General features: G+C 39.5%; 2 protein-coding genes and 1 pseudogene across 3 annotated transcripts; all 3 read right to left on the minus strand.

Annotated features, from left to right (window-relative positions):
- Positions 1 to 317,702: 317,702 nt before the first annotated feature.
- NELL1 (neural EGFL like 1) lies at positions 317,703 to 922,644 on the minus strand. 2 transcript variants are annotated; one of them, XM_060765749.2, is made up of 20 exons: positions 922,209 to 922,643; positions 908,597 to 908,725; positions 838,401 to 838,551; positions 797,434 to 797,604; positions 770,903 to 770,999; positions 756,263 to 756,335; positions 752,069 to 752,151; positions 745,214 to 745,348; positions 744,360 to 744,462; positions 733,493 to 733,566; positions 728,978 to 729,077; positions 715,412 to 715,540; positions 597,388 to 597,513; positions 544,182 to 544,304; positions 447,455 to 447,550; positions 376,340 to 376,480; positions 343,011 to 343,204; positions 330,189 to 330,365; positions 323,991 to 324,215; positions 317,703 to 320,141 (listed from the first exon to the last, which is right to left on the minus strand). In XM_060765749.2, exons 1-20 carry the CDS (start codon positions 922,255 to 922,257, stop codon positions 320,091 to 320,093), a joined length of 2,427 nt encoding a protein of 808 aa, XP_060621732.1. In that variant the 5' UTR covers positions 922,258 to 922,643; the 3' UTR covers positions 317,703 to 320,090. The 2 variants fall into 2 exon arrangements, with proteins under 2 accessions (XP_060621732.1, XP_060621740.1); XM_060765757.2 differs by lacking the exon at positions 376,340 to 376,480 and having other exon boundaries at positions 922,209 to 922,644.
- LOC132769126 (large ribosomal subunit protein eL36-like) lies at positions 872,488 to 872,852 on the minus strand (annotated as a pseudogene).
- Positions 922,645 to 945,165: 22,521 nt separating the features above from the next.
- Positions 945,166 to 1,042,476, minus strand: SLC6A5 (solute carrier family 6 member 5). The gene is made up of 16 exons (XM_060765736.2): positions 1,042,122 to 1,042,476; positions 1,036,249 to 1,036,719; positions 1,030,153 to 1,030,297; positions 1,024,703 to 1,024,834; positions 1,022,753 to 1,022,926; positions 1,012,878 to 1,013,022; positions 1,009,226 to 1,009,358; positions 1,008,035 to 1,008,169; positions 1,003,884 to 1,003,987; positions 985,756 to 985,880; positions 978,764 to 978,876; positions 978,355 to 978,486; positions 977,723 to 977,822; positions 956,095 to 956,195; positions 952,197 to 952,364; positions 945,166 to 945,877 (listed from the first exon to the last, which is right to left on the minus strand). The coding sequence occupies exons 1-16, from the start codon at positions 1,042,122 to 1,042,124 to the stop codon at positions 945,722 to 945,724; spliced, it is 2,337 nt and encodes a 778-aa protein (XP_060621719.2). The 5' UTR covers positions 1,042,125 to 1,042,476; the 3' UTR covers positions 945,166 to 945,721.
- Positions 1,042,477 to 1,051,663: the final 9,187 nt, after the last annotated feature.

Raw genomic sequence — 1,051,663 nt, forward strand, 5'->3', positions numbered from 1 at the left:
TGATACCTCTTTTGGGTTTTTATAAAAATACATTTTATTTTGAAACTTGAAGGAGTTTGCAGTGGAAAATGTGTCCTCCATGACATACAAATGACAAAAAGAGAAGCTTCACTATTTCCCCTATTACCGCCAATGAGCCTACTGGTGGAGGCTCCACTCCAATTTCCCATGTTGTGCTGGCTCCAATGGAGCCAACATGGATCCTCTCCCATGAGGGTGACACTTTCTCCATGTGATGGGGAAAGTGTTGCTGAGAGGGAGCTGTGCATGGGACAACAGATTTGCCCTGCTGCCCCTCTCTTTTGTCACGGATACCAGGTGAAGTGGGATGTTTTCCTGGCCTTTCAGATGGGGTCCTAAGTCATTTAATAAAGATGTTGAACCATATTGGGAGCAGGACCAAACCCTGTGGCACTCCACTGGTCACTTCTTTCCAGGATGAAGAGAAAACATTGGTAAGCACTCTTTGGATTTGGTCACTTAACCAATTACAGATCCACCTAATAGTAGCATTGCCAAGCCTACATTTGACTAGTTTGTTGAAGGCCTTACTGAAATAAAAATATGCTACATCTACAGCATTCCCTGCATCTACCAAGCTTATAACTTTATTGAAAAATATAAGATTAGTCTGTTTATTTTAAATCAGTGTTGACTTTTAATTATCACTGCATGTCTTTCTAACTGATTCTGCAAGAATCTGTTCCCCAAGAATTCTCAAAGATTATTGACAGTGGTTCTGAAATCACTTCTGCTAGTCCTTTCAATACTCTTGGGTGTAGTTCATCTGGTCCTAGAGACTTGAATTCTTTTAGAGTGGTCAAGTATTCTTGGACGATGTCTTTACCTATTTTGGGTTGCATTTCCCTTATTATTTCATCCACTCCATATTGTTCAGTTTGAAAACTGATTTCTTTTTGTGAGAACATTGAGGCAAAGAAGGTGTTGAATAGATCTGCCTTTTCCCTATCCCCTGTCAGTATTCCACCATCTTCTCCACACATAGGAGGTCCTATTGTTTCCTTGTTCTTCCTTTTTTCTACTGACATAACCAAAGAACCCCATTTTATTGTTTTTAGCAGTGGTGTGCAATTTGGTTAAACCCCGTGCCATTTTCAGTGTCTGGATTTTGGTGGATCCCCTGATCTGTTTTTCGGGAACCTCCCGAATTTGACCAGAGAAAAATCTGTTTTTCAGTTCAACAGCCAGAAAGAAGTTCCAGCCCATTGGCGGCAATGGGAAACTTATGAGGCTCCCCATTCCATCATTTTTAGAGCATGAGTCTTAAGAAACCCCTCTTTGTTGCATCCTTTGTTTTAATCTCCTTCGGTTAGCCCTAGGTTAAAGCATCAAACTTAAGAAACCCCTACTTCTGGTGTCCTTTCTCCTAATATCCTTCAACTGGACCTGGAGAGATTGAATTCTCCCTGTGGGGACTCAAGGAAGTCAGGCTATTCCCCACCCTTCATTAACCACCCCAATATTTAAATGAACACCCTCCTCCAAATGCCCTTTCACAGCCCATAAATGAAATTACCAGAAGAAAAGATAAGAATTGAGTCCAAAAGCAAGATCCTAAGAGCAGCAAAGGCACTGAGATAGAACATGGAGCATGTGAGCGGCTTTCTTCTTCTGATTGGCTCAGGCGGGCAGCAGGACTCACAACCTCACAGGGAAACCTGTGCGCATGCGGCTGCCCCCCTCTCCACATGTAGCCAAAAAAACCCCTGAATTCTGCCATTTTCGGCAGCCATGTGTTTTGTTGCAACCGGAAAAAATGGCACCAGCACCACGCTGTTATGAAGAAGCCAGAATAGCTGAAGCCTGTTTTGAAAAACAGATCCATGCACAGTCCTAGTTTTTAATCTCTTTGGCAAGCCTGAGCTCATTTTACACTTTTAGCCTTATGAACCTTTTCCCTACATATGTTGGTTATTCATTTAAATTCCTCTTTGGTGATTTGGTGATTTTTTAAAAAAAATCTTAGCTCAGTTAAAAGTTCTTTGGACATCCATTTTGGTCACTTTATACATTTTCTCTCTCCTTTCTATAGCACTGTATTGTCGAAGGCTTTCATGGCTGGAATCACTGGGTGTTGTAGGTTTTTATTGGGCTATATGGCCATGTTCTAGAGGCATTCTCTCTTGATGTTTTGCCTGCATCTATGGCAAGCATCCCCAGAGGTTGTGAGGTCTGTTGGAACTAGGAAAATTGGGTTTATATATCTGTGGAATATAATAATAATAATAATAATAATAATAATAATAATAATAATAATCTTTATTTGTACCCCGCCACCATCTCCCTGATGGGGATTTGGAGCAGCTTACATGGGGCCAAGCCCGAACAATTACAATAAAGAATGACTGAACGCAAACCAAAACACAAACAATAAACAATAAACAACATAATAATTACAAAAACATATGAATACACAACAATATAAAATTACAATAAACACAAACGCAGTGACAATGGGCGGGCTACATGTAGTGGTTAAAAGAAGAACTAATTTAAACTGGTTAAAAAGCTCAGGTGAAATAAAAGAGAAACAGATTGTTTGTGGAGGAGGACTCATATATCCAGGGTGGGACAAAGAATATCTTGGGTGGGACAAAGAACTCTTGTCTGTTAGAGCTATGTTTCAACTGGCCACCTTGATTAGCAATTGATGGCCTGGCAGTTTTTTTGGTGTGGCTTGTTAGTGTCTGGGGGAATCCTTTTTGAGAGGTGATTAGCTGTCCCTGATTGTTTCCTCTCTGGAGTTTCCCTGTGTTTGGGTGTTGTTTTGCTGTTATAATTTTAGAGGTTTTTTTTTAATACTGGTAGCCAGATTTTGTTCATTTTCATGGTTGTCTCCTTTCTGTTGAAATTGTCCACACGCTTACGGATTTCAGTGGCTTCTCTGTGTAGTCTGACATGGTGGTTGTTAGAATGGTCCAGCATATCTGTGTTTTCAAATAATATTCTCTGTCCAGGTTAGTGCATCAGGTGCTCTGCTATGGCTGACTTCTCTGGTTGAAGTAGTCTGCAGTGCCTTTCATGTTCCTTGATTTGTGTTTGGGAGCTGCATTTGGTGGTCCTTATGTAGACTTGTCCACAGCTGCATGGTATACCGTAGACTCCTGCAGAAGTGAGAGGATCCCTCTTGTCCTTTGCTGAACGTAGCATTTATTAGATTTTCTTAGTAGGTCTGTAGATAGTTTGTATGTTATGTTTCCTCATCAGCTTCCCTATGCGATCAGTGGTTCCCTTGAAGTATGGCAAGAACACTTTTCCTCTGGGTGGATCTTTGTCTTTACTCTCGTGGCTTGTTCTCAGCCTTGCAGTTCTTCTGATGTCTGAGGTGGAGTATCCATTAGCCTTGCTAGCACTGTTTGCTATTGTGTCTTCAGTATCTCACTTTAAGAAACTTCTATCCACCAGTAACTCCCTTCTCTTTTAGTATTCCTGTATAATGTGGTTCATTATACAGATAATTTTGTAGGCATGGCTTCGTCGTACCATGTGGTCCTAAATAGACAGTCTGTCTAGATAGGGGCAAAGTTATAATTGTGTCTATATTCTGGAGAAATTTCCCATAATAACAGTTGAAAGGACAGAAATATAAATCAGCTCTGTGGGTTTTGGTATTCAAATGCTTTCTTTTGGTGTGGAATTAAGTAAATCACCATTGACCCACAAGAAGCCTTCAGTCCACTGACAGAGTCTGCTAAAAAAATATAGCACAAAGCTCAAATGAGCAAAATTTCTCAACTGCACAAAGCCGCCACATCTACTCCTACAGAACAGCAGTCACATCAGACATGACATAGCTTACCTTAACAAATGCCACATGAAATTGAAGGATCTGAAAAAAGCACAAACTGCTTTTCATCTAAGCACATCAAGCTATCTCAGAGCTGTGCAATGCAGGCTTTATTTTATATCTGTTAAACTGTGGATCATTATTTAGGAATTTCTTCCCTTCTATTACTACCTTTAGACAATAAAATGAGTTACTTATTCATTGCACAGGCTCTAGATAAGCCCTTTGAATACAATGTTTCTGCTGTTAGTAATGCCGAGGGTAAATCCAAACTAGGCTAAATTTTCAGTATTCTGCAAATCTTCAGACCTAAATTTGCAATTTATGCAATATGTACGAGCATCCATTGGCACAGACAACCATTCCCACCTTTTTTTTCCTTTGTGGGATAAAAGTGATAATTGTTATTTGTTCTAACTAACATTATTTCTATGGGGTGTGTGTTTTGTTATCAGTCCTGTTTACTCCCCTCCTGCCTTGAATCTCTATATTAGAAGAAAGACAATAAAAATAAAGCATGTTTTAAAAAATATTGGTGACACCTTGCTCTTTAGCAAAAACCTGACTTGCTTCATCATACTTCTTCCCCTCCAGTTTTCTGGCTGACATGTGTCAGGATCCAGTTTCCAGGCCCTCGGTTTTGGCACTGAAAACTAGGGTCCTGACATAAGACTTTGATAAGAACTCTGCAGCTGTCGACCTTGGAAGACGACGGTTTATAGTTTGATGGGAACATTGCACGGGGTTTTCCACTCGGCAGGAATTGTACCTTCAAATGAGGGGGGGTGTACATAAGGAGTGACCAGCGGCTGCTGGTCAATCTCGGCTTTTCATATGTTCATGTATCCAGTAGTAAAGATTCTCTTTGATAACGGATCGAGATCCTGTGTCTTCATTGGGAGCGGCTGCTGTGAGCTCACAGACATGCATATGCACACTCTGGTCATTATTATGCTGAAGCAACAGCTCTACCTGTGTCTCCCACCTGCAACTCCCTCCATCACTCATTTCCTAACTTTTCTTTCTCTGTTTATTTTCCCATTCCTATCTAGTGAGAAGAAGGGACAAAGGGATAACTTCTGAACGTAAGAGGCACTAAGTTCAATTGAACTTAACTGGCCTTACTTCCAACTAGACATGTATTGAACTGTCCCTTCAGAAATATGAATCATACAGAGGATGGAAGAGATTGTCAAAAACAAGCAAGCAAAAAAAACCTCACAAAAACAAAAAACAAAGAAACAGGAATTCTTTCTTATAATGTACTTCCTACCTCCAGCAGCCTAACTTTCCATCCCAGTCTGAACCTTCATGCTCATGAAGATTAAATTGTATATTGGCTGACATTAGCTATTTAAAAGTATCCAACTGGGATTAAGTCTCACTGAAGCAGCAGGGTTTACTTCTTAATAGGCACTCCCATCAAGATTAAAGCTGAAACTGCCTTCCTATGTGCTTTAACCTGCAGGTATGTTTCGCTGAAGTCAGTGAAATTTCAGGTAGGGACAAAGTCTCACTAAAACAACAAGGCTTACAATACTTCTAAGCAGTTACTCCCACCAAGATTAAGAAATTGGTACTGAATAGAACTCAGTTTGGGGAAAAGTCCCAATGAAATTATTTCAGCTTACTTCGAACTAGACATTATTACTCACCAGTATTAAGGTAGATACTAGGGCTGTGCAATCAATAAAGAATGTTTCAGAAATCATTACAAAATCAGGGGGTGCCAGCATTTCATTTCCAAAGTGTTTCTAAAGTATTGTTGATAAAAAAATTCATTACTATTTCAATAGTAACAAAATTTTGATACTGTTTTGTTAAAGTACTTGCGGGGCTCCTTTCACCCCATGTTTACAGCTATTGGAGTAGAACTTGCGACAATGATAGATAACTCCTCCCTTCCACCCCAGTTTCAGAACGTTTGTGGGGCAGTTTTTTGGTTTTTAACAAAAAACTTTTTAAAAAATTAAAGAGTGATGTCCTAGAATTTCTCTACAATTACACAATATAACCAGGACATCATCCCCTCCAAGGTTTCAGAAAGATTAGCACATCTCCTGATTTTTGGAGAATATTAAATTTTTGTCAGGAAAATCTTTTTAGCTGCTATGTGGCTTGGGGCGGGGTGGGGGGTGGGATCATGGAGATCACACTGGTGCTAGAAAAAAACAGTTAAGGCAACTTGTGTCTGAGTTAAACAATTGGTTGTATGCTTTTTTTGCTGGATTATGCATACAGAGATCACACTAGCAAAAGTAAATGCTGCCAAGACAATTTCAACACAAGACAGAGAGCAATGTAGCCCAGGCCGTAATCCTCAAACATTCCCTAAAATGCACCAAAAAATAAAACAGTTGCCACCAACCCACCCCCAAAAAGAATAAACAAGTCCCTGCCTGCCAGTGCCTGTCTCAATATCTCTACAGCATGCAAAGCTTTTCTCTTCTTTTCTTTCCGTCTCTTCTCTTGCCTGCCTGCCTGGAAAGCTCATCTGGTGTGGAGTTCTTCTCTCCCTTCCTGATTGCAAGTGGAGGGTGTGACAAGGCACTGGGGAATCTAAAGAGCAATGGCTGCGCCACCTCTGCCTCCCCCCCCCCACCCCGACTGGCTGAGAGGCATGGAAACACATTTGGCTTCACTCCCGAAAGTGCTTGGTTGTTCTGTGAAGTAAAACTGCATCACAGAGCGTTATGATGTTTACATGACTTATAAAAAAATACTAGGTTAAATTTTTTTATTCTTAATTTTTTGGTACAGACAATGCCCACACATCAGATATCATATTGTAATTAGGCATCTAACAAATTTGATTCTACTAAAAAAAAATGTGCACATCCCTAGTAGATACTGAAAGCTTGTGCACCTCCAACTGGGGGTATGTTGCATTGAAGTTAGTGAGATTTAATTCTGAATAGGCATTCATAGAATCATAGAATCAAAGAGTTGGAAGAGACCTCATGGGCCATCCAGTCCAACCCCCTGCCAAGAAGCAGGAATATTGCATTCAAATCACCCCTGACAGATGGCCATCCAGCCTCTGTTTAAAAGCTTCCAAAGAAGGAGCCTCCACCACACTCCGAGGCAGAGAGTTCCACTGCTGGAATCACTAAGTTCTTGTGGGTTTTCCCTCAAGTTCCATCTGCTCCTGCATTTTCCCTCAAGTTCCATCTGCTCCTGCTCACCCCATTCATTATGGATTAAAAGAAGAAGATTCCAGTTTTCAGAGAGCTTCTTTATTACTGTAGAGGAAAACATGGTGTCAAGCCAACTGCATCTCTGTTTACAGTTATAATTAAGGCCTCTTTCTGAAATACACAAAATCCAAGCAGAATGCAATATTGCTTTGTAAAGCAAGAATGCGTATATACTATATTATTATAACATAATACATTAATAAGTTCTTGTGGGGTTTTTTTGGGCTATATGGCCATGTTCTAGAGGCATTTCTCCTGACGTTTCGCCTGCATCTATGGCAAGCATCCTCAGAGGTGAGGTCTGTTGGAACTGGGAAAAACCTTTTTTCCCAGTTCCAACAGACCTCACCTCTGAGGATGCTTGCCATAGATGCAGGCGAAACGTCAGGAGAAATGCCTCTAGAACATGGCCATATAACCCGAAAAAACCCACAAGAACTTAGTGATTCCAGCCATGAAAGCCTTTGACAATACATAATACATTAATATTCTGCTTATAAAATCTAAAGATGGATTTGTTTTTTATTCGTTCAGTTGTTTCCAACTCTTTGTGACCTCATGGACCAGTCAACACCAGAGCTCCCTGCTGGCTGTCACTACCCCCAGCTCCTTCAGAGTCAAGCCAGTCCATCTTGCCCTTGGTCGGCCCCTCTCCCCTTTTCCTTCCATTTTCCACAGGATCATTGTCCTCTCTAAAATTTCCTGTCTTCTCATGATGTGGCCAAAGTACTTCATCTTTGCCTCTAATATCCTTCCCTTCAATGAGCAGTCAGGCTTTATTTCCTGAAATATGGACTGGTTTGATCTCATGGTCCAAGGCACTCTCAGAATTTTCCTCCAACACCACAGTTCAAAAGTGTATATCTTCCTTCACTCAACCTTCCTTATGGTCCAGCTTTCACATTCATAGGTTACTATGGGGAATACCATTGCTTTAACTATGTAGATCTTCATTGCCAGTGTGATGTTTCTACTCTTCACTATTTTATAGAGATTGGTCATTGCTCTCCTCCCAGGAAGTAAATGCCTTCTGATTTCCTAGCTGCAGTCTGCGTCTGCAGTGATCTTTGCACCTAGAAATACAAAGTCTGTCACTGCCTCCACGTTTTCTCCCTCTATTTCCCAGTTATGGATCAGTCCAGTTGTCATAATCTTGGTTTTGTTAATGTTTAACTGCAACCCAGCTTTTGCACTTTCTTATTTCACCTTGGTTAGAAGGATCCTTAGCTCCTCCTCACTTTCAGCCATCAAAGTGGTATCATCTGCATATCTAAGGTTGTTAATGTTTCTTCCAGCAATTTTAACTCCAGCCTTGGATTTGTCAAGCTCCACACATCGCATGATGCGTTCTTCATACAAGTTGAATAGGTTGGGTGAGAATATACAACCCTGCCGTAAGCCTTTCTCAATCCTGAACCAGTGTGTTTTTCCATGGTCAGTTCTTTCTGTTGCTACTTGGTCATTATACAGATTCCTCAGGAGACAGACATGGTGACTTGGGATTCCCATGCCACTAAAAACTTGCCACAATTTGTTATGATCCACACAGTCAAAGGCTTTAGAATAGTCAATAAAACAGAAATAGATGTTTTTCTGAAACTCCCTGCCTTTCTCCATTATCCAGCGGATATTGACAATTTGGTCTCTCATTCCTCTGCCTTTTCTAAACCCACAGATGAATAGAAATCTGATTGCTAAACTGCTTGTTTATCTTTCACAAGCCCAGGTCACTGCACAGCCTGGTTAACTAAATATAAGATAATGGGCTTAAAATCAGGTTTTAGTCCCAACATCAATAGATCCAATGCATCAGTAGGAACTTGCTAGATCTGTCTAAGTTCTGTTGGTTTCATTATTCAAGTCTAGTTGGGACTTGCCATTATATTCAGTTTGGGAATGGAAATCATGTGGCCATTTTTGATGAAGTAAAAACACAGTTAGTATAAAACTACCTGAGGTGAGGATGGAGGATCAATACTATCTGTTTTCACATTAAGGTGAAAATATTCCAGACCTTGTGCTGTCAATCAAATGAAATGGAGAAACAATTATATTTATACAGTTATTGTCTGTTCAAGTCCTTGCTTCTGACTCCTTTATTATGGAAAAGACAAACTATGCTGATGTGAGATGACACATCAGGAAAGAGCAGATAGGTTAAATAGGGCATCCGTTCTACCACTTCTCTCTGCCTCCTGTACAAAGATAAGATGCTGGAAATTACACAGGGTGAATCTTATTTACCAAATCAGCATATATGATTTAGCCTAAGTCAGGACCTTTCCATATGGCAACCTGCTCAAGGAGCATTCTCAATTGTGTATGTCCTTATGTATATGGGTACGGGTTCCTATGAGCTCATGAAAATGTTAGAGAGCAAGCCCCTAGAAACAGCTGCAAAGATCAAAACTTAGTTCCAATTTTCTTAGGTATGGCACTGAGTAAAACCTTGGTAAAAGATAGAGTAAGTAAGGTTTAAAATATAGGTGAAAGCAGCTCCAACATGCCAGTCCATCATAGTGCAAGTTATATTATCCATGTGTACATACCCTGGGTTCGCATAAGAAAAAAAGGAGGCAGATCTTGCTTCACAGGTCCTGAATGAAGAAAAAAACAAAACTGATCCGGGAGATGTTAAAAGCAGTGTGCACCTTGTCTGCACTGAAGTCAATTGGAGCATCAAGATTAAGCTTCTGCATAATTGTTGCATAAATAAAGCCAGTATTCAAAACAAGATGTGGAAACAAAATCATAGTAAGAGGGAAACCAGCCAAGAAGTGCTGCATATGATTTTTTTTTCTACATAAAATATTCCTTTTGGCAGTAGGTATGACCAGATTAAGGTGATTGGGGCCCTGGAGCTATTCTAAAAATAGGGTCTCCTTTCTGCATACGTGTGACTTGGGCTGGGAATGGTGGCATAGAAATGAATGAATGAATTAATGTAGCACAATAGTAGATCTGCAACCAGTAAGTATGACTATCCAGTATTCTACAATTTTACTCAATTACTCAACACAAAAAACATTGATGCCATTAGAAACATTGGGAGATTCAGGAAGAGGTGCTAGCTATGCCTTTTTCTTTCACCATTTGGAGTACTGGTGGTACCTTTTCTGCCAGCCCCTAACCACTGAGGAACCTGGAACAATTGCTTTAATTGACAATTCACTCATGAGACTGTTTCTGATGTGTTTTGCCCAAGATATTTCCAGATCACATCTGAAAATTAAATGGCATTGTTTGATACATTTAACTGTCTGTCTTTGAACACTGCTGTTTCCCCATGACAACATAGAATATAAAGGAATACACTGCCTAAGAGTGTGGTGGAATCCCCTTCTCTGGATGTTTTTAAACATAGGCTGGGTGAGTATCTACCTATCATATGCATGGTAGGAGATTGGTTTGGATGGCCCTTGTAGTATCTCCCATCTGTGTGATTCTACTATTCTATAAAATATACTCAATTTATATAACCATGAAATCATGAATAGTGTTTATCACAAATCAAAAATTTCACAATTAAGAACTGAAAAACCAAGATAAGCAAATAATGTATTTGCTGGCCCATATTAGGTGCTTTTACATCAAGAATCAAAGATTGTAAGGAACACGAAGAAATCTCTTAGTTCAAATCTCAGTTTCATACGTTTATGCTAAATTAAATTATTGTTTTAGCCAGTATTGCATATCACAAGTGCTGGTGATATTTCAGAAAGTCTTTTCTAGCCCTAGTACTTGATTTCTTTGCTAACTAAGGACTTGTGATTCTACTCTTCATTGTAAATTTATCCTGGACAAGTCAATAGAAATGGACCACAAAAGACACATTTTCCTATCAAATTACAGAGGTTCTTATGCACTAGCATTAAGTTCAACCAGTTTTCTAGCAGGATAGCCTCCTCTTGAGCCCCTTTCATTGTTTTGGTGGGCTTCCATATGCTCAGCAATCCCAACTTCAATCTTCCGTCTATTATTTATTTACAATGTTCCTCTTCTCCTCAGCTCTTTCTCCTTGAAAATGTTAGAGAGCAAGCCCCTAGAAACAGCTGCAATCATTGCAACTGCTACCACCTCAGAAAACTGCTCCTTGTGCTTTTCTCAGAACTAGCAAAACTCTTGGCTAGGGCTGGAATATCCACTGTTACAGGTGTATGTTTAACACTGGCATGTGGCATTTTTAATTGACCTATTCACTGAACAAGATCCTGTGCACTTTAAGCCCATCTAAACTTTAAGGCTATCTAAGTCAAGCCTGTCTGAACTTGCTTAGCTTATGAGAACAGATGAGCAAAGTGCCAGAGGTGACATAAAAGCAGGCAAACATTTAGCTTCTCTTAATTACTATTTATAGTTCTTCTGGCAATAGCTATCTTCTCATTTTATAAATGACTTGGGTAATTGCATTAAGCAGGGTTGAACATAAACCTTGTTGGTCAATTAGTTCTTAAATTATGTATGTTTACTAGATTAGAAAACATTAGTTTAGTTTATTTTCACATGTAAACCTACACTTCTCAATATTTATATAATATAGTCACAATAGAATACAGATATAGTAGGTGTAGGTGTACTTTTCTAGCTGAAAGTGTTTGCTCATGTATGTAAGCATACGCCTATATTTCTCCAAGTATAAAAGACATTTTAGTTCACGGGGGTGCCTTAATTCCAGTCTCCGAATTGTTTGTGAGAAAATGTGTTCGCTCCACTAGGGCAAGAAATCTGCATATTAATTAAAAGAATAACAATACCAAGTGAGTGCTGCAAAGTTAATGTTGTCCTGGGGCTTAATTGTTATAAAGTTTTGAAGTTAACTCAAAGCCAAATTATTTGTAGTTCTATTAGAATTAACTTCTGAGCTTTCTAACTAGACCATCTAATTGTTTTTAAACCCTATGCACACAGTAAAGGCTAGGGGTTATGTTGTTTGGGTTAGAAGAACTGGACCTTTACAGTCAGTTCTATGCGGCCAAATATTTTGTGTACCTGTGTCCATTCACAGAAATAGATGATCATGCAACTGAGTGGAAGTTACTATATGGTATGGTTATAAATGTTTTGTATGGTTTTGAAGTTTCAGAGGAGATGTCATAGTTAGAGATGGGAAAGAAGTCCATTGGATTCACATTTCCATATGGAAGTAGCACCTGTACACTTCCCAGGGCACACTTTTGGAAAGCCATACAAGCCTTGCAAGCGTCTTTGCAATGTTCTAAGTTGTTGCTGTTGTTGGGGAGAAGGCAGGGAGAGCTGCTTACAAGACCATGCATACATGAATGCTGATGGTATAGTCTCAATGGAAATTAGTTAAAAAAAACTTAAGCCAAGTCACAATGAGTGAATGGATGCACAGCAGAATTTAACTCGGGGTTAGGAGTAAATATTTTAAAAACCCGAAATTGTGTATTTTGACATAAAATGTTGAGAAAAAAGAGAAATAAATAGAATGAAAGAAATTGGAATGGGCACAAAAATTAGTAATAATCCAAAAAGAATATAGAAATGGTAGAGAAAAATTAAAAGGAAAATGGAAGAAAGTTATAAATATAATAAAAGGATGGAAAAATAAGAATATAAGCATTGTAGGTAAAATTAAACCAGTTAAAATGTTGCATACCCCAAAATTAATGTATTTATTCCAACTTTCGTTGTTATATTCTTCCTCCTCACACGTCATCCTCCAGCTTTCAATCTTTTTAGCCAAATCATTTCCAATTAAACATCTGTACGGTATGTCAGGACTGACTGCAAAATCCCACATACCCTTCCATCCTCCATATTCTATTGGCAAAGTCACTACTGCTGTTGGTATCGCAGGTCCTAAACCTTTTAATCTTATTTCAGAGGTAGGCCGCTGAAATTCCTGAGGTATTATTTCTGGATGTATTATACATACTTCAGAGCCTGTATCTCGAAGTCCTTTCATGTCTTTGTTGTCAATAGAAATGGTTTCTAAGTAATCTTTAGATGGGCTGCCTGACAAGATGAACAAACATTGTTTCTCTTGAGGCTCTGAATCTGAACTCTTCTTTGACACAGTATCTGGTTCTGCCTTTGGTGTTTCTTTTACTTTATTCACAAAGAGGGTTGTTTTCTCTTTTCTTAACAGGGGACATTGATACTTTATATGGTCCCATTTTCCACACTGGAAGCACCTTCTTTTTACCTCAGGAGCAGTTTGTCTTGTTACACCCTGCCTCCTCCAGATGGTGTTTTCTATGTCAGAACCCTTTTCTGGCTGTGGGCGCGTTTGTTGTTGATAAAATGGCTGCCTGTTTGTTCTTTTATCACTTGGCAGATCTTCCCTTTTGAATCCTTCTTTTAGGGTTGTTATTTGATCTGCCATAACCGCTGCCTCTACAATAGTGGATGGTTTACGATCCTGAATCACCCAGCGAATATCATAAGGCACTAATTGGAAAAATTGTTCCAGCTTTAAAAGTTCTCTCAGCTGTTGGTAATCTTCCACCTCAGACGTCCTTATCCAACTATCGAACAGTTGAGACAATTTAGAGGCCACCTGCGCAAAACTTTGGGTTTTGTCTCTCTTTAGGGTCCTGAACTTAAATCTATAGTATTCAGGAGTTAAACGAAACTCTTGTTGAATCTGTTTTTTAAACAAATCATAATCTCCATAAGACTCCTCAGGCATTTGTCCATAAATCTGTAAGAGCTTTCCACTAATCTGAGGCCTAAGGTATGTCATCCATTTTTCCTTAGCCACCCCAAAATCTCTACAACATCTCTCAAAAGAGATTAGAAATTTCTCTGGATCATCGTCCTTGGTAAATTTAGGGAATTTCTTCGTCAAATCTGGGGTATCCACTCCAGATCTCCCTTCCTGGATGTCACTGGATGTTTGAGACAAAGCTAATCTTTGCTTCTGCAGCTCAAACTCCATTCTCTTCAATTCCAACTCCTGTTCTAATTCTCTCTCTCTTCGTCTTTCTTCCATCTCCAGTTCTCTCTCTCTTTGTTTTGCCTCCATCTCCAGTCGTTTCATCTCTAGTTTGTACTTATACGCCATTTCTGACATAGGCACTGGCTCTGTTTCCGCCTCAGATCCCGAACTTCCCTCTTGGTCTCCCTCTGTTTCCTCAGCAAGCTTTCTCTGTCGCCTGGTAGTCATATTCCAGTAACTTTTACCTCACAACTTATTCTTAAAATAAACTTAAGGCACTTGATCAGTTATTAAACGAATCCCGTCGTCTGCCACCAAAATTGCAAAGAAGTATTAATGCCACCGAAATGAGACCACTAAAAACTGTAAGGAACCTCCGTCAAATGCTAATTAAACTGCCACCATAATGTATAGGGACGCTGGTATTAAAGTCTCTGTTAGTCTCTGTTTATGTTGTGAGGTAATTTTGGTAGAGTGGAATGCACCGAACGTAAAATCAATGGAGATGAGGCAGTTTTTAAAATAACAAAGAGAACAAGTTTATTGTTGAACAAAGCTTGTGGTTGCAATATAAAGATGTTCAGCTTGGCATATACTTGATGGTTACAATATGGAGAGGTTATGCTTGGCATATACTTGATGGTTACAATACGACTTGGTAGAGATACAATTCAGCCTTTGATGTTACAACTTTTAAACTCTTGCTCTGATGAAGGTGTCTATTATTCAGTGTTCCCTGCTGTGAATATTCTCACTGTTTGATCTATACTGGATCAAATAATAGAACTCCAGTCTTCCACCGACTGGCAATCGTACAAAGCCTCTGTTAGTTCTTTTTAACTAAAGAAATCTAACAAAGTTTTACCCTTCAGCTCCCTAGCTGAAGAAATATTCACGAACACTAACTAACTCTACACTTCTTCACTCCTCAGAGTCTCTTCCCTGACTCTGCTACTCTCTCAGAGTCCTTATCTGACTCTGCTACTCTCTCTCAGGGTCTCTTCCTCCTGACTGAGTTACTCTCTCAGAGTCCCTATTTGACTCTGCTACTCTCTCAGGGTCTCTTCCTCCTGACTGAAACTTAACTGTCACTTTCAAACCTTTTTCTCTCTAAGCTCCTCCCACCTCCTCTTCTGCCTTGTTTCCATGGCAACATATCTCTCACAGCTGGGCCGCTCCAGCCACAGGCAACCAATGTAAAACACAAATACAGTTTTAAACACATTATAATAAACACTTCTGTACAACCCCTAAAAAAATTCTACAAAAATACACAAAAAACACAAAAAAAGAAAAACAAAAAAATGACTTCCATTTCATCTTCTTGGATCATATCTTCTTATATTCAAAAATATAAAATAAGCTCAAAAAGAAATTGTCTCTCTTGTTTCTTATTTTCCCAAATTGTCCAGATATTCATGGAGATTATCCCAATTCGTTCTTCTTAGTATCATACCTGTATTTTTCTTCAACAAAAAAGTCAATTCATCCATGTCCTTTATTTCTCTGATTTTTTCCACCCATTCCTGTACGGATGGTACTGAATCTTTCTTCCATTCTCTAGCAAAAACAATTCTAGCGACAGTCGTCATACATGTAAAAATTTATCCTCTTGTTCCGTCAGTTGTAGATCTAAATCTGTAAAACCTAACAAATAATACTCCGGTTTTCTTATGAATGTTCTTTTTAAAATCTTTTGTGTCTCTTCATGAATTACCCTCCAAAACTTTACTGCTTCTTTGCAAGTCCACCACAAATGGTAGAAGGAGCCAACCTGTTCCAGGCATTTCCAACACTTATCAGAAACTGTTTTATACATTTTAGCTAATTGTTTTGGTGTGGTATACCATCTGTGAGACATTTTTATCCAATTTTCTTTTAAATCCATTGCGTATGTATATTTTAATTTTTTGTTCCACATCTGTTCCCACTCCCTCATTTGAATTGGTCTTCTTAAATTTTGAGCCCATTTTATCATACAGTTTTTAACCTGTTCTTTTTCAGTCAGCCAGGTAAGTAATATGTTATAAATATTCAATATTACTTTCTTTTCTAGTTTTAGAGTTTTATCCCACACTGTTTCCTCCCAAAAGAAGCCAATTTTTTATCTTGATTGTAATATTCTTTAATTTGCATATAATGTAACCACGCCCTTCCAAATGACAATTACACATATTCCATATTTGCTTCTTGTACTGTGTTACTTTACCTTATATTTCCCACAAAAATAAGTTGTATTAAGTATGCCTGGGATAATAAACCATTGTGATTCAATACATTCAAAGTATGCATGTGTGTATACACAGGCAACTTTACTTGATTTATTATTTTATTTACTCTTGCCTTAAATATTCTTTTTTTGTCAGTTTTTAATTGTATAATACATAGAAACATACCATCTTTGAAATTAACATTCAAATACCACATTGCATAGAGTAATGGGCCTATAGGAGTTAGGATCAGTCCCCTCTTTGTTTGGTTTTAAAATTGTTAGAATTTCAGATTTTTTTCCATATCTCTGGAATTAATTTATTTTCCATAATTTCATTATATAGTATTAGTAAGTTAGGGTGACCGTTTTCCCTTGTTTCTTTTTAGGAGATTTGCTAATTTCTTTGTGTTATTTATGGAGTTTGTCTGAAATTCGTTCTTGACCCAGATATATTTCTTCGTACTTTCAATTTCCTCCAGGTTTTCTAGTTGTTTTGTTAACTCTTTCAATTTCTCTTTTCCCCCCACAGTTCGGTCATTTTGAAATGATTGGAGTGCTTCTTCTTCTTCATACCTCAGTTTCCTTAATCTGTCATTTTCCCTTTTATTTATACCCTTCTCAATTGTTATACATTTTTTCTCTAATTACTGCCTTGAAAGCATCCCAAACGATGCTTTCTTCCATCCCAGGGGTTCTATTTAAGTTAAAATATTGGATAATTTGTTCATTTATCTCTTTCCTCTCTCTCTCTTTATAAGCAATTTTGGGTTAAATCTCTATTTTTCACTTTGTTTATGGTATAATTTCCTAATTTTAAGTAGAGAGGTGTGTGGTCTCCTGGCCAATGGTTGCCTACCAAAAGTTCTTTTATTGGCATTGCGTTGTTGATACCTACCAGGAAATATTCTATGGTAGAAAATGTTGAGTGCCTGTGTGAGTAGTGTGTGGGAGTATCTGTTCTTTCCCCTATTCTGTTATTGGCCTCTATTAAGTTCCACTTACTGAAATTTATCTTACAATTTGTACCTAAATTTCCAGTTTCATTACTCTTTTTTTTTTGTACAGCTGTAAATTTAGGTCCCCAGTGACTAATATATCTCCTGATGCATGTTTTTCTATTTTTGAGCAAGTTTTGTTTATACATTTTACTTGTTTCTGATTTGGGGTATAGACACTTGCTATGGATACCTGAATATTGTTAATTTTACCTATTATCATTATAAATCTACCTTCGGTATCTTTAATGACCTTTTCCAGCACAAAGTTTAGATTGTCCTTTATTAGTATGGCCACCCCTCTGGCTATATTAGAGCCCCTCGATTCGTACTGTATATCCCATTTTTTGTTGTTGAACGATTTGGATTTGTCTCCCATTTTTTGTGATTCCTGAATTAATGCAATATGTACTTGGTTTTCCTTTAACAGTTTGTATAGTTTGTGTCTCTTAACCAGTGTCGAACTGCTGTTTATGTTTACTGACATAATATTGATACCATCATCCATCATGATTGGTTTGTTCTTTTTTCACTTTCCACAGGTTTTTATAAGTCCATATTGCTATTCTGTTTTTAACTTTTCCCTCTTATGGATTTCAATGGCTTCTCTGTGTAGTCTGACATGGTGGTTGTTAGTGGTCCAGCATTTCTGTGGACCACTCTAACAAACTGCCAGGCCATCAAATGCTAATTAAGGTGTCCCGTTGGAACATTCACACCTAGCTCCAACAGACAAGAGTTCTTTGTCCCACCCTGAACATTCTACAGATATATAAACCCAATTTTCCTAGTTCCAACAGACCCCACAACCTCTGAGGATGCTTGACATAGATGCAGCTGAAACATCAGGAGAGAATGCTTCTAGAGCATGGCCATATAGCCCAAAAAACCTACAACAACCCAGTGATTCCAGACATGAAAGCTTTCGACAATATATTGAACATATAAGTTCTTGTTTACCTGGAGGTTGACCATTTCACCAAGAATCCTGAAAAGTGAAACTTCTATTAGAATCCCTCCACATTATAGAAGTTTGGCATCACTGCCATTGTTCCATTTTATGGAATCCTGGGATTTATCATGAATAATTGCTCTCTGACAGCGAAGCATAAATACCTCACAAAACTACAAATTCCAGAATGGAGCCACAGCAGTTATTGTGCTGTCAAATTGGAGGCTCAGGTTTCAGTCCAGGCCAGGAGTGTTTTGTATAAAGGCTTGTTTGGATAAGCATCTCTGCAGGAATTCTGCAGCAGTTGCTTTTGATAAAACAGTTCCTAATAAAATTGATAACCCCGATCTCTCTGAGTAGAAGCCTATCCTCACCTTACCTGAAGTATGGTCCCCTATGCATTTTTAAAAGGTGGGGAAAAGATTATTGCATGCCTTGAAATATCCACAGGTGAAAGCAAAATCCATAATTTTGGTGTCAAAATCTGCCTTCAACTCTCTCTCTCTCTCTCTCTCTCTCTATATATATATATATATATATATTTATATATATATGTCAATTTCATGCAAACTATAGTATGGCACAACTAAAAAGCAAAGTAAGCAAAGTAGCATAAAACCACACATACTATACAACAATCACAGTATGTAAGGAAGCCATTGCACAAACATTTAATGATCTCATAAATTCCATAGGGTTTATTTAGGAAAAGAATATGCAAATATGGTTCATCATGCCTTCCTCTGAAATATGTCCTATACTACATAGTCACCATCCAAATATTACTCAGGCCCATCTTGGCTTCTAAGGTCAGGTGAAATCTATTGCTCTTGGTATTTTTAAACATACAATGGCAGCAGGGAACCACTACATTCTACTAAAAAGCACTCCAAAAGGGGCAATCACACAGAACCAGAGTATATTATGTGTATTTTTTAAGCAATCCCACCTCCAAAATATTCCAAAAAAATCAAACTTAATTTTAAGTTTAGAACCATGTTAGGGCATAATCATTAAAAAGAGAAAAAGCCAGCACCATAAAAATCACTTTATTTTATGTATATGCGCTTTGTAGCCAATTTTTCAGAACTTAAAACAAATTGAAGATAGATAGATAGATAGATAGATAGATAGATAGATAGATGGTTTTTTCTTTCTATCTCAGAAAAGAGAACCCTATAAACAACAAGATGAGATATCTTTATGTATCTCAGATAACCCCAAAACAGAGCTAAAATTCATTCTATGTGTCAAATTGATAAAGCCAGGAACCAATGAGTGGAAATTTCATTAAATGTGTGTACCACATTCATGTAAAGGTACCTCTAACTGCATATATTTGTGTCCAACTTGTATTTTTACATATTTTAAAAGGAAGAAACATGAAACGAGTCTTCTTCTTTCTCAGCTATTTTCCCAATTAAGTGGTTAGCATTTGATTGTCATTTCCACAAGGCTTTGTTTTGGGCATCCTCAAGTCTCAGATTGACAGCACACATGCATTTATTTATGACTGTACATCTAGCATTATGTCACCACCTATGGAGACCAGTGTTAACTTGCCCACCTAGAACCATTCTCAGATTTCTTCCCCATAGCAGATAATGTTGATTATTTGTTTTGATAATCTGGATTATATGGCAGTGCAGAAGGGGTGATAGTCAGGTCAAAATGTCATAGGAAACCTTATGAAATCTTTAGCTGAAATTGACATTAATAACAACCAAACATTCCCATCATCTTCTAAACTAGTGAACTGATTTTAAACATATATAAATTTAGTTTCACAGGATTTGCTTTTGACAAACTCATGCTGTCTCCTACTAATCACTGTATTGTCATCAAGATAATCGCAGACAGACCCTTCTATAATCAGACTTAATATTTTCTGGTATTGAAAGCTGCCTCAACAATCTATTCCTGTTTTGTTTCAGTTTGATTTAGTGTATTTGGTGTGGGAGCAGCAGGTGGCTAGTGCAGCAGCCATCTGGTAGCTGTTTTCTATTCTGGAATACTGCATTTGGGCTCATTGTGTTGCTTGCTATCTGGATAGAACTAGTTGGAGAAAGTGATCTAAGACTGCAACAGACACACCCCAATTGTCCAATTTCCAGGGAAAGTCCTCATTAATATTCTATTGTCCAACTCTTCCAGTAGATTTTAAATTGTCAGTTTCTTTCTCCTCCTCCTACTTTTCCCCTTTGTTGCTTGCTTAGTTCAAGTGCAAGAATAGCTTGCTTTCAATTAATTCTGGAGAGGGGAGCAGGGGTAGAATCTTACCTTTCCCAATAGATTCAGACAATAGCAAACCATTGCAGCTTCTTCTTTCTCTTTTGTTGTTCCTTGTTATTAATAAGACTTGTGTCTTAAGCACACTTTGTTGTTTCTTGGCAGAACACATACTGATTTTCATCTGTGAAATGTTATAGGTAAGGAGAACTAAACTTACTTTTGAATAAATTCACCTATAAAAGGCCTGCTGCGCTGCCTCTGTTTTTTCCCCAACAGTGAAGTCCTCTTAGTACCTCACCAGATACAACACCCCCCCCCCCACTTTATTTCTACATGTTTTAAAAACAGTTTACAGATGGAGTCCCAAGGAGTCCATCACACAATGCAAAACTAATTCTACCGGTCACCCCATGGGAAATGTTTGAAAATTGAGGATTCTGGACATGGGGAGCAATTAGTTTCAGAGCTCCCGATGCGTGTGGAAATGACTAAAGGTGCTTATCTACATGTGGGATGGGACATGTCAGATTTACCCATGTTAGTTCATTTTATTTCAAACATTATTATTTCAAACATTTGTAACATGTCCTTCTCAACCTCTGGGGGGGGGGCACTCAGGGTGGCTTACAACCGGCAACAATTAGATGCCAACACATATAAATAAAAGCAATACAACACAAATTAAACATTCGTAAAAATTAAATTATAAAATATCCATTAAAACATTATTAACAACAATGTAGCCACACCAGTTCCAATTCAGTGTCCAGAGTCCCAGTCCAAAGCCTATCCATTATCAATTCTCATGACTCATTGTGATTATTACTGCTAAGTCTGCTACCCAAATGCCTGGTCCCAAAGCCATAATTTGAGTGTTTTTCTAGAGGGTAGAAGAAATGGAGCCGACTTAATTTCACTGGGGATTGTGTTCCACAGACCAGGGGCTACCACCAGGAAGGCCCTGTCTCTCATCCTCACCAGTCACGCTCGTGAGAGAGGCAGGATTGAGAGCAGGGCCTCCCCCATGATCTTAAACTCCAAAGTGGATTGTAAACGTGTGATTTATCTGGCCTAAGGCCTATGCTGGGATTTACCATCAAATATCGAGTATTGATGTTCGCATTTGTATTATCTCTGTTGTTATGGTTACTTCAACAGCCTTCTGTCCTCCTCGATAACGCACAAGTGCACTTTATGATCTGTGACACACTGGAAGGATTAAGGGGGACTGAAGGGCAGAACCCACAGGTCCTAGATGCCTACAGTTACAATCACAACAATGTCTGTCGTTATATGCTAACAGCTGAGATAGCAAATGAGGACCAGGGAGGGAATGCTCCCGGGGTAGGGGGGTTCGCAGGTGGGGGGGCTGCTATAGAGGTGGTGACAGGTAGAGGAAGATACGGGAAAAGGAGATTAAACCATTCATTTCGGCCCAAAATTCACAACAACAATTCGATAAATCTAAAACATAGGAGGGATCTGAGACAAAAGCAAATCTGGCCCAAAATCTACAATAGAACATTGGCAATTCCAAAAATTATCGATTCTACAACTCAAAAAACAATTTGGCCTAAAAATAATAAGAATGCATTGGCTACCCCAAAAAACTCTCCCGACAAGATACAGCTGAGTTGCCAGGAAGGTGGTCCCTCTGGGTTAAGGATGGTGCTGTTCAATGCCAGGTCGGTCAATGGAAAGACCTCCACTATTCGAGATCTAATTCAGGAAGAACAAGCGGATCTAGCATGTATAACAGAGACCTGGCTAGATGAGGGGGGAGGGGTGAATCTCACCCAACTATGCCCACCTGGCTATTCTGTGCAGCACCAGCCAAGACCCGGAGGGCGGGGAGGAGGAGTTGCAGAGGTCTATAAGGATTTTATCCCCTTGATCAGGTGCCCCATCCCACAATCATCATCATTTGAATGTGCCGGCTTTAGGTTAGGTGACCGGGACAGGATAGGGATTCTGTTAGTGTACCGACCACCCCACTGCACGACAGTCTCCCTACCTGAGCTAGCAAATGTGGTCTCGGATATGGCGTTGGACTCCCAGAGACTTTTAGTCCTGGGGGATTTCAACGTCCATGCCGAGACCACCCTTTCAGGTGCAGCTCAGGACTTTATGGCCGCCATGGCAACCATGGGCCTGTCCCAATTAATATCTGGTCCCACCCATATGGCCGGTCACACATTGGATTTGGTTTTTACTCAGGGATGGGGTGATAGTGCTGGGGTGGAGGAGCTAACCATCGCTCCGTTGCCATGGACCGACCACTACCTGATCAGGTTTAGACTTACTGTACCTCCCAACCTCCGCAGGGGTGGTGGACCCATTAAAATGGTCCGCCCCAGGAGACTTATGGATCCAAATGGATTCCTGACGGCTCTTGGGGATTTTCCCACCTTCCTGACTGGTAATTCTATCGACGCCTTGGTCTCTCACTGGAATTCTGAGATGACCAGGGCAATCGATGTAATCGCTCCGGAACGCCCCCTCTCGAGTAGCCGGGCTAACCATGCCCCTTGGTTCACTGAGGAGCTGGCAGCAATGAAGCGAAAGAAGAGGTGGTTAGAGCGCGTGTGGCGCCAGAATCCCACTAAATCAGCCCAAACACATCTGAATGCCTTCACGAGGTCCTATGGTGTGGCAATAGTGGCAGCACAAAAAACATCCTATGCGGCCAGTATTGCATCGGCAAAGAATCGTCCAGCTGAGCTCTTTCGAGTTGTCAGGAGTCTATTAAATCCGCCAGAAAGCGAGATCCCTGACAGCTCGGGAGCTCGCTGTGAAGCATTTGCTCGATTCTTCACAGATGAAATTGCGCTGATTCGGTCGGGATTCGACGCCACTTTAAATGCAGTCTCTGAGGATGTGACGAGAGCATCTGCTTGTCCGGTTTTATTGGATTCATTTCAATTGGTTCAGCTTGAGGATGTGGACAGGATCCTTGGGGAGGTGCGACCCACCACATGCATCCTAGACCCCTGTCCATCCTGGCTGATTAAGGAAGCCAGAGGGGGTTTGGCAGAGTGGGTGAAAGTGGTGGTTAATGCCTCCCTTCGGGAGGGCATAATTCCAGCGAGCCTAAAACAGGCTGTTATAAAACCGCTGTTGAAAAAACCATCACTGGACCCCACTCAATTAGACAACTATCGGCCAGTTTCCAATCTCCCCTATTTGGGTAAAGTCATGGAACGTGTGGTGGCAACACAACTCCAGGGATTTCTGGTAGACACTGATTATCTAGATCCGGCACAGTCTGGCTTTAGACCGGGACATGGAACGGAAACAGCCTTGGTCGCCTTGGTAGATGATCTGCGCAGGGAGCTAGACAGGGGGAGTGTGTCCCTGTTAGTTCTGCTGGACCTCTCAGCGGCCTTTGATACCGTCGATCACGGTATTCTTCTGGGACGCCTCACAGAGATGGGACTTGGGGGTACTGCTTTGCAGTGGCTCCGGTCCTTCCTTGAGGGACGGTCCCAGAAGGTGTTGCTGGGTGACACCTGTTCGGCTCCACAGCCATTGTCATGTGGAGTCCCTCAGGGATCAATTCTGTCCCCAATGTTGTTTAACATCTACATGAAGCCGCTGGGGGAGATCATTCGGAGTTTCGGACTGAAATGTTATCTCTACGCGGATGATGTTCAGATCTGTCACTCCTTTCCACCTGTCACCAAGGAGGCTGTCCAGACCTTGAATCGGTGTTTAGCTGCTGTGTCGGACTGGATGAGAGCTAACAAATTGAAATTGAATCCAGACAAGACAGAGGTCCTACTGGTCAGTCGTAAGGCCGAACAGGGTATAGGGTTACAGCCTGTACTGGATGGGGTTACACTCCCCCTGAAGTCGCAGGTTCGCAGCTTGGGAGTGATCCTGGACTCATCGCTGAGCCTGGAACCCCAGGTCTCAGCGGTGGCCGGGAGAGCTTTTGCGCAATTAAAACTTGTGCACCAGTTGCGCCCGTACCTCGGGAAGTCTGATCTGGCCACAGTGGTCCACGCTCTTGTCACATCCCGTATAGACTACTGCAACGCACTCTACGTGGGGTTGCCCTTGAAGACTGTTCGGAAACTCCAACTAGTCCAACGAGCGGCAGCTAGACTGCTTACTGGAGCGACATACAGGGAACACACTACCCCCCTGTTATGTCAGCTCCACTGGCTGCCGATTCAGTTCCGAGCACAATTCAAGGTGCTGGTTTTGACCTACAAAACCCTTTACGGTTCTGGTCCAGCGTATCTGTCCGAACGTATCTCCCTCTACGTCCCATCTCGGAATCTGAGATCATCTGGGGAGGCCCTGCTCACGACCCCACCGCTATCACAAGTGAGGCTGGTGGGGACGAGGAGCAGGGCCTTCTCAGTGGTGGCCCCTCATCTGTGGAACTCACTCCCGGGGGAAATCAGGGCTTCAACTTCCCTCCTTGCCTTCAGGAGGAAGGTAAAGACGTGGCTCTGGGACCAGGCCTTTGGGCACCCTGACAATTAGACATGGAACCAGAATGATAGGACCAACAATGTGTGGAAAGTAGAACCTAACTATGAGTCGGTTAAACGCTGACCAGCAATGAGGTTTGTATTGCTTTTATTGTTTTAATTGTTTTTACGGCTTCATGGCTATTCCTGCCGATAATATTGATTGTTTACGTTAATTGTTATCAGTGTTATAATTATTGTTGTTATTGATGTTATGTTTTGATGTTATGTTTTTGTAATACAGGCATCGAATTGTGCCTTGTTTGTGTAAGCCGCCCTGAGTCCCCCCGGGTGAGAAGGGCGGGGTATAAGCAACCGTAATAAATAAATAAATAAATAAATAAAGAGAAATCTATTAGGACAAGTAAGCGAAGTTAGAGTAGGTATTCCTGTGTGTGGTCTCAAAATGAGCCTCAATGCTCTTTTTCCCATCAGTACCCCTCTTTCATGAAACATTTATAGTCTTTTAAAATAATTTATTATTATTATTATTATTATTAACTTTATTTGTACCCCGCTAGCATCTCCCGGAGGACTCGATGCGGCTTACACAGGCCGAAGCCTCAAAACACAATACAATAGAGAACGTAACATCACAATAACAAAGCAAATCACACAATAAGCAAAATAACATAACACCACAATAGCTAAGCAAATCAAACAATAAGCAAAAAACGACAATGGCAATACATCAGGACATTATTAAAAACTGGTTCGGCCTGCGCACTGGGGTACAGGTTAAAAGTGCTGAAATGGCAGGAGGCACGTAGGGTAAAAAGTGCGGTGTGCAGCGACAATTAGTTATGCTAAGGTGCTACTAGGACTTGGGGTGGGGATTCCTAGTCTGGGAAGGCACAACGGAACAGCCAAGTTTTTAAATTCCTTCTGAAAACGGCTAGAGTGGGGGCCTGTCTGAGATCTTTTGGGAGGGCGTTCCAAAGTCGGGGGGCGCCACAGAAAAGGCCCTGTCACGTGTCCCCACCAAGCGCGCTTGCGACGTGGGTGGGATCACGAGCAGGGCCTCTCCAGATGACCGTAGCGAGCGTGTGGGTTCGTAGATGGTGATGCGGTCACGTAGGTAGGGTGGTCCCAAACCGTTTAGGGCTTTGTAGGTAAGCACCTGCACCTTGAATTGGGCTCGGAAAATAAATGGCAGCCAGTGGAGCTCCTTAAACAGAGGGGTAGACCTCTCTTGATAATGAGCCCCGGTTAGCATCCTGGCTGCTGCCCGCTGGACCAATTGAAGTTTCCGAGCCGTCTTCAAGGGCAGCCCCACGTAGAGCGCATTGCAGTAATCCATTCTAGAGGTGACCAAGGCATGGACCACCCCAGCCAGATCAGCCTTCACGAGGTATGGTCGCAGTTGGCGCACAAGTCTCAGTTGCGCAAAGGCCCTCCCGGATACCGCCGACACCTGAGCCTCAAGTGTAAGCGAAGAATCCAAGAGGACGCCCAAACTGCGGACCTGTGGCTTCAGGGGGAGTGTAACCCCGTCCAACACAGGTGACCACCCTATACCCCGATCTGGTTTGCGATCGACCAGGAGGACCTCTGTCTTGTCGGGATTGATCTTCAGCTTGTTCTTCCTCATCCAGATCGACACAGCGGCCAGGCACTCGTCTAGCACCTGAGAAGCCTCCTTGGAATTAGGTGGAAAGGAGTAGTAGAGTTGTGTGTCATCCGCGTAGAGATGGCACCCAACTCCAAAACTCCGGATGACCTCTCCCAGCGGTTTCATGTAGATGTTAAAAAGCATGGGTGACAAAATAGAGCCTTGCGGGACCCCACAGGTCAAAGGCCAGGGGTCAGAGCAGGCGTCTCCCAGCTTCACCATCTGAGTTCGTCCCTCCAGGAAGGACTGGAGCCACGACAGAACCGTGCCCCCAAGGCCCATCCCGGAGAGACGACCCAGAAGGATACCATGATCGATGGTATCGAAAGCCGCTGAGATGTCCAAGAGAACCAGCAGGGTCACACTCCCCCTGTCCAGTTCTCTGCGGAGGTCATCCACCAAGGCGACCAAGGCTGTCTCGGTGCCATGACCAGGCCTGAAACCAGACTGTGACTGATCTAGGTAGTTGGTATCGTCTAGGAAACCCTGAAGCTGAGAGGCGACCACCCTCTCCAGCACCTTACCCAAAAAGGGGAGGTTGGAGATCGGCCTGTAATTATTCGGCACCGTGGAGTCAAGGGAAGCTTTTTTGATAAGTGGACGGACCACGGCCTGCTTCAAATTAGATGGAAAAATTCCTTGCTCCAGCGATGCATTGACAATCAGTACAAACCAATCAAGCAACCCCCCTCTGGCTGATTTAATGAGCCAAGATGGGCATGGGTCTAGAGATGAGGTGGTCGCTCTCACAGCCCCAAGAATCTCCTCCACGGTTTCAGGGAGAACAAGCCTAAAAGAATCCCATAAAACTGGACAAGCAGGTGCCTCCGTCACCTCTTCTGGCACTGCGATGGAATTGGAGTCGAGCTCGAGGCGTATCTGGGCGACTTTATCTGCAAAATGGTGTGCGAATTCACGACACCGAGCTGCGGGGTCGTCAGGGACCTCCTCCACCGCAGGTGGGTGGAGGAGTTCTCCCACGGCCCGAAACAGCTCCGATGATCTATTTGCTGCAGATGCTATACGAGCGGTCGTGAATGACTTCCTGGCCGCCCGTATGGCCACGGAGTATGCCTTAAGAGAGGCTCTAGCCCGTGTTCGATCAGATACACCTCGAGATTTCCTCCATTTGCGCTCTAGCCCCCTTCTCGTATGCTTCATCACAGCCAGCTCCTCGGTGAACCAAGGAGATGGCCTGTCACGACGCAACGAGATGGGGCGTTCGGGTGCGATCGTATCTAACGCCCTGGCCATCTCCCCGTTATAGAGAGTTACCAAGGCGTCGATAGAATCGCCAGGCTCCAAGGCAGGAAGAACCCTAAGATTCCTCCGGAATCCGTCCGGATCCATCAGTCTCCTAGGGCGGACCATCTTAATTTGTCCTCCACCCCTGCGGAGGTTTAGGGTCGCAGTAAGTCTAAATGTGATCAGATGATGGTCAGACCATGACACTGGAAGGATGTTTTGATCTTCCACTCTGATCAATTCGTCGTCCGCCACAAAGACAAGGTCGAGAGTGTGCCCAGCTTGATGCGTGGGGCCGGATATTATCTGTGACAGTCCTATGGCCGTCATGGTGGCCATAAAGTCCTGAGCTGCGCCAGATAAAGTGGTCTCGGCGTGGATGTTAAAGTCTCCCAGCACCACCAGGCGCTGGGAGACCAAGGCCGAATTAGAGACCACTTCCGCTAACTCAGACAGGGAAGCTGCTGGATCTCGGGGTGGGCGATACACCAGCAGGAACCCCACACTGTCACGGCTCCCCACCTTCAAGTGGACGCACTCAAACCCAGAAGCTTGCGGGACAACGCATCTGGTCACGGCGATGGATTGCCGGAAGACCACTGCGACCCCTCCTCCCCGCCCCCCTTGTCTGGCCTGTTGATGCACTCCAAAACCTGGAGGACACAGCTGGGAAAGGTTTACACCCCCCACCTCGTCCAACCAGGTCTCGGTAATGCATGCCAGATCCGCCCTCTCATCCAGGATCAAGTCCTGGATGGCCGCGGTCTTACCATTAACGGATCTGGCATTAATCAACAGGACCTTAAGACCAAGGGGGCTGCCAAGGAGCCTACCACTACCCACCTTTTCCAGGGTCGCAAAAACTCTGTTGCGCTTCTCCCTGGTATGTTTGTGATCCGCAAATCTCCTTCCCCACACGACTCGGATAGCACCCCCCTTCTCCGGAACCTTCCCCCCCCCCCCCCCGCCCGGTCAGAATCTAGTCAGCTCTCAGGGGAGGAAGTTGGGCTGGGAAATAATCTCCCTTGTGCATTTGGTAGGGATGACTCTGATGTCGAGGTGGACAGAGAGGTATCAAGGGAGCTAAGTGGGCTGAATAAAGGGAGTGTTCTCGAGCGGAGAAGTGTGACTGGCTGAGTGGAGGCGACTGGGGCAGATGGGGTCTCAAAATTATACGAACCAGGAGGGGGGGCCATAACTGGTGAGCTAGTTATGGAGTTCGCCCGGGGACCAGGTGGAGTATGGTGGGACAAAGCCCCAGGATCGAGCAGGGGGCGAATGTGAGGGTCTACAACTACCCTCCTAATAGTGATGCCCCATTTCTTTAGGCCAGGTTGTTTAGCCATTAGCTCACCAAGCCAAGTGCTGTCTTCTGGTGAAATTTGAAGACGGGTGGAGCGGTCAGAGGATTGGTAATCCCTCCACAACCACACTATGGCTTTTAGTCTTATATCCTGTGATCTTTTACCTAGGATTTGGGCCAGGGAATTGCAAACTGCCCTCTTGGAGGTCCATCTGCCTCTGTTTATCATTAGATCGGCAATGTCCACTGCAAAACTGTCCGTGGAAAGATGTTGATTCCAATCATAAAGTGCAGTGGGCTGATCCATGTGACCAGATGTTGTGTTATTGGCCGTTCTCTGAGTAGCCAGCCCAAACCGCTGCCACTCCCAGATGTTTCCATTCCTATGTCCGCCCAAAAATTCTCCTTTTCCCTCAGATGTCTCATCTTTAATCCCTCCCTCCCTCCCTCCTTCCGCCTTATGTTCCGAATGCTCTAAAGTGCTTTCCTCCCCATTCCGGCACAAGTCCTTAGCTAAGTCTGCACAGAGAGAGTCTTCAGTCTTTGGAGGGTTAGATTGCACAGTAATTCCTGAGAAGGAGGCAAAGCCTCTGAGGAGATGGTCCATTTTCTCGTTCAAAAACCTGAGCGGGAACAACACATGGTTGAACGAGTCCCTCAGGAGGTCGTAAAAGTGCAAAATGTCATTTTTCGGATAAGGGTCCGCTGTAGCCATTCCTATGTCAAAAAATTCACTCTCTCACCACTAGCACCAGACACTCTTATCACTACTCACTCACTCCCACTTACAACACAATCAGTCAATCCGCCAAACATTCCACAACTCCCATACTCTTCACATCCTCCCACCTTTCTCTCAGCACACTAAAACCAAACTTATACACTCTCTCACACACGCCGCTAGCATCCACACCTTCCTATAATTCGCTACTATCACGGACAACTCATACGCTCTCCTGGGCTTCTTCACTCACGCCATCTCATGCAATCCTGTCCTCTCCTATCGATACTCCTAATTGCTCCTCGCACCTCCTATTATTATCAGCAATTAAAAACATATAACATATAGCTAACTAAATAAACTACAACTAGCTAAGGAAAAGTAAGAAGAGAAAATAAAAATAGTAAGAAAAAGAGTCAGATGGCAGCTGCAAATTTCTGCTACAGGCAAAGCCTGATGAGTTCCTCAGCTCCTTCCAATGCTGGTGGGTGGATCAGCTGACTCCCTCTTCTTCACCCCTTTATCCCGATGGTGTGGGGAATAAAGTGGCGCGGCCTGGTGCTCAGCCGGCCCTTTCCCGGTGCGGCGAAAGGGCCGGTGGCTGGGTGGGGCGGCGACAGCTGGCTCCCTCTTCCTCGCCCTCCCGATGGCGTGGGGGGGGGGGGCGGATGGCGCGGCCTGGCGCTCAGCCGGCCCTTTCCCGGTGCGGCGAAAGGGCCGGTGGCTGGGTGGGGCGGCGACAGCTCATCAGGACTGTGCAATTTACTCATCAGGACTGTGCATTTTTTTGATATATTACTATTTTGCTGTAACTATATTGTCCCTTTTTCTAGACCCACATTTTGGACTTCCACAGTTGAAAAGTTCCCCCTTCTTTAATAAAAGAAGAAGAAGAAGAAGAATGTGGAATAGGTAGTGAATAATTTGCCAGTGCAATAGCTTAGAATGTGGAGAATGACGGTAGAAATTGTCAAAATACATTGTGTGTTATGTTTTTAAGGAAAATCCTTTTTCCTTAAAAAAGAGCATGGAATCAAATCCTACAGTAAGAAGATGCTCCCCCATCCCACTCCCATTGGATGAGGTCCTCCATCAGGGCTTCTTAAACTGTGGGACCTTAGCTCAATGGTGGAGTCCCAATTTTTTTTTCTGAATGTCACCTAGTGGATGTTTTTGATATTTGTTATCTAAAACATCCAGTTTGTTGAATCTGTTATGCAGTACTTATAGTGGATCTTGCAAAAGATGCCTCACATTTCCAGCATTTAACCTGTAAACTTTTATAACACTTTGTCAACTTTTGGGAAGTTATGTACCATTAGTACATCATTTTATACCGGTTCTCTTTCAAATCATAAGCATATGTATACTTCAAATTATGATTCGTTATTCTTTCCCAATCTTCTTGCTTAATTGTATGTCCAATGTTGGCTGCCCATTTAATCATGTAATCTTTCACTTGATCTGTTTTTGTTGACCATTCAGAACAAGTAGTTTCTTGTAAGTTTTCGTAATTACTTTGTTTTCTGTTAACATTATTTTATCCCAAATATCACCTGATAGTAAAATTTTATATCAGGCAGGCCAAAGATAGCTCTTTTCTTCTCATCTGTTAAATCGTTGAATTTTATTCTTAGTTTTTTTCCCCTGCCATAAAAATGTATATAAATCTTTATTCCAACTTTTAAAAATCTGTGCATTTCTTAATACTGGAAGAGTTTAAATAAGTATAACATTTTTGGGAATACATTCATTTTAATAGCTGCAATTCTTCCCATTAGAGATAAATTTAAATATTTCCAACTCTCCAAATCCTTTTTTACTTCTTTCCATTTTGATTTGTAGTTACTTTTCAATAGTTGAGAGTTCTTGGCTGTTATTTCTAAGCCTAAATATTTAATCTGTCTGTGTATAGATGACACCGAACCCCAAAACTCTGGATGACCTCACCCAGAGGTTTCATGTAGATATTGAGAAGCATGGAGGATAAAATTGCACCTTGCAGGACTCCACAGGCCAATGGCCAGAGGTCTGATCAGGTATCCCCCAGCCTCCAACCCTCCAAAAATGAATGGAGCCATTGAAAAGCAGTGCCCCCAAGTCCCATCCTGGAGAGCCAATCCAGAAGGATTCCATGGTCAATGGTATCAAAACCACTGAGAGATCCAAGAGAACCAATGTGATCTCATTGTGTTGTTGTTGTTCATTCGTTCAGTCGTCTCCGACTCTTCGTGACCTCGTGGACCAGCCCACGCCAGAGCTCCCTGTCGGCCGTCACTACCCCCAGCTCCTTCAAGGTCAGTCCAGTCACTTCAAGGATGCCATCCATCCATCTTGCCCTTGGTCGGCCCCTCTTCCTTTTACCTTCCACTTTCCCCAGCATAATTGTCTTCTCTAGGCTTTGCTGTCTCCTCATGATGTGGCCAAAGTACTTCAACTTTGTCTCTAGTATCCTTCCTTCCAGTGAGCAGCCGGGCTTTATTTCCTGGAGGATGGACTGGTTGGATCTTCTCGCAGTCCAAGGCACTCTCAGCACTTTCCTCCAGCACCACAGCTCAAAAGCATCGATCTTCCTTCGCTCAGCCTTCCCTATGGTCCAGCTCTCACATCCGTAGGTGACTACAGGGAATACCATGGCTTGGACTAGGCGGATCTTTGTTGCCAGTCTGATGTCTCTACTCTTTACTATTTTATCGAGACTGGACATTGCTCTCCTCCCAAGAAGTAAGCGTCTTCTGATTTCCTGGCCACAGTCTGCATCTGCAGTAATCTTCGCACCTAGAAATACAAAGTCTGTCACGGCCTCCACATTTTCTCCCTCTATTTTCCAGTTGTCAATCATTCTTGTTGCCATAATCTTGGTTTTTTTGACGTTCAGCTGCAACCCGGCTTTTGCGCTTTCTTCTTTCACCTTGATTAGAAGGCTCCTCAGCTCCTCCTCGCTTTCGGCCATCAGAGTGGTGTCATCTGCATATCTGAGGTTGTTAATGTTTCTTCCAGCAATTTTCACCCCAGCTTTGCATTCATCCAGCCCCACACATCGCATGATGTGTTCTGCATACAAGTTAAAAAGGTTGGGTGAGAGGATGCAGCCTTGCCGTACGCCTTTCCCAATCTTGAACCAGTCTGTTGTTCCGTGGTCAGTTCTTACTGTTGCGACTTGGTCCTTGTACAGATTCCTCAGGAGAGAGACAAGGTGGCTTGGTATGCCCATCCCACCAAGAACTTGCCACAATTTATTATGATCCACACAGTCAAAGGCTTTAGAATAGTCAATGAAGCAGAAGTAGATGTTTTTCTGAAACTCCCTGCCTTTCTCCATTATCCAGCGGATATTGGCAATCTGGTCTCTCATTCCTCTGCCTTTTCTAAACCCAGCTTGAACATCTGGCAACTCTCGCTCCATGTATTGCTGGAGTCTTCCTTGCAGGATCTTGAGCATTACCTTACTGGCATGAGAAATAAGGGCCACTGTACGGAAGTTGGAGCAGTCTTTCGCATTTCCCTTTTTTGGTATGGGGATGTAAGTTGATTTTTTCCAGTCTGATGGCCATTCTTGTGTTTTCCATATTTGCTGGCATATGGCATGCATCACCTTGACACCATCATCTTTTAAGATTTTAAACAGTTCAGCTGGGATCCCGTCGTCTCCTGCTGCCTTGTTGTTAGCAATGCTTCTTAAGGCCCATTCAACCTCACTCCTCAGGATGTCTGGTTCTAATTCATTCACCACACCGTCAAAGCTATCCTCGATATTATTATCCTTCCTATACAGATCTTCTGTATAATCTCGCCACCTTCTCTTGATCTCTTCAGCTTCTGTTAGGTCCCTGCCATCTTTGTTTCTTATCATACCAATTTTTGCCTGAAATTTACCTCCAATGTTTCTAATTTTCTGGAAGAGGTCTCTTGTCCTTCCTATTCTGTTGTCTTCTTCCACTTCCATGCATTGCTTGTTTAAAAATAGTTCCTTGTCTCTTCTGGCTAACCTCTGGAATTGCGCATTTAACTGGGCATATCTCCCCTTATCCCTGTTTCCTTTTGCTTTCCTCCTTTCTTGGGCTACTTCCAGTGTCTCAGCAGACAACCATTTTGCCTTCTTGGTTTTCTTTTTCTTTGGGACGTACTTTGTTGCCGCCTCCTGAACAATGTCGCGGACTTCTGTCCATAGTTCTTCTGGGACTCTGTTTACTAAATCTAGCCCTTCAAATCTGTTCTTCACTTCCACTGTATATTCACTAGGAATGTTAGTGAGATCATATCTAACTGGTCTGTGTATTTTCCCTGATCTCTTTAGTTTTATTCTAAATTGAGCAATAAGAAGTTCGTGATCTGAGCTACAGTCAGCCCCAGGTCTTGTTTTCACCGACTGGATGGATGTCCGCCACCTTTGGCTGCAAAGGATGTAGTCAATCTGATCTCATTGTAAGATAGGAAAATTAATTATTCTTCACCTTCCTTGTGAATGTAGTGAAATATGCTGCAGTCTCCTATGAGATTTTGAAAAGAGGCTGAATAACCATCTCTCAGAAGTGTTTCCAACTCTCCAAATCCTTTTTTACTTCTTTCCATTTTGATTTGTAGTTACTTTTCAATAGTTGAGAGTTCTTGGCTGTTATTTCTAAGCCTAAATACTTAATCTGTCTGTGTATAGATGACACCGAACTCCAAAACTCTGGATGACCTCACCCAGAGGTTTCATGTAGATATTGAGAAGCATGGAGGATAAAATTGCACCTTGCAGGACTCCACAGGCCAATGGCCAGAGGTCTGATCAGGTATCCCCCAGCCTCCAACCCTCCAAAAATGAATGGAGCCATTGAAAAGCAGTGCCCCCAAGTCCCATCCTGGAGAGCCAATCCAGAAGGATTCCATGGTCAATGGTATCAAAACCACTGAGAGATCCAAGAGAACCAATGTGATCTCATTGTAAGATAGGAAAATTAATTATTCTTCACCTTCCTTGTGAATGTAGTGAAATATGCTGCAGTCTCCTATGAGATTTTGAAAAGAGGCTGAATAACCATCTCTCAGAAGTGTTTTAAATGTGCATTCCTGTACAACAGGGATGTTGTAATCTCTTCTAACTCTATGATTCTATTGTCTCAGGAACTGAAGAACAAAATAAGATAGCCTTGGCTTTCCTTTGATGATGTGTCTTCACTGTTTCACTAAATGAGTGAATACAAGGCTTCACTGTACTTCTTGTAAATCATGTTGAATCCCAACTGTGGCAGAAAAGTGGCATATAAACCACTTACATGCCCCCCCCCCCAACATTTTATCAATGAAAACTGGGACACGTGGCCAAGTGACCCCCAGAATGTGGTCTAGATGGCAAATATTATTAATGAAGAACACAAAAGTGACAAAAGGCTGCAGTAATTTACTTTTGTCTGAGACTACAGGGAAGAGCAAGATTCTGTCCACCTCTCTGTCTTACTGAGCTACATGAGGGCAAACTACTTTTGCACTCTATACTTAATTTACAGAACCCAAAATAAATTGTGGACAAATTAGGAAAGTGGACAGGGAAACTAGGACATTATAAAAGATCCAGAAAATGTGGGGCATCAGAGGATTAATAGGGAATGTTTGAGAGTATATATTTGCAGCAAAAATGTGTTTAGTTTTATTCTTTTTTAACAAAAATAAGGTTGTGACTGAAGCCATTTATTGCTTTTTTGCAGGGTGTCCATCTAAGTTTCACTCTAAATTCAATTTCAAGCAATGCAGAAATGATTCCTGAAAGGATTAAAACACCTATTCCAGTACAAACATATTGCTGGATATGAGATTTTAAGGTGCCCAGCTTCCAAATGAAATACATTATTTTGCATGCTTTATTTGTTCAGCTGTGTTCATTATAAAGCAAATCCACAGTGTAATGAAGGGTCTCTGTGATGTGTTTAATTTTATTTTATTTATCTCCATGGTTTCTTCTTCTGTTGTGTTACAAAGATCAGAGGCATTGCTCTTGTTAATCATGATTCCCACTCTCTTAGTTCTCATTAAAAATAAAAATAAAATCCTCCTTTAGCTATAGAATTATCTTCTTTTTAACACCAGGTGCTTATAAAAATGGGAATAACAGCCTGCTTCCTGGACCTTCTTTTTCTTAAGCTTTCAGAGAATGCTTAAAATATCCGAATAGCCAAAATAATATATAATATTGCACTTACAAAACAGGGCAGGTTTTTTAGATTTACCTTGAGCCCCACACCCTGTTGCTTGTTGCTGTGTGCACAATCTCTGTAATTCATTTCTGATGATGAAAAGATTGAGCAACACAAAGCAGTCCTGGATCTCGCTAGCCTAAAGCGAGATTAGTTGGATCAACATCTCCCTACCTTCCAAATCCTAGATGAACACTGCCATCCATAATTCCATTTACTGGCATTAAGGCATGAGCTCCCTGTGGAGTACTCAGGACAACACATCCGCAGATTCTTTCCTATAAATAAAAATAAATATTCAGTTGCTGGCGAAGATATCTCACTTAGCTCTTCTGATTTTGTAGTCAAAACAGGCATTATTGTTATGTGAGGCCCCTCCCTAACACTATTGTTCGCTTCTACCATTATGTTAATGTCAGGAGATAGATAGATAGATAGATAGATAGATAGATAGTCATTATATTACTGATCATGCCCTCTTGTCTTGTCACCGAGCATTTCCTTTTTACCTAACATGCATTAAAACCTCTAGAAAAAATAGACATAACACTATGTCAGGCTCACATAACACAATACGGTCTTTCAGAATGGATCTAAGCCAGGTAGGGTTTTACAGGTCATAAATAGCACTTTGAGTTGTACCTGGAAATAGACCAGTAGCTAGTGCAACTGTTTCAACAGTGGAACTATATATTTCTTATAACCAGTGCTGGTTGCCAGTCTAATTACAGCATTTTAGTTTGCTGAAGTTTCTGAACGGTTTCTAACAGTCCCACCTGAAGTATCTTACAATAGCCTAAATGTCATGTAATCAAAGTATTGCGGCAGTGGTCAAATCTGACAACCCCAAGAATGGGCACAGCTAGTGTACTGGCATTAATTGTGCAGATGCACTCCTGCCCTCTGTCAAATCAGATCTTCTAATTTAGTGGTTCTCAACTGTGTGTCCCCAGATATTTTGGCCTGCAACTCCCAGAAATCCCAGCCAGTTTACCAGCTGTTAGGATTTCTGGGAGTTGAAGGTCATAACATCTGGGGACCCACAGCTTGAGAACCACTGCTCTAATCCTTAATGAATCTAGGCTCCACTAGATAGTTATCTATTCATGGAAGAATGGAAAGTTCCTCCACACTCATATTGCTTTCAACTCACCTAACACAGAAAGCTAGGTCTAGAATATGACCTACAACAAATGTCACTTGTGACAGAGCCATAATTTTTATGGAGAACATTAAACCCTGGGCATCTCCTGATGGAGGACTCTCAGCAGCTGTTTTGTTCAAAATGCAAAATATCTTCATAAAGCAGCCAACTTTATTTATTCATCCATTCTTTCCTTTAAAAATAGTTTATACAGTGAAGTATCTTAGCAGAGTCTTTGCATATATTTATACACTTAAAAATGATCCTTCTAATATAATATTTTTAATTCATTATATGATTTATTTTGTTCATAGCAAAGATAACCATGCCACCCAAACAGGCCCCATAATACAAGTATAAGGCCTGTTTAGGTGGCATTGTCATCAGTATGACCGTGTTCTAGCGGCATTTTCTCCTGACGTTTCACTTGCTTCTGTGGCTGACATCTTCAGAGGATCTGATGGTAGTCAAGCAAGGTATACTCCATTTTCAGCCCAGAAACCACACAACGCTACATGATTGAATCACATTTTTCTTTTTTGTACATTATTTTTATTCAAACACACAAAGAAAAAAACATATTTATAAAATACAACACAAAATGAGATTAAAACTACAATTAAAACCCCCAAGTTTTCATTATATACAAAAGTAGCTAACACAGCTTTATCTACAACATAAAACCTATACACATTCTAAACAAACGCCTACTAAGCTAGTCTATAAGCCACCTGATCATTGCCTGTTAATTTTAACTGCTTATTTGTTAGTCCCTTTAAGTGTTACTTTATTTATATCTTTCTACTTTTAATACTTACTTACTTAGGCGATCCCTCGCTTTCCGAGGATGAATGTCTTCCAATATTCTTGTGAGTCTGTATGTGGCTGTGGAGCCCTATTCTTGCTCTGCATCTTCTTCCGCAGTGAGGGTATTGGTTTCCTGGTGGAAGGCGGTCTCGGTCGGGGTTGGCTTGACGCGCCTTCCTCTTGGCACGTTTCTCTTTTTTGCCCTCCACTCGTGCCTCCTCAAATTCTGCAGCACTGCTGGTCACAGCTGACCTCCAGCTCGAAGGGTCAAGGGCCAGGGCTTCCCAGTTCTCAGTGTCTATGCCAGAGTTTTTAAGGTTGGCTTTGAGCCCATCTTTAAATCTCTTTTCCTGTCCTCCAACATTCCGTTTTCCGTTCTTGAGTTCGGAGTAGAGCAGCTGCTTTGGGAGACAGTGGTTGGGCATCCGGACAACATGGCCGGTCCAGCGGAGTTGGTGGTGGAGGACCATCGCTTCAATGCTGGTGGTCTTTGCTTCTTCCAGCACGCTGACGTTTGTCCGCTTGTCTTCCCAAGAGATTTGCAGGATTTTCCGGAGGCAGCGCTGATGGAATCGTTCCAGGAGTTGCATGTGACGTCTGTAGACAGTCCACGTCTCACAGGCATAGAGCAGGGTTGGGAGGACAATAGCTTTATAAACAAGCACCTTGGTATCCCTACGGATGTCCCGGTCCTCAAACACTCTCTGCTTCATTCGGAAAAATGCTGCGCTTGCAGAGCTCAGGTGGTGTTGTATTTCAGTGTCGATGTTGACTTTGGTGGAGAGGTGGCAACAAGCCAAGGTAGCGGAAATGATCAACATTTTCTAATGTTACACTATTAAGCTGTATCACTGGCATTGGAGAGGGGTTGGCTGGTGCCTGCTGGAAAAGCACCTTGGTTTTTTCAATGTTCAATGACAAGTCGAGCTTCTCGTATGCTTCTGCAAAGGTGTTAAGAGTGGCTTGTAGATCTTCTGAATGCGCACAGACGATGTTGTCATCAGCATACTGGAGTTCTATAACAGATGTTGTTGTAACCTTGGTTTTGGCTTTCAGTCTGCTGAGGTTGAATAGCTTGCCATCTGTCCGATAGATGATTTCCACTCCGGTGGGAAGCTTCCCATCAACAAGGTGAAGTAGCATAGCGATGAAGATGGAGAATAGAGTTGGGGCAATAACACATCCCTGTTTGACACCTAATTCCACCTTAAATGGGTCATTTTGGGAGCCACTGCTGTCCAAAAGTGTTGCCATCATGTCATCATGGAGGAGCCGCAGGATGTTCACAAATTTGTTTGGGCACCCGATTTTTTGGAAGATGGTCCAGAGAGCGCTGAGATTCACTGTGTCAAATGCCTTTGCAAGGTCCATGAATGCCATGTACAGAGGTTGTTTTTGTTCTCTGCATTTTTCTTGGAGCTGTCGTGCAGTGAAGATCATGTCCACAGTTCCTCTGGAGGGGCAGAAGCCGTTCTGGGATTCTGGGAGGGTGTCTTCTGAGAGGGGCAGAAGGCGATTTGCAAGGATTCTTGTGAGGATTTTCCCAGCGGAGGTTAGAGGGAAGATACCTCGATAGTTTCCGCAGTCTGTTCTTTCCCCTTTTTTGAAGAGGGTGATGATGGTGGCATCCTTGAAATCTGCTGGGATTTTCTCGGTCACCGACACTTTTTCTATGAGCTGGTGGAGTTGGTGTGTCAGCTCAGGTCCTCCCTCTTTAAAGATTTCAGCAGGGATCCCATCCAGTCCGCTGGCTTTGTTATTCTTTTGTTGGCTGATGGCATTGCTGACTTCTTCCAGACTAGGCAGTGCTGCAAGCTCATCCCTGGTTTGTTGTTGCGGGATTTATGAGAGGACCTCTTCGGCCACATTGGAGCTGCGGTTCAGGAGGCTTTGGTAGTGTTCTTTCCAACGTAGTGCAATTGAATTTTGGTCCTTCGGGAGTTTGGTTCCATCTGATGAGCGTAGAGGCTGTATGCCATGGTTTCTTGGTCCATAGATGACCTTTGTGGCTTTGAAGAATCCCTGAGCATCATGGGTATCTGCCAGGTGTTGGATTTCTTTGGCCTTCTTTGTCCACCAGATGTTCTTGAGTTCTCTTGTCCTTCTTTGGACTTCAGCTTTTGCACTGGCGTAGATCTTTTTCTTAGCAGCACAGTTGATGTCTCTCTGCCATGCTTGGAAGGCTTTCCTTTTCTTGTCAATTAGCTGTTGGATCTTGATGTCATTTTCGTCAAACCAGTCTTGATGTTTCTTGGCTTGGTATCCAATAGTTTCTTCGCAGGCTTGGATGATGGAGGTCTTCAGTTTGTTCCAATGTTCCTCAACATTTTCGGGGTGTACTGTGGGTAGATGGTTCTTGAGTGCTGTTTGGAGATGGGCTCGTCTGGAGGGCTCCTGAAGGGCTTGGGTGTTCATTTTGTGCCTTGTCTTTCTTCCTTGGAGCCTGCGCTTGGGGGCAATCTTGAGAGCCATCGTTGATCGGATTAGCCTGTGGTCAGTCCAGCAGTCGTCAGCACCTGTCATGGCTCTTGTGAGGAGCACCTCACGGCGATCTCTGGCACGTGTGATTACGTAGTCTAAGAGGTGCCAGTGCTTTGACTGGAGGTGCTTCCATGATATCTTGAACTTGTTTTTCTGGCGGAAGAGCGTGTTGGTGATGACAAGGTTGTGTTCCGCACATTTGGTGAGAAGCAGGATGCCGTTTGAGTTGCTGTTTCCTACCCCGTCTTTTCTGATGGTCCCTGGCCACAGGTCGAAGTCTCGCCCGACTCTTGCATTGAAGTCCCCCAGGAGGATGATTTTGTCCTCCTTAGGTATCCCCGATAGGATGGTGTCCAGCTGACAGTAGAATTTCTCCTTGATGTCTTCATCAGCATCTAGTGTTGGTGCATAGGCACTTATGATGGTTGCCTGTTGGTTTTTGGCAAGATCAATTCGGAGGGTTGAGAGTCGTTCGTTGATGCCAGTGGGTGCTTTGGTCAGATGTTTCACCAGATCATTCCTGATAGCAAAGCCAACTCCGTGCAGTCTTTGGTCTTCTTCAGGCAGTCCCTTCCAGAAGAAGGTGTAGCCTCCTTTTTCTTCCTTTAGCTGTCCCTCTCCTGCTCTCCGGGTCTCTTGAAGGGCTGCTATGTCAATGTTAAAGCGTCCCAGCTCCCTTGCAATGATGGCAGTTCTGCATTCAGGATGTTCGCTGTCACTGTTGTCCATCAGTGTCCGTACATTCCATGTACCGAAGTTTATATTTCTTTTTTGGCCGCAGGGTGGTGACCCCACTGGACGCGGCAGTCCAGTCAGGGATGAGAGAGGCAGACTATGTTTAGGGCACCTTTTCTAGCCCCCTCCCCATGTGGGGTGAGCAGAGTGGGTTCTCAATAGGGCTGCTCAGTTGCGGATACAGCTGCCGAACTACTCAACTGCCTTGGACCTTGAGGTAGAATGACTGAGTCTGTACCCACCGCCCATGTGCCAGTCTGTGACTAGAGGCTTCCAGATTTCACAGTCCTGCCCCCATCACCACTCGCTGATCGCCATGGGACTTTGGTTGGTTTGTTTTTATTTTCTTTGGAAGACGCCTGTGCGTGAGTTTTTTTAATGTGTGGAGGTCAGTGCACAACTGATCAACACACAGTCTTCACAGAGTGAGGTTCCACTGGTGATGTAGTTTAACACAATGACCATGGCTTCTCAGTCTGTTGCAGCCTTCTTCTGCCTTCACAGCCATTGTAACATGTGCCATGTTATCCTCTGCCTGCTCCGCCGTTGAGGTCTTTGGGTCTTCGGACTGTGCTTGGTCTGGAACCTCCCCCGCAGCCACTCCTGGGAGTGCACGACTCCAGTTGTTGTGCCTACAGGTTCATCGGAACGCGCAAGCCCCCTCACCACGACAAGGTGACAGTCCATTGACGGGGACTTTTAATAACACTCTTTTATATCATAAAACCAACAATTGAAGATTGTCCTCCGCATTTTTGCTGTATAAATGTAATAAATATGTCCCAGTTTTTCTCAATTTTAGTCAAGGATTTCTCCTTAATAAACACTGTCAATTTGTCCATCTCAGCTAATTCACATATATTCATCAGCCAATATTCTTGTATTGGTATATCTGCTTCTTTCCATGTCTTCGAATTGAGATTCTCTCTGCTGTAATCATATAATAGTAATATTCCATACTTCCTTTCTTATTGGCTATCTAGCATTCCCAAAAAATACTGTTCATGTTTCATTGTAATATTATCCTTTTCAATATCTTTTAGCATCATGTGTATCTGAGTCCAATATTTCTAGGGCTTTCTTCAAGATCACATACGGTAAAATGTATCAACATGCATCTCCATTCAAAAAGAGACAGGTGATAGTTTGGCTTATCAGTCATCAACTGTCTCAGTACTTGGGTTTTTCTGGGACTGGATTTGCATGAAGTCACCCTCTATAGAGGGCTTTAAAAATATTTTCAAATGCTCATCAAATCTCATGGTTCCTCCAAAGTTCGCTTGTTTCGCTGTATCTAATTTCTGGCCAGATGTCATGTTGGTTGTCTAATGGTCAAAGTTCATCTGAAAACAAAATGTAATATATTGGTTGTGATTCTGGCCAGCTATCCCAAAATGGATAGCAACAGCCATCAGGCATTTTTACAGACTAGAGATCAAAGTATATGTTGCCTAGAATAGGATTATTTTAACAAGATTTAGTGCAGAGATCTGAGCCATAGGCTTCATTGCAGACCACTCTTTATTTCAGAGCTGTGTTTATCTGTGATCTCTAATTAGGAATAACATCTGGAATTTCTCTGCTCAGGGCTGAGGAAAATCAGTCTTTCTTCAGCCTTAGGCAAGAAACCTAGCTATTATCCTTGATCACTGATTGGCTACAAGAGGCCATCTAAATGCATTTAAATCCTACACTGCTTATTAAATGCCTCCAAATTTTCAAGAGTTTGTTATTTAAAATTTTTGAATAGATGTGGCTAGCTGTGTTTGGAAGAATAATATTCAATTTAAGTAGAATTGTATCTCATCATGTATGTCTAGTTTGTTGTTTCTCTGTCTACTATGTATTTGGTCCAGTGCATTCTCCTGCTGAGCTCTGTTTCCAGAGTCCCTACCTAAAATGGAATTCTCTTCCCCATGGCTGAAACAAGGTTATCCACTCTTGTGCAATGGTTGTGAATATTGAATTAGAACTGAAAAATATAGGCTTCAAATGCCTATACAGGCATGAAATTTTCTAGGTAACCTTGTGACAATAAGTTTAATTAGCTTAGTACTTGAGTGTAGTAAAGGCAAAATAAGGAGAAAGTAGGGATGGGGGAAAAGATATTTGGGACTTTGTGGAGGATAAGAAAGTGTTTTGCAGTTATTTGAAATATCCAGTGAGGAGAATTGTTCTAAAGGCACTTTCTCATCCTGCCCCAGGTCTTCAATAACCACTACAATTATCTCCAACCCCACTAATTCAGATTAACCTACTTCTGTTTTCCCCTAGCTGGAGATGAAGGAGCTAGTCCCTTAAACAGGATCATTATGGACTGTGTCCTGATATTCAACAAATAGTTTTGATCTCGGCATCATCATGACCCTGTTATCAAAACACAGGTGGAAAATACACAATCCTCACCTCATGGAGCAGTGGTATGGGATGTTCAAATATGTGGTGGGCAATTACTTTTTAAAAACCAACTAAAGACCTATTTCTTTCGGCAGGCCTGGCCAGCCAGTTTTAATGATGGATTTTAAACTCGTGTCTTGTGTTTAATCTCTGTTCTCTGTATTTTAATATATATCTTTTATAGAAATACATTTTAACATGTGTATTTATAGAATTTTTACAATGTTTATGTGTTTTAATTATGCTGTAACCCACCTTGAGTCATGAGGAGAAGTGGATAAGAAATAAAATTATTATTATTATTTTAAAAAGCTAAGAAGAGCACAATTTTGAGCCTAGATTACTATTAAGGAGAAAATGCAGTGACAGCAAAGTGGTGAGGAATGTCCATTCCTCCAAGCCATTGAAATGGTTCAATACAGGGTGAATCTGTCAGATTCCATCACATGTGTTTTATGGCATTAGCAATGGTTCTGGTGCCCACCAGGGACTCAGAATACAATTACTTGTCAATGTTCTTGGCCCTCGACACAGAGAAAGCCTTTGACAAGGTAAATTGGAATTTTTCAAAGCATTAATGAAAGAAATGGATGTAGGCTACTATTTCCAAAATATGATCAATGTGATATATGAAAAACAAGAAGCAACAATTTGGATAAATAGACAAGAAACAGAAAAGATCAAAATAGAAAAAAGTACAAGACAAGGATGTCCCTTATCCCCTTTAATATTTATTTTAACATTGGAGGTATTATTAGATAAAATCAGGGAAGACAAGGAGCTGGAAAGCATGAGAATTCAAGGCCAGGATTACAAATTAAGGGCATATGCCGATGATATCATCTGTATAATAGAAGACCCAGAGAAAAAAATTGGAAAGTGGATAAAGGTAATAAACGAATTTGGAGAAATTGTGGGCTTTAAACTAAATCTAGAAAAAACAGAAGCCCTGACAAAGAATATCACACAAAGAGAAAAGGAGAAACTAAGAGAGAAATGGAACATCCAGATTGTAACTGAACTAAAGTATTTCGGAATAGTACTGACGGCCAAGAACTTACAATTATTACAGAATAATTATATAGAAGGATGGAAAAAATGAAAAAAAGAATTAGAGAATTGGAGAAACCTGAATCTGTCACTTTTAGGAAGAACTGCTAGTGTAAAAATGAAAATACTGCCCAAAATGATCTTCCTCTTTAAAATCTTCCAATAATTCGAAACCAAAATTTATTAAAAGAATGGAATAAAAATATAATGAAATACATCTGGCAAGGTAAAAAGGCAAGAATTAATTTTAAAAATATGACAGAAGAAATGAAAAGAGGAGGCTTTGCAGTTCCAGATTTGAAACTATACTTCGAAGCCAGGGCTCTGATGTGGTCTAAAGATTGGGTAGAGCTGAAGAAAGAAAAACTGCTAAATTTAGAAGGAATCAATTTAAGAACCGGTTGGCACTGCTATATATGGTATGAAGGGCCAAAAAAAAAGAGAAAAAAAATCAGGAATCATTTCACTAGATCGGCGATTATGAAAATCTGGCAGAAATATAAACCAAAAATATGTGAGAAAACTCCATTATGGTTGTCCCCCTCAGAAATCACACAAAGAAGAGAAATGGGATGGAATAATTGGCCAAAATATAAAGAATTATTAAAAAGAGAAGAAGGTGAGATACTAATAAAAACTCATCAGGAAATGAACATAATAAACAATCAAATATCATGGTTTCAACACAGACAAATAAATGAATGTTTCAAAAAAGATAAAAGAAAAGGCTTTCAAGAACAAGATACATTTTGGGATAATATATTAAAAACCAAAAGAAAGATAATAACCAAATTATTCAAGAAGTTATTAGAATGGAATGCAGAAAAAGAAGGAGGAAAAAATACATGAAAAGATGGAATGAAAACTTGGGAAAAACAATAAAAAAGGAAGATTGGGGAAAAAATTTGAAGAATAAAGATTAAATATACATACGCAATAGACCTAAAAGAAAATTGGTTGAAAGTGGCACACATAAATATAAAATGTTGGAAGTGTGGAAAGATAGAAGGGTCCAATTTCCACATGTGGTGGTCGTGCCCAAAAGCGAAATTATATTGAAAAAAATCCATGAAGAGGTACAGGAAATATTGCACATAAGAATCCCATTTAAACCAGAGATTTTTTTTATTAGGCATAACAGACCCAAAGATAGACAAAAATACAGACAAACTTCTTTTCTTATTGAATACAGCAGCAAGAATTTGCTACGCAAAATTTTGGAAGAAAGAAGATACTCCTGAAATCAAGGACTGGATGGAAAAAATAGCAGATATTAGAAATATGGGCAGGTTAACATACCTGATATCAAAAAATAAAGGAACCACAATAAAAGAAACTGACTGGACAAATGTGACAAACTACTTAAATCAGAGAAACAGAAAGATGGCAACGTAAGTAGAAGAGACAATAGAAAGAAAACACAGACGGAAGAAAGAAAAGGAAAACCCACTTGGAAGATATGAAGGAAGTCAATGAGTGAGACACATACCACCTGTCTCCACTGTTTTTAAATCTTTACTATCTATATTTCTTACTTTTTTTCTTTTTCTTTTTTCTCTTTTTCTCTTCTCTTCATCTCTCTCTCTTCTTTTCTTCCCTATCCCCCCCTTTTCCAACCCCGCTCTCCGGATAATCTCCCGTCTTTCTATTCCCTTTACTCTTGCCCCCCTCTGTACTTTACACTCTTCAACTCATGTACACTGTATGTAACAAAAGGAAACTCTCAATAAAGATGATTTTTTTTAAAAAAGAATACAATTACTTGTCCAAGTTTTGAGCTCCCTCCTTTCAGCATGCTTCATCTCCAATTCAAGGATGAAGGGCAATGGATGATGACCAGAAGTAAGCAAATGTCATCTGATGGGTTGCGTGTCTCTTCATCCTTGAAATAAAGATGAAGTGTCCTATGACAAGGAAAACACCTCATGTGAGGAGGTCATTGGATAGGTGATTGGTTTGTCCGAAGAGAAAAACACATTGAACAAAGATAGTTTTTTCCTAGCATTTTAAAATAACTCAAATGTATGAAAATTAATTATTGAAATCAAATTACATGCAGGTTAACATCTAAGAGCAAATGGAAATTGGATGCTTTCATCTTGATCCCCTTGCTCATATTGCTACCTCCTATCTAAGCTAGGAAGATTGTTGACACCAATCCATTTTTTCATGCAATAGAGTTCTGGTGGTTTTCTCTGTTGTTCCAGGAACGTATTTTAGCAGCTATTTTTTCATCCATATTATTTCCACCCTAGGGGAGTATATGTGTTCATGAGTCTGACAAGAATATTACAACTGAGATAGCTGGACTGTCTTCCCCTCCAATACACTCACCTCCTTTTTTTCCCTCCTCCTCCCTCTCCCTCCATTCAATACTTCTTTTCCTGTGGAAAAAGTGTTAGAAAGGCAGAGGAATTTAGTGAATACTGCTAAGTCAAGGACTGTCAAGAGCATCTTAATAGACAGATGAGCTGTCACTTGCATTGGGAGTTCAACTCAGAACGAAAGATATCATAGTTTAGTCTAGAGTCAAACCCTTGATTTATCTGCTTGGTACTTGTATATTAAGTTCTTCCTCTCACATTCCCTTTGTTCTTGTGTAATGTTTAATCTTGTGTGAACTTACTTGATATTTTACTAGCATTTACTGCAACATACACACTTGTAAAGCTCAATCTTACTATTATCATACTTTAAAAAATGAATTGCTAATTCGTTTCAAAGGAAAACCTTTCTATGAATTTCATTTTTTAAGGTAGGGCTTCAGACATATAGGAGCTTAGCTGATGAATTGCTAATACCAGCTCAGAAGCATTAGCAGTCTAACTGTATTCTATAAAGGATGAAGTATGGCTTCTAGACTTAAAAGACACTCTTATATTTGAATAAGGAATTTGAATAGGCAATATTTTGTTCAACCTATTTTCCATTGATCGATCTGTTGCCCACTGAAAATTTGTTGGGACTTTCGAAGTATTTTTAAACTGTATTTTTCTGTTATAACTCTAATATCAAATGCGTATAAATAATGGATAAATGAATATAGCTGCTAAGGAATATTTTCTCTTTTAGCAAATCTCTCACACTATGCTTATATATTAAAACCTACAATGCATGAGTATTAATATTAATTACTGTAATAGGACTGACAAATGAACCTCTTGAAATTATACATTATTAAAAAGCTAACACTGCTGTATTTGGGCACACCTCTGCCAAAGTGTATGTATCAGAATGAGCAAAGCCTGGGATGTATTTTTATTATTTACACACAAATATCTTTTGAATGCAAAAATATAAACAAATCCCAAGGAAAGCCATTTCCAAGAGACTCAAAGTTCCCCAAGACCCTGAGGGAGAAATAATATATAAACATAGTCTATATAGTCATATTAGCTTTATGTCATACTATTATTTATTTATTTATTATTTACTGCATTTCTATACCGCTTTTCTCACCCCTAGGGGGACTCAAAGCGGTGTACAGCATAATAATTGGCAAAAATTATATGCCTCAAATACCAATAAAAACAACACATTACATATCAAAAACAATAACATAAAACTGTAACTTAAAATCATTAAAATTGTCAGACATGATTGTTTGCCAGTTTGTGTAGTTTTCAATTACTGATCTTGCAGACAGTGCAATTATAACAAAAGTTTGTGATGAGGACAAGAGCCACCAAAGCTGCCCACAACAATCAGTAAGGAATTCATGGAAAAGCCTCAGTTCAGCTAATCCAGGTAAGTAGTCCGCAAACATCAACAGATTTTACAGGTGACGGGCAGCAAGGTGGCAAGGCATTGGGGGCCATGGGGACTCCCTGCACAAATGTTGTTCGTGCTGGCTGGCTCCCTGCTCAGAAGTAGCTAATGCCAGGTGGCGAGGAGGCTTGGGCCCTTAAAGGGGCCAGTCAGTGGAGGCCATGGGGGTTCCCTGCACAAATGTTGCTGGTACTGGGCGGCTCCCTGCTCAGATGTAGCTGCTGCCGAGTGGTGAGGAACCTTGGGCCCTTAAAGGGGCCAGGCAGTGGGGGCCATGGAGGCTCCCTGCACAGATGTTGCTGGTGCTGGGCAGCTCCCTGCTCAGATGTAGCTGCTACCATTTTGTAGCTGCTCCCTGCTGAGATGTAACTACTACCATTATGAAAAATCACATACATATATCTTTAGAATAGTGATGGAGAATTATCTAGTTAGATGGGAATAATATCTAATATTTTTGAGAACAGCTATTGTCTTTTACCAGCATGTTCTGCATTTCATCAGCTGTGAAAAATCTAAATTTAGGAAACAGTTGTCTTTGTATGTGAGAGATTGACATTCAGGTCAGTCTGCTGTTTGACTCCCAGGCCAGTTTTATAATTCCAGCTTCCAATCATTCAAACAGATGAGACATCTTCAGTGGCCTCTGCTTATGTAAACAATATTCTGCTCCAATCAAAACGTGATCTTAGTATTCTTTCACTTAGTGACTACTAGTTCTCACCCCCTCGATGGACTGTCACCTTGTCGTGGTGAGGGGGCTTGCGCGTTCCGATGAACCTGTAGGCACAACAACTGGAGTCGTGCACTCCCAGGAGTGGCTGCGGGGGAGGTTCCAGACCAAGCACAGTCCGAAGACCCAAAGACCTCAACGGCGGAGCAGGCGGAGGATAACATGGCACATGTTACAATGGCTGCGAAGGCGGAAGAAGGCTGCAACAGACTGAGAAGCCATGGTCATTGTGTTAAACTACATCACCAGTGGAACCTCACCCTGTGAAGTCTGTGTGTTGATCAGTTGTGCACTGACCTCCACACATTAAAAAAACACACGCACAGGCGTCTTCCAAAGAAAATAAAAACAAACCAACCAAAGCCCCATGACGATCAGTGAGTGGCGACGGGGGCAGGACTGTGAAATCTGGAAGCCCCTAGTCACAGACTGGCACATGGGCGGTGGGTACGGACTCAGTCGTTCTACCTCAAGGTCCGAGGCAGTTGAGTAGTTCGGCAGCTGTATCCGTGACTGAGCAGCCCTTTTTAGGACCCACTCTGCTCACCCCACACGGGGAGGGGGCTAGAAAAGGTGCCCTAAACATAGTCTGCCTCACTTATCCCTGACTGGACTGCCGCGTCCAGTGGGGTCACCACCCTGCGGCCAAAAAAGAAAAATGAACTTCGGTACGTGGAACGTATGGACTCTGATGGACAACAGCGGCAGTGAACGCCCCGAACGCAGAACTGCCATCATTGCAAAGGAGCTGGGACGCTTCAACATCGACATAGCAGCCCTTCAGGAGACCCGGAGAGCAGGAGAGGGACAGCTGAAGGAAGAAAAAGGAGGCTACACCTTCTTCTGGAAGGGACTGCCCGAAAAAGACCAAATAATGCACGGAGTTGGCTTCGCCATCAGGAATGATCTGATGAAACATCTGCCCGAAGCACCCACTGGCATCAACGAACGACTCTCAACCCTCCGAATCAATCTTGCCAAAAACCAACGGGCAACCATCATAAGTGCCTATGCACCAACACTAGATGCTGACGAAGACATCAAGGAGAAATTCTACTGTCAGCTGGACACCGTCCTATCGGGGATACCTAAGGAGGACAAAATCATCCTCCTGGGGGACTTCAATGCAAGAGTCGGGCGAGACTTCGACCTGTGGCCAGGGACCATAGGAAAAGACGGGGTTGGAAACAGCAACTCAAATGGCATCCTGCTTCTCACCAAATGTGTGGAGCACAACCTTGTCATCACCAACACGCTCTTCCGCCAGAAAAACAAGTTCAAGACATCATGGAAGCACCCCCGGTCAAAGCATTGGCACCTCTTAGACTATGTAATCACACGCGCCAGAGACCGCTGTGACATGCTCCTCACAAGAGCCATGAGAGGTGCTGATGACTGCTGAACTGACCACAGGCTAATTCGATCCTCGATGGCTATCAAGATCGCTCCCAAGTGCAGACTCCAAGGAAGGAAGACAAGGCGCAAAATGAACACCCAAGCCCTTCAGGAGCCCTCCAGACGAGCCCATCTCCAAACAGCACTCAAGAACCATCTACCCACAGTACACCCCGAAAATGTTGAGGAACATTGGAACAAACTGAAGACCTCCATCATCCAAGCCTGCGAAGAAACTATTGGATACCAAGCCAAGAAACATCAAGACTGGTTTGATGAAAATGACATCGAGATCCAACAGCTAATTGACAAGAAAAGGAAAGCCTTCCAAGCATGGCAGAGAGACATCAACTGTGCTGCTAAGAAAAAGATCTACGCCAGTGCAAAAGCTGAAGTCCAAAGAAGGACAAGAGAGCTCAAGAACATCTGGTGGACAAAGAAGGCCGAAGAAATCCAACACCTGGCAGATACCCATAATGCTCAGGGATTTTTCAAAGCCACAAAGGTCATCTACGGACCAAGAAACCATGGCATACAGCCTCTACGCTCATCAGATGGAACCAAACTCCTGAAGGACCAAAACTCAATTGCACTACGTTAGAAAGAACACTACCAAAGCCTCCTGAACCGCAGCTCCAATGTGGCCGAAGAGGTCCTCTCACAAATCCCACAACAACAAACCAGGGATGAGCTTGCAGCACTGCCCAGTTTGGAAGAAGTCAGCAATGCCATCAGCCAACAGAAGAATAACAAAGCCAGTGGACCAGACGGGATCCCTGCTGAATTCTTTAAAGAGGGAGGACCTGAGCTGACACACCAACTCCACCAGCTCATAGAAAAAGTATGGGTGACCAAGAAAATCCCAGCAGATTTCAAGGACGCCACCATCATCACCCTCTTCAAAAAAGGGGAAAGAACAGACTGCGGCAACTATCGAGATATCTCCCTTCTAACCTCCGCTGGGAAAATCCTCGCAAGAATCCTTGCAAACCGCCTTCTGCCCCTCTCAGAAGACACCCTCCCAGAATCCCAGAATGGCTTCCGCCCCTCCAGAGGAACCGTGGACATGATCTTCACTGCACGACAGCTCCAAGAAAAATGCAGGGAACATTTGTACATGGCATTCATCGACCTTGCAAAGGCATTCGACACAGTGAATCTCAGCGCTCTCTGGACCATCTTCCAAAAAATCGGGTGCCCAAGCAAATTTGTGAACATCCTGCGGCTCCTCCATGATGACATGATGGCAACAGTCTTGGACAGCAGTGGCTCCCAAAGTGATCCATTTAAAGTGGAATCCGGTGTCAAACAGGGATGTGTTATTGCCCCAACTCTATTCTCCATCTTCATCGCTATGATATTTCACCTTGTTGATGGGAAGCTTCCCACCGGAGTGGAAATAATCTATCGGACAGATGGCAAGCTATTCAACCTCAGCAGACTGAAAGCCAAAACCAAGGTTACAACAACATCTGTTATAGAACTCCAGTATGCTGATGACAATGTCGTCTGTGCGCATTCAGAAGAAGATCTACAAGCCACTCTTAACACCTTCGCAGAAGCATACGAGAAGCTCGGCCTGTCATTGAACATTGAAAAATCCAAGGTGCTTTTCTAGCAGGCACCAGCCAACCCCTCTCCAATGCCAGTGATACAGCTTAATGGTGTAACATTAGAAAATGTTGATCATTTCCGCTACCTTGGCAGCCACCTCTCCACCAAAGTCAACATCGACACCGAAATACAACACCGCCTGAGCTCTGCAAGTGCAGCATTTTCCAGAATGAAGCAGAGAGTGTTTGAGGACCGGGACATCCGTAGGGAGACCAAGGTGCTTGTCTATAAAGCTATTGTCCTCCCAACCCTGCTCTATGCCTGTGAGACGTGGACTGTCTACAGACGTCACATGCAGCTCCTGGAACGTTTCCATCAGCGCTGCCTCCGGAAAATCCTGCAAATCTCCTGGGAAGACAAGCGGACAAACGTCAGTGTGCTGGAAGAAGCAAAGACCACCAGCATTGAAGCGATGGTCCTCCAACATCAACTTCGCTGGGCCGGCCACGTTGTCCGGATGCCTGACCACCGTCTCCCAAAGCAGTTGCTCTACTCCGAACTTAAGAACGGAAAACGGAACGTTGGTGGACAGGAAAAGAGATTTAAAGATGGGCTCAAAGCCAACCTTAAAAACTCTGGCATAGACACTGAGAACTGGGAAGCCCTGGCCCTTGAGCGCTCCAGCTGGAGGACAGCTGTGACCAGCAGTGCTGCAGAATTTGAGGAGGCACGAGTGGAGGGTGAAAGAGTGAAACGTGCCAGGACGAAGGCGCGTCAAGCCAACCCCGACCGGGACCACCTTCCACCTGGAAACCAATGCCCTCACTGCGGAAGAAGATCCAGAGCAAGAATAGGGCTTCCGGACCCACAAGGAAATCCATAATGGAAGACCATCTTACTCGTCCAACGAGGGATCGCCTAAGTAAGTAAGTAAGTAAGTAAGTAAGTACTAGTTCTCACCCGCCTTACATTTAATTACACGAGTAACCAGTAACCCTTTAATGTCATACTACTTAGGACTTTATCCCACACAGAGACTCCCCCCCCCCCCCCGGTTGAATGTGTGATTTATGACAGAACCCTTCCCACGATGCAAGGGAGATTCCTGTGAGTAGCCATTATGCTTTGTTAGAGAAATATTTGAAACAGTCCAATAAAGAATAAAGAAGATAAAGAAGAAGATTGGCTGATTGCCAGGAGCTGACCAGTGCTACCTCCACTCATGATAATTGTCCCTGCTACACCTTCTGCCTGAAGTGTTCAAAGAAATTCCAGGAATTTTACCTCTGTCCGGATGTCGGGCAGAGGTTAAGATAGTTCACTGTAGTTTGCCTTTTACTTAATATATTTGTAGGAATAAAACAAAAATAAAGTGAAACAAAATGAAATAAAATATTGTTCATGGCTATGGAAGTGGAGGAGAGAGGCAAGGGTCTGGGGGTTTCAAAATGGTGGCACAGTGAGCATACATGAAGGGGTTGCAGAAGTTGTTCCATTTTTCAATTATTTGACTTGTGCACATGCACATTATATTAGTGAAGGGAAGAACTGAAACATAGAAGAGAGAAGTCAGGGATAGCAGATGAAGTCCACAAAAGGATATATGTTGTAACATATTAAGGATATGTGTTACTTTGGTTAACCAGATATTTTGTTGTCCCTAGAGAGACCTTTCACTGTGGGTCAAGCCATAGTTCACACTAGTGCTGATTAAAGAGCCTGGGTTGGCTCCATGCGATCAAGGCTGAATCAGGGCCCGAGGCCCATTAAGGATTCCTGGATCCAAAGAGAGAGGCTCTTGGTTGATCTGCACCTGACCCTGGCTGGCACAAGCTTAAGGAAACCTGGCTCCCTGTTAACATGCGCTGATCCAGTTTAAAGAGCTGGGTAAAAAAAATGTAAAACTAGGGGGAAAAATCACAACCTCTGAGGATGCTTGCCACAGATGCAGGGGAAACGTCAGAAGAGAATGCCTCTAGAACATGGCCATACAGCCTGAAAAACCTACAACAACCCAGAAAAAATGACTTCTTGAGAGGCTGGCCTGCTGATGGTCCATGAAAGAGTATGGGAGACATCATATAAGAGGAAGGGCACCTCTGTAATTTATTCTGATTTATTGCCAGCTGCTTGGGTCTGCTGTAGAGCACCGGGATTGAGGGGAAAGTCAGATTTCCCCTCAAGTGGTGTGTCCTATATAAGATCAGCTGCTTGGGTCTATTACAGAGTTTGTGAATGGGAGGAAAAAATTAGATTTCCCTTCAAATGAGTCAAAATCTTCTGAAAAGGGGCACAGACAGCAAAACAAACACCACAGGAATGTTAGCCCTACTTTTCTTTATATTCTGTGCTTTACAAATATGCATATTATATTGCTTCAGGGATTTAAATCTGGTGAAACAGAACCAAAATGACAGCCCATCCTATAATACCAGATTTAATTTTGAACCCTCATAAAAGTCCTTTAATCTCAAAGAACCTAGGAACATTTGGATGAAGCCATTACAGATCCTTTGCAATGTTGAACATAGACACATTTTTTAAAAAAAAGGGACAATGAGGAATACACTTGCTCATGGAATAAGGAAGAAAATTTGTAGTTATGGGTAAACCAGCAAATTTAAACAACGTGTGATAAGGAGATTCCACCACAACATTAGGAAGAACTTTCTAACTGTGAGAGCTGTTCAGCAGTAGAACTCTCTGCCCTGGAGTGTGGTGGAGGCTCCTTCTTTGGAAGTTTTAAAACAGAGGCTGAATGGTTATCTGTTGGGGGGGTGCTTTGAAGGTGATTTTTCTGCTTCATGGCAGGGAGTTGGACTGGATGGTCTATGAGGTCTCTTCCAACTCAATGATTCTATGATTCTAAGTTATGAATAATGGAACATAATGATTCACAATACTACAGGACTATGCTTAGATGACACTACCTCCCCCCCCCCCCCCACCCCATAGGATAAGATCCATAGCGGTGTACAAATGCACCTGTAAGCTATCCAAAATAGGTCAGATGAGTAGCATCATGAAAGAGTCTGTTAGGTTTAAATTTATATTGTTGTTTATACATAACAAATTGTTGTATTCAGGTTGTTGCAATAAAACTATATGATTTTTACACTATTTCTCTGCACTGTATTGGTTGTATGAAGATTCTCATTTTGGCACAGTTCTATCTCTCAGTGTGAAGTTTCTTTTAGTTGCAATGGCTCATTTTCACAATTATGCTTCTTTCTTTAATAAATTATGCAAGACCTAGCTGCTTTAACCTTTCACTGATTTTTCAGACTTGTCTCCTGATTCAGTTTTACTATAACTAGTTTATTATAGTCAGACCTAGAGAACAGGGAAGAGTTCTACTCAGTAAGCACATTTCCAGATAATTCTGTCTGATTAAAATTCTAATGAGCAAGACTGCTGCACCACCACATAATGAAAAAATAGAACAGCATTGCTTGCTGGTGCGCAAGCAATTTTTGCTGGCTACACAAGGTTGGAAACAAGAATAAATAAAATGTACCTAATTACTGGCAGGCAAATCTAACAGAAATGGGATTTGTTTTTGAAACTGCTGTGCACAGGTTACAACTAAACTGCTATTGGGGTTTTTATACAGGAGGGAGAATTTGCCTATGGATGAAAATATTAATTTGTAAGGTTAAAAATAAGTTATAAAAGGCCACGTGGCAATCTTATAGGTCAATTGTGCATTAGAATTAGCAGAATGGCATTGCAGAGTAATGTATTGATGTTTCCCAGTAAAGCAAATAAAGTTTCTTCTTCAAGAGGATAGTACAGCTGAAATCTTGGCAAGTCATCTGCAACCACCATTAATGCACTATGCTCTCTTTGTGGACTGATGATGAATAAATCACTAAATGTAAACCCACCTCAATTTACTCAGAATGCCATGCTTTTAAGCTCCATTGGCAAAAGAGTCCACATCATCATCAGTCTCCCTACACACATATACCTTCAAATAGGAAAATTAATTGCACTGTATGCTAACATAATGGCAATAGAGAAAATTACAGCTAACAATAATAAGCTGTGTTTGCATAGCTTTGTGCATGAAGGCAGTTAGCTTATAACATACACATACCATCAAGAAAATAAATTGGTTTTCTTGCTTTAGCTTCCCGAGTGATACCACTGTAACAATTTAGCCAAAATGAGGCCTTTAATTACAGCACCTGTGCAATGCTGAGGTATTAATGTTGATGAAAGCCTGGCAGATTACAAGAGAAATTCAATAGAATGAAAAGTTTAATCACCGGTGAAATGTGAATGCAATAGATTCTGCACATGATGGAGCTGTCACTGGCAAAAGGTTATTAACTTGATAGTTAGAGCAGAAGCTTGTCCTTGTGCTCTTACTAAACCAATGACAAATAGAACACAGGGAAACACCCACCAGCCTCTGGGAATACAAAGCAAGCAAGGAAAATGGCATGAGCTGTTCTGAGTTCCAAGTTCATAATTTCCTGCCCAAAATAATGCCGCCCAGCACCAACAACATCTGTGGAGGGAGCCCCCATGGCCCCCACTGACTGGCCCCTTTAAGAGCCCAAGCCTCCTCGCCGCCCGGCAACAGCTATATCTGAGCAGGGAGCCACCCAGCACCAGCAACATCTGTACAGGGAGCCCCCATGGCCCCCATTGCCTTGCCACCTTGCTGCCCGGCACCTGTAACATCTGTTGATGTGTGAGGACTACTTACCCGGATTAGCTAAAATGAGGCTTTTCCATGAACTCCTTACTTATTGTTTTGGGCAGCTTTGGTGGCTCTGGTTCGCATCACAAACTTTCATTATAATTGCACTGTCTACAAGATCGGTAATTGAAAACTACACAAACTGGTAAACAATCATGTCTGACAATTTTAATGATTTTAATTTACAGTTATATCTTATTGTTTTTGATATGTAATGTATTGTTTTTATTAGTATGTGAGGCATATAATTTTTGCCAATTATTATACTGTACACCGCTTTGAGTCCCCCTAGGGGTGAGAGAAGCGGTATTGTTTCCACAATAATTACTCAGTGGTCACCACTATGCTCCATCTCCCAAAATAACATAAAAATTAATTTGTCAATTGCCTTCATTGTGTTATTATAATTCTGAATCAACCAAAATGCTGATGACATAACATTGGCCCAATTTGATTTTTCTGATCCTTTTTCATTAGCCTTTATTGCAAACAATATTGCTTAGTTTGCAAGAATAATTAACATATCAGAAGTCATGTTGTGAGTCCGTTCCTCCATGGTGGTGTTGCTGGAGACTTCTCAATAACTTCAGGATAAGCTTAATGCAGACACTCTGATGACAGGCCTATGTGTCAGGCCAGCCAATGGAAGACCATCAATGTCACATCACATGGTTGTTGCCCATAGATTCCACATAAACCTATGGTGCCCATGGATCCGTGGGAACCAATGCCCTGATCAAGTGCACAACCAGGTGAAATGGAGCCAGTGAAGCGGACCCCACCATCAAGTGGGACAAATGCTGAAGAAAAAAAAGAACTCATGTTGTTACTGTACAGTTCCAACCATTATGCACATTGGTGATCTTTAGGTTTGCTCCCTACAGTTAGTTACTTCAAATGGGATTGGGGCAAAAGACAAAAAAAGATGTTATCACACTTAGAGTTTGATTTATATATCACTTTTGTAGATGAATAAGATCAGCTAGTGACTTTGCAGAACAAAAGGTGAAAGTGAATTAACAATGAGATGCAGCAGCTAAACAGCCTAGATTCTAGGCTGCATCATTATGTGTGTAGTGTCTTGAAGAAGATAAAGTTACAAGGAGACATGATTGCCTTGCTAAAATATTTGAAAGGATGTCATACTAAGGAAGGAACAAGCTAGCTTTTTGTTACTCTAGAGACAAGGAGCATTGGGATCTAACTGCAGAGTTAGAATTAGATAGTTTCTGATGATAAGAACTATTCAACTGTGAAATATACTGCCCCAAAAATGTGGTGGAATTTCTTTCTCTGGAGGTTTGTAGAGACCTTCAGAGCATCTATAGCACAGAATTAATGCAGTTTGACACCGCTTTAAGTACCAGGGTCAGTTCTATGGAATCATTGAGATGTAGTTATATAAAGTCTTCAACCTTCTTTCATAGAGTACTGGTGCCTGCAACACCCAGGAGTCCATAATAATAAGCCATAACAATTAAAATGACATCAAATTGCATTAATTCTATAGTGTAGAAGCACTCTGGATGGCCAGCTGTCAGAAGTGCTTAGATTGTGTCTTCCTGAATTGCAGGGTGTTGTGCTAGATGCCTTTGTGGTCTCTTTCAACTATGTTTCCAAGCTCCTGAAATCTGAGTAGCAAAGGTTTAACTATTAGGATACAGGAGGTAAAATTAGAACATGGCCCCATCCATGTAAGCATTTGCCTATCAAATGAACTTTTTTCTTATTTCTCCAAATCTCCAAAATTGCAGTAATTTTAAAACTTCAGATCACTATTGGGGGAGGGGATACCTTCATTGTCTCAGTTTTCTTGCAGTTTCCAAATTTCATCTGTCGAAGAAGGATTATTTTTAGTTTAAGTGGCTCTATGTAAATATGGACTACAGAATGTATTCCTTTAGAAAAGAATAGGGATAGGTGAGAATTTTGTTTGGTTCACATTTTAATCAGAATTTCCCAAATTTGGCTACATTTCTCAAAACTTCAACAGAAAGCCTTGATTTTATGTAAAATAGAATCTGGGTGAAAGTTAAACTGGTCAATTCATTTATTTATTAGGCAATCTAATAAAATCTGCAGAAAACACAACTCAAGATACTCAAAAGATTAATGATGTATTGACTGGGCACTGAGCTCCTAAAAGCCTGCAGTGGAATTCCTATATATTCAGCCATGTGTCAAATTAGATTGGTGGCATAGTGTCTAGATCTAGGGAAGTAATGCTACCCCTCTATTCTGCTTTGGTTAGACCACACCTGGAATATGGTGTCCAATTCTGGGCACCACAATTCAAGAGAGATATTGACAAGCTGGAATGTGTCCAGAGGAGAGCAACTAAAATGATAAAAGGTCTGGAGAACAAGCCCTATGAGGAGCGGCTTGAGGAGCTGGGCATGTTTAGCCTGAAGAAGAGAAGGCTGAGAGGGGATATGATAGCCATGTATAAATATGTGAGAGGAAGCCACAGGGAGGAGGGAGCAAGCTTGATTTCTGCTTCCCTGGAGACTAGGACGCGGAACAATGGCTTCAAACTACAAGAGAGGAGATTCCATCTGAACATGAGGAAGAACTTCCTGACTGTGAGAGCCATTCAGCAGTGGAACTCTCTGCCCCAGAGTGTGGTGGAGGCTCCTTCTTTGGAAGCTTTTAAACAGAGGCTGGATGGCCATCTGTCAGGGGTGGTTTGAATGAAATATTCCTGCTTCTTGGCAGGGGGTTGGACTGGATGGCCCATGAGGTCTCTTCCAACTCTTTGATTCTATGATTCTATGATTCTATGACTGCTACCATGATGATAATCACATCTTTACTGACACATTGTGCAACTACATTGCAGAAATACAATAAGGTTTTTTTTGTTGTTGTTTTTTTAAAAAAAACCCACTAATTTTAAAAATGACATAGAAAGTAACACTGACAGATTCTTCCAGATTTACATTTGGTCTTAGTTCTTTCATGCTGCTATGCTCATATGGCACAGACCTATCAGACTGGAAAAGCAGCCAGTCATGCTGTGTCATTGTGGAATGCAGCTGAGGCAGTTTTACACATCATTTCCCCTGTTTGCCTCCTGTCTTCTACAACCATTTATCCTAACTTGTTGATTTCATTTTACTTAGGCCCCTTGTTAGATGCTGCATAGAGAGTTATTTTCTAAGGATACATAAAGATACCCAGCATTGTACTATATGACAGCAATGAACTTTGTGGGATACTATTAAAAACAAAATGTATCTATGAGCTTAGATTGGGGCATCTTAATTACATTATATCATTTATATCATTAAATATTTGGAACTCACTAAAGTCAATTAAAAGCAAGATGATATCAAACATGTGGCTTAAATACAGTCAATCTGACTTAACTGATCTGTAGATCAGATTGGCATTGACTTTCATTAATGATGACACACTTGTGTTGTATCTCAGATACTTTCCAGAATCTATTTCAAATTCACAAAGCCATATACACATAACGCTGATAAAATGCTTCTAGTTTCAAGCATTTGAGAATGTGGCTCTCGGGGCACTTCCAGACAGTGTCAAAATGTGTGATTAATATGTGTGATTAATATGCAGGATAAACAAACCCGGCATCTTAGAACAGTAATAAGAAATAAAACTATTTCTAGACCACCTGCTCTCCCCAGAAGGACTCAGGGCGATTTACACATTTAAAAAGGCAAACATTCAGAGCCTCGAAATGTGTACAAACACAACAAAATAATAGAGGATAATGGATGGTCCCGGTCTTGGGCTTTTTTCCCTGCCATCTTCACAACCCTTCTGTTCTTGGGATAAAATGGAAGGCAGACAGGTGACATCTGCCAGATGTTTGTTTTTCAAAAAAATCACTCAGTTTATGAGTGTATATGCCAACATGTGAATATCCTAATACCAATATGGAGAGATTCCTATATGTGCATATAAGTATCGGTGTATAAGAGAGGGAAGTTTTTTTTAATCCTGCTGGATTTTCCTCTTTGCCCTATTGCTTATTCACGATCCATTTAATATTATAAAGTTTAAAATAAACACTTTCAGAGACTTCTAATGGCTCTCCACTTCTCCTCTCCTAAAACCAGCAGGAATCAGCTGTGTCTCCGTGGGAGCCCAAACAGCTGATCAGCTATTTTGTGCTTTTTAAAACTGGCAGAGGTAGTAAGCAGTCTCCATAGGGGGTAAAAAGGGAAATCCCAAATTTTACATGATTGCAGGGCCACACACACATGGAAAAAAATCTGCTTTCTTCACCCAGAAGCGGGATAAAAGAGATCCTTTTTGAATCCGATTTTCCTTCCATTGCTGTGATTGAGTGTGCATTTAGCACAAACATCATCTTTTTATACCCATTCTCTCACAAATTATAGGTACTGCCTGGAAGTACCCTCAGTTACTTCAACCACTGTAATAGGATCAGTAGGAATTGATTAACCCATTAGTTCAAAAGACACACTATGCTTTCCTATCACACATAAAATATTCAATTATGTGACAACAGAAAGCCAAGTTATAGTTATATCCATATGTGGCATAAACCCGCTTTACCTCTGTTACTTTATGCCCTGGGTGTAGTCCAGCATTTGTCAAGAAGAAATTGTTTCCAGAAGGTCCACAGGATCCCCATTTTTTCAAAAGGGCTTTATGACAACTATGTGCAAATGAACAATTTTCGATCCTTCTCAAATAGATTTTGTGAACTGACACTCAAAAGAACATCACAAACTGGAAAAAATAGATACAAGAGAAGCAAAGTGAAAAGACTAGTGGAAAAGTGTTTTCTTAACAGGATCATCAGAATCTTGAGGGGATAGATAGAGATATTAAGGCTGTGCAAAATTATTGTTAGTCCTCATAAGTCAAATCAAATTAGTTAAATTCATACTTGCAATGCGATATCTGACATGTGGGCATGGCCCATACCCAAAACTTAAGAATTGTAACTTACTCAATAGTTTTTCATTTGAATTTTGTAAACCTTGGAAGCCTCCTAAAGTCAGTTTTATTTTCAATGCAAGGAAGCAAAGCAAAGCCAAAAAGTCTTCACTTCTCTTTAAAATAATGACCTCTCTCCATTAGGAAAGGGAAGCAGCAGCAAGAAAGCAGAGTTCTCTGGGAAAGAGACTGAGAAAGCTCAGAATTCTGGGAAATGTAGTTTGGGAAGGTGACGAGCCCTGTGCCAGAGAATTCAAAAGGCTCTGCCCTAAACTACATTTCCCAGAATTGTGCTCCACACCAGAAAGTCCCAATCAGGATAGGAGAGAGATTTGTCTCTCCTTAGCAGCAGCCAGCCAGAGTTTTAACAAATTGTTGTATCTACAAAGAGGAGGACTGAATGATACTTTTAGTAAATAAATCTCTCTGCTGGGCTGGGAAGAAATCCCAAAATGGAAGTTCTGTTAATTAATATGAGAGACATTCAATGGCTTTTAAAATAATGTTTTTCTCAAAACTTTTTTTTAAATCCCAAAATTGGTAGATGTATGAATATTTCTGAAAGTTGGGAGGAATGATCCCCTGTTATCTTGTGATATTGTATAGAAAATTTAAGGAGCTAAATATTGCAATTTTTATTTTTAAAAATGTTTATAAACACTTTGAAAATTCCCCAAAGCTTTCTGAGATTTGATGGGTTAACAGTGGTAAACATGTTCTACCATTGTAGTAAGTTTCACCATAATAGCCATACAAATGAGTAAGAAAGAAGCACCTGAAGATTTCCCACTTGCACAATTACTATAACTAAAATGAAACAAAATTTCATTACTCTAATTATATTAATGAAATTTTCATTACACACACACACACTCACACACACTGTGTAATCGATTAACCTGGGATCAGATCCTGGAATATGGGGTCTGTCTAGAAGGGCCATGAAACAATGATGGAAGAATTTGACCTGTGGTGTAGAAAATGGAAAAAGCACTGGAACCATACATTTTCTGTGATTGAAGCTCTTTCCAAAAGTGAAGAAACTTCTTCAGATTTCTGCAACATTGCCAGTGCCACCAGCTGCAAATGAAAGATCGTTTTTGAATCTTAAACATTTGAAAACATACATAAGAAGCACAATGGAGCATGAAAGAATGACTGGGCTTACACTCATAAGTGTCCACTGAAGTTTATTGTTGGAGCCTAATTTCTGTCAAACTGTTTCAACACAGTTTTCAAGCGTTTCCAACAGATGTGGTATTCTTTTATAACTATAAATTACCAATTAAGTTTTTTAAAGACTTGAAACTTTGTAACTAAAATAGAAATTTTATTTAATAATGTTTATATAAAATATGGAATGAATCATATAATTTTTGTGTTATGGACCTACTCTTCATGATTCGCTAAAAAAAAAAGTGTTTGTGTTTCCCGGTGTTTAAGTCCAAAATGAAACTTAGATTTCACAGCAGAAATGCCAGCGTATTTGTCTTCGTTGATTCCACTGTATTACTGGATATAGCAATGCAGATCACAGATATGATTATTTGCATGGAAATATATACATTTCATAATAAATAAAAGCCTACAGCACCATGCATTATAAGTGCTAGCATCTAAATAACCTATTTTCTCCATAAAGCTGAATAATGGGTGCAAATGGCTAAGTCTGAAATAATCACAAAAGTTTCCTATAAATCATTTCTATGGATGTAGCTATACTGATTGTCCTTCATGTAATGCAGACATTTCAGAAAGCAGAGGCAAATATGTCTGTCCATTTTCTTTATTTCTTCACTCTTCCACCCCCATTAATTCTGTTCTGCAGGCACAAACCTGTACAAGAAGATGTGTTACTGTTGTTAATTAGAGATGCCAACAATATCCGATGCTTAAAAATAATGCTGGCAATAAAATGCTCTCCTTTTGAAAAGATAAATTTGATATAAGGTCCTTAGCCAATGGATCTTTAATCTCACTGCCATTAGCTCCTAAGTTTGCTGGGGTTTTTTAACCCTAAAAGATGAAAGTCTTCCTTATTATATCTGTGGACATGCTCTGGTGTGATAATGTCATTAGTCAGAATCCAACCATTTATCATAATTACTTGTGAATGGAAAAATATTGGTTATAAATCAAAACATAATTTCCCCAACAATCAGGAAACTCTAACAAAATTACTAATAATCAATCTAAAATATTGGGCAAGTTCCTCCCTGCATTTCAATATCCCACATGTTGCAGAGAAGTTACTCTGTGTACCAAAAAAAATGAATAAGTTTCCTACATAGATAAAAATTAGGTTTCTGTGTATTAGACATTGCCTCCTGTGCAGAAAATGCTGTTTCTGGTGCATAAAGCCATTTTCTATGCAGCAAACAAGATTTTGCATGAAAATACATTTTTTTCTCTACAGAAGAATTCTTACATTACCCTTCCAGAAATCTGAATGCTGTATACAGATTTCTATTTTTCCCTGAGCAGAAAGAAAATTGTAACGCTCACATACAGTTATGAAATAGATATTTATACTGATACTATTAGCACAAGTGTTAGAATTATTTCTAGATAGCAATAGAAATCCTGATAAAATTCTTATTTTTCTTTGAGTGGAAAAATAATTTACGAGTTCCTTCTGCTTGCACTGGGGAAAGAGATAAATCTATTGTTAAAGGGCAAGAGAAAATTTGCAGGCCTTAAAACAGCCACTCTTTTCTTTCTGTTTCTTCTCTTCATACATGTCATTACTTTCAGGATTCTTACAGTACCATATTAGCCTGTCAAGATATAACTACTTAATCTAAAGAAGCTGACATTCACTGGGCTTGTTAACATGAAAGGCTTATCTTAAGATAGCATTCAGCTTCTCTGAAGTTACATTAAGGTACTTCCATTCTCTTATGCAGAGCCATATGTATTGCTTCCCACAAAATACTATTTTTTAAAATTTAGAAAGTAACTGTTAATTCGATTAAACATCCTTGACTCCAAAATCATGTGTCACTGTCTAGTAAGCCCAATGGCAGCTCTTGGCTCATATGTCAGTAGGGTATGGTTTAATGGGAATTGTAAAGGATTAAATTTGGGAGCTGGATTCAGCATTTTGGATAGCCTTTTTAAGGCCTGATTGAAATGTAGAATGGATTTACTATCCCACTGACATGGACGCTACCAACCACCACAAGTTAAGCATGTTGCCAACTGATCAAGAGGGCTTTAAATTGAAATAAAGGGATGGAAATGATTTTTCCAGGAACATAGGGACAACAAGCACTGAGGACAACAAGCACTCAGGAAACAAAGCCACCACTACAGATTGAGAACCGAGCAATTGAGAGAGGGGGGAAAACCAACAAGAAAGAACTGGAGGGAATGACCTGTGTTTTCTGATATTTCTATATAAATACACAAAACATGGGGTGGGGGGGGGGGGAACTGAAATCAAACTCTTAACACAGGGAGGCAAATATGATTTGATAGGCTCTGTGAAAACCTAGTTAAAGCACTAATTGAAGGGTATGCCTATTAAAAAGACTAGTGACTAGAAAACAAGGAATAACAAACTTTTTCACTTCCTTTAATGGTAATTTAATTATGGACTGGATCCTTAAGAGCAAGGAAGAACTGATGTAAATAGCAGGAATCTTGGGCATGTTCTCCTGGGTTTATACTGTTCAAAGAGGAAAGTGAAATGCTACAAGTGCTGCTCTGAACTTTGGGAATCTAATTTAAGAAAAGAAATACTGATTGAAATCCCAGGGTCAACAATCTTTAGAATTTAATTCGTGATGTCTCCAGAACCAGACTAACAGCATCCATTCATACTATGGACCTCTTCACATGGGGCAAACATGCCCCATTTTGCCACTTTATTTCATGGCTTGCGCGGGGCCTGCTGTGTGCCATTATACGATGCACAGTAGGCCCCACCCATTGTCCCCTCACAGAGAGCTACCCACATTTTCCTCCCCAAATTACCGCATGGTGGCAGAAAGGGTGGTGGGGCAACATGTGTTACTGCCTTTTTTGCCATCTGATGGGGGAGAGAAAGGGTGCCAACACATCCTTTCTCATCCCTACCATGTAATGAGGGGAAAAGGGAGGGTGCATGGGGCACCATGAGTCATCTCACATGCCTTCCCTTTTACCAGCAAAAGTAACAAAGTAATAAAAAAATCATAGCCATAGGCTATCATCTCTCCCCCACCTTACCATATACCAGGGAATTTCAGGGTACTATACAATAAAATTAATTCAACCACATGTTCAAATTTTGCGGAAATCAGTTAGGTCCCAACATTTTTAGTGAAAACTTGTGTTTTTACTTTACGCCATAATTGCATCATAATTGCACCAATTGAGCTTCTGACAGAACTAGGGTGTCATAACAGATAAGTCACTTTCCCTCATCCTCAAACCTTGCATTGCCTATACTGGTAGTAACCTTGCTAAGTGCCTTTTACAATGAAAGGAGATTCCAAATAAACATTTCAAAGAATGTTTGGATATAAGAATTGTTTGACAGAAGAAGATTATTAAAGATTATTAAACACAGATTGGCTTGTATGGCCATGGCAGTAAAGTGGTGTCAAGCTGCATTAATTCTACAGTGTGGATACACCCTTAAGTAAAGTCAAGTACAAGAAGCAGCTTCAAGACGTGCGTTCTGCACTGCAAATGGTTCTCAGTCATTAATGTGAATGAACCTACTGTTTACATTCAATGGTTGTCTTATCATAGAGGTTGTTTGTATAAAACAAAGGGTGGCTCTTTTAGGGAAGAGGAGTTGATGCTTACAAAGTGACATGAAAAGAGCATGCATTTATGCTCCAGCATGATCTGTGTCCTTTCGGAAGCTTTCCAGCGTTTCTGTGGCAACAATGAGATAGAACCACAGTAAGATTTAAAATATGCTCATGCATGAAACATCAGTTCTAGTCATCTTTAATTCTGTTATGCAGTCATGGGAGCTAATAATACAGCAGGCAGAAGTTGAGCATCCCCACTTTTATTGACTCTGATGAATCCTTCAGCTAAGGGCGTATCTATAGCACAGGTTTAAATTGGTTTAATTGCCATTACAGTAAGCCCTGGGAGCTGTAGTCCTGTAAGGCTAACAGTGTAATTTTATCACTTCATACCACTAACAATGAATTCTCAGATCTACTAGGAAACCAAAGCAGTTTCTGAATATAACCATGAAAGTTAATAAGTTAGAAAAACTCTCTCTGTGAGTGGATGTGGGTATTGGTTTCTGTCCTTTAAAATGTGAGCTGTTTTGAGTCCCATTTGGGGGAGGGGGAGGTGCAGGGTAAGCAGAATGTAAATGTTAATAATGACATATGGATTTAAAATAACTTGCATCATTCTTTGCTCCAACTCAGGCTCCTTCTACACATAATCTTATGCTATTGCTCCCTCAACATTTTTGTCCTAGGAGTACACCCCCCGCTTGTACGAAGGTCCGATTGTTTCCCTGTCTCTCTATGATTTCTCCCTTACAAATAATCCTGTTCCTTTATCTCACCCTGAGTTTTTAAATCATTTTATGTACATGCTGCCCACTCACTGTCATTATGTTTGGTTTACAGTTTTTTTCTTCTCTTTATATTTTGTGTATATTGTTTATATGCTTATATGTTTTACATTTTAATGCTATGTTGTTTATTTTATTGCAATTTGTATCTTATTTAATTGTATTTTGTTGTTCGGGCTTGGCCTCATGTAAGACACCCCGAGTCCCCATTGGGGGTGATGGTGACGGGGTATAAATAAAGTTGTTCATTATTATTATTATTATTATTATTATTATTATTATTATTATCTGTATATCAATCAATCAATTTATTAATGCTCTGAAAAATGGTTTTATTTACTCCAACCAAAACAACCACAGCTGAATAAAATCCAGATTATCTGCTTTCAACTGAATTATCTGTCAGTGTAGACTCAAATAATCCAGTTCAAAACAAATAATGTGGATCATCTGCCTTGATACTCTGGATTATATGGCATTATAGAAGGTCCCTTTGTTTTAGTATATGCTTCAATTCTGTCATCTTGTACTCATTTTGAGTACAGATTAAGCATCCTTTATCCAGAATTCTAAAATCTAATACAGTAGAGTCTCACTTATCCAACCTTAGCTCATCCAATATTCTGTATTATCCAATGCAGTCTGCCTCCTGCCCGGATCCACAGCTGTTTCAATACATTGTGATGTTTTGGTGCTAAATTGGTAAATACAGTAATTACTACATAATGTTACCGTGTATTGGACTGCTTTTTCCGTCAATTTGTTGTAAAACATGATGTTTTGGTGCTTAATTTGTAAACTCATAACGTAATTTGACGTTTAAGACTTTTCCTTAATCCTTCCTTATTATCCAACATTTTTGCTTATCCAACATTCTGCTGGCCCATTTATGTTGGATAAGTGAGACTCCACTGTATACTATTACTCCAAAATCCACATGGGTGGCTGAGATAGTGATATCTTTGCTTTTTGTACACAAACTTTGTTTCACGTGCAAAATTATGTTGAATTTTGTTTAAAATTACTTTCAGGATGTGAGTATAATTCATATATGAAATTCCTGTTTAGATTTGGACCCAATACATACATAATTGGTCCCAATTATGTATGTATTGGGCAATTACAATGTTTACAATGTTTCTAAAATCTGGGGGAGGGGGAATCCAAAATCCAAAAAGCTTCTTGTCCCAAGCATTTTGGATAACAAACAGTTAATCTATATTTCAAAAGCTCTTTCATAATACCGAAATTATAAAACAACCATTTAACTGTATCAACACCACTTGCCACCTTACTTCATGTGTCACCATCCTGGTACTAACACATTAAAAATAAGTTGGAGGTTATATGTTGTAAAGAAGCGCTAATCCCACTAGATGCCACCAAAATTATGTGAGGAAGTATTAATCTTTAATGCCACCAATATTCTGTGAGGAACCTTCTTTTAGATATCAATTAAGCTGCCACCAATATGTTAGAGACGCTGGTTTATGTCTCTGTTTATCTTTAGTTGTGTTGTGAGGTGACTTTGGTAGTGTGGAATGCACCAAGCATAAAAGCAATGGAGGAGGCAGGTTTGAAATACAAAGAGAACAAGTTTTATTGTTAACAGAACGTAATTGTTGCAGTTTTGAGAATTTGAACTTGGCACAAGGCTTGATGTTACAAAATGGCTGGTTTGAGATACATTCAGGCTTCTGATGTTATAATTCTACAAACTCCTTCTTTAGTGAAGTGCTTATACTACTTCAGAGTTCCCTATTGTGAATATCCACACTGTTTGCCCTATACTCGGAACAAACCACTGATCACCAGTCTTTCCTTACTGGCGATCCTTTAAACCCCCTCTGTTAGATTCTTTTAACCTAAGCAATCTAACAAGGTAACACCTTCAGCTCTCTTGCTGAAGAAATATTCACAAATTCTAAGAACTACTGAATTTCTCACAGCTTCACAACCTAGAGCCCTAACTGACTCTGAACCTCTTCCCCGGGTCTCATCCACCGGACTAAACTACTTTTCCCAGAGTCCTTTCTTGACTCTGCTATTTCCCAGAGCCCTTAACTGGCTCTGCTCTTCTCCTCAGGGTCTCTTCCTCCTGACTGAAGCTTAACTGCCACTTTCAAACCTTTTTCTCCTTAAGCTCCGCCCACCTCCTCTTCGGCCCTGTCACCATGGCAACCTATCTCTCTCAGCTAGGCCCTGGCAACAAATGTAATACATAAATACAGATTCAAACACATTATAGATAACACTTTATAATAAACATTATAAATACAGTTTAAACACATTATAAATAACACTTTATAATAAACACATCTCTACATATGTGTTCATTAGGCAGGTGTGAGCCATTAAAAATGGTTCAAAAGTCATTACAAAACTGGGGGACACTGCTGTTTCATTTTTAAAGTGTTTTTAAAGTATAGTTAGTGAAAACTGTCATGCGTTAGCATGAGTAGCATGCAGATTGACTCTAGCCCAGTTAACTGTGTGTGTGATGAAATGGCTCATAAAAGAAAAACACACGAGACTTCAGCTTAAAGTAGAAAAAAAATGTTGTAGTATTGGCAGCATACAAAACAAAATAGCAGGATTGCTGTTTCCACAAAAGTAACATGAAACAATATCTTCTGAGAGATATCATTACTCAGCTGTGATAAGCAGGAATCCTTGTCCTCTTCTCATGGCTGTGTCTTCGGAGGACATCTGCAGCATAGTCCCCGGCTTACACAAAGCAGAACGGCACAGAGGCATAGATGCACAATAGCATAAACGCACAATGGCAAAGAACTAAACACACAGTGGCTATCTTTATACACATGAAAATAACACTCTCAATTAACTCTTCAATTAACTGAAACAGCTGTAGCACAAACAGCCTTGAACCTTACAGCAACTTAAAGTTATAGCACAAACAACATTGATCCTTACAACAACTTAGATAAAGTACGTTGCAACCTCTTAGTAGCAACATGCCCCTTCACTTTTTCTAAGTTATATTATTTACAGTTTTGTTTTAATTCTAGTAGGCCTAACTTTCTGGTTGCTTCACCATGCTTTGCTGCCGTTAGTGGTTTTGTAAAAATATCTGCCAAGTTATCTTCAGACTTACAATAAACCATTTTGATAAATCCTTCCTTGATTAAGGTTCTTATATTTTGATACTTCACTGCTATGTATTTTGTTGTATTCTTCAGACTTTCACTTTCTGACATAGCTATACACGTTTGAGAATCATCATGTACAGTAATAGGCAATTTACATTCCACACCTAAATAATCAAATAACTGTTTAATCCAAAGTAACTCATTTGCAGCTTGAGACAACGCCGCATATTCTGCCTCAGCCATAGATACTGCAACAGTAGTTTGCTTTCTGGACCTCCAGCAGATTGGAGCTTTTCCATGTAGCACTATGTAACCACTTATAGATTTTCTGTCTCTTTCTTCAGCAAAAGAACTGTCGGCGTACATTACCAGTTCTTTGTCAGCCTCTTTTGAAAAACACAAACAATAATTAGCAGTTCCCTTTAAATACCTAATCAACCTTTTTAATGCTAGCCAGTCACTTACTGTTGGTTTTGATACTTTTCTACTAAGTAAACCTACTGCATATGCAATATCTGGTTGTGACCAATTTGCAATATGCAAAAGACTTCCAACAAAAGAATGATATAACTTTACATTTTTCAGTTCTCTTGTGTCTTCTAGTCTTAAATCTCCTGTTAAAGGAGTTTGCACAGCATTAGCATCTTGTAAACCTGCTTTAGTGACAAGGTCTAAAATCTTTCTTGTTTGGTTTAGGAATACCACCCCTTCATTGCTAACTACTTCGATGCCTAAATAATGTTTCAAACATCCCAAATCTTTTAGCCTAAAATGTTTTGACAAATACGTATATACAGTTTGTATTTTTGAGTCAGTCTGTGCGGCGATACATAGATCATCTACATAAATTAACACAATTATCTTATCTTTGCCTTCACCTAGTGTATAAACACACGCATCGGCTACATTTTGTTTAAATCCTAATTTCACCAACACTTCATGTATGCACTGATTCCACTGATTCAATCCATACAATGCCTTTCGAAGTCGATAAACCTTTCCTGGTTGAATCTCATATCCAGGTGCTTGCCTCATCTATGTCTCCTCAGTAATAGTGGCATTTAAATATGCTGTTTCAAAATCAAAATGTTTCAACTTAAATCCTTCTTGCTCAGCTAAAGTAATAACAATTCGCATTGACTCAGCTTTAGCTGTAGGGGTAAAGGTGTTATCATAATTTACTAATTGCTTTTGCGCAAAACCTTGAGCTACAAGCCTAGCTTTATATTTACAACTCCCATCAGGTAAGTCTTTCTTCCTAAAAACCCATCTGCACCCAATCACTGGCTTATCTATTGGTACATCAACAATATCAAACACTTCTAAATTTAACAAAGAATTAAATTCATCATCCATTGCCTTTTTCCATTTACTTTGTTCTACAGGATTACAGTTATCTAAATCCTGGAAGGTTTCAGGTTCCATTTCTGGTTGGCAAGTCATTACACCCTGAACCACAAACCTATCTGGAGGTATACCTTTGTTTGTTCTTTGTGACCTTCTGGGAATTACTATCTGCTCTTCAGCATCACTTTCCTGTAAATTTAACTCAGGCTCTTCTTTTATAGCATCCTCACTTTGTTCCTCAATGTGATTGTCAGGCTCAGATTTTAAATCTATCCCTGTTGTTGCATGTTCCTTTAAATGTAAAAACACTTCACTATTCTGATGAACATGTTCCCAACCTGCATTCTTTTCAAAGTTTGCACTTCTTGAAATCACAATTTTACTATTGTCTTTAATAAACCGATACCCCTTGGTATCTTCCTGGTAGCCGAGAAAATGTAGTCTCTGCCATTTTTTCTGACCTTTTGTTCTAGTTTGTCTAGGTACCAGTACATTAGCATAGCTTCCAAATATTCTAAGATGTTTTAGAACTGGCCTTTTCTTATGCAACAAATAATATGGAGTATTATTTACACATGAACTCCGACTTCTATTCAAGATATATGTAGCAGTGGAAATTGCTTCTGCCCAATACCTATTAGACATTTTTGCATCTACCAACATGCAGTCTTTCATAGTTTTCAAAACGCCTATTTTTCTTTCTGCCACACCATTCTCAGCAGGTGAATATGGGTTTGTTTTATGGTGTCTAATTCCTTTCTTTCTTAACCAGTCTTGAAATTGTGTCCCCATAAATTCTCCACCACGACCAGTCCTTAAACATGATACCTTAAAAGGAAATCTTCTCTCAACCATGGCTACCCACTCTTTGAACTTACTGAAAGCTTGAAACTTTGATTTCAAAATAATACAATAAGTGAATCGTGAAAAATCATCCACTAACACAAATATAAATTTTGCATTTCCAAGCGAAAGAGGAAATGGCCCTGCTAAATCAGCGTGAACTAATTCAAATGGTCTGGTAGTTGTGTTTAAACTTTTCTTAGGTATTGGATGTGCCTTTACTTTTGCTTTAGAGCACACAGCACAGTCTAAATACTTTTGACATGGCTTTACCTCTAAATCAGTCACTTTTGATAGTTTTTGTAGATAATTAAAGTTGACGTGACCAAAAACTCTATGAAAGTAATGAATATAATCACTATGTATAGGTTTGTTATTTACACAGGAAACATTTGGTGAACTATCCTTGTTACTCATCACATATACTTTGTTAACTAATTTACCTTTGGCACACACCTTATTTTCTTTCCATACAGTACACCCAGAGCTATTAAGTTTGATGTCATATCCTTGCAGACACAAACTTGATGCACTTAATAAACAAAAATCAAGTTTTTCAACCAACATAACATTATCTAATAGGGCTGGGCGGTTTCGTTTCGTTAATTCGTAATTTGTTAATAATTCGTTAATTTTTTTAATTACAAAATGATAACGAACCATTCTGGAGCAATTTTTTTAAAAAACGAATTTTTAAATAGTTTTGTAAATGCTTCGTATTTCGTTATTGTAATCGTTTCGTTATTGTTTTGAGGTCGTTTCGTTATTATTTCCGCATGTCTGGGGCAAGTTTTATGGTTGTTTTTTGTTTAATTAGTGAAAAAAAATTATAATATAACGCCAACAGTCAACAACAGAGGGAGAGGGAAGCTTCAGAAGTTTTTGGAGGTTTTTTAGCGTATTTCGCGGTCGCGTCTGCCATTAACGAATCGATTCGTTATTGTTTCGGAAATCGATTCGTTAATGTTTTGTAATTTTTTTTAGAAACAAATTTTTCCGTTGTTACCCAGGCCTATTATCTAAATATCTTCCTAAACTAGGAACAAATGCTGAGCCTACAAGCTTGCATTCAGCTAATGATCCATCTGCTAAAGTAACATGATTAATTTCTGGCTTTGTAGTGTCCTTTAACAATTTTAAGTTATTAACACAATGCTCTGCACACCCAGAGTCAAGTAACCATGTGGCCCCATCATACTTAGCCTTTGATAACACAGTCATTACATCAGCATTTCTTCCCCTTGCATTTCTGTCATGCCACCCGGGGTTCCTCTTCATTTCTTCTTTCTTCTTCTTCTTCTTGGGACAGGCCTTGACAAGATGGTTCACATCTCCACAATTGTAGCACTTCCTTACGTTACACACAGCAGGGTTTTTTCTGCATCCAACCCCTTCACAAGCTGCATTTTCTGAAATGACGTTTGTTTCTTTAAGAAACTGCTTTCTTCTTTCTTCCTCAAGAAGCCTTGCAGAAACCAAATCCAAGGTTAACTGTGCTTCAGGCACACTCTGCATACTGAACACAAAATTGTCCCAACTAGAGTCCAAAGAAGATAACAAAATGAAAGCTTTATGGGTTTCTGTAAACACCATTTGTCTATTTTCCAACTCCATCAACAAGTGCCTGAGCTTTTGCAAATGCTCAGTTATGTTGTCACCCCTTTTTAGCTTCAAATTATAAAGCTGCCGGGTCAAAATAATCTTTATGCCAGAAGTTTCAGTTTAGTAAACTTCCTTTCACTTCTGCCAACAGTCTGCTGCAGATATAGTGTCCCTTAAGTAAATTAATTGCCCATCCTCAACAGCGAGAAAAATGCTCGCCCTGGCAATTTGGTCTTGCTTTTTTACCTATTCACTCGAAGCTTCTGTAGGTGGGGTCTCAACCACAGTCCATAAATCTTTTCTTATGAGAAAACTCTTCATTTTCACATTCCAAGCCATGTAATTGTCAGCATTTAAATGCTCAAATGGTAAGCTTGCCATATGACGAGCCATAGCTGCTTACTTTTCTATTTAAGCACAAAAACACACACAAAAAACTCTCCCAAAATCTCAGAGTTATGGGCTTTAGAGTCCTTATGCCGCTATGCTGGGCCCATAACCTCTCATGCGTTAGCATGAGTAGCATGCAGATTGACTCTAGCCCAGTTAACTGTGTGTGTGATGAAATGGCTCATAAAAGAAAAACACACGAGACTTCGGCTTAAAGTAGAAAAAAATATATTGTAGTATTGGCAGCATACAAAACAAAATAGCAGGATTGCTGTTTCCACAAAAGTAACATGAAACAATATCTTCTGAGAGATATCATTACTCAGCTGTGATAAGCAGGAATCCTTGTCCTCTTCTCATGGCTGTGTCTTCGCAGGACATCTGCAGCATAGTCCCCGGCTTACACAAAGCAGAATGGCACAGAGGCATAGATGCACAATAGCATAAACGCACAATGGCAAAGAACTAAACACACAGTAGCAATCTTTATACACATGAAAATAACACTCTCAATTAACTCTTCAATTAACTGAAACAGCTGTAGCAGAAACAGCCTTGAACCTTACAGCAACTTAAAGTTATAGCACAAACAACATTGATCCTTACAACAACTTAGATAAAGTACGTTGCAACCTCTTAGTAGCAACAAAAACTGTGTTACTATAACAAGGGTAATGAAATTTTGTTACTTTTTGTTATAGTGATTGTGCATAATTACTATAACTGGGAAAGCTTCAGGGGCTCCTTTCTCCCTCAGTATTACAGCTATTTGGGTGAACCTTGCTACAATGGTAGAACACAATTACCATTGTTAGCCCACCATGTTTTAGAATGTTTCACTTATCCATAAATTTTGGGGGAATTTTCAACATTTTAATATTTTTTTATTTTAAAAAAACTGCAAGAGTTATCCCTGTGAATTTTCTGTCCAATGACACAAGATAACAGGGGATCATTTTCCCCAACTTTGCAGATTCAACAAATCATTAATCTACTGATTACAGGGAATCCTATAATACTTTTGGCAAATCCTCTTTTAAAAGTCACAACAGCTACCTCATTGAATGCCTCTCATATAACCAATAGAAAGCAATGCCAATTCTACATTTTCATAGATTCCTAGAGTTGGAGGGGATCCCCAAGGGCCATATAGTCCAACCCCTTTCTTCCAGGGAGAAGAGCACCACCCAAACTCTCCTGACAGATGGCCATCCGGCTTCTAAACTAATTGATATGTTTCCCCTATTGAGTTGGAAGTGATTTACCTTCTAGATGTATCAGTCAGTCTCGGTCCTCCTCTTTGCAGATTCAACCATTTATTGGAACTCTGGCTGACTAGCTGCTGCTACAGAGGGATAAATCTCTCCTTTATCCTGATTGGGGCTTTCTGATGCAAGCAGAATTCTGGGAAATGTAGTTTAGGGTAGGATCTTTTACATTCCTTGGCGTAGGGCTCCTTGCCTTTCAAACTACATTTACCAGAGTTCTATGCTTTCTTTCCCAGTGATCACTGCTTCTTGCTTTCCCTCTCCTAATGATGAGAGGCCATTAATGTACAGAGGAATGAGAGCCTTTTTGACTTTGCTTTGTTTGCTTGCCATGAAAATGATACTGACATTTGGAGAAAGCCTTCTGCGGTTTACAAAATACAAAAACAAAATTGGATAAGTTTTTATTCTTAAGTTGTAGGTGCAGATCACGCCCAAATGTCAGAAATCACTTTGGAAGTACACATTTTATGAATTTTAATCCAACTTTGGAAACTTTTCACTAGCCTAGTGTTAATTTACCATTTGTTTATTTATCAAGTACAGCTATTTCCTATTATCCCATGTGTGGTGACACATGCACACAAAAACCATTTTAAAAATCCATTTTATGTCAAAGTGTTTGAATTTATTCTTAGAAGAGAATGAAAACCTACTTTGCAAGGCTTACATGCATTTGGGTCACATTCACTTTGTGTCTGAGATAACCTTTCAATAAGCTTGCTCCCTGACGTTTTAAATACCATATTATCCCCCTTTACATGGACCTTTATTAGCAGCTAGGAAGCCTATGTACTAGGAGACATGATACTGTTTAAATAACAGCAACATAAATTTATACACTAGTAGACAAGGATGCAAAAAAACAAACAAACAGTAATGTACCTGCTGATGCTGCAAAAGCAGCAATTTCTCTACAGACTGCCAACTTCAATTTGTTTACTAGTATCTAATTTCTAGTATTATCGACAGCACCAGGTAATGGTGGTTTTGTTCTATTAAGTGAAGAGGACTAGAGTCCATTTCAGTGACACTGGGCAATTTGTTTGTATATAGTATGGTTGGCTGTCACAGATTCCATTATGAATGATAATGGTATTAACAACAGTTGTGTAACTCAGTGTTTTTTTCCTTCGGCAGGCATACATATTCATATTGTTATGTTTTGAATAACAAAAACAGGACTATTAAACAAAGGAACTTACCTTCACAATGCAAACAGTTTTGATAAATATAGCTGGTACCAATAGAGTGGTGAGTTAAATAGTCTTGAGTTCAGAGAGACAACATGACATATTTCATTATAGAGACAAATTGCCTTTTACATTCATCACTCCAATTCTATGGAAATCAACCATCATCCAGCAGTCATCACTCCGACTTCGTTAACTTCCAGGGCAGACTACCAGACCCGTACCATATATACTTGCCCTGGCAAGATCTTCAGAATCTGCTAAATTCTACTGTCCACAAATACAGGTTCATGTGAGTATACCGTTTTTGTAATGGTTACCACCTTGTTTCTTGTCCCATTTCAAGATTATTTTAACTTTTAAAGCTGCTCATGCTTTGGCCTCTTTGTATCTAAAGAACCTCTGTTTAGGTAGTCACAACAGCCAATGAGCTACATTCCTTTGGATAAGGAAATATATAAGAGACAAGAAACATAATCTTTTCAATAATGGTTTCATAGCTGAGGCCAAATTTAGACTAGGAACATGGATAGGAAAGGTTTGTGCCTGGTGAGTGTTTATGCTAAAGCCCAAAGTTCCAGATTAAAAACATATTGACTAGGTGAACACAAGCCACAGAGGTTTATTCAATCTACCCAAGTACAACTGATGCCAAAATGTACAAGCATAACATGAAATACAGAGACATAAGGTTTTGTACATTTGACATCTATTCAAACTTCCCTCTCTGCCCACTCCCGTTATTCATTGGCCAGCTAAGAGGCCGGTCTGAACCAGCACCCTGATTGGCTGGTACTTCTTTGACATTGCCATCTCCAGGTGGGGATTCCCTGGTGGAGGGAAGGAGATGTTGGGGAATTGGTCTGGGTAGGGCCAATCAGCTGTTGGAGGACGGTTCACCTGGGAGGAGATGACTCTGGAAAGACTGTTGTTCACATTGGGAAATGTTAATGAGTCCTTGATTGATTTAATTGTTCTAGTACTTAGTGATGAGGAAGTGTCCTGGGAAAAACAAGAATGAGGGATCTTGGGACAAAAGGTGATGATTTTCTTCTATCAAGCCTTGAAAGAAAAATAAAAAAAAAGTTAATAAGTGTACATATTTTGAATCACTGTATCTGTGGCCAGCCAGTTCTCAGCCCTCAGGCTCTGTCTCCAACTCTCCCTTCTACCCATTGAATTCAGTAAGTGCAAACTACTTCTTTAAAATTTAAACTTTTTATACTGTTAATTTTAATATTTAAAATTAACAAAGCAGCTATGCATACAGCATTTCACACTAGCTTCCTGCTCCTCCACCATGATCCCATTATATATACCATTGTAAAGCGACAGCAGACCCTAACCAACATTAGAAAGAGGGCTAGGAGATATGAAGAGATCAATGTTTAAGTAAAGATGGATTTTAAATGAGAGATTAGTCTGCGTGAAATCTTAGTGAGCCCTATTTAAGTGCTTCGTTAGCCTGCTCACTGCATCTTGCCTAAATTGGCCCTCAGAAGTTTCTCTGCAAGTCTTCTATTTTTTAAAGAATGTGGGGGTTTTTTGAGGGGGGGCTGCTTTAACATTTTCCCCTCCTACAGTCCTTAAGGGTTTTGCAATGTATTTGATAATGTTGATTATAACATTTTGCAGGCTAAATTAGCCTCCTAGTGTTTGATGGCTCAGCTCTGAAATGGATCACTACATATGCAAATTTTAGAAACCAAGGAGAAAGTTATCTTTGTTTGGAAATATCCATTTTCTTAATGTTATCGGAACTGGCATTACATGCTCTCTTGATTTGGTACAATTGTTCTTATATGTTAAGACATAAATAAGAAGATTGATTTGTTTTGCTTCAATCCCAAGTTTCCAGAAACAAACAATAATATTGCTTTTAAAATACAAGTGAGAAGAAGAAGAATTTGTAAACAGCCAAACAGCAGTAATAGATGTTAAAAACAGAACCAAGCAAGATTAAAACAAGTTAAAATGGAACATAACAGGGACTGGGTAAATAGAATGATCTTTTATCTGATGCATCCATTCACAGACTCATAGACATGTAGAATTGGAAGGGACCCCAAGAGTCCTCTGTCATCTACTGTAGCCCTTTATTTTTAAGGTCATCCACAGGTAAAGCTTACCTGACAGATAGTAATCGGCCTTTGTGTGAAAGCCTCCACAAAAGAGAGCCACTGTCTTCTTAAGCAATTTAGTTCACTGTTAAAACAATGTTTACTCTTTGCAAGTTCTTCTTTTGCAACCACCTTCTTGTAGCATTACATCAAAGTTATGCTACACAATTATAACACTCATGCTCCACTAAAACCCAGTTCAAATTTTCAAACTATTTATTAACAATGGAGGAAGATTATGTCCTTTAGTCCCACCTTAATGCTCATACATTAAAAACAGGATGGTCATGTAGTCTTGCTTCACTTTCCATTAAGTACTGCTTGTGCATATATATCGTGGATGAAGTATGTTGCTACAAAATCACTATTAGAAGAAAATATGTTTACTGAGCTCAAAATAAATCTCTCACGTATACTCCTGTTCCTTCTAAATCCAAGGTCCTGAAACTTTTGGGGACATCAGGTTAAGCATTGGATAAGCCTGATGCAATACGGAGTAAAGCAAGATCAAATTCACTGCCCTGCCAACATGGGGGCCACTAACTGCAACTCTCTTAGGCATAGTCAGCTTGTGTTTCTAATAGAGCTGGAGTGCAAGACACAACATTAGCTGTGAGTAAGAGTGTATTGGACCAATAAACATCTAGTTAGTTGTACACAAAAAAGCAAGAATCCATTCTTGATTCAGTCTGACATATTTCACTGAAATGACTTATACCAACATATCTCAGACTCATCTGTGTATCAGTGGATATTATTTAAAATTGTGTAAATTTTCTCAGAAATTTTAGAAAACATAATTATAAAAAAGCTTGTCCATGAACTGGTCACCAAATATTCTGACTACAGAATTCTGTTCTGTAAGCTGTCAGGATGGACCCAGTCCTTTTCCATTTAAAATTGACACTTAATACAATTTGATTGGCTTTTGCCTCATAAAAGTAGGGGTGTCTTCTTTGGATGTTTTCAAATTTGTATTAATTTCTTTATAAAAACCTGTTTTCTAAACTGCTTTTAGAGTTATTTGGAGTGTCTCTATGTATTTACTGAATATTTAAAAAGTGATTTCATGTATTGGACATCACCTTGGGGGCCCTGGCAGTCAAAGAGGTGACAAATAAAAGACCTAAATAGTATATAAATAAATAAACAAACACAGTCTTTGCAGCTATGCATAGAACTCCTTTTCTTTGATTTGTCAAATAAAAGACTAAAGCATTAAGAACAGGATTTCCTGAATAGTTGATATGATTGCTCCCCTGTATTTTTTGTGTGTTTTTGTGAATACATAACTCTACAAATACAAATCACTAAAACAGTGGAAATGTAGAGCCCAGGGTCATTTTGCTATAGCATGAAATGATCTATTAGCCCTTCCACAAAATGTCTTCACATGTAAATTAAGGGATTTTTTTTAGTATGTTAAGTTTCTTGGTGTGGTGTTATTATTGATTTTTAATTACTTAATTTTATACCAAGCTACACAAATAATAAAATGAATGAATAAATAAATTACAACAACAAATCAGGCCATGTAATTGTAATGCTTACAATTAATATTGTATAAGATGCTAAAATAACACGAAAGCTCAAAACCATTTCATCCTTCCTCTTTCAGAGGATGCAAACTACTGAGAAAATGGGGGAAAGGGAAAAGAACTGCAACAGAAAGCACACTCAGAAGAAATATGGGGGACAATATTAGAAGGGCAGAGTAGACATGTACATCTGTCACTTTAGTAGCTGGGTTTCCCGTGAACTTTTATTGAGATCCGATTAGCTCCACAGGGAGCAATCCAAATGGGAAACCATTACAAGTGACTGAATTTGTGATAAATCCTTTTCTTGCTGAAGCATTAGTCAGTTTATTCTACACTCCTAAAAGTACATTAGGAAATATAGTGATCTAATAAAAAAAGTGATGATTAGGTTTTTAATCCTGAGTGCTACTTTCAGAATTATAGATAAAATGGATCATTTAGTGTTGACTTTTATAATTCCCCAGGGTAACAATACGATAGCCTGTTTAACTAACAGAATTCTTCAATTTGAGACTGAAATTATTGGAGCGGTATCACTTGCAAGCGGCCAGAATGACTGATATTAAAATATAGGATAACATTTAAAGTAGGGCAGAAAAATCAGCAACAATTTCAGAAGACATCTTGCAATAACAAGAAGCAAAGTATATCTGAATTATGCCCCTATACCAGATACACACAAGGTAAAGAGAATGGGCAGTCTGCTAGTAATTTGGATTTTAAGGCAAACAAAGGCACCCCCCTCTAACCCCCTTCCCCAGCAAAACTAGTAATAAATTAGCTGGCAAACAGCCCGCAGGAATGTAAGAGTGATAGTATTTATTTCATAGCATGCAGGTAGATTTACTTACTTATTTACAGTATTTATATACCACTTTTCTCACCCCTGCGGGGACTCAAAAGGGTTTACAAAAAATAATAGCAAAATTCAATACCTTACATACATAAACCCAATCATAAATCAAACAGCATATGACTAAGCATAAAACAGTAAGACAAATTCACCATAAGATAGTAGGACATTTAAACTTGAAGTACAAAAATTAAAAACACCTTAAAAATTGCAGTCAAGGAAGCAATAGGCCTGAGTTTGCAAGACCAAAGCAGGGAAGGTGATAACTGAGGACCTTAGAGCTCTGTCAATCATAAGGTTACCATACTGTATTTCACCCAATCTAAGGCACAATTTTTTCCCATTTAAGGGACCTAAAAATGAGTGTGCCTTAAATTCAATGGCATCTTACATTTGCCAGTGAGAGAAGGAGAGTACAAGAAAAGGTTCTAGCCCAACAGTTCTGCCAGTCCACACCATTTTGTCCTCAGCCTCAGCCAGTCTGGCTGAGGTAAGTGCTACTTTCTGCTTCTGCTACCCCCCCCCCCCCGCCATCCCAAAAAATAAAAACAGAAGCTTAATAAAAAAAGACCCCAGCAGACAAAATGTCTTTAGGTTTTTTCACACTGGGAAGTTATCTTGTCTGCATAAGTCTTTTTCACTAATTCTGTGGGCCTGTTCTGCATGCAGAGGAAGTTCTAAAAGGTATTGTGCCTGCAGAGAAAATTCTATTTCATTCCTAAGAATTCTAAGAAAGTTCTTTTTCTCCCAAAAAAAATTAAGCTTCAAAAATGGGGTGTGCCTTACATTTGATGGTGCCTTAGAATATATAGGTTTATATATAGGTTTATTGTTGAAGTTAGTGAGAATGAATTCTTAACTTCATAAAATATTTTCTATATAAATAATTTCTATAGAAAAAGTTTTGTAATTGTGAAAGGCAATTAGAATTTGTTTTCTGGGTTGATTTTTCTGTCCTCAAACCTTGAAAAGACCCAATGAAAAGCTACATACAAGGAGAAAATAAAATATTCCTCTTGAATTATAGCTTAGGTGGCTGGCCAGCCAGCTAACAACAGTGTGCACAGCAATGTTTCTATTTCTCCAGGGCTGTTTTATCCTTTGCTGTGAAGTACTGAAGAAAAAGAAGATAAAATAAGCAATGATTGGGTGTGCTTTAAAAGAATACAGGTTACCACAGCTAGATTTTTACTGATGAATGTATTTCTTTATTTTACCCTTTCGCAATAAGCACACAGACCTGCTTTACCATGATAATTTCAGAATAAGCAAACTCTTACACCTTACAAGAATCGGAAATATAATTCTTTAAACAAAGACTGTCTGGCTGTCATGTCAAAAATAAAGACAATTTAATAATGTTCAGAGAAAGTGAATGGGATATAGGTGTGATGCATTCATTTGGCCTGCAATTATCACTTGAAACAAAGGTTGCTGACCAGGAGAAATTGATAAAATCAATTGACCATGGATCTAATCCTGAGTAGGGATCATTGTACCTCATGGTCAAGAACGAGTAATTTTACCCTTTTGTACTTCACCAAAAGAAAGGCAATGAAATCTGAGCAACTTTTGAAGACTGAATTTTGATATTTATTTTGTGAAAATAATGAACATGTTTCAGCACATAACAGAAATATGCCAATAACTTGTTTCTGCACTGTTTCATATGCAAAAAAAATTCTTTGCAAAAAAAGTTATTTTCTTTGATTGAATAGGGTGTTCTGTTGTTGTTGTTGTTGTTACAGAAAGTACAGTCCAAACTGAGAAGATTCTCACCCATATAGCATTCCCCTTGTCAGGGTATTTAGATATTCAAGAAATTTCTTTCAGACATTTTCTGAATTTTGTAAAAATGACATTCACAACCATTTGGAGATCATAACCTTTTGGAAAAGTTTGATCTTTCAGAGAAGAGCCAAAAAGCCATTTGAGTAGAATCATTTTATATGGTATACAACCAGATGTAATTATGCAAGGCAATGTCTTCAGTTATTAGACTGAATAACTTGTTATCTCTCATCTGTTAGGAAAATGGAGATCATGCCAGTACATAAAAATAGCAGTGCTTCAGAAGTGTTTTTTCAGTGCCCAAAAATAGATCTACTCTCCCATAAAAACAACTTGTTTTATATAATGCACTCCAGAGACAAAAATGAAGTACGCTTTGGTAAAATAACATATTTGGTTTACTCACAACCTTCATGTATTCAGCATAACACAGGTACATAGCTTATCGGTCGAGTTTCAGATATGTTTGAGATAATCTCTGTCCCATCTGGCCAGGAAATCTCTCTAACAAACATCAAGCAAGTGTTTGCTTTTAGCAGTTCAACATCTAAATTAAAATCTAAAAATGGAGGCTGAGGTCTGAGCAGTCTCAGATCAGATCATGTGGTCTGCAGCCCCTCCCACAACATCTCAGGAAACATAGAGCAAAAGAAGCTGCATACCAGAATATACATACAATAAGTAAGCAACAGAATTATAGATAAACAGAATGATAGATTACTATGGGAAGCTTGAAGAAGGTTGTAAATTCCAACACTGAATATCTTTGAATATCCTTTATATTTTGACTGAGTGGTACACCCTAGACCTAGTATGCTATATCTACCCTATTGAAGTAATTGGAAATAGTGGCCACAGTACTATTAAACTGAATTTATATGTAAATATAAAATTTCCAAGGAAGTTCAACATGTCCATACATCTTCAAAAGAACAAAATTCTCTAAAATGGGGGAGGAATGGCAGAAAGTTCAAAGGGAGAGTTAAGAAAGTCTGTTCTGTCAAAAATGCTTTTGAGTTTATTCAAGCCAGAGTAGAAGAAACTCAGCTAGAATTATCTAGAATGGTAGCATAAAGCCTAAGAGTTCTCAGTATAGCTAATGAACAATTTACCGTATTAGGGAAATTAAAAGTTTTGCAAATGGCAAAAGTCTTTCCCCCCCAAAAAAACAACAAAAGACAGATTTTTTTTAACAAAATGTAACTTGAAGACTGAGAATTAGGAATTCTTTAAATTCGTCAAAAGCAGAAAAATGTCTAGAATTTAACTGGACAGTTAGAATTTAAAGATTACTACTAAAAAGGGAGAAACATAGAAAATCTGTTTGTATTGCGGAAAGCAGAAAGCCTATACAAGTACCACAACTAACTGACTTACATATGTGTAGGGAATGCTGGAGTTTGGTCAGTTTTGCTTGGCTATTCTTATCTTGTCCTCTGAACCTTAGTTATTAGTTCAAAATCATGTGTTTCTTATTAGTAGAATAATGCTTTTGATAACTGGTAATACATTGGAGAAGGTTACAAAGAAGATGAAGTAAGCTATACTTAGATTGGATGAAGGCAAAATTAAATCAATGGACTTCACATTATCTATTCTGTGCTAATTGTAGGGCTCATCATACTGAGCTATTGAGCAGTAGAGCATGGCAGGGCAGTTTATACTCACAGTTCTTAATGTGGTTGAATTTATAAAGAGGGATAGCTCCCTCCTCCCTTCTTCTGTTCCTTGTAATTTGAATCTATGAAGGTATATAATCAATATATTTTATTGTGAAATATCGAAGAAGACAGCAGAACCCATCTGAATTTGGAAACAAACTGGCTATGGACTGGGTCTTCGGATGCTGAATCAGACTCAGATATGGCTAATGGTTGATAATAATGTTTTAAAGGGATTTTTAACTTCATGTTTTACCTATTGTGTAATGTTTTGTTGTATTGTGTTTTGCTTTGTGTTGGCATCGAATTGTTGTCGGTTGTAAGTCGCCCTGAGTCGGGGGTTGAGAAGGACGGCATACAAACATTTGAAATAAATAAATAAATAAGGCCAGATCTTATTAGTACTTGATGGGAGACCACCAATGAATAGCAATTTTCAAAGGTTTATTTATTCATTTGTTCATTCATTCATTCATTTATATACCACTTTTCTCAACCTCTGGTTCACAACAAAGTAAATGGCAAGATTCAATGCTGCAAAAAATAAAAATATGTCACATGACTAAAATAGCATATAACAATTGCTTAAAACCAATAAACTATAAAACATAAGGCATAGACAAACATAAAACATAGAACATTCAACATTGCACCAATCCCAAAGTTATCTTGACTCCCCACTCCCCAAATGTTTGCTTGAAAAGCCATGTTTTAAGTAGTTTCCTAAACATCATGAGGGAGGGAGCCAATCAGATCTTGCTGGGAAGGGAGTTCCACAGCTGGGGGACCACCACCGAGAAGGCCCTGTTTCTTATCCCCACCAGTCACATCTATGAGGGCAGTGGAACCGAGAGCAAGACCTCCTCAGCTGATCTTAATGCTCTAACTGGCTGATAAAGAGATATATGTTTGGATAGGTAACCTGGACTGGAACCATTTAAGTCTTTATAGGCTAAAGCCAGCACTTTGAATTGCGATTGGTAGCAGACTGGCAGCCAGTGGAGCTTGCTCGGCAAAGCAGCCATATGCTCCCTGTGTGTCACTCCAGTTAAAAACCTGGCTATTGCCTGTTGAATTACTTGAAGCTTCTGAACAGTATTAAAAGGCAACCTCACATAGAGTACATTGCAGTAGTCTATTAGAGATGCAATGAGAGTGTGGATCACCATGACCAAGTATGACTTCCCAAGGTATGGATGCAACTGTTGCACAAGTTTGGATTGTGTGAATGCTCCTCTGGGCATCACTGAAACCTGAGGTTCCAAGCTCAGCAATGAGTTCAGGAGAACTCCCAAACTGTGAATGTGTGACTTCAGGGGATGTTTAATCCTGTTCAGCACAGGCTGTAATCCTATACCGTGTTTGGCCTTACAACTGACCAGGAGTATCTCTGTCTTGCTTGGATTCAATTTCAATTTGTTTGCCCTCATCCAGACCATCACAGCTGCCAAGCACCGGTTCAGGACCTGAATAGCCTCCAGTTATATTTCAGAGGTAGGAACCAACATATCCACCTCTTGATTATCCCTTGACTAAGAACATCTTAAGATAGGTGACTTGAAGGCTCTCACACAATGGGATAACTAAGAATTTGTTTCAGTTTCATTTTGGTAAGAAATGTACTAAAATTCACAAAATAGGAATGTAAGGAGAAAGCAAAAAAAAAAAAACTCAAACACAAACAAAGAAAACAGTTTGCCCATTCTTCATTGATAGATTTTGTTTTTATTTTGCTCAGCTGTGGTTAAAATTAACAAAACTGAAATGTGACACAAAGTGGCAGATATGCCCATCCCCAGTGAAGGGCCTTTATTATAATGCGACTTCCAGTAAAATATAGAATTTACTTTTACAGAGTTCTATGCTGAATGTCCTTGCTTAAGAAACTCCTATGAAATTAATGAGATTGCCATAAGTAGAAATGCAAATTGAAGGCATCATGTTTGTGACAAACACATATGTAAGTATAGCTCATGCGTGTAAATCTTTTGGGGGGCAGGAGATACAGGGAGTTATTCTCTACCCTTTGTATGCTGTTGTGTACCCACATCACAGACCCAAGAGGAACTGCTGTTGGTTATTGGCAGAAAAGAAATGAGAAGAAAGGCAATTTATACAATGAAGGTGGACCTGCTCTTGGGACCAGGAGAAGAAAAATGAGGATGCAGTCTGAGCAAAGTTTTGTTCTTCTCCCCTCCAAGGTAAGACCATCTCATGCTTCAGCATTTCAATAGATTTACCTCTCTCCTCTTCACACTTTTAAACAGTAGCAGCACCCCCTCCTGAGATTTGATAGGAAACCTGTCAGGATAGCAGAAGGGCATATAATTGGGGGACTGGAGCATTATGCTCCTCATGCTAAGTATAGGATCTTGTCCACAGAGCATCTTTCATTTACATAAGGTGTGTATTATCTACAGAAGGATGATTCACAAAACAATATTAACAAAAATTAACCTCTGTCCAAAAGGTAACAGAACTGGTTTGCCACTCATATCTTGTCATTTCCAAGCTCACTGACTATACAATTCAATTCTCAAAGGAGCACAAAGTGTTCTTAGCAACAGACTGTAAAGTGTTCACAACTTACAAGCTTGACAGTACAGTCTTTTCATTTACATAAGAGTTTAAAAACATAATTTAACATCCTCCTATTAGAGAAGCACATCCTCACAGAGTTATCTAAATCCTGTTGATGACTATGAGATGACTGCAGAGTAAACTGTTTAGAATGCATCCCAGCTGTTTAAACCAAAAAGCAATGTAATTGAAATCCTAACCATTGAGTACATTTGCATGCATCTTCCATTCATTTGACTCCTTTAGTTTTCTCCTTTTAATTTTATTTTGCTTTTGCCATGTCTTTGTTTCTTATAGTACATCTGGCACCATTCATTTTGCTTGTTTGCATCTTGCTTTACCTTCCAAAAATCTAATATAGCTCCATTTGCATATCTTCTTATCAGCCTGTCACCTGAATGATTATTTTGCTGCCTTGGCATTCACCTTTTATTTGAATTTCTTACCATCACATAGCTGTGGCACAGTTAGTTTTGATTTATATTCATTGAATGCTGCCGCTGTGGGGGGCAAAGAACAAACCAGTCTTGTTGATCCTCAGGGTTAAAATGCTGTTTTAGGATTCATTACAAATGGAGAGACAAGCTCCACTGTAAATACTGTCTGTGATACCACTGTCAATTGGCAAGCAATGGCTTCCTTGCCAAGGGGATGGTAAATCTACTCTAGCCATAACTTTCAATATGATTTTCAAAATAGTTTCATATCTTGTCAATTGTTTTTTTTAACCTTTCAACCAAATCATGGAGTAGGAGTGTGCAAAACAGCAGAAATCATATTTCAAAAAATTTGGGGTGGGAGGTAGCATTTTGTTTTGAATCCAAATTTCCAAAGTTTTGTTATCATTTTGTTAGCTTTGGTCCATTGGCAGCAATAGGGGAAACTTAGAGCTTATTTCGCCATCATTTTTATGGCTATCAGGATGAAACTTGGGACACTTATAGGACACATTTATGACTGTAAGCCTCCCAAGTTTCAAAATGTTTCGCCGATCCACTGATTTATTGGAAATTTAAAAAGTCTCTTCCAACTCTGATTCTATAATTCTGTACATTTGTCAGAAACAAATACTGAAACCATTGACATTCTGGATCAATCAGAAATAGGTGTTAATCCTATGAATTCAGATTAAGAAAGTTAGGATAACAATGAACCCCTTGGAACCACAGTCTGAATGGATTCACTCTAACTTGGCTGTAATGATTTCATGCCCACTTTAGGATTTCTGCAAGCACCCCTGCTGTACTAATTTCACTTAACTTGAGCATTTTTGGCTATAAATTAATTTCACATTGGTTATCTCAGTGATGCTTCTTTCACTAATGGATGGTGCAAGTACATCTATTTTGGGAAGAGCCGAAGCATTTCTATTATTAAAGGGTTTTATTTTACATCTTATCAATAATGAAGAAAAACTAAAGTATAATACCAAAACTCCTAGCACCTCTAACTACAGAAAAAATGCTAGATATGACTTACACATCTGTATAAATGTGTTTGGAAAAATTAATTTGAAGCCATTTGTAAGTTGTGGGCTCATTATTTCTGTTTGTCTATTAAATTTACCCATCATATCAAAACAGATTATGGACTTTATCATAAAGGCTGCCGGAATCACCACAGATTATGGTGAATCCAGTGGTGCCCACTGGGAGGCGTGGGGAACCAATTACCCCATGTCCCACATCACCTGATCCCACATGGGAAAGCACTGACTGCATGACTTCCCTTCATTGCTTCTGGTGCAACATGGGAAGGCTCCTGTGTTGCTGCCAGGGCAGCATACGCCTGTTCTGCTATAATTTACCCACGGAGCCCTGCTGGAAGTTCCTATGCATTGTGGGATTGGAGCCAGTGGACTCCATGGGTAAACTGATGAAACCAGTGTATGCTGCCAAAGTAAGCCCCATCTGATGAGGCCGTAATGAGCTATAGCTGTAGCAAAAATATGGTATTTTTAAGCAATCTGTGAAATTTATAAAACAGCAGGTCTTAAAATATGGATATAGTTGCATGTCCCTTCTAAGGATCCCAGTGAGTTCAGAGACATTTAATTAAACAGCAAAATATTATCTCATATCACTTAAACCCCAGCAACCTTACTTGAAAAAAACCTGTTATAAGTGTGAAGAAATCACAGCATTCCATCATACCCAAGAATAACCTTTTCTCAAAAGGAAAAACCCTTAACAACTCATTTTCTGAAATAGCCAAAGGACATGAATTCAAATCAACATTTAACATGTTCTCAGAAGAGATGTAGCATCTGCTTTTTATTTTCTAAAATCATATTAGCTGTAATTCAGCAACACAACATTCATAAGAAGATACATATGAGATGTGCAACAACATGGCTTCACCTACCAGGGTGTTCCTGTTCATGGTGCCTGGTAACCAAACAAGCAAACTATAAGCCACAAAGATGACCTTTGAAATATGATATTTTAATTCCTTCGTAATTTTTTAGACTGAGAGTTAAAATTAAGGCATGTTCCCTGTGGTTAACAGGTTTCCCTTCTCCAAAATAGAATTCTCGCAGAGGATTTTTGTTTCTGAAGTTTAGTTGGTGCCTCAGCAATCAAGTGTGCAATTTAAGCTTACGTTTAGCTTCCTGTGACCAATCACAAAGCAAATTGAATGCAAAATATCCACATAAAGGCAGTTATTTACTATAAGAAAGCAATGCCTTTCTCCTAAGGAGGGTTCACCTCCTTAAAATATGTGCAATGTATATCCTTTAGTGTAGATTTGTTATTATTATTATTATTATTATTATTATTATTATGTTTATTTACATCCCACTTTTCTCTCCATATGGAGACTCATATGGAGAAAATTGGGTAGAATGTTGTGGGACATATACTCAGGAATCATATTGCATTACACTTTTGAACAGTTCTTGCAGGTACCTCCATCCACCATAATTTCCTGCTCTCCTAATCTATCTATCTGCGGCCAAAAATATTGGAAATGGGAGAAGGGATTCAGATAATCAACTAACCAGATCTACCTTATCTTGTATATTAGACATTTTGGAGCTTCCAAGTGATCCAAAGCTCTTTTGGCACAAGTTACAACATCTGTAGATTAGAAGAGAAGGTATAGCCCCATTACTAGGCTGCTTCTTTAAAAAAGCAAATCGTCTACCACTGAAACTAGTACCAGGAACAGTATAACTCAAGAATGGAGGTACCAGAGGTTCTTTGAATACTGCAGATCCAAAGTGTCTCCTGGCACCCCCACCCTGGTTTGAACACCTCTTCTCTCATTGCAGAGCCCTGTCATCAGAGGGATTATGTCTTTTCAGATTTTTGTTAGATATCCCAGGGACATATGAGGTAGAAGCTTCCTCTTCAAGGATAGATTCCCCCCCCCCCCTCAAGGCCCACAAGAATCTATAGATTTGCAGACTTAATAAAGAAATGTTATCAAGAAAGAAAGAAAAAGCTCTCTAAAAGTCAGTGAAATGGAAAATGAGCCTTCTATTCTTCCATTTCCTACCCAGTGTTCTTCAAATGACATTTATCTGAAAGACATCTTGCAACTGTAACATTCTAATGATCTTGTAAATTAATCTGCATTAACTTGCCAACTAGTACTATTCATGACACCCAGCTTCAGCTCATTTCCCATGAGGCACACTGGATCATAAACCTGGTTCAAAATCACAAGTGACCCTTTCCTTCTTGGTTTTAAATGCTACTTTTAAAGACTGAAAAACAGCAGAAAATCATGGCACTTTAAAGATGAAACCTTTAATATGAAATAAGCTTTTGTAGACTCCATGGCTAAGGAGAGGGAGAATTTCACATCTTGCTTAAAATCTGGAAAAGCGAGTATAATATGTAGCTCAGCAAAACACGCCCATTGCAGTAAAAGTTCTATTGCACTAATAAAGATAGAAGAGGTGGCAGCTCTTAAAGCCTTCATTAGAGCATTCTAAGCTCCTGCCCATCAATCTCATCCCCTCACTTAAAAGGTAGACCTCATAAGGCATTGGTTATAACCTTCACTGAAATGAGCACCACAGAGTTTAGCATTATCCTAGCCTGCAAAATGGAGGTACTGTGAGCAATATTATTATGGAGTTCTAAAGTAATTTTTCATTGGAAATGGAGCATGTGAAATTAATACAAGTTAAATCAACAGATTAATCGAGCAACATCTTAAAAGTAATGTCTATCCCCTTTCCACATTAACTCTAGTAAAATGTGAGTTCACTGGGCAGAGGATTTGAAACAGATTTTTTTTGTAGTCCCCTAGCCTTAAAAAAAATTCTCAATAAAAATCAAGCAGCTTCAAAAGTGGTGCTGATGCAGCATCTTTTAAACTTTGGGAAAACTAGTTTTCAAATATTCTTAATGCTCACTTCACATTTGATACACATATTACTATATTTGCATTCTTTTCCAGCTCAGATTAAATTCGGAACCAGAAAAGACATTACAAGAAAGCACATAACAAATTGCATTACAATTCATTACAGGAGAATACATATATCCCATTTGGCCCTGCAAAATCTAAGAAACATCTATGGCAACACTCTTCTAATTGTTTTGCTACTTCCCGGCACTTGGCCAGCTGACTCAAAAACACTGTCTTAAAACACTAGCCAGAGGGCCATGTGTATAATTTCTGCCACACCACTTCCAAGTCATAGGATTTGGGAGCTAGACCTAGGACAATCTCTTTTGTTTATGTGACCTCCCTGTAATCTCCCAATTGTTTTGCCATTTTATTGTTGAACAATGCAAAGTCAGGGACTAACTATTCTAGCCTTCTCATTCTTTTTATCTTAAAATTTGGGGTAGACTCTTTACTCCTCAAAAGAGAGCAATTTCATCAGCCATTGTATGGTTTTTTAGGGGAAAAAACATATTTGCTGATGAAGATCCCATTGAAGTTTTGAAAACTTGCATAATGCATTTTATGCTTTTGAGTAATCCAAAATAAGGTTTTTTTTCTTGTCAATTTTGGATTTTGTATAAAGTGTGTCTTCTATGGACTAGAAACCCATTACTTCCTATATGTATAAGAGTTATAGTATAAAGCTAACACCAGAAGGGAAAAGAAAGCATCAGGGACACTGAAGTTTCAGGGCATTTGGTGACTATTGATAATACTCAGGTAGAAATGGAAAAGAAAAGCAGAGGATAGTATATTTGGCAAATGGTAGATTTGCATGACACTCAAAAGAGTAGATTGACGACAAATTGGATAGGATTAATAATATAATTTATAGGGCCCAAACACATCAATAAATAAGCAAAGCATGGGAAACTATCTTAAATGGTAATGGTAAATTTATTCAATAATCTGGTCACCAATAATCATGGTTCCCAGCAGTCCAGCTAGTCCAAATGCATGACCTGTGTCACTGTGTAGAGCAGCCAACTTGGCAGAACATGCAACTTCCATTATCTGCTCCTATGCACGCACTCTGATTCCCATTTTCTGTTTCTGGCAGTAGCAGCAGTATTTTTGATTTGGACAGACTAAGAAATGAAAAGTAAAAATTTAACCCTAACTGTTATGGACAAAAAACTAACACTGTTCCAGTTCATTACTGCAAAAACTAAGTTGTTATCAAAGTAACATGGGTCACTATGTCCTAGTTCTGGAAATGAAAATAATATTTTAGGTCAAAATCATGCAAAAATAACACATTAAAAACTGATCTGACATTCTAGGGACAGTGAATAGCAACTAAAAGCTATTTGTCACATAGATACCAGTAATCATGGAGCTTTAATTATGAAGTTTTAACAAAGGGACCTGAAGAAACAAGGCTAACAATTCCTTCTCAATTTTTTGCAAACAGAGAAAGGCTTTTTTTTTTTTTTTTTGGAGGGGGAAGGATGGAGAAGCGTCTTAGGTTTATGATTTGGGAAGTCTTTTTTTCCTGTAAAATTATTTTTTTATCCTGAGTTATTATAAGAAGCAGCATGCCCAAGACCTGGTGCATACTATATTATTAATAGCAATCAAATAAAGAGTCTCCTGCTTATAAATCCAAAAATATTACTATTTGGAAGGCAACTGTTAACTGCTATATCTTTTCTCTTGCTAAGGGAATTCAACACATTAAAAATTAAGCAGGTTACTATTTCTGTTTGGGAAGAAAAATGCTTTTATTTGAGTCCCAAGCCAATGGCAATAGTCACTTACATTTAATTTAAATTTAATCACCTTTTACTTTGGAGAGATGAAAGAAACTCTACTCTCCCAGCAGTATCATACATGTAAGCTAACATGGGCAACTTATGTGCTTGTTTTAATTGAGCACAAGAGATATTAAACCAAGCATTTCTCTGTTTGGGTTTTATAACCTCCTCTCTGAATTATGTCCTCATTAATTTAATGAGGAGAAACATGGGATTGAACATTGTTTCAGGATTTAAATATTCACAGCATTTGCTCTGAACAACCCAAATCCTAAACTGAATTCAGTGCACACTTAAGAGTGCATCTACACTGTAGAATGAATGAGCAGTGTGTGCAATATGCAACCTGCCCCACATTCCCTAAATTAGCTTGTAACAAGTTTTCTTCTGCTTTAATAAAGTTATTGAAAATGAACAAAGAGTATTTGGAATTCAGAATGTCTCCACACCCCCCCCCCCCCCGACACTTTCTTGTGCAGAAAAAAATTCTGGTTGGGAAATTCAGACACATTATTTTTCTTTGCAGAAAATACTATTTACTATGCAGGAAACATATTTAAGGTCCAAAATGCTTTGTTTTATCTAGGTGTTTTAACCATGTTGTACCCCACCTCGAGTTGTGAGGAGAGGTGGGTAGGAAATAAAATTGAGGATGGGGATGACGATGATTACATTTTGTGGATTTAACATAAATATTTTGAATTGTATTTTAAAAAACCATTTTCACAAATAATTTATAGCTGTAGTCTGATTTCAGTTGGTTGTAAGCCATCTCAGAGAAAGGAGAAAGGTTAGATGTAAACTAAATAAGTAAATAATATAATTTGCTGTGCAAAAAGAAACCTAAAGGAACACAAATCATATACAATTTCGGTGCAGTATTATTTATTTATTTCATTTTTGTCCTGTCTTTCTCTTGATATAAAAACTCATTCCCACACTGCATAGATCCTCATCAGTTTAGGATTCCCCTTATAACGGTTGTGAGCAATCAAGAAGTCAGTTTTGGGCCATTTTAAAAATACTTTTGAATATTCTTTCTATCCCTTCTTCATTCTAGTGGAGGACACCACCTCAGTGCCAGAACTGCAGTAAGATTTAGTTACCCTTTTGGTCAGATTTTGTATGTGAAATGGAAGGGGCCCCATCTGACTCTTCACCTCAAGTGGAAAATGTCCTTGGGTCACTCTGTGTTGTGTCTTCCATTTATATTTGGAAGGATAAAAGCAACCCAATTTGAAGTATGAATGTGGATCTGACATCTGTCAACCTCTGAAAGAACTTTGTTTCTATAAAACTATAAAACTCCTCTTTAAAAAAATACATTGGATCTGGCAGATGTCTTCAAGGTGCAACCTGCTGCGGCTTCAGTTCTCTTTTCATTTCATCACTTTTAGCAGGACAGTTTTCAAATGTTGCCAAACATTTCCGAATGTAGCTAAATACAAAAACAGACAAAGGGAATTGCTCTTCAGCATGGGATTTACTGGGAGAAACTGCTTGAAGTTGAATGGGAGGAATACAACCTGATGACATACTCCTTTTACCCTGGAAGGGCATTTTTATTCTCAATTGTTTTTAAACACCATTATGATTTGTGATCGATAAAAATAACAAATCATTATTAATCCCCAAAGGGATGTTAACTGTCCAAACTGGGTTGAAAAGGCTGTCAAAATGACTGACATACTTTAATGCATATATATATATATATATATATATATATACACACACACACACACACACACACACACACACACACACTAAAATCACAAAGGCAGGCATAGGGATGCATAGAATCATATTCATGTTTAGCTAATGACTTACAGCATTAGATGAATGTCTTCACAGAAAGCAGGCTATAAATTAAAGTTAATTGAATAATCGCATTCATCCTCCACTCCTCCAATTAACTTCAAGTCAAAGCTTTGCTAAATAAAAGTCTGGGGTTGGGGTGTGGAGGGAAGGATATCATAGTTTGACTTGTATGGTCAAACTCTATGTCTGGAGCTTACTTTAGTACCAGTCTGATAAAACTATTTGGAAAGCATTTGGTTTCTGGATAGCAGCCTACACTGTACTGTGGACTTCAGTAGAATCAGACATCATAAATCATGATTACAGTTGGAAGAAAAATCCTATATAGCTGCACACTCCAGTACTTTAAGATGGGGGTAATCCTACCACATTTAATTGGATTTCCTGCATGTTTCAACTGATCACATTCCTATGTGTCTTATTGAATCTTTTCCTGTAAAATCAAGCATTCCTTTGAATAGTATATATAAAGCTGCATCTTGGCATTTGTCCTTATTATTAACTATCTGGGACGTGTGAGGCAGAGAGAGAAAAAGGACGTAAGATGGGGTAAAATTAATTAAACACAGTAATTTGTTTCAGAAAGCACTGAAGTGATTGAAGAAAGTTAAAATTGTTTCTAGAAGCAAAGGGGGGAAGGCACACTGTATTATCACATAATTGGTTTTACTAAAATAAATCACATAATTGATTTTGCTAAAATAAACCAAAGTATGCAAGAACTTAAATGGGATTATTGTAAAAAAAAGTATTCTTTTCTTAAAAGGCTTTAGAGGAAACAGAAGAAAGAAACATCAGCTTTTCTGCCAATGTCGTTCTTTTCTTGTTCTCTTTTTAAAAACTCTTTTTCCACCTCTCTGAGCAAAACCCTTGAAGCATTCCAATATACTGATAAACTCAAAAAGTTAAAGCCCATTTTCTAATATGTATATGAAGATGCTAGCTTTTTGGATCTCATCACACGGGACCTTTTGCCCCCATTTTGCTGGCTTTAAGCATGGCAAAGGAGGTTTTGGACGGGGCCAGCCAGCCACCATCAGATGATGCACAGCTTGGCCCTGCTCACTTTTCCTCCCAGTAGTCGGGGGAAATTGCCAAAACTTTCCTCCCTATAGTTTCTTCCAATTAAAGGGAGGAAAGTGTGTTTTGGGTAGCTCCAGTGGAGCTACACACTTTTTGGGGGCTGAAAAGTCCATGTGATGGCAGAAAGGCCAGCGGGGCAAAGCGCGTTGCCCCACATTGCTACCCTTTCTGCCATCTGATGAAGGGGAGAAAAAAGGTGTCAAAGTACCCTCTCCCACACTCCATTGATGAGGGAAGGAGGTAGGGTGCTTGGGACATGTGCATTCACTTTGCTGGCAAAAGCCAGTGATATGGCACAGTCCCTGTGGGGCATGTGAAGAGGTTCCTGGTCATTTGCAAACATATTTTGATGTGACACTTGCTTTCATTCAATTCACTGATACCAAATTGAGACACTGTAACCTTCTCATCATATTGCAAAAGGGTCTATTATATATCTAAGAGCAAAGGTACATATCCTGGTCTCCTTCAGATGTTTTAGATCAATGTTTTGCAAAGTGATGATCCATGGCCTGGTGTTGGTCAATGGGTCAATATCGGGGAGGGGTGGAGGCTCAGGAAAAAAGAAACCATTGTATTCAGTGGTCATCAATATGATCTTGGTTCCTAGGTTGATCAGAATTTGGTGTTAACTCATGACTTAACTCATGAAGTTATTAATTGACAAACTTTTAAGTGATTTTCCCTACCTTTTTAGATTTCCCAGTTAAAACTAGAGGTAAAAATATATTCAGGAGACTTAATATTAAAATTTGAAGGCAGTAAGAAAACAGGGTAACATGGGAGGAAAATGAAGCATATGTCTTTCTTTCTGCTTTTTTTATATATATATATTATCCAAGGCATTCTTTATTTATTTGCCATATTTATTAGGCACGGGTAGGTACAGTCGTTATCTTCTTAAATTGTTATTATTTCAGAAAAAAAATACCCTTTGAACCAATTTCGAGCCATGCAGGAATAGTGGGAGGAGTAATTCCGAATTTAAACCACTTACCCATTGTTTGGAATTATTTTCGGATGTCTCCCACTGTTATTTTGATTTTTAGAACAATTAAGCAACTTTGGCAAAGCCTCGCGGTTTCCATTCTTGAAGGCCACATTTTAAATTCCCGCAGTTTCCCTTCCCTGTTAGTTTTAAAATCCTGTGGTTTCCATTCCCCGGCTGGCAGTGAATACAGTGCTGAAGAGGGACGAGGTGGGTGTGGCTAAGCACAGCTCTTCTTGAAAGCCTTGCCCTCAGTGGCCTTCAGGAAGAACTGTCACTTAACCAGGCCCACCTCGTCCCTCTTCATCGTTGCCAGGGAAGGGAAACTGCAGGATTTTAAAACTGCTTAAAATCTTGCAGTTTCCCTTCCCTGGTGGTGAGCTGCCATGCAGAGGGATGAGGTGGGCGTGGCTAAGCACAGCTCTCCTTGAAGGTCGCTGGGGGCATGGCCTTCAAGGAGAGCTGTGCTTAGCCATGCCCACCTCGTCCCTCTGCATGGCAGCTTGCCACCAGGGAAGGGAAACCACGAGATTTTAAAACTAACAGGGAAGGGAAACTGCGAGATTTTAAAACTGTTTGTTTAGGCTGACTGTGTCAAAGTTACTTAATGGTTCTGGAGGGAGGGAGGGGCACCTTCCATTAACGAAGCAAATGATGCAATTCGGATTTCCTGCTATTTCCGATCTTTTTTTTCAAGAAAATTTCAGAAATCATTTTAAAATCGAATCGCCAGCGCCCCCTATATATGAAACGAGTTTAGAACCATTTTTTTCTTGATCACCGAAGTCTAATATTTATATCTTGCCCTTCTCAACTCCAAAGAGGACTCAGAGCGGCGCACATAAAGGCACAATTTGATGCCATACATTACATACAATGCATATCCAGCAAATAAAAATATATATACATTAAAACATCTGCTAAAAACATATGATCATTAAAATTATTAAAATCACATAATCCAATATCATAGTTCAGGCCATTCCAGTTATCATTGCACCATTCCATGTTCACATATTGCACTGATCAATTATCCAAATGCTTGGTCCCACATCCAAGTTTTCAGCTTTTTCCTAAAGGTCAGGAGGGAGCCCCATAGCCAAGGGGCTACCATTGAGAAGGCTCTGTCTCTTGTCCCTACTAACCTGCAAAGGAAGTGGGACCGAGAGCTAGCCCTGGCCAGAAGATTTTAATTTCTGAGATGGTTCATAGAGAGAGATAATTTCAGGCAGGTAAGCTGGGCTGGAACTGTTTAGGGCTGTATAGGCTAAAACCAGTACTTTGAATTGTGCTTGGTAGCAGACTGGCAGCCAGTGGAACCGGTGTAACAGGGGGGTTAATGCTTCCTGTACCCCACTCTGGTGAGCAATCTGGCTGCCACTCGTTGAACCACTTGAAGCTACTTTGCAAAAAGCAACCCCACATAGAGTGCATTGCAGTAGTTTATTTGGGGTGTAACCAGAGCATGGACTAAGACATAAGAGAATTTATTCAGCCTTGTTTACATAGTTGAGATATCTGGAGCAGATAAACAGCTAAGTCTCAAAAAGAAAAGAAAGAAGAATAAAAAAGTGTGCCTTGGAAAGGAATATGGCCGGGGAATTAGATACTTAGCAGAACAACCTCTGTGCCATTCCTTGTAAATCCCATAGTTTGTTCCCTTAATCAACAAATTAATTAACAAAAGCTTGCTGGATTAAAATTTTTTGAAAATCAATATATTAGTAAAGCTGTGCATGGATCCATTTAAAAAATTGGCTCTGGCTGGTTTGGCCAGTCATCACGGCACAGGCTCCACTGCCATTGTTTTGTGGCCTCAACAGCTCATGCGGCTGTATTCTGTTTCTTTTGGCTACACATGAGTCATGGAGAGGCAGCTGCACGCCCGCATGGGGTTTCCCTATGAGATCTACCTATTGAGCCAATCAGAACAGAAGACAGCCATCACATGCCTTTTAGCCAAGCTGGTCTTCCACCTTTCTGAGAGAGAGATCAGTGATCTAAATTCTCAGTGCCGTTTCCAGCTCTGCACGGCTTTGCTTTGCTTTTTTACTTAAATAGCAATAAATAAGCGCATATATATATTAGGGCTGGGTGATTTCGTTTCGTTAATTCGTAAAAAATTCGTTATTTGTTTTGTTAACGAAGCGATAACAAACCATTCTGGAGCAACTTAAAAACGAAATGAATTTTTCAATTCGTTTCGTAAATGCTTTGTATTTCGTTATGTATTCGTTTCGTTATTGGTTTGAGGTCGTTTCGTTATTATTTCCGCATGTCTGGGGCAAGTTTTATAGTTGTTTAGACACAACTGTCAATCCTGTAAATAAATGCATAATTTAGCCATATGTAAACTAAACTACAGAGCCCCTGGTGGTGCAGCAGGTTAAACCACTGAGCTGCTGAACTTGCTGACTGAAAGGTTGGCGATTCAAATCTGGGGAGTGGGGTGAGCTCCTGCTGTTAGCCCCAGCTTCTGCCAACATAGCGATTTGAAAACATGCAAATGTGAGTAGACCAATAGGTACCACTCTGATGGGAAGGTAACAGCACTCCATGCAGTCATGCTGGCCACATGACTTTGGAGGTGTCTACAGATAATGCTGGCTCTTAAGCTTAGAAATGGAGATGGGCACCACCCCCAAAGTCAGACACGACTAGACAATGTGAAGGGAAACCTTTACCTTTTACCTTGAAATATATTACAGAATTGAATGTTTCCCCTTCTCTTTCTTTCTCATTTTCTGCACAATAGATGTGTTCGGTTGTGTGTACTGGTATCAGCAAAGCCCAAAGATATATGCAGCAGCTAGTGTTTTTAGCCCACTCATCCCCAAAAGATGATAGGAGAAAAGATGGCCATTAATCCCAATGATAATGTATGCATTTGATGATGCTATATAATAGCAAGATCAGAATGGTGTGGTGATCTGGGTTCCTGTAGAACTAGGCTTCTGTGACATCAAAGTTTAAATCTTCACTGAATCAGAGGAAGGCAATGATGTGGTACAGGTAGTTAGTAGCCAACTATATTAAATCACTACTGACCGAGAGGTCATGAGTTCGAAGCCAGCCCAGGTTAGAGTGAGCTTCTGGCCATTAATAGTCTAGCTTGCTGTTGATCTATGCAGCCCAAAAGAAAGTTACATCTGTCAAGTAGGAAATTTACGTACCACTTTATGCGGGGAGGCTTATTTAACCAATTTATGACACCATAAAACCTTCCAGCAGTGTGCATAAGAATGAGGAAGTACTTCATCAAGGACTCGGTGTCACAAGTGGCCCTCTGTGACCAGAACTGAGCATACCCTCATGAAGCCGGAAAAGCTGGAATGTTAAATTGCCTCTGTGTCTGTCTATATATGTTGTATGTGTAATATCATTGAATGTTTGCCATGTATATGTGCATTGTAATCTGCCCTGAGTCCCCTGTGAGGTGAGAAGGGCAGAATATAAATACTGTAATAAATAAATAAATAAATAAATAAATAAATAAATAAATAAAAGCCCCAAATAAATTTTACCAAGAAAACAGGTTCATCTTCAGATCGGCCATTTGGAAACAAATGGAACACACACACAACAACACAGCAACCAGTATTCTAGAAGCCAATGATCAAAATTATTTATTGTATCATGGGGACATAACTCTGTTATGGAAAGAGGAGCTATACATAGCTGACTGTATGCAGAAAGAAAGGGAAACAGACCTGAAGATGAGGCAATGTTTGGAAGTTTACCTATTATTTTACTCATAGCTCTGCTCATCTAGTAGCTTATTTCTGGACTTCAGAATGATAAATCACTGGGTTATGCATTACAAAGGCATATAGTAACATTAATGTTACCATTAATGCTGAACCATAAGAAAATAAAGGAACAAGGGCCAACTGAAATATTGCCTTTTGGAAAATATAGAAAAAATGCACAAAAAAATGTCACAGAGCAGCCATTCTCATCCCCAGTACAAGGCAGGCATCCATAGGAGCCTTCCCTTCCTATCATGTGGAAACAAATAATTAGAATTAAGAGATTTCCTCAATCTGGACTAAGGCTAATAGGAGTTAAACCTTGGTCAATCACCTTTTTGTTTTCTTGAATTTTATGAATTTCCCTTTTTAAAAATGAAATCTGGGGGTAATGCTTTGCTGCCTGTGGCAAAACATTTGAGCCATCAAAAATAATTGTAATTGAACAGTCTGTCACCTTCTTTGATATATCCATGGTTTGGTTTTATCGGGTTTAGAATACTTCTAGTTCTACTATCATAGGATATGTTGCTAATAGTGTTTTCTCCTTTTCTGAGTTTGCAGACAGTGTGTTATAATCTACCTATGGGCTGAGTGATCCTCTTGGGAAAGAGGTCCTTGGTGACTCAATGAAGGATCTTACCTGAGACTGTAGTACATGAATTGTGCATTTGTTCACCTCTTCTTTGAAGGCTTTGGACACTGGCATTGTTTTGCTGTGCCCCAGAAATGCAGTGAGTGGCATCAGGGTCATTTTCTTTAGCCGAGCTCTTTGAGCTTTCCCTCTCTACTGTTATATTTTACAGTTAACATGGTTAATAGAAGTGGAAAAGAAGGAGCAGGAAAGATTAGCAGCTTGGGAGATAACAGAGAAGATGTGGATGATTATAAATACAATATAGATAATAGATACAGATATTCCAGAAGATCTTGGATAACAATGGAGTAACTTTTGTCCTCTGTAAAGCAGATAAATTCCAATTGAAGTAGACCTGTTAAATCAGGTATTGGACTGTGTAAATTCCATTGATTCAATAGTTCTGCTCTAGCCAATACTTCCAATAGGATTCAGGTCAGTGAGTCTTATTCACCTGGTTTCTTCCCAGGGACAGGAAAAGAAGAATCAGTACTGCAGCAGCTAACCTTTACATACAATTGCTATAACTGCCTATATTGGAATATAGGGTTTTAAAAAACCAAAACAGATATCTATTTCTATTTCATTCATTTTTTTAAAAAAAATTGGTTTGAATTTACAACTCACTTGAGAACTTCTCATACTCCAATATCTGGATGCTGAGGAAAGTAGTGCTAACAAAATGAGGCCACAGCACGAAAGACGGGTCCCAATGAGTTTGATTGAGCCTTTTGCCCAAATCATGTATTTGCAAGAGAGAAAAGACCTAAAAAGTGGTGTAGTTCTCAAGGTCTGGCTTTTTATACTTACTCCATGTTCCTTTTCATAACAAAAAAGCTTTTGCTCTTCCACTGAGATTGAAATGGTTAGTTTCAGTTCTGGTAATGCTTTCTGAGCTAATTTAATAATAGTGCTTTTAGAGTAAGTATAAAGGCTGACTCTTAACCTGGCTTGGTTCTGGAAAGCAGCACACTAGAAGCCACAACAAACATTAAATACAAGTATCCCACCAATTTTTAAATCACAGCTTTGCTTTCTCAATGGCCCTCAAAATGTCTCAGCCCTTATAATTGCCATAAATATTTACTAACTACATAATCATCTGTAGATTAATATTCCCTTGAGCAAACTGTAATTAAAAATTGAATCAATATAAATGCAATTGTGGATGTAAAAAGGAGCCTAATTGCAAAGAAATGAAAGCAATAATTTTAACGCATTTAATATCATTGCAAAACTGTCATTAATTTCCATGGAGCATCTCAGTAGCCTGATCAAATAGTTAGATCTACAGAATTGTTCTCAACAAGTGTTCAAAAAACCGATATTAACTTTGTAATCACAATTGTATCAAATATTTTTCTGCCATGCTCTATTAATAGACCTTTGTGCATGGTGTTGACTAAGGATTTCTACATAAATCCATTTATTTTCATTCTGTTTAAGATTTGAAATTAAAAAATAAGACTTTTTGAAAACAGAAGTAGCTAAGCAATCAGCAGAGTTCCTTGTATTACTGTATTGAGAGTTGGTGACTTCCGTGTGAGCAGTGAATCAGCAATGGGTATTAGTCCAGATTTTAAAGTAGCAATCCAAGGTCCTAAATTTCATCCTCCCAATAGGTCCAATGCCTCGGACCATTCCCTTAAAGTATGGAATAGCCACCATTCCACAAGTGTGAGAAATTCCAGAGTTAATGTTCTCATAAGCTAGAAATTGTCTTCCTCTGAAAAAAAAAAAGAGGATTAGACTGATTTGGAGTGGGTTTTTTTTTTTTTTGCAAAATTGTAGTTTACTTAAAAATATAGAGGCTGAACAGTGGTGAACCAGAGCTTATGAAAGTTCTTATGGGAGTTCTATTCCAAAGTCACAACTTTACCATGCTTTGGGTGACTCTGTCTCCTGGTCTTTGCACTGTCAGCATATAAGCTTGTTCCATCTTCAATATAGCCATCTTAACCTTCTCTTCTTCAGGTTGAACATGCTCAACTCCCTATCCTATTCCTCATAGAGTAGTTCTTAACTTTATTTTTTGAGGTAATGGAACTGAATTTGACTTTGCTGGGACAAGTTAAAATTATATTAAGATCTTTAAGGCCATTGCAATAATACGATACTTTTAAGGGTTTTTTGACTAATATTTCTAAAACCATCAACCAATAATGACTGAACTTGAAGTTTGAAGAGCACTTATCTGGAAGGATATTCTTATTTTCCATATTTACTTAAATTTTCTTATTTTCAAGTAAATATAGGATACTGAGGGAACAAATAAGCAATGGCAGCAGGTGACAGTGGAACAGGGAATTTGCTCTGAGTTTCAGTCTTTCTTTAAAGTTAAGACTGAAACTCAGGGCAAATTCCCTGTTCCACTGCTGCCTGCTGCCATTGCTCATTTGTTCCCTCAGTATCCTATATTTACTTGAAAATAAGCAAATTTGCTTATTTTCAAATTTGCCAGGTGCCTTGCCAGGTGGCAGCCCCGAGGAGGAATCTACAGTTTATTTCATCTTTTCAGCACTTAACATTACACATTGAAGACAGTGATGACATTTGACACATATCTATATGTCCCAGCTTCCCTCCCCCTGAATCCAGCCCATTATGTACACATGTCAAAAACATAGGATTTTCCTGTGAGTTTCCTTAATGCAGATTAAAGTGTGAAAGAAGTGATTTCTCAACATAAATGATCACATGGGGTGTGTTCCTTTTAACAACTGGATGGTGAATAGAAGTCACTTCTTATTACCATTGTCTTTCAAAAAACCAAGGTCATTTCTTACTACCTCACCACACAAGGGTTTTTTGGCCCCTTACAATGTTTTGGTGACAGTTCTCATTAGACACCATCAGATGATGCAGCCCGAGGCCCCACCCCATCTGAGGGTGAAGTGGCGAGGAAGTGTTGCATTCCAGCTTCCTTGCCACCTGGTAAGTCAATCAACGTTTGGGTAGCTCAGGTAACACAACAACACACATTGCTATAGTTTCTCCTGTCTGATGGGGGAAAGGACAGGATGCCAATTAACCTTGCCTAGATGCCCCATATGATGGGGGGAGGAGGGTGCCATTCATGCCTTTTCACCTATGATTGCCGGTGAAAAGGAACAAAACAGAGGGGGGGGGGTGCATCAGTATGATGAGGTCCTTATTTAAATTGTCACTCCACCATTATGGTGAAATGCCCCCAGGCCTGAGGAGTCCTGGGGCCCATAAAAACAGACTTGGATGCCACAAAGTCAGCAGCTCGACTTTTGCCCACTTGTTTGACTTAAAATTACTTAATTCATAGATAGCATTTATATATCAACAGTTTTAGTTTTCCTTCATTTATTAAGTTTGCTAAACCCTGGAGGGCAATCAACACTCCCAGAGCAAGGAGGTTTATCTGGAGGTAATATCATACATAGTAGTCAGGATATTAGCATTTGTATAAAATTATAAGATGCTTAATTAGATATAGATTTTAGTCATGGTGTGACATGGTCTATGGCTATTTTGGGAAACATATTCATATACCATTGTCACTAGAAAACAAGTTATTGGTAAACATGTAAGAATGGTGTACACAGCAAGAACCTGCAGTCTGGCATATCACAAGGGATGCAGCAAGGCTGTGTGCCCTACATACTGCAAATGATTCTGATAAATAATGTATGAGTTCTCCAAATAATCTCTACAAACATGTTCAAAGTCATCTTTCCAAAGGCAGCAGATGAAGTCAAAATATTCTGCAATCACGCTTCTTGACGGTGCAGCTGAAGACACGAGATATCATGTTGTCTCCTACTGAAAGTTTATGACAGCACCATCAGTCTACTCCAAAGCATGACAAAAGATGAAAAATGAGCCTTTATCCATCTATCTAATATCCATCAACACCTGCCATTCACCTTACTTTTTTGCAGCCACTTTATTCCAATGGTGCTGACACAGGGACCTCACGAGTAACTGGCATGTTTAAAAGGAAATACATAATCTGTCTGAATGGGTAAGAGAAACTTTAGGCAGTTTAGCAGAAATGCCTGTAAACAAATGCTTGAGTTTATTGCTGTCTGTTTGAATTTGCTAATTGATAGAGTTTGTCTTGGTGCTTGGTTTGGCATCAATGTTTTAATAGCACTTTTATTAAAAAGTAGCCAGAATTTTGTTGGTGAATTATGAGCATGTAACCTATAGTTATGCATTAATATCTGTGTGGTGTTTGTGATTCCTACATATTCTTGTAAGGCAGTGGTTCTCAACCTGTGGGTCTCCAGATGTTTTGGCCTTCATCTCCCAGAAATCCTAACAGCTTCATAAACAGGCTGGGATTTCTGAGAGTTGTAGGCCAAAACACCAGGGGACCCACAGGTTGAGAACCATTGCTGTAAGGACTGTGAAAATCCCCCAGTCCCCATGTACTGGGAAGTAGTCACTGTAACCAATGATGATCTATGTTCCTGTCTCTTGGGAAATAGCTACTGGATTCCTCCTTGCAGAAACAATGAAGAATTGCAACAGGGACCCCATTTTGCATGTTGCAATGGAGATTTCCTAGGGGAGACTGGTAATGTCAGTCAGCAGCTTTTCAAGCAACAGGGGAATGGACCCCTATTGATCACAATGGCTGCTTCTCAGAAAGTGGAGCTTCAAGGTTTGGACCAAGAGTAACTGGGCAGTCATGTATATGATGGTTACACATTCATATTTTCATGTTACTTTAAGCAATTATTTTTGGAAGGAAAAAGTAGAATATATACTTTAATATAAATAAATAAAGAAAATAAATAAAACAGAATGACAGTGACTGAAGGGTACCAAAAAGGAATGAAACAGCCATTCAGTTCAGAGGCACTCAAAAATGAGAAGAGTCCTTGGTGCAATACCACATTATTCTCCAAAACATAAAGATTCAATCCCTGGCATGTTCAGAAAGAGCTAAGAAAGACTGCTGCCTCTCAGAGTTACAATACTGGGGTAGATGGACCAATACGGATTCAGTACAAGGTGTAGTTTGCTATATTCCCATGAAGGATTTGTTTACAAAAGATGAAAAGGAACATATTGATTGCAGGCAAGGTAAGGCTTTTTGCAAAGGTTGCCAAGCAGCCAGAGACAGTACTGGTAGTATGTTTCCCTTCCCTGGAAATACAATCCAGAATTACCAGTAAAGTAGTGACAGCATATTCACCAGGTCAAGCAGTCCAAGGCTAATATGAAAATGATGAATCTAAGGGATCCATTCTGGGGAAGCTCAAGAAAGTAATATACAATGAAGCCAAGGTGAGGTCACACAGGAAAGATGATTCAGAGCTGGGTAGTTGCTGCCTCCAGGCAAGTTGCTTAATAACAAACTCCCAGGGCAAAAGTATGACAGCTGGGACCCTACGCTGGTTGTGCAATGCGGGTCTGAATTAATGAGGGGAACATGTGTGTGAGAAAACATAGAGAGTGAGAGATGCAGCTGCATCAGTGTTGTGGGAAGATTGTTCGCCAGAAAGGGGAAGAGGAAACATTTCTATCACGTTTACCATTTTTGTAAGCCGTTATTTATAATTTAACAGTAAATAACTATAACATTACTTCACTCGCCTTAAGCACTATTCTTAGCTGTTTGTTGTCACCCCCTTTTCTGCCCCCCCTTTCTGACCCGTGTTGCGCAAGTAGCGTAGGGTCCCAGCTATCATACTTTTGCCCTCTCAGGGCTGTGGCTGTTACATTGATAATCCAGCAGCACCCCACCGCTGTGTCCTGTTTACCAAGCATTTATGATAAAGATGTTGGGATCTTCTGACACCCTCTCTTTTTTGCCTGTACTCCACTAAGGTAGATATTTCTGTGACTCCATCCTCTGACTATTGAGGGTGGCTGCTTTCAGGGTCCTCAGCTTGTTTTGTGACTGCTGGGACTTGCAACTCTCAGTCTCAAGAGCAGATACCTTGCCCTGCTCTTCCTCCTTACTGTCTGAGTCCTGAGAGCTGAGCATGACACATATGCTCCCTACAGTAGAAGCAAAATATGAAGTTATGATTGTGATGTATATAGCTCACCTTAAGCAGGCAAGATGTATTGTCTTGGTCAGTTCTGCTTTATTCAAGGCAGTACTGTAGTAACTATTTTTACAGCCTTAAAGATCTGCTTTGTCAACATTACTATCAGCACCTTTGACTTCAGACTGCATCTTCACCCCTACACACAGGTGAAACTATGTTTTCCACTAAAGACATTCAAGTACTGGGTTTGTTTTTGCCAGATCGATGGAGAAAAAGCTCCTGCCTCTGTGAAACAGGGTTGTGATAGTGGTGAACAAATGCAAGAGTAGGATCTCTGGGATTTGGTTACTGTCAGTCTTTCATCAAACATGTTTTCTCATGCAGTCTGTATAAATTTAAAGAGAAAGAAAATAGCTCTATATCACAAACACTTTGTGTTTGTAAAATTCGTCATGGTTTTATGCATATTTTAAGGATATTTTTATAGAAATGCTTCCAACAGAGCATTCTTAATGGTATAAATAACAGATACTCAAAGAAGAACTTGAAGCCATCAATGTCTTTCTTGAGTATTCCATAATCAGTCATTATTAAAGTAGTCAGATTAAGGGCATGAACAAGAAATATATGGCTTGATTATCCCAAACTTACAAATACAGTTTTGCAGACATATCTAATGCATGTATTGTTTTCCATTAAAAATATTGCATTTTGGTGATACATGGAAGTAACCAGGGGAAACATCTTCAAGGGCAGCATGAAACTGGAAGCAGCTGCACAAAAATATTAAATGGAAAGAAAAAAGAACAGTGCATCAATAACTATGATACAGCATTTGTTCAATGTAATGAAAGTTTACAATACATGCTTACTATAGAATTATAACAGTAAAATATGACCTCAAAGAAGAAGCACCCTTACAGTATGGCTAAAATAAAAAATGAAGACATGTTGAAAGAAAAACTGAAGGAAGAAGTAGCATTTTCACAGAACGGATGAAAGATGAAACTGTTTGGTATACTAAGTCACACAGCCATTCATCATAGATCACACTCCATGCTATTCAAGACATACTTAATCAACTGTGTCATCACAAAACATATCCTTTTTATAAATGCTTTCAAAAATATGATGTATATATCACCCAAGAAGCTCCAGCTAATGAGCATATTTTTTGAATCAGTGGTGGAGAGCCTACACCTCCACAGAGCTTGTTGGAGTCTAAGTCCGATCAGCCAAATTAGAAGTTATGGGAACTGTTGTAAAACAAATTCTGGAGGGCTGGAGATCCCTCTCTCCACCTAAACAAATAAATAATGGTGGAAAGTAGACTGCAATTTCTACAGCCTATACTACTCAGAATGGTTTGTCATTGCACTGGGCAATTTCTTAATTTGTTACACTATAATATATCAAGGCATTTGTCCCATTGTGTCCAAGTCAAGCATGGAAAGTTATTTCAAAACTTTGAATTATATATATATATACATATTTAAAAAGTTGGAGCTATACTGCAAAAGTAATGTTTTAATTACTGGCAGGAGTAGGCATGAAAGACTATACTTTCTCAAGTTCTGCATACTTAGGGTGCATGTCAACTACCATGTTTATCTCAAGGGAAAGGGTGACTCAGCAGTTACATGCTCCAAGGACTGATTCAGGTTAATCATGGCCAAGGTGGTTAACGTGGCCTTGAATCGTGTTAACAAAAGTCACAGGATTCTCTGAAGTTTCTTCAAAAATTCCATTAAGGCATTACAAACACCAGATTAAAAGGGGCAAAGTAAGGGTTGTGGTCAAGTGATGCCAAACCAGTTCCAGCACCACTTGACTGTGTAGCCACCATCCAGCTGTGAAGCCTTTATCCAGCTCAGGGCCACATAATGTGGTGGCCATCCAACTTCTGAGCTGGCTCAAGGGTGAGCAGTGTAAGCTCCAGCAATACTGATCCAGAGTACCCCATCCCCAATCAACATTGCATTTTCAGGCCAGTGAAGACACACACTTAGGCTTATTTAAATAGATGTGGGGATTAGGAAGTTGTTTCCAGAAAAGGTGATATTTCAAGAGAATAAAGGATGTGGCTTTACAGCATTGTTCTGAGAGGCAATTCCGGGCATTTAAAATACATTCTGCAATGCACTTTGAGCATTAAATGCCTAGGTGACTGAGGTTGATGATGAAATGCTAAAGATAGGGCCATGTTATAATATAAGGGCAGAGGAGGGAAGAACTATGAAGGGTCTGAAAGCAAGATTTAGAAGCTTGTGGAATAGGCAGGAAGTCAGAATGAGGATACAAGGGTGTCATATGCTAACCAGAAAGATAATTATTAGAAGCTCAATATAATTGTTAATGTGAGAAATAAAATGGTGTCACTGGTTGCAGCTTTCCTAGAATTCAGCTTAGTGTTAATAATCCTCATTGCTTCTGATAAATATTAATTTTAGCAAATTAGTGAGGAGATGACATTTCATCTGTAAGGAATAGTGTAAGAATTAATAATGACAGTGTTTAGAGAAAATTAATTCTTACAAATTGAAAGGTAGATGTTTGAACAGTTAAACACCTATCATTACTTTGTTATACAAAAATCGATTGAAAATGTTCACTTTTAGTATTTGAATTGTTAAAAGTACCTGGAAAAAGGAGTACTTGCAAGAAGAAAAAGAGCATGCTCTGTTTCTGCTGCACTAGATTCTCCCAGGTAATATAAATTATAATGTTTTATGGCACATATATATCTGAAGTTTGACACCAAATGCTTTTGAACATTGCCATCGCTCTTCACTACAATGAGCTCTTTATTCATGCAAAGAATGAATCTTTAAGAATGTGTATGGTAAAACCCATATATGTACCATCATATCAATATTTTGTAATTTCCACACAGAGTGAAGGGAAAGGTGATTTGTTGACCATGCAATTTCTATCCATATATACAGGAGATTTATAGATGTAGATATTAACAAAGGATATGATCTGAACACCAATGGAAGAAGAAACATATATAAATTTCAATCCTGTACTCCATTACACGGCTGAGTTCATTGAACATAGTGTAGGAAAACTTGAAGAATTTGACCTTTGTGTTTTCAAATGCAAATTGCCTTGATTCACACCTTGCAGACTAAGTGTGGATTTGAACATAACTAGGTTTGCAGTTACTGTGATCTTGGTGAAAAAATCAACACACACTTAAATTTTTTGAAATAAAACTGGTTTATGGAACAACAAATTGTAAGCAAGGAGTGGTTATGCTGTTTTTAGAGCAAACCAAAAACAAAGGGATTGGTTGCATCCAAAGGGCAATTTTATTATAGCAGGATGGTTCCTGAAGTAGGATGTCAATTTTCACTATTTTCATTCTTGAAGGGAGCATCAAGTGGTCCCCCCTCCCCATGTTCTAAGAAAATCCTCAAAAATGGTGTAGTTTAAAGACTATTCACAGTGCAGGACTTTTCAGTGCAGGTATTCTAGCCCTTGCCCCCTGGCAGAGAGAACTGGTTTATCTGTCACAAAACTGGTTTTTGTTCAGAAAACCATATTTTCTTGATACAATTTCTGTTGAAAAAAATGAGATTTATTGTGCAAAAAGTCCCAAACTGTGAAGATTGTTGACACTTCCTCAGAAGCAGGAAGTATTGCCCACATTTGAGAGGTCAAAAATGTGATGCTTTATCTTGTAAATATAAATCTCTTTTCAGGTATTCTTCGGGAATCCATGTTCTACTTAGAAACAAGGACTTTACATTGCATTTCATATATGCAGCAACAGGAGTGACAGAGAAAGCTTAAAGGGTAAGTAAATATATATAAAAAGATTTCCCTTTAATATCCTGCTTCTGGGCAGCTGAATCTGTAGTTCTTACAATGCAGCATAGGTTCTTTAAATTACTGAATTTTAGTTCATCAATGACAAGCCAGGATAAGGAAATTCTCATTAGGGGTGCAAATAATATTTTGTAAATTTTCTCAACTACAATGTAACTGCTATCAGAGGGGGTGCCTCTGTTTAAGAGAGAAATAATGAACATGTTTGTTTAGTACTTCTATGCTGTAAATACATATTCCACACTAAAACATATTTCGTGTGAAAATAGCCTTTATGTGCCAATTTTATTTCAAAATTTGCACCCAAAATGTCCTCAAACATGAAAAAGGTGTCAGTGCTTTTATGATGTCATGTAGTGAGAAGGGAAGTTTGAGAATGCAATAAAAGAAGAAAATACAGGTAAAATGTCCACTATAATCAAGGAATTCTATGATTAGTTCATACAGTACAATCTGTGCAAAATAACCATGAGTTATTTTTTACAGAATAACTCCTGAATAGACTTTGTAAACTACAGGTTTTGATGCCTTTCCTCTCAGTGAAAAAAAAACTGATAATGTATGTGTTGCTTCCTTCGGGAAGAAAATTCGTGGCATGTTATACCCTTGCTAGATAATGAGGCAGCAGATGTTCAGTCTCAGTTTTTTAAGAGAGGGATTGGATGGTGGTGAGAAAGGCAATGATTTCATCTATACTCCTTCTATCACCATGCAATGTTAACTGTGGTGAGCACTACAGGGATATAAAATGTTGCGGCAGACCTTTGGTCTCACCTTCACTCTAGTTTATCATCACCTGTAATCTTGGTCTATTCTAAAGTCTTGGGTAAGGATTACAGGGGAAATTATGTGGGTAGATTTGAGTATTATGAAGCTTTTTTTTTTTACAAATGTTGTAGGCTTTTATTACACACACTATACTGATCTAGAGATTTGTCTCATTTTGGAAAATGTCTTTAGACTGCTTCATAATTTTATACACACATGGTGACACGCCTTGTTTTGACTACCTGGCTGAAAAGCTTGAGAAATATTCACAAATCAGTAACTCTGAGGCAATGATAGTAATAACAATTGGATATTTTGCTTTCAACAAGTTGGAATCTCCTGAAAGCCTTTCAAGTCTTTACCAAGCTTTTCATGTGGAATTAATTAAGTCTTTCTTGTATTCTCTTTCCAATCATCAAACCTATTTTGGCTCAAAATTTGGATTGGTTCCTTATGCTCTTGACAGAAGCGGCTTGCTTACTACTGGCAAATTTGAATTCCCAATAAAGCTTAATTGCTTCTAATGGTTGTCAAGGGATTCATGGTTGGTGATATCGCCTTTGACAGATTTCTTCACAGCTGCCTGGATTAACTTGCAAAACATTTGATATGAGCTAATTCTCTTGACTGATTCAAATTCCACCATTTCACTGATGGAATCCCCTATGCCCATTTGTTCCCAGTGGGACTTCCAGGAAATATTCTAAAATTGCTTGCTTTTTCTCAAAAAACAAAATGAAACAGCATATGCTGAGGATTTGGGACTTACCATTACAGTGCTATCTGGCTAATAAAGACCATAGCTATAAAGATAGTGGGTGATATCAAGATATGTAAATATAGATAGAATGTCGCAGCTTTGGTGTTGCTGCTTTATAGTTGGGGTTGATTTCAAGCATTCAAACCCCCTTCTCGGAAGCTGCGCCCCGTTGAGAAAAATAATACAATCCACAGAAGACAAACTTTCTTCCAATAAAGTAAATGTTTATGCAATAGTCACAAATAACAGTTTCAATCCATCGATCCCAATATTCCAGCAAACCTTCCTTAAGCTTTTACAGGAATCTATTCCTCTTCCTCTAACTCTTGCTTTCTTCACAGTCTCATCATCACCATCAGCATTCTCTGCTCATTCTCTGCTCATTCTCTGCTCATTCTCTGCTCATTCTCTGCTCATTCTCTGCTCATTCTCTGCTCATTCTCTTCTCTACTCTCTACATTCTCAGTCTCTCAATTTGTAATAGCTAAGCTTTCACAGATGGCTTGACTGTTGCTGGTCATACAATGACTGGACATGATTCTTACAATCACTTACCCATTTTTCACTTAAGAAATGATCTAAATAATATAAAACTCTGACATGTCACACAATAGTAGATAATAGACTGAGCAATTAATCAGAAAGTTATCATTATCAAAGTTGAGCCATGGGAAATAGTCTAACTGGGAACTAGTAGCTGCAGGACAAACCCCATAGCCAGAACTGATTGAAGGGCAAAAACAAGAAGCAGTATCAAGAAACAAGATTGAATTCAAGATGGAAGAAAGGCAAAAAGATACAGGGACCTGCCAGATTTCAAACGTTTGCTCATATGCTAGACTCATTGTTCCAGTAAATTGTTTATTTGTTGAAATGAATTTAATATAAATTAATGGTCCCAGTAGGCTTCTCCATACAAGCAAATCCATCTTAAACTAAAATGGCAGTTAAAATGTTCCAATTGCAATTTATTCAGATATGCCTTTCTCTGGATTGGAGCCACTGAATAACAATGCAAAGCATTAGTGCAAGAAAAGAATCTAAACTTGCCAATACTTACTTTTAAAATAATTTAAACTATTACTTGCAAAAAAAATCCTTTGTTAGTAGCAAACATCAGATTCCAGACATCCAAACAAAAAACTAAATGTGGTCCCAGGTTTTACCTTTTAAAATAATCTTTGTGGTCTTGTAATTATAATACTGGAAATAAACCAGGAAAAAGCTCAGTTCCTTAGTTACACTTTGAGCTTTACTAAGCTCAGTGATTGACAACAGACTATAAACTGGTTACAATCTCAATGTATCACACAAAGTTATTGTAAGGCTAACTGAGATCATTTCATATATGCTTCCCATGGCATCTATTGGTGAATACACTCCAGAGTTTAGTCTGAACTTCAAATGAGCTTTCAAAAGCTGGTGTGTTTGAGCTCTTTGGATATGCACCCTGACCAAAAAAAAAAAACAGTTGTCACTGTAGGTTCTTTTCAGAAAGCATGGACTAACATGGGCTAACTATATAATGAGATGTTAAGTAATCTGTTCCAGCAATTTCTTTATGAATGAACACTTTCCCTCCTGGCTGATCAAAAAGTTCTATTTAGAAACTTGCAACTTAAAATGAAATTTGTGGGTGATGGAGGGGATTGCATGAAATCTTCACTCAAATCTATATTTCCACTGACTACAAAGGTGTACTGCTAGAAGCTAACTATTCTGCCCCTTACAGTTGTAAAGTGGGTATGGGTAGCTATGGAAGGTTGAGTGGGTGCATTAGCAAGAATGGTTATCTCATTATGGATTCTTGCAAAACTATTTTAATTTTTTGGAATTGTTCTATTATCTGGGTAGAGGCCATTAGGGGATACTAGACATAGAAAGATAGTCCATTTTATGGAAGGAGCGTGGTTGAAGAAGTAAAACCATTTCCCTCTTTTCCTGTTATTTCCTCCACCTATATGGCAGCCATGGAAACAACCATTGTTTATGGAATGGAGAAGGGTGAATACCCAGCAAAACAGGAAAATGGTTTTCTTCCTTCAATCTCACCCCTCAATAAAATGGATTATCATTCTCTGTCTAGCCCCCCTTTTAGAGTCTGCCCACCTAATTTTTTGTGTCTCAAATGCATACCATCTACTGTCCCAATTTGGCAGGGACAGTGCCAATTAATCCTCTGTCAACCCATTTCCAACTACTTTTAAAATATATTAGTTTTTCTTTCCTCCTTCTTTCCCCCTTGTCTTCAAATTACCTCAATTGCTGCAAACTGAGAAGGGAAGCAGAGTCTTGCTCTTGCCAGCAGGCTCTAGCTTAATTTTCTTCCTCAATTGTTGCCACCTTGACTACACCATAGCGTTGCCTGCTTTTGACCTGAAATGTTTGATGGTATGTAAACACCAACTCCAAACCTACCTATGCCCCCATCTCCACAATAGTTACCAAACAAGGTCTCATTTCCTATGTTGCTCTCTATAGTGGTATGAATATTCACTTCCCCTGAAAATTGACTTTCTTTTCTCTTCAGCCTGCCACTAGATCAAACCCAAAACCACATGGGAACATGTCTGGTTTCTCCAAAGGCTTATAGAACTATCAGAAGTGTTAATAGTTTGACTTCTAGGCATACTGTATAAAGCCATACTCAGTAATGCCAAGGGTAATGAGCTGCCTAGGCATTTGGAAATTAGTACAGAAGGAGTTCCACTTACAGAGTAACATTTCAAGCTGCAAATGGCAATGTCTAAGTTGCCTAAGTTGCTGCAAATTTTTGATTACATATCTACATTTGACAACATACTTTTAAAGGATGACTCTATCATAAAAATGAACTTGGGTTTACTATGTTGGATTTTAAAAAAATCCCTGTATATTATTGTTCTCTTTTCAACCATTAGACTTATAAGTCAACAAACAAAATTATATTTGCTTTGGTTCATAAATAGCTCACAAATTTCAAATACTCTTGCTGTTTCTGCTATTATCAGGGTGAAAGTATTTAACATGTGGGGAAATGGGAAATTGAACTACACCACGGTATTACAGATTTATATTTTATTAGTCTAGAATATCTCAAAATGAAACTATTCACCAATAAGAATAAAATGGGTGCAAATGTGATCTCTGTCACTAAATTGTACAAGTTGGGTTTTCTTGTTTTGAACTAACTAAACTTTTTCAAATGATAAAATAATGAGTATCTGGGTCAGATTTTCTGCATCTCTTGGAAAGTGTCAGAACTTCTAACTAAATAATTCAGTTGCCTTGTAGCAGTGATTCTTCAATAATAAAAAAGTTACAACATGAGAAAAATCAAAATCTCAAAATGCTTAAATAGCTTTAAACTGGTGTAATTGTGGGTTCCAATGAATCTCTTGGAATTTCACATAATGTTGATATATTAGCTCACTTAGAAAAGCATTTTTAGCAGCTGATTGCTTATATAATCTTTCTGGCAATTTTCTACATTTTACTTGCCCTAATTCTGTGGAAAGAAAAGATTTTTACTTTAATTTGGACCATTAATTTCCCTAAGTCATTTGGACAGTGAGGTACTTAGCCAACCTCCTATGCAGTTGGAATGAGATAACTCTTTCTAAAGCACCACAGCTGAATGCTTATTCTAAGGTTTAAGACTTTCATTAGGAATAGACTAGACTATGCGTGAAAGATTTATGCTCTATGAAAAGGGGAATAATGTAACTAGAAATATAGACTCTATCTTCATAAAGGAGTGGGCTTTCTAAAAACCATGCTTCAAAGGATTAAAGCTTTCTACATTATCTACTCTCCCTCACACACACTTTTTTAATATTATAATTTGCAATGAATTAAAAGTAATTATCTGCTAATCATCATACGAGTCAGGTCAGATGTTCCATTCCAAATCTATGATTGCTATAAAAGCCAACGTGAGCATGGGGAATAGTTTTTGGCCATGCGTGGCGAAGAAGAATTGGACGGCATCCTCTCTGAAAGCTCTTCCCTTCTGATTTCTTTCTTTCTTTTGCCTTGCTATTAATGAATGAAGAGGGAAGATTTATACTGTTATCTCCTTCAAGCTATTTGTTTGACAAATAGTGTTTGGGGCAATTTGTTGTTAGTGACAATTATTAACTATGCACTTTGAGATAGTGATTAAGCAAAGTAGAGAATTACTATGTAGTACAGTTCATAAACAGGTGAGCAAAGACTCTTTTATCTGTGCCTTATTCTTTCCAGTGCTGACAAATAATATGGATGTGAATATAGATGTAGATGCACCAGAGGAAAGCAAAAAGAAAAGAAAAAACTTAGGTGCAGTATGCTTTCAAAAGCAACATGTAGTATTTTGAATAGGAAATATTGGGCTGTAACTTCCATTAACCTGTAATGTAATAATTGTGATAGATAAGAGTTCCCACAAATTAGTACAAGTTGAATCTTAGTTGTGAACCCTTTGCCAAGCCTGGACAAATAATAACCAATGCCAGAGACCAAGATCATGTACGTATGGAACCAGCAAAGTCAAAACTTAGTATGTATTGAAGATGAAAATATCACTGGAAAAAACTAAAATAAGAAGGCATAGCAGGAATATTCTAAAGCTCCCATGATCTGTCCTTCCATTAGTACTTATTACCAAAACATCTTGATGAAATTCTATGCCAAAAAAAAAAAGGAAATCTGTAATCCTCCTATTTATATAGTTAAGAAGGTAGAAACCATTTGTCCCCCTTTTTGTAGTTGTAGCTTAGCTGTGTTAGTTTAGTTTGGTGTGTTGATTGTACATTGATTTTGTAATGGTTGCAATATTTATATTTGGCTGCATTTCCTATATGTTGTGTGAATGAAAATGTACCATTTCTACAGAAAGAAAGAAAGAAAGAAAGAAAGAAAGAAAGAAAGAAAAGAAAAGAAAAGAAAAGAAAAGAAAAGAAAAGAAAAGAAAAGAAAAGAAAATCAGTTCTTTCCAGAAAACGCCTCTAGACGACTCCCAGCAGTACCGGGCACTTGGATGTGCTTGCTGAGGCATTCTTCAAGCAGTAATTCCCTTACTCCTACTGCTCCCACAATGCCTTAGCAAGCACATCCAAGACACACCGCTGTCCAGGGATGCTGGGAGTCATCATCCAGAGGTGCAAGGAAGCACCTCTGGATAACTCCCAGCAGCCCTGGGTGCTTGGATGTGCTCACTGAGGCATTCTGGAAGCAGTAGTTCCCTGACTTCTATGGCTCTCAGAATGCCTCAGTGAGCACATTCAAGACACACTGCCACCCAGGGCTGCTGGGAGTTATCCCTGAAGGGGAGGAGCGATGGAGCTGATCTAATCTCGCTGGAGAGGGTGTTCCAGAGACATGGGGGCAACCACTGAGAAGGCCCTGTCTCTTGTCCCCACCAAACACGTTTGTGAAGAAGGTGGGACCGAGAGCAGGTTTTCCTTCAAATCATAACTCAAAGTAAACTTTACACTTTTTGGCCACAAGTTTTCTCTTTCATTTAATTCACAACTGGCAACCAGTGTTTTTTGGCCACTTTAGCTTATTACTCCTCCATTTCCATTTCAGCAATATTTTTTTTTGTAAATGTTAGCACTCAAATTATCTTCATCTGACCAACATTTAATATCTAATTCGGATTTAGTTGTTTCAAATCTGTACAGCTTCTGATCCATCTTAAACCATTAAACGGCTTATACAAACACCATTGAAATTTATATCCTCTTTCCAACTCTTCTGTTGACTTCATTTGAAGATCGGCCTTACAAAATGAGGAATGGAGTGTGGATATGGCTTTCAGCTCTGTTTTTATTAATATAGTGAAATATGTTTTATTGGTCTTTTATTGTGATTTGTTTTTTTTTTACTATTGAATGTTTTATACAGTTTATCTGTATTGTTTAATTTATTGTTTATTTTTCTGGCATTGAATGTTTGCCTTTTATGTTGTAAGCTGCCTTGAGTCCCCATGGGGAGATGGGACAGGATATAAATAAAGTTTGATTGATTATTGATTTTTTTATTACACATTTGTAATGCAAGCAGATCTTGATAAGTTAGCAGGAAGCCCATTTGTGTGGAGATATTTTTATATTAAATAAATAAATTAATAAAAAAAACATGTTTTTTCTTCTCCATAGAATGATTCTTCAGCAGTAATTTGAAACATTAAATATCAGGAGATAATTGCACAAAACTATCTCTGGTCTATTAGTCTTCCTGACAGGGTTTCCCAGCTGATGGAAGTTCAATTTTTCAACTTTGAAATGAATAATTATGTATATTCTTTCCATCCCTCATGGCTAGTTTGGAATCATGAAGAAAAGTGAATCAGAAAGCTGACATAAACATCTCAGAAGACTGACCACAAAGCAGAAACAAAAATTAGAACTTTTATATAGTCAGCAGCTATCTTCTTAAGGAGATATTTACTGATAGCCAGGTCATTAACGCAATTTCTTTACCCAATTATGCCAAGTGAAGCTTAATTCTAGATCAGAATGGTGACCAGAATATTGGCTTCCTGTTTTTAATACCCTTATAATGTTGTATTCAGCCTCGGCAACAGTTCATTAATTTTTATTTCCTTATTGATCTATAAAATATGGAGGTTTGTGTTTGGCTTTAAACCATTAATGTACAATTTCAGGGACAGTGACTCCTAACTTTGTAGAGAAACTGTCTGTAGCAATGCAGAAAGACATAAACATATTGAAACAGCTTAGTTAAATTTATTTGTTTATGCTCCAAGGAGCATAACTTCTTGTGTCCATGAACATTTACTAGATGTATAAACGAACTTTGATCTAAACCTGTTTCATTCTCTCTTAATGTGTTTTGCTGAGACCACATTGTTTTACCATCCCCAAAATTGAATTTTCTTGGCAAGGAAATCAACAGTATACATAAAAATTTTCCAACATTGGAATACTATCATTCAACTTTGACAAATATTGCTTATGGTTAAAGGTCTAACAGAAAATGGAGAAGGCAATGTCTTTACATACAAAGAAAAATAGAAATCTCATCTGTTAACTTCCCAATATGGTGGCTCATTTTCTATAGAAACACAACAGTTTTGCCTGAAGGACCACATTTTGAGATCCTCTTATTAGGCAGACTGATAGTATTATATTATGTTATATTTTTTATATTATCTTTTATACCCTATATTATATTATTTGTTTATTTTAATGTATTTCTGTGCCATCTCTTTCAAGGCTGCAAGCTTCCCAAAGCGGCATGGCATAAATAGAGGTGGCTCAATTAATTCCAGCTATCTTCGGTAAATTTGACTACTGAGTTAGATCACTTTAAAAGAGGATGCTACAAATTAATGGAGGCCATGTATCATCAGTGCTTGCTAGTCATGATGACCATATCTACCTCATCACATTGAGAGAGGAAAGTGTGAGTGACCAACCCTTTAAGGGAGAGAATAATCTCTTTAAGGGGGAGAATCACCCTGTTTGGAGTTCTGTCTCCCCACCAGACTCACTCGTGGAGACTTAAGAGCTGGCACTCTTACATTGATCACAAGGTCAACATTACTTTTTTAAAATATCAGGAGAAACAACAGTACTGAAAACTAAGAGATCCTCATTACCTCTGAGGATGCTTGCCATAGATGCAGGCGAAACGTCAGGAGAAAAATTGCCTCCAGAACATGGCCATATAGCCCGGAAAAACCTACAACAACCCAACCAAGAGATCCTTTGCTTTGCCCAAAGCCCCTTATTTTAAAGGAGAGTGACACCAGTTTAAAACCCCTTCTTTCCATGGGATCCTAGGTTCTGCCCCAAAACCCATTGGATACAAGAGCCAGTGCTCCAGTTTAAAACCATTGCTTTTCATGAGCTCCTTTTGTTCTGCACAAAACCTCAAAGGATTCAAGAGACAATGCTGCAGGTTAAACCACTGCTATCCATGGCATTCTATTGTTCTGCACCAAATCCCACAGAATACAAGAGATAGTAATCCAGGTTAAAACCACTGCTTTCCATGTGATCCTATTGCTCTGCACAAAACCCCATAGGATACAAAAGACTGCTGGTGGTTGGGCAATGAAATAGGATAGGAAACTTTTGATGGCTTCCATCCCATCTGTTTTTCAGTTGTAAAGATGAAAGTATAAGATGTAGGAGCTCACAATTGCTGGCCCATGTTCAGAGTTCCCTCTTTTCAGGACATTTGGGCCTCTTTTCAACTCTGAAACATGTGATGAGCTTTGTGCCTCTCCATGCTTGAAAAGAAGCCGAAGTGTCCTATGAGGTGAAAATTTCTCAATGTGATGAGATTGATTGCCAGAGTTCCCTCTTTTTAGGACACTTCTGTCTCTTTTCAACAACGGAGGGCTATGCATGAACAGCCAGAAGTAGTTTAACTCATGTGATGAGCTCAGTGCCTCTCCATACTTGGTAAGAGGCTGAACTGTCTTATTACTGGGAAATTTCTCAATGTGATAAGGTGGTATGTCACAACCAGTATCAAAAGGCACATAGTTTGATGTATGAGTTTTGATGCTTAAATATTAATTTTGTTGAACTTCTGATTTGAATAAAATTCAAAAGAGTCACTGTAGGAACAAAATCCAGGTAATTGCTATAATCATCATCATAATTAAAATGAGAGGACTTAATAGATCACAGTCTAAACATTAGTTATTAGTGTGGAGCAGAGGTCAGGAAAGCCAATGCAGCTCTATGCCAAATCTCCCGTTGCCTGGAAATGGCCTGGAGATTCCAAAACATCTATCCCTGGGCCCCTGCTATCTTCCACAGACTCCACAGACATTACAGGTTGCAACCCATCATCCCCTTACTCATCCTTTTTAGCACTCATAAAGCCCATCTGATTCTTGCCAAGCTACAACAGGATGCCACATAGCATATTGTTCCCTTAAAGGATTTTTCTTCTTTTTAGGTCTTAAATTGGTGTTGGATGGCCCTCTCTCAGGCAAGTTTTTATTGTGTATTCTCCATGGTAGAGGATGAATTAGATGGCCCTTGCATTACCTTCAAAGTTATGATTTTCTGATTATATGAATCTAATCTTGTATATCAGCAATCAATATTTTACTCATTCCAGCAGGTAGCGAACATGTCCTTCCTCTCTATTACATGTCTGCAAAAATATGTTATGCCTCTGAAATGGAAAACAGTCTGTATAATTAAGAGACCTGTCGATTTCATTCTGTATCCGCATCCTTTGCCTGAAACCTCATTGGATACAGTGTGAATTCCATGAGATTAAACTTATCTAGGAGAGTGCTGCTGCTTTAACAAAGACAATCCCAACACAAACCAGAGGAAGTCAGCTGAAAAACCAATGATTTCTTAGAGCGAGAGTTTATTTCTATAATATCCTTCCCAAACATTTTACAGTATCTAAAACATTGCCACTGAAACAGATATGCTAGAAATTTAGAGAACAAAGGCAACAGGGAATAAAAATCAACAAGAACAAATGAAAGAGTCTCCTTTGGATTGTCAGCCTATAAATAAAATAACAATAAATATAAATGACTAACAGTCCCATTTTCTTCTCCATTGGTTTTCTCTCAGTGAAAAGCATTGGCACAAAGGTACTCAGTACCAATCACATCCACTCTAAGATTCAGTACAGGTTTGTGGCTTGTGAATAAAGCAGGCAGTTTATAAATCAGGCTTCAGGTATAATACTAACTTTTTGATGCTTCACAAACAAATTATCTGAAAGGAAACATTCTACTCCAAATTGTGTCTTTAGGACAAGCAGCTTTTGAAATGATTTGAGTGTTTAGAGAGGAATGAAATTGTTGCTCTATTGCATTTACCTTTCCTCTTCTTTTATTTCAGTTCATAATCACATTGTCACTTTTTATGGTAATGTACAGCTCAGATATCAATGAAGATATAAGTATTTTTAAAGCATAAAATGTATTTAAATATTCTGCAATGATGTATTTGAGACAAGATTCATGGAACCAAAGAACACATGTATTTACTTAGAGGGTGACATTCTTGTCTGCCACATCTTTCAGATTTCCTTATTACCTTAGAATTTAATAGAAAGCAGTAGCTGGGCAGTGAGAATATATTTTACCCAGCAATTATGTATTGTTGTATAATACTTTTGCTACTACATGAAGTACTTAGGGATTGTTTGGTCTAGAATGGGAAATAAGATCCATAGTTTTACAAAGGACCAGTTCATTTTGGATTCATTTTGAAGAGAATTGTCAGAATTGATTTGTTCATGTGATACGATTGACTGGTTTTTCCCCCTTGGGGCCATGAGGTATGTCATGATGAGTCCCTACACTTACAATTTACAGCTATATTGCAACAACATCATTGAATGCCTGTTATGATTGTTGAACATTCTACTGGTGCATGTGTATGAGAGACATAGATTCCATATAGGTGGAATATATGTACTTCATCACACTAGAGCATCTATACACTTACCTCCTGCAGAATTCTGGGGTTTGTTGTTTAGTGAGGTCCAGGACCTCTCTGGCTGAGCAGTTTAAAGGCCCCTCTCTAAACTACAAACCCTAGAATTCTGCAGGAGGCAGCAACTGGATTTAAAGTGAAGGAAGGGTTATCCGGTAAGTAAGGTTACAAGTCATGTAGCTTTCACGGGGAATTTTCTCAGAGGAAGTTGGTATCACTGCTGTGCAGTAGGAAACCAGTGGAAGCAAACGAGCAGTACCAGTCACCAGTAGCTCATCGACTGGCATTGTGGTGAAGGTTAGAGATGAGAATTCTCATTCAGCTTCCCTCCAAGTGTGAAGTTTGCACTGAATATGCTACATAAATGCTAGGAGCATGAACACCACTGCGATTCATCATGAAATCATTAAAGAGAGGACGTAATGTCAAGACAGCATGCAACAAAATGAGTATATATGGAATATATTGTGTCACCATGAAGAAACTTCGCAGAGACATCCAAAACAGATGTCATGGGATGCTGATGGCGGGAGTCTGTCTTCTTCATGGCAATGTGCAACTGCACACCACTCATGCAACACAAGAGTTACTGACTTCATTTGGTTGAGATGTTTTAAGTCACCTCCCTCTCAGCCCCAATCCCGCACCCAGTGATTATCATCTGTTCGTTAAATTGAAGGAACACCAAGGTGGAAAACACTTTTTTGACAATGATGAGGTAAAGATCGAAATGACGAACTGGCTGAAAAAGGAGGAGGGAAATCTATATGGCACAGGCATCAAAAACTCATCCCATGGATGACAAAATGTATTGAACTTAATGAAGATTTTGTGGAAAAGTAATGTAATACCTATGCTACAATCCGTGTAAATTTTATTAAAATATATTCATTCTTCGTATTTTTAAAAAAATCTTGTAAACTAATTTCCGGATAACCCTTTCTATTATGATGAAATTCTGAGTTGTGTTGTCAGCTAGATCTCTCCCAGTCAGCAATCAGATGTTCTGCACAGTAACTGCTACTCATATCATGGGACTGGTGCAGAAGGTGTTGTTGGAGTTGTTCAGACTTTTGCTTATTGGTGACTTCAATATATGAATGGAGTCCAGTTTGGCAGGTGCAGTTCAGAGTTCCTTGTACCTATGACAAATATGAGTCCATTCCAATTGGCATCTGAACCTACATGCTCAGCATGTGAGGGCTGTCTTGACAGCTCAGAATATACAGAATGATGGGTGGGAGTGACTAATATTTCTAGGTTCTCATGGAGAGATCATTTTCAGGGCAAGGGTAGTATCAGAGCCACAACCTATGCCTGCAGAGGTGGAGGACCTATTAAAATGATCCACCCTCGAAGACCTTAATGGATCCTTTGAGATTCCATGAGGTGTTATGACCTTATCACGCGAGAGAGGCTGTGGTCATTGGAGAGGAAGTACCAGCTTTCATAATTGAAAAATGAGACACATAGGTATAGAATAAATTTGCTCCTGTGTATACTGCTAAGAGGATACTAACCATTTTGTCTTCATATACTCTCTGCAAAACTTACAGTGTAGTTTATTGTTCATGTATCTCCTTAATATGATCACATAACATTGTACGTCTGTCAGAGGCTCCAACACAATAAAAGAATTATCTTTTGGCTCCCTCAGAGGATTATTTCCAAATGCAATCCTCTAGCTTATTCTGCTTGTTAAATAAATACTACATTGGTTCACTCTTCAATTTTTTTCAGTTAAATTGTACTTTCCACACAGGTTAATGTAAGGGACAAGGAAATTAAAAAAAACTGGTAAAAATATAAAGAGCACAATATCCTGGTATAAAAATACCCTTGTGTTTGTGAAAGGTTCCTTTGTCTTTTTAATTTGTGTCTAACAAAGCATATAAATGTATATACTTTCATACTTATGCAAAAGAGCAAGCATTTTCCAATTCCACAAGGGTTTGTTAATTTTTGCACCTAAGAATTACACTTTTTTTATATAAAAAATAATAATTAAAAAGCTAGTCAACTATCACCTCCTGCCATTCCAGGTATATAACTATTTTTACACATTTTATCCTCAGACTAACTGAATTTATCCCATTCTGTTTTTGCTGCTGTTGTTGAAAAGAATGGGACCATTTGTAAACGTCAGTGTAATCAAGAAACATGGAGCATGAGTTTACAACACACTAAAATCTATCATCCAAATAATTTCAGCATCATGAATCATGTCCTTAATCCTTAGACTAAGACTAACATTAAGAGATGTGTCACTTTATTAATATTAGAGCTGTTGCAATTCACTGGAAAAGAAGAGAAGTTGTTTGGGTAATTAGCAGTCCAGAGGTCAGGAAGTTCAGGGATGCCCCAGGCTCATAAACAACTAACTCTGACCACTGGTCAGCTTAGCCATCAAACTTCTCTGATGAAGCTCCAGAACAGTTGTTTTTACCACTGTGACAGCAAGAGAGGGCATGACCAGTCTGCTGAGCTTGTAGAGCTTGAACTGAATTCGTGAGTTGGTCCCCTGGCCTTATAATGCCAGGTTATCTTTCATAAACTGCTCCACAAGGAAAACACCTTGGCTGCTGTTTTGTTTTGTTATGTGTAGGAGACTGGAAGCAATCTGTTCTAATTCAGTGGGACAGAAGAGAAATCATGTGGGTAACTAGAAGTCTAGAGGTCAAGGAGCTGGGGGATCAATCAGTAGCTGGGAAAACCAAAATAGTCTGGGGAACATAGTATAAACATAAAATAGTAGCCAGGTTGAATTCCAAAGTCCAGAAAGCAGGGGCTTTTCTGCAGAGTAGAAGATAGACATTGCTACAGCAACTCATGACTGTTTGCTGCTTGTCTTATCTAGGTTAATTGCTTGTTCAGTGAGACTGACTGAGGAAGCAGCACCCAAGTTGAAAGTGCTGAACACTTCTCTATTATTATTATTATTATTATTATTATTATTATTATTATTATTTGAAACACAACAAGATGAGTCCACAGAACACATTCTGCTGGCTGTTGAATTGGATCACACGTCGGACACTTTCCAAGTGTCTACGACTGTGTGATGTATCAGCGAATAATGCGTGCAGATCCCAGTAAGGTGGCCGCATGTAGCTGGCAGATGGTAATTTTGTCAGCACCGATTGTGTTTAAGTGCAGGTTATTATTATGTTTATTTATATCCCACTTTTTCTCAAAGTGGCATTTAAATAAACATAAAAGCAGCTCACAATTTAAAGCATTACAAAGCGGCTCACAATTAAAACATTACAGCACAATTTAAAATATAAAAATATTTAAACAGTACTAAATATATTAATATTTAAAACAATTCAGATTTAAACCATAAAAGCAAATAAAACTACAGCACTCCCTAACTAGATCTTAAATACCTTCATCTTTAAATGCCTGTCTGATTGAAAAGGTTTTAGCCTGCCGCCAGAAGGACAGCAGGGAAGGGGCCATTCTGGCTTCCCTGGGTAGCGAGTTCTAGAGTTGCAGGGTAGCCACCGAGAAAGCCTGCTCTTTTGTTCCCACCAATCGAGCTTGAGATGGAGGTGAAACTGAGAGAAGGGACTCTCCTGAAGATCTCAGGGCCTGAGCAGGTTCATACAAGGGGATGTGGTCAGCCAAATAGCCTGGACTGGAACCATCTAGGGCAGTGGTTCACAATCTGTGGGTCCCCAGGTGTTTTGGCCTATGACTTTCAGAAATCCCAGTCAGTTTACCAGCTGTTAGTATTTCTGGATTACAGTAATCCAGGAGGGATGTGACTATTTATTGTATTATTTATTTACCCTATTTATATCCCACCTTTCTCAAGCCAGCTTAAATATAGGCCAATTATTCAATGCCTTTGGACAACATACAATTAAAATACATTTAAATTAAAATTTAAAATTAAAATTAATGCACATTAAAACATATTAAAAACATTGTATTCATTATTAACTCAGGTGTGTACTACTATGGCCAGATCTGGCTTCTCAAGGAACAGGAATAGTTGGTACACAAGTTTTAATTGTGCAAAGATCCTCCTGGATACCTTCAACACCTGGGTCTCCAGTTTCAGTGACAAGTCCAGGCGGATCCCCAAACTGTGAACCTAATTCTTCAGGGGGAGTGTGACTCCATCCATCACAGGCTGGATCCTTATTCTCTGATCTGCCTTCCGACTGACCAGGAGTACCTCTGTACATTACTCATGACAGACACTGGTTTAGAATTAGGAGAACTTTCTTGGATTTAGGTGGAAATGAGTAGTAGAGTTTGGTGTCATCTGAACCCTACAGGACAATGGCCATGGGTTAGAAAAGGAGTCCCCTAGCACCACCTTCTGGGTACAGCTCTCCAGGAAGGACCATAGCCACTGTAAAACAGTGTCTCCCAGTACCATCTCAGGGAGTCAACCCAAAAGGATACTATGGTCAATGGTATTGAAAGCTGCTGAGAGATCCAGGAAAACCAACAGGGACACACTCCCCCCTATCTAGCTCTCTGCATAGGTCATCCACCAAGGTGACCAAAACTGTCCCTCTCCCATAGTCAGGCCTGAAACCAGATTGAAATGGATCTAGATAGTCCATAATATCCAGAAATCCTTGGAGTTGGGAGGTCACCGCATTCTCCAAGAAACTTACTCAGAAACGAGAGGTTGGACACGGGCTGATAATTATCCATTGTAGAGGGGTTCGGCAATGGGTTTTTAATAGGGCTGGGCGGTTTCGTTTCGTTAATTCGTAATTCGTTAATAATTCGTTAATTTTTCCAATTACAAAACGATAACGAACCATTCTGGAGCAATTTTTTAAAAAAACAAATTTTTAAACACGTTTTGTAAATGCTTCGTATTTCGTTATTGTATTCGTTTCGTTATTGTTCTGAGGTCGTTTCGTTATTATTTCCGCATGTCTGGGGCAAGTTTTTTGTTTAATTAGTGAAAAAAAATATAATATCACACCAACAGTCAACAACAGAGGGAGAGGGAAGCTTCAGAAGTTTTTGGAGGTTTTTTAGCGTATTTCGCGGTCACGTCCGCCATTAACGAATCGATTCGTTATTGTTTCGGAAATCGATTCGTTAATGTTTTGTAATTTTTTTTCACATTTACGAAATTTCGTAAATATCGAACTTTTTAAAAGGAAAATTTTGTAATTATTTTAAATATCGAAACAAAAAAACCCCCCAAATACAAATCGATTTTAGAAACAAATTTTTCCGTTGTTACCCAGGCCTAGTTTTTAAATATAGGCCTCACAGCTGACCCTTTTATGGCAAGTTGGAACTTCCCTTGTTCCAAGGAGGCGTGACTACCACCTTCACCCACTCTGCCAGTTCCCCTCTGCCCTGTTTGATCAGCCAGGAAGGACAAGGATGTAGAATACAAGTGGTAGCTCTCACCTCTCCAAGGATCCTGTCCATGTCCTCAGGTTGCACAAATTGAAAGGTATCAATCAATAATGGACAAACAGGAACCAAAGTTACATCCATTGGAACTGTACCAATAACAGTATCCAAGTCAGAACAGATCCAGGTGACTTTATCTGCAAAGTGCAATGCAAATTCATCACAGTGAGCTACTGAATGGTCAGGGATTTCTCCTTGAGGACTAGTATGTAATAGCCCTCTGACCACTTGAAATAGGTCAGCTGGACAGCTGTTTGCATATGTAATGGTAGCAGCAAAGATCAATTTCTCTGCTGCCTCCATTACCACAGAGTAGGCTTTCAAAGATGCTCTAGCCCAGGCTTGCTCAGATTCGCTTCGAGTTCTCTGCCAATATTTAGTCTCCATCTCACTTGCATCATCACTGCCAACTCCTTGGAAAACCACGAGGCTGGTTTGGCTGTGGTTTGGCTGCGCTCCATGAGAAGGGACACTCAGGAGCAATTCCAGAGGTGAACCAGAGCTTTGACAGAATCGTCTGCCGAGGTGACAGGAAAATCCCCAAGAATTGTCTTGAATCCATCTGGATCCATAAGCCTCATGGGGTGGACCATCTTAATTGACTCCCTCTGCAGAGGTTTGAAGTCTCAGCAAGTCTAAACCTGACCAGGTAATGATTGGCCCATGACAATGGAACTGTGACCAGTTCCTCCACAACACCACCATCATCCCATCCTGCACAGAAAAAAAAGATCCAAAGCATGTCCCGCATCATGAGTAGGGCAAGACACCATCTGGGACAGACCCATGGTTGTCATGGAAGTGGTGAAGTCCTGAGCCACTCCCAGCAGGGCAATCTCAGCATGCATGTTGAAGTCTCCCAAAACTATTAGCTGGTGAGACTCCAATGCCAACCCTGAGACCACACTGATTAGTTCAGCAAGGGAGTCTGTTGAACAGCAAGATGGGCGGTACACCAACAGAATCTCCATTCTCTCCGGGTCACCCACCTTTAGCACTCAAAAGCTGTTGACTGTGGGATAGAGAACCTGGTTGGGGGATGGAATCACAATAGAACACTGCAACTTTATCTCCCCCCCCCCCCCCTCCCTCCAGGCCTTGAGAATCCTGGTGAACAAAACTGAGAGAGATTCAGCCAGATCTCTTGATACAGACCAAACTCTAAACACTTTTGTACTGCTACTATCCTAGTGGGAGGCATGACCAGAGCCACCAAACACAAATGTGCTGCTATACACAGCTGGTTGATGGTTTAAGAACAGAAGAAGATAGACCAAAAGAACTTCATTCTATCTCCTGGGGAGAAAGATTTCCTCCTCATTGGAGAGCAGGCCTTATAGGAAAGGTGGATAAAGTTCTGAAACAATCATTCTTATATTATTATTATTATTTTTGTTATAACTTATTTATTAATATCACTGGGGATAGGAGCCCCCAGTGGCGCAGTGGGTTAAACCCCTGTGCTGGCAGGACTGAAGACCGACAGGTCGCAGGTTCGAAACCGGGGAGAGGCGGATGAGCTCCCTCTATCAGCTCCAGCTCCACATGCGGGGACATGAGAGAAGCCTCCCACAAGGAGGATAAAAACATCAAATCATCCAGGCGTCCCCTGGGCAATGTCCTTGCAGACAGCCAATTCTCTCACACCAGGAGTCACTCCTGACATGACAAAAAATAATAATCACTGGGGATGATAATTATAAGTAATCATCTGTGCCCCTAACCCCAATAATAAAAAGCCATCACCCTGCCAAATTTTTAAAAAATTAAATGCATGTTATAGACTAGTCAGTTTTCAAATTTGCTTTGAAAGCAAGATATTCCAGCAAACAACGCATTAAAATTTAGACTATTTTAAAATTTTCAAACATTTGTGCTGTTTGACTATTATCCAGAGACCTTTTGTGTGCCTCCTCAAAGTTGGCCAACTTATAGACTTGTATGTGTTAGACTACAACTCACGTCCTTTCTGACCAGTGGTCTTTGTTGCCAGGACGGAGTTGGTAAACTGCTGCCTGGTTTCAGTGCTCTTTTCTCTTTCCTTTTCCCTCTTTCCTTCAGCCTCAGTTTGCCAGCATTCCCATATAACCCAACTTTCTATAATGGACTATCTAATTTCATTTATGAACTTGTTGCATTTATGACATTAGCAGCAAGTACAATGGGCTTCAATATCCACTGGGATTTGGTTCCAGGACCCATCATAGCCCCAGATGTGATGACGCAGCTAGCTCAAAGCCGAAAGGAAGGCTAGCGGCCGACGGTACTGGAGGTGAACGACGAATCCGATGCTCTAAAGATCAACACACCATAGGAACCTGGAATGTAAGATCTATGAGCCAGGGCAAATTGGATGTTGTTATTGGTGAGATGTCAAGACTAAAGATAGACATTCTGGGGGTCAGCGAACTGAAATGAACTGGAATGGGCCACTTCACATCAGATGACCACCAGATCTACTACTGCGGACAAGAGGAACATCGAAGAAATGGAGTAGCCTTCATAATTAATAAGAAATTCGCTAAAGCGGTGCTTGGATACAACCCAAAAAATGACAGAATGATCTCAATTCGAGTGCAAGGAAAGCCTTTCAACATTACAGTGATCCAAATATATGCCCCAACCACAGCTGCTGAAGAAGCAGAAGTAGATCAGTTCTATGAGGATCTGCAGGAACTACTGGATAATACACCAAAAAGAGACATTATTTTCATTACAGGAGACTGGAATGCCAAGGTGGGAAGTCAAATGACAACAGGGATCACAGGCAAGCATGGTCTGGGAGAACAAAATGAAGCGGGACGCAGGCTGATAGAATTTTGCCAGGAAAACTCGCTGTGTATAACGAATACTCTCTTCCAGCAACCTAAAAGACGGCTTTACACATGGACCTCACCAGACGGTCAACACCGAAATCAGATTGACTACATCCTTTGCAGCCAAAGGTGGCGGACATCCATCCAGTTGGTGAAAACAAGACCTGGGGCTGACTGTAGCTCAGATCACGAACTTCTTATTGCCCAATTTAGAATAAAACTAAAGAGATCAGGGAAAATACACAGACCAGTTAGATATGATCTCACTAACATTCCTAGCGAATATACAGTGGAAGTGAAGAACAGATTTGAAGGACTAGATTTAGTAAACAGAGTCCCAGAAGAACTATGGACAGAAGTCCGAGACATTGTTCAGGAGGCGGCAACAAAGTACGTCCCAAAGAAAAAGAAAACCAAGAAGGCAAAATGGTTGTCTGCTGAGACACTGGAAGTAGCCCAAGAAAGGAGGAAAGCAAAAGAAAACAGGGATAAGGGGAGATATGCCCAGTTAAATGCGCAATTCCAGAGGTTAGCCAGAAGAGATAAGGAACTATTTTTAAATAAGCAATGCATGGAAGTGGAAGAAGACAACAGAATAGGAAGGACAAGAGACCTCTTCCAGAAAATTAGAAACATTGGAGGTAAATTTCAGGCAAAAATTGGTATGATAAGAAACAAAGATGGCAGGGACCTAACAGAAGCTGAAGAGATCAAGAGAAGGTGGCGAGACTATACAGAAGATCTGTATAGGAAGGATAATAATATTGAGGATAGTTTTGACGGTGTGGTGAATGAATTAGAACCAGACATCCTGAGGAGTGAGGTTGAATGGGCCTTAAGAAGCATTGCTAACAACAAGGCAGCAGGAGACGACGGAATCCCAGCTGAACTGTTTAAAATCTTAAAAGATGATGCTGTCAAGGTGATGCATGCCATTTGCCAGCAAATATGGAAAACACAAGAATGGCCATCAGACTGGAAAAAATCAACTTATATCCCCATACCAAAAAAGGGAAATGCGAAAGACTGCTCAAACTTCTGTACAGTGGCCCTTATTTCTCATGCCAGTAAGGTAATGTTCAAAATCCTGCAAGGAAGACTCCAGCAATACATGGAGCGAGAGTTGCCAGATGTTCAAGCTGGGTTTAGAAAAGGCAGAGGAACGAGAGACCAAATTGCCAATATCCGCTGGATAATGGAGAAAGGCAGGGAGTTTCAGAAAAACATCTACTTCTGCTTCATTGACTATTCTAAAGCCTTTGACTGTGTGGATCATAATAAATTGTGGCAAGTTCTTAGTGGGATGGGCATCCCAAGCCACCTTGTCTCTCTCCTGAGGAATCTGTACAAGGACCAAGTAGCAACAGTAAGAACTGACCACGGAACAACAGACTGGTTCAAGATTGGGAAAGGCGTACAGCAAGGCTGCATCCTCTCACCCAACCTTTTTAACTTGTATGCAGAACACATCATGCGATGTGCGGGGCTGGATGAATGCAAAGCTGGGGTGAAAATTGCTGGAAGAAACATTAACAACCTCAGATATGCAGATGACACCACTCTGATGGCCGAAAGCGAGGAGGAGCTGAGGAGCCTTCTAATCAAGGTGAAAGAAGAAAGCGCAAAAGCCGGGTTGCAGCTAAACGTCAAAAAAACCAAGATTATGGCAACAAGAATGATTGACAACTGGAAAATAGAGGGAGAAACCGTGGAGGCCGTGACAGACTTTGTATTTCTAGGTGCAAAGATTACTGCAGATGCAGACTGTGGCCAGGAAATCAGAAGACGCTTACTTCTTGGGAGGAGAGCAATGTCCAATCTCGATAAAATAGTAAAGAGTAGAGACATCAGACTGGCAACAAAGATCCGCCTAGTCAAAGCCATGGTATTCCCTGTAGTAACCTACGGATGTGAGAGCTGGACCTTAGGGAAGGCTGAGCGAAGGAAGATAGATGCTTTTGAACTGTGGTGTTGGAGGAAAGTTCTGAGAGTGCCTTGGACTGCGAGAAGATCCAACCAGTCCATCCTCCAGGAAATAAAGCCCGACTGCTCACTGGAGGGAAAGATACTAGAGACAAAGTTGAAGTACTTTGGTCACATCATGAGGAGACAGGAAAGCCTAGAGAAGACAATTATGCTGGGGAAAGTGGAAGGCAAAAGGAAGAGGGGCCGACCAAGGGCAAGATGGATGGATGGCATCCTTGAAGTGACTGGACTGACCTTGAGGGAGCTGGGGGTGGTGACGGCCGACAGGGAGCTCTGGCGTGGGCTAGTCCATGAGGTCACGAAGAGTCGGAGACGACTGAACGAATGAACAACAAACCCATCATAGCTATAGAAATCTATCGATGCTCAAGTCCCGTTACATAAAATGGTGTAGCAAAATAGTATCCCTTTTATAAGATAGCAAAAATGCTAGATTTGCTTTTTTAGATGGGGGCAGGTTATTTTAGATGGGGGGGGGGTCAGGTTATTTTAATGATGGAACCCATGTCTACAGAATCCAGGGATATGGAAGGCTAACTATATTGATGGTTGCCAGAGTCAATTTGACAAATAGAAACAAATGTTGTAAGGAGGACAGGGTGTAAAGTGGAGGAGTATTCACTTGACAATCCTTAAAACAGGAAATTGTTTTTGACACTAAAAGGATCACAAAATGAAGTAAGTTGCTACTTGCAAATCCCAAACAGTGAAAGGGGGGGAGGGTCACAGCAAAGTACTTTCCCTTGTAATTGATGGGATCACGCTTGTGTGTCTAATATCAATCATTTGTTCTCTGTTTTTAAACAATAAAATTGCTAATTGCATGGATTATTAGCACCATGGTGGTTAATGCTCTCGAATAACATCTTTCAGCTTTTTCATTATCATTGCTTCAGTGAGCACCTGCTCACAGAGAATGCCTGCACTTCAAACCAATCCTAACCCACAAAAAATACATGCACAGATTAAAAAGAAAACCTCTTGACTTTGTAGTTCACTTTTTTCCCAGGCACTTTCCAAAATTACCCACTTTGAATCCATTACAAGTATGGCCTCAACTGCATTTGAATGTTAGCAACTGTTATTTCTTGGCAGGCTGGTTGACTCAACAATCTAAGTGGACAGTTATTGACTTCCTGTCTAAATGGGTTGTTTCATAGAGTAGTTAGCTGATCGGTCTCTTTATTCTTCCCACAGGAATCACTGAATGCACCTGCTCAACTTGATAAGAACCAAATTAGGCAAAGGAGGGAGCTATATTTTAATGGGAACACAAGCACAAAATGGGGAAAGTATAAAATATTTAAAATGTTCTCTTTTTTTTAGTGTCTGTGAACATAATGCCTATTTTATTCTTAATCAAAGTGTTCTTCCAGCTCCCTGGGCTATAAACCAGGAAATCATTGAATTTTACAGAAATCCAGGTTAGATCATTGCAGCTTGTGCATTTTTATGTGCATCAGTTCCCAAGGTATGCATGGAAGTCTGTAAAATGAGTATACAATAAAGCTTCATTTGCCCAACTCTACCTTAGACATAATTGTTACATACAGAAATAAAGGCCTGCTTTTAAGTGACTGGTAATTGGACAATAACTATGGTATTCATAGCCTGAAGCAGGAATAAGCAAAGTGTGGTATTCCAGATGTTGGGAGACTGCAATTCCCATCAGGCCTGGAAAGGAATGCTATGCGTTCAGCAACATTAGAGAGCTAAATTTTACCTACCCATAGTGCAAAGCTGCTCTCTCAAATCAGTATCAGAGAATCAAATCAAATGTTTTTGCTACAGCTTAAGACATTTACTTCCATATGGTGACTCTTTAGGTTCAGTGTTTTTAAAAGTTACTTTTTTGGATTACAACAGCCAGACAGTACATGGCCAAAGAGTACTCTGTGATAGTAGATAATGGGAGACTGTTCCAAAACAGGCTGAATCCCAGTCTGTGAGCCACTAGTCATCGACGCCTACATTTTGAGATGTTTTAAGTTCAGCTTAACTATCAAATCTATTATCAAACTGAAATAATATTAAAAGTTCTCCGTGTTTCAGCTAAATTTCACGAATATTCTATCTATCCAAAACTTTAAAGAAGCTCCTTCAGCAATGTCATATAGATGTTCAATTACATGGATGGCAGACTATAGGATACCATATTCTCAAATCCATTGTGTCAAAGAGAGACGTTCTAGCACTATTTTTGGCAAATGATGACACAAGAATGCCTGGAATAACAGCAGTACGATTGTTGCTTCATCCAGGTACTCCAGAAGGATAGGAATAGTAATGGTGAGAGAGGGGAGGAGGGAAGTAGGAATTGCTCTGTCCTTTCTTCCCCCCACTTTCTCCAAAAACTTTGTCACTCTGGCAAGAGTCACCACAGGTGCCAAGCAGTGACCACCACCAACTTTATGCCCGGTGATAACTGCTGAAGACAGATGGACAGGAGAAAGGTAAGTGCTATCGTCTGTCCTTTAGGAAAATTGGATTGCTGTGACAACAGCCATGGCCACTTCTGAATAGGAAATGCCACAACTCACACCAGTATCTCATGACTTTTTAAAAGCAACCTTCTCCCATACAAAGGCAAATAGACCCAGAGCATCATGCAGATGCCACAGAGTCAATTCACCCCTACGCTGGCTCATTTTGTTGATGTAGGTCGCTCGGCAGCCAGGTTGCTCATGGGAGTGGGGTACTGAGAGCACACAACACCCTTGCTACACCAGCTCCACTGGTTGCCTATTAGCTTCTGAGCACAATTCAAAGTGCTGGCTTTGGCCTATAAAGCCCTTAATGGTTCTGGCCCAGTTTACCGGTCTGAACATATCTCCTACTATGAGCCACCTAGAACCTTAAGATCATCAGGGGAGGCCCTGCTCTCAGTCCCCCCACCATCGCAATCATGCTTGATGGGGATGAGAGACAGGGCCTTCTCCATGGTGGCTCCTCGGCTATGGAATTTCCTCCCAAATGAAATCAAATCTGCTCCATCTCTCCTGCCCTTCCGAAAAAAAGTGAAATCCTGGCTGTGGGATCAGGCCTTTGCGGACTAGACTGACTTGCTGGCAAAGTTATGGTTTTAATGGACTATGATGGATTGCTTTTAGGATGATGACTGAATTCAGTGTTGTGAATGTTTTTATATTGTTTTATACTGTTTTATTATATTATGGATATTTATGCTTTTCTTATTGTGGGCACTGTGCTGTGCTGGTTGTTAGCCACCCTGAGTCCCTCTGCAGAGGTGAGATAGAACAGGATATAAATGCCCTAAATAAATAAATAAATAAATAAATAAATAAATAAATTTGTGACTTGCCCAACTGAGTGGGTTTCCATGGCTGATTGGGGATTCAAACACTGATAAATTATAGCCTAAAACAGGAGTAGGCGAAGTGTGGTCCTCCAAATGTTGAGAGACAGATGAGACCGAGCAATAGCAAATTGTGGCAAATTGTGTAGCAAATTGTAGTCACATTAATGAGGAAAGGCAGAAATTAATGAGGAAAAGCAGAAAAGTTAGGAGAAGCTGTGGCAGCTTGTTTTTGCCCAAATCTACTTTGAATCTACTTGCTCTCCTCCCAAGCCCTTAATGAATTAGCAGACTCCAAAGTCCCTGGAATAACAAAATTTTCACTGGGTTGTTGTAGGTTTTTTTCGGGCTATATGGCCATGTTCTAGAGGCATTCTCTCCTGATGTTTCACCTGCATCTATGGCAAGCATCCTCAGAGGTAGTGAGGTCAAATTTTTCACATTTATCAAATTCCAATAAATTCTTCAAGCACGTCCTTTGTGTTCACCTGGGTTTTATTGGTCTTGAATCTCAAAGAGCGGCTTTAAAACCCCTGTGTTGGAATTATAGCACAGAATTAAGCTAATCACAGCCTCCTTTGCCCCAATGTTCCCTTTCAGTTGGGTAATGACAGACTAATGTAATCAAATAATGATACAGTAATAATGCTAACAAAGATCTACCTTCTTGAGTTGTTCATTTTTCTAAGTTAAGATATAATAAGATACCTTTAACATGCAAAAGGTATCAATGTAAGACTAATTTAGGGTTTAAAAGTCAAAATCTCTTTCATTGTGCAACTTAATTAAGCTGCGCTAATAGCATCTGAACAAATCTGACAATATTATAAAATTCTTAATAACAGTGATCATACTGAAACTGTACTGGAAAAGAACTAAGTGAGAGTATTGGATGATGTTGCCTTTGTTCCAAGGTTTCAACTTTTGCAGCTTTACGTGTGCTCATTATAAATGCCCATATACAATACATATTTACCAACGGTCACATTATATCCTCCCCAAGTAGTGCCAAAGTGAACATACTTCATTTGAAAGTGTATAATGACTGTTGGATTCTGGGAGCTGTATTCCAAAAGATTTACTTTTCCCAAGCTGTATAAGGCCCAGTAATGTCCTGGACAGTCTTGTACTTGACCTTTGAGAACAAAGAATAGCATTTCTCTGTGGTAGGGAATGTCTAACACCTTTATAATTTTCCTTTTTTGTCATACCAATATACTGTTAATAGTTTCTGCAGTACTTTGAACAGGCATTTTAATAGCAGAAGCAAAAGGAATAAACAAAAAAATAACCAATTAGCCTTCCTTTAAGCAGTATCCTGAGTATGTAAAGCTCAAAGGTAAAAAATGAACTTACTAGACTGTTTAAATATTATGTCTTTTACAAATCCGACTCTGAAAATTGGCCTCTCTTGCCTCAAACTGTTCTGCTAGAAATGGAAGTAATGTGATTGTTGTTGTTGTTGTTTTGTATTTTCTTTTGTTGAATGGAGTTGATCGTTTCTAATCATAAATGCTAAAAATGCATTAACTGTGAAGCCTCCTTCTTTTATCCCTGAGGTTGGGAAGCAACATGCACTCACTGGCTCTCACACCTGTTGAAGTCTTTTCCAACTCCTCATTTTCTTTTCTAATTACTTCTTGATTGTGGGGTAAATTCTCTGAGCTGTCATGGAAAGGAAATCATTGTCTTTTTATCCTCTCTGTGGGGAATTGATTCCACTTGTTTACTGATGTGTGTGGCAGACTGAATGAAATGATTCCTAATTAGCATATATAAAATAATCATTGGTCTATCTGGAGTCATAATTAATGCATTAGGAAGAATTTACCGAATGTCAAGGAGAAAGGCATTAGCATAAATGAGCTTATTTTAGATAGGCTGCAGCGGAGAGTATACTTTCTAGCAAGACTATTTACTAAAATTAGGCAATAACAACATATCAATTTACTAAGAGCCATTACCATGCATGATTGGAAACATTAACTTTTGAAGCTGATATCAATTTCCTTTTCTTCACTACTAAGCTTCATTTAAGCTTCTTCATGACATTTAAAAATACTTAATATACAGCCTTCACAGATGGAGGAGGAGGGGATATCTTGTCAACATAACAACTGCTTTAAACCTTTTAGATAACGTCTTCCCAGAAGCATGGTAAAAGCTTCTAGGAGTGGTTAAAAGCATTTTTTTTCAAAAAGGGAAAGCTGAGCTTCAGTTGTTTGAAACTCTTGATTCTGCTATAAATCTAACTTATAATCCAAAATAAAATGGCAGGATTGTAACCATCCACAAATGAGGGTGGAACAAATCATGACAAATTTAGTAATTGTGTTAGGTTCAATTATAAACTATGATGATTTGTTTTGAATCTTATTTCTCCCTTTTTAGATGAATTTTGACTTCACTTTTTTCCAGCTTTACATGAAAATGAACTGATATAATGACACTTAATGCTTATTCCGACAAAAAGTTTTGAAATTAGCTATTCATCTTCCAGTACCTAGTGTTGATAAATTGTACCTGTGCTGATGATGCATGAAGACAGGCTTGAACCATCCTGTCTTCTGCTTATATATGAAATCAATTTATACATGGGGGTTTGTAATTTAGTCATTTGAAATTCTCACTTTGATCAAAGAAACATTTATTTCTTGAATCAAAATGATGATAATGTAAGCCAGGTTGGTGAACTCTTTGACTCCCAGATGTTGTTGTCTGAAACTATCCTTAGCTTTAGCTACCTTAGCCTATAGTGAGGAATGTTGAAAGTTGCAGTCTACATTTTGGAGGGCCACATGACTTGGCTACAGTGGTCCATGCTCTTGTTACATCTCAAATATACTACTGCAACATTTTCTACATGGAGCTGCCTTTGAAGACTGTCTGGAACAGGGGTCCTCAAACTAAGGCCCGGGGGCCGGATGCGGCCCTCCAAGGTCATTTACCCAGCCCTCGCTCAGGGTCAACCTAAGTCTGAAACGACTTGAAAGCACACAGCAGCAATGACAACAATCCTATCTCATGAGCCAAAAGCAGGCCCATACTTCCCATTGAGATACTAATAAGTTTATATTTGTTAAATTGTTCTTAATTTTAATTATTGTATTTTTAAGTGATTTTTGCACTACAAATAAGATATGTGGTATGCATAGGAATTCATTCATGTTTTTTTCAAATTATAATCCAGCCCTCCAACAGTTTGAGGAACTGTGACCTGGCCCTCTGTTTAAAAAGTTTGTGGACCCCTGGTCTGGAAGCTCCAAGCAGTCCAACAGGTGGCAACCAGATTCCTCACTGGAGCAGTGTACAGGGAACTTACAACCCCCTGCCCCCCCCCCCCCATTACGTCAGCTCCACAGCTCCACTGGCTGCGGGTTTGCTACTGGGCTCAATCCAAAATGCTGGCTTTGGCCTATAAAGCCCCAATTGGTTCTGGCCCAACTTACCTGTCTGAATTTACCTATCTCCCTTTATGAGCCAGTTAGAGCTTTAAAATCTGCTGGGGGGGGCCTGTTCTTGATGCCACCCCCTTCACAAATGCAATTGATGGGGATGACAGAGAGGGCCTTCTCAGTGGTGTTCCCCCAGCTGTAGAACTCCCTCCTCAGTGATATCAGACTGACCCCATCCCTCCTGGTCTTCAGTAAAAAGTTAATGACCGGCTTTGCACACAGGCATTCAGAGAGTTGTGTGATATGGAATCCGACTTGAATGTTGCAGCTTGAATAACAACTATGGGACTTGGCACTATGTTTTTGATTTGTTTTATTGTATTTATATGCTTTAACTGTTTTATAATTTGAGATGTTATGTTTATTACTTGTATGTATAATATGGCATTGAATTTTGCCATGTAAGCTGTTTTGAGTCCCCTTTGGGTCTTATAAATTCAACAATGAAGCTTTAAATTTAAGGCCTCCACCTTGCACACCATAAAGGAAGTAAATACATTCACATACTGTATTTGCATAAAAAATCTTCCCCCATACCCACTTTCCCCTGTATTATCCAACACAGTCTACCTCCCACTTGGATACACAGCTGTTTCAATATATTGTGATGTTTTGGTGCTAAATTTGTAAATACAGTAATTGCTACATAATGTTGCCATGTATTGAACTACTTTTTCTGTCAGTTTGTTGTAAAACATGATGTTTTAGTGCTTAATTTGTACAATCATAACATAATTGGATGTTTAATAGGCTTTTCCTTACTCCCTCCTTTTATACAACATTTTCATTTATCCAACGTTCTGCCAGCCCATTTATGTTGGATAAGTGAGACTCTACTATAGTTACAATCTCATGGTCAAATGTGCCTCATATAGTTATCGTAAGGGTAAGTGAAATCATTCCATGTACCATGGACTGTCAGTGTACTGGTGAATCTATTTCAGATTTTATTTTGAATTTTAAAGGAGGTACCAGATGGCATGATTTAACCCCTTAGTTGGCTCCTTTAACATTCCAACTAAACTCAGAGCATATTTGTCATATACACAGACATAGAGGATACAAGCTGCCACTGTGGGCTCTTTGGGAAAGCCTGAATGTAATAAAAAGTTAAGTAATCTGTTTCAACAATTTCTTTCAGTTGTTTTAAATCTATAACTTATAATACCTTTCATTACAACTGATTCAAATCTTCTGTTTAGAACTTTGTATATTTCATTTCTGGGTGGTGGGGGATGTTTCATGAAATGTCTCCCCCAGACCTATGTTTCCAGTGACCAAAATAGTGAATTCTTGGAAGTGAATTTCTCACCTCCTTTTGTTCCTAAAACAGATTTGGGCAGTTAATGAAGACTGGTCAGTCCACATTAGTCCACTCTGCCTCTGCTCTTTTTGCTTCTACTACTCACCTTCTGTGACTACACAAAGCAATCCCTCTGTTCTCAATACAACTATCCAAGTCACAATATATCCTTTGGAATAATTCTCAGAGCCAGACATTGTGACTGAAGTGCCCTTGATTAACCATACAACCCAAGTGATCTCCTGGAAATCCCACATTCTGCCTCTATCAGAAGTAACCATTTGAAACCTGGATGACCCTGTGGTGTATTTATTTATTTATTTATTTGCTTTACTTCTATACCACCTTTCTCAGCCGAGATGGCAACTCAAGGCGGTTTACATAGTAAGAATTTTATGGGGTAAGAGTGGAATAAGCAGTGAAGTTTTTTCACTTCTGTTGATCTGTTGCCCGAGGACAGTGTACCACTTTACCAAATGGGAGGATGAGCTATGCTCCATAATGTGGCTCTTCAGATGTTGAACTGCACTCCTCACCACCACTTTCAGCTTAACAACATTTAGAGGACTACATCCCTACCCCTCATGCACTATCATCTGTTGTAAGTCAAATAGAGTGTTAATCAAACCTTCTTAATAAAATAGATTTATTAAAACCCATTGCACAGTTGGCTTTTTGCCAGTACTTTTGTACTTCCTCCAGCCACCAATATGCAATTCTCAACTGTATAGCAAGGGTAGTGAAGATGAGGCAAATAATTTTAGTCTAAGTTTTGAATGTTAATTCTGCAAAGCTTCCAGTTAGTAGTGAATAATATATTATGGGTGAATGAGTACACATATTAACTGTATTAATCTGCCGTGTGGCTATTAACGAAAATTTGTTTCAGTACATATCTGTAGTTCAGTGGTCACATTAATGTATCCCATACATTTTATAGTGTTTGAAACAACTTTGTCATAGTGGTGTTTATAATAAGCTGTGCAGAGCACATTTTGCAGTATATGAAGCATAGTATTTTACTAGCTAATTTTGTACTAATAATTATTTAGTCAGTCAAAATGCCATTTATGATTGTTTCATAGCAGCACAGGATCAATGGTTGCATAAAATGAAAGATATATCAAGTTCTTTTCTTTTCACAGCTCTTAATAAATGAAAGACTTGCTTTTTTTGGAAATATTTTTAAAACATGGCATTTTTGTTCAAGAGTATTTATTTAACATCTTAGCAAACAACATTGTTCCTGTTTTGTCTTCTAGAGATTATTCCATAGGGAATTGTGTAGTACATATTTAATATGGTTTTAAGATGTCACTCTCTCACAACACTTGCTATGAAGTAATCTGTTGTTATAGCTAGGAGCAAGACCATTAAAGATGTGGCAACTTGAGTACTTTCAAGGGCACCAAATTCACTATCTCTTAACAAACTGCTGTCACTTTCATGACAAACTGCTAGTTACTCATAGAGTGCACACTTTGTGGTCTTTGTTTCTTAGCAAACAATGAACTGCAGTATCAGCAGAGACCTGTCAATTCCAAGTTTCCCCTTTTTGTTTTTCTTATCCTGACCTGTATCTTGAAGTAGGTTTCATGGAGCATTTACTTCCAAGTAAATGTGTTTAGAATTTACTAGTCCTCTGTGGAAAGTCCTGTGAATGCCAGGGGTACTGTTGTAGATTAATAAAATTAAGTATTTATTCAAGTGTTTATAATTGTTAAACACACCCTCTTCATTGGCAAAAGGGAACAAATAGCAAAGATATCATTCAGAGACTTTTGCATTTGCTTGAATAAAGAACTGTTTTCCTGTTGCTTGCATAATGCCTTTACATAGATATAATAATATATTTTGAAATATCATTTTTTCTGACATTTTTTATCAGTTTGTCTCCTTTTATACACGTGGAACAATAGCTGGAAAATCAGCTCTTATTTCTGTTTGTCCCCATTCAAGGAGATTTTTATGGGGGCATCAGAAAATGTGATATTTCCAGAAATATATGCAAACTACTATAAGTACTGCTATCCTGGTCTGCACTGACATTTTGGCCCAGTGATAAATGCTGTTGCAAAATAAGGCCATTCCAGAAAGGTCAACGCCAGAGAACCGATTAGTGTGGCAGCTGCTTATGGAGGCATGTTAGCATGATGGAATATACTACTTGCTTCATTTTTCTTTGGGGCCTTCGTTCTATTAAATAAGTAGGAAGGTGTGTGTGGGGGGTGGGGTGGGGGAAAGAGAATGCCATTGTAGTTGTATAGCTTAATAATTTATCTCAGCACTAGCTGCAAAGTGGAAGTAGCCTAACATCAATGCTTCCTTTCAGTATAAACGATTGCAAGTTTGCGAGGCAACTTGTATCTTTTAGAACTATAGAATATAGAGTTGGAAGAGGCCTCAAGTCCAACCTCTTTCTCAGTGTAACACCCTCCCTCCCCCCACCACAGCATACCTAGAAGATAACTAACCAGCCTCTTTTTGAAGATATCCAGATATGGAAACCCCACCACTATTCTAGGCAATTGATTCAATTGCCAAGTTTCTCTCACTAACAGTAGGTTCCTTTCAATGTTCTGTCAAAATCTATTCTCATCTAACTTCAAACTATTAGACCTGATCCTACCATCTGGAACAATGATGAAAAGATGTTACCTTTCCCCTCTTTGCAATCCCGTGAGGTATTTAAAGACTGTAATAATGTAACCTCTCAGTTTTCTCTCTACCAAATTGAACATGCCTAACTCTTTCAATCTTTTTTCATATGCTTTGTTATCTGGGCATTTTATTAACCATGTTACCTACACTGAAGCAGCTCCAACATGTCTATATCTCAGGAAGTGAGTGAAGGTACTGGAAATCCCATCGCATGGCAAGTTTGTTCCAGATCCATTGTTGGTTGGGTTCACAGTGCTCCTGGGATGTAGGTCAACTGCAACTCTTATGAATCAAGGTGAGTTCCCTCGCAAACCATTCTAGAATTTTTCTATGGTCATGGGGGTTCTGTGTGCCAAATGTGGTCCAGGCCCATTGTTAGTGGGGGTCACAGTGCTGTGTCTTGATGCAGGGTTAACCACAACTTCGAACCTGTTGAGACAGTTCACCAAACGTTTGTTCAGTTGCTGATCAATTCCTCTGTGCCATAGGAAAGGGGAGGAAAGGATTAGGGAGGGGCAGTGGGTGGGGTCATGCAAATTCCACACCAATTGAGAGAGAAAGGAATCCTGGGGTGTCGCTTGCTGTAACCTGCAATGTCCTTGGAGGGAGTGCTTTTGGTGGCTCCTTAGCACTGGGAACTATAGCCTGGAGGCAGGAGGCTGTCTGTGTAAGGGGACACCTCCACCACATACACACATACACATTTTCACTTTTATTATGTGTAGATAGATAGTTATGCATGCTTTTCCATTTTCTTTCAATTTTCTCAAAAATATGAATAATTGATATTTATTATATATGAATCACACTGATATTTATTTTGTCTCACATGGGTTGCATTTTTAAAGCAGTTCAGTTGTAAAGACAGTTCAGTTTTAGTATTTTGCTGATTTTAGAAATTATTATCTTTCTGTGTATTTATGAAACTCACAAATAGCTTAATAACTAGAGCTGTGAAGAGCAATGCTATTTGAACAAGATAATTATAGGGCAGATGTATAGTAGAATCAGGTAATCATGCTTTGCTATGATGTGGGGTTCACAAAATGCCAAAAATATGTTATAACGTTTACATTTTTCAAATACATCATTTAGACTTACTCATTTTCACAGCATATGACTTGCAAACACTGATATTTTTCAGAAATTTCTTTACATATCCACCCTGCTTTAATTATTTTGTTCTGTTTAGGCATTGGAAGACCAGGTGTGCAGAAGTATCTCTGGAAGAAGAAGAAAAATCTAATCTTTTAAATAACATTTCCATTTGAAAGTCAATGTCAGATATGTTAATTTGGCCCATAATGACGTAAACAAGAACCCAACACCTCTTTAAAAGTATAGATTGAAAAATGAAAAGATCTTCCAATCAGGGCGAAGAAGAGCATATAGTATATTTTCAGCTCTTCATCCAAAGTCTAATTTTCCACTTTACATACTTGCATATTCATATTTGAGTACAAATACATGCATACTGTGGTGAACTACCTACCCATCTTTTTACAAGAGAACTCGAAGAAATCATTAATTGTATTCTTTTATGTAAAACAAATGACTATATTCTATTCTAGGTTATTTTTTTACAAAAATTAAGGAAAATGCAGAAAATATTTGAGGGAGCAATTTATGCTTAATGATTGCAACATAGTTTAGACAAAGCCTGATGAAAGTTAATTTCATCAAGGTAGATGTAGGTTTAGATCATATTTTGCAGATCTGCCCTAAGTACATTTATATTGGGTTCATATTTGAAGCATGACTGAACACATGACAGGTGGCAAACTGAGGCTAGGCCCCTTACTGGATTATTTAATTAGATGCAGTATGTTTCTAATAGAAACGAGCATCTTGGTTAATTTATTAACTGCAGCAAAGTTCTTGTTTTCTGGCAAGACACCAAAACATTGATAAAACTCTTAATAACCAAGTGAGATATTTCAAAAGTTTGCAGTTGGCCTGTATGAGTAAACTAAAGGGGGAAAATCTATAAATTAATTAGTCAAGTCTTTAAGTGGATGCCCTTTATTATATTTTGAGATAAAATACCTAATATATAATTCAGATATCTATTTTTTCAAGTATACTTTTAGTTGAGTTTTGGTTGTATTACTATCAACTCATTTATCAATCTAAAATAATAATCAGTACCTGAGAGCACAGATGTATACACTCCTTGCATGGAGTGAGATAAGCTTCTTATGTCTTGTCTGCTCAAAAGAACAAAATCCTTTTCCCATGTCATTATAGTGCTGTTTGAAGTTTAATACTGTAAAGCAGGGGTTCTCAAACTTTTTCAGCCACAGAACCCTTTTTGAAGCAAAGGTTTCTCAAGGAGCCCCAGGAAATATTTATATATTATAAACAATTTTATAATCAGGCATGGGCAAACATTTTGACCAACATATACTTAACAGTATTTCAATTGGAAGACTCCAGGGGCTGTCTAATCCAACCTTCTTCTGCCATGCAGGAGAAGCACAATCAAAGCACTTCCAACAGATGTCCTTTCAGCCTTTGTAATGATGATGATGATGATGATGATGATGATGATGATGATGATGATGATAGGAGCAACTCCAGGGGCCATCCAACCCAACCTTCTTCTGCCATGCCATGGCCACTCAGCCTTAAAATAATAATAATAATAATAATAATAATAATAATAATATAATAATAATAATAGGAGCATTCCCAGGGGCCATCTGGTCAAACCCCATTCTGCCATGCAGGAGAAGCATAATCAAAGTACCCCCAGCAGATGGCTACCCATAATAGTAGTAGAAGAAATAGGAGCAACCCTAGCATCCGGTCAATCCCTTTCTGCCATGCAGGAAAAGCACAAATTACCCACTGAGTATTATTATTATTTACCGTGTCATCCGCAACCAGAACATTGTATTACATTTCTGACAGAACAAAACAAACAAACAGATAAAAAAACACACACATTTTGCAAACTTGGTAGCTGATTAAATGTCCTTTGACCAGTATCTGGCCACTTGGAGTGCCTCTGGTGTTGCCGCAAGAAGGTCCTCCACGGTGCATGTGGCAGGGCTCAGGGTGCATTGCAGCAGGTGGTCAGTGGTTTGCTCTTCTCCACACTCGCATGTCATGGATTTGACTTTGTAGCCCCATTTCTTAAGATTGGCTCTGCATCTTGTGGTGGCAGAGCACAGTCTGTTCAGCGCCTTCCAAGTCGCCCAGTCTTCTGTGTGCCCAGGGAGGAGTCTCTCATCTGGTATAATCCACGGATTGAGGTGCTAGGTTTGAGCCTGCCACTTTTGAACTCTCGCTAGCTGAGGTGTTCTCTGTAGATCTAAGAAAACTATTTCTTGATTTGAGTCGTTGATGTGCTGGCTGATACCCAAACAAGGGATGAGCTGGAGATGTCTCTGCCTTGGTCCTTTCACTATTGGTTGCTACTTCCCGGCGGATGTCAGGTGGTGCAATACCGGCTAGGCAGTGTAATTTCTCCAGTGGTGTAGGGCGCAGACACCCTGTGATAATGCGGCATGTCTCATTAAGAGCCACATCCACTGTTTTAGTGTGGTGAGATGTGTTCCACACTGGGCATGCGTACTCAGCAACAGAGTAGCATAGCGCAAGGGCAGATGTCTTCACTGTGTCTGGTTGTGATCCCCAGGTTGTGCCAGTCAGCTTTCATATGATATTGTTTCTAGCACCCACTTTTTGTTTGATATTCAGGCAGTGCTTCTTGTAGGTCAGAGCATGGTCCAGAGTGACTCCCAGGTATTTGGGTGCGCTGTAATGCTCCAGTGGGATTCCTTCCCAGGTAATCCTCAGAGCTCGGGATGCTTGTCTGTTCATAAGGTGAAAGGCACATGTCTGTGTTTTAGATGGATTAGGGATCAGTTGGTTTTCCCTGTAATAGGCAGTTAGAGCACCTAGAGCTTCGGAGAGCTTCTGTTCAACCATCTCAAAGCTCCCTGCTTGAGCAGTAATGGCACGATCCTCAGCATAGATGAAACTCTCTGTCCCTTCTGGCAGTGGCTGGTCATTTGTGTAGATGTTGAACATGGATGGAGCAAGCACGCTCCCCTGAGGCAGGCCGTTCTTCTGTTTCCGCCATCTGCTTCTCTGGCCCTGAAACTCAACAAAGAAGCTCCTGTTTTGTAGCAGGTTTCCTATGAGACGGGTGAGATGGTAGTCCTTTGTGATATTATACATTTTTCTCAGGAGGAGGCGGTGGTTCACAGTATCATAAGCCGCTGACAGGTCTATGAAGACAGCTCCTGTGATCTGCTTCTTTTCAAAGCCATCTTCTATATGCTGAGTCAGGTTCAGCACTTGCAATGTACAGCTTTTGCCTTTCCTGAAGCCAGCTTGCTGTGGAATCAAACATGGGTCTATTTTTTCCATAATTCTATGCAGAATGAGTCTCTCCAGAACTTTGTAGAGGTGGCACAGCAGGGAGATTGGTCTGTAGCTTTTTGGATCATTACGGTCTTTGCCTGGCTTCAAGATGGCAATGACTCTTGCTTTCCTCCAGATTTTGGGGATCTGACAGGATGCAGTGCAATTGTTCATCAGCTCCAGTAGCCAGCACTTTGCTTTTGGGCCAAAGTTCTTGATTTGTTCCATCCGTAGATCATCCAAGCCAGCTGCTTTGCCATTCTTACATTTATTGAGAGTCATGTCCAATTCAGTAGATGTAAAGGGTTCGTGAAGGTTGTTGTTCTCAATCTCTTGTTGTCTGGCTATTGGTTTCTTTCCTACTTTGGTGGCAAGGTTGGGTTTCCCGTTCTTCAAGAGTTGGTGTGCTATCTGATCTGCCTTTATGTTGGCATGGGTATTAGTTTGTGAGGGGTCATTGCTCAACCGTCTTAGCAACCTCCACGCCTTCTGGCTGCTCCTGCCCATGTCGACCTCTGTGATCAGCTTGATCCACTGTTCTTTCTTGGCTTCAGAGATGGAGGACACAATGTTCTGCGCTGCCTGAAGAGTCTGCTCACTAAATGGGTCTTCGTTGTGGAGCCTGTAATAGTTTTCGTTGTGGAGCCTGTAATAGATGGCTTTGAAAAGAAAGGCCTGTGAGCAGGTTTTCACTATTTCAATAAAATGCTCGTATTCCTCAGGGATTGGCACGACCGATGTGATCATGTCATTTAACATGTCTGAGAATTTAGTCCAATCTGCCTTTCTGAAGTTGTATCTTCGTTTAAATCGAACTTCCTGAGGCCTTATTGTTGGGAACAGTTGGCATATTATTGGTCAGTGCTGTGTGTTTGGAATTGGTGGTCCCACTGATTTTGTGCATTGCTGTACAATGCTGTCGCTCACAAATAAGAGGTCTGGGTTATAACCTCGGTGCCATCTCCCGCTGTTGTAGGATGGTGGGAGATTGCTATCATGGATGAGTGATAGTTTGTAGAGTTCAGACCAGGAGAGGACAGCCTCTCAATTTCTGTCCTCTTGGGCATAGCCCCATACATGGCTATGGCTGTTGAAGTCACCAACTACTACCGCCCTTTGGTGCCTGTCAAAGTTCTCGGGGGAGGAGAAGCAGAACTCTTCATTTGGGGGCTTGTACACAGAGGTGATGGTAATGTTATTAAGCTCTACTGTTAGAACCTCGATATTGTTTTCTTCAGTATTGTGGGCACTGCTGACTTGGAGGTTTGGTTTGACGAAGACAGCGCTTCCATACTGCGCATGTGGTCTTTCCTCTACTAGGATCATTCCTGGAACTTTGGGTCGTTTCTGACGTTCATCCCTGTGTGTTTCTTGGACACACAGCACGTCACATTTCTAATCTCGGCACAGTTCATAAAGCAGTTGTTCTTTGGCAGCTGAAATGCCTTCGATGTTGATTGAGATTATTCTCATGGTTGGTCCTGAAAAGGTCCGTTGGTTGTTTTGCTTGCTTGTTTGCATGCTGCAAGTCGTCTCTGGTTGCTTCTGGATTGAGAGAATCGTCTGTCTACGAAGACGTTGCCCAGGGGACGCCCGGATGTCTTGCAATTCTGCGAGGAGGCTTCTCTCATGTCCCCCACCCACTGAGTGATGGGAGGGAAATCGAGTTTTGGAAGCAAGGAAGGTAAGGAGGAGAGGATCTGGATGGCCAGGGAGGGTTTTGCAGGCAAGGAAAAAGGCTTTTTAGTTAAGGGAGACAAGTGGAGCATGAAATATGCTCCACCTGTATGCTTTGTGGAGCCTAAAGGGCTAGGTGGTGCACACTTTGAGAACTGCTGCTATAAAGAATAAAGCAACTGCCCTATATATACTCATATATACATATAGAAATTTTAGTTTAAAAATCATACTTTGGGGTGTTGTCTTGAGTGAAAAGGTCTAGTAAGGGAGAAGCAATTTGCAGAGAAAAAAAATGGTTTGGGTGCTCCAAAACTAGAGGATTATCACATGAGCCATAAATCTGGTTTACGTGATCTGCTAACCCAGAAGGGAATAGCAGTAACAGATAAAACGGGGATCTGATCACAATCTTAGCATCTCTGCAAAGTTGGCCTCAGCTGAAGAACTCCAGACACAATACCTTCTCCTGACATAAGTCAATTTAAACAAAGAACAAATATTGGGAACCTCCTTAAATTCAGGCTATGTTTTCATTTCTTGCCTATATCTCTTTAAATTTGGTAGGAAGATTAAAGAGCCAGATGGATAGCTGAAGAAATTTTCCTCCTTCATCTTTTTCCTTTAATGTCAGAACTCTTTTCGTTTAGATTGTTGTGCGTGGGGATTGGGTGGGGGGGGGGGGATAGATAGTCTCAATTTGAAAACAATTTATTACACTGGCCAACACACATTTTGGTGTCTCAAATGTTAGACCTGTTTTGGGAATATCTGACTTGCTGATTCAAAAACTGGCACCACTTTCCCCTTATCAGCTCTAGTTTTTGAGATAAAGAACATATGACATGTACCAGTCTTCATTTGCTCTCCCATAGAAAATCATGATAACCATATCTAAGAAACTAGAGCTGAGTCTATCCAATGTAATTTTCTGAATCAGTGCCTCAAATACCTCCAAGGACAGGCCTAAAAGCCAAGACACCAAGAATTATGTTGTAGTTTTTGGGTTGTGTTACTAACTGAATGATACTTTCGGTCAAAACCCAAAGCTAAGATGCTCTGAACTATAAAAGACTGTAATAATTAGTCTGCATTCATAGAGTGAATGCAGACTAGCAAGTGAATAATTTAAAACAACTTCTGCCAGAAAGTAAAACTGTACTATGCATAATACCAAGCTATTTCAATAGCAATTAATTTTCACTAGTTTTTAGAAAGGCTGTAATTAACTCCTAGTTTCTGATTTTGCTGTCCCAAGACATCACAGCTAGAGGTCTTGGAAATGTTATTGGAGGTCAAAAAACAGTTTTCTCAACAGAAGATAGAACCAAGCAGAATCTTACAGATATAATTCCTGAAACTAAACAAAATTTAACAACCACAAAACTGCACAAAAACAATAAGAACAAGATTTAGCTTACCAGAATGATCAAGGTTTACCAGATGAATTAATACTTGATAAAAAGAGTCAGCATTTGAACAACCAGGCTTACATTAACATATTGTCTACATAGATGAGATAAGCACAGATAAGTGGGTACAAATTAACTTTAAAATAATGAAAAACAAAGAATCCTATACAACTTTACGGAGAGGAAGATATTCAAGTTTTCTAGTTTTCCCAAAAGAGACAGACAAAACCTGTACAAAAAGCTAAGTTTGCACATAGGAAGGCTGAATGGGCACTTTGAAAACCCATTTCCATGAGAGAAGCATGTTAAAATTAATGATGACTTAACTTTATAAAATTGAGATTGGACTGCAATAAATTAATTGAGAACTTTGAAAGGATTAAAATACATCAACAATTTCTTTTTTTGTAGACGGGGTGGATTGATGAAATAAGTAAAACAGAAATGAAATATAAAGACAAAATTGCAAGATCTGACGTTTAAACAAATTGTTTAAGTTGCTTGTATTATCTTCTATGGGCAGGTGGAACATTTTAAATGAAAGGAATATGTAACAAGATATTATATTGAAAAAATGTTGGAATAAAATAAAATTAAACTAGATCAAAAAAAATTGAGAGGATAATAGAAGTTAGATGTGATTAAGTTAAACTGAAGGGGAATAAAATTTGGTGAGATAGTAAGGTCATAATCTATAAATGAATGCGCTATTTTTTTTAAGAATTGGAATTCTAGTCAAAATTGACAAATTATTGATATGAACATTACCAGTGATTATGTATTAATTTTAAATATAGTGGTTGTGCTTAGAGCTGAAATGCAATTGAATAGACAAGAAAGATATGTAATCGTTTTCTAGTTGGCTTTGCTTGAGGAGGGGAAAAGTCAGTTGTATTTTGTGTGTGTGTGTGTGTTTATACAGTGTTGGTAGAGATGGGGGAATTATGAGGTGGGACGTTATGGGCTTTTGGTTTTAGAGTTCATATTTGTCTTCTGTTTTTATTTCACTCTCAGTTGACTGTGAAAATTTGATAAAACTTAAAAGAAGAAAGGGGGAAAAATCAAGTCAAATATGCTTTTCTCTTTCCATAGGATGACAATTGATTTATCCAGGGATCATATCAAAATTTTCAATTTTGGCCCCAAAACCTGTCCTTGATTTATATGTGAGGTTGACTTATACATGAGTATGTACAATACTCTTTTTTTCAATTAGGGTAGAAAGCACAATTTTAAAATTATAGAAAGCTCTGTAAAACCTGTATCAGGGGTCCCAATCCAGACAGAATTTTGCATTGTTAAATACTTCATGAGATGTTAATTCAGCCCCAGAAACATCAGGCATCTTCCCACACTTGTGATCATTTGGTGTGATAAATATTGATTGTATCCTTGTACAATATATACCTATGTTGACATTTCTTCTGGCCTGTCTTTGAACTCCATTTTCCTTATTAGATTTTTCATTTGCTATATAATTAAAACTCTGGAATTAAAATGCTTTTTTAAAATGTAATTCATAATGTTACTTATGATCTTGCATAATTAAAATGGACATGTTGCACAGTTCACTGCACAATGAAATGCATAATTTGCTAAGAAGGACACCACCTCAAAATGTGCTTCATAAGACAAACTGGCAAAAGACCAATATGCTTCAGCAAAGGTATTTCTACTTCAGCATAATTGCATCTGCATGAAAAGAAGCAAGAGCTCATCAGACAGATATGGAGATAGATCAAGACATTTTGCTGGTTTAGATAAAAAAAATCCAGTGGTGGTAGAATTTAGGGGCAAGTACTAACCACAAAAGCTGGTTTGTGCTGTTTCAGAAACACCCTAACCAAAGCAAAGCAAAACAGGGTTACAGTGATAGCACTGAAATGAACAGCTGGCATCTGCATCTCATTGTTCTGTTGTTATACTTATTATGTACTATCATTGATTTCATCACCACTGTAATCACTGATAATAGAGAATATTGTCCTGTCCTGTATAAATGTTACTTTTTATAGTTCCACAGCCATTCCAATTTTGCAAGAAGTAAACTAACAAACTCTACAACCTTGCTCATTCAAGCCAAGACTTACAGAAAGACGATACATTTGATGGCATACTACAGGTACCAAGGCTTTAGTCACTGCTTACTACTTATTAACAGGCTGAAATAATGTGATGACTGGAGAACAATGAAATTCACAGTGGTCATGTCATGGACAATCACTTGTAGCCAAGTGTGATGGTCTTCCAGAGACAGGGTTTGGTAGTGGGCCCGTAAATGACTATGAAGACCTATTATTGATCTGTATGGTCATTGAGGACACAGATTTCCAGATGGAAGATGGTCAAGACAAGAATCTGCTTGGCATGCCTTCTTCTTGGCACATTTCTTCCTTTCACACTGTATTCATACCTCTTCAAAATTCATAGTACTATTGGCAATAGCTGTCTTTGAGTTATATCGCTCTCATGCCAGGAATTCCAGGTTCTTGGTGTTTATACTTCATGTTTAGGTTAGCTTTAAATCCATATTTAAATCTCTCTTGTTGTCCACCAACATTCTGTTTTCGGTTCTTTAGTTGATTTTTTTTTTCATGTCAGGAGCAACTTGAGAAGCTGCAGGTTGCTTTTGGTGTGAGAGAATTGGCCGTCTGCAAGGATGTTGCCCAGGTGACACCCGGATGTTTTTGATGTTTTTCCATCCTTGTGGGAGGCTTCTCTCATGTCCCTGCATGGGGAGCTAGAGCTGACAGAGGTTGCTCTGTGCTCTGTCAGAATTAGAACCTGCAACCTCAGTTGATAATAAAGTTACTGCTTTGGGAGATGATAATTGAATATTGGACAATGTGGTCAGACCAGTGAAGTTGATGGCAGAGGATCATTGCTTCATTGCTGGTGGTTTTTGCTTCTTCTGTAATGCTGACATTTGTCTGTCTGCCTTTTCAAGTGATTTGGAGCATTATTTGAAGACAAAATTGATGGAATCTTTCCAGAAGTCAAGAGTGATGTTCGTAGATGGTCCAAGTTTTGCAGGTGTACAATAGAGTTGGAAGGACAATAGCTTTATAAACAATCATCTTGGTATCTCTATGAATGCCTCAAACACTCTCTGTTTCATTAAAAAAATGCTGCACTCACAGAGTTCAGGTGGTGTTGTATTTTAGCATCAATTTTGTGGATAGTTGGCTGCAAATGTAGCAAAAATGGTCAACATTTTCTGGCATTACACCATCAAGCTGTATTGCTGGCATTGCAGATGAATTGGTTTGTACCACCTGGTAGAGCACTTTGGGTTTTTTTTATGTTAAATTAGAGGCCAAGCTTTTTTATATGCTTCTGCAAAGGTGTTAAAAGTGACTTGTAGGTCTTCCTCTGAATGAGCACAGACTCCATTATTATCAGCATATTTGAGTTCTATAACAGAAGTTGTTGCTACCTTACTTTGGGCTGCTGGGGTTAAAGAGCTTGCCATCTGTATGATATATGATTTCCACACCAGTGAGAAGCTTCCCATCCACAATGTGTAGAATCCTAGTGATGAAGATAGAAAATCAGATTGTATTAATAATGCATTCCTGTTTGACACCTGATTCCACTTTAAATGGGTCACATTGGGAGGTGTTGCTGTTCAAGTACTAGGTAGCCAGTGAACAGAAGCAAGTAGGTGCTAGATCAAAAGGAAGCCAAGAGTCAGAGATAGACCCAGCCATGGAACTATTCAGGCCTACATTTCAACTAGTTTGCCAACTACACATGGTTTTTCTGGTGGCAAACAGAGATCCCTTACTTAGATGGGAAAAAGTGAATGGTATATCCAAGTCCCAGGGTGTCACCACCAAAGGACTGCTAGATGGGTGGTGGTGGCAGACTATGCTGTTGGTGACTGGCAGGTTGGTTGGTAGAGTGAGGAGGCAGATGATGGAGGAGGCAGGTAGAGAAAAACCCATGAAAAGGAAAACTGTTTTATTGAGATCAAGTGAGGAAAATGCACTAAAATGTAGAAGGTATAATAGGAGTTCCGTTGAGGACAGAGCAGCTAGATGGAGACAAAGAGAGAGGTAGAGTGAGTTGGTAGAGGCGAAGGGTGGCAGTCTGATAGGCTGATGGGGCATGGAGGAAGCTAGTGTTAATGGAAGGAGGACTCAATAGGAATTTTCAGACAGAAAGAAGTCTCATACCAATGAGCTGACATGGATAGGTTGCTTACTGGAGATGGAGGCAGCTGGACTTGTAATTCAACTTTTCACATCAGAAAATCAGGATATATGTGGCTAAGCAAACCCAGAGTGTGGGCAAGATGGCAAAAGTTACTAATGTGGAAGAACAACAGTTTGCTTTTGCTCATTCCTACTGTTAAGGGCAAGATTCTTCCCTCTCTTCACCTCCCCCCCCCTCCCCATGGTGTTAATCGAATGTAAACTAAGTTTGGCTTTGAATTCAGCTTGTAGCAACAGAAGTAAGTTGAAGATAAAGGGGTATAGTGGCAAAGAGAGAAACTGGGCTATTTTTAAAAGACATGAAAATAATGACAATATTAATCAGGACTGTCCCTGCCAAAATGGGAGAGTTGGGAATATGTTAACAGTAAATCATTTAAAGCAATTCCTATATGTCACCTGAAGTAGGATGTATCTAATCCTTGCCAATAGTAGCACCATGTTAATAGTAGCACTATTTACCATGAAAGTAGTCAGAGATAGGGATAGCAGATCCAGGGGTTCTTGGATGAAACTGATTATCTGGATCCGTCACAGTCCGGTTTCAGACCGGGACATGGAACTGAGACAGCCATGGTCACCTTAGTGGATGATCTCCGCAAAGAGCTCGACAGGGGGAGTGTGTCCCTCTTGGTTCTCCTGGACCTCTCAGCGGCCTTCGATACCGTAGACCATGGTATCCTTCTGGGGCGCCTTGCAGGGATGGGTCTTGGAGGGACTGTTCTGCAGTGGCTCCAGTCCTTCCTGGAGGGTTGTACCCAGAAGGTGTTGCTGGGGGACTCCTGCTCGGGTCCACAGCCATTGTCCTATGGGGTCCTGCAGGGCTCAGTATTGTCCCCCATGTTGTTTAACATCTATATGAAGCCACTGGGTGAGATCATCCAGAGTTTTGGAGTTCAATGCCATCTGTACGCAGATGATGTCCAACTCTATCACTCATTTCCACCAGATGCTAAGGAGGCTGTCCAAGTCCTGAACCGGTGCCTGGCTGCTGTGACGGTCTGGATGAGGGCGAGCAAATTGAAGTTGTATCCAGACAAGACAGAGGTCCTCCAGATCAGTCGCAAGGCCAAACAGGGTATAGGGTCGCAACCTGTGCTGGACAGGGTCACACTCCCATTGAAGGCACAGGTTCGCAGCTTGGGAGTTCTCCTAGATTCATCACTGAGCCTGGAATCCCAGGTTGCAGCGGTGGCCAGGGGAGCATTTGCACAATTAAAACTTGTGCGCCAGCTGCACCCGTACCTTGGGAAGTCAGACTTGGCCATGGTGGTCCACGCTCTCGTTACATCTAGAACAGACTACTGCAATGCACTCTAAGTGGGGTTGCCTTTGAATACTGCTTGGAAGCTTCAAATAGTCCAACGAGAGGCAGCCAGGTTAATAACTGGGGCGGCATACAGGGAGCATACAACTCCCATGTTACGCCAGCTCCACTGGCTGCCAGTTTGCTACCGGGCACAATTCAAAGTGCTGGCTTTGGCCTATAAAGCCCTAAACGGCCCCGGCCCAAATTACCTGCCCAAATGCATCTCCCTCTATGTACCATCGTGGAGATTAAGATCCTCCGGGGAGGCCCTGCTTTCCGTCCCGCCATTGTCACAGGCGCAATTGGTGGGGACGAGAGACAAGGCCTTCTCGGTGATTTCTCCCCGGCTAGGGAACTCCCTTCCCTGTGAGATCAGGTCAGCACCCTCCCTCCTGTCCTTTAGAAGGATGGTAAAAACTTGGCTGTGGGACCAAGCTTTCGGGACAGGGCAATAAAGCGACAATGGGAAAGATGACAGGGCCAATTGGATTTGATCCAGATGGCTAGGACGGTTTTAAATTGTGCTATTTTAAATGGTGTATTTTAATATTTAGATAAATGTTTTAATGTTTATGTATTGTATCCAGGCATTGAATGTTTGTCATGTATATGTTGTGCTCCGCTCTGAGTCCCCTTTGGGGTGTGAATGGCGGAATATAAGTGTTTTAAATAATAAATAAATAAATAAATAATAGCCTGCTTCCTCAGTCCACACTAGGAATTCAGAAGAAAGAAGCCAGAATGGGCACCAAAAGACTATTCTCCACTTTACCCTGTCAAACCAACAGACATCAAATGTCGTCAAGAGTTACAATTCTTCATCAAACAAGATGCCTCTGGATAAATGCCTCTCTTTCACATTCATACCACAGCCAGTTGTTAATGAAGGGCCCAATAACCCAAAGAACAATATGAGGGCAAAAAAGGGCTTTATCAGTGGTAATTTATGGATCAAATAAAAAAATCCCTATATAGCACATTTTAAAAGTCTGCAATGTCAGCTTCTTGCAAAATAAGTGTTTTCACAACAGGCTATGTTTCATGAGATTTTATGCTAGTCTTCAGAGGGTGAGGTGAAATTCTTGACAGCTTAATACCAGAGAGATGGACTTGTTGAAACATTTTTATTTGATTTATCATTAGATCAGTGGTCAATCTGTTTGATTTTTCCTAGTGAATGAGATAAGACATGAAAACAAGTCTTATACAAGTTTCTTTCTACATACCCTCATGTTCACCCCAGTGTTGAAGCTAGATAGTCTGAACTCTTAAGTTGGAAAAGCATCTGCATTAAAGCTTCCAAGACATTTGAAATCATGCTACAGTTGTCCTGACAGAGAAGAAATGAGGGACAAGAAGCTCTTTCCTCCCCCATTTTTCTCTTCTTTCCTCTTTATATATTTGATGTTAACTAAAACCAAGTCCACTTCAACATATGGCAATCCTATAAATGAGAAACCTTCAAATTGTCGCACACCAGGGCTGGGATGCACACCTTTGAGCCCACAAATGCACCAACGTTCTTTAATGAGTAAGTTTACTGATAATTTCAAAAGCAGTTGTCAAAAGAGTAAAAAAGCAATCAATAGAATATAAAAGAAGTTCATACAGCAATCCAAGACCAGGTAGAATTAGCCAACCAAAATCCAGAAAGGAGAACCAAGTTGATTCTTAAATCCAAAGTAAAATTCACAAAAATATAGTCCTTAAAACCCAAGGAGGAAAACATTCAAAGTCTCTTGAAATGTCAAAAGCAAGCTTGAGCAAATCCAAAATCCACTGGTAATAAAACAGGAATAACATTCACAATCATCAACTTGAACAGGAGTCTTGAGCAGGGAAATACATGAATCTCAGTATGAAATACACACAAGATCAGGCCTGAAGCTAAACATTGCACTCACTAAAGAACAGGGCTGCAAAGGCCCTATTTTTATTCAGAAAGACCTACACAAAATGCATTCCGATTCCCATGAGAACTATCCTTCAAATTACTTTTTTCTCTTATCCTGGCAGACCTTTTGACTCCCCTATCCAGGTGGCAATCCTGACTGATTTGCCCTCTTCTATCAAAGGTTGCCTCCTACAGTTTGCTTATTAGCACATTCCTTTCATTTTCCCTATCTGAAGGCTCAAGCTGGTTCACATCAGACTGTCTCAAAATAATTCTATCTTGGGAACTAACAATCCTAGAGTCCTTCAACTCACTTTGGCCTGTTGTCTTTTCTGTGCCCTCTTCTTCATTTACAAACCCCTGAAAATCTACATTAAAAACCAACATGGAAGTCTCTGAAGGGTCCTGCTCTGAAGGAAACTGAACATAACCATAATCATCATCTTCAGGCACCAAAACAACCCCCAGTCGGCTTGGCTCCTTCACAAGTCACCCTGTCACCTCTGCAGACTCAGGGCTCAAGTCTGTAATATGGTCATCCTCTTTCTGTCTTCTACCTTACTAAGCATTATTGTTCATTCCATATTAAATGTATGACAGTTTAGTCATCTTGGCTTTTGTTCTAGGATCCGTTCATTTTGCCTTTTCAGCAGTATGCAGTATCCATAGAACTCTTTGCAAGAAACATGTTTCAAATGGGTTTTCATCCTATCTGCTTTCTTCACAGTCCAGCCTTCACAGTCATAAAAATAAATTTAAAATATAATAATAATAATAATAATAATAATAATAAGCTTTATTTATATCCCACCCCCTCTCCCTGGAGGGACTTGGGGCAGATTAAAACAAAACAAACAAATACAATAAATAACATAACACAGACAATAATCACAGATCAATTAATATAAACAAAATAGCACAATAATGTAACTATAAATAAATAAACAATTTAAAAGACAATGGCATGGACAATCTTAATTTTACTATTCATTAATACTCACACATATATTTTTCAGGATCTGCCATTCCAATTCTCAGCCTTCTTCTGATTTTTCACTGCAGTCTCCATTCTGATTAATGATTGAGCCAAGGTTTGGAATATTAATGTTTTATCATGTACTTTAAAGTTATATAAATAATCTGTGATCATTATGTTTGTTGTCTTAATGTTTAGCTGTAAACCTGCCTTTGCACTTTCTTTTTATTTGCTAAATTACAAATGAGGTTGTTACAATTCTCATTTCCCTGGAAACGTAAGAACATCAAGGTGCATTTTCAAGGGACAGGTGTGATGTGCATTCCCATTTGTCACTCCTTCTTGTTAAGACTGTTCACTGCTGCCTTTGTCACAAACATGCAATCCTACTGCTTCATAATTTATTAGGAGGGAAGAGTATAAAATGTACGGTGACACATAGCAGTTCTCCATAGTCGAATACCACCTCAGGGCTGCTTGTGAGCCAACCCACTCAGGATGAATCTACAGCATGTTCCAGATTGATAAATTAAATCCCAGGCTTGTCTTTGTTGCCTTTCTCGCATTTGCAAGTGACTACATTAGCATTTTTTAAAAAATAAAATTTGATCATACTATTTGAATCTGTAATAATGGTGGTATCAATAGCATGATGTTGGGCTCAGAATGGAAACAGAACAGCGGCTTCTCTTTTAACAGACATACAACTTTTATCAATCTCTGTAGATAGACTCTGATCAATAACTTGCATTGTACATTGATGACCAATGATAGAATTAAGAGATCAGGCACAAACATGGGTTGAAATAAGGACCACTTTATTTAACCTATAACCTATTTTTTTAACTGAAAGAAGGGGGGCAACCTGATGGGGGTCCAGCTGAGGTCAGATGTCTTCTTTGAGAAAAAATTCTACAGCCTTCCCTTGGAGGAGTTACTTGAGCCCTGATTATTTTCCAAGATTGCTCCCCAGCTAGCCATTAATTGGAAAATAAATCTCACTGAAGCCACACGACTTTTGAATGACAGTGAAATCCTCAGAATTTTCTTAAGGGTGTAGTCCTTCACAAACCTCCCAAGCTTCTTGATCTTAAGAGCTGTTCAAAGGGGTGCAAACTCAATTCTTAAATCTCCCCATCTGCCAGATAGCCATCTGTTTGTAGACACCATCTTAGCCAATTGTCAAGGGTCCATCCAGACAGCCCCTTAGAAACCCAAGCTCCCGTTTCTTTACATGGGGCATCCAAATGACACCCCACATAAACACAACTGCATTTGGCACAAAGAAAACACTGCTTTGTGCTGAGGTAATTTGTCTGTGGGAAAGACCCAGGTTTTCTTGAAAGGCCTGAATCTTGCCAGTTGTGGGCGGAGTCTGGACTGCACAGCCATCTCACATTTTCTGGCCTCCATGGGTACTGCCAGATCTCTACTGTCTCATAGGAATTATGGGCCAGGATAAGGGGTGAAGAGGAAAATTGCTCCTCCCCCCTCCCCCCATCTCCTGTTATGTCATTCTATGTTCCAGGAGAGCACTGGCAGTAATTTAATGTTGTCTGGGTAAGTTATTTTATTTTTAAATGCTTTTTAAAGGCATTTTGGGAGGGGTGCAGGCTGTCTCCTCTCCTCCCAGAAGATTCTGGGAGGTCATCTGGACACCTCCCCCCCCCCCCCCCCAGAAAAGCACACACTTTCTGGGATGTGTGCTTTTAACCCCACAGCAATTGCGTTTATCAAATGTGAATGCTCACAGATTAAAGGGCTATTTGGAACTGTCCCGAGTTCCTCAGATTCAGGAACCAAACAACAGCAAAACCCCAAACTCATACTTTACTGGCAGAGGGGGAACCATTTATACATTGAAAAGGTGCATGAGGAGTTGCTCAGGTCTTAAATAAGCAACAATACACCCCACCTTCATCGGGTGTATTGTTTTGGTATGTAGCACCTCATCATGTAGCTTCCTGATTTCTAAACCTGGGGGCTATCAAAGGTGTTTCTTTTTTTACAGCATCTGTCTAGCTGAATGGAATTGCAAACAAAACACACAAAGGAAATGGCATAAGTAAAGATTCCACCATTGCTCATAGGAAGCAGAAGCCACTCTCCTTCAGCTATAATAATTTATAAGCTGAAGATCATAAATGGGTTTTGTCTCTTACTCCATTTACTTATTACAGAAGTGAGGATAATGCAGTTCTCTAGATGTTTTGTACCCTTAGGCAATATAGCCAAAGAAAATGAATGCTGCAAGTTGCTACACCAGGAAATCCTCATGATTTCCATCTTGCCCTTTGATGTTCCTGGACATTTAAGACAAACTGAGAATTGCTTTATGAATATCTACTACATGTTCATTTCTGTTTTATTTGCAATTTTAATTCACTTAGCCCATGCATTTTGTTTTGTTATTATTTTTTCCCTCTTCCTCCCACCTATCCTATTCTTTCCATATGTCAAGGCCTGGAAGCTGCTTAATGCCATCTAGGTATATTTTATTGTTATTTTAAAAGTGCTTTAATTAGCAGATTGTATCCATCAGGCATGGAAACCTTCCGATATGAGCCACATGAAATATTGTTTTGTAAATGGGATTATTGCATATAATGCTAGTAAATCTAAAAAGAGCTCACTGAGTTCACAGCCAAATGGAGCACACATCCAAAGGGGATGATAGCAAGGGCAGAAAAGCTGTAGCTATGAGGGGTATTTTTTAAGTAAGGTCCGTTTTATTGTAGACACTAGTAGTTCGTACGCATACCGCAACGAGCGCGTGCGTCTGTACCGGCATGACTCGGGAACAACTGTGCTCAGTTTCCGCTCTGTAGCTAAATTGTACGGTTCTGTTCTGTGCTTTAAAAATGTTTAAGACTATCAACTCACCCTCCGCATGTGAGGTTGGCTCAGTGATAGGGTTTTTGTCAGCAAGGACCCTGCCTGCTGCAGAAATTCATTGACAGATTTGTGAAGTGTACGGTGATACTATTATGAGTGAAAGCAAAGTGCATAAGTGGGTGTGACAATTCAAAGATGGCCATGACAACATCCATGATGAGGATCGCTCTGGTCGCCCTTCTTTGATTACAGACGATTTGATTTGATCACACACTCAAATCTTTGGTTTTTGTGGTCCTCTGTTAGGAGTTTCAGGACCCAACAGGAGCACAGTTTCCTAAACTTTAGGTATTCAGAAAAAATGTTGTAAAGCACCGATCTCGACACGTCAGGAAATTTGTTTGAGAGACCTGCTATTGTGAAGCGCCTGTTCTCACGAATCCTCGCTTCAACTGAAGCCACCAAATAGTCTGTAATCAAAGAAGGGCGACCGGAGCGGTCCTCATCATGGACGTTGTCACGGCCATCTTTGAATTGTCGTACCCACTTACGCACTTTGCTTTCACTCATAACAGTATCACCGTACACTTCACAAATCTGTCGATGAATTTCTTCAGCAGGCAGACCTCACCTCTGAGGATGCTTGCCATAGATGCAGGCAAAACGTCAGAAGAAATGCCTCTAGAACATGGCCATATAGCCCAAAAAAACCCACAAGAACTGAGGCAGGTTCCTTGCTGACAAAAACCGTATCACTGAGTGAACCTCACATGTGGAGGGTGAGTTGATAGTCTTAAACATTTTTAAAGCACAGAATAGAACAGTACAGGTTAGCTACAGAGCGGAAACTGAGCACAGTTGTTCCCGAGGCATGCCGGTACACGACGCATGTGCTCGTTGCGGTATGCGCGTGAACTACTAGTGTCTACAACAAAACGTGCCTTACTTTAAAAATACCCCTTGTAGCTCCCTTCTTGGAGGCACCAGCAAAAATATGACTTCACCTTCCAGGAAGTCCAGATGAAGATTTGTTTTCTATTTGTAGAGATGAATACAGGAATGGAGCTGGTTACTTCCCATTTTTCTGTTTAGCTGACCCCTCTTCCCCAACTGTACCAGGGGCAACACCATCAAAATGGGTGACACCAAAGTGACTGTCTACAATGTTTTGTAGTGTTTCAGCAGAAAGTTATTTTATTTTTTTAAAAAATCCTTGTAGTTAGATATAACCACAAAAACATTTTGTAAGTACAGTTTACATGTACTGTATTAATATACTTAAAAAGAAAAAAAAGCTATGCTAATTTACTCTTTGAAACTTCTCACACATATGCACTCCAGTCAGAACTGCCATTATTACCAATTAAAACAAGACTTTGAATCACATAATTTCATCTACATGCATTACAAGCATGCACTACAATAACACACTGCTGTTTTTGTTGCTAGAAGCTGATTTTGTCATGTTTTCTGATACTATAGTATTGTGATATTATTTGATGCAGAATCTTGGTCTTTGTTTAGCTGCGAATACTAGTGTTTCCCTTGTGCAATATTGTCCTTGTTTTCAGTCATTTAGAGAAAGGAGTTTGAAAGTGAAGTATTATTTCTATCTTAAAGCACTAGGATGGAGTGCTATCTTGAAACATGGAACAAATTCTAGCAACCTGAAAGTTTATCTGGCATTCAAAAATAGTTAGTTGAATTCAAAAGCATAGTGTGAATTCTTTCACATAGTTCAATAACTTGCAGCATTCACAGTGGGAAATTTATACTTGCTCATTAAAAATGTTAGATTGTGAAAAAGAAAAGAAAAGAAAGAGTGCCTTAATATAAAGATATTAATATGTGGAAATGTAGAATACCCATGAAGTTCCTAGACATTTGACTGCTGGAGGCTCAGAATGAGTGATAGGGACTGGGATGTTACATTGCTATACAATGCTTTGGCCATTCTGAAAGACTGAATGGACCAGTAGTCTATCAGTGGGATGTCCTTTCACGTATTCTGTGATCATTGACAATTGATTGCTCCACACAGAGGAAATGTATCTTTTGAAGGCATTGCTCACTCTTAATCCTGATTGAAAACAGCAGGAGTTATCACTGTTAAGTATATGCGAACATCAGCCCTGTAGCATACAGGTCATTTCAGAGACAGATCCAATGAACTAAAAATGCAGGGGGTAATCCTCAAATATGAATTACTTTGGATAACAATGGATAATGTCTTTGGGCAGTGGCTCAATATCATTTGTATCTTGGGCTCATATAAATATATGTAAAATTTATATTGTATGGATGTCCATATTAAGATTTTATAGCGTTCATTTTGTATGCCATTATTTCATATCATATTAAAGTGACTTATAGTTCATAACATTGCTTTTGCTTGTAACTCTGAACAAGGGAAAACTTTAAAGTGTGTGGCTCCAAAAAGAATAGCCACACATTTTGGCATGCATAAGTTTTCAAAGAGTTTATAATGAAGTGAACTTCAAAAAGCCACATATTTCACATTCTTCATTATACTTACTTTCTGCCTGTTCTAAAATTATCTTATTAACTCTTTTGTTCTTTTTCAGTCATGCAGAAGACTATGAAGATCTATATTTCATTTCTTGTATTATATTTATGATGTCAATAAAATTACAGGTGTATTGTGACAGTTGTATATTTTTAAAAATGTTTCTAAACTCTGGGGGGAAAGCTGTTCTCAGACTGCATTAGAGACAGAATGTGGAAGGACTTCAATGTGATGGACCCAAAGCCCTCTTGCTCTTGGACATGGGAGAGGAAAACCCTGGAGCTGTGGTTGTTATTTTCCCTGCCATGACAGCAAAAATACAAATACCAAAGAAGGAGAAAAGAATTGGAAAAAAAGAGAAAATTAAAAGAAAGTATGTATCCATTCAGAGATACTAGAGCACCTTTAAAGGTGGGAGAGGCTCAACATTGGCAGGCAAGTTGTTGTTTTTTTTCTATTTAGAATTATAGAATCATGGAATTATAGAGTTAGAAGAGACTGCATGAGCCATCTGGTCCAACCCTCTGCCATGCAGGAAAAGCACAAAACACCCTGATAGATGGCCATACTTGCAGATACTAACAGGGTAGGGCAAATCACTTTCCCTATCCACTGTCACTGAAGCATTCTTAAATATTCTTAAACACTTCAAAGCACAAGGTATATATAAAGATGTGTACTCCATGTGGTCACTGTATTTTCTTCCCTAGTCAGTGTGCCTTGGATAGATTATGGACACTTAGGTATTCTGAGAGGACTAAAACAACAACTCTTAATATTCCTTGTTGTTGTTGTTCATTCATTCAGTCATCTCCGACTCTTCGTGACCTCATGGACCAGCCCACGACAGAGCTCCCTGTCGGCCGTCACCACCCCCAGCTCCTTCAAGGTCAGTCCAGTCACTTCAAGGATGCCATCCATCCATCTTGCCCTTGGTCGGCCCCTCTTCCTTTTACCTTCCACTTTCCCCAGCATAATTGTCTTCTCTAGGCTTTGCTGTCTCCTCATGATGTGGCCAGAGTATTTCACTTTGCTGTCTCCTCATGATGTGGTACTTGATTAGTACTTAGTTCTTGATTATTTAGAATATTTCCTGAGGAAGCTAAACCACATTTATTTATTTATTTACCATATTTATACCCCACCCTTCTCACCCTGAAGTGGGGGGGACATGAGAGAAGCCATCCAGATCCTCTTCTCCTTACCTTCCTTGCTTCCAAAACTCGATTTCCCTCCCATCACTCAGGGGGTGGGGGACATGAGAGAAGCCTCCTCACAGGATTGCAAGACATCCGGGCATCCCCTGGGCAACATCTTCGTAGACGGACGATTCTCTCGATCCAGAAGCAACCAGAGATGACTTGCAGCATGCAGACAAGCAAGCAAAACAACCAACAGACCATTTCAGGACCAACCATGAGAATAATCTCAATCAACATTGAAGGCATTTCAGCTGCCAAAGAACAACTGCTTTATGAACTGTGCCGAGATAAGAAATGTGACGTGCTGTGTGTCCAAGAAACACACAGGGATGAACGACAGAAACGACCCAAATTTCCAGGAATGGTCCTAGTAGCGGAAAGACCACATGCGCAGTATGGAAGAGCTGTCTTCGTCAAACCAGGCCTCCAAGTCAGCAGTGCCCACAATACTGAAGAAAACAATATTGAGGTTCTAACAGTAGAGCTTAATAACATCACCATCATCTCTGTGTACAAGCCCCCAAATGAAGAGTTCTGCTTCTCCTCCCCCGAGAACTTTGACAGGCACCAAAGGGCGGTAGTAGTTGGTGACTTCAACAGCCATAGCCATGTATGGGGCTATGCCCAAGAGGACAGAAATTGAGAGGCTGTCCTGTCCTGGTCTGAACTGCACAAACTATCACTCATCCATGATAGCAATCTCCCACCATCCTACAACAGCGGGAGATGGCACCGAGGTTATAACCCAGACCTCTTATTTGTGAGCGACAGCATTGTACAGCAATGCACAAAATCAGTGGGACCACCAATTCCAAACACACAGCACTGACCAATAATATGCCAACTGTTCCCAACAATAAGGCCTCAGGAAGTTCGATTCAAACGAAGATACAACTTCAGAAAGGCAGATTGGACTAAATTATCAGACATGTTAGATGACATGATCACATCGGCCGTGCCAATCCCTGAGGAATACGAGCATTTTATTGAAATAGTGAAAACCTGCTCACGGGCCTCGATACCAAGAGGCTACAGAACCAACTACCTTCAGGGCATTACTCCTGAAACAGCTGCCTTGTTGGAAAACTATTACAGGCTCCACAACGAAGACCCATTTAGTGAGCCGACTCTTCAGGCAGCGCAGAACATTGTGTCCTCCATCTCTGAAGCCAAGAAAGAACAGTGGATCAAGCTGATCACAGAGGTCGACATGGGCAGGAGCAGCCAGAAGGTGAGGAGCTTGCTAAGATGGTTGAGCAATGACCCCTCACAAACTAATACCCATGCCAACATAAAGGCAGATCAGATAGCACACCAACTCTTGAAGAACGGGAAACCCAACCTTGCCACCAAAGTAGGAAAGAAACCAATAGCCAGACAGCAAGAGATTGAGAACAACAACCTTCACGAACCCTTTACATCTACTGAATTGGACATGGCTCTCAACAAATGTAAGAATGGCAAAGCAGCTGGCTTGGATGATCTACGGATGGAACAAATCAAGAACTTTGGTCCAAAAGCAAGGCGCTGGCTGCTGGAGCTGATGGACAACTGCATCCTGTCAGATCCCCAAAATCTGGAGGAAAGCTAGAGTCATTGCCATCTTGAAGCCAGGCAAAGACCATAATGACCCAAAAAACTACAGACCAATCTCCGTGTTGTGCCACCTCTACAAAGTTCTGGAGAGACTTATTTTGCATAGAATTATGGAAAATATATACCCCTGTCTGATCCCACAGCAAGCTGGCTTCAGAAAAGGCAAAAGCTGCACATCGCAAGTGCTGAACCTGACTCAGCACATAGAAGATGGCTTTGAAAGGCATCAGATCACAGGAGCTGTCTTCATAGACTTGTCAGCAGCCTATGATACTGTGAACCACCGCCTCCTCCTGAGAAAAATGTATAATATCACAAAGGACTACCACCTTACCTGCCTCATAGGAAACCTGCTACAAAACAGGAGCTTCTTTGTTGAGTTTCAGGGCCAGAGAAGCAGATGGCGGAAACAGAAGAACGGCCTGCCTCAGGGGAGCGTGCTTGCTCCATCCATGTTCAACATCTACACAAATGACCAGCCACTGCCAGAAGGGACAGAGAGTTTCATCTATGCTGATGATCGTGCCATTACTGCTCAAGCAGGGAGCTTTGAGATGGTAGAACAGAAGCTCTTCGAAGCTCTAGGTCAGGGGTCCTCAAACTTTTGAAACAGAGGGCCGGGTCACGGTCTCTCAAACTGTTGGAGGGCCAGATTATAATTTGAAAAATCTATATAAATAAAAATGTAATGTTCGTTTGTGGTATTAACATAACTCAAAAACCACTGGACGAATTGACACCAAATTTGGACAAAATACATCTATCAGGCCAACAAGTGACTATCACTCATAAAAACACTGAAAAACACAGCGGAAGAGACTTAAAAGGCAACATCCCCCCAAAAATAGATTACAATACATGCGCAAAACCATATATATATACACACAAAAACACACATCTATGCATACACACACACAAAACGCATACACAGAAAGGGGGAAAGAAGGAAGGAAAGAAAGAAGGAGGGAGAGAAGGAGGCAAAGAAGGAGGGAAGGAGAGAAAGAAGGAAAGAAAGAAGGGTAGAGAAGGAAGGTGAGAAGGAGGGAGAGAAAGAGAAAGAAAGAGGGAAAGAAGGGGGAAGGAGAGAAAGAAGGGCAGAGAAGAAAGGAGAGAAATAAAGAGGGAAAGACGAAGGGAAGAAGGAGGGAAGGAAAGAAAGAAGGGTAGAGAATGAAGGAAGGGGAGAAGGAAAGAGGGAAAGAAGAAGGGAAGAAGGAGGGAAGGAAAGAAAGAAGGGTAGAGAATGAAGGAAGGGGAGAAGGAGGGAGAGAAAGAGAGAAAAAGAGGGAAAGAGGGGGGGAAAGAAGGGGAAAGAAAGAAAGAAAGAAAGAAAGAAAGAAAGAAGGGTAGAGAAGGAAGGAAGGAGAGAAGGAAAGAGGGAAAGAAAAAGAAAGAAAGAAAGAAAGAAAGAAAGAAAGGTAGAGATTGAAGGAAGGAGAGGAGGGGGGAGAGGGAAAGAAGGAGGGAAGGAGAAAAGGAAAGAAAGAAATGTAGAGAAGGAAGGAGAGAAGGAACGAAAAAGAGAAAGAGGGTGGGAAGGAAGGAAAGAGACAAGGAAGGATGGAACCAAAGAGAGAACATCAGGAGAGAATGCTTCTGGAACACAGCCATACATCCCAAAATCTAAGATGATGTCTCTCTGTATGTGTGTGTGAAGGGAGGGGGTTCTTGCCCAGCAAAGGAGGAGGAAGAGGAGGAGGAGGAGGGTCTTGGCGGGTGCTTCCCTGGTGGAAGGAGACCCCTCCCTCCCTCGCTCGCTGGCTCCCTCCGCACTGACCCCCTCCCTCTGCTCCTTGCCTTGCCTTGCAGGGAAGCCCATGGAGTCCCCGCCCTGACAGGCAGAGGCTCGGGAGGCGCACCATGCCCGGGACGCGGCTGCTGCTCCGCCTGGCTTTGCTCTGCGGATGCACGCAGCTCGTGGCCCCTTCCCAAAGGCAGAAAAGCTGGCTTGGCCCAGGGAGGAGGAGGAGGACGAAGCGGCCCCGAAGCTGCTTCACCCGCAGCCTCCTCCCCTTCTCCTGCCGCCGGCAGGAGAAGAGCCAGCTGGGCCCAGGGAGGCGGAGGACGAAGCGGCTCCGAAGCTGCTTCACCCGCCGCCTCCCCCACCTTCTCCACACCCTGCGGGCCGGATAAATGCCCTCGGGGGTCCGGATCCTGCCCCCGGGCCTTAGTTTGGGGACCCCTGCTCTAGGTGCTCTTACTGCCTATTACAGGGAAAACCAACTGATCCCTAATCCATCTTAAACACAGACATGCGCCTTTCACCTTAAGAACAGACAAGCATCCCGAGCTCTGAGGATTACCTGGGAAGGAATCCCACTGGAGCATTGCAACACACCCAAATACCTGGGAGGCACTTTGGACCGTGCTCTGACCTACAAGAAGCACTGCCTGAACATCAAGCAAAAAGTGGGCGCTAGAAACAACATCGTACGAAAGCTGACTGGCACAACCTGGGGATCACAACCAGACACAGTGAAGACATCTGCCCTTGCGCTATGCTTCTCTGCTGCTGAGTATGCATGCCCAGTGTGGAACACATCTCACCACACTAAAACAGTAGATGTGGCTCTTAATGAGACATGCCGCATTATCACAGGGTGTCTGCGCCCCACACCACTGGAGAAATTACACTGCTTAGCCAGTATTGCACCACCTGACATCCGCCGAGAAGTAGCAGCCAATAGTGAAAGGACCAAGGCAGAGACATCTCCAGCTCATCCCTTGTTTAGGTTTCAGCCAGCACGTCAATGACTTAAATCAAAACATAGTTTTCTTAGATCTACAGAGACACTCGCTGGAACACCCCAGCAAGCGAGAGTCCAAAAGTGGCAGGCCCAAACCCAGCACCTCAATCCATGGGTGATACCAGATGAGAGACTCCCCCCTGGGCACACAGAAGACTGGGCGACTTGGAAGGCACTGAACAGACTGCGCTCTGGCACCACGAGATGTAGAGCCAATCTTAAGAAATGGGGCTACAGGGTGGAATCCTCGGCATGCGAGTGCGGAGAAGAACAAACCACTGACCACCTGCTGCAATGCACCCTGAGCCCTGCCACATGCACAATGGAGGACCTTCTTGCGGCAACACCAGAGGCACTCCAAGTGGCCAGCTACTGGTCAAAGGACATTTAATCAACTACCAAATTTGCAAAATCTGTGTTTTTTTCCTTTTTCTTTTTAATCTGTGTGTTTGTTTTGCTCTGTTAGAATTGTAATATAATGGTATGGTTGCTGATGACACGATAAATAAATAAAAACTCTGAAGGGGATTCTGAGCAGCTTTATACATAGGTAACAATTCAATGCCATTAAAGAAACCATAAAATGAAAATAAGTATTTACATCAAAACCAAAAATTAAAACAACTAAACATTACATGAACTATTAAAATATTTTGGAATATTTATGACAGTTCAGTTCTCTGGGCTAGACTTATGGGGAGCTCAAGCCTCTTATCCTCCCTGTTCTGGGGTCTATGTGGCCATTCCTTGCATCTTCACCAGCACAAGCCTACCATTGCTTTGGCAGTAATGATTCATCTGCCACGGACTGTATCCCTCACCTGACCATCAAAGGAATGCTTTTCCTAACTGATAAAAAATTTGATCCACTGTTCTGGGTAATGTTTTTTTGATTTAAAGACACTAAATCACCTTTGGAGGAGGAATATTATTAGATAATATATTGATGAAGATTGCATTCATGTATAATAATAATAATAATAATAATAATAATAATAATAATAATAATAATTGTGCAGTTTTCTGGTATTGTATATTTCTGCCTCTTCTGTGATTGTTCATTTGTATTTTGATTCTGTAGCCCACTTGTCGATGGATGTCCAGAATCAACAGCATCCACCGTGGTCCTTTTTATCCTGGGTGTCGGCCAAGCCAGTATAGACTTCATTTTGGTTTGTTTCTCCAAAATGCTAATGGGTTAGGTGCTCTTAGTTCCACACCTCAGCAGAGACCTCTCCGACTTGGTTGAACCTGCTGGTACACTACCACCAGCACAGCTCTCAGCATCCTTGGAGCAGTTAAGCCCCCCACCACAACAAGGTGGCACCCATTGAGGGGGATGCCATGTCACAAGTACCACCTGCTAGCAGTAAAGATTTAGTGGGATCATAAACCTGCAAAAGTCGTGGAAAATGAACATGCAAAAATACTGTGGGACTTTCGAATCCAGACTGACAAAGTTTTGGAACACAATACACCAGACATCACAATTGTGGAAAAGAAAAAAGTCTGGATTATCGATGTCGCCATACCAGGTGACAGGCGCATTAAGGAAAAACAACAGGAAAAACTCAGCTGCTTTTAAGAACTCAAAATCGAACTGCAAAGGCTCTGGCATAAACCAGTACAGGTGGTCCTAGTGGTTATTGACGCACTGGGTGCCATGTCAAAAGATCTCAGCATTTGGAAACAATAAACATCAACAAAATCACGATCTGTAAACTGCAAAAGGCCACCTTATTTGAATATGCACGCATCATTCGAAAATACATCACACAGTCCTAGACGTTTGGGAAGTGTTCGACTTGTGTTTTTTTTTATACGAAATCCAGAATATAGATCTCGTTTGCTGTGACATGCTGTGCTTTTGTGTCAGTAAAATAATAATAATAATAATAATAATAATAATAATAACTTTATTTATTATAGGCCACCCTATCCCCAGGGGGATTCAATAAAGCTTTTTAAAGCATTTGTATGTGTGTGTGTGTGTGTATATATATATATATATATAAAGGGTTCCTTCTTGGAGTGTAAAGTATTTCTACTACATTTTCATTCTATGTTTCCAATTTGCTCATTTGAATCATTCATTTTTCAGATCTTCCACAAATAATGGATAGTTTTGCATGTTTTCTCTTAAGAACAGTACCAAGATTTTCTCTCCCTCCCAGCAGCCACAGCCAGGTGCAGCCTTTCACCTGCACTCTCAAAGAGAATTTTCATGCCTGCATTTTTCATTCTTGCACCCCTCATGGTTAAAATAGATACCCAGATTTGTAAACACCCATACATTGACTATCCTGCTCTACGTTTCTTTAAAAAATATTTTATTGACTTGCTCTACTTTTTCATTACTGAGCTTGATGAGACTGCCTACTGAACTCAAAAGCTTGCACATACCTTTGGAAATATAGTTACTTCTAACACAAAGGTACCCACTGGCATTCTGTATTGCAGTAACAAGATTCATAACCCAGTTATGTGGTCATAACATTTTTCAGATCTTCCACAAGAGATGCAGGGGGAGATGCAGGGGGAGATGCAGGAAAGGGAGACCGCCAATTCGGTCTAGAGATAGAGAAAATTTGATAACTCAAATTCGGCTTAGAGATAGAAGAAGAAGAAATTTAACAATTTGTAATCGGTCTCCTGACAAGGTAAGTTGGTGTACCCAGGATGGCGGTCCCTCTGGGTTGAAGATGGTGCTGTTGAATGCCAGATCTGTCAACGGTAAAACATCTTTCATCCAAGACATAATCTTGGAGGAACGGGCAGATCTGGCGTGCATTATGGAGACCTGGCTGGACGAAGCTGGAGGGGTAAATTTGACCCAGCTTTGTCCACCAGGCTTCTCCGTGCAGCACCAATCGAGACCCGGAGGGCGGGGAGGCGGAGTTGCAGTGGTCTATAGAAATACAATCCCTCTGACCAGAGGCCCCATCCCACAGTCAACTAATTTTGAATGTGTCCACCTGAGGGTGGGTGACCGGGACAGAATAGGGATTCTGTTAGTGTACCGCCCACCTCGCTGCACTACGGTCTGCCTACCTGAGCTAGCAGGGGTGGTCTCGAGCTTGGCATTGGAGTCCCAACGGCTTCTTGTGCTGGGGGACTTCAATGTACATGCCGAGGCTACCCTAGTAGGAGCAGCTCAGGACTTCATGTCTTCCATGGCAACCACCCATTGACCCCACCCATTGCGCTGGACACACATTGGATTTGGTCTTCTCTCAGGGATGGGAGCATGGTGGCGGTGTCGAGGAGTTGTCCATCTCTCCGTTGCCATGGACCGACCACCATCTGGTCAGATTTAGACTCACTGTCACTCTTGGAGAATTTCCCGCCTCCTCGGTTGGTGATTCTGTTGATGCCCTGGTCTCTCTCTGGAATAGGGAGATGACCAGGGCAATAGACACGATTTCTCCGGAACGACCCCTCTCAAGTAGCCGAGCTAAACCAGCTCCTTGGTTCAACGAGGAGTTGGCAGTGATGAAGCGAAAGAAGAGGGAACTAGAGAGCGTGTGGCGTTCGGATCCGAGCGAGCCAAACCGAACACGGTTTGTGTCCTTCTTAAGGGCATATGCCGTGGCAATAAAGGCCGCAAAGAAATCTTTCTTTGCGGCTACTATTGCGGCTGCAAAGAACCGACCAGCGGAGCTGTTTCGAGTTGTCAGAGGCCTTTTAAATCCCGTCTCCCAGGACGGGAGCACTGACAACTCGGCAGCCCGCTGTGATGCTTTTGCTCAGTTCTTTGCGGATAAAGTCGCTTTGATCCGTTCTGGTCTGGACACCATATTAACGGCAGCAGTTGAGGATGTAACTGGAGCATCTGCTTGTCCGGTTTTATTGGATTCATTTCAATTGGTGAAACCCGAGGATGTGGACAAGATACTTGGAGGAATGAGACCTACCACATGCATCCTGGACCCCTGTCCATCCTGGCTCTTGAAGGAAGCCAGAGGGGGATTGGCCAAGTGGGTAAAGGTGGTGGTTAATGCCTCCCTTCGGGAAGGCATAATTCCAGCGAGCTTAAAACAAGCTATAATAAAACCGCTGTTGAAAAAACCATCACTGGACCCCACTCAATTCGACAACTATCAGCCAGTTTCCAATCTCCCCTTCTTGGGCAAAGTCTTGGAACGTGTGGTGGCCTCACAACTCCAGGTATTCTTGGTAGACACGGATTATCTTGATCCGGCACAGTCTGGCTTTAGGCCGGGACATGGTACCGAGATAGCCTTGGTCGCCTTAGTGGATGATCTGCGCCGGGAGCTCGACAGGGGGAATGTGTCCCTGTTGGTGCTGCTGGACCTCTCAGCGGCCTTCGATACCGTCGACCACGGTATCCTTCTGGGACGCCTCGTGGGGATGGGTCTCGGAGGTACTGTTTTGCAGTGGCTCCGCTCATTCCTAGAGGGTCGGTCTCAGAAGGTGTTACTGGGAGACTCCTGTTCAACCCCACAACCTTTGTCTTGTGGGGTTCCTCAGGGCTCAATACTGTCTCCCATGTTGTTTAACATCTACATGAAGCCGCTGGGGGAGATAATCCGGAGTTTCGGGGTATGGTGTCATCTGTACGCAGATGATGTCCAACTCTGTCACTCCTTCCCACCTCCTACTAAGGAGGCTGTCCAGGTCCTGAACCGGTGCTTGGCCGCTGTGACGGTCTGGATGAGGGCGAACAAATTGAAATTGAATCCAGACAAGACAGAGGTACTCCTGGTCAGTCGCAAGGCCGAACAGGTTATAGGGTTACAGCCTGTGTTGGATGGGGTCGCACTCCCCTTGAAGACACAGGTTCGCAGGACTCATCACTGGACCCTGGACTCATCACTGAGCCTAGAACCCCAGGTTTCGGTGGTGACCAGGGGAGCATTCGCACAGTTAAAACTTGTGCGCCAGCTGCGCCCGTACCTTGGGAAGTCTGACTTGGCCACGGTAGTCCACGCTCTGGTTACATCCCGCTTAGACTACTGCAACGCTCTCTATGTGGGGTTGCCCTTGAAGACTGCTCGGAAGCTTCAAATGGTCCAATGTTCGGCAGCCAGATTGCTAACAGGAGCGGCACTCAGGGAGCACACCACTCCTCTGCTGCGCCAACTCCACTGGCTGCCAATCTGCTACCGGGCACAATTCAAGGTGCTGGCTTTAGCCTATAAAGCCCTAAATGGTTCTGGCCCTACTTACCTCTCCGAACGCATCTCCTCCTATGAACCAACTAGGACATTAAGATCGTCTGGGGAGGCCCTGCTCTCGGTCCCACCCGCATCGCAGGCGCGGTTGGTGGGGACAAGAGACAGGGCCTTTTCGGTGGTAGCCCCTCGGCTGTGGAACGCCCTACCTGTGAACATCAGACAGGCCCCTTCACTGCTGGCATTCCGGAGGAAGGTCAAGACTTGGCTTTACCAACAAGTGTTTGGCTAATTAGTGCAATGAAATACAGTAAGATGGTACAACTGAACATAGGAATTGGTATAAAGGATTATGATTACGGATTCTGATTCTGATTTGTTTGCTGAGGTGCACGTCTATGATAATGATTGTTTTTGACTTGATATGTTTTGTATAACTGTGTTTTTAATTGCCTTTTTGATGTTATTGTGTTTAACCTTTACTGTGTAAACCGCCTTGAGTCGCCATCTCGGCTGAGAAAGGTGGTATAGAAGTAAAGCAAATAAATAAATAAATAAATAAATAACATTTCTTTATTCAGTAAAGCCATGCAGTAGTTTTTAAGACTACATAAATGGCTCCCAAGTACACCTCAACAACCAGCAGCAAAATCAGGTGAAGGAGCTGCCACTTGGGTACAAGGAAGCTACCAATTGGATACAAGAAATACATCATTGCATCAGCAAATGAGCCTGTAACAAGGAATAGTAGCTTAGGTTTTGCTTCTGACTTTTGCAGCCTCCATAGCTAGTAGTAGTTAGGTAAAGGTTTTCCCCTGACATTAAGTCCAGTCATGTCCGGCTCTGGGGTGTGGGGCTCATCTCCATTTCTAAGCCAAAGAGCCGGCGTTGTCCGTAGACACCTCCTAGGTCATGTGGTCGGCATGACTGCATGGAGCGCCATTACCTTCCTGCCAAAGTGGTACCTATTGATCTATTCACATATGCATGTTTTCGAACTGCTAGGTAGGTAGAAGCTGGGGCTCATGCCGCTCCCCGGATTTGAACCTGCGACCTTTCGATCAACAAGCTCAGCAGCTCAGCGCTTTAACTCACTGCGCCACTGGGGGCTCCATATAGCTAGTAGTAGGGGAATAAAACCATATATGTATACAATTAAACAGCATTTCCGGCCCTGACTGTTCCCTTGCCCATTTTAACAGCCAGAACCAAAACTGGACAAAAGAAACCTGTTTAGCTATTAAGCAGAAGGAGGAGAATATTTTTATCCCCCTACTATAAAAATATTCTCCTCCTTGTGCTTAACAGCTAAACGGGTTTTCTTTGTCCAGTTTTGGTTCTGGCTGTTAAAGTGGGCTAGGGAACAGTCAGGGCCAGAAATGCTGTTTAATTGTGTACATATAACTAAGTATCTATCTAATGTAAAAAAAATGACAATTGTCCATTGTGGAATTTGAACCATTCAATATTTGACATCTTACCTGAGAGAAATTATGGCAGTAATGTTTGTTCACAGAGCTCTATCCTTAAAGAAAAAAATCAGATTCTCCCATATATTGCAACACAAGTCTCTTGCAGCCATCGTTATTCTTTCCTTCTGGTGCTTCTTGCCTCTAAATGTAAATTGTGCTGTTTGTTTCCCCCCTCAAAGAATGAGTGATCAACATAGAAAATGACAGTGTTATAATTATCTTTGATTAACTACTACACTAACTTTAAGAAAATAAAGTAGATGTTGATTACCAATCACTAATGTAGCACTTTCATGTACATCCATAATTCCACTCATGAATATACATTAATCTCATGCATGACTTGTTATCTTTATTTCCAAATGGAAGGCATTAACAAAAAATATTTTCAATAGAAACATTGTTTTAAAAAACCTGAAGGTGGGATGATGGGAAGATTTAAATTACTGATTGCTTAAGCATCATGAAACAGAACCAGTAGAGTTTTTTCTCCCCACCATCATTTTTTCCTGCTTGTGGAAGACTGAGTAAACTAATTCATAAGTACAATTAGCTGGTAACAGGAAAAGTATATCATAGCCAGGAATATAAATGTTGGCTTATTCTAAAAGAGAATGTAAAATTGAAAGAGTTGTCAATTCAGACAGAAGACTCTGTGGGCCCTTTTACACTGTCCCTATATTCCAGGATCTGATCCCAGATTATATGTTTATCCCAGGTTATCTGGAAGTGGGGGACTCATATATTCCAGTTTAAATCAGATAATCTGGGATCAGATCCTGGGATAAAGAGTAGTGTGGAAGGACCCTAAAATGTCAGCTCGTAAAAGTCTGGTTATGTTTTTAACCACATCAGTAATTCTGAGTATGGGTTACCCTCACCTTCTTTTTCTGACTGGCTCCTTCTCTCTAACACTAATTTGTCAAGAATCTATAACACAATCTTTTCAATGTGGGAAATACTGTAATTTGAATCCATTACCCATGTCCTAATCACTAGATAAACACAAAATAAGATTGCCCCCTCATGAATCTGACATTCTTTCAAATATTTAAATATGGCTATCATGTCTTTTCTCAAGCCCTCTTTTCTCATTGTGTGTTCCAACACTTCTAATTGTAATGGACAACACAATACCTTCAATTGTAAGGGCCTTGTTAAAGATCACTGTATTTAAATATATATACAATCAGTATTACAAGCATCGGTGCACTAATCAAAACTGAGAATCATGTCACTCATAAAAAGCAAAGGGCATTAATGTTAATATGGAAGAGGCTGAGGTCTAAGAGTGCTAAAGTATAGTATTCTGGTATATTACTTCTTTTTCAAAACAGCCAGCATGCAAAGGATGCATGCCCACTTTGGACAGCATGCATGTCCACTTTACTTACATTACAGTTGCTTCTTGATTCTTGAATGTGAGCATTAAAGGTTGGATACAGACATGCATCAATTCAAAGAATTCCTGTAGTGGACAACAGTCAGTTTTTGATGCAGACATGTTTACTAGGGTGAACTATGTATTGATCAGTTATTGAGAAAAAACTTGTACTTGCCCAAACAAATATTTGCAAACCACCTGTGTACATGAGTACAATTAAATCTCTGAAAATGAGATATACACCCGTGTCCACAGAGGATATGTGTAAAAATGCAATGCATAAGTACAATACTGTGAGCTACAAATGGCTGCAACAGCAATCATATCCTTGGCTGAATTTATAGCATGCCTCATTCTGCTGTCATTTGAATATTTTTAATATGCTGTGATATATGAAATTGAATGCATCACATCTCCATAATCAACATGCTCCAATTTCTGCTTTGTTCAGCAAATCTTAGATTTCTGCTTTACTGGATGGATTCTTCTATTATTTCAGAATATACTACTTTTCAGAGACAAATTCAAAGTGCATGATTTTTAAAATTGTTTAAAAAGTTGTCTATATTGCTATAACACCCTTCACGGGCCAATGCTTGTGAGGAGAAGTAAGCAAAATACTGAATTCCTCAAAGGGAAAAATGTCTGCAGGCCAAACAGCAAGCCTCAAAAATGCTAAAATGTATTCACTTTCTTCTGGTGAAGTTTGCTCCAAGACTGACTGATCAGGAAGGGAGCCTTGGGGCCATGGTAGCTAGTTACCGTTATGAAAACTTCATCCCAGTATTTCTGTTTTAAAAGGCAAAATCCATATTTAGGATCATTAAGAAGAAAAAAAAAACCTTCCAATATTAATAGTTGACCCAATAGTTCCTGCTTTAATAATTTGTTTTTAATTCTGAACAACGGACAGCATTCTACACCAGTGATGTAGTTAGGTATACATAAGTTATGTCTCCTGGCCTGGCCATCCCCCATCCCCCCAGCCAACTTTCCTAGGCATCAGTTCCATGAACAGAAAGGGATCAATTCTGTTGGTGATGTCCCCCCCCCCTCATCAGCCAGAGAAGTTGCAATGATCACAATAAGGACCCCAATATACTTCTTTGCTGAAGCCTCATTCACCATCAAGAAGGGTTTTGAAATCTCATCCACACATGCCTGATGACCCGCACAATGGATACTCTTTTCTCCATTCAACTGATGCCTTCAATCAGGAAGGGCAGACATTTTCATGCCCATAATGCCATGATCAATATTATGTATTATGAATACAAATTATTTACTGATGTGTAACTCAAGGCTGCATATCCATAAATCAGATCCTAAATTCTGGTCATATTTTCTATTGTCCAGCACTATTTTCTGCAATGTATGGCACCAGCTGCAATAATTCATTCCCACTCTCATATGAATTCTTTCTGAATTCTGAAAAAAATATCAGAACAATATGTGTTTTTCCTTTCTTGATGTAACTTTTTTTTAGGTATACTCTAATGCAGAGGTCCTTAAACTAAGGCCCGGGGGCCATATATGGCCCTCCAAGGTCATTTACTCAGCCCTCGCTCATGGCCAACCTATGTCTGAAATGACTGAAAGCACACAACAACAACAGCAGCAACAGCAACAACAACAACAACAAACAGTTCTATCTCGTCAGCCAAAAGCTGGCCCACACTTCCCACTGAAATACTAATAAGTTTATATTTGTTAACAAATTTTCTTCATTTAAATTATTGTATTGTTCCTATGCAGTGTGTACAGGAATCCATTCGTGGTTTTTTCAAATTATAATCTGACCCTCCAACAGTTTGAGAGACTGTGACCTGGCCCTCTGTTTAAAATGTTTGAGGGCCCCTGCTCTATTGCATCAGTAAAATAGCACTTTTGCACTATTATTGTAAAAAAATTGAGAAAAATCAGACAGAAAAAATGTGCCCACAGGACCACATCCCATGTATTATTTAGAAAAAGAAAAACTTTGAAAGAACCCTCAAAAGAATGTAGCAAGTAGATGTGGAGGCAAAAATAACTAGCCAAAACCAAATTATTCCAGAACTTATTCAAGCAAAAAAAAAAAATCACCTCCTTAGATAAATGTGGAAGAGCTCTAAAGTACCCCTGGGAAATATGCATTTATCCCTTTTCAACACTCTAACCATTATACAGATTTTCTATTTCGAATGGCCTCAACTTATTTTCACATTTATATCAAAATATGGGGAAAGGGTGTCTGAATTTCTATGTATGGACCTCTAGTTCCTTTCTTACCCTTGTGAAAAGGTTTGCTATCTTTTTGTTCCCTTGCACATTTCCCTTTACATTATGAGCTAGTGCTGAAGTAAATACAGCCAATGATTCTTTGTCAGGTGGAGTATCATGGCAAAACACATGTGCTTGCTGGTCTGCCATTGATAAAAACATGAACTGATGATCTGGTTACATAGCTAATCAAACAACAGAGAGCAGCATAGCTATGAACAATTTTTCACTACTTCTTTTACTGTTCCTATGATTTAGTGTTCTGTCTTATCCTCCTCTGCTTCTGGAACACCCATTCTGAGTACTATAGTTCAAGACGCATATTGATAAAACTGGAATGTGTTTAGAGTAGGATGGCCAATATGGTAACAGGTTTGGAAACTGAGCTCTATTCTAAAGAATTTGAGTGGCTACTTTGGAGAAAAGACTGAGAGGTGTTATGATGTGCATATGTGCCCTCAAGTAGCCAGTTGACTTATGGTAATCCTATGGATTTCATAGGATTATTTTAGTCAAGGAATACTCAGAGGTAGTTTTGCCAGTTTCTTCCTCTAAAATATAGCCTATAGCACCCCGTATTCATTGCTGCTCTCCTATACAAGTACTAACCAGGGTTGGCTTTATTTAGTTTCCAAACTCAAACAGGAAAATTTAGGTGGTATGATAGCCCTATTTAAATACTTGAACAAATACCATGTACAGGGTGCAGCAGCATAACTTCCTTTTTTCAAAACTTAATAAAACCCATTGTATGAATCAGAAAAAAAATTATAATGTAGGCACATACCTAAAGTTTTGTTTTACATAGTTTTGAAGATCAAATTAGGTAGGTGATGTTCCCCATTCTCCATACACTGAGTAAACCAATTTCTGGCATTTGTCATGACTCTTGCCAGCATAGCAGGCATTATGTTGGCAATTTCTTCCTGGATGTTGGTCTTCAAATCTTGTAGGGTCCTTGGACAGTTCACATAAACACAAGATTTCAAAAATTCCCATAGGAAAAAAATCACAAGGGGTCAAATCTGGAGAGTGGGCCGGCCACTCCAAATCCCACCTAATTGAGATAGGCGCTCTAGGAAGTGTTCCCTCAAAACAGCCATCAATGCTCTTGAAGTGTGTGCAGTTGCACCATCTTGTTGGAACCAAATGTCCCCTAAGTCCAACCCATCTAGCAGTGGAAAAAAATTCCTGTAACATGTTTACATACATACTCACTGTCACTGTGACTTCATTCCTCAAAGAACCAGGAACCAATAATTCCAGCTGAGGAAATTGCACACCACACTGTGATTTTAGGTGAATGCAAAGGCTTTTGATGCAATTCTAGAGGATTGTTGTCAGTAGTGCATGTTTTGTTTGTTGACGGATCCACACAAATGAAAATGGGCTTCATCACTAAAAAAACAATAACGTCCTCAGGAACGACTTTGAGAAGAACCTCACACGCATTCCTCTGAGAATTGAAGTTGCATTCAGAAAGTTCCTGCACAATCGCCATCTTGTAAGGATGGAAATGAAGATCATCGTGAAGAATTCTCCTCACAGAACGATCGGAAAATCCAAGGGCAGACACATGTTTGCGCGCAGAACACCGTGGTATCGCAACATTGAAGCTCTCACTGCCTCCATGTTTTCAAGTGATCTAATGGGGCGAGGGACTCCAGTTCTTCATCTTGTCGCACTTGCAGTTTGTCTGAATGTAGTGACCCACGTCACAATTGATTTCCGGTCCGGGACAGGGGCCAATGGGGCTAAATTAAAGCGATTCTAAAAGGCATGCTGGGCTGTGATCACAGAACATCCACTCGAAAAGTAGGCCTCAACAGCAAAAGCATGCTTCCAACACATGATGGTGACTGAACTGTGTCAAGACAAAACTTTATACTCCCGCCTCTCGAACGAGACCACTAGCGCTCTGCTACGTCTTCAACCGACTGAATGGAGCGTATTTTTAAAAAAGGAAGTTATGCTGCTGCACCCTGTACAAGGTAAAGCAAACTCAATTGTGTTAAATTACAAGAAAAGATATTCCACCTAAACAGTAGGCAAATATTTTTGGCAATTGTGCTTTTTGATTCAAAAGTATTTAACAAAAATACAGAACAGTGTTAATAGACAATTGCAAAGACCCCTAGAAAATTGAGCACACAAGTGTGCACATGCTCAGATCATAAGCCCATGGAAAGAGAGTGTTACCTAATAGTGTAAACCAGTAAAGCTCCATTTGACAGTGGAATGGACTGCCTCAGAGGGTGATATAGTCTCTTTTATTGGCAATTTTTAAATAGGTTGAATGTCCATCTTTTAGGGTGTGTTAGTTGTGTATTCCTGCATGGCAATAGATTGGACTAAATGACCCTTATGGTTCCTTCCAATTCTGTAATTCTGTTCTCTGGATATGAATGTCATTTTTATAAATGCCAAATACTTGTATTTCAGCTCATGGCATTATTAATATGAATGCATATATTGATGCAAAGCAATCCATTCTAATGGGATCATATGTATGATTACACCAGCAGTCCTTTTCTGTGCTTTTTTATGTGTAGATGTATAATGTAATTATTTTAGCTCCTCTAAAATTGTGGCTTTGGGGCCCAGAGTACCTAGCTCCCAAAAGATCAAATGAAGGCAAAATCAGAGGCAAAAAAGGGATGTCAGCAGGGTCTGCATTCCTAATGCAAACTTACAGAAATATTTATAGCACTTTGAAAGCTACTCAAAACTACCACATTGGCTTCTGATTGACCATCTAGGATCCTCTCCCTCATTGGTCTGGGGCTCTATTTGTTATCATCACTGGTTGGCTCCAGTCATGGTGAGAAATTTAGTAAATTGTCATTGGATTATTTTGAAGACTTTTGTCCATGTATTGATCCATCCAAGAGAGGAGCACAACTGGAAAGGAATGCAGTGGCTAAGAGATAATGGGTTGGATAGGGTTTTGATATCTCAGCTCTGGTTAATACAATGGGCGCCAATTCACTAAAGAAAAGTTGCTCAGAATCTTGGCATATCCAGTGGCATATCATGGAAGGGGTCTGGCACAACATTATAAGAAACATTACCAGGATAAAATCAGGTAATATTATGATACCCCTTGGCAGTCTTCCAAGAGACCCATTATGTGTTCCCTATTCTTTTCCCAGGGTATTGAAAAGGGATTATGCTAAATGTGTGGTTTTCCCCTGAGGCCCAGGGTGTGGGGAAATGTTATTGAAGGTTATTTTAGAATTAAAGGAAAGGTCAAATGCATGCTCACTGTCTGTCACAATAGAGTCATGGACTCCGAGGTTCACATTTTTAGGTCCAATTTTCAATAACAACATGGCAGAAAAATAATATTGAACAAAGCATCTTTAATCACTTCATGTTTTCATTCTGATTGTTTTTCATCATGGTATACAAGTGTATATTTACACAGGTACATTTAATAAAGGCAAAGATTCCCCATAATCACATATTTTTTTCCCTTTACTCCTTTTTGTAGTATTGTATCAAGGTGCATTACTTGATAATATGTGCAGGTGGAAGAAACAACAATAAATGGAAGAGAATGAAAATTTCAGCCTAACAAGACTGTCACACTGCTAAGCCTCACATTTGGATTTCAACACACACACACAAACCAAACATAAAGGAGGACTCTTGATGGATTAGTTCACTATAATTTAGAATGTGAAGGGGAGGGGGATTGAGGAAGGATATTTTTAGAAGCATGCAAAAAAAATTCCCGCAAAATGTAAGAATACAAGAACATAAGAGCTGCTAAGCTGAATCAGATGAAGAGCAACCAATCAGCATGCTTTGGACTGTTTTCACAGTGGCCAGCCAAATGTTTTAGAAATTCCTATAACTTGGACATGAATTAAAAGAATTCTCCAGATTTTGTTCCCTAGCAACTATTATTCAGACAATGATTGCCTCAAATCCTCAAGGTAATACATAGCTATCAGGAGGAGTGGCCATTGATAGTCTCCATAAGTTATGTAAATTCAGGAGTTACATGAATTTAACTTATTTTGTTCTCTAAGGATTTGTGCTGTTCGTCCAGTTAATTAAATATCATTTAAAATACTGAGATTTTGAATGAAATATTATCATTTTGCTGTTAAGAGTCAGTAGCCTTTGCATTCCTACCACATATACCCATGTATGTAAAATATATCTCACTGCTGGAAATACTCTGTGCTCACCACCATTTTGGGTGCTTGAAATGAAGTGGAGGAGCGGTGCCCATTTTTAACAGGGGCTTACTGTATCGTTCTCATGAGGCTTGGCAATCTCTCTGCAAGCCTCATAAGACTTGCAGAGAAATTACAATAAATTAAAAATGACGACTACTCTCTGTTCTACCTCAAGTATCCAAAATAACAGGGAGCACAGAGCATATATAGTAAGCTCCTATTAAAAATGGATACTACCAACATGCTCCAACTGAAGTGCCCAGAATAGCAGGCATTTCACATTGTTCAGGATTACCACATTACTGCTGAATACTGCTTGGCCAAAAAAGAAGGTGTGGAGGAATGGAGGGTTGCTTTTTGTTGTCAAGTTTGGTCAAGGGCAACAAAGTCTAGAGGGGCAGTGGGGTAGGAACACTTCTCACCTCTGCCTCTTGTGGCTGCCTTCTCATTTATGCAGATTGCTTCCCTTGATCTTCTCCTTCATCCTTTTGCCACCCAACCCCCCCCCCCCCAAATAAGACCACACAACAATATGGGATTAACTATGTGCAACTTTTATTAATGTTACCTAATTAACCTTTTGTGACTTGCAAAACCTTTAAAAGGAGGCATGAACTTGATGTGGATCAAGCTGTGGCAGTGGCCATCTAGGACCTACCCCTTGGTTAACTTGGACAAAATACCTAGGTCCCTGGCTTTAATAAACTGTACTGTTTCGAGGGTGACCACTCAGAGAAACATAATGGAGAATTCTGTCTCAATTCAAAAGGATTTATTGAGGCCAGAATTTGCCCTGTTCCAAGGCCATTTCCATTTGTCCTCACCTTGGTTATTTAAACCACAGTATCTTTAATCACTTCATGTTCCATTCCTGGTCTACACTGGAAAAGGGAGCCTTAGGTGTTCACCAAAATGTAAACCCATCACTATTTTCTGCCACAGAATAGGGGCAAGCCTCCACTTTATCCCTATCCCCCACCAAATCTGCCAATGCAGTCCTAATACCCCTTTGCAAGTCATACAAAATTGGTGGTTACCTAAATCTGAGAGATAGAAATCATCAAACTGGTAGAAATCCTGTCTAAGGTGTGTGATGTCATTGTGATGTCAGAGTCAGTTAAAGCCTTGTGTACGGCTCTGTTTACTTTCTTTCTGGCTCAGTCAAGCTTTTTGACTTTGCCACCTCCTGGCCACTTCAAGTGCAAGATGATTGCAGAACATAGGATCTGTGTGGGAGGTCATGCCTTCTTAATTTTGTGAAAATTGACCAATGTCTGAAGAAACAACATTCTGCCTTTGAGAAGACCCAAGTCATTAATACCCAAGTGGATAACCTAAATGTTGGGAGGGAAATCTCACTCCAAATTGAACAGCAACAGGCCCAGCCCATCCCAACATAGTTGCAGACTATAGGATATGGGTGTGAGACCATGCCTCCTTAATTTTGTGAAAATCAGGCAATGCCTAAAGAAACAGTACTCTATTTGCGAAGGCCCAAGCCTTACTGCCCAAGCAGATAACTAAAATGTCAGGAGGAAATCCTTCCCTGAATCAAACAGCAACAGGCACAGACCACCCCAGCCTAAGCCTCTTCTCACCCTCCAATAAATGGTGGCTAGGGAGACAAGGTCCAGGTGATGGCCATAGGAAATTCTACAGGCCTGTCACTCTAGCCAATGTACGTAACTGTGGCCCCAGATCAGGATCCATATTCTACACACCACTGAACCCGCATCTGAAAAGACACATAAATGTTCATGCAAGAAACTGGGCAATAAGTGCTTGAATCTTGATAACATCGTAGCCCATGGCTGCTGTCACTGAGGTGGTGCTTATCCAAAAAAAAAAAATGGGCCCCAAATTTTTGTCCTGATAACAAATTTTCATCTTGATAACAAAAGGGGGGGGGGGGAGAGCAACATTATCCCTAACAGCATTATAATGCGCCATTGGCTGGACCGGACTAGATCCGCATTGCTGCAGCTCATGAGCCCGATGGAGGATCCTTTAGCTTTTTGAACAATTTTAGACCTTGTAACCAACAAGTGCAATTTTTTGGGCACTAACTGTAGGTCTGTGAACATCAATGCCTGCTGAGATTGATACTATTTTGACCCAACACTAACTTTCTGAGCCTAAGTGCCACAAAAAGACTGAGTGCTGCTGTGTGAAAGAGGAGCTCATAATGGGAGGCAGAGACCCAGGGACAGATTTGTCTAAGGTCCTTCAAAATCCCTAGTGTAAGGGGTACCATGTATCATAGGGTCTGCTGTACTTACGTACCCATCCTTCTAATAGTTTCTCGATACAGAAATCAGTGGATAGTTTTGTCCAAATGGACATGGGGACAAACCTTGTCTTTTGAGAAAAAATAGAAAATTGTATTACATGGTCAACAGGAACTGGAATAATTTCACTTAACATATAGTTTTGCCTGAATTCTGAATTCTCAGATGGTTTGGATGTAAGCCTTCCTGGAACTCGGAGACAAGGCTGACCAAATACCCTTAACTAATTTGTCCATCCAATTTGCCCTAGATAGTCCAGCATGGGCTGTTGCTGAATGTCGATGTTGGGTGCAAGCTACTGGAAGCGCTCAATATGCCTGCAGGACAGAACATCAGCTAAAGCATTGTCTGTGCCTGCTATATGAAAATCATGAAACCATATATTGTGCCTCAGGCAGTGGAACATAAAATGATGGACCGCTCCCATAACTCTTCTTGATTTGGAAGACAATGAGTTAATAACCTGCATGGTGACCCAGTTATTACACCAAAAATGTACAGTGGGGTTTGTAAACTCCTGCGCCCACAGCATGACCCCTACAGGATGGGGAAAAAATCTAGAAAGATCAAGTTCAAGATCAAGTTTGATGTTATGCCTTCTGTATGCCAATGTGAGGGCCATTTCTCAGCACACCAGTGGCCATTGAAATAAACTCTGAAACCCAGGACCAGAAGCATTGGGTGCAATCTGCAGGACATTATTTTTTTTACAATAGCTCTTGTCTCCAGACCAAAATGCCATTAAAACCAGAAAAGAACTATAACCAAACTGACTTAATTAACTTAGTTTTATTAAATTATTATTATTATTATTATTATTATTATTATTATTAACTGCTGGTGTGGAGATGACATGAAGCAAAGCCAGCCAAGCAGAGTCTCGCAGTGACCTATGGGGAAAGCACCTAATGGGAAAAGCAAAAGGAGGGGGGCAGGAGCAGGGGGACACACAGGGGAGGGGAAAGACCAGAGGCCATGTCTCCATCCTCTAGCCCCAGCACCCCCGATGATGTTGAATGCTGCAAAGTGGGTGGAAGGCCAAAAGGCTGGATCTAGGCCTGGGTAACAACGGAAAAATTTGTTTCTAAAATCGATTTGTATTTGAGGGGTTTTTTGGTTTCGATATTTAAAATAATTACAAAATTTTCCTTTTAAAAAGTTCGATATTTACGAAATTTCGTAAATGGTAAAAAATTAACGAATCGATTTCCGAAACAATAACGAATTGATTCGTTAATGGCGGACGCGACCGCGAAATACGCTAAAAAACCTCCAAAACCTTCTGAAGCTTCCCTCTCCCTCTGTTGTTGACTGTTGGTGTGATATTATAATTTTTTTTCACTAATTAAACCATAAAACTGGCCCAGACATGCGGAAATAATAACAAAACGACCTCAAAACAATAACGAAACGAATACAATATCGAAATACGAAGCATTTACAAAACGTTTTTGAAAATTCTTTTTTTTAATAATTGCTCCAGAATGGTTCGTTATCGTTTTGTAATTGAAAAAATTAACGAATTATTAACGAATTACAAATTAACGAAACGAAACCGCCCAGCCCTAGCTGGATCCACCACCCCAGTCAACTCATGGCCCTGCTGGTGCTGCGACCGATTTGGTCCAGTGTTGAGTTCCAAATGAGCTCAAAAGGGATGGGCTGCTTTCCCATGCAGCCATGCCTATTAAAATAGCTCCAGATGGAACTATTTCAGAAAAGCTCCCTCCAGCAGAGGTACCGAACCACTCCCCTCCCCTCTAGCTGTGCGGGGGGAGGAAAGCTAATTCTTGAGGTCATATTCATATTCATTTTCCTCATTTATACTCCTCTCCCTATCTGTATTTGTATGCATGTAGACTTTTCAATATCAGCAACACAATATAACTTTCCCACAATTGTAACAACTCAAATAAATAGATCATATTCTTCTCTTTTACTCTTCCTAGGTATGTTCCCTCTGCAAATTTTTAAAAGGAAATTAAAAGATTTCTTTGCTACATGCCGTAAATTTTACCCATGATTTATCAACAGGTCATAGTAAATCTATCATTTTGGCTTGCAGACCTACTTTTGATTCCCACACTAGTAAATATTAGGGCTGGGCAATTCGTTTCGTTAATTCGTAATTCGTTAAAAAATTCGTTAATTTTTGAATTACAAAACGATTACAAAACTTATTTTTAAACCTGGAAGTGTTTTTAAATATCGAAACGGCAGGCGCCAAAAAATTTTGTATTTCCGTCCATTTCGGAAATACGTAAGATGGCCGCCTGGCTTGCTGGGAGCTCTCCTCTCTCGGCGCCGGCTGAGCAAGCGAGCGAGAGGGCGAGCAAGAGGGCGAGTGGCGAGTGAGAGGGCGAGGGCGAGCGGCGAGCGAGAGGGCGAGTAAGAGGGCGAGCGGCGAGCGAGAGGGCAAGCGAGAGGGTGAGCGAGAGGGCGAGAGGGAGGTCTCCTTCTCTTTCTTTCCTTTTCTCTTCTTTCTCTCTCTCTCACCTTTCGCAGGGGGTTCTGAGCTCTCTTCCAAAGAAGGCTCACTTGCTTCCTCTTCTCTCTCTCTCTCTCTCTTTCTCTCTCTCTCTCAATTCGAGGCAGCAAACCCCTCCATCCTGCAGCCATCTACACTGCAGCCTGGATGAGGTTTGGCACCACATTGGCTCAATGCTGTAGCATCCTGGGAGTTGTAGTTTGGCAGCCTGGGAAAAAGAGCCCCTCATGGAAGGAACCCATCCTAGCGAGAGGGCGAGAGGGCGAGCGAGAGGGCGAGCGGTGAGCGAGAGGGCGAGCGAGAGGGCCCGCCAGAGTGAGTGCCTGCCTTCCCTCAATAATAATTTCTCCTCCCTATTCTACTAAATTAATAATTAAATTTTAAAAATATTTAAAAAATATTGAAAAAAAGGGCGCCATCTTTACAAAATGTTTTGTAAATATTTACGAAATTTCATAAATACCAAAACACCCCAATTACAAATCGATTTTAGAAACAAATTTTTGCGTTGTTACCCAGGCCTAGTAAATATGGTAACGTGCAGACTTTCTGTTTTGTTTGCTTGATCATACCCAGACTCTGACATCATTCTAACCTACAACAATTTTCTTTTCTCTTTCAGTCCTCATTTTAACCATGATGGTGATTGTGTACAATTAGTGTGCAAGTAAAATCACATTTGTATGTTATACCATGTGTATATTTCTTTTATTTTTGGCTTGAACATGTGGGTAGGTTAGTGGGTGTGAGAATCTTGTTAAGCTTTTTCCTTGCTTTTATTTTATTACTTTGCTTCAGCAATTCAATATTATCTCTCATGTCCCAACCTTTTGTTACTTGTTCACCTATGTCTACTATAGCAGAAAAGAATGAATGGTGTTCATCTCCTAGGGAGATGATGAGCTTCAGTAGAGTAATTAAAGTATCAGTTATGCACCTGAATCCCAAATTGATATTCAACATCAAAAAATATGTTGCGTATATATCATATTTCATCACTTATGGCTTTAGTCTGCTGGAGGGAAACAATTTGTTGCTGTGCTTTAGGCATCAAAATGACTCAGGCCAGTCCTGGATCTGTGGCAAATACAACATGAAGTAAATCCCAGCAGTTCGAGTGCAATGCATATAAATCCTAGTTCAACTCTGTGGATCTTTTTTTTCCCTAAAGGATTAAGGGTTTTAGATGTCTTCTTTTCCATTCTCTCCAGTAGATAATTTTGTGCTTTCTCTGAGCCAATGCTGGCACCCAATTTTAGGTAATGCTCACTTTCATTTAGCTTAGGGAACTTCTGGATAGAACATGGATCCAGGTGACTCAAATATGCACATTCAACATCGGAAGTCAGAGTCATTTCTTAATTGGCTCCCACGGATATCAACAATAGACATCAAGATAGGGTTTATGATATTAATTATAATGTGGAAATGTTTCACCTTTCATATTTCCAAGAACTGCTTTTCATCTTCTTCTGTGGCTCTGGTCCTTCCTGGAGGGTCGCTCCCAGTTGGTGAAGCTGGGGGACTCTTGCTCGGACCCCTGGCCATTGACCTGTGGGGTCCCGCAAGGTTCTATTCTGTCCCCCATGCTATTTAATATCTACATGAAACCACTGGGAGAGGTCATCCGGGGTTTTGGAGTGCAGTGCCACCTCTACGCAGATGACACCCAACTCCTCTACTCTTTCCCACCAGACTCCAAGGAAGCCCCGAGGATACTGGACCAGTGCCTGGCCGCTGTGATGATTTGGATGAGGATGAACAAGCTGAGGATCAATCCTGACAAGACAAAGGTCCTCCAGGTCAGTCGCTTGTCTGACCAGGGTATTGGGTGGCAACCTGTGCTGGATGGGATTGCACTCCCCCTGAAGTCACAGATCCGCAGCTTGGGGGTCCTCCTGGATTCAGTGCTGACGCTTGATGCGCAGGCATTGGCGGTAGCCGGGAGGGCCTTCGCACAATTAAAACTTGTGTGCCAGCTGCGACCATACCTCATGAAGTCTGACTTGACTATGGTGGTCCATACCTTAGTTACAAACTGGACTACTGTAATGCTCTCTATGTGGGGCTACCCTTGAAGACGGCCTGGAAACGACAACTTGTCCAACGCTCGGCAGCCAGATTGATAACTGGGGCAACCTACAGGGAGCGGTCAGCCCCCCTGTTTAAGGAGCTCCACTGGCTGCCGTTTATTTTCCGGTCCCAATTCAAGGGGCAGGTTATCACCTACAAAGCCCTAAATTGTTTGGGACCCACCTACCTTCGTGACCGTATCTCTCTCCACGTACCAACCCGGGCCCTTCACTCCTCGGGGGAGGTCCTCCTTTCCCCTTTACCAATCTCACAAGCTCGTCTTGTGGCACGAGGGAGAGAGCCTTTTCTTCTGTGGCCCCCCGACTTTGGAATTCCTTACCTGGGGAGATCAGGAAAGCCCCTTCTCTAGAAACGTTTTTAAAAAACCTCAAAACCTGGTTTTTCCGCTAAGCCTTTGGTGAGTAGGTGCACAGCATGATATTTTGCACTCCTCAACGTTTTCTGTTAATAGAGTTCGTGCTCTCCAAATAGGATGTTTAGCCTTACAACTCTGTGTGTTTTATGAGTCCCATATAAATGCCCTACTCCTATTTTATCTCATCATAGTTTGTTAACTGTTTTTTTATCCTGCATATGTGGCCCGCCCATTGTCATATTTACTGTGATTGTGTTTATTGGAATGTTTATTTTATGATTTTTTTTCCTTTTCTCTTTTAATGTTATTTTGATAATGTTGTTGTTGTTTGCTGTATATGTTTTGATTTTATTGCTGTATTATGTTGTCCGGGCATGTAAGCCGCTCCGGGTCCCTATCGGGGAGATGGTGGCAGGGTAGAAATAAAGTTTATTGAGATGATTGCTGCAGCCCTATGCACTTTACTCTACTGGTAAATATATTCTATTCTAGTTCATTATAAACAATGTGTATGCATGTGTGTGTGTGTACAACTTATTTCTGAGCACTGGTGTCGCTAGGAGGTATGGGGGAGTGCAAATTGCAATAGTTGACCCTGCCACCAATGGCGATGGCACCAAGATGACTGTCTACAGAAAAAGTGTGCTGCATTTCAGCAGAAAATTGTTATTTTTTATGTTTAAAAACTCTGTAGTTAGATATAAGCACAGGTTTTTTTTAAAAGCTCTTCTTACATGTATTATTATATCAATATACCTATTGAGTTAAAATTCTAGGTAAGTTACTATCTGTGTTTGTGTTCCAGTAAGAGTTACTATTATTACCCAATTGCAATGATGCTTCAAATCATGTGACTTTGCACTCAGTATAAACACACACTGCTGTTGTTTTTGCTTTTTCATAGTTTGGGATTTTGTCACATTTTCTGGTACTTTAGTTATAATATGATTTGCTATGGAAGGAGATTCCTGGGAATGACACTGTTTCTGAATCAACAGACATAGGATAAGATACTATCATGCAACCAGGAGCACATAAATCTACTGTGTAAAGGAGGCTTGATCATTTTCTTGCATTGATTGAATAAGGATCAATAGTGATGCTATTGTTAATGAACTCTTCAATGTTAGATTTCAACTATGATTACCAGTGTCTGTTGACCATGAGGATTATTGATAATTTTATTGCTGTATTATGTTGTCCGGGCATGTAAGCCGCTCCTTTTTAACATTATATATTGATGCCAGGTTGGTTTCTCCTGAATCATATAATATTAGCAGACAGAAAGTAGACCCATTACTTTTACTTGGTTCTTTCATTCTATAGTCTTTCCTTGGCATTTTGTGTTCTTCATCGAATCTCATTGGTTAGTTTTCCTTGCCAGAGATGAAGCAAGTAAAATGTCGATTCCATTGAGTTCAGCTAATTTTCTCTATAAATTACTACACAGCAGATATGCAGTCAGACTTTCATTAGGCTCACTGCCAGCCTGAACAAAGCCCTTGACCTTTTGAAGATTTTTTTAGAGCCTAGCAAAGACTACTCCTGATTCATTCTTTTCAAATTGATATTGATGTTTGAATTGTGACACAAAATGTCTGGTAAAAAGCAGCCAAATCTTTCTCAGGGGCAAAAGACGCTTGTGTCCTGCAGGGCGCCAACAGACATGTCTGCTATCTGAGCAGCTTATTTCAATTTTTAAAGCTCTCACAATTACCTGTGATGCATATTTCTTCTTCTAGCTGACTATGGTATTTCATTTTTCACCTTTTGCAAATGGTGGCAATAAGGAAGCAATGTTGAGGTCATGACAAGCAATCCATCAAATTTACTACCCTGCTTTAAAAGATCAGAAATGTTACCAGAATCATTATAACAAGAAATGGTCAAAAGAGTTCTGCTATAATAATCAGTAATAAATGAAATTTGCAACCAGTGGCTAAGATGCTATATTTGTTTAGATACAGATTTCATCCACTTTGCCATTTCCATTCCCATTCTTCTACATTACATGCATTCTAGTATGAAGTATTTAATACATTATAGAAGTTACATACAAAATGATATGGCATCCCTCTCATGCTGGAGTGAATAACCTATTAAGAATGTTTTAAACATATACTACACACACACTGAAAAAGTACTTGCACCTCTGCCTGCATACATACCAGCTGATAGGCCAGTGACTTTTTACCATGAAATATGAATGGTTTGTACAAAGATGAAGTATTTTGGCCACATAATGAGAAGACAAGATACCTTGGAGAAGATAATGATGCTGGGGAAAATGGAAGGAAAAAGGAAGATAGGCCGACCAAGGGCAAGTTGCATGGATGTTATCCTTGAAGTGACTGACTCAACCTTGAAGGAGCTGAGGGTGGCAAAGGCTGACAGGAAGCCCTGTTGTGGACTGATCTATGAGGTCACGAAAGTGACTGAACAAATAAACAACAGAAATGAGTGGTGTGAATATTAAAAGCTTCAACAACAACAACAACAACAACAACAAACTTTATTTATACCCTGCCACCATCTCCCCAACGGGAACTCGAGGTGGATTACATGAGGCCAAGCCCTACAACGCAATACAGTAAAAGAAGTCAAAAACAATAACATAATAAATTACATAAAACATAACAATACAGCAAACAATATAAAATTAAAATAAAATCATTCATAACACAGTAACAGTGAGTGGGCTGCATGTACAGAATAAAATACTAAAGCTAAGAGCTAAGAACATGGAGAGAGATAGGGATGGAGCAGATTATTTGTGAAGGAGAAACTCTTCAGGAGTGGGATTGAGAAGGGTCTTCATATAGGAGAGGAGGAGGTGTACTCTAAGGACAAACGTTGAAGGGTAGCAGCAATATAGAATTGTATGGTTAATCACCAAAGGCACAATGGAAAAGCCAGGTTTTGAGAGTCTTCTTAAAACTTTCTAAAGTGGGGGCTCACCTAATCTCACAGGGCAATGTACTCCAAAGTCGGGGGGCCACTAAGGAGAAAGTTCTCTCCTTTGTTCCCACAAGGTGGGCCTGAGATAATGGCAGGGGCGAAAGGAGAGTCTCCCCCAAAGATAAGAGGGATCGGGCAAGTTCATGGAGGGAGATACGGTTACGAAGGTAGGAGAATCCCAAACCAAATCTGGCTGCCGCACGTTGGACCAATTGGAGTTTCTGGGCTGTCTTCAAGGGAAGCCTCACGTAGAGTGCATTGCAGTAGTCCAATCTAGAGGAAACTAAGGCATGGATTCATGAGGTATGGTTGCAGTTGGTGCACAAGTTTTAACTGTGCGAAGGCCCTCCCAGCCACTGCCAACACCTGCGCATCAAGTGTCAGCGCTGAGTCCAGGAGGACCCCCAAACTGCGGACCTGTGCAACCCCATTCAGCACAATTTGCCACCCAATACCCCAGTCAGACGGGCGACTGACCTGGAGGACCTCTGACTTGTCAGGATTGATCCTCAGCTTGTTTGTCCTCATCCAGATCATCATAGCAGCCAGGCACTGGTCCAGTATCCAAGGGGCTTCCTTGGATTCAGGTGGAAAAGAGTAATGGAGTTGGGTGTCTTCTGTGTAGAGATGGCACCATACTCCAAAACTCTGGATGACCTCTCCCAGTGGTTTCATGTAGATGTTGAATAGCATGGGGAACAAAATTGATCCTTGCAGGACCCCACAGGTCAACGGCCAGGGGTCCGAGCAAGTGTCCCCTAGCTTCCTCGACTGGGAATGACCCTCCAGGGAGGACTGGAGCCACAGTAAAACCATGCCCCCAAGTCCCATCCCAGTGAGTCTCCCCAGAAGAATACCATGATTGATTGTATCGAAAGCCACTGAGATATCCAAGAGAACCATCAGGGTCACACTCCCCCTGTCCAGTTCCCTGTGGAGGTCATTCATCAAGGCGACCAAAGCCGTTTCAGTACTATGTCCAGGCGTGAAGCCATACTGTGAACGATCCAGAAAATCGGTGTCATCAAAGAATCCCTGGAGCTGCAAGGCGACCACCCGCTCCAGAACCTTTCCCAGAAAGGGGAGGTTGGAAATTGGTCTGTAGCTGTTGCATACGGTCGGGTCAAGGGAAGTCTTTTTTAATAACAGTTTTACCAACGCCTGCTTAAGGCTAGATGGTAATTTCCCCAGACCCAAAGAAGTGTTTATTCTGGCAACAAACCAGTCCAACAACTCCTCTCTGGCCAGTTTAACTAGCCAGGAAGGGCAAGAATCCAGAGTGCAAGTGGTCGCTCTCACAGACACAAGGACTCCCTCCACGTCATCTGGCAGAACAAGATGAAAAAGAATCCCATAAGATGGAACAGACAGGTGCCTCCGTTACCTTTTCTGGCACTGCATTTAAACTGGAGTCCAGCTCAAGACGTATCTGAGCAACTTTGCCTGCAAAATGGTGTGCAAAATCGCTGCACCAAGTTGCCGAGCCATCAGGAAGCCCCCCAACCTCAGGAGGCTGAAGAAGCTCCCCAACAACCCGGAACAACTCTGAGGGTCTATTTGCTGCTGACGTTATGCGAGCAGTCAAGAATGCTTTCTTGGCTGTTCGCAAAGCCGCGGAATAAGCCCTAAGAACTTGGTTCTCTTTGATATGTAGAACAATTCATTTTTGGCGGCTACAGCTCTACAGCTGCTTTGAACTATAACTTCATCATTGCTTGTGATTGCTGAAGGATTTTGGAACTTGTAGCCAAAAAAGTAACTTTCCTAGGCTTTGGTCCAGAGCCACACTTATTAGCACACGTATTCTAGTGAGACCTTTAAGTTGGTTTCCCACGTCTTCTATACAATAGATTAGGTTCGAATGTACTAACAGACCTGTGGTCACTCAATTCATGGCTCAAGTGAGGATTTCAATCCAAGTTCAAGCAGTCCAAGCATTGCACGGCATGGCATTCACTGCCTTTTATGGCCAACAGAGAAAAGGCCACACCAGTGAAATTGTTCGTTATCTGCAATTGAGGAAACAATTCAGGTACAAAAAAGCAGATAGAAGGGTTAGGTTAAAGGTAACATAGCCAATATATAGCCTTTAGGTCTCAATAATAATGAAAGGAATACTTATTGCCTTTAATGAAAACCATGCTTATTATATCTGGCAAAATTCAATGGAGCAACTTTCCATTTATGAATCAATCTTGCACAAAAAGGTGCAATTCATTAATGGAAAAATCAATTTGCATGGTTGTTTCTAAAGTGAATTTATGTATTAATACTGTCTTGTCATCCTATACTATAAAGGAAACCAGCTGGTCTCTAAACAGAAGTTTCTGCTGTGCTTGTTGCAGAAGAAGGTTGGGTAGCCTGGCAACATCCCAGGAGGGAAGACAGGAGAAGTAATACTACCATATTAATCTCTAGTTTGCAAAGCCAGTGCACCTACACCCACTAACACTGGCTACTTATTTGTCTATTGTCTACAACCCTCTTTTAAATACATGGTCTGAGAAAGGAAATATGATGTATATACTCAGTTTTATGATATCTTATCATATTTATTTACTGTATTATTATAAATGTCTTATTTTAACTTACCACAATCAAGTCTTATCGAGCCTTGCTGTTTGGTTTGGTATTGCAATATGGCCTAAGGGCTAATCAATACAATTACTACTACTTGTCTATTGTCTACAATCCTCCTTTAAATGCATGGTCTGAGATCCTGGATGTGTTCTTCCTCACTGCAGTAGTAGTCAAACCCCAGAGGTATATTGCTGCTGTTGCTGCAATAAACAGCTTGCACATGCCACTTTCAGGTGGCATGTGCCATGTTTACAAGAAAATAAACATGTCACACTCCACCTGGAAGAGAATCCCCTCACAGCTAAGACAAGCCTCTTTGTCTCACCCTATCATGGATAAACAGCACCTGCAATGCCCCGTGGGCTTTAAAGCTGTCTGGGGAGAAGGTTTTGGATTGGGCACAAGGGACTAGAAAGTAGATTCAAGTAATGTTTGTTTCCTTAATAGTGGACTAAAGCCTGCTGTGACTTGATTCAAGAATGCATTTTCCTCCAGAGCGGATAATGAGAATTGGTTGGCTATTTACTTATTCCTTCTTTCCAGTTCCTGAATACTGTGGTTTGTCTGTCTGCCCCAGGGATAGGGAACCTGTGCTTTTCCAGATATTGTGGTACCCCCATTTCTTTTGCTGTAGGAAGATTCAGGTGAACTTAACAGAATAATAATAATAATATTAATACCCCGCCACCATCTCCCCAATGGGGCCTCGGAGCAGCTTACATGGGACCAAGCCCGAACAACATATTACATCAAATTAAATGAAAACATAAGCAACAAGCAACATTATCAAAATTACATGAAAAATACAATAACAAAATAACATTACAATAAACAAAAAACACAGTTGCAGTAAACAGTGGGCGGGCCACATGTACAGGATAAAATGTTTAAAATTCTAGTGAGATAAAAATAGGAGCAAGTTATTTGCAGGGAGCTCATAAAGATACACAGGGTTGTAAAACTAAACTGCCCATTTGGGGGGGGGGTGTACTCCAGTGACAGAAGAATTGAGGGGAGCAATAGTGTCATGTTGTGCTCAGTGAGTCTTCCCTGCCCCATGCTGTGCAAGCAATGAGAAAATGGACTTTATCACTTACCCTCAGTCACGAAAATATGTTATTCTTTTAATGGAAGGCTGGGAATTCTTGACATAGTGTAAAGGAAGTGAAGAGGCAGGCGGCCAGATGCACAACAAATTAAAGGACTGGGATCGAAGATCATTTCACTAGGAATTCAGTAGAACTAAATTGTCTTCCTACTTAATGAGCTAAGGTACCCTTTTTATGTACCTCTAATCATGCAAAACCCATTCTTCCTTAGAGCTTAAAAAGTTTTGTTTTAAAAATAATTGCTTATAGATTAAACACACAGAAAACCAGGAGGGGGGATAGTTAGTTACCACATTCATAATTTGCTAATAGCAAACTATTTTTTTTCCATTCCACAAATGTAACTATACTTGCTTTTAGTTACTTTTTAAAAATTGTAATGCCACGAGTATGTATGTAGGTAGATAATTTTATTCATTTATTTATTGGAAGGATTTTGTATTGCATCCTAGCTCATGAGTACTCTCAAAGCCATGATCAAATAAAAAACAGTTGAAATAATATTAAATATTGTTAGGAAGAACTATGCTTAAATATATAGTAGAGCAGGGGTCTTCAAACTTTTTAAACAGAGGGCCAGGTCACAGTCTCTCAAATGGTTGGAGGGTCGGATTCCTATGCACACTGCACATATCTTATTTGTAGTGCAAAAAAACACTTAAAAACAATACAACAATTAAAATGGAGAACAATTTTAACAAATATAAACTAATTAATATTTCAATGAGAAGTGTGGGCCAGCTTTTTTGGCTGATGAGATAGGATTGTTGTTGTTGTTGTATGCTTTCAAGTCATTTCAGACATAGGTTGACCCTGAGCAAGGGCCAGGTAAATGACCTTGGAGGGCCGTATCCGGCCCCCGGGCCTTAGTTTGTGACCCCTGTAGTAGAGCATCCAAAAACAAACAGGATACAAAAGTTGAGCATTCAGCTCATTAGCGAACAGCGTGTGAAGTGCCGTGTGATGTGGCTGGAAAGAGTTCAGAGTTTATTAAGCAAACATTCAGAGTTTAGTCTTAAACAATCACAAAAGGTTTATTTACAATAATAAAGAACTGCATTTCTTAATAATCAAGAACTGGGTCTGAGCTACTCTAACACCCATCTCTTCTAAGGTTTCAAGAGAGGGAAAAACTCAATCACTACATCTTTCCCAACACACACACACAGAGAAATTTCAAATCACACAGCACATTCTCTCCATACTAAAGTGTAAGAAGGCAGAAGTGAGATTCAAAAAGGCTTGCAGTAGAAAAGTATCCATTTTAAACAACCAATCAGAATGAGAGCAGAAATATAGAAGAGAAAAGAAAAAGATACATTCTCAACTCATTCAGAAGACATAGGGGAAGGGAAACCCTATACTAAGCTTATTATTATTATTATTATTATTATTATTATTATTATTATTATTATTATTATCAACATATGAGTGTGGAGAGGAGCAAACTGCTGACCACCTGCTGCAACCTGAGCCCTGCCACATGCACCATGGAGGACCTTCTTGCAGCAACACCGGAAGCACTCCAAGTGGCCAGATACTGGTCAAAGGACATTTAACCAACTACCAAACTCACAAGATGTGTATTTTTCTGTCTGTTTGCTTTGTTCTGTTAGAAATGTAATATATAATGGACTGGTTGCTCTGACACGACAAATAAATAAATAAATAAATAAATAAATAAATAAATAAATACTTTAATAAGAATATATGTCAGTGGTTCTCAGCCTGGGGTCCCCAGATGTTTTTGGCCTTCAACTCCCAGAAATCCTAACAGCTGGTAAACTAGCTGGGATTTCTGGGAGTTGTAGGCCAAAAACACCTGGGGACCCCAGGTTGAGAACCACTGATATATGTATATTATCCAAAAGTGTGTGTGGGAGGTTAAGGATTCATAGCAGGAGGACAATTGCAGTGGCACTTATATCAGCTGACCATGCCTTTCAGCTATAAGCAATATGATGAGTATCATTTCTGCACCACTGGTGGTGGCTGTCACAAAACTAACCTGTGAATCTGCCCAGGTTTTAGTCAGAATTTTAAAGAAGCCGTTCAAATAACTGAACCAGTTTTGGGGAATAACATTCAGCACTGTAGATAACTCATTTAAATTTTGGACTGAAACCCAGAGTGGGTTCCCTTTTTCACTCACATCAAAGTCACGGAGCTACTACCAGTTTAAAATGAAAGCATAACATGGATGGAACTTGCATATTCTGAAGCATATCTTCAAGTCTTTCAAGTTTTCAGCATGTCATTGATCATAACTCCCTTCATATAACCATTGGTTGTTGCCAATGTTTATCCTTTTTTCTAGAATGAAACATATCAAGATATAAAGATTGCACCAAATATGGAAAAATACATACTTCCTGATCTGGCATCACTGAATAGTGTCTTTCAGCAAGAGCTAGGGAGCAGCTGCAACAAACAAACAAATGAACTGAAACCATCCTTCAAATCCTTTCCTCGATGCCTGTAAGCAATGCGACATCAGGGACACTAAAGAGGGATTAAAATTACTACTCGCTTGTTGCAGCTGCACAGTTTTGGCAAGGTTGGAAGGCTGGAAGGCAAAGATTAGCAAATTCTCAAAAGGGCCCACCTGGATCAATGCAGGCCAATTGCCTGTACTGAACCAAGTAGTCTCTCTTTCTTGCTCACTATGTGATGCAGACAAGAGATAAAGAAAGATTAACTGAGCAGTTTCCTCTCACCACAGTCACACACTTGTCTCAGTCTTCATGTTCTCGCTTTGCCCAGCAAATCTATCAGGGATTACCAATACAGAAAGGCTGGGTACTAAGCACCTGTACCTCCTTGGAAAAGTATGAAGCATGCTGATATCTGGCTTTGATGTTCAAGATGAAAATGATGGATTAAATAGACTAGCTGAGAATGTGTTTAGCTGTGTGTTCTCCTACCATTGTGTTGTCCATGTTTACTCCTTGGAACTACAAAAAAAAAAACACTCCAAATCCTGCCAGGGCTCTTAAGGATGAGGAAGGAATTCCATGACATTGTATAAAAGCTCTACAATCCAGAAAGTACAACAAAATCCAAACTGCGTTAAAAGCATTACCCTACTGCTGCCCTTTAAGGGTAATGGTCTTAGATCATACTGTATTATAACTTTCAATAAATAGTGACTTTTTAATGATCACCATTTATCGTGAAAGACAGGAAGACAAATGAGAATATCATTGTAGAAGGTCATTTTTTCAATTTTTGAATAGCGATCATCTCCTGAGAAAGTGTCAGTGGCTTATCAGTGGCGCATACCCATCAAAATAGGGTTCTCCAGGAGTTCAAGAACTGCATCCAGGAAGAAATGAAGAATGCACTGAGGGAGATTGAAACTATAGTTTCTTCAACAGAAGATGGTGCAAGGCACTTACGACTAAGAAATGATTAATGCAACCATCAGTTTTTAATGGTTTCTTGAAAAGTAAGACAGTAGATATTATGGTGCACTTGCTAGGAACATATTAGTCATTATAAAGGATAAATAAAATTTCTGAAGACAGGCAGAAGACAGCACAATCCATGGAATGTTATGTTTCCAGCCCAATATAGTCAAAATATAGAGTTCACTATTATCCAGTTTCAGGTATCCATGGGGGTCTTGGAAAAAATCTTTCATGAATATATTATTTATTTATTTATTTATTATTTGCATTTGTTAACCGCCACTCTCAGCCCGAAGGCGACTCGTGGCGGTGTACAGAACATAGAACATAAAGACAACAATTACAATAGAGTAGGACCATAACACACATCTTACTAACACACAGCTAATTAAGCTAAAAATCCGCTTCGTCTTGTTTGAATCATAATCAATCTCGTAGTCATAGTCCATTCCGGTGGTCATTCCAAAAACAAAGCACTTAATTGAAGGCCTTTTCGAAGAGCCAGGTTTTCAGGCCCCTGCGGAAGGCCATGAGGGAAGGCGCCTGTCTGATTTCAGCAGGGAGGGAGTTCCACAGCCGGGGGGCCACCACCGAGAAGGCCCGCTCTCTAGTCCCCGCCAGGCGTGCCTGTGAGGCAGGCGGGACCGAGAGAAGGGCCTCCCCGGACGATCTCAAGGTCCTCGTGGGCTCGTAGGCCAAGATGCGGTACTCAAGGTATTTTGGGCCGGAACCGTTTAGGGCTTTGTAGGTTAGCACCAGCACCTTAAATTGGGCCCGGTAGCTGATCGGCAGCCAGTGGAGCTGGGACAGCAAGGGCGTTGTGCGCTCCCTGCGTCCCGCTCCGGTTAACAACATGATCTATTGATCAACATGATCTATTAACATGATCTATTAACAACATGATCCGGTTAACAACATGATCTATATATGAGTTGTACTATGACATCAAAGGAGATGCCTGCATTTCTACAAACCTGTGGTGGGCAAGAAATGATCTTTTATATGCCCTCTTTGCTAACAAAAAGTTCAGTGTTGGCTAGAGACTTCCAAGACAGTGAATCTACTATGACTTTTATTCCAAACTTTATAGAAGCCATTCTAAACCTGTATTAAGGATAGGGTTCTGGACAGCTGATAACTCCTTTAGAGCACCGATGGAAATTGAGTTCACTAACATAGGAGTTGCTAGCCACCACAGATCTACAACTGGAGGCATCCTTAACAAGTGCTGTGGGAAATGTAGCCATTGTACCACCGAACTAAACAGCAAGCTTGGCAATACAGTAACAGATGTGTTGTCCAGCTTGCTGTTGGCTCCTGGCAGATTTAGAGGCAAACTTGTAGTCTCCAGTCCTGTGGATGTATCTTCTTACTGCTTGTTGGGGCCCCCTGGTGGAGCAGTGGGTGAAACTGCTGAGCTGCTGAACTTTCTGACGGAAAGATCATCGGTTCATATCTGGGAAGTGGAGTGAACTCCTGCTGTTAGGCCCAACTTCTGCCAACCTAGCAGTTTGAAAACATGCAAATGTGAATAGATCAATAGGTACCATTTCTGTGGGAAGATAACAGTGCTCCATGCAGTCATGCTGGCCACATGACCTAGGAGGTGTCTATGGACAACACTGCACTTCGGCTTAGAAATGGAGATGAGAGCCACTCCCCAGAATCAGACACAACTAGACTTAATGTCAAGGGGAAACCTTTGCCTAATTGATAACTGGCAAATAAAGAGGGGCAGATCAAGGGCAAGGTGGATGGAGGTTATCCTTGAAGTTACTGGCTTGACTTTGAAGGAACTGGGGGTGGCCACAGCCTACAGGGAGCTCTGGTGTGGGCTGGTCCATGAGGTCATGAAGGGTCGGAAGCAACTGAATGAATAAACAACAAAATACCAAATTCTGCTTCTTTTGAACATATGAATAAGCCTTCATATGCCCTGAAAAACAATGGTTTCAAATGGTGTCTCCTCCATTGCCAAGTTATGGCTCTGATATACAGCACTTTTTCAACAAGAGTCATTTGCTGGGAAGATTTTTTTTATTCTCCATCCTCATTTGTAACAAGGCTTTGGAGCATCACGGCCATCAGACAACATTATTTCAGGTGGGTCATAAGTGGCTGGCATACTACCAGACTGATAGATAGCTACGCTGAATCAAAGAGGACCCCACCAGCCGAGTCAATAATTAATTTTCCCTGGCCAAGACTTTTTATTGTTTGCTGTATCAAGAAGTCAGGGGGTCATCTGAAGAGCACATTTTAAATATCCATCAAAAACACAAGAACACGGATAATAAAATCTAATCTCCTTTCAGAGTTTATTACTTTTTTATATTATACTCTAATATGGTAATAGGGGTTAACCAAGTTACATAGTTTCATATTTTCAGTGCCAAACTAATAAACTACTTTATTTTTAATGACTCTATGAACATTTTTTGCTTTAATCCTCATTTATTGAAGGGTTCACCCCAACATTGTGATTGATGAGCCTGAAGGGGAACTCTTATATCCCTGTCCATGCCTCTTATGAGGCTGCCAGTCTGTTTCTAACCACAATTAATAGCTGACTTTAACCTTTAGCATTCCAAACTTTATGATGCAGCAGTGCCTGCAAGGATGCCTCCTCTTACATTAGCCTTCTTAGTTATTAAGTGACTTCTGAGATACTTCTCCAGTTGCTCCAGCTTAGATGAGTAGATGGGACCAGGGCTTCGTCTCCCACATTTGGAATGATCTTAGTTGAAATTTAGCCTTATATTTTCCTGGTGCTATTGAAAACCTTTACTATTATTTTTAAAGAATGTGCAAGTCACACTCTTTTATCCTCAGAGGAAGGAAAATGCAAAGGTCCTTTGAATAAATCTTACAAAGGAAATCCTGTGATAGGTTCACTTTAGGGTTATCATATGTCAGAAATGACTTGAAGGCACAAAACAGCACTAAGTTTACAATAAATACTTATTTCTAAATTACCTTTGGACAACAGTGTTTGATTCTCCCCTATAGTATGAATCACATTGGATACATGGAGAATAAAATATTCTTCACATCATGGTTAAGCTACACCCCTGAAGGCTTTGTAGTTTGACTATCTTTTCCAGAATTCATCTATACAAAGGATTTATATTCTTGCAAGTCATTCTGATATAATGAGGTGTTTGACTTTCAACTAGACCCCCTCACAGATCATGCTCAGTAATAAAGTTCACAGCACTTAATAATGATTGACTCACTTCTAAAGGATGGATATAAAGAATGTTAGTAAATATTCTAGATGAAAAAATGATTTCTAAAAAATCAGAAATTCCCAGAAAAGAGAATTCTGTGTGGACAGCCGCCTTTGCAATGGAAAGTTCATTGGACATAGAAAATGCATGTAGTTTTTCAGTTTCATTTTTGTTGCTTTCAGTGCACATGTGCAGACACACGTGCGCGTACACAGAAACTCACTATTTTTTTCTACACCAGTATCTGACAACGTTCTCCCAGCAGAGAGAAAAATTATTGAATTATGTGTTACTGTCATTGACAACAAAATAAGAAAGATTTTCACCCTGTAATTCTGAAGTATTGTCTTATATCGCTATCTTTATTATATTTCTATATCTTGTTTTTTCACATAATTCAAAACATTGTAAACATTTTCTCAGCTAAAATTATGTTGATTTTCAGCCTATCAGTAAAATTGCTTGGTTACTGGACATAGACCATGACTTACCAGCTGGCCATTCTAGTTGCTCCTTTTAGAAACATGCTGCTGTAATTGTAATGTGGATATGGATTTTTCTGCAGTGATTTGACAAACTGCTTTGTAAGTTTGTTCAGTTTGTTCTCCATAAGGTTTATACAAAAAGGACAACCATAATAAGCCAAAGTGGTTGAAAGCATATTCAAATTAAGACTAAGCCTGTTCTTTCTAAAATGCTTTTGCATATATGGAACATGGAAAGAATTATGGATAAACACATTTTTTTTCTGCTGGCATCTCTGGGATGGAGACAGTAATAACAGAACAAGGTCCACCAAGATTTATGAAATGTTGCCCAAATGGACCAGCTATTAGAAATGTAAAAGGAATTCATATTTGCAGGCATATTATAATTCTTGGCATTCCTTTTAAGACTGGCAATAGTGGCATTCCCCTCCCTGCCACCTTTTGGCCTGATATGAATTTAGGCTGGCCACCACAAATAGTTATATAATGAAAGCACAAACCGCTTTGCAGATATTATAGAAATGTGTGTTCCAGGCAGAATCATATTGAGTTGAAATGAAATGTCCCTTTTTTGCAAAGCAGTTTCAACCCAATTCCAAAGAAACAGAACAACCCTTTGGAAATAGGAAAAACTGAAGAGGCAGGGAAGAAAAAGGACATAGGGAAATAAAACGAAAAACAATCATGCATTTTGTGGACTCTGTCTAGTCATATAGAAAAAAGCAAAGCTGGCAAGAATATTATAACAAATTTCTTTTTGTTGACATGTTGTCAGTCAGCCAAAGAGCATCACTTTGCTGACAAATTAGGACTGCAATATTGACAACCAAGTAAATGAAATGACTGTGTACACCTTAACCTTAGTATCTTCAATGCCTCTACTTAGCAACCACAACGGGCTCAAAATGGATACTGCTCTATTCCATACTGAAATAAAAGGGGAACCAATGACTTCATTATGGGAACTACTCCTGAGATTTGAAGAGGGGCTGGAAATAGCCATTCTAATGATTCATGGAAACTCTGGCTCAGACGCAGAAGTTCCTTGGCATATTGTCTGAGTTCTTATTGCACCTGCCTGTTCAAATGAAGTCTCCAAGGGAAACTGGGCCCTAAAAATGTGTGAGATTTATTTTTACCTCTCAGCTAGGTGCACCAGGCATTATTCATTTTACATTCTTTAGGGCAATTTCATACCATTAGATCCAGTCGGGCAAATATATCACAATACACCTATGGGGTATTTTTATATTAGGAACATATTTCTCAGGAGCAAGATCTGTGATTTACTTGAGATGCAAGCACAGGAAGGAGACTAAAGCACAGATGGAAGGAGGTCTGGTGCTGTCATAGAAAATGAACACGAGGAATGTATTTCACAGACATAGCAAATGCCATCTTTGCTCCAAAATACAGTGGTCTTATCAGGGAATGAATACAGTTTCCACTCATTTACCAATACTCCATATTCGTGCTTGAGTTACAGGACTCCTTAACTATCATGGTTTGTTCTGTGCAGGAATTAAATCCTTTTTATTACATTGTGAATAAGTTTGGTGCTCATTTGTAATGGAAAAGAAGGACAGGTGGTGATACATATGATAGATCCGATGAAGTAAACAGCCTTGTCAGCCTATTCTTCAGCAGAAAGGATTATGCACTCGGTTGAAATGAACTGAAAGTTAGATTTTTTTTTCTATGTCAGAAAATGTCATAAGCAAAGGGACTGTGCCATCTTTATGGGGTTCAGTAGTGCAGCAGATTTCCACAAGGCCATGTTTACAGCTATCTGTACTATATATACTGGTAAAGTGACTTAACCTTTTGAGATTCCAGGTTCAGATAGAGTGTTACTTATTTGAAATGAGATCAAAAGAGTTTTGTAAATTGGATTGTTTTTAAATTTTGGAATATTCATTCATCCATAATAAAATATTTTGAAACAGAGTCTAAACACATTACTTATTATTTATTTCACATATTTCTATCCTACCATTCTTACCCTAAAAAGGGACTCAGGGCGGCCTTACAGCAGGCAGCGATTTGATGCCAATACATATAAATATCACATCATGAGAAGACAGGAAAGCTTAGAGAAGACAATTATGCTGGGGAAAATGGAAGGAAAAAGGAAGAGGAGCCGACCAAGGGCAAGATGGATGGATGGTATCCTTAAAGTGACTGAATTGACCTTGAAGGAGCTGGGGGTGGTGACGACAGACAGGGAGCTCTGGCGTGGACTGGTCCATGAAGTCATGAAGAGTCAGAAATGACTGAACGAATGAACAACAACACATATAAATATATAAAAAAATCAAATACAATTAAGCCACACAATTAAACATTAATTATTTAAACATCAATTAAAATCACATAATCCAGATCACAGTCCAAGGCCTGTCCAATTGTCAATTCCATTAGTCTGTTATCCTTATTGCACTATTTACTGGTTGAATGCTTAGGTGAAGTCTTCTGAACAGGGGCACAGACAGTAAAACAAACACTACAGAGGTATTAAACCTTCCCTATGCTTTTGACAGCTAAAAAATAAATATATTTGATTGAAGTTACTAGGCCTGGGTAACAACGCAAAAATTTGTTTCTAAAAACGATTTGTAATTGGGGTGTTTTTTTGTTTCGATATTTAAAATAATTACAAAATTTTCCAAAAAAAAAGTTCGGTATTTACGAAATTTCGTAAATATTTACAAAACATTTTGTAAAGATGGCGCCCTTTTTTAAAAAATATTTTAAAATATTTTTTAAATTTAATTATTAATTTTGTAGAATAGGGAGGAGAAATTATTATTGAGGGAAGGCAGGCACTCACTCTGGCGGGCCCTCTCGCTCGCCGCTCGCTCGCCGCTTGCCCTCTCGCTCGCCCTCTCGCTCGCCCCTCGCCCTCTCGCTCGCCGCTCGCCCTCTCGCTCGCCCTCTCGCTCGCCGCTCGCCCTCTCGCTCGCCGCTCGCCCTCTCGCTCGCCCTCTCGCTCGCCGCTCGCCCTCTCGCTCGCCCTCTCGCTCGCCGCTCGCCCTCTCGCTCGCCCTCTCGCTCGCCGCTCGCCCTCTCGCTCGCCGCTCGCCCTCTCGCTCGCCGCTCGCCCTCTCGCTCGCCGCTCGCCCTCTCGCTCGCCCTCTCGCTTGCTCAGCCGGCACCGAGAGAGGAGAGCTCCCAGCAAGCCAGGCGGCCATCTTACGTATTTCCGAAATGGACGGAAATACAAAAATTTTTGGCGCCTGCCGTTTCGATATTTAAAAACACTTCCAGGTTTAAAAATAAGTTTTGTAATCGTTTCGTAATTCAAAAATTAACGAATTTTTTAACGAATTACGAATTAACGAAACGAATTGACCAGCCCTAGAAGTTACACTTTAAAATGTATCTGTTCCAACTCACAAACAAATTCAAGTTAAGAACAATATAGTTCTTTAGGTTTGTTCTTAAGAACAAACCTAAAGAACTATATTGTTCTTAACTTAGGTACTGCCTATGTATCAAGTTTAAGATGCAGAGAAGCAAGTGTAGGTCACAGTCAGAAGATAACAGATTTATTCTCAAAATCATCATCATGCCTAAATAGGAAAACTCTTACAAATACAATTTATTTATTTAGAAGTACTCATCCATGGGTTTGATTAGGTTACTCCCAAGTAAGTAAGCAAATGATAGGTTACAAGCAACCTTTGTTATTCATGGGAGGACTCAACTTTAATATTTGAGTCTTCCCATGAATAATGCTAATTCTGGGAGTCTGTGAGAGAAATTAATCATATTTTTCACTTCTGATTGATGATTCCTGTAAGAGATACAACTTCATAGGAGCCTGGGGAACAATTATTCTGTAGAATTAATGCATGTTCATACCAAACTTTGTGTTGATTTTGCAAACTTTGTGTTCACCCCAAACTTTGTGTTGGTTTTGCAAGCAAGATGTATGCAACCAAATCAATGCAATAGTGAGTTCTAAACATGTAATGTTGATATATAAAAAGACTTTGGGGCAGCACATCACAGTACAGCCAGCCAGTGGGGCAGCTTACTAGTCTGAAAATTTAAAGTATTACACTAAATTGTAATTCAAATAAGAAACAATTGCCAACGCCAAGCATTTTCATCCCAGCTTGCAATCTAATCCCACTCGTGCTGCCCAGCCCAGAAGAGAATAATTTTCCCTCTCCTCCTTTCTTCCCAGCTTCACTTTCTTTCCCTTTCTTTCTTTCTTTCTTTCTTTCTTTCTCTCTCTCTCTCCCCCTTTCTTTCTCTCTCCCCTTCCTTCTCCCTTCACCTTCAGTGTTCTCCTGCCTTGCCAGCCACCTTCTTCCATCCCTTCCCCGGTAACAATGAGACTTACTACTGCATGCGCAGCTATTTAAAGGACAATGGTGGCTGGACACACCGGAGATACCTCCCCCTCTCTCCTACATAATCCCTGATTGATTGAGAGGGAAGCCCTCAAGTTAGGCTTTGCCTCTCAGCAGGGCTTGTTTGCCCTGTGAATGTTAGCTGCATTATACATTTGGAGACATTCGAGCCATTAGAAGCAATGCATGCAGGTGCATCGGAACCCTCTCCAGAAATGCTGTACTACTGAAAAACTTACGACTCCCGAATACATTTGCACCAAATGCACACCTCTAACAGGCATGTAGCTGGGGGGGGGGGGGAGGAGGTTTGAGAGTCTTCAGCCCCCCCCCCCCCCGAAATTCTCATGGTGGTTCGCGAAAAGGCCTTACTGGTGCATTATTTAAACTGTTATGTTTATTCATATCATGATCTGATCACCATACTCAATATATCCCATATGCATGGGGGTATTGGGGTAATGATACAAAAGGTTTGCTAGGCTAGACCCTCTTTCACTCAGACTCAGCCCCCACCCCAAAACTCAGCCCCCCCGAAACCCCCCCTGAAAATCTTTTACCCTCCCCCAAAACGAAATCCTGGCTACGGGCCTGACCTCTAATAAACACAGTCATTTGGTAGATGCTTACTGGGATCCACTTCCAAAATCCTCTCCAAGCTTTCTTCCATGTTTGGTTCAATTAAACTATCTGAGAATGTCTCTGTTAAACAAAGAAACCCAAAAAATTAGGGCCTAAGGAAAAAGAGACAGTTGTCTCTCAGTGAGGCTGTGAAAGCAACAATTGCTGAGGAACAGATGTTTTATTCTAACTAAAAATATCCCAGCATTGTGTCAAACGAGGCACAAATGCTGTCTGCAAAAGTTCATGTCACGTTAAACCTGCTATGAGTTTCAGGTGCTACAGCTGTTGTTTTGTTTCTACTCCAAAGTTTAATGTTCTTGTAAAAATCATGTGCATCATATTAAACATCAGAAGCAACAGTAGCAGTGACAAACGGAAACTGACACAACAGCAAACTCCAAAGAACATATGCAAAAGAGTAGTTCTAAATTAGAAGCATAAGACTACTCATCACTACTTTGTTCAAACAATAAAGTGCATGTTTCAGTACCTGGTTATGTTTAAAAGCTAGACCCCAGAATTCATCCAGTGAAGCAAGTTACATTGTTTAATTAGTTATCTGATTAAAATAGATCTTTCTTTTTCTTTTACTGAAAAGATGACTCAATTACTGAGGTAGCAGATTATATACAATTTGTGTAATTCATTTCTTACTTCTGCCTTAGTTCTTTCATATTGATATTCAGGTCAACATTGAACACCTTCCTCTGAATGTCACCTTTAAACTTGTCTACATTTATTTTAAAAGATCAACTCACCTTGTAACTGCTCACACATGATATACATCTCCTCACACATGATATACATCTTCTTAAGCAGTGAAAGCACTTCTTTTAGGAGTTAATGTGGTATGCTGAAACTCACTTCTTCCTTCAGATTTTCCAGGAAAATACAGTCTGCTGCTTTTCTAGTTTACAGTTCACTATCACTTTGACTGAATGCCTTTGCATTATTTTCTATTTGGATTCATGTTACTATCAGGAGCTTCATACAGATCTAGCTATCAAAATCAATGATGTATAAAATATGTTGTGATACTCCTGCCACTTTGTAATTCACTTCTACTCCAAACTAAACATTTCAGACTACTAATATACATCTAAAATACACTATCAAAGAGTAAGCATGACTATTTCAGTATGAAAGTAAAATAAGGCCATTCCATATATATTGCAGAGGTGAACACACGTTTTTATTGAGTATATACTAGAATTGTAGCCAACTACTACTCCTTAAAGAACATAATGACTTTGTAAACCCATTTAGTTGTATGCATATTATGACCTAAAGTGTAAGACCCCAAAGAAGCAGACCCCTCGAATCAATGGAAGTTATATAACTGTGACTAATGGTTTGGCGATTAAATTGTGATTGAGCCTAACAGTTGTGTTACTGTTTTATGTGGGGGTCTTTTAACCCTAGATGTTGAAGTCCAACATTTATTATACTAAATGGAAAAGAATGCTGAGAATAGTGCTCCAGCAATATCGCAGGGGAGGGAATGCGAGGTAGCACAGGTTTTCCATCCATAATCTGTAAAATATTTGTGAAATGGCCCTGGGTTTGACACTATTTCCTACAGATTGTTTAAAGAAATTAGTAAGAAACAGATTAGTTTCTTGCCATAATAGTGGCAATAAAAGATAAACAATGAATATTCATTACATTTAATTCTGCCAAAACTTTATTAATTTTTTTATTATTATATTTTGTTACTGAATATAGTGCATACATGATTAGGTTTATAATACCCTTTTAGTTTACATCTACCTATTTAGGACAAAGAGGATTGAAGATCTTCCAATACAGACCCCCCCCCCCCAAGTCCCCTGAAGCATGAATTTTAATGGCCCACATCTCGGCTTAAATAGTTGTTGCCGTTATTACTATCATGCAATTATGAGCATCTGTCAGCTCCAGGAGCTGAAATTTAATATTCCATATTTCCAAAAGCTGATTATTTTAGTTCTCAAGTATAGGTCTCCCATTTTCTGAGTATTTAAATAAAATGTATTTTAACAGGTACAAAACAAGTCTATTGAATTTTTAGCATTTTGGAGTTGCAGTTCCTTTCTTTTTTTAAACCCAATCATATCTAATGAGTTCAGAGCAATACTTATAAAATTAAGAATGGTGAACTATGAGATACTTAAATGATCCCCCACAGCAAAAAAAAAAAAAACCCAAAAGGTACCACACTTTGGATGTAATGTAGTTTGACACCACTTCAACTACCATGGTTCAATGCTATGGAATTCTGGGTTTAATGAAACTCCACTGCTTCGGCTAAAGACCTTGCAAAACTGTAATTTCTATGATTCCTTAACATTGAGCCATAGCAGTTTAAGTGTTGTGAAATTCCAGTAATTCCATAGGGTAGATGCATTCCTTAAGATGGAGTCCTTAAGAGATGCATTACTTAGGCGATTAGGAATGTGTAAAGCATACTCTCTTCTGGGATCTTTGGATGGAACTATCTGGTTTCTTTGGACCTACTCAGTTTTAGGAACTTCTGACTATCTGGAAAGGAAAGGAAGACTTAGTATGATACTGAGTGTGTGGGTGTGTAAAGAATATTCAAAACTATTCCAAAAAAAGTGGAAAATATTTTCCAGATGTTGAGAAATCCCAGACTGATGTGAACCTTTGTAGTTCATATCATGGATAGGAGCTCCCAGCAATCTGCTTAATCTAGCTCACTCATTGCTGAGGACAAGTGTTCAGCAGAAGTAAACACTATCAATCATGGTATCCTTCTGGGACGACTCGCTGGGATGGGTCTCGGGGGCATGGTTTTGTCCTGGCTCCAGTCCTTCCTAGAGGGCCGATCCCAGATGGTGAAGCTGGGAAATGCCTGCTCGGACCCCTGGCCTTTGACCTGTGGGGTCCTGCAAGGTTCTATTTTATCTCCCATGCTTTTTAACATCTACATGAAACAGCTGGGAGAAGTCATCTGGAGTTTTGGAGTTGGGTGCCATCTCTATGCAGATGGCACACAACTCTATTACTCATTTCCACCTAACTCCAAGGGTGCTGGACGAGTGCTTGGCCGCTGTGGCTGTCTGGATGAGGAAGAACAAGCTGAAGATCAATCCCGACAAGACAGAGGTCCTCTTGGTCGATCGAAAACCGGATCGGGGTATAGGGTGGCAACCTGTGCTGGATGGGGTTACACTTCCCCTGAAGTCACAGGTCTGCAGTTTGGGAGTTCCCTTGGATTCATCACTTACGGTTGAGGCTCAGGTGTCGGTGGTGTCCGGGAGGGCTTTTGCACAATTGAGACTCGTGCGCCAACTGTGACCGTACCTGTAAAGTCTGATCTGGCGGGGTGGTCCATGCCATGGTCACCTCTAGATTGGATTACTGTAATGCGCTCTACATGGGGCTGCCCTTGAAAACGGCCCGGAAATTTCAGTTAGTCCAACGGGCGGCGGCCAGGCTGTTAACTGGTGCTCCTTACAGAGAGGTCAACCCTCCTGTTTAAGGTGCTTCACTGGCTGCCGTTCATTTTCCAGTCCCAATTCAAGGTGCAGGTGCTCACCTACAAAGTCCTAAACGGTTTGGGACTTGCTTACCTGCGTGACCGCATCTCAGTTTATGAACCCACGTGTTCTCTTCGTTCATCTGGAAAGGACTTGCTCGCGATCCCACCTGCGTCACAGGCATGCCTGGTGGGGATGAGGGACAGGGCCTTTTCTGTGGTGGCCCCCGACTTTGGAACACCCTCCCCAAGGACATCAGACAAGCCCTTACATTGGCAATCTTTAGGAAGAGTTTGAAGACCTGACTGTTCCGGTGTGCCTTTCCAGAATAGGAAACCCCAGCATTATGTCCCAGAAGCACTTTATCAGAGATTTAAGATTATCTGCACATTGCACTCACCCTAAATCCTATATTTCAGCTGTCATACTCAGCACTTTTAATCTGTACCCATTACATTTGGCCCGGCCCTAGTTTTATTGTGTTATGATGTATTGTTTTTGTTTACTGTTTTGCTTAATGTTTTGATTTGCTTTATATTGTTATGTGTATTATTATGCTGTTGTTTTTATTGAGGCCTTGGCCTTTGTAAGCCGCATCGAGTCCTTCGGGAGATGCTAGCAGGGTACAAATAAAGTTAATAATAATTTAATAATAATACCTCAACATTCTGAGCAGGTCCCTAGGAAGTGGAGGAAAGCTCATCTGGGCAAGCTAGCAAAGAGTTAACCATGTCTCCTATTCTGGAGACTAGAAAAAATGGGCAAAGTATCACAGGTCTCAGAAATTAGCTGAAAAAGGATGATGAAATAAATGCCAGTTGAGATCCTAAGGTGAAAGGCCCTGATTGTTGGGATTCTGGGTGGCATACAATGTTCTAGTCTTGTCTTGGAACCTGCTTTAGGTTTGACTACAAGGACTCCTAGCTCCTGGACTTTTGAACTTTGGCAAACAGCATTACTGACCCTGAACTGTGACGTTGGCTTTGTGGTTGCTTCTCATATTGAAACCTGACTGCTGCTCTTCTGACTACCATTGTTATCTAACTTTTTCCTGTCCCAACTCTGTTGCTTCACTGGCTTGACTTCAAGGAATTATGGCTTCAGCTACATAGATCCCAGCATTGACTCACACATCTCTGTTTATGTTTTGTACTTGTTATTCCAGCTTGATTTCCAAGGACTCCTGAATTTGGTTTCTCTGTTAGCAAACTCTTTGGATTATTCGCCTATTGCTTTTTGAAACTAAGCTCCTCATAATTTAGCCCGACAGTTCAGGACTTATTCTGGTCTATATCTCCAGGTCATTCATTTGCTCAGAGAGCAGCATCTTCTGTGCAGGAAACATTATTTTCTGTACAGAAAATAATATTTGTACAGATAAGTATTATTTTAAGCAACAATATTTCAACATCAAACTAATATTTCTGACAGTGAAAATACTTCTACACAAAAATATAATTTCCTATGTCAAAAAGTGCTATAATTGGGGATTTAATCTATCCAAAGTTGTACATGGATGCTTTGTGCAGAAAACAGCATTTCTTTGCATAGGACATGGCATTTTCTATGCAAAAATCTCAACATCTGACCTTTACACAGAATTGCAAATAGGTTTCAAAATCAGTGAGGTTTTCAAAGAGTTCAGGGGAACAAGTTATACAATTAACTCACTGTTTTTTTTAGATGAAATGTTGAGTGTGTGCATACTGTATAATTAATGCAATTTTATATCACCTTAACTGTCAGGGCTAAGTGCTATGAAATCCTGGGCATTTGTAATTTTACAAGATCTTTAACATTCTCTGCCAAAGATTTCTGGTGCCTCATCATCAGCATATCCCAGGATTCCATGGCTTTAACACAGGGCAGTGGTATCAAACTACATTAATTTTACAATATAGGTGCACCCAAGAGACCTCTTCACATGGCCCAAAATTTGGTGACTATTTTTTTTTTGTACTTTTGTCATGGAGCCCTCTGGCTGATATCACACACATTAAAAGTACTTCCAAGGCAGCTCCATGATGGAAATGTCTGAAAAACCCTGTTGCTGCTGAAAAAATATGGGAGAAGACAATGGAAGGGTTCCAATATTTCCATAAGGAAAGATGGGTTTAGCCGGCTTAAAGAGGCTTCCTCTGTGTGATGAGGTAGGGGGGAAGCTGGGATGGTGCAGGGCCTATGGCAACAAATGGCCACACCCCCTAGGCAGGCACAGCTGGGATCGCAGCAATCCATGGTGATTCTTGGCAATTTCAGTGGTGTGTGTGAAAAAGTCCTTTGTGAAGAATTGCAAACCAAAATGTTACTATCATTCTAGAAATGGAATGAAATTGTTACATATTAGTCAGCAGACCCTGCTATTTAAAAGATAATTCTAATGCAGTATGTTAACTATAAAGTCAATGGGAATAAAAATATCAAAAGCACACAAGAATAATAGAAAAATTTGAATGTTTAAAACATAGCATTAAAATACTAACTTTCAAGAACAACTGAAAAAACTATTACCCCAACACATTCCCTAATCACAGAAAAACATTCCTCCACAAAAACAAAGCAAACATGTATTTTATAACATAGCAAGAGCAAAATATAAATCTCAGATCTGTTGGCTACGATGATTAGAACTGGCAAATATTCTGATACACTTCTTAAGCTTCATTCCCATGAGATATTTAGGTGGAAGACTGAGAAAAAAATATTCCATCTGTGGTTATCTATTTACTCCTTATGTAGCAGCAGTGTTGACAGAAGGTAGATCTCTTGGTGATTTATAGTAGATTGGCAAGGATATTAATTCCAAGTTGTTTAATGAGAACAAAACTACACACACACATTAAATAATATGTCTGCAATAAACAGAGCTTCCGGTGACTTGAAATATAATTATGCATTGACTGTGGCCAAATTACCTTTCTACAGTATGTACAATAGGTTGCATCTACATTGTAGAATTAATGCAATTTGACGCTACTCTAACTTTCACAACTCAATGCTATGGAATCCTGGGAGTTATAGTCTGCCAAAGAGTGCTGGCGCCCTGCCAAATTACAGCTCCCATTATTTCATGATACAGTTTGAACCATGGGAGTTTAAGTTGGCTCAAACTGCATAACTTTTATCTAGATGCACCCTAAATCTTTTATGAATGTTCTACATGAACATTACTGATTGATCTGGAACTCTTTGAGAGTGACAGGGAAAGTTAGACTAGGTTTACCTTCTGGGAAAATAATATTTTAAAAATCTTAAATAATAGCCATTTGTTCTTGAATATATAATCACCCACCTAAACATGAGAAAGAGCTGTTCAACAGTGTGATATGCTACTTTGAAAAGAGATTCTCCTTCTCTGGAGGTGTTTCAATAGAGAGTAGATGGTCATCTGTGTGTAATGGTTTGATGGTGAATTTCTACATGGCAGAATGGGATTGGACTGGATTGCCTTTATGGGCTCTTCCAACCCTATGCTTCTGTTATTCTGATGCTTCCAAGTAGGGAGCAATCAGCCAAAGATTTAGCATGCTCCCCTCTTCAGTGAGAAGCTTTATCTACAAGTGGGCATCCTGCATCTAGGCAGCAGCCATATTGTCATGGAGATGGTAACAGGTTGATAATTGTCAGATCAAACATGGTGTCTGTTTGATCTGTCAGTTGTCATTGTCAGAGGAAACAATTATCTCCCTCAATTTGAATGTTTCATTCAAGCATTGCTACCTTGGGGGCATGTGGCTTAGGAGAGGACCTTTACTACCCCACCCTTTATTCCATCTGAAACTCTTCTTCTCCCCTTTTTCATTAAACCTCAACTTCTCAAGTGGCTTAGCCTGAAACTCTGCCATTTTTTGCAGCCTGAATCCAGCCCTTTATAGCACCTATGGACCTTGTATTAACAGCCTGATTCCTAAAACTCTTGTAGTCTTGTGAGTCTACTTCTTTAAAATCATCTCATTTTGAAGCAACAAATCTTTATTAGCTAATTATTTGTGTTATTCATTTATTATTAGTCACTTATGAAACTTTATTGTAATAGTCCTCTTTTCCCAATATAATCATTATGCATATTTTAATTTTTATGTTCAGTACAATTTGAGGATAGGCTCCAAAGAAAAGTAAATACTATAAGGAACTTCTTCATGGTACAAGCTATTCAACACTGGAAAATACTGCCTTGGATCATAATGGACCCTTCTTAAAAATTCTTAAGCACATGTTAGATAACTATTGTAGGTGCAAGAATGTGAGATTCATGTAACAAAGTGTTCCCCAAACTCTGGTCTTCCTGGTGTTTTGGTCTTTAGCTCCCAAAATCCTTGATCATGAGTCAAGGTAGATTCGGCTTCTGGGAACTGAAGTCTAAAAGACCTCAGGGATGTGAAGTTGGTGATCACTGTACCTGGAAAAGCTAAGTAAAATGTAGGAGTCTTCCATTTCTACTATTCTATTACCTATCTTCCATCCATATATCTAATCCTTTTTAAAACCATTCCCACATTTTTGGAAGTGAATTCCACAACTGAATTATGTAATGTTTGAATAGTCTCTGCTGTTACTGTCATCAACCTTTTTCAAATCACTGGATGAATATGCATTTTAATATTATGAAGCCCTTATCCATTTTTTCATACTGCGTTATCATTTTATAGACCCCATACCTCCTCAGTCAACATTTTTTAAACAAAAAAAATGTAGCTAAGACTTTATTGTGTCTGTTCATGGTGATAATGTGACGCTCTTCTATCTGTGCTCCAAATTATCTAAAACCCATCCTTCCTAAATTTATCCTTGAAAATCCATGCAGGAAAATGACTTTGAATTCAAATTGTGTTTCATGAGGCTGTTTAGTCTGCTCTTCTAAGTAGGCACTAAAGCTTCCTGCAATGAATGGTGTTGCCAGAGGGTAAGTGCCTAGGAACATTTTGATAGTATTTGTTAATTGGTCCCAGAGCTGCATATGCTAAAAACATGTTGTAATTTTGGGTTATATATATGTGCATGTATGTATGAGAAAGGAGGGAGCAGTTTGGTAAATATAAAGATTCATTTGACTGTAAGGGGGTGCTAATGCTAATATAACCCCCTCATTTCCCCTAACTGCTAAATCCTTCAGACAAGGAATTTGCAGTGGTCTTAAACTTTGTGCAGTCATTTCAAACTTTTATGTATCACATTTTATTAAGTAACCAGGACCAGGCATGCCTTCCTCACCCAATCCTTCTTCCCATCATGCACTTGGATTATTGTTGTTCTTTATACCCCACTTTTTCTCTTTGCAAGGAGATTCAAAGTGGGTGGGACACTCAAAGTTGCTATGGATTGTATGGATTGCATCTAGCCAGATTTTCTCTTTACATCAACACTAGGTTTAATGTCAGTTGATACAATTAAGAAAGTGCTTTGTTTTCTTGGTTTGTCAAAGGACATTGAGCCAGAGCCCTCCAGTTTGAACATAAATTCTGGTTTAAAAGAAGCCAGGATTTTAATGTAAATGTCAGCTCATGAAGAAAGAAACAAAATCCCTTCACAAAGATGAGGAAGCTTTGAATGATCACCTGAGTAAGTTTATTGACTTTCCACAGTTTTTCCCCACTTATGTTTTAACAGAAATGTAATTTGTGAATTTCTAGGCTGGGAGTTTTAAGGCTGCAAAATAGATCCCAACAGACCACGTTCCTACTCTAAAGTGACTAAGAATCTTTCTTCCTTTCTCTATCCTTCCCTTCCTTCCTTGCATTTTCTGCAGTAGATATCTTCTGTAAAAAGATGCTAGGTAGCAGCCATAATTTCTAGAGAGATGTGTTCTTCAAGCACATACTACTTGCATATGTGAATTAGTTGCATGGATTTGAGGAAGTGGAACATGGCAATTTTACCCCTTTCCCACCATGTCATCAAAGTGGCACATGTTGGATCCTGCATAGAGAGAAAGACAAAATAAAAATCAAATAATAAATAAATGCATAAAGAAAATTTAAATACATTTTGGGGTGGTTGCTTTCTAATCAGAAAATAACTGCCACTATTCAGAGACTTCAAAATAGTAATTCCCATCTAAAGCAAGAGTCAGAAGGAACCACAAAACCACCTAATCTAACCTTATAACATTCAGGGATACAAAACTCTGTTTACATGTCTCCAGAGACAGAATGTCTATTAAACCTTGCTTGATGAGAATGTGTTTCTGCGTGGGGATTAGGCTTTTCAGGGTGAATCTATCACTCTTCCCCATATTTGAGGGTATATCGCCTGCAGTATCTGCCAAAGGTGGAGAAAAGAAGCCCTCAACTTGCCTAAGATATCCACCACTGGACTAACTCTACATCTTAAGGATCAGTGATTCATGCTACATTGGCCCAAAATTTAAGTATTTTTTCTTTAATTTGGATTCATAAAATATTTATTTATTTTTCATTTCAACCCGTCCCTTCTCCCCACAAAGGGGACTCAGGGTGGCCTCACATAAGCATCAATGATGCTATCAACAAATTTCAATTAAAACTGTAAAACTCAATTTAAAACATTATACAATACATTAACAAATTAATTAACAATAAACGTGCCGCTAAAACCAAGAGCCAGCCAGGTAAATCCAATGTCGCAATGTTCAAAAATTTCCTATCCCAGTTGTCACTAACCTCTAGTCAAATGCCTGGTCCCTAAACCAAGTCTTCAGTTGTCTTCTAAAGGACAGGAGGGAGGTAGCCAACCTGATGTCCTTAGGGAGAGAGTTCCACAGATGGGGGCCAATGCCGAGAAGGCTCTGTCTCTCGTCCCCACCAACCGCGTTTGCGAAAGTGGTGGGATCAAGAGCAGGATCTCTCCTGACGATCCTAGTTTCATGATGGTTCATAACAGGAGATGCGTTCGGACAGGTAATCTGAGCCTAGCCTTTATAAAAAGCACCCAAATTCACAGGTCACCTCTTGACAACCCATGTTTTTCTGATGCTTCTATTTTTCTGGCAAACAACCAGGATAAATATCTTTCATACTTTTTCTAATCTTAAATAACATAACATGATTGCTGAATCATACATAATTAAAAATAGCAGTCTCAAGTACTGACTTAAGTGTGAATATTTGCATGTTGTATAACACCTTAAAAATAGAAGGGTTAACTTTTTCTTACCCTCACTTCAGAAGAAGACATCATTTTTCCCCCTTCATTTAATACATAAAAGAGAAATACTGTTATGTATGGCTAATCTATCTCCCTAAGTGTCATTGGCTATAAAATAAAAATAGCACCCTAAAATGTAACACTGAGATTTTAGATGATTAGGACAACAGCAACTTGTATAAAGTGACATGCTGCCTCCATCTTTTGTCCTTCCTTTCTTTTAACAGAAAGGTTCAAAAGCATACTATCACTCAATCCCACATATGTATCTCTATAAGGATATTTACTGACATCCTACTTCAGCTACTTAAATATAGATATTAGGTGTGTAATTTTCTGCCTCCCCCCCTCCCCCCATGCCACAAGCCCGCTGTAATAGCCAGCAACTTCACTGAGTGATGAAGATCTGTTCAGTTGCTGGTTGGGGCACAAGGAAGGGGATGTTTCCTCTCCCCTCCTACTAGCAAGAAGACTGTAATGAGGAATTGCAACTCTGGTAAGGGCTGCAATTCCTTCACTACATATACCCTAAATCCTTGTGCCTTAATTGACAACTCTTTTAGTTAGTGTGGCTGCTGGCTGTTAAGATGGATGAGAAGGGAATTTAAAATAATGTCACAATTGTGACTATGTAGTCGTAGGGATCTTTCACAATACACTGTTATAAGATTAGATGTGTCAACCTGGGTGAACTCTCTGGTGAGATATCCATGTCCCGAGGAGTCCATCAAGGCTGCATTCTTGCCCTCACCTTATTCAACATATTTATAAATGACATGGAGGAAAACTTTTCTGACTCTTTGGATATATTCTTTGCTGACCACATTTTTCACATGCCCATGCTTGTGAGCTGTGCTTATTATTATTATTATTATTATTATTATTATTATTATTATTATTTCCATATCCTTCTTAACTACCCTAGGTTTTGATATGGCTCTCAAATCAATTAAACAGATACTGTGGGGTATTGCTTTTTGTGAGCTGTGCTCTCATTCATATGTATCTTGCTCCCCAAGTGCCCTATCCATACATTATGTTGGGCCTTTCCATGCAGCAAATTATCTAAAGAACTTGACTGTGACCAAATACCACTGCCTGTTTTCCAAGGCAAGGTGTAATTTGTTCCCGGCTGAACTGCTGCGTGGGGTATCCTATATAATGAAATATTCTGCACATGTAACAAACAGGAAGCAGAATGCATCTATCATATTCTACTGTCATGAAGTTTTTATGAACAAGCTTGGGCACACACAATTAATCCCCTACTGAGAAAATTACCAGTTACTTCGGTGAAATTTTATGTGAAGATTTTATTTGGTGATGATCTTCCCCACGTGACCCTGGCTGTTGCCAAGTTTTTTTCTGAGGTAACCAGAATTAGAAATTCTCCATTTTAGACACAGGCTGAAACATGCCTGGTACCTTTTGTAGTCTTTTACCTCTGTTCATAGCGATCTTGTACTTCCATATTGTAAAAAATTCCATATTTTAATTAGTTTTAACTGTTCCTAATTTCAACCAACTATGTGTTAAATCAATCAACTGTTGTTAATCTTATTAATCTTATTAACCTTGCATATTTTGTTCACTTACGGAGCAAAAAGGGTCTATGAACCATAATAAAATGTTGTTGTTGAGTACAGTGCACTGTTATTCCACTTTAACTGCCATTTCACTATTCTATGGAATTTTGTGGTTTGTAGTTTATGAAGTTCAGATTTTCTCCCTAAACTGCAGATCCCAGGATTCCATTGGATGCAGCTATTGCAGTTAAACTTGAATAAAAGTGCTATATTAGGGCCCTGCCTGAATATGGAACAATTCTTTGTTTATTTAGTGTTAAATTTTGTTGACTTAATTTTTACCTCACATTTCTCCAGATATAAATTTGTTAACTGAAGCACAGAGTACCAGCCATGGCTTTGGAAACAAATGTGCAGTTGAAATCTTGTGGCGTGGAAATTAGTTCCATAGACAATGTTTTTATGTAGAAACCAAGTGAGGTGGGCAGGTGATGCAATTGCATTCACCACAAGTATTGTGGTTCTTTCTCACTAAAAATGTAGTAGCCAGAGTGGAAGCTGGTTCCACTTTCAGTAAGAGGCGTTGTTCAGTGGATTTATTTTTATTTCTTCATTTGAACCTCATTAGTGAATAAAAATTATATATATATATATATATATATATATATATATATATAAAAGTAGAATCATAGAATTAGAAGAGACCACAGAATAATCTCCTGCATGCAGGAACAGACATAATATTAGATGAATAAAAAGTGGCTTTGTGTCTTACAGACAGAAAAATAGCACTAATGATCCATGTCTGGATGTACATTATTGCAGGATAATGTTCAACCAGAAAACATGAGCATTTCCTTGCAGGATAACGCACAAGGTATTCTTACACCTAGAGATGTTGGTGGTTCTCTGCATAAGTTACACATCATATCAACCTGCTATTTTAAGTAACAACCTTCTTCTTACAAGAGAAATCTTTTTTCTCAGAGATATACAATAATAATCCCTTTACCCAAAGTATACACTGAATCATACATGGTGATACACAAAGATGAAGCAGATTCACGTAGGTTGCTCACTATTGGCTTCTACAAATCAGGTAGAGAGGTACATCAGGTTTTACTCTGTTCTTCATGGTTTGGGTTGCACCTGGCAATTTCTGGATATTGTTTCCTTTCTGTCTTGCAAATTGGGCTCCCTGTGCCGTAATATATCTTTGATAGTTCCGTCTTTCTATAATATATCTTTGATAGTTCCGTCTACAAGAAAGAAATAGTAATGTATAGTGAATAAAACAACCTTATGTTTCATTGTATATTTCTAATTGTTGTACCTTTTTACAAGTTGTTGGGGAAAATATATGCTTGTGATTACTTTATTATTGTAATAGTGGATTATTGTTTTGCTTTCTTTACACAAAATACCCAATATCCCAACAATTTTAGGCACCTTTTATGGATATAATAATTTTACTGCATTAAACCGTGGATTTGCCAGACTTTCAGTAGAGATCAATATCTCACTAAATGAGGTACAAACAGTTCCACCTTTATATATGTATTTCTTTTTGTTAACCTCTGCTTCTAAATTTTACTTGCTTGATTTTATCAATTCTTTCTCATGATTTATCATTTTTAGCAATTTCTGAATATTTACAGAAAAATCTTCTTTCATGTGTCTGATATGTGAACTTCAAAAACGCAAATAGGTATTAGAAGCTTCAGGTTTTCTATATGTCACAATTTATAATTTCCTTGCCTTTTTGTAATTATAATACCCAAATAATTACTATTGATTTCACGGAAAAGCCTCTCAAATCTAATACATTGATCTCTTAGTTTAAGCCATTGAAGAATCCATGCAATCTACTTTGTATCAATGTAATCCATCATCTCTATATCAACAAAAACATCATCAATATAATGTTACTCTTTCAAGATATCACACACAAGTGGATTATTAGTAGCAAACATAATACTATCTATCACCATTGCACTTTCATTACTTTCTTCTTCATTTATTAATGAAATGACTGCTAGAAAGAAAAAGTAATTGTGACACAAAGCTTTTTCAGTCAATCCCACTTTTTAGATATAAATGGCAGTCACTTCCAATCTCTTCTTGAAGATTTCACACACACACACACACAAACACACACACACACATTGCATTCTCTCTCTCTCTCTCTCTCTCTCTCTCTCTCTCAGAATATATATATTCCGAGAGTGTAACAAAAAAAATGTGTTCACTGCCCATCCTATTTTTTTGTATTTTGTTTATAAAATCCACATAATATTTTACAGTCACCTGCAGAATTGGAACAAAAGATTTTAGGTGAAATCTGAGAAACTGGTTCAGCAACCATGGATTCTGAAATTATAGACCTATCAGGTAGAACATGACAGCACAACTTCAGGGATTTCCACTCCTGTGCAGTGGGGGGGGGGGGAATTTTCCTCCACCCCTGAAGCCAGAGATGGAAGGTTCCATTGGAACCTTCCTGAAGAGTGGGAGGAGCCAACCTCATTCGGCCTTCCTTCCTCCCTCATTCGGCTTTAGAGTGTCGATGAGGAAGGAAGCAGGTCTGTTGCAGGGCCTGGGGGGTGCGGGGCCCTGGTTGGTGCCCCTCTCCCTTTTTTCAGGGTCCTTTGGGCCCCACTGCTTTCTTTTCCTGCTTTTGAAGGAGTTTTTTTTCCTTCTTTGGGTGCCGCCGTCACTGCAGATGGCGCCCAGGCCTGGCCTAGCCCGGGAGGCTGGACTAGCCCCAACTGGGCTGTTTTGTCAGGCAGCGCGCCGCGGTTCCGGCTGCGCACTGTTCCTACGGTGGCACACTGTTTTTTGGCAGTGCACGGGTCCTTTTTTCCCTCTTGCAAGGGAGATTTTTCTTTGGGCGCTGTTGAGGCTCCGGCCACCAACAGCGCCCAGGCTCAGCCCAGCCTGGGAGGTTGGGCGAGGCCCAAATGGGCTGGTCTTTTGGCGGCGCGGCACTTTTTTAGCAGCACGCAGTTATTCTAGCAGCGCGCTACTTTTTTGGTGGCACGCTGCTTTTCATGCAGCGCCACTTTTCTAGTGGTGCGCTGCTTCCTCGGCAGCACGCTGCTTTCTGGTGGCGTGCTGCTGCTCCGGCGGCACATCCTGCCTCTCTCTGCCTCCCCCGTTTCTCCCATGTTGGTGGCCATGCGGCTGAGGGCTGCCAGCTTTACCACCCAGCTTGGGCGCCATTGCGGGTGGGCAGGGGATGGCTCCCGGGCTGCTCGCTCACCCACAAGGCTGGGCTCGGCGAGTGGTGGGTTTGCCACACCTACCTTTCCCAGTTTGCCTCGAGTTGGGGGGGGGGGCGTTTGGCTGTTGGCCCTCATTTCGTCAGCTGGGCCCATTTGCCTACTCTCCTCGCCATGTTTGCCGCCCTTAGCACTCACCACGTGGTGATTCCCTTGTTCGTGATGAGGCCTGGAGGCCATTTTAGAGGGGAGGGGCCTTGCCACCATCTTGGCCTCATGGCCAGTGGCCATTTTGATGTTCAGGACTGGCATCCATCTTGTGAAATGGGTTGGATGCCTGCTCACCTCTCCACACAGGCACACCTGGGTGTGGGGGGATCATTATAGGTTGTGAAGACTATTTCCATACATATGGTATCCATCTCTCGGATGTGGCCAACAATCAATTTTTAGAAGACTTAAAAGAGAGAATTTGTAGTGTGTTAGAGGACTTGGTGGGGATGGCCTTTAACCAAATCACTCACCTGTTGACCTTTGTTCATGGTGAGGGGAAATCAAATGGCCTTAAAAGGGGGAGAGTCAGGCCTCAATAAACTTGAGGGAGACTTCTCCACACTTTTCCCTTGGAGATTGCCCGGGTTTAAATTACCAGGAGACCCAGGTGTTTTCGCCAAAACCAGTCTAGGGGTAGGTCAGTTATGGATCCTACCTCAGCTTAGACACCAAGTTCTATACACACATTCGTTAGAGAAAGTTAAAAGTTAAATAGGTAACAATTCAATAAAGTTGCCCTTAATTTAACCCAATTATACCTTGTTGTGTCTCGTTATTTCGGGGGTTGGAAGGCAAATGAAGTTGTAGAAATGAGAATATGTGAATCATTACTATGTAGGAAATTAAATACATCTCAAAATGTGTCAGGAAGTATATTAGTAGAGTTGTCCATTTTGTAGTGGTTTTTGGTTTTATAGCTCCCTTTTTTGTAAAACAAAAAAATTCTACAGATAATCCACTGGTAGTGCAAAATGGAAAAGGGTGGGTAATTCATGCTTCCCTTTCTCTCCTGTATACCATGTTAAGATGTGGTAACTAAATTAGTAATTTATACTCTTGGAGTTCTTTCCTATGGCAGCTTATGTCTTCTGTGTCAGCAGGATATTGAATTAGCTTTGGGCTTTCCTCCAAATTCTATAGGAGCTATCATAAATGTTGAATCTGTTTTAGGAATGGAATCTAGCAACTTAGATAGCTTCTTTAAAATGTGGACCAAAACCTAAAGAAGATTCACTTTCTCACAGCCAAAGAGGCTCGCTGCTGCTAATGGCTACAGCTATGTTAATCCTTTAAAGGTTTGACCCAAGCTGTTCTGCTACATGAGACAAAACAAAAGTAATGGTATCCTTGCCATGCTTCTAACTACAAAACCTAACTGAGCGGACAGTTTAGTCATACTTCAGTAACTTTCATCTTCCATATATCATCCTCCATCATGAGGGTGAGAAGTCCATGATGGGTTGTGCAGCTCACACATTCCGGTAAGAAAAAGTAAGGGAATGGCCAGGAAGTTCAAGAGGAATGCCAGGAGACTGCTTTTGCCAATGGTGCAATGAACACTTTCAGGAGAAATTGTCTTCTGAACAGTGGAACCTCATAGTTGAATGACCTCTCAATAGTGATCTAGTATTGCTTTTGGCTGTTAGGGAGGTACATGGTCCTTCATCTGTTTTGCCTACTTTATGTTGTTTTACTTGTGAAATTTATTTGCAATTGATCATTTACTGTTGAGTTTATTTTTATTATAATGTTTGTGATTTTATTCACTGCCATTTGGGTAACACATGAACAACGTATTAACCTGTTTTAAAAGAGCAAGGGAGGAAAGGAAAGTTATCTATTTTTTTCTTCTGCTAAAAAAATCCTAACTGATTACAACCACTTTTGCATCATCTCATCCTAAATTACCAAAGGTAGGTGTGCCCAAATATCCTTTCCTTGTTGGTTTTCTTCATCATGAAAAGCAACCGAGCAACATGTGTTTTGTTCTTAAGGTGAAAGGCACATGTCTGTGTTTTAGATGGATTGGGGATCAGTTGGTTTTTCCTGTAATAGGCAGTGAGAGCACCTAGAGCTTCGAAGAGCTTCTGTTCTACCATCTCAAAGCTCCCTGCTTGAGCGGTAATGGCGCGATCATCAGCATAGATGAAACTCTCTGTCCCTTCTGGCAGTGGCTGGTCATTTGTGTAGATGTTGAACATGGATGGAGCAAGCATGCTCCTCTGAGGCAGGCCGTTCTTCTGCTTCTCTGGCCCTGGAACTCAACAAAAAAGCTCCTGTTTTGTAGCAGATTTCCTATGAGACGGGTGAGATGGTAGTCCTTTGTGATATTATACATTTTTCTCAGGAGGAGGTGGTGGTTCACAGTATCATAAGCTGCTGACAGGTCTATGAAGACAGCTCCTGTGATCTGCTGCTTTTCAAAGCCATCTTCTATGTGCTGAGTCAGGTTCAGCACTTGCGATGTGCAGCTTTTGCCTTTCCTGAAGCCAGCTTGCTGTGGAATCAGACATGGGTATTTTTTCCATAATTCTATGCAGAATAAGTCTCTCCAGAACTTTGTAGAGGTGGCACAGCAGGGAGATTGGTCTGTAGCTTTTTGGATCATTACGGTCTTTGCCTGGCTTCAAGATGGCAATGACTCTTGCTTTCCTCCAGATTTTGGGGATCTGACAGGATGCAGTGCAGTTGTTCATCAGCTCCAGCAGCCAGCGCCTTGCTTTTGGACCAAAGTTCTTGATTTGTTCCATCCGTAGATCATCCAAGCCAGCTCCTTTGCCATTCTTACATTTATTGAGAGCCATGTCCAATTCAGTAGATGTAAAGGGTTCATGAAGGTTGTTGTTCTCAAGGTCTTGTTGTCTGGCTATTGGTTTCTTTCCTACTTTGGTGGCAAGGTTGGGTTTCCCGTTCTTCAAGAGTTGGTGTGCTATCTGATCTGCCTTTATGTTGGCATGGGTATTAGTTTGTGAGGGGTCATTGCTCAACCGTCTTAGCAACCTCCACGACTTCTGGCTGCTCCAGCCCATGACGACTTCTGTGATCAGCTTGATCCACTGTTCTTTCTTGGCTTCAGAGATGGAGAACACAATGTTCTGCACTGCCTGAAGAGTCTGCTCACTAAATGGGTCTTCGTTGTGGAGCCTTAAGAACAGACAAGCATCCCGAGCTCTGAGGATTACCTGGGAAGGAATCCCACTGGAGCATTGCAGTGCACCCAAATACCTGGGAGTCACTCTGGACCGTTCTCTGACCTACAAGAAGCACTGCCTGAACATCAAACAAAAAGTGGGTGCTAGAAACAATATCATACGAAAGCTGACTGGCACAACCTGGGGATCACAACCAGATACAGTGAAGACATCTGCCCTTGCGCTATGCAACTCTGCTGCTGAGTACGCATGCCCAGTGTGGAACAGATCTCACCACACTAAAACAGTGGATGTGGCTCTTAATGAGACATGCTGCATTATCACAGGGTGTCTGCGCCCTACACCACTGGAGAAATTACACTGCTTAGCCAGTATTGCATCACCTGACATCCGCCGGGCAGTGGCAGCCAATAGTGAAAGGACCAAGGCAGAGACATCTCCAGCTCATCCCTTTTTTGGGTATCAGCCAGCACATCAACGACTTAAATCAAGACATAGTTTTCTTAGATCTACAGAGACACTCGCTGGAACACCTCAGCAAGCGAGAGTTCAAAAGTGGCAGGCTCAAACCCAGCACCTCAATCCATGGGTGATACCAGATGAGAGACTCCCCCCTGGGCACACAGAAGACTGGGCGACTTGGAAGGTGCTGAACAGACTGCGCTCTAGCACCACGAGATGCAGAGCCAATCTTAAGAAATGGGGCTACAGGGTGGAATCCACGGCATGCGAGTGTGGAGAAGAGCAAACCACTGATCACCTACTGCAATGCAACCTGAGCCCTGCCACATGCACGATGGAGGACCTTCTTGCAGCAACACCAGAGGCACTCCAAGTGGCCAGATACTGGTCAAAGGACATTTAATCCACTACCAAGTTTGCAAAATCTGTGGGTTTTTTTATCTGTTTGTTTGTTTTGTTCTACAATACAATGTTCTGGTTGCGGATGACACGATAAATAAATAAATAAACATGTGTTTTAATCCCTCTGTCTCTGGCAATTTTGCATGTCTGACTGAAGAACATCTACCACCATGGCAAAAGTCAAATTTTAAAAGTTTTGTTCTCATGCAGAATTTCAGCAAAACAAGGAAACTTTAACTTACATAAAAACAATTACAGATAATAGAATCCAAGTCCATATTAGCTATTAGTGAAAAAGGAGCAAAGTAACATAAACAGCGGTGAAGCCCACAGGTCCTCTTTAAAGTTATCCAAGCTCATCATGCTTTGGCATCACTGTTACATAAACAGTAAGGCACATACCTAGGGCTGTGTGGGATAACACATTTCTGATTTCATGAGAAAAGAATAAAAATGGAAATCATATGAAACAATAATGAATTGATGTAATAAATGAAAAACGTGTGTTCATTTAAGCCTGGGAGCCAGAGTAAAACTAAAAAAAGGCAGATTCATTCAATTATTCCTGGCTACATATCACGGCAAGCAATTATTGCCTCTGGTTGCAAAGATGGCATTGGCTCTGAACACTGAAACCAGATCCCTCTATATAAGAGTGGCAAAATACTATTTCCTATACCTACCTAACTATATCCCCCCCTATTGTATTGAAGCAGGAAACCAGAGAAAACATTATTAAGGGTTAAAATAAAATGTAACAATACACAATTTCCACCTCAAAGTGTACTTGGCTAACCATTTGTCTGCTCTGTCATTTAAAATCTTTCTTTCATTGCATTAAGGTGAATAATAATAATAATAATAATAATAATTATCCTGCTTTATATCCCGCTGCAACTCTACAATGCTTCTAGTTTGTTGACATGAATTCCCATAAACAGTCTACATAGCTTTACTTCTTACCCATGTTTGTCATACCGACACATGTGTACTGATGTTTTTTTTTCTCCCCCCCCCCCCGCACCACCACACATCCATTTTGCCAAAACTGAAAGTCACACATTGTAGCATTGTGAGACCCTTCTTTGTCTTAAAAGGTCAAAACTGCAGCAGAAGGACATTGGCACATGAAAAGTGATAGAGAAACAGCAAAATATCAGTTTTTCCCATCAGTGAAAAGAGACAATTCAATGACAATTCAAGCACAATGAGACTGCAGAAGAGGCACAATGTTGTATGGCAAGCTCTGTGCAAAGGTGTTTTAATTCTGCCACAACTGCACTTTATCACTGCCATGTAATTAAATCCTGAATGTATGACTTTCCCACAACTTATAACTAAACTGAGGTGAGCCAGCAGACACTTTTAGATTTTTGTGGACCTAGATATTATTATGGACAAACATAATGTTCAAAGTTTTAGGTCATGTGAAACTGCAAAGCCAGTGTCACTTTTCAGAATTTTAAGGTAGGGATCTCTCACATGATCTATTATAGGGGTTTCTCACCACCACCACACCAAAAAAAGAAGAACCCTTTACTAATGCACAATTCTAGACAAAATTTGGAAAAGTTACTTTGTGTGTTGTAACATACTGTCCTAACTGGACTGGAGGTTTGCTTTACAAATTCTGTATCAATATCAATTACCCTAACAATGATATATTGTTTGATGATATTGTTTAATAAAAGAAATAGATTGTTTTACAAGTATTTGATGATTTTTTTGGTTATCATTCAACAGAAGAGAGTCTGTCACTAGCAGTGGAACTGTCAAAAAAGCTAAAGCCCCCTTAGAATGAAATTGAAAGTCTCAAAGTGCTTTATCAAAAGATAAAGTCTCAGCTAACTTTTCATTAAGACAGCAAGGAAAAAGTGAATGGAGTAAGAAATACAATTATAAAAATGGGTTGGGTGAGTTAAGAGAATATGTTGGAAGAAAGATATGGAGTGGAGTGCTTGGAATGTAAATTAGTTGTTTTGCAGGAAAGGGAAAACTAGCAAAAATATTTTTGTAAGTAGTTATGGGGGAAGGTTGTACATTATAGGAAGATGGTGATGAAGACATGTAGGATATAAAAAAACATCACCCTTAATACAAAAAAAGACGTTCTGATAAATTCAGATTTCCTGGTTTTAGAATATACAAAATATAAATTAAGTCAAAAATTCCATTTTAGCCCCAGTTAAAATAGGCCTGTTGAAATCATGGAATTTATCTAAGTGGTTATATATAAGTAGTTATATTACAATTGATTCAATGGAATTAACAGATAGCCTGTGTAAAGGTATCATTTCTTAATTTTACTTTTAATATCTCTCCATTATCTTTAACCCTCAAAAGAACTCCCTTGGCAGCTTGCAAATTAAATATGAATTTACTATCTTGTAATTGTTGGGATTCATATTCTCCACCATTACTCATAAGATCATTGAGTTGGAAGAGACCACTAGGGCAATCCAAACCAATCCAACCCTGTGGTATGCAGGAATATACAAAGAAATGGAGCGCTTAAAAAACCTTCCGAAGAATTCTTCACCACATTCTGAGGTAGTATACTCCACTGTCCAACAGCTCTTACCATCTGAAACTTTTTCCTAGAATCTGGAGCAGCAGAACACAAAGCTGGCCTCATCTTCAGTATGACATCATTTCAGATATTTAAATATGGCTATTACATGTTCTCTTAAATTTCCCATCTCCAGGCTAAAAACACACTGTTTTCTAAGCCACTTCTCATTAGACATGGTTTCTCAACCTTTCCCTATTTTGGCCACTCTCCTCTGGATCCAGGTTGTTGATATTTTTCTTGAATAGAGGACTGGACACAATATTCCAAGTAAGATCTCACCAAAGTAGAATAGAAGTAGTAGCATTACTTTCCACAAACTAGACACTATGCCCTTCTGCCTCCATTGATTTCCCCACTTGGTAGCCGCTGGCACTTCCTGCTGCCCTATCAAGGATGTGGGGCTGGGCCAGGACAAGAGAAAGGCACCCACACTGTAGAATGAATGCCACTTGACACCACTTTTAACTTCCATAGCTCAGTGCTATGGAATCATAGAAGTTGCAGTTTGAGAATTAACTTGGTCTGGCCTTCTCTGCAAAAAGTGGTGATACCTCTTCAAAAAACAAATTCTAGGATCCCATATCATTGTGCCATGGCACTTAAGGTGATATCAAACTGTTAATTCCAAAATGTAGGTGCATACAATGGCCTCATCTACATATAGTTTCAATCCTTGCTGTCTTTACAGTGTTCCTCCACTTTTGGGAGATATTTATGCACAGATCAAGTTAATTCAGTTTAGCCCAATCTTACAAAAAGTCAGTTGTTGTTCCAGAGCTTTCCTAAAACTTTTGAGTAATCCTGGAATGTTGGGGAATCACAAACATCTGGATTGGGTCTGATTTGGACTTGTTCACTTTTCCTAAAGGGCACTGACACCATCCTGTTTTCCTTGTGCTCCTCAGTACAGGGAAATGAGATGAATCATGCTTATTTCAGCACTATTGTTGCTCCCAGATGGCCACAAAGTACCATGAGAGCTCCTGGCCATTGTGGATGCCCCATATGGATATCCTCAGAGGCGCCCATATGACCACAAAGAAGGAGGGGAGAATCAACTTATTGCTTCTTCCAAGTCACTTGGGCTCCCACAACATCCTGGAGCTTGACAGAGCTCTGCTGCCTTTTGAGATCACCAATGGCAACGTACATAGTAAAGTGATAGTCCAATGGGGCCGATGAAGCATCAGCTCAACTGGACACTGACCTGTTTATGCAGCAAATTTAGGATGGTACGAGGGTCCATTCTCAAGGCCAGTCTGGAACATTTCTTCTCTCCCATAATTAACTAACCAGTGTAAATGTGTTCAAAATTTTATGCATAGCCAACATATTTTAATGCATATGTTATCTGGGAAATGCATCAGATTTCCTTTTGGCTGTGAACATTCAGCAAAGCTCTAATTATGAAATGAACAACCTAGCAATAAGGTAAAGGTTATGCCAGTGGGTTATTTTTGAATCTGTTCTTCCCGCTTTCTCTGTCTTTTCCCAGGTGATTCAATTACTGGCATAATGGACACACTAAGCCTGCCCACTGCTATTAGTGCTTGTTATTCAAGACATAGCAAGCTTCAGTATTCCTGTCAAAGAGGTATGTGGTGCTAATTCACAGCCGAGAGACCATCAAGAGCACTAGACGTACTATTCCATCAAATCCATTTTAAAGCACTGATTTTATCAATCATCAAGAACTGAAGGGGGACTCTTTCGATAACGTTGGACATGAATCTCTCACAAGAAATGATGCCCCTTCAGGTTAATAACATATATACCTCAAAGAATATTATATTTGCTCACTCAACTCTAAAAGAAATAGAAATGAGCTAACAGCTCCCTCGTTTTCTCAATTTTTCTCCTCCTTGCTGTTATATGCATTCAGACATTTCTGCAAGGATATTTGGAGCTGTGTTTTCATGTCTTTCTTCCAAGGTGAAACTCTTTTCCCCCCTTTTCTTCCCTCCTCATTCTTTCTTTGGCTAGCCAAATAGTGAAAACAAGGTGCTGAGATAGGTAATGCAGCTTGAAAAGTTGGCAGCAGGGCTGGATGAGCAATTCCAATAATGGTTGGTCTATTCGACCAAGTAATCATTTTGAAAATGGTTGCCACCTTGAAGGATTTTATGAGGTGTTGGGTGTAAAGCATGGGGAGAAAGTAAAGGGAGATTTCCTTTAAATTTATATTTTTCATGACTGAGAACTAGTGCCATATATCCAAATGAATGTTTGCAAAGACTGGAGAAAAAAGTGTGTGTAAAAAAGCTTTCATTATTTAGGATTAACCATCCATAATCATTATTTTAAACATTGCTTTCCTAAATACCACATTAAAAGCTGTGCAGAAATAATGGCACTCATAGAAAATTTTACATCAAGCAAAACACAGTTCTATTGATTACACATAACCCAAGAAGACGAGCAATATACTGAGTGGAGTCAACAGCCTTTCCAGTATATAACTAACTTTCTCTTTAAATGTACAAGTGCCTCATGAAGGTCTGTCAAGAAAATAATATAAGAAACCAAGATAAGTGAAAAGGAGAGGTAATGTTGATTTGTCTGACAACAGTTGTCGGACTCACAATCTTGAAATAATATTAATAATAACTAAAAATTAATGTGGGACCTGAATCTGAATTTTCATGTCTGGCAAGTTGATCCACTATATAGCAGAGTCTCGCTTATCCAACATAAACGGGCTGGCAGAATGTTGGATTAGTGAAAATGTTGAATAATAAGGAGGGATTAAGGAAAAGCTTATTAAACATCAAATTAAGCACCAATACATCATGTTTTACAACAAAGCAACAGATAAAGCAGTTCAATACATGGTAATATAATGTACTAATTATTGTATTTACGAATTTAGCACCAAAACATCACAATGTATTGAAACAGCTCTGGATCTGGCTGGGAGGCACGCTGCAATGGATAAAACAGAACGTTGGATTAGTAAAGGTTGGATAAGCAAGACTCTACTGTAGCTCCAATGGTGGTATCATTACAACAAACCAAAGTGATTTTCTAAGAACCCTGAATTAGAACTCACCAGAGTTGTGTGTGTGTGTGTGGGTGTGTGTGTGTGGGGGGGGGGGGTGTAACGGAACTGTACCTATTACAAGAATGTACAAAACATTAACATTATCTGGATGGTAACATATTTTCTATCCCAATATAACTAAGATGTCAATTTGGAAGCTAGAATGAGGGCAATAGACCTTGCCACTTGCTTTACTTGCAAATGGACCAAAATCAAATAAATCTATACACATAATAAAAGTGAAAATATATGTGTATGTGTGTGGCTGGGGTGTCCACTTACACAGACAGGCTCCTACTTCCACAAATCGCTATAATTCCCACTACTCAGGAGATACCAATGCCCTCCCTCCAATGACATTGCAGGTTATGGAGAGTGTCATAAACATGTACAAGAGCCCTGCCAATGTCCTCCACAGCCACCAAACTGCCCACCACCCAAGTGAAGGCTTTCATACAGGGATAATTTCATTCTAGATTTTTCCTCCACCACAGACATTCCAGTGTTTCTTACTCCCTCCATTGGTGTGGAATTTGCATGATCCCCACCACTTCCTCATAACCCTATCCTATTCTTTTCTATGGCACACAGCAAACAAAGGAATTGATCAGCAACCTAACATACTAGAGAGGTTTGCGGAGAATTCACCATGATTTATAGGAGTTTCAGGTAGTGGGATGCATAATTCACCTGCAATCTCAAAGCACTCTGAACTCCACCAATAATGGACCTGAAACTAACTTGCCACACAGAACCCCCATGACCAACAAAAATACTGGAGATCTTTGGGGAAACTTACACCTTTATTTGGAGGAGTTGTAGTTCAGCTACATCCACAGAGCAATGAGAACCCAAACAGCAATTGATCTGGACGAAACTAGGTACACATACCTGATATGTTAAAATTTGATTATTGGAGTGGTTTGCGGGGGGGGGGGGGGGTGACCTTCCTTTCTGGGAGTCACCCACAACCAGAGAAACCATGACCTCCACCGATGAAACTTAGCACACAGAACCCCCATGACCAACTGAACCTACAGGAGGGGTGGGAGGGGACTGACCCACCATAGTGGGAATAGTACTTTACCATACAGCCAAAGAGCACACTGAATCCCACTGATGATGCATCTAGAGTAAACGTAGCCAACATAACAAACTTTAAGTACTGATGGAGTTTCTCAGGGTTAACCTGGCATGGTGTCTGTTGTACTTAATCCACAAACTTATGCATTTTGTGTAATTTAAAGAACTAACTTTTTCAAATAACCCATGCAACACTGGATACCCAAGCCAGTAAATAAATTTAATTTAATTTAAACAGTAGCAAATGTCGTTTTTTATTTCTCTAAGTGATCAAGATAGTACTCATAGAATTGTAGAGTTGGAAGTGTCCATAAGGGCCATTCAGTTCAACCCTTTTATCAACCCTGACAAATAAATCTGCAGATGAAATTCAGATTGAACAGATGAATATTTTGCTTCACGATTGTTCTTTTTCTTTTTTCCACTAATGGCACAGGAATAAAATGGGGAAATGGTTAGTATGGGAATGTACCAGCCTTCAATACAAGAGGTTCTTTTGATCATGCAGTAATGTTCTAAATACATTCTTTTTCTTCGTGGTCTCTGAGAATGCACACTTGTGGAGAGACTGCGCCTGCGCGGGCTCCAACGGAGACTTCTATAGTTTAAACTTTTCAGGTTTTGGCGGTAACCCCGCCCAGCCCCGGCAGGGGATAAAAGGGCGCCCCGCGCATACCGTCACAATTCCTGTTTTTCCGCCGCATGGCTCGCTTCGATTCTTCTAGTAGTATGTCAACAACGACTCGTTTCAAAAGATGCGCGAATTGTCCGAAGAAGATTCCTGATTCGGACAAGCACACTCTTTGTCTTTTGTGTCTCGGAGAGGCACATATTACCTCCTCGTGTCGTCATTGTCAAGCTTTGACGGCACAATCCCGTAAAAATCGGGTTCAGCGGCTTCGATACCTACTGTACCAGCAGACGTTAGCTCCGGTACCTTCAACATCGACACCGGCGTCGGCGTCAACCTCAGTATCCAAGCCATTGGCATCGACATCGACCAAGGCCTCTTGGCCATCGACGTCGAAGGAGGCATCGACCTCGAAATCCGTCGATCCCTCGACTCAGGCCGAGCCTCGCCAGACAAGGGCGAAGAAGGCTGCACAGAAAAGACCGAGGTCAGCCATGTCGACAGCTTCCAAGGCCTCAGTGTCAACAGCTTCTAAGGCCACGAGGCCTGCGAAGCAGAAGGAACCATGCACGGTCACGACCGAGACCGTGCGCATCCGGCACTCTTCGACCAGCTCGGTGGCGTCAGTGAGGTCGATTAGGTCCACGAGGTCGACATCAGCGACTCCGCCATCTTCCACAATGGTTCGCATTGCCTTTCGCCGAGCTCAAGAGGAATCTCAGCGTACTTCCACCTCATCCTCCATCCCGCCCACCCCGGGCAAGTATCTGTCGAAGACAGCACAGCCACCGGCCAAGAAGAAGAAGACGATGCCGCCTCCATCCTCGTCTTCTTCTTCTTCCCGAAGACAAACCACTGCCTCCTCGGCCACCTCGTCGGCGAGGTCATCGCCGTTGCAGCCTGCTCAACCCCAGCCGCCCCCCCAGCCCGCTCGGGAGCCACAGCGGTCACCAGAGCCGCCTTTGGAGCAACCTGAGTCCCCGGTGATTTCGGTGGACACGGTGATCAAGGCACCAACTCGACTTGTGACTGCCAGACAGGAGCTTTTTCCATCTGTGACAGCCAGACAGGAGACCGTGACAACTGTGACGGCAAGACAGGAGACTTCTCCAGTGATGGAGACGCCAGAAAGGGGCAGGCAGACTATGAGACTGGCTCGTGCCATTCAGGCCTCGGCCTCTAAAGCCCCTCCAACAGCTTTGCCGCAACAACCACTTAGGGACGTTTCCTTGTCCCCTCCTCCCCGGTCCGTGGCTGCCGATGACGAAGAGGAAGATGGCAAGTTGCCGGGATCGGTACACTCGGGATCGGTTTTATCTCTCGGGATCGAGAGATCACCTACCCACGATGCATATGAGGTCGATCCGCCATCTCCGACGGACAATGTCTGAGCCTTTGCAGATCAAATGGCTCGTATGGCTGACGCCTTAGGCTTGGAGATCAAGCAGACTTCCAAAGCAGTGCAGGACCCGGTTTTTAAGAGGGTGCAGTCAGAATCTCCACCTGCTCCTCTTCTACCCTTCCTTCCCTATCTCCTCGAGGTTATCCAAGGCTCTTGGAAAACCCCCTCCTCCATCCCTCCTCCATCCAAGAAAATAGAATCATGGTACAGAACGGACGATGAGGGCTTGGAGTGGTTCAAACATCACCCCGATCCCAACTCGGTGGTGGTTAAAGCGGCTCAGGCGTTTGGGAGGCAATCGTTGACGCCGTCTGATCGGGAAGGGAAGAGGTTCGACGTGGTGGGCAGAAAGCTCTACTCTGGCGCCCTCTTGTTAGCTCGCATGGCTAACTACGGTGCGTGTATGGGCGCGTACCAGCAGATACTGTGGGAGAAAGCGGCACCGTTTTTCCAGAGGATGTCTGAGGAGGATCGTACCATCCTCTCCACCCTGGCCCAAGAGGCGAACTCCTTGGCGCATCATCAGATGCAAATGGCCAAGCACACCAGGGACACTGCGGGCAAGATGATCGCCCACGCCGTGGCAATTAGGAGGCATGCCTGGCTCCGGTCTTCTGGCCTCTCAACATCCTCGAGGCAGGTCATTGAGGACCTTCCCTTTGACACCCTGGGACTCTTTAATGCCGGGACGGACGACAAGCTAAAGTCGAATCACGACTTCAAGACCTTGGCTGCCAAGTGCAGGTTCGAAAACCAGAACCAGGCACAGAGAACCAGATGGTTTCAGTACAAGCGTCGGCACACGGTACCATACCGTACTATCCAATACCACCAACCAGCCCGTCCCCTGCATTCTTCCCAGCAAACCCACCCTCAGCAGTCTCAACAGCAGCGCAGACAGCACCAGCAACAACGCTCACGGTCCCGCCAAGCTTCAGGAGGCAACCAGGCCAGACGTCGCATTTGACGCCCTAATGGGCGATACCGTTTGCAGTTCTGTTACCGATGTTGTTCCCATGTCCCTCCCAATGGTACCCGCCCTCATCCTTCCATCCGGCTCGACACCGTTCGGAGATCGCCTGACAACTTTCTCCCTGCATGGGAAAATATCACCTCAGATGCAGGGGTTTTAAAGATTGTCGGCGAAGGCTATGCATTGGAGTTTGAAGAACTTCCACCAACGGGACAGATTGTCGATACCGAGTCATCTTCGGCAATTCTGACAGAAGTCGAGACCTTGCTTCTGAAAGGGGCCATTTCCCCCCTACCGGACTCTCAAAACCATCGAGCCTTTTTCTCCAGATACTTTACTGTCCCAAAGCCGGATGGCTCCCTCCGCCCAATCCTCGATCTCAGAGACTTAAACTCCTTCATCGAACCCCAAAAGATGGTGAAGGTATCGTCCATACTTCCTCTTCTCAGATACGGAGATTTCTTCGCGTCCGTTGATCTCCGAGACGCGTATTTCCACCTCTCAGTCAGAAAACACCACAGACACTTCCTGGCTTTCAGGGTAGCGGGACAGACTTATGCCTTCAACGTGCTTCCATTCGGGCTCATGACGGCACCGAGAACTTTCACCAAATGCATGTCGGTGGTCGCAGCAGCCCTCAGAAGGGAAAAAATCCGCATTTTCCCATACCTAGACGACTGGTTGTTGGCGGCCCGCTCCCCAGACCTCCTGCGGATCCAGGTGGCGAAGACACTTTCCCTCCTCGAAGACCTGGGCCTCCAGCTGAACAAGGAGAAATCTCAACTGGAACCCACCACTTGCATAAAGTTCATCGGCGCCATGTTCGATTCTCTCTCCCAGTCAGTGTTCCTCCCGGAGGAGAGATTCAGAGCTCTTCGTGCCGAGGCGCTCAAAGTTCGTCGATCCCAAGTGGTTCCAGCGAAACAGATACAGGTCCTCCTCGGGCACATGGCCTCCACGGTGATGGTGACACCGTTGGCGAGGCTTCGCTTCCATCCCCTCCAGAGATGATTCCTGGATCACTTCAACCCGATGCGGGACAGTGCCATGAAACGCTTGATGGTCCCGAAGTCGGTGAAGGACTCGCTGAGCTGGTGGATGAACTGCCAGCATGTGCAAGGGCATTACATTTCACCCAGACCCCCCATCCGTCACCATCATGATGGATGCCTCGATGTTCGCATGGGGATGCCATACAGGAGACCTCTCGGTACACAATCTCTGGTCTCCGCAGGAAAGACAATGCCACATAAATTACTTAGAGTTGCTGGCGATCTTCAAAGCCCTAAGGGCATTCGCCCTTTTGGTCACCGGGAAATCTGTCCAAATCCTTACAGACAACATGGCGGCAATGTTCTATGTGAACAAGCAGGGCGGAACGGGCTCGAGGAAACTGCTCAAGCTGTCGTTGGAACTGTGGGAGTGGTGTGTAGCCAGGTCGGTGTCGATAACAGCTCTGCACCTTCCAGGCGAGACCAACGTCGAGGCAGATGCGCTCAGCAGAACCAAGTCGACCTCACACGAATGGAGGTTGAACCCCTACGAACTGGCCAAGATCTTCATGATATGGGGGCTTCCAGCTGCCGACCTCTTCGCGTCGCCTCAAAACGCTCAGCTGCCGCAGTTCGGTGCGCGTCTGGCCCCGAACACGGTACCGGGGTGTCTCGGAGATGCATTTCTCCTAGATTGGTCGAGACATCTGCTCTACCTCTTCCCGCCCTTCCCGCTCATCCCGAGGGTGATCGAGAGGATCCAATCGGCGCAAACGAACTGTATCCTGATAGCGCCGGAATGGCCACGACAACCGTGGTTCTCAGTCCTCCTCCAGTTGTCAGAGGGACGGATGAGACGCCTTCCACTTCGGCAGGATCTACTCTCCCGGGAAGAGGGTCAGCTACTCCACCCTGACCTCGCTTCTCTTCATCTTTCAGCGTGGAGGATCCAGTTTTGAGGTCTCTCTGTCCAGGAGTTCTCCCGATCCTGGCCGCAGCCCACAAGCCAGCAACTAAGAAATGCTATTCGGCATGCCTCAACCGTTTCCAGGCCTTCCTCTCCGAGAAAGGGCTAGACGATCCTCGGCCTTCGGTACCGTCAATTCTCTTGTTCTTACTGCACCTTACCGAACGGGGCCTGTCGCTGTCATCGCTTAAGTCCCATTTGGTGGCCATCTCGTGGCAGCTTCAAGGAAGAGGAGAAGCCTCTTTGTTCAAGGACAGCTCGGTGAAGTCCTTCCTGCGGGGGTTCAACAACCTTCATCCCCCAGTTCGCTCTCCAACTCCTGGTTGGGACCTCGACCTCATGCTAGCTCGGCTCGCACAAGCTCCCTTCGAACCTCTGGCATCGATCGACCTCCGACTTCTTTCATGGAAAGTGGCCTTTCTGGTCGCCTCGGCCCGTAGGCCGTCGGAACTGGCGGCACTAAGGGTGGACGAACCATACTTTGTTGTCCATGAGGACAGAGCAGTTCTCCGCACAGATGTGACATTCCTGCCTAAAGTTGTATCCCCTTTCCATGTTAATGAAGACATTGTCCTTCCCTCGTTTTTTCAATCTCCCTCGACCCCGACGGAGAAAAGACTCCATAGGCTTGATGTGCGGAGAGCATTGCTATGTTACAGGGACAGAACTGCTCAATCTCGGAGGACTCAACGACTGTTTGTTGCATATGCCCATGATAAAGTGGGTTTGCCGATTACGGCACAGCGTCTTTCTCACTGGATCACCTCGACTATCGAGCTTTGTTACCAATTGGCTTGACAACAGACCCCCTCGGTTGTCCGGGCTCGGTCAACCAGGGCGATGGCGACATCGACGGCCTTCCTCAAGGGGATTCCTCTGAACGCTATTTGTAAGGCGGTCATTTGGAAGAATCCCCAGACATTTGTATCGCATTACAGACTGAATACCAGGTATACACCTGACATGGCCTTTGGGAGGGCAATTCTGGCGTCGTGTCCGCCATAGGATCCTGCACAATCCCCTTCCTCAAGGGGATTCCTCTGGACGCTATTTGTAAGGCGGTTATTTGGAAGAATCCCCAGACATTTGTATCGCATTACAGACTGAATACCAGGTATACACCTGACATGGCCTTTGGGAGGGCAATTCTGGCGTCGTGTCCGCCATAGGATCCTGCACAAGTATAGTTACGTCGGTACCGTGGGTTCATTTCGGTACCGTATCCTATGTTAATGTGTTTTTGCCATGTGTACGGGTTGCTCATAAAGAGCTGTTTACTGATAATGGTGAATGTTATTGCACTTGTTATACTTGATGCCTTTCTTGCCTGGCACACAGGCAACCTTGCACTCAAGCCTTATGAGGCTCATTATGTTTAGTGCCTTGCAAATGTGTTTTTTGCAACTACTGTCGAATGTGTTTTGCAACCACTTCAAGTACCCTCATTGTAATGAGTGTGTTCGATAATGAGTGTGTTTTGTTTACCAAGGGTCAAAAGTTTACGTAATTGTTCCAAGAATGCCCTCACTTGTTGAGTGTCTTTCACTGTGAATTGGCCATCTTCATGTGGCCGGGAGGATCACGTACTCCCACAAGTTTATGCACTGTGCCCTTCTTATGAAGTGATTACGATATCTTGTTTAATGACTGTTTCCACTTAATCAAATTGTTTGACCCTTGATTCTGATGGTCGGTTTGCCTTCTTCCCGCCTCAGGGACCTGAGCTTGCTAGTCTCCACAAGTGTGCATTCACAGAGACCACGAAGAAAATGGTAGGTTACATACCTGTGACCATCTTTCTTCGAGTGGTGCTCTGCGAAATCACACTAACCCGCCCAGCCTCTCCTCAGTCAAACCTCCAATTTCTCGCTGCCGTAGCGGCGTAGGAATTGTGACGGTATGCGCGGGGCGCCCTTTTATCCCCTGCCGGGGCTGGGCGGGGTTACCGCCAAAACTTGAAAAGTTTAAACTATAGAAGTCTCCGTTGGAGCCCGCGCAGGCGCAGTCTCTCCACAAGTGTGAATTCACAGAACACCACTCAAAGAAAGATGGTCACAGGTATGTAACCTACCAATGTTCTACATTCTGAAATGTAGGTACAGGAAAAGCCTTGCCTTCTATGTAATTATATTAATGTATTTACCAATCTACACCTGACATTTCACAAGTGTTTTAATGCTGCTGCTTTTGCTGGAAATAGCAACCAAGGGGTGGGGTCTATGTGTGGAGATTGGGGATGTGACAAAATGAGGAGGATACAATGAACATTTGCACTTTGTGTCATAGACTCTCCAAAGCTTTTCAGAAGGGAATGGTCACTTTCAAAGTGGCACACACTTTATTTCTCAATGAAATAAGGTTAATTTCTTATAAAAGTTGTTGAAACCACAACACCCAGCCTGGTAGATGTTATTAACATATTCCGTTGCTAGGCAACAGTGTCTGTTAACATTTCAAAGGCATGAGCTGGTTCTTCTACCTTCTGTGGGGCATGTGTACCAGGAGCACTGTGCAAATATTCTTACTAATTAACCCTCCACATTAATGCATTAGTGTTTTCTCTGTAAGGCTTGGGAGATCATATAGCTAGGTTCTGACTTTACTTTTTCTCTCTCTTCTAGTTCTTGTCTTAATCTTGAGGCCCCTGCTACAAGTTGACTTTGGCTCTGCTTTTATGCCAGTCCAAACTCACTTCTTTTCTGACTCTGGAAAGTATAGTATGCATATGATTTTCCTATCTGCTATAGAAATTTCTAGCATTCTTCTTTCTATTTGATGATCATTCTGAACATTAATCCAGTCCTGAAACCATAGCTAAGGCATTTCCGAAGAGCAGGGCATGATTTTGCATTTGATGTTTGCTCTGAAAAGGCAGTGGAATTTCATGAAGAGAGAGGTCAGCTTCTTCCTTCATGGTGATGAACAATTTGTCAAAGTGCTTGGGGAATCCACATTGCTAAGGGCCCAGACTATATGATTATTATATTCTCTTTCTGAGAATTCATGCCTCTGCTCAAAATTGTTGTCCTGGCTGTCTGTGTCAAGTACTTGGTACTTTGGGAGGAAAAAAAATAAAAGGCTTCCGTGCCTTGCTCTCCAAGAAAGCAATATTATCAATGTTTAAGATAACACTGCCACCGATTCTCCTGGATTATTTTTCATTTTCCTTCAAAATCTCTTGTCAGCGCAAAATGAGCAGTCTCAAGTCATACTGCTGAGAGGTCATTTCCCAACAGAGAAAAGGAAAAGGAGTGGAAGATGAAGGGAGAATGGCATTTCAGTCCCTGTGACCTTGTTGTGCTGATAAATGTCTCTAAACTGAGAGAAGTGTGGCCTTTGATTTTGCTGTATGATTCAAGCAGGACTGACAATCTTTATTCCTCTCTGTCACATATTTCAAAGTCCTGTGGTAGCAGAAGAAACTTGTCCTCAACCAGTCATGCCACAAGGGGTCCCTTCATTTTTAAGCTGTCCCCTACCTGTTCAAAATTTACTCTGGGAATCAAAGTTATATCCCCTTTGGCAAAATGTACACCATATACATCATCTCCAGTGACAATGTGCTGAATATGATTGTCTCAGACAATTTCAAAATTACAACCAATCTGTTAATTACATTTCAATGAGCCATAAATCAATAATATCCATGAGGCACATAGTTAATTATAATTCTTAATATGTACTGAAATGACTTCATTTAATGTATTTCATATTAATGTCTATTGCTATAATTAAAGTCAATATCAGGTTTAAACAAACTTGCTATTTATTCATATTTATATTTAGAAAGTTTTTATTTAAAACAACCTAACACAGTTCTCATTAAATTGTGGAAATGTGGCTATAAAGGTGGCTCATGCTAAGCCCTTGGATAAAAAGTGAAAAATCTGTTTTATGAGTAATTTATATGGACATTTGAACCTGGAATCAACCTGAGATTACTCCTAACTGTCCTCCATCATTTTCCCACTTTTAGTAAGTATTGTGGGATAAACCAAATTAATCTAGTTTAGTCCTGTGCTACAGCACAAGAAAAGGGGATGGATTGTTCTCATGTAACCACTGTCACCACTTACTGATGGCTGCAGAGCTCTGTGGGAGCTCTATATCCAGCAGGAGAGGATAGATAGAGATGATTAAACTGTGGTTTCTAATGTCAAGATAAAATGACTTCTGGTTTGGTGTTCATGGTGGCTGGCTGAACTCAAGGGAGTCTCCCAAGAGTCAATCCCTAAACTGCGAGCGGAGGTGTAGTAAACCTTCACCCTTGGGCCAGATTGAGAGCGCGAGGTACGCGAAGCCCTCAGCCCCTCGTTCTGACGGTTGAAGTGCAGGCCCCCCTCAAGGGGACCAGCGAAAAGAATGTTTTTAATGTTTTTGTATGCATATAATCTATTTATGACCCGGCATTGAATGTTTGCCATTTGTATGTTTTGATCCACCCTATAATATTTCAGAATAGTGCTTCATTGGGAGGACTGGCAGAGCCAACAACCTGTAGTACAAGAAAACTGAAGATGGATAGAACACCATGACAGGAAAAAGGGAATAACAAACACAGGAAGTTCTGCCAGAGCATTGTACCCAGGAAGATGGCAAAGCATGCCAAATACAAATTCAAATGCGTATCATCATAGTGTAGGCAATAACATTATTAGGCAATAACATTATCAACACAATTTTATGTATTCTTCAGCACTAAGACCTATTCGGTTCATTTGTACTTATAAAGTGTTAAAAGACTGCTGTCGAAATGTGTCAATCACTTATTATCCTAGGTAGAACAAAAGAATGATTTCAATGGTATTACTTTTATAAGGAAAAGTATATACCAATAAGTATCATATTCTAGCAGGCAATATAAAACTAGAAGCTGCAGAAAGATAGATCATTTATATTTCAAGTGCAAACAATAATGTTGCTTCAGGGGGAAAAACAAAATAACTCGAAAGTTATTAACAGCAAGAGCAATGTCTTTGATTAGATGTTTAGAATGGTAATGAGAAGTCACCTCCAATGTAAGTGAAATATGAAATACTGCTTTAAATATAATCTACTTTCAAATTGGAGTCAGGAGGAACATTGTGAGAATTACAGAAGTTTTACCAAATTTATTTAACTCTGTGGGCAGAGTTAGATTTCAGTGTTCAACAGTATTTGGTGACATCTATTTTATTGATGAGGCTACAGTTGTCTAGTCTTAGGGTGCATCTACACTGTAGAATTAATGCGGTTTTACACCACTTAAACTGTCATGGTTCACTGCTTTAGCCTTCCCTGCCAAAGAGTGTTGGTACCCAGGATTCCACAACATTGAGCTGTGACATTTAAAATGATATCAGACTGCTTTAATTCTGTAGTATAAATGCACCCTTGTCCACCTTTTTTCTATAGAGCACAAATAAGTGCTTTTAATACACTGCTATGTCTCCAAAGCAAATTTCACATCAAATGTCTCAATTCTGTGTTTTATAATAGTAAAAGAATAGGATTAGGTAGAACTGGGGCACATCAGTCTTGTGACTTCATCAGGGTGAAATGAGTGTCCTGGGATGTTCTTACCCCATCTGGAGGACAGAGGCCCACACCAGACATCACATGAAGTCACTGGACACTTTCATCCATAAACGGGAGGTTTCCCATGTCGTACCGATGGGGAAAGCGTTGTGGAGAGGGAGCTATGCACAGGGCAACACATTCACCCTGCTGCTCCCTCTTTCCTTGTGGAAGCCCAGCAAAGCAGGACACTTCACCTGGGCTTTCTGATGAGGTCATTGATTTCATGATATGGTGGCATCATGATATAAGTCAACTTACAAAGGCAGGTACCTTTGAAGCTATTTAAACTGAAAGTAAAACTTGCAGTTTTGATAACTTTTAATAAGTAAATGACTTCAATAATTAAATAAGTAAATTTCTAGAATTGCTGAAATTTCTGGAGTTTCATTACAGTCTCTCTATTCTCCATCCTCTTTTTCTCTGACCTTATATTTGTTTTATGTGATGTATGCAGCTTTGAGGTGCCATTAGTTATGAGGAGTGGTATAGAAATTGAAGTAATAATGATAAGATGTAAAACAACTATTCTACACTAGTGGAATAATAGAAAATTAAAATTCCAGAAATTGTGTTAAAGACAGTGGGTAAAATCTATTCGTCCCAAAGCAGATACTTGCATATGCTCATATGAGAAAGTTTGTATTGATATCAATGTAAAGTTTCAATTTGGTTACCTAAAGAAAGGAATTATTATGAATACAAATTGGATCCAATCACTGAAATGAATAACATTTTTGAAAGTACAGATATGCTGTATCTCTTGCTATAATTTCTTAGGTAGGGAAAATTGGAGATAAATGTGAGCAAATGAATGGTGAATATCTCAACATTATAGGAATAGCTCTGTGCTCTGTTAATATTTGAAAAAGAGAACTTATTATAGAAAGGTTATTAAAATCATCACAAGACAAGACAGCAGACAAAAAGACAAACAGAAGGAACTGTCATAATGTACAAAAATTAAAAATATATCTAGAAGAACTCTAGTGGAACATCTTGAACATGTTGTGTAATTCTGTTCTTACAAGAAAACTAAACTTATCTCCGAGAATGACTGAAAAACCCGACATTTATATTTGACATAATCAGACAGAGAAATAATCAAGTTTATTTAACCTAAGCAATGAAAGAATTATATGACAGGCTATTGAGGAATATTGATCATGGGAGAAATGGCCAATTGGAAGCAGACCTATGTTTTCCTCTTTTTATGCACTATGAAGCACTTCTTGGGTAGACTCATTCTATTTCATCCTATAACAATAAAGGCATTTTGCAGAAAGTAATATTAAGAAGCAGGTTTGTTTGATTAAAAAATGGTTCAAAACTCGTTTTGGATGTAGGGGGTGCTGGTGATTCAATTTTGAAATGATTTCTGAAATTTTCTGGAAAAAAAGGTCGGAAATATCCAAAAATTTCCAAAATTTCCAAATCACTTCGTTAATGGCAGACACGCATGTGCAGTAGGAAAGAAACAGCACTGGCACTGGGGAAACTTCAGGGGATTGTCCCTCCCTCATTTTTAGAGCAATCATGATGAAACTTGCTACAGTGGTAGAACATATGGATCACTGCTAGCTCACCAAATTTCATAACTTTTGACTTATCCATGGATTTTTGGCAAATTTTCAAAGTTTTTATAAAAAGTTTTTATATACTGATCCAGCTTAAATACAAGTTCTGACTTGGTTTTACTACAGGGCTAGTGTGGCTCAGGGATAGCGTGCCAGCCTCATAAGCAGAAGTTTTGTGGGTTCAATCCCATCCCCTGCCAAGGAAAATTTTTCAAGGTTTTTAAAAAGTATTTTTTAAATAATAAAGGAAACATGTTCCTGGTTTGCATTTTGAAAGTGTTTTTCCTGTTTCTTTGTGTGGTCTTTACTTTGAAAGTGTTGTAGGAGGGAAAACAGCCTCCGTCCTCATGGTGTGCTATGGTTCCCCAGGGTAGCACCATGGCTCGCTCTATTCTTCCTCTTCTGTTATTCCCCCCCCCCCCAAAAAAAAAGGATACACAAGGGGAAGCTTTTTGCAGCTTGGCAACCCTCCATGCCCTCCCCTGTTTTTCACCGGGATTCGAACTGGGAGGCATTTGTTTCCAAGGCAGGAGCCCTGCCAGTGGGCTATTTTGCCGCCATTGACTTGCATGGGAGAATAGGAAACTTTATCTTCTCTATGGAGGAGGGAGCGGTTTTCCTCCCTTTTCCTGGGGTCTCTGGACCCCAATCTTTTCATTTTTCCCCACCAAGTGTGTTCCTTAGCCCACTCTTTAAGCTCCCTCAGACTCCCCACTCTAAAGAGCCTGGCTAATGTGTGTACTTGGGGAAACGATGCCTCCTGTGCACATCGGGTCCTCCAAACCCCAGTGTTTTGTCCTTACATGTTCCTTCTGCCTTCATATTATATTATATAAAATATATTATGTTCAGATGCTCCTGGGACCGTCCTCCCGCTTCTGAATGTCTTTTGTTTAATCACAAGTCCTGTGTTCCTTTTGAGTTAATAGCCTATGGGGACGATAGTGTGCTGGGATGCCTTCATCCATTCCAGGCCCAGCTCCCTCTCTGTGATCGGACAACTCCAGAACCTTTTGCAGTCTCTACCACTGGGGACGTGGCCTTCAAGAAGAACTGTACTTAGCCACGCCCACCTCATCCCTCTTTGCATTCGCCACTCACCAGGGAAGGGAAACCATGAGATTTTAACTGCTGTTAAAATATAGGACCTTTTGCAATCTCTACCACTGGGGGTGTGGCCTTCAAGAAGAGCTGTGTTGCTTAGCCACACCCACCTTATCCTCTTTGCATCACCACTCGCCAGGGAAGGGAAACCGCGAGATTTTAAAACTGTTTGGTTAAGGTTAATGGTTCTGAAAATCAAAGTAACAGTGGGAGACATCCGAACATTACAGAATAATTCCAAACAATGAGTAAGTGGTTCAAATTCGGAATTGCTCCTCCCACTTTTCCTGCATGGTTCAAAATTGGTTCAAAAGTCCAAATTCAGTAGGTTTTTCCAAATTTTAGGTTTTTCCGAACCGAACCTAAACAAGTCTATTAAGAAGTGCTATAGCTTGTAATTTTATCTGCTTGGTTGTACAGTAATATCTTCTCATTTGTGAGGGAAGGGTAGCAATGTCATGAAAGGGGGAAAATCTGAAATATAAATAAGAATTGCAAACACTATTTTTTAACATTTCTCTAAGCATTTGTAGGTTCTCCCATGTAATTATAAGGTCAGATTCCATAGAATCACACTGGAAGATCTACACATGCCTAGAAATAACATATTTTGTCAGTTGTATGGTGGGCTGCAGCCGAGGCAGCATCAAATGCCTACACCAACCCATGAATAATCAAACTGCAATTGCTTAACTAGCAAATATGGAAGGTTGATGTTTTCTGTTTGGTTAATCTGCTGTTTGGTTAAATATATGCTCTAACATCTGTAAAAGAACCTTCTTTTAGAGAAACTTTATATTTATCTTCTTTAAAAAAGGCAAGACTTGCATTGCACTAGACCTGGCATGATATGTTATCAGTATGCAGATGACATCAGATTTACTTCTCTTTTGTATTTTATTCAGAGAAAGTAGTTGAATCTCCCAAATATGATATAGAACGTGATGAGAAATGATAAAAATTAGGGTTGTGCAAAATTTCATTTGAGTCTGATTTGGCGTGTCTATTTCATAAGATTCATACATACAATGCGATATTAAGAAATGCGAGGAGCACCCATGATTCAAGACACTGACCTATGACTTTCAGAAGAGTTATGTAAGTCTCGTAAGTGACTCTAGGACTCTATTGCAGGTACTACTTCTCTCCCCAAAGGGCTGAGTTTGGTTCCCCCAAAGGGCCACAAGGATGATGGCGAGGCATGGAGCCATGGGAGAAGCTCTTTCCCCAATGCGGTGAGGGGGTCTGATGCAAGCGGGTGAGAGAGATGCCTTGCACGATGGCCAGGCAAGGAAGAAGCCCCTCTGGCATATGGCCAGCCCAGATAAGAACAGACACAGACCCCACTTACATTGAGGCTTTAATGCAGGAAGCAAGCAAAATTCTGAAAAATTTCATTTAGGACAGGGTCTTTTGAATTCTCTGGCACTAGGGTCCTTGCTTCCCTTATTTATATTTCCCAAAATTCCTCCCTGAAAGCTTTTGGTGTCCATTCTCTAAAGGGATTTTGAGATATAGGGGGATTGTTGAGAGTTGAATCAACCCTGTGAGGTAGGCAAAGGTGAAGCAGTAACTCCAAAGTTTATGTAATAGGTTTCCTGTTGTTGTTGTTGTTGTTGTTGTTGTTGTTGTTGTTGTTGTTATTATTATTTCAAAGAGGGTGCTTTGACTGTGCTTTTCCTGCCAGTGAAATAGTACTGTTAAGTTTATGTTGGTTAAAATTCCCTAAAAATCAGTGGATGTGCAACTCTTTCTGAAACTTGGAAGGAATGACGCCCTGGTTATGTTGTATCATTAAAAATAGATATTCAAGGAAATAGCTCTTGTAGTTTTTTTTTTTTTTTTAAAAATGTTTTTAAAACTTTCCAAAAATCAGTGTATGTGTGAAAAATTCTGAAATCTGGAGGTGTAACAGTGGTAGATGTGTTTTACTATTGTAGCAAGTTTCATCCCAATAGCTCTAAAAATGAGGGAGAAAGGAGTCCTGGAAACGTCCCCATTTGTGCAATTACATAATGAAAAAGTAACAGAAATTTTGTTATATAATTATAGTTAAGATATGGATGCCTTATAATATTTTAGAAACACTTTGGAAGCTATTCATCATCCCTCCTTCTAATTTAGTAATGAGCATTGAAACATTTTTTTTCATTACATGCATAGTCTTAAAAGTTTGGTCCAAACAACAAAAGTAGAGTCATATTGACTCCTCCCCTGAAGGGCCATATTTACAGCTTAGAAACACTTATGTGTCTGTCATTATAATAGAAGCTACGCGTTGTTTCAATGGCTGCTCAATCTGGTAAAGTAGCAATGCCCTAAGCAAGTTCTAGTTATCTATTGTCCATAACAATAGATAAACTCTTTTCAAAATGTTCATTTGTTGAGCTATTCTTCTGAATTACAGTTTATTGTTCCCTTAGGTACTGTTAACATTCAGCTCTCCCTCTGCCACTCTTCAACTATAACTTTTGTTCATAATAATCATTAATATTTATTGACCTCTTGCTGAGCAGTAAGCTATTTATAATTGCCTGACAGAAAATAATAATAATAATGTCAGATGAAATATTTTGGACTGAGTCAAGCTTTTAAAACTTATGGCATTCTTTGCTGGATTTCTGTAATACCATGCTGGGTAATTTGGAAGTACATTGTGATGATCTTTGCATTTAATGCAATTATGCCATTGACCAGAACAAAACAGCTTTATGTGAATAATAATATCCTTGGGATAAAATGCTAAGTTTGTGTAGTTAACTTTAAAACTAGGACCTCAGATAAAAAGGTCCGTGCCTGGCGAGCATTTAGGCTAAACCAAATGGACTAGGACAGTAACAGTAACTAGAACAGTAACCACTCACCAGGATGAAGACAAGCCAAGGAGGTGTATTCAATCTGGCCAGAAGGGATGCAAGTACAAGCAAAAATGCTTCACATGTACAAGCATAACATACATACAGAGACATGAGATTTTATATGTGTGACATCTATTCAAACCTCCTGCTACCCTCCCTGATTGGTTGAGAAAATGGCTGGTTTGATGTGCACTCTGATTGGCCAGGGCTTCATTGATGTCACCGCTTCCAGACAGGGATTCCCTCTTGAGCAGAGGAGACAACAGGGGATTGGTCCTGGGAGGGCCAGTCAGATGTGGGGATGAAAGGGGTGAGCTTTGGAAGATCCAAATATAATTTAGGGAATGGTAATGTATTTCTGATTGGCTTAATTGTCCAGTTCCATGTAACAAATATATGATCTGGCGAAACAAAGGTGTAAGACAAAGAGTGATGACCTTTGTAAACAAGGTTTGAGTTCAAAATAAAGGAGATATCTGAAGATAAAAATAAAGTTTTGAGCTTCTGTTTCCACAGCCAGCAATTCCTCAGCCCCAAATGGGCCATTTATCTGGATAAATATTTCTCAGTCTTATCGGGGAAACAGTCCATCTTTGCCTGCATGCATAATAGATGGAGATGATTAACCTGTATGGAAAGTTATTTATTTATCTTATAAGAAGTGAACCGAGGGGGAGAGTTATAATGTATTTTTTTAAAAATAAAAAGTTGGCTCTTTGATTGTAGGTGAAGTATAAATCCCAGCAACTACAACTCCCAAATGTCAAGGTCTATTTTCCCAAATTCTGCCAGTGTCAGGGGATAATGCTTATGGAACATGGTGGCCATGCAACCTGGAAAACACAGCAACCCAGATTTTGGTTTCATTAGTCTACTTACTCCCCCCCCCCCTCTTATCTTCACTGAAGTACTAGTACATCATTTTCTTTTTACTAGATTTAATGGTTGCCTGGCACACTTCAACTTTTTGTTTTAACTTTTGCCTTCTACAGCCCTCCCTCCCTGTACAACTTCCAGCTAGATGCATCTAGCTCAACTACTTGTGAGATTATCACACAATTTGTGGCATGCTTTCAGTGATCCTGAAGAGAAGCCCAGACACTCTTTAGTGAGAAAAGATAAAGCGTAGGGGAAGACAATTTCCAGACATCCTCCCCAGTCTCTTTGCAAGCAATATAGAAGTCATTTCAGCAAGATATTATTTTGCTTGCTCTATTTCATTCCTCCTCTGTGTATGAACTGTGAGTCTCTTTAATACATTCTAGAGATCTTCTTATATTTTTGCAGCCCATAGTAGGATGAAGGTGGCACTTCTGATTTTTTTTAGCCCATTTCATTGGGTAGATTTCAATTCTTTCCTACATTTTTATTTATTACCCAATAGAAAGCAAATCTGAAAAAAGAATTTATATAATGCAGCTTCCTATACACTAATAAAACAAAGGATCAGATCCCCTAATATAACAATTAAAGCTCCCATATTCACATTAATAATTCAGGCAAAAATAATGTTTCTTTTTGAAACTTTGAGTATATATAGTAACACAGCTTACTTGATATAGGCTACTACTATTTATTTATTTATTTATTTATTTGATGCATTTATTAACCGCCATTCTCAGCCCTTTAGGGCGACTCATGGCGGTGTACACACATATAAAAGACAATTTACAAAGAGGCAATTACAACACATATGAACTACACAACAATTACAAAACTATACTAAAAATCCGCTTCGTCTCATAGTGGAATCATAACCAATCTCATATTCCTTGTTCCATTCCAGCCATCTTTACCACATTGTTATAGCACTTAATTAAATGCCTTCTCGAACAGCCATGTCTTGAGGCTTTTTCGGAAGGACATGAGGGAGGGCGCCTGTCTGATGTCTGCAGGGAGAGTGTTCCACAGCCGGGGGGCCACCACTGAGAAGGCCCTCTCCCTCGTCCCCGCCAGACGTGCCTGTGAGGCAGGCGGGATCGAGAGAAGGGCCTCCCCAGACGATCTCAAGGTCCTCGTGGGCTTGTAGGCCAAGATGCGGTCCGAAAGGTATTTTGGGCCGGAACCGTTTAGGGCTTTGTAGGCCAAAACCAGCACCTTAAATTGGGTCCGGTAGCAAATCGGCAGCCAATGGAGCTGCCATACTATCTGGTGGGATAGTCCCTAATACAGATCCAAATTAATATGATGGGAGCGATTGTAATGTAGTGGTTTAAGTGTGGACTTGAAGCTCTGGAGAGACATTGGTGTCAAGTGGGCTGAGATTGTACTGGCCCTCCTGCCACGGCTCCTTGCCACTTACAGAGTGTCCTCTTAGCCTAGCCATTGTGGTCATGTATAATGGGGTCAAAATGGACTGCCCATGTGACCTGAAACAAGGGTGCAGAATGACTTCCTCTTTCCTTCAGATCATGAAAGTGCGCAAGTATGACCTTGTCAGGATACTACAGCCGTTCTTTCAACAAACACAGTCAGAGGCAATCTAAATCACAAGAGTTTTAGTCCATTCAGAGAGCAAGACAAAAATATACACAACATTTCAGTTCAAGAATCAATTAGCATGAAACTCACTAGGAGTTGAATACACATAGTTCAAAGTTCAAGGTATGAAGTTTCCAAGATTTCCGGCTGAAAATCTCCATACAATGCCAGCACTAGGCAACTGCCAGCATGCATCATCTATACTGCCAGCAGCAAGCCTTTACAGCTTTGTAGCTTTCCTCTGTGCCAATCTACTTGACTTCCACAGCTTTATGGAATCTAGCCTTAGCTGAAGCCAGGCAGGGTAAGTTAATTCCTGCTCATTAATCTGATCTTGCTCTAGCTCAGGCACTTTTACATCAGAAGGGCCCGATCCTATTGAACAGTACTAAGGTCTTCATCCTCAGTGCTCAGGTAGCTGCTCAGCCATGGGTCCTGAGTCCATCTGTTGGCAGGAAATCCTCTTCCTTCGCACCCTCATTCAGGACCTGAGCCCTGACAGACAGCAGATGTAACTGCAACAACCAGGCACAGGGATGAGGCATTTCTTTTCCCTGTGCAGATCGGAACAGGAAAAAGATGGTACTGGCCGTGTTGTCAGTGTCTGTGGGCCCTTCTCATAGGCACTAAAATTCTGTTTGAAGTTGGATCAAGGTTAGGGTATCCACAAAAAGTACAGCTCCAATGTTATTTGCAACATGTGTCCAGGTGAAAATGTGTATTTTTAAAAATATCCTCTGAATCTGTTCAGTGTATATCCCATGCAAAGCAGGAGCCTGAGAACAAAATGCAAAGCACTTATGTAGACAGGACTAATGCAGAAGCATTTAAAGAAAAAAAACCTAGATACATACATAGCTTGGTGAGAAGGTAAGCAAACACACACACTGGGAGAGGAAATTGCTGCATTCCCATGGAAACACTAATTTTCCCATCTTGCTTGCCCTGAATTGTTCTAGCATGCTTCTTGTTGGAGAAAGTAGGGGGGGAAAATCCTCAATCAGAATCTATACGTATTCAGCAGATATTTATGGTCACTGTCTCAGCTTGCAGTCAGTTCCTGGGGTAGCTGTGTAGGCATTCCACAGTGAACCAGTTCTCTTTCATCTACATCCTGACCCAGATTAAAATGTCAGTGTAGGAGTAGCCTATGTAGAAAGTGGATCAGACCAAAACAGATGTATTCCAGCTGTCCAGAAGACCACAAAATCCTAGGATACTTCAGAGTTTGCTGCAGATTCCAGAGTATTCCCTACCTTTTCCTAAATCAGAGATTTAAAGACAAGAAATGGAACAAATTAGTCACAACTTTGGCTGGATCTAAACTGCCATATAATGCAGTTCAGTAAAATTTAAACCGCTCTGTATGGTTCTATACTGCATTATATGGTTATGTAGATCCAGATTTGGTCAGATACTATTAATTTACTGGCCTCTGTAACTGTCTTTTTATGTGTACTGTACACCGCCATGAGTCGCCCGTAAGGGCTGAGAATGGCAGTCAATAAGTGCATCTAATAAATAAATAATAAATAAATAAATAATTGCACCTCAAGGTAGTCATAAATTTAGCATGATAACAGTTAAGATATCTTTATCATTTTCCTGAGTTAACATATGGCAAACAAAGGGATATTCCAAAAACATGTTTTTTGGCACTACCATAATCCTAATCTGGGCTGTTTGTCTGTGTTGATAAAGGTCACATATTAATATTGGAAAATTGGTACATAAAATTGGGAATATCATGCCAATGACTTCCAGTGTTTCCTTATGCCTTGTCAAAATGTGTGTCCAGATTAATATACCAGATTAATTTGTTTCATATTTTCAATGTACTTTCTGTATTCTGACAAGTGTTATTAAGAGTAAGTGGGCTATGGGTTACAATAACCTTTGGCAGCAAAGCAATCTGCACTACTGCTGAAAATCATGATTTATACCATTTTATAAAATTTGAATTTCTATGCAAAAATGCAAGTCAAACTTCAATGGTTTTTATAAGTCATTCCACTGATTGTTCTGTCACTCATTTAAAATTAGTCTTGCAATTACCGTCATTAAATGTCTTTTGATACAAATGAAAAGTGTAGCTGGATAGTCTAATAATAGTAAGCATCAATGGTGTATACTGATTGCCATAATAAATATATATTTTATTATACCTTTGACATTCCTGGGACCCTTATAATTATATCTGATTCTACAGTCTTACTAATGTAAGCACGATAGGAAATTTTCTAATTAGTTCCAATTATTTTTCCTTGAATTGCATTTTTATGATGTTATAGTTTTCTCATTAAAAAGGTAGATCTTACTGCTATTATTCTTTTAAACTGTATACACACACACTATAATCTTGCATCACCTATATGCCACCAAATGCCTGAGGCAATAAAATAATTTACTGTCTGTAGAACATAAGGCTTTAATAGTGCTTTTAGCATGACATCTTCATAATTCAGGCTACACATGACAACAACCCAGTCTAATTGCTGGATTTCCAAAAGTTCTTAGAGTTTTTGTATTTCAAGGCTATTTTTAATTCTAAGGATAACAAATACACTGACAACAGCTATGATCTTATTATGAGACCTGTCTATTCATCCCATTGACACAGCTGTGGATTAGGAGACAAGCACAACAGTTAAAGAACCCTTTTTCATGCACTCTTAACATTTCAAAGATGAAAGCCAGGACACATGACTAAGAACTTGACAGGGAATTAAAACTTGTATTTTAACATGTTGTTGTTCCCCACCTCAGTCCATGGGAAGAAACAAGTGGATGATGATGATGATGATGATGATGATGATGATTAGAATGGACTGCCCCTGCCAAATTAAGTTGAATTTACTTTTCTTGCTTTCTCTTGTTCTAGCTAGTGTCATGGCTTGTGTTGAGGATGAGGATGAGGATGAAGGGGAAGGGTTTCTTCGCCCAGCATCTGAGTCAGGGTCAAACATAGATCAGCAGCATGAGCAGCCAAGGAGATAAGGATACAGAGTCAGAGCAGGATCAGGGGCTTTAGGAAGCAAACCAGGAACTAAGTATTCCAGCTAGGCTGCAATTAAGAACTGATGCCATTCAACGGAGGAGATCCAGTCAGTTGGCTGAGAGGAGGGCCAACAGGTGGGATCAATTGAGAAAGTGGCATAAATAGCTGGAGACTGGAAGTAATGTTGGTGAAATGGTTACAGCCTGAAATTTATTTTATTTTGCTGGTGAACTTTGATTTTGATGTGTGGACTATGTTTTGACTTTCAGCCTTGGTGTTGGTGAGATTACTTGGCTTTGGACATTTTGGAAATTACTTTGTACTACTCATGCCTCACCCTTATTTTGGCTGACTGCTGTGGATGACCTTGGACGGCTTGGGCTATGGTACAATGTGTGACTGTTTAACAGTAATTTGGTGGACAGAATTTTGACAGCTAGACCATATCTGAGTTGACTTGCCTCCTGTTATCCATTACCTTCAGGAGGGTGCAAGTGTGTAAAAGTTAAACATAGTATACTTCTCATGTAGGCATATAAAAAGTGTCATTTTATCTCTGTATTATGCATATTTTGTCTCATTTTTATCATTTACATTGTAATGGTCTACATGAAAATTCATATACCTATCCATTTTTCTTGATGTGGGCATTTAGGAACACAATTTTAGTTATCATGTTAATTTTTGCAAGTTAATCACTTAAAGACATTCATTTTCCTGTAGTATTTTCATGAATATACTTGTTTGTTTGTTTGCATTTTCCCTATGTATTTTATGCACTTTAAAATTTTAATTTGAAACTAAGTAGGGTCACACTGTAATCGAAACCGTATCAATTTTGTCAACTCATCACCAACACTTCTGTCCAAAATTAAGCATCACAAATTAGTCTTCTCCAGAACTAACCAAATTACATTTACACTTTTTCATATTTGACATGATTCTAGAGATGCAGTTGACAGATCTAAAAATCTGAATAAACGTGGTGAAGTAATATTGGTTTCCTGGTGGTTGTTTTTAGATTGCTTCAGCTTTGCTGGCTAATTTCCTGTTGGTTTTGAGTTTCATCCAGTACTTTCAGTCTATTTCTGGAAGGACCTTTGATCCAATGAAAGCCGCTACCAATTGAGAACAGAAGAGGCAATTTTCACAAACTCTTTTGCCTTGCAACCCCCTGATGCTTCAGAGCAGATATCAGTGGACTGCAAGAAGGAAACTGCAATCAATGCAAATCTCCTCCCACTTTCTACCAGATCAAAAGTCATTCTTGGAATGTAAAGGATGCAGCTCATTAGCTTCATTTTGTAGCAGCAGTAAGCAAATAACTATCTACCCCTTTCCATAAGAAGAAAACATTTTATTTTCTCTTGCTACAAGAATAAATCAAGATGATGAAGGGGCAAGGATGGAATCAAGGACTAGATATTAATTTTAAAAAAGTAGTTGACCACATCTGAATCAAATGATTAGTCAGCAATGGTTGCATAAAATGTGTGAAGACATTCTGAATTATTCAAACTACTCTCCACTTTGTTCTATTCTATCCAGAAATTCACAGGGAAAGAAAGACTAGATGTGGGAGAAAAAGAGAGTTTGGAGAGTCCAAAAAACTCCAGTGAGGTTGGGAAGATCCCCATGTGGCAATGGAAATAAGATTAAGTTATTGGTTCTCCCTGACAGGAATAATTTAAAATAGTGCATCCCTACTTGTTCATCCTTGTATACTTACAACCTACACCTATTAAATTTAGTAATTACATTTATTTTTTATTGCCAACTGTAACTCAGGCCCCATCTGCACTGCCAAATATAAAATCCAGATTATCTGCATTGAACTGGGTTATATGGTAGACTCATATAATCCACTTCAAATCAGATAATTTAGATCATCTGCTTTGATAATCTGGATTATATGAAGTGCAGGAGGGGCCTTTACATCTTTATTATAACCCTTACCAGAATGAAGCCAAACAATGAGATTGGCAATGTTTTATTTTCACATGCTTGCATTGAGTTTGAGAGAGAAGAAAACAGTTATATGAACTCCTATAATCCTATTTCCTAGGCTAGATCTACACTGCCATATAATCCAGATTATCAAAGCAGATAATCCACATTATCTACTTTTAACTGGATTATATGAGCCTACACTGTCATATAAGCCAGTTCAAAGCAAGTAATCTGAATTTTGTATGGCAGTGTAGAAAATCCAGATTATCTGCTTTGAACTGGATTGTATGGCAGTGTATTTATTTATTTATTTATTTACAGTATTTATATACCACCTTTCTTACGCCTAGGGGGACTCAAAGTGTAGACTTGTTATCCAGTTCAAAGCAGATTGTATGGTTTATCTGCCTTGATATTCTGAATTATAAGGCAGTGTATAAGAGCCCTATGTCATCTCTCAAAATCCCCCAGTGCTTTTCTTCTCTCCACTTCTTATAATTAAATATTTGCAATCTTCACTTTTCTTGGCCTGTTGATTTCTACATCATCCAGCAAACATCGAGGAGAGAAGAGTTTCAGCAATAAGTTCCTGGACGAAAAAAAGAAAGAAACTAGGCCATGGTTAGAAATCAATAATTAGCCTTATGTTTAAGATAATATTTTCCTCTCTTATATGTTGAAGATGGGGTTTTTATTCCATTCTCTTTATCTGTTTGCATTCACTGCTGCTATTTCATTATTGATACAAAAAGCAATTCAGAATTATATTATTAATTTTTTTTGTATATAATCTTTATTCACATTTTCCATATACATATGATTAAAAGTCGAGATTTTACGATTTAGTTAAAAATAGCTTAGTCTAGATAGTCAGAAGGGGAGGGAAAAAAGTAAAAGAGAAAGGAGAGTAGCTGAGAGAGGTAAGCTTGAAGGGGGTAGGGAGTAAAGGCATGTGGGGGTAGAGAAAAATGAGAGAGAAGGGGTGTAGGAGTGCGTTAAAAAGAAGTAGAGACAAAAATTGGGGTTTCCCCCTTCCTTCGGTCTGTCTTCCGGGTGTCTTCGGCAAGGAGTTTTCCTTTTCTTTCTTCTTTCCTTACTTCCCCTTATTCGTTTAATTTTATTTTCCATTCGGGTCATGGAAATTACGTTCCTCCCATCTTTCGCTTCTGACTCATTTCTGTTCACAGTATTCATCTATTCTTGTCCAGTCGGTTTCTTTTTCTATCCTTCCTTTATATTTCTGCATTAAGTAACTTAGTTTGTCCATATTTTTTTATTTCCATTAGTTTCACCTCCCATTCGTCCATCTTTGGTATCTCTTCTTTTCTCCAGTATCTGGCGTAGCATATTCTCGCCGCTGTTGTCGCTAAAAAAATTAATTTGTCCACATTTTGGTCTGTTTCCTCATCCGTTATTCCCAATAAGAATATTTCTGGGGAGAGTGGAATTTGGATCTTCAATATGTGTTGTAGTCTTTTCTGGATCTCTTTCCAATATAGTTTGGCTTTTTTGCATCGCCACCACATGTGGTAGTATGTGCCTGTTGTTTCACCGCACTTCCAACATTTTGTATTTAGATTCTTGTGGAATTTCCCCAATTTCTGTGGTGTTAAATGCCACCTATAAAAAAGTTTGAGCCAATTTTCTTTTAGGTCGTACGCTTTTGTATATTTTAGTTTCTTTTTCCAAATATTTTCCCATTCTGCCAGATTTATTGATCTCCCTATATCCCTAGCCCATTTTACCATACACTCTTTTATTCTTTCTTCTTCCGTGCTCCATTCTAATAGTTTTTTGTATATAAGTGATATTGTTTTTTTCCTAATTCTTATAATTTTATCCCAGATGTTTTCTTCTTGCATGAAGCCCAATTTTTTGTCCATCATAAAATATTCTTTTAATTGTCTGTATTGCAGCCACGTTACGTTTGGGTATGATTTCTTTATTTCCTCTTGAGTTTTTAGCTGTGTCTCCTGATCCTTTTTTTCTGTAATTACTCTGTAGCAGGGCCACTCTATCCAACCCAGTTCTCTTCGTTGACATGCCTCTAATGGTGAGACCCATAGTGGAGTTTTGTTGTACATTCTTTCTTTGTATTTTCCCCAGACTTTTATTATCCCCGTTCTAGTAAAGTGATTTCCGAAACCCTTTTCTATTTTCCTCTTCCCATACCAAATGTATGCATGCCACCCTTTCCTAAGGTCATGGCCTTCCAAATTAAGTTGTTTTTCATTTTCTAATCTGATCCAATCAATTGCCCATGTTAGTGCGCACGCTTCTGCATATATCCCCAGATCCGGCATTGCCAAGCCTCCTCTGTTTTTCTCGTCAGTTATATTTTTAAAACTAATTCTGTTTTTCTTGTTTTGCCAAATAAATCTTCTTATATCTTTATTAATTTTAATGTAGATCTTTCTCATCCGAATAATTGATGGAAGAGAGGATCATAGATATTCTGAGTCAGTGGCTGTTACTCCTCCTGTCTCCTCTTATCTTTGTAGTTGTGCTCATTGCTTAATCCCAGAAGGCAGATGTGTTTAGAGGGAAAATATTTTTAATCCCCCAAACTTCCATGATTATAATTTAGGTCTCACTGGGCATAAATCTCAGATCAATCTAGAAATTCATCCTACTTTACATACCAGAAAAAGGACTTCATCTAGTACAAAGCATTCACTGCCTTCAGGTTCAAGGAAAGCCTATAAGGATGTCAATACCAAGGTCTTCTTGTGCAAGTTCTTTTGTTTAGTCAGGAGCAAATAGATTTTTTTCAGATAGCAGGAAATAACTTTACTGCCTTACAAAGAAAAAACCCAAGTGAATGCTTTTATATGCAGCATAGTATTAGCCTAAAGTTTTGAATGTCCAGACTACTTTGTTCTTTACTTGGGTATTACCATATCTCTGGTGCCTAAGTGACACAGCAATTCAGAAGGGCCTGACCAGCATAAACAGCTGCTGCTCCCTCCCTTCCAGCGTTGCATTTTTACAAGTTTGATTTTTGTTTAGTGTTGCTTCAGCCTTCCGTCTCTATCCTCCTGCCTCCCTACCATTTACCCAGGAATGTCAAAACAAGGTTGACGACGATATCACCTTAGCATTCTAAAGTGGAGGCACCCACTTTGCTCCTGCAGAATTCTAGGAAATGTAGTTTAGGGAAACTGGGGACATCTCTGTGTGCTGTTGCACTCAAGCTGCTTTTAAGGTCCCTTTGGCATTAAGATATCTTAACTCCCTGTCAGCTCAGGGGATGCTGGATTGGCTTCTTTTGGAACAAGGAACCCCACAGAATTAATGCCCACGCTGTTGCTTTGAGGAAAAGGCAATGATTTATTAACAAATCTTGGGTGTAACTCCACCCAGGCACTAGCTTAATTTCCCCACAACAAAGTTCATATTTAAACTTGAAAAGTAATTTTATGATTCTGAAGCTGCCAGACGTGGATGTTTCTGAGGATAATAGATTACAGTTTTTCTTGCTCTCGGTCTCTGGTATAGAAGCCTCTGAGATGCTCACACCCACGGCACTAACCAATTGTTGTTTAACTAATTGATTGAAGTACTGGTTGTAGCAGGTAACTGGTCTATGATCTAAAGTGGCTCCTTTACCTCAGGCAAAGAGCAAACAAAATGGTTGACACAAGCCAGGAAGAGTTTTCCTAAACTCCATCCTCACAAAAACTAACATAAAAGTAATTGGTCTTAAACTATGGTCGAGCAAGCCAGACAAAAGGATCTGGAATGTGTGCAGTTCCAGCACAGTCTGACTAAGAATTCCAAAAGCCTTGCCCAAAACTACATTTCCCAGAATTCTGCAGTAGCAAAGAGAGTGATAACAAAGCTTGCATCTCTACTTTAAAACACTAATGTAACATTGAGTGAAAAGTCCAATGAGACAAAGTTCCCAGATTCCAATGACTCTCTAGGATATCTTAGGCTCCTTCCACACTACCCCTATATTCCAGGATATGATCCCAGATTATCTGTTTATCCCAGGTTCTCTGGCGTAGGAGACTCATATAATCCAGTTTAAAGCAGATAATCTAGGATCTGATCCTGGGATTAGGGCAGTGCAGAAGGGTCCCTGGGGAGATTGAGAGGGTTGTTGGCTTGATCTCATATACAACTTTTCTTCTATCCTTCATTCCTATCTTCATATTTCCAGCAAAAGAGGTGTCATTTGCATTCCAAGTGAGTCCAGTAGCCTGGTCTGAGGAAAGAAAGGACTATTTGCTATCCACTGTTCAGGGAATGTATACATACTCTATGATTATATGCCTCTACCACCTCTTAAATTGCCCAGGCCAAGTCCAAATGTTTAACAATTTTGCACTTTGTAGCAAGCATTTTTTTTAAGTCTGAGATATCTACTGCCATTTTACTGATAAAGTTTTCTTGTTATTATTACTGTTATTAAATTAGTCATGCTTTTATGCTTGAGGGCATTTTCCCCCTCTCAAATGCCACTTTTTAATCTGATGTAAATCCAATTAAGTCTTAACATTCTGAAATGAAAGGCCTGTTCTTTGAATTTATGTATAACTGATTTAGACCAACCACTGACTTCATGCTAAGCAAATAAGCTATGAAAGGGAATATGTAAAATTAGACACAAATCAGAAACAGGCTTGATTTTATTTTTATTTCAATAAATTGCTAATATTAGTTGGGTTAGAGCATGAATTCCATTTTGACATAGTACAGTTAAGATTTAATTAACCAACTTCAAATATGTTATATATAAATCATCACCCATGTGAAAAATGTTGTTTAATGCACAAGAGAATTTACTCTATCTTTGCACTTGGAATAAAGCTGAAGAGGCTCTGATTAGGGTATATCTTAGATATCAGCACAATTCAAAGTAGGGGCCATGGATCAGCAGTATTCCTAAGTAATTTTGTTTTTGCCCATACAGAGTCCTGAGGAAACAATATTATTAGTTGGGTTAGAGCATGAATTCCATTTTGACATAGTACAGTTAAGATTTAATTAACCAACTTCAAATATGTTATATATAAATCATCACCCATGTGAAAAATGTTGTTTAATGCACAAGAGAATTTACTCTATCTTTGCACTTGGAATAAAGCTGAAGAGGCTCTGATTAGGGTATATCTTAGATATCAGCACAATTCAAAGTAGGGGCCATGGATCAGCAGTATTCCTAAGTAATTTTGTTTTTGCCCATACAGAGTCCTGAGGAAACAAAAAAACTATAGTAGTCAATCGGCTTGTGAAAAAAAAATTGCAAAGCATCATAAGTCAGATCAGTTTTGTATGATCTGTACTTATGAAAATATTTTAGAAGAGCAGGAATCACCTGCATGCCAAAACTTAAAGAATCAAAACTAAATAAGCCTATCCTTCTTAAGTTTCATTTCCTTTGGATTGTTCTGTGATGCAGTTAAAAAGTCACAGAGCAACCAAGCCCAGCAGAGAGAAAGAGTCCATCAGGGCTCAGGGAGGGGGAAAAGGAGGTGGAGGCAGAGCAGAGGTCACTTATGGCTTTAAACCTGCCTGTGCCTCTGACTGTTGTTTGTGGGTGTGTATGTGTGTGTGTTTTCTGCATTTAGAAAATGACACTAAGTCAAAGTTTTAATTTTAAAGTGCCAATTGGCCCCTGGTTTTTCCACTGCTGCTCTCTCATTCCTGCAGTGCATTCTGGAAATATTCTAGAGATACAAGGACACTGTTGTTGGTGGTGTTGGTGGTGTTGGTGGTGTGTGTGTGTTTTTTTTTTTCAATTTCGAAAACCACAAAAATTCAAAAGGCCAAGGGACTGCCTTTTCTGGAGCTTGAGTATCACTGTGCAAAAAAGAACAAAATCACTAATCAAACTTAGGCACAAGTCAAATCTTTTTTTTTTTTTTTTGGAGGGGGACAATTTTTTTAAAATCCCTGTGTTCTTGCTTAATAAAGTGCTTAAGAAAAATTAACTTCTGTACGTATCAACACAATCAACACAAAGCGTTCAAGTGATAGTGTGTTGGGACGTAAATCTTCTGGGTCTGCCCAAAGTTCCCAAGGGGGGAAGAAAGGGAGGGGAGCACCCCACAAACTGTAAAGTACAACTTTGGGTGGTGACGGTGTTGATGCTAGTACCAGTAATACTGCTATAAAGGAGGCACCCAATTTGTCCCAGCTGCCTGTTCTTCTTTCCTTGCCTATAGAGTTAACATGGGAGGATCAGAATAATACATTGGAATCAGAAGTGGGGAAATATTTGAAATTGTTTTCCTCCCCAAGTCTCCCTCTGAGTCCCCAGCAGGCAGTGAGCAGGATGAGGACCCTGCAGAGGAAGCTACACCACCAACTTTCCACCAGTGTAACACTGCCAGGACAGCTTCTCCTTCAGAAGTTCAATCAACTACCTCATCCCCTAAGTCTTTCCCGACCTAACCATTTCCCTACTGTGGCCAGGACTCCTCCTTTCCCCTCCTAACCTTTCTTTCTTTGGGAAATTGATTGGCCCCTTAAAGAGCTGAGTGGTCGGCCAGCTACTCCATCCCCAAAGCACATGAAATTGTACAAAATGGTTGTATTGTTGATCCCCATGTGTGGTCTATCATAGGGCACAATGATGCTGTGGTGCTTAGTGTTTGGGTGGGATATATATTGTCCTGGGCGTCCATGGCCATGGGTCTCCTCCTCCCCTCCTCCTACCCCTTGGATACTTGAGGGAATCCCATAGTGGATTCATTGATCATTGCACTGCTGCTGTCTCCGGATGACACTTTTCCACAACATTCACATAGTATAGGATTTTTTTTTTCTAAATTAGAATTTTTAATAAAAAGATCATCTTTGTAGTATCACTCTGCCATCTGACACCTGGCTGTTCTGGGGGTCTAGTGCAAAAGCTGAGGTCCAAAGAAGGACCAGAGGACTCAATAACATCTGGTGAACAAAGAAGGCTGAAGAAATCCAATACTTTGCAGATGCCCATGATGCTCAGGGATTTTTTAAAGCCACAAAGGTAATTTACAGACCAAGAAATCATGGCATACACCCTCTTCGCTAATCAGATGGAACCAAACTTCTGAAGGACAAAAAAACAATTGCAGTATGTTGGAAAGAGCACTACCACAATCTCCTGAATCACAGTCCAATGTGGCCAAAGAGGTTCTCTCACAAATCACACAACAACAAATCAGGGATGAGTTTTCAACACTGTCTAGTCTGGAGAAAGTCAGCAATGCCATCAGCCAATAACAAAAAAAAAAAATTTCAAAGCCAGCAAACCTGATGGGCTCCCTGCTGAAGTCTTTAAACAGGGTATATGCTCTGCAACAACATCTCCACTAGATCACTGAAAAGTGTGGGTAACCGAGAAAATCCCAGCAGACTTCATAGATGCCACCATGATCACCCTTTTCAAAAAAGCGGAAAGAACAAACTGCGGAAACTATTGTGTTATCTTCCTTCTAACCTCCACTGGAAAAATCCTCTCAAGAATCCTTGCAAATTGCCTTCTACTTGTCTCAAAAGACACCCTCCTAGAATCTGAGAATGGCTTCCACCCCTCCAGAGGAACAGTGGACATGATCTTTACTGCATAATGGCTCCAAGAAAAATGCAAGGAAAAAATCATGGCATTCATTGACTTTGCAAAAACATTTGACACAGTGAATTGCTGTGCTCTCTGGACTATACTCCAAAAAATTGGGTGCTCTGACAAATTTCTGAGCATCCTGTGGCTCCTCCTTGATGACATGATGGCAACAGTCTTGGACAGCAATGGCTCCCATAGTGAGCCATTTAAGGTGGATTCAGGTGTCTAATAAGATGTGTTATTGCCACAACCTTATTTTCCATCTTAATCCCCATGATACTTCATCTTGTTGATAGGAAGCTTCTCACTGGAGTGGAAATAATCTATCGGACAGATGGTAAGCTATTTAACCTCAGCAGACTGAAAGCCAAAAACCAAGGTCACAAAATCTGTTATAGAACTCCAATATGCTGGTGATGACATAGTCTGTGCACATTCAGAAGAAGATTGACACACAACTCTAAACACCTTTGCAGAAGCATACAAGAAGCTTGGCCTCTCATTGAACATTGAGAAAACCAAAGTGCACTTCCAGCAGGCACCAGCCAGTCTCTCTGCAATGTCAGAAATACAGCTTAATGATGTAATATTAGAAAATGTTGACCATTTCTGCTACCTTGGCAGCCACCTCTCCACAAAAATCAGCATTGACACTGAAATACAACACTGCCTCAGCTCTGCGAGTGCAGCATTTTTCCGAATGAAGCATAGAGTGTTTGAGGATCAGAACATCCGTAGAGATACCAAGGTGCTTGTTTATTAAGCTATTGTCCTCCCAACCCTGCTGTATACCTGCGAAACATGGACTGTCTACAGTCATCACACTCAACTCCTGGAATGAGTCCATCAGTGTTGCCTACAAAAAATCCTGCAAATCTCTTGGGAAGACAGGTGGACAAATGTTAGTGTGCTGGAAGAAGCAAAGACCACCTGCATTGAAGTGATGTTCCTATGCCATCAACTCCGCTGAACTGGCCACGTTGTCCAAATGCAGAAAATGTAATGTTGGTGGACAGGAAAAAATAGGCTTAAACCCAACCTTAAAAACTATGGCATAGACACTGAGAACTGAGAAGCCCTGGCCTTGAATGGTCTAACTGGAGGTCAGCTGTGACCAGCAGTGCTGCTGAATTCGAAGAGGCACAAATAGAGGGCAAAAGGGAGAAACATGCCAAGAGGAAGGCACATCAAGCCAACCCTGACCAGGACAACCTCCCACCTGGAATCCGATGTCTTCACTGTGGAAGGACATGTGGATCAAGAATAGGTCTCCACAGTCACCTACATATCCACAGCCAAGACTACACTTGGAGGGCCATCATCCTTGGGCTATGAGAGATCGCCTACGTAATTAATATATAATACTCAGTTCTTGTGGGTTTTTTCGGGCTGTATGGCCATGTTCTAGAGGCATTTCTGCCTCTAGAACATGGCCATACAGCCCGAAAAAACCCACAAGAACTGAGTGATTCCGGCCATGAAAGCCTTCGACAATACATTAATATATAATATTTATCAAATCTGTGGGTATGGATAATAAAATGAGTAAGCTCACACTTTATCCACTAAAATCATCCACCAGCTGCTTCCTTATTTTCATAGCTGCTACACAAAACATAGCCACTTTGTAAGTGATCGATGGACCACACCCATAAGAGATGTTGAAGACTAATGAAGGGCAGTGGTAGCTCTGTCTCAGGTTTGGAAATCCATCTACATGATATTGGAGTTTGCCCATATTTTTCATATATCCTGTGTTTAAAACAGTAATTGATTGTTGTGGTTTATGTATTATTCTAACCCATTGTATGCTTTACTGCCCAGAGAGTTTTAGTTAGTGAGTGGCATAGAAGCACCATTATTGGATAATAATAAAACACTGTCAATAGTTCTGCTGACAGCTCTCTGCTATAACTTCAGGTATATGTCAAGTCACATGCTGTTTTTGTTTTTATTATATGAAGTGGAGAGACAGCTGGCTTAGTAAGATATCCACTGATGCTGTGAAGGTCTGATAAGGTACCTCATTTTATCCACCTTTGTATGACCTTTTTCCATTATTCAAAATCTGTGATGATGGACGTATGGAATTTTGTGGATTTTAGTTGTTATTTCTCACCTAAAGAGGATTGTTATGCACACAAAACAAGAAGGTTTTATACAGGGAAATCTTATAATTTAGTTGCAGAGCATATACCCTGCAGTCAGTTCCTACCTTCAGTCTTTGGTATGTCAAGTGAACAACTCATGGCTGGAAATAATCCCAAAGAGCTGTCCAAAATTTGCTCACTCCCGCTGAAATTATGTTTAACTGTATAACGTATGATTTGCATGTGGTGTAGTGAGGAAAACTGAAGAGTGGGTGTGTTCAACTTATTTTTCAGGCTATCATTTATTATCTGAACCTATATAGTCTGAATCAAAACACAACAAAGAATAATATACCTCCTTACAAATACCTACTGGGCATGTCTTCTACAGGACAAAAACTTTATGAAGCAATGCAATATTCTTCAAACTTTGTGAGAATACTGTCAACAAATAACTTTTAAGGTCCAGTGAAACAGGCATTAAAAAGATGGTGCCATTCACCTATGTTTTTGGTAGTTACCCAAAGTTGCCATTTTGTGTTGAAGACTCCCTAAGTACTGTGTCTGGTTTTTGACTTTGCATTCTTCAGAAATACAATAAGTTGCAGGAATACAATAATTTAGCCTTATAAGGTCAATGATGTAATGTCATGCTACACCAGATGCTGGTCCCAGAACCATTAGTGATCTGGAAAGCAGAGGGAGACAGAGGTAGTTAATGGGCACAACTACCTTTTCCTGGCACATAAGGGAAAGAAACTGCTAAAGCAATGTAAGTCTGAGAAACACTGATGTAGGAGATACCATTGTTTTTCTTCTTAAATAATGCCTCAATTTTCTATTAGCATGAAGGTAGGGAAATTATAATGATAAGAGCCTGCTGATATAGCATAATTCTATGCCATCATATATCGATGGGATTTTTAGGGAATTAAGATGTCCATATCAAAGGGAAAATGGAAAACAGAGCCTGTGCATATTTCCCAGGGCATCATTGACTAGTGTACAATTTGGGAAATTGTTGAGTAAGGAGATAACACTCCAAATACATGCATAATTGTTTGATGATTACACAGCATAAGACGTCGACTGAATTCTGACTGAACGGTTTATAATTGTATCTTGACATTGGTTGAAATCCCACCAGCTTGGTCTCAGAAATGTTCTAGTTGCTCTTTAGTAAATAAACACTAATTACATAATGAGATAATGCACACGGAAGACCACAATCCCTAACTATTTGTTTGTGTGAATGACAATGGATCTTTGACTTATTATTCCCCCTAAGACCTCAGTTTTTATTCTTGAATGATTTGTAGCACAATCTGGAGTGTTTGATATGGCAGATGGAGGAAATGCACCTTGATGATCCTTCAAATCTAGCAGATGACTATTAGGCCTGGGAAGATCTATTGATTTTTCTTGCCAAGCATATTTCTTAAAGATATTCAAAAATTCAGTACATCACTACATAGAGAGGCAATGCAGTAGGCAGGCACCCAGAACTGGATGTTTCCACTGTCATCTAGAGATCAATTTGTGTTCCCATGTGTTTTAATTGTAGTTCATGTTAGCAGTTACCTCTGGTGATTTTACTTAAATATTCAGACAATTATAAACAGGCCTCAAATCCCCACTTAACCATAAAAAGCCACTGGGTGACCTTGGACAAGCCACATACTAAAGCTTAGAAAACCCTGTAACACATTTGCATTTGAGTTGTTATAACTTGGAAATGACTTGAAGGCACATAACAATGAGTAGATAATAAATGTATCCATCATTTTTAAAAAAATATGTTGTTGCCTTCCTGTTCATTAGTTGTAAGATCACAAGCCACGCTTACATTTTTGTAACTTTTAGGCTTCATATTGATGGTCCTTATTAACTGAACATGCCCCCTCCCCCATTTTACCTTTTTTAATTGAAGTTTTTCTACTTGTTTGAATCTCAAAAGTTTTTATTTTTACAATCATATTGCAGAATTACATTTTAAATCAAGATGAAACACAAATAAAGTATGATTGCTTCCCCTCCCTGCCCCTCTCCCAAAATCTACACATAAACACATACAATTCTGAGCAGTGCCTACAATAATTGTTCCCCATTATACTGTTCCCCTCTTCCACCCCTTCCATTGGAGTGACCTCCCATCCTTTAGGTTGAAGACATTCATATACAACCTTGCCCTTCCTTCCCAGTAAAACGTTTACCCATTTTTCCCTCTAGCACAAGAATCATCATCTAAAAATTACAAACAAAAATTCTAACAAAGATCAAAATTATGGAACCTATTCTAAAATGTTTTCCATTCTTCCAACAAAACTCAAAGTTAGTTCCCATTTCTTAAATAACTTCTTCTCTATTTCCTCCCTATTCATCATAGCTATTTTCCCACATCTCTCATTCCAAACATTTCCACTATCCATTTTCTTTTTACTTGTCTTTCTATCTCCTTCACAAGTCTCTGCTCCTTCGCCTTCTTGCCCTCTCTTCTCTAATGTTGCATCGTCCTGCCTTTTTGCATCTAGTGGTTTATCTAATTCAAGTCTGTTTCTTCTGCAGAACTCCCTGTCCTTCATCACTGAGTCTGGTATATATTGTGTCTCTTTAAAGTGTAAAGATATACCTCCATACACTTGATCCAAATCCTCCTCCAGATCCACCTTCCCTCCTCCCATGAAATTTGCCAAAATGCAAACCTTCCATTTATATATATGCTAGATTTTGTATCACAAAATCACAAGTCAAACACTTCCCAAGCATCTAAGACTGTGTGATGTATTTTTGAATGATGCGTGCAGATCCAAGTAAGGTGGCCTTTTGCAGTTGACAGACCGTGATTTTGTCAATGTTTATTGTTTCCAAATGCCGGCTTAGATTTTTTGGCACGACACCCAGTGTTCCGATGACCACTGGGACCACCTGTACTGGTTTATGCCAGAGCCTTTTAAGTCCAAATTTGAGGTCCTGATGAGGCTGAATTTTTCCTGTTGTTTTTCCTCAATGCAGCTGTCACCTGGTATGGCGACATCAATAATCCAAACTTTTTTCTTTTCCACAATCATGATGTCAGGTGTATTGTTTTCCAAAATTTTGTCAGTCTGGATTTGAAAGTCCCACAGTATTTTTGCATATGCATTTTCCACTACCTTTGCAGGTTTATGATCCCATCATTCTTCACTGCTGGTAGGTGGTACTTGTGACATGAATTCTAATGAATCATTTGGGCCACAGAAGTGTGCCTTTGTTTGCAGTACATCTGTGCGATTTTCTTGCAACAGCTGATGATATGATCCATGGTCTCATAATCTGAAGGTCCTGAGTTCGAGCCTCAGAGAGGGCACCACCCCCCGATGGGTGCCACCTTGTCATGGTGGGGAGCTTAACTGCTCCAAGGATGCTGAGAGCTGTGCTGGTAGTAGTGTAACTACCAGCAGGTCCTACCAAGCCAGAGAGATCTCAGCTGAGGAGTGGATCCACACTAAGCCCCACAGGGTTTCCTCCTTCACCAGATGCCACAGGAAGGGAGGGAAAACTAAAGGTGTTTTAATTTGTTCTATGACCAAGCTAGGGAACAGATTAACTGCATTTCAATGGGAAAATTTTACTTGACATATGAGTGTTTTGAGTTAAGAGCACAGTCAAGGAACAAATTAAACTCATAAGTCAAAGTATCACTATACTAGTTGTCCTAGTATTCCTTTAACTTTAATATGGGCAAACCACACAAACTTGATTATTGGGGCCACAGGTACCTGTGTATAGTATACTTGTAAACCTGCATAAAGTTTAAAGACAAAGAAGTGGATTTTTACACACACACACACACACACACACATATACACACAGGTACAAACAAAGAAAAGTATAAACACAATAATTTATTTCCAGATTGAAAAATAGGTTTCCAAACACAGGAAAAGCATGTCAGGAAGAATATTGCAGCAATTAAGACTCTTTTAATGTTTTAATTACTGTTTTAATTGCAATTGTTATTTATGAATCTGGTTGATGGATTAAATGGTTGACTGTTGTAAGTTGCCTTGAATCCCCCCTCGGGGGTGAGAAGCACAGGAAACAAATACGGGAAATAAATAAATATTAAATTGTGCAAATTTCCCTGGTATTCAGATATGTTGCTGAAGAATTATTCCATGAAGAATTGCATGTGGCTTGTTTACATTAAAATAAGTATTTTTGAACAGAAACACACAGTTGCCTGAGGAGGAAACACATTTTCTGCACAGAAAACAATTTTAGGTGCAAATAAAAGTGCAGAATGCATCATCTAAAACACTTCGTTCGGGATGTTTGAATATGAAGAGAATAGAATAACAGAATTATAGAGTTGGAAGAGACCTCATGGGCCAACCAGTCCAACCCCCTACCAAGAAGCAGGAAAATTGCGTTAAAAGCACTCCCAACAGATGGCCATCCAGCCTCTGTTTAAAAGACTCCAAAAAAGGAGCCTCCAACACATTCTGGGGAGAGAGTTCCACTGCTGAACAGCTCTCACAGTCAGGAAGTTCTTCCTAATGTTCAGATGGAATCTCCTTTCTTGTAGTTTGAAGCCATTGTTCCATTGCATCCTAGTCTCCAGGGCAGCAGAAAACAAGCTTGTTCCCTCCTCCCTATGACTTCCTCTCACATATTTATACATGGCTATCATGTCTCCTCTCAGCCTTCTCTTCTGCTGGCTAAACATACCCAGCTCTTTAAGCCGCTCCTCATACAGCCTGTTCTCCAGACCCTTGATCATTTTAGCCGCCCTCCTCTGGACACATTCCAGTTTGTCAACATCTCTCTTCAAATTTGGTGCCCAGAATTGGACACAGTATTCCAGGTGTGGTGTAACCAAGGCAGAATAGAGGGGTAGCATGACTTCCCTGGATCTAGACACTATACTCCTATTTTTGCAGGCCAAAATCCCATTGGCTTTTTTTTTTTTTGCTGCAGCATCACATTGTTGGCTCATGTTTAACTTGTTGTCCACGAAGACTCCAAGATCTTTTTCACACATACTGCTGTTGAGCCATGCATCTCCCATTTTGTATCTTTGCATTTCATTTTTTCCTGCCTAAGTGGAGTATCTTGCAGTTGTCATTATTGAACTTCAATTTGTTAGTTTTGGCCCATCTCCCTAATCTGTTAAGATCATTTTGAATTCTGCTCTTGTCTTCTGGTGTCATCTGCAAACTTGATGATCATGCCTTCTAAACCTTCATCTAAGTCATTATTAAAGATGCTAAATAGGACTGGGCCCAGGACGGAACCCTGCAGCACTCCGCTAGTCACTTCTTTCCAGGATGAAGACGAAGTATTGGTGAGCACCCTCTGGATTTATTTGCTTAACCAATTACAGATCCACCTAACTGTAGTTTTTCCTAGCCCACATTTGACTAATTTTTTTATTAGTTTTTATTAAATTTTATATTTGAATACCTACATACATACATACTTACATACATACCCATATATACATACCGACAAACCCAACAGAACCCACAAAAACCAACAAACCCCATAGTGATAGATCCTCCACCCAGGTGACTTCCCAAAGTATTCCAAGACGTTTTTCACTTTACACAATCTAGTATATGACAGTATAAATGCCCTTATTCTTCCTATTTGCTGGTAACTTTCCCTCTTTTCCTTTCTTAGATGCAAGTCAAATCTATTATCATCGGTATTTTTCTTTTCCTTATATAGTCCTTAAAACCTGTCCAGTCCGTTCTTCTGGTTACTCCATTAATACTTTGCGATAAGCTATCCATTTGGATGATGTCGAAGGCTTTTATTATCCATTCTTCTTGTGTCGGGGTTTCTTTTTGTTTCCATTTTCTAGCGAGTACCAATCTTGCCGCTGTGCTTAGCAGAAAAAGAATTTTTTCTTGATTTTTATTCATTTTGCTTTCTTTTTGTATCCCTAATAGATATATTTCCGGAGCCTGTGGGAAGTCTATTTTTAATATTATTTGAGATGCCCGATGCACTTTTTTCCAATATTTTTTAATCTTTTTACAGGTCCACCATTGGTGGTAAAAAGTCCCTGTTTCTTTCCCACATTTCCAACATTTGTCTGATATGCTTTTGTTGAATTTTGCCATTTTCTCTGGTGTATAATGCCAGCGGAAGAACATCTTGTACCAGTTCTCCTTAAGATCACTTGCTATTGTGTATTTAATTTTTGTATTCCAGACCTCCTCCCACTGGCTCATCAATATGTTATACCCCATATCCCTGGCCCACTTCACTTGGCAATCTTTGACTTGCTCATCTTCTGTGTTCCATACTAATAGTTGTTTGTATAGTATTTTTATTAATTTCTTGTTTTTCTCCATGATAATATCCCATGTCCCTTTTTCCAGATTGAAGCCTAATTTCTCATCCTCCCTGAATCCCTCTCGAATTTGAAAGTAGTTTAGCCATGTAATTTTCCCATTTAACTTTCTGAGTTCCTCAAAAGATTTTAACCCTACTTTACCATCATTCTTTTTCTCCAATATTTGGCGATATGTTAGCCAATTACCCTCCCCTAGCTCTTTTTTGTGCTTTGCTTCCATCACTGATATCCATAATGGTGTATTTTTGAACAGCCTACTTTTATATTTCTCCCATGTTTTAATTAGGGATGCCCTTACGTAGTGGTCGCAGAAGCTTTTTTCAATTTTCCTTCTGCCATACCACAGATAGCTGTGCCACCCCGCCCTGAGCTCATGGCCTTCTAAAATTAACATCTGATTATTCTCTAAAGTGGTCCATTCCTTTATTGCGACTAAATTGCAAGCTTCATAATAGGTCTTAATATCTGGTAAGCCTAGGCCTCCTCTTTTTTTGTCGTCTGTCAATATTTTCATGCTAATTCTAGGTTTTTGATTTTTCCAGATGAATTTTATTATATCCGAGTTCCATGTTTTGAACAAAAAATTATTCCGAATTACTGGGATGGTTTGAAATAAAAATAGGAGTTGTGGCAGTATCACCATTTTAACTATTGCAATTCGGCCTAAGAAGGAGATATTTTGACTTTTCCACCTCTCCATGTCTTTTTGGATTTTTTTCCACAGTATTTCATAATTATTTTTTATTAGTGCTGCATTGCTTTTTGTAATATTTATTCCTAGATATCTGACTTTGTTTACTATTTGAATTCCTGTTATTTTTTGTAATTCCGCTTTTGCATCCTCTTCTATATTTTTCGTTACTATTTTTGTTTTTTTCTGTTTAATTTAAACCCAGCTAAAGTTCCAAAGTTTTCAATCTTTTCCAACCAATCCCTAATTGTGTTTATTGGGTCATCAATAAAGCATACGATGTCATCCGCATAAGTTCTTAATTTGTACTGTTGTTTCAGAATTTTCAGGCCTTTTAGATTCGCGTCTTTATTTATGTTTCTTACCAAAGTCTCCGTCACTAGAATGAAGAGGAGTGGGGAGAGGGGGCAACCCTGTCTTACACCCTGGGAAATTTTAATTGATCTTTTTGTCTCTTGTCCATTAATTATTAAGGTGGCCTCCTGCTTTTTATAGATTGCTGCTATTGCATTTCTAAAATAATATCCCATATCTATTTCTTCTGTTAGTAATTTCAAATAATCCCAATTGACTTTGTCAAAAGCCTTTTCGGCGTCGACAAAAAGTAGTGCTAATTTTTTTCATTATGTTTTTCATAGTATTCAATTATATTAATTAATGTTCTTGTATTGTCTTTTAATTGTCTGTTTGGTAGGAATCCGGATTGTTCTTTTTTTCGATGCCCATTCCTTAAGAAATTCCTTTAACCTCTCCGCCATAATCATAGCAAAGATTTTATAATCATTATTGAGGAGGGAGATCGGACGGTAATTTTTGATTTCTGTTGGTTCTGTACCTTCTTTATGTATTAAAGTTATGTTTGCATTTCCCCAGGACTTTGGGATGTCTCCATTTTCTAGTATGTTATTAACTATTTCTTGGAATAGAGGGGTTATTTCATTTTGAAACGTTTTATAGAATATGGCAGTAAAGCCATCTGGCCCAGGTGCCTTATTATTTTTCAACTTTTGAATGGCCTTGTCTATTTCGTGCATTGTGATTTTCCCATTTAAGTTTTCTCTCTGTTTCTCTGTCAACTTTGCTATATTTAACTCACCAAGATATTTCGATATTTTCTCAGTCTCTACTTCTGTTTTTTTGTAGAGATCCCCATAGAATTTCATAAATTCATTAATGATACTATCTTCTTCAGTGTATATCTTTTCTTTTACTTGTATTTTGGTTATCAGACATTTTTGTTTTTGCTTTTTGATTTTATTTGCCAGCCATTTGCCAATTTTATTCGCATTTTGGAAATAATTTACTCTTGCAAATTTCATTTGTTTCTTCATGTTTTCTGTTTGTAATAATTGCAATTGTTTTTGTAGGGCATTTATGGAAAGGATTAATTTTTTATCTCTAGGGTTCTTTTTTAGGGATTCTTCTTCTTTTTTAAGTTTCTCCAAAATTTCCTTTGTTTCTTTATTTCTATTTCTCTTATTTATCGAATCTTGCTGAATTAAGTATCCCCTCATTACCACTTTCATTGCCTCCCATTGTGTGATTTTTGAGGTCTCTTCTCCCTTGTTTAATTCAAGATATTCTTTTATTATTTTCCTATTCCTTTCAATATCTTTATCCTTTTTTAGTAAGTAATCCTTTAGCCTCCATCTAAAAATTGACTTTTTACCTTTAATTACAAATTCTACCGCACAATGGTCTGATAGATTTCTGGTTAGGATATTTATTTTTTTGATGTTTAAACTTATTGATTTTGTTGCCCAGGCCATATCAATTCGTGACCATGAACTGAACCTTCCGGAGAAAAACGTGTAATCTTTCTCTGTTCCTTTATGTTGTCTCCATATATCCACTAGGTTTAGGTTTTCTAATTGTTTAATAAAGGCTTTGGGTAGCTGGCCTTTTTTGTTTATACTTTTTTTCCCTCTTGTTCTGTTTTCAGTTTTATCCAATGTTGTGTCTATCACTCCATTATAGTCTCCTAAAATTATTAATTCATCCCACATAATTCACAAATTTTGGCAAATTTGTTTGCCAAAATTTCATAAGGGACCTTGTCAAAGGCCTTACTGAAATCCAGGTACGCCACATCCACGGCATTCCCCACATCTACCCAGCTTGTAACACTATCGAAAAAAGAGATCAGATTAGTCTGGCATGATTTGTGTTTGATAAATCCGTGTTTACTATTAGTGATGACCACATTTGTTTCTAAGTGTTTGCACACTGTTTCCTTAACAATATTTTCCAGAATCTTGTCCTAGTACTGATGTGATACTCACCAGATGGTAATTGTTTGGGTCATCTTTTTTCCTTTATGGAAGATTGGGACCACATTTGCCTTCCTCCAATCTGCTGGGAATAGTGTGGAGAAATATTTGATTTCTCCCAAGGCACAGACAAAAATAGATAAATTATACCTCTCTGCTTTCAAGTATACAATGATTAAGGATTTACATCCCTAACATATACATACCTCTGTTTAGCACATAATATTATTCTACAACTATTGATTTGTGAAATAATTCATTCTTTTTCAGAAAAAAATACAGATGGAAAGTAACTTTTAGAATGCTTAGGGGCAAGTGCTTCAAGCGGGAGTTTATTTTGAACTCAGGAAAAAAAGCACATGTCCATAATTATTATTATTTAGTCACAGAGTTGTTTAGCTACATTCATATTTTTAGATAAGTTCATATGCATGCATGGCTCTTTAGGGCATCTACCCTCCTCCTCATGAAACATGCTACAAACTACTGGCTCGGCTTTATTTAAAATGCTTTGAAAATGGGGTTTCATTAGAGAGACAAAACCTAAAAGGCAGCCAAGAAGATTTTTTTTCCTCCCTGCTTCTCTTTTATCTTTTCCATTACTCCTGTTTATTTCACCCAAGCGGTGTCTGTGAATGCTAATCAGAACAGACCTCTTCCAAGCCTCAGGCAGCCATTTCCAGGTAATTGGTCCAGATACCTGAAATCTGACCTACACTTTTATGCACCAAAGAGGTCCAACAATCTGTGGCTATTTCAGGAGTGCCTGTAGCTAACCTAGCTCAGAAGAGACCTAATCTATATTCTTAAGAAAGTGTAAATTACAATAATCACCACAACCATATCAGGCTTTATGATGTGGAATATCACAATGACTTTATAACAGAGAAGTTTTAATTTTTTTTATCATAACATACTTTCCATTAAAATAGCTGCATGTCTCTGATATGGACATAGACATTTAATAGGCAAAAGACTAGTTAATCTCTAACTGCTCTTTCCTCCTGGAGAAAACAAATAAACAAATATCAAAACTATAAGAATGACTTCACTTAGAAAAGTCTCTGATATACGTGTCTAATGTATGTATGAGATAGATCATATATGTAAGGGAGCAGCAACTTTTATGGATGTGACTGGACAAAGTTTCAAAGAGATCATAGAAAATGCCTCACAGAGGTTGCCACCAAGGAATATTTGTGGTAATTCTGTCCATAGAGTAAGATTAGAGCTTTGATTGGAAAAGATTAATGCAGCCAGAAGCACTGCTAGAGGCTTCTTTTAACAATGGGTTTCAAAGTTGCCAGGCACATCTTTTGTTACTGCCTAAATGGATGCTATTGAATGCTTGGAAAATACTTGGAATGTCCTGAAAGGTAAAACAACCCTGTCAAAGATGTAATCTAGATGTCTCTGGGTATGCAGGGAACAAAAAAGAGAAGGACACAGAAAAGGGAAGGAGAAAGAAAGGAGCTTACGGGAAGCCTACTTGCTTCTTCACTTAAAAGTGCTGGAGGGCGGTAGCTATCACTTGGAGTATTTAAAATGGGCCTGATTCCACATTATACCATTAAAACATCATTATTGTCACAGAATCATCCTATGCAATCCTGTGGTTTGTAATTGAGTGAGGTATTAGAGCTCTCTAGCTGAAAAATCAAAATATGTACTCCTCTGGATTTACCATTATGTTTAGGTGTGCTGTCACACAGACCCCATTGGCTGGGGGGGGGGGGGGGGGAGAGAGAGAGAGAGAGAGAGAGAGAGGTCTTCCTGACATTTTTTTAAAACTTTGGATTGTGTTTATGGGGTGCAATTTTAAATTTGAAGGTGTTCTGTTTCAGAGCAATTCCAGATATGATATAGTTGATAGTCTATGGGAGTGTGCTGCAAAGTAGGCAATGGAGGCCTTCTGGACCAACCTCCTTCAGAGCCCAAGAAAAGGGCCTCATAACTGAACTAGCACAGGCCTCATTTGTCCTAAATCTGGCACTGTTCTTAGGGCCAAACGAAGAAAGGTCTGGAGAAATACACACAGCGTACCTCTTATCAATTGTTCTTGGGACCAGAAATGTTCCATATTTTGGATTCGGGGGGTGGGGGGAGGATTTGGAATACATGCGTATACATAATGAGATAACTTGGAAATGAAACACAAGTCTGAACATGAAATTTATGTATGTTTGATAAACAGTTGACCTTCCACATTTGCAGGCTTGACTCTTGTGAATTTGACTATGGATTAGAGCAGGCATGGGAAACCTTTGGCCCTCCAGGTGTTTTGGATTTCAACTCCCAGAAATCCCAGCCAGTTTACCAACTTTTAGGAATTGTGGGAGATGAAGTCCAAAATATCTGGAGAGCTGAAGTTTGCCCATGCCTAGATCAGGGTAAAATGTTACCTATGAATCTCTAGGTCCCCACTGGAAATTAACCATAGTCTCTCATTGGAGGGACTAGAGATCCTAGGAATCTTTAGAGTCTCCATTCTCCATCACAACTTTATGATCAAATACTGACCAGGCAATTACACTGGAAGCTGACCAGGCAATTACACTGGAGGAACCAAAGATTCATGGGAATGTGTCATTTCAGGTAAGATAAATAGCAATTTTTATTTGTAGTTTCTCCCTTTTGAAGGGATCTTATGCCTCTAACCTCAGTGAATGTAGAGCGCTGAACATACATCTTATATGTGGAGCGCTGAACATACATCTTGGACTTGGTTTTCTGCCAGGGATGGGAGGAAGGTGGTGGGGTCGAGGAGCTGACCATCTCTCCGTTGCCATGGACCGACCACTTCCTGGTCAGATTTAGGCTCACTGCACCCCCTAACCTCTGCAGAGGTGGAGGACCCATTAAGTTGGTCCGCCCCAGGAGGCTTATGGATCCGGATGGATTCCTGATGGCTCTTGGGGAGTTTCCCGCCGCCTCGGTAGGTGATCCTGTCGAGGCCCTGGTCACTCTCTGGAATGGGGAGATGACTAGGGCAATTGACACGATCGCTCCGGAACGTCCCCTCTCAAGTAGCCGAGCTAAACCTGCTCCCTGGTTCACCGAGGAGCTGGCAGCGATGAAGCGAAGGAAGAGGGAACTAGAGAGTGTGTGGCGTTCAGATCCGAGTGAGCCAAATCGAACACGGTTTGTGTCCTTTTTAAGGGCATATGCCGCGGCAATAAAAGCAGCAAAGAAGGCCTTCTTTGCGGCCACTATTGCGTCTGCAAAGAACCGTCCGGCTGAGCTGTTCCGAATTGTCAGAGGCCTTTTAAATCCCACCACTCAAGGTGGGAACCCTGACGATTCGACTTCTTGCTGTGAAGCTTTTGCTCAGTTCTTTACAGACAAAGTCGCTTTGATCCGTTCTGGTCTGGATACCATGTTAATGACAGTCTCTGAGGATGTAACACGAGCACCTGCTTGTCCAGTTTTGATGGATTCATTTCAATTGGTGAAACCCGAGGATGTGGACAAGATACTTGGAGGAATGAGGCCAACCACATGCATCCTGGACCCCTGCCCATCCTGGCTTCTAAAGGAGGCCAGAGGGGGATTGGCTGAGTGGGTTAAGGTGGTGGTTAATGCTTCCCTTTGGGAAGGCAAGATTCCAGCAAGCTTAAAACAAGCTATAATAAAACCGCTGTTGAAGAAACCATCACTGGACCCCACTAAATTCGACAACTATCGGCCAGTTTCCAATCTCCCCTTCTTGGGCAAAGTCTTGGAACGTGTGGTGGCCTCACAACTCCAGGTATTCTTGGTAGACACGGATTATCTAGACCCGGCACAGTCTGGCTTTAGGCCGGGACATGGTAGCGAGACAGCCTTGGTCGCCTTAGTGGATGATCTGCGCCGGGAGCTCGACAGGGGGAGTGTGTCCCTGTTGGTGCTGCTTGACCTCTCAGCGGCCTTCGATACCGTCGACCACGGTATCCTTCTGGGACGCCTCGCTGGGATGGGTCTTGGAGGTACTGTTTTGCAGTGGCTCCGGTCATTCCTGGAGGGTCGATCTCAGAAGGTGTTGTTGGGGGACACCTGTTCAACCCCACAACCATTGTCTTGTGGGGTTCCTCAGGGCTCAATATTGTCTCCCATGTTGTTTAACATCTACATGAAGCCGCTGGGGGAGATCATCCGGAGTTTCGGGGTACGGTGTCATCTGTATGCGGATGATGTCCAACTCTGTCACTCCTTTCCACCTGCTACTAAGGAGGCTGTCCAGGTCCTGAACCGGTGCCTGGCTGCTGTGACGGTCTGGATGAGGGCGAACAAATTGAAATTGAATCCAGACAAGACAGAGGTACTCCTGGTCAGTCGCAAGGCCGAACAGGGCATAGGGTTACAGCCTGTGTTGGATGGGGCCGCACTCCCCCTGAAGATGCAGGTTCGCAGCTTGGGTGTGACCCTGGACTCATCGCTGAGCCTGGAACCCCAGGTTTCGGCGGTGACCAGGGGAGCATTTGCACAGCTAAAGCTTGTGCGCCAGCTGCGCCCATACCTTGGGAAGTCTGACTTGGCCACGGTAGTCCACGCTCTGGTTACATCCCGTTTAGACTACTGCAACGCTCTCTACGTGGGGTTGCCTTTGAAGACAGCTCGGAAGCTCCAACTAGTCCAACGCTCGGCAGCCATGATTTTAACAGGAGCGGAGCGCAGGGAGCATACAACCCCCCTGTTGCGCCAACTCCACTGGCTACCGATCTGCTACCGGGCACAATTCAAAGTGCTGGCGTTGGCCTTTAAAGCCCTAAACGGTTCCGGGCCAAGCTACCTATCTGACCGCATCTCTGCCTATGAACCCACCAGGAGTTTGAGATCTTCCGGGGAGACCCTGCTCTCGACCCCGCCTGCTTCTCAAGCTCGGCTGGCGGGGACGAGAGATAGGGCCTTCTCGGTGGTGGCTCCTCGGCTGTGGAACACCCTTCCTACGGACATTAGACTAGCACCATCTCTAATGGTATTCCACAAAAAGGTGAAGACCTGGATGTTTGTGCAGGCGTTTGAGTAATTTAGTGCAATCTGGTAATGGAACATAGGAATGGAACAATGGACGACGAACCTGGACTACGCTTGGATGATGAGAAGATTGGGTACGGTTGTTTTTTGTAATAATTGTGCATTGTAATTGCTTATTGGTAATTTATGGATAATGTGTTAAGTCAATTGTTATATGTTGTATGGAACCACTGCTGTTTCTACTGTTTTTACTGTTTGTGAACCGCCGTGAGTCGCCTTCGGGCTTGAGATACAGCGGTATATAAGCAAAGTAAATAATAAAAAACCTGATTATAATTTTTACACAATATTTTAAAATTGTATGTGAAAAATATCTGCACATTGAACCATCAGAAAGCAAAGGTGTCACCATCTCAACCACCCATCTGAACAATTTTACAGGATTTCAGAATTCCACATAAGGGGTGCTTGACTAATGCTAATAAAAAAATCAGGATAGCAACTAGAAAGGTAGGGGAGGAAAGTTTAGGCCTTGCTACATCCTATATCTCATTTAAAAATGTTAAAGTTTGAGCTGGTTCTTTACTATGCAAAAAGTCTCTACTATGTAAAGAACTGGAAACTGGAGTGCCCTTTTTACAAGCCACCTCAAATAGTTGGTATGCTCTTGTCTGGAGAAATAAATTTTCTCAGCTACTTCCTGCAGCTCTCACTAAACAAAAAGAGAATAAAGGCTAATTGTTGCCACTTCCCTTCTTTCTTCCAGCTAACAATGAATTCCCCTTTTCATAGATTACATGCAAAAGAATAGGGTGTGAATTATTTCATTTTAAGCTTGCCTTAGTAGCAACAGGTAGCTGACAGAAGTGCAAAGTGAATAACAAAAAGATTCCTGTTCAATCTTACCTCAGAACAAAGGCACAGAATGGCAATAGCAATCAATTATTTCACTTCAGCTCTGTTCTGCAGGATTTAAACACTGTGACCTCAGTAACATTAGTTGGTAAAGCTGATTGACTTAATAGGTAAATTTTGTATCTTTAAAAAATAACTATATATACATCAGTTTATGAGTTTTTTAAAAAAAGTAAGGTATTCAAGCACAGTAATTTTGTTGTTGAAGCAATGGTTTTGTACAAACTGCACAAAGTTCCAAAAACACTTGCCCAAAAAAATCTCTCTTTTTCAGAAAATAACTTTGGCTTCTTTAAAAGAAACAGAATGCTGCAAGCTTGTTGGCCTATGGGGCAAAACTCACCAAAGTAGTAAGGCAGCATATTTCTTGTAATTATAAAAGTAACTTTTAAAAAAATCCGTTACTAATATATTGCAGGAGGAGTGACGTTACTCATTATTACATTAAATTTGTAATAAAATGAAGTTATACATTGGTTTATGATAAAATAATTAATTACCTGTAATTTTAACTAGTTACTTCCTTTCCCTCGGTGATACTTTGTATAATTACATAATAGCTTGATTTTTACAGGATGCACTTAATTGCTTTAGAGTTTGGATTAAAACTGGAGTAGATACTTTGCCTTGCTAATATTGTAGCCACAATTCACAATCAGTACTAAACTTACTGCAAGTTAAATGTGACTGGATATTGATATCTGGGGAGGAGGGTGCAGAGGGTGCAAGTTGGAAAACACTGTCAGAAATGGTAACGCCAAATGACTCCCTATACATTTTTGTGCAGTGTTCCAGAAGAAATTTATTGCTTTTTTCTAATTAAAAAGATTCCTGTAGTTAGATATAATCATCACAAAAACATTTTGTAAGTCCAGCAGGCATGTATTGTATCAATGTACCTACAATGCTAAAACTCTATGCTGATGTACTTTTTGACCCTCCTAATGCACATGCACACTAGTCAGAACAGTCATTATTACCCAATTATTATGACACTCTGAGTCGCATGCATCTGCTAGCTTTGCAAGTAACCACTGCTACTGTTGCTTTCTTATTAGGCTTGTGCACAGATTCAGATTGGTCAGTTCCCTTCAGCCAATCTGGCTTGTTCAGCTTGTTAGGATAGCCATAATGGTAAGGACTCAGCTGCCACATTTTTTTATGCCCAAAACGACCCACGTTGCTGCCAGGTGGGGCTTCTTCTCCTTCCATGTGGTGCATGCTTCCTTAACCCCATTCTTCAAATCCAGGCTTCCTCAAAAGGAAGAAAGAAAAGGAGCCCAGGAAGGGTGCTTCCTTAACCCCCTTGCTCAAACCCAGACTCTCTTGAAAGGAAGAAAGAAAGGGGTTCCAGGAGGGGTGCTTCCTTAACCCTGTTCTTCAAACCCAGACTCCTTTGAAAGGAAGAAAGGAAAGGATCCCAGGAATGGAAAGGCGAGCCTCGTAAGTTCCTCATTTCTGCCAATTGGCCAGATATTCCCAGATCTTTCGGCTGCCTAGCCAAAAACAGATTTTTCCATTAGTTGATTTTCGGGGGGCTCCCAAAAATGGATCTGGGGTACCCAATGAAATTCGGATATCAAAAACTGATTGCCCTCCAGCCAAATTGCATGACCCTATTTCTTATAGTAACTGATTTTTCCAATTTTTCTGGTATTTTAGCTACAATACTTTGGTTTGGGAGAGAGTCCATGTGGGACACCATAGTGATATCATTTGGACTGGAGCTCTATAGGTATCTTACATGTCTAACATCTTTATGCATAGTCTGGATTCTGGATATATTAGCTTAAACCTGCATCATGAGATGTGGTATTTGTTGTTGCTGTAACAGGAGTAATTAGAATTACATCCAAGCAAACAGGGGCAGGAGGCATTTTAATCGTCTTCTTAGAACTGAAATGGTTAAGCATGATCCCATTGTTCACTGTTTTGTGTCCCAATCTGTATGGATGTGCTCTGCTAGATACTAAACCTAGTATGCAAGCCTTCATCTATTGAAACAAATCCTATTTAATTAGACTTGTCCCTTTTCATTTTGTTTGTATAACTGAGTCAAATCAACTACTGTCAGAAAAGGGGATTTTTTGCCACTTGATTCCAACAGTATAGCTGTGTTCTCAAGTTATCTAAAGTACTTTCTTTAGGTAACTTGAAAAAGCAATTTTCAAAATTGTGAAGCAGTATTTTACCACCTACTTCCTCACTTGCTTGTTAGCTTGCTCTTTATTTAATAATATGCAATTTACAGCTGTGTTGGCATTCATTTACTAATAGCCCTTTCCACTGAAGAGGATTAAGAGAAATAATGATTTTTGTACACCATAGAGTGCCTGACAAGTAATAGCTGGATTCAAGTGAAAACCACAAGCTTCCTAGTAGGTTCATAAAGCAAAGAATCATGTCATTTTAAAAAGCTAATGGTGTGCCAGCTCTTCTTTCAAAAATGGTTAGTCCACATCTGTTCTGTTCAAGGAACTATTTAGCCATATGAAGTTTGAATTAAATGATGGGCACCTGGAGAGCTTCAATGAAACATTTAAACCAAGGTGTATAATAGGCCTTTCTTATAGAGCACACTAAAAGGATAGCAACATAAAGGAGAAACAAAGAGAAATCCATCAGAAGCAGGAGACGAATGTATTAATCTGATTGATATAAATCTGAACACCTTTTGAGCAATTTGCTCTTTATCAAGGGATGGATAGGGGAATAGCTCACATTTATAGCACTTCGTTAGATAGGCTTGCTGCAAAATTACTCTTTTTCTATTGATTAATTGATTTTTAACACTAACCATTCCAATCAAAATGCTATCAAAGAAATGGGGGTGGGGGGGAGAGAGAGACACACATAACAAAAACACAGTACTAGTCAGATCCCCCACCCTCTGGTCTAACTGTAATACAAAGAAAAATTAAATAAGGAAAACAATGAAATTGCAGATCCAGTTAAATCAATTGCTAGCAACTATGAATAGAGATTATTACATCATTAGATTCCTTATTACTCAGAACAATCCATAAACCATTTTCAGTCTTTAAAAAACAGCTCTTTAAGTATGACTTTTTATTCCCAGAGTGGAGTCTGGGAAATGTGGGAAAAGTCAGCCAATAAAGTCAAAGCTATTAGACAGTGAATGGGACCTGAGTTCAACCACTAGGGGTTTTCACTAAGGCCTAGGGATAGAGTATTTAAGCAAGTTTCCCAATGATGTAGCCTCAGGACCCTTCTACACTGCGATATAATCCAGATTATCAAAATAGATAACTCATATTATTTGCTTTGGATTATATGAGTCTACACTGCCACATAATCCAGTTGAAAGCAGATAATCTGGATTTTATATGGCAATGTAGAAAGAGCCTGAGTCTGATTGGGACATTCATCACACCCTCCCTCCCTCAATCTGGTATTTATCTGTTTTATGTTGAATTATCACAACTTTTGTAGTTAGTTCTGCATGGGATCTGGATCTGAATTTTGGAAGTTAATAGTTCATCCAAATAGTACAGAGATGCCTTTAGTGTTTGAGGGCAGTAGGTATAATGCCCAGTTGACAAAAGGAACCATGCAGCGGGGGCCACCAATGTAGAATCTCACACATGTTGGGGCTGGCGTCACTTGGTAGAGGGTGAAGCATCAGCTCATCAACCAGGTTGAAGCCTGGATCTGATCCCATGACAATTTATTTATTTATTTCAGATATTTATATCCCATCCTTCTCACCCTCCAGGTTGGCTTACTACTGGCAACCATCAGATACCAACAACAATAATAAAAACACATTTGAACATTAGTTAAAACATCATCAAAAGTTAAAAGACCATTTAAAAGAGACAAATCCAAATCTGTAGTTGTAATCAGTGAAAGCTGTGGTCTTATTTTTCTCCACATATGTGTCTAATATATTTTCTTATCATCAGCACATTGATAGTTTCCCCATGAATTCACAATAGTAACACAATGTATGACTTATTTTGAAATAAATATATTTGACACACCAAGGAGGTTTTTTTTAAAAAAAATGAATGAAATCACATTGTTGAATTTTAGAACAATGCTTTGTGTTTCTTCTTCCTAGAGCAAAGTAAGCCATTAAGGAGAAGAAAAGAATAAAAATGAATCTGATGTATTTATAAAAGTTAGTTGTACTTAAAAAATTAAATCCCAGTCCTTTAAAAAAATAAAAATAAAAATAACTTTTAAAAGCTATTTCTATGAGGAGAATTAAAAAAAATAATTGCATGGGAATTTATCAAAGCACTATCAGTATAAAAGAAGTTCTTTTTCTTCATGTATTAGTGGCATATTAATTAACATAGTTAGATGTTTTCTAGATGAGCATATTCAAAATTGTTTCAAAAGAAGGAGAAAGGGTCTATAAACACAAGGCCCTAAATATAATTGCTTATCCCAATTGCTGAAGACAATTGAATCAAGTGCTGAATGGTAAGCAATGTTTACATAAATCTTATTGATTCATTGAGTCTACTCTAGCTGGCCCTGGGAATTGGATTTAGGGCCATATAATTTGATGCATTTATTCTTAAACTGGAATTTTCAATTGGTTTTTCAGCTCTCCCCAGAAATAGACCAAAACCACAATGGACAACACAGATTGCAATAAACACTTCTGATGAGGTTGCATGTACTATTTGCCCAGAATAATTGAATTTGGCGATGTCACTGGTCTGAAATGGCATATATAATCTATTTCAATTAAGTCATATTTTTCATGGCTGAATCAGTAACTGGAGTAAGGAAAGACCACTTTTGTGAAGAGGTGTAGTTGTCAAATCCCTTTTTGCAAGTAAAGATTCATCTACATATTTGCATTCCTATTTCAAGCAGTGCAGCAAATCTCCCAAGGGGGAAATTAATGGTCACTTTCTACTGTGACCTGATGAAGTCCTTTCCTAAAGGTAAAGATAGAGAGGAAACCTTATACAGCCTTAACTGTAATCCATTCCTCTTTAAGTGTTCATCAAAGTCTTCTGTTTACCTTGTTCTGTTATTAACTAATCAGTAAGTATATTATGCCTGAATGAGGTTAGACTACTACATCAATAAAGTGCAGGCAACTAATTATTTTAGTAGACAAGTTTCCTTTTAAATTGTACCATTTTAAATCAGTAAATAAGCAAGACAATTACAGTAACTAGATAAAAAATGGGAACATTCTCATTAATGTTTGTATTCAAAAGGAGCATCTCTCTCTTTTCTATTTTGCTTTGTTCAGTACAGATTTCCCCTCCTCCTCCTGAGCCTCTCCAGTGCCACATGGATACTTTGAAATGTACACACTGCTAGAAACAAACCATTAACCCCTCCAAACCAGAGGTCACAGCATGAGTGCCGTTCTGCAGTGTACTGTGTGTTCCTAGTACTGAGAGTCAATGCTTTAATTAAACAACATTTGCATGCAGCATGTAGATTACACACTGTGAAACACCTGGAGGCCAAGGCTGTCAGGATAACATTCATGGGACATGGCTTAGCCTTCTGACTGCCAGAAATAGCTGGGGAGAAACAGCTAAGAGTAAATAGTTTTGAACAGCAGGTAGCTGTCCAGCCTGTTTTTGAAGGTGTCCAGAGAAGGAGGCCCCAACACCTCTCTAGGCAAATGATTCCATTGCCAATGCTCTTTCTGGGTTGTTGTAGGTTTTTCCGGGCTATATGGCCATGTTCTGGAGGCAATTTTTCTCCTGATGTTTCGCCTGCATCTATGGCAAGCACTTCTGTGTTCTCAAATAATATGTTGTGTCCAGGTTGGTTCATCAGGTGCTCTGCTATGGCTGATTTCTCTGGTTGGAGTAGTTTGCAGTGTCTTTCATGTTCCTTGATGCGTGTCTGGGTGCTGCGTTTGGTGGTCCCTATGTAGACTTGTCCACAGCTGCATGGTACACGGTAGATTCCTGCAGAGGTGAGAGGATCCCTCTTGTCCTTTGCTGAACATAGCATTTGTTGGATTTTCTTGGTGGGTCTGTAAGTGGTTTGTATGTTGTGTTTCCTCATCAGTTTCCCTATGCGGTCAGTGGTTCCCTTGATGTATGGCAAGAACACTTTTCCTCTGGTTGGATCTTCATCTTTACTCTCCTGGCTTGTTCTCAGTCTTGCAGCACCCAGACACGCATCAAGGAACACGAAAGACACTGCAAACTACTCCAACCAGAGAAATCAGCCATAGCAGAGCACCTGATGAACCAACCTGGACACAGCATATTATTTGAGAACACAGAAGTGCTGGACCACTCTCACAACCACCATGTCAGACTACACAGAGAAGCCATTGAAATCCACAAGTATGTGGACAATTTCAACAGAAAGTAAGAAACCATGAAAATGAACAAAATCTTGTCTATCAGTATTAAAAAACTCAAAAATTACAACAGCAAAACAACAGAGGGGAAACAAACAGGCACATAAAATCACTCTCAACAAAAGATTCCCCCCAGGCACTTCCAAGCCATTGAATGCTAATCAAGGTGATCAGCTGAAACATTCACACCTAGCCCCAGCAGAAAAACGTCCTTTGTCTCACCCTGGTCATTCCACAGATATATAAACCCATTTTTCCTACATCCAACAGACCTCACTACCTCTGAGGATGCTTGCCATAGATGCAGGCGAAACGTCAGGAGAAAAATTGCCTCCAGGACATGGCCATATAGCCCGGAAAAACCTACAACAACCCAGTGATTCCGGCCATGAAAGCCTTCGACAATACAATGCTCTTTCTGTTATGAAGTTCCTTCTAATATTCAGTTGAAAGTTACTCTTCTGTAACTTAAAACTATTGCAAATGATCCTACTTTTTAGGAACCCCTGGTGGCACAATGTGTTAAATCCTTGTGCCAGCAGGACTGCTGACTGAAAAGTTGACAGTTCGAATCTGGAGGGCAGGGTGAGCTTTCATCTGTCGGCTCCAGCTTCTCATGAAGGGACATGAGAGAAACGTCCTACAGCAGGGGTCCTCAAACTAAGGCCCGGGGGCCGGATGCGGCCCTCCAAGGTCATTTACCCGGCCCTCACTCAAGGTCAACCAAAGTCTGAAACGACTTGAAAGCACACAACAATAACAACAATCCTATCTCATCAGCCAAAAGTAGGCCCACACTTCCCATTGAAATACTAATAATTTTATATTTGTTGAAATTGTTCTTCATTTTAATTATTGTATTGTTTAAAAGTGTTTTTTGCACTACAAAATAGATATGTGCAGTGTGCATTGGAATTCATTCATATTTTTTTCAAATTATAATCCGGCCCTCCAACAGTTTGAGGGGCTGTGACCTGGTCCTCTGTTTAAAATGTTTGAGGACCCCTGTCCTACAGGATGGTACAACATTCGGGCGTCCCCTGGGCAATGTCCTTGCAGACAGCCAATTCTCTCACACCAGAAGTGATTTGCAGCTTCTCAAGTCACTCCTGACATTGAAAAAAATCCTACTTTTTGTGGCAGCAGAGAACATCTCTGTGTCAGTCCTTGAGGTATTTAAAGACTGTAATCGTGTTACCCCGTATTCTTCTCTTTACCAAGCTGAACATATACAGCTTATTCCACCTTTCCTCATATGTTTTGTTCTTCATACATCAGCCTTGTGCCCTTCTCTGAAGTTGTTCAAACTTGTCTATATTCTTAAAATTTGGCATCCTGAACCAAATGCCACACTCCAGATGAGCCCTACAGTACAAACTATATTGGGACAATTATTTCCCTCAGCTTTGAAACCATGCTTATATTCATACATACGGAAATAACATTTCCTTTAACTGCTACAGCATCACACTGCTGGAACATGTTTGGTTTATGGTTAATAATAACCCCAAGGTCCTTTTCACATGTAGTACTGATGAGTTGTGTATCCCCCATCTTATACCTGGGCATTTGGTGGTGGTTGGGGGGGGGGGGTTGTGACTAAATACAAAATTTTGTATTTGTCACTATGACATCTATTTAATCAATTTCTGTTTCCAAGTTTATATCGTTTCTTTTGAATTATGTCCCTATCGTCCAATGTGTTAGCCATCCTTCCCAGTTTTGTGACATCTGTAGACTTGATAAGAATTCCTTCATCCTGTATAACTCATTCATAACATGGTGGAAGAATATTGCCCCCAGGATAGCACCCTGAAGCACTGCAGTCAAGTCCTCTCTCAAATTTGAAGTGCAGCGAGCTATTGATGTGACTCTTTGAGCATAGGCTCCACACACTTATGGATCCATCTGACTGTGTTCCCATCTATTCCACACTTACATTTAGCACACATAAAAATCCAGTCAATATTTGATTTTGTGCAATCCTTAACTAATTGGAATAGTCAAGAGAAAGGTTTGGAAAATTATATAATGAATTTAGATTATTTCTGATTTGAGAGCCCCTTTAAAAGCACTGTTACAGTGCTGCATTTTATTTTGATAGTATTCCTCAGGCCCTTGCTATCAGACAAAGGTAGCCACATGGGAACTACAAGTACACGGATATTTGTTTGCATACACCTCAAATAATTCCTACAATATTGTTTTGAAAAATAGTGCACAAAGGCACAAAGAAGAGATATAGTAGTCATGGGTGGTTTCAACTATCCCGATATTTGCTGGAAAACATGGTCCAGAAGGTGGAAGAGGCAACAAGGGGGTCGGCTACTCTCGATCTCATACTAACAAATGCAGAGGACCTGATCGATGCGGTTGAAGTGGTCGGATCCTTAGGGCAAGTGACCATGTGCTCCTGCAATTTGAGGTGCAAAGGAAGGCCGAAACTAAGACAAGTCAAACCCGCATTTTGGACTTTAGGAGAGCTGACTTCCAAGAAATGAAAGAAACACTGAGCAGCCTTCCGTGGACACAGAAACTAAAAGACAAGGGAGTTACAGATGGATGGGAGTTTTTCAAGAGTGAAATACTCAAGGCACAATTGCAAACAGTGCCAACAAAGAATAAAAATAGGACAAGTACAAATAAGCCAGAATGGATGTCCAAAGGACTTCTAACTGTGCTAAGACTCAAAAGAGACATGCACAAGAAGTGGAAAAAGGGAGAAATCACCAAAAAAGAATTCAAACAATAGCCAACTCCTGTCCGCAAGGCTAAAGCACAAAACGAGCTCAGGCTTGCCAGGGACATTAAAAGGGCTTCTTTTCTTATGTCAGTAGAAAAAGGAAGAACAAGGAGGCGATAGGGCCTCCTTGAGGAGAAGATGGAGCAATGTTGACAGGGAATAAGGAAAAGGCAGAACTACTTCATGCCCTCTTTGCCTCAGTCTTCTCACAAAAAGAAAGTCATCCTCAACCTCAGCAAGATGGAGTGGATGAGTGATTAGAGGACATCCAACCACAAAATTGGGAAACAAGTTGTCCAGGAATACCTCGCCGCTCTAAATGAGTTCAAGTCCCCAGGGCCAGATCACCTAAGAGTATTGAAGGAAGTCATCTCGGAACCATTTGCAATCATCTTTGAGAGTTCTTGGAGAACAGGAGAAGTTCCAGCAGATTGGAGGAGGGCCAATTTCTTCCCAATCTTCAAAAAGGGAAAAAAGATGACCCAAACAATTACCATCTGGTTAGCCTCACGTCGATACCAGGCAATATTCTGGAAAAGTTTGTTAAGGAAGTGGTCTGCAAACACTTAGAAACAAATACAGCCATCGCTAATAGTCAACATGGATTTATCAAAAACAAGTCATGCCAGACTAATCTGATCTTTTTTTTCGATAGTTACAAGCTGGGTAGATGTGGGGAATGCAATGGATGTAGCATACCTGGATTTCAGTAAGGCCTTTGACAAGGCCATCAATGACCTTCTGGCAAACAAACTAGTCAAATGTGGGCTAGGCAAAACCACGGCTAGGTGGATCTGTAATTGGTTAAGTGGATGAACCCAGAGGGTGCTCACCAATACTTCCTCTTCATCCTGGAAAGATATGACGAGCAGAGTGCTGCAGGGTTCCGTCCTGGGCCCGGTCCTGTTCATCATCTTTATTAGATGAAGGGTTAGAAGGCATGATCATCAAGTTTGCAGACAACATCAAATTGGGAGGGATAGGCAATACTCAAGAGGACAGAAGCAGAATTCAAAATGATCTTGACACATTAGAGAGATGGGCCAAAACCAACAAAATGAAGTCCAACAGTGACAAATGCAAGATACTCCACTTGGGCAGAAAAAATGAAATGCAAAGATCAGGCCCGTAGCCAGGATTTCGTTTCAGGGGGGGGGGGGCTAATTTTTTTCAGGGGGGTTTCAGGAAGGGCTGAGTTTCGGGGAGGGGGCTGAGTCTGAGTGAAAGAGGGTCTAGCCTAGCAAACCTTTTGTATCATTACCCCAATACCCCCATGCATATGGGATATATTGAGTATGGTGATCAGATCATGATATGAATAAACATAACAGTTTAAATAATGCACCACTAAGGCCTTTTCGCGAACCACCATGAGAATTTCGGGGGGGGGGGCTGAAGCCCCCCCCCCCCCCCCCCCCCGCCGGCTACATGCCTGGCAAAGATACAGAATAGGGGACGCCTGGCTTGGGAACAGTATATGTGTAAAAGATCTTGGAGCCCTTGTTGATCACAAGTTAAACATGAGCCAACAAGGTGATGTGGCAGCAGAAAAAGCCAATGGGATTTTGGCCTGCATCAATAGGAGTATAGGGTCTAGGTCCAGGGAAGTTATGCTACCCCTTTATTCTGCCTTGGTTAGGCCACACCTGGAATATTGTGTCCAGATTTGGACACCACAACTGAAGAGAGATATTGACAAGCTGGAATCTGGACACCACAACTGAAGAGGGAGGGCGACTAAAATTATCAAGGGTCTGGAGAACAAGCCCTATGAAGAGCGGCTTAAAGAGCCGGGCATGTTTATCCTGAAGAAGAGAAGGCTGATGGGAGACATGATAGCCATGTATAAATATGTGAGAGGAAGTCATAGGGAGGAGGGAGCAAGCTTGTTTTCTGCTGCCGTGGAGACTAGGACATAGAGCAATGGCTTCAAACTACAAGAAAGGAGATTCCATCTGAACATTAGGAAGAACTTCCTTTTTTGGAGGCTTTTAAGCAGAGGCCGGATGCTTTGAATGCAATATTCCTGCTTTTTGGCAGGGGGTTGGATTGGATGGCCCATGAGGTCTCTTCCAACTCTATGATTCTATGATTATTGCAATGTCATTTTTTGTAATCATATAATACTGTAATCAAATGTTAATATGACTAGGTCAGAATAAGCCAGTATAATATGAACCCCAAAAGATTCCTGTTCTTTCAATGCAGAGTGTTCAAGGAATAGTAAGGCAGTTTAGATCAATAAGACACTTTAGAGACCAAATTTGGTGTTTACACTATTCATGTAACATTTATTGAAATACAGTCACCATATAATCACATCAGAATCACATTAAGAGAGAGCTCTCATGCATACATTCCAAGCATTCACACATGCTCACACAAACACACAGGCCTTCTCCAGATGAAGATGATTAGCTTTCTTCCAAGGTGTGTACTTTCCCATTTACATGGATCAGGAAGTGTGCATAATCTCGGGGTCCCCAGGATTTAGAGGCCAAAATCAGTCTTCCTTTTGTTCTGTTCTTGTGGGTTCACAACATCCACATTCCAGGCCATATGACTTATGAGGTAACTCCTGCACACTCCTTACACACATTGTTGCACACCTCATCCATTGTTGTTCAGCTATGCCTTAGTGCTTCCTCGCTTCCCTGCCAAGTCTGACCCATATCATGCTTTATGCAAACTCCATATTGATTCTTCAGGCCTGTTTCTTCTGCTCTTCTCTATGCATTCACACATTCATTCCTTACAGAAGTGACTTTGATTCATTATCAAAAACTATATGTAACAATTTCATGCTATATAAATTTGAAACATTGTGCTTGTACATGTCACCAAACTTCTTTGTTTTCTTCTCCTTCTAAACTTGGAAATGTGTACAAACCAAACCCCCAGAAGGTTTCTGAGCTAGAGGTAGTTGGGGTATTCTGGAGTGGGCAACACAATAGAAATTAGAAATTCTTATTCTCCCTCCCTACATGGGATTATATTTTTACACAGGTGAATGTCCTGCATTGAACACAGGCACAAGGCTTTATTTTTCAAACTTGATAAATAGGTATCTTCATTAAATCTTATGCTTTTTTTATCCACCAAGAGATGAGCTGTGTGGAAAGAGGGTACAGATTCTGCTAGGATTCTCTAAAGGGAAAAGTATTGCTGATGTATCTGTAGAGGCAGATGGCTAAAAGGAATGACCAAAGGTAGCTTTGGTAGATAATGACCCTCCTTGGCATATTATCTCTGATTGAACATTTAAGCAAGATAGGGTATCCTGTCTTTGCAAAACAAGTGTTATTTACAAGCCACAGAAATAATTGTGATTTATGGTACCTATATAATATTTGATATAATAAAACATCAGGGGATATAGTGGGAAAACATTATAACTCTGTGGAAATGTAATGCTTTCAGGAAGGTCTTCTAGGACTAACATTGGAAGACTGTGTTTGAATTATTCCAGACTCAGCTCTGAAATGCAGTGTAAATAGAAACAAATCCAGAGTTCTATATTAAATCCCCAAAGATAAGAACTTGCATAAGGTGTCTTCAGCTAACAAGGTCATGCAGACTTCTCCTTTCTTCACCTTGTCTCCTCCTGGCTCTTCCCAAATTTGGCCTTGTTGCTTCCTTATATTTGCTCCTGAACATCTACCACTAATTGAAAGAGTGGTCCTGAAGTTACCTCCCCCAGAGGCAGTCAAAGCCCTTATAAAACTACTACTTTCATAATTCCATAGCATTGAAACAAGACACTTAAAGTCATGTCAAACGATGCTAATTCTGCAATAGATGCACTCAGGGCAGTGCAGTGAAAAACGGAGAAGAAAATTTCCTGACCTCTAAGTAGAAACCTTTCACATAGTGTTTGGAATATTGCTTATCTGCCTCTAGCAAATCACACAAAATTATAACTGATCTACATGCAATCCATGAAAGTAAAAAGTAAACAAATCACAAATCTAATGTTTGCATAAATAGCCACAAGTGTTAATAACAATTTAAATTGTCCTAGTCTCCACAGCAGCAGAAAGCAAGCTTGCTCCCTCCTCCCTATGACTTTCTCTCACATATTTATACATGGCTATCATGTCTCCTATCAGCCTTCTCTTCTTCAGGATAAACATGCCCAGCTCTTTAAGCCGCTCTTCATAGGGCTTGTTCTCCATACCCTTGATCATTTTAGTCGCCCTAATTTATGTTCGTTGGCTTGCAATCTACAGTGGCCCATCTTGCTCCCATTCCTCCAGGTCTCCAAAAAGAGTGCCTCATTTCCTTCCTACTCAAAGGTTAGGCTCTGAAAGGGATGGGGGGGGGGGTGATAAATTTGTAGGAAGAATTATATGCATGGATCAGTGGTGTGAATCCATCTACAATTTTGATCTAGGCAATTCTTTCAGACAATGTTTACTTTGAGAAACAGGCCAATTTCATTCTAAACTACCTTTCTGACAGGAAAAATGGCTCAAATGAAAGGATACAGCCGTGAAGACACCAAAATGAAGGAAACACTTGTTCATTATGAGTTATTGCTAGTGCATAAATCATATACTGTAGGTGTCTTTCTGAAAGTCTTTTTTCTTTCAAATAGACTTCATTACAGCAGAGACAGTATACAAAGGAAGAATAAGGAAAAGTTACTAAATAGCAGGTAACAGAAAGAGAAACTTGGTGAGATTCTAGTATGCATATGCTGATTATTGGAAGGCATATATGCTACTATACAATACCCAAGTGTTAGGAAAAGCAAGAGAGACATGGGGACCAGCATGATTTAGAAATGGAAGTGACTGCAGAGATTCATTTGTCTCAATAAGATATATGACAAGTTCTAGCTAACAATCTGACACTTGGCAGTAATGGGCTCATGATGTAAGTTTTTCCTATTTAGAATTCTATTTTATTCTAAATCAGATGTCCATCTCCTGGACACCATACTGCGTTACTTATTAGCAATTGATACTTTGAGTGAATGTTTCTTTCTGCAACTATGTGGACAACAGTAATTTGACTAGACTGGTGGAATTCAAGGCTGTTGTTTCATAAAGGAGCCGCGGTGGTGCAACCCTGTGCTGGCTGAACTTCTGACCTGAAGTTTGGTAGTTCAAATCTGCAAGATGGGGTGAGCTCCTGTCTGTCAGTTCCAGCTTCCCATGCAGGGACATGAGAGAAGCCTTCCACAGGATGGTAAAACACTCAGATGTCCCCTGGGCAATGTCCCTGCAGAGGGTCACTTCTCTCACACCAGAAGTGACTTGCAGTTTTTCAAGTAGCTTCTGACATGATAAAAATAAATACATTTTAAAAATCACACTCATAAAGAGCTTAATTACTTTAATCCATCACTTAACAATGCACAGTCCTTTCTTCCTCATAACTTCAACGCTGTGTGGGATCCAGTCTTGGTAGTCCAATGGTGGATGTCAAATTGTAGACCATGCCCTTGTTATCCAGTCTTATTACTCCTTGGATGTCTGTGTTTGACTTTCAAATTGTAGTCCAAGGCATATCCTTAACATGTAGTTGTGAGGAAGTTATTAATACTTTGCATGTTTTAAATTGTATATATATATATATATGGGGGTTAGCTACAGTAACACTGGAGCGGCCTATTTCAAAGAAAACCTCAGTCAGCGTTGCCATGGTGACCAAGTCAAGCTGGCAGCAGTTGGAGAAGTGGGAGGAGCCAAGGGGAGAGAGTGGAGCAACGGACAGTTTGTGTCAGTTGGGAGTTGGTTAGTGTTCTGGGAAGCAGTGAGTTTGTATGGGGAGCAGTGAGAGAGTGAAAGGAAGGGTGAAGTAAAATAGTGAGGCTTTGGGAAGCCTGAATAAGCAGTCTGGAGGTTTCTCAGTCTAAATAGGCTGTAAGGAGAAACATAGCCAGTTTCTTTAGTTAGGTTAAGTCTAAAGAATAAGCTTGTTGAGTTATTTGATCAAGGACAGATCAAACAGGAAAGATATTCCTGTATTGAAACATTGTTTAATAACAAGAACTTCACCTCGGTAAGAGTAAACGATACAGTGTAACCTGGAAGAGTAAATGATACTGTGTAACCTGGAAGAGTGGAAAGCAATTCAAACCAAGAATCCTTCAAAGTTCAATAAGAAAGTTTACAACTTGCAACCATATGCTGTTTACCAAATAAACCTGTTATCTTTAGTTGAAACAGTCTCATCTCCATCAATACTGCGTCTGATGTGCCATATCTCATATTAAAACCTCATACCTCGTGTTGGTGGCAGAATTTAAAGAAATATACAATAAATCACCTTCCGCTCCCCTGCTTCCTTGCAGTAGTCTTTTACAAGGAACACATGAGATTGCTGGATTTAAAATGCAGTTCCCAGTGGGCTTGGAGAAAATTGTATTAGAGAATGTTTTTACTGTGAGAACATGACCACATTGTGATAGATTGGGTGGCCATGGCAATGCTACCATTTGGCCACAATATCAATACTCCCAAATTCATGGAGCCAAATAATAAAAGAGGACAATGAGGCTGATGGTATGGAATGGACACAAACACTAGGGTCATTTTAAAGTTGTGTTATCTTGCAACATATTCCTAGAGTCTGGGATGGATTCCTGGAACTGATGTCACAGAGGGAAAAGTAGTCAGAGATGGGATGTGCCTTTTAATGCCAGCCGCTTTGAATTCTGTGATGTGGTGATTGAAACATTAACTTGCATGGTGATGCTGATAATGGGATTGCATAAAATTCTGGCCTGATATCTTATGCAACAATCTGGAACTATTTGAATGTTATTAATTTTATGGGGAAGCAGCATAAGAAATTATGTAAAGCTTATAAGAAGTTTTTGATCCGTAGTTTGCCTTTGGATGGCATAGTAGAGATTCACTGAAAATACTACCCCTCCAGTTTTCAGGCTTCCTCCTCATTAGATTATATAGAAAGTATTATTGTTAGTCGTTATTATTAAAGAAATTTCTCATAGAATCATTGGTTCAGCTTTCACAGACCATATTGTGCAGTCATTTAACACACTGAGACTGAATTCCTGCATAGCTCAGAGTGGCAAAGTTGTTCTGCATTCAATTCACCGCACTCCTGCCTTATTGTAGAGCTGTTGAAGGACACCTCTCCATGACCATCAGTGGTGAATAGAAAGACCGGGGGGGGGGGGGCATCTAGCTATACCCCTGTAGCCAGACACAAAATTATTACACAATTGGTTAACATGTTTCTTCCCGGTTTTTTAAATTTTCTCTTTGATATGAATGGTGCCATCTTGGCTAAAACAGGAGTTGTACTTCAGGAACTGAGGCTGCCAGTGAGTTATAGGTTGACAAAGCACAGTATGGTAGATGAAAAATGACAACATGATTGTTTTAAAAACTGGAACTACGTTTGAGCTAATCAAAATGGAATTGCTCCCCATTTTCTCCCTATAAAATGAGATGGAAAGACCACAGGGCTATGCTGTTAAATTTTAAGTACTTTAATGATAGTGTCATGAATGGTGATGAATAAATCAGATTGTTTTCATTAAGCATCAGTTTTGTATAATTCCCTTTATTAATCTGCCATATTTTCCCTTTTAAAAATATTGCAGAAGTACACTACATTTCCTATATGGCACTGTGAGAACCTATGTGCACATTATAATTCAGTTTTTGCTTCTTCCCCCATAGGATGCTCTTCTTTGTAATTGTTGTAGATGCTCCTAATTAATGGTCTACATTCAAATTAATGAATTAATGATATTTCACACACTACTAATCATAACTGCCACAGCCATGGAAGATGTACTTGGAGCATTAGGGTCTTTAATGGTTTATATGCATTTCATGATTTCAAAAGTTATAATAAGTACCCCAATCACATTTCAGTATTACTTGAAGGATCAGTTGGAAAACAGGCAGTATGATAAAACAGGATACACAGGGTGATATAAATAGGATGATATAATGCCACCACTAAGTATGAAGATGTTTTTTGGCTTTATGTGACCTCTGATTAATTGAACTTCCTGGCCCACAGCAATTACACCACTTTTATTGCCAGGAACATAGTGGGATGTACTGATATAACCCATCTAGAAATGGCCTGGCAGAAGGAAAGTGCAGATCCAAAACCTCCACTTAACCACTAAGACTACTTTTTCAGTCAAGCTTTACTGGATAATTCCATTTCCTTTCAGCCAAGCCCAATATTTTTATTTTTATTTTAAAAGAATCAGTACATGAAAGAATCTTCAGAATTAAGCATTCTTAAACAAGAGTAATATCCAATTTGATTATAACAAATTGGATATTCTCCAGCAAGATAATAGAATGCAAAAGCAAATTGGAAAACAACTGCGTGTGTTGTTGCCTATACTGTGTAACGGAAGGATTTTAGTTTGCAAACTTATGATTTGAAGCATACGGGGAAGACAATAGGTTTTAAATGTCAGCACCAGTTCTGCTGTGTTTTATCAGCAATCTCTCAGAGCGGTTTGTGTGCTGTTTAAACATACTAGATGGCCATATATTTTGCTATCCCTGAAAGCAGCCAATTTGCAAGAAAGGCAGTAATATAAAAATTGCTATTTACTCTGAAACAAGTGGTACAGTACATTATCCCTCGACTCTGATGTTGTTAGGAGGATAGCAAATCAATAATCAGTTCTCATTCAGTAACTTCGTAAGCCATCAGCCTCCATCATTGTGAAGTTTGTTTCCATTCCTGCACAGCCTTTACTGCCAGGCCAGAAAACTGATTATTTTCCAACAGGCAAGGCTGATAGATTGATCAAATGTATTTTAATTACTTTTCTTCCAAATTAAACCAAATGGTTAAAGGACTGGCACTTTGGACAAACAGAAACATTGCAAATGTTTTATAGCTAACAGACATTGCCTGAAGTGATTGTTTTCAACTTTTATGGAATGAAGCTTGGAAATGGAATTCATTTGATGAGAATAAACTCCATCATTTTACTAAATGGCCTATTGTCTGGTCTTCAGTCATAGGCATGGGTTTCATAATGATACACTGAGCTCCTATGATCTCCAGCCTTTTCTTTTCATTTTCAAAGATAGGATAGAATATAGAAATGGTCTTGTTGAAGTTAATGAAGAAGCCTGAGCTCTGGGCCAAATCTGAGTCTCCTTCTGGAGAGAAAAATCAAGGTATAAATGAACATAATAATAATAATAATAATAATAATAATAATAATAATAATAATAGCCAGTGACCAATTGCAATCCCAGAGACAAGAGTTATGCATAGAGATGGAGTAGGTGGGGCAATAAGACATGGTAATATTTCAGCCATCTTTTCCTTATGAATCTTGCCTCTATGTGAAATTAATTGTCAGGGGCCTTCAGGGCTAGGATATCAGTATGTTAATCAATGTCACCTTGCATCTAGCGAGACAAGTAACTCAATTTTGCATATCCCAAAGGCATCACTAGAAGTCCTTTCCTCACTTTTCTTTTAATATATACAAGCTTTCAAGACAGAAAAGACATTTGTGCCAGTAGAATATGATTCTGAAAGTGGATTCACTTATGAAACCTTAGAGGACTGCTGCTCTAAATTTGTACAAAAATTATATTGGAAGACAGGTGTTTATGCCCTTCATTACTTACTAAAGTATGCTAGCAGGAGCACAAGGAATATTCCAGGAGTCTAGTTCTGGCACCAAAGTTGAAGAAGGATATTGACAGGATGGAACATGTCCAGAGGTGGTCAACAAAAATGTTAAAAACTCTGGAAGCCAAACCCTATGAGGTGCAGCTTAGGGAGCTGGACATGGTTGGCTTGGAGAAGAGAAGGCTGAATAGAGACGTGGTAGCCATGAAAGGGAAGCAAGGTTCTTTTTTTTACTGCTCCAGAGACTTAACATAGAGATCAGTGGATTAAAACTACAGGAAAAGAAATTCCACCTAAGCATTAGGAAAAACTTCCTGACTCTAAGAGCTGTTCAACAGTGAAATATGCTGCCTTGGAGCATGGTGGAGTCTCCTTCTCTGGAGGTTTCTTAGAATAGGCTGGATGGCCATTTGTTAGGCATGCTTTGTATGTGTGCTCCTCCATGGCAGGGGGTTAGATTTTCAACTCTATGATTCTATAATTCTAAGATACTATCTACACTGCCATATAAAATCCAGATTTTCTGCTTTGATCTTCTGCTTTGATTAAATTAGTTTACATTACCACATAATCTGGATCAAAGCAAATAATCTAATTTTACATGACAGTGTAGATGGGGCCTAAGATAACTATTGTTTTCCTTTGGACAGCCCAGTGTTCACCTGTAGAGACAACCAGGAAGGGAACTATACCAAGATGTACTTTTTTACTATTTATTGTTTACTAATTAGTAATTCCAGAGACCTACTAAATTGGACTGTTGCTGTAAAGATAGCCCAGTATAAGTATTGTAAATTGCATTGCCCACTGTAATTAATAATAAGGGCCCCTGCAGTTGAGACAGCTGTACATTGTCTCAAATCACTGGGATTAAAAGCTATTGAATTTTGGGTTAGAGCCATTAGCTGTGTTTAAAGGTATCCTCTATAGAGATTTTATAGAAGGAGTAAAGAAGTGTTAGAGTGGACAACAGTAATTTGGAAAGAAAATGGCATTGCTACTGAATCTGCAAAATGGTTTGGTTTGAAGTCTTGAACAATCAGGTGGACAGAAAAAGGTGAAGGTTTTAGAGCAAGTTGATGTCCTACTGTGCTTGACTGTGTGTATTTCATATTGGAATAATAGATGGCACCTGCTAAAGGTTTTCAACTAGTAGCAGTCATGCTGATTCTTTGTTCTGCCTTTCTAACATGGCTGCCCATTATAGGTTCTTCTCTGCTGCTCAGTGTCTCAATGTTAAATGACAAGTTGGCCACAAAATAATCTAATTCTCAAGGAATATCCCTATGGCCTCCTAGAAAAAAATGTGCTGCTTTTTAAATTTATTCAATGCAACTTTCACTAAAAATGGAGAAATGAAATTAATAATTATACTAATAATAGTAACAGGAATACCGCTCTTCAGAATTTTCTTTTCTTAAACCTGCCTTATCACATCTTAATTCCTTGTTATAGCTATTATGCATGCAAATATAAAAAGTGCCCCCAGAAAATATATTTTCAGTAGCACAGCCCCTTTCCCCAATTTTCTTCCAATCTTTGTAGTGGAACTGAATGTCCAGTGAGACAGGAACAACACTATTCCTTTCAGTTTCTGGTATATGCTTGGTATTTTTGTGAGGACACAACTGAACTTGCTACTTTGGCATGGAGACTGAAAGTTCATTGTGCTAGTGGCTAGCTTGGGAACTGGGATCAATTATTAAAGCAAGTCTTTAGATTTCCTAAAACTTCAATGTTTTGTTCTGATAAAAAAAAACCAAGTTAAAGATACTTTAAAAATAAAAGAAAGGAGTAATGTAACGCTATGTTAAATTACATAAAAATAAAATGAGAAAAATAATTTCCCCCAAAAATCCAAATAACATAACTTGAATTTCTAAATAAAATAGAACCATGTGCTCAAATGTTGCACTCATGACCTGGCATCTTATCAATGACTTACATATATATGTGTGTACAAGTCCATTTTTGTACAGGACAAGAAACTAGCAAAATGACTTCTGAGTATTCTTTGCTGAAGAAAGCCTTGTGAAATTCATGGAGTCAACCAAAAAATGACAGAAGATTTGAAGGCATGTGCACATACACAAACTTCATCCAGATACCTATCTTGCCTGACAGTTGTCAGGCCACTTCTGTTCCTTCTTATCTAGAGATGGAAATAATATTCTAAAATATTCAAAGAAAGTGTTGAAATATATGTTTTTCTCGTTTTGACAAGAAGAATCCTGAAACGATAAGAACTGATTGATTGATTGATTGATGTGTTTGTTTGTTTGTTTCATTTATATACCACTTTTCTCAAACAATGCATAGATTTCAAACTCTTCCTCAAATCAAGAAGTTTGATAAAATTACTTATAGCTTTCTTGAAGAAGAAACTAAGTGAATGATTGTTAACAGAGGAAAAGAAAGAGGAGTGGAGGAGGAATGCAATTCATACAATGAAGATTGGACTACTTAAAGCCTCTAGGACAGGGGTCCCCAAACATTTTGAACAGAGGGTCAGGTCACAGTCCCGCAAACTGTTGGAGGGCCGGATTATATTTTGAAAAAAAAAAACATGAATGAATTCCTATGCACTCTACACATATATTATTTGCAGTGCAACCCCCCCCCCCCAAAATCAAAAAACAAAAACCCACACTTCTATATAAATAAAAATGTAATGTTCGTTTGTGGGATTAACAGAACTCAAAAACCACTGGATGAATTGACACTAATTTTGGACACAAGACTCCTAACAACCCAATGTATGTGCTTCACTCAAAAAATTGATTTTGTCATTTGGGAGTTGTAGTTGCTGGGATTTATAGTTCACCTACAATCAAAGAGCATTCTGAACCCCACCAACGATGGAATTGAACCAAACTTGGTACACATTTCTCCCATGACCAACTGAAAATACTGGAAGGGTTTGGTGGGCAGTGTCCTTTCGTTTTGGAGTTGTAGTTCACCTACATTCAGAGATCATTGTGGACTCAAATAATGATGGATTGGGATCAAACTTGGCACAAATACTCAATATGCCCAAATGTGAACACTGGTGGAGTTTGGGGGAAAATAGAATCTTGACATTTGGGAGTTGTAGTTGCTGGGATTTATAGTTCACCTACAATCAAAGAGCATTCTGAACCCCATCAACGATGGAATTGAACCAAACTTGGCACACAGTTCTCCCATGACCAACAGAAAATACTGGAAGGGTTTGGTGGGCAGTGTCCTTTGGTTTTGGAGTTGTAGTCCACCTGCTTCCATAAATCACTGTGGACTCAATAATAGATCTGGACCAAACTTGGCACTGATCTTCCATATGCCCAAATGTGAACACTGGTGGAGTTTGGGGAAAATAGAATCCAGAGATTGCTGTGAACTCATACAATGATTGATCTGGACCAAACTTGCCACTGATATTATTATTATTATTATTATTATTATTGATGTGCCCAAATGTGTCAAACCTTTTCAGAGCGGCGCTGTGGGGCTTGTTCTCCCGGCGTGGCTAGTAGTGGAGTAGGAGGCGCCTTGTGGCCGCAGAGAGCAGAGCGGCCAGAGCAGAGGGTTCCTGCTATTGGCGGAGCGGCGCCGGGTAGGTGTGGCCAGGGAACTCTGGCGTTCCCTGGCCACGCCCACCCGGTGCCACTCTGCCAATAGCGGGAACCCTCTGCTCCGGCCGCTCTGGTCTCCAGAGGACCCACCTGGGAGGCTTCTCCCTCCCACATGAGCAGAACGGCCGGAGCAGAGGGTTCCCGCGATTGGTGGAGCGGCGCCGGGTGGGCGTGGCCAGGCCAGGCCATGCCGCGCAGACCGGAGAAATGCCCTCGGCGGGCCGCATACGGCCCACGGGCCGTAGTTTGGGGACCCCTGCTCTAGGAGAAGAAAAATGCAGGTATCCACCCTTTGAAAACGCAATTCCACCCCAGCTGAATAAAACTCAGTTGCCTCTCTGTGGCCTACATTTCCTGCTCCCTCTCTCCCTCCCCTACCAAAAAGTGACAACAGTAGTCATGGACCTTGACAGTGGTGGGAGAACATAGACCTGCATATGTAGAGCACAACTGATTTTCTCCACAGGAATGGGTATGTGGCATCATCCCCCTTTAGTCCAAAATCAAATTTTATTTGGTATAAATGGTTACAAAACTCTTTGCGCTTAGTGAAACTACATATAAACCATCTTCTTGTTCAAATACACCCTTTACATTCCTGCCCTGAAACTTACTAATGAATGGAATGAACTTGCACATTTTACATTTCCAAGGGCTAATAACTTCCTAACACATCGGGGTGAGAGATATTTTGTACATAATCTCTGTTTTGTGATTGATATTGTCTGTGGTACAGGGCCACATCATATAATTTCTGTCTCTGCAGTACTTTCATTTTGAAAGATTGCTCTGAACTTCACAGCTGGACCCTATCTCTGTGATGAAAACCCTGGAGCTGAATGTCTTTAAACAGTGGGATAATGTTGGAATGGGAGCCAATCTTTATTGTGTGAATCGAACCATACTTTAAGCTGAAACACTGCAGGTCTTTCTAAATCACATCTGTTGAGGTTACACAGAATGTGAAGGACAGACATGATAATCTCACCAGGGTGTTCCAGAACTTAGTGGACTTTGTTGTGATCTAAAAATGAACTATAGAGCAAGCAGTAGGTTAAAACAAGTGAAACCAGCTTGCATTCACTGCAATGGTCAATCGGATTAATCATTCTTATTTCCTGTAAAGAAAGTCAAAGTAAACTTTCTCACTCATGGTTATAAGTCTACAGCATGTCAATAACAGAAGTCAAGGTAATAGTCCTGATTTGAATGCCTAGATATAGGAAAGTCTGTGTGAATAGTAATGCTTAGTTCATTATACAAAACCTGTGATAGTGTGGCCTTTCTCTTCTAATCATGCAAGATTTCTGATGAGATGTGTTTGGTAAGCAGAATCTACCTCTAGCAAAGAAAACTAGATACTAATATAATATGCTTTGTTCTCAGAACTCAATGTGAACCAGATATACATATTTTACCAATGTCTGCATGCCCACCTCAAGGCATTTGCATGTGTAACTCTAAGATGTGAAGGCAAGAAAATCTTATTTTCTCTCCCTAATAATAGAAATGGGACCCACATTAATTTGGAAATGTCTGATTGCAAAATCTTGCAAATTGAAAATATTGCTTTGTCTTACTAGAATTTGTAAAGGGTAATATTGTTAAGATGAATTTGTGGATGCTTTCAAATATTATGTTTTCAACCCACCCATACAAACAAGGTTTCAGATCTTATTTGTTACTTTTCAAAAGTATTCTACATTAGACTGGGTTTTAGAGACTGCTCTATTCTGTTTATATCTAAGTGTAAATGAACAAATGAGAACCCAAAATATTTGTCATTCTGAGTTATCTTTATTTGGTTTACAGGATAAACACTTCTCGATCTTGGCAATTGTTATGTCAAAGCTTGCAATTAGTGATACCTGCATGCTTCATCTAATCTTAAAAATATGGAGGAAGTTATAGACATTTGGTAAAGTTTACTAATATTCAGTAGAGGTCATGAAGAATCTGATTTCTGAATCATACCTGCTCCCTCTTCCTTACGACACTCTTTCAAATATTTTAACATGGTTATCATGTCTCCCCTCACTCTTCTCTTCTGCAGGTTAAACATACCCAGTTCAGAGGTAATGGTTTCCAGACCTTTGATCATTTTAGTCACCCCTTCCTCATCTGGAATAGTGCTCAGAACTGGGCACTATTCCAGGTGAGGTCTGACCAAAGCAGAAAGAGTGGTACTATTGCTTAATTTGATTTAGACACTTGACGCAAACTAGAATCACATTTTTAGCTGCTGTATTACACTATTGACTCATGCTCAGTTTATGTCAACAGCATTATGCAGCAGCCAAAAAAGCCATATTGTTAATGTACAGGGAAATGTCCATCCATTTTTCTGTAGCTGCATGCGTTGTAAGAATGTCATTACAGAAATATCTTTAAGATTCTCTGATATCTCTGCAAATGCCTTTTGTATTGGATCCAGCTACAGGACAATATCTGGATATGCCCCCATTCATTATTTCACTCACTAGTATTATGAAAAAGGCCATGTTGGGTGGAGAGAGGGTAAGCTTTTAGTACTGGTATCAGGAGGTATGTAGATGTAACTATGTCACTACATAAGTCGTGGCCAGTCTTGCCATTTTTTTTACTATGCACTGGACACCCTTTACACAGATGATAATGTTTTAATGAATCCCAGAAAACTTACATTATAGCAATTTACACATACTCTAATGGCTGACAATCACAATTGAAGTTTAGAATTTCTAGGTGCACATTTAATTGGCCCTTCAAATCTGAAAACACAGCAGGCTCTTCTTCAAGAGTCCTTCATAGATATTTCACTGCCCTTCTGTTGAAAAGACATCCGTTTATAGTTGGATGCCTTCCATTTTATTCTGATGAGACTACAATTTACTTGCTACTCAGTGCTTCAGAGAGTTTCTTCTGCCCTTGAGATTTCAAGTAGCTGAAGTGTTTTAATAGCAAAGGCTTTTTTTTCAAAATCATATCTAGATAGGTATTCATTCCTATACCCCAAATATATCCTTAGGCTACTGTGAGTGACACCTATCCATCTATCCTAAATATTTTGCTTATTAGAAGAAAATCCCAAGATATCGAAGAAGAAAAATGGAAACCATAAGAAAAATTCTACTGCAATAAAATAAGCAGCAGGAAATCACCCAACAGAATATTTTGTTTTGTCCAGGAAATCCCTTCGTAATAGAAATTAGTTTTTGAAGGGAAAAAAAGTCAAAACAGAAAAAGGAGATAAATAGCTTGGGAAATGAGATCTCTAGCCTGGTATTTTTCAACAACGACTAGCCTGAGTGCAATTGCTAGGAAGGTCCTGCCTTGATTAAATCTAAAAAGGTTTAGGAGCAGAACAGGACAGAGAGCAGGCTATCCCAAGCCATTTATAAAGTCTGCATGTTGTTGGGGAGGACTGGACTCATTGCATGATTCTTGTTGCTTCTGAGTTCCAAACCTTATTATCCATCATTATTTTCTTTCATTAGGACTGATGGGACTTTGAACAAAAGATCTGGCCAACCATATATCTCCAGTCCTTCATATTGGCATTTAATATTTGGAGTCAAAGCAGAACTTGAAAGTAATTTATTACTTGTACCAAAAGTTGCAAGCAGCCAAGGTTGCCAAATTCTGTTTCACAGGTATACCTTCTCATCATAATCCAAGCTAACGAAGAATTTCCTATCTACACCTCTTTTTGCAAATGCATTGAAACTATATATGTCTAACCACTGGGTAGCACTGACATATGTCATCTGCAGCAATGTTGCTCAATCTATCTGATGCAGGGGACAGGCAGCATTTCTATACCATGGTATAAATATGCTTTTTAGCCAAACTTTTGTCAAGCCAGATAAAAATCAATTGATAGGTCTAAAATTAGAATTGTTGTGGCTGCTTGCCTAAGACTTCCTGAGGATTGAACTTCAAGGATTTGTAAAATGTCACTTTTAAGCAGATGGATGTTCTGTCCTACTACTGAAACTTCTCTTGATTTTGTCAGTTTCCAGGACTTTTCTTCTTTGACATTCCCCAGCAGTCTCCTCTCTAATTTCCCAAAATATAATCCTCACCCTTTTATTCCCTTTGCATTCAAGCAGGAACAGTAAGGTCATTTGTAGCACTGGTGAGGAAAGAGGCAAGGAAAGTCTCAACATCCTTTGTCTTTCTCTTCCCCCCCCCCCCCTCAAAAAAAAAGAGATTGATAGTTCCTTGGGAACAATTTGGATTTGCTTAAGAAAATTCAGGAAAATCTTGTGTCTCAAACTTTTCAATAAATAAAAAGGTGGCCACAAAAATAGAAACAGATTGCTTGTCAGAGATCTCAGTAGAACACAGCAGAGACAACCGATGGAGGCCATTTAACAAGGACATCACATATGGTTGGATACTGGGATCTAGTTCTGGGAAGATGGAGGTATTCTGCATCCACAATTAAATTGCCTAGCATTGTAATAATTTAAAACTTGAAATAGCTGAAAAGTAAGAGATACAAGTTCATGTATCCAACCCAAAGGAGCTGTTAAAATAACCAAGAAAATGGAATCACAGAAATAGAAGTTTTAGGAGTTAATCATTTTCAGTTTCTCACTCTCTGCAATACTAGAATATTGGGGGCTTACGTAAATTTTCATATTGGGGATTTGAATTTTTATTTGGGGACAATGTCCTCATCTCCGTCCTACACCTTCATCATGGATAGATACATCATGCGTCTTGCTTATAAGTATAGGTTTTTTTTAAAAAAAAAACCAAACAAGTATTAGAAATGGAGCAGATACTAGTGTAACTGTATTAGTAGGGGTATAATGTAATCATAAATGGCCATCCCCGGTTAGCAAATGAGCCACCACATACTTTTCAAACTGCAATTACTGAACAATCTTTAACATCCAATCTATTTATATTAAATGGATCACTGAAGCTAGACTATCTCTGTCTAAGTAAAATATATGATGTCTGAGTTACTAAAGAGCACTTTGGGCCAGTGAAAAAAAGATGGTGTCCCCCCTCTCCAATCTATTTAAACTGCTTTCAAGAGAGTTAGAAATCCCATCAAGGAATTTTCCTAATCTTACTGCAGCTGTCCATATATTCATCATTTAACACAAATGCAGATTATGTAGTCTGTATACATTTCCTCCTTTTTCTAGTCCAGATCTAATTTCATATAGTCAGAAATTGATTTTTGTAGGGCAGAAGGGTTGAGAATAACACCACAGTGTTCTAAAACAGAACAAATATGCAGATATATTGCAGATCAGCTGCAGTGCACATAACGTTGAAGGTCTGGCATAACACTTCCTGCAGAATTCATAAACAACTTTCTTGTTCTTAAGAATCCAATTGAAAACACGTCTTGATTTAATTTTGATAGCATCTCTGGAGACCACAAAAATCCTTTGCAAACCACATCTGGTTTTCCCATTGGGCAACTCTAGATTAGCACATCCAACAAAAGTATGTCATCTTGATCAGCCTACATCAAAATATACCACAAGCAGGGAGCAGTAAGAAACCCAGGTGTATCAGTGGAGGAGTGAGCAAGTTTAATAAGATATATGATTAGCAGTCCATTAACTCAAATGAAGAGTAAGTCTACTGAAGTAAACTGATCTATTGCTGGGATGAAAGCACTGTAACTTAGATATTACTAAAATAACAGTTATTTTAAAGTGAGATTAAATTCCTCCAGGGTTTATTGATGATTAAACTGATAGGTTTTGCTTGAGTAAAGAAAGCAAATGAATTAAAATATCTCCATTTTTGAGTAATGAGTTGATAGACTGTAACATTAAAGCAAAAGTAAGTCTCGAAAAATGGCTGATTAAGCCACCTGAAAGATTTATTACAGACCATTTAAACAATAGTTTCAAGATTCTAAGAACTTCATTTAAGTATTATCTATACACATAATAAAAGTGAAAATATGTATGTGTGTATGTGGCTGGGGTGTCTACTTACAAAGACAAGTTCCTACTTCCACAAAGAGCTATAACTTCCACTACTTAGAAAACACCGATGGGCCTTCCTCCAATGATATTGCAGGTTACAGTGAGCACCATGAACATATACAAGAGCCCTGTCAATGTCCTTCACAAACACCATACTGCCCACCACCCAAGTGAAGGCATTTCATCCTAGATCTTTCCTCCACCACGGACATCCCAATGTTTCTTACTTTCTCCATTGGTGTGGAATTTGCATGATCCCCACTGCCTCACCTATAACCCTTTCCTGTTCTTTTCTATGGCACACAGCAAACAGAGGAATTGATCAGCAATTGAACATACTAGAGAGGTTTGGGGAGAATTCACCATGATTTATAGGAGTTGTAGGTATTGGGTTAGGGTTAGGGTTTGCCTTGAAGGATTTATTCCAGCCATAATATTTGTAATCTATCTTTCGGGCCTGAGATTATGCCTATGCTGTTTTGGTTGTTGGAAAGGAGAAGAAACAAGATATATAAATCAGCTTAAACGTCAGATTTAGAATATAACATTTTGTTATCCATTACTTTGATAACCGTTATTTTTGCAATAATAATTTTAAGCAATTTACTTTTTTGACTATAACTCACTATCTTTCAGTGGAAAGCCTGGTTGCAAGATGACTTAGTTTGAACAATGGGAGTGAGAGGAGAAATAAAGGATCAAATGAATGGCTATCTCAGACTACAGCCAGAAAGACGGATAACAGAGAAATAAAAAGATAATGAAGGAAGAGAGATTAAACATAGGGACAATATGGGCATCACTAAATACACAGTTTAATTGGGATGTGTAAATAAAATGAAATTAGTGTGCTCTTTCTGCTTCCCTCCCTCTGAAGATGGAAGAACATAAGGGTTGGGAGAAAATAGGATGTTTGCTAGACCATCTGCCCAAAACAATGGCACAGAGGGTTCAAGTGACCTGGATGGATTGTCTAATCAGATGTGAACTGTGAGAAAGAGTTTGGAGGAGAGGAACCAGTTCTTCTCTACTCAGAAACTAGTATAAGCAAATGGTTGAAGGAGAAGGAGGTTGGGGGAAGGAAGAGAGATTGATGAAGGGTATATTCCAATGACATAATACTGTTAACTCTGTTGAGTAAAGAAGAATTATTTTTCCAAATTGCAGTAACACTTAATCTGTGGGGTGAACAGAGTAATTAGTAAAACAACAACAACATATTACTGTCATTTTGTGCTACTGTTTGGTGGATTTGCAATTGATTGAATGCCCAAGCCCAAAGGGTGCTCACCAATAATTGCTCTTCATTTTGGAAAAAAGTGACTAGTGGTGTGCTGCAGGGTTCTGTCCTAGGGCCAGTGCTGTTCACCAACTTTACTGATGACTTGGATGAAGGTTTAGAGGGAATTCTTATCAAGTTTTCAGATGACAATAAATTGGGAGAAATAGCTAACACTTCAGATGATCAGAATTCAAAACATTAACAGTTTAGAGAGGTGGGCAAAACTCACACATGAATTTCAATGAGAAATGTAGGATACTTCACTTAGGTAGAAAAAATGAAATGCGCAGATACAGATGAGTGATGTCTGGCTCAATAACAATCCATGTGAAAAAGATTTTGGAGTGTTAGTTGATCATAATTTGAACATGAGCCAACAATATGGTGCAGCAGCTAAAATGGCAATGGGATTTTGGGCTAAATCATGAGTGAATGAATGAAATTGTATTATTGGGATCTGGCTAAGGACCTATTAAGGCTTCCCATGGCTAAAAAAAAAAGTATCCTAAGAAAATTAGAACCTGGAAAACTGCATTATGGAGGAACAAAGGAGGCATTGAAGAAGGAAAACTGATAAACTGCTGAATTGCTGACATAATTGATCTGGGAACTTCTGGGGTAAACAGGACATATTTACATGGTCAGAGACAATAATTCTTTAAGTAAGGAAGTAAAAAAACATTGGTTCCTTACATTAAGGAAATAGACAACATTTGTCCGGAATTGATCGTTTCTGGAAGCTTTAGCTGAATAATAAGTTGTCAGTCAAGAAACAACAACAACAATAAAATGTACTACACAAAGAGACACTTTGCTCTTGGAAACATGGAAGATCTGTGGGGAAGGCAGAGCCTGTCCACCTGCCTCCTTTAAAGATGGCCTGAATGAAAAAGGTGGCAAGTTGAATGCATGTGCAGTGAATGTTGAGTGAATGTTTCCCTTTGTCTGTGTAATCAATATACCTATTATAAAACCAGTACTGGGTCTGTAAGTCTACTTCTTTCTTTGAAAGTGCCTAATGCAACCTGTCTCACTGAAAATGGGTTAAAGAATATTTTTAAGGTTCAGAAAGTATTCATGACAGCTGCATCAAAAGAAGTATAGTGTCTAGATCAAGGGAAGTAATGAGGCCCCTCTATTCTGCTTTGGTCAGACCTCACTTGGAATACTGTGTCCAGTTCTGGGCACCACCATTCAAGAGGGATGTTGACAAGCTGAAATGTGTCCAGAGGAGGGCAATGAAAATGGTAAATGTCTGGAAGCCAAACTCTATGAGGAGTGGCCTAGGGAACTGCGTATGTTTGGAGAAAAGAAGATTAAGAAAAGACATTAGAACCTTATTTAAATATTTGAGAAGTAGTTATATTGAAGTGGGAGCAAGCTTGCTTTCTGTTGCTTTAGACACTTTATGATGCAAACTGCAGAAAAAGAGATTCTACTTAAACATTAAAAAATTCCTGGCAATAAAAGCTGCTTAATAATGGAAAGCACTGCCTCAGAGTGTAGTGGAGTCTCCTAAACAGAGACTGGATAGCCAGCTGTTGGGGTTCATTTGAGTATGCATTCCTGCATGGCGGGGAATGGGACTGGATAGCTTTTGTGGTCTCCTTCATGAGTATTTCTATGAGTTCAGGAACAACATGTAAATAGCCATGACATGAGGACTATGATGCTTATATAATAAGTATGGGGAAGGGCAGATTCCAACTATTGCATGATCAGAGCAGAATTATGACCTCCACAATAACTCAAAATATAAACTACAATGGTGCAAGTCCAGTTTAAGCAATTGTAATTCAATAACAGTTTTTCAAAACATTTTTTTACATTCCCCCCATATTCTTGTGGGATGTTTGTGCTTAACACTGACTTATCCCTTCAATGATATAGTATGTGATTTCTGCACTCTGCACGCAAAAGGTAGTAGAAAATTAAACAAAGGTGAAGAAATAAAGATCCCATATATATTTCTGGCACGCATTAAAGCTTTCAACTATAGGTTCTATCAACTATAGGTTTTTTTGTTTTAAAAAGATAGAGGCAAGGAGAACTGTACACAGGAGTTTATTTAGATGACACACATTTTAAATCACTCCCCTTTACATCCCACACCACTGTATCATTTCCTCCAGTTGAATTACCATTGGGTTTTCAATATGATTTGCCAGATGGATTAATTATATGGTTTACAAATGTCCTTTGAAGATCCTTTAAAACACATTATAACACTTTTGTTAAAACAAATATAAATATAATTAACACATAGAAAATGCTTAAAATGAAAAAAAGTGCTTAAAATGAAAAGAGAGAGAAAAAACATTGCTAGCATGGAGTCAAACATGGAGTCCAGTGTTCAATAATCATTTCCATACAAAACAGTCCTTCCTTGTATGACATTCCATCTACACACTAAAACTTCTGCATGTGTAGCAGAAAGTATTACACAGAAAGGCTTATTTTTAGGTAGGATTCTAGTTATACAGTATATGTAAATCATTCTCAGAAACGGTATCAGTGCTAAGGCTAAACTAAAAAAAAGGTTGACTCCAGACCTTTCATATTCTTGTGCAATGTCCCCATAATACAGTGATCCAAGCGGAACAATATCTGCTAGTTTTCCATTGAGGACACCCAACTACAGCACTCAGGAGTCAAGTTTTACATTTCTTTGCTAAAACAACAATGTCATAAATGCAATATGTACTTGCTAAGCTGGTCTGCACAATTTGGTTCTGCATAGAAAAATAGAATGAATACAAGCATATTAAAAACACAATGGCCCTATTGAAAGATCCATGGGTGCAGTACTGTTTGTAAATCTGTTTCTCTTGGGTTAGCCATCATAGCAAAAAGCAATACTTTTTAAATACATCTAATTGGTCAAACTTCTGGATGTGATACAACTGCCTAATCTGGATGTGGGTATTTCACCTTCCCAGTTCTCATACAGCAATTTAATATCCAGACCATGATGTGTGAATCAGCTGATCTACATACATAGACAGGAATGAATATACTGACTCTTAAGCAGAGACTGATTTTGTTTTATTTTAACCATGTCATAGCCTCGCAAAATCAAACCAAGTACCTAGAATTCAAACTTGACCTTTGCACATGTTTCAAAGTTTTAAATACAATTTCTTCCTAACTTTGGGCATTTAAACAGTATTTTACAGATGGGTGGCTTCATAAATTAGGTTTTTTTGAATGTCAGAAGAGAAAAATGAGGACAAGGAGGTTTGGTGAGTTCATTACATGTAATGAAAATTGGAACATAGATTGTACCATCTTTCTTCCAAGGCCAGGAGTGATATATACGGAAATTATAGTTAAATGAAGTGACATTTACATCATTCCTTGTAAGCCCTAACATGGTACAAATAAAGAGTGACTTTGCCATTTATGGCATATGCAGTAGAGGATGGCAATTTTATTATGCTGAAGCAATGATACGGGAGAGTTTATAAGCTCATGTATACCAGTGTAACTGATATCCAAATCTTATCCAATCCCTTACAGTGTACAGGTGTAAAGCCCTTTGATTACTTTATTGAACGCTACACAGCCCTGATTGTATTACACCCACATTCGGTGTTTGTGGTTTGACTTGCAAACTACAACACTCTGCTAAGCCTAATGTTGATAAGAGGCATGGTTTCCTGGGTACTTTCTGAAGCGGTACTGATGAAAAAGGTGCCATCCTTTCTCTCCACCTCCACAAGGAAATTGTTGCTGTTTGTTCATTTGTTTGCAAAAGAAAGTGCATTTTTGCCACTTCATTACATTTGTGACATTGTTCCTTTTATTTATTTATTTTCCATTTTCCATAAAGGTTGGCTGAACTTTGATTACTTCCAGCCAATACAAATCAAATGTACCTTGGAATGTTTTACAATGTTTGACAGCTATGAAATATAAGTACTATGCAATTTGACTGTACATACATACATATTTTCATAAATACATCTGACAGGGACCTCAGAACTAAATTAGCAATTGTATGGGACAAAAGTACAACAGGCAGACTTATTTTGTCAAACTCTGAAATAAATAAATAAATAAATAAATGAGAATTTCCAGTATGGCGTTTGTACACAAATTAAACAAATAAATGCATCCTATTTTACCAATGAAATAATTTCAACGCATTTGCAAATGAGCGGACAGGAAAAGGGTGTAATTTACAACACTCTAAAACTTTTAACAACCATTGATTTATATGCATTGTACTGTAAAAGTCACCCGAGAGAAGCCTAGCAAAGATGAACGCATAGTGGCAGGTCCCAAAGGCAACTCCCAAATATCTTCTTCCGGCAGAGACTTTGGTAATTGTCTGTTGTATAAAACGCCCCTCTCTCTTACAGCTGCATCCATGTTGAAAGTGGGAAATTGCATCAGTATTCCTCAACATGAGAATAGTCCCAGGCTCTTATACTTCAGTTATTGTGAAGACAATCTAAATCCACTGAGCAACAGACATTTCCATTCTGTACAGAGTGGATGGAGGAAAAATATAAGAAAACATAAATATGCATTAAGACCGTTAGTAGAAATAGTGAGAATATACATCTTCTGACATGGATTGTAGCCATCTGGACCAGGACATTGTACACTTTTCCACTCATGACCCCTTTTGGCCCAAGAAATTTTTATGTGACCCTTGGTATATAGGTATATAAAATATGGATAAAATCTAACAATTAGTGATAACAAATCAGCATTTGCAAGGCTTTCTAAACAGGCTGGTTTTCCTTTTTATGGAGTAAAACTGACACATTTTCTGTTCATTGTAAGTGTAAACATTGCACCACGGATTCACATAAATGTCTAAAACAGCAATTGGGTGACATTCAGAAAGATTTTTGGGACCCTAAGATTGAGCTAACAGGACCCCATTTGGGATCAGGACAGACAGTTTAATAAGAAGTAATCTAGACAAATGAAGAGAGTATTCTGTTTCTAATATAACGGAAAACAGACAGTTACAGGTTGAGTATTCCTAATCCAAAATGCTTGGAATTGTTTTGGATTTTGAATTTTTCATAATTTGGAATACTTTTATTTACATATATGTACACAATGAGATATCTTGGAGATGGAATGCAGGTCTAGACACAAAATAAATATATGCTTCATAGATATTTTATGCACATTGCCTGAAGTTAACTATATACAATATTTTAAAGTTTGTGCATGAAACAAAGTTTGTGCACACCTAACCAGCAGGAAGCAAAGATTTCACTATCTCAACTACCCAGGTGATTTTTTTGGGAGTGATTTTGAGTATTCTGGATTTTGGGATTCCAGATAAGGAATGTTTGACTTGGAGTCAGTTTTTGATTTCATAGTCCAGCTTTGAACAAAATTATCTAGAACCCACTGCTGCAATCACTTGGATGTAGAATGGCATAAGCCCTTTCCCTTCTATAAATAGATTCCCTCCCATGAGACTAAGAACTTACATGCAAATATCCAGTTATGCAGAAATTGGACTCAATCAATTTATCCCCTTCAAAGCTTGTGAAAGACGAGAAAGCCAATCCCATAAAAGAATTTCCAGGCAATTGTCCATTCATACAGCACAGCAGTCTCTCTTACACTGAAGATAATGGACACACCAGAAATACTTGTTCCTTCTGTATACTATGCCTAGTAAAGTAAAATGTAGGGCCTAATTATGTGTTCAAATGAAGGGTGCTTCATTCAGATGGTGAAGGATATGGATTGAGAACAATGATGTCTAACTTGGAAAATGACGTGCAAACAGTTGTATATTTCTCCCCCCACCCTTTTGGCTTCATCTGGGGTGTAACAGGGATACAAACCCCAGAAGCTGAAATGGAAAAATAATTTGTAATAGGTTAATTTTATTTCCACATGCGTAACTCTTCCATTATTTGATGAACGGTAGATTTTTTTCCCCCTTTCAGTTCAAGTCACATTTGCTCACTAATACTAGCTGGATTCTTTCCTCTGTTCTTGAATCTATTTAAAACCATTGAAGTGATAACAGAAAGTTGGCACTCTAACGTAAAATATGGAATATAGAACTATTTCAAACCAGTCCTTTGATCACTGAAGACACCAGTGTTGTGAACTGTAAATCCATGTTGGTGTTTTGTCAGTCATGTGGACTGGAAGCAAAATGAGATCAGGAAATTAGGTTTCCAAAAAGAGCCATGTGATTATATCTTTCTGGCACCATAGGACAGGAAGCTCTAGAATATTGAAATATTTTTCAATGTCTCTGAAGTATCAGTTAAATCAAGTGGAATTGAAGCAATCACTGCTGTGACTGTATTTTAAATGTGCAAATATCTAAATTAATTGAAATGATTTCATATAACTGAATTTATTAATGCTTGCAAAAGTTAGCAACCTTTTATTTGCTATTGGATTTTCCCCTTATGTGTGCAGTATTGCTTTCATTCTTTTATCTTGGTCCTGCCTTCAGTAACTGTTATTGACAATTTTTATTTTATTTTTACACACACACTATTATACAATACCTAAGGAACTCTGGCCAGGACGTGATCTAAAAATGCAAGAAAAAAAAGTACAGGTACAGGTTATTTGGGCCCAAGTGTTAAGAAATGAGTAAATGTGACTTGAAGTTAAAATTAAAGGAATAGTTTCCTGTCTTTCACATGGGTTTTGGGAAGTGAATACTAGGTGAGGAAAACACCCCTTATTCCTCTCAGCAACCAGAGCGATTTTAATATTGTGCTAATCCTGTTTCTTCTGTCATATGATTTGAGGCTGTGACATCTGAGTAAATACAACTCAACCTCAGAGATATAAAAGTGGAAGCAACTCCCAGCTCCCAGGGAAACAGTCCCAAAGACCAAGAATAATCACAGAGAATTAGCATTCAACTGGTTCTGCTGCATCTTATTTGTTGTGCAGTGTACAGGACAAGAACAATCGGCAACGAAGAAAAATCCTTAGACTATTTTATACAATGTTTCATAGAACAGGATTTTTTACTCCCAGGGATCAAGAAAAGAGAAATAAAAAGCAATTCTATTCATGGGAATGATGTTAAAAGAGCAAGGCATTGTGATTTGGCTGCCAAGCATGGTTTGAATACTGCATATTAATAGTTGCAAAAAATACTAGTATTTTAGGACTTATTCATTCTCTCATTGAAAATAAAAGTCATAACTTTAGATAACTGAATCTAATTGCCTAAGTGAATTAGATTCAATTAAGAGCAAAAGTGGATGTAGTGAAAAAAGCATGAATTTACTATATATACTTATGTATAGAAATTTAGTCAAAATCAATCTTTAAAAACTTCATCAAATTTATCCATGGGTCAGATTAAGGGTTATACCTGAACTTGCCCCTCCCCAAAGGGGAGAACCATTCCTTTCTCCAAGTAGAGTGGCAAAAGTTGAGAGCTTAGTTTCTCCTGGGAAAAGCAGCCTGCCATATTGACTCTGCTGAGGTTTTACTTTTGGTCTTTTTGAATGCCCAAGCAGAAAAATGGTAATAGTGGCACTTTGGTGCTTTCCCTCAAATAAACATTAAGAGGTGTTTGGGGGTTTTTTTTTGGGGGGGGGAGGGGGTGTTGGGAAGGTTTTCTGAATTGATTATGATAAAATACCAGAAGAAATTGTGTGATCTAGAAAAAATACTTTGGAAAATGCTAATTAATTCTATATCACAACTGATGATTTCATTACTATGACCACATTTTCAAACTTCTTCAATGGAACCCTTTATGAATTCATCAATAAATTATGCCATGAGCACTTTAGTATCCATTCTAATACTCACCAGTTCTGTTAATTACATCATATATTATGACAAATTTACACCAAAGAGCTTCACTATATTTATATTTTTATAAAAACGTAACTACAAATGGAAAATTAAAAAAAATCAATTTTGTTCGTCATGATTTTTTCCTTATGATAACATTTTTTTTCTTCTCTAATCTTCAATGTATATTTTCCCAGTCCATGTAAAGAAATGTAGCAAGATTCATAATCTAGACAAACATAAAGTGAGTCTATGGCGTCCTCCAATTTATATTACTGTAACTTCTTCCAAATAAGTTGTTTTTTGAAAATACAAATTTATAATTTTTTTAAAAAATCTTCTTGTTTATTCACATCAATGTCCTACTGTAGAAAGTTCTGGTTCAGACTCCTGCACAATAATCATACAATTACCATCACAACTAATTGCATGATTTTGTTATAAATTATCATTCTGTAACTGTATTCCACTAATTCTAATAAACGAAGGACAAACTTCCTCAGGAAGAACTCCAAGTCTATCTTGCAAATTTTGCACAGCTGTTCCTGTTATCTTTTATGACTAAATACCTTGCATTTGCAGGTTGTACAGGGAGATCCGAGCATTGTCCATACAGAGCCACTCAGTCGTGTGATTCCATAGCTATCTAGACATGTTTTTCTGATATCGTAAGTTATGTTGTCAGCCAAACAAGGGTCACTGACACAACGAGGACAACACTCTCCTTCTGATATTGCTGTGTAGTCACAGCTCAGAGTTGGGCATGCAAATGGCCAACAATCCACTTCACCTTCCTATGAAACACAAAATAGAAATAGAAAGTTAAAACAAAATATTGCATTCAAGTGTGAAATGAACAAAATATCAATATTTACCACTGATTGACCTTGGTTTTAAAAGTAGCTCTTAAGTTACAAAGCAACTGAATCACTATTAAAAGTGTATTGACCATTTTTTTTGATGTGGGGAGTTCCTGGTGGTGTAGCAGGTTAATCCACTAAGCTGCTGAGCTTGCTGACTAAAAGGTTGGTGGCTCAAATTTGGGGAGTAAGGTGAGCTCCCCCTGTTAGCACCAGCTTCTGCCAACCTAGCAGTTTGAAAACATGCAAATGTTAGTAGATCAATAAGTACTGCTCTGGTGGGAAGGTAATGGTGCTCCATGCAGTCATGCTGGCCACATGACCTTGTAGGCATCTACAGACAAAGCTGGCTCTTCAGCTTAGAAATGGAGATGAGCACCCCTCCCCCCCCCCCCGACTCGGACTTGACTAGACTTTATGTCAAGGGGAAACATTTACCTTTATCTTATTGTGACGTGGAGTGAGTGCTACATCCCCATATCCGTATATTGCTAAGGGCACCTATGCACATATGCATCTAATGCTTTATTTCATGGAGTATGATCACTGATCTTGCAAAAGTTAATTCAGCAGTTTTGCCAAATTACATAATAATACATTCAGCATTAACTGCTACATAGAAAAACCTGTTAATTATAAAGTACGAAGTGGATATTAAGGCACAAATTCTTCGATATTTCTGTAAAACACTGCTGACGTGAATCAAGCTCTTTCAATGAAGCCTGGATTGGAATACTTCCAGATCAATTGTATCCTAAAGCCTTGTTTTTCCATGACTAATTGGTACTTTATGCCACGTTACAATTACTTACAATAGCCTACCAGGCATTTTGTTTAACACTATTACTTTAAATGACTAGAATTTGTTTTAAAAAATGTTGATATAATATTTTAAATAGAGCAGAGCTAAGTTTTTTTAAAAACTGTCAGCCACAAGTTAGAAAAATGTTGCATGCAACTAGTAATTTAGATATTAATCAAAATTGTGCAGGCCCACATTTACCCCATGGGTTGGACTCATGGTCATACTGTGTGCCATATATCATAGAATCATAGAGTTGGAAGAGACCTTGTGGGCCACCCAGTCCAACCTCCTGCCAAGAAGCAGGAAAATCCCATTCAAAGCACCCCCAACAGATGGCCATCCAGTCTCTACTTAAAGGCCTCCAAAGAAGGAGCCTCCACCACAGTTCGAGGCAGAGAGTTCCACTGCTGAACAGCTCTCACTGTTAGGAAGTTCTTCCTAATGTTCAGTAGAATCTCTTTTCTGTCATTTGAGGTCATTGTTCCGCATCCAAATCTCCACAGCAGCAGAAAACAAGCCTACTCCCTCCGCCCTATGACTCCCCCTCACATATTTGATACATGGCCATCATGTCTCCTCTCAGCCTTCTCTTCTGCAGGCTAAACATGCCCGGCACTTTAAGCCACTCCTCATAGGGTTTGTTCTCCAGACCCTTGATCATTTTAGTTGCCCTCCTCTGGACACATTCCAGTTTGTCAACATCTCCCTTCAATTGTGGTGCCCAGAAGTGGACACAATATTTCAAGTGTGGTCTGACCAAGGGGTAGCATGACTTCTCTGGATCTAGACAGTATACTCCTATTTATGCAGGCCAAAATCTCACTGGCTTTTTAAAGCTGTCACATCACATTGTTGGCTCATGGACTCCAAGATCTTTTTCATGTTACTGTAGTGAAGGCTGGCATCCCCCATTTTGTATTTTTGCATTTCATTTTTTCTGCCTAAGTGGAGCATCTTGCATTTGTCTCTGTTGAACATCATTTTGTTAGTTTTGGCCCATCTCTCTAATCTGTTAAGATTGTTTTGAATCCTGCTCATGTCTTCTGGAATATTGGCTATCCCTCCCAATTTGGTGTCGCCTGCAAACTTGATTATCATTCCTTCTAACCCTTCATCTAAGTCATTAATAAAGATATTGAACAGAACTGGGCCCAGGATGAAATCCTGAAGCACTCCACTTGTCACTTCTTTCCAGAATGAAGAGGAAGCATTGGTGAGTACCCTCTGGGTTCATTCACTTAACCAATTACAGATCCACCTAACTGTAGTTTTGCCTAGCCCACATTTGATTAGTTTGTTTGCTAGAACGCAACGAGGGACCTTGTCGAAGGCCTTACTGAAACCCAGATATGCTACATCCATGGCATTCCCTGCATCAACCCAGCTTGTAACTATATCGAAAAAAGGGATCAGATTAGCCTGCCATGACTTGTTTTTGACAAATCCATGTTGATTATTAGCAATGATAGCATTCATTTCTAAGTGTTTGCAGACTACTTCCTTAATGATCTTTTCCAGAATCTTGTTTGGTATCGATGTGAGGCTGACTGGACAGTAATTGTTTGGATCGTCCTTTTTTCCAGTTTCCTCTGGTACCTCCCTTCCTTTCCCAGAGTGAAACAGACACTTGCAGCACACAGAAAAAGGGATTGGGACCACAAGTTAAGTGAGATGTCATGGCAGGGCCTTCTCTCTTTTTTTTTTTCCTACATGCTGTAAGTTTCTGTTTCACTCAGTTTCTGTTTCACCCCTGGGCAACATCCTTGCACACGGCCAATTCTCTCACACCAGAAGCGACTTGCAGTTTCTCAAGTCGCTCCTGACACGACATGCCACACTCAGTGTCTGAACACCCTCCCCCTCCATCCCGTATTCACCTTATGAGGACTAGGCTGCTGCATGAAAATTCAAACAGCAGTATACACTTATGAATAATCAAAACTGCCAGTCTGATACTAGCAAATGTGGAGGGCCAACTATAGTTTATTATAGGCTAACAAGCCATGAAGACATGGTGAATGCTGCTTTTCAGAAATAAATCCAGGATATATCAATGATGTAAGACTGTAACTACGGGGGACTTCAATTGCCCTCATATTTTCTGGGAGACTAACTCTGCTAAGCATATTTAGATGTGAAAATATCAAAACGAAAAGGCAAAACTACTTAAGACCCTAGGTTTTTCCCAAAAAGAGAACTGTACACTTCCAATGTAGCAGAAGAGACATCCTGGATTGCAAATCAGTATTGATTAGAAGTTAATCGGGCATTATTTAGCTAACCTAAATTAGTTTAATTCTACTGGGCTAGATGAACTGCATTCCAGAGTACTGAAGGAACTTGCTGATGTAATGTCTGAACCATTTATTTATTTATTTATTTATTTATTTATTATTTGATGCACTTATTAACCGCCATTCTCAGCCCATTTGCCATCGTTTTTGGGAAATCTTAAGAACAGATGAGGTGCCTAAGGATAGAAAAAGATCAAATATTGTCATCACCCCCTTTTAAAAAGGAGAGAGGGGAGATCCAGGAAATAGTCTATCTACACATATCTGGAAAAGTTCAAATGCCGTCCCTCTATTATTATTTTTAAGAGAGGGGGATCCAGGGAACTTTAGATCAATCAGTCTGATCTCAATGCCAGGAAACAGACTGTTTACAGGTATACTAAGGTCAATACAGTGATCAGCAGGAAGCAGCATACGTTTGCCAAGAGCAAAGTCTGCCAAACTATAATCTCGTGAATGCTGTGGATGCCATTTGTCTGGATTTCAGCAAATCATTTCATAATGCCCCCATAATATTTTGATTAGCAAACTGATTGCATGTGTAAAAGATGGCAACAGATGGATCCACAATTGTTTGGAAAACCATACATGAAATGTTGCCTTCAATATAAAACAGGCATGCACATTAAACATTTACTGATTATAGATCTTAAAGCAATTTATTTTAAATAATTATTTGGTCTACATATAATTTTAACATTAAAGATGAAAACAAATGTGCATACTAGTGAATGCCACAAATCTTTTGGCAACAACATGCAATGTCAACAGTGGACTCAGCAGAAATGCCAAAGCTGTACTCTACAAAAAGGGAAATCAGTCAATTAAGCAAGCTTTGCAAATACTGATATATTATTAGTAAATAATTGATTTTATACCAATTTGATATAGCTATATTCTAGAGATGTGCAAAATGGCTGAAATCTGATTATCATTTCATTTTGGTGATACAAATGTTCCCCACTTTGATTACTAAAGATTCAGAAGGGTCCTGTGCCAATTTGCAATCTGAATCTCTGAAGCTTTGTAATTGCTTTGTTAAGATTTGTTCCATTAGCGGCAGATGAGGAAATTGTGAGGCTCCTTTCTCTGTCAGTTTTATGTCTATCAGGAGGGAACTTGACATACTTTTAGGCAACATATTTGACATTAAGCCTGCCAAGTTTCAGAATGTTTCGGTCATCCACTGATTTTAGGACATTTGTAATTTTTTTAAAATATATTTTTTAAAAAACTACAAAAGGCATCCCCTTGAATTCTTCAAAATGAGACAACAAAAGCAGGGCATAAATCCTTCAAAGTTTCAGAGAGATTAATTCATCTACCAATTTCTAGAAATACATTAAAATTGTTTCAATTATTATTATTTTTAAAAAACTACATGAGATATCCAATCAAATTGTGATATAGTGAGACAACATGAACTGCACAGCAAGACTGCCAAGTTTCATAACAATCAGTCTATCCATTACATTTTAAGATTTTTTTCAATGTAAGCACATGTGATAAACCTACACTGGGGCTTTAATGTGAGGCAGCCTTGTTATTCTGCAATTCTGAGAAATGAATTTTAGGGCAGGGCCTTTTGAATACTCTGCTACATAGGTCCTAACTTTCCCAAAGTATATTTCCCAAAATTCTGCTCGCAACAGAAGAACAGGGCTGCAGTTTTAGGAGAACTGAGGGGAAGGTAAGGGCTGTAAACTTTGAGAAGGGATTGGGAATTTGGAAAATATAAATTTGGAGTAAGACACATAGACGCTGTGGGGGGGGGGGGGCTGACAGTGAGGAGGAAGAGGCTATTAGGCCTCCTTCCCTTCCTCCAAATCAACACATCTCTCTGGAAGTTTTGGAAGCTTGTATTTTGATTTGTAAACAGCCACCAGGCTGGCTTTCTTTTCTAGTAGATTTTATTGTATTAACTCAATGTTTTTAACTATTTATAATTATTGTTTTGCTGTGTATTCTATTATGTTTAATTGTAGGCATCAAATATGTGCCAGCAGGAAGCCACCCTGAATCCACCCCAGGGGGTTGAGAAAGGTGGGAAAAAATACCTGAAATAAATACATAAATAGGGGTCCTTTCCGGTTAGCAATTAGGGGGTTCATATTTCCAAATCATCCAAATCTCCATATTATGGAGTTCTGAAGGTTTGCACACCTATACTATATATTCAGGGTCACATAGAAATGTATTAGGCAGAGGTGGGTTACAAGTGGGAACAGTTTAAGAAGCCCTGCTTCTTGACAAATAGAAGAAGAAGAAGAAGAAGAAGAAGAAGAAGAAGAAGAAGAAGAAGAACTTTATTTTTCTACCCCGCCTCCATCTCCTCGGGGCGACTTACATGGGGCCAAGCCCAGAAAACATACAATTAAAAGCAGAACAATAACAAATTAAAATGTAAAATAGCATAAAACAGCATTACAATAATAAACCAGCATCAAGCAACAACAGAATAATTTTGGAGGGGGGAGGAGGCCGATATGTGAGCTGATTAAAGGGTAAGTGGTTCAATAAAATGGATAGAAACATATAATAGTATAGGAAATATCATGAAAACAGAGGAATTTAACAGGATCAGAATCAATTCAGTTTAACTTACAAAATATGAATAGTAATGTAATATAGGAATTCAGATTAAATGATGACTCAAGTCACAAAATATATGAAGATGCCAGATTTTCTTTAAAATGCTGGATATATGTCATAAAAAGATAGAGTCATCTTTAATTTTAAAATTTGGTTTTCTTGTCATAAATCTCTACTACTTATGGATGTTTTGAAATATTATGTTAATTCACATACCAGGCAACGACACTGTTGGCAGCTGTACGTCCAATTGTCACCACTTCGGTACAGCTTGTGCCCATTCTGGTCTAAACATTGGCTGGTAACCCGGGTATCACATTCTGGGCAGCAGAAGAAATCAACAGTAGGATTTTGGCAGTCACAAGCAGTTCGTCGACAGAATATCTTGCCATCCTATCAAGAAAAACAAAATTACTAGTATTAAGAAAATGGAATATAGCAAACTGCAGCACGCCTAGGAACAAGCTAGCATGGTCTATTTTATGATGCTAATAATGTTTGACACTCTAAAAATGCTAGTGACTATAGAGCTAAACTGCCACTTTTCTATTCCTATGCATCAATTTATTGTTTACAGGTTGTTTCAAAAGCAGAGAGAAGCAGAGAAAGATAAGATTATGAATGTATGAGAAAGGTGAAAATATTGTAAAATAGCCTCTATTATAATGATCATGTTTTGACTTTTAGAAAATGCTGCACTAGTTCTACACAAATGGAAGCAGAACTTGAAAAATGAGCCAAATATGTTATCTTGTGAATAATTAATGACATTACCTTATGACAATGAGAAATAACATCAGATATTTTGCAGTATAACTACCTCCCTCACTTAATTGTAAAGGTGAATTATAACATACTTCTAATATTTGTTCATATTGTCCTTTGTATTGCTGTTGTGCTGTTCAGGCTCTGATGTAGATAGGAAGCAAGTGTGTTTCATATCATATCCCAGTGGCTTATATCATTCAATTTTTTTTTTAAAAAAAAAATAACAAATACCACAAATACATCATTTTTTTGTCATTGCTGGGAGGCAGGAGTTACATTAATGATATCTGAAAAGGGGAGTCTTTAAAATTATAATTAAGCATAACTAGTTACTTTTAAAACTTACTGAGTGGAAAAATATTGTTGGCTTTCCTTCAATTTCCCATTACTCTATTGTGAAATGTAAAACTTTACTTTTTGTTTAGAGAAGATGCCTGCCATTATGACTTAACAGTTCTGAATCCAAAATGTTGTAATTATGATTTTAAAATAACATATTTTCAAGAAAAATGTCGTTTTCTCACGTTTCTGACATTAAAAAAATCATATTACCAGAGAAAGGTTTAGAATTAATTATATATTAATTGAATGGTTGCTATTTTAAAAATCCAAACTGAGCTTCTTTCCACATTGCACACATAAGGAAGAGCTTCGCTTCATTGGCAACCCCCTTCCCTTCTCATAGCAGATGGATCGTTGGTGTACCCATGTACAGAGGCTTTTGGCAAAGACTGAGAGAGGTGGAGTTGCTTTAAACTAACTATGCTCTATATTGGACAAATTCAGAAGATACCCTGGAGCAGGCCTGTAGCGAGGGGGGAGGGGGTTAGGGGTTCAACCCCCCCCCCCGAAATGTTTCAGATTTTTTTAAAAAACCCAGTTTACTCATGAATTTTAACTGGTTAACCAAATCCCCATGCTAACTCTATGAGATGCAAAAAATTAAGAGTCCCTCCAGAACTGCAAACACTATCTCAAGCAAATATTTATTTATTAATTTATTTATTATTCAAACTTATATGCTGCCACTCCCCTGGGGCTCGGAGCGGCTTACAAGAACAGGCTAAAATCTAACACAATTTAAAACAATTTAAAAACAGAAATATCAGAGATCAAAGTCCTGTCGAAACAGATATGTCTTACATGCCCTGCGGAAAGCTGATAAGTCCTGCAAGGCACGGACTTCAGGTGGCAGAGTATTCCAGAGTGATGGTGCCACTGCTGTGAAGGCTCTGCGTCTGGTTGCTGTTAGACGCAAGGTCTTGACACTGGGAATTTCCAATAGATCTTGGTCCTCAGAACGGAGGGATCTCTGGGATTGGTAGGGGGTGAGGCGGTCCCTCAGGTATATCGGCCCCAGACAATGCAAGGCCTTAAATATTGACAATTTATTCACACTGTCATTACTTGCAGCAATAGCCGATGTAGTGAAGCAACCAAGCTGGGTGTGTGTGTGTTGAATGCTCTCATTAAGGAGGCCAGACTTGGTGGAGATGGTTGACAGGGGTGGAGCTGCAGGCTATTGAAGGCTGCTCTGCCGCCTGCTGTGCTCTTTGCTTTAGCGTGAACTAGAAGGCAGGTTTCACTCCCCCCGGAAAATTTTCAACCCCCCCCCAAAATTTCAACCCCTCCTGAATTTTTTTTCTGGCTACGGCCCTGCCCTGGAGTGTGCTGTAAAATCCAGAGTATCCTGGAACTTCAGGGCAATTTGAACAATAGAATCAGGTCTGATTCAGAATGACCAACCATCTAAAGTAGAGTTCTTCAAATTGTGCTACACAAAGCACTTATGTTTTAAATACCTGTTGTATGTGTGCAACACATTGTGGATATGCAATATTTATTCTCAAATGTTTTGTCTTATTGGGCTTTTTTTTTCAAAATTTTCTATTTTTTCGTTCTGTCTGCAATGTGAAATACAGTGGAGAAAATAAAAAATTTGGATGATGAAACTTAATGTCCTGCATGCTTAGATAATGAAACCACCTTGCCTTATCAATATTATTGTCATTTTATTGATCAAATACAGTATGTATGTATTTATTTATCAAATATAGCAAGATAAAATTTGGTGCTCCGCCTTGGATTTCACATTTCAAAGGTGCTAGATTCATTCAAAAGTTTGGAAAACCCTGATCTAGAGTATATGCCAGTCTACTCATGGTGGTGGCAACATGTATGAAATGATATGCAAATCAACCCAATGAAGTGGATTCACTTGTGGATGGTTTAGAACAGGAATCCGCAAAGTTTTTAAACAGAGGGCCAGTTTATAGTTCAGTGGCTGAACTATAGTTTGAAAAAAACATGAATCCAAGCTTTTCACACTGCATATATTGCATTTGTTGTGCAAAATGGCATGAACGAATACAATATTTAAAGTGAGGAGCAATTTTAACCAACAGAAACTTACCAGTATTTCAATGGGAAGTGTGGGCATGCTTTTGATTGATGAGATAGTCAAGTTAATTAGGATTGTTGTTGTTGTGTGCCTTAGTTTGGCTTAGATAATGGCCCCAGAGCATATTTAGATAAGCCACTATTGATATGAACTTTTCGTTAGTGCTTTGATAACTAAAAAGTTCCCAATTTTGCCACACTTGCTCTCCAAAAATGCTCCAGTAAAAAAGGTCTCTTGAACAGCATGTTTTGGTCTCTGCATGCAGTATAAAGAAAAGCTTCTATCATTGCCAAGGTGTATTTTTCTTTGTAATCTTTTGAATAATCATGCACTTGTGGAGATTATATTTATAATACATTGCAGTTGAACAGGTGGCCCCATTAATTTAACACAAATTAACTATACTACAAAATCAAGAATTTCATAGAGCACATTAATGGAGGAAATTATCCCTTCACCCACTTTAATTCCTATTTATAATTTTTAGCATTTTGGCCTTCTAGTTATGTGATAAAACAGTAGGTGAATAAATATCACCCTCTCTAATAATTCTAAGCACACTCTTCTTTTACTGAAAGCAGTGGGTGGTAGTAGTCTCTAAAATGAGGCTTTGCTATCACAGATACTAAATATTTACTTTTGAATGGGACGGTCTGGCTACACATTAAATTAGAATTCTCCTGATAACTAAAGCATTGTGATTATTATGAAATGTTTAAAAATGCAATTATGTGCTTATTTGATGAAAAAAACTAGTTTATTTAAAGTGTGGAGATGATAATTATAGGGATTTTTGTGCTTGAAACCATACCTGCTAATATAGGTGAATAAACAATTCTAGTGCTCTTACATACAGAGAATAAAATCAAATCAAGAATATTTATGAGCAGGTTTTTTTTAAAAAAAGGTAGATGCTTGAATAATTAATTGAAGGGGGAAATCAACAGCATTTCTGCAAACTATCCCATCCAAATCATTATTGAGCTCTCTCTTCTTTATGCTATTTCATCTGATCTATAGAAGAATAAACCACACCAATTAATAAAGCACCCTGATCTGTAGCACTTTTTGTAAAAAAAGAAACCTTCTGGTTGGATACTTCTTCGCTTGAGAGATAATTTTTGGAGGGTCATGGTTGGTTGTAAACAACAGTAAAGGTGAATGCTAGCAATGAAGTCCAGCCTATGATTTCATAAATATTGAACAGGTGCCAGTAATGGTTCACATAAAAACTTAAAACTACACAGTGACAATTCACAACTGCAGTGACTGCTGGTATTCTGGTTAATTAATTAATTAACCCAGGAAATAATGACCTTCATTACCTTTGTCGTCATTCAACACCCCCACCCTCAATGTTGTTACTGGAGGCTGGGGTTATTTCAGATAAGTATTGGAACATCATATTGCATCCCAATTTTGCGGGAGAAAGAAGTAAGGCAGGGTAGAAATAAAGATTGGTGATAGTGAAGGAGGAGGAGGAGAGGGAAAGGGAAGAAGAAGCTACCATGAGGATCATAAATGTTCACTTTTTTCCTTTCTGATTTTAGTACATTTATCCTAAAAGCTAATACAGCAAGCTGAGATATTTTTATGGGATTTTTAAAGGAACAACTTTTAAGGTCTGCTCCACTGCACACCCATATTTCCATTACATATTCTCTTTAATGTAGATTTTTATTCTGAAATATCAGTCCTTTCATTTACTCTTCAGCCTACCTACTTAGATAACCCTTCAAAATTATTACTTTAGTCTACTGGAGCCCATCAGATGACTCAGGCCTACTTCCAGAGGGACTCCATTGGACTCTGTGCTGGCAGTGCGCTGGCAGTGCAGAGATATGAATTCCTGAGGAATTGGGTGTACACCAAACTCCTCATAGAAGCAGCCAGGGAAGATGCAGGAGGAAGCCAGGGACAATAGGAAAACATTGTGAGAAAGGGTCCCACAATGGTAAAGGTATGATGTGATATGCTGCCCCATGGTTTCCTCCACTGTCCCGTGGTTTCTTCGCCTCCATGTGATGAGGTCTCTAGGTGACAGTGTATTTGGCTGTCATTCTGGCAATTCTATTTTGTACTTACTATTACACTGGAAAATGTGAATCAAGTGGAAATGTGAACCCAACTGCTTCATTCAGAACTCAAAAACAGACTATATTTTGAATGACATTCCTGTACACTAAAGAAGCTTAAGTCTGTATACATAAATAGAAATGAACAAGCAGGAAATAGTTTACAAAGCCTTCAAGAGATAAACATTTCCTCTACTGACTTGCCAACCAGAACTTGGCAAATTTGTATTAATTATTGGTCTTGCCCCAAGACATTCCCTTAAAATAATTATTAAAATTTTATTTTTACGTTCTATCTATTTACCTATATATTTTTTCTGGGGGCTGTGCAAACTTAGTATGCAACTATGAGCCTGGACAGCAATTTTTCACAAATTGCAGGAAATCTGACAGAAAAGTCTATTTCACATTTCAATCTCATGCAGAAGGGAAGGTATTTCATAGGGACTGAAACTTCTTGAGACTACTGCCCTGCCATATACTTATAGCTTATTTGAACTCGATTCCCGTCAATGTCAAAACTTCCTCACATCCCTAGGCACCTAAAGAATGCCAGTTTTCTGCTCTTGGATTCTTTCATATCACACAATTATACTGATTTTATTCTACTTTAACTGCTACTGCTGCATTCTGTGGATCCTGGGATTTGAAGATTAGTGAGTGGTACTCAGAATTTGCAGCCAAAGCTATAATGCCTTAACAACCTACAAGCTCGAGGATTCCACAGAATGTCTCCATGGCAGTTAATGTGAGGTCATAGTGTTACAATTATATAGTGTGAAAGTGACCCCTGTATTCTCTCAGCATGTAACTTCTACAAATGCCATAGTCAGAACAACGGAGAGCCTGAATTGGACTCCCACTTGATCATCTCTGTGATTATAATAAAATGAGTGAAAACTGAAACAAGTTGATTCATTCAGTTTTGAACGAATCAGCAAATAATGGACATTGGATATTTGTATCTTTCTTTTCCTTTACATCTTTACCCCTTTTACTTTGAATAATAGCACACTGATGGAATGTGGCAAAATGCAAGTGTGGTGTGATTATATTTGTAACTTCACCAAGATAGTTTTCTGCTGCACTTAATGATTTGTAGCTCTACTTGTAGACATTGCAGAAATGCAACAAATCATCTTCATGTGTTTGTTTTCCCCAAAGATTTGTATCAGATCAGCAAAACACTCCCAAAACAATGACAAAATACGACATCTACAGTATGTTATCATTATATATGTATGGACATCTAAAACACAAGTGGAGAATGGAAGCAAAGGGAGAGAAATCACAAGCATACTGTGTATGATTCAGTTCAAGGGACGTTGGAATGATTGGGTTGTTGTAGGTTTTTTCGGGCTGTATGGCCATGTTCTAGAGGCATTCTCTCCTGACATTTCACCTGCATCTATGGCAAGCATCCTCAGAAGTTGTGATGTGACCTCACAACTTCTGAGGATGCTTGCCATAGATGCAGGCAAAACGTCAGGAGAGAATGTCTCTAGAACATGGCCATATAGCCCAAAAAAATCTACAACAACCCAGTGATTCTGGCCATGAAAGCCTTCAAAAATACACTGGAATGATTGCCTTGATTAAACTAGAATTAAAGCTGAGTTGGCTTCAAGGGGAACAAACTCAGAGAACAATAACAGAACAGAAAAAGGCGGAAAGCTCTCATCCTAAGAAATTCATAATCAAGGATTGATTGATTTCAACAGATGATGGTGGTGGTGGTGGTGACAATAATTGCCTCTTTATCCATTTGGTTTTATCCTAATTTCCACTGTGATCCCTAAATAACCCAAAGTCAACTTCTATTCCATCACTATATTGTACAGGAGTACAATATATTTTATATTTCTTAGTTTTAAGAATGAACAGCTATAAAATCTAACAATGATAATAACAGAACATTTGGCAATTAAATTATCTATCATCTATCTACTTACCATCTACCTATCAATCTATGACCATCTATCATCTCTGGTGCTTTGGACTTAATTGGAATGTCATCTTTCTGACACAATATTGGACTTCCTTCTCATTACACACTTCTTATTCTCATAGCATTTTGTGTTATGTATACAGACTTGCTCTCTTTGCTCATTGCAGAGAGCAATTTGACCTCAATATTGCAGTGTCACAAATATGTAGCCTTTTACACTATAGCAAGTCTCTGGTTGCTCAGTGTCAAATATCCATCTCTAAAATAACCTCAACCAATTCTAAATAATCCTTCCAACATGTGCACAGAATGAACAAGTAGGGAAGCTTCTTTTCCTTCATGATGAGAAAAAAGATGAAAAGAAATACAATGTCAAATTGGGATGGAGGTGAGAGCTTTCCACTTTTCTACATTTTAAAAATTGCACCAAAAGAAGGCATATTTTTATCTAGTTGCAGGAGGATGTAAAATATTTTTGAACAATTAGGAATTGATAACTTTGATGTATTTGGGGTGGATACAGGGTTCAATTTTCTATGCTTGGGATCTTTAGGGGGTGCATGGATAATCAATTAAAATGACAGAAATAGCAGGAAATCCATTTCTGGTTTTGAAAAACAGGGTTATTTTCTGCTTCAAGGTGAAAAACTACAAGGGAGTTTCTGTGACTTAGTTAAAAAGTGATAAACTTTTAAAACTGATGTGGCTGGAATTAAATATGTAACTATTTATTGGGGAGCAAATTCAACAGTTGATGGGGTCTATTCCCAAGCACTCAGGAACCAGCTGGCTGACATGCCCAACCTCTCCAGTGGGGAGATTGTCACAATTCCTCTTCACATTAATCTACTGCTTCCAGAGCAACAGTGGGACAGATCCTAGTTTATCACAATGGCTAATTCTTCTTATTTTATTTATTTATTTATTTATTTATTTGATGCATTTATTAACCGCCATTCTCAGCCCATAAGGGCGACTCATGGCGGTGTACAATACATATAAAGACCATTTACAAAAGGCTAATTACAACAACATATAAACTATACGACAATTACAAACTACACTAAAAATCCGCTTCGTCTCATAGTGGAATCATAACCAGTCTCATATACCTTGTTCCATTCCAGTCATCATTACCACATTGTTATAGCACTTAATTAAATGCCTTCTCGAACAGCCATGTCTTGAGGCTTTTTTGGAAGGACATGAGGGAGGGCGCCTGTCTGATGTCTGCAGGGAGAGCGTTCCACAGCCGGGGGGCCACCACCGAGAAGGCCCTCTCTCTCGTTCCCGCCAGACGTGCCTGTGAGGCAGGCGGGATCGAGAGAAGGGCCTCCCCAGACGATCTCAAGGTCCTCGTGGGCTCGTAGGCCAAGATGCGGTCTGGGTGACTTTAACAATCTCAATGTATTCCAAGCTAGGACATTACTTATATAATAATAACTATCTGGCTCCAGACTTAGCTTCAAGTTAATATGTGTTCATTTAAATCAGTGGAGCCAAATTTACTCCATTTAACCAAACATATACAACTATAATGCATAAAATAACAACAAACTTTTATATTTTATTAGCATTAGAGGCTATATTAACAACAGCATGGAATTCTTTATTTGCTTGTTCTCTATTATTGCTTTTGATAAAAAAAAGATGTATCTAAAATGATGCCAACATTAAGAAACTGGGAATGACACTGATGAATTTACAAGTCTGTTCCTCGCTTGGTCACAACCCAGAACAATTAAGCTGGATCCCAACTTCTAATTAGTCCATTTTCTTCAAAGGCAAAAGGGTGGCTGGTGGCAAAATGTTTCAGGAACATTTTAGATTATGAAAACCTGAGATTCAACCTTTACTATCAAAATAAGATATATGTTCAATGCTAAGTTCAAAAGATGCCTAATTAAATCCTACTAAGTCCATATATCAGATACACCAATCATATTCAATAATTTTTACAAGAAATGGAACTTACCAATCAGCTGCACCAAACACATTCATTAATTATTTTAATGCTTGATTCTAACAGCTCTGAGATACATACATTTGTGCACATACATGTCCATTCAACAGGATATATTAGGTTGATTAGGTGACCTTTAAAGTCCCATTCCCTAGTTGCCTGAAAGACAAGTCAATTTTATTGCAGCACCGAATTAATGATTCAATAACATCCTCATGAGAGTCTCCACCACCACTATCATTCCCCTTCATGTCAACGGCAACAAGAAATGGCTGAAGATGAATTTCTGCAAGGGGTCTGTTCCTTGCACTTTGATTCCTAGCACAGTAAAGGTCTAAGTACCAAGGCCAATGGAAATATGATTCCTTTATCCCTCTTTCCACTGGATTTTTGTTGTCACTTAGGGCCCTTCCAGACAGGCTCTATATTCCAGGATCTGATCCCAGGTTTTCTATTTACTCCAGATTATCTGGCAGTGTGGACACATATAATCCTGTTTAAAGCAAAAACCCTGGGAGCAGATCCTGGGATATAGGTCCTGTCTGGAAGGGCCCATAATTTTTGTGTGGTAGTACTTTAAAAATATGCTGGGAGCAAAGGTTGAAAATGAAGGAAGGGAAATCTTTGTATGAATGACCTGTGTGTGCAGGTTATATTCTCTCTTTTAGCTCAGTATTCTCCTTCATCTATTGATCCTTGCCCCCATTCAATGTTGAAGCTATTGTAAGAAATGGAATAAAGAGATGCAGGCACAAGAGGTAGGGAAGGAAGCCAACATGCTATGAATGTCTCTGTCCTCATCACACTAGAGCATGGGTCCACTTTAAATGCAGTTTCTGCCTCCTGCAGAATTCTGGGGCTTGTAGTTTACAGATGAGCCTTTAAACTGCTCAGCCAGACAGGTCCTGGGCCTCATTAAACTACAAACCCCAGAATTCTGCAGGAGACAGAAACTGGTTTTAAAGTGGATCCATGCTCTAGTAGAATGAGGCAGTGAGGAATGGTGAGTTTTTTTTTCACCCTCAGTCCTTTCAGTGTCCCTCAACATGTGCAACAAATCAAATGAAGTGGTTTGGTTTGTATGCCTTAAAGCTCTAGATAGAACTAATTTTTACAAGCTGTTGAAAATGGGTCACAAAATTCTCTTTCCTCCGTTGAACTACCAAACAAATAAAGGGCTCATGCAATTTCTCATTGAATTTGAAGAAAGTTCCCTGCAGCTCATTGCTGGAAACTGCTTCCAGGCTAACAGGTACTGGGACATGTAATTTACTAAATAATTAATTTTCATATGAAAGACTTAAGTGCCTTAAAGAATTAACATTTACAGGCTCCTTAGTATATGGGACATATCCACAAAATTCAGCACAATAGATGAGAGAAAGGAGAGAACAGAGAAGAGACCTTTGTATCATTTTTGCTTCCAGGTCAGTAGCAAAGAAGCGATAGTGAGTTAGGTGGAAATTTATGCTATTGAGGAAAGAGAAATCACTGGGAATATGATATGATATATGTCTGCAATAGATCATAGGTAAAAATATGCCACATTTCCATTTTTAAAAAGAAAATGTGCATGCTTTTAGAAATGTATACTCTACCTTTCTATGCACAAGTACACTGGTTGCGTAACGCGGCTCTGAATTAGAGAAGGGAATATGTGCACCAGACACAGCACCATGTGCGCGAGAGACCACACACAGTGAGAAACACAGCTATGACAGAGTCAACAAGGTTGTTCAGTAGAAAGGGAGGTGGGACAGCCAAGCATACTGATGTAAGCTATCCAGAGATACTATGCAAGGTAGTTCGGTAGAAAGGGGGAGGGGAAACAGCCAAGCATACTGATGTAGGCTACCCAGAGGTCATATGCAAATGCCTTTAAAAACATTGTTGCATTGGAAAGAAGGATAGGAAGGAGGGGAGAAATATGAGCAGTGGTGAAAAATAAATGAAATCCAGTCACGCTTACATTACTTCACTGTTATCCTGTCCCACCTGCGTTACATTACTTCACTTGTATCATGCCGCAACTGCGTCTCTCGGTGCGCTGTCTCGCGCACGTGTTCCCTTCTCTAATTCAGAGCTGTGTTGCACAACCAATGTAGTGCTACCAGCACTGGATCCCAGATATCATACTTTTGCCTTGTTTGGCCTGCTAAACATATTTTGAGTCAAGTTAAGAATTTGGACAACACTATCAAAACCAAGTATTTCTTTGAATCCACTTCTGCAATGTATAGCATGTATATCTTGGAAATCTCTATTTCCTTCTCCCAAATAATGCAGACTATCAGTTATAAATAATAAAATAAGGTACACTAGATTCAATACCAGGCTCAAGGAAAAATAACAAAACAGGATCTAAGAAGGCTCTGCCAATGCCGTAATTATTATCAAAAGCTTGAGGGGTGTACTTTGAAAAGGAGGAACAAATCTACTGTAGGCTTCTTCAGTAGTGAATGCACTCAACTAATTAAGCTGTTAGAATCTGAATGTTTTAGTAAACTGTGTATTCATTCATAGGAATAAAAGCCAGTATGTCTAGCTGTAATATTATATCTGGTGGAGGATTTCAGAAATCTCTGATATTTCTCTGATCTAACATTCTTTTAAAACAAATTCACATAGCTAAATCCCAGAAAAAAACTGAATGACATTAAATATGGAATGAACTGTCTGTTATACCCTCTTGCATATGAAATATTAAATGAAGGTCACTGGAAATTCCCAGTCCAGGACTCATTCTTGCTATGATCTTCTTTCACTGAGTGGATTTGGAAATTATAAAAAGACCAACCTTCTAGGACTCTGGAGGTCACTTTTGGTCATGCCAGGAGCATCCTGTTGTGAGAGAATTGGCTGTCTGCAAGGACGTTGCCCAGGGGACGCCCAGATGATTTTGATGTTTTATCATCCTTGTGGGAGCTTCACTCATGTCCCCACATGAGGAGCTGGAGCTGATAGAGGGAGCTCATCCGCCTCTCCCCGGATTTGAACCTGCGACCAGTGAGTCTTCAGTCCTGCCGGCACAGGGTTTTAACCCACTGCGCCACCGGGGGCTCCACTGAAACAATACATTCATCGTGCCCAGGAGTGTAGCTGAGAGGAGAGCAAAATAAGGGCATTCTCCTCCTCATTATACTTCTCCAGCCTGAAATGAATTTTTCCTGCAGTCCTCAAATTTCTTGCACTGCATGGACTTTAAATTTCAGTTGAGATTGTAGAAATACTACTGAGCAATAGTAAATATAGTGCACATCTAAGAAAACTCGTTTCACTCAATTTAATCAATGTTTAGGAAAATAAAGCAATTCATATGTTTCAGCTAGAAACAACAGACTAACCTGTTCTCATTTTTAAGTTGTTAATTAATTGACTCTCAGACAATAGTCTCTAATTTCAGTAAAGGCAGATCTAAACTGAGGAGGGAGTGTATCAATGATTAGAGGTTAAGGTTAACGTGCTTCCATTTCATTTTTTCCTCTTTAGCATTTCTAAAATTATAATATCATTTTGAAGAAACAAGAGATTTATAAGTTGATGACACAATTTAGAGGTCTAATAAAATTATGTGAGCAAGGCAGAGCAATGGCACATTAGGGAGCTTCACCTGGACCAGCATCATGCCCTGTCCTGCCTGTACGCAATTGTTCCCCATTTAGCGATATTGCAGAGAGGAAGGATGAAAAAGGGGACTCCATCTGATGTTCTAACAGTACAGGGAAGGAAGTGTTTGGTAACAAGATCTTACTAAACCTATTTTTTAAAAAAACAGTAAAAGAGACATTTTATAAAAAGAGTACATAAGTAAATGGACAAATCAGTCCTTTATGGAGTAAATATAAGAGATATTTTAAAATTAACAAACCATGCAGGAACTTACCTTACAGGAGCAAACAGAGCACCTGTCTTTCTTCAGTGTCCACACCTGGCCATTCCGTTTTAAGCTTCCTTCATGTACGCAATCACCAGTACAAGATGGCCCAGAAGGACAGAGGCAATCGAATCCCCCTTCCAGGTTCACACAGGCTGAGTCGTTCCAACAGGTGTGAGTCCTTAAGGCACATTCATCAATATCTGTATAATACAGAGAATTTATTGGGATTCAGCAAACATGAACATTCTCCCTTGGAGAAGTAAGTCATTACTGGAGATTGGGAATGTAAAAATAATATCTACAATTATCATATCCTTTTCGGCAAGCATCTTGTTGACTTGAAAGGAAAAGGTTTTTTAAAGGTATTCCTCAAGTCATATAACAATATAGTAAAAAAAAAGATTAATCAAATTCCACAACACTTTATCAATCCACTTTATGGATTTTAATGGTTAAAATTGATTTGGCTACTGGGGACACAATGAAGGAGGATTGTTATTTAAGAATAAGAAAAGACTGAGCAGAAGAAAATTACTTGCACTTAAGTCACATACTGTTCTCAGTCTTAAACAGAAACAGCATGAAAGATTGTCATGAACAAAATGACCTACAGGATTAAGACAACCTTCTAAAGTTGAAATTTGATAAAGCTAGGTTGCTTGTTGCTCCAGGTTGCTAGGTTGCTCCAGCAAAGGATCACCGCCTTGTTGTGGCACTGGAGCTTGAGCACCTCAATGATGTCATGAGCGAAACCGTGAAGGGCCACCCAAGATGGGACGGTCGTGGCAGAGAGGTCAGACCAAGCGTGATCCCTGGGGAAGGCAATGGCAAACCACTCCAGTATCCTTGCCAAGAAAACTAAATGGACCAGTACAACCAGAGATATGTCGGTATGCCATTGGAAGATGGGACTCCCAGGTCGGAAGATGGCCAAAATGCTACTGGGGAGGAGCAGAGGATAAGTTCAACTAGCCCCAGATGTGATGACGCAGCTAGCTCAAAGCCGAAAGGAAGGCTAGCGGCCGACGGTACTGGAGGTGAACGACAAATCCGATGCTCTAAAGATCAACACACCATAGGAACCTGGAATGTAAGATCTATGAGCCGGGGCAAATTGGATGTTGTTATTGGTGAGATGTCAAGACTAAAGATAGACATTCTGGGGGTCAGCGAACTGAAATGGACTGGAATGGGCCACTTCACATCAGATGACCACCAGATCTACTACTGTGGACAAGAGGAACATCGAAGAAATGGAGTAGCCTTCATAATTAATAAGAAATTCGCTAAAGCAGTGCTTGGATACAACCCAAAAAATGACAGAATGATCTCAATTCGAGTGCAAGGAAAGCCTTTCAACATCACAGTGATCCAAATATACGCCCCAACCACAGCTGCTGAAGAAGCAGAAGTAGATCACTTCTATGAGGATCTGCAGGACCTACTGGATAATACACCAAAAAGAGACATTATTTTCATTACAGGAGACTGGAATGCCAAGGTGGGAAGTCAAATGACAACTGGGATCACAGGCAAGCATGGTCTGGGAGAACAAAATGAAGCGGGATGCAGGCTGATAGAATTTTGCCAGGAAAACTCGCTGTGTATAACAAACTTCACCAGATGGTCAGCACCGAAATCAGATTGACTACATCCTTTGCAGCCAAAGGTGCCGGACATCCATCCAGTTGGTAAAAACAAGACCTGGGGCTGACTGTAGCTCAGATCACAAACTTCTTATTGCTCAATTTAAAATAAAACTAAAGAGATCAGGTAAAATACACAGACCAGTTAGATATGATCTCACTAACATTCCTAGCGAATATACAGTGGAAGTGAAGAACAGATTTGAAGGACTAGATTTAGTAAACAGAGTCCCAGAAGAACTATGGACAGAAGTCCGCGACATTGTTCAGGAAGGAGGCAGCAACAAAGTACGTCCCAAAGAAAAAGAAAACCAAGAAGGCAAAATGGTTGTCTGCTGAGACACTGCAAGTAGCCCAAGAAAGGAGGAAAGCAAAAGGAAACAGTGATAAGGGGAGATATGCCCAGTTAAATGCGCAATTCCAGAGGTTAGCCAGAAGAGATAAGGAACTATTTTTAAATAAGCAATGCATGGAAGTGGAAGAAGACAACAGAATAGGAAGGACAAGAGACCTCTTCCAGAAAATTAGAAACATTGGAGGTACATTTCAGGCAAAATTTGGTATGATAAGAAACAAAGATGGCAGGGACCTAACAGAAGCTGAAGAGATCAAGAGAAGGTGGCAAGACTATACAGAAGATCTGTATAGGAAGGATAATAATATTGAGGATAGTTTTGACGGTGTGGTGAATGAATTAGAACCAGACATCCTGAGGAGTGAGGTTGAATGGGCCTTAAGAAGCATTGCTAACAACAAGGCAGCAGGAGATGACGGGATCCCAGCTGAACTGTTTAAAATCTTAAAAGATGAGGCTGTCAAGGTGATGCATGCCATATGCCAGCAAATATGGAAAACACAAGAATGGCCATCAGACTGGAAAAAATCAACTTATATCCCCATACCAAAAAAGGGAAATGCGAAAGTCTGCTCAAACTTCCGTACAGTGGCCCTTATTTCTCATGCCAGTAAGGTAATGCTCAAGATCCTGCAAGGAAGATTCCAGCAATACATGGAGAGAGAGATGCCAGATGTTCAAGCTGGGTTTAGAAAAGGCAGAGGAATGAGAGACCAGATTGCCAATATCCGCTGGATAATGGAGAAAGGCAGGGAGTTTCAGAAAAACATCTACTTCTGCTTCATTGACTATTCTAAAGCCTTTGACTGTGTGGATCATAATAAATTGTGGCAAGTTCTTGGTGGGATGGGCATCCCAAGCCACCTTGTCTCTCTCCTGAGGAATCTGTACAAAGACCAAGTAGCAACAGTCAGAACTGACCACGGAACAACAGACTGGTTCAAGATTGGGAATGGCGTACAGCAAGGCTGTATACTCTCACCCAACCTTTTTAACTTGTATGCAGAACACATCATGCGATGTGCGGGGCTTGATGAATGCAAGGCTGGGGTGAAAATTGCTGGAAGAAACATTAACAACCTCAGATATGCAGATGACACCACTCTGATGGCCGAAAGCGAGGAGGAGCTGAGGAGCCTTCTAATCAAGGTGAAAGAAGAAAGCGCAAAAGCCGGGTTGCAGCTAAACATAAAAAAAACCAAGATTATGGCAACAAGAATGATTGACAAGTGGGAAATAGAGGGAGAAAATGTGGAGGCCGTGACAGACTTTGTATTTCTAGGTGCAAAGATTACTGCAGATGCTGACTGTAGCCAGGAAATCAGAAGATGCTTACTTCTTGGGAGGAGAGCAATGTCCAATCTCGACAAAATAGTAAAGAGTAGAGACATCACACTGGCAACAAAGATCCGCCTAGTCAAAGCCATGGTATTCCTTGTAGTAACCTACGGATGTGAGAGCTGGACCTTAGGGAAGGCTGAGCGAAGGAAGATAGATGCTTTTGAACTGTGGTGCTGGAGGAAAGTTCTGAGAGTGCCTTGGACTGCGAGAAGATCCAACCAGTCCATCCTCCAGGAAATAAAGCCCGACTGCTCACTGGAGGGAAGGATACTAGAGACAAAGTTGAAGTACTTTGGCCACATCATGAGGAGACAGCAAAGCCTAGAGAAGACAATTATGCTGGGGAAAGTGAAAGGCAAAAGGAAGAGGGGCCGACCAAGGGCAAGATGGATGGATGGCATCCTTGAAGTGACTGGACTGACCTTGAAGGAGCTGGGGGTGGTGACGGCCGACAGGGAGCTCTGGCGTGGGCTGGTCCATGAGGTCACGAAGAGTCGGAGACGACTGAACGAATGAACAACAGGTTGCTTGTATCACTTGGTGTACAAAGTAAGCATCAGAAATATAGATTAGCAGCAATAAATACAAAAGAGAGAATAAATATCTATTTTGACAATTAACACACATTTTAACCCTATACCTATATTTCTGATGCCTGCTTTGAGCACCAAGTGATATAGGCAAACAATTGTGGATTGTTTACAGACCATTAGCGAAGTATCACTTGCTCTTGAGACAAGAGCCGCTCACCAAAGTAATTTTATAACTTGGACCCTGTCTAGCTTCCCAGTGCAATTTTCAGAAAAACTAAGGAAATGAATGGAGGCAATATCAGTTAACGATGCATCATGAAATAAATCAGATATTTTCAGTTTTACCTTCCTTTGGAAACAGTAAAAATGTACTTTGATGCCCTTTGATTCACCTCTCTGCCTAGGAAGCACAACGATACCAGCAACAGTGAGGAAAAAACCAGCAAGACATAAGAAGACAATTGACTAGAAGCTAGAAAATGGAATTGTAATTGAACCTACAGTTGGTGACTGGAGGTGAACAAAGAAACTTATTCTTTGGGGATAGTTATTCAAAGGTTTGGCTATCTCAACTTTATTGTTTTTGGGGTTTTTTTAACCCCATAATTCTTTTAGGTCAGTTTCAGTAACATTGAATGAGCACCTTAAAATGTGCACATCTAAATTCGGGTTAAGTATGCAAATGAAAATCACTGGCTTGCATACTCTGAAAGAGGTGGTAATCCTAATTAAACACTGTAAGAAAAAGAGGTGTACTTTTAAAGCCAGCATTTAAGAGTCCCATTTGCACATAGCTATTTCTACTTAGGGTGTAAACTACATAATCGTACCTCCTATTGTTTATATTCACTGGGGGAAATGTCACTTTTTCATATTGCAGAGCAGCACAAAACTTTGCATTTGGGCAGTAGCTGAGACACTTGTGTGTACCAGCAAGGAGCACCAGCTGAAAGTTTACCTGTTTTATGTGGGGGGGGGGGGGGACTTGTACGTTTTGTGAGATAGTGTGTGTGTGAGAAAGTTATTAAAAATTAAATACTGTTTATTTAATTTCTTTATGCACATGAAATTCAACTCTATTACTTCTTTCCAGCTACTGCTAAGGAGGCTGCTCAGGTTTTGAACTCGTGCTTGGCAGCTGGGATGGTCTGGATGAGGGTGAAAAAATTGAAATTGAATCTAGACAAGACACAGATACTCTTAGTCGGTCGAAAGGCCGAACAGGGTACAGGGTTATAGCTTGTGCTGGATGGGTTTACATTCCCTCTGAAGATACAGTTTCACTGCTTGGGAGTTCTCCTGGGCTCATCACTGAGTCTGGAACCCCAGGTTTCGGCACTGGCAAGGAGGCTTTTGCACAATTAAAACTTGTGTGCCTTGGGAAGTGAGACTTGTTCACAGTAGTCCATGGTATTGTGGCCAAGGTTAAGATTGTTCGGGGAGGCCCTGCTCTAGATCCCGTCTCCTTCACAGGTGTGACTGGTGAGGATGAGAGACAGTGCCTTCTCAGTGGTGACCCCTTATCTATGAAACTCCAAGCCTAATGAAATTAGATCAGCCCCTTACCTTCTCTCCTTACCTTCAGGAAAAAAACTTAAGACATGGCTTTGGGACCAAGATTTTGATAAGTAATTGGAGCAGTGCAATAAGTAATCATGAATCAATGTAATAATATTTATTTATTTATTTATTTGACTAGTCATATGGCCATTTCAAAATACAACACAAATAAAATACAATGCAAAAAGGAGAGGATGTGTGATTTTAATTGATATTTAATAATTGGGTAGGGTATAAATATGGTAAATAAATAAATGTCACTCTTGGGGTTTACTAGAATAGGAATCTTCCTCTGTTTTGGAGAAGGGGTAGTAAAAGGTCAATCCAGAGCGTCTTGAGTGATTGGGGACTACAGTGTTAGTGCCATCTACATTGCCATATAATCAGTTTCAAAATGCAGATGAACTGTATTGACCTGGATTATATGGCAGTGTAGACTAATAATGCAGATTGAACTGCATCGTACTGGATTATATAAGAGTCTACACTGACCATAATGTAGTTCAAACTGGATTACATGACAGTGTAGATGGGAGCCTATGTCAAATATTCCAGGAAAAGGATGCCTGGGGGGCAGGATCAAGCTCTCCTTGTTACTGGGGGAGGAGAGGGGGGTGTTAAGCCTCCCTAAAATGATCTGGCAGCAGAACCACCAAAGCTTCTGTGTAGTTCATCCCACTAAGAAACACTCAGTTGGTAGTGCATTGGTTTATAGTACTTGTTTGCTTAGAATCTCATTTTCTTGGTGTACTCATTTCTATGCCTAAAACAATTTTATGTGGCTAACCTGTAAGCCACTCTGAGTCCCCTTCAGGGTGAGAAGAGCAAGCTATAAATATAGGAAATAAATAAATACATTTATAGTATTGTAAAAAGCCAATGCAATTATAGGTTGCATTGATAAGAATATGGTGTGTAAATTAAGGAAATAGTACCACTCTATTCTACTTTGATCAGACTTTATGTGGGATATTATGTTAAGTTCTTGATATTGATAAGCTGGAAGGGATACAGAGCAGTGTGACCAAAATGGTAAAAGGGCTGGAAGGCAAGTCCTGTAAGGAGTGGCTTAGGAAGCTTGGTATGTTTACCCTGGAGAAGAGAAGATTGAGAAGTGGCATTACACTATGTTTAAACATTTGTAATGTTTCGATATTATTATGTATTGTGTGTTTTTTATTGTTTTGTAAAACATTTCCACAAGTATGTAAGATTCAGAATGAATTATGTGAGTTTTTAACTCACACATAAATCATTCTGAATTTTGCCTGTACTTTAAAACACTTTCTGAAGCCACGGAAACCACTTAGCCCATTTCTGATGTGCACACAAATGCAACACACTTTTACGTGAGTACACAATATAACAAATTCTGAATAGGCACAGAAGTGGCAATGAACTGCACTCAAATGAGTCAGTTTTATATACTTGTCATTAAACAGACTGGACTCTCTCTTCTTATGCAAGCTTCATAAATGCTTGCCTAGCCATGAAGTAGTAATTTATACAAAATTAAAACAGAAGCCAAATGTCAGGGAGGTTCCATTTGGAGTTGGAAAATGGCAAGAGTGAAATTAAACTGTTTCTTGTGACCTGTCCTTCAAGTACAACCTGCCTCAGGCTTCAAAGTGTTTAAAACAAATATGTATCTCATGAAACTCTCAATTTAATTTGATGTTTGAGACTCAGTTTGTCATTATGCTCCAATTAGAAACGTCTTGCTCTCTGGAAAGAGCTCTCTGACAAGAATATTTTGTCATTTCAGTTCTAACAATGGAAACAGTCATTAATTTGGCCATCTTTTAAGGAAATGTCAATGCATACCTTCTTTAATTTTCTCTGGATTTTCCTTTTAATAAGGCATGCATTTTAAAGGGTCACTATAGGCAAAGAAAAGGCTTGGTACTTTCAAGTCAAATATCACATTATGATGTGTGCCAGGAGCAAGGAAATTATAAAAGAAAACCAAGTAATAGCAGTAACTTTAAGACTATGGACATAGTGATGAAGAATATGGAAACAAAATGAAGCAATTTCATTTAAAAATCTATTACCCCTTATCTTGAACTGTTCTTACATTTACATCTTTGCCCAAATCATTAATAAAAAAATTCACTATAGGTATTCTTTAGTGTTTTTGCATTCTTAAAATGTAAAGCATCTTTCATTCCTTCTAAGACTACCAGATCTCAGAGTACTGGTTATAATCTCAAGGAATTATTCTGTTTCTTTGTGTCTCTAACTGGTAACTGAATGTCAGAGTGAGTGATATTGGTGAACGAAAAATTTGTTTTCATTGTGTGAATGAGTTTGAAGCTGCGATATTATTTCTCCATTTACAACAGGAACCAGGTTTTGCTGGCTTATTAAAATGGTGTATTTACAGTGTGTATGCTGAGTTAGAACATTGGTGAAAAAGCCAGTAATAAGAGCAGAAGAGGAGACTGGGAGGAAAGACAGTAAGCACTTGCATTTGGCATCATCTCTCTATTTGGATCAAGGCAGCATGTGGAATGGCAGCATTGAAAGTTATGGGCTACGAAGCAGCATTCACATTTCAACTGGCTCCTTTATTGCTGTGCCATTGTTGTGATAGGGTGCAGGGTTGCTAAAATTTCCCTGATTGTCCTTTTTAAAGGGAAAATCAGGGAAATCTTAGCAACCCTCCTCAAAGTTACACCTAACCCTTCCATAGCCGGGGGGCAATCACTGAGAAGGCCCTGTCTCCTGTCCCCGCCAAACATGCCTGTGACGGTGGCAGGACTGAGAGCAGGGCCTCCCCATAAGATCTTAGTCTTCGTGGTGGTTCATAAAGGGAGATGCATTTTAGTTATAACCCGCCCTCCCCCCAGTTTCCATTGAGGAAAACAAAACAGCAACAACAGTTATGACCTCATCAGATGGGATACTTCTCAGCAGCATGCACATGTTCATCTTTACTTTTGTGACAGAACCCACCAGCTCGCATCCCACAACATAGAGTGACTTCTGGCGGGGCTCCATCACAAAAATAAAGATGAGCCAGTGCATGTTGCTGCAGCAATACACGGAAGGCTTCCTGTGTTGTATTGGATCAAGGGGGGAAGCCAGACAGCTGGCGCTTCCCGTGTGGGATGGTGCAATGGATAAGTCACACATTCCCCATGCCCTGCGACAAGCACTGCTGGATTTGCCACAATACATGGTTATTCCGGCAGCTCTTATAATGAGGTCATAAGTGAAATGGCTTCCTGTTTCCCAATCCTAATCAAGCTCCAAACCACTATAGAGCTATTTCTTCTGGGACGCCTTGCAGAGATGGGCCTTGGGGGCACCGCTTTGCGGTGGCTCCAGTCATTTCTGGAGGGCCGTACCCAGAAGGTGTTATTGGGGGACTCCTGTTCAACGCCACAGCCTTTGACCTGTGGTGTTCCTCAGGGCTCCATACTGTCCCCCATGCTGTTTAACATCTACATGAAGCCGCTGGGTGAGATCATCCGGAGTTTCGGGGTGCGGTGTCACCTGTACGCAGATGACGTCCAACTCTGTCACTCCTTCCCACCTGCTACTAAGGAGGCTGTCGAAGTCCTGAACCGGTGCCTGGCCGCTGTAACGGTCTGGATGAGGGCGAACAAACTGAAATTAAATCCAGACAAGACAGAGGTACTCCTGGTCAGTCGCAAGGCCGAGCAGGGTATAGGGTTACAGCCTGTGCTGGACGGGGTCGCACTCCCCTTGAAGGCGCAGGTTCGCAGCTTGGGTGTGACCCTGGATTCATCGCTGAGCCTGGATCCCCAGGTTTCAGCGGTGACCAGGGGAGCATTTGCACAGCTTCGGCTCGTGCGCCAGCTGCGCCCGTATCTTGGGAAGTCTGACTTGGCCACGGTGGTACACGCTTTGGTCACATCCCGCCTCGACTACTGCAACGCTCTCTACGTGAGGCTGCCCTTGAAGACGGCCCGGAAGCTCCAGCTAGTCCAGCGCGCGGCAGCCATGTTGTTAACCGGAGCGGGACGCAGGGAGCACACAACGCCCTTGCTGTCCCAGCTCCACTGGCTGCCGATTTGCTACCGGGCCCAATTTAAGGTGCTGGTGTTATCCTACAAAGCCCTAAACGGTTCTGGCCCAAAATACCTTGCGAACCGCATCTCGGCCTACGAGCCCACGAGGACCTTGAGATCATCTGGGGAGGCCCTTCTCTCGGTCCCGCCTACCTCACAGGCACGCCTGGCGGGGACAAGAGAGCGGGCCTTCTCGGTGGTGGCCCCCCGGCTATGGAACTCCCTCCCTGCTGAAATCAGACAGGCGTCTTCCCTCATGGCCTTCCGTAAGGGCCTGAAAACCTGGCTCTTCGAGAAGGCCTTCAACTAATGTGCTATGTTTTTGGAATGACCACCGGAATGGACTACGACTATGAGATTGATTATGACCCCAAAACAAGACGAAGCGGATTTTTAGTTTAATGAGTTGTTGTGTTAGTAAGATGTTGTGTAATGGTCTTGATCTATTGTAAATTGTTGTTTTTTCTATGTTCTGTACACCGCCACGAGTCGCCCTAGGGCTGAGAGTGGCGGTTAATAAGTGCAAATAATAAATAAATAAATAAATAAATAAATAATATTGTACAAACAACTTTTGTATTAGTTGAATTAGCATATTACATAGGATCCAATCAACTGTCAATTTTAACTTATACCCAATATTTATTTAGTGCTACCTTAAGTACCCAGCAATGCCCTGGGTAGGTAATTTGTAATGTTATTTAGTAAAAAAAAGTCATTGTTTGTTTTTGGATGAATGATCCCATTAGAAAATGCATAAGGATATGGGGAAACAACCTCTATGACTCACGTCTAAGAGGTGGTTCCAAACCCATGGATAATCAAACCCGTGGCTGTCAAACCTGCATATGTAGGGGGCCAACTGTTCTATAAGAAAAGCCACAATATCTCTTGCATTCTCCTGTTCATGCAAATACTGATGATAATAATGATAAAACAACAAAAACTACACATTTCATTTGTTAACCGCCTCTCTTCACAGCTCAAGGTGGGCCACAACACAGTTAAATATACTCTTCTTCTTTTACAGCTGTTAGACAGTGTTGGCACTGTGACATCTCATGCACTCTCCCTTTGTCTAGGGTTTTGGTGCTGAAAGTTCAGGATATGGGCACTGTACTTCTTACCACATTGAGATTTCACTATACAGTATATCCTGAATAGCCTATGCAGCAGAACTCACATGTAGAATACCACATTACCCAGTTCAAAATTAAAATAATTTTGCAGATGAATATAGGGGCACACAGCATACTAAGTTCTATGTAATTGCATTACTTGTGACTTGCTTCCATGCAATTTAACAGATTTATGAGAAGCCAGATGTTAGCAATTATGGAAACTAACATTATTCATATTCTCAGTACAACAGACCTGTTTGCACTGCAAAACCCAACTTAATCTATTATACATATATCCAAAGGAGAAGAGGCAACCTATTTGCATACCACACAAATACTTCCTGCTGAGAGCTCATAAAATGGCATTTCCCACTGAGCAGATGCCAAAATCAGCCAACCAGTCAAATGACACATAGGCAATCAAACAAAAGGCCCAATAATTTATCATGGCTCTGGTTAGATTCCTCTCATTTTTAATGCAAATTATATGACATTACTTTATTTAATACACTTGTCATTACATAGACATCAGGTCCAGAAATGGTATCCTTTCCACACTCTGCTTGTCAGGCAACAATGGACCCTTAAAAAGGTCTGCATTAGTTACATGTTACCTCAAAGCATGAAAACTGAGTACAACTCTCTTTGATTTAGGGTTACTGGGAGCTGTAGTCTAACAACACCTGGAGATCCACATCAATCTCACCCTGCTTAAATGCATAATATACACAGATTTAAAGAGGATTTATTTTCTTATTCGGCTTCTTACTCGTTCCTTATAATTTTTAATTGATGTCTTGTTTTAGGTTTTCATCAATTAGAATGTGATATTGGGGCCAGAGTAAGGAAGGATCATCTTGCCTTGGCTATAATTCAGTTTTATACATCTACACAGGAGGTTAATTGTGTCCTCATGGTTTGGCTAATTGATCTTTTTTTGATGAGAATATATATTTAGCTGGATCCTCCCTTTGGACAGTCACAATTTCCCACTGTTTGCAAATGAGGAGATGATAAGGCAAGAAGGCCCCTATTTCAGTCACCAGCCTGACTTTTGGCCTATTTGGAAAAAAATAGAAATAATATTTTAAAATATTTGGAAAATGATTTTAAAATTCCAATATTTTTCCACCATTGAAAAACCCTGATGACACGAAGTCTGAACTGAGGAGAATCTTTGATGTTTGAATTTTTTCTGTACAACATTCACATATGATTTTTTTGTGCAGAAACATCATTTTCTGCTTGTGAAATAACATTTCTGCACTGAAATATTTCCTGTCAGAAGGTGCTGTTATCATAAACAGAAAATGCTGGATAAATTGGGGATTTATTCTGAGTTAAAAATGGCATATGGTTGAGTGTCACTGAAAGCAACATTTTCCATGAGGAAAACATCTCTTTTTTTTTTTTGCATGGGAAATATTTCAACATGTTCCTATCAAGAAAAAGCAAACCTCATTATTATTACTACTACAATTAATATTTATTATCTGCTTTGTCTCTGTCAATTATATATCACAATATTTTGCCCATGAAAGATTGCTTTCTTTTCTAAACCAAAGGGTGAGAAAAAAATTTTGAGATTCTGGATAACCAGTGCCATGAATGCAAAACTTTTGTGGAATTCTCTTCTCTCTCTCTCTCTCTCCATGTAAAATTTTAAAACTTCAAATATTCTCCATCCTGTTTATGAAGAATTTTTGAGATTTCGGTAATCTCACATGAAAAACAATAGGCACAATTTTAAAGTGTACCTCCACCCATACTTATACATATACATATATGCTCTTGATAGCATAGAAAAGGGTAGAAATGTGGTATTTGTTTTGCTGTCTGTGCCCCCTGTTCAGAAGATTTCACTTCACTTTCTGTCCCTGTGATAACTGGATTTTGAAAAATTTGGCTTGTTGCAGAAACAAGTATGGGAGAGAAAACTTCAGTGGAGACACTTTCCACCCATGATAACTTTATCAGGAGTGAATTTCTCTTCCTGGGGGTAGATTTTTCTCACTTCCTATTTTCTCACCCCGTTCTTAATTTTGAGCCATTTGTAAGTCAGATGTTTGTAATGCAAAAACTGCCAGTATCTAGAAAGCCATGAACACTAACTATTCAGAACTTTTTGAGGGACACATTGCCTGATTGATTTACACAGGCTTCCTCCACCTTTTGAGGGTTCACTTTATGACAGTACTCTTTTTCAAAGCTTGCAAAATACAATTAGGTTCCATTAATTTGATAAGGAGTTTTCTTTTTCATCAGTTCTTCTTGCCTACAAGGTTCACTTGGAACTGCTCAAGTACACACGTGTGGGCCCTGGGCTATCCCACAGAAAGGGCAGACCCCTCCTTGAATCAGTTTTGAATAAGTGCAGGATCTCTTTTAGCTTTATCATGAATTCAAAAGAGATGTATAATGTGCCACGTATGGTTTCCAAGCTAAAATAACTTGGGTTCCACTTCCCAACTAATTCCATTTTCTAAAAGTTCTCCAATCCCTAACCCGACAGATAAGTGAGGACTTCCTGTAATTCCCAGAATTAAAAAATCTTTTTTTTCCACTGGGGAAAGTGTTTTCACTTATCTTTGCAGAGTCCTGTTTGCAAGAGTAGGTAGAAAAAAATGAGTCTGGAATAAAAGAGAGTTCACGATCTCTTCTGAATCCTTTGTCACTCTATTAGTTGAATATTCTGTCCTACTATGGTCATTTGGGATTATTTGCAAGTAAAGGAATGCATCATTGTAACTGTTGTTATAAAGTAGGGCAAAATGCAGTCTGGTTTGAAAAAGGTCTCTGTAGGTCTCTGAACAAATAATTCTTCAGAATGTTAATTCGCGAAATAGGAGTGAAAAACAGACATCGTCTTAATTACATTTGCAATTAGAAAAATTGATATAAATCTCTCTCCTAGTAAACTCCATATTTTTCTTCTTTTCTCAGCATGCATTTTAAATAGATTTATCCATCAGCAAAGCTCTGGTTAAATTACCTGAACAAGTAAACTGCATTTGGTATGACAATCGACAATTTCTACAAACACATAGCTTGATTAAAGATTGTGTTCAGAACTTGTTATCCAAGACTGGAGAGTAATGAAACCTTTTTAAATTTTAATGTAAGCTGCTTGGCAAAGGACGCACACATTTCCACATGAAAATTAAAAATTAAGTGTACTCAGACATAAGCTGTGCTGATTTTAATGCTGTTAAGGTATACAGAAAGCTGGATGAATTTTTACAAGGATCAACACCAAGGTTAAGGTAGATGTATGTTTAAAGAAAGAAAGGGTCCACATGCAGGCGTGTTGCATGAGTTAATAGATGTAAGTGATTTCTCATGCTGCAATCAACAGGGTATAACTATAGAGGTTTGAGTATACCATTTAGAACTCTTTACAAACTGCTATTGAGGGTGTCAAGCACTGTTATTTTCTCCTGCAGATTGTTGATGCAATGCTCTTTGGAAAGGACCATTTGTTTTGTAAGTAAGTCACTGAATTTAAGTTACATTTTATTTTGAATTAGCTGTACCCTGCCACGCATTGCTGTGGCCCTCAGATAAGAGAGGAATTCCAGTTGAAGCAATAGACAGAAGGGACAGATGGAAGGGACATTGATAGATGGAACAGAAGGTAGATGGATAGAACATAGATAGGTTGGTAGGTAGTAGGTAGATAATAGGGCTGGGCGGTTTCGTTCATTAATTTCGAAATTCGTTATTAATTCGTATTTAAATTAGCTTACGATCTGATATTGAGCCATGCAGGAATAGTGTGAGGAGTAATTAAAAATCGAAACAATTTTTCCAATTGTTTCGAAATTGTTTTGTAATTATTTTGTAATTGGTTCAAAATTGTTTTGAAATTGTTTCGTAATTGTTTCGTAATTATTTCCGTATGTCTGGTGCAAGTTTTATAGTTGTTGTTTGTTTTATCAGTGATAAAAAATAAATGATCACACCAACAGTCAACAACAGAGGGAGAGGGAAGCTTCAGAAGTTCCCCCGTCCCATTTGGAGGTTTTTTTAGCATATTGCGCAATCGCGTCCGCCATTAACGAATCGATTCGAAATTAACGAAATTTCGTAAATAACGAAATTTTGAAATCTCAAAATTTCGGAAGTATTTAGAATTTGGAAACGCTAGCGCCCCCTGGAAACGAATCGAGTTTAGAAACTGATTTTTTCGTGGTTACCCAGCCCTAGTAGATAGATATGTAGATGGAGTGATTGATAGATTGAAGGATGGAAAGGACATACAGACAGACAAAGGGGGTTGGACTGGATGGCCGCTGGGACTCCCTTCCAACTGGTTGACCATCTGTCAGGAGGGATTTGATGGTGTCTTCCTTTACTGTAAAATGAGGTTGGACTGGATGGCCTTTGGGACCCCTTCCTATACCTCAAAGGGTTTCCTGCAGTCATCCTTCCGTGCGTGGCATCAAAGGGCCCCTTCCCTGGTGATCCCCTTCCCTCCTCAGCCTCCCTCCTAGCCACTCATTGCTGTGGCCTAGCTTGGTGATATGGAAAATATTTGAAAAGTAAACAACTAATTACTTTTTAAATTAAAATACTAACAATAAAATATTTTAAAGTTAATTAAGTATTTTTAGATTTAAATTTTGTAAAGGTAAATAATTAAATATTTTAAATTTAAAACATTAAAATTAAATAATTTAAAATTAAATTATTATTTTAAAAACAAATTATTAAGTAATTAAATATATAATGAGCATTTCTGTATCTGTGGGGCGACAGAGGTAGAGGATATTACACATGTACTGTTTAATTGTATTTTGTACAACAAAGAGAGAAATCAATACCTCGGACCATTCATCATACAGAAGACTCACTGGGATCCCCATATCAAAACTACATTCTTAATGGCTGGCCAGAATGCTAAGATAACACACCAAACAGCCCTTTTCCTTTATAAAGCAACGCAGCTGAGAACTGCGTATCTGGAGGCGATTGGGGTAAACTCTAGGGGTGACGCAGATATCTAAGTGGCTTGGATTGTGTAATAGCTGGCCTATTTTAATCTTCATTTTAACCTTCGTTTTTAATTTTTGTGGTATGAAATTTTATCTTGACATTTTAATGATAATATTTTTAGTCATCTTTTAACCTAATGTGTGTTGGTTCGCTGTTGTGGGGGTCTTGGGATGGTGATTGTTGTCTGTTTGTGCACGTATCTGTTTTTGTTTTCAATGTTGATGCGGTCAATAGACTATTCAATAAACTTTGCTATTGCTAAGTAATTAAATATTTCATAATTAAACCAAATAAAATACATTAAAATAAAGTATTATTAAATGTAAATATTAAATATGTATAAATTTTAATATTAAAATTAAAGGAATAATATTAAAATTAAACAATTTTATATTTTAAATTTGAAATATTAAAATAAAATAATGTAATGTAAATAATAATTTTTAAAATCAAAATATGTAAATGAAATATTTTAGAACTAAAGAATTAAATATTTTATAATGAAAATATTAAAATATTTTTAAATTAAACAAATATTTGAAACTTAAAATATCCAAATGAAGTATTCAAAAGTTAAATATTTTTAAATGAAAATAATTAAATATTTTAAAATTAAATAAGTATTTTATAATTAACATGTTATCAAAATATTTTGAAAGGGTTATATAAATGTATAGATATATATTTCCAATTATTACATAGCAGTATGGATTTGTTGGGCCAGTTCAATTTTTTTGTAGTTCTTTGGGATTTTTTGTTGTTGTTGTGTCAGGAGTGACTCCTGGTGTGAGAGAATTGGCCGTCTGCAAGGACGTTGCCCAGGGGACGCCTGGATGATTTTGATGTTTTTATCACCCTTGTGGGAGGCTTCTCTCATGTCCCCACATGAGGAGCTGGAGCTCATCCACCTCTCCCCAGATTCGAACCTGTGACCTGTCGGTCTTCAGTCCTTCCTGCACAGGGGTTTAACCCACTGCGCCACCGGGGGCTCCCGTTCTTTGGGATAGATTTTTTTGTGTCATATCATTGACTTAAAGCCTATTATAGTTGATATATTTATTATTTTGGATTATTATTATTATTATTATTATTATTATGCTATTTGATCCTATATGCTTGGGTTGCTATATTTGTTGAATGAATGGTGTCTTCCTGCCTGGCAGAATGGGGTTGGAATTGGATGGCCATCTGTTGGGAGGGCTTGAATGGGGTCTTCCTGCTTGACATGAATAGGATTGGGGTTTCTGTATTCTGAGCCTGGGTTATCAATGTATCTGCTCTGAGCTTGATTGCTTTTGCTTCTGCAGAGTTTCCTTTCTCCCGAATCCATCCCATCGGCGGTAGATTAGTCGGGTCTGGAGGCAGGCCCGCTGTGGGGATGGGGGCTTTTCCTCCAGCTCCTGAAGGGAGAGCCTCCTCCCATGGGAGCCTGCTGTGCACACGCACTCGCTGCTGGCCATGCACGTGCACTCCTTTCCTCCCCCTCCCTCCCTGAGTCTTACAGTTGGACGTCTTTCTGAGGGGGAGGGGGAGGGAGGGAAAGCTTTTTTTGGGTTCCTGTGAGTGGAGGACATAGCTTGCTTGAGGTAGTGTCTAGTGTCCAAATTTGATGGCAATTCCCCCAGTGGTTTTTAAGTTCTGTTAATATCACAAACGAACATTACATTTTTATTTATATAGATGATGAAGGACTATATTTGTTCTGCTACATCTGGATCAAGCTGTTCATTTTTTCTCTCCGCTGAAACTCTGCTGTAAAGAGTAAAGGAATTTTCTTTTTACACAAACCTACTGTGACCCTGGTGTCATTTTATCTTCAAGGGTACTGCAGTTGGACTTTAAGTTTGGTGCTATAGAGGGACTGACTGTTTTCTGACACTAAATGCAACAAATGCATCTCAGATCCAACCACTGATGTATTGAGTTCAGTTAGACATACTCACAAGTAGGTATTGATAAAGTGTTAGCCTTAATCATATGAGACAGGTGGAACATTTGTGTCTTGGGCAGTAATCAGGGCCAACCCAGAATATTTGCTGCTGAAATTTATTAGTGGCGCTCCCTTCTAAGCAGTTGCATACTACCTGCACACTACACAATTTGTACCTAGCCATTGGTATGCATTGCGTGTAATGTTGCTATTGTGCATAAAAATTGTGTAGTGCAGACAGAGAATATCCACATGTGAATATTTACCACATGTTGAGAGGATCTTGGACTGTAGCCCCTATCCATTTCCCTATCATTTCCAGCTGAATCTGATTTTGCTCAATTTCAACAGAGTGCATAATATGACAGGAGCATCCTAAGGTACCTGCTAGGGCTGTGTAAAACTTTGTTCGTGCCTCATTTGTCATATCTGTTTTGTAAGATTCATACATATGGCACAGTATTAAGAAATATAAAGAGAGTTCATGCAAAAAACTTAAGATTCAAAACACTGATCTATGACTTTTCAGAAGATTTATGTAAGTCTCATAAGTGACTCCAGGTTTTCAACGTAGGCATCACCCACACCTCATCATCTTCCTCATAGTCCTTTGGGGGAACCAACCCACCCCAAAAGGGCTGGATTTTGTTCCCTCAAAGGACCATGAGGAGGATGGCAAGGTGTGGAGAAAAAGGAGAAGTCCCACTCTTTCCTCAGTGGGGGCTGTGAGGAGGGCCTCAGGCAGGTGGATAGACAGGCAGGAGGGATGCCTAGCTGGATGGCTAGGCAAGGAAGAAGCCCCTCCAGCACATGGCTGGCCCAGAGGAAGACAGGCAGAGACCAAACTCACATTGAGGCTTTAACATCGGCATCCCCAGTATTCTGAAGTGAGCAGAATTATGTGGAATGTAGTTTTCTGCGGGGCCTTTTGAATTCTGTGCCACAGGAGTCCTTGCCTTCCCAAACTACATTTCCCAGAATTCCTCCCTGAAAGTTTGGTGTTCATTCTCTAAAGGGATTTTGAGATATGAGGGGATTGTTGGGAGCTGAATCAACACTGTGAGGTTGGCAAAGTTGAGAGGCAGTAACTCCAAAGTTTACCTAGTAGGTTTCCTATTATTATTATTATTATTATTATTATTATTATTATTATTATTATTTCAAAGGCTGTGTGGGCATGTGTTGGGGGTGCTTTGACTGTGCTTTTTCTGCTTGACAAAAGGGAGTTAGACCAGATGGCCCCTGGGGTCTGCCAATGAAATAGTACTGTTAAGTTTATGCTGGTTAAAATTCCCTAAAAATCAGTGGATGTGCAAATCATTCTGAAACTTGGGGGAATGGTACCCTGGTTATGTTGTATCACTGAAAATAAAAATTCAACGAGATAGCTCTTGTAGGTTTTCTTTAAAATGTTTTTCACAAAAACATTTTTAAATTCCCCAAAATCAGTAGATGTGTACAATGTTCTGAAACTTTGCGAGGGGGGGGGGTAACAGTGGTAATTGTGTTCTCCCATTGTAGCAAGTTTCATCCCAATAGCTCTAAAAATCAGGGGGAAAGGTGCTCCAGAAACTTCCCCACTTGAACAATTACGTAACAAAAAAGTAACAAAAAATTTGTTAAATCATTATGGTTATGATACAGACCCTTTAGAAAAAAATCACTACCATCCCCTCCAATTTAGTAATTTGTATTGAAACATGTTTCCTTTTAATCAACTACAAAACACTACATACCTATAAAGAATGCATTTGCCACCAGAACATTCTAAAACTAGTTCTATTAGTGCAAGAAATACTCAGCAGATGTCAGTTTACTCCAGGCAAGTAGAATAAGATGGAAGCTTAGGAATGCAAATGTGCTTTAATTCTGGTATATGACAATGCTCTCAATTGGTTAATTTACCTACCAACAGCAACCATTCTCCCACCTTAAAAATCATCTTCAGCAAATGTACTGTGAGATAATATGAAAATACAAAGAAAGTGGAATCCAGTTATGTCCTGCTTAATAGAAATCTTGTGTGAGAATAAGCCCAGCTCATTACTCTATTCCTTCTTACACTATAAGAAAGGTAATTTTTGAAGGACATGCTAATTAGATCATGTTTTCCCCAAAGTCATTAGTGGGATGGTGGAGTCCGGATCTCTGAAGGTTTTTAAGTTGAGGCTGAATGGCCATCTGTCAGGAGTGCTTTGTCTGTATTTTTGTACATGGCAGAGGATTGGACTAGAAGACCCTTGTGTTCTCTTCCAACCCTATGATTCTATGATTGATTCTAGATAGAGAAAGAAAGAAAGAAAGAAAGAAAGAAAGAAAGAAAGAAAGAAGAGACAGATCCTTGGTTTGGATTATAGTTTGGTCAAATTTATGCCATGCAGCATGGTAATCCTTGCCAGGGATGATGTCACAAGTCCTTTCATAATCACCTCCAGATGTCGGACAGAAGGTGTTTTACAATCTTATTGCCTTAGCAAGGAATCAGCAAGTGAGGAACATCCTCATCTTAATTATGCCACAATAACAGATACATTATTTATATGGCATTAAGTGCTGCACATGTGATCAATATCAATGTGGTAAGATATGATTTCCATTCTCAAATTATATTTAGTTTAAACAAATAATTATTTAAATGTAGCTTGAACATCAGTTGATTATACCAAGAAATGACCTTTAAAGCCTTGAGGGTTGAGAAATCTGTCTTCTCAAATACATCACTGCATGAACACCATGAAACATATGGTATTGTGGACATACTGTGCTCAACTCCTTCTTAGTTAATTCCTTGTCATTCAGCAGTAAATAGCTTTCCAGCTAACTAAAAATACGCACATTGTATTTTGACACCAAGACTAACTATATTAATTCTATGAAATCCTGAGAAAGAAATGTGTCTATCAATACACAGAAGACTTGCCAGTGTTAGATTATTTATATTCATATTCTTAGAATGTCCTTGGCAAACAGTTTCTCTCAGTATGTGTATGGGCACTTCTCTGTGTGTATTTGTTGTTACATACAAGTTCCTTCACTTTAGATTTCATGTATTTATTTTAAATATTAAGCAAATGAAAGGCCCTCCCTCTTTTCCAATTTCCACTGCCCAGGCCTCAGAGGGAGAGAAGATGACTCAGGCACAGTTCCACCATGCCAACATCCAGAAGCAGAGGAAAGACCTGCCTCTCCATCCCAGCTGCCACTGCCCTGGCATTGTAGAAACATTAATTAAAACATTAAATTATAAAATAGATATTTAAAACATAATTAATAACAATAACAATATAATTGCATCCAAGTTAAATTGAGAGACCCAGGCCAAATTCAAATATAACATTGCAACTGCTGTTAAATCTGCTGCCCAAATGCCTGATCCCAAAACCATATTTTGAACTTTTACATGAAGAAAGGAGGGATGGAGCCAATCTGATTTCCCTGGGGAGTGTGTTTCACAGACAGGGGGCCATCACCGAGAAGGCCCTGTATCTAATCCCCGCCAATCATGTTGGGATGGGACTGAGAGCAGGACCTCCTCAGATTATCTTAGACTCTGAGGTGGATCGTAGAGGGAGATACAGTCGAACAAGTAAATTGTCCGACTGTATCTCCCTCTATGATCATATTTGTTAATGTCCTCTTAACTCTTAATTCTCACATGAGAGGACTGTATTATAATATGTGTTTCAACCCCCGAGGAATAATGAAAGCAGTAGTTTTGAACTACAGTAAGCTCAGTCATCTTGTTTCCCTGGCACCCAATTGATCTTTTCAAACATTCAGTGCTTATCAACATTTAGTAGTGGATCTAGCTTTGCAGTTCTTACATGAATAGGCTTTTCAAAGCAGTATCATACCTGGGTTAGAAAACAAGATAAACTGTCAAAAGAGGAGAGGGAGAAGAAAATAACTCTACTAGAGTGCTAATTTCAACTTCAACGGTACATTAAGCCATTACAAAGTAATCAGATGTGACAAATGTACGACAGGTTTCCAACCAAAAAGTATGTTCAAGTTAAAGCTATAAACGTTGCTTTGACAAATAATTTTTGTCATTTAAAAGCAATTTATTTCCTAGTTATAAACCAACTGCTGGGAGCATAGTTTAAAACCACTACTAAAGTTTTAAAGAAGCTGTGGAAAATGTATAGTGTTACTCAGGAACTTTTAAAGCCTCTGTGTTTAAAACATCATTAGCCATAAGAGAAGTTGGAAATACTGTCAGTGCAGTGAATTTTTTTCCCTTTTAAAATTGATTTGCTATAAATAAAACCAGAAAAAAATCTCCGAGTTTTATGTTATTTGAAAGAACAAGATGCCTCTATAATTGTTCTCTTTCTCTCTTAAGTTACAGATAAAAGTTTGAAGTACATTAAAGTTGGAGACTAAAAAATTACCTTATATACTTGAGTATAAGCCAACCCGAATATAAGCCGAGGCACCTTATTTTACCACAAAAAACTGGGAAAATGTATTGACTTGAGTATAAGCCGAGGGTGGAAAATGCAGCAGCTACTAGAAATTTCAAAATAAAAATAGATACCAATAAAATTATATTAATTTAGGCATTAGTAGGTTAAATGTTTTTGAATATTTACATAAAACTGTAATTCAAGATAAGACTGTCCAACTCTGATTAAACCATTATTCTAAGCTTCTTCAATGTAAATATGCTTACATGTCCTCCAATAATAATAAATAGAGGAAAATAATAATAATAATAATAGAGTAAAATAATAAATGTAATAATAACAACAATAATAAAATAATAAATGTAATAATAACAACAACAACAACAACAACAACAACGTAAAATAATAAATAACATTGACTCGAGTATAAGCCGGGGGAGACTTTTTCAGCCTAAAAAAAGGACTAAAAAAAACTAGGCTTATACATGAGTATATACAGTACATTAAAAGCTGGCAAATCTTGTTTGGTTCTCAGTAAAGGTTATAGATCTTTGTATGACATAATTCAATCATAAACATGGTAGTTGTCCTTTCTAATGGCATTTTTCTGTGTTCATTGACTTCTCCTCAGGCCTTGATATAATCAACAGGAATCATTTGTGGGGTAAATTTGCCAGGACTAATACCGAAAAGAGCTGTTATTCCTATTTCAGCACAGATGGAAGGTTAACAGAGGAAATTTGAATAACCAAAGTCATCATACAAGGCTGCTTATTAGCACCTCTCCCCCTTAAACTTTATATTAATAATAAAGGATATGAAGAAACAAATGTTATAAATATAAATTAGCACTTCATATAATTAGCAATGAAAAATTATTTTTTGTAATCTTTTTAATCAAGTGTACTATAAAATCTTATAATACTAATGGAAAGAATATTTTCAATCCACTTACCTACTCATTATTCATTTCCTGTCCAAAAAACTGACTTCCTAACAATTGCAGAATCCAGTTGGGAAGAATAATACAGCTGCAAGAATTTTGCAGTTTTCACCTGGTATTTACCTATTCCAGAGTGCCTGGAGAAATTCTGCATGCAGATGAAACACTTCAGGCAGCTGACACCCAATGCCAACATTCAGCTGGAGACCATGCCGGACCTTCTATGGAAGATTGGACCAAGGAATTAGGGGTATTGGATTGGCCTTGGCACTGAGTTCCAAAAAGTCCTACATTGAGGCTGTTCGGGACTTCACGGATTTCAGACAATATTATAGGATAAGTGACATTATGCCAGTTCCCGCTGAACATGTTTTACATTGCTTGGTCAGTTATCATTTTGTGGTCAGCTATCATCAGAAATGAAGGCAAAAATAGCCAGGAGGCAGTAATGTTAGGAGGCTCAATGGAGCTAGGAAGAGAGTTAATTGGGAAGTTCACAAAACCTTGAATGAAGGTATAGGATCTTATATACTCCACCAGAAAATAACCCATCTTAGAAAGGATTTCTTCTGAGCTGATGGCATCCATCTTTTCTATCCCCACAGTCCATCTGGACTAAAATATCTGCACTTGCTTTTTGATTTAAGGCTCAGGGATTTCCAGATTGTACTACAGATTTCTGTAGAAAGCTGGTCACGTGAGTATGGGAAGCCACTCAATAGGCATCAACCCCTTTCATCAGGAATCCTAAAGGGCCTTAGACAAATTTGGCATCAGGTTTGTTCCTCCCATGACAAAGAGGTTCTTTCATGCGGCAGTCCTTACAGCCTTTTTTGCCACCCTTAGGGTCAGTGAGTTGGTGGTGGGCTCCAAAACTGATCAATCACACAAAACGGACATTGACATTTTCAAATTTACAGTTAGCTCCCAAAACATTACAGCTGTATGTTAAAAGGTCCAAAATGGATCAGAAAGATAAAGATCCTCCATAAGCCTTATGAACTATAGCGATGCGGGTCTGTGTCTGTTCCAGGCAATGGAATGTTATATTGGCATTAGGGGCACTTCAGATGACCTTCTTTTCTATCACCATGATGGTGCTCCCCTCACAAAGTATCAGTTTTGGACAGTCACGTCCAAAGCACTTAAAGTGGTAGGCATACAAGGTCTAAAATTCAGGACCCATTCCTTTTGCATAGGGGCCACCTCAATGGCAGCAACTTTGGGCTATGATTCCACCAAGATCCGAGCATTAGGCAGATGTAAGTCTGGAGCTTATCATTTGTATGTTTGACCAGTTTTGTTATACTACATGTATGTGTTGTTTCATATGTTTGGTCACTGGTGCTTAGATGACAGGTCCTGATCTGCGGCCACAGCTACACCTATTGGGCAGAGCAACAGGCCCATATGAGTTCCTTTAGCTACCACCTGGGTTTCTCCTCAACAGCTACTCTTGAGTGGAGAGAGTGAAGACGTCTCCATTGGGATGGTTTATGTCTTTTGCTGTTTGATTCTGGGAGAGGACCCCTTCTGATATTCTGATGAACCACCTAGGTGCCGACGACCTGGGGCTATTCAAAAGCAGAGCACCATTCCTGCAGACACTGGCCAATTTCTACAAAATTAAGGAAGCATGGCATCATACCCATGTTGCGTGGTCAGCTATAATAAAAAATTAAGGCAAAAATGGACAGGTGTTGGTGATGTTAGGAGGTTCAATGAAGTTAGGAAGAGAGTTAATTGGGAAATTCACAAAACCTTGAGTGAAGGTATGGGATTTTATATACACCATCAGGAAATAACCCATCTTAGAAAGGATTTCTTCTGAGATGATGGCATCCATCTCTCAGATGCAGGCAACCATCAATTTCTTTGTGACCCGCAAGGGGCATACAGACAGTTTTGGTGTGCTTGGTGGGGAATATTTTATTTAATTAAATTATTTAAAACTTTTAGGTGCAGATGCTTGCCCCTAATCTGTGGCAAGAAACAGGGTGGACATCTAAGGCACCCCTTTGTTGTGTAGGCCATGAACTTATACCCTCATCTGCTGTTTAAATAACCAAGATGAGGGCAAATGGAACTGACCTTGGAGTGGGGAGAATCCTCGCCTCAATAAATCCTTCTGAGTTGGGTGAGAATTCTCCATTCCATTTTCCTGATCAGTCGCACTGGAACCAGAACAGTTTTATTCTATCTGGAGACCCAGGTGTCTTGCCTAAGTTAGCTGAGGAATTGGTCTTAAATGGTCATGGCCTCAGCTTATTCCACACCAAGTTCATACTCTTTAGAAATGTTTTGCAGGTCACAAAAGGTTAAATGGGTAACATTAATAGAAGTTGCCCATAGTTAATTCCATATTGTTGTGTGGTCTCATTATTTCTGGGGTTGGGTGGCAAAGCTGATATCTCTATCACTCCCTTTGGTAACTTTTCAAACATATATCTATTTGATTTAAACTCACAGTCAAGCACACTGATTCTCTTGCTAGTCTTAGTTTTAAAAGGCATATTAAATACACTGGATTTCCAAAACAAAACAAAACCAACCCAAACCAAAAACAAACTTGATCTAGCATTCAAAAATTAATTTAATGGGTCTGCTGTATTTGTGGCTAAACAACTGGATTTAATGTATGCATTTAAATTATTATGCACACGCACGCACACACAGAGTATTAAATACCTGACCAGGTACCAAATGTTTTATTGCTTGTAAGTGTGGATAGCTGTTACATGACCCCCTTGCATTTGGTGCCATTCCTCCCTCTCTCTGTGTAAGGTATTTATAAGCTAACATGTGAGACTGCTATGCACAACTATCCATGCGACTGTTGTTTTTTTTGTCTAGTATGTATTGTTTTTGGAGTGTGATCCTAGAAAGAAATGTATACACAATTAAACACAGCACTTGTCAACCAACTTCATGTCTCTATAAATATTGCATCTGCCCTCTTTCCAAATTCAAGCCTTACCAGAGACATTAGGTGCACAGAAATGGCACCTAATGAGAGGGTCATGTAACAGCTACCAACACTTGAAAATGATAACAACATCTGGTCCCTGGTCAGGTATTTGAGGTAGGCCAAGAAATAGGTTTGAACAAAAACAAAACTCCTAGCTGTTTAATTACTACAAATGAAAAAACAGGACAAAGAATGGGAGGAATCATTGCTATTTGTCTTTTGTTTTCTGACACCCAGCAAAAAGCAAAACTCAAATGTTCAGATTTTTTTTCTTCTGGCTGATTAGCTCATCATCTGGACCATCAACCCCATGTTGTTTTGGAGTTAAGAGGCAAGTCTGATATGTCACTATCTCTGCCATTGTACAGCATGAACAATGCCACTGATCTCTCTATGTGTTGGCATCTGCCACACAAACATTCAATGCAATTGAGTGCTTTTTGGTTGTTTTCCAAGTCCATGCTTGCTTGTTTTCACTTGACTCAGATGCCATTTTGGCTGCATTCTGTATCCCAGCATAGATAGAGCAGTTTTGAGTGGAATAGAATAAATTTGTTCTGATATCTATCCAGACTTTAGGAAAGACAGCTAGTAGTTCTGCTCAAACCTAGAGGAAGAGTGCAAGAAAATGTTGAACTCCCTACTGGTTTACCATATAACGATATTAAACCTCTGCATGTTGCCAACCACATTCAGGGCATGTGTGTCATTCAATTCAGCATTGCATAATACCAGACAACTAATCTAGATTAAAAATTGGTGTCACTCTTGTGTGATTTTGTCCTCAAAACATTTCCTCTTGTACTATGGGGAATTTGGGAGCTTCTGCCAATGCTCCAAGCATCTGAGAGGTAAAATCCTTTTAATTTTAATGATCTCTGCATCAGCCGCAGATTTGCGGAACTGTAAAGTTATATATGATTAGCAGAAATCTGTTTGCAATGTTCACATTCCACTTTGTTCTGTAGTTATTTCTGAAGCAAGTGGAACTATTATATGCAATCAGAGAGTTCTCCCCTTAGTCACATTTAAAAAGAAATTGACTGAAGTACTTTTAAAACATTACAATCTGCTTCAGGATTGCATAGCCATAACTATTTCTAAAAATTAATGCCTGTTAGAGACCAGTATAAATGGGGAGTAAAAACTGGTTTAATCTTTTTGGCATTGAACTGTAACAGCAGATGGCTCAGCAATGCCATTTAATTAAAATAACCCCATTAATTTCATATTCCATTTGGAACTTACACCTGGTGATAACCCTGTATAACCTTGTGAACTGTCACATCACTTGGTGTGGATGAAAATGAGGGCACTGTATTTTGGTAAAATAACAAAATAATAATGTGTGGCAGAGTCCAACAAAAACATGCTGCCATGCTGTCTTTTAGGATAATCCTGTCATTTATCCTGGTGTTTTCAACCCTTCTCCCTCAACAGTCACCCGGGTCATTTTGGCGTAAGGATATTCTAATTCCCTCTACCTGTACAATATCCTTATTCTTTAAAAATATATCATATGAACACTGAAGTTCCAATAAATTTGCTGCGACTTCCCTGCTTATGTATGGATAGTTCTGTACTTGCCTTTGATAACTGAGCCAAATTTCAACCCATAAATTGTACATATTTCTACAGGCCTAAGATTAGTCTGTAACATTTGAAAGCTACCTTCTTTTCTCTATGAGTACATTGTGTCCTATATATCTTCCTGATTTATGTCTCGTGGTTTCAGTAGTATGAGGGCTGTTTCAACCAATGCATTGAAAGGTGGAGGAATATGCAAGGTTATTTTTTAGGCCTGTGTGATCAATGAAATTTTTTTTCAATACTCATTACAAAATTGGAGGTGCGGGAAAAATCATTTCTAAAGTATTTTCTAAATTAGATGGGGTCTGTATCATAATTATAATGAAGTAACTACTTTTTCATTAAGTCATTGTGCCAATGGGGAAACTTCAGGTGCTCCTTTCTCCCTCATTGTTAGAGATATTGGCATGAAACTTGCAAAAATTGTAGAACACATTTACCACTGTTAGCTCATCAAGTTTCAGAACATTTCACTCATCCATGGATTTTTGAGGAATTTTCAAATCTTTACACACAACATTTTTTTTAAAAAAACTAAAAGAGCTATCTCCTTGAATTTTCTACATGTCACAAGATAATGGGATCATTCCCCATACATTTCAGAAAAATTCACACATCTACTAATTTTGGGGATTATTTTTTTTTAAAAAAAGCCCCAACAGCTATCTCATTGAACATCTCACTCTATATGACACACAACACAACCCATAAAACTTCAATTTAGGGATTTCCTCCCAATCCAGCACAGATTTACTAACTAGTACTGAAGTACCAGATTCAATAATTTAATGGAACTCTGGCTGCTTCTATGGAAGGACAAATATCTCCCTTATCCTAACTGAGGTTTTCTGATGCTGAGGAGAATACTGGCAAATGTAGTTTAGGACAGGGCCTTTTGAATTGCTGCCACAGGGGTCCTCACCTTCCCAAACTATATTTCCCAGAAATCTGTGCTCTGTGTCTCCTTCCCAGTTCTCTCAGCTCTTCTGGTCCAATTGCCTTTCTCATGGCTAGAGGTAGCCTGCATCGTCTTAAGAGGAATGGAGCCTCTTTGGCTTTGTCTCACTTGCTTCTGCTGAAAATGAACCTGATTTCGGGAGGCTTTCAAGGATTACAGCATTTAATGAAAAGTGTAAGGTGAGTTTTGATTCTTAAGTTTTTGCATGGGAGCCCCCTGTGTATCTTAGTATCTGTTTGTATATACAAATCTTATGAAATAGATATGACAAATGAGTTACAAACCAAGTTCTGCATACACCTATTATTTTTATCCCTCTCAGTTTCTACAGGGAAAGTTTCTTTTTGGGAAAGTGGCCTCCCAAGTGCATAGAGAAAACAAAATCTAAAAAAACAAACAAACCCCAACCCTTTCCCTGACTCTATACTACTTTAGTACACTACATCCAAGAGGTTTTTTTTAATGGAGATTGTTTATCAAACTCATGAGTAGGACAGTAGGAACAATGTTTCCAATATAACTTCAGAACCCTTAAGGCCCTACTCTGTTATGTAAGACAGCTTAATTTGCAACGCAATGAAAATTTGGTCAGATTTTAAGAACCCAGTAATGACTTTAAGTAGGAATTACTTTCATGTGGAGGATTATCTATTAAAGCCATGAAATGCTGTGAAATTTGTCATTTTTGACAGAATCACACCTGTGAAATCCACTAGTGTAGATTCATTGGACGTGCATTGCCTTATACAGTAGCAACAGCCAGCTCTGAACAGACTATAAAATAGTAACTCAGTGTGGATATAAATTCTTCAAAAATTCAGTTTTAAAATGCTAATCATGGTCCATTTCTCTCCATTTGTCCTAAATTTCTATGAATATCAACAAATCCAATAAAGTGGCATTTGGAAACTCTCCCTTAAGGTATTTAAAATAATAATACAGATAAAGTTTTTGACTGGTTGTTTGTTTTACTAACCCATGTATAGATATACAAGTTAAACAGTTATCAGCTTACACCATCAATGCAACTGCCTGAATCCAGCATACTTGTTCTTTAAAGGGGGAGAAGTTAAGAAGGGATTGTATTTCTTATAGCCTTTTTATAGCGTGTAAACTCTTCCACATATACAGATTTATTCAGGAAGATGTTCTATTGTTTTAGTTATGTTTAAAATCTTCATTATTGTTTCTATGACTATTATCATAGAGGTATTTCCATACAATTGGAGAATGATTAGCCATGGCAGAATTTTCAAAAACGCAGCTGCTACCTGAACAAGTTAGATGATTTATGCCAAAATTTGGAAGACATATCTACTAGGAATGTGTGATCAATTAAAAACATAGTTCTAAACTCCTCCCAAAAAAAGGGTGCACTGGATCTTCCTTTCTAAAGTCTTTCCAAATTTTGGCTGGTGACATTTTCAGAACTTAATGAAACTTACAAATCTCCGTAAGTACTTTGTTAATGGCGATCGCACGTGATCAATAAGAAAGACATCACTGCCAGTGGGAAAACTTCAAGAGCTCCTATCTCCCTCATTTTTAAAGCTATTGAGGTTAAACTTGCTACAATGGTAGAACACATTTACCACTGTTAGCTCTCCAAATTTCAGAATGTTTGACTTATCCACACCATCGAGGGACATCTAGACTGACCCCATTTTTTCAGGCAGAAAGGCACCATTCAAACTCTCCAATTAATATGCTTCCCCTATTGACACACAACCATATAACTACAATTTAGCACAGATTTCTTCTATTACTTACTTAAGTCCTCTTTGCAGATTCCATGATTTTATATCTTATCATAATTAGACTGACTCTAAACCATGGCTGACTGCTGCAGCCCAATGCATTCTGGGAAATGTAGTTTAGCACAGGCATATGGCTTCTCCTCACTTCCCATTAAATTACTATAAATAGGGAAACTTCAGGGGCTCCTATCTCCCTCATTTTTAAAGCTATTGGGGTGAAACTTGCTACAATGGTAGAACACATTTACCACTCTTTGCCCATCAAGTTTCATAACGATTCACTTATTCACGAAAGTTTGGGGATTTTTCAAAGTTTTAAAAAACAACAAGAGCTAGCTAGTCTCTGCTCCAAAAATGCTGCATAATGATGAGCACAGATTTTTCACACCCATACACATAAACACACACTTGTTTCCAAAAGATCACTTTGTTGTGCTTCCAGATTTCAAGATATTCTATTCCACAACAAATGGACTCAAAGCCCATTCCCCATCCCCACCCCACCCCACAGTTTTCATATAAACCTAGTGCACATAACAATTTCTCCAAACACTTCTGGGTATGTGAATATTGGGCAGGAGCTGTGCAGAAATATATGTTCTCTCATGCAGTGGGGAGAAAATTGCAAACATTACTTATTTGAGGATAAAATGGTCAAACATATGCATCTCTACTCTTTTTCCAGTGAAGGCCACTTTTACCTTTTTTACATTTGAAAAAAAAACAGAACAACATATCCTGCACATGAACAAGTGAAATATAATATAATAAAATTTAAAGGAAATTAATTTTGAATAAAATATGATCTTCTTTGCACTGATAGAATTTTAAGACAATTTTAAAACTAAAATTGACTTAAATTGTTATGAATTACATCATATAGAGCAGGCATCCTCAAACTGCGGCCCTCCAGCTGTTTGAGCCTCCACCGCCCAGAATTCCTGACCAGTGAACAAGCTGGCTAGGGCTTCTGGGAGGCCCAAATAGTTGGAGGGCCACAGTTTGAGGATGTCTGATTTAGAGCAGGATAATCAGTGCTAGGTAAATGGGATACACACAATGTATTCTTCCATTAGGTACACTTGGTCAGTGTACGTCAGGCTTCTGGGAGCTAGAGGCCTGAGCACCTGGAGGACCACAGTTTGTGGATGACTGATATGGATTGTCCAACATATTGCTATCTATCTATATATAAATGCTCTGTGCATAATGAGTACCTTAAAAACAAAAGAACCAATGAATGAAATCACACCAAATTTGGCAACAAAAAGTCTCACAACACAAGGAGTGACTGTCACTCAAAAAAAATATGATTTTGTCATTTCAGTTGTAGTTGTTAGGATTTATAGTTCAGCTACAATCAAAGAGCATTCTGAACTCCATCAACAATGGAATTGAACCAAACTTGGCACACAGAACTCCCATGACCAACAGAAAATACACAGATGGAGTTTGGGGAAAATAGACCTCAACATTTGAGAGTTGTTGTCACTGGGATTCACAGTTCACCTACAATCAAAGAGCATTCTGAACCTCACGAACGGCAGAATTGGGGCAAACTTTCCACACAGAACCCCCATGACCAACAGAAAATACTTAAGGCCACCAAGCCAACTCCCTTCACCAGGGCAAGAAAACATAATCAAAGTCCTCCTGACAAAGAGTCACCCAGCCATAGAGATAGATAGATAGATAGATAGATAGATAGATAGATAGATAGTAGGCCTGGGTAACAACGGAAAAATTTGTTTCTAAAATCGATTCGTTTTTTGGGGGGTTTTTGCGTTTCGATATTTAAAAGAATTCCGAAATTTTTCTTTTAAAAAGTTTGATATTTACGAAATTTCGTAAATGTTAAAAAAATTACGAAACATTAACGAAACAAATGCAAAACAATAACGAATCGATTCGTTAATGGTGGACGCGACCGCGCAATACGCTAAAAAACCTCCAAATGGGACAGGGGGAACTTCTGAAGCTTCCCTCTCCCTCTGTTGTTGACTGTTGGTGTGATATTATAATTTTTTTTCACTAATTAAACAAAAAACAACTATAAAACTTGCCCCAGACATGCGGAAATAATAACGAAACAACCTCAAACCAATAACGAAACGAATACATAACGAATCCGAAGCATTTATGAAACGAATTTAAAAATTCGTTTCGTTTTTAAGTTGCTCCAGAATGGTTAGTTATCGCTTCGTTATAAAAAAAATAACGAATTTTAACGAATTACGAATTAACGAAACGAAACCGCCCAGCCCTAATAGATAGATATGATTCACACACACACAGATATATTATCATAGATTTGAAAGGGACCCTTAAAGAAGGACAATGATATGTTACATGTTCCAGGGTGGGCAACCAGACACTCTCCACATCAACACTGACAAAGAAACAGCAAGAAGTACTGTTTACCCACAAGCATAAAGAAATTACATATATTAGAAACCAACGCTTTCTCATTACTTTATTTTCCAGATCAACAGACTGGGCCACAGCAATGCATGGCAGGGGACAGCTAGTATATTATAAATACTCATGTACAGGTTGACCTCATGTAGTCAAGGACAAGTTTAGGGGACAAAATTATGGATAAACTGAAGCTCATTTAGAGGAGAGGGGAAAGCACCCAGGTGCCATCACAGGCCACAGCCAATGCCATTTCCCCATTTATGCATTCATAAAAGACAGAGGCAGTGCTGCAGAAGGAAGCATAGAGGGGATTAGTGTTTCCCAGGAAGAACTCTTGCATTTCTCCATACAACTCAGAGAAAGTGGTGGTTCCTTTTTTTATATAAGAGTTAAGGTTAGCATTGACCCATGGATAATTCAGCCCAGGCTTTTTGGGCTGATTTTTGACTAAAGCTTCTAGACGAATACATGAGTATATAGAGTAGATGTATTTAATTTCTTGTGACTCAATGAATATGACTAAGGGAAGCAAATTCCCAATATAACATCTGAATGAGGTTATTCATTCAGTGACTAGATTATTCACCATTATTATAACAGCATCTAAATTACTTTATATAGAACAGTGCTGAGACCAAATACATAGTTGGTTATATTCTAAATCTGGCATTAAACATTGTCTTTGGGGTTGTAGTTTGGATAAGAGGGCTGTAGTTTGGATAAGACACCATGCAGAACAAAAACACAATTTCACTTCTGATCTTTGCTTACCAACACAGGACTCCCCGGAAAGTGAATAGGTTCCATTGTCATGGAAACCGCTTCTGCACTCACAGTGGTACCACCCTGGGAGGTTAACACAGCGTGAATGGTTGTGACATTCAATGATCCCCTCAGCACACTCATCAATATCTGCCTCAGAGAAAAACACAAACCAGCCAGGATATTAATTTCCTTCGACACCAACATTTCAGATACTTAAAACAACAACAACACAAAAGCCTTTCAGGACAAAACATAACACATATTTTAATGCATGGGTTGGTAATCTATATGTCACTCAACCAGAATGTTACCATCTTATATAGATTCACTCTTGGTAACTACCAGTTTGCATTATCTACAATAAATCTAGGAAGGATGTATCAGAATATTATAAATAACTTTGCAGGGCGGGGATCATATTTTGAACTAGAACTTTGAACATTTTTTAGCCAACATCTCCAGTGGGACTAATAGTAAAAACCAACTTTTCCAAGCTCTAATTTTATTAAGTGCAAACAAACAAGCTTTGATGACAATCAGCATAACTGCTGAAAATAAACATCTCAACAATGTTGAAATGCTTATTTACTTAATCTACGAATCTTGATATTAACATCATAAGGACATAGCTAAATGTTCAAGTGGAGTTTTCAGAAATTTAGCAATAAAAACCCCTTATTTCTGAAAAGATGTGTTCCATTCATGTGTTAATATATTGTATTAAACGTATACCAAAATGGCAAGCTACCAATATGGTGCTTATTAAAATTGCTGTGCAAACTTTCTAAATTTTGAACTAAACATTTGTTCAAACTTATTCATTTGAAAAGAGGGGGGGGAGGTCACAGAGACTTCTGTCCCTCTGTAGCATGTGTCTGTTTCTCCAGTCATGGATGCAATCATTTGATGACCAATTCTGAAATAATGGGACCAGATACATACAACTGGATGAAATAAGAGCCACTTGAATTGACCTATTAACTATTTAAGATTTAAACCTGGAAAACCCTGCTAGAAGGATAGTGCAACCTAAATGGAAGTCTTAGTTGAGGCAGTCGTCTATCTGAAATAACACCTCTCGACTCTCTTCTGACGTTTGATGTTGATCATGCCAGATGGTCATATTTTGGAAAGCAGACCAAGGGATCCCATTGCCACAAATCCATAGAACTAAAAATGAAGAGTCAAACCCATGTCCATCCCAAGAGCAGGCTCCTTTCCAGCTCCCAGGCCCCCCAAAGAAGACCCTTCACTCAAAGGGTGAACCAATTTTTGCTGCTATCCTCCCAAACCTGCACAGTGAAACCTATTAAAGATACCATTCTGAGCCAATTCCTCATTCCCCCATAGACAGTAAGTGGAAACCCCCCACTCCAAATATGGGGGGAGGGATTCCTACACAGCTCCAATAGGCAAGCATTTGAGGCAATTATTTTACTTTTAAGGCAAGCCTGATTCTGGTGAGTTTCACTGCCATACAATGAGTAGTGGTCAGTATGCTATCTTTCATAACTTCAACATAATGAATGTATCTGAAAAAGATCAGGGAGTTAGTACACTTTGGGCTGAACCTTAGCAGCTCCTGTAAATCACATGGGAGCAAAAACAGATTTTTAATGCTTTGATTTTAGATGATTTTACCAGGGTGACTCTGCCAAGTATTTATTCAGGTGTGTGTGTGTGTGTGTATGAGAATAGTGATTTTGTTTACTTAACTTTTTTGCCATAGCAAAAATATTTTGAACCATCACAGCACTGAGCATCTTGTGCATAACAATGGAACAATAGAATCAATTGCCATATTTTATTGATTCTATTGTTCTTGTTAATTTTATATGTCTGCTTTTAAATATGTTATTAGTTTTAATGTTGATATACTGTCTTTTATATGTTGTATGGCACCATTGTATGCTTTGTAAGCTGCCCCAAGTCCCTATGGGAGATGGTGGTGAGGTATAAATAAAAGATTATTGTTGTTGTTGCTATTATTATTATTATTATTATTATTATTATTATTATTATTAGTCCAACAATTTCATTTGAATCCATTTTAGTACTATGCTGCAACAAAACAAAAGTCAAGGGGGGGGGGTGATATTTTTGCAAGATATCTGTGGAACAGTACAACAGATCAAGGTGGAAAATCTAACCCTATTTCTAGAGTCAGATTCAGCCACAGATGAAAGGATGTGAATTAAAGCATGGGCTTTTTTTTTTAATAGTTAAAATATACAAGTTTTATTCCCCCAAAGAATTTCAGTAAATATGATAATTTTCCAATTGTTTCTTTTAATCCCCTAGCTTTTCTGCAAAGTGCACTTATACAGATCTCATAATATGTAATAACTTTGGCTATTTATTACTTTTACCTGTAAGGTATTATCCTTTTTGGTATGTATTTTGAAAGGTTATGATTAAAATGATCTAAATAATTGTATCTTGACCTTAGAGAAATTAAGAGGCTAATTTTTTTTCAAGTGGTTCATGGAGAAAAATGGTTGAATCTTCGGCTCAGACAGAACCATTAAAAATACCCACTTGGATGGCTTTCAGTATCACTGTAGGAGATATCACCAATAATAAATGAGTGTCTTTCATAAAAAAGATGAGTTGTTTTCATCCACTGAGAATCATTTCTATCCAAGAAGAGAAGAATAAAAGCAGACTGAAAAGATTCCTTCTCTCGGAGAAAGAGAATAGTATTTACAGATAGTATTTGCATAGGATTTGGTCCATGTGTTGCTTAATTCAAGCGGTACAATGCCAGAATGAGTCTTGAACTTAAGTGCACATATATCTTATGGTTACATTACAATGAAACCCAAAGTTTGAATGCACAGAGTCACTTAATGGGCAGCCCCATTTCTCACAGCAGCTTTTGCATATAGTTGAAGTTAGGACATTGATTCTTGTTTGTTGTTGTGTGCCTTGAAGTCATTTCTCGCTTTAAACAATCTTAAAGTGACCTATCATAGGATGTTCATTCAATATTCATTCAAGGAACATTTGCCTTTGCCTTTCTTTGAAGCTTTGAGTGTGACTTACTCAAGGTCACCGAGTGGTTTTCCATGGCCAAGTGGAAAGTCAAGCCCTAGTCTCCAATGTCATTGTCAAGTGCTCAAAACATAAATAATGTTATTGTTGAATTTAAGTGAACTGGCCTCATGAACTGAGTTTGTAATATTATACATAGAAACTGATTTTAGAAACCGTTAAAGATGTCACATTGTTCAATTTACTGAAACCCCTATTCAGTTTGTAGCACTAATATACTGGGTGAAGAATGGTGAATATGTTAGCCAATGCCATGCCAATATTCAGTGTTCAGTTGTGGTTCACGGGCTATATTATTTTCTTTTGTACTACCCATTCAATTTAATCTGGATTAGCTGCATATATCTAGCACATGGAAAATATTATGAATCAAAACGCTTTCAACATTTGAATTGCACATACATTTTATGAAGAAAGCACCATCAGAAAAAAAAATAATTATGGGAAGACTTTTAAAAGTGCACCCCAAAAGGAACATGCATAATTTTCATAAATATTAAAATATATAAGTTATGTCAAAATTTTAAGAAATTTACTTGTGGTGTCTTTTTGGTGATAGGTATTTTTTATGAACTTTGAATTATTTTGTATCATTTCCTTTAATGGCATCAGTGAGATCAAGGTTTTTCTGTCTCACCACTGTTATTCTTAAGGACATCTTGATTTATTTGCATTTTACAATGCTTTATATTATACCACCTGCCCTGCCTAGACCACATAATGATATGGAAATGGGAAACTGTTTTATCTTTTGAACTCTAGTTCCTAATTGTATTTGAATGTTGCTACAGTAAGAAAACAAAATTGGCCTTTTGGCATTCATGGGAGAAATCTATGTATAATTCGACATAACTAAGTAAACATTCCTCTGTCTCCCTTATTGCCCTATGATAAATTTAGGTAGGTTGTGCGGTGAATTCTGCTCCTGCCTTTGCTGTTATCTCCCTGCTAGAAAATCCAATATTAGCTGAGACATGATGCACCAGTCTACCTTCCATGATTAAGGAGGCCAGGAAATTAAGGATTTTCTAGACACCATTCCTCTAAATGAAGTTTCTCATGATTTTTTCATGTGCCATGCATGGCAGAACAAGTTTAATCCTATTTCAGTAAGTACAACTGCAGGTCACTTACACACCAATCCGTTCTCTACTTACTTATTCTTCCATGGTATTATAAATCTGTAGTATTCTGATGTTGGTTGCTTCCTTCGTTCAGCCTTTATTTGACTTACCTACATTCAATTTTCTTTCTTTCATTTGCAAAAAACCAACAGAGGTTTCCTTTAATTCACTTATGTGGCACAGTACCACTGAACATATATTTGATTTAGATTTATGGAGCTGGGTTTCGACTGGTTGGTACAATACTCCCAAAGCATTCAAAATGTGAGGAATCCCAAGTTCATATTAGCTTCTTTGAGTTATGAAAGGGGTCAAGTGGTGTGAAGTTATGCAAAGTATGTTAGAAAGAGGAAGTATGGTAATAGATTACTTTTACAATAAATCACTGCTGGGTCTGAATTGCCACATTTATCTATCTGTATGAAGGATCTGAAATTAGAAGTGGAAACTTTTAAAAGACACGAGAAGATGCCAGAAAAAGCATTAGACAAATGGAATAACTGTTAATGCATACTTGATGTCAAACTCCAACACATACAAAAGTTAAAGGAGAAAAAAAAATCAATAAAAACAGCCCCAAGCTAAGCTATTGTCACTCATACTAAGCCATACACAGCCACTGAGCTGACAAGGATGTGGCAAAAAATGAATGCATGCTTTGTTTTGTCAAATATAGTTCAAGAGTAATTCTAAGATAGCAGTGAGGTGAAGCATTGTTATCTGAACAAAATGTTCAGGTTTTCATTGCTTACCGAAAACAATTAATAAGAGGGAAAATAAAACTACCACCTGCTAAAAAACGGTATGAGAAGGGCAATGGCCCAGCTGTGCCATGCCACCGGTTTTAGCAAAGAAATTCTACTTATGTGAAAGAAATAAGAAGAGGCATTTATTTATTTATTTATTTATTTATTTACTTCATTTGTATACCTCCATTCTCAGCCCTAAGGCGACTCATAGCGGTTCATTTCATATTTCCAGTAGAGCATTTTCACCTGTAAAGACCTGTCAAGCTGCATCATCAAATAAAATAAAACAAAATAAAAAGATAGTGTTCCTCTGTGAAGGAAGGAAATTTGATGGTTTGATTATATGCATGTCCTATCTTTCTTCCAAGATAAATTCAATGCATCTTGCAATAATTTCCCAAAGATTTAGCAAAAATATTAGCTTACAATACAATGTTATTTAAAAGCATGGTTAAGCACTGTTAAAACACACATAAAACCTCAATTATCTGTAAAAGATTAAAAATATAGGATACCACTTTACACACCTACTACAGCTCCACAATTAAAATGGAAGGCCTGTCTTCATAAAAACATTTTCATCTGTTGGCAGAAAGAGAACATGGAGTAGGCCAATAGGACCTTCTATGGAAGCAAGTTCCACAGCCAGGGAACAGCTACTGTATCCTCACAAAACAAGTTTGAAAAATTGTTGAACTAAAAGAAAGCACAACTGATTTAAAGACTTAAACTGACTTGTATGAGAAAAGCATCCAGGAAAGCTGTTTCAATAGGGAAACAGTTCCAGTCAATAATAATAAATAATAACACTTTATTTGTACCCCGCTACCATCTCCCCATGGGACTCGGTGTGGCTTACATGAGGCCGAGCCCAAAACACAACAATACAAGCAATAACAATACCCTGGTTCTGTCATTTATTTATTTTTACCTTTGCATCTCACCTATACGCAATTGCTTGAAGAGTTTAATCAGTCATCCATGGATACTTTTTTTTTTCTTTTTGGCTTCAGACAGTGTTTTTGTACATTCTTCCCTTACAACATCTCTGGATTTATGCTAGAGTTCCTTTGGTTCCCAGTCCATTAGACTTAATAGTGCAAATCTATGTTTACTTTATTTTTAACTCTACCAGGATATTTTTCAGATCTCTCACAATTTGGTAGGATTACTGATTTACTGTTCTTCTTCATCTATACTATTTTTTTATTAGATCAGTTCATTATCTTTCCCACGAACTATTCCTAGTCTTTTTGCAGACTTAAGAGTTTCTCCATATTTTGGACATATTATGTCCAAATCTGCCTGCATGGTTAAGTTATCTAGAGAGATCGTTCTCTGGGAACCAATCATCATCATCATCATCATCATCATCATCATCATCATCATCATCATCATCATCATCTTTTATTTGTATACCGCTCTATCTCCCTGAAGGGACTCAGAGAGGTTTCCAGCATAGGTAAAGCATCACAAAAACATACAAAATAATCATTATAAAACATTGACATTATACTATACTAGCTGTGCCCTGCCACGCGTTGCTGTGGCCTATAGTAAAACTTATCAAAGTTGAGGTAGATATCTGGACTATTATGAAAGAGAGGTCCCTACCTATTCCTTCCCCCTTTTCCTCTCCCTTTCTCTCCTTTCTTCCTTCTCTACCTCTTTCTTTCTTTCCTTCTTTCACTACTTGGTTTCATCCTTCTCTCTTTCCTTCATTCCCTCCCCCTTTCTTCCTTTGCCTTTCTTCCCTCCCTGTTTGCTTCCTTCTTTCACTTTTTATTTCCTTTTATTTCACCACCATCATAACATTAACAATAATGCAATGCATTGCCTCTGGGACCTGACACCTCTCCCATTCCCCCTAAAAGGGTCTCAGAGGAACAATAGCATCATCATCATAATAATAGAAATAACAACCTTTACCCGCCACGTGTTGCTGTGGCCAATCTTCCCTCTTTCTCTCCTTCTTTCCCTCCTTCCTTCCTTCCTTCCTTCCCTCCCATCTTTCCTTCTCCTCTTCTTTCTCTATCTCTTTCCTTCCTTCCCCCTTTTTCTTTCTTTTCTGCTGTCTCTCTCTTCTTTCCTTCCATCTTTCCTTTTCTTCTTCCTTCTTTCTCTAACTTTCCTTCCTTCCCCCTTTTTCTTTACCTCCCTTTCTCTTTCTTCCTTCTTTCCTTCCTTCCTGTCTTTCCTAGATTTTGACTGGGCGGGAAGGGGCGGGGTGGGGTTTGGAGGGGGCGTGAAGTAAAAGGAGGTAAGATTGGGGTGGGGGAGTGATGGAGCGTGGGGTTGTGTGTGTGTGTGCAGCGGCGGGGGGAGTGATGGAGCGTGGGGTTGCATGTGTGTGTGCGGCGGCGGGGGGAGTGGGGTTGCGTGTGTGCGTGTGCGGAGGCGGGGGGAGTGGGGTTGCGTGTGTGCGTGCGGCAGCGGGGGAAGTGATGGAGTGTGGGGTTGCGTGTGTGTGTGCGGCGGCGGGGGGAGTGGGGTTGCGTGTGTGTGTGCGGCGGCGGGGGGAGTGATGGAGTGTGGGGTTGTGTGTGTGTGTGCGGCAGGGGTGTGTGTGTGTGTGCGGGAAGCGGCGCGGCGGGGCTTGGAGTGGGCATGGTTTCTGCAGAGGGAACGTTGGCCGGAAGGGCATGTGCGCGCGCCAGGGAACTTGCGGCTGGGCGCCAATGCGCATGCTCAGTTGTTTTGCCGTTTTGTGAGTGTTGTTGTGTTGTTTTTCATTTTGAGTAGATATGTTTGTACCTTGTGGGTTGTGTTATGGGCATGGGAATTTTGGTTAAGTTTCGTTGGGGGATTTTTGAGTTTTGTTGTTTTGCCGTTTTGTGAGTGTGTTGTTGTGTTGTTTTTCATTTTGAGTAGATATGTTTGTACCTTGTGGGTTGTGTTATGGGCATGGGAATTTTGGTTAAGTTTCGTTGGGGGGTTTTTGAGTTTTGTTTCCTCGTTGGATGCCCCTAACAAATTTATATATATAGATAACAGTCATACATATTTTAAAATAAAAGCCAGTTCAGTACCTACACATTCAGAGATAGATAATAACTGGAAGAAGGTCCCTTTCAGCTGACACTTCTCACTTATGAAACACCCCTTCTTCTACAAGTGTTTCTTTTGGGAGGAGGGTTGCCTGCTACCAACTATGATGACCTTTTGCTGCCAGCCTAGACCTACATGTCGCATGAATTGCACAACTACATTTCATGGTCCTTCATGATCAAAATGAGATGGATGTTAATTATTTCTCACTATAATGTGGAAGTGCTGTCCTGGGATGCAACTTACTCTAGGAGGCATTGACAGCTTTAGGAGAGTGTAATTGGTAGAAACCACATCAATGAAAGGGTTAAACCTGCTGCACTTCAATTTATCCTACCCCATTCTCAAAAAATAAATAAATGGGGGGGACCCTCATATATAATAGGTGCAAATTCATTTCATATACTATCTACTTTGACACTTAAATATTAACTGATATTCTATTAGTGGGGTGCGACTATCATTCTAACATATGTGATCATAATGCACCAGGGTGGCATCGACAGAGATTGGAATTCTGTATTAATCATGCAATGACCCAAACCTATCTTCACCCTTCCTTGTCATTGCCTGACTACTGGAGAGCAGGAAAAACAGCAGAGGAAGATGTAGCAATTTCCTACAGTTGCATGCAGAGCAATGACAACATCTTCAGTGATCTTTAGTGTATCCTGGGAAGTTTTGGTAAATAGCTCTCATTGTATGTTCCACTATAGAAAAATCTGGATGTTCCTTTGTCAATCCACCGCTCCTGCCCTCCTCCATCCAGGAAATGTCTATTGGGAGGAGGGGAGGGTTAAAAAAGAGAAAATATTGTTTACATAGGTTTGGTGGGAAACTATTGTGAATGTGCACTAAGGACTTCATCAGAAGCAGGGAATTTAACATCCTAGGATGCTTTAATCCTGTCTAATGGTTGGAGCCCCACAATGGCTTTCACACAATGCTGTGTGAGTTCTGATGGAGGCCCCATCCCAAATGGGGTGAAAGCGTTTTCCACAACCAAAATGGCTTCCAATGGAGCCAGCACTGGGCCTCATTGAGAGCGAAATACTTCACCCCATGTGATGGGGAAAGTTTGCTAAGAAGGAGCTGCACACAGGACAACAGATTTGCCCCACTGCCCCTCTCTTTTCTCAGTGAAACAGAATGCTTTGCCTGGCCTTTGTGTCTCTCTTGACCCAGGATCTCATTACATGAACTTTTAAAAATAGTGTTGATATATTTTCACTGCTCTCCTGTGTTTGAACTCTTAACATTAGAGTTTAATGTTTTATTTTGATTACTTTACATTCCAAAAATCATAAGCATTAATGGTGTAGTTTGCCTAAGGTAGATTCATAACATTTCCTGAGTCACAGCTTCCCCTTTTTAACAACCATTTCTCACCAACATCTGTTTACTTCAGAGGTCATTAACTTCGTCAATACAAAGCAATAAAGGGCATGACAAAAGGGATAAACACCAAACTGGACAACTGGGCTATTAATATGCATCACTGAAGCCGTTAACGCAACTCTGATGAGTTCAGAAGCATTTAGGATCATGAGTAGAAGATGAAGCAAAAAGTCAGTAGTGTTGCATCTATATACTATTTACTGTCTTTCTTTCATCTTGGGGAGGATACAGATGCATGGATAATTCCAATGTAAATTTCAATACAAACTGAGCTCGTTTGAATTTCTTGGGTAAATGAATTCCATCTTGGCTGTAAAGCAAATATCAAATACATTGAAAAGTTCATTTTGGGGCAACAAAAACACAAGCATGTGCATTTTGAGAAACATGTATTTGAAATATTGATTTCAATATATTTTTGTGCATTGTGATTAACACAGAAATACAATGGAGCAGGCTTCTGAATGAGAAGAAGCTGAGTTCCTGCACTTTGCAAAAATCCCCGCCCCCAATTTCATAATAAGCATTGAAACATTTTTTAATTGATGGCACAGGGCTAATAATTACAAATATGACATAACTGAAAATGTGAATATGAAACAGTTAGGAGGTCTCATTTATGACATTAGAAATGCCAAACAGGATGTCTTCCCTAGCTTTTTGGTTTAAACCCATATAATATAACTATAATTGGTGGATTGTGAGGTTCTCTTTTGTCTTTGAGGCTCTTGGTGGCCAGTGGCCATGGGCAGAATCAAAACATGTGCATGTCTGTATACAGACAAACATAACACATTGCCCTCATACAGGTACACCACTGTTCACATCCCCATAACGATACCACTCTAATGTGCACACATTCAGACATGTCTGTATTTCTGTCCTGTATACCTAAAAATTAAGTTCATTTTTCATCATGCAGCCAGGAAACAAAATGAACTGTCCTTGGAGGAAGAACTCAATCTTTTCCTTCGTGGTGGACTGTGGCTTTATTTTATGTGCACTAGAAAAAGGAATCCCTTTCTCGAAAGTAAGCAGGAAAATGAAGACTGTTGAAGCGAATCTAGGGATCACAAGTTTATTAGCAGTGGCATTAATGTCAACTACTACTCATTTCAGGTCTCTATGTTCCATGTTTGGTTCCAGTCTTCACAGTAGCTTGGGTGGTTTTGTCTTAAATTATACCTGCTAGTCTGAAAAAAATATTTTGAGTGCCTTAGACTTGAATGGCAATCAAGACCCATTGGCTTCATGGGAATTTAGTTCTTTAGGGAGGATAAAACTGCTAGGACTAGTTTGCTGATAAGGAACTACACTGCTGCCTGGATTTTAGATCTGGAAACAAAAGAATTATTTCCTTATTCTGGGAGAAACAGAGGACCACATCACACAGTCTTGTACTCCATTTTTGAAACCCTTTGCCTATGGTTTTCTAAAAGTTCTATCACATGAAACATGGTCCCCTTTGTTAGCAACCCATAGTCAACCATAGGCAAAGGATCTCAAAAAGAGTAAAGAAACACAGAATTGAATCGCTTTTTTCCTTCAGCACACATCAGAGGTACAGCTTCAGCTATGTGATTGTACTACAGTTTGCATCTCTTATGAAAACGATCAACTGTGCCTTGGGGGCAGCTTCTGATAACCCTGGGATTTTTCTCTATGGAGGCAGCCACCATTATATTTCCAGTGGTTGGTGGGGAAAGACCTTTGGAAAGTCTATAATGGATTTTTACCTCTTCTAGTTTTATTGTCTCCCTCTCTTTCTTTTTTTATATTGAAACTACACAATTAAGCCATTTATTCACACCAAGAAACCTGGGAAAACCAGCTTGCTAATCAGCTGCTTCATATAACAATTCACAATTATGTAGCTGCACAATATTTGAAATAAATAAATAAAATCACAGGAAATGATGTTGGGGAGCATAGGCCGGATTGGGAGGAGCAAACCCATCTGCCATGGACTGAGTCAAATTGCAGTATTTCTAAAAGATATGGAGAGAACAAAAAGGTGGTAATGAGCTGCCATTTGCATACTATATGCATCTAGATGTCATAAACTATGGGTTGCATACAGAATAACAATTTTCTAATTTGTGTGTGATGAAGTCCAGAGAGACAGACCAGAAGACAGACAGGGCAAGTATATACTCAATAACAGAAAACAGTGGCTACTGGTTAGGGCATCTCTAAATGTTTTAGGTGCCACATTCTATGTTTGGTTGTTTCATGTTTGCTTGCTGTTATCTAGTCAAAATGTACATATACAAAACCACGCTACTATATGGTTGTTATTTATTCCACAAGCCTGTATTTTATTTTGCTAGCTTATAGAGAGATAAGAGAGCAAGAAAGAACAGAAGCCAGTCTCAGATGGTTCTGAATTCAAACATTTTGTATGGGCTGAGATAATGACTGGAATCCTTTACATTAATATAGCAATAGTGGCACAAAAGATTGTGTTTTTTCAAAGTACCTGAAGTGTGGCCCTGGTATAGCCCATAGGTTTTCAAGTAAACACAGAGCCTTTTCATTTGACGTAGTTGGTGGCAGCTAGTCATCCACTACATATTAGTGAGCTCAAAGCCATAACACCCAATGTGCATTGAGTTGCACACTTCTGGGATCCAGTGTAACTATACTGGCATATTATCTACACTGTCATAAAAGTATATTTTGCATCACTCCAAACAAAGTGTAACTATTTTCTCACTTCAGCTATTTTCTCAATACATTGCAGTGGGGGGGGGGGGGTAGGTGTACAGAAGCAATATTTGGGGTAGTGTCAGCATTACATATCCTGAAGGTATGATCTTGGAAGATAAGCAGAATCATACCTGATTTGTACTTAGATGAGAGACCATCCAGGAATACAAGATGCTCTAGGTTATATTTCAGAGGAAGGCAATGACAAATCATCTATTATTATTTGAAACACAACAAGATCAGTCCACAGCAGACAAGATCACTCTGCTGGCTGTTGTATTGGATCACACATCGGACACTTCCCAAGTGTCTAGGACACTGTGATGTATTGGCAAATAATGTGTGCAGATCCCAGCAGCTGGCAGCTGGTAATTTTGTCAGCGCCAATTGTGTTTAAGTGCAGGCCAAGATCTTTAGGCACTGCACCCAGTGTGCTGGTCACCACTGGGACCACCTTTACTGGTTTGTCCCAGAGCCTTTGCAGTTTGATCTTTAAATCCTCATATCGTGTCAGCTTATCAAGTTGTTTCTCTTCAATCCTGCTGTCACCTAGGATTGCAACATCAACAACCCATACTTCGTTTTTTAACACAATTGTGAGGTCAGGAGTATTGTGCTCCAAAACTCTGTCTGTCTGAATTCAGAAGTCCCAGAGGAGTTGTTGTTGTTGTTGTTGTTGTTGTTGTTGTTATTGTTATTATTATTATTATTATTATTATTATTATGTTTAGCCCATTTTATCACCCCCAAAATGGACTCAAAGCAGCTTAACATAAAAGCATTAGCATAACCATTTTAAATATACAAATATATGAACATTAAAACAGGATTAAATATAAACAGTTTAAAAAATTCCCAGTGAAAAACCATGAAAACAAATTCAAAGTTAAAAACCACAGCACTTCCTGAATTGATTTTAGAAACCTTCATCTTTAAAAATCTGTCTGAATAAAAAGGTTTTAGCCTGCTGCTGGAAAGACAGCAGGGAGGGGGCCATTCTGGCTTCCCTGGGCAGGGAGTTCCACAGACCTTCCGGACCAAAAAGGCCTGCCCACCAAACTGCAAACGTGTCTTAATGGGGAGCATAACCCCATCCAGCATAGGCTGAATCCCTAATCCTTGGTTTGCCTTCTAACTGACGAGGAGTATCTCTGTCTTGTATGGATTAATTTTCAATTTGTTTGCCTCATCCAGCCCATTACTGATGACAGGCACTGGTTTAGGATTAGGACAGTTACTTTGGAATTAGGTGGAAAGGGGCAGTAGAGCTGGGTGTCATCTGCATATAGGTGGCACCGTACTCCAAAACTCTGGATGACCTCTCCCAGCGGTTTCATGTATATGTTTCATGTATATGTATAAACAGCATGGGGGGGGGGCATAGACAATGCCTCCCAGTCCCATCCTGATGAGACAACCCAGAAAGATATCATGGTAAATGGTATCGAAAGCTGCTGAGAGATCCAGGAGAACCAACAGGGACACACTCCCCCTGTCTAGCTCTCTTTACGGGTCATCCACGAAGATGACCAAAGCTATCTCTGTTCCATAGCCAGGCCTTAAACCAGATTGAAATGGATCTAGATAATCCATCTCATCCAGAAATCTCTGGAGTTGGGAGGCCACCACATGCTCCAGAACCTTGCTCAGAAATGGAAGGTTGGACACTGGCTGATAGTTGTCCATTATAGAGGGGTTCAGGGGTGGCTTTTAAAAATATAGGTCTCATTACAGCCTCCTTTAGGCAAGTTGGAACTTTGTCTTCTTCCAAGGAGATATTGATCACCATCTTCACTCACTCTGCCAGTTTCCCTCTGGCCTGCTTGACCAGCCAGGAAGGGCAAGGATCCTCAGGCTGCACAAATTGAGAAGTATCCATCAACACAGGACAAGCAGGATTCAAAGTTACATCCACTGGAACTGTATCAATAACTGCATGCAAGTTGGAATGGATCTGAGTGACTTTATCTGCAAAGTGCCTTACAAATTCTTCCAGTGGGCTGCTGAGGTGGTCAGGAATTTCCCCTTGAGGACCAGTATGTAATAGCTCTCTGACCACTCAAAACAGCTCAGCAGGACAGTTCCTTGCAGATGCAATGGTGACAGAAAGGATCAATTTCTCTGCTGCTTCCATTGCTGTGCAGTAGGCTTTCAAATAGACTCTAGCCCATGCTCGATCAGATTTGCTTCGAGTTCTCCTCCAACACTGCTCTATTGTATCTATCACCCTGGCCATTCCTCCACTCCACAGCTAAGCCAGAGCTTCGATTGCTTCCTTGTCTAAGAAAATACATTGGCAACTATATATACACATACACACATCTCAACAGAACCTTACTACCCTCTAATTCTGTGGAGCCTCTTCATATGAAATGTTGAATAAAGGAGGTTTCAATCCCTAGGGATTAGACAAAATATCTAGGATATTTTAAATTTATCTAATAATGATGTGAACTTTTAGGATTATTGAGGGAAAAAGCAAGAGAAAATTTAAGATTTGGAACTTGCCATTATTTCTGAATTAAGAATAAAATTGCTCAATTCCTGTTATTTTCCAAAATCCACATCTCTACAAATGATTGACAACAAAAAAACTACAAAAAAAAAACAGTGTAACGTGGTAATCTATGAATGACTTTCATATAAAAATGTCAAACTCACTATCAGTCAAAAAAATCCTTGCAGAAATCGGCATTATTAGATATAACATGGTTAATACTGATTTATTTGAATTTGTTTAGATGTTTTGTAAGTATATTTTTCGGTATTAACCTGGATTACTTGGCACAGCATGGTATCAACAATCCAGCCCACAACTGTTAACTATAGCATTTAAGTAGGTTGCTATCTTATATCTTGCTGCAAAAACACAAGGACATGGCCTAATATTTATGTTTGTGGCATATGTCTTCATGTAACATGAACTGAGGCAATTCTTGTACTACCTACCAATTTATGTTACAAAATACATTTCAGGTTTAGTCCATTTTTCTCATTACTGGTCTGTTTAAAAACTTCCTTTTTGAAGGAAACAGATGTTCTGTAAAATGTATCATGTGCTCCAAAACCACGTTGTATTGAATGTATTTATAGTCTGTTTTTAATGCCACTTGAACATATGTTAATAGATTCATGTCTTGCCCTTTCAAGTCATTTCCAATACATTTTGACCCTAAAGTGAACCTATGGCAAGATTTACTTGGTAAGGTTTGTTCAGAGGAGATTTGCCATTGCCTTATGCTGGGATTGAGAGAATGTACTTGCTCAAGGTCATCCAGTGGCTTTGATGGCTGAATGGAGATTTTTGAATCCTGATATCCAAGAGTCCTAGTCCAACATCCAAGTCATAACATCATTCTGGCTCTAACCAAAAATTAGTAAAGTCAAATATCAACAAATAGAGTTCATATATTAAAGGCAGATTTAAAATCCAATTGAAATGCACCAATAAAAAAAAGAAAGTACCAGCACCCAACCAAAACCAGCTCTGTTTGACCTTTGTCTTTGCCTACTGGTGGAAGAAAGGAAAGGGGCCAGCTTATTCTTCCTTGGCAAGACGTTCCAGACCCTAAGAACAGTGATTGACTAAGCCCCTCTTTTGGCTTACAAACATGCTCCTATAGATTGGGACCAAATGAACAGTCACTTGCAAAGTTTAAGACTGGGCCAGGTTTTAAAGGGAGAACACAATATTTCCAATAGCCTAGTCCCAAGTAATATATGACTTCAAAGACTGGACAGCACCAACATCCAAGGGTTTTTACAGTGTAGAACTCTCTCTCTCACACACACACACACACATTCAGCATTGTGTTGGATTTTGAAAAAAACTTTAGCAGGATGCTAATCTTAACTTTTGAGAGCAGGTCTATTAATATTAACTTAACACCCCAACACTTTGCATTATTTATAATAAAGGTATTTATGCTGACATGATGAATAGGATAATTTACCCCTAAAGTGCAACACAATAGTTACAGAAATCAGTAAAAAAAATGAAGAATTAAAACAAGCCATTCTTTGAAAATGCTTCATCATCTTTCTGCCATAAAGTGATTATATTGAAACAAAGTCCTTTTATGTTGTGTAATAGAAAGACAATATATGCTGTTAATGAGACAGAAGTGGGCTTTTCAAAATAAAAACCTTTCTTCATCAAAATTTTAAAGTCTTTTACTGCTCACATTAGCATAATTCTGAACAATCTGTCTCTGGCTTTTAGTTGAATTACTAAATTATAATAGGATTGAATAGTCTGGAATGGGGGCACCACAGAATTTAATCCCATCCCTAGACTAATACAGATTTATACAAGTGTCATTCTCCAAAACATGAACTTCCGAGCCTCACAATGAGGGAAAAAGAACTTTTGGAGAGAGGGCAAAGAGAAAAAGGAATGATTCATGAGCTTTCCAAATATTTATTTTAATTAATCCATGCTATTACCATTATAATAACTGGCAGCAAGCAAGAACTACTTCAAAAATTACACAGATGGAAAGAAGGACATTCTCATATGCTTAAGACATGTTGGCTGGTTTCTACCACGATCTGTTGCAATTGGTTGAAATTGCAACTGACTTTCCTCACTTTCAGAAAGAGGCAAACCACACACACACACAAACACAATTGTCAGGACTGGGAATCATTCAGTCTTCAGTATGTTGCTATACTTTAATTCCCAGCAGTTCTAGCCATCATGGCAAATGGTGATGAATGCTCTGAGTTGTAGTCCAATGACATTTGAATAGCTTCTTGATTCCCATTTCTGGCATAAAATGTTTTGAAAATTTAGCCTAGGCTCATTGAATTTTGCAAGGTCAACAATTTGTTCATTGTGAACACATTCTCCGAGCAACCATAGAGGCTGCTTGAATATTACCTGACAGTCGATGTAGAATATAGGAATAAAATAAATACTCAATTGGAGGCAAAATTGTGACGTTCCATTCTCTCTGCCAAAAAAACAAGAGTAGGAGTAGATTGTGGCATATAACAGGACTGATAACATTAAAAAATAGACTAAGGTTTAAAAAGCATCATACCAAACTATAATCTGAAGAACATCCCCATATAATTTTAAAACAAAGTAACCATAGACTTGCACAATTAAGCCTAATTAACAATAGGCTTAACCAGAAGAACTCTGAATTGAAGCCATAGCCCTTCCCATGGAGCAATGCAAAAAAGAAACAAGAATGAAGGCAAAAAGAAAAAAATGCAAGCAAAAAAAAAAACAAACAAAAGCCTCAGTGGGTGAGAGATGGAAACCCTTCAAGCAGTCAAGGATAAATGAGAAGCAAAATTGTAAAGGGACAGAAATAAAGTCAAGGCTCTGAATGCAACTTTTCAATGACATAAAATTGCTAAAGATAGTGTCTAAAATTACCTTCAGAATATGTGTATATGGTATATATCCATGGTTTCGGGTATCCATTGGGGGTCTTGGAACATATCCCTAACCATGGACATGCTATTAAGGGAGACTGGAGTGGTGCCACTTTCTAGACTAGTACAGCACCCTACTTTTGATGGCACCATTACAGGGCCCCTTAACAGCATGTCCATGGTTAGGGATATGTTCCAAGACCCCCTATGGATACCTGAAATTATGGATAATAGGGAAACCTATACTTTGACTATACCTGAGTTAGAAATTGCACTGGAACATTTAGAGAGGCCCACAAACAATAATAGGATAAAAAATGATGAAACAAGTGAAAACGTGGATATTGAATCTGTCCATAAAGGGCTCATACTATTGGTTGTAAAGAGCAATGCATGTGAAATTTTAATTCCATGGTCCCATACTTTCCTTAACCCATATCCTTCAACACTGCCTGCTTTATTTATTTATTTAACCTATTTATATCCCTTCTTTCTCTACCCCAAAGCGATAAAGCTGCGTTGAGCCCCCTTCAGGGTAGAGAAAGGAGTTGCCTACAGGCAACTATTCAATGTCTTTGGACAACATATAATTAAAATACATTGAGGTTAACATTTAAAATTAAAGCACATGAAAACATATAAAAATGTTGTATTCACTATTAAAATCACACTTTAAATCTTAGAGCAGTGGGACCAAACACTGCAGCCAGTAGATTTAACATCCTAAATGTCTTGTTCCTGTGACCTGGTTGCTAAGACTTTTCTACCTCTCTCCTGAGCAAGACCATTTGCTGTTGGTCCTTAAGGTACTAGTATACAGCCTGTGGTATAATACCCTAGCAATTTAGCTCTGCACATTAGCTGCCTGGAGTGAAGCAGATTAATGCAACTTGACTCTATTTTAACTGCCATGTCTCAATGCTATAGAATCATGGGATTTGTAGTTTTACAAACTTTGTCAAATAGTCCTGAAGCCTCACCAAATTATGATTTATTTATTTATTTATTTATTTAAAAGTTTTCTATACCGATCTTCTCATCTCCAAGAGGGACTCAGATCCGGTTCACAACATGTGTTCATATACAAAAATACAAACCACACAATGTATTATCATTACAGAATTAAAAACATATTACAATACAACATCATCATCATCACACTTACACAGCCACGTCGTCAAAACATTCCTGGTCATAATTCACAGATGATGATCTGATGATTCCATAGAATTGAGTCATGGCAGTTAAGGTGGTGTCAAACTGCATTATTTCTACAGTGTCAATACACCCTTAGACTAAGGACCTCATCACATTGAGATCCGAACCCATGGAGCAGTGGAGGGAAACTGTAGCGAATTTGTTACTCTGTGTGAAAATTTTAGTGTATAGATCTATGTTCGCAGGGGGCAGATAAGGAAGATTATAGACAAGAGAGGATAGCAACAGAGGGACCGGATTTATTTGCATATGGAGGCTGATTGGTCATATGCAGATTAGCATAGCCCCAGGATTTCAAAAGGTTGGGAGACAAAATGACAGTTGGGAAGAGCAGGGCCGAACATTCTAAAGGGGCGGAGTTAAGTTCAAAAAGGAGGGGAGTTAGAGAGAGAGTTTTAAAAAGAGAGTTAGTTGAGTAGGGATTGCAGTTTGTGAAGGACAGAGAGTTAGGGATTCCTGTTCATGAATGGTAGTTAATAAATCCTGTTAGAAAAGTAAGCTGCTAGTCAAATAGAGTACAAGTTTTGAGAACCTAAAGAAAAGCCAGTGGTGCTTGAATTGGAAAGTACGTTTAGTCCTGTATGTGTAAAGCAAATATCATCTTGATAAATGAGAAACATTGAAAGCCTATTTCAGGAGAGTACAACAAGTATATATACGTGACTGGAACCCAAGTTTGCAACAAAAATAGTAATTGTAACCACAATCGTTTGGAGCTTGAAATTTTAAATAAACTTGTTACTTTGTTTCATACAAGAGAGACTCAAGCCTGTTTCCAAGCCAAGAGGCTTCTGCTTTATAACACTCATAGCAATTCAGATATTAAAGATTTGAGAGGACTGCACATAGGTGCATGCTTCTTTACACAAACTGGTGGCCTTCCCTGATTCTTTACATAAATGGTGGCAGCTGCGGGATGCGTAGAATACATCTAATCTAGTGCCTCAGACAGCGACGGGATGCGTGTGACAAGACTAATCTAGTGCCTCAGAAAGCTGCAGGATGTGTAGAATATATCTGGGCCAGTTCCTCAGAAAGCTGTGGGATGTGTAGAATATATCTGGTCCAGTGCATCAGAAAGCGACAGGATGCGCGTGACAAAACTAATCTAGTGCCTCAGAAAGCGACGTGATGCATAGAATACATCTAATCTAGTGCCTAGAAGAAGCTGTGGACTGTGGCTGAGGTGGTCCAGTGCTTAAAGAAGTGCTGTGATAAAGGTTATCCAGTAAGAACTGTGGTTTAATACACCAGAGGCTGGTATAACCAGAAGATTCAGAAACTCCAGAAAGAAAAATTTACCTCAGAAGCAGCCAACATGGCAGTTACCAAGGCTGAAGAGACAGCTTTAGTCATAGGTGGACAGTCACACCCAAAAGTGCAAAGGGCATTTGAGGCAGATCAACAAGGAAAAGATAAAGAACGAAAGGAGGCTGAGAAAGAAAGCATGGCTGAATTAGAGAATAAATGTGAGAAGTTGGATATAGCAATACAAAAGTTGGGTGAAGGCCATGTCATTGAAGCATACATGATTGTAAAAGGTACAGAAGTGCTGAGGCGTGACCCAAATCTAGTTTTGACGATGGCGGCATGTTTGAGGAGCGGAGGAGATTTAGACAGTGCTATAGAAGTCGTGGCACAGGCTGTGGAATGGCACCGGGAGTTTCGGCCAGGGACTCCAGGCCATTTGTCCCTCCTCAGGAGAGCCACAGTGCTCGGGGAAGTAGCCAGGAAGGTGGCTCAAGTGAATGAGAAAGACAAAGATGGCGGAGCTGGCTCAAGGCTGGATGGTGTGGCCAAAGGAGTGGTACAGAAAGTTACCAAGGGGCACATCATGGTTGCCAGGGAAGCTGGAGCCACTGATGAGAATATAGAGACAATGGGTCTTGCAGAGCAAGGGGTAAACTCTGAGGAGAAAAAAAAGCTGAAAGAAGAGAGACGTTTTGCTGAGGATAAACCATTAGATAAGATCCTCCTTACCAAACCTGAACACTTTAAAATGCCTACAACTGAAAAGAAAATAAACGTAAAGAGAAGATCTAATCATACACCAGAGAAAGATGATAAAAACCCATCTGATGGACTGTCAAGAGAAATAATATACACCGACTATGTTAATGGTGATAAAAGGAAAAAGCTACAATTTCTAGCTTTGGAAGTTCATCCAGACAGCAGTGATGAGATTGCAGTACAGAAAGACAATGTTTATGTTCATTCTTCCAACGGTGGCGAGTTCTCTTCAAGGCCAGGAGAAGATATTCAAGGAAGTACTGATTCTTCACAACAACATGATGCTACGTTAAAGCAAGCCGTTGTTCAAGCATTGAAACTCAATAAAAGCAGAACTGTTCCTGATAATTGGAAGACCAGGTTAAAGACAAAAACTCTGGCAGTAAAGAAGAACAAAAAAAAAGAGAACTTTCTACAACAGCGTTGTAACTTCAGAGAAGACCGAGAGACTCTTAGTAATGAACAACCTGTGTTTAGCTTATATAATAGTTAAGAAACTGTCTAATGTAAATTATCTGGTGAAAAGGGTGAGGAGAGTTAAATGAACAGAGGAAAATACCTGATGTATTTAATTGTTTAGAATTGTCAGAGGGACAAAGGTGTCAGTTGAGATGTATATTGAAGCAACACCCAAATGTATTTGAGAATGGGCCAGGTAAAAAGGAGCTAATAACTCATAGGATCAATAAGGATGATGTAAAACTCATAACTTCCCATCCGTATATTTTAATGGGATAGAAACACATATGGACAAGGATATTTGATGTTGATATGGAGAATTGAATAGATAGAGGATGATCTCAGATAGGTCTAAGTTATATAAAATTGATAAGAAAATACAAAAGTCAATTTGAAGGTTTATTGGTAAAATACTAGGATACCTTTAAAAGAAATATGCCTATTAGAAAAAATTTAAGAAATTATACTATAAATGTAGAAGGAGAAAAAGTTTTACGGCATTTGTATAGAAGATAAAGTTAATGAAAGATAAAGTTGTGTGTCTTAGATAAAGACAGAAATCCATTTTGAGAAAGTGTTTTAAAGGTAGAACCAGTCTTCAAGAGGAAGATTTAGGTCTAAGATAGCAGCCTGTGAGATAAAGAGTGCTGGGTTTTAGGGCTTCTATAGGTGATGAGAGCCCAGGGGACAGGCAAACTGTCAAGTTTGAAAGTGGGAGTAGAGGCTCCACAATTTCACTTCAATGTATAGTATATTGAAGGATGTGACTATGTCAAGGTGGACATTTTGTCATGGACATGGAGGAGGACTCCAGGATAGTTTTATTCAGGTAAGCTATATAGATATAGGTTTAGTGTTAACCTGTTAGTTCCATTGGAAGGTGTTTCATCAATACTGATTCCATGGAAAAGGATTTAGCTTTTAAAGTCTAATGTAGCCAGATAAACTCACATAGGCATTGATAAGACCTAGTGTGTATATTAAAATGTAAAGATAACAATTGGTAAAGTATAAATATGCACTGCATACGTTTATGCAGGATTGTAGTAAGAAATTATATGATAATTATACTGTTACTAATGAATGGTGCCATGTAATGTGTGATGGAAACGTAAGTATTTGGATATATGATTTAAACTGTGAATTAAATGTAGACTTATTGGATAAACCGGGTGCAAGAAGATGACTATTGGTAATGTATATTAGTGATATATGTTGTTAAGATATATAATATATGTGTTTATATATAATTGTATTGGTAGAGTAACTGTATAGTATCATTATTAAAGAATGTTTTCATGTGATATATGATAGAAATGTAAGTATTTGAATGTATGATTTTAAATGTGAATTGAATATAGAATTGTTAGATAAGGTATAAGTTAACAATATTGCTTTCGATGAGGTTAAAAACACTCACCTCCAGCAATATTTTTATAGGGAAGGGGCGTATGTAGCGAATTTGTTACTCTGTGTGAAAATTTTAGTGTATAGATCTATGTTCGCAGGGGGCAGATAAGGAAGATTATAGACAAGAGAGGATAGCAACAGAGGGACCGGATTTATTTGCATATGGAGGCTGATTGGTCATATGCAGATTAGCATAGCCCCAGGATTTCAAAAGGTTGGGAGACAAAATGACAGTTGGGAAGAGCAGGGCCGAACATTCTAAAGGGGCGGAGTTAAGTTCAAAAAGGAGGGGAGTTAGAGAGAGAGTTTTAAAAAGAGAGTTAGTTGAGTAGGGATTGCAGTTTGTGAAGGACAGAGAGTTAGGGATTCCTGTTCATGAATGGTAGTTAATAAATCCTGTTAGAAAAGTAAGCTGCTAGTCAAATAGAGTACAAGTTTTGAGAACCTAAAGAAAAGCCAGTGGTGCTTGAATAGGTGCATGCTTCTTTACACAAACTGGTGGCCTTCCCTGATTCTTTACAGAAACCATTGCCCCTTGCCCGCATTATACCTACACCCCTTACTCCATTTTATGTGGGGAAGCATCACCACCTGGCTCACCCCCTCCCCCATTTTTCCCTATGGAACACAGAATGCCTTGTGTGTTTTTCCATAGAAGTGTCCTAGCATGCTGCCAGAACACTTCTATGGAGCCTTGCTGGAGGTTTGCCTTATGTTTATGGTAGTAAGCCCCTTTTAGCTTATGGAAACAACTGTATTTTAATCTAATGCTCATAATTTTTATTGTTAAATTTTGTTGTGCTGCATTTTGTGCTTTATATTTATTGGTGTGTTATTAATTGTTTATTCCATTTTCTGTATTTTATTGTATTGCAATTACTGTATTTTTGTTGTTGTTGTTTTAAGTCACTCCAAGACCCCTTCGGAAAGGGAGCAGGATAAAAATTATTATTATTATTATTATTATTATTATTATTATTATTATTATTACATTATATGATGGCATCTGATGGGATCCATGGAGGAAGCATCCTGGCAATGTGCTAGGATGCTCCCAGTACTCCATGTGATGAGGTGGTAAGGATGGATCTACACTGCCATACAATACAGTTTCAGAATGCAACTAGATCTAGGTGTTAACGAACGCTGACCATGTAAGAGGAGAAATCGGGTTTATATTTAGTTTTTATTGATTTTATGGTTATAATGCATGAATTGTTGTCAACTGTGAATTGATGTAATTTTGTGTATGATTGTTTTATGATGCAGGCATCAAATTGTGCCTTTGCTTTTGTAAGCCGCCCTGAGTCCCCTTCGGGGTGAGAAGGGCGGGGTAAAAGAACCCCAAATAAATAAATAAATAAATAAATAAATAAATAAATAAACTGCATTGAACATGAGTCTACACTACCATATAATCCATTTCAATGCAGCATTCTAAAAAGAGATTATATAGCAGTGTAGATTCAGCCTGAGACACTCCATCTCAGGGACTACTACTACTACCTCCATTACTGCCTCCTGCCTATTTCTGGTTTTCTGATTCAAACAGAGGCCTCCTAACAATGGCCAGAGATTTACTACCCTGAATCCTTACATGTTTTATCGGGGATAAAGCAAAAACCTTCCTGTTGTCACCAAAATAACTGCTCCTATAAATCTTTTGGGGATAAAAACCAAGAAAATTATTTCCTTGTATCCTTAGTAGCAGCATGTGTTTTTACATTATTGCTGTGGAAATGCCTCGTGAATGATTAAACTAATGATCAGTTGTAATGGTAATAATAATTGTTAAAACTGTAGATATTATTGAAAGTTATAATGAGAAGAGATACAATGGGAATTAATTTTAATGCTTTGCTTGCTCAACAAACATACATAGAATGGGCAATAAAATGATAATATTTCCTTTCCTCTACAACATGAATTGAAATGGACAATGAACAATTTAAGCCTGGATGTAGAATCATTAGTCAAGGATGACCAGCAAGCCAACGTTTATTTTAAAGATTAGCTGAAAGTTTTTCTCACATTTGGTGCCCTTCATGGTCATCAGGCAGAAGCCTGGTGCCTGACATCAGGGATATTCTTTTATTTCTTATCTTGCTCAATTAATTAGCAATTACAGAACAACCCACAATTACAGAACAACCATCAAAGAGCAACAATGATTCTCGCTTGTTCTCCCATTCCAGTTCTTTTAAAGCTTTCTATTGATTATACCTGTAATTTGTGATGGAGACAGAGAGAAAAGCCAGTGGGGAGTTGATTATAATCGAAGAATCCCTATAGTTTTCTTTTTCAGTTTCTATTTGTAAAAGGAAAACACTTGTACTTTAAAAGGCTAAAATTAATGAAGAAAGGGAAGCAGAAGCTTATCACCAAAGGTTTTTGTAACCTTTCAGAGGTTTTCAGGGGAAAATTTCTCATGAAGAAAACTGTCAGTTAAAATCAGAAAGACTTACTCTAAGATAGGAGGTAAAACTCAGATGATCCTCCAGATGTTAATGAAATTCAACTTTTATCGTCTCTAACTGCTGGCTGTATTGGCAAGGACTTCTGGGACCTTGTGTCCAATAATATTTGTACAGCCACATGATGCCCACCACTTTAAAAAGACAACTCCAGCCAACACAACGGAAGTATTGTTTCTAGTTATGCCAACAAGCGGGACTTTTGTTGAGTTTGGTAAATTGGTTCCCCAAATTATTAAAATAAATTTGTGGTTGCCATGTTGTGTCTCCTTTTTGCATTTCCATTTTTCTTTCAATTTCATTAATCCCCCCAGAATTGGCCAACTTTGATCAGAAAGCAATTTGCCACACTGACTGCTGTTTCAGACATCAATAATTTCAATTAAACCAATGTAGAGATACAACTACATGATTATTGTGAAGCCATTTTAAAACAGACAACTGAAGTATGTTATATATTAAGATTCACTTATGAGAATTACATATATGTCATACAATTGTAAAGCTACTAAAAATGTTTAGATATTATTTGTCTTATTTTCAGATCTCTATCTTTTTTACTTCTGTATAACAAACGCCTAATACTTTTATTTTGTTAAAATAGGGGCAAAAGAGCTACACCTGCAGATTTCTGTATCTACAAAATAAGATGTCTTGATGACTTAATACACTTGCAAATGACTTTTTGGACCATTTCCTCTCAAAAAAAAAACGTGCCTGAACATATGATTACACCTGTTCCTGGTTCTGAAACCGATATCCCTCTCACATATTTTAATCATTACTTAATCTCAATTTTCAAAGGCAATGATGATGTAACATATGTAACTATATTGAGAGAGAGGAAACTTACAATGAGAAAGGAAAAGTGCACTGACATATTTTAAGAAGCTGTAACATGCCTATGAACTATTGTCTAGTAAAGGTAAAGTTCCCCCTGATATTGAGTCTAGTTGTGTCTGACTCTGCGGGGTGGAGTAATGCTCATCTCCATTTCTAAGATGAAGAGCCATAGTCATCCTTAGATGCTTCCAAGGTCATGTGGCCAGCATGACTACATGGAGCGCCGTTACCTTCCCACAGAAGCGGAATATATTGATCTACTCACATTTACATGTTTTTGAACTGCTAGGTTGGTAGCATCTGGGGCTAACACCCTGGGGCTCACCCTGCTCCCTGGATTCGAACTGCCAACATTTTGGTCAGCAAATTCAGCAGCTCAGTGGTTTAATCCACTGCTCCACCAGGGGGCCCTGGTGCATAAATCAATCCCACGTATAAGCCAAGGGCACATTATAAGATGAAAGTTATGGATATTGATATGACAAATTAAAAAATCTAGGATCATTCTTTGGAGAGGGGAGAGCACCAAGGCCACCTCAGGGGGCTAACCATCCCTAGCCATCATCATCTTTCTGCCCTGCCATTCAAGAAGGCCTTTCACCACTCTATTCAGAAATGTGGCCAGTTACTTATGTGATAAAAATTAAGGTGCAGTATTAACTCTTGCCAAGAAGAATGTAGAATTTTCTGAGTAGAATGGAAAAATACAAGAGCTTAATATGTCCCAGGAAAACCTTTTAAAAAGTACTGATTTCCACCACTCTCTTGATGCTCCTTCAAGGAGAAGTGCCACTGTCATTTTTCTGCCCAGGAATTCCAAAAGGCCAGAAACAGTAACAGCATGGAATGAACTGATGGTTGATGCTTTTTAAAGGTTCTTCCAGGATGGATTAAGTTCTCACAGTTTTCAAAGAAGGGGATGATTTCTTTTTGAATAATACATAAGGTACAGTACTTACACTGATGTGTGGATAAGTCAATCCAGATTTTTTTGGCTTGATTTTTGACTAAAATTTCTAGAGTTATGCATCAGTATAAACAGTTTGTGTTTTGTGAACTTTATTATAGCAAAATCTGCTCCATTTCTTTTTAGAACAGAGAAAGTTACCAACTAGATTAACTGCAAGGCTAGATATCCCAGCAGCAGAGGAGCTTGATAGTCTCTCAAGAAGAAAGTAAATGAAATACCTTCTTTCTCAGAAACAGGTGAAATGTATTGAATACCCTCAGAGCACAGAAGGCAATCCTTGTTTATTTCATTCCCACATACAAGAATGAAGTACTTCAAAAGCTTCCTCTTTTCTGGGAGAGATTATGAGAGCTTGCTCTCAACTGGGTTGGTGTATTTGGGGAGGGGGAGTGTATTATTCTGTTTGCACAGAAGCCAACATTTTGTGGAAAAACCAATTTGTTTTCTGCACAAATGATTCCCCCAACAAAGAAATCCCAAAAGTGGGAAATCTTATGGTAGATACCCTTTGGGGATGTGTCAAGGCACCTTTTTTTTGTTGGAGACCAAAAAATAATTATGAGTATTCTTCAAATTACTACTGCAAAATAACTTCTACAAAGATCTACCCAGACGAAAAGTGTTCCTGCCATACATCAAGGGAACCACTGACCGCATAGGGAAGCTGATGAGCAAACACAACATACAAACAATCTACAAACCCACCAAGAAAATCCAGCAAATGCTACGTTCAGCAAAGGAAAAGAGGGATCCTCTCACCTCTGCAGGAGTCTACCGTGTACCATGCAGCTGTGGACAAGTCTGCATAGGGACTACCAAACGCAGCGCCCAAACAAGAATCAAGGAACATGAAAGGCACTGCAGACTACTTCAGCCAGAGAAATCAGCCATAGCAGAGCACCTGATGAACCAACCTGGACACAGCATTTTATTTGAGAACACAAAAATGCTGGACCACTCTCACAACCACCATGTCAGACTACACAGAGAAGCCATTGAAATACACAAACATGTGGACAATTTCAACAGAAAGGAGGAAACCATGAAAATGAACAAGATCTTGCTACCAGTATTAAAAAATTCTAAAATTGCAACAGCAAAAACAGCAGAGAGGAAACAGGCAGGAACATCTAATTACCTTTCAAGAAGAGTTTGCTCCAGGCACAGTCAGCCCATTGTATGCTAATCAAGGTGGTCAGTTGAAATATTCACACCTAGCCCAACTGACAAAAGTCCTTTGTCTCACCCTGGTCATTCCACAGATATATAAACCCCTTCCCAGTTCCAACAGACCTCACCTCTGAGGATGCTTGCCATAGATGCAGGAGAAATGCCTCTAGAACATGGCCATATAGCCCGAAAAAACCCACAAGAACCTAGTGATTCCAGCCATGAAAGCCTTCGACAATACATTGAACTTCTACAAAACTTAGAGTACTGTTTAGTTTCTATTCAATATTCAAATCCAGTCTTTACAGTCCTTTCTTTCATAGAATCATAGAGTTGGAACACGCCACATAGGCCATCTAGACCAACCCCCTGCCATGCAGAATATAAGCACAAAGTATTCCTCACAGGTGGCCATCCAGGAAGGAAACTTTCAAGTGAGATCATTCTTGTTTAATGATATTTAATTTAAATTGTGGAGAACAAACACTAGATTCTATGGAGTATGAAAACAGTGTTTCCAAAAGAAAGATGTCTTCAATTGGGTGCTGTACAAAAATTAACTCCTGATCAAGCTGTGGATGTTGGCAGATGAATATCTGTCAGAAATTTACACCAGGTAGTATTTGTCCCTTTTCTGTTTTATTTCTCTGCCAATAAATATCGATTTCTAGTATATCTTCATCTTATCAGAATAAATGGCAAACACTTTTTAAAAAATCTATTAAAAACATGTTTAAAATGAAATGAGAACAAAAGTAAGAAACCAATTAGATAGAAAAAGTAGCATGCACTACCCAAGTTCCTTTCGCATCACACCCACATTTTCAGTTAAGAAAACAAGTACAACATTTTCATTACATTAGTCCTGTAAACCTTCTGTAAACATATTGGAACTACCAGTGTACAAAAAAAAATCCTTCATTTATTCTGTACCTGAACTGAATTTGACAATCTAAGAAGAGTGGTGTATTATTTTAATTTCCTCATTTGTTGAATAAAATTCCACGTCATCTTAAAGACCAGCCACTTCGTTTCAGTATAAGCTTCCCTGGATAACAGCTCTCTTGGCTAACACAGCTCTCTGTCTAGAATGTCGTGATTATCAATTCCACACATTTCTGCTTTCAAAAGCATCAATATCCAAAATTTAAAATGTATGTATGATGCTGAAGTTTTCAGATTTATAGAAGTGAGTTGCTGGAATAGATGCAAAATTATTAGCTTAAAAGAGTGCAATATATGTTTTAAAAGTGGAAGTTTGGCTCCAGGCCTAAAGACCTTAACCTGAAAACATTTTGGAACCTGAGAATTACTCTGGAAGTCCAATCACCTGGCAATAAATACAAACTCACATCTTAATTAGATGGATCAGTTTGATGTCACTGATCCAAGGCTATTGAGAAAAGGTCACAAACATTAAGAGTTTGCCTTCAACTAAGAATAAATCAGTACTGTCTCCCTGTAATTTAATAAGCAGCTCTTCAATCCAATTTGCAAGCACTTATATGTCTATTATTATTGATAGCTAGGAAAATCATGTATTGCTACAAAGGTGAAGATAACAAACTAGTTATAGGAGATGACCGAATTATTTTAGTTTAAATCACAATTTTAATTATGCTTCTCTTGAATCACTTTCCTTTAGGACCTCAGCAGATAGGCAGGGGGAAAGAGGGACAAAGTGGAGGGAACCATCCTCCTTTGTTCCCTACTGTCTTTCCCTGTATTCTGTGAGGGCCTCCCATCCCACATGATTTCACATCCTTTCCCTTCTTCGTCTTCATGTTCTACAATTGGAGTTGGGTAACACCTAACTCCTCCAAAGTCATCTGGACTGTTTCTCCATGCTCCCAAAATGGAGCCCCATGAAGTCCTCCTGGAAGTTGCCCTATGTCATGTGATGGTCTCTATGGGACTCTGTTTTGGCAACAGAGAGAAGATGCAGAGAATAATGCATCTGATAAGGTCCTCTGGCTGTCTCACTTCAGGGTTTTTATGCTAAAATATGGTATATTCAGAAATGGTTTGTCTGTGCTTCCTTCTGTGCAGTATTAACAAATCTTTGCTATCTTGCCACTCCCATTATTTCTGAGATTGCCATTGCTATTCTCTCCTCCTCTTCCCGTAGCAGTCTGGCACATTGCATCCACTATTTAGCAGAAGTCTGTCTTGTGTGGGAGCCCCTACCAATAGTAATATAAGCATAGCCTCTTGCCTAACAGAAACATGGTCTGAATTTTCCATATGTTGGCTTCATCATAAATCAAAATGAAGACCAAGAATCGGAAGGGAAGCTACAAAGGAACTCTATGACCCATCATACTTCCAATTTCTATGAACTATTGTAAAAACTGTACATCAAAATAAAGATGATAGGAAGAAAATAAACTCCTTTGAAATGTGGTGCTGTAGTCTTCTTCATGAATATCACGAAGAGTGGTTGCTGTTGAATGTGTGTTTTTGAAGTGTAAGGGGGGCATGAGTAAAACACCCCCAAATTAATCCCACTTTATGGAATCAAACTTTCTTATACAGTAAAAAAAAGATTACAGTGATGGAGTTCCTCAACCCTACAACCTGAGAAGGAAGGAAAAGAAAAGCAGGAAGCAGTGGTGCCTGCATCCCTTCCCCCCAATGTTTGACAAGAATGTTGTGGTAGCAGTGCCCTTGCATATATTGAAGTGCCCCCATCTACCCATGTGAGAAATAGGAGTAGAGGTGAAAAAAGAAGTTGAAGGAACCACTAGCCATAGTCTCCATATCATTAGGGGCTAGGTCTGGAGAGCTATGCAGAGTAGGTGACTGCTCTCTAGAAGCACAGAGTGAGTGGTGAATCTGCCCATTCCCAGGGCCTCAAAGCTTAATGCAACCACCTCTTGGGAGCAAGAGATGAGTATCAAGAATTAACAACCTTTCCACCCCTATACTCATTAATTAGTAGTTTGCATGTTTGAAGACTTAGCATTTCCTCATATGAATTGACTGATAAGTCTAACATAATTATGCAGTTTGTCCCTAAAACCAGCCTCTGAGACTGGGAAGCAATCAGTATAGCACCAATTATTAAAATGGTGCTTGGAATTTCAGACTGATTCAGTTAAATTGGCAGAAAATGTTTTTAAATGAAATTATTGAGCATGTCAGTGTATTGGTTTTCCTGCAGAAGAATTTTCAAAGGTATTGTCCCGCTAAGTTTTAGAGTAATAAAGGGGAAATAGGGATAGCATGTCTTACCTATTATCCTTGGACTTTAAACTAAACCTTTGACAAAGTGCACAACTCTGCGAATATATGGCAAAGGAATAAAACAGGAGTGGGAACATTGGGACAGAAATCCCTATTTTTAAAATATACACTTATTGAATTCTAACTGGTTTTTTACAAAGCTCTACTTGCTTCCATGAGGAGCAAGATTCTGGCCTACATTTCACTTACATCTTATTTAGCACAGATCTTCTTATGTCCCTATGGTTCCATAGAGCACTTTACTGTATGAAGTTATAAAGCACTCAAGAGAAACCATTTTTTTAAAAAAGAGTAACAAGTATATGATAAACATATAGCATTTAAAAATTATTCCAATTTAAAACAGACACTGTATGCTACAAAACAGGCCATTGGTGTTAAAATGGAAGATTTTCCAAGAAGCATTTTTGTTCATTCCAAACAAATTCACTTGAGCATATGAACACAGCATGCAGTTGTTAAAAGTATATAAGAAATCAATTGTATATGGAAGCTTATATGAAACATATAAGCTTTCCTGTAAAAATTCTTCATATTCTTTACTCAGCCAGCTCTTTGCTTCATGGCTGTGAGGCCCCTTCCACTCAGCTGTATAAAATCCACACTGAAGTGGATTATACGGAAGTGTTGATTCTGATAATGCAGTTCAAAGCAGATTTTGTGGATTGTCTGCCTTGATATTCTGGGTTACATGGATGTGTGGAAGGGCCCTAAGACAGAAAATCTAAATTGTGTGTGAGAATACTACTAGTTTGCAAGCATATAAAAAGCCCAGCAACACAAATTGTCAAGTGCCACAGAGATAAAGTCATTTGCTCATTTGTCAATACACTTAAGTTTACAACAATGGTCAGGTTATTGGTTAGAGATATCTAACCACGGGCCATTGTTTGTTCCACAGTGTGTACTCTGAATGTAGCTAACCCAGCTGTGATATCAGATGAAAGTGATGAAAGAAGGGAGGATGAGACAGTGACAGTGAAGATTTTGCTCAGCAACCCATTCCAGCTACAGCTAAGCTTTCCAACAGACCACAACACTCATCTTCCTTTTGTTTGCTATGCCTGACTATGCTGCTTCTGTTGTCTCTGTTTGATTGATTTTGTCCAGGTGGTTGCCTACTCCCCGGCTACCACTGCTGATGTTTTAAAGGCCTCTTTCACACTTCCTTTGTTTTCCCTTCTGCTTGTTACACTATAGACACTGAGTTCATGTGGGAGGCCCAGATGAGTACTTTGGAATCACCATGTTGTGAGCCTGTCAGCTGATAGGCTCCCATTGTGTTGGCAGCACTAATAATCTTAACATTCTGCATCAGAAATGAAGAATGATTCTGCAGTGCTTATGGTGAGGTTATTTGCTTGGAAAAGCTGGAGATGAATGAGGAGAGCTCATTTTCAGGGAGGCATTGTTTGGCAGGCTTACCTACAAGTAAGCCACAGGGGCTGTTTTGGCCTCTTTAATGTGCCGATGGGAGATATTGGATCAAGGAAGCAGTAGGAACAATATGAACAAGCCTGCTTCTAACAATGCTTTAAGGGAGACATATTTCACAATAAGCTTTTGCCTGGTTTTATTGCTCATTTACCCATTTTTTATAGTTTCCTGTTCTGGTTTTCCTTCACTTACCTCCTACCCCTGTCTTTGTATCATACTGTTACAAGTGTGGATGCCGATAAAAATAAAAGTGAATGGCCTAGTTTATATGTACAGGAAAAGAACATGCCTCTGAAAACAAATGCTCGATGCCTCAGTGTTTTTTATGTTTTGCACTTGCGATTCAAATTCAAAGATCTGTGTGCCAGCTCCATTTCCAAAGCTTGTAGCAAACACGCTGTCTCTTGTTATATGCCAATATAACAAATTCGTTGCAAAAAAAGGTTCTTTATCACATTAGTCAAAAATAAAGAAAAGAAAATTGTGATCTATATCTAAGAAGGGAGCTGGAGCAGAACGGCACTAAGCAATATTGAATTCATTTAATGTTCTTACTAAGGCCATTTTCACACTAAAACATATCAGCAAACATTTGGTTGGGGCACTGCTAACCTGAAAGAGTAGGTTTTAGCAAGTAGCATCTTCAAATGTAATTATGTTGATGTAGTTCTGGTAGTAACAATAATTAAGTTGATGAAGGTCTCAAATATTGCATTAAATATATACATTTAAATGTTTTCCCAACGTTAAAATTAATACACAAACACATCCCTTAAGGATGTCTGAAAACTGAAACAAATATTCCATTGTTTTCAGCATTTCAGTTTAGATAATAGCCTTTTAGACATTTTATTGAAGGTTCAAGCAACACCAAAGCATATTGCAGAGTTATTCAGCTTTATGTATATGACAGCTTTGTACTTATCACTGAAATGTATCTGCCAACTTGAACCAGTATTGAAGCATTATACAATACATTAAGATAAAAAGGGAGAAGAAGAAAAAAACTTTTTTCTTAGGGAAAAACAAATGCTTTTGGCACACAGGAGGAAAACTCAGCTTTGTGCCGAGGTAATTTGTCTGCTGGAAAGACCTGGGCCTTTTGGAAGACCCAGGTCTGTCTTTCCAGGTGTGGAGGTTGTGTAGATGAACGGGCAGATCTGGCATGCATCACAGAGACCTGGTTGGACGAAGCAGGAGGTGTAAATTTAACCCAGCTTTGCCCACCAGGTTTCTCTGTGCAGCACCAGCCGAGATCCGGAGGGCGGGGAGGCGGGGTTGCGGTGGTCTATAGAGATTCCATTCTTCTGACCAGGGCCCCCATCCCGCAGTCAACAAATTTTGAATGCGTCCACCTGAGGGCGGGTGACCGGGACAGATTAGGGATTCTGTTAGTGTACCGTCCACCTCGCTGCACTACAGACTCCCTGACTGAGCTAGCGGGGGTGGTCTCGGACCTGGCGTTGGAGTCCCAACGGCTGCTTGTGCTGGGGGACTTCAATGTCCATGCCGAGGCCGCCTTATCGGGAGCGGCTCAGGACTTCATGTCTACCATGGCAACCATGGGGCTGTCCCAACAGGTATCTGGCCCCACCCACAGTGCTGGACATACATTGGATTTGGTTTTCTGTCAGGGATGGGAGGAAAGTGGCAGTGTTGAGGAGTTATCCATCTCTCCGTTGCCATGGACCGACCACCACCTGGTCAGCTTTAGACTCACTGCACCCCCCAACCTCCGCAGAGGTGGAGGACCCATTAAATTGGTCCGCCCCAGGAGGCTTATGGATCCGGATGGATTCCTGACGGCTCTTGGGGAATTTCCCGCCACCTTGGTTGGTGATCCTGTTGATGCTCTGGTCGCTCTCTGGAATGGGGAGATGACTAGGGCAATAGACACGATCGCTCCAGAACGTCCCCTCTCAAGTAGCCGAGCTAAACCAGCTCCCTGGTTTACCGAGGAGCTGGCAGCGTTGAAGCGAAAGAAGAGGGAACTAGAGAGTGTGTGGCGTTCGGATCCGAGCGAGTCAAATCGAACACGGTTTGTGTCCTTTTTAAGGGCATATGCCGCGGCAATAAAAGCTGCGAAGAAGACTTTCTTCGCGGCCACTATTGCGTCTGCAAAGAACCGTCCGGCCGAACTGTTCCGAGTCGTCAGAGGCCTATTAAAACCCGCCATTCAGGATGGGTGCCCTGATGACTCGGCAGCTCGCTGTGAAGCCTTTGCTAGGTTCTTCGCAGACAAAGTCGCCTTGATCCGCTCTGGACTGGACACCATATTAACGGCAATATCTGAGGATGTAACACGAGCATCTGCTTGTCCGGTTTTGATGGATTCATTTCAATTGGTTCAATCCGAGGATGTGGACAAGGTGCTTGGAGGAATGAGAGCTACCACATGCATCCTAGACCCCTGCCCATCCTGGCTTCTGAAGGAGGCCAGAGGGGGATTGGCCGAGTGGGTGAAGGTGGTGGTTAATGCCTCCCTCCGGGAGGGCAAAATTCCAGCCAGCTTAAAGCAAGCTGTGATAAAACCACTGTTGAAGAAACCATCACTGGACCCCACTCAATTCGTCAACTATCGGCCTGTCTCCAATCTCCCCTTTTTGGGCAAAGTCATGGAACGTGTGGTGGCCTCACAACTCCAGGCATTCTTGGTAGACACGGATTATCTGGATCCGGCACAGTCTGGCTTTAGACCGGGGCATGGTACCGAGACAGCTTTGGTCGCCTTAGTGGATGATCTGCGTCGGGAGCTCGACAGGGGGAGTGTGTCCCTGTTGGTGCTACTCGACCTCTCAGCGGCCTTCGATACCGTCGACCACGGTATCCTTCTGGGACGCCTCGCGGGGATGGGTCTTGGAGGTACTGTTCTGCAGTGGCTCGGCTCATTCCTCGAGGGTCGGTCTCAGAAGGTGTTACTGGGTGACTCCTGTTCAACCCCACAACCTTTGTCTTGTGGGGTTCCTCAGGGTTCAATACTGTCTCCCATGTTGTTTAACATCTACATGAAGCCGCTGGGCAAGATCATCCGGAGTTTCGGAGTGCGATGTCATCTGTACGCAGATGATGTCCAACTCTGTCACTCCTTTCCACCTGCTACTAAGGAGGCTGTCGAGGTCCTGAACCGGTGCTTGGCCGCTGTAACGGTCTGGATGGGGGCGAACAAATTGAAATTGAATCCAGACAAGACAGAGGTACTCCTGGTCAGTCGCAAGGCCGAACAGGGTATAGGGTTACAGCCTGTGTTAGACGGGGTCGCACTCCCCCTGAAGACGCAGGTTCGCAGTTTGGGTGTGATCCTGGACTCGTCGCTGAGCCTGGAACCCCAGGTTTCGGCGGTGACCAGGGGAGCATTTGCACAGTTAAAACCCGTGCTCCAACTGCGACCGTACCTTGGGAAGTCTGACTTGGCCACGGTAGTCCATGATCTGGTTACATCCCGTCTTGACTACTGCAACGCTCTCTACGTGGGGTTGCCTTTGAAGACAGCCCGGAAGCTCCAATTAGTCCAACGAGCGGCAGCCATGATACTAACAGGAGCGGGGCGGAGAGAGCATACAACTCCCTTGCTATACCAGCTCCATTGGCTGCCGATCTGCTACCGGGCTCAATTCAAAGTGCTGGCGTTGGCCTTTAAAGCCCTAAACGGTTCTGGCCCAACTTACCTATCCGAACGTATCTCAGCCTATCAGCCCACCAGGACCCTAAGATCTTCTGGGGAGTCCCTGCTCTCTATCCCGCCGACGTCACAAGTGCAGCTGGTGGGAACGAGAGACAGGGCCTTTTCTGTGGTGGCCCCTCGGCTTTGGAACACCCTCCCCATAGAGGTACGATCAGCCCCTTCGCTGATGGTGTTTTGGAAAAGACTGAAGACATGGATGTTTAAACAAGCATTCGGTTAATCCGTTGCGACGAATTTGATGACTAAGGATTGGTACTCATGGACGATGAATTTTGGATTGCGATTTCAGTTACGAGATGCTTGGGATTGTTATTGGTGGCCCAATAACTGGTAGTGTATATGTGTTTCATGTTTTTATGCTTTTAAATTGTATATTGTTTTTTAAGTGTTGTAAACCGCAATGAGTCGCCGACTTAGGCTGAGATATTAGCGGTATACAAGTGCATAAATAAATAAATAAATAGATGGACCAGGGAACACACCGTGCAATTTCCAGTGCCCATCTACACATCTGTCTTGGGTTTCTTGGGCTCCTGGAAGAAACCCAAGACAGCCCCCACCCCCTCCTAAAACCCCTTAAACAGCCTTTTAAAAAGGAAAGTAACTCACCCAACAGCCATTCCCCATTCCCCAGAGATCACCTGTCACATACCAATGGACCACTGGGAAGAGGGGAGGGATAAAAATCACTCCCGCCTTCTCCTGATGTGACATTGGTACGTGTCAAGAGAGCTCCAGAGAAAGGGAAATGGCAGCTGGATGGGTTATTTTTCTTTAAAAAAAAAGGCTTTTTAAGGGGTTTTCTTTTGCGTCCTGGTGCCCTGCTGGAAAGCCCACATTTTTAAAATGTGATTGCTCCTGAGGAAGAAAACATGTTTTTTCCACTATGCAGTTACAAAGAAGCACTAACGTTATCAACTTGTCCCAAAACCACACAATTCATTTCTTCTGCTCCTTCACTGGGAGCTGGAGCTACAAGGAAGATGTTAGAATAATAGTCTCCTTTCTGATTTATTAATCTGGGGAAATCATGAGATTGGAACAAGGACAACATGGAAGAATTCAGAGTGTGGAGTCATTGTCATATCATCCTTTCAACATCTATATTTTTCTTTTACATCACATCCAGGTACAGACGAAGTGTCAGTGACCTTGATCCAAGCACCACAATAAGTTATAAAAAAAGTCTACCAAAAGTAAAAGAATTGCCTGCAATAAGAAGGAAACTTTGATTCAAGACAATGCCTGGAAGTGGCAATGCAGTAAAAGGGCACAATGACTGAATTTAATTTCAACTATGCCCAAATGGCCCTGTAAGCTACCACTCTGGGCAAGGAGTTCATTATTTCTGTGAGGTCACTTGCAAGTAGGGGATGATGAATAACTGTCACAAGACTTTACACTTAGAAACAATGGTGTTTCTAAAATCTTCTAGTAAAAACTAGTCTTCGCCAAGTTTAAGGAAAAAAATAGTAGCAAGCTGCTTTACCATTTCCCTTAATATCTTTTATTTGTTCAAAGATACTTCTTAACTGTTACTTTTTTCAGATAGAGGTGAACACAAAACTAGAAGGAGACTGAAAAATGAGATTTTATGCAACTGTCTTTTGGTAACTCTGAGGATTAATTACAGAAAAGTACTCTACAGGGCATTCTTTTAGAGACAGAAAATTGAAACACATATAAAATGACAAAGCAAAACAAAAGCCACTTCATTTCAGAAGTATATTTTTGACAAAATACAATTTCAATACTAGGGTAGTCTGCATATAACCAAAGATAGTATTATCTCTAATTCTCATGCAGTGTGATTTATTTAAAAAAATTAACTTGCACTGCAAAAATTGTGGAGTATTATCGGACACCAGTAAAAAGCACAGTACATTTCAGACAGTGTGAAAATTAGCTAAGGCTGTAGATAGTATTTGTATATAAAATTTCCAAAATGTGAATTTCTGAATTCCATAGAAGAAACAGAAGCAATTTCTATTTTTCCTCATGATGAAGCTTACAGTTTAGATACGGTTTGGAAAATGAGTACATCACTCTAAATAGTGTATTTTTAAAGGCACAGAAAACAAAAGCAGCAATATGAATTCAGAAAGGCTGACTCTTTTAAAGCCTTGCTCTTTTTATCCAATTTCATCTCATCTCTGTGAATGAAATTTGACATCATTCATACTACACCTGAATTTGCTTATTTTTTATAAGAAGATGATACCAAAGCTGTTTAACCTCTTGAAATTATTAGGAAACAAGATAAAGTTCTGTCTCTCTCCTATATTTTTAACGGGACACCATGAGTCTGTGTTTTGCTCCAAGGAATGGATTCTTTTAAGAGCTTAATTTTATTCTCTCTTTCAGGAAATTATGTTGTATACACTAAGTATTCAATTGTGTAACACTTTAGCTAAGACATTCTATTCACATACAGAATATGAAAAGCCACTTACAGATCCATGAAAGCCTGCGTTATTAGTAATTTAGTTTTGAAATCATCTAGTGTGGTAATCTCTTTCATGGCTTTTTGTTTCCTTCTTTGTAGTTTAAGAGCAGTACTAAGAAAAGCACAACCAAAGACTAGTGTGCATAATTGGCTTAGTTTTATTACAACAGCTGTACTCCCGACAATCCAAATAATAGCACATGGTTTCGGTAGTTAGTTTTAAATTGAGGCAGTGTTTATCAGTCTAAGAAGAGCTGTGGCATCTGTCATTATAAACATATTTTCTGTTTTTATTAACATGTCAAATTTATCTAAATTTGATTTAGAAAGTTTTTATTTCTCTTTAAATTTAGAAAGTATTGGAAACAATGGAATAAGCATATTTAGATTATCCCATCAATTATTTAGAGCCGGGGTTCTCAAACTTTTTCAGCCATGAAGCCCTTCTTAAAGCCAAACATTTCTCATGGAACCCCAAGTAATGTTTATATATTATATATAATGTATATATATATCAGGCATGGGCAAACATTTTGACATAAAGCACCTCCAAAAGATGGCCATCCAACCTTTGTAATAATAATAGTAATAGAACCCACCCAGAGGTCATCCAGTCCAACCCTCTTCTTCCATGAAGGAAAAGCACAATCAAAGCACCCCAACAGATGGCCACCGAGCCTTTGTAATAATAATAATAGTAATACTAGTAATACTAATAGGAGAAATCCCAGAAGCCATCCAGTTTAACTTCCTTGTGCCATGCAGAAAAAGCACAACCAAAAAACCCTTGAGTGTGTGTGTGTGTGTGTGTTGATGGCTGGAGTTAAACTTTAAAATGTACCTGTTCCGACTTATATACAAATTCAACTTAAAAACAAACCGACAGAACTTATCTTGTTTGTAACTTGGAGATTGCCTGTATTCCAAAATCTTTGGGGAGGGGGATGACCCAAAACACTTCTGGTCTATAGGCACTTTGGGTAATAAATTTATTTATTATTTATTTATTATTTGCACTTATTGACCGCCACTCTCAGCCCGAAGGCGACTCCTGGCGGTGTACAAAACAAAGAACATAGAAAGACAACGGGTTACAATAAATCAAGACCATAACATACATCCTACAAATACACAACTAATTAACTAAAAATCCGCTTCGTCATGTTTGGGTCATACTCAATCTCATGGTCCTAGTCCATTCCGGTGGTCATTCCAAAACATAGCACTTAGTTGAAGGCCTTTTCAAAGAGCCAGGTTTTCAAGCCCTTGCGGAAGGCCATAAGGGAAGGCGCCTGTCTGATTTCAGCAGGGAGGGAGTTCCATAGCCGGGGGGCCACCACCGAGAAGGCCCTCTCTCTCGTCCCCGCCAGGCGTGCCTGTGAGGCAGGCGGGACTGAGAGAAGGGCCTCCCCAGATGATCTCAAGGTCCTCGTGGGCTCGTAGGCCGAGATGCGGTTCTCAAGGTATTTTGGGCCGGAACCGTTTAGGGCTTTGTAGGATAACACCAGCACCTTAAATTGGGCCCGGTAGCAGATCGGCAGCCAGTGGAGCTGGGACAGCAAGGGCGTTGTATGCTCCCTGCGTCCCGCTCCGGTTAACAACATGGCTGCCACGCGCTGGACTAGCTGGAGCTTCCGGGCCATCTTCAAGGGCAGCCCCACGTAGAGAGCGTTGCAGTAGTCGAGGCGGGATGTGACCAAAGCGTGTACCACCGTGGCCAAGTCAGACTTCCCAAGATACGGGCGCAGCTGGCGCACGAGCCGAAGCTGTGCAAATGCTCCCCTGGTCACCGCTGAAACCTGGGGATCCAGGCTCAGCGATGAGTCCAGGGTCACACCCAAGCTGCGAACCTGTGCCTTCAAGGGGAGTGCGACCCCGTCCAGCACAGGCTGTAACCCTATACCCTGCTCGGCCTTGCGACTGACCAGGAGTACCTCTGTCTTGTCTGGATTTAGTTTCAGTTTGTTCGCCCTCATCCAGACCGTCACAGCGGCCAGGCACCGGTTCAGGACTTCGACAGCCTCCTTAGTAGCAGGTGGGAAGGAGTGACAGAGTTGGACGTCATCTGCGTACAGGTGACACCGCACCCCGAAACTCCGGATGATCTCACCCAGCGGCTTCATGTAGATGTTAAACAGCATGGGGGACAGTATGGAGCCCTGAGGAACACCACAGGTCAAAGGCTGTGGCGTTGAACAGGAGTCCCCCAACAACACCTTCTGGGTACGACCCTCCAGAAATGACTGGAGCCACCGCAAAGCGGTGCCCCCAAGACCCATCTCTGCAAGGCGTCCCAGAAGAATACCGTGGTCGACGGTATCGAAGGCCGCTGAGAGGTCCAGGAGCACCAACAGGGACACACTCCCCCTGTCTAGCTCCCGGCGGAGATCATCCACTAAGGCGACCAAGACCGTCTCGGTACCATGTCCCGGTCTGAAGCCAGACTGCACCGGATCCAGATAATCCGTGTCTCTCAAGAATACCTGGAGTTGTGAGGCCACCACGCTTTCCATGACTTTGCCCAAGAAGGGAAGATTGGAAACAGGCCGAAAGTTGTCAAATTTGGTGGGGTCCAGTGATGGTTTCTTCAACAGCGGCTTTATAATAGCCTGTTTTAGGCTCACTGGAATCGTGCCTTCCCGAAGGGAGGCATTAACCACCACCGTTACCCACTCAGCCAATCCCCCTCTGGCCTCCTTCAGAAGCCAGGATGGGCAGGGGTCTAGGATGGACGTGGTGGGCCTCATTCCTCCAAGTATCTTGTCCACATCCTCGGGTTTCACAAACTGAAAAGAATCCATCAAAATAGGACAAGCAGGTGCTTGTGTCACATCCACAGAGACTGCATTTAATGTGGCGTCCAGCCCAGAACGGATCAAAGCGACTTTGTCTGCAAAGAACCGAGCAAATGCTTCACAGCGCGTGGCCGAGTTGTCAGGGCTCCCGGCTGAAGTAGGGGGAGTTAAAAGACCTCTGACAATCCGAAACAACTCCGCCGGACGGTTTTTTGCAGACGCAATAGTGGCCGCAAAGAAGGTTTTCTTTGCAGCTTTTATTGCCGCGGCATATGCCCTTAGAAAGGACACAAACCGTGTTCGATTTGGCTCGCTTGGGTCCGAGCGCCACACGCTCTCTAGTTCCCTCTTCCTTCGCTTCATCGCTGCCAGCTCCTCAGTGAACCAAGGAGCTGGTTTAGCTCGGTTACTTGAGAGGGGACGTTCCGGAGCGATCATGTCAATTGCCCTGGTCATCTCCCCATTCCAGAGAGCGACCAAGGCCTCGACACGGTCACCTACCGAGGTGGCGGGAAACTCCCCAAGAGCCGTCAGGAATCCATTCGGATCCATAAGCCTCCTGGGGCGGACCATCTTAATGGGTCCTCCACCCTTGCGGAGGTTAGGGGGCGCAGTAAGCCTAAATCTGATCAGGAAGTGGTCGGTCCATGGCAACGGAGAGATAGACAACTCCTCCACACCGCCACCCTGCTCCCATCCCTGGCAGAAAACCAAGTCCAATGTGTGTCCAGCACAGTGGGTGGGGCCAGTTATTTGTTGGGACAGCCCCATGGTTGCCATGGCAGACATGAAGTCCTGAGCCGCTCCTGTGAGGGTTGCCTCGGCATGGATGTTGAAGTCCCCCAGCACAAGAAGCCGTTGGGACTCCACCACCAGGCTCGAGACCACCCCCGCTAGCTCAGGCAGGGAGACTGTAGTGCAGCGAGGTGGACGGTACACTACAAGAATCCCTATTCTGTCCCAGTCACCCACCCTCAGGTGGACGCATTCGAAATTTGTGGTCTGCGGGATGGGACTCCTGGTCAGATGGATGGAATCTCTATAGACCACTGCGACCCCGCCTCCCCGTCCTCCGGCTCTTGGTTGGTGTTGCACGGAGAAACCTGGAGGACAAAGCTGGGAGAGGTTTACGCCCCCCGCTTCATCCAACCAGGTCTCCGTGATGCACGCCAGATCTGCCCGCTCCTCCAGGATTAAATCCTGGATCCAGGTCGTTTTTCCGTTGACAGATCTGGCGTTCAACAACGGGATGCTCATTCTTTAGAGTGATTCATCCAAGTTTTAGATAGACTCTGTCCAATCAACTTGTGACTATTCATTAAAATATTAATGTCTATTTTTTCAATAAGAAGAAGAAGAAGAAGAAGAAGAAGAAGAAGAATTCATTTGTTATCCATTCTCTTTGAAGCTGAAGGTGAGGTACAACACAGTTAAAATAAACAGATAGAATGATTAAAATACATATAACAAAATATAAGACCAACATCAAGTAACTGCAAGTTAAAATTCAGAGTTTAAAATTGACTGGGTAAACCTGCTGGAAAAGATAGGTCTCCAGTTGCATCTTGAATTCTGACAGCTGATTTAGCTATTGGAACTCTTCTAGCAGGTCATTACGCAGTCTTGGGGTGGCCAATTAAAAGGTCCTCTGGGTGGCTGGTGTAGATGCCTGTAAGTAATCTGGACCCAAATCATGTAAGGCATTAAATGTCAAAACCAACACTTTGTACTTTTCCCAGCAACCACTCCACTGACTTTAGTATAGGTGTAATATACTCACTCCGAGATGTTCCCATAATCAATCTGACTGCTATATTTGGAACTGAGTTTCCAAACTTGGTACACAGGTAACCCAATGCATAGTGTATTGTAGGAGTCCAACCTTAAGGATGCCACCATGTGTACTACCATTTTTAGATCCTCCAGTACTAAAAAGGGGCACAGCTGCCATATCAATGAAACTGGTAATAGGCACTCCTGCCCAACCCAACCACCTGAATTTAGAGAGAAGGATTCAGGAGCATTTCCAAGCTGCAAACAAAGTCTTTCAGGGGGAGTGTAAACCCATCCAGAACTGGTTGACACATTCCTAGGTTAGGACCCTTGATGGCGAATACCTCTGTATTATCTGGATTCAGTATCAATTGTTTCTTCATCCAGCCCATTACCTCCTCTAGGAATTCATTCAGAGAAGACCCACTATCCTTAGCGAAAGCAGTTTTTGAAGGCATGGAGAAATATATTTGGGTAGCACCCGAAAACATGCCTCCGAATGATCTCTCCTAGCCATTTCATGCAAATGTTAAAAAGCACTGGGGATCTAATCCTCCATCATGGAATGCCTCCTTTTTTGAGAAGATGCTTATCTGAGAGGTACAATCAGAACCACTGCAGCATAGTGCCTCCGATCCCCAACCCCCCAACCCCTCCATTCACTGAGAGAAGAAATTCATCTTGATTCATGAATGGATTCATCTGTGAGATTTACAAGGCATTCTGGAGAAATAAAATGTACTAAGATGCATGCATATTGCTTAGATTAGTTTGAGCTCAAGTACAAAAATAATTTGTTAGAATTGGCATATGGATGGGGGGATTTATATTAATCTTTGGATCTCTTCACATGGTTCAAAATTTAGCCACTTAAAAAGTTCAGCCACAGAGCCTAATGGCTCCATCACACCCTGGAAAAGTACTTCCAGGTCAGCTCTGTGTCTGAGCTACACAAACACCCTTCCATGGCTGCAAAATTGCCTGTCAGGGTCGATGGAAAGCTCCCTGTCTTTCTATTAGGAAAGATGGGACCAGCTGGCTCAAGAAGGCTTCTCCCCTTGTGATGAGGCGGGGGGGGGGGGGAGGACACAGTGGGGCATGGGGTGAGAGATCCACATGCCCCCTGCATGGGCACTGCTGAAATTGCCACAATTTGTGGCAATACACAACTATTCTGGTGGTGCATGTGAAGAAGTCCAAAGCTTGCCATTTCCCCTCTAAAAATTGAAGTTATGCTGGGCATAAACTGACAACCAAAGTTAAAAAAAGCTTTAAATGTGCATATTCCAAATACTAAGAAGTGTGTGTGTGTGTGTGAAATGAGCAAATGGCTAATCAAGAACATACATTTTACCATTAATAGTATGCAAAAGCTTTTTTATCATGGCAGGAGCAACTTGAGAAACTGCAAGCTGCTTCTGGTGTGAGAGAATTGGCCATTTGCAATGACATTGCCAAGGGGATGCTTGGATGTTTGATGTTTTACTATCCTTGTGGGAGGCTTCTCTCCCTGCATGGGAAGCTGGAGCTGACAGAGGCAAATCAAGCCACTCTCCCCAGATTTGAACTGCTGACCTATCAGTCAAGAGTCCTGCCAGCACAAGGGTTTAGTCCATTGCTCCACCGGGTGCTACTGTGCAAAAGCTGATATACCTGATCAATGTAAACAATTTTATCTATGTATCCATTCATCTAACCATCCATCCTCTAGCTATAAGTTCAATTTATCTACAGAAAACTATGCAGATCAAGAAAACATATTTTGATTATTAAAACTGGGGTTTTCTTATTATCTCCTTGCTTTGCTCTGTTACCAACATGCTCTTCAAACTAATAAATCTACTATCAGTGCTCAAATATTGGAATTAAAATTAGAATAATTCAGATAAGCTTGATTCGACATTATGCTCAATTTCAAAAGGTAACAACATCAATGAATCTTCATGTTTGGCAACAGTGCTGTGAATACTTTATGAAGTTATTCACTTTCCTTACAATTGCTGTTTTGGGGGTGGCTAGAAATAAAACAGATGACAGAATTGCCCCAATCACCTCTGATTATTCCTTGCCAAAGAAAAACTCTGTGAAATTAATGGGGTCACCATAAGTCGACAGGTGACATGAAGGCACACATCCAAACAAATATCACCATATTATAAACACTTTACAGATTAATAAATAAATTAATATGATACACCTTAGAAATTATTCTCCACTATGGAAAGAAATGTAAATAACACAATAAAGATGAAAAAGAAAACAGAAACAGAAAAACCAGCCAGAAAATGACTGAGGTCCTTAAGGACAGTTTGTACTATAACAAGATTGCTAAAAGAAAAAGAGCTTACATTTCTCAAAGGAAATGCTTAGAAATTAATGACATATCTTGATAAAAGAAATAGATAAAGGAGATGAAATAAAATGACTTTTCTCTGAACATTCATTTCTATTTAATAAATGGCCAGGCAATTCATTTTCTTTTCATTTATCTTTGCTGGCAAACACACCATGGGTTCAATTTCTAAATAAAGTATTTTCACTGGGATGTACAAATCCCTGATTTAAATGTTCAAACAGACGGATGTATCACATGGCCAAGGACCTGCCAAAAAGCCAGTTTTTGGAATGTTGACAAGAGAGCTTTTGACATGCCATTAAAGTATCTATCTTTTGAAAACCCTTCTTCATGAAATCTACTTGGCTGCTCATGCGCAAGGGAACAATAAGCAAAGATTCACTTGGCAAAACAAAATGAGACACCATATGTTGACAAGCAGTCAGACAATTAGTCTAGTTTTGTGTACTGTTCTGAATAAGGAGCATTGTTTCATTTTTTGGGGTTATTGAAAATAAATTTGGTTCATGTGCAAGACCTTTTTAGGATCATCAGTGTGAATGTGGGTCACAGGATCTGCTGATGGCATCATTTGATCTGTATTTTTGTTTACTACATACATGATAGTGCACTCTTCCTAAAGGGGCAACAAGCCATTCAAACTTAACATATTCTGAATCTTGTAGCATTGGCTTGGCACAAATATTGCATAGCCATAATGTGAGCCGTAGGTATTCACAGAGCATTAAATCAGAATTTCCACATAGCTACAAAAATGTACTTGCTCAACCCCTTTTTAAAATGGGGAGGAGCAATGGAATCAGGTGGTTGGTGGGCTTCTACCAGCCACCAGGTGGAAACCAGGGGAGCCCAAAGAATGTAACCTGTCTGGAGGCTGGAGCTTGCTACCATATCTGCAACTGCTTACCACCATTTTTTCATATAGATTTATTAGTCTCACCTCCCATTTGCAGTGTCTCTAGAAATATCAAGCACAGCATTTTGAACTCTGCTGGAAAAAATGCAGCATAGATAGATAAAGAGATAGATAGACAGACAGATAGACAGACAGATAGTGGTATGAACTGCAACTCTGCACTCGCCACTTAACTGATATTATGCAGATCTTAAAAGTAGGGTTGGGAAATGTGTGACCTTCCAAATGCTGTTGGCCTGATACTCCCATAGGCCCTAGCCAACATAGTCATGTGATGAATGATGAAATCTGGGACATAAAAACATCTGGAGGGCCACAAAATCCCCATCTCTGCCTTCAAGAGATATGATAATTATGGCTAGTGTATGGAACACCACACAGCTCAAATGCTTGCTCTAAGGATTACATCTTTCCATGTGCTCATAAAAAACAAACATCAGGCTCGAACACTCAGCAGTTCTCCACATTGCAAATCTGAATGAAATAGTCCTAATTTTAAATTTAAGGATTGCCTGTGTATAGTCGTGAGCTGGGGGGCAATACTGATTTAGATCTGAGCTCTCAGCTACTTTTGTGAACATGTAACACTGATAGTACGATTAAATCAAACATACATTATTTATAAATGGTTAAGAAAAGAAAGTATGTTTTATTATTTTGGTCTAGTCTGCCATATGGAAATATTTTTATAATTTTAAAATTGGACATAGTTCTGTTCTACCAAAAGCTAATACTCATTATCTGATGCTATGAACTGTATCAAATCTGCTATGGAAGGCAGTCATGATTCCTTTAAGATTACAGAAGACTAACTTGCGTTCCTTACAAACATGAATATATTAAACATTTAGCACAAAAAAAGATAATGCTATTTATGTATAAGATGAGGGAAGGTTTTCAAGACAAAATGATGTATTTTGATTTGACCCACTTAGGGCTCAGCATGAGACTCCTTAGATCCCTTTCCATGGAGAGACAAAAGTGACAGCACCTCAACGGGGAGGCACCTATTTCTGGCCACCACCACCATTTTCCCACCCAGACATTCAAAAAGGTATTTTCTCTTCTCTCTCTTTTACAATGTATGGACAGAAAAATGATACCAACAGCGGGTTCCTTGGTGCATTTACACCACAGCAGAGAAGCAACCTCTGTCTGCCATATCAGGAGATGCCCAAATGGAGAATAGAGGATATAAATTGCTTCTTTATCACTCTCTCAGCAAGGACGGAGCTCTCAGAGTCTACTCTAGGCTGAGACAGTGTGAAAGAAGAACCCATTCTCTCTCAGCTACTACATGGAAGCCCCCTAAAAGCTGATATTACTACAAATTTTTGAGCCATCATTGTAAAGGTAGAGCAACAATGGACATGGGTACTTCATTGATCCATGTAGAAATTTGACATTTTTTTCAACTTATATATGCAAATATATGATAGTTGTTTTTCAGTTGGAATATATTTTGTTAGAAATGTTTTATGAGGAAAAACTAAATATTTTTATGAATTAATGTCAAACACCACCTACATTGTCTCAAGAAGAGGCAGTATGGCTTTCTTCAAGGCGAGTACATATAATGGCATTTGAACATTACAGCAGCTGCAAGTGACTCTAACTCAACACACCTTAATTTAAGGACAGTCATGAAAGAGAGGCCATTAAGATTATCTGGGCAGCCATTTTACTAAAAAAGAATTAACATATAATCATGCATAAAGATTTCTACATCAGTAACGACAGAAGTGTACAAAGAACAATTCAGTGTATTAGGGCAAATTCTGTCAAAAAAAACCCCTCTGAGATAATTCTAAAAATTAGATTTTGGTAATACCATAAATATCCATTTCATTCAGCCATTTAAATATTCACAACACTATTTCTTTTTCTCTTAAACATTTGATGTCTAAGCCTCAGAACAAAGCTAATATAAATTTTTGTAGGTTGGATTTCTGTGTTAACATTTATAGGTTTGGTGTAGGACAACCTTCACAGAACAGTTAAGCAAATTGTACAATTTCCAATCTGTGCTTTAGAAAGGCTCTGCAAGAGCATTAAATGCTGGTTTTTGTAATGCTCCAGGGAACTGTGCACTGTCCTTGAACTCCTTCTGAAAGCTCACCCTGGGGAACAGCTCCATAAAGCTTTGACAGCCAGGGAATAAGCTTCTTGATCCTTGTGTTTGCCAGACCAGAATCTGAGAAGCTCCCCAGTGCAAAGGAACTACATGTCAAGAGCTTAGTATGTAACTGGTTGCTTCTAATTAACCTCTTTCCTCAGTAACTACCATGTGAAACTGGCATCACCTTGTAGTACAAGAAAGAAATTCACTCAAATCACAGGATTATTTTGACTTAAAATCCAATGTATTGTTCAAGTGCTGCTTTGTGCATTGCCTCATGTTGATAATGTTTCAGCATAATAAAAAACAATTTTACTAAATTTTGGAAAACAGAATATTATTACTTTTTAATAATGCAATTCGAACTGTGACTCTGAGTTTATTTTAATGCATTCCTTCTCAAAGATAATGTTGCAAGTTCTGTCAGTTTTTCAGCAAGGTCCACTTACATGCTTTTTTGCATTCTCCTTCCTAGTTCTGAAGATAGGGTTCCCAAACTCAAAATGTCTAAGTTGGGCCCAGTACAAGGTTATTTATGTATGATTTATTTATTTCATCTACTTCTACCCCGCCCTTCTCAACCCCCGAGGGGGGACTCAGGGCGGCTAACAAACAGGCACAATTCGATGCCTACACAATAATACAAAAACGTATAAAAACAGCAGTTAAACAGTTATAACAATTAAAACAATTAAAAAACAATCAATATATATCACAATCAATAAACCAATCTCATGCTCAGCGTTCGCCAACCCAGAGTCCATACTTCATTCCACATTGTCTATTCCTATCTGCCGTCATAGTCCTTTATTTATCTGCCAGATTGCCCAAACGCCTGGTCCCAAATCCATGTTTTTAATTTCCTTCTAAAGGAAAGAAGGGATGTCGCTGATCAAATTTCCCCGGGGAGTGAATTCCATAGGTGAGGGGCCACCACTGAGAAGGTCCTGCTCCTCGTCCCCACCAATCTCACTTGTGATAGAGGTGGGGCCGAGAGCAGAGCCTCCCCAGAAGATCTTAAACTCCGAGGTGGGACGTAGAGGGAGATCCGTTCGGACAGATACGCTGGGCTGGAACCATATAGGGTTTTGTAGGTCAAAACCAGCACTTTAAATTGTGCTCAGAATTGGATCGGCAGCCAGTGGAGCTGACATAGCAGAAGGGTGGTATGCTCCCTGTATGACGCTCCGGTGAGTACTCTGGCTCCCTCCCACTGGACTAATTGAAGTTTCCGAACAGTCTTCAAAGGCAACCCCACGTAGAGTGCGTTGCAGTAATCTAATCAGGATGTAACAAGAGCGTGGACCACTGTGGCCATATCCAACTTCCCAAGGTACGGACACAGCTGGCGCACAAGTTTAATTGTGCAAAAGCTCTCCCGGCCACTGCCGAGACCTGGGGTTCCAGGCTCAGTGATGAGTGCAGGATCATTCCCATGCTGCGAACCTGTGTCTCAGGGAGAGTGTAACCCCATCTAACACAGGCTGTAACCCTATGCCCTGTTCGACCTTACGACTGACCAGTAGGACCTCTGTCTTGTCTGGATTCAATTTCAATTTGTTAGCTCTCATCCAGTCCGACACAGAAGCCAAGCACCGATTCAAGGGCTGGACAGCCTCCTTGGTGACAGGTGGGAAGGAGTGACAGATTTGGACATCATCTGCGTAGAGATAACATCTCATTCTGAAACTCCGAATGATCTCCCCCAGCAGCTTCATGTAGATGTTAAAAAACATCGGGGACAGAATTGAACCCTGTGGGATTCCACACAACAATGGTTGTGGGGCCGAACAGGTGTCACCCAATAACACCTTCTGTGACCCTCCCTCAAGAAAGGATCGGAGCCATTGCAGAGCAGTGCCCCCAAGCCCCATATCTGTGAGGTGCCCCAGAAGGATACCATGATCAACGGTATCGAAGGCCGCTGAGAGGTCCAGCAGAACTAACAGGGACACATTCCCCCTGTCCAGTTCCCAGCGAAGATCATCTACCAAGGTGACCAAGGCTGTCTCCGTTCCATGTCCCGGCCTAAAGCCAGACTGTGCTGGATCTAGATAATCAGTGTCTACCAGAAAACCCTGGAGGTGTGCTGCCACCACACGTTCCATGACTTTGCCCAAGTAGGGGAGATTGGGAACTGGCCGATAGTTGTCTAATTGAGTGGGATCCAGTGATGGTTTCTTCAACAGCAGTTTTATGATAGCTTGTTTTAAGCTCGCTGGAAACTTTCCCTCCTGTAAGGAGGCATTAACTACCACCTTCACCCACTCTGCCAAACCCCCTCTGGCTTCTTTTATCAGCCAGGATGGACAGGGGTCTAGGATGCATGTGGTAGGTCGCACCTCTCCAAGGTTCCTGTCCACATCCTCAAACTGAACCAATTGAAATGAATCCAATAAAACCGGACAAGCAGATGCTCGCATTACATCCCCAGTGACCGCTGTTAATACGGCGTCAAAACTCGACCGAATCCATGCAATTTTATCCGCAAAGAATCGAGCAAATGCTTCACAGCGAGGCACCGTGTTATCAGGGGCCTCGCTTTTCAGCTGATTTAACAGGCCCCTGACAACTCAGAAGAGCTCAGCTGGATGATTCTTCGCAGATGCAATATTGGCAGCAAGAAATGTTTTCTGTGCCGCCGCTATTGCCACATCATAGGACCTTAGGAAGGCATTCAGATGTGTTCAGGCTGAATCGGTGGGGCTCTGGCGCCACACGCACTCTAGCCTCCTCTTCTTTCGCTTCATCGCTGCCAGCTCCTCAGTGAACCAAGGGTCAGCTTTAGCTCGGTTACTCGAGAGGGGGCGTTCTGGAGCGAGTGTGTCAATTGCCCTGGTCATCTCACTGTCCCAGTGAGAGAACAAAACATCGACAGAGTCGCTAGCCAAGGAGGTGGGAAATTCCCCAAGAGCCGTCAGGAAGCCTTTTGGCTCCATAAGCCTCCTGGGGCGAACCATTCTAATGGGTCCACCACCCCTGTGAAGGTTAGGAGGCACAGTTAGTCTAAACCTGATCAGTTGGTGATCGGTCCATGGCAATGGAGCGATGGTCAGCTCCTCCACCCCGTCACTCTCATCCCATCCCTGATAAAAGACCAAATCCAATGTGTGCCCGGCACTATGGGTGGGACCAGATACTGATTGGGACAGGCCCATGGTTGCCATGGTGGCTATGAAGTCCTGAGCCGCACCTGAGAGAGAGGTCTCTGCGTGGACATTGAAATCTCCCAAGACTAAAAGCCGTTGGGAGCTCAACGCCAAATCCGAGACCACTCCTGCTAGCTCAGGTAATGAGACCGTAGTGCAGCGGGGTGGCGGGTACACTAACAGAATCCCTATCCTGTCCCGGTCACCTATCCTAAAGCCGGCACATTCAAAAGAAGATGACCGTGGGATGGGACACCTGATCAGGGGGATAAAATCCTTATAGACCACTGCAACTCCGCCTCCCCACCCTCCAAGTCTTGGTTGGTGCTGCACAGAGTAACCCGGTGGACAGAGTTGGGAGAGATTCACCCCTCACCCCTCGTCCGGCCAGGTCTCCATTATACAAGCCAGGTCAGCTTGTTCTTCTTGGATTAGATCTTGAATAATAGAAGTTTTCCCATTTACTGACCTGGCATTGAACAGCACAACCTTTAACCTGGAAGGACCACCATCCTGGCACCTCAGCTGTATCTTGTCAGGAGAATGTTTCGAAGTTGCCAATCTATCTTTATTACTTTGGGCTGAATTGTAACACTAAATTTTGGAATTGCCAATGTTCTGTTATAAATTTTGGGCCGAATTTGGTTATGTCTTGAATTATTAGCATCTTTAGGGATTGCCAATTTGTTATTATAAATTTTGGGCCAAAATGAATGTTTTGTTCTCCCTTTCCCATATCTCCCTCTACCTGTCACCACCCCTATGGTGCCCCCCCCCCACAACCCCCCCCCCCCCCCGGGAAGCTCCCTTCATTTTCATCAGTTGTTATTCTGGTTGTTAATACTTGATGACAATCATGGTTACACGCAACTGGATCCCGGTAATCCCACCCTTTGATGCTACTTGCTCCTTTCAGTATACTAAAGGATGTAAAGTGCACTTGTGCAATAATGGAAGGGAAAAATAACTGATACAATACCAATAGCAGCAAGAATAGCATAAATGATGACATAGGAGTAAAGTGCTCATGGTTAACAGTATATATAAATGACTCCAGAAGTGATGGTGTAGCATCTCAGGGCTTTCGTTTAAAGTGCTGCAGTATTTGGGACCGGTTAATTAATGGCTAGGGCTCTGGCAGATTAGGAGGTCTAAAGTGCTCAATTCAAAGTGGCTTAGTGCAAGGCTAGTTCTGCAATGCAAAGTGTTCAGTTTAAAGTGGTTTAGTGCAAGCAAGTTCTACAATGCAAAGTTAATGCCTTCTAGGATTAAATCCAATATCAAAGACACTCGATCAGCACAGTCAATTCAAACCATAGGAGCCCAACTCCTTGGATCCGTGGAAGACAAGCCGGCACCCGTTGGCCAGGTCCCTGGTTCTTCTTGGCCGTCCGAAAGAGGTGATGACACTGTTGGTGGGAAAAGGTGGTAGCCCATACAATGAAGACAGTAACTAAGTTCTCACTAGTTGCCAGCACAATTTCCAAGCTGTGTGGAATCATGTTACTTGCACAGCTTGGCTAGACCAGAGAGGGCAGTGTGGAATGAATGAATAGGTGTTTCTTTGAACACTGATGATAACAATGAAATGCTGAGTCATATAGTGGGCAGGTCTTCTGGTCTTTTGTTTAGGTCCAAAATGTCCATAGTATGGTGTTAAATCCATTGTTTAAGCCCAAATCATCCATTGAATGATGGTAATCTGATGTTATTCAGTGATGGTAATCTGATGTTATTCAATGATGGCGAAGCCACTAAACAATCCTCGTGTAACTAGTAACAACTGTTCACATTCCTTCTTCTACGCAACCATTACAGAAGCCGTTACCTGGTAACACTAGTCCAATATAAGGATTCAGCAAGAGAAAGAAATCTGCTAAGAAAAAAAAACTTCTTATAAGCTATACAAAATATTAAAATGTTGCTGTATACTTTTGCTTTCAAATTACGAAGCCATTGTCTAAGTGGCATACCAGGATGTGCTGTGACATGGATGACAGAGGAGAGCTATGCAAAGTTATTTATGCCCCAATGTCACACTGCCTGCTGTGTTGCAGATTTTTGAGATTGTAGCCTTTTTATCTACTCTTTGCCTATCATTGTCACTTGGGTGGGAGGACCAGGTTATGGTCTGTATCATTGTTACTCATAAAAAATAAAAAAACACAGAACCAACATAAATTAGTATGTACATAGTTATGTACATTCCATAAAACCAGTGAACGCAGTCTAGATTGTACTATCATTGGATTTAGCCCCAAATCTATTTAAATAAAAATGCAATGTTCGTTTGTGGGATTAACATAACTCAAAAACCACTGGACAAATTGACACCAAATTTGGACACGATACACCTATCAGACCAACAAGTGACCATCACGTATAAAAACACTGAAAAACACAGAGGAAGTGACTTAAAAAGCCAAAAAAACAAAAAAAGCATTACAATGCATGCACAAAACAATATATATAGTTTTGCATATATATATATATGCACATACACATATACACACACATATATATGCACACATATACACACACAAAACATATATACACAGACTGGGCCACAGCAATGCGTGGCAGGGGATGGCTAGTGTTGAATAGTTTCCTCTAAAATATGTTAGAATCACCATGAAACTATGACCAGGATTCATAAAACGATTAAAATTCTATTTTACTGGTTTACATACAACCACAGATCCTATGGCCATTGAAGCACTCCTTTCCTCCACCTACTTCTGGTATGAAAAAGAGCCTTTGAGGCCATGAGCAATGACATCCACCCCCTGAGCAAATGGCAGCTAAAGAGTCAGATGACCAGTGTTGCATAAACAGAATTTGCAGAAGTTGCATAAGCAAGATTGAGGGATGATCTGCCCTATGTTCCTGCTCATGGCAGCCCCTTTTTGAAGTATGCTTCTGGTTTCTTCAGAAACAGAGGAGGGAGAGGGGAAATGTCAGAAGCTGGAGTGACAAAAGTGGGGTGTTGGTGCTGATTGTGCTTGGCAGTGCTGCTTTTTGGTCTGGGCAACTTCACCAGAGTGGCTGACATGGCTGCTGAGACTTGTAGTTCAGTGGTAAAGCTGCTCACCATTGCCATGGAGTCCACCTCCACTCACACAACATCCAATATGGCTCTAATACAATGCCTAGAGAAGGAAGAAAAAGGTTGTGAACTCTGTATATGCTTAGATGTATCCCATGACACTCCTCCAATCATCTTGCTAGAGCTACTCATACTATCTTGGATGGAGAGAATCTGATGGTCTGAAATGACAACAATCTACACCTTCATCCATTTCATAGATGCAAACAAAAGTGTCACCACCACCATCTCAAAGGTGGAAGATGCTGACTAGCAATAAAGTTTCAGATTTGGGATTTTCAGACTTCCAGATAAAAGAGGCTCAATCTCTATCTTCTTTCTGAAAAGACCTTTTCAAAGAAAGAAGCACTGTTTTTCCCCACTCCCCATGTTTCACTGTCAACCCAATGTTACCAGTTGGGTACAATGACCAAATAACTCCTAGAGAAATATTGCCCTTTCTCATGTTAATAGCTGCCTGGCAACATAAATTAAAAGTTGAAAACAAATAAAGAACGTGTCTACAGGTTTCACATACAATATTAGCTACCTGCATAACTTATTGTTGACCTATTTGTTCAGATAAACCTGAACAAATAGATTTTTTGTCTACTGATGCATCTAGAGATCTTATTAGAAAGGCCCATGGATTCACCCCGCATCAGGGTAAATCCATAGGATCCCAGCAGGGGGCATGGAAAAGCTGCCACTTCATGCTCTGCATTGCCCACCTACTTTCCTCTTCATCCCATGGGGAGAAACATTGCTGCCCAGGTTCCCAGACTGAAGGGAAGGTAATACGAGAAGGCTCCTGTGTTGCCATGGTGGGAGCGGGCATTGCTTCACCTCCCTTTTTGGCATGGAGCCCAGCCAGAAGGCCCTTTATGTCAGATGAAGAGCTCCATGCTAAAAAGGGAGGTGAAGCAGGATACGATGGGAAAATCAGTTCACCTGATGAAGCTACATGTGATTGTTATGTGCTTCTCTTTTTTATTTGTACATTGTTATGTATTTATCATGATTACTGTGCATTACTTTTATAAATTGTTAGCTAAACTGGGCATCAAATGCAGAAAGATATGCTACAACTTTAAACAACAAACAAGAGAGGTGCCAATATCGGTTAGATGGGGAAGTAGCTGTGAAGTATCTGCACAAGAATACTACACCAACTTTTGGATGCAGTTATATTATGGAACCGGTGTTAACAGTGCTACATTGTGTATGCACAGTGCTTGTGTATTCCTTTCTTATACAGTGTCCATTTTTAGGCCGCGAGAGAGCATTGGACTCATTTTTTTTCTCTTGCACAGAAACTTGTCTGCCTCCTGTCATGTTGCATACTAACATCTTTTGAAATGGAAATTGTTTTCAAAAGCAATCTGTACTATAGTATGGAGCATGGTACAGTGTTGTTTAAAGGGGGAAAATGAAAAATTGCACTATTGCAAGCTCCTTCCATGAGTGAAAGAAGTTCTTTGCATCTCAATCTGGATAAAGAGGACAATTTGGAAGAAAATGACTTACAAAGCTGAATACATAGAGAGAAATAAGAGAAAGGAAAATTATGTTTAGTGGCACTCACTTCTAGTATAAACCTTTTTACGTAAATCCTAAAATAGAATGTTGCAAATGGTTCCTTTTCCCATCAGTTTTCTAAAACATGCTTGCAAGACAGACTGGGAAAACTCAGAGGCTGACCTCAAGAAGACCAGGAAACAAACAATAATCTTGTCTTCAGCAGGGGAGCAAATATATTGTTTCGTGAAATGAACTTTTGAGCTTTATTTTCTTACTGGACAAAAAAAAAGTTGGTACTACTATGTCCAAGGAATCTATGCAAGACCAAAATAAGAAATACTTCACATCTGAAAGCAGGAATGATCAATTATTTTTGATGAGGTCTCCATTTGCCATTTGCCTGCCCAATAACATCAAGAATTTGATCATTTCCTTTCATGCCACTAAGAGTATTGCAAAAGTAAACACAGGGCAAATATTTGCAAGGGGCTGCTCAGGCTATTGGTTTTTGTTTTTTTACTTCCTTCTGATAACAATACCTGACGAGTGATAGGGACAGACCAAATTTTGTTTCCATGTGGTAAATATGATAGACAGTCCAAAGATTTCCTCACAACAGCATTTTAAACTGCAATCCTATACATGTACAAAAGAGAATCTGAGGACCTTATCACATTGGGATATACTCAATTTTGAGACTCTTTGAACATGATTCCGAATGGGTCCTATCACATGGCATTTGCCCCATTTCATCAGTAATCCATTGGAATTCATCTGCAAAATGTCACAGTAAATGAGCAATTTCACACAGGATTTTAATCTTATTTATTTATTTAATGCTGTTTTATACATTACTGAGGCACTGCTTTTACATGTGCCCAGAAATCAGTATGCATTCTGTCAGTATGCATTCAGTATGTATTCTGTCATTCAGTATGCAAACTTCCAGGTTATGTCACTTCACAATATTAGACCCGTCGCAAACTAGGCTCCTGCGGGAGCAAACCTTGCCAGCACGTCCCTGACGTCATGAGACTCCGCCTCTCGCCCCGCCCCTTTCTCAGCCTCTTTCTCCGTGCCAGAGTGGTTTTTCCTTTGCTAGGGCAGCATTGCCAGCATACTCTCTCAGTTGAATTCTGCCAACTGAGAGAGTACGCTGGCAATGCTGCCCTAGCAAAGGAAAAACCACTCTGGCACGGAGAAAGAGGCTGAGAAAGTGGCAGGGTGAGAGGCGCAGCCTCATGATGTCAGGGACGTGCTGGCAAGGTTTGCTCCCACAGGAGCCTAGTTTGTGGCGGCTCTTAGGGGGGAAAAGTGACATAGGGAGGCCTTCAAATTTACTGGAAGGAGCCAGCCTTCCATGGTGCAATGAGCCAAACTGCAGTATGTTCAAAGAATTAGGTGTGATGGAAAGAGTATGCACCCATCAGAATACAACATGTACCCAGTCCTTAAAAAATAAAGGATGCATACTGATATAAATTGATTATATCCCAATGCGATAAGGTCCTGAAACAGTATAAACACAGTATAAAGAACAGAAAGAAAAAGATGAAAAGCGTTCAAAGACTGAGAAATATCCAAAGCATGAGGTTAAGGATTAATATGAGAATTACTGCAACACTTTAAATCTAGACCAGAGTTTCTCCAACTGTGCTCCCCCAGCTCGTACCATCAAGAGGTTCATTCTGACACTCAGGTGGAATCGCCTTTACTGCAAATTGAATCCATTGGTCCATGTCCTAGGGCAGTGGTTCTCAATCTGTGCATCCCCAGATGTTTTGGTCTACAACTCCCAGAAATCCCAGCCAGTTTACTAGCTATTAAGATTTCTGGGATTTGAAGGCCAAAACATCTGGGGACCCACAGGTTGAGAACCACTATCCTAGGGTTTATCTACACTGTAGAACTAATGCAGTTTGACCCACTTTAAATGTCATGCTATGTAATCCTGGAAACTGTAATCTAGTGAGGCACAGGTGGCAAAAAACCTTAAAGAACTATAACTCCCATGATTATATAGTATTGAGCCATGGCAGTTAAACTGGAATCAAACTTCTTGAAACCTACAGTCTAGATACATACTTGATCTCTATGACAGCATTCCTAATGATTATGATGGGCCTTGAACTCAAAGCCTTCACTGACAAAAGCATTCCAGTTGCTCTGACCTTCTGCTCCAATCGACATTCCGTCTTGTTCTGAGCATCATGTCCCTCTGTTCCGGGGTCTTCACTCAGTTTATGACTTGGGCTGCTTTACAACATTGTTCATTGTTTCAGGCTTTGCATCTTCAGATGTTGATTGATTCTAGTACTAGACCTTGAACTTCTTTCAACATACGTTTTTCATGATCCCTATTCCAATAGTTCAGCCCTACTGGTAACTAACTGCTTTTGTAGACTGACATTTGTTTGCAACTGACTCCAGCTAGCAGAGTTCTGAAGGACAAATCCATATCCAGAGTGGTTTTCTGTGTTGTGCTGGGGATATTACAATCACTACAACAACCAAAGAGTAAATTTTGATGGTTTCAAAATGTGCTGCACATACTTAATCCCAAGTAATCCATTCTTTATTTTCTCCTAACTTCTGAGCTGATGTAGATTGTGGAAAGCCCCAATAGAGATGATAACATAAATAATAATTTGGGTGCCTTTATAGGGTGATAAACCTTGAGGTCATAAATACTTTGCAAAAAAAGAAAGAAAAAAAACACAGATTACAAGAAAATTACCAAAAATATAATAAAGAACAAGCTTGAGTCAAACAGTTTAATCTTCCTGCCTCTGCTTATTAAGACATCTATTCTACTGTGTTCAAAGGGATTTGCTTCCTTCTCTTAAAATTTCTACCTAAGACCCACTAATTCCAAAGAAAGTGGTAACCCAGGAGGAAAATGCAAGACTAATATAGTGGTCTGCTGGTAGCAGGTGTTACACAACTTGTGTCAAAGCACCATTCACCTCCCAATCCACTTCATAAAAACATAAATAAAACAGTCATATAAATTTATTGTGGAAGTCTTGAGTATGGAAATTACAAATAAATCATGTCTTCACTATATTTTTCTAAGTGAGGAAATTTTATTGTCACCAGATGTGCACATTTCTAGTCATCTGCCTGTAAGAGAGGTTAATTTTAAGTTGTAACATACTGTATCTGCCAAATAGATGGTGCTAGACCATTCATTTTTCAGAAGGCAGAAATAAAAATACATTAGTTCAGAAATCCTTAACAGGGGAGGCAATAAAGTATCCACTATTCATTTTGATTTTTTAAATTTTGCTGTTTAGACTACCGTGTCAACAGCAGGTTATAGTATAATGGTAGAATATATATATATATATATATATATATATATATATATATATATATCCCGCCTTTCTTGAGCCTGAAGGTGACTCATGGCGGCTTCACAACAGGCAACCATTCGATGCCATAACCATATACAGTAGAAAATATAAAACATTTAAATCATACAATAAAAACCATTTAAAACATATAGATATAGAATATATAGCACACTTACAGACAAAACCTGGACATGACCCTACTGGATACCATTTCTTCCCATGATTTTGGATAAAAGTGTGAGGAAGCAAGTCAGGCTTCCTTCTGTGTGTCCATTTGCCTGTCCATTTCCAAGCTGGGCTATGGGCCAGACCTTGCCCCTGGAGACAGTTGGTTGTGTTGGAGGTATGGCTTTGGAATGGACTAAAGGGAGAACTTTGTCATTCTGGTCTTCTCCTAAGCCAAAATCATTGGGTTGGCCCATATCTTTGGCAATGCCATCACCAACATCTCTGTTCACATTTTCTGGTTTAAGCACTTCTTAAAATAGCCCAATGGTCGGAATCATGTGTCCCTTCAGATGCTGCTGCACTACAACAACCAACATTCATCACAATTGCCTATACTGTTAGGTCCTCGGGCAAATGCAATATAGCAATATGAAACTCATATTTTCTGTAGACACTGGTTAATTTCTCCTGCACAGGGCTGGGAAGGACAATTTGTGATTTGTCTAGGAGAGTTTTTCCAGACATGTTGAAAAACTGAGAGGAAATGAGTTAAAATAACATGCTTCCACTCAGTTTGGTGTCCCTACCCCAACCTATACCCCAGGCTTTCCCTTGGGGGGTGGGGTGGTGGTTACATGGCATTTTAGATCAAATAAAACTTGACCCAGGATGCCATCCAACCCCCCTCCAGCCCCCAATTTTGTCCATAAAACTTATCAGAGACGGCCTGGCAGCCACAAAGCCTCTCCAGAGAGTCCTCCTGATGGAAGAAATGGTATCTCAGGAAATGGGAGGCACTCTTTTAAGCTTTGGGGCCTAAATGGGGGGTTGGGATGGAGGAGCATTTTCTTTCACCTTTGGGTTCCAGGAGCCCAAAAGACCAAAATGGCTGCCTAGATTGATCTCTGAGATCAGGTTACATGGTTCCAAGGGTCAATTCACACTGGGCCAACAGCTGGTAAGATTCAGACCTTAGTTTAAGGTTTGAATCTTACCATGTGTTTATTAAATGTGGCATAAACTGGTAAAACCTGGTTTACTCCACATTCATTCGTTTTTATGGAAGGAGTTGTTTTCCGGTAAAAGCGAGACATTAAAGGCTTATCTGGAAGGGCCCTGGGAACGGTTTCTTAGTTAGCAATAAATTGCATTGTTCCACTTTTCTACTATAACTTTTATTGGAGACTCTGGGACTATGGAGCAGCAAGTGATGTGATGTGGCGGCAAAAAAAGCCAATGGGATTTTGGCCTGCATCAATAGGAGCATAGTGTCTAGATCTAGGGAAGTCATGCTACCCCTCTATTCTGCTTTGGTTAGACCACACCTGGAATATTGTGTCCAATTCTGGGCACCACAATTCAAGAGAGATATTGACAAGCTGGAATGTGTCCAGAGGAGAGCGACTAAAATGATAAAAGGTCTGGAGAACAAGCCCTATGAGGAGCGGCTAAAGGAGCTGGGCATGTTTAGCCTGAAGAAGAGAAGGCTGAGAGGGGATATGATAGCCATGTATAAATATGTGAGAGGAAGCCACAGAGAGGAGGGAGCAAGCTTGTTTTCTGCTTCCCTGGAGACTAGGACGCGGAACAATGGCTTCAAACTACAAGAGAGGAGATTCCATCTGAACATGAGGAAGAACTTCCTGACTGTGAGAGCCGTTCAGCAGTGGAACTCTCTGCCCTGGAGTGTGGTGGAGGCTCCTTCTTTGGAAGCTTTTAAACAGAGGCTGGATGGCCATCTGTCAGGGGTGATTTGAATGCAATATTCCTGCTTCTTGGCAGGGGATTGGACTGGATGGCCCATGAGGTCTCTTCCAACTCTTTGATTCTATGATTCTAAGTATCAATGAGCTCTCAAGTTTGCTTAGGAATCCTCATAATGGATCATGGATTGCTATTTCAAAGCACCAGAGTATATCAGAAGATAGCCTACACATTACTCATTCAAATAACAAAAAGGGCACATTCTGTGCTAAGGTGGGTCTTCAATTCCTGCCAACATTATTCCAGCACATGAGCTGGAGGTGTGGTACTGGTCAGCATTTTAAACTGCTCAGTGATTAGATCCTTATATAACACCTTGTCAAACTTTATACAGCTCTATGAACTATAACTAATTTAGGCTGTGACCCTATTTCAGCCTGTAATGTAGTTTTTGTGTCTATGCAAATGCTTGGCTGAGTTCTAAAAAGGTATTATTTTCAGACCTCAAATATTATCAAAGACTGAAACACATTATCAGTCCACATGAGATGCTATTCTGAAATGGTTGTAAGTTTATATATGAATACAAAAGAATAACTGGATCTAGCAATCTATATAGTACTGATTTTCTATGTATTTAGCTTACAATATACAACTGTAAAAGAAAGAAAGCAATAACATGACAAAACCCATTGAGACCATATTAGATTTCCATAACAAAAAGGAGCAGTGGAGGTAATCTAACTCTAACTAGCTACTATCTCCTGAGCTCTCACTTGCTATAGGAGGCATTTATGTGAGCAATCTTTGGCTAATACTGTGCCATGTAGGACAAATACATTAGCAGACTGAATCAATTTCACATGGTACATTATTTTCAGTTGTCGTGGAGTGGGGTTTTGCAAAACAAGATAGTTTGTGAACCCATCACATTATCTACCATTGAGGACAACTTCCTGCACCAGATTCTGTCTTTTAAGAGCAGCAGATTTTCTGGAGCATCACAATAATATGGAACTGCTTTGCCAGTGAAGTTTGAATAGTCAGATGTTCTTTTGCAGACAAGTGAAAACCTTTATAGGAAAAAGGCCAGCTAAGAATTAATCTAATATATTGTCGAAGGCTTTCATGGCCGGAATCACTGGGTTGTTGTAGGTTTTCCGGGCTATATGGCCATGTTCTAGAGGCATTTTCTCCTGACGTTTCGCCTGCATCTATGGCATACATCAGGAGAAAATGCCTCTAGAACATGGTCATATAGCCTGGAAAACCTACAACAACCCAATTAATCTAATAATCTTTTGGCCTCCAGTAATTATTTGAGAGAACACTTATCTAGGAATCTCATGGTTCTTAACTACAACACTATGGTAAACTTCAGCCAAGGTAACCATAAAATCATGCTTAGAGATTCCTGAAGAGAACATGTTAATTAAATCCATGATTAATAAAATTTGCAAAAGTCAAACCAAATGTGGAGGGCTTACTGTATAATGTTTCCTGTTAACATAAGAATAGCCCTACTGGATAAAACAGCATATTTTTCTTTTTACATAAAGAATTCAATCTTGGCTAATAATAATAATAATAATAATAATAATAATAATAATAATAATAATGTATTATCTGCCTCTTCCTGCAGCTCAAGACAGGGTACAACATCATTAAACAAGAGATAAAACAATATTAAAACAAATACAACAAGATACACAGAATTAAAATACAAGTTAAAATTCACTGATGAAATGCAGATTCAAATTCACAACTTAAAACTGACTGGGTAGGCCTGCCAGAAAAGATGGATCTTCAGGTGCATCATAAATTTTCACAGTTGATTTAACTGTTGAATCTCTTCTGGCAGGCCATTCCACAGTCCTGAGGCAGCCAATTAAAACGTCCTTTAGGTGATGGTCATTAGTCGGGGTTTGGCAGACTGGAGGATATGCCCCCCAGATTGTATGGGAGGTGATCCTGTACATTACCTAAACTGAAACCATGTTTGATACTGCAGGATGTAGAGCAGCTGTTCTGGCTTTGTGAAACACAGTCAGGGGCTCCACAGGTCATGGCCAGGGGAGCCCTGCTGCCACCAGTGTGAACTATGTGACCTCCCCGAAGCACGCAGTCTGGGGAGCCCCACTGCCACCCACTGCCATGGCCTGAAAGACCTCCCTTGCATGGCAGAATGAGGTAGGACTGGATGGCTCCTAAGTTTGCTCCCCCTCCTCCTTTTCTTAAGGCTGGGTGGCCATCTGTTGGGGGTGCTTTGACTGTGCTTTTCCTGAATGGGGTTGGACTTGATATCCCCTATTAATATTACTACCACTACTACTACTTAACATTAAGCAGAAACTGGATGCTTTGACTGTGATTTTTCTGTACGGCAGAAAGGAGTAGGATTGGATGGCCCCTGGGGTATTCCACTGAAATACTGTTAAGTTTATGTTAGTTAAAATCATTCTTCATTTTAAATATTGTACTGTTCTTTCTTTCTTTTTGCAGCACAAACAAGTGTGCATAGGAATGCACTGGCCTGGCCCATCTGTCAAATTTCAAAATGAAATGTAGTCCCTGTGACTCATTCCAGTAGACACTTTAAAAAATATACTTGCTTTTTAAAGTAATGGTAGCATGTTAATCTCATAATGTCAGTGGCCTTTCTTTATTTTAGACCATTTAAAATTTTGGTTGAGTTGTTTTGTTTCCAGAAGGTTGGTGATATCAATTTTACAGCAAAAACACCGGGAGCCCTGTGTGCCATGTGAATTGTGTGCCATGTGAAATACTTTTTTTGAAAAAGCTTATGGCAAACTATAACGCTTACTCTTTAATGTCCTATAAGATTCTTTATCATTGCAGATTTTTGTTGCAATGCTAAAGGCCATCTGGGTTATAAAAAGTGAGGTAGAACTTTTAGAATAATCAGCCAACCAATCAAACATGGTTACAGTTTTTTTAAAATAACAAAAATAGTAATAGAAAAAAATCAACTGAAATCTTTGCCATGTGGTACAAAATAAATGGATTTAGAATTGTGTGCTAATGTTTCCCTAAGGTCAGTGGAACTACTTTCCCATTAAAGCATTGTAAATGGATTCAGAATAAGAACCAATCATTCACCAGTGAGTGAAATACAGCTACCACTGGGGTGAAATTGTTTCTATCATTCTATGCCAGCAGCAGTATACAACACTTTAAAAGGAAAAGTGAATACTGAAATCGTGAGGGAGGCAGACAAAGTAATTACCAAAGCTGGAATTGGATCTAAGTTCCATTGGATCTTTAATGACCACAAGTGTTCAAGGCCTCCACTTTATGTCTCTTTCAAAAGATAGATGAGCATCATTCCCAAAGTGTACAAAGACTAAGCTGGGAGGGTACAGAGAAGGGCTCTTCAGAAAGATCAAATAAGGAGGGGAATTTCACTCTTTCACACAAAAGCACTTCCATTTATGTTATACATTGAGATGTCTGATCCATTTAATAGATATTTCACGCTGAAAGGAATAATTCAGATGTTATACTTCTTAAATAGTGAAGAACTCTGGATATTTGACTGTTCATGTTACTAAATAAGACACTCCATTTTCAAAAGACTGAATGATTGCTGTACTTAAAGAGCTCTCTGTTCTACTGAAGATCAAGGTCTGGAGAAATTCTGCATCATTATAAAAAATCTTAGAAATGTCTTTGATGCTCACTTCCTGGCAATAAAGAAGTTTGTTACATTATGTTATATCAAACATTACCAGAGCTGGTTGGTTTCAGAATTAGCTGCAATGATAATCAACTTGGCCTTTATAGTAGATAATTACCAGATTTATATTTAGGGAAAACAGTTTTACTTAACAAGAACTAAATTATTTCTTCAGTTGTGATTTTGCCCAACCCATACAGGTACAAAGAAGGATTTTTATTTTATGTGAATTATATTATATCATCCAGCTTTTATGTTGATGGTCATGCAACACGTGTTTTAATCAACCTTTACAATATGCCACATGGAACCATTCAGATGTATGAAATACATTTTCTATTATAATGTTTATGTTACACTCTTAAGGGTATTTTTTCCTCTCCAGTTCATAAGTTTTAATGGATGAAATGGGCTTTCAAGTCTGAATGCACTTTCTTTCTTTTATATAGATAATACATTGTTTTTATATGTAATAATTCACCTCTCCATAATTTTGCCATGTATATCCACGGGCTTCAATCACTGCCTCCCTGAGTTTGCATATGCAGCCTTATGTATAGTGCACATGATATGGGGAAATGTTTCAAACTCTAACCTGTTACTATGGATTATGGAAGACTGACTGCTAATCATTCATATGTAAAGGCTGCAGTAGACCATGTATGGTAAATCTGGTGGGCAGCAGAACAACTCATCGTCTTGCGCCCCACAAAGGGAAGTGTCACCAACCAGCTTCCCCCACACTAGCCCCATCCTTCTCTATGAGAACACTGGAAGCCTCCTGTGTTCTCTTTTCAGCATTCTAGGATGCTCACAGCATACTGGAAGCACTGAGCCCAGCCAGAAGTAACTGTGCATGGTCTGATGGCATCCGGCAGACTCCGTCCTGTCAGTGTCCTCCAAGTGTCCTAGGGCACTAAAAATCCCTAAAGTGATGAGGTCCAATTTGCACCCAAAATACCCCCTCTCCCAAAGAGAAGTCAAACATGTCCTCTTCCAGTGCTGTTTATTACGAGATTTTTCTATCCATCTTTAAATCCAGAGAAGCACAGATATTTCCTGAGGTCTCAATTAGTTTCCTGAGATCTGACAACCATACACTTAATCTCTAACTGGTTGGGATTATGTTGACCCAACTGGGGACCTTTAATAGGAGACCCGATTTGACTCGGGGTGACATGTAGCCACCCCCTACCCCACTGCAGCAGGGAAAGTATGGGGTTTGGGTTGGGGGTGAGGAGTAGAGCCCATGCAGAAGCAAGTAATTTTAACCCATTTCCGCATGGATTTTGGCTATGTCTAAGAGCTCTAAAATAGAAGGAGCCCTCCACAAAGCAGATGAAGCCCCAGGAGAATAGGAAAACAGCCATTGGATATAGGTTTGATTAAATGTATGAGAAACTGGCAACAGTATGTGTTTTCCTTCAAAGCATGTCCATGCTCTACTAAACAACCATATATACTATATAGATATGAAAACATAGGTTCATGTCTACTGTTAGCTGCTTTTTGTATGGAGCTGTACAACAGCCTGTTAACATAGAAAAGATGTATCTGCATGAAAAACCTATGTGTAGCTTTGTAAAAACTAACAGAAGATAGTAGATGTTTTTAAAATGCGAGCTTTTCTCAACTGCTGTGTAGAAACACAGACCCACAGCTGAGATGCAATGTTCCATTAATTCAGGTCTAAATTGCAAATGCCACCACTGGTAGTAAATTCTTTTTAACAGCATGCTGCATTATGCATTTGCACAATTGACTTAAACCTCTACTATCATCTTCACTTTGTATCCCACACAGGCTACCAACATAAATCCTGAGTATTCAACGACCACTATATTTGAATTGAGTCTAATATCATTATTTCTGTTAGGTTACCTGATGAATTATACATCATTCATGTTCGAAAATAAAGGCCCTTGCTTTTGATGATCATTTTTAACTGCCAGAAGCTTATCTTACCCTCTTCTGGGTGCTACAACAGATTTAGGTCATTACAAACTGAGCCAATAGAAAGTCTTCCATTCTTGGAAATAATGCAAAAAGGATTGCCCTATGTCAATGAACAGGACATCTTTAAGTGCAGTGCAGTGAACAGATGTCATTGAAATGTAATAGTCTCACTACAGCTATACATCCACTCATGATGCATTCTGGAGAACAATGGATGATTATATACAATTTAGCCATGATTTACTGTAGTGCTGAACACCATTTACTATTTTTCCAATAATTATACCACAGCTGGTTACCGAGAATACGTTAGCATGTGTTTGTCATCTATTCTTAACTTTACACAAAGCCAACAGATTTCACCTGTGCTGTACTAGGGAAACAAATCATAGTTGAAAGAAAAGTATGCTTAATTTTGTCCAGCGTTCTTTGATCACCCAAACCAAAGACAGTCATCTGGACAACAGAAATGACAAAAGACAAAATAATGTTTTTAGGAAGATGAGTAAACTGAAATTCCTATTTGTCCCTTGGAATCATTCTAGAGAATTGCTTCAGATTGACAGCAGTACAATTGAAACCTGATTAACATGAATTGTCTTCTGAGGAAATGCCACAAAGGCCCAATGTGTGTTCATAATTAAATTGAAAGTGAGCTCTCTGGGCTTTCAAGGGTCCATCCTTATTCTGAATCAATGATATAAACTACTGTTGCTCTGCAGTCACATGTCACTGCAAAAAGGCTGTTATCATTATAACCCAATAGTATTCTGCCCAAGTAGTGCGTAACACTCAAGACTATAGTAACTGCTTTGGGAAACAGTGATTGGGCATTTGGAAAATGTGGCCAGCCCAGCAAAGTTGTTGGCAGAGGATCATTACTTCAGTGCTGGTGGTCTTTGCTTCTTCAAAAAGCTGACAGAATGCGGAAAATGGAATGTTGGTGGACAGGAAAAAAGATTTAAAGATGGCCTTAAAGCTAACCTTAAAAACTGTGGCATAGACACTGAGAACTGGGAAGTGCTTGCCTTCGAGCATTCTAACTGGAGGTCAGCTGTTACCAACAGTGCTGTGGAATTCAAAGAGGCACAAATGGAGTATGAAAGGGAGAAACATGTCAAGAGGAAGGTGTGTCAAGCCAACCCTTGTCAAGACCACCTTCCATCTGGAAATAGATGTTCTCACTGTGAAAAAATAGGTCTCTACAGTCACCTATGGATCCACTGCTAAGGCCCTATACTTGGAAGGCAATCATGCTCGGCCATGGGTGATAGCATATGATGATGATGATAATGATAATTTTATACATAATATTTTAATTCATTTATGTTAACCATCAGAAAATGATGTGTCAGTATCTCAGTCGCCCATGTGGCTGAATTTGGAGCATTTTGGATTTCAGAATTCCCGATAAGAAATACTCAACCTGTACCTTTTAAAAGACCAGTGGTAACTGAGCCTTCCTCTTTTTTGACCACACTGAAGGAGAAAAAATAGGAATATAGGATCTGCTCTGCAAAACTGATTACCAACAAACAAAAGTCAGGAATTATTGTTGCTTACCAGTTTTGCAAGTCAGATTCTATATTCCTCTTTCCCAATTTCATTTGTTTTTATTAGGTGTACACAAAAACCATCAGCAATCCATTTATAATAAATATATTAGATAGATAACTAGGTAGCTAGCTAGATAGATGTGTAGCACTGAAGCAGAAATGATGTGAAAATTCGTTGGGCAACAGTAGAGAAGAAGACAGATGTATTTCAACCCTATTTTCATTAGTAGGCAATATTAAAATCTGTATTAAAGTCTAGTTCTTTCCAGCTGTCTAAGCCAAACATCAGTGCAGAAATCCTCACATAATAAAAAAAACATAAATACTTCTTCTGTTTACCAACTTTAATGCTACAAATACAAGTGTTCAACAATTTGTATTTAATATATTCAGATTACTGACTGTAATTGACTTCTAATTTTATGACATATGTTTATGTATAATTTTGCTTATTTGTCTCTGTATATATGTGGGGACACAAAAGATTTTTCTTCAGGCATTTTGAGGAATACTACCATGGTCTTCCTGTTGATGATACATGGGTTTGAGCTACATATTTTTCAGGCTTTAGTTCATGTAGCTAATTTCTTATACCATCTCCTTCTGACTTTAGGATCATTCTGCAGTGTTTGCATTTGCTTTGGATATTGGTTATAGGAGTAGGTTCATTAAGATACAATTTTTTGGGGCAGCAGGACTGCTTTGGGGCAGTGCTTGCTTGTTATGAATATTTGCCATGTTACTTAATTAAGGTTTCCCTGATAACTGATACTTTACAATTTATCTACTGAAGATATTGCTATTACAGAAAAAAATATTGTTGTACTTAATTCAATTAGTTTGTGTAAGCTGTTGTTTTATGAATAAGATGCTGTTGTGTAATCCTAATTAAAATCTTTTTAGAAAAATCTAATTTGTCTCAATGATTCTCCTATGATTGCTGCTCTGTTACTATTTGCAAAATTACCGGGTGGTATGATGGTTGATGTTTGCTATGTATTTTTCCAGTTGTTACTTAGAAATGGTTAAGAACAATGCTTCTCAGGCTTTCCGATGTCAGGGTGATACTACTTTTTTCCAGTGTGTCAACAACCAGATTCAGCTACAATGCTATTTCTTGTTTTGAAGCTCTGGGACTGAAACCAATCTAGGAGGCACCACTTTGATAGCCTTGATCTAGAATATTTAAGCACAGCTTTTATAAAAGAAACAAATACAGGGCAAATATACAATGGTGGCCATATAATGCTCACTGTCGTGTTGTTAAAGGCCTTCAATTCTAAAAGTTTTTCTAAATAAAAACAGTTTTTGCCTGCTGCTGGAAGGACAGCTATAAGGGGTAATTTTAACCTTCTTGGGGAGAGTTACAAAGTCTAAGGATAGCCACTGAAAAGGACTTCCACTAACTCTACCTATGAAGGTGGTGGGATTCAGAGAAAGGCCCTCCTATGGCCCTTCTGTGGATCTCAGAGCTTTGAACGTGATTTTTCTGCTTCTTGGTGGGGGGTTAGACTGGATGGCCCACAACGTCTTTTCCAACTCAATGGTTCTATGATTCTAGGTAGGCTTATGTGGTAAAGAAGACCGTTCTCACTTAAGCACTCCAAAAACTTTTTTTCCAGAACTAGGTGATGCTCCAAAATAAGCTATAAGGAATAGGGGAAAGGTAAGAAAATCTTGCTGTATCATGATGAATTTAGTATTTGATCAGTGCTAGTCCTTGTAGAATTTGCATACAATTCTGTAAGCTTGTACATATGCTGTGTATCCAGCTGCATCTAATTTCGGTTTTTGATCAAGCATACACGAAGGCTGTGCTCATCCAACTGCCTCCACTTAAGCATTTATGCATCCCCACCTCTCCAAATGAATACTTTGCATACAGAATTGTACATATAAAGGATATTTGCAGTATAGGAACCACCCATGTGAAACAATTATTGTCTTTGTTGGAAATCAAACCTAAAAGATTACTATACTTTGTTAGTTATTGAGATCCTTCCCAGTTTTACTGTGCAACAGCTTGTTGTGAAATAACAAAAACGGAATGGATATATTCATTTAAATAGTACAGATAATACATAGCAACAATTTGTATGTCAAAATATATCAGGGATAGCCATTAGGAATGTTACCTTTCTCACAATGACTTCCTGTGAATCCAGAAGGACAGGCACACTTGTTAGGGGCTATGCATGACCCACCATAACGACATCCTTCTTCACAAAATGCTGAAAGACAAAACAAATGCAAAACATTGATTTTATGCATATGCAGAATTATGGCATAAAAACTTTAATATCTCTCTGTAATTGTGAAATAATAAAAATAAACAAATTCCATACTAAAAAAGAGCAAATATGATTTGTTCATAGGCAGTTAGGAACTGTAATAAGAAACAGAAAGCCTAACGAAAAAGTGTAAAAAATGTTAATGAATATTTGGCATGGACAAAGACAGAATGTAGAGAATATACACACAGTACAGTACATTTTGGAACTAAGCCCAGCCACAGTAAGCCCCAAGATACTTTTTCAAGCAAATACTATGAGTAACTTTCAGAGGTTGTGGATGAACAGCAGCAAGCTCATTGAAAGACTTGTGGTAAGTTTTATGTTTTATTTTAATGACTTGAGAGGCAGAGTCAATTGTAATCCCTGATCTTCTGTGTAGCAATTAATTAGTAGAACATATCATCCAACTGTCTTGCTTTGGCAGGGACAATCCTGATTCATCTTCTATCATTCCACTTTTTAACTGCTTTTAAAATTTATCTCACCTCCCCACTCCCTTAGTCCCTGACTTCATTCAGTTGTTTCAAAGCAATAGAGAAGAGAACGGACAGAATTTCACCCTTCCCAGTAGACTCAGAAAAAGTAAACTGCTTGGAGGCAAATGTCAATTGCAAGATTTATTAATTGGAAAATGCAGAAGTGTGGTTATATAATACCATTTATAACATTTAAAGGGAGTAGAATAACAAGAGATAAAACCATAAGATAGTGAGTGTGAGTTCTGCAGAATTGTTTCCTTATATGATTGTCGATTTATTAGTGTAGTTTGTGTGATTGTGTCAATGTAGATATGTGCTTTGCTTGTGTGTTTATGATTTAGTTTCTATAGATCAGGTGTCCTCAAACTAAGGCCCGGGGGTCGGATGTGGCCCTCCAAGGTCATTTACCCGGCCCTTGCTTAGGGTCAACCTAAGTCTGAAACTACTTGAAAGCACAAAATAACAAGAATCCTATCTCATCAGCCAAAAGCAGACCCACACTTTCCACTGAAATACTAATAAGTTTATATTTGTTAAAATTGTTCTTAATTTTAATTATTGTATTGTTTTTAAATGTTTTTTGCACTACAAATAAGATATGTGCAGTGTGCATACGAAATCATTCATGTTTTTTTTTCCAAATTATAATCCAGCCCTCCAACAGTTTGAGGGACTGTGACCTGGCCCTCTGTTTAAAAAGGTTGACAACCCCTGCTATAGATTGTTGTAGCACCTGGCTAGTTAACTGCATCGTTTTAGTACTGTATAAGAACAATTCTGTGTTTTGTTTTGGTTTTTTTGGTTTTTGTATTGCTATTGCTTTTTTTCCTTAATATGTTTTCTTCTTAAGAAAAAAATACTTTAAGGGGGGGGGGGGACAAATTACTGTGGCATTTCCTAGCTTGTATGGCATTGTTTAAAATAGCTTTTGCTACCTTGATTACCATTTGATATTACCAGTAAAATGTTGGGAGAATTGATAGAAATACCCAAAGAAACTACATGTTGTGGACCACAATTGAGCAAACTGAAAGATTAACTTCTTAGATGGATCTGACTTTAATAAATGATATGTCTTTCTACTCACCCTGCCTTTAGGCAAGATCTTTCCTCCTGGCCTTGTCCCTCAAGAACCATAATTAAAACTGAACTTGTCACCACATCACCATACCCAAAACAGTTTTCATTTCTATGGTTATTCACACATACAGTCTGCCTATAAAGTTCTGTTCTTAGGCACTTCATTAGCTGTATCTGAGGAAATACAGTCTTATAATCCACTTTGAGTCTCTTTTGTGGAGAGAAAAAGCAAGGTATTAATAAACATCGTCATCATCATGTATATAAGTTGACTACATGTAGAAGTCAATGTCAGGTTTGGGGAAAATTATGGATTTTGAACTGAGGATTATTCTGTAGAGATGTTTCAGGATGCTTTAAGGCAGTGTTTCTGAACCTTCCTAATGCCACAACCCCTTAATACAGTTTCTCATGTTGTGGTGACCCCCAAGCATAGAATTATTTTCATTGCTACTTCATAACCATAATGTTGCTACTGTTATGAATTTATTTATTTATTTATTTGCTTTATTTCTATACCGCATTTTTCAGCCCAAACAGGTGACTCAATGCGGTTTACAAGGTACAAATTATCGTAACAGTGTCAGTGCAATTAAAAACACAACAAATGTAACAACAGGATCAACAACACCGATCCACAACAATTAACAAACAACATTAAACAAACATAGCGCCTCAATGGAATCAGATCCGAACTCATAATCCTTGTGCCATTCCTATGTTCCATTTACCGTCTTCCTATGTTCGGTTGCACTGTTTAACCAAACGCTTGTTCATAAAGCCAGGTCTTGACCTTTCTCCGAAATGCCAGCAACGATGGTGCCTGTCTGATGTCTACCGGTAAGGCATTCCATAGCCGAGGGGCCACCACTGAGAAGGCCCTGTCTCTCGTCCCCGCCAAGCGCGCCTGTGACGCAGGCGGGACCCAGAGCAGGGCCTCCCCAGACGATCTTAATGTTCTAGTCAGTTCATAGGTGGAGATGCGTTCGGAGAGGTAAGTGGGGCCAGAACCGTTTAGGGCTTTATAGGCTAAAGCCAGCACCTTGAATTGTGCCCGGTAGCAGATTGGCAGCCAGTGGAGCTGGCTCAACAGAGGAGTGGTACGCTCCCTGAGTGCCGCTCCCGTTAGCAACCTGGCTGCCGAGCACTGGACCATCTGAAGCTTCCGGGCAGTCTTCAAGGGCAACCCCACGTAGAGCGCGTTGCAGTAATCAATACGGGATGTAACCAGAGTGTGGACTACCGTGGATATGTAATGTACATATCTGATATGCAGGATGTATTTTCATTCAGTGGACCAAATTTGGCACAAATATCTGATATACACAAATTTGAATACTAGTGGGTTAGGGCAGGGGAATTGATTTTGTCATTTGGGAGTTGTAGTTGCTGGGATTTATAGTTCACCTACAATCAAAGAGCATTCTGAATTCCACCAATGATGGAATTGAACCAAACTTGGCACACAGAACTCCCATGACCAACAGAAAATACTGGAAGTGTTTGGTGGGCACTGGCCTTGGGTTTCGGACTTGTAGTTCACTTATATCCAGAGAGCACTGTGGATTCAAACAATGTCAGATCTAGACCAAACTTGGTACGAATACTCAATATGCCCAAATGAGAACACTGGTGAAGTTTGGGGAAAATAGACCTTGACATTTGGGACTTGCAGTTGCTGGGATTTATAGTTCTCCTACAATCAAATAGCATTCTAAACCCCACCAACAATAGAATTGGGCCAAATTTCCCACACAGAACCCTCATGCCTAGAAGGGACTTGCTGGCGCAAGCCTCTCTTCAGCTTTGCACACTCTCCCCTCCCCGCTTGGAGTCTTAGAAATAGCCCTCCTCTTGGCTCAGAGGCCAGTCAATCACAGCGGAAGAGGGCTTTTGATGGGAGGGTTTGCCATCTGTTTCAAAAAGGAAGAGGACAGGCGGAGAGATCTTTAGCCTTCTCTAAAGAAAATATGTTTTCTGATAGTCTTTGGCAACCCTTCTGAAACCCCCGTGCAATGCCCCCCCCCCCCAGGGCTACCGACCCCAGGTTGAGAAATGCTGTTCTAAGCTCTCACCTTTTGCCACTGTACTCAGAGAAGGGGATAGTTCTCCCCTTTTTTGACAACAGATAAGGTACAGTACTCATAATGACCCATGGATGAGTCAACCTAGGTTTTCTGGATTGATTTTTTGACTAAAACTTCTGGACTTATACAGGAGTATATAGGGTAGTTAATTATTGTGGAGCCAGTCTGGAGCATCCACACATTCCATGCGTGTCCCAAGGTAGAGGTGGCAGGGCAGAGTCTATGTAGCTGAACTGGGGCAAAACGAATTTGGCCTGGCTGGACCTTTACCTTCCCTTTGCTGTCATCATAGCTGAATCCTGGGCATGCAGGTGTGCCAGCAGAGGTGGTGAAATGGGCTGGATCCATTCCCTTTACTCTGTGCTGATGAATGTAGAGCAGTGTTTCTCAAACTGTACTGCTCCAGGTGCTTTGGACTTCATCTCCCAGAAATCCCAGTCAGCTCAGAATTGTGGGAGATGATGTCAAAAACAGCTGGAGGACCACAGTTTGAGAAGCTCTGGTGTAGAGAAAAAGGGTGGCATTGTAAACCACCCTGAGTTGCCTAAGGGCTGAGAAGGGCGATATGCAAATATAGTAGATAAATAAATAAAATAAAATGGCAATGATGCCCAGCTAAACACCAAACAGGTTCATGTTGAATCTGCTTGTGCCATCCAGACCTCAAACTTTTGTCCAAGCTCGGAAGTTTTGATCAAACTCTGAATCCTCCTTGTATTTCTTAAGTTCAGGGCTTAATCAGTTTACCCTGGTGAAAGCTTATGCTGCCAAAATCTTTCTGTCGGTTAGTCTCCAAGGTGCCACCAGATCCTTTTGCATTGTAAATGAGAGATGAGCTTAGGCTATGGATTTGTATGCAGAATTATTTCCGCTGCGCCCCCCTTCCCCCCTCCCCTCCCCCCGTATGCCCCTGGTGCTTTCAGGAAGATTTTGATAGAGGCACCCTGAGTGCTTCATCCTCCTAAGAAATATTAACCAAGTCCTGTGCGCTGCATTTCCCAAGGCACCCAGAAGAGAAAACTACAATGAATATTTTAAGAGTACCTTCTGCATCAGAGTTAAGAGCAAAGCCAACAAAACATCTTGAAAAATCACAGATGGAATCATGACAATGAGAAACTGCAAATGGCTTTAAAGGTAGCTTAAAATAACATGAAATGGAATTGGTGCTTCAGATTTGCTGTACAATGTATCCAGCAATCATTTCTCCATAGAGTGAAGTGGACAATGATGTGGGTTTAGGGCTTAAATCGTAAGATATAACTGCTTGCAGGTGAGCAGAGCAAATACCACTGCCAAGCCTGTGGCACCTTTTCGGCCTTTGTGTGGATATGATGCATGTGACAGGGAATTCAAAATGGAGACATAGGGAATGATTAACCCTGGATAAAATCTCTCAGAAAGGCCTTTCACGCCATTCCAGGTGCTATTTCATGTTGCAAACATCTCGCAAGGAGAGCAACCATTAGGCAGTAATGCTCCTCTCTGTGCCCCACATGAGCAGGCAAGAGTGGACCACGGTTGGCATGGCAACGGGTAGAGTTAAAGCCTCTCCATGGCAAAGCAGCCATCGTCTGCATACTCAACGTGATCATTCTGACAGAAACTGATGTCGGAGCAGACAGGCCAACTAGCCATATATCTTTCACTAAAATTACACCAGGCGCCACGGTGGTTTTGTAGATAAATTAGACGAGCAAAAAGTCTCAGATAAGGCATGAGAAAAAGAAGCTCTTTTCTCAAGCTAACCATCTTTTTGATAGTTCAAGACAGCAAAGCCCTGCAGTGCTTCAACATACTGTCATTGGTGCTCTCTCAGATTACATCTATTCTAGAAAGTAGTTGCCTCTAAAGAGACTGTAGTAAATCTCACTATTCTTTATGTTGTGGCATATTTAGGTATCTCCTACAGATACAACTGACCAAAGTAAGACCTTTCATTTCAAAGTGATATGTTACTTATTTCTTTAACTGGAGCTACACTGTCATGTAGACCTGTATTCTATGGTCAGTGTAGAAGGGACGTGGTTTTAAAAAGGGAATTTTCAGACATGTTCCCTATGCCTATATGCCATATTGTTTACAGAAAATGCTGATTGTTTGAGAAATCAGTGCTCCAGAGAAGAAGTTATTATTCAAGGATAACAGTACATCAGGACAAAACTGGTAGTTAGTTAGAACCCCCAAGTTTCCCAGTTGCTTTGGAGCCATGTTTGCAACAGACAAACAGATAAGATACAGTCATGATCAGAGAACAATAGACTATAGTTGTGCCATTTTTAGGATCCCACATGTGCTATAATGTCAGTCAGAATCATAAACAACCAATGAGCAATGAGCAAGCTGATCCCTAATCCATCTAAAACACAGACATGTGCTTTTCACCTCAAGAACAGACAAGCATCCCGAGCTCTGAGGATTACCTGGGAAGGAATCCCACTGGAGCATTGCAGCACACTCAAATACCTGGGAGTTACTCTGGACCGTTCTCTGACCCACAAGAAGCACTGCCTGAATATCAAGCAAAAAGTGGGTGCTAGAAACAATATCATACGAAAGCTGACTGGCACAATCTGGGGATAACAACCAGACACAGTGAAGACATCTGCCCTTGAGCTATGCTACTCTGCAGCTCAGTATGCATGCCCAGTGTGGAACACATCTCACCACGCTAAAACAGTAGATGTGGCTCTTAATGAAGCATGCCGCATTATCACGGGGTGTCTGCGCCCTACACCACTGGAGAAATTACACTGTCTAACTGGTATTGCACCACCTGACATCCGCCTGGAAATAGCAACCAATAATGAAAGGACCAAGGCAGTGACATCTCCAGCTCATCCCGTTTGGATATCAGCCAGCACGTCAACAACTTAAATCAAGAAATAGTTTTCTAAGATCTACAGAGACACTAGCTGGAACACCTCAGCAAGCAAGAGTCCAAAAGTGCAGGTTCAAACCCAGAACCTCAATCAACAACTTAAATCAAGAAATAGTTTTCTAAGATCTACAGAGACACTAGCTGGAACACCTCAGCAAGCAAGAGTCCAAAAGTGCAGGCTCAAACCCAGAACCTCAATCAATGGCTGATACCAAATGAGAGACTCCCTCCTGGGCACACAGAAAACTGGGCGACTTGCAAGGCGCTGAACAGACTGCACTCTGGCACCACGAGATGCAGAGCCAACCTTAAGAAATGGGGCTACAAAATGGAATCCACGATATGCAAGTGTGGAGAAGAGCAAACTACAGACCACCTGCTCCAATGCAACCTGAGCCCTGCCACATGCACAATGGAGGACCTTCTTGCAGCAACACCAGAGGCACTCCAAGTGGCCAGATACTGGTCGAAGGACATTTAATCAAATAGCAAGCTTGCAAACTTTGTATTTCTTTTGTTTGTTTTTTTAAAAAATGGAATGCAACTGTTTGGTCTGCCCCTGACATGATAAATAAATAAGCAACTGTATAGCTAGCTTAGACCAATGAAATTATTTGTCTTTGGAAACCAATAGAAATGTGTATTCGATTTACTGCCGGAAATGATAAAAAAAAACCTGCAGTCCCATTGTGCGTTGTGACAAACCCTTTGATTACATTCCTGTATGCTTGTTTGTCATTATTGCTATGGCCACGCAATCAATAGTTTTTTTGCAGTTTAAAAGATTCAACTTTCATCGTGTCCTTCCTCACCCTCCCTATTGGAAAGGGGGCTCCTGGTTTTTTGGTTTCTTTGCCCCTACAGGTGTAGTGTTGTAGTAGAGCCTGTGAGTAATGTTACAAACAGTAGTATGGATGTCAGAAGGGGGGAAAGGGTTACTCGGGAGCAGGAATCTGATTATGAGCAGCAGAGAAAGAGGATCTGGGACATATTTACAGCACCTACAGATGAGGAGTCGTTTGAGGGATTCTCTGGGGATGATGGGTCAATGAGTGAAGGAGAAGAAGGAGACACCATGGATTGGACTAAGATAAGAGAAGTGCAAGCTATTTGTGAGGAGCACACACCTAGTGATACATTTATGGGGTTTTCTGGGGGTGAAGACTGGCAATCAGGGGATCCAACTGAGTCTTGGGGGGACCTAAGTCTTGACAGGAGATGGAGGAATTGGAGGGAAGGACAAGGGAATTCACGTGAAGAGCTGGAGATAATGATGGGGCGGTGGTCAGTTCATCTTCTGATGATGATTTGTAAATAAAAGTGAATTTAGGGGTGATGTGTCCTTGCAGAAGGCAAGGTGTTGATGAGTGTTCATGTGTTGGGTGCTGTGTATTAGAAAAGATTCTTGTAGACTTGTTGCTGCCTGTTTCGTGTTCAGCATTGGTTTAGGACCTGTAGTTTGGACCTCCTGATCGTTTGCGTGTTATTGACCCGGATTGGCTTCTCGTGAATGTGGACTTCTCCCTTCCTGGACCTGGACTGATTTGGCTAAAGATGCTGCTTTTGCAGACACCGGAGTGGGGCTAGGTTTTGCACATGCGTGGTAAGGTTTTTTGGGTTTTTTTTAAGAATGGTGAAGCTATTTTCATGGTTTTGGGTTTTTTGTAATTGTTGGTCATACCTTGCGGTATGAGAAGTTTGGAGGCCAAATTTGATGTCAGTTGGCATCATAGTTTGTTTGTTTTTAGGCAACTAACAACAACCATTAGCTAGATAGATAGATAGATAGATAGAAAGACAGATAGATATAATACAAACAATATAATTAAAAGCAAAGATGTCAGAAATCACAAGAGGGGATTAATGTCTTTAAAGATAATAGAAAAGTAATCTTCCTCACCAGGATACCAGAAGTGGTTCAGAGCTTCTCTACTAGAGATTTCAATCAGAATCCTTGAAGGAAGGATAACTTGGCTGCACCCACACCATGCCCACTAGTGAGTTATTTGTGGAAGAAAGTGGTCTACCTCTGAAATGGTTACCAATATATAGTGGGAAAAGGGTATCATTATGGATTATTTCCCTGCAATGTAACAGTGCCTGGACAGCAATGGCATTGTGTGATATGGCTAAAATTCTACCAGGAGTAATGCATCACTCAGTCTTTGCAAGTGGTACAAAAAACTGTAAATGTTTTCATCTCTCTAACCACAGTATTCAAGGCAACAAACATCCCTTTTTCAGGGGCAGATGAACAGGGAGAAAAGATAATAACTTGTATTTGTTCATGACAAATTGGCCCGAAGCAAGAAATGAAGAGGAAAAGACTTTAACAAAAGGATAGGAGGAAATCAGGAGGGAAGGATGGATCAGAAATATGTAAAGGAGTAATTGGGAAACATTGAAGTATTTACTCTGTTTAATTTTCTTGTGTTCTTGGAGCTAAGGGACAACAACAAATTGAAAACTGACAGGTTTTGAAGCTTTTTAAAAAACAAGGTTTGGGTTCTTTTTTCCTAAAAATAAAAAAAGCACTGGTGTTGAAGCAATTTGCCTTAAAACAGCAATGTTACATGGTAATTAAAGATCCAAATAAGGTAGAAAGTGTGGTTTTAAATACAAAGCAGAAAAATACTTTACCAACAAAAATATAAATAGTTATTTCTCTGCTTAAATATTATAAATTATATCCAATATAAATGAAGTAAAAGAAGAAAACTATACTGATTACTGACATTACTGAATTCACATAAACATTCACTAACTCCCGCTAGAGTATAACTAATTCAGTTCACATTCCATCCTTTCTTGGGAAATTAAATTGCTAGTACTTGAAAAAATCTGAAACAACTAAATCTTTATTAGCCTTAGAGAGATCACTAAGTAGAAATGATATCGAATTAACATTAAGATGCAATACAATATAAAGGGAATTTGTATTCTCAGCACAAGTTACTGAGATCAGCTATATGTAGAAAAGGAGCTGCCAGTCTTTTTATAAAATAATGATGATTGCATCTCCTGCACGTCTATTATTTCAAGACAACAGTACTACTTGACTGACTAGTTTATCACTCATCTGCACTCTGAAAATGCCTTGTTTGTTGCAGACTTACAAGCAGTGATCTTGTTCGGTTATAATGTTACACAATGATGTTACATTATATTCCAGAATGGAGCCATAGCAGTTAAAGTGGTGTCACTGCACTCTGATTGTGTATTGCGTATATGCTCTCTCTCCTGGTGAACTGGAATTAATCTTATCTCATGTACAGAGTCCTGTCACTTGATTTTATGGGAAATAACCCTACATGAAATGCTTCAACCTGGAAGTTCTCCTCCTTTTGAGGAGCAAAGTATAAAAGGGCACATTACTTTATTGAGTGGAAGACAGAGAACAACACAAAAGCAACTTTGATATCAAGCATGTGATCACAATTTTTTATATTGAATAAAATAGAGTGCGTTTCTAAATGATATAAAAATATCCTATAGAAGGCTCTGAATGGAAAGGGAGAAGCAATTTTTGCTGATTACCTCCCTTCCCTTCCCCAGCTTTCTGCATCCCTGAAACCCTACTCTATAGCGTTGGGAGAAACCTCTGGAACAGCATGCAAATAGTGCAAGAGACTGCAAAGAGAAAGGAAAACTTCATAATAATGGACTTCCTTCTCATTCTCCTCATGGAAACATCTACTGGATCAATGAATTTCAAGAACAAATAATCAGCACTGGGCACAAATCATCATTTAAATCCACATGTAAGATTCTTATGGAAAAATATGTAAGTTTGAATCTGTGGTTCTCTATGTATAGAAATCTTGTCCTTGTTATTTCATTCAAATGCATTAAAATTCTTTGCAATCTGTGAAATAAGAAAGACACCTTACAGGGTACAAGTACCATAAGACATAATAGTCAGTGTGATACCACAGAGGTTTCATTGATTGCAATGGCAATGGTTTGAGATTAGGCAATATCGCATCATTATCATGTTATACTATTTGGTCAGAGCAGTAAAGGTGTTGAGTATATCTTATTTGAAATACTTAGGACCAGAAGTGTTTTGGGATTTTTTTTATTTTATTGGATTTTTGAATATTCACATATACGTAATGAGATACCTGGAAGATGGGGCTCAAGACTAAGAAGGAAGTCAATTTATGTTTCATATGCACATGGAGAAAAAATGTACACCATATTTTAATAACTTTACATAAGAAACAAAGTTAGTGTATAACAGAAAGCAAAAGTATCACTATTTCACACACAATTTTGAATTTTGGAATATTTCCCATTTTAGACTTCCTGATAAGAAATAGTTAACATGTGTGATTGGGGGCAGGGAACTAATATCAAATCACAGATCCCATAAAACCCCAGTTCTGGCAGCAAAAGTGATTTTGTATCTGCTGTTCTTGATATTATCTATAGTATTGTCTTAAAGGTTACCTGCTCAGTCCTTGTTACAAGAAGTTCTGCTGGTACTGAGGGATGAGGTAGTGAGACAGAAATTGGCTCACTAGCCATACAGTTAATTTGGAAAGATGTGTTCATGTCAACCAAAGCTCCATGTCTCTCATGAGTAGCCTGCATTTGTACTTCCACTTCTTAATAACTCTCAAAGCTGTGTTTCAGCTCTTCAGCATCACAATTTTGTTTGGAACTCCATAATACTTCAACACAACACTGAGGGTATTCATTCCCACATAGTGGTTCTTGGTAATCTGAGAAAGCTAACAATAAACGTGACAAATCCCTGTTGAGGCTGGTGTCTCTAACGCTGCTGCATTAATGCATTCTATCCTTCTGTCTGTTTACAGGTAGTAATGGCTTGTTAGAGAAGTACTTATTGAGTTTGAAATAAAAATCTTTATTTAGAAAATTAAACGTGAAACTTGCTAGAATAAAATCCCACTGGATATTATGCATTTCAGTGATACAAAAGTACAAGTATAAAAGTAATTTCTAGAGTCCAAGGCAGAAACTAAAATCAAAACAGCACCACTGGTTTTCAATATGAGCTAAGTACTGATGAATATAAGTTGCATTCCATGGCAATATTCATTTCCTTTAAGACTGCAGGTGAAAATGTTTCTTCTTTCATCTCCTGTTTAATCGGCAAAGATCGTCAAGATACCAAGATATTAATTGCCCAGGGTATTAATATCTTTGTTATTTCCTTATGTAGGATAATTTGATGCAAAAGACAGCAGCAGTCTTATGCCTTAAATTAGGAGTTCTCAAGACTTTTCAGCCCTCTTTGAAGCAAAAGTTTCTTATGGAGTCCCAATAAATGTTTATATATTATATTATATATTTTATAATGTATATGTATCAGGCATGGGCAAACTTTTTGACCAACATAAACTTAACAGTATTTACATGGAAGGCCCTAGGGCTATCCAGTCCAACCCCCTTCTGCCATGCAGTAAAACCAGAATCAAAGCATGAGCAACAGATGGCCATCCAGCTTTTGTCATCATCATCATCATCATCATCACAGAAATCCATGAGGTCATCAATTCAACTTCTTTTGTTATGAAGAAAAAGCACAATCAAAACACCCCCTGGGCAGTGGAAGGGAAATGGGGTTTTGGAAGCAAGCAAGGCAAGAGGGGTAGCAAAGAAGGTGGGGGAAGGCTTTTGGGGTTGAGGGATGTGAGAAAAAAAGGCTTTTGGTGATGAGGGGGAGGGCGAAGGAATTGCAGAGCATACTTTGAGAACTGCTGCCCTAAACTGTTGTGTAGTACAATTTTAATAGATTCAGCTTGCTATGAAAAAAGCTGCTTTGCTATTAATTCCCACTTCCTCCACAGTGTTAAAATTATTACAAATACAAACCTCTCTTGCAACCATCTCCAACATTTCACAGATGAAGAGTCAATATAGCAAAAGTTATTAATGAAGAACACTCAAACTAGGAGACTTCACCTGTTTTCTTTTGCCCGAGTCTCCTGGGAAATGTAAAATTCTGTCCCCTTCTCTCTTCTACTACTGAGTTAATTGAGTGAAAACTACTTGAACTCGGTTTGCAGCAACTGAAGTAAGTTAAGTACAAAGGGAGGGAAAGTGGAAGGAAGAGAGAGAAACTGAAATATTTCAAAAGCAGCTAAAATGTAGGACAATAGAAGATGAATAGGTATTGTCATTACCAAAGTGGGACAATGTGAAGTTATGCAATCTTGTTTCCAAAATTATAAAATAATGTACCTAGACACTGCAATATAAAACAAAAGATCTTTATGCAGCTTTTTTCATCAGAATAAAAGGTCCACTGTGGGGTTCTTTTACTTAACAGGCAGTTTCCAATAAATATTCTCTTCAATAAAAAATCATGGTTTCATTCCTACTTTGTTGGTATATCATTAAAGTTACTTCAATAGACATTTCCCCTGGCAGCATATCCCCAGCCTCAAAGTCACAGCAACCCCATAATTCAAGCACTGACCAACTGAAAACTATGTGGGCATATCCATGGTACCTTAAAGGGAAAACTGAGCTGGCTTCTCACAATGATGAGACTGTAAAGAACTACCACAGTGTATAAACCAGAATAAGAACACTGATTTTTATAACTACTCCACTATTTGAAATTGCAATATTAATTATGCTTAATGGTGTATACTGATTTGTCCATGTTATCTCTGAGATTATTATAATATCCTCTTTTCTGCAGCTATGAAAGTTGTTTTTGTATTCTTTTGTCTAAAAATGTTACTATTAAGGCTGATCCTTCCCTTTTGCCTCTTTGCTAGCTCTACAAACAAAAATAATTAATCAAAATCATGGTTGCAGTCATGATTTTCATGTCATTTTATCACTGTGTGCCAGAATACAAAATGTATGTTTGGGATTCTGAATGTAGCCTTCCATCATGGAGACTAAAATTGTTCAATATTTTTTGGTGAAATGTTGGTTTCCCATACCTTTTTGGGCAGGCTCACAGTGATTTTATTTCTTATCTTATAGATTTCTCTGACAGCTCTAGCTGGTGGGTGCTACAGAAAGCCAGTGAATAAATGAACACTGTAACACTTGACAAACAGAGGAAACAAGGGACTAGTACAGCTTGATAAAAATCTCATGGACACTAAATTCACGGGAATACACCACATACTCAAAAGTTAATGAAAAAAATGTAAGTGTCATAACATATGATGAAGGAGAAGTGCTTCAAGGAGCATTTAAAAAGCACAGTAGATCATGAAGAAACACATCATTACACTTCCCCTCATGAAAAAGGAGCAGCAGACATGCACGGAGTATTTAACTTCTACAATAGAGATAGATAGGCTTCCTAAACGAACTTTCCTAAACATATTACTTTTTATATGTGTGTACAAAATGTAACGTCATCAACCCTTTAGATTCATTCATGTGTGTGTTAGTGTCCATGTGTGTGTTACTTTAATGGAATTTGCCTCACTGTGTGACCTTGTCAAAACCGCAAGGTGTCTTGGGCTCCAAATATCAATGAATCACATTTAATCAAATTCACTGTCCCATACATGAGAGACTAAATTGCATGTACCTACGTTATTCAAAAACTGATTAGAAACTAGATAAACTGCTACTTATTATTTATAGTTAATATTGTATGTCCTTAACTGTTCAACAAATTTTCCCACCCCTTGCTTTTTATTTTAAAAAGGGTAATTCATGAATAATGATGATTTTTTAAAAATCATTTAGCTGTTTTGAAATGTCAGATACTTCTGCCAGGAATTATTTCATGTAAAACAACTCTGTCTCTTGCCCAAATGTCAAAAATTACCCCTAGGGGGAAAAAAAGACTCTAGATTTCCCTCCCACTTCCACAAAAAATAATGGCCTCTTTAGGCTGATGGAATTGGAAGCAAGTCAGTATTACATTTGTCTGTGCTTATAGATTTATGACTATAGATTTATTTTGTAGGGAGGAAATATAGAGACACTAAAAACAAGTGACTCTTTCAAATATTGAAACATTTGTCTTGACATAATCTTTTCAGAGGTCTGGATAAATATGTAGAGGGTGGAGAGGAAGTTTTATATTGAACTCATTAATGTTACCACACATTCAGTATAGCATACTTTTCACCTGATCAGAGCTGACTTACAAAGTGGAAAACGTTAAAAGTGATGGATGTTCTCAAAAAAATGAAGTTTTCTCTACTGACTGCAATGTAATATAGTAACAATAAAGTAATAGCGGTATCCATGAAGGATATGTTCCCATCTGGAATATGTTTTACATCAAATCATGAATAAAACCGAACACCATTTAGTCACCTAACTTCTGGTCACAGCTATTACAGAATTGTGTTGGAGACTATAGACATTTCTACAGAGGTATCCTCTCTAGGAATTTGTTAGGTCTTCCAAAACCAGCTCTATGGAAACTTCTAGGGGGAATACATCATAGAATCACATGGAGGACCCAGCAAGTTACATGCAGGACCTAGCACAGATAAGTAGAAGTCTTACTTTATATGAATATGAATAATATATAAAGGTGTGCTTCTTTGTGACATAAAAAGTAAATATACTGATAGCAAAAAAGAAAAAAGACAAATTAAAGAGAGGCTAGAAAGGATCCCTTTCTGCTACAACACCCTACCTGGGAAATACATTCCCTTTGGAGGTCTGATTGGCTCTATCTTTGCCTTCATTTCAGCATTTAAACCTTTTTCTCTGTGGATACTTCCAGACAGGGCCCAAATGTGGACCTTGTAGAATTTTCTCCCAACCCCAGAAAATACTCTCCCAACCCCAGAAAATCCAGATAGCCTCACCCTAGGGTTGTTTTAAAGCAAAAATTACTTGAAGATACACAAAATGAACAGTGGTGTGGATCAAATGTTTGTTTTTATGGAATTGTGTTGCTAAGAGTGGGAATTTTAGATAGTGTGCATGCTTGTTCTTATTGTCACAATGCATATTGGAATGTTCAACATCATCAGCATTTCTATATAGTTTCTTTTTTCATAATGAAAATCATACTATTTTTTAGCTTCCTACACAACTCCTTCTCATGATGCATAACAGTAGCTAATATGGTATTATAACTGAGGGTGGTGCACTATTGATGTTAAAGCCATCAGCAAATAAAAATATCCAGCTGTTGGATTTCCCTTTGTAAGTTGACAGATATATGGAGCGACGAACTTTAAACTCTCCCAGCAGTAAACTCTCCCAGAACTCTTGCCTGAAGTGCTAATGACTGAGGAGACTGTAGGGGTGTGTTCTTAGAATCAATATCAATGACTGACAGACAACCACAGAACATAAACAGCAAATTTCTCTCCACACCAGATAAGATAATGCAATGAAATCAAGAAAAAGGAAGAATACTGAATTATTTCTGAGGTGAAAGGAAACAATTATTTTCAGTAGCAAATACAAAATAACTGAAAAGAATAATGTTTTATTGTCACAAACAGGCCCAAATGTGGTTTTAACTCATTTAAAAATATATAAATTTGATTTTGTATAGTTTTTTTTCTAAATTGTTAAATGGTTTTACATAAAAAATTAAAAATTTGACATATTTTGTTCTGTAATCTGTGTTCTGCCACTAGAGAGGACTAAAAGATTTTAATAAAAATTCTACATAGACCCTAAGTAAAACAGAATTCTACATAAACCCTAAGTAAAACAATCTCTTTACCCAGAAGCCTTTGAAATACAAGTACATTCAAAATTCCAACAAAAAGCATGTTAGATATATTTAAAGATATCAAGGAAACATTTATACAGGAGACAGGCCAACAGCAATTTATAAAATTCACTAATTTCAATTTATACAAAGAAGAAGGTATTGCTCATTCCAACAGTAAATACTCCTGACATATAGATATCACACTGAAATATAACTGGCTATGCCTTGTGTGGTGGCTGATGCATTCCCTTCTGTGACAACATAGACATCTCAGCTGGTCAAGCCTAGCGAGTGAATTTACTTATCCATATAGTTCAGCCAGTAGGCAGCAGGAGAACACAAATGAACTAAGAAAAACATTCTCTGGAAGTTCAGAAATATGGTATATGTCAACAACACATGCAAAACACATTTTCCTCAGGCAACGTAATATTACGGGTATTTGTTGCACTTTGAATATCGGTAAAAGTCTAGTGAAGTGTCTTAATTATCTTCTACCCATGCGGCCCCCCATCCCCTTGTATCTGATAATCTTATTATTGACTGATTGTGAAAGGGATAGGGGGTGGAGCGGACTGGAGAAATCTGGAAACAGCAAAGCAGGGGTGGGAAATGAAGGGATTGGAAGATTATGGCAGATTGAAAGTCTGACAAACCAAATAACCAACAATGAATTTTGGGTTGAGACTGTGGATCCAGAATGCGCCATGGAGGAGGGGGGATGTCCCGTCAGCCGAGGGGCCCCCATAGAAGTGGTGGTGGGGAAGGGGAGTTGTGGGAAAGGGAGACCATTAATTCTGCCTAGGGAGCATGTAACAACACTAGTAATTCCAAACCGGTTTCCTGATATGGTAAACTGGTGTAACCAGGATGGCGGTCCCTCTGGATTGAAGGTGGTGCTGTTGAATGCCAGATCTGTCAATAGAAAAACAACTTTCATCCTGGGTTTAATCCTGGATGAACAGGCAGATCGGGCGTGCATCACGGAGACCTGGTTGGACGAAACTGGAGGCGTGAATTTGACCCAGCTTTGCCCGCCAGGTTTTTCCGTGCAGCACCAGCCGAGATCTGGAGGGCGGGGAGGTGGGGTTGCAGTGGTCTATAGAAATTCCATTCCTCTGACCAGGGGCCCCATCCCGCAGTCAACAAATTTTGAATGCGTCCACTTGAGGTTGGGTGACCAGGACAGAATAGGGATTCTGTTAGTGTACCGTCCACCTCACTGCACTACAGTCTCCCTGCCTGAGCTAGCGGGGGTGGTCTCGGGCCTGGCATTGGAGTCTCAATGGCTCCTTGTGCTGGGGGACTTCAATGTCCATGCCGAGGCAGCCCTATCAGGAGCGGCTCAGGACTTCATGCCTGCCATGGCAACCATGGGGCTGTCCCAACAGGTATCTGGCCCCACTCACAGTGCAGGACACACATTGGACTTGGTTTTCTGTCAGGGATGAGAGGAAGGTGGCGGTGTTGAGGAGTTGACCATCTCTCCATTGCCATGGACCGACCACTACCTGGTCAGATTTAGGCTTACTGCACCCCCTAACCTCTGCAGAGGTGGAGGACCCATTAAGTTGGTCCACCCCAGGAGGCTTATGGATCCGGATGGATTCCTGATGACTCTTGGGGAGTTTCCCGCAGCCTCGGTAGGTGATCCTGTCGACACCCTGGTCGCTCTCTGGAATGGGGAGATGACTAGGGCAATTGACACGATCGCTCTGGAATGTCCCCTCTCAAGTAGCCGAGCTAAACCAGCCCCTTGGTTCACTGAGGAACTAGCAGCGATGAAGCGAAGGAAGAGGGAACTAGAGAGTGTGTGGCGTTCAGATCCGAGCAAGCCAAATTGAACACAGTTTGTGTCCTTTTTAAGGGCATATGCCGCGGCAATAAAAGCCGCAAAGAAAACTTTCTTTGCGGCCACTATTGCGTCTGCAAAGAACCGTCCGGCCGAGCTGTTCCGAATTGTCAGAGGCCTTTGAAATCCCACCACCCAAGGTGGGAACCCTGACAATTCGACTACTCACTGTGAAGCTTTTGCTCGGTTTTTTGCAGACAAAGTCGCTTTGATCCGCTCTGGTCTGGATACCATGTTAATGGCAGTCTCTGAGGATGTAACACAAGCACCTGCTTGTCCAATTTTGATGGATTCATTTCAATTGGTGAAACCCGAGGATGTGGACAAGATACTTGGAGGAATGAGGCCTACCACATGCATCCTAGACCCCTGCCCATCCTGGCTTCTAAAGGAGGCCAGAGGGGGATTGGCTGAGTGGGTTGAGGTGGTGGTTAATGCCTCCCTTCGGGAAGGCAAGATTCCAGCGAGCTTAAAACAAGCTATAATAAAACCGCTGTTGAAAAAACCTTCACTGGACCCCACTAAATTCGACAACTATCATCCAGTTTCCAATCTCCCCTTTTTGGGCAAAGTCCTGGAACGCGTGATGGCCTCACAACTCCAGGTATTATTGGAGAACATGGATTATCTGGATTCGGCACAGTCTGGTTTCAGACCGGGACATGGAACTGAGACAGTCTTGGTCGCCTTAGTGGATGATCTGTGCCGGGAGCTCGACAGGGGGAGTGTGTCCCTGTTGGTGCTGCTGGACCTCTCAGCGGCCTTCAATACCGTCAACCACAGTATCCTTCTGGATCGCCTCGCGGGGATGGGACTTGGAGGTACTGTTCTACAGTGGCTCCGGTCATTCCTAGAGGGCCAATCCCAGAAGGTGTTACTGGGAGACACCTGTTCAACCCCACAACCCTTGCCTTGTGGGGTTCCACAGGGCTCAATATTGTCTCCCATGTTGTTTAACATCTACATGAAGCCGCTGGGAGAGATCATCCAGAGTTTCGGGGTACGGTGTCATCTGTATGCAGATGATGTCCAACTCTGTCACTCCTTTCCACCTGCTACTAAGGAGGCTGTCAAGGTCCTGAACCGGTGCCTGGCCGCTGTAACGGTCTGGACGAGGGCAAACAAATTGAAATTGAATCCAGACAAGACAGAGGTACTCCTGGTCAGTCGCAAGGCCGAACAGGGCATAGGGTTACAGCCCGTGCTGGATGGGGTCACACTCCCCCTGAAGATGCAGGTTCGCAGCTTGGGTGTGATCTAGGATTCATGAGCCTAGAACCCCAGGTTTCAGCGGTGACCAGGGGAGCATTTGCACAGCTAAAGCTTGTGCGCCAGCTGCGCCCGTACCTTGGGAAATCTGACTTGGCCACGGTAGTCCACGCTCTGGTTACATCCTGATTAGACTACTGCAACGCTCTCTACGTGGGGTTGCCTTTGAAGATGGCTCAGAAGCTCCAATTGGTCCAACGTTCGGCAGCCATGATTCTAACAGGAGCGACACGCAGGGAGGATACAACCCCCCTGTTGCGCCAGCTCCACTGGCTACCAATTTGCTACTGGGCACAATTCAAAGTGCTGGTGTTGGCCCATAAAGCCCTAAATGGTTTTTATTTGTAACTCTACTCCATCTGCAAACTCTTCTACTCCTTCCTTCTAGATGGGAAAGGTCAGGTTTACTGACTGCCAACAGCTGGCATACACTCTAACAACTGCTTTTATATCATATGTTTATAGGGATTTCAATTCTAATTCTCTTTAGAGTCAAGTTTTGTCAGAAAAGAGGTCATATTATGATAACTTACTACCACAGTTGTTTCCATGCAAGAAATTTGCACACAAAAGGTTTGCTATGGCTCAAATTTTGTTTATTCCAAATCTCAAGCATAACATTATTCAAATAAATAGATGGGCTAGGATTTGAGTACACTGAGGCAGAAATTTAAATAAAGGGATTTAAAATCAATGAATGGAAAATTAATTAACACTTCTGTACTTTGCAGTTTACAATTTGATAAACTATTTGTAGGTCATCACTTCACTAATAAGAGATAAAAAGTGAGGTTGCTTCAATTCTCCAGAGTTTTGGATTTAATCTCAGATTCCTTCTCAAAAAGACAAAACAAACAAATGAAGGGGAAAGGTCCGTTAGAATCTGGATATACCAAATCAGGCCTGGAGCTGTTCTAGTCAAATGTAAGCTGAATATCCTGGACCAAAATATCCGACAGAATGAGGAAGTAATCATTCAGATCAGGGTCAGCCATAGTCAAAATCTACTGTGACAGAACAGTTAAATAAACTGCTTCCCTCAAAGGAAGCTTGACCTTGGTGTTCTTCTGGAACACTTGGGGGGGGGGGGTTGGGAATCAGAGGCACTGTGTTGCAGTGGTTCCGTTCGTATGCTGCAGTCAGGTTACAGATGGTGGTGTTTGAGGATTGCTGCTCCTCAAAAAAAGCAGCTGTTATATGGCATTCCACAAGGTGCCATTCTGTTCCAAATGCTTTTTAATATTTACATGAAACTGCTAAAAAAGATCATCTGGAGGGATGGGGTGCGGTATTATTAGTATGCTAATGACACTCCATGTTGTCAAAAACAGCCTCAGCCAAGGATAGTGTGTCTCCCAAGATTTGGAGTAGCTAAAGATGGTAGTGCACACACTGGTAAGCTCAATGTTGGATTTTTGCAGTGTCATTTACATTGGGTTCTTAGCACCAAGTTCAGAAACTCCAGTTGGTTCAAAATATGGCAGTCAGATTGGTTACAGGAAAATCCAGGAGTAAGCATATTACATTCATACTAAAGTCACTTCACTGGCTGCCAATTCATTTCTAGTCAAAGTACAAAGTGTTGTCTTTGACCTTTAAAGCCCTACATAGTTTGGGTCCAGGCTACATACAGGATCACCTTCTCCCATATAATCTGCCCTGAACACTTAGGTCCTCTGAAGGGGCAGCCACTCCAACCTGCCAGAACTTGACTGGCAACCACCACCCAGAGGACCTTATTTATTTATTTACCACAAACAAAGGTGTTAAAACCAAACCTATTTAAAACATAGCAATAAAACATCAATTAAAATCATATGATCCAAATCGTATTCCAGGACCGTATCATCGGTCGCTCCACAACCATGGAATGACCTGTCAGTAGAGCTCTGAAACTATAGGAGTTCCATGAAACTCTAAAATATCACAGATATTTGGAAGGACATTCCTCTTCCAGTAACAGCAGCTGATTCCACCATGGAGTGAAAAGCTACTCTAGCAAACTACTTGTATGACTGCACCCCTGTCATATTTGTGTGTGTGTGTGTGTGCTGGAGTATCTATGTAGGGTTAGAGAAAACAATTTGATCAGAAATGGTAACAGTTTGCTTGTCATTCTATGCTTTATAACTGAAAAGGGCTTCTGAATGATATTACAACTGGCAATGTAATCTCCCATGTAGTCACCTTGAATCCCATTTTGGGAGAAAGGTGGACTATACAGTCAATAAATCAATAATACATACAAATAAATAAATAGTAATCAGAAGTTCTTTTTCCTCCCTTTTAATATAAGGAGTATGTTTCATAGAAAATCATCAAAACATAATGCAGAAAAATAAAATCCCAAATGGAAGAATGTACTTCAATAAAATATGAAGAGATAAGATGGAGACTGAGAAGTTGAACATAAATCTTGCAAGTAAGAATTTGAGCAACTAGTTATTCACTTTTAATTAGCACCAGAGGCGGCCCTAGGTAATTTTCAATGGTAAGCAAACAGTATTTTGGCGCCCCCCCCCCCCAAAACCAATCACTATCTATCTATCTATTAGGCCTGGGTAACAACGCAAAAATTTGTTTCTAAAATCGTTTTGTAATTGGGGTTTTTTTTTGTTTCGATATTTAAAATAATTACAAAATTTTCAAAAAAAAAGTTCGGTATTTACGAAATTTCGTAAATATTTACAAAACATTTTGTAAAGATGGCGCCCTTTTTTTCAATATTTTTTCAATATTTTTTAAATTTAATTATTAATTTAGTAGAATAGGGAGGAGAAATTAAAATTATTATTAAGGAGGGAAGGCAGGCACTCACTCTGGCGGGCCCTCTAATCAAGGTGGTCAGTTGAAACATTCACACCTCGCTCCAGCAGACAAGAGTCCTTTGTCCCACCCTGGTCATTATTCCACATAAATATATAAACCCTTTTTCCTACTTCCAACAGACCTCACTAGTAGAGGACGCTTGCCATAGATGCAGGCAAAACGTCAGGAGAGAATGCCTCGCTCGCCCCTCTCGCTCGCTGCTCGCTCGCCCCTCTCACTCGCCATAGATGCAGGCGAAAAGTCAGGAGAAAATGCCTCTAGGCCATGGCCATATGGCCTGAAAAAACCTACAACAACCCAATCAGGGACATCTGTAATCACCTCTCAACAAAAGATTGCTCCAGGCACTGCCAGGCCATCAAATGCTAATCAAGGTGGTCAGTTGAAACATTCACACCTCGCTCCAGCAGACAAGAGTCCTTTGTCCCACCCTGGTCATTATTCCACATAAATATAAACCCTTATAAATATAGACTTCACTACCTCTGAGGATGCTGCTTGCCATAGATGCAGGCAAAACGTCAGGAGAGAATGCCTCACTCGCCCCTCTCGCTCGCCATAGATGCAGGCGAAAAGTCAGGAGAAAATGCCTCTAGGCCATGGCCATATGGCCTGAAAAAACCTACAACAACCCAATCAGGGACATCTAATCACCTCTCAACAAAAGATTGCTCCAGGCACTGCCAGGCCATCAAATGCTAATCAAGGTGGTCAGTTGAAACAATCACACCTCGCTCCAGCAGACAAGAGTCCTTTGTCCCACCCTGGTCATTATTCCACATAAATATAAACCCTTAGAAATATAGACTTCACTACCTCTGAGGATGCTGCTTGCCATAGATGCAGGCAAAACGTCAGGAGAGAATGCCTCGCTCGCCCCTCGCCCAAAATCTGGCTACCAGTACCCTCTAAAATAACCCTCTAAAATCAGAACAATAAATAAAGAGCAACACTAAAAAAGGGGGGAAATTCCTGACATAAAGCAATCAGGGCCAGTTAACCGCTCCCAACAAAGGATTCCTGGGCAGCAACTAGCTCGGCTTCGAAGCTGCAAGGCCATTAAATACTCATCAAGATGACCAATTGCAACATTCACACTTACCTCAAGCAGACATGAGTTCTTTTTCCCACCCTGGACATTCCACAGATATACAAACCCCACTTGCCTAGTTACAAACAGACCTCACAGCCTCTTGAGGATGCCTGCCATAGATGTGGGTGAAACATCAGGTGAGAATGCTTCACCAAGCACCAAAGAGCATTCTGAACTCCACCAATAATAGAACTGAACCAAACTTGGCATACAGGACTTTCATGACTAACAGAAAATACTGGAGAGGGGGTTGGGAAAAATAGACCCTGACATTTGGGAATTGCAGTTTACCAAGCACCAAAGAACATTCTGAGCTCCACCAACAATAGAACTGAACCAAGCTTGGCATATAGGACTTCCATTATTACCAAATACTAGAGGGGTTTGGGGGAGGCATGTACAGAAGATGACATTTGCAGTACCTTTTGACCAGGCCTCCTTGCTGCCCTGAGAGGGGTCCAGGCTCAGCTGCAGCAGGGAAGGAAAGCGAAAGAGAAAGAAAGAGCCTGGCTGGCTGGCTGGCCGGCTGCCTCCCTCCTGGCAGCACGTGGAGGGAGGGAGAGAGGGCTTCCCTCTCGCCTAGTGGGCGGGGCCTGCGCTTCTCCATTAGAAGAAGGCTGTGGAGGGCGCATGGGGGGGGCCTGCAGGAGGAGGCGTGGCCTAAGGACAGAACAGCGCCCCCTGGCAAAAAAAGTATTCCGCCACCGCTTACTTCGAGTAATGGACGGGCCGCCCCTGATTAGCACCAATTTCCTCCTGGATAGGCATGCCATACTAGCATAGAAGAAAGACACAAAATGATGCCCCAGACTTCATATGTCATAGAAGGAAGCACAGAACTGTACATAGTTGTTATCTGCCTGACAACAGAATGGATACCACTGATGCAATGAATTACCCCATCTATTGCCAGTTCCCGCACAACCAAAAATGGGAGTTGGGGGAATCCTCCAGAGCAAAACTGGGTGAGCATGCAGGAAAAGAAGAGGAAAGTCTCCTTGCAGAGATGATGCTGGATAGAAGCCAAGAGAATAATATAATCAGTGCAGTCAAGGTCATGAAATTTAATCAGCATCTAAGTAGGATCTGCCTCATGATCTCTATAAATCCTATAATGAAAAGAATGCACCTCAAATTTTGAGATCACTATTTTAGAACCATGTTTTTTTTAACAGAGCAGCTATGCATAAATATTCAACATGAAAGAAAAGTTAAATACAGCAATGAATTCTGGTTTCAAATATTCAAAGTCACAGACACCTAATGAATACCAATGTCTGCCACTTTCATACAAATATCAGCTAACAAAACTCTGTTGTTTAACATGCTGTGTATTGTTATGTAGCATGTTTTGTTAAAATCTTCCCAGGTTCATTCAAGGCCCAAAAACCTGCGAAACTGCAGATTGGTATTCTATGCTGTGGTTAGTTCTAGCTTCAGAATTCCCTTGGAACAGGTTGGGCAGTGATGGAGAATGGCAGATTATGTTGCAGATTTGTCTGACATGGAATAAATCTCTAGACTATGTGGTGCTGACTGTTTGAAAAGAGTTGATCCTGAACAATGTAAGGTTCTGTAAGTTAACATCAGTACAAAAACACTGAGTGCAACCCATTAAATTTAATTTTAAATTAAATTAAATTTTAATGCGTGCAACCCATTAAAACAGATATAAAATGCTAAGCTCCACCATCACCATTGTTTCTAGATGCTTTTAAGGGCTATCCCAATGTAAGCCATACAACTATAATTATGATTTGGCAGGTTATATTCCTGTTCTGCATATTATAGTGCTGACCAGTTTAAATACAATGTTTGTTTTATTAAGAAAATATTAAATTGTTTTCATTTCAAATCATGTTACTTTCTCTTTAAGAAACTGAGCTTCTGCACTATTTCACTCAGAACACAATAGGGACAGGACTGACCTCTGGACCATACACATTAGATCAAGTGCAAGCTAAGTGTCTTGTTTGCTAGGAGTCCCCTTAGGGCTAGATGCTGTTTGCTGGTTTTTTGTTTTCAAAAACTCACCTTGATGCTGTTATCAAAAAGAGAGTCAGAGTACTTGTGTCTCCTCAAGGTCAGGATCTTGGCTGTAATTTTACATTGATTCTTCTGTGTCACTGTAGAGGGATCACTACTGCACAGCAAATATTATCTTCTGAATGGTTTTAAAAACCCATGTCCAAACACATTTGGCTAGGGATCATGATTTTGCAAACACAAACGTAGAGAAAATCCAACCAATAATTATGGAGATCTGAGATAATTTAGTTTTCCACAATAATAGAAACTAATTACTTTGTTTCGATCCCAACAAGGCAGCTAATGTCTGAAGTCAGAAGTTATTTCTTTGATTAATACTTTTTTTCTTCTTCAAGCACTAATTCCACTTCCCCTGTTACTATAGAGAGAAAATAGCTAAGCATATTTATTGTACAAATTCTCTAAATTCATAAGGAGATGAAATATATAAATATTCATGATCTCATACAGGTTTAGCTCATGGGCAAAATATATGGATAAAATTATGCCTTTCAACTCTTAGGTTGTTTTAAATCTCTTGCAAACAGCATATCACATCAATTTGCTAAAATGTTTAAAATATAAATAAAATTAATTGGAACAATAAAGGATAAAAATAGCCTAATAAAGAACACAATGTGATACATTTCTGTTTTGAAATTCACTTCTCTTTCACTTCTGCATTTTCCAATAAATGCTGTACTACATACAGTTTATTGTAATGCTTACCCTAGCCTATTCTTTAATGTTAGGTAGTAGAAATTCCCACTTCCCATTTGTATACCAACAGCAACAAGTAACAATGCATAAGTACATGTGAAGTGACAACAATTAGTCTATTTCTAGCACAAAAGCACATGTGTTTTTAACCTCTTCGTGGTTATGGGTGACATATTCTACACAAATGTGTATAGAGTTAAATTCCGTGAAGTCAGTTATGCTAGAAATACAGCAACCACAATATTATGTGCCCATGGTCAACAACTAAAAGTTATCAGACCCTGAGAACATCCCCTAAACAACAAACAAGTCCTCCATTAGATATGTGCAATTCAGTTATATCCCATTCTCTTTTCAGTATCTAGATTTCAGTGAGCCCCCATATCCATATTTTGGGAGCCACTCAAATTTGATTGGGGGAAAAATCCATTTTTCAACCCTGCTACCAAAAGATCCAGGAAATATAGGGCCATTGGCCCTACAAAGCTCCCCTTACCATCATTTTAAGGCATCAGTCTAACCACTCTTTCTGGGATCCTTTCTCCTTATATCCTTCAATAAGGCCTGGATTAAAGGCATCAAGAAACCACCCTTTCTGGGATCCTTTCTCCTTATTTCCTTATATACCCTTTCTCCTTATATCCTTCACTAAGGCCTGGATTAAAGGCATCAGATTTAAGAAACCACTCTTTTTGGGATCCTTTCTTCTTATATCCTTCACTAAGGCCTGGATTAAAGGCATCAGACTTAAGAAACCACCCTTTCTGGGAGTTTTTGCCCTCAACAGCCTTTCAATAAAACAGTATTAAGGCACCTTTTTAAAAACACTTATTTCAGTGGAAGCCAAATCACCTGAAGGAACATTAGCCATTCTTTAAAGAAGATATAAATTACCTCCTCATTTTATGGCAGCTTTACAAATAGTAAAATATTTCTACTCCCACATTTGAAGCTTGCCTTGTGTGAAGGGCACCATCAATGGAGTTTTCTTAATTGTGTAGAAAGTAAACTACTTATTTATTGTTATTTGAGTCAAAAAGCAAGCCAAGCCATGCAGAGCTGCAAGCAGCACTTTAGATCATGGATCTGTCTCTGCCTGCTTGCAACAGAAAAATGGAAGCCCAGCTTGGCTAAAAGACACGTCATGGCTTTTTTTCTGTTCTGATTGGCAAGGCTCACAGGGAAATCCCATGCACATGCATGGCTGCCTCTCTATGCTCCACATGTAGCTGAAAGAAATCAAAAGCAGTCATTTTCAGCAGCCATGTGGTCTGTTACAGCTGGGGAAAAAATAGCAGCTAAGCCTGTGCCATTGTGGCTGGCTGAAAGAGCTGGAGCCTGTTTTGGAAAATGGATCAGTGCAAAGTCCTATCCTACATACATTCTGTGCTGATCACATACTACCTCATCAGAGAGGATGATGCTTTCACCCCCTCTGATGGATGGAGCCCAATGCTGGAAATCATACTATGTTGTGTGAGTTCCAGCGGAGGCCCCACCCCCAACCAGGGGGAAAATGTCACTGTGCCCAATGCATCCAATGGAACAAGCATAGGACCTTGCAGGGAAAGTAATGCTTTTCCCATGTGATGGGGAAAGCATTGCCAAGAGGGAACTGGGAGTGGGGCAACAGATTCACTCCGCAAACCTTCTCTTTTTTCCTGGATGTCAGGAGATGCAGAATGCTTCACCTGGCCTTTATTATAAGGCCTATAGACAGCATCTACACTGACATATAATGCAGTTTGAAACTGCATTATATGATCAGTGTAGACTGATATAATCCAGTTTAATTGGATTCAGTCTTACAATATCCTCCCACTTGGAAGGACACTGTAAGACTGAAATATAAACAGTACTGCAGCACCAGCACAACACTGGATGTAGGCTATGTATCAGGTCTTTTACATTTTTATGTTATTAATTAAAATTAAAATTTTATCATGTCTTCTAAAATGTTCATGACTATCACATCAAATTGTGACTTCAGAGCCATCCTGAAAAGACTTTCATGTTGTGCTACACATCATCTTAACATATGTATGGTGGTTAATTAAATATTAATTTAAATCTTAATATGATATTATTTTTAGCATGGCCAGAAACTGCTGGGACATATATATAAAGAAATTATACTACACTGCTAAAATAACTTCCATTAAATGTCACACAGCCATGATGATATGGAGTTTTGCTGCTAGATAACGTAGCTGTCCTCTTAAAGGCAACACATCTTTTGAGAGATTTAGTATATTGGTGCCTAATGAAAACTTCATGGCATCCTCAAATAATAATGCTTTATTAAACAATAAAAACACTTCTCAATAGCCTCAGCACTTAAAAGATATGTCCAGGATTTCCATAAATTGCTTCTATATACAGCATGGGCATCTTTACACAAGAAATAATGTTGGGAAAGGTATGTTTAATTGTTAAGAGACTAGAAGGAAAGAATATTGAGATAGACTTTACATAAGGAATTAAGGTAACTGGAATTCACTTCAGTTTGATTCTGTTTGCAACAATAAAAGGTAATTTTAGAGTGAAATCGCAGAAATTGGTTGAAGATTTATAGAAGCCTCTAGAAATGATCCCTATCCCTCATCTGTTACAAAATACAGTAGGTTCGCATGTGAATTCATGTTACACAGTTGCAGTTGTTTGTGAAGTCCAAAGAGCTGCAGCTGGGTAATTAACAGGGGCTGACTGCAGGGAATCCACAACAAACAAACAAGTACTCCCAAATCCAAAAGTTAAAAGACTAACCTTCTAATTAAAGTATTTAATATAGACCTAAGGTTAGGATGAATTCTAGAAGAGTGGGAAATGAAGAATTATATCTCTAATGCATGGAGCTGTGCTCTTGTGCTGAGCTGCTTCTAAGACAGCTTTACTGCATTCTGGTGTAATGAAGAGCTGCTTGGGAAAGAAAACCCTTGGGTGGGGTGGGGCACAGAGAAAGAGAGCCAGGATGACAGAAAGATCTGTATCAGGGAAGAAAAACAAACCTATGCTATTAACACAAAATGCCAAGGAAGAGACCTGCCAGTTGTGGAGGCTTGAAGGCAAACTCTGCTGAAGGTGAATGACAATAGAACAAAGCCAAGACAAAGATGCTTGAGGAATAAATTTCCCTAAGATGTGTGAGGGAGTCTTCCAGTTGTAGATGTTAGATAATTATGTTTGCTTCAGAAGTAAGTATTGAGAACAAATCCATTTTGTCCATCTTGATTCTTACTCTTGTTGGATTCTTATTTGATTGATAGTCAAGCAACTCGAACTGGACAGACACCACATGTTTCTTCTAGACAGCCCCTACTTAGTTTGATAACCCACTAGGAACTGATCTCCCACTCAAATTTGGTTTGTGTTCTGAGTGTCTCAAATGGTTGCTCCTTTTAACTGCCTTATTACACTCATCACCTGAGGGACCACCTCACCCCCTACCAACCCCAGAGATCCCTCCATTCTGAGGACCAAGATCTATTGGAAACTCCCAGTGTCAAGATCTTGCATCTAATAGCAACCAGATGCAGAGCCTTTACAGCAGTGGCACCACCACTCTGGAATACTCTGCCACCTGAAGTCCGTGCCTTGCGGAACTTATCAGCTTTCCGCAGGGCATGTAAGACATACCTGTTTCGACAGGCCTTTGATTTTTAATATTGCTGTTTTTAAATTGTTTTAAATTGTTTTTAAATTGTGTTAGATTTTAGCCATTCTTGTAAGCCGCTCTGAGTCCCAGGGGAGTGGCGGCATATAAGTTTGAATAATAAATAAATAAATAAATCAGTGTGCAGGGAAAAAAGCTGGGCTTTCTAGTTTCCTGGTAGCTCCATTGGAACTGCTTCCTTGTCTGATGAATTCCATAAGACACAACAAGAGACCAAGACAAAAATGGCCAGATAAAACAAATTACTGGAAACTTAGTGCCATATAATGAGATTTTATTTGTGTTCCATAGTGTTTTTAAGGTTTAAAATTAACACTTGGATAGAAGAGCAATGGCTGACATTTTGAATGGTCATAAATGAGAACTGGATAAATTCATTAAAAAGGGGAACAACAATAGCTATTACTTAGGATAGATATATACAAGACTGCCAATATCAGAGTTAATATACTTTTATCACGGGCCAGGAAGAGAAAAATGAAAGGTATAGCTATTTTGATATCTTGTTAGTGAACTTTCCAAGACAGTTGAATTGCCACTGTGTGAACAGAACTGTTGGAGCAAATAGATTTTTTATCTATTCATATATGGCTCTTACATCCTTAAGAACAGAACACAAATTTTGATGGAAGTGGCACTTTCTGTGTATCATGTGACATTTTGGAGATTCTGGCTAAATATTGTGTTTTATGTATACCAATCATTGCTTCTTCTGACTGTGTGATTTCAAGGTACTTTAATTTTAAAGTGATGTTGAAATGGGGCTGCATTGGGGCTTATTCATATTTAATTTTGGTTTATTTAATCTTCTAATTTTGTTTTGAGCACTTGAACAGGAGTCAAAACATTTTAAACTAAAGAAACAAATATGCACTTACATTATATTCTTTCTTGCTAATAGTGTGAATGTCTATTCAACATATTGGGTGGCATGATAAACCCATATTGGCAGTCCCATCTGAAGCTGCAATTGGTGCAGACAGTCTGTTCATTAAAGCCAACCCACAGCTGCTGGGTAATGAAGTGTGTCCGAAACATTTAAAATATTTTTGTGGTAATTAACTCTTTAATTTGGCAGGAGAATTTGCTCTTTGAAAATTGCTCATCTTGAGCTTGTATAAATTGGTGGTACCTGAAATGGCTATTCTTTCTTATGCTAGCAAATGAGTCCATAAAGTGACATTTTTCTCACTCTCCTCCTATGGGCTTAAGGCAGGAGTCTGCAGCTGTAATGGGACTGGGGTTGCATACTAGTTTTTGGAACAGACAGAGGGCTTTTTCCAAAAATATTTTTATTTTATTTCAATCTATTCATTATAAACCAATAATTAAGTATTTCAGTGATTTAATTAAATTGCTGGAATAATATATACTGTAAGTTACAATGCCAAACACACTGTGTAACCTTACCCATCAATCACATATCTTCTGGAATACAGAGAAACAAAAATGAGCATTGCCAATAGCAATAGCAATGGAGGAGGGGCTGGAGAATCACCATTACTATAAGCAACAACAATCTAATTCCTTAAGCATAATGTAAGATTGTTCTTTTCCTAGGTTTTTAATGTCTGCATAATTGTCTGTGGCGAATTTTAACATTAGTATAGCGTGCTGTGATCGAATGCCATATTTAAAAGGTAAATATGCTTGTATACCTGCAATGTGTATTTCCCACCTTTCTTTTCCTACTGTCTGCTGTCATTGGGTCATATCATCTCAAAGCATGGACTCTGTCAATCTCCACTCAATAGTAGCAATTTCGAATGGTTTCCACTCACAGACCCTGGCCACTGCTGCCAAGTTGTCAGAGTTTGCCACCATATTACTAATAATCAACAGGTAAGCAAATAATTTAACATGTACACACATAACATCAGTAAAAGTCAAATCTACACAAGGTAATGAAGGAGGTGGGGAAGGGGAGACTTTTCCAAAATTGTTTTTTCAGTATTGTCTTTCATATTGCCATTGTCATTGGACTTTATCACATGTAAAATATAGCACTTCTACACATTTAAGAATTGGCAACCCACAGAGCTCATCACGTGGTACAAGTTTCAACTAAGGGTTCCAGGTATTTTGCCATTTCTAAAGTGTGAGTTTTTCCCACAATTCCTAAGTTGATTGGTAATCAACTTCTTTTTCAATTCCCCTCATAGAGATATATTAAATCGCCCAGTGTAACATGTGATGGGAATTCCCCTTGCCTGTTTGTAAATAAAACAATGATGCTGTCAAGGAGGAAGGAGTCGAGATGCAAAATATTGTATCTCTTCTTCCACCATTACCATTTTTAATTGAGAGATACCTGTGCTCATCATAAATTAAATATGCCTTATACTCATCTTCACCTTTTGTTCAAAAATACACAACATCATAAATAATATTGATATTGCATGAAGAAGTGTTTCTGCAAAACAAAACACATAGGATTTTCACTATTCAAAGAAAACAGTGGAGACAGTGGGAAGAGACATATGTCTCCTGTGTGATGACAAATCAAATGGATAAATCGTATTGAAAGCTGAGAAAAGGATAAGGTGTGATGAGGGCAGGAAAATCTTCCATTTCATTTGTAAATGGGGCATGGTGAAGCTTAAGGGAAAACCAACAATCTCAAATGTTTTACTTATTCCGTGGGATGAAGTCCCAAGTCACAGCTGTAGGGGAAGTGCTTTACTTCAATCTTGAAGTAAATTAATACAAAGGAAAATGATAAGTTTTGAGGAATTAGAGCACACACACACCCCCCAAATCAAATGCTAACTTGTCTCAGTGAAGTTTTGTGTGTGCATACATTTCCCACATTTCTCTAGAAAGTTGTATTAATTTAGATCAAGTGATAAATCAGCAATGGCTTTGGTTTGACATGCTAAAATCATGTTTCTAAAGGCAGCAGAAGGCTAGATGTGTTTTCTGTCTATTCAGAACTGATATAAAAACATTTGGTGTCTGTTCCTTATCCATTTATTTTCATGGTGGGCTCTGAAATGCATAATACCAAAAAGATGAAGCTGTCATCAATGAATAATTTAAAATTGTGCATCCTCACAGACGGCCTATTATGATGGTAATCATACACATATTCCATCTGCCCAAATAAATTTATCAAGACAGATGATGTTTCATTTGAAAGTACTTCATCTGACTCTAGACTTGAACCTTATCCAAATATCCAGTCTTACACATCTATCAGCAGGGGGAAAGAAATGGAAAAAATGATCACCTTTAACAGAATTATTTCTGAAGCCATTAATAATAGCAATGGTGCTATCTATTTGTATACCATACAGTACAATTCAGCATTATTAGGAAGGGGGAAACCAAAAATAAGTGAAATGTGCAATCAGAAGGCTGGCATGACTTTGTTTGATCTGTTGTAACACCAGGAATGTGACATTCAAGTATCAACACTATATAGTACTTTCCACTTGCATAACTGCTTTTATCTCTCAACATTGAGCCTTATTACAAACAATTTATTTTAAAACGGTTATTCTGTAAAGTGGGAATACATAAAACTTGCCCTTCCTCTCACATTAATAGATATCTATTGATGCAATTAATACTATGAGATAGCTGTATTAATTTTCTTATATGTACTGTTGATGCATAGACTCTACTGCAGAGGTATTTATTTATACAAAAAAATGATAGTTGGTTGATTTGAAGAAAATAATCAAAGATTTCTGGTCTGAATAAGGGGTTACCTCATTGTACAGTGACAAGATAAAGCACCCCTTGCCTTGGACTCCCACTTGCTTAACGAAAGCAAAGCTCCTATAGATAGGCTGTTGGAACATTTGGTTTGAATCCTAGCTTTACTATTAATTTAGGAAGAAAAACATTTTGCACACAACAGGGGTCTATGCAGGAAAGGATGCTGCTGCTACATTTCATTGTTGGAAATAATAGACTGAGATACATAATATTTGTTAAAGTACCATTCATTATTCCAATATATGGATCCTACTTCTGGACACTGACATAGTTCTGTGTACATTTGATCATAACTTCATTCAGCCTACATTTTAAATTAAGTCTGTTGATGTGGGGATAAACAACTGTTGCATTCCTTATATAAGCATTTTTAGATGCAAAATACCTTAACAGATACATTCTTTTTTTAAAAAAAAAAAACAACAAAATTGTATTTTTCTCTAAGACGTTTTTTTTAAACAATACTGCACTACTGGCACTATCTCTTCCCAAGATTTCCTTCTTTACTACTTTGACAGTATAAACTTTAAAATCCAAGAAGTTGACAGAGGCCCAAATCTTGAAGAATCGATCTATTAAAAGAAGGCTAAGCATTCCATAGCTTCAGTGTTCAGATTTATATTAAGATCAATTAGTATTGCAAATGGGTAACAGCCAATTTATATATGCCCTTCTGATGTACGATCCTCACATGAATACTTCAATGTTTCAGCCTCATATCACTAGGAAGCCATTTCACTGTAATAGCATCTATATAAATATAATAGCATTTATGATATCACAGAGGTGCCCTGAAAACTAAGTGGCTTGAAAGCTTGATTATGGTCAAACTGCAACCAGAGATAAAAGAGTCTCAGAAGTCTAGATACTAATAATCTATATTATTCAGCAAAGCTATTGCTTCTAGATTTTCTAATATTACTGAACTAAGTAGGTCAGCCTCTATGGGCAATGTATACAATATAGCTCCAATCTGCTTGAGACATCACTAGACTAGGAAAAATGACTTCACAAATGGTGAATTTAAGGAAATTAATTGTTAATACTCTGTATTTGCAGGCGAATTTTCAAAGCTGTTCCAGCTGGAATGTACGCTAGTGCTTCCAGTTATGAATGCTTTTTAGGAAAACTGTACATGCTCAAATACGCAAAACTGGGGAACTTGGATATCTAATTATCTACTTTTCTCCAGGAACAGTGCAATAAAATAAGACTATCTATAAAGCTATAAAGCCTTGCAGAAGAATGAGAACAAGTTGACCTCATAAAATGGAAACTTAATCCTCTTATGAAAATACACTATTGCATACACATCTAAGCATGCCTTCCATCTTTATAAAGAAATGTACACAGTGTGGAGTTATACAAGCATACAAATATAAATGGAAACATTCCCTTTCAAACCAATTCTTTTAAGTTTAAGTGCACATAGCTACTGTCAATCATCTGGAAGCTTGCCCTGGAGCTATTTTTATCCTAGGATCTTTGATCAATTTGAACATTTTCTGGTAACTGTGTTGTACTGCGGCCAATCTGACAGCCTGTTTCTTGCTCTGGGTACTTTCAGAGGTAAGCACAAGGTGGATATTCATATTATCACCAAAGCATGAAAACTTTAGTTGACTTTATGCCAGTCACAACTTCTTACCCACAGAAGTGTCGTAAAATAAAATGGAAATGCCTCAAATATGTTACTCTAAGCTTTTCATACTAAAAGATGAGAAGAATACAATGGCCAGGATCCAAAGAGCTACTTTAGGTCCTCCAAGGAACTGTGTATATCTAATAAGATATGGTGAGAATATATTATCTTCTTGATACTAGATTGAGAGTAAGCACTGCACTTGCCAATCTTCTCATCTTTCTTATATCTTAATTGTTTTAAAATCACTTTCTTTGTTGTTTTTATGTGCCTTCAAGTTGTTTTCGACTTACAGCAGTCTTAAATTGAAACTACCATAGGGTTTTCTTGGCAAGATTTGTTCAGAGAGAGTTTGCCAAGTCTGGCAGAATGACTTGTTCAAAATCATTCAGTGGATTACCATGGCTGAGTGGGGATTCAAACCTTGGTCACCAGAGTAATAGTCCTATGCTCAAATTACTATATCATGCTGGCTCTCTACGCTATTATTATGTAAAAATTACTAAACTTTAGTTTCTAGATTCTGTTAACCATCCTCCCTTGCTAAACAGGATGAGACTGCATTTTAAAACCTTTGTTTGAAACCATAGTGGAAATGTAGTCTCTTGGCTGGATGTAATGGAAATGGGAAACACTTTAACATGACATGCTGGTTTAACAAATTGCAAAAGTATTACATTATTGAGCTAAAAGAAAACGGGGTAGGGGTGAAGAGGTCACAAATGTCTTTTCTTGGTCCGTTAAGCCACTGAACAGCATTCATTATGTCTGAACTGGGCCACTGTTTTTCAAATAGTTTTTGAAACTCTGCTGTAAACTGGTTTGCTACATGACACTGGATATGAGTATTTGAAGAACCAAAGTTTTCTGTTTCCTGACAATAAAAACAAAATGTAGTCTATCTCCCCCCCCCCCCCCGCCCCTCAAAAAAGAAAAACAACTTTCCCCGGCTCTGATAACTATTACAGTTACCCTGTCTAAGTAGCTGCATGACTAGCACTATATATTCAGTGAGATTTTTGATGTACAGTTATTTTTTCAATATTTTTAGTAGCAAATTAAATTGTGGCAAGCCACATTTGAAACTAGCTGCGCTATGATATGGCCAATTATTGCTACCCCCCCCCCCCCCCAAAAAAAAAACCCAGAGGTCTATACAATATGCCTAAATCCTACAAAATTCTTAAAGGAGTCATTTGGGTTGTACTTACCACTGTATTTTTTCCTCTATAATGAAGTTTTATATCAAGATCACATTCTTATGCAACTCGCTGTGTGCTTACTAAAAGCAAGCTATACACTTCTCCCCTCATAAATGGCAATATGTTAAACATATGAACATTTTGAAAGGAATGAGTTTCTTATCTAGATTTAGATTCTCTTGCTACATCAATATAATTGTACAACATTTAGTTTGCAAAAAATTGACTACAAACATGTTTGGAGTATTGCTTTGCAATGGTACATTTAGTTTTATGGCACAGATAATGCATTCTATTAACAAATGTATCAGTACACTGATAACATCAATAAACTACTTCAGCACCATTAAACACTACATGGGTATCAAACAAAGCTGCAGTGTTTTTTGTGATGTAACTATTCAGTTTCATTTTCAGTGTGTAGGGTGATGTTTCCTATATATTGCTGTACAATAAGCAATGTCCTTTACCTCCTCAAGTAGAATCATTATCTGTGATTAAATGCCAAACTGAATAAACATATACCAACGTATATACATAGATATGGTTGTTCCAAATGTTTATGCATTAACTCAGGAACTAAATAAATGTAAAATGACAAGGACATAACAACTGATATTTCACGATGAACACCTCTTGTGTCTGATTAACTAGTGACAATGGGTTAAACTCTTTTGCTGGCAGGACTGCTGACAATAGGTCAGCACTTTGAATCCAAGGAGAGCAGGTTGAACTCACTGTCAGCTCCAGCTCCCCATGCAGGGACATGTGAGAAGCCTCCCACAGTCTAGACTGCAGTCTAGCTACACAAACATTTACACAAATATGCAGCTTTATGATTTGGGGCAATCTTTTTGAGATAGAAAAGATATCAGTAAATGTTCAGAAGTTCCCCAAATCTGTTTCTCAAATGTCAGGAAATCCTGAAAGGAGAATCTTAGACTGAGGGGAATTTTTGCAGTTTGAGACTTACTTTAAACAAAATTTGAAGCATGCTTAGTGCAGGAGTTTTCTGCACAGAAAAGGAAAAAAATCTGTACAGAAAATCCTGTGTATATATATATATATATATATATATATATATATATATATATATATTGTATATATTGGCACAGAGTGCAAAAGAGTCACACCCCCACCCTTACAGCATTATCTATCCAGAAAACAGATTTTCTATAGAAATCTAAATGAAAATGCTGCTTCTTTTTTTAGAGGCAATGCTATTTTATGTGCAAAAAGAAACTGAAATGTACACATTTTGGGTAAGATGAATCACAAACTGAGAACAGTCTTTGAAAACTGCATATTTTTTGAAGATTTTGAAACAAATTACAATAGGAAGAAAATTGCTAAAATTATGTGTTGCTTCCACTGAGATTGCAATTAGTAAAGAATTATATCCTTAGAGCCTCTAAGCAAGAGAATAAACTATTCTGACATGTTTTGATGCAGGGCAATTCATGAATAACTTGATTAATCGATAAATATCTCTGGTGAACATTTTCTATTCTAAGACAAGGTGAAGACCATATACATAGCTTCAAAATGTGTAGTAGTGATTAATGGATAATAGCAATTTGTATGAGCTAATACAATTATCTTACTGGATTTTCCCCCAAATGGGGCACTCTTAGGCATTCAGAAAGCTGCACAATTATGTTTAAAGAGCTCCTTCTTTCTCATCTACTTCAACAGACACCTACTGATAGGGATTAGGAGCACCCACCCCTCTCAGCAATGGAAACTGTGTACTGCTTTCCTTCTATCCCACTTAAACAAATTTGACTAGCAGGAATCACAAATTATTATAACAACGTGAGCTGACATTAACTAAATTTAGACTCAGACAAATAACAATGAGAAGGCTTTAGTTTAAAATATCATAGTTCCTTCTTGCTAGACAGTGAAGTAAGCAAACAAAAATATGTAGAGCTGTAAAAACACGGAATTGATGCCCCCCCTCCCCCCATGTAACGTAATGCTGCTAGTCACCTAACATCAAAGTTGTATGCAAATACCTTATCGGATTTCAAGTAATATAGTTTCCCAGGCAACTTACCTGGTGGGGGATTCTGGCAACTACAGAACAAAAAACTTCTCCAAGCTCTAAGATAGGCATGAAAAACATGCAGCTCTCCAAATGTTGTTGGACTGCTACTCCCAAGTTTCCTAAATTTTAGCTATATTTATAATGAGACCAGCAATATATGGATGGGTGCACAGTTGCCATATCTAAGATATCTGAAATGACTGTTTCATCATTTTTCTTCCTACCATTAGCTCTTTAGCCAAATGAGCACATACTCACGTGATACGTCCTGTATTTGAATTAGTTGCATAAAACAAATAGGATTAGTGAAACCTCACTCTAAAACTGCAAACTCTCTTTGTGTCTAATAATAAAGTTTGTGTTTTGCTTCTAAACATGAGAAATCCACTATTATCACAGACACCATCTGTGTGTTTTCTGAACAGTAAGACATTCCATTCCATTAATGGGAACTATTTGTTCATCTCTGTCCTTAAACAATGAAGACAATTAGCTTATATCCTAAAAGTACAATATTAAAAATTAGAGTAAAGCTAAAGAAGAGCATTTAAACCAACCATAATGCCAAATACAAAAAATAATAATAGATGTGCACTATTAAACCAAATTCTTCAGGAACCAGAACAATTCTGGACTGAGGCCAGCGACATTGTCAGGGAGAGATATAAAAGTACAGTATTTGTAGTAAAATAAATAAATAAAGAGAAATCTTAATAAACAGTGGTTGAAACTAACCAAACAGTTAAGGGCAGAGAAGAAGCAAAAGTAAAAAATGACAAAAATATAGTCACAACCCTGAATGCAAATGATCAAATATTTGTGCAGAGGTTCAATGAGAACTACTATAATAACACAGTGCAACAACCACAAAAGATTTTCCTTGGTGTCTTGGTTTTTAGGCCTGTCCCTGGGTTTATTTGGGCACTGATTCAGAAAAATGCATTGGTTAGACTGCATCAGCTTTAGTTTTTTAGATATGGTTATCATGAATTGTTCTGGGTAAGCAGATGAGGACTGGCATATGGCATATCTTCTATTTCTCAAAAACTAGGGGAAATCAGCAGGTCAAATATATCCAGAACCATATCTAACATTTGAAGCACCAAAATGTGTGTTGGCCAGTAAAATCAGTGCAGAGAAATAGAAGGTAAAAACCAAAGAGGAAGGACAAGATATCAAAGGGAAATTTATACCAAGGGTAAAAACCAAACAGGGGAAGATATTACATGTCTGTGTAGAAATAATACAAATAAAAACAATACATGGAAGAACTAAATAAAAGAAAGTAAAGGATGACAAATATGTTCAAGAAGGAATGATATAAAGAGTAACCTCCTATTTTAGAAAGTTGAGTGGAAACTATGCTCAAACAGATTGCATACCAATAGACCTGGTTCAGTCTAGAGGCAAAATACCCTGTCTGTTAATAATATGGGAGGCAATTGCCCATAGATTGAAAAAAAAAAACAATTGAAATTTCAATCACCAAGAGAGGAGGCACCAAGGATTGCAGCAACCACTGGATCATTGCATTTATTTCCCATGCAATCGAAGTGATGCTCAAAATCTTATCATGTATGGTGCAAAAAATACTAGATGTCCAAGCTGAGATTAGGAAAGGAAGAAGCTCTACGGATAATATTAAACACCAAACAAAATTAGTTCGTGCTTTATGGATTATAGCAGAGCTTTTGATTGTATTAATCATGAAAAACATTTGTTGTGCTGATGCAGAATCTGTACTCAGGACTAGATACTATTAAAATAACAGCAGCAGAGAAACAGAATGACTTCCACTCTGCAAAGGGTCAGATAAGGCTGCCTTTCATCACCTTATCTGTTTAATGTGTATGCTGAACAGTTCTGGACAAAGCAGAATTAGACTAAGAGGAAGGAGGCATTAAAATTGGAGGAAGAAATTTCCATAATGTAAAATATGCAAATGAAACCATACAACTAACAGAAAATAGCAAATACTTGTAGTGACTACTGGAGAAAGTCAAGGAAGGGTGTGTTTACAACTGAACAACTGAAAATAGTGACCACAAATTATTTCCATAATTTTAAAGTAGATGATGAAGACATTTAAATAGTTCAAGATTTATGATATCGTGACTTGGTCATTAGTCTGAATGGATGATACAGTCAAGAAATCAGAGAAGACTATGACTTAGAACTGCTACTATAAACAAACTGGACAAGATCCTGAAGTGGCAAGATATATCGTTGGATGCTAAAGTTGTCCCTACGATCATATTTCCCATTTGTATACTGTATACGTGAAAGCTGGGCAGTGAAGAAAGCTGATAGGAAAAAAAGTAGACTTGAAATGTAGTGCTGGAGAAGTGTTCAATAGGTACCATGGCCTGCTAAAAAGATAAATAAATGAATCCTAGAGCACATCAAAGCTGAAACTTCCCTAGAAACCGAGATGGTTAAATTAAAACTGTTGTGGTTTTGACATAACTCACTAAAAATGGTTGATAAGGTAGAACGTATTAGGAAAAGAGGAAAAATACATTCCAGATAGATAGGGTCAAGAAAAGAAACCATAGGCCTGAACCTGAAAAATATGAGGAGGGCTCATGATGCTAGGATGATGTGGAAGTTTCTCATTCATAGAATCACCATAAGTCCAACTTGACTTGATAGCAGATAACAACAACAAAGAAATCCTTCAGAGAAATTATGAGGGATGAAAATAAAATATTCACATTTTAAGTATTCACTGAAGAATATTAGAAACATCTTCTAGAAGTTAGGATACAGTGTTGAGAACAATGTTCAGAAATTATAATCATACCAATAAACAGAGCAATCAGAACATTTTGAATCCTGCTTTAATGATGGTATCATTTTATAATTCAAAGTCTATAGACAAGAGACAGGCTGTAATCCAAACACACGCACAGTCCGCAGATGTACATTTTTTTTTATTAAAAATGTCATTCTGAAATAGCTTTACATTTCTTCCCACATGTACTTCAAGAGTAGTTTGTGCATTTAGTGTAGGAAAGGCAAAAAAGGAATCCTTTCAACTGTGTAAATTAAAAGAACAAGATGATTTTCATACATATGTTCTTTAAAAATTATTATAATAAAACTACTTTAAAAGTTAGACAACGTAAAGCGTAAGAGTGTAGTTGCCATGGGAAAAGTTCTTAATAAGAGGAGAACTGAGCCATTGAGGGAACAAAAATAATTATTATCTGCAATGCAGACAGCATGAAACTTTTCCATTTCTATTGATATGGTGAGTGCCATTTCTGCTATCCTTGCAATTTAGGAGTATCTAAAACAAACATTAACACCCCAGTGTGGTATCTCTCAAAACTAAGGGTCACATAACCAAGAACCTTTCATGGCATTGAGAAGTAATATCCTGGAAATCTCATGTTTCATGTTCTTTCAGCATGGCAAAGTAAGGCTTTATAAAACTGGGCTTGTCTTGGACCTATCAGATGAGTGTGACTTCTCACATATACAACAAAATAAGAACTCCATAAGGTCTTTGAACTCATATGCCTTAATACTCTAATGCAGAGATCCTCAAACATTTTAAACAGAGAGCCAGGTCACAGTCCCCTAGACTGTTGGGAGTCAGACTATTGTATTGTCGAAGGCTTGTTGAGAGGTGATTAGCGTCCCTGATTGTTTTCTCTTTTTCTGTATCTGAGCCAATCCTTTGTTCTGTATCTGAGCTAATCACCTCTCAACAAAAGATTCCCCCAGGCACTAACAAGCCACACCAAAAAAACTGCCAGGCCATCAAATGCTAATCAAGGTGATCAGTTGAAACATTCACACATAGCTCCAACAGACAAGCGTTCTTTGCTCCACCCTGGTCATTCCACAGATACATAAACCCAATTTTCCTAGTTCCAACAGACCTCACTACCTCTGAGGATGCTTGCCATAGATGCAAGCAGAGAGCGGTCAACTTTCCTGTTTAAGGAGCTCCACTGGCTGCCATTTATCTACCGGGGACAATTCTAGGTGCAGGTTTTGACCTACAAAGTCCTGAACGGTTTGGCACCTTCCTACCTGCACGACCTTATTTCCACCTACGAACCCACACGATCCCTTCAATCTTCCGGAGATTTGCCCCCCCCCCCCCCCGGCATCGCAAGTGCGACTTGCAGGGACAAGAGAGAGGGCCTTCTCTGTGGTGGCCCCACGGCTCTGGAACTCACTTCCCAGAGACATTAGACAAGCCCCCACACTGGCAATCTTCAGGAAGAATTTGAAAACCTGATTATTCCAATGTGCCTTCAGTGATTGAATGAAAGATTCTCCCTGACCACACTTTGCACAAAATGTCCTTAGACGCATTTTACTTTATGGGTTGTGCAATGAAATCTTTCTTCATTCCTGGAGCCTCCTCCTTATAAGTTACTCTGCCCTATCTCCCAGTATTTTTAATATTTTCTATAATTTTATCCATGCATCTGGCCCAGCCTAGTGAAATTTCCTGTGTTTTTAATGCTTGATTTTATATTATTGTGTTGTATATTATTTCGATTTTGCATTTTATGTATTTTGCTTGTTTTATTGTGTTTGTGTTATAGCTTGTATTGTATTGATGGGCATGGCCTCATGTAAGCCACATCGAGGCCCCCTGGGGGAGATGGAGCAGGGTATAAATAAAGTATTATTATTATTATTATTATTATTATTATGCAGGTGAAACGTCAGGAGAGAATGCCTCTAGAACATGGCTATATAGCCCAAAAAACCCTACAACAACCCAGTCATGACTATTGTTTGAAAAAGACATGAATGAATTCTTATGCACATTACACATATATTATTTGTAGTGCAAAAAATTGAAAGAACAATACAATATTGAATTTTTTTAAAGCCAACATAAACTTACCAGTATTTCAATGGGAAGTGAGCCTTCTTTTGGCTGATAAGATAATCAAGTTAATTAGCAGCGCTGTTGTGTGCATTCATGATGTCTCAGACTTAGGATGACCCCAAGGGAGCTTCCACACAGCCCCATATCTCAGAATATCAAGGCAGAAAATGTTTTTAACATAACAGAAAATGTTATGGTAAAAACTTTTTTAAAATTTCAAGAAATTAATGAATTGGTAAAACATTCTGAAAGTTAGCAGGCTTCCAAAGGTAAATGTGGTCTACAATGAGGTGAGTTTCATGCTGATAGGCCTAAAATGGATGGAGAAATGAGCCCCTAAAGTCTCCCCATTGGCTGCAATGAACTGAATCTTTTCAGCATGAAAACATTAACCTCTCCTGATTTCAGGAAACTCCCTAAAAATGGAACAGGGAACAGGTGAAAATCAGACACTGAAAACTGGACAGGTTTTTGCCGAATTGCACACTCCTAATGGATACAGGGGTTGCATAATTCTCTTTATTATTATTATTTTAAAAAAAACTATTGTAGTGATCCTCTTTTTCAAATAAATGGCTATTCCTGCCTATCCTTATATGAAAGAAAACTTTAAAAAATAATAAGCCCAGCATTGTATTTTTAAAGATTTTTAGAGATTCCATAAAACCTAACACACTAGTAGGGGTGGGGCTTTTTGAAAACTAATCAATTCAATTAGAGTACCAGTCCTGAAATATTTTTCCTAGCCTTCTTTTCAACCAAGCTATAGCATAACTTCAAGTCTAGATAGAAAATGTAACAAAGGAAAGATGATGCTAATATCCTGAGAGGTATATTATGTATGGGAATAGTTATGCTCCAAATTTAATTAAAAACCTTCCACCTTAAAGAAATGGATGATTTACTGTCCCCTGGTTGTGAGTTACAAAACACAAAAGGAAAGCCTGAAGAATCTATCCTCAATACAGAGATTTCCCTTCACAAAGAGAATGTGGGGTTCCTTGCCTGGCAAAGTGCAGAGATTCCATCTCTCTTTCACTGAAAGGTCTCCTCTGTCACTGAAAAGAACCAATCGTTATCAGTAGATAACATCAGGAAAGATACTGAATTGATCTCTTTCCTGTAAATATGTTTTAAATATGATGTGAAGAGGAAGTGGAGCACAAAGCAGAAATGACTGCTGGCCCTGTAGGGATAGAATATCAAATATAACCTTCCAGAGACATTTAGGTGACACTGATACTAAAAGCAAAAGGATCTCTTCCAATGTATTCAAATAGCTCTGTAGAAAAGAATAACTCACTTTCTCCTTTTTCCAAGTCACTATTCCATTTAACGCAGTGTCAACATGCACTGCTAGCAGCTGCCCAGAGACTTTATTAGGGGGTGGCAAAGACTGAACTGGATGTTTTCCTACAAAACTTACTTCTGTTCCTTACCCAAGCAACCTTACCAGCAGCTGGACAGTAGAAAGCAACATGACAGGTTTATTCCACTCACATGATCATAATCATAATTATAAGGTATCAGTAATTTAAATATGTCCAAAGATCTCAGGGTGGCATAAAACTAACAGATTAATTTGAACAATGCAAAAATGAAATGGTTTTTGTATGCTAAAAACAAATTTAGCAAGTTGCCAGATTAAAGCAGGTGATAAAGGTTTAGAACAATGTAAAAACCATATATCTATGAGGGTTTAAGTAAAACCAGTTGGGCCCCAAAGGTTTTAGTGAATAGACACATTTTAACTTGGCAGCAGAATGGCGGCAACACTTGCACACTCAGGGGAGGGTAAGCCGTAACTGAGTTGCCACCACAAAGAACGTTCTTTCCCATATCCTCCCATTACCATATTGTCCTACTGATGGGACACAGAAGAGGATACCTTCAGCAAATTAGGAAAAAAAAATTAATAACACCAACAACAACAACAACAACAATAATAATCTTTATTTATAACCTCCTCCATCTCCCCAAAGGGGACACGAGGCTAAGCCCTAAATAATACAACATAATTAAACACAAAATAACAGGAAAATGCATCATAACAAAATATATGAAATAACAAATAAAATAATAAAATAACAAATAAAATACACATTATAAAATGACATAGGTTATCCAGAGGTTAGCCAGAAGAGATAAGGAACTATTTTAAAATAAGCAATGCATGGAAGTAGGAGAAGACAACAGAATAGAAAGGACAAGAGACCTCTTCCAGAAAATTAGAAACACTGGAGGTACATTTCAGGGAAAATTTGGTATGATAAGAAACAAAGATGGCAGGGACCTAACAGAAGCTTAAAAGATCAAGAGAAGGTGGCGAGACTATACAGAAGATCTGTATAGGAAGGATAATAATATCGAGGATAGTTTTGACGGTGTGGTGAATGAATTAGAACCAGACATCCTGAGGAGTGAGGTTGAATGGGCCTTAAGAAGCATTGCTAACAACAAGGCAGCAGGAGACGACGGGATCCCAGCTGAACTGTTCAAAATCTTAAAAGATGATGCTGTCAATGTGATGCATGCCATATGCCAGCAAATATGGAAAACACAAGAATGGCCATCAGACTGGAAAAAATCAACTTATATCCCCATACCAAAAAAGGGAAATGTGAAAGACTGCTCAAAGTTCCGTACAGTGGCCCTTATTCCTCATGCCAGTAAGGTAATGCTCAAGATCCTGCAAGGAAAACTCCAGCAAGACATGGAGAGAGAGTTGCTAGATGTTCAAGCTGGGTTTAGAAAAGGCAGAGGAACGAGAGACCAGATTGCCAATATCCGCTGGATAATGGAGAAAGGCAGGGAGTTTCAGAAAAACATCTATTTTTGCTTCATTGACTATTCTAAAGCCTTTGACTGTGTGGATCATAATAAATTGTGGCAAGTTCTTGGTGGGATGGGCATACCAAGCCACCTTGTCTCTCTCCTGAGAAATCTGTACAAGGTCCAAGTAGCAACAGTTAGAACTGACCACGGGACAACAGACTGGTTCAAGATTGGGAAAGGCGTACGGCAAGGCTGCATACTCTCACCCAACCTTTTTAACTTGTATGCAGAACACATCATGCGATGTGCGGGGCTTGATGAATGCAAAGCTGGGGTGAAAATTGCTGGAAGAAACATTAACAACCTCAGATATGCAGATGACACCACTCTGATGGCCGAAAGCGAGGAGGAGCTGAGGAGCCTTCTAATCAAGGTGAAAGAAGAAAGCACAAAAGCTGGGTTGCAGCTAAACATCAAAAAAACCAAGATTATGGCAACAAGAATGATTGACAACTGGAAAATAGAGGGAGAAAATGTGGAGGCCGTGACAGACTTTGTATTTCTAGGTGCAAAGATTACTGCAGATGCCAGGAAATCAGAAGACGCTTACTTCTTGGGAGGAGAGCAATGTCCAGTCTCGATAAATCGTAAAGAGTAGAGACATCAACAAAGATCCGCCTAGTCAAAGCCATGGTATTCCCTGTAGTCACCTACGGATGTGAGAGCTGCACCTTAGGGAAGGCTGAGCGAAGGAAGATAGATGCTTTTGAACTGTGGTGTTGGAGGAAAGTTCTGAGAGTGCCTTGGACTGCGAGAAGATCCAACCAGTCCATCCTCCAGGAAATAAAGCCCGACTGCTCATTGGAGGGAAGGATACTAGAGACAAAGTTGAAGGACTTTGGCCACATCATGAGGAGCCAGCAAAGCCTGGAGAAGACAATTATGCTGGGGAAGGTGGAAGGTAAAAGGAAGAGGGGCCGACCAAACGCAAGATGGATGGATGGCATCCTTGAAGTGACTGGACTGACCTTGAGGGAGCTGGGGGTGGTGACGGCCGACAGGGAGCTCTGGCGTGGGCTGGTCCATGAGGTCACGAAGAGTCGGAGACGACTGAACGAATGAACAACAAAAAATGACATAATAAAATCAAACACAGAGGGCGGACCAGATGTATGAAATAGAATGTTAAAAGCTTAAAGCCCTGGGTGGTTTAAGGATAAAAATGCATTTATGAGAGGGGGCCCCGAGAGAGAGGAGCAGTGGAGTCTGGCCTTTATAAGGAACAGTGGAAGGTACTTTATCGAGGGGCCAACTTTAGGTGGAAATAGGCAAATGGGTTAAGTGGTCACTCTCTGAGGGCACATCAGAAGAGCCAAGTTTTTAAAGCCTTCTTAAAGGATGCTAGAGTAGGGGCTTGCCTGATCTCCACAGATAATGAGTTCCAAAGGTGCGGGGGGGGGGGGGTGCACAGTGGAGAAGGCCCTCTCCCTCGTACACACGTCGGGCTTGTGATAGTGGAAGGGGTGAGAGGAGGCCTCTCTAGAAGATCGAAGAGATCATGTAGGTTTATAGTAGGAAATGCAGTCACAAACATTACTTCACATACATATATCCCCAGTTTTTAGGCCTTAAATATACAAATAATTAAAACAATTAAATGTACAAGCCAGTGCCAATCCTTCATATACCACTGTTATGCAGTTTTTGTATGATATTCTAATCAAGAGTCTCACTGCTGCATTTTGCATTGGCTGCAGTTTCTGAGTTGTCTTCAAGGCAGTGCCACATAGAGTGCATCGTAGTAATCTAAGCAGGAAGTTGCCAGCATATGGACCACTGTGGCAAACTTATTCCTATCCAATAAAGGGCACAGCTAGAGGACCCGTTTGGTGTGGTCTCCAGCAACAGTCATGGACTTGTGTTCTTAGACCTAATTCAGTTGCTAACCCTAACTAGATTAGATGCTACTTGCAGAAGAATATATCAATATGATTCACCTCAGTGCTCACTTACTTTCAACAACTGATTTCAGAGATCTTTTCTAGTGAGAACTATTTAGAGTTAGAATGTAAATCTAGAGGTTGATTGCCCATCCACTTAGAAGAAAGAGGCAGATTCACAAATATATGGGTACATCAAGGGAAACGATTAATTATTCAAACTTTATCTACATCAGAGTTATAAAGTGTGCTATTCCCTAAAACAGTATGTCAATTTCCTCAGCAGCATACCAAGTGCAAGAAGCTTAGATCCCACAGTCAAGTCAATAAACTTCTTTTATTTTGTAGCTGCCCTATTCTTAGGACATCTGTCCAGACTGACTTCCCTTTTTACAGTCCAAGCCCTAAAGGAGAAAGTGCCAAAGGTTATTTCTGATTTATGGTGACCCTTAGGAAAACCTATCATGGGATTGATAGGTTTGTTCAGAGTGGGTTTTGCTTTTGTCTTCCTCTAAGGGTGCAAGAGTGTTACTTGCCTAAGTTCACTCAGTGAGTTTCCATGAGGAGGGATTCAAACCCTGGTCTCCAGTCATACACCAATGCTCAAACCCTTACATCATGCTGATTCCCTAACCCAACCACTTACTAATTAGTTTTAAAGCCAAAAAAATCCCCAATTTATTAAAGAACTAACCACAGCCAGTGATTTCAGACCTACTATGGGCAATCAATGCAGGGTAAACAAAAGACCTTTCCATCTCTAAAAGCCAAAGGGAAAGCAAATTCCTACCTGTCCCCCAAAGGAAAATAGCTGAAACCTGCATTTATTCTCCAGGAGTAGTGAATGGGTAGAATAACAGTGAAAGAGTAGGAAGGAGGTCAGGGCTGGGTTAAATACAAATGTCTTTGGTATTTTGATGACCCTCTTTTTTTCTTTCAACAATTTTAAATTATACTAGAGCTTGATATTCAGTGAGTGGTTCACTCTTTTATTATTTATTTTTAAAAACTGGATTAAAATTCAACCAATATAAAATGCAACCTAATTAAGATAAAACAAAATGAATCTGAAAATGTGATGTAAGGTTCTGCATTTTAATGATTTCTGGGGTTTTTTTTTAACAGTGCTCTGATTCCTAACCTGTCAAATAAGCTGAGGACACCTTCATCCAATTGGTCTGTTCCTTTCTCTATGTCATATATAATGTTAAAACATTTCCAATCTTTTCTCCCAGCTGCTGCTTTCCATCACTATGGGCAACAGAGAGGAAAGGGGATGTTTTTTCTGTGGTCTGCATTGACATCTACATAACTATGAACCTATCTCTGAATGGTATAGACATTATTATCTTAGAAGTTCATCACACACAATAAAATTAGTTTCTACACATTTAAGAAAGGGCCACTGTGCCCTTCACACAACACAAGCTTCAACTGTGGTGTGAGGTATTTTGCTGTTTCTAAAGTGTTAGTTTTCCCAATTATTCCTAAACTGGTTGGCGTTCAACTTATTTTTAAATTCCCACATAGGTAAAATGGTCAATTTCCCAGTGTGAAGTTAATCTCTGTTGCCCACTTTTATTGCCCACTTGAAAATACAGAAACAATTACACTGTGTGTGGGAGGAGCCAAAATGCCAATTTCCCCAGATCACCAATGCAGAGTCTTGGGGAAAGATCAATTGCTCTGGGAATGATGAGGGTTACTTTAAAACTATGCCTATGATCCGGGGGTGATGTTTTAAATAAATAAATAAATAAGTACATAAATTATAAAATCCTGGAAGGACTATGGGAGGAAATCTCAGTGCAAATGATTCCAGGGAAAGTGCTGCCTTGAGAAAGGTGCTTCTGTTTCAGTGGAAGGCTCTTGAAGGCAGTGCTGCCTTAAAAGATGCCTGTTTGCTGTGTCCTTGAAATGAGAAGAGTCATCACCTGCCCATGTGATGGGAATTAAGTGGATAGTTGAGTTAGAAGCTGGAGGAGGCAATCTTAGTGTGATGGGAGTAAATTCTTTATCTTTTTAAGACAGAACCCCATGAAATTCCACCCTTTTCCCTGCTTTCCCTCGTTTTCTCCAGCTCAATGTGATGAAGTCCTTAGGGTGTTTTTTTCTTCTTCTTCCTAAAGTCATAATTTTTTCAGCAACATAAATCCAAATAACATTATTTTCTGCTAGTTTGATTACATACAATTATATCTAGGGATTTCCACTGCTGTTCACCCTTGGCAGGCAAACACTGCATTATTAGCTTTCAGGATGTCTGTCCAATAACCCTCAATGTATTGCTTCACTTGTTTACTCAGGCATGAATTGTATGGGAACTCTCACCATGAAAGCATGCACAGGATTATAGTCAAACTTCTTCTGACAAACACATTGCTTTACAGTTAGCACTATTTTTTTTATTTCTTTCAATACACATTCATTTGTATCTATTTTGCAAAAGCAAAATCTGGTATTAGCTATAAGAGAACAGATGTCCAAACATTCCAAATCAGATGATAGTGCTTCTTTTAAGTTATGCTCTGGCTTATGCTATGTTGTTCTTGCTTTTTCCCATTTGGGAAAAGTATTATACATTCTGAATCTGTTAATTTTAATGTTTCTTCTCTCAAGTCTAATTGTTGTCATTAAGGGGAAGTCTAAAATGAGCACATGATAAGTCATATTGTGGGCCTGACATTTCACAGAAAATAATAATTGTATTATGCTAGGCTAGCAAGTTTGCAGGGTGGGTCAGAATTATTGTTCTATTTTATTCTCCTCCTGAAATTTCAACCACGTACAGTATTCTTCTTTGTGCCTTGTCAAAAACCCATTGATGTTATTACTCAGCTGCTGGCTGTGACATATTTCAGTGCTATATAAAGTGAACATTTTACAGATAGTCTATAAAGAACTGTGGGTACGTTGAAATGAAAAAGCTGCTGTTGTGTTTGAGCTATACTTTCCCCTTATGCTGAGTTATTCCTGAAATTACCACTGAAATATGAGAATGCAAAGAAAAAGACCTAGCTCAAAACGATGCCTGACCATTGCCCCCATATACTCCTATATTGTCTGATACTTAGATCAGAAGGAACTGTCCAAGGTCTTAACCTGAAATCTTTCCCTCATCTTTTAACTAAAGTTGGTAGACATTTAATCTAGAACCCTCTTTACATAGAATGCAGCTATGAGAGGTGGGACCACCACTTGAAATAAGAATTCAGACACACACACACACATACACACACACAATTTTTGGTACACATTTCAAGCATTGCAGAAAGCAGGTCAAAGAAGATCTTCCATATCCAAATCTCTTTAATGTTTTAATTGCTTATATGTTTAGATTGTTTATATTTTGATTAGATGCATTTTATTGTTTACCTGTGCGGAATTGGATTTCTGCTGGATTTATAAGCCACCTTGAGTCCCTTCAGGGTCAAGAAAGGTGGGGCAGAAACAAAGTAAATAAATACATAAATTTTATTTACTATGATCACATTCCCAGGGTCATTTTACATGCTCCTTTCCTTTGTAGCCTAAACATTTTATATGCCTGCAATGGGGCTGGAGGAATGAGAAACAGCCTTATATTAAATGTGCAAGTTTCCCCATCACCCATAGTGACAACCCGGATTCCAAAAACAAGCTATATTTCTACTCTTAAGGTGCTACGATATCCTTACGCTGTATGCATGAGGCAGACTCAAGGTTTGGGATGTTTTCTTGAGCACTCCTTAGATAAAGGCTTGCCTGGAAATATTAGCAATGTACAAGCCAAGGTCCCTTTCTTCCTGTTATCCCCATACAACAGAGATGAAAAAAGTGTATCCCACAGGCCACATCTATCCCACAAGGCATTTTCTGAGTCCCAACCCTTCCCCAGAACTTCTGAAATTTTGATATATTTTTTTTATTTCTCAAGGACTGTCAGGTGGGGCGGGGGGGATCGAAAACAAAAAAAACATCAGAGTTTCTGACATCTAGATGATTGCAGCAGGGTGGCACAACTTAATTATAGCTGACCTTTCTGAGATCAACAGCAGGGGCCAATTCACACTATACATTTCTAATGCTATTATCCCAATTTATCTGCCAAGGCCCATCCTATGGAATCTTGGGTTTTGCAGTTTAGTAAGGCCTGGAGCATATTGGTTGAGAATTCTAAATGTCTCTCCCTGCACATTTTAGCATTCCATAAGATGAAGCCAGGGCAGATAAAGTGGAATTATAGTGCTATAATTTTGCAGATTTCCTGCCCTCAAACCTTCCAGAAGCTGAGACAGCAGCTGTTAACAAGAATCTACAGCTAGATGCTAGAACATTTTTATCCCATTGCACTTAAGAGGGTGAACACCCTACATAGCAGGATTTATATTAAATAAATAAATGGGATTTATAGCTTCACACTCCATTTGATCAATCCTTACATGGGAATAATACTACTTTTCAAGAAAAATAAAACCATTTTGAAAATAAATTCTTACATGAGTTCTCAAATAGCCATAGCTAAGAAGATTTGAGACTTTATTCTGAACCACCTCCAGAGTTACAATTCTTTCTTTATATTTGTTATATTTCTATTATTGATTATAAATTGGTTAACTTAGGTGGTAGGCAAACACAGTGATCTAGGGGAGGTTTTTTTCTGTATCTAGGAGCCTCATGGAACCAAATTGCCAAAAGTTGTGAAAAAAGGGAACAAAATCAATATTCAGATGTAACCAGCAAACCCACTTTTTTGGAGGGGGGGGGGGCAGGAGAAGATGTATTTTTCAATGCTGAAAAGTGCAAAAATTTCCAAGGCAGAACACTCACCCTTTTTCAGTTGTTCTAAGTATTCTAAAGAAAATTGGCCTCTAAGTGGGTCAATAGCCATTCAGTCACTCCTACTGGGCTGTATTTTATTTACTCCTGTGTTAGACAGAGGTAACAATTCACATATGAATTACATAAATAAGTAGACATTTACAACTTCTCTTTTCCATTTTAACTTTCCTAATGCATGTTTCTGGTTCAACAGCATTTAAATAAAAACCCAAAAGATTATAAATGTACATAAAATGCTTGTACTCTATGTTATTTATGGGAACACATTGTTCTTATTCAAGTTTCCTAAATTCTGCTTGTCTAGAATGTTTTGAAGTAAGAAAAAAATCCTCCATATTGCTTATATAATCACAGTGCCCACACAAATCTACATGGTCTTAAATAATATTGAGGTCAGTCTAATTAGTAACAGTTTATGTCTGAGTATTGCCTCTGGTTGTGACATGTTCTTCTAAAGAGAGAGAGAGCTGTGAAATGCTTACATCCAGAAGTAGAATGTACAGATATTTCAGGCAATGGGAGTCCACTTTAATATTTGTAGACTGATTTAATATTTCGTTGTCTCTACTGTTCAGTGCTTGCATTATAATTAGGAAGAATGATGCAACCACCTCATGTTGCAGATTTAATCTGCCTTGAAGCCCCAGAGCAAGCAGGTTATCCTCAAGTGCCAGTTGTTTATTCGGTCAGTCACATCTGACTTTTCGTGAATTCATGGACCAGCCCACACTAGAGCTCCCTATTGTCCATTGCCACATCCAGCTCCTTCAAGGTCAAGCCAGTCACTTCAAGTGCCACACAGTTTTGAAACAAGATTCCACTGCCAATATGGCCAGTTTCCTAACATGGATAGGAGAGGGGCAGTGCTTATCTATAAGCTATAATTTAAGAGCAAGAATTTCTAACTATCACATGCCTCAGATAAAAATCTCAGAGGCATCAAAACAACTACTACCTTCACCAGGAAATGGATCCACTGAAGATTGTAAATGCTACCAGTTCTTGGGGATAACAAGGACAGAAGGATCTACAGACCTTCTCTTCCCATTAATATATCTCTCTCACACACAGTGCCAGAGGCATGTGCATTTATGTAGGATTGTTTAACCAGTATGTTGCTAAATGAGGACTATCTCAGTCTTTGAAATTTTGGCACCTGAACGAAAGATTCCAGTACCCAGATTTTGTGACGTCACAGTGGCTAAACCTGCTGACATCATAATTAAAGCACCAGCCATGACTGCACAATAAAAAAAAATACTAAGTTGAAGAAAAGAGGGAAATATATATTCATAATTTTTGTCATTTCAATATTCTTGCCTTGAAATTCTTCCTCCTTGTTCTATGGAGAGAGTCCAGGCCTGGGATTTAGCATGATGTCTCTAATCACAAAAAAAAGCAAAAAAAAGCCTTGGAACGCTGACTGCAATTCGATCATTAATAATGCAGTCTTGTGTAATAGAAATGTGGAAAAAATCTTTATTAGTGAGATTTCTGTCAACATTGGCCATCACATCACAGTAAGAAAGCCCTTTGAAAATCTCTAATATCCTTACTGGATCTTACTTCTAGTGTGAGTTTTTTCACTAAGCAATTTGCACAATATAGACTTGGTGTATTTAGTGCTAGATATTTCTATCTATTTCTTAAGTGTGCATGCACATGCATGCATATGTATACACATAACCAACACAACAGGGCATGCAGAGTAAACAGAGACACCAAAAATAAGATGTGCACAGTAGCCTCATTTTTATTACAATGTAGTGATTCCTTTATTTTACAAAACAGTATGTCCCTCTTACTTGATATCCACAGTTTTATTTACCCGCACTCCAACAACTTTCCATTCCAGAAGTGTTTGTGGGTGTCTCTAAGTCCTCAGGTGCTATTCTATGGTATACTTCTGTTTGGACAGAATCCACTGACAGGATTCAGGTGAAAGCCCAAGTACAGAATAATCAAACTGTAGGATGCACTATTATCTATTGTTTCAGATATTTATGGGGGGATTTGGAATATATCTGCAGTAGATGTGGGAGTCATACTGTGCTGTATATTCAAATAAATGAACAAGAAACACTCACACATTATCTTCAGTACTGATTTTTTAAACATGATGGCTCATGCTGAAGAGAAGAAAACAGACCTATCTTCTTCAAAAGCATACCTCTTCCCTTGTGGCCGGGTTTATCTGTACCTTTTCAATTAACCTTTAACTGAGGTAAACAATTAATTAATTAGAGTAATCAAATAATTACCAATCAGTGAGTACCAATCAGTGAGTACAGTGAGTACACCACAGAAATGCATTTATAAAATATATATAATGAAGTTGTAAAAAGATTTTCTAGACATGATGCTAACTCATATTAGGAGACATATTCCTAGCTATTATTTATGTAACTGCCATCCATTTATTTTTTCCAAGTAGGAAACCCCTTCAAAATACCCCACAAATTAAGGAACTGTATCCTGACACGTTATGTGGCTTATGATCATTGTCCTGTGGTGAAATCTCGGTTCACTTTTGTAATATAAGGAGCCTTTTTTCAGGAAGGCTACTGTGGTTTTCAAAATGACTCTGGACTTTGGTTATTGTTGCCTCTCCCAAAGGAAACTAAGAGTGTATTAAGCTTCATAATGGATTCACTGTGTGTCAGCAGCCTTTTGACTCTAGGAGGCACATCTTCGCACTTTCCTGCTAACTTGCCTCCTTAATGCAAGTAATCAGGATGACAAATAGTACAGTGCATGGAGGAGGCAATGTAAAAATAGTATCTTATGAATGCTACACTGTGCTGGGCCTTGCTATTCTGGAAAGAACACAGTAAAGGAAACAACTGTTTCAGTTCAAAGCTCTAACCGATTAGTTTCCCTAATATCAATATAATACAGAAAAGAAAATGCAGGGATGCCTCAATTAAGGGGTACTTGGGCATTCTTGTTAAAGTGGTAATACTGGCACATAATAAAATGGGCAGAACAGGGGTAAGTTACTGCATCTCAAAAAGGAAGAACAATTCAATACAGTTCTGCAAAGATCTTTTCATCCAGAACTAACAATATGTTCATCTGAAATGAAACAACCAGATCAGATAAACATAAATAAAAACACAGTGATTTAAAGAACAGATTCAAAAGTGTATTCTTCCTTGTTATGGTTTGCATTTGAGGGGCCAATCTACAGATTTGGATATGGGGTGAGTAGCTGTTGAGGCACCTCGTTTGCTCTTCAGACATGCTCAGTAAGGGATTCTAGAGGCAGATGCAACTTGCCTTGCTGGTTGCAGGCAGGCATCTACAGCTACAGCAGAATTGACCAGGGTTACATCTACCTGTAGAATTATCACAGTTTGAGGCTACTTTAACTGGCATGCCATGGTTCAGTGCTACAGATTTATAGGAGCTGTAGGTCTTTAGCCTTCTCTGCCAAAGACTGCTGGTGTCTCACCAAACTATTAAGTCCCAGGACTCCAAACAATGTGCCATGGCAGTCAAAGTGTTGTCAAACTGCATTAATTCTATAGTGTAGATGCATGGTAGGATAGAATCCTGCTCTTTTCCAGCTCAAACTAGGCAGTACTTATTGCAGATACATCGCTGTAACCTGATACCAAAAGGTCTGTGTTTATCCAGCCCTCCTTTACCATTTTTCCAGTGCCAAAGCTGTTAAAAACGTCCAGTTAGGCAGAAGGAAATAAAAGTAAAGGAGGCAAGGAGATGAAAAAAAAAGACTTTGAAAGAAAGAGCTTTTTAACAGATACTTTGTTAACTGAGGTATGTCAGTAGTTTATTGCACATTGATTGTTCTATGTTTAAATCTCTTTTAAAGTTTTCTATGCAATTCACAAAGGGAGACATTGACAGTAATTTGATAAGGTATGAATCTTGTAACTATAGCAACGTCTCCCTTACGGTGATGTCTGTGTCTCTATATTAAGTTCACTTTTCTCCCTCTTTATCTTTCCCTTCCCTGTGTTTTCACTGAGCAATATGGCAACTTTTCCCTTCCTTTTTCCTTTTTTTTCAGAATCAGTAAATTTCAGGTGTATAACTGAAAGGGATGTGGGGACACCTTCACAACATTATAAAGGTGCTAATCAGCTTTAATACCACACCTTATGTTTGATGCTTCAGCATTTTCACCTGGAATGCTTTAAAAAGAGCATAAGAAATGCCATTAAGATGATTTTTAGTGCAAAGGTTTTTAGTGCTTATTTTATTACTACAACAACACCTTTCAGTTTTACATAAATTGTCTCAATACATTGTATTTAAGCATCTACACTGTGGAATTAATGCAGCTTGACACTTCTTTAACTTGCCATGGCTCAGAACTATGAAACCCAAGGGGTTGCAGTTTTACAAGGTTTTTAGCCTTCTCTATCAAAGGGTGTTGGTGGCTCACCAAAGTACAACTCTCAGAATGCCATAGCATTGAGCCAGAGCAGTTAAAATGGCGTCAAACTGCATTAATTCTACAACATACAGTAGATGCATCCTATGAGAGATTACCAATTCAACTGTCAAGAAAAAATATTTTCAGGATCTATTAATAAAAAGAGAAAGGAAAGATGAAGGGAAGAAAGGGAAGGAAGAGACAATTCACACCACAGAAATACAGCTAGTTTCAGCTCATTCTGATGGATCCACTCAGGGCAGATCCACCCCACTTTTCCTTCCCTCATATCAAAGCAGCCAGATCTTCATGGCTTGAAACACCTCCCCATCTCTTTCTTCTGTCTTGTGGAAAGAAGCAGGAGCATCCAGGTTAAGGGTGTTTTGGACAATAGAAAAACTCTTTACATCTATTCAAAAAGAAATTTACACGTATGTAAGTCATTGAAAGGATACTAGTTATAGTGTGTGAAATTCACTTGGGGCAAATATGTTTAAGACTTCAATTCACAGAACCCTTAGCCAAACTTGTCCAATGGGTAGTAATTCTGGGAACTGAGATCCAAAACACCTGGAGGGCCACATGTTGTACAGGTCTGCCATACAGGTCTGCTATACAGTATTGCCTAACTACAAATGAAATGAGCAAAGGACATTGATTTACTGTGCAGTGGTAACAGTTAAGTGTATTTATATGTTTTCCATTCAACAAATCTGTCTAACCAACAAGCATTTGTTTTGAAGATGATAAAAATACACACACACGTAGTGCTTTTCACATGTTTGAACTCCAATACATTAGGATGGTACCTAAAACTGCCCTACAAAGGAGGGATTTTTTATTTCAACATATGCTTTGGAAGAAGGCTCAACTTCCACCTTTGCTAATTAAGGATTACTAAATACCATAACTGGGGAAAGACTTCTGCTTAATAAGAGATTGATTGGAGTCAAATTACTAATTAAGGCTGTTAGATAAATAAGGTGTCTCACTCAATGGATATTTGTTTGCATCTGCAGCAGTCACATGGAGTGAGATGGGAACTAAATAACCGAACACAGACAAAATGTGAATGAAAATCAACCACAATTGTTTACTGGTTATAATTTCTATAGTTTAGGACAGCACAGGGTCAGAATCCAACAATCAGACAATCCAATACTCCTGGATAATATCCTTTTCTGCCCGCGTTTGCAATTGAATGGGAGAGTGACATGAGTATTAGATCCACTGATTCTTCTCACTGTCTGAGAGGCAAGCTGGTCACGGAGACATTTCAAGTCACTCTGGGGTCCCTTATAAAAATGTGAGGAAATTGTTTGAGCTGCATTCAGTTTCAGAAAGTTCTCACAGGACTGTATCCAGAAAAGCAATTTGGGGGTGGGGGGAGGGGGTGTTGAAACATTTTTAGTGAATCATGAAGAGTAGGTCCATAACACAAGACAATTTAAATTCTATGATTCACACAATATTTTATATAGGCTGAATTAAATCAAATTTCTATTTTAGTTACAAAGTTTCAAGTCTTTTAAAGCCTAACATGAGGTCTGAAACAAAAGGGAGCCCCCCCCCCCAATATAATTGCAATAATTAAGCCTAACATAAGGCCAAAGCTTAACTCCTAACATGAGGCATGCAATAAAATCTAGGCCTCAGTATGTGACGACACACAATTAATGAGTGGAATTGCCTGTGCCTTTCTGGGGCTGAGAGAGTGACTCCCTCCAGAAAATTCATTAAACATTATTTTAATGGAAGGAGTTGTCTGCAACCTTCTACTGTGGCCTAGCAATCATGACTTGAGGGTGAAAGAGTGTGACTCATCCAGACAACAATTTATTAAGAGTTTATTCCAAGGTGAAGTGGGGGGAGGGGGGTCTGCTACAGGATGTGCCTTCCTTGGTGCAACCCAGAAGGGGAACTCTGCTTAGTGCAGCCACCAAAACCTCCAACTCTTATGTTTTGCTGGGAAATTCTTGCCAATAAATGCCAAAGGCAGAAACTGTCCAAATCGTAGGTTAAATCCCTGGGGCAAAGGCATAGCAATGAGAACCCTACTATCCACTGGAAAAGGGGAGGAGATGGATCAAGGAGGAAAAGGTCTAATTTCCCATTGGGACCCTGCCTCCTACTTCAAGTTGAAGCAAAGAGCACAGCAGGGGGAAGAGCAGCCTTAAATAACCTGCAGCTCCACCCCTGCCAACTGCCCCCACCAAGTCTGGTCTCCTTCGTGAAGGCCTTCAAATTCTCCCTGCACCTTAGGCTTTGCCTGCCAGTTGTGGGTGGACCAACTTGGTTGCTTCCACTATATTGGGAACATGGCCAGGTGAAGATCTCCAGGAAGGCAGCATAAGAGACTCAAGAGAGCTGTACCTGACCATAGAGACACTAACCATTTTTACGAGCAGGATATTATAACCATTTAACCTTTAAATAGATTCCACTAAATAGTAAAAATATCTGAAAAGATGTAATGAAAGAGCAAGACATATGAGTAATACAGCATATTAACCAACCAACACTGGGGGAGGGGGGGGGTCACTACGAGAAAGATAATCCACTATGCCAAGGTCATCTCTGGGTAGTTAACATTCCTTTCTGGCCCAAAAAGCATGAAACCAACTCAATAAGTGAGGCAGAGGAGTCAATGCAGATTGGATGTTCAACTATATGGAGATTTTGTTTAGGCATTCCAAGACAAGAACAGAAACATTCCTCCTAGGGCTATTTCCTGTCTAGGTTTGGCCTCGATACTAATCTGGCACTGCTAATTGGGCCCGAGTAATACTTATTAGTTTTACAATTATTCATATTACACAGTTAGGATTTTTACTGACACTCCACTTTGTCTTGTGAACTCATGCACAGGCACCTACACAGGAACTTTCCCCCTTAATAGTGTATCACAGGAACTATCCAGATATTGTACTCCATCAGCCTCAGTGAGACAAGTCAAATGGCACCTGCAGTCTAAGAACATCTAGAAGGTTGCATATTCTGTGGCCTTTCATACTTGGCTCTTAGAAATAGGTTAAAGATAAGAGGGTGAAGGGGCAGAAGGAGTGAACAGCAGAATATTCCTACCAAAAGCCAGCATAGTACAGTGGTTTGAGCATTTGAGCTATGGAGATCAGAGATCAAATCCCCACATTTTTAAAATCTTGAGTGAGGCAAAGAAAAATCCCCTCTGAACTAATCTTGCCAAGAATACTACATAAAAGGTTCTTCTTAGGGGCATCATATGTTGGTAACGAGTTAAAGGCTCAGAGCAGTAACATTCCCACATTTTAGATACGTCATTGGTGCAGCTATTGCTTTGATGTCTTCCTTAATTATTTCAATGAAATAGTTTCATGTATAATTATTTTTGTTTGCATTCATTTCATTCTTTGCTTTACTTCTGATAAGGATGGAATTCTTTATTAATTTCATTATCAAAGCAAGCAATGAGTAAATTTAGCCATTTTCTCTCCGCTGCAAGAAAGTATTAGAAAACTGCACAGCTTTCAAAGACATTTGCACTTCTGGATCACTTCATTCTTATACCATTTTACGTGCATAAGTATTATTTTGGCACAAAAGATGCAGCACCTTGGGACTTAAGCTATCAAAATTAGTACATCTGGAGCAACATTTTCTTTCCAAGGAACCAGACACACACACAAAATGTGTGCGATTTCTGAAGAATAAGTCCCAAATTGTGAAGATTCTGTATAATCCAGAAACTTCTTTGCCAGGGTATACTGACACATGCCTTTTCACAATTAAAAAAAAAAAAACATTTTTGAATATTCTTTCTAGCTCTAGTCTCAAATAAGTCTATGTACTTCCCTTGCTACATGCACTTCCTTCAGTCATCATTGTCTGCCTTGACTTCCATTTCAACATAACTGTTGCCTGCTCATGTTTGCTTCCTTTTCTTATATGCTTCTCCATACAATTCCTATCGACTAACAGTAACCTATTCAATTTTCTACAAGATTACCTAGCTCTGCCCTCATTCTACCTGTTCATTTTTCAACAGTGAGAACTAATTTGTTCCTCTCGCTATAACCCCACACCATTTACTGTTTCCTGCATTTTTCTTGTTAGCATATAATTTATTACTAGTAGCACAGGCTAACACCCAGCTTTACTTTACAGAATCTAACACTATCAGAATGCATACAATCGTGCAATTTTTAAAGTTAAACTTCACCCAGATGATTACTTTTTAAGCACTCACATGAATAGTACATTTACAGTCTGCCTATGCATAACAAGAGGAATAGTATCTCAAAGCAGTATCAAATGTCCCCATCCAAGTAAAAGGTCCACAGCTTTCTGCAGAATTGGGAGATGTGTGGCCTTCTAGCAGTTGTTCAATAGAGGTGTGCCATTTGGGTAAATTCCGTGCCATTTTTGGTGTCTGGTTTTTGGATGCCCCGATTCAATTTTTGGGAGGAACTGCCTGAATTCAGGAGGGGTGAAATACAGTTTAGTGCTGCAACAGCTGAAAGTTCAGTTTTCACTCCGGGAAGATCCAAGCACTGGGCAATAATGGGGGGAATTTCCAAGACTCCCCTTTCTGTCATTTTTAGGGCTAGCAGTACAAAAATGTCCACACCTGCGGAACACATTTACCACTGAAAGTCCACCAGGTTTTAGAATGTTTGGGTCATCCACTGATACTTAGGAAATTCTTAAAGTGTCTAAAAATAAAATTTCTTTTACAAAAAATCCCAAAAATATATCCCTTGGAATTTCTCCATAGTGACAGTATAAGAGCAGCAGCAGGGTATCATTCTTGCCAACTTTTATAGGAATTTTAAAATGTTTTTTTTTACTAATAAAAACAAATACTGTAGACCCATTTTTTTCCTATCAAAGAATGTAGTTCTTATTTGCAAATAAACCTTTTTTGTAACTTTAAAGATTGAACTCTGCATCTTTGCCTGCTAAGCTCAAAATTCTTTTGCAACCACATGGCATTTCACCTTCTGCTTGCTGTGACCTAACTGCTGAATTAAGTGTCCTTATATATTTGGATACTCTGCTATTTTGGGGATAATTTCCTAAAATTATAGCTATTTGTTTTATACCATTTACATTGTATTTTATTTAAATTGTACTGCTTATTTGTTACAGTACAGGGCATTTCGTATTTGCCTTTTTATGTCTGTGAGCCACCCCAATTCCCCACAGGGAGATGGTGCAGGAAATAAATAAAGTTTTATTGTTGTTGTATTAAGCAATCTCCCAATTAGCATTTAAACCCTGGAAACTGTAGTTAGAATGACTATCTTTCCTTTCCTCTTGGTTCTGCATGGAAGACTTCTCAGCACCTCAGTTCTATGATTTTAGGAAACCTGATGTAAAACTACCTAGATTGTAAGATCCATGAGAGAGGATTTACCCCCTTTCACATCAACACCACAAATACATTTGGTGAGGGCATGGAGCAGAGCTTTCTTGATGGCTGCTTCCAAGCTGTAGAATTTCATCCCTCCTGAGGTTACATTGGCCTATTCTGCTTTTTTCCCCACAGGCAGACAAATATTGATGATTATTTTAAAACAGGCATTTTGCATAATGTTTTGTAACTAGGATGTGCTGGTATTTTGATTGTTGTGATGTTTTAATTTATTTTAAAAAATTATTAAAAATAATGGACAATTACATTTTTTAAAAAATGGCTTGTTTTCGTTATATTTTGTTTTACATACATTTTCAGCTCCCTTAGCCTTCGTACTAAGAAAAAGGCTGGATATAAATGAAAGAAAAGAATAAATTGTTATTGCCCCTAGCAATGGAAAATATTCTCACAGGGGAGTAGATGAATGAAAGGATATAATTTTATTGGTTGCAGTTTCAATGCAGCTTTGATTTTTGCATAGGGACCAGATTATTACTATTGTTTTACTGACCAACAAATCTAAGCCCAAGCCCAACATGGGAAGGGTGGAAATGGGCCACAAGTCCAAAAATGAACTGTGATCAGAAGATGCCATACCCCCACATATATTACTGTACCACCCAAGCCACCTGATTGGAGAGTTTGAAAAGGTAGCTCCTAGTATCCACATAAATGCTACCAGAGAAAGTCATTAGACACAATGTAACCTGTTCATGCTATCGAGTGCAAAACTGATCCCCTGTAAGCAAGGATTGAGGGCATAATTCAGCTACACAGATTGTTTTCTAAGTTATCTGAAAGTTCAGAGTTCAAAGGTATAGAGAATACCAAAGTGTGCTCTACACTGAGTACAAAAAAGGAAAGGAGGGAGGTAGGGTATAAAGCTTTTATGCTGTACAAATTAGAGATCATTTCATGAAGAATATAGGTCACACATTCTAATGTAGTTCAAAAATTAATTTTCTGTTTCTCCTCTGCCTCCTTTCAGATGCTCATTTAGACATTCCTTATCTTCAGAACAATTTATTTATTTACATACCGTTCTTTATCTGATGATCTTGGGGCTGTTTACAATTTACAACAATAAATAAATTATGCAAGTTTTAAAAGATTAAAATAAATTAACTACTTTCTCAATTTAAAAACAGAAAATAGATAAAATGAACTTTCTTCTTTTGCTTCTTACTTCCATACTTTAGATTTTTTTAAAAAAAAACTACCCTTTTAATTCTGAAAGTTTTAATTAAAAGAAAAATGTGAAATGCCAGCTATCCAGACACAATTAATCATAATACGCAGTTCCAGATTAGAAGCTATAATTAACTTCTCAGTATCTTCTATTGCTAATAATCACCCAGTCAGCAACTGTAACCGAAAAGTCCCCCTGCAGGCATCTCATTCCTGATTCTTAATTGGAAATCAAACATTTCCTTAAATGTAAACTACCCATGCAACTACTTATATGTAAATTTCACATTCACTAAAGCTTTTAGTGTTGTGAAAGACATTAATTATCACAAAGAAAAATAAGATTCATTTCCACTGTACAAAGCTGCCATTTTACAGATGTCAGGGAAAGTGTTCATGTACAGATTAATTTCCTGTTCAATTTGAACACTCATATTTGGCAAGGTGTAGTCAGGAGGAGGTCTGAGCAGAGGAGAAAATTCACAAAAGGTCACTAGGATAGCAATTATAGATGCAAGCAGGCAAGGCAAATTTCCAACCTTTTTTGTGCTTGAAAGACAAAAAAATATGTTCAGATATGTCAAACAGACAGACGCACATCTGGCTGAGTTGACAATGACCAGCAGAGACTAAATCTTCGCCAGGAACAAATTAGTACAAATTCACATATGAACTTGCTGTTTGAGGTGGTCCCAGACCAGACCAGCTGGTTAATGCAATCCCATTATATACAACATAAGGCTCTTGGCTTATGCATCTCATCATCACCCTTAGCACCGATATAGCTCATTTTACGTATTCAGAACACTCATATACCCATCTCAATAGACCTAAAACTAATTCCTTTTCAGGTGGGCTGCAATTATTGTTTCCATATTGAAGAACTGGGAGCAACAGAAGTGGAGTGCAATGCAAGAGTGATTAACTTACAGCAAGGGGGAGATTAGAACATATTTTTCTATGATTAAGCTGTTCTACAACTTGTCCAAAAAAAGTGTGTGCTAGGGTTACAACAATCTGTCTGTTTCATTTTTATTGTGTTCTCAAAATCCCAACAATGCGCTTGTATCAGTTCCAATTCAGTTTTTGACACTTATAAAAACCTTCCTCCTTCCATATTGGTACACAATTTTCCTGGGCTATTAAATTGTTTATCCATTTTCACACTGACTATTGTTTCTACACTTTTTACTATGTGCATATTTCAGTTGCACACTTTCTTTCTGTGAATATGCATATTTTAGTTGCATATACTGTTTCTGTGATTTTAGAAATTACAGAACCATAGAAGTAGAAGAACCAAAATGGCCATCTAATCCAATTCTCTTCTAGACTGAAATACATAGCGAAAGCACTCCTAAAAGATGAAACATCCAATCTCTCTCTCTCTCTTTATAATCCTCCAAAGAAAGAAAGCCAAGGGCCCTATAAAGCAGTCTATTTCGCTCCTGAATAGCTCATAAAGTCAAGATATTTCTCCTAACGTTTAAATGGAATCTCTTTTTTTAACACTTGAATCCATTGGTACACATTCTAATCTCTGGAGCAGCCAAAAGCAAGGTTTCCTTATCCTCCACAGGATATCCCTTTAGGTGGCGACTCAAGGCGGCTTACAACTGGCAAAATTTGATGCCACAATAGTCATAAAACAGAATTAAAAACACTTAGGGCACATTATAAAAACCATGTAAAATTATTAAAAACATATAAACATACTATAGTCAATAAAAACATATAACTCCACAATGTGCTATCTCCCATTGCCAATTTTGTGTGCATGGTATATGTGGCCCCAAGTTGCCTGTCAGCTTATGATGACCCATGCATTTCATAGGGTTTTCTTAGGCAAGGAATACTCAGAGGTAATTTGCCATTCTCTGAAAAGTAGCCTACAATATCTAGCATTCTCTAGACATCTCTGTTCCAAGTACCAACCGGTTTTGGTATTCAGACCTACCATTCAGACCTACACACACACTTGCCTATGCATATATAAACAATTGCCTATATAGGCAGTCCCCAACTAGATACCGTATATACTCGAGTATAAGCCGACCCGAATATAAGCCGAGGCACCTAATTTTACCACAAAAAACTGGGAAAACTTATTGACTCGAATATAAACCAAGGGTGGGAAATGCAGCCGCTACTGGTAAATTTCAAAATAAAAATAGATAAAATAAAATAGATAAAAATAGATACATTATTATTAAAATTACATTAATTGAGGCATCAGTAGGCTAAATGTTTTTTGAATATTTACCATATTTCAAAGTAAATCAGTAAACTAGCTATGTAAGTGGAAAAATAATATGATATCAACATTAAATTTATAATAATGGGGACTCAGGATGGCTTCCAACATAGTAACAGACAAACATTCAATGCCTATATAAACATAAAGACACAAAAATTATAAACAAAAGGCAATACTAAACATTGTACAATAAGTTAAAATAAACAGTTGCATTAAAGAATGATCATTGAAAGCAATTAAAAAACCATCTGAGGTAAAGTGTCATATCAGTTCCCTTTTACCTTCTCCCTGGCTTCTATTGATGCAGCCTAGAACGGCATCGGCCTTTTCAGCTGCAGCATCACATAGTTGGCTTATGTTCAGCTCTTGGTTGACTAAGACTCCTTTCTTAGAATCTTTGTTGGAAGGGGCCTCTAAAGACTATCTAGTCCAACTCCCATCATTCTGCCTTCATTCAGGGAAAGCACAATCAAAGCACCCCCAACTTATGGCCATTCAGCCTTAATAATAATAATAATAATAATAATAATAATAATAATAATAACAACAACAACAATATTGGAAGGGAGCTCTAAAGGTCATCTAGTCCAACCCTCTTTATTCTGTCTTTGTGCAGGGAAAGTACAGTCAAAGCACTCTCGACAGATGGCCAGCCAGTTTTAATATAAATTGTAATAATAATAATAAAAATAAAATAATAATGATGTTGGAAGGGAGCTCTAAAGGCCATCTAGTCCAACTCTCTTCATTCTGCCTCCATGCAGGAAAAGCACAGTGTAAGCACCCCTGGCAGATGGCCATCCAGCCTTAATATTAATAATATTAATATTAATAAAAATAATAATGATGTTGGAAGGGAGCTCTAAAGGCCATCTAGTCCAACCCTCTTCATTCTCCCTCCATGCAGGGAAAGCACAGTGTAAGCACCCCTGGCAGATGGCCATCCAGCCTTAATATTAAAAATATTAATATTAAAAAATGACATTGGAAGGGAATTCTAAAGGCCATCTAGTCCAACTCCCTTCATGCAGCAAAAGCACAACCAAAGTACAGCACCTCCTGGTCCAGAAGTTAGTCAGTTAATCAGGCAGGTCTGAGACCAAGTGAAGCTGGTTATGGAGACCTGCTCTGCATGTGGAGGCCAGCGTAGGCCTCCGCCGTGCAGAAGTCAGGCAGGCTGGCAGGCAGGCCGCTGCAAGTGGAGGTCCTCCTCTGCTGTGTCTGCTGCATTCTCCACTTGCTGCACACGCCAGCGCAGCCCTCCGTGGGAGCGAGTGGAGGGCACAGCCGATGCAGCGGAGAAGGACCTCCGCTCGCAGCAGCCTGCCTGCCTGCCTGACTTCCAGGTTTGTGGAGGCCTGCAGAGGTCTGTGCTGGCCTCCACAGCCTCCATAGCCAGCTCCACTCGGCCTCGCTTTTGGCAAGACCACCTCCAGCCGAGTTAGGTGGCTGGTGAGCAGACCTGCTGCTGCCACTGCTTCCAACAAGGTTGCCTCTGGCCTCCTTCCTTATGATGCCTCCTTCTTTCCAGAGCCCAGCTGGGGGCTGACAGAGAGTCTGGCCCATGCCATACCGATCCCGGAGGCTGAAGACAGAGGCGGCCTCGCTGGAAGCGGCGGTGGCAGCAGAAGCACTTGCCATCTGGTTCATTCAGCCAAAGGAAAATAGAGACCCAAGGTGGCATCGCTAAAAGCTCGCCAGCCTCTTCACTGGTCCGATGGAGGCGCAAGGCTCGCCTGTGGGCTCTGCTGCCCTTTGTCCATCTTCTCTGACCCACTCCATGGAGGCAAAGGCCAGCCAGCTTCAGAGGCTTGCCTCCAGGCACCGCTGCCTGGCTTGATTCGAATATAAGCCAAAACTGACTTTTCAGCCCCCCAAAAGGGTTGAAAAGCTCAGCTTATATTCAAGTATACACAGTAGGTTCTGTAGGTTTGTTCTTAATCTGAATTTGTTTGTAAGCTGGAACAGTACATTTTTAAGTGTAACTCCAGCCAAAAATATATATTCTTGAGTGTTGGATAGCATAGGGGTTAATACTCCTGTTGTGTTTGTTTTGTTTTCTGTGTCCCTGTTCAGAAGACTTCATCTCACTTTCTCTCTCTGTGATAATTGGATTTGAAAAATGTGGCTTATTGTGGAAACAAGGATTGGCAAGAAAGCTTCAGTGGAAACACCTTTTCCCCATGATAACTCTTTCAGGAGTCAATTTCCCTTCCTAGGCAGGCCCGTAGCCAGGATTTTGAGTCGGGGGGGGGGGGGAGTGAGTTTGATTCGGGGGGGCTGGGTTTGAGTGAAAGAAGGTCTACCCTAGCAAACCTTTTGTATCGTTATCCTAATACCTCCATGCATATGAGATATATTGAGCACGGTGATCAGTTCATTATATGAATAAACATAACAGTCTAAATAATGTACCAGTAAGGCCTTTTCGCAGACCACCATGAGAATTTCAGGGGGGGCTGAAGCCCCCAAAGGCCCCCCCCCCCCCCCGGCTACATGCCTGTTCCTAGGGATTGATTTCTCTGACTCCCTGTTGTCTTGCTCCATTTTAACTATGAATGGTTTGTAAGTCAGATGTTGTAACTTGGGGACTCCTTGTATATATATATGTATATGGGTAGTTAAAAGTGAATCATGCAAACATATCCAAACCAAGGGTGCAGTGGACAGCTCAGTTATTTGTAACAAAGCCTTCACATGGCTTCTAGCACAAAGGTGCCACCTTAGATAGCTATGATGCACCCAGGGTGCATATATAACATAGCTATAAGGCAACTGGTCAACATAACATGCTAGATTAGCAGTCTATGGAAAGGTATTCTTGTAACTGAAACTGTTTTAACTAGAGGCATTAAATTGACAAAACTGTGAGTGGGCTAAATTGTAAGCTTCATGTAATAAAATAATATAGCACAGTTGTACAATTCTGCAGAATGTAAACTATTAAACTCACCCTCATAAAGAATAGTAACAGAGGAGAGCCCTAGGGAGAACATGCTATGGCTGATCAGACATTATGTGAACAGTAGTTAACATGATGTCTGATCCAGCTACAGCTTTAAAAAAAAATCAATGAACCGGAAGCACTGTAGCTATTTCCCATATAACATGGTGGTGGAGATGTGGAAGCAATAGCAACTTTCAGGATGACCTCAATGCAATGAAAGCTACCATGGTGATGAAACAGCAGTGGTTTGTCTACTGCCATGTGGCAACAAAGGACATGAGTAACCTTAACATGCTCTCTTATCTGAAACTGTAAAAAAAATCTGAAACTGTAAAAAAAAAACCCCAAAATTTGTTTTGGGTTTTTTTCTTATGAGACTGTGAAGGCAGTATCCTAACCCTACAATCCAATTAATTTCACTTCAGTACTGATAATGTTTCTGGGAGATGCTATAAACCTTCTCCTTTCATCAAAACAGATAGATCATGGTAGTTGCAAATGGAGAAATAAAACAGTAAAGCTGAAATGTAAAATGGCATGTTAAATGAAAAGTGCACTTCTGACTTTAGAAAGTTCAAAAAAAAAAAGACGGGATCTGGGGACTTGAAATGCAATTGAAATAGAAAGAAAATTTATAAGGATACTGTGGTAACATTAAAACATTAGAAGACACTTGAATATACTACACTGATCAAAGATCATGGAGGAGGGCTATTAATTCCACTGAAACTTGAGATCGTGCTGTTGGGATTCTCAGGGCACATCTATATTATTTATTTATTTACTACATTTGTATACCACTTTTCTCCCCCTGAGGGAACTCAAAAGCGGTTTCCAACATTATAAAGCCAAAATTCAGTGCCGTACATACATGTGAAAAAAACAAAACATAACAGCTAGACAATAACATATAACTATAAATTAACCTAACCAAATTAAAACAGAAATATCAAGTAACATTTAGATATAAAGCATAAAAATTAAACATCAATAATACAATAACATTTATATTAAAACCCACTTAAATCAATTTCGAACTAGTATTGAAAAAAAGTGGTTTCACTGTGCAGATGACTATATAAGAAATCCTGGAACCAGTTTAAGGCCTGGATGGTGAGGATACAAACCACAAATGCCCATAGAGGCTTTCTTTCATGGGTTTTCATGGACATTTGTTCTTTAGCTGCTGAAGTTAAATTGCTTTCTGTGGTCAGTGTAGATGGGGCCTTAATGTGTCCTTAAAGAGTAAACATAATCTAACAAATACCTAACTGTCATTAGTGACTACACCTTGTTTAAAAAGAGATTTTTTTGATTCCCAGTATTTTAGATACTGGGAAACTATACATATAACACTGTATGAATGGAAGAAAATTAAAAGAATTATTAGTATCTGCATGGTATATAGTAGACAAAGGCTTGAATCTACAGTGCCATATAATGTAGTTTTGAACTGGATTTAACCACATTATATGGCCCTACACTGACCATATAATGTAATTCCAAACTGCATTATATGGCAGTATAAATCAAGCTCCCCCAAACAGCCTCTTGCATGACCTTAGACCAGCTGTCAAGACCCAGAAGCCTCAGTAAAGCCAAACACAGAATGCAAGGTCCAAACACAGTTTTATTGTTCACAAAAGAGTCTTTGAAACTCTTAATTCAGTGCCTCAAGCTCAACCAAAGAGTTGGTATCAAAAACAAGGTGAAATAAGCAACTAAAATATAACCCGGATTATCCTGGCGTTTAATCCGGTTTAACTAAAATACAAAGCAATCCGCTTTAAACTCACACAGTTCACAGAATGTTCAAAAGCACATTAAGAAGAGGCAAAAACAGAGTCCAAAAACGGTCCGGAGTCTAAACACAATGCAGGCAAGTTGACCAAGTCCAAGAGGCAAAAAAGCATTGTCCAAAACAGTCCGGAGTCAAAAACGGTAGAGTAGAAGTCGCTGTTCACGGAATCACAAGAAGTAAACACAGGAACACAGGAATCTGTAGTCCAAGGACCCAAGCTCGAGAATTGTGGCAGGAACAAAGATTCACACCCCAAAAGAGACACTTTGCCTTCTGCAAAGATCCATTCAAACAAAACCCACTTTTATCCTAAAGTTCCTCATCAGAAGATGAGGTGCTCCCCACCCTTTCATCATCGCTCTCAGCTGCCCCATTCCCTGCAGCTGAACTCGGACGCCCATCCCTCCACCTCTGCCAGCGTCTGTCAAGACTTAGATCTTGCCAAGTGCTTCCCGGTTGCCATTCTTCTGTAAACCCCTCGAAGTCATCGCTAGAGGTGGGTTGGGTACAGATATCCCTAATCTCCTGTACACGGGTCCAATCAAGCCCATCCTCCTCCCCCATGTCACTCCCAGTCCCATCACTCCCTTCAAAGTCCATGAAGTCCTCATCCTCTGTGGGAGCATTAAGTATATCACGGATACGCTTCCTTTGAGTTTCCTCATCAGACTCTTGTTCACAAGTAGCCTGCTTGACTCCCCATGCTTTCCTCCCCATCCCCCATTTCACAGTTGGAGAAGCCCTCAAAGGTTTCAGAATCACTCGGGGCCATGATTATCTCTCTAATCCGCTTTCACTGCTGCTCCTCTTCCAACACCTGCGCAGCCCTCTTCTCCCTCCTACAAGTACTAGCAACGTTACCATCACGCTGGACTACAACACCAGCCCAGTATCTTTATCCATAATATCATGGAGGATCTTGCAAGGATAATGGCAGAGCCCAGATGAGACATGATACAAAATAATAGCAATCTTTACTAGAAACAGAAATTCTTTAAATTGACTGGAAATGCTGGACAATTTTAGAAAACCAGTCTCTAAGCATTAGTATACTTTTTATTTACTGCTTCTGTTTTTTAAATTGCTGCTGCTGTTTTAGTGGCTACTGATCGGTTTCAGGAAGATACAATGTAATTTTAATTAGATAATTTCTTTCTTCATTGTTATTGGGTTTTATGACATCTTGTAAAACCACCTTAAAGGAACAATGGTGCCCTAAAAGGTGTACTATAAACTAGGTAATAAAGAAATATATAGAAATCAAAAGACTAATACAAGTCAGAGTCTCACTGGAAGAAAGTCTGAAACCATTTATTGTTATATGTTGATATTTTAATGCTATTTTTTATTTTATTGCAATTTGTATCTTATTTTATTGAATTTTGTTGTTCGGACTTGGCCTCATGTAAGCCGCCCCAAGTCCCTGTTGGGGGAGATGGTGGTGGGGTATAAATAAAGATTATCATCATCATCATCATCATCATCATTATCATCATCTATTAAATTTGGACATTTAAGATATATTTATGCATTGTGCTTGCACAGGAAATAAGAACACAGTAAAAAAAAGGATGAGACTCAGAATCCAACATCCAACACCCCAGGGTTCAATTCACAGAATGGAGAGGCCTTCTGAGATCTTCTCTTGAATTAATGAATAAATGTCACAATGTGACCAAGATTTGTAATTCTTGGGGTTCCTGATTGTGCAAAAAAAGGGGGGGGGGGAACCTCCCTTATTCAAAATTCCAAAATTTGAAATATCCCAAAATTAAAAATTGTTCACATAGTGAGCCGATGTTAAAGTGACACATTTGCTTTCTCTGGTTCAAGGTTCACAACTTTTGTTTCGTACACAAATATTATTTGGAATATTCTGTATATCAGTGGTTCTCAACCTGTGGTTCCCTAGGTTTTGTTTTGGCCTACAACTCCCAGATATCCCAACCAGTTTACCGGCTGTTAGAATTTCTGTGAGTTGAAGGCCAAAACATCTGGAGACCCACAGGTTAAGAAACACTGGTGTATACAATTACCTTCAGGCTATGTTTATATGTAAAACATTAATGAACTTTGTGTTTAGACTTGGGTTCCATCTTCAAAAGATTTCATTGTGAACATATATACAAATACAGGTAATCTAAAATTCCAAACACTTTTGAGCTCAAAATTTCAGAAAGGGTTAGTCAACCTGCACTCATGAGAGAGCGTTCACAAGTAGAAGTTGCCTATTGTCAAGGAGCTACAGCCATTTGTTTACAAGAAGCAGTCCAAGGTCATCACAGAGGCAGTACACACACAGAGTATAGGGGACCACTTCACATGACCCTTTCTGGCCATGTCATTGTGTGGCAATTGCCATTAAAAAAGAAGGCATGCGGGGCAGCACGTGACTCCCTGCACCCTCCATCCTCCCCTCATCACATGACAGGAATGTGTGAGGGTGCTTTGGCACCTTTTGCGTCCTCCATCAGATGGCAGAAAGGGCAGCAACATGAGTTGCCTTGCCGCCCTTCATGCCATTCCATGGCAAAATGGGGTGGGGGAGGTGGGGGGGCTCCATCGGAGCTACACAAACTACACTTTCCTCCCCTTAGTGGAGGAGAAAGCACCTTTCAGCACTTCCCCTCCACTTTGAGAGGAACGTGAGTGGGGCCTGTGATAGCGCACAGCAGACCCTGACCTTGCCGCGCATAAAAGCAGCAAAATGGGGCAAAAATGCCCTGCGTGAAGAGGTCCTTAGTAACAAAGGGAATTCCAAGAGTTTGGTCCAAGGGTTAAAACCACACAAGGATCAGCAACTATGCAATATATGAAGTCCAGGGTCATCCACAGAGGGAGTCCAAACAGAGTAGCAGACACAGAGAGTAGTCCAAGAGCCCGGTCCAAGGTCAAATACACAAGAAGCTCACCAATTGTCAAACTCACTGGCTAAAACATCCACTACAACTATTGCTTCTAGCAAGGTACTGTTGCAAATACCCAGCTTTTATGTTGCCTCTGCAAAACTCCTAGAGCTGGTTATTCTTTAATTCTTAGTGAGGGAGAGATTTAAAAAAGGCCTGGGAAGGCTGCAGCAGTTTGCATTTGGCCAAGTTTATTGGGAAGGGCAAGATTCCAACTATTTCTGTTCTCTCCATATTCCCCAAATGAACTTTTGTAGTTTGCACTCCATCTGCAGCAACTTAGGGCCCTTCCACACAGGCCCAAAACCCGTGATGTGTTTTGGATTAATCTGGATTGATCCAGAGTAAACCGGGATTTCCTAATTTGGGTTAAAAACACCTGAAAAGATAATGAGCTTACTGCAAGATTCAGATCTTTTCAAGTGTTGGGACTGTGGGGATTGACTTTAAGGACCACCTTCCATGATTCCAGGTCTCAATTGCCATCACCATCCCAGTTCTTCAGACTCTAAGAGTCCTAAGGAGTGGGATAGCACAACCACCCTCCCCTCTAAGTCCCTCATTTCTCCTGTAAACCTACCAGAAGGGCCTGGCTGCATCCTCAGTCCCCTCAGAGAAAGCTCCTGACACATCATTTTGAGAAGCTCAAGGACACAAAATTATGTGTCAGGAGCTTCGGAGAGGGATGATTTTCTCCCTCCCTCTCCAAAGATCCCGATGCATCATTTTGACACTCATAAGTTTTCTCTGCAGGTCTGAGGATGCATGCAGGCCCTCCAGTAAGTGTAGAGGGAAAACGGGGGGCCAGGGGCTGGCTGTAGCCACCTCCTGCAAAATCAGGGGGGCTGAGGATTCTGTGTGGCCTTGATTCCAAGAGAAACTCGGATTTAAAATCCCAGTTCCTCTCGGGATTTTGGTCTACCTGGAAGGGCCTTCCAATAAGCACAAAGAAGAGAATGGGGGAGAAAATCTGGGACGTTTGAAAAGTGACTGGAAAAGTGTTCCTCCAACATAGGAAGACTCAGGACTGTCCCTTCCACATCAGGACAGTGGAAGGGGATGGGGAAAGGAAGACCATATATGAAAAATGTGGAGTCAAGACTGATGTCCTTAAAGGAGGTGGTTTAATGGGCTATGTAGTACTATAATAATCTTTGAGACTTTTCTATGAGTTCAAACATCTTTTTGCAATTCAGGAGCTGCATGGATCCTTTGAACACCTACTACATGACTGTCTTAACGTGAATATAAATAAATAATAAATAATAAATTTATGAATGGCAAAAACAGTCTTTCAGGGTCGAGTCCTTTACACACTTAAGGATACAACAGGGCTCACTTCTAAGCAGGTGTCCTTAGAATTACACTTTAATGCATTTTCTGATTTTTTTAAAAATATCTAAGCAGGTATTTCAGAACATACATTTATTTTAGATTACACATATACATTTCTAAAATAAAAAATACATAAACATTAAAAATGGAGCATCAAAGCTTAATTTTAAATGAGAGAACAAAAACAGAACAAACATGTATGCTTTATTCAGACATTGTATTCTATTTCTTGTTTCATTTGCTTTTGGACATATAATGCCTAAAGCCTACGAGCAAGATCAATTTCAGTCTCCTTAATAAGTCTTATCTTGTGACATTGACAATAATATTGGCAAACAAAAGCATCTGTTCAGATTACTCAGTTGATTTATAAGTGCTGTAAGGGTAATATCAAGATATATGAAGAAAGCTATTCATGATCTATATTACTCAAACTACACATTCAGGGAATATATCTTATGTCATCAATCTGGATTTCAAGGACTATTGGTGTCATATATAGAAATGGTACATTGGTGGGACTGACTACCAAGCAAATGAGCCAGAGGTCAAAGAACACTCACAAAGAGTTTGAAAGCTAATTTGACAATGTTCTGCCCCAGAATCACATTTGAGCTGACTCTCTAGGAAAGCAATTTAATAGATGCTTCAAGGAGCAAAGTAGGTAAGTCTAGAAAAACCAAACAAGGAAACACAGAAAAATAGTAACCTAAAATTCATAAACTGGAAAGTTGAGGGACGAAGGGAAGAGAAGGAGGTGGATAAGAGACTTGTGCGCCAGCTGTGCCCATTCCTTGAGAAGACTGACTTGGCCACAGTGGTCCATGCTCTTGTTACATCCCGAATAAACTACTGTAATGCACTCTATGTGGGGCTGCCTTTGAAGACTGCCCCAAAGCTTCAACTAGTGGAAGTGGAAACTGCTCTTCAGATTGGTTACAGGAATACCGAGGTGTGGACATATCACTCCTATCCTAAAGTCATTCCACTGGCTGCCAGTTAGTTTCTGGGCAAAGTACAAGGTGTTGTTTTTGACCTTTAAAGCCCTACATGGTTTGGATCCAGGTTACCTACAGAATTACCTTCCCGAACAATCTGCCCACACACTTAGGTCCTCTGAGGGGGGGAAGGGGTATCTGCTCCAGCCTTCCAAAACCCAATTGACAACCACCACCCAGAGGACCTTTTCATCGGCTGCTCCACAATTGTAGAATGACCTGCTGATAGAGCTAGATCAGTTGTCGGAATTTAAGACACAAGTGAAGACCTATCTTTTCTGACAGGCCTACTATGCAGATAGTTTCAATGACAAATTTTAAACTTTCATTCTATGTCTAATTTTTGTTTTGTGTGTTTTAATATGTATTTCATGGAAATATGTTTTAATATGTGTATTTTACAGAATGTTTTTAAATGATCATGTGCTTTGATTATATGTTTTAATAATGTTGCAACCCACCTCGAGTTGTGAGGAGAGGCAGGTAAGAAATGGAATTATGATTATAGTTATTATTGCTGATCACATACTATGGACTTGGGCATTTGGTACTAGCAAACAGAGCAACAGAGCTGAGTGATATATTTTCTGATGACTGCAATTTGCAATAGTATTATCTCCTCTGACCTGCAGTCTGTCAACATTCAGTACAAAATCACAAGACAATGGTATTTCAATCCTATTTTTATGCTCTTCCATTTTTTAGACTGATCCTACTTTACAACATGCCCAGGACTGGGGTATTAATAATGATATAGTATCCAAGCAGAAGTATGAAATTACTGAAAATATGATCCATAAGATCAGGTGGTTGGTCAAACAATGTCTATAACTTGTCTGAGAGTTTTTGGATTATGTATGGGGATAAACTAAAATATTTTATAAGTTATTTAAATATTTATAACATCTTTGTTCATTACTAAATGTAGTATACTCTATTGTGATTTGCTACATGACAGCTTGGAAGAGAAAGAGAGAGAACACCCTCCTGCATTCTAGCTGCAGAGAAGTGTTATCTCTAATATAATTACCTTCGCTTCATAAGGATTTTTCACTAAAAACACAGGCACACATTCCAAATGTATAATTACTAGAAGTTTAATGAGCAGCAGCTACATGACTGAATATGTCTGATTAGCAAAGCATGGACTTGCAATGAAGGGATGGTAATGTAGGATTTCAATAATGTCTCTGATTACATAACATTTACAACCTCTAATCCTGATTATTATAAGAAAAATTAATGATTTTAGCACCCGTGAGGAACATTATTACTGTTCTATCAAGTTAAAAGGGGGCAGGGGAAAATAAATGCATATTTAAAATAAATGCATATTTTAAATAAATGCAAGTTTCCTAGTTTATAAATCAAGCTGAATTTTTAAAACTATACCGAATGTGTGCATTTCCCATTTTTCTTGCATTCCAATATACTTTTCTAGTTTGAGGCAATGTCTACAGTCATTAAATGTGTTGAAGAGTCATATGAAAGCATGTGTCAGAACTTTAGTCACCTTCTAGGGAAAAAAAAGGTTTCAAAATGAGCCATGACCACAAATGTTCAAATGGCTGATGGGCATTTTTTTTCTTAACTACTGTGCTACTTGCTGTGAGGTGCATGTAATTTAATTTAAATTAGGAACTTTTCTTCAACCTTATTCAGCCATCACAAATCACATAAATGAAAATGAAAGAAAGCACTTAAATGGCTCTGCTAAGTGGAGATAAATACAATGAAGATAAAGGGGGAGAAAATGAAATAGACAATTATTGGATATATGGGACAAATAAAATGTCAGGCAACTGAATCTTATGACACATTTTGGTTATGGAATGCATAAATACTAGGAAAATATAAACACATGGGCTGAGATTCTATTTTGTTCAGTACACCATTATAGTCCCACATTAGGACCTCTTAGGTTGAGCAATGTATCATTACTAGATGTTCCATACAACCTCCAAAATTTCACCCCAAATGGAAATTTGACTACATCAATGACTATAAAAACGTCAAGAACAATGATAACAGAAGTGCCTGTTTGTAGCAAACAAATGAAATTATATAATTCAACGTGTTGTTGTCATGAGGTAATAATGGTTCTGACTGGCACTCATGAACATAAGGAGGTTCAAAAAGTACATTACCAGAGAGATGTAGTCTTGGTGTTACATTGAAACAAGACAAGCTGGGCTTAAAAATGTGTTAGTCATTGTAGCTATGGATTATTTTTAAAAAGTAATATGGATTATTTTAAAAAAAGAAATCTGGCTGTGGGGGACATACATACAGATAAACGAATTTGTACATATGTGCCAGCAGCAGGATGCCAGCCAGGAGGTGTATTCTTTACATTAACTGAATAAAGTACTCTTTAGGGCTTGTTCTGTTAAAGAAAACCTAAAAATGAATGATAAATATGTACTGTATTAGGATGATACTATTTGGGTGCAGTTAAAGCGACATACCAGCTGCCCTGAAATTACATGTAGTCATATTCTGTAGTATATTTTATCAGCAATGAAGCCTTATATTTTTATCCACAGTTTATATGGTATTTCTTTAATCACAAGTCAGAGCGCTATCACATGCCATAAAATATTCACAGTATATTCTCTGTCTTTTTAATGTGCATTTTTTATTTTTCATTTTAACCACCAAATATGAATAAATGTCAGGGACAAATCTGCAGTGTCTGCTGGGAGCTGAGGCCTGTTATTGCATCCCTTGAATGTTGTAGGTGAAATTTACAAGCACTGCAGGCATAATTCCACCACTGACAAATGCAATCATCCATTGCCAAGATTAAGCAATGGCAGTATAAAACAATATGAAGTTAAAAGATATTTAATCTGGGGCTTGTTTTGGAATTCTGATACCCAAAAATGAGCCATGACTATCTTAGATGTCCATGGTTTGCTAATCAGACATATTCAGTCATGTAGCTGCTGCTCATTAAACTTCTAGTAATTATACATTTGGAATGTGTGCCTGTGTTTTCAAACATTCAGTTATACTTTACTTAAGAAGCAAAGCACAAAGTGTGAGTATGCAATGAGTGGTGCCTATTGGCATTCGTGTCAGGAAAGTGATTATGTTTCAATGCACAACTCCCAACAAACCAGTAGTGTAGTTAGTTGACTGGGAATACCTAATAAATTGGACATTCTATATTAATTGCTGGTTGTTAATTTCTTCTAGGAAAAGAAAAATGCAGCCATTGGGCCATGCAGTACAGACACTTATGACTTTGAGACAAGTCCTAGGCTAATCATGACTAGTGCCTTGGAGTGCTCATGAGTAGAGCATTTGCAAGGCTTCCTAAAGAGGCTGGGATTTGCTGAAGCATTTTCTGAAGAGTCCACTGTAAACCCTGCACGCTGTTGCTAACATATGTGTGTAAATGGGTGGCATTCAGAAACTTTTTACTCTTGGCATTTTTTTGTGACCTCAACATTGAGCTTTGTGGTCAGAACTCACAGTGGTCTAAACAAAAGGGATTCCTGTTATGTAGATGCAAGCCAGCAAGAACTTTTCAAAACATGCCCCCTTATTTGTAAAGGAAAAGCAGCTGATGGCTGTCATTTCAAGTTTTGTGAATCTTTAGAAATGCTGAATTTTAACAGTAAGCAGGGGAAAAAGGAGATAATGATAGGCCAGAGGGTTTATGAACACCTGATGGCCCTGATTATATCCTGTGAAAGGATAAGAGAGACCCAGGTTAACAATACAGAAAGGTCAGGGCAATGACAGGTTAAGATTGAGATGACGGTGTTCAGGGCATCACCCTCTGAACAAGCTTCTCACCTTCAAGCTATTCTAGAATCATGGAATTATAGAGTTGTAAGGAAACACAAGAACACATTCATCCAACTCCCTACTATGCAGGAACACTCTGTCAAAACACTCAAGAAGATTCTAACTTTGGTCATTTGTGACACTGCAACAGGAAAAACAAGAAAAAAAACTGGCATAAGTGTTACTGAATGACTCCTAGATGAAGGGGAGAGAAGCATGCCTGTGAATAACAGAGGGAAGCCAATTCAGAGCCCTGTAAGAAGGAATCTCTGTGAGCCAGGCCCGTAGCCAGGATTTTGATTTGGGGGAGGGGCTAGATTGATTCGGGGGAGGGGGCTGAGTCTGAGTGAAAGAGAGTCTACCCTAGCAAACCTTTTGTATCGTTACCCCAATACCCCCATGCACATGAATATATTGAGCATGGTGATCAGATCATGATATGAATAAACATAACAGTTTAAATAATGTACCAGTAAGGACTTTTCACAGACCACCATGAGAATTTGGGGGGGGGGGGGGCATGAAGCCCCCAAAGCCCCCCCCCCCCCGGCTACATGCCTGCTGTGAGCAAAAGGAACATTTTAAAAAAGGAAGAGGGTTGTTAATAACAGTTGAAGACAGTTATTTTACATTACATAGTAAAATAAATTCACCCATATCCAAATGGATTTAGTAGGGTCTATAGGCCAGGGTAAGAATGGTGGGCATCCAAGGCTAGGAACTGCTGGGCCACTGGTCAGGCCTACATCATGGCACTCAACTAAAATTAATGTGGGAACTCACAATATGTGCTGCACATAGGAATGTCTGTCAGCTTCAGTTTATTTTAAATGTATTAATTGATTCTTTCCATAGTACTTTGGTCCTACAAACCTTACTCATCTTAAGATAATTGTAATGTAACCATTTATATTTGTAAGCCACATTGAGTTTCAATCAAGTGCGGAAAATGGGACATAAGTAAAGATGATGATGATGATGACGACAACGATTATAAGATCTCAAAATCATGGGCTTTATCCCATATATATATTTGCAATGGTTCTAGCTAACCTGAAATCTTGTGTCAAGTTGGATAGTTAGTACTTTAACTTTTATAATCCAAATTGATTTCAGTTCCAATGAGTAAAAAATGTGTTTTTAAATTATTTGAATCAAAATTCTCAGCCAGCCCTTGTTACTATATGATATGAAGTCATTTCCTACTGATGGTGATTCTGAAGTGAACATACCATTGGGTTTTCTAGGCAAGATTTGTTGAGAGAGGGTTTGTCATTGCCTCTCTCTGAGGCTGAGAGAGTTGACTTGCCTGAAGTCATTCTGTGTGTGTGTGTGTAGACAAGCAGAGATTTGTACCATAGTCTCCAAAGCCATAGTCCAGTGTTTACACCACTACACCACACTGGCTCTCAACATATGTAACCAATCCTACAAATGATAAGTTTCAAATCCATGTACTGTCTAAGTTTGCTTCTGAATGTAGTATAGAAATGATGTTTGGGCCATTCTTGAAAAAAATGTGGTTTTTTTGTACTGCCTTATAATTCAAAGACTTCACAAATTGGCTTACAACAATATATTACTGATGGAGGCTCCTAAGGTCAACTTGTCTCTATGATTGAAGATACTCTGAAAAAATAATGTCTTATTTTCACTGTGACTACAAAAAAATGAACTATCAAGGTGATATAAATCCCACAGAAGTCAGTGAGACGTTTGTATTAGCGGAACAGTTCTGAAGACTAAACTTCTTCCTAGGCCCAATTTGATAATCAGACTTTCAGCACAAAGGTAGGCATAGGTCAAAGTCATCAGAGTAGGAGGGAGAATTTTTATTCTGAGCAATGGTGTCTTTATTGGCACAGAATATAGATAGCCAACATTCCCAGGAGAAAAATGACAAAGCACACAGCAATCTCCAGTTGAAAGTCCAAATTATCCATAATATAGCAAAGGGTGGTATTTAGACTGGATAGAGATAAAATAATCCAAAGATAACAAGCAGAATCAATAGATTTTGACTTGCCATATAAAAGTGGAGAGCTTGCGGATACCTTAAAAAATAAATGATTTGTTTCAAGATAAGGTTTTTGTAGACTATAGTAGAGTGCAATCACTGCATTTCATGTATGTAAAATAATACAATGTAACCCATAAAGCTTTAGATAGAAATAAATTGTTTTGTCCTTAAGATGCTTTATTTTATGCTGAAATGGAGTAACAAGGCAGTCTGAAAATTGCTACAATGGGAAATTCTTCATTTCCATCAAAACTGCTCAAAATATACTTTTTAGCTAAAGAGGAATCCAAGCTACATAGGAATATCATCTATTATTATCCAATCTAGGAGGTTTAAAATTTTCAAAGACTGAGGGGAAGCAAATCAAATGAGCTATGACAACTATGGACACATCTACACTGGCCAATTAATCGGGGCCGGTCCAGAGTGGCAGTACTTCACTGTGGGTTGTTACACTGCATTAGCAGGATGGAGTTCAGACTGCCCAGCAGAACCAAATCCAATTCAGCCCTGCTGGATGGTCACCCTTATCTGCACCATGTTGTCATTATTATAGAGCTCCAAAGACTTTCTTCCTGGCCATCCCTAAGGCCCTTTAAGTATAAAATATGAAACAGTTTTACAGTTTATTTATTTATTTATTTATGGCATTTGTAGCCTGCCTTTCTCAGTCTTGTGGAGACTCAAGGCAACTCACAGAAATAGCCATTTTAGTGCCATACATTCATAAAAAATACAGTTAAAAACATTCAACTCAACATTTAAAAAGCATATATAAACCATTTAAAAACATATAATTACCATTTAAAAACATGTCATTACTTTGGCTTCATCAGATGCATGTTAACAAATGCAGGGGGGAGTGCAAGGAGAGAGAGCATGATTGACCCATGGACCTTATGAAGAATCTTTAGTGGACCCTGCAATGGGTGTATAATGTATACCACTAAATTACGATAATTAACAAACATGTTCAAACAGAAGAAGCCAAATTTAAATAGGGAAGATGCCATGTTGACTACTGCACACATACAAAGCCTACCATCAATTTTACATGCCTAATAAATACACCACAAGCTCTACAGATAGATAAATACCAGGGCTGTGCGATTTGATAAAATGTTTCAAAAGCCATTACAAAATTACAAGTTTCAGAATGTTTCACTTGTCTATTGATTTCTGAGGAATTGTTTCGGTTTTTACCAAAAACCTTATTTAAAAAACAAACGACAAGAGCTATGTCCTGGAATTTCTCTACAATTACTCAACATAACAATTCCCACCAAGTTCCAGAAATATTAGCATACCTCCTAATTTCGGGGAAAATTTTAAATCTTTTGTCAAGAAAAATCTTTAGCTGCTATGACTGGCTGCTATGAGTGGGGTGGGGTGGGGTCTACACTTGGAGAGCAAGACATATTTTCCATTGCAAGCAAGCACATCAAGTGTCAGATCAACTTCTAAGTCAACTTGTGCTTGAGTTAATTGAGTGGTTAGGTTTTTTTTTTGCTGGGTTATGCACACAGAGATCACACTAGCTCTAGAAAAAGTAGCTAAGGCAACTTGTGCCACAGGTAAACAAGTAGTTGTGTTCTTTTTCGCTTTATTATGCACACCGAGATCACACTAGCACTAGAAAATGCTGCCAAGGGAAGTTGTGGCTGGGTGAAAAAAAATGGCTGTGTGCTTTTTTATCCTATGCACATACAGCAGCAGCTAATGGAGACTCCTGTTCCCTCTTCTATGGTGCAACCCTGTGCCCTATGCCTGCCTGCTTGCCTATCTGGCGCAGAGCTCCTCTCTCTTTTCCTTTCTGAGCAGGAATGGAGGGTGCAGCAAGGTACTGGGGGGAAAGAGCAATGGCCACAACTCCACCTCCTTCCCCCCTCCCAGCCCTGATTGGCTGAGAGACATGGTAACACATTTGGTTTTGCCTCCCAGTAATGAAGATGAGTTGTGATTATATTTTTCTCATCATATTGTATTTCTCTTACTTTGCTGAGTACTTGTTTAATAGGAGTTTAAATGGAGTAAATACCTGCATGTACATACAAGGGGGTCAAAGGGATAATAAGGACAAGAAGAAAATGTGTGTGTGTGTGTGTGTGTGTGTGCAAATGAAGGGGATAACATGTTTGTATTTGTTTGTGTGCAAAAAGCACTGATGGCATTTGTGAGACTGTATCCTTACTCATTGCTTTACATATATACAGGTTTACTAACATTCCCTTACTGACACTAATATGCATATGCACATTCACAGCCCTCACCATATACTGTAGTATCCGCTAAGCTAAATGCCCTATAATATCAAGAAATCCCATGTTAAGCAAGGCTTAAATATTGTTCTAAACAAAGATGAGACATCCTCATCCAAAACCGAACTTGCATTTTAATGGGTATCTAACCTAAGCAACAGGAAAGGGATTAAGGAATGGGGAAGCAGAGATTCCAGAACTGAGCACATAATAAAATTTTATGGAATTTAAAAACTAGGAGATACATATCATTATGCAGATAGACTTCTTCCCTTCAGAATTCAATGCCAGCCACCAAATCTATTCCATGCTGTTCTTCCAACTCTCTTCAGTAGCTTAGCAGTGAGGCACCAGAGAGTGAAGAGAAGGGAACAATCTGTTCCCATGATAAACACTGTTCTGTCAAGGAATACACCAGTTGGATATCACTCAGAGTACCCCAATTTCAGTGCTATTAGAGATTTGTGAATGTAATTTGGTTACAAGGGCTTTTAAAGTCAACTGAACTATCCTGCCTCTAGAAAATCAAAATGGCATTAATGGATTGTTCTGCTTCCAGGCTAACTATAAGAAAATGTTCATGCCATCTGTTTGCTTCAGAAATGAACATCACCAGGAACTGGTAGGATATATCTTGTTCTGCAATCCAACCATAAATCCTTGATGCTTTTTGTCCCATCTCTTCCCATATGTATACACACAGAGACAAAATAAAAACATAAGGAGAAGTAAAGAAAGTTAGGTCTTCTAAGGGCACATCTACAATGACTAAGTATTGCAATATAATAGCAGCAAATGAGAAAGTGAATTGAATATACACCTATTCACATGTAAAGCGCAGAAACACACTGAAAAGTTCAGCTCTGACCCATTTCCATGATCTGTAATATCTGCATCTTTATTAAGGATTTTTTTCAAAGCCCTCTACCACAATGAACATGTGCAGATCACTGGAGCACATGTCCTTTACTTGATTTTACTATATAATGTGGATTACAGTAAAGCATACTAATGCCCATAATTTTGCTTTTCTTGGATTAAGACATCTAATGCATGTTCCTTTTCAACCTGTGTGTCACTTAAACATTGTATTTTGAAATGTCTTCAATCCATGTTAAGTGGTCAGTATAAATGTGCCCTAGGAGTTTGTGATTAAGTGAGTTCATTTTGTGATAATTTCCCAAAGCTGAAAGCAGTTTCTTGGCCCCATGTTATTATATATGTGGTTACTAGCACAGGAAATGTGGACAATTTCTTCCAGATCCAGATCCAAAACTAGAGTAGCAGCAGTAGAAATTATCATTGGGTAACTCAATTCATGCAGAAAAGGGGACAAATGCACTTTTCTTTTCCTTCTACAGATTTATCTGTACAGGTAATTGCCATTTTTATTATTCTGCAACTGTGCAATGTGTTCATTAAAGATGAAAACTCAACATTAGTAGAAAAATATCTTCTAAATACTTAACCAATTTGGTTGAATAAAATATTAGAGTTTACCAAGGGTCCAAGTAGTTGTTCATTTTTGATTAGGGTGTTAAAAATGAAACACTGTAGAATACATAAATTCTTTGTGTCAGAAGCCTGCCCTGAAGCTTATCTGTTGATTCCCATAATTATTACTTTTCCCCACCCAAAATATTTAAAAGTAGTTCAGCACAGACCTCTGTGATTATATCAATTAGACTAATGAGATTATAGACACAAGACTGATTTTTATCTTCTCACATGATGAGGGAATCAAGAATGTCTATATTCCAAATTCATAGGTGCTTGCACAATTCATAACTCAGTACAATTAATCACTGATATAAACAAACAAAATATTAGCCAAAATGCTATTTTTTTTAAAAAAAAAAACAACAACAAAGGTAAGAAAAAAATATCAGGGGTGTATGAGCTTAAAGTATATGAATGAAGTGTTTTTATTTTAATACACACTGGCATGTAAACGCAAAGCAAATAATATGGAGCAAAAGTGTGTGAAGAGAGACATAGATTTGTGTTTCCTCTGATGTTCCTATTTATGTCCATCATTTTTTTTTTAAAAAAAAAAATCAGTCTGGGGAGTTGGTAGCCGTGAAATAATTGGTTCAATGACTACTACAGCAAAAGTTAAGGAATTTGGGGGGGGGGGGGGGGGGTAGAGGGTTGAGAGCTATAGTCCAATGGTTTAAGCATTGGACTCTGACTCTAAAAATCAGTGTTAGATTTCCTGCTCAGACATGGAAACAGCTGTGTAACCTTGCATGAGTCACATACTCTCAACCCCAGAAATCCCATGATAAGGGACTTTTGGGAAGGTAGGGGATAAAGTTGTCATAAGTTAGAAAGGACCTAAACACACACAGCAACAGGAATAATGACATAATTTGGCCTCCTTTGAATGGTCATGTTTGAGAAGAAGTACTTTCCAGTGCTGCCACTGCATCCAATCAGCAGAATTGTGTTTGAATGGTGTGAGCCCTACTTCAATTAAAACTATGAAATTTTACCTATATCATTTGGTTAGAATGCTACAAGTACACTGGATTTCTCACTACTATAACTTGAAGTCTTGTGATAATTTTAAGTGTCTTGTTTTAAAATAGTTTAAATGCAAGTCTTTTTTAAAAAATCAAGTTTATATTTTTCCATACAGGCTTTTGTCACCTTTCAATGGATCACTTTCTAATAACTGTGGTGGAGGCCCCTTCTTTGGAGGCTTTTAAACAGAGGCTGGATGACCATCGGTTGGGGGTGCTTTGAATGCAATTTGCCTGCTTCTTGGCAGAGGGTGGACTGGGTGGCCCATGAAGTCTCTTCCAACTCTATGATTCTCTGATTCTAACTCATGTTTGGCACTTGCAAATCACAGAGAAGTTCTATTAATTTTACTAGGGTCTGATCTTTTGTCAGTTCTCCTTGCTTATGAGGCTTGTTTGGGCCCTCTTGCATGCACCTGTATAGTCCCAAGACTTGCCTGAGAAAAAGGCAGATCCCTCCTTGAATCACTTTAGAATGCAGGTAAACTCTCTTTCAGCTTTATCATGTGTTTATAAGTTATATATACTGTGCTGTTTACATTTTTCATCAACCAAAATGCATTTGCAAACTAAAAAAAGTCCTGTTGTGTTGTCTTAGATTTTCATGGCAGGAATCACTGGGTTGCTGTGAGTTTTATGGGCTGTATAGTTAAATGACCTGGAACATGGCCATACAGCCTGGAAAACTCACAGCAACCCAGTAAAAAATCCTGGCTTCCATATTTCAATTAATTCTACTTTCTGATAGCACTATGGTCCCTAACCTGTCAGATAAGCAGGGGCTTCCTGCATTGAGTTCTAACATTTTATACAGTTAGCAACCTTGGGAAAAATACAGTTTCAAAACATGAATTGGAAATACAATAAATGCATACATGAATAAGGAGCTTCCAGGTATTTTAGTGAACAGAAAGTTATCAATGTGCATTTGAGTTTAGAAGACTAATGTCTATACTTGTGTTGTTAAATGGCCCATTCTCTATTGAGCAAGACAGACTGGCATACTATATTGCAAAGGTAGCCATTTTCAGCTTTTTGATAACCACGTACTGGGTAACATTTGGAGCTCTAAAACCAGGTCATTAAAAACATTGGGTAGTTCCTCCATTAAAAAGAAATAGTATCATATATTTTGTAACATTTTTGTATCTCTAAAACAAGAGGTTATAAATCCCAGCAAAAATGACATGCTGCTGAATTACAGGCATGAGCTAAGCAGGCATATGAAAAGTAAATGTGTCCATAAAGAAATAAAATCCACAGCGATTTTATACCAGCTACAGCAGTTGATCTCACCAGGTTACAATATGACAAAAGCAGAAAGCAAGAATAGCCAAGGTCACTATGTTACAGATTATCTTTAGCACAAGAAAGAAACTCGGTGAAGGAATAGTAAAAAAGGCTTTGCAAAATATATGGGGAAATCCAGAGACAACCACCTTGTATGCAAAAATATCTTCCTAAATGTTTATATGATAATTCACTGCTATTAGAATATTTTCAAACTGAGAGTTTTTAGATTAAGTCTACTGTGTTATCCTTCTTTTCAGCCAATATTCAATGAACAAACTGTGGTTGATGCTGACAAAGTACATGCTGTTTCCTGAGAAAGAGAGCAGGGTATTACCATAATTTAGTCACCTCCAGGACTGTTTTGTCATTTGTGCAACTAACAGTCAAACAGGTATTCAATTTCTGTTCTGTTTTCACTTTCTTGCCATATTTTTACTTCTCCCTTACAGGAATTTTCTAGATAATAAAATATACCCCTTGCAGTGAAACCGAAAATTCATTTACATTTGAAGGGCTCCTTCTGACTTTCTTCAGTGGCACAGAAGCCCCTTCTTGTGATCAAATAATGATGTTGGTCTAAGGTCATTTGGGAAGAAGTGGAAATTAGGTTACTGTATTCCTCTTGCTCTTGCAGAGAGAAACGAAACAAATTCTTTTCCATTAGTTAACTGTGTTTTTGTTTAATGAAGTTCAGTTGGCTTAGCCTATTCTGAATTATTTTGAAGCTCTTATTCCAACTCTCCTATTATTAGATGCTAAGTGGGTTTCCTAGTCATTTTTAAAAGAAAATGTCAACAATATGTTTAAAAGCTTTTTGAGCCATATTATTCTGTATAAAATATATCTAAAATACAACAAAATTTAAAGTGAGAAAAGTCATATCAATGTTGTCAAGGCCACAATATGAAATGAGGAAGAAATTAACTGAAAGTTAAAAGGCATGTGTGTGTGTGTGTAGTTTGCTTCTTCAAATCAGCTTGATTTCAACAACTTTCTACACAAGTGCTCTTTCTATTAGCCCCCTTCAACACAGTTGTATAAAATCCACATTGAACTGGATTATATGGCAGTGTGGACTCAGATAACCAAATTCAAAGCAGATATTGTGGATTCTCTGCCTTGATATTCTGGGTTATATGGTTGTGTGGAAAGGCCACTACAACAACAACAAAACTTTATTTATATACTGCTCTATCTCCCAGAGGAGACTCAGGGTGGTTTCCAAGTAACATCATCAATACACACAGAGTAAACAACATAAACATAAAATTAACAAAAGAATATAAGAATAAAATTGTCATGGTAGGTAAAGGTAAAGGTAGTCCCCTAACATTAAGTCCAGTCATGTCTGACTCTGGGGTGTGGTGCTTATCTCCATTTCTAAGCCGAAGAGCCAGCGTTGTCCGTAGACACCTCCAAGGTCATGTGGCTGGCATGACTGCATGGAGCGCCGTTACCTTCCCGCCGGAGCGGTACCTATTGATCTACTCACATTTGCATGTTTTCGAACTGCTAGGTTGGCAGAAGCTAGGGCTGATAGCGGAAGCTCACGCCGCTCCCCGGAATCGAACCTGCGACCTTTCAATCAACAAGCTCAGCAGCTCAGTGCTTTAACTCACTGTGCCACCTGGGGCTCCTGTCATGGTAACACATATATATTAAAAGCAATCCTGCCTATTCAAGGCAATTTAAAAGGCCGGGTCAAGGCTAGTGCAAGCTCAAAATATCTAGGGGGGGGGGGCGAAATTAAGTGCAGTGCTACAGCAGGCAACAACAATAACAGGTACGGACTATGGCCATTCATTTCCGGGTCCTATTAGAGTGACCTGAGTAATTGGTAGGAAGAATGCCATATTCAACAATGTCTGGGGCTGAGCTAGAACTAGATCAGTGGTTCTCAACCTGGGGTCCCCAGATGTTTTTGGCCTTCAACTCCCAGAAATCCCGACAGCTGGTAAACTGGCTAGGATTTCTGGGAGTTGTAGGCCAGAACACCTGGGGACCCACAGATTGAGTACTAGATGTTGGCATGTGTTCCACAATTGCCTGAACTTCCACTGTATAAAAACAAATGCAATAGCAAAAACCATCTATGTTCAATATGCAGGGCCATTGCGGTGTCATGACCTGATTGTTAGTATAGGGGCATACTTAAATTGGCCAATTAATCCAGGGTAAAACCAGCTTTGAACAAAGTGCTTTCACGTGTGTACATTATTAAATTGGAAGTCCTGGAACAAGATTGGGGCTGAACGATGCTTACATGCACAGCAGAGGCTGGCCTCAAACAGTTTAGGACTCGCAGGATCCATGGGTTGACAGCTGCAGAGAATATGAGGCCCCCCTCCCCCATTTCCTCTTCCAGAATGCATCTGAGCAGATCAAGAGAGCACTTCAGGAGTCCGCACAATGATTTGGATTCTACAGATTCACTTTTGCTATGCAATGTAGTTTATACGAGAGCGGCTGATGTGCATGGCAGGCTATACTTCAGAGTATCCCCTGGCTTTCCTTATCTTGGTTTAAAGGGCTTAAAGTGTACTGCAGCACACATTTATAACCACTGCACAGTCAAGATGTCTTCAAACTGCATTAAATGGTCAGTATAAATGTGCCCTAGGATAAAGGCTTAGGTCCCAGATCAGATATTGAAACTCACTAGGTAACATTACACTGAGGGAGTCAGACTCCCCAAGGCTAGGAGGAATGCAATGGCAAATGTCATCTTAATAAATACTGCAAAAATGTTTATGATAGGGTCACCAACAGTTGAATTGAAGGCACATAATAATGACAACATAACCAGGGTTCCTTTGGTGATTATCAAAGATATTTCTTTCTTTCCTCTTCCTCATGGAAGACCTCCAAGTCCTCCAGAAATTGTTTTTGGAGCATATGAAAACTGGAGTGAAGGGAGCTCAGTCCCCACCTACTTTTCAGGAATTTACTATTCTACCAGCAGAAGTCTAGAGGTGGATAGTGTCCAATAATGACACTGAACATGAGTATTAGCAAAAGACAGATTTCTTTTCCACTTAAGAATTAAAAGTTCACCCTTTATAACACAGGTCATTTCATGGCAAATTGCTTTTATTTTAAAATAATATTAGACCACCAGTTGGTAAAGATGGCACCCAATTTGTAACGATGCCACCAATTTGTAATGGTTTGTAAAGAAACCACCACTTTGTAGGGACTTAATCAATTGATAACACAAGTAATAGCTTGTAATGTTGATTTGGTCTTTCTTCAATGTGTAGCGTGGCTTAACTTGAAAGTATTTGTAGCAGAGACTTGACTTTGGAAGGAACTGTAACAAGTTTATTGAAGTATAGAAGAAGCTTGATGGTTTCAATGTATCTTAACTCTTAGAGGCACATATCTTCAGAGGTTACATTTTTAACATTTCATAAACCAACTATAACGAAGATTAAAAGATATATCTAGGTAGGGTGGACAAACAATCACACCGCTGCCACCAATATAGCGAAATTAAAGGCTGACCCTATGTTGAATATGTCAATGACCGAATGTTCTTGGTAGTATTAGCCGCCACCACCTCAGAATTATTGGCCTGAGGAACCAAATGGTGTGAATGTGTTATAGGTAAGGGGTGTTTGAGCTCTTGATCTTCTATGGCTTTCTCACTAGCTGACTGGACTTTAAAATGGTTTGACAGAATGAGTTCTAAGGAAATGGATAGATTGAGGCATACACCAGTTAAAAGTTAACTAGAAAGAGTTTATTGGACTTTATATTAACAACAACTCATAGAATTGAGTGGTACAGAAGCGTGATTCAGTTGCAGAAACTTGGTTACTTGAACAAATAGTTCCCCTGACAGAAAAGCTTTTAACAACTGTGAGACTCCTTAAACATACTGTTCTAACTTTAGACACAGTATCCCTGGAGAACAGATCCCTATCTGTCTCCACCACAGGGTAGTAAGCTCTGGAGACAAATCTTTCTTTTACTGGCTCTAACAACACAGTAAAAATCCTAGCCTTTGTCTCAGCCTATTCCCTAAACTTAAGGCTCATAAAAGCTCTTTTTTTTCTGTCAGATCCCTGCTGTAACTACCTATCTTAAAATCACAACCTTCTCTGTCTCAAGTCAAGACCCTTCTCTCCCTGTGTCAAAACTGGCAGCTTATTTTCCCTCTCTAAACCGACTCGTCCCCCAATTGCTATACCCAATCAGGAGTCAGCTTGACTCCTCCTCCTGTCCTGCCTGCCTTCCAAGTTGACAGCCACTGTCATGCAGGCTTCGGCCTAGTCGACTGAAAGGTAGTTTTCCATTACACCAACTCTTAAGAGGTCTATTTCTTCCACTAAACAGGTTTCAAACTTATTTTCCTTCAAAATGTGTTTCTTTCGTTAACGGATTACTTTAGGTACAAGCTTATCTTTTTCTTATGTTATTTCTGTTGCAGTAAAGATTCTTATTAGGGTTCTCTCCCCCTTTTGCTCTTACACTGACTAATAATATAAATAAGTCAACTCGACCTATCTAAACTACACTGGCTAAAAGCCAAAACCCTGATTCTCAACATAGTAGAATCAGCCTTTCCCTGTAGTTCGCTGACTACAGACTACTTTACTGGTTCTCAACACACTACAGAACCAGCCTTCCCTGTAGTTCGTTGACTACAGATTTACCTTACTGATTCTCAACACACTACAGAACCAGCCTTCCCTGTAGTTCGCTGACTACAGACTAACTATTTTAAAATGGCTGCCCTGCCAAGTGGCAGTTGGCTCTGCCCCCTTTTTATGGTAACTCAGCTCAGAGTGAGCTAAGCTGGCTACCATCCCACAGTTATGCTATTCTATATACTTACCGTTTTAAACACTTATCTATAAATTACACATAACTGCAGATTAAAATTAACACTTCACCACAGTATATAATTTATTAGATGAAGAAATCACATTTTAATAGTTATTCACTATTTCCCTGATCAAATTGTATGGTCTTATTCACAAGTGAAATACCTGAAAAATATTTTATTGTTTAGTTTTATTTTGGTAAATCTCAGTAGCTGAATTGAAGAGCTCATGAAAAGCAATTGTATATTTAATTTCCCCCATGTTTTTACCCTGATATAAATCACCCCTATAAAGTTGTGAATTATTTCCATGAAGGGAAACATGAAAATCACACATTGGCTCCCACTAGTATCCCTTTCTCATATTCAGTTTTGAATCATTGCCTCTAGGAAGGGAAATGTTTTAAGGACAAATGGTTAACTCCTTTTTCCTAATGTAAATGCCTGTCTTCATAGCAGCTACATATGTCTTACCACGTGTGTGTGTGTGGAGCAGAAGTTTTAAATCATAGATCTTTTCCTGATCTTTCGACAGTGAGAATAAGAGGAACAGGAGGGAGAAGTTAAGAGTATTCATAGTCATGTTATTTAAGAGTTGACTTCAACCTTTGGCAACTCTATAAAAGAGAGACCTTCAAGACCCACAGTCATTCACTGCTCTGATCAGATGTTGTAAATTCAGGGCCCTGATTAACTCAATCTACCTATAGCAGGCATGTGCAAACTTTGGCCCTCTAGATGTTTTGGACTTCAACTCTCAGAAATCCCAGTCAGTTTACTGGCTGTTAAGAAGTGTGAGAGTTGAAATCTATATAGTCTTTTCCTACAACTTTCCACTCTACAAGCACCATATTTTTCCATGTTGTCACACAATGTGTCCAGGGTACAATAGAATTAGTTATCATAGGTCTACACTGGTTCAGACCACCCATGTTTGACCATAACGTTTGGGGTTATCTGGTTTTATCCCATACTATGAAAAGTTGAGGAATGCTCCAGAGTTTGGTGAAACTCCAGGGCAGGCCTGCACTTTGAGGCTAGTGTGGACAGTTGGAGGCATGTTTCCTGATTTGCTCTAAGACCCATTCATTTGTCTTTTTAGCAACCCCATGATATCCATTGAAGTCTTCTGCACACTATACAGTGATACTTTGACTTAAGCATTTAATTTGTTCCATGACTGTGTTCTTAAGTCAAAAGATTCTTATCTCAAAGCAAATTTTCCCATTGATATGCATTTTCTTCATACTGTAATTCCAGTCTCCCTCTCTTGCTCTTTCTCTCCCTCTTTCTCTTCTTGAAGCAAAACATAGAGTACTCACTGTTTGGCTGAGGCTCTGCTGCACCAGAGTGGACTGCAATCTCTGGAGTAGAATTTCCAGATTGGACTCCTCTCAGAACATTCAGGGGAAGTAATCCCATGGAGCTGGAGTTTCTGTTTTGCAGGATGAGGAGCCAGAGCTGCTCTGGCTAGGAATCCAGTTCAGGATTTGTTTCCCTCTGCCTTGCTATTAGAACTGGTTTAGGGGGCAAAGAGGTCTCTTTTGCCTTGTTTGTATGCCAGTGTTTGGATGTCAAAATGTCACTCTAGGCCGAGTGAGGATTTTAAAGTTTAAACATACTTATGTTGGGACATTCTTATATAGAGGTTCTACTGTATTTAAAATACATACATTTTCTTCCTGTAAACTTTCTTGACTGTCTGGTTTTTTGGGGGGTTTTTTTTGGGGGGGGGGGTTAGAAATGCTCAGACTTAATTTCACTTGGTGATTATGGCTGAGGCAATAAGACATTTTTCATGGAAGACACAAGGTAGTACAGAAAAGTCTATGAAATATCAGCACCTTTTACCTCTGATATTCACAAAACGCCAATCAGAGCCTCCCATTAGCCTTAATTTATTTTTTCCCTATGTGATTTGAAATGCCTTTGTTCCACTTCTTGCTATTCTTATATGTGCTGACTATTTCAAGCATTTTTCTTATTTTATACTATTATCTTTACTGATAATTTACATGTCCACTTGCACACACTTTTATTTGCATATACTGTAGAAAATTTCATTACCTAGTATTTATGATAAATTGAACATTTTCCCCACTGGAAAAATATCATGGCTTATAACTGCTTGTTTTATAAACAGTGTTGTTTTCAGATTCAACTTTTTATTTAATCATAATCACAGTGTTATTACTAACATCTTGGGAGCAACAAAATAAAACTAAACACCTTAAAGTCCTATTGATTTTGCTGAGGGAATTATGCAAATTTTTAAAGTAGAATAAACCTAATGGAACATGCAGAGGTCTATTTTAAAATGTTTAAATTCTGTGAATAGATCAGGGTGAGGAGCATGTCTAGATAATTTGTACTTCAAATCTACGTATCATTGCTCATACTGGGCAAAGGTGACAGGAAATTCACATTCAACCAACTGGACAAACCTAAAACTCCGTCTTTCTTCCCACTCCATGTATTTAACAGCTTAAGATGACCTTTCTTTCAATTCATTCGTCTAGACTCTAAATGCTTTCCAGAAACTCTGGAAAAGAATTTAAAGAAGGAAGTGTCCACATACTGTTAGCCAGCAACTTCCAGCAACCCAGATTAACACAGGAATGATGAGACTTGTGGTAAAAGAAGTACTATGAGACCACTCAGTTATACTGTCTGAACTAGAGGGATCCGACAAGTTAATGGTTGTGTCAGCACTAATTTTCATGTCTGCACCTTTCTTGAACATAGACAGTATTTTCCTTTTGAAATAATTCCATGTAAATGGGTATTATGGGAATGAATTTGCCTAGATATGCAACTGTCAGAGTTTAATGGACTCTTGTATCTTGAAATAGCAGGTGACACCAGATTATGTCTAATCACATATAGAATATCTGGTTTGAGTATTGTCAATGTTGGCAATATATCAACCTTGAAGCATGTTGTACAAATATGGGTGAAAATTATTTATTTACTATGGTTTTATGTTTGTTTGGTGTTATATTTCTTTTCTTTTTTTAAAAAAATCTAAGTATTGTCAAAGTATTTCAAAATGCAGGATGACACTAATCTATCTAGATCCACCACAAGACAGCAGAAGCTAACCTTACAGCTAACCTTACAGGCTGCATCCAATGCAACCTGTGTTACTAGCTTTACATACAGTAATAGTTAAACTCCATTAAAAGAATAGATCTTCAGGAACTGCAATAGACAACAAATGCCACCCAAGCTTAATTTTAGAGAAGTCTATGTTCAATAACAACAGCAGATACCAGATCGGTAAGTGGTGCATATTTACCCTTTTATCTCTTTCAAGTAATCTCATATTTCTTTGAGGGGGGATCTGTCCATAATATACTGTGTTGTTGCATACACAGTGATATTATGACATATACACTTTATGGTCTAGTCAAAGTCTACAATAGCAGTGATATCTCTGAAATGCAGACAACTAGGTTATTAATGCACCATAAAGCAAACTGCATCAAAAATAAAAATCATTTCTGTCTGCAACCCCTCATATTCAGTGGCTCCTGGCAGCTTACTCTACTATAAAAGAAAATTATAGCTTCCATTTAAAAGCCACATGGATCTTGTTCAAAAGGCAGTTATTCAAGCTTAAAAGCTGCATGTACCTAGACTGGAATATAGCAGTTGGATCCACTGTATCACTGTGCTCAAAAATACAATTTAAACAACAATGATGAGTTGATAAACTATGCAAAGCAACCATATTGATGAACAGTACAGTGAAAAATGTTTCAGTTGCCCAGAAATACCTTTTCATGGTAGTAAATTACGTTTAGATCAATTCTCATAATACATTTGATTTCCATAGTTGCCAAAGATAAATCTGACAGGTTAACCCTAACAGAGCCCAGACTCAAGTGCTGGCTACACTTGGGCAACTGTCAAGAAATATTAATAGTGTCTACTCTTTTTATCAATTTGTTGGAAGAACAGACCCACCTCGGCAGATGGTCCCATTCCCTACATATCCAGGTTTGCAGGTGCAGCTATGTCCCCTGACGTTGTTAGTACAGATTGCATTCTCATCACAGTTGTGCTGTCCGCTGTCACATTCATCACGCTCTACAAGAAAACAATGCAAAAGAAAATGAAGGAGAACAGTGGAAAAAAATAATTTTTCAGCCCAATGCTCTGACATTTGAAAGGCTAGATATAACTAATGACTGGATTACTACAATGGCTGAACACAGCAGAAGATACATTAGTTGGAGGAACCTGACATTGGCCATTTCTATTCCAGGTATTGACTCATGGCATATCAACTCATACATTTTAGAAGATGAGAGAATGCTACTTTTGATAACAATAAAGAATTACTAGGAGAAAATACTACACAGTGATGAACATTTAGATGTTTGTTCCATAGCAACACATAATTTAAATGTTAGTGCTGCTATATGGTTCTCACTAAAGTATAGCAATCAGTTTATAATTGTTTCTCCAAGAACATATCTACACTGCAGATAGGCCTTGTTTATACTTAAGGGGGAGGTAAGGATGGAATAGATCTGTGGGATCTACTTCTTGATATGCTTACTTTTGAGGACACAAGTAGCTGGGGGGGGGGGGGGGTAATAGTGTTTTAAATAGCTATAGTATGCCATTTGGTTCAAGATAAATATAGAGCTAAGAGAAGGAGGAGCTATGTCTGTAAGCCTAAGATAGAGTTGGTGTGCATGAGATGGTGATTCCTATTCCTGTTCCATCCAAATTTACCCATTTCTCAATCTAGCTGTTTGAGAAATAGCCACTGTTTTGATTTTTTGGCATCTGAACTGAAGAGTTGTTATCTCTGTATATGAGAGCAAGGTTGAGAGGGAGTAGAATCACATCTTGGTGACTAAGAAGATCAAATTATAAAGACATAACTATCAGCTATGTCTTAGAGTCATTGACGCTAACCCTCTGCTTATTGTAGGATCTCCAGCTAAAGCATTTTCTGCTGTAGTTGTTCAGTCTCTTCTTTGAAGAAGTCCAGAGAAGGAGACCCGGCTTTCTCTCTAAGCATTTGGTTCCATTGCTGAGCTGCTCTTATTTACAAGGTGTTCCTGCTAATGTTCCATAGCTTAAATTCATTAGTCTTACAGTCTTGGAAAGCAGAGAACAAACCTATCTCATTCCAAATTCAGCATGAGATATATAGGGCATAAGATAGGGATGTGTGAATTTGCCTTCCTCCCTCTTTACTCCTGATATGGATCACTAAACTAACAATTATATATTCTTTCCTATGCTCCTTTATGAAATAGTACTCTGAAATTGATGGTGTGTGTTTTTGATGGACCGACCATCACCTGATCAGGTTTAGACTAATTGAGCCCCCGAACTTCTGCAGGGGTGGTGGACCCATTAAAATGGTCCACCCCAGGAAACTTATGGATCCTAATGGATTCGTGACAGCTCTTGGGGAGTTTCCTGCCTCCTCGGTAAGTGATTCTGTCGATGCTCTGGTCTCCCTCTGGAACAGAACATCCCCTCTCGAGTAACCAAGCTAAAACAGCTCCTTGGTTTACTGAGCACCTGGCAGCAATGAAGCGAAAGAAGAGAAGACTAGAGGGCGTGTGGCAGTGGAAGCGTAGTGGATCAGCCCAAACACGTCTAGATGCCTTCCTAAGGCACTATGATGCGGCAATAAAAGCCGCACAGAAATCTTTTGTTGCTGCCAATATTGCGTCCACAAAGAACCGTCCGGCTGAGTTGTTCCGAGTTGTCAGAGGGCTGTTAAACCCGCCTCAGAGCGAGATCCCCGACAACTCAGCAACTCGCTGTGAAGCATTTGTACAGTTCTTTGCAGACAAAGTTGCTCTGATCTGTTCTGACTTCGACGCCACATTAACGGCAGTCTCTGAGGATGTAACAAGAGCACCTGTTTGTCCGGTTTTGATGGATTCATTTCAATTGGGTCAGCTCAAGGATGTGAATAGGATCCTTGGAGAGGCGAGGCCAACCACATGCATCCTAGACCCCTGCCCATCTTCCTGTTGAAGGAAGCCAGAGGGGGTTTGGCAGAGTGGGTTAAGGTGGTGGTTAATGTCCTCCCTACAGGAAGGCAAGATTCCAGCCAGCCTAAAACAGGCTGTTATAAAACCGCTTTTGAAAAAAACATCACTGGACCCCACTCAATTAGTCAACTATCAGCCAGTATCAATCTCCCCTACTTGGGCAAAGTCATGGAACGTGTGGTGACTTCACAACTCCAGGGGTTCCTGGTAGACACTGATTATCTTGATCTGGCACAGTCTGGCTTTAGGCCAAGACATGGTACTGAAACAGCCTTGGTCGCCTTAGTAGATGATCTACGCTGGGAGCTAGACAGGGGGTGTGTGTCCCTGTTAGTTCTGCTGGACCTCTCAGCGGCCTTCAATACCGTTGACCATGGTATCCTTCTGAGACGCCTCACAGAAATGGGACTCGGGGGTAATGCTTTGCAGTGGCTTCGGTCCTTTCTGGAGGGACGGTCCCGGAAGGTGTTATTGGGTGACACCTGTTCGGCTCCACAACCGTTGTTTTGTGGAGTCCCTCAGGGATCAGTACTGTCCCTGATGTTATTTAACATCTACATGAAGCCGCTGGGGGAGATCATCCGGAGTTTCAGACTAAGGTGTTGTCTGTATGCAAATGATGTCCAAATCTGTCACTCCTTCCCACCTGTTACTAAGGAGGCTATTCAGACCTTGAATAGGTGCTTGGCTGCTGTGTTGGACTGGATGAGGGCTAACAAATTGAAATTAAATCCAGACAAGACAGATGTCCTCCTGGTCAGTCAAAAGTCCAAACAGGGCATAGAGTTACAGCCTGTGTTGGATGGGGTTACACTCCCCCTGAAGACACAGGTTTGCAGCTTGGGAGTGATCCTGGATTCATTACTGAGCCTGGAACCCCAGGTTTTGGAGGTGGCCAGGGGAGCTTTTGTACAGTTAAAGCTTGTGCATCAGTTGCGCCCGTACCTTGGGCAGTCTGCTTGGCCATGGTGGTCCATGTTCTGGTTACTTCCCAAATAGATTATTGCAACACACTCTACGTGGGGTTGTCTTTGAAGACTGTTCGGAGACTTCGACTAGTCCAATGGGCAGCAGCCAGATTACTCACTGGAGCACCATACAGGGAGCATACCAGCCCCCTGTTGTGTCAGCTCCACTAGCTGCTGGTACACCTCTGAGCACAATTCAAAGTGCTGGTCTTGGCCTATAAAACCCTATACGGCTCTGGCCCAGCTTACTTATCTGAACGTATCTCTCTCTACGTTGCACCTCGTAATTTAAGATCTACTGTAGAGGCCCTGCTCTCGGTCCCACCAGCATCTCAAACGCATCTGGTGGGGATGAGGGACAGGGCCTTCTCGGTGGTGACCCCCACTTATGGAATCCGCTCCCCAGTGAGATTAGATCGCTGTCCTCCCTCCTTACTTTTAGGAAGACACTAAAGATGTGGTTTTGGAGCCAGGCCTTTGGCTAGTGGGCACAGCAGCACTTTAGGCACTGAACTTGGACAATAGGATTGTCTGAAAATTGGAAATGGCTTTATGACCTGTGATTATGTGATTTGTTCTATGTGATTATGTAATTTTAATTAATATCACTGTTTAATTGTTATGTAATGCATTTTATATTGCTGTTTTATATTGTTGTTTTGATACTGTTGGCATTGAATTGTTGCCTGTGTTAGCTGCCCTGAGTCCCCCCTCGGGGGTGAGAAGGGTGGGGTAGAAATGGTCTAAATAAATAAATAAGGGCAAAGAGTTAACACTTCAACCTCGTATAATAAAGTTATATTCAGATCCCTATGCTTACATTTGATTAAGGAAAAATGGGCTCACTGATACCTGTGTCTTGGAATAAAAACTTGGAAACTTGTTTTTGCTTTGTTATTGTTGTTTCAGAAGAATGAATAGAATGATTTCCTGAAGTGATCATCCCACCCTTGTTCAATTGTGGATAGCTTCAATCTGCCAATGTATTAATTCTTCTGAAATGTAAATTCTCAAGCTCTGCTTTAAAGTAATTTGTAGATTGACCTTGAATCTCACTGGTACAAACTGAACCTTTTATTCAGGACAACATGCTGGCCTTCAATCATCAATAGTTCAGGGATTACAGATTTTGTTTACAACTGGAATAAATCTTCAAAGTGGGATTCAGAGTGAATCTCCCCAGCTTTTCACATTCCCCCTGCTATTCACAGTTTTGATTACTGAGCCTTAAAGCTAAAAAGGAACTACAAGAAAGTGAACAGAACTTACTGGAAATCACACACTGATCAAAAGTTAACACTCTAAATGTTTCTGTAATAAAAACCATTTCATAGTGTATCTGCAGAACAATAATTATCTGCACACTACATGTAGTTATTACTGACTTGCTATTCAGAAAATTGGGGACTTCCTAGAGTCATCACATTGCTCTGACTTTGATTTAGAATGTGAATATCAATTTATTATGTGACTACTGTCAGTTTGGTGTGAATTCAGAGAACAGCAACAGAGATTCTGAAGTTATAGGAGGACAGAAATGAGTCTTGATTCGGGGGGGGGGGGGGGGGAGACTAAGCAGACCCAGTAGAACAGGTTTAAAATTACATATAATAACTTCATGTCATGGAGAAGACAGGATCTTTCTCCTATGCTGTTGTGAGAAATTCGTGACATAACTAAACTGAGCATCAGGAGTGCACAAACAGGTTCAGTCTGAGAGAACTAGCCCTGGAACTGTGCCAGATGGACTAAGCATCAAGTGGCAGTGGGAAATGATGTAACCGTAATCACCAGAGATTATTGAACTGAGCCTGGAGATACATCTGTTGTGGATGCTTTAGGTAAGGGTTTCAGCTTTGCATTAAAGCACTGGAGCAGATGTCTAATCAAATGCTTTCCAAATATGTATCACTATGGTTCAGTCAAGAAAGAAACTTAGAGGGTGGCCTCTGAGGTAGAAAGTGCATTTATTTTCAAACCTTTCATGGCAAGCACCCTGTACAAAGTCTGTTCAATGTGCTATTCATAAGAACATTTTAATGAAATCTTAAGAAGCAAACTTCATCTCATTCCTACCTGGAACTTCTACCACCTTATGAAGAGGGACTTTAAAAAGTCCTGTTGTCTGTATTATGTAAACAGGTTTTGCATGTGTGAGAGAAAAGTGCATCTTCAGTTCTCTCTGACATTCTCCTTTCTCTCCAAAAAACGACTCATTAGAATCTATTGATCTTAATCGTTGTTCCTGTGTAATACAAATGGCCTTCTGGATTTTCAGGTTTGCCTTTTATGGATTTGACTATTCAGGGATTTGATTAAAATGTTGTGTCCAGAAATGTCTAGGTCCTCCTGTAGTCAACTTTTTTTGCTGGAAGCTGATTATAGAATCATGTTGAAGGACCTATAGCATGTGTAAAATACAAGGCTTGTGGGCTGAAAACAGTCCACCATGTCATTTTATGTGGCCCGTGAGGCTTTAGGTGCCAAGGCAACATAATTACATTAAAACAAATACAAATGGCCCTTTGAAGGCAACGATAAAGCTATTGTAGTCCTTAGTGAACATGAGTTTGACACCCCTGACCTACAGATTTCTATGTAGAACACTTATCTAGGAATCTCTATGTCCTCCAGTGTGATTCTATGGTCAGCTTCTGGTTGGATATTCCTGGAGAGGTGTTCTCTCAGGTTTTAAAAATAGCATTTTTATTTGCAGTTTTTCACTTCTGTAGATGTCTTGTGCCTACTACTACATAAAATGTGAAGGGCTGACTATATGACATTTGATCTTCTTCAGGCTGAGCAGCCACAATAGAAGCATGAGTAAGACAGTAGGGGGTGCCCTTATCTTCCAAGCGCTAACAATATTAATGTGCTGTTAGTCTTCATACTGAATTTCATGGCTTCCCCTCAAATGAATAACTTTAAAAGATAGTATATATATTTATTGCCATTATATTTATTCCAGTGATAAAACAGAGCCCTTTTTTGCTGTTGAAATTAGGCCAATGAAATTTAAAAACTGCATAGAGACAACAAATTCAAAAACCTCATGCTGCTGACTCCTTAAATCTGTTGCAAGTCCTGTATGAATAATCTATTTTACACTGACACTAGTATTTATCTACCTTCAACACCACTAAAATTAACACCAATGGGAGGGAAAAGGCAAGTGTAATATCTTACATAGCCATGTGTTGCTGTCACAAAGAATGTATCTTGTTCTAATCAGTTCGTGATATATGCTTTCAACAGATCTCCCTGAAGGTATACTGTCAGCTTCCTCTATGTGATACATACACCACATACAACTTTTTTTTCAGTAGCAAAATAACCGGCCTCATCACACTTGAACATTTTTTTCTACTGTAATTCACTTTAAATGCTGTGACTGCCTCCTGCAGAATTCTGGGGCAGAGAAGGAGCCTCCACCACACTCCAGAGCAGATAGTTCCACTGCTGAACGGCTCTCAAAGTCAGGAAGTTCTTCCTAATGTTCAGATGGAATCTCCTTTCTTGTAGTTTGAAGCCATTGCTCCATGTCCTAGTCTCCAGGGCAGCAGAAAACAAGCTTGCTTCATCCTCCCTATGACTTCCTCTCACATAATTATACATGGTTATCATGTCTCTTCTCAGCCTTCTCTTCTTCAGGCTAAACATTCCCAGCTCTTTAAGCTGCTCCTCCTAGGGCTTGTTCTCCAGAGCATTGATCATTTTAGTCGCCCTCCTCTGGACACATTCCAGCTTGTCGATATCTCTCTTCAATTGTGGTGCCCAGAATTGGACACAGTATTCCAGGTGTGGTCTAACCAAGGCATATAGAGGGGTAGCATGATTTCCCTGGATCTAGACATTATGCTCCTATTGATGCAGGCCAAAATCCCATTGGCTTTTTTGGCTGCCACATCACATTGTTGGCTCATGTTTAACTTGTTGTCCATGAGGATTCCAAGAACTTTTTCACACATACTGCTCTCGAGCCATGGGTCCCCAAACTACAAGCCCCAGAATTCTGCAGGAAGCAGTCACAACGTTTAACGTGAATTCAAGTGGGAAAATACTCAAGTGTGATGAGGCCCCTCGAAAATTATGTAAAAATAATACATCACATGCAATCCTAACAAAGCTTCAACCAGATCATACAAAGCAATATATTCTGCAAATGTCCTTCATTTCTAGCCCACCCTTCTCCCACAAGGGGACTCAGAGCGGCTGTTTGTGTGTGTAACACACACACACACACACCCATAGTGTAGAAAGGGTTACAACTTAACCACCTAGGTTTGGCAGCAATGAGTAGTACTTATGAATCAATATGCTACATACAAAGTGTTATGCCCCAAACTTGAAATCTGCCAAGTTCAGCACACATACTGTAGAGAAATCCCTATTGAACAGATTGTTGGTGCTGTCACTGTTGACAGCTGATTACCCATCTAAGGAAGTGGGTCCCTGGAGTCAAGACTCCTATCCACCAAAATGATTATTGATGCTGTTGGAGCTGAAAGCAACATCTGTTCAAACATATATGCCACCCTGGATATGGCAGTCACATTGCTTTTTACTAGCCTGGTTCAACTCCACTTTCTTGTACATCGATGATGGTTGATTAAAAAAACCTCAAAATGAAACAAAAACTAAACTCATGTTGCAAAACAGGTTTCAATCCACCTTTGTTAACTTTGGGCATTTGGTTACAATCTTTAAGTCTTCAGGATTCATATGGCATCATTATGCACAGTGAAGACCATTTGTGAATTTTCAGGTGGACAGCTTCCTTTGATGCTTGTTCAGCAGGATCAGGGTTCCGATATTTAGAAGGATGCTAAGCAGAAAAATAAAAATGATTCCATTGTGTGATCACTTATCCAACTGCAGTTTTCAATACTATCTAACGAAACCTGCCGATGATGGGCACATATACCCAATCAAATGCACACACTCCAAGATGTGATAATCTACATAGGAAATAAAGCAAACTACATGTTTATCTCATCCTATTAAATAAACTGGGCTGGGAATAATTGCTTTGACTTGAATGCCTCTTACTTTTAAACTTGCTTACATATAGAGCTGAGAAACACTTCAGAGGTCAGATGTCAAGAGGTTGCCTGGCAAAAAAACACTTCTAGAAGTAACACTGCAGATAGTAAGGCTCTGGAATGCAATTATTTAAAGATAATTGCTATACTCTCTTTGCTCTCAAACATTCCTTCTAATACTCTCCAGAGAACTCTGTACCTTGATTTGGTCCAGAGGTATTCCAATTTAAAATTTAATTTTTAAACAGAGATAAAAAGGCCAACAGCAAAGCATGTTTATTTTTGCATTTCCATAATATGCCATTTTATTATTCAGTTCAGTGTAAATTATTGGTACTATTTCTGCCCCTGCACAAATGAATATTTCTTTTCCTTTTGTTCAACATAACCCTGTAAGATCAATCACAGATTAGAATTAAAAATATCTGCTGGCTTTAAAAACATCTTGCAAATTTTGTTTTCTTATTTGAGCTATACCCGATGATTGAAAATATTTAAGTCTTACTAAAGTGAACTAACATTGAGTACATCTACACTGTAGAATTAATAAAATTCAACACCACTTTAAAAGCCATGGCTCAATGATATGGAATCGTAGGAGTTACAGTTTAACTCTCTCTGCTAAAGAGTTCAGGTGCTCTCCAAACTACAAATATTAGGATTCCTTAGCATTGAACCATGGCAGTTAAAACAGTGTCAAACTGCATTAATTATTCCATATGGATTTAACCAACACTCTCTCACACACACATCCACACATGGACACAATATATCATCATCCCCATCATGATACCAGTGGCCTTATGCTATTTTGGCAGTCCTCTTCACCAAACTGGGCTTGAAATATGCAATAGAATGACAACATCTTTTTTACTTTCATTGTGTGGGAAACAATTAAATTACACTTTATTTTGAGGTCTGTGTTAGTGCACTGTTTTATGAATATCAGTAAAGGTCAGTGCCTTAGCTAAATTTTCTTCATCTATTTTTGCAATATACTTTTTTATAGTTCACTCTAACTTCCCCCCTCCCCCCCAAGTGATAATTTGCATTTCCCGAAAGATCCTTAATCTGGAAAAAATAAACTGCTGAATTTTTACAATGAAAATGCTGTTTTGTTCTGAACAAAGTCAAGAGGAAGTTGAAAAAAGCTTGTGTGCTAATGGATAACCAAATGAATATCCAAAGGGCAAGAGATTTGCACAGTTGCTCGTCCGAACTCAGTGCACTATTAAGACGATTGAAGGTTGCTAGATGTTTGCTATATATTGTATTCTGTGGTTGTTTTATAATGTTTGAAATGGTTTTTTATGCATTTGTTGCTATGTTTGAACTATGTTCAATCTCAGGCTTGGCCCCATGTAAGCCGCCCCAAGTCCCTTTGGGGATATGGAGGCGGGGTACAAAAATAAAGATATTATTATTTGAAACACAAAAAGATGAGTCCACAGCAGACAAGATCACTCTGCTGGCTGTTGTATTGCGTGCAGATCCCAGTAAGGTGGCCTTCTGCAGCTGGCAGATGGTAATTTTGTCAGCGCCAATTATGTTCAAGTGCAGGCCAAGGCCTTTAGGCACTGCACCCAGTGTGTCGATCACCACTGGGACCACCTTTGCTGGCTTGTGCCAGAGCTTTTGCAGTTCTATCTCTAAATCCTCATATCATGTAAGCTTTTCCAGGTATTATTATTATTATTATTATTATTATTATTATTATTAGGAGTTGATTTGGGTTCTATTATACACCTTTGCCCATCCTATTATTATTATTATTATTATTATTATTATTATTATTATTATTATTATTGCTATACATATAGCTATCATATAATAACCAAATAGCATGGGAAAGTGGATAATGAAAAAGGTTGATATAATTAATATAGGCTCATTTGAAATGTGATGTTGGAAAAGAGTTCTATAGATACTGTGGACTGCTAAAAAGACAAATAAATGGGTTCTAGAGCAAAACAATGCTTAATTCACCCTAGAAGCTAAGAAGAATGAACTGAGATTGTCACATTTGGGCCACATTATGGAAAGACATTAGTCAGTAGAAAAGACAACAGTAGGAAAAGAGGAAGACCTCATTCCAAATGGATAAACTCAATCAAGAAAGCCACAGCCCTAAATCTAATAGTTCTGAAAGGATAAAAGGGTGATGTGGAGGTCTCTAACTCATAGGGCCATCATAAATTGAAGTCAGCTTGATAGCAATAAAAAACAATCAGAATCAAGCAAATGCTGGAATTCTATATAAGAGTGCAGCCTTTGAAAACGATTCATTTCATAAATTGTGATGGCACGCCGGGAAGGTTTGATGAGAAAACTAAACTTGTCCGGCCATTTTCCCAGTGACCATCGGTATGCCCCATATGTACTTCAATACCTCCAAAATAAAACTCTTCAGACAAGACTAAAATCAACCAATTAAGTTTACTGAATAAACAAGGTAAACCAAAACAAGGTATACAAAAGTGTATTTTGATTCTTGATGGTATAAAATCAGAATAGTAAGGAACAGGTATAAGGTATAACTGAGGTAAATATAGATAACAGGAGGCTATGAAATATAATGGTGGTATGTGCTCTAAATTCTTTGGGCAAATACAACTATTCTTTATAGTATATACTATAATCTATAGACTCTAAGGCAAATACAGCTAAGGATTGCCTGTTCCAGACTGTTAAGCCAGACCAGACCAGACCAGAAGAATGGAGCAAAAAGCCTTTCTACCAAGCTCTGAGCCAGAATGGGTTGAACCAACAGAGCTCGGCCTATAAGGGGATCCTAAGGTCCTACTCTAAAGCTTAGCAGAATGGAACAGTCCACCTCCAGGGAGCAAACAGAGGGGTAAAAACTAGGCTGAGACTTCACATAAACTAAATACAAAAATATAGAATTTACTCAGGTCATGTTGTTGTTGTTCATTCGTTCAGTCGTCTCCGACTCTTCGTGACCTCATGGACCAGCCTACGCCAGAGCTCCCTGTCGGCCGTTACTACCCCCAGCTCCCTCAAGGTCAGTCCAGTCACTTCAAGGATGCCATCCATCCATCTTGCCCTTGGTCGGCCCCTCTTCCTTTTGCCTTCCACTTTCCCCAGCATAATTGTCTTCTCTAGGCTTTCCTGTCTCCTCATGATGTGGCCAAAGTACTTCAACTTTGTCTCTAGTATCTTTCCCTCCAGTGAGCAGTTGGGCTTTATTTCCTGGAGGATGGACTGGTTGGATCTTCTCGCAGTCCAAGGCACTCTCAGAACTTTCCTCCAACACCACAGCTCAAAAGCATCGATCTTCCTTCGCTCAGCCTTCCCTAAGGTCCAGCTCTCACATCCGTAGGTTACTACAGGGAATACCATGGCTTTGACTAGGCGGATCTTTGTTGCCAGTCTGATGTCTCTACTCTTCACTATTTTATCGAGACTGGACATTGCTCTCCTCCCAAGAAGTAAGCGTCTTCTGATTTCCTGGCTACAGTCTGCATCTGCAGTAATCTTTGCACCTAGAAATACAAAGTCTGTCACGGCCTCCACGGTTTCTCCCTCTATTTTCCAGTTGTCAATCATTCTTGTTGCCATAATTTTGGTTTTTTTGACGTTTAGCTGCAACCCAGCTTTTGCGCTTTCTTCTTTCACCTTGATTAGAAGGCTCCTCAGCTCCTCCTCACTTTCGGCCATCAGAGTGGTGTCATCTGCATATCTGAGGTTGTTAATGTTTCTTCCAGCAATTTTCACCCCAGCCTTGCATTCATCAAGCCTCGCACATCGCATGATGTGTTCTGCATACAAGTTAAAAAGGTTGGGTGAGAGTATGCAGCCTTGCCGTACGCCTTTCCCAATCTTGAACCAGTCTGTTGTTCCGTGGTCAGTTCTGACTGTTGCTACTTGGTCCTTGTACAGATTCCTCAGGAGAGAGACAAGGTGGCTTGGTATGCCCATCCCACCAAGAACTTGCCACAATTTATTATGATCCACACAGTCAAAGGCTTTAGAGTAGTCAATGAAGCAGAAGTAGATGTTTTTCTGAAACTCCCTGCCTTTCTCCATTATCCAGCGGATATTGGCAATCTGGTCATATATTTCCCCAATTAAAACTGCAATTTGTGAGGAAATTTTTAATTTGAATGAAAATGTGTCATGCAAATTGGAGACTAATTTATAAAAATAAGATGTTCTCCTAAACAAATGGGTGATTCCAAACCCAATATGGATCTTGAATTTGGACTATATTTATAATTTAGAACATAGCATGTAGGATTAGAATGCATTGTAAGTTTTCCAGGCCATGTTCCAGAAGCATTCTTTCCTGACATTTCACCTGCATCTATGGCAGGCATCCTTAGAGGTAGTGAGGTCTGTTGGAAACAGAAAAATGGGGTTTATATATCTATGTAATCTCCGGGGTGGGAGAAAGATCTTGTCTGTTGGAGGCAGGTATGAATGTTTCAACTGGTCATCTTAATTAGCATTTAATGGCCTAGCAGTTTTCAAGGTGTGGCTTCTTACTGCCTGGGGGAATCCTTTGTTGAGAGATGATTAGCTGACCCTGATTGTTCCTTGTCTGGAGTTCCCCTGGTTTTGATTGTTGTTCTTTATTTACTGTTATGATTTTAGAGGTTTTTAAAATACGGGTAGCCAAATTTTGTTCATTTTCATGTTTTTTTCCTAGCTGTTGAAATTGTCCACATACTTGTGGATTTCAGTGGCTTCTCTGTGTAGTCTGACATGGTAGTTGTTAGAGTGGTTCAGCATTTCTGTGTTCTCAAATAATATGCTGTGTCCAGGTTGGTTCAGCAGGTGCTCTGCTATGGTTAACTTCTCTGACTGAAGTAGTCTGCAGTGCCTTTCATGTTCCTTGATCTGTGTTTGGGCACTGCGTTTGGTGGTCCCTATGTAGACTTGCCCACAGCTGCATGGTATACGGGAGACTCCTGCAGAGGTGAGAGGATCCCTCTTGTCCTTTGCTGAACGTACCATTTGCTGAACGTAGCTTCCTTCATCCTATAAAGCTGCAAGTGGGTGTGGAGGTGACATCAATATGAACCAACCAGCAATAAACAAGGAGTTCTGTTGCAAAAGTGTTACTTTCTTTGCAGTAGTAATATGGAAAAGTTCTTTACTATATAATTCTGCTATGCTTACTACACCATCCAAGTACAGCATCTCTGAAGGGTCACAGATCTCAGGAGCACCGTCTACTGAACTGTTGCAACTTGCCTGTGTGGAATTGTGCTTGATGCAGAATCTTGTTTCTCCTTGGAACTTCAACTTCTCTCTTTCATATCTCAGATTATCAGAAACATTACTGTTCAGTCCATTAGGAAGCATCATGGGTGCTTGATTCATTTTGTTCCTTTGTCTTTGGAATCCTACTTTTACTTGACTCCATTATTCTCACTGACATTCCCCTCTAAGATTTTTCTGCCAGAAGTATGGTTATTATCTTTCTTTCAACTTCTGCCCTTGCTTGCCTCCCATGGTGTATCCAGCATGCATGTTTCTCTCCTTTGAAACTTCGGTGTAAATTGAGCAATAATGTTGCTAAAAGAAACTAGCATTTTTATTATACAAACTGGTTTTTTTCCTGGCTTTTCCCATACTGTTTCTTTTGGTATAATTAGCATTCCTCTAAAGTTTTCTGTGTTTATTACTCAGATTACAGCAAAGTTTCAAGCATGCTTTATGAAATAAATGATAATTTCTAGTTGCCACAGTGCCATCAAATGATCCACTGAAATGTCCAGAAAAGTCTTACCTTGAATGTCTGATGAGTTTCTAAAGTGACATTTTAGTATTCAGGTGTCTTCCTGTTTTCTGCATGAGGTTATTGCTTCTATCCCTGCTAAACTCTTTGGCTTGCTAAAAAGACAGTTATCTTACCATGCCTGTCTCCTTGCATAATCCTATGCTTAAATTGCTATTATTTTCTTTGGACACTAACATTTTACCAGGTCCCTGCAGATCTCTGCAACTCTTTTATGTATTCAGAATATTATTTCTTTGGGAATGACTTCCATCACTTATTAATCTAAAAGATCACATATTTAGATATTTGTTATATTTCTAAATGTATAGTTTTATGAATTAGAACTGTAGCTGGCATCCACCAGCATAAAAGGAGTATGGTACTCGAACTATGAATCTAGCAGCCACATGATTTATCTATACGACAACAGGAGAGGGGGAGCGAAATCCCCTAAATGCCACTTTTGTAGTACCAAAATCCCTCTGATACACCCCCACTTCTCTCAGATCACTTTCAGTGGGTAATTTTCAGATAAAGTTTATGCTCAGTAGTTCCAGCAGCTTCCTCAGCTGTGTTTAAAAGAAGAGTGTATGGAGGAAGCTACCATTTCTCAGTCTGCAGAGCAAGTCCAAGCAAGTTCATCTGAACAGACAGAAGAAGGGTTAAGTGTTCTGGCTCTTTTAGATTTGCAAAAGAAAATTAAAAGACCTGGTTTTGCACACAAGCGTTCACATAGTGTAATACGGAATCCGACTTGAATGTAGCAGTTTGAATAATGACTATGGGACTAGACACTATGTTTTAAACTGTTTTTTGTATTTTTATGTTTTAATTGTTTTATAATTTGAGATGTTATATTCGTTTATTTGTATTCAGCACTGAATTTTGCCATAATCTGTAAGCTGCTCTGAGTCCCCTTTGGGGTAAGAAGAGTGAAGTATAAATATAGTAAATAAATTAAATAAAGAGGGGAGAAGGCTCAACTTCGCAGGTATTCCAGGTTAGGTGAGAAACAAGATATCAGTAGCAATACCTGAGAAGATAGCATAAAAGGAGTTCAAGAGTGACACCTTGTTGCTGGCAGAAACAATGTTTGAAACTGTGACTGCAGGCTGTTGGTGAACTCTGGTTTTGTGAACTTTGGGTTATCTCTTGGACTCTGGTGTTTGGATTTTGGAATTAACCTTGAACTCTAGTATTGACTGAAAATCAGCTTTGGAATTTAGAACAAACTATCAGCTTCCCTGGTATTATTTCCTGCAGTTGGTGCCTCTTGGCGAATTTCTGTGGTTTGGACTTGAACTGTTTGTTAACCACCCATTTCAAAATGGGGACTTAGATTTACAACAGAACAAGAAATAATATTTTGGCATAGAACTATTATATGCACAGAAAATGCTGTTTTCTGCATGAAAGAAGCATGTGCAAATCTTGCATAGAAAAAGTATCAAACTAGCAAAAAATCTCAGCATTTTGGAATTCTTATCATAATGGCTTTTTGGCACTCAAAAATGTTTTGTAAAAAACCTATTTTCAAATATTATTTCCATTCCTAAACCAATTATCTTTCATTAAAGAATCAAAAATAAACATGTTCTTTTGTTTCCAACAGGTATTTATCCTCACATTTCTACAAGAAGAATGAATAGGATGAAGGGGACTGCAATATAGTAGATGCATTGTCATACTTTACAAAGACCTAGACCCTTTTCATTGCTTGAACATCTGCTGTAATATTGGCACAATAAGAAACTAGTCGTGAAAAGTGTTTTAAAAAATCAATCCAATCCATGAACCCATCAAAGCTCCTGGGTGCAATCCTAGTTAAATAACCATGAACAAACCTTTAACATTTTGTAAGAACATTGTAAATGTTGTCAGTTATTTTACTTTTGCACTAAGACTACTGAGATTTTTTTAACCAATCAGCTATTACCAGGGCCTTAGCCAGAAAAAAATTTCGGGGAGGGTTGAACATTTGGGGGGGGGGGGTTAAAAATTTTTTTGGGGGGAGAATTGAAACCTGCCTCTTAGGTCACGCTGAAGCAAAGAGCACAGCGGAGGGGGGGGGGCAGAACAACCTTCAATAGCCTGCAGCTCCGCCCCTGTCAACCACCTCCACCAAGTCTGGCCTCCTTAGTGAGAGCATTCAACACCCCCCCCCCCCCCCAACATGGTTGCTTTGCTACATCGGCTATTGCTGCAAGTAATGACAGTGTGAATAAATTGTCAATATTTGCTTGAGATAGTGCTTGCAGGGAGGGAGTCTTAATTTTTTGCGTCTCATAGACTTAGCATGGGGATAAGCCAATGCCAGAAGGGACAGAAAGTTTCATCTATGCTGATGATCATGCCATTACTGCTCAAGCAGGGAGCTTTGAGATGGTTGAACACAAGCTCTCCGAAGCTCTAGGTGCTCTAACTGCCTATTACAGGGAAAACCAACTGATCCCCAACCCATGTAAAACACAGACATGTGCCTTCCATGTCAAAAAACAGACAAGCATCCCGAGCTCTGAGGATCACCTGGGAAGGAATCCCACTGGAGCATTGCAGCACACCCAAGTACATGGGAGTCACTCTGGACCGTGCTCTTACCTACAAGAAGCACTGCCTGAACATCAAACAAAAAGTGGGTGCTAGAAACAACATCATACGAAAGCTGACTGGCACAACCTGGGGATCACAACCAGATATAGTGAAGACATCTGCCCTTGCACTGTGCTACTCTGCTGCTGAGTACGCATGCCCAGTGTGGAACACATCTCACCACACTAAAACAGTGGATGTGGCCCTTAATGAGACATGCCCCATTATCATGGGGTGTCTGCACCCTAAACCACTGGAGAAATTACACTGCTTAGCCGGTATTGCACCACCTGACATCCGCCGGGAAGTAGCAGCCAATAGTGAAAGGACCAAGGCAGAGACATCTCCAGCTCATCCCTTGTTTGGGTGTCAGCCAGCACGTCAACAACTTAAATCTAGAAATAGTTTTCTAAGATCTACAGAGACACTCGCTGGAACACCTCAGCAAGCGAGAGTCCAAACCTGGCAAGCTCAAACCCAGAGCCTCAATCGATGGCTGATACCAAATGAGAGACTCTCCCCTGGGCACACAGAGGGCTGGGTGACTTGGAAGGTGCTGAATAGACTGCGCTCTGGCACCACGAGATGCAGAGCCAACCTTCAGAAATGGGGCTACAAAGTGGAATCCTCGATATGTGAGTGCGGAGAAGAGCAAACTACAAACCACCTGCTGCAATGCAACCTGAGCCCTGCCACATACACAATGGAGGACCTCCTTGTGGCAACACCAGAAGCACTCCAAGTGGCCAGCTACTGGTCAAAGGACATTTAATCAACTACCAAGCTTGCAAACTCTGTCTTTTGTATGTATGTTTGTTTGTTTGTTTGTTTGTTCTGTAAAAAATGTAACACAACTGTTCGATTCCCTGGCACGATAAATAAATAACGCTATGGAATTCTGGTAAGTTGTGTGGTGCATGCTGAAGACCTTGCAAAACTACAACTTCCATAATGCTCAGTTTAAAGGGATGTCAAGCTGCAGCAATTCTACAAGTCTAGGGGCACCCTTAGAAAGGCATATATAAAGGGAACGCTCGTGATTCAATATATATATATATATTGAATCACGAGCGTTCCCTTTATATATGCCTTTCTAAGGGTGCCCTTAGACAATAAATATATTGAATCACGAGCGTTCCCTTTAAGAGACAGGCTCTCCTTGGCTGGCTCTGCCTTCTTCGCCTGCTCCTGTCAATCAGGCTGGGAAGGGGAGCAAGGCCGAAGGCGATTGGCTAGCTGGAGGAACGCCCCTCCCCGCACTGCTTCAGAGAAGAGAGAGAGGGGAAAGGAGAGGCAGAGATGGCAGCAGCGGAGGCGCACCGGGTGCTGGTCTATGGAGGGCGGGGAAGTTAACCAGTTAACCAAATTCATTAGTAAACCTGTTAAAATTAATGAGTAAACCAGGTTTATTTTTTTTTAACCTGAAAAATTTCGGGGGGGGGGGGTTGAACCCCTAACCCCCCCCCCTCGCTACGGGCCTGGCTATTACTATAAAAGAGATAAACACAAAACATCTGGAAAATGTGAACAAAACAGCAGGTGGAAAAGATAAAAACCTATAGGATTTAGCAGTTACACTTGAGTTTACACACTATTTAAAACATTGCATAGGGTTGGTATTTATTTATTTATTTATTTATCAAAGAGACTGCTTTTCCTCATGCTATAAGCTAGGATACTGCAAAGTTGCCTGTGAACCAACCAACATGTGAAAATAATAATTTTAAAAACATAATCTGTCTTTGAATATTTTATGTTTTCAAAACAAAATATTAAAAGACAGGCTATGTTCTTTAATCACCTCCTCTTTTTCAAAAATGTGTGTAAACATAATGGTTGCTGCTATATGCACAAGACAAATTAAATGTTTCAAAATAGCATTCTGCAGTCATCTTTCCACATTTGCATTTTTCACATTTGCAGACTGGATTATCCATGAATTTGATTAAAAACATTCTCTCTGGGAGTCTCTAGGTCCTCCAGTGTAACGCTATGGTTAGCTTCTGACTTAGAGATGTCTAGGGAAAACATTTATTTAGGGATTTCTAATTCTTCTATTAACAGAAAGCCTTTTTATGAGCAGAAAAATGGAGTAGTCATGGGGAGCCCTCTTAACATGGTCATAGCAAATTTCTACATGGAACACTTTGAGAGGCAAGCCCTGAAAACAGCAACTAAAAGCCCACTATATGGTTCAGATATGTGAATGACACCTTCATTCACATATCTGACGTGATTTGGAGCCATGGAGAAGAATAACTAAACAAGTTCCTGGACCAAAACAACAACAATATCCACCCAAACATCCAATTTAATATGGAAAAAGAAAACGAAGGAAAACTATCATTCCTAGATGTCATAGTCATTGGGCTACAGAGTTTACAGAAAACCTACGCACACTGATAGATACCTACATAAAAACTCCAACCATCACCCAGATTAAAAAAAATGGAGCACAATTAAAGCCTTGGTAGACTGCACAAACTGGATCTGGGAACCCCACCTCCTCCAGTGTGAACTGAGATACCTACACTAGGCCCTACAGTCCAAAGGGTATTCTACGACAGATATCAGAAGAGCTGCAAGACCAAGAACAAGCCATGAGAGTAAAGACAAAGATCCACCTAGAGAAAAATTGTTCTTACAATATATCAGCAGAACCACTGATCGCATAGGGAAGCAGATGAAGAAACACAACCTACAAACACTCTATAGACCCACTAAGAAAATTGAACAAATGCTACATTAAGTAAAGGATACTACTGCAGGGGTCTACAATATAACATGCAGCTGTGGACAAGTCTACATAGGGACCACCAAACACAACACTCACACACAAATCAAATAACATGAAAGGCACTGCAGACTAATAAAACCAGAGAAGTCAGCTATAGCAGAGAACTCTATGAACCAACCTGGACATAGCATATTATTTGGAGCACAGAAATGCTGGACCACTCTGACAACCATTACATCAGTCTACACAGAGAAGCCATTGAAATCCACAAGCATGTGGACAATTTCAACAGAACAGGGGAAACCATGGAAATGAACAAAATCTGTTTATCAGTATTTTTTAAAAAAGCACCAGAATCAAGACAGTAAAGAAAGAACACTACTCAGAAACAGGGGAATTCCAGACAGCAAACAATTGGCTAAGGTTGTGTAAGGGGGAGATAGCGGAGGGTCCTGCCCTGGAGTTGGAAAGAAGCTGTTCCTTTAAAGGATGCTGAATCAAAGCAAGCACCAAGACACATGTAGAGTAATTGGAAGGAGGGAGGGGGAGGGAAGGAAAGGAGATAAGAGGGAGAGTAGGGGAAGAACAGGAGGCTCTATTGGATTTTAGTTGTCGGCGTGTCTGAATAAAGGAGTTACTGAAAGTATTTCAAACAGCTGCCTAAATCTTGTTTGTCAATGGACAGAATGGATGACCATGCTCATGATGTTCCCCTGTCTATGGAGGATGCTGGACCCTCTCACAGGGTGTTGTTGTTTAGTATGTATTCACTACAGGTGTTGGGATAATATAACATTTTGGGGTACAGCTTGCACCTCGTTTTGGTGAAGGGTGGGGTTCTGTCCTTGGGGCTAATCTGGAGGTTTCCTTTCTCTTATAGTTCTGGGACTTGGGAGGAATTGTCTTGTATTCCTGAAAATGACCATTCAAGGTGAGCAAGCCATAGCACTGGACTGCCTTTGGGGTCAGATTTTTGCCCAAAGGAAGGCTGCATCGGTCATGGGTTGACATCTGCTCTAAGGTAGACCACCCTTCTGGTCATCCTCGGGCATTGCTCAATTAAATAGACTAGATCAAATAAAGTGGCTTTTGTTTCAACCCAATTTTCTGTGTTTGTTTGCATTATTTCATGGTTGGTCATCAATGAGCAGAGCTTCTCTTTTAGGAGAGGACTGAGGCAAATACGTGTTGTGGAATTTTGTCTTCCATCTGTTCCCTAATAGCATTTTGCCATCTTATCCAAGCTGTGGCCCTATCATTTCCTTGTTCTTCCTTTTGCTATTGGCATAACCAAAGAAGCAGTTTTCTTTTTAACTCCTCAAGCTAAAGTACAGAATGAGCTAAGGTTTGCTATTCTAACTTTCCTCCAAAACATGCTATTTATTTGAATTCATCTTTTGTGCTTCCCTTCTTTTTTCCATTTCTCATACACGTTCTTAACTCAGTTGAAAATACTTTAGAAATCTATTCTGGTCTCTCTAGAAACCTCTAATTTTGCTCATAATTGGAATTATTCAAAATTGTACTGTCAGTACCTCACCTGTAAAAAACACTCATCCATCATAATACATTTAGTTTCCCTTTTTCACTGTATAGCATGCTCACTCTCACCTAAGGAACTCTCCACTTCTCAATAATGTGGCCATCATTGTTGGTTAGGATCAGATATAAAATAGCTGGCCCCTTTATTTCCTTTTCCACCTTATGGACAATGAAATTGTCTACAAGGCAAGTGAGGAATTTTGGGGCCCTATATTCTTGGCAGACTTTGACAGAAAGTTGAAAACTCCAGGAAGACATCAATCAAATCCCCAGTTCGGCTTGGAGATCTTTCGTAGCTCTCCCATGATTCCACTGTTGTTTTTCTCCCTCTTAATTTTTGCCCAGGTGCCCTCAACCTGGCTTGTTTTTTCTGTTTGGTCTATTTCTCTGAAATAAATTATATACATCTGTTACTAAATTCTAATAATTAGACTTATCCCTCCAGGTTTCAGTGATGCTTATTATATCATACTTGCTTTGCTGTGTTAAGTTCAATTTGATTATTTTCCATCCTGTTTGCTTTAGTGTGGAGACATTTAAGACTTGGATCATTCTTTTTAGCTGCTTATCTAAGGTTTTGTTGCCTCCCACAGTTGGATTCTTGTACTTTTCTCCCAGTTCTTTTAATAATATCCAGTGTTTGATGAACTCCTGCCCTCAAGAATACAGTCTGCATCCCACACATTTAAAGCCCCTTGATCAGGTTTATGCAAAAACGTTCTTGTCAAATGCTATGAGGTGCAAGTTATCCCTTGCCAGATGTTCATCTTCATGAAACCACCAACCACCAACCATGATCCAAATAGCCAAATCACCCCTAGCACCACCACCTGCAGAGCCATTTGTTCACCTCCACTATTCTTCTATTCTTTCCTGGGCTGTATCCTTCAATTTGAAAGGGAGATGAAATGACAACTTCTGCATAAAATAAATTAATAATAATAATAATAATAATAATAATAATAATAATAAACTTTATTTATACCCTGCCACCATCTCCCTGAAGGGACTTGGGGTGGCTCACAAAAGCAGTGCTGCACATAAAATAAACAATACACAAGCATATAAACAATAACAACAGTGAACACACAATAAAACAGTGAACACACAAAATATCATATAATGTAATTTTAAAATTCACAAAATGCAGTATTGCCTATGGATAAAACTTGTTGTCTTCAATTGACAATCCAAAGTGTCAGAGTGAAGCAATTACTAAGTCCTCAAGTCTAACCATTAAAATCTATTCAAGGACAAAGACCTGTTTGAAAAACCATGTTTTTAGACTAGATCAAAAATCTTGGAGCGTGGGAGCTAAACTAATCTCTCTGGCGAAAGCAATCCAGAGCCGGAGGGGCCTTCAGCTTCCTACACAGAGCCTTAAAATTTCTTGTGATATCCTGAAGTCTGTGCTTTGCAGTGTTATTGGTTCCCACATGAACCAAAAGGAAACAATAATGGTCAGTGAGATTGAAGTGTCCTTTCAGCATCTCTGCTACATCATGGAGGCTGAAAAGACATGGAGACACTGCACCTCTCAAGACATCCTGTTCAAGATGGAAATCATTGTTTCTGTTCCTTTCAGCAGGACATCTTCAACCACCACTACTTTTCATATCTGGAGGTGTTAATATGAATGTTGGAAAATAGAAGGCAGGGGGCTAAAGAAAATACCACCAATCAGGCCCGTAGCCAGGATTTCGTTTCGGGGGGGGGGGGGGGGGGGGGCTGAATTTTTTTCAGGGGGGGTTTCGGGGGGGCTGAGTTTTTTTTGGGGGGGGGCTGAGTCTGAGTGAAAGAGGGTCTAGCCTAGCAAACCTTTTGTATCATTACCCCAATACCCCCATGCATATGGGATATATTGAGTATGGTGATCAGATCATGATATGAATAAACATAACAGTTTAAATAATGCACCAGTAAGGCCTTTTCGCGAACCACCATAAGAATTTTGGGGGGGGGGGGGCTGAAGCCCCTCAACCCCCCCCCCCCCCCCCCCCCCCCCCCGGCTACATTCCTGCCACCAATGCTACAATTTTCAAACTTCACTCCTCAGGCAAGTGGTGTATATTTTCCTCCATACCACACATTTTCCTTTCAATCAGAGTTCTGAAAAGTAATGAGTCACTCCTCTGCAAAGTCAGAAAAACATGTTATTTGTTATTTCCATATTACATATAGCATATATTGTTGATAATTGTTAAAAGAAATGCCCTTACATAATTAAATCAACCGAGAGAACAAATGCATCAGGAAATAATGGTGACTCCTCAGAGAGGAAGCAATAGCTGAAATATATAAAATATAAATTAAAAGGTATGTCAACCAAGTCAGGCACTTTCCTGAAAGATATGTAATTCTGGGCAGAAAACCAAGAACAGAAGAAAACTAAAAACTTTAGTTCTAGTTCTAAAACTTTCATAATGTAGAACAATTTTCCACAGCACTCCCTTAGGCATCCTTTTGACAGTTTAGAACTACTACATTGTCATATCTCCAGTTTCCACCTGCCAAAAGGAAAGCAGATTGCACAGTCCATGGTAACAACCATCACTGACAGACCCAGAAGAATTAACAGATTCATAGTTTCAGTCTAATCTGTGACACAAATTCTGCAGTACTTTGGGTCCCCAAACTACTTCTGAAGCTGGACTCATATGGGGCTAAAGAATAACAGCCCATTTCATCCAAAAGCGCCTGAAGCTTAACAAATGTAAACCGCTCTGTTCTCTTGTTCTCTTGCCCAAATGGCACACATTAGATTCTAGCTTTCAATTATTCAAATCTATAGGATATGATAATTTAAAGAAACCATTATCTTTATTAAAAGACTTCTTTAAAAGACTGAGAACCAGACAAGTATGAGAAGATTGGTGGAGATTTTAAAGTTAAATATAATGACTATCAGATTTATACTCTCTCTCTCTCTCTCTCTCTCTCTATACACACACACACACACACACACATACATACATACATACATACATGGAAGTCATATTTGGCTCTGATTATCTTACTTTCATTGGCACTCAATTCATAATTGAGATGAGCACTGTTCCAACAACAAAGATAATATGCCATAACTGTTATTTTAGGCATCAAACGCAATACATTGTGTTTTTAAAGATAGCAGAAGGTACCAAATGCAAAGCAAGGATAACTTAAAGTTTAATGAGCAATCTGTATTCTTTGTTAGAGGTCAAGATATAACAGCTTCTGCATTTAAAAACAGGATGATATTTCAAGGTGTTTGTATCCTGAAGGAGTACTGGATGGCTGAAAAAATGCCCAGAAATAGAGAAGAACAGAGGTCTCATGTAAGTTCTATCAAAAATGAACAGTAATTTGATTATGCATGAGATCAAAGTATGTACAGTTGAACCATATAAAATCATAATAACCATATCTAAAAATCTACAGCTGATACAATCTATACAATGCAATTTTTCTGAATCAGCATGCCAAATAACCCAGGAACAGGCCTAAAAACCAAGACATCAAGATTTCGGGTAGTTATTGGGCTATGTTATAGTCTAATCCAAGATTTCTTAATTTTTTTTAAAGTCATGACCCCTTATTATCTTTTTTATAATCCCAGGTATATAGGTATTTCAAATAGGGAGACAAATCAAATGTTTACTGATAATAAATCATGAAGAAATTTATTTTAAAACAATGCTACCGTTTATTAAAGATGAAAGCAAATTTGCATACTAATGAGATGGATGTGTTGTTTATTTTTACATGAAGAATTATTTTTTGGACAAATATTTGATTCTGCAAGACATAGAGACATCTTCAACATTTTTCATGCTGTGCTGCCTCAAGTGGCAAAATATACTTTGTTGGCACTCCTTTTTTATCTCCTAGATTCATGTAAATGTGTAAATCTGTCATGAGGTGGCAAGTTTCATAAATGGTTCATGACTTCCACATTCAGTTAGGGGAATCCAAATAGGGTTGTAGCAAACAGTTTAGGAAACTTTCATTTAATCAAGCAAAATCACATATTAAAGATAATTTAGATCAGATGATGTGTACTAGATTTAAGAGAGCTCATGGTATACTCTTCTGAAATAAATCTAACAGTTCACTGGAAGATGGGTATTTTCTTGTTAAGGACTGGACACATTCCACTTTACATCATTTGTAGATTAGTTTTATCAGACATAAATTATATACTTTAATTTAATCTGAATTTTATTTAACTAAACTGTTGCCCTTAAAATTCCTTGGGCAAAAACCTTTAGATTCACTACAAGAATACTATGGGGACAAAACCCAAGAAGCCAGATTCAGGAATAGATTCAATTCCTGAAATCCTCAAGCAGATTTTTAAATGTTATTTGCTTTAAACTCTAGGAAACTACTGTAACTATATATATGTATTACTCAAGAGTTCAGTAACACCAGAACACTTGCAGTTTCTCAAGTTGCTCCTGACACGATAAAAAAAAAGAGAGTTCAGTATAAGGCAGATTACCATGGGCTGGCTCCAACGAGGGGAGGAGACTGAATTTGTCCTCTCTTTTAGGTAACATCAATGTCACATAGATAACATCAACATCAACAGCAAATACAGAACGGCACTCCAAAAATCTGGGAATTCCAGCTAAGAATCAATCAGGGCCAACTAACACCTCCCAACAAAAAATCACCTAGACAACAAGTAGCCAGGCTTTGAAGCTGCAAGGCCATTAAATGCTAATCAAGGTGGCCAATAGCAACATTCACACTTGCCTCAAACAGACAAGAGTTCTTTCTCCCACACTAGAACACTGAACATAGACATTTGTCTTAGAGGACTGGAACACTTTTTGTTGAAGATTTTGTATTAGTATAGCCATAGCCCAGCAACGATGTGGATTTGAACTAAAACATGGAGAGAAGAAAATTAAGGTTTTTTCCCTGGCCTTCCAACCCCACAAAAAATGTTAACATATTTCAGGTCATCTTTTTTCCTCCAAATCCACCAAAATCAATTTCTTAGCTTTAGAAGAAAAAAAATCCAAGATCTTAAAAACATTCAAAACAGATGTGGCATGATAGAGTAAAAACTGTCAATTCCTGTTTTAGAGGCTAAGGAACCAGGGATTCTAACAGATTCAAACACAATGAAGACCCATGGTACCACAGCAGATCTATTGTGTGCCAAAGGTTCGATTTAAAGGACTAAAGTGATACTGTTGCGCTGCAAATCAGTTTTCTTCTTCTTTTTCAATGTGAGAAAAGAAGAAAGCCCTTAAATCGTACCATCTGTGCTTTTTCTTATAATGGAATATGCCTACTAAATGTCCAAAACTTGGATTTTCCCCACCCTCCTCTATTATCACCACAAGCAATCTCTTTCTCTTCTGTTGGCTTTATGCTCTCACATTGTTTCCTCTGAAACACCAATTTATACCTCCTTCTCAGCTAATTAAATTTATCCTAGTGTTCTGAGTGTAATTCAAATGCAGTTTTTTTGTTTTAAAAAGATCTGTAAAGTGATCACATTTTCATGTAAAGTGATTAAAACCAAGGGTGTTTGAAATGCAGCATTGTGTTGTACTGAAATTACATCAACACACACAATGGGAAGGATTTATACAGATAGCAGCAATTATCCATTTTCTCAGTTGAGCAGAACGAAAATCAGAAAAATGATTATGGCTTCAACATCACTGCAATATTCATGTATCTGCTTAACAGGCTGCTTCTGATGGTCTCATTTGTTTCCTTTGAACAAATGAGTAAAAAGATTTCAAAAGATTATGATTGTTTTGGATTTTAAAATAGATGAATAAGATATGTGACCAAGGTACTTTAAAAAAGAACAGAATTTAGCTGCATTTCCCCCTTTAGCATAATATCAGGAAAATGATATATCACACTATTAAAGGCACAAAGCAGTGTCTGATAACTGTTCGTTGTTATCCTAAGTGGTTGCCGCTGATTAGGACAGCCTCTTTTCATGTTCAAATGAGCACAGTAAATGGCATTAGAAGTCTTGATGATTAAACTGCTCCATTTGTGCACAATAGTTGGATTACAGAGAATGGGTTATTACCAGACATGGGTATTTGATTCTAGTTGACAAATTTTTCCACATATGATGTAACAAATCTTCCTGGGCACAACTATTGGGTGAAGGCAGCAAGGTAACAATGTCACAAATTGAAAATCCCTTTCGTCCTCCCATCTGTGACATTGCTTCTATTGATTCTGGGATCAGCACCTGTCAAACTGATATGCTTGCTTGGCATTTTTAATGCCATAGTTTGGTCTTTGTGATTGTGTCAAAACCTTGTAAAATACATCAAAGCAAAGAGAGTGATGAAGATGAAATGTGTTCTGAAATAATGTTTACCATTCAATCACTTCCTTGGATTAATATAAATGGAAATTTTATTTTAGATATTGGATTTCAGTGTAAATTGTCATCATATAGAGGTTCTTATTCTTCTCCTTTAACACAGTATCATTTGTTTTTTTCTTTATTTCGATCCCACCTTCACCCCCAATTATGGGATCCGCTATAATTTATAAAATATAGTTTTCATTTATAGCATGTATGAAAACAAGTATATGCAAGTATATAATCCGACACAATTTTTATTGCTGTAAACAGAGCACATTCTGACACAATACAGCTTTTTAAACATCTTGTAAAACTACAAGGGCTTATGGCAGTACATCCAAAATTGATTTGCAAATGTCCTTCAAGTGCTATCTAAACAAAATTATATGTCAAAGACCTGGAATAGCACTCAACCTTCACGAAACATTAGTTTCTATAGATTTTTTTTCTGTTTGTTTAGCAAGCATAAATCAAATTTCACGCCTCTTTCAAAATGAACTATAAGGTCTACATCAGAGGAAATGTTTGGTTCAAAAGTTAAGTCTTGGAAGACCAAACTCTCCAACAAATAAATCCACCGGTATTATAGAACAGAGGCCATTGTCTGCCAATCGTCCAAGTTGCTTCTTCAGATTTCTCAGCTGGGGAGGTCTTGGAAACTACATTTCCCAGAATTCTACAGGAGCAGATTGGACAATTGGTCTCCATTCTATAATGCTGGTGGGAAAACATCCACAAATATGCTAATATATGATGGAAAATAGAGCAGCTTCTGAATCTTCAGGAAAAACTACAAAAGAAAGATTCTAGACATATCCCAATACATAGTTCATTTGATTAGATCCCACCTGATTCAATGTCATTTAATAACCTCTGTGCAAGATTGTAATTTTCATTTTCAATACTAGCCACAAAATACCTTTTTCAGCAAATTAAATTGCATCTTCTTTGATGAAGACACAAATCCTTCATAGTGCACTAAGTTCCTAACCTAATTTATCACAATGTAACAGAGCAGACTGGTTTTTATTGTGTACAAACCCATAGCAAAAAAAAAAAAATCATATATAAAATGTAAACTGGAAGATATAAACTGCAGGCATCAAGCGCAGCAAAAATGAAATGAGCATATGCAATTAATATTTACTATTAAATATCAAATCAAATGTTCTTTTCTTAAAATTATAATATTTGTAATATTTTCAGTAGCACACAATGGATGGAATTCTGTTAGTGCCAACCAGAGCAGACTCATTAAATCCATTGCTGTATGGTGAGTCAACACACTAGGAAAACTAACTCCAGGAAATCCAATTTTATATCGAAGTAACAGTAGGATTCAGGCTGATAATTATTAACTCAACAGTCGAATTCTTAAGAAAGTCTTCAGCAGAATCTCATCTATAAATAAAAAAGAAGCCATAGGAAAGTATAGGCCAGACACTCTCCTTTCCGTGGTCTAATATCACATTATTAATCTTTGGATGAGGTAGCCCATAAGTATAACCCTGTGCTGACTTTTAGGGAGGAAATATATAAATACTATGATTCAATCTGCTTTTCCAAGAAATTAATGTGTGAGCTGTTATTGCAGTGCTAGCGTTTTGTTGTTACTTTTATTGATGCTATGGGTTGATATCATGTTTAAAGAATTTCCATGTACACACACACAAACTACAAGGAAGGCAGGTAAGTAAATACTGTAAGATAAGTAGAACTTTCAAAAGCAAAAAAAGTTAAAACAATAAAATTTTAGTACTGTTAGCAGAGTAAAATAAAATAAAAAGACACAAATCACAACCCCCCCTCCAAAAACCGCATTTGTCCACCCATACTTCTCTCGTGGAATTTGGAAAATAGTAGTTGAAATAGTAGTTTTTTGATGTTTATTTACTGTTAGATTGTATATAATATGACTTACTCTTATGTCTAAAATACAGTAAAAAGAGAGAAGAATGTACGCTTATACATTTTGTTGGACACATTTATAAATAAAATCTTTTAAAAAGAAAAAAGAAAAAGAAATAGGAACACAAGATAACAATGATGTTAAAAGAAAAAGAATGTATTTAATTTTCAAAGCTAGCACCCTTGCGTTTCAGAGAGAGAGAGAGAGATCATGTGCTTGCTAGCTCCATGTTCTGTCCCACTGCTGTCGCTGATTAGGATCACTTTTTGAAAATTCCAGTCTTTTTCTCCCGCATTATATCATTATATTTTCTTAGTTAATATCTTCCTTATAATACTTTATTTTACTAATTTTGCTAGGGAGATGTGAGTGGACATGCATTGTGAGGGGGGCTGTAAGTTGACTGAGTGCAGGATAGGTCCCCTCCCCTCCCCAAAAAAATTAAAATAGCAAAAAAAGCTCCAGCAAAGGGTCACCGCCTTGTTGTGGCGCTGGAGCTTGAGCACCTCAATGATGTCATGAGCAAAACCGTGAAGGGCCACCAAAGACGGGACGGTCGTGGCAGAGAGGTCAGAACAAGCGTGATCCCTGGGGAAGGCAACGGCAAACCACCCCAGTATCCTTGCAAAGAAAACTAAATGGACCAGTACAACCAGAGATATGTCGGTATGCCATTGGAAGATGGGACTCCCAGGTCAGAAGATGGCCAAAATGCTACTGGGGAGGAGCAGAGGATAAGTTCAACTAGCCCCAGATGTGATGACGCAGCTAGCTCAAATCCGAAAGGGAGGCTAGCGGCCGATGGTACTGGAGGTGAAAGACGAATCCGATGCTGTAAAGATCAACACACCATAGGAACCTGGAATGTAAGATCTATGAGCCAGGGCAAATTGGATGTTGTTATTGGTGAGATGTCAAGACTAAAGATAGACATTCTGGGGGTAAGCGAACTGAAATGGACTGGAATGGGACACTTCACATCAGATGACCACCAGATCTACTACTGCGGACAAGAGGAACATCGAAGAAATGGAGTAGCCTTCATAATTAATAAGAAATTCACTAAAGCAGTGCTTGGATACAACCCAAAAAAATGAAAGAATGATCTCAATTCGAGTGCAAGGAAAGCCTTTCAACATTACAGTGATCCAAATATACGCCCCAACCACAGCTTCTGAAGAAGCAGAAGTAGATCAGTTCTATGAGGATCTGCAGAACCTACTGGATAATACACCAAAAAGAGACATTATCTTCATTACAGGAGACTGGAATGCCAAGGTGGGAAGTCAAATGACAACTGGGATCACAGGCAAGCATGGTCTGGGAGAACAAAATGAAGCGGGATGCAGGCTGATAGAATTTTGCCAGGAAAACTCGCTGTGTATAACAAACACTCTCTTCCAACAACCTAAAAAACGGCTTTATACATGGACTTCACCAGATGGTCAACACCGAAATCAGATTGACTACATCCTTTGCAGCCAAAAGTGGCGGACATCCATCCAGTCAGTGAAAACAAGACCTGGGGCTGACTGTAGCTCAGATCACGAACTTCTTATTGCTCAATTTAGAATAAAACTAAAGAGATCAGGAAAAAATACACAGACCAGTTAGATATGATCTCACTAACATTCCTAGCGAGTATACAGTGGAAGTGAAGAACAGATTTGAAGGACTAGATTTAGTAAACAGAGTCCCAGAAGAACTATGGACAGAAGTCCGTGACATTGTTCAGGAGGCGGCAACAAAGTACGTCCCAAAGAAAAAGAAAACCAAGAAGGCAAAATGGTTGTCTGCTGAGACACTGGAAGTAGCCCAAGAAAGGAGGAAAGCAAAAGGAAACAGGGATAAGGGGAGGTATGCCCAGTTAAATGCGCAATTCCAGAGGTTAGCCAGAAGAGACAAGGAACTATTTTTAAACAAGCAATACATGGAAGTGGAAGAAGACAACAGAATAGGAAGAACACGAGACCTCTTCCAGAAAATTAGAAACATTGGAGGTAAATTTCAGGCAAAAATTGGTATGATAAGAAACAAAGATGGCAGGGACCTAACAGAAGCTGAAGAGATCAAGAGAAGGTGGCGAGACCATACAGAAGATCTGTATAGGAAGGATAACAATATCGAGGATAGCTTTGACGGTGTGGTGAATGAATTAGAACCAGACATCCTGAGGAGTGAGGTTGAATGGGCCTTAAGAAGCATTGCTAACAACAAGGCAGCAGGAGACGACGGGATCCCAGCTGAACTGTTTAAAATCTTAAAAGATGATGCTGTCAAGGTGATGCATGCCATATGCCAGCAAATATGGAAAACACAAGAATGGCCATCAGACTGGAAAAAATCAACTTACATCCTCATACCAAAAAAGGGAAATGCGAAAGACTGCTCCAACTTCCGTACAGTGGCCCTTATTTCTCATGCCAGTAAGGTAATGCTCAAGATCCTGCAAGGAAGACTCCAGCAATACATGGAGCGAGAGTTGCCAGATGTTCAAGCTGGGTTTAGAAAAGGCAGAGGAACGAGAGACCAGATTGCCAATATCCGCTGGATAATGGAGAAAGGCAGGGAGTTTCAGAAAAACATCTATTTCTGCTTCATTGACTACTCTAAAGCCTTTGACTGTGTGGATCATAATAAATTGTGGCAAGTTCTTGGTGGGATGGGCATACCAAGCCACCTTGTCTCTCTCCTGAGGAATCTGTACAAGGACCAAGTAGCAACAGTAAGAACCGACCACGGAACAACAGACTGGTTCAAGATTGGGAAAGGCGTGCGGCAAGGCTGCATACTCTCACCCAACCTTTAAAACTTGTATGCAGAACACATCATGCGATGTGTGGGGCTTGATGAATGCAAAGCTGGGGTGAAAATTGCTGGAAGAAACATTAACAACCTCAGATATGCAGATGACACCACTCTGATGGCCGAAAGTGAGGAGGAGCTGAGGAGCCTTCTAATCAAGGTGAAAGAAGAAAGTGCAAAAGCTGGGTTGCAGCTAAACGTCAAAAAAACCAAGATTATGGCAACAAGAATGATTGACAACTGGAAAATAGAGGGAGAAAATGTGGAGGCCGTGACAGACTTTGCATTTCTAGGCGCAAAGATTACTGCAGACTGTGGCCAGGAAATCAGAAGACGCTTACTTCTTGGGAGGAGAGCAATGTCCAGTCTCGATAAAATAGTAACGAGTAGAGACATCAGACTGGCAACAAAGATCCGCCTAGTCAAAGCCATGGTATTCCCTGTAGTAACCTACGGATGTGAGAGCTGGACCTTAGGAAAGGCTGAGCAAAGGAAGATCGATGCTTTTGAGCTGTGGTGTTGGAGGAAAGTTCTGAGAGTGCCTTGGACTGCGAGAAGATCCAACCAGTCCATCCTCCAGGAAATAAAGCCCGGCTGCTCACTGGAGGGAAGGATACTAGAGACAAAGTTGAAGTACTTTGGCCACATCATGAGGAGACAGCAAAGCCTAGAGAAGACAATTATGCTGGGGAAAATGGAAGGAAAAAGGAAGAGGGGCCGACCAAGGGCAAGATGGATGGATGGCATCCTTGAAGTGACTGGACAGACCTTGAAGGAGCTGGGGGTGGTGACAGCTGACAGGGAGCTTTGGCGTGGGCTGGTCCATGAGGTCACGAAGAGTCGGAGACGACTGAACGAATGAACAACAACAAAGCAAAAAAAGACCTTTCTTCTTAGTTCACCTCTTTGACTCTCTCCTATTTTTGAAAAATATTTTATTTGTAATCAGTGGATGATTCGAACATATTGAAACTTGGGGGGCTTGTAGTCATAAATGTCTTTTTTATGTGTGGCCATTTCCATCCAGATAGCCATAAAAATGATGGAAAGAGGAGCCTTGTCACTTAACCTATTGCCGCCAATGGGCCGGATCTTCCCAGAAGTTGCAGCTGCTGGATCATGGAACTGTGTTTTCCCCCTCCTGATTTCAGGAGCAACTGAAAATGGAATGTTTTGGTTTGTTTTTGTTTTTTTTGTTTTTTTTGTCATCTCGTACATCCCTACTGGACTGTAGTAAAGTTTGGGTAGACTGATTGACTGAGCTTAGGAAATAAAATGGCGAGTGTAAGCAATCTTAGAATCATAGAATCATACAGTTGGCATAGACCACATGGACCATCTAGTCCAACCCCTTGCCATGCAAGAAAGCACAATCTAAGCACCCCCAACTGATGCTTATTCAGCCTCCAAGGAAGGAGCTTCCACCACATTCTGAGGCAGAGAATTCCACTATTGAACAGTTCTTACAGTCAGAAAGTCATTCCTAATATTCAGGTGGAATCTCCTTTCCTGCAATCTGAACCCACTGCTCCAAGAACTAGTTTCCGGGGCAGCAGAAAACAAGACTGCTCTCTCATCCTTATAACACCCTTTCACATATTTATACATGGCTATCATGTCTCCTCTCAACTTTCTCTTCTGCAAACTAAACAGATTCAGTTCTTTAAGATGTTCCTCACAGGGCATGGTCACCAGACCTTTATTCATTTTATTTGCCTTTTTTTAGATACCTTTCATTGTGTCAATATCCCTTTTGAACTGTGGTGCCCAAAATTGGACACAGGGTTCCAAGTGAGGTCTAACCAAAGCCAAATAAAAGGAACCATGACTTCCCTCAATCTAGACCATTGGTTCTCAACCTGAGGGTCCCCAGATATTTTGGCCTTCAACTCCTAATAATCCTAGCAGCTGGTAAACTGGCTGGGATTTCTAGGAGTTGTAGGCCAAAACACCTGGGGGACCACTGGTTGAGAACCACTGGTCTAGACACTATACTCCTTTTGATGCAGCCCAAAATCCCATTGGCTTTTTAGCTGCTGCATCACACTATTGGTTCATGTTCAACATGTTGTCCACTAAGACTCCAAGATCTTTTTCACATGTCTTCTTCAAGTGCATTTTTAAAAAATCATGAGTATTTTTTTTTAAAAGAATGTGCTGTTTGGCTCTATTATATAGTACTGAGGAATTAGTATTCTTATTTTATATTATTGTTGTCTGCATGTTTATTGTCTTAAAATTTAATAGATTTCTGTGGGCTAATGTGAAGGCCTTTGGGATATCTGTAATTAAATAAGCAAACAAATACAATTAGAAATTATCCAAACAACATATGCATCTGGCAAATTTTGCAGGAAGCCCATTGTAGAAGCATTAGAATTCTTATAGCATATACACAACTGAGTTCATGCTTCCTTTAAAAGCAGACAGACCTTGAAGAACCAATAAAAAACTATTTGTAATTTTTGTATATAACAATGTTTTGTGTTTAGCAAAATAATAACCAAGTATTATGAGTTTTCTAATAAATAGCTGTATCACTGTGAATGTACTTTAAAACTTTGCTTCTCACATTTGGTGTTTTAACAAAGTTAGGTGATTTCATTAGAAAATCAGATTATGTATTATTCATTAAAATGGATATGTGAAGTTTTTTTTAAAAAAAAAGGTTCGAAAATAAAAGCTTCATTGCTTTAAAATGTGTATCTCACTCTATCGCCTTCTATAATCCTTTGCATCTTCTAATTTTTTAGAAGTGTGTGCTTGCAGGCAGAAGTGGACTATTAAAATGATAATTTAGTTCTGAACAGAGGTAGCAAATGACAAATATCTATGGTAAAATCATAGACGGCCCTAGGTAATTTTCAACGGTAAGCAAATAGTATTTTGGCACCCCCGCCCCAACCAATCATTGATATATATTTTCTGTTCGTCATGAGAGTTCTGTGTGCCATATTTGGTTCAATTCCATAATTGGTGGAGTTCAGAATGCTCTTTGATTGTAGGTGAACTATAATCTCAGTAACTACAACTCGCATATGTCAAGGTCTATTTTCCCCCTAGCGCCTCAAGAGCGCCCCTGGGCAAAATTAACTATACTGCAAATGCTTACTTTGCGTAATGGATTGAGCCACCCCTAGGTAAAATACACCAATTCAAATGTGATGTGCTACAGTGGACCTAAAGGAAAGTAGTGTACTCTGTTAAGCCTTTTCCTGACTTAAAATAATTTTTTGTAAAGGTTATTTTCAGCACTGCTTTATTTGTACTTTTAAATTTGTGTCCTGTCCATTCTTCTTTTCCTGAGCAATTCAATGGATCTCTAAAGCGTCAGGGCAATGTGGGGCACATCATATGTAAAGAGGGAATGTGATTTACATTCCGATCCCAGTTGAGCTTATTGGTATCTACTTAAACATATTTAAGGGAAAGGGGTCACAAATTCACTGATGCCACCCCACTTGTAAAAAAACAGGAACCATTCTCTATGTCCAAGGCCAATACCCTAAATTCTTTTGAGAGCTTTAAGGGAACAATAAAATCTTTCTATAATAGGATGAAAACCCCTTTGACATTAAATCATGATCTGGTCCCCAAAGTTTTAATAATATATTAATGAAGTGATTTTCTAAATTATATAGCAGAAAGATGAAGAAACACCCATCCAGTAGGATGACCCTAAGTCTTTACAGAATGACACTGAAATTTGTATGCTATGGGTGAAAATCATTTAACACTCCAGAAGTATACACACACACATATACAAATACACAAACACATGATTAACTCCACCCAATAATGTTTAATTGGCTATGATGATGTAGTTTGATTTAAAGCTAGAGGATTTATGCCCATGGTTACACAACTACACAAAAGAGAAGAGAAGCAGCAACTGAATCAGATCTCACAAAACTGGTAGAGATGCTGCAGTTATCAACTACAACTGTCTTTCTGTCAGCAAAAACATCAGCAATATTTTTCTCAAAGTGTTCAGCACACCTATAATAGGAAAAATTCAAATCTTTTGGTTTCCTGCACATCATGGAAGGTGTTAATAACCCCTAGAGCACATAGAACAATTGCATGCAACTATTTGTGGATGTAATAGACAAAGCAATATAAAACTGCCACACAATAGCTTCATTATACAACTAGTGTATAGCAAATGCAGTGATCCACAATGCCATGGCTGTTGAGCTGGTGGAATTGTGTTAGCCATATTATGCATAGTTATGTTTTAAAAAGCTTTGCCTACATTCACACTCAAACTGTATATAGCTGATATAATGTGGCATCACATTATGTATGATGTGACAGAAATGATAATGCAATTGGAAACTCACCAGGAATCCAAAAAACAAAACAAAAAAAACAAAAAAACAAACAAACCACCCTTTCCCCTTTCCTCTACTGCATGGATGTTTATTATTATGTTGAAACACTGGAATATCTCAACACTTCGATCTCTGAAATATTTGAGCACTGTTTTGTTGTTTGTGTATGTCTATATGCCCATTCTAATTTGAGACCTTATCCAAGCTGCTTATTCTAGAAGGGTGAACAACAAAATTTAACAGTGCAGTATCAAATATTATCTGAAGCTTTTAGGGGAGTTGTGCAGAAGTCATTGAAACTATGTATGTGTTTAACTGTTAGAGTATATATTTGTGTTTGTAACAATAGCTAAAACTAGAGTTATCTGGTTTGAATCCACAGTAAGCGTTGCCAAGGAGACCAGGCAGGCTAGCTCAGGAGAGTGAGAAGTGGGCGGAGCCAAGCAGAAAAAGTTATGTGCGTCTTTGGAAAAGGGGCAGTGTGAGTGTGGAGGCTTGGAAAAGCCTGGGAGAGAGGTGTGTGAGAGCAGCTGGAGGTTTTTCAGTCTAGAAGGGCTGAAGAGAGAAACCTGGCCAGTTTCTTTAGTCTAGGAAGACTAAAGGAAGCTTGTTAAGATCCCTAGTCAAGGAAGGACTAGAGATCAGAGATTTGATCAAGGAAAGATCAAATTAGAAGGCTATTCATAGTAGGAAACTATGTTAACTAAAGAGCTCCACCTCAGTAAAAGTTAGCCATGAGCTGTGTTATTTGGAAGAGTGGACTGTATTACAAACCAAGTGATATTCAAAGTTCTATAAGTTATTTAACAGCCTGCAACCATACGCTTTGTACACAATAAACTTGTTACCTTTAGTTGAAGACCGTCTCATTTCAATTAATCTGCGTCTGTAAAGCCAGATCTCATCGGTGGTACCTCAAATACCTCACGTTGGTGGTAGTTACCTTAATTTACAAGTAATAATTGGCCTCCTCTATAATATATTCTTATACACAATTGAGGCCTGAGATTAATTCCCTCCATAATCATCCACACCTGTACAGTTGGTTCGTGATAACTGTACAGGAGTAAACATTAAAAATAGAAAATCTGTCTGGAATCTACCGAATCCATCACTACACTCAGATCACTTCTGTTCACTCACAGGGGACAGACAATGCTTTATCCTGGTAGAGGCCTTTTCTTTCTCATCATCTTGAAGTATAAGAATTAGGGAGCACAGAGGCTACATTATATGCAGACAGGTGAGTGTGTGTGGGTACTTCAAACTCCTTTCTTCAAAAACACACACACATAGTTGTTCCATATTTGAGTAGTTCAAAAACAGTATTCAGACTTTAACAAGTAGAAGTGGCAAAACATCAGTTCTGAGAAGTTGGTTGTAGGTGAGAATTAAACAAGGAAAAAATCAATAAATGCAATTATCAAGAACAATAACGGTGCTTATTGAGAAAATGCCTTCCTAACATTGTGTACTTCGTGATTAGCTTATATCCTCAAGCAGTGCTAGCAGGCTGAAAATTCTAACATCCCAAACTAGGAAAAGTGTACCTATAGCACAGCAACATCCCTTTCCTTCTTTGCTTCTTGCCTAAAGCAGTTGGTTGGGTCCCAAGTGAGCACACCTGTCAGTCAAAACCTTTCTGGATTCAAAGAATGCAAAGATTGGTTTTTAATTTTTAAATTGATTATGTTTTTTATTTTATTCATTTATGGGACTCAAATGCCAACAATATATTTAAAACAATACAGTTTACAAACAGTAAAATATTGTATGAATGTATAAATACAGTATTTAAAAACAATTACATTTATAAATAAAATGATAAAATATTAAAACGAATTAAACTGCTTGTAAAATCTGTATACAACCTCCCCAAGAAAACTTTAAAGCAGCTCTGCACAGCATAAAAAGCCCAACACTAGTTGGTTTAAAAAAAGCTTGGTGGCACAGAAATGCTTTGACTTAGGACTTTATTCCATGCATTCTGGGCTGTGTTTCTATGCGCTTCAGAAATGGAGTCCTACAGAGTCCATTAAATAATGTACATACACTTCCGGTGGGACTCTTTTTCTGCAGTGCGTGAGAACAGACCCCAGAATGCATTTTGAGGAGTCAGGTGCTATCTGACTCCAAACACAACAAAGGAGGGGAAAGACAGACCTTGACAGGGAAAAGACATAGGGTGGCTGGGAGGGAGGGAATGGACTAAGATCTTTCCCCTGCTTCCTCCCTCCCCCCCACCTTATGGGATGAGGTCCTTACTGACAGAGGTATAGCAAGGATATTGCCATCCTGGTCTTTCTAGGGAGGTATAAATAGTCCCATCTTCTGCTTTATTTCTATACTGCGTTTTTCAGCCTAATTAGGCGACTCAATGCGGTTTCACTTTCACTTTCTCCACACCAGACTGCAGTGACTTTCCTCCCATTTTTGAGGGATGAGAATGCTCTACGCATACTTGCACACAACCTACATATTCAGGGGGAGTTTTCTGACACATCAGGAACACCTCTTTCTTGTTAAACTTCAATTTGTTTACCCTTATCCAGTCCATTATAGCAGCCAGACACCAGTTTCATTTCCTTTGTAGATAGAAAGCAGGGTATAAATAATGATGATGATGATGATGATGATGACGACGACAACAACAACAACAACAATTTCCAAGCTTCATCCCCTAGCTAAGAAGGGCAAGAGTCTAGGGCAAAAGTGGTGGCTCTCACCAGGCCCGTAGCCAGGATTTTGATTCGGGGGGGGGATGAGTTTGTTTCGGGGGGACTGAGTCTGAGTGAAAGAGGGTCTACACTAGCAAACCTTTTGTATCGTTACCCCAATACCCCCATGCATATGGGATATATTGAGTATAGTGATCAGATCATGATATGAAAAACATAACAGTTTAAATAATGCACCAGTAAGGCCTTTTCGTGAACCACCATGAGAATTTCGGGGGGGGGGGGGCTGAAGCCCCTCAAGCCCCAGGCGACATGCCTGGCTCTCACTTCTCCAAGGATACTCCACATATTGGAAAAAAAATCCTAGTCATCTTTAGTAAGAACAATAAAATGCTTAAATTAGACCAATCACATCCTCAGCAACAATAAAGCAATAAATACAGACAAACCTGGCACAGACAGGTAGGTGTTAGAGGTAGTCATATAACAACAAAAGAGACTGCCTTTTTTTCTAAATTGACAATCAGAACAGTTGCAACCATGAGGGAAAAAATGCCAACAAAGAAGGAAAATAATGCACATGGTGGGTTAATGTTTTCACACTCTGCGGGAAAAGAAGACAGAGCGGATTATTTTTTCACTGACTAGAGACAACCTCTGGTTGGTAATTTTTCTACCCATAAAAGAAGATCAAAGGGATTGCCTAAGAGTGCTCCTTAACCCAGCCATTGTCATTGAAAATGACAATAACAGTTGGCTAAACTGTCAGGGGAAGGTAGAATTCCATCATGCCCTCCTCTGGACCTAAAATCTTCTCTCTCTTTATTCAACTTCTATTTTCTACATTGTACTTAGTAACATTTGGGATTAAAGCAATGTTGGGCCAAGATGTGATGCTTCTTTCTGCAGGCTGCTTTCTTTCTGAAATAAGGACAAAAGGTTCAACTAGATTTGGAAGCAATGAAGCAACAAAGCAAGAGGCAATAAATTTGGAAGCAATAAAGTCTGTAATAAACAAAAAGGCTAACGACAAAGATATTTGAAAGATTTATTAACCTTTTTCATTGGATGTAACTACTATGGATTTTATTAATTTTGAATGACAAGGTGGAGATTATGTGAGAAACTACTCTTTTCATTAAATGAGGGCATTGGATTGGATATGGTTTAAAACACTGAGAAGGTCAGTTAATGTCTGTCTAGTGCTTTAGTGATAGATGTGGAGAAATAGCTGTGCCTCAAGAAAGTGGGGGGCTCCATGCACACTAGAGGTGGCTTTTTACCAACTAGTGCTTGAAGCACTGAGAGAAATAAGAGGAATGTTCAACTCCATGTCAAAGTCCTTTTCAAAGTCCTTCAGAGAGAACATTGGAAATGTATGTTTTGAACAATCAAAGAACAATGAGGGGAATCACCTATTGCAAGATCAGGATGTGTTGGAGCAGCAATATATAGAAGAAATGCTTAACAAACATCTGGATGCGATAAGGCTAATATGACCAAGATGACTGGCAGTATGAAAACTGGGGTGACAGAAATTTGGAACGACATTGGAAGGAATTATTGGCAATTTATTGGGGAAGAAGTGGAGATCAAGATGACAGAATGTAAAAGCATATTATTAAATATGACCCTTCTGCCTCAATTTGTATTTTGCCAAATTTTTGCATATGAAAGTTAAGGTATACTTTTGAATATGATAAGTTTAAAGGTTTAAATTTCTTTCATTTTTGTTGCTATTTTGTTAGTTCCTGTGGCCTACAGAAAACGACCCCTAGGCTACACCTTCCATTAATTGCCTGTAGTTATGTGGACATCCCAGGGTATTTCTCTGTTAAGTGATTTGAATCCTGAATTGCAAATTGTTTCCCTATCTGCACAACAGATTGCATAAATGTATTGTTACTGCCCATGTTAAGATTAGTCAGATATCTAGATCTTAGATACTGTGAGCACATAGGAAGATCTTGTCAAATTTCACATTGGGATTCATAGACCAGTATTATAACTTTAATGACTTTCCAAGCATGATGTACATGATCTTGTCAAATTTTACATTGGGATTCATTGACCAGTATTATACCTTTAATGACTTTCCAAGCATGATGTAGACAACTGCTTTTATAGCTATCGGAAAGAGAAGTCTGAAGCAGATTTTGATATAGTTGAGACACAATGTGGTTATGAGACCAGAACAAATACAATCCTAAAATGGCATGTATTATTTGTAGGTTTAGAAAAGGAGAAGATGAATGCAACATGTGAAAAGACATGCAACAAGTTTTGTATATAATTATTGCCTTGAGCTTTTGTAAGCCACCCCCATCGGACGATATGTCCAAGTCTGAGAAGTTTCTCAAAATAACTCTCTTATGTTCTCTCCAGGATATATAATATTGAACCTCACTAGGCTAGCATTTCTTAGATCATTTCTGGCATGAGAAGTTAAAAAAGGCTTTCAGTTCTTTTAATTTACAGCATTTTGCTGCAAATGACTGAAATGACTAAAGTTTTTTTTCTTCTGCATTTTTACAAGCCTCTAGATTGGACATCTGTGACCTTTTCATGAGGAAAAGATTTGACCCCCCAGGTTAATACAATATACAATGCATTTTATTTATTTACTTAAAAGATTTTTAGGTCAACCTTTAGGAGGAGAAAATAAAGCCTATTGGGACAGCACACATAATTCAAATCAACATAAGACCACGGTGTTAGAGCAAAAGCATGACCAAAGAGCAGCATAAAAATTCTATACTGTGCATAACATCTCATTAAAACCAGCTCACAATACATGCTACAATGCCTTTGTTGCTAGCTGTTTTCACAAGTCTACGGTGTCTGGAAGATTGCCTACTTACCGGTAGTGAGAAATGTACATTATGATCCTTAGGATTTTATGACTTAAGTGTTCTAGTACACTACTTCTTAAACTGTGAGTCCCAACCACAAATGAGATGCCCTTAACTCAGTGTTGGGTTCACAAAACATTAGCAATAGTGAAAGGTTTCTGAATGCCATTCATTTTCACAAATCTGTTAGAAAAAATCTGCAGTGTTTACAATGAAGTCTGCAGAAAATGCTTCAGCTTTACTTCATAAAAAGGAAAAACAACCTCTTCAGCAAGCCTCGTAAAAACTAGGTTCTTGTGGGTTTTTTCGGGCTATAGAGCCATGTTCTAGAGGCATTTCTCCTGATGTTTCGCCTGCATCTATGGCAAGCATCCTCACAAGATGCTTGCCATAGATGCAGGCGAAACGTCAGGAGAAATGCCTCTAGAACATGGCTCTATAACCCGAAAAAACCCACAAGAACCTAGTGATTCCAGCCATGAAAGCCTTTGACAATACTCGTAAATACTGATTGGTTATCAGTAAATGTTTGGTTTTTTATACCTATTGCATGTGCCTCTATATCTGGGGGTACATACAAATTTCTCAGACAGAAAAGGGATGTGAGTGCAAAATTGTACCCAATCTATCACAATAATGCAGATCGCAGTTGGGGAAAGACACATGACTACAAAATACCTAGATAATACAACATGCAGTTTCTGGAGCCAATGAATACACATTTACTTCTGCAGCAATTCAAGGAAATTCAGGCTACAAAAATATTTCTTAACCCAAACATAAACTTGCTTCATTCCACGTGTTGTAAATTAGGTTGCTTTTTTACTACTTATTATGAGAAAAATATGGGTTTTATTTGCAAATCTGATTTCCCCTCACACAGAGCTTTGATGAAATACTTTTGTTGGAGGGAAAACATTGTAATGACAGGAAATACAGATATGAGCTTCTCAAACATGTTTTAAGCAATACAGTAACTGCTTTAAATTGTATTGTTATTTTAACGGTACAGTAATTAATACTTAAGTTTCAATAAAGATTTTAAAATTACCATTTTCATTGTATATCTTCCACAAAATTTTGAGCCCCACACAACAAAATTCAGAGCTTGGAAAACTTAAATCCTTGAATCACGCAGCCAGCAAGACACTCTGACAGAAAAATTAATATATTTTAATTTTAAAATATTGTAGCAACACACTTCCATTTTAAAGCTACAACTCCCATGGTTTCATAGCATTGAGTCACAGTGATTAAAGTGCTGTCAAACCACATTAATTCTACAATGTAGATACACCCTTGGGCAAAGAATATTTGGGCAGCATGTTTCTCCCCCTCCACATCGTTTATTTCCCCCTTTCCTGAAAACTTTACATTATGATATATTACAACTGAAGTTATTTTCACCATGTCAGTAAATTACACAAAAATTTGTTTCCTCCTTCGACTTGTTATCAGTGAGAAATTCATTTGTGGTGCTCTCCGCTCTCCCTTCTATATGGATTATTACCAATTCCTACTTCTCCCCATTTTGGTTTATATTGTTATAGTAAATTTTACCAGCTTTAACTATTCCCATTTCTTCTTCATTGCTTCTACATATCTTTCTTTGCTTTGAAACTTTAAATTTTTAATAGGAAAAACATTATGTTCAAATATTTCTTCCACCTTATGTAACTTAATTGGCCCTCAAATCTTTCAAATTTATCCTCCATATTCCAGATTCTATATTATCACTTCCTTATTTTTTCATACTCATATATATCTTCATTATCCTACATTCTTCTATTTGCATTTTTATGAAATAAAGCATACAAGGGAAAACAAATTAATAAATTTTGCAACTTTGTTATCTATCACAAATAAACATAAAGAACAACCAAGATACATGAACTACACCTTTTCCCAACTGCTCAGTAAAATTAATGCCAATAAGTCTAGGAAAAAAGAAAACATAGGGTGCATTTACACTGACAAATTAATGCGGTTTGACATCACTATAACTTCCATAGCTCAAAATTATGGAATCATGGGAATTGTAATTTAGAGAAACAACAACATTCTTTCACAGAGAAAGCTAAAGATCTTGTAAAAATGCAACTCCATAATATTGAAACAAGACCGTTAATGTGATATCAAACTGCATTAATTTTATAGTGAAGATGCACCCATACTTTCATGACTTCGACCAGTTTTAACACCAAGTGACAATCCCAAATAGGTTTTCCCCTGCTGAATCCTGTCACACTACATATAATTGGCTTGCCATATCTGTGGCCTCCAGATCTGGGGATTCAACAAAGCCATGGATTTAAACTACAATACTGTAAACAACACAATGCTATATACAACATTTTAGAGAAACTAGAGAGGATACAGAGAGACACAAGGCTGTAGAGAGATCTGAATGCAAATTGTGCAGAAAGATATGATCCAAACATGAGCCTACAGAGAGATACCAGCACTGGAGAAAGACATAAGAATAAATTTCCATTTTCTACATTATATGGTCTGACTAGCTCGTAATGTTGCTAAATTTTGTGAATACTCTGCTTAGATTTTTCCTCAGGTGCTGAAGAAATGTTTACAGCAATATTATATCATGATAGGGTCACTGGAATGTATATTTCATTACTTTTAAGTAGTAAGCCCTTTTTGACCTACAGATAACATCATAATAGCTATACATATTCAAAACAATATGTATAAGAAAGTTACGGAAGTTTGAAAAGTACCAGGGAAAGGGGAAGACTAATTACTACACTATACAATTATTTCATTTCAATTGCCATAGTTCCATCATACTGAATTTTGGGATTTATAGTCTGCTGGGCCACTATAGCACCCTGTCTGACAATACTCCTCAACTGTAAAACCCAGGAATTCCATAGTATAGAACCATGGCAGTTGAAATGCAATAATGGTGATGTAAGTGCATAGTGTGAGTGGATCTCAGGGCTTAAACATATGCCAATTTGGGCCTCCTGATCAAAAAGCCCTTTTCTTGAATTCCAGATTAGTAGGGAAAGCTCATATTTTGTACTGCTTAATGATGAAGGATAACTTTTTGTGGGTGGCCACCACCTGATCAGGTTTAGACTTACTGCATCCCCTAACCTCTGCAGGGGTGGAAGACCAATTAAAATGAAGGCTTATGGATCCAGATGGGATTTTCCTGCCACCTCAGTAGGTGATCCTGTTGATGCTCTGGTCACTCTCTGGATTGTGGAGATGACTAGGGCAATAGACACGATTGCTCTGGAGCATCCCCTCTCAAGTAGCAGAGCTAAACCAGCCCCTTGGCTCAACAAGAAGCTGACAGTGATGAAGCAAAGGAAGAGGAGACTAGAGAGCTTAGCAAATCAAACTGAGCATGGCTGTGTGCCTACCTAAGAGCATACACCGTGGTAATAGTAGCTGCACAGAAATCTTTCTTTGTGGCTAATATTGTATCTGCAAGGAACCATCAGGAGGTGCTGTTTCGACTAGTCAGAAGATGGGATCCCTGGCAACTTGGTAGCCTGCTGCAAAGCATTTGCTTGGTTCTGTGAGGACAAAGTCACTCTGACCCATTTGTGCTTGGACACCATGTTAACGGCAGTGTCTGAGAATGTAACATGAGAACCTGCTTGTCCAGTTTTGATGGATTCGGTTCAATTGATGCAGCTTGAAGACGTGGACAAGATACTTGGAGAGGTGAGGGCAACCACATGCATCCTAGACCCTGCCCATCCTGGCTGGTAAAGGAGGCCAGAGGGCGTTTGGCAGAGTGGGTGATTGTTGCCTCACTACGGGAAGGCAACATTCCAGCCAGTTTGAACAAACTGTAATAAAACTTCTGTTTCAAAAACCATCACTGGACCCCACACACAATTCGTCAACTTTCAGCCAGTTTCCAATTTCCCCATTTGGGGCAAAGCCCTGGAACATATGGTAACCTTGAAACTCCAGCTGTTCTTGCAGGACATGGATTATCTATATCTGGAGTAGTCTGGCTTTAGGCTGGGGCATGGTACTGAGACAGCCTTTGTCACTCTACTAGATGATCTATGCCAGGAACTGGACAGGGGGGGGGGTGTCCCTCTTGGTTGTGCCTCTCATCAGCCTTTGATATCATAGATCACTGGATCCTTCTGGCACACCATGTGGGAATGAGCCTTGGAGGTACTGTTCTGCAGTGGCTTCAGTCCTTCCTGGAGGGTCACTCCAAGAAGGTGTTGCTGGGGGACACCTACTCAGCCCAACAGCCATTATACTGTGGGGTCCCACAGGGCTCAATACTGTCTTCTATTTTACTTAAGAGGGTATAGGGTTACAGCCTGTGCTGCACCCTGAAGGTGCAGGTTCGCAGCTTGGGAGTGATCCTGGACTCATAGCTGAACCACAGGTCTCGGCGGTGGCCAGGAGAGCTTTTGCACAACTAAAACTCATGCACCAGTTGCACCTGTACCTTGGGCAGTCTGACTTGGCCACGGTAGTCTACGCTCTGGTTACATCCCATATAGACTACTGCAACACACTCTACATGGGGTTGCCTTTGAAGACTGTTCGGAAACTTCAGTTAGTCAATGGACAGCAGCCAGGTTGCTTATTGGAGCGGTGTTCAAGGAGCGTGCAACCCCCCATTATGCCAGCCCCACCCCCCATTATGCCAGCCCCACTGGCTGCCTGTCTCTGCTCTCGGTCCCAGCTTCCTCGCAGGTGTGACTGGTAGGGACAAGATAAAGGGCCTTCTCCTTAGTGGCCCCTCTGCTGTGATACACCCTCCCTAATGAAATTAGATCTGCCCCCTCCCTCCTGGCTTTTCTTAAAAAACTGAAAACTTGGCTGTGGGATCAAGCATTTCAGAAGTCAATGTAGCAACTAGGAAGAGATTGTTTTAAGTGACCAACTATGGACTGACCTGGACCATGAGTTTGAACTGGCAGACTGTCTTAAATTGAATGTACATTAGTGTTTTAATTGCTGTTTTAATTGTGATATTTTACTTGTATATTGCTGGCATCTAATGGTTGCCTTTTGTAAGCCACCCTGAGTCTCCCTCTGGGGGTGAGAAGGACGAGATATAAATACTTGAAATAAATAAACAAATAAATAAACAAATAATTATAGATCGATCACATCTCCTCCAGAAGATATATATCCCCTAATGAAATCATTATCAAAACATGTGCTCCCCAAGGTAGATATGAACTCTCTGTGGTGTCAGGTAAAAAACAAATATTGGATAATTGGACAATAGCATTGAGTAGTTGTTCAAGGGGGGAATAGAGTGATAAATATGTCCTTTTACCTGTCCTCCCTCACTGCCTTAACAAACAGTTAATAAACCCAAATGACACTAACTTGATGGTACTTGATCAGGCTATAAACTACATTATTTACCTTCCAGATAGAATCATGCATGCACAAGCTTTCTATATAAACCTCTAACTGAATCATTGAATGCAACTTCATTTAAATCACAATTTACACAATGCTAACTTTCAACTCTATTTTCCCCACTTTTTTGCTATTTTTGGCTAGTCACATGGAATACTAAGTATACAGTTATCTTTCTGCAGAAACCAACAGGGTGAATGGCAGATCAAAAACACTAGCACCCAAAACTATTAGAGTCTATAAACTTCATGGACCATCTGTCTTAGTAACAACATGCAGATTTTCTTTCACTGCAAAGGTGGTTCCTTGAATCTAGGGTTTTGCAGAATGAAACAGAATACCTGATAAGTATTACATGAAAATAAGCTGTTGTAGACCATGTTTAAGAATTTTCTTCTGGAAGCAATATAAAAACTACACTGAAAAATATCTATACCAAAATGCTAAGCAATATATACAGAATACGCCATAATTAAGGCTGATGGGTTGTTTACGACTATACTTATCATTTTTAAAAATATTCACACAATTCTCAAGAGTTTGCAATAACCATGAATGACAATGTCTCTGATATGAACACACACACATAAAAGGAATTCTGTAGGGCCTTGTGTAGGACCTTGTTTGTTTGCTTTATTGTGGGGCAGTACAATATTATTGGGATCCGTAAACACCTCTAAATAATTTCTTTTTATTGAACAAAACAAAAAAGTTTCTAAGTCTGTACAGTCTGAAATAGATTCATGTTTTAAACCAGAGATAGCAAACTCGGTTTCACCAGGGGCCACATCTTCTGGTTGCCTTCAAAAGTTGTTTGTAATTATAATATAAATGCAACTAGGTTGTTCTGGCATTGAAGCCTCTTGAGTTACATTTAAAAAAATGGCAGACCAAGTTCAGCCCACAAGCCTTGCGTTTGACCCATATGTTTTAGATACACAGCTGTTCCTGCTTCCAAGGAAGGCATTTATTGAAAAATGGCCTTCCTGTTTTCATAGAATTTTATAAGAAGTCCTCACAATGTCACGATCATTTTGCATTCAGGCGACGTTTGAGATCTTGCAGGACTTCTGACACCACAATACCAAATAGTATGCTTACACTGGAAAGGAGAAGACTTTGTTTTGCAATGCACACAGCTTCTTCTTTAAAAGCCTACCTGAATAAAAACGTTTTATCCTGCCACTGGAAAGACAGCAGGGAGGGGGCAATTCTGGCTTCCATGTGCAGGGAGTTCCAGAGTCAAGGGCCAGCCATAGAAAAAGCCTTCTCTTTCGTTCCCACCAACTAAGCTTGAGATGGAGGTGGGACTGAGAGAAGAGCCTCTCCCAAATATCTCAGGGCCTAGGAAGGTTCATACTAGGAGGCACGGTTAGCTAAATAGCCTGGACCTGAGCTATATAGAGCTTTAAAGGTCATAACCAGCACTTTGTGACCGGAAACAAACTGGCAGCCAGTGGAGCTACTGCAACAGGGGGGCTGTTCCCTCCCTGTAGCCAGCCCCAGTTAGCAACCTGGCTGCAGCTCTTTTAACCAGCTGAAGTTTCTGAGAAGTCTTCAAAGGCAGCCCCGCATACAGTACATTACAGTAGACCTGACAGGACGCAGCTAAGGCATGTACCACTGTGGCCAGATCTGGCTTTTCAAGGAACTGACTCAGTTGGTGCCCAAGGCTAGATCCCTATTTCCTGATCTGCCTTCCAACTGACCAGAAGCATCTCTGTCTTCTCTGGATTACATTTCAGTTTGTTTGCCTTCTCCAGTCCATTACCGATGACAGGCACTGGTTTAGGGTCAGACCAGCTTCCTTGGCATTAGATGGAAAGGACTAGAAGAGTTGGCTGTCATCGGCATATAGGTGGTACCAAACTCCGGATGACCTCTCTCAGTGGTTTCATGCACATGTTAAACAGCATGGGGGACAAAACAGAATCCAGAGGAACCCCACAGAACAATGACCAGGGGTTTGAACAGGAGTCTTCCTGCACCACCTTCTGGGTATGGCCCTCCAGGAAGGAATGGATCCACTGTAAAACAAAACTTCACAGCCCCATCCTAGCAAGATAGCCCAGGAAGATACCATGGTCTATGGTATTGAAAGCCACCAAGAGGTGCAGAAGAACCAACAGGGACATACTCCCCCTGTCTAGATCTCTTCATAGGTCATCCACCAAAGTGACCAAAGCTCTCTCTGTTCCATAGCCAGGCCTTAAACCAGACTGAAATAGATGTAGATAATCTGTTTCATCCAGAAATCCCTGGAGTTGGGAGGCTACCAAATGCTCCAAAACCTTGCTCAAAAAGGAAAGGTTGGACACTGGTCAATAGTTGTCAATTATAGAGAGGTTCGGGGATTTTTTTTTTAAATGAGTCTCACAACCACCTCCTTTATTCAAGCTTAATTCTGCCTTGTTCCAAGGAAGCATTAATCGCCACCTTCACTCGCTCTGCCACTCCCCCTCTGATCTGTACAATCAGCCAGGAAGGGCAAGGATACATGTGGAAGCTCTCGCCTCTGCAAGAATCCTGTCCACATCATCAGGCTGCACCAATTGAAAGGTATCCAGCAATACTGGACAAGTAGGAATCAGAGTTACATTCATTGGAACAATCAATAACAACATCCAGAACATATCAGAGGGACTTCTATTTGCAAAGTGCAATGCAAATTCTTCACAGCGGGACCTGGCACATTTGGAGCAGAAGTCTTAAATAGCATTCCTGGTCACCAGAGAAACCTGGGCTTCAAGCTTCAAAGTTGAGTCCAGGTGTACACCCAAACTGTGAATTTGTGCCACCATGAAGAGTATAACCCTATCTAATATAGACTGAATCCCTATTCCTTGATCTGAGTTCTAACTGACCAAGAGCACCTCTGTCTTAAGCTTAACAAACACTGAACAGACTACATAGCTCGTCAGGCTGGATCTGAGCAACTTTATGAGCAAAGTGTCATATAAATTATTCAAAATAGGCTGCCATGTGGTCAGCATTTTGTACTTGAGGACAAATGTGTAATGGCCCTCTGGCCACTCAAAACAAGTCTGCTTGTTAGCTGTAAGTTCATCTATTTGCATCTTAGGCTTCTTTGCAGTTTCGGATTATATCCAATAACTTGCATTAATAAAAAAAATCAGCAAAGCTTATATTATATCTCACCTGAGTAGAGAAAGTTTACATGCTTTAAACTTTTAAAAATCCTTTATTATATTATAAGGGCATGAGGTTGAAATATGCTGAGAACATATCTTGAATACTAACCCCTTTTCCACCTATACAAAGCCGGTTCATAAAAGCATGAAAGACTTTTAATGCCCACTGTTGCATCTGCTCTGAAAACTGCAATTATATAAAGCTTTCAGATGTCTTTGCTGCCCCAGCGAGACCTTTTGGCAAATCAATGTTTATTTTTTCACAGACCATTTGTTAAAATTGTGCTAGGTCGGTCTACACTTGTTCTGCCCACTATATGAAACTCATTCTTTTATAGTCATGGGAATCTGGATATCTCTTGATTTTCTACCAACAACAATTGAACCAAATCATGTAACAGATGCAATGGAAATATGAAAGTTAAAAGCAGTTCACTTTAGCACCCATCAAAATATACGTGAATGCTGAACTATGAAATTGCTCTCTAAAGGAAAATGTAATCTTTCACAAATTAAAGAAAAGCAGAAGTTAAAGATTTAGAGAAGAAAATTCAATATACATATATATAAGAAAACTGGTTTTAATTTAGAATGAATATGAAAATCATACATAACATACTTTAAGGATGCCCCTGTCAAAACCTATAAATAACAAAGTTAAGGGGACATATTGTGTAGGAAAAAGTTGCTAGGAAGTAAAGAGTACATGGGGGGGGGGGGGGACTCCAGGGACAAGAACATTGAGGGAGCAATAGCATAAAATTGTGTGGCTACTCTCTGAAAGTGCAACGGCAGAGCCAGGTCTTGAGACTCTTTTTAAAGGTTTCTAACGTAGGGGCTTTCCTAATCTAAATAACACAAACACAATATCAGTTCCTGGTACATTTCGGGGAAAATTACTTATCTGCTATATTCAATAGCTTTAGAAGAACTGCTATAGGAAATATGGCAGAATAAGATATGGCTTATGTGAGAGAACTTCTCCAAAGCTCTTATAGACTATATGCTTCTTTATAACATGGCATATGGTCATTGCGACTGTGGGAAAAAAGGGTGAAAACAGCACCAGCTCTCTGAGGTACAAATACTGTATATACTCATTTGTCAGGACACAGTTTTCAGGGCCTGGATTCTGGGACCAAAAATCAGGGCCCCTGACGTAAAACACTGATAAGGCACCTGCGACGGTTGACCCTGAGAGGAAACGGCTAGCAGTTTGGCCAGGTGAATTCCGCGGGTTTTATGTTGGCGGGAATTACATCTTTGAATGTGAGGGGGGGGTATATAAGGGAGTGCCAACCGGTGCCAGGCACTCTCAGCTTTTTGCATGTCTATGTTTCCTGTAGTAAAGTTTCCAGTGATACCAGAGCGTGGTCCTGTGTCTTCATTTGGGAGCAGCTACCATGAGCTAACACTCATGGATAACTCTAGAAACTATAGTCAAAAATTGAACCCCAAAACTTGGGTCATCTTATGCATGGCTCAGCGTAACTATTGTTCCTTTATTTTTATTTTTTTTAAAAAAAGTCACTATCTCCTTCCTGAAACAGATTGGTGAAAGTTGGTCTGTCCCAGAAGAACCTAACAGAAGCACCAACCCCTCTACTCAAAACACCGCTGATCCTTTTGCTGTGGCCACTATACATACACACACTGTTGTTTTATCACTGTACAGAATTCCATGGAATTTTTTATTATTATTAGGCAAAATTTTCCATCTTGAATGTTTCATATTTCCAACAAAAAGAAGAGACTGCATTTAAAAACCTTCATTCAGTGCCAAAACAAAACTCCTTGCTCCACACCTTTCCCTGCCTGATAACTTTTGGAAAATGTCTCTAAGACAAGTGCTACAATGTAACTATTCTGCCAGCAGAAACAAAGGCAGAAAAATTTCCTCCATAATCTTCAAACAAACCACCTGCAGATCTTACATAAAAACATTCATTTCCCCTCCCCCAAGACTAATCATTACTGATAGTTGCTGACAGTTATTTAACTTTTCCTTACTTTGATGTCTACATCAATTTGTATTTATTCCATACTTTAAAAAATCTTCCTTAAGACTTTAAAGAATATTAACTCCAATCTGTTGAAAATCACAACTTTCCCAATGTTCATTAACACAAAGTCCTTCATATAGATTTTTAGTGTATGTATGGACAAAGAATAATATGGTGCATGTGTTTTCTGTGTTTAGAACAGTCCAGTCTAGTTCCACACAGGACCTGGTCCTGTACAATGGATCTTTCAGCTCCTGGTTGAGAGAAAAAGGGTAGCAATTGTATTACTATATTTGGTCCAAAGACCTCTTCACACATCAGGGGTGGGTGGGTAGGCATGTTAAAACAAGCATATGTCCAAGTTGTGTTTAACGTAGAACTCCACACAAAAACATGTTTTAGTTTTAGTTAGTATGGTGTGGAGTTAGAGTTACTGTAAGATTTTTAATGCTTATCCTCCTTAGAAAGATTTAATCTGATTTCCTGTCCCTGAGACAACAGGAAATGAGAGGAAATCTATCCCCGGGAAGGGAAATTTACTCCTGTAAGAGTTATCATGGGGAAAAGGTGTCTCCACTGAAGCTTTATCCCCAATCCTTGTTTCCATGAAAATCTCAATTTTTCAAAATCCAATTGTCACAGGAAAAGAAAGGGGGGGGGTGAAATCTTCCTAGTGATTGCCCCCCAGAACACCAACAAGTATGCTACCCAAAACAGAACAATCTAGATTACTTAGTAAAATAATAGGTACAAATACTTACTGTGGGAGTGAAATTACACTTCATTATTGATAATGCATAATTAACCTATGTGGTTTATAATATTTTAATCTCACTGGTTTAGTGTTGCTACATTTCTCTAATATGCATCTGTCATAAATGAACTGCATGATATATGCAAGATACTGAGAACTGAAGAACTCTAAACAATATTAAAATAATCATTTTTCCATTTCAAAAATGTATTTTTATTCAACAAAGTTTTCTTACAATATGAAGCCTAATTAGTTCATTCTAACTGATTATCGTTGGCCATTAAGAAAATATGTGATTGCCAGAGCTTACCTGTACATGAGAAATCATCAACACGAATATATCCTGGGACACAGTCACAGCGATATGATCCAGGCAGGTTAACACACACTGTGTTGGCATGACAATAATGCATCTTTGCAGCACACTCATCAATATCTATGGGGAGAAAAATACCCCATGAGACTGAAATTAGCAACATGTGACTTCAGAAGTACAATAGTACAGTATGAACCATTCCAGATATAATATGAACATTATGAATTTTATTACTATTGTTAGATGTGTTCACCATCAGAAACTATTAAAATGATTAAGGTGACATAAAGTTTAAAGTAATTCTTGCAAAGACAGTTGATTTCTCAGATCTCTCCACAACTAACCAATAATAATAATAATAATAATAATAATAATAATAAACTTTATTGGTACCCCGCCACAATCTCCCCAAGGGGGACTGGGAGAGGCTTACATGGGGCCAAGCCCGAACAAGAATTACAATATAACAATACAATAAGTGATAAAAGTGATTAAAGTAGAAAATAGCATGGATGATTCAAACTCTTCAAAGGTCCAATCTTTATTTATTTATTTAACAAATTTTATATCGCCTTTCTCAGCCCGAAGGCGACCCATAAATTATGGCTACGTTGAAGTCCAAAGCATCTGCAGGGCTAAAAATCCTATACCCTGATGAAAAGGATATGGCAATTTTGTAATCCATTGGAAAAGAAGGTTACATTGAGAAATGTTACATACATTTTGTCCGAGCTTCTTAGATATCTTAAACCATATTTGGAGACATTTATTTGAAGAACAGAAAACACAAACAAGGTCTCAAGCAGTAGCTGATTGTAAACGCTGGTTGGACATGGATTATTTGAGCACTGAAGCAATTGAAAAATAATCCCAGAAGAACTATTGATTTACTACACCTGCAAAAAAGGCTCCCTCTTTTCATTTTATTCAGTTCCTTTTAAGCAAATATCTATTGTTCACTGTTAGGCCCCTTCCACACAGCTGAATAAAATCCCACATTATCTGCTGTGAACTGGGATATATGGCAGTGTGGACTCAGATAACCCAGTTCAAAGTAGATATTGTGGGTTATTCTGCCTTGATATTCTGGGTTATGTGGTTGTGTGGAAGGGCCCTTATCTTTAGACTATATCTGGGATGTTTCAATTTGTACAAAAACTCTCTCACTGCAGTTTTGTTTTGAATATCTTAACCAGATAAGGAATACAATATGACTAATGTGAATTGTCAGTCTTAAAAACACATCTCCAGTAAATTATGACAATGATGAGATATTTTATACTTCTTTTTCCTATTTACCTTTAAAATAGTTGATTGTATACTACATAATAGTGCAACAAAAGTAGACAGATTTTTAATATATAAATATAATAAAATATACATTTTGAAATACAAATCTAATCACTTAAGCAATTTGATCACTAATTAAAAGGCTAGTGTATTAAAAGGCCTCTCTAACAATAAAGCTGCAGACTTCTAAAAATTGATTTTAAATCTGGCAGTCAATTACTGAAAATAATCAATTTTTATATAAAATCTCCATTTTAGAAAACCGAGTTTTTGATTAACCAAATATGTATAGCTCAGTCATACTTCCAATACAAGTAGCACCACAGGTATATATTTCTCAATGAAGTGTGGACTGCAAAGGACAACTCTTCAGAAACATCAGACATGTAGTAAAAACCAATTCTTTTGCTGGCATAGTTCACAGTTTCTCTATTTATGACTTTTTGCGCTTAATATTTCAATTAATCACCATCATAATTATTTCCATCCTACTTTTTTTCAGTTTGGGACTCAAAATAGCATTCAGCAAATTTAAAAAATGTATTGTTAAAATCCAAAAGATACAAAAGCTAAAATGAGATTAAATAATAAAAAAATTAAAACCAGATTAAAATTATATCTTTAAAATTCATTTAATTTTGATGGGATGGGCCTAATCATTATCAGCATATTACCCCTTTATTCTTTGGTCACAGAGCGAACACAAATGAACTCTTCAAAATTAGTGAGGAAAACGGGAAACAAGTTGTCAAAATCTGAAGTGGATTGAAGTCTTTATGTGATCCTAGTTTTGCAAAGTCTAGCAAGACTGCAAGACATGGTTAGAATAATGGGCAATTTTCTGCTTTTTCTTCTTTAGAGTTTCTTTCCCATAGGTGTCTTAAAACATATTGTGGGTGGACCCTTTACCACAATTTTCTTTTGATCTGTTCACCCCTTTCCAGGTCAGGGACAAAAAATTTTTTTGATAAATGTGCCATCTGTCTCTGTTTTAGTTTAGTTTCAACAAGAGCTGATTTAGACAGGTGGCAATGGAGTTTCAGAACCCTTACTTTAGAATTTGCCCAAAGGCAATCTTTAACAGTACAGATGGCTAGTGCTTCAGAAATGGGTTTATTGTCCAGCTGTGCTTGACTCCCCTTGTACATAAACTATGTATGCATAGTACATCTTTGCTTATCTCCATCTTATATTTCTTCATTACACAAACATGATTTTTTAAAAATCCATTGCTATTACTTGATCAGTTGGATTGAACACAGGAACTTTAATATACATTGGATTAAATGGATAAAGTAAAAAAAAGCAAAAGAGAGTTTCTTTATTCCTTTCCTATGAGCCAGCAGAAATGGAGTACTTTGGCTGTACTTAAGGCAATGCTGCACTTATTTTAGACTGAAAGGTATATTGGCTGTCATGAACATTTCTACTTTGTGAATGTCAATCCTGTAAGGAAGAGGCTAGGACCACTAACAAAATTACTTTTTACTGACCATTATGAGGCTGTCAGCTGCCAGGGACTTTTGATCAGTGAGCAGCTTGGGATGAATATGAAATAATAGCTTAGAGGTGAAAAATATTATCATATTACAAATACCATGAGCGATCAAGTTTCCTTATTGTGGTGGTTTCTGAATGATTAGCCTTTTCAAAAAAATCTAATAATCTGAAAGACAAGTGGCAAATAAATGTTTTTAGTGGTGCTCTGGGGCCACACTGGCTGCATTCAGGTGCAGGTCTACAGTTACATTGCTCCACTTTTTGATTCCTATCACTCCTAAGTAAAAGAGCTTTCTTTTTCTCAGTGTTTTGTAATAATTCTGAAGTATAAAAGTAATGGGAAAGAAAGAGAAGATGTCAAAACAAGTGAAATATTTGTCTAAAACCTAATTTGACAAGGTCCTATGCCCTTCTGGTGCTCTTGAAATAAGTCTAAAAGGTACAAATTATAACAAAAAAAAGGTGAGAGTATTGAAAACCCTTGGGAGTGAGAGGTTTAATTGCCACTGTAATAAAAAATAGTTTCTGGTAGCATTATAAGTAACAGCAATAACAACAACAACAACAACAACAAAACCCTTCCTGCTCTAAGAGAACTCTACATGATGCATACCCTGATTTTCAGTCTGAGCTGCCCAACAAGTGCAAACATAAAACCCTGAAACTATTGCAGTCTCTATACTAATAGATCTGCTGTACTTAAACATATATATTTGCACTGTTAAAACATGGGGCCAATGGGGAGATCCTACACCATTTTGTACTGTACAGTTGATCACACAAGATCACACCTATGTCATTTATGTTCCTTCCTTCACAAAAGTTAATCAGGGTAACTATGCTAACAGAGTTCTTTGAATATTAGGAACCCAAATTATATCAGGAATGACTGAAGGAACCTGGAGAAGATTAAAATGATATGGTGGCAATCCTTTAGTATATGCTTGAGCTGTATTAGGGTTTTTTTGGTTTATTTTTGTTTTTATGAATTTTCATGTGTTATTTTAACTATCGGGGTATTTTAACCTCCTTCTCCCCATGTAAGTTGCCCCGAGTCCTTTTGGGGAGAAGGGGGCGGGGTATAAAAATAAAGTTAGTATTATTATTCACCGCTGGAGCTTAAGCACCTCAATGATGTCATGAGAGAAAAACAGTGAAGGGCCACCCAAGACAGGATGGTTGTGACAGAGAGGTCAGACCAAACGCGATCCCTGGAGAAGGCAATGGCAAACCACCCCAGTATTCTTGCCAAGAAAACTAAATGGACCAGTACAACCAGAGATATGTTGGTATGCCACTGGAAGATGGGACTCCCAGGTCAGAAGATAGCCAAAATGCTACTGGGGAGGAGCAGAGGATAAGTTCAACACACCATAATAACCTGGAACGTAAGATCTATGAGCCAGGGCAAACTGGATGTTGTTATTGGTGAGATGTCAAGACTAAAGATAGACATTCTGGGGGGTCAGCGAACTGAAATGGACTGGAATGGGCCACTTCACATCAGATGACCACCAGATCTACTACTGCGGACAAGAGGAACACCGAAGAAATGGAGTAGCCTTCATAATTAATAAGAAAGTCGTTAAAGCTGTGCTTGGATATAACCCAAAAAATGACAGAATGATCTCAATTCGAGTGCAAGGAAAGCCTTTCAACATTAGAGTGATCCAAATATATGCCCCAACCACAGATGCTGAAGAAGCAGAAGTAGATGAGTTCTATGAGGATCTGCAGAACCTACTGGATAATACAACAAAAAGAGACATTATTTTCATTACAGGAGACTGGAATGCCAAGGTGGGAAGTCAAATAACAACTGGGATCACAGGCAAGCATGGTCTGGGACAACAGAATGAAGCAGGACACAGGATGATAGAATTTTGCCAGGAAAACTCACTGTGTATAACAAACACTCTCTTCCAAAAACCTAAAAGACGGCTTTATACATAGACTTCACCAGATGGTCAACACCGAAATCAGATTGACTACATCCTTTGCAGTCAAAGGTGGTGGAATCCATCCAGTCGGTGAACGCAAGACCTGGGGCTGACTGTAGATCAGATCATGAACTTCTTATTGCTCAATTTAGAATAAAAGTAAAGAGATCAGGGAAAACACACAGACTAGTTAGATATGATCTCACTAACATTCCTAGCGAATATGCAGTGGAAGTGAACAACAGATTTAAAGGACTAGATTTAGTAAATAGAGTCCCAGAAGAACTATGGACAGAAGTCCGTGACATTGTTCAGGAGGTGGCAACAAAGTACGTCCCAAAGAAAAAGAAAACCAATAAGGCAAAATGGTTGTCTGCTGAGACACTGGAAGTAGCACAAGAAAGGAGGAAAGCCAAAGGAAACAGTGATAGGGGGGGAGATGCCCAATTAAATGCACAATTCCAGAGGTCAGTCAGAAGAGATAAGGAACTATTTTTAAACAAGCAATGCATGGAAGTGGAAGAAGACAACAGAATAGGAAGGACAAGAGACCTCTTCCACAAAATTGAAACATTGGAGGTAAATTTCAGGCAAAAATTGGCATGATAAGAAACAAAGATGGCAGGGACCTAACAGAAGCGGAAGAGATCAAGAGAAGGTGGCAAGACTATACAGAAGATCTGTATAGGAAGGATAATAATATCGAGGATAGTTCTGACGGTGTGGTGAGTGAATTAGAACCAGACATCCTGAGGAGTGAGGTTGAATGGGCCTTAAGAAGCATTGCTAATAACAAGGCAGCAGGAGATGATGGGATCCCAGTTGAACTGTTTAAAATCTTGAAAGATTATGCTGTCAAAGTGATGCATGCTGTATGCCAGAAAATATGGAAAACACAAGAATGGCCATCAGACTGGAAAAAAACAACTTCAATCTCCATACCAAAAAGGGAAATGCTAAAACTGCTCAAACTTTCGTACAGTGGCACTTATTTCTCATGCCAGTAAGGTAATGCTCAAGATCCTGCAAGGAAGACTCCAGCAATACATGGAGCGAGAGTTGCCAGATGTACAAGCTGGGTTTAGAAAAGGCAGAGGAATGAGAGACCAAATTGCCAATATCCGCTGGATAATGGAGAAAGGCAGGGAGTTCCAGAAAAACATCTATTTCTGTTCTATTGACTATTTTAAAGCCTTTGACTGTGTGGATCATAATAAATTGTGGCAAGTTCTTGGTGATATGGGCATACCAAATCACCTTGTCTCTCTCCTGAGGAATCTGTATAAGGACCAAGTAGCAACAGTAAGAACTGACCATGGAACAACAGACTGTTTCAAGATTGGGAAAGGGTTAGGGATGGTCCATGAGGTCACGAAGAGTCGGAAATGACTGAACGAATGAACAACATTATTATTATTATTATTATTATTATTATTATTATTATATTAGGTTCTTGTAGGTTTTTTGGGCTATAGGGCCATGTTCTAGAGGCATTTCTCCTGACGTTTCGCCTGCATCTATGGCAAGCATCCTCAGAGGTATTATTATTATTATTATTATTATTATTATTATTATTGCAAATATATAATAGCTTGCTTTCTATTAGTTCAATTGATATGACTAAAAAGGGTTCAGATTGCAAGAACAAAGAATCCCTGTTTGCAGTAGAGTGTTGTTGTTGTTGTTCATTCGTTCAGTTGTTTCCGACTCTTCTTTACCTCAGTAGAGTAGACACCCTCAAAAGGTATATACTGAAATTCAGGGAGACTTTACTGGTGGGTTCTTGCCTGGCAGGGTATTGGACCCTTGAGGTCCTTTCCACGAAATAAATTAGATTGTATATTGCACTTCCAGCACTTCCAGCTCCCAGCAGTTGCTGAAAGACTCCAAATGGCAGGCTCTTTCTTGCACAAAAAGAGGGTAGATGGGAATAAGGTAGACTTAGAGGTTGTCTATAATTAAAAATATCAGAACATAAAGGTAGTTTAATAATCAGGCAGCCTTTTTGGGGCCTTGATCATAGGAGACATACTGTAGATTTCATCCTCCCCTTTCATCCTCCAAGTCAGTAATGGATTGCTGGTAAAGTTCCAAACACAGCAAATCACAAAGTATGCACAACAGTACAAAAATAAAGGACATCTTCATAATACTGAGCACAATGTTACTGCAAGGCAGTATTTTATTGTATTAGGTCCCCAAAATTGCTATTTTATTTAAGAATTATGAACTAAATGGAGAAGGAGGGAAGGAGGGAAAATCTGTTATATGTTGTGTTCTAAGATTTGTGCTTATTTTTATTTTTATTATTATATTTTTGCACTATATAACTTCCATATGCACATTTTTGCCGTCCTTGTTTAGTCCAAAAACTTCACTGGTTGCAAACTCACGGAAGCAATTCTTCCAATGATTTACAGAATCTGGATTCTAAAAATTCTGTCCAAGCGACTAGAAGCCTGCATTTTGAATCAAATTATTGTTTGCAAAATTCTACCTTTATGTACTTTGAAATAACTCCCATTTAATTGGATCCAACTTTCTTCCCAGTAGATCTGCCTAGGACTCAGCTGCATGAATTACAATGATGTGAATCATCTGTCTGGATCTGAAATTACAGTGTTGATTCTTTATACAATTCTTCCTTTGAGTATTGTCATGTCCTTTTCTAAATGCAATGATAAGAGGCTTTCTTTTAGGCAAATATTATTTCTAAGATACTTTCAGGTCAGTGGAAAAGAAGAACTGACTCTGACTTCATTTCTCTGTAAAAAACAAAAACAAAACAAGATTACCTTCCCATGCTAAAAAAAACTACTTAACATTGTTGCCATGCTATCCATAAACCACAGAGTAGTAGACATCAGTTTGGTTATAATGGGACTCAAATTGTGATTCATGTGGGTAGATTGCTTGTCGTATTTGAATTATTAGAGCTTGTCTTCTGGTGGTCTATTGAGATGATACAATACATGATTTATGTTTTTCCCCAGGATTCTGAAGGAGTTTGCTTTTCTTATAAAAAGGTATACTTATGGTCTTTAAAATGAAACTTGACACAGCATAATGATCCTTCACATATCACTAACCTCCATCTGCATAAACTAGTTTGCCATAATGACAAGGTGTCACTAGGGCTAAAGCTATTCAGTGACAATGACTGCATCATAATGCATAGTTTAGTGTGATGTGGTGCACAAATGCATTCTTTTGATGAGTTTAAAGGTACTTCATTAATATGCATGTTGGCAACGGTTAGTCTCTTGACATTTTGTTCTTTACTGCCACAATAACTGAAGACCAACAGTCCAAATAAGGTTATTTAAACAATGATAGGGTCAATTAAAACAACAATAACATGTTTATCCCCAAGATATCTTGCTAAATGAAGCAGCTATCATGGCTTTTCTCTCACTAAGAACCTTATCAGAACGTCAATGAAAGCATGCTTATCAAGTGATAACCTTATCAGTTGATAGCAATCACTCACACAAACATGACCTTCTTTTAAACAGAAAGCCATGTTCAGGGTAGAAGAAGGAGAAGGTAATACTATGGCGTTTGTATTTAACATTGCAGACTGACAAGAGCATACTGGAAGAATGCTAATACTGCACTACCTGATAATTCAACTCTTTCAACTTGTCAGGTATAATCAAATTATAATGACTACTACAATAAATGACTGGATTCCGTCAGTGAGCATAAGCTATATAATGCATGCATGCAATAGCTGTATCCAGATGATAGAGCCAAAAGTGGAGGATTTCCACATGTGGACCCACTGGGCATACAGTAGTATGTGTCAGGACCCGGGTTCCTGGCCTTGGATGTTGGCGCAAAAAACCGGATTCCTGACATGGAGAACTGATAAGGGATTGCAGCTGGTGGCCTTGGGAGGGCCCGTTGGTGGTTTGGCGGGAAATATTGCGCGGGACCTTTGTCAGGCGGGAAGAGGGGATTCGAATGTGGGGGAGGGTATATAAAGGCTGACTTGCATCTGTGCGCCAATCCTGGCTTTCATTGTGTATATGCATCCAGTAGTAAAGGTTTCCTGATTGATTACGGATTGGCGTCCTGTGTCTTTTCTGGGAGCGGCTGCTGTGAGCTTACATTAAGCCAGGATTCATCGGTGCCATCCCACGGCTGTGGTGAGGTACCCCTATGCAACGGGAAGAAGATCCAACGGAGGGGGGAGAACCAGCCTCCCCTTTCGAAAATGCAGAAGAGGAGCTGGAGAGAGTGAATGCCTTGGCTTCATCGACTGCATATGCCCAGCCCAACGGAGTCACACAGAGGCGAGTGAAGGGGGCAGGGGCAGCAACGAGAGAAAGCAGTGGGCTAGAGTTTCCCTCCCCGCAGAGATTGGATTGCCTGGAGGAAAAGATGGCATCAATGGAGACTACCCTCGCGATGATGTCAAAGGTGATGGAGAGGCTGGCCCCCCTGTTGGAGGAACCACCACCCCGAGGGGAATCGATGTGGAGCGCAGGGGAGAGGAGTGACCGGGAACCCGGGGCACGTCCTAAAACACAGACGAGCTGGAGGGCTGCGGCGGAGAGCGATGAGGAGGAGGAGCGACCCCGGGGACTGGCGCCCCAGCAGACGTTCCTGGTGCCCCCGGCCGGAGCCGGGCGCGGCACAGGGCGTCAGGAATTGCCCCCGGAGCAGAGAGGGCTCCAGGGAGGGCCACCGCGAGCGGAGAACCGGGGAAGGCAGCTCATTCCATACCAACCTAGGAGGGAGGAGCTGAGGATCGAGTTCGGAGGAGAAGCCGGGAACCTCGCATACTTCCTAACTATGGTGAGGGGATATCTAGAAGATAACGCCCTTACCTTCGGATCGGAAGCAAGCAGAGTGCGAGCAGTGGGCGCAGCACTGAGAGGGGGAGCAGCGGAGTGGTATGTCCAGCTCCACGCCAGGCACGACCCATGTTTGGGATCTACAAGGCGATTCCTGGCTGCGATGGAGGCGCGCTTCAGGGATCCGCTCGAGAGGGTCCGGGCGAGGGAAAGGCTGCAAACGATAACCCAAGGACATCGTTCCGTATCTGAGTACGTGGAGGAATTCCGGTTGAGGGCGGAGAAGGTCCCAGAGTGGTCCAACACCACCAAAGTCCAGATCTTCAAGGAGGGCTTGCGGAAGGAAATCCTGACCTGGGCGCTTCATCGCGACGACCCGGAGGAGATAGGTGGATGGATCGAGCTGGCCGGCCGCATCGAGACGACCTTGGCACAGGTCAAGAGGCATCAAGGAGCGGCGCCGCAGCAGACGAGGGCGAAGGAGGAGAGTCGGAGAACGGAGAGAAGCACGGTCGGAAAAGCCCCGACCGGAGGGCCCAAGGAGCAGAGGGGCCCTTGTTATGTATGCGGTCGCCTGGGCCATCAGGCTGCCGAATGCAGACAAAGGAAAGGGGGAGAGTCCCATTTCCCAAAGTTCAAACCGGCTGCAGGGAAGAGAGCGGAGGAGAGCCCCCCTTCTAGGGCCCCGGTGGGAGATCTGGTGAGTCACAGCCCAGGAATGCTAGTATTCCCGATCAGGCTAGAAGGGGAGGGGAAGTGGGCCAGCTGCAAAGCTCTCATGGATTGCGGCTGCTCAAGAAACATTATGGCCCCAGAGCTAGCAGACGAGCTGAAATGTGAGAAAACCCCCTTGCAGAGCCCCATAGCATTTTCGCAGCTAGATGGGTCAGTGGCGGCTGGGGCCCCGGCACGGTTTGAAGTGGGAGAAGTGAGATGTAAAGTGGGGAGCTGGGAAGGCAGCATAACATTCCAGAGCGAAGAAAGAGGAAATTGTTGCAAGGGGGAAGAAAACACGGCGGGTGGGGTGCAGGAAATTCCCCCTGAATACAGAGACTTTGAGGATGTGTTTGACGAGAAGGAGGCGGACCAGCTTCCCCCTCCTAGGAGGGTCGAAGTAAAGATTGAACTCAATGAGGACGCTAAGTTGCCCAGGAGTAGATTGTACCCCATGTCAGTCAAGGAGATGGAGGAACTGAGGAAATATATTGATAAAAACTTGGCCCGAGGGTTTATAAGGCCCTCCGAATCACCCTTGGGAGCCCCAGTGCTGTTTAGGCACAAAAAGGACGGCTCATTGAGACTGTGCGTGGACTATAGGGGGCTGAACGCAGTGAGCACCACCAACAACTACCCCATGCCACTGACTAAGGACTTACTATCGAGATTGTCGGAAGCAAGGGTGTTCACGAAAATTGACTTAATCGAAGCCTATCATAAACTGCGCATAAGGCCCGAGGACAGGTGGAAAACTGCGTTCACCTGCGCGTTCGGCCATTTTGAATTCTCCGTCTGCCCCTTCGGTTTAAAGGGCTCTGGATCAGCATTTATGCAAATGATTAATGAGGTGTTACACCCACTATTGTATCGCGGGGTGTTTTGCTTTGTGGATGATGTAATTGTGTTTACCCGTGATAGACGATCTCATGTCAAATTGGTGAGAGAGGTGCTCCAGAAATTGAGGGAGGCAAAACTGTTTGCAAAGCTGCCAAAATGTGAGTTCAATAAAGAACAGATAGACTTCCTGGGATACCGAATATCCAAGGGAGGGATAGCAATGGATCCAGCAAAGGTGGAGGATGTCAGGGGGTGGAGCCCTCCCCAAACGCGCAAACAGTTGCAATCATTCCTCGGGTTTGCAAATTTCTACCGGGGTTTCATAAAGGAATTTGCTCAGATAACGGTGCCCTTAACTGAACTGCTAAAGACAAAGGGAAGGGGGGAAACAGTGAAGGTACGATCCCCGGGAGCAAAGTTAGATTGGTCAATTGAATGCCAAAGGGCTTTTGAAGAACTGAAACGCAGATTCACTGAAGAACCGGTATTAATCCACCCCGATTTAACCAAACCATTCGTGATCCATTGTGACGCATCAGATTGGGCGTACGGGGCGGCCCTGATGCAAAGGGACCCAGAAGGGAGGTTGAAACCCTGCGGGTTCATCTCAAAAAAGTTCAGCGAAACTGAACGAAACTGGCCGGTGTGGGAAAAGGAGGCTCTGTCAGTAGTGAGGGCCCTAGAGACATGGAGGCACTTATTAGAAGGAAGCGGCATCCCCTTTGAAGTGTGGACCGACCATAAAAACTTACAATACCTCACTTCACCCAGGCAATTGTCAGCGAAGCAAATAAGATGGGGGCAGTATTTCAGCAGATTTGATTTCAAGCTGCGTTTCCAAAAGGGGAACCAAAATGTGGTCGCAGACGCGTTGTCAAGAATGCCGGAGGATGGAGGGAGGGGACGAGGCCCAAAGGGGAGCATATTCTCAGAACAGCAGTGGGGCATGGCAGTACAAACCCGAGCGCAAACGGAGCGCAATCAAAGGCTGGTGGGGGTTGAGAGCAAGGACGGGGGATAGGAGGAGGAGATAAGACAAGCATGCAGAGAGGATGAGTGGCTGGAAAGAAATAAGGGAAAGGTGGAATGGAAGGATGGATTGGGATTTGTGCACAAGAAGCTATATATCCCAGGCAACCTAAGGGAAAAAATGATGATTAGATGCCATGGCAACAAGGGGGCAGGACACTGGGGAGTGACGAAGACCCTGAAAATGTTGGCACGTCAGTGTTGGTGGCCCGGGATGAGGGGTGACACCAAAGTGTATGTATCCAAATGTAATGCGTGTGCACAAAGTAAGGCAACCACACAAAAGCCAACGGGGTTATTGCAAAAGGTGGCAGAGCCATCAAGACCTTGGAGGGTGATTGCTATGGACTTTGTGGGTGAACTCCCAGTCAGCAAAGGCCAGCGCTATATATGGACAGTGATGGATTTATTCTCAAAACAAGCACATTTCATAGCGCTGCCGAAATTGCCATCTGCAGAGAAATTGGCTGAATTGTTTATCAAACATATCTACCGGCTGCATGGTTGCCCGGACCAGGTGATTAGTGATCGAGGGGTACAATTTACAGCCAGGTTCTGGGAAGGTTTCATGCAATTGATGGGGGTGGAGAGGACCTTGAGCTCGGCGTTCCATCCCATGACCAATGGGGGGGTCGAGCGCACACAACAGACCTTAGGAATGTTCCTAAGAACGTACACAAACCAATGCCAAACTGACTGGGCCGATCTACTCCCGTTTGCAGAAATTGCGTACAATGGGGCCTGTCACGCATCCACAGGGAAATCCCCCTTTGAGGTAGTATATGGCATGGAGGTAACCCCTTTACCCAAACTGCCGGGTTGGGGGGAAGAAATGGAGGGAAAGGAAGGATGGTCGGACAAAATGAAAGCGAACTGGGAGGGAGTGGCAAAGTCACTACGAGAGGCCCAACGAAAATATAAGTTGTTTGCAGATCGGAAAAGGAGGGAAGGTGACAAATTGGAAGAAGGGGATTTGGTGTGGCTGAGCACAAAAAACCTTAAGCTAAATACCCCCTCTCGGAAACTGTCTCCCAAATACATCGGTCCTTTTAGGATTTCTAACAAGGTGAATGAAGTGACATATACCCTGAAACTACCTAAGGTATTGGGGAAAATACACCCAACGTTTCATTGTAGTTTATTGAAAAAATACCAAGGTCCGCTAGATGAAGAAGGAACATAATGGTGACGTATATTTCCCTTCCAGGAAGAAGAAGAGGTGGAGGGGGAAATTATGTCAGGACCCGGGTTCCTGGCCTTGGATGTTGGCGCAAAAAACCGGATTCCTGACATGGAGAACTGATAAGGGATTGCAGCTGGTGGCCTTGGGAGGGCCCGTTGGTGGTTTGGCGGGAAATATTGCGCGGGACCTTTGTCAGGCGGGAAGAGGGGATTCGAATGTGGGGGAGGGTATATAAAGGCTGACTTGCATCTGTGCGCCAATCCTGGCTTTCATTGTGTATATGCATCCAGTAGTAAAGGTTTCCTGATTGATTACGGATTGGCGTCCTGTGTCTTTTCTGGGAGCGGCTGCTGTGAGCTTACAAGTATGCATTGCACAATGCACTGGCAGGATGAGCTGTACGAATTAACCATTTATTCACAGACATTGCATTACATGTAGGGATCACTTAATGCATTTGTGGCATAACCTCATTGGTATATACATATGTTACACTGAAGCAATATTGGGTCTTGGCCAATAAGTGTTGAACTGTCTCAGAATGTGAGCTTCTCATGCTGCTACTTATCCATGCCAATAGTTTACTCGCTTGAATCACCAGACCTTGCAGCCTTTAGCAACTAAGATTTTCTTTCTTGTCAGCCTTTTGGAGAAGCACCACCCCTAACCCTCACAGGCATGTGCAGTTCTAGGTCCAGGTGAGAGAGAGATTTCTAAAGCAAAAGTCAATTCTGGATCTTACTGCAGGGAAAAGATTGGGCAAATATTATGACCTGGGACATTCTGGTCTGCATGAGGCAGACCTGGAATACTCTTACACCTGCACAGGCTGCTAGATTTGCAAAAACAGCAGAGAAGTACAACAGGGAGTTTTGAAAGATAGGCAATTGACTTTAAAAGGTAAATTGCCACTCCAGGAGCTTTCAGAAGACAAAATCACCCTCTGTCTTTTTTAAATAAAGATCACACAAATAACCTAGGAAGTTATTAGAGTTGCATTTTGTCCATCTTTTCACAGTCCATGCCCCCTGACCTCCCTGTTTGCAAGCCATGTTGTATTCTGCTTCCCTTTACAGATTGCTTGAAGTTTGCACCTTCCAGGCTGCCATTTACATTGGCATAACTTTAATTCTTTTCAGAGAAAAGGCTCCCATCATTCTGCACTGGCTTTCAAAACATATTTCCATCAAGCTTTTATCTGAAGGCTAAAAATAAATTTATTTTAATGAAAGCTGCATTTTTCAGAATTTTGCAATACAGGGCCCCTCTTGGTTTTGCTAACACCTAAATACATGTCATTTGGATTGACAAGTAGAGGGGAGACAATGAGTAAAGTTAAACTTGGGTGACAGCTACTTCAGGGAGATCTACCAAAAAGTCATCATGGTTGAAACATTCCATTGGTAAACTATGCCCTTTAAGATATCCTTCAGAAGGATGCAAAGCAATTTAGAAACATGTGCAGCCTTGGAACCCATTGTAAAATGCAAATCCTGTGGTTTACAACATCTTAAAGACTTTCCCATTCCTCTTACAAGACCCATGAAACTTATGTAAGGTCATTCGTGAGGTAAATAAAACCTGTATACAGGCATTTTTGTGTCCAACTAAAGGAAAAAATCCTGCAGGCAAAGAATTGAAATCTCATCTACAAAATTAAATTGGACATTAAGGATCCAGCAAAAACAACCCTCCATCTGAAATAATGGAGGAAGAATAGGGCTTCCATAGTTTGGGTGATAAACTTTCTTTGACATTCAAACCTTGCTTGCAGAAAGTTATAATTCCTTGGCTAATACCAATCTGAAGGTGAAATGGAATTTTTTTTATGAATTCCACTTTGTATTTTTTTGTGCTTTAACATAACTTCAGAGATATGGTGACCCTAACACAAGACTGTCATGGAGTTTTCTTGGTAAAATATGTTTGAGGTGGGGGGCGGGTTGCCTTTGCCTTTTGCTGAGTCTGAGAGATATGAGTAGACCAAGGTCTGCCAGAAGGTCTCCACAGTTCAGATGAGATTAATACCTGGTCCCCATGATCACAGTCCAATCCTCAAACCACTACACCATGCTGGACCTTCCACTATAATCCTGTGCAATAAAGTTTTTTTCCCTATAGGGCATGGTTTCACGAATGGCTCTTACCATGGTGCAGAGAAAGGAGCTGATTCTTAGTGGTGGGGATAGGGGTGACACATTTTTTTTAAAAAAAAAAAAGCTATGAAACTGGGCTTGTGAGATACTTAAGAGTCCATGCAGAGAAAAAAGTGATTCCAAAATTAATTTCTTCTCAGAAAATCTTGTTATCTACACGTGATTAGTAACACATATGTAGATATCAGACCCTACACAATAATAACACCGTGATCCTGTGGATTTCTCGTACTTTGGATTGTAATTCTAAATAGTAAATACCCTTCTCATAATGTTTCCCCAGCAACAGCAAGAGTATCCCTCTGGGCAGCTTAACCAGAAAATTCCATGTGGATACCACCACCCACCCACCCCCCACGAGAGTCTGCCTCCAGGGGAAAACCAAGAATGGGCAAATTGGAAGTCCTTGAACAGACTCAGAAATTGTGTTTGGAGATCAAAAGACTACCTGGCAAAATGGCACTACCTAGAAGAATCCTCCACCTTGTGTGACTGTGGAGCAGAACAAACAATAGCATCTGTATGCTTGCCCACAATGCCCCGCCTCATGCAGAGAGGAGAACTGTTTAAAGCTATAGATAATGTGGTCGCTGTTGCCCACTTGTGTTCCCTCTATTTTATCAGTTTTCTACTTGTTTATTTATGCAATGCTTTTGACATGAAATAAAAAACCCTTCTCTTGGCTGAAGATACTAAGACTCCATTGGATGCTGTTATGCTGGTTGAAATAGAATAATAGCACTATAATTGGTGTGAAAAGATCCCTAATGCAGATCTGTAGTACAATGTGTAGGGGAAAATAATGATAATATGCTGTTGCTACACTACTACAACTTTTTCAAGTTATTATAGAATTATGTTTCTCTCCCACTGAAACATGTAAAAAGTATCTTGTTCCTTTCTGCCAAAAATAGCATTATGGTTATATAATAAAGAATAGACATCAACATTAGCTCTCTCCTTGCAAGTGCAATAGCTTTAGTGGCTTTCAGAATTATGGTTAGTAGAAGACTCAGATAGGTCTCCCCTCGATTTAGCACATAACTCTTGAATGTAGTTTATGTGAAAAGGGGAAAATATTGCAGAGACAGAGAGAAAAATCTTTATTCAAAGCTCAGTAAAACATTGAGTTGATCCAGACTTGCTCTTCCATGAACACAAGGGCTCTTTTTCAGTCACAGACACAAAACCAGAAGAGAGAAAGAAGATGTCTCTGATGATATCCCTTTCCTATGTAATCTGAAGAGCCACCTCCACAAAGTTCAGAAAAACCTTGCATTATGCTGCTTCTCTTCATAGAAAATCCTTTTCTGTTCTTTGCAATTCTGGATCCAATCCATTATATTATTAGTAGAAAGGAAGATGGTCTTGCGACCTCCTCACATGGGCTGAAATTTGGTGGTAGCCTTGGGTTTCTGCACTTTTGCCATGGAGCCTGAAGGCTCCCATCACACCCCAGAAAAGCTCAAGGGCAAAAATGGCACAAAAGCCTGCCACCACCAAAAAGAGCTTCCCATATTTCTATTGGAAAAGATGGGTTGAGTCAGCTTAAAGAGGCTTCCCCCATGTGATGAGGTAGGGAGGAAGCCGGGATGGCACGGGGCACAGGGCAACAGGTCACCATGCCCCATGGGCAGGGGTCATCAACACCACTGCAATCCACAGTGATACTCATAGATTCCAGCAGTGCATGTGAAGAGATTCTTTGAAGCACAATTGTAATAAGACTCAAGTATCAATGTTGGTTATGAGAGGAAACCCACTGGCAAAGTGATTAAAGAAAAGAAGACAAATGAAGGTGAAATTAGGGTGAGAAAAGTAAGCAAGACGATTGGTAAAATGAACTCTCAGTGGTCTTTCAGAAAAGACAGGCTGTGTGCCATTGGCAGAAAGATTAGGAGGACACTTTGAAAGGAAACAGCTGGAAAGCAAGAGAGTAGAATGCTGAATGTTACATCCTGCTTTGATATATGGAAAATCTTCAGCTGCAGGTCTTTGCTTATTTGATGTCCATGTATTTTGATGTCCTTTTGTATATAAGTGCATTTAGCTTTAGCTGGAGATAGAGACAATAAAGTAATTAAAATTTGTTGTAATGATATCATGTTTAAATACCAAGTTTGAACATACTTTGAGTTTTCAACAGAGGAGGTTTTCCTTAACCCTAAGCGAATAGCTGCAGGAGTTTGATAAATGCATCAAATGGAAAACTTTCATAGCCTTATAAATATTCCTAAATATTTGCCATGTTTGCTTTCACGGGAATTCTTGATAACAGATTCAAAAGACATTTGACAGTTTAAAAATGTTTTTAAAAACACACATTTGGAATTCACATACTGTATAATAAAGCTGTTTAGAGATCAGAGTACATAAACAATATGAAAAACCTTTGAACTGAAATATTTTAAGAGAGCAGATTTTGCCTGAAGGCACCATCTCACTCATTGGCTCAGACATACCACATCAGCAAGAGATGGTAAGGCAATATACCTGGTCAAGATTACTAATGTGAATCTTCCACAGAGAATTATCATACAATTTCCATATGCAGCAATTTACTGGGATTACTTTGAGGAAGAAAATATGTTGGCTGCCGAATATATACACTTACAGAAGTACAGGGGAAGGAGGGGGGAGAAGGGAGAGGGGTGAAGAGGGAGAGGGTGGGAGGGGGAGAGAGCAAAAAAGGTTGAAGACACAATAGATTGCATACCCATGAACAGATATACCCATGAACAGATTATTGTCAATGAATGTGCTTTCTGACAGACAGAACAAATCAGCAAGTATAATTGTTTGCAGATTGAACTGGGTTGGACGCTATGGGTCCTAATTCTACTGTGTAGTATTTTTTCATTGCATGGGTATAGTATTTTCTAAGATAATGTGGCCTAACTCCAATTGTTAGTCCAACTAGAGTAGAACCATTGAATCAATTGAAACATTGAAGGTCAATACTTATGCAAGTTCCAAAAATTCATTGAGTCTATTCTAGGATTGAAAATTGGATTTCAGGACCCTCCCAGACAGGGCTATATTCTGGGAGTTGTGTTCAGATACCGACTGTCTGCTTCCCCCCCCCCCCCCCCATGCCTTCCATTTCCTCCTCAACTTATGAGAGGAAGCCTCCGATGACTGAAGCCGTTTTATTTCTCCCTCAGTCCACTGGAGAGCTGAAATAGAGCTTAAGGGAGGGGAGGGGGAATTCCTTTTCCAAGGCTTTCTGTTGGCTGTTCCAGGGAGGAGGAAAAAAGCTTCAGATCTTGGATGCCTGATTCCACAGGCCCCATACCTCCAAAGATCCAGACCTTCAGGGAAGGTCTAGATCATAAGAGGTATTTTTTAAACCTGGATTAAATTTAGTAAATTCAGTTTTAATTGGGCTAACTTGATACCTCGTGTGGATATCTCAGGCTAATCTTTTTTTTTCCCAGCTCAAGTTTTTATTTTTTTTGAGTTAAGAAATATTATTTTTTAAATTTTCACAGATCTGAACCAATGTTTCCAGTAATCATTCTAACAGAGGGATTCTGAGAACTACTTTTCAATGCTCTTTATTTTTTAAGGGAATATAACAGGAATCTCTCTGAGACTGAAATCCTTATTGGTGTCCCCTGCCCCAAGCTCTAGTTAACATTTTGCTTTGCTTCTATAATCTAAAAACTTTTAAGGTAAGGCAAAAATCTAAGCACTATTTCTGAAGGGCAATCAATAGCATGTCAGATTTGGATCAAGGATGTCTAGATTGAAATTCCAGATGAGCCAGGTGGCCTTGTAGAAATTTTTTTTAGTAATCCATCATCATTTATTCTAATTTAGTGTGAGAAGAGGAAAGCATAAACCCATATATGCTATATGAAGATTCTTGAAGAAAAATGATCTTATAAGTATATTAAATTGTTTTCTCCAGTGTTTTAATGTGCAGTCACCAAAAAGAATGTTTGGAAAACTGATAAAGTGGAGCTGGAAAACTGGGAAGGGAAATAAATACATTAAGGCACTTACTAATTGTTCATGAAACACTTACGTGACAGGGAAAGCATGTACACAACACAGCACCCATTTTAAACACACATCAGAATGATTTTTGACTGGTCTCCTCTTTTTCACCTTCACTGCTGACTACATTGTTGAATGAAGTGTAAAACCTAAAAGTTCAAGCTTCCACCTGACTTCTGTGTAGCCAGCATCCTGGTGAAATCAGCAGAACCCTATTTTGGAGAAATACCAATTTTGGCAGCACAAATTTGATCCGTCAGTATTAATGGTCCTTGCACTGGGAAAAGTGCCACTGAGCTGGGGTCGTACACTGAGAATCATACATTAATAATTGCTGCATGGTAGAAAGTGCTACTGATACAAGGTATAATCAAGGAGAACATCATATTTAGTGTTCATTTGGCATGGGAGGACACTACATAACAAATAATTGCTTTTTAAAAGTCCTGTTCTGGATCATATTTAAATTAATTAATTACAAATGTACAGTTCCTATTGATATCCATCAGTTTGAATCATTATTACATTGATATGGGGCTACCTGGAGTACTGTAATACTAATTTTGTATTTTAATATAATATTTTTATTATTTTCATCCTATTTATATTAAAAGTGTGAGAACAATAAGTCTTTGAGAAGAAAAGTAGAAAATAGGGGAGTGGAGTAGATATAGGGAGGGGGAAAGAGAAAAAAAGAAGTGAAAGAAGCAAGGGGTCGTGGTGGTTGACGTGCTTCCAGGTTCTCCCAGGATGTCACAATTATTCTTTTTTTTCTTTTTTCCTTATTCTTACTTGTCATTTTGTCATCAGTTTCATTTTGATGTTTCCTTTTGAGTGTCGTTAATAGGCTTCTCATATATATATTTCTCTATTTTCTCCTCTTACAAATTCCAGAAATTCTTTCCACTCCGTTCTTTGAGGTTTTGTTGTGTTGTGTTGTGTGATTTTTTTGTGTCAGTATGTCCATGTTTATTATGTTCATTACCTTTATCATCCAGTGCTCCACTGTGGGTATTTCCTTGGATCTCCATACTTTGGCCAAAGTCATCTCGCAGTTGTTATTAAGTGGGAGAATATCTTTTATCCATTTTAAAATTCACAATTCCTAATAATAATGTCTCTGGTTTTGGATCAAAATTTATGTGTAAGATCTGCTCTATCTTCTTGTGTATTTGGTGCCAAAAGTCCTTTATTTACTTGCATTTCCACCACATGTGGATAAAGTTGCCTTTGTCTTTTTCACACTTCCAACATTCATCTTTTGTTTTGCCTTTATTGATTTTTGAAAGTATTTCTGGCGTTAGATACTATCTGTAATAATTTTATACCAGTTTTCCTTGAGATCTGTTGCATAGGAGTACCTTAGTTTCTTTAGCCAGAGCTCTTCCCAGTCTGCCATAGGTATGGAGCGGCCTATATCTCTTGACCAATTTATCATGTTATCCTTTACTTGATCAGTTTCAGTAGACCAAATTAATAATTGTTGATATATTTTTTGTATCTGTTTTTAGTATTTTATCCCAAAATGTGTCTTTCATTTCAAATCCTATCTTGTTATCTATATTAAAGTTTTCTTTGATTTGCTGATACTGAAACCATGAAATAGTTGGGTCTATTGATGTTAGTTCTTCTTGTGGTCTAAATGATACCCCTTGCATGTTTATCTTTAATAGTTGGTTAGTCATTTCTCTCTGGGGAGCTCTCTCATATGGTAAGCTTCGTTTGGAGAGAACCATAGTGGTGTCTTTTGGTATAGTCTTTCTTTATACTTGTTCCACATCTGTATAAGGGCAGCACATATTGAATGATTTCTAATTTTTTTTCCTTTTTTGCTTTTCCCCTCCAGAAGAAGGTATGCTACCCCTGGACAATAACAAAGCCTTCTAAGGCCAATATTTTCTTTTTTTTCAAAGTTGCCCAACTTCTTAGCCAACTCAATGCGGCTGCATCGTAATATAGTTGAAGCTCTGGTAGGCCTAGACCTCCTCTTTTTTGTTGTTGGTTAGGTTCTTGAAACTTATTCTATGTTTTTTACCTTTCCAAATAAATTTGGCTATTTCTTTGTGCCAATTTTGTATCATTTTTATCTTAATATTGGGAGCATCTGGAATATAATAGTATGTCTGGTAAGATATTCATTGTTATTGCTGCTATTTTACCCAGCAGGGAAAGATTCAGATATCCCCATGTCTTTAATTTTCTTTTTATTTCTGACCACTTTTTTCATAGCTATTTTTTTATTAAATGTATATTACTAGATGAGATTATTACTCCTAGATATTTTATCTTTGCTTGGTTCTTTTTCTACATTTATTATTATTCAGAATTGTTTGCTATTAACAGTTAAAGACACAAGAGTAAAATAAACACAACCTCACATAATAAACATATATTTATTTTTTATTTATTTTTTTAAAAAAATAGAATTGAAATGCACATTGCAACAAATCCCCTTCCATGTTGGCCTTGTAGTTCTAACTCTTGGACTCCTGTCATTGGCCCTTCCCAGGACTGTGGAATGACCTGCCAGAAGAGATCCAACAGCTAAATGAGCTGTCGGAATATAAAACACACTTCCGGCAGGTCTACCCAGTCACTTTTAACTATGCATTTTAAACGTATGTCTTCTGTTCACTATATTTTAAGCTTTGTTCTGTGTATTTTCATATAAGTATTTCATAGAAATATGTTTCAATGTGTATATTTTATATAATGTTTGTGACTATGTGTTTTTAGCTATATTGTAATCCACCTCGAGCCACGAGGAGAGGTAGGTAAAAAATATAATTATAATTATAATAATGCTCTTTTCTCCACTAAATCTGTTCTAGCATTGGGTACTTGGGTACAATTACCCTCTACATTGGCCAGTGCATGATTTGTTGTTGTTATTTGCTCACTATATTGTGACCAGGCCCTCCACTAAACTTAATATAAACAACTGGGTTTTTTTTAAGAAAAAAAGAAAAAGAACAAACAAGTAGAAGTTTATAAGACATAAGTAGACAATATATTAACTCTTGAACCACTCAAGTAGTCACAGTTCCCCCAAACCATAGTCAGTTCTTTCCTGTCTCTATCCATCTACATTATTTGCTCTCTCTGTGTCAGCTTTTCCTCTAAAATCCAAATCCTATCTCACCTTGGACAGATAAAAGTCTCTTTTTGGTGACATTTCTTCTCCCACAAGCCTCCCTTCACAACATGAGCTGTGATTAGCTGTCTTCAATGAGACTTCTCCTTACACTCACTTAAAGGACACATACATATCCAAATATAAAAAGCAACAACATGCGAGAATATTCTTGATGGGATTCCTGCTACTAGTTGAGTGTCCTTTATCTGAATTCTTGAGATCCGAATTCTTAGATTACATAATTTTTAAATTTTTGAATACCTGTACTTGAATATTATGTACGCAATAAGATATTTATGTAATGGTACCAAATCTAAACACAAAATTTATGCCATTTACACCATGTACATTTGAGGTAATCTAATAGATTGTTTATATATATATATATATATATATATATATATATATATATATATTATGAAACAAAGTATATGAACATTGAATCATCAGAAAGGAAAGGCGTTACTATCCATGTGGACAATTTTGGATTTTGAGTATTTTGGAACTGCAGGTAGGAAATCCTGAACCTACATATGTACACTGAAGTCCAGCCTCACATACGACTTATTTATTTATGTAGGTTCTATAGGAGCTGGGGGTGGTGACGGCCGACAGGGAGCTCTGGCGTGGGCTGGTCCATGAGGTCACGAAGAGTCGGAGGCGACTGAACGAATGAACAACAACATAGTATAAGTATTTATCAAGATCCAATACTTTCCTGGAATTATATAACTCTATTTTTGGAAATGGCCAAACTAGCATAATTAACATAATTAAGGTATATTCATTTATTGTATAATGTCCAGGGTATTTTATTCTGTTGAAGGACTTCGGCATTTTTTCACCTGTGATTTAAACCAAACCCTAGAGATGAGTGCCAGAAATAGAAGAAACCCCAAGTCAAAATTGCCAACTGAATGTTAAGGAATGCATTCACTGATCATTATTTCAATTCTTTTCTAAGAAAACTTTGTCAGTGGAACATGTTAAAAGAAATTATGTCAATCCTCATTTATCTGGTACTTCAACATCTCTATTCTTCAGCTATGGATCAGAATGAACAATAGGTTATTTCATTCAAAAGGATTATTTGTTCCTGTCATTCCAGCACTCAAAGCAATTATGTAAAAGTACTTACTTCTATCAGCATTTATCTTAAGAACACTCACATTCCTGTTCTATTTTTATGCCCAATATTTGTACCCTGTCTTTGTCCTTCTACCTATGCCCTACAATATTGACTAGCTTACGTATTCAAATCCACACAGATACAAACTTCAAATGATAAATTGTAGCTGGCTATTCAATTGATCCAGAATCTCTATGCCCCCAGCAACCTTTTATGCATCATTTTGAAGGACCCCCTCCCTGACCCCCCCCCCCCTCTCCAAAAAGTCTATGAAGATTAAGTCTGAATATAGCTTTGTGTACTTGCATGCTGCACTTAGAGAATTTACTGTCCTCAAAGAATTACCATAGCCATTTCTGGCATACATTTACTTTTGACGATGAACAAGAGATATGATATATTGCAGTATCATGGAAAATTAATGTACTCACACTCAAAAAAGGAAGCTATATTCTATCCCACGCCTAATCAACAATGATTTATAATAATAGATACTAAAAGAGGCATTTACTTTTTAGATCACAATGTAGTCCTTAGGCCTAACTTGAAATGAGCTAATCTGGAAGAGTTATAAAACTCAAAAGGAAAAACAAACATCCAGGCAACTAAGCAATGAGCATAAAAGGCTTCTTTCTTCACGGTTGCACATTCCCAGTACTCAGCAAGAAATTTTTATTTTAATTGTTTTGCTTTTGGCTATGAAGCTGAATGAGAAATGTAATGCTATCCTTTTCAATAACATGGTTAAAGTTTGTTCTAGTTAAATATGATATTGCACATTCTCAAATCCACTCTTCAGTCATTGAAATATTATTTTTGTTTGCTATGCTAGACAAGGAACAAATCAACTGTTGGGGCTGCTCCAAGTTAGAGCAACCAATGGCCCCTTGTGTGTGCTGATTTTCAGGGTTTTGAATGACCACCTGAATTTAAAGAAATTACACCTTGTATCAGCATTTAGATATGTAATATCCCTTATGTTTGCCAATACACCAGCCAGTCACATATCATGCAAGATGTGTTTACCAGCTTTTCAGATACTTGACTATCCCTCAAACAATGTTGTGTTCACTCTGCAATAAAAATACAGGAACTTTTCATTATGCTAGATCAAGAAACAATCGTTACACATTTTAGGCTTCAACTGAGGGTGATTAATCATGTCTAGAAGTGCTCGATTCTTAAAATTCAATGACTGACTATCAGAGTGATGCTGCAGTGCACAAGTAAAAGAAGGGAAAATCATCAAGAAAAAGCAGTCACCTTATCTCCTCTCCAAATAACTCCCCCCTGTGACTGCAAAAATGCTTACTACAAGACCTTGTATGGCACATGCTGGCACTAATTAGCAACATATTCTGTGGACAAAAAGGAACGAGGGAACAGTGATAGTTTACTATACAGGCAAGCTATGGTGATTTCAAATCCCAGTGAATTGCACACTGATGAAGACATCATAGTATAATCCCCAAGAAGACAGTTTTATCTTCTGTCATAGTGAAACACATGACCAGGAAATGTAATTAACCCAAAACTTCTGAACCCACATGGAAGGCAAGTATGATCGCTTTCTTTTTGCTTTGGCTCATATAACTCACATACTCAAGGATAAGCTCAGAGTACCTTCTGTTTCAAAATATGACAGAACCTATTAAGGCAATTTACCAAGTAATAACAACCAGGTTGGACTACTGAAACAGGCTACTGAGACACACAACAATATTGGAAATGTGCCCAGAAACATCACTTGGACTATTATGTGGCTACTAGAGCAGGGAATGGAGTGACACCAATGGAGTACATTATTCGAATTGCATACTGTCTCCATTGAATGACACACAGTCCAGCAAAAACATTTTTGATGTTTTGGTTTTTAGGCCTCTTCCTAGGTTATTTGGGGCACTATTGAGAAAACTGTTTTTGAGAGATTGCATCAGCTTTTTTTAGATATGATTATCATGGTTTTCTATGGGCAAGTAGATGTCAACTGGTAATAATGAATGAATTAATTAATTAATTAATTAATTGCAGCATAGTTAAAACAGTGAAGTAAATCAAAGGGCCATTAAACTACATATCACAAATACATACAGATAAAATGCAGTTTAAAATATACCAATAAAATGCAGATTAAAATTCACACATTAAAATTGACTGGATAGGCCTGCAGGAACAGATCGGTTTTAAGTTGTATCTTAAATTCTAAAAACTTATTTAGCTGTTGGATCTTTTCCAGTAGGTCTTCTGGGTAATAGTTGCCAGTCGGGTTCTGACTGGCTGGAGTAGCCATTCCTCAGAGGACTCAAGTGCCCAAAAAGGCAGAAAGGGAGAAGGCTATAGGTACCCTGGATGCAAACCTTATAGGGTTTTAAAGGACAAAGTAAATGCTTTGTATTTGGCCCAGAAATGAACTGGTAACTATTGGAGTGACTTTAGGATAGGTGTAATATCATCACTCCTGGATGTTGCTGTAGCTAGTCTGGCTCCGGTATTTTGAACTAATTGGTGATTCCAAACTTGGTACAGAGGTAGCCCAATGTAAAGTGCACTACAAAAGTTCAACCTTGAGGTTACTAGTGTGCACATTACTATATGATGGTAATAACTATTATTATTATTATTATTATTATTATTATTATTATTATTTCTTACCTGCCTCTCCTCATGGCTCGAGGAAGGTTACAGAACAATTAAAACACATAAACACTGCAAAACCACCACAAATATACATATTAAAACATACCTCTATAAAAGCTACACACCAAAACGTATCTCTATAAGACACATATTAAAATACACAAAAGTGAAATTAAATAAAAGACATGCATTTAAAATTCATACTTAAAGTGGCATATGTTCTGTATCTCAAAAACTAGAGATGAAAGAGAAAATCAGTGCCAATTTTGGAATCAGCAGATCAAACATATTCAGAAAGAGGGTTAATATTTGGGGCACCAAGATGTGTGTTGGCCATTCAATTAATTCCTGGATTTGGTTTAGCGTTTTCATTTAACTTTGAAAGCTTTCACTGGTTTCTGACCCAAGCATATGTGAGATATGATTTTGCTATCAATGTATATGAACCATTTGAATCAACATCAAAGGCCTTTCTGTGACCTTTGCTGACATATGAGAGAAGCAGTTGGGAACACTGTTTCTTTTTCAGTCATCATGCCACAGTTCTAGGAAGCCTTCTGAAGACATGATATGAAGACATGGCCAGATGTGGAAAATGAGGGTGGAAGTTGCTTGTAATACAGTAATCGAAGATGTGTATTGTTTGATATCACAGGAAGACATTAATACTGGCATGGGTTGATGTCATTTGATCAAGTAATTCAGCTAAACTATACTTATCTGTAAAAATATCTTTCACTGGCATATGCAAGTATGCAAAGGGATTTGATAGCATCTTAGAGACTAATTGAGAGAACAAAGTTAGTATTCTAATCTTTTATAGACTTAAACTACTTCCTCAGATGTTCTACCAGATTTATTTATTTATTTATTGTTGTGTCAGGAGCAACCGCTCCTGTTGTGAGAGAATTGACCGTCTGCAAGGACGTTGCCCAGGGGACGCCTGGATGATTTTTGATGTTTTATCATCCTTGTGGGAGGCTTCTCTCATGTCCCCGCATGAGGAGCTGGAGCTAATAGAGGGAGCTCATCTGCCTCTCCCCGGATTCTACCAGATGTGATGGTAAGAGTCACAACCTCTCCTGCATTGATTGAAATATTGGGAAGGGGGGGGGGAGATTCTCACTTACTCTTTGTACCACTTTCCTTCCTAAAACTGACAGAAATGAAGCAAAATAAACAACTATAATGATGCCAGTTTCACACTGTGAAATGTATTCCATGAGGATCAACAGAATTACCTGTATAATGTGCACTAAACTGTTAGAAGAAATGTAGCAGAACTAAAACCTCATGTCTTGAGGCTTTGACTTCAAACAGCTCTGGATAATGGAAACTTACTTATCAGTCCACATAAATAATATATATTTCTTTTGCAGGCTGAGGTGACAATTAGAATATTTACACAAGTTGCCAAGCCTATGTGAAACAGAAAAGAAAGTGAGTCTTGCTCAGAATAATCCTTCAATTCTAATACACCCTTTAGCTTTCAGTGTACAGTAGTTTCCTTTCAGTTTCTCAATTACCTAAAAGATAATTCTAATTAATGCATATTAATTATTTCCGCATAGAAGCCCATATGAAAGCAAAAAATGCTTCAAGTACCATCTGATTGTGGACATTTCCACAAACTTAGATTGTTGTGTGCCTTCATTTCCAATTTATAGCAACTCCAAGGTGAACGATGACTTTTAAAACATATTCTGTATTTATGGTGTTTAAACTTTTGTCTCAGGTATTTTAACATATGTATGTTTTAATATATGTTTTATGGCTGTATTTTAACTATGTTTTAATATGTTATGTTATAGATGTATTCAACTTTGTTATGCCCTGCCTCAAGCCAAAAGAAAAGGTAGGTAAATAATAATAATAATAATAATAACAATAATAATAATAATAATAATAATGAGTATGCTTGGCAAAAATGGCTTGCCTTTAGCTTTCTTGGGGTTGAGACAGTATGTCTTTTCCAAGAATCAACCACTGAGCATCCATGGCTGAATGGGGATTCTCATATATGCACACTTTGGATAGCATTGGGAAGGTTTAACACCCTTTTTTGCTGTCTGTTCAGAAGATTTCACCTCACTTTCTGTCACTGTGATAAAAATTTACCATGCAGCTGTGGACAAGTCTACATAGGGACCACCAAACGCAGCGCCCAAACAAGAATCCAGGAACATGAAAGGCACTGCAGACTACTCCAACCAGAGAAATCAGCCATAGCAGAGCACCTGATGAACCAACCTGGACACAGCATGTTATTTGAGAACACAAAAATGCTGGACCACTCTCACAACCACCATGTCAGACTACACAAAGAAGCCATTGAAATCCACAAACATGTGGACAATTTCAACAGAAAGGAAGAAACCATGAAAATGAACAAAATCTGGCTACCAGTATTAAAAAATTCTAAAATTAAAACAGCAGAGAGAAAAACAGGCAGGGACATCTAATCACCTTTCATTAAGAGTTTGCTCCAGGCACAGTCAGCCCATTGTATGCTAATCAAGGTGGTCAGTTGAAAAGATTCACACCTAGCCCAACTTACAAAAGCCTTTTGTCTCACCCTGGTCAGTCCACAGATATATAAACCCCTTTTTTCCCAGCTCCAGCAGACCTCTGAGGAAGCCTGCCATAGATGCAGGCGAAACGTCAGGAGAAATGCCTCTAGAACATGGCCATATAGCCCGAAAAAACCCACAAGAACTGAGTGGAAAATTTGGCTTGTTGTGTAAACAAGGATTGGTGATTAAGCTCCCATTGAGATAGCTTTTTCCAATGATAACTCTTCCAGGACTGAATTGCCCTTCCTAGGAGTAGATTTCTCTCATTTCCTGTTGTCTCTACATACTAAGTTTCCATCATATAGCTTTATCTTTGTATGGAGGTAGTTGATAACAGTGATCTCAAAGAAGTTGTGTATATAGAGTGGACTGAAGAAATTTTGATCTCTAACCACAGCTGCGTCACTTAGCAATTCTTGTACCAAATAAACAAATACCCAAATCTCTGTTTCAGAGATGAGCACTCACTCATACAATGATTGTATAAAACTATTTAGCACCACACTATGAAAGTACAGGAAAGCACAAAGTTATTTACACATTTTTCTGCCAAATTACCCATATGTAACTGTCAAGACCCAGAAACCTTAATTAGAGCCAAACACAGGATAAGAGTTCAAAACACAGCTTTATTGTGCAAAAATAGTCTTTCAAAGCACTTAACTTCAGTGCTAATAGTTCCAGGAGTGATTTGGCATCAAAAATAAAGCGATACCAGTAACAAAAATATAATCCGGATTATAGCACTGCTTTATAATCCGGATTAATTTAAAGTTAAGCAAACTGCTTGCAAATTGACACAGCACAAAAACACAGTCACAGGAGTTGGAAAAACGAAGTTCCAAAACTAAGAAATGTTCCAGTCACAAAGTTATTAGAGTTCAGAGTCCAGAAAGCCAAAAACGTCGTCAAACCAGTCCGTAGTCAAGCCGTATGTAAACAAATGCTGGAACACAGGAATCACCGAGGAAGCAGGAATTCAGGAACACACGAAGCTGTAGTCCAGGACCCAAAGTCAAAGCTTGGCAGTACAAAGAGTTATGTCCCATAAAGACACTTTGCCTTCTGCGAATTACCATGAAAACAGAGCCCACTTTTATCTCAAAGTTCCTCCTCAGAGCTTGATGAGCTCCCCACACTCTCGTCATCGCTCTCAGCTGCCCCCAACCCTGCAGCTGAGTGCCCATCCCTCCACCTCTGCCAACAACTGTCAGGGTTCAGATCCTGCCAAGAGTCCCCTGGCTGCCAATCCTCAGTGAACCCCTCAAATTCCTCACTGAAGGTGGGTTGGTTACAGATGTCCCTTATTTGCTGTAAACGGGTCCAATCCAATTCCTCCTCTTCTTCCATATCACTCCCAGACCCAGAACTCCTTTCAAACCCAAGGAAATCTTCATCCTCTGTTGGTGCACAAAGTATCTCCCGGATACGTTTCCTTTGTAATTCCCCCTCAGACTCCGGCTCGCGAGCAGCCCCTTTTATACCTCTGCTCACCTCCCCATCCCCCATCTCTCAATCAGAGAAGCCGAGAAACATGTCAGTATCACTTGGGGCCATAATGATTTCCCTAATGCACTGACGCTGCTGTTCTCCCTCCGACTCCTGAATAGACCTTTTCTCCCTGCTACCAGGAGTAGCAACTCTATCAACACGCTGAACTACAACATGTAACTATGTTGTAACTATATTGATATATAGTGGGTTCTGGTCAGAACTAACACCACCTTGAACCCCACTGATAATAAGCAACCACTGGAATTGACAGGGGACTTTTCCCCTGTCCATTGAGAAGTCACTGCTTGACATTCCAACTCCTTTCCATGAGCAATCTTTGGCACAACAGGTAGAAAAAGACCTTCTCTTTCAAATCCCCACCATGTCGGTGATTGCTTGCCCAAGGGGGAGATGAAAACATTAGGCAGCCAGTTCTCTATTGACAGGGAAAAGATCCTCATTAATTTCAGTATTTCCTCTTAATGGTAAGTATGATTTGGGGGGACTTTCACAATCCCTTTGAATCTCCTGAACTACAGGTTACATATAGGCTGTGAATCCATAGCAGATATGAATTTGTAACTGTCCTACATGATTGCAGTCAGTGTATCATGCCCCCAAAATTAGATTAATCAGGCTCTGAAAAATATCTATTCAACAAAAGGGAAGTTTTTGTATCTCAACAGTAGCTTGATAGCAAAGACTTTATAATTACAATCTATTTGGCCCACAGAAACATGTCTATTTTCCCACTTTACTGTCTCCCAGGTTGGTGAAAAGTTGCAACTCATTTCTATCTCTGAAATTGATGATAAATGCATATTTTTCTTTCTTCTGATGCTTTACACATACTCTTGCATACATTCAGCCTTGTTAAATATTGTTATATATCTTGGTCTCCTGTTTTCAAACTTACAAATAAAATCAGGACACTAAAAGACCATGGAAGTATGACAGATATTCCATATAGTCGACAAATCAAAGACGAGTACAAATTTTCATTTTAGAATGAAGATATCACAGTTAAAGATGAACAAATATGTCAGTTTCTCTCAGCTGAACACTCTTAAAAATGTTCTGTGTTGTTTCCACATATGTTCTTCCATACAGCTTGCTTATTTATTCAATTTATATTCCAACTTTCTACCAGAAAACCCATGTTTTTCTTAACATGATACATTTTTATATAGCTACTTTTCACCACACACACACAATGATACATCTCTTTGTGCAGAGTTCTTTCTAATGTATACATTTTTGTAAGTCTTTTTATTTAATGAACTATATCTCAAAATTCAGAGGAGAATGAACATCAAAGCAGAATTATGTTTTGGGTTGCATATTGATCTGAATGATGCAAATTGGGTCATTTCATCAAAAGGTAAATCAAATGAATTTGTACTCCATCTCCAATCTCCTTAGCATATCACTGATGTACTCGGAGACTTGTCAAAACTCTGATACAGAGAGGCATGTTTTTAAAAAGCTGGAAAAAGCCCCCCCCCCCCCCAGTTTCACCACCCAGATTTCCTTAGCCATCATGGGTAAAACCATCTCTAGGTGATGAAATTTACTTGTTTTCTTAAGGATTATATGGCTGGAGAGATGGGTATGTGGATAATATGTATGAATGTTGCAGTATGGACACCATGTAGGGAGAGAGGGAGGGGGGAGATGGGAAGAACAATGTGCCACTGAACCAGAATAACACCATCCTTTAAAAGCAGAGGCCTGCAGTTCTGGTAGGGCTGTCAAATTTACATAATAGCAAAGACTAGTTAATTCCTGAAAAATAGTGGAAAATGAAATGACTTCTGGTTACCATTTGGTGATTTGGGGTGAATGGAGGCAGTCATACTTTGGAGGAAAATGACTTTTTTAAAATCACAACTCAACAGAGTTCTAGAAACATCCAAAACAGTTAAAACTGCACTGATTGTCAGACATTGCAGAGGGCAACTTAGAGGGGACTTTGTGTATTCTCTGAACCACAGTCTGCACTTGTCTTCTTTAAAGAGCAAGTGAAAGCTTCATCTTTCAATTTTACATATCCAGAACAGCATTATAGACACATATATATGAAACTATCTTAATATTTAAATCAGGACAGTGGGATTCCATGTTCAAGCCAGCATATGCAATGTAGAAGGGCAACAAAACCAGAAGAGTAATAAGTACTCACTCTTGATTTGATGGGATCCTTTATGTTTTATGTTTTGGAAATAAACTAATAGATAAGTCCTTGAAATAAAAATGAAACAAAATATTGAATCCTGACATTAAATGTGGCTCACAACATGCTTAAATATCATAATGCAATACTGCAAAAGCAGTTTAAATTTTTAAATAAAACATCATGACAGTAAAGAAAAGTGCAAAAATCTTCAATTATATCTTAGGTCATATAGTATCTTTAGCAGATGTCTAATACTGTTTTATTTTATTTTTTACCTGCCTTTCTCCTGACAAAGGGATTCAAATAAAGAGTAAGAAACTTCAGCCCAGAACTACATATTCTGGTTTGACACATGTAGCAGAGGTCTGACCCATGTGAAATAGAGTAATCCTACCTGTTTTGTTTGATTAACCAAAAGCTGCTCTCGGAGCTTATAGCTTTCAAATAAAATGAAACTATTACATTTTTTTTAATCCTTAGTCTAAATCCTTTCTAAATTGGGACTCCATTTGCGTAATAATTTGATACATTTTCTTCAGGGTGTCTCTCATTAAATTAAGTTTTTGGTCTTCAGTTTTGCATTTTCCTTTATTTGCTATAATGTCTATATTAAAAAATAATTTAGAAGAATTACACCTGAGGAAAGTGGTTCCAAATCTGTCATTTTAAGTGTAACCAAATCCATGCATAAAAATAACAAGATACACACTTAATTTAAGACTGCTATATGATTTTATAAAAAAAATTGGAAAGGACTGCACATGAATCCAGCTGTTTGGGAACACTCTGAAGTTCACATAGTAACATATAATCTCTTAATCAAAGGAAAACCAGTTTGAATTCCTCATAATTAACATTGTGTAATATGTAATTTCTGACCATCTGCAGATTTGGGGTCATAAGAATACCTTTTGCTATTTTAGGATGAGGTTAAAACATGCAATAATAAGCTAATTAGAGAAAATTGTGTTATAGTCAATATTAGCAGCAACTTTGGAGACATAGATTTCCAACTATGACAGGAGCAGGATTCAAAACGATCTTGACAGATTAGAGAGATGGGCCAAAACTAACAAAATGAAGTTCAACAGTGACAAATGCAAGATACTCCACTTTGGCAGGAAAAACGAAATGCAAAGATACAGAATGGGTGATGCCTGGCTCGAGAGCAGTACGTGTGAAAAAGATCTTGGAGTCCTCGTGGACAACATGTTAAACATGAGCCAACAATGTGATGTGGCGGCAAAAAAAGCCAATGGGATTTTGGCCTGCATCAATAGGAGCATAGTGTCTAGATCTAGGGAAGTAATGCTACCCCTCTATTCTGTTTTGGTTAGACCACATCTGGAATATTGTGTCCAATTCTGGGCACCACAATTTAAGAGAGATATTGACAAGCTGGAATGTGTCCAGAGGAGAGCGACTAAAATGATAAAAGGTCTGGAGAACAAGCCCTATGAGGAGCGGCTTAAGGAGCTGGGCATGTTTAGCCTGAAGAAGAGAAGGCTGAGAGGGGATATGATAGCCGTGTATAAATATGTGAGAGGAAGCCACAGGGAGGAGGGAGCAAGCTTGTTTTCTGCTTCCCTGGAGACTAGGACGCGGAACAATGGCTTCAAACTACAAGAGAGGAGATTCCATCTGAACATGAGGAAGAACTTCCTGTGAGAGCTGTTCAGCAGTGGAACTCTCTGCCCCAGAGTGTGGTGGAGGCTCCTTCTTTGGAGGCTTTTAAGCAGAGGCTGGATGGCCATCTGTCAGGGGTGATTTAAATGCAATATTCCTGCTTCTTGGCAGGGGGTTGGACTGGATGGCCCATGAGGTCTCTTCCAACTCTTTGATTCTATGATTCTATGATTCTATAACTAAAATACAAAAAGAATGACAAACTACTATGGGATTTTCCATGGAACAGCAGAAGTTCATATAGAATATCTGGATATGTATACTTCCAGCAGAAGATGGGATGTAACAAAGCACTGTTGGTGAAGCTGAAAACAGCCTGACCTCATTGCTGGCAAAACAACCAGCAGCCCTTAATGCTTTACAATGATCTGCAGCAACAGCCAAATGCATCAGAATTACAGCAGTACTCTACTGGGCCATGCTGGATATTCAGTAACTACATGCTGTTGTGGACTCCATTGCTGCTACCCAATGTCTACTACAATAGTGGGGAACTTTCAAAGGTCTACAGATGCCTCCTGCTAGACTTCTCAAGGCCTTATATATGAACACTGTGTCTGAAACCCCAAATTAATTCTTTCTTTTTAAAAGAAACAATATGCACTCTGTTGTCAAAGGCCTTCATAGCCAGAATCACTAGGTTGTTGTGAGTTTTCCGGGCTGTATGGTCATGTTCCAGAAGCATTCTTCTCTGACATTTCGCCTATGCCAGGCATCCTCAGAGGTTGTGAGTTCTGTTGGAAACTTGTCAAGTGGTGTTGATATATCTGTGCCTGCCATAGATGTGGGTGAAACGGCAGGAGAGAATGCTTCTGGAACATGACCATACAGCCCGGCAAACTCACAGCAACCTAATACTCATTCTGCTCTGGCCATTGGGGGTATAGAGGAAATTTTCCCATGTTTTTGGCTTTAGTGGTCCCGAGACCCCATTTTAAAAATCAGGATATGACTAGAAGTCCTTTCGAGTTTCTTAGGGTTGGGAATGGAAGTGAAAGGAAGTCTAAAAGATTAAATGGCACCTTTTGAAAGCAAAAGGAACAGACATACATTCAACAAAACCAACTTGCATGTCATTCTTTATCAATCTGACACTATGTTTCTAGAATAATAGTTCAATCAGTGATTTATTACGGTCTTTGACCAGCAGAGTACAGAATGGGGCATCGGTGCCCAAGGAAGGGAATCGCAGTTCCCAAGTAGATCAGGTATAAAAGCAGATTAAAAGCAGATTAAAAGCAGATTAAAAACATGTTATAAAAGAGACAAATTAAAAAGAAAACAGACTAAACTTACAGTTTAAAGTGCATGTATAGATCTAAAATAGGGGGTGGCTTATAACAAATATCAGATGACTGGGAAGCTATAAAAGGGATGAGAGGGGAGCATTTACAGCATTTCAGTTATTACAAATCATTCTAACTATATTCCCGGCAGGAAGTTGCCTGGTGGAGTCGGTCATCAGCCTTCTAATGTTAATTGCTGCTGCACAGAACTTGGCAACACTGTAGGTTGTCGCAGAGCAAGAGTCCGAGAGCAACAAGGAGGTGTAATATCTTTCAGTGCGCCCTGGATGTTTTAAAAGCCATGGAGTGATGAAATTAGCTCTAATGTCTCTATAGAACACACATTGGAGGAGCACATGTTCAGTTGTTTCGATGTAGCCAGACTCACACGGGCATAGTCTCTCCTGGGCAGGGGTCTTCCGGTACCTCCCCTCCAGTACTGCCGATGGAAGGGCATGGCATCTTGCCAAAGTGAAAGCTCTTCGGTGTTTAGGCACCTCCAGGTTTGCTAAGTAAGGCATGGGAGCGATGAGATATCTGCTATCTTCGCTAATGGTGAATGCTGGAGAGCAGGCTAAGTCTGATTGTCGCTCTATATCCAGGATCTGTTGTCTAATAAGAGCCTTGGCTTGGTCCCATCCCATACCTAGCAGTTGTCCTTGAGAGAAGCCTAGAGTTGCGATTTTGATTGCCACTGCCTTATTCCATGTAGACTGAAATTCATCTCTCAGAGTTAACGGAGCAAGGCCACATGTTGAGAAAGACAGATGCAGCCAATAATTGAGGGTGGCTGTCCACACTCTCGCCTCCACTCTCACAAGGCCTGTCTCTAATCACAGGGTGGCATTTGAGACACATCTGGGGACCTGCATCGCCGATCTTAGAAATTTTGATTGTACTTGCTCCAGAGGGGCATAGTTTGTGAAGGGACCAAGTTGGGCTCCATACATCATTTGTGCTATGGATTTTGCCTCAAAGAGCTTAAGTGCAGCTGGTATGTAGTGGCCTCCTCCCGTTTTGAGGAACTTTAGGACAGTATATGAGCTCTTTTGTGCTGCCTCTGCTACGTAATCCACATGTACTTTCTTGTTTCCAGTGCAGTGATAGAATACTCCCAGGTATTTAAAGCTGGAGACCTGTTCAATATTGTGTCCATCTAGTCTCCAGGTATGATGCTTGGGTCATTTCGCAAACACCATAATTTTGGGTTTTTTATAATTAAGATGAAGCTGTTCTTCATTACAATATTTTGTTAGGGCTCTCAAGGCTCTTTTCAGGCCTACTTGAGTTCTGGATAGTATCACTGCATTGTCTGCATAAAGCAGAGTAGACACGTGTCTTCCTGCCAGTTTTGGCGGGTGGTAGTCCAGGTTGTAAAGGTGCTCCACCATGGAGTTGATATAAAAGTTAAATAGAAGTGGAGCCAAAGTACATCCCTGCTTGACACCTTTCTCAGTTTCAACGGCCCTAGTGAGATGACCTTGAGGGGTACATCTTATTTTCAATATGGTCCCTTCATGTAGTATGCGAATTAATTGCAATAGTCGTCTATCTATTGAGGTGGACCCAAGTTTTTCCCATAATTTGATACGAGAGATAGAGTCAAAAGCTGCTCTAAAGTCTATGAATGCAGCATAGAGGGAAGATGTTCTCTGGGAGGTGTATTTTTCTATAAGATGCTGTAAAACTATGCACTGGTCAATGATGGACCGACCCTCCTTGAAGCCGGCTTGCTCCTCCGCAAGTATGTTTTCTTGTTCCATCCAGTCCAACAATTTCCAATACAGATGCCTTGTGTATATTTTACTAATGGTATTAAGGAGGCTAATGGGCCTGTAGTTTGCTGGATCGTCCTGCCTCCCTTTCCTTTTGTATATTGGTACAATAATTGCCAACCCCCAATCCTTAGGAATTTGGCCATATTTATCAATACAGGTAAATAAAGATGCTAGGATAGGGGCCCAGAAATCCAAATTGTTCTTAATGACCTCGGGTGGGATTGCATCCTCTCCTGGTGCCTTTCCCGCTTTTAGTTGGGCTACTAGTCTCTCTATTTCTGCGGTGGTCACAGGTGGCCAGGTAGGGAGGTTTTCCATTGATGTATTAAAGCAAGAGTTTATGCCTGCATTGTCTGAATAGGTGTCCCTGTATAGCTCTTGAAAGTATACTTTCCATCTTGCTGGCAGGATTTGGGAGTCAACTGCAGTTCGGTCCCAACTTCGTATGTTAGATGTAATACGCCAGAAGGTGGTTGTGTCCTTTGCCTTAACAGCTTGTATGAGCCGATCCCAGTTGTTTTTCATAGCCTCTCTCTTCTTGCGGGTTAGTAGTTGTTTGTATTGACTCTTTTGCAGCAGGAGATCTTGTGCAGCTGTTGAGGTAGGATTGAGTTTATAGCTCTGATAAACAGTGGAGAGGGCTTTTTTAGCAGAGAGACATTCCTTATCAAACCATGTTTGTGATTGTTGATATGGTTGCTGAAGTAGCTGTGTCCCCTCTGTATTATTGCCCTGGCGTAACTGAATTTGGAGGTCTTGGACAATGTTTCTGTAGGTTTCCATGAGTACATTGGGAGTTTCTGCAGAGATCTGTCACCAGCAGGTCTGTTATTCTTTGATTCATGTGTGGGGTCCACTTGACTCGCTTATAGGATCCTTCTGTAGGCTGTATCGAAGATTTATAGGATTCCGTTAAATGGATTTCCTGGGGGGGGGGAAGGTGTAATTGAAGCAGAACTGGAAAATGATCACTCTCAGGTTTAGACATAACTTTAAGAGTTTTAGCATAGGGGATAATAGAATAATAGTTTAAATAACCAGTTAACTAATATATCTCAGCTAATTACACTTTAAAAATATTAGTTCTTATGGTAATGAAATAATTTTCCAATTTCTAAAGTTAACATTATTGAATTACTTTTCAGATCTGAATGCATTTTGATGAAAAACATTAAGACATAAAACTTCTTACTGCTCACAAAATGAATGAAGTCTTTTAGTGGTGGGGGTATATATTTAATGACAGAAGAATATTTCACGTTTTAGGCAACCAAAGTAAGATGTGTTATTCTGTGTTCAATTTCCCTTAAGCACAATCACCCCATCCTGGCCTCTGTTTCCCCTCTGTTTTCACACTGCCTAAGGCATCCATCCGCATTTCTCTCTGTTCCAAGCCCTTTTGGTTTTTATATTCTGATAGGAAAAGAGATTTTCCTTTCCAGGATAAATCTCTTCAACAGCTGTGTGTATATGGGCACATGCCTGTAATTTAACAATATAACTTTAACCTGCTTTTTTTTTTATCTTGTGTCCATATGAATGAACAGCAATTGCTCACACGTTCCATTTTGTACTGAGAGCCTCAAACACCTCTAAGGCATAAAAGAAGTTGCACAATAGGTTGCTATTACAAGTCGATGTGTGATATGAAATGTACTCAATACAGCAGATTGCTACCTTAAAACAATAAAGTACCCTTGACATTGCAGCTTTGGCATTACAATATAAATGCTAAAAAGGATCCTAGATTCATATGTGAGTCCTATCAGTACTTCAACAGTGATAGGACCTGTTATGTAATAGTGAGATTTCAGATTTTTGTGGGTGTACATGCCAACAAATATAACAAAGATATGAAACAGACCATCTGATCATTTTTTTTAAAAAAAATTAATCATCATTACATTATGTGTAATCATGTTGTGCCACCTGATCAGAATATTGCAATTTAAAGAGTGCATTTTAGTTCTACCATTTCCCTGATTGCCAAAAGGTCTAATAATATCTAGTGCACTGTGTGACAAATGTATTAAACTTACATGGCAAACATCTTGAATAATTTTCTTGCACCCTAGCAGCAACTTCCATGTTGAAATTGCATTCCCATTGTATTTGCGGTGCTGTCACTCCTAATAGCAATGGCTTTACTAAGCTTTCGCACCAGCCAATGTGACCTAGGGAAACGAACATGTCATGTCATTGCAATGCAGTGCTGCCAGATGGGACAAGTGGCATTAGCAGAAGACAGCTCTGAAAGAACAGATGGAAAGATGTCCTAATAGGCAGAGATTTCAGGGTTTGTAGAGAATGTCACAAGCAAAAGGAACACAAAGTGTCAGTAATTCTTCTGAGCCACGCTTTACTGCATTGCAAACAACATATATAATTAGTAAACCTGACAAAATATTTTACCAAATACTCATTTGTTTTCACAGTAATCTGACGGCATTGGTCAACAATTATATTTTATAGAAATAGAAAAAGAACAATTTTATAGAAAAGAAACTGGATTTGAGAAATCATGGGTGTCAAATTGAGTTCAGATGCATAAGAAAATGCATGAACTTCTAAACAAATTCAGCATCTTGAATTACATTAAGTAAAGTGCTGAAAATGATGTTTGCTCAATTTCATAATGTTCTAACTGAACCTTATAGATGTCATTTGGCATCCCAGATACAAAACCTCCTATTTTCTGCTCTTGGCACTGTTTGGGAGGGTTAGGTACAGAAGGAGCAAGAGAGAATTTAACATTCTATTTACACCTAAGATGCATCTACCCTGTAAAATTAATACAATTTAACACACTTTAATTGTATGGCTCAATGCTATGGAATACTTGGATTTCTAGCGGTGAAACTTTTTGCAAGGAAGCCCTTGTAAAAGTACAGTTCCCAGAATTCCATAACATTCAGCCAGGGCATTTAGTGGTGTCAAACAGCATTAATTCTGTGATATATATGCAGTGCACCAAAATGTCACAATTCCAGCTCATAATCCACTGGAAACTAGAGTGTGTTTCTATATTTGCTATAATAGAAAATGCACTGCAATGTAGAGACAAAGAGGGGTAACTACTCAGAACACGCCACCAAAGAAAGAAATTGTACTTAAGTGTGCTTAAGCACAGTTGACCGGGGGGGGGGGGCATCTTCCTTACACCCCCCCCCCCATACAATGGATTTTGCAAATGTGATGCAATTCTAAATTTGAAGGTGTTCTGTTTTGGAGAGACAGATAGAGTTAATAATCTATGGGAGTATGCCACAAAGCAGGCAGTGTAGGCCTACCTGGCCTCCCTCCTTCAGGGCTCAAGGAAGGGGCCTCATAACAACTAGCACAGGGCTTCATTTGTTCTAAATCCAGCACTGCTCTCAACAGACCCTCTTAGCCCAAAGGATTGCATCTGGTTTGAGCTTCAGGAAAAGATCGTGTTGCAGGTACCACCGGTGAAAATTCTGTGGAAGACTGTGAACAACAGTGTACCAAATGCTATTAGGCAGAATAAATGCTCCTGAGTTGAAACTGTCCTTCTACTAAAGGACAGTCTGTGTTATCTTTTTGCCAGGCAAGATTCTCCCAGCCAAACACAATACAAAATAGCAAAAACACTGATGTCAAACTGTCAATCTTTCTCAAGGATAAGCATGGCTACAAGAACAATCTGTTAGAAAAGCAAAGAAGCCAATCAGACAGGTTTTCAATTGAGTCATAGCACTATTGGGGGTAAGTTCTAATTTGGAATTACTAAAATATTAACAAAAACATCATGGTATGGAAATCATAAATTACTCCACAGCACTGTTTAGTTTTAAAAAAAATTAATTTGAGATATTTTGTTATCAGGTTCAATAACATCCTAGGTAAGTAGAAGAAACTTTAGTACTGATTGACTATTTTGAATGGAAGAATTCAAGACCATAAATATAATATATTTCAGCTTTGATGTTTCTGAATTAAAAGAGCCATAGGTCAAGTAGAAAATATACTAGTTGTTAGTGTATGGTGCAGAAATCCTTTTACCGGCAAAATGAGGGAGATATAATAACTTCATTTTCAAAATTGCAGTCAACATGCAATCTGGATGAAAAAATGTCAGCACTATGTTCCCTGTTACAGTCTCACAACAGTCCATAGGATTATATTGACAATAACTAAAAATACGCTACTACTTCAGTCATATATGATTTCTCCAATGCTTCATACTGAGGCTCAGAATGATATTTGAGCATCCCATATTCAAGTTTATCCAAATAAATTCTGGTTTTGGTGAAGATTCATTTCTAAGAACTGTAACACCTGGGGATACATATAACTTGATTCATATTTTGTTATTAATTTTGTCAGTATGGATACTTCATATCACGAATGATAGCTGTGCTGCACAAGTAATACATGAAACCTAAACAATCACCAGAAAACAATCAGATATGAATATCTTGTCTAGCAGGCAATATTCATGCAAATGAATTATTATTCAATTATAAATACAAAAAAACATTTCTGCAAAGATCCAATAGATCCTTACAAATCATGATAAAATAGCACATACTCCATTTCATATAATTAAATAAGCAGCCTGGGAGAAAGGATGAGCACAATACTTCTAGGGGAAAACATAAAAACTTATATAGGAAATAAAAAAGAAAAACACATTAATCTGATTACATCTTCAAGAGTAAATGAAATTCAGTTGCTTCACTATATTTTCAGCCTTTTAAAATTACCATTTCCATCCCATGACCATCCAAACTCAAAATGCATTTTTATCTAGTCATAGGAATTACACTTTTTATTACTCCTTTTTTATTTTTTCTTTAGAAACATCTCATTGTTTTATTTCTGTACCTCTAACCTATAAATACACTTCATTTTTATTACAATCTTTTCTGGAGATGTGAGTGTGTCTTAAAAATGTAAAGCATTCTACGAGTCAGATTATTTAACCACTTTGAGTCTCCCCCCCCCCCCCCCGGGGTGAAAAAGGCGGTATATAAATACTGTAAATAAATAAATAAATAAATATTTAACAATTGAATCTTTATATTCCCTTTCATATGTCAAATCTAGGGTGCCAGCACTTTGAATTGTGCTTGGTAGCAGACTGGCAGCCAATGGGACTGACACAACGGGGGGGTTGTATGCTCCCTGTACACCGCTCCAGTAAGGAGCCTGACTGCTGCCCATTTGACTACTTGAAGCTTCTGAACAGTCTTCAAAGGCAACCCCACGTAGAGTGCATTGCAGTAGTCTATTCGAGATGTAACAAGAGCGTGGACCATCCATGGCCAAGTCTGGCTTCTCAAGGTATGGGTGTAGCTGGTGAACAACTTTTAATTGTATGAATGCTCCCCTGGCCATTACTGAAACCCGGGGTTCCAGGCTCAGCAGTGAGTCCAGGAGAACTCCCAAGCTGTGAACCTGCATTTTCAGGGGAGTGTAACCCCCGTCAAGCACAGGCTGTAATCCTATACCCTGTTCGGCCTTACAACTGACCAGGAGTACCTGTGTTTTGTCTGGATTCAGTTTCAATTTGTTCGCCCTCATCCAAACCGTCAGAAGGTGCCAAGCACCTACTATTTCTTTCTATTTCTTAATAGCTAAGACTTTCCCACTGATTTTCAAAATGTTCAAAAAGAAAAAGTAGTAAATTGGGTTCTGAGTTTCTCACACCCTTCAACCGTCCCAATTTGACAGGGACAGTTGAGATAAATCCTCTTTCATCAGGATCTCTCCTTTGTCCTCAGCTTGTGAAAGTGCAATAGCAGTTTTACTCAATTAACTCAGCCATTGAGAGAGGAGATAAAATTGTGACCTCCAAATTGGCTCAGGTGAAAACAAATTGCTGCAGTGTTCTTCCTTATTAATAACATTTGCCATTTCATTCACATTCTGAGATTGCTTACACACACTGAAATCATTAGAGTTGATGTCATCTAGTACATTAACTTAAGTCACCATGCCCATGGACATCTATATCAACCCATACCACAATATTGTAGCTAAAATATCAGAATAAATGACAAAATCAGTGACTATTTTAAAAAAAAACACTTCAGCAATGAAACTACATTTTTGCAATGCCATTGTAAGTGGAGCATAAAGGATGTCAGAAGAAGATAGAAGAAAAAAAATAGCCTTGTAAGCATATGGATATATTAAATGAATGCTGGGCTAAGAAAAATATTTTTATGACAACTACAGAAATTTCTTTTAATAAAAAACCAATACATTTCTAGTGAAACACTTCACAAACGTTTTATAGTTGGTCATTTTGGTGTCATCCAAAGCAGTTCACACACCTCTAGTAACACCACTCGGCTGCCTTGTCCACTTTACATGGAGGTAGGTGAAAATTCAGATTCTGTGTGTTCAGATTCTGTCTGAAAGTCCCAATGTTCCATAAGTGACTAATTAAGTATTACAATATTTGGAGGAAAACTTGTTTGGCCCCATCTACACATGCTGTAAAATCCAGAATGATTTAGATTATGAGGGAAGGTGGCTAGAAAGCACATGTCTCTAATTTGTACTGCAACGTGTATCCACATGAAAAACACACATTAAATAGAATCAGGAGGAAGTCTGAAATGGGCAATAAAATGTGCTGCAGCTGATCAGTATATGCATACTGAAGAGCAGAAATTCAGGAGTAACATGTGCAGTGCTCATGTAAACAGCACCACTGCTGGAATATCCTGATAAAGGAACCAGATATGACTCTCAGGGAAAGAAAATGAAAGGAAATTGCTCCTCCCCCCACCCTTTTCTTCTTCTTTTTTTTCAGTTGGAAGGTAAATTCGATTGCTGATACTCATTTGATGTGCTGCTGCTGTTTGACATATTTATCCAAATGGGGTATGAAAAAAATATATAATTCTGTGGGATCAATTTGGCACAAAAGGGGTTTTGCAGATGCCACACAAGCTTTTTCATGGTTCCCATGGAGTGTGTGCAGACACTATGGAGTGGAACTGGATCTCTTTAATTCACATCCTGGTCCAGATTATGTGGCTATGTAAATGCAGCCTTTGTCCTTGGTGTGAATACCAAAGAGAGCTTTCCACAACAAGGACCAAGTACTGAAAGCACAATAATCCCAAATAAACTGCTCAGGGGAAGATCTCAGGGGCTCACATGTCTTTACACTAATGCCCAGAGTATGGGAGATAAACAAGACAAACTCCATCTTTTAGCACAATACCACAATGATGATGTCATAGACATCACTGAAACCTGGTGGGATGACTCCTATCACTGGAATGGAGACATCAAGGGCTTTAACCTTTTTAACAGAAAAGAACACATGGATGTGAATTAAAGAGATCCAGTTCCACTCCATAGTGTTTGCCCACACTCCCTCGGTTGTTGACAAGCTGGAATGTGTCCAGAGGAGGGCGACTAAAATGAGCAAGGGTATGAAGAACAAGCCCTATGAGGAGTGGCTTAAAGAGCTGGACATGTTTAGCCTTCAGAAGAAAAGGCTGAGAGGAGCCATGATAGCCATGCATAAATATGTGAGAGGGGAGAGGGAGCAAACTTGTTTTCTGCTGCACTGGAGACAAGGACGAGGAACAATGGCTTCAAACTACAAGAAAAAAGATTCCATCTGAACATTAGGAAGAACTTCTTGACTGTGAGAACTGTTCAGCAATGAAACTCTCTGCCCCGGAGTGTGGTGGAGACTCCTTCTTTGGAAGCTCTTAAACAGAGGCTGGATGGCCATCTGTAAGGGTTGCTTTGAATGCAATTTTCCTGCTTCTTGGCAGGGGGTTGGACTGGATGGCCCACGAAGTCTCTTCCAACTCTATGATTCTATGATTCTATCCTGGGAGAGGTACAATTTGACCACTTTCTGCTGTCTTTTCATCTGCTGATAAAAACCTTCCTGTTTAAGCAGGTCTTCAGCCTTAACCGATCAGAGTACAGGGGTGTGCAACTAGGCAGGCTGTTTGTAATATGTAAAAGACACTTGCCAATCAAATAAGGACAATCTTTCTTGGTGTCAAATAGGGGGCAAACCTCATAAAAAGGAACATTTGGCAACTCTAGTTGCCACAGTTATACAATAAAAGGGCTCTTCTGCAACAGACTTTCTGTGTGGTATTAGCTTATGATCTGAAGCACAACAGAAAGGCAATGACAGTAAAAAATCAATTGAAAATCACTGAGATGAAAATATCATGTCATTTATCTTCCAAATGTCCAGATTAAAAATCTATTATTTTATTACTGAAAATTATTCCAAAGCAAACATACATAAAATTTGATGAATGACACTTAAAAAAGTGCAGCTGCTGTAAAGAAGCATCACTAGAGACTCTATTCTTAGAATTTTAATAGGAATGTTTCAATTTTTGATGCATCCCAAAAGCAACACTTGCTTAAAATCCAATTCACAAAATGAAAGCCGTGCAACAGCTATTAGGTAAACTGATATTATTAAGGAAATGCTTAGAGAATGGGTTGTGGTTTTTTTGTGTGTGTTTTTTGTTTTGGGTTTTTTTGCATATAAATGCATTTTATTTAAATCTAATAGATGGAGACCACTTTTTATAAAGATTATTGGCATGCATTCAAGAAGATACACAAGATATCACTGTAGTTACAAAACCCTCAACTATTAAAATTTGCCATTTTCCCATTCAAAAAAAATATAAAGAAGGGAGTATGACGTGCATGTAATACTTTTGTTGTTGCTACCTCCATTTATTTTAAAGAGAAAAGCCATGATTTAGATGGGTGCTGCTTTCTGAACAAGCTGTTCATGTATTTATATGCAAGTTGAATATAAAAAGTGTTTAGGACTAGAAGTGTTTTAGATTGCAGACTTCTTTTCCTGGGTTTTGGAACTCTTGTATTTGAATATATGTATGTAATTAGATATCTTGGAGATAGGATAAAGTCTAAACACATAATGTATGTATATTTTATATATAACACACACTTTATAAACATATTAAAATAATATTTTTTTAAAAAAAATGTGCATAAAACAAGGTTTGCATTTGTTAAACCATTAGAAATTCAAGGTGTGATTATTTATATATTTGTGTGGGTGATTTTGGATTTTTAAGTATTTTGGATTTCAGAATTCCAGATAAGGGATGTTTAACTTGCTTGATATCCTTTCTGAATACCATTTTTAAAATAATTCATATTTTAATAGTGATGAAAAACAATTGGCATAAATGTTTGGCAACCAAAGACTGTTCTTCTTAATACTGTGCTCTTTGTATAAATGTATTCTACATCATTCCACCCTATCTCATTCTCATGGTAACATCTTGCTCTAAAAACATGTGCCATCAGTGCTTGCCATGAAATAAGAAGGACAGAAATATATTGCTAAACACCAGGGAAAAGCCATTGGGGGTTCCTAACTTTTATCATTCTCAGAATGTGTCAAGGATATTATCTCCCTTATGCACAGGGCATCCTGGGAGACCAGGAGACCAGTGTTGGAATCCCCATTCTGTCATGGAAACCCACTGGGTGACCTTTAACACACATCACATCTGAATAAATCTTTCCAAGAAAATCTTGTGATAGGTTTGCCATAAGGAATTCAGCAGACATCATAGAGTCACCATAAGTTGGAAATAGCTTAGAGAAAGACAACAACAGCATGTTGTTTAAATTTGGGTATATGTATATGTATGGACCAGAACCAGATATCCTGAGGAATGAGGTTGAATGGGCCTTAAGAAGCATTGCTAACAACAAGGCAGCAGGAGACGACGGGATCCCAGCTGAACTGTTTAAAATCTTAAAAGATGATGCTGTCAAGGTGATGCATGCCATTTGCCAGCAAATATGGAAAACACAAGAATGGCCATCAGACTGGAAAAAATCAACTTATATCCCCATACCAAAAAAGGGAAATGCGAAAGACTGCTCCAACTTCCGTACAGTGGCCCTTATTTCTCATGCCAGTAAGGTAATGCTCAAGATCCTGCAAGGAAGACTCCAGCAATACATGGAGCGAGAGTTGCCAGATGTTCAAGCTGGGTTTAGAAAAGGTAGAGGAACGAGAGACCAAATTGCCAATATCCGCTGGATAATGGAGAAAGGCAGGGAGTTTCAGAAAAACATCTACTTCTGCTTCATTGACTATTCTAAAGCCTTTGACTGTGTGGATCATAATAAATTGTGGCAAGTTCTTAGTGGGATGGGCATCCCAAGCCACCTTGTCTCTCTCCTGAGGAATCTGTACAAGGACCAAGTAGCAACAGTAAGAACTGACCACGGAACAACAGACTGGTTCAAGATTGGGAAAGGCGTCCGGCAAGGCTGCATCCTCTCACCCAACCTTTTTAACTTGTATGCAGAACACATCATGCGATGTGCGGGGCTGGATGAATGCAAAGCTGGGGTGAAAATTGCTGGAAGAAACATTAACAACCTCAGATACGCAGATGACACCACTCTGATGGCCGAAAGCGAGGAGGAGTTGAGGAGCCTTTTAATCAAGGTGAAAGAAGAAAGCGCAAAAGCCGGGTTGCAGCTAAACGTCAAAAAAACCAAGATTATGGCAACAAGAATGATTGACAACTGGAAAATAGAGGGAGAAACCGTGGAGGCCGTGACAGACTTTGTATTTCTAGGTGCAAAGATTACTGCAGATGCAGACTGTGGCCAGGAAATCAGAAGACGCTTACTTCTTGGGAGGAGAGCAATGTCCAGTCTCGATAAAATAGTAAAGAGTAGAGACATCAGACTGGCAACAAAGATCCGCCTAGTCAAAGCCATGGTATTCCCTGTAGTAACCTACGGATGTGAGAGCTGGACCTTAGGGAATGCTGAGCGAAGGAAGATCGATGCTTTTGAGCTGTGGTGTTGGAGGAAAGTTCTGAGAGTGCCTTGGACTGCGAGAAGATCCAACCAGTCCATCCTCCAGGAAATAAAGCCTGACTGCTCACTGGAGGGAAAGATACTAGAGACAAAGTTGAAGTACTTTGGCCACATCATGAGGAGACAGGAAAGCCTAGAGAAGACAATTATGCTGGGGAAAGTGGAAGGCAAAAGGAAGAGGGGCCGACCAAGGGCAAGATGGATGGATGGCATCCTTGAAGTGACTGGACTGACCTTGAGGGAGCTGGGGGTGGTAACGGCCGACAGGGAGCTCTGGCGTGGGCTGGTCCATGAGGTCACGAAGAGTCGGAGACGACTGAACGAATGAACAACAACAATATGTATGGTGCATGTCAATGGGACTCAGATTTGAGGAAACTGAATAACAGCATTGAGCTAATAAATCCTTCAAGAAAAAAACGTTCTTTCCTTTTGATTTTGAAAGATTCCTTTTTTGCTTTGGTTATTGCTGTCATGAAGAAAGATATAGTGCTTGAGTATATGCTGTTGTTTGCCTCTTGTTCCTATTCTGAAGTAATGGTTGAGAAATTATTTTTATAGGAATCAGAGAGAAATTATGGATTTTTGCCCTTGGCGACAGATTCTCAGTTCTTTGATTTCTCTGTGTATGTAGGAGAACATCTCTGTATCTTGAGCACACATATGGAATTTGAAATGCAAGCTGTCCTTGATTTATTTTAAACTGGTGCAAGCCTTAGACACAGATGTTCATGTTTTTGTGCTGTTTGCAGGCTGAAAAATATGGATGTAAATCTTTGGCTATTTTGTTCCCACATGCAAGGATAAATGATTTCATTTGGGTTTTTTTCCTTGATAGATATAGATATTTTCACCAGATATTTGTACAACCAAAGTGTTCAAGGAAATAATTTTGTGTATTATTTGTTCATGCTTTATATATTTAATTTATATTCCATACCACCTTCCTACTATTATCACTAACTCTGTTTTTGCTTATCCTCTGAAGCAGCACATAAATTTAAGGAATTCTGTACTTGTCATCTCAGGCATGCATATATATATATATATATATATATATATATATAGAGAGAGAGAGAGAGAGAGAGAGAGAGAGAGAGAGACGGGGGGTATTGTAGTTTGTACATTTTAAAAACGCTAATTTAAGAGTATATTTTATATATTTCTTCTCTTTTTAATCAAATAATATAATAAGAAGCTTTACCATCTCTGCACAGTGGAGATGGTGGAGCAGTTTGCCTCTTCCCACGAAGAGAGCAATATAGTTCCGGCTGGAACTACTTTACAGGGGGCGGAGCCAGGCTCTTAGCACTGGCCTGCCCCCTTCCTCATTCTGAAGCTGAACGTCGACCCACCACTCCCGCCCATTAAACAGTATATTAGGGTTGCCATTAGGGGGCCGGGTAGGAATTTTTTCCCTCTTATGTTCTGAGAGGGTTTTTTGCCTACCCTATACTGTTACAAGGCAAATTGGGATGGTGTGGCTTTAAATAGGTGGTCACGATAAATAATTTGGAAAAGCTAATAATTTGGTGTACGCCCAAGACACGCCCTTCAGGGGTGACGGCCATTAACTAAAACACTCACCTAAGGTTCAATTTGATGAGGTGAAGGGAATTATAATGGCCTAAAATAGAGAGATTATGGTCTCAGATACTCTGAGACGGACTTCTCCGACACATTTCCTTCAGAGGTTACATGGATTGGGTGTCCAGGGGACCCGGGTGTTTCACCCTAACTAGCCCAAAGGTAGGCCAGACAGAGACGCTACCTCGGCTTTGCCACCAAGTTCAAGATCCATAAAATTGAGATCCAGTCAAAGTTAAACAGGTAACAATTAATAAAAGTTGCCCATATTTCAAATCCAAATATTGTTGTGTGGTCTCGTTATTTCGAGGGTTAGGTAAAGGTAAAGGTAGTCCCCTGACATTAAGTCCAGTCATATCTGACTCTGAGGTGTGGTGCTCATCTCCATTTCTAAGCCGAAGAGCCAGCGTTGTCCGTAGACACCTCCAAGGTCATGTGGCCAGCATGACTGCATGGAGCACTGTTACCTTCCCGCTGGAGCGGTACCTATTGATCTACTCACATTTGCATGTTTTCTAACTGCTAGGTTGGCAGAAGCTAGGGCTGACAGCGGAAGCTCACGCCGCTCCCCGGAATCAAACCTGCGACCTTTCGATCAACAAGCTCAGCAGCTCAGTGCTTTAACCCACTGCGCCACTGGGGGCTCCTATTTCGGGGGTTAGCAGGCAAATATTTTTATAATTTGTTTTAACAAAATGTTAACACAGTATAGCTACTTCCAGGAGTTCAGTGGGGCAGCCTGTATTCTTCCCAGAGAGAGAGGGTTCCAAATTTTACATAAATATCACATTATGCAAAATAGTCAGAATTAAACCTCTTTGTAGTATGTGGGCTGACTGTATTTTGATGCAACTTGGACCTAGACAGAAGCCATTTATCAGGTTAGAAGGTAAGGTTGCAATTAGGTTTGCAAGAATTCAGGTATTTTAAGCACGCTAGAGCAAAAGAAACTAATGGGGCACCAAGGAAGGAGAGAAGGAATGTTGTCCCAAAGGACTACTTTAAAGCAAGGTCACGTCCTTGCATTTTGATTCCAGCATATTGCCTCTTGCTCAACACTGTGCCTAAAGGTATAATATTCCACTATATCGCCTCTTTTGCAGACTGTAATCCTATTTCCCAGGTGACTTGGCTTTCAAGATAGCAAGCATTTTAAGAAGAAACAAGGTTTGGAGTTGTTGTTTCTTAATCAGGTACTTGTTTACAGTAACTCAGATGCCATCTCCAGGAGAGGAATAATATTTAAGCAGGACGTACTAAACAAAGCATATATTCAAGAGATATATAGTTTAATTCTGTTCATGAGCAACTCCTCACTCAGATACAGGCCACATTCGAACGTCTGGACTTTTAGGTCCCTTCTACACTACCATATAAAATCCAGATTATCTATTTTGAACTAGATTTTATGGAAGTGCAGACTCAAATAATCCAGTTCAAAGCAGAAAATATGGATTATCTGTTTTGATAATCTGGATTATATAGCAGTGTAGTAGGGGCCTTAGTGTGTATTAAAAAACAACTGCAAAACGAGAGAGGACCCATTTCAAAATGAGGTTAGTTTTCTTTCAAGAAATGATATCAGAAAAATTAATTTCAAAGCAGAATTGAAGTTGTGATTTTTCTCACTTTCCAACAGTCCATCAAACTATTGGTCTCAATAGGAATGTAAACGCGGGTTAAAATTCTTTTTAAAACAGTGATGGTGACATTGAATTAAAGATACTTTTATTTATTGAATGGGAAATTCTGAATATAGTACATTGCTATAAATTATTAAAACACGTCCCCAAATCCAAAAGCTAGTCCCAACACTAGCATTTGGATTGGGAGGCATATTCAGTTTCTGAATAGCTAATTGTCAAGACCATTGCTCTAACGCTACTTCATTTGAAAACAGAAATTAGATTTAGACCTGTATCTTTATAGTTTTGCAAAATGGGGATTATGGCACAAATAAAATTTAATTTGTTGTTTGTTGATCCAGTGTTCTCACTAACCACTCCAAGTCTCCTTGTGGAGCCGCTTTGAGTCCAGTGGGGAGAGAAAAAGTGGAGTATAAATAAATATAATGATAATAAGTTCTCAATTGAAAGAAATGGAAAAATCAATTCCCAGTTATTTTTGACATTCTGTCCCTCCACATTTGTTCTAAGGACTGGGGTGCTTTTTAAGACGGGAGGAGGTTCAGTGTCAAGACTGCAGAAGGGCAGAAAAATCTCCCAAACTCTGTTGCTCCAACTGGGAATCTCTGATGATTTGCAGTCAGTTCCACTTGAAAATGACATATTCTAGATGTGATTATTACCATCGTTTTTAGACTAGATTAAAAGTGTATTAATGAAAAAGTCCACATCAAATTTTAATTCCATATTTATTTATTGTATGGAAGAAAGAGGAAGCAGAAATAAAATAAGGTTGAAAGGTAATGCAGGCTGTTATTAAGGACCTAAAGTTCAGCCACATTTTCTTCCTGCAGTTGGCCTAAACCTCATCCAGTGAAAAACTGGCACAGTTTGAATAAACTGACAATTTAATAAATATTCCATATTTCAATATTAAACTGACTGATTTAACCTAAATTCAGTTTGATCATAAGATGCAAAAAAAAACCCCACTGAATACACACACATACATTTTCACAATATTATAGGAGCTATAAAACTAAGGAAATACTGAGAGCTTCCCATGGCAGCTTCCTGCTGACATCCACAATTAGATTTTGGATGCCATACTACTCATATTGCTTCAAAGCAAAGCCCTTGTCTCCTGACCCTAAAAGAAAAATCTAAAACAATTTTCAAGTTCAATCCGCAAGCTACTATTCAACGATCCAGACTGTCACCTCTTTCAGTTCTGCAGGCTCCTGTCATTGAAAGTATCATAATAAAGCATAGATAACTTAGTTAAATCAAGTCAGTCCCTGTGACTCAGTGTTACATCCTGAGTTTAAAATGTTCCCAGTTCGATTCGATCTCATAGCTTACATTTAATGTTTTGTATGGGAAAATTTATTCTTTAGTGGCCAATTAGATTTAAAACACATTATTTTGTGAAATTTCCTCATGCCTGCTGCAGATTATGCAGTACCAAAAATAGCGGATTTTTCTATGGAGCATAATTTATCTGATGTAAAGTACTTCAGTACTTAACTGAGAGTCAATATGGACATTGCTTCACAGCTGAAGTCAAGAGCACCAAAAATTGATTATACCCACTCCTTAGAGGTTTTCAAAATCCCAAATATCTGTTGTTTTATTTTGTAAATTCTTCTAAACCATCTTAAGGGGTCTGTTTTGTTTTGAGTCACATCAAATCACCTCTCAAAGAAAGATTCCCCCAGGCACTTCCAAGCCATTAAATACTAATCAAGGTGGTCAGTTGAAACATTCACACCTAGCTCCAGCAGACAAAAGTCCTTTGTCCCACCCTGGTCTTTCCACAGATATATAAACCCATTTTCCTACTTCCAACAGACCTCACTACCTCTGAGGATGCTTGCCATAGATGCAGGCAAAACATCAGGAGAAAATGCCTCTAGAACATGGCCATATAGCCCGGAAAACCTAGAACAACCCAGTGAGTCTGGCCATGAAAGCCTGCGACAATACATTGTTTTAACTACAAATCCCAGAATTCCCTCACCAGCATATTTGATATAGGAGATAATATAGGAGAATTCCCTCACCAGCATATTTGATATAGGAGATAATAGGAGATAACCAGAAACATCTCCATGTGGAGCAAGCAGAAAATATTGCAATGGCAAAAAATGTTGGAAAATGGATATGAACACCTATAGCAAAAACTATCTTCAAAAAGGTCATTATATATGTAACAAATTCTACTGAGTTCAACAAGACCACTTAAATACTGAACTGTTTTTTTGGATGAAGGCCAGGTTAGACCTAAAACATCTACTGCTAAATGTTTTAAGTAGCATGTATCTAGAAAGCCCTTGTCACCATTCTATATTTTGTTCCATGTGGTACACTGAAAATACTGAAATCTTGCCAGATGCGTTCTCACAACACAGGAGGCTTTGCCAAGAGAGAGCTATGTGAAGGGCAATGGATTCACCACACTGCCCCTCTTTCTCATTGAAACAGGGCAAAGTGAGATGATTCATCTGGCCTTTGTGATGAGGCCTTGAATTAGACCTCTGATACAGAATGGATGATCTTCATGCAACGTCTTAACAAAACACTGTGGTCTCTCACATACACCTTGGAATTGAGGCGTTTCTGACAATACACACCATATTCCCACCCCAACAGAGGTACTCAAAAAGAAATTTAATCCAACCATATCAATCTATTTACTAAAATTAGAGAAATGTAGATTTAACATACTACATCTTTATTTTTCAGATAAAATATTTTCATCTTTTTAGAAAGAGTAGAAACTTGCTCATAGATGCAAGTCTACAGATCTGCTACTGAACAAAATTTGTTGAATCCTGTAACAAGAACCATAGCTGTTACTACTCTTACATTAATTTCACCAGAGAGGTATATTCATACTTACATAGCATTATTGGTATGAGCAACAACATGCATAATGGCATTAGTATCCTCAGAAAGACACCAGAACTCTGTCTGAAAGATTCCAGATTCCACACCTGGCAGCCTCAGTGAAAGCTTTCAGATAGTAGGTGATGGCAAAAGCCCCCGAAGATCAATGATGTACAAAAAAGGCACTACTGTATTTGCTGAATCGGTTGATTGCAAACTAGCTCAATCCTTTGAACATATTTTGTGGAAAACTGCTGCAGTCTCTATTAGGTTCATCACTGTCTTTTCATCCTCATTGTCAACACTACGACATTCTAATGTTTGGCCACATTTGTCCATTTTCATTTGTTAAATGTTGCAGGTATGCTGGTATAAAGCAGATTTCATTATCCTTAAGGGTCAAAAAATATGGGAGATTGTATGTGCACACCTTTATGTTGTCTTTAAACCTATGGCAACCCAAACATTTCATACACTTTTTAAGGCAAGGAATACTCATAGGTAGTTTTGCCAATTCCTTCCTCTGACAACACTTGGCAATCTTCCCTCCAAGTACTAAACCGAGCTGAACCTGAGCCATATGGGGGTCTTATCAGTCATAACCAGCACTTTGAAAATAGCAGCCAATGTAACAGCTGCAATAAGGGATTTCTGTGATCCCTATCACTAGCCCCAGTTCATAATTCAGCTACAGCTCTTTGGACCAACTGAAGTTACCGAACACTCTTCCAAGCAGTGCCAGTAGAGAACATTGCATAAATCTAAACAGACTGGAATTAAGGCATACACCACCATGGCCAGATCCAGTGTCTCAAGGAAAGGGTGCTGTTGGTACACAATTTTTAAATGTGTGAAGATGCTTCTAGCTCTTGCAGAAAACAGGACCTCCACATTTAATGCTGTATTAAACTGTAAACCTGTGTCTTCAGTGTAACTGTGATTCCAGCAAACACAGGTTGAATCCCTATTCCCCAATCTGCCTTCCAATTAACCAGATACATGTCTGCTTTGTTTGGATAAATTTTAAATTTGTTTGTCCCCATCTAATCCATAACTTATGACAGACATTGATTTAGTATTAGGACAGTTTCCTTCATTTCAGTGGAGAGGGGTAGTAGAGATAGATGCCATTCACAAATTCATGGCACAACACCCCAGAGATTTCATGTGTGTATTAAATAGCATGGAGGAACAAAACAGAGCCCTGAGTGGCATCACAAAGCAGTGGCCAGTAGGTTGAACGGGATCAGCCAGCACAATATTCTGCATTTGCCTCTTCAGGAAGGAATGGGTCCACTTTAAACAGCATCCCAAAGTTCCATCCCAATGAGACAACTCAGATGGATGCCGTGGTTGATGGTACTGAAACGTGCTGAGAGGTCCAGTAGAACCAAAAGGAATACACTCCACCGTCTAGTTCCCTGCATAGGTCATCCACCAATGTGACGTATGCTATCCCTGTCCTATAGTCAGACCTGAAACTAGACTGAAATTGATATAGTTTGTTTTTTCAGAAACCCCAAGAGTTCAGAAACCTTTACAAACCATCTTGCTCCCAAATGGAAGGTTATATACTGGCAGATAATTACTCATTATAGAGGTGTTCAGGGATAGCTTCTTGGGGCAAGTTGGAACTATGTCTTGTTGAAAGAAGGCATTTACTGCCTCCTTCACCCACACAGTCAACACTCCTCTGACCTGTCTGATAATCCAAAAAGGGCATGGATTTGAAACACACAATTAGCTTTCACATCTTCAAGGATCTCTTCCACATTTTCAGGCAGCACAAATAAAAAAAAATGTGACCAGGAGGCAAGGTTGCTTCCACTGGAACCATATCAACTACAGCATAGGGAATCTGAGTGCCTTTATTTGCAAAATGCTGTGCGAATTCTTTACAGAGGTCTGTTTCTACTTGAGGTGTGTGTTATTTTCCTCTGACCATTTGAAACAGTTTGGGTGTTTCCTTGCTATTGGAGATCATCCATAAGGATTATCAATATGGATCATCTCCAAATGTTGTCAACCTTCATAAACTGGATTAAAAGCTTCATGCATGACTTTTAGAGGCAAACAACTTCTAATTTGCATTACGCTTCACATACTCATAAATAAATCATTTGCTATAAAATGCATTAGGCTAAAATGTGCTGAGTTTCATTATTTCTGTTTTGTTTCACTGATGATTTAATCATTGCAACAAAATTCCAATGGGCAAAACAGCCTGAAGGTGTAATTCATGTATCTCAGATCCAACATTAGGCTTAATTGCAAAGATGTAACAGTGTACATATTGCTGTAGGTATGTATTTACATTTTTCAATAAACAAACACTGATGAAAGCCCCACCTAGTCCAACAATGTTTGTTTCCTCACTTTCATGCATAAAAAGGAAGGGGGATGAAGGAATGTTGTGAAACCTTTGAAATGAAAGGACTTCAATTCCTTATTTATTTTAGCATAAACTTTCATGAATTTCACTCCACTGCTTCAGATGCAATGGTGGAACAAAGTCTTCAATTCACAGGTATTTAATCAAATATACTTGTGGGAAAATTAATCAGAGTTTAATTGGATACAAAATGATGGAAATTGTGATAGTGGACATAATTTTTTCAAAAGACTATGTATGATGGCACAGGTTTAGCAAACCTCTAAGCTGTTAGGCTGTTCTTGCTACCCCAGAGAAGAAATACCAGAACTGGAAGTAATTTATTATATGGGCTTGCAGTTTGGCAGGTTAATCTGTGTGATTTCTTTGAGAAGACAGCAGGAGTGGAGCACAAAAAATAGAAAACCCAACAGGGTTTTAGAAAGATGAAAAAAGAAGAACAGAAAATACATTTGCTTAACAGTAGACAAAAACCCCTCAATGAGTCAGGGTCTTTTCAACCTCTCAGGACTTTCAAACTTAAAGGCAGGTGTTCCTCCTCTCCATGGATCTGTATAAAATAAGGTGTTTGGTATCTTGGCACAATTCAATGTCAGATGCTTGTGGACTGTAACTGATCAGTTGCAATGAATATAGCCAATTGTTAAGCGAAGATGGGACTTGCAATCCAGAATTTCTGGCTCCTTGTGAATAATATACAGAGTACAAACCTAAATGAATCTTGATCAAAACTCTTAAACAGGACCAGAAACATGCATGGCAGTCTGCTTGTGTTACATTGGATATTTCCTAGTCTCTTTTCCCCATATTCAGCTAAATGTGAAGATAATACTGAAGTCGTCCTTGTTTTCCTGAGCTTCCATAGTGCCATGCAGGTATAGCAAATATTTTAACAAAAGAAGCCTCAAAGGAGAATATATAAAAACATAAGCAGTGGCCAGAATATCTAACGAGGGATTAATCTCAAATCATCAGGTAGCAAAATAAAGTAAACCAAAATAAAGTAAGTAAAGATTCTAGTGGGAAATAACATCAGTACCTAGTAAATGACACTTTGTTGGCATTGTTTCATTTTTTTTACCTTACTGAAGTAGCCATTTTGGAAATGATAAAAAAATAATCAACCTAGATAAGAAGTCATATATCATAGCTTGGTTCAGCTGCAATTCAATTGGGTACTATGCTGTAAAAAGACAAAATAATAAATAAAATAAAATAACATTTTAATTTCATGAATGCATTCTCATTTCATGTTGGTTTATCAAAGAGGTGTGGTGGACTTTTCCTATTTTATGCAAAATGTGAGATCTTTGTGGATAGGGAATCAGACTTTTTTATGCATCAAATACATAAAAATACTGCCATAGGCTACAAATCCTAGTAAGATGAGCCATGAATCTAAATAAAATAATTAGGAAAGCAATGGCATTTTCTACTTTCAGAGAGATGCAACTACATTTTTCTTACTTTCTCAGAGATTACTCTATTTGCATCATGGAGAAAAACATTCCCAGATCAGAAACATTTTATTTTGGTTTGCTTCTCACACCAGTCTAATTGTTATTCTCTTTTTTTTAATTTTGGGCATGAACTTTGGTCCTGAATTTTAGTAGAAGCAGTGATGGTAACCCTGTGTTTTACATATATTGAGTAGAATAGTTTTTTGAGAAAAGTCTGAGGAAGCAGACCATAATGACACCCTGTATAAATACCATGCTGGAATTCCTCTGTTCTAGAATGTCAGAAAGTTTAAAATACTATCCATTAGCACAACTGGTACCAGAAATGGAAATGTAGAAAATATCTTAATCTTCACTGGCACAGCTTGTGTGATAGCAGTTCAAATACATTCCATTGGGAATTTTGTTCCTTTATTTTATTGTAGAGATGTTCCAGATTTGACAGTCTTGCTACTTTTTATACAGTGAGCAGAGACAGAAGATTTATTGCTACCAAGATATGACTAGTGGGGACAAAGTGAGCAGGTCTTATTCACAATTCTTTTGCATCTATTGACCAGTTAAAGCCACATAGCACAGATTCAATTATTTTAAAGAAAACAGGATAAACTCAAAAGATTTAGCTTTCTGGTATATAGATGTATAACTTTTAAAAATGAAAGTATGGAGAAGGGACACTCCCCTCCCGTATGTTTTTTTTAATCATTAGAGGAAACCAATAATGCACATTTTCATTGACCTATACAGATATTCAAGCCATTTTGTTACTGTAGAAACTTAAAACGTATTATCCCTTGAATGCTCGTAAAATTATCATGTTTGAGCCATTAAGTTTAAGAGCATAGTTTATTCAGAAATAATTACAAATGTACCGACTAAACTTCCCCTGCAGGGAAATTTCTTCATAATATTTTTGTTACCAATGGAGCTATAAATTGCTCGTCTCCAATAAATGTAATATCTCTTAGTTTTTGCCAGTTTATGAGAAACAGAAAGAGGGGGAAATGAAATTTGTCATCAAAAAAAAAAAAGCTATTGACTATTCTGGACCAGACCAGTTTCTTTATATGCTGTAGAGGAGAGATACATAGAAAGTAGTTGGGAACAAAAGGAGTCAGAGGCTCTGCTGCACAAAGGCCTTGCCACCATGTTGCAGGAGCGAGATGCTTGGCAGAATCCCAGAATGCTAGTTGTTGTTGTGATGAGGATCATGTTAACTACTTTATTTATAGTCTGCCTCTTTCTTGTCTTAATTGGTACTTACAAATCACAATTATCATAATATAACTAAATCATATAAAACATCAACATTAAAATAGAATTAAACTATTAAACATATTTAAATTATTATAAACAAAAAGTTTGAAAATATTTTTAATATAATTTTGAACAAAACCGCATCCTCTTATACAACCCTTTCGTAAAAGGTCTTCAGGTCTAAAGACTGTCTGAACTTTTAAAAAGTATTTACTTGCTAACAGAAGGAGAGCGAGGAGAAGCGGAATTCTGGCCTCCTTAGGAAAGGAGGTCCAAAGCGTAAAAAAATCTCTTGTGTTCCCACCAATTATAGCTGTGATGGTGGTTGGCTAAAAGAAGGGTCTATTTTATGGACCTGACGGGCTCATAGAGGGATATAGAGTTGTTCAAATAGTCAGGACCTAAGTTATATAGGGTTAAATTGTGATACTGCAATTCCCAGCAATTAACAGTGGCAAGGACTGCTGATAGTCCCAGATACAATAGTTAAATATTTCAGTGGGTAAATTATTTCTTTTTACTCACCTTTCATCTTTTTTTTTTTTTTTTGCAATCTGAAAAACTGCTCTGAAGGGTTCCTGGATTTTGGAGGCATGAAAGGGGCTGTAGGACACATCATATTCCAATTAACAAAATCACTTAGATCCCACTCACAATTACTTTTGGGGGGGACAAATTTGTGAAAATGTTTTATGTTTTGTAAACTTTGAAACACAAACAACTAAACTGGCTTAGAAATAATTTCTATTGAGTAAAGGCCAGGCTAATATTTTTTGTGTTAAAGGTTTTATCCACTCTTTGGGGGGGGGGGGGGGGGGAATCTATTGCTACTTAACAGAGTGTGGTTACACTTCGGCACAAACACTCCAGCATTTTACAATGGACTTATGTTAAACCAATTTACAGCATGGATAGCAGTATCTCTTAGAAGCAGTTCAAAGATGAAACACAAAAACTGTGCAAGAAACAGTACCACAATCCTTCAGCAAGATCATAAAATATCAGGATATTTCTTGTAGGCTGCTATAGGGCTGATCAGTGACTGATATAATCCAGTTGGCATATCTGCAACGAAATGCCCAAAATAGAAGACTTTATGCTGGGCAGCTATGCGTTTATCCCAGGTGGACAGATTAAGTTACCATAAATGTATACTTTAAAGTTGGCCCATAACATGCTGCCACTTGAACTCCTACCACGAAATGAAGAGACCAAACACAGAAAATGGATCTAAAGGACCATGTTCTGACCTATTTATTTATAACTGCTGGCACCACATGTGAACAAAAACACCATTAAGGAGAATTAACCTGTAAAGACTTTACTCCATATATCACAAGGCCAACCAAATTTCTTTGGCCGTGCCTCTTGGTAATTATCAATGGAAAGCCATCCTTAGGGCACTCCCTCCCAAATACCATAGTTCTTCAAGAGTGAAAACGCTTATTCCAGCCCTACACGTAGTCCCTTATTGCAGGCCGCTGTTCCCCAAGACATATAGGAACTATAATGGGAGTCGATCCTTCACTCACTAAAGGGGAATGCCACAGTGCCTACTGGGACTATCTGACCTCTTCAATGCCACCAAAAGGGGCAGGCATCCACCTAGTCCCTTTTTCCCATCAGACTGACTAACAAGCACTTTCTCCTCTCTTTTCAGTCATAAACAAATAACACATTCCTCTCCTCCAAGAGATGTACTCCATCAGCCCTATGGCCATTGAAACATAATCTCTGTGTGGCAAATCACCAATCCACCAGTTTGCCCATGGCAAATATTAGCTCCTGGTTTACTTTCTGCTAGGACAATTTGAGGTTTTATGGATTACAACCCCACCACCACCCAAAATGTGGCATGTGATGAGGGACCGGTGACACCAAGTGGCCCCAACCAAGTCTGACCTCCCTCATGAGGACCTTCAAGTATCCACCGGTGCCTTAGGCTTTGCCTGCCGGCTGTGGTGGGGCTAAACTTGTGGTTGTCAACCTGTGGGTCCCCAGATGTTTTGGCCTTCAATTCCCAGAAATCCTAGCAGCTGGTAAACTGGCTGAGATTTCTGAGAGTTGTAGGCCAAAACATCTGGGGACCCACAGGTTGACAACCACTGGACTAAAGGAAATAAGCTATATTGCCTTCCATTGCCCCTACTGCTCTGTCCTGATACGGATTGTGCAGAAATAAAACACAAGGTAGATGGGGACTGTCATCTCTCAAAATTATGGCATGTATAATAGTCCAGTAACATGTTGGTCTTACCCAAATGAGAAGAAGCAAGCAATTGTCTTCATCTACACATCACAGTGAAAGGATGTGTAGATGAAAACAATTGCTTCAGGAAAAGTAAGGTACATTTGAGAGACAATACAAAATGAAATAAATCAATTAAAAATAAATATATAATTTCAGTGAAAAAAGCAAAAAAACTTGGATTTGTTGTATCTCTATTCGTATGCCTCACTCAGTACAAGTTGATGGGCTTACATCAATAGGACATAAAATACACATAATTTATTCCAGCTGCCAGAGCAATGACAAATGTCACATCTCATTAACAGAGTGAACATCCTAAAAATTAGCACTAGCATGAATGAATGAATGAATGAATGGTTTATTGTACCAGCCATAGGCCATGACATCAAATAATATACAACCTTTAAAAGTACAATAAGAACTTTCCAATATAATCATTAAATCATCTGTCATAGAACTCTAATATGCTGATGATAATGTAGTCTGTACTCGTTCAGAAGAAAACCTACAAGCCCCTTTAAACACCTCTGCAGAAGCATACAAAATACTTGGTTTCTCACTGACCATCAAGAAAACCAAAGTGCTCTGCTAGCATGCACCAACCAATCCCTGTACAATGCCAGAATTTCATCTTAATGATATAACATTAGAAAATGTTGACCAAGGTAACAGTACCTTGGCAGCCACTACTCTACAAAAGTCAATTTTGACACCAAAACATAACACCATCTGAGCTCTGTGAGTGCAATTTTTTTGAATGAAGCAGAGAGTGTTTCAGGATTGAGACATTCATAGGGATACCTTGATGCTTGTTTATAAACCTATTGTTCTCCCAACTCTGCTATATGTGTGTTCACCCATGCAAAATAATCCCCAGTTCTCATAATGTATTTCCTTCTGGCCAAGTCGGGGGAGATGATTCCTGAACCTATGGATGTTGACCACCCTACCTTAAAATATACCTTACTTTTCCATATACGATCAGAATTAATGTATTCTCCCTTCTGAATGTCCCTTGCCAAGTGTACAAGGAGCAATGCAGATTTTTCCAAAAATCTCAATACATAGGAAAATTTAACAAACTCAGATTATATTGTATTTTATATTATTATATATTTTATATTTCTATATTCCCTGTGTAGAACAACTTTTGGGACACACTGTATTTACCTCGTAACTGATCACTACCCTGATATGAAATCAAAGTAGCAAAATCTGAACTAAAAAACAATTATATGTGAAACATGTTGGAAAAAAACAGCTAAATATAAGTGAAATTATATTCATTCACAAGACTGACATGATATTTGTGAGTAGGAAAAAAAATAACCTTGAATAAAATATATACCTACATAAATAAGTATTGTGTACATGCACACATACCAACAAATACATTCTACATAGATGGATTTATTGTGTTAGAAAAGCCATTCCACTTGTCTCAACTGAAATTCATGCATATTTTGTTAACATGAAGAGATGTATCATTTGTCCTTCACAGTTATTATCCTGTGATAGTTAATGGATGCCCAGTAATGGCTAATAACAATTATAGGCCATCTGACAAAGTATCTGCTTATATCAGTGATAGAAACATGCTGGTGCTCTACCACTTCAGGTTCAACAGAGCAGAAAAATAATCTCAGCCATACCAACACAAACAAAATAGTGTTTCTCTTCATAGTAACTAAAGTGAAATGGCTAAAGTGGAAAGGCTTTTCTAACACAATAAAACCATCTATGTAGGATGTATGTGTTGGTATGTGTGAATATACACAAGACTTATTTAGATAGGTATACATTCCTCTCAAGTTTTTTTTTCCTATTCATGAGCCTTGTGGGCTTTGCTGAAAGAGAGACCCAGAATCCTGAGCATTTGCCACCCAGATCTGCTGCTTTACTCAGCTCTGGGCTTACTCACAAGGAGACATGCAGACACAGCCCTTTTCCAACCAAGTGATTCAGCACACTCCAAGGAGCGAGCTTAAAAGAAGAGTCCATGAGATCAAGATGCCTGAGGATTTGCCACCCAGCTCTGTTATCTTGCTGTCGTCTTTTGTTCCTTACCATCAGAAACACAGATAAATTCCTCCTTTTTAAAGTTAGGGTTTTTGTAAGGTATTTTCATGTACTCAGAACCCTATCAGCTAATTTAAGGTAGATGCTGGCTACTCTGGGACTGCTACACCAGCCAACAGTGAGAGCCAGCTGAAAGATTGGGTAATAGTAACAGGGCTACCCAGAACCATCTAGTACAGTTGTTCTCAATCTGTGGATCCCCACAGATGTTTTGGCAGGTAAAGTGGCTGGGATTTCTGGGAGCTGTAGGCCAAAACACTTGGGGACCCACAGATTGTGAACCACTGATCCAGTAGTTGTCTACAAGGCAGCCTCCTGGAGGCAGTAGGATTCTGCCAAACTAGCCACCTAATCAAGCTGATCAGCCAGAAACCAACATATTGATTGGTAGGATGTGTTGAGTGTTCAGTCTTGTTATTAGTACTGTCTTATTGTGTATCTTTCTCTTTCTTTCTGTCTTGTTTGCTATTTTAATAGAATATATAAGGCACTGGGGCAGCAATACAAGCTGTGCAGGGCAGAGGGAGATATGGTGATGGCTGGGTCAATATGACTTGCTCAAGGAGAGGAAGATGTTTAGTAATTATCCCACATTCTGAATACTGGTTTGGAAAACTAGGAGAGTGAGCCAGACAATCCACAAAACCTCATCTTGCTCTTAAGTAATGCCAGAACAGTTTTTTAAAAACACATATCATCTATGATCTTCTCAAAGATGAGTAGGCTGACATGGCATGCTTCACTGAAACTGGGGGTGAGAGTGGGCCAACCTGGGCTCAGGCCCTCACAGTCGGGTACTGTGTTAATGAGCAGGTATAGGAAAGTGGAGTGGGGGTGAGGTAGCTGTGGTCTATTAAAGTCCATCTTAACCTGACCAGATTACCTACTAGGGAGCTGAATCACATTGAATGTATGTACTGAGTCTGAAAACCAGGCACAGACTAGGGATTCTGTTAGTGAATCATCCACCTCATTGCCTAACAGACTCCAAGTTCACGGAAATGGTCTTGGAGGTGTTGTTGCAGTCACCGAGACTTTTCCTTCTGGGTGACTTTAACATACCACTGGAAACCAGTTTGTCAGATGCAGCTCAGGAGTTCATGGTATCCATGACAAACATGGACTTATCTGAATTGGTTTCTGAACTGATGAATTCAGCAGGTCATACACTTGATGCAGTTTTAAGTTTGGAACATCCGGATATTTGGGCGGAGGTAAAAAAATTCCTCTGAGCTGTCATAGATCACTTTTTGGTCAGGGCTAGTATCACAACTACAACCTACTCCTGCAGGGGTGGAGGACCTATTAAAAAGTTCCACTTCCAAAGGCTAATTGAGATTCCAGGAGGCCTTAGCGTGTTCTATGGCTAGCATAAAATGTTGTATCCTGCCTCGAGTTGTAGGGAGAGGCAGGCAATAAATTAATCACCATCATCATCATCATCATCATCATCATCATCGCCACACATTTTCTTCACAGAATATTCTTTTGTAAAAAAAATCATTCACAAATCTTTTCACTTATAGTACAAATACAATATACAGCAACATCAGTAATATACAATATTCTTATTGTTCTGTATGCTAAATTTGGATTCTCTTGTATTGCTTAACCAAGGAAATCGTTGTGGCGGAGGGAGAGATTTCATGGTTTATACACATATAATATTAAAAGGAAAACTACAACTTTAGTGTCAGCAAAGGGCTTTCAATTGATTCTTATGTGAAATAAAGCTTGCAAACCATGCTTTACATTTCATTACAAACCAAAGGCTCTTCAAAATGTTGCCTGACCTTTTCACAGTAGCAATGCTTTAGCCGCTGAGGCTTAAAAGCCAAGAAGCAAATAAAGATACCTAAAGGGTAGCAGGTGAAAGTAAGCTGCACAACAGTATAGCAACCTGACCTTCAAAAGCTAGTATATCATTACCCTACCCCCACCCTGAAAAATGGGGAAGAGGATGCATTGTCAGAGTAATTGTAGTGGATTCCGTCCAAATGATTGCACATAAGCTTCAGCCAGTTTCAAAGGTTTCATAAGAAAGGCAAGGCAGGAAGCCGTACAGTCCCCCTTGAATACAGCTCTTGGCACACCTTTAAAGAGAAGCAAGGTCAGAAAAAGCACTATCATGCTTGTCTCTTACTTGTCTTGTGAGCAGATAGCATTAGAATTAATAAGATAGCGGCATATTTTTCACTGTCATTTGGTCTTCTTTGATTAGGCAGCTTCAAGCACCTTAAGGTATTCCAGGATATTATACAAACCAGGTTTCTGCACATGGCTCGGAATTGTGAACTGAAGTGTGCATCTCATGCAATATAGCATTCTATTCTATTTTGTTCTATGGTATAAAATAATGAGAACTAACTATGCAGGCAGTTCTCAAGTTACAAACAAGTTACAGTAGAGTCTTGCTTATCCAACATAAATGGGCCAGCAGAAAGTTGAGTAAGTGAAAATGTTGGATAATAAGGAGGAATTTAAACATCAAATTACATTATGATTTTACAAATTAAGCACCAAAACATCATGTTTTACAACAAATCAACAGAAAAAGCAGTTCAATACATAGTAATGTTATGAATTAATTACTGCATTTATGAATTTAGCACCAAAAATTGCAATGTATTGAAACAGGGTGGGAGGAAGACTGCATTGGATAATATAGAATATTGGATGAGTGAAGGTTGGATAAGTGAGTCTCTACAGTTGGTTCTATAAATTTGTTCTTACGTTGAATTTATTTGTAAGTCAAAACAGCTACATTTATAAAGTGTAACACCAGCCATACACACACACACACACACACACATATTTTATAGTTTAGCTTTGGGCAGCATAGGGAAAGGTTAACACCCTATGGAGTTTGTTTTACTGTCTGGATTTTGAAAAATTTGACTTGTTGTGGAAACAAGGATTGGGGATAAAGTTTCAGTGGAGACCCCTTTTCCTCATGGCAACTCTTTCAGGAGTGAATTTTCCTTCCTAGTAAAAATTTCACTCACATCCTGTTGCTTTTGTAAGTCACATGTTTGTACCTCTGAGACTGCTTGTACATATATTTAATTCCAAATCAGCTTTTAAAAATGTGAAACGCAAAGCCAAGGAAAGTTACTATATGGAAACATTCATACTACAATAAATGAATGTTGCCTTCTTGAACCAAGAGAAATCTCCCAATACTGTAAGAATTCCAGGTGCTATTCTAAGAGAAAGTTTCTCAAGTTCATACTTGGAAAAAAAGAAAACATAATGCAGTGCATCAAAGGATCCCCAAGAAAAAGGGAAGCTTGATATAAATGTTTCAGCTCTCCAATTTCTCTAACTGCTCTATTTCTCCTACACCATCACATAATTTTTAGTTCCTAACAAAAGTTCAAATGTTCTGATCAAAATAACATCACATCCATTAAATAACTGATCACAATTTAAGATTTATTTCCAAAATCATATACCGTATTTCATCACATAATTGTTGCAACTGCATAATAGTCGTAGTGTTATACATTCATTTGAGGATGCTTCTCTCTTTCTTACTTCTTTCTCCAAAGGAACAGCAGTTTAAAAATTATAAAACAGAGATCTTAAATGTTCCTGCCTCCCACGATAGAGGTCTCATTTCTCCTGCCTCCAGGCAAGGCAGTTTTTAAAAACCTGAAATGAGGGGGGTCTCTGGGACTCTGATAATCTCTTCTTCCTTTCTCTAAAGAACTCCATTCCAGATTTTGTAAACTGCCTTGCCTCTGAAAAAGGAGGGAAGAGGGCAGTTCCAGAGACCTTCATTTTATAGTTTTTAAACTGCATTGGCTTTGGATAAAGAAGGAAGGAAAAGAAAATCAGCCCCAAAGGGCTCTAAAGTTAAAAAAAAAACCAAACAAACAGAAAGGGAGCTGTTTGTTTGAGGCTGGATCATCCAACCTTCTCCTCCTCCCCTTTCATTTTTTTTTAATTTTAATATTTTATTGCATTTATTCAATTTAATATAAGCACATTAAGTAAACATACCTTTATCACTAAATTATTCCTATACTCTATAACTACTACAAATTCCAACTAACTATAAATCAATTCAGACTTCTCTCAATTTACAAAACAGAAAATAATAATTAGAATCTGACCAACCTTATAATCAAATCACTCATTCTTCACTCTCCAAATGCAATATACCGTATATTCCGGGCTATTACACGACTTTTGAAACCTTAAAAACCCTTTCAAAAGTTGGGGGTCGTCTTGTCTTCCGGATATAAACTGAAGGGGCCTAGAAGGACCCTAAATAAGAAAGTAATACACAAACCAGGCTACTGCGGAGGGCCGAGAAGTTCACTCCATGCTGGAAAAGTAATGGTACAGTCCTTGGTATTTCAATCCAGCACCCACAGCAAGTAACTCAACTATTTCTGTGCTGGGTTTAAGCAATAACGCAAACTCTTTAGTTTGAATCCGGGGGAGGGGGAGAAAACTGCTGTGAAATTGGTGGCCCAAGTTTCACAGCTCCAATCCCCCCCCCTCCCGCTACCAATAGGACAGTGGTAAAGTCCAGAGCACGCTGCTTCTCTTTTGCAGCTTGCAAGCAAAGGGCGTGTTCCTTAGCAACCGCGCAGAGGGGGAAAGGGGAGGAGCCAGGCAGGAGCTTGCTTTTCAGGAGGAAGACTGTATTGAGGCATTTTAATTTGAGTGAGTAAATACAATATTTAAGAAGAAATACAAACCAAAATTACTTGTAAGTGATCCTTTTATTGATAATGGTAACAGAAATCCAACTGCTGATCAAAATATTTTGGATGTTAAAAGTGGATTTCTTTTCCTCCTGCCTTAATGCAGCTTTTTTTCCTGAAAGGCGAACTCTGTTTCAGCCATTCCGATCATGAATACAGACAGCACCTGGCTTGCCAAAAGCAACATTTCATTGCTCTTCAGGACCCTCTGTCCACATTATGTACTGAAGTGCAAACTAAATGTTTTCATATAGAATCATAGAATCAAAGAGTTGGAAGAGACCTCCTGGGCCATCCAGTCCAACCCCATCCTGCCAAGAAGCAGGAATGTTGCATTCAAAACACCCCTGACAGATGGCCATCCAGCCTCTGTTTAAAAGCTTCCAAAGAAGGAGCCTCCACCACACTCCGGGGCAGAGAGTTCCATTGCTGAACGGCTCTCACAGTCAGGAAGTTCTTCCCCATGTTCAGATGGAATCTCCTTTCTTGTAGTTTGAAGCCATTGTTCATTGTCCTAGTCTCCAGGGAAGCAGAAAACAAGCTTGCTCCCTCCTCCCTGTGGCTTCCTCTCACATATTTATGCATGGCTCTCATCATGTCTCCTCTCAGCCTTCTCTTCTTCAGGCTAAACATGCCCAGCTCCTTAAGCCGCTCCTCATAGGGCTTGTTCTCCAGACCCTTGATCTGCTCTCTCCTCCCTATGACTTCCTCTCACGTATTTATGCATGGCTCTCATCATGTCTCCTCTCAGCCTTCTCTTCTTCAGGCTAAACATGCCCAGCTCTTTAAGCCGCTCCTCATAGGGCTTGTTCTCCAGACCCTTGATCTGCTCTCTCCTCCCCATGACTTCCTCTCACGTATTTATACATGGCTCTCATTATGTCTCCTCTCAGCCTTCTCTTCTTCAGGCTAAACATGCCCAGCTCTTTAAGCCGCTCCTCATAGGGCTTGTTCTCCAGACCCTTGATCTGCTCTCTCCTCCCCATGACTTCCTCTCACGTATTTATACATGGCTCTCATTATGTCTCCTCTCAGCCTTCTCTTCTTCAGGCTAAACATGCCCAGCTCTTTAAGCCGCTCCTCATAGGGCTTGTTCTCCACCCTTGATCTGTTCCCTCTTCCCTATGACTTCCTCTCACATATTTATACATGGCTCTCATCATGTCTCCTCACAGTCTTCTCTTCTTCAGGCTAAACATGCCCAGCTCCTTAAGCCACTCCTCATAGGGCTTGTTATCCAGACCCTTGATCTGCTCCCTCTTCCCTATGACTTCCTCTCACATATTTATACATGGCTCTCATTATGCCTCCTCTCAGCCTTCTCTTCTTCAGGCTAAACATGCCCAGCTCTTTAAGCCACTCTTCATAGGGCTTGTTCTCCAGACCCTTGATCTGCTCTCTCCTCCCTATGACTTCCTCTCACATATTTATACATGGTTCTTATCATGTCTCCTCTCAGCCTTCTCTTCTTCAGATTAAACATACCCAGCTCCTCATAGGGCTTGTTCTCCAGACCCTTGATCTGCTCTCTCCTCCCTATGACTTTTTCTCACATATTTATACATGGCTTTCATAATGTCTCCTCTCAGCCTTCTCTTCTTCAGGCTAAACATGCCCAGCTCTTTAAGCCGCTCCTCATAGGGCTTGTTATCCAGACCCTTGATCATTTTAGTCACCCTCTTCCTCTGGACACATTCCAGCTTGTCAACATCTCCCTTCAGTTGTGGTGCCCAGAATTGGACACAATGTAATTCCAGGTTTGGTCTAACCAAGGCAGAATAGAGCATGGGGAGCATGACTTCCCTGGATCTAGACACTATGCTCCTATTGATGCAGGTCAAAATCCTATTGGTTGTTGTTTTTTGTTTTTTTTTTGCCACCGCATGACATTGCTGACTCATGTTTAACTTGTTGTCCACAAGGACCCCAAGATCTTCTTCACACATACCGCTCTTGAGCCACGCATCCCCCATCCTGTATCTTTGCATTTCATTTTTTACAGAAGTCAAACTGGAAAGCTCTTATTGACCCAGGGCCCTCCTTCCTCTTTTCTGGTCTCTTTTCTAACAATTAAACATCACCTGGCTGTGTTCTTGAAAAACTCTAAAACAATTCAAGCTGTCACAGTGATTTAAGGATGAAGACATGTCAAGATGTGACCCAGTAAACATGTGCTATGCCAAATGCTACACTTCTGAAGGATGAGGGTCCAATCTGCCCCTCTCTTCTGATAGGAGGTCCTGATTTATAAAGACTGCTTATAGATAAAAATTCTACAAATGCTTTGCCTTCACCTCAGTACTCATCGTACAAAGCCTGACTTCTATTTGCATGCAAGCTTCTATGCCAACATACATGTAATCTGAACCATTTAAAGCCTGCTTTCATACTTGCCAGCATGATGTAAAGGACCCAAAGTGTAAATGAAATTCAAGGGAGGAAGAGCAACTATAATGTCCAATATAAGCTACAATGTCCCTCTCATAGGAACCTGCATGTCAGAAGCATTTGAATTAAAATTACCATATTGAATTCAAATCTGATTTAATTTTTTTATTTGGTGTGCATTGGAAGAGGGGTGGTCTTATACGGCGAGTATATCCCAAACTCTATATTTTAACTGGAAAAGTTAGGGGTCGTCTTATACGCCCAGTCGTCTTATATGCCGGAATATACGGTAATCGTAGCATATATACAACATGCAAATTCTAAACATGTCCCATCCTTCAATCTTATTCTGTTTTGGAAGCATAATGATGAGCACTCTTTGAATACTGACCATGGTCCATTCTCCTCCCTTTTCAGATGTAAGGCATTTTTTTAATCAACAGATCTTTTCCTCATATAATAGTTACACCCATCTTTATGGGAAAAAAGTGGAAAAAGTGCTACTATTATGCAATGAAATACGGTATGTTAAAAGTAGCTTCATAAGATTATCTGTAACTAAAGTAGTTCAGCATGCTGCTGGCACTTTAACTTCACAATCGCACCAACAATTCAGTACTAATCTACCAAACTTCTATGCTGCACTAATGAGCTTTGCTTTTTGGCAGATTGTTCAGGTTGAACTGCAGTGGCTGATTTGACACAATGCTCCTTTTTAGTAACTAGATTGATTGTTACTGTACAGTTTGCTAACAGTGGTAGTCCCTGGACCAGTGCCATCTGTGAGCCATTGGCTGCCAGGCTACAGGGAGATTTCTGGAAACTATGTGAATATGACAAAGGTATGGTACTGGTCCTTAGAACATTGAGGAAAGACCTGTCTGTTTGCCAGCTTGGAAAACATTGCTATGCTGAATCCACAAACGCAATTCTTAAGAAAACCAGACGTAAGATCATATTCTCCCCTGTTGTGTCCTTCACCAAATAAATGTCTCCTAGTAGATTGAAAAAAGTGCCACTGTGGTGCAGTGGGTTAAACCACTAAGCTGTAGAACTTGATGACCAGAAGGTCAGCGGTTTGAATCTGTAGACAGGGTGAGCTCCCAATGTTAGCCCCAGCTTCTGCCAACCTAGCAGTTTGAAAGCATTAAAATGGGAGTAGATCAATTAGTACTGCTTTGGTAGGAAGGTAATGGTGCTCCATGCAGTCATACCGCCCACATGGCTTAGGAGATGTCTACGGACAATGCCCTCTCTTTGGCTTATAAATGGAGATAAGCATCACCCTCCAGAGTCGGATTCAACTAGACTTAATGTCAAGGGGAAACCTTTACCTTTAGACTGAAAAAAATAAGGCCACTTATACAGAATTTTCTGAAATATACAGTTTATTCTAGTTTCATTACTACTTGACAATAACATATCACAACTGATTTGGAGCAACATCAGTGAAACTTATCTGAGTCATCACCTGGTGCCTAACAGCAAGAGTTAGTCACAACTGCAATATACAATTATTTTACCATTGACAGATACAGCATTGTGGAATCATTAAAAAAAAATAAAGATGTGGCATGATTAAAACAGATAGACGGAATGCAAACTCTAGTGCTAAACTGATTTCATTCATCATATTCCAAGCTGTGTTTTTCTATATTCTGTCTCAAGGTATGACTCTGTCTCCAAGTACATAAAATTTTGTAAAATTGCAATAAATTAACTCTATGCTTAACACATACGTAACTCACTATTTACATCCTTGCAACCATTTCTATCATTAGAATCTTATTTCCTCTCCTACCCTACTCCCTTCCTACACTGAAGCTGGATTTCAAATAAGCCTTGACTTTCTTTAAGTGAAGTTAGAAGTCATCCAGTTAGTATTGTGGAAAGACACCTCAGCTCCATGGTGCATATGAAACACCTCAATATTATCTCATCCATATTTCAAATGGGGATATGGGAAGGTTATCAGATTAGCAACAGCAAGGATGGCCAGAAGCCAACTTAACTAACCCCAAGCATGTCTCCCTTCCAGCAGTCCTCTTGTTGAAGACATCCCTGAGTAGCCAAATACATCAGCAGGTGATGCCTCAAGGGTTCTCGCCAATGGGTCCGCATTTATATTGTTTCTGGGGCACACAGTACTACAGGAGATAAGTAGTTATGGGCCAGATTCTATAAACACTATAAGTGCAATGCCAAAGTGAATAGTCTAAGCAATAATTCTGAACTGCAAGTGCACTCTCCCTCAAACTTGAAGTAGATCAAGACTGGAGAAAACATTTAGTAAATTTTAGATGATCTCCCAGAATTTCTACTTTAGTCCCAAATATGGTGAATGATGAAGTGCATGCTGAAATCTAAAAGGAATGGAAGGATCAGTGCTCTGAAGAGCTGAGGGGAGGCTGGATTGTCTGCCATTGTGCATTGTGATCTGCTTTTGGTCCCCTTTCGCAAGGCATAAAAAGCCAACCAGTATTCCTCATTACTTTTTAAATGAAGGCAGAGCCTGAAAATGCCCCCTTAGCTAAGTGCAGGGGAGGAGTAATACAAAGGTGCATGCATTTATCTGTTCATGAACAGACAAATGTTCTCCTCATCTTTATACCTGCAGATTCTAATGCATTGTGATCTGCTTTGGGTCCCCTTTCGCAAGGCATGAAAAGCCAACCAGTATTCTTCATTACTTTTTAAATGAAGGCAGAGCCTGAAAATGCATCAAATTCCTAAAGTCTAAAGGAACAAAGGCCACACAGATGAATGAAAGAAAATAACTGAAATAAAAATTTGAAAGAAAATTGGGAATGTTAGGATATTTGGGTTGTTCTTATAAAAAGGCTGAGATGTCTTTAAAAATAAAAGGGAAATACCAGTATTTCAAGATATTATATAAACAAGAACAGGCATTTGTGTAATTATAGTATAAGCACTTCTTATTTATGTACCAATTTTATTTGCTTTTGGTGAAACAAATTACAATATTTCAAAAATATATTGTATCACCATCATTGAATCACTGGAGTGGGCTTTATAGCCATGTTCTAGCAGCATTTTCTCCTGACATTTCACCTGCATCTATGGCTAACATCTTCAGAAAATCTTTTGGTGGTAAAGCAAGTGGAGTATATATATACCTGTAGAATATCCAGGATGGGAGAAAGAACCAATGTCTATTAACCAAGTGTGAAGGGTGTAATTAGCAAGCCTGATTTGTAGTGTTTGACTGGGACGGGGGTGTCCCAAGGGGGTTTCAGAGGGGTCACCAAAGACCATCAGAAAACATATTTCTGATGGTCTTAGGAACCCCTTTGGCAGAGAAGACTGAAGATCTCTCTCCCTGTCCTTCTGTTCCTTTTTTGGAAACAGAAGGTGAATCCTTGCACCAAAAGCCCTCTTCTGCTGTGATTGGCTGACCTTTCAACCAGCCTCTCAGCCAAGGGGAGGGCTGTTTCTGAGACTCCAAGCGGGGAGGGAAGAGCAGATGTGCTTGGCACATGGCAGCTTGATTCTCATGTGCATGCGAGGGAGAGAGTGTGAGGCTGGAGGGAGGCTAGCAAGCCCCTTCAAGACATGGCGGCTCTGTGTGGGAAGTTTGGCCCAATTCTATCGTTGGTGAGGTTCAGAATGATTATAGGTGAACTATAAAGCCCAGAAACTACAATTCCCAGATGTCTAGGCCTGTTTTCCCCAAACTCCACTAGTGTTCACATTTGTGCATGTTGTTGTTCATTCGTTCAATCGTCTCTGACTCTTCGTGACCTCATGGACCAGCCCACGCCAGAGCTCCCTGTCGGCCGTTACCACCCCCAGCTCTCTCAAGGTCAGTCCAGTCACTTCAAGGATGCCATCCATCCATCTTGCCCTTGGTCGGCCCCTCTTCCTTTTGCCTTCCACTTTCCCCAGCATAATTGTCTTCTCTAGGCTTTCCTGTCTCCTCATGATGTGGCCAAAGTACTTCAACTTTGTCTCTAGTATCTTTCCCTCCAGTGAGCAGCCGGGCTTTATTTCCTGGAGGATGAACTGGTTGGATCTTCTCGCAGTCCAAGGCACTCTCAGAACTTTCCTCCAACACCACAGCTCAAAAGCATCGATCTTCCTTCGCTCAGCCTTCCCTAAGGTCCAGCTCTCACATCCGTAGGTTACTACAGGGAATACCATTGCTTTGACTAAGCGGATCTTTGTTGCCAGTCTGATGTCTCTACTCTTTACTATTTTATCGAGATTGGACATTGCTCTCCTCCCAAGAAGTAAGCGTCTTCTGATTTCCTGGCCACAGTCTGCATCTGCAGTAATCTTTGCACCTAGAAATACAAAGTCTGTCACGGCCTCCACGGTTTCTCCCTCTATTTTCCAGTTGTCAATCATTCTTGTTGCCATAATCTTGGTTCTTTTGACGTTTAGCTGCAACCCGGCTTTTGCGCTTTCTTCTTTCACCTTGATTAGAAGGCTCCTCAGCTCCTCCTCGCTTTCGGCCATCAGAGTGGTGTCATCTGCATATCTGAGGTTGTTAATGTTTCTTCCAGCAATTTTCACCCCAGCTTTGCATTCATCCAGCCCCACACATCCTCGCATGATGTGTTCTTCATACAAGTTAAAAAGGTTGGGTGAGAGTATGCAGCCTTGCCGTACGCCTTTCCCAATCTTGAACCAGTCTGTTGTTCCGTGGTCAGTTCTGACTGTTGCGACTTGGTCCTTGTACAGATTCCTCAGGAGAGAGACAAGGTGGCTTGGTATGCCCATCCCACTAAGAACTTGCCACAATTTATTATGATCCACACAGTCAAAGGCTTTAGAATAGTCAATGAAGCAGAAGTAGATGTTTTTCTGAAACTCCCTGCTTTTCTCCATTATCCAGCGGATATTGGCAATCTGGTCTCTCGTTCCTCTGCCTTTTCTAAACCCAGCCTGAACATCTGGCAACTCTCGCTCCATGTATTGCTGGAGTCTTCCTTGCAGGATCTTGAGCATTACCTTACTGGCATGAGAAATAAGGGCCACCGTACGGAAGTTGGAGCAGTCTTTTGCATTTCCCTTTTTTGGTATGGGGATATAAGTTGATTTTTTCCAGTCTGATGGCCATTCTTGTGTTTTCCATATTTGCTGGCATATGGCATGCATCACCTTGACAGCATCATCTTTTAAGATTTTAAACAGTTCAGCTGGAATCCCGTCGTCTCCTGCTGCCTTGTTGTTAGCAATGCTTCTTAAGGCCCATTCCACCTCACTCCTCAGGATGTCTGGTTCTAATTCATTCACCACACCGTCAAAACTATCCTTAATATTATTATCCTTCCTATACAGATCTTCTGTATAGTCTCGCCACCTTCTCTTGATCTCTTCAGCTTCTGTTAGGTCCCTGCCATCTTTGTTTCTTATCATACCAATTTTTGCCTGAAATTTACCTCCAATGTTTCTAATTTTCTGGAAGAGGTCTCTTGTCCTTCCTATTCTGTTGTCTTCTTCCACTTCCATGCATTGCTTATTTAAAAATAGTTCCTTATCTCTTCTGGCTAACCTCTGGAATTGCGCATTTAACTGGGCATATCTCCCCTTATCCCTGTTTCCTTTTGCTTTCCTCCTTTCTTGGGCTACTTCCAGTGTCTCAGCAGACAACCATTTTGCCTTCTTGGTTTTCTTTTTCTTTGGGACGTACTTTGTTGCCGCCTCCTGAACAATGTCTCGGACTTCTGTCCATAGTTCTTCTGGGACTCTGTTTACTAAATCTAGTCCTTCAAATCTGTTCTTCACTTCCACTGTATATTCGCTAGGAATGTTAGTGAGATCATATCTAACTGGTCTGTGTATTTTCCCTGATCTCTTTAGTTTTATTCTAAATTGGGCAATAAGAAGTTCGTGATCTGAACTACAGTCAGCCCCAGGTCTTGTTTTCACCGACTGGATGGATGTCCGCCACCTTTGGCTGCAAAGGATGTAGTCAATCTGATTTCGGTGCTGACCATCTGGTGAAGTCCATGTATAAAGCCGTCTTTTAGGTTGTTGGAAGAGAGTGTTTGTTATACACAGCGAGTAAAATTCTATCAGCCTGCGTCCCGCTTCATTTTGTTCTCCCAGACCATGCTTGCCTGTGATCCCAGTTGTCATTTGACTTCCCACCTTGGCATTCCAGTCTCCTGTAATGAAAATAATGTCTCTTTTTGGTGTATTATCCAGTAGGTCCTGCAGATCCTCATAGAACTGATCTACTTCTGCTTCTTCAGCAGCTGTGGTTGGGGCGTATATTTGGATCACTGTGCATATTCAGTATTTATGCCAAGTTTGGTCCAGATCTAAAAAAAAATCCTTGCAAACTACTTTCTACCTATTTCAGGAGACATCTTCCCTGAATCCCAGAATGGCTTCCACCCCTCCAGAGGAAGAGTGGATATAATCTTCACTGCACAACAGCTCCAAGAAAAATGCATATAACAAAATCAACTTCTGGATATTCATTGACCTTGCAAAGACATTTGACACAGTGTATCACAATGCTCTCTGGACCATGCTCCTAAAAATGGGATTTCCTGGTAAATTTGTGAACATCCTGTAGCTTCTCCATGGTGACATGATGGCAACAGTCTTGAACAGCAATGGCTCTCAAAGTGACCCATTTAAGGTGGAATCAGGAGTCAAACAGGGATGTGTTATTAGTTTCAATTTTCCTTGTTGATGAGAAGTTATATAACCTCAGCAGGGTGAAAGCCAAAATCAAGGTCACAACTACATCTGATATAGAACTCCAATATGTCGAGGAGCTGGACCATAGGAAAGGCTGAGCAAAGGAAGAAAGCTTCTTTTGTACTGTGGTATTGGAGGAAAATTCTGAGAGTGCCTTGGACCGCAAGAAGATCCAACCAGTCCAAACTTCAGGAAATAAAGCCCGACCGCTCATTGGAGGGAAGGACAGTAGAAGCCAAGATGAAGTACTTTGGCCACATCATGAGAAGAAAGGAAAGCTTAGAAAAGACAATTATGCTGGGGAAAATGGAAGGAAAAAGGAAGAGGGGCCGACCAAGGGCAAGATGGATGGATGGCATCCTTGAAGTAACTGGATTGACCTTGAAGGAGCTGGGGGTGGTGATGGCCGACAAGGAGCTCTGACGTGGGATGGTCCATGAGGTCAAGAAGAGTTGGAAATGACTGAATGAATGAACAACAACAACAACATGTTGAGGATTATGTAGTCTGTGCTCATTCAGAAGAAGATCTACAAGCCATTTTAATTACCTTTGCAGAAGAATACGAAAAACTTGGTTTTCACTGACCATTGAGAAAACCAAAGTACTCTGCCAGCAGGCACCAACCAATCCCTGTACAATGCCAGAAATTAAGCTGAATGGTGTAACATTAGAAAATGTTGACCAAGGTAGTGGTACCTTGGCAGCTACTATTCCAGAAAAGTCAATTTTGATACCAAAAAAATTAACACCATCTGAGCTCTATGAGTGCAGCATTTTTTGAATGAAGCAGAGAGTGTTTGAGGATTGGGACATTCATAGAGATACCAAGATGTTTGTTTATAAAGCTATTGCCCTCCCAACTCTGTTATATGCCTGCAAAATGTGGACTGTCTACAAACATCACTCTCAACTTCTGGAACAATTCCATCAACGTTACCTCTGAAAAATCCTGCAAATATCTTTGGAAAAACAGATGGACAAATGTCAACATTCTGGAAGAAGCAAAGACCATCCGTATTGAAGTGATGATCCTCTGCCATCAACCTTATTGCACTGGCCACACGTTGTCCAAATGCCCGATCACTCTCTCCCAAAGCAATTACTATACTTTCAACTCAAGAACGGAAAATGGAACATTGGTGGAAAAGCAAAATAAATTTAAAGATAGGCTTAAAGAGAACCTTAAAAACTGTGGCATATACACCAAGAACTGAGAAGTCCTAGCCTTAGAACATTCTAACCGGAGGTTAGTTGTTATAAACAGTGCTGTGAATTACGAATCGGCACAAATTGAGGTCAAAAGGAAGAAACATGTCAAGAGGAAGTTGTGTCAAGCCAACTCTTGTTGGGACTGCCTCCCATCTAGAAATCGATGTCCCCACTTAAAAAAAAATGTGGATCAAAGAATAGTCTTCTACAGTCACTTATGGACCCACCGCCACTACTCTATACATGAAAAGCAATTATACTTTGCTTTGAGGATTGCTTATTATGACACAAGCTTTGACTACTCAGAACAGTATCAAAATTTTACATCATATTGAACCTTGTATTTATTTATTTATTATTTATTTGCTTCATTTTTATACCGCATTTTTCAGCCCTTGACAGGCGACTCAATGCGGTTTACAGTGCAATTAAAACACAGCAATACAACAACAGGATCGACGACGTCGATCCACAACAATTAACAATCAGACAGGACAAATCAACAAACAACATATATAACGCCTCAGTTGAAATCAGATCCGTTCTCATAGTCGTTGTGCCGTTCCTATGTTCCATTTACCGTCTTCCTTAATTAGTTGCATTGCTTAGCCAAACGCTTGTTCGTAAAGCCAGGTCTTGACCATTCTCCGAAACGTCAGCAACGAAGGGGCCTGCCTGATGTCTGCCGGCAAGGCATTCCATAGCCGAGGGGCCACCACTGAGAAGGCCCTGTCTCTCGTCCCCGCCAGGCGCGCCTGTGACGCAGGCGGGATCGAGAGCAGGGCCTCCCCAGACGATCTTAATGTTCTAGTCGGTTCATAGGTGGAGATGCGTTCGGAGAGGTAAGCGGGACCAGAACCGTTTAGGGCTTTATAGGGCTTTGTATGACAACATGTCACTAAAAAATTTAAAAACTGTTGAATTATCAATCTAATTTATGGGTTTTTTAATTTAATTAACAGCATGCAACATATATAATGGAGGTGAAAACTAATTGTCTCTTGTTCAGCATATTAAAACATTATGGCATATTAAGTTTTTGATAAAAGACACCCATGCAAACATAACCTCAATTACATGGATGGAAGATATGAATAAAGAGAAATTCATGGATTCATCATTCTCAGTGAATGAATTCCACCTGAAACACTCAAAACATGTAACAAGCATTACAATGACAAGAAAAATTCTGTAACACAGAAAATAAAAATGAGTCATATACTGGACTCTACCTGAATACGTAACAAGGCTGACTATGAAAATAACGTAGAAAAAATACTATGGTTACATGATTTTTTGAAATCCCGGCTGCTTATCCACTCCACCAAAACACTTGGGAACTCAATTTCCTGTAAGAGATGAAGAGTTTGTAGGCAGCATCCAATGCAAAATAAAGGAAGACTACCTGAGTAAATGGGTTGTATCTTGTGATTTAAACACTTTAAAGCTTCAGCCCAGAAAAACTAAAAAGAAACAAGAAAGCATTGTGAAAACATTCAAGACATCTAGAATTTAAATACAGAACAAGCTAGTAAATGTATTTTTTTGCATTTATTAACACTGTTTACACTATTTTAGCACACACTCTTATTTAATTAATTGATAATTTAACTAATAAGTTAATGCTCAAATTCCAATTTAAGATAATAACTGCTTTAAAAATAAATTTAATTAAATTGCCCCATTCCAATTCATTTGCTAGATTAATTCATTTTAATTAATATATTCCTCTTCCTTGTGTTGAGGAAGAGTTGTAATCATGGGGTATATTCAGGAGAGTAGCATTTGGGGACAGAAATGAGGCCATTGCTTCCACCTAGTAATAATTCTTGTCACTCCAATAAATTTTTCCTCCAGTCCTCCAATCTGGAGCATTGCAATAACTTTACATTTCAATTGACAACAAGTCAGTACAAGCTAAGCACCCAAAGTTACCAAGGAAATGCAAACTCAGAAATATGAGGGTTAGAAGCTGTTAATGGTTTTTCATGTCTCCCTCTCTGAAAGGCTATATATTTGAGGACTAAAGGAAAATTTTATTAGGTGCAGAGTTCTGATTTGGTAATGCAAATCCCTAATTTTGATCTTCAATTCATCCTATTACAACATCAGCATGAGTAAAATTAGGACAACTTCACATGGCTGACAAGGGCCGTGCCATTGCACTACCTGTCACCAGAGAAAGGGAAGGCATGTGGGGTGCCTCGTGGTGCCCTCCCTCCTTCCCCAATCATATGGTCTTATCCCTGTCCCCATTAGATGGGAGGAAGGTGTATCAACACACATTGCTTCGCTGCCCTTTCCTCATCATATGGGGAAAAGTGGAGGAAAATGCAGGTAGCTCCATTGGAGCTACCCAAAAAGCACTTTCCTTTCCATGGCGGAGGAGGAAGCACCTTCTGGTGCTTACTCTCCACTCCAGAAGGAATGTGGGTAGGGCCTAACAAATGTCATCTGATGACACTCAACAGTCCTCGTCCAAGGGGTGTGGTATTTAAAGAGCACCCACAGATAGAATCCTTGGGTCAACTGGAAAGGCAGTTTTATGATGTTTTAATGCATGAAAAAGTGTTTTGGGGTCAAATTGGCCCATTGAAAAATATGGCTTTCTACTAAAAGGAAAGTGAACCAGAAGGATAAAAATTGATGTTTGTAAGAAATCTGACAGGAGGTTTGGAGGATCCAATGTGGAATTTATTTTTTATTTATTTGATTTAAGATATTCTTATTTCCTCAAATAAGGACTCAAAGCAGTAATTGGAACTACACTGAAACTCAAGGGGGGGGGGGGGGTAAATGTCCCTGATATTTAAAGTTGAGATGTTGCCATAAGCACAAAAAACCCCCAAAATTAATGATAATCCTTTAATGACATTAGGGAAGAAAACTGCATACCAAAAGGGATCTGGAGGACTATAAAACTAGGTTTTCTTGTTCTCCAGACTAGGTTTATTATTATTTCCATCAATTACATATTGACCTTTGCCAACCCTATGAATAAGAGACCTATCATAAAACTGATAAGTATTTATGTGTAACTACAGAAAACCTTTAGGTCAAAATTGGTGAAACTGAGAACTTGATATTAAGAGAGAGCATGTGCATACAAGGTACTTGGTGAAAATATAAGTAGGAAATATCTATCTCTGAATACAAAATTACACAGAAGGACACCCATGTGTCAAAGGGGTTATAAAGAATAACACAATTAGTATTTTCCACTAAAGTAAATGTGAGTAGCTACACTAGGTTTTAAAAATAATGTGGCAGTGTGAATATGCATTCCTATGATTTAAATAGTGCTTGAAAAGATAGCTAAGAAGAAACTAAATGTAACAAGGATTAATTGTAATTTCCCATACTCACTATGTAAAGATAGGCTCAGGTCAAGAGGGAGATAAAATCTTTATTGATTGAGCATTAGAAAAGGCAGATATAAGGCCAATTAGCCAGGCAATCCTTGAATTAATCAAGTTCTGGCCTAAGAGAGTCTATTTGAAACTACCTGAAACAGTAACTAAAATGCAGTAAAAATCAATATACGTGTAAGCAGAAACTCATCTAGAAATTCCAACATGGCAAATTTAATTTCAAAAATGAAAGCATAAAAAGAGAGCAAGAGAAGCTTGAAAGTAGGAGTCAGGAAAATCAACTGACTTCAGAATATCCGGGAAGCCTGTGTATGGCTGATTATAAATGACACAATTTCAAGCCTCAGGTTAGCTTGTGGAGTCAAGGAACAAATAAAGAGCCAAAAACTTCATTTTGATAATGACAAATTTTACCCAGATAAGAAAAATGAAAATGTGCAAAACTGCAGTTTTGTGCAGGTTTTTTAAGGAAATGAAGAGGGCAAAAGAGGGAAGTCATGACTTTCCAGCCAGAGGTCCTCTTAGTCTGCTTGTCAGAGTTAAATGACTACAACTTTGGTCATTGAGAGGTTATGCCCTCAACTGCTTTAGGATTATTGTGTCACATGAAAATACTTCGAACACCAATTCAAAGTACCCTGCTTTTAAAAAGATACTCCTTTGACATGAGTTGAACACTTGTTTGGAATGACTTTATAATGATATTGAGTGCTGTTAAGTACTTCTGTTCATGACTAGTGAGCTTCAAACTTTTGTTAGAAGTTACGTGTGATAATGTCCTTAAAGGTCTCTCATTCATACAGTCTCCATAAGCTGTAGTTGGCTTGAAGGTAGTTAACAACAGCAAACAAATCATAGGAAGTATCTATCGTTATTAACTGAAAGAACTTTTTGCAAAGAAAATACATTAGAATTTTGTTAATTTAATCAGAGATTTAGTGTGTTAAAAATTGAAACATTATGGCTTGTTAATGAGACATCAAAAAGATTTTTAACCCCAGGGCAGTAAAAGTACAGAGAAAGAACTATAGTTGTAAATGAAGTGAAAATTAGGCACTTGTAAGGGAAAGAAATAAAACAAAACATTATTTAAATTTAATATGCCTGTTTTCCCTTATAAGGGTCCACAAGGTGATATAAAACTATAAGATGCCAAGATGTAAAATTTTAAGAAAAAGAATTGCTCACTAAGAACACAACATGAGTAACATCAATGAGGTCTTAACATGAAACAAAAGCAAGAGCAGAAATTAATATCAACCACTCACCCATATTGGCACTAAACATAAATACAGCAAAATAAAATATGATAAAATCATTCTGACCACATACATAAAATCATGTTTCCCTCTTTTAAGTTGCCTGGGACCTCCTTGCTGAGTGGAAACTTGGTGCCAGCAGACTTCTGTCTAGACTCTGCACTGATGGCAACTTGGGTAAACCATATTTTATTTAAGAGCACAGCACATCATCAACCCTTCATTTATTATACCACATGTTCCTCCAGATTTTATCCTCTCCAATAAACAGATGTCTATCACATCTATTGTAGCTGGGCTCTGGTCTATAGCAATAGCAATCAAATAAATAACCTAGTTAGATTTATAATCTACTTCCTTCCATGTAGGTGTCACCTCTAAGGAAGACTACACTAACACCTTTACAAAAACCAAATGTCTGGCCTAAACACAGAGGTCAAGAACTAATTGGGTTCTGGCAATGTCTGCTACCCTATCTGCTCTGGCAAGCTGGGGAGCCCATAGAGTTTTAACTTATACATAGGACTGTTGGGAAGAAGGAACATAAGAGAAGTATCCTATTTGTGACTGCATGGGTTACCCTCACTGGCATCTATAGACAAACCTCTTACATCAGCACAAAACCACTTGAATCCTACCCACAGTGAATTTTTAATCAACCAACAAGTACCAAAATATTTTTCATTTACCCAACTTATGGTGTCATAATAAAAAACATTTTCACCTTCACAGTGTTGAGTATCTTGTGTACAAGTGCAAATGTTAATTAAATCCACTTCAATACTAGGTTGCAATGCAACAAAATATAAAAAAAGTGTGTGTGTTTGTATGAAAATGCTGCTGTATAAATTACCTGTATTTACTCGAGTTGACTTCGCCATTTAATGTGAACATCAATTTTTTAAGAAGCATTTATCATACTATGTGAATTTATTGTGCACCCTAATTTTGGGAAGGTAAGCATTAAAATCAAGTAAATGCCGTAATTATCTAATCAGATATTGACAGCCAGCATGATGTACTGATTTGAATGTTGGACTAGGACCCAGGATGATCAGAGTCTGAATTCCCCATTTTGACTTGGGCACTTGCACAGTCTCTTGGGCACTCACACAGTCTCAGAGGAAATCAGTAGCACACCTGCTCTAAAACCGATTGTCCAGAAAAGCCTATTATTATTTTATTATTATTAAACTTTATTTGTACCCCGCTAGCATCTCCCGAAGGACTCAATGCGGCTTACAAAGGCCAAGGCCTCAAACAACATCAACAGCCAATAACAATACAATACAAGCAAATTAAAAACATAAGCAATAACAACAACAAAACATTACACTATTACGCAATAAAACCAGGGCCGGGCCAATGAAGGGTACAGGTTAAAAAAGTGCTGGGTGTAAGAGGTGATATGTTGGGATTCTGGGCAAGTGCAATGTGTAGAGAGTCTTAAGCTCTAATAAAGTGCTTCTGAAAAGAACACAAAAAGAAAATTAAGTGTTCTCTCATCATGTATATGTGAATGGATATTGCATAACTTGTAAGCTAAAGGAATATCACCATGAGGTAAAAGGATGCCTGCGTTTGACTAGCCCAAAATTACTATTTCTTAAAATCTGTACTTATAAAAGTACATTCTCATTCATTCGTGTTCTTCCTTACTTACCAGGCCTTTCTTCTTTAGAACCCATGCCATGGATAACCTTCACAAACCACAGGCTTCCAGAAAGAGAAGACTACACAGTAGCTCACAGTTTGTGCTTGCTTTTCCCCTTACGCTGTATATCACCTTGTCAATTTAAAAACTACAGAACCTTAGCATTTCATAAGGAATGCATTTCAAGCGGTGAAATGCAATTAGCAAAGCACTTTGGAGAAGCAATGTCATTTGCAAACAGGTGATGGACTAGCAGCTGAAACTTTGATACCATAATGATAGCAAAGAACAACTTGAAGGAATGCTGCATGATGGTTGTTAACACTTTCATGCTCCAATCTTTTAAAAGAATTTTTAAAATCTCTATTGTTGTACTCAGTAGCAACTAGCACAGTGCGGATATTGCTTTTCAATGGGACCTACCCTTCCAAGTTTGATTTCCTGTCTATCAATCACCAAAGAAGTAGAATTTTGGTGGCTGAAAGTCAATGAGTTTCAAGTGACATCCAGTAATACTAAAAATCATTATTATTTCATTTAAGACAAAGTATTTATAGGGCCATTGTGACTGATACACTTCTGAATATAATCATAAAGCTCTAAACTTTGCAGCTAGAGTAAGAATGAAATAACAAAATGGGGAAAAAAACCCTTCCTCTTATGTTCTGGAAAAGCGACTTCTGTATTGCTTTGTTCCTTCATCTTGAGACCTAGAATCAATTATCCTATGGTCAAACTCTTGCTTTTCCCACCCCAACCCAGATTTTGCTCACTTCATTCTATTAGAGGTTATTATCACTATCATGATTTCTATTTCAGGCTATCCATCCCAATACAGTGAGCCACTGGTTCTTTTACTGTTGTTCCAAAAAACCTAAACATTTTCAAGCATCTGAGATGAATATACAAATAGGCTTCTCATGCATGACTGGGTTCAGCACATCTCCATAGATACTGGCACATGATCAGATAAGTCTGAAGGTGGTCATGGACACAAGGATGTGCATAGTGAAGACTCCACAGGCAGTGTACCAAATGCATATCCATGTGATATATGAGGTGATTATTTCAAGACATATAGCAAATTACACCAAGAACTAGCAGAAGTCATTTAAGAACTACTGACAATAATTATTGAGAATTTTTGGAGAACAAGAGAAGTCCCAGCAGACTGGAGAAGGGAAAATGTTGTCCCAATCTTCAAGAAGGGGAAAAAAAGAAGGACCAAAACAATTACCACCCAGTCAACCTGACATCAATACCAGATTCTAGAACAGATCATTAAGGAGGAAGTCTGCAATCACTTGGAAAGGAATGCTGTGATTACTCAAAGTCAACATGGATGTCTGAAAAACAAGTCATACCAGTTGAATCTTATCTCTCTTTTTTTGATAGTTACAAGCTTGGTAAAGGTAGGAAATGCTGTGGATGTATCATATCTTGATTTCAGTAAGGCCTTTGACAAGATCCCCCATGACCTTCTTGAAACAAACTAGTAAAATGTGGGCTAGGCAGTGCTACTGTTAGATGGACCTATACTTTGTTAAGTGACCAAACCCAAAGAGTTTTCAACTCTTCATCCAGGAAAGAAGTTACTATCGGAGTGCTATAGGGTTTGGTCCTAGGCCCAGTTCTGTTCAACATCTTTATTAATGACTTGGATGAAGGTTTAGAGGGCATTCTTATCAAGTTTGCAAATGACACCAATTTAAGAGGGATAGCTAATACTCCAGAGGACAGGATCATAATTCAAAATGACCTTAACAGATTAGAGAGCTGGGCCAGAACTAACAAAATGAATCAACAAGGACAAATATAATATATACACTTAGGCAAAAGAAAGAAAGAAAGAAAGAAAGAAAGAAAGAAAGAAAGAGAGAAAGAAAAGAAAAGAAATGCAAAGATACAGAATGGGTGACACCTGGCTCAACAACAGTATGTGTGAAAAAGATCTTGGAGTCTTTATGGACAACAAGTTAAACATGAGCAAAAAATGTGATGCTGCAGCTAAAAAACCAATGAGATTTTGGGCTGCATCAGAAGAAATATAGTGTCTAGCTCAAGGGAAATCATGGCATTCCTTTATTCTCTTTTGGTCCAATTCTGGACAGCACAATTTAGAAGAGATATTGACAAGCTGGAATGTGTCCAGAAGAGGGCAATTCAAATGATCAAAGGTGATGGAGACCATGTCCTATGAGAGCATCTTAAGGAACTGGGTATGTTTAGCCTGCAGAAGAGAAGGTTGAGAGGAGAAATGATAGCCAAGCATAAATATGTGACAGGATGTTATAAAGAGCAGAGAACAAGCTTATTTTCTGCTGCCCTGGAGACTGGGACTCAGAACAATTGGTTCAAATTACAGGAAAGGAGATTCCACCTGATCATTAGGAAGAATTTCCTGACTGCAAGAGTTGTTTAGCATTGGAACTCTCAGACTCGGAGTGTAGTGGAGTCTCCTTCTTCAGAACTTTTCAACAGAGGCTGGATAGCCATCTGTCAGGGGTGCTTTTATTGTGCTTTTATTACATGGCAGGGGGTTGGATGATGGCCCATGCAGTCTCTTCCAACCCTATGGTTCTAAGCAAATAATACAGCTGTCTCCACCTAGGCATTAAAGCTCACCTCTCTGTGTGAGAATGTCTGCCGAGGGATTATCCCTCTAAATCATTTGAACATAAAGCATGCATTAGCTTGCAGTCTCTATTACATTTGTGAATGCCTAATTATTGTTAATGTAGAAAAGGGATTTGTAATGGAAATGAGCATTCTGGCTTATATCAATGTTACATGCACGTCATAATTCCATGAAAGCGGGAAGTTCTTTTATGTTTCATGTAGGAAAATGTAATCATTCTCTTTCAACTGCCACAATTACAGATATGACTTATTCCACAACCACCACCAGAAATATTCTACCATCATTTTGATATTTCCATTGGAATTCTTGCCATCCCTATCAAACCATTCACATAACAAAAGTACAAATGGGCTTTCAAACTAAATTAAAGGGAACCATACAAACTGATTTAATTCATATGTTTTAATTTTACTACTTTTGTATTACTGGTAAGATGGGCTATGTATGTTTTCAGGACAATTCTTCATGAAGGTCTGCAGATTAAACTTCTGTACATTCATTGTGATATACACCTTAGTGAGTGCTTAGTACTGAAATATTCGTTTTCTGTGGTTTATTACACATTAACTTTCCGGTATCCTCAACTCCACAAAAGCTAAATTTTCATGTCCACTTCTGAGAATGACATCGGGAACCGAACACTTCAAACAGAATGTAGATGGTGTTGAAAACATGTTGCAGACCATCTAATTATAGTTGAGTGAAATGAGGAGGGAGCCTCCTGGATGACTGTGATAGAGGAGCATGTTCACCGCCGGGACTGCTCTTAGAGTGAGGAGACAGCAGGGCCTTGGGCCGAGTGATGTTCATGGGGAAGAGAATGGAGGAGGAATTCCCTTGCATGTTGGGCCTCTTGTCTGGAGTTTATGAAAGGAGCCAGTTGCTGGTGGTGGCTGGGAGAAGTGAGCTGCAAGTTAAATTAGGTGGGGACCCAGCTCAGCTATCTTACTTCATTACAAATGTGAGATGCTACATGGAAGATTGTTTTCCTTCAGCGAGTACAAAAGTCTATGCTGTGAGAGCAAAGCTAAAGGGGTGAGCAGCTGACTGGTTGATGCATATGTATGGCACTCAAGAGCTACGATGGCTGGACAATTTTTGGAGGCTTTAAAGGCAAGATTCCAAGATCCCTTGGCAGAGATTAAGGCCAAAGGACAATTGAGAAAGATATCTCAGGGGCCCTGAAAAAGTTTCAGACTATGCCTTAAAATTCAAATCAGTGGCCGGAAAGATCCGGGACTGGTTGGAGGCAACCAAACTGGAATATTTCACAATAGTATTGTAAAAGGTTAGGTCACCTGTTTTCTGGTCAGTGCTTACTTTCTTCTTTGTTGCAGATAATGATGATCATAATAATTCATTTTCAGAGGTTTTCTCCACCTCTTTTTGGGCAGTGTGCCAACCACGGCTTGGAATCCAAACAAAGTTGGCAGAAGTGCTCCAATCTGTTTCCCACTTAACACATTTCAATTTTACTGGCAGTACTTGGTGTAGGCTTTTGTTTGCCCACTCGGTCACATGGCATTTATTTATATATTAAACATCCATCCCTTTGCAGGCTGCACAAACATCATATTGATAATGATGAAATAGGCTGAATCATGATTGTGGATTCAGAATGTTCAAGCTTTGTAGAAGTCTTCAGAGGAACTGTGCTCAGACTTTTAGTGGACATTTTTGATATTAGGTTTAGACGTACTGTTGGACTTGGATTTTTAATGTACTGTATATACTCATATATAAGAAAAATGGTTCCCAAAATCTAGGTCAACTTACACACAGGTTTATGTGGTATCTCTCTGTTGTGGCTTTGTTTCTAGCCTATTGTACTGTTTGCTTGAAAAAAATGGTAATGGTTCTGGTTCTGGCAGCAGAGTATATTAGAGTGAGTGCTTCTTTTAGGTTACTGGGACAGCTAAGCTTCTTTCCTTCTAGGAACAGAGTGATTTATTCACAAGGAAGCAAATCGGAAATCACACCTTCCCTTTTTTTTTCTCCAAGTCACTTTGTTTCATCCATTGCTTCAGTTGCAGGCACTGCTGCTGTCCACTCCTCAGTTTAAAAGGCTCTTGTCATGCCAGTTCCTTTACTATGTTACTTACTTACTTAGGAGTGTGTTGCTATGTTAGCAGCAACACACTCCTCTCCTTTGGCTTCAGGATAACAAGATGGCCAAAGTCTGGTGGCAGCTGTGGTGCAACTCTACAGCAATACTGGCATTATTCCAGGGCTTCCTGGCTGCTTTGGAAGGAAAGAAATGCCCCTTGAGGAATGACTTATCTATGTTTCATATGAAAATCCATAATGTTGGCCCCAAAACCTACACTCAATTTACACATATAGCTGACTTATTCACAAGTATATATGGTTAGTGTGATAACCATAAATGTACCTAACATACTTTTAAAACCATTTTCTTGTAAATGGAATGTACCTTTTAAAGCCTTTTGTTGTAAATATGATGAAATGGCACAATTTCACTAATTGTTCTCTTCTTTTACATGCTTAAAATGCAATTAGTCCCTGTTGGCTAATTGCCTTCCCCTTAATTTTGCCCACCACCTTCTATTTGTATTTCACTTTCTTTTCTCTGTAGTTACTGGGGTTGTATGCAAATAATGCCACTCTATTCATGAAAAACAAGGGAAAGTGATACTATTGTGATAAGAAAAAGAGCTTGGTAATTACCAAAAATTTCCTTGAATTTTAGTAATTTTCTTATGACATCTGCTATGCTTGGAAGAAAATAAGCCAGAGGGTAGAAAAGAGATAACTTTCACATTATAAAGCCCTTAATATACTTGAGTGTGGGCAAATGTGTGAATTGGGACACCTAACACACTGCTGCACTGGTAACCTTTGCGATTTATTCTCCTAAATGAGCTCCCCTTTTGCCAAAGTGGCAGAAATGGTGATGAGCTTCCATTTATGGAAATTCTCTTTCTAGTATATTATTAGAGAATGTATGTCTCTAAAATTCAGATATTGGGAGGAAATTGATGCTATCTGTGACCGTTTGCTTGGACAGTTGATAAAAGTGTTTAGTAACCACACAAAGTGTATTGCTACACAGTCACTGTTTTGATCTAGTGTAGAAAATAAGTATGGTTCATTCATTAATTTATTCAAATCTCTCTATGCCAGGCTATACCCAATGTACACTTAAAATTGATTTAAGTAGTTTAAAATACATTGATTTGAAATAATAAAGTGATGTATAATTTTAAACATACTAAACTATAAACATATGAGATAATTTATCAAGTTAAAACAGTCCAAAACATGTTCATTGACATCTTGGAATAAATCTCATAGGCCTCACTGCTATGATGAGAGGAATGTCACTCTTTGTTTTTGTATACTGTTAAGTAATTTCTATCTCATGACAACCATAAGGCAACAATAGCACAGAATTTTCTTGGTTTAATTTATCCCAAGGGGATAATGACAAATGCTGTCGACTCTGAGGCTGAGAGAATGTGTCTTCTCCAATCACATTTTCATGGCTGAATGGAGATTCAATCCTTGGTCTCCTAGAATCTAATACTCAAACCAGTATGTCACATTGTTACTCTCAGTTCTCAATCAAGGTTGTACATAGAGAGGTGCTCCTTCAGGAATCAAGGTCCTGAGCCATGTAGTAATTTAAATATCCAGAGCAGTGGTTCTATGGCAGCACAAGAAAAGGAAATTTATATGAAAGAAAATTTTGAGAACTAGTTGCTAGACCCTCCCTTATCACACTCATGAAAAAATACATCATTTTTTTATGAATTTGTTGTTATTTTTATATTTTTGTATGATAAAGTGCTATTGCTTTTGTTCCACTGGCCAACATCATCAATAAACAATGTCAGCAAAATTGGAAAATGCTTAAATGCAAGTTTGCAAATCACGGAGAGCCTTTCTGTCAACTCCCGCTGTGTGAGAAAGAAAATTGAATGGGGAGGGAGGTAGACTTAGACAGGAAGCAAAGGAACAATGCTGGCTTTTCTTGAGACTGATTCTGCATACATAATTGCATATTGGTTACACTGTAAAATACATGAAATTTTATAACATATAAACAATTTCAGCAGAAGCTGAACAAAACATGCCATTTAATTTAAATACAGCAATAAAAGGGGCAAAGTCTAAAAATGTAAGCCAAAGAAATGCAAATACAGATTGAGTATCCTTTATCTGGAATTCCAAACTACTCCAAAATTGTCCACATGGGTTAGTGGCAACTTTGCTTTCTGGTAGTTCAACATACAGAAACTTTGTTTCATGCAAAAAATTATGTAAAATATAGAATATAAAATTATATAAAATGTGAGTTACATAAGCTTTCTTTCAATCTAGGGGATGGGGGTCTGAAATGTTTGTGGTCCCAAGCATTTCAGATAAGGGACATTCAACCTATACTTCCTTACGTCTATACGTGTTAGTGGTCTTCACCTTGTACTATGACTTCCAGCAAGAATCCAGACCTTTTACTTCTTAATGCAAAATTGTTTCATAGTCAGCAAAGTCAAGGAAGGTAGCAATGCTGGTCAAAGAGCTACCTGCAACAATGAGATAGGCCAGGCCAGCAGGACATCACACTCTGCATAGGATTTGGCCCAGGGAATGTGGCTGCCAGCATGCTCAATTCTACTGAATGTGGATTTTAAAACCCCAAATATCTATAGCATTTTTTTAAAGGAAGAAATCTATATAGAAAGGGAATGAATGAGAGATGTGAAGAAACACCTAGGTGAATTGTAGAAAAGGAAAAAAGAAATTTGGACAAATGAGATAGGGTAGAACACAAAATTAAAACCACCAGTGAACACATAAACAATCAGTGAAGAACGGACTGTATTCTCTTTCTATTCCCCCCACCCCCCGACTCATTTATAAACCATAACAATTTGTCCATCTACTCCCTGCAAAGAAGGAAAATGAAAAAAGCAAAATGTTCTAGTTATCTGTTTGTAAAAATAAAAATGCCTCCAAAATTAACCAAGTGAAGACTAACCTAGTTTAAACCTGCCTGAAGCTCTCTGTTTAATGTGAGCCATTAGTGATGCACAAAAAGAGTTTGAAAATAACAGAAATGAGCCTACATGTCCATGGATAATTTCATACTGGGTGGAGAATAACAAATTGCATAATATTTGTTTTATTCCTCTGGGATGAAAACAGTACCAGTGCAGAAATGTAATATATGCACTGAAAAATTAATCTAGACATATATTCGGCAAATCTTTAAATATAAATATACACCTATAAATATACAAGTGTACGCATGGAAAGGAAACCATCCATGCAGCCTTTTCATTATTTAAAAATAAGAAGTTGAATTGCATATAAGCATGAGTAGGTATCGGGCCTGAAAAAGGACATAGGCAATCCCCGAGTTATAAGATTGGTTCTGTAGGTTTGTTCTTAAGTTGAATTTGTTTGTAAGTTGGAATAGGTACATTTTTAAATGTAACTCCAGCCATATATATATATATGGAGTTACATTTATAAGCTTTGGACAGCATAAGGAAGTATTGAGCATATATAAGCTTTGGACAGCATAAGGAAGTATTAACACTCATGTGGAGTTTGCTGTGCTATCTGTGATCCTTTTCAGAAGTTTTCATCTCTCTTTCTGTGCATGTGAGAATTAGATGATAACTCTTTCAGGAGTAAATTTCCTTTCTGAGGGGTAGATTTCTCCCACTTTCTTTTGTCTCACCCCTATTCTTAACTATGAGTCATCTGTAAGTCGGATGTTTGTAACTCAGAGACTGCCTATATATATATCTTCTAGATACATCTGCAAATACTGTACAGTTATTATAAAAATTAATGAGCACAATAAATGGGACTGCAGGAAGACTGAATACCTGAACTGCTACTAAAACACCCTGTTTCAGTTCTTTCAGTCCCTAGCAAAATCATATCAAGCATCTATCTATCTATCTAGCTAGCTAGCTAGCTAGCTATTGTGTCATGAGTGAACCAATGTATTTGAGAAAACACAAAGTTTAAAAACTTGGCATTCTATTAAATGTCCTTTGACCAGTAGCTGGCTACTTGGAATGCCTCTGGTGTTGCTATAAGAAGGTCCTCCATTGTACATGTGGCAAGACTCAGACTGCCTTGTAAAAGGTGGTCTGTGGTTTGCTCTTCTCCACACTCGCAAGTAGTGGACTCCACTTTGTAACCTCATTTCTTAAGGTTGGCTCTGCATCTTGTGGTGCCAGAGCGCAGTCTGTTCAGTGCCTTCCAAGTTGCCCAGTCTTCTGTGTGCCCAGGAGTGACTCTCTCATTTGGTATCAGCCATGGATTGAGGTGCTGGGATTTGGCCTGCCACTTTTGGACTCTCACTTGCTGAGGTGTTCCTGCGAGTATCTCTGTAGATTTTAGAAAAATATTTCTTGATTTAAGGTGTTGGCGTGCTTGCTGATATCCGAAAAGGAGATGGGCTGGACATGTCACTGTCTTGGTCCTTTCATTATTGACTGCTACTTCCAGGTGAATGTCAGGTGGTGGAATACCAGCTAGACAGTGTAATTTCTCCAGTGGTGTAGGGTATAGACAGCCTGTGATAATGGAGCCCCCAGTGGCGCAGTGGGTTAAAGCCCTGTGCCGGCAGGACTGAAGACCAACAGGTCACAGGTTCGAATCCGGGGAGAGGCGGATGAGCTCTCTCTATCAGCTCCAGCTCCTCATGCAGGGACATGAGAGAAGCCTCCCACGAGGATGATAAAACATCAAAATCATCCAGGCATCCCCTGGGCAACGTCCTTGCAAACGGCCAATTCTCACAATAGGATGCTCCTGATACGACAAAAAAAAAAAAGCCTGTGATAATGCTGCATGTCTCATTAAGAGACACATCATTGTTTAGCATGGTGAGATGTGTTCCCTACTGGGCATGTGCAGCAGCAGAGTAGCAAAGCACAAGGGCAGATGTCTTCACTATGTCTGGTTATGATCCCCAGGTTGTGCCATTCAGCTTTCATATGATATTGTTTCTAGCGCCCACTTTTTCCTTGATATTCAGGCAGTACTTCTTGTAGGTCAGAGAATGGTCCAGGGTAACTGGGGGACATGAGAGAAGCCTCCCCACAGGATTATAACACATCCGAATGTCCCCTGGGCAACATCTTTGTAGACGCGGTCAGAAGCGACTTGCAGCATCTCAAACAGAAAATCGGGGAAGGCTCTGTTCCTGAAATCTTAAGATAGCTGTTCTTGTCTATGAGTGCATAATAACTGCGTTGTTGTAGCACTTCCGTACCATTTTCCCCCCATGGAATGATGGGATTTGTTTGATGAGGTAGTTAGAATTCTTCACAAGCAGCTTTTATTTATTTATTTCTTGCTTACTTACTCATTTATTGAATTTATATCCCATTTTCTCTCAAAATGGGATTCAACGTAGCTATCTAATGCTGACGTCCAAGGATGAAAGCTTTTACTAACAGAGAAATCTAAGTACATCAACAATTACAAGACCCAGAATTTAATGGAACAGAGACATTAGTTAAATTCATATTTAGCTGCTATAATTAGATGGCATGGATACACCTCAAAGTGAACAGCAATTATTTGGATGGCCCCAGTAGTTTGAATCAGCTTCATATCAAATCAAACCTTTGCATTTTTTTTAAAAAAGAAACACCTTCTATTTCTTTCTCCCCAAGTTTTCAGAATCCAATTTAAAAGTGGGGATAAGTAACTAAGGCAATAAAGTGTAGCCATATGAATAACCTCTTTGCACATACTGAAAGTAGTTATACACACAGTTGAGAGGAGAAAGGTGCATCCACATCAGTATCATGAAAAAAGATAGGGGTCACTTGAACATTGCTTCCTTAGTCATTTTTTCAATCTCAAACATACACTTTTATAACTCCCAAAACACCTTCCACTAATTTCAAAAGAGTGTGGTGGAAAGAGAAGTGAGCTTTCATGGAAGCCATTCATACTGCTTCTCCCTTTGCCTTTTACAGCCACATTTTGTTTTTTCCTATTTTCTTACTTCATGAGGGACAAATGGCACCAGTTAAAAAACTCTTTGAAAAGAGAAGATAGGATACACTCAATATATGTTGTTTATTCATTCAATCGCTTCCGACTCTTCGTGACCTCATGGACCAGCCCACACCAGAGCTCCCTGTCGGACATGGCCACCCTCAGCTCCTTCAGAGTCAAGCCAGTCACTTCAAGGATACCATCCATCCATCTTGCCCTTGGTCGGCCCCTCTTCCTTTTTGCTTCTATTTTCCCCAGCATAATTGTCTTCTCCAAGATTTCCTGTCTTCTCATGATGTGGCCAAAGTACTTCATCTTGCCTCTAATCTCCCCTCCTCCAATGAGCAGTTGTGCTTTATTTCCTGAAGTATGGATTGGTTGGATCTTCTCGCAGTCCAAGGCACTCTCAAATATATGTATATGAAGAAAAAGATCTATCTCACCTTCCTCAAAAAGGGCTACAAGTGGATATGTTTATCAACCAAGGATGTAGTCATGCATTTGAAGGCAGAACATGAAATTCTTGTTTAAACAAAAGATGCACTTTATGTCTCTAGTTTTGGAGAGACTAATGGCAAAGACATAAATGCATGGTACCTTGAACACAGCAAGAGAAAGAACTATTCTCTGCTTTTCCCTTTTCTCTCTCCTTTCCTATCCTTTCCGCCAATCTCCCCAACTCCCACCCCCCACTAACATACATGTCTTATATTGAAAATACAACAAGATATGTTCATATTTATTTCCAGTTTAGTCAGGTTAGACTTCAGTGCACAGTGTGGCAGCTTATTTCCTACTGACTTCAATAGGACTGAAGTAGCCTAACTGTAAACAACATCTTAATCTACAGAGTAAAATTTTTCACTCTGTTGTTTCATATGCTATACAAAGAAAAAGTTATGCTTTTTATTAATAAAGAGATTAAAGAGTTATTTGCAACATGGAAACAAATATTTCACTATGTACATCCTTCTTTCATTGTTAAAACTGCATGGTGAAGAATGTGGACAGGAAGTAAAACAACTCAATAGAAATGTGACTTGGGGCCAGGGTTACAATGCCATGAAAAAATCACTAGATACCAAGGTGACAAAACTGAGTCTTGTTTTACTCTGAATATGTGACTCACTGGGAGGAAAAAACTAATACTGTACCAAGAACAATGTGATTCATTGGGGAAAAAAATAATGCTTAGTAAAGTGGAGGGTGGTAAGAAAAGATTATGTCTGGCTGAATGGAACCCAGCTCAGGATGAACACCAGTATTACCAAACTCCCACTTAAAAATGGTGTAAGACAAGCAGCAAATAATTTGTGAATAACCTAATACATTAAAGAAAAATGTGTGTGTGTGTGTTTTGTGTATGCTAGATACGATATTAATGAAGGTAAACTCATTGGCTTGCAACAAATACATCTATTTGGAAATGCATGGGTTAGGATGGGTTAGGATTGGAACTGGATGGCCCTTGTGATCAAGCTGCGTGATTCTATTATCCCAGAATACAATGCCAAGCTCCATAGAATTTAGTTGTATTTTCTGCAAACAAGATATTTTGTCTTCATTAATTTTACACATGAAGTGAAACTTTGGGGGGGGGGGGCTCATTTTATAAAGATGTGTTACTGATGGGAGAGTGCTATATTATTACACAAACCTGGCTAGCCTTCCAACTTCTATGCTAGTGTAAAATGCAAATGCTATTGCAACTTCTGCCTTTGGATGTGCTGGCATTAGAATTAAAATCTCCACACAACAGTTATTTCTTTCCACAGGTAGTTAAGATTAGGTAATAAAAAACTAAAGTCAACATCAAGGCTTCACTTGAATTTTATGGTGACTAGATTAATATATTCATTTACCTAGAGCCAAACAAGAGACAAATTCCCAGTCACTAATTATTAACACAGACAAAGTAATAGTAGATTTTCAAGACACCCAAATACCCATGGCATCACATAAATTCTAAAGCTCAGGTACATTGACGGAATGAATGATAATGACTTCACAGCTTAACTCTCTAATTGCAATTCTAAGTTATTTTAAAAATATAAATCTCACAACGATGGTTACAATCTGCTTCACAAGTGAGCTGTTAAACATAAGAACTGACTGCAAGGTTGAATTTGTTTCGAACAATAATTATTTATGACACTTTATGACAGCATAACTCCTAAGCATATGGTTACCTTATTAGAAATTAAAATTCATTTTCATATAAATCTCAGCATGATATTACACCAGCATAACTGAAGTAACTCCAGGGGACAACAAATATTTCCAGTTCAACTGTTCCAGAGTTTGATAGTTGCAATATGCAATGTAAACTAATTTCCTTATAAATACATAGGCAGGTTTTGAAAACACAATATCTATGGGCAAGTACAGGCACAAATGCTATTTCCATATAAGCTTTGGAGGCTGTATAATTTATTTCTGGGACATATAGTGCCATTAATTGAACCAAGTGTGTATATGTGTCTTCTTGAAGAGCTACTTTCCAGTCCATCTTCAGTTATGAAAATGCATCATGTGGGGAAATAATTTTAAATTTATATTAGAATTGGCATGAATAAAAAAAAATATTCAGGGTTTGCAATGCTGCAATAATTCAGTTGATCACCATTAAGGCTGTACATAAACCTATGTGCATTTGTTTAAATATAAAAATCTAACAAAATTAATTTTATGATTAAAGGGTTTTTTCTATTCAAATTTGATTGTTCATATATGTCTCTCTATGTGTGTGTGCGTGCGTATGTGTGTGTGTGTGTAGTCCTTCAGATACACACAAAGGCCATGCCTGGATCCTATTTAAATAATACTTACTTTGGCAGAAATATCAGATCAGGAGGGGTCTTAACTTAGTGTGACCTCTCCTTATCCCCCACACAGTCCTCAATGTGAGAAAAGATGGCATCTGATCAAAATTAGAAAATCTTTATTTGAGTGAATCTCCCTAACACTATCAGCCCAATATGGTATTCCTTTCAGAGACAGCTGAAGGGAAAAGTGTCCAAAATTTCACATCTTCAGCTGAGGCTCCTTTGCATGCTCCAGCATCTCATGAGATACTTTCCTACATCTCTTTGCAATACACATTCCCTTTCCTTTCAAACACCATTTGAAGATACTTTTGTTACATCTAGGATAGCTAGTAAGCAGTTTCGAGTGTTGTCATTATGGCCAAAAGTGTGTTCCCTTTTCAGTTTGGAAATAACTTCTCTTAGAGGCAGGTATGTATGAGCTATCCATGAGTTGTACATGTCTAAATTATCACCAGCTATATAAAAGGTGATTTTGGTTGAATAATTTTTAAGAAAATGATTTAAAAATTTACTATGAAATTTTTATCCATATTGTTAATATGAGATCAATCATTTGGTGCCAATATATTGCCCACATTTGAAAAAAATTATTTCAGGGACAAGCGAAGTGTTGCCATCTATACAGTAGACCCCTCCAGCATTCCTTATCCCTATTTATATTGTGTCTAGGGCATCTGGGAGTTGCAATCCAGCATCATGGCAGGTGGGCCAGACAATTTTCCACTCCACAAGGCAGCAACAACAAGCAATACAAAGTTTTGTTGGTGAAAAATCAAGAGAGAATGCTTCTGGAACATGGTCATACAGCCCGGAAAACTCACAGCAACCCAATACAAAGGTTATATTACTGTTATTTTGTATGGCCTTTGGACCTCTAACATGAGGAGTTACTGCTGTATTTGTTTTACTCTTCTGTGGTACAGCGTGGGAGTACTCCTGGATCTGTCTCTCCAAATGTCAGCCCAGGTAGATGAAATGATCAGGAGTGCTTACTATCAGCTTCGGCTGATCCGCCAGCTGTGCTACTTCCTCGATTTGGATGACCTGAAGATGGTAGTGCATGCACTGGTGACCTCAAGGTTGGACTTCTGCAATGCACTTTACATTGGGCTACCCTTGTAGCAAGTTTGGAAACTTCAAGCAGTTCAAAATACAGTAGCCAGATTGTTTACAGGAACATCTAGGAGTGAGCATATTACCATAAAGTCACTTCAGTGCCTGCCAATTAGTTTCTGGGCAAAGTACAAGGTAAGGGTTTTGACCCTCAAAGCCCTAAATGGTTTGTGTCCAGGTTACCTAAAGGATCACCTTCTTCCATACAATCTGCCCCACACACTTCGGTCGTCTCCAACCAGCCAAAACCCGACTGGCAACCACCACCCAGAGATCCTTTCCATCAGTCACCCCACGACTGTGGAACAACCTGCTGGTAGAGCTCCAACAGCTAAATCAGCTGTTGGAATTTAAGACACAAGTGAAGACCTGTCTCTTCTAGAAGGCCTACCCAGACAGTCTTTAAACATAAACATGAATTTAATGCATGTCCTTTGTGTAATCTGTTTTATCTGTTTTAATATGTATTTCATAGAGATATATTTTGGAGGTACATTTTAGTATGCTTATTTGTAGGTTTTGTGCTGTGTTTATGTATTTTAATTGTTATAACCCACATCAAGCCATGAGGAGAGGTGGCTAAGAATTATTATTATTATTATTATTATTATTATTATTATTATTATTATTATTATTTCTTCAATGGGAGCTTACCACCATTGCCTTACTCTGAGGCTGAGAGAGAATTACTTCTCCCAAATCATCCAGTGGGCTTCCATAGCCAAATGGAGATTCAATTATGATTAATACTGCACTCAAAGCCTTTAAAAAAAAAAGCAGAGTGAACCAATGGATAGATTTCACATGTACCTGCATAAAACACATTTTGTTGAAGGAGACAATTCTTGTGGCTGGTTTACAATGTAACAAATTGCAAATTAGCTTCCAAAAATTTCTACTGTTAAATGCTTTTCTTTTTTAAAAAAGAGAAGGCAGACAAAGAAAAGGAGGATCATTAAAAATTGATTGAAAAGACACAGCAAGGGAGAACATCCAAAAGTCTAGTCATACATCATTGCTGCAAAGGAAACTTTAAGTGATGTCACACAACTTTTAAGGTTGAAATACTATAATACTGTCTGTGTAACAATGAAAACATTGTATCAATACGGGGAAGAGAAAGACAACTAGATGGCAGAAGAATAATTTTTTACAGGCTTGTTGTCTCTAAGGTTAAGCCGTGGATTCCTGAGCTTCTGCCTCAGTGTCTATATTTTTTGCAGTATTTATGAGAGAATTCTCCAGAAATGCAGCAGCTCACAACAGTCATCAATTCAGTTTTAAAGGTTGACACTTTCTCTCTTACTTTTGAATGGATTTGTAGCAGTAACAATTTTATGCATTGGCGTCAGTTAAAACATTCCCAACTGACATGTAATTACTGCACCACTTTTTAAACAGAAATGTAAGAAGACATTTTAATAGTTTTCTAAGCGGTATTTGATTTAGTTCCCCATTGATTGCATTGTCTTAGTAATTAGAAAATACAGTATCTTTCCTGTACTGATTTTCATCCTTCCTACTTGTCACTGACTGTTATACTAGCTGTGCATTTTGAAAGAAAAAAAGATTGTTTGCCAAATGAATATCTCGTCACAATCACATCACAGAACAAAACCTATAACTGATCATTCAGAGGATTAAACTCAAATCTGTACATTCTTGCTATCATGAAGATCTCTGTTGCTATGAATTTACACATCATACTGTACAGTTTTGTAGATTAAGGATTTTGATATTATCTGTGGATAAATCAAGGGCCTTGCTGTAGAGAGGAGAAAATTCCAGTACTGGGAAGTCAAATGCCCTTGAGATGCCACTGCTACATTTCTGCCCAATCATTCAAAAGGAACAGAAGTAGTGTTGCCATGAAGGGCTTCTTTAGGTTTTCTAGGATGGACTAAACTTTTGCCATTTGCCACTCGACTCAGAGAAAGAAGTGGTGTCTTTTTGATAAGAGCTATAGCACTGTAATTACACTGACCTTTGGATAAGTTGACCAAGATTTTTTGGGTATTTTTTATTAAATTTTCTAGACTTATACATAAATATGTACAGTAAACTGTATTTTGATTTTTTAATGTTAAGCAAATTAAACTTTTCTTCTTTTAATTTCTCAACCTTCACTATGCTGTGATTGTGTTACATTTATTTACATTCTTCTTTCAGTAGACAGTATATTAATTTAAATTTATTAGAAAAGTAGGTCACATTTCCCTGCTTATTGTATTGAATATAACATGTTTTCATAGTGTTCTCCAAGGTGGTATTTAGTGTGTACTTGTTTGCCCTAGTCACAAACCGATGCTACAAAATATTGATGGATCTGCAAACATTTGGATCACCTGGAATAACTGTGCAATCCAATAATGAAAAATGGAAAGTCAGTTGATAAACTAAGAGGTTAAGAAACAAGAATGAAAACAGTAGGATTATTTTATGTCTGGGTCACAAACATATTGAGAATCAATTGTTGAATGGTTAATCAATTATTTATGCAAATCTCACTGATCCCTTGGGTTTAAACTAGCTGGAATTAGCAAACATTATCACATTATATTCAGCAAACCATGCCTTTTATTTAACTATCTGTAGACAGTACCTTTTGTCTTTGCAAATATGTTACTGAATTAATGTTTTTGTGAGCCTGAACATTTCTAAAAAAAGAGAAATGGAATGGATAAGGTCACTGGGAAAAGATCTCATTTTTAGTGTTAATGAAAGTACCAGCTTTAATTACAAGTTCTAAAAGCTAAGAAATTTATTTATTTTTAAAACAGTTGGGAGACTACATGTTGTTATAGTAAAGTATCTCTTACCGATTCTCCCCCATAGCAGGTAATATCCCATGATGCAAATGCTATCAGACATTATGAAAAATAATGCCCTTAAAGTGTTCATCATGATAAATTCCGGAGCCTATGATTCAATGATGGGCTAGGTCTAGAATTTAGATGACTTTTATATGTTATAAATGAGTGCCACGCAGTCTTGAAAGTATCCTCAGCTATTTCACCTCTAGCAATGTGGTATTTGTGTGGCAATTTTTTTCTAATAATACAAGAGTCCAAACTCTGGCTAACCAATGATTAATGAATGAACAACCCTGATAAATTCTTCCATGACCTTGCTATCTCCATCTTTGCTGCATACAGCAATGTAGTTTCACACAGTATTATCTGGTCAGTAAACGGTTTGGGGCCTGCCTACCTACGTGACCACATCTCCGTTTACGAACCCACGCATTCCCTTTGCTCATCTGGAGAGGCCTTGCTCATGATCCCACCTGCATCGCAGGCGCATTTGGTGGGGACGAGGGACAGGACCTTCTCTATAGTAGCCCCCCGACTTTGGAATACCCTCCCCAAGGATATCAGACAAGCCCCAATGCTGGCAGTTTTTAGGAAGAATTTGAAGACCTGGCTGTTCTGGTTTCCAGAATAGGAAACTCCTAGCATCACGTCCCAGACGCACCTTATTAGAGATTTCAGACTGTCTGTACATTGCACTTACTCATAGTCCTTGCTTGTTATCTGTCACATACAGCACTTTTTTAACTGTACGCTCTACATTCGGCTCGGCCCTAGTTTTATTATGTCACGGTGTATTGTTTTATTGCTTTAGTGTTATTGCTTAATTGATTTTTGTTTGCTTATGAGTTATGTGTAGTGTATATTGTTGTTTTATTGAGGGCCTTGGCCTTTGTAAGCCGCATCAAGTCCTTCGGGAGATGTTAGCGGAGTACAAATAAAGTTAATAATAATAGTAAAGATGAGCCCTTAGTTTTATTAGAAGTGTCAAGACCATTTAATATGTCTCAAAGATCTTAAATGCATGGGGTAGACCTGAATCCCTATATAATCCAAAGGCAAATGTGAGGACTAGCAATTTGTTTAGCCAACTAGGGCTGTATTTTAATTTGTCTCCTAGTTCTTATTTTGATATTGGTCTACCATTTATAAACACACTCTTAAGCCTATATATCTTCCTTCCTTTCCAAGTGGAAAACTACCATAGTTAAATTCATCATCTTCCTGAAAATTATTGTGTATTAAGATGGAACATAGAGGAAACTGGGGTGGAGGAAATATTATAACATAAGTAAACCATATTCCCTAGACATCTCAAATAGAAAGATTCTCAAATCTGCTTCCATTTTTCCAAAAATCTGGTAGAAAGATAAAGGCATTAGCTGTACCTAAAATTTAATCCTTCATCAGCAAAAACGACTTGCATTCCTTGTTTTTGTCACCATACCCTTACAGTATGTATATATGAGAATTGGTCTGGATAAAGATTCCAATGCTAGATCAAATAGCAGAGGCAAAATATGCCTTCCTTGTCTCATTCCATGAGCAAAGTCAACAACATTGATGTTCACAACTGCAAGTGAATGCCCATAGAGTTTGTGGGCCATATTCACAAACTCTTGCTCCATGATCAAACATCTAAGTCCAATATATATAGGCAGTCCAGATGATCAAAAGCTTTAAGTGAATCTAAGAGCCCTTCCATACTGCCATATAATCCAGAATATCAAGGTGGAAAATCTCATAATATCTGCTTTGAACTGGGTTATCTGAGTCCACACTGCCATATATTCCAATTCAAAGCAGATAATGTGGGATTTTGTTTAGTTTTGTGGAAGGGGCCTTAGGCAACTAATGCAACTGAAGTGGTATTCTTTTTTGCAAAATATATTATGTTTATTCTAGTCTGATGGCATCAACCAAGTTTCTTTTAGAGATAAAACCAAATGGATCAGGTTGCTTTGCATCTATTAGTAATTATAGCAGGAAAAAACTTACAGTCTTAGTTTAAAAGTGTAATTGGTTTATAGGCTGGCTTAAAATCTTTAGATTTAGGGTATAGTACAACTGGAGCAAGCTTTCAAGCTTCTGGAATTGCCTTTCCCTTAAGTATCGCATTATATACCATAAATCATTTATAAGCAGCTCCAAAATGAATGTCATGTTTCAGTTGGCAGTAAAGCCACCATGCTCTAATATTGTGTCATATTTTAAGTTCTGAATGACTGCAATTATACCTTGGTCACTTACTGATAAACTTAAAAACTTTTTTGATTGTCATACAATTTTTTAATTGGGAGAATATCCATAAAATTTGATAAAGCATTCAAATTCAGAGCTCAGCTGTGTAAAGCCGATTATAACATGCTTTGAATGCTTTACAAATTTCCCATAGAGAAGAGTACCATATTCTCTTCCCATCTTTAATACTGTTGACAAAACTCTTTGCTGTTTTTTTTTTCACCAGTCTAAACAACACATTCACATTTTTGCTATCTGTGTGTGTACAAAAGAAAACCTTTTCAATCTTGCACATCTCTAGAGCTTCCCCTTTTTCAGTCCTCGTATTACACTATGTAACACAATATTTGTCCCTTTGTTATAAATGTCATTTCCTAATTGGTTCTATCATAAAAACATGGGTAAAGATTATTAAATTGCAAAAAGTTTGTTTTTGCTGACTATTCTGAAGCACATTGAGTTATAGTTTTTCAGTGAACATCTGATAGAGTCTCAACCAATTCAACATAGTTTGTGGCAGCCACAAAAATGAAGTTTCTGGAGTATAGCAACTACTTTCCAAGTAAGTGGAACTCTCTGCCCCAAAGTGTGGTGGAGGCTCCTTCTTTGGAAGCTTTTAAACAGAGGCTGGATGGCCATCTGTCAGGGGTGATTTGAATGCAATATTCCTGCTTCTTGGCAGGGGGTTGGACTGGATGGCCCATGAGGACTCTTCCAAGTCTTTGAGTATATGATTCTATGATTCTAAGTACTGCACAGTTAAACAGTAAATAACACTTTCAAACCAGGAACAGACTTTTTTAAAAAATTGTTACAGTGTTACAAGTACAATATCATTGTACTTATCTCTCTTGTTTATTATTTTATTTATTTACATTTATATAACGCTTTTATCCCCCAAAGGAAACTCAAAGTGGTTTCCAACATCATAAAGGCAAAATTCAATGCCGTACATACATGTGAAAACCAAAAGATAATAGCAAGACATATAGCTATAAATTAACCTAACCAAATTGAAACTTAAACATAAAACATATAGACATAAAGCATAAAATTAAGCATCTATAATACTGTAACATTTATATTAAAACCCACCAAGAAACAACACAATTTAAATAGTTATTAAAGTCATGCCATCCAAAATCGAGTCTGTAGTCGTTCCATTGGTCCGTTCACTATTCCTTATTATCTTATTGTACTATGAGCTTTACTTTAAAGCTTGTTTTTATCTTCTTTTTTCAGTAAGGGTACTTGGTATTCTGTTTATTTTATAGGAAAGTATTTGCAACACATTATGTAACTATTCCAAAGTGGTCCATAATATTGCTACTGTCAATTTTCCTAACAAACATTATAATTCATTTTCATTTTATAAGGCATGTGGTTTATCTATTTTTGCATTTTGCTCCTTTTTCTTTGATATGTTCACGTATATCTAAATAACAGTAATTAACATATTATTAAAATTTCATATTTTTCAATTTGTAAGATGTATATTATATCAACATTCCTAACTTTGGTAATTCTTTTTGTTATAGAATAAAATATAAGGAAGGGGAATAAAGAAAGATACAAAAATGCAACAAATAAACAAAATTGTATTCCCTATTTTCTGACTTATCTCCCAAATATCTTGACTATTGTTAGATTGTTGTTTTAAGAGAAGCACCTATTAAGATTTGATCCTAAGGGCTCTAAATAATGTGAGATATAGAATTAACAGCTTCATAGTAGACTAGTTGACAATGCGGAAGGCATAATAGGTAGCCACAGTCAATCTTGTGGTTGTTCCTAAAGCAAATTATTTTATGTATTGTCAAAAGCTTTCACAGCCATAATCACTGGGTGTTGTGTGATTTGCATGGCTAAGTTCTAGCATGAAAACCACACAACAACCCACCAATTCTATACTTGTGACTACTCTGCTTAGCCATTAGAAGCTAATGTTTTAGAAACAGAAGACAAACCTCTAGAATTTCCTCTTACTGATCCATCCTGCTATACCATCTGAAGTCTCTACAAAGGACTGGGGAAACTACAGAATAATATATCATGGACGTGGAGTTGTGGAATAAGAGAGTCAAGAAACTTAGAGGAACTACAAAAGCTCCCTCTGCCTTATTCCTCTTATTTCTTTCCGACTGCAAATGAGTAAGATATACCTAACAATGTGCACAAGGGGAATGCAGGGGAGGGGGGAGGTTTGTTCAGCAAAATGCCTTCCATTTATACAACAGTGACTTATACTTAGAAGGGCCCCATGAGTCATTGGGTTAAACCCCCTGCTCGGTACAGGGGGGTTCCAACTAAAGCAGGACAGCTGTTCAGCCTGTTTTTGAAGTCATACAGAGAAGGAGACCTCACCACCTTTCCACTGATTGATTCCACTGATGAACTGCTCTCACTGTCAAGAGTTCAATCAAACTTTACTCTCCTGCAACTTCAAGTCAGTATATCAGGTCCTACCCAGAGTCAGTAGAAAACAAGCCTGCAACCTCCTCTCTGTGACAGCCCTTGAGAGCAATCATGTCTCCCCTCAAGTCTTCTCTTCATCAAGCTATATATGCCAAGCTCCTTCAATTTTTTCCTCATGTATTGTTCACATGACATCTTGTCATCCTTTTAGTCTTACCTTAAATCCACTCTAACATCTATATCCTTCTTAAAAATGAGTCACCAGGAACTAAATGGAGTACATCAGATGAAGCCTGACTAAAACCAAATAATCAGATTGCTTGGAAACTATCATTCTGTTATACAAACTAAAGAAGATTTTCCTTCTTTGCTAGAGCATCACACTACTGTGTCATGATTAACTAATGATCAACAATAATCCCAAAAACTTTCTCATATATACTACCCCTAGAGATATTAGTTTGCTACTGTTTTTTTACCAAGCTAAAGCCGAGTACTACAGTGACTGGATTGGACATGGGTAAAGCTACAGTTTGGTTGACAACAGTTCTAACTTGGTGGTTAAGGCTATTCAACTGTAGCATGTACAAGAAAATGTGTAACTTAGTAGTATAGCCAGGCCCCTGTATGCACAGATCCTGCATCCAAGAATTCAATCATCCATAGCTAGATAATATATTTTTTCAGGGAGGGGGGAGATCCAAAAAACAAAACTTCAGTTTGCCATTTTATAGAAGAGACACAATTTTACTTCTCCATTTTATATAATGGGGCATGTGTATCCATAGGTGTTGGTATCTGCCATGCTCCAGGCTCTCACCCAATAACAAAGGTAGAGTTTAACCAAAGAAACCCAGGATGTGCTAAAAGCAGATTTACTTCAACAAAGAACTAAAACATTGAGTCTTTCCAAGGTCTGGCTAACAGAACATAAATACAGTACACAGCTTGGGTAACACAAATCAATGTCCCAAGTCCCAAAGGTACAATCTGTAGTCAGGGTTCCAAAGTCAAGCCAGATAAATCAAGGTTAAATTGAAGTTCATAGTTACACCTGGAATTCAAGTTCAGAAATCAAGTCAGGAAGTCAGTCCCGAGTTCAGATTCAAGGTATAACAAGGTCCAAAACAGAGTTTTAGGATACAGCAGAGTACAAAATAGGAACAAGGTCTGGGTTTAGAAGTCTAACTCAGGAGTAGCCACCAAGATCCGGGACAAGAAGAATACCAAAGTACAACATTACTGCCACCAAACAATATCTCTTTCAAACCCCTTTTATACAGAGATTCTCAGCTGCTGCTCATTTCAGTAGGCCTGTACTTCCTGAAGCTTGTGAAGCATTCCTGAGATAGAGAAAGTCAGCTTGATCTCTTTCAAGCAGCTGAGTTAGATTAACCCCTTCCAAGCACTCAGTAGCAGCTGAGCCAAACCAGGCAAGCTGCTAGCCATGACAGTATCCTCGGGTGATCATGAAACTAAACCTTAATAGATATGAAGACTTTACATCATTTTCTTTGTATCACTACTAATAAAAATGATGGAAGCATCTCAAATAGAAGTTCTGAAACTTACAGTTTAAGAATTTGTACATGTGCTTCTACTCAAAATGTATAATACCTCACTGGATGAGTAAGGCGGCTCTTAAGTAGCAATTGTTATTTTAGGAATGACATAAGAGAGAAATAAAGAAAATGATAAATAATACCATTTGATAACAAAGACCATTTCAAAACTGATGAGACTAGACAGCCTTGTTGCCAAGAAAAAGAATGTGATGTCTCACATAAGCTTTCCAGGGGTCTTTTGATAGTTCACCTGTCAATTAGTGCCAAGTTCCAAGAGAAAGAGATAAGTAGGATTTAAGTGTCAGCTGTAAACCTGGCTAAAAGCAGAAGAATATTTTAACATGCTCATTTTGACTTACAACCAGAAAGAAATATTTTTCAATTGAAAAGATTAATTCAAAGGTGACAGTATCACAGTTAATGCCATATTTTTTAAATCAGTCCCCAGGCAAGAACATAATTAGATATATTATCAATTAAATATGCAACTAAGTGGAATAGAACATTGCTATTTAGGAATAAAACAGAATATCATTAATTCTGAATTACTCGATGCTGAAGTATTTTTCTAAATCACAATTAGACATTTTTATCCAAGATCTCCTTATTAAGTAATGAGCTATTGCATACAATTTTATAGCCATAATTTAGCATCTTATTTACAGAACATAAACAAATGAACTAAGCAGTAAATGTTGCTTTTGTGTTTGTGCAGCAGCAAATAGTAGTGGATAATTGACCTTTCAAGACAAGAACTCTGATCCAGAAATCCAGAAACCAAGTGCACCTAAGAGGTTTCTGATTAATCCTCTAATTTAAATCCCATGTCTCTTCTTTATCAAATGTGGATAAGCGAAGCAAAGAGCTATTTCAGCCAATGTAGCACTCTCTTCAGTTATGAACCAGGGTGCAGCCTCCTTATTAAGAAATAAAGGTCAATCCTCAAAAAACTCCCTTGGATATCTGCTTTTATTTACCTCTTGTCCTTCTCATATATTAAGGCAAAGAAAAGCAAAAATTAGGAAAGAAAAATGACTACTACAAAACTAACATTCATGGACAATACCAGGTATTCAGAACTCTACTAATAATTTTATACAGTACAAGCTGTACTGAATTGATTCATTTGCTTTAGGAATTTACATCCTGGGAACGAAAGACTGGATCCAACATTATCCTCCTTCAAGTAACCTACTGAAATAAATGGATCTTTATAATCACAAATACCTGTCCCAGCTGCTTTTAGTGGATAAACTCTAGATAAGACTAATGTTTGATTGAGTCATTCATTTCAGTCCAAGGTCTCTAACCATTAAATTGTCTTAAGGCAGAAAGTTTACATACCTTTGTTTGGCTTTTTGTTGCAGATTGTGGTTTTGTTTTGTTTTTTAGCTTGCACGAATGAACAAATGAGTGGCCTTTCAAAAAAGGGAAATATTCTCACATACTGCTTAGTCAGGGTGTTGCTTCTATGATATGTTTGTTAATCCATATGCATAGTGATTTGCAGATACTGCATTGCATACACACATATTTCAATGATTTACTTACATCAGGAATAAGAGTTCAAATAACATGTAAGAAAAACCAGAAGAGAGAGAAGTATTTTAAACCATTTCTCTTCTTTCTCATGCTCTCCTAAAATTTGTTTTTCCATGTGTGTTGGGAAAATTCTGCAAAATTATCTAGGCAAGAAAAGCTGTGTGTGTGTGTGTGTGTGTGTGCATGTTTTTGTGATTATCAAGACTGAATACCACTGGTGTTCTACTGTGCATATTGAGATGGAAACAGGCAGCTGAAAAGTAGCAGGGAATGAGTCCCTTAAAAGTGAAAATACAGAAATAAGACTAGCAGCTGACTATGTGGCAAAACAGACAGTAGTTTAAAATCAGATGGTGCAGAAGACATGGCTCCCACATCCAACAGCTTCTGCAAAAGGTGAATATGTAATTAGAGGGAATGGACAGAACAAAACCCACCCCAGCTGCTAGTTCTTTCAAAGGAACCTGTGGTGCAGCCTGAAACTGTCTGATCCTTAAAGGAAGGGGTGTGCATCAGAGGCAACACAGCATTTGTACAAAGATCTGTGAAACAACCTCAGCAGTAACTTGTGTCAAGAAGAACAGATGCACACTGTTTGTGACAAAGAAACAGCAGTGTCTGGAAAGATTATAGCAAAGATTTTCCATATGTTGAATATAAAAATCTATCCAAATGCTTCGCTGTGGTTAGTAAACATCCAATGGTTCACAGTTCAGGAAAGCCCCTGCCCTCTGCTTGCAAATAATAATAAAAAAATAATCATTTACTAGGAAGAATGGAGAATGGAAATAAAAAAGTAAAACTTTTGAGAATACACAACTATCAAAGACTACAGGATGTTTCCAAATCATGGAGTCAATTTCAAAGCAGTTTATTTCACAATGGCAACTATGGTGATAACAATGGTTACAATTACACAAAAAGCTGCATATTCTACAAATCTTGTAGTAGTGAATCCCTGCTGCAAGTGAGTTCAAAGGATGCAATAATTAGTAATCTTTTATTGAATGTATAGTTACAGAAGCTTGTAGTATTGAATGACATGATAAGCAGGTGATTTGTGACTTAAAACTTAGAAAACAACAGCACAAACAGTTGTGTAATACAGCCATGGAAAAATGCTAGTTTACTTGAAATGAAGAGTCTACAACTGCCCCATATTTTTCCTAAAGTGAATACTCTTCCCATTGCCCAAACTATCTGTCTTGCCTAAACAACATTTCTTAATACTTTTCCAGATACAGGATCTCCTTATCCTCTCCACTGTTGCCCATGCCTTCCTTGGAGAAATATAATATATATTCTTAACTTTAGGGCATATACAAGCAGAGCATATGGTAACAAAATATTGTATTTACTTGCATCTAATGGATCTAATGCACATCTCAATTTTCAAAACCCTGAAACCAAAAAAAGTTTTTGCTGTCAAAACGTGCATTATTATTTTATTTTATTTTTTTGTAATTTGACAATTACAGCTGTTGCTTGCTTAGAATTTCTTCTTTACAAACAAAAGTGTTCAGGGACCAATGATTCCAGCAAAAGAAAGAAAAACCTTGGGATGCATTAATGCTATAGCATGAATTCACTTTACCTGCCTTGATTCAATGCTATGAAACGCTGGGGGCTGTAGTTTTAAAAAGCCCTGAGCCTTCTCTGCCAAATAATGTGGAGGCCTCACCAATTCCAGAATGACATAGCATTGAGCTCTGGCCATTAAAGTAAAGATGGTCCCTCAAATAGGAGCGCCAGGTACAGCTCCTGAAGCAGCTTCTACTTTTGCTTTGGCTCAGCCTTAAGATGACTGTATTACACAAATCTATGTTGCACCCTAATTTTGGCGGGGCAATTTAGCCCCTAAAAGTGAACATTAAAGTCAAGTAAATAGGGTATTCTCCAGCACAGTCTTCTCCCATTGTAATAGTGGATTTCAGTTAAAATACTGAAGGAAACCAATTATTCATTTCCGGGTAACATAATTCCTCCATCTCACAGAGATAGATCAAAACAATACTTATCTCAAAGAGCTGGAAGGGTTTCTTGAATCATGACTCCCCAAATTCCAGGGGGGGGGGGGGGAGGGTTCCGTTCTAGGTGATTACAGCATAATTACCTCTCATCACTTACCTCCCTGTCCAGTAACTGAAAACTACATGAAATACACCAAGATATTAAGACATAATCAGCTAAATGATTATCAGAAAGAGAAAGGAAGATGCTAAGGAAAAAGGAAATAACCAAAAACAAAATAACTAACTGCACCTTAGCAAGATCAGATCAGCTCAGATGATCTTCACAAAGTGATGGGGGACACAGAAAACATAAGATGGCCTCAGACCAACTTGAAACTAAGTTTTGATAAAGGCATTACAGAAAGAAACTCTGAAATAATTGTTTATGACTCCCCAAATATGACTCCCCAGGTCTGAAAATAGATTGAAACAGATTCATCTCATTAAAAATAACCTAGATCTGAGAGGCTACCATATATTCAGTATGTTACTAAAAAATTGACACTGTCTGATAACTGTCCAACATGGTAGAATCCAATGGTCTTATAATTGGCTCTGTTAGGCATGCTGATTTAATGAGGCATTGACCACTAGCTCTACCAACTCAACCAGACCTCAACTGGTTTTTTATAAATCAGAAAAGGTAGGCATCTACTGGTAATATGCATGTAGTGGCCCTTACCTATCTCTCAGAAACCTACTCAAATCCCACAGCTGTATACATTGAAAACTGTCAATCTTCACTAGAGAAACAGAAGCCAAATTTACATCCACTGGATATAGCATAATCAAATTGGTTTCCTCGGGATTTTAAAAGTAATATGGTTGGAACCATCTCTGCAATCATTTTCACATCTTCTGAGGTCCCATTCCCCCTACATGCAAATAAAGCATTTTCTCGGGGGGGGGGGGTACATATGGGGGATTCCCCACATACACACATGCACGCACACACACACACGTTGGTTTAATATATAGTTGCAGTTTTAGATAATCTGTATAGTTAAGTTTCTAACACTCTCTTTTCCTACAAGCTGATATTTTCTAGCCAATGTGATTTTTAACCAAAGCCTTCAATATACTGCTGTGAGGAAAACGCATTAAGCACATTGCCATCAGGTTAAACAAAATCCTGGGATAGAGGTCTTCAAAAATGTTTTTCTAGCTCTCTTTTGCATGCTCAAGGGAAAATGCATGATTTAAATTAAAAAGTGGGCATAGATGAAGGGAAGAATACAGAGTACAGATGATAATATTCTGAACTGTTTGTGCCTTATTATTTTTCTATAGATTTGTAATGAACATCTAAAATCATTTAAGGCTCACAATCCCTGCAGTATAAATATACTTTATATACTTTCACACTAATATTCCCATTGAAAAGGTTAATGAAAGCTATAGGTCATATGATTTCTATAAACCTTATAATCTGAGGAATGATCTTCACACATAGCACAATACTAGCCATCCATCCATCTCCCTGCCATGTATTTGTTAGGAAAATCTACACAGGTCTGTAATCCGACTTATTTGTGCTTCATGGAGGATGTAAAAGGCTACCACCTCTATATGAGGAAACAACATACCATATTTTCAGGCAAGACACGCAAAGCAAATACATATAAATGTCTCCCTGATAAATGCTTTCTAGTTTTTCTTTAACAGTTTACTAAGTATGTTGCTTCTTCTCTAAGTATATTACCATCTGCCAGGGATACTTTGATTGTGCATGTCTTGCATGGCAAGGGGTTGGACCAGATGGCCCATGGATCTCTTCCAACTCTATGATTCTATGATTCTCCATCTCAGCTGCAGTTAGAGTGGGTATAGCTCAGGATTCACTTTGAACAGGGCAATTTTTAAAGGGAAAAGGGCTAATAACCATGATTAATATTAATAGAGGTAGGAAATTATAATACAAAATGAATGCTTTTTACGCCATATCATCATGTTAATGCATGTGCAAGGCAAAACCATTAGAAAACACCATGCTCCTTAAAAAAGGGCTAAAGAATAGCTATTCAACCAAGGTTATTTAAAACTTTTCTTCAGATGCAAAATAATTAAAAGCTGGCCACATATTTCCCTGCCATGTATTTGTTGGGGAAACATACACAGGTTTGCAATCTGACTTATTGAGCTTCACAGAGAATGTAAAAGACTACCATCTCTGGATGTAAACTGGAACAGTAGCAAGGAAGCATGGGGCCCGTTCTGTGGGGAAAGACAATACTGTGGAGGCAGGAAGGTCAGGCAGCTGTTAACAAATCCACCTAGATATCTCCCTGCTTAACTCTTGGTGGTGCAATGGGTTAAACCCTTGTGCCAGCAGGACTGCTGACCAAAAGGTCAGCGGTTCAAATCCAGGGAGTGGGGTGAGTCCCATCTGTCAGCTCCAGCTTCTCATGTGGGGACATGACAGAAATCTCCCACAAGATGGTAAAACATCTGGACATCCCCTGGGCAACGTCCTTGCAGATGGCTAATTCTCTCACACCAGAAACGACTTGCAGTTTCTCAAGTTGCCTTTGACACAAAACAAAAACTCTCTTAAGCATATACATCATCTAAGGGCTTTATGCATTTTGGGAATAAACTTTTCTCTTGGGTCCCACCCAATTTTACCTCCCTGTAAGAGCAGGAAGTCCTGAAGCGGGAATCCTCTGACCTATTTAGATTCATGACTTGTCTGGAAATAGATAGTGCACATTATATAGAGAGAACTAGCTCTTCCAAGGGAATATGGCTCACATGGTGTTGTCCTCCACCAAGGCCAGGTGTCTTTGCCTTAACTTTCTAGCGAGAACCCCATTCATTCACATTTCTTTCTCAAGCATTTCAAGAGAATGTCTAGTGCAAAAAGAAATGTGATGGCAATGATAAATAATTGTATTTGTTACCGACCTCTCCTCATTGTTCAAGGCACAATTCAACATAGTTAAAACTGAGAGATAAAATATAATACTATTATAATCCACATATTTAAATACACAGAACTAAGAATGACACCAATACTGTACTATTAAAATGTACAGTTTAAATTCACAGTTTAAAATTGACTATAGAAGAAAGACTCATCAATAATGTACTGAGAACAGTTTGTTGTTGTTCATTCATTCAGTTGTCTCCGACTCTTCGTGACCTCATGGACGAGCCCACGCCAGAGCTCCCTGTTGACCATCACCACCCCCAGCTCCTTCAAGGTCAGTCCAGTCACTTCAAGGATGCCATCCATCCATCTTGTCCTTGGTCGGCCCCTCTTCCTTTTACCTTCCACTTTCCCCAGCATAATTGTCTTCTCCTGGCCACAGTCTGCATCTGCAGTAATCTTTGCACCTAGAAATACAAAGTCTGTCACGGCCTCCACTATTTCTGTTTCATCTATTTCTGTTTCATTGACTATTCTAAAGCCTTTGACTGTGTGGATCATAATAAATTGTGGCAAGTTCTTGGTGGGATGGGCATACCAAGCCACCTTGTCTCTCTCCTGAGGAATCTGTACAAGGCTTTGCTGTCTCCTCATGATGTGGCCAAAGTACTTCAACTGTGTCTCTAGTATCCTTCCCTCCAACGAGCAGTCAGGCTTTATTTCCTGGAGGATGGACTGGTTGGATCTTCTCGCAGTCCAAGGCACTCTCAGAACTTTCCTCCAACACCACAGTTCAAAAGCTTCTATCTTCCTTCGCTCAGCCTTCCCTAAGGTCCAGCTCTCACATCCATAGGTTACTACAGGGAATACCATGGCTTTGACTATGCGGATCTTTGTTGCCAGTGTGATGTCTCTACTCTTTACTATTTTATCGAGATTGGACATTGCTCTCCTCCCAAGAAGTAAGCGTCTTCTGATTTCCTGGCCACAGTCTGCATCTGCAGTAATCTTTGCACCTAGAAATACAAAGTCTGTCACGGCCTCCACTATTTCTGTTTCATCTATTTCTGTTTCATTGACTATTCTAAAGCCTTTGACTGTGTGGATCATAATAAATTGTGGCAAGTTCTTGGTGGGATGGGCATACCAAGCCACCTTGTCTCTCTCCTGAGGAATCTGTACAAGGACCAAGTAGCAACAGTAAGAACTGACCACGGAACAACAGACTGGTTCAAGATTGGGAAAGGCGTGCGGCAAGGCTGCATACTCTCATCCAACCTCTTTAACTTGTATGCAGAACACATCATGCGATATGCAGAGCTTGATGAATGCAAAGCTGGGGTGAAAATTGCTGGAAGAAACATTAACAACCTCAGATATGCAGATGACACCACTCTGCTGGCCAAAAGTGAGGAGGAGCTGAGGAGCCTTCTAATCAAGGTGAAAGAAGAAAGCGCAAAAGCTGGGTTGCAGCTAAACACCAAAAAAACTAAGATTATGGCAACAAGAATGATTGACAACTGGAAAATAGAGGGAGAAAATGTGGAGGCCGTGACAGACTGAGAACAGTACATTGCAGTTTAAACTAATGTTCTATGATTTCTACTCTTCTTTATTCGTAGGCTTCTACATTGCCTTCTTTCCCTCCCAAATAGAAGCAGATAAACATCATTTGCAAGACATTAGATGAATGCAAGCCTTTGAATGTCACAACACCAAAGATTGGAAGCCATTAGGGGAAAGTCAACTGTTGCTTTTAAGTTGCAAGCTAAAAGATTCAGAATTGTTCTGTTTTACCAATCACATGGTGAGCAAAGATTCCCCATGGAAGAGAACACTTTTCTTTCCCAGGCATTTGCCTCAGCCAAACAAAAGTCAGAGACAACAGAAATAAAGCCATTCTAATTAACTGCACTCAACTTGTGTAAACATGATGTATTGTCACCCAGGAGAGCTCTTAGTACAAACAATCAACAGGCACTTCCATCTTTTCCTCAACACATATTTTCTGATTTAAAGGCTAGAAAAAGCAGTTGGAAAACATAGAAGAGATACAAAAGGAGCATAACCATGTGATAACATTCTGTAAATGTGAAAGGACAATTACAGGATAAAAGCCTCACCAGGAAGAATGTGAGGGCTTTCCATCCTCTTACCAACAACACAACTCAAAGAGCCATTTAAGGCACTCAACAATATTACAGTGAAGCCAAAGATAAGTAAAATTGTTTAATTGAGTATAAAGGCAGGCTTTATTCTTCAATGAAAAAGGAGTATGATTGATAGTAACTCTACAGATGCCCAGCACAAAGACTCATACAAACGTTCACTTAATCTGAATTAAGATTATCCAACTTTTCAAGGTAAGTCAGGAAAAGGGAGTTCCATAATCAACCAGAAATCACAAATTCATCAATATGAAATCCATCGAGCTTTGGATGATAAAGGCAGAATTATTTTTTCAGTGAGGATCCATATCAGCACTTGAATCTGAAACAGGTTTTTCACCAAGGTGCTATGGGGACAGTATCAGCTTTTGTAGACCTTCACATTTCCCAAAGTGCCCTTTGCAGTCATAAATATCAATGATACCATTGTCAACAATTATCAGTGTTGTGTCTGTTCACATAGATAATTAAAATCCAGCATATCATGCCTGTTTGTCAGACTAAGCACCACCATTACTAAAATCTATATTGCATACACAATTATAGCCAAGAAGATGACAGTTTATTTTAACATGCCAAGAAATAAGACAGCCACTTGGGAACTGCCCAAATGAAATTTCCATCTGTCTGGGTCATCTGAACTTTCTACAACTAAAATCAAATGAGGATATTAGCATTTGTGCTGCACATGAAGGTTGAACTTCATAATGAAATGCTGTACTCTGCCTTTGCTTTAATAGACCATTTCTCACTAGATTACAATCCAGTCACTTTGTGGAACACATTATTTACCTTCACAATAGGCAGAATCCCCTTGGACAGAGACATAACCACTTTTGCATTCACAAGTGGCTCGGGTATTCCAGTTTCTGCATTCTGCATTTTCACCACATGCATGCCCTTGCGCACAAAAATTGTGACCTGGAAAGTGAAATACATGACATCAGAATAAAATCAGTAAGAAACTGGACTTTCTTTAAAAAACCATTTACAAAAGACATTTATACATACCAAGGAATCCTAAATTTGTACTAATATTAATTTGAATGTCAACATTTTCCCCTGAAAGAGCTATTCATCTCATAACAATAATGCAGCTTCAATTTTAATAATGGAGCTGGTAGAGGGAGGTCAACCCACTCTTCCCGGATCTGAACCGCTGACCTGCTGGCACAAGGGTTTAACCCCCTACGCCACTAGGGACATGATGGCAAAACATCAAAACATCCAGGTGTGCCCTGGGCAATGTCCTTACAGATGGCCAATTCTCTCACACCAGAAGCGACTTGCACTCCCGATATGAAAAAAAACCTTTTAATTATTGTCCCATATTATCCAGCATCCAGTAATACATCATCTTCTCAGTTGTACTATTAGAAAACAATCATAACATATCTCAGCACTTAAATATTTAGACAAGTTTACATGAAGTTGTTATTTATTCAGTTTTGAGTGTTCCATTCATCATAATGAACCCAACCCAAGTAGAACAGCACAAATTAGATACTTCATTCTGACATCTGTTCAACTTTTATCTCCTACTTTCAGCATCCACGCAGTCTGTGGCAGACAAAACTATCGATTCTACTGTTACATATAGTAAGGTCTCACACAGTGAATTTTGTATGATTTGAAATGCTAGGAAATTATTGTTCTTCACTTTGCAATTATTGTGATTTTATTGCCAAGGTGCTTGTGGAATTTTACATCTTATAAATAAAAATTACTGGCTTCGGATGTAATACACCTTGATTTGGATGATGGAGTGAGGAGTGAGGGGCGTGTGTTGTTCTTTCTCGAGCAAAGAAACAATTTCTACTTTTTCTTCTATACAATTCTCTTGAATGGTACAGACTATTAATCTTCCAAATTCCAACCCTATGCTTCCATTCCTTTATTTAACCTTTGAAAAAATACGATCACTGAGGAATTTATAAAGGATGGTCAACTGAAATCATTATTTGCTTGATTTTACTGGCTGAAATAAGTACATTCCAACAACCTTATTTTTACCTCCCATATTTGGTTCACATTTGATCTAAGTGAGGCTAAAAAAGAAATAATGATGGATGCATATAAGTTTCTCAAATAATATATTAATGGCAATAGCTTATCAAAATCCTAGATGACATCAAAACACTGAGAAATAAAAGGCATTCTGGCAGTGTATTTCAACTTTAGTTACCTTTAAGTCATTTTGAAAATAACACTCCAAATCATTTTAAAATTGTCTGTGGTATATATCACAGGCAGTTTTACAATGATTTGGGGTGTTATTTCTGTCTTTCATCCTTTTCCGTTATGGAAAGGATTTCTTTCACTCTTCTCCTTAATGTAAACCAGAAACTGGGTGCCCCCTCCCCCAATCATTAGTTTTATGTGGAGAGTAGGATGGTAATCTGCTAGGCATATGCTGTTGTTTTAACTACTGTCATGCTGACCCAATGAATGACAGCCCTCCAAGTCACTGCCATTATCTCTAAGAGATCCTTTGTGCACTACTACACCTGCTATCCAATAACATTTGATCTGGCTCCTCTACAAAAGTCTAGTGGACTCAGGAGACCCTAGCAGAAGCATTCTTATTGTCAGCATAGTCTCTTGCCTCACTGAAGCACACAGTCCCACCATTACATAAAGGTCTTGCATTGGGACTGTGGTGCAGCTGGCTGGGAGTCAGCTGCATTAAGATCACTACTGACTGAAAGGTCATGAGTTCGAAGCCAGCCCGGGTTGGAGTGAACTTCCAGCCAATTGTGTGTGGTTACATCTGTCAAGTAGGAAAATTAGGTACCACTTATGTGGGGAGGCTAAGTTAACTAATTTACGAGGCCATAAAAAAATCTCCAGCAAAAGCATGCGGGGAATGAGGAAGTACTTTGTCAGTGTCGCAGATGGATGGTGAAGCGACAGCTCCCCTGGTGGCCAGAAAAAGTTGGAATGTTAAATAGTCTCTGACTGTCTATCTATATATGTTGTGTATCTATGGCAATGAATGTTTGCCATTTATATGTACATTGTAATTCACCCTGAGTCCTCTGCGGGGTGAGAAGGGCAGAATATAAATACTGTAAGTAAATAAATTAGTGTGTAGGCATATATACAGACAGATAAAGTATTTAAGATGGAAAAAAACATAAAGGAGAGAGAATAGGATGAGAAAAGGATAAGCTGATGTTAAATCATGAAATGGCTGGCTTTAATAAATTTGGAGCATTGTGCATGTGTTTAGTATAGGAGGGCAAAGACTGTAGTGAATTGTGGAGGGAAGAACCTAAGTAATCTGCATACAGTTCCAATGTGCTTCTTCTGGTGTAAAAAAATGGAGTATAAAATCTTTGAAGCAAGAGCTTTCCTTTTTCTATAGCTAATCTGCACTTATGCCACTACATGAATAATAGCAGTACTCTTTCATTAACTTCACAACATTTTAAAACTAGGACTAAATTACTGTGTTTGGATACTACTTGATTTAATCTAGATTCCTAATACTTTCAAAACTTTGTATAAATGAAATCACACAGAGAGACAGACAGAACAGGAACCAGGTTGTAAACTGGAATAATGACAATACTGGTAGTAGTAACTAGAAAGAAATATAATATAGATATATAAGAAAACAACCAGCATTATCATTATTCCAGTTTACAATCTGATTCCTGTTGTTTTCTTCCCCCCGACCCCTTGACTTAGCACACGATAGCTCTAGTGCTCTAACCCAACTAAAGTTAGACATGAGCATATTTCATTTGAAACAGTACTTAAGACAGTCAGGACTAACCTATTACATTATTTTCACTGAAAGATACTATTGCTGTGGTCATTGTGTTTATGTTTATTTATACCCAACTTTTTCTTTCCACAAGGAGACTCAAAGTGGCCTACATTGCAAGCATTTCAATACAATTCAAAATCTACAAGTATACAAACATTAAAACAGAATTAAACATAAACAGCATTTAAAAATTCATAGTTCAAAAACATATTCAAAGTTAAAAATCACGGTACCCCCTGACTTGATATTTAAAACCTTCTTCTTAAAAAGCCTGCCTGAGTAAAAAAAAATTATCCTGTTGAAGGAAGGACAACAGGGAGAGAGCCATTCTGGTTTCTTTGGGCAGGAAGTTCCAAAGCCACAGGGTGACCAATGAGAAGGCCCTCTCTCTCGTCCCCACTAACTGAGCTTGAGGTGGAAGTGGGACCAAGAGAAGGACCTCTCCTGAAAAACACAAGTCCTGGGCAGGTTTATACAAGGAGACACAGCCAGATAGCTTGGATCTGAGTTGTCTAGGGCTTTAAAGGTCATAACGAGCACTTTGAATTGTGCTCAGAAACAAACTGGCAGCCAGTGGAGCTACTGCAACAACAGGGTTGCCTACCTGTAGCCAGCCCCAGTTGGCAACCTGGCTGCAGCTCTTTGGACCAGCTGAAGTTTCCAAGCATTTTTCAGAGGCAGCCTTGCATAGAGTGTGTTACAGTAATCCAGATGAGATGTAACTAAGGCATGTACCACCTTTGGCTAGATCCAGTTTCTCAAGGAATAGGTGCACTTGGCACACAAGTTTTAATTGTGCAAAGCCCCTCTTGGCCACGGCCAATACCTGGGCTTCCAAGTTTAACACTGATTCTAGGAAGGCATCCGAATTGCGAACCTGTGTTCAGGGGGAGTGTAACCCCATTCAGCACAGGCTGGATCCCTCTTCCCTGATCTGCCTTTCGACTGACCCAGAGCACTTTTAGCTGGACTAAGACTTATGACAGAAGAAACTCTTTTTTAAAAAATCTATAAAAACTGAAGCAACATGAACATTCTTATGGGATCTCTCAAAATTCTCCATTTATTTCTGTTAGAATATAGCCGTATTAGCCTTTTACAGCATAAAAAGTAGATATCAGAAGGCAGAGAATGTGTTCTAGCAGTACCTGTAAGACTAAATAATCTATTTTATCATAGATAATTTACCCAGCCACATGCTGAGTCAGTCCAAGAAGTCACTTTTCATGAGACTTCACTTTCTGCCACTCCAAACCTGGAGGCTTTATTCTGCTGTCTATGACTTAAGAAATATGTCATTATCCAGGACAATGATTCACAAGCATGACATCATTTCCTACAACATGCCAATTGTATGCCATGGTATCAACTCATATAGATGTTTCCCAACATGAAGAACTCTATTTGCATTCTACCTAAATATTGGAATGTGGAATTTGATTCCTACATAGAAAGTTTTCACCATCATGTCCAGACTACAATAATTTATCAAGTAATCTCAGTTAGATGCTACCTATAATCAAACAGTACATATTTGTCAGAAAAGTGGATAATGAGCACTTCTGATTCAAATTAGAAAGAGCCATACAAATTAGTCCAAGAATGCCCCACTAATGTACAAAACCAACGTGAAATGCACAGACCTCATGAGCCCTGATTAGGCTCCTTTTATTAAAGTTACACACATTAATTTATCCAGAAGATCCATTTCTCAAATTCACTGTCAGGGCACATGGATATATGGATTTAATGCCACCAATACTCCAAGCAATGTAAAGGATAAAACTGTGGCCAATCTAGCCATTGTGGATGTGAGAATTCCTGTACACCATCATCTTACAAAGTAATTCAACATGGTCATTTTGAGCTTACTTAAACTGCCTTTTATTTTGTGATATAGCAGTTATTCTCAAATCAACTGCACTGCTCTGAGTGCCTACATGACAAACATCTTTCTAATTGACCTGGAACAAAACCTCCCCAGGAAATGCACTCAGAAGCTTCTCTTGTTCCTGAGTTTAACAGATAACATCTTTATTATCTGACCCACAATCTGAGGGTCAGATAATAGACTCAATGGCCCAAGATGTCCTGTTCACCCCTATAATTCTATGAAAAGAGTCACTTGAGAAGTTCCACCAGGATTTCAACCACTTCCACCATGCCATGAAACTGATTCTTGAGTAATCCACACCACAAGTTCACTTTCATGGACTGCAACTTTACTTCTAAATACCATATTGGGGCTACATATACTTATATGGATCTAGAGTCCAACCAATAAAGGAAAAATCAAACATATTACATACAGGCAAGTAGCCTTATCCATCTGCATCTGGCTAAACCAGGCATGTCCAAAAACTGGTATGTTTACACTGGTTAAAACTGCTCTACGTTTTAGATATTGCATTCTTTTTTCATGAGTTTATTTGCACTACGAATAAGACATGCAGTGTGCACAAAAATCATTCCTCTTTTTTTCAAACTATAATCTGGCATCCTAACAGGCTGAGGGACCATGAGCTGGCTATCGGCTTAAAAAGTTTGGACCCTCATGGAAACCTTCAAAACAAACATAAAAGTTATACACTTGCAGCAGGAATCTCTCAAATTATAATACCCACCTAAGGGAGTAGAAACAAATAAACAAAATGACAACATCAACATTAATAACTTTATTTATATTCCACCCTATCTCCCAGGCAGACTCAGGGCAGATTCCAACATATAAAAAGGCAAACATGCAATGCCTCCCTAAACCAAACAAATACTAACATAACAATCCCACATAAGCCCTCATATGAATACAACATTAGAACCTAACATCAATAAATCAAACAAAACACAATAAAATTATATAATGACATAAAACAAAGCAAGACAGAGCCAGAAATGCTCTATTACAAAGTGGACCAAAACCAGAAAATTACAGAACACTATTAGTTGTCATCTACAGTGCCCACATGATACTACTCAATTGCATAACACTGGCCAGCACACATTTTGGTGCTTCAAATATTAGCCTTGTTTCTGGGTATATATATCTGACCTGCTGATTCCAAAGATGGCACCAGATTTCCCCTATCAACACTACTTTTTGATATACACACCTTATGCTGTATACCAGTTTTCATCTGCTTGGCAGCAAAAAATCAGAACCATAACTAAGAAACTAGTGCTTGTGCAGTCTATCCAATGCACTTTTTGAATCAGTGCTTCAAAAAACCCCAGGAACAGGTCTAAAATCCAAGACACCAAAAAAAAAGGGGGGGGGTGTTGCATAATCAAAACTTAGCAACCAGTTCTGGAGAATAATAGAGCCCTATCTAGAAATGGTCTTGGTGGAAGCCCTTACTGTCTTATAGGCATACATTAATAACTACTCACTTACAGCATAACAGACAGGGGCAAGGCTTTTTCACATACCTAGCTGTCAATTTTGTTTTCATTTCTATTCTGGCAGCAACCTTAAAAGGCCCTAATAGTACATGATGGAATATCACAGATGCATTTACTTATTCTCCAAAGGGATACATGCAATCCTACATTACCACTCTGTAGTCAACATTTGACATTGTATATTCATCTACACAAGAAAATATATGGTCAGAATTATGACATCAGAAATAGCAATATCCGAAGAAAAGAAAAGAATTGTAGAACATTTCAACCTTTTTGGACATACAATATGGTACTACAAATAGCAGTTCTCAAAGAGAAAGGGGGAAAATTTTAAAAGAGAAGCAATCTCCAATCCATTAGAAGAGGTATGAACCGAAATAATAATTTCATGGCACACTACATATATTAATACTTGCATGTTGAAATAGTAACATTAACATAGATGTTGTCGTAACTGCACATATAACCAAAAGAATGTCCCCACGGAAGGCATTGCCCCTAAGGGAATTGAATTTAATAAACAGACTTACTGCTTTCTCATACCTCTACTAATTGGCCACTACTAACCACTTGAAAGGCCTGTATTATCTTGCAACTGTCTTTGAAGTTTTATTTTTAGGGTCATACTTTGCATCTTTCTTTATTCTGCTAGATCATATCCTGCTCCTGTAACTGGGTAACTATGCTAGAAAACCTGTTGCTATAATATTACTCTCTCAGGGCACCTAGAAAAGTGGACTGATACCTGTGAAAGTTCACACTAAGACAGATTATTTAATATTAAACGTGCTAAAAAATTTCTCTATTCCTCACTTTTTCACTTCGTTTCATTAGATTATGTCATACTTCCTAAAAACTTCCATATAACTAATTTGGAATAGAAAGATTTACTTAATGCAAGTTTTGTACATAGTAAGTTTGTACTGAAGAACAGGGAAAAATCTTTACATCACTGCCTTTTAATTTCCATCCAACACGGATGACAAGGCAAATGAGCATGAAGTAGAACAACAAAAAATTCAACAAATATATCAAAACAATGTCTTCCCGGATTGAGGTTATAAATGTGTGAAATAACCTAACAACAAAGCTCAAAATATTTGAAATACAATTACCGGCTTTCATGATGTGTGTAGCGGAGAGCATGTATTCCAGATCTCTTGACAGACCTATAACCTCTATTTCTTCTTTAGACATCACAGCTGAGTGATCTACGAGTTTTATCAAGGTTGGTACTGCATTTTTTCTACACTTGGCTTTCCTTTGATGAAAACATCCTTATGTCTTTATTACAACTGCTTCCACTAGATTAAGCTTTGCTTTAAGTTATTTGACTGTGCAATGACCCATTAATCATTTTAAGCTAATTATAACAGTAATCAAATTCTATGCTTCAGCAGATCCATAGACAAGCTCATTTCACGTCAGTGAAGAATAGTGCAATTCTCTGGATCCATATAGGTATAGGTGAAAGTTCTCCAGCATTCAAATAATTTATCTCTATATCTACTGTTCATAGTTTCTTCGGAGGCCACCCTAAAGACAGGAGTAAGTTCCAAGCAAACATAGATATGTCTAAAATGGATATAACTCTCATACGTAAACAGTCTTCTTCCCCACTAAGTCCTTTCTGATTTATTCAAATACAGAATAATGAGAACATGTGTGTGTGTGACCCAACCCATTATCAGCAGAAGCTAGTGATTAAAGATCATGTTTTATTTTGCATTTTACAAATGCTGTCCAAGTTGCTGAATCCTATCCCAAGGCACCACAGAAGTCTCTTTTAAAGTACGGGCTAAAACAAGTTGATTTTTCTTCCCAGGGGCATTGGAGAATCCAATCTCCATTAACAAATATTGCATAGCAATTTGCTCAATCACTATAAATCCAAATTTCTACCATCATGATCCTATTAATGTATTAGGTAAGTATGCTTTTGATTAACATGTAACATTTGTTCCAATTCCTGTTGCAAATTAGAAAAAAATATCAAAAGTATTTGAGTAGATAGCTTCTCTAAGGAGTAGATACACCTTAGACCTGGGGTGGGTAAGGGCCAATGTCATTACTAGTCCAGCAGGATCATGAACCCCACAAATTGCCTATCACTGTCTCTGACAGAGCAGTAATTATCATGCGGGAGTCCTATTCCAGGGTATTATATATAGCAGTGCTATTGAGATTAGGGGTCTTTGGACCAGCGCAGCTGTCATGAATCTAACCTTTTGCCAGGAAGGCCGAAGCCTGGAAAGTCAGTAGCTGACATGTTCAGAGATAGGCAGGAGAGCTAAGAGGCAAGAGGGAGGAGTCAGCCGACTCCTGATTGGCTAGAGCAGTCAGAGGAGGAGTTAGCTTTGAGAGGGGGGAGAAAAAGGCTGTCTTATTTGACAAGCAGAGGAGAAGAGCTTTAAACATCGTAGAGTGAAGAAGTATTTTAGGAAGAGGGAGCTGAGAGGAATTTAGACAAGGAGAACTTTTGAAGTGAACCTTGTAGTTAGAGCATAGGGAAGGCAAAGGTTCCTGGTTCACTGTACAAAGAAGGGTCAGTGAAGGAAAGCCTATTTTGCTCTGTGAGGCAGTCAGTGGGCTGTTCTCAAGGGCACACTGTGTCAGTGTAGTGAACAGTGTGAGACAAGGAACTCACAGGGAACAAAAGTTATAGTCTTAAAGAAAGACTGCTTGTCTAAACAGCTAAGCCTCAAGTAACCACATTACGCTTTTGTACCACTCTTATTAAGAGTTCCTTTGTTCATCAAGTTTTAATAAACCTGTTACTTATTTCATCTTTAAACTGGTGTCTGCCTCGGTCTGTGAAACTCAATAGATCTCAGCAAGCCTAAAGTCAACTTAATTTCAGTCCAGTCAGCAAAAGAAGCAGTTGTTAAAGAAGAACCAAGGGCTTGACCAAACTTTACCAATTCCACATTCACACTTATGTTTTCCTCAGACATATATTGAGGTGGTGGCGGCGAATCTACCAATTACATCGGTCATTATCATCGTTAGTTCAGTTGGTCACTTAATAATAGCACTGAGGTGGGGATAAGAGAGTCTTTCCCCCTTTGTCACAGTCATTCATCCCCGTTAACGTAGTGTCCAGCTGAACGTTAACCATTTAAACTGGTGGGCAGAGGGTGGGATTTGTCTGCCCCTCCTGCCCAAGTGTTCGTTGACCTCCTTTACATTGGTGGCAGCGGTGGGATTGCTTGTCCCCCCTGCCTAGTTTGAATGCTGATCCTTGTTACAGCAGCCTCTAAGCCATTGGCTGCTGGTCCCTGGTATGAGACAAGAAGAAACAATTGAACCCAATGAACACAAATGTAATGTTGGTCTCTGATACACTGGGGTGGGTTGGGAGAGGATGGATAATTGCCAGGTGGTCAGACAGCCTTAGAAGTACTGCTATGAATAACTTACTCTAGAAGCGCTTAGAAAAAGATGCTTTCTTTAGCTTTTTAACTTGAGCAAAATACAAAATTGTGTTGAGATGCTTACAGGATTTTGATAAAACTATTAAACTCACTGTTGAGTCAACAGTGAGACAACAAATTCTTTGAAACAGCAACACAGCAAAAATAAAAAATTCCCAATACATATGTGCATTCTGTACAGCAACAAATTCTGTCTGCAATCCTACATATGCTCATCTGAGATAAAAGGTCACCAAATTCATAGACATTTATTTTCATGTAGACATGTGCTGTGCAAATTTTAAAAGTTGCAACACATTTTGTAAAAAAATATAGTAGAGTTATATCAAGGAAGATGCATTATTTCCTTTAAATGAACAATGTGAAAATTCATGGAAAATGCTTGCTTAATTATATTCTTGTTGAAGTTATATAGATAATTAGTTAATTAATCAAATGTGTTAAAAACAGTAAATAATGAACACCACTCAGAAACACGAGAACTCCAGACAACAAGCAATCAAGGGCCAGTTAACACTCCAAAACAGAGGATGCCACCAGGCAACAAAGGCCAGGCTACCTTTATCAGATACCCTCACTTATTGACTTTGAAAACTTCATCGCTAGTCAAATGCTAATTCAAGCTTGTCAATTGCAACATCCACACTTGCCAATTGCAACATCAACACTTGCTTTAAACAGACAGGGGTTCTTTCTTCCACCCTGGACATTCCACAGATATATATATATATATACTGCACTTACTTCACTGCCAACAGTATCTCTGAAGATGGCAGTCACAGATGCAGGTGAAATGTTATGAGAGAATGCTATTAGAACATGGCCATACAGCCCGAAAAACTCACTTTAACCCAGTGATCCTTTCATACATTTTTCAATATATTTTCTGATGAATAGATTTTATGTATTTACACAATTCAAAAGTGATACAACACACATGTATTTTCAGCTCAAGCCTTGCTCCTTGGTACAAAAATGTGAGGTGAAAACAGCTTTATAAATATGATGTCCCTGTTATTTAAAAAAATACACGTAGAATACCTTTTACATTCATGTTTCCCAACAGCTAGCTGGAATCTAACACAACTAAATTCTAAAAATAGTTCAAAGTCTGGTAGCAATGCTTGAGAAATGTTTGATTTTGCATCTGAATAAACTGAACTCCTTCTACTTTATACACAGAAATGTCTGAAATCCAGTCTTGAAGGCTAGGTAAGAAATGAGAAATATGGTAATTGAAGTGCCTCCTGAAGCTGCCAGTAAAATAAATCATAAACCACTTTTATATAAGTTGTAAATGTAATAAGAGAGCTGCAGTTCTAATACAACACCACTATACTGTTCCTCCGTTCTCACAAATATTTATACACAAAAAATGTATGCAAAAGTCCCATAGCATTCAACAGGGTGATTTCCAGGTTAGTGAGTATTGGATTGTAGCTTGGGGTTAGAATTCTATGTCAATCTAACTGGGAATGCTATTGAAATCAACATAGTATACTTCTGAGTGAACATGTTTAAGACTGCACTATAAAGACATGCATTTCACCCTCACATGGGAAATTTTAAATTGCCTGCCCTATCGAGTTCAGTATACAGTGAGTAAAAAAATGGGAAATTCAAAAAAGCTTGGTCAAATCCAATTAGTCATTCGTTCTCACATAAAAGGTTATCCACTTCCCATGCCAAAAGGTCATTCACTATATGTCAGGACTGGCCGGGTGTTTGTGGAAATGAATAGCAGCCCCATAAAATGGTTTTGTGAACATTAGGACATCCAGAAAAAGAAAATGAACTATCACATCTGTCCCTTCCAGTAACATAATCATCACCCATAATATGGCATTAAATTGAACCATGGATGACAAGTCACACACACAAAAATGATTAAACTGCAATCAAGAAATTGTTCCACTTCTTAGTAGTGTTTTGATTAATGCATCTTAAACAAAAAGAATTATTTAACTAGAACTGTCATTACCTGTGAATTCATTTGCTCATGATGATTATACATCATTACTTATGTACCCACATAGATGTGCAGGGAAACAGAGAAGCTTTGCCTTTAAGGGGTATTTGGGAATAGCAAGCAGCTGGATGACAGGGAATGCACTGGTGAACAGGAAAAACTGATTGGGACTCATAGGAGTAAAGCACAAATTAAGAGCATTCTGGTGGTTGTAGCTTTAAGCATTGCTCATGACCTACCCCATCATCACTTGGCTGCTGCACCATTTGGATTGTATTTACAATTTTAAACATGTTTAATATTCTATTCATATGATTAGAACTCAATTAAACTCTTCTTCAAGAAACTCTGGCTGAGATTCTACATTAGCGATTTAATTATAGCCAATGCTAGTACTGTATTACTTCACTAAGCAGGATCTCCTGGCCTGACACTGCCACCAATCTGGTCTTATTGAACAGCAACCACTGCAAGAAATGGGAGTCTGTTTTCTTTTTGACTGGGGCATAAAAGAGTGACATTTCCACTTCTTTCCTATGAGTGATATCTATCAGAACCAGGATTCCTATTGTAATTCTTCCTCATACCAGCAATTGTTTATTATTGTTATTGTTATTATTATTATTACCTCGGGTTTCTCTTTGTTCGGACTCAAGGCAGCTCACATGCGACATTAGGCAAGTTTAAAAGGTGCAATACAATAGTTTTAAAAACTATTTAAAAACATTGTGGTTTACAGAAGCATACATGGAAACATTAGTCTGCTGCATCCCGTTCGACAGGAGAATAGCTGTTCCTCACTTGCAGAAGCTGATACCAGGTAATCCAGACCTGGGAAACTTTTATGATCCATATGTCTTCCCTACATTATTGAACATGTAGGAGTTGTGAGTACGAATCAGTCACAACAATGTATTACTTGAAAATTAATAAAGTGCAAAAAAATATGAATCAGTCACAAATGCGTAACTCTAGGTTACACATTCATAACTGCAAACATGAATTCCACTCACTATTAATAACTGAACATAAATAACATGTAACTGTACTTATATGTTGCCAAGAGTGGTATTTGGAGTTTTATGTGTTTTTCAGATCCAAGATAAAATGCTTTAAAATATTGCCATCTGTTTCCTGATAGACATTAAATGCAGAGTATATCCGTTTTTCCTTATTCTGTACAGGTCATCATTTGGTTCTCAGTCCACTTTTTGCCCTCATAAGATCAAAGATTTTTAGGGACTATATATTTGAAAGACTACCCTTTTTCATATATATATATGCTTTAGTTACTTTCTATGGCTTTCCTCTAGGTTTCTCAACTTTATCAGAAAAGTACATTAGACAATTAGTAACAACAGAACATATTTTCTGACAAGAGTTTCTAGACATTTTGCTGTTTTGGCAAAATCTCATTCCTTTCAGCATTAGGTTAAAATATAGTTCTTCTAGAAATTAACTGTTTTCCTTTAAAAGTGATTTATTTATGGCATGCTACATACACACTGCTATTATTTTGTTATAATAAGACTGCTATCCGCAAATCACTGGGAATTTAAGGGGCAATAATAAATGTTTTTGGATTTAAATACATGATATTATACATATTTTATTATTCTAAACCAAATGATCTCTCTGTGAGGGTACATCCAATTTTGACATATTATGGGTAATAACATTACATAGGTGACAAATTCCATTTAGACATATACAGCCAAAGTAACATCTTATACATTCAAATCTAGCCACGTAAGTACAATTATTGCTTTCCTACTTACCTCTACATACACTGCAGCACTGATTCTCTGGAAGAATGTAATCTTTTTCCGAGCAGTTCAACGGAGGACAAGTCTCTGTTACTTTTATTAATATTCCATTCTGGAAATAAAAAATAGTTTAGAGTGACACTGGTGGAAAGAAAAGTGACAGGGGAGTCACATTGTTTCCAAGTCTACAGCAACAATGATATTTACAACAATTGCATTAAAATGACAGGCAGAAGGGTAGACACACGACATCAAATACTAATTTAATCAACTTGGCAAATTCTACAGGTTGAAAGAATATGCATTGTTCTCAAATTCAAGGTTAATCTATTATTGAATCATGAGCTAGAAACAAAGTTTTCCATTCTCCACCCTCCCCTGCTTTTTGTTTCTGGGTTTGCTCATGATGATGATGACAGTAATTTTGAATTTCTGCATGACTTTATTTGATCCAAATATCACTAAGAGACTATAGGTAAAAACAGGTATACAGAAAAAACAACAGTTTACAGCAGTGGTTCCCAACCTTTATTTGACCAGGGACCACTTTGATTAGGGATCACTTTGACCAGTGATTACTCTCCAACATTAGTACTAAAAGGGTTACAAATCAGTTTTTGGTCAACTTTAGATTTGGTTTGCTTATTTGGTGTGCTGATTTAGAAAATTGTATTGGATAGACCACATCAGTTCTAGTTTCTGATACAGAACATATGACATCTAGTAGTTGCCATCTGATCACCCACAGAAAACCATATTAAGTAATCTAGAGCTGATGTGGTCTAACCAATGCAATTTTCTGAATCAGCATCCCAAATAACCCCAGGAACAGGCCTAAAAATGAAGACACCAAGGCGCCCCTGCTTCCAGGTGCCACATTGAATAGCTCTGCTCAGGAAGAGTGAAGAGGAGGAGAAGCAGCAGTCAGGAGGCTTGTTGTTGCACCTTTTGTGGGCAGTCAGCCTCTCTCCTCCCCACATCCCCATTGCCTCGGCACTATAAGAGGGTTTCACAAGACCAGTCACTCTCATTGCAATGGACCATATTTTAGTTCTTGCAGACCACTGGTGGTCCATGGACCACAGGTTGGGAACCACTGGCCTACAGGAATGCATGCAAATTGCATTACAGGATGAGCCAAGCCACAGTGCTTTACAGTATAAGTCAAATATACTTAAAATGTGGCAATTTAAAACTAAATCCCTATTGGATTTCATGCTTATATACTGAAATACAGACACATTTAAATCACATAGCAAAAGTGTTCTTTTTATGTGAAAAATGGTGGAACAGTGTTCCAAACTTTTAAACCAAACTAATGATTGCTACAGCTATCTTTTCATATATCCTTCCAAAATCCCTGTAAAAGTTTAAAACTGTGAATGAAAAAAAGTTTGTTTTTTTTTAAAAAAAACCCCAATAGAATAGTTCTCTAGGAATGTCTCCTTACAAAACGCAATAATCAACTTATTCCAAAATTATGAAAATGCTCTATCTGCTATAAGTACTTTGTCATCCGATATTTAAAATATACTCTGGGATCAGTCAAGTCATTTCAAAACTGCATTGTTAATATGGAATGCATAAGGCTTGCAGAGCTGTTCCAGAATCCTTAGTTGAGAATTAGTTTATCTTAAGTAGTCTTCGTTATCCTTACTTTCTTCAGTTTATACAGAAGACACCCATTTTTTCATGGGAAAGATGTGTGGGGCCAAGGGAAATATCAATGCAACATCCTAATGGTAGTTGTACCAACAGAGCAGCAAGGGTTGTGGCACATGGAAGAATGTACAAAGTACCATTATCAACAATGCAAAGTAGCTTATAAGACAATTGGAATAAACAGTGTGTCAAAATATTTTTAAGTTAATGGAAAGCGCAGCCTTAGTACATGTTCTATTAATTTTGCTGACTCGAAAGTACTTACAGAGGAAAACTAATTACTTTCCCCATTCATTACCATTCAAATATTCTGAAAAATAAAGATTGTTACCAGAATGTGTACTTAGAAGCACCCTCCATGTGTTTAGTAGTGCTTACTCCCAAATTAATTTGCTGCAAGCGATGGTTATTTCTGCGTGGGCTCAATAACAATAGTTGTCCTAATATTTCTTAATTCTTGGTCATTTAGTAAACCTCTGATTCATAATTCATGCAAAAACTCAACTACACAGCCATCTTGGTCCAGTTTGCCTGCCAGATGAGTTCCCAAGGACTTAAACCATCTCCCAGCATAGTCTTAGGAAGGCCAGGTCATCACCTAGGGCCCATGGCTAAATCATTTTAAGTACAAAGTACGCCTGTGCTACAACAAGTACACAAAGTACTCAGATGTAATTCAATACAATCAAAGTCTGACCTTGTGTTTTGACAGTCAGTTTGAATCTAAGATGATATGTTATTACTGCACATTTAAAACCTGAGGATCACAACCAGACACAGTGAAGACATCCGCCCTTGTGCTATGCTACTCTGCTGCTGAGTATGCATACCCAGTGTGGAACACATCTCACCACACTAAAACAGTGGATGTGGCTCTTAATGAGACATGTCTGCGCCCTACACCACTGGAGAAATTACACTGCTTAGCCGGTATTGCACCACCTGAAATCCTCCGGGAAGTAGCAGCCAATAGTGAAAGGACCAAGGTAGAGACATCTCCAGCTCATCCCTTGTTTGGGCATCAGCCAGCACATCAATGACTTAAATCAAGAAATAGTTTTCTAAGATCTACAGAGATGGAACACCTCAGCAAGCGAGAGTCCAAAAGTGGCAGGCTCAAACCCAGAACCTCAATCAATGGCTGATACCCAATGAGAGACTCCCCCCTGGGCACAAAGAAAACTGGACAACTTGGAAGGCGCTGAACAGACTGCACTCTGGCACCACGAGATGCAGAGCCAACCTTCAGAAATGGGGCTACAATGTGGAATCCACAACATGCGAGTGTGGAGAAGAGCAAACTACAGACCACCTGCTGCAATGCAACCTGAGCCCTGCTACATGCACAATGGAGGACCTTCTTGCAGCAACACCAGAAGCACTCCAAGTGGCCAGATACTGGTCAAAGGACATTTAATCAACTACCAAGCTTGCAAACTCTGTGTCTTTTGTGTGTTTGTTTGTTTGTTCTGTCAAAAACGTAATACAACTGTTCGGTTGCCTGACACGATAAATAAATAACATTCAAAATTTCACCTTATTCCAACCAAGTGGCAAGGAATAATGAGGTTTTTTTCATTGTCTTCATGGTTTGGTGGTATAGTTTATAGTAGCACTAGAAAATTAATAAACTTCTTTTCTGAAGAACTGAAAATGGGGACAGAGGGAATACGTCATATATTTCCTTTGGTGCACCAACCCTCTAGATCAGGCTGTCACAAGGACAGCCAGTAAATAGCTAAAATGTATCCTTTATTCTTATCCGCAAGCTGTTTCCCCAAAATATCTGCAACCAAGCACTTGCCTATTTTCGTAACAATTCATCCTGCTCTGCTCATTGTTCTTTTCTTTTCATTCTGCTTATTATGGTCATGAACTCATACAACAGTCAGTCAAAAGTAAACTTCTATAGATGGATTTGTCCTCCAGTGTATTATTATCTTAGGACAGAGACAAAGCAATTACATATTTAAAGTTTAGTTTACAGATTAGCCTATCTGAAGTTTGAATATAAATGCACCCGATTTTTTTTCATGCAAATAATGAACTTAACATAGTGTGAAAAGCTGAAACAGCATCTCAGTTAAACCAAATATTTTCTTAAAGACAGGAAAAATGGTTTAATTTATCTGATTCAAATTCTAAATCGAGAAGCATTGCTGTGCTCTTGATGACATCTATATAGGAAATACAAGTGTTCTGAACATATTTTTACCCAAGGGCCTAACAACAATTGCCTCAAGAGAAGTCTAATTAGAATGTAAGGTAGAAATGAAGTCATATGTGACAGAATGGTGACTTATACTTTCAAAAGTAGTCTGGAATTATGAGCTAGTCAAATACATCTTTTCAAAGTTAGAAGCTGATGGCAATTACCATGAATAGGCATGAGGACCAAATGCACATATATACATTACATTAATATGATCCACAATGTCTTAATACAACTAGTTATACAGAAATCTCTACATATACAATATAATTTGACAATATATGCATGCATAAAATTAAATAATGTTATTTTTATAACTTCGACAGGCAAATTTCTTCATCACACATTTGTTTTATACGGCTCTTGAACCAAAGGTCTCCTATCCAGATCTCTAATCACTACATTTAACCAGATTTTCCCCTAACAGACAATTAATATGGCGAAATCTAAAATGATTGGAGATGTGCAGGAATGTTGAGGACAGGATTTGCACACATGTCCTTCAGTAATGAAGTAGTTAACACATTTATAACAGAATCCCATGCGTGTCATTTTGGAAGCAAATCCCACTGAGTATAATGGGCTTATGCTCAAGTAATTATGCACATATTGACACTATAGAAGTTTTTTTGAAGAAATTTGAAGAAACTTACCCGACATTCTCTGCAGTTTTTTGTTACAATCTTCTGACCTTCTGCTAAAACTTTTCCTCCATAGATGCATTTGGCTAAAAAAAATTAAAAATAAAATAAAATAGTAGTTGTAAGTGCATATAACTTATACTGTCGAGTAAAATCATCATTTAAGTAAATATAGATATACTATTGTAAATATGATGTGGTCATTTTGCTTTTAGTAGCAGTCAGTGTTAATTGCTCTCATTTTATCTGACCATAATAATAAATTCATTACAAAAAACTATTTTTTGAAGCCTTTCACCACTCACCCTGACAAACTTGTCTACTTAGTGACCTGAAATAACAGCAAGCACATAACAGATATTGAACTCAATTCATTAACAGAATTACTCATGGCTGTGACATTCAGTAGATCAGTGACAGAACATTTGTATTAAGGTATGCCTGCAAAGCTTATAGGAAGTATTGAAGAAGTGGATCAGATGCATTAAATCCTCCAACAGCCCTAGCCAACACAGGCCATGATGAGCAGCACTAGGAATGTTACATTGTTTCTGCCTTGGATTCCCATCTCAGGCTTATCCCCGATAAGCCTGAGAAGAAGATCTTTCTTCTCGAGGAGTTGAGAGGATCGTTGGGACAAAAGCAAACAAAGTAACCTTTCTATAAAAATATGCTGCTTTTGTTACATAAGCTTATAGATTTTTTTTCCAATTGTTGGCTTTTGGCAACCAAATGAAAACCTAAATTTCACATATTTAACCCCTTATCTTACATTCATCATGCTAATAAATTTTACAGTGAAGTGGCAGCGAAGCAATTCCGGCTCCCAGGCTGCCAGCTGATGCTTTCCCATCCCACGTGGGGAAGCATCGGCAATGTGCCAAAGTCCCATTGTTCCTTATGAAAACAGGGTGGCCTCCATGTTGGCAGTGTTGGCACCCCACTATGCTGCTACGTCGGTTTGCTCATGGAGCCCCACCAGAAGTCGCCATATGTTATTTGATGGGTGGCATGGGGCTCCATGAGCGAACAGGAGCAGGAGCATCCTAAGACACTTCAGTTGTCCCATGTGATGAGGTCCATAGCTAGTTTTAAGGGGGAAAAAATTGTATTCTTGTCCACGCAGAGGCAACTTCACCAGGCCAAGCCTCTTCACAAATACATAAATATCTGGGTTGTTGTAGGGTTTTTTGGGGTTATATGGCCATGTTCTAGAGGCATTCTCTCCTGATGTTTTGCCTGCATCTATGGCAAGCATCCTCAGAGGTAGTGAGGTCTGTTGGAACTAGAAAAAGGGGTTGCTATATCTGTGGAATGACCAGGGTGGGGCAAAGGACTCTTGTCTGCTGGAGCTAGGTGTGAATGTTTCAACTGACCACCTTGATTAGCATTTGATGGCCTGGGTGTTGTTTGGTGTGGCTTGTTAGTGCCTGGAGCAATTTTTTGTTGAGAGGTGATTAGCTGTCCCAGATTGTCCCCTCTCTGTTGTTTTGCTGTTGTAATTTTAGAGGTTTTTTTTATACTGGTAGGCAGATTTAGTACATTTCATGGTTTCCTCCTTTCTGTTGAAATTGTCCACATGCTTGTAGATTTCAGTGGCTTCTCTGTGTAGTCTGACATGGTGGTTATTCGAGTGGTCCAGCATTTCTGTGTTCTCAAATAATATGCTGTGTCTAGGCTGGTTCATCAGGTGCTCTGCTATGGCTGATTTCTCTGGTTGAAGTAGTCTGCAGTGCCTTTCATGTTCCTTGATTCGTGTTTGGGCGCTACGTTTGGTGGTCCCTACGTAGACTTGTCCACAGCTGCATGGTATACGGTAGATTCCTGCAGGAGTGAAAGGATCCCTCTTGTCCTACAACAACCCAGTGATTCCAGCCATGAACAATACATAATACATACATAATACATAAATATCTGTTTTTAAAGAGTATTTAAAATAATATTTCTTTTCCAGTTCTTTGAGAGGTATCTAAAATAGCACAAGAAACCTCTTTTTGGACAAGAATGGTACACTAAACTGTTTTAAAGTCATTTGAGAAGGATATATTCCATACACCATGCTAGATATATGTCCATGAACTCTGTAACTTAACTGACCTCTAGATTTCTGGGTATTATATGCTATCTAGGTCACGTTGCTACCAATTACATGATTTCTTGCACCCAAGGGCTTCCAAGAAGACTGCATTTATTTCCAGAGTCCTTATACAGAGTTAGTGATCCACAGATATTCCTTCATCATGTTGTGCCAGCGGTGACATAGTTCCTGTCAGCATATTTATAGTTCATGCCAAACAAGAAGAGGAAAGAGGTTTTTCTGTTTGATCTTGGTTTTGATGGGAATAGTACTGGTGCCTCAAGCAAAGATATATAAATGCAATGTGAACAGAGAACAAAACTATGCTCAGATTGACTGGCCTTCAGTTCTTAAAGACTCTCAATATCATTGATGTTCCTGGTTCCGGAGATATCCATTCCATTGCCACAGTGATACGCATTTCAATGTTACATGCTTGCAAGTCATTAGTTACATGATTGGCTTGAACAAGGGGAAAATTGGCTTAGATTCTCTTCTCTCAGTAGATGTAGTCCTACCAAGATACCCTGTTAGTTGACCTATTATTAAAGTCAGGAAAAAAATTCCCCCAGATTGAGTCATTTGTACAGCTAACCTGTGAGCTTTTCATAGACAAATGTTGTTCTCAATAACACTATGTGTTACAAACCTAATTCCTGGCTTTCTCACACCTGTATGGTTAACAACCATAATCAAAAAGTTGTATTCTTTTAATCACAATAAGAAAAGAAAACTAAACAATATCACACTTCAAACTATTTTGACACATTTCCCCTCCACCAATCTCAAACTTACACCTTTAAATAGCAATTTTCTGTATTTTCATTTATTTCCCTTAGGATGCATATGAAAAGATTTTAAATAAATGTACGATATCCTTGCCCCACATTGAAGTAATATTAAGTGTCTTTCAGTGTTCTTTTAGGCATTATATTATGGTTTTCACTCTTCTGTATAGATTTAGTTTCAATGCATTATAATTTCAAATTGTGTTAGCATGTGGAAGAATGAATGGATTTTGAGAGACACCCTGCCACAGGGAAAAAAGCAATGTGACTAGTATTCCATTTGGCTCTAGGACAATAGCAGAAAAACTGGACTAATTCTGGCTTCTACTTTTAGCTTTGCCTCTCAAAAAGTCTAAGAAATTTCACCAACTCATCCATCTCTTTATTCATATCCCATCTTTCATCAAAATGACCCAAAGAACAATTCCTCTTTTTATTCATGTATTTCTCCCATTTGTATCCCACTTTCCTTCAATGAATTAATAACAACATACATTACTCTCCACCTGTGAGGTGAGCCAAGCCAAAAATAGCAACTTAGATCAGGGTCACCCAGTACATTTCATGGCTCAGTGGGAGCTTGGACTCTCCCCCCCCCCCCCCAAAGTACAAGACACATCCTTTAACCACCATACCACACCATCTCAGTACTTATTTCTAAGAGAAAAATGTCAATTTTCTGCAAGAACAAGTGCAGAACTGTAAGACCACAAGAAAAGTATTTCAAGACTATGCAGCAGGGGTTGGAAGCATGCACCAATGCTGATTTGGAAGGGATGTCACATCATTTAGAGTTTGTGCTTGGGCTGAGAGCTCAAGACATTGGGAAACTGTGGAAATGGGAGAAACATTGTCGTGACATCTATAAATATGTACCATATACTGCCTAGAAAGTACTCATGTTACACCACAGCACTACACACAAGCCTTATAAAGCCTACTTTGAGATCCATCAGTTTCAGCCCCGTTTTGCACACTCCGACTTTAGCTCTTGCAATATAATGTTTGAAAAATAAAGGGGGCCCAGGATACAGACTAACTATGGGATTTCTATCTGAATGTAATAAATAGATTTTATTTATTAATATATTCAGTTCAACCGATGATTGTAATTTGGGAGGAGGGTTGCTCAAAAGAGGTAGCCTAATCAAAGGAAACATAGTGTCAAGTTTACAACATTCCTAGTTTCTCTGTAGCCAAGTCAATGTCAAAGTTGTTGTTGTTGTTCATTCGTTCAGTCGTCTCCGACTCTTTGTGACCTCATGGACCAGCCCACGCCAGAGCTCCCTGTCGGCCGTCACCACCCCCAGCTCCTTCAAGGTCAGTCCAGTCACTTCAAGGATGCCATCCATCCATCTTGCAATGTCAAAGTTACAACACAAAAAGCAACAGCAACCAAAGACTGTTATTTTAGTATTCTTTATGGTTTTTTAAAATCTCATATTCATAGCAACCACATGCAGGTCCAGGCTATTTGACTGACCACATCCTCTTGTACAAACTTGCCCAGGTTCTGAGATCATCAGGAGAGGCCCTTCTCTCAGTCCCACCTCCATCTAAAGCTTGACCGGTAGGAATGAGAGAACAGGCCTTCTGTCTCAATGGTTACCCCTCAACTCTGGAACTACCTATTCAGGGAAACCAGAATGCCCCCTGTAATGAAATATCTAATTATAGTATGGGTTTTAAAAACGTTTTATTAAGGTTTGTATATTGCAAACGCAGGCCAGATTAAGGTGCAGCTGTTTGTTGATGCATTGCCATAGTAACAGAGTTTGCAGTAGAAATGTATCTATTTCAGCAGAGCTCAGGAGCCAAGGGGGTGGAGCTAACTGCCAACAGGAGGAGAGCAGACATTTTAAAATGTTAGCTAGTCTTTGGCCAGCTGAGCCAATGGGAGCTTGTTTCTAGCTAGGTTAGAGCTAGACCAAGGTGTTTAAGTCTTCAGCCTTGATATTCAGAGTGTTAATTGAACCAGTTTGAACTAGAAACTAGTTTGTGAGCTAGGGGAAAGGAATTCCCAGAAATATTTTGTGCCTTCAGTGGGAGAGCTGAAGTAAATAAAAGGCAAAACTGTGCCTAAGTGCCAGTCAGTGCAACTGAGAATAAAAGTGTACTCTGAGAAAGAATACCATTTTAAAGTAAAGCAAGTTATTAAAGTCAGATTGGCAAGAAGATAAACCATTCTGGAAGCTATATAGCAACCATTTCAAGTGTTCATGATAATAAAAGTTAATTGTAACCTTAACTAAGGAATACTGAGAAGAAACTACTGTGTAACACTAAGCTTTGTGTGCCCAAGAATCCTTAAATAAATATTTCTTTGTTCAATTTCTTATAACAAATACTTGTGTCAAGTTTCTGAAGTGAAGATTTACCTCAAGAAGATGGCTGAAGATCATCTGGAAAAGGATTCAGTTTATAGTATTGGGTTACACACATTAAAGATTCTCATACAAATCATTTTAAAGGCCAAACCTCTTTAATACAAAGTTTCTTTCAAGCCTCCCCCAGACAAGTGTCTCATACAAGCCTATCTCTCTCAAACCTCACATAAACACAAATATATTTTAAATATGATAAAGAGCTCAGCCACACCACCACTATCCTACTCTCCTCTTCGCCCTGTTTTATTTGTTGGATTCTCATTCTTATTACACCCCTCTTCCTACTGTCCTTTCGGTGACAGGCTACAACCTTCTTATTCAGACAGGCTTTTAAAGAAGAAGGTTTCCAATATCACTTCTGTGGTTTTTAACTTTATGTTTAAATAGTTTTTAATTGTGAATTTTAATACTGTTTCTATTTAATTCTGTTTTAATGTTTGCATATTTGTATATTTTAAATTGTATGCTAATGCTTTTATGTCAAGCTGCTATGAGTCTCCTTCAGGTGAGATAAAACTGAATATAAATAAATACTATAACAACAACAATAATATAGCTTGTCATAAAAGAAAACAAGGAGCAAAACACAGCAGTGCCAACATCATACACTGACTGCATTTCAGAACTCTATGATTGAATTGAGTCATCCCTTTCCTTTTGGTAGCCCTGGATTACAAAATCCCATCTCAGAAATTTGCTCTTTTTCCTCATGAGTGTATACTAGGCAATGCCATGCCATCATGCCATGAGTTCACCAATTAAGTGAAGCCCAAGTCCCCTAAACAAGTGGATATGAAAGAACCCACTGATCCTATGAAGACTATGAAATAATACCAGGGGTGATGTGCTTCAAAGATGACTGGATATAAGTAAAGGATGGGGTAGAATCTCTTTCTTCTCAAAAAAAAAAAAAAGAGTTAGTGGGTAAATGCCTGGGCTAAACACTTTGCTATGGAAGACATCTAAGGACTAGTTAACTGTGTGTAATTTTCAATGAAGTAAGAAAGCAGAGCTTTACAAGATTCAGTATTGTGAAGGATGTTAGAAAGAATGTCTATTTACAATATTAGCCTTACAAGTGGAACCCATGAGCTTCTATCTTGGCACCCATCTATATGGCTTCTGGCTGCTTTGTATCATTCCTCTGAATTACCTCTGCCAAAAGATCCTTCACCATGGGTGGTCCTATTAACTAGACCATGCCTCTGGTTTGGCTTGCCAGAGCTGCTTATTTAATTTATTTATTGAATTTTGATCTCACATTTCTCTTGAGGTGGGATTTGAAGAAGTTTGACCTTGTAGTCTGCCTGGCCTAAAGAAGGCTAATGAAAGGTGCAGGTGCATTTTTCAACTCTAGATATAACTGGCCACATTCCAGGGATGCATGTAGACAAGAAAGGAAAACCTTGAGAATAGTCAGACTTTGCCTTCAAAACATCTCTGAGCTCAAGACCACATTTTGTATTTGAGGGATTAACTGAAGATGGGTGGAGAGAGTAGAAATCTCTTTTCAAAAATATGTTCATTCATTTCTAAAGTGTAAAATGCTTGCTGCTTTAACCCATGAACAAAAAAAGACAGATAATCATGCTGTTCAATATGCCCTAAAGAAAGAGAATTACTGTTAAGGGTATTATTCATAACTAAACATATAAAGTGCAGAGAAACGAATCCATGCAGTATTATCAGTATGGGTAGCTTCACTGATTGGTATTGTGTGCCCCAAGAGAACTATGTCCCAAGTATGTCATTTTTTCAAGGCACTAGCAAATGCAAACTATTTCAATCAACTACAATATGCCTATTTCTCTAAGAAGAGATTTCAAGACCATACTGGACAAACAAATCAAGTTTAGTGTCAATCAAAGCACTTGGGGCAAAGACTAATCAAATTTTAATCAGATCACATAAAAGAAAAGAAAAACTCTGCAGGTGCATTTTCTGATCTCTCAACTATGGCTAAGAAAACTACAAGTGCCCTAAAGGCTTATAGGCACTTCCTTTTTCTAATTTCTAGTTCAAATTCAGCTCTATAGTGACTGTTACATTTCAATCGTGATTAACAAGACAATGGCCTAGGATCATGCCTATGAATTTCTCATGCTAGATTCTGGAGAAATTAGAGAAAGTCTCCTTCAATTCAACAGTCAAGCACATTCCCACTACCTGCTATGAAATATTGTTGGCTGGTGAAATGGAGATGTCATATTGAGCACTGTGCCCATCAATGAAAGAGAAAGGATTATCATTAGAGGCAGAGATGCCTGGGACTTCTTCCTCTTCTTTAATCACCATTTTTGCTCATTGCTATAATCTATTCATGTCAGGAAGGAGTAAAAAGCCAATCCCCATGGAGCATTATAGAAAAAATTAGGTTCTCAAGCAAATCCTGAATTACTACAACTGAAGGCATGGGTGATTGAGCAGAATTCCTTTACTCAAAGTTATTTGCTCAGAGAAATGCCCTCTTTGCAGCTGTGTTTGGCAGGAACAGTGATCCCAGTTATTTTGCCCTTCTTCCACAACCATGACTCACAGTAATGAAAGAATCTTTCTCCTTCTGTATTAATTTTTGGATAATTTTGCTCCCACTAAGTGTCGATACACTCAACATTGTTTTCTCAGGGATGATCAATCTGTTTAGAGAATCTGGCATTCTCCTAAAAGGGATGAAGAGGGTGGCAGAGAGACGATCACTGTTACTGTTGCTCTTACAATGATGAAAATGGAAGCCTGTGTCAAGTGAGGAGGCTAATCAAACCTAGGAATCCTGTATTTACTGTGTGGAAGACTATCTTCTTCTTGATGAGAAGAAATTCAAAGCTTCACTGCTTTCTGTTTCCTGACTTACCTTTGGCTTGTTAATAAATGGTGAAACTGTTAGTGAGTTTAAGTGGTTAAAGGGATATACTGATTTTTTTTTCAAGAAATTGTTTCTTGCAAGTAAGGAGGAGGAGGAGGAGGAGAAGTAGAAGGATTCTTACTATTCCCATTATCCCTATATTATACTGGAAAATGTACTCATGGTAATACCACATATGTTTACCTAATTGGGTGGGTATCTGTTATCTTTTAATGATGTAACTTTGTTAAAGGCATTTGGGGGAGGACAAGACCACAACGTTAAATCCTAATCAGGTAACATTATTCGTGGTTAATAGACTGGATGAAATAATGCTGCTTATTTCATTTGGTCAAATCTAAACTAAATAGCCTGGGGGTGAGGGAGGAAATGGTGGGTGCCAGTTACATACTCTTCAGTGGAGCCAGAATGGTTTCAGCCAATGAGCTGTGAAATTTCTTACTGTGAGCAATTAGAATTAAAGCAATGAAATTAAGTAGATAGAAAAAAAGGGTAACAGCTACAGACTGCTAAACTCCATTTTATAACACAGAACTAGCCATTCATATACAGATACCAAGCACTGGTTCTTCTAGTCTAGTTATTGTCTACTTCAACTGCAGCAGCTTTTTGAGGTTTTATTTACTTGTTTATGAGATTTGTTTCCCACTGTAATCCCAATGGGACCCAAGGTAGCCCAAAATAAAAAATAACTAAAATAAATGCAGTGAAAAAAATGAAAGAGATTAAACATTAAATCATGTTAACAGCATTACTTTTTTTTAAAAAAAAAAATGTTATTTTGTGCTATGCTGATGGTTCCCCCCACCACCACCTTCCCTGCCTCTGTTCATCTCAGAGGAGTGAAGTCTCACAGGAGGAGTTGAACTTATGAAACTAATGAATTTGTTTCTCATGGCTTGGAGGTCTGGGTTGATTTGTAGATCTATTGCTTACTGACCTTCACACATCTGAAAACAGGGATCAGCAGAAAGCCTGGTCTCAGATTGTACAGAGTGCCCTGCAGGGAAAACCAGAACTTCCATTGCATTAAATCCATGTTCAATTTTATTTTTCTCCTCTTATAGCTACTCTGAGTTGTACAGAAGCTCTTGCAGTGATGGATCATATCTTGACAGAAGTTTGGTATTCAGACAGTTTTTATACAACCAAAAGCAGTTATGGAAGCATCTGTAAATGAATTCACTGCCTCTACAGTAACTGAGGTCATTGTCCCCCACATCCCCAAAAGCTAGTAGCCAGTAAAGTTGCTGTAACAAAGAAAGCACCAATGGCGACATGCTCCCCTGTCCATTATACAGTAAGATTGTCCACCAAGGCAACAAAATAATTTCGGTCTATTGTCAGGTCTGACACCAGATTGAAATGAGTATAGATAACATATTTCATCCAGGAACCTTAGGAACTGAGTCATCACTACAGAATAATAATGGAATACAAAACTGTCTCTTACAAAACTGTTCCCTATATACTTTAATTGAAGATACTATGATTTGAACTACAGTTCTCCATAAGTTCTGTCATGGGTTTGAGCAGGCCCGTAGCCAGGAGTTTGATTCAGGGGGTGCTGAATTTGATTCTGGGGGGGGGGGTGAGTTTGATTGGGGGGGGGGGGGTTGAGGATATACCCTAGCAAACCTTTTGTATCATTACCCCAATTCCCTCATGCATATGGGATATATTGAGCATGGTGATCAGATCATGATATGAATAAACATAACAGTTTAAATAATGTACCAGTAAGGCCTTCTCATGAACCACACTGAGAATTGGGGGGGGGGGTGGGCTGAAGCTCCCCCCCCCCCCCCCCCGCTACATGCCTGGGTTTGAGGAAACATTGGTCAAGTCCTGGTCTATTGGTAGGTCCTGAGCTGCAGCCTTATCTGAAAGGAGAAGACTTTTAATTTCCCAGAAAAGATTTAACATTGCTTCACCTGAGGATTGTGGGAAATGAATTTGTCAGTACCCAGTAACCCTGTGTCAAGTGCCCAAGGGTGTTAAAGCAAAAATACTGAGACTAATGTTTACATGAGAAGAGCTCTACCACAATGCTACAGCAGCAGGCATTTAAAGGCGAGACAATACACCAAAACCTAAGCCTGCAGAGGTAAAACACAGCATGCTCCCAAACTAGTTTTATCAATTCTAATTAATCATCTGTTGTTCTACTTTTTCAGTTGCTTTTCAAATACAGTTTTTTTCTCCCCCTTTCCCCCTTCCTCTTCTTCTTAGTTTTGTTGCTGCAAACTGCATTAAAAGTGCAAAAGTAGTTTGTGCTCAGTTAACTCAGCCTGGGGGAGAAGAGAGGCACAAACAAATGTTTGATGAACCAAAAGCAAGATGCTCCAGCCTCTTCCAACCGGAGTGATCTTCTTCTTAATTATACTCTTAGGTATATATTCTGGTTGTCATCTATGAAATGTTGGAAGTTATGCAACACCTCATTTTCCACCAATATGGAACCTAATGCATTTCACCACACTGATTAAAATGAAGTACATTAAAAAAGAAAATAATTCACAAATATTATTAGAATTATATGAATGGCATTATTTCTTTAAAATGCCAGAATTTTCTGAAATAGCCTTTATCCTTTTTTCCTAAAACAGAAATTTATATTATAAAATTACACTTTTTCCCAATGCTACATACAATTATCTGTGAATATGTAGATGAAGAGCATCTGTCTCCATTTTTATAATAGATTTCATATATCAGAAATCTGCAGAATGAGGGAGGGGGGACGCCTTACACCTATACTTACATTTGCATACTTTACAGCATTGGCCTGCTATATGGACTGGGAGGCCATCAGGAGAACAGTTCAATGGTTGGCAGGCCATCCTCCGGCATTCCACTACTCCATTCTGTGCAACAACAGAAAAAAAAAAGAAATTCAATCGTGTGTCCATTCAAAATAATGTTTTGGAGAAAGCATGATCTAATATGTGACAAAAATCACTTAATCAATTGTAGCAACATTGCAAACCACAATAAAGTAATTAATTTAATGGCTAGAGGCATATCATAGCCTGAATTCTGTTAATAGACCTATCCAAAGAAGACTTTTTTAAAAATCAAAGGGGTTTACCTATGCTTTCGATTACCATTTGACAATTCACTCAAAGTATTCCCAACTCTAGTTGGGAATAACCAACAGAATTCCAGCCCATACATTATTTAGATATACATTATTTTCTTAACACCTGCCAAAAAAACTATTTTCTTTGGCAAACAAAACATTTTTCTGATAGTTATCAAATAATTTCAGAACAACAACATTTACATACTAATTCAACATTTGTTCCTACAGTGTTCAACATGATAAAATACCATAAATAGGATATACATATTGTTGTCATGCAAGATGCAACTTATGCATAAAGATAATGCTTTCATTTCTCATACTCTGTGGTGATACCTTTCTACACTATAAACAGGAAACCCTATTTTTAAAGCCCATCTGAGGTATTTTTAGATGCATAGTGCATTTTGCTTCTTCATTCTGCTCTAAATATACAACCAATAAAACAGCTTTCAGAGCTAGTGTTCAAGAACCTATATGAAAAAAATGTAATGAGGTGCCTTACTCCCATATGTAAGTTATAAGTGCCTTACTTTGCATGTGCAATTCCTGCAGTAATCATCTTCTGCCCAAGAGTCTTTGTCTCGATAGATCACTCCATTTACTTGACAAGTCTTCTCACAGTGACAGTTTTCCAACTGACTAAGCCTCATTTCTGCATAATTTAGCTAGAAATGAAAGTTTCTTGGTTTAATTTCCAGAATTCATGCACATAGCTTTATATAAGTCTTTATAAAAACCAAAACAAAGAAGCAGCTAACTGATTTTCAACATATTTGCATTTTGTCATATCAGCAAAAGTCACATTGAAACAGGAGAACTTTAAGCTGATCTAATCTGTTCAGATCCACCAACAGCAATGAAGCACAAACAATTTACACCACATATACACTAGTCTCTAGGCATATTACTGGCTCTTCAAGCTGAATTAGTCAACTATTTCATGAAGTATGGAGCTAAACCACATGACAATCATGACTGATAAAAATGCAAAGAAAATACACATTCTCCAGAAAATATAACTATTTATTATTTTTTAAAATATTTAAAATAGTTTAAAATACATAAAACAGAACATAAAAGTACAGCATACCACTTATTTAAAACACATTTAAAAGGGCAAGTATAAAAACACCTGATTAACTTTATCAGTCAGCTTGATGTTTGGCCTGGTCTCTAGCTGAACCCACAAGATGCACATCCCCAGAAATGGCACATTAAACCTTGTTACATTACTAGACATCAATTTCCATTTCCTCCTTGTGTCACTCTGCATATTCCTCTCGGTCACTGCCTAGGTACAGGTAATGCATCTGTGGAAGATTTTTTTCTTGTGGCTCTTTGGAGGCTCATGGCTCTTTCACACTCACATTCATTCACACACACACATCCACTCACAGAGAGTAATCCATACAGGTTACTGGTTCTTAGATATGCCCACCACAACTTTACAATAGGACAGGAAGGAAACTGGAACCTGATACCTAACTCTAACCATAACCCTAACCCTTCTTTGGACAAGTCAGTTATGGCAAGGCCACTCACTCGTATTAGGGATGCCTTTGAGGAACTTTGCAAGTGAAGGCTTTCAAGAGGATACTTAGCTTGGGAGCTCTTGTTCCTGTTTCACTCCCTGGGGACAGGAATGATATCTTTACAGAGGCCCATGAAGATATGAGTTCCTATATCTTTCCCTTGGAAATATGCTAAGAGATGACCAAATCATTCTAATACCTCGATCAGTTGCCCTATGATGTGTTTTCATTTCAGCTACAATTGTCAGTTATTTTTGAGTGAGAAAATTAATTTTTTAAAAGTAATCAGAACACTAACTTCCTTTTGATCATGAAATAGTAACCATAACTAGAATTTGTAGAGTGGTGTGCCAAACTGAATACACAAGTGAATGAAGCCTCTTCTACACTCCCCTATATACCAAGATTTGATCTCAGATGATCTGCTTTAAACTAGATTATATGAGTTTCCACTGCCAAATAATCTGGTATCAGATCCTGGGATATGGGGGCAGTGTGGAGGGGGTCTGAGATTTAAGGCACATAAAACTATGTATCTGGAATTATGTGTGTCTGTTTAGTCTGTATCTAGTCTGGGTTTAAAGCCAACCTTAAAAACTGTGGCACAGACTCTGAGAACTAGGAAGCCCTGGCCCTTGAGTGCTCTAACTGGAAGTCAGCTGTGACCAACAGTGCTGCAGAATTCAAAGAGGCACAAATGGAGGGCGAAAGGGCGAAACGTGCCAAGAGGAAGGCACATCAAGCCAACCCTGACCAGGACCACCTTCCGTCTGGAAACCAATGTCCTCACTGTGGGAGAACAAGCAGGTCACGAATAGGGCTCCACAGCCACCTATGGACCCACTGTCAAGACATCACATCTGGAGGACCATCATCCTCAAGCTACGAGGGATCGCCTAAGTAAGTAAAGTACATGTAGTAAAGCATAGGAATACAACTGAGCTGTCTGATTTAAAAGTTCAGTTGCTGAAAATCAAGCTTGCAGACTCAGGTTAAAATATTAAGTCATGTGGAAATTACATATGAGCTAAAGCACAGTGGTTCATCCAAACAAATCTGAAGTGTAAGTTGTTGGTTCATCACTGAGCTAGTTATGAACTCACTGAATGGTCCCATGCAGACAGCAACTCAATTGTAATTCCCTGTGCAAGCTGTGAGGAATATGTTATCCAACTGTAAAAATCTTCAGTCCTACACAGAATGGCCAATGGTTAGGAATGACAAGATTCTGATTCTACAAGACGTTCCATATCTCGTTCCATAATATACTGGTCCATTTTGTATGATGCTACTGAATGGAAAATATTTGCAACTCTTTTAAAAAAAGTATTTGTTGAGACATGTGTAGAATAATGTATGCATATAATGTATAAATATAAAAGATGGGATCAGAGAGAGCTAATGGTTCAATTACTACTTCATTGATTATGGATTGTAGAAGAGAAATGTTTTAGGTCTGTATGTTACAATCTGTAGATGGTAGCACAACTAAGTAACAAAAAGTCATCAAAAAGTTGAATATACCTCATTTAAATTATACTGTGAAATTCTAATGAAGTAACAGCATATTTCATAAGACCACTACCTCATGCTTCACTGAAGGTTTCTGGCTCTACCAACAGAGTCATACATAGTTCACCTTGGATTTTTTTCCAAAAATTATACCACACAAGAAGGGGGCTCATTTTCCAAAGATGTGTCTACATCTGAACCCAAAGGGATTATTTTGATGCTAAATCATATTCCAATACAAGTAAAAGCCACAGTACATGCTCCCAAATCATGTGTGCCTTGCAGGGAAAAATACAAAATTTATAGTAGTAATTTCCAGTATTTACCAAATAACATAAAAAGTACAGTCTTTATTGAACAGGTATCTACTTGCATCTTACAATTTTTCTTCTATTTCTCACAAAATACCCATGAGCATCTTTTTTATAGAACTCCATAAACCATTATATTTTCTGTCAGATCTACGCAAACAGATTTAGAAAGACAAAGGGCAAGATGTTCTTATTAAATTCAGTGTAGGGTTTTAAACTTCATTTTTTCCCTCCAGGGTGAAAAAAATATTTCATTTCATTAGAGCAATGCATGGTTCAGTCTTATCAGCAGAATGGGCATTCATTCCTCTTGAAATCCCAGTTGACTTCAGAAATGTTTTTCACACTTTAAAAGTCAAATAGCCATGCTTGTTTGGTGAACAAATAATACTTCCCATTTTAGCAGTGACATTTCTGACAAGACTTCTAGTCTCACAACTACTGAAATACCATATACCTTTTAGTCAAGTGTAATTGTATTTTGAGCTACTTCAGCACTTTTACCTTTATTTTAATATTTTAGTTTAAAATTGCATTTATTTTCATAAATCCTTAAATATCTTTTTTTTCTTTTTAAGCAAGATGTGTTGGAAGAAAACAGACATCAACAATCCTATAAAGGAATCCATATGAGAAAGAAGGCTAGAGAACGCATATCTTTTGTTAGAGTATAATTTGTTAAGTAACAAGTAGTGCAAGGATCAGGGCAGCAGGCAGTGGGAGCCCGGCAAGCATTGAGTAGTTACAGCCAGGGTAGGGTAACTGCTGGGATAATAAAGGAGTAAGAAAGAGTTACTCCTTATGGTGAGTTTGGTGGTGTTGGAAGGAGTTAGAAGTTTTTTTGCAAAGGTATTGGAGTTCTGAAAAGCTTGTGGCTTAAAGAGAAGAATTGGACTCTGTCTGTATGTATATGCATTTTTATAAACTCTGCTACAAGACAAATATAGCAGTTTGCTTCTTGGTCGAACGGAGAAAGCTTCCACATCTGTGTATGTCTACACATTGATCTTCATTGCAACATCCTTTGCTTCACATCTCTGCATTTTCTTTGGCTTATGTATTCAAGGCTTTTGCTTTCTTCTTACATACTGAGTTCACTTTGTATCTTTGCTCTCTTTTTGTTTAGAGAGGGAGTTTCCATGGGGCTGCATCCTAAATAATGGTTACTAGCTTATACCCATGCATAGCGGTGTCTTATAAGCAAGTATAGGCCAACATTTTTGGTCTGACTCTTTTTCTCTATAAAGATGGTTTCCTGATACAATAAGCACATGATTCCCTTTAAAGCAGTGGCTCTCGACCTGTGGGTCCCTAGGTGTTTTGGCCTTCAACTCTCAGAAATCCTAACAACTGGTAAACTGGCTGGGATTTCTGGGAATTGTGGGCCAAAACACCTGGGGACCCACAGGATGAGAACCACTGCTTTAAAGAATCCTGAATAATTATCCTGGTCTTAACCACTGATATTACACTAGCCCTGCTTAATATGGATACCAAATATTCTCACTGGGGGAATTTATGTAGAGTATGTTGTTCCTTCTACAATACTTTACCCGGAAAGCTCCAGAAATGCAATTGATCTTACTTTTGGGTAGCCATGCATATATTGCTATGCCGTGACATCATAGTATTAGATAAGAAGGCAGAGGGAAAGCTTATGCTAGTACAAACTGCTACAATTGTCCTTTGTGCTTTCCATGACCTGCTGTCTCTACTCACTCTGCAATGTTTGAAAATGTGTTCCAAATAGGAACACGCCTTCATCTCTCAATAGCTACTATGTTTTCCTATACAGGAGTGTGTAAAAAAACTCAGCAACAGCCCTCCTGGCAGCTCTACCAATCCCAACTATTCCAACTTCGGTTCTTCCTCTTGTAACCACATAGCACAAACTACACAACCTGTGGCCCTTCAGGTGTTTTGGATTTCAGTTCCCAGAATTGCTAACTATTGAACAAGCCAGCTAGGGCATCTGGGAGTTGGATGCTCAAACACCTGGAAGGCAATAGGTTGAGCAGGCCTGACATAGCAGAAGCTTGCCAAATGTGTGTATCCTGAATATACTTACTGGGGACTATGTTCCAGTCCTTGCATTTGTTGAACATAAATAAAGTCCTTCAGTTTGGATGTGTTTGAGAGGTCATGTAAGCAAGGGTATTTGATGCATCTCCTCCCATTGCAGAAATGAACATCATAACAAGGATCACTTACTGTCTTTGCAATATAGCCATCCAAACTATCTATATGAGAAAAGTTAGGTACCCATCCATGACAATTTATTTCACATGCACTTCACTTACTCCCTGAAATGAGTGATTAGTTGCAGCAGTAACAAAATCAGGAAAACTGCTCTGACGTTCATATAATTTAACAATGAAAACAGGAGTAGTCTTTAAACTCCATGTTCCTTTATCTCACATCTTCAAGTTATAACACAGTTAATACCTGCACTCTTTTTATTTTAGTAGCAGAAATGTATGCAACCTGATGTAACCTAACAGGTTTACTTCTCCTTTCTTGTATTATATAAGTATTAAACACTAAACCAATTAAGTTAATCTTTTTTTAGTATGAGGTCTCAGGCTTGGAACATTTCTACTACCAATTAAACAAGTCACTGAAATATGTTGCAATCATATCACTCACACAATTGGGCTTAAAGAGGAATGTTTATATGTCAATGGGTTTTGCAGAGGCTTACATTTTAAAGGTTAATTCCTAGATGTATTTAATCACTAAATAATACAAGTAATTTTACATTCCATTTGCTTGTCTCTAACAAGTAAACTATCCACTGTGACCATGTTTTCTCACTTGGGCATTAATGCAACAAAGCATTCAATTTATGCATTGTAAAGGACAACAAAACAACATCACTGAGAATTAGAAACAAGAAGGTAAAGAGCACTCTACTTCAAGAGATACATGTAACCTTCAGAATGTTAATCATGTATTATTGAGACTTTTTTTAAAAAAAGCAAGAAAAATATAATTAACTGCGGCAAGGAGAAGTCACTCAATACACTACTTAATTGGTACCTACTAAGACCACGAGCATGTCTCAGAATAATTATCTCATTTTCCTGTAGTACAATGAGCTGAAATTTAATATTTTTATTCCTACAAAGTGATACTGGTCAAGCATGCTGAGCAAAAAGTATCATGTAGAAAATGTCAATATAAAATCAAGATGGGACACCAGTATGAAGCAAAATGTGAAGAGTGGGTGAACATTAAACAAGAATAGATTCTGTTTATCATCAGAAACTGATGATATACAGAAGGGGCGTTAAGAAGAAGAGGTTGCAGCAAGTCCCTCTTTCAAGTTTTACTGTTTTTAATTCCAGTAATCAGTCATATGCATGTTTTTGTTTTAAAAACACAAGTCCTATTGTGTTCAACAGTGCCTATTTACAGGCAATAGCAGCTATACTTCCATTGTTAATGAGGTGGTAAATACATACCAGGTTTTAATATGAACTATAAAGCTATTTTAGGGAAGAGAGTTCAAAATCCTGGATAGTTCCTTCAGAGTTCAGAAGAGTTCATCACTGTACTGACATGAAACCACCACCACTATTCTCTTAATCACATACTTTGCTATACCACTTAAAGAGTGGGTATATTATACTCCCAAGTTTGTTGATATCCACAAAAGTGAATCTAAATATATATTCTGCAGAATATTTGAGTAGTAATGGTATATTGATTGCTGATTTTGTAAAAGTGCCACACCCCACAAATAGATAACAGGCCTTTTCCAAATGACTGCTAGCTGGTCTTCTGTGTGCAAAACAAGTCATTCTATAAGTCTAAAACAGATGTAAAATGTAGTGACACTTCCCTAATGCCACCAAGTAGTGGAGGCTAAATGATTTGTGAGTGAAGGAAGGAGTGTACAGTAATTTGAAGTCCCCCAAGGTCCCACAGGGGGGCAATGTATAACAGATTTTCAGCCCAACATTGCCCCAAAGACATGAAATAAATAATAACTTGTACTGAAATCTGAAAGTAATGCTCATGTACCTACTTTTGCTGTCATTTTAGCCAGAAGTTCTTGCAAATCCATAATTCCTTGTACCAGGCTTAAGAAGTCACTGCAAGTTGGGCAGGCTCAATAAAGGAAGGAAAACAATAGATAAATAAATACCATATAAAAATCAAACAACATAACACATCCCTAATTTACAAGGCAAGACCTCATACATTTTAGTGCAATGTAAATACACATCACTGTAGTGACAGTTATCACAGCTAATCATGGAATGAGCACCAAGGCCTTGCACTCATGCATTGCATAAAAGTTCAATATTTCCCTATACAACTACTAAAAGTGGGAAAGAAATGATTGCACAAGGATTGGTTATACTAAGATCTGCAATTACACCCATTCTTAAAGCACAACTGCTTGTAACAACTACTTTCACACTAGGAGGGAAATCCCAACTCGATTCTGACTGACTCCTGATTTTATGGCAATTGTCAATGATTGCCATAAAATCAGGAGTCAGTCAGAATCACTGACTGATTTGATTGTATGTTTTACCCAATGATGTGATCATTGGCAATTGCCATAAAATTAGAAATTTAATAATGTGGTAAAGATTTTAAACAGATTAAATTAAGACTACTGTATGTGACCTCTTATAATTAATACTAGAGAACTTACAACAAAACTCCATTTTTAAATACTCCTTGACAAAATATTTAGGGTTTCCTGAACCAACACACATGTTGTGGCTATGTGAACTCTTCCTCGTTGCTCAAGGGCATGGATATCCAGAGTTTTCTTGATTCCCAGCTCCAACTGATCCACGCAGGTGTATGGAAGGGTGAGTGGAAAATAAAGAAATCTGGACATCTGCAGATAGCACCCTTCTATCAGTTGCAGACCAATTATGGTTGTGGCAGCTGCTCCTTGCTTTGACAGATTACACAAAGAAGCAAACAGTATCCAGTGCCAAACTGTTCAGACAAGGAAGTCATGGTTCCAGGAGATGGAAAGACAGAGGTCTCTTACAGAATCTCTCTGGAATCACGGTGTAGGCAAGAAAGTACATTTCGAGTTCTCTCACATCCTGAGTAAGAGGACAGCAAGATATGGCTGCTGCATTGCCACAATGGACCCAGAATTGAAGAGTCCTAGCAGCTACCCAGAGCCTCTTATCTTTTTCATTTGACTTGTTCATAAATCCATATCTTTCAGAATAAGTCTGCATGTGGAAAGATGAGCTACTTCTAACCAAGATCATTGGCAATATTAAGATTGGCGTTTTAGTCAGTAATGTGGCACATTTTTAATGATTTAATACTAGAAAAGCTAACACATCTGCTTAGGCATTCAAGTTAGAACACAAAGAATGTGTTTAAGCATCTCTAGGAGTTGGAGGAAATACAATACAATAAAGCACCACACATTTTAATTTTTATATTATTAAACAAAATCATTTAAGTTAAATCATTTGATTTCTATATCTACAAATAAGTCTTATTCAATAAAGTTATTAATATTTTGTCATTGTACTTCCTTTATATCTCTGAATGAGATGTAAGGTCTGCATGTCACCTAGTGAGGACAGTGAATTGTAAGAGAATGTGAACTTCTGGTGTTTTTTTTTTATTAATGGTTTTTAAACTAAATAATTTTATTCTATTGCTTTGAATGCAATTTTCCTGCTTCTTGGAAGGAGGTTGGATGGCCCGTGAGGTATCTTCCAACTCTATGATTCTATTCTATGATTCTATTTCCATATGTCCTATTGCAAATTGTTTTAAATTATTTTGACAGATTTAAAACTATTTGGTTTTAACTGATAAATGATTTAATATATATTGTATTCCATTAAAATTATATTGTAAGCTGTCCTGAGATCTTTAGCTATTGCATGTGGTGTAAGCATTTTAAAAATAATTAAATAAATGAGCACTGATGGTATTATTTTATATTAATAAAATATATCTATGTTTACCATATATACTCATGTATAAGTTGACCTCAAGGGCAGGTTTTGGGGCCAAAGATATGGATTTTTATATGACCCATAGATAGGTCAAGGGTCATTCAGGAGAGGGGGAAATCAACAGTGTGACACCAGGAGGCCCATGGCCTCTGCCATTTCCCCACCTAGGCATTCAGAAAGGGCAGAAATGGTTCCAGGGCAGAGAGAGTAGAGTGAGTCCATGATTTTTAGATGCTCCTGGGGTGGACATGGTTCTTGTTTTTCTCCATTCTGGGAGTCAGTCTAGGGTTCTCAGCTTGCCTTTTTGACTAATATTTCTAGACTTATACATAAGTATACCAAATATGTGATCTCAGGCAATATTTTAAATTCAATAAAAAATAATGGAACTGAGCTGAAATGAAGAGTGAGGCAGCATTAGAAGTAGAGTAGATGCTTCGTATCCATAGATTCTGTATCCATGGATGAAACCATTCACAGCTTGAAAAGGGATCAAAACCTTCATCACAGAATCATAGAGTTGGAAGTGACCACAAGAGCCATCCAGTCTAAACCCCTTCCATTCAGGAACACACTATCAAAACTAATTTTGTATAAGGGACATATTTTTACTATACAGTTGTTTTGACATTCATAGCGTGTTCTGAAACCAAACCCCAACAAACCCCAAGAGACCACTGTAGACCACTGTTAAAATAAAACCTCCCAATTAGTATTGGACCACACTACCAGTTTACCAGAAATGCTTCTCATTTTTTTAAATATGGACAGCCTTTCCTCACAAGAGATTGAAAAACAGTAGCAGAAGACACTATTCTTCTGCTGTGGCATTCTGTCACATTTCCTACTCAGAGATACAGCTGTTCTGTCATGACCCCTGCCCGACTTTGTACTGGGAACCTAACATCAAGACATATGATTCCCTTCTTTCCAGAACTTCAGACGTATATCACTATATGTGAGCTAACTGCAATTTCATGATACAGTCAGCATGCAAATTATCCTTGCTAAGAATTCTGACTACAGAATGAAGTACAAACTAAATGAAGTAGAAGAAAAAAACATATGTGAAATCCTGTCAAGCACCCATGGGCACTCCATGAGAAAGCTGTCTTGCATAAACCTTATTTGACCTTGCAGCTAGAGAAGCCTGGCTAAAGACTTGTCTTAGTACATTTTCAATCCAGTTCTTATGTGGCAGTCCCTAGATAGCAGCAAGTTTTTCTCTTTGTACATTTTCTATTAAGACACCTGCTGTCGTAATACATGACATGACTACATGACAGTGTGATTGCCGGAAAACACAACAGTTAACAAGAAGGCTGTTGATTGTGGAGTATTTTCAGCATTTGCCTTTAATCTGAGGCCCACAGATATTCTACTGATTTATATACTCATTAATCTAATATCTTTAACACCTACTGTTTTCATTTTTAAAAAACTCTGATGAAAGATCGTTTTGCCAGTCAGTTGCACCAAGGCCAAAATATTTAAAAATTCACACATTTTATTTGGCACTAGCGTAAACTGATTTCAGCTTCATCTGAAGAAGTGGTCTGGAGCCCATGAAAGGTTATATCAGACAAAATATGTCAATCTATAAGATGACATAAAATGCTTTGCTGTTCCGATGCCCTAAAAGCCAGAATGAGGTAGATGAAAGAGGAAGAAAATTAGGTACTATGGATATAATGGGATAGGAAAAACAGGTAAGTCAAGGGTCATTCGTGTCTGGGTGTATTAGGAAGGTGCAGGGGGGAAGAGTACAATTTGGTCCATTTTTTCTCTACTTTGTAAGCTGATCTGGTCAGAAATCTGTAATCAGAATTCTTAACAGGCACACCTCAATTGCTTTTTTGTGCTCAAAGCAACACAAAACCCATCTCAAGGCAAAGGAACAAGGACAGAACGAGCACAGACTTATAAGATCTGCTTAAACTGAGAAGAAACATGAACATGAATTGAGTCTCCATTTCATGGGGAAAGGAAGGATAAATAAAGTTAACAAAAGCAGCAGCCGCATCTGACAGTACAATAAAATAGGCGTGAAACAATACTCTTAAGGCATCTAAAACTCCCTGACTTAGATTTAATGGGAAGAGTTGAAAAATCATGTCTCTTAGCTTATAAGATGTGACAACTAAAGGCTATAAGACTGCAAACTTAGGCAGCAATGATAAACAAGAACAGTAAAGACTCTAAACAATTAACAAACTACACACATAATTCATTAAAAGCATATGTAGATAAAATTTACTACTTACTGCGATTTAGATTGGGACATTGAGTAATATATCCATTGGGCATAAAGATGACTTTGACATCTTGAAGGATACCCTTTGTAATAGAAGAGAAAGCTGGTAATATAGATTATAGTCATACAATTAAAACTGTACAATTTTTTAAGTCCACAATTTTTTTTCATAAATTTATTCTCTGTCATACTAGTCCTGCTACCTGCATATGTACTTCTGGTGGGAATATGGAAGAGGGCCTTCTCAGTGGTTGCTTCAAGGCTTCCCAGAGAAGTTAGACTGGCACCTACCTACTTTCTTTTCACATATAATTAAAGACTTTTCTATTTTGATGAGCATTTGATGAGTCTCTATATAAGGCCTATTTTACACAATGAGATGACAGTCGCTAATTATTGTCCTAGAGTACGTGTTTTAATGAGATATGTTTTATATCATACAGCTAGGTTTTTAAATTATTTAAATTATTTAACCTTGTTTTAACTTTTTATCTTGTGGATTTTTAATGATGTCTTTTATTGTTATAAGCAGCACTGAGTCCTGATCTAAAGAAAAGGCTGGATAGAAATAAATATAACAGCATAAATATGTCTGAGAGCAAAATCAGAAGTATTTTACCATTGAAATACAGCTTTTAAAAAACCTACATGTCTTAAAGATGCACATATAAATACAAATAATAGTGTAAGAGCTCAGAAAATAACAGTGTCAAAGCCATCAGTCAATCTACCAAAGATAAGTGCTTTTTACAGAGCAGCCTTTAATCTCTTGGGAAGAGTGACTCAGGAACCTGTAGAACAGGCAGAAATAATGGTTTGTAGATGGAAAGGAGATCTGCCTCTTGAGGCCCCTAAAGAGGAAAAGTCAAAACGTGTAACAAGGTAGAGCCATGCTGAAAAGATATATTCACAAGACATAGAAATTTTGTAAGTTCTTAGTGATGTCAAGTTAAACACACTGTTCAGAAAATGTTCTGAGTGTGTTCTGAAACACTTTGGCACCTTCTGCTGATAAACAATATCAGCTAGAACACCAAAGAAGAACCATGGCTCCTTGTTGATGGATTTGTTGTTGTGTTCATATCATCATCCTTTGTTCTTGCATTGCTAGTACTACATTTTTTTTCCAAAGAAGCCTATAGAAAGTTGGTGTAGTTGGTGTAATTGCTTATTTTATTTTTTTCCAAGCCAGAGTCCATCTGACTTTCCAGTCCATCTGACTCTGGTTTGGAAACTCAATCAAGTTCAATCTACTAACTCAATTCATGAATCTTAAAAGGTTGTTTTAAAACAAACACTTTGGTGCAGCTGCAGAAATTGTTATTACTTCAACTTCAAAAACACCACCAGCAGCTGATTAGATGATGATTGTCCATCAGCTCTTTCTTCCCTGAGGCCAGGTTCTGAAATCCCCCCCCTTTCAGAAACCAATATGTGGGAGAATGTGGTATGTTTGTTTTTTAAAAGAACTGGTACCAAAGAGTATAAAAGTGCTAGTACCATGACTACAGGGTGAGAAAAGCACTATACAAATGAAGTCAATAAGTAAATGAAACTTATTTTGACACTGATGACATCATCTCAAAAGCTGTTGGAATCGCCACAACTGCCAGAATTGGCACACATCATAGTAATACTGGCGGTGCCTATGGGAGGGGGCATGGGGAACCTGTCATCCCATGCCCTGCATCACTCACTCAGTCCCCATCCCAGTGTTGACTGCCTGGCTTGGCCCCATTGTTCCTGGCACAACACGGGAAGCCTCCAATGTTGAAGCTGTGGAGGCATGCTCCACTGCCTTCGCTTTAAGCACAGAGCCCCACCGGAAGTAGCTGTGCATTATGGAATGGGAGCCAATGGGTTCCATTCTTAAAGGAAAGGCAAAGTGGAGCATGCTGTCAAATTCACTCCATTTGACAAGGTCGTTATGCTGCAGTGCTTGCTGTAGTAGTGATACATGACCAGCTAGTGAAAAGTTTTTGGATACCATTTAGAGTGTATTTCCTAATTGCTTCCCTAAGTAAATATTTGCCCAATTTATTTCCTCTGAAATCATGTGATACCCCAATGTGCCATGTAGCTAAAGCATACATGGCACATTGGGGTATTTTGTGATTTTCCATACAGAAAGATCAGGGACTGATCTACATAGAGTATTCTAACAAAGATTACTATTGTGAAGTACTATTCAGTAATGCTTAGCAGTATTGCAATTGTAGGATTGGCATGTGGCCCATGTAACATTTCATAAGAAACTAATTATACTAAGCTGTTTGTTATATTACTTCAAAGCTAAACTAACATGTGCAATGCAGGTAAGATCAACAGAAAGAGGGTCTCTATAGACAGAATTACACCAGTGGGAGCTGGCTGGGAATAGCACATAAACACAAAAGATAGCCACAGTGCTCACATCTGTAGTTCATTGCCATTACTTCTCCAGCAAGCTGGCAGAAATCTTTCAGGAATCAGGTCAAAACACTCCTATTTATTAGGTGTTTATATTAGTTGTATTATAGTGGTCTTCCTTGATGGATTTATGGTCTTCTTAGCTCTTAGTTATCTTCTTATATAGAAGGCTAATACTGCTTCCTTCCATTGCATTGTATTTTTTATTTTGTACACCTCTATAGACTCCATTGAATCAAACAGCAATTTATTTTTAACACACTCAACCAATGAAAAGCTGTCTGTGTTTGTCCACATATTCAATAAGATGTGCCTGCATATGTTAAAAGTATTGTGTGTTATTCTACAAAATGATGTGAATCGTGTGCTTTTGTGAAAGAATGAATGACTGCCATGAAGCACTGAGCAATGTCACCTCGTTAGGCTTACACTCATTATTTATCAACTTCCTATTAAAAATGATCACAAAGAATAATACTGCATATATTTACTAATGTAGTAAAAATGAGAAAGCAGCCTTAGATTTTTAAAACAGAAATAATGCATGTCTCATGAGATAAATTCAGATCATAACTGAACTGCCACAGGGAAAAAAACTCAGAGCACAAAATCTGTCTTTTTGACCTTTTTTGATAAAAAAAATCTTTAAATATTTCTACTCTGCTCTTCAGAAAGGTTCCCATCTTCAAAGTTCCAGTCCAGACTGTGGTCAACAATGTGTAAGTAGCACTATTTTCATTGTAACTGAAGTGACTGAACAACTAGTTGATTGTGTTCGCACTTTAAAAAAGACATTCTACAGGTAATTTGGGGGTGAAATCACTGCAAACCTTATCCAAGTAATCCTGCATTTCTACAACCTCTCTGGTCTGAATCTAATTTTGTCAAATGACTCCATTATAACACCATCACTCTCCAAAAGAATCTGACTACCCCATTGTCCTCTGTGCAGGGGAATCTAAAACTGCATGAGGTGCCAGGAAATATACCATAAGCATTCAAGGCAACTGTTAATGGCGTCTTCTGCAGAGCAGTTTTTCTTTAAATGTCATCTTTTGTCAGCAGGAGAATGCAACCAGATAAGTTCCTCAGCTTCCAAATAAATAGAAAAGTTTTGCATGCAGTCTGGCTATATCTCAGTTTGTTTATTATTTTTACACAGCCTCACACTTGCACTTAGAACAGCCATGTGCAAAAAATGCCTCATGTATATACACACATTTTATGTAGTGATGTGGAATGCGGGGGTTGTGACTGTAAGATGAAGTGTATTGTCAAGGTTATCCTTGGACAAAAAATGGCTTGATCAGAGATTACAGTAGTTAGGCTGCAACAGAATGGTTGCTACAGAGCAGATGGAGGACATGGCATCTTACTCAAAATACTGAGCTTGTGCTATAAATAAAATATAGGCCTTCGTGCTTCAAGCTTTGCCAATTCAGACATTTAACATTTATGCGTTCATTTTCTCAGGCAGCAGAAAGTAATCAGCAAGTACCAGTTCCTGCTTGTTATTTCAAAATCAAATATTAATTGAAAATATTAATGTCAATAACAAAATCACTCTATGCATCTCAAAGAATATTTATTAACCTTTGCAACTGTGAGAATAATGGAGCCATCTGAATAATGAGATATGACACTATCTTTGTGTAAGGGTAACCTTTGAAGCAATCATTAATATGATTTTGAAAAGGATGGCAGGTGAATAATCAATCAATATGTAAAAACTACACAAACATCTTGAACAGCTCCAGTGAGAAAAACCTATAAGAATAAATAAAAACAAGGAGTCTACCAAATGTTACTGTGCATGTAATTGATGCAGATATCCATGATGATGTGCATACTACTCAAAACCATGGGTATTAAGGATACATTTAACTGGTTACTGCTGGGACTCCCTGTGAATACCAAAACCGTCAATGCTCAAGTCCCATATACAACGATATAGAAAAATGGTGCCCTTCTATAAAATAGCAAAATCAAAACATGGTTTGTTGCTTGGATTTCTAAAAAAATATTTTTAAGCCATGGGTGGCAGAATCCATAAATGTAGAATCCATGGAAATGGAAGGCTGATTGTATATATAGTGGGCTTTTGAGATGGAAATGTTTAGATAATCTGTATTTCTATACTAAATGAATACAGAACAGGGATTGGTTTAAAAAAACCACTCAGCATTACTTTTGAATTTGCTTAGTATTCTGAGCTAGAAAAGAGCAATTGCAACAGTCCAGGTCTGAGTGCCATACACAGATCAGTAAACTGCTCACTACTTCTACAACTTGGACTATATAGCTTCAAACAGTGTGCTTTTCTTGTTATGCAAATTATTTAGTTATTTAATAGGCAATTCAATTTCACTTCCTGTCAGACTTTAGATGCAATGGTAGTAGCCATGCAACTATAAAGAGCCGCTTCCGGTAAGTGCTAATAAAAATAGCACTATTAGCCTTTTGTGACAAGGAAAGTCAAGCTGCAGTTGTGCTGTGTTTTGACTTTCATAGATCATGGCAGCAACAGCAGTAGCTCCAGTTATCCATTGACTGATACTATGAGCTAGCATTTTGTAAAACAAGTCTTGCTATATCAAGGCCCTGCACTGGAGATCTCACTGTACACACTACAGTTCACACCAATTTGTTATGTACACAGAGAGTATTGTTGTTGTTACTATTATCAGTATTACTACAATATGACCCCCTGTAGCAGTACTGTACATTCCTGGATGTACTGGCTGATTTTCATGAGAAAAGGTTTGATCGTCCAGACAGTGTGTAGGGCAAAAGGAGTTAAGTGAACAGTTGGATCAGAGGGAAACGGGTTTGAATTATGGCCGAGTCTTCATGGTAGGAAAAAGAGTGAGGGGGGTCCATGTAGCATGTATGTTTGGGGCAGGGCTTCTGATATTCCATTTTCTGCCTTCACAGACATTTTGCAACCCTAACTTCCATGAATGTGCAGGGCTGACTGTATATCAAAAAATCAACTGAAACAACCTAGGTAGACTTATCCATGAGTCAATGTGAGTACTGTACCTTAACTCTTAGCAAAAGGGGGGCATTTCTTTGTCTGAATAGAGTGGTGAAAGGTGAGTGCAGTTTGTTCTTGTTCATTCGTTCAGTCATTTCCAACTCTTCATGACCTCATGAACCAGCCCACGCCAGAGCTCCCTGTCAGCTGTCACCTCCCCCAGCTCCTTCAGAGTCAAGCCAGTCACTTCAAGGATGCCATCCATCCATCTTGCCCTTGGTCAGCCCCTCTTCCTTTTTCCTTCCATTTTCCCCAGCATAATTGTCTTCTCTAAGCTTTCCTGTCTCCTCATGATGTGGCCAAAGTACTTCAACTTTGTCTCTAATATTCTTCCCTCCAATGAGCAGTCAGGCTTTATTTCCTGAAGTATGGACTGTTTGGACCTTCTCACAGTCCAGGGCACTTTCAGAACTTTCCTCCAGCACCACAGTTCAAAAGCATCTATCTTCCTTCGCTCAGCCTTCCCTATGGTCCAATTCTAACATCTGTAGGTGACTATGGGGGATACCATTGCTTTAACTATGCGGATCTTTGTTGCCAGTGTGATTCCTCTACTCTTCACTATTTTATCGAGATTGGACTTTGCTCTCCTCCCAAGAAGTAAGCATCTCCTGATTTCCTGGCTGCAGTATGCGTCTGCAGTAATCTTTGCACCTAGAAATACAAAGTCTGTCGCTGCCTCCACGTTTTCTCCCTCTATTTCCCAGTTGTCAATCATTCTTGTTGCCATAATCTTGGGGTTTTTTTTATGTTTAACTGCAACCCAGCTTTTGCGCTTTCTTCTTTCATCTTGATTAGAAAGCTCCTCAGCTCCACCTCACTTTTGGCCATCAAAGTGGTGTCATCTCCATATCTAAGGTTGTTAATGTTTCTTCCAGCAATTTTCACCCCAGCCTTGCATTTGTCAAGCCCTGCACATTGCATGATGTGTTCTGCATACAAGTTGAATAGGTTGGGTGAGAGTATACAACCCTGCCATATGCCTTTCCAAATCTTGAAGCAGTCTGTTGTTCCATGGTCAGTTCTTACTGTTGCTACAGATTCCTCAGGAGAGAGACAAGGTGATTCGGTATGCCCATACCACCAAGAACTTGCCACAATTTATTATGATCCACACAGTCAAAGGCTTTAGAATAGTCAATAAAATAGAAATAGATTTTTTTCTTAAATTCCCTGACTTTCTCCATTATCCAGTGGACATTGGCAATTTGGTCTCTCGTTCCTCTGACTTTTCTAAACCCAGCTTGTACATCTGGCAACTCTCGCTCCATGTATTGCTGGAGTCTTCCTTGCAGGATCTTGAGCATTACCTTACTGGCATGAGAAAAAAGGGCCACTGTACGAAAGTTTGAGCAGTCTTTAACATTTCCCTTTTTTGGTATGGTGATATAAGTTGGTTTTTTTCAGTCTGATGGCCATTCTTGTGTTTTCTATATTTGCTGGCATATGGCATGCATCACCTTGTCAGCATCATCTTTCAAGATTTTCAACAGTTCTGCAGAGATCCCGTCGTCTCCTGCTGCCTTGTTGTTAGCAATGCTTCTTAAGGCCCATTCAACCTCACTTCTCAGGATGTCTGGTTCTAATTCACTCACCGCACCATCAAAACTATCCTTGATATTATTATCCTTCCTATACAGATCTTCTGTATAGTCTTGCCACCTTCTCTTGATCTCTTCAGCTTCTGTTAGGTCCCTGCCATCTTTTTTTCTTACCATGCCAATTTTTGCCTGAAATTTACCTCCAATGTTTCTAATTTTCTGGAAGAGGTCTCTTGCCCTTCCTATTCTGTTGTCTTCTTCCACTTCCATGCATTGCTTGTTTAAAAATAGTTCCTTATCTCTTCTGGCTAACCTCTGGAATTGCACATTTAATTGGGCATATTTCCTCCTATCACTGTTTACTTTTGCTTTCCTCCTTTCTTGGGCTACTTGCAGTGTCTCAGTAGACAACCATTTTGCCTTCTTGGTTTTCTTTTTCTTTGCGACGTACTTTGTTGCCACCTCTTGAACAATGTCGTGGACTTTTGTCCATAGTTCTTCTGGGACTCTATTTACTAAATGATACAATAATAATATTAAACTTTATTTATACCCCGCCACCATCTCCCCGATGGGGACTCGGAACAGCTTACATGAGGCCAAGCCCAAATAACAATTACAATAAAGAAAAAACCAAAACACAATCCGAAAACGCGAACAATAACAATAACATCATATTAACATAAAACACATACATACATACATACATAATAATGTAAAAAAATTACAATAAGCACAGGCACAATAACAATGGGTCGGCTACATGTAATGATTAAAACTGATTAAAACTAATTAAAACTCGGGTGAGATAAAAGAAGGAAGTAATTTGCGGATCTAGTCCTTTAAATCTGTTCTTCACTTCCACTGCATATTCGCTAGAAATGTTAGTGAGATCATATCTAACTGGTTTCTGTGTTTTCCTTGATCTCTTTAGTTTTATTCTAAATTGAGCAATAAGAAGTTTGGGATCTGATTTACAGTCAGCCCCAGGTCTTGTTTTCACCGGCTGGATGGATGTCCGCCACCTTTGACTGTAAAGGATGTAGCTTAGTGCAAAGGAGTGCAGCTTAGTGCATCCCAAATTAATATAAAAGAAGGACTAATGCACTCTACCCTTTCTTCTATCGAAATGAAAGACTTCTAGAAGTTGACCCTAAACTCATGCTGAAAAACCTAGAATATATCTAGGAAGACCTCTGGAATTTCTAGGTCTCTATCACATCTTTATGGTCAAAGCATACCACAGAAACATGCTGGAGGACCTAGAAAATTATCTCAGTGATCCCTTGAAAGGAAGCACCACAGAAATGTTGCTGCTATTTTCACACCCCAGTATTCAAAATGACCACAAGTGGCACTGTGGTAGAGATCCTAAGGCAAATCTATCACAGGGTTTTCTTAGCAAGATTTGTTCAGAGGGCGTATGTCTTTGCCTTCCTCCAAGGCTGAGACACTTGCCCAAGATCACCCAGTGAGTTTCCATGGTCCCTGGATCCCAAGTTCAATGCTCAAACCCCTACACACAATAGGGTCTCATTTCCAATCAGAGAGTGTATTTAATGTCTCAGCAACTACATACTCTGGGATATTGTCACAGCAGCTAAAGTAGCATCATATTAGTGTGTAGCATGAAAGAGCCCTTCAAGAAAGTATTCCAAAAGATATTGAACACGCTAAATTTCCAATAACTGAAAACCACATTCAGCTTTTTTTAAAGGAACTAAATATTAAGGAGGCAAAGCTCTTAACAATGATGTACCACTGCCCAGAGATTTCCTTTTACAAAGTTAAATTTGTATCTTTACAATAAGTCACAAGGGAGAATTGAGCATTAACAAAAGGGAAGTAATGGGAATTTTTCCTCCAACAGCAAACAAGGGAATACTAGATTATACTGCCGTGTGCATATTGTTTCCATTTTTAAAGAGAATTTCCTGTTAAGTACCAAACAATAAGATGCTCATGGAACAAGCTACCAATTACACCATTACACGCCTAATAAATTTGAAATAACTGTTATTAGAATAATGTTTATAATAATATTCAGAGATTGTAAAGATACAATTTCCAGTACAACCTCTCTGTGGATACAAAAAATACCCAATTCTTTCTTGTAAATATTTCTATTTCCCCTGTTTATGGTTAAAATGTTTACATTGAGGAACACAGGGTTTTCAGTTAAACCACCGAAACAAATTTTCTGTGAAAGGGGGAAAGGAGATCCCGCTGAGCATTCAGATGGAAGGATAAGAAGTGTGTGTTGCTTACAAACAATTAAAATAGCAACAAAAAGTAGAAGTTGTGAAACTTACAAAGAGGCTCAGAAATAGAATCAATTACATGTGTCTGCCCTGCAGACAGTCAGTAAAATATTCAGGCATAAACAGAGCAAAGAAAGCCACTTGTCGACTTTCATCATGATCAATAAAAACTGGCAGCTTATTATCATATCATTAGCTACCCTGCTGTTTTCAAAATGTTAATGTGGAGAAATATTAATTTACAAATGCATAATATCCCTCCGTTCTTAGATTCTAGCTGTCTATATCAAATAAAAATTTAAAATGGGAAAAACCAGTGTAGCTACTACTACTTCTCTGTGTCTGCTATGGGCCCATAAACATATGTTTACCATCTGTAGGATTACGAGAAGCAGGTGAGGTTCAAGAAACTAACAGATGCAGAATAAAATAATGCCATCAATTTTACTTTACAGTGATGGCTCTGCTGTTATGGAAATAAAGAGCAGGTAAGAATGTTTTTAGTCTACCTTGCTTAAACTAGAGAGGGAGTATTGATCCTACAGACCCCACAGGAAAAAAACCGCCAATGGAAATTAAGAAGACTGCACAATTGAGGAGGTACCCTGGGTACTACTCTCATCAGGATCTATCTACCCACAAGGGATTTGAATGTGCTCCAACTAAGCAAACTCTTCCTACATTTTCTTGAGGAAAACAGTGATGAAGAGGCAAACAGGAGACCAGCAGCAAGATACACTACATAGCAAGGAATCAGTCAATCTAATCACCAACTACAGCAAGAAGAAAAGTTCTGGTGACAGGAGATTCATTGCTTAGGGGTAGAGAGAACTGTGTGTCATCCAGGCAAGAGGAATCAGCAATATACATATAATCCACCCTGGACAGTGAGGTCATCTGGGGAGTGTCTACTCCAGCCAGCCAGAACCTGACTGGCAACCATTACTCAGAGGACCCTTTCAACAGCCACCCAAGACTGTGGAATGACCTGCTGGAGGAGATTTGACTGCTAAATCAGTTGTCGGAATTCAAGAAACAACTGAAGACCTATCTCTTCTGGCAGGCCTACCCAGTTAATATTTAACTATGAATTTTATGTGTATAGCATTGAATCTTTGCTCCATATATTATAATATTTGTGGTTTTTTATTCAAATATGTTTTAGTATATTTGATAGAATGAATTTTATTATGCTGATGTATTTTAACTGTGTTGTGCCCCACCTTGAGCCATAAGGAGAGGTGGATAATAAATACAAAAAAAGTTGCTGTTGTTGTTGTTGTTGTTGCTTTTATTGTTGTTATTTCTGATGTGCATATGCCACCAGGAAAGTTGCCAAAGTTCATCAAGAGAATAAAACAGTGATCCTTTTTTTTAATTCACGTAGGCAGCATTGGCACTACAAGACACACCTTTTAGCAGATCTCTTTAGATTATGAAGCTGTAGGCAAGAAAGTGAAGAGTTTAGAGTCACAAGTGGTAGCCTCACCAGTTTGAAAGAAAAAGGACCATACACAGGGATGATAAGATACTGAAAGTGAATGGCTTTCTATACCGATGGGACTGACAGGAGAGATTTGTGGCAATGATCTTCCTAGATAAAGGACTAATGACCTGTCCCACAATAATGAATGCTAACATTGCATGGTCACTCCCCACCAATGTATCCCCAGTGTTGATCCCAGTAACCAACTCCTTCCTATTGTTTAGGATCAAGTCCAGGGTCATTGTTCCCATTGTTCTTTCCTGAATATGAACCAGCAATGTGATGCATAACAAAGAAGCCAAATCCCATCTCAGCCTGCATTAATAAATCAAAGGTTACAAGTTTAGAGAAGCAATAGTCCCACTAGATCCTGTGCTGGACTGGTCTCATCAGTTCAGAGCACCTCAGTTGGAGAACATAAAGACAGTTTGGAAAGGTTCAAAGAAGGATGATAAGAGAGATGAAGAGCCCATCCATGTGAGCAAAAGATTGAAGGAGCTGGGCATATTCAGTTAGGAAAGGAAGACTGAGGGGTGACATAATTGCACTCAATGGTTGTCAAGAGAGGAGAAAGTCAACCTGATATGTGTGTGTGTTTGTAAATTGCAGGAATGTAGATATCAACTGAATGTTCAAAGGAAATTCTTTACAGTAAGTGCAGTTCAGCAATAGAGCCAGTCACCTATAGAAGTGGTGGGATCTTCTTTAGCAGCTACCACTTGGGGATGCTTTAGCTGGATTTCCTGCAACAAACAGGAGGTTGGATCTATTGGCCCACAATACCCCTTTCAACTCTATGATAGCATCCTAAAAAAACTAGGAGGGAGAGACATTATAATCGAACATTATAGTATTCTTATATATTGGAAAATGTAGGCAGTACTATATTTGTCAGAATAATTTTATTAGCTTTTACACTGTTATCCCAAAGCAGCATCTTTAGTTATCTGAACTACTGAACATTTGGAAGTGTAATACCTTAATTTCACAAAAGAACAGGTACTTACACTAAAATACTGTCAAAAGTATTTAATCAAGGATGAGCATGGAATCAGACTTTCAAAGAATCAAAAAGTGCTCTCTAGTCATCTTTTTTCCATGCACACCACCTGCAAATCAAATCATATGACAGAAAAAGAGAAAATCACCACGGGAGATGCTTATGGAGCTGGCTGCTGTGCACTTCCAGTATGATGCAAGGTGCTTATGGTAACATTTAGGGGCGTGCAATTTGGCACAAAACCATGCTGTTTTTCAGTCCTGTTTTCAGCTAACCCCTCATTCTGTTTACTGGGAAATTGCAGAAATTGGGGAGGGGGGGGGGTGTTGTTTTCATTTGGGAAAGATTCAGCCAGTTGACTACAATGGGGAAACTTTAGAGACTCATTTCTCAGTCATTTTTAGACCTGTCTGCTTGTAACCTACCTCAGTTGTAGACCACATGTATGACTGCAGTTTCATAACAGATCACAAATCCTCTGATATTTTGGAATTATTTTAAATTTTTACCATAACATTTTTAAAAATATGACAAATCACAAGGCAGGATTCTGGGAATTCTAATCACCAGTTGTGTGTATTCTCAGCCAATCAGAGCATGGACACCTGGGCCTTTAATTAGCTGAGAAACAGAGAGACAGCAAAGCTTCAACTCCCATCATGCCCCAGGAGGAGCTCAGAGGCTTTTCAATGTCCTCCCCATGCAAGGGCTGCTTGGAAATTGAGTTCCCAGCAGGGCCCTCTCTGGAGAAAGGGCCAAGAGATGTTTTCCAGAAGAATTGGATGCAACTGCCAGGGAAAGATAGAAGAGAAGGAGCCCCCTGCTACAGGCATCTGCCTCAGGTACAGAGAAGAAGTCCCTGGGGCAGACCTCTCTCTCAGGTATAGTGCAATTAACCCCTTCATCTCCAGAGCCCATTTGTCCCCCTGCCCCCAATCCTGTTTTTGGGGATTTAGCAAACGAATCACTGAATTTTCTGAAGTACTTTCAGTCTAAACGGATATGTGCACAACCCTAATAACATTTATAGTATTAAGGCCCCAAAAGCTTGATCTTTAATACTATACTATGTATCAAGGGCTACAGAAACAACAGAAACTCCTCCCATATTGTCATTCTGGAATAAAAACAATGGAAATTAATAGTATGATTTTTTTTTTAAAAAAAAAGGTGGGTGAGATGGTAAAAGAGCTTTACTTTTTACTAGTATATAAACTTGAAATTAGTTGGGAAGAATGCCTTTCCTTCAAGACTGTTGCATCAGATATAACTTACTCTAAGCTGAAATGGGTCACTACCATGGAACTGTGTGTTCTTGTTTGTTTATGCTGATACGGGTATGGACATGGGGTTGCTGTACGCCCATGTAGGGAGGTAAGTAGGATTTTGTATGTATAAGCAGTGTGCAGGTACAACTGTACCAGGAGCTCCAATTTTGTTTGCTTTGCATTGAATGTTTGTTGTAGTCCTAAGTTTCAGGGACTCTGCAGATAGATGGCTTCTTTGGGCTGTAATCATAGGGCAAGCCAGCTGTCAATTATAGTTGGGTTCCCTGGTCCCGACCCCTTTTTGGGTTTTAGAGGGAATAGGAGCCATTTTGAGTTCAGTCCACACAGAGAAGCCTTTCATGCAGGACATAAAACCAAGAGCTCCTGTAGAAAGCTTCGTCTTCTACAGCTTGGCCGGGGAGAAAGGCCCCATAGCTTGGCCAGGGAGATATACAGCCCACAGCTTGGCCGGGGTTATACAGTCCTACAGTTCCTTTGCTGAAGGACTTCAGTCAGCCATCACAGAAACCTGAGTTCTTTTTCCCCTGGAAGTCTACAAAGCTCTGCTTGGTAAGGGTCACTCGCAGAAGCCAGAAACAGTTGGTACCGGGTGCAGGGGCTCCACGCCAACAGAGGCAAAGACAGACTGCCCAGATTAGAAGTTAAGGATTCCCCATTAGTTACAGTTATGAAGATAGTGCCTGTTCCCTGTGGACAAGATTGAGAGAGAGCCAATAGACTCTTAAGAAAGCCTTAAAATACCTGTTTGTTTTCATTAATAAAGAACTTTGTTGAACCTTTAAGCAATCTAAAGACTCTGTTTTAAGGAAATCCAAAGACCTTTAATCCGAGGCAGACCCGACGTCCCGTTGGGCACACAGAATTTATGTCCTGTCTACAGTCTTATGCACAGGCCCAGTGTGCGACAGCACAAGCAGACTTCCAGCATCTTTCAGTAATCTATCCTTGCAATATCTCATAGAAAAGAATGACTAAATAAAATAAATCTGACTTGAGAGCAAACAAATAGGAAATTTCAACTGATTCATAGTCTATATAAAGTATGTCCCCTGTATCTGCTGGAATATATATACTCAAAAGTGTAGATAATATTGGCCCCTATTACATTAAGTACTTTCAGCCCAAGAATACTACAAAGCAAAACTGTAGGACCTAGAAAACCACTAGAGGGAACTTATTCAGTTGGATTTAGATAAATGAAATGTTCCCCAGAGACAGGGTTGGGCTGTACTGTTTCATATCCATAATAAATCATTGACTACAGAAGGCATTAAACAACATCCCTCACACTGGAATCCTAGATAGATGCTGAACTACCATTCTTATTATCCTAAACCATAAAACATGAGGATTGTAATACAACGCACCTGGAGATACCGGATTGGGGCAGGCTACTATAGGATTGTATCGACAATTGGTTTCATATTTCAAGATAAAGATATATCTTATGTAGAAAGCACTAAACAGAATCAGTACAAACTGAAGCTGCTTGCTGAGAAAGCTTCATACATGAATGTGATACACACACAATTATTACCATGAGATATTATTTTCCTATAGATAGTTTTTGTAGAAAATGTGTTACTAAATTTTACTTTATTCATTTATTTCTATCTTGAATATTTACCTTAAAGAATCCATGTTTTCTGTTACGTTGTCCTAGCCATAAATTGCTTCCTGGTGTCAAAGTAGTTTCTGGAGGGTCTATAACACGTTCATAAATCCTGTGAAATAAAGTGCCATTTTAGCCAAACAGTGGTCATTTTATTTCCCCTTTAAATATCTGTAAATTTAAAATATAAAATTCACATATCAAAAACAAACACAAGCTTCTGAAGGCAAATATAACCATGCATAGCTCGTTTTACTAATTTTGCACCTGAAACATGGGAGCCTAAGACCCCCTCAAATGTTTAAATATAGTATAATACAGACAAAGTACAAGCCAATAAGTTGAGTTTTTAAAAAGAAATATTTCATACCATATCTATTCACCTGAAATAAAATTAGACTGTAGGAGTTAAAACATTCATAGTAATAGTACAAATCTATTATTGAAAATTTAGTTCTAAGATAAGAAACAATGACTTCAATAACATAATATATATATTTAAATTTGATCAGAATAGTAGTCCCAACCCTGCTGACAACAAAAATGTAGGATCCACAGATGGGACAGGGTCAAGGTGGACTGCTACTACAAGCCTCTATGAATAGAAAATGCCACATGGGTCAGATTCTGGATCCACCCCATAACACCTGTGGCTGCATTTTAATGTTACTGTGTTACAGGGGCTTCCAAAACATGAAAAGGAGCACTAAAGAATCACTATTACATATTCAGATGGAAAAAATAAAGATAGGCTACTTTCATTTAGATATCAAAGCAAACCATTATTTGAGTCAGCTAGAATGAAGAATACACACGACAAACCGACATTTAAGATTTTATGTTAGAATTCTGTGGAGTTTATCTTGAATGTCATGGTGATTCACAAGTTAAAAAAACTTTAATACCTCAAGAGAGAAGGCTGAAATCAGAATTAAAGGAACACTAGAAAATGCTAAGGCGATTGCAGAGACGTTACATGAAATTCTTTTCCTATGTTTTCACATCTGAAAAAATACAGCATGAACCAATGTTTCTAACAAAAGGCTGAGCTTAGGCAAGGAGTGATGAACACAGAATAAATTATAAATTCTAACAAAGATAAAACAAGCCACTGGAGGAGGTGCTCCAGTGGACGTTATAAAAAGTTGGGGTGGTGGAAATTCTCCATCTATGTCTTGTACATTTGGCCAAATCCCTTGCTATTAGAATCAGGAACCGCTGGGTATTCTTTTCTGTGTTCTCATAGGACTGGCATCAGCTCCGGCAAAGAATTGAAGGTATGAGCAGGGGATGGTGAGGGAGGCGTGGAGACACTACTCCACTCAGTGGGCCAAACATGAAGCACCAGTTGGACACAAAGGGAAAGAGGTTTCTCTGAAGAAAGTGTCACAGGCACTCAATGTTAGACATCTAAGCAACTCAACCAAGCAAGGCATGGACAGCAGACCAGGCACAAGTAGGCTATGGTTGTGTTGCACCTTGCAAGATAGGGGATGCCCCCCTCTCTTTGTGGCATGTGGCATGGGCCCAGAATGTGGTTTGCATACCTCCCCCCTTTATTGGTGAGGGGGGAGTATCCTGGTGGCATAGGGGTGTGGCAGGACCGGTGTTGGCTCACCAGTTGGCTCACTGCCAGGAACCTCAACTGTTGGGAAGTGGCATCAGTCAGCATCAGGCTGTCCTATTCTTGATTCAAGATGCATGCATAGCTGCCAAACCTATTTTTAACTGTAGTCAATAAACAAGTTGTAGCCTTTGGTTCTCCCAAGCCATTGTACTTGTCTTTTCTTGCAAGTTTCTGGCAGGGGGAGGTTGGTTGCCACTGCCCATGCAATTGGAAGGTGTTGTAATGGTATCCTTAAAATGAGCATATGAAATAGCACCAAAGTGAAATGCAAACTAATCATAAAATGGAGAACGTTAACATTTCATCTACTTTTCAACTGGCTTTCTAATATATTGCGATCTAGACCCACCAAAAGTAATCACTGGTTTTATGTTAAACTTTGCCATTTGTTTGGAAGCACAGAGAGTTTTAAGACACAAAAATGTTATCTGATTCATAAGGATATTTAAAAAGAAATTCACTGCTTAGCTCTAAAAGGTAACATAAAGCCAGGTATAAAAGAATGTATTTTTCCAAACAGATTCTGAAGAGGGAAAGGAGCAGATATGATAATGTAGATTTGAAAAGATTAGGAAATGAGGAAATCCAATATAATGCTTTTTATTTAAAAACATATATTTTAGAAACATTAACTGAGATCAAAAGAGTCATTCAAATAATTATGGAGAGTAATTGCTTTCCTGTAATGCAATTACAATAAACTCTAAGTCTTCAGACTACTATAACAAAAACATATTCAAAGTTGCAATTGTTAAAGAGTTTTCCCCCTTGCTCCATAGTAACCTGTTGCACCCCCCTTGAACTAATTTACTTTTTTGGAGCAATAAAACAAAATTTCATTCTCCAAACCTGCATTTTGGAGAGAAAAAAAACAATATGGAAGCATTTATTATCTCTATCAACATTTTCAAGTATAAGTACTAGGGCTGGGCGGTTTCGTTTCGTAATTTCGTAATTCGTAAAAAATTTGTTATTTTTTTGGTTACGAAGCGATAACGAACCATTCAGGAGCATCTAAAAAACGAAACGAATTTTTCAATTCGTTTTGTAATTGCTTCGTATTTGTTTCGTATTCATTTCGAAATCGTTTCGAAATCGTTTCGTTATTATTTCCGCATGTCTGGGGCAAGTTTTATAGCTGTTGTTTGTTTAATCAGTGAAAAAAATTATAAATATCACAACAACAGTCAACAACAGAGGGAGAGGGAAGCTTCAGAAGTTCCCCCTGTCCCATATGGAGGTTTTTTAGCGTATTGCGCGGTCGCGTCCGCCATTAACAAATCGATTCGTATTCGTTTCGTATTTGTTTCGTATTCATTTCATAATTTTACGAAATTTCGTAAATATCGAACTTTTTTAAAGAAAAATCTCGGAATTCTTTTAAATATCAAAACGCAAAAAACCCCAAAAAACGAATCGAGTTTAGAAACAAATTTTTCCGTGGTTGCCCAGCCCTAATAAGTACTTCATTTTATCAGCAAAAAAAGAACATTATTCAAATAAAGTACAACTTTAAGTGTCTGAACCAGACCTTTGACACAATCATTGAGAAAGCAACCCACTGAATAACATACTGAGATTACACATTCCATTTTGGTTAGAGTGTGCATATATTTTTATTAATTGATTGGTATTCTTTCTAAAAGGTGTTGAACCTTTTCACACTATTGGCCAATATTCCACAAAGAGTTCCATCTTCTATTAAAAGTTAAAGCCCTGAAGCTAAAACAAAGAACTCCCCACAACGCTAGTTACAAGGGAGTATTGGATTTTTATTTATTTGACCGAACAAGGCTCTAAAGGGACTACACAATATCTGACTCCAATGACATAAGAAGAATGAATTTTTTTCAATGTAAAAGCACACAAATCGACATGTATTATGCTGCAGCTCAATACTGCAATATAAGGAAGACAAATGAGGCACAAGCCCAAATGGTTTCTCTCAAGCTTTGTTAGGAATCAAACAAAGACACTGACCTCTACTGAAGAAACATGTTATCAGCCCTCCTTCCTGGCATCCTTTCAGGAAAAAAAATCCCATTCATAAAGTAATGGGAAGCACCAAAGGATTCAGTTCTTGTGGGTTTTTTCGGGCTATATGGCCATGTTCTAGAGGCATTTTTCCTGACGTTTCGCCTGCATCTATGGCAAGCATCCTCAGTTTCCAGCAGACCTCACCTCTGAGGATGCTTGCCATAGATGCAGGCGAAACGTCAGGAGAAATGCCTCTAGAACATGGCCATATAGCCCAAAAAACCCCACAAGAACTGAGTGATTCCAGCCATTAAAGCCTTTGACAATACACCAAAGGATTCTTTTTTCCCCTCTGAGGCCTTGTGTACACCAACCGTGTAATCCAGAACCAAGGTGGAGTATATTGCTCTACACTGGCCCAAGAATGATGGTACTGGCAGTTAAGTCCGAACACTCTGCAGTGCTGTGTTGTTGGGCGAGGAATGGATCTGTCCCACTGGGCTATTCCTTTGTCATCTGTGTCACCATCACCACTCCTCACAGAGCTCCCTGCAAAAGCCTGGCCATCACCTGTCATATTTGCCGAGGTTATAATGCAATAAGCATGGAGGGAACAGAATGGTCCACTCTTTCTTGCTGTTCATACAGGAACCCCATCCTGACTTTAGGTGATGCAATGGCCAGGGACTTGCAGGGATTTCTAGAGCTTGGAAGAATTGGGGACGGCAACATACAAATGACCTATCCCTTTCCCTGTACTGATTATTAGTAGTGGTGGTGGTGCGTGTAAACAAAAAACAAATGGTTGGAACAGATTCTACCCAGCTGTGAGACAACTGGAAAATGCACATATATTCTAGGATTTCCTTCAATTTCTGGAATATCCCTTGGTTTTGCTTTAAAAAGAGTAAAGTTTGGCTAAAAGCTAAAAACTTTGCACCATGAAGATTACTAGCATTAGATAAAGGTTGAGTATGGTGGTGAGTTTGGATTCATGTAAGTATTATATTACCCTCTTCAAAAAAAGGGGAAAGAACAGACTGCAGAAACTATCGAGGGTTTTTTGTTTTTGTTTTTTGTCGTGTCAGGAGCGACTTGAGAAACTGCAAGTCGTTTCTGGTGTGAGAGAATTGGCCGTCTGCAAGGACATTGCCCAGTGGATGCCCGGATGATTTTGATGTTGATATCGAGGTTGATTTTGATATCGAGGTATCTCCCTTCTAACCTCAGCTGGGAAAATCCTCGCAAGAATTCTTGTAAACCGCCTTCTACCCATCTCAGAAGACACCCTCCCAGAATCCCAGAATGACTTCCGCCCCTCCAGAGGAACAGTGGACATGATCTTCACTGCACAACAGGTCCAAGAAAAATGCAGGGAACAAAATCAGCCTCTGTACATGGCATTCATTGACCTTGCAAAGACATTCGACACAGTGAATTGCAGTGTCCTCTGGACCATCCTCCAAAAAATCGGATGCCCTAACAAATTTGTGAACATCCTGCGGCTCCTCCATGATGACATGATGGCAACAGTCTTGGACAGCAGTGGCTCCCAAAGTGACCCATTTAAGGTGGAATCAGGTGTCAAACAGGGATGTGTTATTGCCCCAACTTTATTCTCCATCTTAATCCCCGTGATACTTCACCTTGTTGATGGGAAGCTTCCCACCGGAGTGGAAATCATCTATTGAACAGATGGCAAGCTGTTTAACCTCAGCAGACTGAAAGCCAAAACCAAGGTTACAGCAACATCTGTTATAGAACTCCAGTATGGTGATGACAATGTTGTCTGTGTGCATTCAGAAGATGATCTACAAGCCACTCTAAACACCTTCGCAGAAGGATACAAGAGGCTCGGCCTGTCATTGAATATCGAGAAAACCAAAGTGCTGTTCCAGCAGTCACAAACCAACCCCTCTCCAATGCCAGAGATACAGCTTAATGGTGTAACATTAGAAAATGTTGACCATTTCCGCTACCTTGGCAGCCACCTCTCCACCAAAGTCAACATCGACACCGAAATACAACACCGCCTGAGCTCTGCGAGTGCAGCATTTTGCTGAATGAAACAGAGAGTATTTGAGGACCAGGACATCCATAGGGATACCAAGATACTTGTTTATAAAGCTATTGTCCTCCCAACCCTGCTCTATGCCTGCGAAACGTGGACTGTTTACAGATGTCACATGCAACTCCTGGAACGATTCCATCAGCGCTGCCTCTGGAAAATCCTGCAAATCTCTTGGGAAGACAAGCGGACAAATATCCGTGTGCTGGAAGAAGCAAAGACCACCAGCATTGAAGTGATGGTCCCCCGCCATCAACTCCGCTGGACCTGCCACGTTGTCCATCTCCCAAAGCAGCTGCTCTATTCCGAACTCAAGAACAGAAAACGGAATGTTGGTGGAGAGGAAAAGAGATTTAAAGACGGGCTCAAAGCCAACCTTAAAATCTCTGGCATAGACACTGAGAACTAGGAAGCCCTGGCCCTTGAGCGCTCCAGCTGGAGGTCAGCTGTGACCAGCAGTGCTGCAGAATTTGAAGAGGCACGAATGGAAGGTTAAAGAGAGAAATGTGCCAAGAGGAAGGCGCATCAAGCCAACCCCGACCGAGACCGCCTTCCACCTGGAAACCAATGCCCTCACTGCAGGAGAAGATGCAGGTCAAGAATAGGGCTCCACAGTCATCTACGGATCCACAAGAATACTGATCCTGGAAGACTATCCTACTCGTCCAACAAGGGACCGCCTAAGAGAAGAAGAAGGATTATTTATTTATTATTCCCCTAAAGAGGACTCTGGGCGGTTCACAGTGACACAAAGACTTTTGTGTGATTCTTCTCTTATTGCCTTTCTGAATCATCTACCTAATTTTTCCTATAATCAACCATACATATTAAATTATTTAAATACATTTCTGTTCCTTTCCCCAAATATGGTAAGTGATATTTAGAGTATCACAGATGTTAATTGTGACATTTTAACTTAATCATCCTATCACTAACTCTTTAAGATCAACAGAGAAATGTTTTTCACTTGCTGTTAACAGAAGTAGTTCTTACATAAAATATGATGACGGTTATACTTATCTAGCCTGACAATATTTAAAGATATATAGCATATAGAAAATTTATTGTCCCTTCTATAAATGCATCAGCATACCTTTACACTTGCTGTCTCAATGCTGGTGATATGTGATCACTCATTTCAACCATTAATAGTTTCCAGAAGCTATTGCAAAGTAGAAAATAGCATGTTGTGTCCTTGTAAAGGACCTAAAACTCCATCACTGGGATGTCCATAGCAATTGTTTAGAGTGGCCGAGGCTATGGGGAGGCCAATGTAACCCTAAAATAGTAGTTCAGCTATCATTACAAAACAGCTCCATATGTTGCATTTAGCCACACAAGTGTGTTATTCAGAGATTTAGGATTGTCCATGCATGTAAAATATCATATTGTATAAACTAACTATAAAAGTGTCCTTGCTTAGCCAAAGAGAAGCTAACAAAGTAAGCAGTTTGTGTGCGTGTGTTCTTAGATACTTCTGATGTTGCCACTTTATACTCTTATTGTATCCCATCTATTTTGTTTTCTTTTACCTGTTGATAATGAATTTAAAAGATTTACAATAAATGAAACATTCAAAAAACGAGGCTAACACCGGTAGCAGTGAAAAATGAACATATGCATTGGGCTTGCCAGCTTGATAGGACTGAATACAAGCTGTGAAAAAGAATACAAGGGTCAACAGTAGAATTTACAGATGACATAATTCTGTCAAATGATTTTCCCTGAATAATTCCCTAAACTAAGGGATGATATCAATTGCATTAAACAGAACCCTAAACTCTTAATATATTATTTAATGTTGAACTACACCCAAACCAAAAATCCACAAAAGAACGACATCTTTATTAGCCAATCCCAATATATTGATCGGAACCCTGCGGCACTCCACTCGTCACTTCTTTCCAGGATGAAGAGGAAGCATTGGTGAGCACCCTCTGGGTTCGTCCATTTAACCAATTACAGATCCATCTCACCGTAGTTTTGCCTGGCCCACATTGGACAAGTTTCCTTGCCAGAAGGTCATGGGGGACCTTGTCAAAGGCCTTACTGAAATCCAGGTACGCTACATCCACGGCATTCCCCGCATCTACCCAGCTTGTAACTCTATCAAAAAAAGAGATCAGATTAGTCTGGCATGACTTGTTTTTGATAAATCCATGTTGACTATTAGCAATGACCGCATTTGATTCTAAGTGTTTGCAGACCACTTCCTTAACTATCTTTTCCAGAATCTTGCCTGGTATCAACGTGAGGCTGACCAGACGGTAGTTGTTTGGGTCGTCCTTTTTTCCCTTCTTGAAGATTGGGACCACATTGGCCCTCCTCCAATCTGCTGGAACTTCTCCTGTTCTCCAAGAACTCTCAAAGATGGTTGCCAATGGTTCCGAAATGACTTCCGCTAGTTCCTTCAATACTCTTGGGTGTAGTTGATCTGGCCCTGGGGACTTGAACTCATTTAGAGTGGCCTGGTATTCCTGTACGACTTGTTTCCCAATTTGGAGTGGATGAGGGATTTGAGGATCTTGACAGATTAGAGAGATGGGCCAAAGCTAACAAAATGAAGTTCAACAGTGACAAATGCAAGATACTCCACTTTGGCAGGAAAAACGAAATGCAAAGATACAGAATGGGGGATGCCTGGCTTGAGAGCAGTACGTGTGAAAAAGATCTTGGAGTCCTCATGGACAAGAAGTTAAACATGAGCCAACAATGTGATGTGGTGGCAAAAAAAGCCAATGGGATTTTGGCCTGCATCAATAGGAGCATAGTGTCTAGATCTAGGGAAGTCATACTACCCTTCTATTCCGCTTGGGTTAGACCACACCTATAACATTGTGTCCAATTCTGGACACCACAATTCAAGAGAGATATTGACAAGCTGAAATGTGTCCAGAGGAGGGCGACTAAAATGGTCAAGGATCTGGAGAACAAGCCCTATGAGGAGCGGCTTAAGGAGCTGGGCATGTTCAGCCTGAAGAAGAGAAGGCTGAGAGGGGATATGATAGCCATGTATAAATATGTGAGAGGAAGCCACAGGGAGGAGGGAGCAAGCTTGTTTTCTGCTTCCCTCGAGACTAGGATGCGGAACAATGGCTTTAAACTACAAGAAAGGAGATTCCATCTGAACATGAGGAAGAACTTCCTGACTGTGAGAGCCGTTCAGCAGTGGAACTCTCTGCCCCGGAGTGTGGTAGAGGCTCCTTCTTTGGAAGCCTTTAAACAGAGGCTGGATGGACATCTGTCAGGGGTGATTTGAATGCAATATTCCTGCTTCTTGGCAGGGGGTTGGACTGGATGGCCCATGAGGTCTCTTCCAACTCTTTGATTCTATGATTCTATGATTCTATATTCACTGGCTTCTTCAGTGGCTATATGGGAAGTGGGGGCAAAAGCCAAATACTGGTTATAAAATGTCAATTCTGTTAGCCAGAGGAAAGTAACTTATGTTGAGATCCAGGCTGTCCTCCACTTAATTCCTATTAGCTTGACTTTTAATGGAAATTGTATTTTTGTCACAACTTGAAATTGTAGTCCTGGAATAAGTGTGACTCATTCAATTTCTTTGAATTAGCATTTAATTGATTCAATGCTTACTTAGTTAGAAACTTTCTTCTGCACATAAATGCCCCCGGCAGCTCCACTTTTCCACATGTTATATTTTATTATTAACTTTGAGGGACATATAATGGATTTAATTGATGCTTTTATGATTTTGCATTCTGTGGCTTATGGAAATAAGAGCATGCAGCAGTAAAACAGAGCTGTAGGTATACAGAATGCCTCCCTCAAACCACACTCTATACTTTGCCCTCCTTAGATTTCACAAAATCGACTCGCCAGAGATAAGAGATTTTGGGAGGGATAGCCAATACTCCAGAAGACAGGAGCAGAATTCAAAACAATCTTAACGGATTAGAGAAATGGGCCGAAACCAACAAAATGAAATCCAACAAAGAAACATGCAAGATACTCCACTTAGGCAGAAAAGGTGAAATGCAAAGATACAGAATGGGAGATACCTGACTCAACAGCAGTACATGTGAAAAAGATCTTGAGCCAACAATTTTATGTCAGCTAAAAAAGCCAATAGGATTTTGGTCTGCATAAATAGGAGCATAATGTCAAGATCAAGGAAAGTCATGCTATTTTGCCTTGGTCAGACCACACCTGGAATACTGTGTACAATTCTGGGCACCACAATTGAAAGGAGATGTTGATAAGCTGGAATGTGTCCAGAGGAGGACAACTAAAATGATCAAAGGTCTGGAGAACAAGCCCTACGAGGAGTGCCTTAAAGAGCTGGGCATGTTTAGCCAAGAAGAGAAGGCTGAGAGGAGATATGATGGCCATGTATAAATATGTGAGGGGAAGTCATACAGAGGAGGGAGCAGGCTTGTTTTTTGCTGCCCTGGAGACTAGGACATGAAACAATGGCTTCAAACTACAGGAAAGGAGATTTCATCTGAACATTAGAAAGAACTTCCTAACTATGAGAGCTGTTCAGCAGTGGAACTCTCTGCCCTGGAGGGTAGTAGAGGCTCCTTATTTGGAGGCTTTTAAACATAGGCTGGATGGCCATCTGTCAGGGTGTTTTGAATGCGATTTTCCTGCTTCTTGGCAGGAGATTGAACTGGTGGCCCATGAGGTCTCTTCCAACTCTATGATTTTATGATTTACACCTAAGGATATCCAGTCCTTGTTGTGGGGTAAACAAGGTTAAACCAGCTTAGCCCCATGCTAAGTAAAGTTGAGGAATGCTCTGGAGTTTGGGTGACACATCAGAGCAACATTTCTCTTTGGATATAGCTTTGATAGCACAACCATATCTGATGCAGACTGGTCTGTTGTCCACATGGGCTGCTGCCAATCCCTTTTCCTTCATTCATTGGCACAGAGGAAGAGGGATGACTTGGATCTGTGTCACTGCTTTAGATGGGAACATAGCTCTAGAAAAGCTCCTGGCCGTAATGGATGCCCCATGCTGACATCAGCAAACATGACCGACAACCAGGAAAGGAAGGTAATGCTTTAGTGGAGCCAAACCAGTTTCTGCCAAGATTAGTTCATGGGCCCTTCCCTGACACTATCACTGGTCAGGTATGGTCAGTGCCAGTTCTGGACTAGGGCTGTACAACTCAGCAAAAACCCATGCCATTTCCTGTGTCCCATTTTCAGCTGCCCCACATTCCGTTTTTAGGGAGCTTCCCAAAGTCATGAGGGGTTTCTGTTTTCAAACTGAAAAGATGATCCATTGCCACCAATGGGGAAACTTTACAGCAGTGGTTCTCAACCTGTGGGTTCCCAGGTGTTAGGGCCTACAACTCCCAGAAATCCAAGCCAGTTTACCAGTTGTTAGGATTTCTGGGAGTTGAAAGCCAAAACATCTGGGGACCCACAGGTTGAGAGCCAGTGCTTTGAAGGGTCATTTCTCATCATTTTTAGGCCTATCCGCATGAAACTCACCTCACTTGTAGGCCACATTTACTTCATAAGCCTACCAACTTCCAGAATGTTTCACCAATCTACTATTTTTTTGGAAATTTGAAAAAAAATTACCATTACATTTTTTAAAAAACCACAAGAGGGGAGGAAAGTGGACAAAACCAGCCAGGTCTCTGATTGGCTGAGAAAAAAGAGAGAAAAAAGAGAGAAAAACCTCAATTCCCATCATGCCTTGGGAGGGAGCAAAAGGCTAATTCAGTGCTTGCGTAGCACAAAGTGCTGCTGGGAAATCATGTTCCCATTTGCCTCAAGCGGGCATGGGGGGAAGATCTTCAGGAAGGGATGGAGGAGCCTGTCGGGGAAGAAAATGAAGGAGGAGCAGCAGCTTTCCTGATTAGCGAGGCTGACATGCCCACATGTCATTGTGTCCACCTCAGGTAGAGCCAGTCTTGCTCGCTCAGCCCCATTGGTCCCTATTAGCCCCCATTAGCCGAAAAGATCCAGCTGCTGTGATCTGCTCCAGCTAAGGCTTCAGTTGCACTCCAGTTGGCTCATTTTCATGGATTTGGCAGCCAAATCCTCCAAACCATCCGGAGCCCATTTTTAAAGGTGGAAATGTGCATAGCCCTATTCTGGACTGGCCTCAGATTATCACTCTGAACTGGCCTTGGATTAAGTGACCCAAATAGGTAAACCCTTTATTAGGAAAGATCTAATCTAGTGTTCAGATAAACAAATAATAATTGCACAGATAAATGGAAAGCATGATGAAGACAACATTGTTTCATGCATGTCATTTGGCCTTTGTACTTCAAGGACCTTGTCCTGAATACAATTTTAATCCTAATAAAAATTATTTGAACACAGAAGCAATTCTTCTAAAATAGAGGTTAAAGGTAGAGTTAAGTCATAGTGCCTCTGTCTGACAACATCCTGAAAAAAGGGCTCAGAGAGATATTAACTCCCTAGGGCTGTAATTCTCTCCCATTCAGTTCTAAGGATGGGTCTTTAAATGTACAGCAAACCATTTCAGAAAACTTTATGGAGAGAAAAGTAGAAGGCAATAGATAGTGTTTAAGATTTACTTCAAAAAGGAAATGTATCTAATAAAACAAGACCTAGTCACAGGAACATGAAAGATAGAAAAAACAAAAATAAAAAGAGACAAAAATCAATTTGTCAACAATAATGGCAATCCTAAATTTACTATGAGCTTATCATAAATGTGACAAACGATCAAGAAAGGGGAGCACACAAATCCATTTTCATAGAAAAACTAGATTTTATCTTCATTCTCTTATTGCTAAAATTTGAACTTTTTGTTACATGCTGTGCTTTTTAACTTCTGTCCCTCTGTTTACACGAAGCTCTTTGATCTAGTAGATGCAAGGGAAGAAGGTGATTTCAAACACTCCTCCTTCCTGGCATGTCCCCAAATCCCCGAAGAGGGACCTTTCAAAGTAGTGTTGACGCAGTGGACTACAGAGCAGTGCAATTGCTTCCCTTCCCACTTTCCTCCAGATCAAAACATTTTCCAATAACAAAGGGACACCAATCATGTACAACTCCAGGGATGAAAAAAGTGCAAAGATCTCTAACCTCTAAATTACACAAAAATATTTGTTCCCATAAATGGAACCAGGATCTGCTACCAGGTGCAGAGTTCAACTTATTTGGACCCTTTGATATTTCTTTCTCATGTGTTATAAAGACAGGCTTGAACATGTATGAGCAATACCTAGTGAAATAAACTTCAGAATCTAAGAAGGACCAGGATTTCTAGTCATGAAAATTGAATACATCAACAAACTAAGGGAAACTAGGTTTGTTACTCTATGTTGTTCCACATGTCTAAAATAAGAATTACATAAAAATGTAAAATGAATATCTCTACATAAAATACTACTTTTCATATTGTATAGAATCACAATATTACAAAAATTATGCACACGTGATATATTTGTTCCTACAGCCATAAAAGAAAACAGCATATCTATACTTACTATCTATTTAAGTTAAACTGTAACTCTGAGGAGACCATACAAGAGATTCCAATCCATGGTCTTTAATATCATGTATTTAAATATTGAAATATTTAACATTAAAATTAAAAAGTAGTTTAAAACTATATTTTTGAAAGCTATTTTAATTCTGTAACTTCTACTGCTTCTGATAATCAGGGGAATTTTTTAAAAAACATCCACTTCACATATAAATATTAAGTAATGTAATGTTCCATGTGTCCTATTTTGATGAGCCAGAAAATCCCCAGAGCCAAAAGTCACTGTGGCAGGACTGTTATACCTTAAAATCCTTGACAATGTCAGTCAACTTACTCAATGTTAAAGAATTATGGAAAATTTAATTCATGTTCTTGTAGAAAAGGCCATATAAATATATGATATTCAAAGGATTCAAAATTGTTATATTAGAATGTGGTTATTCGGGGGAGGGCTTTTTTAGCAGTGGCCTAACTGCTGCTTTCTAAAAATAGGATGGAAAGTTCCCCTTCCTGAGAGATGCATTATTTGTTGTATTTGAGATTGAATTGCATCTCCTCCCTGGATGACCAGCCAAGAGGGGCAGAGAGCAGGAAAACTGCTTGTCTTCCTTGCTTGCCCCAGCAGCTTGTCCATATCAACAGTACTCGACAATTTAAACTTATCCAGTGTAATCCCACTCACAGAGCTGCCAGACACCTCATAGTTGGCCTCTTCTCCAATTATTACATCTAAATCAGCTCTTATGCAAGAGATTGTATCTATGAAATTGTTATTAAAGGTATTGCAGTGAACTACTGAAAGTTCTAATATTGGAGGGGAGGATACCTGAGTTAAACCTCTCAACACTCTCAACAGTTCAGCTAGAGGTGAATCTGCAGACACAACGTGGGCAAAGAAGGAGCAAAGGTCCTCTATACTGTGTCTAGTGACATAAAAGTAGAATTTTCTACCATTGTCCTTCCCATTTCAATTCCTTGAGGGTCTCTGTATACCAGAAAGCAAGGATGTTTAGAATTCATTGTATCAATAGACCTGGCAAGATTTTGATTCCATATACTGACCAGGGATTCAATAGGATCATTGATGATGCCAGCCATAGACCGCCTGGAGTCTCCAAGGATCCATTAGCCTACGATGGCAGACCAGATTTCACCCTTTATTTTTCCCCAGAAACTAGAACAATCAGGCAATGTAGTACAAGCATAGATTCATGTCATTTTCAAGGTGGTGTTGAAACAGAATTCTACAGATACTATGGTCTGTCAAAAAGACAAATAAATGGGCACTAGATCAAATTATGGCTAATCTCTCCCTAGAAGCCAAAATTATCACATTGAAGTTATCATGCTTTGGCCATATCTTGAGAAGATTTGAGTCTGTCAGGTTTTACAATGTATTGTAATGTAATATAACTGAGTCATGCACTGCTAATGGGCGTCTGTTGAAAATGCTGAGTCATGCATTAACTGTATATAGAACTTCATTTGGGGAATGTGTTCTGGCCTAGTCCAGGTGATTGTGAATGATGCAATCCTGGGTTTGATTTGAGTCAATGTGTTGGGAACCAATCGGTGATTGCTATGTGTAAATGAATTGTATATAAGGAAGTCATGTACAGTGTATATTTCTCCTTGTGCTGTGATGTTGTTCGTCAAAGGCTATATGTAATTAAAAGAACCTGTGTGCTAAGACAAGATATAACTGTGTGCTATGGTAAGTCTGTAATATCATCTAGACTGGGGGAAAGACAATGGTAAAACTGACAATGGCCAGGCATGTGCTCAAGTGTCTGTAAAAGGTTCCAGCGTGGCTGCAGGCTGTGGGAGCAGTTGACTGAAAATACTGTGCAGGAAGAAGCTACTGGAAAGGGCTGAAGTTGTGCAACTGATCTGCTGCTGAATTGTGAAGTTAATCTCAACAGTCATTAGAAAAGTCAACAATCCTTGAGAAACTGGGAGACAGCAGGAAAAGGATTCTTCACAAGTGGATAGACTCCATTAAAGAAGCCATAGTCACAACGTGCAAGACCAAAGCAGAGCAGTTAATGACAGGATGTCTTGGGGGTCTCTAATTCATAATCATCATAAGCTAAAGTCAATTTGCTGGTAATTAATAAGAACAAAACTGGTGAGATATAATTGTTAATATTATCCATTCCACTCATTTTCCACCAATAGTGATATTCATACAAACTGAACATCCCCATCTGGAATTCCAAAATATTCCAAAACCCACAATTGTCCATATGGGTGGTTGAAATAGTGATATCTTTGCTTTCTGGTGGTTCAGTGTATGCAAACTTTATTTCGTGCAGAAAAGTATTTAAAATATTATAGAAAATTGACTTCAGGTTATGTGCATAGGGAACATATGAAACAAATGAATTCCACATTCAGATTTGGGTCCAATTTCCAAAATATCTCATTATGTACATATGTGTGAATACAGGTTTTCCAAAATCTGAAAAAAGTCCATCTGTGTTCCTGCATGGCTGGGGTTGGACCATATGACCCTTATGGCCTCTTACAACATTATTGGTAAAGTACATTGATGTTGAAGCTACAAGAATAAGAGAAGACTTTATAGACTTTGTGAAGATAAACGGTATAACGGCTGGAGGATTTGGAGGCATTATGTTGAAAACACTGGAAAAATAGGCTGGACTTGAAATACTCGTACGGACAGGGTTGATGGAGCTGCTAATATGAGTTGTCATTTTAATGGTGCACAGGCAATTATATCACAGAAGTATCCAATGGCTGTCTACATTCACTGCAGTGCTCACTTGTTAAAGCTTTAGTGAAGTCTTACAAAGGAGACTGTGATTTCTATATTACCTCTTTTCAATAGATAGATTAGTTTTAGATTTACATATTTTTCTGTTCATGGAAGGGATTTGTTGTCGCAGAAACATATTTTTTAGACAAAGGACCAAAAGATGACCATTTTCTCAATTAAGCATTTCATTATATTAAATCAATCTTTTCATGTTGAGGATAGAGACTGGATGGTCATCTGTCAGGGGTACTTTGATTGTGCTTTTTCTGCATGGCAGAGTTGGGCTAGATGGTCCTGTGGTCTCTTCCAACTCGATGATTCTAGGATATACACATTTCTGAATATTCTTTTATCCCGTTTTATCATGTTAATATTTGAAAAAGGAAGGGCATCATTGATAAAGGAGGTCATCTTGATGGCATATTATCTAAGATGCAATTCAGGCCTGAGCTTTATGTGGTTTTACGTTTCCTTTATAATGGTTTATCATATTTGGAATTAGAAGAATTCACATCTCTCCCACTTTCAAGTTATGAAACTGTACATGGTTCAAGTATTGCTTTCCTTTGCTTTTCCCCAAAACCAGCTAAACATGTACCAACATAAATACTCCCTTGTGTGAGGTCAGAAGTTTTCATTCAAGAGATGTTATTGGTGTTTTCATCTCTTAATTACACCTGAAATTCTGGAAGTCATCCCAAAGTACCATCCCAAAGCAAATGTGACACAGGAAAATCAGCTTTTAAAGTGATTGACATACATAATGGCATCCTTGGTTATGTCTTGTCTCACTCCTATTCCATAACTAGTTACATGTGATTAGAATAGAGTTAAATTATAAACAACTTGTTCAGTAAATGCTAAAACTTTTTTTCATTCTGTAATGCTGCTAATCTTTGAAGCACCTGTTTGTTGAATACACAAGCATCAAAATTAGAATTTTACAAGCACACTTAACTACCTAAGGTCAGTGCTTAATCATGTGCCAAGTATCAGAGGAATGGTATGAGTATTATCCTACATATATAATAGTTTTAAAAGCATAAATATGGATTCAACCATTTCATCATAATACAAAATCTAACTTCATTCTTCTCTTATGTGTTTCCTTAGTGTTCACAAGGGACACATGTCCCCAATAGGGATGGATAGATAGTTCAGAAACAGCAGATATGCACAAAACAATACAACTTTAAAAGCATGCTGATATATGCTAAAACCCCAATATCATTTTACTTGCATGTAAAGTCTACATTATAGCCCACATATTCATGGGATTTGAATATGTTTCATTTATCCATCTCCAACAAAATATGTGCTCATTAGACCAGAACACCTCTATGGTATTCTTGTTCCAGGAGACTGTCCATAGCAATTCCTAGAGATTTAAAATGCTCTAGAAATAGAATTCTCAGTCTTAAGAAAAAAAAACTACTCACAGCTGCCCTATGTCATTGGGAGGTCATCGATAACAGTGGAAGAGAGGCACAACACATCAACATTGATTTGGCATAGTTATCCCTTTGTACACAGAAATCCAAACATGCTTATCCTATGTTGCCGTTCTCATATGAAAGTTTAACACATATGGAGAGGATCAAGGATGCTCATATGTGCTCTGTCTCCTACAAAACCAGATTAAACACTGAGCAGAAATTGTGAGGGGAAAATTGAGAGGTAGCTTCTCCTCTCAGGTTAGTTATGTCTTCAAAACAAAGTTTTACAGAAGATTAAGTGACACACCGTATACCAAGGATTCAAAATGTATATGACATGATTCTAAAGATAAGGGTAAAATTTATTCTTAGGGCCCAATTTTACTTCTCACTCAAGATAAATCAATGCACAGAACTTGAGAAAGAACAAACCTTTAAATACAACCCATGCTTAGAGCTAGTCCCACCCACTTTCAAAAGGCATCCAGTAGGTGAAATTTTTATTCTATGATCCTCCTACATCAAACAGAACTTTAAAGGAGGATCTCAACAATGACTTTTTCAATTTCTAACTATCTCATATCTTCCACCACTTTTAATTAACACAGAAGAATCTGTAAAGGAAAGAAAAATAGGATGGCTGCAAAATGTAATTGATGCAAAATGTCCAAGATTTCTTCTTCTGGAATGACTTTAAGTGATCCCTACCTTATGTGTCACAAGCCCAAAAATGAAACCCCCTCTATGCCACTTTGGTTTAAAAGGGGACCATAAATTTCAACAGGTATCTGTTTCTAGCATTTTGTTCACCTGAAAGGAGTAAAGGGAACAAAAAAGTAAAACCATAACAGCAAAAGAATACAAAACCCACAGATCTATTGTATTATCTTCTTCTGTGATTTAATTTAACCAAATGAGCTTGAAGAACCATTGCTTGTTAATTTTCAGCATCCAGACCCCATCTTTCAGCTTAAGCCATTACTAAGTTGTTATAACATGAGGGAAAGTATATCTAAAATCTAATACAAGATCCTACATGTACCTCCAAGTGCATTTTCCTATCTGCCAACAATTAGGAAAGCACAAGTAATTTGAAGCTATTGACAGTACCCTTGGTTGCCATGCCATGTCAAGCACAAATAATGAGATGCACAGCCTCAAGAAATTCATTGAAATATTATCAAAAGACACAAACAGAAGAAGGAAATAAAAAAAATCATACTTTACACAGAAATGTTCTGTTAAGAAGTTGTTACACTGAGCCCTGGTATCTTCTGGGGTTTGGTTTCTGGGCTCCTGTGAATGCCAAAATCCCAGGGTGCTCAAGTGCCATTATAAACAATGGCATAATAAAGTGGCATGCCATGCATAAATGGCAAACAACTCAAACAACTGCCAGAAAGAATTCAAAGATCTGTGAAATTACAAGAAGGTGCAGTATGATATGCCCACACGTCAGTGTAGTGTTTGCCATGTGGCTAAATGAAGAATAAATCTTTGAACTTTTAAAAAATATTTTCAATCAGTTGGTTGAATCCCTGAAGAACCTATTGATATGGTGGGCTAACTATATAACAAAAAGTGTGTCCTATTTTAAAGGACCATTTAAATGGCATGGTGGTGGTGTTGTTCATTTGTTCAATCATTTCCTACTCTTCGTGACATCATGGACCAGTCCACACCAGAGCTCCCTGTCAGTTGTCACCACCCCCAGCTCCTTCAAGGTCAATCCAGTCACTTCAAGGATACCATCCATCCATCTTGCCCTTGGTCAGCCCCTCTTCCTTTTTCCTTCCATTTTTCCCAGCATCATTGTCTTCTCTAAGCTTTCCTTTCTTCTCATGATGTGACCAAAGTACTTCATCTTGGAATGGTGTTGCTATGTTTATAATTGATCTGATCTGGTGGACTACCTCCAGTGCTTCAGGATTGGATCACTTACTGAGAAGGCTATGTGAAAAGTTTTAACCTTCCTTTTTAAATGTATTTCCTTCTATATCCCTAAATCCAGAAACTGGAACAGAACTACAAAACTCCTATACCTCAGCCTGATGTGATTTTTTCACCACTATTGTATTGGACAAAGCCATATTAGAAGGTCTACGCTTATATTCTAAAGCTGCTTTTTGAAAAGAACTGTTATTAAGCCCAGTAGTTCCTCCAGAGAAGTCTGAACTTTATTAAGCAGTCAATTAACTGGATACTACTGTTGTGTGCCTTTTGAAGTCATTTTTTTACTTCTTGCAACCCTACAGTTGGGTTTTCTTGGTATGTTTTGCTCAGACATGGTGTGCCCTCATCTGGGATTGTGAGTGTTATGTCTCCAAGGTCATCCAATGGGTTTTTACTTTTCATGATCAAACAGGGATTAAAATCCTGATTATCAGAGTCACAGTCTTAACGCTCAAACCACTACACCATGTTGGCTCTCAAGACACACTGTATTTTGTTTTCTCTTTTCTCACTGGAAGTGTTTTGAATGGAATGTAAAAAATATATGCTGTAATAGAAAGGGGGTGTCTGTTGAGGGATGGCTTCTTTATATGCATACCTAACATTCCTCTTATCTACCTCGTGGACAAGAAGTTAAACATGAGAGTATAGTGTCTAGATCCAGGGAAGTCATGCTACCACTCTATTCTGCCTTGGTTAGACCACACCTGGAATATTGTGTCCAGTTCTGGGCACCACAATTGAAGAGAGATATTGACAAGCTGGAATGTGTCCAGAGGAGGGTGACTAAAATGATCAAGGGTTTGGAGAACAAGCCCAATAAGGGGTGGCTTAAATTGCTGGGCATGTTTAGCCTGAAGAAGAGAAGGCTGAGACATGATAGCCATGTATAAATATGTGAGAGGAAGTCATAGGGAGGAGGGAGCAAGCTTGTTTTCTGCTTCCCTGGAGACTAGGATGTGGAACAATGGCTTCAAACTACAAGAAAGGAGATTCCATCTGAACATTAGGAAGAACTTCCTGACTGTGAGAGCCGTTCAGCAGTGGAATTTTCTGCCCCGGAGTGTGGTGGAGGCTCCTTCTTTGGAAGCTTTTAAACAGAGGCTGGATGGACATCTGTAAGGGTGATTTGAATGCAATATTCCTGCTTCTTGGCAGGGGGTTGGACTGGATGGCCCATGAGGTCTCTTCCAACTCTATGATTCTACCTCTGCCTTCTGTGCAATAATGAATGCAAGCATTACTTTCTCCTACTTACTTTAGAATTTACCTTTGGCCTTGCCAAACTATTCATTTTCTAATAATACCTGCACAGCTCTGGCACATTTGTTACATGAGACATAAATTAAATATATCTTCATATCTTCTGAAAGCTACTGTTTCTGCAGGAACAACACATTTTCCCAATGCAAGAAAATACAATAGATTATCAAAGGAAGACTGCTCTTTCTGGGTAACGCATCAAATAAAGTCATGCCATCTGAAAGTACCTACCCGATATACTCATGTACAAGTCTAGAAATTTTAGTTAAAAACTCAATCCCAAAAACCTGAGACAAGTCAACCATGGGTCAGTATGAATACTGCACCTTAACTCCTATCAAAGAAGAAACCATACTTTCTTAGTCCATCTCTCAGGATCCTAGAAAAACCCAAAAGAGGCACCAAGCCCTCTATTCTCTACTGTGGTACTGCTTCTGACCTTTTTAAATGCCTGGATGGGAAAATGGCAGCAGTAGTCAAGGGTGGATGGCCCCTTGAGTAAGCATTGGTGCTTTCTCCTCTCTGTGGAATCACTCTCGATTTATCCACAGGTCATGTAAAAATCCATAATTTTGGTCCCAAAACTTGTCCTTGAATAATACATAAGGTCAATTGATGTATGAGCATATACAGCATTTATTTTCTATCAGGCTTGTGTGTGCTATACACAGTCTGCACTATTAATCTGATAAGAACCATGAAGCTCTGCAGCCCCTTGGCAAATCACAATTATCTGTTTGACCTGTAGCTAGAAGCATAACATGGTGGTAATTCAATGTCACATGTTTTACTGGACATTCTTATTGGGATGTACAAGCTTTCAACTCAAAGAATGTCATCAATGAGAAAACCCACAGACAGCTTTTCTATCACATTGAGAAAAAACACCACTAGACACTAACAGACATAAGCATGTCAAAGAGCCTAAGACAACTGAGCTATCAATCAGCATCAGAAAAGGGGCAGTTCAGTTAATTATAGTCCAGACTCTAAGGAGAACAGGATCAAGTTCATTATCTTTTTTTCAGTCCGTCACAAGCAGTGTTTACAATATGTCAGGATTTGTTGAATTTGCTTTGAAAACTTCCACAGCTACATTTAGAAAGAAACACAAAGTAAAGGGGGAAATTTTATCAGAAGTGTGGATGTAGCCCTCATTTAAAAGACGTGTCAAGACTGGTGAAATGCAAGAAGATAAACATTCTTCTCTCCAACCATGAAGCATCTGGGTTATTTAGGGAGATATGGCAAAATGCCTATTGGTCATGGTAAAGAATGTTATGAAGCATTGGGTGGAACATACTTTTGAAAGCTTTTCCTTGCCAGAACACAGCAAATCCTACTCTTTGTCTACTCTTTAAGCTCTAGCGCAATAAGACATTATTATTCAGTAGCCTTGGCCACAAAGCAGAAAAGTAATAAGAAGGCACTTATCAAACAACCATGCAAGATTTGGAACCATGAAAAAGTAGAAGATCCTTCTCTTTATAATCCATGAAGTCCAGACACAAAATCTCTCCAATATCTGTACATGTGTGTGCATGTTATCACAGTTCACTGAAGATTTGGTCCTAGCTAGGCAACAAAGACTTGTAAAAGAAAAAGAAAAAGCCATGCAATCTACAGGCGTATGAATCATTCACTGAATGGAAACTGGTTGAATCTCTGTAACAAAATAGAACTGAAAGGAACTTACTTAAAAAGGAAAAAACAAAGTCACTAGCAGCCTGGGAAGTTAGTCAACCTATTCTTATGTTTGACGATATCCTAAGAATTCAAGTTGATCCCCCTCACAATCTTCTACTTGATTTGGTCAAGACACACAAAATAAATTTCATGCTATGTGTTATATCTAGATGGCTTTGAAAGGGAAAGAGACAAATATGTGGAAGATGAGAAAGTCTGTAAAATGTCAATTAATCAAAATGCAGACCTGCCAGATGAGGTTGAACAATTTGGTGACTGAAGTTGTCAATGCTTCCTTGAAAAAGATTTAATTTCCAACACCTTTAAAGCAATTACAAAACCAGTGCTGAAGACATTTTTGTAAGATCCCACTGCCATAAGTATCTGCCTTCTTCTAATTTTGCCTTTTTAAAGTAAAGTCTAAGAGCAAATGGTGGCAGCATAACTCCAGGATTCTTGAATGAAATGGACTACTTAGATCCATTCCAGTCTGGGTTCAGATCTGTTTATCAGGCCTTAGTCACCTCTGTCAATAATCTACACTAGGAACTGGATGGGAACATACACCGCAATGAGTCGCCCCTGGGCTGAGAATTGCGGCATATAAGCGCAGTAAATAAGTAAATAAATAAATAAATAAATAAATAAATAAATAAATGCATCCCTGTTGGTTCCATTCAATCACTTAGCAGCATTCATGGTATACTCCTGGGCTGCTTGGCTGATAGGGGAGCTGAGGGCATCCGTCTTCTGCAATGCCACTTCTTTTTTGGTAAACCATTCCAGTGGGTTGTGGTGGGAGTGCAAGAATATTGTTCAGTTTCCTGGACATTAATTTGTGGGGCGATGCATGGACCAATACTATACATTTTTCAACATCTACACAAAGCTGCTGGGGGACATCATCCAGACTTTTGGACTTGTGTGATGCTGAAGATACTTAGCAAAAACTAACTCTTGTATTTTATGCATTGCCCACACCAGTAGTTTAACCGGTAGCTATGACTAAAAAGATGAATCCAATATACCACTGAATTGAGTCTTCATCCAACAGCAACTCAATACGCAAGTACCACCAGTGGAAAAGATTGTTAAATTCCACTTTAGAACATAGATGGGATTCATCCGGACCATGGGTCTTGTACAATTCCCCAAAGAGTCCTCTGGAATAGATTAGCAACTCCACACAAAATAATTATTCTCCCACTAAAAGTGGGAATATTGTAATTTGAGGAGTAATTATTCCATAAAATTTGTTTTAGCAACTGACTCCCTGAGGATATATTTGCACCGTAGAATTAATGCAGTCTGACACTACTTTAGTTACCCTGTAGGGATTAGTAGGCAGCAGAACTCCTTGGCAGAGAAGGCAAAAGACCTTTTAAAACTACAACTCTCGGGACTCCAAAGCAGTGAGTCACAGAAGTTAAAGTGGTGTCAAACTGCGTTCATTCTACAATGTACCTGTAGCCAAGAGTATTCTGGATCTGGATGTCCCCTGGGCTCCTCAGAGTTTGCACATCCATCTGCAATTTTGCATTCCAGAAATGGATGAGAATGTCTTACCATACTTAGGTTTAGAGATTGGGGTGACTATTATTATTAGCTGAATTGCATAATTTTAGATTTGTATATATCTATGAGGAAGCTCACAAATACTTGCATTATTATTATTATTATTATTATTATTATTATTATTATTATTGGACTCAAGATAACTTACAAGTTAAAACAAATATTACATATCTAAATAAAATAAACAGTTCACATTAAAATAATTTAAAACACCCAATTAAAAACAATAAGAAGCCAATTGAAATAGTACAATTATACTGATGTAGCAATACATTACAGTTATGTATCCAGTAGAAATTTTACACTATTTTAATACAGTCTAATGAACAATCAACAGGTGAGATGTGTAAATGGACATTACATAAATATTGAATTAAAACTATTGCTGAATTTTACAAAGTTAAAATTCCCAGTATCAAAGATGACTGGTTTGATACATACATCAATATACTGTATATACTGAGTCCCCCCCCCCCCAGGGGTGAGAAAGGCAGTATATAAATCCTATAAATAAATTATAGCTGCGATACAATCACCACTGAACTCAATGGGATTTACAGTACTTCTAAGGAAGACCATAAAAGGATTATACACTTTTTTGCTCTCTAAAGTGATGAGAATGAGAGGAAATGATTTCTTCAAGTATTATGAAAAAGCTGCTCACTTTCAATCCTGCTCTCTTTCAATCATTCAACAGAACAGTATTGTAATGATGGCTTTTCTCATATTTATGAAAACTTTCCACAGCAGATGTTGCCATCCAAATTGCACATAGATTTTTTATTATTATTATTTGGGATACTAAAGCTTGTGGAGTGTGGGTGGGTGGGCATTCTGATGAGAATTTTGGCAGGAGCAAGGACTTTAATCATAATTCTCTCTTCATCATAACCCCAATCCAGACATTATCCTCCACCTCACCCAACATTAGCTATTTTTAAAAGAAGTGGACCAGTACTAACTAGGTTACAAGCACATCAAGTTGAGCTCTAAGTGGACTCTGAAATGTTAATGTGAAAATTGATTTCATGAACTTTAACAGACACCTGTTTATTGTTCTGCTGTTTTAAAGTGGAACTCATGTCATAGCGTTCTCTGGGGTTAATAGCTATAACCAATTTGCCTGCAGAACAATTTTACTAAGGAAGAAAGGTGCAGGAAATTTCATTTACATGCTTGATGTTTTGTTAACTATTCTATGTAAAAAGTTATAGATTAATGCAGCAATTTGATACAGAGAAAAATAACCACACTGCATTCAAATGTAGGTTTGTTACTATTTATCCTTTGCAATTCTATCATTATGAAATAGATAGTTTAATATCTTTTATGTTTTCGTGTATTTGTGAAAACAGAAGCTGCAAATATGTGACCAAAATAAACAAATTTTGTAATTTTTCTGTAAAAAAACAACTATGTTATCTTTGGTGCAGAATCTCTTCTCCATTGTTTTGAATTAACAATCCCAGATGCAAGTGCCAAATCATATATACATCAAGGAAACAACATTTGCATAGTTCAATGAACAAACAAGCAATATATAGAGAGAGAAAGAGAGGGAGGGAGGGAGAGAATGACTATGAATGTCTAACATTTCAGTAATTGTTTTCTCTATCATTCTCCAAAAAAAAAAATTCAACTCAGACATTTAATTGTATATGGATAAAATCAATCTTGAGGTTTTTACAGCCAACACCACATTATATCTATCTATGCATCAAAGATGATAAATGTCCTTGCATGGTCATCTTAATGTAGTTCTCTTGAGCAGAAAACATCAGAAAATAAGACAGCTTTCAAAAGATATCATCAAATATTTCCAATTATAGAATATTTTGTACTATATTTTATTTATGCCAAATAACATTCTGTGAGTTCAGAATAAGTGAAGATGCAATTTTTAAAAAACACAAGTTGCTAATTTTTGAAACTTATGATCTCTTTGTAACAGATCAAAATCTGAAGGTAACAGAAGGAGTTAGCTCAGATACCTAATATTACTAAGCATTCACCAGACACTTTTGCAACCTAAGAAGGTTTCTGGAGATGGTTTGGCAATCCTAATGTGAATTTTACACAGCTTGGCTGTACTGACTGTACAACTATTATTGCATAATTGCCCACCTTGCTTGTAGGATGGTTTATATAACTCTTGGATTACTTAAACATGAATTTATACATAAACATGACAGAGACAGCATAATTGCCCAACTATTTCTTTTCCCAAAAAGTAGATTTGTAGGATTTTCTCAGTCTTACAGTCGTACAAAACAGTTTGATTCAAGGTACCATTAGTGTAAATCCTTAGCAATTAAAGCACATATTCTGCTTGTTTCTCTTTCAATTTCTTTAACGCACTGATTAAAAAAGAAAAAGCTACAATCACACCTTAGGTTTTAGAGAAAGTCATGCTGAGAGAAGACTTCCCCAGAAAGAAACAGGCGACACCACCAATAGCACTTAGAATGTAATCAAGACAAACATACGGTAAGTTTATCTCATACCTACAGAACAGAGAGATATATTTAATATCTTTCCATCACCCCAAAATCAGCAATCAGCTTTTTGTTCGTAATCACATTATGTTCTAATCTTGTTTTTCTTTCATTCACTTTACCTGTACACATTTATGGAATGGAAAACTTTGCTTCAGATTTCATCAAATGATAAATGTTAGTCTACTGATTTGCAATGATTGCTCTTTAAAAAAACAGATAAATAAGCAGAATACCTACCGATTGCAGTCCACATGAAGCAGGAGATGGGATGCACTGAGGGACAATGCAATCTTGTGCCACTGTCCATCTGCTAGCCGATATGGGAATACTTCTGTTCTTGATTTTCCATTAAATCTGTAGTGGTATCTGATTTCGTCTCTCAAGCCGCTGCTTTCCAGTTCAAAGTAACTACATTTGAAACACAGAAAATCAGTTCCACTTTGTGAACCAGACATTATGAAATCAGGCGTTCCAAGAATGCATGCAAACTGTGGAAGTTAAAATAAAAAAAATATTTAAAAATTATATGTACAGAAGCTAACCCAGCATGTAAAATTCTGCTTCCAAAGAGCCTTCCTAATACTGCTACTGGTAGTTGGAACTGCCTTCCTAGTTGTAATTTGGAATTAGTAATTCTCAGTTCTCTATGTGAGTGATCAATTAATATAAACATAAACAAATCAATTTGGTAGGTTTTAACAAATTTTCTTTTTGATAACAAACCTCAGAATGCCCAGCTAGAAGGTCCCATGCTATTGTTCTTGTGTGCCTCAAGTCATTTCTGACCTATGGTGACTCTAAGGTGGATTTGTTCAGAGAGGATTTGTCACTGCCTTTTTTGCAGTTTAGAGAGTGTGACATATCCAAGGTCACCCAATGTGTTTCATGGTCATAGAATCTCAGAGTTGGAAGACCATCCAGTCCATCCCCCTGTAATGCAGAAATAGAAAAGCAAAGCACCACCAACAGATAGCCATCCAGCCTCTGCTTAAAACCTACAAAGGAGACTTCACCATACTCCGAGGCAGCATATTCCACTGTCAAACAGCTCTTACAATCAAGAGGTTCTTCCTAATGATTAGAATGAATCTTTTTTCCCTGCAATTTGAACCCAGTGCTCCAGAGCAACAGAAAGTAAGTGTGTTCCCTCCTCAATGTGAGCAGGAATTCAAACCCTGGTCTCCAGAGTTATCATCCAATATTCCAACCACTATCTTGCTGAATAATCCTGGGAAGCTGTATTTCAAAATGTAACTTTTCCAAACACTAGATCTGAGAATGTTGCCTCTAGTGGTCGCTTTCTTTTAGTGAACTAATCTAGAAAGGGAAGGTCCAGCAGCAGTGATGTCAGCTGCACTGGGGACCTGTGTGTAACTACGTTTTTAAATTTGCACAATACCATGTTGTGATCACTGTGGAGATCAAAGTACACCACACTGACCAACTGTGAAGGCTAGGGGCTCCAATATCCATTGAGCAATTAATCCACTCCAAATTTAGTGGTGCAGTAGCCAGCGACACACTGAGTGGCACTCACACCTCTGATAATTTCTGTCACTTTTCTTACTGAACCATAATTAATAATAATATTTTTATTTTTTTAAAAAAAAAACCTTTATTTTTATCCCACCCTATCTCCCCTGGAGGACTCGGGGCAGTTTACAATAAAAATTTGGCAAACATTCAATGCCAGCATAACATAATTGACAGATCAAATCATAAACAATAAAATTAAAGTCTTATCATATAACAAAACACAATATTACAGGACACAACCTCTGAACCATAGAGACATTTTGTCAGTAGCTTGAAGTTTTGTTCCAGCACTCATCTTTTGTTTATAACATTCCTAATGTTTTTCTTGTGGGAGCACCAAAACGTTGCACTGACTTGGTGAACAATCTTTCAACTCTGAGGGCATTTTCATTACTATACAAATTTTGATCTAGATGCCCTGGGTTTTAGGGAACCCATCGGTCCCCACTATCTGTCGCAAAACTTACTTAATGATTTCTTCATCTAGACTTCCTTCTGGTGGCCATTCCACCCCAAACGCTGACCACTATATTTTACACAGATATCTTAATTTCTGAGACCTCAAATTGATTCCATAATGAACTTTCCCAAAAGATGAGTTGAAATTTTTAAACATACATTTTAATGGGGGTAGGAATTTTTTCATGTCAGGAGCGACTTGAGAAACTACAAGTAACTTCTGGTGTGAGAGAATTGGCTGTCTGCAAGGATGTTGCCCAGGGGACGCCTGGGTGTTCCACCATCCTTTGATAGGCTTCTCTTATATCCCCACATGAGAGGCTGGAGCTGACAGACAGGAGCTCACACCACTCCCTGGATTCAAACCGCCAACCTTTCATTCAGCAGGCCTGCCAGCATAAGGGTTTAACCCTATTGTACCACCAGGAGCTCCTGGTAGGTGGTTTGCTTGAACCTCCTCCCATTTTCCCTCCCAAACGCAGAAGAATTTTGATAGACAAAACATAAACCTAATTCCTGGCCAGCCCAAAGCCCAAATTACCCAGAGGCCCAGGGCAGTTGCCAGCGGTAGGCCCTGACAGGAAATTACAGAGTACTTAGCACTGATATTTGCCACGCAACCAGAGACAGACAGATAGACAGATAGGGCAACAAAAGGCATATTATTCACCTCAGAAATAGCAATAGGTAGAACATGACATTTGTCTCCCTTGCAATCCAATGATTCTATGAAAATAATGAAATTGGATCAAATTGGGAAGAGTAAGGCTTGCAGTTCCCTTGAGAGGTGGATTTGTATTCACAGTACTTCACATCTTTTTGAGCCTGACCTGTTTCCTATATCAAAAGAGGCTAGGAAATGTTTCAGAGTGAAAAACAATATATGGAATGTTTGGCAATACGTGTATGTATAAATATATATTAGTTATACTCCCTCTTTCCCCAATACACACACACATTACTGTCTGCATTGTGAAATAAAAAAACTCTGACAGGTTTACTCATGCAATAAATATGAATGTATCAATAAAATGAGTTTGAATCATTGCATATGCTACATTGCCACCGGATCTGAATAGCCACTAATTCTTATCAGCACTGAGAAACAAACCATTCCATATTTAAACAGAATATTTAATCTGTAGCAGTCTTTGAGAAAAAGATAAAAAAAAACCCATCCTTGACACATTTTTAAAAAGCATACACATCAGTTCTTTCAAGGGATTAGAAATACATGCATCAATAAACTGACCTGTATGAAAATGTAGCTTTTCTCATTTTTTTTAATTTTTTAACAGGTAAAAAGAAACCAGGCTTTCAATAAAAGAAGAAGGGGATTTGCTAAAGGAAGTTCTAAATGTGAACCTAAGAATGATTTTATGATTGCCATTTATTTCACTTTTCCTGTCAACTTGGTGAGAAGCCCTGTCAGTCTTAAGAAGCTACAAGCTGCTCCTAGCGCACTTCATCAAAGAAAGCAGTGAGAAAAGTACTGTCAATGATGCTCCATTTGGAAACTTAAATGTTTTATAATTGCCTTCCCTTGTCAAGGCACAAAAAGAAATCACTTGCTAGGTTCTTTCCCCCTTCTTCTTCAGATAAGCGGTAGAGAAGATATGTTTGGGAGGGAGAAAAAACTGAAATAGGCAGAGGTGGATGACACAGAAGAAAAACATTCCTAGGTTTCATAAAGCCCAAGTTTCACATATTGTTTCTGTTTCTTTGTAGCCCACATATCTGCCACACCTGTTACCATCAGGCAGTCAAACTCTGTATGTATGCCAGAAAGTGAGTAGCTAGAGTAAGCATGTGAGCGCAAATCCTTCTTTCAGTAACCCCAGGTTTTAAAAAAGACCACTATTTACTGCCAAAGTATAGTGCAAAACCACTAAAGGCAGCATATGATTTACAATCAGCACTCCACGTTCGTTGGGGTTTGTGTTGTTGTTGTTGTTTATTCATTCAGTCGCTTCTGACTCTTCACGATCTCATGAACCAGTCCATGCCAGAGCTCTCTGTCAGCCATCACCACCCCCAGCTCCTTCAAGGTCAATCCAGTCACCTCAAGGTGTCATCCATCCATCTTGTCCTTGGTTGGCCCCTCTTCCTTTTTCCTTCCATTTTCCCCAGCATAATTATCTTCTCTAAGCTTTCCTGTCTTCTCATTATGTGGCCAAAATACTTAATCTTTGCCTTTAATATCCTTCCCTCCAATGAGCAGTCGGGCTTTATTTCCTGAAGTATGGACTGGTTGGATCTTCTCGCAGTCCAAGGCACTCTCAGAACTTTCCTCCAGCACCACAGTTCAAAAGCATCTATCTTCCTTCACTCAGTCTTCGCTATGGTCCAGCTCTCACATCCATAGGTGACTTAAGGGGAATACCATTGCTTTAACTATGTGGATCTTCGTTGCCAGTGTGATGTCTCTACTCTTCACTATTTTATTGAGATTGGTCATTGTTGTCCTCCCAAGAGGTAAGTGTCTCCTGATTTCCTGGCTGCAGTCTGCATCTGCAGTAATCTTTGCACCTAGAAATGCAAAGTCTGTCACTGCCTCCACGTTTTCTCCCTCTATTTGCCAGTTATCAATCATTCTTGTTGCCATAATCTTGGGGGTTTTTTTATGTTTAGCTGCAACCCAGCTTTTGCACTTTCTTCTTTCACCTTGAATAGAGGTTCACCTTGATTAGAGGTTTGTGGGGGTTGGAGGTGTAAAATCCCACAAACATGAGAAAACCATGAATATCTACACGGGCTGAGCAAAGTTTTCTTGCAGAGGCAGTGGAGGGGAACTGCAAGGGGAGCATAAAGTAGCAATTACACCCCCACCCCCAAATGAAGAATATGAATTCATAAGCTTCATGAGGGGGCAGTGCATGACTGACAGAGCTGCTGCTCTTTCTTCCCAAAATGACAGAAAGAGCTTAGCAGTGATGATCTCAGTTGCCTTACCCTGTATGGAGGGTGGGGGGGATAGGTGACTGAAAGCACTGTGGCCCCACCCTCTTGAACCCCCGAGGCTGTTATGCTCACACCATACCTCTGGGTCTCAGAAAGTTGGTGAAAGCCATGATGATCACTGGTGCCTCCCACCCACCCTCATCCCCGAGGCACATGGCCACTATGTGAATTTCTGATCTTGATATGGAATCACATTGACTGTAGTCAGTAGAATAGACATTATTATAATGAACATAATAATCATCAGTATTATAAAATTGTGTGTGGGTGTAACAATCCTGCACAACACAAATGTAGCACAAAAAGGAGACATATAGATTGCTGTTTGTTGTACAAGATTTTGTTTTAAAAGATTACTAGGTTGCTTATACAAACGTTTGGCACTAAGAAACACACAAGTAGCCTCCAATAGTATTTTTTACTAAAACCTCACAATTTGCATGTTAAAAAAACCCCTCACATTTATTTCTGTATAGAATACTTTGCCAAAACATTTTGGAGTGTATGAATACTAGGCAAGAAGCATGCAAATATGTGTGTTTCTTCCACAGCATGGAGAAAATTGTGGAAAGTATTCATTCTCACTTATGCGAACTAAATATCAAATACAGTATTAACATTCTTATCAAATACAAAAATATATAAAATATAAAATATATGTGAGAGGGAAAAAAGTCATTTTATCTTTTCTACGTATTTTTTCTTATGCAGCAAAGCTTTCTAAGCTCCAAGCCTTGGGCATGTAGAGCATGAGCATTTGGCCAACCTGAAAACTAGTTTCTGGCCCTTCAGAAGTTGTGTATACCTAATGAAGGGCTAGAGAACTTTGCCATTATCATAATAGTTCAACAACCAAATTATAAACAGACCCTTAACATAGTGATGCAGTCAATAACTGTACAGTAATGAGTAAATGCTACACATTCCCTGCACAAAGAGCAGAATACAGTTCTTTGCAAGGCATTAACATTTTGTACTACAAAGGAAAAATCAGTAGTGTTTCTGCTCTCTTCTTGTGACTGTGCAGTGAAGCTTAGATGGCTTTTAGGTCCCTTCTGAAGCTAATTTAGGATTAGGTACAATTTTAGAGTGTCACCAATTAAATGAACCTTTTCCTGTATTTGTAGTACTAACAGGTGACCCAAAATCAACACTGGGACCTTCTTCCAAAACAGAAATGAGCAGCTACTTTGGATATAAGGGAGAATAAACATGCACCCCTATAATTTTATCAAAACTGGAAGTGATCTAAATTAAGTCTGAGCATGCAATCCACAGCAATTAAACTGAGACTTGTACTGGCTAAAGAGATATTTTAAAAAAATCTCTTATTTTGTTTTTCTGTAAGGGAAGTCTGGAGGACACAAAAGGCTCCTGGATTGCCTGAAGTCCATGGGATTTAGCACTGCTCAGCAATTGTATAGAATTAAACACTACCATCTAAAATAGCTGCAACAAGCATATTCTGAACATACCTACACACTCCACCCACCTACACATTTGCATATATATGCATACATATTAATATTAACAGAATGTTCATCCATCTGTGAACAGAGAACAGCAACAATGACCAGTGTGGCAAAATGACCAAGACAAACATAAATTGTAATCTATTATGAAGTTAAAGACCCAATATGGTATGGTGGTTTCACTACTGTACTAAGACTGGAAAATAGAGTTTGAATTTTGATATGCAGAAGATCCAGTTGTAATGTCTCACATAATAATAGGATCTTAGATTTGGAAGGGTCTTCAAGGGTCATCTAGACCACTACTTCTTAAATTATGGGTCCTTACCTGAAATGAAGTATCCTTAGCTCAATGTTGAGAGTTACAAAAAAAATGGAAATAGGAAAGTATTTCTGAATGCCACCTATGATCTCTTTCGGGACGTGTCATTGCATCAGCAATCGTCGGTGAAAGAGAAGGTGTGTGAGGCACTCGTGGAGCCCTGCACACCTTCCCTCCTCCCCTCATCACATGGAGGGATGGGAGAGGGTGCTTTGGCACCCTTTCATTCCCCCAACAGATAACAGCAAGGGCAGCAATGCACGGCACCCCATCACCCTTTCTGCCACCACACAGAAAAAAGGGGAGGAAAATGTGGGTAGCTCCATTGGCACTTCTCCACTTTTGGGAGGAATGTGCAAAATTTGAAATAATGAAGACAGAAACTGGGACATTTTCAGAGCTGCTGACAAATGTGATGATAAAGAATTTAACAGGACTGTCCCTGACAAATCAGAGCAGTTGGAGGATATGCATCCCTCAGTCTACCTTGCATCCCTCAAGCTAAGCTTTGTTGACCTTAGCAACAGCATGGGATGCTATTCCATGCGATTGTGATGGGGGGCACATTAAAATGCCATTCTAGTTGAGGAAAGGGTGGAAGTGATTGTCCTTGCCCAAGCAGCAACAACACTCCTACTTTCTATTGTTCTTTGCAGTTCTGACAAAGATGGGCTAACTGATCATCGTCTCTAATCTGACCTTCTTTTGTTATTTGACAGCTTTTAAATGTGTTTCAAATATTTCATACAATCGACAGAGGGGCACATTTTTAAACTAACAGCATTGGGAGTTTACTCATTAGAAACACACCTATCTGATTTGACTTGTATTGTATTGTTCCTTGCCCTTTTATGTCTGAGTTGTCAACCAGGGACGAGGAAAGGGGGGCAGAAGTCACCAAACATATAAAGCACAAAGGGAAGCAAAACTTTTATCTCTAACCTTCATTTCTTCTTTCATGTTCTTGTAGCTATTTTAGGCAAAAGAAAAAACAAGCATTTTGCGGATTTCTATGGGGACCAAAACAAAAAAGAAAACAACTTAGGTCTTGCATCATTCAAGGTTTGCTGAGAGGGAATTTCCTTTTGCAGAACATTCTCAATAAGGCTAAATAGACACTGTATCATAACCATTTATAAGGAGCCCCCGGTGGCACAATGGGGTGCCGGCAGGACTGAAGACAAACAGGTCAGAGGTTTGAATCCAGGGAGAGCACAGATGAGCTCCCTCTGTCAACTCCAGCTCCCTATCCGCGGACATGAGAGAAACCTCCCACAAGGATGGTAAAACATCAAAACATCCGGGTGTCCCTTGGGCAACATCCTTGCAGATGGCCAATTGTCTCACACCAGAACCGACTTGCAGTTTCTCAAATCACTCCTGACATGGAAAAAATCCATTTATATATTTGGCTGGAATTACACTTTAAAAAGTATGTGTTCTGACTTACATACACATTCAACTTAAAACAAACCTACATAACCTATCATGAGCATGGAGGCTGCAGCAGCTTGCTGAGGCTCCTCGAGCTCCAAAGCTGAAACCTCACCTAAGGGTCGGGGGAGTAATATTACCCCCCAACAACGACAGATAAAGTTGTGTTGGCATTCCTCCAAGGCACGCAGCGAGGGGGGGTTTCCTTGGAAACCTCTACTGGCAACGAGAGACCTTGGAGATAAAGACCCGGGATGAGGACGCCAACCTAATGGTATGGTATTGCGGCTTACCGCCTCCATTAAGATAAATTAATTGGAGTTACAAAGAAACAAAAAGTAAAGAGAGATAAAGGAAATGGAGGGAAGAAAGAGCAAAGAGCAAAGAAAGGAAACTTGCTGAATAAGCTACCCATAGAGACTGGACATAAGAGTAAATTATTTGTTTGAATGGGAGCTCTTTGAAGTCGAACTATTTACAAAATACAAACTACAAATTACTCAAAATGATGGCGGCGTGGTAAGCAGCGAACCTTCTTCCCGGGGTAAGAGAGGGGCCTCAATTTACCCTATTCTGGCTCTATTCCCCCTTTTGGACTCCTAAAAAACCGCCCCCCACACAAACAGTAATTCCCAGAGTCACGAAAGTGAGCTTGGAGACCTGTTCGGCGAGCGTCGGAGAAAGAAGACGAACAAACGGGAAAGGAGGAAAGGAGAAGACAACTGGGCCACCGCCATTGTTGGCCCCAAGCTCCCTACCTCCCAGCTACTGGACCCCTTCTGGACCCCCTTACACCCTCCAGTCTCCAGCTTCGATAATCTTAGCTTGGACATTGTACCTGGACGGAGAAGTGGAGGCTTTGTTCGGCTGCTTGGCTGCCCAGCGGGTTGGCAGACTGACCTCCGAGAGGGCTGTTTTCACCCACGCCGCCCCCTCCTGCTCGGCCCAGCCGGTTTGCATTCCAGCTGCAGCCTCGGACATCTGGCTGCTTCAGCCGTGCGAGTCGGCTCCCCAGAAGAGAAGAGTGGAGGTGGAGCGAGGCCCACCTCTAGTTGGGTCCGAGCACGCTCCCTCCCAAACCACAGATTAGTCGACCGGAGCCCTCCAGAGCATCACTGGGGCCAAACTGTGTATGCCATCGACGCTACCAACTTTAGGCCAACGCTGTGCTGACCGACCTTGGTTGTCCGACGTGTGCTGACTAACTATCTATTGTGCCGACCACCTGTGCTGTTCAATCTATTGTGCCGACCGCTGTGCTGTTCAAGTTACTGTGCTGTCCACCTGCGTGTCCATCCTTTACCATCAGGCCGATTTCGGCCGTTGATCATCTTTGCGGACACTAACTTTATCTCCGGAAGGACCAATACCAATCCACCTTTTGATCCATTTTCAGTCGTTCATTGCCTTGATTTTGTGTGTCTTAACATCTCTACCAACAGATTAGGTTGTGCTGTTATTTTGTACAATTCTAGCACTTTATATTATCAGCACCTTAATCCTTTAGCACTTTAAATTGTTATCCTGTACTGTATTGGTTACTATCCAGGTGCTAGTCCCTAGCTTCTGAAATTGGGGTTCCTCCATGACGCACCTTATTTTAGCACTTTAGAACAATCTCAATAACCTTTTGCACTTTAAGACCTGGGAGGTTGCTACAACCACTGGCTGCACTTTAAGAACTTTGGTAGCTTTAGTGTGAGTGTTACTATCCTCCTTTGCACTTTAAGAACTGTAAGATTTATACAACCACAAGCTGCACTTTACGAACTTTGGTAGCTTTATTGAGACTGCTAACATCTACCACCCATGCTAGTTCCGATCTCTTGGTATCTTGTAACACTGCTGTTAGCTGCCTGCGGGAGAGGTAAGGAGGGGAGTGAATTGGAGATCTCAGTGCGAGTTAAACCAGTGATAAATCATATAACCAGCAGTGAAGCATGGGGTGAAAATAGGAAGGTAGACTGCGTCATGGAGGAGGGAGGGTGTTCCATTGGTCGGGGAGCCCCCATAGAAGTCGTGGTGGGGATGGGGAGATACGGGAAAAGGAGACCTCGAATTCGGCCTAGGGATCGTACAACAACATTAGTAACTCCAACTCGGTCTCCTGATATGGTGAATTGGTGTAACCAGGTCGGCGGTCCCTCCGGATTGAAGGTGGTGCTGTTGAACGCCAGATCTGTCAATGGCAAAACAGCTTTCATCCAGGATTTAATCCTGGATGAACGGGCAGATCTGGCGTGCATCACGGAGACCTGGCTGGACGAAGCTGGAGGTGTGAATTTGACCCAGCTTTGCCCACCAGGTTTCTCCGTGCAGCACCAACCAAGATCCGGGGGGCGGGGAGGCGGGGTTGCAGTGATCTATAGAGACTCCATTCTTCTGACCAGGGCCCCCATCCCGCAGTCAACAAATTTTGAATGCGTCCACCTGAGGGTGGGTGACCGGGACAGATTAGGGATTCTGTTAGTGTACCCTCCACCTCGCTGCACTACAGACTCTCTGACTGAGCTAGCGGGGGTGATCTCGAACCTGGCATTGGAGTCCCAGCGGCTGCTTGTGCTGGGGGACTTCAATGTCCACGCCGAGACCACCCTATCGGGAGCGGCTCAGGACTTCATGTCTACCATGGCAACCATGGGGCTGTCCCAACAGGTATCTGGCCCCACCCACAGTGCTGGACATACATTGGACTTGGTTTTCTGCCAGGGATGGGAGGAAGGTGGCGGTGTTGAGGAGTTATCCATCTCTCCGTTGCCATGGACCGACCACCACCTGGTCAGCTTTAGATTAACTGCACCCCCCAACCTCTGCAGAGGTGGAGGACCCATTAAGTTGGTCCGCCCCAGGAGGCTTATGGATCCGGATGGATTCCTGACGGCTCTTGGGGAATTTCCCGCCGCCTCGGTTGGTGATCCTGTTGATGCCCTGGTCGCTCTCTGGAATGGGGAGATGACTAGGGCAATAAACACGATCGCTCCAGAACGTCCCCTCTCAAGTAGCCGAGCTAAACCAGCTCCTTGGTTCACTGAGGAGCTGGCAGCGTTGAAGCGAAAGAAGAGGGAACTAGAGAGCGTGTGGCGTTCGAATCCGAGCGAGCCAAATCGAACACGGTTTATGTCCTTCTTAAGGGCATATGCCGCGGCAATAAAAGCCGCAAAGAAGGCCTTCTTTGCGGCCACTATTGCGTCTGCAAAGAACCGTCCGGCTGAACTGTTCCGAGTTGTCAGAGGCCTGTTAAAACCCACCATTCAGGATGGGTGCCCTGATGACTCGGCAGCTCGCTGTGAAGCCTTTGCTCAGTTCTTTGCAGACAAAGTCGCTTTGATCCGCTCTGGTCTGGACACCATATTAACGGCAGTCTCTGAGGATGTAACACGAGCATCTGCTTGTCCGGTTTTGATGGATTCATTTCAATTGGTTCAATCCGAGGATGTGGACAAGGTGCTTGGAGGAATGAGAGCTACCACATGCATCCTAGACCCCTGCCCATCCTGGCTTCTGAAGGAGGCCAGAGGGGGATTGGCCGAGTGGGTGAAGGTGGTGGTTAATGCCTCCCTCCGGGAAGGCATCTTTCCAGCCAGCTTAAAGCAAGCTGTAATAAAACCGCTGTTGAAAAAACCATCACTGGACCCCACTCAATTCGTCAACTTCCGGCCTGTTTCCAATCTCCCCTTTTTGGGCAAAGTCCTGGAACGTGTGGTGGCCTCACAACTCCAGGCATTCTTGGTAGACACGGATTATCTGGATCCGGCACAGTCTGGCTTCAGGCCGGGGCATGGTACTGAGACAGCCTTGTTCGCCTTAGTGGATGATCTGCGCCGGGAGCTCGACAGGGGGAGTGTATCCCTGTTGGTGCTTCTGGACCTCTCAGCGGCCTTCGATACCGTCGACCACGGTATCCTTCTGAGACGCCTCGCGGGAATGGGTCTTGGAGGAACTGTTTTACAGTGGCTCCGCTCATTCCTCGAGGGTCGGTCTCAGAAGGTGTTACTGGGAGACTCCTGTTCAACCCCACAACCTTTGTCTTGTGGGGTTCCTCAGGGTTCAATATTGTCTCCCATGTTGTTTAACATCTACATGAAGCCGCTGGGTGAGATCATCCGGAGTTTCGGAGTGCGATGTCATCTGTACGCGGATGATGTCCAACTCTGTCACTCCTTTCCACCTGCTACTAAGGAGGCTGTCGAGGTCCTGAACCGGTGCTTGGCCGCTGTGACGGTCTGGATGGGGGCGAACAAATTGAAATTGAATCCAGACAAGACAGAGGTACTCCTGGTCAGTCGCAAGGCCGAACAGGGTATAGGGTTACAGCCTGTGTTGGATGGGGTCGCACTCCCCCTGAAGACGCAGGTTCGCAGTTTGGGTGTGATCCTGGACTCATCGCTGAGCCTGGAGCCCCAGGTTTCGGCGGTGACCAGGGGAGCATTCGCACAGCTAAAACTCGTGCGCCAACTGCGCCCGTACCTTGGGAAGTCTGACTTGGCCACGGTAGTCCACGCTCTGGTTACATCCCGTTTGGACTACTGCAACGCTCTCTACGTGGGGTTGCCTTTGAAGACGGCCCGGAAGCTCCAACTAGTCCAACGTTCGGCAGCCATGATACTAACGGGAGCGGAGCGCAGGGAGCATACAACTCCTCTGCTGCACCAGCTCCACTGGCTGCCGATCTGCTACCGGGCTCAATTCAAAGTGCTGGCGTTGGCCTTTAAAGCCCTAAACGGTTCTGGCCCAACTTACCTATCCGAACGTATCTCAGCCTATCAGCCCGCCAGGACCCTAAGATCTTCTGGGGAGGCCCTGCTCTCTATCCCGCCTGCTTCACAGGTGCAGCTGGCGGGTACGAGAGACAGGGCCTTTTCTGTGGTGGCCCCGTGGCTATGGAACGCCCTGCCCTTGGAGGTAAGATCAGCCCCTTCATTGATGATATTCCGAAGAAGATTGAAGACCTGGATGTTTAAGCAGGCATTTGGTTAACCCAATGCAACGAATGGTAACTGACTAAAGGACTGGCAATATGGATGACGAACTGGATCACGTTTTTAGTTAAGAGTCGAACTGGATTGGTATTGATGTATGAATTGTGTTTTTATGTTTTTTATGCATTTAACTGTATATTGTTGATTGTTATGTTGTAAACCGCGTTGAGTCGCCGGCTAGGCTGAGAAACGGCGGTATATAAATATAGCAAATAAATAAATAAATAAATATCTTGTTCATAACTTGGGGACTGCCTGCAGGTGCAACAGTAGGAGTCAAAGAAAGTTACTCCTTGAGTACACATTTTATTTCTATGTAATTAACCTACAAAACAAGTATTCAGTTTAGATCAGCTTCCTACTCAACTTGTGAACAAAGGCAAGAGAAAATATGTTAAATTCAGCCTAGAATGATGGAATAAATCAGTCTAATGCACACAGTTATGCTAGTCTTTGTAGAAAATTATCATCTTCCTCATTCTCCTACTATCAATCCCAGCGTCTTCAATGTTATGCAGAACTCTCCTACACCTGGCATCTAAGTATTGTGACTTAAAGCTAACAACTGCCTATTATTGTTTAAATGGCAGCCATTTAAAGCAGGCACTAATGCATCTCACTTCTGTCAAGGGAATCAAATTTTGACTGCTCAACAGTATGCAACTAAATAAAAACAATTACTTAAGGAGGCACCAACGATGCAAAAGGGAAGACTAAAATTTATTAATAGTTTAGATATTAGCAAATGCTGTCAAACTCATAAAATCTTTGAACTTAATCACAAACATTTTTGAAACTTTGTGAAATTTCAGAAATTCTTATGTGGTACAAGGCAGACCTTTTGTGTCTTCAAAGTCAGAATATGCTTTCTATATTGGATGTGCAGTTCCAGAAGTTTTAATACTAAAATGCTATAAAATCAGCAAACAGTTTAAAAATAGCAAAGAAAATAGCAAAACATGCTGGAGGGACAACCCACAAATTTGAAACATCATAAAGGTAAACAGCAACCCTGAGCGAAGTGAGATGAAAATGTTTCCAATTGCCAGATAAGACCAAGTTGGAAACAGGCAAAATATAAGCATATGGTGAAATATAACATTCAGTCAAAGATGTGTAATGGCCAAAGTCAAAAAGATTCTAAAAACACCTGAAAAGTAGCACTTTATATTTGATGCTAATTCTAGAAGGCTGTGAGTACAAATTAAAGAGTGCTTCGTTTTAGGGGGGGGGGGGATATAAATATCCTGGTAATAACAGAAACCATAATGACTCTCTAGGAAGGCCAGGCGGAGGTGGGGGTCACTTTATACATTAAAGAAAGCATCACACATTTCAAAGGCTTGCTTCCTGTACAAAATCACCTTGGACAATATCACCAAAAAACATCAGTAATTTAGTACTTGGGATGTGCTACCTTCCCTCTGAGCAAAATACTCAGGCTGATCTTGAGATAGAATATAGAATCAAGGAGGCATCCAAAGGGGAAAACTGAGATAGTAGCAAGCAAGCTCAGCTGGTTTTATATTGACTGGATAAATATATGCTTAGATAAGTTCCCTTTCTTGTTGCACAATTATAAGCATTTGCTACTACTTTAACTGCTATGGCTACATCCTACAGAAACATGGGAATTTAGTGTGATGGTGTTCTTAAAATTCTCTGGCTGGCAACTTTGTATAACTCATGAAACTATATATCCAGGATTCCATGTCAGGAACCATTACAGTAAAAGGAAATTATCTACTTTAAGGGATAGCTGTTGCACCTCAGAATAAATTCACCTTGCTGAAATCTTTGCTGGAGTCTTTGTAGTTTATTAAAAAGTAAAAGCTGAAAAGTTTAAAAAGCAAGTACTGTTCCAAAGATCAATAAAACATAGCCCTATAAAAGAGGATTCCAAGAGGCATCAATGAAATGAAGTCCCATGAGAACATGACAAAATCCCAAGACCATGGACACAAGAACTGCAAGATAATCCTGGCAAAACGAGCACAAGCTGCTTGGTTGAGCGAGAAGTTGCTCTGACTACGGCTTGTTTTCGAACACACTTCTTAATACCCTTTGCAATACATGAAAGCATTCCTTTGGCCTCTGACCTCCTTCTTGTTGGCTATTCTCACACTCCTTCAAACTCTGAATTCCAAATGGTCAGCCCTATCTAAGATTACCATTTCATCAAGGGCAGGCTCCTCGTTAGTGTCAACCTGGTTGTCTTCCTGCCTACTATCAGGCTGAGAACTGTCCTCCTTTTCTGAGTCAATTTGCACCTGGCTAGTATCAGTATCAAAAACATCATTCCCTGCTGTGGGAAACTGAACTTGCACACCCTGTTCCTCATTGTCTACAACAGGAACATTTTGAACCTGATTGTGAACCTGAATCCTATCATCCTCATTAGAGTCACTCTGAGACCCCATCTGAGTCACAACACTATCAGTCTTTGTCTGTGGTTCCAGCTGAGTCACAACAATAGTGACATCAGGCGCCCGAGGAAGAGGAAAAATGTGTAATTTAAATATCTCTATGTTTATCTAACAGACCACCTTTCTAGGAGTGCCTGCATTCTCAAGCACAACTTTATGGTCAATTTTCATTGGAGATTTATCACAAAGTCATAATGGAGTACCTAGAGTTTCCTAGGGAAATGATAGCAAAAGCTAAATCCACAAATGTAGTGGGTTTAACTGTAATACAATTTTGCACCATGAAGGTCACAAGGTTACATGAAGGTCACAACAAAAAGCATTACATTTGTGAATACCAAAAACAGGAAACCCTTAGAATTAATCAGATGGGAAGCAATCTTGGATATCAAATTAAGTGGTGCTGCCCACGACTTGATGCGAGATTTTGGACCAGGTGGAACAATGATCCAATTGCTTTCTAATTTTAGTTAACTATAGATTGGAAAATAGCATAGAAATTCAACACAGTCCTATCTTATTTCAAAAGAAGAAACATTGATAAAGTAATGAAATTGGTGAAAGAAGTTGAAAATAAAAATCAGGAGGGCCCAAGCTCGTCAAAATATTTGGGAGCTATATAAAAGTCTATCTGGCTTTTATCATATGCAACATTGGAGATGGTACAAAGTTCCAGAGGTCACCAATACGACTAACAAATAGTATCAAGGAAGCTGTTAGAGCAGAAGTTTCAATCAACAATTTAATATTTTTTTTCAAAAGAGAACAAAAAAGCATGAACAGAACTAAGACCAGAAAAAGGAGAATTTTGAGGATTATATTAGCAATAAGAGCAAGAGCAACTGTTGTAGTAGAATTTGCCATCACAGTAAGTCAATTTTTATTGTTGAAGGCTTTCATGGCTGGAATCACTGGATTGTTGTAGGTTTTTGGGGCTGTATGGCCATGTTCTAGAAGCATTTTCACCTGCGTCTGTTGCAGGTAACTCTTTGAAATTTGTTCCAAAAGGGTGTGCATTACAGTTGCTATGCACTTAGAATTCCTTTTTAAAAAATAAAAAGTGTTAGATCACCAAATCCTCCGGCAATGGAAAGTAACACCAAAGAATCACCCCTCCCCTCCACCCTGGAAGAACTCAAGGAAATGTTCTTAGGTTCATTTATATTCTGAATGGGTTTATCCATAGTTGAAGCAGCATTATCTCTCCGTGGAGATGATGGGGCTGCATCACATGATCTGCTTCAACCAATCACAGTCTGGTTGTCCTCTCCATTGTCCTCAACTTCAACTCCCAGAATTTCCTGTTTTTTGGTCCTGTAAATTGACTCTTCCTCTCACTAGAAGTGAGAGAAAATGAAAAAAATCTTTAAAATCAGTGGATGACTGGATCTTTCTGAAACTTTGCAGAAATAATGACCTACTCATGTTCTGTTACTGTGGGCATTTTTTAAAGTACCTCTTCTGTTTTTTTGTTTTTTTAAATGTTATTTGTAAAAACTTCAAAAAAGTTCAAAACATCAGTGGATGAGCGAAATGTCATGAAACCTGGCAGACTTACAGCTGAAAATGTGTCCTACAAGTGTGCCAAGTTTCATTCTGATGGCCATAAAAATGACAGAAAAAACAATCCTCTAAAATTTCCCAATTGGCGCCAATGGACCAAATCTTATTGAGACGAAAACAGATCTCACGATTCCAAATTACAAATTTGAATGCCAATTTCCTTATCTCCCAGAATCTTCCTGAAAAGAGAATGCGGGCACCCAAAATTCAAAACATAAATAGAATGGATTACTGTCATTTCACGCACCCTTAGCTGTAAATAGTGGTGTTTATTAGGCCTGTTTGATCAAGAAAAAATTTGTTTCTAAAATCGATTCTTAATTGGGGTGTTTTTTTGTTTCGATATTTAAAATATTTACAAAACTTTCCAAAAAAATGTTTTGTTATTTACGAAATTTCGTAAATATTTACAAAACATTTTTTAAACTCCATTTGCCTAGTATTTTAAATATCGAAATTTTTTCTTGATCAAACAGGCCTAGTTTCCAACAGACCTCTGAGGATGCCTGCCATAGATGTGGGCAAAATGTCAGGAGAGAATGCTTCTGGAACATGGTCATACATACAGCCCTGAAAACTCACACAAGCGGCCTCCATGCGCCATCCGGCTCCAGCTCCTGCGCCCTCCTCCTCCTCCTCCTCGGGTGAGCGCGCACGCGCCATCCAATGGGCTCCGGCTTCTGCGCCCTCCTCCTCCTCCTCCCAGCTGTGTTGCAGGAAGTGCGAGAAGGAGGAGGAGGAGGGCGCAGAAGCCGGATGGCGCGCGGGGGCTCCGGCTCCTGCGCCCTCCTCCTCCTCCTCCTCGGGTGAGTGCGCGCGCGCCATCCAATGGCCTCCGGCGTCTGCGCCCTCCTCATCCTCCTCCCAGCTGTGTTGCAGGAAGTGCGAGGAGGAGGAGGAGGAGGGCCCAGAAGCCGGATGGCGCGCGGGGGCTCCGGTTTCTGCGCCTTCCTCCTCCTCCTCCCAGCTGTGTTGCAGGAAGTGCGAGGAGGAGGAGGAGGAGGGCGCAGAAGCCGGATGGCGCGCGGGGGCTCTGGCTTCTGCGCCCTCCTCCTCCTCCTCCCAGCTGTGTTGCAGGAAGTGCGAGGAGGAGGAGGGCGCAGAAGCCGGATGGCGCGCGGGGGCTCCGGCTTCTGCGCCCTCCTCCTCGCACTTCCTGCAACACAGCTGGGAGGAGGAGGAGGAGGGCGCAGAAGCCGGATGGCGCGCGGGGGCTCCGGCTTCTGCGCCCTCCTCCTCCTCCTCCCAGCTGTGTTGCAGGAAGTGCGAGGAGGAGGAGGAGGAGGGCGCAGAAGCCGGAGCACAGCAGCCTCCATCCCATTAACGACACGAGCTGAAGCTCGTAAAAAAAATGGGGCTGCTGTTTCGATATTTTTAAACCCTTCCGGGTTTAAAAATATGTTTTGAAATCGCTTCGGATATGGTTAAAATAACGATTTAATTACGAAATAACGAATTAACGAACTAAAACCGACAGGCCTAAGGGATACTATTTTGCTACACCATTTTATGTAACGGGACTTGAGCATCGATAGATTTCTATAGCTATGATGGGTCCTGGAACCAAATCCCAGTGGATATTGAAGCCCATTGTACTTGCTGCTAATGTCATAAATGCAACAAGTTCATAAATGAAATTAGATAGTCCATTATAGAAAGTTGGGTTATATGGGAATGCTGGCAAACTGAGGCTGAAGGAAAGAGGGAAAAGGAAAGAGAAAAGAGCACTGAAACCAGGCAGCAGTTTACTAACTCCATCCTGGCAAGAAAGACCACTGGTCAGAAAGGACGTGAGTTGTAGTCTAACACATACAAGTTTATATGTTGGCCAACTTTGAGGAGGCACACAAAAGGTCTCTGGATAATAGTCAAACAGCACAAATGTTTGAAAATTTTAAAATAGTCTAAATTTTAATGCGTTGTTTGCTGGAATATCTTGCTTTCAAAGCAAATTTGAAAACTGACTAGTCTATAACATGCATTTAATTTTTAAAAAAATTTGGCAGGGTGATGGCTTTTTATTATTGGGGTTAGGGGCACAGATGATTACTTATAATTATCATCCCCAGTGATTATTATTTTTTGTCATGTCAGGAGTGACTCCTGGTGTGAGAGAATTGGCTGTCTGCAAGGACATTGCCCAGGGGACGTCTGGATGATTTGATGTTTTTATTAGGCCTGTTTGATCAAGAAAAAATTTGTTTCTAAAATCGATTCTTAATTGGGGTGTTTTTTTGTTTCGATATTTAAAATATTTACAAAACTTTCCAAAAAAATGTTTTGTTATTTACGAAATTTCGTAAATATTTACAAAACATTTTTTAAACTCCATTTGCCTAGTATTTTAAATATCGAAATTTTTTCTTGATCAAACAGGCCTAGTTTCCAACAGACCTCTGAGGATGCCTGCCATAGATGTGGGCAAAATGTCAGGAGAGAATGCTTCTGGAACATGGTCATACATACAGCCCTGAAAACTCACACAAGCGGCCTCCATGCGCCATCCGGCTCCGGCTCCTGCGCCCTCCTCCTCCTCGGGTGAGCGCGCACGCGCCATCCAATGGGCTCCGGCTTCTGCGCCCTCCTCCTCCTCCTCCCAGCTGTGTTGCAGGAAGTGCGAGGAGGAGGAGGAGGAGGGCGCAGAAGCCGGATGGCGCGCGGGGGCTCCGGCTCCTGCGCCTTCCTCCTCCTCCTCCCAGCTGTGTTGCAGGAAGTGCGAGGAGGAGGAGGAGGAGGGCGCAGAAGCCGGATGGCGCGCGGGGGCTCCGGCTTCTGCGCCCTCCTCCTCCTCCTCCCAGCTGTGTTGCAGGAAGTGCGAGGAGGAGGAGGAGGAGGGCGCAGAAGCCGGATGGCGCGCGGGGGCTCCGGCTCCTGCGCCCTCCTCCTCGGGTGAGCGCGCGCGCGCCATCCAATGGGCTCCGGCTTCTGCGCCCTCCTCCTCCTCCTCCCAGCTGTGTTGCAGGAAGTGCGAGGAGGAGGAGGAGGAGGGCGCAGAAGCCGGATGGCGCGCGGGGGCTCCGGCTTCTGCGCCTTCCTCCTCCTCCTCCCAGCTGTGTTGCAGGAAGTGCGAGGAGGAGGAGGAGGAGGGCGCAGAAGCCGGATGGCGCGCGGGGGCTCCGGCTTCTGCGCCCTCCTCCTCCTCCTCCCAGCTGTGTTGCAGGAAGTGCGAGGAGGAGGAGGAGGAGCGCGCAGAAGCCGGATGGCGCGCGGGGGCTCCGGCTTCTGCGCCCTCCTCCTCCTCCTCCTCGCACTTCCTGCAACACAGCTGGGAGGAGGAGGAGGAGGGCGCAGAAGCCGGATGGCGCGCGGGGGCTCCGGCTTCTGCGCCCTCCTCCTCCTTCTCCCAGCTGTGTTGCAGGAAGTGCGAGGAGGAGGAGGAGGGCGCAGAAGCCGGAGCCCCCGCGCGCCATCCGGCTTCTGCGCCCTCCTCCTCCTCCCAGCTGTGTTGCAGGAAGTGCGAGGAGGAGGAGGAGGAGGGCGCAGAAGCCGGATGGCGCGTGGGGGCTCCGGCTTCTGCGCCCTCCTCCTCCTCCTCCCAGCTGTGTTGCAGGAAGTGCGAGGAGGAGGAGGGCGCAGAAGCCGGATGGCGCGCGGGGGCTCCGGCTTCTGCGCCCTCCTCCTCCTCCTCCTCGCACTTCCTGCAACACAGCTGGGAGGAGGAGGAGGAGGGCGCAGAAGCCGGATGGCGCGCGGGGGCTCCGGCTTCTGCGCCCTCCTCCTCCTCCTCCCAGCTGTGTTGCAGGAAGTGCGAGGAGGAGGAGGAGGAGGGCGCAGAAGCCGGAGCACAGCAGCCTCCATCCCATTAACGACACGAGCTGAAGCTCGTAAAAATAATGGGGCTGCTGTTTCAATATTTTTAAACCCTTCCGGGTTTAAAAATATGTTTTGAAATCGCTTCGGATATGGTTAAAATAACGATTTAATTACGAAATAACGAATTAACGAACTAAAACCGACAGGCCTAGTGTTTATATAAGGATCAGTGTATAAGGTTCAAATAGTTACAAATCCTTTTAAATTTCTTACCAATAACCTGTGCTAGGCGACAGTAGTGAGACAGTCAAGTATACTGATGCACTTACTGTGCTTACACAAAGTATTATTTACAGTGCTTATACAAAGACATCATAAAGATAAAGTGCTTCACAGGATGTCTCAAACTAATACTGTAAAATAGCAAATGTGAAGTACATTGGGGCAACATGCACGACTTATGGGGTATAAGCAAGCATCAACTGACCAAGCCAATTCTTGGTGTTATCAAAATGTTGACAACTTCTGTTCTTCTTGGGGAAAAATTATCAGGGTTTCTCAATACTTAAAAAAACATGTTTTAATATTTTAAAACTATTTTCAAATTTTCTAGTTAGGTATGGTTCATAGATCATAAGGTGGGATGTTGCATCTAGCAATCAAAGATTTATGCTAAGCAGTTGAACCACTGTTTCTCTCCTAGTGCCTTTATTACTTTGATTGGAAAGAAAGAACGTTTAGAGTAAAGTTGTTCCTCCTCCACCACCATTCATAAACCTTCTCTCTCCTTTTGATACCCTGATATATTTATAGTCTCAAACGCAATGCTGCAGGATATGTTCCAGGACTGGTTTAATATCTGAAGGACAACAAGATTCTCACAGTTGTTTTAGATTATGTTTTGTGTTAAAAATGAATTCCTTCATGATAAACAAGATCTCCTCCATTTGGTTGCCTATATGAGGGGTGTTCATTAAATAATTCCCCTGACCAACTTCTGTTTATCACAGGATACTGAAACTGCACATGTGTAATGATATAAGTCTCTATAGGTTACATGCCAATTTACAACTCAGAACTGATAACAGTCTTGATTTCACAGGTGCTGAAGTGGTGTGAGGTTTGATAATGGACCCAGTGGAAAACAGAGCAGTCCTCAAGTTCCTCAAGGCCACACACCAAAGGAGATGTTCAATGAGATAAAAGAGGTTTATGGTGATGATTCCCCATCATATGATGTAGTCAGGAACTGGCATTGTCAATTCCAATGTGGTTGGACATCGGTGCAAACAGTTCCAATTCTAGGTTGACCGCACTCTGCTACTGATGAACAAACCATCCAGCAAGTGAAGATCACCATTTTGGGAAATCGCTGCGTAACCATTTGCCACCTAGCCCAAAATGTCAAAATTAGTGTGGAGTCCATGGAAAAAAATCATCCAAGACCACCTTCACATGTATAAGGTATCCACTCACTGGGTCCCCGGCTGCTCACACCTTTCCAGAAGCAGGAACAAGTCAAATGCTCTCAGGCTCTATTGATGATGTGCCATGGAAACCAAGATTATTTTTTTCAACAGACTAGTCACACAGGATAAAAGCTGGGTCCATCACTAGGATCCTGAGACTAAAGCCCAGTCGATGCAGTGGAAGCACCATGACTCACATCTCCAAAGAAGGCATGTGCCTAACTCTTGGTCGGCAAGGTCATGCTCACAGTATTTTGGGACCAGAACGGAGTAGTATTAATGGATTTCCTAGCAAAAGGTACCATGATCACTGGGACATACTATGTTGCACTGCTGCAGAAATTTCAAGAGGTCACCAAAACCAAGAGACGTGGCATGCTCACCAAAGTTGTCCTCCTTCTCCAAGACAGTGCACCAGTTCACAACTCACATGTTGCCCAAATGGAAGCATGCTCCTGTGGCTTTGAAATTTGACTGCATCCCCCTTATTCACCCAAACTTGCACCATCAGATTTCCACCTCTTTCCAACAATGAAGTTATTTTTGAAGGGCAAGTATGTTTCCGATGACGAGGCTCTGATTTCCAAAGTTACAATGTGGTTTTTGGAGCAACCTGTTGACTTCTACAAGTGAAGTGTTTAGGTTGTTTAAAAAGATGGGAAAAGTGTGTGTTCCTAGGTGGCACCTATATAGAGAAGGCTTTGGAACTGTGCCAGGTTTCATTGCTCTCCATCCACAGGAAGTGGGTCAGAGGAAATCTTTAATGAGCATACATAGCTCAAACACACAGTTAAGGAGATCTGAAAATACTGACAGGGAGGTTTACGATGTGAGATCCCATACAACCTTGTTCAGTCTTATAGGCTCCCATATCTTTGCTGTAAAATCACAACATCACCCAGCTCTTCATATCAGAGACAGCAGTATGTATGTTGTTTGCTGTGGTCCTTTATCCAAAGATATAGCAGAGACAAATCAAGAGCCCTTAGTTATTGGGGGATTCTTTCTTTCACTTTCAGTTTGCTTCAGCTTCTGGTTAACCTCTTGATCTGTTAAGCACAAATAAATGTGGAAGCTAAAGCCCTTTCCTTTCAGCACTGTGAACTATGTAAAAGTCCTTGAAGAGACAGAAAAAGCATCTCCAAATAGCAGCAACCATTCCAGCTTTGTAAATTGTACTAGCTATTCTCATACAGAATGGCTGAACTGCCAAGTGTTTTTATCTCTAAAAATTGGTTGCTTCTAAGCAGAGACCTCACTTTCACTCCTTTGGCTGCTGAAGCCAAGAGGAAAATGGTCAGTGCAATAGTCCCAAGCACTGCAAGAGGCATTTTATGGCCTGCTGAGTCTGTGTAATGAATACCAGATTACGTTTCTGAAAAAGATGGAGTAATTTTCAGTAAAAAGAGCAGAAAACATTTCAGAAGCATTGATACCCATTGACAAGGGCACAGCATGAAAGAGAAATTCATGCATTCAATTCTTATGTAATCTAGACATACCTATGCCATCTGACTTAAGTATCTAAGCTGTCATCTATTCTATTCCATTTGCTCACACTGTCCAGCCATTGAGTTTCAACAGCTGCTTACTGCCATCACATTAATGCTCTAAGCAGACAATTGTCAAATGATTGCACAAAAAACACCTGCTCCCAGTAGGAATCCTCAAGATGCTGCTTTGGCAGTAGATCTTCTTTCACAATGCTTAAATCAATAGTTGCAATGTTCAATTGTTATTTTTAATCAACATACTTCTGATTATTTTAGAAAGGAGAACCAAAAGTGATTCAGGGACCTCATCCCATGAGTTGCAACAACAGAGGGTGGGGTGTGTGTCTTCTTACTGTAGTGTATCCCATTGTGTTTGAAATTAAATCCCATTGTGTTTGAAATTAAATCAGATAATATATCTAACCTTTCACGTTCTCTTTCTTTTGATCATTTCTAACAAAGTAATCCGCATCCTGAGCTATTACATGAGCAAGTGTACTCTCCACCTATTCCTCATTCTTTTTTCTTTTTTTAAAGAGAGGAAATGTTAACATTGCAGAAGGTCAAAGATGTAATAATGTCTACCTATATAATAAGAATTTTGTTATTAAATTATGTGATATGAGCGCTTATTATGGTATGCTCAAATTTAAAGCAGAATTGGGTTATTATAAATTGTTCCACGGCTTTCTATAAGTCCTCCACTACTTCTGATAATTTGTAATTAAAAAAAGAAAAAAGTATTAACAAGTTAGCTATGGAGCAATTTGGAATGCCAAGGTTTCAAGAAAGGATGAAATACAGCAACAGCTAAGTGGTAAATATATAAATTGCACAATTTATTATGATTAAATTAATTAAAAGATATTACTATTAAAAAGATCATGCAACAGGATTTGGGACAAGAAATGAAGCGTCGATGCTCATTTGAAGACTGCAGATAGGAACACCCATTACTCAATGTCACTAAAATGATGGGCTAATCTGACACATTCCATCCCACATGTAAATAAGTGCCTTCTGATGTTTCTGCGTGAATCAGACAGACAGAAGATTATTTCTTCCTGACTCCAGTCTCCTCCACCCCCAATTTTTACACAGTTTTAAAACACAGATAGAGTACTATGGGCAACAGGTAGAAGTCATTTTCTGTGGCTAATGGGCTCCATGGGACATTGTCTGTGTTTTAAAAGTGTACGGAAATTGGCTGGGGAGGGGGGATTTGTGTCTGATGAGGTCCAAAGTCTGCTGAAATCAACTGACAGCCTTGTGTTGGGCTTCCCCACTGATCTTTTGGTGCACAAATGTAATTTGTGATTAGAAAAAAATACAGACCACTTTCATACAGAAACTTCAGTAAGTTCAAGAAATATCCAAAAAATGTGTAAGAAATTCAAGAAATGTCCTCGCTACTCCATGTTCACAACATGAAAGCCCATCATCTTAGGAAAAGTGGAAAAACAATAATGGGATTACAAGATTATCTACACCACCATGTTGCAGTCTTGCAAATGCTGCAGCTGAGGATCAGATGAGCTTGATCTCCAGAGAAGAGGACCAGTAGATTCTGAATAGCTTTAAGAGCTGATTTCCTGTTGCAGAAATAGCATATCTGAGGAACTTCCCATATTCTACTTGCCACCATCAATCAGATCTAGGATTGCTATTCTGCTGGTTTCACTATATATAATGCAGTTTCTAGACTTTTTAACCACCATTAATTTAGGCCATTATATGGACTTATTCCAAGTTTTCTTTGTTAAAAAAATAGCAAATTACTACCATTTTTCAAAACTGGAGTTATAGGATTAAATTCATTCTTTTGATCAACTGTTTCCCCAGAAACAAGCCCACCCCTACCTTTGATTTCAGCCAATTAGTAAAGTCTCACACCCAAGACTGCCAATAGGTTTACAGGATTGGGCTGTCTGTATGCTGAATCTAGAAAGTGCAAACAGCTTCAAAGACTGGTTTGCAGAACACTCCCCAGGAATTCACCTCTTCCACATCTAACTTTTCAACTGCCTCTAGCTCTACAGCTCTGTGCAAGGGAGGAAAAAGGAAGGCAGTTAGATTGCCTACATAATCCAGGATCTGCAGTGGCACCAGATGAGAGCAGATAATTTCCATTGATTTCTTTGTTTTCCAAATATGCTTTGTAGGATGAGAAATAAATGATGACCAAGAGAATGAGGAAGCAAAAGGGGAGGTATTTCCTTTTCATTTACATGGTTCAACGGGGAAGTGATTCTTATGAATCAGAAGAGAATTTGGAAACACATCTTTTTCTCTCCCTCTCTTCAAGTTTTTGAAAGTGAAACTGTTTTTAAAAAAAAGCAAACAAATATCCTCCCAATTGTGCTCTGAACAATGACTGCTGATACCGGGCCCCATCTTCTCTTCCTCTGCCCTTCTCGCTCCTCACTGACACTCAGCTGACCCACAAGAGCAGAGAGTGACCAACCTACAACAACCCATAAGAATAGTTTCTCCTATTGTTAATTGTGTTTGTCATGGTATTTGTTCAATCTTATATTGTTATTTATTTATATACAATATATGTATTATATGTCTGGTTTTAAGTTGTATATTTCTTCACTTTGAACCATAAAGTAGTAAATAAAATATATACATAAAGTAAAGGATATTAATAAACACATCAATCTACAACTGAAAAACTGGATTGCAGTTATCATATCTCTTGATCCTCTTGACACAGACTGTCCATAATCCTTTTCATTAACAAAAGGAAACCTTTATCATATTTATCTCAAGTCACTCTTCTAAACATTGCTCTGCTCTGCATCCATTATTATACACCTTTTTTCTCCCTGTCTTAGAAATGCTAACAAAACAGAATATACATTCATTTTAAAGAACATCATTCTCAAATACTCATCCCTGCAAAAGAAAACCCTTTAAAATCATCTCATAAAAACCAACATAGAAAAGAAAATATGCAATCAGCATCAAAAAGAAGGGGGAAAACAATAAAGTTGTTCCATTTTAACTCCTATAAGTCTTTCTACTAACAGTCCAAGGACAGACAAATATAGTGCCAAGAGATTTGACATTTTTTAAGCTTTACAGATAAAGGTATTCATTTTACCACAGAGTGACCCATAATAAAGGAATACAAGTTAGTTCACTAATGCATGATCTCATAAAGCTGTCTGTGTACAAATATATTTACCAGAGTCAAACAAGTTCCAAAATTTCATTTTCATTTGGTTGCGTTCTTGAACTATCAGATAAATTAGTCTTGCTTTTTCATGATTGCTAGTCCAGTGTTATTGTTTTTTAAATGAATGAGCATTTTGTGTCAAGAGCACACACAAAGTAAGAACAAGAATGCATTTATGTGTGAATCTGCATGGAAATTAGCTCAGGCGCTAGGAAAGGTTAAATGAAATTAAACCATTGTAGTCAGAAACTGACAATGTACTTTGTTCCCACAGTTAGGTATATAACCTTATCCCTATTGTACTATAGCTGATTCAGAGGTTCTCAGAACAATACAGGCTGCTGATTTTTCCCCAGTGATACTGTGTACACTGTACAGCTTAAGGAAATCATCATATAAATATTAATGAAGCTTGTGACTTCTGGCCTGCAACATAAAGGTTAATAGGTGCCTTTGCTGTTTTCCCATTTCTTGAATACTCTACAATCTGAAATCTGATCTGCATAAGTACAACTTTTAGCAAGTCACCAAAGCACTCTACTTAGCCTCTGTAATCCTTCAGTTTTCCCATTAGGGTCAGAAGCAATTTGTGAAGATTCATTTTTCCTTCCATAATTAGGTTACAATTTTATTACATTACCTTGTTAAATGTAGAATCTGGCATGCTAATCCACGCTGCCTCTGAGTCAGTACATTTTGTCGTTTATTCCTCTATGTAAGAACAGAAGGAAAAAGCAATGCTGCATCACACCGATGCACATCCTGGGGAAGCAAACATCCCCTTCTAAATTGGCCAGTAGGAGACGCATGCCAATATTCAAGTGTTAGAACTCTTTCCAGAATATTTCAAGAGAAAGAAACCTAATTCCCACACAATTACCTATGGGACAGTCACAGTACTTGGGGCCAATACACCCATGATGAAGAAGCTTAATAGTGGGATTCCTTAATATTGTAATATTGACTTTCAGCCAGCAGACAGAGATCCAAACTGAAGCAAACGGGAGAGTATCATTTTCACAGTCAGACCTTACTTTTTCACAACAGGGCAAATAGCGGCTTCAGGAAAATAGCAATAGGTTGTGGTTAACTGTACTTCTTCCATGAACTATGGTTCCGTTTTTTTCAGAGAGTGGAGAAGCGGATTGTAGTGATCCTTACTTCGTCGTAGGCCAAAGCAGGAGCCTAAGGTGTCAGTAAGCCGGCCTCCATTTTGAGAGGCTAAACCAGGGAGGCAGACATCTTGGGAGTGTTAGAGTAGCAAAGGGGAGGAGCTGGAGCTCTCCCTGGTTTGGTTAAGGCAGGCTGGGAGGAGTTTAGCCCAGAGAGGGAAAAGCTGTCAGCTTGTCACAAGAAGGAGATTGGATTTTGGCTTTGAAGGGAGAGGGAGGCGGATTTTTGGTGAGCACAGATTTTTCCTGTCAGAGAGTATTTGGGACAAGTGATTCTACATCTATTTGGCCAGGAGGGTCAATGTAGACACCTGTGTGCTTGTGTTGGATTTATGACAAAAGTGGATTGCTCTCTGGAATTGGAGTAGTATAGCTGATAGAGAACTCTGTTCAGAATGAGGCTATTTGCTCTGGAGACAAACATGTTAGGTTTGTCTAGGGAATTCACTGCTACTGGGTCAGGGTAGAATGAGGGAATCTGCTCACTTTTAAGGTTAGGAAATCTATTTAAGTAACCATTTAAGAATGGTGTGCTTCTGTAACCATCCAAGCTCGTGTGCCTCTTTGAAGAATTGTGCCTCTTTAATTTTTTGTTCAAATACTTTAATAAACATTTCTCTAGTTCACCGTTTAAACAGCCTCAGCAGTGATTCATTCTATAAGAACAATTCCAGTGATTTTCAACATCTTTTCATATCAGTCATTCGAAGGGAGCCAAAGGGAGAGCTGGTGGGTAGTAAAGGATTTACCTCAGGGACAACATCTTTAGTATTCCCAAACTTCTTTGGGTGGTGGCAGCAACCTTATCAGATTATACACATTACCTCAACATCATTTAAACTCTCCGTGTCAAGAGATTTATTTTGAGATCCCAGTTTATGATTCCTTTATAGTGGTGGATTCGTTATAATGGTGGCAGCACTGGGATCTATGAATGATCTTTTTTTAAAGTGGTGCCAGCAGGTGGGATGTATTAGAGAAATAATAATCCTCCGGGATCTATCTCATGATTTTGTTATACAGATCTTAAGTTAAAATTAAAATAACCAGCTTTATGGTCTTATGAGACATTTAATCCCTTGCATAATATGTAGCTTGTCCCTTTCATAGGATCAAAGAGTTGGAAGAGACCTCATGGGCCATCCAGTCCAACCCCCTGCCAAGAAGCAGGAATATTGCATTCAAATCACTCCTGACAGATGGCCATCCAGCCTTTGTTTAAAGCTTCCAAAGAAGGAGCCTCCACCACACTCCAGGGCAGAGAGTTCCACTGCTGAATGGCTCTCACAGTCAGGAAGTTCTTCCTCATGTTCAGATGGAATCTCCTTTCTTGAGTTTGAAGCCATTGTTCCACATCCCTAGTCTCCAGGGAAGCAGAAAACAAGCTTGCTCCCTCCTCCCTGTGGCTTCCTCTCACATATTTATAGATGGTTATCATATCTCCTCTCAGCCTTCTCTTCTTCAGGCTAAACATGCCCAGCTCCTTAAGCTGCTCCTCATAGGGCTTGTTCTCCAGATCCTTGACCATTTTAGTCGCCCTCCTCTGGACACATTTCAGCTTGTCAATATCTCCCTTGAATTGTGGTGCCCAGAATTGGACACAATGTTACAGGTGTGGTCTAACCAAAGCGGAATAGAAGGGTAGCATGACTTCCCTAGATCTAGACACTATGCTCCTATTGATGCAGGCCAAAATCCCATTGGCTTTTTTGCCACCACATCACATTGTTGGCTCATGTTTAACTTGCTGTCTACAAGGACTCCAAGATCTTTTTCACACGTACTGCTCTCGAGCCAGGCATCCCCCATTCTGTATCTTTGAGTTTCATTTTTTCTGCATAAGTGGAGTATCTTGCATTTGTCACTGTTGAACTTCATTTTGTTAGTTTTGGCCCATCTCTCTAATCTGTCAAGATCCTTTTGAATCCTGCTCCTGTCCTCTGGAGTATTGGCTATCCCTCCCAATTTGGTGTCGTCTGCAAACTTGATGATCATGCCTTCGAGCCCTTCATCTAAGTCATTAATAAAGATGTTGAACAGGCCCGGGCCCAGGACAGAACTTTGCGGCACTCCGCTCGTCACTTCTTTCCAAGATGAAGAGGAAGCATTGGTGAGCACCCTCTGGGTTCGTCCATTTAACCAATTACAGATCCACCTCACCGTAGTTTTACCTAGCCCACATTGGACTAGTTTGTTTGCCAGAAGGTCATGAGGGACCTTGTCGAAGGCCTTACTGAAATCCAGGTACGCTACATCCACGGCATTCCCCGCATCTACCCAGCTTGTAACTCTATCGAAAAAAGAGATCAGATTAGTCTGGCATGACTTGTTTTTGATAAATCCATGTTGACTATTAGCGATGACCACATTTGTTTCTAAGTGTTTGCAGACCACTTCCTTAACAATCTTTTCCAGAATCTTGCCTGGTATTGACGTGAGGCTGACCGGACAGTAGTTGTTTGGATCATCCTTTTTTCCCTTCTTGAAGGTTGGGACTACACTGGCCCTCCTCTAGTCTGCTGGAACTTCTCCCGTTCTCCAAGAACTCTCAAAGATGATTGTCAATGGTTCCGAAATTACTTCCGCTAGTTCCTTCAATACTCTTGGGTGTAGTTGATCTGGCCCTGGGGACTTGAACTCATTTAGAGCAGCCAGGTATTCTCAGTGAGTTCAAGTCCCTAGGGCCAGATCAACTACACCCAAGAGTATTGAAGGAGCTAGCAGAAGTCATTTCGGAACCATTGGCAATCATCTTTGAGAGTTCTTGGAGAATGGGAGAAGTTCCAGCAGACTGGAGGAGGGCCAATGTGGTCCCAATCTTCAAGAAGGGAAAAAAGGATGACCCAAACAATTACCCTCCGGTCAGCCTCATGTTGATACCAGGAAAGATTCTGGAAAAGATTGTTAAGGAAGTGGTCTGCAAACACTTAGAAACAAATGCAGTCATTGCTAATAGTCAACATGGATTTATCAAAAACAAGTCATGCCAGACTAATCTGATCTCTTTTTCTTTGAATGCAAGCATTCTGGTCATTTTATGTTATTGATGCCACTGGCACAAAGGTCCTAATTAAATGTACAAATAATTTGGGGCTCTTCCAAACTACAATTTACCATCATCAGGGTCACCCAGGTTTTGGGCTTATGAGAGCTGAGGCAGATATATTTTTGTGGGCCATACTTTTGGCTCATTCAATGAAAGAGTAATTGTATACAGATTGGGTTGTTGTAAGTTTTCTGGATAACCTCTGAGGATGCCTGCCATAGATGCAGGTGAAATGTCAGGAGAAAATGCTTCTGGAACATGGCCAAACAGCCCAAAAAACCTAAAACAACCCAGTGATTTCAGCCATGAAAGCCTTCGACAACTCATTGTATACAGATTTCCCAACTGCTGCTGGTATTCATTTGCTGCCTCATGGAGGGGGTGGTAAATGCTGGGTACATATATACTAGGCCTGGGCGGTTTCGTTTGTTAATTTTGTAATTCGTTAAATATTCGTTAATTTTAGCAATTACGAAATAATTACAAAACTTATTTTTAAACCCGGAAGTGTTTTTAAATATCGAAACGGCATGCGCCAAAAAATTTTGTATTTCCGTCCATTTCGGAAATACGTAAGATGGCTTAGCTAGATGCTTGCTGGGAGCTCTCCTCTCTCTCCTCTCCTTAGCCAGTCAGAGGCAGAGCCTGAAAGAGGAGGAGGAGGAGGAGGAGAGGGCGGGGAAGGCGCCGGCTGAGCAAGCGAGCGAGAGGGCGAGCGACCCTCAGCGGGAAGGCGGCCCGTCCCTCCTTCCTCACCTTTGCGGTGGGTGTGCTTCTTCGTTCTCCCAATTCCCAATTCCTTAGCGGAGGGCTGTGCTTCGTTCTCCCAATTCCTTAGCGGAGGGCTGGGCTAGATGGCCTTTGGGGAGCCCTTCTCCCAATTTCGCATTGCTTCCGGAGGAGCCGGGCCTGACTCGGCGGCAGCGCTTGAGGGCCCGCCAGAGTGAGTGCCTGCCTTCCCTCCTTAATAATAATTTCTTCTCCCTATTCTACTAAATTAATAATTAAATTAAAAAAATATTGAAAAAATATTGAAAAAATATTGAAAAAATATTGAAAAAAAGGGCGCCATCTTTACAAAATGTTTTGTAAATATTAACGAAATTTCGTAAATACCGAACTTTTTTAAGGGAAAATTTTGTAATTATTTTAAATATTGAAACAAAAACAAACCCCAAATACAAATCGATTTTAGAAACAAATTTTTGCGTTGTTACCCAGGCCTAATATATACCTCTTCTGTTACTTATGTTACCCTCACTGAGATATCTCGTGAGGAAATATCTGGTGAGGAATTTTTAGTGGTTGGGCCTCCCAGACATGAAACCTGAGGGTATCCTCTGTCCCTTTGTGCTCTCCTTGGGGGATTTTGTAACTTTCAACCCTTTCAAATGATTCAAAACTATTTTACCTCCCTGGCATCAATTTCATAATTTTTAAATTGTTCTCTAATGTCACATCTTCTTCATTTCAGCTGAATTTTGTTTTAATTTACATTGTAACTCATCTTGTATTGTGCACAGAATAAATATAATGGGGGAAATACAAGTGACACTACATTGATATGTTATAGATGTTGTTAAAAACAAAGTATCAACAAGAAAAATGTTAAGAACAAGCTGTCACTGCATTTAGGGCTGGTAGTCTACATCATCAATCTAGTTTTGTGTTCACCCAATTGGCCTTTGTGCCAATTTCTTCATCCCTGTCCTTATAGTATTCTCACACTTCACAGGGGTTGGGTATTATGTAGACAATAAGGATCATAATGAGAGTTTGCAGATATAACTGCTTACTACTTATGAAATGCATAGTTCATAATATTTTTATATACATTACTTTACCTAATTACTTAAAAGGAAATAATATCACTAAGTGTCCTATTACAAAATGAGTGCTGCATTATTTTGGGATATAAGATTTGCACTTGATTAAATTTGCATTTAGTCATTTTATGCAATTCAAAAACGTATGAAATACAAAATTTCCACAATGGACTCAACAGTACATCTAATTCTCTGATCTGATTTTGTTTATTTTGTACTGTAGGGAAATACAGGTTGAGTATCTCGTATTTGGAATTCCAAAATTCTCCAAAATCCAAAATTGTCCACTGAGAGAGTGACTTTCTAATTGGTCAGTGTACAGAAGCTCTGTTTCATGCACAAAATTATTAAAAATATTGTTTATAAAATCACCCCAGACTTCAAGTATAAGGTGCAAATGAAACAAAAATGGATTTGGTATTTTGACTTGAGTCCCATCTCCAAGATATCACATGATGTGCATCTATGCAAATAAAGGAATTCCAAAATCCAAAACAATTTCCAGGCATTTTCAACTTGTATCAACCCAGTAAACAATGCTTCTGTTTCATCACTGTACAACTAAACAAAATACTTAATTAGAGGTATACAAAAGGCATTGTCGACAATCTTCAATTCCATTGTTCTGTGTGGTTCTCGCTATGGGGTTGTGCTCTACAACAAATAACTTTACAACATTCTGAAACTCCCCATAAATATGTACAACGAAAGCAATCATTTTCTGTCATCCCCTAATATAAATAGAAGCAGTATGAGGGAGGTCTACCTTATAATTACAGTTGCAATCCTTGTCAAGCTCCTTCCTTTGCTTCAACTTAAAGTTTCTAAACAGAACAACATGTTGACAAAATAACCACTTAATATAACCATATAGCTGGGCTTTCAGTCTCTTTTAGCTAACTATTCAGCTGGGTAGTCAAACTATCCCCTACCCTGAGCAATACTTCACTCAAAAACCAGAGGGGTTATGAAACATCTTCTACACACTGGCCTTCCTGAATAATTTATCTAACAAAACAAAAGGTCAGTCAGTTACTCATGATAGTACAAGGTGTGACTGAAAGTAATGTGTTCATAATATGCATCAGACTTGCATGCCTGCAAGTATTTAAAAAGTGATAAGGAATGTGAGGCATTAAATCTAACAATGATTCGCATTGCTTTTACCAGCCTTAATCAAGTATGCACTCATGCTCTTCCAGCTGGAAAAAGCCATCTACATAAACCTAGAGGTAATATGTTGATATGTAACCTGTTGTGTGCTAACATCACCTAATTCAGTGTGGATGAGAGCTGCTATTGAAGGTGAAGATGAAAGACTGCAAAACTACGTGCAGAAATAACCTCAATTTGGGACACTAAGTTTTTTATCTAGCAACAGTGAACAATGTCCAGATAACTCCAGGGCCCAATGGGATCACATGTCTCTGATTTTGAGAAAATTATTGCTTAGAGCAGGAAACCACAACTAGGGGAAAGGCAATTATATATATACATACACACACCACTGTTCCTCATCACATTTTGGTACGCCCTCTATTCACACCCTAGAGAGATGGAAAAACCTTCATAGCACTTTCAAATATTGCAGCATGGTGCACAGGATAGGGAAGATAGCAGCTAGTTGACTCCCACTGGACACAAATTCCCCAAATTTCATCAGCCTGTGCCACCTAGCTGATATGATACAACAAATCTATTAGTTTTGGGGCATGTGGGCAATACTTGAAAAAAAGAAAAAGGAAATCCCAGAAGTGGCAGATATCAAGGTGCTCTTTCACTCAGTGAAATACTGACACAAGCCTTTCTGAAAGTCAATTAAATTCTCTACTCCTCAGTCGATATCCAGCTACTGAAGAAATCAAGATTAACAAGGTCATTTAGCACACTCTCCTCTCCTGCACTTTTTACTGGTTATTTTGGGAAGGAAGATGGAATGAAAGGGATGAAAGAAGAACAACTCAAATATGCTACAAAAATCTATAGGCAATCAAAGTAGAATCACAATAATAATGATTCAAGCTCAGCAAAAAGTAGCACTATAAGCCAACAGTCCTTTGGAATGTCAAGGTTTAGTATTTGGCTCAATAACCATGTATCAGTTCAGTTTATCTGCAAAGCTAAAGGCTAGCAGTGTGATCTGAATTATTATACCATGGCCCACTTTTACGTCCCACTGCAAACGATGTTGTTGCGGTCACTTTTGACCTAACCTTAAGACTCAAGTTAATCACAAAAACCTTCTATACCCCCCATCCAACATATACTAAAGAATCACAAAGTTCAAGATTAAGAATTTAAGAAACTATTTATTTACAAACAGTATGTTTCAAGGAAGGCACAATTGTGCATGTCCTGAATTGTAAATGCCGTGATGTTAGGCATAACCAAACTAGATAAAAATAGGGAAAGGCTCTCATACTTTTAACAGCCATAAAAGGTATTGAAATACAGCCAGGAAATGGATAAAAAAGCCCCACTCTACTGTAGCAGGATATCACAGATTCCTACAGGTATTCCAGCCCCTTCAACTACAAAGACATCTCCGGTGGGGCTGTCAAGGAGCCAGTTGCCTGGCAACACCTCAAGGTCTCGGGTGCTGCTATTAATGGAAGGAGGGTAGAGAAGGATAAGCATTTTAAGAAAGAAAAGGGAAGAAGCCTAGACGAATTTGTTAAAGCTTCTGGACTAGGCAAAAAAGCTTCTACTGCAGCCCCAACTCCATGCAAGAGTAGAGGGGATTGGGAGACCAACAGCCTAGACCAACTTATGATGAGCTCACCAGACCTTCTTTTTATAAGAAGTGAGACCAAGCAGGGCAAGAGCAGCTGCTGAAGAGACAATGCAATGGACAAACGGGGTCTGGCCAAATAGCCCCCTAACCACCTACAGGACAGGTACAAACCTAAGAGATGAAAACTAGCTGGCAATGCTTCCAACTAGAGCAGTTGCTCAATGCTAGGTGTCCCAAATCTAGTGCCATGCTACCGCCTAGGCTTTGCTGGACAGTTTCTCAGGAGTCATTCCCTAGAACAGGACCCAGCTTTACTGGAGCTCTCTTGCCTGGGTGATTATTATGTACTTACAGAAGATTCTGATGCATCTCGCTGAATCTGGGCCTCGGGTCTTGCACCTAAATCTCACAACAAAGCATTCAGTCTGGACAAGAAGCAGAAATCCCGGGACTAATAAGTCTGTATGTGAACTTCTTCTAACATGCCAGGATATTCTGCCCCTGTTTAAAACCCATGATTTATTGCTGTCTGGAAGCTTCCTCAATGAAATAAGAGGTAGAAACAGTGGGCCTGCACCAACAACAGGACCATGATCCTGAAACAACCTGCCATATTTGGGAACTGTACCTGGGAATTACACATTTGTAAGAACAATATGTTCCAAAGTCACCACCTTGTATTCAGGTGACAAAGCCTTCACTTCCATGTCTGACTGTTAGAAATCCTCTGGTCAAGCAGCAATTCAGTTGATAGTGTTCATCATAGTATGCACCCTCATTTGAATGTAGATGTTCTGACTACCTGAATTGGAGGTGAAGCAATCAAAGTTGTAAATACCCAATTACTTCTTTAGAAGCTACATCAGAATCAAGCTTTGGTTTGTGCTAGGAACTACTAGATTTGGCACATCTTTGTAGAATGGATGGTCTTGTTAACACCTACACTTTGTGATCTTACAACTCCTTTTATTTTATCCATGAAGCAAAAACAGTCACACTCACACAGCAATTTTCTAGTTTCCAGAGCACAGTGTAGTACCCAGAAAGCGACCTCAAGCAGTAGAACTTTGGTGACATGAAAAGTCAACAACAGCTTTTTACTTTGTTATTATTCTCCACAGATATTGGGAGATATGTTTGTGTGACTTTCTGCCTCAGAGTCCAGAATCAATCACCAGGATTTGGGAAATATGTATTATAGTTTGGGAAAATGTGCTTTGCCTTGGAAAGAGACTCCTTGAAGTGTTTTGCCTTAAATAGAAAAAAGGTCTTTCATTGATAGCACAATTCACTATTTGAGTGTTTATACTAGTATTTTTCAGAAGAAGATATATCCTAAAGTCCTCTTATCTTGCTCTACACATACCTGTAATTTTACATGAGTATGATTGTGATGCACAAGTCGTCCAAGCTAATTTTTGTCTTTGTTAAGATTCTGATATCTTATTATATCAACTTTATGTGAAAAATGTCATCTTTATGATTTGAAGTTTAAATTACAATCAAAGCTCTTTTTAAAAAGTAACTTTGTTCTATGTAGCTGTGGACGTTATGTTCATCCAATCAAATGTTGGAGACAAAGAAAAAAGGAAATGCAAAATGTTCCATTATTGTTCAAGTCAACAAAACTTTATCAAAAACCAATAACAAAATGCCCAATACTATGACTTAAAATATCTTAACTGTTGTACCATGAGCCCTGAGAACTCTTTCTGTGAAGGGGCAGTGAATGATCTCCAACACTAAAATGTGATCAGTTACATGATCAAGACATCTGACTAAGTCATGGAATGTTTACACACTTCCTTTTAGTAAAATTTCAACATGTGGGGAGGTAGAATATAGATTGAACATCTGCTATCTGGAATTCCAAAATCCAGAATTGTCCACATGAGTGACAGATATTGACACCTTTGCTTTCTGATGGTTTGCAACCTCATCATAAAGCCCTGGCAAAACATCCTGCTTTGTCAGGCTTCTGGGGAGAAAAGAGGGAGCAGTGGGTTGAACCTGCTGCCCTGTGTGCAGCTCCCTCTAAGTGTTTTCCCCATCGCATTGGGAAAGTGTCACCATTGCGGAGAGGCCCTGTGCTGGCTTTGTTGGAGCCAGCACAGCATGGGGAGCATCTTGAGCTGAAAGAAAAATGTTCGGCAATGCTTTCCCTACCTCTATCTATATATAATTATCTGATTTGTTTGTACACAAAATGGCATTGAATGTTTCCCGCATAGTATGTTCTGTGACCTGACCTGAGTCCCTTTTGGGATGAGGAGGGAAGAATATAAATACTGTAAATAAATAAATAAATAAATAAATTTCATGTTCAGACTTGGATGTCATCTCCAAAATATTACATTACGAATATATATGAAAACATGGATATTGCAAAATCCAAAACACTTCTCGTCCCAGGCATTCCAGATAAAAAATACTCAACCTGTATAATCTTCATTGATTATTTTCCTTTTTTGTTTCCTGAAAAACTCTGCTCTCCTCCAAATTATATTAAACATTCTATTCTTATTCTTTTTTAATGTTAGTTGCAAGGCTGTACAACCCAGGATAAAACTTTAGCCATACAAAAGGGGTTATTGTTGTTCAAGAACGGTAGCCATTATACCACTACATGATTTATTTGGCTCTGGGGTGAAATGAGTGCTTATTAAGGCTATAGTCATTATGAAATGTACTAAGAAGATAAATCCAACTGAAGTCAACATTTAGTATATTTAAAATGTACACTTTCCAAAATCCCTGCATTTATCACTAAATAGGGCACACATGGTTGTTCAAGAAAGGCAAAAATCAGATTTACCTGTTCTCAGAGGAGCTGTGTATTTATTAAAACTATAGTTGAAAAATTTACTGTATTTCACAAATAACTTGTAGTCTCCGTGGCCTAACAAAATCATTATCATCATTATTTTTAAAGACTAAAACCCTAATCCACCAAAAACAGTTAACCAAGTGATCCTAAAAACTAATTTCACCTTTTATAGCAGACAGCCAAGCCAAATGCATGGAAGAAAACACACAAGACAATGACAGAAGAGGCAGAAATAGCAGAGCTAAGGAGAGGGGGGGGGGGATGAGGGAGAAGGTATAAATCAAAGAGAACCTGACCCTTACTATATAATTTTGACATAATGTGAGCAAAAATCCATCAGATCTCTTTACAATAGTTAAAACAATCTTTTCCAGGGGTGCATTTACATAGTCAAAATAACATAGTTTGACACTGCTTTAACTGCCATGATGCAACACTATGGGAACATGGGACTTGTAGTTTTATAAGGTCTTGAGTTTTCTCTGCCAAAGGCTGATGATACCTCACCAAACTACAATTTATAGGACTCTATAGCATGGAGCCATTGCTGTCAAACAGCATTAATTCTGCAGTGTAGAATTCTGCACTCTAAATCTTGAAATTCAGAATTTGTTTACTTATTTATTATTTGGGACATTTCTATACCATCTTTCACCTTTCTCCGAAGACCCAAGGCAATTTTCAGCAGCAATTACACCCAAATATAAAAATAACCATCAAATAAAAGTCTATCAAATAAACCCCCCACTGCCAGAATGCCATGGCAAAGGCTGCAGGTGGAAGGAAAGACAAAAAGATTGTCTAAGAACACAGATTTCTAGAATCAAATATAGAACCATTTTACAGAGGAATCTGTGGTAAAGAAACCACAAGTGTAATACATGGCATGAAACCAGTTCTTTCCATGCACCAAGCCCTAAGAAAATATAGCTCAGTGTTGTCTTTCACCTTGGACTGTATTCATATAAATCCATTGCAAAGACCTTTCTGTTCCTAAACACCTGCACTACTGACACCACAAACTAATGGTATGAATCATCATAAGAACCGAGCAGTAATCACTAAACTCCTTTTATATAAGCATTTAGCATAGATTCAGCTACAATAGCTCTTACTTAGACCATTATGGATGTGCCACAGCACTCTTAGTAGGAAACCACTAGGGAAAATCCTCTCCGTCTTAAAATGCTTTCATTTCATATAAAATTGCTAAAGTCACACTCCCTATGCACTGAATCCGTGCACATCTTTCAGATGTACTGTGACCCTGGTTTTCTGTGAAAATCAATATATCTCAATTTTGAATTTAAAGTTACTTCAGTAGGTTAGAGTAAGTCATGTTTTAATTTTATTATTAAGAATGCTGATATGGTCAACTCAACAGCACATACTTTCCACTTATATAATATGCAATTTGAATGCAATATTCCTGCTTCTTGGCAGGGGGTTGGACTGGATGGCCCATGAGGTCTCTTCCAACTCTTGGATTCTATGATTCTATATACTCAAGTATGAGCTAATCTGAATATAACCCGAGGCACCTAATTTTACCATAACAAACTGGGAAAACTTATTGACTCAAGCACAATCTGAGTGTGGAAAATAAAGCAGCTACTGGTAAAATTCAAAAGAAAAAATACCAAAAATTACATTAATTGAGGCATCAATAGGTTAAATGTTTTTGAATATTTACTGTATTTTTTTAAAAAAAACCCAGTAAACTAGCTCTGTAAGTGGAAAAGTAGGGTAAACAAAAACAATATGGTATCAACTATAACTTTATAATAATGATAATTTAAAAACTTCCCTACAAGGACTCAGACCAGCTTATATATAGTAACAGACAAACATTCAATGTATATCTAAACAATGCAAAACTAGATATAAATCTATAATTATATATACTAATTTCACATGCATTTCCCTCAAAACATTTGCAAATCCTCTATATATGTGTATTTTCCTCCTGCAATATTTGAAAGCCCTATGTTAATATCTATCTAGACATCTCTATATGTGTATCTGTGCGCCTATATTTCCCCTGCAATATCTGCAAGCTCTACATATCTATATTCATATCTATCTAGACATGTCTATTTATTTATTTATTCACTGTATTTATATACCACCTTTCTCACCCCTGGGGGGACTCAAGGTGGTTTACAACATAATAATGGCAGACATTCAGTGCCAACATACAGTAAAACAAAGGAATCATAAGAACTAATTACTAAATATAACTGTGACTTAAAATAATTAAAACCATTAAACATAAGACATACATAAAATTGAAACATTCAGAGAAAGCATAAAAACCATCCTAGTATAAACATTATAGACTTAAAAACTCGGCTTATCTTCGGGTATATATATGGCAGTTACTTTTTTGTCATCCCTAGCCTGCCCCCAGGGGCAGGGGTGAGACAGAGGAATCTGAAAGTAGATGCTACAGCATTAAAAAAGACAGCTTCAGACCTATTTCGAAGCAATCGATGTGTATATAATTTACACCAGTCATGATTTATACAAATTACAGGTTTTCCCTTACCTGTGCTCCAATTCCCGGATGGAGAGAATTACACCAGAAGTTGATGCCTGCTGTTGTAGTGTAGCCAGAAATGTGAACTCACTTTTATTCCTAAACAGTTGAATTAGCTTCTCACTTGTGTGGGGCGTAGCATGGATTTCTCTGTCTATAGCTAAATAAAATTAATGGAGAGAGAGGAAGAGAAGAGAAAACATAGTGTAAAAATGTTTATGTTTAAGAGAATACTTTTGGCTCTTGCAAATATTTTCTTCACTGCCCAACATGTGCTACTTATGCAACATGAACACTTAAAATATCAGCTTTATTTGTGTGCCCTGTTTATCACATTGACAAGTTCACAATCACTCATTGACCGATTTTCTGACAGGTGCTAAGGCATTCAAATCTGATGTGAGCAGATTATATTGAGGTGCACTGAAACAAGGTAATAGGCTCTCAAATTTAGAAGAACCGGCTTCTCCTGAATAACTTGCAAATCAAATTTCAGTTTTACCACTGTCTCCATTATATTCTTCAACTATGTGACTAAAGCCCTGGTTCCCAAAGTGGGGCACATGCCCTACAGGAGTCAATTTGATATTTAAGTGGGGAAATTCAAGAATTAGTCATGAATACTCATTTTTTTAACATTTCTTATGATTCTGGAGGCCTCATATCCAGTACAGTGGAATCTCTTCTTAAGAGCATCACAACTTAAGAGCATCTTGGCCTGGGTTTTGCTTTTACACAAGAACAATGTTTTGAGTTAAGAGCTAGAACCAGAGGGGTTGCTAGTGCAAGAGTACAGGGCTTTAAGGGAGCAGCCCTCATGCCTCCTGCTCTTGTCTGCTTGAAGGAAGTTTGGGTTAGTTGGTTTTATGTAATTTTTATTCCTGGTATGTTTGGACTCATTGGGGAGCGAGGGGGGGGGGGGTTGAGAGAGAGAGAGAACAAGAGAAGAAGGGAGGTTGGAATGAGTACAGTATCAAGAAAATGATGCTTCCACCTCTTCACTTTTTGCTTCCCTGCCACAATTTTGTGCTTCCAGCATTTTAAAGTTGATGTTTCTTTTTATTGTTCTATGTGAATGTGCATTTATACTTGTTATTTATAAAGTACATTGTCTATTAATTTATTGTTAAATTTTATTGATGATGTTCAATGTTTTAAAAGGATTTTATTGTAAGTTGTAGTTTTTATGGTATTTATGTTGTTAGCATCCTCTGATGCTCATGTGAGGCCGTGCTGAGTCCCCCTTGTGGGGAGAAGGGTGGGATATAAATATATGAAATAAATAAATAAATAATTTAAAAACAGTAACAAAAAGGGCCGGTAAGGGGTGGAACAAATTAATAGCATTTCAATGGAAAATTCACTTTCAGATAAGAGCAGTATGAGTTAAGAGTTTGTCACTAAATGAATTAAACTCTTAAGTTAAGGCATCACTGTATATATGTGTGTATGTGTGTGTGTATGTGTATATATATATATATATATATATATATATATATATATGCATATATATTTTAAAATTTTAAATCAGAATGTACATGGTGGTCATCTGGTGAAAATGGAGATAGTGTGAGCGAGCTAATGGAGAGGAGTGATGACAGCACAGAGTTAACTAGCGAGGATATGAGCACAGAAAATGAGGCAATTTTCATTCCACCCACCCGCACTACTCTCAGTGTTCTTTTAATATTACAAGCTATACAAAATACATATATAAATGCATTTCATGGATGCCATGAAATACATTCTTTAGCAGCTTTTTTAGACTAAGTTAATGCTTTTTTAGGTTTCCTCCATGTGAATAGGAGTTCACTTTTTTAATAGTAAGAATTACATGTCACAGGGAGGGCAATCAGAATTTTAGAGATGCTTAGGTGGGGCATGGCCAAAAAAGGTTGGGAACCACTGGTCTAGAGAATCTGGCCTCTGTCTTGGTTCCAGGTACAGATAAAGATGCATTATTACCAGCATAATCTATCTACACACCTTTTCTTCTCTTATGTATTTATTTTGAAACACTGAGGACACAGCGTGTGATGGGAACAAGCATCATTTCTGGGACCTCTTCATTCAAACAGGCATTGCACGATTGTCCATGAAACATTTATTAGAATGCAACCTGATGTTTAGCAATGCATACCACTCCCCTTCGAAGCAGGAAGATGTACAATCTCTTGCAAATAATGTTTCCTGTAGGTCTTATTTGCTTACACTGCTGTTGCCATTGAGCATAAGAAAAAAAGAAATGAAAGCAGTAGATGACAACTATATTAAAGAGAATAATCACCCACCTATCAACCTACATTTCTGTTCTGCTACTTTTCAAAGCACTAGCTTTGTCACATAGTTTTGGGATTTATGTCAATTTCTGTCACTGTATTCCATTACTAATTCTTTTAAAAAGCTACCATGCATTCTCTTTTTGCAAAAGGTTTTTTAAGAGAAGAATTTCAAAGGTGGCATCCAGTTAAGTCCTCCTTGGATGGAACAGCATCTATAAATAGAACTAGGATAGGATTCCCTTTCTTGCTTCTGCATCCTGTGATTTCCATTCTGCCCTGTGAATCATCAAAAGCTGCACTGATTATTAAGAAAGAGCTCTGAAATAAATTGAGGAGTTGCAATGGAGTCTGAGGCTGCGGTGGGAGGACAGATAAAAAATCCCATCACATAAATACAAGGATACCAGACAAACTTGTTTTTCAGCCAAGAATACATTGCAAGCTGAACAAAAGCATTTTCCTTCACAGGTCATACTAGCTAATGTATTGAAAGGGTGAATGTGCTACAACGTTTTCTTCCCAGATTATGGATCACAAAACAAAAGAAGAGAACAAGTATTCTGTTCTCTAGAGTTCTTGTGTGAACCTCAACTCTTCTAAAATCAAGCATAACATACATATCAGTAACGCCTTTGCAAGCTAACCAGAGATCACACAATATACACAATCAAAAAGCAGACAATAATTTGCACACACAGCAAGCAATTTTGTATTATAATCAATCTGCACAACCATGTGCATTATATTATCAAGAAATGAAACACGGAAATATTTTTCAGGAAAACACTTACTGATTTCTAAAAGATGGTCTAGAATAGTGATTTAAATGATCTACCTAGATGATGAGGGTGATAACAAACTCAGAGAAAAGATAATACAAAGTAAACTAATACCATACACTATGGGCAAAATTCTGTTGCATTTGTTCCTTGTTTTAAGTTTCTAGAAGTGTTTAGATGGCAATTGCTATAAACAGAGTACTAGATCATACATTTGCTGCTAAAATACCAATTTGCTAGAAGACAAACCAAGCAGGAAAGGGCCATCATATCACCAAGCATTTGAGTTTCCAAATTAAAGCATAGTTTCAATCTCTTTTTAGGTCCTACATCAAATAACATGTTTTGTGTCTCTTATAGTAATATATTTGCAACCTAGATTTATATTGGGATGTGCAGTGCATTAACTAAAGGCTATGTAATACTGTACATTGAAATCACATGAACAATGTCTGCATGTGTTGGAAAATACAGGATATGGTTTCATTGACATATATTGACCCAAAGAAGTCCCATACATATTATTTGCAGGCCTTGAATCCAGTCCCCCCACCCCACCCCACTCCCTTAAAGGCCTGAAAATCCAACTACAAGACCATAAGCTGCTATCATTCCATACAAACAGCTTTATACTAATGAGATACATACCTCAGAGTCAGATGTATCACATACATCTAAATTTAATGCAAAGATATAAGTTGCTACAATGTAAAAAGTAGTGTATGAGCCTGATGAAGATGTTAGTTGCATAGCCTTCAAGATGCTGCTAAACTTCATATTCCAGTATTCTAGACCTTCCCATGTCATGAATACTAGGAATTATGGTTCATCACTACCTGGAGGACCATATAATTGTCACCTATGCTTTAACTAGACTGATGTTAATTGGGAGATTTGGCAATGTTCCTCTCAAGGCAAGTCTTCAAATGAATAGTTTTTTTATTAGGAACACAGTAGATGAAGAAGGAATTCATTCTCCTAACCACTTTGTTTAATCCCCATAATTATCACTGCAAGCTATTCTCAATTTCATAAAATGTATACTAGATTCAAAGACACATGTAATTTTGCATGTATTAGGGCGATAAGTAAAGGTAGTGTGGTAATTTATAACACCTCCTTATTAAAATGTTGTACTTTAACTAAGAAGTACAAATCCTACATGAAAATGCATACTTATAGAGTTTATTACTATCTCCAGGAACTCAGGTGGGCACCAAACATGATGTTTCTTGTTAGTTCCCATCTACTTCACATTCCCTGTAATTTAGATAGACTTAGAAATTTAAAAAGTCATATTTCTGAGAGAAAGTTTAAACTGCCTGTATCAGTAACAGTCAAAATTCAGCAGTAGAGAATTATGATTCAAGTTATATGAAAGTCATAAGAATGGGACTGAAGGGGGGCATCCCAGAACTTGATAGGCAGGATAGGTATTCTGAAGTTCACAGCAGTGGGAGCTAACCTAAATTACACAATGGAACATTTTTGGGGTGATAGAGGTGGCACTGTATTAGCCTATAGTAGCAAAAACATATTCAAAAGGAAAACTCACACACTACGCTTTGTACTCACGTTTTTGCAAGATAATTAAGAAATAGGAGTTGAAGTTTCCTGTCATTTCTGCCATCTGTTTATTTATGTTCTTATCAGTTTCACATATGTGCACAGATAAATTGTTTCTACTTTATTTCCATATTAATCTGAGATGTTTAACCCCCCCCCACCACCACCACCACCACCACCACCAAATCAGGTAAACATGCATTTAAATAATATTCTTGAACTGATTTTCTCTTAAAACGGAAATGTCTGCTGATGTTTTTTTCAGTTGCTTTTTTTACACTAACTAGAGATGGACAAACATGAATAAACTTATCCACAAGTCAATGTTAGCACTTATCAAACAAAGGGCTACCCCCTTCTCTGAATAGAGTGGAGAAAGACAGGAACTTAGTCCACCCTGAAAGAACCTATAAGAAGCACTGGCTCTCCCTACTCTCTCCACTGTAGTGCTGCTTCAGGCCTTTATGAATGCTGAAGCATGGAAATGGTGATGGCAACCAATGGCAGCTGGCCTCTGAGGTGGACATTCTGATGGGGTATCTACAGTCAAAAGACCCTTTGGAGTTTAGGAAAGACCAGGAACCCTTCAAAAGGTTTCTAGAAGGAAAGACTATTTCAATGTGTGGATTTCAAGTTTGACCATTATAAAATCTAAATTTTCATCACATTATTTAACTTCCTTCTGAAGGAAGACATGATGAAGAATCCTTTGGAGCTATTTGATGTAACTTTCTTTTCCATAGTATATGTATTAAGACAGAACTCTAGAGATGTGAATGTTAAGCTTTTGTTGAGAAAGGGTATTATGTATGGTTATCAAGGAAAGAAAGGGAAGGGAAAGGAAAGGAAAGAAAAGAAAAGAAAAAAAGAAGAGGGAAAGGAAAAGGATATTTGAAGAAAAAGGTTAAACACGATGGAATAATGTTAATGAAACATTTGATTATGATTTTAAACATCCTTCAATTTATACAAAAAAAGTGAGGAAGCTCAAATCACAAGAAATGATTTAATGTCTGTTCCCATTCTTATGGGGTAATTCTTTATTAATGTAAAATCATGATGTGTGTAGAAGGATGTTGAAATTCTCGTGATTGTAAAGATATATTCCCTGCCTTGCAAGGAATTTCTTTTAAAAAATTATATTAGGGTTTTTGCATACGATATGGAGGGGAAGTACCTGGTGGAACTATTGCTATTATCCAGATTGAAACAGTTTTTCCTAAAACATTATTAATTCTAGTTAAGAATAATTTGCATGGATTTTGCTTTCACAACGTCTTGAATTCTAGTGAATGGCAAAGTATGTTATACTTATGTTATACTTATTTTGCACAAGTTGCTTTCTGAATATAGATGTAGACACATTTCATTATTTTTGAATGTATATTTTCTTTAAACATGGCTATTTATACATGGCTATCATGTCTCCTCTCAGCCTTCTCTTCTTCAGAGCTGGGCATGTTTAGCCTGCAGAAGAGAAGGCCAAGAGGAGACATGATAGTCATGTATAAATATGTATGAGGAAGTCATAGGAAGGAGGGAGCAAGAAAGGCAATTCCATCTGAACCTTAGCAAGAACTTCCTGACTATGAGAGCTGTTCAGCAGTGGAACTCTCTGCCCCAAAGTGTGGTGGAGGCTCCTTCTTTGGAAACTTTTAAACAGAGGCTGGATGGCCATCTGTCAGGGGTGCTTTGAATGCAATATTCCTGCTTCTTGGTAGGGGATTGGACTGTATGGCCCATGAGGTCTTTCCAACTCTATGATTCTATGATTCTATGATTTCTATTAGATTGTTTGTGTCAAATAATTAATTTAAAAAATCCATAAAAGTGAATGGAAAACCAGGAGGAAGGCAGGTGGGTGTTGCACCACAGCCAGAATTCACCTTGACCTCAACACCTCCTAGGAATTCAAAAGTAGTAGTAAAACAGTTTATTGAGAAAAGCACATGTCTTATTTATTTATTTATTTATTTTATTACTATATTTGTATCCCACCTTTCTCTACCCTGAAGGGGACTCAAGGTGGCTTTACATATGGCAACTATCCAATCCCTTTGAAGAATAAACAGTTAAAATACATTAGATTAAAGATTTAAAATTATAATTAAATGCACATTAAAAACATATAATACATTACAATCACTATTAAAATCATGCCATTCACAATCGCAATCCAGGGCCATTCCAAAAGTCATTGTTGTAGCTATTCTTGCACTGTAGTTAATCTCCAAAGGCTTGACCCCAGAACAAGGTTTTCGCTTTCCTTCACTTTCCAGCAAGGAGGGAGCTTCTCTAATATCACTGGGGAGGAAGTCCCACAGCCAAGGGGCCACCACTGAAAAGGCCTTGTCTCTCGTCCCAATCAGTCATGCCTGCAAAGGAGGTGGGACCAAGAGCAGGGCCTCCCCAGATGATCTTAATCTTAAAGGAATTTCTTAAGGAAAAGTCACCATATAAAAGGCAAGATCCAATAAGTAATGAGAAAAATAATCAATAAGTAATAAGCCAAACCAAACTGGCAATAGGAAAAAGCACTCCAAAGGTAATAATCCAAAAAGTTCAAATATGTTCCATAAAACAAGGTACAGGAAACCAGAATCAGAACATGAGCATAAATCCAAGGAAACAATAATCAAAATATGAACATGAATCCAAAAGCAGGACTATAGAAACTTCTTAAAACATGAATACAAAACTCCCAAGACCGTAGACTCAAAACATGACAGGAAACAAGGCTCGAGATCCTCACTGCTTTGCAGCATTTCCTGATCTGGTCTCAATGAAGCAATTCTCTGATTTGAGGTCCACAAGCCATGAAGTCATGCCTGTGATCTTGACTGCTTTTCCTATAAGATCTCTCACACTGCTGTTTCTCAGAGTCTCTGTGATCTTCTTAATTTGCTTGCCTCTTCCCTAAGATGAAATCTGAGATTTCTGCTGACCATAGGTGGTTTTTCATGTGAACTTTCTTGTCCATCCAACTCCTTATTCTTATCTGGAGTTGAGATGAGATAACTAGGCAAAAAGTCTCTGCTAGCCAGTGCATCTCCCTGTCTGCTGGACTCAGAAGCAGATTCACTTTCAAACCCAGTTTCACAGACAGGATCTAAACTCCCCTCATTTTCCTCATTTCTGTCACTGAAAAACCCATCCGCTCTCCCAGCCCCAAGAATAACAATATCCCCTCATCATCATCAGCTGGCTGAACCACAACACCAAGGTTCAGATGGACTGTGCTCCCTCATTTCTCTCAGAAAAATCCTATCCTAGTTATATTTTACCTTGTTCACATCAGCATATTTTCAATTTTAATCTATTACATTTGGCCCGGCCATTTTTAAAATTGTTTATGTCACTATTGATTTTTTTTGTTTATGTGATTTATATAATTTGTATTGTATTGATTGTTTATTGATGTTGTGTTTATTGATGTTTTGTTTGATGTACTTTGGGCTTGACTTCATGTAAGCCGCACCGAGTCACTTGGGGAGATGGTAGCGGGGTACAAATTATTATTATTATTATTATTATTATTATTACTATTATTATTATTATCATTATAGCTTCTCCACCTGCCAGTATCCCTGTATGCCAGCTATCAGAATCCAGCCAACAGTGACAAGGAAAATTTATTAGCTTTCATGAACAGAAAACAGGTGGTTCTGGGGTGGGGAGTCTTATTTGTATTCAAAGATGAGGGGGCAAGCAAATAGCCTGAGGGGGTTCTTTCTTCTAAGGGTACTCCAAAAAACCAACTTTCACTTAGGATTTTTGTTAATTTCTAAGAAAAGCTAACCTGAGAGAGAGAAAAACACACCCAAAAAACAGATTTGAACTAAAGAAACAAAATCTACAAAACGGTTTGTGTTCTTTTCAAAAGATTTGGTTTACATGTCTGGATTTATTTATATAGTAAAGAAGTGAAATAATGTCAGTGAATCTAGAGAAGTAATGCAACATGTAGAAATTTTACCTAAACTTTTGTTATTTTTTTAAATCTCCTCGGCTTGCACTGGCAACCTTAACCACCTTTGCTAAAGAAAGCAATATAACTTGCCCAAAGTATATATATTGGGAAAATAAGGTTGTTTCAATTATGTAATTGTTTGTTTTTGACAACTGCCCCCACTCAAAACTGACTTTAAATGTATATGTGCTTACTGCAGAAGTTAGCTGCCTCCTAAACTAAAGACAGATTTGACTGAAGTGTAGCATTGGGCAACAAATGAGAAACAGATATACATTATTGTCCATGAACTGTGTACCAAAATCCTGTGAGGCTTCCACGCCCACTTCATCAATAAATTGTCTCATTCATACTGTAATCATTTGTTCAAAGACAACCCCTGCTTTAAAAAATTTTTTTACCAAGTCAGCTTTAAAAATCATATAGACTTCTAATTTACTAAATTAGAACTAAATTAAATGTGAACATCCAAAGAGAAATTATGGGGAGAGAGACAATAAATGATTTTACCAGGAAAACAAAAGCTTAATTTATTGGTCTCATGTTTGCAGCAATGCCAGACAACTCGAACAATAAAAAAGACATTGATAGGATAAGCTCCTTAGTTAATGAACCAAAAGTTATAAATGCCTATCATACTGGGTGTTATTTTTAAACTAAAATAACAAAGTCAGGTATTTTTTAGACATGTAGAATATGAGTAATTTCAGAATTAAAGCAAAGATTTATGACACTGCGTGTATGGAGGAACTGTGGTATTGATAAGGTCCCTTTTATAAGCTTGAATGATGACTGGGCCCTGAATCTATGTGAATATTCTGCCATGCAATTCCATTGAAATGCACTGAATGATCTGCTATGCTGTTCCACCATTCTCATTAATTTTAAGCAGGGCTCATGCAGAAAAGCTTTCCCTTAGATTGTGCCCTAAAGCAACATTTTGGCAATGCACAATTGTGCCATTTTAGGCTATCTATTTTTAAATTATATAGATAAAGCACAGTAATATAATATTACAACATAATGGAATGGAGTTCTAACTCACTAGAGCACAAGAAGTACTATTTCACTTCCATTCTGAGCCAGTGCCATGCTATATACTTTGCAAGAGAATTCAGTTTCCATTAAACATCTTGGTATTTCCATATTACTGCCAACAAACAACATAAGTATTTATTATGTTTGCAGATCCAAATATTGTATTCAAAGCCCATATTTGCCAATATACAAGAAGAAAATCAGAGCTACTTTAAGAACAGAGAGAGAGAGACAAACAAATGCAACAGAGCAGACACCCAGTCTGATAGGCCAACAAGTTTTGCAGCAATGCTCCCTTGGTATTATTGGGTGAACTTTCATTCAGGATACAATCCAATTAGAGTTGATTATTTTAAAGTCAAATTATTTCAACAGACAGTTAAACACATGTTCTCAAATTAGTGGAAATTAAGACCTTTTAAACTTTGATAGTGTTGTGCAGCCTTTTTTAATGAATCACATGTTTTAAAAATGCAAGCTTAGTCCCCTGTATTTAAGTGTCCAACTAATTTGGTCCTTACGACAATGTATTGCTATATGCTGATACTCATTCAGAACTAATAAAAATCAGTAGGTAAGGGCATATACATTGCTGTATAATGTTTAGTACGTCTTCTAGTCTAAAATTCTCCCATAAAAAGAGACAGAAACATTGTGACCTTGGCTGCTGACAAGTTTCTCTCCGAGGCAGCCAGGATTAGACAATTCCCAATTTTAGACATATGCCTGGTGCTTTTTACAGTTTTTATCTATGCCCATAACCATGGCATCAATCATTTTTAACCCCAAATTTTAAGCAGTTTTAACTGTTGTAAATATTATCCAACTGTATGTTCAGTCAGCTGTTGTTAATCTTACTAACCATGCATACTTTGTACACTGACGGAATTAAGGGTCTTTGGACAATAATAAATGTTGTTGTTGTGGTTGACTCAATCTCCCTATCTCCACCAGACTCTAACAGCACAACTCCAGAGCCTCATCTGACCAAATAAGTGGAAATGATTCAAGCAAGCCATTTTCACACTTAAGAGTAGCCATTTGTCTAACTTTACAGACACAATCCTCCCTCTCCCCCCCCCCTCTCTCTTTCAGGTTGCTAACTTCAAAACTCCAGCAGAAGGTCAATGATCAGAAGAAGAAAGAGTAGGACTTAACACTGCACATGAATTGTTAACGTTTAGACAGCAGATTAAGTAAAAAGGAAGGTCAGACTTCCCTGGCACAGGATTTGTTGCATTATATCTCAAAGGTGATATGTACTGTATTTTTGTTTCATTCATAGCAACAAATTAGCATATGTAAACTGTATACTAAAATATATCCCATTCTTGGTAGTATATTTTGAGTTGTTTTGGAAAAAATCAATTTAAATACAAAGTTTTCAAATTAAGAGGAATGGAACTAAAGGTGAAGGTAGTTCATGAACCTTCTTCTCCCAGGCCAGCCATATACAGGTTGAATTTCCCTTATCTAAAATGATTGGGACAAAAGGTGTCTTGGATTTTGGATGTTTTATTATTTTTGAAATACTTGTATTTGTATATATAGGGTATGTACATAATGTGATCCCTTGGAGATCCCTTGGAGCTGGGACCTGAATCTAAACATTAAATTCATGTATTTTCATACACAAGTAGGTTGGATGGCAAAGCAGTACTGGGACTTGAAGGTTCCTCAGCTCCTCCTTGCTTTTGACCATCAAAGTGGTATCATCTGCATATCTAAGGTTGTTAATGTTTCTTCCAACAATTTTAACCACAGCCTTGCATTCGTCAAGCCCTGCACATCGCATGATGCGTTCTGCATACAAGCTGAATAGGTTGGGTGAGAGTACGCCTTTCCCAATCTTGAACCAGTCTGTTGTTCCATGGTCAGTTCTTACTGTTGCTAGTTGGTCATTATACAGATTCCTCAGGAGACAGACAAGGTGGCTTGGTATTCCCATACCACCAAGAACTTGCCACAATTTATTATGATCCACACAGTCAAAGGCTTTAGAGTAGTCAATGAAGCAGAAATAGAAGTTTTTCTGAAACTCCCTGCCTTTCTCCATTATCCAGCGGATATTAGCAATTTGGTCTCTCATTCCTCTGCCTTTTCTAAAGCCAGCTTGTACATCTGGCAACTCTTGCTCCATGTATTACTGGAGTCTTCATTGCAGGATCTTGAGCATTACCTTACTGGCATGTGAAATAAGTGCCACTGTACGAAAGTTTGAGCAGTCTTTAGCATTTCCCTTTTTTGGTATGGGGATATAAGTTGATTTTTTTTCCAGACTGATGGCCATTCTTGTGTTTCCCATATTTGCTGACATACAGCATGCATAATCTTGACAGCAACATCTTTCAAAATTTTAAACAGTTCAGCTGGGATCCCATCATCTCCTGCTACCTGGTTATTAAAAATGCTTCTTAAGGCCCATTCAACCTCACTCCTCAGGATGTCTGGTTCTAATTCACTCACCACACCATCAAAACTATCCTCAATATTATTATTCTTCCTATACCATGAAGATTTCCATAATGACTTGCCCAAATTCAATGGCAATGACCTCTGATAAAAAATATACCACCTGGTGTGGCATTTGAATTTTATTCCATGACTTACATTAAACTGTATCCTTGGTTTGCTTCTGATACGATAAATAAATAAACTGCTGTAAATCTAATACATATTTAAAATAAAAATAAAAACAGTAGCATGCAGAAAGAACAGTGCTCCTCTATTGAAATCCATTGACTCCTTGCAATGAAATCCCAGTGTTGTAGGCAATATGGAATACTATTTTATCCAGTCATCATCAATAACATATTACTTTGTTACCTAAATGATAATGCTAGCTCAGCAAAATACATAAAGAAGTAAAGAGAACATTCAGAAGCTCTCCTAAAGTGACTCTTTTCACATTTTAATCTGAAATGCCAGAGATATTTAGTTCAGCCACTGTGTTTCTGAAATCAGGATCATGTGAGTACTAAGTAGCTTAGTGTATTTATTTGAACAAGCAGTGGAATCTCATTTTTTACATCAAAAGGACTTATTCTGAATAGTTACCTCAGCAAAAACATACATGGGGCAACCTGTAGTCGAAAATATAATCTTGCAAACATTTTCTGTCTGCATCGGCATGATAGCTCAATAACAGCTGCCATGAAACTTTACAAAAAGCCACCTCCATGTAAGTTTCCAAAAATACAGATAAGCATATTTCTTTTACTGTAGGTACTTTGCTATTGTTTGGTTGAATTCCAGCAGAGACTTTTACATTTACAGGTAATCCATGAGATAATAATAGTTTTCTCTAACACACCCTCTAACACATACATTTTTAGGTAGCAAAAAAAGCACACACCAATGCACAAAAGACAAACTCTTTCAGCAACATATAATGTTCAACTTGCAAAATGCCGGGGGGGGGGGGGGGCAAATGTCCTAAGAAAACTTTTGGGAACAATTAGCTCCAGCCTTGTTCAATATGAAAGCGATGGAGAAGAGAGCAGGAGGGCAGCCTTCCAAAATAAGTGCAACCCTAAACTGGAATGCTACCAAGTCCATGTTTGTGACTCCTAGAAGACCCCCATCCTCTGACTACTAGTATGTTTTTTAAAAAATATAGTGATAGTTTTTCAGCCACAATTAACAAAGAAGTGGCCAAATCACCACCAAAAAATTAGGGGTTTGAATCTCTCTTAATCCTATCACCCACAAAAAGAATCTAAACAATACCTCAAGACTTTTTCAGCTAAAAAAAATTAAACTAGGAGCAATGTTATGACACTGCTAGTTGTGCCAAGAGTGGTGCCTTGTCTCATTTGGCCAAAGTGTGATAGCCCTCACTCCCGATGTAATTGCCCATCTCTGGTGTACAAAAAGCTTACTATACCACACCAACACTGTGGGTGAAAATATTAAATATTTAGACTTTGCTAATTACTGCCCCACAATCCCCTTCTCCCATTCCCATATTACTCACTCAGAGAATGTTTCATCTGAATAGGGTTAATATAACAACCTAGTTCATAGATGTGGCTATCATTCATTACATGGCTACCTTAGCCTTGTCTTGAAACAGTGTTGATACAGTTTGCATTAGGCATTATCTGGGATAGAACACAATACCTTTGAGGAATATAACTGTATACTTTCCTACCAACTAGGAGAGGTGAGTGGCTTTGCTTTTAGTTTGAACTCTAAAATAAACTATCCAAGGTATTTAGCCCACACTTTTACAAAGTTAACCAAAATGTAAAATCCCAGTCTCAAAATGGGTTCAGCACTTTGCATTGTCTCTTTAGAGATAAATACTTGAGTGATCATACTAAAACAGCACCACTAACATCAGAACCCCCATCTCTCATCTATGTTTTCAAGATATGAAACCCAGACTGAGGGTGTACACAGAATAACCGTTATCCAATTGCGGGTTCACCAGGATGGAGAGTAAGCTTAGCTCCCTAGACTAGTAGAGCTCACACATACACTTTTTATTTCCTCCTTCCAATATAAAAGAAAGGTTGCAATTCATTATTATGGTTAAGAATGAAGAGCTCCACTTCTTGAGGCAAGGGCACAATCCTCACACATCCTGGTCACTATGAACATAGATTCCTCAGGAACTCCAATCTAATTCACCCTCCCTGACCCTTACATACTGTTACTATGACACACATTTTACACAACAGAAGGCATAGTCAAGCCAAATATCTCTTAAAAACAGATCTAATGCAGATTTTACATCTGCATATATCAATCTAGCAGGAAGTATCTTGCATATATCAGTACTCTGTATATATAAATCTAGCAGGAATTCTGTCACAATTCTGTCACACTCTGAATTATATAGAGCAGCAAGCAGACAAAGCTCACTCCAACCACCAACAAGCACCTAATGAGAATTACATTATCAAAGGTCACTTAAAATCTTAGAAGTCAAAAACCTTTTTGTATCCACTTCATGAGAAAAATCCAAACAGAATTGGGGAGGGGACTCCGCAAAAATGTAGGTATCACCAGAAAGTCTCAATTCCTTGTACCCAGCAATATTTTAACCTTAAAAGTGGGTACACACACAGGGTTTCTGGAACTAAAGCTTCTTATTGGAGCAAACTGTTTATCAAATACCCCACTCTCAAGCCATTCAGGGATTGAAAGATAAATATTTGTGTGTGTGTGTGGGCTTTCAAGTCACATGTCAGCTTCTGATGGCCCCATAACTTTCATAGGGTTTCAGAAAAAAGTTAAATTTTCATGAGTTTAATGTACTTGTCACACTTTTCTTCAGAGGTTATGTCATTCAGAGTGACTACTCATTGTGTGTGTGTTTGCTTTCAAGCCATCTGCTGACTTAAGGCAGTTCCATGACTTCCATCTGGTTTTCTTAGGCAAGAAATACTTATAGGTGGTAAGTTCCTTCCTCTGAAAGCATACAGCACCTGGCATTTACTACAGATCTCCCATTCAAGTACTAAGCAAGATCTGGTGCATTTTAGTTATTTAGAATTAACTAGCCATCCCCTGCCACGCATTGCTGTGGCCCAGTCTGTTGATTTGGAAAATAAAATAATGAGAAAGTGTTGGTTTCTAATATATGTAATTTCTTTATGCTTGTGGGTAAACAGTATTTCTTGCTGTTTCTTTGTCAGGGTTGATGTGGAGAGTGTCTGGTTTGCTCACCCTGGAACATGCAAGATGTCACTGTCCTTCTTTAAGGGTCCCTTTCAAATCTATGAGACTATATCTGTGTGTGTGTGTGTGTGTGTGTGTGTGTGTGTGTGTGTGTGTTAATCATATCTATCTATATCTATGGCTGGATGGCTCTTTGTCAGGAGGGCATTGATTACATTTTCTTGCCCCGATGAAGGAAGTTGGATTGGATGACCTTAAGTATTTTCTGTTGGTCATGGGGGTTCAGTGTGGGAAGTTTGCCCTGATTCTGTTGTTTGTGAGGTTCAGGATGCTCTTTGATTGTAGGTGAACTGTGAATCCCAGTGACTACAACTCCCAAATGTCAAGGTCTATTTTCCCCAAACTCCATCTGTGTTCATATTTGGGCGTATTGAGTGCTTGTGTGCAAGTTTGGTCCAGATCCATCATTGTTTGAATCCACAGTGCTCTCTGGATGTAGGTGAACTACAACTCCCAAACTCAAGGATAATGCCCACCAAACCTTTCCAGTATTTTCTGTTGGTTGGGAGTTCTGTGTACCAAGTTTGGTACAATCCCATCATTGGTGGAGTTCAGAATGCTCTTTGATTGTAGGTGAATGATAAATCCCACCAACTACAACTCCCAAATGACAAAATCATAATTTTTTGAGTGATGGTCACTCCTTGTGTTGCGAGACATTTTGTTGCTAAATTTGGTGTGATTTCATTCATTGGTTCTTTTGTTTTTAAGGTACTCATTTTGCACAGAGCATTTTTATATATACAGATGACTGCTTATTACAATGGTCTAACTGAAAATGATGCTGTCAAGGTGATGCATGCCATTTGCCAGCAAATATGGAAAACACAAGAATGGCCATCAGACTGGAAAAAATCAACTTATATCCCCATACCAAAAAAGGGAAATGCGAAAGACAGCTCAAACTTCCGTACAGTGGCCCTTATTTCTCATGCCAGTAGGGTAATGCTCAAGATCCTGCAAGGAAGACTCCAGCAATACATGGAGAGAGAGATGCCAGATGTTCAAGCTGGGTTTAGAAAAGGCAGAGGAACGAGAGACCAGATTGCCAATATCCGCTGGATAATGGAGAAAGGCAGGGAGTTTCAGAAAAACTTCTATTTCTGCTTCATTGACTACTCTAAAGCCTTTGACTGTGTGGATCATAATAAATTGTGGCAAGTTCTTAGTGGGATGGGCATCCCAAGCCACCTTGTCTCTCTCCTGAGGAATCTGTACAAGGACCAAGTAGCAACAGTAAGAACTGACCACGGAACAACAGACTGGTTCAAGATTGGGAAAGGCATACGGCAAGGCTGCATCCTCTCACCCAACCTTTTTAACTTGTATGCAGAACACATCATGCGATGTGCGGGGCTGGATGAATGCAAAGCTGGGGTGAAAATTGCTGGAAGAAACATTAACAACCTCAGATATGCAGATGACACCACTCTGATGGCCGAAAGTGAGGAGGAGCTGAGGAGCCTTCTAATCAAGGCGAAAGAAGAAAGCGCAAAGCCGGGTTGCAGCTAAACGTCAAAAAAACCAAGATTATGGCAACAAGAATGATTGACAACTGGGAAATAGAGGGAGAAAATGTGGAGGCCGTGACAGACTTTGTATTTCTAGGTGCAAAGATTACTGCAGATGCAGACTGTAGCCAGGAAATCAGAAGACGCTTCCTTCTTGGGGGGAGAGCAATGTCCAGTCTCGATAAAATAGTAAAGAGTAGAGACATCAGACTGGCAACAAAGATCCGCCTAGTCAAAGCCATGGTATTCCCTGTAGTAACCTACGGATGTGAAAGCTGGACCTTAGGGAAGGCTGAGCGAAGGAAGATCGATGCTTTTGAGCTGTGGTGTTGGAGGAAAGTTCTGAGAGTGCCTTGGACTGCGAGAAGATCCAACCAGTCCATCCTCCAGGAAATAAAGCCCGACTGCTCACTGGAGGGAAAGATACTAGAGACAAAGTTGAAGTACTTTGGCCACATCATGAGGAGACAGGAAAGCCTAGAGAAGACAATTATGCTGGGGAAAGTGGAAGGCAAAAGGAAGAGGGGCCGACCAAGGGCAAGATGGATGGATGGCATCCTTGAAGTGACTGGGCTGACCTTGAGGGAGCTGGGGGTGGTAACGGCCGACAGGGAGCTCTGGCGTGGGCTGGTCCATGAGGTCACGAAGAGTCAGAGACGACTGAACGAATGAACAACAACTGAAAATAAGATATTTTAGATCACTGGAGGCTGCCAATCCTCCCATTATTTTCTGGTTTCCTTATCTTGTTCTAGAACTTAAGTTGCATGGGAAGGCCCTGCATCCAGAGGCCACCAAATATGCACCTGCTCCAGAGCTGTTCTGAGTCCATTCTGCATGACGTATTTCCCAAGCCCTTAATAGATCTGCAACAGACTGTCTTATCTGTCTAGAAAGTGAAAATGGTTGGTCATTATTTAATCCCTCTTGTATGCTAGCTAAGAGCTGTAATGGGAAAGAGAAATAGTCATCTATGCTCCAGTGCAAAACATATTGGTTTCCTGCTTTGTAATGAGACAATAGGAACATTCAAATTGGGTTCAGTCTTCTATTTCCCAGCAGTGGTTTACTCTGGGAGTTCAATAAGGCATTGAATCTATTCCAAGTACTAACCAGGACTTACCCTACTTAGCTTCCAGGATCAGATGGGATCCGGTAGCTTTATGATATTCATAAACTACTTTAAATGTAAGCTAAAATCAAATGAACAGTCTACACATATGGTGAGAAATCAGAGTAATATGTTCTCATTCTTTCATACGGTTCTTATTATTTAAAACCTTTTGCTCCTAGATGTAATAAGCATTTTGACAGCTGAACTTTGTGCAACTGGAAGTGTCTGGAGTATTTTTTTTTAAACATAACCCTAGTCAGATGGATGAGATGATATGAGTTTGGAACAACCAACTAAGATTTGCAAAAGATACTCTAAACATGCAGCGACCTGAAGTAATATGCCATTTTTTAAAAGAAAACCATTTTTAAGGGTTTTTTTATCTGTTTGTTTTGTTCTGTTGGAAATGTAATACAATATTCTGGTTGCGGATGACATGATAAATAAATATTTAAGTTTCTTCAGAAGCTGAAGGAAATGATGTAGTGTACTTCCCACTGAAGGATATGGTATGGTAAAGCTGGCCACAATTTTAATGGTTCTTGACTGCGCTCCAAATCTCCTCCCTGGTGGACATGAAGTCAGGCCTCTTAGAGAACTAGGGAACCACACATTTAAACAGGTATTTCCTAAAGTACAAAATAGTTGTGCTGCAGCTCTCATTTGAAGTGCATATACATTGTAATTATTAATTGAATTTATACCACTCCCCTCTCCCAAATAATAGTACCCCAAATAGCTAGAAATTATAGCATCAAATACAACTGAAATATAAAAGTTTAAAGATACAATTTCAAATGTGCCAATAGAAGAAAAAACAACCTCCTACAGCAATTTTGCCATAGCAACCTGCTTTAACTATCGAAGGCTTTCGTGAATAAAAAGGTCTTTGGAGAAAGGAGACCAGGTATGGAGTGGCTTAGAATTTACTTGGTGGGAATTGCACAGTTCAAAGAATGGCCACAGAACAATAATTATGTTGCATCCTTTTCAAACATGCCTCCAAAGGTTGTGAGACAAAAAGACCATGAAGTCCAGACAGGTTTATATGGGACAATACTGTAGGAGGTCTAGCACAGCTGGTAAATTATCAGCAACTATAAGATCTATCAATTGAAAGGTTGCAAGTTCAAATCCCAGGTTGGCGTGGGTAGCCAACCGTCAGCCCTGCCAACTGGTTACCTAAGCAGTTTGAAAACAGCTTTAGCTGTTATTAGAGAAATTAGGTACCACTAAAAAGCGGGGAAGGTGTTTTACAATGCCATAAAGAAAAAGAAGAGCAGAAAATGCGGGAATGAGGAAGTCCTGATGGCTCTTCGTCATAGAGGATGGAGCGACACCACCCCCTGTAGCACGACACAAAACCTCCTTCTGTTCTGTCTGTGTACTGTCTATATAAACGACCGTGTATGTGTACTTCTGATCTGCCCTGAGTCCCCTTCGGGGTGAGAAGGGCAGAATATAAATAAAGTGTTATTGTTATCAATTAGACCCAAACTATATAGCTATAACCAGTAATTTGGTCAAGTCATCATATTTCTTTGAATTGTCCCCAAAAGTGACCAAATTAGTGACCAGTTAAGTTGTAATAATGAGAGAGTTGCATTTCCCTTTTACTGGTCTCAGTCAACAGTGTTCTAGACTGGGTGAAATCTGTGAACACTTATCGAAGGTAACCTTATGTAGCTCTTTTTTTGTCAACGGTCTTTAAAAGATGTGATAAAAGCATGTGCTCCTATGACAAAATCTGATTTCACAGTCACAGCCAGTGCTATTTTTTTTTGAAACACGTAACAGCAGGATCTTTATCAGCCTTTGGATTTCAAAAAAGATAATCATCTGAAAATATACCATATATGTGTACAGTTTTAACGTAGAACTGCTAAGCAATTACAGGTTGAACAGCCCTTATCTGGAATTCTAAAATACACCAAGAGCCAGAATTATCAACATGAGTGCCTGAAAGTGATACAACTTTGCTTTCTGATAATTCAATGGACACAAATTTTGTTTATGCATGAAATTGTTTTTGAATTTTTGTACAAAATTGCCTTAATATAGATATATAAGTTATATGTGAAACAGAGATGTATTCCATTGTTAAATTTGGATCATGATTCCAAGATGTCTCAAAATATATGAATATGCAAATATTGATATTCCAACATTCCAAAATCCTTCTGCTCCCTAGCATTTTGGGTAAGTGAAACTCAATCTAGTACTACAAACTAGTACTTTGTAGTAATGTTTACAGGGCATTACTGAAGTCTTCTCTCTCCAAAGATTTTTCAAATACTTTATAGGTTCAGCATGGCTATCTCTGAAGAGATATGTCCAATAATAAATGTTGAACAGCATTGCTTTACAATTTATGATTATTTGTAATAAATCACTTTTTATATGTTACTTCAAACACTGAATTTCAAGTTGAAGATCTGCCAGTGCTGAAATGCCCTGTGATTTTAATATGCAAACCTCCTACCAAGGTAATGTTTCATTTTAATTATTGTTTCGGTTTAATGGGTTTTCATTAAATTAGAGGATTGAGCAATTACCAGGGTGAACAGCTAATGTTTCAAAGGTAAGATCTCATGGCTCTGTAACAAAGACAGAACTACAACAGAAGCAAGTGAGAAGCATACTGCAATTTACATTTTTCCTTGCAAAACCATCCAAAAATTTCTCCAACATATTATCCAAATTGTCAGTCTAGTGTAAACCAGTTTATTGCTGTTAATCTTTTGTCAAACCAATCTCCCATTGAAAATAGGACACTTTTGTTAATACAACACCTCTAGGTAAAGGTAAAGGTTTTCCCCTGACATTAAGTCCAGTCGTGTCCGACTCTGGGGTGTAGTGCTCATCTCCATTTCTAAGCAGAAGAGCCGGTGTTGTCCATAGACACCTCCAAGGTCATGTGGCTTGCATGACTGCATGGAGCGCTTTAACCCACTGCGCCACAAGGGGCTCCTAACAGCATCTCTAAATACATTCAAAAATACAAAGAGAGAGAAATAAATCTGGAACTAATATATTATAAGAAATTATTAAATGAAACATTCCTTCTCATTTTCATCTACTCCACAGCATTTTTTTTCTCTGCCTTTTTGAATCAAGTCATGGTTTCCAGATTTGATTTCTGGGCTAAATTTGGAATTCAGAGGTTAGTGCTGAGGTTTTACACCCATCTTTGCAACAAATTCCTCCTACAACGTGGCAATACGTGCAGCAAAAAAACTGTCTGCAGATTCACAGTCATCGTTCAGAGTAGTGAGAGGCTTAACTCAGGTACCCTTCCCTCTGAACCAATTGCTAGAACCTTCAGTAGCTCACTGTAATGCTTTTAACAACCATTTTGCAGATACAATCTCTCACATATGAGCTGACTTAGATTTGTCATTGAAACAGAGGCCAACAATGAAGTGCCCAGAAACTCTATGAGTGGGATTAGACTGGATCAGTTTCAATTGTTATTGTTGATGTGGACAAGCTGCTGGGCTAGTAAAGAGGACAAACTGCTGTCTTGATTCTTGCCCTTCTTGGCTGGCCATCCAGGGAGGAGATGCAATTCAATCTTAAATACAACACATTATTAATGCATCTCTCAGGGAAGAGAACTTTCCATCCTGTTTTAAAGAAGGAACAGTTCGACCACTGCTGAAAAAACCCTCACTGGATCCCCTGGACCTTAATAATTATATACCAGTGTCTAACCTTCCTTTTTGGGCAACATTATTGAGAAGACAGTTGCCCTTCAACTCCAGGTAGTCTTGAATGTCACACACTTCCTTGACCCATTTCAAACCAACTTCTGAGCAGGATATGGAGTTAGGACAGCTATACTCACCTTAGTGGATGATCTCCATCTGCAAACTGACAAGGGGGTATGTCTCTGTTGGTGCTTCTAGACCTCTCAGTGGCTTTCGATACCATCAACCATGGCTAAATCATAGTAAAAAGCAGGACCTGTCTCACTCTTTACCTGAGGAGTCCAAACAATGCTTCAAGTAAAAAGCAAATTAATGCAGAGAAAACAGGATTTTCCTGGTTTACTCCACGTTGATTAAACATCTCTAAAGATCCTGTCAAGACCCAGATGCTTGTAAACAATGCCAGACACAAAATAAAGGTTCAAACACAGCTTTATTGAAAACAAAAGGACCAAAAATGCACTTAACAGCAGTGCAGAAGGTCCTGTGAGTGATTTGGCACCAAAAAGAAGTAGTTTCAATAAACAAAAATATAATCCGGATTACAGCGCCACTTTATAATCCGCTTTAAACAAAAAGTGAAGCAAGCTGCTTAAAAATCAGGATATAGCAAAAATACAGTCAATGTAGCATGAAAAACACAGTTTCAAAACTAAGAAATGTTTCAGTCACAAAGATATTAGTAAACAAAGTCCAGAAAAGCCAGAGCGTAGTCAAACCGGTCCATGGTCAATCCGAAGTAGAACAAAGCTGGAACACTGGAGAAACAGAGATTCAGGAACACACAAGGCTGAAGCCCAGAACCCAAGGGTGAGAGTTGGCAGCACAAAGAATTAAGTCCACTAGATGTCCCAACAGAACCCCCTTATATCTCAAAGCTCATCGTCAGAGCTTGATGAGCTCCCCACCCTCTCGTTATCGCTATCACTTGCTCCCAAGTCTGCAGCTGAGTGCCCATCCCTCCACCTCTGCCAATTACTATCAGGGTTCAGATTCTGCCAGGAATCACCTGGCTGCCAATCCCCAGTGAACCCCTCAAACTCCTCACTAGAGATGGGCTGGTTACAGATGTCCCTTATGTTTTGCACATGGTTCCAATCCAATTCCTCCCCCTCCATGTCACTTCCAGACCCAGAACTCCCTTCAAAACCCAGGAAGTCATCTTCATCGGTTGGTGCACTAAGTATTTCCCGAATACGCTTCCTTTGCAATTCCCCCTCGGACTCTGGCTCACGAGCAGCCCTTTTTACACCTCTGCTCATTTCCTCATTCCCCATGTCGTAACCTGAGAAGCCAGGAAACGTATCGGTATCACTTGGAGCCATGATGATTTCTCTAATGCGCTGACGCTGCTGTTCTCCCTCCAACTCCCGAGGAGACCTTTCCCCTCTGCTACTAGGAGTAGCAACTCTGTCAGCACGCTGAACTACAACAGATCCAGACCTTAAGTTAAGGCCTAAGTCTTTGGAGGTGAGAGCCCTGTGGGGACTAACTCCTGGAGCTGCTTCTGCAGTCCCATGGGTCAGTCACCACAGCCATCCTGCTTCTTAGGGCTCTGAAAAGCCCAGAGGAGTTGGATGGTGCCCCCATTTCCCCCTCCCAAACTTACCAGAGGGGGCTGTGCTGCCCTCCTCCCCCTCTCCCACCTCCTGGTATGTCAAGAGTCCTGTAGAGAGAGGCCTGAACTGATGGCAGGCCCCTCTGGTAAGTTTACCCAGGATGCCATCTAGCCTCCTCTCCCAGGAAGACCAGGGTTTGTGTGGGGTGTATTTTAACCCACTTCCTCTCGGGTTTTAGTATCGTAAGGGATTGTCATTGTTAGATTTAATCTTAGGCCCTTGTTGTACAGCTGCTCCAGTCAGCCTGAAACAACAGTGCAAGCCTGGGTGGCTTGTTACAGCAGCATTTCCTCCCTGATTGTGCCAAGGGTAAACCGTGTCTTTAGAAAGCATTTGAGCCAAGCTTTATATAAGTGGAAATTATAAATAAATGTGCCCCTGAAGTAGCTCACAGTTTGGTTCCAAAATTTTACTACATGCCTTGTTTTAAGCCCATTAGAAAATACACCAAATTTGATTACTGCAATCAAGCATCTGGATTCATTCAGCATAGCTGACAACTCCTTTAAATTACATTATACATTTCTCACAGCTATTGTTTCAAATGATTACAACACACACAGAAGCCATATACTGTATATACTTTTCAATTTTTTTAGTCACATGGAATTGGGCTTACTCTCCAGTGCAAATTAGAAAAGTTAACAATAACTTACTGCAATAACAAAAACCTGAGGTGGGGAGTATTAATGCAATGTAACACTTTGGTTGACATATTCAAACTCATTATGCATCTGAATGCACATGGTCTATTTTTGTCATTAGAAAATGTCTAGACTGAACTTACAAAAAAGTTTTATTTTCCTCCCTGTAAGTATCTATCTGTGCTGCTTGCTGATTCAGTCAATGTATGTTGCTTAATTCTGATGCACTGATTATAGTACATAGGACATCTGCTCCAAATCATATATGGCATGTATGGTTTTACTATACTAAGGCTATAGTCACACTGTTTATGCAAAAAAAAATGAGTGGGTGATAGGGAATCATCTGGAACATGTTTACAGAACCCCTTGGACTTACAGTGCTAACTGGTTTAACAATCTGTCCAGGTCTTTTTTTATATTAAGACTAGAGTCTCTGGTGAATAGATAGAATAGCTTTATTTGTCATTGTGCTATTTCGCAATAAAATTACATGCCTCCCCCCCCCCACACACACACACACACTACAAAACAACACACCCATCCCTGCACACACATACAGCCCCACCACCACACAGCCCCCAATGCCACTATCAGTGTGAAACCATAGAGTTCATAATAGTTATAGCCAGGGCCATAGCCAGAAAAAATTGGGGGGGGGGGGCTGAAAAAATTTTTTAGTGAATCATGAAGAGTAGTTCCATAACCCAAGATATTTAAATACTATGGTTCAGTCTATATTTTACATAGACTTAATTAAATCAATTTTCTGGTCTCCTTCATGGGGGGCTTCAAATCCAGTTATGGGTAGGCCAACTTGTTTGCTTCCACTATATCAGCTATTGCAGCAAGGAATGACTGTGAATAAATTGCCAAAATTTGCTTGAGATAGTGCTTTGCAGTTCTGGAGGGACTCATTTCATTTTTGCTTCTCATAGACTTAGCATGGGGATTTGATTAATCAGTTAAAATTCATGAGTAAACCAGGTTTTTTTAATCTGAAAAAATTCAGGGGGGGTTGAACTCCTACCCCCCCCCCTTGGTGGCTGCAGCCCTGGCCACAGCTCTAGGATAAAAACTACCCTTCAAAAAATGTTGGATGCAATGGATCCCCAAGAATGCTCTGAGCTTTCTTAAGGCAGCGGGAATTATAAAGTTCTTCCAAATAGGGGAGAGGACAACCAATTATTCACTGTGCAGAAGTGGTGACACTTTGGAGCGCTTTTCTATCTGCCATTGTGCAGCTACCAAATCATGTGCAGATGCAGTAGGTTAGGACACCCAATAGCATAGCGGTAGAAAGTCACCACATTTTTCCTTCAGTTGGTGGTTCCTTAGGAGTTTCTGGTAGTACAATCTCTGCTGGGCCCTCTTCACTAATGCTGCCGTATGGGTGTCCCAGGTGACATCTGTCACAGCTATCAAACTGGGGTTCCAAACATTCAACCCCTTCTGTAGAAGTTGTACCCCTTCGTCCAAGGAGGAAAAACCTGACAAAAACAAACTCTTTTAGCAAAGAAATATTTATATAAAGGTATTTACAAATAAAGCAGAGTCCTTGGAATATCCAGCTGCTTCCACACAATGGCTTGTAAACACAAAGTCCTTTTCTCCAGATAAGATGCCACAGTCTTGCTCTTCAGACGTTGTAGCAATAATACACCTCCGGCAGCTCCAGCCTTGGGCTCCAAGCTCTCTCTCCAATCTTCAACCTTTCTCCAACCTATTTCCAGCCTCAAGTAACACATTTACTTATTCTCTATTAATAGTTCTTAAACTCCCACAGGTGGCTTGATTGTTGCTGGCCATACAATGATTGGATATGATTCTTACAATCACTTACCCATTTTTCACTTAAGAAATTACCTAAACAATATAAAACTCTGACAACATCTTCCTTCACAGTGGTACCCAGGAACTTAAAACTGGCCACCTGGCTCCACTTGTTCTCCATTTATGACCAAGGGCTGAATTGGTTGGGTCAGGTCTGGCATAAGCACCTGGGCCATTGTCTTTGTCTTGTTTTCAATGTAAAACATGACAATCCTGTGATAAATTTCAAGTGCTGTTTTTAAATATCATAAAGCTACCATATCTCATCTGATCTTGGAGGCTAAGTAGGTTAAGTCCTGTGACTTCATTACACACAGTAAAATCAGTGTTTCTGCATATTTAAGAAACAGCTACCCACGGAGCCATTCACATGATGCAAACTTTAACTGTGGGGATGAGGTATTTTGCCATGTCTAAAGTGTTAGTTTTTCCAATGATTCCTAAGCCAGCTGGCAATAAACTCATTTTAATTGACTTGCATAGAGATAGGCAAAATGGCCAAATCCCTGTTTCTAGCTTTTGTTGCCCACTTGTAAATAAAATGATGACGCTGTATGTGGGAGGAGTCAAAATGCCCATTTCCCCAGATTGCCATTGCAGAGGCTTGGGGAAAATATTAATTTAAAACCCTATATTACAATCCGGGATGATGTTTTTTTTAAAAGACAAATAATCGGAGGGACAATGGGAGGAAATCTTGGTGCAAACAACACCAGGGAAAGTGCCACCTTAAGAAAGTTGCCTTGAATCTGCTTCAATACAAGCGTCATGAAGGCAAAGGACCCCAGGGAAAGTGCCACTTTAAAAAAGGTGCTTTGCTTTGTTTCAGCAGAAGGGTTTTGAGTGCAAATAACCCCATGGAAAGTACCACCTTAAGAAAAATCCTTAAATCTGCTTCTGTGGAAGGGTCTTGAAGGCAATGCTGCCTTAAAGGATGCTTGTTTTAAAAAGTGTGCTGGTATCCTTGAATTGGAAGAAGTCATCATCTGCCAATATGATGAGAATTAAGCGAATGGTTCCGTTAGAAACTGGAGGAGATGATTTTAGTGTGAGGGGAGTGAGTAAATCCTTCGTCTTCTATAAAGACAGAACCCCATGAAACTCCACCATTTCCCGCACTCTCCCTTGTTTTCTCCAGCTCCTTGTGATGAAGTCCCTGGTTAGTACTTAGAGGAGATATTACATCCATAGAATTTGATAATGTTACATAGGCATTTTTACTTGTTAAAAGCATTCAAAAGTGGAATTATCACTTGTGTTACAGCACTAAATAATGTATTGCTATGGTTTTGGTAGTGGCTTTGCACACTAAACAGTAGAAATTAAGATGATCTCAAAGGAAAGCAACCTGTTGCTCTTTTAAATTAGATGTTTACTCCTCTGCTTGCTGAAATGCTCGAGGAGTCACTGTACCACTAAAAGCACACCATCTGCTCTTAAATCATGTGAGCTAATCAAATTACATGCCTTGTTAACTAATTAGTTCAGGAGTCACTGATTGCAAGGTCTTTCCCCACATTTTATTGTTATTGCCCACAAGGTGTTGCAATTGGAACACTGTAAATAATGTTACAGTTCTTGTTTTCAACTTTTTGCAAGAATGGTTAAACAAGAACATTTAATAGCCACACAAATCAATTAAAAGAAGCCAACTAAGCCAATAATAATACTCAGCAAGCATTGGGAGGAGAACATGATTTATAAGTCTTGTTACAGATTTACTATCCTTCCCACAGAAGCACTGCCCGTTTTAGAGATCTAATTTTGATTATGGTAAACATTAATGTCACACTAAATAACAAGACATTGAAATTTTTGCCAAGGCACCTTACAAGAAGTTTCTTCTGTGAAGGACAATTTCAGATAAATCTAAAGTTACAGCACCATAAAACTAACGATTTTAAGATTATCCTCTGTAAAATGTGATTCAACATATTGCTTTTAGAAGTACATTTACGAATGTACTCTGAGATAAAGACTTTGCGATTTCAGTATTACTGATGTTTTGATGCCTTTTAAAAAGAGCCTGTGGAGTGGAAATACTCAGAAGTACAAACTTCGCAAACATATGCCCATAATGAAAGATATTTTTGATACAGGTACACCATTCACGTGAAATTTAACCTTTTTGAAAATGAAAAGATAATGGGTTTTTGAATGACCTTTCACAAGTTGGAAATAGTTTACCATAGTTGCATGAAATATAGAGAACTAGATTTACATGTCTCAATTAAGCACTATTTCTTACCATGCAAGAGTACATTTTTGTATTTGTACTAAAAAAAACCCACATAAAACTGGAAGGAAGTGAAAGGAAATTGTGTTGATCTGAGAAAGATCCTGCCGTATTGTAGCAAACAAAACTTTGTTATAGAATAGGTGCAACATTTGTTTGACAACATTGACAACATCACATAAACTAACATGTCTCAATGCTTTGGAACCATGGCTTTTAATGCTTTTAATTTAATCTTTTTAAACTCTAAATTTTAAAAATCTGTTTTATATGAAATGGTTCTAATGTGAATTTGTTGGTCTGCGTTCAATTGTCTGATTGCCTTTTTGCTTGTGTAAATGTAAATTGGATTTTAACTTTTGGTTTATGTTATTTGTATCTTTATATGGCATTGAATGTTTGCCTTTCTATACATTGTAAGCCACCCACTGGGGAGATAGGGTAGGGTAGAAATAAAGTCTCATTCATTCATTCATGGGAATAGTAGTTTGGTGAGGCACTATTTGGGGGGAAGTTGTGCGGCAGTGAGATGGGGCCATGGGTGAGTTGGGAAATATGGGGGATGAGGTGACAGGTTCTCTACGCGCACGCCCCCCCCCCCCACCAGGCCCCAGTTTCTCTCCTCCTTCCACTGTCAATCTCAGCTTACCTAAATTGCTGAAAACTAAGTCAAACTGCAATAATTGTTAGCTTTATTTGTCATTGCACTACTGCACAACAAAAATTACATACCTTCCCTCGCACACACCACAAAACAACACACCCATCCCTGCACACATACACAGCCCCATTACCACACAGCCCCCAATGCCACCATCAGTGTGAAACCACAGAGTTCAACATAGTTAATTCAGCAGTGGAAAGATGGAAAGAGAAGGAGGGGCACCAGTTTGCCCTTCCTGTAGCTCAGGTAAAAGCAAACTACTCCAACCTGTGCTAGCTTCCCTGTTTTCCCCCATCAATTTTCTCTTTCTGTCTGGCAACCTTTTGACCATTCTCTGATGTGACTCAGCCACGTTTACTGATTTTCACCTGTGATATGCTGGAGGATCCCTGGAAGCCTCTCAGGACACAATCCCTGGAAGCCTCACAGGACAGGGGGAGAGCACTTCTTTAGCTATAACAAAAAAAACCTCTACACTTTTCCTCTGAACAATTTATTTCAAATATACAAAGAACTTCTTTCTTTGGGGGAATCCAGAAAGATCATTAGCAGCATTTTTTATAAACCGGATACATTTTGCAATACCCAAGCTGCTATATCAAATCATTGCTAGGTCTCTAGATCATTATATAAGCAATGCAAAGTCAGTTCAGATTATAAATCCACAAGCAGCTGTAATAAGAAGAGAAATGTGTGGTCTTCAAGTCACTTCTCAATTTATGGCAACCTCATGAATTTCATAGGGTTTTCATGGCAAGGAGTACTCAGGAGTGTTTTTGCCACTTCTTTCCTCTGAAATATAGCCTACAGTATCTAGTAGCTATAGACAGTCTTAACCAGAGCTGACCCTACTTAGCTTCCATAGTCAGATGAGATCTGTTGCTTTAGTATATTTAGGCCAAAACAGGATAATTTATCTCAGCATTTTGTTTTGTGTAAATGAATTCACATAGAATCTAGATGAATACAAACATTGGTCAAACTGACCTAATTTCTCTGGCTTGTCTTACATTTCATAGACAACTTGTTTCTTGGTTCAATCACTATAAAAGAAGAAAGATGAATGTCGGGTAAAGAACATACTGGTATAGTCACAGAAATGGCTATGGATTTTCTTAAGCTGCCATGAATGAACTGCAGGACATACAGCATAAATATTGTTCTTGAAAATGATCTTTACACTTGAAAAATTGCATCATATGAGAATCCATTACAGTTGCAAATGCTAATAAATAAAGTCATAGACCAATTCATGTTATTACCACATAATATTTTACTTTAAGCTGTGAAACTATTGCTTCTGATCACCTTATGATGTCTTGTATTGATCATTTAATATCATAAATGGCTCCTTTTATTTTAAGATCATTTCTCAGACATATCTGGAAAACACTGACTGGAAAATATATGTTGTTTCCCCTCCTATTTCATAACTGCATTTGCAGAGAGTTTTATTGAAAACCAAAAACGAATTCAAAATAACTCAGCCATTTTCAATTTCTGTATAAGTATCTAGCAATTCTGAGCATTTTTTTAAAGTGTTGTAATAATCGTTTCATCTTTCCCTCACTTTTAACACCATAATTATGATCTGGAGAGTTATCTTTCTTATTTCACCTAAGCACACCAACAACTCATGAATAAAATATAACTAGTCCATTGCTGTGGGTTCATCCATAACAGTAAGTGTGATCTCTATGTTAATGGTTTCTTTGCTTTAAAGATACCTTTGCAACTCTTCCCCTGAGCAATAACATGGAAAAATAATGTTTGCATTCCATTTCCCCCTCAATGAATGCATTCCCAAATAGTGACTGTGAAAAGAAAATAATGCAGATTGTCCCATTAGGGAATCCATACTTGCAAAAAGAAAAGAAAAAACCCCAAAATCTAGAATAGTATCAAGGTCCATTCAAATGCAACAAATAACAAATACAAAAACTGAAATAGGTCCTGCTGCTCCACACTTTTTATAGAGTAAAGGGATGCATAATCTAAGGCAACAGAAATCTAGATGAACATGCACCAAAGAGCCATAAACCTTTGTTTTGTTACATGAGCAGAAGTCAAATATGTGCACTTAAGCCCCTTCCCTTTATTTATGATGTTTGTGTATTGGGGTGCTGTAACCATACTCAAAGTAGCACATAGGGATACAAACAAACACAAGGCCTGCCTTAATAGGGTTTCCAATTGCATGACAGTCTGTAATAACATTCAGCCAAATATGTAGCCATATTTGGAGAAGGTGAATGTAGAGGACTGTAGTGTATGTTCCCAGCTTCTCTGCTTGTGTAGATGAGCCTTCATCTGAACAGGACCAAAAACAAAGTATCTAAGCCAAATATCAAACAATACACCATACAAATGGCATTAAATATATTAAATTGACTCAAGGCTATGTTTGCAGATTTTAGAGTCTGGCCAATCAGAAAAGTGAACACATTTATATAGACGTAGGAAATGCCAAAACATAATGTATGTTTCATCTGGTATAAAATGACAGATGCAACATTCTACTTTACTGCATCTCCAATTCACATTATACAACCTGAGATTAGGAACAAATCGATGATAGTGGGGCAGAATCCTCTATTATACCATTCTCATAATATTCATGGACTGATCTAAGCTTCTAAAGATTCCCTATTCACAATCAATAAATCAGCTCTTGCTAGATTACTGAGGATTTTGTGTCCAAGTGTGCTGGGAAGGGCCACAAAACATACAAAGTACTTTACCTATGACAAGGTGCAACACTGCATATGAACTGTGCAACAAAGATGGATGGACGGAAGGCAGAAATTGCAACAATAGATGGAGGACACAGGGCAAATGACAAGGTCTGGCCCAAGGCAACGCTGTGAGAGAATCAGGTACACGCACACCCTTACACACACAAGGCCATCACTATATTATATTTTGCCTTTGCTGTCTCCAATTATTTACTAAAAGTCTCTTTTGTTGCCATCAAGTTATTTCATAGGCCACCTCCTTCAATAGAATAATTTAAAAGCCACACAAAGACTTTAGTTGGAATAAAACAGGAATATGTTGTTTATTTTGAACAGTCAATATACGTAATGGTTTCAAATAACTTGTCAGGCTTTACTTCTTACAGAGGATGATACTTTTATCTTGAGTTCCTTAAAACAAAGTTCCACACACAGACATCTAAACAGGATCTTCTAAATCTTTTGAATCTCCCTTCCTCACACAGCACTCTAATCACTATAGAGGCCTTCTCCCTGGACCTTCTCCCTGGACTCTTTAACTATTATCCTCAAAGAGGTATCTATCATATAACAAACATTTCTGAAATCTCTTGCTTCCTTCCCCCTTCACAACTCCTAACCCTTCGTCTTCCACACCAAACTTGTTGAGGCTCAGCGTCTTGGCAGTGAAACTACTACCGGTTGTAGGAGAAGGAGGAGTGATGCTGAGTCAGAGCTGGATCAGCATCAGCTGAAGCGTATTTGAGATATTATTTTGGCACCTAGCGACAACGAAAGATTTTGCAGGGTTTGGACCCGAGGATTTGAAGGAATTGGATTACCGGGGAGTAAAGCGGGTTGCCAGTGAGTCTGATAGTGATAAAGAAACTATGAGTAAATGGCTTAAAGATACAGCTGACAATTCCAGTTCAGATGAACTGGAAGCCAGTAATGGGGAAATGGAGGAGGAATTGGACTGGACTCGGGTTAGGGAAATTCAGGACATATGTACACAGCCCACGTCTAGTGATGAGTTTGAGGGATTCCAAGATACATGGCAGGCAGGTACATCTTGGCAGGATCCTGGTTTGGATCAATGCTGGCAGAGATGGCAGAGTAACGAGCCAGCAGCAGAAGGAAATGATCCAGATGCTAGTGATGAGGATCAATCTAGCGATAGTGATTGCTAATAAAATGGGGGTTCTGGGATGTGTAGCTTTGCATCAGGTGTCTTGTTCTGCCTAAACTTCATTTGGGTCCTGGGAATCCAGCTATCTTGTCTTCATGTAACTTGACTTCGGATTGGAACTACGTGAGTGACTTCGCCTTGCCCCTGCTTTTGGAACGTCTCTGGACCACGTCATCTGTTGCCTGTTTGACTCCGCTTTTGCCACTGTTTGTTTTTGCTCCAGCTTTCCTTTTTCCTGAGACTGAGTCCTGGGATAATCCGGTTTATCTCTGTTATTGTTTACCTGCACGAAGGTCCTTTCGTTTTGCTAAGTAGCATTGCTGGTTAAGTGCTGCTAGCCTGTTAAAGACTCATTAAAGACTTTTGTTAACCCTTAATCTGCTGTGTTGGGCAATCTTTGGGACCTGAGTCACAACAAAACTTCTAACTGAACTTAAAATGGCTGCCTCAGCTTCTTCTCTTTGCCTCTGGCTTTGCCCAGCTCCAATACTAAATGTTTCCCTCGAATTTCATCAATCAATCAGACTGCACTTCTGGCTAAGAGGCTGTCTGAATGCTTCGCCGCCTTAGTTCTCCTTAGCTTTTGCAAACTGGGCCTGTTTTATGAATTACACCAAACCTTTAAGGTAGGCCAATCCATTACAAACTGCATGTAGGAAGTTCAGAGTCCAATCTCGGGCATGTACAGATAGGGCAGTTCCACTGGAAAAACTGCAGAGTTGCTCTCAGCAGTACAGACAGATCTAGAAAACCTAATGATCTGGTATTGTGTATAAGGCAGCTTCCTATATTTGCATTCCAGACCCAATACTAACTGCACCCCATTGGACTCTATCTTAGGCCACTTATTATACTGCAAACTGACAACTTTCTATAGCATAATAAATAGCTACATAGCAGAAGTAAAAAATAGAAAAGGTCATTACCCTGTATATTATAGACAGAGCTTAATCTAAATTTTAGCAGATAAGAACCAGGTTGAAGCCTCACAAAAAGTATTAATTTTAATTCTTTCTGAGAAGTTCAAACCAGTACGTTATTTTCACCACAGGAAATTCTCAGGCTTTGGTTACTACATTATGCCTTGATTATATATGCCTGCTACTTGTAATGCTGCATAATGGCTTCCAACTATTTTTGTTCATATTATTTTAAGGGGATGCTGTCAGCTATGGCATATATGAGATTCAACTTCACTTAACAGTGAGTGGCTTAAGGTGTACAAGCAAGCACAGGATAAAGTAATGTTTGTGTAGAAAGACATTGCTGCCAAAGATGCAAACCAGTATCATATTTGCAAATTTTAAAACCCTTGAAAGATATGTTCAGTGGCAATCAGGGCCTTCCTCCTGCTACATCAGCGTTTCTCAACCTGGTGTAGTGAATTGGGTGTCAGAGGGGTCACCAAATACCATCAGAAAACATAGTATTTTCTGTTGGTCATGGGGGTTCTGTGTGGGAAGTTTGGCCCAATTCTATAATTGGTGGGGTTCAGAATGCAACCAGAACTATTTTCCCCAAACTCTACCAGTGTTCACATTTTTTTTCAGGAAATAACTTTTATTGAGGTGAAGGGAGTCAGAGTGTTTGTTTAGTCCTTTTTGGCTACAGCTTTCCTCATGGTGGCCAGGACGTTGCTGAGCTCTTCATGCTTCCTCTTGGCCCAGATGTGGGTCCCCGCCCCTTTCTTGATGAATTTCAGGGCCCACTTGTCCTTGGAGACTTTGAGAAGTGGCCTGCCTCTCATAAGGAGTGAAGCTGCACACTTCCCAGATCATGACCCATATGAACTTGGTGTGCTTGGTCAGGTGCCCACATCAGCGGCAGTGGTGGGGCTTGAAAACATTCTTGGCCACATTGTGGTCCTTGCTGAGGCCCACGGCCACTGGGTAGTGGATCGACATGGCTTCTGTCATGGTGCAATTGTACATATTGAGTATTCCTGCCAAGTTTGGTTCAGCTCCATCATTGTTTGAGTCCACAGTGCTCTCTGGATGTAGGTTAACTACAACTCAAAAACTCAAGGTCAATGCCCACCAAACCCTTCTAGTATTTTCTGTTGGTCATGGGAGTTCTGTGTGCCAAGTTTGGTTCAATTCCATCATTGGTGGAGTTCAGAATGCTCTTTGATTGTAGGTGGACTATACATCCCAGCAACTACAATTCCCAAATGACAAAATCAATCCGCCCCCAACCCACCAGTATTCAAATTTGGGCGTATCGGGTATTTGTCCAAATTTGGTCCAGTGAATGAAAATACATCCTGCATATCAGATATTTACATTACGAATCATAACAGTAGCAAAATTAGAGTTGTGAAGTAGCAACAAAAAAAAATTTATGGTTCGGGGTCACCACAACATGAGGAAGAGGGGCCGACTAAGGGCAAGATGGATGGATGGCATCCTTGAAGTGACTGGACTGACCTTGAAGGAGCTGGGGGTGGTGACGGCCGACAGGGAGCTCTGGCGTGGGCTGGTCCATGAGGTCACAAAGAGTCGGAGACGACTGAACGAATGAACAACAACAACAGGTTTCTAAAACTTGCTTTTCCAGATGTTTTGGACTTCAATTCCCATAATTCCTAACAGCTGGTAAACTGTATTGGATTTCTGGGAGCTTAAGAGCAAAACACCTGGAGGAGCATGGTTTGAGAAGCACTGTTTTATATTATCCAATGTTATTCTATGATAGAGTTGTCAAGCTTGTGGCCCTCTGGTTGTTTTGAACTTTAGCTCCTAGAATTTCTTTCTATTGGACAAGCTGGCAAAGCTTCTGGAAGTTGGAGGCTCAACCATCTGGAGGGCCACAAGTTTGTCATTTCTGTTCTATGGTATGCTTCTGACTCAAGTTTAGTTAAATATGGAGTCTGATATTATCCACAGTATCATATATCCATTGGGTCTTAGAAAGGTTCCACTGTGGATAGAGCTGTACTCTATATAATTAAATAGCTGATGTAGAACACTGGCTGTAATATTACAGAATTCATATTGTAGCCAAGAACAAAGACATAGCATACACATAGCAGCCACCTGTCTATTATATTGATCTCCTAATTCCCATTCATTCTAACATTTATTATTGTGAAAACTCTCCCCCTCCCCCTCCCCCCCCTCCCCCCCTCCCCAATCCATCCATCCCCTATGCTTTTCCAGGCTCAGCAAGATTATATCTAAGGTCAACATCCTTACACCTAGAGGTAGACAATTAGTGAACAATCAAATTATCTAATCGAGCTGAGTAGTGTTAAATTGCATATTTCCTCTCTCCAGATGTCCCAGCAGGGAAGGATGTATACTCTTTGATTGCTTAGGCCCCTGCATGTGAATATCAAATTGACTTTAGGTACACTGCTCCCAAGAGAAAGTGAGCCAAGATTTGTTAAATAATCAAAAAGTATATTTTAATTGGATCTTCTAGATTGTGAGACAAACACAAATTGATATCAGCTAATGTTAAATCTAGTTATTATGCCAGAGAATGAGGCATTTTGTACAAATTGTAAAGTCTCAGGACTACTGGAATAATTTTCATATGCAATTCATATTTTAAGTAATCCCATAGGAACTGAGGGGATGTGTCACTAAGAAAGATAAAGGAAGTATAAGTTCTTGTGTGAGAAACAGAGATGTATTTCTTTGCTAATGTTGCTCTCAAACAATACAATAAGCAATTTAGAATTTTTCTTCACAGTCTGAGAAAAGATACAAAACTGCAGTTTTTAAAGACTCCAGGAGAGTCTTTAAAATTCACACTCAGATATGGAAACCCAGTGGGTGACTTAGGTAAGTCGGCCTTTATGGGCTCAGAGAAAGCCAACACAACCTCCCTCTGAACAAATCTTGCCATGAAAATCCAAAGACAATCATAGGATTTTCGCAAATCAAAAACATCTTCAAAGCCCCACCCCCCAAACAAACAGCAACAATCATAACAAGTTCACTGTTCAGAACTATGCACTTTTCTGCACAATGCTTTGTGAGTAGCATTCCACCCAAAGCAGTAGCCGGAGGGTGGGTTAAGGGTTCTACCACCCCACCCCCCCAAGAAGCGGTCTTCCCCCCCCCCAAAAAAAACTTGGTTTACTCATGGATTTTAACTGGTTAACCAATTTATGAGTAAACCAGGTTTCTTTTTTAACCTGACACATTTAAGGGAAGGGTTTAACTTTTAAACCTCTGGCTACGGCCCTGATTCCACCCCACCCCCCACACACACACATATAATCATGTGTGAAAGTTGCACATAGTATGGCCACCCTGAATCACCTTCGGGCTGAAAAGGGTGGGATAAAAATGTGGTAAATAAATAAATATGTCCCAAAGTTGGAAGACTCTAATCAATTCAAGATTCTTCTCACTTGGGTTCCACAATACCCAATAAATATATTTTAGGACCATATTTCAAATATTTTCAAATATTATTTCCATTCAAAATGAGAAACTACCAACATGCCTTTTGGAAATGTTTAAGACAAGCTTCTGGCTCATGTAAACAATGTAAATTGAATCTAATAACTTTACTCATGTCTTCTAGGAGCACCTGGTGGCACAGTGGGTTAAACCCCTGTACCCCAGGACTGAAGACCGACAGGTCGCAGGTTCGAATCCGGGGAGAGGCAGATGAGCTCCCTCTATCAACTCCAGCTCCTCATGCGGGGACATGAGAGAAGCCTCCCACAAGGATGATAAAAACATCAAAAATCATTCGGGCATCCCCTGGGCAACATCCTTGCAGATGGCCAATTCTCTCACAACAGAAGCGATTTGCAGTTTCTCAAGTCACTCCTGAAATGACAAAAAAAACCTCATATCTTCTGAAAATGTCTTCTGAAAATGCATCCCAGAATTTCACATTCACAAACTGGCAACATTTGATCTTGCTTCTTTGTTCACTTAATGGATTCAATTTTCTAGCTAAAAGGTGAGACCTCTTAATAGTATTCAGGCAAGCAGCTGAATTCATATGTGACTGTCACTCAAATAGCATGTTGTGTTCTATGTGTAATCATTTGTTCTTCTTTCAAAGAAAGAATGACAAAAATGCATTATAAAATCTAATGTGTTTAAAGAAAAAAACAATTCAGGGCTTTTACCTGCCAGACATGCAAGGAAAATCTCAATCAAACAGCCTCATAGAATTGTAGAGTTTTTTACGGTAAGTCCTTGCAGGACACAAGTATATGTGTGAAGAAAAACCTTATTGTTTGTAATTATCTTGTTCAATTGACTAAGTAGGTCAAGGCAGCAATCTTGTGCCATGCCCAAGGGGCTATAACTGTTTGAGGTTTTTCAATACAGTGTGGTGGGTGCAGGATTTTTGATGGGCTGCTTGAGTTCTGTTTCACCAGTGTGGAGTACCAGCAGGAGATGCTGATGGTGAAATGGCTATTTACTTCAGGTTGTTTTGATTTCCCATTTACTGCTTAGAAGATGTTTTATTTTATGCTTATTACAAAGACTGTGTAAATATGTTGCACTTCTGATTTTTGTTTGCTGCATTGCCAGTTTTGTTTTATCTCTGCAAAGTAAAGAGAGTAAAGATTTTCTGTTCACTTTAACTATTGGTCTGAGACTATTTTGCATCTGGGTTTTTGGGCGTTAGGTTGCTGGAATAAAACATGCCCTACGTAACAGAGTTGACCACAAGGGCCATCCAATCCAACCCCCATCCATGATTCATTTCAATGTGGTCAAATATCAGTCTGGAACATGGTATATCCCAGACATATACCATGTATATGTAGCCCAAGTACATCCAGTTTATTACATAAATGTGTTACAAGATAGAAAAAAAAAGGAAAGAAAGGTGTGGACACTGGAGATAAAACCTGTAATACATCAACAGAAACACAGCTGCCACCATAGTTTCAGAGAAAAATGCAGGCTAACAACAACAACAACAACAACAACAACAACAACAACAACAACAACAGAATTGGAAACACAAATACCAGTATTGATACTGTGCTGTACTGAGTAGAAGCTCATGGTTTCCCTGTTACTTCATCAACAAATCTGCTGTGCTTTATTGGTCAGACAGAATGTACCACTTCACTCCCACAGTCCCATGCACTCTCCACTCCAATCCTGGTAGCTGTCAAATCCCCTGTTTCTGCTGCTTACTGATAGGGAAGCAACAGAAGGAGGAAGCAATTCAGCAATTCAGATAAGGAAGAAATAAGGAAGCACTTATAAATGAAGGGATCCATGTTGCCAACACAGCATCTTTACTGTCTGATTTCTCCAACACACCAGAAAGCAACAGCAGCAGCCCCTACCTAAATTACACACCTGCATGTCACTCACAGGATGACACTGTACCCTGAGCACTATCCAAGGTCCTGAAACCATTTTAGAAATAAGGTTCAGCAGATTGGAAAGCTTATTTAATGTTTCATTAAATCACTTAGTAGCTTTAATGTCCTTCCAAGAAATCACAATTGCCTGCATTCAGGCTCAACTATTGCTGGACCTAATACAACTGTTATATCCTTATTAAGGAAGAACGAAACAAGCAAATCAATAAACTTTCCACTGGAGTATCTATCGTACTACAGCCCAAAGCTAGAACCCAAGGAGGACTCAATGAGAAGAACCAATCATTTCCTCTTTCAAGAAATGCAGAGCAATCTGTTGCAGTAGTATGCAAATCTAAGGAGAGACAGCAAGCAGCATGGCCTCAGAAACGTCCTGGGGCTGGTAAATATATGGGAGCCTTTGGATGCCAGACCTTCCCATTCAACTTAAGTTTTAGAGCAAGTCAATAAAACAAAAAAATATTGGGAAAATCAGTATTCTCCAGTAACTCAAAACATCATTATTTATTTATTTATTTATTTATTTCGTATACTTCAACCCTGCCCTTCTCAACCCCTGAGGGGGGACTCAGGGCAGCTTACAAAATGGCACAATTTGATGCCTATGCAATAATACAATAAATGTATAAAAACAGCAGTTAAACGGTTAAACAGTGGTGTAATAACCTCAGTTACACCACTGTAATAAATATTCATCTGATCGTATCATCATGCAAAAAAAGTGATGTCTATGATGGGTATACAGTGATGGGTGCAATATAACATCCTTTTAAAACAACTCTAATATGACACTTTACAGAAACAACAAAATTATAACAGAAATATTTCCAAAAATGCTCTCATAAACTTTAATTCATAATTACTATACTTTTACAAGGATTCTAGCTATTTAGGAAAAAGCTAAGAAAGCACAAGGATTCCAAAGACCATTTTGACAGGCAAAAGAGGGGAAAAAACATTTTCAAGGCAATGTATTGGATTTATTTGCAATGCAGACCTATGTATTCTTATTTAAACACATAAATAAACACATACTAAATAACAGAGCTTGCATTCCATCTTGGGATTTCAGCAATTCAAACTTCATTCTCTTGATTTATGGCATCATTAGAATCACTCAATAGAAACACAGCCCTATAATTCACATTGCCTCTGTTTGCATGTGTCTCTGTCACTAGCCGTTTATATATTACTCTTACACACACAGAGAGAGAGAGAGAGAGAGAGAGAGAGAGAGAGAGAAAGTGTGTGTTTGTAAGTCAGTAAAAAAGACATCACATTTATAGCTGTGGTAGGAAAAGAATACATTGCTGTATACAGAGATTATTTTGGACAACATAACCTGTACAATCACACACATTCAACTTTAATGATGATACTATGATGATATTTAATGATGATATATAATGATAATATATTAGTTTTTTAAAAAAAAATCTGTTAACTATTTTAAAGAAAACGGAGTGAAAAATGCTTATGACCCACTTTTCTCTTAAAGCACTTTGCAAAACAAAGCAAAGCAATATTGCTAAATTATTCTAAAACAGCAGCTAAAGACAGAGCCAGTTGTGCTATAATCAAATAAAACATTAATCAATTTTAAAAGGCTAAATACTTTAAAAGACCACTGAAACTCTATGAAAAGCTGGTTGACATTTAAGGACAAAGAATGAACCAAAGGTATGTTTCTCCAACAAAGGAGAGATGCCATGAACTTTGGTTTAAGATGGGAACCATCTATCACAAGATTTGTAAGAGGGGTGGAGAGTGGAAACACGGCTAACACTAAAAGAATCATATCAAAATACAACAAGACACAAAGTGACCACATGGTTTTACAGTTATAAACATGCTTTTTACTGAACATCATCCCAAGAGGAAGGAAATGGGGGAGGGGGAGGAGGCAGAGAAGGCTAAAGGAATTGTTCATTCGTTCAGTCGTCTCCGACTCTTCGTGACCTCATGGACCAGCCCCTCTTCCTTTTGCCTTCCACTTTCCCCAGCATAATTGTCTTCTCTAGGCTTTCCTGTCTCCTCATGATGTGGCCAAAGTACTTCAACTTTGTCTCTAGTATCTTTCCCTCCAGTGAGCAGTCGGGCTTTATTTCCTGGAGGATGGACTGGTTGGATCTTCTTGCAGTCCAAGGCACTCTCAGCACTTTCCTCCAGCACCACAGCTCAAAAGCATCAATCTTCCTTTGCTCAGCCTTCCCTAAGGTCCAGCTCTCACATCCGTAGGTTACTACAGGGAATACCATGGTTTTGACTAGGCGGATCTTTGTTGCCAGTCTGATGTCTCTACTCTTCACTATTTCATCGAGACTGGACATTGCTCTCCTCCCAAGAAGTAAGCGTCTTCTGATTTCCTGGCTACAGTCTGCATCTGCAGTAATCTTTGCACCTAGAAATACAAAGTCCCTAGAAATACAAAGTCTGTCACAGCCTCCACGGTTTCTCCCTCTATTTTCCAGTTGTCAATCATTCTTGTTGCCATAATCTTGGGGTTTTTTTTTTACATTTAGCTGCAACCCAGCTTTTGCGCTTTCTTCTTTCATCATGATTAGAAAGCTCCTCAGCTCCTCCTCGCTTTCGGCCATCAGAGTGGTGTCATCTGCATATCTGAGGTTGTTAATGTTTCTTCCAGCAATTTTCACCCCAGCTTTGCATTCATCCAGCCCCGCACATTGCATGATGTGTTCTGCATACAAGTTAAAAAGGTTGGGTGAGAGTATGCAGCCTTGCCGTACGCCTTTCCCAATCTTGAACCAGTCTGTTGTTCCGTGGTCAGTTCTTACTGTTGCTACTTGGTCCTTGTACAGATTCCTCAGGAGAGAGACAAGGTGGCTTGGGATGCCCATCCCACTAAGAACTTGCCACAATTTATTATGATCCACACAGTCAAAGGCTTTAGAATAGTCAATGAAGCAGAAGTAGATGTTTTTCTGAAACTCCCTGCCTTTCTCCATTATCCAGCGGATATTGGCAATCTGGTCTCTCGGAATTATAAAACTCTAAGGAATTATAAAACTCTAAGTCAGTTAAGCACTGGGCCATGTCAGTTAAGCTGGTGTCAAACGGCATTACTTTTGCAGTGTATATGCATCCAAAGTCAAGCTTAACAAAGTAACTAGTAGTTCAACTTCATTTTCATAACAAACAGAATGTTTGTTGCTTTATCAAGGTCCAAATTCTGCTATGCCAGACCTTTTCCTTCACTCAATACAGATACCCAGTAGACATTCAACTTCTTCTGATTCTGACAACTGACTCCTTCAACTGCCTTCCGCCCCTTAATTTCCTTATTTATTTATTTTAAATCTCTTCTCACTCAAGAAGAACTTCCCTGCACTCACCGTGTTCTGGGATTGGCTGTCTTTAGTAAATCAAATATTGTTCCACAACCACTTGGTGTCCATTTTTTGTAAGGACTTCTCTGCAACAATACTACAGGTGGGCATGTATAGACTTCAAGGAACCAGACTCCATGGAGCCATAGCAAGAACCAATAGTATGAGAAACAGAGTGTAAAAATTAAAACTACCCAACCTATAGTTCCAGAAGTCCAACCAAATGTCTGTTGACTTGACTGTTCTTGAAAGCACACTTAGACAAGGGCCCTAAGGGAACATAAGGATATCTACTGAATTGTCTGAGAAACAAAAGGTAGAATGTGTCAGGATTACTTTACTTAAAAAGGGAAGTTAAAGGGAACTTAAAAAGGGGAAAGTGTATGTACTTGATGAGTGTTTCCTGTGCTGGGTAGAGGATCGTAATAGAATGCATTGCAGTCATTGTCTTAAGCCCTGTATTTGATAAAATTTCAAATTTTAAATATACATTATTTAGATTTAATCATGTGAAGAAATGTAATTAAATTTTATGTCCAACTTAGTATAGCAATTCTAGTATATTATCAGAGTCCTTAAACTTAGAGGATAAAGAGTTGGCCAAGTCCCAAGCTGCAGTTAAGCTGGCAAGCTTCCTGATACTTACTTGAGGCTAATGATCAGGAACTTACAGCACCCAAAGGCCAGTCTTACGGATGCCTTCTCCCAGTCCCAGTTCATTTTAGGAGTAAAATACATGCTCAAAGTAAAAGGAAAGGTCTGGTCGAACTTCACAAAATGAAGAAGCACCTCCTTCTAGGCCAAGGATTCACTTTCTTCAGACAGTGGATGGAATTTACAAAGGCAGGGGATAGCTTAAACCACAGTTTCTCAAACTGTCCTCCTCCAGGTGTTTTGGACTTCAGCTCTCAGAAATCCCAGCAAGTTTATCAGCTGTTCGGAATTGTGGGAGCTGAAATCCAAAACATCTGGAAGAGCACAGTTTGAGAAACTCTGGTTTGAGAATTCAGTCTTAAGACGTTAATTCTTCTCTAACTTTTGCTGGTGCTTCCACTTTGAGTTTTCAGTGGTGCTATAGCCACCAGCCTGGACTGTAGGTACCTTTTATGGTTAGATCATCATTATACAAAGAGTTTCTCATTTTCAGACTGCATATTTGTGTCATCCATTGCACAGAAATCATAAAAAAATTGTTTGGAAACATTTTGAATGGTTTAGAGATTTAAAAAATTCTGAAAATTGCCCTGATTCTTTTAAAGATAGCCTGAGGCCATACTTGGGAGGCCGCACTCTGCCTACCCCTGATATATAAGCATTACTGTATTTATCTGAATTACTCAAATATCCTTCTTTCCTCCCACAAATAAAGACTGGATTTTCTCATAATCAGCCACTCAGCTGCTATGTTCTAGCTATTTGTCTTAAACATCTTAAACACTGTCATTATGTAAGATCATGGTTTCTTTGAACTCAAGACTTACATTTCTCAGAATCCCTGACCATTACCTATGTTGGCTGAAGACTCTGGGAGCTAAAGTTCAAAAATATCTGGAAACCACAGATGTACAATTTTGATAAGGATTTGGGAAGGATTTATGAAGATCTTTTCCTCAATGAAATAAGTCAAATGGAACAGGTTCAAAATGTTATATGTGATTTGTAACTAAAGTATAACAAAGAATGTCACTAAGTTTGCAACATAATGAAACATTCTGAACATTCTAAATTATAATGAATGTAGATTTGAACATTACAAGAGACTATTTTCAAATTAGAATGCTTGGCCCAACAATAGACTTAACCAAAAAAACAAAGCTGCATTTTGAATGTAAAAATTAATCCAAAACTCATTACTGTCAGATTTAAACCACCAATCTAATAAAGAAATGATTAAATAAAGCTTCTGTGCACAGCCTGATATCACACTGTGTAAGATTTCCCTGTCTGTCTGCTGAGAAAGGAACTCGTGGGGAAATATATTGTGAACATCACCTATCACCATTAGTTTCACTAGAAAAAAACACATGCAGGTCTGAAAGGAGTGTCCTTGTCTTTTTCTGCTAGCTGTTAGAAGGATGTTCCTTGTAAGCTTGGGCCCGAATCAATTTGAATGAAAAAGATGTGTAGTATTCGGTGGGCCATTTTTATATAATCTCCGAAAACAGACCAGGGAAGTAAAGCCCAGCAAAATGGATTAAAGGAGCCAGATTTTATCGGCTACTGGAGAGGAGAAAGTCTGCAATATACCTGAGGCAGGGGTTGCTGTGGGGCTCCTGGGAGAAGATGGGATTATTGCAGCAACATTTTCTGCCTCCCCAGCAGCAGCAACAGCATCGTCCATTTCTTTTTGGAAAGTTTCCCAGGCTTCTCCTCCAAAGAGGGCCCTGCTGGGAACTCACTTTTCCAGCAGCACTTGCATAGGGCGGGCACTGAAAAATCTGAGTTCATCTTGGAGCATGATGGGAGTTGAAGTTTTTATCTCCCTCTGTTTTTCAATTAATAAAAAGCCTGATGGTGTCCATGCTCTGACTGGATGAGAATGGACACAACTGGCCACTACAATTCCCAGAACCCTCTCTTGCAGTTTGTCATATTTTGATAAATGTTATGGTTAAAACTTAAAATAATTCTTAAAAATCAGTAGTTTGGTGAATTGTTTTGAAACTTGGCTGGCCTGCAGTTGTAAATGGGGTCTAAAACTGAGGTAGGTTTAATGCGGATAGGCCTTCAAAGTACTGAGGACTGGGCCTTTAAAATTTTCTATTGTAGCCAATGAGTCAATCTTTGCCAAATAAAAATCCCCTTTCAAGTAACTTCTGGTAAACAGAATTAGGGGTCAGCCAACAATGGGCCCCAAAACGAGATGCCTTTTGGCTGAATTTCACACCATTAGTTCCTTGTCGATTTGTTCACAAGAATATCTACCCATTATTTAGAGGGCCAGGATTCCAAGAATTAAACTTTTGTTCCCTTCAGTGACAGTTTGGAGTCACCCATTTTCTTACTGTCACCCAGTGCATAAAATGAGAACTGCTTGAAAACAACGTCCAGTCAAAGAATATAAGATATATTTGTCTCCAGTAATTCTATGCAATTTGAATTGTACTGAAAGATAAAGGTTCTTCTCTTTTGTCTGTTTCATCCACATAGTTACTACCAACTTCACATTATATTTCTTTTTTTTAAAAAAATTGAAACATACATGCATTTATTGTAGACCAAGCGAAAGCAATAATTATGTTATAGGGATATCTATCAAAGGATGGCACTTGTGAAATACAGCCTTTCTTCAGGGTAAACAGATGGTATAGTTTGAAAAGGCGCTGCTCAAAATATACAAAAGGGAATCAAAGGGTATTCTGACATAATAAATCCAGCCAGCCCTACAGCCAAACACAACGGAGTTAGTTACAGAACATGTGCTACTCCTCTTGAAGGCTGAGTGGAAAATATTAGGCACTGAGGTTGTGTGTAGATAGGAGGCAGCACAGAGAAAAGAAGAGTTTAAACAGCAATAAGCAACCATAAATGATCAAAGCACTGCTTTGCAGAAAGAAAGTAAGAAGCAGACTGCACTGGATTAATGCTATGTTCTGATAATACAATGTGGGTTTTCAACAGCAAATATTTTCAAGTCAATTTTCTTCAAATCCTCCCCCCCCCCCCCTTTTATTTTTTGGCAGTGTAGTATTGTGTGGAAGGACTGATACTCAAGACAGACAACAATGAGTTTCAAGGATGCCATGTCCTTGGCTTTTCCTCTTTATTTGGGATTTGCTTGTGTTGTTGCTGTTTGCAATAAAAATATTTGGTGGATAAGAAGCCTTATAGCTCAGTATTCTCTGCTGCAAATCATATATAAAGGAAAGCACAAGTGCTGCCACTTTTATGATTTTCTAATAACAGTCCCTTAGCTTTCAGGAAGAATTTAAGTATTGTATAAACTATCTTATACTGTATTGCAGCAAACATCAATAATGTGCCCCATACACTTTCATCATCTCACACTAAAGAGAGAAAATTAGCAAAGGGGGCCAAAAAAGGACTAGGCTCGGCAACAAATGTTATTTGCTTCAGACACCCATACAAATGCACTCTGTATCACGGTGGAAGGTGAACATAATAATGCCTGTTGCTGTTATTGTACATAGAGTCATAGAATTATAGAACTGGAAGAGACCACAAGGGTCATCCAGTACAGCCACTGCCATGCAGAAATAGACAAGCAAGTATTTCTTACGTATGGCTATCCAGCTTCTGTTTAAAAATTCCAAAGTAGACTGCACTACATGCCAAAATAGAATATTTAATTTGTAATAGATTTTACTTTCAATATGTTTTTCCTAATGTTTAGGTGGAATATAATATATTTTCCTGCAGTTTGAATCCATTGCTCCACACTCCTGTCTCTGGAGCAGGAGGAAATAAAAAAAAGCTTGTTCCTACTTTGATATGAAATCAATTCAGATATGTAAACATGGCTATCATGCCCCCCCCCCCCCCCAACCTTCACTTCTACAGTTTAAACATACTCAGCTGTCTAAGCCGTTCCTCATAGGGTATGATTTCCAGATCTTTAACCTTTAGGTCACCCCTCTCTGGATACAATCCATTTTGCCAAAAGAAGTACAATTGTTGACCATGAATTATTGGCCATAAGATGGGAAAGCGATTATATGCAAAGAGTTTAACTTCTAAAAACTCCTAGATAAAACAATATGAAATAATTATAGTAAAAAACCAGGTTTAATATAGAAATAGCTATAACGATCAAAGCAATATGATAGTCAACAATTGAATGATTGTCCTATTTCACTTCACCTATACTTCCTTATTAGCCCAACTAACTAAATAACATTCCTAAAATGTCCCTCTATATGGCAGTATCTCCTCAAAGGGAAGAATATAAATCTTGTAAGTAGCTATCTAGTCTATAACAGAGGTCCAAAGTGCAGTGTTTGTGTTCTAGAAATCAGTGTAATTCTAAACCACATCAAACTTAGTACTGAAGAATGGCAAACATTACGGCTGCTGCTGCTCTAAACTCTGTGTTTGTGTTCACATTGTCTGCAAACTTATGACAGCTGCATGAATTTCATAAAGTTTTTTGGGGTAAGGAATACTCAGAGATAATTTTGCCAGTCCCTTCCTCTGAAAGGAAGTACAGGCAGTCCGCAAGTTACAAACAAGATAGATTCTGTAGGCTTGTTCTTACATTGAATTTGTCTGAACTGGAAAAAGAATCCAAATCCTAATTTAAGTTACTCAGGATAATGCAAAATTTTTCATAACCCACTTTTAAATATAATACTCATGTGAATCCTCAAGAAGGCAGATAGATCAACCCCCTTCTTGCTGGTCTTGAACATGCCCCTGTTCTGACATCAGCTGAGGTGACTGCGATGACAAGGAGCTTGAATGGAGCCTCGTACCCTGATAGAAGTGACAGCAGCAATATAGAGGAGGTTACACTCCAGTGTCCGGATTTTTTGAACAGTCCGGACACTGCCCCTAAACTTGACATGTAAATGGTGAATCCAGGAGTGTGCTGTGAGCAGATTTACATTGAGCTAAGCTGTTTGCTGTAGACATGCCCTAGAATTATAGATCCATAACTGCTCTGAATTCAGATATAGGCAGTTCCCAAGTTATTTATTTTATTTGTCGTGTCAGGACAACCAGTCAAATTATATTATATTTCTAACAGAACAAAGCAAACAAACAGACAAAATACAAAATTTGTGAGTTTGGTAGTTAATTAAATGTCCTTTGACCAGTATCTGGCCACTTGGAGTGCTTCTGGTGTTGCTGCAAGAAGGTCCTCCATTGTGCATGTGGCAGGGCTCAGGTTGCAGCAGGTGGTCAGTGGTTTGCTCCTCTCCACACTCATATGTTGAGGATTCCACTTTGTAGCCCCATTGCTGAAGGTTGGCTCTGCATCTTGTGGTACCAGAGCTCAGTCTGTTCAGCGCCTTCCAAGTCGCCCAGTCCTCTGTGTGCCCAGGGGGGAGTCTCTCATTTTGGTATCAGCCATTGGTTGAGGTTCTGGGTTTGAGCCTGCCACTTTTGGACTCTCACTTGCTGAGGTGTTCCAGCGAGTGTCTCTGTAGATCTTTGAAAACTATTTCTAGATTTAAGTCGTTGACATGCTGGCTGATACCCAAACAGGGGATGAGCTGGAGATGTCTCTGCCTTGGTCCTTTCACTATTGGCTGCTACTTCCCGGCGGATGTCAGGTGGTGCAATACCGGCTAAGCAGTGTAATTTCTCCAGTGGTGTAGGGCGCAGACACCCCGTGATAATACGGCATGTCTCATTAAGAGCCACATCCACTGTTTTAGTGTGGTGAGATGTGTTCCACACTGGGCATGCATACTCAGCAGCAGAGTAGCACAGCACAAGGGCAGATGTCTTCACTGTATCTGGTTGCGATCCCCAGGTTGTGCCAGTCAGCTTTCGTATGATATTGTTTCCAGCACCCACCTTTTGCTTGATGTTCAGGCAGTGCTTCTTGTAGGTAAGAGCACGGTCCAGAGTGACTCCCAGGTATTTGGGTGCACTGCAATGCTCCAGTGGGATTCCTTCCCAGGTGATCTTCAGAGCTCGGGATGCTTCTCTGTTCTTGAGATGAAAGGCACATGTCTGTGTTTTGGATGGGTTGGGGATCAGCTGGTTTTCCCTGTAATAGGCAGTAAGAGCACGTAGAGCTTCGGAAAGCTTCTGTTCTACCATCTCAAAGCTCCCTGCTAGAGCAGTAATGGCACAATCATCAGCATAGATGAAACTCTTTGTCCCTTTTGGCAATGGCTGGTCATTTGTGTAGGTGTTGAACATGGATGGAGCAAGCACGCTCCCCTGAGGCAGGCCATTTTTCTGAGACATGAGACATGAGAGAAGCCTCCTCGCAGGATTGCAAGACATCCGGGCGTCCCCTGGGCAACGTCTTCGTAGACGGCTGATTCTCTCGCCCCAGAAGCGACCAGCATGCAAGCAAGTTCCCAAGTAACAAACAAGATAGGTTCTCTAGGTTTCTTCTTAAGTTGAATTTATTCGTAAGTCGAAACAGGTACATTTTAAAGTATAATTCCAGCCATTTTAGCTTTGGATATCCTAGCGAGGGTTAACACTAGGGTTGGATAGGTTTGTTCGGAAATGACTAAATTTGGAAAAAAACATATGAATTTGGACATCCGAAGCAGATTTTGAACCATGCAGGAAAGGTGGGGGTGGGATCCAAATTTGAACTACTTACCTTTTTTTTCTGGAAATATTCTATAATGTTCGGATGTCTCCCAAGGTTATTTTAATTTTCACAAACATTAAGCAACTTTGCTAAAGGCAAGGGAATTTTTAAAATCTCATTCTTTCCACTGGCACTGCAAAAAGGGAAGCGGTGGGCATGGCTAATCACAACCATCTTTAACTGTAGTTTGGGAAGGCCAGGCCCCAAATGGTAGAGATTTCAAAAGGCCCTGCTATTAAACTACATTGCCCACAATGCATGCCTGATCATTACCCAAATTGTTGAAGGCCCCAAAAATAGCTGTCTGTAGCAGTCTTCATCTAAATATAAAATAAACTGATTGAATCTACAAAGGAGTCCAAAGAAGGCGGCAAAGCAATAAGCAACTTTTGCAAAGCCAAGAGAACATAAACTGCTTAAAAAAAAACAATCATTTTACTTTTGCCTGATTGCCATAAACAAGACACTGGGATTGCCAGTTGCAGCCAGCCAGCCAGCCCTTTACAGACAATAAGTGATGATAAAATAAAACAATTGACTGCATCTGCAAAAAGGAATAAATGGATTGATGTGTCTTGAAGGTCCCCTCCAACTCAGTAGAGGAAGCAAATGGGTGTCAGGGGTATTTGGATGGTGCCTTTCTGCCCAGAAGAAGGGGGTCAGTCTAGATGTCCCTTGATGGGGGTCTGTACTATTTCTGTTCTCTACCAAAGTTTCTGGAGTAGAACAACTACTTTCAAAGTAAAGACCACCCAATGAAACAGGAAATAATACTTTCAAACCAGGAGCAGATTTTGTCTATATTAAAAAAATGTTTTTTTAAAAAAAAACTTGAAAATTCACCAAAAATCCATGGATAAGTCAAAGGTTATGAAACTTGGTGAGCTAACAGTTCTACTACTCTAGCAAGTTTCATTAAAGATTGGTCTAAAAATGAAGGAGGGAGAATCCCCTGAAGTTTCCCCAGTGCCAGTGCTGTTTTTCCCTACTGTGCATGCACATCTGAATTAACAAAGTGATTCAGAAATTTTGGAATTTTTTTTAAAAAAATTGAAAAATTTGGAAGTGACTTTAGAATTGAACCACCAGTTCCCGCTATATCCAAAACGAGTTGTGAAACTTTTTTTTTTTATCAACTAAGCTTGGTTAACACAGCTGTAGTGTTTGTTTTGCTGTCTGTGCCCTGGTTCTGGAGATTTCACCTCCCTTTCTGTCCCTGTGATGGGATTTTGAAAAATTTGGCTTGTTATGAAAACAAGGATTGGAGATAAAGCTTCAATTGAGACATCTTTTCCCCATGATAACGCTTTCAGGAGTGAATGCCCCTTCCAAGGGACAGATTTTTGTCACTTACTATTGTCTCATCCTGCTCTTAACTATGAGTCATTTGTAAGTTTAATGTTTGTAACTCAGGGATTGCCTGTATGCTCTGTAATCACACAATCATGGCACACTGTTGTCACAATTGTAAATATCCCCAGAACCTCACATTGAACTCAGGGGGACTGCAGAATTTTGCTACCATGATCACTTCTGAATCGCTTTTTTACAAAAATGAAATTTGTAATCTGTGCCATTAATAATGCTAGACACTGGCCAGTATACCTAGATTCCTGCTAAAACCTGACTGACTGCATGACATGACAAATCCATACACATGACTAGGCCCATGAAATCAGTTCCAAGGAAGCAGTGCTAAGGCCAGCCTCAAAACTGAAGAGATGATGCACATTAAGAAATTCTCTCTTTCAACATTGATACAAAAAGACTCTCAAAGTGGGGAAAGTGTTTAAAAAAGCTAGAGCTGAGTGCAAATATAAGAAATAAAAAGGTGAATAGAAAAGGAAGCTACTCTCTTTATTCTGTTACAGTTTGATTGATTTTTAATTCTAACAATCTAATTCCCAAAGTGCTACACTTTCAGAAAGAAGAGAAAAAAGATATAACAAATACAATACAGCTCTGTACGTCCTAACTGTAATAAGAAGAAATATATTATTCTACCATAAAAATACAACTAAATAATCCTGCTAATTACTAGTAATTGTAACCACAGATTGTTACATTGTTAGATTTCCTATTGCTTGAAAAGTCCATAAGTGGTTTCCAATCTTTCAAAAAGTCTTCATTTGACAAAGCCTTAAGAATCCACATTAATTTGGCCATTTTACCAATTTAGGAACATTAACAATAAAAGCTTCCATCTTTGGTGCATCAATCCATTTACATTTTGAGCAAACAAAACACGGTATTCTTGCAGCTGTTGTGACACATCAAAGAAATGGTTCATACTGTCTAATTCTTTATCCGTGATGCCTAGAAGAAACATTTCTGCTAACATCACAAAATATATTTTTAAAATGTGTTGCATTAATATATAAATCTTAGACCAGTAACTTCTGATTTTCTTTCAATAAAAAGAACCCTTCTTATCTTAACCTCTTCATTAATTATTTGAAACATTCTGACCATTTCAACCACATATTTGGAGTTAGATGTCATTGTATATCATCTTATACAAATTTTCTTTTAAATTACTGCTCAAAGTAAATTTTAAATCTTTGGACTATGTTTTACCTCCATATATCCACATACACATTTTACCTAAAACTGCAGTTGTTGTTTTTTTCTGATGTACTGGCACTCCTATATCTTGATTACAGATGGTTGTACACAGACTGGGAACAGCAAATTTGATTTTTTTCCAATGGGCTTTACATTGTGTTACTTCTGCACTAAGTTCAGAAGCTCCAATTAGTCTTAAATATGGCATCCAGATTGGTTATAGGTATAGCCAGGAGTGAGCATATCACACCATATCAAACTCACTCTACCGGCTGCCATTTAATTTGCAGGCAAAATACAAAGTGTTGGTTATTACCTTTAAAGCCCTATATGTTTTTGTTCCAAGTTAATTGCAGGATTGTCTTCTCCCATACATTCCATCCTATGCACTTAGGTCTTCTGAGGGAGGTTTATTCCTACTAGTCACAACCCAACTAGTTACTTTCACCCAGAGGACCTTTTTGTCAGCTGCCCCTAGATTGTGGAATGAGCTACCAGAAGAGCTTGAATAACTGTCTGAAGAATTGAAGATCTATCTCTTCAAGCAGGCCTATCCAGTGAATTTGAAACTTTAACTTTTAAACTGAAATATTATTGTTTTAAATTATTTTAATATGCGTTTAATTTTATGCCTATGTGTGCTAATCCATGGTTTTTAAAGGATTTTATGTTGTTATGTATTGTATTTTAATTATGTTGTAACCTGACTCCAGTTTTGGGAAGAGGGAAGTAATATTATGATTATTTGCTTCCAGTTGGCTTCTCTTCTCCCACACTTGCTCATAGATCTTATTAGGTATGGAGTAACATTTTTTTTCCTAGACAAGGCTCCTGTTTCATGACTTCACCAATTTAACAGTGAGCTCTCACGTCTTGACTCTCAGATTCAATAAAGGGAGAACTTCCTGCTCTCAAGGAAATACAGTTCTGTGAAAGTTTTACCCCCATTCTATTCCAAGCATCCCTTGCAATTCCTCTGGCTAATAAAGAAGGTTATAGGCTTATATAGGCAAATGTCTACAACAGTGTCCACAGAGCCTATCTCATTTACAAATATCTGAAATGGAACAGTGGTTGTTGCAGGTATTTCCGCAATAAAATGAACTTTCATAGTTCATTTGGGAGAGTGAGATTTTCAAAAGTTTCTGTCCTTTCTCTGAATTTTGATAAAGATTCAGGTTGGGGTAAACCACACTTGAATAAGGAAATTCTGAAGAATGTCAGAGAAAGTACAGAAATAGGAAGAAGTTCTCTTCTTGCATGTGCTGGATTAGCTGTTAATCTATGTTGGTAGAGAATAGTTCTTTTAGCAGCAGCCTTGACCCTTGAAATATGGTGACTCAGAGTATTTATTTATTTATTTACAACATTTCTATCTTGCCCTTCTCAACCCCCAAGGGGAACTCAGAGCAACTAACACTAGCAACAATATCACAATAAACAAACATATAAAACCATAAATATACAATAGATTAAAACAATAGCATTAGTTATACAATCATAGGCCTTTTCAGCATGTAATCATCCTTTCCTCGAGTGGAACAAAATCTGTTCGGTGTAATTAATGGGATAGCTATACATGAGGCACATTTATGTATTAGAGTGTTTACAGCACAGCGCAGCTAAGCATACCTGAACATTTACACACTTGGTTTACTTGTTCTGAATAATTGCCTCTTCTGGATTTTGTTTCTGTTCCACAACAAAGATAACTATGTTTTACCAATGAGTGCATTTTTCAAGCACAGGATGTGTTCTGTGTCAGTTAAAATCATGCAGCAGTTCTGGAGTTCTCCAAGGTGAACTACATTAAAGAAATGTCAAATCATTAAATTGCCTCTCAATTTATTTTCTTCATGCATGGCTGAAGCAGGAGTCTGTCTAACTCTTTATGCAGTGTTACTTTTTCAAGTATCACTGACCACTGGTTGTAAAATCTGCAGAAACTGATGAGGGGCACATTCTCAGTGTAACCAACTTCTAGCAGCTCAACTGAATCCTCTGAATACTGACCATATAATATAATCATTAAAGAACAAATTTGTTTTCTAAAAAAAAATGAAACTAGAAAGTAGTATTTTGAATCTGCTAATATTTGCAGCATATTAGAAAATGCCATATAAATATATGAATTATGTGAAGTGATGTAAGCAAAACTCAAGTGAACTAATACCTGGATTCAGTAATTCCAGTTAGGGGCTCACACTGAAATGTCACTTCATGCCCATCTATCATCCCCAAACTATCTGCATGCAGAAAATCATCCTACAAGAGGAAAAACTAGTTTGGGGGCATAGAAGGAAAGGGAAGAACTCAGAAATATCAGTTTCCATCTGAAGTCTTAAGAAGGCAAAAACACACATGGAATAATAACTCAATGGGAACCAGGACTAGAATAGACAGATTTCATCAAAATGCTGAGAGATGCTGCACATCTTTTTAGCAGAATGAATAAATAAATTATATACATATATACATATACATACAAAAAAATATAGCACTTCTCAACCAGCTGCCTTATTGCAACACTTGAGAGAAAATCTGTAACTGGAAGAATGAAAAGGAATATGTTCAGTATAACATGGCAATTGATTTCCAGCAATAAAGAAAAAAGAAAATTAGAAATCAAAACACAATATTTTTGTAGATGTACCAAAGATTTTTTATTTTATTTTCCTAAGAAGGACCTCGAAGTTTGTTTGTTTTTTACACAGTACCTCTTTTGGGGTTAAAGTAACATACAGGAGAGATTTAGTTCTACTTCATACATATAATACAGGCACATCCAATTCCACTGGTTTCCAAAGAAAGTAGGATATGTAAATGTGAATTCTCCAGTAGTAACCCAATGCTTTCATTTGTAAAAACCTATTAGCACAGATCAGCCTACATTTTCTGCAAGTGTTGACAGTTTCTTGAAAACCACTGGCTAAGCATGAAATAGCATGGGTTGGGGCCTTGACACAATATAATTATCCAGATTACCTCTAAGTAGAAAGTGGATTTATAGCATCTTCTAGTATTGCTCCTATTAAAATGAAACCAGTTATGTGCTTCATTGTCAGAAAATCTGAAATGCTGATACCTTGTCCTGCTTTAAGAAACAGCATGGGCTGAAGAAATAGGAAAAACCAAGGTTGCTTTGCTCAAGATCTTTTTTCTACAGCCCAAGCTGATGCATAGCATCATGGTCAGAAAATTAAACTAGAGCACTGCAATCCAAATGAGCAGTGGTGGTATGCAGTTCCCCTGAATCCACTTGGGGTTTTAGTCTGAACTTTAAAAGAACTATCCAAAATGCTGTACCTGTTCAACAGCTCGGATGGCTCCTTTATGATGTGGGAGCCACCGGATGCCATTGCAGTAAACTATGCCTTGTCTTTTGCACACCATATCCCTGAATATGTAGCACACATTGCACAGCTAGAATGTATAAAATAGCACATATAACAGAAGGAAGAGCAAGAAGAGTAAGACATAGCAGAGAACAACAATGTCTCTACTCCCTTGCTCAGTTAGGTTTGCCCATGGAAAGCCAGTTCAGATATCACAATTTTCACTTGATCAAGTAAACCAAGATTTTACTATTATCTAAATCCATGATAAAAATGAAAATGTGTATGTGTTTATGTGGCTAGGGTGCCCACTTCCACAGAAAGGCTCCCAATTCCACAAACAGCTTTAACTCAACAGTGCTGAGGAGCCACAAAAAGCTCTCTCTCCAATGATATTTCAGGTTATAGTGAGCGTCATGAACATGTAGCCCAACCCCTGGCAATGTCCTCCCCAAACACCATATTGCCCACCACCCAAGGAATGCTTTCATTTGGGAGGTGTATGGTAATCACATCTAGCATAGGTTGAATCCCTGTTACATAATCTGCTTTTCAACTGAGCAGAATCACCTGGTTTGGATTAAGCTTCAGTTTGTTCACTTTCACCCACTGCATCATCAAAGGTTTAGTACTAAAACAGCCTCTTTAGAATCATATGGAAAGCAAAGCTAGAACTGGATGCCACAAGACTGATAACATTGATCCCCAAAACACTGGACAATCTGTTTTAGAGGTTTCATGTCTATATTAAACAACCTCAGAGACAAAGGCAGAGGAACTTTCCATGTCAAAATGCCAAACAGAAATCCTCCAGCAAGATTTATCAGAACCACTAAAAGAAAGTGTGACCAAGTTCCATTGCACAAGGTTACCAAGACTGTTGATTTCAAAAGTGACCAAGAGGTCAGGTGAAAACAACAGGGGCACAATCTCTCTGTCCTGTTCACAGTAGCCATATGATCTACATAACCCATCTCACCCAGAAGTTACCACATGCTCTGATACCCTGCTCAAGAATGAAATATTAGAGGTTGGAACATAACTATACAGAATGATACAGAATGATGAAGTTCAGAAAGCCTTTTTCACCAGCTATCTATTGTCTCTTTTACACAGGGCAGAAACTTGCCTTTTTCTAAACTGGTGCTTATCACTCCTATGGTCCATTCAGTTAGCCCTTTCCTGACTTATGAACCAGGAGTGACAGGGTTCCAGAATGCATCTCAGAGCTTTAATCTCTTCAGGGATCCTGTCCATACCCTTGGCTACAATGTGTAGGTATTTCACGCAAACATAATGTGAAACCTCTGAGTCTATGTGAAATAAGCAATAAATCTATTTAATATATATAAATGAAAAATTTTCATGAGTCATGTTGTGTCCTCATACATTAATTTATTACAATTTATGTATGTGTCTGTATCTCTTATAAGGAGTTGGTTTAACCTCTGGTTTGCTAATAAAACTAAATTACTGTGTTGCAAAATGATGCATGTTTAAAAAGGTGTGTTGCTAACATGAAATGTTTGGAAAGCTCTTCCACAAAGGTTCCAATTTCTGGGAAATCTAAAACCTGGCCAATAGTGATATTGCAATGATAACAAAGGTGTAGAAATTTCCTTTTCATCCAGATCACCAACATTATGCCCAGCTCAAGTACAGAATGTGGCTTGCAGCATATGTAGTCTCTGACTACTTGTGTGGACATAAACATACCATGTATTTGTGGATATCCATTGTATGTCTGGATACAACTTCTAAAATCACAGGAGTAAATTTCTACTGGTTCAAAATAAAAGACTCAAAAAATCTTCAAATGCAGAGAAATAACGAATACTGTATAGTAAGTGGCTTTATATTGTATATCTCACCAAATTCATTAATCTCTGTAGAGAATATAGCAATACTTCCTGCCTCAGTCTATTATCTCTTTTTGGTTCTCTAAAGAATGGAAATTGTTTCAGTCATTTTCTTGCTTCTGATACTACTATTCTGACCGAGTTCCACTTTCATTGGGAAAATACTATAGAGTGCTGCCACCTCCTGTTACATATGAAGCAAAAGAAGCCCAAGATAACACCTTTTTTAAAACTGGAACCCACATTTCTTCCATAGCACTTTAACTATTAATTTATTTATGAGCCACCCTTTAATTTGCTCAATATTCATAGGTAGGTACTTGCAAACTGTGAACCCAGCCTGGGAGAAATAAAGAGTAGCATGTGTCTGTTTAGAAATTGTTAGAAAAGGCCACAAGGCTAATCGAAAAATCAGCACTATTAAAGAAAACTACCTAACTTGGGTGAAAAATTGCCCTTGTTTATCTTAATTGCATGCTACAAGAACTCATTTATTCAGCCACTTTAGGCTGTGAAGCACACACATTGCATGAAAACCTCCTTTTCAAAATCAATCCCCAGTTCCTTGCATCCATGTCCCATTTGTAGGTTAACAACTAGTCTCATATTTGCTACTACATTGATAGAATGCTATTCTTCAGATAGGCTTCTATTCTAATCCAATATGCCTTCTTATGTTCTTAATGTCAATATCCTTATTTCTTAGCATGCGGTATGCAGAGTCAAGCTGACAGCAATGCTGTAGACAATATGCAGCTCTCATGATTAATAAACATTGATAGCCCCTTATCCTCTATGAATGTATGTAATCCTATTTTAAAGCTGTCCAAATCAGTAGCTCTCTCTGCATCCTGTACTAGAGCAAAAGCTTTATGAGAGTAGTGGTTTAAACATGAGATTAGGGTGCATCTACATTGTAGAATTAATGCAGTTTCACACCACTCTAGCTGTCATGGCTTAATACTGTAGAACAGGGGTCCTCAAACTAAGGTCCAGGTGCCAGATATAGCCCTCTAGGGTCATCTACTCGGCCCTCACTCAGGGTCAACGTAAGTCTGAAATGACTTGAAAGCACACAACAACAACAATCCTATCTCATCAGCTAAAAGTAGGCTCACACTTCCCATTGAAATACTCATAAGTTTATATTTGTTAAAATTGTTCTTCATTTTAATTATTGTATTGTTTTAAGTGTTTTTTGCACTACAAATAAGATGTGTGCAGTGTGCATAGGAATTCATTCATGGTTTTTTTTCCCAATTATAAACCGGCCCTCCAAAGGTTTGAGGGACTGTGATCTGGCCCTCTGTTTAAAAAGTTTAAACAGAAGTTTAAACCCCACTATATAGAATCATGAGAGTTGTAATTTTATGAAGTCTTTAGTCTTATTTCAATGGTTTAACCCGCTGTGCTACCAGGGGGCCCACTGATGGTTTGAATCCAGGGCGTGGGGTGAGCTCCTGCTGTTAGGCTCAGCTTCTGCCAACCCAGCAGTTCAAAAACATGCAAATGGGAGTAGATCAAAAGGTACCACTTCTGCAGGAAGGTAACAGTGCTCCATGCAGTCATGCTGGCCACGTGACCTTAGAGGTGTCTACTCACAATGGCAGTTCTTCGGCCTAGAAATGGAGATTAGCACCACCCCTCAGAGTCAGACACGACTAGATTTAATGTCAGGGGAAATCTTTAACTTTACCTTAGTTTTATCCGGCAAAGAGTGCTGGTGACCCACCAAACTACAAATCCCAGGTGTATCACAGAAATCTTTGCTCTTTGACTAGCATACCTGTTAGCTGCATATTTTCAATGAACACAATGAATCTTATAATAATGCAAGGAATACATGCATATTTTCTCAACTTCCAAAAGAAAATGGTAAATTTATACAGGGGTTTTTTTTTTTTGTGCTTCTGGAGTTCTAAATTGTGTTTTTCCAAGAACAATATGTCCAAACATTGTCATTGTCACTGTTATCATCACCATGTTTTGTGCAGAAAACCATGTACCACTTTTTTTTTTAAAAAAAACAAACCATAATGCTGACTTTTGTTTTAAAAATGTAGGTTTTTGTATGAAACATTCTTTTTATATAAAAAAAATCCTGTGGTCTTTTGGAGGAGGAAAAAACCCTTTGAAATTATTTGGTCTCGTGTGCATGTGTGTACATTCTTTGTAAGATGTTTGCCTATAAATTTACATCTATCATGTGCATGAACAAAATACAGTAACACTTTAAAAGGACAGATGGTTTCTCCCTATCTGTCACTGAGACATGTACCCATGGAATTTCACCAGTACACTATTTTTAAAGCAATGTAGAGAAAAAGAGGTATGGAATGACTTCTTAAACTACAGACTTCTGTGTTGGGCTTTTGTTGCTGTGTGTCATCACATTGTTTCCCACTTAAGATGGTCCTAAGTTTGGACATATCACAGAATTTTCTTGGCAGGATTATTCAGTGCTCAACTGCTCATTGCTACACAAATTCATGAAACAATCCAATTTGCAAAGGAAAGGCAATTTTTCAGGAGAAGATTAAGAGCAGAATATCAAAAGATTTTTTATCCATTCTTTCTATTTAGACTGGCCACATTGGCTACATTGAAAAGGAGAGTAATTCTGTATCGAAAGTATAGATGCCAGCTGGAAAGGTTGTATGACAAGCAACAATCTTTCATCTGGATTGCTATATTTAACTATGTCTTTATTTTAATTTTGTTTTGTTTTGATTAATTGTTTTGTATTTGCATCTGTTGGCATATGTAAGCCGCCTCGAGTCCTTCGGGGGATACAAGGATAAAGTTATTATTATTTTACTGACACAAAAACACAGTATGACACAGCAAACAAGATATATAAGCTGGATTTTGTATCACAAAATCACAAGTCGAACACTTCCCAAGAGTTTAGGCCTGTGTGATGTATTTTCAAATGATGCACACAAATCCAAGTAAGGTAACCTTTTGCAGTTGACAGATCATGATTTTGTCAATGTTTATTGTTTTCAAATGCTGGCTGAGATCTTTTGGCACCCAATGTGCTGATTACCACTGGGACCACATGTACTGGTTTATGTCAGAGCCTTTGCAGTTCAATTTTGATGCCCTGATAACAGCTGAGTTTTTCCTGTTGTTTTTCATCAATTCGACTGTCACCTAGTATGGTGACATCAATAATCCAAACTTTTTTTTCTTTTCCACAATTGTGATGTCTGGTGTATTGTGTTCCAAAACTTTTTTCAGTCTGGATTCAAAAGTCCCAGAGTATTTTTGCATGTTCATATTCCACTACCTTTGAAGGTTTATGACCCCACCAGTTCTTTACTACTTGTAGGTGGTACTAGTGACATAAGTTCCAATGAATCATTTGGGCCACATAGTTGTGCCTCTGTTTGTAGTCCATCTGTGCAATTTTCTTGCAGCAGCTGAGGATATGATTGATGCTTTCATCAGCTTCTTTGTACAGTCTGCATTTTGGATCATCAGCTGATTTTTCGATCCTGGCCTTATGTTGTGATAGAGTCTGCTGGCAGTGATAGTAACACTAGTTGTATTAGGAGAGGCAGGAAAACTACTCGCAAGCAAGACTATGATGAAGAGCAACAGAGGAAAATAATCCGGGAGATACTTAGTGAGCCAACAGATGAGGATTCTTTTGAAGGTTTTGATGCAAATGATATGGATGATGGGATATCAGACTCTGGGTCTGATGGGTTGGATTGGACAAGGGTTCAAGAGATTCAGGATATTTGTGCTGAACCCACAAGCAGTGGCACATTTGAAGGTTGGAGTAGCGACGGTACAGATGGGTCTTGGGGAACTTCAGGATTAGACCAGAGATGGACTAATTGGAGGAGTGGTGGAAGAAGCACAGCTGGGGATGGGTTGGGCCGAACTAGGGGTGACTCCAGTTCGGATGAGGAGTTTCAACAGGATGCAGCTGGGACAAGGGTGTTGGCTGAATCAAGTTCTGATGAGGAGTTGTAGATAAAATGGGAGTGTTTGCAATTGTATATTTGCAATCGGCAAGGTGTATTGTTGGGCGCTTTCTAGATCATTGTGTTACAGAAGATGGGTTTGGAAGAAGACTTTGGGACGTAAGTTATGCTCTGGGTTTAAGCAGCAAAGGGGGCTGGAACTGTGTGGGTTTCTGCTGGACTGCACTGTTTTGATATTTGCATTAGCTGCCGTATTGCCCCCGTTGCTTTGGCTCCTTGTTACTTCCATTGGATGGGACCTGACCTTGCAGCTATTCATTTCCCTTCGGACTGGACTGGACTGGACTTCAACGTTCGGCGTTACTCTCCCTTCCACGTCTGTGACTGTGTTTCTGGAGCTTGCATTATCATCCTCCCTGCATTCCTGTATTCCAGCCTCGGAGTTCAGCGTGGCGTTTCCTGCAGCGATTGAGGCTTGGGTTACATTGTGCAACCCTTGAAAGGCTGCTGCTCACTAGAGTGGCTGTGAACATCATTCTACAGTTTGTTTTGCTTCTGTTGTTTGATGGAGCAAGTTTGAGCTGAATTTAAGCATTCTGAGTTTAATCCAGATTATATCTCTGGATAATCCAGGTTATATTCTGATTGGGGTTTTGTGGGTTCTTTTGCCTTTTTGAACTGTTTCACACTGAAGACTAAGTGTTTTTTGCCCTGTGGTTTTGTTTTGGGCTGTTTTGTGTTTGTTTGAACAATAAACTATACTTCTTTAATTGGCTGGCGTCTGACCTTGACACCTTAATTGCATTTGTTTTGATTGCTTGCTCCTGGGCTGCAAGAATCGGGTCTTCTGTCTCCTTCTTCAATGTTCCATTAGTGAGCCATAACCAGGTTTTCTCCGTATCAACCTTTCCTTCAATTTTGTCAAGGAACTGTCCATGAAATGCTTTGTTGTGCCAGCTATCAGCTCTGGTTTGTAGTGTGGGTTTTTTTAACTGATTCTTTGTCTGCTGTGCTTTGAGAAGTTTCTGATTATTGATGTCAATCAAAGCTCTTCACTTTCCTTTACATATTCTGCCAGGGAATTTTTCTTCTTCTTCAACTGCTTGTTTTTACTTGTAAGAGTCTTCTGCTACCAGACCTTCTAGGCAGATATAATTGGTCAACAACACTATGAGGATGCAATAAATAATGAATGGTCATAATTTTTTTTGTTTTCTGTCCAAATTGTCCAGTTCTGACTGCATCCAGTTTATGATGCCAGCAGTATATTTTATGGCAGGTATGGTCGAGGTGTTTATGGCCTTAATGGTATTGCTTCAATTGAGCTTGCTTTTGAGAATTTTTCTGACCCTTTGAATGTATTTTTTGCTGATCACAGTTTTCACATGTTCATGTTTGATGTTGTCCAGCTGTAGTATGCTCAGATATTTATAGGCCTCTGACTGGTGACATTTTATTGCTTGGCCTTAAGGCATATTTATGCCCTCACTTTCAATGATTTTTCCCTTCTTCAGTGCCACTGTCGAACATTTGTCCAAACCAAACTCCATGCTGATATCAGTGATAAAGGTTTGGACAGTGCTAGAGACTGGATTTCAGTTTTGGTTTTCCCATACAGTTTCAGGTCATCCATGTACAGCATCAAACGTCTAAGAAATTCTGTGAGATTTCTTAGACGTTTGATAGCCAAATGTTGTTGTTATTGTTGTTGTTGTTGTTTCCCTGCTAAACTTCCCTTCTGCACAATTTTCAAGAATGCAGGAGACCCATCTCTTTGCCATCCTGTTTAGCCACCCTGTCTAGCCACCCATCATTTTTATACAATTAAGCATGCCCTATGAGGGGTGATTTAGGGAACTAAGTATTGTCTACCCTGGAGAAGAGAAGGTTAAGATATACACATGATAGCCATGCTTAAATATTTAGAATGTCATATTGAGGAGGGAGCAAGAATATTTTCTGTTGCTCTGGAAACTAGGACATGGAGCAATGGGTTTAAATTGCAGGAAAAAAGATTGCACCTAAACATTAGGAAGAACTTTCTGATAGTAAGAGCTGTTCAACACTGGAATCTCCTTCTCTGGAGGTTTTTAATATAGGCTGTGGAATCCTGCATAGCGGATTTGTACTTGATGGCCCTTGTGTTCTCTTTTAACTCTATGATTTCTATACTCCTATCTTCCCAGTGGATTTCCCCATACATTACAGCTTTCTAAATCATACCACTTAACATAAATTGTATTGTGAAGTTAGATAGCAATTAGGCACACACCTGTTTCTCTACTAATCTTTAAGAATTTGGGCTGTAAATTGTACAACTTGTTGCCTTTCTAGCAATTTCGTTTCCATGGATTCTCTGTGTTATTGATTGGTGAATGGGAGGTGAACTGAAGAAAATCCTATTTTCAACTCATAAGAAATCAATTATAAAAATGCTGCCTGCAGCAAAACTTCTTGCTGTTTAACAATGGGAAGTCTCATCAGATCTTACATTGAAGCAATCGCATATTCAAATAAAAGTGAAACATAAGACAAGTACATTTTAAAAGTTGTGATATTTTTTGCCAACATTAGCCAAGTGTGGTCAAATAGTAAAACTTAAGAGAAGTGAGTGTATAAACAGAGACAGATCAATAATTCTACACAATAAAAATATAGGATTTTCTAAAAATTTTGGTTATTGCCTATACAGCATCTACACATGACCTAATGGGTCTCTTTTGTTGTCTTGATTCAGGCATGTAGCCAGCGGTGGGGGGGGGGGGCTCACGTAGTTCACGAAAAGGCCTTACTGGTGCATTATTTAAACTGTTATGTTTATTCATATCATGATCTGATCACCATACTCAATATATCCCATATACATGGGGGTATTGGGGTAACGATACAAAAGGTTTGCTAGGCTAGACCCTCTTTCACTCAGACTCAGCCCCCCCCCCCCCCCCAAAACGAAATCCTGGCTACGGGCCTGTCTTGATTTATTAAAAAGTAATCAGTAGCCGTCTGCATGACCATGCATTATGCTTGCAATATTTTATATGCTTCCTCATTTTGATGTTCCTGTTGTTATATAACAAAATTTGACATTTAGTCAGAAATTAGTTTGTAATAAGGTTTAGTTATATTTATATCGGAGAGAAAAAATGTGAGTCATGTTCAATGCATGCATGTTCATTCTCTAGAGGAAATGAGTCATAAGATGGGCTCATACAACCATATGTTTCTAGAGTAGCTTTTTCAATTTATTGGGAAATCAAGCACTGTGAATGGGGTTGACTATTATGCCCCTCATGTCCACTCCACAGACTCATGTTTCCACTGAGGAAGGCTGAACTTACCACAGTGGTCTCAGTAAATTCAAAAGTGGACAATCAGGATACTAGATATCAGATCAATTCACACTACAAAATTATGGTGTTATGATTCAATTTTAACTGCTATGGCTACATCCTATGAAAGCCTGAGATTGTCAGTTTAGGGGCAGACATTTAAAGTTCTCAGTCATGGTATTCTAACACCTTTCCAAACTACTAACCCCATGGTTCCACAGGATGCAAACACAGCAACTAAAGCAGATACTAGCACTATAATTCTGTAGTGTGAGTTGGGCCCAAAAAACATGCTGATCTGTGCTTTAGTTGCCAGCATAGGTACAGTTAGAACTTCTGTATTCCAGAATGGCTAAACAGAAACTCTACTCCCAAATAATAACAGGTTATAGTTAAGCATGGAGATGGCACTCCTCACATACACAAATTCATCATTCTAATTCACATATGCTGTGTAATTTAACACAAGGCTGATCACTGATTTAATTCAAATTCCAAGCCAAATGTCTACATTAAGAAATAGTCTTTCCAGGGATTTAGGAAAAATAATCAATATTAAGAAAGACTGGGGTCTGTTTATTATGTTTCTTCAGCAAAGATGGGGTCAAACTTCTGTTATTGTTTTTTTTAATTAGAAGACTTTCAACTCATGGGGAAAGGATATATTAATTTTTAAAATGGAAAATGGAGAAAATGAAACAGCAAGCTACTGTAGTGGTGGGAGGTTCTAGTGCATGTAGCAGTATTTTGTGTTATATATTAAAAAATGTATCTCTACTATTTTTGTTTTTGGATTTTTTTCTTATGGTTTATTTTCTTGGTTTTTGGTTTGTTTGTAGGTTTGGTGTTAGTTTTTTCTGAATAAAAAATATAACAAAAAAGCAAAAAAGAGAGAAATATTCTTCCTACATAGCAACACAAAGTAGTTATAATTATTCTATGATTTTTTATATCAAGCAAGATAAAGGATATAGTATCCTCAGGAGGATAGTATGTGACCTTTTTACAGAATGACAAGTATGTTTAAAAAAAAAAGAATAACCAGCTCTAGGCTTTTTGAGACTCCCTGGCTGAGAAACACAGTGAGCAGCTTTGAGTCTACTTTGGGAGATATGAAGTGGGGTATTAATAATAATAATAATAATAATAATAATAATAATAATATAAACACAACAAGATGTCTCCAGCAGAGTGATCTTGTTTGATGTGGACTCATCTTGTTGTGTTTCAAATAATAATAATAATAATAATAATAATAATAATAATAATAGGTTTGGTGCCAACTCCAAGTCTAAGAGTTTATTCCTATGAACATCTCACTCAGAAGTCTGTCCCATCAAATTCAACAGGACACACACTAAGCAAGAATATAAAAGTCACGGAGCAGCCCTTTTGAAAAGATTACCAGTCTTGTACAGATGAAGGACTGTGAACAGTCCAAAGGCATAATAATTGCTAAATATTTTGAGACTATACTGTCTCACAGTCAAAGACATAATAAAAAATATTTGTCCTTTCCCATTTTCCCAAAAACATAGCTTCATCACTAGGGAGAATCTAGCTCTGTTTCTGTATCCATCATACTCTGCTTTTGATTGCCGATTTTTGGAAAGCAACATCAAATTGCATTAGTCATTTCCTCTATTTCCTCTTCCATCTTATTCTAATTCAGAGAATGAGATTACTCAAGAGATTTAAGAATATGTATTATACATCCACATAAACAAATATAAATTTCCCTATGTAAACAGAGATATTTGTATAGAGATATTTTCCAGAACAAATATTTGAGCCATTTTATGCACATCGTTGGCTGAAAGGAAAACTGAAGACAATGTTTTGCCTGCATTTTTCACTCATGCATTCTATCACACAGCAGGACATGGCTAATTTAGCTTCAAAGTAGCTATGATATAAAAGTATAGGATAGGTGGACAATTCACACAAAGTAGGGAAGAATAAATTTGTGCTCCGATGTGAATAGTATCTAGGTAAATATGATCCAAAGGCCACTTCCTATGCCTTTCTCTTGGTGTTTTATCTGAACAGTTAACAGCGATAAGAGATCATGTAAGACTAGGGAAACTGTTACATGGAACCAAGATATGCTATTCAGCCTGGAATGTTACTGCACTGGTTCTCATTCCTGAAAGGGTAATTTATTGCATGGAGTTGGGCTGTGTTTTCCATGCTTGAAAATTGTGGCTTGATTCTAACAACCTCATTACATGGACAACCCCACCACCACCCATGCTGTTTTGCCAGTCTCTGTGGTGAAACAGCAGGAACACAGGGCGATGCTTCCCCCATCACATGGGGAAAGTGGAGCTGAAGTGTGCTGGCGACAATGGAACCAGCACAACACAGGAGCCTGCCCGTGTTAGGAAGGAAGTGCCCTATGATGCTTCCACTCTGGTTGGAGGCAGGGCTTCAACAGGAAGTCCAGAGATGTAATATGAGGGGCAGCATGCTCATCCATTGCTAGATTGTCCCTTTAGTGTCCTAGGATGCTAAAAAAGGTAAGTGTGATGAATGTCCTTAAACAGATATCTTTAAAGTATGCTGTGTGCGCCTGGCACTTACCTCTGATAAACATGCAGAGGATTGAGCTGTGCTTCTTATGTTTAATGTCTAAGCTGGTAAAGTATAAACCTGGGCCCAACCACTATCATTTGGCCCTTCCACATGCCCTTAACTGAAGCCATCTCTAAAATGTGTCCCTTCAGAATCCCTTCCATAAACTGAGTTCAGCTCCTGAAAGAGTTCCATTCCTAGTTACCATTATCCTATGTGTACCATACAGAACATGAAAAAGCTATGATAGGTCTCTAACATTAGCAGATACTTTGAACTCAAAAAACCATGTTATTTATAGAGGGAAAATAAAAATAAGAGTTATCAAAAGCACAGTATAAGGCTATTTCTAATTGTCACACAATTTTAAAACAAGCAACATGGTGTTTAGCCATCTGATCTTTTCATGCTGAGGTTTAGCCTGCACCTGGTGTTCAACTGGGTAATATTTTTAAAGAAATCACTGATTTCAGTAATGCCCTAGCTGTGCAAGAATGCATATGAATGTTCAATTCCATGCTCAATTGCACCAGCATTATTGAAACACCTGAGTACTTGTGAAGAATCCATTGTATGTAACAACATCAACTTCTAGTTGTTGTACTGCTTGGTGGAGGGTAAGATAGTTTCATCTAATCCATGGCAGTTTGTTCAAGAACTAGTAGTGGACAAACAAAGCAAAAAGACAACCATGTTTTTCTTCTCCCTTCCGGTAGCTATGGCTCACTAACTACACATTTCTTAAACATAACCTGCACCAGGAAACTGACTGAAGAAACTAAGGACAGCATAAAAATATTTCTCAAAGCAGATGGGATCAGATCTTGGGGTATAAGACAATATAGATCCAACCTAATAGGATCATAATCAACAAATTGTCATATAGAAAATCTGTTGTCTTAATTTTAAAAAAATAGGACGGAGGGAAAGAAGCATATCTGTAAAGAGCTAGAGAACCTCACGACCCTTCCAGACAGGCCCTATATCCCAGGATCTGCTCCCAGGTTTTCTGCTTTAAACTCGATTATATGAGTCTGCACTGCCAGATAATCTGGGATAAATAGAAAACCTGAGATCAGATCCTGGGAGATAGGGCCTGTCTGGAAGGGCCCTCAGTGTTTCTGGTCCACCAGCTGAAGTCTGGGGCCCCTTCCATGCAGCTGTATAAAATCCGCATTGAACTGGATTATATGGCAGTGTGGACTCCGATAACACACTTCAAAGTAGGAATTGTGGATTATCTGCCTTGATATTCTGGATTATATGGCTATGTGGAAGGGCTCTAAGATGCAAGGGGTGATTTGAATGCAACATTCCTGCTTCTTGGCAGGGGGTTGGACTGGATGGCCCATGAGGTCTCTTCCAACTCTTTGATTCTATGATTCTAAACACAGCTGCAATAAACAACCCTTTTGACCCCACAGATTTTTTTGGACTTCAGTCCCCAGCATTTTCTATCACTTGCTATGGAGATGAGTGCTGTTCAGTTTTGCAGTCCAACAATATTTAGATTCCTACATCCACCCTAAGAGCTGTTTATGACAACTGAGCACAGGAGAGGTGTAGAGGTAACCAGACATGCCAGGAAGGGTTATTTCCTGTTTAGCAACTCTCTCACACCCCCATTATAGCCTTGCTAGGAACTATCAAATTGGGACAGGCAGTTTTCATCTGGGCAGCTGCTACAGATAGCAAGACAAACATCCAGACAACCTTCACAACATTCAAGCAAGTATCAACAAAACTTTGCCCGTGCCAGGAAAATTAAATTTGATATGCTTTGCCCCACTCTCCTCTCTTGCTTCAGCAAGTTATGATTATTCCTACAAGTTTCAATTATTCCTGTGTGGAATCCTGAGAGAGTTGCCAGTCTATCATCACAGGCCTCCATCAGCTCAGCAAAGAAGGAACATTTCAGCTTCTCTGTTTGAGGTAAGGATTGTGTAATTGGCAGTGAACTTCGGGACCTGCAGGGGGGAGACACTGAAGAGGACTTTCCCTGAACCCAAGAAAGGAAAACACAGACCTGTGGAGATTCCATGCAGTAATGAGGCTTCTTGAGAGACACTGAACTTCAGTGCTGTAAGAGGCCTGGGGAGGGGGATATGAAGTGCTAGGGCTTTTAAATAAAGCATCTTCGAACAAGTGATGCTGTGTGGGGTCACAGACTCTAGAAACCAAGGTTGTTTCCATGTCCTTCTCCTAGTAGACAATCCATTCAATAGAATAGATGAAATAATCCAAATTACTACCGATTCACACATACCCTTTTTAAGCAGCTTGGTCCCAGACTGTCTGAAAGACCTTATCTCCCTACATGAGTCTTTCCAAGCTTTGAGATCTTAGGGAAGGGCTTTTTCTCAGTGCTGCCACAATTGCAGGCATGTTTGGTGAGGACAAGAGAGAGAACTTTCTCAATTGTTGTTTCTCTGTTCTGGGGTCCCGTCCCCCTCATGGACCATTCAGTGGCCCCCTCTTTTTTTTTCACAGCAGCAAAGGCCTTTTTATTTTGACTATTAACTGGGTTAGGCAAAATGATCTTTTCCCAAAGTGTGCTCTAACTTATTTACTCTTTTTAATACAATTGCAGGCTTAATTTTTTTACTTCTTTGCTTTCTGTTTTAATACTATCATTGTTTTGTTTTTTAAACCCTTGTTTTTACAGGTTGAACCTCCCTTATCCAGAATTTTGAAATCCAACATAGTCCCAAATCATCCACATGATTTCATACCTCTTCTTTTTGATGGTTCAGTGCACATAAACCTTGTTCCATGCATAGAATAGTTTAAAATATTGTGTATAAAATTACTTTCAGGCAGTCTATAAGGTGCATATGAAGCATGAATGAATTCCATGTATAGTTTTGGGTTTATCCCCAAAATATATCATCATGTATTTATATTCAGATACAACTTTTTTAAAAAATCCAAAAAAACTCTAAAGTCCAAAATAATTCAAGTCCCAAGCATTTTGATTAAAGGATGCTCTGCCTGCATTTGATATTTCACTGTACTTTGTTTAAATCTATATTGCAAGCCACCTTGTGTCCTCTGCCAAGACAAAGATGGGATATAAATTGAATGATTAACTAAACAAATACATACATACACAGTTACAGAAAGATATTAATCTTACCTTGAAATAAAAATGCTTTGCTCGCATTATGCAGTCCAGACACCTGTGTAACTCCAATTGTCATGTTGACAAGATCCAGTTCTGTGATAATATCAATTTGTAAACCAGGGTCCATTCCAAAGCCTACAACTGGTTTTAAAAAAAGATACAGAAAGTCAATTTTAATTTAGTAAAGAGCAATAACTGTAAATACTATACAATCATATATCCAAGTAACAAAACTGTTTCACTGCATCAACTGAAGCTAAACACCCATCTTGCTAGGGTTTTTCTTAGTAGTATACAGTAAAAACACAATAAAGCACCATCATTAATGCAACAGTATGGCATGATAAATGAGCTATGGCAGTAAAATAAACCTTTGAGAATTTGGAAGACGAAGAACACAGACACAGACTGGGCAGAGAATATTGTAATCTACTAGACAAGCAGTAACTGTGTTTAAGGAACTATACTATTATCAGATACATACTCCTACAACCAACTGAAACACTTAGGCCCCTTCTACACGGCCATATAAATCCAGATTCTCTGTTTTGAGCTGGATTATATGGCAGTGTAGACTCATATAATCCAGTTACAAGCAGATAATGCGGATTGTCTGCTTTGATAATCTAGATTATATGGTAATGTAGAAGGGGCCTTAGTTGCTCCTGTAATGTTTAACGCATTCCTCTTTTACTTAGATTATTCAAGTATTCTTAATTTCATTTGGACTAATAATATATCTCACCTCCTTTAGCAACAGCTTTCACCAAAGGGAAAAAATACCTCTGCACTAAAATTATTATTATTATTATTATTATTATTATTATTATTATTATTTCTTGCCTGCCTCTCCTCATAGCTCAAGGGAGGTTACAGCATTACTAAAACATAAAGAAACACATAATCATTTTTAAACACTCTATAAAATACATATTTCCACAAAACAAAAATCGTTTGAAACAGTCTTTGGTGGTTAGGTGTAGGATGTACATTTTATGTTGCTAACATACAAACCTAGGTTTTACATTTTCCCTACTTGGGAAGTAACATCATGCTCCATCACATCATGGTTAAGGAAAATAGGTTACTTAAACTAACCATAATTAAGATTACCCATGATTTCTGGTTCAAAAATATGCTTTGTTGTTATTGTGTGCTTTCAAGTTGTTACTGATTGACATCAGCCCTAAATTGACCCACTCATGGGGTTTTCTTAGATATCTAGCTATAAAAACAAACAGACAGAAGCATGTATGATTTTGGTCTCTAAGATTTGCTTTTGAGATTTTGCCCCTACTGGAATTGTGAGTTGCAAACCATCATCAAATATTGTGTGTAAAATTGACTCTATTTCAAAGTATATTTTATTTCAGTTACTTATAATAATGTCTGTATATGCAAGAAAGAGAGCCAGTGTTACTGATTGATATCAGTCCTAAGCTGAACCTATCATGGGGTTTTCTTAGATATCCAGCTATATACAACATTTGGTTACTTATTATAATTATGTCTGTATATACAAGAAAGAAAGTCAGTGTGGTACTATGGTTCGAGTGCTGGACTGTGACTCTGGAGATCAGAGTTTGGATCCGTGCTCAGTCATTGAAGCCCACTGGGTGACTTAGGGAAAAAATGCTTTCAACCTCAAAGGAAGACAGTGACAAACCCCTGCTAGGCAAATTTTGTGCAACTCCCCCCCGCCAAAAAATAAAACCCTACATTTGGTTCATCTTGGGGAGCCACCTAAAGGAACAAAACAGTAACAATCACACAAGAAGATCTGCATTTCTGCATGTGGTATAACTGTATATGATTTTTTTAAAAAAAAAATCTCATAAAGGCCAACTTGCCTGTTATATATTTTTAACAAGAAAATTCTGCATTGGAAAAAAATCAAAGTGGATGGTTGCACAAGTAATTCACTTGCATTTAACAGGCTATGAGGAAAACTGGGTATCTGTGCTTATTTTTTTCATGCAGAGTTTTATCTCCAAGTCAGGAGGAAAAATGAGTGAATGAATGTATGAATTCTATATTAAAATAAATCACACACAAAAAGAGTAGAAATGTAAAATATACTAGGTAAGAAAAATGAAATGGGTGAATCTATTCTGCAAATTTCAGACATTTACCACCAAGGCAGAGCCTTATGCCACCTGCTCACATATACTTGTAGTAATTCTCCTTATCTGCATTACACAGATAAAATCCTCATATTTGAATTCATCCTAAAACTTATGAGAAAAATAACATGAAAGGCTTCTCCTTTTAATGTAATTCATGTACTATAGACTGAATGCCATTGCTGTATGAAGGCGCTATGGAAAATCCCGTTTGCTCTTCCTCTTCTGACCATACCCTTTTAATAATAAAATGACAAAGAATGTGTTAACACTTTCAGAGCATTCAAAATCTCTGCCTAAAGGAGTTGCCGCCTTACTTTTCTTAATGGTATAACTAGCTCAGTGAAAAACATCTCAAAGAATTTGTTGCATTACTAAGAGCTCCATCTTGCTTGCTTCACATATACTTAGGAGCTGTTAAGAAGTTCCACAGAGATGCATTTGATTTCTGTTTCAATTACTTTGAAACAATTGCAATAACTGCAATTGTTCAATTATAATAAGCACTATCCCTAAGTCCAGTGATGAATAGTATGTTGAGAGCCAAGAAGGAGAAGTCCGCCAGGTTTCACAGAACTAGATGCATTTAGGATTTTTTCTCCAGGCCAGGCAAATGTGTATGCCAAACAATTTGTGTAGTGCTAGTTAGCATAAAGTGTAGCAATTCCACCGTTGTTGCTAATGTTCTATCCAGGATCTAATCCAGTCTTATCAAGGATTCTTTCTTTTCAGGTAATTTCTTCTTCATTCAAACAATATTTTGTCCAGCACATCAAGCGACATGCGGGGCTTGATGAATCCAAGGCTGGAGTTAAAATTGCTGGAAGAAATATTAGCAACCTTAGATATGCAGATGATACACTTTGATGGCTGAGAGTGAGGAGGAGCTGAGGAGCCTTATAAACGAGGTGAAAGAAGAAAGTGCCAAAGCAGGGTTGCAGTTAAACATGAAAAAACCAAGATTATGTCAACCAGATTGATTGATAACTGGTGAATAGAGGGATAAAACAGGGAGGCAGTGATAGACTTTGTATTGTTAGACACAAAGATTACTGCAGACGATGACTGCAGCCAGGAAATCAGAATATGTTTACTTCTTGAGAGATGAGCAGTGGACAATCTAGATAAAATAGTGAAGAGTATAGACATCACACTGGCAACAACTATCCTCATAGTTAAAGCAATGGTAGTTCCCATAGTAACCTTTGGATGTGAGAGCTGGACCATAGGGAAGGCTGAGCGAAGGAAGATAGACACTTTTGAACTGTGGTGTTGGAGGAAAATTCTGAGAGTGCCTTGGACAGCAAGAAGATCAAACCAGTTCATATTCCAGGAAATAATACCCAGCTGCTCACTGCAGGGAAGGATATTAGAGGCAAAGATGAAGTACTTTTGTCACATAATGAGAAGTCAGGAAAGCTTGGAGAAGATAATTCTGCTGGGGAAAATGGAAGGAAAAAGGAAAAGGGGGCGACCAAGGGCAAGATGGATGGATGGTACCCTTGAAGTGACTGGCTTGACCTTGAAGAAGCTGGGGGTGGCTATGGCCAACAGAGAGCTCTGACATGGGTTGGTCTATGAGGTCACAAAGATTCAGAAGCGACTGAACGAATAATCAACAGCAACAACAAGAACTTTCACAGAGATGCATTTGATTTTCATTTCAATTGCTTTGAAACAATTACAATAACTGCAATTGTTCAATTATAATAAGCATTATCCGTAAGTCCAGTGATGAATGGCATGTTGGGGGCCAAGAAAGAGACAGTCCGCCAGGTTCCACAGAATTAAATGCATTTAGGATTTTTTCTCCAGGCAAGGCAAATGTGTATGCCAAATAATTTGTGTTGGTGCCAGTTAGCTTAAAGTGTAGCAAATCCACAGTTGTTGCTAATGTTTTATCCAGGATCTAACAGAGTCTTATCAAGAATTTGTTATTTTCAGATAATTTCTCCTTCATTCAAACAATGTTGCAACTGTTAAAAAAAATTCCCTGCACCGGGTCTGTGACACAGCTGGCTGGAAGTCAGCTGCATTAAGATCACTACTGACCAGAAGGTCATGAGTTTGAAGCCAGCCTGGGTCAGAGTGAGCTTCCAACCAATTCTATGTAGCTTGTTGTCAACCTTTGCAACCCGAAAGAAAGTTGCATCTGTCAAGTAGGAAATTTAGGTACCACTTATGTGGGGAGGCTAATTTAACTAATTTACAAGGCCATAAAAATCTTCAACAAGTATGCGGGGAATTAGGAGTATTTTATCAGTGTCACAGATGGACGGTGAAGTGACAGCTCCCCTGGTGGCCAGAAAAATGTTGGCATGTTAAATAGCCTCTGACTGTCTGTCTATATGTGTTGTGTGTCTATGGCATTGAATGTTTGCCATGTATATGTACATTGTAATCCGCCCTGAGTTCCCTGTGGAGTGAGAAGGGCGGAATATAAATACTGTAAATAATAAATATTTTAACTAAGCAAAAACAAAGTAATATAACCTACCTCTTGGAATGTGGTTACATAGGTCTCACATGCATCTATATTGCATTACAGATAGAGTAACCCCTGTCCAAAATGCATGAGACCAGAAGTGTTCTGGATTTTAGATTTAATTATTTATTTGGGTTTTGGAATACCTGCATATATGTACATAATAAGGTATCTTGTAAATGGAACCCTAGTCTGAACACATTTTTTTTCATATAAACCTTATACACATAGCCTGAAAGTAATTTTAGGAAATGTTTTTCATAATTTTGAGCACTATTTTTTTACATCCATTGATACCCATCAAAAAGTCAAGATGTTATTTTCTTAGCCTCCCATGCCAACAATTTTGGAGTATTCTGGACTTCCGGATAAGAGATACTCAACCTATATTAACAATAACTCATAACTAGGGAAACTTTGGCTCCCGAGATGCCTTTTGGAATGCAACTTCCAACTCTCCCAGACAGCATGAAATGTTAAGAAATACTGTAGGTTTCCATTTAACAATATCTGGAGGGCTACATGAGTTTCTCCTCTGTAATAAATAAAGAGTATGCACACAAAGCCCATTCAAAATCTTAACTTAGATCTGGTAACAAGTATAGTAAACATCTTTACTAGGCTGGCAGAATTCAGGGAAAATTCAAGTGCGCAGGAATGCAGCCACTAAAGCAAGGTGAACAGACAATATGTTTAAAAATGGTTGGAAAGAAAGAGTCATGAATGAAGGAGGGGGAAAGCAGAAAGTTGAAGAAACCAAGAAGAGAAGAAAAAACACTATTTTTGTCATTCCTGCTGAGATTTCCATCATCTATATCCCATTTTAAATTGTCATACAACAGTGATCATTGCATCACACTACCTAAATAGTTTCCAAACCTGCTTGAAGAACTCTCACTTTAGCAGTTTTGTGTTTCCCTTCCTCCTTATTACTTTTCCATTTGAGAGGCCTTTATACTGAGATTTACTGCTGATGTTTCTGTACCAATTTGAGGAGCCTTTATGACCAATGAGTGTAGTAAAAAAGGCTTTAAATAATAAATATAAATAAGAACAGCTAAGGGAAACACAGAACATGGTATAAAGGAAAGAAGACTTAGAGCTCTGGGATGTTAAGTTTAATGTTTTAACATGTTAGGGCAATCTCAGTGACCTGAAGTGTAGAGATTTTAATGATAATGGTATATGTGATTATTTTTATGCTTATTTATATTTTTGTAATTTGTGTTTTATGCAATGTGTCAATTTACTGTTTATATGTTGGGTGGGTGGGATGATGGTTTTCTGTATTATGTAGTCATTTTTCTATTTTGTTCTCCTCTTTAAGTCCTATCCATGGGAAACAGTGGGATAAAAGTAAATAATAATAATAATAATAATAATAATAATAATGCACTCCTGTCGCAAAAGAGATGATCTAATCAAAAAGGGAGGAGAGACTCATTATTGAACTTCTACCAGAAGAATGGAGTGATCTGTAATTTATTTATCAACAAATGGAACACCTCTATCCAGGATGGCCATCGTTTCCCATCAAGCATGCAGCTTCAGAAGGAACTCACGTGGAGGGGTTAAGCCAATGGCCAGTTCACGGTCCCTCCACCTGTTGAGGGGCTGTGACGTTGAAAATAACACTGCATATGTCTTATTTGTAGTGCAAAAAACCCACTGAAGAACAATACAATATATAAAGCAATGAACAATTTCAACCAACAGAAATGTACCAGTCTTTCAATGGGAAATGTGGGCCTACTTTTGGCTGGTGAGAGAGTCGGGTTAATTGAGATTGATGTTGTTGTGTGCGTTCAAGTTGTTTTAGACAGTGACATATGGTGCCTTAGAGTCTGGTGGAGTCTCCTTCTCTGGAGATTTTTCAGCAGGACTTTGAACATGCCTGGGTTAAGGAATGAGTGGCAGATTCACAGCCAATTCATCCTCTTTTCTGAATTGTGTGTGTGTCAGTGTGCATGTGTCAGCTCACCAGTTAAGTCATGGACATAAGATGCATTTGCATGACATCAATTGGGTTTTAGGGTTCACTCAAATTTATTAAATGTACCCTGAACTGTATGAGACCTATTTGTATGTGAGTATAGTCAACACTATGTGAGTATTGGACTAGGATTCTGGGAGACCATAGTTCAAATCCCCACTTGGTGATGGAAACTCACAAGGTGGCTTTCGGCAAGTCAGAGGCTCTCAGCCTCAGAGGAATCCAAAGCAAACTGAACAAATCTTCCCAAGAAAGGTTTATCATATATTGGGAATGATTGAATGTACACAAGAAAGAGGAGAGGAGGAATGTTTAATGTTTTTGAAAAAGCCTGCATCGATATCTCCCATAGAGTCAGCAACATTTCAGTTCTAAGCCCACAACAGATACTGATACAATGAGTATTATCTTGCAACACAACCAGTTCATTTTAATGTATCCCTAGCCATGTCAAATTTTCAGATCCAAACCTTCTATAATCACTAGGGTAATTTTTGAAAGTCTTGCATTCAAAGAAAACCTCTCCCCCACCCCCTGAATTAATTAAGCAAGAATACCACTCATCTATACATATAATAAAAGTGAAAATGTGTGTATTTGTGTAAATGTATGTATGTGGAGGAGTGTCCACTTACACAGACAGCCTCCAGCTTCCACAAACAGGCTATAGTTCCAAGGGCTGAGAAGCTTCCAAAGGCACTCCCTCAACTGACTTTGCAGGTTGTAGTGAGTGCCATGAACATGTAGCCCAACCCCTGCCATTGTCCTCCTCAAACATCAACCAACCAAGGAATGCTTTCTTTCGAGGACCATTTCATCCTAGGTGTTCTGTTTTTTTCTCCAGAATGGACATCACATCTCTTTCCAAATTTGCATGACCCCACCCACTGCCTCTCACTTACTTCTTCCCTGCCTATTCCTATGGTACAAAGCAAACAGGACATGATCAGCAACTGAACAAGAGGTTGGCACACAAATTCTCATAACCAAGGCAACATACTGGAGATGTCCAGGGGAATCAACCTTCATGGGAGTTATAGTTCACCTGCATTCAGAGAAACTGTGACCTCCACCAACAATGGACCGGGACAAAACTTATCACTGAGAAGCCCCATGACCAACTAAACATACAACAGGGGTTTGAGGGAATGGACCTTGATGCTGAGGATTGTAGTTCATCCTTATCCAGACAGCACTGAACCCAGCCAACTATGGATCTGGACCAAATCTGGCACAAAGACCTAACATGGCCAACTGTGCATACAGGCAGGATTTGGGGGTTAATGACATCTGTTTTGGGAGTTGTAGTTCACCCTTACGCAGAGAGCACTGAACACAGCTGACGTTGTGGACCAAACCTGGCACACAGACCCAACATGGCCAACTTTGAATACTGGTGGGGTTTGGGATGATTGGCCCACGATTTTAGGAATTGCAGTCCACACACATCCTAATGCATTTTCTAATGGGAGCATTCATTAAAAACAACAGGAAAGCCCAGTTTTTTCTAAGAAACAGAGCTACAAATTACCACACTGATATTACCTAATATCCAAAAGAACAGTGCCATTTTCAAATAACCTGGACCAACATAACATACTGGAAGGGCTTGGGGGAAAATGACCCTGCAGTTCACCCTGCGTCCACAGATATTACCAAACTTCCCATAACAAACAATGCCTTTCTCAAGTAACCCAGGCACCACCGGATCCCCAAGCTAGTATATCATAAACAAAACAGTGCTTTAAATGATGACTTAGGAAACAATGGGAGAAATAAGCCACGCAAAATACTTTATAAAATCTACTTTGTAACAAAATGTTTTTGTAACAAAATGAGAAAAATGTTCACAGAACAAGCATACTGTATATTTCCCTGCATGAAGTTTAACCTGGAAATTCTAGTATTAGGAGAACCTTATAAACAACATCAGACATACTGAACTACAATAATCAAGGTGCGCCTTTCTCCAGTTATGATTAACAAATGTCTCTGCTCTTCAGCAGGATGCTAGTATTTTCCATTTCACGTCTATACTGTTCTCTTATACTGGGTCCTAATACTGCATGCAGACAAGCAAATCCTTGGATTTTTTTATTTAACAAATTAATAATTAATCAACACACAAAAAGCAGCTTCTGTTGTATAATCAGGTCTGCTATCTTCCCAGGGGCCTCGAAGCCTCTTTCTGAAATCTTAAAGAAGAGCACAGGCAGCTATTTCATTAGCATTTGTGTCTAAAGTAGAACAAATGGATGAAACAATCCATTTCCCCTTATAAATTAGAGAGAGAGATTAAATGGGAAATGATTTCCTCTAATATTATTACAAATCATTCAGATTTGATAGTTTGTTTTAATTCCTGCTCAAGTCAAGAACCCACATCCTGACTTTCTGTTATTATTCACTTTATTCTGATTTACTTTTTCAGAGCAAAAGAAAAATATATTTTGATTCATTAATATTACAACCAATGTGATATTTTGATTGGGCTGAACTACTCATCACATGAAAATCTCTTAAAATAATTAATCAGGCTGTGCAGCGGGGTTTCGGTTTAAATGCACTTAACAGAATTAACATCTTCATGCAGTATCTTCTATTAAGAATTTATCCCAATCTGACAGCAATTTAGAAGTCTAAGGATGCTCACCAAGAACTTTCCAAATGACTTACCTCTAAGGCTAACGTTTTGCAGTAATTTCATAAATTGAGAAGATTCTGTCAAACTTCAGTGTATTGACTTTATGCAAATACAGTCTTATGATCCAACTGTGACCAAGTTATATGGATGACTTATGCAGGCAGGTACTGACATAGCCCATTCAAGGACTCTTTCGAGCACCACAGAATTCAGTAAGAAAGAGCTACATTCATGCTTTCCTCTCTTGCGCTGAAATGAATGGGATCACTGATCTGCTTAATATAGGCCAAATGGTGCCCAGAGTCTTTTCAGGTGTGTGCATATTTCAGAGATAGGTTGCTGTGAGTTTTCCAGGTTGTATGGCTATGTTCTAGAAGCATTCTCTCTGGATGTTTCACCCACACCCGCAGCCATGGCAGAGGTTGTGATGCCTGCCAGCCATAGATGTGGGTGAAACGTCAGGAGAATGCTTCTGGAACATGGCCATACAGCCTGGAAAACTCACAGCAACCCAGTGATTCCGGCCATGAGAACCTTTGGCAACACATGTCAGAGATGTCTGCTGCTCCCAAGCAGGAGATTGGACCCCTAAAGATAATCTACACTGCCACCATTTTAAACCCTCTCTCTCCAGTAACTCAGTGGGAAGTTACTGAGGCTTCGCTTGGACTTTGTCCACCTCTATCACAGCAAAGACGTTTTCCTGTCCCTTGGGAGAAGAGAATCCCATTCCATGTGCACACACAAAAACTGAGCAAAGACACACGAAAGAGTATTAAAAAACGGAAGATATTTAACAAGAAAAAAACTTTCTTTTAAGGCAGCTATATTTCAAAAAAGGTATCTCTTAAATGAAGGTAGCTTTCTCCAGGGAAACTTAAAAGTAATTATAAGTTACAAAAAAGTCTGGGTTACATTCCGCCTAGGTTAAAAAATATATAACCAAGTCCCTTAGGCAAACTGATATCCTATTCTCATGATGTTTTGAATCTTGGGGTGGTCATGGGGCTGCTGTCCAATTTCTATAGAGTTTCTCCAGATGGCACACCACCCCAGTGGACACAATCTCACCTAGCTGGTATGATGTTCACATAAAAGCACAGTGCATGATCCAGGAAAGTTCTTGCATCCAACAATCCAGATGTAGACTGGAAACCCAAAATGAAATTACTTGTGCACACATGCATAAAACAAGCCCAGAAACCAACCCTATAAAACCTCTTCCTTCAGTCTTAAACCAACAATTCTTTGGGCATAATGAACTACAGGTATGGCATGTTAACACTGATTTAGATGCAGTCTGGGTACTTTGCTCACAGGCATCTCTAAAGAATATCAACCTTGCTCTAAGGTGTAAGTGCTGTTGAATGCAATTCAACCTTCTAGGTATGTCTGGTACTGGTGATCTAATAGTTAAGTATGAGGTGATAGTATAAAGCATGGAAATGGCAATTTTCACTAAAGAAAATAATATCCCAAGAAATCTTTGTAGCTGAACTTCCCTCAAAATAATCTAAAACTAAGGGTCTTCACAACACTTTAACAAATGTGATTAGAACAAAAGAAAGGAACAAAATTTAAAACTATTGTCGAAGGCTTTTATGGCTGGAATCACTGGGTTCTTGTGAGCTTTCTGGGCTGTCTGGCCATGTTCCAGAAGCATTCTCTCCTGATGTTTCACCTGGATCCATGGCAGGCTTCCTCAGAGGTTGTGAGATTTGTTGGAAGCTAGCAAAATGGGGTTTATATATCTGTGGATTGTCCAAAAAACTTCACAACCTCTGAGGATGCCTGCTATAGATGCAGGCAAAATGTCAGGAGAGAATGCTTCTGGAACATGGCCAGACAGCCTGGAAAACTTACAACAACCCAAAACTTCAAACTGTTCTATTACATATACAATTAAAAAAACTTTTAACAGCATTTTACAGCAATGTTCAGGACTGTTCCCAATTGCACACACAGCCCTAGAAAACTGTTTCTTTTGATGCAAGGACTGGGAAATGTTCCCATGATCTATTCATTTGTCCTGTCATTTTCAACATTGCAATCCAGTTGCCCTAAAAAGCAGTCTGCTCCAGTTAAGCCTCAATTAAAATGTGTCCTTATATTAGTTTCCTGGATTAACAGCTAAATCACAGAGAGAGGGTTTTCTCTGCATGCACCCAAAAAAAGCATTTCATAATATAATTAGTTTTTGCATTAGTGTGTGTTGTGTGTGTGCCTTCCAGTCACGTGTCAAATTATGATGACCCCATTAATTTCAGAGTGTTGTCCTAGGCAAAGAACACTTGGAGGTGGCTTTGCCAATTCTTCTGGCAAATCACTGTGAATGCCAGCACTTGGAAGGATGGCCCACTTCCATGTGAATGAAATGTGAAATATCAGCCCCTGCTTGTACTCCCCTTCTCTTTCTGCGGCAGAGATGTCTCTGAAGTGAAAGAATTTCTGTAAGCTGTTTCATTTGCTACTTCAAATCCTTTCCATCTTCTGTAAACAAACAAAAGATGCCCGGTAGGCTCCCTAAACTTTTTCTTACTGGTTTGGAGGGGTGGAAGGTAAGAGGGAAACAGGCTTCCTCGGTCATTAAAATAATACTAGGGAAGGCAGGGTTAGGGTCAATGCCCAGACCACTGAGAAGGCATCTAGCTACACAGAGAAAGAGGCTTCTCCCTCAAACCATGCAAAAAGCAAGAGCAACACTTGCTCCACCAAGCCTGCTTGTCAAATACAGAAGCGCTGACAGCTGATTCCTCGTGCAATTGATGGGGATTTGAAGGCAATATGAACGAGCAAGGTGCTTTGAATCTGGTGTCATGATCTCTTGGAGTGCCTTTCCCCGCCAAGCCCTACATTTTCCCCTTCGCCCCCCAGGAAAGGCGTGCTGTTTTAAGTCTCAAGCCAAGCGAGCTGCATGCCCTCGGCTGGGAAGACAATAAAAGAGTGCCACCCATGTGCAACGCTAAGAAACAGGCACTCCGCTCTGCTCTGCCGAAGAAGAGCATTCACCTGGCGCTTTGTATTTCATCATATATGTATAATTTTTTTACAAAATCCTTGTGATCCTCTCCAAGGGAATGATCTCCCCTCTGGCAGGTGGAAATCACCTTTCTTGGGCGGTTATTACAGGAGAGGAAGATCAATCCCTTCACCGGGGCTTGCCTCGTGCGGTGATGAGCAGCAAGGCTTCTTTAAGGGGAAGGAAGCCAGGTCTGGGTCGGATGGGAGGAGGAGGAGGAGGAGGAGGAGGAGGAGGAGGAGGGGGCAGGGGGGGGGGCGCACGGCGTGAATCTGGGAAGAAGGGGGGTTGCACAGCAAGGACTTGTCTTCCCTCCTAAGGGAGGCTGCCGGGGGGGTGGAGTGTCCTAAGAGAGCAGCAGCAGACGCCGCCACTGCCATTACAATGCAAAGTTTCCGAGTTCCGCCCTGCAAGACGCGGCACAAAAGAAAAAGGAGAGAGAGAGAGAGAGAGGAGAATGAGGGGGGAAGGAGAGAGAGAGGGCCCTTCTACACAGCCCTATATATCCCAAAATATCGAGGCAGGAAATCCCACATTATCCGAGTGTGGTTTCAGGGCCCCTTCCACACAGCTAAATAAAATCCCACATTTTCTGCTTTGAACTGGGATATATGACAGTGTGGACTCAGATAACCCAGTTCACAGCTGATACTGTGGGATTTTCTGCCTTGACAATCTGGGATATAGGGCTGTGCGGAAGGGCCCAAAGAGAGAAGAGGAGAGAGAGAGGAGGAAGAAAGAGAGAGAGACCTTCTTGATCCCAGATCCTTCCTCTTCCCATTGGGATCGTGTGGTGTTTTTTTAATCGCTTCTTACAGCAATCATTGACTATTTGTCTGGGTCAGGCAAGGCAAGGAAGCGATGGGAGAAAGATCCAAACGGGAAGAAGAAGAAAAGATAGATTATCTAATGGGAAGAAGAATAGATAGATAGATAGATAGATAGATAGATAGATGACACATAGAGGTAGAGAGAGAGAGAGCAAGATAAAGAGCTAGAGGAGCCAGAAATCCTCCCTTGCTCCTTTCTCCGCGCCTCTTCCAGGGCGACTGTCATTCCCTCGCACGCAAAGCCCCATTTCGGGGGTAACTCGCGGGCCAAAGGGGACCCGCTCTAAATAGAGAAAGAAGGAGCGGTGAAATCCGCCGCGAAAAGAGGAGGAGGGGGAAGGCATCCTCCTCCTCCTCCTCCTCCTCGCCCACCTATTGTCTCCTTCGCAAGAGGGTCCCTCGGCGCCCCTCTGCCTTCTCCCCCGCCCAAGTGCCCCCTTCGCCCCTGGGAGAGCCAGCCTTCTTCCTTCCCTTGGCCAGGCCGGGCGGGGATGCCCTTCTTCCCTCTCCTCCTCCTCCTGGGGGCTCACCTGTCCTCGCCGCCGCCAGGCAGAGGCAGACGCCGACGATGCCCTCCATCTGGGCGGTGGGTCGGTGGCGCGGCGCGATGCCCCGTCGAAGCCTGGCCCGGGCTCTCCTTGGAGCATCAGCGCCGTCCAACTTGAGCGGCTCCCCTGGAAGGAGAGGGAGGGCGAGGGAGAGGGGGAGGAGGAGGAGGGGGAGAGCCAGGCCCACGTGCTCCTCTCCTCTCGGCCCGGCGCGGCTCTCAGGCGGCCTCCTCCCGGGAAGAGCGGCTGGATGGGTGGAGGGGAGGGGAGGGGAGGGTCTCCTCCTCCTCCTCCAGCTCCGCTTTGTTCAGCTCCTGCCGCCGCCGCCCCTCCTCGCGCTCGAAGGACAGCGGCACCGTCAGCTCGCCCGCCTGCCTGCCTTTCTCTCTATGTGTAGGGAAAGGGGGGGGGGAGAGAAAGGGGCGCCCCCCCCCCTCTTGGAGCCTAATGGATCAGTCTAAAGCGCCGCCACTCCTTTCCCCCGAGCGGGAGGCAGGGGCATCTTTGGGAAATCGAGGGGGCGGTGGGAAAGGAGAGACAGAGCAAGAGAGATGAAGAACTGCTCAGGAAGGATGCTCCTATCCAGAGATCTGAGCAACTTGGAGGATGCTGCTTCTGCTGGCCCCCGTCTCCAACGAGACGGAAGCCGAGATTAAAGGAGAACTCGCCGCTTGATGTTCTTGAAGGATCCCAGAATTAATGTCCTTCCCCCCCCCCCCCACTCCCCGTGGGGTTTGTGGAATGAAGAGGACGCCTCCTCGTGCATCTGAACAAGCCCAAATGGCAACGCTCCAAAGCGTGGGGGTAAAACTGCCAGTCTTCGGGGCGCAACAGGGTTCTGGGGTCTTCTCCTCTGCCCTTGGGGAACCTGTGGCGACTAGACAGGCCCAACTTCCCCGGGGCTCAAAGGGGCAGCTTGGAGGGCTTCGAGGCATGGCCCTGCCCGAGACCCAAACAGGGTTTTGCTAAGCACGCAGTAGCAACCACTACCTTGTGGAACGTCAACAGTTGCTTGCACCCGCCCAGCTATTGACCCCATTAAAAAAATCACGCGTGTCCAGGCCCTGGTTGTGGCGAGATGCTGCTTCGGCTGTCCCTGCCGAAATCCCTGCTCCGCTCCTAAAGGCAGATGACCCTCCTTGCGACCCTCCTTCTGTGCCTCCTTTGCACTCATTCACAGGCCGAACAGGGACCTCTTAAGCACTCTTTCAATGACTCCAACATCTTGACCATATGCAGGTTGATTGGGAAGGGAGCCCCACTGGGAGGCATCCGAGGGGCTTCCCAATATGTGCCTGCACTCTGCTGGATATACCGAGTTTGCAGTGGACATACATTAAGACAAAATGAGGTTATCACCTCAAGAAATTGAGGTGTGCCAGCGACTATTTATTTGTTTGTTTATTTATTTATTGTGTCAAAACCAAATTGAGAGTACAGTTATTATTTTATTATTATCTATCTCTATAAAAAATGCTCTCTTCGTTTTAAGTGACATCATAACTCAAAATTCGCTGGACGAATTGCCACCAAAGTTGGCCACAAGACACCTACTAACCAAAGGAGTAACCATCACTCAAAAATGATTTTGTCATTTGGGAGTTGTAGTTGTTGGGATTTATAGTTAACCTACAATCAAAGAACATTCCGAACTCCACTAATGATTGAAGTGAACCAAACTTGGCACACAGGACTCCCATGACCAACAGAAAATACTAGAAGGGTTTGATTGGCATTGACCTTGAGTTTTGGAGTTGTAGTTCACCTACATCCAGAGAGCACTGTGGGCTCAGACAATGTAGGATCAAGACCAAACTTGGCACAAATACTCTATATGTCCAAATATGAAGACAGATGGAGTTTGGAGAAAATAGACCTTGACATTTGAGAGTTGTAGATACTGGGATTTATAGTTCACCTACAATCAAAGAGCATTCTGAACTCCAACAATAATAGAATTGGGCCAAACTTCCCACACAGAACTCTCATAACCAACAGAAAATACTGTGTTTTCTGGTGGTCTTTGGTGACCCTTCTGACACCCCCTCGTGACCCCAAGGGGTCCTGACCCCCAGGTTGAGAAATGCTTCCTTAAGGCCATCCAGTCCAACTCCCTTCACCAGGGCAAGAAAACATAATCCAGACCTCCTGACAAAGAGCCATCCAGCTATGTGTGTGAGAGAGATTCACACGCACACACACACACACATAGTATCATAGATTTGAATGGGACCCCTGAAAAAGGACAATTATATGTTGGCATGTTCCAGAGTAGGCAAACCAGACAATCACAACATCAACACTGACAAAGAAACAACAAGAAATACTACTTACCCACAATCATAAAGAAATTACCAATATTATAAACCAACACTTTCTCGTTACTTTATTTTCCAGATCTCCAGACTGAGCCACAGCAACGTGTGGCGGGGGACGCCTAGTCATGTATAAAAAAGCCACAAACAAAGTTAAAAACTTGGCATTATGCTAAATGTTCTTTGACCAGAAGCTGGCCACTTCAAGTGCCTCTGGTTTCACTGTGAGCAGGTCCTCCGTTGTGCATGTGGCAGGGCTCAGAGGTCTGTGGTTTGCTCTTCTCCAAACTCACATGTCATGGACTCCACTTTGAAGCCCCATTTCTTAAGATTCGCTCTGCACCTCGTGGTACCAGAGCACAGTCTATTCAGTGCCTTCCAAGTCACCCAGTCTTCTGGGTGCCCGGGGGGGGGGGGGAGTTTCTCATCCAGTATCAGCCACTGATTGAGGTTTCCAGGTTTTAGCATGCCACTTTTGGACTCTCACTTGCTGAGGTGTTCCTGCAAATATCTCTGTAGATCTTAGGAAGCTGTTTCTTGATTTAAGTCATTGGGATGCTGGCTGATATCAAAACAGAGGATGGATCAGTGATGTCATTGCCTTGGTCCTTTCATTGCTGGCTGCTACTACTTCATAGTAGACAGTAGGCTGCTACTACTTCACAGTGCAATACTGACAAAACAGTATAATTTCTCCAGTGGTGTTGGGCGTAGACATCCTGCGGTAATGCAGCATGTCTCATTAAGAGCCACATCCACTGGGCATGCATACTCAGCAATAGAGCAGCAACGCACAAGGGTAGATGTCTTCACTGTATCTGGTTGTGATCCCCAGGTTGTACCAGTCAGCTTTCGTATATTATTTCTAGCACCCACTTTTAGCTTGATATTCAAGCAGTGATTCTTATAAGTCAGAGCATGGTCCAGAGTAACTCCTAGCTATTTTGGGATGCTGCAATGCTTCAGTGGGAATCCTTCCCAGGTTATCCTCAGACCTCGAGATGCTTGTCTGTACTTAAGATGAAAAACACACGTCTGCACTTTAGATGGATTAGGAAGCGGCTGGTTTTCTCTGTAATAGGCAGTTAGAACACCTAAAGCTTCGGAGAGCTTCCGTTCAACCACGTCAAAGCTCCCTGCTTGAGCTGTGATGGCAAGATTGTCAGCATAGATGAAACTCTCTGTCCTTTCCGGCAATGGCTGTTTATTTGTCTAAATGTTGAACACTGATGGAGCAAGCATGCTCCCCCGAGGCAGGCTGTTCTTCTGTTTTCTCCTTCTGCTTCTTTGACTCTGGAACTCAACAAAAAAGTTCCTGTTTTGTAGCAGGCTTCCTATGAAGTGGGTGAAGTGGTAATCCTTTGTGATATTCTACATTTTTCTCAGGAGGAGGTGATGATTTACAGTGTCATAAGCTGCTGATGCGACTTGCAGTATGCAGCCTGGGATTATAAAGGGATATGAACCCTCTGCCAGCAAAGGAGCTATAATAAACCTTTTTATACATATGGTTCTATGGTTTGGTTTGAGTATTAGATTATGACTCTAGAGATGAGGGTTTGCCTTGAGTCCCTATTTCAGGAGAAAGTTGGGGTAAAAATAAAGTAAATAAAACCAAATAAATTATATCCTCCACTCAACCATGGAAACTTGCTGGGTGCCATTGTGTGAGTCCCATGCTCCCAGCCCAAGAAAAACACTGTGTTAGGATTGCCTTAGGGATGTCATAAGTCAGTAAACTTGAAGGCATCATCAACAAAGATACATAGAGATGGGATATGTTCCTAGGCACAGAAGTAAAATTCTATCAAAATCAATGGATGTTAATGCATTGGTAGGTACACTGAGTTCAAATACAGGTTGCACATTCCTTATCTTGAATTCCAAAATCAGAAATATTTCAAAATTCCATTTTGCCCATATGGATGGCTGAGATGGTGACACCTTGCTGATTGGAAGGTTGGTGGTTTGAATCCATGGGATGGAGTAAGCTCACACTGTTAGCCCCGGCTTCTGCCAACCTAGCAGTTCAAAATATGCAAATCAATAGGTACTGCTCCGGCGGGAAGGTAATGGCGCTCCATGCAGTCTTGCCGGCCACATGGTCTAGGACAGGGGTCCTCAAACTTTTTAAACAGAAGGCCAGGTCACAGACCCTCAAACTGTTGGAGAGCCGAATTATAATTTGAAAAAAAAATAACATGAATAATTCCCATGCACACTGCACAAATCTTATTTGTAGTTCAAAAACCACTTAAAAGCAATACAATAATTAAAATGAAGAACAATTTTAACAGATATAAACTTCTTAGTATTCCAGTGGGAAGTGTGGGCCTGCTTTTGGTTGATGAGATGGGATTGTTGTTGTTGTTGTTGTTGTTGTGTGCTTTCAAGTCATTTCAGACTTAGGTAGACACTGAGCGAGGGCCAGGTAAATGACCTTCGAGGGCCGCATCCGGCCCCCGGGCCATAGTTTGAGGAACCCTGGTCTAGGAGGTGTCTACAGACAATGCCAGCTCTTCAGCTTAGAAATGAAGATGAACACCACCTCCCAGAGTTGGACAGGACTAGATAAACCTTTACCTTTACTACAATCAGGCTATGTGTATAAGTATATATTAAATAGAAATTGATTTTGTGTTTAGACTTGAGACTTACCTTCATAACCCTAGTTAGCTAATCTGCAAACTTCACAAGAGAGATCTTCCCAGTGATAAAATATTTTTGCTTTTTCCATTGATTTTGGCTTGGACTTTAGTGGGCAAATAAGACCCATTGACTTTATTAAAGTGGAGATTAAAACTGCAATAACACATTTCTTGATTTGGATCAACATACTTACCTGCACTTTGTTGGTATGGACATGGATTATGAAGACCTACACTCCAAAATTTACCACTGAAAAGCAGCTACATAACCAAGTAGATACGTTCCTGAACTTTATTTTTTAGACCAATATCTTCCAACAGTCTTAACCAGATTATTTTTAATTAATGTTTTTAAAAGTATTTATTGATGAATTTTATATTTTAGCTGATTTCAAGTTCTGTGATATTTATTGTTGCTCTTCTTTATCCCTATCCATAGAGAGGTGCATAGAATATGTATCCATGGAGGATATATATTCCTGAATTTTCCTTACAGACTGGCAACCATGGATAACAGTAAACTCTGTTGAAATGAGTGATTTCCACAAGGTGTTTTGATATAGGAAGACCTAGAAAATTAACAGACATATTAAATATTTTGTCAGAATCAGGTAGGTGAAACTGAAGTATGTTAGTCATATGTTGTTATTCTTGTTGTTGTGATGTTTGACATTCCTGTAACCGGCACGTGTATAATTTGGCATAGTCAACATTAATTTGAGGAGTCTTGTAAATGGATTAGCCATGATATAAGGATAGTTCTCAAACTACCTATTAATTGTATGCTATGGCAACTGAGTGTTCACAAATTCTTTCTGGTAATTTACAAGGCTTGGGAATAAGGGCCTTCAGGTCTTTTTTCTAGTTGTCTGTGTTGTGAGGACATTTTCAAATTTGCAAATGAGTTGGAAGCATTAGTTTCTTGGCATAGACTCCAAATTCTACGTCATACACTTTGACTTGGAATAATTGGCTTGGCAGCCCTAACTAAAAGTGACAGTTTCCTTCCAATGAAGAGGGAAATAACTGAAATGAACTACAAAAGGAGAAGAAAAGGAGAGAAACTAAGATATCAAGGAACATGAAAATCCAATTTACAAGCAACGCATTATATATTTCCCAATGATAACTTGTGAATTCAGTAGCATCCGCGTGGTAAGCCTCGTGAAGATCTCAGAAGTAAACTTTGCAAAGTGAAAGAGCTGCTATTTGCACCAGGCTTTAGATAAAATTTGTCAAATTCATCATTTTCTGTAGATTATCTCTGGCTAATCCTTGGAGGCTCAATTTTGGAGGCTCAATACAGGCTCAATTTTGAAAAAAATATTCTGCCACCTTCTAGGTAAAACAATTTATTGTGAAGATTTGTATCCAGCCATTCAATGATAAACATATTGAGAAGATTTACATTGTTTTAAATTATTAACTTAACTATTAAAACAATTAGGTGAGATATTTTAAATTTTGTGGGCTGCGGTGGCATAATGGGTTAAACGGGTTAAAAAGTTGCAGAACTTGCTGACCAGAAGGTCGGCGGTTCAAATCCGCGGGATGGGATGGCCTCCTGTTGCTAACCCCATATTCTGCCAACCTAACAGTTCAAAAACTGTGAGTAGATATAGGCACCGCTTCAGCGGGAATGTAATAGCGCTCATGCAGTCATGCCGGCCACATGACCTTGGAAGCATCCACAGACAATGCCAACTCTTCATCTTAGAAATGGAGATGAATATCATGCCCAAGAGTTGGACTCGATTAGACTTCATGTCAAGGGGAAACCTTTACCTTTACCTTTATTTTAAATTTAAGTAGTGAATAAATACAAACAAAGAAGAAAAAGTAAATTAGAGCATTGCAAATAAATATAAAGTACTGAGCACTAAAAAGATATATAAATGAAGGCTGAGCTAACCTTCCAGAAGAAATTAGACAGGATACCACATTTGTCCCAATAAAGGTCTATTTCACCAGTCCCAGATGTCTCTTGTATGTAACCAGTGTAATGTAGTAGCATCTAAGCCTGAAATTCTATCTTAAGAGATATGATCCTGCTTGGAGCAGTGGCAATAGTATTTGTGCAGTAAATGTGTGGTGTGAGCTATATAGGATCTTTACCTCATGACTTTCCCCAATTCCTTTCAATAAGTGACCACTGACAGAAACAAGCAGCTTATTTCCAAAGTCTGGATGAAAGACCACAAAGGTTTGCTAAGTAGTAGACGTAGGCAGCGACCACATTCCTAAGAGGCTTTTATGTCTTCAAGAACACCTGAAGCATGTTGTTAATGTTCTGTGCCCCACAGGCCCGTAGCCAGGATTTTGTTTCGGGAGGGGCTAATTTTTTTTCAGGGGTTTTTTTTTGGGGGGGCTGAGTTTCGGGGGGGCTGAGTCTGAGTGAAAGAGGGTCTACCCTAGCAAACCTTTTGTATCATTACCCCAGTACCCCCATGCATATGGGATATATTGAGTATGGTGATCAGATCATGATATGAATAAACGTAACAGATTAAATAATGCACCAGTAAGGCCTTTTCGCGAACCACCATGAGAATTTCAGGGGGGGCTGAAGCCCCCCAAGCTCCCCCCCTGGCTACATGCCTGGTGCCCCATATTGTGATGGTCCTTGGCTATGCTCTGGGATAGTGGCATTGTTTCTTTTCAAACCAAGTGTGGCCATATGGCCAGTTTCATAGACTCGTGGAGTGTTATTGTTGGAGGGAATCATAAGGGGCATCTAGTTTAACCCCTGCCATACAGGAAAACATAGTTGCAGAATTCCTGAGATGCCCATCCATCCTCTGTTTAAGATTTTCAAAGATGTCAGCTTCTAAGTCAGTCACTTCCACTGCCTAGCAGCTCTTTTCAGGGAAAAGAATCTTCCTGATGTTTAGCTAGTATCTCTTTCCTTGCGATGTGTGGTTTCCAGAACTGCAAAAAAACAAGCTTGGCATATAGTCGACATGGTTAGCAGATTGGCTTTTTGTGTGCCCATTTCAAAATGTACTTTCTGTAGAGTGTGCCTAGTCATTCTGTTGTTTCTAGAATAATGAAAACCAAGTCAAGCCAGACACTGCTAATCTCAACCATGTCATTCAATGGTTGGCTCAACCCAGGAGTCACCTCACTGCTTCTCTTCCTAGTAGATTTGGACGCTTAGTTTAAAACATATTACTTCATGAATTTATCAAGATCGGTTCAAAACAGTCTCTTTGCCTCAATTCAGCAGTCGAAGTTGCATATGATGGAGAAAAAATATCACTAGAGACCCTTTTATAGTTATTGAATTATGATTCCACTTTAATTGCAATGGAATCATAGAATCTGAAGCTTAGGAGGGGTATTTTGAATTCTCTGCAAGAGAATTATTCTAGGGTTGCTACAAACCACAGTATTCTGTAGAAATGAACCATGCAAAGTAAAGTGAAATCATAGTCTTATAAAGACACAGCATGGAAGACTCCCTAGAGGTGCTGCTTTTTCCACCATAGGGTTCATAAAGAGCTGCCACTGACAGCACATTCCAAGTGTGTCCTTAGAGGTTCTGTTGGCACTAAGGAACAGATTGGGAAAGTTACTCTTTTTTGGACCAGTTTCCCACAATGTCCAGTCAGCACTCCTTCAATTGTTCTTAACACCTCAGTTTGCAAATGGATCTCCTAGCACCTTAGAGACCATCTACAATGACTACTGCAGTTTCAAACTGGCATTAAGAATGTGATTTCACTGTGCAGGAAATCCTGGAACCACTTTGAAGCCCAGATAGTGATTGCACAAACCACAGAGCACTGACACACATTAAAGGCTTTCTTTTGCATGCTTTTGGGGTATTTGTTATTCGGCCACTGCAGTTGGAGCTAGCTTTGAAATGTATTCATGGTCAGTGTAGGTGGAACCTTAGACCTCTTCTACACTGCCATATAAAATCCAGATTACCAGCTTTGAATGGGATTGTATGGCAGCGTAGACTCATATAATCCAGTTCAAAGCAGATAATGTCGATTATCTGTTTTGATCATTTGGATTATGTAGCAGTGTAGAAAGGGTCTTAGAGACTAAGTGAGTGAAAAGAGTTGGTAGCATTAAATTTCACAGACTAAGAATGCAATTTAATTACTCAGAGGCATGGAGTAAAGTGCTCAGAAACAGATGGTATGATATGGTGATGACATGACAAATTCAATTTTAATTATGGTCACTGAGGGACAAAGAAAAGACATTGCCTAAAGTCAGGGCATAGAGATAACCATATGAATGGTGGAGGAATTTAATAGCATATAATCATATGCTGGCTAGGAACCAGAAAGGAGATGTAACAAACTGGCCAAGAGAGTCCCCATGAGGCAGGGTGCTATCTGGTGTTATAGTATATGTAGTGTTCCTGGAAACCATTGTCTCTGTTCAACTCGATTGACTAGATATATTCCAGTTCTGCTGTTTCTCTTTGTTGTCTTCCTTTGCAGTTTTTCTGTTCAAGGACAGATGTTTTGAGGTTGGAAATGGAATGCCCAGGGAGATTGGAGTGTTATGCAACTGTTTTTCTGCATTCCCATTCTTTATTGTCTGATTTATGTCCATTTATCCTCTGGTACAGTGACTGGTCTGTTTGCCCAATGTAGGCTGCTGAAGGGCATTGTTGACAGTAAATGGCATACATCACATTAGAGGATGAGCATCTGAAAGTACTTCTAGTTCTGCAATGATATTGCCCGAGTAGATGTGTGGACAGAATTGGCATCTATGCTTGTGTCTCGTACCCATCCATGTGGCATGTAAGGGTAAGTAATGATTTGGAATTGATAGTCTGTCTGGAGGCAAGACCCTTTGGGGGGGGGGGGGGCATCTGGATTGGCAAGAGTTGTTATTTTAATCTATATGGGATAATCTTCATAAGTCTGAACTGACTTGACAACAGTTAACAAAATATACACATTTGGTGCAATTTTGTGATTAAAAAGTACCTGAAAATCATGTGAAAGTGCCCAAACATGTGAAAATGTGCTAACATCCTTCACACAATGTCCCAAAATGCTTTCATTTTCATCTGGTTGCCACACAATGTTATTAGTGTAATTTGTTTTAGGTATTGTATCCTGTTTTTCATTTTGATGTTCATTCTTTTATGCAATAAGCTCACTGTTGTTATTATTTTGTATTATGTTGTATTACTTTAATGTATTTGTATTTATAATGTATTTGTATTTGTTTGGGCATTGAATGCTTGTTTGGGCATTGAATGCTGGGTCCTCTCAGGGAGGCAGGGCAGTCTATAAATAAAGTTATTATTTATTTATTTATTTATTTATTTATTTATTTATTTATTATAGAGGAAATGGAGTAAAAGGATAAGTATGTTGGTGTGCTTCCATAGGTTGCAGGGAGCATTATCTGGGAGCACCCCTCAATAATTTAATTTATACAGGAGATTTTCCCATTTCTACTTAGAGATGCTGAACATTGAACCTGAAACCTTCTGTGTGAAAAACATGCATTTTTTTCATTCAGTTATAGCTTGGGTGACCATGTTGGAACAAAGCAGAGTCCTATACCCTTAATATCTGTCTGTAAGAGGACAATTCAATATACAAATAACATCAGCTCCTTTGTTGCCACAGCTTCACTGGCTGCTGGTCTGCTTCTGAGCATAATTCAAAGTGTTGGTTATGACCTATATGGCTCAGGTCCAGTTTTTGTTTTCTTTTATTTTTTGAAGGATTATATTCACCCTTAAGAACGTCAACATGGTGACGTGGCTTGAGCATTGGACCATGACTCTGGTAACTAGTGTTCGAATCCCTACTTAGACATGAAAACCCACTGGGTGACCTTTTGCAAATTCATATTCTCTTAGCCTGAAAAGATGGCAAAGCAAATTTCATGTGAACAAATCTTTTCAATAGAGCCCTATGCTTAGGGTCACATTTATCTTTGTCCCACCACCCTCACAACTACATCTGTGGGTTGGCCTTCTTAATGGCTGCCCTCCGACTCTGGAACTCCTTTCCTAGATAAGTTAGACTGGCACCTATTCTCTTTTCACAAACAAGTAAAAGTGTTCCTATTTGATGAGTGATTATATGACCTCCATTTTACATAATGTGCTGGATATTGCTAATTGTTGTGCTGGTGAGTGTGTTACATGTTTTACTCTTTTTGAAAATGTTTGTATCTTGTGCTGGAAAGGTGGGATAGAAGGCAGCAGCAACAGCAGCAACAGCAACAACAACCCTACTACAAACTATTAGATGGCACCATGGGAGTTAAAGTAGATCAATACTGCTACAAGTAGTGTGAATAGGGACCTGAATATTATGTTAACTGAAAGCCATAAGCACAATCAACTGCATGGATAGATACAAGCTACTTGGATCTCGAGACAGATGACAATTTCAAAATATTGTAATATATCATTGTGATATGCTTCTCATCACACCTAACCAAAGGAAATACTTTTACTTTCAATGAAAACATTTAACTGAAATCTTGCACGTGTCATTGTCACTTAACTTGCAATTTATTTTTGGTAGTTTGTTATATATTTAGATCCCTATCCTTATGGCGACGTAATCCTTAATGCTCTTTAAAAATATCATGAGGAAATTAATCATACATATAATAATATCCATTAATCCCTCTCAGCTACCCTTTTCCGATCTAAAAAAAGTCCTAGACAGTTTAAAGATTCATTTTCACTGACACTCATCAACCTGCTATTTGTCTTCCTTTTATCATTGTAAATGATTCATATAAGAAAGTGGGTCTCATTAAAACAGGTGACAGAGAAAGCTGTTTGCCCTAGTAAATAAGCCATCAGTATAGAGTGAGGAAGAGCAGGAAAGGAAAAATTGCAGTGAAATAATGACTGGAGATAGTTTGTTCTGGAGCTTAAGAATATCGTTATGAATGTCTCAAATGAAAGAGGGAAAGAGTAGGTTACATTAAAACATGCTTACTGACCTCAAATTGGTTTGTTTTATAATCCTCTTTTGCTAATTTGGAGATGCCTGTGACATTGCATTTTTCAAACATGAAAATATTTGGGAAAATAACTGAAAACCATCATTATCAAAATTAGTAATGGATAGGCACAATATGTAGTTTTAATATGTTCCATTCATAATAGTCTATGACATTGGGCTTGCTCACACAATTCAAGGTAGTTTAATGAAGCATCCTAATGAATGCAAGACCCAAGCAAAGATTTACTTGTAGATGCCACGAGAAATCCAAAGACTGTTGTTTAAAAGAAGTGTAAAGAGCTAACTTTATAAGCTATTTTATTTTTTTCCTCTATGGATATTATAATATAATTTTGGCTGTCATTATAAAATTTCTACATATCCCAATTTTTGATAAAAAGAAAACACTTGTCTCCAAACATTTCTTGGACAACAAGTGCTTCTAGTATTTGTCTGAGTCAGGTGTGGAAAACATTGTCTGAAGGATAACTATACTAAATGCAGAATCTGGTTTCCTCACCAAAAAAACAAAGATATAAGTAAATACCTTTGTTGGAACGATAAAATCAAAGTGTAGTATGCAATCTGTCAAGCTCTACAGAACTTTCAATCAGATTAGAAGTTCAAGAAAAAGGAGGATGATAAAACATATTTTAAGTTTATATTGTGAACTCTAGTTGCTCCAAACATAAGTTATTGTCTTACATGATGTCTTTATTTTATTCCAGAGGATCTGCCCTGTTATCAGGACTATGATTTATTAGGATGTCCTGAAGAATTTCAACTTTTGCTATTTTCTGGAGTTTTTATAGCAACGTTGCAGTTTGCCAAACAAGGGAACTGGCAAAAACTGTATCCTCTCATTTCCTCCAGAAATAGTCTTTGCCCACTCTTAGCCAGTAGGTGCCCTTCTGTTCATGGAAAGGATAGTCTGATGTAATTTCCCAAACGATACTAAAACCAACCCATTTTTTAAAATGTCACTATATGCATAGTTTATTGCTCAACCTTGCCATATTGATTTGTGGTAGTAGATGTTATTGTCACAGTTTACATTGTATAAGTAGGTGAATCATTTAATGGCTAATTTTAGGTGGGATGTTTGAGTGAGAAACAGTTGGGAGGTAATTGAGAGGTGATCAAGTGATTTTTGATGCTATGCTGTTGCACTAATGGCCTCATCGCACTTACCAAATTAAGTGTCCTAGGATGCTTGCCAGTCAGTTGAGGGACAGATGGGCATGTAGCCCATCACACAACATCCCTCAACTTCTGGCGGAGGCCCTGCTCCCAACCTAAGACACTTCCTCATCAACTTGGGAAGGCTCCCGTGATGCCCCAGTTTCACCATGCTTGCTGGCAAAACAGCACTGGGGGCGGGGGTGTGATAAGGTCCTAAGAGTCAAATTTCAAAATTACATGGATCTTATATGCTCAGTATATAACAAATTGTTTTCTTGTATCTTTATAGTGAAATGTTTCAATTCTGTATATATTTAGATCTTATAAAGTAGACAGTTTATAGACTCAATTCTATTGCCATTTCTAATTACTGTAGACCCTTGAATCCATTATCGATAGTGGGTCAACATGTAGGTAAAATCCATTGATTCAATGGATGTATTCTAGTTGGGACTACCAATAGGATTCAGACCACTAATAATTGGTTGTCTATTCCAACTGAGTCTTTCCTTTATGCAATGTAAAATAAGGAAGACTACAGCCAAAACACGTTACTGAGTTCGGTGCTTATAGTTCTTTACTTCTATAGAAGTCACAAGACTTTACAGAACTAAAATTTACCATTATCTTATTACCCCAAACATCTCATATTAGAGCTTCTTTTTTTTTAATGTGGCTGCACAAGATAAGGAAGGAGAGAATGTAGACTACAGCTACAGTTTTAGCTTAATCCAACCTAGCCTTCTGAAAAGTGGCATCGTCCAGATGTCATGGATTATAACTATGACCAGCTGACACGTTACAGCCCAATACATCTGGAGAACTCCAGGTTAAAAGAGGCTGGTCTAGCCTTTTGTTTTGCACAAGCTCTTCTACATAGTTAAGCTTTTCCAATAACCACAAATTATATGAAGAATAGAGACCGTTGTCTTGCATTTTAAAGGGTTGTACTCCATGCAGATCACCATGCTGCGACCTCTATTCACATAGGGTTGAAATGTGTGCTGCAATGGGATGCAAGGGTGTTTACAACAAAAGTACTATGTTGAAGTTTAAATTTAATGTGAAGTTTGGCCTATGTCTTCATAACTATAACATCATGCACATGTCCTCTTCAGGTTGCTTACTCATATTGTTTGTCTCTGTATCACACTGTAGTCTTATGATTAAGTGTCATTTGCCTGCTTTAGTTCTTGGAGATGAGTTGTCAGAAGCATTTGGTTTTCAGCATGTATCCGTACTAGCTCAAGTAACCGATACCATCACAATACATTTATTATGAAGCAGTGCATGCTTTTTCATCACATAGTGTGCTCATCTTTATATTTCAGCAAAAGCTCATATTTATATTTCAAATTTAAAAAGACCAAAGAGTGGGATGGAAAGGCATCTGACAAAGTTAAGCATTTTCAGTTAGAAGATTTAAATATGATACTAATTTAGCACATAGCTTCAGAGGGTTGAAAGAGACTAAAAGGGCCATACAATCCAAGCCTTGCCATGCAGGAATGCACAATCAAAGCACTCCTGGCAGAAGACCATCTTATCTGCATTTAAAAACCTCAAGAAAAGGACACTTCACTATACTTGGAGGCAGTGTATTATATTGTCAAACAGTTCTTCCTATCAGGAAGCTCTTTTTAGGTGAAATCCACTGCTCTGTTTGCTTGTTCAGAGGCCCGGAAACAAGCTTGCTCCCTATTCAATAAGATGACTGTTCAAATATTTAAACACATTATTTCTCAACCGTCTCCCCTCATCGCTAAACATTCCTTGCTCCCTAAGTCATTCCTCATAGGACATGGTTTCCAGATCTTTACCATTTTGGTCACCCTCCTCTCAACAAGTTCTCCCTTATTAATATTCTTCTTGAATTGTGGTGCTCAGAACTGGACATAGTATTCCAGATAAATTCTGATCAAAGCATAATAGGAGGCAACTATTATTCCCCTTGATCTAGACCAATGGTTCTCAGCCTATGGTTCCCCAGGTGTTTTGGCCTACAACTCCCAGAAATTCCAGCCAGTTTACCAGCTGTTAGGATTTCTGGGAGTTGAAGACCAAGACATCAGGGAACCACTGATCTAGACACTACCTTATATTGATGCAGCCTGGAATTGCATTAGTCTTTTTAGTTGCTCGATCACACTGTTTATTTCTTTTCACCTTGTTGTCTTGTTGTGGCACCTGGGCCAGTTGAAATGTGTGTGATCCTAAACATGTTTATACAGGCACAAGCATGTTTCAGTGACACTGACTAAACCTGCAACCAATGTTAGAAGTCAGGCTTGACACTGCATCCTTTCTCTTTTCCTTCTTCCATAAATTGTGTTTCACCATAAATGTCTTTTTCTTCTTTTATTTTTATTTAATATTCCATGTGATTGATTTAATGCACTAAAAGGATTTGAACAAATCCAATCAGTTCTTTGATAAGTAATTAATTGTTCAATGTGTAGCAGAGCATGCTTATCGTTAAGACTCTAGCCATCTAATTGATATTTGCTTCTGCATCTGTGCGATATTTCATTCCCATAAGAGCACTGGAGGTTTTATTTCAGGTTTTTTGGTTGTCAATCAAGATTTTTTTAATAAGCATATGAATGTATTTTCACAAACAAGGATGAACGCCAATTTGTAGAAACAAATGTTTATAGCAAAATAGTAGCTGTTTCGAACTATATATTATATTTTAAAATATTCAAAAGAAACCATCACAATCTATGTCTTTTAAACACAGGACATTTATTTAGGTTTTTTTCCCCTGAACTCATACATTAGAGGATAAATTCTAATCTGTAACATTGGAATATAATAGCCAAATATATAATACAGTAAATTGCATTTTTACACATAAATACAAAATTTGAGGTAGGGCCTCAAGAACAATGACTTTTTAAATGAATAATGTATAATATATCATCATAGGTGCTATATAAGATACATATATGTTAATATATAAGATATGCATCCTTTGAAACATAATGTATTCTTTTCCCATTAGCTTATACATGGAGAAAATATAATGTCCTGATTAGGGTACATATCTTTATCCATAGGCAGCAGTACCCCTATAGAATGCCTGTAAGTATTTATGACATTACGCAAGTAATTAAGTATTAACCTATTCCATGATAGGTTGACCATAAAGTGCCTAGAAGACACAAAGTACACTATATACTTTCGGTGACAGACAACAATATATTCTAGTCAAACACTAATTATTTCTAACAATGAAATACACCTATAAGGCAAATGGTTACCTGAAGATGTACTTAAAACATGGCGGACAAAATCATACTATTGCAAGCAATACGGTCCAGCCCAGCTTTCACATTTAAAATTCAGCCCCTCTAAAATACACACTCTCGCGCTCTTTGGTTATTGACTGCCTGACGATGATGCAAAGGCAGAAACCATTAATACTTTAATTGCATTTTTTCTTCCCTTCCTTTCAAGTCTAAAGTGGAATGCTAAGTTCCAAGCAGGTCAGTATGCAAAGTGGATTATATGCAAGACATTTAGTTACAGGCAAGGAAATCAAGAGTCACACAAAACGCACTGTGGTCAGTGGCAACACTTAAGGACTTCTGCCTGGAATGTTTCCTGAGAGTAACCCAGGATACCTCACTCCCGCAGCTCCCTATGAGGTGGTGGTGAGAGTCACATTTAAAGGGACGGAGGCTGTACAGCAGCAGCAACATTTGCTGGATTAACCTCTCCCTGTAGCAAAGGAACACCTGGCATGCCTGCAACTGGAAGCATTGACATTTCATTCTCATCTTTGTTCATTTGAGTTACAAAACTTGCAAAAAGTGCAGTTTAAGAGGAAAGGAAAAAAAGCAGCATCTGCATGAAATAAGCAATAAATAAGTCTAGGAAGAGATCTCTATAAACTCATAAACCACATAATTGCACATATATATATAAGGGGGGAGGGGGTAGAGGAAAGGTTCATTAATGTTAAATGACATTTTTATGGCAAAATAGAAACCATAATAAAGTGGAAACGATTATTATGATTATCAGTATTATCATTACTGCCTTGTGCAGAGGCACATCAGTTCAATTAGTGGAGCAGAACCCAATTCAAACAATAACTTGACCCAAATGAGACATTAGCTTAGGGACAGTCTAAGGCTTATTTTGTTAAACCCTTCTTTTGGCACTAAAGGGCTGCTGTGGGAAATAGAAACACAGGTTCCTCTGTACAGAGGACCCTAAAGAATTTGAAGGTAGATTATTTTGCATTGAATATTTTAAATGTATACAACAGTGCATCTGGCTTACTCAAAATTGAAGCTCATTTGTTAGACAAAATGTGCCACAAGGATAATCTACCATGGGATTCTCAATCTTTCCCCATCATTATTTTCAAGGTCATATTATAAACAATATATTACCTTTATGTAAATATGGCTTTTCTTTCATTTTTTATTCTTTGACATTTTTAAAAAATTAGCTACTAAAATACTTTGATGGTACTATTCCGGAAGTGCTCTTCAAACATGTGCAATTGTTACTAGACAATTCAAATAGTTATGAAATACTTGATTATTTTATAACCAACATTTGTTTAGTGGATTAGAGTCAAATACTATGCCTGATTAATTTAAGCATGAACTAATGTTTTTGCCCTCCACTGAAACTATCAGGACAGTGAAGATTGATTTTTGTTTTAAAAAATTTATAGATTCTGTACTGTAGGCACTAGACAGAAACTAAAATTAGACTGTTCACTCTGAGCACCCTCGACTGAAGCTTTCATGTCAAGAGTTTTGCCATCAGATTCAATGGAAAATTACTACCATTTGTAAAATAAGAATTTTATAAGAGTTATTTCTCCCCTAAATGACTCGGTGCTACCAACTGATGTTCGTATTCCATAGCATATACTTGCTATAGATTACATGCTTTGCAGTTCTCTGGATCAGTTGTGCATTTTAAAGTGAGTGTATAGATTTCTGTAGCATTAAGTGCAATTTAAGTGCCACTGTGACTCAGCCATCAGCGTCACAATGACCCTTGAAAACTGTTTGACATATTTGTGCATATTGGCTGACTGCTTGCGAGCTCCCAGAACAAAAACAAGGTTCGGATCTGCCACCCCCTGCCTTTTTCGAGTGACTGACAGTGTTGGCCAAACTCTGAGAACACCATGTGGTCACAGCTGTGCATGACTGGCAGGGAACCAACTTTCAAAGGCTTTTCAGGAAGGCCAGAATGCATCCAGATGGTTATATGAATCAGACCAAATTCGGGCACCTGTATTGTGAGGTCAACAGTTTGTTCCGGTTCAAACAAATATGCTTCTCAGAGAGGGAATTTGCTATAGCAGACCTGGAAAATTAAGCTTCTCAAGAAAGTATAATGGTAGTCTGAAGCCAGAATTTATAGCCTCTTTTTAAAAAGCAACTGGGAAAGTTGCAGCCTATTTGGACAAACAATTTATGTAAAATATTGAACTTTTATTGGTACAGGTTGAGTATCCCTTATCCAGAATTCCAAAATCTGAAATACTTCAAAATCCCAAATGATCCACATAGGTGACTGAAACAGTGATGCTTTTGCTTTCTGATAGTTCAGTGTAGGCAAACTCTGTTTCATACACAATATTAATAAAAAAATATTGTTTAAATTACCATCAGGCTACGTGTATAATATGTATATGAAAGATAAATGCATTTCAAACTCAGATCCCATCCTGTATTCCAAAATAAATCAAGCAAAAAACCAAAACACAGAACACTTCTGGTCCCAAAGATTTTGGATAAGGAATGCTCAACCTGTAACAACTGGGGAAAGTTCAGCATGTGTGTAAGTTAGCACTGAAACTAATATGTTGCTACCACCCATAATTTTGGCACAACGGTATCCTATTTATTTTCAATTACAGAAAATAATGGCTATTTTCCAGGTTGTATTGGCACTGCTGTGGTACCAGTTATAAACATTAGGTGTGCAGGAGGAGCCTATTACTTTCCATGAAAATGAAAATACTTAGCCAGCGTAATATAAAACATGTGGGCATAGGAAGCTGTTTTAGACTGAGTCACAGCCAGGGATAAATTTATGTGCAAGTTAAATAAGTTGAGCTTCAGGGCACTAGACAGAGGAAGGCTTCTAAATGCAAAAAAAAAAAAGAAGAAGAAGAAAAGAAAAGAAAAACTCAAAATGCAAAATTTCTGATTCTTTTAGAATACATTTTTTGGAGTTAAGGAGAGCACCTGGGGCATCTTAAATCTGATATAGCATAGGTCCTATGCATGTCTTAATCCAGTTCTAGTCAGAGCCTGGTGCTGTAGTGTTTACAATGACTGGCAGTAGCTCTCTCTAAAAATACACTTTTCCAGCATTGTATACCAGAGAGTGCACAGGGGTTTCTCCACATGAAGTGAGTATGCTCTACTACTGAACTGTATGTAGTTTCTGCTCTAGACAGAAGAATATTTAGTTATTTCCCACATATAAGAAAAAAATGAGAAAAACCCGTACATTTGGTCTTTTAGACTTTTAAAATTTATATTGTGGTTACTGTATCAGTTGAATTTACCACTGATAGTCTGAAATAATATGCAGACTCCTTCAAGACTCTGAAACCTCCCATAGCTTGAGGGAAAATGGCAATTTGCTTTTAATTGATATTTTTAATGTTTTGCTTCCCTTAGTAGTTGCTTTGAATGATGTTTCCATAACGCTCATGACTAAGCACTGTTTTTTTCTAAAAAAGCAAATAATAAAATATACAAAAAATATAATCTGTGTTTAGAACGTAACTTGATTAGGGATAACCCATAGAATAAAGTCAGATTTGAAGCAGAAAAGTTTTTAAAAATGCACAAAATAAGATTACCTATTATTACCCAGTACAAATTGACTTAAGTTCATTTTTCTTTATCATTAATAAAAATATTCTATTCTAATTACTCATGTTAGTGCCCAATACACATTGATGTATATTTGCAAAAGTTAGTTTTCAGCTCAGGATTATGAAACTGAAGTGGATCTTTAAAGCACAGCTCAAACAAACAAAATCCTAGACCAAGTGTAGAATAGTAGTTCCTCACTGAATCATCTGGCAAAAGTGCCCCCAGCACTCAAAATTAAGGCTGGTACACTAACAAAAGGTGTGCATTCTTAATTCTTCAAGCTACATCAGGATCAAGACAGACCCCCGAAAGGCACACACAACATACTGAAACATCACCTGCCCAGTGGAATTAAAGAAACTTTGCACAGGTCCCTGAATTCCCTAGAATATCTGAGGGGACGATCCCAGCAAATTGTGCTTAATATGGGGATGGGGAGTGGGCTAGTAGAACATTTTAAAATCTTTTTCCATTCCAACTGATGGCAATTTGTTTGGTTGTGCTTCCTGTCGGCGGCCCAAGGGCTAACAGTCATTCAATAGCAGCAGAGCACTGGCAACATTATTCTGCCCTTTCAGAAGAGAAAGTTCAGCAAAATGATTCCAGGCAACAGTCCAGCCAAAGTCAAGCACATTTAACTCTCAGTTATTTGGATGGAAGTAATTTATCATACTTTTAATTTTTCCCACTGAAATCAATGGCAAGTGCTCAGTTTTTGCTTTGACTGGAACATGCCCCCAAATTTCTGTATTCCATATAAATATACTATGAATATTTAGATATATTTTAAAACATCTATTAAGTTTCAATAATTTGAGATTCTGTTTTTAAAATGTTTCTCCCTAACAGGATGAAAACAGTAAATCTACAAAACAGAGATATTTTTTTTTTCAAACTCAAGTTTTACCTGAGACCCTGTAATGGGAAGACAAATAGGAAGATGAAGGAAAGGTTATGATATAAAGAACAGTTCCCTGAAAGGAAATACAGTTAGACTGGCTACTACAAACACTGGGAGGGGGAAATAAACAAGCAAAACTACTCTAAACTCACCACCTCTACACACTGGTTGCTAAGATATTTCAAAGGGACATATAACAGCACTAGTACACACTACATGAACACTGATCACATCTTAAAACCTCATATATGCATGTATAGAATACAAGATGATATTAAAGGTTACAGTTTTGCCAATTATTAAAGATGTATTTTTCTCCCTCATTGTATAGTGCATGTACAGTAAACAGAGTGGTTATTTCTATGGAGTTCATGGAATGCATTCTTAAAAGCTTTATTTTTGACATACTTGATAGTTTAAAAACTATTGATTAATTCTTGTATATCACTCCACATATTGCAGTGCAATGCTATGGAGTGTGCCCTAAGTAGCACAACATAGAAGTGTTAATGGATAATGTACCAGCAAGATATAATTTCACCTGTTCTTGTTATTCCTCTTTATTTCTACACTGTCCCTCTACTACTTTGAGTTACAATGGTGGTTGGTGGTCTGTGAGTTTGAAGTGATCAGGAGGATGAGGACAGGGGAATAAAAGTATGTACACATCAGACTTGCTGTTTTGAGGAAGAATCTGTCATTGTGATGAATTGTACGTTATAACTATAATAATAATAATATCTATTTAGAATAACTTCAGGGTTTAGTTATTTACCTCACCCTGCGGGATGAAAGAGGAGAATACATCAAAAAGCTGTATATAAAGAACCTTGTAAAAATTGCATGGGCAAATCACACTGCTGAACTACACAGGTAAATGCTAACAGTTATTTTGTACATGGAAGCTTGAGTATATATATATATTGATACCACTGTAGCAATATAAAATTAGGCACAAATTATATGATGGCTTCTTGAGATTGTAAACAAAAGTGAAGAAAGCAAAGAAACTGTACATGGGATAAACTGAAAAGAAGGATTTGCTCTTCTTCAGTTTATCAGTGAAATTGAATCAGTAAATATATTCAGAATAAAAGCATTTTAATGAAAGTGAGGCTAGTAGATCATTAACTGAATGGCATGAAATTAATTAAGACAGAGGTGCCCATCTGCCTCAGCTTGGCACTCTTGTACATCAGATTTCAGAATAATGCAGCTTTGTCTCACACATTATATGTTCTTATGCTTTTATATTATTTTTCCCCTGGCCCCACAACACATCTTTAAAAAGCCTAAAAGGCTCACTAATCTTTCTGCATCAAGGCCAAGTCTCATATTATATCAGTGCACCTTATTGGAAGACTGCCTTTTTGCATGCATTAAAGGCAGCTCTGAATGGAAGACATGTTGGCAGAATTCCTGGGCCATGTTTGGCTCCTATGGCATAAATAGTGAAGTACTCTGTTCAAATTCTGCATGAAGCCCTTCTGCATTTTTATCTAGCAATACCGAGGTAGGAATCTAGTTCCATATGTTGCATAATATTCTCAGCTGCAATGTTTGATGGTGTTTCATACATACAACTCTTATTCTGTGAGCATGTGACAATCATAACTTCAGGTGCAAAATAAGGGGCCACCACTTTGTATAAGAGTACAGATATCTTCACATATGATGTCTCAGAATTTTCAATAAAAGGATATCAGGACAGGAAAGGCTTTGACCTCTAAGCCACCTGGTATCAGAACTGGTTTCAAGTCAGTCAGTAGCAATAGGCTACTAGCCTGATTGTTCTGTTTATGTATCCAGTTACAACCAGACATTACATTAAAATACTGTGATACTGTAGTTAGAACTTGGGGCAAAGGTACAAAACAGGTTTTCCTAGATGATATCTGAACCACTTGGTTTTAGTCATCAGATAGTTATGCTTAATTTAATGCCCTTTAAGCTCAATAAGTACAGAGCAGGAAACCAAATGGGTATGCTTTTTCTATCTTCAGCAATGCATAGTCAATTTGTACCCAAAATTTTACTCCAGCATTTTACATGTCCTAAAATCACCTCTGTGCTGGACTGATATTGTTATGTGAAAGGCATACCTTTTTTTAAAAAAAAACCAACAAGATGGCAAGCAAGTGTAAACATATAACTTCTGATGAGTTATCTGCCTTGTATTGTGAACTCACTGTTGCCAACTCATTTCTGTTTCAGCAAATTGATGTAGGGGTCATGGAGTGCCCAGATGGTGCCAGAAAACTTGTATTCTACCCATGTGGCCACAACAAATTAAACTAAGTTATGTAAATTAATTAGTCCCAAGAGCAGAATTGGCCCAACATTCACAAAAACAATTTCCTAATATAACTCACTGATTGTCACTGTTCCACAGTGAAAGCACTCTTTCCTGGGCACCACTTTATAGGAACTAAATCCCAGTACTTAAAGTGGTCTATTTAGTTCTTTACTGTATGCATGCAACAATAAATCTTACTTCCTAAGCAACCACTTTCAGGCACTGTAAGAGAAAGAAAGAAAGAAAGAAAGAAAGAAAGAAAGAAAGAAAGAAAGAAAGAAAGATCAAAGCAATGGGCTGTAAAACAGAGCCACAAGTGGGAAAGTTACTAGCATGGTGTCTCCAATTCAAAATCTTTTGGTGGCAGTTTAAGTCCAAGAGATGATGTTCCCAGTGGGTCTATCATGTTCTGGTAACGTTCCCCACGATGCTTAGCCAAGAATGGTCCCCAATCCGGTTGTGGAGAGCAGACCAGCTTGAGCCTCTAGAATTGAAAGGAAAAGATCAGATGTAAAACAAATTAGGGGTGACTGAAATTACTGGTGTGAATTTCCCTATATACTCATGTAGAAATGTAGAAATTATAGGAAAAAATTAACCCCAAAATCTTGGGTTAACTTATTTACAGGTCCGTCACATATGGTATCTTAGCTCTTATTTTTAAAAGGGTAACTATCCCCTTCTCTGTGCAGAGTGCCAAAATGCAAAAGCTTAGATCATCCTGGGGGAGCCTAAAAGAAGCACCAATGCCCTCTATACCCTCTCCATTGTGGCATGGCGTCCGATTTTTTTAAATGCCTGGGTGATGAAATGGTGGCTTTGGCAGCACTGGTGCTTTCCCCTCTCCACAGAATGACCCCTGACTTATCCAAGGGTCATTATTTTGGCCCCTGAACCTGCTCTTTACATACATGAGGTTGACTTGTACATGAGTATATATTATAGCCTAAGGCAGCAAAATATCCTGCTCATGTTTGTTTTGTGTAAGATGAGCAGGGAATAGACAGTATACATTTTAATTATATTTTTACCATCTTCTCTCTCTCTTCCATTCCTCAATCAGACACACAAAAACAATTTATACTCACAGTCACCACTCACCAAGTTCTCACAGTAAGGAGTTTGTTTCTACCTCAGAATAATTATATTGTTGTTTAGCAAATTTCCCCAAAGTATACCAACAACCCAAAAAAGTAAAGCATTGCAGAGAATGAGAAAAGATTTTAATTATCATACCATAAATTATTTTACTTCTGTCTGCAGTGTGAGTGTGGATGGATGGCTGCTTAGCTAATTCTGTAGAGATACAGACAATGAAAAATTTGCTAATCTTGCCACTGAGACTTCTTAGTTGAAGATAACATTTGATGGGTTCATTTTATATGGGAAAACAGAAAGAAAACTTATTTATGATGTTTTAAGAGGAAACAATCATAGCTTTATTATCTGTTGAAGGGAACCAAGTCCCAATACCAGTTATTTCAATTTCTGCTTAATTACTGATTTGCAACCTTTGACTCCCCAGTCAACCATTATGAACTGGTTAATTCAGGCAGCATTGTGCTGAAAATCAAATAAATAAATGCTGTAGTGAAATTAAATCTGTAGTGAAATTAAATCCCTTTGACAAGGCATAATGTTTTTGGCACTGCTTTGAGGAATGTGGTTTGAAAGAAGTACTGATGCCCCTACTTTGACTAAGCAATGTATAATATATTCCTGAAGCCTTCATAAACTAGGAGTTCAGAAACAAAGTAACTGAGGAGAAGAGGCCTCACCAGAAAACCAGGAAAGGGTTATAATTTTCAGAATGTATATTAACTTACTTAATTTGATATGAATATATACTCATATATAAGTCAACCCCATGTTCAAATTGAGGGCACGTTTAGGGGGCAAAATTATGGATTTTGATATAACCTGTGGATGAGCCTAGTGTCATTTCATGGAGAGGGCAAAGTTCCAGTGCCTTCTCAGGTGGGCAGCCACCCCAGATGCCATTGCCACCATTTTCCCATCCAGACATTCAAGAACGCTTTTTACTGCTCTACTCAGAGGAAAGGTCTGGTGTTGTTATTGATAAAAATGACAGTGCAAATTCCCCCCCCCCCCCGACCCAAAAAAAGAACCACCCCCTTCTTTGAATAGAATGGCAAAAGGTGAGATTCTGACAGAAATACCATCCCCCTCTTAAGGGGAAGTACTAAAGGGCTACTACTGCCATTTTCCCACCAAGGTATTTAAAAAGGTGCTGTGGTTAATGCTTCTTTGAGTTGCCCTGGGAAAGACTACGTTCTTGTCTTTCACCACTCTACTCAGAGAAGGAGATGGTACAGTACTTAGATTGACCTTCGGAGAAATTGATCCAGGTTTCTGAAGTTCATTTTTGACTAACATTTCTAAATTAATACATAAATGTAAACAGTACTTAAGCACAAACAAAATAAAGTATGTATTCGACTTGTCCTTGCATCACTGTAGGAATACATGATCCCTAAAACTCCCAAACTGTATTCATTCTTTTCTAATTTTGGCAAAAAGAATAGTCTCCAGACTTATAAATGGAGCTTTTGATGGTGCATTCTGCTTATGTCCAATTCTGTGGTTGTCCAAACTAAGTTCTAAGGATGTGCATGTATTATTAATAGATAATTATTTAATGTGCATTTATTAAAAGATGTGTGGAAGTATTTAAAATCTTCAAAACATCTTAAACAAATTATTTCAAAAATACTTCAGATCACCCACATTGTTTTGCCTTGATTCCATCATTTCATAGGTCCTTTGAAAAACTCCTTTTGAGATATTGTAGCACCACTGCTCCCTTAGTGTTGAATCATTATTATTTCAATCATTTTAGAATGGAGTTGACATAAATTTGGTCCTTAAAATTCTCATCCATACAAATTCCTTAATTTGTATGTCAAGTACCCTCTAGAAAATCTCTGGCTGTTTAGATATTCTGAAAATATTCTCTGAGCCATCCATGTAGATCAAGCAACCTGCTATTCTCATCCTAATTTCAAAAGCCCTCAGCAAGTGCCCAGTTCAGACCTCTGGCAATAGCCATCTGTTCCTTTCCTGGAATTACATTCAGCACAGAGAAAGAGGCAAGGCAAACACAGAGAGAAAGGTAAGGCAAAGATGGATTTTAAAAAGACATGTTGCAGCAAAAGAGAAATAGCCTGATTTTCAACTGCACTTAAGAACTTTAAAATGCTACATTTGGGTTCTGGTTCCCAAAATGTCTGAGCTTCCATGGCCAGTAGAATTCTGGGGAAATTATGATTTTGTAAAGAGAAGTGACATTTCTCGGCTCAGCCCCAAATTTGGCTTCCTTTCTTCCCATTGGCGGCATGTGCCCCAAGTAGATTAGTCCAAAACAAAAGCAGTCTCTTCAGAAGAAAAAAACGGCCCTCAACCTAACATAGAATTGTATACTCCCATAGCTATAAATAAAAATCTAAACAGTTGTGTGATTGGCTTGGTCAGGAGAATCAAACTCAAATTGTAAACAAAACTATTTGTTGTTATTGTTGACTGCTGCCATATTGACTTCGATATATATTAATAAGAGGCTTCCAAGTTGTGCTATCATCCAAAGTCTCGGTTTAGTCAACTTGGCTTATAGTGAGAATTCAGGCTTTATTGGCTCTAAGACCCATTAAAGTATCTTTCTACAGTGTCCATAGAACTCTCCTTCAGCACCATATTTCAAATGAGTTGATTCCTTCCTATCAGTTTTCTTTACTGCCCAGCTGCCACAACCAAATATAGAAAACAGAAATCCCACAGCATGGAAAATTCTAACTTTAATTTCGGTTATATATCTTTGCACTTTAGGACCTTGTCTGGTTCCTTCATAGCTGACCTTCTAAGTCATGTGGTGCATCTACATTGTAGAATTAATGTAATTTTAACCCACTTTAACTGTATTTATTTATTTATCGTGTCATCAGCAACCATTGTATTACAATTCCAACAGAGCAAAACAAACACAGAGATTAAAAAGAAAAAGAAAAAAAAAGAAAGAAAAAAAAAACCACACAGATTTTGTAAATTTGGTATTTGGTTAAATGTCCTTTGACCAGTATCTGGCCACTTGGAGTGCCTCTGGGGTTGCCGCAAGAAGGTCCTTCATCGTGCATGTGGCAGGGCTCAGGGTGCATTGCAGCAGGTGGTCAGTGGTTTGTTCTTCTCCGCACTCGCATGCCGAGGATTCCACCCTGTAGCCCCATTTCTTAAGATTGGCTCTGCATCTCGTGGTGCCAGAGCGCAATCTGTTCAGCGCCTTCCAAGTCGCCCAGTCTTCTGAGTGCCCAGGGGGGAGTCTCTCATCTGGTATCACCCATGAATTGAGGTGCTGGGTTTGGGCCTGCCACTTTTGGACTCTCGCTTGCTGGGGTGTTCCAGCGAGTGTCTCTGTAGTTCTAAGAAAACTATGTCTTGATTTAAGTCGTTGACGTGCTGGCTGATACCATGGGGGACATGAGAGAAGCCTCCTCGCAGGATTGCAAGACATCCGGGCGTCCCCTGGGCAACGTCTTCGTAGACGGCCGATTCTCTCAACCCAGAAGCAACCGGAGACAACTTGAAGCATGCAAACAAGGAAGCAAAACAACCAACGGTCCTTTTCAGGACCAACCATGACAATAATCGCAATCAACATCGAAGGAATGTCAGCTGCCAAAGAACAACTGCTCTATGAACTTTAACTGTAATGGCTCAATGTAATGGAATCATGGTCTTTAGTTCCAAATAGTGCTGGTGCCTCAACAAGCTACAACTCCCACAATTCCACACCACTGAGTTAAAGTAGTGCCAAACTGTATTAATTCTATAGTGCAGATGAAGTCTTAATGTTCTTCTGATTTCTTGACCACAATCTCCATTCTGATTAATTACTGAGCCAAGAAAAATCTTGAACTTATTAGTGCTTTCATTATCTGCTTTTTAGCTATGTAACTTATCTGTGGTCATTATTTTGTTGTCTTGATGTTCAATCTGCCTTTTTACTTTCTTCAATAATTGTTCCAAGTATTTGCTATTCTCTGCTAATGGAATGGTGTCATCTGCACATCTTAAATTGATGCTCCTTCTTTCCTTTAAGTGTAATTCTAATTTATATTTAATGTTACAATATACAAGTTAAACCATTAGGGTGACAGAATGAAGCCTTGCCTGACCTTCCTTGGCAATTGAAAACCATTCTGTTTCTCTGTATTCCGCCCAAACATCAGCCTTCTGTCCTGAATACAGGTTACAAATCAAGACTATACACACGCTTTTAAAAAATCAAATATTTACATGGACACATGTGGTACATATAGAGACTGAAAGTCAACTGTGTATTGAAAGTACACACAACCTCTAACCATTAAAACTGTGAAGTGCAATCTTTCTTAGTTATAATATTTTAATACTTTTAAATTATGCAAATGCTTTAAACTCTGAGGCACTTTGGAGATTGACATTTTCCAGGACAAATTTTCTAAATCGTCAAAAGTAAATTTGTTTTGTCCTAGACCTATTCAGAAGTCTCTTTTCCTGGTATAAATGGCTATGCTCACCTTATGAGTGGGATGTCATTCTATTCCAGCTATGTTAGCTGTTGGTACACTATTTTCTTTATTGCTCGGAAAATGTGCAAAGCACTGAGCCATGAGGGAACAGCCCATGCTATCGTTCCCTTCTGCAAACACATCTATATCATTGCAGTACAACACTAGTACTGAAACAACATATGGTGTGAAATTTCAATGAGTTGAAGAACTGGATGAATAGGAAGAAACAGAACTTCATTACTCCTACACCAGCTGTGTATAATCAGACCCTAACCTCTTTTTTCAGCCTCTGAAGACTCCCAAGACGCTCTAGAGTCCCCCGACCATCCAATCCTCAATGTAAACATCACTCCTATTCTCATTTTGGCATACTAGGGCCAAAAAGGGAGACAGAAATGGGCCCTTCCCTCAGCTTAACTGCCCACCGCTGTGCCCCATTTGAATATCTGCAGATCTGTTTTCTCCAAACATCTTGTAGGCAGCATGACTTCAACATCAAGTCAGCTTTTCCTTTCCCTTATTCTACAGCACCTTCTCTTTTCCTGTGAAAGAAATCTAGCACTCTCAAAAGTCATATACATTTTCTTTCCCTCTTAGTTGGCTCTATAAAGCTACCTATCCAACCGCATCTCTGCCTATGAACCCACCAGGACTTTGAGATCTTCCGGGGAGACCCTGCTCTTGATCCCGCCTGCTTCTCAAGCACGGCTGACGGGGACGAGAGATAGGGCCTTCTCGGTGGTGGCTCCTCAGCTGTGGAACGCCCTTCCTACGGACATTAGACTAACACCATCTCTAATGGTATTCCGCAAAAAAGTGAAGACCTGGCTGTTTGAGCAGGCGTTCAAATAATTAGTGCAATGATTGGTTAATGAACACTGGAATGGAACAATGGATGACGAATCTGGAACATGTTTTTGATGATGAGATGACAGTGAATGGGTATTGTAGTAACTGTTTATTAATTGTGTAATATGTTAGGTTGTTAACTGTTTTTATACTGTAGCACTGAATTTTTGCTGTTCGTATCTGTTGTGAACCGCTGTGAGTCGCCTTCGGGCTGAGAACAGCGGTATATAAGTAAGGTAAATAAATAAATAAATAAATAAATAAATAAATAATAAAACACGTATGATCTTAATATGGATTCTGAATTTTGTTTTTTCAACACATAAGTTCTTATCCTTTAAAAAACAAACAAAAAACAAAACAAAAAGGGGAGTAAGATAAATGACTTACCTCAATAAATTTGCCAGGAGCTATGTGCATTTTTATAACAAACATAATAGGAATCCAGATAACAGAGCAAGCCAGCATCAACCATCCGAGTACCATGGACCATCCTGGATAGTGGTAGCTGCCATAAGTCATTGGTTCCCACTGGTAAAAGCTGAAGCAAAGGATGAACTGATAAAAAGAAACAAACACATATTTTAACTGTCAACACCTTCCAAAACTAACTGTTCATTCATGATACAATCTATGTGTGTTTATTTTATTTTTATAAAAATATCTGGATGGTACCCTGCATGCATATCAAGCACACATCGATACACAACAATAAATGGTCTTTGTCATTAGATCATTGGCTGTGTGATGCCACTGTAAATCAAACACAGCCCCCACCCTCACCCCCTAGCAATCAATGAAATGGAGTTAGATTTATAAGCAGACATTAAACCAGAGACTTGTACTGCCAGTAACAAAAAAAAGCCTTATTACACAGTCTATTGGCAGTATTGCTTAATATAATTATCTTGTTACTCCATTGCACTTACAGTATAAAGAGCAATGCCTCTGCTTCTGTTGGTGCATAATTCAGGAATGCCTGTGAACTGCCTACACATGCAATACATTATTGCATAAGATTTATAGCTATGTTACCACAAAGGGACATATGAAAGTAGCAAGTTTTATTTCAAGAGATATGGATCAATTTAAACTGTAACCTTAAAGCATGCCAATTCATCAAATATTAATGTTAATGAAGACAGTAAATGAAGGAAAGAAGCTTCTTTATCTTTCTGTTTTGTACAGAAAACTACATTTTCAACTATGACTAGAAAAACAGTGTCTGTTATTGTCAAACCCTTATTCATTGTACAGTTCCACATTCGAAAATTTACCCAAATCACACTGTGAGTGGAATGAGAAGCATGCAAATGACCCTGAGTTGGAAAAAAATGTCAGGAATAGAAGGAGCTCAGTACTGCCTCTTCCACCATTTTCTTTATTTAAACTCTCTCACGCTTCCTTGAGTCTAGTTATAGGAAAGATATAAACAACTGCAAGTCAATGGCATTTCATTATTTTAACTAGCCTCATATTAGCCAAATGCTTTATGTCTGCTTTGCCTCATTGTTGTCCTCTGACAATATGAGCTTTTTATAACAGATAGCGGCCATTCCTTATTTCATTTAGGAAAGCAAAGCTTGGGTCAGGAAAGGGTAAGGGTCAACATTTGAAACAATGATACATATATAAGACTGCAATCTCACTAAAACATGCCCCAGGCTTTAATTTAGAGTAGCAGGGGTTAATTTAGAGCAGTAGTGCTGCATTTTCTACATATCTTAAGAGCAATTATTAAAGAGAAAGATGGATCACTGCAGTTCCAATAGTTGCACATAGTTGTTTGAAGCTGTTCTACATCCACTAAGCCATTCATGTGACAAGGAGGGGAGGAAAGTATGTCTTAAAAAGCTCAGTGCTTAGAAAAGATAATGGACAAGATCACAGTGGGAAGGAAGCACAGCAGTCTCCTTGCCTAGGAATTCAGATTCCAGACAAAGTGAACATATTATTCCCCTGTTCTTCCTTTACAATATTGGAACTGATTGTGAACCTGTTTTAATATACATATAAAATATAATGGATTCCTACCCTCCCTAGCTCTTTCAAATACATACTGCAATGAAATAGAGAAAATGCATAAGAGAATATGGAATTCTGGCTTCTTTTTGGCCATTGTATATCTCTGTCTCTACCAGTACTTCCCAAAAACATACAGACCTTATATCAAAAAAGGTAAACTGAAAAATGGAAATGAAAAAATGTAGGTCTGTATGCTTTTCAATATTGCTGCCTGATGAAGAAGCCAATGGGGCTTCGAAAGCTTGCAAGATATATTTTGTACACTTTTGGTTGGTTCAAATCTTGTTTCTGGGCTATTGGAAGTTGCTGTACTCCTTCTTGCTCAGGTTCCACTGGTGTTCCCAATATAGAGTGACACCTAGTGGTACTAGGAAGCAACCAATCCTAAATAGCTCTGTAGCTTTGTTCTCTCTGCAAGGAATCTTTTGCTATGCAATGGAATACATTAGCTGTGCATAGAAAAGCAAATCCATGTTTAGTACAACGATTTGTCACAACAGCTTAGCTTCAGTAAGTGAACATGATTAACAGAGTAAACATTCTAGCGAGAAATGAACACTTGGCAAGAGATTGTGCCTCAAATATGGGATCACTTTTAAGCATGGTGGCAGTTCTACTGCTACTCTGAAAAGGGCGTCATGCCATCTCTGTTCTACAACATATGGCTTATTTTAATATACTCATCCTCATATCAACTACCATGAGGCTCTTTTGTGTCTGTAAGTGCCTTGCCAAACCTGGACGCTCAGATGTAATGCTTTCCAAACTGCCAAATAAAATTAAGCTTAGGAAAAGCTGTCACTTTACATTAGTTAGACAACATTAGTTTCATGATTATTCCACCCAATGCCACACTGTTGTGTTTTGTGTACTAAAGTAGAAGTCCCTTCTGGGCTAACTCAGATCAAGAGGACTTAGCAACTTTTTCACATCCAAAAATGTTACTTTTTAAACTCTGCAGCTCTCAGTATTCTCCCAATGAGTAACAATGCTGACTAGATTCTGAGAATTGGAGTTCAAAAATATTTCCAGCAGATTATCCAAGAAATGTATAAGGCAATCTACTTTAGATAGATATTGTACCATCTTTATACTGGAAACTAAACATCTAGATCACTCTTCTCTTTTCAATCCAGGTTACGTAGGTATGGGGCAAATTCTCACTAAGTAACTTTGGCATACATAAACTGGTGTATCAATGTAAGATCCCAGCATGAAGCTACCCTCAGAGGCCCTAGAGCAGTGGTTCTCAACCTGTGGGTCTCTAGGTGTTTTGGCCTACCACTCCCAAAATCCCCGCCAGTTTACCATCTTTTAGGATTTCTGGGAGTTGAAGGCCAAAACATCTGGGGACCCATAGGCTAAGAACCACTGTCACAGAGCATGAGTAGGGAATATGTGTACATTTGGATGTTGTTAGAAAGCACTCTGATGAGTCCTAGCAATAATAGCAATGATGTGAGTTTTCAGAAGATGCTATCCAGCAATGCCTATGTGCATTCCTTATACTTCCCCCAGGTGTTCAATGACACTACGTGGCTTTGTAGGATTAATTGTCAGTATAATAATATATAATAATATAGTCATGAGCAAATTCAGGATCAGCAAATTCAGGATCTGCAGTTTCATTTATCAATGTCTGGCAAAATATGTCATCTCTAGGCATTTTTGGGGTTTTCCAGTGAAATATGTTATTGTTGAGACAGAAGTCCTTCCTTTCAATAGGGTTCACTATTATCCACTGTTTCAGAAAGATATCCCCTTGCAGATATGGGGGGGGGGGGGGGGTGTATTGCGAATTGTTAATACAGTGAACCTTTGGTCATCCAGATATTTTGGACTAGAGTATCCACAGTTTCTATTGGTCATGGTGGCCGGAGATTCTAGGAGGTCAGGTCCAAAACATCCAAAGTTCCTCGTTTGTGTGTATGTGTGTGTGCATGTGTGCGCACACGCATGAATACAGAGATATCACAAAAGTTAAGAGTAATGATTAAAAGGACAAAGAACATTCACAAGAGGAAAACAGATTATGCTGGGTGCATCAAACTCCACAAAGCGTTGATAAACCAAATTATAGCATTTATGTGCATTTTTAAAGATGGTATTTCAGCTTCATGATTGCTGCCTTTGGGAAATAGCACATTTATCGAATAGAAGTTGAAGTCATTGCTGCATAAATAGTAGGGTGGTAGAGAGTGAGCAAACAGATATTTTCCAGGGTAATTTTTCCATTTCAGCCCCCAATTCCTTAAGTCCTTACTGTTAAAATTGTTGGGGTCACAAAAGCCCAACAGACTTTCCAGAATATGCTTGGCTGGAATCCAATCATCATCTCTATATCTTCACAAAATCTTTGCAAGCCTGCAAAATAAACAAACATAAATTCAAAATGCAAAAGAGATCAAGCTGTAGCTTACAAAAGAGCTATTGTGTTCTCCCCTGTGTCCAATTACAGAAATAGACACTTTGACTTGTCAGTCCAACTCTTCAAGAGACATTTCTAACCATATGGTAGAATGTGGGACTTTGTATACAAAAAGCTGTTCTAATAAATTATTTACTTTCAAAAATTAGATGATACAAAAATATTACCCATATTTCTGGGTTTTGTACTCTTATTGAATTGGAATTCAAGGGATTAAGAGTACTATTCATTTTTTCATTTTCTCCCCAAAGAAACCAAAGAAGCCCCCCACCCCGCAGTGTGATGAAGATCTGTGGAAACCTTATGAAAATGAATGGCAGTTATAGCAGAGTTTACCAAAATGCTCTCTTGAAAGCAAACTTTAGAGATCTAGTATGTATTTTCAAAATGTGTAGATCTGTTCACACATTTGCTGATGACCCTGTGAAAACAGATGTAAATTGTTTCCCTGGACGTAGTCCTATTAATGTGAACTAAACAGCCAAGAGTCCTGTAGCACTTAGCAGCTAACCAGTTTATTACAATATTAATTTTCATGGATTGTAGTCTACTTCATCAGATACACAATGAAATGAAATTATAGCTCATTGATAAGCTTTCACTTTATCATGAGTTGCTATTATTTAACCATTCTTTTGCCAACCCAATCAAGCAGGTGGTGTGAGGAGCAGAAGAAAGGGTACCTTTGTGTTGAGTTCTTAATATTGTATGTATGCACCCAGAACCAAAAGTAAGCAAAAGTAAATCTTAAAATATAGCTATCCACCTTGATCCCCATAACCATGCTCCTAAAGAAGGCAGTTGTGATGACTGCTGTCTCTTTCTTCCTGTGTGTATGTGTGTAATCATAGAAATGGAAGGGACCACAGGGGCCATCCAGTTTACTACTACCACCACCATACCCTACCTACTATATGTACCCTACCTACTACACACACACACACAAACATACACATTAGTTTTCAACACTCTTTTCCCCCTAAATGAGGGAGAAACAGTTTCATCCAAACTATCTGTGTGGTATCTACACCAGCAAAATAACCCAGCTGTATTATCAGAGTATTCTGCCCGGGACCTGCACATCGCTCCTATAGCACCACACCTACACCTACAGCACACTGACACAAATCCCCCTGCCCAAATTCAGATCTCTTTTTTTCTTCTGTTCCACCCACTCTCCATCTGAGCCAACTGTGAATGAATCCCCATCTGCTGGGGGGGGGGGGATAAATATTGTCTTTCTCCTTGGGGCTACTGATCCACCATTTTCTCAGCCAAGTACCTCCCTCTTGCAAAGCCACTTGCTCTGAGATTAGAAAGAGGCACGGTCATGCAATTGGTGATGAGGGATAGCCTGATTGACCTGCTCAGCACCCCAGGGAGAAAGACAGTTTGTTTTGCCTACTCAACAATATGGGTTAATCCCTCAATGACACCCCAACTCAAAGAGGTACATTAGAAAAAGTATTTCCTCTAGAAACTATGAAACAAGAAATTAGTTTTTAATGCATTAAAAGTTAAAGATCACTTTCACTGTTAAAGCAGTTGTACGTAGTTTTTTCCTTCCACACTGGAATAGAGGTGGATACAGGTTTTTTCCTCTGATATAGACAGTCCCTTAGAGGATAACAATTTTATCAGAAAAACAAGGAGGTTTGAAGCAGATTATTGCTGATATTATTATCCCTGAGAACTACAAAATCCAAGAGCTTCAACTCTGACTCCACTCCACCACATTTCTCTGCATGGCAAACCTATCAAGGTTAAATTCTGTAAGTGTAGTTGAGGTCAAATATGAGGATTATAGAGCAAGGTGTGTTTAAGTTTGTTCTGGAAACAATATAGTTGATTCTCTGTTTAAAAGATCAGGTTAGATAGAGACAATGAAAAATGCAACCAAAAGAAATCATGAAGCATAAAACCAGTTGCAAAACATCTTTGGTAGTGTATCCCAGCAGCAACAGAAGCATATCTTTTGATGACAATAATACAATTATAGTATTATAATATAATAATATTTCTCTTATTTCAGTCCACTCCTTCTTTTGTTTAGCAGGCCTTTAAAAGACTGCACATCGCTTCCACTAGTTCTGTGTACACAGCAGGCACCTGCTGTCTTAATTAAAAGGAACTAATATTGATTGGGTGCAGCTTCTTTTTCAGACTTATGGCTCAGTGATACACATCTTTGGCACCAGATGATGACTAGACAGTACGATTTCTGTTCCCTTGACTTCTCACTGCCATTCTCTGCACTTGTTTACTGCTAAGTAAACTGCCTCTGCTCAGTAACAGATGTTTTCTAATAGAAACCCACACAACACAGAAACATTGCCATAGCTGTTAATTATTCACTCCGAAAGAACAAAAACATCCCACTTCAAAACAAAACAGAAGGTGTAACTTCTCTATGGGTGACAGTGACAGATCAAAGCAGAATTTGCTGCTCTGGTGTGCATTTCAAATGCTTAGGTCCACTCCAAGCAAAATCAAAACATCTGGCCTCACTGACTACAACTAGGTAAAGTGGAAGGCAGAGAGTCAGCATAACACAGTGGGTTGAGTGTTGTATTAGGAATCTAGGAGATGTGGCTTCAAATCTCCACTTGGCCATGGAATCCCATTGGATGACCTTGGGAAGTCATTCTTAGACTAAAACATTAAATAATTTTTGTTCAAAAATTATGAAGTAAAGCCAAGGTAGCTGTCATGTTCATGTCCCAAGAAGTGTACAAAAAGTCAAGCAGCACGAGCAGGTAGTGGTTCCCTGGTAAATTGGGCGGAGATTCCAGTCTAGATTTTGATCTAAACTTCAAGGATGTTATCCAAGGTTCTGAACTAGATCCCTGAAATAGATCCCAGACTTTGGCTGGTTGGACTCAAATCCATGCAAAATCACCACTCAAAGAGAGATGGGGGTGATTTCCTGCCACTGCTAGGCAACTGAGTTGATCCATGACAACAATTCTAGCCACTTTCATTTCCAGCAAGAACAAGTCTTTTTAAAAGGCAATGAGTTTTAATTACCCACGAATACAATCAGCCCTCCACATTTACAGATTTGATTTTTCATGGACTTGATTAAAATGTTCTAAGAATCTCTAGTTCCTCCGTTTTGACTCTATGATCCACATCTGCTGGAGGTTGACTATAGATTCACACTGGAAGGGGTACTGATTTCAAGAGAGAACACCACTCAATAAATCTTTAGATCTTCTAGTGCAAGTCTGTGATCAACAGCTGGTAGATGTTGACCACAGAGTTGTGCTGGAGGACCTAGACATTTCTAATTAGAAAAAGTAGTGAAGTTTTTGTGGTTTTTTCACTTCTGTGGGAATCTTGTGCCCCTAATCTTAGTGAATGTGGAGTACTGGCTATTGTTCTTCTCTCTGCTCTTTGCCAGCTTTTGGTAGGTAGGTAGGTAGGTAGCTGTTTACCTCTTGTGTGTCTGATACACAGCTAATAAAAGTTATTTATTAAAAATAGGATTTCCAGAATTTGGTGTTGGCAATTTGGTGGTGAACACAAGACACTGGATCTCCAACATGTGTGATATCTACTGCTTATACAAAAGAGAAAAAACAACAGGGATTCCTAGGTAGTCCTAAGCATACTTACATATTAATATTACTTTCAAGTAAATGTATATACTAGGAGCCAGCATGGTGTAGTGGTTTGTGCAATGGAATATGAGGCTTGAGACCCAAGGTGTGAATCCCACTCAGTCATGGAACCTACTGGGTGATTATGGGCAAATTGCACTCTTTCAGCCTCAAAGGAAAGCAAAAACAAGCCTCATGTAAACAAATCTTGCCAGGAAAACTCCATGAAATGTTTACTTTAAAGTGGCCATGTCAGAAATGAGTTGAAGGCACACAACAAAGACAACAACAACTACAACAATGGGACCTGCAGCCCAAGCCAGTAAGTTTGTACATTGATGTGTGAACTGGGCAGATGTCTAGGTTGCTGCAGCTCTAGTTTTGCACTGATGCTCACAATTTTTTAATTGCAGTTCCACTCTGGTGAGAACAAACATTAGTTTAGTGTGGACTTTGGGGATGCAAGTAGAAGTACAGCTGCCTTAAAGTTAGGGATTTGCACATGTTCAGAGGAGCAGCAAACCAAATGGTTATTTTCTGTCATGGACTACTGCACTGGGATTCATTGTTTCATTGGCCACTTCAGTTTACTACCTGTTTGGGCAGAGCTACAAAGACGTGGAGAAAGTGCACATTTCTGTATGTTTTTTTGTTTCTGTTGGACTTTACATTGAGCAAGAGCAGAAGTAGTAGTAGTTATGAGAATGTGTTGTGTGCTTTTGAGTGCTCATTGTGAAAGACCATGTGGACCCAGAATAAGTCTTCATAGTCATTTATAGACACACACACACACCCCACATCAAGATTCCACCTTTGGAAGACAATTATACTCAGTCACGAGTAATCACCAATGATGATGATGATGATGATGATTATTATTATTATTATTATTATGAGTGGATTGGGATCAGTTGGCATGGTTGGCTATGTGAGAAAGATGGGAAGGTTGGGAGAAAGTGTGGTATAGATTTTGTGTGTGTATGTACCTTTAAGTTGCATGTTGACATAGGGGTATTTTTAGGCAAGACAGACTCAGAATTGTGCCATTGCCTTACTCTGAAATATAGCATACAGCAGTGGTTTTCTAACTGTCTGATAAAGGGTAAATGCAACTACAGTTGAGTTTCACTTATCCAACCTTTGCTCATCCAATGTTCTGTATTATCCAACGCAGTGTGCCTCCCATCTGAAATAATGTCCAGGGTGGAGAAAGAAAGAACCCTTGTCTGTTTTAGTGCTAAATTTGTAAATGCGGTAATTACTACATAACATTACTGTGTATTGAATTGCTTTTTCTGTCAGTTTGTTGTAAAACTTAATGTTTTGGTGAGTGATTAGTAAAATCATACTGTAATTTGACATTTAATAGGCTTTTCCTTAATCCCTCCTTATTATCCAACATTTTTGCTTATCCAATGTACTGCAGGCCCATTTATGTTGGATAAGCAAGACTCTACAGTATTACACTTCAATGTGCACTAAATCTATACCAATTGAGTACCATTGTTTCTTTCTTTCTTGGAAACTCATTAGGAATCATGACTTTGAATAGAACTAGACTACAGCACCTTTTCCCGGCAAAAATTAAGAACCAGTGTAGCCTGCACCTATTATGTGTATATTTTAAGCAAGGGAGCATGTGCAATGCATTGGAATCTTACTCTTGCCTGTACTGATGTCTTACATTTTAAGAAGTGCTGAACAGAGCTCTGGGGAAAGGAAGAGGGAAAGTCCCAGGGTAGTCATGTTTGGTTTTGCAATAACTGTGGCAAACCGTTAGGCTTCTGTCAAGCTCTAGGAGAAACTTCTGCACAATGAAGTTCAATTTGCTTGAATCTCCCTGGACGGGAATGTAACATAGGCATACACATTGTGATGGGAATTTACTGAGTAAAATTGCACAGTCACTGCATTCCATTTTAAAGCTACACTCGCTTTGTGGCTAAATCTATTCATGCTGCATTTACATCAAGACTTCAACTTTCCTCGTCAGACTGAATCAAGTATAGAAAACCTCCTTTGAACTAAATAGATAACCTATTAATAGGAATCAATGCATCTTCAATTGGAGCTACGTTGATTTGTGCTAATCTGATTTGCAAAATAATAGTCCTAATTTTTAGACTCACTTTTTTAAAGCTATATCTGCATGTAGTCATTTCTCTCTTCAGTCTATTCTCTGTGCTTTTAAAACATGTCTATAGTTTTCTCAAATATGCTAATAAATCTTTGTCAAGTGTTTTTTTTTTTAAAAAAAAAGCTACTTCTACAGATATTTTATATTTCCCTTTGTTAGGTTCAGTGAAAAAGAATACAGGTGAAAAAAAGGGTTTAAAAAAGAAATTCTAGGAAATACATTTACAGGGACATTTGCTTCTTGACCACAAGTTGCTGATTGATATAATTCATTAGCAGATGGGTAAGAAAAATGCCCTAACTACAATTGTTTGCTTTGCATAAGAGAAAGAGATATATGTTCATATTTCAAGGCATGGCTGCAGGATGGATAGATATAGAAAACTAAATATTTTTGGTTTTTTTCCTCTCTGGTGTCCTCTTGGCATCACTGTCTGCCCTACAAGATTTAGTAGGTACAAGTCGCCACTAAATATTACAATGCTTAAAGTCATATCCACTCATGCACTTCTCTGAACAATTAAAAAAACAAGGTAACCGAATATGTTATGATAATGTTGCTACAAAATGTAATCCAGCTAACAATAAGGTACTTGACAGCATATTCACAAGTAGTACTAAATATGATACTTGTACATCAATGCTTCTAAATTAAAGATCCACACAAATTGAATATAGACTTGGCTTGTTACTTAAATGCTTGCCCTATAAATTTTATTTCATGTTAATATTCTGAAGTGATGTGAGAGAGACCAAGGCTACATATTAGAGTATCTTTTATGAGTAAACATGCACAGGATTGGAGGAGACCATCTGATACCCACAGATTAGGCAGATATAGGTTCATATTCAGATGTACTAATGAATAAACCCTTAAAAGTTCACATGGAGGACATATACATGATAGAAAAAGCAACATTCCCATCTTTCGGTCATAGATTCAAAAATAACTTCAGAAAAGAAGCATATGTCATCTCATCTCAGTTTCTTTATCCTCTTCTCTTGGGAATGCTCTAGCTCCAGATGTCCTACCTCAAGCAGAAGGTTGTACTGGGGCCCTTCATACTACATAATGAAAGCACAGTGATATCTACTTTAACTATGATCATTCTGTCTAATGACGGATTCTCAACCTGTAGGTCCCCAGATGTTTTGGCCTTCAACTCCTAGAAATCCTAAACATCTGGTAAACAGGCTGGGATTTCTGGGAGTTATAGACCTGAGGACCACAAGTTGAGAACCACTGGTCTAATGGATTCCTTGGGTTTAAGAAGGGGCATGTACACTTTTCAGACAGTGTGTTCTAGTGGCTTATCAATTTGCAAACTCCACAAGAGGCAACTATAACAGATATCATAGTGCTATGATTGTGTGGTATGAAAGAGTCTATTTGATAGGGGGAACTAGTAATCGTTTATTTTCTAATGTGGCAAGAACCAGTACCACATTTCCTGTTGGCTACAACTGTTTCTCATTTTCCTGGCCATAGACTAGCAGCCAAAGGCTCACCAACTGAAATTAGTCCAAGGATCACTACTCACTACAAACTCTCTTCCAAACCTATAACTATTACATATTATCCAATATTTTGAGACATGTGCAATGAAGCAACATCAATTGTGGCAAAGATGGCAAACATTATCGATAAGGATGAAGGCACAGCTAAGGAGAGGCTGCAAGAGTTTGCTTTTGCCTGAGCCTACTGGGAAGAGAAAGATTGCATTACTACATTTGCAATTTGAATTCAGTGTGTAGAAACTAAGCTGAAGACAAAGGGGAAAAGTAGAAGAAGAAGGGAGAAACTTGGACATGGTAAAAGGTACTGGAAAAGTAGGACCACAAAAGGTTAACTGGGAATGTCCCTGCCCAATCTGGACAGTTGGAAGGTATGGTACTACAGGTTAAGCATCCCTTTTTCTAAATGTTTAGGCCCAAAAGTGTTTTGGATTTAGGATTTTTCTCAGATCGCAGTATATCTGTATTGGAAATGACACCTAGTCAAAATGCAAAATGTATTTATGTTTCCTGTATACCCTGTACGTATAACCTGAATGTAATTTCTCAAGAATATTTTAAATAATTTTGTGCATGAAACAATGTTTGTGTATACTGAGCCATCAAAAAGCGAAGGTGGCACTATCTTAGCTACCCATGTGGACAATTTTCAAGAACATCAGATTTTGGAAAAAGGGATGCTTAACCTGTGTTTTCTCACCCAGTGTTGAAAAGATGAAAGATACATCGGAAAACAAAGATCGATAATAGACTCACCTTTAGATATAAGGAAGAAAAATAGAATTACAGTTTGTGGTCTACATTCAAACCTAAATCTTATCCCAACCAAGGTAGACCCTTAAACTAATGGGAATTTCACAAATCTGCTTTCATGTAAGTTACATTGGAAACTGTATCAACTGTAGTTCCCGACAATTTATTCAGGTCATTATTTAAAAAATGAGGCTACTTTACAAAACGAATGATTAATAATAAGTATAAAGTAAAATATTTGTGAAAAAGTAAGCACTTTCCTTTTGGAGAATATGAGGCATACAGCAGTCCATAATTTAAAGATAAAAATATAAAACACAACCATAAATTAGCAACAGCACAGCCTTATATTTCATCTCCTGTGACTATTCCTGCAGAAAGAAACATCTTGTGTGCTCACTGAAACATAAAAAATAGGGCTAGTTTTGATTATTCTGTCAAGAATAGGAGGGGAAAGATGGAAGGAAATTTAGTTTAAAACTGAAACTTAGTTTTCTTTCAATATTCAGAACAGCTTAGAGGTTCTTTGTGTATTTCTTTGCCTTTCAGAATAAAGCAAATGAGGATTATGCAGTGAGATTATGACAGGCTATGTGAAAAGCCTTAATAGTGCCTTGGCAATCATTCATTCTTAATCAGGAGAACGAGCAAAGGAACATTTGTGTGTTCCACATGAAATGCATGCCAGCCTTCCAAAGGATTATAATGCAGAACGAATGCAACAATCTTTGGGGGGAAAACTGGTGTTCCCTTGCAAACACTTCACTCATTTAAAACTCAGTAAACTCAGTGAATAGAACATGTAACTAGAAGTGAAAACAGATTTGTTTCCTCATAAAAGTCTCCATTAAATACAATACCAATCTGTAAGTAAGTACATAAAGAAAGGTGTTACCTGACCCTGTTTGACAGGAAACTCCTGATTTAACCCTCTGTTATTCCACTTTTTCATTTGCTTTTAAAATGTCCCAGATTTTCTCTCCTCTGTCAGCTTTCCCCCTTTGTCATCTGCTTACTTCAGTTACAGCAAACTGAGTTCAAAGTGTAAAAGTACTCATAAATTCCACTCTGTAGAGCAGTGGCTCCCAACTTGTAGTCTTTGGACCACCAGTGGTCCGCAAGAATGAAAATATGGTCCACAGCCTCACCATTACTATGCCGTTGCCTTGAACCACACAGCAATGAGAGCAACTGGTCTCACGAAACCCTCTTATAGTGACAAGGCAACGGGGATGTCAGGAGGGGATAGTCTGACAACCCATGTAAGATTACTACTGCCACATCATCTCTGGATTATTAAATATGGTTTTCTGTGGGCTATCAGATGGTGACTACTGGATGGCGTCAATTCAGTTAGATTTGAGTAAAACCAAATTGCTGAAGCCATTCCTAGTTTGTGTGTCCTTCAGTAATAAAATTTGCCACCTTGAAACACTACAATGATGTTTGGCCACACATGTGTCAATTTTCATTTATAAAATGTTGCAGGATATATAGCCCGTGAAACTATTTGGAAAGAGGGAGGAAAACACAAGCGGCCAAGTGTTGATAGAATATTCTAAAACCTGGGGTATTTCTTGAAACAACATGAGCATTAGTTTACAGGGAGATGTTGTTAATGTGTTCTTGAAAAGAGAAGTCAGCCAATTTAAAATCAAATGATGCCTGACAAACTAATGAGGGTTTGGCGAGGGGGAAAAAAACACCCAGTGCAAAACATTGTATCCTCTACAAAAACACCCTTAGCTAATTCTCCCATATGGCGCTTCAGAAGAAATGTTCCCAAAAGGCATGTTTGTTCGTATATGTGTGAGCACGGAGGTATTTTTAAAAAATCAAAACAATGAAGTAGAGCCATGCTTTGCTTTTCTCATACTACTGTCCTAGTGAAAACAATCACCTTACTATATATCTGGTATTGAATACAATCCCATTCTTCATCAGTCTCCTCCTACTATTTAAACTGTTTTTTAAAAAAACCAGACAATCACAACCTACCATTTAACAGAATATCTGGCCCTTAGGAAACCTAGCCATAGCTAGAAGTATCATTTAATGGGTTTGTCCATGCATCTCAAGTGGCTTTATTGTGTTCTTACACTGTTCTGTGAGATGGTTAGTTAGAGCTACAGAATTTTGATTGAGGTGCATGTATGTGACTATAACTCTTGTTATTTCTCAGCCAGGGGATTTTGGGAATGGTAGTCCAACTGTAAGGATTTCAAGCTTTACATGGGACAACAAGCTTGAAATTACTTATCTATCTTTATTTTAAATATTGGTCTTATTGCGTTTTTAAACTGTGTTTTCCTACTGCCTTGGGAAAATGTTTCAGTTTGAACAATGACCTTCCTTTTGAAGTAAACTTATAAATTGACATTATTGATTCCTCCTTTAAAAAAAACTATGAGTGTGGCTGTTTTGTGATATGTATGGTTGCAGTTGAAAAGGGAAAATACCATGTCTATACAAAGCATTGTACAATGCTGGAAGAGTAAAGACATTATTGCAAATAATTTATGGTATATATGTTTAAGTGCAGATGTGCCCAAAAGAAGGGTGACTTGTTTCAAGGAAGACACCAATTGCACTGGAAGTACCTGGGTTTGAAGAATAGTTGAGAAAGCCATGGTTATAGAGTGTGAAACTCAGGAACCCTAGTGCACCTGAAAAACAATCTCTCTGACATTGACGAAAAGGCTATTAAAATGGAAGTCAGCAGAAGGGTTAGCACACACATTATACCCCCATCACTCTTGTTTCTGCTCCTGCCATCAGCCGAAACATTGCCTATTTATTGCCATTGACTGGCACCAAGTCTTGACATGGAAACAGCTTTTTCAGAGAACTGACAGGAAACAGCTTTTTCAGAGAACTGACAGAACTGAAGGGATTATTCTTTGACAAGATGGGTGTGCTCATCTCAATTACACCTTTGGATAAACAGGTATTGCAGGTTCTAATGGTTCTTTTAAAGCTTATATAACTCTTTAAACTAGATGTGACAGTGGGATGTAAAAGTGTATACACTTGAACCTCCAGATCCTCCATTCTGCATCCATGGATTCAATCATCCATGGATCAAAAGTGTGTGTGTGTACTTTTTGACAAATAGAGAGAGAGAGAAACATGGAGGCAGTGACAGACTTTGTATTTCTAGGCACAAAGCTTACTGCAGACATAGTCTGCAGCCAGGAAATCAGAAGTCATTTACTCCTTGGGAGGAGAGCAATGACCAATCTCGATAAAATAGTGAAGAGTAGAGACATCACACTTGCAACAAAGATCCGCATAGTTAAAGCAATGATATTCCCTGTAGCAATCTATGGATGTGAGAGCTGGACTATAAGGAAGGCTAAATGAAGGAAGATAGATGCTTTTGAACGGTGGTGTTGGAGGAAAATTCTGAGAGTGCCTTGGATCGCAAGAAGATCCAACCAGTCCATACTCCAGGAAATAAAGCCTAACTGCTCACTGGAGGGAAGGATATTAGAGGCAAAGATGAAGTACATACTTTGGCCACATAATGAGAAGACAGGAAAGCTTGGAGAAGACAACAATGATGGGGAACATGGAAGGACAAAGGAAGACGGGCCGACCAAGGGCAAGATGGACACATGGTATCCTTGAAGTGGCTGGTTTGACTTTGAAGGAGCTGGGGGTGGCCACAGCCAAAAGGGAGCTTTGGTGTGGGCTGGTCCATGAGGTCACAAAGAGTTGGAAATGACTGAACAAATAAAAACAACATATATATTTAAATCCGGAAAAGAAACCTTGATTTTATATGAAAGACATCATTTTCCCATGGATTTTGGCATTCATAAAGAATTGAGCAGGTGGTGCTGTATTAATATGTGATTTTCAGCTGAGCCCCCAGTGGTGCAAGGGGTGAAACCCTTGTGCCAGCAGGACTGTTGACTGACAGGTCAGTGGTTTGAATCCAGAGAGAGTGGGTTGAGCTCCCCCATACAGGGATATGAGAGAAGCCTCCCACAAGGATGGCAAAATATCAAACATCTGGGCGTTCTCTGGGCAATGTCCTTGCAGACGGCAAATTTTCTCTCACCAGAAGTGACTTGCAGTTTCTCAACTCGCTCCTGACACAAAAAACTGAGCTGTTATGATAATGGTAACATTTAATTCTAGTTTCATATTTATAATTTGTAGGTTTTTAAATTATATAGTTTTTTATGGTTGTGCACTGGACAACGAAGAGGAGGAGGATCATCCTGGATACTAAGAGCCCACAACATATTGGAAAAGATGCTTCTCCCAAACCACATCCAGGTCTCTTTCAAAGCACTGGGCTTAGAAGTTTGCTGCTTAATGACCCGAGTTATCATTGTTTGTGTATTTTGTACCATTATTTAGATTTATGCGTATCGCATTTGCTACTGAATTTCCTTTCCTCAGTCTGATGTTATTTCACGCACATTTGTACTTGTAAATGTTGGCCTCGGAGAAGTGCTGTTCCTATGGCAACCAGCTACACAAGCTGTTGTCCAGTGGAGGCCAGATGAAAGAAAACTAGGAAGGTTGCAGCATATGGCTGCTAATAAAATATACACACTTTCCTCACAAGGGAATGCAACTTTATTGTTTACAAAACAAATCAAAAAGTGTGCCTTCTGGGTTGTTTCTGCCCACAGCTGAGACCTGCACTCAGTACTTGTGAGTTCGGTCAACTGCTATAAAAAAAAGAAGAAGTAATAATCACAGAATGAAGGCAATTGGACAGCATTTGTCCGCATCTGTCTCTTTCTGATGGCTGAATGTAGCTGAGCTGTAAAGGTAATAAAGGTGAACATAAAGAATAATCTCATCCACAAAGACAAGGGCTACTTGGGGATCTCACTCAGGCCCCTTTCACACAGCTGAATAAAATCCCACATTTTCTGCTTTGAACTGGAATATATGGCAGTGTGGGCTCAGATAATCCAGTTCAAAGCAGATATTGTGGGATTTTCTGCCTTGATATCCTGAGTAATATGGCGGTGTGGAAGGGCCCTCAGTGAATGAAGAAGGAGAAATAAAACTTGGGACAAAATAATGTCCGAAGTGTTTTTACAACTAAAAGTTGCTAGATCTTCGGACTTTATCACAACCCACAAATTTTAGAGCTACAATTATTGTTTCAAGTTGTGTTGGTATTAAAGACTATCTGTATATATTTCAGATTTCAATATAAATGTCAAAAATACGTAGTATGATTTTACATAGGATTTGTGCTACATTAGAACAGTCAAGACAAATATCACTTAAGTAAAATAAACATTTATGCTTAAAAGTACCGAAGCTGTCCCGGTTATTGAATAGAAATACAGTGGGCCTTTAGTAATCGCTGGCATTTATGTCCAAAATTAACACCAAAATCCATGGATGCTCAAGTCCTTTTACCTACAATAGTGTAGTAAAATGGTAAAATCAAAGTTTACTTTTTTTGATTTTTTAAAAAATCTTTTCAAGCCCTGAATGGTTGAATCTGTGGATGCACAATCTGTGGATATGGAGGGGCAACAGTGACTGCAATGCATCCTAGAGGAACAGAAACAAATACTAATGAGAAACTGGAACACATTATTGGGTTGCTGTGAGTTTTCTGGGCTGTATGGCCATGTTCCAGAAGCATTCTCTCCTGATGTTTCACCCACATCTATGGAAGGCATTCTCAGAGGTTGTGAGGTCTGTTGGAAACTAGGAAAATGGGGTTTCTATGTCAATGGAATGTCCAGGGTGGGACAAATAACTCTTGTCTGCTTGAGGCAAGTGTGAATGTTGCAATTGGTCACCTTGATTAGCATTGAATGGACTTGCAGCTTCAAAGCCTGTCTGCTTCCTGCCTAAGGGAATCCTTTGTTAGGAGGTGTTAGCTGGCCCTGATTGTTTCCGTGCCTGAAATGCCCCCTTTTTTAGTGTTCCTCTTTATTTATTGTCCTGAATTTAGAGTTTTTAATTCTGATAGCCAAATTTTGTTCATTTTCATTGTTTCCTCCTTTCTATTGAAATTTTCCACATGCTTGTGGATTTCAGTGGCTTCTCTGTGTAATATAACATGGTGGCTGTTCAAGTGGTCCAGCATTTCTGTGTTCTCAAATAATATGCTGTGTCCAGGTTGGTTCAATAAGTGCTCTGTTATGGCTGACTTCTCAGATTGACTTAGTATCTTTCAAGTTTCTCGATTCGTGTTTGGGCAATGCTGCATTTGGTGGTCCCTATGTAGACTTGTCCACAGCTGCATGGTACATGGTAGAGAGACTGCTTCTGGAACATGGTCATACAGCCCGGAAAATTCACAGCAACCCAGTAGTTTGGGCCATGAAAGCCTTTGACAACACATGGAGCATATTAATTAGAATTAGAAAATATTAATTAGACATGCATAGTATTCTTTATGAAAATAATATCAAGTCTTAGTTAATGCTCTCTACCTGACAAAACTCCTTCACAACAGTTGTGAAGTTCATCTCTAGAGTTGTAATACTTCAAAAAGGCTTTCATAACTGAATGGTTTCAACTGTTTTTAACCTGGCATGTTTTGCTGGCTGTGCTACTATTTAATGCTGTACATCTGGGAATGATTTTACATTAAATTACATTTTGAAGTATAGGCATTCATGTTGTTGTGTGTATTCTTGATTTTTTTTATTTTTCCTATGTTATTATATTGCTTTTTATGTTCACCTTTTTTTTAAAAACGTATTTATTTTTGCTGCCTTGGGTAGAACAGGGAAGGCAGCCTATTAATACAAACATGTAATGAAGTCATCTCAACAATAGTAAGAGATAGGTGTGGTTAAAATTAAATGTTGAAGTTAAAGGCTGTCACTTCAACTCCAATAGCATGTTCACTTTTTATTTTGAATACAGTACTCCAGTATCTAGTGTAGTTTGCTGTAGCCCTGCCACTCAGTGGCCAAAGACAGAACAGCAGATTTTTACAAGATCAATCTTTATTATAAAAAAAAAATACATTCTTCATGGGTGTTGGAGGAAAAATCAAAAGAGCAATGTTTCTGGCTGTTGTCCTCTGTAATTTTATGGATTGTAGTTGTGTATAATGTTATGGATTGTTTACTAAACAAAATCATTGTTCAGTAAGGAACATTATACACCAAATCGTTAGGAACAAACAACAAAAACTCTTGAATTGTGTTTTGGTGGGTTTCTTTAGAATTGTTAAATACTGTATGAAAAAGAGGGTGGATTAAATAGGCCTTATGACAGCATGGAAATCTCTTCATTTTCCCAAATGGACTATTTTGAGGAACCAGTAAAGGAAAGGCAATATTCAATTATTTATGGGGGGCGGGGGGGGGGGGTTACCATCTGTTTGCAGACACCATAATGTGTACATTCAAAACCCTATGATACCGATAACCCCAAGTACTACTTAATATATTTAAAAAAACTGTTTAGGGATGTAGAGCCAAAATCTAACATAATGCTTGTACTTGTGTGCCTTCAAGTCATTTCTGAGGAATTGCAACTCTTAGGTGATCCTGTCATAGGGTTTTCTTGGCAAGATTTATTCAAATGGTATTTGCCCTTGCCTTCCACTAAGGCTAAGAGAATGTAACTTGTCCAAGGCCACCTGTTGGTTTCCATGGCTGATCAGAGGCCCCTTCTACACTGCCATATAATCCAGTTTATCAAAGCAGATAATTCACATTATCTGCTTTGAACTGGATTATATGAGTCTACACTGCAAATAATCCAGCTCAAATGATATAATCTGTATTTTATTTGGCAGTGCAGAAGGGGCTAGAGGTTTTAATCCTGATTTCCAGAATCCTGCCCCAATGCTTAGACCCACTACATCATACTGGCGCAGCTACCACATGGTTGTACAAACTGCATGTTCTGCAAAACCTTCCACCAATGCTGAAAATATGAAAAATACATCAAGCTTGTATTAATACAGTGACTTCCTTACCATGCACTCTGACATTTCACAGAGGGAAATCGGGACACAAGTGGCTGAGCAATATCAGAAAGCTTTTGAAGTGTCAAAAGCTAGTAATGAAGAGCAGGACACACAGTAGGAAAGGCTGCACCAGTTTGCTTTTTCCTGAAACCTACAGGAAAGGGAAAGCTCCCACCGCTCCTCTCGACCCTGCTAAGTCAACACAGTTAACACACTACTTTTGCAGTCTGAACCTAGTTTGCAGCAACTGAATTATGCTGAAGACAAAGAAAGTGGAAGATGGGAAGAGAAACTGGGACATTTTAAAAGCTGCTGAAAGAGGAAAATTAATCAGGACTTCCCCTGCCAAATTGGGACAATTGAAAAGTAAGTGTTACACAGGTTAAAGAATTTAGAAATATTTGTCACATAACAAAAGCTTTCAAAACTAAAGCAAAAAAGCTCAATGACAGCATTAAAAGACTTGCCATGTGGGATCTGTGGCTACAGGGGGTCCTGCAAATCTATAGCTGGGCAGAAGGATCAAAAAGACTGCAATGGTGTCACAGCAGTCAGTCAAACTAGACAGAGTTGCCCTAAAAGGTTTCAAGATACAAATGTGAATACAAACCTATATTGTATACACACAGCACCACAAAATATGCCCTATAGTAGTAAAACTACATTTAGGACTATCTGAAGGATAGTTGACAGGCTACCTTTTTGTATATAGGTACAACTATATCAGAAAGCATGTTTAAAACAAATAACAAGTGTATAGGGAAGTAGTTGATAAAGGATGGAAAGAGCTGGCACCAGATTGAGGGGATAAAGAGTTTGAAAAGAGAAAGTCAAGGATAGTGAAGTTAAAAGGATCCTAACAGTGTTGTTGATGAGGGGGTTTTTGGGGGGGGGGGCAAGATAGTCCAGTACAAGTAAGTCGGAGTTGCAAATATCTGACTTACAAATGACTCATAGTTAAGAATAGGGGGAGATAACAGGAAGGAAGAGAAACCTACACCTAAGAAGGGAAATTTACTCCTGTAAATTTCATGGGAAAAGGTGTCTCAACTGAAGCTTTGACTTACATACTAATTCAACGTAAGTGCAAACCTACATAACCAATCTTGTTCATAACTTGGGGACTGCCTGTAGTAACATCAGGGTTGGATGAGGTAAAATAATTTATGATAGAAAATGCACATATCTCTCACAATATGGTAACCTGGGCTTTTTAGAGGAATCATGTGATTTCTCTTCCTTGAATTTCTTTCCAAAGAGAAAAGGGCACAGCAATACGATTTCCTGACTCCTTTTCTTCTACTTCATATTCTCATCTAGCACTTGAACATGTGAACAGAGCAGATCTACTCCCAGACAACTAATCTTTACTGGTCCTTAAGCAGAACTAGGAATAAATAATTAGCAAAAAGAAAGAAAGTTGGGAATGCCTTGTTTGAGGCAGGAACAGAATCCTGTTTGTATCTCCTCTAAGCACCAATTTCTTACAGCTTGTAAGGAAGCTGTTTTATGAGAATTCCTTCCACTTCCAGCTAGGTCTATAATGTGTTTCTATTACAATAAAATAGCACAAAGGGGCAATACAAATCTTATAAGCAGGTCTTAAAGTTGAAATGCCTTACAATATATCCAGTGAGCATTCAATTCATTTACAGTAAGTCAAACCAGAAGATGTAAAGAGAGATGCCTGACACTTTAATGCTTCCTTCTTGAGACATACAGCGGTACACAATCACCCATTTCATAAACAACATCTGGTGCAATGATTTGGGATAGTGCAGTTGCTGCTCTAAATGACACAGGCAAAGGTGGGGGGACCCACTTCATCACAGATCCACAGACAATACAGTCAGTATGGATATTCTTCATTTCTGACTCAAGCAGCTTGTTTAGATCTAAATCTTTCTCTTGAATAAAGGCACATATGCCTTCCATTGGTTTCCATGGAAATAGGGTATGAGCATCCAATGGCTTTCAAACACAACTACTACTTTTTAATTGTAAAGAATGATGAGTTAATCCACTAGACATTTCATAAAGAGTGCCATTATTGGTATATTTCCATTTATCTAGATCTCTGTGGTTGTTTTTGTTTCCTTTTGAGGAGTCTGGTGGTGACACCCAAAGCCATTGCTCTCTAGGATTATTCCAGTTTTTAATAAAAGATGCAGTATTGCCTCAAAAAGTCAATCATGCCTTCATTTTATTCTCCTTTTTAAGATGTGAAGAGGTGTCAGGGTTCTGAAAATTTGGTTGGTGTGAACCAACAAAGTATGGGGAAAGGCAAGCAATGGTTCTGGCCCAACTTACCTGTCCAAACATATCTCTCCCTATGAAACGATTAGAGCGTTAAGATCTGCCAGGGAGGCCCTGCTCTCGATCCCATCCCCCTCACAGGCACAATTGGTGGGTACAACAGACAGGGCCTTCTCAGTGGTGGCCCCTCAGCTTTGGAATTCTCTCCCTCATGGCATTAGACTGCCCCCCCCTCCTGGTATTCAGGAAAAAGTTAAAGACCTGTTTATGGACCCAGGTGTTTGGGGAATAGTGCAATGTGGAATGAGACACAAATGTAGTAGCGCTATGATGACTATAGGTCTAGGTATGATATTTTAATCTGTTTTAATTGTATTTATATGTTTTTTCTGTTTTATTGCTCAATGTGTATATTTGTATGTTAATTTTGCCATCTGTGCTATAATTCAGTAGTGTGAACAGGGCCCTGCTTTGTGTTATTCTTCAGCACAATCACTGTGAAGCGCAAAAAGCTGCAATTTGCAGTATTTGGCATGGACCTATAAAGCTATTGTCAGGAATTTGGATACCCAGTCAGAATGACTGATCTGAAATTGACTGCACTGCCCTCAGACAGTGTCTTTCTATATCCTGGCTCCGTTGCTAGCTTGCCTTCCCACCTCCCCACTTGGACACTTGTTAACTAACAGCTATATTTCAGATGGCCATAACGCAGTTAAACCTGAGGATGTAAAGGCAGCACAGTATCACTACTCACAGAGCACTATATGTCATAACCTACCCAAAACTATTCAAGTCTGTTAAAATTTCCAAAGCTAGTGAAAAGGTAAAAGTGTCTATCCAGAGTGGGATGAAGAGGCAAGGAAACTGCAAATGATACCTCAGCAAAAGCATGTGTAAATTTTGGGGAATAGTTTTGCACATTGGGACAGCAGGTTCTAACTGAACTGGCAATGACTAAGCACCAAAGTGTTCTGAGAATTAGCCACAAAAAACAACTCAGTGAGCAACTCAGTGTAACAGAATCCATGCTAAGAACTCTTGAGAAAGGGAAGAACCTACAAGTGCTCAAATAAAGGAAGCTCTTCCATGCCTAGTAGTTATATCAGCTATCAGAAACAATTGCTGTGTATTTTTGAGTGATCCAACACAGCTTTTAAAAAAGATAATGAGAACCCTATCATGTAAACGATGCCAAGGTTTACCCACCTAGCTCAAGTTTAATTGCAATCAATTCCATTTAATTTATTGAGAGGACATGCCTAGACATATAAAAGAAGGTTTATTGAAGAGTTAGAGTATGGTTGAATGGAATGATACATGCATATTTTCAAATGCTTTTTGAGTTGATGAAAAGAAGTAGGGGAGAAGTGGCAACAGGATCTGTTTTGAAATCCCAGTCTCAGAGTATCCATTTTCCAGAAGGCAAATTATATGCTCATGTACTTGTATTTTGTATTTTGTGTATTTTGTTGCACTGCTAAGTGTTTTTGTAAGCTGCCTGAGTCCCTTCTAGGAGATAGTGGCAGGATATAAATAAAGTTTTATTATTTATTTATTTATTTATGATTAAACATTCATAGTCTCCATGTTACTAAACAGTATCTCTGTGGAAAACCGTGGATCATAGAATCATAGACTTGGAAGAGACCTCGTGGGGCCATCCAGTCCAACCGCCTGGACTGGAAAATCGCAAAGCACCCCTGACAGATGGCCACCAGTCTCTCTTTTTTAAAGCCTCCAAAGAAGGAGCCTCCACCACACTCAGTGGCAGAGAGTTTCACTGTGAACTCTCAGAGTTCCACTGAGAGTTTACAGTTAGAAAGTTCTTCCTCATGTTCAGGTGGTATCTCCTTTCCTGTAGTTTAAAGTCATTGTTCTGCATCCTAGTCTCGAGGACATTAGAAAACAAGCTTGCTTCCTCCTCCCTATGACTTCCCCTCACATATTTATACATGGCCATCATGTCTCCTCTCAGCCTTCTCTTCTGCAGGCTAAATATGCCCAGCTCTTTAACCCGCTCCTCACAAGGCTTAAGATAGGGATCAAGACAGAGGTGTTTCTATTTTTTGAGAGATGGTAAATATCCTGATCTCTGTGTACATTTCCAAAACTTTCTACTCTGTGGTTTTGGGGTAGACATCATTCTCACATGGTCCTGATCAGTTTAAAAGTCTTAAGACATAAATCAAGACATTGTTTTCCAGAGGAATAGACCAAATGAAACTTAATAAATATTTATGTACCATGTTCCCATTGATTAAATGGGTCTTCTCTAGCTGAAAGAAACAACTGGATTTGTACAGACCAATTGTGTTTCATTTAATATTATAGGTTTCAATAAAAAGTATATTTCCAGAAATTATTTGTGATTATAAAAGTTTAATAAACTTGTTTTCTAGTTAATCTAGCCAATCAGTGGATTTATGATTTATCCTGATCAAGACATCGCAAATCTTACTTTATCTGAAGATATTGGACAAAACGGAACTGTACTTAGCTGCAATGTCTTAATTACAAGGCAAATGTTTGTGTTATGACAACCCAAATACTCTTATCAAATTTGCCAGTGGAAGAGAAATTGGGTAGTTGTTAGGTGAGAATGCTGCATTCTGAACATACTTGTATGAAGCAGCATTAGGAAAGTTCAAAGGCTGGGTGTTTAAAAAGTTCTCATTTCTATCTGCCATATCTTCCATGCGTGCAGGAGCAGCACAAAGTTCATTAGTCTGGAATTAATAATATTGGTGAAGAAAAGTCCTGCTGGAAGACCCCACCCATTGGTTGTAATGGACTGTATTGTATACATATTCATATTGTTTCTAAATGAAATTGTTACAATTGCAAGGACATGGCTGTGCAATCATTCTTAAAATAAAATAAATTTAAGCCATTTTCAGAACTTGAAGCTTGCTTCCTGAAAGCCTGACTGCACAAATTTATGCCGGTTAATATGCTTCATCATTACTTGTACATTTCCCATTGCTATTAATTCTACATTCACATTAATTATAATTCACTGCTATCTATTGCAAATGACTTAATAATGTAACCTTCCCAGCTGTGGTGCTATGAGCGGAGCTAGGCTTTTCAAGTGGAATTCAAAATAATTGCTTGTATGTGCTCTTTAATGCTTATTTTGAAATGATGATGATGCCCTTAGTTTCTAATAAAGAAAAACATCTCTGTATTTTATTTATCCCATTTTCATATCAATTGATCACGTATCGACCATGCAACATTTGTGTGATGGACACATCACTTATGTTTTTCTTACCATAAATGTATGAAATGCCAACAAGTTCAAAAATGGCTATTATAACCAGAGAGTAAGAAGCTGCATAGGTGTCCACAAGCTGCAACATGTACATTCCACCCTAAAAATAAAATATGTAATTACTGACAGAAATCCACAAAGCTATTTGGAGCTTTTCTATCCAATAAGCCTGGCTAACAGGTTCAGATGTTGCACAGATTTGGGTTATTGCTGCTTCCCAAAGTGGCATAACTGAGGGGAACAAATCCAGTCTCTTGGAAAAGTGGAAGAACTTCACAGCCAATTCTGCTACCACTAGCAGAATGCTCTGTTTTTCAAGGATGACTGACACCAGTAGATTTATATATACACAACTCTTGTCACCAACAACATAGTGTAACTGGAACCTTCATGGAGGACATGGTCCCCCTAGTGGCAGAATGCCATCTGTGTCCTATGGTAACCCTAACAGCAAGTAGATCTGGAGGTTAGAACTGCTATGAAAACCTATTTTAAAAGTTCACTTGAGCTATACATTTTCTTTTCAAAGAGAATAGTTTCGTGGAGCTATTATTATTAACTGTAGCATCAGTCTTTTTCCACTGGAAGAATACATAGCACATAATTTGTCTATGTCAAGAAAATGCTTTTACCTGAGTGATCATAGGAAAGCCCATGATGAAAAAGGAAACACAGCATCCAAGAGTGAACAGAGGCTTGTGGGTACGTAAGTACTTTGGAAACTCGTCTGCAACTGATGTCACTATTGTCTCAATAGTGGCAAACTGGGAATGTCAGAGAAGAGAACAAGTTAAAAAAAAGTAAATGTAATAAAATACATAGCATTTCTAATCCTTTTCTTAAAACCAGAAAACAGAAGCTTTAGTATGCAGGCACTTTGAAGATTTTCTTGTTCACTCTTCAACTTAAAGAAAAGTCCATCCTTTAACAAAAACATCCCTGTCTTGAAGATGTAACCCCATATTACTCAACATACACATAATATTATGCATCATGTCCTCTAATGAACTACAGGAAAGTAGATGAAAAGCCCAAATTTACCATGGTGTCCAAGCCAAGTGTTAGGAGCATCAAGAAGAAAATAATAGCCCAGAATGGAGAAAGAGGAAGCCGAGTTAAGGCTTCAGGATATACTACAAAGGCAATTCCAGGACCTGAAAGTAAGAACACAAGAAACAGATATTGTTATGTTGGTTTATAATACCAAATAAATTTGAATTATTTTAGTTTCTGCATCCTGCTTTCCAAGTTCATCACTTCATCAAATGGTCACTGAATATGTGACGGTGTTGCAGTGCTAAAGCTCTTTAAGAGATAACTCTTTACTCTTTTTCTTTAAGAGATAACGCTCAAAGAGAGAGTGGGCGATAAAAACTGTAAAGGGATACCAAATGGCATTTGGATTAAAATATATTACAATAAAAGAATGAGAGAGAGACAGAAACATTTTGAAAATATTTTCATTATGCTCTGATGCCTCTTAGGAACCTCACTATTTCATACTATTCTAAACCAGGGGATTGAACTGGATGGCTCATATGGTTCTCCCAATGCTATGATTTAAAGATAGCAGGAGAAGATTGCAACTTATTGAAAAGTGAACAGACAATCTTTAGGGCTTTTTACACTACACAATTATGTTTCCACTTTAAATGCCATGACCACATCCTATGAAACCCTGTGTGCATTTTGGTGAGGCACTAGAGGAGCTCTCTGCCTAAGAATTCTGAATACCTGTCCCTACACTTACAATTCCAGAATTCCATGGGATATAATCATGGTAATTAAAATGGAATCTTAGCCCTATAATTGTTAATTGTGAAAAGTCCCTTTTCTTTGGCCAGGGAAAGGACAGTTTAGTACATTTGAGGCTTCAAAAGGGGGTTTGCATGCAACCAAAGGGCAATAGTACACCCACTTCATTCCAAAATATTTTTGATGCATGGGCCCTGGAATAATTATTTTTACATTGTTTCACACAGGCCCGTAGCCAGAATTTTGATTCGGGGGGGGGGGGGGGCTGAGTTTGTTTCAGGGGGGGCTGAGTCTGAGTGAAAGAGGGTCTACCCTAGCAAACCTTTTGAATTGTTACCCCAATACCCCCATGCATATGGGATATATTGAGTATAGTGATCAGATCATGATATGAATAAACATAGCAGTTTAAATAATGCACCAGTAAGGTCTTTTCGTGAACCACCATGAGAATTTGGGGGGGGGGGGGGCTGAAGCCCTCAAGCCCCCCCCCCCCCCCCCGGCTACATGCCTGGTTTCACAGGATGTTGTGAATGTTGCTTACTTACACATTTTCAGGGGGAGGGCAAATTTCACCTTCAATCTATTATCATCAAAACATCCTTAAATATGAATCATAGAATCAAAGAGTTGGAAGAGACCTCATGGGCCATCCAGTCCAACCCCCTGCCAAGAAGCAGGAATATTGCATTCAAATCACCCCTGACAAATGGCCATCCAGCCTCTGCTTAAAAGCTTCCAAAGAAGGAGCCTCCACCACACTCCGGGGCAGAGAGTTCCACTGCTGAACGGTTCTCACAGTCAGGAAGTTCTTCCTAATGTTTAGGTGGAATCTCCTCTCTTGTAGTTTGAAGCCATTGTTCCGCGTCCTAGTCTCCAAGGAAGCAGAAAACAAGCTTGCTCCCTCCTCCCCGTGGCTTCCTCTCACATATTTATACATGGCTATCATATCTCCTCTCAGCCTTCTCTTCTTCAGGCTAAACATGCCCAGCTCCCCAAGCCGCTCCTCATAGGGCTTGTTCTCCAGACCCTTGATCATTTTAGTCGCCCTCCTCTGGACACATTCCAGCTTGTCAATATCTCTCTTGAATTGTGGTGCCCAGAATTGGACACAATATTCCAGATATGGTCTAACCAAAGCAGAATAGAGGGGTAGCATTACTTCCTTAGATCTAGACACTATGCTCCTATTGAGGCTCTTATATGTACACTGAATTAGAAGTGTCCTCCATGTGTTCATAGAAACTTACTCCTAAATAGATGTGTGCAAGTTAGATTGCAGATAGTCTTTGCTTTATCTGAGAGGGCTCAAGGACAATAATTATCTTGATGTTTCTTAGTGCTTGGCCATTTAGTACACTGTTGATTAATAATTCCTGAGGAGAAAAATATAGAGCAATCCTGGCAGTCCAATTTCTCAAAGTCATTTCAGTAGAGATTCCTCACATTTTCCCATGTTTCAAGGTCCAGACATAGAGAAAACAATGACTTTCTGATAGTGAAGTCTTCTTCACTATCCCTTTATGTTATACTTACCACACATAGATGTCTACCTACCACCACCACTAGTTTTGATTGATGCAAGGCTGCTCCATTTCAGCAGCAAAAATTGCTAATTTTAATATGCACTTTACAAAATGTTTGGGATATCCTTGACAAACATTAAAAGTATTGCTGGTGGAAAAATATTTTTATTGCTGTGATGCCTTGCAAGCAGCTCGCTTTAAAACCTGCTGTTAACTGGCAGTTTTTCTGGGCAAAAAGGCTTAGGGGACCTTATATATTCATGAGCATGCTCTTTCATCTCTTGATTAAAGATTTCTTCTTGACTGCTGTAGATAAGAAGGTTGTTTGCTCTAGCATTTCGCATCTGAAAATTAAATTAAGGAATCAAAATAATGAGTTCCTAGTATTCATCATACCCTCTGGGAAAATTTAATTGAAGAAAATGAAATTGCAAATCTCCCTTGATTGGGATTCTCTAAATTAATCTCATGGGCAAGTGAGAGTTATGACCAGCAAGAGTAGGATATATATTTGACCAACTACTGTATGTCTATAACTTTTTGCGTAAAACAAACATTTTTCCTTTTCTCAGAATCAGTCGACATTTAAGCAATGGGCCCATTCATTATATGACTACCACAAAGCAGAATATAACTACTTCCATTACTACTTCCAATTATCTCACATTTTGTACTTTTCACTTTTATTGTGGTATGTCTCAAAATAACACATATAGTCATGTATAAGTTGACCTGTAATGTAAGTCAGGGTTTGAGGGCCAATATTATGGATTTTGAAATGACCTATGGAGTCAAGGATCATTTCACAGAGAAGGAAAACACTAATGCTGCATCAGGGGACCACCTGCCTTGACCATCACTGCTGCCATTTCCCTGCCCAGGCTTTTTTAAAAACCAGAAACAGAGGGTCTAGAGAGGGTCAGTGCTTCTTTTAGGTTCTCCTAGGATTGAAATAATCTTTCTCTTCCCTTTCCCATTCTACTCAGATCAGAGTTTAGCTATGGATAAGCTATGGATGCATGGATAAGTCAAGCCAGGTTTTTTGTGTTGATTTTTTTACTTAAATTTCTAAACTTATACATGAGTATACAGGCTACACATTCTGCCAACTGCTGAAGTCATTTGGTTCTGCAGTCTTTGCTTTTGTCCGCATTAAAGAGATAGACACTTTGTTATCATGTCAGAAGCAAATTGAGAATATACTGCAAGTCGCTTCTGGTGTGAGAGAATTGGCCATCTGCAAGGATGTTATCCAAGGGATGCCCATATGTGTTACCATCCTGTGGGAGGCTTCTCTCATGTCCCTGCATGGGAAGCTGGGGATGACAGATGGAAGCCCGACCTGTCTCACAGATTCAAACCACCAACCTTCAGGTCTTCAGATCAGCAGTTCAGCCAGAACTAGGGAATATTTAGCAATATACCCATAGTACTGTTCTTTCTATTTCCTTCATCCACTGTTTTGTTGTCATGTGCCTTCAAGTTATTCCTGATTCGGTGACATGAACCTCTAATGAGGCTTTCTTGGCAAGATTTGTTCAAAGATTAGTCTTTGCTGTCTTCTGAAAAGAAGGCTGGATCTACGCTGCCATATAATCCAGCTCAAAGCAGATAATCTGAATTCAAAAACTGGATTATATGGCAGTTTTGATGGGGCCTAAGAGAATGTGATTTGACCAAACTCATCCAGTGGATTTACATGGCTTAGTGGGGATTTGACCCTTGGTCTCTTGGTTTCTTGTCCAATACACAAACCACTGCACCCTACTAGCTCTCTCCATCCACTAGGTTCCTGAAAGGTCATTTTGTGGCCCTGTCTTTCATGTTATCTGACAAATGTAGGATTTCTTCTGCAATTCTTGTACCTTGGCAAATGACAATGTGTCTCAGTTTTGCATGTGTAGCTGTTATTTTGCTAGGTATGCGTAGCTGTTATTTTGCTAGGTATATTCTGTCAATAACTGGACAGAATGTTAGTCCATTTGATGAAAAAGAGACTACATTTCTCCACCGAACAAAACTGTCAGAAATGGCAGACAAACATGGGGTGTTTGTCTAAAGTGGATAATTCCATTCTTCCAGTCTGTGAAAATGAATGACTTGCATTGTTTAGATTGTAAAACAAGCAACAGAGGTCACATCAGTCAGGAAAACAAATGCCTGCCCTGAAATGGCTGCTTCCCCTGCAACAATTGGCAGTATGTTTTTCCAAAAGTGTTTTATGGGAAGCTGAAGAGGTATTATCAAGCTAACACCTTTCATGTTTAAAGAACAGGAACAGTGTGTTGCAACAGAAATAAGGGAAGCTGGGACTTCTGAACATTTTAGACATGTGGGAGGGAAAAGCAGGGAGATCCAACAAGCTTCAGTTTGTTTCCTTTTTTACAAACTCTCTTACCTCTGAGAGAGGTTACTTAATAGCTTGCTTTAAATGTGCATTTTCTTTATGTCTCAAATGTACTGGCCATTGGGAAAGAGTTTTTTTCCAAGGGAGGAGAAATGATTAATGTGATGATTTTACATGAGAAAAAGCAAGAAACAAATTTTGGGACTCAAAAGAGGGGTTGTGACTACTATGAAATACAGTGTGCATCTATTCCAATAGTCTAAGTTGTTGCACCGGAGGAGATAAAGAATGGTTCCATGCAGTGGGGAAGGAACAGAACTGTATTTGTTAGAAATGATTACAAACATCATATAATTAAAATAAATAAGACTACATAATACTTTATTCAGTTACTGAATAGAATGTCTCATGGTGCTATATGGCTTATGTTGAAAAAAGAACGTATTTTACATGTGATTTATAATTCTACTTAAAATTATGGAATCTATACATTTATTATCAGATGTGCAAACTGCTATTCCACACATGAATTTCCAGGAAAAAATGGCAGCTGTGACAATCAGATTTTAGGCCCTTTAACTGGACTTTATTCAGGCTGCAGTCCATGCCTTTTGTAGTTTTGATTTGTGAGACAAGAAGCACAGAGGAACCAAAGGTACTTGCAAATCTCCCACACTCTTCAAATGTTCCATTTTAAACTGAACACACAGTGTTTCAATTGTGTGTTCAGATATGAGAGGATCATGTTGTTTATGACATATAAGATCCATCACTAGACCTAGGACATTCAGATAATACCACAGCAAATATTTGAAAGCAAGCACCTCACGGTCCTGAGATGGATTTGGAAAGGCATAATTCTCCATATGACAATTTCTGGATTCTTTTCCTTTGACCCCCCTTTGTGAAATCTCAAAAATAAAATGCTCTCAAAGATTATGTGCTTTCCTTTGCACAGAGATGTGTTAGCTCTTCTTTGGTGCTTCTATCACTCCTTTTTACCATTATAAAATAAAGAAAACAATGAAAAGGGTATTTAATAAGAGGGATTCAACTGGTAAGCCAGCATGTTGCCATGAGTGTTGGACCAGAACTCTTGGAGACCAGAACTGAATCCTTATTGAGCCACCTTTGGCAAATCACACACTTTTATCCACAGAGTATGGCAATGACAAATCTTTTGTGAATAAATCTTGCCAATGAAATCTTATGATAAGATTGCCATCAGTGTTAACTTGGAGCAACGTTAAATAGATTTGAGTAGTAATAACGTGGATTCTAGCCATACTGTTCCTTTTTCCAGATTCAGAACATAACTTAGGAAGACTCAGCTATAATTTATTTTTAGGTTTTCCTTTACTACTAGTACTACTAGACATCATTGCTATCCTGTCCACTGTTTCTGAGATTCACTAACAATCCAGGAAAACCCAAGTTCATATGGGTCTTTGATCAGCTTACTTTAGGAGAGCCCTTGGTGTCCATCTCCTGACATTTTTGACCTGAGAACATAATGCTCCTATCACCAGATGGAGATGGCATGTCTACAACTCTGGTTGTTAAGATTATGCTCCAACTAGCATTTCCCATAGTGATGACAGCCCTGTCCTAACTCTCCTTTTGAGAGCATATTCTGCTTTTCCTGATGTGACTCAGCTTTCTCTACATTACTTTGAACAGTCAGCAAGCTGTGAACTCTACTGCATTCATCTCTCCAGGCCTCAAACAAAGCCATGATGACAGCACCACTCAATATTTATATATTCCTGTCAAAATACGCAGTGTTCTACAAAGTAATGTAAGCCAAAGATGAGCATTTTGTTCATGATGATTATAATTTAAATTTTTACAGTGGTTGGTATATAGCAGAGAGAAAGACTATGGCAAAGAAACAATGCAAAGCTGAATAAAAATGATTCAGATTGTCTGAGAATTTATTGTAGCTATCCAGATGCATGACAAAGGTATGTTCCTTCAAAATAAGATAATACAAGCAGAATGGTTTACCCAAACAGCTTAGTTCCAGCTGCTCTAAGCAGCCCCATGAGACATGACTCAAAGAGAATATGGATAATGCACTTATCTATTTTTATTGATATAATTCATCCCAAGATCCACAATAATGATGTGTTAAGTATTACCAAGTTGGGAAACATATGATGACTCTCAACCTGTAATTGTACACTCATAAAAAGGAGAAGATGATCTGAAAGTATATGATACTTTTTTAAGGGTGGTGATTAGAGTTTATCTATTAGCACCTAGAAGTGGTACCATTTTGGCCCTTAACTTACAAAAGGGTCCAACTTGTGTAGCTACAAGTTGACTTGCACAGAGATCAAACAAACATTATTCAGTATTGAAAAACCAATTAACTAGAGTTGTACAAAAACAAACAACTATACCTTGGTCTGCAACATCTTCAATGTCAACTTTGAGCTCATTTGCCATGAATCCAATAACTGAAAAAATGACAAAGCCTGCAAATATACTCGTGGCACTGTTGGTGCAAGTTACTATCAAGGTGTCCCTGAGGAAAAAGGAGGGAAAAACAGATTTTGGTGATGTTAACAAGCAAATTAGATATGACTATTTATAACAGTTATAACAGTGGTATTAATGGTGAAGTGTCAGTATACCAGTTAAAGAAACTATTGTATACTTATTTTAAGTAAATAATAAGCCATACCCCTCCCTTCTATACAAGATAAATACATTAAATTTAATCTATTCTGTTACTATCATACAGCTTATCAATAACAAGTAACCCAAGTACAACTTCCTATTATGGAGGAGTTAACTGTAAAATGTATTTTAGAGATAGCAGTAGCAAAATGAAGAATGTTTTCAGCATAATAATTTGAGACTTTTACCCTGAAGAGAATGATAACTGTGATTTTAGTGCACTCCATAATGCTATTACTATGCATATAGTAAACTTTGGTGAACTTAATTTTTAAAAACCCTGAAGTCACTTACTTCCTTCACATCCATGCCTTTAGGATGAGAGGCTTCACACTAACTGATGAAGAGATGACTACATCATTCTACGTGGTTTATAAATAAGCACAGAACAAAGGGGGTTAATGTCTAGCTAGAGTGTTATTTTTGAATGTGAAGATCCCAGGTTCAAAAGGCTATTTGGCTATGAAAATCACTGCATAATTAAATCTCTCTCAAACTATTCAGAGAGTTGCTTCAGGGACAAGCTTCTCTTCTTAAGTGCTGGAGGGAGATACAAGCATAATAAACAAAAAAATAGCTGGAAGAAATGTCACATGTGTATACAATTTGGATTGACAACATTTTTAAAATGATGAAAGATGTATCAGGGAGGAATATTACATTAGAACAAGTCATGAGCTATCCTTCAGTAACCACTAAGCTCCTGAAGCAATATACTTGAAGAAATCACTCAGAGGATAAGCAAAAAAAAAATCTGTCTATATGTGTTACATCTTTGGGCCTTCTGAAAAAGATAGGTAATTCCATGACACTTTAGTGTTTATTCATGAAAGCACTCAGCTTCCCGTGGGTTTAAGTGGGCTATCCTCCCATGCTACTTCTTTACCGGGTTTAGAAACCTCTTATTTCCCTGCTGACCATAACTTTTCATTTCTTTTCTGCTTTCTCTTCCTAGCCAAAACTTCCTTGTTGGTCTCCCTTCCCTCTTTAAATGTGCATTCAGTCTTTCATCCTCCTTACTGTTTTCCCCGCCTTAGCAGGCATCAGCAAAGTTACTCTCTCTAAGGGATGCCATCTTCTAGTTGCCTCTAGTGTATGTTATTGTTCTTTATGGAAATCGGGTAGTGAATCATGAGACAATAAATTGCCATTGAAACCTTTTCTTTTGAACCATGTTTTATCTTCATAGAACTCTTGTGCTTTCAAAACTGCAGGAGATGTATATATTCAATCATCTATTCAGCAAGAAACTAGGTTACACAGAAGTTCAACCTATGCTGTGGAAACAGTGAGATAAACCAAAGAAGTTTCGATAATCTCACTCCGTCTGCCTCTGGCCCTATCTACACTGCCATATAAAATCCAGATTATCTGGTTTGAACTGGATTAAATGGCAGTGTAGAATACAATAATCAAGTTAAAATCTGGATTTTATATGGCAGTGTTGATCCAGCCTGGAAGACTGAGGGGCCTTTCAGTTGATACTTGTGGCTGTCAAAAATGAAAGGTGCTAAAGATATCCAAGGGTTCGTTTACACTACAGAAGAACAATTGTTTCACTTTTACTGTCCTGGTTCAATCCTATGGAATTCTGGTGGTTGTTGTATGGTGAGGCACTGGCAGTGCCTGGCTGAGAACCAAAAATGCCTCTCACTAAACTGCAAATCCCAGGATTCCACAGGATGGACCTATGATAATTATAGCAGATTAATGATTTATACAGCTTGAATATCCCTTATCCGAAATGCTTGGGACCAGAAGTATTCTGTATTTTAGATTTTGTGGGGTGAGGATTATAAAATTCTTGCATTGGAAATATAGTGAAGATGAGGCCCATGGCTAAACACCAAATTTATTTATGTTTCATCAACGCCTTATACACATCACCTGAAGGTAATTTTACACCCAACATGGGACAAAGTTGGTGTACATTGAACCTTTAGAAAGCAAAGGTGTCAGTATCTTAGACACCAATATGGATAGTTTTGGAGTATTTTGGAATGCTCAACATGTTGTTCTCTAGTGTGAACAGGGCCCTCAAGATTTTGGATGAGGGCAGTCTGCACCCACCCAAGTTCCTATGTGGACCAGACCATTTAAAACAGCAATGCTGCATAGTCAATACAACCAAGGTATCTTTTACAAAACTTTTCAAAAGTTCTCTTTTGCAGAATAATTGTTGAAATATATGTATTGAGTTTTCTGCCCCTACAGAGCAGAAAACATGCAAAGTCCCAACATTGCTAGAAAGTATTGATGAGCATAAGCAGCAACAACAACTGTATGTGTATATGTGTGGTTGCATATATGTACATATACATGTATTAATAAAGCTGTTAATCAAAAATGTAAATGAAGGTATTTCCTCCAACAAAATATCAAAAGCTTCTGTTCCAGTGACATTTATATATTAAATGATGAAAAGTAGACTGGAAACCTGCCAAGAAAGGCACCCTGCAGTTTTATAGGAATCTCTAAGGGAGAAAGAACCCTTAAACAAAATAATGCAATCTATTATCATTTCTCCTTCCTGCTGAGCCTTGATAATGTTAACTACAGATGCAGATTGCTGTGTTCTAATCTTTTTCTCAAGAAAACTTTTTTTTTTGGCTCTATATCAATTTCAGATGAAAAGAAGCTCAGTTAGAAAGTTTATTACTCACACGGAATATTAAAATGAGATATGTGTGGCACCATAAACTGTTAGAGTTTCAAGATGATTCAAGCTGAAATGCACTAAAGGGTGGTGTGTTAAAAATGAAATTAAAGTTGTGTTTGCTGTGCTGGGAAAAATTATGAGGTGAAAGTAGTTCATTTCATTATTTTTCTTTGCATTGTAATTCAGCACGTTTATATGCAAAAATGATAGAAGAGGAAGGAAACACTATATTTCACTACTATCTCAGTTTCATAAATTCCATAAACGAATGAACCTGGGCAGCATCAGTCTGGGGCTGATCCTATGACTGGGTATTTAGCATGAGAGACACAACTACAATGTTTCTGCCATCATGGCCAAAACTGACTATTATGCTTTAATAGCACCCCCCCCCCCCCAGACTGGGTGGGGGGACTGATCACTGTGGGGATAGAAGAAAATAGTAACTTCCAGAAAGCTTAACTCCACTTTATGTTGACTTAACTTCATTTTATTCTGGTATTGTATCTGTATCTGCATGTGTGTGTGTGTGTGTGTGTGTGTGTGTGTATCAGCATATAGTGGAGCTGAGCTTTTGTATGCCACTAAGAGAATGCTGGCAATATGTGAAGAAGTGATCACAGTTTTCTTCTCATGTGTCGTTGTGTGCCTTCTAGTAATTTCCAGCTGATGATAGTCCTGAGGCGAATCTATCACATGGTTTCCTTAACAGGATTTCTTCAGAAGATATTTGCTTTTTCCTTCCTCTGAAGCTAAGTGAGTGTGAATTGCTGAGGTCACCCAGTGGATTTCAGAAAGAAGTCAAATACTAGTCACCAGAGTCATAGAACATTTAGACTGGGATTGGCCAGATCTGGCAGGGCCCAGCATGGAGCGTGGGAAACATGTTGCCCCATGCCCCGCATCACCAGGCTTTCCCCTCACCACATCCCATTGGAGGAAGTGTCCACCACACAGCTTCTCCCCAATTGTTGCCTGTGCAACATGGGAAGCCTCCTGCATTGCCATGACAGCGGCTTATGATGCTCCCTCTTCACTTGCACCATGGAGCCCCGCTGGAAATAGATCTATACCATAGGATGAGAGCTGGCAGCCTCCGTGCCGCAAGTGAAAAGGAAGCATCATATGACTGGCAATTTTGCCCATCTGATAAGCTTAACAGTACAATGCTCAGTGGCTACAATCCTTTAAATGTGATAACAATTGTGTGGGACCTGATCTAAGATAGTGCTTTTGGTGGTGATTTTTAAAAAAACCTGCAATAAGATTTACAAGGGCCCCATCTAATCCCAAATGCTTGAAATATGTCATCGTATTCTAAAGGATGTTCTATTTCCTTTGAATGCCTATGAATATACTACTATGGTGTTTTCTGCCTGTGGATTCTGAATTAACTTGAAGCTCTGTGTTTTTCTTTGGATATTTTTATACCAAAGATATCCAAAGAATATCTTTGGATATTTTTATACCCTCCAGCAAAGGATCACCGCCTTGTTGTGGCGCTGGAGCTTGAGCACCTCAATGATGTCATGAGCGAAACCGTGAAGGGCCACCCAAGACGGGACGGTCGTGGCAGAGAGGTCAGACCAAGCGTGATCCCTGGGGAAGGCAATGGCAAACCACCCCAGTATCCTTGCCAAGAAAACTAAATGGACCTGTACAATCAGAGATATGTCGGTATGCCATTGGAAGATGGGACTCCCAGGTCAGAAGATGGCCAAAATGCTACTGGGGAGGAGCAGAGGATAAGTTCAACTAGCCCCAGATGTGAAGACGCAGCTAGCTCAAAGCTGAAAGGAAGGCTAGCGGCCGACGGACTGGAGGTGAACGACGAATCCGATGCTCTAAAGATCAACACACCATAGGAACCTGGAATGTAAGATCTATGAGCCAGGGCAAATTGGATGTTGTTATTGGTGAGATGTCAAGACTAAAGATAGACATTCTGGGGGTCAGCGAACTGAAATGGACTGGAATGGGCCACTTCACATCAGATGACCACCAGATCTACTACTGCGGACAAGAGGAACATCGAAGAAATGGAGTTGCCTTCATAATTAATAAGAAATTCGCTAAAGCAGTGCTTGGATACAACCCAAAAAATGACAGAATGATCTCAATTCGAGTGCAAGGAAAGCCTTTCAACATCACAGTGATCCAAATATATGCCCTGCATACTCTCACCCAACCTCTTTAACTTGTATGCAGAACACATCATGCAATGTGCGGGGCTTGATGAATGCAAAGCTGGGGTGAAAATTGTTGGAAGAAACATTAACAACCTCAGATATGCAGATGACACCACTCTGATGGCCGAAAGAGAGGAGGAGCTGAGGAGCCTTCTAATCAAGGTGAAAGAAGAAAGCACAAAAGCTGGGTTGCAGCTAAACATAAAAAAAAACCAAGATTATGGCAACAAGAATGGTTGACAACTGGGAAATAGAGGGAGAAAATGTGGAGGCCGTGACAGACTTTGTATTTCTAGGCGCAAAGATTACTGCAGACGCAGACTGTAGCCAGGAAATCAGAAGACGCTTACTTCTTGGGAGGAGAGCAATGTCCAGTCTCGATAAATAGTAAAGAGTAGAAACATCAGACAGGCAACAAAGATCCGCCTAGTCAAAGCCATGGTCTTCCCTGTAGTAACCTACGGATGTGAGAGCTGGACCTTAGGGAAGGCTGAGCGAAGGAAGATAGATGCTTTTGAACTGTGGTGTTGGAGGAAAGTGCTGAGAGTGCCTTGGACTGCGAGAAGATCCAACCAGTCCATCCTCCAGGAAATAAAGCCTGACTGCTCATTGGAGGGTAGGATACTAGAGACAAAGTTGAAGTACTTTGGCCACATCATGAGGAGACAGCAAAGCCTAGAGAAGACAATTATGCTGGGGAAGGTGGAAGGTAAAAGGAAGAGGGGCCGACCAAGGGCAAGATGGATGGATGGCATCCTTGAAGTGACTGGACTGACCTTGAAGGAGCTGGGGGTGGTGACGGCCGACAGGGAGCTCTGGCGTGGGCTGGTCCATGAGGTCACGAAGAGTCGGAGACGACTGAACGAATGAACAACAACATTTTTATACCAATGATCAAGATTTTTTATTCCTGTTCTTTCTTCAAGAGACAGGAGGAAAAAACTGGCCTGACATATAATATGACTAAGAAATAAACTAGCTATTATAGAATCATAGAATCAAGGAGTTGGAAGAGACCTCATGGGCCATCCAGTCCAACCCCCTGCCAAGAAGCAGGAATATTGCATTCAAATCACCCCTGACAGATGGCCATCCAGCCTCTATTTAAAAGCTTCCAAAGAAGGAGCCTCCACCACACTCTGGAGCAGAGAGTTCCACTGCTGAACGGCTCTCACAGTCAAAACGTTCTTCCTCATGTTCAGATGGAATCTCCTCTCTTGTACTTTGAAGCCATTGTCCTAGTCTCCAAGGAAGCAGAAAACAAGCTTGCTCCCTCCTCCCTGTGGCTTCCTCTCACATATGTATACATGGCTATCATATCTCCTCTCAGCCTTCTCTTCTTCAGGCTAAACATGCCAAGCTCCTTAAGCCACTCCTCATAGGGCTTGTTCTCCAGACCCTTGATCATTTTAGTCGCCCTCCTCTGGACACATTCCAGCTTGTCAATATCTCTCTTGAATTGTGATGCCCAGAATTGGACACAATATTCCAGGTGTGGTCTAACCAAAACGGAATAGAGGGGTAGCATGATTTCCCTAGGTCTAGACACTATGCCCCTATTGATGCAGGCCAAAATCCCATTGGCTTTTTTGCCACCACATCACATTGTTGGCTCATGTTTAACTTGTTGTCCATGAGGACTCCAAGATCCTTTTCACACGTACTGCTCTCAAGCCAGGCGTCCCCCATTCTGTATCTTTGCATTTTGTTTTTTCTGCCCAAGTGGAGTATCTTGCATTTGTCTCTGTTGAACTTCATTCTAACCCTTCATCTAAGTCATTAATAAAGATGTTGAACAGGACCGGGCCCAGGACGGAACCCTACAGCACTCCGCCCGTCCCTTCTTTCCAAGATGAAGAGGAAGCATTGGTGAGCACCCTCTGGGTTCGTCCATTTAACCAATTACAGATCCACCTCACCGTAGTTTTGCCTAGCCCACATTGGACTAGTTTGTTTGCCAGAAAGTCATGGGGGACCTTGTAGAAGGCCTTACTGAAATCAATGACATTCCCCGCAAGATTATGGCTATATAATCTTACTTGTATTGTGCTGAGTCAAATAAAGTACTTCATTTGCACAGGTTCCATTCAGTGTTATATATATAGTTATGAGAACAGTGTTGCGAACACAGTTGTGCTGTTCCTTGGATTGAGGTCTTGTCTTAAAGTTCCACAGTGCATCCAGATTTCTAGACTCTATCAACAGTGAATGCTCTAATTTTACATCATTCTGTGTGTTGATGCTTACAAGGAAATATTTTCTGAAATTAGAACATTCAATACTCTTCAAAATCACATCTCCTCATAAAAGGCTATGTAGATTTTAAGATTCTTGGGAGGGGGGTTCCTCCCAATTCCACAACTGTCTCAGATTTGTTTAGACACATGAAGCAGTCTTCTCAGCGGTGGAATTGTCTTCCCCAGGAGCAAGGATGACCCCCTTTCTATTATCCTCCTGCTGATGGATGAATACCTTTGAATATAAACAGGCATTTGGTGACTAAATAGATACATAGAAGAGGCTTTTTATATGATTTGTGCTATAATTATATTTCAAAACTATATTCTACTATTTTAAGTGAATGCCTCTTTAATTTGATTGCATATTTAATTGTGTATTTTAAACTTTTGTGTCATTAGGGTTTTTTTTAGCCATACCTTGTTTTAACCTTGTTGTAAAAGAAAAATTGTATAAAATCAAATTAAATTATCCCAAGTATACTACTTTTGTTTTTCACCAAGAAGGCTTAAGACAGATTATCACTGTTCTGCAATGGAACAGCCACCTTGACAGTTCCACACAGGAGTAAAATGGGATAGAAATTAAATAAATATAAATAATAGCATAAACATATCAGCCTGAAATGAATTATTTGCCTGGTTCTCTGTCTGGCACTAAAGGGGATGTCAAAAAAGAGTGGAAACAGGAACTAAAATGTCCTTTTTGAAGCTGCAGTTCTAAACTGATCTACCAGAAAGTAAAACATTGTTCTCAACTGATCTGAGTTAATGCACTTGGGACTGCAGTGCTAGTGTGGTGAAGCTGCTTTTGCTCAAAAATGGCAAAGTTAAAGATCTCCAATCTGCAGAGAGAAAAACTCTCTGCGATGGCTTAATCAGTATGCAAGAAGCGACCAAGAACTATTGATCATGGCCGCACACCAAAAAGGTTAACAATCATTAGAAAACAAATCTAACGAGACTTCAGCAACTCCCAAGTACAGCATTAATTATCTGCACCCAAGGGAACCTTGTATGGATTGTTTCATTGTGGGTTTTTAGGAAGACAATAGGCCGAACACTTCCAAAGTGTATTGGTGAGGCAGTGAAGTGACAGATTATCTGTCTCTTCCAAAGTCCTGCCCACTCACACCAATCAAGGTATGGACAGCAGAGCAGGCTTGCCTCTCTTTTCCTGCCACTTACAATCTGTATTTATTTTGCCTCCCATTAGTTTGAATTTGAAAAAAAGTTAATGGCTTCTCTAGGCTGGGTATAAATGAGGAATCTGATCTTCAGCTTTCAAAGGAAACTTAGAGTGCCTTGGCTCCAGCAGATACCAGCCTGTTTCAACTCTGTTCTAGATGCCAATCAGAAATATCACCAGAAGCAGCGTTTTCCACTGGTGTATAAAAGCTCACCAGGCAGATCATGCCCCCATATTGGGAGATCTCCCTATCATTTGCAGATAGGGTTTCCAGTTTAGGATCATCCCAGGCCTCAAGGCTTCCAAGACAAAACCTGAGACCTTGGGACATCCCCTGGTAATTTTATCAAGAGTTATGTGCTAACTAAAGTTCTCATAGTATGTCTACAAACACACACATGTACCAGTATATTCCCGTTATTAAATCAAGACAAAAATCTTAGCTAAGGAGTTGTCCCCAGATTGCAGTGAAATGAAGGGAATGTTCCTTCCCACTTGGGAGAGACAATAAGGGTACAGTCGTCTCCAGGGGACACCACCTCAAATATTAGATTCAACTTAGAAAGAAATTCAGGCTGACTATTAAAATAAAACTTCCTGGTGGCAAGAACAGTTCAAATGTGGAATCTGCTGTCTTGGAAGATGATAACTTTCCTCTGCTGAAGCTTTTAAAAATAGAGAATGAATTACCACATCTCAGATTATACTTTTGTTATGGAATAACATACTGGCAAAGAGTTGGACTAGATGACTGTTGGAATCCCTTTCAACTCTTTGATTCTATGTACAGAGTTGACAAGAACATAACAAAATAAAACTCTGTTGAATGAATAGCAAAAAAAAGCACAACTGACAATTTCATGATAAAAAAAATACCAGCTGAAATGGATCCCAAAAAAAGGAAATCCAATGTTATCAAATGCCATTTGCAAAACCTGGCTTATCATGAAATCAATTCATAAAGACAAGAAAAATTGCAGTAGTTCAGTGTGGTATCTTTCTCATAAAATAAAAAGCACCCAGAAAAGTAAATACCTCCATGAACATAAATGCTTTGGGGAAGGATAGAAAGAGACGTGAAGAGTTATGAAATGCAGTAATAAGCTTTTTCAGAGAAATCCCCACTCTTATCTTTAAAATCTGCTTCAAAAGATGACAGAACTGGGGCATGTGTTATGAAGAACTGCAAAAATATCAGATTGTGCTGGTTGGGCCTGAGGCTAAAAAAAAGCACACAAAGAGGGCCTGGCATAGCTGCTTGAACATGCATGCACTCTGTATTAATTTTACAGTCATTTTGACATTAAATGCAAGACAGCATCAAAGGTCTATGGCTGAACTGAGGACACTCAGTGGGCAAGTCGGCAGGTCGCAGATGCCTTCAGCAGTGGCCTGGACAGAAATACTCCATGAAAGGTTACTTTTAAAATGTGGCATCTCGCAAGACTATCCTTTGTTAATATTCACACACACACTTTTTTTTCTAAATTTGGACTGAATATGAGCTTGCCTGAATAGCAACCACAGTAGCGTCTGATTATGTCAAAGAGAGCAGCATCTCAAATGTAATTTACTGTTTCAGTACAAACTTTGTTATCATCCAAAACACACACTTTGGTATCATCCAAAACAGCCACAGTCCCAATGCTGGGTGGGGCTAATGGTATCACCAAGAAAAATGACAGAAAAATCAAATCTTTATTGATTCTACCTTAGAAGAATTGCTCCCTTTTTATAAAAGGAGGTCTGTCTGGGGGTAGAGTAAAGCAGCTATGTTTATTGTTTGCGCATCTAACCCAGTCATGTATAAAATAGGACATGGAATCCAATGTTTACAACAAAGCAGGTGACAGGAGCTGAACTTTCTGTCTTCTCCTGGCCTAGCACATGCTGTTTTTTTCAGTCTAATTTTGATACTGTTCTTGACAGAAAACAACATAGTCTTTGAAAAATCAAACCATGGGAAGTTAGGGAGAGCTCAATTTCTTTCACCAGGATGCCCAAGACATACTTGAGGTGCAGAGGCAAAGGCAATCCTCTTCAGCCATACCTAGCCAAGCTGTCCTGGCACATGAGGCGGGAAATCCCACCAACACTTCTTCATATTCCTGACATTGAAAATACAAAGTAAATAGCTGACAAGCAGGTGCTATTTGATGGCAGCCAAAATTTGCTTATAATTGCAGGATTGGTCCTGCCCTCCTTCTCCTTATTTGTAAATTGAATGGGATGTTAGCTCAATGGTAACATGGTTAAGAGTGGTGATGGGGAATTCCTATTCATTCCTGTGACTATAAAACTTGGACTTATCCATCCTGTCTTCTGTGCTACTGAATTATTTTATTAGGCACATTACATTATCCTCTCATCATTCTGGCAGGGTGAGTTTCCATCTGTCAGCTCCAGCTCCCCATGTGGGGACATGAGAGAAGCCTCTCACAGGATGGTAAAACATCCAGGCATCCTCTGGGTGACATCCTTGCAGAAAGCCAATTCTCTCACACCAGAAACAACTTGCAATTTCTCAAGTCACTCCTAACACTAAAAAAAAAATCAACCTTTTGTTTCCTCTTTGAGGTTTATTGTGATTCATACTCTTTTTTTATGCTGATGGACAACATGTGCAGCAAAACTTGGAATTATATATGAGAAATAATACTTACTGCACCAAATCCTTCACTCTAAAAATATTCACAAGACAGTTTATGGTACTGAAAGACACACATTTAAATATCTGAGTGCAATTTACAGAATCAGAAAATTGCAAGGTATATTTGCCTATATCTGCTTCATCATTAAACTGTTTTGTACTGTTTCTTCAGCTAAAGATTACTCAGCAGACTGGCAAATTAATTGAAAACATGGTAAAGAAGCACAGATAATCAAGAGTGACCTAATCATTTAGCAATTTTGTGCATCGAAAATGGTTTAGCTAAGCAAGTTAATTTTCTTGAAGTTATTGAAAGATTTGAATTGACAAAAGCTGGAAAATATACTTTGGGATAATTTTTGACTGTACATTTTACAGTCAAAAATTGGAGTAAATACATATAGTTTTTAAGGAATACAAATATTACATTTGTGTCATCATTTAAAACTGACTTGTTATCCATGGGCCAGATCTGGCCCACCCTGTCATTTTATGTAGCTCTCCAGGTGCTGGACTACAATTCCTGTATTCCTCACCATTAGACATCATGACCAGAGATTATGGAAGTCGTAATACAGTAACATCTGTTCTGTTTAGTCAGAATAGTGAGGTTTAAACTCAGATGCAAGGCTTGTGGATGTGATGTCTGACTTTAAAATATCCTTTAACCTTTCCTCATCCTCAGAGCCAAAAGTGCTGTTGAGTGTCAACTCCCATTATTTCCCGTGTGCATGGCAGATAATCAGAAGTGATGGGAGTTGTCATTCAGTAACATATGGGGATCCAAACTGGGTAAAAACTGAAGAGCAATGACTATTATGTAAAAAAAAATATAGTTGGCTCTCTGTAGCCATGGATTCTCTGTCCACAGGTTTAATCGTCCTTTGAAAGCAGCCATCAGCCTGATGTGGCCCTGCATGAAAATGAGCTTGACACCCCTGCTGTAGAGCATCACGGTGCCTTGAACTTTGGAGGTAGGAGTGCAGCCTGCTAAAGATCCGGGCCAGAGACCCGCTTCAAGATATGGGAGTCATGATATATATGAAGCCTATAAGTGAGGACATTGGGAATCTGGAGATTGGGTAGTCATTGTAATATGCCTTCAAGTCATTTCCAACTTAAAGCAGTACTCGACATGCTATTTTCTGGTGCTCAGAGTGCATAACACATCCAAGGTCACCGATTGGGTTTCCATGGTCAAATGGGTAGTCTGCTCTCCAGAGTCATAGCCCAATACCCAAACCACTAAACCAGTGGTTCTCAACCTGTGGGTCTACTGATGTTTTGGCCTCCAACTCCCAGAAATCCTAACAGCTGATGAACTGGCTGAGATTTCTATCTCTCCTTGTTGCTGGCATCAATTGTGTTTAGCATGTACTCCACCAGTGGCTTGGTGCTCTAGTGAAAAGGATGAGGAATGTGGTTTTCCTGATTTTAGTCAAGGGGTTGGACTGGATGGCCTACAAGGTCTCTTCCAACTCAATGATTTTCTGATTCTATTATTCAAGGACCAATAAATTGAATATGAATCCTGGTGAAAATAAAATTTGTGGAATGGTGGCTTCCAGGCTAGAGACTGACCAAGCAGCTAACCTGGATGGGTTTACATTCTGCCCTAGGAGGCATATGTTTAGCTTGGAGAAAATTCTATATCTACTCTGTCATGGCTGAGAGTGACTAGAGCCAGTTTCAGCTGATCTGCCAGCTATGATCTTCCATGATCACAGGGGTTTCATGAACTAGTAACCTCTCCAAGAGACCATAGTGTGATACACTGGCCTGTACTTGAAGATAATAGAGAAACATTAGCAAAATGCAGCAGCTAGACTGCTAACTGGAACATCAGTATAACACCAATTTTTCAAAATTCATACTGGCTACTAACAGTCTTCCAGCCTCAACTCAAGGTGTTGACAGTGACATTTACAGCTCTAAATGGCTTGAAACCTTGATAATCAAAGGGACACTTTTCCCTACTTGTGGACTCAGATTTACTAAAAAGATTCATCTTTGTTTACCACTAGTAGAAACCAGGGCTGCCGTAGTAAACACTTGATGGTGTTCCTCTGCCTCTAATGGCTGTATAGAGAGAATTTCAGCAGATGCTGCTTTATATCTGGTAATGGAGTCCTCTTCACTTTTCAGAGCCAGCATGGTTTAGGTGTTTTAGTGTTGGATGTGGGACCCTACCACACTACACTGTAATACTGCTATTATTCCACTTTAACTGCCATGACAAAATTCTGTGGAATTCTGGAGTTTGTAGTTTATTAAGACCCAAGCTTTCACTGGATGAAAACACTAAATGATCTTCCCCAAACTGCAGGTCCAGGATGTATGGATGTCCTTGCCAATGTTTGTTTTGTGTCATGTTTCCTTTGTGACCAGATAATTAGGCAATAAAATCCTTTGCATAGAATTATATTCTTCAGGTATAGGTACTAGAAAAAACAAGGTATTTTCCTCTCTGTGAGAACATAATTATATTAAATGGAGATTCCCATTAATAAGAAGCTCATTTTAATCCTTTTAAGCAATAGGAACAGCTTAGCTGAATGAATGATTTGTTAAGAAATATTATTTATATGTAATATTTCTAACCTCTCTTAAAAAAATCTCTGGACAGTTCACACCAGGTGCCATTTTGTCTTCAAAACACATAGGTTTCTGAACTCTATTTTATCTTCACAATGCTATAATGCAGGTAGGTAGCCCATACTAGTGACCATGCTAGTATTCAAATCAAATGTTCCTCCAAAGAAAGCTTACTATCATATATTCTACAGCACACTTGTTCTGATCATAGTCCAGAGCCAAATACAAATAATGTCACTATATTGGATATTGATGGTTGATTAACAAAGAAGTCTTCACTGCTAAAGGATGGATTCATTTTATATGTGTGCATAAACTTGTCTTTTCAGCAACAGGAGCAGTAGCAACTAAAACTCAGACTAATGTTTAGTTTATTTCTAAGTCTCATTATTTTAAAATTATTATTTTGTTGAATTTATACTTCACCTTTCCCCTGAGCCGGGATCCAAAGTGCCTCACAATAATTTAAAACAAGATTAAGCTAAAAAATTTAACTTGCAGGAAAATAATAGCACAGTTTAAAAACTATGGTTTTAAAAAGTTAAAAACATGTTTAAAATAATATGCCTATGTGTAAAAATATTATATGTATGTTTGATCCAGAAAGGCTCCTACATGGTTTGATGGACCAGGCCACACTTGGCATTCTGTTTTTGAGCTATTCTAGACATAATGATAGAGTTGATAGTCTACTGGGTCTAATTCCTTCAGAACCCAAGACAGGGGCCTTATAGCACGGGGCTAAATCCTAAATCCTAAATCCTAAATCCGGCATTGCTTGGTACACATACCCAGCATGATCCAACTTAACTGAAAGGTTTGGGTGTTCCTGATAGAGAATGATGAGAGTTTTAATCCACTCACATCCAGAGAGCCATGTGAATCTCACCAACAATAGATCTGGTGCAAATTTGGCACACATACCCATCACAACCAATTTAAAATACTGGAGGGGTTTGGAGGGAAGGACAGAAAATGATGGGAATTGTAGTTCACCCATATCCGGTGAGCTGTGTGTATCTTTCCTATGATGAATCTGTATCCAACTTGGTACACATACCCTTCCTGATCCAATTTAAAATACTGGCCAAGTTAAGAGAGGATAATGGGAATAGAAATCCAACCACATCTGTAGAACCGTGTGAGTTCCACCCACAACTGAAGGCATTCCTCTCCTCCTACCTGATCAGATGACTCACCCTATTTACCAGCCTGTATTTCCCAACATCCTTACCCCCTTCACTTCACAGGGATGATTGAAGTTGCACCCCAACAAAAAGGCTGATCTGTCCGACCACTTAAGAGCAGATCTCTGACTACCACCAACGCAGATCTGGGATGAATGGGAGGTCGACAACAGATAGATCTGGGGGTAATGGGAGTTACAGCCTGATCAGGCTTTGACAGATGGGAGTTGCACCCTATCAGCTATATGATTTTATAAATGCTTTTTCTAATGGGGCCAATCATAAAATCCAAAACCAAACTATGACTGTTTATAATAAATAGCTTTATAAAATAACAAACCCATAATTGAAATCAAAGGCCTACCTGAATATAAAGGCCATCAACTTCTGGTAGAAAAGGAGAAGGAAGTGGGCCAACTAAATCTCCCATGGAAGGGAGTGCCACAGCCTATGAGCAACCACAGAGAAGGCTCTGGTGTGCATATTATTCCTTACTACTGTTGAATTTGTTCATTTTTACTGCCTCTTTAATTATTATTTTTTTATTTTGGTACGTTCCATTATCCAAGTGGAGGCCACTAGGGGGAGCTAGAGAAAGAAGGATAGTCTATTTTATGGGGGGTGGAGGGTGGGTCGAAGGAGTTAAACCATTTCCCCCTGTTTTACTGTTATTCTCCCCACCCATGTCGCCATTGTGGAAACAACCCTCGTTTATGATATGAGCAGGGGGGGAGGCATAACCAGTGAAAATGGGAAAAATTGTTTTCCTCCTTCAATGCCCCCCCCCCTTTAAAATGGACTATTCTTATCTCTCTAGCTCCCTCTAGCGGCTTCCACTCAGATATGGAACAGTACTTTAGTTTCTTCAAATGGTGGAACAGGCAGAATAGAAATGTATTGAATAACCAAACAGGTATTGGGGCTGTGTTTATATGTGAAGAATGGAAAATTTTTAAAAAAGCAAAATATTTTGATTCTTTCTTAACTCTGTAGAAAGGTATCAATTTATCAATTACCTTTAATTGAGAGTTTCAGCAACAAGGCCTTAGAGAGCTTTCCTTAATCCGAACTTGGTGTTAATGCACCTGCAGGAATAATCACCTTGCTAGTGATAGAGTAATAGCGGCAGCAGAAACTGCAGATTACTCTTGCTGGTGCTGAGTGCTCAACACAGCTGGATTCTGACCTATTTCTATGTCTCTAGACTTTTTCCAGCAGAGATAGACTTATGCTGTATTTCATGCTGCTATCCCTGGTTCTTGACAACTCCCTAGTAAGCTTTCAATTTAGATGGTTTTTAATTAGGACAAACATTCAATAGGAAGTAGGACACACAGGCCCCATGAGTCCAATGGGTTTTGAGGCTCTAAATTACGGATAATATACTGTTTTCATACTTGAAGGGAATTGTGTTTAGGACCGAGCTTGAACACAATGCCGATCAAAGATGCCACAATTTTCTTAGCCATGGGAGCAAACACAAATGTAGAACTTTCAGGTCCAGTAAGTTCGGAAATATCATGTGATAAGGGAAATTCTGGACTGAACCTTTTTTATTATGTGGTGTACGGTGGTCGCATTTTTTTCTGTAGAAAGCTTTTCTATGTACAAGAACTCCCAGTATATAGTATAAGATTACCAGATCAAGACTATCCCAGGCTTAGATACCCCTTCTGCGCTGCCCTATATCCAAGTATCTGATCCCATATTATCTGCTTTAAACTGAGTCTCAATTGCCAGATAATCAGAGATACAATAATCTGGGATCAGATCCTGGGATTTAGGGGCAATGTGGAATTGGCATGAAATCACAAAAGAAAAACCAAAAACTTGGGGACTTATGAAGACACAGAAGGTGGGCTGCATGTATTTACAAGTTTGGTGTTACAAGGGGCATCCCCAGAAGATGTTATTAAGTATGATGGCTATGAGGTATCAACCACAACTACCCAGACCAGTACGTTCAGTCAAAAACACCTTGTGTAACAAATGAAAACAATGCATACACCTTTTTCAGGGAAGATGTATTCCCTGACATTTCTTCTCCTTGTCAATATGTTGGCCGAACAGGGCATAGGGTTGCAGCCTGTGTTGGAGATGCATCTCCCCCTGGAGATGCAGGTTCACAGCTTGGGAGTGATCCTGGACTCACCTCTGAGCCTGGAATCCCAGGTCCCAGCGGTGGCCAGGAGAGCTTGTGCACCATACTCTGGGAAGACTGATCTGGCCACGGTGGTCTACTGCAATGCACTCTACATGGGGCTGCCTTTGAAGACTGCCCAGAAACTTCAATTAGTCCAATGGTCGGCAGCCACGCTGCTCACTGGAGTGGCGTACAGGGAGCATACAACTCCTCTGTTATGTCAGCTCCACTGGCTGACAATCAGCTTCCAAGCACAATTCAAAGTGCTGGTTTTAACCTTTAAAGCCCTAAACGGTTCTGGCCCAGACTACCTGTCCGAACTTATCTCCTGATATGAACCATCATGAAACTTAAGATTAAACTTAAGATCATCTGGAGAGTCCCTGCTCTCAACCCTACCGACATCGCAAACGTGATTGGTGGGGACAAGGGACAGGGCCTTCTCATCAGGGACCCCTGCCTGTGGAACACTCCCCAGAGACATCAGAATGGCCACCTCCCTCCTGTCTTTTAGAAGAAAAATCAAGACCTGGCTTTGGGACCAAGCATTCAATGAGCAGCAAGTAAAAGAAGATTTTAACACTTATAGCAATGATTTGACCTGGGCTGGATTTTAGACTCTGATTCTAATAGGCATGTGTTAATCAATTGTTTTAATATTGTTAATATTTTAATGTATTGTTGATTGTTTTATTATGATGACACTGCATGGTGCTTGTGAGGCTGCCCTGAGTCCCCCCTTGGGGGTGAGAAGGGTGGGGTATAAATATAGGAAATAAATAATAAATAATTGGAAAGGAAGTATCATGCCCTGGTATTTGGAGACACAAGTGTGGTAGTATGTAATAACCTCCTCAGAGTTTTAAATTGTTGAACTATGTGATATCTCTGAATACATAGATTCAATCTAAATCTATTCAGTTCTATATGCTTCTGAAATCAATTTAACCAACCAGTTATCAGAAAACCAAAAGTTTTGTTGAACGTGCTGCAACTTACCTGTATAGATTGTTATGAAATTTGTTATAGGAAGACAAAGTAATCAGACCACCCCATGCCGCAGACAAAGAGAAAAAGATCTGAGTGGCAGCATCCTTCCACACCTAAAAATGTCCAATGGAGATGATTAATGAAAACATCAAAAATGTTCATAGATTCATAGAATCACACATTTGGAAGAGACCTTGTGGGCCATCCAGTCCAACCCCCTGCCAAGACTCCGGAAAATCGCATTCAAAGAAAAGGTTACAGGTTCTACAAAGGTAAATATGTAACTAATGATCTGGACTGTGATTCAATGGAGTTATCCAAGATGCTATATGTAAAGACTGGGTCCAATTAGCTAGGCAAAGCAGGTAGCTTTAAGCAGCAGAATTAAGTGGAATCGTTGAAGTCAAGAATATGTGATGTTCGAAAATATAGGACATAGCAAAGGAGTTCTGGGTTGTTGTAGGTTTTTTGGGCTGTATGGCCATGTTCTAGAAGCATTCTCTCCTGACGTTTCACCTGCATCTATGGCAAGCATCGTCAGAGGTAGTGAGGATGCCTGCCACAGATGAAACAGGTGAAACATCAGGAGAGAATACTTCTAGAACATGGCCGTATAGCCCAAAAAACCTACAACAACCCAGTGATTCCAGCCATGAAAGCCTTTGACAACACAAAGGAGTTCTGCTTTAGTACTGACACAACACTGATAAGTAGCTTTCTAATGACCTCATCAAACGAGTGGTTGTCAGTGTTGTAAGATTCTTTCACTCCAGTTGATCCATGAAACTTGCCCCCCCCCCCCCTCGCCCCAATCAGACAATGCAAGCTCACTTCCAGTGGGGCTCCATGACTCAGCTGGGATGCAAGCATCCGATAATGCTGCACCAGGAAGATAGGAGGCTTCTGTGTTCCACTGCAATCCAAGACAGTGCAGGGGGAACCTTCGCAGCAATGCTTCCCCATGTGTGATGGGGAAGCATTGCTGTGGGTGAGGTGGGGCATCGGGATTGCCCTGCTGCTCTGCCAATTTGCCATGGGGATGGTGAATCGACTAGAGGACCTCATCAATGTGATGAGGTCCTAAATGTTACTATGGCTGACATAATTAGGTTGGGATAATCCAGTCAGTGATAAACTGTCCATGCCGATCAAGCCCTGGGGGCCTTTTGCACAACACAATTAGAGTGTCATGATTCCACTTTATGTGGTTTGGGTTGACTCTATGAAATCCTTGAACTGGAAGTTTAGGGAGGGGCACTTAGAATTCTTAGGCATAGATCCTTAATACCTCACCATACTACTATAAACCCCAGGGTGACAGAGGATGCAACTATAGCAGTTAAAGAAGAATCACATTACTACAATTGTATGCTGTAATTGGGCTCCTGATATCATTCATTGCTTAGCTATAGGAAAATGATGGGGATCCTTTAGGCCAGGAGTAGGGAAAGCATTCTCCCAATCCCTTTTTGATCTACTCAATCCTCCCCGAGTTCTACTAAGTTCCAGACCCTACTACCACCATTTTGAAAATATTTTTTTATGAATGATCACCTGGAAAATGTCAAAAACGCAACTTGAAATGTCATTATGCCTTTATGCACTCCTCCCCAAACCTCTGGAATTGCCAAAATGTATTGCCAGTGAAAAATATCACCTTAAAATGACACCAAAAGAATCAGGAAATCAAAACCTGTTTTTTTTTTTCCTGTGCCTGGTTAATTTGGAGATACATATTTGGCTGAAAACTGCAATTCTGTGGCCTACAGTTGAACTTTGAGATAAATATTGTTCCTCACCACAGTTGCCCACCACTTTTCTAGCCTTCTAGGTATTTTGGATCAAACTAATACAATCTCTTACCATTGGCTATGTCAGATGGGGCTTCTGGAAGTTGAAATCCAAAACATCTGGATTTCTTCTGTAATAAAGCCTAGTAGCTAGAAGGTAGAATATTTATGAAACATACATCTAAATCCAACCAGTAGAACCACTGAATCAATGGTACTTACATGTCTACTTACCAAATCCCCATTGATTTAACTGGCCTACTCTAATCAGGACTAGTAATTATATTTAAGACAAGAACACATCTCTGTATGAACTGATATGATTAAGAAGATCATGTTCATTCACAAGAACTATCAAGAAGGAATGATATTCTCACTAATTGTTCATAGAACAATTTTGGGGTGTTGTAATCAAGTAATAGTCTTGCTCTACATATGGATGTGGGTTGCCTATATTAATACCGTTTAAATCAGTTATTCCCAAACTTTGGTCTTCTAGATGTTTTGGACTTGTATTCCCAGAATTCCTCATTCTTGGTCAAGATGGCTGGGGCTTTGGGGAATTAAAGTCCAAAACAGTTGGTGGACTAAAATTTGGGAAGCACTGATTTAAACCAAAGGTAGCCTAAAATCAATGGTATCAATTCCTTTTCAAAGTTGCAACATCAATGTACAGTAGCAGTTAAATAGCATTTCCTTTATGCTTAATTAGTTTTTCTTCCAAGTAGAAGAGTTAATTATTTCAGATATTTACATCATGGCTTTCCAATTTTACAGAAATCCCCCATTCCAATGAAATACAAAAACATAATTTAAAAGAGGATGCAAAACATAATGAAATATCAATACATTGATAAGATAAATAAAATCAATATGATCAGATAAAACAGCAGAAAGCAACCATTTATTTATCATCCAGAGTTGACATCACTGTCAAGTTAGATGTCAACTCTGGATGGTAAATCCAGAGTTGGTAAATCTCAGAAGAAGAAATGCTTTCATGTGAGCACCATCATAGAGAAGATCTTTAGATCACAACCTTCCTAACTTCCAAGTCTGTAAACATCATCTGAACAATTGTGATGGTTCCTATAGGATAAGAAAATCCTTTAGTGCACCAAGCGTTGGATATAAAGTTCTGTAATGATGAAAACTAGTGAATTATAGAGAACTAAATTTAGTGGAGGTGTTTTCGGACCACTCCAATCTCCAATTCGTCATAGTAATCCATCTGCCCTATTTTGCACCAGTTGAGGTTTCCATGTTTTATTGGCCTTCAAGACATACTTTTTTAAATCAATTGGTTTCAAATATCTTTTCCCTTAATGGTTTAATAGTGCTCTGTGTGTGTGCCTGTGTGTGTGCATGGACTTTCAAGTTGCTTGTCAATTTATGATGACCTCATGAATATAGATTTTTCTTAGGCAGTCCTTGGAGGTGGTTTGGCAATCTCCCACCCACTTGGCAGTCTCCCACTCAAGTACTAATCATGGCTAATCCTGCCTAGTTGTCAAGATCAGACAGGCATTGGTATTTTGCTCTGAAAATATTTTGAAAAAAATTATATGGCTATCTTTATAAAATGATCCTGGGCAGTATTAGTTTTTCTACTGTTGTTTATTAAATATTGCTGTTGATGTTTCCTTTAAAGAAATCTTATAAGGGCTATGTCCTTCCTTTTTTTAAAAAAAAATGTTATTACTGTGTGCCTTCAAGTTGTTTCTGACTTCTGGCCATCTTAAGACAAAGAGGTTCCTTGGCAGAGGAGGTTTGTCTTTGCCTTCCTTTGAAGCTAAAAGAGAGTGACTTGCCCAAGGTCATCCAAAAGGTTTCTAAGGTCAAGTAGAGATTCATCATAAAATAGCTTGTTGTTACTGGAACTAGACAGTTATTGGTGGGTTCCAGCAATGCTTTTCTATTGAATTATATTTAATCATGACTAAAGGTATCTCCACAAAGTTTGGGTGCTATCTACTGTAATGCAAAATCACTACATCTTGTATTATAAATCGACAGGTGATCAGGTGATTTTTTCATATCCTTCTCTCAGACCCTTAATTCCATCCAGAATACTGCATGGATATGGGGCAAAAACAGCCTGAGGACAATTCTACATATTTATGGTCATGTTGCACATCCTTGCACTGAGAGTTGATGTTACCCACCAAAGCATGTACCAAAAGGAAGCAAATAATGAATTTTATAAAAGTGTAATGCAAAGATGCATAACAGTTTAATTATAAAAGATAGCATGAAACTAACACAATATTGTTCCTACATCTCTGTTAGCTTTTCTAATATACAACAAATAATAGGTTCATATGAGTTATTCACCCTATTAGAGTGCTAGAACTGGAATTATAAGCCCACCATAGCATCAGTTAGTTTCTCCCACTTAGGTGTGATGAAGTACCAGATTCCAGCCCCGGCTCCTGGAAGGGTTACTCCTCTGAAGAGCAGGATGATAAGCACTACATAAGGGAATGTAGCAGTAAAATACACCACCTAAAGAGACCATACATAGACAAAGAATTACTCACTGGCATTGCTCTTGTAAGTAGTGTTAGTGCCTTACTGTCTATAATAAACCATTACATATGCAGAGAGTCAATGATATTGAGACTTATAGAGATAACAGATTATCAATTAAACAGGTCTTCATGAGTGTAATGCTTAACCAAACAGATCTTGATAAAACATTAGCAGAGCAGACATCTTGTGCACCAGATCATCAGCCTTTATTGACATTTAATAATACCAAGTCTGTGATCTTTATAATGTATATGCTTGGGATTAAGTTTAGCTGAGCCTACTTCAAAATAGGTAATGGACATACATAAGATTGAACTATCACATAACTTTGTTATGTTGTGGTGTTTGAGGATAACAGAGAACTACTGCATCACACTGTTATGACTGGGATCCATATTTTGACTACATAATTTAATCATACTTCATATTTATTTATTTATTTGGAGTCCTTCTATCCCGCCCTCCTCAACACCCTAGGGGGGACTCAGGGCGGCTTACAAAAGGCACAATTCGATGCCCAACAGTTCACTTAAAACAATATACAAAATACAATATAAAGACAACAGTTATAACTAGTTAAAACAATCAAATTAATACAATAGCAGCAATAAAATCATCTTGTGGTCAACGTTCGCCAATTCATAAATCCATAATCCATCCAGCATTGTCATTGTCCTTTCCTACTCTGGTCATCATTGTCTTTTATACTTCATAGTCAAATATGAAGATATAAATACACTTTATACGTGTATGCTAATCTTTTTAATGTAGTTCTGTCTTTTTAAATCCAAAAGGACAGGAAGTATAGATGGCATTCCATGAAAAATCCACATATGAAAAACAAGCATTTAGGAGCATAGCCAATAAGTGTCTCAATGAACCCTCAACTTTTCTTCAGCTGCAAACAAACTAACGTGCTAGTATCACATTTCTCAATAAGCTATTAAGCACTAAATATTTAGTACAATGTGTAAACCATCAATAGATCTTTAAACTTAACATTCGATCTGAAGGCAGATTTTCACTTACTTTTCCTGAAGTCTTTATTCCTTTAGCCAGGGAGGCATACACGATTGCCCAAGCCAGAAAGAGAGCCAGTGCCAAAGGCCATCGGATTTCACCAGGATATTCAATCCCTGCTGAAATCTTCAATACGTGGTACCTGGTGGTCAAAACATCATTGTGGATCATTGTGGGCTACATTCCAAAGTACAGTCATTTGTATGAAGTTAAATACATATAATTCTAGTTTTCTATAAGTACTGCAACATTATTATTTAACTTTTGCATCACGATTTTGAAAAAAAAACATACAAATATTGTATGCTTCACAACTGTAGAGGTCAAATGGAAATGTGCTACTTTCAGAAATATGTGGAGTATATAGCAGGCATTCAATATAGGCAAAAGCACCTATAGGCAAATAGATAGACATTATTTTAATCTAGAATGTCTGAACTTAAGTTCTTACTGTTAACATGAATAAAGACTAAAGCTTTGCAGAAGCAGCTTTCTCAGCAGGCTGATCATAGTGCAAAAGAGGAGCTGTTTCTCACAGAGAAGGCTTGAACATATTCCCAAAAAGCCAAAAAGTGCACTGTGATTTTGCTGTTTTATATAACAGACATCATTTTGTTATACATACCATACATTTGTAAATAACAGCCCATGAACATCTGTGGATTTTTATATCCATGGTAAGATCCTGGATAACCCAGCAAATACCAAGGGCACATTGTACAATTATTTTTGTTATATATAATTACATTGCTGTTGTATTTTGTAATCTATTCAGATAATGCCGTGCTATAAGGAGGCCTATAGGTAAAATAAGCAGTTAAAATATAAATAAGTCTGTGAACTAAGCAAATATTGCATTATCTATCTCCATGGTCTTTTTCCCTATGGCGCAGCCAGTCCCTCAGACTCAGTTCAGTCATTTCTGTGACAAAGCCTCTTTTAAATTCTTACAACCATCCTGTTAAGTAAATCCATGATTCCTTACATGGTGTCGGTTTTAAGGAACCAGGACTTAAATGTAACTTTTTGGCACTTGTACCAAGATTAAAAGATTATATCCCAACCATTGGACAGCATGTTTGTTTCTTGAATTCCAGAATTATGTGCTGTTTTTCTAGGGTGTTTGTGTGTCTGTATGTATATGTGTGTATAGATAGATAGATAGATAGATAGATAGATAGATAGTAGGCCTGGGTAACAATGAAAAAATTTGTTTCTAAAATCGATTTGTATTTGGGGTTTTTTTTTGTTTCGATATTTAAAATAATTACAAAATTTTCCTTTTAAAAAGTTTGATATTTACAAAATTTCGTAAATGGTAAAAAATTAACGAATTGATTTCCGAAACAATAACGAATCGATTCGTTAATGGCGGATGCGACCGCGAAATACGCTAAAAAACATCCAAAACCTTCTGAAGCTTCCCTCTCCCTCTGTTGTTGACTGTTGGTGTGATATTATAATTTTTTTTCACTAATTAAACCATAAAACTGGCCCAGACATGCGGAAATAATAACGAAACGACCTCAAAACAATAACGAAACAAATACAATATCGAAATACGAAGCATTTACAAAACGTTTTTGAAAATTCATTTTTTTAAATAATTGCTCCAGAATGGTTCGTTATCGTTTTGTAATTGAAAAAATTAACGAATTATTAACGAATTACGAATTAACGAAACGAAACCGCCCAGCCCTAATAGATAGATAAGCCACATTCCATTAAATTGTATTTGATTTACATTTCAGCAGCAATCAACTCATTATTGAAGTCCAGTATATGAACGATAAATCTAAATGGAAGTCTATGCACTCTATCAATGAATAGAAAGAAACTATAGAAGTTGTAATTATAGTTTTTTGTTTGGCTAATAATATACCATGTGATGTTCATTCAGTGAATGATCTTTGATGAGTCTGAAAAGAGGATGTTTAAGTTTCCAATCCCCCCTTTTTGGGCAAAGTCCTGGAACACGTGGTGGCCTCACAACTCCAGGTATTCTTGGGAGACATGGATTATCTGGATTTGGCACAGTCTGGTTTCAGACCGGGACATGGAACTGAGACAGTCTTGGTCGCCTTAGTGGATGATCTGCGCCGGGAGCTCGACAGGGGGAGTGTGTCCCTGTTGGTGCTGCTGGACCTCTCAGCGGCCTTCGATACCGTCGACCATGGTATCCTTCTGGAACGCCTCGCGGGGATGGGTCTTGGAGGTACTGTTTTACAGTGGCTCCGGTCATTCCTGGAGGGCCGATCCCAGAAGGTGTTATTGGGGGACACCTGTTCAACCCCACAACCTTTGTCTTGTGGGGTTCCACAGGGCTCAATACTGTCTCCCATGTTGTTTAATATCTACATGAAGCCGCTGGGAGAGATCATCCGGAGTTTCGGGGTACGGTGTCACCTGTACGCAGATGATATCCAACTCTGTCACTCCTTTCCACCTGCTACTAAGGAGGCTGTCGAGGTCCTGAAGCGGTGCCTGGCCGCTGTAACGGTCTGGATGAGGGCAAACAAATTGAAATTGAATCCAGACAAGACAGAGGTACTCCTGGTCAGTCGCAAGGCCGAACAGGGCATAGGGTTACAGCCTGTGCTGGATGGGGTCGCACTCCCCCTGAAGGTGCAGGTTCGCAGCTTGTGTGTGATCCTGGATTCATCGCTGAGCCTGGAGCCCCAGGTCTCGGCGGTGACCAGGGGAGCATTTGCACAGCTAAGGCTTGTGCGCCAGCTGCGCCCGTACCTTGGGAAGTCTGACTTGGCCACGGTAGTCCACGCTCTGGTTACATCCCGTTTAGACTACTGCAACGCTCCCTACGTGAGGTTGCCTTTGAAGATGGCCCGGAAGCTTCAATTGGTCCAACGTGTGGCAGCCATGATACTAACAGGAGCGGGACGCAGGGAGCATACAACCCCTTGTTGTACCAGATCCACTGGCTGCCGATTTGCTACCGGGATCAATTCAAGGTGCTGGTGTTGGCCTATAAAGCCTTAAACGGTTCTGGCCCAAGATACCTATCTGACCGCATCTCGACCTACGAGCCCACCAGGACTTTGAGATCTTCCGGGGAGGCCCTGCTCTCGATCCCACCTGCTTCACAAGCACAGCTGGCGGGGACGAGAGATAGGGCCTTCTCGGTGGTGGCTCCTCGGCTGTGGAACACCCTTCCCATGGACATTAGACTGGCTCCTTCCCTGGTGATATTCCACAGGAAATTAAAGACTTGGTTGTTCAAGAAGGCTTTCGAACAAGAAGTGCAATGATTGGTAATGACTATAGGAATGGAACAACGGAAATGATACTGGATTGTGGTTTGGACGATGAGACAACGCTGAATGGTTTTCGTAGTAATGACGATGTTTTTGTGTAATGTTGGACTGTGAATTGTTTTATACTGTGTCTTGAATTTTGTTCTTCCTATGTTGTACACCACTGTGAGTCGCCCCCGGGCTGAGAACAGCGGTATATAAGCAAAGTAAATAAATAAAAATAAAATAAAACTGGTGGCTATATTTTAAATTAAGCAATGTTGGTTAGCATAATGTGTAACTGAAAAATCTTTATGCATATAAATAAACAGAAATGTTTAACCAGTGACTTATTCTTAGATTTCCTTTTTTAATTGTTTGGTCCAAAAAGAACTTTTAAAAAATCTTACTTGAAGTACTCTTCACTGCCACTGACAAAGGTTTTGTTGACATGGCTGGTGGTGTAATTTACCATTGTCAAGTTTGGATAGGCACTCATACAGAAAGTGGAGTTCTTTATTTGTAATTTGGGCCGGTCACCAATGATACAGGAATCTGGCAAAAGAAACAATGCAAAAAATTAACTATTTGGGCAAAAAGATACCTGAAGACCCTTGAAGAATAGCAATGAAGAAGAACAGCAGTGTTTCCATCTAAAGTATGTTTTATTTCAGCATCCAAAATGTAATTAAGTGTCAGCATCTTGTTGAACATGAAGATGCAGCCTGCTTCTTAACATTAATCACAATGGAGACTTATTTTCCATTGATGGGTTTAATCTGTGTCAGACTGCTGTATATCTAATTCAAGTCCTCGGAATGTTACTTGATTAATACAAGAGCATCAAGAATCACAAACCAGCAAAACTGAATTGGATTTAAGGTGAACTCCACCCGTCCCGCTCCAGTTATTATTTGATAGTACTTCTCCTGAATAAATGAGTACAGTCAGCCCTTCACATTTGCAGCTTTAGCTTTTGTGGATTTGATTTTTAACAAATTCTCTCTTAATATGTTCCCTCTAGGAATCTCTGGATGCTTCAAGTGCAACTCTATGATCAACATCGGCCACAAGTTGATGATAAAGTTGCAAAAGTGGACCTAGAGATTCCTAAAGAGGACTCCTTTCTCAATTTTTGTAGGCCCTCTAGAATGATTCTATGGTCAACTTCCAAAATAAGTTTATCACAGAATCACATGTAAAGACCTATACATTTCACTTGAACTCCAGTGAATATGGAAGGATGGCTATCCAGTGCTTCCCTTGCATAAATGAAATCATTCTATGAGACTGCTGATCAACCTATATTTATTGCATATGCAAAAGTCCAGAGTTGTCAATAAGCACTCTGTCCATCATGAGCCATGACTGATCAATATACAACTGATACTCAAGTGAAGGAGAAAATTCTGTAAAACAAGCATAATGAATCAAAGGCTTTGTGGGCAGGACCACAATCAGTTTCATGTGGTGCAAATGACTCTATAGTTCCAAAGAGTGGTGTAGCCTCAGTTTTAGACAAGCAAGACAAACTTCTGCATTACAGCCTTTCAAAATGTTTCACAGCCATTGCTACAGTGCAAGCCTTTGCCAGCAATCACACAGCATTAATAGATACAACAAAATGGACTGTATATTTGGATTACAAGATGCATAACTTATTCTAACTGCTGTCCTGGAAACTAAAGTGGAAAATAAACTGGAAATCCATTTTGGATATTGCTATCACCATCACCCATCCAACCCATTTCCCAAGGAAGATTACAAAATAATAAACCCGATATAAGCTACAATACATACAAAATATAATTGAAATATATGGAAATTATAATAACTGTCTATGGAATTACAACAATTTGAAACCAGTTAAAAAGAAGATAAAAATCAGCAAGACGCTATCAAAAGGTTAGATCATTCTGTTGCTAATATCTCATCAAAAGAGAAAAGCTTTCACGCGCTAACAGCAGGAGATCAAGGAAGGAGCCATCATAGCCTCCCTAAAAAGGAAATTTCAAAGTATGGGAGTAGCCACTGAGAAGACTCTCCCTTTTTGATACCAACAAATCTTCCCGGGAAAAGTTCAGACAGGATTATATAGGGAAATATGATCCTTTAAATAGACCGGGTCAGTGTTGTGTTTTAGTACTTTTATAGCCTGCTTTTCCATTTGAAAGTGTTCAAGATCAATAAGATGTGTGAGTGGGTGGGTGGGGGGGGGGGGGGAGGTGCTGTTCTAATAAATAATCCAGACCTACAAATCTGTGAGGTGACCCTTCATATCAAGTCAGCATGATCTATTAATAGAGCTGCTTCAAGCTACAGGAAGAAAATCTACTCTCTTCTTCCAACTAAAACTTATTAGTGTATGGGATAGAAGGTGGGAGTGGTAATGGCTCACTGATTGGAAAAGCTCAATATATGTTACAGTCCCCCAAAAAGAGGACACCATTCATTGCAGTAACCACAGGGCCATTGCTTTACTTTCCCATGCAAGCAGTGATACTCAAAATTCAACAATTAAGACTTTTGCCATTTATGGAGCAAAAAGATATATAATTGAATACTATATATAAGATTGTTAGTGCCATAGTATTTCCCATTCCTATGTATCATTGTGAAAGCTAGATAATGAAGAAATCAGGTAGAAAGAAAATCAATGTGTTTGAAATGCGGTGCTGCAAAAGAGTTCTATGGACACTATGGACTCCTAAAAAAACAAATAAATGGACCTAAGAGCAAATCAAGCTTGATGTCTAGAAGCCAAGATGACCAAGCTGGGGTTGTTGTAGTTTAGCTAATCAAGAGAAGGCATGACTCAGTAGAAAATACAGTAATGCTTGTAAGACAGAAGACAGTAAGAAAAGAGAACAACCACATTACAACCAGATAGACTCAATCAAGGAAGCCACATCTCTCAGGCTGCAATACGTGAACAGGGGTTGATGATAGTGACTTGGAGGACTCTCATAGAGTCACCATAAGTCCAAGATTACTTGACAGGAGTAAACAACAAACTATTGGGGGAGGGGTAAAAAAGAAGAAAATATCCCTTTACATAGCCCTCCATTTTTTCAATCCCCTGGTGACTGCTATTGTAATAATCTTCAACCATTCTACATAAAAAAGTGCAAACCTCTTAAATAGGGGGTGTTGTACCACAAAGCAGCCATCAGAGGGTGTAGTAGCATGCTATCCTTCAACTCTCCTAATTTTTGCACATCGCTCAATTTTCCAAATTGCGAAATTGATATTGAAAAAACCGTAGACTTGTTTGTGGGGCCCCTTACTACATGCCTCTTTGGTCCAATCCTTTTGTATAAATATTTCCCACTTACATAAAAATATTGTTCTTAAAGGAAAACTAATTTTGTATTGTATCCTATCATGTGTTTCATGTACTCAGGTAATATAAGAAAATACATTGAATTTATTCCCCTATCCGCAAAAAGAAGTTGAAAATAAAATCTTGGTTTTGTCATTTTACACAAGGGGCACAACTTTATATATATAATAACACATTGCATATAATTGAAATCTGGTATCTATGAAGCATCCTGGAACCAAACCCCAACAAAGATCAAGGGCCCACTGTATACTCTAAATATGAAACAATTGCTCCTTTAAAAATATTTTTCTTGGTTTCAGAAATTATGTTGACCAAATTTAGATACCACACAAACAAATAAAAATCACTCTTATATTCTGTCCAAATTTTTCCATTGCTCCAAAATTTTATATTATTTCAAAAATAGAAACACACAATGTAATTTTAATATTTCAAGTCTCTTCACAAGAATAATCATATTTGAAAGATATGACTGTTCATAACCATTATTGTATGACTTCTCCATTTCTAAAAAGCTACAAAACATGCAGTCTTTACACATCTCAGAAGTAAGCCCTATTGAATTCATGAACACCCCATAAGGTGTATAGCATTGCACTTTTGATTATTTTAGTGGGTGTGCATACCAGATGCAAGCAGTTGTAAACTCTGCACCATGTCCAGTTTTACCCTCTTTACACCATAGCATAGCATGAGTGAGATCACAGTATGACACATAAGGTCATTTTTGCTGCACTGCAGCAGACTTTTTTAAAAGATAAGCTTTCTAGAGCTGTTGTTCATTTCCCTGCACTACATAGTTCAGATCAGCAGAGGGCAGAATCACTTTGCAGCAGAGGACAAACAAATCTTTGCATGCAGTGCTATCCATCAAACCTAAAGTGATAGATGGGAAATAATGACTACGCTGAATTGAAAGATGTCAGCATGAAAGCACATTTCCATGGGCAGTTAGTAATAGGTGAAAGTATCCTTTTGGAAAGTACCCTTAAGGGAAAGGGGCATGTCTTTTGCACTCTTTTAAATTTTAAATAAATGATCACAATTTTTGAGTCTTCGGGTATGCACAAAGACATTAAAAGGATTGCAGTTCCAAACATTCAGAAAGGAAGATAAAATTGTATTTTTCAGTCCACATGTTTAGGATTAGAAGGGAATTCTGAAAACAGATTAAGAGGCTGAACAAAAACTGACCTCACAAATCCCAAGACAATGAATACACACAAGGAAATATATAAAAACCCAGAAGCACGTACAAATCTGGATGTATTGAATTCAAATGCAAGATATATGTATTTACTTAAAAAAAATAATTGGAATTCTCAGTTTCTTGTTGATCTTATGAAAAAAGTAACTTTCCCTACCTATTTCTAAAAATTCCCAAATATTAATATCATCTACTTCAGCTATTTTGTCTTTTGCTTTTGCCCATTTTTTAAGCTTGTGACACTTCTTTTTCTAAGGAACAGCCTGATGTGCTGGTTGAAAATTCAGCTTTGCAACATAAATATATTATCAGTGCTTAGCTCTTAAGAACAGATAATGAATATGCATAATCTAATTGAAGGAGTTTGGAACAGCCATGCTTTGGCCAATTCTATGCTGTTTCCTAGCACTGAAAAAAAAACATCAATAGCTTTTGCACGGGAAGTGTAAAACTGCATAGGGCACTGAAAAACAAATATTCCACTTTTTTCTGCTAATGTTAACATATGAAGTCAGTGCATTGAGATTTAAAACATGATCATGGAGATATGAACAGCAAATAGTTAAAAACTTCACAGTCTAACCTGGTATCATTCTCTACAGAAAGGCCATTGTCAGCAGTTTTCCCCTGGTGACAGCATCTTGTACTATAGCATACGTGACATAGCTGAAGGTACTAGGAAGCTACAATCCATCCAGGCTACAGTGTAGCACACAAATCATGTCAAGAAAACCATTGCTGGTGATTGGGTTACCATAGGTAGGAATTTATTTGAAGACACTCAGCAGCAGCAACAACAACAGCAACAACCTCACTGGGTGAAGTGGAACTTCCTTCTTAGCAAACATGTACAGGATTGCACAAAATCATGACCATCTTCAACAGTTTACCAAAATATTGGACTCACAGAGATCAATGGGATTTGTCACTAAAATACATAAATAAATTGCTGGTATTAGCACCATGACCAAATAACAACTTCTGCATGCAAGCCAGGGAACATATAAAGTCCTCCAGATGTTGCCTCTCCTCCCTTACCACATAGTCAATGATGGGGAATTGGGAAGATGCAATGCCACAAAATTGGGATGGCCAGACATTACGTGCAATTTAGAAGTTTCCTGTGCATATATCAGGAGTGACTTGAGAAACTGCAAGTTGCTTCTGGTGTGAGAGAATTTGCCGTCTATATGGACATTGCCCAGGGGACATCCAGATGTTTTGATGTTTTATCATCCTTGTGAGAGGCTTCTCTCATGTCCCCGAATGGGAAGCTGGAGCTGACAGAGAAAGCTCATCCACACTTTCACCAGATTTGAACCTCTGACGTGTTGGTCTTTAGTTCTGCTGGCACAGGGGTTTAACCCATTATGCCACTGGGGGCTCCTATTCAGAAGTGATCTTAAAAAGTTATAGATAACTCCTCCTAGTAGCAGGGAAACTTATCTTTAGTTATAGGTAGCCATAATAATTTCAGATAATGGTCAGTACAGAAACAGTTCATTTTTTCCAGTATTATAAAATAAAATTTCAACTGGAAATGAATGAAGTAGTCAACCTTTTGAAGAGATGGAATCCTGCATATTTCAGATCATTTCTAAATTTAGGCTGAGACATCCCATTGATACTGGGTTTTAAGGATGCCCCAAAGTTTTATTGGTACTAAAGGATGCACTTCTTTAGAATGAGAGTTTTCCAAGAACCCTTGCTCTTTTGTCCTTCGAAAAACATGATCACAATTTCCTGGTGCCTTCATGTATGCAGAAAGAATTGTGCTGCTTTTGCTGATGAGTGGAGAAGGGGGTCTACTAGATGAATTCTAAAAAGTATGTAAAGAAAACCAATCTTGCAAAGAAGCAAAGGATACTGTACCAGAGAATTCCCTACAACATCAAACTGTTGGAATAGGTAAACTGAATGTACATTTGTAAAAACACAGCTACCCAATCCTAGTAGAATTGAGAATGACATGTTCAACTAATCCAGTGGTTCTCAACCTGGGGTCCCCAGATGTTTTTGGCCTTCAACTCCCAGAAATCCTAACAGCTGGTAAACTGGCTGGGATTTCTGGGAGTTGTAGGCTAAAAACATCTGGGGACCCCAGGTTGAGAACCACTGGACTAATCCCTTGAACTATTAATATCTGATGAATGCTTTAGAAGTTTATACCAGTCATATTTATAACTTACAGCTGTCAGTATGAAACTAGGGAAGTCAACCAAATGCCATACTGCATATCTGAGGGGAATGTCTGTAGTGATGAAATCTGAAAGAGTCATTTCAGCCTCAGAAGCTCCCCATGCCATTTCCAATTTTTTTTCCCTTCAGAGGGATATAAAAGCAGGAAAATAAACATTCAAGAAAAAGGAACTATAACTTATAGTGTGACCCTATACAATCTATTTCACTGATAGGACTTACAATCATAGAACTGGAAGAGACCACATGGGCCATCCAGTGTAACCCCCTGCCATGCAGAAAAAGCACAAAGTATCAATGACAGATGAACACCCAACTTCTGTTTAAAAGTCTCCAAAAAAGAAATTTCCACCACCTTCCGAGGCAATGAGTTTCACTTTTGAAAACTCCTTGCAGTCAGGAATTTTTTCCTAATGTTCAAAAGGAATCTCCTTTCCGGTAATTTAGTATCTCTAAGACTGAAGCTTTAAAACTGAATAGCTGAATTCTGTTTTCAAAATTTTTGCACATATGGCAGATCTTGATGGAATGTGTAATAGCTGTAGAAAGAACATGTCTTCTCTGTATATCTATTTGAGATATCTAGTATTGTATTCTATTTTTCCCTTAAGAGAAATTGTGGTAAAAGACTTTATAACACATACTGGCATGTTCAAGCTACTGCTATATACTGAGGTACATTTAATTTGAAGCACATTTTCTCATATACTCAGAGTTCAATAGAATTAAGTCTAATGGAAGCATGCTTGATTGCCTCTGGCCTTTGTGCAACCAAATAAATGTTTAGGCTGAAATATACTAACTGCAAGAGTTATGACTATAGTTCACAAATCATGTTCTAAAAAATGAAAATGGCTTCACTCTAATGATGAAAAAGAGAAGATAGAATATTTTCTGTTCTGGTTCAACAAGGATCATCATACATAAAATCAGGACATCCAGAACCACTGGTTTATTGTCTATAGTTAGGATAACTAGGGAGCCAGCATGTTGTACTGATTTGAGTGTAGGACTAGAATTCTGGAGACCAGAGTCTGAGTCCCCAGTCAGCCATGGAAACCCACTGATGACCTTGGGCAAATTACACCCTTTCAGTTTAAGAGAAATGCAAGGGCAAGTCCCCTCTGAGCAAAGCTTGCCACAAAAAATCCTGATGGGATGCCTTATGATCACCAAAATTAGAAAGTGGCTTTAAGACCAACAACAACAACAATAACAATGACAACTCTTGTCTGTGTGATGAAGATGCCATTGGGTACCTATTATCTCTAGAAGATATATAGAAGAGAAATGTATCATTCTTCAGTGTAGCAAAAGTAAGGGTATATCAGACTCTTATTCTAATATATCTTGTTATGACACATGAAGGTAATGCTATTAATAATGAATTCACTGATAAAGCTGAAACTTCCCATGAGCATAACAACCATTCACTCTTTGCAATAGTGCTCATTCTGTACTGTAGTGCATCTTCCTCCCATGATAAGGACTTGATTTGTTTAGGTTCTGTTATTAGGTCCTTTCTACACTGCCATATAAAATCTACTTTGTACTGGATTATCTGGAAGTGTAGACTCATATAATCCCGTTCAAAGCAGATCATGTGATTATCTGATTTGATAATCTGGATTATATGGCAGTGTACACAGAACCTTAAAATAGAGCCAATTCCCTTACAGCATCTGAAGTCATTTTAGGAAAAACAGTTAGACAGCCATGCCTGGACCAACAAAATATCATTGCTCAGCATCATGGTCTCATGTAGCAGACAACAGCTCTAGCTAATGTCATCTGGGCAAAATAATTGAGAAGACAGTTGCCCTCCAACATTATCATCATCATCATCATCATCATCATTATCTGCTGTTTGGCAATGGAAACCAACACTCTTTTTTCAAGCCTTCGGTACTTCTGAAATTATCCTGCATCTTGACACAGCACCATTTATGAGACATAAGGCTGGGACTTCATGGACTGTCAGAATGTAATGGCAGTGGAGGCAGCTGGCTTCTATGTGGTGAATCTGCTCAAAGTTTTAGTCTGAATGCTGATAATGTTAAAGAAAATGGCACCTCAGTTTTGCAGCATGAAATGAACTGACATTTTCATAGAATGATGAAATTGAAGGAGAATACAAGTGCCACCTCGTGTTTTCCTCTGCTGTGCGGAAAAATGAAACTAAAGCATTGTCAACCAGTTCACAAATCTCAGAAGAAGACTCACCATGCTCCAAGCTAGTCTACTCCACTGTGAAACAATTTTTACAATTGAGAAGTTCTGCCTAAGGTTTAGGTGGAATCTCTCTTCTTGTAACCTGAATACATTGGTTCAAGTTCTAATCTCTGCAGCAGCAAAAAATCACTCTCACTTCATCTTCCACATGATACTCATCCAGGTATATAACATACTTAACACATGTCCATCTTCTCTTCTGCAAGCTAAACATATTCAGTTCTCTATACCATTCCTCAAAGGGTATGATTTCTAGACCTTTTACCATGTTGGTTGCACTCCTTTGAATGCATTTCTCTCTCTCTCTCTCTCTCTCTCTCTCTCTCTATATATATATATATATATATATATATATATATATATATATATATTGGATGGCAGTCTTTCAATACAACTTCAGTTGTTTTTGCCATCTCTCGTCTGCTAAATGTAAATTTTAATGATGGAATAGACATTTGTAATCACACATTTATGATATGCTGATTGTTCTGTATTCTAAAGGAGTCTTGTCTGATGCATGGTACAAATTTTCCAGTTTAGTGTAAACGAAATGCATCGACAGATGCAAAGCCTGTGATATAATGGGAAAGCATGGGCTAGCTTACCAACTAAATTACTGCAACGTACTCTATGTGGGGTTGTTTGGAAGCTCCAACTAGTCCAACAGACTAGTCCAAGGGCAGCCCAGGTTGCTCACCAAAACAGCATACAGAGAGCATACAACCCTTCTGCTATGCCAGGTCCACTGGTTGCCAATCTGCTACCAAGCACAATTCAAAGTGCTGGCTTTAGCCTATAAAGCCCTGAATGGTTCTGGCCCAGCTTTCCTGTCTGAATATATCTCCTCCTATGAACCATCACAAAGTCTAAGATCAACAGGAGGGGCCCTGCTCTCAGTCCCACCATCCTCGCAAGCGCGACTGGTCAAGACGAGTGACAGAGCCTTCTCAGAGGTGGCCCATCACCTGTGGAACTCTCTACCCAGTCGCATTAGATTGGCCCCCTCCCTCTTGTCCTTTAGAATGAAACTCAAAACCTAGTTATGGGACCAAGCATTGGAAAAGTAAAGGCAGCAATTTAGAATGAGGCCCAGTTTGTGTGAATGACAATGAACTGATCTGGACTATAATTTCAAACCTGCATGATTTAAACAATGTTTTAGTAATTTTATGTTTTAATTACTTTTATCATCAATTACTGTTGTTGGCATTAAATGAATTGTGAAGCCGTCCAGAGTCCCCCTCTGGGGCTGAGAGGAACGAGATACGAATATGTGAAAATAAATAAATAAATAAGCTTACCTAACAAAAGTTTGTCTTTATCTCTACAATCTGGAGTGTTCCATGGATTGTTACAGGAAGCCCAAGGTAACACATTTACAAGGGATGCAAAAAGGTAGAAAAGTGTGTAGCACAATATAATATTGTAATATATGGCTATTAGGACAGAGATAATCAGCATAGCAATGCCACAACCTATGGGAGAAAAAGGGAAATGGGGAAAATTAGACAGTAAATGAGACAAAAAAAATTTAGTTGTTAAATAATTAAATAAAATTAAATAGATTCATATACAGATTCATTCTTTTTAAAATTATTACTTTCTTTATTCTGATTCCCCTTTTATAAGAAACGTAGGTCAGAAGTAAGCTCCCCTAAATTCAAGGGTGTAACCTCTAGGTCAGTAGCCACTAGAATGTGGTCTTTTCCAAACTGCAGAAAATGTATCTTAATTTCAGTTCAAATTATCATTGGGACAGAGAAAAGGAATCACACTCATCTTTGAGAACACCAATGTATTTATTCCAGTTTCTGGGTCTATTACTTATTGTGCTATATTTTTAAAAGCAAAAATGAATGTTTTTAGAGTATCCTATTTTCTTGCCATTTGATTTTAATCTGCTCAAGAAGAGGCCTTCAAATCTTGACATGCCTCTTCCATCACTACTATACAGATGCACAAAGAAAACTCTAAAATAGCTGTGCTCCAAGATATTATCAGCAGGGGAAGTGGGAAACTAATGGGCAGGAGTTATTTAGCATTGGAGAGAACTATTGCTACGTTATTAAACATGAGAGATACAGTCAAGGGAACATAGCTACCAAATGTTCCCCTCCTGGGAAATGCAATAAGAAGTCACTAAAGCAGAAAAGGTGCTGTGTTAATTTTATTTCTGTCTACCAAAAGTTCATCTCAAGGTCAAAGCAGGACTGCAGTATCCCAATAAATACAGCAATAATACCACACTGTTAAGGGAATCCATTCCTCCGCTCTTGTTTAAGTAGAAGACAAACCATATAAGCAAAATTTTCCAAACTGGGTTGCTGTGAGTTTTCCAGGCTGTATGTCTGTTTTCCAGAATCATTCTCTCCTGACGTTTCACCCACATCTATGGCAGACATCCTCAGAGGTTGTAAGGTCTGTTGGAAACTAGGCAAGTGAGATTTATATATCTGTGGAATGTCCAGGAAGAAAGAACTCTTGTCTGTTGGAGGCAAGTGTGAATGTTGAATGTTGCAATTGGCAAGTGTGAATGTTGCAATTGGCGACCTTTAGCATTGAATGGCCTCGCAGCTTCAAAGTCTGGCTGCTTCCTGCCTGGGGGAATCCTTTGTTGGAAGGTGTTAGCCAGACTTTGAAGCTGCAAGGCCATTCGATGCTAATCAAGGTGGCCAACTGCAGCATTCACCCTTGCCTCAAACAGACAAGAGTTCTTTCGCCCACCCTGGACATTCCATAGGTATAGAAGCCTCACTTTCCTAGTTTCCAACACACCTCACAACCTCTAAGGATGCCTGCCATAAATATGGGCAAAACATCAGGAGATAATGCTTTTGGAACATGGCCATACAGCCTGGGAAACTCACAGCAACCCTGTGATTCCAACCATGAAAGCCTTCAACAACACACTTTCCAAACCGTGCCATGGCAAACTGGGTCACCTGCATTGTATAGGTGTGTTGCAGAAGCATAAAGAAAAATCTCTGAGTCTATGTAAAATAAGCAATAAATCATATATTTTTACAAATATAAATGAAAAGTTTTCATGAAATATGTGGTACTCCTATACATTGTATTGTTATAATGTATATAAGTGTATGTATGTATCTCTCATAATGGGTTGGTTTTATCTCTGGTTTGCTAGTAAAACTGAATTACTATGTTGCAAAATCATGCATGTCTAAAAAGTGTGTCCCCAACATGTAATGTTTGGAAAGCTCTGTATATACGGCTGATTTGGCAAGACTCACCTTGTAAGGCAGGGATGGCTTTCCAAACAGATACAGGGCCCTGACTTGCAAACTGCCCCAGAGAAACCTCCAAGAAAAAGATAGGAACCCCAGCCAAAGCCAACATTGTCAAATAGGGAATAAGGAATGCACCTAATGGGAAAGGAGAAGAGAAATCTCAGAGACAGGATGGAATAGATAGTTCAGTTCTCACTATCATTCCTATTTTGCATAGCACAGATGTTTTGTGCAAGATACATATTGGTCAATTTCACCCATACAGTGACAATCATTTTAGAACCAGATCTTTCTCCTTGAAAATTTCTTAGAGTTGCAAGGATGGGAATCCTGTGGCCTCCAGATGTTGCTGGGCTGCAGCTCTCGGCATGCCTTATCATTGGCTAGACTGGCAAGGGTGCTGGAATTTAGGGTCCAACAACATCTGGAATAGGCATAGGCAAACTTTGGCCCTCCAGGTGTTTTGGACTTCAACTCCCACAGTTCCTAATAGCCAGAAGTAAGGCCTGGATTAACAGTCTTGAGGTTTTGGTACTTGCTCAAAACTACACACAATACCACATGCAGCCTCTATGGATTTTCCAGTCTACTTTTATTGATCTGATGGTCCTTATAGATACATATGTATAGATATTTTTTATGAATTTTGTGATTTTATAAAGACACAAAATCATTGGGAAAAAAACTTTTTTTCTTAAGGGTTATAAAAGGGCCATTAAAGAAATTAATAACTGTACAAAACATTTGCAGCAAATTTCAAAAGAAATCTCACTGAATTCAGGTGAGCTTGTCCTCAAATTACTGGCCTAGGAATACAATCTAATTTGAAAATCTGTGAACTGAAGTCAGGGGGCTGAAACGAAGGTCAAAATGTGAGCATATGGCTCAATTTAGCTAGAACCAAGGGCCATTCCACACAGCCCTCTATCCCAGAATATCAAGGCAGAAAATCCCACATTATCTCAGTGTGGACTAAGGGCCCTTCCACACAGCCCTATATCCCAGAATATCAAGCCAGAAAATCCCACAATATCCACTTTGGACTGGGTTATCTGAGTCCACACTCAGATAATTTGGGAATTTCTGCCTTGATATTCTAGGATATAGGGTTGTATGGAAGGGCTCTCAGATAACCCAGTTTAAAGCAGATATTGTGGGACTTTCTGCCTTGATATTCTGGGATATAGGGGTGTGTGGAAGGGTCCCTAGTGAAAACTAGAGAGGTCTCCTGTACCTTCAATGTTTGTGTGGTTGTGTAAGAACACCAGCTGAACTTCTATCTTTTGTACAACCACCAATGGCAGTAAAGCCATCTCTAATCTTCACTCTGGCAACCTTAGACATACATGATTTAGAAATAGCACTTGATCATTTGATAAGTTTGGGTGACTGTGGGCCCTTCCACACATCCCTATATCCCATTATCTGAGTGTGGACTCAGATAACCCAGTTCAAAGCAGATATTGTGGGATTTTCAGCCTTGGTATTTCTGGGATATAGGGCTGTGTGGAAGGGCCCTGACTCCATACTCAGATAATGTGGGATTTCCTGCCTTGATATTCAGGAATATAGAGCTGTGTGGAAGGGCCCTGTTACAGTTTTTTGTTGCTCCAATTCATGATTTTGTGACAATTCTTTATAGGACTACCTCCTGGCAAGTGGTAAGACCCTGGAACTGTCTTACAGTGGGGATTTGGGCAAGATTGTTTATTATTCTTGCCTACCTGGTCTAGTTTTAAGAGGCAGACAAACTAATTTGCCCATCCATGGGATCTTCCACACAGCCATCTAACCCAGAATATCAAGGCAGAAAATCCCACAATATCTGCTTTGAACTGGCTTATCTGAGACGACTTCCACACAGCTGAATAAAATCCCACATTATCTGCTTCGAACTGGGATATACGGCAGTGTGGAATCTGATATTCCAGTTCAAATCAGATATTGTGGGTTATTCTGACTTGATATCCTGGGTTAGATGACTGTGTGGAAGGGCCATGAGTCCACACTCAGATAATGTGGGATTTTCTGCCTTGATATTCTGGGATATAGGGCTGTGTGGAAGGGACCCATGATAAGGTCCTTAAATATGTGTATTTAGAAATACTTTTCTGGTTTTTAATGTACTTTACTCCCAAATATGGGAACCGGAAGAAGCCTTTACTATTCCTAAGAAAGCTGGAACACAATCTCTGTCCTAATATTTTTAGTGCATAATAATTTAGTGGATTTCCAGTTAATGACATCCACAGAAGGTCAAGTGCAGATAGTTTGAGGGGTTTCGGCCTCCCAGGCTGTCAATTTATGGCAACCCCATAAATTTGGTAGGAATTTGCTTAGACAAGGAATGCTTAGGCCCCTTCCACACAGCTGTACAAAATATACATTGAACTGGATTATACTGCAGTGTGGACTCAGATAACCCAGTTTAAAGCCGATATTGTGGATTATCTGGCTTGATATTTTGGGATATAAGGCTGTGTGGAAGGGCCCTAACAGATTTTGCCAGTTCCTCTCTCTGAAATATAGCCTACAGCACCCAGTATGCACTGGCAGTCTCCCATCCAAATATTAACCAGGGCTGACCCTGCTTAGCTTCCAAGATCAGATGGGAATCAGTCAGCCCACTCCCCTAACTTGTATCATCCCCACAACTTGTATCTGCCTGGAAGGGCCCTTCTCCACTGCCATATAATCCAGAATATCAATGCAGATAATCCAGATTATCTGCTTTGAATCGGATTATCTGTGTCTACACTGTCAAATAACCCAGTTCAAAGCAGATAATCTGGATTTTACAGTTGTGTAGAAGGGACTGAAATCTCTGTTGGAAAAAGCTTCTTTTTATTAGTATCAAGAAAACCTTCCATAGCAGTTAGCCATGGCAGTTAAAGTGGTATCAAATTGCATTCATTCTGCAGTGTAGATGCACTTTTGGAGCCTTCTGAAAGACAGTCACAAATGAAGTAACAATTACTGTTAACAATAAATCTATGTTCTGTGACCCTTTGGCAACAATTTATAATACAGTGGATTCTCAGGCACTTACTTAGAGGTAAATCCCACTGCCTTGCCTGGCACTGCTTCCCAGGGAAGTGGGACTGGGATTCCAGGCTGAAGGTGTTCTTTCCTGGGCTGCAAATGAATTATGACAGCCACCCCTCTCTATTGCTACCAACCTCCCTGTCCATAAAGGGAGGCAACTGAATCCTTTGCTTAAGGGCAGGAAATACAGTATTATCCATATATTCTAGAACAGGCATGCGCGAATTTGGGCCCTCCCTCCAGGTATTTTGGGCTTAAACAGCAGAGGCCTGAGGCTGTTAGGAATTGTGGGAGTTGAAGTCCAAAACACCTGGAGGAAAGGTCCAAGTTTGCCCATGCCCAGTGTAGATGCACTTCCTACTGATTGGCCCATTACTGATCTGTCCAATCAAGAGAAAAGCAGATAGGCCCCCTACTAGACTGCCATATAAAATCTAGATTATCATCTTTGAATTAGATAATATGACAGTATAGCTTCATATAATCCAGTTGAAAGCAGATTCTGTGCATTATCTGCTTTGATAATCTGGATTACATGGCAGTGTAGATGGGGACTTGATTTATTGGAACAACCATTTTAATCTTTAACTTTTTATTCAGAAGGTCAGATCTATTTATTGGGTGGGTAACCAAACAACATACTTACACTAGTTCTGTAATTCTCTTGGCTCCATCCTACAAGAGGGTGGGATCTATAGGTTGGTGGAGTAGTTATAATTCTAGGACGCATAAATCTAGTTCAAGGGGGTGTGCTAGACATCTCTAGCAGGCAATGCCAAGCCCCTCACCAGAATACAAATCTCAAAATTCCATGAAATGGAGCTATAATAGTTAAAAAGATATTTGATGAGATTTATTATTTGCTAAAAAGTTTTATTTTTCCAATTCAAGGAACTAGAGCAAAATTCTAAGGACCTCACCAGACTACAAATCTCAGGATTCCACCAAAATGAGGTATAACCCTTAAAGTGGTACAATGCTGCTATAATTCTAAAGCAGAGGTGCTTTCTAAGTTCAGGTCAACAGAGGGAGGCTAACTTCTAGGGCTGGACCATAGAATCACACTGGAGGACCTAGGGCCCTTCCACACAGCCATATAACTCAGAATATCAAGGCAGAAAATCACACAATATCTGCTTTGAACTGGGTTATCTGAGTCCACACTATCATATAATCCAGTTCAAAGCAGATAATGTGGGATTTTATTCATCTGTTTGAAAGGGGCCCTAGAGAATCCTATACCCCTTCTACACTGCCATATAAAATCCAGATTATCTGCTTTCGACTGGATGATATGGCAGTGTAGACTCATTTAATCCAATTTAAAGCAGATCATGGGGATTATCTGGTTTGATAATCTGGATTATATGGCAGTGTGGCTCCAGCCTAAGAGAGCAGATGTTAAACCAGGAGTGCATCTACATTACAGAATAAATACAGTTTGACTCCATTTTAATGATGATGGGTCAATACAATGGAATTAGGATTTGTAGCTTGGTAAGGCACCGGCACTCTTTGGCAGAGATGGCTAAAGACCTTGTGAAACTACAACTCCCATCATTCCATAGCATTGGGCCATGGCAGTTAAAGCAGTGCCAAACTGTATTCATTCTACACCATAGATCAGTGGTTCTCAACCTGGGGTCCCCAGATGTTTTTGGCCTACAACTCCCAGAAATCCGAGCCAGTTTACTAGCTGTTAGGATTTCTGGGAGTTGAATGCCAAAAACATCTGGGGACTCCAGGTTGAGAACTACTGCCACAGATGCTCCCTAGATCATGTAATTTACTCTCACACACATTATCTCACTCTACTATGGAAGTGCATCCTCCCAAGGCCACTAAATAAGGATTAGATGATACCCTTTCACCTATGGGGCCCAATCTACACGGCCATATAATAGTTGAAGGTATTCAAAGACATGAATGGTCATTCTCATCAACCTTAAAGTGGCCCTGACTATGGCACCTTCCATATACCTGTATGAAATCTCATATTATCTGCTCTGAACTGGAACATATGGCAGTGTGGATTCAGATAACCCAGTTCAAAGCAGATATCGTGGATTATCTGCCTTGATATTCTGGGTTATTTGACTGTGTGGAAGGATCTATAATATCATCATTATAGGGAGGGAAATAGTTGCCTCGGATTGATCCGTCCTCAAGAGTTGACTGCTTCCTCCCACCAAACTCTCGATTTCCCACCATTCCTGTCCTTATTACCACCACCTTCCCTCCAATCCCTTAGCTTGAAGCCGATCCAGAAACCCAAAGAGCCGACAGTGTCTACTTTAAGTGGCCCCTCGGGCCCGTTTAAAGCGTATTAAACGGGCTCGTGGGTCCGGACCCGGACGTTATCGCTTTCGGAGCCGCATCAGGATGTAAAAAGAGAGGAAAAGCCATACCTCCCCCATTCTTAAAGGCCAGGTACGGGAATCTCCAGACATTTCCCAGCCCTACTGCATAACCCACCATGGAGAGGATGAAATCCAGCTTGCTAGACCAGTTTCCCCGGGCTTTGTTTTCGTCCCCTTCGTCATCTTCTGTTTGCTGCAGGGAGACAAAAGGAAAAGGAAAGGAATCATATGGACTTGGAAGCCAGCGGTTGCAGAAGTAAGGATGCCTCTACTCCAGGCCTGGGCAAACTTGGGCCCTCCCTCCAGGTGTTTTGGACTTCAACTCCCACACTTCCTAACAGCCTCAAGCCAGCCCCTTCCTAACAGCCTCGGGAAGGGGAGAAAAGGAAGGGATCTGAGGCTGTTAGGGAGTGTGGGAGTTGAAATCCAAAACACCTCGAGAAAGGGCCCAAGTTTGCCCATGCCTGCTCAACACTGTGGAATTAATGCAGTTTGGTGCCACTTTCACTGCCATGGTACAATAGTATGGAATCCTGGGAGGTGTGGTTTGCAGGGTCTTTAGCCTTCTCTGCCAAAAAAGTGCTGGTGCCTCAGCAAACTACAACTCCCATGATTGAATAGCATTGAGCCTTGGCAGTTAAAGTGGTGCCAAACTGCATTCCTTCTATGGCGTAGCTGCACCCCTTGTCTGACATTCCCCACTGCCTTTCCCCAAACAAGATTTCTTCTATCCCTCTCCTCCTTGGAATCGTCCTACAGTCTCCCAACACGCTAGAGAATAAATCCACTTAAAATCCGGTTTCTGCCTCCTGCAGAATTCTGGGATTTGTAGTTTAGTGAGGTTGTTAAAGGCTCCTCCCTAAATTACAAGCCCCAGGATTCTGCAGGAGGCAGCTACCGGATTTTAAGTGGGTTTATTCTCTAGTGGGATGAAGTGGGGCGTATTTACAGCATAGTTGTAACTTAAAACGTCCGTGAAGCATTTTTTTAAAATGCAGTTTAGATCTCCACACAAAAGCGGTGGGCGACCCAGGAAAAGCGAACACAACCAATATAAGCCTCGTATCTCCATTTCGGAACTGATAAGGGACTGGGAATTCTCATTTGGGAGTAAATGATACCGAGACATAGAATATATACGAACTTTCGAATCGGACAATTTTATCATACGAAGGGGGAAAACTGCATAACAATTGAATATACGTGTTGTTGCCAAGCATTTTGAATACCCAAATTCATCTAAAACCAGAATGGTTTATTTCGGAACGGTTAGATTCCTATGGAAGAGTGAAATGGATAGGTTGAGCAGAAATGAACAAACTGTCCCCTTTGCTCACGAGTGACATTTCTCTCCCAAAGACTAGAAAACATTGATGGACTTTTTGCAAAAACAGAAGGAAAAAATAAATTGACTTGACAAGTTTTGGTTCTGGTTCTGAAAGTTACAAGGAATTAGTTTTAGGGGCGCAATAGTTAAACCCTTGTGCTGGCAGGACTGCTGGGGTGAGCTCCCATCTGTCAGCTCCAGCTTCCCATACTGGGACACGAGAAAAGCCTTCCACAGGATGGTAGAACATCCGGGCGTCCCTTGGGCAGCGTCCTTGCAGACGGCCAATTCTCTCACACCAGAAGCGACTTGCAGTTTCTCAAGTCGTTCCTGACACCAATAGATGGATGGATGGATGGATGGGGAGTGATATACGAATAATTATGTAATGTCAGGAGACAATGCTTCTAGAACATGGCCATATAGCCCGAAAAACCTACAACAACCCAATTATGTAATTTGTAGTAAAATAGTAATAGTAATAATAATAATAATAATAATAATAATAATAATACTTTATTTATAACCCGCCCTATCTCCTCGGGGGACTCAGGGTGGGTTTCCAGCAAAATAAACACAATGGCAAACATTGAATGCCAAAACAGCAATCACAAATAAAACCAACGGGTAAAAAAACAGACTCAATAAAATATAAAAGAACAATCTCAAGAGTAGCAGAAATCAATCGTTTCCTAGTTTCCCTTCCCTTTCTCTTCTTGCAATGCATGTTAAATCTCCCTTTTCGGGGAAATCCGAAAATGCTAAAAGTGTCCACATGGGTTGCTGAAAGAGTGATACCTTTGATTTTGGACACTTTAGTGTACACACACACCGATTATTTTTTAAAATAGGAAGAAAATTGTCTCTCAGGCTATGGGTATAAAGCGTGAAACATCAATGAATTCCGTGTAGGTGACATCTAGAAGATTATGGGTATGGGCATTCCAAAATCTAGGGGGAAAACAGAAAATCAAAAACACCTGGTCCCAAAATAATTTGGAGAAAGAATACGCAGGGTGGTACTACACTGCCCTATATCCCAGGCTCTGGTCCCAGATTATCTGTTTATTCCAGATTATCTGGCAGTGTAGGCTCATATTATCCAGTTCAAAGCAGAGAATTAGATATCAGATGCTGGGATATAGGGCAGTGTAGATCCAGCCTCAGCCTCCATCACCGAATGCCCCTCTCCTGTGCCAACCGGGGACCAGCTGTGCCCGGCAGGCTTTCTTCCCTGACCCCAAGTAACGATTGAAGTGTCAGGAGGAAATGATTGATCACCGGAGCTGGGCCCGGTGGGGCTGGCTTTGGGACCTTGCGCTCCTTGCTTGGGTGCGCTTTGGAGGTGCCTTGCCTGCGGGACCCCCTTCTCCCCCACCGAGACAAATTGGGATCAGCAACTGTGCGTAAAAAGCAAGCCAAGCAGGGCACTGTTCGTCGAAATTTCTCCCCAGCCCTGTTGTTTTCCAGCGAGACTCAAATCTAGCGATCTTGGAGTATTCATTGACCACAAAAGCCTCATCACACTAGAGAAAAAAATCCACGTAAAATCCGGTTTCTGCCGCCTTCGGAATTCTGGGGTTTGTAGTTTTGAAAGGCGCCTCTAACAGCCTCACTAAATTACAAATCCCAGAATTCTGCAGGAGGCAGAAACCGGATTTTAAGTAGATTTTTTTTCTCTAATGTGATGATTTTGGTGTCTCAAACCTTAGCACTGTGTTTGGGTATATTTGGCCTACTGATTCCAAAAATGGCGCCCGTTTGTATCAGCTCTGGGTTTTGAGATGCAAACCATAAGCCATCTCTACCAGTTGCCCATAGAAAAGCATTACACCCATATCTTTAAAAAAAAAAACTAGAGCTGTGGCAATCAATTGAATGCATTTTCTGACTCTGTGTCCCAAGTAACCTTAGGAATAGGCCTTTAAAAAGACACAAAGAATTGTTGTTGTTGGGCTGTGTTTCCCATCGAAGCCTAAAGGGCAGATCTGAGTTTGTATTTTTGCGCTCATGCATAATCATCATCATCATCATCATCATCATCATCATCATCATCATCTATATAAATAAAAATGTAATGTTCGTTTGTAGGATCAACATAACTCAAAAACCACTGGACGAATCGACACCAAATTTGGACACAATACACCTATCAGGCCAACGAGTGACCATCACTCATAAAAACAATGAAAAACATAACAAAAAGACTTTAAAAGCCAAAAAAATAAAAATTACATTATAACACATGCGCAAAACCACATATATACGCATATACACAAATATACACACACAAAACATATATACACAGGCTGGGCCACAGCAACGCGTGGCAAGGGATGGCTAGTCTATATAAATAAAAATGTAATGCTCGTTTGTGGGATTAACATAACACAAAAACCACTGGACGAATTGACACCAAATTTGGACACAATACACCTACCTATCAGGCCAACGAGTGACCATCACTCATAAAAACACTACAAATACAGTGAAAGGGACTTAACAAGCCAAAGTATAAAAAATTCATTACAATGCATGTGCATAACCATATATATATGCAAACACACATATATACACAAAAGCACAAATATATACACACACAAAGCACGTATACACAGACTGGGCCACAGCAACTCGTGACAGGGGACACAGGGGACTGCTAGTTGTTGTTATTATTATTATTATTATTATTATTATTATTATTATTATTTTATCTATATCCTGCCACCATCTTCCAAAAAGGACTCAGGGCGGCTTACAGAAGCACATGCAAGTGCCATAAACACATAAAAATACAGGTAAAATTGCATCATTATATTAAACAATGAACAATATCAGTTAACATAAAAACAATACATTACAAAAATAAAGAGCACACACAAACACATGTCTTTGCACCTCTCCACAAGCAGTACAAAACCTTTTCCTTTGAATCATTAACTCAGTGTGCTAAATGAGCTTTTGAAGAAGAGCGCCCCCAAAAAACGTAAGGAAGGATTTCAGCATCTTTAGCACCTTCCGTTATGTAATAATAATAATAATAATAATAATAATAATAATAATAATAATCAGCATCAGCATCAGCATCAGCATCAGCATCAGCATCAGTATCAGTATCATCCAATACAACAGCCAGCGGGGTGATTTTATTTGCTGTGGACTCATCTTGTTGTGTTTCAAATGATAATAATAATTACAATAATAATTACAACAACAAGAAGAAGTGTCATACGTGTGATCCAATACAATAGCCAGCAGAGTGTCTGCTGTGGACTCATCTTGTGGTGTTTCCAATAATAATAATAATAACAACAACAACAACAAGAACAACAACAACAACAATATGTAGCATCGAACCCCCTTCCTTTGCTCCAATAATTTGATTTCCCACAGAAAAAGGTCTCACTCCCCTTTTCTTTTGGGGGTTCATATCCTGGGAAGCCAGGGAACAAGGCAGCACTGTGATTTGCACAGAGGACTGCATGATATGGCAGCTAAGAACCAGCCTTAGCCATCTGCACCGCAGGGTCGGTGTACACCCGTATAATGCCACTCAATGCAGTACAGTGCAGTTCAGCCTGCATTATATGGAAGTAGAGCAGGCATAGGCAAACTTTGGTCCTCGGGTGTTTAGGGCTTCAACTCCCAAAATTCCTAACACTAAAACATTACCACGATCCTATCCTCTTAAAGATATATTCAGACTAGCATACAATCAAAACAGTACAGACAATTCAAAATAGGTCCAGGTAATAACAATAACATCATTTCAATGGAATAAAAGTATACAAAACAGATTACTAAGGCCTCATCTAGACTGACCATTTAATGCAGTTCGAAGGGCAGAGGTCAGACAACAACCTCCCCCCCCCCCACAAGTGCAAAAAAAATCCCTGTACATGTTTTTTAAACACTGTCCAAGACACATTTTCATGCCCCAAATGTTAGCCATTTTGATTATATTTGGACTGCTGATTCCAGAAATGGCACCAGTTTTCTTTTATCAGTTCTAGTTTTTGAGATACAGAACATATGTCATCTACCAGTTGCCATCTGGTCCTCATGATAGCCAGCCATTTCCAAGAATCTAGAGCTGAGGTGGTTTATCGAATGCAGTTTTCTGAAAATCAGCACCCCAAATAACCCCAGGAGCAGGCCTAAAAACCAAGACAGCAATATTTGGATTTCTGTCAGTTTTCCGGGCTGTATGGCCATGTTGCAGAAACATTCTCTCCTGACATTTTGCCCACATCTATGGCAGGCATCCTCAGAGGTTGTGAGGTTGTGAGGTCAGACCTCACAACTTCTGAGGATGCCTGCCATAGATGTAGAAGGTCAGGAGAGAATGCTTCTGGAACATAGCCAAACAACCCGGAAAACTTACAACAACCCAACTCTTGTCTGCTTGAGGCAGGTGTGAATGTTGCAATTGGCCACCTTGATTAGCATTTAAGGACTTGCAGCTTCAAAGCCCGAATCCTGTCACCTCTGCAAGAGTCTACAGAAGTTGAGAGGCGAAACGTCAGGAGAGAATGCTTCTGGAACATGGCCATACAGGCCTGAAAACTCACAGCAACCCAAATATTGCTGTCTTGGGTTAAAGGCCTACTCCAGAGGTTATTTGGGATGCTGATTTTCAGAAAACTTCATTGGATAGACCACCTCAGCTCTAGTTTCTTAGATATAGCTGGCTTCGACAACAGCGACATTTGAATTTTGTTGGGCTTTTATAAACTTGGAGCTTGAAAGCGACCAATGCCGGGCCCCATTCAGAAGGAGGGCTTTCCTTCCCCAAACGCGCGCTGGGGGTCACCTACCTCAGGGACCCTGCCACTGCCAGGGAGGACAGAGGTGATGCCATCGGTGCCCAGCACCACGGTGCTCTGGCTCATGTTGATCCAGGCGTTGTTCTGCTCCAGGCCGGCCTTGCCCCCGGCGGGGCCTCCCTCCCCGCCGCCCTCGGCGCTTTGCAGCGGGGCGATCTTGCAGGGGGCCGAGGAGGGGGCCGGCGGGGCGGCGCTCTTGGGGGGCCAGGCGGCGCCGCGGGGCTCCTGGCCGGGGGCCTCTCGGGGGCCTTGCGCGGGGGCCGCCTGGCAGATGCCCACCCGGGCCTCCTCCGAGAGCGCCGTGGCCACTTGGGCCAGCTGCGAGGGGACGTGCGAGGGCGGGTTCTTGGGCGGCTGCTCGCTTTCGGGGCTGTTGCGGATCAGGGCCGCGGGCCTGGGGGACACCGGGTCCGGGCTGTTGGCCGGCGGCTGTTGGCTCATCTCCTTGAGGCCTGCGGAATCCTGCAAGAGCAGAGTAGCGTTACAAAGCAGGAAGGGAAAAGCACTCCTGGTATTAGTAGTTGCAGTAGTAGTAGTAGTAGTAGACGGACATGACTAGACTTAATGTTAGGGGGAACCTTTACCTTTAGGTTCCCCCTGACATTAAGTCTAGTCATGTCCGTCTCTGCGGGGTGGTGTTCAACCCCATTTCTAAACCGAAGAGCCGGCGTTGTCCTTAGACGTGGCCAGCATGACTTCATAGCGCACCGTTACCTTCCCGCAGAAGCGGTACCTATAGATCTACTCATATTTGCATATTTTCGAACTGCTAGGTTGGCAGAAGGTGAGTCTAACAGCGGGAGCTCACCCCGCTCCCTGGATTCGAACCGCCAACCTTTCGGTCAACAAATTCAGCAGCTCAGTGGTTTAACCCACTGCATCATCAGCTAGATTTAAACGTCCAAATACCTGCATTATATGGATCTAAACCAGGTTTGGGCAAACTTCGGCCCTCCAAGTTTCCAATGGGCTGGATCCAGACTTAATCCGATTTAAGAGTAGCTTTACTTCAATCAAGCGGCTGGATTTAGTCGAGTCGAGTGCAATGGATCTACTCAACGTTTGACCAAAGGAGGGTGCATATACATTGTCGAATGAATGCTGTTTGGCCACACTTTTACTCCCATGGCTCAATGCTATATGGAATTCGTGAGAGTTGTAGGATTTACAGAGTCTTTCGCCTTCTCTCTCTACCAAAGAGTGCTGGTGCCTCACCAGATTACAGTTCCCAAGATTCTACAGCACGGGCAATTAAAGTGGTGTCAAAGTACACCAATTCTACCGTGTAGATGCGCCCTTGGTCTGACTCTGGATTCAGCCCCAAAGGGGTTTCCTTCCTTTTAAAGCAGGCATGGGCAAACTTCGGCCCTCCCTCCAGGTGTTTTGGACTTCCACAATCCCTAACAGTCTCAGGCCTTTTCCTTTCCCCCCTCAGCCGCTTAAGGGGAAGGAGCCTTCTAGGAATTGTGGGAGGTGGAGTCTGTTGGGTTTCATCCCTGACTGCACAAGTCTCCAGTCCTCAATGAGTAGCTAGACTAGATAGGATTTGAGTGAGGGATTCATCCCTCCACATTCCTATGCATGCTTATCCCAGAAGGGGATCTCTCTTTACTTCAAAGGGGGAGGGGCATAATGGCAAGAGAAGGAGACTTCTCTTGCCATTATGTCCCCCCCCCCCCCCTTTGAAGATATAGCGATGATCTATGAAGGATGAGGGAATTTCCTCTTTAAATGTATTTTATTGCTCTGGCTTTTGGTCATGTGATCATTCTCCATTGCCTTTGTCTTCCTTCCAGTGAGGACGCATTTTGTCATTCTCCAGACAAAATGTAGCTGAATTGATACTTTTTGTTATTTTATCCTTTTACCTTCTAGATAAGATAGTATAGTAAGCTGATGAGTTCCAAGACCTTTTCTATCCAGAATGGATTTCTTTGTACTCCAATAAATATTTTGAACCTGGCCTTGTGACTCTGCAATCCTGTGCCATCCTCTGTGAATGGAAGCTAATCCTGAAGTGTGCCTCTGGCACTCTGCTATATTTGTAGTAGAATCACCCCAAGTGAGGGATATTTTTGAGCCTGACAGCTCCCATTCCCATTGGAGGGAGGGCCAAAGTTTGCTCATGCCTGATATAGTGCAATTCAAATGGCATTGTTTGCCACTGTATATCCAGTCATCATCATAATTATTAATTGAGCATAAAAACACCAGGAAGCTACCTCAACACAAATCCTGCCTTCAGGCCAGAGTTAGCCCATCCAATTTATTTATTTATTTACCATATTTATACCCCCGCGCTTCTCACCCCTTAGGGGACTCAGAACAGCTTACATATATAGGCAGCAATTCAATGCCAACATAATAAACATACATCAAATAAAATAATATATATATATACACATCATAATATAATAATAAATATAATAATAAATATAATAATAATAATAATAACAACCAATCCATTGGGTTTATTTATATGTTGATTTCCTTATGTGCCCTCAAGTCCTTTCCTCTTTAATAATCACCCCGAAGACCCTTTCTTGGCGAGGTTTTGCCTTCCTCGGAGGCAGGGCCTGTGCCACTTTGCCTAAGGTCGCCCGTGGCATCTGCAGTGTAGATTCAGTGCTGTGCAGGCATGCAGCCAGGGGAGGGGCTTCAGCCCCCCCCCCCCCCCCGAAATTCTCATGGTGGTTCAAAAAGGCCTTACTGGTACATTATTTAAACTGCTATGTTTATTCATATCATGATCTGATCACCATACTCAATATATCCCATATGCATGGGGATATTGGGGTAACGATACAAAAGGTTTGCTAGGGTAGACCCTCTTTCGCTCAGACTCAGCCCCCCCCCCCCGAAACAAACTCACCCCCCTCCCCCGAATCGAACTCCTGGCTACGGGCCTGGTGCTGTGTAATGCGACTCAAGGCTTTAGAAACCTGGGAATGATATCCTGAGTTTTGTAGTTGTGGTTCATCAAAATACAGAGAACACCGTGGACTCAAATAATGATGGATCTGGGCCAAACTTGACACGAATACTCAATATGCTCAAATGTGAACACTAGTGGAGTTTGGGGAAAATAGACCTTGACATTTGGGAGCTGTAGTTGCTGGGATTTATAGTTCGCCTACAATCAAAGAGCACTCTGAACCCGGCCCACAATGAACCTGCACCAAACTTGGCACACTACCTACGTGGCCTACACTGAATACTGGTGGAGTTGGGGGGGGGGGGGGCGGTGTTTTTGAATTCTGGGAGTTGTAGTTCACCAACACCAAAAAGAAAGAGAAGGACAGGAAGAGAGATCTTCAGCTTTCTCTGCCAAAGGGGTTTCTAAGATCATCAGAAATATGTGTTTTCTGATGTTCTTTGATGACCCCTCTGAAACCCCCTTGCGACCCCCCCCCCCCGGATCCTGACCCCCAGGCTGAGAAACCCTGCTGTAGATGCACTTGTACCAAGCTAGCTCTCTCCAGCTGGCTTTCCATTCAACTATCAATAGAATGGGTTTCCTCCATTTGCACTTGACCAAGAGCTAGCTTTTAAGACTGTCAAGAAGGCATCCTTAAAGAAGCGGTTTAGAGCCAAACAGCCACGTTATGGCATCTTTACCTCCATCCTATCCCACCGGCAGCCCTCCTTGGTTTTCTCATCACGGCCGAAGGGTGTTCCCTGCCCCCCCCCCCCCGCACCGTTGCAGAAAGCATCTTTAATTTTACGCCCCATTTCCTCGCTGTCCTTCAGCAATGCAGCCTGGCTTTGGACTGTGGGGGGGGGGGGGGGCATCGGAGCAGGCGGGGAGGGAGAGGAGCCACGCTGCCCTTCCCGCAGCCAGGCCACACAAGCCAAAAGGAAAGCGGTTCTTCTCTTTCTAGCAATAGCCCTCCCCCCCCCCCCCATTTTGACTCAACGCAGAATAAATAGGCACCATTCCAACTGAATAGTACAATCCTTGAAAGGTAAACGGATTCGAATGGGCTGGAACCAGACCTAATCCGATTTAAGAGTAGCTTTACTTCACTCAAGCGGCTGGAGTTAGTCGAGTCACACGAAATGCAAAGTTTGACTAAGGGAGGGTGCATAGAATGAATGCAGTTTGACCCCACCTTAAATACTATGACTCAATGCTATGGAATCGTGGGAGTTGTAGGATTCACAAGGTTTTTATCCTTCTCTCTCTACCAAAGAGTGCTGGTGCCTCACCAGATGGTCTTTGAGCATGGAGCCAAGCCAGTTAAAGTGGTGTCAAAACACACTGATTCTACAGTGTAGATGCGCCCTCGGTCAGACTTTGGATTCGGCCCCAAAGGGGTTTCCTTCCCTTTAAGGCAAGCATAGTTTTCCCCATGCTTGCCTTAAAGGGAAGGAAACCCCTACCGGCTATTAGGAATTGTGGGAGCTGAAGCCCAAAACACCTGGAGGGCCGAAGTTTACCCATGTCTGCCTTAAAGCATTGCAAGTGGCTCTTTTTCCTCCCGTCTTCCCCGTCCCTCTTGGCTACACGAGCACCAAGAACTATAAAGTTTCCCGAGCAGACCGTTTCTGCACAGTTTCAGCAGGGGAAAAGTCTTATTTTGGGCAGGCAGAAAAGAAATGAAAGAAAAAGGAAGGAAGGAAGGAAGGAAGGAAGGAAGGAAGGAAGGAAGGAGGCAGGGAGGGAGGGAGGGAGGGAAGGAAGGAAGGAAGGAAGGAAGGAAGGAAGGAAAAATGGACGTAAAAAAGGAAGAAGAGAAAGAAGAGAAGAGAGAGAGAAAAAGAAGCAACCTCTTTGGAAATTTGCAACACCCATTCCCACCTCCTTCAGTGGCGCAATGAGTTAAACCCAGGTGCCGGCAGGACTGATGACCGACAGGTCAGAGGTGCTAATCGAGATTCGAATGGGTTGAGCTCCTGTCTGTCAGCTCCAGCTTCTCATACGGGGACATGAGAGAAGTCTCCCACAGGATGATAAAATATCCGGGAGTCCTTTGGGCAACGTCCTTGAAGACGGCCAATTCTCTCACACCAGAAGCGACTTGCAATTTCTCAAGTCGCTCCTGACAGAAAAAAAACCCTTTAGTGACACAAACCCATACATAACCAGTAAACACCACTAAAAATGTAACTTCAGAAACTCAAAAGACGGGGACCCAGATTCTCTCCTCCCCGTTTGTCCTCTCCGCCTTGGTCCCTTCACTAGGGGTGCATCTACACTGTCGATTTAATGCTGACAAGCCGTAGCTTCTCTGCCCTGTATATATATTTGTATATACAGATATATATATATTTGTATATACAGATATATATATATTTGTATATACAGATAGATATTTGTATACATATATAGATGTATATATTTCAGATTTCAGTATCAATGTCAAAAATACGTAGTAAGATTTTACATAGGATTTTACATTAGAACAGTAAAGACAAATATCACTTAAGTAAAACAAACATTAAATATTAAATAACCAGACAAATAAAATAAGGTGTAAACACTAAACTAATCTGGGAATCTGCTATTGCAATACATCCAATGAAGTGGTGTAAAACCAGTATTTAAAAAAGATTAGGACTAAGTCTGTTCCAGTCTACTTGGAATACCCGAAGTTCATTCCAGAAGTCCATAGCATTGAGCCATGGCAATAGAAGTGGAGTCCGACTGCAGTGTAAGCCCGAAAAGCCAGAGAGAACAGTGCGTTCAGCACCCTGGACAGCGCTCTCTGCCTGACCCGCTCCCAACACAAAGGACTTTCCCAACTTGAGTGGTTTAGCCCTCGGATCCCAAGCGAAAGATCTCTTTCCTTAGCTCCTCAAAAGGAAACAGGGGCGGGATGGAGGGAGGGACCCCACATACTCCCACATCAACCCTTACTTACCATCTCTACAACAGCATCGGCTGGAAGGAGCGTCGGGAGAGGGGGGATTGGTTTGGCCGAGCGAGAGCAGCAGCAGCAGCAGCAGAAGAAGAAGAAGGCAAAGCAGGAGGCGGGCGAGAGCGCCAAGCTTTCTATACCTCCGAGGGAAAGACTGAGGGTTTGCGTCAGTGTAGAGCAAGGTGCCTTTCGTGTGACATTTTCGTGATAATAAGAGTTTGATAAATCATTACCCTTGCGTCCGGAGGTTAGGGCTTTTTTTAAAATAAAAAAAAGGACAACGAGGAAAAGCCGGCGCCCTGTCACTCAAGCGGAGGTTGGGATTTTGCGTGTTGGGTGTGAGTCACAGAGTTGGAGGTGGAGGGAGGGAGGGAAGAAAAGGGAAGGAGGGGTGGGCACTGGCGTGGGCTTAGTGATGCTCCCTGTAAGCCCAGCCCTAACCAACGCAGAACTTTCTTGCTGTATTTAGAAGAAGAAGAAAAAGAAGAAGAAAAGGGGGAGGGGGGAGGAAGAGAGAGAGGACACCAGAGAGACACGTCCAACTGCAGCCAAAGCACAAACACGAGCAAGAAAAGACCTCCCTCCACATCTCTCTTTCTCTCCCCCTCCCCTCCACACCCAACTCTGAGACACTGAAAAAGTTCCGCATTGAGGGTCCAAACAGCCACATTTTTCAGTCGATAGGCTTTACTTTTCGTGTCAGGAGAGATTTGAGAAATTGCAAGTCGCTTCTGGTGTGAGAGAATTGGCCGTCTGAGAGGACGTTGCCCAGGGGACGGCCGGATGTTTCCAGTAGGTAGGTTGAAAGGCATTGGTATTATTAGGGTAGCAAAGTTGCCACTGAACTTATTTTTAAATACATTGAGAAGAAAGTGTTTTTTTATTGTATCATTAGAAGAGTTGGAATTAACTGTCCATCTACAAAGCCTGTGACACATCTCTCTGCCACGCTTAGGGCAGTATTTCGCTCTATAGGACCTCATGTCCTTTAGATGAAAAGAAAAAGTTTAACTATAGAGTGATTGAGTAAGAAAAGACGTCATTACTTTTTCAGAGTCTCTGGGCGTCTGTCTGTTGGGATCTAAAGCATGTTCAAAGGTAAAGGTTCTCAGTCCCACACTCTTTCTTTTCAGCTCAGGGTGAGGCTACCAAAAATCAAAAAGAGTATATTTATGGAATTACTCAAAATCAAATAGGAATTCCGCTTATTTTAATAGTAAAAGAATCTCATCTGTCCTTCGGAAAGAAGTGGGATTTCAGCGCAATAAGCTTGGCATGAAAATATATAGTTTGAGGGCATTTATAGCTTCCTAGGTTGAGTATTTCTCCACTTTTTCCCCTTCCATCCCAAGCATTATTGTCTTCTCCCAATATGGCCAAATATGTTGTCAGAAGCGAATTGAGAATATACTGCAAGTTGCTTCTGGTGTGAGAGAATTGGCCATCTGCAAGGACGTTACCCAGGGGACGCCCTTATGTGTTGCTATCCTGTGGGAAGCTTCTCTCATGTCCCAGCATGAGCTGGAGCTGAGAGATGGGAGCTCACCCCTTTTCCCGGATCAGATTTACCTGAAAGGAAATCATTTTGAATGCAGAGAACAATAAGCAACACTGTAACTGGAAACAGATATTTCTGAACAAATTCGCTCCCTTTTGCCACCCATGCAGTTGTGTTTGGTGGAGAAGCCAGAAAAAGCTCCAGGCTTTGGAACTAACTCCCAGCTAAGGGAAGCCGAGATTAATCTCTCCTCAATTATCATTTCCAAATACCCTTCTGCATTCAGATGGTTCTTTAATGTTAACGCTGGGAATTTAGCAGAAGGGAGGGTTGACTAATAAGGTGTCATATTCTTTAACCAATTGTCTGTTGTGGGTTTTTTTTTAAAAAAATCTAGTTCTATTTTTATGAAGTATTTCTGGGCTGTTAAAAAAGAAAGGAAATATTCTAACTTCAGTTCTAGTCTTTTTTTGGAAGGAAGGGGGAAAGATAATATGATACTGTGTTGTCGAAGGCTTTCATGGCCTGGGTTGCTGTGAGTTTTTCGGGATGTGTGGCCATGTTCCAGAAGCATTCTCTCCTTACGTTTCACCCACATCTATGGCAGGCATTCTCAGAGGTTGTGAGGTATGTTGGAAACTAGGCAAGTGGGATTTACATATCTGTGAAATGTCCAGGATAGAAGAAAGAACTGTCTGTCCACATGCTTGTGGATTTCAATGGCTTCTCTGAGTAATTCACAAGCACGTGGACAATTTCAACCAAAAGGAGGAAACCATGAAAATAAACAAATTCTAGCTACCAGTATTAATAAAGAAACCTCTAAAATCAGGAGAGTAAATAAAGACCAACACTCAAAAAACAGGGGAATTCCAGACAGGAAACAATCAGGGCTAGTTAACATTTCCCAACAAAAGATTCCCCCAGGCAGGAAGCAGCCAGGCTTTGAAATTGCAAGGCCATCCAGTGCTAATCAAGCTGGCTAATTGCAATATTCCACAGATATATAAACCCCACTTGCTTAGTTTTCCCCATTTAAAATGTCAGTTTGGAAAAAAACGTGAGAAATATTCTGTTTAACCTCGGAGCAGAAGGAGATTGAGAAACAAATACCAGTTTTGCTCTTAGTAGCATCTAGTTCAGCGTTTCAAAAATTGGTCCTCCAGTGGTTTTGGACTTCAACTCCAGGAAGCCCCAGCCAGCTTTGCTAACAATCAGGAATTCTGGGAGCTGAGGTCCAAACAGCTGGAAGACCAAAGTTTTGGAAACATGGGTTTCTGGTCTTTCCTCCCCTGCCTTCATCAAGGTTAGCAAAACTCTATGAAATATGTGGTGCTTAAGGCACGTATAGACCCTATGAACGGAATAGAGTTTTCTTAGGGAAGGAATACTCACGTTTGGCAAGTTCCTTGCTATAGTCTTGGAATACAGTCCTCAAACAGACAAGAGTTCCTTCTCCCACCCTGGACATTTCACAGATATATAAACCCCACTTCCCTAGTTTCCAACAGACCTCACAACCTCTGAGGATGCCTGCCGTAGTTGTAGGCAAACATCAGGAGAGAATGCTTCTGAAACATGGCCATACAGCCCGGAAAACTCACAACAACTCAGTGATTCCATCTATGAAAGCCTTCAACAATACCGTCCTGGTATTCATTGGAGGTCTCCCATCCATGTTCTAGCCAGGACTGACACTGCTTAACATCCAAGATCAGACGCGATCTGGTGCCTTTAGGGTATTTTAGGCCCCTAATCTTGTTAGATGCAAAAAGTCAATTACAAGAGACAAGCAATCAATTTCTATGATTAATTTTGTGAGGCAGAGCATCATTAGTTGGGGAGTGGAAATAGCATGAAAAATATGTAGTAGAATGTCTTTTGTATGAAGTCTAAAAATCTATTTTCTTGAAAAAATATAGGAGGCATATCCTATCTTTCTCACAAATACTGAGACGTGAAACGAAATAAGTCATTTATTTTAATCAAAAGGGAAAGTATAGGTTTTTGAGTCATCCTCCCAACAGTAATAATAAAATTCCAGTGGGAAAAAAAGATGCTGGAGTAATTTTGAACTTTTTCACGTAGCCATATAACCCAGAATATCAAGTCAGAAAACCCCACAATATCTGCTTTGAACTGGATTATCTGAGTCCACACTGCTATATTCAAAGCAGAAAATGTAGGATTTTATTCAGCTGTATGGAAGGGGCTTTTGTCAGCAGCAAGAAAGAACTAGGAAGAGAAATACAAAATGTCTCACAGCTCATGACACTGCATTGTCTACTCTTTCTTCCTTTCAGTTACACCCCCCCCCCCCCTCTCTTTCTCTATGTACATAACGGTTGGTTTTCAGGTGTATTTTTAGGGTTTTAATTTAGAGTATTTTTTTTCTGGAGCAGAGAAATCGCAGGACCAGTTAAACTGCATTATCTTGTCGTTCTATCTCTCGACTCTTATTTGTCAAATTTCCTTTACCAATATTTCCAGTGTCCAAACCCACCTACACATTTACAATTTCTAAATCCACTGTTATGCCTGGTTTTCCAAAGAGAATCACAGAAATGGCTGCGGTTAAAATGGTTGATTAAAAACTATTTCTAATTAGATCTCACAACCTCTGAGGATGCCTGCTATAGATGTGGGCGAAACGTCAGGAGAAAGTCCTTCTGGTACATACAACCCGGAAAGCTTACAGCAACCCAGTGATTCCGGCCATAAGAGCCTTCGACAACACATTTCTGAATATTGTTTCTAAAAATCCCATAGGTTCCCTCTCCTCCCATTTTCGCTTTCACTTGCTTGGAATTCTATAGCCAGTTTTGAGGGAAGAAGCCCTATTGAATCAATGGGACTTTACTTTCGTGTGGACGGGCTTGCGCTTTGGAGGAGGTCTCTCGAGGGTTTCAGTGGGAACTGGCACTTTCGTTGGGGAATGACGTACAACATTCACCGGTCGGATTCGTTTCGATGCGCAAAATGGTTCATAATTATAATAATAGAAAGGAAGTTTATTTTCCACGACTGTGCTTGAGGTGGCTTAATGCGTCACGTTGATTCAAGTGAACAGCGCCAGGCGCCAACACTTCCATGGGCAAATAATCCTTTTGTGGGAGGTGAGGATGGAAAGGAGATCAAAATTAGTTTTGTGAAATGCTTCTTTCTTTCTTTCTTTCTTTCTTTCTTTCTTTCTTTCTTTCTTTCTTTCTTTCTTTCTTTCTTTCTTTCCTTCCTTCCTTCCTTCCTTCCTTCCTTCCTTCCTTCCTTCCTTCCTTCCTTCCTTCCTTCCTTCTTTCTCTCTCTCTCTCTCTTTGGATAGAAAAGATGCGACAAACACCTTCGCGCGAAATGCTTCTTTCTCTTTCTCTCTCTCTTTTAATGAGTTGGGTTGTGGTGAGTTTCCCAGGCCATGTTTCACAAGTATTCTCTCCTGACGTTTCGCCTGCATCTATGGCAGGCATCTTCAGAAGTTGTGAGGTCTGTTGGAAACTAGGAAAATGGGATTTATGTATCTAAAATGGGGTTTATATATACACACCCCACAACCTCTGGGGATGCCTGTCATAGATGCAGACGAAACGTCAGGAGAGAATGCTTCTGGAACCTGGACATACAGTTCGGAAAACTCACAACAACCCAGATATTATGAATTTTTTGCCAAATGCGCCCCTGTTTCCCTCTTGCTTTCTTTTGTTGGAAAGGATGCGATAGTTTTGCAAAGTGCTCCTCTCTCTCTCTCTCTCTCTTTTAATGAGAAGCATGAATAGTTTTGCAAAAGGCTCTCCCCCCCCCCCCCCCCACTCTCTTTCTTTTAATGAGAAGCACGAATACTTTTGCAAAATGTTTCTCTCTTTCTTTTGTTGGAAAGGATGCGATAGTTTTGCAAAGTGCTTCTCTCTCTCTCTCTCTCTCTCTCGACGGAAAGACTGCCATGAATACTTTTGCAAAATGCTTCTCTCTCTATTTCCTTTTTTCTTTCTTTTGATAGAAAAGATGTCATGAAACGCTTTGTAAAACCCTTCTCTTTTTATTTCTCTTTCTTTGGTTGGAAAGATGGCTACAGTTTTACTTCTCTCTTTGGTGAAAGAAGGGATGTCATCAATAGCTTTGCCTTTAAAAAGAAAGGCTCTCCACTCCCCCCCCCCCTCGCCCCCAAACTCCCTCCCTCCCTTTTATTTAAACCGTTTTTCCTTTTGAGGGCAAAAAAGGGCGGGAGGCTGGGCGGGGAGGTGGTGGTCTCGAACCCGCGTGGGCCTCTCCTTCAAATGCGAGGAATCTCCTCGGAGCCGAAAGAGAGAGAGCCCACCGAGATGGACTTGGCCCCTTTGGCCTGGGAGCCCGCCTGCAGGATGGTCCGCAACCGAGGAGGAGGAGGAAGAGGAGGAAAAGGAGGAGGAGGAGGAGGAAGGTGACTAGGATTACTCGGGGACTGGCGCATCGGTGATTCAGAATCTTGCGGCTTCAAGCTGGAAGCGCAAAAGGCCCCTCTCTGCACCCGGACCCAACCCCTCCACCTGCTCATGTAAATAGATAGGATCCACGCCTGGAGGACCCCTTCTAAGATGCCTGGAGAAGCGTCGACAAGGAAGAGAATGGAGCTCCTTTGTTTCTAAGCACTAGGCTCCCCCCCCCCCTGACCTTTTCCTTCTTCTCCTTCCTTACATTCCTTCCTTTGCAAAGAAGGAAAAGCTTTTGGGCCATAACCTAAAGGATTTCTTATCTTTTTAAATGAACTGCTGGGGTCTAATTCCTCTTCTCTGCTACAGTTTCCATCTATCCAGCCCTGACCTTAAGAAGAAGGAGGGGAATGGCCTTAGTCAACCGGTTTGGACTGTGACAAAAGGCCATCACATTATGCATGGTTAACTTTTACATAGAATCATAGAATCAAAGAGTTGGAAGAGACCTCATGGGCCATCCAGTCCAACCCAACTGTCTTCTTTTGAGTGCTAAAAGGTTAATATGCTCAGTCTTTCAAAACTGTTCTTACTGTTAAAAGCTGTGCTGCATCAATTGTATTGTATGCCACCTTGAGATCCTCAGCCATAGAGCATGATGCCAGTATTTTAATGTATTGGGCTGCTCCCAGGCTGTGGAACTCCCTTCCACTGGAGGTACAATGGGAACCTTCCTTCTGTCTTTCCCACAGCATGCAAAGACCTTTTTATTTAGATGGGTACTTGGGTTTGTGTATGCTGGAATCTGCCCTGATAACCCTGGGGAGATAGGGCAGAATACAAATAAATAATTGTAATAATAATAATAATAATAATAATAATAATAATAATTCACACCCTGTAGTTAAAAAAGAGAGCATCTGTATATCCTTTTACTGTGTTTTAAACTTCTCTCTCTTTAAATGAATTACTATTTGTTGTTAAAGACTTCTGCATTAATTGTTAACAGTACTTGGTTTTGTTTTGTTTGTTTTTTTAACTTACTGTGAGCCACCTTGAATCTTGTGCTGGGAGGGAAAAAAGGTGGGCTATAAGCAGATTGATTAAATAAATAAAAATATAAATAAATAAATACTTTTGCAGTCACTGGGTTTTGAGATGTTTTGGGTTTTACTGTCAGGAAAAGAAAGAGATGCTTGTGGAAGTTTTCACCTGCAAAGTGCTAAAATAGCTTGGCACGGTTTGGATATTAGACACTTTGCCATGGATGGATGAATGGAACAGGGATACCATTCACTGCTTGACCAGGGAGCAAAATCTCTTTGGTCAGCTTTGATCTCCATGGCAGACCTTGAGTATCTCTGCTGTTGTTTTCTCCTTGCTTCATAGCTGCTGATTAAGGCATTATTATAAGTGAGTACTGTGGAGAGGAGAAAAAAAACCCCTAATGCCTGTATTCTCCACAGGGCACACAGAGCTGATCTTGGTGCATGCGGATTCTCTGTTCCCTTTTTGCAATTCCCTATAGAGGAACAGAAAGAACATCAGCTGCTAGATAATACTGCATTAGAAAAGTGAGGATGGTTAGGAAGAGAAGAGCAGAAGATTTCCATGTGACCCAACAAGATTCTGCTAGAACACTAGCAGCCAAGCCTTCATGCAAATAAAGTATGTATCAGAATTAATACCTTGTTAGGCTGTTTAGTTCCAAGCCTTTGTTGTTTTATGTCATCAGAAATAATCTGGGTGCATATTCCGAATCTTAATGCTGCAATCTTGCTGAAACTGTGAATGAGTCTATAGATTAATACAGTTTGACACCACTTTAATTGCCATGGCTCAATTCTATGGAATTCTGGGATGCATAGTTTGGAGTGGCACCAACACTCTTTGGCAGAGAAGGCTAAAGACCTTATAAAACTACAATTCCTATGATTCTATAGCATTGAGCCATAACAGTTAAAGTGATGTCCCACTGTATTCATTCTCCAGTGCAGATGCACTGTGTGTTGACCTGGCCTGAATGGGAAACCAATGTGAGCCTGATGTAAGTGGGGTATGAGCAATATCATCTGATGGCTCCCATTCCAGTAGGGTGATGAATCCCCACTGGACACACACTGTCAAAACTTTAAGGGTGTTATCAAAAGCTTGGATAGTTCTCATAAAGATGAAGCTAAAATCCATAATGTTATTCACTATCCTAATGAGATGGGATCTTCACATGCAACTCCTGGAATGATTCCATCAGTGTTGCCTCCAAAAAAAATCCTGCAAATCTCTTGGGAAGACAGGCACGAATGGAAAGAAATGCAAAAGAGAGAAATGTGCCAAGAGGAAGGCATGTCAAGCCAACCCCAACCAGGACTGCCTTCCACCTGGAAACTGTTGCCCTCACTGAGGGAGAACATGCAGGTCAAGAATAGGGCCCCACAGTCATCTACATACCCACCGCCAGGACACTGAACTTGGAGGACAGTCTTACTTGGACAACGAGGGATTGCCTAAGTAAGTAAGTAAGTAAGTAAGTAAGTAAGTAAGTGATGGGATCTACGAGCTCACTGTGGAAGCAAACACATGTCCCTATTCCTCTCTTCCCCACTTTTTGTGTTTTAAAGACAGTTACAAAATATGTCCCAGATGGGGATGTTTTATGGCCCTTCCACACAGCCATATAACCCAGAATATCAAGGCAGAAAATCCCACAATATCTGCTTTAAACTGGGTTATCCGAGTCCACACATTCATACATTCCAGTTCAAAGCAGAAAATGTGGGATTTTATTCAGCTGTGTGGAAGGGGCCTTAATTGCATGGAATTTACCTGTCACTCTTCCTAAAAATCAAGATTATTGCCCTTTTTCGGAATTCATTTTTTACACACCTGTATCTTGCCTTTCCCACAAACTCTTGTTCCCTTCAAAACTGTAGGAAGAGCAGAAGTCACTGATATTTCTTTTGCATACTTTCAGTTTATGGCTAAACATCAAGCGGCATGATACATTTTGCTAAGATATAAATAATATCTTTATTAGATCTAAGATAGACCCGTGTGTTACAATAGGCTTATCAGAAATGAAAAGTTTTGAACTGCACACTTTAGTATATGTACATTAATCTGTCCTTGAGATGCAGGGCATCAAACCACTTCAAGTCAAAACTATCTACAAATCAGCAACTGGAGCTCTAAATTACTCAAACCAACAGGGAAGAAGAAACTTTGACACTGATCATTGTAGGGAGCTATACTGAAAGTGAGCATCATAAAATGGATTCGCCAATGATCAGTCCCTTGAGAACTTGGACCCTTTCACACTATACAATCATGGCACTATGACTCCACTTGAACTGCCTTGTATGAGTCCTGTGGAATTCTGGGGTCTGTGGCTTGGTGAGGTGCTACAGTTCTCTGGCAACAAATTCTAAATACCTTTTCCATAAAGTGCAAATCTCAATAATTCATAGCATGGAACTATGGGTCACTGAAGTGGAATCATAGCACTAAAATTGTGTCATGTGAAATGGCCCCTTACGGATTGGTAACACTAGGTGTAAACTATGGGATGATTCATATCTCCATGTCATGAACAAATTGACAATTGTCAACCAGTAAGACTGAGACTACCTAAAGATCAATACTGCAGTTATCTC

This window comes from Anolis sagrei, chromosome 1, assembly GCF_037176765.1.
Source record: "Anolis sagrei isolate rAnoSag1 chromosome 1, rAnoSag1.mat, whole genome shotgun sequence".
NCBI classification, from domain to species: domain Eukaryota; kingdom Metazoa; phylum Chordata; class Lepidosauria; order Squamata; family Dactyloidae; genus Anolis; species Anolis sagrei.

Excerpts from the sequence above, each read along its gene's own strand:
- NELL1 (XM_060765749.2), bottom strand. The coding sequence starts at position 922,257 with ATGGAGGGCATCGTCGGCGTCTGCCTCTGCCTGGCGGCGGCGAGGACA. Across the intron at positions 376,481-447,454 it reads AGGAAGTCATTGTGAGAAAG|ATATTGATGAGTGTGCTGAG; the intron begins GTAACATTCCTA and ends TCTCTGAGGCAG. Across the intron at positions 324,216-330,188 it reads GCCAACAGTGTCGTTGCCTG|GAAGGTGAAGTGGATTGTTG; the intron begins GTATGTGAATTA and ends TGTGTTTCATAG.
- SLC6A5 (XM_060765736.2), bottom strand. Across the intron at positions 1,030,298-1,036,248 it reads GCAGTGGCAGGGTCCCTGAG|CAAACAGAAGATGACGAAGG; the intron begins GTAGGTGACCCC and ends GTCTCCCTGCAG. Across the intron at positions 977,823-978,354 it reads GCTTTCCTATGATCACTCAG|GGTGGAATGTACATGTTGCA; the intron begins GTAAAAGCATTT and ends TTTTATTTTTAG.